The sequence below is a fragment of the Penicillium longicatenatum genome, assembly GCF_028827895.1.
Source record: "Penicillium longicatenatum strain IBT 33135 chromosome Unknown contig_1_segment0_segment0, whole genome shotgun sequence".
Classification (NCBI taxonomy): domain Eukaryota; kingdom Fungi; phylum Ascomycota; class Eurotiomycetes; order Eurotiales; family Aspergillaceae; genus Penicillium; species Penicillium longicatenatum.
Window position 1 is genome coordinate 1 of NW_026643119.1, and position 1,070,229 is coordinate 1,070,229.

General features: G+C 48.4%; 428 protein-coding genes across 428 annotated transcripts in view; 212 read left to right on the plus strand and 216 right to left on the minus strand.

Moving 5' to 3' along the window:
• Positions 1-12,844: 12,844 nt before the first annotated feature.
• N7484_000760 (NADPH2:quinone reductase) lies at positions 12,845-13,269 on the plus strand (the record flags this gene model as incomplete). The annotated part of the gene is made up of 2 exons (XM_057111180.1): positions 12,845-12,956; positions 13,133-13,269. The coding sequence occupies 2 exons, from the start codon at positions 12,845-12,847 to the stop codon at positions 13,267-13,269; spliced, it is 249 nt and encodes an 82-aa protein (XP_056975917.1).
• A 225-nt stretch (positions 13,270-13,494) lies between these two features.
• Positions 13,495-15,716, minus strand: N7484_000761 (fungal specific transcription factor domain-containing protein; the record flags this gene model as incomplete). Its single annotated transcript, XM_057111181.1, has 4 exons — positions 13,495-14,412; positions 14,557-14,920; positions 15,094-15,384; positions 15,658-15,716. 4 exons carry the CDS (start codon positions 15,714-15,716, stop codon positions 13,495-13,497), a joined length of 1,632 nt encoding a protein of 543 aa, XP_056975918.1.
• Positions 15,717-16,086: 370 nt separating this feature from the next.
• Positions 16,087-17,807, minus strand: N7484_000762 (cytochrome P450 phenylacetate hydroxylase; the record flags this gene model as incomplete). Its single annotated transcript, XM_057111182.1, has 3 exons — positions 16,087-16,573; positions 16,627-17,384; positions 17,439-17,807. 3 exons carry the CDS (start codon positions 17,805-17,807, stop codon positions 16,087-16,089), a joined length of 1,614 nt encoding a protein of 537 aa, XP_056975919.1.
• Positions 17,808-19,488: 1,681 nt separating this feature from the next.
• On the minus strand, positions 19,489-20,778 carry N7484_000763 (uncharacterized protein; the record flags this gene model as incomplete). The annotated part of the gene is made up of 1 exon (XM_057111183.1): positions 19,489-20,778. The coding sequence occupies one exon, from the start codon at positions 20,776-20,778 to the stop codon at positions 19,489-19,491; it is 1,290 nt and encodes a 429-aa protein (XP_056975920.1).
• A 425-nt stretch (positions 20,779-21,203) lies between these two features.
• Positions 21,204-22,741, plus strand: N7484_000764 (homogentisate 1-2-dioxygenase; the record flags this gene model as incomplete). The annotated part of the gene is made up of 5 exons (XM_057111184.1): positions 21,204-21,271; positions 21,327-21,540; positions 21,573-21,841; positions 21,898-22,554; positions 22,630-22,741. The coding sequence occupies 5 exons, from the start codon at positions 21,204-21,206 to the stop codon at positions 22,739-22,741; spliced, it is 1,320 nt and encodes a 439-aa protein (XP_056975921.1).
• A 752-nt stretch (positions 22,742-23,493) lies between these two features.
• On the minus strand, positions 23,494-25,880 carry N7484_000765 (fungal specific transcription factor domain-containing protein; the record flags this gene model as incomplete). The annotated part of the gene is made up of 3 exons (XM_057111185.1): positions 23,494-25,011; positions 25,073-25,497; positions 25,697-25,880. The coding sequence occupies 3 exons, from the start codon at positions 25,878-25,880 to the stop codon at positions 23,494-23,496; spliced, it is 2,127 nt and encodes a 708-aa protein (XP_056975922.1).
• Positions 25,881-26,853: 973 nt separating this feature from the next.
• Positions 26,854-29,497, plus strand: N7484_000766 (acetoacetate-CoA ligase; the record flags this gene model as incomplete). Its single annotated transcript, XM_057111186.1, has 10 exons — positions 26,854-26,965; positions 27,224-27,433; positions 27,492-27,589; positions 27,633-27,844; positions 27,905-28,043; positions 28,239-28,363; positions 28,411-28,475; positions 28,520-28,663; positions 28,727-29,015; positions 29,065-29,497. The coding sequence occupies 10 exons, from the start codon at positions 26,854-26,856 to the stop codon at positions 29,495-29,497; spliced, it is 1,827 nt and encodes a 608-aa protein (XP_056975923.1).
• An 872-nt stretch (positions 29,498-30,369) lies between these two features.
• N7484_000767 (uncharacterized protein) lies at positions 30,370-31,843 on the minus strand (the record flags this gene model as incomplete). Its single annotated transcript, XM_057111187.1, has 3 exons — positions 30,370-31,239; positions 31,305-31,712; positions 31,760-31,843. The coding sequence occupies 3 exons, from the start codon at positions 31,841-31,843 to the stop codon at positions 30,370-30,372; spliced, it is 1,362 nt and encodes a 453-aa protein (XP_056975924.1).
• A 1,695-nt stretch (positions 31,844-33,538) lies between these two features.
• N7484_000768 (transcription factor domain-containing protein) lies at positions 33,539-34,912 on the plus strand (the record flags this gene model as incomplete). Its single annotated transcript, XM_057111188.1, has 6 exons — positions 33,539-33,753; positions 33,787-33,806; positions 33,941-34,047; positions 34,105-34,267; positions 34,303-34,841; positions 34,898-34,912. Coding segments are annotated over 6 exons (1,059 nt in total), but the record flags the coding sequence as incomplete, so codon positions are not given.
• Positions 34,913-36,764: 1,852 nt separating this feature from the next.
• Positions 36,765-37,357, plus strand: N7484_000769 (uncharacterized protein; the record flags this gene model as incomplete). Its single annotated transcript, XM_057111189.1, has 3 exons — positions 36,765-36,953; positions 37,030-37,114; positions 37,176-37,357. The coding sequence occupies 3 exons, from the start codon at positions 36,765-36,767 to the stop codon at positions 37,355-37,357; spliced, it is 456 nt and encodes a 151-aa protein (XP_056975926.1).
• Positions 37,358-38,670: 1,313 nt separating this feature from the next.
• Positions 38,671-39,617, minus strand: N7484_000770 (SDR family NAD(P)-dependent oxidoreductase; the record flags this gene model as incomplete). The annotated part of the gene is made up of 4 exons (XM_057111190.1): positions 38,671-38,942; positions 39,004-39,164; positions 39,219-39,488; positions 39,550-39,617. 4 exons carry the CDS (start codon positions 39,615-39,617, stop codon positions 38,671-38,673), a joined length of 771 nt encoding a protein of 256 aa, XP_056975927.1.
• A 662-nt stretch (positions 39,618-40,279) lies between these two features.
• On the plus strand, positions 40,280-41,107 carry N7484_000771 (uncharacterized protein; the record flags this gene model as incomplete). The annotated part of the gene is made up of 1 exon (XM_057111191.1): positions 40,280-41,107. The coding sequence occupies one exon, from the start codon at positions 40,280-40,282 to the stop codon at positions 41,105-41,107; it is 828 nt and encodes a 275-aa protein (XP_056975928.1).
• Positions 41,108-41,460: 353 nt separating this feature from the next.
• Positions 41,461-43,880, minus strand: N7484_000772 (Zn(II)2Cys6 transcription factor; the record flags this gene model as incomplete). The annotated part of the gene is made up of 7 exons (XM_057111192.1): positions 41,461-41,883; positions 41,935-41,968; positions 42,022-42,295; positions 42,347-42,661; positions 42,716-43,155; positions 43,217-43,732; positions 43,822-43,880. 7 exons carry the CDS (start codon positions 43,878-43,880, stop codon positions 41,461-41,463), a joined length of 2,061 nt encoding a protein of 686 aa, XP_056975929.1.
• Positions 43,881-44,393: 513 nt separating this feature from the next.
• N7484_000773 (SDR family NAD(P)-dependent oxidoreductase) lies at positions 44,394-45,348 on the minus strand (the record flags this gene model as incomplete). Its single annotated transcript, XM_057111193.1, has 4 exons — positions 44,394-44,587; positions 44,656-44,763; positions 44,824-45,210; positions 45,282-45,348. The coding sequence occupies 4 exons, from the start codon at positions 45,346-45,348 to the stop codon at positions 44,394-44,396; spliced, it is 756 nt and encodes a 251-aa protein (XP_056975930.1).
• Positions 45,349-45,745: 397 nt separating this feature from the next.
• N7484_000774 (uncharacterized protein) lies at positions 45,746-46,681 on the plus strand (the record flags this gene model as incomplete). Its single annotated transcript, XM_057111194.1, has 5 exons — positions 45,746-45,837; positions 45,940-46,223; positions 46,278-46,342; positions 46,399-46,460; positions 46,519-46,681. 5 exons carry the CDS (start codon positions 45,746-45,748, stop codon positions 46,679-46,681), a joined length of 666 nt encoding a protein of 221 aa, XP_056975931.1.
• A 524-nt stretch (positions 46,682-47,205) lies between these two features.
• On the minus strand, positions 47,206-48,386 carry N7484_000775 (uncharacterized protein; the record flags this gene model as incomplete). The annotated part of the gene is made up of 4 exons (XM_057111195.1): positions 47,206-47,762; positions 47,838-48,070; positions 48,129-48,205; positions 48,267-48,386. 4 exons carry the CDS (start codon positions 48,384-48,386, stop codon positions 47,206-47,208), a joined length of 987 nt encoding a protein of 328 aa, XP_056975932.1.
• A 1,238-nt stretch (positions 48,387-49,624) lies between these two features.
• N7484_000776 (sugar porter family MFS transporter) lies at positions 49,625-51,569 on the plus strand (the record flags this gene model as incomplete). The annotated part of the gene is made up of 10 exons (XM_057111196.1): positions 49,625-49,673; positions 49,725-49,764; positions 49,820-50,024; positions 50,077-50,205; positions 50,264-50,343; positions 50,393-50,727; positions 50,787-51,069; positions 51,121-51,168; positions 51,225-51,386; positions 51,443-51,569. The coding sequence occupies 10 exons, from the start codon at positions 49,625-49,627 to the stop codon at positions 51,567-51,569; spliced, it is 1,458 nt and encodes a 485-aa protein (XP_056975933.1).
• A 368-nt stretch (positions 51,570-51,937) lies between these two features.
• N7484_000777 (SMP-30/gluconolactonase/LRE family protein) lies at positions 51,938-52,984 on the minus strand (the record flags this gene model as incomplete). Its single annotated transcript, XM_057111197.1, has 2 exons — positions 51,938-52,244; positions 52,314-52,984. The coding sequence occupies 2 exons, from the start codon at positions 52,982-52,984 to the stop codon at positions 51,938-51,940; spliced, it is 978 nt and encodes a 325-aa protein (XP_056975934.1).
• Positions 52,985-55,166: 2,182 nt separating this feature from the next.
• N7484_000778 (uncharacterized protein) lies at positions 55,167-55,535 on the plus strand (the record flags this gene model as incomplete). Its single annotated transcript, XM_057111198.1, has 2 exons — positions 55,167-55,242; positions 55,315-55,535. The coding sequence occupies 2 exons, from the start codon at positions 55,167-55,169 to the stop codon at positions 55,533-55,535; spliced, it is 297 nt and encodes a 98-aa protein (XP_056975935.1).
• A 1,352-nt stretch (positions 55,536-56,887) lies between these two features.
• N7484_000779 (uncharacterized protein) lies at positions 56,888-58,395 on the minus strand (the record flags this gene model as incomplete). The annotated part of the gene is made up of 4 exons (XM_057111199.1): positions 56,888-57,157; positions 57,217-58,102; positions 58,162-58,213; positions 58,281-58,395. The coding sequence occupies 4 exons, from the start codon at positions 58,393-58,395 to the stop codon at positions 56,888-56,890; spliced, it is 1,323 nt and encodes a 440-aa protein (XP_056975936.1).
• A 2,249-nt stretch (positions 58,396-60,644) lies between these two features.
• Positions 60,645-61,052, plus strand: N7484_000780 (uncharacterized protein; the record flags this gene model as incomplete). The annotated part of the gene is made up of 1 exon (XM_057111200.1): positions 60,645-61,052. One exon carries the CDS (start codon positions 60,645-60,647, stop codon positions 61,050-61,052), a length of 408 nt encoding a protein of 135 aa, XP_056975937.1.
• A 3,589-nt stretch (positions 61,053-64,641) lies between these two features.
• On the plus strand, positions 64,642-65,538 carry N7484_000781 (hexose transporter; the record flags this gene model as incomplete). Its single annotated transcript, XM_057111201.1, has 1 exon — positions 64,642-65,538. One exon carries the CDS (start codon positions 64,642-64,644, stop codon positions 65,536-65,538), a length of 897 nt encoding a protein of 298 aa, XP_056975938.1.
• A 1,062-nt stretch (positions 65,539-66,600) lies between these two features.
• On the plus strand, positions 66,601-67,287 carry N7484_000782 (uncharacterized protein; the record flags this gene model as incomplete). Its single annotated transcript, XM_057111202.1, has 3 exons — positions 66,601-66,665; positions 66,767-66,879; positions 67,061-67,287. 3 exons carry the CDS (start codon positions 66,601-66,603, stop codon positions 67,285-67,287), a joined length of 405 nt encoding a protein of 134 aa, XP_056975939.1.
• Positions 67,288-68,293: 1,006 nt separating this feature from the next.
• Positions 68,294-68,569, minus strand: N7484_000783 (uncharacterized protein; the record flags this gene model as incomplete). The annotated part of the gene is made up of 2 exons (XM_057111203.1): positions 68,294-68,460; positions 68,509-68,569. The coding sequence occupies 2 exons, from the start codon at positions 68,567-68,569 to the stop codon at positions 68,294-68,296; spliced, it is 228 nt and encodes a 75-aa protein (XP_056975940.1).
• A 463-nt stretch (positions 68,570-69,032) lies between these two features.
• N7484_000784 (uncharacterized protein) lies at positions 69,033-69,872 on the minus strand (the record flags this gene model as incomplete). The annotated part of the gene is made up of 1 exon (XM_057111204.1): positions 69,033-69,872. The coding sequence occupies one exon, from the start codon at positions 69,870-69,872 to the stop codon at positions 69,033-69,035; it is 840 nt and encodes a 279-aa protein (XP_056975941.1).
• Positions 69,873-79,524: 9,652 nt separating this feature from the next.
• Positions 79,525-81,254, plus strand: N7484_000785 (pepsin-like aspartic protease; the record flags this gene model as incomplete). Its single annotated transcript, XM_057111205.1, has 3 exons — positions 79,525-79,704; positions 79,832-80,153; positions 80,263-81,254. 3 exons carry the CDS (start codon positions 79,525-79,527, stop codon positions 81,252-81,254), a joined length of 1,494 nt encoding a protein of 497 aa, XP_056975942.1.
• Positions 81,255-82,286: 1,032 nt separating this feature from the next.
• Positions 82,287-83,121, minus strand: N7484_000786 (uncharacterized protein; the record flags this gene model as incomplete). The annotated part of the gene is made up of 2 exons (XM_057111206.1): positions 82,287-82,944; positions 83,024-83,121. 2 exons carry the CDS (start codon positions 83,119-83,121, stop codon positions 82,287-82,289), a joined length of 756 nt encoding a protein of 251 aa, XP_056975943.1.
• Positions 83,122-84,616: 1,495 nt separating this feature from the next.
• On the minus strand, positions 84,617-85,341 carry N7484_000787 (Major facilitator superfamily domain general substrate transporter; the record flags this gene model as incomplete). The annotated part of the gene is made up of 2 exons (XM_057111207.1): positions 84,617-85,001; positions 85,049-85,341. The coding sequence occupies 2 exons, from the start codon at positions 85,339-85,341 to the stop codon at positions 84,617-84,619; spliced, it is 678 nt and encodes a 225-aa protein (XP_056975944.1).
• Positions 85,342-85,388: 47 nt separating this feature from the next.
• Positions 85,389-85,737, minus strand: N7484_000788 (Major facilitator superfamily domain general substrate transporter; the record flags this gene model as incomplete). Its single annotated transcript, XM_057111208.1, has 2 exons — positions 85,389-85,492; positions 85,557-85,737. The coding sequence occupies 2 exons, from the start codon at positions 85,735-85,737 to the stop codon at positions 85,389-85,391; spliced, it is 285 nt and encodes a 94-aa protein (XP_056975945.1).
• Positions 85,738-85,740: 3 nt separating this feature from the next.
• On the minus strand, positions 85,741-86,380 carry N7484_000789 (Major facilitator superfamily domain general substrate transporter; the record flags this gene model as incomplete). Its single annotated transcript, XM_057111209.1, has 3 exons — positions 85,741-86,147; positions 86,269-86,293; positions 86,324-86,380. 3 exons carry the CDS (start codon positions 86,378-86,380, stop codon positions 85,741-85,743), a joined length of 489 nt encoding a protein of 162 aa, XP_056975946.1.
• Positions 86,381-87,224: 844 nt separating this feature from the next.
• Positions 87,225-88,478, minus strand: N7484_000790 (uncharacterized protein; the record flags this gene model as incomplete). The annotated part of the gene is made up of 4 exons (XM_057111210.1): positions 87,225-87,824; positions 87,875-88,137; positions 88,197-88,381; positions 88,435-88,478. The coding sequence occupies 4 exons, from the start codon at positions 88,476-88,478 to the stop codon at positions 87,225-87,227; spliced, it is 1,092 nt and encodes a 363-aa protein (XP_056975947.1).
• Positions 88,479-91,059: 2,581 nt separating this feature from the next.
• On the minus strand, positions 91,060-92,361 carry N7484_000791 (uncharacterized protein; the record flags this gene model as incomplete). Its single annotated transcript, XM_057111211.1, has 1 exon — positions 91,060-92,361. The coding sequence occupies one exon, from the start codon at positions 92,359-92,361 to the stop codon at positions 91,060-91,062; it is 1,302 nt and encodes a 433-aa protein (XP_056975948.1).
• Positions 92,362-93,336: 975 nt separating this feature from the next.
• N7484_000792 (uncharacterized protein) lies at positions 93,337-94,038 on the plus strand (the record flags this gene model as incomplete). Its single annotated transcript, XM_057111212.1, has 2 exons — positions 93,337-93,735; positions 93,793-94,038. 2 exons carry the CDS (start codon positions 93,337-93,339, stop codon positions 94,036-94,038), a joined length of 645 nt encoding a protein of 214 aa, XP_056975949.1.
• An 835-nt stretch (positions 94,039-94,873) lies between these two features.
• N7484_000793 (uncharacterized protein) lies at positions 94,874-96,721 on the minus strand (the record flags this gene model as incomplete). Its single annotated transcript, XM_057111213.1, has 4 exons — positions 94,874-95,819; positions 95,882-96,343; positions 96,403-96,555; positions 96,609-96,721. 4 exons carry the CDS (start codon positions 96,719-96,721, stop codon positions 94,874-94,876), a joined length of 1,674 nt encoding a protein of 557 aa, XP_056975950.1.
• A 1,532-nt stretch (positions 96,722-98,253) lies between these two features.
• On the minus strand, positions 98,254-101,122 carry N7484_000794 (uncharacterized protein; the record flags this gene model as incomplete). Its single annotated transcript, XM_057111214.1, has 10 exons — positions 98,254-99,028; positions 99,079-99,311; positions 99,378-99,481; positions 99,575-99,675; positions 99,747-99,915; positions 100,032-100,263; positions 100,330-100,437; positions 100,499-100,624; positions 100,654-100,748; positions 100,822-101,122. The coding sequence occupies 10 exons, from the start codon at positions 101,120-101,122 to the stop codon at positions 98,254-98,256; spliced, it is 2,244 nt and encodes a 747-aa protein (XP_056975951.1).
• A 4,048-nt stretch (positions 101,123-105,170) lies between these two features.
• N7484_000795 (putative acyl-CoA oxidase) lies at positions 105,171-107,165 on the plus strand (the record flags this gene model as incomplete). The annotated part of the gene is made up of 7 exons (XM_057111215.1): positions 105,171-105,366; positions 105,426-105,624; positions 105,685-105,804; positions 105,889-106,011; positions 106,070-106,586; positions 106,644-106,698; positions 106,762-107,165. 7 exons carry the CDS (start codon positions 105,171-105,173, stop codon positions 107,163-107,165), a joined length of 1,614 nt encoding a protein of 537 aa, XP_056975952.1.
• Positions 107,166-108,612: 1,447 nt separating this feature from the next.
• Positions 108,613-109,159, plus strand: N7484_000796 (uncharacterized protein; the record flags this gene model as incomplete). The annotated part of the gene is made up of 3 exons (XM_057111216.1): positions 108,613-108,682; positions 108,739-108,816; positions 108,876-109,159. The coding sequence occupies 3 exons, from the start codon at positions 108,613-108,615 to the stop codon at positions 109,157-109,159; spliced, it is 432 nt and encodes a 143-aa protein (XP_056975953.1).
• Positions 109,160-109,616: 457 nt separating this feature from the next.
• Positions 109,617-110,811, minus strand: N7484_000797 (pectate lyase family protein; the record flags this gene model as incomplete). Its single annotated transcript, XM_057111217.1, has 4 exons — positions 109,617-110,081; positions 110,149-110,234; positions 110,317-110,402; positions 110,459-110,811. 4 exons carry the CDS (start codon positions 110,809-110,811, stop codon positions 109,617-109,619), a joined length of 990 nt encoding a protein of 329 aa, XP_056975954.1.
• A 1,318-nt stretch (positions 110,812-112,129) lies between these two features.
• N7484_000798 (DUF1479 domain-containing protein) lies at positions 112,130-113,607 on the minus strand (the record flags this gene model as incomplete). The annotated part of the gene is made up of 2 exons (XM_057111218.1): positions 112,130-113,296; positions 113,344-113,607. 2 exons carry the CDS (start codon positions 113,605-113,607, stop codon positions 112,130-112,132), a joined length of 1,431 nt encoding a protein of 476 aa, XP_056975955.1.
• A 633-nt stretch (positions 113,608-114,240) lies between these two features.
• efm7 (putative nicotinamide N-methyltransferase Nnt1) lies at positions 114,241-115,143 on the minus strand (the record flags this gene model as incomplete). The annotated part of the gene is made up of 3 exons (XM_057111219.1): positions 114,241-114,315; positions 114,369-114,941; positions 115,000-115,143. 3 exons carry the CDS (start codon positions 115,141-115,143, stop codon positions 114,241-114,243), a joined length of 792 nt encoding a protein of 263 aa, XP_056975956.1.
• An 837-nt stretch (positions 115,144-115,980) lies between these two features.
• On the plus strand, positions 115,981-117,707 carry ptcA (type 2C protein phosphatase PTC6; the record flags this gene model as incomplete). Its single annotated transcript, XM_057111220.1, has 2 exons — positions 115,981-116,041; positions 116,101-117,707. The coding sequence occupies 2 exons, from the start codon at positions 115,981-115,983 to the stop codon at positions 117,705-117,707; spliced, it is 1,668 nt and encodes a 555-aa protein (XP_056975957.1).
• Positions 117,708-118,136: 429 nt separating this feature from the next.
• Positions 118,137-119,595, plus strand: N7484_000801 (acyl-CoA dehydrogenase; the record flags this gene model as incomplete). Its single annotated transcript, XM_057111221.1, has 3 exons — positions 118,137-118,234; positions 118,317-119,165; positions 119,229-119,595. 3 exons carry the CDS (start codon positions 118,137-118,139, stop codon positions 119,593-119,595), a joined length of 1,314 nt encoding a protein of 437 aa, XP_056975958.1.
• A 305-nt stretch (positions 119,596-119,900) lies between these two features.
• N7484_000802 (S-adenosylmethionine mitochondrial carrier protein) lies at positions 119,901-121,017 on the minus strand (the record flags this gene model as incomplete). The annotated part of the gene is made up of 2 exons (XM_057111222.1): positions 119,901-120,890; positions 120,958-121,017. The coding sequence occupies 2 exons, from the start codon at positions 121,015-121,017 to the stop codon at positions 119,901-119,903; spliced, it is 1,050 nt and encodes a 349-aa protein (XP_056975959.1).
• A 304-nt stretch (positions 121,018-121,321) lies between these two features.
• N7484_000803 (oxidative DNA demethylase) lies at positions 121,322-123,322 on the minus strand (the record flags this gene model as incomplete). Its single annotated transcript, XM_057111223.1, has 2 exons — positions 121,322-123,095; positions 123,162-123,322. The coding sequence occupies 2 exons, from the start codon at positions 123,320-123,322 to the stop codon at positions 121,322-121,324; spliced, it is 1,935 nt and encodes a 644-aa protein (XP_056975960.1).
• Positions 123,323-123,781: 459 nt separating this feature from the next.
• On the minus strand, positions 123,782-125,604 carry N7484_000804 (splicing factor cactin; the record flags this gene model as incomplete). Its single annotated transcript, XM_057111224.1, has 4 exons — positions 123,782-123,799; positions 123,859-123,891; positions 123,956-125,053; positions 125,119-125,604. 4 exons carry the CDS (start codon positions 125,602-125,604, stop codon positions 123,782-123,784), a joined length of 1,635 nt encoding a protein of 544 aa, XP_056975961.1.
• Positions 125,605-126,270: 666 nt separating this feature from the next.
• Positions 126,271-127,467, minus strand: N7484_000805 (uncharacterized protein; the record flags this gene model as incomplete). The annotated part of the gene is made up of 3 exons (XM_057111225.1): positions 126,271-127,086; positions 127,153-127,236; positions 127,294-127,467. The coding sequence occupies 3 exons, from the start codon at positions 127,465-127,467 to the stop codon at positions 126,271-126,273; spliced, it is 1,074 nt and encodes a 357-aa protein (XP_056975962.1).
• A 182-nt stretch (positions 127,468-127,649) lies between these two features.
• N7484_000806 (RNA methyltransferase) lies at positions 127,650-128,527 on the plus strand (the record flags this gene model as incomplete). The annotated part of the gene is made up of 4 exons (XM_057111226.1): positions 127,650-127,726; positions 127,782-127,880; positions 127,938-128,230; positions 128,286-128,527. The coding sequence occupies 4 exons, from the start codon at positions 127,650-127,652 to the stop codon at positions 128,525-128,527; spliced, it is 711 nt and encodes a 236-aa protein (XP_056975963.1).
• A 504-nt stretch (positions 128,528-129,031) lies between these two features.
• N7484_000807 (uncharacterized protein) lies at positions 129,032-131,494 on the minus strand (the record flags this gene model as incomplete). Its single annotated transcript, XM_057111227.1, has 5 exons — positions 129,032-130,493; positions 130,543-130,689; positions 130,744-130,940; positions 131,007-131,237; positions 131,294-131,494. The coding sequence occupies 5 exons, from the start codon at positions 131,492-131,494 to the stop codon at positions 129,032-129,034; spliced, it is 2,238 nt and encodes a 745-aa protein (XP_056975964.1).
• A 207-nt stretch (positions 131,495-131,701) lies between these two features.
• Positions 131,702-133,935, plus strand: N7484_000808 (putative ABC transporter; the record flags this gene model as incomplete). Its single annotated transcript, XM_057111228.1, has 2 exons — positions 131,702-132,416; positions 132,470-133,935. The coding sequence occupies 2 exons, from the start codon at positions 131,702-131,704 to the stop codon at positions 133,933-133,935; spliced, it is 2,181 nt and encodes a 726-aa protein (XP_056975965.1).
• A 1,052-nt stretch (positions 133,936-134,987) lies between these two features.
• N7484_000809 (uncharacterized protein) lies at positions 134,988-136,559 on the plus strand (the record flags this gene model as incomplete). The annotated part of the gene is made up of 1 exon (XM_057111229.1): positions 134,988-136,559. The coding sequence occupies one exon, from the start codon at positions 134,988-134,990 to the stop codon at positions 136,557-136,559; it is 1,572 nt and encodes a 523-aa protein (XP_056975966.1).
• Positions 136,560-136,810: 251 nt separating this feature from the next.
• N7484_000810 (uncharacterized protein) lies at positions 136,811-137,243 on the minus strand (the record flags this gene model as incomplete). The annotated part of the gene is made up of 3 exons (XM_057111230.1): positions 136,811-136,980; positions 137,070-137,101; positions 137,158-137,243. 3 exons carry the CDS (start codon positions 137,241-137,243, stop codon positions 136,811-136,813), a joined length of 288 nt encoding a protein of 95 aa, XP_056975967.1.
• A 524-nt stretch (positions 137,244-137,767) lies between these two features.
• N7484_000811 (putative short-chain dehydrogenase/reductase family protein) lies at positions 137,768-138,772 on the minus strand (the record flags this gene model as incomplete). The annotated part of the gene is made up of 4 exons (XM_057111231.1): positions 137,768-137,824; positions 137,883-138,066; positions 138,126-138,665; positions 138,726-138,772. 4 exons carry the CDS (start codon positions 138,770-138,772, stop codon positions 137,768-137,770), a joined length of 828 nt encoding a protein of 275 aa, XP_056975968.1.
• A 411-nt stretch (positions 138,773-139,183) lies between these two features.
• On the plus strand, positions 139,184-140,896 carry N7484_000812 (glutamine synthetase family protein; the record flags this gene model as incomplete). Its single annotated transcript, XM_057111232.1, has 5 exons — positions 139,184-139,610; positions 139,665-139,921; positions 140,011-140,063; positions 140,113-140,802; positions 140,866-140,896. The coding sequence occupies 5 exons, from the start codon at positions 139,184-139,186 to the stop codon at positions 140,894-140,896; spliced, it is 1,458 nt and encodes a 485-aa protein (XP_056975969.1).
• A 1,908-nt stretch (positions 140,897-142,804) lies between these two features.
• N7484_000813 (malate synthase) lies at positions 142,805-144,424 on the plus strand (the record flags this gene model as incomplete). The annotated part of the gene is made up of 1 exon (XM_057111233.1): positions 142,805-144,424. One exon carries the CDS (start codon positions 142,805-142,807, stop codon positions 144,422-144,424), a length of 1,620 nt encoding a protein of 539 aa, XP_056975970.1.
• Positions 144,425-144,942: 518 nt separating this feature from the next.
• N7484_000814 (class II fructose-bisphosphate aldolase) lies at positions 144,943-145,906 on the plus strand (the record flags this gene model as incomplete). Its single annotated transcript, XM_057111234.1, has 3 exons — positions 144,943-145,025; positions 145,074-145,577; positions 145,636-145,906. The coding sequence occupies 3 exons, from the start codon at positions 144,943-144,945 to the stop codon at positions 145,904-145,906; spliced, it is 858 nt and encodes a 285-aa protein (XP_056975971.1).
• A 352-nt stretch (positions 145,907-146,258) lies between these two features.
• Positions 146,259-147,910, plus strand: N7484_000815 (putative aromatic-L-amino-acid decarboxylase; the record flags this gene model as incomplete). The annotated part of the gene is made up of 3 exons (XM_057111235.1): positions 146,259-146,307; positions 146,379-147,309; positions 147,361-147,910. The coding sequence occupies 3 exons, from the start codon at positions 146,259-146,261 to the stop codon at positions 147,908-147,910; spliced, it is 1,530 nt and encodes a 509-aa protein (XP_056975972.1).
• Positions 147,911-148,079: 169 nt separating this feature from the next.
• On the minus strand, positions 148,080-149,626 carry N7484_000816 (Hexokinase; the record flags this gene model as incomplete). Its single annotated transcript, XM_057111236.1, has 4 exons — positions 148,080-148,433; positions 148,537-148,824; positions 148,874-149,308; positions 149,372-149,626. 4 exons carry the CDS (start codon positions 149,624-149,626, stop codon positions 148,080-148,082), a joined length of 1,332 nt encoding a protein of 443 aa, XP_056975973.1.
• A 781-nt stretch (positions 149,627-150,407) lies between these two features.
• On the plus strand, positions 150,408-152,057 carry N7484_000817 (GNAT family N-acetyltransferase; the record flags this gene model as incomplete). Its single annotated transcript, XM_057111237.1, has 2 exons — positions 150,408-151,888; positions 151,940-152,057. 2 exons carry the CDS (start codon positions 150,408-150,410, stop codon positions 152,055-152,057), a joined length of 1,599 nt encoding a protein of 532 aa, XP_056975974.1.
• A 408-nt stretch (positions 152,058-152,465) lies between these two features.
• Positions 152,466-153,725, plus strand: N7484_000818 (uncharacterized protein; the record flags this gene model as incomplete). Its single annotated transcript, XM_057111238.1, has 4 exons — positions 152,466-152,567; positions 152,636-153,065; positions 153,116-153,624; positions 153,678-153,725. The coding sequence occupies 4 exons, from the start codon at positions 152,466-152,468 to the stop codon at positions 153,723-153,725; spliced, it is 1,089 nt and encodes a 362-aa protein (XP_056975975.1).
• Positions 153,726-155,415: 1,690 nt separating this feature from the next.
• N7484_000819 (glycosyltransferase family 8 protein) lies at positions 155,416-156,464 on the plus strand (the record flags this gene model as incomplete). Its single annotated transcript, XM_057111239.1, has 2 exons — positions 155,416-155,933; positions 155,993-156,464. The coding sequence occupies 2 exons, from the start codon at positions 155,416-155,418 to the stop codon at positions 156,462-156,464; spliced, it is 990 nt and encodes a 329-aa protein (XP_056975976.1).
• A 551-nt stretch (positions 156,465-157,015) lies between these two features.
• Positions 157,016-157,309, minus strand: N7484_000820 (uncharacterized protein; the record flags this gene model as incomplete). Its single annotated transcript, XM_057111240.1, has 1 exon — positions 157,016-157,309. The coding sequence occupies one exon, from the start codon at positions 157,307-157,309 to the stop codon at positions 157,016-157,018; it is 294 nt and encodes a 97-aa protein (XP_056975977.1).
• An 817-nt stretch (positions 157,310-158,126) lies between these two features.
• Positions 158,127-159,831, plus strand: N7484_000821 (FMN-dependent alpha-hydroxy acid dehydrogenase; the record flags this gene model as incomplete). Its single annotated transcript, XM_057111241.1, has 5 exons — positions 158,127-158,154; positions 158,213-158,271; positions 158,322-159,555; positions 159,608-159,681; positions 159,745-159,831. The coding sequence occupies 5 exons, from the start codon at positions 158,127-158,129 to the stop codon at positions 159,829-159,831; spliced, it is 1,482 nt and encodes a 493-aa protein (XP_056975978.1).
• A 192-nt stretch (positions 159,832-160,023) lies between these two features.
• N7484_000822 (uncharacterized protein) lies at positions 160,024-160,900 on the minus strand (the record flags this gene model as incomplete). Its single annotated transcript, XM_057111242.1, has 4 exons — positions 160,024-160,424; positions 160,485-160,588; positions 160,736-160,775; positions 160,828-160,900. 4 exons carry the CDS (start codon positions 160,898-160,900, stop codon positions 160,024-160,026), a joined length of 618 nt encoding a protein of 205 aa, XP_056975979.1.
• Positions 160,901-161,126: 226 nt separating this feature from the next.
• On the minus strand, positions 161,127-162,032 carry N7484_000823 (1-(5-phosphoribosyl)-5- ((5-phosphoribosylamino)methylideneamino)imidazole-4-carboxamide isomerase HIS6; the record flags this gene model as incomplete). Its single annotated transcript, XM_057111243.1, has 3 exons — positions 161,127-161,410; positions 161,463-161,649; positions 161,733-162,032. The coding sequence occupies 3 exons, from the start codon at positions 162,030-162,032 to the stop codon at positions 161,127-161,129; spliced, it is 771 nt and encodes a 256-aa protein (XP_056975980.1).
• Positions 162,033-162,454: 422 nt separating this feature from the next.
• N7484_000824 (cytochrome b5-like heme/steroid binding domain-containing protein) lies at positions 162,455-163,081 on the plus strand (the record flags this gene model as incomplete). Its single annotated transcript, XM_057111244.1, has 3 exons — positions 162,455-162,489; positions 162,552-162,789; positions 162,851-163,081. Coding segments are annotated over 3 exons (504 nt in total), but the record flags the coding sequence as incomplete, so codon positions are not given.
• Positions 163,082-164,291: 1,210 nt separating this feature from the next.
• Positions 164,292-166,333, plus strand: N7484_000825 (electron-transferring-flavoprotein dehydrogenase; the record flags this gene model as incomplete). Its single annotated transcript, XM_057111245.1, has 3 exons — positions 164,292-164,583; positions 164,660-166,178; positions 166,234-166,333. 3 exons carry the CDS (start codon positions 164,292-164,294, stop codon positions 166,331-166,333), a joined length of 1,911 nt encoding a protein of 636 aa, XP_056975982.1.
• Positions 166,334-166,646: 313 nt separating this feature from the next.
• Positions 166,647-168,269, minus strand: N7484_000826 (IFRD domain-containing protein; the record flags this gene model as incomplete). Its single annotated transcript, XM_057111246.1, has 2 exons — positions 166,647-167,886; positions 168,079-168,269. 2 exons carry the CDS (start codon positions 168,267-168,269, stop codon positions 166,647-166,649), a joined length of 1,431 nt encoding a protein of 476 aa, XP_056975983.1.
• Positions 168,270-168,866: 597 nt separating this feature from the next.
• Positions 168,867-169,974, minus strand: N7484_000827 (phosphotransferase family protein; the record flags this gene model as incomplete). Its single annotated transcript, XM_057111247.1, has 2 exons — positions 168,867-168,999; positions 169,070-169,974. The coding sequence occupies 2 exons, from the start codon at positions 169,972-169,974 to the stop codon at positions 168,867-168,869; spliced, it is 1,038 nt and encodes a 345-aa protein (XP_056975984.1).
• A 3,706-nt stretch (positions 169,975-173,680) lies between these two features.
• Positions 173,681-174,844, plus strand: N7484_000828 (cytochrome and DOMON domain-containing protein; the record flags this gene model as incomplete). The annotated part of the gene is made up of 1 exon (XM_057111248.1): positions 173,681-174,844. The coding sequence occupies one exon, from the start codon at positions 173,681-173,683 to the stop codon at positions 174,842-174,844; it is 1,164 nt and encodes a 387-aa protein (XP_056975985.1).
• A 578-nt stretch (positions 174,845-175,422) lies between these two features.
• On the plus strand, positions 175,423-176,700 carry N7484_000829 (MOSC domain protein; the record flags this gene model as incomplete). The annotated part of the gene is made up of 1 exon (XM_057111249.1): positions 175,423-176,700. One exon carries the CDS (start codon positions 175,423-175,425, stop codon positions 176,698-176,700), a length of 1,278 nt encoding a protein of 425 aa, XP_056975986.1.
• A 312-nt stretch (positions 176,701-177,012) lies between these two features.
• N7484_000830 (C6 transcription factor) lies at positions 177,013-179,741 on the minus strand (the record flags this gene model as incomplete). The annotated part of the gene is made up of 9 exons (XM_057111250.1): positions 177,013-177,176; positions 177,225-177,416; positions 177,506-177,993; positions 178,065-178,262; positions 178,297-178,489; positions 178,550-179,056; positions 179,134-179,372; positions 179,459-179,559; positions 179,619-179,741. 9 exons carry the CDS (start codon positions 179,739-179,741, stop codon positions 177,013-177,015), a joined length of 2,205 nt encoding a protein of 734 aa, XP_056975987.1.
• A 703-nt stretch (positions 179,742-180,444) lies between these two features.
• Positions 180,445-182,125, plus strand: N7484_000831 (putative MFS transporter; the record flags this gene model as incomplete). Its single annotated transcript, XM_057111251.1, has 6 exons — positions 180,445-180,531; positions 180,597-180,788; positions 180,867-180,931; positions 180,995-181,444; positions 181,503-181,798; positions 181,869-182,125. The coding sequence occupies 6 exons, from the start codon at positions 180,445-180,447 to the stop codon at positions 182,123-182,125; spliced, it is 1,347 nt and encodes a 448-aa protein (XP_056975988.1).
• Positions 182,126-182,449: 324 nt separating this feature from the next.
• On the minus strand, positions 182,450-182,695 carry N7484_000832 (uncharacterized protein; the record flags this gene model as incomplete). Its single annotated transcript, XM_057111252.1, has 1 exon — positions 182,450-182,695. One exon carries the CDS (start codon positions 182,693-182,695, stop codon positions 182,450-182,452), a length of 246 nt encoding a protein of 81 aa, XP_056975989.1.
• A 200-nt stretch (positions 182,696-182,895) lies between these two features.
• On the minus strand, positions 182,896-184,001 carry N7484_000833 (fumarylacetoacetate hydrolase family protein; the record flags this gene model as incomplete). Its single annotated transcript, XM_057111253.1, has 5 exons — positions 182,896-183,002; positions 183,070-183,205; positions 183,255-183,440; positions 183,503-183,639; positions 183,722-184,001. The coding sequence occupies 5 exons, from the start codon at positions 183,999-184,001 to the stop codon at positions 182,896-182,898; spliced, it is 846 nt and encodes a 281-aa protein (XP_056975990.1).
• A 537-nt stretch (positions 184,002-184,538) lies between these two features.
• Positions 184,539-186,266, minus strand: N7484_000834 (carotenoid oxygenase family protein; the record flags this gene model as incomplete). Its single annotated transcript, XM_057111254.1, has 5 exons — positions 184,539-185,180; positions 185,242-185,379; positions 185,448-185,824; positions 185,896-186,019; positions 186,081-186,266. The coding sequence occupies 5 exons, from the start codon at positions 186,264-186,266 to the stop codon at positions 184,539-184,541; spliced, it is 1,467 nt and encodes a 488-aa protein (XP_056975991.1).
• A 443-nt stretch (positions 186,267-186,709) lies between these two features.
• On the minus strand, positions 186,710-188,424 carry N7484_000835 (uncharacterized protein; the record flags this gene model as incomplete). Its single annotated transcript, XM_057111255.1, has 5 exons — positions 186,710-187,056; positions 187,127-187,266; positions 187,343-187,498; positions 187,555-187,711; positions 187,764-188,424. The coding sequence occupies 5 exons, from the start codon at positions 188,422-188,424 to the stop codon at positions 186,710-186,712; spliced, it is 1,461 nt and encodes a 486-aa protein (XP_056975992.1).
• A 313-nt stretch (positions 188,425-188,737) lies between these two features.
• Positions 188,738-189,882, plus strand: N7484_000836 (cupin domain-containing protein; the record flags this gene model as incomplete). The annotated part of the gene is made up of 3 exons (XM_057111256.1): positions 188,738-188,987; positions 189,064-189,504; positions 189,578-189,882. The coding sequence occupies 3 exons, from the start codon at positions 188,738-188,740 to the stop codon at positions 189,880-189,882; spliced, it is 996 nt and encodes a 331-aa protein (XP_056975993.1).
• A 421-nt stretch (positions 189,883-190,303) lies between these two features.
• N7484_000837 (SRPBCC domain-containing protein) lies at positions 190,304-190,964 on the plus strand (the record flags this gene model as incomplete). The annotated part of the gene is made up of 3 exons (XM_057111257.1): positions 190,304-190,471; positions 190,529-190,678; positions 190,728-190,964. Coding segments are annotated over 3 exons (555 nt in total), but the record flags the coding sequence as incomplete, so codon positions are not given.
• A 551-nt stretch (positions 190,965-191,515) lies between these two features.
• Positions 191,516-192,669, minus strand: N7484_000838 (NAD(P)-binding protein; the record flags this gene model as incomplete). Its single annotated transcript, XM_057111258.1, has 2 exons — positions 191,516-191,912; positions 192,011-192,669. 2 exons carry the CDS (start codon positions 192,667-192,669, stop codon positions 191,516-191,518), a joined length of 1,056 nt encoding a protein of 351 aa, XP_056975995.1.
• Positions 192,670-193,809: 1,140 nt separating this feature from the next.
• Positions 193,810-194,877, plus strand: N7484_000839 (Ldh family oxidoreductase; the record flags this gene model as incomplete). The annotated part of the gene is made up of 1 exon (XM_057111259.1): positions 193,810-194,877. The coding sequence occupies one exon, from the start codon at positions 193,810-193,812 to the stop codon at positions 194,875-194,877; it is 1,068 nt and encodes a 355-aa protein (XP_056975996.1).
• A 198-nt stretch (positions 194,878-195,075) lies between these two features.
• mcsA (putative citrate synthase Cit1) lies at positions 195,076-196,603 on the minus strand (the record flags this gene model as incomplete). The annotated part of the gene is made up of 3 exons (XM_057111260.1): positions 195,076-195,279; positions 195,333-196,478; positions 196,556-196,603. 3 exons carry the CDS (start codon positions 196,601-196,603, stop codon positions 195,076-195,078), a joined length of 1,398 nt encoding a protein of 465 aa, XP_056975997.1.
• An 867-nt stretch (positions 196,604-197,470) lies between these two features.
• Positions 197,471-198,551, minus strand: N7484_000841 (uncharacterized protein; the record flags this gene model as incomplete). Its single annotated transcript, XM_057111261.1, has 2 exons — positions 197,471-198,103; positions 198,162-198,551. The coding sequence occupies 2 exons, from the start codon at positions 198,549-198,551 to the stop codon at positions 197,471-197,473; spliced, it is 1,023 nt and encodes a 340-aa protein (XP_056975998.1).
• Positions 198,552-198,822: 271 nt separating this feature from the next.
• Positions 198,823-199,222, plus strand: N7484_000842 (uncharacterized protein; the record flags this gene model as incomplete). The annotated part of the gene is made up of 2 exons (XM_057111262.1): positions 198,823-199,092; positions 199,142-199,222. 2 exons carry the CDS (start codon positions 198,823-198,825, stop codon positions 199,220-199,222), a joined length of 351 nt encoding a protein of 116 aa, XP_056975999.1.
• Positions 199,223-199,391: 169 nt separating this feature from the next.
• Positions 199,392-199,976, minus strand: N7484_000843 (cupin domain-containing protein; the record flags this gene model as incomplete). The annotated part of the gene is made up of 1 exon (XM_057111263.1): positions 199,392-199,976. The coding sequence occupies one exon, from the start codon at positions 199,974-199,976 to the stop codon at positions 199,392-199,394; it is 585 nt and encodes a 194-aa protein (XP_056976000.1).
• Positions 199,977-201,516: 1,540 nt separating this feature from the next.
• Positions 201,517-203,425, plus strand: N7484_000844 (alpha-amylase; the record flags this gene model as incomplete). The annotated part of the gene is made up of 7 exons (XM_057111264.1): positions 201,517-201,964; positions 202,012-202,607; positions 202,656-202,679; positions 202,747-202,767; positions 202,827-203,049; positions 203,097-203,349; positions 203,401-203,425. Coding segments are annotated over 7 exons (1,590 nt in total), but the record flags the coding sequence as incomplete, so codon positions are not given.
• A 190-nt stretch (positions 203,426-203,615) lies between these two features.
• On the minus strand, positions 203,616-204,581 carry N7484_000845 (putative FHA domain protein SNIP1; the record flags this gene model as incomplete). The annotated part of the gene is made up of 1 exon (XM_057111265.1): positions 203,616-204,581. The coding sequence occupies one exon, from the start codon at positions 204,579-204,581 to the stop codon at positions 203,616-203,618; it is 966 nt and encodes a 321-aa protein (XP_056976002.1).
• A 401-nt stretch (positions 204,582-204,982) lies between these two features.
• N7484_000846 (iron-containing alcohol dehydrogenase) lies at positions 204,983-206,361 on the minus strand (the record flags this gene model as incomplete). The annotated part of the gene is made up of 3 exons (XM_057111266.1): positions 204,983-205,357; positions 205,424-205,930; positions 205,987-206,361. Coding segments are annotated over 3 exons (1,257 nt in total), but the record flags the coding sequence as incomplete, so codon positions are not given.
• Positions 206,362-206,744: 383 nt separating this feature from the next.
• N7484_000847 (uncharacterized protein) lies at positions 206,745-206,997 on the minus strand (the record flags this gene model as incomplete). Its single annotated transcript, XM_057111267.1, has 2 exons — positions 206,745-206,848; positions 206,913-206,997. The coding sequence occupies 2 exons, from the start codon at positions 206,995-206,997 to the stop codon at positions 206,745-206,747; spliced, it is 189 nt and encodes a 62-aa protein (XP_056976004.1).
• Positions 206,998-208,548: 1,551 nt separating this feature from the next.
• On the plus strand, positions 208,549-209,631 carry N7484_000848 (aldo/keto reductase; the record flags this gene model as incomplete). The annotated part of the gene is made up of 3 exons (XM_057111268.1): positions 208,549-208,653; positions 208,707-209,066; positions 209,125-209,631. 3 exons carry the CDS (start codon positions 208,549-208,551, stop codon positions 209,629-209,631), a joined length of 972 nt encoding a protein of 323 aa, XP_056976005.1.
• Positions 209,632-210,452: 821 nt separating this feature from the next.
• Positions 210,453-212,297, plus strand: N7484_000849 (glutamyl-tRNA(Gln) amidotransferase subunit PET112; the record flags this gene model as incomplete). The annotated part of the gene is made up of 3 exons (XM_057111269.1): positions 210,453-210,732; positions 210,790-211,008; positions 211,066-212,297. 3 exons carry the CDS (start codon positions 210,453-210,455, stop codon positions 212,295-212,297), a joined length of 1,731 nt encoding a protein of 576 aa, XP_056976006.1.
• Positions 212,298-213,042: 745 nt separating this feature from the next.
• Positions 213,043-214,020, minus strand: pex20 (the record flags this gene model as incomplete). The annotated part of the gene is made up of 2 exons (XM_057111270.1): positions 213,043-213,852; positions 213,910-214,020. The coding sequence occupies 2 exons, from the start codon at positions 214,018-214,020 to the stop codon at positions 213,043-213,045; spliced, it is 921 nt and encodes a 306-aa protein (XP_056976007.1).
• An 865-nt stretch (positions 214,021-214,885) lies between these two features.
• Positions 214,886-216,701, minus strand: N7484_000851 (cytochrome P450; the record flags this gene model as incomplete). The annotated part of the gene is made up of 4 exons (XM_057111271.1): positions 214,886-215,500; positions 215,553-215,937; positions 215,989-216,434; positions 216,483-216,701. Coding segments are annotated over 4 exons (1,665 nt in total), but the record flags the coding sequence as incomplete, so codon positions are not given.
• A 785-nt stretch (positions 216,702-217,486) lies between these two features.
• Positions 217,487-218,575, plus strand: N7484_000852 (uncharacterized protein; the record flags this gene model as incomplete). Its single annotated transcript, XM_057111272.1, has 2 exons — positions 217,487-218,208; positions 218,269-218,575. 2 exons carry the CDS (start codon positions 217,487-217,489, stop codon positions 218,573-218,575), a joined length of 1,029 nt encoding a protein of 342 aa, XP_056976009.1.
• A 470-nt stretch (positions 218,576-219,045) lies between these two features.
• N7484_000853 (uncharacterized protein) lies at positions 219,046-219,764 on the plus strand (the record flags this gene model as incomplete). The annotated part of the gene is made up of 2 exons (XM_057111273.1): positions 219,046-219,153; positions 219,213-219,764. The coding sequence occupies 2 exons, from the start codon at positions 219,046-219,048 to the stop codon at positions 219,762-219,764; spliced, it is 660 nt and encodes a 219-aa protein (XP_056976010.1).
• Positions 219,765-219,927: 163 nt separating this feature from the next.
• N7484_000854 (uncharacterized protein) lies at positions 219,928-220,795 on the minus strand (the record flags this gene model as incomplete). Its single annotated transcript, XM_057111274.1, has 2 exons — positions 219,928-220,566; positions 220,691-220,795. The coding sequence occupies 2 exons, from the start codon at positions 220,793-220,795 to the stop codon at positions 219,928-219,930; spliced, it is 744 nt and encodes a 247-aa protein (XP_056976011.1).
• A 446-nt stretch (positions 220,796-221,241) lies between these two features.
• N7484_000855 (pyridoxal phosphate-dependent decarboxylase family protein) lies at positions 221,242-222,723 on the minus strand (the record flags this gene model as incomplete). Its single annotated transcript, XM_057111275.1, has 1 exon — positions 221,242-222,723. The coding sequence occupies one exon, from the start codon at positions 222,721-222,723 to the stop codon at positions 221,242-221,244; it is 1,482 nt and encodes a 493-aa protein (XP_056976012.1).
• A 300-nt stretch (positions 222,724-223,023) lies between these two features.
• On the plus strand, positions 223,024-224,885 carry N7484_000856 (proline iminopeptidase; the record flags this gene model as incomplete). The annotated part of the gene is made up of 9 exons (XM_057111276.1): positions 223,024-223,066; positions 223,132-223,385; positions 223,461-223,705; positions 223,773-223,858; positions 223,908-224,072; positions 224,125-224,145; positions 224,210-224,348; positions 224,407-224,503; positions 224,574-224,885. The coding sequence occupies 9 exons, from the start codon at positions 223,024-223,026 to the stop codon at positions 224,883-224,885; spliced, it is 1,362 nt and encodes a 453-aa protein (XP_056976013.1).
• Positions 224,886-225,092: 207 nt separating this feature from the next.
• On the minus strand, positions 225,093-227,138 carry N7484_000857 (guanine nucleotide exchange factor MON1; the record flags this gene model as incomplete). Its single annotated transcript, XM_057111277.1, has 4 exons — positions 225,093-225,101; positions 225,158-225,392; positions 225,462-226,500; positions 226,562-227,138. The coding sequence occupies 4 exons, from the start codon at positions 227,136-227,138 to the stop codon at positions 225,093-225,095; spliced, it is 1,860 nt and encodes a 619-aa protein (XP_056976014.1).
• A 736-nt stretch (positions 227,139-227,874) lies between these two features.
• N7484_000858 (uncharacterized protein) lies at positions 227,875-228,447 on the plus strand (the record flags this gene model as incomplete). Its single annotated transcript, XM_057111278.1, has 1 exon — positions 227,875-228,447. The coding sequence occupies one exon, from the start codon at positions 227,875-227,877 to the stop codon at positions 228,445-228,447; it is 573 nt and encodes a 190-aa protein (XP_056976015.1).
• A 258-nt stretch (positions 228,448-228,705) lies between these two features.
• N7484_000859 (uncharacterized protein) lies at positions 228,706-229,638 on the plus strand (the record flags this gene model as incomplete). Its single annotated transcript, XM_057111279.1, has 1 exon — positions 228,706-229,638. One exon carries the CDS (start codon positions 228,706-228,708, stop codon positions 229,636-229,638), a length of 933 nt encoding a protein of 310 aa, XP_056976016.1.
• A 1,113-nt stretch (positions 229,639-230,751) lies between these two features.
• On the plus strand, positions 230,752-233,333 carry N7484_000860 (ferric reductase family protein; the record flags this gene model as incomplete). The annotated part of the gene is made up of 6 exons (XM_057111280.1): positions 230,752-231,224; positions 231,283-231,621; positions 231,677-231,906; positions 231,966-232,018; positions 232,073-232,194; positions 232,244-233,333. The coding sequence occupies 6 exons, from the start codon at positions 230,752-230,754 to the stop codon at positions 233,331-233,333; spliced, it is 2,307 nt and encodes a 768-aa protein (XP_056976017.1).
• A 637-nt stretch (positions 233,334-233,970) lies between these two features.
• Positions 233,971-234,993, minus strand: N7484_000861 (intradiol ring-cleavage dioxygenase; the record flags this gene model as incomplete). Its single annotated transcript, XM_057111281.1, has 1 exon — positions 233,971-234,993. One exon carries the CDS (start codon positions 234,991-234,993, stop codon positions 233,971-233,973), a length of 1,023 nt encoding a protein of 340 aa, XP_056976018.1.
• Positions 234,994-235,987: 994 nt separating this feature from the next.
• Positions 235,988-238,102, plus strand: N7484_000862 (transcriptional regulator family TF; the record flags this gene model as incomplete). The annotated part of the gene is made up of 5 exons (XM_057111282.1): positions 235,988-236,056; positions 236,121-236,224; positions 236,290-236,995; positions 237,049-237,776; positions 237,847-238,102. The coding sequence occupies 5 exons, from the start codon at positions 235,988-235,990 to the stop codon at positions 238,100-238,102; spliced, it is 1,863 nt and encodes a 620-aa protein (XP_056976019.1).
• A 617-nt stretch (positions 238,103-238,719) lies between these two features.
• On the minus strand, positions 238,720-240,225 carry N7484_000863 (mannitol dehydrogenase family protein; the record flags this gene model as incomplete). The annotated part of the gene is made up of 1 exon (XM_057111283.1): positions 238,720-240,225. The coding sequence occupies one exon, from the start codon at positions 240,223-240,225 to the stop codon at positions 238,720-238,722; it is 1,506 nt and encodes a 501-aa protein (XP_056976020.1).
• A 1,558-nt stretch (positions 240,226-241,783) lies between these two features.
• On the plus strand, positions 241,784-242,958 carry N7484_000864 (S-adenosylmethionine-dependent methyltransferase; the record flags this gene model as incomplete). The annotated part of the gene is made up of 3 exons (XM_057111284.1): positions 241,784-241,817; positions 241,889-242,146; positions 242,207-242,958. 3 exons carry the CDS (start codon positions 241,784-241,786, stop codon positions 242,956-242,958), a joined length of 1,044 nt encoding a protein of 347 aa, XP_056976021.1.
• A 2,161-nt stretch (positions 242,959-245,119) lies between these two features.
• On the plus strand, positions 245,120-246,430 carry N7484_000865 (aromatic ring-hydroxylating oxygenase subunit alpha; the record flags this gene model as incomplete). Its single annotated transcript, XM_057111285.1, has 2 exons — positions 245,120-245,946; positions 246,016-246,430. The coding sequence occupies 2 exons, from the start codon at positions 245,120-245,122 to the stop codon at positions 246,428-246,430; spliced, it is 1,242 nt and encodes a 413-aa protein (XP_056976022.1).
• A 1,581-nt stretch (positions 246,431-248,011) lies between these two features.
• N7484_000866 (zinc-binding alcohol dehydrogenase family protein) lies at positions 248,012-249,088 on the minus strand (the record flags this gene model as incomplete). Its single annotated transcript, XM_057111286.1, has 1 exon — positions 248,012-249,088. One exon carries the CDS (start codon positions 249,086-249,088, stop codon positions 248,012-248,014), a length of 1,077 nt encoding a protein of 358 aa, XP_056976023.1.
• Positions 249,089-249,898: 810 nt separating this feature from the next.
• N7484_000867 (alpha/beta fold hydrolase) lies at positions 249,899-250,753 on the plus strand (the record flags this gene model as incomplete). The annotated part of the gene is made up of 1 exon (XM_057111287.1): positions 249,899-250,753. One exon carries the CDS (start codon positions 249,899-249,901, stop codon positions 250,751-250,753), a length of 855 nt encoding a protein of 284 aa, XP_056976024.1.
• A 936-nt stretch (positions 250,754-251,689) lies between these two features.
• N7484_000868 (SDR family oxidoreductase) lies at positions 251,690-252,692 on the minus strand (the record flags this gene model as incomplete). Its single annotated transcript, XM_057111288.1, has 3 exons — positions 251,690-251,779; positions 251,845-252,377; positions 252,434-252,692. Coding segments are annotated over 3 exons (882 nt in total), but the record flags the coding sequence as incomplete, so codon positions are not given.
• A 553-nt stretch (positions 252,693-253,245) lies between these two features.
• N7484_000869 (uncharacterized protein) lies at positions 253,246-254,400 on the plus strand (the record flags this gene model as incomplete). The annotated part of the gene is made up of 5 exons (XM_057111289.1): positions 253,246-253,458; positions 253,510-253,569; positions 253,620-253,716; positions 253,765-254,158; positions 254,211-254,400. 5 exons carry the CDS (start codon positions 253,246-253,248, stop codon positions 254,398-254,400), a joined length of 954 nt encoding a protein of 317 aa, XP_056976026.1.
• A 36-nt stretch (positions 254,401-254,436) lies between these two features.
• Positions 254,437-255,957, minus strand: N7484_000870 (bZIP transcription factor; the record flags this gene model as incomplete). The annotated part of the gene is made up of 3 exons (XM_057111290.1): positions 254,437-254,528; positions 254,578-255,490; positions 255,559-255,957. 3 exons carry the CDS (start codon positions 255,955-255,957, stop codon positions 254,437-254,439), a joined length of 1,404 nt encoding a protein of 467 aa, XP_056976027.1.
• Positions 255,958-256,901: 944 nt separating this feature from the next.
• Positions 256,902-258,910, minus strand: N7484_000871 (potassium channel family protein; the record flags this gene model as incomplete). The annotated part of the gene is made up of 3 exons (XM_057111291.1): positions 256,902-258,552; positions 258,607-258,811; positions 258,895-258,910. 3 exons carry the CDS (start codon positions 258,908-258,910, stop codon positions 256,902-256,904), a joined length of 1,872 nt encoding a protein of 623 aa, XP_056976028.1.
• Positions 258,911-259,917: 1,007 nt separating this feature from the next.
• On the plus strand, positions 259,918-260,605 carry N7484_000872 (ubiquitin-like protein ATG12; the record flags this gene model as incomplete). The annotated part of the gene is made up of 3 exons (XM_057111292.1): positions 259,918-260,167; positions 260,288-260,487; positions 260,546-260,605. 3 exons carry the CDS (start codon positions 259,918-259,920, stop codon positions 260,603-260,605), a joined length of 510 nt encoding a protein of 169 aa, XP_056976029.1.
• A 73-nt stretch (positions 260,606-260,678) lies between these two features.
• Positions 260,679-261,805, minus strand: N7484_000873 (3-methyl-2-oxobutanoate hydroxymethyltransferase; the record flags this gene model as incomplete). The annotated part of the gene is made up of 2 exons (XM_057111293.1): positions 260,679-261,299; positions 261,350-261,805. 2 exons carry the CDS (start codon positions 261,803-261,805, stop codon positions 260,679-260,681), a joined length of 1,077 nt encoding a protein of 358 aa, XP_056976030.1.
• Positions 261,806-263,313: 1,508 nt separating this feature from the next.
• N7484_000874 (putative GABA permease) lies at positions 263,314-265,006 on the plus strand (the record flags this gene model as incomplete). The annotated part of the gene is made up of 4 exons (XM_057111294.1): positions 263,314-263,545; positions 263,599-263,766; positions 263,824-264,896; positions 264,953-265,006. The coding sequence occupies 4 exons, from the start codon at positions 263,314-263,316 to the stop codon at positions 265,004-265,006; spliced, it is 1,527 nt and encodes a 508-aa protein (XP_056976031.1).
• A 249-nt stretch (positions 265,007-265,255) lies between these two features.
• atg15 (triglyceride lipase ATG15) lies at positions 265,256-267,262 on the plus strand (the record flags this gene model as incomplete). Its single annotated transcript, XM_057111295.1, has 2 exons — positions 265,256-265,441; positions 265,493-267,262. The coding sequence occupies 2 exons, from the start codon at positions 265,256-265,258 to the stop codon at positions 267,260-267,262; spliced, it is 1,956 nt and encodes a 651-aa protein (XP_056976032.1).
• A 1,760-nt stretch (positions 267,263-269,022) lies between these two features.
• N7484_000876 (CFEM domain-containing protein) lies at positions 269,023-269,905 on the plus strand (the record flags this gene model as incomplete). The annotated part of the gene is made up of 2 exons (XM_057111296.1): positions 269,023-269,106; positions 269,171-269,905. 2 exons carry the CDS (start codon positions 269,023-269,025, stop codon positions 269,903-269,905), a joined length of 819 nt encoding a protein of 272 aa, XP_056976033.1.
• A 388-nt stretch (positions 269,906-270,293) lies between these two features.
• On the minus strand, positions 270,294-271,310 carry N7484_000877 (uncharacterized protein; the record flags this gene model as incomplete). Its single annotated transcript, XM_057111297.1, has 1 exon — positions 270,294-271,310. The coding sequence occupies one exon, from the start codon at positions 271,308-271,310 to the stop codon at positions 270,294-270,296; it is 1,017 nt and encodes a 338-aa protein (XP_056976034.1).
• Positions 271,311-271,574: 264 nt separating this feature from the next.
• On the minus strand, positions 271,575-274,663 carry N7484_000878 (DEAD/DEAH box helicase; the record flags this gene model as incomplete). The annotated part of the gene is made up of 2 exons (XM_057111298.1): positions 271,575-273,402; positions 273,450-274,663. The coding sequence occupies 2 exons, from the start codon at positions 274,661-274,663 to the stop codon at positions 271,575-271,577; spliced, it is 3,042 nt and encodes a 1,013-aa protein (XP_056976035.1).
• A 1,966-nt stretch (positions 274,664-276,629) lies between these two features.
• On the minus strand, positions 276,630-278,167 carry N7484_000879 (trehalose-6-phosphate synthase; the record flags this gene model as incomplete). Its single annotated transcript, XM_057111299.1, has 4 exons — positions 276,630-276,976; positions 277,023-277,396; positions 277,457-277,826; positions 277,885-278,167. 4 exons carry the CDS (start codon positions 278,165-278,167, stop codon positions 276,630-276,632), a joined length of 1,374 nt encoding a protein of 457 aa, XP_056976036.1.
• Positions 278,168-279,031: 864 nt separating this feature from the next.
• N7484_000880 (xylulokinase) lies at positions 279,032-280,805 on the plus strand (the record flags this gene model as incomplete). The annotated part of the gene is made up of 2 exons (XM_057111300.1): positions 279,032-279,532; positions 279,585-280,805. 2 exons carry the CDS (start codon positions 279,032-279,034, stop codon positions 280,803-280,805), a joined length of 1,722 nt encoding a protein of 573 aa, XP_056976037.1.
• A 415-nt stretch (positions 280,806-281,220) lies between these two features.
• Positions 281,221-282,120, plus strand: N7484_000881 (oxygenase MpaB family protein; the record flags this gene model as incomplete). Its single annotated transcript, XM_057111301.1, has 1 exon — positions 281,221-282,120. The coding sequence occupies one exon, from the start codon at positions 281,221-281,223 to the stop codon at positions 282,118-282,120; it is 900 nt and encodes a 299-aa protein (XP_056976038.1).
• A 1,026-nt stretch (positions 282,121-283,146) lies between these two features.
• On the plus strand, positions 283,147-284,391 carry N7484_000882 (uncharacterized protein; the record flags this gene model as incomplete). Its single annotated transcript, XM_057111302.1, has 1 exon — positions 283,147-284,391. The coding sequence occupies one exon, from the start codon at positions 283,147-283,149 to the stop codon at positions 284,389-284,391; it is 1,245 nt and encodes a 414-aa protein (XP_056976039.1).
• A 447-nt stretch (positions 284,392-284,838) lies between these two features.
• On the minus strand, positions 284,839-285,671 carry N7484_000883 (uncharacterized protein; the record flags this gene model as incomplete). Its single annotated transcript, XM_057111303.1, has 2 exons — positions 284,839-285,047; positions 285,137-285,671. 2 exons carry the CDS (start codon positions 285,669-285,671, stop codon positions 284,839-284,841), a joined length of 744 nt encoding a protein of 247 aa, XP_056976040.1.
• Positions 285,672-287,377: 1,706 nt separating this feature from the next.
• N7484_000884 (rhomboid protease PCP1) lies at positions 287,378-289,308 on the plus strand (the record flags this gene model as incomplete). The annotated part of the gene is made up of 5 exons (XM_057111304.1): positions 287,378-288,200; positions 288,253-288,356; positions 288,416-288,749; positions 288,803-288,977; positions 289,035-289,308. 5 exons carry the CDS (start codon positions 287,378-287,380, stop codon positions 289,306-289,308), a joined length of 1,710 nt encoding a protein of 569 aa, XP_056976041.1.
• A 665-nt stretch (positions 289,309-289,973) lies between these two features.
• N7484_000885 (uncharacterized protein) lies at positions 289,974-291,083 on the plus strand (the record flags this gene model as incomplete). The annotated part of the gene is made up of 1 exon (XM_057111305.1): positions 289,974-291,083. The coding sequence occupies one exon, from the start codon at positions 289,974-289,976 to the stop codon at positions 291,081-291,083; it is 1,110 nt and encodes a 369-aa protein (XP_056976042.1).
• Positions 291,084-291,231: 148 nt separating this feature from the next.
• On the minus strand, positions 291,232-292,293 carry N7484_000886 (putative mRNA decapping hydrolase; the record flags this gene model as incomplete). The annotated part of the gene is made up of 3 exons (XM_057111306.1): positions 291,232-291,461; positions 291,514-292,185; positions 292,236-292,293. 3 exons carry the CDS (start codon positions 292,291-292,293, stop codon positions 291,232-291,234), a joined length of 960 nt encoding a protein of 319 aa, XP_056976043.1.
• A 409-nt stretch (positions 292,294-292,702) lies between these two features.
• On the minus strand, positions 292,703-294,470 carry N7484_000887 (NAD-dependent succinate-semialdehyde dehydrogenase; the record flags this gene model as incomplete). The annotated part of the gene is made up of 4 exons (XM_057111307.1): positions 292,703-292,820; positions 292,870-294,139; positions 294,207-294,294; positions 294,348-294,470. 4 exons carry the CDS (start codon positions 294,468-294,470, stop codon positions 292,703-292,705), a joined length of 1,599 nt encoding a protein of 532 aa, XP_056976044.1.
• Positions 294,471-295,204: 734 nt separating this feature from the next.
• N7484_000888 (acyltransferase family protein) lies at positions 295,205-296,635 on the minus strand (the record flags this gene model as incomplete). Its single annotated transcript, XM_057111308.1, has 3 exons — positions 295,205-295,860; positions 295,926-296,544; positions 296,600-296,635. The coding sequence occupies 3 exons, from the start codon at positions 296,633-296,635 to the stop codon at positions 295,205-295,207; spliced, it is 1,311 nt and encodes a 436-aa protein (XP_056976045.1).
• A 1,252-nt stretch (positions 296,636-297,887) lies between these two features.
• On the plus strand, positions 297,888-299,342 carry N7484_000889 (alpha-mannosyltransferase; the record flags this gene model as incomplete). Its single annotated transcript, XM_057111309.1, has 1 exon — positions 297,888-299,342. One exon carries the CDS (start codon positions 297,888-297,890, stop codon positions 299,340-299,342), a length of 1,455 nt encoding a protein of 484 aa, XP_056976046.1.
• A 790-nt stretch (positions 299,343-300,132) lies between these two features.
• On the plus strand, positions 300,133-304,677 carry N7484_000890 (putative RNA helicase/RNAse III; the record flags this gene model as incomplete). The annotated part of the gene is made up of 7 exons (XM_057111310.1): positions 300,133-300,273; positions 300,329-300,357; positions 300,461-300,509; positions 300,575-300,827; positions 300,889-301,036; positions 301,091-302,167; positions 302,226-304,677. The coding sequence occupies 7 exons, from the start codon at positions 300,133-300,135 to the stop codon at positions 304,675-304,677; spliced, it is 4,149 nt and encodes a 1,382-aa protein (XP_056976047.1).
• Positions 304,678-305,982: 1,305 nt separating this feature from the next.
• N7484_000891 (carnitine:acyl carnitine antiporter) lies at positions 305,983-307,228 on the plus strand (the record flags this gene model as incomplete). The annotated part of the gene is made up of 5 exons (XM_057111311.1): positions 305,983-306,231; positions 306,288-306,336; positions 306,409-306,425; positions 306,509-307,122; positions 307,177-307,228. The coding sequence occupies 5 exons, from the start codon at positions 305,983-305,985 to the stop codon at positions 307,226-307,228; spliced, it is 981 nt and encodes a 326-aa protein (XP_056976048.1).
• Positions 307,229-307,517: 289 nt separating this feature from the next.
• Positions 307,518-309,056, minus strand: N7484_000892 (putative toxin biosynthesis protein; the record flags this gene model as incomplete). Its single annotated transcript, XM_057111312.1, has 4 exons — positions 307,518-308,391; positions 308,468-308,576; positions 308,630-308,768; positions 308,865-309,056. 4 exons carry the CDS (start codon positions 309,054-309,056, stop codon positions 307,518-307,520), a joined length of 1,314 nt encoding a protein of 437 aa, XP_056976049.1.
• Positions 309,057-309,734: 678 nt separating this feature from the next.
• On the minus strand, positions 309,735-311,108 carry N7484_000893 (putative C2H2 finger domain protein; the record flags this gene model as incomplete). The annotated part of the gene is made up of 2 exons (XM_057111313.1): positions 309,735-310,965; positions 311,017-311,108. 2 exons carry the CDS (start codon positions 311,106-311,108, stop codon positions 309,735-309,737), a joined length of 1,323 nt encoding a protein of 440 aa, XP_056976050.1.
• A 630-nt stretch (positions 311,109-311,738) lies between these two features.
• Positions 311,739-312,968, minus strand: N7484_000894 (DUF3431 domain-containing protein; the record flags this gene model as incomplete). The annotated part of the gene is made up of 1 exon (XM_057111314.1): positions 311,739-312,968. One exon carries the CDS (start codon positions 312,966-312,968, stop codon positions 311,739-311,741), a length of 1,230 nt encoding a protein of 409 aa, XP_056976051.1.
• Positions 312,969-313,680: 712 nt separating this feature from the next.
• Positions 313,681-314,675, minus strand: N7484_000895 (fumarylacetoacetate hydrolase family protein; the record flags this gene model as incomplete). Its single annotated transcript, XM_057111315.1, has 3 exons — positions 313,681-313,813; positions 313,876-314,597; positions 314,661-314,675. The coding sequence occupies 3 exons, from the start codon at positions 314,673-314,675 to the stop codon at positions 313,681-313,683; spliced, it is 870 nt and encodes a 289-aa protein (XP_056976052.1).
• A 166-nt stretch (positions 314,676-314,841) lies between these two features.
• On the plus strand, positions 314,842-315,223 carry N7484_000896 (succinate dehydrogenase assembly factor 1; the record flags this gene model as incomplete). Its single annotated transcript, XM_057111316.1, has 3 exons — positions 314,842-314,922; positions 314,997-315,028; positions 315,100-315,223. The coding sequence occupies 3 exons, from the start codon at positions 314,842-314,844 to the stop codon at positions 315,221-315,223; spliced, it is 237 nt and encodes a 78-aa protein (XP_056976053.1).
• Positions 315,224-315,993: 770 nt separating this feature from the next.
• N7484_000897 (Hsp20/alpha crystallin family protein) lies at positions 315,994-316,608 on the plus strand (the record flags this gene model as incomplete). Its single annotated transcript, XM_057111317.1, has 1 exon — positions 315,994-316,608. The coding sequence occupies one exon, from the start codon at positions 315,994-315,996 to the stop codon at positions 316,606-316,608; it is 615 nt and encodes a 204-aa protein (XP_056976054.1).
• A 349-nt stretch (positions 316,609-316,957) lies between these two features.
• N7484_000898 (ribonuclease H-like protein) lies at positions 316,958-317,692 on the minus strand (the record flags this gene model as incomplete). The annotated part of the gene is made up of 1 exon (XM_057111318.1): positions 316,958-317,692. One exon carries the CDS (start codon positions 317,690-317,692, stop codon positions 316,958-316,960), a length of 735 nt encoding a protein of 244 aa, XP_056976055.1.
• Positions 317,693-318,190: 498 nt separating this feature from the next.
• Positions 318,191-319,966, plus strand: N7484_000899 (homeobox domain-containing protein; the record flags this gene model as incomplete). Its single annotated transcript, XM_057111319.1, has 2 exons — positions 318,191-318,763; positions 318,815-319,966. 2 exons carry the CDS (start codon positions 318,191-318,193, stop codon positions 319,964-319,966), a joined length of 1,725 nt encoding a protein of 574 aa, XP_056976056.1.
• Positions 319,967-320,956: 990 nt separating this feature from the next.
• Positions 320,957-321,820, plus strand: N7484_000900 (formyltetrahydrofolate deformylase; the record flags this gene model as incomplete). Its single annotated transcript, XM_057111320.1, has 1 exon — positions 320,957-321,820. One exon carries the CDS (start codon positions 320,957-320,959, stop codon positions 321,818-321,820), a length of 864 nt encoding a protein of 287 aa, XP_056976057.1.
• Positions 321,821-322,147: 327 nt separating this feature from the next.
• Positions 322,148-323,754, minus strand: N7484_000901 (thiamine pyrophosphate-dependent dehydrogenase E1 component subunit alpha; the record flags this gene model as incomplete). The annotated part of the gene is made up of 5 exons (XM_057111321.1): positions 322,148-322,918; positions 322,996-323,205; positions 323,270-323,331; positions 323,381-323,568; positions 323,627-323,754. The coding sequence occupies 5 exons, from the start codon at positions 323,752-323,754 to the stop codon at positions 322,148-322,150; spliced, it is 1,359 nt and encodes a 452-aa protein (XP_056976058.1).
• Positions 323,755-323,945: 191 nt separating this feature from the next.
• N7484_000902 (uncharacterized protein) lies at positions 323,946-324,811 on the minus strand (the record flags this gene model as incomplete). The annotated part of the gene is made up of 3 exons (XM_057111322.1): positions 323,946-324,191; positions 324,242-324,473; positions 324,534-324,811. 3 exons carry the CDS (start codon positions 324,809-324,811, stop codon positions 323,946-323,948), a joined length of 756 nt encoding a protein of 251 aa, XP_056976059.1.
• A 1,227-nt stretch (positions 324,812-326,038) lies between these two features.
• N7484_000903 (uncharacterized protein) lies at positions 326,039-326,284 on the plus strand (the record flags this gene model as incomplete). Its single annotated transcript, XM_057111323.1, has 2 exons — positions 326,039-326,123; positions 326,181-326,284. The coding sequence occupies 2 exons, from the start codon at positions 326,039-326,041 to the stop codon at positions 326,282-326,284; spliced, it is 189 nt and encodes a 62-aa protein (XP_056976060.1).
• A 544-nt stretch (positions 326,285-326,828) lies between these two features.
• N7484_000904 (argonaute/piwi family protein) lies at positions 326,829-330,297 on the minus strand (the record flags this gene model as incomplete). Its single annotated transcript, XM_057111324.1, has 3 exons — positions 326,829-329,719; positions 329,765-330,121; positions 330,282-330,297. 3 exons carry the CDS (start codon positions 330,295-330,297, stop codon positions 326,829-326,831), a joined length of 3,264 nt encoding a protein of 1,087 aa, XP_056976061.1.
• Positions 330,298-330,884: 587 nt separating this feature from the next.
• On the plus strand, positions 330,885-332,645 carry N7484_000905 (uncharacterized protein; the record flags this gene model as incomplete). Its single annotated transcript, XM_057111325.1, has 2 exons — positions 330,885-331,135; positions 331,184-332,645. The coding sequence occupies 2 exons, from the start codon at positions 330,885-330,887 to the stop codon at positions 332,643-332,645; spliced, it is 1,713 nt and encodes a 570-aa protein (XP_056976062.1).
• A 183-nt stretch (positions 332,646-332,828) lies between these two features.
• On the minus strand, positions 332,829-333,662 carry N7484_000906 (alpha/beta fold hydrolase; the record flags this gene model as incomplete). The annotated part of the gene is made up of 1 exon (XM_057111326.1): positions 332,829-333,662. One exon carries the CDS (start codon positions 333,660-333,662, stop codon positions 332,829-332,831), a length of 834 nt encoding a protein of 277 aa, XP_056976063.1.
• Positions 333,663-334,196: 534 nt separating this feature from the next.
• Positions 334,197-336,446, minus strand: N7484_000907 (Zn(II)2Cys6 transcription factor; the record flags this gene model as incomplete). The annotated part of the gene is made up of 5 exons (XM_057111327.1): positions 334,197-334,598; positions 334,655-335,870; positions 335,923-336,039; positions 336,096-336,320; positions 336,370-336,446. The coding sequence occupies 5 exons, from the start codon at positions 336,444-336,446 to the stop codon at positions 334,197-334,199; spliced, it is 2,037 nt and encodes a 678-aa protein (XP_056976064.1).
• Positions 336,447-338,410: 1,964 nt separating this feature from the next.
• N7484_000908 (aldehyde dehydrogenase family protein) lies at positions 338,411-339,986 on the minus strand (the record flags this gene model as incomplete). The annotated part of the gene is made up of 4 exons (XM_057111328.1): positions 338,411-338,524; positions 338,583-339,000; positions 339,055-339,527; positions 339,585-339,986. 4 exons carry the CDS (start codon positions 339,984-339,986, stop codon positions 338,411-338,413), a joined length of 1,407 nt encoding a protein of 468 aa, XP_056976065.1.
• Positions 339,987-341,265: 1,279 nt separating this feature from the next.
• Positions 341,266-342,487, plus strand: N7484_000909 (uncharacterized protein; the record flags this gene model as incomplete). Its single annotated transcript, XM_057111329.1, has 6 exons — positions 341,266-341,450; positions 341,505-341,544; positions 341,630-341,754; positions 341,846-342,041; positions 342,096-342,402; positions 342,459-342,487. 6 exons carry the CDS (start codon positions 341,266-341,268, stop codon positions 342,485-342,487), a joined length of 882 nt encoding a protein of 293 aa, XP_056976066.1.
• Positions 342,488-343,307: 820 nt separating this feature from the next.
• Positions 343,308-344,360, minus strand: N7484_000910 (uncharacterized protein; the record flags this gene model as incomplete). Its single annotated transcript, XM_057111330.1, has 3 exons — positions 343,308-344,011; positions 344,085-344,186; positions 344,267-344,360. The coding sequence occupies 3 exons, from the start codon at positions 344,358-344,360 to the stop codon at positions 343,308-343,310; spliced, it is 900 nt and encodes a 299-aa protein (XP_056976067.1).
• A 1,287-nt stretch (positions 344,361-345,647) lies between these two features.
• N7484_000911 (uncharacterized protein) lies at positions 345,648-350,545 on the plus strand (the record flags this gene model as incomplete). Its single annotated transcript, XM_057111331.1, has 9 exons — positions 345,648-346,195; positions 346,257-346,339; positions 346,398-346,849; positions 346,910-347,253; positions 347,311-347,554; positions 347,615-348,544; positions 348,599-348,911; positions 348,978-350,067; positions 350,125-350,545. 9 exons carry the CDS (start codon positions 345,648-345,650, stop codon positions 350,543-350,545), a joined length of 4,425 nt encoding a protein of 1,474 aa, XP_056976068.1.
• Positions 350,546-351,118: 573 nt separating this feature from the next.
• On the plus strand, positions 351,119-351,904 carry N7484_000912 (ureidoglycolate hydrolase; the record flags this gene model as incomplete). Its single annotated transcript, XM_057111332.1, has 1 exon — positions 351,119-351,904. The coding sequence occupies one exon, from the start codon at positions 351,119-351,121 to the stop codon at positions 351,902-351,904; it is 786 nt and encodes a 261-aa protein (XP_056976069.1).
• Positions 351,905-352,101: 197 nt separating this feature from the next.
• Positions 352,102-352,488, minus strand: N7484_000913 (nuclear transport factor 2 family protein; the record flags this gene model as incomplete). Its single annotated transcript, XM_057111333.1, has 1 exon — positions 352,102-352,488. One exon carries the CDS (start codon positions 352,486-352,488, stop codon positions 352,102-352,104), a length of 387 nt encoding a protein of 128 aa, XP_056976070.1.
• A 659-nt stretch (positions 352,489-353,147) lies between these two features.
• N7484_000914 (CAIB/BAIF family enzyme) lies at positions 353,148-355,070 on the minus strand (the record flags this gene model as incomplete). Its single annotated transcript, XM_057111334.1, has 4 exons — positions 353,148-353,702; positions 353,759-354,259; positions 354,337-354,635; positions 354,686-355,070. 4 exons carry the CDS (start codon positions 355,068-355,070, stop codon positions 353,148-353,150), a joined length of 1,740 nt encoding a protein of 579 aa, XP_056976071.1.
• Positions 355,071-356,522: 1,452 nt separating this feature from the next.
• Positions 356,523-357,302, plus strand: N7484_000915 (DUF3716 domain-containing protein; the record flags this gene model as incomplete). Its single annotated transcript, XM_057111335.1, has 1 exon — positions 356,523-357,302. One exon carries the CDS (start codon positions 356,523-356,525, stop codon positions 357,300-357,302), a length of 780 nt encoding a protein of 259 aa, XP_056976072.1.
• Positions 357,303-357,881: 579 nt separating this feature from the next.
• N7484_000916 (type III polyketide synthase) lies at positions 357,882-359,147 on the minus strand (the record flags this gene model as incomplete). Its single annotated transcript, XM_057111336.1, has 2 exons — positions 357,882-358,899; positions 358,954-359,147. The coding sequence occupies 2 exons, from the start codon at positions 359,145-359,147 to the stop codon at positions 357,882-357,884; spliced, it is 1,212 nt and encodes a 403-aa protein (XP_056976073.1).
• A 548-nt stretch (positions 359,148-359,695) lies between these two features.
• Positions 359,696-360,478, minus strand: N7484_000917 (uncharacterized protein; the record flags this gene model as incomplete). Its single annotated transcript, XM_057111337.1, has 1 exon — positions 359,696-360,478. One exon carries the CDS (start codon positions 360,476-360,478, stop codon positions 359,696-359,698), a length of 783 nt encoding a protein of 260 aa, XP_056976074.1.
• A 1,317-nt stretch (positions 360,479-361,795) lies between these two features.
• Positions 361,796-363,250, minus strand: N7484_000918 (Protein kinase domain-containing protein; the record flags this gene model as incomplete). Its single annotated transcript, XM_057111338.1, has 2 exons — positions 361,796-362,859; positions 362,917-363,250. 2 exons carry the CDS (start codon positions 363,248-363,250, stop codon positions 361,796-361,798), a joined length of 1,398 nt encoding a protein of 465 aa, XP_056976075.1.
• Positions 363,251-363,915: 665 nt separating this feature from the next.
• On the minus strand, positions 363,916-366,032 carry N7484_000919 (uncharacterized protein; the record flags this gene model as incomplete). Its single annotated transcript, XM_057111339.1, has 5 exons — positions 363,916-364,696; positions 364,752-364,979; positions 365,032-365,519; positions 365,575-365,784; positions 365,832-366,032. The coding sequence occupies 5 exons, from the start codon at positions 366,030-366,032 to the stop codon at positions 363,916-363,918; spliced, it is 1,908 nt and encodes a 635-aa protein (XP_056976076.1).
• Positions 366,033-366,309: 277 nt separating this feature from the next.
• N7484_000920 (YdeI/OmpD-associated family protein) lies at positions 366,310-366,990 on the plus strand (the record flags this gene model as incomplete). The annotated part of the gene is made up of 1 exon (XM_057111340.1): positions 366,310-366,990. One exon carries the CDS (start codon positions 366,310-366,312, stop codon positions 366,988-366,990), a length of 681 nt encoding a protein of 226 aa, XP_056976077.1.
• A 224-nt stretch (positions 366,991-367,214) lies between these two features.
• N7484_000921 (sulfotransferase family protein) lies at positions 367,215-368,006 on the plus strand (the record flags this gene model as incomplete). Its single annotated transcript, XM_057111341.1, has 1 exon — positions 367,215-368,006. One exon carries the CDS (start codon positions 367,215-367,217, stop codon positions 368,004-368,006), a length of 792 nt encoding a protein of 263 aa, XP_056976078.1.
• A 351-nt stretch (positions 368,007-368,357) lies between these two features.
• On the plus strand, positions 368,358-370,911 carry N7484_000922 (putative rhamnosidase B; the record flags this gene model as incomplete). The annotated part of the gene is made up of 4 exons (XM_057111342.1): positions 368,358-368,387; positions 368,441-368,917; positions 368,968-369,686; positions 369,738-370,911. The coding sequence occupies 4 exons, from the start codon at positions 368,358-368,360 to the stop codon at positions 370,909-370,911; spliced, it is 2,400 nt and encodes a 799-aa protein (XP_056976079.1).
• Positions 370,912-371,450: 539 nt separating this feature from the next.
• N7484_000923 (uncharacterized protein) lies at positions 371,451-373,642 on the minus strand (the record flags this gene model as incomplete). Its single annotated transcript, XM_057111343.1, has 11 exons — positions 371,451-371,553; positions 371,620-371,709; positions 371,769-371,983; positions 372,042-372,253; positions 372,305-372,482; positions 372,532-372,681; positions 372,752-372,845; positions 372,910-373,070; positions 373,126-373,197; positions 373,254-373,393; positions 373,447-373,642. 11 exons carry the CDS (start codon positions 373,640-373,642, stop codon positions 371,451-371,453), a joined length of 1,611 nt encoding a protein of 536 aa, XP_056976080.1.
• Positions 373,643-374,551: 909 nt separating this feature from the next.
• On the minus strand, positions 374,552-376,297 carry N7484_000924 (glycosyl hydrolase family 79 C-terminal domain-containing protein; the record flags this gene model as incomplete). Its single annotated transcript, XM_057111344.1, has 7 exons — positions 374,552-374,994; positions 375,043-375,076; positions 375,136-375,227; positions 375,279-375,641; positions 375,695-375,942; positions 375,992-376,111; positions 376,164-376,297. The coding sequence occupies 7 exons, from the start codon at positions 376,295-376,297 to the stop codon at positions 374,552-374,554; spliced, it is 1,434 nt and encodes a 477-aa protein (XP_056976081.1).
• Positions 376,298-376,696: 399 nt separating this feature from the next.
• Positions 376,697-378,208, minus strand: N7484_000925 (M81 family metallopeptidase; the record flags this gene model as incomplete). Its single annotated transcript, XM_057111345.1, has 1 exon — positions 376,697-378,208. One exon carries the CDS (start codon positions 378,206-378,208, stop codon positions 376,697-376,699), a length of 1,512 nt encoding a protein of 503 aa, XP_056976082.1.
• An 852-nt stretch (positions 378,209-379,060) lies between these two features.
• N7484_000926 (uncharacterized protein) lies at positions 379,061-380,759 on the plus strand (the record flags this gene model as incomplete). The annotated part of the gene is made up of 6 exons (XM_057111346.1): positions 379,061-379,395; positions 379,466-379,594; positions 379,661-379,991; positions 380,260-380,375; positions 380,430-380,529; positions 380,577-380,759. The coding sequence occupies 6 exons, from the start codon at positions 379,061-379,063 to the stop codon at positions 380,757-380,759; spliced, it is 1,194 nt and encodes a 397-aa protein (XP_056976083.1).
• A 415-nt stretch (positions 380,760-381,174) lies between these two features.
• On the plus strand, positions 381,175-382,069 carry N7484_000927 (copper homeostasis protein CutC; the record flags this gene model as incomplete). The annotated part of the gene is made up of 2 exons (XM_057111347.1): positions 381,175-381,275; positions 381,400-382,069. 2 exons carry the CDS (start codon positions 381,175-381,177, stop codon positions 382,067-382,069), a joined length of 771 nt encoding a protein of 256 aa, XP_056976084.1.
• A 438-nt stretch (positions 382,070-382,507) lies between these two features.
• Positions 382,508-382,810, plus strand: N7484_000928 (uncharacterized protein; the record flags this gene model as incomplete). Its single annotated transcript, XM_057111348.1, has 2 exons — positions 382,508-382,607; positions 382,725-382,810. The coding sequence occupies 2 exons, from the start codon at positions 382,508-382,510 to the stop codon at positions 382,808-382,810; spliced, it is 186 nt and encodes a 61-aa protein (XP_056976085.1).
• Positions 382,811-382,920: 110 nt separating this feature from the next.
• On the plus strand, positions 382,921-384,488 carry N7484_000929 (nucleobase cation symporter-1 family protein; the record flags this gene model as incomplete). Its single annotated transcript, XM_057111349.1, has 4 exons — positions 382,921-383,133; positions 383,193-383,205; positions 383,270-383,994; positions 384,048-384,488. The coding sequence occupies 4 exons, from the start codon at positions 382,921-382,923 to the stop codon at positions 384,486-384,488; spliced, it is 1,392 nt and encodes a 463-aa protein (XP_056976086.1).
• Positions 384,489-385,537: 1,049 nt separating this feature from the next.
• On the plus strand, positions 385,538-388,196 carry N7484_000930 (C6 transcription factor (UaY); the record flags this gene model as incomplete). The annotated part of the gene is made up of 4 exons (XM_057111350.1): positions 385,538-385,609; positions 385,657-387,373; positions 387,426-387,478; positions 387,558-388,196. 4 exons carry the CDS (start codon positions 385,538-385,540, stop codon positions 388,194-388,196), a joined length of 2,481 nt encoding a protein of 826 aa, XP_056976087.1.
• Positions 388,197-388,666: 470 nt separating this feature from the next.
• Positions 388,667-391,124, minus strand: N7484_000931 (5'-methylthioadenosine/S-adenosylhomocysteine nucleosidase family protein; the record flags this gene model as incomplete). Its single annotated transcript, XM_057111351.1, has 3 exons — positions 388,667-390,599; positions 390,667-390,824; positions 390,921-391,124. Coding segments are annotated over 3 exons (2,295 nt in total), but the record flags the coding sequence as incomplete, so codon positions are not given.
• Positions 391,125-393,312: 2,188 nt separating this feature from the next.
• N7484_000932 (uncharacterized protein) lies at positions 393,313-394,575 on the plus strand (the record flags this gene model as incomplete). The annotated part of the gene is made up of 2 exons (XM_057111352.1): positions 393,313-394,018; positions 394,121-394,575. The coding sequence occupies 2 exons, from the start codon at positions 393,313-393,315 to the stop codon at positions 394,573-394,575; spliced, it is 1,161 nt and encodes a 386-aa protein (XP_056976089.1).
• An 835-nt stretch (positions 394,576-395,410) lies between these two features.
• On the minus strand, positions 395,411-396,475 carry N7484_000933 (Dynamin; the record flags this gene model as incomplete). The annotated part of the gene is made up of 4 exons (XM_057111353.1): positions 395,411-395,821; positions 395,883-396,083; positions 396,217-396,226; positions 396,285-396,475. The coding sequence occupies 4 exons, from the start codon at positions 396,473-396,475 to the stop codon at positions 395,411-395,413; spliced, it is 813 nt and encodes a 270-aa protein (XP_056976090.1).
• Positions 396,476-397,714: 1,239 nt separating this feature from the next.
• On the plus strand, positions 397,715-398,061 carry N7484_000934 (uncharacterized protein; the record flags this gene model as incomplete). Its single annotated transcript, XM_057111354.1, has 2 exons — positions 397,715-397,825; positions 397,918-398,061. 2 exons carry the CDS (start codon positions 397,715-397,717, stop codon positions 398,059-398,061), a joined length of 255 nt encoding a protein of 84 aa, XP_056976091.1.
• A 4,569-nt stretch (positions 398,062-402,630) lies between these two features.
• On the plus strand, positions 402,631-403,431 carry N7484_000935 (A4/G1 family peptidase; the record flags this gene model as incomplete). Its single annotated transcript, XM_057111355.1, has 1 exon — positions 402,631-403,431. The coding sequence occupies one exon, from the start codon at positions 402,631-402,633 to the stop codon at positions 403,429-403,431; it is 801 nt and encodes a 266-aa protein (XP_056976092.1).
• Positions 403,432-404,774: 1,343 nt separating this feature from the next.
• N7484_000936 (uncharacterized protein) lies at positions 404,775-405,254 on the minus strand (the record flags this gene model as incomplete). Its single annotated transcript, XM_057111356.1, has 1 exon — positions 404,775-405,254. The coding sequence occupies one exon, from the start codon at positions 405,252-405,254 to the stop codon at positions 404,775-404,777; it is 480 nt and encodes a 159-aa protein (XP_056976093.1).
• Positions 405,255-405,999: 745 nt separating this feature from the next.
• On the plus strand, positions 406,000-407,143 carry mep20 (uncharacterized protein; the record flags this gene model as incomplete). Its single annotated transcript, XM_057111357.1, has 2 exons — positions 406,000-406,228; positions 406,284-407,143. 2 exons carry the CDS (start codon positions 406,000-406,002, stop codon positions 407,141-407,143), a joined length of 1,089 nt encoding a protein of 362 aa, XP_056976094.1.
• An 833-nt stretch (positions 407,144-407,976) lies between these two features.
• N7484_000938 (aromatic alcohol reductase) lies at positions 407,977-408,910 on the minus strand (the record flags this gene model as incomplete). Its single annotated transcript, XM_057111358.1, has 2 exons — positions 407,977-408,831; positions 408,881-408,910. 2 exons carry the CDS (start codon positions 408,908-408,910, stop codon positions 407,977-407,979), a joined length of 885 nt encoding a protein of 294 aa, XP_056976095.1.
• Positions 408,911-409,592: 682 nt separating this feature from the next.
• On the minus strand, positions 409,593-411,021 carry sitA (TOR signaling pathway phosphatase SitA; the record flags this gene model as incomplete). The annotated part of the gene is made up of 3 exons (XM_057111359.1): positions 409,593-410,214; positions 410,286-410,670; positions 410,736-411,021. The coding sequence occupies 3 exons, from the start codon at positions 411,019-411,021 to the stop codon at positions 409,593-409,595; spliced, it is 1,293 nt and encodes a 430-aa protein (XP_056976096.1).
• Positions 411,022-411,246: 225 nt separating this feature from the next.
• N7484_000940 (putative alpha/beta hydrolase) lies at positions 411,247-412,908 on the minus strand (the record flags this gene model as incomplete). The annotated part of the gene is made up of 1 exon (XM_057111360.1): positions 411,247-412,908. One exon carries the CDS (start codon positions 412,906-412,908, stop codon positions 411,247-411,249), a length of 1,662 nt encoding a protein of 553 aa, XP_056976097.1.
• Positions 412,909-413,283: 375 nt separating this feature from the next.
• On the minus strand, positions 413,284-414,519 carry N7484_000941 (lactonase family protein; the record flags this gene model as incomplete). Its single annotated transcript, XM_057111361.1, has 3 exons — positions 413,284-413,639; positions 413,706-414,179; positions 414,267-414,519. 3 exons carry the CDS (start codon positions 414,517-414,519, stop codon positions 413,284-413,286), a joined length of 1,083 nt encoding a protein of 360 aa, XP_056976098.1.
• A 587-nt stretch (positions 414,520-415,106) lies between these two features.
• N7484_000942 (putative catechol dioxygenase) lies at positions 415,107-416,042 on the plus strand (the record flags this gene model as incomplete). The annotated part of the gene is made up of 1 exon (XM_057111362.1): positions 415,107-416,042. One exon carries the CDS (start codon positions 415,107-415,109, stop codon positions 416,040-416,042), a length of 936 nt encoding a protein of 311 aa, XP_056976099.1.
• Positions 416,043-418,767: 2,725 nt separating this feature from the next.
• Positions 418,768-420,390, minus strand: cbhB (putative 1,4-beta-D-glucan-cellobiohydrolyase; the record flags this gene model as incomplete). Its single annotated transcript, XM_057111363.1, has 1 exon — positions 418,768-420,390. One exon carries the CDS (start codon positions 420,388-420,390, stop codon positions 418,768-418,770), a length of 1,623 nt encoding a protein of 540 aa, XP_056976100.1.
• Positions 420,391-426,132: 5,742 nt separating this feature from the next.
• N7484_000944 (DUF3237 domain-containing protein) lies at positions 426,133-426,740 on the plus strand (the record flags this gene model as incomplete). Its single annotated transcript, XM_057111364.1, has 3 exons — positions 426,133-426,314; positions 426,373-426,453; positions 426,524-426,740. The coding sequence occupies 3 exons, from the start codon at positions 426,133-426,135 to the stop codon at positions 426,738-426,740; spliced, it is 480 nt and encodes a 159-aa protein (XP_056976101.1).
• Positions 426,741-426,858: 118 nt separating this feature from the next.
• On the minus strand, positions 426,859-428,764 carry N7484_000945 (Zn(II)2Cys6 transcription factor; the record flags this gene model as incomplete). Its single annotated transcript, XM_057111365.1, has 4 exons — positions 426,859-427,299; positions 427,356-427,662; positions 427,713-428,658; positions 428,731-428,764. 4 exons carry the CDS (start codon positions 428,762-428,764, stop codon positions 426,859-426,861), a joined length of 1,728 nt encoding a protein of 575 aa, XP_056976102.1.
• A 368-nt stretch (positions 428,765-429,132) lies between these two features.
• Positions 429,133-430,601, minus strand: N7484_000946 (M20 family metallopeptidase; the record flags this gene model as incomplete). Its single annotated transcript, XM_057111366.1, has 5 exons — positions 429,133-429,368; positions 429,418-429,545; positions 429,606-429,998; positions 430,051-430,433; positions 430,506-430,601. 5 exons carry the CDS (start codon positions 430,599-430,601, stop codon positions 429,133-429,135), a joined length of 1,236 nt encoding a protein of 411 aa, XP_056976103.1.
• A 1,020-nt stretch (positions 430,602-431,621) lies between these two features.
• On the plus strand, positions 431,622-433,442 carry N7484_000947 (uncharacterized protein; the record flags this gene model as incomplete). The annotated part of the gene is made up of 4 exons (XM_057111367.1): positions 431,622-431,770; positions 431,950-432,043; positions 432,127-433,188; positions 433,242-433,442. The coding sequence occupies 4 exons, from the start codon at positions 431,622-431,624 to the stop codon at positions 433,440-433,442; spliced, it is 1,506 nt and encodes a 501-aa protein (XP_056976104.1).
• Positions 433,443-433,477: 35 nt separating this feature from the next.
• N7484_000948 (putative flavin-containing amine oxidasedehydrogenase) lies at positions 433,478-435,153 on the minus strand (the record flags this gene model as incomplete). Its single annotated transcript, XM_057111368.1, has 3 exons — positions 433,478-433,636; positions 433,689-435,044; positions 435,097-435,153. The coding sequence occupies 3 exons, from the start codon at positions 435,151-435,153 to the stop codon at positions 433,478-433,480; spliced, it is 1,572 nt and encodes a 523-aa protein (XP_056976105.1).
• Positions 435,154-435,758: 605 nt separating this feature from the next.
• N7484_000949 (class I SAM-dependent methyltransferase) lies at positions 435,759-437,326 on the minus strand (the record flags this gene model as incomplete). The annotated part of the gene is made up of 10 exons (XM_057111369.1): positions 435,759-435,870; positions 435,931-436,359; positions 436,419-436,605; positions 436,661-436,686; positions 436,751-436,867; positions 436,923-436,964; positions 437,018-437,047; positions 437,094-437,150; positions 437,198-437,247; positions 437,297-437,326. The coding sequence occupies 10 exons, from the start codon at positions 437,324-437,326 to the stop codon at positions 435,759-435,761; spliced, it is 1,080 nt and encodes a 359-aa protein (XP_056976106.1).
• A 1,068-nt stretch (positions 437,327-438,394) lies between these two features.
• Positions 438,395-439,564, minus strand: N7484_000950 (glycoside hydrolase family 28 protein; the record flags this gene model as incomplete). The annotated part of the gene is made up of 2 exons (XM_057111370.1): positions 438,395-439,273; positions 439,328-439,564. The coding sequence occupies 2 exons, from the start codon at positions 439,562-439,564 to the stop codon at positions 438,395-438,397; spliced, it is 1,116 nt and encodes a 371-aa protein (XP_056976107.1).
• A 1,216-nt stretch (positions 439,565-440,780) lies between these two features.
• On the plus strand, positions 440,781-441,608 carry N7484_000951 (uncharacterized protein; the record flags this gene model as incomplete). Its single annotated transcript, XM_057111371.1, has 2 exons — positions 440,781-441,050; positions 441,114-441,608. 2 exons carry the CDS (start codon positions 440,781-440,783, stop codon positions 441,606-441,608), a joined length of 765 nt encoding a protein of 254 aa, XP_056976108.1.
• Positions 441,609-442,082: 474 nt separating this feature from the next.
• N7484_000952 (NUDIX hydrolase) lies at positions 442,083-442,712 on the plus strand (the record flags this gene model as incomplete). The annotated part of the gene is made up of 1 exon (XM_057111372.1): positions 442,083-442,712. One exon carries the CDS (start codon positions 442,083-442,085, stop codon positions 442,710-442,712), a length of 630 nt encoding a protein of 209 aa, XP_056976109.1.
• A 56-nt stretch (positions 442,713-442,768) lies between these two features.
• N7484_000953 (dipeptidase) lies at positions 442,769-444,227 on the minus strand (the record flags this gene model as incomplete). The annotated part of the gene is made up of 3 exons (XM_057111373.1): positions 442,769-443,691; positions 443,742-443,954; positions 444,005-444,227. 3 exons carry the CDS (start codon positions 444,225-444,227, stop codon positions 442,769-442,771), a joined length of 1,359 nt encoding a protein of 452 aa, XP_056976110.1.
• Positions 444,228-445,342: 1,115 nt separating this feature from the next.
• On the plus strand, positions 445,343-446,137 carry N7484_000954 (uncharacterized protein; the record flags this gene model as incomplete). Its single annotated transcript, XM_057111374.1, has 1 exon — positions 445,343-446,137. The coding sequence occupies one exon, from the start codon at positions 445,343-445,345 to the stop codon at positions 446,135-446,137; it is 795 nt and encodes a 264-aa protein (XP_056976111.1).
• A 2,063-nt stretch (positions 446,138-448,200) lies between these two features.
• N7484_000955 (bZIP transcription factor) lies at positions 448,201-449,177 on the minus strand (the record flags this gene model as incomplete). The annotated part of the gene is made up of 2 exons (XM_057111375.1): positions 448,201-448,955; positions 449,024-449,177. 2 exons carry the CDS (start codon positions 449,175-449,177, stop codon positions 448,201-448,203), a joined length of 909 nt encoding a protein of 302 aa, XP_056976112.1.
• Positions 449,178-450,052: 875 nt separating this feature from the next.
• On the minus strand, positions 450,053-450,815 carry N7484_000956 (type 1 glutamine amidotransferase domain-containing protein; the record flags this gene model as incomplete). The annotated part of the gene is made up of 2 exons (XM_057111376.1): positions 450,053-450,429; positions 450,494-450,815. The coding sequence occupies 2 exons, from the start codon at positions 450,813-450,815 to the stop codon at positions 450,053-450,055; spliced, it is 699 nt and encodes a 232-aa protein (XP_056976113.1).
• A 561-nt stretch (positions 450,816-451,376) lies between these two features.
• On the plus strand, positions 451,377-451,703 carry N7484_000957 (Dimeric alpha-beta barrel; the record flags this gene model as incomplete). Its single annotated transcript, XM_057111377.1, has 1 exon — positions 451,377-451,703. The coding sequence occupies one exon, from the start codon at positions 451,377-451,379 to the stop codon at positions 451,701-451,703; it is 327 nt and encodes a 108-aa protein (XP_056976114.1).
• A 250-nt stretch (positions 451,704-451,953) lies between these two features.
• Positions 451,954-452,821, minus strand: N7484_000958 (SDR family oxidoreductase; the record flags this gene model as incomplete). The annotated part of the gene is made up of 3 exons (XM_057111378.1): positions 451,954-452,109; positions 452,157-452,707; positions 452,779-452,821. 3 exons carry the CDS (start codon positions 452,819-452,821, stop codon positions 451,954-451,956), a joined length of 750 nt encoding a protein of 249 aa, XP_056976115.1.
• Positions 452,822-453,451: 630 nt separating this feature from the next.
• Positions 453,452-454,573, plus strand: N7484_000959 (aldo/keto reductase; the record flags this gene model as incomplete). Its single annotated transcript, XM_057111379.1, has 3 exons — positions 453,452-453,556; positions 453,644-454,003; positions 454,067-454,573. 3 exons carry the CDS (start codon positions 453,452-453,454, stop codon positions 454,571-454,573), a joined length of 972 nt encoding a protein of 323 aa, XP_056976116.1.
• A 149-nt stretch (positions 454,574-454,722) lies between these two features.
• Positions 454,723-455,744, minus strand: N7484_000960 (DUF3632 domain-containing protein; the record flags this gene model as incomplete). The annotated part of the gene is made up of 2 exons (XM_057111380.1): positions 454,723-455,192; positions 455,240-455,744. Coding segments are annotated over 2 exons (975 nt in total), but the record flags the coding sequence as incomplete, so codon positions are not given.
• A 753-nt stretch (positions 455,745-456,497) lies between these two features.
• Positions 456,498-456,896, minus strand: N7484_000961 (uncharacterized protein; the record flags this gene model as incomplete). The annotated part of the gene is made up of 1 exon (XM_057111381.1): positions 456,498-456,896. One exon carries the CDS (start codon positions 456,894-456,896, stop codon positions 456,498-456,500), a length of 399 nt encoding a protein of 132 aa, XP_056976118.1.
• A 1,735-nt stretch (positions 456,897-458,631) lies between these two features.
• Positions 458,632-461,338, plus strand: N7484_000962 (Fungal chitin synthase; the record flags this gene model as incomplete). The annotated part of the gene is made up of 6 exons (XM_057111382.1): positions 458,632-458,893; positions 458,947-459,308; positions 459,359-460,205; positions 460,264-460,447; positions 460,516-461,152; positions 461,201-461,338. Coding segments are annotated over 6 exons (2,430 nt in total), but the record flags the coding sequence as incomplete, so codon positions are not given.
• Positions 461,339-461,724: 386 nt separating this feature from the next.
• On the plus strand, positions 461,725-463,993 carry N7484_000963 (transcription factor domain-containing protein; the record flags this gene model as incomplete). Its single annotated transcript, XM_057111383.1, has 6 exons — positions 461,725-461,736; positions 461,865-462,366; positions 462,419-462,735; positions 462,787-463,209; positions 463,270-463,502; positions 463,555-463,993. The coding sequence occupies 6 exons, from the start codon at positions 461,725-461,727 to the stop codon at positions 463,991-463,993; spliced, it is 1,926 nt and encodes a 641-aa protein (XP_056976120.1).
• A 604-nt stretch (positions 463,994-464,597) lies between these two features.
• N7484_000964 (uncharacterized protein) lies at positions 464,598-465,089 on the plus strand (the record flags this gene model as incomplete). The annotated part of the gene is made up of 1 exon (XM_057111384.1): positions 464,598-465,089. The coding sequence occupies one exon, from the start codon at positions 464,598-464,600 to the stop codon at positions 465,087-465,089; it is 492 nt and encodes a 163-aa protein (XP_056976121.1).
• Positions 465,090-465,483: 394 nt separating this feature from the next.
• Positions 465,484-467,882, plus strand: N7484_000965 (flavodoxin and radical SAM domain protein; the record flags this gene model as incomplete). The annotated part of the gene is made up of 2 exons (XM_057111385.1): positions 465,484-465,511; positions 465,586-467,882. 2 exons carry the CDS (start codon positions 465,484-465,486, stop codon positions 467,880-467,882), a joined length of 2,325 nt encoding a protein of 774 aa, XP_056976122.1.
• Positions 467,883-468,573: 691 nt separating this feature from the next.
• On the plus strand, positions 468,574-470,306 carry N7484_000966 (putative nonsense-mediated mRNA decay protein Upf3; the record flags this gene model as incomplete). The annotated part of the gene is made up of 2 exons (XM_057111386.1): positions 468,574-468,815; positions 468,881-470,306. 2 exons carry the CDS (start codon positions 468,574-468,576, stop codon positions 470,304-470,306), a joined length of 1,668 nt encoding a protein of 555 aa, XP_056976123.1.
• A 2,374-nt stretch (positions 470,307-472,680) lies between these two features.
• On the plus strand, positions 472,681-474,967 carry N7484_000967 (uncharacterized protein; the record flags this gene model as incomplete). Its single annotated transcript, XM_057111387.1, has 5 exons — positions 472,681-473,080; positions 473,138-473,340; positions 473,388-473,770; positions 473,823-474,407; positions 474,484-474,967. 5 exons carry the CDS (start codon positions 472,681-472,683, stop codon positions 474,965-474,967), a joined length of 2,055 nt encoding a protein of 684 aa, XP_056976124.1.
• A 510-nt stretch (positions 474,968-475,477) lies between these two features.
• Positions 475,478-477,008, plus strand: N7484_000968 (FAD-dependent oxidoreductase; the record flags this gene model as incomplete). Its single annotated transcript, XM_057111388.1, has 4 exons — positions 475,478-475,894; positions 475,960-476,683; positions 476,746-476,824; positions 476,876-477,008. 4 exons carry the CDS (start codon positions 475,478-475,480, stop codon positions 477,006-477,008), a joined length of 1,353 nt encoding a protein of 450 aa, XP_056976125.1.
• Positions 477,009-479,055: 2,047 nt separating this feature from the next.
• N7484_000969 (Aldehyde dehydrogenase) lies at positions 479,056-480,697 on the minus strand (the record flags this gene model as incomplete). Its single annotated transcript, XM_057111389.1, has 3 exons — positions 479,056-479,285; positions 479,344-480,545; positions 480,639-480,697. The coding sequence occupies 3 exons, from the start codon at positions 480,695-480,697 to the stop codon at positions 479,056-479,058; spliced, it is 1,491 nt and encodes a 496-aa protein (XP_056976126.1).
• Positions 480,698-481,633: 936 nt separating this feature from the next.
• Positions 481,634-483,617, minus strand: N7484_000970 (acyclic terpene utilization AtuA family protein; the record flags this gene model as incomplete). Its single annotated transcript, XM_057111390.1, has 3 exons — positions 481,634-483,160; positions 483,218-483,534; positions 483,584-483,617. The coding sequence occupies 3 exons, from the start codon at positions 483,615-483,617 to the stop codon at positions 481,634-481,636; spliced, it is 1,878 nt and encodes a 625-aa protein (XP_056976127.1).
• A 914-nt stretch (positions 483,618-484,531) lies between these two features.
• On the minus strand, positions 484,532-486,866 carry N7484_000971 (MRX complex nuclease subunit; the record flags this gene model as incomplete). Its single annotated transcript, XM_057111391.1, has 2 exons — positions 484,532-486,801; positions 486,851-486,866. The coding sequence occupies 2 exons, from the start codon at positions 486,864-486,866 to the stop codon at positions 484,532-484,534; spliced, it is 2,286 nt and encodes a 761-aa protein (XP_056976128.1).
• Positions 486,867-487,371: 505 nt separating this feature from the next.
• N7484_000972 (F-box and WD domain protein) lies at positions 487,372-490,790 on the plus strand (the record flags this gene model as incomplete). The annotated part of the gene is made up of 2 exons (XM_057111392.1): positions 487,372-487,717; positions 487,777-490,790. 2 exons carry the CDS (start codon positions 487,372-487,374, stop codon positions 490,788-490,790), a joined length of 3,360 nt encoding a protein of 1,119 aa, XP_056976129.1.
• A 518-nt stretch (positions 490,791-491,308) lies between these two features.
• N7484_000973 (uncharacterized protein) lies at positions 491,309-491,773 on the plus strand (the record flags this gene model as incomplete). Its single annotated transcript, XM_057111393.1, has 1 exon — positions 491,309-491,773. One exon carries the CDS (start codon positions 491,309-491,311, stop codon positions 491,771-491,773), a length of 465 nt encoding a protein of 154 aa, XP_056976130.1.
• Positions 491,774-492,656: 883 nt separating this feature from the next.
• Positions 492,657-494,302, minus strand: gel2 (1,3-beta-glucanosyltransferase gel2; the record flags this gene model as incomplete). Its single annotated transcript, XM_057111394.1, has 4 exons — positions 492,657-493,829; positions 493,904-494,003; positions 494,068-494,198; positions 494,294-494,302. 4 exons carry the CDS (start codon positions 494,300-494,302, stop codon positions 492,657-492,659), a joined length of 1,413 nt encoding a protein of 470 aa, XP_056976131.1.
• Positions 494,303-495,069: 767 nt separating this feature from the next.
• Positions 495,070-495,735, minus strand: N7484_000975 (TOM complex receptor protein TOM20; the record flags this gene model as incomplete). Its single annotated transcript, XM_057111395.1, has 3 exons — positions 495,070-495,272; positions 495,372-495,617; positions 495,678-495,735. The coding sequence occupies 3 exons, from the start codon at positions 495,733-495,735 to the stop codon at positions 495,070-495,072; spliced, it is 507 nt and encodes a 168-aa protein (XP_056976132.1).
• A 567-nt stretch (positions 495,736-496,302) lies between these two features.
• Positions 496,303-498,456, plus strand: N7484_000976 (exocyst subunit EXO84; the record flags this gene model as incomplete). Its single annotated transcript, XM_057111396.1, has 3 exons — positions 496,303-496,699; positions 496,749-498,024; positions 498,075-498,456. 3 exons carry the CDS (start codon positions 496,303-496,305, stop codon positions 498,454-498,456), a joined length of 2,055 nt encoding a protein of 684 aa, XP_056976133.1.
• A 994-nt stretch (positions 498,457-499,450) lies between these two features.
• On the plus strand, positions 499,451-500,783 carry N7484_000977 (uncharacterized protein; the record flags this gene model as incomplete). The annotated part of the gene is made up of 2 exons (XM_057111397.1): positions 499,451-500,423; positions 500,473-500,783. 2 exons carry the CDS (start codon positions 499,451-499,453, stop codon positions 500,781-500,783), a joined length of 1,284 nt encoding a protein of 427 aa, XP_056976134.1.
• Positions 500,784-501,529: 746 nt separating this feature from the next.
• Positions 501,530-504,718, minus strand: N7484_000978 (uncharacterized protein; the record flags this gene model as incomplete). Its single annotated transcript, XM_057111398.1, has 3 exons — positions 501,530-503,466; positions 503,881-504,519; positions 504,565-504,718. 3 exons carry the CDS (start codon positions 504,716-504,718, stop codon positions 501,530-501,532), a joined length of 2,730 nt encoding a protein of 909 aa, XP_056976135.1.
• A 282-nt stretch (positions 504,719-505,000) lies between these two features.
• N7484_000979 (5'-methylthioadenosine/S-adenosylhomocysteine nucleosidase family protein) lies at positions 505,001-506,154 on the plus strand (the record flags this gene model as incomplete). The annotated part of the gene is made up of 2 exons (XM_057111399.1): positions 505,001-505,007; positions 505,064-506,154. 2 exons carry the CDS (start codon positions 505,001-505,003, stop codon positions 506,152-506,154), a joined length of 1,098 nt encoding a protein of 365 aa, XP_056976136.1.
• A 475-nt stretch (positions 506,155-506,629) lies between these two features.
• On the minus strand, positions 506,630-507,119 carry N7484_000980 (uncharacterized protein; the record flags this gene model as incomplete). The annotated part of the gene is made up of 2 exons (XM_057111400.1): positions 506,630-506,640; positions 506,726-507,119. The coding sequence occupies 2 exons, from the start codon at positions 507,117-507,119 to the stop codon at positions 506,630-506,632; spliced, it is 405 nt and encodes a 134-aa protein (XP_056976137.1).
• Positions 507,120-508,051: 932 nt separating this feature from the next.
• Positions 508,052-514,799, minus strand: N7484_000981 (bifunctional carbamoylphosphate synthetase/aspartate transcarbamylase; the record flags this gene model as incomplete). Its single annotated transcript, XM_057111401.1, has 3 exons — positions 508,052-508,108; positions 508,165-514,136; positions 514,190-514,799. The coding sequence occupies 3 exons, from the start codon at positions 514,797-514,799 to the stop codon at positions 508,052-508,054; spliced, it is 6,639 nt and encodes a 2,212-aa protein (XP_056976138.1).
• Positions 514,800-516,258: 1,459 nt separating this feature from the next.
• N7484_000982 (uncharacterized protein) lies at positions 516,259-519,602 on the plus strand (the record flags this gene model as incomplete). The annotated part of the gene is made up of 2 exons (XM_057111402.1): positions 516,259-516,532; positions 516,589-519,602. 2 exons carry the CDS (start codon positions 516,259-516,261, stop codon positions 519,600-519,602), a joined length of 3,288 nt encoding a protein of 1,095 aa, XP_056976139.1.
• A 1,032-nt stretch (positions 519,603-520,634) lies between these two features.
• Positions 520,635-523,388, plus strand: N7484_000983 (uncharacterized protein; the record flags this gene model as incomplete). Its single annotated transcript, XM_057111403.1, has 1 exon — positions 520,635-523,388. One exon carries the CDS (start codon positions 520,635-520,637, stop codon positions 523,386-523,388), a length of 2,754 nt encoding a protein of 917 aa, XP_056976140.1.
• Positions 523,389-523,655: 267 nt separating this feature from the next.
• N7484_000984 (uncharacterized protein) lies at positions 523,656-524,654 on the minus strand (the record flags this gene model as incomplete). Its single annotated transcript, XM_057111404.1, has 2 exons — positions 523,656-524,308; positions 524,372-524,654. 2 exons carry the CDS (start codon positions 524,652-524,654, stop codon positions 523,656-523,658), a joined length of 936 nt encoding a protein of 311 aa, XP_056976141.1.
• Positions 524,655-526,213: 1,559 nt separating this feature from the next.
• On the plus strand, positions 526,214-527,059 carry N7484_000985 (synaptobrevin family protein; the record flags this gene model as incomplete). Its single annotated transcript, XM_057111405.1, has 2 exons — positions 526,214-526,251; positions 526,324-527,059. 2 exons carry the CDS (start codon positions 526,214-526,216, stop codon positions 527,057-527,059), a joined length of 774 nt encoding a protein of 257 aa, XP_056976142.1.
• A 462-nt stretch (positions 527,060-527,521) lies between these two features.
• On the minus strand, positions 527,522-529,085 carry N7484_000986 (uncharacterized protein; the record flags this gene model as incomplete). Its single annotated transcript, XM_057111406.1, has 6 exons — positions 527,522-527,708; positions 527,778-527,922; positions 527,977-528,124; positions 528,175-528,468; positions 528,527-528,782; positions 528,850-529,085. 6 exons carry the CDS (start codon positions 529,083-529,085, stop codon positions 527,522-527,524), a joined length of 1,266 nt encoding a protein of 421 aa, XP_056976143.1.
• A 344-nt stretch (positions 529,086-529,429) lies between these two features.
• N7484_000987 (uncharacterized protein) lies at positions 529,430-529,897 on the minus strand (the record flags this gene model as incomplete). Its single annotated transcript, XM_057111407.1, has 2 exons — positions 529,430-529,813; positions 529,883-529,897. 2 exons carry the CDS (start codon positions 529,895-529,897, stop codon positions 529,430-529,432), a joined length of 399 nt encoding a protein of 132 aa, XP_056976144.1.
• A 691-nt stretch (positions 529,898-530,588) lies between these two features.
• On the plus strand, positions 530,589-532,781 carry N7484_000988 (fungal specific transcription factor domain-containing protein; the record flags this gene model as incomplete). Its single annotated transcript, XM_057111408.1, has 5 exons — positions 530,589-530,632; positions 530,687-531,272; positions 531,320-531,652; positions 531,710-532,165; positions 532,224-532,781. The coding sequence occupies 5 exons, from the start codon at positions 530,589-530,591 to the stop codon at positions 532,779-532,781; spliced, it is 1,977 nt and encodes a 658-aa protein (XP_056976145.1).
• Positions 532,782-533,185: 404 nt separating this feature from the next.
• N7484_000989 (nitrilase) lies at positions 533,186-534,403 on the plus strand (the record flags this gene model as incomplete). The annotated part of the gene is made up of 3 exons (XM_057111409.1): positions 533,186-533,662; positions 533,734-534,052; positions 534,132-534,403. The coding sequence occupies 3 exons, from the start codon at positions 533,186-533,188 to the stop codon at positions 534,401-534,403; spliced, it is 1,068 nt and encodes a 355-aa protein (XP_056976146.1).
• A 1,040-nt stretch (positions 534,404-535,443) lies between these two features.
• On the plus strand, positions 535,444-536,078 carry N7484_000990 (uncharacterized protein; the record flags this gene model as incomplete). Its single annotated transcript, XM_057111410.1, has 2 exons — positions 535,444-535,850; positions 535,952-536,078. The coding sequence occupies 2 exons, from the start codon at positions 535,444-535,446 to the stop codon at positions 536,076-536,078; spliced, it is 534 nt and encodes a 177-aa protein (XP_056976147.1).
• A 355-nt stretch (positions 536,079-536,433) lies between these two features.
• Positions 536,434-537,834, plus strand: N7484_000991 (putative C2H2 finger domain protein; the record flags this gene model as incomplete). Its single annotated transcript, XM_057111411.1, has 2 exons — positions 536,434-537,439; positions 537,539-537,834. The coding sequence occupies 2 exons, from the start codon at positions 536,434-536,436 to the stop codon at positions 537,832-537,834; spliced, it is 1,302 nt and encodes a 433-aa protein (XP_056976148.1).
• Positions 537,835-538,246: 412 nt separating this feature from the next.
• On the minus strand, positions 538,247-538,441 carry N7484_000992 (dolichyl-diphosphooligosaccharide--protein glycosyltransferase subunit 4; the record flags this gene model as incomplete). Its single annotated transcript, XM_057111412.1, has 1 exon — positions 538,247-538,441. The coding sequence occupies one exon, from the start codon at positions 538,439-538,441 to the stop codon at positions 538,247-538,249; it is 195 nt and encodes a 64-aa protein (XP_056976149.1).
• Positions 538,442-538,827: 386 nt separating this feature from the next.
• Positions 538,828-540,552, plus strand: N7484_000993 (Zn(II)2Cys6 transcription factor; the record flags this gene model as incomplete). Its single annotated transcript, XM_057111413.1, has 1 exon — positions 538,828-540,552. The coding sequence occupies one exon, from the start codon at positions 538,828-538,830 to the stop codon at positions 540,550-540,552; it is 1,725 nt and encodes a 574-aa protein (XP_056976150.1).
• A 1,585-nt stretch (positions 540,553-542,137) lies between these two features.
• N7484_000994 (uncharacterized protein) lies at positions 542,138-542,383 on the plus strand (the record flags this gene model as incomplete). The annotated part of the gene is made up of 2 exons (XM_057111414.1): positions 542,138-542,262; positions 542,323-542,383. The coding sequence occupies 2 exons, from the start codon at positions 542,138-542,140 to the stop codon at positions 542,381-542,383; spliced, it is 186 nt and encodes a 61-aa protein (XP_056976151.1).
• Positions 542,384-542,501: 118 nt separating this feature from the next.
• Positions 542,502-544,064, plus strand: N7484_000995 (uncharacterized protein; the record flags this gene model as incomplete). Its single annotated transcript, XM_057111415.1, has 1 exon — positions 542,502-544,064. The coding sequence occupies one exon, from the start codon at positions 542,502-542,504 to the stop codon at positions 544,062-544,064; it is 1,563 nt and encodes a 520-aa protein (XP_056976152.1).
• A 338-nt stretch (positions 544,065-544,402) lies between these two features.
• On the minus strand, positions 544,403-547,558 carry N7484_000996 (TBC domain-containing protein; the record flags this gene model as incomplete). Its single annotated transcript, XM_057111416.1, has 1 exon — positions 544,403-547,558. The coding sequence occupies one exon, from the start codon at positions 547,556-547,558 to the stop codon at positions 544,403-544,405; it is 3,156 nt and encodes a 1,051-aa protein (XP_056976153.1).
• Positions 547,559-548,146: 588 nt separating this feature from the next.
• N7484_000997 (SDR family NAD(P)-dependent oxidoreductase) lies at positions 548,147-549,293 on the plus strand (the record flags this gene model as incomplete). The annotated part of the gene is made up of 4 exons (XM_057111417.1): positions 548,147-548,271; positions 548,365-548,396; positions 548,452-548,782; positions 548,837-549,293. 4 exons carry the CDS (start codon positions 548,147-548,149, stop codon positions 549,291-549,293), a joined length of 945 nt encoding a protein of 314 aa, XP_056976154.1.
• A 1,570-nt stretch (positions 549,294-550,863) lies between these two features.
• N7484_000998 (uncharacterized protein) lies at positions 550,864-551,738 on the plus strand (the record flags this gene model as incomplete). The annotated part of the gene is made up of 3 exons (XM_057111418.1): positions 550,864-551,006; positions 551,061-551,316; positions 551,376-551,738. The coding sequence occupies 3 exons, from the start codon at positions 550,864-550,866 to the stop codon at positions 551,736-551,738; spliced, it is 762 nt and encodes a 253-aa protein (XP_056976155.1).
• Positions 551,739-552,159: 421 nt separating this feature from the next.
• On the plus strand, positions 552,160-552,928 carry N7484_000999 (ATP-binding cassette transporter; the record flags this gene model as incomplete). The annotated part of the gene is made up of 2 exons (XM_057111419.1): positions 552,160-552,330; positions 552,386-552,928. The coding sequence occupies 2 exons, from the start codon at positions 552,160-552,162 to the stop codon at positions 552,926-552,928; spliced, it is 714 nt and encodes a 237-aa protein (XP_056976156.1).
• Positions 552,929-553,566: 638 nt separating this feature from the next.
• N7484_001000 (ATP-binding cassette transporter) lies at positions 553,567-556,927 on the plus strand (the record flags this gene model as incomplete). Its single annotated transcript, XM_057111420.1, has 9 exons — positions 553,567-554,337; positions 554,391-554,473; positions 554,934-555,044; positions 555,098-555,169; positions 555,218-555,268; positions 555,320-555,384; positions 555,451-555,635; positions 555,691-556,205; positions 556,285-556,927. 9 exons carry the CDS (start codon positions 553,567-553,569, stop codon positions 556,925-556,927), a joined length of 2,496 nt encoding a protein of 831 aa, XP_056976157.1.
• An 854-nt stretch (positions 556,928-557,781) lies between these two features.
• On the minus strand, positions 557,782-560,630 carry N7484_001001 (DENN (AEX-3) domain protein; the record flags this gene model as incomplete). The annotated part of the gene is made up of 2 exons (XM_057111421.1): positions 557,782-560,160; positions 560,250-560,630. 2 exons carry the CDS (start codon positions 560,628-560,630, stop codon positions 557,782-557,784), a joined length of 2,760 nt encoding a protein of 919 aa, XP_056976158.1.
• Positions 560,631-563,239: 2,609 nt separating this feature from the next.
• Positions 563,240-568,178, minus strand: N7484_001002 (ubiquitin-binding serine/threonine protein kinase VPS15; the record flags this gene model as incomplete). Its single annotated transcript, XM_057111422.1, has 3 exons — positions 563,240-567,728; positions 567,789-567,909; positions 567,965-568,178. 3 exons carry the CDS (start codon positions 568,176-568,178, stop codon positions 563,240-563,242), a joined length of 4,824 nt encoding a protein of 1,607 aa, XP_056976159.1.
• Positions 568,179-568,713: 535 nt separating this feature from the next.
• Positions 568,714-571,539, plus strand: N7484_001003 (uncharacterized protein; the record flags this gene model as incomplete). Its single annotated transcript, XM_057111423.1, has 15 exons — positions 568,714-568,802; positions 568,860-569,534; positions 569,589-569,869; positions 569,945-570,032; positions 570,095-570,137; positions 570,184-570,213; positions 570,267-570,315; positions 570,373-570,457; positions 570,513-570,531; positions 570,602-570,616; positions 570,679-570,707; positions 570,759-570,834; positions 570,886-570,920; positions 570,976-571,039; positions 571,099-571,539. The coding sequence occupies 15 exons, from the start codon at positions 568,714-568,716 to the stop codon at positions 571,537-571,539; spliced, it is 2,019 nt and encodes a 672-aa protein (XP_056976160.1).
• Positions 571,540-571,845: 306 nt separating this feature from the next.
• On the minus strand, positions 571,846-573,589 carry N7484_001004 (FAD-binding dehydrogenase; the record flags this gene model as incomplete). The annotated part of the gene is made up of 2 exons (XM_057111424.1): positions 571,846-573,132; positions 573,185-573,589. The coding sequence occupies 2 exons, from the start codon at positions 573,587-573,589 to the stop codon at positions 571,846-571,848; spliced, it is 1,692 nt and encodes a 563-aa protein (XP_056976161.1).
• Positions 573,590-575,407: 1,818 nt separating this feature from the next.
• N7484_001005 (putative Rab geranylgeranyl transferase escort protein) lies at positions 575,408-577,361 on the plus strand (the record flags this gene model as incomplete). Its single annotated transcript, XM_057111425.1, has 4 exons — positions 575,408-575,553; positions 575,607-575,725; positions 575,788-576,834; positions 577,027-577,361. The coding sequence occupies 4 exons, from the start codon at positions 575,408-575,410 to the stop codon at positions 577,359-577,361; spliced, it is 1,647 nt and encodes a 548-aa protein (XP_056976162.1).
• Positions 577,362-577,493: 132 nt separating this feature from the next.
• On the minus strand, positions 577,494-578,303 carry N7484_001006 (uncharacterized protein; the record flags this gene model as incomplete). The annotated part of the gene is made up of 3 exons (XM_057111426.1): positions 577,494-577,654; positions 577,863-578,055; positions 578,181-578,303. 3 exons carry the CDS (start codon positions 578,301-578,303, stop codon positions 577,494-577,496), a joined length of 477 nt encoding a protein of 158 aa, XP_056976163.1.
• Positions 578,304-578,941: 638 nt separating this feature from the next.
• N7484_001007 (uncharacterized protein) lies at positions 578,942-580,601 on the minus strand (the record flags this gene model as incomplete). The annotated part of the gene is made up of 3 exons (XM_057111427.1): positions 578,942-579,730; positions 579,803-580,444; positions 580,542-580,601. The coding sequence occupies 3 exons, from the start codon at positions 580,599-580,601 to the stop codon at positions 578,942-578,944; spliced, it is 1,491 nt and encodes a 496-aa protein (XP_056976164.1).
• A 4,667-nt stretch (positions 580,602-585,268) lies between these two features.
• On the plus strand, positions 585,269-586,846 carry gfsA (glycosyltransferase family 31 protein; the record flags this gene model as incomplete). Its single annotated transcript, XM_057111428.1, has 1 exon — positions 585,269-586,846. The coding sequence occupies one exon, from the start codon at positions 585,269-585,271 to the stop codon at positions 586,844-586,846; it is 1,578 nt and encodes a 525-aa protein (XP_056976165.1).
• Positions 586,847-588,819: 1,973 nt separating this feature from the next.
• Positions 588,820-589,674, plus strand: N7484_001009 (Transcription factor of morphogenesis MCM1; the record flags this gene model as incomplete). Its single annotated transcript, XM_057111429.1, has 3 exons — positions 588,820-589,059; positions 589,206-589,340; positions 589,399-589,674. The coding sequence occupies 3 exons, from the start codon at positions 588,820-588,822 to the stop codon at positions 589,672-589,674; spliced, it is 651 nt and encodes a 216-aa protein (XP_056976166.1).
• Positions 589,675-591,101: 1,427 nt separating this feature from the next.
• Positions 591,102-593,102, minus strand: N7484_001010 (uncharacterized protein; the record flags this gene model as incomplete). The annotated part of the gene is made up of 3 exons (XM_057111430.1): positions 591,102-592,694; positions 592,765-592,995; positions 593,061-593,102. 3 exons carry the CDS (start codon positions 593,100-593,102, stop codon positions 591,102-591,104), a joined length of 1,866 nt encoding a protein of 621 aa, XP_056976167.1.
• Positions 593,103-593,450: 348 nt separating this feature from the next.
• On the plus strand, positions 593,451-594,286 carry N7484_001011 (H(+)-transporting V1 sector ATPase subunit E; the record flags this gene model as incomplete). Its single annotated transcript, XM_057111431.1, has 3 exons — positions 593,451-593,483; positions 593,552-594,063; positions 594,136-594,286. The coding sequence occupies 3 exons, from the start codon at positions 593,451-593,453 to the stop codon at positions 594,284-594,286; spliced, it is 696 nt and encodes a 231-aa protein (XP_056976168.1).
• A 347-nt stretch (positions 594,287-594,633) lies between these two features.
• N7484_001012 (uncharacterized protein) lies at positions 594,634-596,966 on the minus strand (the record flags this gene model as incomplete). Its single annotated transcript, XM_057111432.1, has 7 exons — positions 594,634-595,269; positions 595,322-595,475; positions 595,528-595,606; positions 595,663-595,789; positions 595,839-595,903; positions 595,956-596,057; positions 596,105-596,966. 7 exons carry the CDS (start codon positions 596,964-596,966, stop codon positions 594,634-594,636), a joined length of 2,025 nt encoding a protein of 674 aa, XP_056976169.1.
• A 2,445-nt stretch (positions 596,967-599,411) lies between these two features.
• N7484_001013 (uncharacterized protein) lies at positions 599,412-604,078 on the plus strand (the record flags this gene model as incomplete). The annotated part of the gene is made up of 3 exons (XM_057111433.1): positions 599,412-599,870; positions 599,962-603,116; positions 603,169-604,078. 3 exons carry the CDS (start codon positions 599,412-599,414, stop codon positions 604,076-604,078), a joined length of 4,524 nt encoding a protein of 1,507 aa, XP_056976170.1.
• Positions 604,079-605,434: 1,356 nt separating this feature from the next.
• Positions 605,435-611,979, plus strand: N7484_001014 (putative tRNA-splicing endonuclease; the record flags this gene model as incomplete). Its single annotated transcript, XM_057111434.1, has 3 exons — positions 605,435-611,653; positions 611,727-611,816; positions 611,884-611,979. The coding sequence occupies 3 exons, from the start codon at positions 605,435-605,437 to the stop codon at positions 611,977-611,979; spliced, it is 6,405 nt and encodes a 2,134-aa protein (XP_056976171.1).
• Positions 611,980-613,876: 1,897 nt separating this feature from the next.
• On the plus strand, positions 613,877-616,723 carry N7484_001015 (uncharacterized protein; the record flags this gene model as incomplete). The annotated part of the gene is made up of 1 exon (XM_057111435.1): positions 613,877-616,723. One exon carries the CDS (start codon positions 613,877-613,879, stop codon positions 616,721-616,723), a length of 2,847 nt encoding a protein of 948 aa, XP_056976172.1.
• A 549-nt stretch (positions 616,724-617,272) lies between these two features.
• On the plus strand, positions 617,273-617,928 carry N7484_001016 (uncharacterized protein; the record flags this gene model as incomplete). The annotated part of the gene is made up of 2 exons (XM_057111436.1): positions 617,273-617,287; positions 617,350-617,928. The coding sequence occupies 2 exons, from the start codon at positions 617,273-617,275 to the stop codon at positions 617,926-617,928; spliced, it is 594 nt and encodes a 197-aa protein (XP_056976173.1).
• Positions 617,929-622,051: 4,123 nt separating this feature from the next.
• On the plus strand, positions 622,052-624,126 carry N7484_001017 (putative G1/S-specific cyclin Pcl5; the record flags this gene model as incomplete). Its single annotated transcript, XM_057111437.1, has 2 exons — positions 622,052-622,460; positions 622,523-624,126. 2 exons carry the CDS (start codon positions 622,052-622,054, stop codon positions 624,124-624,126), a joined length of 2,013 nt encoding a protein of 670 aa, XP_056976174.1.
• Positions 624,127-625,121: 995 nt separating this feature from the next.
• On the plus strand, positions 625,122-625,940 carry N7484_001018 (uncharacterized protein; the record flags this gene model as incomplete). The annotated part of the gene is made up of 1 exon (XM_057111438.1): positions 625,122-625,940. The coding sequence occupies one exon, from the start codon at positions 625,122-625,124 to the stop codon at positions 625,938-625,940; it is 819 nt and encodes a 272-aa protein (XP_056976175.1).
• A 335-nt stretch (positions 625,941-626,275) lies between these two features.
• N7484_001019 (nucleobase cation symporter-1 family protein) lies at positions 626,276-628,071 on the plus strand (the record flags this gene model as incomplete). Its single annotated transcript, XM_057111439.1, has 2 exons — positions 626,276-627,112; positions 627,205-628,071. 2 exons carry the CDS (start codon positions 626,276-626,278, stop codon positions 628,069-628,071), a joined length of 1,704 nt encoding a protein of 567 aa, XP_056976176.1.
• A 425-nt stretch (positions 628,072-628,496) lies between these two features.
• N7484_001020 (IPI1/TEX10 family protein) lies at positions 628,497-629,634 on the minus strand (the record flags this gene model as incomplete). The annotated part of the gene is made up of 3 exons (XM_057111440.1): positions 628,497-629,407; positions 629,461-629,533; positions 629,587-629,634. 3 exons carry the CDS (start codon positions 629,632-629,634, stop codon positions 628,497-628,499), a joined length of 1,032 nt encoding a protein of 343 aa, XP_056976177.1.
• A 1,115-nt stretch (positions 629,635-630,749) lies between these two features.
• On the plus strand, positions 630,750-631,249 carry N7484_001021 (uncharacterized protein; the record flags this gene model as incomplete). The annotated part of the gene is made up of 2 exons (XM_057111441.1): positions 630,750-631,034; positions 631,088-631,249. 2 exons carry the CDS (start codon positions 630,750-630,752, stop codon positions 631,247-631,249), a joined length of 447 nt encoding a protein of 148 aa, XP_056976178.1.
• A 2,060-nt stretch (positions 631,250-633,309) lies between these two features.
• On the minus strand, positions 633,310-635,962 carry N7484_001022 (Nitrogen regulatory protein nrfA; the record flags this gene model as incomplete). Its single annotated transcript, XM_057111442.1, has 2 exons — positions 633,310-635,524; positions 635,607-635,962. 2 exons carry the CDS (start codon positions 635,960-635,962, stop codon positions 633,310-633,312), a joined length of 2,571 nt encoding a protein of 856 aa, XP_056976179.1.
• Positions 635,963-644,510: 8,548 nt separating this feature from the next.
• Positions 644,511-645,395, minus strand: N7484_001023 (carbonic anhydrase family protein; the record flags this gene model as incomplete). The annotated part of the gene is made up of 2 exons (XM_057111443.1): positions 644,511-644,896; positions 644,948-645,395. 2 exons carry the CDS (start codon positions 645,393-645,395, stop codon positions 644,511-644,513), a joined length of 834 nt encoding a protein of 277 aa, XP_056976180.1.
• Positions 645,396-648,142: 2,747 nt separating this feature from the next.
• Positions 648,143-649,560, minus strand: N7484_001024 (putative C6 finger domain protein; the record flags this gene model as incomplete). Its single annotated transcript, XM_057111444.1, has 3 exons — positions 648,143-648,792; positions 648,908-649,249; positions 649,443-649,560. 3 exons carry the CDS (start codon positions 649,558-649,560, stop codon positions 648,143-648,145), a joined length of 1,110 nt encoding a protein of 369 aa, XP_056976181.1.
• Positions 649,561-654,655: 5,095 nt separating this feature from the next.
• On the minus strand, positions 654,656-657,869 carry N7484_001025 (uncharacterized protein; the record flags this gene model as incomplete). The annotated part of the gene is made up of 2 exons (XM_057111445.1): positions 654,656-657,568; positions 657,642-657,869. The coding sequence occupies 2 exons, from the start codon at positions 657,867-657,869 to the stop codon at positions 654,656-654,658; spliced, it is 3,141 nt and encodes a 1,046-aa protein (XP_056976182.1).
• Positions 657,870-664,132: 6,263 nt separating this feature from the next.
• Positions 664,133-665,424, plus strand: N7484_001026 (putative C2H2 finger domain protein; the record flags this gene model as incomplete). Its single annotated transcript, XM_057111446.1, has 2 exons — positions 664,133-665,251; positions 665,302-665,424. 2 exons carry the CDS (start codon positions 664,133-664,135, stop codon positions 665,422-665,424), a joined length of 1,242 nt encoding a protein of 413 aa, XP_056976183.1.
• Positions 665,425-666,437: 1,013 nt separating this feature from the next.
• Positions 666,438-667,889, plus strand: N7484_001027 (uncharacterized protein; the record flags this gene model as incomplete). Its single annotated transcript, XM_057111447.1, has 3 exons — positions 666,438-667,046; positions 667,130-667,294; positions 667,425-667,889. Coding segments are annotated over 3 exons (1,239 nt in total), but the record flags the coding sequence as incomplete, so codon positions are not given.
• A 261-nt stretch (positions 667,890-668,150) lies between these two features.
• On the minus strand, positions 668,151-669,981 carry N7484_001028 (uncharacterized protein; the record flags this gene model as incomplete). Its single annotated transcript, XM_057111448.1, has 2 exons — positions 668,151-669,871; positions 669,948-669,981. The coding sequence occupies 2 exons, from the start codon at positions 669,979-669,981 to the stop codon at positions 668,151-668,153; spliced, it is 1,755 nt and encodes a 584-aa protein (XP_056976185.1).
• A 2,037-nt stretch (positions 669,982-672,018) lies between these two features.
• On the plus strand, positions 672,019-673,439 carry N7484_001029 (uncharacterized protein; the record flags this gene model as incomplete). Its single annotated transcript, XM_057111449.1, has 6 exons — positions 672,019-672,156; positions 672,214-672,440; positions 672,501-672,640; positions 672,702-672,796; positions 672,848-672,961; positions 673,020-673,439. The coding sequence occupies 6 exons, from the start codon at positions 672,019-672,021 to the stop codon at positions 673,437-673,439; spliced, it is 1,134 nt and encodes a 377-aa protein (XP_056976186.1).
• Positions 673,440-674,003: 564 nt separating this feature from the next.
• Positions 674,004-675,443, plus strand: N7484_001030 (glycoside hydrolase family 39 protein; the record flags this gene model as incomplete). The annotated part of the gene is made up of 2 exons (XM_057111450.1): positions 674,004-674,569; positions 674,636-675,443. The coding sequence occupies 2 exons, from the start codon at positions 674,004-674,006 to the stop codon at positions 675,441-675,443; spliced, it is 1,374 nt and encodes a 457-aa protein (XP_056976187.1).
• Positions 675,444-677,869: 2,426 nt separating this feature from the next.
• N7484_001031 (beta-glucosidase) lies at positions 677,870-680,361 on the plus strand (the record flags this gene model as incomplete). Its single annotated transcript, XM_057111451.1, has 2 exons — positions 677,870-678,002; positions 678,077-680,361. 2 exons carry the CDS (start codon positions 677,870-677,872, stop codon positions 680,359-680,361), a joined length of 2,418 nt encoding a protein of 805 aa, XP_056976188.1.
• A 3,325-nt stretch (positions 680,362-683,686) lies between these two features.
• On the minus strand, positions 683,687-684,616 carry N7484_001032 (metallophosphoesterase family protein; the record flags this gene model as incomplete). The annotated part of the gene is made up of 1 exon (XM_057111452.1): positions 683,687-684,616. One exon carries the CDS (start codon positions 684,614-684,616, stop codon positions 683,687-683,689), a length of 930 nt encoding a protein of 309 aa, XP_056976189.1.
• Positions 684,617-684,991: 375 nt separating this feature from the next.
• On the minus strand, positions 684,992-685,342 carry N7484_001033 (uncharacterized protein; the record flags this gene model as incomplete). The annotated part of the gene is made up of 1 exon (XM_057111453.1): positions 684,992-685,342. One exon carries the CDS (start codon positions 685,340-685,342, stop codon positions 684,992-684,994), a length of 351 nt encoding a protein of 116 aa, XP_056976190.1.
• Positions 685,343-685,664: 322 nt separating this feature from the next.
• On the plus strand, positions 685,665-687,188 carry N7484_001034 (uncharacterized protein; the record flags this gene model as incomplete). The annotated part of the gene is made up of 6 exons (XM_057111454.1): positions 685,665-685,799; positions 685,959-686,015; positions 686,090-686,189; positions 686,255-686,912; positions 686,971-687,057; positions 687,113-687,188. The coding sequence occupies 6 exons, from the start codon at positions 685,665-685,667 to the stop codon at positions 687,186-687,188; spliced, it is 1,113 nt and encodes a 370-aa protein (XP_056976191.1).
• A 163-nt stretch (positions 687,189-687,351) lies between these two features.
• Positions 687,352-689,070, minus strand: N7484_001035 (chlorogenic acid esterase precursor; the record flags this gene model as incomplete). The annotated part of the gene is made up of 4 exons (XM_057111455.1): positions 687,352-687,864; positions 687,925-688,339; positions 688,397-688,477; positions 688,532-689,070. The coding sequence occupies 4 exons, from the start codon at positions 689,068-689,070 to the stop codon at positions 687,352-687,354; spliced, it is 1,548 nt and encodes a 515-aa protein (XP_056976192.1).
• A 1,550-nt stretch (positions 689,071-690,620) lies between these two features.
• On the plus strand, positions 690,621-692,076 carry N7484_001036 (intradiol ring-cleavage dioxygenase; the record flags this gene model as incomplete). Its single annotated transcript, XM_057111456.1, has 8 exons — positions 690,621-690,654; positions 690,706-691,082; positions 691,149-691,280; positions 691,350-691,445; positions 691,512-691,728; positions 691,794-691,873; positions 691,936-691,981; positions 692,039-692,076. 8 exons carry the CDS (start codon positions 690,621-690,623, stop codon positions 692,074-692,076), a joined length of 1,020 nt encoding a protein of 339 aa, XP_056976193.1.
• Positions 692,077-693,691: 1,615 nt separating this feature from the next.
• Positions 693,692-694,519, plus strand: N7484_001037 (peptidyl-prolyl cis-trans isomerase f ppif; the record flags this gene model as incomplete). The annotated part of the gene is made up of 4 exons (XM_057111457.1): positions 693,692-693,737; positions 693,912-694,081; positions 694,175-694,281; positions 694,345-694,519. 4 exons carry the CDS (start codon positions 693,692-693,694, stop codon positions 694,517-694,519), a joined length of 498 nt encoding a protein of 165 aa, XP_056976194.1.
• Positions 694,520-696,601: 2,082 nt separating this feature from the next.
• On the plus strand, positions 696,602-699,406 carry N7484_001038 (Zn(II)2Cys6 transcription factor; the record flags this gene model as incomplete). Its single annotated transcript, XM_057111458.1, has 5 exons — positions 696,602-696,720; positions 696,776-696,803; positions 696,868-697,752; positions 697,805-698,383; positions 698,441-699,406. 5 exons carry the CDS (start codon positions 696,602-696,604, stop codon positions 699,404-699,406), a joined length of 2,577 nt encoding a protein of 858 aa, XP_056976195.1.
• A 1,106-nt stretch (positions 699,407-700,512) lies between these two features.
• Positions 700,513-700,923, minus strand: N7484_001039 (uncharacterized protein; the record flags this gene model as incomplete). Its single annotated transcript, XM_057111459.1, has 1 exon — positions 700,513-700,923. One exon carries the CDS (start codon positions 700,921-700,923, stop codon positions 700,513-700,515), a length of 411 nt encoding a protein of 136 aa, XP_056976196.1.
• Positions 700,924-701,455: 532 nt separating this feature from the next.
• On the minus strand, positions 701,456-703,264 carry N7484_001040 (putative MFS transporter; the record flags this gene model as incomplete). Its single annotated transcript, XM_057111460.1, has 6 exons — positions 701,456-701,615; positions 701,679-702,146; positions 702,196-702,610; positions 702,671-702,956; positions 703,011-703,036; positions 703,099-703,264. 6 exons carry the CDS (start codon positions 703,262-703,264, stop codon positions 701,456-701,458), a joined length of 1,521 nt encoding a protein of 506 aa, XP_056976197.1.
• Positions 703,265-704,695: 1,431 nt separating this feature from the next.
• Positions 704,696-705,694, plus strand: N7484_001041 (NAD(P)-dependent alcohol dehydrogenase; the record flags this gene model as incomplete). The annotated part of the gene is made up of 1 exon (XM_057111461.1): positions 704,696-705,694. The coding sequence occupies one exon, from the start codon at positions 704,696-704,698 to the stop codon at positions 705,692-705,694; it is 999 nt and encodes a 332-aa protein (XP_056976198.1).
• A 200-nt stretch (positions 705,695-705,894) lies between these two features.
• On the minus strand, positions 705,895-707,661 carry N7484_001042 (uncharacterized protein; the record flags this gene model as incomplete). The annotated part of the gene is made up of 6 exons (XM_057111462.1): positions 705,895-706,156; positions 706,211-706,522; positions 706,584-706,707; positions 706,761-707,219; positions 707,282-707,439; positions 707,510-707,661. 6 exons carry the CDS (start codon positions 707,659-707,661, stop codon positions 705,895-705,897), a joined length of 1,467 nt encoding a protein of 488 aa, XP_056976199.1.
• A 434-nt stretch (positions 707,662-708,095) lies between these two features.
• Positions 708,096-710,537, plus strand: N7484_001043 (fungal specific transcription factor domain-containing protein; the record flags this gene model as incomplete). Its single annotated transcript, XM_057111463.1, has 3 exons — positions 708,096-708,185; positions 708,238-709,019; positions 709,073-710,537. 3 exons carry the CDS (start codon positions 708,096-708,098, stop codon positions 710,535-710,537), a joined length of 2,337 nt encoding a protein of 778 aa, XP_056976200.1.
• Positions 710,538-710,628: 91 nt separating this feature from the next.
• Positions 710,629-711,786, minus strand: N7484_001044 (sugar phosphate isomerase/epimerase family protein; the record flags this gene model as incomplete). Its single annotated transcript, XM_057111464.1, has 1 exon — positions 710,629-711,786. The coding sequence occupies one exon, from the start codon at positions 711,784-711,786 to the stop codon at positions 710,629-710,631; it is 1,158 nt and encodes a 385-aa protein (XP_056976201.1).
• Positions 711,787-712,847: 1,061 nt separating this feature from the next.
• On the plus strand, positions 712,848-713,939 carry N7484_001045 (zinc-dependent alcohol dehydrogenase; the record flags this gene model as incomplete). Its single annotated transcript, XM_057111465.1, has 1 exon — positions 712,848-713,939. The coding sequence occupies one exon, from the start codon at positions 712,848-712,850 to the stop codon at positions 713,937-713,939; it is 1,092 nt and encodes a 363-aa protein (XP_056976202.1).
• A 527-nt stretch (positions 713,940-714,466) lies between these two features.
• On the plus strand, positions 714,467-715,196 carry N7484_001046 (peroxiredoxin family protein; the record flags this gene model as incomplete). Its single annotated transcript, XM_057111466.1, has 5 exons — positions 714,467-714,516; positions 714,572-714,684; positions 714,734-714,894; positions 714,948-715,094; positions 715,161-715,196. 5 exons carry the CDS (start codon positions 714,467-714,469, stop codon positions 715,194-715,196), a joined length of 507 nt encoding a protein of 168 aa, XP_056976203.1.
• Positions 715,197-717,417: 2,221 nt separating this feature from the next.
• On the plus strand, positions 717,418-718,269 carry N7484_001047 (uncharacterized protein; the record flags this gene model as incomplete). Its single annotated transcript, XM_057111467.1, has 1 exon — positions 717,418-718,269. The coding sequence occupies one exon, from the start codon at positions 717,418-717,420 to the stop codon at positions 718,267-718,269; it is 852 nt and encodes a 283-aa protein (XP_056976204.1).
• A 619-nt stretch (positions 718,270-718,888) lies between these two features.
• On the minus strand, positions 718,889-719,735 carry N7484_001048 (uncharacterized protein; the record flags this gene model as incomplete). Its single annotated transcript, XM_057111468.1, has 2 exons — positions 718,889-719,415; positions 719,504-719,735. 2 exons carry the CDS (start codon positions 719,733-719,735, stop codon positions 718,889-718,891), a joined length of 759 nt encoding a protein of 252 aa, XP_056976205.1.
• Positions 719,736-720,771: 1,036 nt separating this feature from the next.
• Positions 720,772-721,373, minus strand: cyp1 (putative peptidyl prolyl cis-trans isomerase (CypC); the record flags this gene model as incomplete). The annotated part of the gene is made up of 3 exons (XM_057111469.1): positions 720,772-721,185; positions 721,249-721,290; positions 721,341-721,373. 3 exons carry the CDS (start codon positions 721,371-721,373, stop codon positions 720,772-720,774), a joined length of 489 nt encoding a protein of 162 aa, XP_056976206.1.
• Positions 721,374-721,615: 242 nt separating this feature from the next.
• On the plus strand, positions 721,616-723,493 carry N7484_001050 (aspartic endopeptidase; the record flags this gene model as incomplete). The annotated part of the gene is made up of 1 exon (XM_057111470.1): positions 721,616-723,493. The coding sequence occupies one exon, from the start codon at positions 721,616-721,618 to the stop codon at positions 723,491-723,493; it is 1,878 nt and encodes a 625-aa protein (XP_056976207.1).
• A 155-nt stretch (positions 723,494-723,648) lies between these two features.
• On the minus strand, positions 723,649-724,818 carry N7484_001051 (3' exoribonuclease family protein; the record flags this gene model as incomplete). The annotated part of the gene is made up of 1 exon (XM_057111471.1): positions 723,649-724,818. One exon carries the CDS (start codon positions 724,816-724,818, stop codon positions 723,649-723,651), a length of 1,170 nt encoding a protein of 389 aa, XP_056976208.1.
• A 1,506-nt stretch (positions 724,819-726,324) lies between these two features.
• N7484_001052 (putative metalloreductase transmembrane component) lies at positions 726,325-728,529 on the plus strand (the record flags this gene model as incomplete). The annotated part of the gene is made up of 1 exon (XM_057111472.1): positions 726,325-728,529. The coding sequence occupies one exon, from the start codon at positions 726,325-726,327 to the stop codon at positions 728,527-728,529; it is 2,205 nt and encodes a 734-aa protein (XP_056976209.1).
• Positions 728,530-728,830: 301 nt separating this feature from the next.
• N7484_001053 (GNAT family N-acetyltransferase) lies at positions 728,831-729,856 on the minus strand (the record flags this gene model as incomplete). The annotated part of the gene is made up of 1 exon (XM_057111473.1): positions 728,831-729,856. The coding sequence occupies one exon, from the start codon at positions 729,854-729,856 to the stop codon at positions 728,831-728,833; it is 1,026 nt and encodes a 341-aa protein (XP_056976210.1).
• A 594-nt stretch (positions 729,857-730,450) lies between these two features.
• On the plus strand, positions 730,451-731,407 carry N7484_001054 (uncharacterized protein; the record flags this gene model as incomplete). The annotated part of the gene is made up of 1 exon (XM_057111474.1): positions 730,451-731,407. One exon carries the CDS (start codon positions 730,451-730,453, stop codon positions 731,405-731,407), a length of 957 nt encoding a protein of 318 aa, XP_056976211.1.
• Positions 731,408-731,782: 375 nt separating this feature from the next.
• N7484_001055 (uncharacterized protein) lies at positions 731,783-732,760 on the minus strand (the record flags this gene model as incomplete). The annotated part of the gene is made up of 1 exon (XM_057111475.1): positions 731,783-732,760. One exon carries the CDS (start codon positions 732,758-732,760, stop codon positions 731,783-731,785), a length of 978 nt encoding a protein of 325 aa, XP_056976212.1.
• Positions 732,761-733,409: 649 nt separating this feature from the next.
• On the plus strand, positions 733,410-735,366 carry N7484_001056 (putative glucan 1,4-alpha-glucosidase; the record flags this gene model as incomplete). The annotated part of the gene is made up of 3 exons (XM_057111476.1): positions 733,410-733,620; positions 733,670-734,504; positions 734,571-735,366. 3 exons carry the CDS (start codon positions 733,410-733,412, stop codon positions 735,364-735,366), a joined length of 1,842 nt encoding a protein of 613 aa, XP_056976213.1.
• Positions 735,367-736,866: 1,500 nt separating this feature from the next.
• On the plus strand, positions 736,867-738,622 carry N7484_001057 (cytochrome P450; the record flags this gene model as incomplete). Its single annotated transcript, XM_057111477.1, has 3 exons — positions 736,867-736,944; positions 737,052-737,666; positions 737,726-738,622. The coding sequence occupies 3 exons, from the start codon at positions 736,867-736,869 to the stop codon at positions 738,620-738,622; spliced, it is 1,590 nt and encodes a 529-aa protein (XP_056976214.1).
• Positions 738,623-740,583: 1,961 nt separating this feature from the next.
• glkA (glucokinase glkA) lies at positions 740,584-742,116 on the minus strand (the record flags this gene model as incomplete). The annotated part of the gene is made up of 2 exons (XM_057111478.1): positions 740,584-741,870; positions 741,934-742,116. The coding sequence occupies 2 exons, from the start codon at positions 742,114-742,116 to the stop codon at positions 740,584-740,586; spliced, it is 1,470 nt and encodes a 489-aa protein (XP_056976215.1).
• Positions 742,117-743,903: 1,787 nt separating this feature from the next.
• On the plus strand, positions 743,904-744,820 carry N7484_001059 (Mic19 family protein; the record flags this gene model as incomplete). The annotated part of the gene is made up of 3 exons (XM_057111479.1): positions 743,904-743,962; positions 744,153-744,210; positions 744,281-744,820. The coding sequence occupies 3 exons, from the start codon at positions 743,904-743,906 to the stop codon at positions 744,818-744,820; spliced, it is 657 nt and encodes a 218-aa protein (XP_056976216.1).
• A 323-nt stretch (positions 744,821-745,143) lies between these two features.
• N7484_001060 (ribonuclease P/MRP protein subunit POP1) lies at positions 745,144-747,807 on the minus strand (the record flags this gene model as incomplete). The annotated part of the gene is made up of 3 exons (XM_057111480.1): positions 745,144-745,899; positions 745,952-747,406; positions 747,472-747,807. 3 exons carry the CDS (start codon positions 747,805-747,807, stop codon positions 745,144-745,146), a joined length of 2,547 nt encoding a protein of 848 aa, XP_056976217.1.
• Positions 747,808-748,102: 295 nt separating this feature from the next.
• On the minus strand, positions 748,103-750,239 carry N7484_001061 (putative MFS drug efflux pump; the record flags this gene model as incomplete). The annotated part of the gene is made up of 9 exons (XM_057111481.1): positions 748,103-748,513; positions 748,564-748,694; positions 748,754-749,126; positions 749,184-749,265; positions 749,327-749,564; positions 749,614-749,770; positions 749,825-749,883; positions 749,936-750,014; positions 750,072-750,239. The coding sequence occupies 9 exons, from the start codon at positions 750,237-750,239 to the stop codon at positions 748,103-748,105; spliced, it is 1,698 nt and encodes a 565-aa protein (XP_056976218.1).
• An 875-nt stretch (positions 750,240-751,114) lies between these two features.
• On the minus strand, positions 751,115-752,044 carry N7484_001062 (PaaI family thioesterase; the record flags this gene model as incomplete). Its single annotated transcript, XM_057111482.1, has 2 exons — positions 751,115-751,492; positions 751,634-752,044. 2 exons carry the CDS (start codon positions 752,042-752,044, stop codon positions 751,115-751,117), a joined length of 789 nt encoding a protein of 262 aa, XP_056976219.1.
• A 262-nt stretch (positions 752,045-752,306) lies between these two features.
• N7484_001063 (ubiquitin-specific protease UBP6) lies at positions 752,307-754,162 on the minus strand (the record flags this gene model as incomplete). The annotated part of the gene is made up of 3 exons (XM_057111483.1): positions 752,307-752,368; positions 752,420-754,090; positions 754,147-754,162. 3 exons carry the CDS (start codon positions 754,160-754,162, stop codon positions 752,307-752,309), a joined length of 1,749 nt encoding a protein of 582 aa, XP_056976220.1.
• A 353-nt stretch (positions 754,163-754,515) lies between these two features.
• On the plus strand, positions 754,516-755,482 carry N7484_001064 (actin-related protein 2/3 complex subunit 4 family protein; the record flags this gene model as incomplete). The annotated part of the gene is made up of 8 exons (XM_057111484.1): positions 754,516-754,547; positions 754,614-754,771; positions 754,839-754,901; positions 754,955-755,031; positions 755,129-755,211; positions 755,273-755,315; positions 755,374-755,418; positions 755,474-755,482. 8 exons carry the CDS (start codon positions 754,516-754,518, stop codon positions 755,480-755,482), a joined length of 510 nt encoding a protein of 169 aa, XP_056976221.1.
• A 2,059-nt stretch (positions 755,483-757,541) lies between these two features.
• On the minus strand, positions 757,542-758,672 carry N7484_001065 (tRNA wybutosine-synthesizing 3 family protein; the record flags this gene model as incomplete). The annotated part of the gene is made up of 2 exons (XM_057111485.1): positions 757,542-758,060; positions 758,199-758,672. The coding sequence occupies 2 exons, from the start codon at positions 758,670-758,672 to the stop codon at positions 757,542-757,544; spliced, it is 993 nt and encodes a 330-aa protein (XP_056976222.1).
• Positions 758,673-759,177: 505 nt separating this feature from the next.
• Positions 759,178-761,587, plus strand: N7484_001066 (DUF2461 domain-containing protein; the record flags this gene model as incomplete). The annotated part of the gene is made up of 7 exons (XM_057111486.1): positions 759,178-759,721; positions 759,786-759,901; positions 759,966-760,019; positions 760,121-760,140; positions 760,189-760,259; positions 760,341-760,543; positions 761,366-761,587. The coding sequence occupies 7 exons, from the start codon at positions 759,178-759,180 to the stop codon at positions 761,585-761,587; spliced, it is 1,230 nt and encodes a 409-aa protein (XP_056976223.1).
• Positions 761,588-767,542: 5,955 nt separating this feature from the next.
• N7484_001067 (Zn(II)2Cys6 transcription factor domain-containing protein) lies at positions 767,543-768,912 on the plus strand (the record flags this gene model as incomplete). The annotated part of the gene is made up of 4 exons (XM_057111487.1): positions 767,543-767,668; positions 767,740-767,979; positions 768,039-768,341; positions 768,403-768,912. The coding sequence occupies 4 exons, from the start codon at positions 767,543-767,545 to the stop codon at positions 768,910-768,912; spliced, it is 1,179 nt and encodes a 392-aa protein (XP_056976224.1).
• Positions 768,913-771,803: 2,891 nt separating this feature from the next.
• On the minus strand, positions 771,804-772,577 carry N7484_001068 (uncharacterized protein; the record flags this gene model as incomplete). Its single annotated transcript, XM_057111488.1, has 1 exon — positions 771,804-772,577. One exon carries the CDS (start codon positions 772,575-772,577, stop codon positions 771,804-771,806), a length of 774 nt encoding a protein of 257 aa, XP_056976225.1.
• Positions 772,578-774,923: 2,346 nt separating this feature from the next.
• Positions 774,924-775,112, plus strand: N7484_001069 (uncharacterized protein; the record flags this gene model as incomplete). The annotated part of the gene is made up of 1 exon (XM_057111489.1): positions 774,924-775,112. One exon carries the CDS (start codon positions 774,924-774,926, stop codon positions 775,110-775,112), a length of 189 nt encoding a protein of 62 aa, XP_056976226.1.
• A 524-nt stretch (positions 775,113-775,636) lies between these two features.
• Positions 775,637-775,887, plus strand: N7484_001070 (uncharacterized protein; the record flags this gene model as incomplete). The annotated part of the gene is made up of 2 exons (XM_057111490.1): positions 775,637-775,679; positions 775,706-775,887. Coding segments are annotated over 2 exons (225 nt in total), but the record flags the coding sequence as incomplete, so codon positions are not given.
• A 4-nt stretch (positions 775,888-775,891) lies between these two features.
• Positions 775,892-776,264, plus strand: N7484_001071 (uncharacterized protein; the record flags this gene model as incomplete). Its single annotated transcript, XM_057111491.1, has 2 exons — positions 775,892-775,903; positions 775,974-776,264. 2 exons carry the CDS (start codon positions 775,892-775,894, stop codon positions 776,262-776,264), a joined length of 303 nt encoding a protein of 100 aa, XP_056976228.1.
• Positions 776,265-780,733: 4,469 nt separating this feature from the next.
• Positions 780,734-781,328, minus strand: N7484_001072 (uncharacterized protein; the record flags this gene model as incomplete). Its single annotated transcript, XM_057111492.1, has 2 exons — positions 780,734-780,787; positions 780,843-781,328. The coding sequence occupies 2 exons, from the start codon at positions 781,326-781,328 to the stop codon at positions 780,734-780,736; spliced, it is 540 nt and encodes a 179-aa protein (XP_056976229.1).
• Positions 781,329-782,468: 1,140 nt separating this feature from the next.
• N7484_001073 (subtilisin-like protein) lies at positions 782,469-783,695 on the minus strand (the record flags this gene model as incomplete). Its single annotated transcript, XM_057111493.1, has 3 exons — positions 782,469-783,047; positions 783,112-783,508; positions 783,562-783,695. 3 exons carry the CDS (start codon positions 783,693-783,695, stop codon positions 782,469-782,471), a joined length of 1,110 nt encoding a protein of 369 aa, XP_056976230.1.
• A 160-nt stretch (positions 783,696-783,855) lies between these two features.
• On the minus strand, positions 783,856-785,379 carry N7484_001074 (uncharacterized protein; the record flags this gene model as incomplete). The annotated part of the gene is made up of 1 exon (XM_057111494.1): positions 783,856-785,379. One exon carries the CDS (start codon positions 785,377-785,379, stop codon positions 783,856-783,858), a length of 1,524 nt encoding a protein of 507 aa, XP_056976231.1.
• A 994-nt stretch (positions 785,380-786,373) lies between these two features.
• On the minus strand, positions 786,374-787,731 carry N7484_001075 (uncharacterized protein; the record flags this gene model as incomplete). The annotated part of the gene is made up of 2 exons (XM_057111495.1): positions 786,374-786,717; positions 786,801-787,731. The coding sequence occupies 2 exons, from the start codon at positions 787,729-787,731 to the stop codon at positions 786,374-786,376; spliced, it is 1,275 nt and encodes a 424-aa protein (XP_056976232.1).
• Positions 787,732-788,319: 588 nt separating this feature from the next.
• N7484_001076 (uncharacterized protein) lies at positions 788,320-789,484 on the plus strand (the record flags this gene model as incomplete). The annotated part of the gene is made up of 5 exons (XM_057111496.1): positions 788,320-788,414; positions 788,472-788,703; positions 788,891-789,202; positions 789,263-789,404; positions 789,444-789,484. The coding sequence occupies 5 exons, from the start codon at positions 788,320-788,322 to the stop codon at positions 789,482-789,484; spliced, it is 822 nt and encodes a 273-aa protein (XP_056976233.1).
• A 347-nt stretch (positions 789,485-789,831) lies between these two features.
• On the plus strand, positions 789,832-795,077 carry N7484_001077 (uncharacterized protein; the record flags this gene model as incomplete). The annotated part of the gene is made up of 4 exons (XM_057111497.1): positions 789,832-792,972; positions 793,068-794,386; positions 794,487-794,707; positions 794,911-795,077. The coding sequence occupies 4 exons, from the start codon at positions 789,832-789,834 to the stop codon at positions 795,075-795,077; spliced, it is 4,848 nt and encodes a 1,615-aa protein (XP_056976234.1).
• A 1,970-nt stretch (positions 795,078-797,047) lies between these two features.
• On the minus strand, positions 797,048-798,076 carry N7484_001078 (uncharacterized protein; the record flags this gene model as incomplete). Its single annotated transcript, XM_057111498.1, has 2 exons — positions 797,048-797,518; positions 797,549-798,076. Coding segments are annotated over 2 exons (999 nt in total), but the record flags the coding sequence as incomplete, so codon positions are not given.
• Positions 798,077-800,256: 2,180 nt separating this feature from the next.
• Positions 800,257-801,468, plus strand: N7484_001079 (uncharacterized protein; the record flags this gene model as incomplete). The annotated part of the gene is made up of 2 exons (XM_057111499.1): positions 800,257-800,657; positions 800,733-801,468. The coding sequence occupies 2 exons, from the start codon at positions 800,257-800,259 to the stop codon at positions 801,466-801,468; spliced, it is 1,137 nt and encodes a 378-aa protein (XP_056976236.1).
• Positions 801,469-802,052: 584 nt separating this feature from the next.
• N7484_001080 (serine/threonine-protein kinase) lies at positions 802,053-805,967 on the minus strand (the record flags this gene model as incomplete). The annotated part of the gene is made up of 5 exons (XM_057111500.1): positions 802,053-802,285; positions 802,335-802,833; positions 802,869-804,543; positions 804,597-805,325; positions 805,375-805,967. 5 exons carry the CDS (start codon positions 805,965-805,967, stop codon positions 802,053-802,055), a joined length of 3,729 nt encoding a protein of 1,242 aa, XP_056976237.1.
• Positions 805,968-807,668: 1,701 nt separating this feature from the next.
• N7484_001081 (nuclear transport factor 2 family protein) lies at positions 807,669-808,378 on the plus strand (the record flags this gene model as incomplete). Its single annotated transcript, XM_057111501.1, has 2 exons — positions 807,669-807,748; positions 807,985-808,378. 2 exons carry the CDS (start codon positions 807,669-807,671, stop codon positions 808,376-808,378), a joined length of 474 nt encoding a protein of 157 aa, XP_056976238.1.
• A 1,095-nt stretch (positions 808,379-809,473) lies between these two features.
• On the plus strand, positions 809,474-810,333 carry N7484_001082 (Fig1 domain-containing protein; the record flags this gene model as incomplete). The annotated part of the gene is made up of 2 exons (XM_057111502.1): positions 809,474-809,859; positions 809,925-810,333. 2 exons carry the CDS (start codon positions 809,474-809,476, stop codon positions 810,331-810,333), a joined length of 795 nt encoding a protein of 264 aa, XP_056976239.1.
• A 347-nt stretch (positions 810,334-810,680) lies between these two features.
• N7484_001083 (Mg2+ transporter protein CorA-like/Zinc transport protein ZntB) lies at positions 810,681-813,515 on the plus strand (the record flags this gene model as incomplete). Its single annotated transcript, XM_057111503.1, has 2 exons — positions 810,681-811,767; positions 811,819-813,515. 2 exons carry the CDS (start codon positions 810,681-810,683, stop codon positions 813,513-813,515), a joined length of 2,784 nt encoding a protein of 927 aa, XP_056976240.1.
• Positions 813,516-814,578: 1,063 nt separating this feature from the next.
• N7484_001084 (uncharacterized protein) lies at positions 814,579-817,034 on the plus strand (the record flags this gene model as incomplete). Its single annotated transcript, XM_057111504.1, has 8 exons — positions 814,579-814,622; positions 814,675-814,797; positions 814,850-814,950; positions 814,997-815,170; positions 815,220-815,758; positions 815,813-816,086; positions 816,143-816,502; positions 816,553-817,034. The coding sequence occupies 8 exons, from the start codon at positions 814,579-814,581 to the stop codon at positions 817,032-817,034; spliced, it is 2,097 nt and encodes a 698-aa protein (XP_056976241.1).
• A 184-nt stretch (positions 817,035-817,218) lies between these two features.
• Positions 817,219-817,586, minus strand: N7484_001085 (uncharacterized protein; the record flags this gene model as incomplete). The annotated part of the gene is made up of 2 exons (XM_057111505.1): positions 817,219-817,225; positions 817,321-817,586. 2 exons carry the CDS (start codon positions 817,584-817,586, stop codon positions 817,219-817,221), a joined length of 273 nt encoding a protein of 90 aa, XP_056976242.1.
• Positions 817,587-818,036: 450 nt separating this feature from the next.
• Positions 818,037-819,413, minus strand: N7484_001086 (NAD(P)/FAD-dependent oxidoreductase; the record flags this gene model as incomplete). The annotated part of the gene is made up of 2 exons (XM_057111506.1): positions 818,037-819,140; positions 819,204-819,413. The coding sequence occupies 2 exons, from the start codon at positions 819,411-819,413 to the stop codon at positions 818,037-818,039; spliced, it is 1,314 nt and encodes a 437-aa protein (XP_056976243.1).
• A 315-nt stretch (positions 819,414-819,728) lies between these two features.
• On the plus strand, positions 819,729-820,664 carry N7484_001087 (pyrroline-5-carboxylate reductase family protein; the record flags this gene model as incomplete). Its single annotated transcript, XM_057111507.1, has 2 exons — positions 819,729-819,756; positions 819,805-820,664. The coding sequence occupies 2 exons, from the start codon at positions 819,729-819,731 to the stop codon at positions 820,662-820,664; spliced, it is 888 nt and encodes a 295-aa protein (XP_056976244.1).
• Positions 820,665-820,781: 117 nt separating this feature from the next.
• N7484_001088 (uncharacterized protein) lies at positions 820,782-821,670 on the minus strand (the record flags this gene model as incomplete). Its single annotated transcript, XM_057111508.1, has 2 exons — positions 820,782-821,493; positions 821,549-821,670. 2 exons carry the CDS (start codon positions 821,668-821,670, stop codon positions 820,782-820,784), a joined length of 834 nt encoding a protein of 277 aa, XP_056976245.1.
• A 316-nt stretch (positions 821,671-821,986) lies between these two features.
• On the plus strand, positions 821,987-823,835 carry N7484_001089 (uncharacterized protein; the record flags this gene model as incomplete). The annotated part of the gene is made up of 3 exons (XM_057111509.1): positions 821,987-822,130; positions 822,182-823,604; positions 823,663-823,835. The coding sequence occupies 3 exons, from the start codon at positions 821,987-821,989 to the stop codon at positions 823,833-823,835; spliced, it is 1,740 nt and encodes a 579-aa protein (XP_056976246.1).
• A 551-nt stretch (positions 823,836-824,386) lies between these two features.
• Positions 824,387-825,898, minus strand: N7484_001090 (proline dehydrogenase family protein; the record flags this gene model as incomplete). The annotated part of the gene is made up of 2 exons (XM_057111510.1): positions 824,387-825,194; positions 825,252-825,898. The coding sequence occupies 2 exons, from the start codon at positions 825,896-825,898 to the stop codon at positions 824,387-824,389; spliced, it is 1,455 nt and encodes a 484-aa protein (XP_056976247.1).
• Positions 825,899-826,990: 1,092 nt separating this feature from the next.
• Positions 826,991-827,819, plus strand: N7484_001091 (peroxiredoxin family protein). The gene is made up of 4 exons (XM_057111511.1): positions 826,991-827,048; positions 827,149-827,261; positions 827,350-827,513; positions 827,571-827,819. Exons 1-4 carry the CDS (start codon positions 827,002-827,004, stop codon positions 827,748-827,750), a joined length of 504 nt encoding a protein of 167 aa, XP_056976248.1. The 5' UTR covers positions 826,991-827,001; the 3' UTR covers positions 827,751-827,819.
• Positions 827,820-828,615: 796 nt separating this feature from the next.
• On the minus strand, positions 828,616-829,495 carry N7484_001092 (Zn(II)2Cys6 transcription factor; the record flags this gene model as incomplete). Its single annotated transcript, XM_057111512.1, has 2 exons — positions 828,616-829,219; positions 829,287-829,495. 2 exons carry the CDS (start codon positions 829,493-829,495, stop codon positions 828,616-828,618), a joined length of 813 nt encoding a protein of 270 aa, XP_056976249.1.
• Positions 829,496-832,885: 3,390 nt separating this feature from the next.
• N7484_001093 (uncharacterized protein) lies at positions 832,886-834,324 on the plus strand (the record flags this gene model as incomplete). The annotated part of the gene is made up of 5 exons (XM_057111513.1): positions 832,886-833,041; positions 833,095-833,199; positions 833,260-833,669; positions 833,732-833,799; positions 833,864-834,324. The coding sequence occupies 5 exons, from the start codon at positions 832,886-832,888 to the stop codon at positions 834,322-834,324; spliced, it is 1,200 nt and encodes a 399-aa protein (XP_056976250.1).
• A 1,102-nt stretch (positions 834,325-835,426) lies between these two features.
• N7484_001094 (uncharacterized protein) lies at positions 835,427-836,050 on the plus strand (the record flags this gene model as incomplete). Its single annotated transcript, XM_057111514.1, has 2 exons — positions 835,427-835,600; positions 835,630-836,050. The coding sequence occupies exons 1-2, from the start codon at positions 835,488-835,490 to the stop codon at positions 836,048-836,050; spliced, it is 534 nt and encodes a 177-aa protein (XP_056976251.1). The 5' UTR covers positions 835,427-835,487.
• A 736-nt stretch (positions 836,051-836,786) lies between these two features.
• Positions 836,787-838,076, plus strand: N7484_001095 (MCT family MFS transporter; the record flags this gene model as incomplete). The annotated part of the gene is made up of 1 exon (XM_057111515.1): positions 836,787-838,076. The coding sequence occupies one exon, from the start codon at positions 836,787-836,789 to the stop codon at positions 838,074-838,076; it is 1,290 nt and encodes a 429-aa protein (XP_056976252.1).
• Positions 838,077-838,645: 569 nt separating this feature from the next.
• On the plus strand, positions 838,646-839,450 carry N7484_001096 (OBAP family protein; the record flags this gene model as incomplete). Its single annotated transcript, XM_057111516.1, has 3 exons — positions 838,646-838,862; positions 838,915-839,370; positions 839,428-839,450. The coding sequence occupies 3 exons, from the start codon at positions 838,646-838,648 to the stop codon at positions 839,448-839,450; spliced, it is 696 nt and encodes a 231-aa protein (XP_056976253.1).
• Positions 839,451-839,841: 391 nt separating this feature from the next.
• Positions 839,842-841,849, minus strand: N7484_001097 (cytochrome P450; the record flags this gene model as incomplete). The annotated part of the gene is made up of 6 exons (XM_057111517.1): positions 839,842-840,063; positions 840,119-840,409; positions 840,471-840,650; positions 840,713-841,331; positions 841,403-841,498; positions 841,563-841,849. The coding sequence occupies 6 exons, from the start codon at positions 841,847-841,849 to the stop codon at positions 839,842-839,844; spliced, it is 1,695 nt and encodes a 564-aa protein (XP_056976254.1).
• A 400-nt stretch (positions 841,850-842,249) lies between these two features.
• On the minus strand, positions 842,250-846,534 carry N7484_001098 (Mtc5p; the record flags this gene model as incomplete). Its single annotated transcript, XM_057111518.1, has 2 exons — positions 842,250-843,272; positions 843,328-846,534. The coding sequence occupies 2 exons, from the start codon at positions 846,532-846,534 to the stop codon at positions 842,250-842,252; spliced, it is 4,230 nt and encodes a 1,409-aa protein (XP_056976255.1).
• Positions 846,535-846,965: 431 nt separating this feature from the next.
• N7484_001099 (E2 ubiquitin-conjugating protein UBC13) lies at positions 846,966-847,620 on the plus strand (the record flags this gene model as incomplete). Its single annotated transcript, XM_057111519.1, has 4 exons — positions 846,966-847,048; positions 847,111-847,199; positions 847,256-847,387; positions 847,445-847,620. The coding sequence occupies exons 1-4, from the start codon at positions 846,996-846,998 to the stop codon at positions 847,618-847,620; spliced, it is 450 nt and encodes a 149-aa protein (XP_056976256.1). The 5' UTR covers positions 846,966-846,995.
• Positions 847,621-850,139: 2,519 nt separating this feature from the next.
• Positions 850,140-851,074, plus strand: N7484_001100 (60S ribosomal protein eL24; the record flags this gene model as incomplete). Its single annotated transcript, XM_057111520.1, has 3 exons — positions 850,140-850,190; positions 850,448-850,591; positions 850,793-851,074. 3 exons carry the CDS (start codon positions 850,140-850,142, stop codon positions 851,072-851,074), a joined length of 477 nt encoding a protein of 158 aa, XP_056976257.1.
• Positions 851,075-851,945: 871 nt separating this feature from the next.
• gup1 (glucosamine 6-phosphate N-acetyltransferase) lies at positions 851,946-852,610 on the minus strand (the record flags this gene model as incomplete). Its single annotated transcript, XM_057111521.1, has 2 exons — positions 851,946-852,035; positions 852,113-852,610. 2 exons carry the CDS (start codon positions 852,608-852,610, stop codon positions 851,946-851,948), a joined length of 588 nt encoding a protein of 195 aa, XP_056976258.1.
• Positions 852,611-853,224: 614 nt separating this feature from the next.
• N7484_001102 (class II fumarate hydratase) lies at positions 853,225-855,160 on the minus strand (the record flags this gene model as incomplete). Its single annotated transcript, XM_057111522.1, has 6 exons — positions 853,225-853,408; positions 853,468-854,485; positions 854,551-854,666; positions 854,738-854,775; positions 854,842-854,886; positions 854,942-855,160. The coding sequence occupies 6 exons, from the start codon at positions 855,158-855,160 to the stop codon at positions 853,225-853,227; spliced, it is 1,620 nt and encodes a 539-aa protein (XP_056976259.1).
• A 324-nt stretch (positions 855,161-855,484) lies between these two features.
• N7484_001103 (alpha/beta hydrolase) lies at positions 855,485-856,707 on the minus strand (the record flags this gene model as incomplete). Its single annotated transcript, XM_057111523.1, has 3 exons — positions 855,485-855,742; positions 855,796-856,113; positions 856,174-856,707. The coding sequence occupies 3 exons, from the start codon at positions 856,705-856,707 to the stop codon at positions 855,485-855,487; spliced, it is 1,110 nt and encodes a 369-aa protein (XP_056976260.1).
• An 846-nt stretch (positions 856,708-857,553) lies between these two features.
• N7484_001104 (putative aspartate transaminase) lies at positions 857,554-858,926 on the plus strand (the record flags this gene model as incomplete). Its single annotated transcript, XM_057111524.1, has 3 exons — positions 857,554-858,633; positions 858,692-858,797; positions 858,862-858,926. 3 exons carry the CDS (start codon positions 857,554-857,556, stop codon positions 858,924-858,926), a joined length of 1,251 nt encoding a protein of 416 aa, XP_056976261.1.
• A 463-nt stretch (positions 858,927-859,389) lies between these two features.
• Positions 859,390-860,720, minus strand: N7484_001105 (putative chitin biosynthesis protein (Chs5); the record flags this gene model as incomplete). Its single annotated transcript, XM_057111525.1, has 2 exons — positions 859,390-860,547; positions 860,649-860,720. The coding sequence occupies 2 exons, from the start codon at positions 860,718-860,720 to the stop codon at positions 859,390-859,392; spliced, it is 1,230 nt and encodes a 409-aa protein (XP_056976262.1).
• Positions 860,721-861,081: 361 nt separating this feature from the next.
• Positions 861,082-861,591, minus strand: N7484_001106 (uncharacterized protein; the record flags this gene model as incomplete). Its single annotated transcript, XM_057111526.1, has 1 exon — positions 861,082-861,591. The coding sequence occupies one exon, from the start codon at positions 861,589-861,591 to the stop codon at positions 861,082-861,084; it is 510 nt and encodes a 169-aa protein (XP_056976263.1).
• Positions 861,592-862,163: 572 nt separating this feature from the next.
• On the plus strand, positions 862,164-862,796 carry N7484_001107 (translation initiation complex factor eIF1A; the record flags this gene model as incomplete). Its single annotated transcript, XM_057111527.1, has 2 exons — positions 862,164-862,184; positions 862,368-862,796. 2 exons carry the CDS (start codon positions 862,164-862,166, stop codon positions 862,794-862,796), a joined length of 450 nt encoding a protein of 149 aa, XP_056976264.1.
• An 859-nt stretch (positions 862,797-863,655) lies between these two features.
• Positions 863,656-865,908, minus strand: N7484_001108 (uncharacterized protein; the record flags this gene model as incomplete). The annotated part of the gene is made up of 6 exons (XM_057111528.1): positions 863,656-864,159; positions 864,207-865,062; positions 865,114-865,240; positions 865,294-865,548; positions 865,598-865,732; positions 865,779-865,908. The coding sequence occupies 6 exons, from the start codon at positions 865,906-865,908 to the stop codon at positions 863,656-863,658; spliced, it is 2,007 nt and encodes a 668-aa protein (XP_056976265.1).
• A 749-nt stretch (positions 865,909-866,657) lies between these two features.
• On the minus strand, positions 866,658-866,919 carry N7484_001109 (uncharacterized protein; the record flags this gene model as incomplete). The annotated part of the gene is made up of 2 exons (XM_057111529.1): positions 866,658-866,731; positions 866,784-866,919. 2 exons carry the CDS (start codon positions 866,917-866,919, stop codon positions 866,658-866,660), a joined length of 210 nt encoding a protein of 69 aa, XP_056976266.1.
• An 879-nt stretch (positions 866,920-867,798) lies between these two features.
• N7484_001110 (WASP family protein) lies at positions 867,799-869,986 on the plus strand (the record flags this gene model as incomplete). Its single annotated transcript, XM_057111530.1, has 3 exons — positions 867,799-868,002; positions 868,063-869,896; positions 869,955-869,986. 3 exons carry the CDS (start codon positions 867,799-867,801, stop codon positions 869,984-869,986), a joined length of 2,070 nt encoding a protein of 689 aa, XP_056976267.1.
• A 916-nt stretch (positions 869,987-870,902) lies between these two features.
• On the minus strand, positions 870,903-872,904 carry N7484_001111 (purple acid phosphatase family protein; the record flags this gene model as incomplete). Its single annotated transcript, XM_057111531.1, has 3 exons — positions 870,903-871,749; positions 871,800-872,486; positions 872,540-872,904. 3 exons carry the CDS (start codon positions 872,902-872,904, stop codon positions 870,903-870,905), a joined length of 1,899 nt encoding a protein of 632 aa, XP_056976268.1.
• Positions 872,905-874,798: 1,894 nt separating this feature from the next.
• Positions 874,799-876,460, minus strand: N7484_001112 (sugar porter family MFS transporter; the record flags this gene model as incomplete). The annotated part of the gene is made up of 3 exons (XM_057111532.1): positions 874,799-875,440; positions 875,493-876,196; positions 876,250-876,460. 3 exons carry the CDS (start codon positions 876,458-876,460, stop codon positions 874,799-874,801), a joined length of 1,557 nt encoding a protein of 518 aa, XP_056976269.1.
• Positions 876,461-878,449: 1,989 nt separating this feature from the next.
• Positions 878,450-880,081, plus strand: N7484_001113 (uncharacterized protein; the record flags this gene model as incomplete). Its single annotated transcript, XM_057111533.1, has 2 exons — positions 878,450-878,756; positions 878,805-880,081. 2 exons carry the CDS (start codon positions 878,450-878,452, stop codon positions 880,079-880,081), a joined length of 1,584 nt encoding a protein of 527 aa, XP_056976270.1.
• Positions 880,082-880,622: 541 nt separating this feature from the next.
• On the plus strand, positions 880,623-882,461 carry N7484_001114 (CorA family magnesium transporter; the record flags this gene model as incomplete). Its single annotated transcript, XM_057111534.1, has 3 exons — positions 880,623-881,153; positions 881,213-881,850; positions 881,903-882,461. The coding sequence occupies 3 exons, from the start codon at positions 880,623-880,625 to the stop codon at positions 882,459-882,461; spliced, it is 1,728 nt and encodes a 575-aa protein (XP_056976271.1).
• Positions 882,462-883,401: 940 nt separating this feature from the next.
• On the minus strand, positions 883,402-884,978 carry N7484_001115 (glycoside hydrolase family 27 protein; the record flags this gene model as incomplete). Its single annotated transcript, XM_057111535.1, has 4 exons — positions 883,402-884,036; positions 884,094-884,463; positions 884,523-884,846; positions 884,895-884,978. The coding sequence occupies 4 exons, from the start codon at positions 884,976-884,978 to the stop codon at positions 883,402-883,404; spliced, it is 1,413 nt and encodes a 470-aa protein (XP_056976272.1).
• A 230-nt stretch (positions 884,979-885,208) lies between these two features.
• trm44 (tRNA (uracil) methyltransferase) lies at positions 885,209-886,360 on the minus strand (the record flags this gene model as incomplete). The annotated part of the gene is made up of 1 exon (XM_057111536.1): positions 885,209-886,360. One exon carries the CDS (start codon positions 886,358-886,360, stop codon positions 885,209-885,211), a length of 1,152 nt encoding a protein of 383 aa, XP_056976273.1.
• Positions 886,361-888,369: 2,009 nt separating this feature from the next.
• On the plus strand, positions 888,370-892,041 carry N7484_001117 (uncharacterized protein; the record flags this gene model as incomplete). Its single annotated transcript, XM_057111537.1, has 13 exons — positions 888,370-889,114; positions 889,169-889,221; positions 889,273-889,772; positions 889,822-889,877; positions 889,936-890,093; positions 890,163-890,332; positions 890,387-890,413; positions 890,470-890,830; positions 890,907-890,991; positions 891,046-891,104; positions 891,173-891,507; positions 891,570-891,652; positions 891,713-892,041. The coding sequence occupies 13 exons, from the start codon at positions 888,370-888,372 to the stop codon at positions 892,039-892,041; spliced, it is 2,961 nt and encodes a 986-aa protein (XP_056976274.1).
• Positions 892,042-892,290: 249 nt separating this feature from the next.
• N7484_001118 (GMC family oxidoreductase) lies at positions 892,291-893,961 on the minus strand (the record flags this gene model as incomplete). Its single annotated transcript, XM_057111538.1, has 1 exon — positions 892,291-893,961. One exon carries the CDS (start codon positions 893,959-893,961, stop codon positions 892,291-892,293), a length of 1,671 nt encoding a protein of 556 aa, XP_056976275.1.
• A 631-nt stretch (positions 893,962-894,592) lies between these two features.
• Positions 894,593-895,590, plus strand: N7484_001119 (uncharacterized protein; the record flags this gene model as incomplete). The annotated part of the gene is made up of 4 exons (XM_057111539.1): positions 894,593-894,768; positions 894,869-895,132; positions 895,222-895,437; positions 895,527-895,590. The coding sequence occupies 4 exons, from the start codon at positions 894,593-894,595 to the stop codon at positions 895,588-895,590; spliced, it is 720 nt and encodes a 239-aa protein (XP_056976276.1).
• A 210-nt stretch (positions 895,591-895,800) lies between these two features.
• Positions 895,801-896,205, minus strand: N7484_001120 (DASH complex subunit HSK3 family protein; the record flags this gene model as incomplete). The annotated part of the gene is made up of 1 exon (XM_057111540.1): positions 895,801-896,205. The coding sequence occupies one exon, from the start codon at positions 896,203-896,205 to the stop codon at positions 895,801-895,803; it is 405 nt and encodes a 134-aa protein (XP_056976277.1).
• A 1,230-nt stretch (positions 896,206-897,435) lies between these two features.
• N7484_001121 (ketopantoate reductase family protein) lies at positions 897,436-900,001 on the minus strand (the record flags this gene model as incomplete). Its single annotated transcript, XM_057111541.1, has 5 exons — positions 897,436-899,104; positions 899,167-899,596; positions 899,664-899,704; positions 899,768-899,888; positions 899,968-900,001. 5 exons carry the CDS (start codon positions 899,999-900,001, stop codon positions 897,436-897,438), a joined length of 2,295 nt encoding a protein of 764 aa, XP_056976278.1.
• Positions 900,002-905,229: 5,228 nt separating this feature from the next.
• On the minus strand, positions 905,230-907,282 carry N7484_001122 (ATP-dependent RNA helicase SUB2; the record flags this gene model as incomplete). Its single annotated transcript, XM_057111542.1, has 5 exons — positions 905,230-905,275; positions 905,328-905,585; positions 905,640-906,000; positions 906,058-906,468; positions 907,030-907,282. 5 exons carry the CDS (start codon positions 907,280-907,282, stop codon positions 905,230-905,232), a joined length of 1,329 nt encoding a protein of 442 aa, XP_056976279.1.
• Positions 907,283-909,335: 2,053 nt separating this feature from the next.
• N7484_001123 (uncharacterized protein) lies at positions 909,336-909,942 on the minus strand (the record flags this gene model as incomplete). The annotated part of the gene is made up of 2 exons (XM_057111543.1): positions 909,336-909,563; positions 909,667-909,942. 2 exons carry the CDS (start codon positions 909,940-909,942, stop codon positions 909,336-909,338), a joined length of 504 nt encoding a protein of 167 aa, XP_056976280.1.
• A 1,528-nt stretch (positions 909,943-911,470) lies between these two features.
• On the plus strand, positions 911,471-912,289 carry N7484_001124 (WW domain binding protein 11; the record flags this gene model as incomplete). The annotated part of the gene is made up of 1 exon (XM_057111544.1): positions 911,471-912,289. One exon carries the CDS (start codon positions 911,471-911,473, stop codon positions 912,287-912,289), a length of 819 nt encoding a protein of 272 aa, XP_056976281.1.
• Positions 912,290-913,134: 845 nt separating this feature from the next.
• Positions 913,135-915,424, minus strand: nimA (serine/threonine protein kinase nimA; the record flags this gene model as incomplete). The annotated part of the gene is made up of 3 exons (XM_057111545.1): positions 913,135-915,204; positions 915,252-915,304; positions 915,373-915,424. The coding sequence occupies 3 exons, from the start codon at positions 915,422-915,424 to the stop codon at positions 913,135-913,137; spliced, it is 2,175 nt and encodes a 724-aa protein (XP_056976282.1).
• Positions 915,425-915,966: 542 nt separating this feature from the next.
• N7484_001126 (ankyrin repeat and BTB/POZ domain protein) lies at positions 915,967-917,945 on the plus strand (the record flags this gene model as incomplete). Its single annotated transcript, XM_057111546.1, has 3 exons — positions 915,967-916,209; positions 916,283-916,368; positions 916,427-917,945. The coding sequence occupies 3 exons, from the start codon at positions 915,967-915,969 to the stop codon at positions 917,943-917,945; spliced, it is 1,848 nt and encodes a 615-aa protein (XP_056976283.1).
• Positions 917,946-918,443: 498 nt separating this feature from the next.
• On the minus strand, positions 918,444-918,864 carry N7484_001127 (uncharacterized protein; the record flags this gene model as incomplete). Its single annotated transcript, XM_057111547.1, has 2 exons — positions 918,444-918,632; positions 918,751-918,864. The coding sequence occupies 2 exons, from the start codon at positions 918,862-918,864 to the stop codon at positions 918,444-918,446; spliced, it is 303 nt and encodes a 100-aa protein (XP_056976284.1).
• Positions 918,865-919,049: 185 nt separating this feature from the next.
• Positions 919,050-922,915, plus strand: N7484_001128 (DNA repair ATPase SMC5; the record flags this gene model as incomplete). Its single annotated transcript, XM_057111548.1, has 6 exons — positions 919,050-919,535; positions 919,575-920,486; positions 920,538-921,422; positions 921,476-921,548; positions 921,611-921,738; positions 921,788-922,915. The coding sequence occupies 6 exons, from the start codon at positions 919,050-919,052 to the stop codon at positions 922,913-922,915; spliced, it is 3,612 nt and encodes a 1,203-aa protein (XP_056976285.1).
• A 6,728-nt stretch (positions 922,916-929,643) lies between these two features.
• Positions 929,644-930,569, plus strand: N7484_001129 (uncharacterized protein; the record flags this gene model as incomplete). The annotated part of the gene is made up of 2 exons (XM_057111549.1): positions 929,644-929,809; positions 929,866-930,569. 2 exons carry the CDS (start codon positions 929,644-929,646, stop codon positions 930,567-930,569), a joined length of 870 nt encoding a protein of 289 aa, XP_056976286.1.
• Positions 930,570-932,074: 1,505 nt separating this feature from the next.
• On the minus strand, positions 932,075-935,532 carry N7484_001130 (lipase family protein; the record flags this gene model as incomplete). Its single annotated transcript, XM_057111550.1, has 3 exons — positions 932,075-933,271; positions 933,316-935,166; positions 935,215-935,532. The coding sequence occupies 3 exons, from the start codon at positions 935,530-935,532 to the stop codon at positions 932,075-932,077; spliced, it is 3,366 nt and encodes a 1,121-aa protein (XP_056976287.1).
• A 169-nt stretch (positions 935,533-935,701) lies between these two features.
• On the minus strand, positions 935,702-937,080 carry N7484_001131 (lactate 2-monooxygenase; the record flags this gene model as incomplete). Its single annotated transcript, XM_057111551.1, has 4 exons — positions 935,702-936,039; positions 936,091-936,733; positions 936,796-936,817; positions 936,872-937,080. The coding sequence occupies 4 exons, from the start codon at positions 937,078-937,080 to the stop codon at positions 935,702-935,704; spliced, it is 1,212 nt and encodes a 403-aa protein (XP_056976288.1).
• A 1,930-nt stretch (positions 937,081-939,010) lies between these two features.
• On the plus strand, positions 939,011-940,597 carry N7484_001132 (putative MFS transporter; the record flags this gene model as incomplete). The annotated part of the gene is made up of 3 exons (XM_057111552.1): positions 939,011-939,200; positions 939,249-939,349; positions 939,404-940,597. 3 exons carry the CDS (start codon positions 939,011-939,013, stop codon positions 940,595-940,597), a joined length of 1,485 nt encoding a protein of 494 aa, XP_056976289.1.
• A 782-nt stretch (positions 940,598-941,379) lies between these two features.
• Positions 941,380-942,701, plus strand: N7484_001133 (ferritin-like domain-containing protein; the record flags this gene model as incomplete). The annotated part of the gene is made up of 5 exons (XM_057111553.1): positions 941,380-941,464; positions 941,530-941,715; positions 941,773-941,850; positions 941,916-942,436; positions 942,513-942,701. The coding sequence occupies 5 exons, from the start codon at positions 941,380-941,382 to the stop codon at positions 942,699-942,701; spliced, it is 1,059 nt and encodes a 352-aa protein (XP_056976290.1).
• Positions 942,702-943,862: 1,161 nt separating this feature from the next.
• Positions 943,863-944,357, plus strand: N7484_001134 (uncharacterized protein; the record flags this gene model as incomplete). The annotated part of the gene is made up of 1 exon (XM_057111554.1): positions 943,863-944,357. The coding sequence occupies one exon, from the start codon at positions 943,863-943,865 to the stop codon at positions 944,355-944,357; it is 495 nt and encodes a 164-aa protein (XP_056976291.1).
• Positions 944,358-945,867: 1,510 nt separating this feature from the next.
• Positions 945,868-947,043, plus strand: N7484_001135 (Zn(II)2Cys6 transcription factor domain-containing protein; the record flags this gene model as incomplete). The annotated part of the gene is made up of 1 exon (XM_057111555.1): positions 945,868-947,043. The coding sequence occupies one exon, from the start codon at positions 945,868-945,870 to the stop codon at positions 947,041-947,043; it is 1,176 nt and encodes a 391-aa protein (XP_056976292.1).
• A 1,381-nt stretch (positions 947,044-948,424) lies between these two features.
• N7484_001136 (uncharacterized protein) lies at positions 948,425-951,824 on the plus strand (the record flags this gene model as incomplete). The annotated part of the gene is made up of 6 exons (XM_057111556.1): positions 948,425-948,787; positions 948,835-948,880; positions 948,939-949,695; positions 949,754-950,071; positions 950,321-950,566; positions 950,630-951,824. The coding sequence occupies 6 exons, from the start codon at positions 948,425-948,427 to the stop codon at positions 951,822-951,824; spliced, it is 2,925 nt and encodes a 974-aa protein (XP_056976293.1).
• A 583-nt stretch (positions 951,825-952,407) lies between these two features.
• N7484_001137 (nascent polypeptide-associated complex subunit family protein) lies at positions 952,408-953,264 on the minus strand (the record flags this gene model as incomplete). Its single annotated transcript, XM_057111557.1, has 3 exons — positions 952,408-952,646; positions 952,711-952,883; positions 953,200-953,264. The coding sequence occupies 3 exons, from the start codon at positions 953,262-953,264 to the stop codon at positions 952,408-952,410; spliced, it is 477 nt and encodes a 158-aa protein (XP_056976294.1).
• A 1,334-nt stretch (positions 953,265-954,598) lies between these two features.
• N7484_001138 (NAD-dependent epimerase/dehydratase family protein) lies at positions 954,599-955,546 on the minus strand (the record flags this gene model as incomplete). The annotated part of the gene is made up of 1 exon (XM_057111558.1): positions 954,599-955,546. The coding sequence occupies one exon, from the start codon at positions 955,544-955,546 to the stop codon at positions 954,599-954,601; it is 948 nt and encodes a 315-aa protein (XP_056976295.1).
• A 577-nt stretch (positions 955,547-956,123) lies between these two features.
• Positions 956,124-957,237, minus strand: N7484_001139 (putative short-chain dehydrogenase/reductase family protein; the record flags this gene model as incomplete). The annotated part of the gene is made up of 2 exons (XM_057111559.1): positions 956,124-956,989; positions 957,054-957,237. 2 exons carry the CDS (start codon positions 957,235-957,237, stop codon positions 956,124-956,126), a joined length of 1,050 nt encoding a protein of 349 aa, XP_056976296.1.
• Positions 957,238-959,799: 2,562 nt separating this feature from the next.
• On the plus strand, positions 959,800-961,381 carry N7484_001140 (uncharacterized protein; the record flags this gene model as incomplete). Its single annotated transcript, XM_057111560.1, has 3 exons — positions 959,800-959,870; positions 959,999-960,656; positions 960,746-961,381. 3 exons carry the CDS (start codon positions 959,800-959,802, stop codon positions 961,379-961,381), a joined length of 1,365 nt encoding a protein of 454 aa, XP_056976297.1.
• Positions 961,382-961,991: 610 nt separating this feature from the next.
• N7484_001141 (uncharacterized protein) lies at positions 961,992-962,805 on the plus strand (the record flags this gene model as incomplete). Its single annotated transcript, XM_057111561.1, has 3 exons — positions 961,992-962,033; positions 962,084-962,183; positions 962,306-962,805. 3 exons carry the CDS (start codon positions 961,992-961,994, stop codon positions 962,803-962,805), a joined length of 642 nt encoding a protein of 213 aa, XP_056976298.1.
• Positions 962,806-963,110: 305 nt separating this feature from the next.
• N7484_001142 (palmitoyl-(protein) hydrolase) lies at positions 963,111-964,121 on the minus strand (the record flags this gene model as incomplete). The annotated part of the gene is made up of 6 exons (XM_057111562.1): positions 963,111-963,204; positions 963,255-963,643; positions 963,711-963,764; positions 963,816-963,906; positions 963,973-963,984; positions 964,039-964,121. The coding sequence occupies 6 exons, from the start codon at positions 964,119-964,121 to the stop codon at positions 963,111-963,113; spliced, it is 723 nt and encodes a 240-aa protein (XP_056976299.1).
• Positions 964,122-964,640: 519 nt separating this feature from the next.
• On the minus strand, positions 964,641-966,213 carry N7484_001143 (MFS multidrug transporter; the record flags this gene model as incomplete). Its single annotated transcript, XM_057111563.1, has 6 exons — positions 964,641-964,792; positions 964,867-965,044; positions 965,250-965,637; positions 965,724-965,831; positions 965,882-965,903; positions 965,967-966,213. 6 exons carry the CDS (start codon positions 966,211-966,213, stop codon positions 964,641-964,643), a joined length of 1,095 nt encoding a protein of 364 aa, XP_056976300.1.
• Positions 966,214-967,130: 917 nt separating this feature from the next.
• N7484_001144 (uncharacterized protein) lies at positions 967,131-967,937 on the plus strand (the record flags this gene model as incomplete). Its single annotated transcript, XM_057111564.1, has 1 exon — positions 967,131-967,937. The coding sequence occupies one exon, from the start codon at positions 967,131-967,133 to the stop codon at positions 967,935-967,937; it is 807 nt and encodes a 268-aa protein (XP_056976301.1).
• Positions 967,938-968,116: 179 nt separating this feature from the next.
• N7484_001145 (putative MFS transporter) lies at positions 968,117-969,716 on the minus strand (the record flags this gene model as incomplete). Its single annotated transcript, XM_057111565.1, is given in 3 exon segments — positions 968,117-969,053; positions 969,105-969,388; positions 969,408-969,716. 3 exon segments carry the CDS (start codon positions 969,714-969,716, stop codon positions 968,117-968,119), a joined length of 1,530 nt encoding a protein of 509 aa, XP_056976302.1.
• Positions 969,717-970,957: 1,241 nt separating this feature from the next.
• Positions 970,958-972,850, minus strand: N7484_001146 (Cupredoxin; the record flags this gene model as incomplete). The annotated part of the gene is made up of 2 exons (XM_057111566.1): positions 970,958-971,850; positions 971,932-972,850. The coding sequence occupies 2 exons, from the start codon at positions 972,848-972,850 to the stop codon at positions 970,958-970,960; spliced, it is 1,812 nt and encodes a 603-aa protein (XP_056976303.1).
• A 1,076-nt stretch (positions 972,851-973,926) lies between these two features.
• N7484_001147 (uncharacterized protein) lies at positions 973,927-974,657 on the plus strand (the record flags this gene model as incomplete). Its single annotated transcript, XM_057111567.1, has 3 exons — positions 973,927-974,074; positions 974,127-974,186; positions 974,236-974,657. The coding sequence occupies 3 exons, from the start codon at positions 973,927-973,929 to the stop codon at positions 974,655-974,657; spliced, it is 630 nt and encodes a 209-aa protein (XP_056976304.1).
• A 773-nt stretch (positions 974,658-975,430) lies between these two features.
• N7484_001148 (uncharacterized protein) lies at positions 975,431-979,198 on the plus strand (the record flags this gene model as incomplete). The annotated part of the gene is made up of 5 exons (XM_057111568.1): positions 975,431-975,519; positions 975,586-978,483; positions 978,535-978,745; positions 978,797-978,905; positions 978,957-979,198. 5 exons carry the CDS (start codon positions 975,431-975,433, stop codon positions 979,196-979,198), a joined length of 3,549 nt encoding a protein of 1,182 aa, XP_056976305.1.
• A 1,017-nt stretch (positions 979,199-980,215) lies between these two features.
• Positions 980,216-980,789, plus strand: N7484_001149 (uncharacterized protein; the record flags this gene model as incomplete). Its single annotated transcript, XM_057111569.1, has 3 exons — positions 980,216-980,227; positions 980,279-980,641; positions 980,703-980,789. 3 exons carry the CDS (start codon positions 980,216-980,218, stop codon positions 980,787-980,789), a joined length of 462 nt encoding a protein of 153 aa, XP_056976306.1.
• A 544-nt stretch (positions 980,790-981,333) lies between these two features.
• Positions 981,334-983,402, minus strand: N7484_001150 (putative serine/threonine protein kinase; the record flags this gene model as incomplete). The annotated part of the gene is made up of 4 exons (XM_057111570.1): positions 981,334-981,421; positions 981,476-982,790; positions 982,845-983,067; positions 983,091-983,402. 4 exons carry the CDS (start codon positions 983,400-983,402, stop codon positions 981,334-981,336), a joined length of 1,938 nt encoding a protein of 645 aa, XP_056976307.1.
• Positions 983,403-984,369: 967 nt separating this feature from the next.
• On the minus strand, positions 984,370-984,837 carry N7484_001151 (cupin domain-containing protein; the record flags this gene model as incomplete). Its single annotated transcript, XM_057111571.1, has 3 exons — positions 984,370-984,399; positions 984,451-984,682; positions 984,740-984,837. 3 exons carry the CDS (start codon positions 984,835-984,837, stop codon positions 984,370-984,372), a joined length of 360 nt encoding a protein of 119 aa, XP_056976308.1.
• Positions 984,838-986,702: 1,865 nt separating this feature from the next.
• N7484_001152 (uncharacterized protein) lies at positions 986,703-989,032 on the plus strand (the record flags this gene model as incomplete). Its single annotated transcript, XM_057111572.1, has 6 exons — positions 986,703-986,759; positions 986,822-986,910; positions 986,961-987,370; positions 987,421-987,939; positions 987,994-988,378; positions 988,426-989,032. 6 exons carry the CDS (start codon positions 986,703-986,705, stop codon positions 989,030-989,032), a joined length of 2,067 nt encoding a protein of 688 aa, XP_056976309.1.
• A 171-nt stretch (positions 989,033-989,203) lies between these two features.
• N7484_001153 (NAD-dependent epimerase/dehydratase family protein) lies at positions 989,204-990,112 on the minus strand (the record flags this gene model as incomplete). The annotated part of the gene is made up of 1 exon (XM_057111573.1): positions 989,204-990,112. The coding sequence occupies one exon, from the start codon at positions 990,110-990,112 to the stop codon at positions 989,204-989,206; it is 909 nt and encodes a 302-aa protein (XP_056976310.1).
• A 738-nt stretch (positions 990,113-990,850) lies between these two features.
• N7484_001154 (IlvD/Edd family dehydratase) lies at positions 990,851-992,909 on the plus strand (the record flags this gene model as incomplete). Its single annotated transcript, XM_057111574.1, has 3 exons — positions 990,851-991,444; positions 991,496-991,650; positions 991,700-992,909. The coding sequence occupies 3 exons, from the start codon at positions 990,851-990,853 to the stop codon at positions 992,907-992,909; spliced, it is 1,959 nt and encodes a 652-aa protein (XP_056976311.1).
• Positions 992,910-993,557: 648 nt separating this feature from the next.
• On the plus strand, positions 993,558-994,823 carry N7484_001155 (NAD(P)/FAD-dependent oxidoreductase; the record flags this gene model as incomplete). The annotated part of the gene is made up of 1 exon (XM_057111575.1): positions 993,558-994,823. The coding sequence occupies one exon, from the start codon at positions 993,558-993,560 to the stop codon at positions 994,821-994,823; it is 1,266 nt and encodes a 421-aa protein (XP_056976312.1).
• Positions 994,824-995,271: 448 nt separating this feature from the next.
• Positions 995,272-997,789, minus strand: N7484_001156 (Zn(II)2Cys6 transcription factor; the record flags this gene model as incomplete). The annotated part of the gene is made up of 4 exons (XM_057111576.1): positions 995,272-995,285; positions 995,340-997,289; positions 997,346-997,534; positions 997,642-997,789. 4 exons carry the CDS (start codon positions 997,787-997,789, stop codon positions 995,272-995,274), a joined length of 2,301 nt encoding a protein of 766 aa, XP_056976313.1.
• Positions 997,790-998,968: 1,179 nt separating this feature from the next.
• On the minus strand, positions 998,969-999,821 carry N7484_001157 (uncharacterized protein; the record flags this gene model as incomplete). Its single annotated transcript, XM_057111577.1, has 2 exons — positions 998,969-999,432; positions 999,503-999,821. 2 exons carry the CDS (start codon positions 999,819-999,821, stop codon positions 998,969-998,971), a joined length of 783 nt encoding a protein of 260 aa, XP_056976314.1.
• A 913-nt stretch (positions 999,822-1,000,734) lies between these two features.
• On the plus strand, positions 1,000,735-1,002,802 carry N7484_001158 (methylisocitrate lyase ICL2; the record flags this gene model as incomplete). Its single annotated transcript, XM_057111578.1, has 6 exons — positions 1,000,735-1,001,143; positions 1,001,211-1,001,499; positions 1,001,557-1,001,969; positions 1,002,020-1,002,443; positions 1,002,493-1,002,746; positions 1,002,795-1,002,802. The coding sequence occupies 6 exons, from the start codon at positions 1,000,735-1,000,737 to the stop codon at positions 1,002,800-1,002,802; spliced, it is 1,797 nt and encodes a 598-aa protein (XP_056976315.1).
• Positions 1,002,803-1,004,023: 1,221 nt separating this feature from the next.
• N7484_001159 (uncharacterized protein) lies at positions 1,004,024-1,005,349 on the plus strand (the record flags this gene model as incomplete). The annotated part of the gene is made up of 5 exons (XM_057111579.1): positions 1,004,024-1,004,191; positions 1,004,245-1,004,626; positions 1,004,683-1,004,800; positions 1,004,849-1,004,916; positions 1,004,967-1,005,349. 5 exons carry the CDS (start codon positions 1,004,024-1,004,026, stop codon positions 1,005,347-1,005,349), a joined length of 1,119 nt encoding a protein of 372 aa, XP_056976316.1.
• Positions 1,005,350-1,005,380: 31 nt separating this feature from the next.
• N7484_001160 (fungal specific transcription factor domain-containing protein) lies at positions 1,005,381-1,007,806 on the minus strand (the record flags this gene model as incomplete). Its single annotated transcript, XM_057111580.1, has 2 exons — positions 1,005,381-1,007,738; positions 1,007,795-1,007,806. The coding sequence occupies 2 exons, from the start codon at positions 1,007,804-1,007,806 to the stop codon at positions 1,005,381-1,005,383; spliced, it is 2,370 nt and encodes a 789-aa protein (XP_056976317.1).
• A 261-nt stretch (positions 1,007,807-1,008,067) lies between these two features.
• Positions 1,008,068-1,008,859, minus strand: N7484_001161 (aspartate/glutamate racemase family protein; the record flags this gene model as incomplete). Its single annotated transcript, XM_057111581.1, has 1 exon — positions 1,008,068-1,008,859. One exon carries the CDS (start codon positions 1,008,857-1,008,859, stop codon positions 1,008,068-1,008,070), a length of 792 nt encoding a protein of 263 aa, XP_056976318.1.
• Positions 1,008,860-1,009,574: 715 nt separating this feature from the next.
• On the minus strand, positions 1,009,575-1,011,176 carry N7484_001162 (hydantoinase/dihydropyrimidinase family protein; the record flags this gene model as incomplete). Its single annotated transcript, XM_057111582.1, has 2 exons — positions 1,009,575-1,011,059; positions 1,011,141-1,011,176. The coding sequence occupies 2 exons, from the start codon at positions 1,011,174-1,011,176 to the stop codon at positions 1,009,575-1,009,577; spliced, it is 1,521 nt and encodes a 506-aa protein (XP_056976319.1).
• A 458-nt stretch (positions 1,011,177-1,011,634) lies between these two features.
• On the minus strand, positions 1,011,635-1,012,726 carry N7484_001163 (uncharacterized protein; the record flags this gene model as incomplete). Its single annotated transcript, XM_057111583.1, has 1 exon — positions 1,011,635-1,012,726. The coding sequence occupies one exon, from the start codon at positions 1,012,724-1,012,726 to the stop codon at positions 1,011,635-1,011,637; it is 1,092 nt and encodes a 363-aa protein (XP_056976320.1).
• A 713-nt stretch (positions 1,012,727-1,013,439) lies between these two features.
• On the plus strand, positions 1,013,440-1,014,980 carry N7484_001164 (uncharacterized protein; the record flags this gene model as incomplete). The annotated part of the gene is made up of 2 exons (XM_057111584.1): positions 1,013,440-1,013,831; positions 1,013,888-1,014,980. 2 exons carry the CDS (start codon positions 1,013,440-1,013,442, stop codon positions 1,014,978-1,014,980), a joined length of 1,485 nt encoding a protein of 494 aa, XP_056976321.1.
• Positions 1,014,981-1,016,187: 1,207 nt separating this feature from the next.
• N7484_001165 (DUF3237 domain-containing protein) lies at positions 1,016,188-1,017,670 on the minus strand (the record flags this gene model as incomplete). The annotated part of the gene is made up of 5 exons (XM_057111585.1): positions 1,016,188-1,016,216; positions 1,016,270-1,016,564; positions 1,016,618-1,016,938; positions 1,017,016-1,017,510; positions 1,017,602-1,017,670. 5 exons carry the CDS (start codon positions 1,017,668-1,017,670, stop codon positions 1,016,188-1,016,190), a joined length of 1,209 nt encoding a protein of 402 aa, XP_056976322.1.
• A 705-nt stretch (positions 1,017,671-1,018,375) lies between these two features.
• Positions 1,018,376-1,019,249, minus strand: N7484_001166 (glutathione S-transferase; the record flags this gene model as incomplete). The annotated part of the gene is made up of 3 exons (XM_057111586.1): positions 1,018,376-1,019,014; positions 1,019,072-1,019,148; positions 1,019,195-1,019,249. 3 exons carry the CDS (start codon positions 1,019,247-1,019,249, stop codon positions 1,018,376-1,018,378), a joined length of 771 nt encoding a protein of 256 aa, XP_056976323.1.
• An 877-nt stretch (positions 1,019,250-1,020,126) lies between these two features.
• Positions 1,020,127-1,022,392, minus strand: N7484_001167 (Rad21/Rec8 N terminal domain protein; the record flags this gene model as incomplete). Its single annotated transcript, XM_057111587.1, has 5 exons — positions 1,020,127-1,021,795; positions 1,021,866-1,022,000; positions 1,022,071-1,022,211; positions 1,022,265-1,022,301; positions 1,022,374-1,022,392. 5 exons carry the CDS (start codon positions 1,022,390-1,022,392, stop codon positions 1,020,127-1,020,129), a joined length of 2,001 nt encoding a protein of 666 aa, XP_056976324.1.
• A 960-nt stretch (positions 1,022,393-1,023,352) lies between these two features.
• argEF (bifunctional acetylglutamate kinase/N-acetyl-gamma-glutamyl-phosphate reductase) lies at positions 1,023,353-1,026,108 on the minus strand (the record flags this gene model as incomplete). Its single annotated transcript, XM_057111588.1, has 2 exons — positions 1,023,353-1,023,408; positions 1,023,465-1,026,108. 2 exons carry the CDS (start codon positions 1,026,106-1,026,108, stop codon positions 1,023,353-1,023,355), a joined length of 2,700 nt encoding a protein of 899 aa, XP_056976325.1.
• A 1,339-nt stretch (positions 1,026,109-1,027,447) lies between these two features.
• On the minus strand, positions 1,027,448-1,028,076 carry N7484_001169 (SNAP receptor SNC2; the record flags this gene model as incomplete). Its single annotated transcript, XM_057111589.1, has 3 exons — positions 1,027,448-1,027,470; positions 1,027,566-1,027,794; positions 1,027,963-1,028,076. 3 exons carry the CDS (start codon positions 1,028,074-1,028,076, stop codon positions 1,027,448-1,027,450), a joined length of 366 nt encoding a protein of 121 aa, XP_056976326.1.
• A 1,652-nt stretch (positions 1,028,077-1,029,728) lies between these two features.
• N7484_001170 (SDR family NAD(P)-dependent oxidoreductase) lies at positions 1,029,729-1,030,752 on the minus strand (the record flags this gene model as incomplete). Its single annotated transcript, XM_057111590.1, has 2 exons — positions 1,029,729-1,029,976; positions 1,030,029-1,030,752. 2 exons carry the CDS (start codon positions 1,030,750-1,030,752, stop codon positions 1,029,729-1,029,731), a joined length of 972 nt encoding a protein of 323 aa, XP_056976327.1.
• Positions 1,030,753-1,033,553: 2,801 nt separating this feature from the next.
• N7484_001171 (short chain dehydrogenase) lies at positions 1,033,554-1,034,360 on the plus strand (the record flags this gene model as incomplete). The annotated part of the gene is made up of 1 exon (XM_057111591.1): positions 1,033,554-1,034,360. One exon carries the CDS (start codon positions 1,033,554-1,033,556, stop codon positions 1,034,358-1,034,360), a length of 807 nt encoding a protein of 268 aa, XP_056976328.1.
• Positions 1,034,361-1,034,427: 67 nt separating this feature from the next.
• N7484_001172 (uncharacterized protein) lies at positions 1,034,428-1,035,864 on the minus strand (the record flags this gene model as incomplete). The annotated part of the gene is made up of 1 exon (XM_057111592.1): positions 1,034,428-1,035,864. One exon carries the CDS (start codon positions 1,035,862-1,035,864, stop codon positions 1,034,428-1,034,430), a length of 1,437 nt encoding a protein of 478 aa, XP_056976329.1.
• A 2,907-nt stretch (positions 1,035,865-1,038,771) lies between these two features.
• On the minus strand, positions 1,038,772-1,039,323 carry N7484_001173 (uncharacterized protein; the record flags this gene model as incomplete). Its single annotated transcript, XM_057111593.1, has 3 exons — positions 1,038,772-1,038,905; positions 1,039,010-1,039,194; positions 1,039,286-1,039,323. The coding sequence occupies 3 exons, from the start codon at positions 1,039,321-1,039,323 to the stop codon at positions 1,038,772-1,038,774; spliced, it is 357 nt and encodes a 118-aa protein (XP_056976330.1).
• Positions 1,039,324-1,040,798: 1,475 nt separating this feature from the next.
• On the plus strand, positions 1,040,799-1,041,242 carry N7484_001174 (uncharacterized protein; the record flags this gene model as incomplete). Its single annotated transcript, XM_057111594.1, has 2 exons — positions 1,040,799-1,040,972; positions 1,041,024-1,041,242. The coding sequence occupies 2 exons, from the start codon at positions 1,040,799-1,040,801 to the stop codon at positions 1,041,240-1,041,242; spliced, it is 393 nt and encodes a 130-aa protein (XP_056976331.1).
• Positions 1,041,243-1,041,398: 156 nt separating this feature from the next.
• N7484_001175 (uncharacterized protein) lies at positions 1,041,399-1,043,484 on the plus strand (the record flags this gene model as incomplete). Its single annotated transcript, XM_057111595.1, has 2 exons — positions 1,041,399-1,043,292; positions 1,043,357-1,043,484. 2 exons carry the CDS (start codon positions 1,041,399-1,041,401, stop codon positions 1,043,482-1,043,484), a joined length of 2,022 nt encoding a protein of 673 aa, XP_056976332.1.
• Positions 1,043,485-1,044,234: 750 nt separating this feature from the next.
• Positions 1,044,235-1,045,598, plus strand: N7484_001176 (DODA-type extradiol aromatic ring-opening family dioxygenase; the record flags this gene model as incomplete). Its single annotated transcript, XM_057111596.1, has 3 exons — positions 1,044,235-1,044,570; positions 1,044,681-1,045,071; positions 1,045,135-1,045,598. 3 exons carry the CDS (start codon positions 1,044,235-1,044,237, stop codon positions 1,045,596-1,045,598), a joined length of 1,191 nt encoding a protein of 396 aa, XP_056976333.1.
• A 256-nt stretch (positions 1,045,599-1,045,854) lies between these two features.
• On the minus strand, positions 1,045,855-1,046,373 carry N7484_001177 (L51/S25/CI-B8 domain-containing protein; the record flags this gene model as incomplete). Its single annotated transcript, XM_057111597.1, has 4 exons — positions 1,045,855-1,045,913; positions 1,045,976-1,046,008; positions 1,046,095-1,046,201; positions 1,046,288-1,046,373. 4 exons carry the CDS (start codon positions 1,046,371-1,046,373, stop codon positions 1,045,855-1,045,857), a joined length of 285 nt encoding a protein of 94 aa, XP_056976334.1.
• Positions 1,046,374-1,046,778: 405 nt separating this feature from the next.
• N7484_001178 (mitochondrial pyruvate carrier family protein) lies at positions 1,046,779-1,047,616 on the plus strand (the record flags this gene model as incomplete). The annotated part of the gene is made up of 4 exons (XM_057111598.1): positions 1,046,779-1,046,969; positions 1,047,042-1,047,057; positions 1,047,203-1,047,339; positions 1,047,409-1,047,616. 4 exons carry the CDS (start codon positions 1,046,779-1,046,781, stop codon positions 1,047,614-1,047,616), a joined length of 552 nt encoding a protein of 183 aa, XP_056976335.1.
• Positions 1,047,617-1,048,401: 785 nt separating this feature from the next.
• N7484_001179 (putative extracellular exo-polygalacturonase) lies at positions 1,048,402-1,050,111 on the plus strand (the record flags this gene model as incomplete). The annotated part of the gene is made up of 8 exons (XM_057111599.1): positions 1,048,402-1,048,732; positions 1,048,790-1,049,156; positions 1,049,203-1,049,261; positions 1,049,314-1,049,474; positions 1,049,522-1,049,710; positions 1,049,775-1,049,876; positions 1,049,932-1,050,012; positions 1,050,070-1,050,111. 8 exons carry the CDS (start codon positions 1,048,402-1,048,404, stop codon positions 1,050,109-1,050,111), a joined length of 1,332 nt encoding a protein of 443 aa, XP_056976336.1.
• A 500-nt stretch (positions 1,050,112-1,050,611) lies between these two features.
• Positions 1,050,612-1,051,514, plus strand: N7484_001180 (SDR family oxidoreductase; the record flags this gene model as incomplete). The annotated part of the gene is made up of 1 exon (XM_057111600.1): positions 1,050,612-1,051,514. The coding sequence occupies one exon, from the start codon at positions 1,050,612-1,050,614 to the stop codon at positions 1,051,512-1,051,514; it is 903 nt and encodes a 300-aa protein (XP_056976337.1).
• Positions 1,051,515-1,051,591: 77 nt separating this feature from the next.
• On the minus strand, positions 1,051,592-1,053,548 carry N7484_001181 (cycloheximide resistance protein; the record flags this gene model as incomplete). Its single annotated transcript, XM_057111601.1, has 7 exons — positions 1,051,592-1,051,655; positions 1,051,712-1,052,066; positions 1,052,122-1,052,527; positions 1,052,584-1,052,732; positions 1,052,788-1,052,867; positions 1,052,921-1,053,233; positions 1,053,305-1,053,548. The coding sequence occupies 7 exons, from the start codon at positions 1,053,546-1,053,548 to the stop codon at positions 1,051,592-1,051,594; spliced, it is 1,611 nt and encodes a 536-aa protein (XP_056976338.1).
• A 1,898-nt stretch (positions 1,053,549-1,055,446) lies between these two features.
• On the plus strand, positions 1,055,447-1,057,126 carry N7484_001182 (uncharacterized protein; the record flags this gene model as incomplete). Its single annotated transcript, XM_057111602.1, has 1 exon — positions 1,055,447-1,057,126. The coding sequence occupies one exon, from the start codon at positions 1,055,447-1,055,449 to the stop codon at positions 1,057,124-1,057,126; it is 1,680 nt and encodes a 559-aa protein (XP_056976339.1).
• A 1,678-nt stretch (positions 1,057,127-1,058,804) lies between these two features.
• N7484_001183 (uncharacterized protein) lies at positions 1,058,805-1,060,504 on the minus strand (the record flags this gene model as incomplete). Its single annotated transcript, XM_057111603.1, has 4 exons — positions 1,058,805-1,058,987; positions 1,059,042-1,059,150; positions 1,059,205-1,060,328; positions 1,060,385-1,060,504. The coding sequence occupies 4 exons, from the start codon at positions 1,060,502-1,060,504 to the stop codon at positions 1,058,805-1,058,807; spliced, it is 1,536 nt and encodes a 511-aa protein (XP_056976340.1).
• Positions 1,060,505-1,062,199: 1,695 nt separating this feature from the next.
• N7484_001184 (flavin monoamine oxidase family protein) lies at positions 1,062,200-1,063,785 on the plus strand (the record flags this gene model as incomplete). The annotated part of the gene is made up of 3 exons (XM_057111604.1): positions 1,062,200-1,062,627; positions 1,062,824-1,062,957; positions 1,063,016-1,063,785. 3 exons carry the CDS (start codon positions 1,062,200-1,062,202, stop codon positions 1,063,783-1,063,785), a joined length of 1,332 nt encoding a protein of 443 aa, XP_056976341.1.
• Positions 1,063,786-1,064,278: 493 nt separating this feature from the next.
• N7484_001185 (uncharacterized protein) lies at positions 1,064,279-1,065,088 on the minus strand (the record flags this gene model as incomplete). Its single annotated transcript, XM_057111605.1, has 1 exon — positions 1,064,279-1,065,088. One exon carries the CDS (start codon positions 1,065,086-1,065,088, stop codon positions 1,064,279-1,064,281), a length of 810 nt encoding a protein of 269 aa, XP_056976342.1.
• Positions 1,065,089-1,066,408: 1,320 nt separating this feature from the next.
• On the minus strand, positions 1,066,409-1,068,174 carry N7484_001186 (MFS transporter; the record flags this gene model as incomplete). Its single annotated transcript, XM_057111606.1, has 2 exons — positions 1,066,409-1,066,697; positions 1,066,769-1,068,174. Coding segments are annotated over 2 exons (1,695 nt in total), but the record flags the coding sequence as incomplete, so codon positions are not given.
• Positions 1,068,175-1,069,016: 842 nt separating this feature from the next.
• The window catches only part of N7484_001187 (glycoside hydrolase family 76 protein), a gene marked incomplete at both ends in the record, with an annotated part of 1,559 nt that continues 346 nt past the window's right edge, over positions 1,069,017-1,070,229 (minus strand). The window contains 3 exons of the mRNA XM_057111607.1: positions 1,069,017-1,069,595; positions 1,069,643-1,070,092; positions 1,070,149-1,070,229. The exon at positions 1,070,149-1,070,229 is cut by the window's right edge and continues 164 nt beyond it. Coding sequence (XP_056976344.1) covers positions 1,069,017-1,069,595; positions 1,069,643-1,070,092; positions 1,070,149-1,070,229 — 1,110 coding nt within the window. The remainder of the gene's footprint in view (positions 1,069,596-1,069,642; positions 1,070,093-1,070,148) is intronic.

A 1,070,229-nucleotide genomic window follows, 5' to 3' on the forward strand; every position in this document is an offset into this window, starting at 1 on the left:
TAGTTACGTATTGCTATATAGTATATAATATATACTATTACTAATATAGTAGGCTAAGTACTTCTACTATAAAAGACCTTATAGTATATAATTATACTATAAAGTTTAATATAGATATAGAAGAGCTTAGTTAGCTTATCTAAGCTCTTAAGATTAAAGAGGAGATAAGATTAAAGGACTTAGAGACTTAAGTATTACTTAAGGATATTAGTAATATTAAGGATCTAGACCTAGATAGCTTAGATAAGGAAGAGTAGCTAGTCCTAATTTAGTAGTTAAAAAAGAGAATAAAGGAGATTTTATCTAAAGATTCTTTAGATAAAAGATTAAATAATAGAGAATTACCTTTAATTAAGGTTTCTAGAAGAGCTAGAGCTACTAGGTAGATATAGGATAGTATAGAATAGGTATATCACTAATTAATAAGATTAATTATAGATATACTTTTCTTAATTATATAGATACTAGGGTATTAGGGTGGCTTATAGGTCTTACTTTTATATATAAAAATCATAAAAAAAATTAAAAAATAAGGTAGAACTATAGGGTTTATACCTTTAAAGCTAAATTTATATTATCTATATATAATATATAAGGTATTTAAAGTAGTATTTTACCCCCTCTAAAACTAATCTTTCTATATAGTTTATAAAAAATATATATAAATTTAGACCTACTAAAATAGGCCTAAAATAGGGGCCTATATAGGCCTAGGCCTATTTTAAAGGTAAATAGGGGCCTATTTTAGGCTAGGCCTAGCCTAATCTATTAGGCCTAGTCTATTTACTAAAGCCTACTTATATATAGTATATATAGTTAAGGATAAGCTAGATTATATAGTTATAGAGATCCTTTCTTTCTACTAAGGTGCGTTTTTAGTAGAATCTATACTCTTCTACCGCCTATAAGATCTATAGCGTGACGATGGCTTTAAGAAGCTTACTAAGTATATTTATGAGTATAATTAGATAATAGGATTTTAGAAGGTAGAAGTTCCATAGGTCTCCTTTTTATAGCGTGATAGTAGTAGATTACTAGAAATATTAAGGATTATATCTAGATTATATATACGCGTTAAATATTAAGGTAAGAATTCTAATAAAGTTACTATCACTAAGGAGGATCTTCTATATATGATTTAGAATTCTATCTAGTCTTAGGGCCTTATCTAGTAGAGTTCTATAGATCGCGTTATAAACTTCCTACTCTATAATAGGTAGAAAGGGTATTTGATTGCGAGTGATATTATTATACTATATATTATCGAGGTCTACTTCTAGAGGACTTAGAAAGAAAATATTATAGAGAAGCTCTACTTTCTACTTATCTATCTCCGCGAGGGAACTATTAGGTTTTTAGGAGAGCTAGAATTGCGCTTCTACCACTAGATTACTCATGATTTCGTGCCTATTTTAATACTCTCTAGAGGCCTCTTAGCCCGCTTTTAATAGTCTCCTAGATCCACAATTAGAAGCCGTTCTAGAGGGCCTTTTTAATGACTTTTCCCTTCTAATTATGGTAAGAGTGGTATTCTTTGTGGAGTTCTTCTACGTTAAGATAGGGCCTCTTATGGACCTTTTTCTATCTCTAGAAAGCTTAGCGAGTCTCTTTAATAATATATATATACTCTAGCGTCTATCTAGGCTTAGCCTAGGTAGAAGGGCGGGCCTATAGAGTCGACTTTTACACGCCCTACTAGACCACGTTAATAAGGTATTCTATAGCTTTATTAATCTAGCGTGGAAGTTTCGCCTACTCTATCTACCTCTTACCTAGTAAGTTCGCTAATATAAAATCTATGAATTTCTCCACATCTATGCTCTTCTAGCACCACTAGCGTGTCTCCTCTACCTCCTACGTCTCTATATCTAGAACCGTGCGGATTAGTAAGTGATTAGAGTCTATATACGTCTCTATACTTACCTCGCACGAGATTATCTATTCTATTAGTTTCTAGGAAGCTAGGACTAGGTCGATCATGGTGCTACTTTATACATTTATATAGGTCTTTATACTAGGTACTAACTAGCTTTCTAAGCTAGCTAAGTCTATAAGCATAAGTAATTCTTCCACCTCTAGATCTTCTACTACGTTATCTCCGCCCTAGACTAGGTAGTAAAGATTAAAATCGCCCATTAGAAGGTATAAAGTTCCCTTCTATTTACTCGTGGATAGAACCATATTCTTTAGGAGGTTTAAACTATCCTACGTCGCCTATTCGTTATATATATTAAAGATACTAACTTCTCTACGCTCCGTCTTTAAATATAGCTCTTATATATCTCTAGAATAGGCAAAATACGTCTATCTAGCTAGCTTCTTTAACACGAAGAGATAGACTCTTAACCTCTCCCCTTCTATCTCTAGCTAGAGAAGCTTATGTATTTACTTCGCTAGGTAATATATAGTATCATTATATAGGTTAATCTATGGCTCTTAGATTACGATAATATCTATAGTAAGAACTACTAGATCTCGAAGAAATTACGCTATAATAATATCCTTTGATTAGTTCACGTTATATTAGAAAATAGTAAGCTTATGTATTAAAGACGGGGTGTTCTAGTATTAGGCTTCTTGCTATATTAGATCTTAGGTATTCTAGTCTAGTTAAAGTGGTCTATTATGCTAAATCTAGTGGTTATTAAGTGAAGATCGATATCTTTACTAAGGACGCCTAGATTCTCCTCTATGTGGCGGCGCTTCCACGGGTTACTACTACGCGGTGTGCGTTTAGTGTTAAAGGCTATCTAGTTAGTGATATCTATAAGGACGACGTCGCTTAATGGCTAGAATTTGCTCTTATTGTTAGGCTCGGGCTCTAATATTAAGAGCTCGATATTAATACTATTATTAAGGATCTACTGCTCGAGAGCTATAATATTGACTTAATTCGCCTTTTCTACCCTATCCACGATCCACTAGGATTTCTAGGATCCTAAGCTACTAGCTAAAACCTCTACCTTACTTTAGTGGGTAGCTACTTACTAAGGGGCCTTTCTACTTGATCTTAGTGCGTGGATAGATTAGCTAAGGGGTGTGAACTATACGCCCTCGCTACTAAGTGCTGGTGTAGCTAAGCTACTCCGCTCGAAGTTAAGAGCTAGATAGAGTGCTCTTAATCTCTATAAAATCCATAGTAATTAGCCATAGTTACTAGACTTAACTACTAGGCATACTTACTATTTTTATTAACTAAGACTTACTACTCTCCCCTTCTTCCTTCTCTACTATACTCTATTAACTAGATTATATGCTAGCTAAGCTAATATCTTGGTTTTAGTTTATTGGCTAGGCTTGACATAGGTTAGGTTAGGCCTAGCCCAAAAATTAGGCCTAGGCCTATATAGGCCCCTATTTTAGGCCTATTTTAGTAGGTCTAAATTTATATATTTTTTTTAAAAATATATAGAAATTTTAGTTTTAGAGGGGTAAAATACTACTTTAAATACCTTATATATTATATATAGATAATATAAAGTTAGCTTTTAAAGGTATAAACCCTATGGTTCTACCCTTATTTTTTTAATTTTTTTTATGATTTTTATATATAAAAGTAAGACCTATAAGCCACCCTAATACCCTAGTACCTATATAATTAAAAAAAGCATATATAATTAATCTTATTAATTAGTAATATACCTATTCTACTTTATCCTATCTCTACCTAGTAGCTCTAGCTCTTCTAGAAACCCTAATTAAAGGTAATTCTCTATTATCTAACCTTTTATCTAAAGAATCTTTAGATGAAACCTCCCTTATTCTCTTTATAGACTACTAAATTAGGACTAGCTACTCTTCCTTATCTAAGCTATTAAGGTCTAGGTCCTTAATATTACTAATATCCTTAAGTATTACTTAAGTCTCTAAGTCCTTTAATCCTATCTCCTCTTTAATCTTAAGATTCTTTACTAGCTAAGTTAGCTCTTTTATATCTATATTAAACTTTATAGTGCGATTATATACTATAAGGTCTTTTATAGTAGAAGTACTTAGCCTACTATACTAGTAGTAGTATATATTACGTACTATATTAAATAGGCGCTCTATACTAGCACTAGTTACTAGAATAGAGAAGAGATCTTAAGCTATCTAAGCTAGGGTAGGGTATTTAGTCTAATTATTCTACTAGAAGATATAGGGTTCCTTATTAATTAGCCCTAGTTAGGTTAGTAAAGGGTGGTTAGGTTAGGCTATAGATATAGAGTCTATATATATATATATATATATATAGATATAGACTTAACGTACTAGCTTAAAGGTAATCTCCTAGCTTATCTACTTATATAGGTAATATACTAGCTTTTAGAGGTATTATAGACTAGACCACTAGCTCTATAGCTATATATCTCTAGGCTTAGGGACTTAAGATTAGGTTATCTTATTAATAAGATCTAATTAGATCCTATAAGCTTAATCTATAGACCTTAGTATAATTAATTATCTTATCTTCCTACTCTTTAGATTAAAAGAATTAAAGCTTATATTATAGGGTAAGGATCATTCTATATATATATACTACCTAGGGCTAGGTCTATAGTCTAAGAGTAATACTCTTAAAGCTTAGATTTAGCTACTTATAGAGCTAAAAGTATATCTTATTTCTATAAAAGCTAGAGTTATATAGTTAGTATAGGGTTATATAAGGTTATATAAGCTTATATAACCTATATATAAGCTTATATAGGTTAAATATACCTTCTTTTACTAAAGCTTAGTAATAGAAGACTTAATATACTAGAATAAAGTATTATAGATATTAAATATACTATATATAGTAATATCCTTTATCTTATATAATATAGTAGTAAAGATAAAGAAAGGCTTTATAATATATAAAAGATAGGTAATTTAACGCTATTTATCTAATCTTATATATATTTTACCCTAGAATAGCTTATAATAGCTATCTAGAGCTAGTCTAATCTAAATAGCTCTTTCTAGTATTAGAAAGGTCAAGTTCTATTAAGTCTAAATATCCTAGATAGGGTAAAGTAGGTCTTTTATCCTATCTTTTACCTATTCTATCTAGAAATTATCCTATCTTTATAGGCTTATATTAATATAGACCACTAGATTCTATACCTTCTAGAGTGTATAAACTATACTAGTTATTTAGCTAATTTCCTTATACTTTTAGAGATCTTTAGACTAAACTAGCTTTATATTATTATTTTTAGGGTTAACCCTAATTCATCCTATATAGCTACTTTAAGGATAGCTAGATTATATATACTATATAAGGGACTTAAGGAATTAAGGTCTCTAGATAAGCTTCTTAAAGAAGTTCTTAAAGAGATAAGATTAAAGTCTTATTATTTAAAGCGTTATCTATAGTAATAGCCATAATCTAGTCTAATATTTTATGCTTTTCTAGTATTAGGAATAACTATACTATAAGATTAGCGCCTAGATATAGATATTTTAGTATATTAGTAGCTAAAGAGCTATATATCTAAAGTAGATTAGGGGTGGATTAGGGGTGGATTAGGGGGATATAAGATAATGATATAGATCCTATATTAATATATATATATTCTATATTAATATATCTGATGCTAATATAATATAGGATACCTAGGGTTAGACTTACCTAAATAGGGGCTATATAGGGGTTTAAACCCTAGTAGGACCTCTCTATAGTACTAGTCTAGGTCTAGAAAATAGCCTATAATAGCTAGATAAGATTAGGAGTATAGAGATATCTAGTAATCTAGGGTAATTAAGAGCTTAGAACCTTCTAGAAGCGTGCTTAAAGTGGTTATTTATTAATTTAAGCTTTTATCTTATAGGCGATAAGATAAGGTTTAAGGGAAGGGATAGATAGGACTAAAGTAAGCTAGGCTATTCCTTCTATAAAGGCCTTAAATTACTAACTATTTAAGATATTAAAAGGTAGATAGTAGGTAGTAAAGAAGTTTATAAGTAGCTTAAACCATACTTAATAGGTTATATACTACTTTAATTAAACTACCTAGGTAGGGTTAGTATATATAATATATAATATATATAATATATATAATATATAGGTATAGGATAGTAGGGTAGTAGGGTAGTAGGCTTACTATAGTAAAGATAAAGCTACTCTTAATTAAACTCTAGCTAGGGTTAATAACCCTAGACTTATAGGATTTCTTAATATAGCGATAGAATAGTAGAGGTTCTATTAATAGAGCTTCTACTATTACTCTAATTAGGGTAGTTAAATAGTATATTATATACTATATAGCGTACTTTTAGTAGTCTAGTCTAAACTTCTATAACCTACTTAATATAGGACTAAATCTTCGAAGTTTCCCCTTTTTTACCTAATTTAGAGCTAGTTTAGTATCCTTTAACCTATTTAGGGTTGTTTTCTACTATTTTAGGAAGCTATTATAGTTTAATTAGGACTATATAGTATAATTTCCTACTTTAGGTATAGAAAACTATAGAATTCTATTAAATAGGGTACCTAGGGTAGATAGGTCGCTTAGGGTGGGTAGGGTGCTCTAGGTAGGGTAAAATATTAATATTAACTTAGAAGGAGTAATTAGATCGCTCTAGAGAGGGTTTAGAAACCCTAATTCTAATATACTAGGTATATAGAGCTAAGAGAGAGCTAGGATAAAAGGATTTTTAAAGATATTACCTTCTAGAACCTAATTAGTTAGATATTATATATAGGTCTAGTTCTATAGTGCTAATTAGTTACTACTATAGTGGTCTTACCTACGCGCTATATAATTAGGAATACTAGTTTAATTAATATATATTTCTATAGAACTCCTACCTAAACTAGTTAAAATAGAGCTTTTAAGCTTATATATAAGGTTATTACCTTATAATATAGCTTATTCTTTATTTAAATTATATATATAAAGGGTAGTTAGGGCGAAGACCTAGATATATAGTTAGTAAGGTAGTAAAGCTATATGTTCTATATATATATATCTCCCCTATTAGCATAGTAGATCAACTACTTTAAAAATTACTACCCTATATTATACCTAGCCACCCTAAATATAGGATAATCTAGGGTAATATAGTATAATAAGCTTATATTAAGCTATATTATATATAATTATAATAGGTAAAGTAGAATATAGGAGGAAAAGTGGTTACTATATATATATAGACTAGAATAGACTATAATTAAAAAAGTAGTAAAAAATATATAAAGTCAGGTAGAAATTAGGCAAAATTAGGCAAAATCAGGCATTAATTTTAGAAAAATAGGCCTATAGGCCCCTATATAGGGGCCTATATAGGGGTATATATTATATATTTGGGGGGGGGGAAGGGGTTTAGGTTGGGGTAAGGGGTCCCCCTACTTAGTGCCAAAGATACGGGTCCCCCGGGGGGGGAGAGCTAGAGCTAGAGCTAGACTTAGGCTTTGGCAAATGGGCCGGGCCTAATGGGCCGGGCTAGGCCCGATCTGAAAATGGGCCCCTATTTACCTTTAAAATGGGCCCGGGCCTATATGGGCCCCTATCTTGGGCCTATTTTGGTGGGTCTAAATTTATGTGTATTTTTTATAAAATATGTAGAAATATTGGTTTTGGAGTGGTGAAATACCACTTTAAATATAATATATCATATAGCCCTTGGTAATTTATAGCTTATAAGCTTATATATAAGGTATTTACCTGATAATATAGCTTTTTATTTAATCAAACTATATATAAAGGGTGGTTGGGCTAGAGATATATATATATGGTTATTGAGGTAGTGAAGCTACACGTTCTACATATATATATCTCCCCTATTAATATGGCAAGTCAATCACTTTGAAAATTACCACTTTATATTATATCCAACTACCCTAAATATAGGGTAATCTAGGGTAATATAGTATAATAAGCTTATATTAAGCTATATTATATATAATTATAATAGTTAGGGTAGAAGGTTAGGAGGAAAAGTGGTTGCTATACATATATAGACCAGAACGGACTATAATAAAAAAAAGTCTTGGCAAAAAATATGTAAAGTCAGGCAGAGATTAGGCAAAATCAGGCAAAATCAGGCATCAATTTCGAAAAATCGGGCCTATGGGCCCCCTATATGGGGGCCTATATGGGGGCATATATTTTATGGGTTAGGCCGGGCCCTAGAATTTAAAAAAATAGGGGCCTATTGCCGAAGCCTAGCTAGACTCTACTAGCGTTCCCCACGAGCTAGCGGGTAATAGGTAGAGTATTATAGAAGGAGCGTTAATAGAGAAGTACGCTAGTATAGGGTAATATCTTAGTTAATATTTACTTATCTCTTTTATCTTTTTTCTACTTCTTTCTCCCGTTCTGGATATTCCGTTGCCTATATAGTATATATGCCCCCGTAATTAATATACTTATATTCGCTTAGCGTGCTATCGGCCTTCTATAGGTAGCTCTAAGAAAGGTGCTTACCGGCATAGTACACGTATATAGGTTTGTTAATTGATAGGTGGTTTCTCTTATAGCCCTATTTTTAATAATTATAACACTAACGTACGCGTATAGCTTAGTTATATAGTATAGTAGAAAGATAGTTACTATCCTAAAGCACGCCCTAGTTAATAGCGGTATTAGCGGCGACTAGAGATAAGAATTCCGCCATGAGCGAGCCTAATTTACTAACTAGCGTATGGAGCTAGTTTAACCTCGTGATCTCTACTATGCCCTAGTCCGCTTAATTAGTAGCCACTAGCTTAGATATCACTATATCCTATACCCCTCTTAGCTCTTCTATACGTGGCGAATTAACGCTAAGAGAGCCTATATATTAATATTATAGATTATAATGCCCTATATTATATAACTTATATTTTCTTATATATTTTCCCCAAAATTACTTTCAACCACACCTTAATCACCTAATCACCAATCACCTTGAATTCACCCTAATCACCCTACCACCCTACCACCCCAACTCACCCTAACCACCCTAACCACCCTAACCACCCTAACCACCCTAACCCTAAGCTCACATGGCTCTATTATTGTCACAACTCGGAATACAGCCGTGGCATTAGACATCACCGACCGCAAGAACCTCGTCGAAGTACCACCAATGAACGAGGGCGAAGCGCTAGACCTGCTGCAGAAGAAGCTGAATATAGGTACGGAGTATGAGAGTATGGTTCGGCTAGTGCAGGCTCTTGAGTTCATGCCACTCGCGATTGTACAAGCCGCTAGCTACATCACACATCCTTCTTCACGTTGCTCAGTATCGCAGTATCTCCGAACAATCCAGGAGAGTGATCACGAAGCCATACAGCTACTCAAGTATGAGGCAGGTCTTCTTTATCGAGATTGGGAGGCCAAAAACTCTATCCTGCTCACATGGCAAGTGACTTTTGATCATCTTCGACGGGTTAGACTATCCGCTGCCGACCTGCTTTCGCTTATGAGCTTTTTCGACCGGCAAGGGATTTCAGAGAGCATTCTCCGAGTTCAGAAACGCCAGGAAACAACTTGGTATCTGTATCTACGAAAGCTCAAGGATTGCTTCAGTAAAAGGAATAGTGGTGGTGGGTCAGACTCCGACGCAGACCAGCGTTTTGAAGAAGATATTATCACACTTAGCGATTATTCATTGATTTCAATCGGAGAACATAGCACAGTGTTCACAATGCATCGACTAGTGCAATTAACTGTGCGCACGTGGTTGAAAACCCATGGCCAGCTTGAGCAGTGGAAGGAAAAATTCATCAGCAACCTAAGTCTCGTGTTTTCACCCGCGGGATACGAAAACTGGGATAGGTGCAAGTCTTTCTTTCCGCATGTTCGATCGGCCCTTTTCCACCGTCCCGAATCCCGCAAGTCTCTTAAACAGTGGGCCAGTCTCCTTTACTGGGGTGCATGGTATGCACTAGAAATTGAAAATGCAACAGACGCGACAGAAATGGCATCAAAGTCGACAAACGAGAAATTGGACATGTTCGGCGTAGAGAATGAAGGAACACTCCTTAGCGCTGCGTTGTTAGCGACAGCATACCGGGTCGAGGGCCGGTTGAAGGAGGCCGAGCAGCTCGGTGTGCTTGTGATGGAGATTTGCAAGACGAAGCTCGGCGAGGACCATCCCGTGACCTTAGCGAGCATGGGTAGACTAGCTATAACGTATGAGGAGCAGGACCGGTGGGACGAGGCCGAGCAGCTCGAGGTGCAGGTGATGGAGACGAGCAAGAAGAAGCTCGGCGTGGACGATCCTAACACGCTGACAAGCATGGCTAATCTGGCATCGACTTATTGGAAGCTGGGCCGGTTGGACGAGGCCGAGCAGCTTTTTGCGCAGGCGATAGAGACGAGCAAGTCCAAACTCGGCGAGGACCATCCCTCAACGGGGATAAGAATGGCCAACCTAGCGATGACGTATGGGGAGCAGGGCCGGTGGGCCAAGGCTGAGCGGCTTCTAGTACTGGCGACGAAGATTTGCAAGACGAAGCTCGGCGACGACCATCCTTCAACGTTGGCGAGCATGGCCAACCTGGCGATGATATATGGGCGGCAGGACCGGTGGGACGAGGCCGAGCAGCTCGAGGTGCAGTTGATGGAGACGAGCAAGACGAAGCTCGGCAACGATCATCCTAACACGCTGACAAGCATGGAAAATCTGGCATTGACATATTGGAAGCAGGGCCGGCGGGACGAGGCCGAGCAGCTTTTGGTGCAGGCGATGGAGACTCGCAAGTCCAAACTCGGCGAAGGCCATCTCTTGACGCTAAAGGCTGCGGTCATGGTTGGTTATGTCTGGAATTTTTCTGGTAAAACTGCGGATGCCATTAATTTGCTAAGAGATTGCTTAGCGAGGAGGGAACAAGCCTTCGGACCAGATGACCCTTATGTTTTGGCAATATCCAAAGTCTTGCTTGAATTGGGAACCGAAGTATTAAATATTGTCGAGGAAAGTGGGGTAGTAAAATACACCCCGAACGGTTGAGTTCCATTTTTGTCGTGATTTCTATGTTTGTACCAGGGGATTCTCAACACTCCGAGAATCGGGGCTTTTAACCCCCCTTTCCCTACTCATGTAAGCAAGGACACCCTAACGTGTCCTCGCATCTTCCGCTCTTTTCATCTTTTCTTCAACTAATTCAATTCAATTCATCCTGTCTTTTGGATTGGTTCCCCTTAGTAGATTAGCCCCATTCTTGCATACAATGCCATACTATATCAGCTTGCTCTGACAAATATTAATACGTAACTTGGGATTAAATCGTCATTATCTAACAGACGTCCGTCGCTGAACATTCTACTCCTGAATATCTTCGCGGTACTTGTATCGCGATGAGACATAGCTTTCCACTTAAAATCGATTACATACGTCATCTATATCTTAAGCCCAACCCACTATGGGCTTTGGGCTTTTTATGGGGGCCCATGGGTAGACCTGGACAAAACCCGCGGGATTCCCACCATGGGATAGACCATGGCACGAGTAATTTCATAAAAACTAGTCCCACGGGAGTGGGGCGCGGTGGTCAAAAATGGTTTATCCCGTCCCATAGGCGGGACTAGGGGGGTATGTCCCGCCCGCGATGGGATATGGGTATTCCCACGGGTATTGTAAACAGTGCAAACTTACCCTTTTTAGACATGCATTAATTATCTAATTTTTTCTATATTTTTAGTAGTAATCTATATACGCACGTGACTATATAACTCCACCAGAACTACTAAATTCCACTAGAACTACCCTTTTTTTAAGGTTTTAAGTTCGATTCTAGCTCTATATTACATACCAAAACAGCTTAAATTACCAATCTTTCAGCATTCTTAGTCAGCAGATTATATAGGGACTTTATGTAGATATGGGTAATTTTACGACTCCCATGGGAAACCCGTGGGTATACCCAGGACGGGAAATCGGTCAAAAAAAATCCCATGGGAGTGGGGCGTGGTGGTCAAAACCATATTATCCCGGCCCGTATGACTAAGGACCCGCGGGCACGGGACAAGAATTTAGGACCTCCCGCGGGTTTTGTCCAGGTCTACCCATGGGGGCCCACAAAAAGCCCAACTTTGCATAAAACTGGTCTTGGCGCTCATAAATCTGCTGACTAATATAGAAAATGCATAAAAAGACTGTATATTTTGCTTTTTTACTAAAATTAGTAAATGTTTGTCTTGTTTATACACTAGTGGGCCCCCAATGGGCCCCCAACAATGGGCCTTGGGCTTTGCCTTGGGCCCAAGGCCCATGAATGGGCCGAGCAACGGGCCCAAAACCCGACCCATTTGTGGGTTGGGTCGGGTTGGGCTTTGGGCTTTGTGGGTTTTGGCGATGTCTAGTGACGTGTCTCCCCGGCCCCATGGAGAAAGTAAATATTTGGATACATCGGTGAGTATTTTCGCCTAATTAGGCTTTTAGTGAAAGATGCAAAGTCTCTCAGGTAATTGGATATTCAGTGAGGTCATCTTAACCCTAACGATGAAGCTCTATATTCGGGTAAGAATCGTCTAGAACGTTGCCAATATGAAAGCCAAGTAAGCATCGCTGTGTAGAAAATTGGGCATCACAGCGTCGAAATATATTATCTCGGTTGCGGCCAGTTTCGCATTGTTGAGCTGCTCTCCAGATAGACGGGTAGGTATAACTTAGCTAAAGCCCCTTTTACGTCCTATCCCGTCATTCGAGTCGGAGCCTGACAAGTTTGGTGACTAGATACGCTGCGGAAGATCTGAGGGCGCGCAACATGCTTAAGATCTTATAGGCACTCGCCGACCCCCTAATAGATATTTTAACGCTTCTGGAAGGGGATCGGGTAGTTTGGATCGGCTCGGGTGCGTACGCTCAGTATGCGGTTGTCCCCGTCGGGCAGGTAATCAAAACTCCCAATGGCGTCTCGGACGAAGATGCTGTGGGAGAATCTTTTATCGGCATGACCGCTTCATCTCTAATTAAGGAAGCATGCCCTGTTGAGAAAGGGAATACTGTCCTGGTACATGCTGCTGCTGGTGGATTGGGGATCACATTATGCCAACTTCTAAAAGGTATGGGTGAGTAGGTAGCTCACCCGCAACCCCCTATGCTTAGTGAGTGAGGGTAAACGATCAGGATTGACGTGAGAGGTTTTCCTGTGTATTCTCCGCTTGTAGCCACTGAATGTAAATTTAGTAAAGACACTCACTAAACATGTTCGAATACTGTATCAGCACACGTAGCTTAGTGAGTGATAACGACGACGTGGCTTGGGTTTTTGAGGGTGCCGCTTGGGGTTGGTTGGGCGAAATGGGGCTCAATGGAAAGAGAATAGAAGCCAAACTGTCAATTGAACCTCGAGACCTCAAAAATGAGAGGACATGAATAATGCATGGCTATTATTACCAGCCCCACGAAATCTGTTCTGGTGAAAAGCAAGCCTTTACCGTTAAGGGAGGCCCACTCGAAAACGAATGATTCGAAAACCAGGTCGTTGAAATCAGCATACCGGAAAAATGAGACAGACAATTCGATATAGCTAATACTGATCTGTGATATTACTAGAATACATTGCCCATTACGCAAGGCAAAGATGTATCAACGTCCAACCTAATGAAGATCCCCAAGAATGTCAGACAGTTCATCATACCCATAGCCCGCCATGGTGCCGAACGCTTGTAACTCCGCAACCATGTCATTCCTATCAGTCGCACTTGCTACCATCACCTCATCCGGAAACGCAGCTTCACGGCTGGTCTGAAAAGTCGGGGAATGATGGAATACCTTGTCAGTCTGAATGGTTCCACAGGCAACGGCCACCCCAAACAAAGAACGAAGTTCATCCGTCACCCCCTGTAGATCCCTTTGGGTAGTCGGCCCCGTGCCTGTTGAGGTTGCAGGAGAGTGACTAGCTGTGTTACCCATCACCACTGGGTTTGACTCAACCCCGTATTTCCTCTTTACGAAATCTCTCACTGTATAGATAAACCGCTGAAGACGCTCCGATAGATACGTCTCGGGCTTATTCGTGATCAATTCCACCGTCGCCCGAAATCCGTCCTCGCATAGTGGAACGAACTCCAGAGGACCGTGGGCAACCGCCGGGAAGAAGACAGCGAGTGCAGAAACAAGGAAGTAATCTAATACAGCTGGTTTCGCCTTGAATGGCACCGCGTGCTGCCCGGCTACATGAGTAAGAGCCTGTATAGTATCATTTGCACAGTGGAGCGCAATTTCCGCCTGGGCGGAATTTCGGCGCGCAGCGGCCACCGACTGCAGTGCCGGTTTGTTGAGCCAGATGCGCATTTGATTGCGGCGCAGGTAGAGCGAGACCCGGAGTGAAAAAGGGAGCAAACTCTCGTTCGACCGGCTGGAGCTGGATCCGCCCTGATGGGATCCGGGTATGTCGTCATCTGGCTCTGATATGCTGAACTGGCTCCGCGGAGGGAGCTTCTCGTACCACTGGGTTATTTGGAAGTCGAGAAAGCCGTTATCTTTTGAGAGCGCGAGTCCGTGTAGGAACTGGGGCTGTGAGACACAGCTCCAGATTTTGAAGGCAATTCTGCTGTAAGTCACCATAGAGCTTAGGTATGGAAGTTCGGCTGTCTATCCGGTGGTAAGCCTCCTCGCTCTCTCCTTAATAGGTCTCAAAAGGCAACTTTTAGTACTCACCGGCTCGGGAATTGACGGGTCAATGTCTGCATTGCCCAGTGCAGGCGGCATGTTGTTACCAAAGCTGTTCCTCATATCAAGAACATATGCAGACCAGAAGACTCGAAGCGCTAATGAATATTCACGTGGATCGGATATCTCGGACCACCCTTCTTTGGTGTGAAGTCGTAGCGCCAAGATTTCGTTTATAGTGAACCTGGTCAATCGCCAGGCCTGTAGGTCCTCTCCGTTTTGCAGATGATAGACGCTCTGGAAAGAGATAAATGTGTCAGCCATGCCAATGGATGTAGGGACGGGGTATATCACGAATTTCTTACACTTATGATCAACAGGATGAGTCCTCCCACCGACCTGCAACTGTCCACTAGCAGTGTTGGTAAAACAGATTTAGCCGGCGCAAATAAGGCCCTACTGGTTTCAGAGTTCTGACTCCCGTCAAGATCGAGTGCTGAGGCAAGTACTGTTCTGAGAACTAATGACTCCATTTCCGAATCATGACTCGCAACGACCGACACCCTCTCGCAGGATTCAGCACACCCTGTCCCAGTGCGCCCAGAAAATAGTGTTCTGGCCTGGTCTAGCAGAGATTCCTTTTCAACGACAGGGTACATGCGCGCAACTTCATCGTCATATATTCCGATCAGCTGGCTGACTTTCTCAAATCCTATATGCAATAGTGGGTCATCGCAAAGCAGTGCCGGGGTTCCATGGTATAGTTGTCTAATGTCTGCCAGAGCTGGTGATGGTGCTTTCGCTGGTGCATTCAGGCGCCGCAGAATGATTGCGACCTGATCTTCCAGGCTGCGTATACTGGTATGCACATTGCTGCTATTGGGTTGATATAGTTAGTTATCAGTTTTCCTCATGCTAGTTTGTAGCATGTTTCAAAAGAGGAAGAAAATCAATAAACAGAACCTTGCAATGCCGGCCTCATTCTTCCGGGGCCCTTCCTCGTAGCTGCAATTCAAGGCCAGACTCTGGCAGCGATCGCATGGTCTCCCTCCGCTGCATTTGACCTTTCGTCGGCGACAGATGTCACTAGTTGAAACTTTTAGCACCTCTCAGCCTAGCTGTTAGGGGGGCTCTTGATTTTCTACCTACCATGCTATCCGGATATATCGGTCACGTCTCCTGTCGGTTTTGACTGGGCCAGTCTGCATTGTCTGTCGGTGGTTGGACGCAAATCACCTTACTTGACAAGTGTTGGTTCCCGTGCAAAATGCGGAGAGAGCTGGGGGCTGTGGAGTAGTCCTGAAAATCCGGGGAGAACTGAGGGGGCTCTAGGGCTGCGGGCCGAGCATTCCGCCGCGGAATTGGCCCGAGATTGTTATAATGTCGATTTGATGAGGATGAAGCAGCCTTTAGTAAAGTTTATATTGCAGCTAACGGAAAAACCTAAAACATGCTATAGACAACCCTCGTGTTGTCTGTCCTCGCCCCTGATTCTCGTAGATGAGATTGCAAGTTGGACTTGCTTAGGCGTCACCAAGTGTGACACATACAAGTAACACCCCGCCAGTTAATCTAATTTCAACCAGCCAGCGCCTTGGCCAGTGCTTCGGGGTTTCTTGGCACGAACCGAACTTTATATGCCTTAGGGATAGCCACCAAACTGGTCGGATCTGAGCTGCCCTGGACAGGATGCCAGTCCACTGAACCCTGCGCCTCGATGCGAAAACTATTCAACGTTCGCATGAAGGTCAAGTAGAGCTCGCGATTGGCGAGCTGCGAGCCTCCGCACATCCGATAGCCCATACCGTAGGTAAACATTGGTGCGTCGGGTTGCTCTAGCCAGCGCTCTGGTCTGAACTCTTCGGGGTCCTGCCAGAGCTCGGGGTCTAAAGTGAAGTAATCAGCGTAGGGACAGGACGGACTTTCTGGAGGGGCCGGATACTTACCCATATTGCACGCCCATGCGTTCAAGAAGAAGGTTGTACCTTTAGGAATGACTGCTCCGTTGTAGGTGATATCCTTGGTTGACGAGCGAGGAAGGCCGAGGCGAAGAACGGTGAAATATCTGTGCACTCTTGTTAGCACTGCCAATTGTATTCTCAATGCTGTATTTCTTACCTCAGGGACTCTCTCACAAGAGCTGCAATATAACGACAAGATTGGTCGTCCTGGTGGTCGCATAAAGGCTGATCCTCGTCGTAAAACTTTTGAATCTCTGCTCTTGCTTTCTCTTGGATATCAGGACGCTGCGAAAGCAGAGCGAAGCTCCATGCAACCAACGTGGTAACAGTGTCGAGTCCTCCTGATAGCATGCTCAAGCTTATAGAAATAAGTTCTTCCTGATTGATTTTAGACTCTTTGTCAAGGATGACATTTGCCTGGATGCACGGTTTATGGGTGCCTTTCTCAATTCGTCGATCTAGGTCGTCGTTCAGTTTGGTAAGGTACTTATCCCGACGCATTCTCATCTCTTTTGCCTTCGCCGAATTCAAATTGAAGGGATTCAGACGGAGAAGAGGAATGTAATCTTGCAAGTTGCCAGTGGTACTTCTGAACTTGCTGATTTCCTCTTCAACATGGGTAATTTCACCAAAGAGCGATTCTTCTTGGGAGGCCACGCGAACTCCCCAGTTCAGAGTCAATGACAGGCTGAGACTCAAGCGCTGAATGATCGGGTTTGGATCGACCGCCACTTTGCCCCCGTCACCGTATTTGAGTAATTCGGCCACAAAAGTTTTCGTTTCAATATCCAGGTGTGGCACATACGACTCGACGGAAGGCCTGTTGAGCGCTGATGCGGCACCCTTACGACGACGTTTCAATGATTCACTATAAGGAGATGTTCCAATTGTTGTACCAGACGTACTAGAGACAACCTAAGAAATGAGATATTAGTTAATGGTAAGATTAAGCAGCGCTGCTAGCCTTACCTTGTGGAACGTATAAAATTCAGGCCGCGAGGCCAAGGCTTGTGAGCTCTGGCCGTACAAGACTTTTGCAGCTGCAGCCGAGTTCACAACAACAATCGGCATGCTGCCCAGCTGGATTTGAAACACTGGTCCAAAGGCCTTTGACCATATTCGGTATTGCTCCGCTGCATTCTTGCGGATTTGTGCGAGGTTTCCTATTAACGGGAGACCGCGAGGCCCTTCGAGACCTGGGATGCGAGCTGAGGCACGAATAAACTCATTGACAATCACGTACAGAACAGGCACAGCAAAGACAGCAAATGCAAGTGTTTGAGATGGGGAATTGGCAGCACTGATCCACAATGATGAGAAGAGAGAAAAGATGGCCATGATGGGTAAAACGGTACACTCAAATGCGATCTGATAGAGCGAAGTATTTGCGAGGGAACCAACCTCAACTTGTTGGAATACGCATTTAAGTATCTTCTGATAATTCCGTATTCCGCTGGATGCATCTACCAGCTCGTTGTCTTCCTGTGGTATCTGTCTTTGCAATGTTTGAGGACTCGGCGGCGTGCTTTCCGCACGGGCCGTTCTTCCGTGTAGCATAGGTCGGAATATGTTATCCGCGAAAGAAGGCCTCCAATATGTCCATTGTTTCTTTGAGCTCTAGCGGCTGTCACAGCTGCAAGACGTTCAAAGACGGATCTGCCGTTGATGGAATGATGATGTTAGGTATAACCGCGGAACGGACTGTCCCCGACGTAGGCAGGACCTACACCATGACACGATCAATAACACACATATTGCGTGCACAATGGCCAAGGGCAATAATGCAGTCCCCACGGAGAACTCGGCCCTGCCTCAGTTCCGGTTGTTCTTGTAGGGGTTATAGTAATTGGCTACAATAGGCTTACCTGCCCTTCTGAATCCGAATCTTGAATAACTAATCCCGCCCGCTTAATCTATTCCGCCTATACTTCTTACTGTAATCCCAGACAGATACAGCGTTGGCTGCTATACATGTTACCAATTTAGAATTCAAATTAATGGTCCTTGCGGGAATTTAAGTAAGGAAATCTGGTAAAGGTTGGTAGTGGTGTAACAATTAATATGCCTCGCCCCCCCTCTCTTCTGTATTATTAAAGTATCACTTTATCACGTCACCATAATATACGTTATAATTATCTATAAATGTATATCTCTCGCTATGCACTCATGGTAATCACGCTATATTGCAATAGTACAATATACCTAGATACGATCATGAAGGTTGGACTTCAATATTTTGTTTTGATTGAATGTAGTTGTTGTGATTGTGGATGGATATGCTCCAATTTGAGACGATGCTTTACTGCAACGACAAGGCGCCAAAGGTCCGTAGCAGAGGCCAGTATCGGACCCGAAATGTAGCTGAAGCCCCGTTCGTATCGACTATAGACGCGGGCGGGCGGCCAAGCAGCACCACCGCGATGACCACGGAGAGGTCCAGAAGCGACAATATGAGTATATCGAGTAAAGCCATGCTGTTTTCGCCTCAATACTACGCATCGGTCTGGTGGGGTCATTGCATCTGTCTCTGTATGGGACCAACATTATGCGTCCAGATATCTTTCCCCAATCCAGAAGCCCTCGACCCATCCCGTTGGTATAATGCCACTCACGCTATGAGAAAAAAAGGATTCCGTTTGGTTACGGCGCACGTATCTGCTGAGGCCAGAATCTTGGAGTGGCCGAGTTGAAATAATCTCTGGCTGGGGTATTGCGACATTTCAGATCTGTGATTCCGGCCGACAGGGACCTCAGACAATATCATAGAGATGCGAGACATGTTTTTTGCCCATATCTGGGACGACTGTGTAAGTTCTGCGAAGGCACGAGCTTGGAAGTGAACCAATTACTCTCAATGCGTATTTATTGTATAAGAAGCCAGGACATTGGAAAAGAATCTTAAATATCTCTGTTACTTAGGGCATACAGGTGATTTCCTCCTTATGCGGTATGTGAATATCCCTTCATATAGTAAGTCTATACTCGGACTATTGACATTGTTCCATTCAAAAGATAAAACTCAATTCTCCACTGAGAAAGCAGGGAGAATCGTTCCCACGCACTCCCCAAAACCAACATAGTTGCCCTCCGTTCCAGCAAGTCCACGGATGGTAATCGTGTCCCCGTCCTCGACAAAGAACCTCTTACCTCCATCAGAAAGCGAGATCGGGGTCTTGCCCTTGCCCTTCGTTTTCTCTAGAAGACTGCCCTCGGATCCCGACATTGTGCCAGAAATCGTGCCACTACCAAGGAGATCGCCCGGGTTCATGTTGCATCCTCCAATCGTATGGTGCGCAACCATCTGGTTGAACGAGTAAGAGAGGTTCTTCGAATTGGTCTTGGACAAAATCGTTGGAGCTCCACTCTGCGTGGTAAGTTCCACCTCGAGGTCGATATCAAACCCGCTCTTCCCCTGCCCGCGCAGGTAGGAGAGGGATGGGCCGCCTTCAGTAAGGTCTGCCAGGCGCGTACGGAACGGCTCCAGAGCGTCAATAAGAACAACCCAGGGAGATATTGTCGTCGCGAAGTTCTTAGCATTGAACGGGCCAAGGGGAATGTATTCCCAGGCCTGAATATCGCGAGCTGACCAGTCATTCATTAATACCAACCCAAAAATATGATCCTCGGTCCGACTAATTGGGATGGGCTCGCCCATCTCATTCGGAGTAGATATGAATGCGGCCATCTCTAGCTCAATATCCAATCTCTTGCAGGGCATGAGCTGAGGGTTTGAATTCGGAGCGGGCAGGATCTGCCCGTTCGGGCGACGGATGGGCGTGCCGGATACCACAATGGATGATGCTCGGCCATGGTACGCAACGGGGAGATGCTTATAGTTGGGCTGCAGTGCGTTGTCTGGGCCTCGCATCAGGGTTCCCACATTGACTGCATGATTGACGCAGCCATAGAAGTCACTATAGTCTCCAATGCGCAGCGGCATGTGGCTGGTGACATCGGACAGCAGATGCAGCGCACTATCCTGGGCGGCCTGGTTATCCTTGAGGAGAGCAGGAAAAGGTGTATCGGTCTTGAACACTGATTGCAGATAAGCGCGAACGGCTCTGTGGTACGGTCGGCCAAGGGCTGCGAAGTCGTTCAAAGTCGATTGGCGAAAGACGTGGATATGAGGATGGATCATCGGTAACTCATCGAAGCCACCCGTGAGAGAAAACGCGTTCAAGTCCAAGACGTGATCACCGATTGCAACTGCGGGTACTTTTGCTTCATTGAGGCGAGTTGAAATAATCCCAAAGGGGATGTTTTGCAGGGAGAAAGGTGAAGTCTTCGGGATCGGAAGCCAGGAAGACATTTTGATTAAGTATAGAGTAGCCAGTATGATTGTCACGGACAAGAAGGGTTGCACGTTTATGGATACGCCACGTTCGAGCTCCTTATAGATGCTCAACGGATAGTATCTCCAACGGCGCGGGTGCCCCGCACACCCGCTCGGAAACTTCCGCCCGTTCTTCACTGAGGAATTACCGACATTATTCTTGGATCATGAAGCAGGCAATTCAAAATGCCTCCTTCGTCATCGGGCGGTGGTTCCGTTGGAGTGTTGAAGATCCGTCCACACGGTACTTCCGCTGCGGCGAAGGGAGGGGGGCATGATGACGCAGCATTAGCCACGACGAGCGATCGAGGCATAAATGGAGACCAAAGGAGGTGTCAGTCCCTGGAATAATGTTCGCTGCGGTTAACCTAGTAACGACCTCTTCGTGCATAACGATCATCATGCCGGTCACCAATTTCGCGCACAAAGATCCCTACACCTACCAGGTCGGCTTCAACTCACACCAGGAGTAAGTAGAACCATCTTTGTCTCAATAGATAAGAAACATACTCACCATATGACAGGAGTGAAGCTCTCGCAGGAGCTCTACCGATCGGCCAAAACTCTCCACAAAAGGCTCCCTATGGGCTATACACGGAAAAACTGTCCGGAACATCTTTCACTGCTCCCCGCCATGAGAACAAACAGACCTGGGTCTACAGAATCATTCCTGCGGCGTCTCATCAGGCCTTTGCTGCCGAGCCCGTCGATGCCTATCGCGCAGGGGGGATGCCGAAGGTCGCAGGCAGATGCACCACCTGCCAACTCAGCTGCGTTGGAATCCCTTTGATGTCGACGAATCGGTGGACTGGGTCCACGGTCTGCATCTCATTGCTGGTGCTGGAGATGCCACTCTAAAACAGGGTCTTGGGATTCTAGTCTACTCCGCAGGAAAGAACATGGCCAAGGAAGAGGCCTTCTACTCTGCTGACGGCGAATTCCTTATTGTTCCCCAACATGGGGTACTCGACATCCAGACAGAGCTTGGCCGACTCTTTGTTCGGCCAAATGAGGTTTGTGTGATTCCCCGTGGTATCAGGTATGTGGAAACCTTGTCAACCGTTAAATATCTGGGCCTCGAGCTAACAGCCCTAGGTACCGCGTGGAACTTCCAGCTGGCCCTGTGAGGGGGTATATCTGCGAGCTCTATCAAGGTCACTTCCAGTTACCGGAGCTGGGCCCAATTGGCTCCAACTGTCTGGCGAATTCTCGCGACTTCCAGTCACCTGTTGCTTTTTATGATGACGCCTCTGTCGAAAGCAACAGAAAATTCCTCTTACGCTCCAAATTCAATCACCGAATGTATTCAGCGGTGCAGGACCACACGCCCTTCGACATCGTGGCCTGGCAGGGCAAGTACTACCCATACAAATACGACCTCGCAAGATTCAATCCGATGGGGTCTATCTCCTTTGACCACCCTGATCCCTCTATCTACACCGTCCTAACAGCCCCATCGGACCACCCCGGCACCGCTATTTGCGATTTTGGAATCTTCCCACCACGCTGGCTTGTTGCGGAGGACACCTTCCGGCCGCCATGGTACCACCGCAATGTCATGTCCGAATTCATGGGCTTGATCTGCGGTACCTATGATGCGAAAACTGATGGTGGCTTCCAGCCCGCCGGAGCTAGCCTTCACAACATAATGAGCGGTCATGGCCCCGATTCCGATGCCTTTGAAAAGGCAAGCAACATGGAACTTGAGCCAGTGAAAGTCGGAGAGGGAAGCATGGCCTTCATGTTTGAAAGGTATGTGATCGGAGTCTCTCGGTCCTCCCCCGCAGCCCGCTCACTGGCAGACTTGCCCATACTGACGTTCTATAGTGCCTTTATGCTTGGGGTGACAGAGTGGGGGCTCCAAACCTGCGAAAAAATCCAGGAGAATTATAATGATATCACCTGGCGCCCGTTAAAAAGGCACTTCCAGGCACCTTGAGATGCTCTTCTCAAGTAGCCAGGTCCCCGCGTCAGGTCTGTTTACCTCTAACATTAGTACAGTGGGAGACTACGGAGAAGAAATCGGTGGTTCTGGTCTGCACAGATGCTTGATTACTAAATACTGCTGCCCAATATTATCCTTCCTATGAAATCATGATTTTGAATGTTATGTCTCTAAATTGTTCGTTCCTACTTCCGTGCACGTACGTTATACAACTGTCTACATAGTGTCAAAGGAGGGGCTCGTGTCACAGCCCGAGGCTAATCTAGTACGTTCGGACACGGTCGACCAGGAGAAAACAACCAACACAACCACCACACACGGCAAATAAATGGGGAACAAAACAATGTGTATTATAAATGACCCAACCAGGGAGGTACAGGATGGATGAGTGCCCTACCGGCAGGCCCCATAGACTATGTACCATACCCACACATAGACGGTGTTCTATCTACTCAATCTACTATCGGTGCGTGAGCGCACTCCACTACAATAGTCAACTACCAAATATGAAATTGGAATCATACTGTTACCACGTAGGCTACTCGAACAATCAGCCAGCTGAGCGGACCCGCACCATTAGCCTCGATGTTACCATGAGAGGTGCAATATCTACCTGAGTCTTGGAGAAATGGACAGCACAAAAGCCTCTACCATGTAATGCGAGAAGGAGGTGAAATGTATCCACAAGAAGTAGTGATTACAACGCGAGCGGATGGAATTGTTGCATGGAGGCCAAGGTCTTCTTCCTAGCCGGGGAGTCGTTCTCCAATGACAGCTGCGAGATGATCTAATCCCATGTTTGACTCGCCGTCGCCGAAACTGCTTTCACTAAATGCACTGGCATCGTGTAGTCCAAGCCATAACTCGGCGTCAAAATTCATCCCTGCATTTCTCTCCCAGTTCACGCGCTCCACTCTCTGCAAGTCATGCATGCCAGATGTGTGTATATGATCCACGTCTTTTTTCGTGTCATCACTAAAAGTCGCTTGCTGCGGCCGTGTGAGAAAATTAGACGTGGGAGGGTCTGCAGAGAATTCGAGGATCTGAACGTCAGGAGTTTCCGGGGTATTTATCACCGGACCGGCCTTTGTGCTCAATGCGAACGGAAGGGTGTCAATATCATCAAGGCTGGGAATATTCCGTGAAACATGATCTTGCGCAAGCACCGCCGCCGACAGCTCATTCCTCATTACTGAAATAATACGGTACCCGGAGGTCAATGTGGAATCGAGTGGTGCTTTTTTGAGGGCGGCATTTACGAACCACGCGACTGCGTATGCCTGGGGATAGGCATCACGAAGCTGCTCAAGGACAAGTATGCACTGACTTAAACCTCCTGTTGCGTGCAGGCGAGCTGATAATGAGGGATCTTGCATTTCGACTAGGTTGATTATGATGGACGGTATCATGGCTGTAACTGTAGTACTCGTTAAGAACCTGTAGAGTCGGAATTGGTGCAGCTCTGTTATCATCTGAGTGACCTTTCCCGCCACCTGACGCATTATCAACCATGATCTCTCGTCGGTCTGAAGAAGTGGCCTTTGACCCTGTTTCTCAAAGCGCGATGTTGGATGCCTGCAATGGAGAACCCACGATGTGGCATGATAGAGCATGTGCAGAAGTGTCTGCTGGACTGATACCGTAGCGCAGCCATCCCGCATATCTGCAACAGATAGTGACTGATACTGACAGCAGCCCGGGAGTGATTCGGCCCACATCTTAAGTTCTGAAGCGATGATGTTGGCACTTTCATCTGTGCGCGCGTGGCTTGCCATTACCTCGTGCCTATCAGGGACAGAGAACCGTGCCTTGAGCACTCTGCCTAGTAATACACAAAGCTCTGCTCGAGCAATGCACATAGAGACCAAATCATACGCCATTCGCGCATCTCGTGTCGAGGAGCCACTAAGTGGGGTAGTGATCCTATCGACCAGCCACTCTGATTCGAAGTCGTCCTGTGCCAGCATTGGCACGTTAAGCGACGCATCCTCAATTATCGGTAGCCGCCGCATATCGAGTGCAATGATGCGGTCCCTCATAAAACAAGACCACCACAGTCGCTTGCGGAGACGTTTCTCCAATGACGTAGACGTATTAGATGCCTCTTGACGGTGTATTCCAAGATTATAGGACAATGATACCGCGATACCCATCCAATGCCACGTATGCTTTTGCTCGCCAGGAGCCTCGTCCCAGTACGTCATGTGTAGAAGTGCCTGAAGAACGATCAAGGGACTTTGCTCATAGTCAAAGTCATACAGTAACTGGTAACAGGTGAGTATTCTTCGTCGTTCAGGCTGATCGGTTTGAGTGGACTCTGCTTACCTTTGTCCTCTGGAAGAACTGCTTGCGCGCGCATCTACGAGTCTGGTATCCATCCTCGCAAAGGTACTTCATATCCACAAACGCTGTAGCGGCAAACATGACAGAGTGGAATAAAAGCAGACTGATTTGTCCCTTGTCTTCATGTCCACCATGGATGCTGTTAAGGAAGCTGGGTAGATCCATGAATGGCAAGGCGACGTGCACATTCTCAACATACGCCTGCAGCAGTGCATTCTGTAGCGCAATTCCGGGAAGAGCTAAAGCACCCACTTCGTGCAAATGCTTCACTGCGTCTGGGTCCATTGTGGTGGGAAGCGGCCTTAGAAAAGGGGGCAGCCGAGTCATCGTATCCTGGGTCTCCAAAGCTCTCAAGAACAGTGTTATGGGACCATCTGAAAAGTTGGCGGTGTCTCTGACAGAAGCAGCTTTCCACAACGAGTTAGAACCAGTCTCAGAGGGAAATATCTGTCCAAGACAGGTTGAATCATGGGAATATTTAGCGCCACAATGATCTATATGCAGGCAAAGACATTAGATACCGTACCACTTTCTTGTTCCTTCCCTTAATCGACCTGCACGATTGAGACGGCATTACACCAGTAGATTCTGGCAGAAGGTACTCACAGCATAAACCAGGAGCATCTTTAGCAGCATGGCTACCTGTCAATGATGCGCCACTGGTATCGGAGGCGCTTGGACTTAGTACTGCGGCCTCATCCATCTTGTGCATGGGATCATCGCGGCCGGCAGGACCTTTCTGGGTATCCATAAAATTTCCCGCATGGCGAAAGCGCGTCTCTTCCGACATGATATGTCTCCTTCTCGATCTCTCTGTACTTCTCCTAATAGCGGCTAAGTTAGCGAATGCCATTAATCCTAGCCACGCAATTGACATAATGTCCCCCAGTTCGTCTTCCCTCACTCTACTGGTGTCAAAAGGATGCAAAGCCACTCACTTGAATGGGCGTTTTGGGATAATACACTTTGGACGTGTTACAAATGTCAGTCTTTCCCATTCAACAAATATGCGACCGGCGCTATGTAGGGGTCCTACTTCAATATGATCAGAACGACAGTTCAAACAGGGCGAGTCAACAACTGCGTTACAGCGCACCTTGCGCTGGTGACAGGACAGACACGCGCGAGATGCACGGCGTCGCTTGTAAGTTTGCGGAGCAACGGCTTCCCCCGTGGCCGGAGTCGTTCTTTTCTTGCTGAAGCTGTCCAAAGAATGCGCCGGTGTTGATAGCTGCAACGAGCCCATGACCGGGTCATTGCCATTGGGAGTCGTCATCTCCACAACTACAAGGGAAGAAAGGCAAAAAAGAGAGCTGCAGCTTCACCTTGTCAACTGCAATAGCTTCAGCAACAGAGCCGCAAAAAATAGCAACAGTCGGCATGTTTATCCACCCCCAAGACAGTCTATATTCGGCTGACCCACCGACGGCCGGAGGTTCCGCTCTGCGCCTTGTGTCTCTCGCTGCGCATTCCGTCGCCGCCGGAGACAGGGACGCATTGACGACAAATGCTTCTTCAGTGGTTAGCTCCACATTTAAGGCCCATAGCTTGCGGGTCGGAACTACCAGGCTTGAGGCGATTTGGCAATGCGCGCCCCAGTTCCGTTCTGTAATCCCCGATGGCCGGCCGTGCAGAGCTCCCCACACAGTCTGCATAGTAGCCATGGATTAATAGAATTGCGAGATATAAGTTGAAAGGTGAAAGCCGTCGGGACTTTTAATCTCCACTACACATTTGCATTACCTTATTCGAACAATTCCCAAATGGACGCCGTCAACCAGCTTCAGCCAACATGGACGCCATCGCGCAATACCTCTGGGCTAGCCATTGAGCAGTTCCGTGCCTACATCATTTCTCGCTGCTGGCAGGACCTGAGTAAGTTAATGCGATCGGGAAAATTTCTATGTGCGGCGTTGTTTTAATAGCGCGGATCTCAGGAAACTACAATGACTTGCACGCCTTCTCCATCAAGCACCGAAACGCCTTTTGGCTCTTGCTGTGGGACTTCCTTAAGATCCAATGCTCTGTGTATCCCAAGAAGATAAGTCCCACTCGCCACTTCACGGCTATTTATAGCCATGAAGTCATACAGCTAACTTTGTCTTTACGGGGTTGATGAGGGTGCCTCTATAGTCAACTCTCCCACTTTCTACGAGGGAAGTCGCTTGAATTACGCGGAGAATGTTTTTCTGCCAGGCCGGATGGGCGTGGCCCTCACCAGTCTGTCAGAAAGTAACGGGGGTGAGCCATCAACCATGTCCTGGGATCAACTCAAGTGCCAAGTCGCGAGGGCTGCTAGTGCTCTCCGAGGATCTAGTATTGGAAAGGGTGATATAGTGGCATGTAAGATTCACTTCCTGATAGTTATTCCTTCGAAGAATATGCTATTAAGATCCCACAGATATTGGCGGCAATACACCACAGCCCATAGTTATATTCCTGGCAGCTGCATCCATCGGCGCAACATTTACCTCGCTGGCTTCCGACATGGGAGAGAAGGTATGTGAATGCATACCGAAAACTAGATTTCATTGTCTAACAGCTGAAGGCAATTATTGATCGACTCGTCCAAGTACGACCGAAAATCCTCTTCGCTATCAATTCCTATCAGTACAAAGGCAAGCTGTATACGTGCGTCAGCAAGGTCTCCAATGTGGTCAACGAACTGCGACGAAATGCCAATCTGCAACATTCAGTCATGGAAATGAACATTCCAGGAGTTGCATTAGGAGCTATCGAGCATGCAAAGCACTGGTAGGATATTAAAATTTATTCTATGACACCAAGTTGTCGTGTTAACTCGCAGTGCGCTAGGATCTCGTTGGAAGGGTTTCTCGCCCGTGGGAGTGACAACCCTCTCGCTTTCGTGCAAGTGCCATTCGACCATCCCATGCTGATTTTGTTCAGCTCTGGGACGACAGGCGCACCCAAGGGGATGGTACACTCACAAGGGGTAAGTGTTGAAGTCCCTTTCCGGATGATATCTGTCATAACCACTGCTGCAGGGAACTCTGGTGAACCTCAAGAAGGAGCATGTTCTCCATTGTAACTTGTGTCCGAACGACAAGTACTATCATTATTCAAATGTGATACACTCTCTAGCCATGCCATAGTAGCCTGCTTTTAGCTGACTCAAATCAATCGCCAGATCGGTTGGACGATGTGGAACATCTTCCTTGGGGGACTGCTCGCCGGAGCAAACCTCATTCTTTACGATGGATCGCCGTTCTACCCCAGCCCAGAGAAGCATCTTGGGGCGATTTTGTCGCTTGGGTATGTTATTTCATTCTTTTATATTGAGCAATTTTTGATAAAGACAGGTGTACTGTGCTGGGTGGAAGCCCACGCTACTTCGCAGAGCTCAAGAAATTGGATGTCGTTCCACGTAAGTCTCTGAACGCATATTTGTTCCTTTTCTGATCCATTTAGAGAAATTCACCGATAAGAGCAAGGTACGGCTGCTGAACAGTAGCGGGGCGGTTCTAAGTGAGGATATCTGGACGTGGATGGCAGATGCATTCAGTGGGGCGCCCATTATCTCCTTCTCTGGAGGCACAGAAGTCTGCGGTTCTTGTAAGATCACACCAGCCCTGGGCACCACCAATATGCTAGGCTACTCTAACCGCTCTGGGGCAGTCCTTCACGGCACGCTTGTGCTGCCGCAGTACGCCGGTGAAATTTCGGTCAAAGCCCTTGGTATAGACGCAGACATATACAATGAGCAAGGCAAAAGCTGTCAGCCAGGCGAGTCGGGCGAACTGGTTATCAAAAGTCCTTTTCCTAATGCTGCTGTCTACTTCTGGGATGATCACGACGGATCACGATATCGGTCGTCGTACTTTGAGTCTCACCCCGGTGTTTGGACGCATGGGGACTTCGCCAAGGTGAACCCTGCGACCCAGGGAATCATCATGCTGGGAAGAAGGTAATATTTCTGCTACTATGGTATCAACCTTTCACTAACAAGACGATAGTGATGGAGTTCTCAACCCTTCCGGGGTGAGGTTTGGTTCGTCCGAGATATACTCCGCGATGAGTGCATTCAGCGACCTCGTCGAAGACAGCCTCTGTGTTGGACAGAAGGCCGTCAATGAAGACGAGCGCGTTCTACTCTTTCTCCAAATGCGCCCCACAGTTTCGCTCACCGAAAGTATTCGACAAAAAATCCGAGCACATATTTCGCAGACACTGAGTCCCCGCCATGTCCCACACAACATCATCTCTGTGCCCCGTGTTCCCTACAATGTTAATGGGAAGAAGCTAGAAGTGCTTGTGAAACATGTGCTTTCCGGCGGCAATATTGACGCTCGCACGAAGAGTACTCTGGCGGAAGAGGGCAGTTTAGACTTCTTCAAGAGATTCGACAAGGTTGGGGGTGGCTCCCAGGCAAGGGAGCAAAAGCTCTAGGTGTACGAATGGAATCACAGGTGTATTCAGGTGGCATTATCACTATAGTTCTAGTTTAACAGACATCCTTAACACACGATCGCTCGTTCTTTATCTTTTCTGGCCTTTTGGCAACGAAGCGGGGAGAGATCTGTAGGCAGACGCATGCAAATGGTGTCCTGACTTTACAAACATCATTTGCCCTCACGACGAAATCCATGGTACAGCAACACTCTCCAACAGCTATTAGCCAGAGGTCTGTAGTCTGGACCGAGCTTCCGGCGTACTGACGCCTTGAAAGGCGGGGGTTCCGTGTTTGTAGATTTCGCTACGCCATTCGGGGATTTGGGCATCCCGCTGACAGCCATACAGCCACCGGAATTTTCCGTAGGGAGTTGCGGGGCGCGGCAACAGACCCTTTAACAGACGGAAGTTCCGACACATCCTCGTAGAAGCGATCCACTATCGATATAGGTGCGGAGGTCAACTCAATGAGAGGTCCAGTACCCATCGTCTTATGTGCGACAGTAGAAAATAATCGAAAACCAAAGACCTCCGATAGAGATGTAGACGTGGCAAAGGCCGAGATGGACTATCTCAACTAGCACGTCTTACGGTGGCACAGACATATCCCTGCCGTATTTGTATACTCAGCTGAGAAAACAAATTCAGCTTTAAACCAATTCTTGGTGTTTGAGCGTCATATATGGAAAGGGCTATTGAGGTTGCATTATTGGACAGTTTTAAGGGCCTTTGTGGGTACGAGTATATGGTATGTCACTACCAATCTTGCCAATCGTACTATTTGGCAATGCTAATGCCAGATACCTACATCATTTGGTCTTCCAGGCAGATTAAACTACATCAAAATAGCTGTGCCACGAATATCAAGATTAATCTGTCTTCAGCATCCGAATATTCACCGACTGTCTCCAAACAGCACCCTTCCAGAAAAGCAGCAGGCTAGGCGCATAAAACGCAACCAGAATAATCGCCTCGACCCCAAATCCTAGATCGTATCCCAGCGCCTCATTCAGGTTCGGACTCCAAAACGGAACAGTAAAGGCAATGACCTGACGAACGACATTGATAAACTGCAACACCGACCCGGAGTGCGCCGTGTAACTATCAACGCAATAAGTCTTGAACGGCGTGGTGACCAGCTGCAATCCAAAACTCGCAATTCCATGTCCCAGGCAGGGCCCGATCCAGTGCGTGCGATGCTTCAAGGTGAACCCGAAGATGAGAACGCCCACGACGGAGAAAACCAGCCCTGGCACTCCGACATAGAGGCGGGACTCAAGACGTGCTGACCGACCAGTCTTGGCTGCTAATCGACGCTCGCGGTTCATTGTCCAATCGCTGCCTGGTCCAGCAAGGCGCTCGCCGAGTGCGACGCCGACCAGCGAGCCGAGAAAAAACAGGCCTTGCTGGATTGCGCCAAAGTTGTAGACCTCTTTCAACGCGAGCGGAATGATAGCAGTCATTCCGGGGGAGATGATCCCGAAGGTGATGCCGTAGGCGACCACAATTAGGAAAGCAGGTGGAGACTGAATAAAGAGGAGGGGCTCGAGGAAGGAGCGCACCCTGAGTCGCCCAGGAAGACGTTTGGGTAGGATGAGGTACTCTCTTGGGTGGAAGGCACCCAGGCCGTTGAGCCGTCGGTGCTCAACGGAAGTTTCCGGACAGGTGAAGACGTAGAATATGACCTGGGCAAAGTTGACGATGGCAACGAGCCACATGGCCCATTCCCAGCCTGCGCGCTGGACCACAGGCCCTCCGATGAGTCCGCCTAGGGGGGTCCAATTGCAATCATTTGTGTCCAGACGCCATTCTTGCTGCCTCGTTGTTCTGGCCGGAAGAGGTCCACGACAATGACACCGGGGATGATAAACCCAGATGAGATGCCAATGGCTTGAAATAAGCGTGCTGTGAGATGCGTGCCGTATGTCTTTGTGAAACCGGCGCCTAATGCGGCGATGCTAGACAGTAGCATACTGCCGATCAATACGGGGCGGCGACCATAGGAGTTCAACAGAGGAGTCCAGAGAAATGGGCCCATGCCCAGGAAAAGGACCTGCACTGCAAGCGGATAGGTCGCCGTCTGGGGAGCGATGTTGAACTGGGACGCGAGAACTTCTGTAGCCGGGATCAAGATGGCAGCAGAGAAGCCCGGGCCTACGGCGTGCAGCCCGCATTGCAGTAATATGAGGTGTTTGCGATACCATGACCAACTCTAGGCTTGATCATTAGTCAAACCCTACGAAGTATGGATCAACTTACCGCTGGCGAGTTCTGATCGGCCTGGTCTAGGCCTGAAGGTAGCTCAATATGCTGAGTATCGTCTTCTTTTGCCTCCAATTCCATTTTGATGAGATTTAATTTAGCGAATGTTGACTGATCCGCAGCAAACTAGAACTCAGAACAAAACGAAGGTGCAAAGGCTATTTAAATGCTTTTTGCTCAGGGCGGAATAGCTCCTCCACTTGGCGGGGTCTGGGGAAGATACTCTGGGGAACTTCCGAACCCCCGGACGGCCCTAGCTGTCCGTAGCTAGGGTTCACCACTCAGCCAGTTCCGTCTGCCCAGATGGGGCTATTCGCTAGCTAGCTGACTATATCCTGCATCCAATGAGGTCCCCCACCAAAGCAGGGAATGCGGGGGTCATTCTGCCCTCTGTATATCAAATCTCAGACCTGCGGTTATCCCGTGCCGGTCCATGGCTGAACACCTTACCAATAGTCCTTGTCACCTATTTTCCTAACTATGTATCTCATCATGGTAATTCTTGACCTTATCGTATGTGAACTAATGTTCTCCCTGTATCGATACCTAGTCTCATCTCTACGCGCCATTCCGGGGCCTTTCTGGGCGCGCTTCACGAAGCTCTGGTATTGCTACCGCTCCGCACGAGTCGAACCGAACCGAACTTTTACCTGAGTTGATTTGAATCGAATTAACATTTAACAGAGCGATTCGAATTCGATCCGAGGTTCGCGAACTTTTTAAAAGCCTCATTTAGAATAGCCGCTTATTTAGACCTGTGCATCGCTAGACATCGCCAAAACCCATAAAGCCCAAAGCCCAACCCAACCCAACCCACAAAAGGGTCGGGTTTTGGGCCCGTTGCTCGGCCCATTCATGGGCCTTAGGCTTTGCCTTGGGCCCACTAGTATACAAACAAGACAAACATTTACTGATTTTAGTAAAAAAGCAAGATATGCAGTCTTTTTATGCATTTTTCTGTATTAGTCAGCAGATTTATGAGCGCCAAGACCAGTTTTATGCAAAGTTGGGCTTTGGGCCCGACTCTGGGCCCATTTTCAGGTTTTGGCGATGTCTAATTTTGCCGAGACGATCTCCAAGACTGGAAAGTTTTATAGTTCAGGCAGAATATACTAGTTCTAAAGGGGAAGGCGGTCGTACCCATAAGGGACAAACACATCCGCATTGCCGCTTGCACTTAAGGTCTTTAACTAGCGTGGAAGTTTCTCTAATGAATGCCCAATAGATCACATTGCTAAGTGACTAATGCCCGAGAATTCTCCTCGAAACCGGCCTGCGCCTCTACTACGGAAGCGGCCTTGGAGACCGAGATAGAGAGCATGCGACTCCGAAAAAGGTGTGCCCCGTGCTGTGAGACACTACTTGGATCTATTCTTACGACCCTTCTCCGGGCTCATTAGATCCAATGCGATGTAGAGTCTCCGCTGTGCAATTGGTATAAGCATCATAATATCGCCTGTACCTTTGATCGTATCCGGGGACAAACAGATATAGGGTACGGTTCTTGCTCGAGATGATATAGTTCTTGCGCTGCGCTTTGATTTTGAGATTTTTCTTCCTATTGCATAGTCTAGGTTTTCTAAACCTTCGAATCATCGCTTTATATAATCCATCATTATAACTATACTTGGCTAATTCGTGGCCAGGAACCGCGTAGCTTTTATACCACCCTGCACGAATAAAGAACTCGGCCCTAGTATAGGGTATGGGCCGTAAGATCTTCTCGGAGCTCTATCTCTCCCGACGTTAGACTTAACGTTGTCGTTGAGATAAGGAAATACTTTTCTGAATAACGTCACTTATCTGAAAGGACACCATGTATTCTTAGAAGAAGGCCAGAGATGGATTGAATCTCAGGTCGGCGAGAGCATCAACTTTGATAGGTTATTCTCCCTGGAACTGCAATGGTTGAGACCTTTCCGTTCGTATACAGAGCCCTGGAGAATCCACACTACCCCTCCAGAGCTTCCGAGTAGAGCCAAAGTGGAAAGGTACATCCGGATCTATGGCTTATCTTCTTAAAGCCTTGCTTTCCCTGTCATTAGTCAGTCAATGTTCGGGAAAACACTGGATCTCGCCTATAGCCTTCTCTACCCCTCCCCCCCGGCTCTGCCAGCGCTAAAGCATGCGTTTATGCCTTTCTCTCATTCGTATCCCTGTTTGGGTTCGACGACGTAGTTATTGGCGCTATGGACATTCAGTCCTACGCGTCGGCAGCGCAAAATTTTGTGACTCCGATGATTGAGGAGATGACTGTAGACGGACTTCAGTCATTGATCATGCTGGTGCGTATGATTCTTTAATATATATATCTCACATTTCTTATCTAATGAAGCTCTTAGGTGCAACTCCAATATTTCTTACGTGATCTTCGGTCGGCGGCAGCGACGTTGTCCATCGCCACACGCCTTATTTATACACTAGGTGCCCATACTATACCTATTAACATGGTCTCCGAAGCTTCCTTATTTTTTTACGACAAAAGCGACACCAGGTGCCATCTACGTGATCTCTTTGGCTTTGCTATTCATTCGATAAAGACATTTCCCTGAGGACAGGCCAGCCGCACTGTATAAATGATGCACATTGTGAGCTTACCTTATCCTCCGGTTATGTGCGGCTACACGACATCAATCTTCAACGTGGCTTGCCACAGATAGACAAGCACATGGTTCCTCTTTTTCCATGGGATCTACGTGTCTCGATACTTAAATCTAGAGTGCACCAAGATCTCTACACGGCGCACGCCCTCCAGCAGTCCGTATCTGAATTATCATCGAGCATTCACAGTCTTGATGAGGCGCTAGAACGATGGAGACATGCGCTTCCCGCAGATTTCCGACCTAACTTATACTTTTCACCGGAAACGCCAGTCAGCGCCAAAGTGAACACAATGGAGGTTATACTGAGGCTCAGCTATTACCATTGCGTGACCGCCATCCACGAAGCAAATAGCAGGTGCCAAATCTTAGGAAATGATCTTTCAGGATCGAGACTCGACGGCGTTGCGTCAAATATAAGTCTTCCCATTACCGCAAGTCGTTCAACATTATTATATCTCCAAAAGATATCGCCTGTGGTGAATCCGGAATGCTTTCGGTTTGAGTTCCCATTCTCTCTTTGGCTCACACATAGGTACGAAATAACTGACACTTGTCGCTCATACCAGCGTCGTTCTCTTTTACGCCATAACCGCTATCCTGACTCTTTTTTGTAATATAATTTCAAATCCCGGCGATCCGGACACAAGTTACGACGTGGAATTATTGCAGAATGTCCCAAGTCTGGTTCGCAGCATCCCCATCCGATAATTAACTTTCGGCGAAGTCGTTCACCTTCAATATCTCGACGGTTTTACAGCGGAATTCACGAGCATTTGTGTGCGTCCCATATTCAATTCACGGCAGAAGACATCCAGCTCGGGTTCTTAGTAAGGTACCGAGGAATTCATGTGTACCTTTATGTAGTCTGTCAAGCAGCACTCTAGGCTTCCTTAACGGAGCTCGGTTTCCTGTTCCGGCGGTGCATATATGACAGAAAGTTCAATAAGAAACATCGGCTTGGTTTACTACTGACTTTCAGCAGTTTGCAAGTTGAATTGAGCGATGTTGGGCATATTGGTCGACGTTAAGAATGGAAAATCCTCTTAAATTGGGCTATAATCTATTCAGCTCCAACACGGAACTTGCTATTTGGGAAGATGAGATACATTGGGCGCTGCAATATACAATCAAGCCATCTAGCACACAGGCTTGATGGCCTAAGGCCCTACCGGCATGCAGGAGGGAAGAAATCCAAAGCTGAAATCATCAAATTGATGCTTTTGGAATGAAAAAGGTCTAGGAGAGAGAGGAAGAAAGGAAGAAGGAGAAGAAGGTCTGGAGACCTTATATAGATGCTGGGAGGTCCTGTGATCATGACATGGCAAATCATGTTGTCCATCAACGCTCTCTATGAAATTCACTGTTACCGGGCGCTTGCTGAGCTAGATTGTCTGCCTCGATTGTTTGGATGCCCTGATACGGTAAAATTCCTCTCGCGAGAAAATTTACATCAACATATAAAGCATCATAAAAGCCATTAGATTCGAAAAACCATATAAGTCATTGTGCCCATGGTCTGACATATCCACTGCTTACCCTCATAGACCAGAACATTGGTACTCAAAAAAAGTCTTGGCAAAAGATATACTAAATCAGGCAGAAGTCAGGCATCAGTATTACTATTTTAGGAAAACGCGGGGCTATATCGGGGCGTGGATTTTATGGGGTGGGGTGAGCCCTGGAATTTAGAAATGGGGGCCCATTTGCCGGAGCCTAATGCTGATGGTCTACGCCTTGATTAGGTAGAAGATCCCTAATGTATTCGAAAAATATATTAGAACCCGACTACCATTTCCCTTGTCTGTATATTTGACCATAAGGGCATCTTGTGACGGGATAAGGGCAGCCTCGGGCCTAGCGGGGTATATCATCCGCAATCGTGTTCAAACGGTGCGCGCATAGATGACTTCAACGGTACCGCGACCGGATTAGGGAGCGAAGAAACCGGTTGAAAATTCTCTTTTAAACCCACGAACTCCTTGGCTCTGGCGGGTTCCCCACATCGCTGAATTTATTCTTGGCTCCACATTGAGAATTGTCAACAAAAGCTATAGCTCGTATTGAAAAATTGGCGGGGTCGCGGGGTGGATGTAACGCTATCCGGTGCGATGTCTTTGATGCGGAGTACCTGCAGTGGAGCTGATGCGCGCATGTCTCACCTGCTACTCATGTTCATTGGCCGTGGGATGGACCCTTGGGCGGTGGCCTGAAAATCCAAGACATGGAATGATGCTATGTCTTAGTTCTAAGGCCTCCCGGATGTATTCCCTCGGTACATCATTCATACTACCTGTGGCCCGAGCAGCAGACCTATATGAAGACCGCCAATTCCTTCCCTTGGGGGGAGGGAAAGAGATAATCCAAGCTTCTATTTCCAAACTAAAAGCGAAATACCTACCATGAAGACCTCCCTGATCATATCCGGTGCCCTCCTCGGCCTGGTCTCGGCCCAGAATGCCGTCGTGAACAACCACTGTGCCACCACCGTATATGTGCAATCTTTCCCGTACGATGGCAGCGCCCCCGGTCCTCTCACCGCTGTTCCCAAGGGGGGCACTTTCTCCGAGGAATTTAAAACATCTGGTTCGGTACGTTACTCCGCCCTATGCAGTCTGCGCAATACTCCTTATAGCAAGCGAAATTGACTGGAGATGGAATGTGCAGACCGTCAAGATCGCCAAGACAAAGACGCTGACTACGCCTCTCTTCTTTGGCTATTCGTTCTCATCCAACCCAGACTACGCGTACTGTGAGTGCACCCAATCTATCTGTCAGCTAAGATTCTTTTATTAACCGCATCCTTCTTCAAGATGAACTGAGCACAGAATGGGGCAACCCCTTCGCAGCGAATCCAAACTCGCTCAGTCCTGGGGATGGCTGTGAAGTCTTCGACTGCGCGGCGAATGATGCCGCCTGCTACAGTACCCCAGCTCACAAAAAGGTCTATGGGTGCCCCCAGCCAGTCAACCTGACTGCGGACCTGTGTCAGTAAATATGTCACTTACACTCTGTAATACGTGAGATTATGGAGATCTCTCTGTTTTCTTGTCCTTATTTCAACCCGTCGCAGTCTGTCTCAAGGGTAACTATGATGGAGAATGAGAAAGGCATTTGTCAAGATACTAGTAGTATGTGAGAGACTGTGAATAATCATAACGAAAGAAGAATCCAACACACAACTATAACACTAGTAGCACCTTATACTCCACCGCAATGCTAAGTAATGGTGAATTGCACGCCTAAAACCAGTTTAAGCGTTGATTTTTACCAAGATCTTACTCATTCTTATATCCCGGGTTTGAAAGCAAATCGTGCTCTTTGGCCCTGCCTCCAGAAGTGGGACTACTCTCCAGCCTACTACTGAACAACTCGCGGATCTTATCAGTACAGTCAACTCCCGCCTTTAGCACACCCTCCCATCCAAGGAAAATCGTGTGCCATAAGCGGGAGGTGCGATAAATGAGAGGATAACATAATATTTTTTAGGCTTCCATCGCATATCCTCTAAGGTCACCTAACGCGTCTCCTCGACTAAAATCCTGCCAAACTCGTTAATTAAGCTCTCAACCTAACGTATATGGCTTAGTGTGCGCTTTTCTTCGCTTCCAACCTATAGTAATATATCCTATAGATGACACATTACCTCAGAATCAGATAATATCTTAGGTGGTGGCCCGATTTCTTTAATATCTTGTGCTTCTAAGCTTTGCATAAGAAATATATATCTTGCCCATTAGTCCCATTTTTAACCATAATTGTATCTTCCTCTATTAGGTCTAAGAATTGATTTAATAGTATAATATCATTATAACCGAGCTTCTTATTGCTTGATTATATAGAACTAAAATCTCACTACTTAATCTAGGCTTGGAAACTAGGCAGCTGGTCTTAGTAGAGGTGGGGAAAGTATGGGTTTAAGGCACTCTGATTGGTTGATGGTGCTGATTAAGTAGATTACTCAGCAAAAAAGAGGTGTGCAAAATCTAGGTCAGGCACTTTATAAGCAACAATACCCATGACCATAGCAAGAGGAGTCAAGAAGTTAACTGGTTACAGAATTATTGCTGCAGCGGAAGAGGTTGTAGAGCTACACGTTCTGCATTCTTTGTTATGGGGTCATCCGACCAAGACTTTTAAATCGATATGAACACGACGATTATGAAAACTTCATAAATAGACGTCAAAGGCGTGAAGAAAAACAATGACTACTGCCTACTGTAGATATTTCATAACCACATCAACGCCATTTGGTAATCATGTTCTCAATCAATTCAAAACGATAAAGTATGACCCTACAGCTAATAATTAGCGCAATCCACCACCCACCACCAGGCTTTGACCCGTAGCGAATCCAGTCGTCGCAAACATAGTTACAGCATTCGCGACTTCGATTGGCGTGCATAATCTCCGCAAAGGAATAGAGTCTGTGAGGCCTGGCACGGTTGATTCATCAGGCAGCATACCTGTGCTGCCAACCATGGCAGGAGCCACATCATTCACAGAAATGTTAAATTCAGCAAGACGAGAGGAAAGGTTCCTCATCATTCCAATCGTTCCAGCTTTGGACGCAGCATAGTCTAGAACAAATATGTAAGTGCTTAGATCCTAGGTCGTATGTTGAAGTGCAGGATTACATACGGCAACCATTTAGTCCCGCTCCATAAGCAGCGATGGACGATATGAAAATAATTCTGCCCCAGCGCTGATCTCTCATTCCTTCGACGACACCCTTGACCAGCAAGAAAGAGGCAGTCAGGTTGATAGAGATCATCCGGTTGAATTCCTCGAGTGGTATATTCCTTTTCCTATATTAGCCTTCAGGCGCCTTGTATCACAGGAATGGGTATACTTACCAGACATCTTGGATTCTTTTTCCATATCCGGCATTGGAAATCAAAATATCAACAGGTCTTGCATGCTGCTGCTGAATTTCTTTAAATAATCCATCATAGTCCTTGGTATCTTCCAAATCAACTTTATGAATAGATACTATAATAGAATGCTTTGATATAATAGGGCCTAGAGACGAGACAAAGTCGCGAATCTTTTGCTCACTGGAAGAAAATGTAAGGGCAAGATGAACGCCCTGGCTTGCAAAGTCACGAGCGCACGCAGAGCCGATTCTAAGAGACAGTCGGTTAGGCTATCCTCCGACCTCATTATCCATGAATTGATTAGTCTCACCCTCCAGATGCACCAGTGATCAAAGCAAGTCGGCCTTTGGTGTCATTGAGATTGGCACCATCAGACATGATTGCTAGTAATTTCTAGGCTTGGAGCGTGAACGAGAACAGTCATATTGTAGCAAAATATATTCGCGTTTTCGTTGACTCATGTACGGCAGTAGATTGATTCGCTGTTGCTAATTGCCGACTAGGCAATGTCGGCGAACGATCAATTCCCTGCCAAATTTAGCCGGTGATCGTCTGATGACCATGGTGGTATCGGACCTCGGGAGTATCAATTCCCTGCTAAAGCCGCTTATGCGGAGATAGCCGGTAATCGTTCAATGATGCATCCGAATCACCCCAACCACTCTTCTTGCTGATGAAATTATCCGAATGCCCAGATGATGATAAACCAAGCTCTTTGAGAGACGTTTTCAAGTTCAGATCCAATTCCTCACAAATTTATTTACGGTCCCACATGCGGCCCCCGCTAAACCTATATCTGCCACAAGTCGTTCATAATCTTAACAATGGCAAGGGTAGTCAACACTTTGATTCAACAACACGGTGATGTCGCTTCAAAGCCGTCGCAAATATTTGGGCAAGGAGACATAATTCTTCGAATTGGGTACGATCTCTATCCTTTTAAAATCACCAACTGGGCTAATCTTCAGTTTTACAATAGAAACGGAGGTGCAGGTGAGCGAAGAGCCCCCTATGATTAAAACCATTAGATTGAGGGCACGATGTTAACAGCAAAAGGTGGTGTTGGACTAGTTGAGGCCCTTGCAAAAGACTACCTATCTTTCCGGGGCAATCTAGGCTCTATAGAATGGGTGTGCAACCATTCTCGAAATACTCAACTCGCTCTTTTAAGCGGTTTCGTCGATATCGCCCTTACATATGAGCGCGAGCAGGAGGAGATTGCTGTTTCTGAGAAATGGGCCGAAAGTGCAGGTTGTGTTTTCCACGACCACTTCTGCTTGGTAGGACCTAAAAATGACCCGGCCAACGTAGCTCAGGCCAAGTCTGTCGAAGAAGCTTTTGACAAAATTGCCGCATCGCATTCGTTGTTCTATAGTAGATCTGACGGCTCCGCAACTATGAGCAAGGAACGCGATATTTGGCGCCGGTGTCATCGGACTCCTTGGAACGAGAGATCAGAGTGGTATATTCAAACCAAGGACAACCCGGCCGATGCGGTAAGAAATGCCGCGGCTTCAGGAGCTTATCTGCTTAATGACCGGTCGACGCTTCTGAAGCAGGTTAGTCTTGGAACTGTTACCAACGTCACGGTATTTTTTGAGCCAACGGATCCTTTCCACCCACTCATGAATTCGTGTTACGCCCTGCACTCTCCACTTTCTATCTCATCTTCGAAGGAGATCGCCAAGTTCATTGAGTATCTGAAATCCGACCGTGGGCAAGACTTGATTGCGAGTTTTGGAGCAAATGAGGTCGGGGTCCCGCTCTTTGCACCTGTCAAACAAGGCTTCGCAGCAACAAGGTTAACTGGTGGGACTGTCATCAATGGTCGGTGGGTCTCAGATAGCCAGCGACTGGTGAAGCTTTAGACTTGCCTGGTTTAAGAGAAAGGCTACATTAGATCGGCTACTCCTCACATCATACAAATAGCGACAACAAACCTGGAATAAGACAGTTTTTCAAGACATGTACGCTAGAATCTGCTGCGATCCGAGATAGACGTCAAGATTAATTTCATTGCCGTGAGCCATGCATTTAATTGGAGACGAATACAAGAAGATTGTGGCTCCCCTCATTACCACACAAAAGAAAGGTGATGTATGTGAACTAGGGCAATAAGAAAGAAGAACGTCTACCTGCATTGTAGTAAGTGATGTGGATGAATGGATTAAACGCAATGATGATGGTATTAATGATGGTATCGCATGGCCAAAATTCCATTTCAGAAAACCCTAGAGAAGTCCTGACCGGCAAATCCATCTAAATCGTTCCAATTAATTGCTTCACGAAGTGGATTTGCCGAAGGTTGCATGTTGGGGAAATCATCACATCCATTCTGTGGAGGATCGCCCCAAACAAAGTTCCCAATTGCCTCCAGATCAAGCCACGAGAATGCGTCCTGTACGTTAGGTGTGAATTCTTGAATCCGGGGCGCTGGTCGAGTCTGATTTTCGAAGCCTGGGCTTGCATCGTTGATATCAAGACGCTGATCTGCTCGGTCCCAAAGGACTTCTAGCAAATAAGCATATCTCGCACAAATCTCCGATGATCGAGTAGTTCCCTTTCGGAGAGACTTGATCGTGTCGCTAATCAGCCTTCGGACACTGATTCGCTCAGGATTCGAAATGGCATTGAGGGTCCATATCTAGGCAGCAAGTGAGTGAAGAGCCAAGCAGCGACTCAGAGTATTGCTCACCTTGTAAAGAAACACGGCCGCGTTAACACAGTATCTTGCACTTGGTCAGCAAAGTCAAAACACAAGGATGCCGTAGGTCAATAGTACAAGGGAAATCGTATAGGGAACTTATTCAGATTGTCCGTCAACGAAATATAGTTATTCACAATCGTCAATAATGACTTGGCCGCATCGATCGACTCGTACATGAAGCGGGCTTCTGGAAGGGACCCGGGACCTTTGATGTGATCGGTCTCGCGATCAAGGCTGGATACATTAGGCGATAATGTCCGCAGGGTCGCTGCTTGAAAAGCGAAAGCGTTGGCATATAGCCTTAAATACTCATATGATAGCTGCATTAAAATTTTCACGTTGGGTGAACCTAGAAAAGAATTAGCCTTTAGACTAAACGAATGAAAGCCGCAAACATTACATGTCAATGATCCCCAAACACTGTTCCACGTTGCAATAGACCCTCGGAAATCATCCAAGCAGGCGGCATAATTTCCGAAGAGCATCATTGGAGTACTGGAATTCTGATTGCAGTAAAGCACTTCGTGTACATTGGTAAATATTTGCGTCAGCTCTAGTCTTGCTTGGAAAACACTAGAGAAGTCATCGTATGCTGGATTTTCGGACTCGATAACTGGGAACCCATGTCTACCATAAGCAATACTCGGCTCCAGACCACGACACGCGAAGGGCCGACCGATGCGTACTGAAATCTGACGATCCGATAGGTAGCATGCTGTAGATTAATCAGATATTTGCAGCTTCACAAGAAAGGAAATGATGTACAAACCGGCCCAAGCTAGACGTTCCCGAGATGCATTTGAGCCGCCCCGTCTCGGATCGGTCCGAAACACAGTTCTGTCAAGTTTGAGGGAATATGCCAATCGAACAGCGAGGCCAATATGCATCCATGCTGCCATGTCTTCCTGCCCACAGCCTAGGTTACTAGATTCGGGTAACCCACATTGAGGTTCCCACTCTGCCAGTAATAACAAGGCTTCCACTGCTTCGATCCCGCATTTCTTCCCTGCTACAATCCCTGAAATTAGTGTTTGCATGTACTGGGCGCATGTATCCAGGACATGCTCCCCATTAGGTATGTCTTTGGCGCCAATGGTGATCATCGCGGTCAAAAGATGGGGCTCTCGTCGGGCTGTTTCAGAGATGAATGCACTTTTCAAAGAATTTTCCGGTACGATGGGGTAGAATGGATGACAGGTGGTGGCGAAGCTGTCCGAGTTAGCATCATGTGAGCACTTTTTGAATACCTGCTCACTGCACGTGAACATACCATTCGAGAAGATTTAGTACCTGGGCCGGAGTCAAAATGCCAGAGCTGACCAGGTAGTAGTCAAACAAACCGTTTTCAGATGTCGTCCTGTATTGTCCCATGGGGTTATGTGAGGCTTCAGTGTCAACTGTAGCGGTCTTTGCAGCACCGCCAGCTATTTGACTAAGAATGTTGAGAGCATCTGAGGTGCTGTGTAGATCTGTGGAGGCAAAAGTATCGTCGAGACTGGCCCTTTCACGTATATCAACACCCTGGCCTGGTTGAGCAACATGTTCACGACCAGCTTGGGCATCCTGAGCCAAAGTAGCAGTTTCAGGTGACCAATAGGCCGACTCCTCCATCACCGAGAGCTCCTGTGGGCTTGCACTTGTCTGTTCAGCTGAATTCCGGTCCATCTCTAAGTCCCTCGCCTTTCGCCGTCGATACCCTCCGCGATTTGAAGTTGCGAGAACGCAGTCGACGCCAGCTTGAATGCATTTCTGACAAGGTGGCTTCAGAAGGTGGCCCGACTTTTCGCTGATAAATAAATGACTGTGAGTTCGAGGTCAAGCACTTATCATATCGGCCCCAGTAGCCGGTCCGGCTATTGAGTTCGCGAGACTTACAGTATGCATTTGGCTTTGTGTCTCCTGCAGCGCACACATGCCCGTGATATTCGCTTCATCGTATCTTGAGAAATCCTTCAAGCTCAACTTCCATTTGCGGAGGAGATGGTGAAGGCACGCAAGGGAGCCAGGTCATGACTCCGCAGTCAACCTCGGGCTAAGTATCACGTGACTCGCATCCTCAAAGTGTGGGGTAATAAGGTTCACAGGAGTTTTTACGACGTGATGTAGCTGTCACTCAAATCGCAAGTGAATACTATCTCGCAAGCAATTACCATTTAAGAGCCGTTTTATTTTTCTCGGAGGAGGGTTGAGTGTAGTCCAATTTGCATATATATACAAAGATCAAGGTGGCGCTGATTTCTACGAAGATCAGAGGAATCATCATATCACGCAGGAGGACTAGGCAAGCTATTGAACTAGCTTTATCAACTCTAAGGTCTAAATACCCATAATCCTATTTATTTCTAAGTATCAACATAATTCGATATTGTAGATTTTCATATGGGCTATCTCATTTTCTATATATTTAAATTCTGTATATCATGCCAGCTCTTCCTGTACATGGAGCCCTACTCTGCAATGCTCAAGCCTCCATCAATGACTAGGGTGTGGCCATTGATATAGCTTGCGGCAGGAGAGAGTAAGAAGATCACGCCATTGGCCAGCTCCTCAGCAGTTCCAGGTCGACCCGAGGGGTTGCGGTCCAGGTGCTTAGCAAAAAGCCCAGACTCAAGGAATTTTTCGTTGCGAGGGGTTCGGATCGCTGTTTGTAGCGCATAAATGATCAGTATAATAACCTACAATCAATGTTCATGGGATGAGTATACTCACGGCCTCCGGGAGCCACACAGTTCACACGAATATGGCCCTTTTGCTCACAGGCCAAATTCTTGGTATAGCCGACAATGCCAGCCTTTGCTGTCGAGTACCAAGTCCCACCTAAAGGAGACGGTCAACGGAAAATTTCGTATGCTAAGGTAGAGGAGATCCACGACTTACCACCGCCAAACACAGCACCCACAACAGATGAAATGTTCACTATACTGGCGCCAGCTGCGGGTTTCGTCTCAATGAATGCTCTTGTAATATGGTCAATCATGGCCATTGCTTCCATCATCTTTCCCATAAAGGCACTATTTTGACCAACGGCAACAGGACCGGCATTGTTGACCAGCATGTGAGGCTTGCCGATTGCGACGGTCTCCTCCATTGCCTTTTTCACAGCGGCTTCGTTGGCGATGTCGCAAATGATAGGATGGATCTGACCCGCCAGTTCCCCCGCCTGTTCCTTGGTTTTGAGCACGCCCTGCTCTGAGATATCCCAGCATGCAACGTGATAACCCTGCGCAGCAGCCACCAAGGCGGTCGCCATTCCGATTCCGGAGCCTAGTATAAATGCCTATGTTAGAAACAAGCTATATATGGTAGAAAGTCATATGGGAAAGTGCATTCCTTACCCGCTCCAGTCACGATCACAAGGGATCCCTTGGGGTGAGTCCATTTTTCGAACCAAGAAGACGCCATTTCGAGATTTCCGTGTAACGATAGCAAGGAGAGCTTGAGTAGATATTCCAAGATGCTGTGTAAGCGAGCAGTTTCAGTCAAAACAATTGCGTGTTGCCTGTTTCGCAGATGCTTTATATAAAGAGAAGTCAGATATCTTTCCGGCTAATCGATGACGGCTATTGTGAAAATTACCGGACCTGAACAATAGCCGCGTGCGGGATGCGGGGTAACCCCTCAAATGCCGAACATGGTCCGGCTTTTGATCCAATTGAAGTGGAACTTCATGCGCGCAATTCGTATAACGTATAAAAAGTCAATCCTTTGCTTTCAACCCCATAGCACCCAGGAGAGCTGTATATAGCTATTTCTCAGTCGCTGCTTGAAAACATCAACACTTGAAAACCTGTCTCTCAAGATGACTAGCTCATTGGAAGCTCGACTTGACGCCTTGGAAAGGGATATCAGGATAAACCGCGATGAACGAGCGATCGAAGAACTGATGTCCCGGTAAGTCATACCTTAACCCACGGGTTTTCTTCTCTGACAAGTTGAATTCTTCTCTTTGGAAAGTCATGCAATCAATCATGTTCAGAAAAACATGCATAACAGCATCCACTTCTTTGCCCTTGACGAGCCGGATGTATCCTTTGAAGTTGGTGACCGGGGCATTTTCAAAGGCAAGGATGCCATTACGAGCCTTTTTGTCAGTCAGTATGGCGCAGCTGTTCTAAAGGGCAACCTCCTAGTTCAATTGGTCACGACAGGCTCCGTACAGGTTGCGGGAGATGGAAAAACCGCGAAAGGCATGTGGCGCTGCCTTCACCTGGAAAGTGTCATGCCAGCGGATGGTAATGGAGAGCCGGATCCTATCTGGGCAAGCGGAGCCTATGCAGGTAACATGCACTAAGAAAATTCTCTCCACGTTACATCTCTAATCTCCTCGTTAGTTGATTTCATCCGAAAAGGAACCGAGTGGAAGATCTGGCACCTACATTGGTTCCGCACGATCAAGGTATATACACCTGCTCACCTTCCGATCGCGAACGTTTTCTCATCACCGTCTGACAGTGCTCACACTATGATGGATGGGTCCGAGACAAGAAGTGGCAATTTCCAGGTGCTCTGCCGAAGTAAGTCATCACATTTTGACCTACCATTATGGCAGACCTAATCTCCTTTGTGACTTAGTTCTCCTGAAATTGGTGCTACTACCTATCACAATCCCTACACTCCAGACAGTGTGCAAGACTCCATTCCACCTTGCCCGCTGCCGTATGAAAAGTACGATGGACAGGAATGGATGGTCACCGATCAAGCTGATCTTTGGAAAAAATATTCCCAGAGCATTTAGAAAGCCCTCTCTCTGCCTGGTACCTGTAGCTTTACTGCGATTACCTTTCGAATCAAGCAGAATAAGAACCCCTCCCGAATGGGAATGAAACATTCAAGTGTTAAAGATTTGTTCATTTCAATTTCAGCTATATAATATTCCAACTATATAATTAAATTGCTCGATATTCCACTTCATCAACGTGGAGATATGTCTGTACTTCAGTATCAAGCAAGCGACGATAGCTATGCGAAGTATTTATATCTCCCGGACATATAGTCGCTTCAGGTGGGAAATCCCATCGACGAATAAGGCTGAGGCTTTGCAAAGTACGGAGGTTTGGAGTGTACTAGCAATTACTAAGTACTATGGAAGAACTTGGACACTATCAAATCCAAGCACCCAAGGACAAAGAACCTAGCGCACATGTTGAATCACTAAACTTGAAGAAATTGATCAACATTTTTTGGATGTACTGAAGTATGGATAAATCTGTATAATATTTATTGATCGACTGATAGAGTGCATATTTGCTCGCCTATGGATTATATGAAGGCAGTGGTGTTCGCCGGGCTCGCGACCCCACCCTCAAGATGCAGTGGTGCCGAGGACAAAAAGAATTCATATCTCTTCTCGACTGCACAGGACCTCGCGATTTTCTCCGTATCAAACAACTCTCCAATCGGACATCCAAGTCCTGCCAGCAAATGTTCATGAAGCCAGCCGAACCCGCCTTCCGGGGGTGGTGTGGACTCAAAAGCAAGCTGGTCCCCTGCAACGGCAGCAATCTGGTTGTTCCACAGCCACTCAACAAAATCAGGCTGCTGTGAGAGACCAATGAACTGGTTTACCTTTTTAACACAAAGCTCGTGGTGCCTAGCAGTCGCCTCTGTTTCATTGTACCACTTCAACCATCCAGTACGGAACACCAGGATGTCACCTGGTCGAATCGTTGTTTTCTGGAATTTCAAGGTTTCAGTTACTTCAGCCAAAGTGATAGCCCGGCCGGAATGAACATCGACATTTTCGCCCTGACTTTCAGCCCAGGCACAAAAGTCAACTAGTATACCACGACCCGCAATCCCTCCGTTCTCAATCCATGCTTTTAGACGGCAGATTTCAACATTAGTTGGAAACTTTTTGAAAATTCAATAATCATTATTCCGGGGCGCCTTACCTTGAGTCCCTAGAAGATTGCTTGATTCGAAATCCTCTGAGGTATATCCGTTGTAATACTGACAACTCTGTCGAAACGCGAAATGTCGAAGCCCATCCCACTGACTGGTGGATTGAGTGTTGAAGCTCAGCGAATCATCCATTGAGGATGCATCTCTTTGATTTATAGTATGCACTGGAGGAGATCGCCCGCCAAATGCCGAAATCACAGGAGTAAAGAAGCCGATGGGTAGGCTTTTTTGCATCAAAATTTAGCATAAGTGGCTGTCGTTCAGATATAGGTGAAACATACTCAAGAGAAATTGATTGGCCCTTCAAAATTGTTTCTCTTGCAGCCTGGGCCTTTCGGTCATTTGTCAAAAAGTTAAGCTGGTGAGGTCATGGGGTTCAGTTTAGATTTTTTGATGGTCATATTCGATTTGGTGCTCACAGTCCCGAGTTGATCTTTCAAGCCTGAGTCCAAATGCAAGGAGTTGAAGTAGTCCCAGGAACAGCGGTAGCCTGGCAATATCTCCGGCAGATCGTAGTATTTAGGAGGTGATTCGGACATAATTTGAGGGCAAAGCCTAGAATAGACTTGAAAGGGCTAGAAGTCTTCACAGTATCACAGGCTCGGCCGATTTTTGGCAAGAGAATGATTGTATGGGTTAGGATTTTGAAGTCCACGGGGATGAAAGTTGCTATGCTGTGGGAATGGCAGGCTATTGATGCGGGGTCAATAGCCGTACAGACACCTGTGGACATCAAACGGCAAGTTGCCATCTTCGATAAGAGGCTTCTACCTTACACCAAAAGTCCAACAACTATCTTGTTTATTTCACAAAATTTAATGAGAAATATGGGCATACGGAAATGCGAGGTTAAAGATCGGTCTTGAAAAAGGCATCGGCCTACAAGTTATAATGCAATCGTGAATACATTCACGCTAGCACTGAGTTATTGAAGATCACTTCAAATCCCGGCAGGGGTTTACTTCGAGAATAGGAACATATACGACCCATCGATGCTTCGTCCTATTTATTGGCTCTCAACATGTAGATCAAGGGGGAGATGAAACTCGGAACCGTGCTCTGCCACGGGGCTCTAATTATGTACTCTTATGTTGTGGGTTGGCAAATTAGAACTTTTCCTTGATGCAGCATATGTTGCGAGAACCTAGCCGTGTCAAAATTGATGCTAGCTCTACCCTGTGCGGAATACACACTACTCAGAGCCATGCATGATCGGAGACTGCGCTATGACGACTTTCTTCTAGGCAAATTGGATCTGTTATACATATATCGGGTAGCTTCGGTAAAGACGATGAAGATACTGGGCGCGTGATTCATCGCGAAGGCGACTCAATTCAGTGAGTAACGTGGCTTGGTCCAGGCCTAGCAAACATCGAACTTCGGACTCTAGTATAGTACCTTTAAATTGCTATGGCTACAGAGTCCGATAATAAGCTCAAACATTCCGTTGGATGAATCACACCTGCACCTTGAAATCAAGGTTGCGGCATTTGCAGGCTATATAACCTGGCATTGTGAGCCACCGCGGCCTTTGCTAAATTGCGGGGCCCCGCGCAAGGAGTGGATTGATTGACTTCGTAATTCCCCGCATCTAGTGAGTCTCCTTACACCCCAATGCTAGCTCGTCTCCTTCGCCACGCTGACGAGTCGCTATGCATGCTCTTCTTAAATAACGAGTGCGAGACCACCCGTCCTCGTCTTTTCTTCTTCAGTATTCATTTGAATTACTGTTGCTACTGAGATTTTATTTGGCGCTCTGGGAATTTCTTGGGCCAATATGGTCTCTTACTATGCCTTCCTTTGCGTGATTGCAGCATCACTCTCAGGTAAGTATCGCGTATATCCAATGGGAGATTGTATCTAATATTTCTGTCTAGCACTGTCCCTCGGGCTGGATGTTGGTATGATCTCTAGCACGTAAGTGCGCGATGCTTGTCATTCTCTCATCATGTAACTAACCCAATCTCGTCAGTCTCGTACAGCCGCGTTTTCTCGCATACTTTAAGAATCCATCGTCTTCTCAAACCGGTGGGATTGTCGCGGCCTTCAGTGCGGGCGCTACCTTTGGCGCATTTGGCTGTTCCTACATAGGAGATCCCATCGGCAGAGTCTGGGCTTTGCGAATAGGTGCTGCCATTGCTGTCGTTGGATGCGCGCTTCAGGCTGGATCTGTTCACGTACGTATCCTGTCTTCTCCTTTCACGGCTTCGTGATGTCTAACTTGAATAGATTGCGATGCTCATAGTCGGTCGCCTAATCAACGGTTTCGGAGCAGGCCAGCTTACTGCTGTCTTTCCGATCTATGCCTCAGAAGTCGCTCCCCCCAAGGTCCGAGGTGCCTTCGGTGGTTTTCAAATGGTAAGCTTTCCCCTATTCACACACCGTGCACTATACTGATGGCCTTAATTTATCCTAGCTCATGATAGAGGCCGCCATTTTTGTGGCTACTGCGACTGGATATGCATTCGGGATCTACTACGATGATGATCTTCAATGGTGAGACCATGTCTGGTGATATAGAGAGCCTTGTTAATCTCAACAATAGGCGTGGGCCACTTGCTGTTCAAGCTATCCCTCTTGTGCTCCTTATCCCAGTTACCTTCTTTTTACCCGAAACTCCCCGCTGGTTGATCTCGAAGGGAAAGGAGGATCAAGCTATGAAAGTCCTCTGCCGCTTACACCCATCACCAGACGGAAACACCTTTGCACACATGGAATTTGAAGAGATTAAGTCTCACATTCTAGCAGAGAAAGCGAGCTTCAAACCAAGTTGGAAAGAAATTGCATCTAAATCCTCATGGCGCCGTCGCGTTCTTCTGGTCTCAGCCTTGCAGTTTTTTGCACAAGCAACTGGAGTCAATTGCGTACAGTACTATGCCGGTAAGGCCCTCCATGACTTCCGAATAATTGCTACCCTTTCAGCTGATGACAGAAAATAGCGTCTATCTATACTCAGCTTGGGTTCGATCACAGTGAGTCACTTTTGATCAACTTGCTTTACGGAGCATTTGGTCTCATTTTCGCAATCGGATGGGTTTTGGTCCTCGATCGCTTTCCTCGAGTGAAGCTTCTCATCTTCTCAACATTGTTCATGGCATTAGCTCTGCTGGTTCAGTCCATTCTGTCTGCCGTGTATGCCAACAAGTCGGATCCAAACCCAAATGCTCTCAGAGCACAGGTTTCGATGTTTTTCATTTTCCAGCTAGGTTTTATTGCGGTTGGGTAAGTTCAGTGGCTTGCATTCAAGAGCCTGGTCAACTAATTCAATATTAGCATGCTGTCTTGGCTCATTCCGCCCGAGATGTGTCCCATGGTCATCAGGTATAGTACCTCTATTGCAACCTGTATGATACATTGAAAGCTAATACCTTTCGCAGAGCAAAGGTCAACTCTGTTTCCGTCTCCGTCAATAACATTGCGGGACTTGTGGTCTCCGAGATTTCTCCTGTGGCACTTGGGGCCATCGGTTTCAAGTTCTTCTATGTTTATGTCGCTTGCAATCTTGCAGGTTGCGTATTTTACTATTTCTGCCTCCCTGAGTAAGTAATACTTGGCCTTGTTGTGCGAAGCAATATATTGACCGTTTCTTGTTCAGGACCTCAAATATCAGCCTCGAAGACATGGATGCGCGATTTGGAGATCAAATTGATATTCAAGGAGAATACATTAAGGATCAGGGGAATCAGGCCGATGTGACTCACGACGAGAACGCCAAAGTGTAATTTTTATTTGTTTCTTTTATTTGTCAAGGGTAGCCTTCCGCATGCGAAGGCGTTTTCCAGAGTAGCGTCTCAGGCTATTGAGCATATCACACCTACCTTGAATAAGATCATGTTTTTATTGATAATATGTAAGCTCTAGTGACATGCATGGATCAATTTATTTCTCCCCTTTAAGCACATTCCAAGGTTCGTAATAATCAGACTGGGGAAATGGTTGAAAGAAGTTTCGACGGTACCTCTAAAGACACTACATGAATCACAGATTATTTCTCAATACAAAAATTCTTTGATGCCCAAGCATGACTCTAAAATGAACTGTTTACCACGTTTTATAGGTGAGACACAGAAAATTACTCTTGCAGGATTCATTACAGCTTCAGAAGTGATCCACGACAAGATACAGCAAGAGTAATCCACCAAAGCTTATTCTCATTCAAGGCTAGGATACTGCCTGAATCTCCGAAGCAGAAGTTGCTGACTCCACCCGGGATGAGAATCTTCCCCAAAAGAACACCACCCGGGGACCAAACATTGATACCGTCGCCACATCCACTGTACACATTTCCTTGAAGATCACACTTTATTCCGTCGGGGGCACCATCATCAGCCATCGCGAATACACGACGATTAATGAGAAATGGTTCGTTATCGTACAGAGAAATGTCGAACGCGTAGCTATCATTAGTCAGCCAAAATAGTCCATTATCGTCAACATTCAAGTATCTCAATGCACAAATATCTTACATAGTAGATGGACGACTTTTATCAACCGTCCCATCCCCATGGATGAGGTCTGTGTCTGTGATGTAGACGATCTTCTCATCAGGAGAGAGAGAAATGCCATTTGGCCGTCCAAATCCATCGGCCATAACTCGAACCGATCCAGTATTTGGATCAAATCGATAAACTTGATCAGGAAGCTGTGGCCTGGGTCGAAATTTCTGTTCATAGCCGTATATGGGATCCGTAAACCAGATCGAACCATCACTTTGGACGACAACATCGTTGATAGAATTGAACTCCCGCCCATAGAAGCTGTCCAGGAGTGTCACACACTCATAAGGGGCGTCTGGCTTCATGAAAATCAAACTGGAAGGCTTTTTCATATTCCCTTGGCTACAGAACAGAATCCCGTCTTTATAGTTTACCCCACCATTCGCCATGGGAATACCAGGTGTGATTTCCTCTTGTACCGGGCCATCTTTTCCATCCAAGGAAATTTTTGAGATCTGAATCCGTTGGCTGCCGTCCTCAGTCTGAATGCGATTGCTCGTAATGAAAAGCTGCTTTTTGGAAGGAAGATACACGCCTGCTTCATGTGCAAAAGGATAGGCTGTATGTTTGAGACATACTTCAAGCCTCGGCCTCGATCCTGTGATGCGAGCGAAAGCTGGGTTGAACGGCTTAAAACTCATGACGATGCAAATCTTGGAAAATGCAAATGGTTCCAATGGAATGTGACATGTGCATGAGCAATAATACTCAATTTTATGGCATTTCAATAACATACGGAAATCTGGAATCCGCGTTTGCCGTAAAATGTGGGTCCCTTGTCGGCTATTGCAGGGATTATGTCAGCAATGCGGCATTCCGCTACGAGCATCTTGATCTTAGATCGACTTGGTCCCATAAGCAGATTTTCTGTAGTCAAATTATCACGCTCAGCCTCCATTGGGGATCAATGTAAGCCCGATAAGCACAATGATATGAACATTTAATCCAGTATATAACCTCCGAACAAGCCAATGCTTTATCAGTTTTCGACACTCCCCTTGAAGTTGCATTGATGGTGAATGTATTTTGGGTCTCGCTGATTATTGTGTACAGATTTTCAAATGAGATTCGAATCAAGTTCTTCATTCAAGTCTATAGTGGCCTATATATTCCTAGGGAAAGTTGACCCCGGCCTCCAAAGACCATCTTCCCGCCTCAGTTACAACTCACTCATATCTTGAAAACCCCCCACATACTGCCAAACCAAGCATGTCTAGCAGCCCCCCCCCCCCCCCCCCCCCTCCCCGCGCCCAGCGATCTCAATGATGTGCCCTACCGGTGAGCTAAATAAATCTTTCCGACAAGATCACCAGCAATTCATGATGGCCTTGGAAAACAGATGCTCCGTCACATTTATCACTACCCAGGCCTCAATTTTCGACCTGCTTCGCTCGGAAACACCACCGACAGCCATCACTTTGATCGACCCTGTATTCCTCACCCACGGCGCTGGCATGTGGCATTTAGTCCGAGAATATGTACATGCAGGCGGTAAATGCATTTTCATAGCCAGATTCGTCACATGGCTAGGAGAAACTAGATGACTACAGGCTTTTTTTGAAACCCGTGTGCACCTGAATTGGCTGGCTATCAGGTTCACGTTTTGGGGGAGGACGGTGATTAATCCAGCGGCCGTCGGGAAATCTCTAGCTACACGTCTACCGCGTCGCTGTTATATAGAGGGTTATTCTATCGTGAATGTCCAGTCACTTGATGGGTGGTATGACGATGAGAGTGTAGGGGGTGGATAATAGTAATGACCCCTGATAGAGTTTTTGATGATATAATGTATTTCATAAGCGAACCGGACACCCAGTCAGTCCGGACACCCTAACTAAAACGCGTTAATTAATTAGACCTTTCTTCTTTAACCAACCACCATACCACCAGCTCGCTCTCAAAAAGTAGGAAAAATTATCAATTCGTCAAGTAGCGCTTATATACGATATCCCGAATTCGACGCTCTATAAGTGGATATATGGAGTTAATAACCGCGTTAAATCACGCGTAAAGTCGTTTAAATTAACTAAAATCGAGGAGAATTCGCTTAAGAAATAGGTAATCTCTATAGACGTACGTGGAGCGGCCCCATAGCCTTCTATAGTGTAAGAAATAGCTAATCTCTTACTCGCGATATTAGACCTCATGAAAAACATTTAGAGGGCTAGTATCCCCCGCCCTCCGCCCGGCCCTCCGCCGAGGGCGGCTCGCGGGCGGCCCTTATCGGCCCTCATTTGCATAAAAAAAGTTAACCATTCCTAATTTGGATGCATAATCTGTTAGTACCAAATACAGTAAGGCATTTGTTCAGGCTGCGAGATGGTGGGTATGATACCGCTCATGATGTCGCGGGCATTCAAAGCGCGTGTGAATTTCAGGACTAAGTCCATGAAGCTCTTTGGCAAAGCCATAATGATGTCTTATACCGCGAATGGTGCACAGTTGATGCACCAGCTCGCCCAAAGTAGGATTCGAGATCCATGAATTGCATCCTCGCAATCTTGTGCTTTGTACTTGGCGACTGTCATCCTCTGTTCTATGGATAGCTCGCCTGGCTCTCCTTCCGAGTCAGATTCGGATTCAAAAAGGTCGTCCCACATTTTGATTCCGTTAAATGAAGGATTTGCCGTGTTTGCTTCTGGCAAATTGCTCGGGATGAATGACGCGATAATCAAAGAACAAGATGAAATATGGGATATTTGGAAGGTGTGGGTGCAAGAATGATTAAGTGAGAGACAAATTTGGGTGCGAGATATCGTTCAAATGTTGGACCTGGTGGTCCGACTCGGAGTTACGGTAATCAAACATTTTTTAATACCGCTAATGCAGCCCTTGAGGTTTAAGTGGGGACTAGACGCCGACAGCATTTTGCTCACTGAGTGTGAAAATGTCGGAATCGGTAGGTTGGGGGTAGCAACGTAACAATGCTGTCTTCTAATTCGTGCTCTGCTGATGATGGCCCAATGTGCAGCGGTTGAGGCTAGCTGCGAGATCAGCAAATCGGAGATCGACTGGGCCACGTTGAAACGGCTCGCCATGGCTGAGATTGTCGCGAGGCTGCTCAAGAAGAACCCATCGTCGTACCAAAAGAGCGCCGCCGCCGCCGAGAGCCTCCCTGGTCAGCTGAAAGGCCAGTCGGTGGAAGAGCTACTGCAGGTGAGTGAATTGTCCCTGGTCGCGCGACGCGTTTGACCCGTCCACCTTCTATGCCGCCGACTAACCAATCAGGGCGACAGTTTGAGACAGCACGAAGAAGAAGGGGAGTTGAAAATGCTTGTGTGTGTGGTCAACAAGACTGCTTTTCATAGAATCGAGTCTTTCTCCGTCCGTTCGAAAGGTCAAGTATCTAGGTCGTACAACATGACAGTTCGGGTCGCTCTTGCCCCAATAGGTTAGCGGAATTCCAACTCGCCGAAACTCACCATGGGAAGATTTGTTTCTGGCTCGAAATCATTGTCTAGGACATGAGCTTATTTTGATCCTAGAATCGGACGCCGAGGTCTAATGAAGGAGCGGATAATGGATCTTCTTCGCTAACGAAAATCGGTTAGTTATTTAATCTACAAATTTGCGTCGTGCTTGTAGGTCGCAACGTAGGCGGTGAACATAGAAATATATATAGCTCGGACTGTGCAGATTTCGCAGCGGGATTCACAATAGATATACCGACAATGAAGATGTTAAAACCGGTTGAATATTATTTTTTTCCCGATGCGATTTCTTTTATGGACTTATATCTAAAAAAATTGTTTAGGTACGTGTCAAGCAATGGATAAGCACCTGGGAACTGCGTCAAATGATTTCTGTTCATCACGGCAATACTCCGGCGACGATAATGTTCAGTTTCTCATCTGAAAACATTAGATACGAAATTGCAGGGATTGGAGTCGGGACAACTCACGAATATAAGCTGCAAGGGCCTCCCGGCATTGTTTTCGCAACAGCCGGCGTTTGTCATTGCTTATTTGAGGCATGATTGCGTTGCGCTCAAATTTTGTAAGTAGAGTCGAGTTGGGGATCTCATTCTTGATGCCAAATGTGTCCACTTTGATAAACTGTCGCGGGATCCCTCAGCTATACTATAGATTTGAGGCCCGCTGACAACCGCATGTCGGCAGGCGGATATAGGCCTTTGATAATGCAAGATAAGCTTGATGTCAATCATTTGAGCAAGGAACTCTGTCAGCTGGGCTAGGATACTGCAAGTCTGTGGGTTCTGAAGCGAACTTGTGATTGATAGATACATAGGGCTCCAACATAATTTGATAACTTCTGCATGAGGGCCATGATCTATAATGCTTGTGTACTTAATCTGCACTTATGCGATCAAGGATTAGCCTGGAACACTATGTTCTAATGAAGATTCTATCAGTATGATATTATTCAGAGCATGCTTCGTGTTTCTCTCCGGCACTAAGAACATACAGACGGAGCAATTTGTCATTTTTGGCTCTCTTTCTTTTCTTGATTCCATGCAAAGAACGAGAGAAAAGTATTTGGACTATATTAGACAGGGAAACGCGAATTTCTTGACTTCTTGCTGATCAGATACGAGAATGCTCCGCAATCAGGTTCGCAGAGTTAGGGAGACTATCAATAGCTGATCTATCAATTTGGTCGATCGATTGGAAGCCCGCTTCTTCCATCAGAATATCGAATTCCGCAAGGAAACTCTTCATCACATGGCGGACGCCAGGCTCACCGGCAATACTGAGCCCCCATACCCAGAGGCGCCCCAGGAAGACAAATTTGGCCCCAAGGGCCAGGGCCTTGAAAGCATCGGCAGCGCAGCGCACACCAGAGTCGAACATAATCTGGAAACAAAAGTTAGTGATTAGCTGAAATTCAAGATTGTCCCATCATGGAAACTCACGTAGATCTTATCTCCAACCGCGTCGACAATCTTTTCAAGGGCATCTAGGCTCGCAATGGCGCCATCAACCTGTCGACCGGCGTGATTTGTTACGACAATACCATCAATGCCCCTAATGGATAGTAAGCGTGGTTCCAGAAATTGCACGGAGGCATTGACAAACATTTCAACGCATTTTTTTGCCGATTCAACACTCTGAATCCCCTTAATGCAGAACGGCCGGCCACCGCTGATCCTCTTCCACTGGGCAGTTGTCCACTGAACTTTTTCCCACGTATGGGCTCGGCCGTGCCAAATGTTCTCGTCGATCCACTTTGCGCCCGCCTCTTTTGGGTGGGTTTTCGGATCAATACCGGCTTCTTTCAGGCGCCTCTGGAAAACTGGGTCCTGGAGACCGAGGTCACCTGCTCCATGCTCATGATAGAAAGCATAATTGCCAGTAAAGACATCATTGTGCCGCCAGCCAAGTGACCAAGTATCAGTGGTCAGCATACACGCATCAAAACCAGAGTCCCAAGCACGCTGCATCATGGAGATAGCCTGCTCATCATCGTGACTTTGATACAACTGGAAGAAACGAGGCCCGTCTCCGTTTGCTTTTCCAACGTCCTCGATGCTGTTACTACCAGCAGAAGAGAGACAGTAAGCAAGGTTCAGCTCTTCGGCAACTTTAGCCACAGATAACTCGCCAGTAGGGTGGTAGATGCGGTTGATGCCAATTGGAGCGAAGCCAATCGGTGCCGACACTTTGTGGCCAAACATCTCCGCGGCCGTGTCTCTGATATTTGTATCAACCAATGTGCGTGGCACAATACGATGGCGGTAAAAAGCTTGTCGATTCGCTAAATGTGTCCAGGAGACACCGGCATTACACGAGGAATAATACCTCCGAATCAAGTAAGCAAACCGCGGAGGCGACGCAAAGCATATAATAGCAGAACTCACCATCCACCTTGTGATAATTTTTCCTTAGCTAGTCTTTCAATCTCGGCTGGGTCTACAGCAATGCCGAAGACATATTATTAGCGCTAGGAGAGTATTGATAATGTTGAGGTGGGCCATACCGGTGTTGAATATGGGATATTCGCCGTAGTTTGAATTCCAGAAGGCGTCACGACGGTACAGAGACCACTGTGGGGTAGTCCTCTGCTTGATGTTCGGATTGTTCGGATCGGACATCTTGGTTGTGCTAAAAGGGTTTGCAAGTCGTGCTAGATGGTCTTTTGCTCCAAGAAAAATAACCTACAGACTCTGGGGAAATGAAGCATATTTGTACCAAACGCTACCCAAAAAAATACCTCCAGTGTTTGCTGCTGTAAATCCCTCGCTGCCTACCGCTTCAGTGGAAAAAGCGGGCCCGGGAATGAAATAAGTATACTATCGACGTAATGACTGCTACCTTGGCGCAGACGGATAGATAAGATAGGATGAAGGCAGAACCGGATTTAGACTTTGGTGGTCGCGGATTGATTCGGCAGGCAAGTGGCGGGTTTTCGCCTCGGGATCTCTCGGCCGACAAGCAGATTGGTGAAGCCTGACAACTTTAGGTAGAGGTACATATGTCGAAGACTAATATGAGGATATCATAGTACCATCAGACGTCAGAAGACAGAGCATCTAGTCGATCCTTTCCAGCATGATATAGCCTGTCCCCATATCTGGGGCGAATAGACTTTCTCGACCGACTATCTTCCTTCAGCAATCAGCCATCTCCATTTGTCACTTCCTGGGTTTTTGTGATCTATATCAATTCCCTTTATTCTTGTTTTACATTCATTTATTGGTTAATACCACGTAGGCTTTTCCCGGTGATGACAGGGGTCTAGCCATACTACACAGCTTTTGTGTGAGTATTCAATAAAAAAACAGTGGGTCTTTCGCGTCAAACCTTTTTTACAAGGCTGTCGAGACTCATATAAGCCCAGAATATTTTCCAAATAGGAGGATATACAAACAAGTCAGCTACACAAAGATCTCAGATTAAAGAAGTATTCATGCACAAGGAGCTATATCTCCATGGGACTGCGGTCAAGTAGTGATTTCCTCATACACGTCACAGCTTTTAACAGGTATTCCATATGAATTTACGATCTAAGAAGCACTCCTTACCTTTATCGAAGATTTTCACAAAGCCATAGAATTAATGCTTCTAATATAAACTAGGGTATTTCCAACTATAAACGATATGATTTTGTATCGATTGATGCGGTGAGGGACGATTATCTGATTTCAGTCCTTTTGATTTTGTTTCTGATACTTGACCACTATTAAAAGTTATGTATACTGCTATTTGAAGTAGCGATCCACTCATAAAGATAGAAAAACAATATAGAGTGCGTGAATCCATTATATAGTAGAACATCGAACTCCTTAGTATGATCGATATCTCGAAGCTTTACTGATCGGGGATACATAACGCTTTATCAGGCAAAACAGTCAACGAAAGTTAATGCTTTCAATGAACAGCCTTTCGGCGATAGCCGCCTCGAGGTCGGATAACTAATTTTATTTTTAGGCTTGATTTTCAACGGACAGAATCATCAGATTACTAGAATTACCAATACAAGGAAATCAGGCAAAAACGTTTGTCAAACGCTTATATAAGCGAGATATCCCATTTTAATTGCCATTGTAGAACAGCAGTTTACATCAACGTGCTAAAGGCTCAAATTATGCAAAATAATGGTAATTTAACTTACAATTCAACGAACTAACCCGCTTAGAATGCGCAAATAATCCAAAATAATCATAACGAAGCCATTCATACGCATACAAAACGTGGATTCTTAATTAAATCAGGGGTTTAGGCGGGCCACGACCCATCTCCGTCCTGACTAGGTTCCTCTGTTAGTTGCATTCTTTTCTCAATTTCAATTTCCATTGTCAATATGTTACGTTAAAGGTCGGGATTAGCGAAAGAAGTGGGGTAAACAGTGGGGTAAAATAAGAGAGTTTATCTGGAAACTGTATGCGGCGGCTATTGGATGTCGTAGTCAAAAGTGAATGATCTACTTGTTTTGATGACCTCATACCTAACGTACTTGAAATTATTATTCTACTCTCACTACATGTGGATGTTCGTAGCTGGAAAAGCTCTAATTGATCAATTACCTCATAAAATCTCATCTCGTTCGTGTTCTCTTTCTTAACGGTTCCACTCATCACCTATCTCCCTCCCTATACTATATTCAGCATCCTTGGATGTTTCGCATGATAATTCTTTGGCTAAAGAATTGCCTCGTGAGATCTCCGCTCGTTCATATCTACTCTTTTTACAGCTCCATTCGCCATCCCTGTACCTCACGAATACCACCCGCACCATCAGTTGTTCATCATACACAACAAAACAGGAATCGATATCCTAGACCCGCATAACCTTTCTCCCGAACTTGTTTATCTCGAGCCGCTCTAGAAGCTCCTTCTTCAACATGGCCTCACTAACACCCTGGTTCCACCATGGAAAAATGGCTCGGACTTTCAAGCTTGGTGAGGTTGTGACACTGACAGACCCAGAGGAGTCTGAATGGAAACTAGACAGGATTATCAATGAGCATGAACAGCAAATGGAGAAGGCTCAAACCACCGATATGGTGGTATCCTATGCTTCGATAAAATTTGCCTGCCACAAACTCACCGATCCAAAGACCATTGGGATGATGCGAATTTACATCCAGATCCCCAACCACGAAACCGATCGAGAGAAAGCAGAGACGCGAGCAAAGGAAGCCATGCCTGGTTTCATTCACAAAGAGCTCAAAGCGTACATGGTGCTTAATCAACATTTAAATGCACTAAGGTTCACTCCTCGCCTTCTTGGTTGGAAGAAAACTACCTAGGGGGAAAAGGATAATTGGCCTGTCCCTGGGGGATTTCTTACAGGCTTTGTCTGGGGTGTGATTCCTGGCCAGCGTCTATGGGACTACCATAAAGACATGAGCTAGTTTTATGAAGAGACAGATTTCCAAGAGCGAAACCTCATCAGGAAGCAGTTTAAGGAAAGCCTCATGTAAGGCATTCTAACACTCTGATCACGTCATAGAAATTAACTCGGATGATGAATAGTGCACTTAACTCTGTTGGTATTCGACCAAAGCCGTCCCATGCTTCCAAATTAGTTTGGAATAGGAAGTCACAGAGGCTGTAAGTACATTTGTCCTGTATCTCTTTAGTTGAAGTTACTAAGCAACGGGGCTTCATAGATATTGGGTTGGATTTGCAGATTGGAACCCTGCGACACACGAGCCCTGGACTGATATGTGGTATCAAATCTTTCAACTTGTTCAGGTCCCTTGGGATGATCAAGCTCGTTTATATGAATGGGATAGAAGGACCGATAACTGGTCAGAGCGAGATAATGACAAATGATTTTATGTTGAATCGAGTAGCTATATACGCAGTATACCTTTTATGCCGGTTTTCTTTTGATCATTAGGTAACTATGGCTTAAAGTGATTTTAATTTAAATCCTTTTTTCAGAATTATTATATGCGCTTTTGAAACATTAGTGTGGTTTCAATAATATCGTGGACGCACGATCTATGACCTATTTGTTGATTATATATAATTAGAGGTTCCGTGCGGCCTGGGAACTAGCCTTACGAGACCGTAAAGGACCTCTAGTATATGTATCGCTAGAATCTAGACTTTTCTATTTTGGAAAAAGTCTGGCTTATACCTTTTGGTTAAATAGAATAACCGCGTGACTAGCGACACGCGTTATCTTAATAGACTATGTTGAGGAAGTATAATAGCTAGGCGAGAAGAATTGGGTAGATTATTCCAAGACTAATTCTTGAAGAAGCAGAACCTTTCCCTTTTTCTAATCTAGTGGGGATTCGTAGGCGATTCGCATGCATATCGAGAGGGGTAAGACTGCCATGTATGGCTACCTAAATACATGCCTTAACAATGTGGCATCCTCGTTTTTCCCATAACAAAGGGAAAGGCTCTCCTCTTCACTTCTTCAAGAATTAATCTTAAATATTCTACCCAATTCCTCTCGCCTAGCTCTTATACTTTCTTAATATGTACCCTAAGTTAGACTCTATAGAAGCCTAGTGACTAATTATGAATCACGTAATAAATATAAACTATAATGATAATACCGTAATCTAATATAGACCCTATTTTTCTTTATATAAGATAATAAAGATAAGAAGATATATACCCTCTTACGGTCTTACCTACTACTATAAATATCATTATTTCTTCTCTTCTCTTCTCTACTCTTACTCTTATTCTATATATCGTGGATTTGAATCAAGGCTTACTACTCATTCCAATCCATGCGATAGACAACATCTATGCCTCGCCTTTTAAATGCAATAAACCGATTCCCCTCTTCCATATCTACAGCATGGCGCCACTACGCGCTGATGAAATTCTAAAGCAAGCACTGCCACGATTGAAACCGGACCATCTATGACTTCAACATCGGCCCTGCACCCGATCCACTTTATCGGAAAGCTGCAATTTTGGGCATTATTTATACCAGATGTTCTAAAAGATTTCTAGAAGCGAGATTGGCACCGTGTTCATATATCTTCATCTCAAATACCATCTGCGTATAACTCCGGACACATACATGTTGGCGATGAAACGGGCCTACAAGGCCGGTTCCAAGAACGTTTAGGGCAAGTCCTTACTATGATATCTGATATAGCCGAATCATGATTTTTACTCGCTGATACAAGGTGTGATCCTGAAAGGCAATCATGTCTCCCTGACTTTGTCGTCATGAAGACTACAGGCAATGTTTTGAAATCCACTATTGTTGGCGAACTCAAAGTACCATGGGTCCCCGCTCATGATATCCGGTCGGCCTTTTTAGACCAGATGAAGGACTCGGCCAATCTACGACACCTACTAGGTATGTTTGACAAGCCTCAATAATTATCTAGCGATCTAAGGGTAGGGCCATTACTGCTTGAGTTCTAGTGCAAGTGGCGCAATATATGAGGGTTCGAAAGATAAAACACGCCGTTCTCAGTGCTTATAATGAGGCAATTTTTCACCAACATACTACTGGTCTCCAGGGCTGTTGCGTACTCAAATACTCTCCAGTAATTAGGTATGATGACCAGCAATCACTTACTTCAGTCACTATGAGGCAAACCCTTATGTATATTGCACTCCAATCAGTGGAACTCGCACGAAGGAAAGTAGCTTTCCTGGAGAATGACATCATTCAGCGCTGGACTTAAATGATTGCGGAGCTACGAAGTATAGTGGGGCTTCTGAACACACAGATGACTCCATAAAACTTGCTACGAAGAGATTTTGTTTATATGGAATGGTTTTGCGGTCATGACATTACATTCAACTAGGATGGTCCGGCATGGGTGATGATGACTATTCCTATACTATGCGCATTTTGTGCCACTCTTGTTATTTAACTAGTCAACTTTTATTTGTGGGGAACCTAACCGAAGGATGCTAATATCACATGATAATGAGATTGATTTTTTGCCTAGCGTCCGCATCGAAACTATATTACCATAGTGAATGAAACTAAATACTTCCGCGTTATGCACTATTGCTCGGCCTCGTTGCATGAGTTAATTTTGGATACCTTATATACACTTCTTGACTCCTTCCTTTTTCTTCGCTCAAGTGCACTTCATTCCCCTGCCAATAGTACTAACGACATAGACAACAGCTTTAATATGTCTATTCACACCCTCCTGCGAAGTACCCGTCATGTATCTCCCATATATCCCGCTAGAGGCCATATGAAACTCCACTCGCTCCATGTGCTCTTTCACAAGCTTTTTTCAGCTTACCTTCGTCTAGACCGCGGACAACTCTACCTTCTAACACTACAATTGTACTTTAAAGTGCGACATAGCAGGAAGGCTTCAAGGTTCACACTCTCTAACCACGCCCAAGTAATAACCATTGTGATAGTAATTTGTATCCGGAAGCTGCGCTTGGTTCCAAAATGCGCATATGGAAGACCATAATTGAGGTTTTCACTACTCTTAGAACTATCCTATATAAGGCCTCTAGAGGTAATATTGTCTACCAACATTAAACATATTAATCAGTATGCAGGTGCTAGGTCTGGGGAGTTAGCGTCTCAATCCGCATGCAAAATATTCTACCTTTAGCGTAAAAGATACAGACAATTGCAACCGTCATTGGCCAGTCATTCTGCCGTACCTCCACATTAATCCTTGGAACTAGGTTGCTTCTGGGAATTCTCAGCGTTTGGAGCAATGTCTTAGCCAATGCCCTGGTCATTGAGCTGAGCCATTCTCGCCAGCGAGCTCAGGTCACCGCATTGTGCAATACGTTCTTCTATCTGGGTGCTATCACAGCAGCTTGGACCAATATGGAGCGCTGAGCGTACCTGGCTCATGGAGTTGGCGTCTACCAGTGCTTATACATTTCTCCTTCCCGGCTGTCCAAATTCTGGTTTTGGCAATGACACCAGAATCCCCCCAATGGTTGTTAACGAAGGGTCAAGATGAGCGTGCCAAGAACATATTAATCTGTTATCATGCCAATGGTGTTTATGACGACGAGATGGTAAATCTTGAATTTCGCGAGGTCAAGGCATCAGTGGAAGCCGAGGAACGCGGAGCGTCATACAGCTGGTTGGCACTCTTCTCTACAAAAGGCAACATCAAGCGCACAGTTCTCACACTTTTTCTGGGACTGGGCTCACAGTGGGTTGGCAATGGTATTATAAGCTACTATCTTTCCCCTATACTCGAAAGCATCGGCATTGGAAGTTCTCGTCAGCAGATAGCTATCAACGGCGGTCTCCAGATTTTCAATTGGACCGTATCTGCTGTTGCTGCTTTCCTAGCAGAGCGCCTTGGAAGAAGGACTCTACTCTTAAGCTCTGCGATTGGTATGGTACTTTCCATGTCTGTGGTGACAGCATGTTCTGCGACTTATGCCAACACTGGTGATAAACAATCCGGCACAGCGGTCATTGTTTTCTTATTTTTGTTCTTTGGTGCATATGACGTTGGATTCACGCCAATTCCGCCTCTCTATGTCAACGAAATTGCGTCCACACATCTTAGCGCTAAATACGGCAGCCTATACTGGTTCAGTAACGCGGTGGCGCTATGCTTCAACCAATATGTGAATCCAATCGCCTTCGACGCAATTACGTGGAAGTACTATCTTGTTTATATTTCTGTATTATGTCCAGTGATCGCAGTGCTTTGCTTCTATGCTCCAGAGACCAAGGGCTGGGCTCTTGAACAAGTGGTTGCTATCTTCGATGGTGATATAGCGGACGGTCTTGCTCAAGCTGATAATGAAACCAAGACGGAGGAAGTCTCAGAGCATAGAGAGTTTGCCTAAGAGCGTGTGTATATATGCTAAAGCCGTTTGAATTGACGTGAATTGAATGATAGTAGTAATATACGGCTCGCTGAGTGGCATCTTATATTTTTGAAATCAATCAAGACTGATCAAAGAGACATCGAATTACAATCCCTATGCAAAGAAACAAGTCCTTTGTAGCCAAAAGAGAACTTTCACCTTTGTTCTCCAGAGCTGTGGACAATATGTCTTTTCATTTACCATTTGTTCGCCTGGGCAGCCACTCTATCATTTGGATCTGTATATATGTTCTATACCGCTAAGATTCAAAATCAGCCTATAAAAGGCTTACAAAATTTGCCGTCAATAATTTCGAAGGCCATTCACTGGCCACAAGTCAGCCAGCCAATAGACTTATAGAATTTTGATTGACGCAGATGTGGGTCCGCGAGCAAGTTTGAGTGGAGAGAAGGTCAAAAATTCCGTGGAAAATTCCCCCGTATCCACATTTTCCGTGGAATCGCTCGGCCAATATCGTTTCCCTAGTTATCGGCCAAGGACAAAGCACCCCGGATTCATAATCGCCGCCTTTCGAGTATTGCGAGGTCAAACTTCCACTCGGCAGTCCGCCACAATTCTGATACATAAATAAGACCATAAATTCTTCAATGATCTCTTGGATCACCATTCACCATAGATTTCGAGGTGCTCAAAGAAACCTCGTTTAGAACTAAAGCATTGCTTGAATAGACATTACTCTCATCGTACCGATTTCATGATGTCTGCGGCTGCCGTTGCTTACTCCAATGTCAACGAGGGCTACCTCAAGACAAGCCACAATATCAAACACGATTAGGCCGAAACGAAAGTCGGCGGTCAAAGCGGTATTCTGAGTGAACAGGCCGATAGCCAAGAGGCATACGGCGACTGGCGTGACCAGTTCTTGAAGAATGGATATACGGTCATCAACGGTGCCATTCCACGGGAGCGTGCAGACACCTATAGGCTGCACTGGAGTGGTTCCAGAAGTTCCCCTTTGAATTTGATATAAAGAACAAAGAAACATGGAAGGAGGACAACCTACTGCCGCTACCGGTGATGATGAATGGAGGCATGGTTCTCGGTTATGCTGCAGCCCATGAGAAATGGGTGTGGGAGGCTAGAAGGTATGAATTGAAATTATGGAGATCCTCTTTCAAGTCCATGACTAATAGAATTACCGCTTTTGCTGCTTTAGTGAGCCTAGAGTTATTGAACCATTTGCTAGGCTTTGGGGCATAGATGAGCTGCTCGTCTCTTTGGATGCTGTGAATATCACCCTCCCTTGCTGTAGCGACCTTAAATGGCAGCCCTGGCCCCACGTTGACCAGTCTCCAACACGTAAGGGATTGTCTTGCGCAGGGTACTATCAATCTATTCGAGGCTGGCCCCAAAGACGGAGGTCTACAACTCCTTCGTGGCAGCTTGGACCTGTTCGACAAATTCTTTCAAGAGCACGCACCGAAGCCCAAGGCCGCAGATGCTCCTGGCTAATTCGATTGGTATGGATTCACATTGTAAGACGTGGCATGGTTTGAAAGTCACGGATGCAGTCTCGTCAAGATCAATGCCGAGCCGGGTGATCTGATTATCTGGAACTTGCGAACTGTGCACTATGCATCGCTCCCTGAAAGCAATATTATTCGGACAATTATCTACGCTACGTATACTCCGGCAGATTTGGCTACATTCGAAGACTTGGCCAAAAAGGTAGAGCTCTTCAACAGCTATGAGGGTAGCACGCACTAGCCTCATTGCAACATTTTTGGGCAGGGTAAAGCGATGAGAAATGGGAAAAAAATGTCCTGGCGAACGAACTGGGCCACTTGAGAAGCCGGAACTGACCGATACTGTCCTCAAATTAGCGGGAGTTAAACCTTACTAGAATTCTGGAAGTGAGGTTAGATCATGACTTGTGTCTTTGAAAAGGAATACCCTTCTATCATTCCTTAATGTGTTTAATTTCAATGCCACTAAGTTGTTATTTATTTACATCTGAATAATGGCATATCTCGTCACAATTTATGTGTAGTATCTGAATTGCATCCAGTGGCGCGGTAATTCGGTAGTTGATGTGAGTCGACCATGGTGCCATGCCTGAACTCTAAAAATATGAAGATTACGGTACTATTCTGATGCGAGCTCGCTTTGAGTACGATATCAACATGAAGTTGTACTGCACATATCGTTCGTCTTGGGTTGGACGTTCAATTATCAAGCGCACACAACGGTCTGTTCATTTGGGGTTGTTTGCCTCACGTGTATCACACGTACCTAAGCTAGAATGAGGCAGGTCCTGAAATGGCACACAAAAACGTACAAAGAAGCGAGATATTACAACCGGAGTTAGATGAGAGAGGTGTAGGGGTCTAGTTCCTAATAATATACCCACTTGCTAGATATGCAGAATTAAAGCTAACCTGGCAGAACGAAAGTTGGGTTTTTTATGGAATATACAGGGGCTAGCCCCACTACACCACTAGGTAAGCTTCATGAAACCTAGTCCATGGAAAATCAAAGCGAGACATCTTTTAAGCGACATATAAGTTTTCCTTCAACAAGCGTCAGAATTGTCTTGATTTATCAAAGCGCACCCAACGACCTTAAGCCCGTATTACAATTTACTGCTAGAAACCAGACTATCGATCTACCGTTACATGCCAAGAGATTTGATTTGTTTGCCACTAACTAGGGGAAGCCAAGAAAATAAGTGCTGAATAGGGTCCATAGTAAATCGCAGACCCGATAAGAGATTCTATGGAGATTCGTACCCGGCATCAGCAGTCGCATCTGTCACGTCCATGGACACAAAGTAATCGTAAGGCAGAAAAACGACAACATGGTGCCCCACACACTCATCAATGGCCTTTCTCGCGCGCTCGTGATCGTCGTGGAACTTTTCACGTAAACGACGTGCCTCAACTAGAGACAGGAAACCAGTCAGCTTGTTTCATGATGGAATTCACCAACTCTGGAGGCAAGCGACTATCCAGATTTGCTGCCTGTCGCGCTGTGGTAGCCCACCAGTCATGTTGCTGCGGAGGTACATCCCGTGTCGAGCATATACGATAATGTGGGTCGACCAGACGAAGCGTGATAAGGGTCATGTTCCCGGGCTGGCTGGGATCTTTTAAGCGAAATGACTCTTGCTTAGACCGATAAGTATTAGGCCAGGACAGAAGGTGACCCTCCGCAATCGGAATGGACCCAAAGTTATGAAGCGCCCGAGGGGGCCTTTCCTCGTATACCTCCTAGTCATCCACATCTAAGACTGTCGCTAGAGCCTCTGGTACCTCACACTCAAGCTCCGTGGCGTGTATCTTGTCCTCGTGTTCAAACGCCACGCGGGCCTGGGTTACATTTTTGGCCTCCACTGGATATATGCTGGTAGCCACAATATGCTCGTTACGCAGCCCCTGAGTATGGAAATCAAGATCCCCGGGATATACTGGATTCTCCGGTGTTAGTTCAATTCGGTTGATCTCTACCACAACCTAGAGACCGTCCTTCTTGAAGGTTTGCTCCAATTGCACAGGCGTATGCTCGTGATGAAGCGGATCCGGGAACATCCCAACTCGCTGCGGACTTATCGCTCGCCCTCTAAACTGCCCTTGCTTCCATTGCTCGTAAGAAAATGAGACACCGGGCTCAGGATGCTCAAACCAAGCTAGCCGACGCCGTTTGAGTCTCAGCAGGCGGTTCACATTTTTCGGAACGTCCCACTGCTCTGGTGTGAGCTCGTCTAATAGGTTAGTTGCCAAGCGCGGCAAAGGATTTGCCTGCTTCCATTTCGGTGGCTCGGGGCCTGTAATATACTCTCGAGCAGCTTCGCGCAGCTTCTGCCATTCTTCGTGAGTGACAGCTAGCCCTCTCCAGTCGAGAAATGGCGGCACATCTCCGAATACCTTATGTTGTTCCATGTAGTTGTGCACCTGGCAGCCATATGTGAGGATCCGTGGCCGGTTGCGGCCGCGGGTGTTGCCGTAGAAGAGGATTTCATTCCAAGAAGGAACGGAAGCTGCAATTAAACGCTCAAGGTGCCTGTACAGCCCATGGTGATTATCTGGGTGGAGATTATTGACATAAGAGGTAATTTGAACATCCAGGGTGTCATTCGGCGTTCTCGGAGGAACAAATCGCACTTCGCAAGGGAGCCATTGGAAACGGTTTGAGTAGCAGCTCTCTTGCCCTCCAGATCCAGGGCGGCGGCGCAGATCGGACCCCGGCCATCTCCCAAGTTGATCAAATGGATGAGCGGGCACCCCGTTGGTGACTTCTCCCGCCTGGCCCCATAAATCCGCCAGTGATGTCCACGGAAACGCGAGAACGGCCATAAACCAAGGGAAACAGAAAAGGATCCACAAGTGGGCAATCCTGGCTTGGCTGCGGCCCCAGTGGGGCCACCTCTTTCTGGACTTCTTTCAGGGACTCTATCATTGACACATTGGCTTGACACACAGCCGAGGAGCTGTCAAAAAAACCAATAGACGTCCCATTCGCTGCATTGTCTCGGCCTTATCGCGTAGCTCTGCTAGACACCAACTCCACACGGCGGTACTGATAAGAAAGCCTTCGGTTCCTTCCGTGGCGTTTCGGTACCACTCCGCAAGCTTCGCCTCATCTGAATCCAGAATCGCCCTATCCCACCCAGATTGCTCCGTAATATGTTGCATCAGTTGGAGCATAACGTATTTCACCACCGAACCGGCCACCCCACCGGCCCGGCCACCCCAACTAAAATATTATAATTTAAACTAGAATAATTCAACCATAACCACATAATATTGAATATCTAAGCTATCTAACCAATCTTGGACAACGCGTTCTTGTATGGCCCTGAATATTGCATTCTGAACACCTTGGTGGAGCTCGACGTCGTGGTTCTTGACCTGGATTTTGACTGGTTGGCTCTCCATCTTGAGGTTGAATTTGTGGAATTTCAACCTTTTGGGCTAATTCTTTGAGCTCTGCCACTAATAGACCTTCTAGATGAGCTATCTATTTCTTAGACTTTGCCTTCTTTTACTTCTTTTTCTCGTTTACGGCACGTAAGAGTTAGTTATCTCGAGCAAGAAAAGCGGTAGATTGCATCGCTATTTGGCATGCCTTAAGCACTTGATTTATATACGAATTTAACGGGCTTAGTAGGGTCTTAGAGCGCTCTTCTAAGAGCTTTCTAATTAAAGAAGCTTATTTTTAAAGCTAATAGTAATTTAATGGTGTCTTTGGCTCCCACGCGCTACTTTGGCTACCTTAAGAAGGTAGTCGTGAAGGTATAGATATAGGTATATAAAGTCGAATATTAAGCTTTAAAATTACTTAATCTAGATTATATAGAACTAATCCTATTACTAAGAAGCTGTTTTTAATGATTTCTGGCTTAAATGCCTCGTTTCGGGCGATCAGAAAAGCGTTAAGAAAGTCTAACTTATCGATATGGTTTACTCCATTCTATATAAGATTTTCGACGTATTTCCCATACGCGCGCTTTAAAACGGTAAAATAACCTACATCAAGAGGTTATAAAAGATAAGAAGAGTATAGTGGTATATAAATTAGAATCACGTCGTTTTAATAGCAAATTTCATCAAATTTTAGAGTTAGATAACTTCTATAACCATTAAGAACTAAAAGTCGATATTTCCCCTTCATCCTTAGAAAAGTTAAGGGAAGAAAGACCTTTTAAAGCTAACGAAGTCCGATTTCGTCTAAGGTCTATCTATTTAGGCTAACTTCAAAACGCTAATTATCTAGAAGTTCATCAGCCTAACCTACGATAAAGACTTTACCCTTAAAGATAACCATTAGAGGGAGGCAAAATCCAGACGCGCCCATAGACTCAATTAAGGTTACCTATTCACGATTTCTAGGTTATAAAAGAGAGCGCCGACCATAATATTCCACTCTCGTTATAACTTTTACAGTCATGGTTAAGCCTATCGCGAAACCAGTCTCGTCAAAGTTATATATATTATCTTAATAGATACCATTCTCTTAAATCGTCTTTTAAACTAGATTAAACTATTCCATAATGATTTTAGGGTCCTCGTATTTCGCTTATTCATAATTATAGCGTCTTAAGAATTATATATCGAGTTCTAGGTGTCGTTTAACGTATTTTATGACCTAATTTTTACTAATAGTTTAAATCAGGGTTATTCCACGCGTTATAAGTAAAAGATTAGCCATTTCTTATACCATACTAGGTTAAGGTGCCGCTCCTTAAATATCTATAGAAATCACCTAATTTTTTAGTAGATTCTCCTTAATTTCAGTTAATTTAAGTGAATTTACGCGTAATTCAACGCGGTTTTTAACTCTATTAAGTCAGTCTTAGAGCGTTAAACGTGGGATATCATATATACATGCTGCCTCGCGAATTGATAATTTTTCCTGTTTTTTAAGAGCCTAGATAGTAAGTAATATCCGGTCCTCTTAATATGTTAAATTTTAACGATTTTAAGAACGAATTAGTGGCATAGTGGTTAGTTAAAGAAGAAAGGTCTAATTAATTAACGCGTTTTAGTTAGGGTGGCCAGGCCGGTGGGGTGGCTAGTTTAGTAGTGAAATACATTAACGTATTTCACCACTAAGCGAGCCGTCCCAGTCAGGCGAGCCGCCCCATCAACTTTAATTAATTCAAACCAGCATAATTCACCCAAAATAACGTAATATTAAATATCTAAGCTATTTAATTAAATTTGGATAATGTGTTCTCTTGTGACCCTGAATATTATACTCTAAGCATCTTGGTGGCGCCCTAGGTCGTCGTTCTTGTGCTTCTCGTTAACTGGTTGGCTAGTCGGATGGAGCTTTAATTTGACTATTTCTATCATTTTGAGCTATTTCTCGAAGCTCAGCGACAGATAGGCCCTCTAGAGCTAATATCCGGAGCTTAGAACGTGCTTTTTTTGACTCTGATTTCTCTACTCTAGCCCGTAAAAGCTTGATATCTTAAGTTAGAAGAGCATAATTATGCATATAGGTTTGATATGATTTAAGCACCCAATCTATATAAGAAAGTAGCGGGCTTGGTGGGCTCTTAGAGCGTGCTTTTAAGAGCTTTTTAATCGAAATTTCATGCTTCTGGAGCTACTTATAATTTAATGGTGTCTAATATATGCTACTTTAGCTACCTCGAGATGGTGGTGGTGTAGGCGTCCGGAGCTAAATATTGAGCTTTAAAATAACCCGATTTGGATTATATAGAACTAAACTAGTTACCGAGAAGCTATTTTTGATCGTTTCTACTTTATAAGCTTCGTTTCGAGCGTCTAGAAAGGCGTCTAAAAAGTCTAACTTATCGATATGGTTCTAACCTAACCGTATCACGTTCTCGACGCACTTTCCGTACGCACGCTTTAAGATGGCAAAATAACCTATATCTAGAGGTTGTAAAAGATATGATAAGTGCGGTGGCATATAGATTAGAATGATTCGATTTTTAGAGCAAATTTCGTCGAATTTTGGAGTTAGATAGCTTCTATAACCATCTAGAACCAGGAGTCGATATATCCCCTTTAACCTCGAGGAGGTCGATGGGATAAAGACCTTTTTAAGCTAGTAAAGTCTAATCTCGTCTAAGGTCTATCTATTCAGACTAACCTAGAATTACCAGTCGCCTAGAAGCTTTAACTCTTAAGCCTAGCCTTTCGTGAATAATTTTACCTTAAAGATAACTATCGGAGGAAGGCTATATCTAGACGCGCCTGTACACTTAATCGCGGTAACCCATTCACGATTTCTAGGCTATAAAAGAGAGCGTTGACCATAATATTCTGCTCTTATAATAACTTTTGCGGTCGCTATTAAGCCCATCGCGAACCCCGTCTCATCAAAGTTATAGATATTGTCTTCGTGGATCCCATACTTTAGGGTCGTCTTTTAAACTAGGTCGAACCACTCTATAATGATTTTTGGGTCCTCGCACTTTGCCCGCTTATAATTATAGCGTCTTAAGAACCTTGTATCGAGTTCTAGGTGTCGTTTAATGTATTTTGTGACCTAATTTTTGCCGACGGTTTGGATCGGGGTGGTTCCACGTGTGGCGAGTAAGAGATTAGCCATTTCTTGGACCATAGAAGGTCGTGGAGCTGCTCCGCGTATATCCATAGAGATCACCTATTCTTTAAGCGAATTCTCCTCAATTTCAGTCAATTTAAAGGAGGTTGCGCGAAATTCGACGCGGTTTTCTCGTCCACTGAGCCAGTGCTAGAGCGTTGTTCTAGGGATATTATATATGCGTGCTGCTTCGGTAATTGACAGCTTTTTTTCCTGCTTCTGGATAACTTGGATAGCAAGCAAGATACGACCTTCTTGTTCTATCAAATTCTGACGATTTTGAGAGCGAATTGGTGGCATGGTGGTTGGTTAAAGAAGACAGGTCTAACTAATTAACGCATTTTGGTTAGGTCGGCTCGCCCGACCGGGACGGCTCGCTCAGTGGTGAAATACGTTAGCCATCTCGCGCTTAGTAAGCCGAGGTGAGTGGCAATATTCGACTAACGTATGGGTAAAGCGGGCCTCCAGTAGAAGTTCGAAATTCAAGGGGACGGAGTCGTATCCAGGGACATGGAGCGGACCATAGCCGTCGTTGGTACAGGGCGCCATTCTAAGGGAGTCGTGATTCATTAGCAGAGAGGGGAGAATTTAGGAGACTTAAATATCTGATGCAGCAAGGGTCCAAGACGTGGTTTCATTGAATGGCTGAAAACATATCAACGCCGAGCCTAGCCTTGCCTAATCTGGCATTGGCTCCGAATTATACCAGGTGGAGAAACCCTTCTGCGAACACTTGATCATTGGGGACATTGAGAGATTTTGCAGTTGCAGCGGTGAAGATGGAAGCAAAGTTGGATTGAACTGAGAGAGGTCTAAATCGGAAACATCTGGAAAGGTGGCTGGCCTGACAACCCCTTTCGCCAACAACATTCGCATGCCCTAAAAAACCAGAATGCAATTACCTAAGGACCCTGCAACTAGCCAAGTTACCCAGTAACTCAGTCTGTGCTTCAATAATTTGCACGATTTAGACAGCGTAGTTCTAATCTTATGCGTATTTTCTTCTCCATTTTCTACGTCTTAGAGTTTCCTGTGAAGACCCGGATTAGCTCAGCTTGACCACATAGCCTTGATCATCTGATCTAATTCCCTGACATTTGTAACCAATCGCCTTGCCAACCTCAGACAGTATTTTATATTTAGTCCCATAGTGGTAATCCCGTGAGCTTTGTGAAGGTCCCACGAAATTTATTATATCGTGGGGTCGGTTTGTTTTTTACTTATTTATTTTATACTTTTGCTCTTGTAGAGGGCGATATAAGTCACAAAAAGGTTCTATCTACCAAGCATTCCGTGCCATCCTAGGGTATCCAGATACTTTCACCCCAATCTCCTCTGGGTGGAACCCCAATTATTAGCCCATGATCGCCCCCACCCCCTGCCCCGAAGGCCGATAGATAGATTGATACATGGTCTTCTTCCCGAGAGAATGTACAGGAAACTGTTCTACTAAGTTTCTTACATGACTCCCTGCAAAAGTATTTGCGCCTCATAAGGTTTCAAGGTAAATGTGGGCTCCATGGCGCAATAGTAATTTCATGATACCGACATCACGATGGAAAATTGCTTTGCCGATTGCACACTCATGGATGGTTGGTAGATCAGAATCCGTTCCTCGTGGCAAGAGAAGGGTGACTATTTCCTCTTGACCGCATTCGATTGCTTTTATGAAAGCCCTTTCTTGGTCTTCGAAGCCTTGATCGAACAAGGTCTGGAATATTTCCGTCTCGCCAGCCTCTGCGGGGAGCTCCAGAAGTTGGTCTGGCGATTCTTGGTTTCGTACTTGGTTATGAGCATCTCTAGTGATTCCTATTGCGTTGCTCGATAGCAGCACTGGTATGTGTACCTTCGACATCGGCACCGTGAGCCAAAAGCGCCTCAACAACATCTTCGCGGCCTTTCACAATGGCCTAATCAGTCTCTCAGAGACTAGGCGCTCCCGTTGTGACTTTAACTTCAGATTCATTAGCAAGCAAAAGGTCACCAAATCCATATGCCCGAGTCTGGCTGCTACTGACAAAGCAGTTGATACATGCCCTCGTTCGTCGTGCGGGTATAGAGCCATTCGAGGAGCATGGCGCTCAATTTACTGGTAGTTTATGTCTGCCCCATGACCAAGGAGCATAGATACCAAGCCTATGTCACCGGAGATAGCGGCAAATGGAAGGGTCGAAGAAGCATAGTCACGAGGACTTTTGGCGTAGGACAATAAATGTTCGACCACATGCGTGTGTCCTTTTAAAGCAGCCTCTTTGATAGGTGCCAACGTGAATCTGGTGTCATTATCCATGAGAAATGGTAAGGAGCAGCCTTCTTCTCGCAGGTTCTTGATAACCGAGAAGAACTCGTTTTTTGTTTTATTTATCAAAGGATTTTATTTTTGCTCATCGCTTCTTCGCCATTTACTATCATCTTAGGAATTTACCGAGCCAAAGTAAGGCAATACCTCAATATTTTCGAAACTCAAGTCTTTATATTAAGATAACGTATTTCACAAGCGAGCGGGATACCCAGTCGGCCGGGACACCCTAACCAAAACGCGTCAATTAATCATACCTTTCTTATCCAACCACCCACCATGCCACTAATTCGCTCTTAAAATCGTTAGAATTTAACACATCAAGAAGGCCGGATTTTGCTTGCTATCCAGGCTCTTAAAAAGCAGGATAAGCTATTAATTCGTGAGGTAGCATGTATATATGACGTTCTAAAATTAACACTTCATGCCTGTCTTGTTAGACGCGAAAACCGCGTCGAATCCCGCCCGAATTTATTTAAATTAACCAAAATCGAGGAGAATTCGCTAGAGAAATAGGTACTTTCTATGGATAACTGAGGAGCGGCACCGCGACCTAAAATAGTATAAGAAATAGCTAATCTCTTACTCGCGACACGCGGAACGACCCCGATTTAAACCGTCGGTAAGAATTAGGTAATAAATTATATTAAACGACACCTAGAGCTTGATATACGGTTCTTAAGACGCTATAATTACGCACGCGTAAAATATAAAGATCTAAAAATTATAAGAGAATGGTTTAATCTCGTTTAAAAGACGATTTATGATAACGGGATTAATCTAAATAATATCTATAATTTTGATAAGACGGGCTTTACGATAGGCTTAACCGCGACTGTAAAAGTTATAATAAGAGCTAAATATTATAGTTAGCGCGCTCTTTTATAGCCTAGAAATCGTGAATGGGTAACCTTAATTAAGTATATAGGCGCGTCTGGATTTAGCCTCCCTCCGATAATTATCTTTAAGGGTAAAGCTTTTATCGTAAGCTAGGCTAATAAAATTCCGAACGACTAGTAATTTAAGATTAGCCTAAATAGATAGACCTTAGACGAAATTGGCCTTCGCTGGCTTAAAAAGGTCTTTCTTCTATCGACTTTCTTAAGAATAAAGGGGAAATATCGACTCCTAGTTCTTAACGGTCACGGGAGCCATTTAACTCCAAAATTCGATGAAATTTGCTATCAAAATAATATGATTCCGATTTATATGCCACCGCACTCTTCTTATCTTTTATAACCTCTTAATGTAGGTTATTTTGCGGTTCTTAAGCGCGCGTACGGTTAAATCGTTGAAAATTTGATGTGGATTAGAGTGAACCATATCGATAAATTAGACTTTCTCGACGCTTTTCTAATCGCTCGAAACGAGGCATTTAAGCCAGAAACAATCTAAAATAGCTTCTTAGCAACTAGATTAGTACCATATGATCCAAATCGAGTGATTTCAAAGCTTAATATTCGACTCTATATACCTATACTACCACCTTCTCGAGGGAGTGAAAGCAGCGCGTGGGAGCCAAAAACACCATTAAATTATAAATAACTCCAGAAGCAAGCTTCTTTAATCAAAAAGCTCTTAGAAAAACGCTCTAAGAGCCTACCAAGCCCGTTGAATTCTACTATTAATTAAGTGCTAAAAGCTTGCCAAATCACAATACAATCTACCGCTTTTCTTGCTCGAGAAAACGAGCTTTTACGTGCTAGAAACGAAAAAAAGAAGCAGAAAAAGGCAAGATCAAAGCAATAGATAGCTCATTCAGAAGGTCTATCAGTGGCAGAGCTCAAAGAATTAGCCCAAAAGGTTAAAAATCCGCAAATTCAACCTCAAGATAGAGAGCCAACCAGTCAAAATCCAGGTCAAGAACCACGACGTCGGGCTCCACCAAGGTGCTCAGAATGTAATATCCAGGGGCATAAAAGAACGCATTATCCAAAACTGGTTAAATAGCTTAGATATTCAATATTACGTTATTTCGGGTGAATTATGCTGGTTTGAATTAATTGAAGTTGATGGGGTGTCCCGGCCGACTGGGTGTCCCGCTCGCTTGTGAAATACGTTACCTGAATCAGTTTATTAGTAATTATCACAAGCTTTGACCACTAAGTGGGGTGCTGATCAAACTGTAGTATAGAAGAAGAAAGATAGGAAATGATGGTAAAAGATAATCGTCTAGATGACTAGAGGTAAACTCCAACTATAACCATGAAATGTTTGGATTTTTATGTAACTTTCATGGTACCGCATTCCCTTTGCCAAATTTATGTTTTTCACATGATATCCTATTCAATAAGAGAGCCGCTACCGCTAAACTATCAAAGAACAAGTGAGTGGCTCGCATCAATTATATCCAACCGTGGTCCAAAGGCCGGATTCCAACTAGCATGTGACACAACAATTTCTTGGATTTAAACTTCTACGAACGTGCGAGATAGAACGTGCGTATCAGAATGATATGATTGTGTGAGATATGGAGAAGAGAGAGTCTGGGTCTATCTAGAGAGGATATGGGTGCTGCGGTCACCTGACCTAACAAAACTTAAACACATCCACAAGGAATGAAACCAGGGACTTCGGCAAGGGATCAAGCCACGAGTTTTCCGGAGATTGGTGAAGGAGATTCTTGAATCATTTCAAGGCGTGTATTCGTACTTCGTACTCGTACGCAGAAGGGACAAGACAGACGAATCAAGACGTAGTATTGTGAGTAAGTGGTTTGACGGGAAGGAGGAAGAGAAAAGAAGTAAGGAAGACGAGAGGGAAGTGCTGATCTACCTAGAAGGGTCACTCCACTCGCAAAAATGGCGTTTGCGTTTATGTGTTTATGTGTTCCGGTACGGGCCGAGAGACGAACGGAGCATCTGTCTTTTTTGGGAGGGAAGGCGGCTTTTTTCGATTCTCTACCATATGTAGTTATTACATACTATGAATAATGAATTATGGTCATGTGGCCATGTGTGCTAGAAAGATTAAATGGCGTGAATGCATTCATCCGGACACCCGCTGAAGCGAGGCGCGTCTTATTTTTTAAAACTTTGAATTTATTTATTTATTTTTAAATTCATTTTTTTGTTTTTTTTTTTTTTTTTTTCGCTAGCGCTTCTAGTCATCATTGGCTGTTTCTTAGGCTAATTTTCTGGTCTGTTGCCGAGCCTCTTTTTGCCTCGACGGTCCTGTGAATGGCACCCCAAATACATCCGGGCCCAATTTCCGTCTACCTCCGAGCCTAGCCCCGAGCTTAGCGTGAAAATCGAAGTTCCCTTTGGTGGAGAACCCTAACACTAGCGCGTACGATGACTGGCTGCGACGATGCTAGTCTCTGCGTCGGAAATTGTGGTTCATGCTGATTGGTCTCTATAGTTAGTTGACTCAGATAACTCAACCCTGAATGGTACCATGAGTTGATGGGATCGTTAGTAGACATACAGTGGCGGCAGTGGGCACAGAGACCAGGGTACAAAGGACCCACATTTCCCCTGCTCCTGTCCGGCTTTCGTGTGTGAGATTGGAAGAATTGCGACTAGCATTTCTTTCTTTCGAAGCGTGTCCTTTTCAAATAATTTTTTACCACTGGCCAGTCTCCGAGTATTTCACCACGATTGAGATCTGTATTATATTGGTTTGCCATGCGGGGAACCTCTATCGTGTCTCTCGCCGCCTTGGCTGCTCTGCCATGCGCCAATGCCATCACTCTTCACAAACGGAACGATCCCGCAGTCTATGGACTCCCGATTGTCCGCAGTGAGCGGTCCAAAGCGTTGCACAAACGCGGTTCCAATTTCGCCAGCACATCATTATATAATGTGGTATGAGACTTATTTCCGATTCTATCTTACTTCTTTTTAGCTTCCGGCAAGGGAAAGAAGCAAAGAGAAGGACATACAGCAGAGCGGAGGATCTGATCATAGAGAATTTTACTAAATCTGCAAATAGCAAAACATGTATTACATGGTGAACATTACCGTCGGTACTCCAGCCCAGAATCTTTCTCTCAGTCTCGATACCGGCAGTAGTGATATCTGGGTTAATGTCCCGAATTCCACCTACTGTGCGACAGATGATGATCCCTGCTCCTCGACTGGCTTGTTCAAATTGGAGGATTCCTCTTCCTTCAAGATGCTAGATTATGAGATGAACGCCACCTATGTCTCAGGTTTCTTGGCTAAGGGTCCCTACGCCACTGACACGCTAGTGATTGGAGGCGCCACGGTGAAGAATATGCAATTTGCGGTGGCTGAAGAAAGCCTCAATCCCCGTAAGTACATATTTTTCTAATCTCTTGCTATACAAAAGAAAAGCAGAAAATAATACAAACCCCACATCAAATGGCACATGACTAACGGCGGGTATTTCGGAGACAATAGACGGTATTCTGGGAATTGGATACGCAACAAATACTGATGCTGCCAGTGAGGGCCACAAGTATCCCAACCTTCCTGAAGCCTTGGTGGACAGCGGTGCTATCAACTCAGCGGCCTATAGCTTGTGGCTCAATAAATTCGATGGCACGGGGAACCTTCTTTTTGGAGGTGTTAACAAAGCGAGATATCAAGGCGAGCTCCAAACCGTGCCTGTCTTGCCGGTATACGCGCAATACTATTCTCTGACCATCGCCTTGACCGATATTTCTGTCAAGAGCACCAGTGGCACGAAGAGCTATGCAACCGGTCTTCCATTGGCAGTCACTTTGGATAATGGAAGCGCTTTTATCTTGCTGCCCCAGGAATTGGTAGATCCCATCTACAAGGAACTCGGCGCCGGTTATTCCGAGAGTGACAGCGCCGCCTATATCCCTTGCAATATGTCCACCGCCGATTACAACGTGACTTTTAGTTTCTCAGGCGCCACTGTGAATATTCCCATCAGCGAACTTGTGTTTGACTCATACACTGCGGCTGGGTTCGCCGATGGCGACTGTGTCTTCGGACTTTCTTATAGTGAGCCCGGAGTGAACCTAATGGGAGACTCGTTCTTGCGTAGCGCGTACGTGGTCTACGACCTTGCCAATAATGAGATTTCACTCGCGAACACCAACTACGACGGGGGCGATGACGATATTCTTGAGATCGGCACAGGAACAGCTGCTGTGCCGGGCGCGACGCTCATGCCCAATCCTGTCACCTCAGCGACGGGTAATGGGGCAGCCAGTGCAACTGTCACGGCCATGTTGACTTCGGGATCCGAGGCGGGTGGAACCACAGTATATGCCACTGGTACTGTAACTGCGACTGCGACTGGATTGACTAAGAGTGGTGATGCTTCTAGCACATCCTCTAAGGGATTAGCGTTGCCTACCAGCAAGCCGAACCATCTTCTACCTGGTCTTTTGGGTGCTGGCTTGCTGCTGGCATTATAATTTATCCACGATGAATATTCCCTGTACTGTAGGGACTTTTTGATGTAATTTTCAATGGACTCATGGATATTCCCTAAATTTATTCACATGTAATGTATGTATCCTGATATGGGGCTAGGAACATGGGGTTAGGACTCGGGAGGGGCCATGGGTTGGGGTATGAAGCACGGCATTACTCGTAAAACGGTTGCTCTGGAAAAAACAAAGGTCAACTATCAGAAAAATATATTCGCCGCCTGTCTTTTTCATGTGTACTCCGATTCTGCTCATTGTATCCTCGCACAAGATGGCCATATAATTTGAACTGTGGCCTCGCATGAAATAAGTCCGTCCCTCTAGATAATTATTACCCCCCCGCCCTTCCCTCTAAGATAAGTTTTCTAAATACATTCTCATAGCAGTTCAGCATTTGACTTTGATAGTACAAGGTAGATAGATCAGGGAAAAGGACATCAGAAAATAATTTTAAAGTATTATAGAGATGTTAAGTGAACTAGACAGAGCATTGCAACTAAAAAGGCAGTAAATAATATGTTAGAGAGGCAAATCTATCTCATGCGAGGTCACAGTCTAAACCAGATCCCATTTTGTGGGGAGAAATTTCTCCTAGTTACCCAGCCTCGTTAATGACAGATCCTGACAATTGGGTCGATAGCCCGCCCTATGGCGGCGATGGCTGGGCCGATATGCACGAATATATGGTCCGCGCGATGACGAGAGCTTCACGGGCTCAGAGGATGATGATCCGAAGGGCAGTCGGAGTCGTTCGCTACACGTCCGTGGCTGGACGCGTCGTTCGATTTCCTCCACTTCGTCACTGCACTGTGAGCGCGAGCAATCTGCGCAGCTGCAAGAGAGTTTAGCTCTTAGTTCTAAACATGAACGGTATGTTACCGTTGGGAGGCTTTTTGATATACATGACTATACATTCGAAAGGCCGTCTCAACATCTTTAAAGCTGAATCTCCAAATGCACTAAGATAACCATGTATAGCAGATACAGCGATCAGTACCCCTCAAATCCATGATTATGCTACTCAAACGTTTTCTCAGAGACGGCCCAAGGACCTGGTGGGACTTTCTCCGTCCATTCCCCACGAGGCGGCCTCCAAAGAAGCAAAATACCGGGTGGCTTGCACTCATGCACTAGCCGCAACCACTCATCACTCGGATTTGGCTTGTCAAAATCAATATGCAAACCCATCACTCGCCGATACGCATACTGTTCATAAAGCCAGCGCCCTACCGGACTGGCTTCAATAAAGCTCTCGTAGCCCAGTGGATCAATCAACGTGTGGCCCCACTCCATGAGAAGTCGCCCAACCCCGCGTCGTCGATACTTCGGGTGTACGCCCATGGCATTGACACCAGCATGTGGACGTTGCAACCAACACTGTCGAGGAAAGAATGCGTTCGATAGCATACGTTCCGCGTACTCAGCACGCTCTGTTCCCTCGGGATACCAGGTGCATTTGATTTGCTGCGGCCCATTTGGGAATGGATTTTCGTGGAAAATGAACCATTCACAGCCTCCCGCTACTTCTCCTGTTTCTTTATCGATCACATATATTAGGTGCGAGAAGGGGTTTTTCTCGCTTGCATTCCACCGGATTTCGGTATCGAGTGCTTTGTCTCGGGCGCGATCTTCGGGGGTGTGGCCATTGATTGGATGGACAGCAGTAAAAATTGGGCTGTGTATAGATGAGTCAACTCCCGAGGTCGGTCAGAAGCGTGAATATTGAATTTATTGAGGAGGGAGAGTTGACTTACTTGTATGGGTTGAAATTTGCGGCCCATAGCACTTCGACAAGGCGAGCGTATTCCTCTTTTGTTGGAATAAGTTTCACTTCGAACTGGGGTTCTGCCATGTTGCAAATTGTTATACAGTCAAAGGTTAAGGCGAGGGGAAAACGGAGACTGATCTGATTAAAAATACCAGAGGAATTATCAATGGGTGGACGAGATGGACGGGTTTGGGGGCCAGGGGGCCAAAACTACGCACAAACCTGCCCAGGTGGGGTTGTGGGCTCAAATAGAAACTCAAAGCCGCTGTTACAATGTTGAGATTTTATTTAATATCAGCGCTATTGTATCTCGGGGCATTATTGACCAAGGCCTTGTGAACAGGAAGAGAAGGACAAATGCCGGGATTTGCTTGGAGTGGAATTATCCACAGCCCCAGAAGAAATATCACCATCCAATGAGTAGACTGGCTTTACCGGTGCATCCGAATTACCTATCTAGGTAAATCCTGCGATGCTTTGGGTTCCTTGTTATTCTAGACTATGATTTGAATCTAGGCAGGCAATCACCGTTCAACGATCCAAGCATGTCGGAGAAAAACTTCATTATCCCGTTAACGGTCTGTAAGTTGTACCTTATCAGAGTTGGAGCCCCTATGTTGCGATCCGGTTCATTCGATCACAATAATAGTAAATTTCCGTGGAAACGTGGATTTAGGCAGCCTTTAATCCATAAGTTGAGTGATAGACATGACCAAGCCACAGCGATAGTGTGAGATGACTAGACATGAGATTTCGACAGTACCACTCATGTTATCTTCTTCCGCGTGGAAATATATACAAGACTAAGGCCTGTACTAACTAACGTTCAATGACCCGCAAATTTTGCACTATTGGCCAAGATCTGTAATCCTAATGTCGCGAACGATCATTCTTCGGGAAATTAGCGCTTCGCAAGGTCGGGACTGCCGCTCATTGACTTGATAGAAAGAATATGCGGGGATCCTATTCGGCACGATGGAAGGATTATTGCGGCATATACCCGATATCAGGATGACCAGCAGGATATAGAATAGTCATAGCCGGAAAATGGAAGACTTGTTGTAGTGATTGGTAGCGTAGTGAGATAGTCTCAAACATACGTCCTGCGCAATCTCAAGTCTTACCAAAGAGCGGGTCATCAAGAGGGATTTGTATGAAATCCCATACTCTGATGGTCAAAACCACTCGGCCCTAGTGCATTTCTCTACGTACTGATTGGCCCATTTTGTGTCTAGACAATTGCTGATTAATAACTGGAAATAGAACTACTACTCAACTCAGATTTACTGACGTATAGTGAGCAAGCCTCGTGATGGACGAGAAGACATCAAATTGCACCGGGTGGGCTTAGCAAATGTCAATAAAAAAGCCAATTATGAACCATATACATAGAATACTCGTCAGTTTGAGACCCTTGCATACTTTCCATTTTGCCCAAAATTGGGTCTCTTGAATTTGCAATGATCGTATTCAGCTTATGAGAAGATTCAAATTATGAAGGAACTGTATGAAGGAACTGCGGATACATCGGTCAACGAAGAATGTCAACAAAATCGTAATGTAATTAAAACAGACTGGCTCACTCTTCGCTCATAAGTTTTTCAGGGGCCTCTGAATTAGATTTCGATACTTGCTCAACCTGAGCCAGCTCTGCACCAAATCCACTTGTTTCGTACTTTTGGAATCGCCATACTGATACATGATTTTGAAACAGCTCGTCCAGCTCTACGAGACTGCGGAATCCAGTCTCAGGACAAAACAAAAAAGTCCAGATAGCCGCGAGGAACGAAAAGGATCCATAGAGGGACACGATTTTTCTTCCAAGGTTGCCATATCTCGCATCCTGAATGAAAGGACTCACAAAAGTGACGAGTATTGAGACACAGAATCCCAGAAATGTGGAAATGGTAATCGTTTTCTCCCGCAGCTGAAGTGTCGGAACCTCCGCCGTCACTATCCATACACTACAGGCACATTAGATATTTTCATTTTTCATGGACACCTCGCTTACCAGCTGCTCCAGCCAATTGACATTGCAAATTGCCTAATAAAAATGAAGGCCAATGCTGCATTCGCAGCAGTCATGTTGCCTGCCAAGCCGGCATTCTTTACCCCTGACATGACGAACATGCTTGTACCCAAGACAAGCGCTGCACAGACCAAAATCCAGCGTCTACCAAGTCTGTCAGCAATGTAGAAGGCGCAACCGGACCCAACAGTCATAACGAGTGAAGTGAGGATCGAAATTTCGTAGACATTCTTGACTCCGATTGATTTCATGAACAATACAGAGTATGCCCCCATGAATGAGGATCTTTGAGCTTGCTGTAGACACTGAACGCCGGTCGCTATCAAGGTTCGCCGCAGGTTGGGGCCCCTAATTGATTCTCGGTATCATCCTCATCGGGGTTATACCAAAATGAAGGCGAACCTAAAACATTCCATCCAGGACCCACTAAACTGTCTCTTGTTATCCTCCTCGGCAGCTATGATAAGTTGAATTTCCCGTTCAATTAGACGAGTCGAAGTGTCTTTGCGGAGGACTTTGAGCTCTTTCTCCGCATCTGCGTATCGTCCGTTTCCAATAAGCCAGCGGGGGCTCTCTGGCACGAAGAACGATCCGATAATATAAACGATCGGTACGAAGATCTGGATAAGAAGAACAAGGCGATAAGCCCACTGATCTGTTCTGAGATTCATCCCCTAGTTCATGATTGTGACCAGAACTGCACCGACAGAAACCGAGAATTGGTAGCAATTGATCAAGGTACCACGAATTGAAAGAGGCGATATTTCTGCCAAGTAGGCGGGAATTGCATTTGCTAGGATTCCAAGAGCCAATGTGTTGATAATTCGACCGACCATAATTTCCCAAAAAGACTGCATGGCCGTTGACTGGATGATTATCCCCACGGCAGAAATGAGTGAGGCTATGCGAAATGTTCTGATACGCCCCAGATCTATACCAATTGCAAAACCAGCAACTGGGACTCCGCTACCCACGGATTGCCACGTCGAAGGAAGGTAGTAAGAATGTGATTTGGCATCGTATACACCGAAGTCTTTGAAAAATTGGCCGATGTCCAGCATTCCTGACCAAAACCCATAATCTATGTGCACTTAGCCGATTGACACAAATCGTACCAAAAGTCAATTTTTCCTTTACTGCACATACCGATGCCAAAGCGAATCCCCCCAAGGTGATACGCAAATTACGGGATTAGTATATACGGTTCTCATAAGGAATGAATCTTACCTAAATATGCATAGAAGAATGGATACTTACCGACGAAAAGAAAGCTGCCCAAAATGTTTGAGTGGTCATGTCTTTGACAATGTCCATGTTGCTGATGGCCCCCATTGAGGCTGTTTAGATTCTGAATTGAACGCTTTCACAAAGTCCCTGAAGGTCATGAGGCATGGAGATTGAGTCACGGGTAATGGGACCTCAATTTATAGCCAGGACTCTGTCTGCTCTGCTATATTTGATCGGAGGTTGCTGAAAGTTTGATAAGCTCGGTGGATGATAAGCAGCGGATGAAGAGACGTTAGTCGTTATCTCTCTTAATCTTAATTTCCCCGCTCTATCGCCGTCGGCTGTATCTTGACTGCAGTCGGCTATTTCGCTTATTGCGATGTTTTTTGATACCGATCTACCGAGCATCACTTGAAGGGAGCATTACGTGGGTAAAAAGCGGCCCACAGAGTATTTTCTCTCACACTTCCTCACTTAAGCTTGTTGTCATCTATGAAAGGGACGAGCTTATCTTTTCCAGCTCAAGTCAGTTTTTGCCTTCATCCATGCGGTTCTACCTGCTAGCGACGACGGGAACCATTACTCACCATCAGGCTTTTATTGAAAGATAGTCCTTGCACCGAGGAAAATCAATACTGATCAAAGTAGACTGTGATCTAGTTTGCACAGTGTTTTTACTAAAGATCTAACGTCTGACTTGGAACGTAGAAGAATGCGATAAGATCTCATATGAAAATTGCTCTAAAGACCTAAGACTCGGTTTGCCGCTCTCCGGACTTCCTTCTGTCCAAGGGTTAGGCCGTCCTCATGTTCATTCAGAGCTAGTTATCCCATTGCTCTCAGCCCTTCAGTACTGATTATATTCTCCACTCTTGCTCCATGGTCGTCATGCTGATATTCTCTCTCTTTGTCACCATGGCCACGCTCGAAGTCAGTTGGCACGTCGGCCTTTAGAAAAGCCGCCCGAGTAGACACGAGTGACTGCATTATGCAATTTCAAGGGATTGCAGGCATTGTAACAAGCACTTGAGGCGTTTTGACCCAGATTCATCCGATCGACACTGTGAACCAAATCGCAATGCCAGAAGACATAATCCCCTGGTCTCACAGGGGGTATGCCTACGACTGCCCGTTCGATATTCAAATGGGGGTGATGATCCGCCATTGGGATGAACTGAGTGTTGCCAGAGGTGGCACCGGGGAATGTTGGCAAAGAGTCGTCAAACTCCCCTGTATGGAACAGTGGACGCAACATGATGTACGCAACGGAGGCTTTCAAACTGGGAAGAACACGTAGACTACCTTCACCTGTGCCCGTCTGAGAAAGTGAAAGCCACCCTTGAAGGCTCCGCCATGTCGAGCATGAGATTCCGGTTTGATATAGATCAGTCTTCGCATTGACACGAAAGTCTGCAGCCCAGTCATCCCAATCCTCCCATTTTACTTGGAATATGGCATCAAAGTCCTTCCTATTGATCTCATCTTCCCATCTCTCAATTGCACCACTATCCAGGTGAGGAGCCAAGGGAAACTGCCTGGATCGTCACTGGGATATCGAATTCGAATTCGGTCTGGATATACTACCTGGCTATCGAAGTCGATTAGGACTGGAGGATGGGCATGCCCAAGTCGAGAAACAGATACCATGGCTGCCATTACCGCCAGATGGGAGCGCATTTGCACTTGTGCGGGTGTCTCAAACAGATTCCAAGCCGCCGGGCTGCTTTGAGGGTGCCCACCAACCGCAGGATGCCGACAAGTGTAATCTTTCAGGGATGCCTCCCAACATTTGGCTTGCTCTTCGCTCACCACGTTTCTCAGAATGACACATCCTCGACCACGAACTATATTGGCAAATTCCATTGTCAAGTAAATTCAAGTCTCGGCTATGGCGAAAACATACCGTTTCTTTGGACTTCTTTGAAGTCAATCTCTAGAACTAGCGAGGGGCCAAATTTTTCTATGTGTGCGATTTCGGATTTCAGGACATGAAGAAGCCTTTCATATGATGCGATGACCTTCTCCTTGTCTTTTTCCTGCACAAGTGATTTTTTCAAAGCCAAGAATCTCTCGTCAAGTCGTGGAACGCTAGGATTTGATGTCAGTGGCCGTGGGTAGAGCTATTGAAAGAAAAAACAAACCCGATGTCTTTGAAAACATGTTCTAATTCAGTCGCAGCACTCATGACGATATCTCAAGAAGTCGGAGATGTTGACGAGGGAAAGTTTTGTGGCTGATGTCTAATTTTGACTTGCAATCCAGGATGGGAGTTCAAAATAACATAAATCAGGGGCATTTTGACATTACTTAAATATTCACCTCATTCTAATTCATTCCGCTCTCCGTCGGAAATTTCCAAGCGTTAGCCTAATCTGATGCTAGTTGCGGGTCTCTAAACACATTTTCTTCCGATCGGTAATTTGAAATAACTCTTCAATTTGGTACTCCAACAAAGTTCCACAACTCGTGATGCATTTGGCCCACTCTTATCGAGCTCAATTATTCAAACATTGGTATGTATAATTTTCTAGTTTGATGGGTTGCTATCTGATTACTCCATTGATAGATATTGAAGTGGGGCACGCGTCGTTGGTGCTGGTAGTGTCTGTCTGCGAACCAGACACCACCGGGGCAGATACTTGGGTAGTGGAAGACAAGAGAGGAGAACCTAGGGGTGGCTTGAGAAGGAAAGATGGTCTGAGTTGCTATCTCTGCACAACTAGGCTTATATAACGTATTTCACAAGCGAGCGGAACACCCGGTCGGCCGGAACACCCCATCAACTTTTAATAATTCAAGCTAGAATATTTCAGCCGAAAAAACATGGAATTCAGTATCTAAGCTATTTAATTAAATTTGGACAATGCGTTCTCTTATGGCCCTGAATATTACACTCTGAGCACCTTGGTGGAGCTCGTCGTCGTGGTTCTTGTGCCTCTGCTTGACCGGTTGGCTGGTTGATTAGAGGTTGAAATTGAGTATTTCCATCATTTTGAGCTAATTGATTAAGCTCAGCGACAGAAAGGCCTTCTAGAGCTGCTATCTGGAGCTTAGAACGTGCTTTTTTTTGCTTAATTTTCTCGTGCCTAGCCCGTAATAGCTCGTTTTCTCGAGCGAGGAAAGCGGTTGATTGCATTGTGATTTGGCACGCTTTAAGAACTTGATCTATAGCTAAATTCAACGAGCTTGGTGGGCTCTTAGAGCGCTCTTTTAAGAGCTTTTTGATTGAATCAGCTTGCTTTTGAAGTTGCTTGTAATTTGATGGTGTCTTTGGCTCCTATGTGCTGCTTTGGCTTCCTCGAGATGCTAGTGGTGTGGGCGTACGGAGTTGAATATTGAGCTTTAAGATCACTCGATTTCGATCATATGGGACTAAGCTAGTTGCTTTAAAGCTATTTCTGATCGTTTCTAGCTTAAAAGCCTCGATTCGTGCGGTCGGAAAAGTGTTGAGAAAGTTAAGCTTATTAATATGGTTCTGACCACATCGCATAATATCCTCGACACACTTCCCGTACGCACGCTTTAAAATAGTAAAATAACCTATATTAAGAGGTTATAAAAGATATGATGAGTGTGGTGGCATGCAAATTGGAATTATATGATTTTGAGAGCAAATTTCGTCGAATTTTGGAGTTAAATGGCTTCTATGACCGTCGAGAATTAGAAGTCGATATGTTCCCTTAGTCCTCGAGAAAGTCGAGGGAAGAAAGACTTTTTTAAGCCAATAAAGTCCAATTTCATCCGTGGTCCATCCTCTTTTACTAACCTAGAATTGCCAGTCGTCCAGAAGCCTATCACGCCAGCCTTAAATGATTATTTTACCCTTAAAGATAACCATTAGAGGTAGGCTATATCTAGACGCGCCTATACACTTAATCGAGGTTACCTATTCACGATTTCTAGGTTATAAAAGTGGATAGCGCTGACCACCAGTATCCGCTCTTATAATAACCTTCGCGGTCACGGTTAAACCTATCGCGAAGCCTATCTCATCAAAGTTATAGATATCGTCTTGCTTAATCCTATACTTAAGAACTGTCTTTTAAACCAGGTTAAACCAGCTATTAATAACTTTAGGGTCCTCGCATTTAGCACGCTTATAATCGTAGCGTCTTGAGAACCTTATTTTGAGTTCTGGGTGTCGTTTAACAAAGTTCGTAACCTAGTTTTTACCAACGGTTTGAATCAAGGTTGTTCCACGAGTGGCAAGTAAGAGATTAGCCATTTCTTGCACTATAGAAGGTCGTGGGGCCGCTCCACGTATAGCCATAGATATGACCTATTGCTTAAGCGAATTCTCCTCGATTTTAGTCAATTTGAACGAATTTGCGCGTGATTCGACGCGGTTTTGACGTCCACGAAGACGTGCGTATAACGTTGTATGGGGGATATCATATATAAGCGCTGCTTTGCGAATTGAGAGCTCTTTCTGCGTTTCAAGAGCCTGGATAGCAACTAAGATTCGTCCTTCTTGTTCTATCAATTTTTGACGATTTTGAGAGCGAATTGGTGGCATGGTGGGTGGTTAAAGAAGAAAGGTCTAATTAATTGACGCGTTTTGGTTGGGGTGTTCCGGCCGACCGGGTGTTCCGCTCGCTTGTGAAATACGTTACATCACATATGCTTAGTCACCACATACCACTCTTCCCCACTACAATATTTACATAAGCAAAGCTCGTAACATGCTGGGAGTCAGTGGTTCTTTTACAAAAGTAATTTCTTTGTGAAAGGGGAACCGTCAATAGCTATGTAGTTGAACAATTAATTCACTCTAAAATAAAAGGTTCAATGTTAGAATGTCTTAGTAGCTCCATGTAGCTGACATGGCGCTTAGGAAGCTTCTGTTGAGAAAACGCAGAGGTCAGCGCTTCATGAGCCCGGCGAAGATTCTCGCCTTCATTGGCAAGTGTGCCAAATCGCTCTAAAATCCAGGCTCTATGGATCATGTCATCTGATTCAAGAGCGACAATGAACAACGGCCAGGATATCTTGTATATAGCTCGGTCTCCTTCAACGGTGTAAGCTTGGAAAGCTAGAGTCATTATTTCCCGCATCGCCGATCGTTGCCTGTCATTGAGTGTCCCAGATGATTTGCATAGATTAAAAAATAGCAGAACAACGCCATAATAGAATGGAACAATCGTGCATATATTGAGAACGAATCTTCTTTGCAGCCCTGCTTTCGACAACTCCACGAGCCTTGCAGTAGTTAAAAGGCCTTCATAGCGCGACTCAACATCACGGATAGCACAAGCTATTACGTCAATCTCATGGCGTGAATAAGTCTCGTCATGGGTCGCATGGTCCGCTACCTTCGATAGCATATAACGCAGCTGCCCTGTCTCTGCCTGGAGAGAGAATATTTGACTACACTGTATATCCTCAATCATCTCATCTTGTGGATAATCGGAGCCCCATACTTCTTGATTTACCAGTATGGCATATTGCCGAAGGGTTCGGAAGCCCATTAGTCTCGAGGCTGTCTCATTGTCGGCTAAATCGTGCATGGCCTCACCGAGCATGTGGTTGAAAGCCGCATTGATTCCATTGAGAGCAGCACTTCCATCCACAATGGCAATCCACAAGAGTAATTGACTTGTGACACATATGATACCAAAGATTTCCTCGCTAACAGTAGATTTTGATTTGATTTCTCTGAACCCGAAATCCAGACGATTGGGCGGGTTGATCAAATTGCGGAGATTTCTCAGTTGCCCCTGTAGCAATATGGCAGCACCCCGTAAATGAACTGATATCCCCGCACCGGTGGCACCCTGGACAAGCTCATATGAAATCATGAGCCACAACGTAGCAAGGATGAAATCCAATTCGGAAATATGAGCGAGATTGTATATTGCAACAGCCAGTAGTCGAAGCACGGTAGCATAGTGTTCTGTAGCTTCGGAAACACGGCGTGGGACAGTTGGGCTGTGGGATATCTTGCGACACAGCTGAAGCAAACCCAAAGCACATACCGTATGGAGGACCATGGGACTTCTCTGGGCCAGGCTCCATACCAGGGCGGGTCCACTGTACTGGGGAGGCTTCGTATCGACACGAGGAGTCATCTCGAATCGGACATAATGTATTGCCTCATGATCATACTCAGACAATTCTAGACAGTGAGGTACTGATAGCGGTATTTGTGGATCTGACGACGAGGAATGCAAGGGCAATAAATCGAAACCAAGCCCAAGCGGTGAGAGTTCAGGTGAGTGTTCGGACTGTGCAAGTACAGTGGACGACGATCGATAAGACAAAGTTTCCCGGTTTTGAACTGCAACAGGACTGGTACTGGCCGCAAGAGCGAGAGATGAAATCTGAGCCTCTACACCAGAGGTCCGGTTTGCGCGAAAGGACTGGTCTCGCCGGGTATATTTCTTACGTGGCCGGATCGTATAGTCGCATTTTCGATGCAGGCGAATGCATCTCCGACATTATGGTCGTTGTTCATCGCATTTGACTTTCTTATCTCGACACGTCTGACAGCCAAGTCGTGATCGCGACGAGCGGTCCGAATTCAAGCAGTCTTCCGGACATTTTGCCAATGAGAGCGTGGATCCAGGCGCCATATGGCGCTAATAGACGTACGGGGTAAAGAAAAAGGCGCCGGGAAAAGAAGAAGATTGACGGGAGAAGGTGGAATTTACCGAGTGGGAATACATCGGCCTGTATTTACAGAGGTACGCTGTGTTGAAATAGCCGGTCGGCTCGCCTTATCTCCGGAATGCGGAGATTTCCCGAGGGTCTTTGACCTTATCTAAACGTCCAATCACATGCAGCCTAGATCTACGAACGAGTAAAGACAATGAAAACAAGGCCAACGCGATGCAAAATATATGTATATAAAGTCTGTTCCTCGGCCCTATCTGACTCAGCGTCCTGACCGAAAATCCCAGGATGGCCGCTCTGTCAGCCTCACTTGACGATCAAAACATGGCATCTGTTTGCTACTCTAGACCCGGAATTTCAGCAAGTGAATGCGTCCAAGCCTTGAATTCCTTATCATTCATTGTGCTAGATGGTATTAATGTTGATAATAGATGGTGGATAGTGGTACGAACTCAACGCTCGAAAGTGAGGATTCTGACATTAGTTTGTCGGAGTTTCGCGCCAGACGAAACGAATTATTCCGGCGGAAGGCGGACGTCCTGCTGAGCCAAGCCGAAGGAAATGTATTGGAGGAAGAAATCCATAAGTACGAGACGGCTGGAAAGCACGGGCACTTGTATACCGACGCAAATGCGACGTGGCAAAAAAAAAAGACCACTTTTCGTTACTATGGAGGTGGATTTCGTGTGGGTAATGCGGAATTGGAGTCCAGTGCTTGTATAGGGGTGACAAATGCGTTCGGATGCATTTCCATAAGTTTGGAGCATCGATTATCCCCCGAGTTCAAGTTCCCCGTCGCCTATGAGAACTGCTGGGATGCACTTCTTTGGGTAAGTATTAGCACCAGTTGTCAACGGTTATTTTTTTGACATGTCTTTGAAACCCAGTTGTCTAAGAATGCTCCGGCGCTTGGGGCAGATCTTTCAAAGGGGTTTGTGGTTGGAGGAACCTCTTCGGGGGGCCATATTGCAAACCCTCTGGTCCATCGCGCCCGCGATGAGGGTTTGCAACCACCAATCACTGGCGTTCATTTGACTGTTGCCCCGACCTTAGCACCTCAAGCTTTGACGGAAGCTTATCGAGATATCTACAAGAGTAGGGATGCTCTACGGGATGGCTACACTCTGATATAGGAAAGCATCGAGCTATACGATCGAGAAGTTCAGCCCGACTTTGACTCTGCCCTGTGGAGTCCTCTTCTTTGGCCAACCGGTCATGCTGGTGTGCCGCCAACTTTTTTCCAGATCTGCGGTGCTGATATGCTAAGAGATGGTTCTTTGATTTATGAAAGGGAACTGAGAGTAAATCATGGGATAATGACAAAAGTCATCATCTATAGTGGTCTACCTCATGTGTTTTGGTATACTCATCCATCTCTATCTACGAGTAAGAGATTCTTGGCGGACACCATAGCTGGGGTAGGTTGGCTTCTTGGTGAACATGAAGATAAGGAAAGAGTGTTATAGCCTACATCTTGACTGGCCAGGTCGTTCGCTACGCCTTACCAGCCTCACGGAAATGAATTATTTTATTTTTGGTATATTTCTTTAGTTGAGAGACAAGAATATATAATAAAATAAAATAATGAATTATACATTTTTAAGGCTATTATTTAAGAAGCTACAGCATTTGCCAGTGCCCAGCATCGAACGAATTGTCCATCAAACCTTTCCTGAGTTCCAAGACCATCTTCCAAGGTATTGACTGTGGAATATGCTTTGCTAGATTTGGATACTGCTTCTCTCATACCCACTGCCACGAGAAACTACTTGACTGCATCGTGTGGATTGAAAATAAATCGGTTGCATATTATTAACCACAAAATACTCCAAGAAACGTGAAATTTTGACAAAACGATATTCAATCTGGAGCAATCTGATTACTTATTTGACGTCGCTCCAGCTGGACGCTAGCTAATATGTATTCTTGTTTCCAAGACATATCAGCGCACGCTCAGCATATATATATCTATACGATACCCTCCTTATTCTCAACTGAAGGTTCTACTTCATGCTTACCAGAGTCATCAATCTCGAGCTTCTCCGGCTCCCACATGGCCTCCCGCATAAAGGTGCTACGGGCCCGAATTTCTGGTCCCTTCATGACCAAAACTACAGGCACAACAGATAGCGCAATACCAATGAATCCAAGAAGACTGCCAGCCCAGCCGAAGCCGAGATTGCTGAATAACTCGGTCGAAGCAAGTGGCAAAAAGGCACCGAACGCGTTACGGCCAAGAGAAGCCGCTGACAGAGCAGACGCGGCGTAGCGTTCGTACGCGTCAGTGAGGTAGTTCACAACTGCCATGTAAATAGAATAGATACCAATACCAGCCGCGGTGATACCAATTGTTGGAACGATCCAGTGAATGTCAGGCTGACTGGCCCAGCCATACCAAAATAGACCGGCTGCGAAAAGAAGACTGCCAGGGATAGCGGTGTATAATCTGGCCTCAGGAATGGGGACTCCGGGCTTCTCTTTATTGCGGCATGCAGAGCGCTGGTAGAGCCAATCCTGACCTGGGTTGATGATTGTACCGATAATGGCGCCGACAGAGATGGCAAGCTGGACCAACCCTGTGGCGAGAGTATCCCAATTGTAGTTTGTGGAGTAGGTCTGTACGACACTAGAGAAGAAGAGGTACAGAATTCCCCAGGCAAAACTGATCCAGAGTGTAAAGAAGATAACAACAGGCTCAGAGGTCAGCATGCGGGTTGGACGTTGGAAGGACACCTTTAACAGACTGAGCTTATTGGGCGCGTCAATCTCGGCAGCTGCGTAGACAGGGCGACCAGTTTCCTTTCGAATCTTCCTAGCGCGGGCCTTGAGGATAACGTCGGGGCGAGTTTCGCGGAGAATGAACCAGAACACCGGAATCAGGGCAGCGTTATAAATTATTTGAATATAGAAAATCCTAGAAGATAGGAGTATTAGCAAAGTGGAGGGAAAAGGAAATACGCGGGGTCAAGAACAAACCAACGCCAGGGTTCGCTCATGTGAATTTGCACGATAGCGGATCCAATGAACGGACCAAGTGCGATACCCACAACACTAGTGAAGCCAAAGATAGACATAGGCAAGCTGCGTGCCTTATTTCCAAGCCAGACATCACTGATACTTCCACCGACAATGTTAATTGAAACGGAGGAAGCACCCCCACCGAAGAATCGCGTAACTACCAAAGTCGCAAAGTTCTTTGCGAACGCGGAAGGAAAGAGTGAAATGACGAGAACGATGTATGCCACAAAATAACCTGGCATACGGCCGGATGATTCAGTGAGTGGCACGAAGATAAGGGGCCAGAAAGCTGCACCCATATTCCAACTCGTTGTCGCCCAGTACAGATTTGGGAATGGCGAATTTTGCACATTGAACTCTTCCTCCATCCAGTCATCACCAGAGCCATAAGTACCTGCTGGGAGGCCAGTTAAGATAGAGCTATTGGTCTGTTGGTATGCTAGCTTATCGTGACACTGGGCTCACGGGGATTTTCTTACATGAAGCATACTGTGATGGTCAGAAGCCATTTGTACTTGGAGCTCCAATTGAAAGGGTTCTCTGGATCATTAGGACCATTCCAAGTGTGAATCTCAATGTCCTGATACGGAGGCATCTCCTCGAGAACATCACTCTTAAAGAAACTCATCACCCTATGCGTGGGTCAATTCAGAGACTGAGAATAATTCAGAGCAGGAACACCAACTTGTTGATGAAACTACCATTTGGTTTGGGTTTCTCAGCAGCAAAACTCTTTTCCATCTTCGGCTCAGTGATCTGATGGACTGAATTACCTCTAATCTCATCCTGGTCGGCCATGGCGGGCAAATTCTCATGTGACGGACTGTGAGTGTCAAACGTCAAAATCAAAGTCAAGATCAAATCAGATAAAAAAGATATTACAAATAGGGCAAGGGGATCAAATTGGAGCCACAGTAATTTTCTGAAATCCATATCCAATGTAAAATCTGGAGCATCATCATCATCGTCATCATCCTGCAGAAACCCCGGTGAGTTCCCGAACCTGTCATGCCGAAAGCCGATAATTCCGGCTTCGCGACACTCGTCATGTTGCCTACCATTTCGGGATCCCGGTCGAGATCTGTGGCGAACGTTTCGGGGCGCTACATTTGTCATCGGACCCGCTATACTCGCTATATCCTCGGAAACTCCACTTTTTGCGCTCCCTAGTGGGGCAGATTTAGGGGGAGCGGCCCTGGCACGATTGCGCCGGATGTTTATCGGGTTTGGTCAAACCGGATCATCTCAATTTTTATACTGGCCCAGAATTTTACATGCGCCTCGGACTCCACATATCGCACCCGATAATTTGGCGTATCACGGCACTGGCACTGAAATATCTTTGCACCAGAATTTACTACTTGTGGACTCTTTGATTGTTCATAATGAACAACAAAGTCATGGGATTTCTGATGAGATGCTGAAATCGTCGTCGTTCCATCCGATGAGTTCCAGCGAAGACTTAAGTGTGTTTGAATCTGTAGTGGGGGTCGCAATGCGTTAATAATATATGCCAACCAGGCAGAGCCTAAAACGATCCTCTTGTGGGAAACTTAGTCATAAATACTCAAAGTAATTGGGATGAGAGAAGCCGAATCGTCTGTCTGAGGCTTTAATTTTGTGCATGACGTAGGTCTTGAAATTCCCGTGCCAGGGAATTCCCAATAGGCGCCATCTGAATTTTTACAGCCTACGTTTCGGTACAATCCTCGGAAAAAATGGCCATGTTGAAATTAAGCTTGGCTTGCTTGTCTGATGGCTTCTGTGTCAATTTGCAGAAAAATCATCAGCGACACAAACGGCTCGTGTGGGGCTTGGAATATGCACATATTCTTGAACTCTGAAGTGAATTCTCTGATGACTGATACATTATTTATATGGGCTTCGAGTCTTAATTAACCCGAAACTTCGCATAATATCTGGCAGGGTCAGCTTAATCACATATTTCGTGTCCTATTTACACCCAGAGAAGTTAATGAAAGCAGAAAGTGAGAATGGGAGCAGAAAAATAAAGTACGAACGGACTGTATTTAGTGCGACAAGGAAAGAAGACGAAGAACCTACGAATGTGAAGCTTAATTGGTCAAAGGAAGGCACTAGTCCCAAAAAGGGACTGAACAGAAGTATTCGAAAAATTCCTTTTCTCGTTAGAATTACGAGTAGCTCACCGTTGAATGTGGGCTAATATCTTACTGTGATTTCTAGATGGATTTGCCCAGCTTACGACAAATACTAGTGGGTATATCTCTAGCTCAAAGCCCCTCAAACAATCAGTTGTTGCAGCATCGTATATTGAAAAAAAATTAACTCCCATAGTTAGCGCCAGTGCTTTAAACTACATAAAAAGATGCGTTGCCTCGAAGATCTCCGGCACTTTTCCCGATATAGACAATAAACTCTCCTAGCTCAACAATATAGTTCATATCCACATCCCAGAGCCCAAGGGTCGCCACATTGACCTCTAGCCCCAGAGTGACGGACTCTCCTCCTTTAACTTGGATCTCCTTGAATGCCTTGAGCTGCTTGTTTGGCGTAACCACGGAGCTGATGGGGTCCACAACATAGAGCTGCATCACTTCTTGACCATCTCGCGAGCTTGTGTTCTTGACCTGGACAGTCACATTGATGCGATCAGTAGCACCTACTTGTTTCTTATCGATCTGAACATTTGAATAGTGAAATTCGGAGTAGCTTTGACCATACCCGAAATCGTACCATGGCATCGGAGTGCCCGTAACATAGCTTCGTCCAAAGGTAATATTACCGTCAGAATCAGAATGACCCGGGTCATCTGCATCTCGACCTGAGTTCAGGTAGTCATAATTTACAGGCATACACCCTGTATCGCGTGGGAAGGTTAAAGGTAGCCGCCCGCTCGGATTATAGCGGCCAAAGAGGACATCAGCCAACGCTTGACCCCCTTGCTCTGAACTATAAAACTGCTGAAGCAGTGCAGCAGTAGAATTTGAAATCCAAGGCTCAGTGATAGGCTTGCCCGAGGAGAACATAACAATAGTCGGTACCCTAGTCTGCGTGATCTTGCGTACCAGAGATCGTTGGGCTCCAACAAGTCGAAGGTCGTTTGTATCATAGCCCTCGCCAGTACTGATAAGGTAAGTGGGACATCAGGTATGTAAAGGACTGAGGTGACAAACGTAGCATTAAGTCCTATCTTCTGGCCCAAAAGGGTTCTTGTCCAAGTTCCTACGATCACGATAGCCACATCCGAAGATTTCGCAAGCTTAACTGCTTCGTGGATGCTCGTTTCATCATTGCTCCATGCATCACAGCCTTTTGTATGCTCCATGCTAACACCGGGAGGAGCTGCGTTACGGATTCCTTCTAGAGGAGTAATGCCATGGGGTGGCGACATAGTGTAGTCGCCGTACTGGGATTTTCCAAATGGTCAGGAGAATCTTCAACCCGAGCCGGACGCATCAAACTTTTTACTTACATTAACAGTATTTGAGAATGGACCGATAACTGCGATACTTCGAAGACCCTCCTGCAAAGGCAAGATGGTGTTTTGATTATCCAACAAAACAATGGATTCTCGGTCTAGCTATGCTGCAATCTGTAGTGCCTCGGGCGTGTGATTTAACTTGGGCCATCTATCTGGTGTGAAAGCAGGAAAGGGATCTTCAAACAGACCCATATCAAACTTAGCCCGCAATACCCGCCGGACTGCGTTGTCAACAAAAGATATATCTAGCGACCCAGCGCTAACTAGATCCGGTATTTTGTCGAAGTTGCTATATTTTCGCAAAAAATCAGACAAGAGTCGCTCTTGTAGAAGAGAACGGGTATTGAGCTTGATACATACAAAGATCCACCCCCTTCGGCATCGCCTCCGGCTACCAATACCTTCATAGTGATGGCCGAGGCATCAATCGGATTATCCTGACACATTCGGAACGTAGTACATAGCCGGTTGGGGGCTCCGTAGTCCGTTGTAGTCCAGTACTGGAAGTTCCACTCGCCGCGGAGGATGTCTGTGAGGACGTGTTTGTTCATCACCGAAGGAATTCCGTCGTACCTACAGGGGATCAGTGTCTAAATGTGGCCCATGTCTACCATGCGAGAGCTAATACACACGAATTAAATTAACTCATCACCGTGAAAGCACCGGCTTCAATAGCTCTCTTGAATGGAGGCAAGTAGGTCGTGCGCGTCTCTCTCTCGCCTCCATGGACAGGGCCCATCTTGACCCCCTGTTCAGAGTTTCCGAATGCCACCATATGTTTGACTGTAGAGGCAACTTTTAACTTCCAGAGACCTTGGACAAAACTAGCAGCCATCTCACCAGCGAGAAAGGGGTCCTTGGACATACACTCCTCAACCTATAACGAAGGTTAATGGGAGCTCTTGTGCTTTCAATCCTCAAATTCGACTAGGGTCTCACTTACCCTACCATGTCTAGGATCCCAGGCCAAATCCGTGGACGGAGCAAAGACCTGGGTAATTCCTAGAGCTCGTGCTTCCTGTCCGATGGCTCTCGCAGCTTCCCCAACGAGCTTTTCCTGTGTCAGTAATCCTGGTCTTTCAACATGATAGCAAAATTGAGGGTTCTAATACCTCCGGGTTCCATGAAGCGCCGAATCCTATGGGCGATGTAAAGATTGTTGCATTTGGGACACCCAAGCCATGAAGTCCTTTATAAGAATGAACAATCAGCCTGATTTGTGGGAACCAAAATAGTGGCTAGGATCGTCTATACCTTCGCTCTATACAATGGCTGGCAACGACAGACTAGTATCATTCATAATCCAATTATGGAGGTGTGCGCCTCGAAATGATAGCTCTGCCGTGGTCAACAGATCGCTCACTTCATACATGATCTGCTTGTTAGCATAGTTTTGCGCTGCTACAATTGTGCAACTGTCACCTGGGGTGTTTACCTCGTAGCATCCCCGAGTGGTAGAACATGTGTTCCTTCATCCCACTAATATTGAATTCCCCAGTTCGAAAATCCACCCATTTCTCGAGTTCGCCCTGCATTAACTGGGCCATTTTTTCCCGTATGGGCATCCGTGACAAAATATCCTCGACCCGGAGCCACGTTGGCTGATTGAAGTCCTGGTACGGTGCCCTGATGGGGTTCAAGATAGGAGGGTCTCGTGGAGGAACCTTTCCTGACAGTGCTTGCGAAGATAAAGATTCATCCCTTAATCTAGACACGCTCGAGGCTGTCAGGCCCATCACTACTTGGCTTGTGATCCTTATGCTCGGCAATATAGCTTAATCTGAATGTTCACTGTCGAAATTAACGATTGCTTGCTCTGTATAATGACCACCATATGATATTTATAGAATTATGGAACTGCGGGCTTAAGCAAAGTGAGAATAGCGGTTAGAAGTCCTTCTAAAGGATATATGTAAAAACTAGTTGTGAAATACGGAACTTAAATTGTTCCTAGTGCTAACGTTGTATTATGGTGTTTTCTTAAGATTATGCACAGTTCTCCTTACTTGGGCACTCATATACCTATATTTCTACTTCTAAAATATAATTATACTTAGAGGTAAGGGTGAAGTAGGGAAAGGCTCGTATAGGATAGGATCTTATCTAGGCGGATCCATGGTGCTAAAATCTTGGTCTTTTCGAGGCAATACTTCCCCTTCGTCGGTATTCACTCCAGATCCAATAGTCACTACATAGTAGCGGTGAGCTAGGCTAACTCCTAGATGCTCACTTAGCTTTAAATCTTGGTATATGATATTAAATCATATAACTAAGATATAGACAACACCCTAAGTCAAGGCATTTTACGCGATTTAGGCGGCCTAAATCAATAGCCCCTCATGTAGAACCTAGCTTTAGCCTAGAGTTAATTTTGCTTGTATAAATCGTAATAGATAACCGGAATGCCCTTAATACAGACGTTTCCAACATGCTATATAAATGCTTAATGTCTCTATTAGTTTTCGTGTTCTAAGAAGATTGCAACTATCTACTAATTGTCTCTTTAGAATTTAAAAGATTTATCCAGACGAGGGAAAAATGTTCCTGTTTTCTTATTTTCTCTATCTTGTTCTGTAGATTCGTTCCGTAGGACCTACCTTCGTCCGTAGTCTAACCAGGTTATGGTGTTAATCGCAAACGCCCATTTTATCCAATCGGATTTCCCGTTAGTTGGATATCTCAGACTAGATTCATAAGCGTTACATGTTTATAGTATATATTGCCCATCTCGACAACGGCATGTTTTGACGATTCGAAAAACCAGTGCCAAACCTTGTCTAGAACTTTTTCAGGGACCATCTTGTTTACCAATGATCATCGATATGCGGACCAACAGTCACAGTACTTCTCTCAACAACAGGCTTTAATGCGTCTAGCTTGTTTCTTCCTCGCACAGAACGAAAACACATCTCCCAGGCAATTTGTTTGCTAAGCAAAACAGTTTGTATCTTTGCGGTGAGATCTGGGGGACATGCGACATTTCAGGGCGCATTCAACTCCAACCATGGGCTGACAATCAGTCTGGAGAAATTAAACTCGATCAATCTGATAAACAATGGCTCCATCGCCCAAATTGGTCCAGGAAACAGATGGTATGAAGTCTTCCGCGAGTTGGAGAAAAGCAATGTGACTGTTCTTGGGGGCCGAACAGGATCGGTTGGCGTAGGCGGATTAACCCTTGGGGGTAAGTGTCTTTTGTGTCGTTAATGTTTTCGGTGGCTAATTCCTTTGCTGATAGGGGGCCTGTCATTCTTTTCGGGTCATCGTGGATTGGTTGTGATAATGTCGCCAATTTCCAGGTTCGCTGTACGCTTCCTTTATCAGATGTCAGGTCACTGACCTATCAAATCAATTTAGGCTATTCTGGCCAATGGTTCCGTGGTGGACGCAAATGCAACCTCTCATCCCGATCTATACTGGGCGCTGCGTGGGGGAGGAGGAAACTTCGCTATCATTACCCGGTTTGATATGTACAGCTTTCCGCATGATATGATGTGGGGAGGCATCCGGAGTTATACTATTGACCAGGTCAATGCATTCTCGATGCGTACGTTGACTTTGGGTTACGGGCGTCAGAAAACCCATCGGCTTACCAAATCACCACCATCTATTACACGCAAGCCAGACATCATGCCACAGTGGATCTATACAATACTGAGCTTGTCCCAGCTCCGTCAATTTTTGAAATATTAAACAACACTCGACCCTATGCCGATACTACATCCATAAATCGACAGTCAAATATCAGCTTGATTAATTATCAAGCACAGCCTGACGGCTACCGTCAAACATATTGGACAGCTACTTATAAGCTTGATCGTGAGCTAGCCGGCTTTGTCCAGCGAGTTTTCATGGATGAGACTAGCCAGCTGGGGGATCTTGCTGGCTTAGAAGCTAGATGTATCATGCAGGTGATAACCACGGATATGCTTCGCTATATGAAAGGTAACGGGGGCAATGCTCTTGGATTTCGAGTTCCGGTCATCCACTGATGCTACTGAATCCTACTTTTCGATGGGAAAGGCAGGTGGATGACCTTAAGATCCTGAAAGCCAGTATGAATTTCGTGAACAGGGTCAATGCGCAGGCCCGTGAGATGGGCCGCGAAAAACCCTTCCTTTATATGAACTACGCGAGCCAGTTTCAGGATGTCATACATAGCTACGGGCTGGCTAATGTTTATCGGCTCCAGATGATAGCTAGAAAGTATGGTCCGGGGAAGCTATTTCAAACCCTCCAGCCGGGCTACTTCAAATTGAATGGCAGGGTGGGTTGGTAAAGCGTTAGTGAAGCGGAGAGAAAATGACTAGACACGTATTTAAACAACTCAGCTTGACTGTTGATTCACTGTAGCCAGTCACGATGACAACAGTTATGTTTCTTCGACCAGGAGTCCCGAATTTCCTGGAGGGGAAATGCAGGCAGCTTCCAGAGCTAACAACACTCGTCATCAGACGCGTAAGTGACAATGATATCAGCACTTTATGCTTATAGCTCATCCACAGATCCGCTGCCTTGATATCTATCATAGTGGTTTCTACAATGTCGATGAATGACGGTTGCCCAGGTGGTTCATGATATGGATCGAACCTGCCCTAGATAGAGCTCCGACAAAGTCATACAAAAAAAGATAGATTGTATTAAAATATGATTGGAAGCTACCTCGTAGATGTGAGACATGATAGTCAAAAGTAAGAATTGTATCTATGGAGATGATTATTTCGTAGAATTCCTCCGGGATGTGCCTAGCCTGATGCCAAATCACCAATGATGAGCCCTGCCCATGATGACCCTTTCCAGAAAAGGTTAGCATTTGTCAGACTTTTATTTAGAAAATGCGATTAGCTTACGAACCAGTGAGATGCGAGCCAAGACTCAGTCGATCCACAGTTCGCTGTACAAAACGATCTAGAACATTGGTTCATCATCGATTTCGTGAATATTAAAAGCCCCCGAAAATTATGTTTCTTACTGCTAGAAATCTTCTTAGCTTTTGGAATAATCTTTGGTTACTCACGATATGTTCTCTTGATATACGGCTATACGTCTGTAGGAGCCGTAGCTAGTTCACATAATAGCTGAGTTAAATTGGCGAAATTAATATTATATCTTGTCATAACCAGACAGCACTTGTTGACTTCTTCTATTTTCAGCTGGTGACTATTCTCTAGGACTTAGATTTCTAACGGTGTTGGCTGTAAGTAATTATAGTTTACACACTTTGGTGGGGGGAGTAATATTATTTGCAATACTCGTACCAGGCAAAGGTTGCAAGGAATAGAAGTTTATCAGCTGGATTGATTCTAAAGTTATTGACTATCCTCAACCTCACCGACCAAGAAAATAACCCAGCGTCACTGATAAAAAACCACTTTAATTGTATGTTTGCCTTTATGCCAGCTCAGAACGAGTTTCTAAGACCTAGGAGTCGTTCAGGCAGCCCCCTGCTGGCAGGTCAAACCCAGGGCCCAATGAAATTCTCCCAAACACGTGGCTAGTGCTCGTCCACCTGTCACTTCAGCTGAGAAGCTGCTCACGTGGTCTGAGCGGTGGGGCGTCGGCTATTATTGCCCGGGCCATTTGGCATGTATGAACCGGACGTTGGGCTGTTGCCCTTTTATCTGTTATCACATTGCTAGTCGGTCCTCGAAGTGGAGACTTTTCAGCTCAGCCCCTGATATCCTAGCAGCCCATGCGAAGCGAGGTGAATATACAAAACAACCAACGCCACAATGTGTCCCTGTCGCAGTTTTATCATCTGTGGAAAATCGAACAGCATCCATCATGTCGCTGTCAAATCCAGACCATACAGCTGTGGTATCAGAGTGCCGTGCGCTCTATGAGGAAGTATGGCATACACCTTCACCGACTTTAGAACTGGCGCGGTCGCAACTGATGAAGCCTGCATCACCTTCCTTGACTCTCGAGGAGCGGACGCGACTCACATACTTGAGAGCAAGAGCTTTGGCACGTGCATACAGTAAATTTCCCTGCTATGACGTCCATGTCAGCGGCATGCGGCTAATTGGGATGAAACAGACTTGACGTTGAAGGATGTGGTAGACACTACCCCGAAGTTCTGGAAACTTCATATAGACATGCTCACCGCGATGGATGGTGGCGCAATCAACTTGGTCAGCGTTCAATATAATCTTTTCGTCGGCACAGTTGCTCCTTTTGCTGCGACGCAACCCAAATTGGAGTTGATCGTACAGCAGGCAATCAATTTTGATATCTCGTGAGTTCCCTACGTGATCGAATTACCTTCGGTCTGGCGCAGTTGATTGACCTTAATCAGGGCGCAGTTCATGCTCACCGAGCTCGGACATGGCTTAGATGCCCGCAATCTCGAAACAACCGCGACTCTTCTACCCGATGGCGGCTTTGAGCTGCACACACCAACCCCGGCTGCTGCTAAGTAAGAAACAGTTGAACCAATTTAATGTGCCTTGATACTAAGATTTTCAACTTTCAGATGCATGCCACCTAATACTGTTCGCAGTGGCCTCCCCGTTATTGCAGTTGTAATTGCCCGACTCATGGTTGACGGAGAAGATCGGGGAGTCCGACCATTCCTCGTTCCAATGTCAGATGGTTCTAAGATGTGTACGGGTGTCACCTCAAAGTGCGTATTAGGCCAATTGAACTGTTTCTCCTTGGAACTAACAACGCCGGTTATTCAGAGCATTTCCAACTCGTCCGGGTGCAAATCCAATTGACCACGCCTTGACCTACTTCAACCGCGTGCAGTTACCGTTCTCTGCCCTGCTTGGTAGACTGCAAGAGTCACGCAATGAACGCGATAACTTCTTAGCGACCATCCACCGCATGCCTGCAGGAACTCTCTTTTTGGCTGGTGGGTGTATTCCACTCATCAAAATGGCGGTTCACAACTCCAGTAAATTCAGTTTCCGGCGACACATCCTTGGTCACGATGGGCAGCCTATGCCCGTGATTGACTTCCGTACCCAGCATCTTCCTATCCTTCACGCGATTGCGAGAGCCCATGTCCTTCAAGCGTTTCTTATTCATGCTGGAATGGGATTTTGTGATCAGAAGACTGATCCGCGGGTCCGCCATGCCTTCGCAACAGCGTTCAAAGCAGTCACAACTCATCATTTCCAGACCAGCCTCAAATCTATGAATGAAGGCTGTGGCTGGCATGGGTACTATGACCGGAATCAAATCCTCCAGGCCGAGGTATGTCATTCTCTCTGATCGGAAGGTATTGCACATATGCTGACCGTATTTCTTTAGTTGGAATTCCGTGCCATTGCAACCGCTGAAGGTGATGTTAGAGTTCTAGCTATTCGTATGTCGATGTTCCTGCAGTTTATCTAAATCAGTTGCACCAGCTAATTCTCTGACTAAACAGGGCTTGCCAGCGAGCTTCTCATTGGCCGTTACCAGGTACCCCCGCCCAAGGACTCTAACTGTGCTCTAGCACGGCACGAGGCCGGCTTATTTGCGGAGGCTCGGGATTTGATGAAGCTCTTTGGCAATAAACATCGGAGTGAGGCTTTCAACCGAACCATTCTCCCTCTTGCTCTTCCATTGGTTCAAGCCATTGGATATCGCATGGCGATGGAGGCCGCTGTCGAGATTGACATTGACCCTAAGCTGCGGGCCTTATATCAAGCTGGAATTATCAAGGAATGCTCCGCTTGGTTTTCTGAGCAGGGGGGGGCCTTAGTCGCCAAGAGCAGCGCCAGATGGAGTCACAAGCGGCTGATGCAGTGCTTCCAGAATTACCAAGATTGGTGGAAGAAACAGGGGTAGAGCCTTATTGCACTGCACCTATGACATCAGAGAAATTGTGGAATGATTATGTTGAGGAGTTGGAGAATTTCTCTGGTGATGCGGTGTGGGGCTCTCAGAACCATAAAGCGCGGCTATAGCGCACGTCTATGTGGCCGCCTACACCTAATTTGGGATACACTTTGAGAATAATGAACAACTGTTGTGGAGATAGAGTAACATAATTACTTGTCTTTTTTAATGTGTGTTTCTCATTGAATTACTCACAGTCGGCCCTAGTGTTTTGACTTTCTTCACAGTCAAGCATACAGTGCTTATAATATAACACTACTAAGGTGACGACTATGTGAAATTCAAATGTGGGAAATTTTACACTCCAATCATACTTTGCTATTTGAAGAAGAGCGAGTGGCTTTGGGTCCGAAACCTGCTCTGAGAAGACTATTCAAGTTTCCCCTAGAACATGTTGGAGCTCTTTTGACATTCGAAAGTATAATTAGACACATCAGTGGGGATTTCCCTCCAAAATCAAGGAAACCGGTGCGTTAAACAAATATGAGGTACAGATTCATGAGGTGATAGAGGAGGCCAGTGCTTACTTGATACAGTGCTTACTTGATAGGTGCCTGAGTAATTGCTACAAAACGTGCATTGGAAGGCTTAAGGGCTTGTTTTAAAGTATCACATTAACTAACTAGACAAGTGATAGCCTGGAACGTTTTATGCCCCTAGCCTTATGGATATGAACGAAATATCTATGTATTTCTCCAATTCGTGCCTCGGGATGAATGTGATACAAAAGAATAACAGACATAGTAATGATGCCTGCAAAACGGCTTTTCATACATACGGTACGATACCGGACATAATATGATTTTCTCTTCCCCTCCATCTCCGTACGCCACCTAGCTGCCTCCAACTCTTCCCTTAGTCAAAGTTTGACAAAAAGCTCATGCCCATATTCATCAAGTGCCCAGTATCTGTGGATATACGCAAGCAAACATCAGTCTTTTAAGACAACAGATATTTCTAGACTATAGGTAAGATGCAGGGTGCAGCTGACCGAGCTAGATATTGTTGATTATATAGGGGTCCTTTGTAGCTAGAGGAATCAACGTTAGAGTGAAAGCAGACTGAGATGATTTCCTTTACTACCTCCTTTCTCTCTATAGAAGCTGAATTATAATGATTACACTAGAATGCTTTGAACAATTATTCCAAGACTACAAAGTATAATACTTTTTCTATTATAGGTATGAGGATGTTGTTGAATACTGTGTGACCCTCCAAAGTACATTCAACAGCTCTTTTCCCAGCATTTCCTATTATTAACCAATAGTATTTCAGGGCTGCCTACGATATGGCAGTGACGAATGCGACATGTTACTCTCAGTTCAAGCTATTCCAGATTGTTTTGTATCAAGCAGTGCTCATTTTTGTCTCAGACATTATCATATTGCTTGCGCCAATGCCGATTCTGTGTCAACTGAACATGCCCACAGGAAAGATTGTAGCCTTGTTGGCGATCTTTGGAACAGGTTGGTAGACACGAGGTATCACTCGCAATTGTAACAAATACTAATGTTGGCTTCAGGTATCATCGCCTGTATCGCCCCAGTCGTTCGCTTCAGCACTTTAGATTATCTGCGCAAGGGCACTAAAGACCTCACCTGTAAGGATTGCTTCTAACGTGCTCTTCGCCCAGTAGCTCACACTGACTCAGATATACAGACGACTCAACTTCATCCCTATACTGGATGGCGATCGAGTTCAATTTGGGCCTTGTCGCCGGCTCTCTCTCGTCTCTAAAGCCACTTCCCGTTTTTCGCCGCTTTGGGTCGAGCGCAGGCTCGAAATACAAAGCATCGACCGGATGTACGCCACATGAGCTTGGCGCCATGAGCGGAACTGATATTAAAAATGTCAGAAAAAAAAGCCACAGCTTAGGCATGGGAACAAATATTCCGATGGAAAGTGTTAACGAGAGCCAGGAGCGAATTTTCCCGACCGTGTGACTAGCGCTAGGTTGTGACTCCTCCTAGGTAGATTTTAATTCCTATCATTTTTTGTCGTTCCAACATACATGTAGTATAAAATCCACTGCTCAGGCTTACTTCTTTGGCTCGATTGTGATCCTCTTGTTGTCATCTTTTTACAATCAGAGTCAACTAGCCCTTGTTTGGGTGATATTTCATGCTCTGGAGGTTCAATGATAGTCCTAGAAGATGATTAATGGCTTATGAGAATAATCAAAGTTAAAATGTGGATCAAGCTTGCGTTGGCTTCCTAACTGCGTACTAAAGAGCTATTTAAAGGAATGAATGACAGAAAAATATCAGGCAAAGAGTCAAAATTGTCCACTCCCATCATGGCCGTCATGGCCGTCAAGGCCTCACACCCCAAGGCTGTCACCTGAAACCAAGAAACCTTACATTCTATCCATGTAAGCCAGCGTTCAAAAACCTAGCTGGCTTAGAATGTAAGGGTTTGCCCTGCAGTACCATATACAGCAGCTTTGACATTTGCAGAGCCAAGCAGAGTGTATGAGTAAGGCACGGTAGTCAGGGTGCCCGTTTCAGCGGTATTCTCACCATCGCCAAAGTCGTTGTCGCTAGCAACAGCATAACCGTCATCGGTGGAGTAGAGAGGCTTGTCGACCCCATCAAAGACATTAGACTGAACCAGGATCTGGGCACCGTCGCGGGTATTGATACCATCGTTGACGGCGAGGAAGTAGCTGTTGTAGATGTGACCGGTTCCGAAGCGAATGGAGGGAGCACGGGAGTTGATGTTGTACCAGTAGTTGTTGGCATATGTAACGCGGAGGTGTCCAGTGTCTTCATCGCCGTTGTTGTCAGAGTGGCCAATCAAGGATGCTTTCCAGTGGTCGTGAAAGAATGTGTTCGAGACGGTGATGTAGTCAGCAGCGTGAGTGAGCTGGTAGTGAGGAATTATGACCGTCAGTGTCTAATTTTGATATATTGAGGATTTCTGCAATACCTACATCAATCAGACCGTCGTAGTAGTCCTTATCATGGTCCATGTCGGAGGAAACATCGCAGTGATCGATCCAGACGTTGGTGGAATACTCTGCACAAAGTATTGCCATGGTCAGTTCTGCATTCTTTACGGAACTTATTACATGCTGGAAAAGGCTTGGGCTTCGACTCACGAACACCAATGGCGTCGCCGTTGTCTGCAAGAACTTTCTTGACGCCTAGATTGCGGATAATAACGTTCGATTCCTCTTTGACCAGACTGGCAGTGACTTAGTATGCGCTCCTCAGCTCCTCGATAGACAAAATCAAGCTTACAGGCCAAAGCCGGTCAGGATAGCCGTAGAGCTTTTCCCGATGATGCTGGTGTTGCTCCCCACCTTGACCTGGTCGGCGGTCTGTGTGATGGGGCCAGAAACATAGACGACCTTCTTGCTGTCACCGGAGACAGCAGCCGTGAAAGCAGCGTAGGAAGATACTGTGGTGGTAGTACCACCTGCGCCACCAGTTGTGCCGCCATTTAGACTAGCGTAGCCAAAAGCTGCATCACTGACGGTAGCACGCTTATCAACGGAGTTGGTAACTTCAACAGTGGTGGGAGTAGGAGCAGCCGCAGCAAGACTGCAAAAGCAGCCGGCAATGAGGGCAGAAAGGCTTCTGGTGGTAACCATGATGAAAGAGAAGAGGCACAATTAGATGCAAGTTGCTCAAGGTTTCTAAGGCAAGGGGCCTCAAGGTAGACAGGAGACAATCTCAATAGAAAGTTGGGTTGGAAGTCGGTATGACTGGAATTCTAGCTTCTTATATAGGAGGAAACAATACTACTCGACTCACGATGGACATATTTTGACTCCTGACCGGTGGATAACATTTATCCGTAACTTAGTCACCACTTGGCTAATACTCAAGCTGATTGTATTCCAAGAGCTGAGACAAGTCAATTTGGTCAGTTTCAGTGTCTGGCTAAGTCTTGGAAATTACTTTTGTCGAATGTCCTCGGATCTCTCCATTCATGCAGCCAAGCAGCCAAGCATCGCGACTGAATAAGAACATAGTGGGCGAAGCTGCTTCGGCTGAGAAATTTAATTTCCACTAATGATCCTCATGGCAGTTTAATGTCTCTAGTTTGTTTCGTGTCCGTCATGATCAAATCGCCCGCCAAGCATTGCCAAGGTTTCACTTCGACGTTAGAGGACGGAGTATTTGGGCTTTATTTGCTTGGCATGGATGTTGTGTAGTGGACAACTCGTCACGGAGCATTCAGATCGTGAAAAGAAAAGATGGCAGTCTGTATAGCTTCCACCAATAAACTATAGGTTTGGCGGACACACGGGACCTTGGCCTGAGCGTATCAAGAAACAGTTGAGTAAAAAGTTCGCTGATCCTGTCCTGCGGAGAAACTTGGCATTCATCATTCGATGGAATTAGCGAAATATTCCCCCGGCCGCTACACCCCTGAGGCTTGACCAAACCCCTGTATGCATCAAAGTAGATCACGCCTGCAAAGGGTCACCTGAAGAAAGGAGCCCCGCGATTCTCGAAGATAGTTCCTGCAACCGGAATAATTGTGGGTGTGCCTATTAGGTTATGGCAGTACCTTGGCATTTTCCCTAGTTACTAATACCAAAGCAAGTTGATCATAGGCAAAAGGCGAAGAATAAAGCTAGCAGGCGGTAATGAAAAGCTTTCTCTAGTATTCTTCTTCAAACCCAAAACAAATATCAGTATCAGCGTTAAAGTAACTTGCCATTTTATCCGGGTAAACTGGATTTCCAAGCAGCTCCTACGAGGTTTCTGTCTAGGTGAGGCTACTGTTACAGAAATATCTGTAGTATCTCTGTCATGATTTCTGACAGGTGTTTTGTTCATCTATAGTAAGAAGGTATTTCACGTGGCACATGCTCCACCACTGACAATCCGCCTAGTTCAGCGTGAAATTTTCCAGTACATTGCTAGTCACGGTTGTTCCATTGTCCAAGAAATGGTCTTTTATGCTCTGGAGCACATCTCATTGGCCGATTTCACTGCCTGTCTCTCGCCTTCAGTCATGGCCTCCGTCATCTTCCAAGGAATATTACCGAACCCCATCGCCCTCTGTCCTTCGGGATTCAAAGAAGACCAGTCCACTGCACCCTGAAATCCCATTTCACCATCACCGCCGGCACCGGGAAAGTCCCACGGCGGGGAATACGTCAAAGCTGCTTGACGCTGCTTGAGGAGGTACTTGATATTCATGTCACACAAAGGGGTGGCTGGAATATACATCACACTAGAGTCTCGACTGCCTCGGTGCTCCTTGTCTACTGAGTGCAGCGAGTCGCAGTGCCATGCGACAAAGTCGCCTGGTTCAACCCGAGGCACCGGAACCATTGTGGTCTCGAGCTGAAGCTCCGGGTGTGTCACGGGATTATACTCCTGGCATGCTCCTGGCACAGACCCAGGGAAAGTAGCATCCAGTTTGGGGTCTTGACTTTGGACATCGAAGAATGGTCGGAGAATCGTATAGGCCGTGCTATGCACGACCATAGGGCAGACATGGAGCGAGCCCTCGCCGGGTGCAGTATCGGACATGGAGAGCCATCCCTGGAAGAAACGCAGCATTGAACAGGCGCCGGCGCCGTTGTATAGATCCATCTTTGCCGACAGACGATGTTTGGCATCCCATGGGTCGTACCTTTCCCAGTTGCCCTCAAGGATCTTGTTGTATACACTGGCATACTCAGGGTCTTCCCAGCGTTCGAGTGATCCGCCGTCTATATGGGGCCCCAGAGTAAACTTGGAGTCTCCCGGATTTCGGATTCGCAGTCGGTCTGCGTAAGTAAGTGGGTTTGATGTCGAGAGTATTGTGTTTGGGTCCGATGAGTGCCATAACCGCTGTAGGAATCGCTGTGCTTCGAGCACATTGGGATTCGCTCGAGCTTCCGCTTGTGATGGAGTCCAGTAAAGTTCGTAGACGGCCGGCGAATCCGATGGAAATGCTTTTACGCGTTTTTGATTTGCGCTGACATAGTCACGGATTCTTTGTTTATAATCAAGGGCCGTGTTTCGAGGCAGCACGTTTCGAATGACTACGCTGCCACGGTGGCGAATTTCTTTCAGAGTCGCCTCAGGGACTTTGCCGGACACAATATCAGAATATTTCACAGATGGAATGATCTTTCCCGATTAGTCTTTAGGCTTGGTTCTGCATGGCTTTTACTTACATCGCTTCCTTTCGACTTGATTTTCTCCGCTTCCTCCTCCAAGCTCAGGAGAAGCCTCTTCCAGCTCTCTTTCAGCGCCTTCTCGTTTTTTTCAAATAGTCTTTGTTTCAGCTCTTGGAATCGAGCGGGGAGAGGCTCCGGCTGATACCCCGGTTGTAGACTAGGAAACACCGATGAAATGTCGCCAGCAGCCTTGGTCGTTTGGGCTGTGGATGTTGATGCTGCGCGAATGGCAGATTTTGATAAATGCCTGAAAGACCCCATGGTGTTCTCTGTGAGCAAAATTGTTCATCGCCTTTCTTGTGGGGGTTTAATAGGGTTTGATGTCCGGCGTGAAATGCGGAGTATATTGACGTAGGTACTGTCGGGACGGTTTAAAATTGGCAGTCGGCCCGACTTCTAAAAGGAGGTGTTTTGCCGACAAAAGCCAATCATATTCGGTGAAGTGGGGACCTGCTTCTATGGCTGATTCCGCGCGGCGCACCTTTTTCCCGCCCACAGTAGGTAGATAGACATGGTGAGGTCAACAACGGAAGACTACGGCCTTCAAATTCAATAGGAAGCCGTGGTCGGTTTCCTTTTGCTGAATGCAGAGCCCTGTCATAGACCGATTCATTCGTAGGCTGTTCATTTTGTGATGTGTGATGCGACAAATGTTCTCAGAGAAAAAGGACAGAATTTGTTTGAGAGCAGCAGGAAAGAAGAAAGGAAGTAAGACCTCGAAACGCAAACGAGAAATTGACTCTTCACTTCGCCACCCCATCTAGTCTTCTCTCACATGTTTACTCTTAGGACCGTTGTTGGTTCGAATAGTTGAAGGTTCAACTCCAAATGCAGCATTGAAGCTGGTCTATCAATTGTTTACTTTTTGTGAAAATTAGGGTATCATGCTAAATTTCAAGCATTGTCCAGCAATTTATCCGGTGCCCACCGGAGTTCATATCCAAACACGGTCCGCCGAAGCCTCTCATCCTACGACATATTTAGCATTAGAGTGAGCCAAGTAGCAGTGGAGAGGTACTTACACCTGGATCATCTTCAAATAACACCTCTTCCATGAGCTTTTCAAATATCTTGGTCACGGTGAACCCGCTCGACTCCGCCAGCGGAAAGAACTTTTCGGTCTGCGGCAGCAACCACGGCTGATAGGGTGTAAAAATGACCAAAGCCACAGCCTCGGGGCTTTTTTTCAAAGTCATTTGCATAGTCTTGATCAGATTCCCATGTTCACGCCAGGCGTAAACAACGTCTGCCATGATCAATACGTCAAAGGTCGCAGGGCTGCCTCCTTGGGCGGAAGGAATATGCGCCTGGAGCGGTTCAACCGTCTTGCCCCATGCATAACCCTCCACATACAGTCGCGACTCAGACGGGATCATGCCAGCCGACAAATCCGCATTATGTTGCATATTAGATACCAGGTCCAGGTCTGGATAATCAGTCATCACCGTGGTGCGAGCCCCCAGAATCGCACTGACGATACTAGGGACGCCCGCCGCAGCGCCAATCTCGAGGACATCCTTGCCGCGGATAAGGGAATCGGCTCGTTCTTCAATATAATGTGCGCTGGTTCGGCCGGCATTCCATAGCAGATTTCCCTGAATCGTCAAAATGGGTTAGTAATGTCCCAAAGGAAACAATTGGACCTTCACATACGTAAAGTGGGTGACTGCCCACAAGACGCACGCGCACCGTCTGTCCAGACAGCATGTGGTGCTCAGCAAATGTGGGCTGTTTCTCTTCAGGGTAGAACCCCTCGGGGTCCTTAAACAGATCACCAGTATCAAAATCGTCAGCCATTGTGAGTGCGTGAGCCCCTCGTCCAAGAAAAAAAAATCGGGGTTTATCTTATCGGCGGGGTGACTTGGTGCCTTAAGGCAAAAACGTGGAAGTAAATGATTTCAACAAACCCCCCAACGGAGGAAGTGCCTTTGTCAAGCTTGCCATCGGGACTTCGGCAGTTTTATACTGCAGGTATAGCATATCAACTGCATTCAATGACCTGCATATCAAGGTGCATCGGTGCCAAGGTACAACCTGATCCTGAGATTGATAAATCACCTGCGATAAGCTTTTCAAATCGGAGTTTTGAAGCTTAAACCCTTACTCCAACGTACAAATAGCTACCTCGTGCTATCTACTTAGTGTAAAGGAACTTTTTGATCAGGTATTGTTGTAAAGCTAACACCCCCCTTCCCTTAGTATGGATGCAGACCACGGCCCCGGGAACCGTTTGAACACAGTGCTAGGTAGTTTAACAGAGCAATCCTCAATACACAGGGCAAGCTGCTCATTTGTCAGAATCTTGCAAATCAGTACTTGTTCTTGAATATCCCGGAGAACGTGGTCTATATCCGAATGGAGTCAGAGGGTGATACATGGACGAATCAGGTGAATAATGGACGTACGAAACCACAACTAATATGATGAGGTCTCACCGTACCCAGACTTCCAGGGAATCTGTCAGGACTTTGGTGATTATTCATATGAGAGCGCTGATACTAGACGGGAAGTTGAAATTGATCTGCCGGGACGTGTCGCCTTATCTGCCGACGCTCGGGCCAGCCGGTTTCCCCCCACGATGTTGCTTCCCCCATCTCCTTTCATCTTACACCTCCTGCGATCCATGGGCCATTCATGATTGTCACTTCAGCGAGGCGAGTAACAGGCCGGGCCTGGACCTTGGCTGGCTGTTACAGTACGTCAATCGTAATTTTCACGGACGATCCCTGATGAGCCGCTGACGGTTGAATCTAGCAGCCTTCTCCCGCCCTCGAAGATTGCGACTATACAGCTCGGAAGCTGCAGCCCCCGATGCGCCTCCTACCCTGAAAAAGCGCCCCCAGTTCCGCGACTATTTCGTTACTCACCTCCCCTCGTCGTCACTTCATCCGGATCCTCGGGGGCCGACCTCGCCCTTTCACAAACTCCCGCGTTCCGAGTCGGTGCCACATACCGGGGAGACCTCACATTCGCCTACGTCATTTCAGACATTCGTCGACCGCGAGACCACTGTAGTGCGGATTCCCCTGCGCAGTGCCAAACATCACTTTGGTGCCGTCACTGCCCGTGGAACTCGACCAGCAAATGAAGATACATATCAGGCCGGTGTGATTGACATCCCGGCCTTTGCAAAGCGACCTCCAGCATCGGTAACGATCAATCGACCCTCGTCGACCTCACCTCGTGAATCCCGCGCCGCAGATACCGCCAATGGGGATCCACAAATCTTTTACTTCGGCATCTTCGATGGCCATGGCGGCGCGGAGTGCAGTGCATTCCTGAAAGATTATTTGCATGAGTATATTCAAAATGCGGCCGCCAATTTCGAGATCCAGTCAAGCCTACGGCCAAATCAACCTATAAACGGAGTGGATCATTCCGCGTCATTGCCCCTGATGCAGAAGGGAAATCGACGTCGCATTGGAGAGCTGGAGAAAAGTCTGGTGAATAACTGGAGGCGCTTGGTTGGTGGTTATTTCAAAAGATTCAAGCCGCCTCATTTCGCCTACTATGGGACCGACTCCGGGGATGCCGCATCCTCAGATCGCGTCTCCATTGAGGAGGTCATGGAATATGCCTTTTTGCGGGCTGATCTGGACTTTGTGAAAGCGCAAGCAGCCAAGCGGGATGATGATCTGGCTCTGGCCGAGAAACCTCTCAATGAAGACGAAATACTCCACTCTCCTAGCCTAACCAGGACCCCCAAGATTGGCGGCCGCTCGCGTTTCAAGGGTGGTAGCACTGGAAGTATTGCCATGATCTCCCCTCCCAGCCCAACCCCCTTTTGGCACCCGGCGGGTCCCTCCAGCCTCCTTGTTGCGCATGTGGGAGACACCAAAGTCTTGCTCTGCTCAACGGCCACCGGAGAGGCTATTCCTCTGACAGCCAACCATCACCCATCCTCGCCCATTGAGGCTGCTCGCCTCCGCCGTTATGCCGCAACCTTTGTCACTGACTCTTTCGGCGAGGAGCGCATGAGCGGGCTTGCCAACACCCGCGCCTTCGGTGACGTGCAGTCTAAACGAATTGGTGTCTCTGCTGAGCCCGAAGTCAACCGCATCGAGATGGGTGCCGCTGAGTTCTCTTTCCTAGTCATGATGTCTGATGGCATTAGCGGCACGCTTCTCGACCAGGAAGTCGTTGATATTATCAAAGAAGCCAAGACCCCGGAGCAAGGTGCCCGTGATGTTGTCAGCTTCGCTACTGAGGTTACCAAGGAGGGGGACAACGCCACTTGCCTTGTCGTTCGACTAGGTGGTTGGGAGCGACGACTTGAGGGAGGCGTGGGTAGCTTGGGGTCGAAGGAGTCTCGCGAGTGGCGACGACAGGATGCCACTGATCCGCGCAGGTCACGGACGTGAGGCTCTCTCTCATTTATAGAATCTCTCTCTCTCTCTCTCTCTCTCTCTGTACATAGTTCTGGTTCCTGAACGGTTCCATTGCATATAATCATTTGATTCGTCCACATTTTCGGCTCTGCGGATCTTGTTCTCCGGGATCTACAAGTACGCGATGGTCCTGTGATAATTGTCCGACATTATATTCACAATGAAGTGGAACTTCTACTTCCCAGACCAATGCATTTTTGTTTCTGAAGAGTCAGAATAAATGTCAGTTAGGCCTAATTCACGAGTAGAAGAATAGCCTAGGTTCGATAACATAGGCCCCACTTCCCTTATCCCCGCGAATCCCCAGTCCCGCTGATAACCGAGGCTCTGTAGCTTGCCTTGTGATTGTCCCAACTTCTTGACTTTCACACTTCTTCCACTCACCACTCATTTTACGTCGCAATGGCCTCTATCTCTCGCGCTTTGCGGCCCTTGTCGCGTACTTATCCCTCGGTTCGCCTATCCTCGAAACGCCTGGCTACGTACCGCCCTCTTCAGAGGTATGGTACCAAATATGATCTATCGTCGATTAGTTAAGACCTCACCTTGAATCCACTGATCTAACTTTCTTCTCATTCCCAGTGCCTATGCCTTCTCAACCACGCCCCGCCGGCGGGATGCTGACATCTCGTCCCTCACCCCAACGCCGATCAGCCATTTATCCGATATCGAATCATTGATGGCCGACTCGGTCTCTAAGTTCGCACAGGAGCAGATCGCCCCCAAAGTCAGGGACATGGACGAGGCTGAGACTATGGACTCGGCTCTTGTGGAACAGCTCTTCGAGCAGGGCTTGATGGGTATCGAGATCCCCGAAGAATACGGTGGTGCCGGTATGAATTTCACTGCTGCGATCGTGGCGATCGAGGAGCTTGCACGTGTCGACCCTAGTGTTAGTGTCATGGTCGATGTGCACAACACCCTTGTGAACACAGCGATCATGCGGTATGGAGACGCTCAATCCCATCGCACCTGGCTGCCTAAGCTGAGCACCGGCACCGTTGGCTCTTTCTGTCTTTCCGAGCCCGTCTCTGGCTCGGACGCATTCGCGCTGCAGACCAAGGCGGAGAAGACTGCAGACGGCTACAAGCTAAACGGCTCCAAGATGTGGATTACGAATGCCATGGAGTCAGGTATCTTCATCGTTTTTGCCAACCTGAACCCCAGCCAGGGTTACAAGGGCATCACAGCCTTTATCGTCGAGAAGGGAACACCAGGATTTTCAGTCGCGAAGAAGGAGAAGAAGCTTGGTATCCGCGCCAGCAGCACCTGTGTGTTGAACTTTGACGACGTCGTGATCCCCAAGAGCAATCTTCTCGGTGAGGAAGGCCAAGGTTACAAATATGCCATCAATATCTTGAACGAGGGCCGTATTGGTATTGCGGCCCAAATGACGGGTCTAGCTCTTGGCGCGTGGGAGAACGCCGCTCGGTAAGCCTATCCATTGTCTGAATACAGAATCCTCTGTCAGTTATCTAACTCGGTTCGATATAGCTACGTCTGGAATGACCGCAAGCAATTTGGTCAGTTGATTGGTAATTTCCAGGGCATGCAGCACCAGATCGCTCAGGCTTATACCGAAATCGCTGCCGCGCGGGCGCTTGTCTACAATGCTGCCCGCAAAAAGGAGGCCGGTCAGGATTTTGTCCAAGATGCCGCCATGGCCAAGCTGTATGCCTCGCAGGTCGCAGGCCGTGTATCTGGCTTGGCTGTCGAGTGGATGGGTGGTATGGGCTTTGTTCGCGAGGGCATCGCCGAGAAGATGTTCCGCGACAGCAAGATTGGTGCCATTTACGAGGGCACCAGCAACATCCAGCTGACGACCATTGCCAAACTGTTGCAGAAGGAGTACACCAACTAGATATGAACTGTCTCTATATTCGTTTATTTTTCTTTCCTCGTTCTGCGATACACTGAGATTGAGACTACACATTAGTGATGTGTCTTAGAGTCTTCCGGGTTTGATTATGCCGCTTAGGGGTACATACAGGGCATCAATTCTTTGAAACTGTTGCAGTCGTATGTGGAGCAATCAAATAGACACAGTAGTGTACAGACATTTCAGAAGCTACATACCTGGGACTTTTGATAGCATGAATAATATACACAGGTTCATTGACCTTGAAGACATAACAGCAGTGACACCAAAGGAGACCCTAGTCTACTTCAGTACTGTTCCTGCGGTTCCCTCCTCCCCTCTAGCGTATTCGACGCCCATTGGTAACTACCCAAAAAGACCGCACCCCCAATGCCAATCCATGCCACTCTTGGCCCGATTCCGCGCCAAAAGGCCCCCATGCCCTCATGAGCAATCCCACGGATAATGTCTTTGACGCGCACATTTCCACTACCATCTCCACGGCGAGTAAGCATCACGCGAGTCTTGATCACATCCAATGGGGTGGTCAGACCCGCTGCAATAGCACCAGCAACACTGCCGAACATCGCGCTCGTGGACGCCGAAATTTGGGTGTCAGCTAAAGATTTGGGATTTGTCACCGCAGATGCTGGTTGAAGGTACCGCTTCGCGTAGGCCTCTTTCATGGATTCCCACATCGTGAATTGAAGTACTGTGAATGGTATTTCGCGGGCGATAGTAATGCCTGCACCACGGTATAGTTCCCGGAGAACTTGGCTATATCCCCGTTTCCCTGAGAGTTGATTTATAGGTCTCGAACGAATAGAGGCATTGGTACCAGCAACAGGGGGCTGGGTCGTCGCGCCCTGCGAGGGGGCATGGCGCAGGGATAGAATGTCCTGGAGGGCGCGCAGACTCGAGCCACCAAAGAGACCGGCCTGGGCGCGTTGTTTGATCACTTCTGTGGGCACACGCACAGCGCAGGCGGCGATTTCACCCAGTGAGGAGGCAATGGAGTGTGAGAAGATGATATGAGTGCGGGAGGGGGTGTCGGTGGAGCCTGGCGGAGGAAGAAAGGAGCGTTTCACGCCATCGTAGACGATGAAGAATGATGCTGCCGAGGGGGCAGAGCCAAATAAGACAGAGGGAAGACCGGCATAGATGCCACGGACTGCTTGACGGAGGGATGGGCGGGAAGCTTGAGGTGCGCTAAGGTCGCGTGCTTTTTGGAGCCGCGTCTTGATGGTGTCAAGGGGGTATAAGGAGCAGTCCACAGTGAGACCCGCGACCGCACCGGACTATCAAGGTTCGCAAGCAATGAGCAGGAGCCTTTTTTGGCGGAAATGCGGGGTTGGTATAGCTTACAAGTAAGGATCTTGTCCATGGGGAAGAGATCAAGGCTTCCCCTTCGAGTTGCTGAGCCATAATGCTGACGAAGTAGAGATTTGCTACCTCAATAACATGCCCCAGAACTATGCAAGACTAATTGGCGCAAATGGAAGGCTTCAAGGGTTCTCAATCGAGAATTGGCGAGGGTTTTCCGGTTCCAAAAGCTCCGCAGATTGTCCGCGGGTTTTCTCCGTCCCGTCATCGCCAATGAATATTAAAATAATACTGCGTCAACAAGATGGAATCAAAACTGCATCAATTTGCATCAATTTGCATCAGATCATCTACATATTTTCGGGCTATTAAACTATTGAGCAGAGACAGAGCTAGCGGGAATCATCTATTCGTCATCTTCCATCTCATCGTCATCTTCATCATCCTCATCCTCAAACTCCACTCCGATATCTGCGCTGATGTCCCACCGGTCTCCCTTGGCGGACGCACTGACATACTTGACGAACTTCAGGGTGCCGCTGTCACGAAGCACAATGCTGAGTCTGTTCCATCCGGCCTGAGTGCTGAAGAGAATACCATCGTCCTCATCTGCACCGGCGGATCGGTAGATAGCAGGATCCGCCTTGGTCTTCTTTCGGAGCACTTGGTCCGCGTTTTCCTCATCTTCATCATCTTCTTCATCGTCGTCGCCCGCCATATAGATCTCATAACCGCCCACAGAAGGGTGCTCGGCGGCCTCGGCCTCGATCTTCTCTTTAGGCTTGGATGAAGACTGTGCCTCTCCGTTTTCGTTGTCTTCATCGGAGTCCTCTTCATTGTCTTCTTGCTTCTCCCATCCAATTGTCGGAGTCAGACCGAGAGTGAACTCTAGGCGGGGCTCCTCGCCAGTGTAGCCACTGGCCAAAGTGTAGTCTGCGCCGCGACGGAAGCGACGGGCAAGGAAATTATGGCTCTTAAGGTGGTCGACACCAGTAATCAGAGCAAGCCACTTCCGGAAAGCCTGCGACGGGAAGACGACATTCAGCAATTCCTTGATGGGATTTGATGTATCATCTCCCGATGGTTGCTGGTACAGGTATCGATGCTTGTGTGGCGGCCGAGCCACAGTCCACTCGGTCTGGTTCTGGATCTCTTCTGACGAGGCCGGCAGAGTTTGCCTCTCTTGATCCTCGATGTACGCACTGACACGCGAAGCGAATTTTTCGTTGAGGAAGCGCTCAAGGCTGAGCGATGATTCGCTGGCGAAAGCGTCGGACATCTCCTCGGCAATGTCGGGCGTCAGATATGACGGCGCGAGGTACTGCACTAGGAACTCCAGGTCGGTCTCACTGAACTCAGTGTCCTCGGTCTGCTCTTCAAGTTTGCCCTTGCCTTTGCCCTCCACCTCGGGCTCCTCCCAGGATACCGGTCGCGATTGAGGCAGGTCGTAGATATCGCCTCTGCCTTGAAGCTGCGCTAGACTGCTGCGTTCTGCCAGTTTCTCTTCGAGGCCTTCCTCGTATCCATCCTCGCCCTCTTGGGGAATATGAAACCATCCACTGATGGCCATACGGACGCGCTTCTTAGATTTGTCCTCTCCCTCGGCGTGGTGGTACACCTCCTCGACGTCGTGGAAGCTCTCACCGGGCTGGACGGTGAAAAAGCTAAGTTGATTGAAGGCTGGAGGAATAGAAAGACTGAAATCCGGGCTGGGAATGGTGACGGCCTCTCCCTTGGCGTCCTTCTCGGTCTTGGTCGGGTAAAGACGCAGGGCACCACCCCACTGTGCTTGCCATGGGGTGTCGGGGTCGGTAAGGTAGAGAATGTAGCTGACACGTCGGCTACCAATAACATCATCGTGGCACAACAAGTGGCACCCCTCGGTGTAGACATTGATGGCCATGTCGGTCTTGCGCCCGCTGAGCTTGCCGGAGCCGGTCACGGCAGACAAGTATTCCCGGAATCGGGCCGAGTACATTGCATCACGGAGTTTCAGGAGGAAAGGCAGTTTGGACAGCGAGGAATCGTCGAGGCCATCCAGATTGGCCAGGTCGCCTGACTGGAAAATCTTATAGATGTCGGTCTCTTTCTCGGTGAAGTCCACCTGCTTTTGAATCTCTTCGCGAACGGATCGCAACAACGAGGGTTCGATCAATTCGTGAATGACTCCATGGTAGTAGCTAAATTGGGTCAGAATTGTCAATTCTATGCCATGAAAGGCTATTCATGAGGTGTAGAACACATACGGACTTGACTTGGCGTATGCATCGGTGTACTTCTGCTGCTCCGAAGGAGTGAACAAACCCTCACGAAAGCGAGATGTAGCTTCCTCGGTGGATAGGGCGCGCTTCTTGGACTCAGGAAGTCCATTGGCTTGAGAGCCTGTCTCATCTGTCTTGCGCTTCATGTTTGTGTGATCGAGAGCGTCGAACATGCAATGCAAGATCAGTAAATTTTGCGGGCGGTGAAGCCCGTCAACTGGGCGGTCAGGCCATTCCATCTCATCATAAGCCACTTTATAGATCTAATCAATCAAGGATCTGAGTTCAGGCAAAATAAAAGCTGCACGAAATGAGCTACTTGGTATCATAACACATTTAATTAAGACTAAGGATCAAAGATATACATGGATGACCTCATTAGAAATTACATGATGCAATTACATTAGGCGTGAACTCTTGGTGGTTGAATGTAGCTTCTTTTTAAGTGAACGCTGTATTGACACTGGCATCAAGATATCTCATAAGGTTCTAGTTGGAGTTCAATACCGACGTACAGCCCAGTCAGAATATGGCTCTTGACTCAGTACCAAGTTGTCTTCCATCTCCATAACAGACCCACATGGGAAGGGAAGATCGTGCGAGCGTTACTTCCGGTAATAAATCTAAGTTCACTAGTCAGTGATTGTTCACGATAAGAGGATGGCATTAGACCAGCACTTACTCTCTTGAATTGGAAGTGAAGTTGTAGGATACCCTGTGCAAAAAGAAGAAACAGAAAGATTAGAGACTAGTTCCTTGGCGTGATGGAAAAAGCATACCTTGTCGAATGTGCTTTTAAAGCCACGCTCGCGCTTCGCACTATAGTCCCATTCCTTGTCGACAATTCGAAAGGCGATGTCCTCGTAAGGGGGGCCGGCCATGAATCGTATCAAACAGGTGTCTTCCTCGCCAGCCTCGGCGAATGATTGACCCCGCTTGCGACCATTTTCCCGCTCAATCCGATACGTCGGCGCTTTGGTCTTGTCGATAAGATCAGGATAGAAGATGTTGAACTTGTAACCCTGTACGACCTTGGGAGGTGGGTTTTCATGGTCGTAATGGGTCTGGTTGTACTTGTTCCATTCGTAGCCCATCTGAACGCGGTTGAAGTACCGAGGCTTTCGAGGCCGGTACTTGCTCGCCCATTGAGGCTGTGCCGCTGTGCTCACGGCCTCTTCACCAGTAAATATCTCCTCGTTTTCACTAACTCCTTTCGCCAGTTCCCGTTCGTATAACGCTTTGGTTGCTTGTGAAAAATCGTCATTGGGGAGTGACGAGAAGCGACTGGATACAGCAGGAGCAGCCGAGCTAGATGACTCGGGGTTGACGATAGCCGTAGTCGGCTTTTCGGCCGATCGCTGTCGGAGAGGAACAAATCCCATGCGAATAATCTTCTGACGCTCGCGGGCCACGTGTCGAAGAAACAAAGACTCATCCATGATTTCGAGACCTTTGTCTTCTGCGCGCACTTGAAGTAATGGGTCAGGATCCAGTCCCGTAAACTCGGCCGAGTCTATTTGGTTTTCATTCTCAGTCGCCACTGGTGCAAGAGGTGCCAGCTTCTCCCGAATTGACTCAGCCTCCTTCTTCTGCTGCTTCCTCAACTCACGGACACGCTCGTCGATGACGGCCTGATATACATTTCTCAATCTTGCCCGAGCTTTCCAGACAGTCAAGCTGCGTAGCAACTCCTCCCAGTAATCTGTGTCGATAGGTTCGTTCGAGTTTAACTTTCGCTTCACTTGTACCTCTAAGGTTTGTAGTTGTTCGTATGTTTTGGGGCTCAGTAGTCGATTGATATCTGCGGCGACAGAATTCAGGGCACGACCCTCCGATGCATTGGTTTTCAAACGGTCTCGACAGATAACTTTCATAGTCTGCACGATATGGTTAGCTCAAGAAATGGCTCAAAGGAGCTGGAAGAAGCAGAGATGCGACATACCTGCCAGTAATCCCGATTTCGTGCATTCGTCTCTAACTTGACAAACGTCTCGATATCATGTTCTAGTTCTTGCAGCTGAGGCTGCGACAACCCTTCGAACACCCCATCAGGATCCACCACGTCAAGCTCCGAGTCCGCAATCTCGTCATCTAGCGGGTCACGTGTAGGATCGATCACACGAAGCGTCACAGTCAGCCAGTCGATCGGCTTTGCGCGACCATCCTTCACTCGAATCTCCGCCTTCTTTTTGGCCTGTTTTAACACAAAGACATCTTCCTGCGCCACCCATTCCCGTACCTGCTCGTCTTCTTGCAGCTGATTGATACGCATCTGGTCGCGCATGTTCCGAGTTGGCTGTCGATCCTCGTTCCGGCTCCGATTGTCCTGTCGGTCGCGCCATTCTCTGTTGTCGCGGGCAGGACGCCTGGATGTTGGGGAGCGCGAGCGGTCTTTTCTTGTTCCTGGGCCTGGCATTCGTGACGACATTTTGCATTAACCCTCCAGGTCGCGAGAAGATGTGGAAAAGTATGAAGTAGTCGCGTTGAAAGGTGATGAGGCGGGAGATCGGCGGCAAGGTCAGCAGCTAGCCGCCGCAGGTAGCTTACAAGGCTCACATGCAGTAGTATTTAGTTAGCGACTACTTCGTACACTCCTTTCCCTTTATTTTTATTTTTCCCACAAGGTTGAAAGCAGACATCTCTCTTCTCTTTTCTTAATATGCTCAATCTGCCTTCCAAGGTTGTTCTGTCTTCTTCGGCTTTTGTCGCACGTTCAATGTTCTGTCTTTCCGCTCCTACAACCTTTAACTAATGAACGGGTGGTATTGAGCCACGGTCTCTGCAGTAGCCGCAAAGCAGCTCGCCATAACCAGCGCTGATTAAATTTTCCATAATTGGACCCTCCGAGGTTGGAGGCTGCTATAAATTTTTCGTAATACAGGTATGCCCTCATGTATATATACTCTCTCTCTCTCTCTATACCTTGGCAGTCACTTCATTGGGAGAAGCTCTGGAGAAAGCGTAAGCATAGATATGTGTTCCAAAATCAAACATTGGATTTGATGTGGTTGGTACCATTGCTAAAATTCAACGTGATCCTACATATTCAAATGTCACACAGCCCATTGTGACTAGATTGATCTGACTAGATTGATCACGCCGATTCTGCTGGCCCCGGTGACCCCTCCACAGGTTCTTCTGCTGCAGGTGGCGGAGTACCAGCAGTGTGGGGCGATATACCGACTTTAGGGGGTGGTGGAAGAGGAGTTCCCTTTCGTGAAGGCGCAAAGTCCTGCTCCCGGCTCTTCTGTTCACCTTCGGCAAAGTAGTCGTCAAATGCATTGTTGGTTGACGTAGCGTGGCGCGATTTGCCCCGACGGTTCGAAGGTGATCTACCCTCCGGAGGAGAAGTGACTTGTGTCTGGCCCGCGAGAGGCGGGATAGATGCCATGTTTGCCGGTACTAAGAATTGTTCCGCAACTCCAGCCGCTGCCTCAGGACCAGCAGAACCAGGCATTGGTGCGGAGGTTTCATCATCACGCGTCTCAAAAACAACCTCACCAGGTCCTTCCACCTCCTCTCCCAGCCCGACGGGTAGTCGGTGCAAGGCACCGTATCCTAGTTCAGCACCCACGGCACCTTCACCACCCCAACCGCGAGTGGGAACAAGCTCCACTTCCCGAACAACATCGAATTCGCTATTGTAGACCCATAAGATTAGAGTCCGATCGAGGTGGTCCTCCACTAGCTCTCCAAGTGCAGATTCCCCGCGTAATGTCCCGCTGGGGGTTCCAATGATATAGTCTGAATGGGGGAGAAGCCCTGCGCGAAAAGCAGGGCTCAGCGACGAGGGAATCGCAAGCACATGCCAGATGTTTTGCGTGGAGTTCAGAGGGGCAAGCTGTAGTGCGAGGCCGAGGGTTGGATTGTTGGAAGGTATCGGGACATTGATGGTATGTGTTCGTTGGCCCTACGCAGAGGATTGTGATTTAGCTAGACACATCCCTGCAGAGGCAAAGGCAAATTGTTCACGTACCTTAGCACTCCAGACCTCTAGGGTCAGGCTTGTTCCGGCGCAATTGCGAACCTCTGTCGCAAATAGGTTTGGGTCGGGATCTTCCTGCAGGTATGATTTAGTAAAAATATTATAATGTCATCGCATTCATCAGCTGCATACAATTGGATGGCCATTTATTCCCACAATGAAATCGAACCATGGCTCTAAAGGTAACTCTGGGTCTTTGTTGCGGAGCACTTGAAATCCAAAAGCGTTGTCACTAGGCCCATTCCGGGGTTGTTGGATGGGCTCGCCATCAAGCCGGCCAATAAACCGATTGAGTGCACCGAACATCAAGGCGATCTGATCTAGGAAATAATCAAAGTGAGTTAGGGCTCTGGGGTGTTCAAGTGAAGCTGTCGCGGGCAGAGAGAGCTGGCCCCATGTCAATGCAAACACCACAAACACAAACATCCTTATCCTTTATCGCGTTATCAGCAGACTTGCTTCTGTATTAGACCGTATTCACCTTTGCGATGGAGGATTTGGAAAAAGCACCCCCAGAGGTCCACCATTATGAGCATTCTCATGAGGTTCCATGGGACATTCAGAAGTAACACAATTTCTCCGGTTCATTTTCTTCAAACTTTTGTTGATTCATTTTGCAGTTATTGGGCCCAACGCCACCGCATCTTCTCCAAGTACGATGAGGGCATCTGGCTAACGGATGATGCCTGGTTTGGAGTGACGCCAGAGCCTGTTGCCAAGTGAGCGAAGAAATCTTCGAGTTCAACTTTTGGGCACATTGCTTACGCTGAGACCAGTCAAATAGCAGCTGATCTCGCCAACTCTGCTCCTGCTGACCGCAGTATCCTGGTCGATGCCTTTGCAGGCGCAGGTGGCAACACAATTGCATTTGCCAAGTCCGGGAAATGGAAACGAGTGTACGCAATTGAGAAGAACCCAGCCGTTTTACAATGCGCCAAGCACAATGCAAAGATCTACGGTGTGGACGATAAGATCACCTGGTTCGAGGGTGACTGCTTTGAGATCCTAAGGAACCAACTCAAAGATCTTGCACCGTACAGCATCATCTTTGCAAGCCCACCATGGGGAGGTATGTCTTCATCTCATTTCCCTTGTGAGGTTATGACTATCTCTAATTGTGTTAGGTGTTGGGTATCGGTCCGATGAAGTATTCAACCTGCGCACTATGGAGCCATATTCTCTGGCGACTCTTTACAAGGAATACTCGGCGTATACTAAGCACATGGTATTATACTTGCCACGGACCTCAGATGTCCAGCAGATGGCGAAGTACGTTCCAGATGGGCGACAGGCAATGGTGATGCACTATTGCGTGGAGGGTCACAGCAAGGCGTTGTGTATTTTCTATGGCGATTTCACTCTTTGATGATTTCTTTGAATACCTATCCTCTTCAACGTTGTTCTTTAGAATCAGTCCTGACGAAGGTCTCCACGGGGCCTGGCTATCGCATGACTCGTCACGGCCTCAACTTATTTGCTAAGCATATATTTACTAGCTCACAATAATACCTCCTAAGCAATCCGCAAATTAGGCCAAAAGTCATCGGTAGACAATTTTAAGTTAATTCCGAGGTTTCATAACTTCTTTGCAATATAGCTAACTGGTAAGCGTCATGCCTGGGTGTACTATCCGAATGAAACGGATACGTTTCAACTAAGCTGATTAATTGATTGAGCCAGTATGTACACAGCATTCAAATTTTCCCTCTATTTGCAAAATGAGAAAAAAGAATTAGCACCAAAGAAATATCTACAAGTTGCGTGTTATATCCATATGCCACATGGTAGCAGATCCATGCGGCAGTTAGGCCAGCTATGAGTGGTAAGGTTCTGTAAGTTGAGAGTCAGCTGGTCTGAAGAACCTGGGAGGTCATGACCATAGCTCACGCTCTCGTTTACTAATTTTTCTATTAACTGGACCACCCAGCCATTCCGGCCAGGACCAGGAACAGGAAGACCAAGACGGAATCAGAGCTTGGTAAGCAGTGCTTTGGCGCCGGAAGTTTGCTAAGAAAGCATCCATACGAGAGCGTTTGCCCCATGGCCAAGGACTTGGGGACAGGCGTGTGAAAAGTGACTGAGCAGTGCGCTGCAGCGACGCAAATGAAAAAGGGGAATGCGGTGGAGACCACGGAAGAGAACCTGTGATAAGAGACTTCCATTCACGCTTTGGTTGGGTATTCGCGTTTTGTTTGATTGCGGTTATAATACGATCGAACTGGCGATCTCGGTTTTCCTGCACACGACGTTGCGTTTGCGATCGCCATGCATCTTGCTCGGCGGGGTCCAGACACCAGACCACAATATCCCCGCGGCGGCGCCAGTCGTCATGCCAAGCGGTGTTCCACGTGCGCCAACATTCTCGATAAGAAGAGAATCGAATGAGCTGATGCATAGTGGGCTCGAGCTGGGCGAAAAATACCAGGTAATCAGGCCACTCATGAAGCGTTAAACTGTCAGGAGAGCTAGTCAGGGATCGAGATCCAGTCACATAGCTTGGTCGGCGTGGTAGGTGGCGAAGTCCGCCAACCATGTTTTGGCGTAAAAAGCCATCTGGGTCATTGTAAAACTGGTCGGCTTCATCGCAATAGGCGGCCTTTTGTGTCTCATTGAGACCAATTGGGGGTTCACAGGAGAGTGCCCACGCGTTGATAGAGGGGTAGACCATGTGAGAACGCCATGGGGTGCTGTGACAAGGCATCAAAAATCCAACTGTAATTCCAGACTCGGGCGCTGCGGACACGGGAGATGAAGGGGTGACCATATTCGACGATGGGAGATGGGTTTCATGCTGACGGCGAAGGTATTCGAGGACATTCACGGGTCCGGAGGCATGGTATATAGAGGTGTAGAACGCAATAACTCCATTGACGAATATGAGGAAGAGAAGCGTCAGCCGCTTCGGAGTATAGGCGTGGGAGCTCAAAGTGAGAGCTGGCCAGAAGAATTGCACCAAACGAGGTGCAGCCAAAATATGTAGAGATGGTAATAAAGGGTAGATGAAGCGGACTTCCTTATGGGAGATAAAGGATAGTACAAACGGCATCAAGATGCAAATCATTGCCAATTGCACTCTGATATTAGTCTGCACTCGATTGGAAGCTGGGGACTGCCGAGTAGTCAATGCGAGATACAGACCTGGAATAGCGAACGGAATTAGAGTGGTGAGGAGTAGTGGATAGCCTTCCGTGACGTAGTAATGCCAGTTATTACGCCCGTAGAATACTGCCAGAGACTGGGCGATATTGAAGTATAGAAAGCGCAGCGGAGGGAATGTCCAGAACCCGTAAAAGAAACGATCTGCAATAGCCGAAGCTATCAAGATCGTGGATCTATGACACAAGTCAACTCGGATCTACATCTTCAAAGATAGGGACAGACCCGCAGAACAGAACCTCACGCACGAGACATTTGCGCTGATCCCAAGAACCTCGAAGCCCAGCGATTCCGGCTAAGGCCAGCCAAATTATGATATTAGTTGGGCGGAGAATACAGGCAACTGCCGCCAGCGACAGACATTGACGAAGACTGGTTTATGTCTCAGTGGCGGCTTTAGTAAATTTTGCATTGAACAAGTCATACCTCCGTAGGAGCTGAGGATTATTAGCTTCGGCTTTCTCATCATCAGCCTTATTATGAAGATTCTGGACTATGGAGTTAGCCGACCACTGCCATGGCCACAAGCCCATCGCGACAATGGTCAATGTTGTTTCCAGGCAATTCGACAGGGTTCTTGTTGAGCAGAACCATTGCCAGGGACTAATAATCGTGGCGATTAACTTTCATGCCATTAGCCAATATCCTCCATGCCTGGGAATTTCGTCGGTAGATTTTGCGACACATACTGTTGCCCATGCGCCATGAGAATCTTCGCCATAGATACGTCTCGCAAGTTTCCAAGTATAAAAATCACTAGTGGCCGATAGCACAGCCTGCGCGGTTTTCGGACTAGCGATCAATAGCTCTGCACGCCTCGCAGAAGGAAGAGAAAGAATGGAGGACATATAATCAGTGATTTTGTATATTGCAGCGAAGAGGAGTGGATGTAGTGAGGATCGAAGTTGGTGTTGCCATTCCTACCCAAACCATGATCAGTAGTCGTGTTGCGTGATTTTAAACATCACATACTCACCCACGTTAGCCAGGCCCCCTGGTCTTTCCCAAAAGCAACCTGCCAAGCCGGTTCAAGGGATTGGAAGAATTCATCTGGTTGGAAAAAGGTGCGGATGGTGAGCGCATTCACGAGACGGAAGCCGATCAGGAATAGGAGGACATTGACAGCCGGAGCTGAAATAAACCGATGGCGCAGGGGAGAGGAGTTGGAGGAAGGCATCATGAGCGCAGTAATTGGCGATCCGACCGAATCCCACATCGGTCTCGTAGCTTAATTTGCCATGATATGTAGATTCCAATGTTGATCGATTAAACCTCGGAAAAACACCGGCCGGGGGCAGAAATGCGGAGGATTATGTAATATTTGCTTCACGGTTTCCAGATCCGAGATCGGCTTGTTTCCATGAACAGCAACCTATGAGCTATGATGCTGCTTCGAACGGCGCTGAGGTCTCGGGCGCCACACCCGCTGCCTTTTCATATCGCTCGCTCGGTGTCATCTGTGCCGCTCATTCAAATTAAGAATGGCACATTTTACCGGCAATATCCGACACAAGATGATGCCGCAACTAATCCACCTCTATATCCGAACTTCAACTTTACTCTCCCCTCTCAAGGCTCACCCTCGAATGGCCTGAAACCCTCCTTGCAGCACTGGGCAGTGGTTGGTCCATCTGGACGGACTGATCTGTTAGACGTCCTCCGTGGCCAGCATATCTGTCTTCCGCCTACCGCACGATCTTATCCCTACCTTCTCACAGACGAAATCGCCGCAAAGGATCCCCAATTACGATATGTTGGGAACGCAGTCCAGTATATTGGCTTCAGCGGAGAAGGATCGGGGGCCATTGGTGGCACCCGTGGCGCATACCTGAGTGCCCGCTATGAGAGCCTTCGGGAGGAGACCGATTGGACAGTGGAGCAGTTTCTACGTGGCCAAACGTCGCTGAATCCTTTGGAAGGGGAGGAAAAAGGAACAATCCATGATGAACAGCTCATTCAAGAGGTGATCACCGATCTACATTTGTCAGAGCTGCTTAACATGCCGGTTGCAAACCTCAGCAATGGTCAAACTAGACGAGCTCGCATTGCAAAAGCTCTCCTTAAGAAGCCTGAATTGCTTCTCTTAGACGAGCCTTTTAGTACGTTGAAGAGGGTTGCGCTGGTAAGGATTTGGCTGATTTGTGATCTCTAGTGGGACTGGACCCGGCTACCGTTCGAAGTATTTCCGGATTGCTCCATCGTTTGGCCGAGAAGTCCTCTCCTCGGTTGATTCTGGCCTTGCGCCCCCAGGATACAGTGCCAGAATGGGTCACCCATCTGATCGTAGTGGGAAACTCTCAGCAGGTCATGAAGCAGGGATCGCGGTCCGAAATTATCCAAACGCTGGCTATCTGGAAGCGACTTGTAAGTGGCAATAATTCAACCAGCGGCTTGAATGACGAAGAGAAAGCCATTCTTCGACAGGCTCGAAGGGACTTGAAGTCTGGTGCTCTTGATGAACAATTGGTCCTTGACTTCGCTTCCAAAGAAGTAGCAAAACCCGATTGGAAGGAAATCACACCCTTTCTGGGAGGAGAGCCATTGATTGAAATGGAAGGTGTTCGTGTGAAATATGGCGATAAAGTGGTTTTGGGTAACTGGACTCAGAAGGTGAACGAGGAGGTCAAGGATGGTCTTCATTGGCGCGTGCGGCGAGGCCAGCGCTGGGCGATTCTCGGTGCCAACGGTTCTGGCAAGACAACTCTACTGTCACTTATCACATCTGATCACCCGCAAGCATACGCTCAGCCAATTAAATTCCTCGGCCGGTCGCGTCTTCCAGAGATAGGCAAACCGGCTATCTCCATTTTCGAGCTCCAGTCCCGCCTCGGCCATTCGTCCCCGGAGATTCATGCATTCTTCCCTCGCCAATTAACAGTGCGAGCAGCTCTTGAGTCAGCTTTTGCAGAGACATTCTTGTCTAAGCCAGCTCTCAATTATGAGCGAGACCTTGACGTGAACGCAGCCCTGCGGCATTTCAAGGCTGAGCTTGATCCAAATGCAAGTGCCACAAAGAAGGAACTACCCCCTACCATCACAACCAACACCGATATTTTCCCTAAACTCAGTTCTACTGGAAACAACAAGCCTTACATCCCGTCTGACTATGATATCGAATACGCCGACAATATCACCTTCGGCCAACTCACTACTGCACAGCAGCGTATCGTGCTTTTCCTTAGGGCCCTCATTCACAACCCAGACATTGTGATTCTCGACGAGCCCTTCTCTGGCTTGTCTGCTTCTCAGCGTGACAAATGTCTACACTATATTGACCACGGCGATACTTCCTCCTCGCCTAGTCGGGCCTCAGTCCAAGGACTCCGCCGGTACAAAGGTCTCTCAAGAGATCAAGCATTGGTCATGATTAGCCATGTCAAGGAGGAAATTCCCGAAAGTGTTCGGCACTACATGCGACTGCCGTCGGAGCCGGGCGATGGCACGGAGCCGTTGGATTTCCGATTTGGTCTGCTCAAGAATACCAGTGTCCTGAGTGACCCTAAAGTATGGGATGCCGCATGGTCTCCACCTTCTCATTTCTCGGAGATTACTCAGCGAACTCGCAGGCGCCATGAGGTGCCATCTGACATAGACGTCTACGAGTGGTTCTCGATCTAGATGTGTTACTTGGCGGACCGCATACAATGCATCAAGCTCCTAGTTAGACCGTGACATGTAAATAGAATAGCCAAGGGTATTGAGGTGGCTTAGACATACAGTATCCGGCCACATAGCTCACGAAAGCAAAGCTTTCTCGCATAGCTAAAGAGTCCGATTCGAAATAACCAATTGCCTCTCTTGACCAATCACAAAATAGATCGCTGGATTTCGTACCGTCAATAACAGTTTAGTAAGGTTACGGTTACTAAAATGATGAACTTGAGTGTGTGATGGAAAGTCCGTAGCTTATTTGGACAGATACTGTAGATTACCTGCTAAATATCGAGTCTTTCCATTTAGGCAGACTACAGTTTTAAAGATTAGCTCATAAGCTCAGAACCCTTAGGTAGAGATAATCCCCGATCGGCTCGTTGACCTGAAGCAGAGGCTCGATTGAAGCGCTATCTTGCATGTTGATTTTAATTAAGCAAAGGTCTACGGCATATTGTATTCTCCAGTATGTCCGGGGGTACATACTCATGAAATCATGCAGAATTTGATCTGAATCCAATATATCATTCTAGTCCATATATCGGTAGTTCGGGTCCCAGAATATCAAGTCTTGGATGTTGAATTCAAGGTAATTCATCTGTTCATCAGTCGAATACCTGAAAGTATTGACATGGATAGACCACGTGATGCATCATGAGCTGAGGGCATCGGAGTTCTAAGCTCATCCCAAAGCACGAATAGACTTGGCGCCTTGGAATCTTGGGTATTTGCATAGGACAGAGCGCCAAGGCATGTAACTGCTCAAGCTTCCAATGCTCACGCATATTATTCTCCCTGACTGACGGAGCTCGATACCCCGCCTGCGGGGATTGTGGAGAAGCCACGGAGATTAACTCTCCGAGAACCCTGAATCCAAACCTAGTATTGAGCTATATATCAACTCGTAGCTCCTCGGGAATCCTTATAGCTTCAATAAAACAGTCAGACACAACAGCTCAATTACGCTCAATTCTTTCATATCCTGTTCCACGCACGTCAACAGTCCAAGTCCCTTCAACATGTCTCCACCTGCGAGCTGCGACATCCTAGTAATAGGCAGTGGCAACGCCGGGTTTAGTGCAGCCCTCTCAGCCGCACAAATAAACCCCAAAGCCGATGTGATCATCATCGACAAATGTCCCGCAAGCTGGGCCGGAGGAAACTCTTACTTCACGGCCGGAGCTTTTCGTACCGCGCACAATGGGCTTTCCGACCTCCTGCCCATAGTCAACAACACCACTGCGGAGAAAGCATCCCGCATTGACATGCCCATCTACTCCGAGCAGGACTTCACAAACGACCTTCTCCGCATGACAGGCGGCCGCACCCATCCTGCCTTATCAAAGATCCTGGTGCAGGATTCCCGTTCTGCCATTGGCTGGCTCGCCCAGAATGGAATTCGCTTCCAACTGTCATTCAACAGACAGGCTTACGAGGTAGATGGCCGGATCAAATTCTGGGGTGGTCTTGCATTAAAGACCCAAGATGGTGGCAGAGGTCTCATGGAAGATCACCTCGCCGCTGCGAAGAAATATAACATTCCTGTGTTCTTCGACACGCCCGCTACAAAAATTTTGACAGACCCTACCACCGGTGCGGCGATCGGAGCTGAAGTCCTCCCTCACTCTTCCTCTGGTACTCCTCACAAACAAACCATCCGAGCCGCTGCCGTTATCCTCGCCGCCGGTGGCTTCGAAGCCAACCCACAACTGCGAGCACAGTATCTTGGCCCCGGTTGGGATGCTGCACGCGTCCGTGGAACACCATATAACACTGGTGATCTCCTCCTCAGTGCACAACGCGATGTATCTGCCAAGGTCGTGGGCAACTGGTCCGGTTGTCACAGCGTCGCATGGGATGCTGATTCCCCCGCGCATGCTGGAGACCGAGAAGTCTCCAATGAGTTCACGAAATCAGGGTACCCACTTGGTATTATGGTAAACCGGGATGGAGAACGCTTCGTCGATGAAGGTTCAGACATGCGGAATTACACCTACGCGATGATTGGGCGACGGATCCTGGCCCAACCCGGGCAAATTGCATTTCAAATTTGGGATGCGCGGACAACGCCTTGGCTACGGTCCGAGGAGTACCGCCCGGAAGTTACTAAACATTTGACTGGATCGACGGTTGACGAGCTGGCAGATGCGTGCGTTCAAGCTGGGTTGATGAACCGTCAGCGATTCCTGGATACCTTGGCTGAGTACAATGCTGCTACTCGGGAGGGAAGTCAAAAGTGGGATCCCGCCGTGAGAGATGGGCTGGGGACAGTCGGGTTGGGGATTCCAAAGTCGAACTGGGCATTGCCGATTGATAAGGGACCTTTCCTGGCCGTGCGAGTGACGTCTGGAATTACATTTACTTTTGGAGGGCTCGCTGTCAATCCAGAAACAGCGGCTGTGATTTCCGAGACCACGGGCGCAGAGATTCCAGGTCTGTACTCAATTGGAGAGATGCTGGGTGGGATCTTCCACGACAACTATCCCGGCGGAAGTGGGTTGACCTCTGGCGCCGTCTTTGGACGACGGGCTGGGAGGGCCGCTGCTGGGATTATTGCTGCGAAGGGAGCCAACAGGGAGTCTAGACTGTAACACCTCGTTGTTTAGATTTCATTGCAGGGTGTAAAGAAAGGAAAGATTTGTAGATTCGAAAATTGGTTATTAAACGCCATGCCCAATGAAAGACTTCCCAGGGCCCATCCGGGACCCCATGCAATTCCCCATATCCCATAGAAATAGAATAGACCCCAAACGCCTTGTTAATATAAAAGACCCTAGCCGTCGTCACGACCTGCATCACGACACTGGGCCAAATCGGAACCCATATTTCGCATTCTACACCTTCATGCTCGATGGTGATAGGCATCCAGAGCCTGTTGCACATCATTCAAGCTCTCTTTGTTTCCATATGCGTCCATGAGTTGTTGATTCATCGCGAGGCGCTTTTCTTCTTCGCGAATCATCTTCTCGCGCCGTACTTGGATTTCTTTATAATAGTTGTACCCGGCGAATCCTATACAGGGGTGAAGTCAGTATTGATCCATCTGTATCCCCCGAAGCCTATAGCGCATAAATATCGTGGATAAAATTGCCAACACATACCGAGACCGACCGCTGCAACCAGAGGAAGATACCTATATTGATCGGATCAGTAATAATTCCTGGTCAGAAACCAGGGGCTTCCACGTACCAGCGTCCATATCTCGGCTTAAAGCTAGGGCCATTTGGGTGACTCCGATAAGTCTTGTTGGGACCAGGGAACGCGTATTGAGACATCTCGGTTTGTATTGATGAATTTAGATGGTGCAGTGTAAGGTAAAAGAGTGTGGATGGAATTCGGCTATGGAGGTGAAGGTCAAGGCGGACCGGCGGAATTTAAAGATCGGCTACGAAATGCGGGAGTGGTAATGCGGGGATTGCATGACGTAAAGAATCCAGTCCAACATGCGCAAATCATGCCACTGTAACATGCTTTGGAATAGACCATGGATCCGATCATACTATTTGGTGTCTTCCATGTTGCATGACTCTTTATAACCTATTTCATTGCTCATGCGATCAAAATATCGTCTTTGGTCTGCGTGAAAGAAGTGCCGAGTTCCACTGTTCTCCACTCCAGCTGGCCCAACACATTTCCTCCGATTCAAGCGATTTGTCCGACTATCGGCTTTATGGCTTTACACCATGAAAAGAAGGCAAGGGAAAAAAATTAACCCAAAACAAAGGAACTCAAATTGAAACGTCCATTAATTCATGCTTAAAATATCATAACCCCACCCTCATAATGTCGTAATGCCAATTTACTGGGCAAGGTTCTTGGGCGCGGCAGCCGCAGGGCCCTCCGGGGTCACGTACGCCTTAGGTTCGTCGTTAGCGCTACTGCAATCTCACCCTCAGTCTCACTCTTCAACATACCTTGGTCAATCCACCGTCAACAACAAAGTCGGTCCCGTTCACAAAGCTGCTCTCGTCGCTTGCCAGGAAGAGGACGGCCTGGGCCTGCTCAACGGCCTCACCGAAGCGGCCACTAGGGAAGTGCACCTCGCGACGGAATCGCTTGGCTTGGTCATCACCCAGCCAGTCCTGGAGGAGAGGAGTGCTATTGAGAGAAGGTTAGTAGCCGCAATGTGGAACAAGAATGGCAAGGGCGTATCCTACTTAAGAGGACCAGGGCAGAGCGAATTGAAGCGGAATCCCTCACGGGCATGCACAACCGCCAACTCTCTTGTCATGGCAAGGACAGCACCCTTGGAGGCAGTGTAAGCCAACTGAGGCGTAGCAGCGCCCATCAGAGCAACAAAGCTGGCAGTGTTGATCACGGAGCCACAAGTCTTCTTGTTGCGGCGCAAGCTCAACACAGCGTGCTTGCAACCAAACCAGACACCCTTCACGTTGATACTTTGTGTCAAATCCCAGATCTTCTCGTTGGTATCGACAGCATCAGCGTCATCGGCATGCATGATGCCCGCGTTGTTGAAAATCACATCCACACCGCCCCAGCTATCCTGAGCCTCAACCATAGCCTGCACGTCGGCCTCCTTCGACACGTCGCAGCGGATAGTCTCCAGACGGGGAGCATTAGGCACAACTTCCTTGACCTTAGCAATGGCCTTGGCCAGTGCAGGCTCGGAGATATCGGCCATCAAGACATTGGCGCCTTCGCGAGCGAAGAGAATGGTGGTTTCAAGACCAATGCCACTGAGATGACATTATTAGTGACTTGTTGTAACGGCTTTCAAATGGCATATAACAGCATACCCTGCGGCACCGGTAATGATAGCATTCTTGCCTTGGAGACGACCCATTGTGATTGTGAATTATTAAAGAGGAGATGGATAAGAGCTGTGTAACGCGTATCTTAGCGGAGATTGAAGATTGGAAAAGAGCTGGACAGATTTTGAACAAAGGTCGCTTCGTTCGCTCCTCTTATTCTTGTAGAAACTGCGCGGACTCACCAAATAAGTTAGTTGGCAGGTTCCAGTTCCTTTCCCACCGAGCTGTATACGCGATAGTGGAGCTCATGAGGCGGTGACGGCGGTCCGGGACCGCGCTCTTATCTTATCTCAGAGCGCTCAGAGCGCTACGCCATCAGCTTTCCTGATAAGCGGTACACCTTTCGCTCCAGAAATCCAAAGCTGACTTTAACGCATATCTGAATTCCTAGGTGATATACCTGCCTTCAAACACACCCTATTGTCACATTACTATCATTCGCTATGACAGCCTCAGAAGAGGTCACCACTGAGAATGTCGCTGAGGTGCTCCAGCATGATCGCATGGTCAAGGTGGCTGGCATTGATGTGGACGGAGTCCTGCGCGGCAAGCTTATGCAGAAATCCAAGTTCCTGTCTATTGTTTCTGAGGGCTTTGGCTTTTGTTCGGTTATCTTTGGCTGGGACCAACATGATCAGACCTATTACAAGGAGCTCTCAATCAGCAACAAGGAGAATGGGTATCGTGATCTAGTGGCTGTGCCGGACCTGCGCAGCTTCCGTCGCATCCCTTGGGAGAATAACATTGCATTCTTTCTAGTCAGCTTCTTGGATCCTGAGACTCGTCAGCCGGTCTGCGCGTGTCCGCGAGGGTTGTTGAAGACCGCCGCTGCAAAGGCAGAGGCTGCAGGGTACCGCGCTATGGCGGGAGGTAAGCCATCACACGTCCTGGAGATATCTCAACCCCCCGCTGATCATTTTCTAGCGGAATATGAGTTCTACCAATTCCGTGCCCCAGGAGAACATCCCTCACCCGAGCGAACCGCCTCCCACACCGCAGCGTTCCTCCAAACAAATAAAGCAGAGAGCCTTCCTCCTATAACGGAGGGCATGTTCGGGTACTCGATTACTCGTCCCCTACACAACCAAGATTACTACTATGGCATATTCGACGCCTGCGAGCAGTTCCGCTGCGATATTGAAGGGTGGCATACCGAGAGTGGACCGGGTGTTTATGAAGCCGTGAGTTGATGCGCTGTGTGAAACCGAAAAGAAAAATAAAATAAAATAAAACCAAGTGGCCATATCTCAGCTAACTGCGGTTTTGATAGGCATTGCAATTTGGTGAAGCCAAGGATATGGCCGATAAGGCCGGCTTGTTCAAGTAAGAGACACCCGATAAAGATCAAGAGCCAAGACTAACCGGCTTGCAGATACGTCGTCAAAGCCTATGGCATCAAGCATGGTATCACGCCCTGCTTCATGGCTAAACCACGCCAAGGCCTCCCGGGCAATAGTGGTCACATGCATATCTCGCTCGTGAACGCCGATGGCAATAATGCCTTTATACGTGATACTCCTGACCCGTCTCCGCCTTATCCAGATGTTGCACACCTTTCTGACCTAGGCCGACACTTTCTGGCGGGTCTGCTGGTCGGCTTGCCGGACATCATGCCGCTTTTAGCCCCAACGATCAACTCTTACAAACGTCTAGTAGAGAACTTTTGGGCCCCCGTCACCGTCTCCTGGGGATTAGAACATCGCGCTGCTTCCATTCGGTTGATTACTCCACCGACAGCCAGTGCCAAAGCGACTCGCTTTGAGGTTCGCGTACCTGGTGCTGATGCGAACCCGCACTTTGTCCTCGCGGCGATCATGGCACTAGGTTGGCGTGGTGTTGAAAAGAAGCTCGAGATCCCTGTGCCACCGTTGTCTAAGGGTGACGACATGGGCGGGGCTAGTGATCAAGGAGTGCGGCTGGCTAAGACCCTCAAGGAGGCTACTGCTACATTTATGCGACCCGATAGCATGGCGCGAGAGGTCTTTGGGGATGCCTTTGTGGATCACTTTGGTGGGACACGAGAGCATGAAGTGCGCCTGTGGGAGGAGGCCGTCACGGACTGGTAAGTTGAGCTATTTTATCTCTCTATTCGCTGCGCTGGACACTGTTGCTGACAATTTGGCAGGGAGGTGAAGCGATATATTGAAACCGTCTAGGGGAGATCATTTGATATTGCGCAGTGCAATATTGAAACCCATTTACTTACCAAGGATGGAGATATTATATGTATATAAGATGCCGGCGTCAACATTTGAGATCCATCCGCATTTACCATTTGATTCTATATTTTATCACCAGCAGCATTTTTTCTCCGCATCGATCAATTACTCACTGTGTTGTATCGAAGAATACCTCAAGGTAGATAACCTTGAGCTCAAAGTAAGCACTAGCATGAGATTGGGCGCTATCCAGTGATTGGTTGTTAGTGGATGAAAAGACCCAACTTGCTCTTGGCATCGATTCGTACGGTATATCCGCATTCCCATTGCTTTTACCTCGCTGTTTTCCTACACTGTATGTTCGCATGGAGAGGTTGTGAAAGCAACTCAATGGCGATGATCAATGCTCAAGATGCGCTTTTAAAACTGTGCTTTCTTCTTGAGGATGGCCCAGAAAGTGGGTGAGGGGTTGTCTTCAAATGCTTCTTATGCTGCCACATTGGACGGAAGCACAGACACAGATATAGTGCAAAGGTCTCTTCATAAAGATGCGAAGGCTAATGCTTAGGTAGACGGGTGTGGTTGGACTCCACTTCACCTTGCAGTAGAGGCAGACTCCACAATCGCTTATTGCTGAGCTTCTCGGCTCATCCTTGTCAAATCAGTTACCTAATATGGATACAGAGTCACTTCAGAATGAACATCGACATTCTGGCACCCAATTCACTCTGGTAGCTTTATGTTTCGTTCGCCCTAGTCAACACATTGCTAACGCTGGCCGTATGGTTAACTTAAAAAGCAGCAATGTCGTTAGTCGTCTATCTTGATTTTCACGGATCTTGCAAGACGCCAGCCAGAAGATCTTGAGAAAGGCCTGCAACAAAGCCTGTCTCTAAAGAGCGACGAAAATCGAGGTTTTCAGCTTTTGGTAAAAGCGCTCGTAATACGGTGCGGTCATGTTGATTGCTCTGTCGTGACTTACTGGGAGTAGAGAATCAGCGAGCGGTAGCAGTGTCGGGCAGGGCCAAGATCCAATGGGCTGTTTGCTTGTTTGTCTTGTGGTTAAAGTCATAAAGCACGGATGATCGCCGTGTCAAGAGATAGACTAGTCAATAGCTTTTTAAGCTTCGCCTTCCCCAAGGTTGATGGTCTGGACCGTATCAGAATCACATGTCGTCACATGTCGATCCTTCACCATCACAAGTCGGGTCAACTCGGCCAATCTGCAGCATCAAACTGCATTACCGAGCAGGACCGATCCCAGTTGAGTGCTGCCCAGGTGAACCGCGGCTTGGCTTTCGGACGGGGAGAACAGGAATTAGCTGCAGCCACTCTCGGGTGCGTTAGGGGAGGCGACATGATAATCACTTTGAACTCTGTTTTTGCCGGGACAGTCAATTCGTCATAATAAGTTAACAACAAAGCCCCATCTTAAAATTTATATAAATCATTCAACCGACCGAGACTGATTTTCTCGAGAATCGGATTTTACGGGCGATAAGACTCGGTATACGGCGCATCCCGTTCACAATGGCACGCGCGACCGCCTTTTCTGCAGTGGCAGATTCCGGGGAACGGGCGATGTCGGCCGAGTGGAGGCAGAATCGAGAGTTTCCCGTCGGGAAAGTCGAATTATTGGCCGGGGCAATGGCTGAGCAAAGAGCCGCGGTAACTTCGCTCTGACGTATTCTATTCGACTTTATCTCCGCCTTCGGTCGGATGGCGATGCTCTATATATAACGTTTGTAGAACTACGGGTGTAAGGAGACTTCCTTCTCTTTCTCTCTCATATCTCCGTGAACTTCTGAAGCTGCTTGTGACTCCTAGCAGACCTGGATGGATAAGAATCAGATCTAATCTTCCTTAACATTGAATATATACTTCCTATACCCCCTCACATTCACAATGTCCTCTGTCGAAACTCAGCTTAAGGATGTTGCCATCCTCGGCAACATCCCCAATGACGCGCGCAAGATCCTGACCAAGGAGGCATGCGCTTTCCTCGCTATCCTGCACCGTACTTTCAACCCTACCCGCAAGGCCCTGCTGCAACGCCGCATCGACCGCCAGGCCGAGATTGACAAGGGCAACCTTCTCGACTTCCTGCCCGAGACAAAGCACATCCGTGAAAATGATGCATGGAAGGGTGCTCCCCCTGCCCCCGGTCTGGTTGATCGCCGTGTCGAGATCACAGGTCCCACCGACCGCAAAATGGTCGTCAACGCCCTCAACTCCGACGTCTGGACATACATGGCCGATTTTGAAGACTCCTCTGCCCCGACCTGGGACAACATGATCAACGGCCAGGTCAACCTGTACGATGCCATTCGCCGCCAGGTCGATTTCAACCAGGGTGGCAAGGAATACAAGCTCCGCACTGACCGTACCCTGCCTACCCTTATCGCCCGTGCTCGTGGCTGGCACCTCGATGAGAAGCACTTCACCGTTAACGGTGAGCCCATTTCCGGCGGTCTCTTTGACTTCGGTCTGTACTTCTTCCACAACGCCAAGGAGCTCGTGGCCCGCGGCACCGGCCCCTACTTCTACCTGCCCAAAATGGAGTCTCACCTCGAGGCCCGTCTCTGGAACGACGTCTTCAACTTGTCCCAGGACTACATCGGAATCCCCCGCGGCACCATCCGTGGTACCGTTCTAATTGAGACTATCACCGCTGCTTTTGAGATGGAGGAGATCATCTACGAGCTGCGTGACCACAGCTCTGGTCTGAACTGTGGCCGTTGGGACTACATCTTCTCCTTCATCAAGAAGTTCCGCCAGAACCCCAACTTCGTGCTCCCCGATCGCTCCGATGTCACCATGACAGTGCCATTCATGGATGCCTACGTCAAGCTGCTCATTAAGACCTGTCACCGCCGTGGTGTCCACGCCATGGGTGGTATGGCCGCTCAGATCCCCGTGAAGAACGACCCCGTCGCCAACGACAAGGCCATGGAGAGTGTGCGCGCCGATAAGCTCCGCGAGGTCCGTGCTGGCCACGATGGTACCTGGGTCGCCCACCCCGCTCTCGCTGCCATTGCTTCCGATATCTTCAACAAGCACATGCCCACCCCTAACCAGCTCTTCGTCCGACGTGAGGAAGTCAACATCACCGCCAACGATCTCCTCAACACCAACGTCCCCGGAAAGATCACCGAGGAAGGAATCCGCAAGAACCTGAACATCGGTCTGAGTTACATGGAGGGCTGGCTCCGCGGCGTCGGCTGTGTCCCCATCAACTTCCTGATGGAGGATGCCGCTACTGCCGAGGTCTCCCGCTCGCAACTCTGGCAGTGGGTGAAGCACAACGTCTCCACCGCCGAAGGCAAGCGCGTTGACAAGGCCTATGCACTCCGTCTATTGCAGGAGCAGGCTGACAGCCTTGCCTCCCAGGGCGCGAAGGGCAACAAGTACCAGCTTGCCGCGCGTTACTTCGCCGGTCAGGTTACTGGTGAGGATTACGCCGATTTCCTGACCAGCTTGCTGTACAATGAGATCTCCTCGGCTGGCTCAGCTGCTAAGCTGTAAATGATGTGCACTTGATGATCATGAATACCCTCTTTTCTTTTGGCATTGTTCTGGTGAATTTGATTTTTTCTTCGTTCATAGTGGATTAGCACAGCTGTATAAAACCATCCAATATTGTTTTCAAGCCTTGAAAACTTCCAAACCTTTCAGTAGATATATCATATAGTATGTTAGAACAGTTTCCTGCACACGCCCCGCTGCTCGGTCCCCATGACGTAAAGCCCAGAGGGGCGTGCAATGATCGTGTCGAGGTCGGACGAAAGCCTTGACCACCAAGGGCACGGGTGTGGAGATCAATTCAGATGAAACCAATCTTAGGAACCATTAATGTTAGGATCATGAAACCTTTGGAACACTGGGACTGTCTTCAACCTTTGATGTACCCCACACCAAGCCGAGTGCCTCGAGACGAGGGGCGGGGAATGAGCCCCGCACGCTAGTATATATACTGTAGTTTAACATGAATCATCCAAGTGAAGCATAGCCAGATCCAAGATAATTCCAAATTTTATTCCATGATGAATTGGCGCGACAGCAATAAGACTTGTCAGATTTTGACTGCGGCCGAGAAAGGTGGCTATGGTGTTCTAGCTGCGATCGTGTGAGTAACATGGGTAATAAGCAACCACCACTTACTGACAAGGCTTAGGTATAATGTGGAACACATCACTGCAATGGTCCAAGCTGCTGAGCAGCGCCACTCCCCATTGATCATTCAACTATTCCCTTCCTCCCTCAAACAGACCCCATCGCTAGTATTCGCCGCCGCCGCCGCCGCAAAGAGTGCCTCCGTCCCTATTTCAGTGCATCTAGACCACGCCCAGGACTATGAACAGATCAAGCATGTCGCAGAGAATCTGCCCTTCGACTCGATCATGGTCGATATGAGTCATTACGAGAAGGAGGAGAATTTGGCGAAGACAAAGGTCCTGCGCGAATATTGTCACGCTCGCGGGATTTCAGTGGAGGCAGAGACCGGTCGCATTGAAGGTGGAGAAGATGGGATTATGGATACCGGAGACCTCGCGGGTATATTGACGAACCCGGAGGATGTGGAGGAGTTTATTGCGTCTGGAGTGGACTTTCTGGCACCGAGTGTTGGGAATGTCCATGGAGATTACGGGCCAAAAGGACCTGAATTGGATATGGAGCGGTGCGTGGAGAAACTGGAAATCCGACATTGACTTTACTGACAGCTGGATGAAACTTAGACTACGGGGGATTTTCAGATCGATGAATGGCCGAGTACGCATGGTGTTACACGGGACCAACGACTTTCCACCGACTCTGACTCAGGCGTGTATCAAGGCTGGCGTGACCAAAGTCAATGTGAATAAGCTGGTGCTGGATCCTTGGCACGATAATCTCCGGGCCAATGCGACTCGCCCTCTGACTGAGTTGATGGACATGGGAATTGAGGTCTTGACGGCGGAGATGGAGCGCTGGATGGATATTATCGGCAGTAGTGGAAAGGCCCAATGAAATGCTTGCCCAGTCCTATGCATGTGTTTGATAGATGATATAGATGATACATCAGGAAAAGACGACAGAGTGACTAAGCCTGACGATATGATCGAATCTAATGAGACCAGTCCCCGTGACATTGATCAATTGGTGAATTTCGGATCCTATAAGTTTATCAAATCGATGTTGAATTGATCTCGAGCGAACCCAGAGTTCCCCACTTTCGGTACGACGGAACTGTTCCGACGCCCTGTCCTCGACATGCAAATCCTGCCCGCATATAATAGTGCATCTCAATTCCGTCAAGTCCCAATCTTCTTCCCTGATACCCCAGAAGCATCCTCCCTCACATTCTTAACCCACGCGAAGAATGGATCGCGACGAGTTCCGAACAGCGGCTCACTCAGCCATCGACGATAGTAAGCCTCACCGATTGGACTACCCAATTGATCAAACACGCAAACAGACCACTAATGGATCCGTGCTCCAGTCCTTGGATATTTCGACAGCGTTCCCGACCGGAGAGTCCTCCCGGCCGTCGATCCCGGATACCTACGCCCTCTGATCCCCGAGAACCCCCCAACAGAACCGGAAGCCTGGGACCAGATCCAGCAGGATGTCGACACAAAGATCAAGCCGGGGCTAACCCATTGGCAGTCGCCGAACTTCATGGCGTACTACCCCGCCAGTGTGACATATCCGAGTATTCTAGGTGAGATGTATTCGGCAGCGTTTACCGCGCCGGCATTCAACTGGCTCTGCTCACCGGCCTGCACGGAGCTGGAAACCATTGTAATGGATTGGGTGGCAAAAGCGCTAGGGCTTCCTGAATGCTTTTTGAGCACCTCGGAGAACCTAGGTGGCGGTGTCATCCAGAATAGTGCGAGTGATGCTATTGCGACCATCATGGTCGCGGCGCGAGAGCGCCGGGTGCGCGAGTTGGTGCTGGCCGAGGGTCTGAAGGAGGGAACCAACGAATATGATGAGCGCAAAATGGATCTCCAGCCACGGTTGGTGGCGATCGCTAGTGATCAGACACACAGCAGTGCAGCCAAGGGAGCGTTGATTGCGGGCACCCGTTTCCGCAGTGTGAAGACTGGGTTAGAGGAGAATATGGAGATGACCGCTGCACGTCTGCGAGAGGTATTGGAGAAATGCGATAAAGACGGATTGACGCCGTATCATCTGACCATGACTTTCGGTACAACCAACACCTGCAGTGTCGATCGCTTTGCGGAGATCAAGGCCGTGCTGCAGGAGAAGCCTGCATGGCAGCGCATCTGGGTACATGTGGATGCAGCTTATGCGGGTGCCTCGCTTGTCGCGGATGAGTGGCAGTACATTGCCGAGGACTTCGCCGAAGGCGTGGACAGTTTCAACATGAACATGCACAAATGGTTGCTGGTCAACTTCGATGCAAGGTACTTCCTTCCCGATCTATCAATACCCACACGTTTATTAACATCTTGCAGTGTCCTGTTCCTCCGCAATCGTCTTGATCTGACCAATGCCCTCGACATCACTCCTGTCTATCTCCGCAACCCTTATTCAGATAAGGGTACTGTGATCGACTACCGTAACTGGTCTATCTCCCTCGGTCGCCGTTTCCGAGCTCTGAAGATCTGGTTCGTGATGCGGAGCTACGGCTTGAGCGGCATGAAAGCGCATATCCGCAAAACGATCGGCTTGGGTAACATCTTTGCTGATCTAGTCCGCGGTCGTAACGATCTTTTTGAGATTGTCACCAAGCCAGGTTTTGGTTTGACTGTGTTCCGCATCAAGGGCCCGGCCTCAAACAGTACTAACGGTGCGGTCGTCAGGGACGAGGCTGCTGATAGCATCACCAAGAAGATCTATGAATTAATTAACTCGCGGGGCGAGATTTTTATTACCTCGACAGTGATTGATGGCGTCTATGTCATTCGGGTGGTGAGCGCCAACCCGATGGCAGAGGAGAAGTACGTTCGCAATGCGTTTGATATCATTGTTCGCACCACCGAGGAGGTTTTGCAACAGAGATAAGATCTATTATAGAAGAATGACCTGTCTTGGATGGTCTAATTTATACACCATTCCTAAACAAAGAATAAAATTATTTTTTGATCGTACAAGACTCGCGCTCACATGTCATGTAGAAGCAGTAAACAAGTTCATTGCTCTAGTTCAAAACTTCTATTTTATTTCTACTCGTCTAATACAATGGTTTGGCCTTTTGCTCTCCTTCAATAATCAATGCTGCAGCCAATGCTGCTCCTACGCTCGAGCCATCCTCGGACGGATTGAGCGCGATCAATTCCTGCTCATCAGGCGGCCAGTCAAAGATGTCACGCAGTCCTTGTGCAGCTCGGCCCTTGAATCCGCTATATTTGTTGAACACGGAGCCATCAACACCAACATGACACCTCTTTATGTTCTTCTTCTTCTTGCAGATAGCAGCTATTCCGCAAGCATAGAGACGCGCTGCCCGTGTGGCGACGAGGCCGATCAGATACCGACACACCTTCAAATCGTTGAGATCGGGCGAAAGGCTCAAACTTCCGTCGAACTAGGTCTTCTCATGTCGAAGCCGCGTGATATCCTGACCCTTGAAGAGTTTGCCATGCTCGTGCAGTGTGACGAGGATCAGACGCAGCATCTCACCGATATACAATCCAGATACCATCCTGATGTTCCATCGATTGCGAGTCAAATGGAGTAAATGGCAAGACCTTCCTGTCGTTATCAAATGCACCATATTCGGTGTTGATGATAACAGTGGCCTTTTCTGGTAGCGCAGCGCCTTCAAGTTTCTGGATCAACTTGCGTTCCTCCATGTAAGCCGCATTACAGCCTGTGCTGAAGATACTCCCCAGTTTGACCTTGGGATCCCGGTAGTGTGATGCAATCAAGGTGCCCGTGGTGTCGTTGAGGAGCGCGACTATTCTCGCCGGCAGGCTCTAGGTAATTTCAGCAACACAGCTCAACCCATTTTCTGGTCAGCCTTACATGTCTCTTAAAGGCAGCTTTAAGCTGCGGGATTACATCCTGTCCTTTCATTCCGAATACATCTAAGTTCTTCGTCCAGCGTTGCAGAATCCCGCTCCGTATGGACTTCTGCTCGACGGAAAACGAATAAGTAAATGACAAAGGTACGATGCCATCATCATCATCATCATCATCATCATCATCATCACTCTCGATATGATGCTCCTTGAGGAACAATTCTAGGCATTCGGCGACAAAGTTCCAAAGTTGCTCCCCAGTCCCGGTTTTGAGTTCCTCTGGGAGTTGAATTTTTCGTTGGAACTGTTCAAAGTCTCTCTTGCGGCTTGACAGACAGACTCTGCATATGCGCAGGTTTGTTCCACCCATATCTAGTGTCAGAACACGACCTGTCTCATGGCCGGAGGGAAATCCCATGATCCAGCATGGATTCATGGGCTAAATAATCACGGGTTTTGGAGATAGCAACGGGATTATTGAAACGCACTGGAGACGACTGACGATAGTGCCTCCTTCCTTTGAGAGTCCCTTGTTCAATTTCGTTACGAAATGGTCTGTGATGCGTTTTAGATCCTTTGGCTCGAGGATAAACCAGTTTTCGTACTGCTTAAGATACTCCGTCTCGTAGTCTGACATTCCCTTTAGAATCTCTGGGCGATAGCGAAACCCCGACATATTTGAGCCTTCGTAATCGGCCAATCGTGGAAATTGTCTCATGTTACAATTGGGAGCTACATAGAGACACAGAGTATGCATATATCGGTCGATATCCGCTCCCACGCCATGACGATCACACTATGACCGTTGACGGATAATTGATGTGAGATTTTTGATTTTCATAATTATTCTGTAGCAATGGGAACTAGCGGGTGCAAGTTCAAAATATTGAACTTTAGAACAGGGTTAAAAATTGCGTTGACTGAGAGCATAGCGTATGTATTGATTTGGCATGACCGATGTACTCTAATATTGAGTGCGCCATTGCCGAGCTTTTTCCAGGGTTCCAGCGCTCGACCTGGTTTCTTTTATTTAATTATTACGCTCTTACCGCTCGCACAGACATTTTTCTCCATTTTGCTCCATAAAAAAAAGCATCAGAAAAAGTCTCGTGAAAACGGGATCCAATCAAAGCTAAGACGTTACTACTCTCATGCTAGTTGAATTGCATTGTAGCTCTAGAGCGGTGTCGCTGACCAAATGCCGTGGTTTGTATGGTGCGTTTGCAGTGGCATGACAGCACGGGTGTCTGCGTCATCATTTACATTTAACGTTGATCCCTTTTTTTTTTCCCAATGATCTTCAACGTTTCTTCCTTCAATCCTCTCCGGTGACCAGATGTGGTCATTGGTCCTCCTTGAACTTCATTTTGGTGATATTGTGAACTAAGTCATATCGTGTCATTGCTCGTGGAGGCCCTGGTGTCAGTTCCCCGCGCAGGTGAGGGGCAAAAAAGATAAGAGTCTCGTGCGCACCTTTTTCAGTCTCCAAGCTCCAAGATTTGAGATCTTGTCTTGAAAAATTCCCTGCCGCGATCACCATGCGACACAGCGCCTGTCATCTCCCAAATGGCATGACATTCAGTGTGTCGCCTGTCTTTGGTGGAGTCACCTTCAAATCCAACGATTTGAATGTTCACAACTCCACTTTCCCGCCGGGATGGACGATCATCATCCACAGCGAAAAAAATGCCAAGCAGTCACAGGAAGAACGAGGTCGGACGGGCTCAGAGGGTGGACGTCCATCTTCTAGCGATGGCGACCAGGATATCGCCCGATTTACCACTCCGACCTTGGGCCGTGATTGCCTATACATCTCATACATCGTGAGTCCGCCGTCTAGCGAGTTCAAACCGGCTTCTTCGCCCACCCGCCAAATTGCTATGATGCTCTGGGCGACCTTGTGGTGGTACTTTCATGAGCCCGAGCCCGATCTCCACTTGGTCACTGCGGCATGCAACGTGACCCCGCACGATGGACGACCAAAGGGCGAATGGAGGGTGAACATTAAACGCGAGGGTATTTTTAAGGGCCGAAATCTCCTTCAAAAGCTGGAGCGCATGGGCTTAATTGCGAGCGAGGACTCCTCCGTTGGGCTGCAGCCCGTTGAAACACGGGACTCGGGCAGCTGGTCGAACATGTTCGTGAGCCGACGAAGCTTCTGGCAGCTAGACCCGCGTCTTTTTCTCTTCACGCTGACTCCGCGGGGGGCACCACCGTCCCCCTCTCTGACCCCGTTCCACTCCCGACATGCTTCTCCAGCACGGGATGGCATCCCCGCCTCGGCGATACTGTCGCCTACGGAGGCAACGTTCCATACCGGCAACCTGAGCCCTTTCACATCAGCTGGACCATTCACATCTGGCAGCCATCTACCAACGTATTACCCACCTGCACCCACGCAGTATAGATTTACTAATGGGGTCCGGCACCCGGTCCGCCCAAAGCCACCGCATCAAGGGGAAATATTCTATTCGCGGTATATCCCCAGTGTGGCACAATATCTCTCCTTCCGAATCCCTTTCCTACCAATGACAAAGCCCAAAGTGGCACCTGGTGGCAGTGAGAGCCGACCCTCCACACCAAATAAGCTAGTTAGCTCGGCCGTGACGGGTGTCGAGCAGCATCTTTTCCAGGATATTCCGTCTGATCTGGATACCTTGCATAAGTGGATGAATGATCCACGCGTCGAAGCGATGTGGGGAGTTGGAGGTCCCAAGGAAGTGCAGGAAAAGTTTCTCATGAATAACCTGACGAGTCGACACAGCTTCCCCGTCATTGGGTGTTGGGACGGCAGACCATTCGGCTACTTCGAGCTCTACTGGGTAAAAGAGGATCCGCTGGGTCGCTTGTTGGATTGTGTGGATAATTATGATCGGGGTATTCACCTCCTTGTCGGCGAGCAAGAGTTCCGAGGACCGCACCGAGTGGCGATCTGGTTGACTGCTCTGGTGCACTATTGCTTTTTGAATGACCTGAGAACGAATTCGGTTGTTCTAGAGCCGCGAATTGACAATTTAAAGTAAGATACAATCATCTCTGGCTGGATGGTGAATGCTAACTTATATTCAAGGCTTATCGGATACCTGCAGCAAGTTGGCTTTCATAAAGAAGGGGAGGTCAGCTTCCCGCACAAACAGTCCGCCGTGATGAGGATCAAGCGCGACACATGGGAGGTGCCGGCTCTTTAAATACCGAGGCTTCTTCATGACGAGTAACGAATCATTTGCATTGTTTTCGTGTTTCGTTTCAACCATATCATCCTTGCAACATCGACATCCACTCCCCCTTCAGCTGCCACTATAGCCTTCAAAGACATTATAGACGAATTATTTCCCTCCTGCAAATATCATCATTCAACATTGATTTAGCCAGTAGCCTTTCCAGACGCGGTTGCGGTCTAAATTGTACTGTAGATCGAATACCATTGATTGGAATGTAGTGGAGCCCTGGTGTTGTCCTGGTGCCAAGCATGATGAACCTCGGCTCCGAAGCTGTACCCGCCTAAAAGCGCTGATCGCCGGCATCCGCTGTACCCCGTTTCTACTCTACGTCTTTCTTTCATTCTTTTCGTTATCAATCAACACTTGATCGAAATCATGAGCAAACACGTCACTCTCTTTGAGCCTCCGCCACAGGACGACTCCAAGGCGCAAATCGAGAATGTGCTCGACTTGACGCCAGTGGTGGACCTCGGCCCAGTAACTAAACCCCCTTCCTACGTGTCACATCATAGATCAAAGGGCTAACGTACGGCCACTACGCTTAGGATGTCTTTACGAACACTCGGCCACTATGGCATCCTCCCGGGGCCCGAGGAATATACGGTGGCGCCGCTATCGCCCAGTCCCTGTCCGCTGCAATGCGTACCGTGCCGGCCGACTTTGCCGTCCACAGCATGCACTGTTACTTCGTCCTCGCGGGTGATTCCGAATTACCCATCCTATACCACGTCGAACGTGTACGCGACGGACGGAGCTTTATCACCCGAACCGTGCAAGCGCGCCAACGGGGCCGTCCGATCTTCACGACCACGCTGAGTTTCAGCCGAGTGGGTAGCGGGGGTGAGAGGACGTTGAGCCATGCGACCCCAATGCCTGATGTCTCGCTCCCGGCGGATTCATTACCGGGGACTGTCCAGGCTTTAAGCGATGCAGGGGGCGGTCCATTTGAGTCGAAGAAGGCGGGCATCATTAACCGTACGTTCTCTTCCACATATTGGATACCGCGATAGCTCACAATAGCGCAGGAAACCAGAATCCTGAAGATAAAAGAGTTCGACGATTCGTTCGGGCGCGTAGCCGTATCTCCGACGAAGGAGGCTTCCAGGCCCACTTGTCCGCCCTGGCTTATATTACCGACAGCTTCTTCATTGGAACCGTCTCTCGTGTCCATGATATTCCACGCTTCTCGTCCCCAGCCGACCTCCAAAAGCTCCTCAAGGCACTGAAGAACCCGTCTGACCTCGATGACGAAGACATTACCAAGGCTTTCAAGGAGTTGAAAGAGGAAGAAGCGGCAGATCTGCGACGTCAACTCGAAGGAGCCCTGAGCAACGCCACCAAAGATGATCATAAAGAAGTAGGCATGATGGTCAGCCTTGACCATTCAATCTACTTTCATAATCCACTGGCCTTCCGCGCCGATGAGTGGATGTTCGTTGAAACGGAGAGCCCTTGGGCGGGAGAGGGACGCGGATTGGCGATTCAAAAGTTATGGTCGCAAAACGGGACATTGATTGCCACATGTACCCAAGAGGTATGAATGAATTTCCTGCCTTCTTTTTGGCCTACGCTGACCAGATATCATAGGGTGTCGTGCGATTAAAGCAGGATAAACCTCCGCTGTCCAAGATCTAGCCTTCGAATTTTGTTGGACCTTCATTGTTTGTGAATATTGTTCCCTTTCTTCCTACATACCTTTTATTATAGATCTCTCTTTATCTCCGTTACCCAGTTTTTTTGACTTGATTCAAGACTTGGGCATGATACCACAAATTACATCTATTCCATTACTACCCATGCACCAATCTTTGTCTCTAGATTCAATATTTACAATTCCCAACGGATTTGAATTGTCGGCATAAGCATTTACGGCGTTGACCTTCAAGATTATTATAAATGACGCTCACGTTGGTCAGCTACGTCCTCTACAAATGACTATAGTAGTAATTATATAAGAAGGAAAAAGGCAAAAAAAGAAAAAAAAATAGTCGCGCCCGGGATCGAACCGGGAACCTTCTGAGTGATTCAATTACAGGATAATGTGAATCAGAAATCATGACCATTAGACCACGCGACTAGATTATGTAATTTTTAACCCTGCTAGTTATATCACATGAAAGCCTTTTCGAAAGGCCTAGCCTAATTGACATGTATAGCAACACAGATTTCCTTCCACCTTTCTTTTTCACTATCTATGTTTCTGCCAAGTCAAGACTTTATAACAGCATTATCAAAACCTTACTTGATAATATCGCGACTATATGTCCCGATTCATACTGAGCTGTTGTACGCTATGGTCATTACTGTAATTGACAATCCACCTTCATTCAGGGCTGGCTTTCGTATACATAGATGATTAGAGGGAGTTAAAATAAAAAAAAAAAAAAAAAAAAAAAAAGTTAGTCGCGCCCGGGATCGAACCGGGAACCTTCTGAGTGATTCAATCACAGAATGATGTGAATCAGAAATCATGACCATTAGACCACGCGACTTGGATGAGTAATTTTCCTATTTTTAACAATATCACCCTTGCATGGGACATCAAATTTTACGATACTAGTCACAGTTGTTGGCATACATACGCTCTCTCCGCTCTTGTCATGTGAATGTCCTACTTAGAATACTCAAAACGGAGACGGCTTGGGAAGAACCTTGGATTACTGGCACATCTACATCATATATGCCCATAGTCAGGTCTGGGGTCCTGGATTGATAGTTTTTTTCTGTATTGAAATTTGGAAGGGCCTGAATATTCATCGAATAATCCCAATTGGAAGTTAGGGCACACATGTTAGTCTCTAGATTTATATATCAGGTCCAATGGCAGTGGCAATGTCAATGGCCATGGCAACCGAAAGGTCATGGCTAGATTTCTTAGATGTTTACATTTGCTGAGTTTTGTGGTTGGGATGGAAATATATAAGCGGACCTCGCCGAGGACGCTGTTTTTCGGTCGGCCCCAAGAACCCTGGAGTTTTGCCCACACACAGGGAGTGATATTATAGATTAATTCTGCAGTGTTACTTATCATCCTAGTATTGTGTAGCTTGGAAGCATCAGAAGTCAATCAATCCACCAGGTGAGCGGATCACGTTATCTGACAAGTGAGGGTACGTATTACTTTGGATAAGGAACTCTGAACATTCCCCACATTATTGATAACGGCCAGGAACATCCGCACCCCTCCTATCAACGCTTCCTTCAACCTTACCTTGCGTTCGAAACCTTTATCCTGCTCCAATCCACGAGAACGGTAGTGTATTCAATCGCAATGCATTGATCCATGAGCTGACCCTTGGATCAGCTAAGAGCGACGTTCTTTATCATGGCCGACGGGAACAAGGCACATCCGTCCAAAGGTACGCGCAGCTCAACCAACCCCGATGATCGACAAGTAACACTCGCAGTATGGACAACACTGATCACCAACACCGCCTACCTGTCGGGTCTTCTGACCTTGGATTACTCGCTCAAGAAAGTAGGCTCCAAGTACCCACTGGTAGCCCTGTACACAGATTCATTTCCGGCGGAGGGTCATAAAGCCCTGGATGCACGCGGTATCTTAAAACAACATGTCGCCTATCTGCTCCCCTCAACACCAAGGGAATACGCCAATGATCCGCGCTTCTACGACTGCTGGTCTAAGCTCACTCCATTCTCCCTCGTAGAATATGATCGTGTCGTCCAGCTCGACAGCGATATGCTCGTGCTCAAGAATATGGATGAACTAATGGAACTCGACCTCGACCCACCCTCTGCAGCTGGCACAGGCAACCGAGTTTTTGCTGCCAGTCACGCCTGTGCTTGCAATCCACTCAAGAAGCCTCATTACCCCTCAAATTGGTGTGGCCGACCCTAGTCTTTTTGAGTCTCAGCGTTCACTTCAGACTGACCATCAACAGGATCCCGGCCAACTGTGCCTACACTACACAGCACGCCACCCCAGACATTGCGCAAACAATGGGCCCAGCATCCGGTGCTGCCTTTGGTATGCCTAACGGAGGCCTCCAGGTCGTGAACCCATCCAAGGAAATATACGACAAAATTGTGAGCCAGCTTGACACTTCGGCCACATTAGACTACGATTTCGCAGACCAGTCCCTCCTAGGAGACCTCTTCCATGGGCGCTGGGTGGCGCTTCCGTACATTTACAATGCGCTGAAGACTCTGCGGTGGGAGGGGGTGCACGATGCCATCTGGCGAGACGAAAGTGTGAAGAATGTGCATTACATCCTCAGCCCGAAACCCTGGGATGAGTGGGCAGACGAAGAGAAAGAGACCAAGACTAAGGATGCGTCGCATATTTGGTGGTTCAAGATGAATGAGGAGAGGTTAAAAGAGGAAGAGAAGAATGGTGTTAAGGATCAATTCTGATCCCATTACCGGACGTTCTCGATAAAAAGAATTTTAATATACGACATGAAAGGATAAACCACTAGATTTAGAAGTAGACATGTGTATGTGATGTGGCATATGTCACCATTATCTGGTCATTCTGCCATATGTTGCTCGAATGCCAAATGTGCTGTATCGCTCCACTCTCATTGCAGCGCTGCAACCAATTGACCAACGATCCTCATTTCACGATCTTAGTTTTCATCCCACGTCCAGAGCAACCAAAAACCGGACACAGGCATCACTCACGGAGTCCCGCATTGCCGGACGAGCCCTTTATCCTTCAGATGACCATAACCATAACCATAACCATAACCATAGCCATAAACTTAAACATAACCTTAAACTTGCCTTACTTGAATTTATCCTCATGCCTCTTTCTGAGATCTTCTCATTGCTGTTTATGGAGGGTCATGGTATCGAATGTTGTGAAAATTTCCTATCTTAACGACCCCAATGCGGTGTTGGCTATCACACCTGTAATCTAATCAGGTCTGAAACACCGCAGCAAAGAATCTGCCATTTGACTCTCATATCATGGAAGTAGCCGTTGCCGTATCAGTGGCTGCTGTCATAAGGTCCCCAGCCTTCTTGAGCTCTTGGTTGAACTTCTGCTTGTCATAGTATGCTGCGACCTCCCCAGCCGGTGCCTTGTTCCATCCAACATCGGATAATTCAACAGCTTGACCTTTTTTTTTAAAAGAGTAGTTACTATACTCCTTGGGAGTGATGTGACTTCTTGTCCCGTTCTTCCGATCGATCAATGTGTAGACAACCTGGGGGCGATCGAAGAGGACATTGATGCACAGTAAAAATTTCGTCATCACAAATATTACGGCGATTTGAGTTACATGGTATGATGTCGGTTCTATTCGGCGATACCAGGCCACTCTGCGCAAGAGCCACACGATGGGGCGTCGAGTCTGTGTGATGAGCATGAATACTAGGCTCGCGAGTGTGTAGCTGATCAAAGATTTCAGGTTCAAGGTCGCAAATTCGGCCAAGAATAAAAAGCCCAGCGATGATCTGATGATCCTATCTGTCGAGCTTTGATGGATGTTTACGGGTTCATCGTGGCAGCTACGGCGCCTTCAACTGATGTATTTGTCTGATTGTTACCACCGAATACCGCAAGTCTTATGCTGCCTCGAAATGATTGGAACATTGGACGACACAATATCATTAGGTCCACCCGTATGTGTTCGCGTAAGAAATACCTAGAGAGGCGATTGCAAAGGATCCATCAACATGGCTAGACGGCGTCTGCTTGGTTACGTGCGCCTCCTTATGCCATGCGGCATCGCCGAGTGATGGCCGCATCAAAGTCGAAAAATTTGAGAATTGAGACTGATTGCAAGTCTGCCAAAGGGAGAATGGATTCCGTACACAAATCCGGGGACGTTGACTGGTACTCCACAGCTTGTTGAGTCGTGCAAAGACCGCCAGAGTTTCCCCACCAATAAGGTCTATGAATTTCTAAGGCTTGGCGTCGGCTATCCAATTTACCCAACGTAGAACCAGTCGCCGTCATTTCCCCACACTCTATGGTCGGCGCCTTCTCCGAATATCGTAATCTCCATTCCTTTTCTCCTCAACTTCCATTCCTCGCCCTTGTATTGTGGCTTTCTCATTCTATACGCAATGGCAAAGGTATTCGATGCGGCTGAAGGTATGTTGTATCCTCCGCACGTCGCTTGCCCTGCCCTGTCTCTAATGTAAATCCGCAGTCGCAAAGCACAACACTCGGGAGAGTTGCTGGGTGGTGCTATACGGAAAAGTCTATGATGTGAGTTACGATCTGGAGGTACATGACTGAAACTGACTCGTCGAGGCAAGGTGACCGATTTCCTGTCAAGTCACCCCGGTGGAGCCAAGATCATTCTAAAGTTGGCAGGCAAGGATGCCACCGAGGAATATGATCCAATTCACCCCCCGGGCATCTTAGAGGAAGAACTCAAGCCAGAGCAATGCATTGGAACCGTGGATATAGGCACCTTGCCCAAGGATGAGGCCCCGGTTGAGACGCAGGAGCCGGCGCAAGGACCACCGCCCATGGAGACCCTTCTCAATCTGGATGAAATCGAGGAGGTTGCCACCAAGCAGGTCACTAAGAAGGCATGGGCATACTACTGGTCAGCTGCCGATGACAAATTCTCCAAAAAATTCAACAACGAAGCCTATCGATCAATTCTCCTCCGACCAAGAGTGTTTAGGGACTGTGAGCGATGTGATTTTTCGAGCACCGTGTTGGGTCATAAACTGGGGATGCCACTATATGTGTCCCCTGCTGCCATGGCCCGTCTCGGTCATCCGGCGGGCGAGGCAGGAATCGCAGAGGCCTGCCGCAGCTTTGGTGCGATGCAAATCATTTCCAACAATGCATCAATGACCCCAGAACAGATCGTCAAGGACGCGGCGCCGGACCAAGTATTTGGATGGCAGTTGTATGTTCAAATTGATCGGAAGAAGAGCGCGGCCATGTTGGCGCGAATCAACAAACTTAAGGCAATCAAGTTCATTGTCTTGACTTTGGACACCCCAGTCCCGGGAAAGCGCGAAGACGACGAGCGAAGCAGCATGGTGGGAGCACCGGCACCAGGTGCAGTGAAGGAGGCTGACAGGTCGAAGGGTACTCCTGATGTTTCCGAAGCATCAGGAGGCGTGGGGAAAACTCTTTTTGCTGGCACGGACCCGACCTTGACCTGGCGCGAGAGTTTGCCTTGGTTGGCTGAACACACTGACCTGCCTATTGTTCTCAAGGGTTTGCAAACACACGAGGATGCCTACCTTGCATCATTACACGCCCCGCAAGTCAAGGGAATTATTCTTTCTAACCATGGTGGACGAGCTTTGGACACAGCACCGCCAGCAGTACACACTCTGCTAGAGATTCGCAAATACTGTCCAGAGGTCTTCGACAAAATCGAAGTATATGTCGATGGTGGAATCCGTCGCGGTACTGATATCGTCAAGGCGCTTTGCCTGGGCGCCAAAGCGGTGGGCATTGGGCGTGCTGCTCTCTGGGGACTAGGAGCCGGTGGTGTAGACGGTGTCCGTCGAGTATTGCAGAGTATGTATACCCAGATTAGCTTGATTCAAGTCTCGCCTAACCGTCTCAATAGTTCTGTCGGATGAAAGTCAGACATGCATGCGCTTGCTTGGAGTGGAAACGGTGGACGCCCTCGGACCTCAATACGTATGCAGCCACAACCATCCTGGTCCCTTTGTGACAAACACTGACTTGAACATTTCTTTCTAGATCAACACTCGCATGACTGAACAGCAGATCTTCGACGGGCCTTCAGGTCTAGAATCGTTACGGCGTGATTTCCGAGCGAGACTTTAGATGCAAGCAGCATTTAGACTGTGTGAATTTGGCCTATACTCTATATAAAGTTTTGTTTTCCAATTGTCAATGCTATGGACAAGATTTGAGCGATTTCTGCTTTGGTGTATAGAGTTTCTGCAACTATTTGCAATAACAAAAAAATAAAACATGAGTTCATAAGTTCATATCCGATCTTTGGGAAATTATCCTTCACATGAAGTCGTCAAGGAAATCCGGGTCTCGGTCTTGGTTGCTGCTCGCTTCCATGTTCTCCTCACTGAAGAAGTCGTCGTATGCGTGGTCCTTCTGCCACTTGAGCTGCTCCCGCTCCCGCTTCTCCAGCTTCTCCTTCTCCTTCAACTGTTCCCGAGTCTTGCGTTCTCCATGGCGTTTCTTCTTCATGTAGTCCTCCTTCTCGGCGCGGAAGTCGGGGAATTTCTCGACTCGAGTCTTGTTGAGACGGTTGATGATCGGATTTTCGCGTGCGCGCACGAGCACCTTGCGGACAAGCTTAGGGTTATGGAAGGAGACCTGTCCGGTGGCCATAGAGCCGTCCTTCTGGAGGTTGGACCACGGGGTGTAGATAATGGTAATATTGTCCTTCTTGTTTCCTATACCCCACGATTAGTCTTGAAAGTGGGGGACAGCGCGCAAGGAATTCAGGAACATACCCTCGATCGAATTTGCTTTGGTCAGCTGTGCGCAGTCCACCAGAAGCTCTTCCGGAATATTATCCCATGTTTCTCCATCTCGTAGGCGTACGTAAACGTGGGCGCTAGACAAATTATCGACGTGGAACTGGATGTGCCGTTAATACGATGATCGCGGTAGGGGAATATTGCGCAGGCACGCGAGAAGACCGACCCTATCATAACGATTGGTTAGTATATGAAGAGAAGGCCATCAACCAGCGGGTCCCTACCAAACATCCGAGTCCAATCCAAACTCGATCAAATCCTCATCTAGCGAGACTGTCAGGCGCATTCATACGGAGAGGTTTTCTGGTTGGCATACTCTCGAACTTGTCCTTTCCGACATAGATGAACGCGGCCGGACTGACCACATTAGAGGTGAAGTAGTAAACCATGTTGGCGCTTCTCAATGTTTTCCAAGTTAACTTGTTGAGCTTGAGAAATGTGAGTCTTTCCGTGGGGAAAGATTTACAGCTTAGTCAGCACTCTATAGTTCACTAATTTACTAGTGCAGCCCTTGAATGAAACCAGTTCTATGTTAATTACGATGGGATCAAGTCGATCTATTTGCTAAAATAAGACTGATGATAAAGTCTTGAGATTGTCATTTATTCATTTTTCTCAGTGGGTCTCATTCCACTTGATGCATTCATCAAAGGTCACGCCGGAGCCGCCAAAGATATCCAAGGCACTTCCGATGGTCAAATCCACTTTGCCCTTGCTGCTAACATGGACTTTTTCCAGATCCTCAATGCTCCGAGCACCACCTGCATAGGTGACGGGAATGGTACACCATTCGGCCAATTTCGCAACCAATTCCTCATCTACGCCCTGCTGCAATCCCTCTACGTCTGCAGCATGGATCAAAAACTCGGAGCAGTAGGGCTCCAGCAAGGCAATCGATTCTATCAATTCATTAGTACACCAAGCTCGAGTCTCCACACATTCCTGTCATACCGGCGGTAATCTCCATCTCAGTAATGGTCTGCCAACGATCCATCGCCACAAACCAAGTGTTATCTTTTCGGCGGCAACTTAGGTCCAAGACCAGCTTCGACTTGTCATCACCTAGGGCTGCAAGGACGGACTGGAGCCGTCCGAGCGAAAATTTGCCCGACGGGAAGAGGAAGGATGTGATGATCACCTGTCGCCAAATTCAATTGGGCATGATTAGACTTAGGGCGTTCAATGGTGCTATAGATGATTGCAATGCGGGGGAGAACTCACCTTCTCTGCGCCTTGATCAATCCAATATTGAGCATTTTGATCGGTAATGCTTCCAGCGACTTGCAATCCGCCTTTCCATGTACTCAACGACTCTTTGGCAGCCTCGTCATTACCCGGGCCCAGCTTTACCACATGTCCTCCGCGCAAATTATGCTTCTGGTATAATCCTGCATAATGGCTGGCCGGAAGCTTAGATACGTAGTTGGTCTTGAGATCCCCAGCTACCTCGCTAAGTGTGCCACCCACAATCTGCTTGACCTGCCCGGAGTGCAGGTCAATACAAGGCCTGAATTTGGTCATTGTCGCAAAGTAGTCGAAGTTGCAAGTTGATTTCATCGTTCGACGAGGGGCTTATCGTCTTATCACACGTGATCCAATCGCGGAATCAGTTCCTCCGTGATCAACCAATCATTGGATCTACATTCTCATAAACATCACGCGTTGACATTTGTATTCTACAAATCGTTATGAATGCCATTAATACCAATGTATTAAAAACCAACGTATATCTGTTCGCAGTAATCTTGGTCTCGTCCGCCAGCATCACGTGGGGGCGGGGAAGCCGATGTCATTGATCTCCGCAGGACCCGACCCATTTCCCTTCAACATCCTCTCTGTCATCACTTTACTCCTGCAGTTTCTCTGCCCCATTCATCATGACTGCTGCCGGTACTGATATATTGATTGCGTAATATTTTATCGAATCTTGCTAATTCGCAGAAAACTTTCCAGGTGACTCCGCACCCCAGGCCGAAGTGTTCGTGATCTCCCCAGCCATTAGCTTCCGAAACGAAGCCGAGCTAACCTAATCGCCAACAGTATGTCGATCGCCTCTCCAATCAACCTCATCTTTGCCTCGCTTTTCGTCGTGCTGGTGTACTGGCACTTCCGCCCCAAGCAGGCGATCGAGCTCCCGCGCGGGCCGCCCCCAACGGTCTTCCGGGTCTACACCCCCAAGACGCTGATCGAGTTCAACGGCGAGAATGATAAGCCCGTCTACCTGGCCGTGCGCGGTCGTGTCTTTGACGTGTCCCCCGGCAGGAACTTTTACGGACCGGTAGGTGGATATGTGATGATGCAGGTCTTCGAGCTCCTCGGCTGACATGCGACGGATTCAGGGCGGTCCCTACGAGAATTTCGCAGGTCGCGATGCGTCCCGCGGACTGGCCCACCAGAGCTTTGACGAAGAAATGCTGACCAAGGACCTGTCGGCCCCGCTGGATGAGCTGAAGGACTTGGATGCGGACCAGCTGGAGAACCTCCAGTCGTGGGAAGACCGGTTCACGGAGAAGTACCTGGTTGTTGGCAAATTGGTTGCCGAAGGTGACCCCGAGGCCCCTAAGTCTTGATCTATTAAGACTATGATGTCCTCGGTTGGCTTACGATTCAACCACAAAAATAAGCGGGGGCGATCCTTGTATAGGCACAATGTTCGGATTTGATTTTCGGAAATGTATTTGCATTGTAATCGCAATCGCGATTTGAGACTTTTCTGCGCTTGATAGAGCGTTCCAGCGCTACTTTAGGACCTCTCATTTCGAGAGACTATCTGGATGAGATCTTACCCTGAGCTTTTAATTATAAGCCCTGTTTGATATGAATTCGCGCAACGGGTGAATTTCATCGATTTGTTTCCTCTCTTACCGCGGGACTGCTAGGATCCCAACGTACACTATTGTACTGGTTCAAGTCTCTCATTGTATAGCGCTTTCTATTGCCTATGTCATCTTTGGGAATTCGAGAAGAGAACATGATCTATAATTCTCAATATTGAGATCATTCCTACCCGTCTGGGGATTATCCAGTGTTGAAGCTCTTATCGAATACTGGAGACATCGATGCCTCACCGCCTGTGCCTACGTCAGTGATGCTCCAGCAGTGGTCGGCAGATTACCTCAGCACAGCGATTCGCCGAAATCGGCGATTGACCCCGGATCAGAAACAAGCGAATCAAAGCGCAGGAATATGTAAAATATGAGAGCTTTTCTCTTTCTCTTCCGTCTTGGAATCTGCAAGGCTATCCGACTAGAACAGACTCATGAGCATCGTCGAATCTGCTGTAGGAGCAATGCTATGCTCATCCAACTGACTGTATCTGGCCTAAAAGCGGCAATTTTCGGCGATAATTCCGCCCTCCTCCTCCATGTAATTCCCGGCTTGCTTCGGAGTGAATTCTGATTGCATGGCCACATCACTGTAGAAGGGCTACTATATTATGGATGCCACTGGAATATCTCACCCATCGAAGGGCCTCAGCAGCATTGGCGATCATCACTGCATTCTATACAGCCGCACTCGGCGAGCCGGATGGACGGGGGATGGCAATCATCCTGCCTATGATTGGTGGAACGCCGACTTGCTGGGCCTCGGGTAGGCGGTTTTCGGCGTTTCCAGCAAGAAACCTAGACAAAAAGCTACTCGGCTATTGAAGGTGTTGGCACTTGACACAAGCTTCCAGAGAGCATTTGAACTCAAATGGTCATGTCCCGCACCGATAGCTAATTCCTCCAACCGCTGACACTTACCCGCCTTTTCATCCTACCCTACATCTTCTGCGCGATGGCGTCCAAAAGCGCCATCTTGCCTCTGCTGAGGCGCGAGATGCGATCTTCCCTCCGTATCGCACGAGCTGTTCCCTCCGTCTCTTCCGCTCTTGCCTCTTCAGCTCGCCCAGCTCGTCCCCTTTCGACCGCCGACCGCCGTGTAGTCCACCGAACAACATTCGCCTCTCCCCAGACCCGTGCCTTTTCCCAATCAGTAACACGGAGATTCACCGATGAGAATGGCAACTTTGATCCCCGGAAACTGGACCGCGAGTACGACGAGGTGGATGTATGCATTGTGGGCGGCGGTATGTGGCGATCTTCACATGGGCCATGATCACATGGCACTTCCCGTCATTCTAACACGCAATTGGCATTTTACAGGTCCCGCTGGTCTCGCTTCTGCCATCAGATTGAAACAGCTTGCCAATGAAGCTGGCAATGAGGAGTTCCGCGTTGTGCTACTGGAGAAGGCCGGTGAAATTGGTTCCCACATCGTGTCCGGCAATGTCCTTCAGCCGACCGCCATGAATGAGCTCTTCCCGGACTGGTTGTCAGAAGACAACCCCTCGCGCTTCACAGGCGCCACCCCTGCCAAGAATGAGAAAATGCGATTCCTCACCAAGAACGGATCATACCCGCTCCCGGTTCCACCGCAGATGCACAATGAAGGCAACTATATCCTCAGCTTGAGCGAGTTGACACAGTGGTTGGCCGAGCGGGCAGAGGAGGTGGGTGTGGAGGTCTACCCCGGCTTCGGCGCCAGCGAAATGGTCTACAAGCCGGACGGGTCCGTGAAGGGTGTAGCCACCAACGACCTAGGTCTGAACCGCGAGGGCCAGGCCAAGGACACCTTTGAACGGGGAATGGAGTTCCACGCACGGGTCACATTGCTGGCCGAAGGCTGTCACGGTAGTCTGACAAAGCAAGTGATTAAGAAATACGACCTTCGAAGGAACAGCGACAACCAGACATACGGCCTGGGCATTAAGGAAATTTGGGAGATCCAGCCGGAGAAGTTCCGCTCCGGAGAGATCATACACTCAATGGGATACCCGCTACCCAAGGATACCTACGGTGGTGCTTGGATGTACCACTTTGGCGATAACATGGTCAGCATTGGTCTAGTCGTTGGTTTGGATTACCCTAACCCGTGGCTGTCACCATACGGGGAGTTCCAGAAGATGAAGCACCATCCCTTGTTCAAGGACGTTCTGGAGGGCGGCAAGTGCATCTCATACGGTGCCCGCGCTCTCAATGAGGGTGGGTTCCAGTCCATCCCCAAGTGCGCGTTCCCCGGAGGTGCCCTAATCGGTGACACCGCTGGATTTTTGAACGTCCCTAAGATCAAGGGTACACACACCGCGATGAAATCGGGTATGCTGGCCGCCGAGGCTGCATTCTCCGCTCTGAAGGGCGAAGACAAGGGCACAGTCTTCCTATTCGACTACGAGCAAGCTCTCCGGGATTCGTCTATCTGGAAGGAGCTATACGAAGTGCGCAACATGCGTCCTTCTTTCAACAGCCCCCTTGGCTTCGTCGGTGGGCTACTCTACTCCGGACTGGAGGCCTACATTTTCAAGGGCCGCGTGCCCTGGACTCTCAGCCACCACGGCACTGATGCCGAGGCTACCAAGCCCGCCTCGCAATATAACAAGATTGATTACCCCAAGCCCGACGGCGAGATTAGCTTCGACATCTTAACTAGCGTGAGCCGTACAGGTACCAATCACGAGGAAGACCAACCTGTGCACCTCCAAGTTGAGGACTGGGATAAGCATAAGGATCTGGCATGGCCTGTATACAAGGGTATCGAGAACCGATTCTGTCCGGCTGGAGTCTACGAGTATGTCGAGGATCCCAGCAAGGAGCACGGAGTTCGATTCCAGATCAACTCGCAGAAGTAAGTTTTCTTCCGTTTGTTTTACTTCGGACCTCCTTCTAACCTATTAATCTAGCTGTATCCACTGCAAGACATGCGATATCAAGGTACCTACTCAAGACATTAACTGGCAGACCCCTCAGGGTGGAGAGGGACCCAAGTACGTGATGACATAGGTTGATTTGGGTGAAGTTAACTATTGGCTGATGCATTGGAACGCGGGGTTGTTTGCCAATCTGTATTGTACATATCTAAGAATACCAAAAAGAGAACGCGTTTCACTATGACACTACGGTCTAGTATGATGAGGCTAAATGTCTTTCAATAATGGTCATGGACAAAGTGAACTAACACAGAACGCTTGCATTAACATTGCGATTCCAATTGAGTAACAATAGGCAGCAATATCATCATCATGAGCATCGTGAACTATACTGAACGAGTATTTGTGAAAGATAGAGCCAGACAGAACAAAGGAAAACAGAAGGTTTAATCTTCCTCATCGGAATCTTGTGCAGTCCATCGTCGAGAATTCCGCATCTTTGCAGCCTTCTTCGCACTTTGTCGATCGACCGTCCCATGGCTGGGCTCAGCGCTTCGTAGCATCACGGGCAAATTGTTGAGAACAGCACGATTTCCCTGGTAATAATGCTCAGTAAAACCACCCTGGAGGATTCGGCGCAGTGCTGTCAAGCGAGTCCACTTCCACCACCGATCGATACTCATGACGCCGTGCCGACCAATCTTGACCGTCAGAGTGCTACCGTAATGTCGGTTTGTGTCTTGGTTGATGGCCATGTTGTAACGAGGTCCACGACGAGGGTTCTCGACTGTTGTGAGAATTGACGCGAAGTTACTGTGTAGAGATTTCTTGTCGCGCTTGCTGATTGTCTTCGAGTGCACATGTGCCAGAGACTGCAATTGACGCTCTAGTTCAGGGGTGTTGTGGTAGGCGTTGTAACGCTTGACGAGCTTTGGGCCGTTGGTGGCAGTTTCATGCTCATCGCTATCCTCGGAATCTTCCTCGCCCTCATCATCGTCATCTTCTTGTGGTGTGTAGCTCTTCTCATAGAGTAAGGCGATGTTCTCACCCGCTGCAATCTGTACTGCCGAATCGCCGCTCTCTAGCTGATCCATGAGGATTTGCACGGATTCTTCGCTCTCATCTTCGAAATCTTCTATCTCCGCTGCCAGGAATCCCCAAGCCTGCAGTGCCGCTGTCACGCTGAGTGGGTCATCTGGCGCATTGATCGATTGCCCGTCAGAGGCGACAATATCTAGGAGGAAAGTCATTTGGTCGAGAATGCCATCTTCACCAGCGCCACCAAAGATGGTGCATGCAGAGAGACATTGGATTGCCGCAGATTTGACGGCATTGGAAGATGAGTCCTGAATTGTGCGAGTCAAAAGTGGTTCGGTATTTTCAAAGACCTTATCGTCACTGGCTGTGATGGCAAGCAACTCGATCGCTCGTAGTGCCAGAGTTGTCTCTCGAGCAGAGTCCGACCGAACACTCCTTGCGAAAGCAGCAAGCAGATCAGTGACCGATGCGTATATCTCCTCCACCGCATAATGGTATTTTGTAAGCCTGCAGAAAGCTGCCAGAGCCTCTTCGCGACCCTGCACACTAGATCGCTTGCGGTCGAGGATCTCTTGGATCCGATCAGCGAGTTCCTGGGGCCAATCGACATTATCCTGCTCAGGGTTCTCATCATCCAGTGAGCCGATACTATTATGATTCACTCAATTAGTATACTGGCCTTCACATATGCACATAATCAAAAGTTCCTCGACGGCAATGACATCATCCCGCCTCTAAGTGGAACTGTGGGGATAACTTGAAATGCCCACAGATGGAAAAAAAAAAAAAAGATGAGACGAGAGAAAATATGAGCGAGATAAGTGATGGAAGAATGCTTACCTCATGGCTGTTTCGTCAGAAAGATATCCTGCATCCTCATCGTCAGATGGCTGCCTGCTTGCAGCTCGCGAAGACTGGCGTGAGGTCGGTTTGGAACTAGCGCGAGAGGTGGCTCTCGAAGCCTCACGAGAAGCTGCTTTGCGGGATGTTGTCTTGCCGCTCTCAAAGATCTGCCGACGGAGATCGGGCATGATGGAAGAAGCTTGGTGAAGGGAGCGTTTGGTTTGGAAAGGTTTCGTTGTCAGGTTTGGTGTGGTGGTGTAGAATGTGAATAAGAGAGAAGTAAAAAATCTATCCTATAGGAATGGAGCTCTGATAAAATGAAATCTCGAAACTTAAAAGGTAAAATAGCATATCGTCTTGCAGGACAAACATGGATGAACTACAAAGTGAATGAAGGGAAATGAACTGCGACGTCATGGGACGAACCAGATGAGTAATCGCGGGCACGGGACTGGGACATGTGTCACGCCTGAGGAACTAGGCCACAAACGTCCTGCAAACTTTCCATTCAAGGTTGATCACTAAGAAGTCACCTGTAAGGTTCATTGGTCTAAGTCTTCATCTCAATTACAGCGGCATATCAAATCTCTAGTGACTTAAAAGGAAGAGACGGTCGCTTAATTCGAGCTAGAAACACGCTAGAACCACCGAACTATGTAACAAGCCAAGCCGAGGTTGATTTTTGTAGCCTCATAAGTACCACGATGCTGATCCAAACTTGATTTGAAGGGTATCATTTTTTCTCCAAGCATTCACTTCATCTTCTATCCACTGGTCTCCTCTTTTCAGGTCGGATCCAGGCCAACCAAGCCTGTGATGGTGGTCAGCAATCTCCGACGAGCATCAAACTCTATCGCCTCGTCGCGATTTCGATAATATTGCAAGGTGATCCGTGACACCAGTCGATAACATGAGTACCTGTAAAGAGAAGAAGGAAAATTGTCAGCCCACATAAATGAGAAATGAACCTGAAGGAGTGGACACTAACATTAACAAGCGTATCTCCTCTCCTTTGGTTCTGGACACTGGTAACCCTGCTCCTTCCAGAACAGCCGGATTGGGGCTCTCGAATATCTCCGCCATCAAAATGTCACCCCAGAAAGCACTGCTGAAGTCCACAACACCGGAAAGTTGATGCGATTCCTCGTCCAGCAGGACATGACATGGTCGGCCAAAACCGACCACCACAAGCCGAGGCAGGGTCACCTCCGCGAGTGCACTAGACAGACGGGCCACTTCGTGACGAATTTCGGCGTAGGGAAGGTGGATGAAGATGTCCTCGGCATCACGGAGAACGCTTTCGAAGAGAGCACAGAAGGCTTCTCGCCAGGAGCGCTTTCCCGCACCTATGGCGACTTGTTGCAAAGAGCCGAAACCGGGAGCCACATTCTGACCGATGGTGCTAGCAAGGAATCCTAGATGGCGGTCGATATCGATTTCTTGCTGGGGGTTGATTTCATGTTTCATCTCTGTCAGGCTTCTTCCTTTTATATACTGTCGAATTAGATAGGCGGAACCGAGAAGACCTCCTCGCGGATCATAATGATAGAGTTGCGGAATGCAAGGATTGGCACTTTGGCCCAGGAGTACTAGGAAACGGGCTTCGGTCTCAAGGAAAAATCGTTCGTGTCGTAGGAGTGGGGTTCCTGGCAGAGGAGAGCCCTTTAGAAGCAGTCGGCCACCATTCGAGAGGGTGAGAAGGCGGAGCGTATGAACTCGAGCATTGATATTTTGCGACTGTTGCACATGGACCGTAGAGGGGAATAGTAACGACAGAATGTTATTCAGTTTCTGATATTCGTCCCTGTCGACTACTTTTGGATGAGGAGTCGCCATGTTGGATCCCCCGGAGGTTAGATGAGCAGGGCGAGGGACTACATTGGACAGATGCATGTTGATATGTAGATGACAAGAAAAGGAGGCCCTAGATGACCTAGCTCATAAACGAGTACCAAGTCTCCCAAGCCCCGAGGAGATGGCACATAGATTTCACGTCGCTTATCAACCCACAGTAGTACCTGGTCAAAGAGCAGGGATCCACTGGACCGCTATCGTAGCATGCCGACGTAACCCTCTGATTTTCAGGGAAAGTGGCCACGGGCCCTTCGCCAAATCGACACTCCAGTAGGTTAAGCTACGCGAAATACGGGATGGTGGAGGTACTTGTCTACCGAAGTTTCGAAAAGAATGGGGCATCACCGACACGCCAATGCTGGATGCAGCGGAAGGACCCGCCATTACAACCTCGGGCGAACGAAGGTCATCATGGAATAGATGAGAAGCATCGTTGGCGAATAGGAATCAAATGTCAAAAAGCGTAAAAGGGAAAAAAAGGAGAAAGAAGGCCGAGACTCTCGCCTAAGGATCCCGCTCTCAGCGATACAGGCATCTGAGCACCGATGAGCCCGCCAATCACAATTGCGTCTTGCCGAATCACCCCGGGTGGGGCTACCCGTGCGGAGCCACGGCATCACACCGTCCCTGAAACCCGTAGTTAGCAATGCTTTGAATGGAATGGAACGAGGAACAACTTATAAGAAGGAAAAAAAGGTGCCGTTCCCCTGCCGAGGCAAAGGAAACGGCTAGTCATCCAGCACCCACCCTCCCTAGGACGCTGTCTAATTTCCCCAACGTCCGTTTTGCAAAAAATCTCTCAGACGTCCCTTGGTAGCAGAAATTCGGTATGTTCTTCATCAGTCGCCTCGTTCAATCCGAAAAGAGACAGGGTTGAAAGAACATCGCACCAGAAGATAGCATAGACAAGCCAAAGCTTTGATCCTCACTCAGGAGAGGTCCCACGCTATCCACTGGATAGTGCTTTATGCTCCAACCACAACCGCTTGACCAAGAATGAAGGATTGGAGGGAACAGAGAGGAAAAAAATCCTTGAAAATTCAGCCAGGACGTCCGTGATTAGTTGGAAAGGTGGTCGACTTGAAGATATTGATGAAGAGCGATTAGTGCCAGGGTGAGGCCGAATGAACACGACTCGCAAAAGCCTAATCCCGGCACAGTTGGAATTAAATCAAGATTGGGCGCGCGCAATGCAATCGATCAAACTGGGCCATGATACTATTCGCGCCGCGGAATTGATGAATTTGCAAAGCTGGAAAGAAAAGCCTCTGCGACCAAGCCAGTCTCTGTGTGTGGTACAGAACCCTCGGGGACAAGTTTTTGTTTCCATTCCAACGCGGGAAGGTGAGGTTATGAAGCGCACAAATAACATCCTTAAAAAAATCGCTTCCTTCTCCCTTGGGGAGGAACAATGAACGGGGTTCATTGTTGATAGTCGTCGCCCATCGATCAATTTGTAAACTACATTGCAAAGAGATGGTTGACACGGATGGTCTGGATCTTCCAGGGGAAGTAGAATCGGGTGGCTGATGCCGAGATTCCAGGCAAGTAGTGGCCCTTGAGCCAGGAGCAGGATCGAGGAGGTGAAAAGCAGGGGCAAAATACCCAGGTATCTTCATCGTAGGAGTACGTACGGGACGGCTGACGTTTGACAACGTCGAAGAAGACTACAAGCGAACAAGCTCGGAAACATTCAACTATAACGGGGAGAAGCAATGCCATCCGGAGCGTGCCAACGGTCTATGATGTTTGAAGCTCCAGTGAACAACAAACGGCTGTCACTGCAGGCAAAATAGAATGACATCGCGACGATCCAAACTGTGCAATCTGCCTGGGCAGATCCAGGGAGATGAGGATAGATTCCGACGAGTGTGCCATGGTAGATTGCAGCCAGTGAAGCGTGTGTAATAGTGCCCGTCGTGCTCTAGGCGCCGAATCTCTGGACCATTTAGAAGAATGCCCATGGTTATCCGAGACCGGAACGTCGCATAAATTCATCGATGCTCGCAGCCATGTCATTGATGCTCCCAAAAACAACCTCTCATACCGAGGCGTTCGACGTGCTCCACCTGCTTTTTCTCCTTCAAGACTGTCCTCAACGTACGTTGACCATCCAATTTTGACCTACATACTGCCCAGCATGGGAGAACTGACGCCTGGCTCTGGGAACACTGGCATAGTAAACCATCTGGACAGATGAACCGAGAAAACTTTGGCATTTCGTTCCGTCAAGATCGAAGTGGCTGGTCGTGATCTCGGCATGCATTTTCCGCGAAACTTGCCATGAAAGACACGACTGAGTGACTGGTTAGGGTGGTTGTCCCAACTGCTTCTACCGAGGCAGAGACAGCTGGATCAAAAGAGGGTTGGGCTGTACAAAGTGCCGTGGGAAGGCGAGAGACTGGACGGCTTGGACGCGGGACAATTCCTGGACAACATGGCGTATCAACAAGCCTTTGGTTTGGCGAAGATCGCTAGAGGACCACAGTTCATGATGATCAATTATTCTGCCACAGCCATCATGATATAATTACCTGAGCTGCGTGGGGGGGAATCGGCTGAGGCGAGTGTTTACCAAGGAGAAGTTCGCGTTGCTGAGACAAGACACCAATCCAACGCGTGATCATGTGACAAACCGTTCCACGCGCAACCGTCTGCACTTAAAAGCATTGCATTAATTCTGGATAAATAAAACAGCTTATATAGAACCACGAGGAATTGTGTGTTCAGTCCTCAAATTTCTGTATGATTGTGCACTCTGTTTCAAATCCGACCTTACTGATAGCGACCGAGATTCGTTGATGATCTAAGCTGACGGCAATACGGTCACCTCAGCAGTCATCATCCATTGCCCCATATTAACAGCTTATGTGTTCGACTTACAGCCAGTCTTGGCTGTGATCTCATGATCTTACTAGTCCCTTTGGAAAAGTAAACTCAGATTTTCACCTGGACGGTATACACAGCAACACATTCATGTTAATCTATGGCCCAGCATGCCGATCGGATCAGATTTGATTTGAGATAAGATGCCTCAGCAGTATTAGTCATTCTTGCCTAACGATTATTCACTAAATAGGCTTTTCAAGTTGCTGTCAAACTAGGAATATTGGGGGGGGGGGGGGGGTCCGCCCATTTGTCAAGTAAAGCTTTGAGGTTGCATAGCCACGATACTGGCGCCAAGCTTTCAGGCCACACGAAACTTCGGGGAATGACTTAGCTTCTAGGGTCATGAACGGCGCTTATCCCAGGGTCGCAAATTCGTTCCGTCTTTTTCTTGAAGACACAGACACCGCGAATTTTGTGGCTGATGAACTCTGGATCCACAATCTATCAAACCCGCTGCAGAGGTTCTCCAACCAATCTGCCGGCAGGCGTGGAGATGCAACATAGATCGTCACGTAGAGTTTGCATGTCAATGGCCGCATGGAATATCAGAATATCAGATTTGCAATCTGTCATACTTGATCCGGCATATCGAGTACTGCCATTTCCAGAAGATGTTTGGCTGAGCTGGTGATGGTCACACCAATCCAACCGGGCTCGAGCAACTGTAGAACTCTAGTAACGAGGGAGAACCTAGATATCAGAAGGCACAACGGTATTTACAGCTGATGTAACAATCGGTCTGTACATTGAAGGATCCTGTGTAACGGGAGGTCTAGGATCATTGACATCCACGTATTTAGGAGGCGCGAATTCCCCTTTACCGGGACAATAAAGCCAATCAGTTACCTTTGCAATGATGAATGTTTATGTTTCCTGCTGGCTCGCTTGGGCCCTCGCGGTTGGGGCTCAATTTCAAAGCTTTTCTCCGCTGGGACCCAATGGACTCACCTATAGTATTCATATCCCCGCTGCTACTGCCAACTCCAGCACCGCGGGACCCATCTATTTTCAAATGAATTCGACTCGCCGCATAGAGTGGTTTGCCCTGGGCCAGGGAGACCACATGGATGGGGCTAATATGTTCGTGGTGTATACCTCCGGCGACAATGTGACGGTTTCCCCGCGGTCCGGTGCGGGACATACGCAGCCCCTGTATAACCCTGAGGCGCAGATTACAGTCATGAATGGCAGCGGAGTCCATGGGCCAATGATCACGGCCAATATAAAGTGTGACAGCTGCATCCATTGGAGACAGGGCAGCATGAACCCGACCAGCGCGAGCAGTTCATGGATCTGGGGGGTTCGTTATGGAATGCCACTACAGTCACGTAGTTTGTCGACAAACATTCTCGAACATGATGTGATGGGCGTCGAAACAGTGGATTTGACGAAAGCCACTGGCCAGACCAGCGTGAACCCCTTTGCCGACATCATCAGTACCAGCGCGAATGCCAATGCCGACTACCCTTTTCCAGAGGCTGTCTTCCATGGCAAGAAGATTGCCCACGGGGTCCTGATGGTAGTCGCATTCGTCCTCTTGTTCCCTTTTTCTGCGCTGATCCTACATCTTTCTTCGTCGTCCAATATCGTGAGGATTCATGGGGGACTGCAACTGTTTGCCTTGGTTGTTGCCATCGTCGGACTTGGTCTGGGAGTCTCCATGAGCCGGCAGATCCATAACTTGGTGCACTACCATGTCATAATTGGGATTGTGGTGGTTGCCAGCTTGGCCCTCTTCCAGCCTGCCATGGGTCTTCTCCAGCACCGATTCTTCCGCAAGACTGGCGGAAAGGGACCTTTTGCCTACATGCACCGTTGGTTTGGGCGGATCATGATCGTTTTGGGAGTGATCAATGTGGGACTGGGATTTCAGTTCACGGGAGTCGGCGACCCCGATGCTCCCCGCAGTGCAGTGATTGCTGTTGGGGTGATAATTGGAGTCATTGGCGTATTTTATATTTTGACAGTGGGATATGACAATTTGATGCGACGACGAGAAGCCTTGGCGCAAAGACGATAAACCACATCGCCGTGGTGGCGATCTGCCACATCAAGCCTATTCTACCGGCGGAAGAAGGCAAAGAATTCATCTGGTGGACTCGTGGCTCACCGTGGCGTTGCTTTAAATGATCATCCTTTACAGGCGTCAAGCAGTGTTGGTGCATGTTATGACCTCACCGACATTATTCGGCGAGTCTATCTTGCTGTATTCAATATCCCTGCTGGCTTTCCCTAATTGTGATATATCACTTCGTAGAGACCAAACATGCAGTTGATCCTTGGTTTGTTAGCAGTTCAAAGCACAATTTCTCTCGCATTCGTTTGGCGCGTAATGTTGAAGGGGTGGCCATTTCCGATCTCCCACAACGCCATCAGAAAACAATTGCTAGATGGTGCTGAATGTAAAATGGTTATTATTGTGTTACAAAGAGGCTGTATAACTGGGGTTCTGGTAAGTAAAGATGCGATGGCGGTAAGAGGCGAAATGGAATGTTGGAGAGTGCCAAGATTCGCGGAACCGCTGGCTCCGATGTACGGTGATGGTGATCTCGGCTCGGAACTTGCAGCAATTGCATACTTTTGCCTTTACATAACTCAATGTCATTGCAGGGTCATTTGGGGGATCTTGCATCCTGGTTAACGCTACTGATTTGCTGTCTTCCCATAATTGTATTTTTTCCTCGTTCTCGCCAGATCCGTCCAAAGGGATGCCGACGACTCGGTCTTCCACCGGGTAAGAGCAATCTACACGATGAATTTGAACCCAAATATGGTTCTGGTGTTCCACCGACAGAGAAAGATGGGGATCTCCCTGCGTGGCGTATCAAAGCCCTCTTCGCATATCCGCTGAAATCATGCGGTGGCATTGAGCTACAGACATCCAATATCGTGGCAACCGGCCTCAAATTCGATCGCCAATTTGTCTTCGCCGAGCATGGCACGGACGGCTGGAACACTCGTACACTCCGCAATGCAGGCTTTCAGCGTCTCGCTCTCATCCATACAGAGATTTGGATCCCTGACCCCTCTGCACCGGACTACGATCCCTTGCTCCCCGAAATCAAATCACAGGGCGTCATGATCATCTCTTATCCTCGTCCTCAGCCACAAGGCCGGGTGAGAATGATGTGCACAAGAATTGGAATGGCTATCGGCATTCTCAGATGCAGATACTCGTTCGAAGTTCCCCTTCTCCCTTCACAAGACTCAGTCTCCGAGTATCCGCTTCTTCCCGTCAGAATATGGAAGGACAAACCCCTAGCACACGACTACAGCGCCCTCCTTCCAGCGTCTCTGCACACATATCTAGGGTTTAATCCGTCAGCCTCTCCACTGGCTCTCTTCCGTGCAAGTCCTGATCATACCCGGCAAATCTTCCGCAACGCACCCCGCAAAGAATTACTAGGATTTCAGCCCAATACCGCGTTTGCAGATGCTTATCCTATCCACCTACTCAGCCTTTCAAGCCACAGGGACGTTGCCTCCCGCTGTGCTTACGCAATCCCAAAGCTGAGCATCGTGCGTTTCCGCGCAAACATCATCGTCCAAGGACCCGGTGCTTTTGCTGAAGATCACTGGAAGAGAATCTCGATTGGCGGTGTTGAGGTTCACGCTGCTTGTCGGACAGTGCGGTGCAGGCTACCAAATGTGGACCCTGCCACAGGGGAGAGGCATGCTGCGGAGCCAGATCGTGCATTGAAGTCTTATCGGAAAATCGATGATGGTGACCGCACCAATGCATGTCTAGGGATGCAACTTGTGCCTGCCATCGAGGAGTTTGTTATGAATGTTGGGGATGAGATCACTGTGTTGGAGACTGGTGTGCATCGGTATATTAAGATGCTGGCACCGGGGGAGAAGGTAGAGGGAGTTTAAGTTGTAATACTACCCTATCTATTTTTAGACATGATGATGGACACCTATCATATTATCAACTGTATCATAGAATATTCTCGTAAATATACCTAGTTTGTTGTTCTGCTATGCCTGTGGAAATGTGGCTCAATCTACTCACCAGGTGGTCTCTCCTTCGAGGTATCAACATGTCTATTTGAGGCCCTAGGGATAGTGTGCTTCAGGTAGGCGACCCAAGAGGGCATGCGCAACTATGCATCGCGACGCGGCTTTGTGTTTATTATAAGACACAAACCATATCGGATCCATCGAATAATAGTAATTTGATAACATTCACTCGCTTGGTAGAGATTCTGGCCGATTCAGTAAAGTCCAAAGATCCCCATCCATCATAAATTCGCCAAGATCCAGGCCGAGAGGCGAAGTATTTGCGTTAGACCCAGAGCTGTCCATGGGGTAACTGCTGATCCCAACATTGGCCAGAACTGCTTCCCCTGCTGGGTTCTTTAGTAAATGAGAATATCAATTTGCTAAAAGACCCTTACCTCTAGGGTTCACCGCATCGTTGAACTGCTCAAGATAATGTCGGCACCGGTCCACGATGTGATTACCACAATCTAATTTGTAAAGTGTCGCCACGGCTTGGCTGGGATAGATATTAAGTTTATCAATATCATGAGACAGGGAAATCCTGGCAGGCGAGCCATCTCTGACAACCCAAATCGTTCCAAGAAGAACTAAGGCTGAGTGGAATGCTTAAGAACAGTCAAGACTTAGGGCCCAATTTTTGACAACCGGAAGAGCTCGATAGGAACCGCTCACTTACTGTAATGTAAAGAAAACCACCATGCACCAAGGAGACCTTTTTGCCACCCTGATGAGTGCACTACTTCGTGAATGATATCGATAATACTCATGGCACATTCCATGCAGATTTGCAAGCTGTTAGATCCGATTTGCTGTAATAAGCTTTCTTCATGAGCATCAATGCCTCCTTTCCTGCAAGCATCAATAAACTTCACAAGAATGGGCCGATGTAGGAGAATACGGAGATGGAGATATCGAAGTGTGATGATGACACTGAACTTCAAAGAGTGGAACTGCGGCGGATCGGGCATATCGCCATCTCCTTCACGAATTCTTTTTACTGTTACAACGTTAATATTTTTGGGGAGTGATCTTTCCCAGGCAACAAATTGCTGTTCGACTGTAAGGATATGTCCAACGCTTTGACTGACTGTGTGTGGTGGATCACAGCCGAGGTTCTGACCATAAAGTAGGTCAACAGTGACGAAGAGCTGCTTATATAGCAGACTCCACAACAATTAGCTTATTGCGGGACTGTAAAATCGCAGAACAGCAGTATCACACCTATCTGAACTTACATTGTGCAGTTGAAAAAGTCCACGCTCATTTGAAAGGTTGTGCTATCCACGAACGGCATATGCGTAGGGCTATCGCCATGATCACTGATGTGGTTTGTTGGAAGGTCAAGCCTGACAAAATTGTCAGGTATTGCCGGAGGCCGTCCTAGCGTCATACTCAAAGTCCTGGTAAAGAGCGTTTGTAAGACAGGGAACGAGCTGTGCATTGTTGATGGGGTTGTGAGGGACCTACCTGTCTAATACCACACACCCAAACCAAGTCCGCTTACGGATTTCTTTCTCCTGTGGCGGGAAGACTCTTGAAGCATCTTTAGAATGTAGCCCGAGCTGAAGAGCGGCTTTTACAGCCAATCCATGAACAGTCCACGCCTGGACCGATTTCTGAGTGCCCTGCATGTATTGACCCATGAGCAACAGATATTGCACTGCACAATGTCAATATGCGATGTCATTCGATTGGTTGATGCAGAGTGAAATGAACTAACCCACTTCCAGGGTAGTTCCCCGCAACATCTCGTTGCCACATAAGTTCAAAGCTCGCTTGTAGAACACATCGGCGGCGGCAATGCGCTGCTTTGCTGGCTCCCCATTAGGGGTAGCGGTGATATTGGCCATCGCAAGCATCATGTTGAGAAGCCCAAGCCAAGTTCTTCGGACCTTGCAACTGTTTTCAGTCATACTTCGATATGTTTCAAGGAAAGAAGGAGGGTAAATGTAGGGGAAAAGTAGGCCTGTATCGGTGAAGTATTTATGCACAAGCCGAGAAGTTTCTTGGGGAGGTGGAAGGGCAAATATGTCCGTTTCTTTCTGTTCCCGAGATGTCAGATCAATAACGCTTAGTCCGGGCGACGGAGGGCGAGATGCATTGACAAAGCCGCCATCCAATGAGGCCTTTCCAATAGAGGGGGAACCACTGGCCACTATTGGGGAGCTGGCGTTATATGATACTGCACGAGACAAATGACGTAAAAAGGCAATATTTGATGATGGGCCTGCAAGAAGTCAGTCTATACCATCTCTCGTTTTAAATGCTGCAGGTTTCTCAGCAGATTATGTTCTCCAATCATACCAAAAAACCCGCAGTCTTCTTCATCCGCAAAAACCACATTGCCCATCGCATCCACCGAATCCTCAATGTCCGCAATGTTGGTCAAGGCTGCAATCTGAGCTTGTTCTGGTACTGCATCGGGCCTGTTATTGACGCCAATGCCGCTATAGACCTGATGAGATAGTTGGGACATGTGATCCTTGACGGTGTGCAAACTCTCTTCCAGCGTAATGATCCGGGACTCTAAACTCTGCAGATAGCTTTGATTTGTAAGTTCAAATCATGATACAGGTGACTGGATACCTTGGGATGCTCCCAGCGAGCTGCCCCTGGTGGCAAGACTTACTCTTTCTTAACAATGACGTTGGTCGATGTGTTTGATGGGGTGTAGATGCATTCCAGGCCCAAATGGGTGCACGCAGAACACTGAGGGCGAGACCCATCGCACTGTTTGATCCACATTAGTGACCCGCCGGGTGTTGCATAGGGAAGCACCAGCAGAATACCTTTGATTTTCGGGTGCGGCATGCATGGCAAGCCAACGATGTTCGACGGCGTTTCGCTGGGCTTTGTGCGCTCAAATTGTCATGATTACTGCAAGCGTATTCCGGCCGTTTCGGAGGCTCCATAATTATGGTCCCTACAACGAGCACAGGGACAAGAATGTGAGAAACAATCAACGGCTTCGTCGGATCGAAAGGCAAGGCCGGGGATAGACCGGGGAAAGACCGGGGAACCGGGAAGTCAGGTGACCTTGAGCCTACCTAACTTCAAAGAACGACCTGAATCCCAGCTAATACCAAATCTATTTCCTGTTCTTGATCAGGAGTTTGAGATACTCGGTGACTTCATCTAGGCATTCTCCTCCGTCACATGCATAGCGTGAGAAGGTTCACGGAAGATGACGTGGTCCCCTAACGTTGATTTCGAAGGCTACGAAAATGCCATCGAGCCAAAATAGGACTACAAGTTTAACACGAAGGATTATCATACAAAGGGCTCGGCAGGCGCCATATGGCAGTCTTCGTAATACCAGCCCCGGAATATAGTCCCCGATCCGGGGTAGTGTAGCCGGACGGCGGGGCTTTCATCATAAGAAGACCTAAGTCTCTAATTAAAAGCAAAGGCGCCCCTCGAATCTTGTCCACCGACTCTTCCTTCTAAAGCATTGCATCTCATCAATTTAGCAGGAAGCAAATGTCAAATATGCATCACCCAGGCATGAGTCTTATTCCTCCCCCAACTGACCACAAACACGACCCCCTGCGGTGGCCACGTTGGTTGAAAATTTCGGTCATGCTCACAACATCCCTGTTCAACTTTGTGTCCAACATGGCAGGTTCTGGTCCTGCCGTAGCTGTTCAGGAATTCATCCAGGACTTTTCAAAGTCGCAAGCACAAGTGACTCAACTTTTGACGGTGAATATTTCCTCTACGTGAGCCCCGTGGCCGTCAGAGAGATAAGCTGATGAAAATTTCATTAGTTTAATTTCCTTCTTCTTGGTATTGGTAACATATTCTGGGTGCCATTTGCCATGAAATTTGGCAAGAGAGCATCTCTTTTGGTGGCCATGGCCTTGCAGCTTGGCACTCTGATTTGGTGTGCGCTCGCCCAAAGCTTCGATAGCTTGCTCGCTGCTCGAATAGTTCTTGGCTTTGTTGCCGCTGCTGGAGAGGTAGGACCCTAAATACTGCAAAGAGCACCTTCTGCCTCGCATATGTGCTGTTCTGTCTTGCTGACGTCCCCTTTTCAGAGCATTGTACCCGAAATAGTCGCAGATCTCTTCTTCCTCCACGAACGGGCCACGATGATGTCTATGTAGGTGTTACCTGGCCTCTGCCTCACTTGACGTCCTACCTAATCTGGCCATTCGTTCCTTAGATATGTTATATTGATCGCAGGGGGAACCGCTATTGGCCCTCTCATCGCCGGCTTTATGGTTCAATCGACTGCCAAAACATGGAGGAGTTACTTTTGGCTTTGCGCCGGCTTGGCCGCTGTGAACCTCGCTCTTCTTTTCTTCTTTTGCCCAGAAAGCAACTTTCACCGACCCAATATCGAACATGGCAGACAAATAGAAACGGACCTGGCTAGAGATGACGAGGTGGCTGAAAAATCGAGTTCTTCCTTTTTCGAAACCGTGTCCACAGATGCCCCGAGGTACACAATTCATCTCTTGCCATTCAAGGAACGCCTTTCCTTGACTCGATATGATACCAGCATATCCTTTTTGGAAGCCTTGATTAACCCTCTGCGGCTTTTACGTCACCCATCTGTGCTTTGGGCTATCTATGCATATGGATGTTCCCTCAGCCCGCAGATTATATTGATGTAAGCTTTACTTCCGGCTTTTGTAAGCTAATGATACTGATGCTATTTAATTCTATAGATTCACCATGTCCAGCCTCCTTGATTCTCCTCCATACAATTTTTCGTTGGGAGATATAGGTCTCATGGAGATAGCGGCGATAATCGGCTTCATGATAGCTTGTTTTGGTGGCGGGTACATGTCCGATACCATCACACTATGCATCGTCAAAAAAAGTGAAGGCGATATTCGGCCTGAGCAACGTCTTGCCTCGTTGCTTCCTGGAATGCTGATTGCCCCAGCTGGGTGCATTCTCCTTGCCTTTGCTTGCCAGAACAAACTCAGCTGGGTTGCAATAGCCTTTGGATTTGGGATGGGTAAGCGGATCTCTTATGCATTTTCCTTTTTAATTGATATTCATTGTTCTAAATATCTGACAATGAGTAGTTTCTTTTGGAGAGGTGTACACACCCAACATCGCCCTTACCTATGTCGTTCATCGTCACCAGAAACATGCTGCCCAGTGTCTCGTTCTCATTAACATTTTTAAAAACGTTCTCGCTTTCCTATTCTTATACGAGGCTGTTCCCTGGGTCACCTCCCAGGGATTTACTCAGGTTTATATGATAATGTTCATGTTAAACGTGCTTACACTATTGCTGGCTGTGCCCTTGTACTTCTATGGACACCGGGAGCGGGAATAAAGCTAGTCGGTTCCTTGAGATGATCCAATTATATCTGTTCTTTCTATTTTACTGCATTAATGAATAAAAGGAGAATGGCTATTGTGAAGAAAACACGAAGAAAAAAGAAAAGAAAAAAAGACCCATGTTGTCGATATCGCGGAAATGTGAGATAATAACGAACTGACCGAAACGAAAGGAGAACCATGCTTGAGTTTCTTCTTAGACTCAGTCATCCAGCATGTTGGGATGAGTTCAAAAAGAGGAAGGAATCTCCTCAGGACCAAAGTTGGAGCACTCCGGTCATACCATGATGGGAAGATTCAGTCCAGGAGAATGGCCAAATTAAACCATCAGACTGGCTAAGATGCCTCGTACAGGGATTGATTTCTCCTCGGCCTCGATCACGAAAGGAGGAAAGGGCTGGTACACGCCCGCCAGCCCCGATTTCGAGCCTTTCGCGGTCAACACGCAGTTCCAGTGGTTAGTCTGCTCGGTATTTGTGCGGTATTTGTGGGGGAATCCGAAGCCTCCGACTCGGCCAAGATACGTTGAGATTGATGTCGATGAGGCTTTATGGAACTTATCCATTTTCTGTCTTATAATCGTGTATTCTGCTGAAAATTTTGGGAGGATTTCGGCACTACATGCTCTGCACTGAAGCTATTCTTGAACTACTACCATCGACTAAGCATTTCGGGCAGCGAGTTTGCGCATTGCGTGCTCTCTTTCAAGAAGTGAATTTCATTGATTTCTCAGCATGTGCCACAGATTTTCACCCAAGTCAGCTTTCAAGCAAATACAACGTTATTCCGTAAGGTGCCAATCTGTGAAACGAACACATCCATCTGTGTTCCAGGGATCAAGTACTTGGGAGGGTTTAAGCCCGCGCCGACTCCTGGAAAGAAAGTCAGAACTGTATCCTAGTTGGCGCTTACTTTGGCTCTCTGCTTTGGTGCACTTACCACCGGGGGTTCCAGTCATTATGACGCTGCCCTTCTGAAGCGTAGTACCCTGTGACAAGTACGATATCAAATACTTACAGTCAAATAGAAGATCGGAGACGCCCTCTTCTTGACGCACCTCGCCATCAATAATGGTCTTCAAATGTAGCAGGCTTGGGTCGGCGATCTCGGAAGCAGCAACCAACACTGGTCCGAGGGGGGGCAAAAGTGTCAAAGCCTTTGGAGAAGCCCCACTGCGGAACGACACCAGCATAGGCAGGGTCTCTTTGAAGCTTCCTGGAGGAAACGTCGTTTCCAGCAGTATAAGCGGCGACATAGTTGAGGGCTTCCACCACTGGGACGTTCTTGGCGTCTTTTCCAATCACAATGCACTGTCGTCAAGATTAGCCAGCTCCATAATATGAGCAATGCTAGTTGATAGTATGTAACGAACCAATTCTCCTTCGTAGTCAGCCTGGTCATTTTGCGCAATTTGAGGGATGATCACAGCTTCACCATGATCATGGATAGTGGTGGCGGGCTTGAAGAATATGAAGGGGAACGGGGGAGGCTTGCGTCCTGACTCTTTGACTATGGCGGGGGTTTTCAGATGTCAGTAGGTTTGTGGGAGGAAAGACTCATAGCAAAAGTAGATCATCTGGTCTATACATACTGTGTTTGGCATAGTTCAGACCAACGCAACGCAATATAGGCACATCGCTCTGGGCCAACGGCGACAGGATCTTCTTGACCAATACCATCTCCGCTGTCAATTTGGTCCTGCCTGTGGTATCGTAAATATCATCTCCGACAAGCACCTTAGCTTTCAGCTGATCTGCCTCGGTGACGAATCCAAGGTCGATCTCTTCATTTTCGGGCAACAAAGGCTCTCCACGCAGGATACGGCCATCAACGGCCTCGAAGCGGATGAGGCGTTTCCAGGGAAGAGACATGATAGAACTCAAGGGGAATAAATAAATGAAGTGAGGGGTTTGCTTTCAGAATGTTAGTAGAAGGGTTGGTTCATGTGCAGAATAACGAGTCTAATGAGGGTTGGAGGAGCGGGGAAAGACCGGGATCGATCCCGTAGTCCCCGGGGGCTACAGGTCATCGGCAACAGCGATGCAGACATACGCCTCCAGGCACGTAAGTCAATTGACAAGCCCTTCTTTGTGCAGTATTTGTACGAATCTAGTTGATTTTATGAAATGTTCAAAGTAAAATCGACGGAAATCATGAAGAACCCTAATGTTGCGAGTTCAAGTGCGAAAAGTCGGATGATGTGAATTGCGAATGTTTATGTACCCAGTGCCTGAAATGAAGGACTGAAAATAACTCATATTACACGAAGTTATCACGCGTGAGGCTGACATCAGTCAGCAAGAAAAAGACTATGCAACTTCCATGGTTCTATAATTGAGCTTCTCGTTAAAGAATGACCTTCACTGTGTTCATAACAAGCAACAAAAAAACTAACACTACCTTAATCTTTAGTTATCGACCCAATTCCCGTGCAAGCCGGCTCGGAGTCTCAAGGGGAGCAAGATAGTCGCCCGGACCTTCCTGAAATCTCGGCAGTCTAGGAGATGCAATTCACTGGACATGGTGCGATAGTTATTCACCAAGGCCATTAAATATCCATCACCTTCCTCTGTAGAGCCCGCCCGCGGGATGAAAACCGGTTCCTGCACTAGATGTGTGCGTCCCGGGAAGTAGACCTCTGTTTTGCCCGTGCTTCCATCGTAATGTGCTAGCGCGTTGTAGGGAGGATATCCTCCGCCCATGACCGGGCCGATTGCTTGAAAGTCTGTTCCCAAGCGGGCGTCCATGAGATCGAAGTAGCTATGGCGGTATTTTTTCCCAGAAAACCGTTCATCAATGCGGTAGAATTCTGAATTTCCATCGTGCAAAACCTCTGGTTCAGGAAGACTGCCTTCTTCCGCGTTGGGGTCCACGGTAAAGCGTGTGAGTTGACTGTGGATTGTCCTAGGATCAGGCGACCTTCCCTGAGCATCGGGCCACCAATAGAAGACATTCTTGTCACTCAGTCCAAGATCAAAGATAATCTTGCCGTCTTCGTGCTCAAAGGCATTGGCCGTATGGCCAGGGAAAGAATTCTTGTAGGTAAACCACTGCAGTTCGCGTGTGAGAAATCAGTGAAATGGACGAGACAGGCTACATAATTTTACCTACCTTGACATCTGAGGGCTTGGCACCGTAGCGCGGGATCACTCCGATATAGAATGGGGTTTCAGGGCTCCACTGCCAGTGTTCGCCACCCTGCTTCAACCGTTCCAGATCACACAACTGGGGGATCACAGGGAAGAGAACCTATGGCGAAGGCTCTTTGTTAGTTGGTGATATCGTGCCAATAATGGGTGATCAGGAGCAGTACTTGCCCAGTTCTCCGTCACTGCGAAGTCATGTATCATCCCACAGACAGGGCCTACGAGCCACAAAGTCTGGGTAAACCTGCCATCCGGACCAATAGTGTAATAACAAATATCGGGGGTCCCGTCTCCCTTGGCCTCGTAACCAAAACAAATGAGCTCCCCGGTCACTGGATCAGTCTTCGGATGGGCCGTGAAAGTCACGCTAGGAAGCTGGCCGTCAAAGGTGTATAAGCCCTTTGTTTCCAGAGTCTTCGGATCCATTGCATATGGAGGAGAGTCCTCCTTGAGCGCCAAGAGCTGGCCGTTGAAGCTGACAACATTCGTGTTGGCAGTACTTCTCACGGTGAACTCCACCGCGTCAGTGAACTTATTTCTATATTTGCCTGATTTGAATATATCGTTAAAAGCCCGCTTTCCAATGTAGCTGAACAGCATGTGGATTGGAAAATCATACCAATAAGCGCACGGCTGGCTTCTCTCTCGCGTACAAATTTCTCGGTGCGGACATATTTTTGCTGAAAGGTCACCGATCCATTCTTGATGCGGAAAGCGCTGACATTTCCATCTCCGTTGAACCACTAATTATCTGGGTATCAGGGTGGCTCAAAAAAGGATGCGAATGGCAAGGCGGAGACATACAGGATCATTGTCGATGAAAGGGGGCAACTGAGGATCAGGCATGACACGATAGAAAGTACCATTGATATCACTGGGCAGATCGCCATGCACCTCCAAGTTTTGAACTTCTCCTTCAAATCGGCATGGTTTCATGAAGTCCGAGAATTGAGGACGGTCAGGAAAATGCTTCGCGGCGGGAGATGCCATTTGAATTCCAAATGCGAAAAATAATTCGCAGGTCAAAGGCAAATGATTTCTTAAGAATGTGAACAGGATGGATGTTGAAATACAAGTTATCACCCCCGCAGCGCGCCTGGATCCACACCCATGAGGAACGGAAGAAGCTCCCGGAGAACCCGGAGATCAATACAGCCCAGCGTGCTGGATGGCATAAAGACGTTGTATGAAGGCGGTCAAAATTACGCCATTGGGGCAATTGAATACCCTGGGCGGTCACAGTAATCAAAGCAATGGGCGGGGAAAAACCGGGAACTGAAGAAAGCACCGAACAATGAAGCGTGTCTGGGGAGATCCTGAGAAGTGCGGATCACTTTGGCTGTCCTCTACGTGATCAGCCGTGGAGGAAGTTTACTTTATGCAAAGTTCGAAGACCATTGATCAAACTAGAATTTTTCATTTTCTATTTCCAGCTAGTGGTCTTTGGTCTGGCTCTTCTCCCATGCCTCGTCAATGGCTTTTTCAGTATCATACCCATAACACCACATCTGAGTGGCAGGGTCGCTCCACTGGTTCGGGCTGTGACTGAATGATAATCCTTTTACTTCGGGAACCATTGCCGCATCTCTCGCCTCTTGCAGTGGGCCATCGGCGAAATGCCAGAGATGGCTATTAAGCAGACTAGCCTCCTGCATCTGACCAGCACGGTGCATCCGAACCTTTTCGAATACTGAAAGGCATTCTGCTAGCTGATCTTCATACTGAATCTTAGACAAAGACCGCGAAAGAGCCAGTCCGTCTTCAACAGCCATTGCGGCACCTGTTCCAAGATTGTTAGATTTTAAGACTGAAATTAGACTGCCGGAGATCCAATCGCCAATAAAGCATACCTTGTGACATGTACGGCAACATCGCGTGGGCGGCATCCCCAAGAATGACAAGTTTGTCCAATACCCATTTGTCAAGAACAGAGCCACTGATAAGCGGCCATTTGAGTGTTTTCTCTACCATGCCAATGATTTTGGTCAGCCTGTCGAAGAATGCTTAGTTTAGAGGTTCTCAAGCAAGGCAAGGAGGGAAGAAGATCCAGGTCGATATTGACATACACTGGATCCCAGCCGTCAAACTCGGCCTTCATATCGTCAACAGCCCTGAGGGGGTTCCACGTAGATGGGTCAGTGGCGTCTGGATGAGATAACACCATGTTGAAGGCCTTGCCCGCACCAATGGTGTAAGTCATGGCGTGTCTCGAATCCCCGATCCTGTCATAGAAATTAATATCGAGACGGCCAAACGGTGCACTTTCACTTCATCATACCATATATTCAGAGCCGGCTTTTCAAGAATCCATGAGACATCGAGATCTTTTCGCATTCGTTCCACATCTACTGTCGCGCGATAGGCCGCAAAACCAGGCTTGCGGAAAGCCATATCCTCTCCACCGAGAACGGTTTTGCGAGCAACAGACTTGATGCCTTTTTTATGTTGGTCAGGTAACGTTGAATCAAATAGGAACATGCGACTAACCATCGGCAGCGACAATCAGATCTCCGGTGTAAATTGTTCCATCAGCAAGCGTGATGCTTCCCGTGGCCGGGTTGTAATTCTCAACTCTCGCTCCCAATTTGATTTCAATTCCCATGTCCTGCACCTTTTGATAAAGGGCGGCGTGGAAGTGAGCTCTGTGAATTACATAGTAGGGGGCATCAAACTTGTCCGTAAAATCTGGAATTAATCTTGTGTTGCCAATGACGTTGCCGGTCTGCCATCTTCTGAAAGATATGGACTCGGGCTCAGTCACATAGGGCTTCAGGTACGGCTTTAGCCCCAGCTTGAAAAGAATCTTGGTAGAGTTGGATGGCACTTGAATTCCGGCTCCCACTTCCCCAAGCACCGCTGTCTGTTCGAAGACTGTTACGTTGTGGCCACTTTGCGTGAGCGCAATGGCCGTGGCAAGGCCTCCTAAACCAGCGCCAACAAGGAGAATATTCAGAGGCACTTTGGCCTTTTCCACGCAGTCAGAGACGTTAGCCTCCAGGGCCAAAAAACGCTTCGCAAATTCTAGGCAGTTGCTGGGGTATGTTGGCATCTGCAATGAATAAGCAACCGCTGTTGTCTGATGAGAGGGGAGACTCACGTTGAGTGCCGTGGCATCATGGGAATGATGCGAGACTCCATTTGAAGCCATGGTAGCTCAGAAGAGAATAGAAATGGACGAATCTGCAAAGCTGCCGTTGATTTCTTTTCCCTAACATAGTAGAATGAATTATATCGAATTGCATTCCCCGCGCTTCCCCCGGACCCGGCTACCCCCTTTCCGCCCTTCCCGGTCTAACCCCCGCGACATCCCGCCGTCTATATAGCTCTTTTGGCAGATGGTCTGCATGATAAAGTCCTACGATTTTGATAAATAATTCAAATCATCGGTGCCGTCCGGTTTTAAAGTCTTGTATGTTACTGTCAAAACGCGGCATTATCAATTACTTTCCATTTACCTAGCCATGGCTCCATTCGTTAAAGAAAAGACAAATCTTGACACATCGGAGCAACTACTTAAAGATCTTCAGGACAGCAAAACTCTTCCACTATGGACTCAAATGACCCGGCTTAACCCACCTTTGCCCAATCCGACGGCAGTTCCTTTCGTCTGGGAATACGACAGCATCCGCCCAAACCTGCTGCGAGCTGGAAATCTCATTTCCGAAAAACAAGCCGAAAGACGAGTGTTGATGCTGATAAATCCCACTAGAGGTATGTGAGAATATATAACTCACTTGCGGAAAAAGCCAGTAGAGACTTTCCCATGTCTAGTTGGCTGATACCCTAGATGAAGATGCCCCCTACACAACCGATACCCTCTACGCAGGCCTGCAGCTTGTCATGCCCAATGAAACTGCCCCTGCTCACAGACACACGGCGTTTGCTATGCGCTACATCATTGAGGGCAAGGGGGGTTTTACTGCCGTACACGGCAAGAGAATCCAGATGCAGAAGGGAGACGTGATCCTCACCCCGACCTGGAACTGGCACGATCATGGAAAGGATGGCTCTGGACCCATGATCTGGCTAGACGGTCTGGATTTGCCTAACTTCCGCCATTTCCCCGTTCATTTTGTCGAGCACTTTGAGCAACCTAGATATCCCGCCGAGAATGTCGATACCAGTGCTTCGCCAATTGTTTTCCCTTGGGTTCGCATGAAGGCCCAGCTTGACCAGGACCAGAGTAACTGGACTATTCAGCGATACCTGAAGGAGGATGGACGTGAAGGTATTTGATTTCTCTTCTTTGCTACGCTATGGTGTTGGAAGTTGTGTGACCCATAATGCTAACAGGGTCAAAGTGAGCCGTATTATTGGTGGCTGCGCAGAGAGGCTGAATGCTTCGACCTCGTCTCCCGCGCGTCGCGAGAGCACCTCCGCTGTCTACCACATCATCGCAGGAAGTGGTACTTCCCAGGTTGGGGACCAGACCCTCACATGGAAAACTGGCGATACCTTCTGCATTCCTTCGTGGTACAAGTACCAGCACTTTGCCAACGAGGGGGAAACGGTGTACTTCTACCGCTTTGACGATAAGCCGATGATTACAGCTCTTGGCTGGTACCGTACAGAAGGTATGGACGTGGAGAGCCTTGTTTCTGATTAAGTATGGAAGAAGGCTAGTTTAACAACGTGATATTCCTTTCCTCTTGACTCTTTCCTTTTGATTGAAATCTCATAAACGAATACAACATCGACCTCGGGATGTGAGGGTTTTCAAAAACATGCTTCCCAGAGGTACAAAGGCATTTGGAGGCTTGAGTTTGTTTATCGTAGATCCCTATCTTTAGTTTGTTTCTTTCTCGCAAGCTTATTGTCGGGCGAAGGTTGTAGAATATGTATGACTAGCTCCCACATGCAAGATAATCAGATCGATCGAGAATACTCACAGTAGAAGATCGACATGTCGAGATGCACGAACATTCGAAATAAGCCTTCGCAGCCGGAAATAACAGGGTGCCTTGGAAATAAGGTTGCCAACAAGACTGAGACAATTGATCGACCAAGTGGGTCTGCAGGGAATATAGCATGTTACCTCCACGCACCTTGCGGCGTCCCTTCGTCTCAAAAACATACGTTTCACCCCCTTTTTTCGACTCAAATACCTTACATTCGCATCCAACAGCGCCCACACCATGACTTTCAACGAGAGCAAGATTGAGATAGCTGCCCCGCCAGCTAAAGTGCGCGAAATTGTAGGATGACCAGCTCAGCTACCCCTGTCATGCTCAGACGACGCTCACAATTTCCAGCTCCTCAATTTCTCTGCTTATCCAGAATGGCACACGGAGTGGATCAAATCTATTGAGATTCAAGAAAATGAAAAGACCGGCAAATCTCTCATCACAGGCGACAAGGTTCAAGTGAACATTGAAGGCTTCAAGTTTATTGCTGATGTCGTGGTGCGTATCTTAACGTATGCATGGCAATATCAATATTGACGCTAGATAGGAAAACACCGACACTCTTTTCTCATGGCAAGGCCCGCCTGTTTTCACTATCGCTGGCTTGCATAAGTTCCATATCGAGCCAACGGAAGATGGTGCAGGCACTATATTCACGCAGTCGGAAACTTCCAAGGGATTCCTATCTTTCCTCCTCAGCCCATCGGTACTCGGAAAGAAGCTGCGAGCCGATTATGAGGTTTTCAATCGGGACTTGAAAGCTCGGGCAGAAGCTTCGACCTGAATTCGGCCAGGGAACGCTCGATCTTATCTCCACGCATGCTCTTCCCCTCACACCCCGGCATAGTTTGAGCTGCTTTTCTGTATTACCTCCATAGCGTCCATCTTATGTACAATGATAGCTTTGATGAGCTTCGCTATGATTATAATCCAAATATTCGCGACCGAAGAGTGTTCTGACTGCATATGATTCTGGCCGTGAACATTGCGAATTGTTATGGCCCCCAAAACGGCCCCACTATGTAGACCATTTTCAGTGGAAGGCGTGTCGATCATTAATATCAAGGTTTTGCAAGGCTGTGAGATACTGTAGATGGAAATACTATTGTATCGCAACAGTGAGGTTTACAGTGTCTATCGAAGGAATTGAATCATCACTTTCTCCTTCCAAATATGCAAACCTGTCTTACCGCTGCCCTGGTGGTATAAAAATTGGAATAAGCCAACCTCAAAACTTCAACACAGTAGGTACGTCACCCAGCCTTCTCAAGATAACATCTCCCTCTCATCATTGACCACACCCATACTGAGCCCTTTTCTGCCAATCCATACGCTTCAAACATCCCGCAGACCCGCCTCTCGGGCAATGTCTGACCTCCTCGCTTCCAAAATCTGCAGCGTCTGCTCAAAAACTTTCTTTTGTGCCCGCTGTCCGACCTCCGTGTATATCCATGCCTCTACATCCTGGTTAGTCCCATCGCTCTGAAACTCGCCATGTGAGCTAGCGGGAGCTGACGCGCCGAGAACAAGGGTGCGTCCGCCGACTTCGGTAGTGCGATCCAAAATATACCGCACCAGACGAAGTACCGCGGGAGGTTTGCCGCTGGTGCGCTCCAGATTGGAGCTGCATAGACCAGGATTGACGAGATTGATGATCACACGAGTAGAGGAGCCAAGGCGAGATACAAGCTCGCGTGTGAAGAGTATTTCCATAAGTTTGGTAACTTGATACCTGTAGTAGAGGGCGAATTTAGCAATCCTGTAGTCTTCCTCCTTCCGTGGCTCTGGACAAGCGAGAAAAAGAAAAAGAAAAAAGAAAGAAAAACTGACCTCGTTTGCTGACTGAAATGCTTCTTCTCATTTAGCTTCGCATATAGATCGGACGCATTGATCTCAGGAAACTTGGTTAATCGGTGCGCTTCGGAGGTCACAATCACTAGATGTGGCTGTGAATCCTTGTCTACTAGTGTAGTATTCGCCTCTAGCTTGGGTAATAGGGACAATGCTAGCAAAAAGGTGTTAAGGACGTTAACCTGGACTGCGTGTTCATAGCCCTCGTAGACCTTCCACTCGGGCGAATTTATCCCTGCGTTATTTATCAAAACATCCAAGCGTGGCAGCTCTATCATCACGCGATTCGCGAATGCCAACGTTGACTCGGTGCTTGAGAGATCGAGGGGCCAAATCTCGATAGCGTCCGGGTCGGAGCGTTGCGGATTGTTCTGTGAGATATACTCCTTGGCTTCTTGACCCTTGGCGATCGTGCGAACGGCGAGAATCAATTTGGCGGAATTGAGCCGGTAAAAGTGCCGGGCTGCTTCGAGGCCTAGCCCGGAGTTGGCGCCGGTGACTATTACGGTCTGCTTGGCGAAGGAGTGAGTTGGAAGCTTGGGAGTGACGAATAACTGCGAGTAGAAGAAAAGACGAAGGCCCGTCACGAGGTTGGGACTAATGGAGAAATCCTCTCGATTGAAAGAGGTGGCGGACATTGTGAATGGGTCAGTATCAGCAAAACCAATGCGACATTGATCGTATAAGAATTCCTAGGGCTTGAAGGCCGAAGATTTCCATTGCAGATTAAGTGTGTATGTAGAGCGGTGCGGATGGATGCAAACACCCGTAGATGCCGCAATGATTAGATTAATAATTCTATTGTAATCAAGAGAAAGTATTAAATGATATGATCAATATAGGTTCTAGCCTTTCTATAGCCCTAGAAGGATTTGACCGTTTGTCCCTTTGCTTCTGAATCCACCAGACCCCGACGGAGAGCGGGACAATTCGCAGCTCGGGAGAGCAGAAACGCTCAAGGGTGATGCTGTTCCCTTTGTTGTTAGCCAGAGCGTTAAAAGCGAGCGAGCCGTTTACTCATTTGCTAGGAATGAGAAATGAACAATATAGCCAGTATCGGTTTATCATGTTATAGGCAAGATGGATGGATCGGATCGGAGGGCAGCGCAGAGCGGAAAAATAGACTCACCAGTCCACCATAGCGGATCTCTTCAAGTACAAAGTTAGTTGAGCATTCTTACTAAACGTAGTGAAAGTAGCATTGTAATCTCCATACCGAAAAACTGCTTTATCAAGGACTAGAGAATATACACATTGCGTCACTTGATAGGTCAACATGCAAGACCACGCTTCATTCGAGACGAGCTATACGTCAAAAAGGTGTCAAAAACCATCCTTCACCACTTTCGCACTTCAAGATAGTCTAATGCGGTACCTGGGCATGTCCTCGATAAGATTACTGAGAATCTCAAACACTGCGCCTCAGCTAATTCCGTGTGATGTTCAACTAGTTAATCGGGTTCAATTATACGCTTGATTATAGGGCACTAAACCGTATACATCATTTCACTGATCTCCCAGGAAAAGCAGTAGCAGTGAAGTGTATAGCATCAGAGTAAAAATCAATATTAAGGGTCAAGTGTGGCCCAGAAACCACGGCGTAGCTACCAGACTTCACGGTCGGGAACAACTCCGTCTGGCGGGACACATCCGCTTCTTAGCTCTATAAATCCACAACATCACTCAACAAAAAACAAATCAGACTCTAAGCTCAATCCTTTAGCTCCCAAGGCTGTATCTGAACCTTTGAGCTTGGAAGAAACCAAATTAATTGCATCATGTCACAACTACACCTTATCAACCCCACCGACCTCCAAAACTTTGTCACCCAAATCCTCATCGCAAATGGCACCTCTAGCACCCACGCAGACATCGTCTCCAAATGCCTTGTCTCCGCCGATCTCCGCGGGGTAGACACCCACGGCAGCAACCGAATCCCCTCTTACATGGAGCGGATCCGACAAAAAGCACTCGACGCCTCCGCAATCCCCACACTGGAACAGAAAACGCCCGTGGCAGCTCAAGTCGACGGCCACAATGGCTTTGGCTTTGTTGCCGCGCATATGGCCATGGAGCACGCGATCGAGATGGCCCAGACCTTCGGCATGGGGATGGTCTCGGTCAAACATTCGAACCATTTCGGGATGTCTGCATGGCTCGTCAAGCAAGCGCTCGACGCGGGGATGATGTCGCTTGTTTTCACGAATAGCTCGCCTGCGCTACCAGTCTGGGGCGGACGGGAGAAACTGATGGGGGTTTCGCCGATTGCATGTGGGGCTCCGAGTGGGGACGGAACGAGGCCGTTTATTCTGGATATGGCACCTTCAATTGCGGCTCGAGGGAAGATTTATAAGGCGTTGCGGAGAGGAGAGAAGATCCCCGATGATTGGGCGTTGGATAAAGATGGGAATCGGACGGATGATCCGGCGAAGGCGTTGGAGGGCGTGATGTTGCCTATGGGGGGGCCCAAGGGGTCTGCGCTGTCGATTATGATGGATGTGTTCTCTGGCGTGTTCTCTGGAGCGGCGTTTGCGGGACATGTTACTAACCCATATGATCCGTCGAAGCCGGCTGATGTAGGACACTTCATTGTGGCTATTAAACCGGATTTGTTCATGAGTATGGAGGAGTTCAAGGGACGAATGGATTATCTGTACAAGAGAGTTGTAGAATCGGAGAAGATGGCTGGCGTGGAGAGGATTTATTTTCCTGGAGAATTGGAGATTATCACCGAGGAGAAGAGGCTGATTGAGGGGATTCCCTTTGCAGAGACTGAGATTGCAAGCTTGAATAAGGAGGCCGATCTCGCTGGCGTTGAGCACTTGAAAGTGCAGGTTAGTAGTTAAGATTTACACCTAACACGTGATGGCTTTTTGATAAATTCGATAGACAAATTCATTTGCATGCTACTCTATGTCTATCAATGGGTCGTACTCTTTTCAAATCAAAGAAAAATCCGTTTAGGCTCGCTCACGCCTTTCATAATTTAAATCAAACCAAAACCACATGACAATGTTATCCGCAAGTGACACGCTTGTTACAACTTATTTCTTCAAGAGACCCAAGAGGTTGATGCTCTTGGGGCGCTCAATGGGCATACCCAGGGCACGGTCCCAAATCAGTTGGACAAGAGGTCCGAGAGCACGGCTCACACCAAAGGTCACGGTATAGTATAGGGGCTGCTGAAAGCCGTAGTGGTGGAAGAGAACACCGGAGGCGGCATCAACGTTGGGATGGGGGTTCTTGGTCTGCAAGAGTTGTTAGTGATGATATGCGAATACTGTTGAACAGGATAACATACCTTGCCATGCTCAGTCAGTACACCAGGTGCAATCTCAGAGTTCTTTTTGACCAATTGGAACACCGGGTTGGCGAGGACATCAGGGCGAGTGTCAGCAAAGTCCATCAGTGCCTGGAAACGCGGGTCAGGCTTGCGGAGAACACCATGTCCGTAACCGGGAACGACACGGCCAGACTTGAGAGTATTCCAGAGGTAATCACGGACATCCTCGTCAGTGAATTTAGTGCCAATCTTATCCTGCATCGCCAGGATCCAACGCAGAACCTCCTGGGCTGCCAGTCCGTGCAGTGGGCCGGCAAGACCCAGCAAACCAGCACTGTAGCTAAGGAAGGGATCGCTCAGAGCACTTCCGACCAGGTGAGTTGCGTGGGCGGAAACGTTACCGCCCTCGTGGTCACCGTGCAGAGCGAGGTACAGACGCAGCAGGTCGTGGAAGTCCTCGTGCTCCTTGCCGCCCTTGCCCAGCAACTCAGCAAAGTTGTATGACCAATCCTGAGCCACGTCAAGCTTCTGGTTCCCAACGAGATCAATCTCATCAGGGCGGAAGACCAGCGCAGCGACACGAGGGATCTTCGCTAGCAGCGCGATGCTGTCGTCGAAAGTAGGTTCCCAGTACTCTGCCTTGTTAAGACCCTTCTCGTAGGCCTGGGCAAATTGGGACTCAGTGTTGAGTGCGGCAACCGCGATAGACAATTGAGTCATGGGGTGCATAGACTTGGGGAAAGACCTGATCAAGTCCAGAATGTGAGGAGGCAAGTGTGACTTCTCCGCAAGCTCCTTGGAGAACGCGCGGACCTGCGAGGTCGAGGGGACCTGGCCGGTCAGGAGCAGCCAGAACATGGCCTCCGGCAGCATCTCAGTTCCTGACGTGCCCTTGGGGAGCTCCTTCTGACAGTCCTTAATCGTCTTTCCGTGGAAGCGGATACCCTCATCAGCGTCGAGAACGGAGCCTTCCCAGAGCATGGCCTTGAGGCCGCGCATGCCACCAATGACATTGCCAACCTTGACTTCTCCGATCACCTCATCACTCTGGGCCTTGACCTGCTTGAGAAGCTCCCGCTTGGCGGGGATAACCTCTTTCAGAGTGGTCTTCAGGTCTGGCTCCGCGGTCGCATAGCGTCGGGCCGAAAACAGGGGGCGCGACGCCTGACAATTCAAGTCAGCCAAAGGTCCGGTCGACTTCAATAATAGACGATGAGGTAAATGTACTAGGAGTTCCCTACCTGAGCTAATTTGGAGGCATGGCGACTTGTTCTGAAGCTGAGGGCCATTGTGGATTGTTAATGGGTCCGGGGTAGAATTGCGGGGCCGGGAGAGTGTGAGATGTGGGGAGTCAAGAAGGCGAGGAGGTTGACGACAATGAAGTCAACTTTGATATCAACAAGTATGTGCAAGGAGAGTATTGGAGGGGGGAAAATGAAAAATGCAGAATAGAATAAGAGTACGAGTTTCGGTAAGATCGTCCTTTTGTTCATGACATAGCTGCGTCGGTTGAACGCGGGGCTTCTAGGTAAACCGAGGCCCCCGAGGCCCGCGCGCTCCATGTGAGGGGTCGGCTACATGGTCTACACCTTTCAACATTTCAAGGTTCCAATATGCAATTGATATACACTAAACAGATTAAACAGAATGGACTATGCTCGCGCCCGTACCAAAATCCATGTATAATATCCCAGTGTAGACACTGTTGCCACCACCGATGCCAACGTGATCAATCCACCGGAAATGATGCCCTGTTCAAAGTATCCAATCTTAAATCCCGGTCGCTGATCTGTAGAGGGTAATGGAGCAATAGCTTGCCGCCAGAGTAAATCAGCTTTAGCCGTGTTGGCGCCGAGAATGGTCTGCGTCGCTTGTGCCGGGGCCGAAACCGAGATCAACCGGGGCCGCGGTCGCTGGAATTGAGCGGTCGCATAGCGGGTTTGCGCATTGTACGGTGTGTTTCGGGGAAACGCCGGTCCAACTAGTGCTTATTAGTGATTTGATCGACAGATAGTTGCCTTAGTGTCATACTTAGCATGTGGGCCGGGACGTGGTTGACCCACGAGATGTCGGCATCGATGAATTGAGTCAAGTATTTGGCCGAGGCTGGGGCCGCAAAGGCGTAAGTGGCAGCCAGAGTTTGATTGCTTCATTTATTAGTAGATCATTCGGACCAAATTGAAGATGTGGAAAAGGGGGACAAACAAGTTGACATCAATGGCATCATCCAAGCTGGTGACAGGATGCACTAGCAAGACCTTCTCATTGATCTTCTTCTGAAGCAAAGGCGAGTTTCGATCCTGAACTTCAACAATGCCCCAATTGCTTCCGGAAACGAGTACTCGTGCGCTTCGGTCCTTGGTGATCGAATCCAATAATCCCGATCGTCGTGACGAGCCAGATGCTTGCCGGGCTTCACCATTTTCACCAGCAAGATATTTAGATGTATGCTGAATCACCGACTCCACAAAAGGCTTCATCACAAACTCGTTTACTAATACGACATCGGGTGCGTACGGGGATCGACCACCCAATGCAAACCGTGCCGCCACAAGTGCTTGTGCGGCTTCAGCGACTTTCCCTGTACGATCAACAACGGCGACAGTTCTTGCCGTCGCGGGTGATAAGAGACCGTTGGGTACATCAGACTCAGTCTGAATGACCATCAATGCTTTGCTGAGGAACGAGCTATCGGGTCGTTGGGCTGCAATGGCAAAAGTGTCATGATCTAGCGCCTCTGGTAGAATCTGACGCAAAAGAGCCGGCAAAGCCAACATCGTTTGGGGAAGCTATATATCGCACACATTAGCTTGGCTTCTTGGAGCACGCAATCATGGATCCACTCACCTCAAGAACGATACAGTTGCCTGCCGCAAGGGCGGCAGTCAAAGCAGAGATGACGGAGAAAAACAGAGTATGGACGCATGGCACGATATACACAATTCCAGCACCGCGCCAACCATCAACGTTATCCTTCCCTTGTGCGATGCGATATTCGACATCCAGATCTTTGGCTAGACTCAACGATGTATAGTGCGTGCGAAGCTCCTGCAGGGCTAGTACGACCTCCGCTCGGACTTCCTGCTGTGTGTGACCAGAATCGGCGCGAATCGCATCTTGGATCTCAGCGACATGCTCGACAAGGGTAGACTGGAGGCGATGAAACTGTGATTGACGGTATCGCGTATTCTGGGTGCGGCCGTCAATGTTGGCGGTCAGTATGCGTGAGAGATCCATGATCGCGATTCACGTTGAGAGAAGAAAATGAGAACGAGAACTTGAGGAACAAAAAGTAGAAAAGATAAGACATTCAACGCGCCCACTTTCCCTCGCACTCTCCGCATTTTCATGTCGGAGCTAAGCTGTTCTCCGAATCGCATGACATTCGGGATGTGGGGGAGAATGCGGGCGGAAACAATGCGACGCGGAAGAGCTCTCTGCTGAATATCATAGTATTTCCATCCGTATACTCATGTTGAATGCACTTCTATCTATCTTCAATTTCATCATGTCAGCTACTACTACTACCACCACCACTGCCACGTCTCTGTCGGTCCTAGCAGACTATGAATTACACCACAGCGGGGATGAGCGGTCTACCTCTGCTCCAGCTCCCGTGAATACATCTCAACCAGCAGACTGGCCCACTGATCACCGTCGCATGCCTGCTTATCGCCCAGCAAACCGGAACCTGGACTACAACGAGCGAACGGCAGGCACTGGTGCTGGGGAGTACGTGTTTATCCAAGTCATGCTGCACGGAGTGTGGCTCAACGCGGTATGTCTTCTGCTCACCAGGTCGGTCTGGATGACTAACCGTTTTATAGGCTGCATCGCGTCTATGGAGATTCACTGGGGGAAGAATTAATGATAAGATCTTCCACTATGAGATTGGAGGAGAGTGGTAGTCAGCATTAATGTGATTCTGTATTCTGTATTCTGAGCACCACAAAGGTTTTGTTTGTATTGGTTAAAGTCAAATCGCCATTCCTAGTTCTGATCTCTAGTCTCCAAGTATCCAAGGCCTACTCGTGACCGCTCGAGATTGACATCTACTTTATATACAGACTGAAGGACTCAAGTGCTCGCCCGGACTCCAATGCCATCCACAACCTCTCCCAGCTTCTTACCCCCAATAGACATCTCCTGCGCTGGGGCAAGGACATAAAGCATACGGGCCCACTGCGGTGTCTTTTCTCCGGTGACCGGATCAACGACATCAGGTGTGACATTGCGCCAGGCGTGGTTGGTTCCGCGTTGCACAGCGACATCACCCCGCTTCAGCAGCCTCGTCTCGCCCGAGTCCAGAATAAGCTCGACTTCTCCCTCCAGAACAACGCCATAGTCTAGCGAGACGGTGCGGTGCATAGGGCTCAGAACACCGGGCTGCATATCCACGATTCGGCAGACGTTTCCAGTTGAGATGGTAATGCCCGGTGGGCTATTGAGATATTCGTTGTATTCGTCGAGGTCGGCATCATTGTTCAATTGAGCAGGGAAGTGGGAGGATGTGTAGGCAAGGCTGAAGTCTGCGCCATCGCCCACGCGCTGAACCGGCATATCCTCGGAGAGGGCATTGGAGAAGATTGCTTCGCCGCTGGAGTTGTGGGTAGTGATGAACCGGCTAAGCGGGCGAATGTTCTTGGGAGTTTGGTCGACCATGCTGAGGATGATGCCTTTCGATTGTGGTACTAAAGAGTTAGATTTTAGCGATGTGTCCGTGATCTATATAATGATCGCAATTCCCCTCATCTCGGGACCACTTTTGACCACATCGGCTGTGGGGAACTTGGCGCAGATCTCGGGGCATGAGGGAGTCGGCAATTTATTCAAATCAACGGCACTTATAAACATCAAACAAAGAAATGTGAAAGCTAGCTAGCTACTGTTCGATGCAATTAACGTAGGTTTCAAGAATAATAACACCGTCGTTGGTAAAGGCGAAAGGCAGACGGAAAGTCGGAAGCCAATCAAGACAGAATCATATCAGGGTAATTTTCGTTAGATTGTCACTTCATGTTGATGAGCGCCCATATCAATGCGATAGGAAAATTAAACGCTCTCCGATTTGAGGTAGGAAAGCTAGAACCGGATCTTCACTGGGGTGATCCAGGATGCAGTCTGAGACCCTGACATGAGCTCTGAACATTGGACATCGTGGCAAGTTTGCTGCGTAGGTCGTGATGACAGAATCAGTTTATGATGACTGACAATTCGGTTGCACAATCTGACCGTGTCTTTCCACCGGAAGGATGGCCGTTGAGAGCAAATGCGCTGATAAGGGCTTCACTGGCTCCTCGATCGCAGCAAAGCTCGTTCTAATACTTAAGTGTATCGATGTCAGCGAGTGAAAGGCCTCATTGAATGCTAGGTCTCACATCTCCCGACATTGCTCATGATGTACAGATACAGACCGCCGGTTTTGATCGCAACGGAGCCAAGAATTCGCATTACTTTGACAAGTCGTATCACTCTGCAGCAGGTCCCTTATCAGCTCTTTAAAACATGACGCCCCGTTCCAACAAATTACCGGTCCTACCAGTCTATGCAGAAGTTCTCTGATTGGCCAGGTGACGGCTTCGGATCGCGGGATCCCAATGCGCTTACCGCAAGCACCTGAATGGCGCCTCTGATATCTCCAGGGCTCTAGTGACTTGGAACCATTTTTAGTGACAATGTTTCAAAGCATTGACGGAATGTCGGTTTGCTGCCTATCTGGTCTGTCCTTGCACTTTCCTTTTGTATCGATTTGACTAGAACAATAATCCTGGAAGTGGCGACACGCCGTGCATGACGGTTAAATTGTGCTGATGGAGCCAATGAAACCAAGCTTTGGTGAAATCTAAGTTGTAATTTGGCAGTTGAGACCATGGTGGCCAATTGTTGGGAAGGTACTAATCCACGAGTATACGTCAAAGTATAATCGCACAGCAGGGGTTGCAAGTGTTACTTTGAGTTCTGCCCGGCCCTGCTCTTCGCGTTGATCTCGCATTTGATATATCGATCGTTCAAGAATACTTTGCGGGTTTTCTGGTTTGTCGCTAAGGACCACTGACGACGTAAGGGGCCGAATTGTTTCGATCGTCAATAGACGTGGCCACGGGTCAGATGTTATCTGTTCTCAGTTGTTGTTTGAAGATGAGACGCAGGGCGAATAGGTGGAAAGAGATTGAAGGTTTGAACATTTCACGCAACTCTAGAATGCATTGACTTGCCGAAGTTGAGGGCTGACGAAATACCTCTAGAGATTAATGAATCGGAAAAGACGCCCACGTGGATTGCTCCTTCCAATTCTCTGATGATGCAAGGCTTTGAATGGCATGTCCCGGCTGATCAACTCCATTGGAAACGTCTTCAAAAGGCAATGCCCGGCCTCCGTGATATTGGGGTAGACAATCTGTGGATACCTCCAGGCTGCAAGGGAATGGACGCATCAGGGATTGGCTACGATCTATACGACCTGTGGGACTTGGGAGAATTCCATCAAAAAGGATCGCGAGCAACGCGTTGGGGCCCCAAAGAGGATCTATCAGAAATGATGCAGACGGCACAAGATGTCGGGGTTAGAATTTGTTGGGACACAATCCTGAACCATAAAGCTGGAGCAGACATGACCGAAACCTTTCAAGCGACGAAAGTAGACCCGGAAGGTATGGCTCTCGATTGGAGATGACGTACCCCGCTAATTATTGATCAGATCGGAATTATGCGATTTCACCACCCGAGAATATATCGGGTTGGGTCCGATTCGACTTTGCCGGTCGCAAAGGGAAGTATAGCTCTATGAAATATCGTTATCAGCATTTTAATGGTGTCGATTGGGACGAAACACGGAAGGAAAATGCAATCTATAAGATTGCAGGGACTGGGAAGGACTGGGCCAAGGATGTGAGTGATGAGCACGGTAACTACGACTATCTGATGTTTGCCAATCTGGATCACACCAACCCGGAAGTCCGAGCCGATATCTTTCAATGGTCGGAATGGATTGGAACTGAGCTACCAATCAGCGGAATGCGAATCGATGCTGCTAAACATTACTCTGTCGCATTTCAGAGAGACTTTGTCAATCATCTAAGATGCACGGTTGGTACTAACTACTTCCTTGTTGGGGAATACTGGAGGGGGGAAGTAAACCTGCTTCTGAGATACCTCAAAGTTATGAACTATGAAATCTCCTTATTTGATGTACCTCTGCTGGGCCGTTTTGCAGTCACTTCGCAGACCGAGGGAGCCGATCTGCGGAAAATGTTCAAAGGTACATTAGTGGAGCAAAGCCCAAAGCATGCAGTAGTAAGGCACCATACCCCCATATCATCAACTCATACTAAACAGTGGCAGACATTCGTGGGAAACCATGACACGGTACGTTCAATTCAGTTGTCGTCGAAGCCTTTCGATAGATCAAGTTCAGATTTTAACATTCATAAAGCAACCTGGCCAATCTTTAGAGGTAAAATCCAAGTGGTACTCCCCGTGGCCCTGTTGACAATCACTAACGAGACTGGACAGACAATCATCATACCATTTTTTAAGCCAATTGCCTACGGGTTGATTCTGCTTCGCAGTCAAGGCCAGCCATGCGTGTTCTATGGGGACTTGTACGGCCTTCGAGGTGGTCCGGCATCTCTTGCTCAACCCGCTTGCTCGGGCAAGCTCCCGATCCTGATGCAAGCTCGCAAGCTTTACGCCTACGGAGAACAACGGGACTACTTCGACAAGCGACATTGCATAGGTCAGTTTTGTTCCATGATAGAAAATCACTGTGCTGATCATTGAAAGGCTTTGTGCGCTACGGCACTGTCCACCACCCATGGGGCCTCGCTTGCATCGTTAGCAACACTGTCGCTACCTATAAGCGCATGTATGTCGGCGCCAAGCACATGGGAGAAGAATGGACGGATATATTAGACTGGTGCATCGAGACGGTCATCATCGACCATCGTGGATATGGGATCTTTCCAGTTGCCGCAAAGAGTATCAGTGTTTGGGTTAATAATAAAGCCAAGGGACGAAAGAGCCTCGCTCGGCCTTTGTGAGTTGTCAAAATGGCTTTGCATGGATTTTGGACTAATAAGATCTACAGCGATACTAATATTTATGATCTTTGAATCAGCGTAGGTATTATTAATTTAGTTAATTATGCAATAATACATGGCATTACGAAGGATATCTAGGCACAAGTTTTACATCTAGAGCATTGGGAATCTCAATGGCTCTGCAACCACCCGGTGAAGAGGATTGTGGTTCTGCAGGCTTTATTTTCATTTATTCTTTTTCGAATATATGCCTCGAGATGGATCATTTCGCCAACATGAGCACATACTCGCGAGTGCTTGTGCCGAATCCCAGTACGTCTTTGTCCATCACTTCGACATAACGGCCAGCGGGAATGGGTTCCTTATTCACAGTAGACCCATTGGAACTTTCGAGGTCAAGCAGATACGGTTTGACCTTGCCGATGCGATCGCCATATTCGTTTCGCTTCTCGACATATCGGAATTGGAGTGCAGCGTGCTGTTTTGAGCAGCTGGGGTGGTCCAAAGGGAAGTCGACCACTGCTCTTTCGCGGCCAATCAACCAGCAACTCCGCTCGTTCAGCTCAACCATCTCCACCATATCATCTCCCTTAAAGACATAAAGCCGCCAGGGTTCCTTGGCTGGTGGCTTGCGAGCCTCTGGGGGTTCGTGGTACTTCAACACAATTCCCTCGCCGCCTTCAATTTGCACTGTATTGGTTTCGGCTGCAAGGCGGCCACTGTTCTTGTAATTTGGCTTTTGCTTCTCCGGTGGCGGAGCGTCGCCGGATTGTACTGTCTCGCCTGTGAATGCATCGGATTGTGATGGTAGAGGGCCGCTGCGTTGTAATGCCCGCTGTGGGCTGCGTGATACTCGTGGGGAACGCGACCGGGGGTGGGGGCTGCGATGTCTTCTGGAAGACCTTTCTCCATCTCGATCACGATCGTCACGGTGTCGGTGGCTTCGGTGGCTGCGTTTTCGGCGGCGCTCGTCTGCGGAGCTTGTAGATCGTTCTCTACGATCTCGGTGTCGTCGGTCGCGGTCATCGCGGGTCCTTCTATCCCTTGATTTGCTCCGAGATGACCTTCGGCGCGGGCTTTGTCTACGAGAGCTTTCGCGGTCATCATCTCGTCGGCGCGAGTTCCTTGGCTCTTTGTTTCGATCGTCTCGTCGTCGGTCGGGGCTTCGATCTGGGGAACGGGAGGGTGTGCGCCTGCGCTCACGGTGACCATCTCGTGAATCGGGCATTGTGACGAGATGAGAATTGAGTTATGAAGAGGAATACATCGCGTCAGGCGGGAGCTCATCGTGGATGAATTCCGCTGAACAGCTCGATGGCACGTGACCAGTCCAGAGACAACTCTATTTAATGTCAACCTTATTGAGTACATATTTGGATATACGTCGCTTGTGAATCATTGGGGTTCTTCTTCCGTCTCCCATCAGATTTTGTCTACAAGCTCTTCGCTCAACTTTTTGGGAGAATAGACCAAGACAGTCGGGTCGACATCCTATGAAGTCAAAGGTTTCACTCTACAAAGCGCAATGTGCAGATCATAATATATAGCAAGAAACATGCAGGTGTGCAGTGTTTGCTGACAACAGCCACCAGTCTCGTAATTGATTTCTTATCATAGAATTTGGTCACCTTAGACAACCATCTCGAGGATTTCCAGCACCTGTGACTTTTCCTTCAGAGGCACTGGGTTTGATTGACACCACCGATCGTGTAAACTGTGCGCCGCCAGTCCGTCAAGTTTATCTCGGCCAACTCGCACCTCGCTCAGGGACCGCGGCATTCCTAGTTCACGAAAGATAGCATCCAGGATATCCCCCAAGTCCAGCTTTTCTACACCACCAACTGAGCGAGTTTGAAGCACCTCCAGAACAACAGGATCGCGGATTAAAAATTCACGCACGCTCGCTTGGCGTTCTCGATTGGCATTATGTGTAGCGTTGAATTTGCACACGGCAGGTAGAAGGATGCAGCTAGTCTCGCCATGACCAACACCTAATGGACCGAGCTAATGCAAACAATCAACTCGGGATTCTCATCAATCGGGGGAACAAAGAATGGGAATTTGGCTTACCTGGTGACCAATACCATGACTAGCTCCAAGTTCTACCGAACCACTTGTGCACGCTGCCATTGCGTCTACCGAACCAAGTTGACACTGGAGGTGGGCATCATCATTTGCGCGGTTTTGTTTGCACTGCAGTAAACCTGGAACCAGCAAGCCCAGTGCCTTTTGAGCCAACTCATCTGATTCCGGCGTTACACCGACAATTGCGCAGAGTGTCTCGACACAATGATCGACAGCACGGACTCCTGTGCTGAGCCATATCGAATCGGGCGTTTTTTGCGCCAACTTTGGATCCAGAATGACGAGCTGCGGACCGCGTAGAGGTGCCTGAAAGCTAAACTTGCGGCGCGATCGGTCATCCGTGCCACCGGCGAAGTTAGAGTACTCCCCAGCTGAGAGCGATGTCGGGATCGAGATGATAGGGATCGTGGGGGCATTTATCTGATTACGCTTATTGGGGCCTTCAGCCAAGGTTTCGAGTTCCTCAGCGGTATGCACTTGGTTTGCCAGAGCCTGTGATTTGTCAGTACATCAATGTAGACTGTGAAAAACCTCTGACATGCACATACTAGAGCAATAATCTTTGCGCCATCAGTCAGACTGCCAGCTCCAAGTGTAAGGAGCAGATCCGCATGCACATTTCGTGCATCGTCGACAATTTCAAGCACCTCCGACCACAGTGTGTGGCTCTGCATTCCTACTCGGCACCCCACGACATTTTCAGAGCCCAATGCATCTTTCAGACGGTCGAGCGCATCAGTGTTACGCGACAGTGATCCCGAACAGATCACATACACCCGAGAGGCTTTAAATGTCTCCGGAACATGGCGGGCTGCAGCGGCGGGAAAATCAATCCCATAGGAAAGCAAAGGGCGCTCGCGGCCTGCAAATGCCGGACGAACGGTTTCTGATTTTTGAACCATCTTGAATGAAGTAGATTGTTCCTTTGAGTAAAATTAATCTAATAGATTGAGGTGCAGATAAATTATAAGAGCTTCTCCATGTGGAGATGTGGGGCTGACTATGCCTACCTAAAGAGGCAACTTCTAGTGGGGCTTGAAGGACCATAAGCCACATTATTCCAAGTATAGAATCTTCTGCTACTGTTACTCTTTTCATTCTACTACAAAGCTGAGCTCGATTTAAAGAGATATTGATTTTGATCAATTAACGATCACGGGTCCCACTCGACTCGAGCTATATGCAATCAATATATACGGAAAACAAATGATACCGTAACTTGCTCAAGACACTCGCAGTAAACTAGGGACAAATGCTGAAATGAAGCCATTCTTCGGAGCGGGCTTCGAGGCCCTCAATCCGATCCTTAGTAGTTGGGGATGCAAACACCGGCATTCCACTCGGTGGCGCCAACACATTGCCAGCCATCGCAGCAAGGGTCGCCACCAGAAATGCAGGCAACGTCGTAGTCTAGAGAGAACATAATCAGCTAAAGTTGCTATTATATACCATTTGGCTCCCTATTTGAACTTACTACCGACACAGGAGCGCTTCTCAAACTGAGCATTGGCAACAGCGCCGAGGGCAGCTAGAGAGATGATGATGTTGATGAACTGCATATCGATGAGAAATTGAATTGATCGGTCGATTAGGTCCTTGGATATGATTAATTTGTAGAGTAGTGATTGATGATATATATTTTGAGGAATTTTCCGGCTATTTATCTCAAAGCCAGATCATCACCAAGACCCTGCAGCTGCCCCAGTGGCGTTGAGGTGTATTCTCGATTTCCTATTTAGGCATCTAAATCTCATGTCTCAAGATCGATACTTTACCAATGCCAGTCTAAGGGCTAGAGCTCTTTAGCCTAAGCAGGCGTCTGACAAGAAGAATAGTCTTATTATCCCGACAAGATGGATAAAGCTTACCTTATTCTTCCCTAGCTCGGGGTGATTAATTATGGGGTTTCAAATGCTTAAAGATCTAGCTATAATAATTGATTCACATATACTCATTTTCATTATGAACGAGACATTTCATCCCATACAAAAAAAAATCATATATATGCCTTGTACCAGTAAAGACCCTACTTTTGAATACTTTACTTCGTTAATGTGATTTCATCCTGGATATAGGTACTGTCCACAAAATGCACCATTCTACGGAGTATAGCTATCACATGTTGAGTCATTACAGACCATTGGAAACTGCGCTGAATTTCCCCTGATAATCGCGCAAGTCCGCCCCTCTAACCCCCATCCCAGTGACATGAAATGCTCTGTGGAATGAACCGCCCACCAGTAGCCTATACATTCAAGCGCTGTCGCTCCTATTCCGCATATCGATATAACGCCCAAGAAAGACAGAAGCAAAACTCATCAAATTTCGTATTGTATAGCTCATTTCAAACAAAAAAGAGGAAGAGTGAGAATGGCGCATTATAGGATAACACGCATTACTAAGAAGTCCGCTGTTCAGTACTATGACGCTAATATCATCCACGAAAACTTATGACATAGAAAAGACAATATTGCATCATTTGCCTATCTAGTTGCCTATATTACTTTTTGGGATCATCATAGTTTTACTACTAGAGATAATACAAATCTTAGGGGAACAGATCGCAGATTCGTTAACCTTTTAACTCCGCTATAATCTGGAGCTGCCTTGGGTTAACTCCGTTGCGGAACATGTGATCGGCAGTGTTGCTGTGACGAAAAGGATTGATAATGAGCTTAATTGTAGATCAAGACTCCTCATTCGTCGAACCTGTGCAGATGTTCGAGAGATAATGCAGCATGACCGATCGTCCGGACTTACGTCAATTAACTCCGTCCAGGCTCTGGTGGGCATGCCATCGGTAACTCCAGGTGAAACTATTGTGGGAATAAAGGGGGTTTCTCACCCTCACCTTCAAATTGCAAATTTCCTTCGTCTACCTTTCTCATGACCCTTGAAGCTACCCAAGTCTACCACAATCTTCACTGACCAGTATTGCAATCTTCGGACAAATGGAATACGCACGGTAAGGCTCTCCGCATCCACCTTGATAGCATTGACCCAATTATCTTTCAAAGATTGTTTAAAGATCCAATTTCTGACCTGCGATGAAAATGTGACACAGGCTGGGGGATTCGGGCCTCAAGGTCTCAAAGGTGATACTGGGTTTCATGGGATTTGGCGCTCCAGAATGGCAGGGCTGGGTGCTGAATGAAGAAGAATCTCTTCCACTTATTGAACACGCCTACAAGAAAGGCATTAGGACCTGGGATACTGTAAGAAGAGAAATGCGGGAGTAAACACGCGTGTTCTGACATATTTTAACCAGGCCGATATGTATTCCTACGGCAAATCGGAAGAAATCGTCGGCAAGGCTTTGAAGAAATACAACATCCCCCGTTCCCGAGTGGTCATTATGACCAAATGTTACTTCGGTGTGGACGATCAAGGGAACTTCCCACCCCCTCTCACGACTGGGAGACAGAACGCGGGTGATTATTTGAACCGTGTGGGTCTTTCTCGCAGACACATCTTGGAGGCCGTTGATGCCAGTGTAGAGCGACTGGGAACCTATATTGACGTGCTTCAAATCCACCGACTCGATCGTGAGGTGCCACGCGAGGAGATCATGAGGGCGCTAAATGACGTCGTTGAGAGCGGCAAGGTTCGATATATCGGCGCTAGTTCGGTATGCTTCACCCTCGACAATCTGGACAACCGAGCACTAATACCTTTCTATCTTGTAGATGGCCGCTTGGGAATTCCAAACCCTACAAAACATTGCCATTCGCAATGGCTGGCACAAGTTTATCTCCATGCAGAACTACCACAATCTCATTGCCCGTGAAGAGGAACGTGAAATGATCCCTTACTGCCTCGACAGCGGCGTATCTCTTATCCCTTGGTCTCCTGTCGCACGTGGGGCTCTCGCTAGACCTTGGGATTCTCGCTCTACCTTGCGCGAAAAAACCGATGTTGGGCTAAGTATTATCATTCGTAACCGCGAGACGGAGTCCGACAAAGCTATCATTGACCGTGTGGAAGAATTGGCTGGCAAGAAGGGAATCAGCATGGCACAAGTTGCAATCGCATGGTCACTGAGTCACCCCAGCGAGTACCCTATAGTCGGGCTGAACACTAAGGATCGCATTGACGAGGCTGTTGCGAGTGTCCAAATTAAGCTGACGCCGGAAGAGATTCACTACCTTGAGGAACCTTATGTCCCTAAGGCTCTCAATCCGGCGGAAAGATAAATATGTGACCAGTAAAGCCACCTGGCATATGACTGTGATGCGAATTTGCTCGTTTGCCAAACAGCTCACTGGATTTGATCACATATCATTTGAGGCTGTAGGTTCATGATGTGTTTGACCGACCTGTCTACTGCAATACTTACTATGAGCTTGGTACACGTACAGTCATTATGGCTTAGACCTTCCTTGCTAGAGAAAGACTTCTCACATCGCGGAAAACAATTGATCAAATGGCATTCAAGGACATTTGGAATATTAGGAATATTAGGAATATTAGGAATATTAGGAATATTAGGAATATTAGGAATATTAGGAATATTAGGAATATTAGGAATATTAGGAATATTAGGAATATTAGGAAATCTTGTCCATATAGAGGATCTTCTATTAGTATGTGTCGTCCTGTAACCCGCTACTCTAACACTTTGTGATTTTTTATTGCAAAAAAGCTATCTCATTGAAAATGAAGTATTATTATTTCTGCTGCTCTTAGGCAATATTCATTACATCAATTGAGGGTGACGGTGCTCAAATGTGCAGTTACCTGGTAGGCGTTTCATCACACAGGGCATTTTATCCCAAAGATAATCCATATCCAATCACAGTATACCTTGGTGCCTGCGTGGTTATCTGGGTATATACCGAAGCTTTTCCAGATTTTAGGCTTATTTTTATTTTTAAGGCTCATGTGAAATTTCATTCGTAGATTGTGGTCCGAGGAATTACAGTAAGTAACGACTATCTACCGATCGGCAGATTAGCTCCATCCCGCGCGGATTCCGCTTTCTCTCTCAACCTTGTCCTCTTTGCAGCTCGTCTTCATGCTTCGGTCATGGCTCAGCAGCGGCTCTGTCCGCGCTCTCTGCAGGGCCCCTCGTTCCTTACGCCCATTTTTGATTCCTCGCAAGAATTTTTCCTCCGTTTCCAACCTCCAAACAGACCGCGTCCCGCTCCGCAAACAACTCAAGCAGGAAGCTAAGAGCCTCAAGGCCCAGAAGAAACAGCGCAAGCAAAACGAGGCAGCCTCAAGGCAAGAATGGGAGCTCACCGTTGGCGTGGAGATTCATGCCCAATTGGACACAGCTGCAAAGCTATTCTCCAGTATGTCTACAGAAAGTCTTTACTGGCATCGCTAACACGTGATATTTTCTTTAACAGGAGCGGCCACATCTACGAGTGCTACCCCGAACTCTAATGTCGCATTATTTGATCTGGCATTCCCAGGTAGTCAACCAAAATTCCAAGCTGCCACTCTCCTTCCTGCCCTCCGCGCTGCAATCGCCTTGAACTGCCAAATCCAACCGGTCAGCCGGTTTGACCGGAAACATTACTTCTACCAAGACCAGCCCTCCGGCTACCAGATAACACAATACTATGGTTGGTGTAGCTCTTGAATCAACCTAATCAAGACCCAGCCTGGCTAACACCCCGCAGAACCATTCGCGCGCAATGGTTATATCGATCTATTCGACTATGACGGGATCGCACCGGAGGATGGAGACCGGGTTCGCATAGATATCCAACAGGTCCAGCTAGAACAGGATACCGCCAAATCGCAGGAATATCCGGGGCCAACTTCAACGCAACTTCTCGATTTTAACCGCGTGTCGCATCCTCTCATCGAGATTATCACCTTGCCCCAGATCCACTCTCCCGCCACAGCCGCGGCCTGCGTCCGAAAATTACAGTCCATTTTACAAGCATGCGGCGCTGTGACAACCGGCATGGAATTGGGTGGCTTACGTGCCGATATCAATGTCTCGATCCGGCGACGGAGCGAGGCACTCGGTGGGCTAGGCCAGCGCACAGAGATCAAGAATCTTAGCAGTTTCAAGGCAGTGGAGGATGCTATTATCGCGGAGAAGAACCGCCAGATCGCGGTACTGGAGAGTGGCGGCAAAGTACTGGGGGAGACACGTGGATGGACGATTGGTAGCACCGAGACCCATCTTCTTCGAGACAAAGAAGGCGCCGTCGATTATCGCTACATGCCAGATCCGGATATTCCCCCGCTGGTTATTGGTGAAGACCTAATTACTTGCCTACAAGAAAGTCTTCCCTCGGCTCCCGACACAGTACTTTTGCAGCTTATCGGGCCGGAATACGGTCTCCCGATCGAAGATGCCAAACCACTAATCGAGCTAGATGATGGCGCTCGGCTCGAGTATTATCAAGATGTGGTAGACATTCTCCAAAAGGAGGGTCTAGACAAACACACGCGGGCGGTTCTCGCGCGAATGGCGGGCAATTGGGTCCTTCACGAGCTGGGTGGTCTTTTAACCAAAGCAGACCAAACCTGGCACGAGGACATCGTGCCGGCACAGTCACTAGCGGACCTAATCGACCATCTTCAACGAGGCCTTGTTACTGGGCCAACGGCTAAGCAAGTCCTTGCCTCTATCTTTGACGGAGATCGTCGGCCAGTGCCACAGCTGTTGGAAGAAGACAACCTTCTTCTCCGGCCTTTGTCGCGTGAGGAATATATTTCATTAGCCGAGTCCGCCATTGCCCTCAACCCGAAGATGGTTGAGCAAATCCGTGGCAAACAGCTAGGGAAGTTGGGCTGGTTTGTGGGACAGATGATGCGGATGGGCGAAAAGGGTCGAGTGGAAGCGCCCAAGGCCGAAATGATTCTCCGCGAGCTGATTCTCGGAGAAAAGGCTTAGTATTCAGGGTACGGACCCAGTGTATTTGTATATATCTATTGAAGGCTGCTAGCAGCCAATGATACCCTTGTATGTTTCATCTTTGTAGCGATCTTGAAATTGTAGAGATTGATTTCGCGACGCTATGCGGGACTAATCATAAGAAGAGCCAACACTTGCAGTGGGGTATTAGTGAACAGAATTTGAGGCAACGCTAATCACAGAAGCAAAGCCTAATGACTTGAAGTGAAGTGAATTTCACATCAAGCCTAAGGCACCATGTATCTCATTGTTCCCCTGGAAAACCTTCGAACCATCACTTAAGACTATATTTCGTCTTCACTTCGGAGACAAAAAGTAAGGCGCCGACGGTCAACGAGTCCATGGCTGTGAAGTAAGCCCTCGTAGAGTGTGTTATTGTCCGTATGGCTGTATGGATTGGTGCCCAGCCGGGGAAGATCATCCGGGGACGGATCTGCCATGTCGCCTGCTCGTAACACCTGGGTCAGATGCTATGCAGGTATATATGTTTTTTTTTTTTTGCCCTTCTTTTTAGAGGAGCTAAGCCCTGTCGACAGAAAAGGGAGGCTCCTTACCGATGCTTTCGGATGACGTGTCTTGCAAAGGAGGAGACTGGCTTGGATAGTAAGGGCCACCAGGATGAAGAGACTGCACTGTCTGCAAATGGATGAGTCAGGACAGATCCCTATATATACATGATTTGCAGGACGATACCGGTGTATCTGTCCAACTTGAGTCAAATCGGTCACGGGTCGCTACTGACTTCGGCAAAATCATCCCCTTTCACCTCAACCTCACGATCCCGAATCCGGCGCATCAGAGCGAGAAAGTTGCTTTGTTGGAACTTCTCGCTTTGGTCATGACTGACACTAGTAAGGATTTGTCCAGCTGCTCGTGCGAGAGCATCTGCGTCCTGGGCGCGAACTTCAGTCTGCTCTTCGGACTGGGAAATATCATCAGATCCGACTCGGATATCTTGTTCGGCCGTGTCGAAAGGGTCAATGGGTGACGCGTCGTGCACGTCCGGTTGTGCGGCTGGCGCAGTCTCCGCAGCCTGAAGTTCCAGATCCGCTTGGGCTTGATTGAAGGCGGCCTCAAACGCAGACTCGTCAAACCTTTCTGTTGGCGCATTATTCTGAGCTTGAGCTTCCTGAGAGGCTTGGTATGTACTAGGATTGTACATTGGATATCCTGCGGCGAAGGGGGATTGATACGCAGGGTTTGTGCTCGGGCGGTGTTGCGCGAGATGAGTTGAGGGTGCCACTTGCTGGCTTTGTTGTTGCCTCATGAATTCTTCGTGCCACCCTCCTTGCGCTTGAATTCCCGGTGTGCCTTGTGCCTGCTGTGAGAACTGTGGCGGCGCGGGTCCGGAAATGTGGAGGTTTTGGAAGTCATTAGCCCAACCAGCGCTCTGATGAGCAACAGCTGGTAATTGGGCTGGTCTTCCGAAATGAGCAGGTCTCTCGAAGACGGGCAAATCAGGCACCCCATGGTTGGCCTCAAATGAGGCAAACTCGGGGTCTAGGATGCCTTCCTGGCTTTGCGATCGAAATCCCTATAGGTAAGAAATGTTAATAAGAAAATGCATCTGTGATCCAGGGAATCGACTCACCTGTGCTGATGGCTGCCGAGATATCAATCGATCCTGCTGAAGGGTCCGGTCAACGGAGGTATGCTTCTGGGCGTTCTGCAGTGCATTGGAGGGACCGCATAGCGAATCCATGGCGAGTTCGTTTCTGCACGTCGGAAACTCGAGAAAAATTTTGGTAGGAAACGGGTTGAAAGACACTCGCTAGACGTGTCAAGCAACGATGAATGCAAGATGATACGTCAAGATAGTTGTGAATCAAAGAAGATGCGCGGGGGGAAGGAAGCGTGGGGATGCCGATTAGACCGAGGCACGTGTGGCCATGAGAACACAGGATGACTAAGCGTACCTGACTTGGCTTTGCGGCCGAACAGTCAAACTGGAGACCTGCACCAATACTGAGAAATCAGTCACATTCGACGTTTTGGAAGGTTCGAATAATGCAGAATAACGGTAGTCCAATCGATAATTGTTCGTAGGGGCCCATATAGTAATGAAAATGTGAAGGATCTTCATACTCGGTAATTAACTTTCATCTCACGCTCATAATTCGCGTGCCAACACAAAGACGAGTCCGAATGTCGCTCAAGTCCCTGCCCATGGCGGGAGGTTATATCTATAATCTGCCATCTACAGCCATCTGAAGTGACGATGCTGACATTTGCATCTCGCACATTATACAGGCCATCCTTGAACCACTTCTCTGATCGATCTTTCAGGAGCATCTGCTTTATTGTGATTAGCGTAATCTCCGGGAATGAGTTCAAGAGCCATAGATGATACCGATGGGGTTACCCTCTTCCAAAATAATACTTCGGTCAAGCTACAACGAGCTTATTGAGTCAGATACGACCTCAGGAAACACATTAAGAAAGGAAAACTTTATACTGGAGGCATGTGTCACTGTACAGACAAAGAATGATCGTAATTGTAAAAGTACATCAAAGGAAGAAATCATCAGGGCATTAATTCATTATACGCGGATACAGTCCACCCCTCCTTACCATCCACTTACACGTTGCATCTTAAGATGCATACCTTCAACCGGCTTTGTAGTTACTGCACCTGCAATGTGGATTTCCTGCTTCGGGTCCTGCATCTCAAATGCAAAACGACCCACCAAACCGGCAACTCCACAGCGCAGTTCAGCTCGTGCAAAGTCCTTTCCAATACAGGATCGCTGACCATGAAGAAAAGTAATCTGGGCAAAGTTCGTCGATGCACCACCATTGTTGTTGGGCACGAGATTCCCGTTCTTGTCGGTGTCGATCCAGCGCTCCGGCAGGAATTCCTCGCCGTTCTCGCCCCAGAACAGGGGACAGCGATTGATTGCGTAAGGACATAATATGATTCTAGTTCCCTTGGGGACATGCTTCCCAGCGACTACGGTGTCGCGAATGGCTTCACGGATTGTTGCAGGCACTGTTGGGTAGAGACGGAGGACCTCTTGGCACACACCGTTAAGCAGAGGAAGGGACTCCAGGTCGCTATATGTGACAGGACTGCTGGCGGAAGGGATTTGCTCTCGAATTTCAGCGCGGAGACGCTCTTGAACATCTGGGTACAGGGTCAAGAGATAGCAGGCCCACGTAAGAGCAGCGGCTGTTGTTTCGTGCTAAGGACTAGTTAGAAGTGGTAAAGAAGTTCATTGAAGGAAAATGACCTACCCCAGCAGCTAAGAAAGTCAACATCTGGTCGACTAGCTCGTTGTCCGAAAAGTCTCCCCCCAGAATCATGGTTCCCAGAATATCGGCCTCCAGATCCTGTGCGGAGGCTTTGGATTCCGTCAGAATCTGGCGCTTCTCGTGGACGATATCATTACAGAGATCCCTCAGGAAATTAGTTTCACTGGTAATCAGATCGTTCATCTTCCAGGGAATACGCTGGGCAATCGACTGTGGTAACATGAAGTTCATGGCCAGGAAGGCCACCTTCTCGGGGGTGGGCTCCAGGATGTTTAGGAAACTTTCAGCAACCCTGTTATCGCTGTTCTGCAGTGAGCGAAAATCACGTCCCATAGCTGCTGGCCCAATAATGTCGAGAGTAAAGCGACTGGAAAGCTGTTAGCTGTCATCTAAGCGCTCCAGATTGATGGTGTCTCACCTTCCCCACACACCCATTTCGACCTTGCCGATTTCTTCAGCGGGGTCAGTTCCTTCCATCGGGTTCAACTTGATTTCCTTCTCCATCTCCTCCAGCATCTGGTTGGTTTTGTCCCACATCAGTGAGTACATGGATCGGATATTCTTGATATTAAAGGCCGGTGTCAGCGCCTTGCGCTGTTTCTTATGCGCGGCACCCTCTGACAAAATCATCCCGAACCCGAGGATTCGAGCCAAAAAGATGCGCATACGCCTGGGCTTTTCGAAATCATAGGTATTCGTGCTCATGATATCCAGCAATGCCTGGTGGTTGGTGGCGACCAGGTAACTATGGCTGATGAGATCCCGCATATGGATAAGACCATCATTGGGAACTGTTTTCATCCAGTGTAGCGGGGTGCGGCCTCGGGGCGAGTCAAAGAGGATAGTCAAATTGCTCATCAGCCCCTACGTGGGTTAGCATTGCCGTTGCCTTGATGGACCTGTGATACACACCGGAATGGTTGGGAGATGTCGTAGCGGGTTCAAGAAGAAAGGCCAGACCACGACATTCCACATACCCAGAAGGGCTAGGTTAACCCCTAGAGCCCCCAAGCAGATTGCGCGGAAGGTCTCCTCTGTAAAGATGGTGCGCTGCAAGAGATAGGTTTCGACGAGGGTTCCGACCACTAGGGCCGGGAAGCTCTGGCCAGCCATGACTTGATCGCCCGAGATGCCTGAGTATACTCAGTGTTACCGATATTTTCCTATTCAAGATAGAATTCGCCGAGAAGCAGAGATGCAAAAAAGCAAAAGGGAAAGAAATCGCCCAGATTTGGGATTGACCCATTTTTGCCCCAACCACGGGGTAATATACCCTAACCCCACTAGGTGATCGGCGCTCTAATGATGAAATCTCAGGGGAAACGACCTCGGTTCTTCGAACATATGCCTTTGTGCCAATAGACAAAGACCTGGGCAAGAATAGAGTATCTGATTTGATGTCCGTGATCTATAAGACCCTACATTTGGAAATCATCGCAAGAGAATACGAGTCATAACAAGAAAGTCCGAGGAGCCGTGAATTGCACAAGTAGCTAGTGAGATCATCGGATGTGACAATCGTCCGTAGCCTCGGTGACATAGCATCTGATAGTTCTATTTACGTTGCGGACGGTTCATGGAAGAAGGAACAATCGAGAAAAGAATCATTGGATGCGGGGAAACGTTATATGCGCTGTAGCGCATGTGAAGACTCGAATGCCCCACATCCCGATGCATGTGGTCTAGTTCATGCTGATTGTGGACCTCATTCGCATTGCTTTCCTGTTCGGTTTAAACCTCGACGATCCACCTTTTCATTGGTTCCAATGGGCCTCGGTAATTGTGAGCTTGGGTCCAAGTTGATCGCCGTACCCTGGCGACGATCATCGTGAAATAAAAGACTCCCCACATCGCATCACCGGGGCCCTTCACCCTTTTTTATTTTCCATTGCCTGAGTCTTTCGCCTCCTACCACCATGGCGTCCGCCCTTGACATGATCCAGCAATATGTGCAAACCGCCCTAATGCAATTACCCGTCCCTGCACAACAATTGTTGCAGAACCCGATCGCCCAGAAAGCTGCTGGTGCAGTGGTGGCCCTCGGAGCTGTGCGCTCAATCAACAACTTCCTGACACAACGGACCGCCAATAACTGGGTTTCAAGCGACCCATGGGACCCCTCCCGGGAGCTCATTCTCCTAACCGGAGGATGCAGCGGTATCGGCAAGCAGGTCATGGAGGACCTAGCGCACACAGGCGTGCGTGTGATCATCCTAGATATCAACGAGCCCAACTTCAAGCTCCCGGCCAACGTATCCTTCTACTGGGCCAACATCACCAATTCGGCGAACATTGCAGAGGTCGCCAAGGCCATCCGGAGCGAGCATGGGGAGCCAACGGTGCTGATCAACAACGCCGGCGTTGGCCACGATGGCACTATCCTCGAGGAGTCGGAGAAGCAAATCAGAAACACATTCGAGGTCAACACGATCTCGCATTTCCTCATGGTGCGCGAGTTCCTCCCGGCCATGATCCGTGCCAACCACGGTCACGTCGTAACACTGGCTAGTATGGCCAGTTTCGTTGGGCTGGGCGAAATTGCCGATTACTGCTGTACCAAAGCCAGTGCCCTGGCCTTCCACGAGTCCTTACGCCAGGAGTTGCGTCTGTACTATAAGGCACCCAAGGTGCGCACAAGGTAAGTTGCCATCCCTCGTCTCTCCAACCCACCCTAGCCACGAAATTAATGTACCAATAGCATCATCCACCCCTTCTGGGTTCGTACCCCGATGATCACGCTCCTGACCGATTACGAGAAGGAATTCGGCCAGCCCATTATGACCGTCAAGACCGTGTCAGACGCCATCTGCAAGCAGATCCTGACCCAGAACAGCGGTCAGGTGATCCTGCCCGCCTCCAAGACAGTCGCCCGCCTGCTGCGAGGCCTCCCTCTGTGGCTGCAGGAATTTATTCGTGGCAAGGAAACTGAAAAGCTGAAGGCCACACGCGATGCCCAGATCCGGGCGGAGAAGGCCGCTGCAGAGCGCGCGAGCAAGAAAACATAGAGAGAAACCTACATTCCGTGTGATGTGCCGATATGAGATATGCAATTTTTGATACCAGATATATATGTGTATATTTTACAGCAACCTTCAATTGAAACATATGCTTTATTCCAGATCAATGAGGCTATTGTGCCTAAATGCCGGGTAGATTGGTCCAATCTTGAAAAGTGTGCAACGAGCAGCAGTGCAAGCCACAGAAACTGCTACACAATCCACAGAGAGTGCTGAAACCTTGGTCCCAAGGATCGGGTCCCGATCTGGGGATAAAACTGGGTTTTGTCACGGCTCGCGAACGCATGCACTACATTACAGGGGTGATGATGTCACACCACGACACCATTGCGATGTCATTGACTATCCATCAAGAATGTTAACTTAAATTGAACAGAATAAGTGATCCCAATAGCCTGTGGAAAACATTTCATCGCGACCAAATTGCCAATTTGACAAGCATTTTCACCTTCCTCATCATGGCACCCAAGGACAAGTACACCGATCCGAAACTCCGGGATGAAGTTAAAGAAGAGATTCACAAAGGCGACAAGGGAGGAAAACCTGGGCAATGGTCTGCACGGAAGGTATTTTGACGATCTAGACTCATCTATATATCCATGGTATCTAGTACTAATTTCACCAGGCGCAAATGATGGCCGCGGAGTATAAAAAACGGGGTGGGAGCTACAACACCTCTAAAGAGGATCAAAGTCAATCACAGAAGCATTTGGACCAGTGGACGGAAGAAGACTGGCAAACTAAGGAAGGATCCGGCACCGCGAAGAAGGACGATGGAACGCGCAAGAGATATCTGCCCAAGCAAGCATGGGAACAGATGAGCGACGACGAGAAGGAGGAGACCGACGAAAAAAAGGTCCAGGAATCTAAGGAGGGTAAGCAATTTGTCGGCAATACCACCGAAGCCAAATCTGCTAGGAAAAAGGCCAGTCGTGATTCAGTCGACTCTTCCAACGACGCCTCAAAGGCCAATGGAGAGGAGAAACAACATCAGACTCAGAAGCAACAAACACGTCGGTCTGGCAGAATGCAGAATAAAGCGAATGACGAGAAGAATGGCGCATCGAAGGAGTCTAGCTCTCCTACGAGCAAGAAACGCACTGCAAAGCAATCAGAGAGTTCTAATAAAAAGAAAAAGAATGGGTCATCTCGGGCAGAGAAAAAGGAGCAGGAGTGATACAGATACTGTTAGCGACCGCGGACCTTGGGACTTGAAAGCGCCGCTCAAATAAGGAATGCCTGGAAATAGGAGGCAGATCAGAATCTTTAGTTGGTTCTAAGGGTATTGTAACGTATGATATGTACCAATCAGACACCAGTATATCCGCAAAAAATAGTACTCAGCTTGGCCCACCTAAAAACTTCAAAGTATCTCCAATCTTGGCAACCTTGAGTACATCCCGATATGTCAGACTCGTCCTCGTCTCCCGTGAGTACCACCCAGCACTATATGAATCCTTCTCTCGCAAAGAATCCCAATTACAGATAGAGTGTGGACCCAAATCCTCGTCAATAGCTGTCTCCGCAATGCCATGTAGGAAATCTGTGTATATGTGCTGTCTCATAACTAACAGACTCCGTCGTTCCTGTAGGATACGAAAACGCGGTTTGCCATGAGGTGGTATATTCATAGACATGTGGCTCTCCTTTCCATTGCAATTGCCGTTCTTCTCATATAAGTTAAGCACGATAGGTGCGCCCAGGCTTACAGTAGCTACCAGGGGGTAGTATGCTGAGCCGTCCTCATGGGGCATGATGCCCTGGCCTGACTGGTATTCATTTACCAGGACATGATTCGGTGCGCCATGTGGAGCATCGGCAAAGATGTTGAGTTCATTAAAGCGGTGGATGATGGGATCTGTTAACCATGGTGGTAGCGGTGATAAGAGCAGAGTGTCGGATTTGGTGAGTGTCGATGGCCACGTTTGGAGTCGACGATGAGAGAGATGAGTCCAGCGTGGGAGGGGAGCTGATTGGACCTGTTGACGGTGTCAAGATTCGATGTACATGGAAAGAATCAAGTAACCTTGACGGTAATCATAATAGGTTCGTAGGTTCAGAGTCAAATACGGTTGGGCTACAGGCTCTAGGAGGAATCGATACCTTTTGGAGTAACTTGGTCTCCTCGTCTTCCGAAATGAAATCCGGTATGTAGAATGCATCTGCGGGCATCGAGTCAACGCGTGCCGCGGGGTGATGGAAATTCATGGTCTGAACAGTCTTCACACTGTATTCACTACAAGATGGAGGCAAGATTAAGCTGGATAAGCGGGTTTATTGAAATTCGAACAAGAGTGTAATCTCGGGTTCAATTGTTGTGGTGAGTCCACGCGGATGTAAAAATGTACGAAGATGGCTCGTGAGAATCAGTGAGATGATGAAACGTATGGTGTTGACCGTCACGTGCTGGCGCGGGACATTTCTATATCAATTCAAGACTATACACTTCTAACACCTCTATGGTCACTACGTTAGATATTTGAATTGCCCCTCACTATTTCCTCGATCGGCGAACCTTTCGAATCACCATTTCACAGCGGATCACCATTTCACTGCGGATTACCATTTCACTGCTAGTGCAGCCGAGTTGAACGAATTACTTGTGAATTGGGGATTAACTATAGACATAAGGCCAATTGGATCTTGTCGGATCTTTACAGGGCCACTTGAGTCAAAACATCGGTTATTAATGTCACATCTCGCTCGACATCAACCCGCCAGTTGGAAATAGCGATTCGAGTAGCAGTTTTGCCCTGCCAGCTGCTTCCCGAGACAAACATCCGTGAAGTTTTGTTGATTTTTGCTGTCAGCTGCTGATTCAAAGAATCGTCCTTGGCACAAAACAAAACGCTCATGAATGTCTGGTCCACAAGCTCCGCCTTCGAAAGAGCCCCCGGCAAGGGTACATATGCCGGATGGTCGAAGATCCACGCGTAGATAGCACGCGCAAGGTGAATCTGACGCTCGAGCATCTCCCGGTATCCCTCTCTCCCGTAAGACAACAGAGAAGCATACACTGGCAACGCCCGGAATCGACGAGAATTCTCAAGCCCAATGTTCAGAGGCGAGGGAATGGAAGGACCATCTGCTGCACCCGCACTCAGGTATGCGGCATTAGCATTCTGGAAGACGTGAGCGGCCAAGTCTGGATGGCGGGAAAAGAAGAAACCACAGTCATAAGGCACGTTTAGTAATTTGTGACCATCTCCGGTGATGGAATCCATCAGCTCAATCCCATCGCAGCCCTTTTTAATTGTTGCAAACTCCTCGCTGTCCCCTAAAACCCGGGCGAATATGCCAAAGGCGCCGTCGGCATGCAGCCATGCTCCATAATTGTCACACAATTGGCGGATTTGTCCTAGTTGTTCCATCCCAGATGTCGCAAACCGGCCAGTATTGACCTCTCCACACGAGATGGCTACAATGCTGACCTTGTCTGTTCTGGCCAGCTCCCTCTCGAGCTGCGCCATGTCGAATCGCAGCGGGTTCTCGGCGCAGCAGATATTTCGAACATTGGCACGACCAATTCCCAAAACACTGGCAGCCTTGACCAAAGAAGAGTGAGGTAGGGTTGAAAGGACTTGGACTCCAGAAAGATTAAGCGCCTGGAGCACCTCGAATAAACCATGTTCACCGACACTGGTCAGTTGGCTTCCCTTTCTCTCTGCAGCCTTTTGGAGGACGAATTCCCGCCCGCAAGCTAGACCAAGGATATTGCTCGCGGTGGCACCGGTGGTAAACGTGCCGTTATGCCATTGAGCGCGGGGTAAACTGAACAGGTCGGCAAGGAGGCCAAGCGCATGATACTCGACATCGGTAACGATGGAGTGATTTGCAAGGTGTACCTGGACATTCTGATCGTAGGCCGACACGACGTTGTCTGCGAAAAGTGCAGCCGGTGTCACTCCACCGGTAATGAAGCCATAATAGTTGGCACTGAGACTGCCACCGTTAAATGCGGGCACAATATCCTCCAGCAGATGGCGTTGGACAGATTCCAGACTGGAGCCGGTATCGGGGAGTGTAGTGGGAAGCGATGATCGGGCACGGGATAGACTCTCCGCGCTAGGGAGGACACCAGACTCCCATTTCCCTTGGGCAGCGCGCCATAGATGTTGGAGGAATTGATCTTGCATTGTGTTTGTCTGACTTTGAGAATAAGAGTCGCAGTTCATTTATAGTTGCGATCGGGATCTTCCAGAGGCTCGGGATCTGCAATGACACTGTCAGGATCAAGCCTGCGGCTGGACCTCCCAGAATATGTCTAGCGTAGTCCAGCCGGATAATGGGTTAATACCTCAAGGTTGTAGGTTCTCATTCGCCGCGTGGATAAGCTAAGTGGGCGGGCGCGGGATTGGATCAGGAACGTGGGAGACGTCTCCGCGCTTACCCTTCCGCTCCACCTCAATTCTTCCATCAACAACCACGTAACAGCAATGGCGGCCAAACTCATTGATAAACGACTTCACAATGTTCCTGGTACGATCTCTTGGCAGCAATTCTTCCCGCCCTCGGGAAAGCGTAAATGCTAACAAGACAAACAGGCAAGATGCAGGTGACAGAATGGCTTTTCGATGTTCCAGTCGACTACACCAAGCTGCCTAAAGATGGCGGGGGTATGATGAGGCTTTTTGCTCGAAGTGTCTCACGTCTGGACAGTCCCGTTGAGCAGCAGCCCAAAGAAGAGAGCAAGGCTCCTATCCCGTGGCTTCTCTACCTCCAAGGTGGACCAGGCTTTGGGTGTGGCCCCCCTCAAAATTACAGTTGGGTTGAGCCAGTGCTCAGTAAGGGGTATCATGTATGTAGCCAGGGATCGAGAAATCTCATCAACTGGCATCAAGATTGGGACAACTGCGACTGACATTGATCCCAGATAATGTTCATGGATCAGCGTGGCACTGGTCTCAGCCAAACAATTACAGCGGGAACTCTCGCGCGCCAAGGCAATGCTATCCAACAGGCTGAGTATCTTAAACTTTTCCGCGCAGACAACATTGTCAATGACTGCGAGGTCATTCGTCAGTACTTGACCAAAGACTACCCAGAGGGCCAACGGAAATGGAGTATCATGGGGCAGAGCTTCGGTGGTTTCTGCGCTACCACTTATCTTTGCAAATAGTACGTCCGCATCGCTTCCATTTCGCCAGTGTTGCCTTGTTAGCTAACATTTCGCTACCTCATGGAGCCCAGAATCCCTGAAGGAAGCTTTTATCTGCGCTGGTTTGCCTCCGATGGTTAATGACCCGGATCCAGTTTACGCTCGGACTTACGGTATGCCGTTCGACCCACTCACCCAGGTCATCTGCTAAAAGTTGTATAGAGAAGGTCCTTGAGAGAAACAAAGCCTACTACACCAAGTACCCCGAAGACGTAGAGCGAGTCAAGACCATCATGAAATACTTGACAGCCAACGAGATCGCCTTGCCTTCAGGACGGCTCACACCGGCTCGATTCCAACAACTTGGCCTTCTGTTCGGTTTCCACGGTAAGAGAAAGCCTCGCCAGGAAAATCATGCACCTATTCTAACATTCTTCAGGTGGTATCGATAACGTTCATGGTAGATGATCATTTCCTTTTCTTCTCTCTGATATGTCAAGGGTGTTGTTCTCACTATCCTCTAGATGTCGTTCTTCGGGCTTGCAATGACCTGGAGATGTTCGATTCTTTCACGCAACCAACTTTATCCATAATCGATAGCAATGGTGGCATGGACAACAACATCATCTACGCCATCATGCATGAGGCGATTTACTGCCAAGAGTAAGCCCAAATCATTGTGATTCGATTGTCCTAAAACGAAGTTGCTAACGCAGAACAGACGATCATCCCGATGGTCTGCCGACAGAAAAATAAAGCAAGACGTTCGATTCAAAACCGATGGCTCTCAGCCAGAGATTTACTTTACTGGAGAAATGGTAAGAAATCACAGGAACATGCATGGGCCGGGCGAAACGAAACAAGTCTAATATTTTCAATTACCCTTAGGTCTTCCCAAATATGCTCGACTCGTACTCGGAACTTAACAAAGTCCGAGAGGCTGCGGAGATCCTGGCTCAGACAGAGGACTGGCCTGCCCTTTACAATGAGGAAACTCTGGCAAACAATGAAGTCCCGGTCTACGCTGCTACATACATTGATGATATGTACGTGCACTATGATCTTGCTTCCCAGACTGCTGCCAAGATCAAGGGTATTAAGCAGTTTATCACCAACACCATGTATCATGATGCGCTGCGAAGCAAGTCCGGAGAGGTTATGCGCCAGCTCTTCGCCCTGCGGGATGATACCATCGACTGATTGTCATGAACATTTCAATGAGCGCCTACGCATTGTGTCCTGAGATCCTTAGGATGATACCAACACAGGCTAGCGACATACATTTTTAAACATGTAGAAATGAGATTCTATCACTGATGCTCTGGGGTTTATATGCAGTGGGATCAATATATACAGGTCATGATGCGTTGTTGATCTTCATTCCACAAGGTGATAGCAATTGTGGCTTTAGAAAACCTATACACCCTGTTAGCGTCTAGTGAAATAATAAGTGAACGGGATGTTGGGCTTACTGCTCCACCAATAATGAACAGCCGTTCCTCCTCTTGCTGTACCCACTGGGCGATCTTAGTGGCGCACTGTACCAAGGCATTTCGGTTCGCGTTGGGTTCAGCGACGCAATAGAGTTCGAACAACGGGGTCACCCAACCGAATGAGCTCGCTGAGCGAGACACGCAATGATGCACCTTCACGTGGGTGTTTTTCGCATGAATACTCGAGTGGAGATTATTGTATATCGACATCAGTCTGCCGAAATGTTAGGATCTGTGAGAACAGAGGGATAGACAGGGAATGCGTATGAGCTTTGGTACTGACCTTCGACGACGAGAGACGGAAGAAAATGTCGGAGAGAAAGAGGACATTGTGAACTGCACATTAGCCCTCGATTTGTATAAGAAGTGATGAAGAACGGCACCAGGCACGATATCGGTCGTGGCGGGTCGACCTTGGTCAATTGCCGCTCTGATTACTTTGAGGCTACCATTCTTCTCCAATTGTTCGACAAAGGCGTTGCGCATCCCTTGCATTTCAAAAAAGCTCTCTTTGTCCGGGCTAATAAGGACAATGGCGACGGACTCATCTTTTGAGATGTCTTCATTTTCGTTGACATCATCCCTGAGATCGAGGAAGCTGACGTACATATAGAGATAGCCGCTGCTGTTGAAGCCAGGAAGGCAGATGGGAATCCAGCTTTCTCCACCCCCAGCCTTGACTCCATCCGCTTCGAAGACCATGTTAAATAAAAGTTGGAGATCTCCTGGGTGTAGGGAATGCTTCTTCGGCCTCACAACGCTGACCAGCCGTCCACCAGCGACTACCAGTCCATAAAGCAGATTGTTAACTTTGGTCTTCAGCAGGGCATTGTTGATAGATTGGCGGTGCTGCTTGCGAATCCTGAGGCATTCCAATGCCGACAGCAAAGTGGAAGGTGACCCACGGGTGAAACTATCAGCCAGCGAAGAGAGGAGATTCTCTGATCCTTGCAGTGGTCGTTTCAGATCTGTAGATGGTCGAACGGAAAACAGATGGTTGAGGGATGGCAGCGTCAATGTCGATAAGATTTGCATGTACAACGCTTCCAATTGAAGTGCAAGTTGGTGTTCACTCTCCATCATCCGACTGATTGCAACCAGATGCAAGGGCCCATGGGTCACAATCACAAATTTGACGTCTCCAGCGGTGAAGGCTCGTAAACGATCATCATCCTCTTCATAAAATGAGATGATGGTCTGGATAACCCCGACGTAGCTAGATATCAACCCCCCATCGCCGTGACGTGTCCAAATAGGCTTGCCAGCCGCGGAGAGAATCATATAGTGTTTTTGCTTGGCCTTGAAGCGCTGGAGGAGTAGATCTGTTATGAATCAGTATCGACCGTACACCACAGATTGTTCGAGACAACGTTGAAACCATACCCTCATTCCCGGCATCTTCATCAATCTCCCCGACCAGCTCGAATTCAGCTAAAAACCCATCATCGTCCAAGTCTTCGGCCGGGAACTCCGGGAAATGAAGTAAGCTCCCCGCGCCCGAGTGAACCCCCGGGCCGGAAGTGACAAAATCCTTGAATATAGCCTCGACATCTCCCACGTCGCCGTTCTGAACGGAGCTCCGAATGCTCGCCGTGTCCCCCGCTTCGCTACCTCGCGAGCTCGCCAGATGGCTGAGACTTGCTTTGGCTTTCAAGCCTTGTGCAAGACCACGAATGGCTAGCGATGAATATGCACTGCCTGTCCCATCCGGTGTCTGAGAGTCGACCTCCGCCCGCGACACGGCCGTTGTGGCCCCCGCTTGTAAGGGTGTCCGGCTTGTCGACTCGTTATTTAACAGGCTGAGGGTTTTCGGTCGCGGAGGTAAGGGAGGGCGCTCCCCCTCTGAGCTCGGGCTCGGGTCTCGGTCTGCATGGGGTAGACTGGGTGTCACTGGTACGGTCGGGTTCTTATGGACGTGTACATCCCGGTCGCTCTGGGAGTTTGGTTGCGGCGCACTCATCCCCGCGATGAGCGTGCGTTTTTAGAGGTAATCGCTGGGCGCGGAACATTCGTTTTAGGAAAACCGCATGGTTGAGTGTTGAAAGGTCCCCGTCTCGCGCTGATCTGGTGGTCTGGGAGTGGGGGCATTCGAGAGCTCTTCAAGGCGGACAAAGCATTTCCACTTATGTGAGCAACCACAATAGTTAACTCATTCACATCGCCTAGGCATTGTTCGAGAAATTCGAATTTGTGATTGTATACAGCAGCAATGAATTGTTCTTTGCATTCTTGAGAGTAGCTATCCAGCGGAATAGGATGGTGTGCAGCATAATTATGCCCATAGAGGCACCTGAACGTGTATTCAGCTGGAGGTTAGCCTACATAATCAGTTATTTAAGTATCAGACGCCTGAACAATATACATACAGCTGTGTCATGGTTAGCGAAGATAAGCGGCTAATCAGCATGACCCACTGCTCCTATGGACAACTACAGAAGAATTTTGAAATTGATTCAAGAGCTTAAACATCAGTAGATTCCAGTGCATAAACCCGGCCAAATCACATAAGTTCTGGGTGGAACCCGAGCCGAGTCTCTCGACCCTGGCTCTTCTCCGCACTCCACTATCGCGGGGATTCGCTCTTTCACCATTCCATTTCCTCATTTTTGCGCCCGAATCGATTTTCCTGATACTTACTTCGGTCACTCTCTCATCGCCAGGTCCTAGTTGAGCAGTAGTCTGCGCTTGTTCATGCAATGCGCCTCCCACTCCATCGCCTCCTATTCCTCCTCTGCCTCCTCTTTTCGCCCGTCGCCGCCGTCGGCCCCTCATGCTTCAAAGTCGTCTCTGCCCTGGTTGGGCGACCAGGTCATCTATTCAACAAATTCCAAAGTGAAATCTGCGAGCGTGGTTGCCAGCCTACCATCCCACACTGGGACCTCTGGACTCGCAACAACTCGTTCGTTCCGGCAGTGCGCAGCCTGATGACTCGCATGAACGTGCCTCATAAGGAGGATGCTTTGCTCAAAATGGGTGACGATGTGGCGGTCATCATCAAGGAGCGTTGCGCGCCGATGCTACACGGTCGACACATCTGCTCGGACCCGACCACCCTGTCCGACTTTGGAAACTGCTTTAAGAAAAACTTCCTCAAGGCTTCGATCAAACATCTGCCTATACTCTTGCCCATGGCATCGGACGCGGCGTGTAAGGAACAACACAAATTTTTGCAGGGCGATGAGTTGTGGGAGGTGACTATCCCAAATAATATGCGAGAATATGCCAGCGTGTGTGATAAATTGGGGCCATTTGAACACGATGAATTGTGAAGCAAATATTGCAGTCCTGGATTTCGGGTTTCAATGTATATTTAGGAAATAATGAAACATGTACAATAACTCAGTCATGTAGACGGGCGGAATAACACATTCCGAACAAAGACTCCGCAGACTCCACTTCGCAATTCATTCCCTCAACTCTGTCGCGCGGGGAACCGAGCAAGCTCTTCAACCACCCAACGCGGACTGGTCAAAAAAGGTTGCGCCAGATAACCACCCGGATATTGAAACCTGTCGCGGGCTTTCACGATGAACACCGTTGTGCAATCCGCTCTGTCAGAAGTCGAGTCCAAGCTCAATGCGCTTCTAAGCACCCTCACTACCTCCCCCACCGCAGCAGGAGCGCCAGCTGCTGCAGTCGCCTTACTCGAAGCCGATGACTCCTTATCCTCCGCCATTTCTACCCTGCGCCAGCATCAAGAAAACTACGCCAAAATTCTACAACTCCGAGCCGAGGCTGAAAGATTAGAAGAGCGCGTGAAGGGAATCGTGAGAGACGTGGAGGAATTCGACAAGGAGATCCGAACCGCCTGCGGTGACGACGAAGACAGTGACAGCGAACTCGATTTCGACGATGACGAGACTACCAATAAGCCACCCCGCAAGGAAATCGATTACAGACTTCTCCTCGACTTTGCCCGCCGAATCAGCAAATACAACCAGGAAGCCGCCGCTGACGCTGCAAATGGAGCTGCCAATCCCGAAAGACGTCAAGCGTCGCGGCCACAGATAATGGACAAGGATGTGACAATGGCGGGTACCAATGGAGAGCCGACTACAGATGGCGCAGAACCGGTATCTTCGGTAACAAAGAACGCGACGCAGTGGCTGGACGACTCGGCGAATGTCACGCGCGAAGTGTACATGCTGCCATACCCAATGGAGGAACGGATACGAATGGGCCTGATGGCTCAAGTCCAGCTGGCCGCGGGCGATGACCCGGATAAGGAGGTGGAACGGTTGATACGTGAAGCGGAGGGTCTTGGAGCTGCAGAACCTCCGGCCCCAGCCCCGGCTGCAGATGCCAGGCAAGAGGAGGCCGCTACTGCGGCTGTTCAGGCTGGCTCAGCGGCTACTGGAGCACCACGACCTGCAGCGTCGGGCTTTGCACCGGCACCCAAGCCAAAGCCAAGTGCGACTCTTGATCTCGATCTCTACGACCCTGACGATGACGACATGTAACTCATTCTCTACTGCCCATTTACGCATGCTTCGTTCAAATTTATCTAGTCTTCAACATATTAGCTGTCGAAGACAGCAAAAGGCTAGCGTGGGTGGACCTATAAAGCTAATATAATTATTGTTGAAGGAATCTCTCTTCCTCAAGACAGCGGCATCTTGATCCGCAATAAATACGTCTCTTTCTTCAATCTTCCCACACCATTTCTACTATCAACGTCAGAAGCTTTCCAGGTGCATGAACGAATCACACATGGACTTCGAACAGCATCCAAAAGGAAAGGCTCTGAAACGGCACGAGCCACACGGATCAACCTTGCTGGATGCATCTTTATTCCGATACAAAATAAGACTTTCCAGGGCTGTTACAACACCAGCTATGGAGTTTGGAACTTTAAACTAAATCAATACTCAAATGGAATAAGTCAAGCTACCTTGAATTACGGTATTCAGGTTAATTCTATGTCAACTTCAATTTACCGCATGATGTATAGGACACAGGCAATATCCTCACCTGGGCTCCGGTTCGTACACCTAGTTGTCATATGTATTCATTTATCTCGAATTTGCATAGATGTCCCATAAGATAGAGGGTCACCTGGCAGTGGATACTCCTCATACATGGGAATGTGCCCCACTCGCGGTTTTACAGACGACCTTGGAGGCAGGCTACATGAATTAAGAATTGCGCGGGTAATTCAATCATAGTTACTATGATCGGCATCATGAAACCAGAAGAATTCGCTCTATTGATTGTCAGCGAGCTGAACAGTAAGAACTTTGATCAAATGGATGCAGAATTCCATCTTATCTGATCGATAAGGATAAGCGCATGTGATCGGCTCAACGGCAGCGAACTTAAAGAGAAAATGTGACCACACATTTCATTGACCATTCGGCTTGAAATTCCAAGGAAAATCAATGATGATTTCAAGTGATTGCCATCTTCCCAAACACTTATCCTCCGTGAACCAAACCGCGTCCACAGGAATCTCATTCGTGGTTGGGGGCGAGAGCATGTGGGTCCCTGTCTGACCAGGTTACGATCATCCGCTCCGCCTTTTTCTCTTCGTTCACTTCGCTCTCCAGATCAGCACCTGGTTCTGAAACGCAGCCATGTTGCGTCTCGGATGGCTACTGGTCATCCTGAGCGCCAGGTGCGCTTGGGGTGACTTCTTGCCTATAGATGAGCGTTGTGTGACGGCCATTTACTCGGCCTACAACTACATTTCCTTTGCGGGGGAACCGGCCACCGGGATGTGGGATACCCGGTGCCAGAATCCCCTTAAGGTCACATCCATATATGCCGCTTCCGAAATATACTGTCGCGATGTGGATCGGGCGGCCGGTCTTGCGCAGCTGGCTAGTGAATGTGAGGAGTTCGGCCATCGCGAGTTGCTCCCGAGGGAGGCTGTCGCGGAAAATCTGAATGAAGATGTGATCCGCAATTTACGGACGGTGAGCTATTTGGAAATGTCTTGGGATGAAGTGGCGGATGAACCGATCATGATATCCGCATCATTTTTCAACCGGATGCACAACACTATCGATTCCTGGCAGTTTGAGACCTGGTCCCACCATGCATTTGGGTGAGTATTATGACGGAATTATTTTGGAGCCAATAAACTCTTGCTTACACTTGATTAGTTATATCGGGTACGCGTACTGGGGTGTATTGATCTTACTGGGAATGTGCTATCGTTTATGCCGTTGGGCCATTCATCATCGAAAACCTCGGATGCAACGCGGAGTCGAATCGCAGACATACCCGCTGCTCAATAGATGGCGGGCTATTCCCTTGGTCGGACACACTATACATTGGCTGCAGACACATCTGATCGTGTCAGCTCCACTCGCCTCACGAGGCCGAGAGATGCTTCTATGTACATTCTCAAACCGAGCAGAGGCCCTTGCCGTAGGCGGATTCTGGATCCTTAGTATCGTGTTGAGCCTGGTCGGATACCGGACATTTGAGGGGAATATCTAGTATGAACTGCCGAATTTCCTCGACCTCTGAATAGCATGTACTAACAAGATGCAGCTGGGCTGATGTCACGAGTCAAATCCTCCGGTATGCGGCGGATCGAACCGGCATCATGGCATTTGCCAATTTGCCCTTATTATGGCTCTTTGGCGGGCGTAACAATATCTTGATCTGGGCTACAGGCTGGAGCTTTGCAACGTATAACATATTCCATCGCCATGTAGCTCGTGTGGCGACTTTTCAGGCCCTGGCACACGCCGCTTTTTATCTAGTGATCTACTTCAGGGGTGAGTTGATGAATATTTGCTTTCCATGAGCGACTGCATGCTAAAGTGAAGCCATACAGCAAATAAAATGTGGAAAGTCTTTTACAAGACTTATATCCTTTGGGGAATTATAGTGAGACATTTAAACCAGATCGGATGAAGCCAAATTCAAGACTAATAATAATAGGCCGTCCTTGTGATGTTTTTCCTACTCTTAACATCGTTAGATCGACTTCGGTTTTCAAGCTACGAAATATTCTTGATCATACACATTGTGCTCTCGGGTTTTACTCTTGTCGGCTGTTTCTAGTGAGCCCCCTTGCATCCACTAATTTTTTTCCGCAGCTAACTCGGGCAGTCACACCACCATCTTTGAAGGGCATGAATACTGGCAATATCTATGGCCCTCCGTTGGAATCTGGGCTTTTGACCGATTCTTACGTATGGTTCGCTTATGCTATTGCAATATGCACGTTGGCATCACTGGAGGCAATCTGATCCGTACTTCCTCGAGTCAAATGACCTACGATGAGGAAACGGATGTAGTCAGGTTGGAAGTATCGCTTGCCACTCCCCTCATCCACCCCACACCTGGTGACTATTTCTTCCTGTACCAACCTTTTCGTTGGACTGGCTGGGAAAGTCACCCATTCACCGTCGGCGCCTGGTCATCTCATCTCAGGTCGATGTCATCATCGTCCAAAATGTTGAGAAAATCGAGCGAATCCTTGAGTGTCTCTCAAATGCCTCTGTTGCCCAGTGGATCACAGGGCCGGGAAGATCTGATGCCCACAGAGGAACCCAGTACAGGCAGCAATATACCTCGTTTAAAAGCGATTTTTTGGATCCGACCATATGATGGCTGGACCCGACATCTGCGCCAGCAATGCCTCCGCGCAAAGTCTCAGCCCGTCAACACGACCATCCTCCTCGAAGGTCCATACGGACATCACTTCTCACTTTGGAAATACGAATCCGTATTGATCATTGTGGGGGGCACAGGAATCGCATCAGCAGTGCCATACCTCCAAGATCATCTGCGACGATCAGGACACGACTGGGAAGAGGGATCCGAGGAAAAGACCCGCATCCGAGACATCGAACTGATCTGGACAGCAAAGCAGGTTCCCTTTCTCAAGGATGTAGCTAGCAGGGAGCTGAAACCCCTCCTACTCCGCGAAGACTTCCAAGCTTCTTTCTATACCACTGGATCCTCTACTATATCCTCGGAGGATGTTACTGACCTCGGGTATGAGATTACCCCAGGGAGGCCCCACTTGCAGTCGCTCATTATGAGCCGAGCATGCGATGCCTCCTCTGCTGAAATATCACTGGCCGTTTTGGCATGCGGTCCCGTCGGAATGGCTGATGAGGCTCGAGCCGCTGCTCACCTCGCTATGCGACAAGGGTACCGGATCAAGTATGTAGAAGAGTCATTTGCATGGTAGACGTGCTGCATAATTTGATATTAGTGATTAGATGTATTATGAGCACCTTAGAAACGAATTTGCATGAATTGTCTTCAGACTTTTTAGCCCGTGCCAGTCGGGGCTATCTTATTTTGTTCCGATTTCCGGCTGAAGATTTAAAGTGTAATATAACGGTAGGCTAAATTCGATGATTGGAATTCTGGCGTATAATTGCTTGATGCCCGGACAAACTTGATCTCGATTGCACGGAGAAGGAAGTTGCTCAAGGTTTCGGCTCTATGAGTGTATTTTCTCCCTTGCTAGGATCAGGGCTGAAATATAACATGGACCAGAAATCTCCATTTACCTACAGATGCGACAAACAGAACAAGACTAGACATATCGATATGCTTCTTTCTTGGGGGTTTGTAATATTTCAAACCTCGTAAACATCTGGTTCATTGAGCTGTATCAAACTTAATGACAACATCATAAAGGGCATAGGATAGAAGAAAGAAAATAAAATACGTGGATTCGGGTGCTCTCTACCCTTAGGACATTTGGTTTGCGCTTATAATTACAAAATAAACATCTTATGTTGTATCAAAACACCCAACGCGAAACACACATATTTATCCCGCCATTCTGAAAAAGACGCATGTAACTGCTAGGTACCTTAGGTGCTGACACCGCCCTTGGAGGTAAGGTAGGCCGCATAAGTAGCGTCCGAATCGTAACTCGCAGAAACATTGACACCTAGGGTAACCCAGCCGAAAACACCGTCCTCGATAGAGTCTCCAAGCAGGGCATACTCAAAGAAAGGATCAGAGGCTGAGTCCTCAGTCTCATCCTCGACAACGTGGTCGTTGATATTCTTGGTAATAGCGACAGTGCTAGTGTTGTATGGGTAGGTAGCCTCAACCTGGCTGATCAGATCCTGGTCAAAAAAGAGCTGACCAACGTGTGAAATGTGACCACCAGTAATGGTGTTGTTAGGAAGAACGTGGGCATTGGTATGTCCAATGACATGGATGTGAGTAGCACGACCAGAGTAATGACCGGGGAAAACAGTTTTGAACTGGGCCACACCTTCCGAGTCAGTCTTCTGGATGCCGCGGAGGAAGGTCTTGTCGAGGTTGGAGGCGTCATTGCCATTGCCATTCATAGAGCTTTGGACACCCGAGTAGACACCAGTCGAGTTGCAGCTCCAAACATCCCAATACAGAGCCTCAATGGGCTCGCACGTGTTGATGTCGATGAACTGACCGTCCATGATAAGAGGGACTCCCGCCTGACCGTCGGAGACATCCTTGCGCATGAGCTCACCCTTAACCCAGAAAGGCCCAACCTCACCCTCGGGGGCGAGGATACAGACAGGGTTTTGCGAGAAGAGCTCTGACTCGGAGGTGGAAGAAGTCACACTGAGAGAAGATTTGTGATTTGTACCAACGGTCTTGTTGGTGTCACGCGTTTGCAAAATATGTTTCTTGTTGGCTTCAAAGATGGCGGCGCGGCGAGCACGAGCACGATCATTGATCCCGCGCTTCTCCAGGTGATCCGCACATAGGTCCAGGGAGCGACGGGCACCGTTCAGGAAGTCTCGCTTGGCCATAGATGAATACGAGTTAGGCTCGTGGACTCCAGGGTGAGCCATGGCCAGGGTGCTCAGGGCAAGAGCGGTGAACTTGGTAAAGTGCATAATGGCGGTAATTGGAAATCCGGAAGGCCAAAAGGTCTTGAGGTGTGTTTGAATTCGAGTTGAGCTGCTGAACAGGAAGATCAACTGGGAGCAATTGGCTCATATTTATAGTCCTTGGACACCCATTTCCTAACATATTGCTCTGGGATTGTTTATCCCGGCTTGTATCAGAATCACTGACACGTCAGCATTAGCGTCACCCATATAGTGATTTGAAAGACACAAATTCCCTTCGTGGGTTTGTAGTAAGTACCAAGAGCTACCATACTAGAAGGAGAAGGACCTATCGACACAAATGACGACGCAAGATCTTCGGTGGGGTGTGATTGGCGAATCACGCCGTTGCCATTGAACACCAGATGGATTAGTAGGAGAATAATTGCGTCTAGATCATGTTCTCCTTTCGTACCTGCTTCTGAACCCCCCATTGATCTGCAGCCAAGGTTTCCAGAGTGGGGGTAAAGACCTCCGAGCCAAGCAAAAGCCCATAACAGTTGCCAAGACTTCTTGGAAATGATAGCTAGAGTCGATAGGAAGCGAAAGGTATTTTACAATGGCGTCCAAGGTCGTTTATTCGATTGCAGGACAGATAAGAGGCAAACTTCTCAGCCAGAGCAACGTACCAGTATAGTTTACAGATGTATGAATTGCCAAGGGTCTCTGGGATTGGTGTTAAGAATTACGCGGCCTTGAGATGCATTCCCCGTACAGAATCAGGGATACCGCAGAAGCCTGAGGATCTGTGGAGATGGTTAGTAAAACGTAAATCATCTGTCGAGGATTGACAGCATCGATGTAGATCTTCTCCAAAGCTCGGAGGACCAACCCCGCTGACTCAGCCATGATCCTTGGCGCGACGCTTGGCATTCGGGATTCGCGACACTGAGGCAAGTACCGGGCAGGTGTGGAGAACTCGGCCATTGCCCCAAGGCAAAGCGGGGCCGCGCACTAACTAGCTTGCAGATTATGATTACCCAGTATCGACGTGTTCTCCATGGAGACTTCTTCGGTTGCACGTGGTTCCAAAACCAGAAAAGCCTGTGATCTATGTCGCGTTCGAAAGGTATTGATGGTCTGCCATCCATAACGCAGAAAACGTCACTGATGGCTTTCGGGTTGTCACTTAGATTCGCTGTGATCGGGCTCAACCTGCCTGTGAGAATTGTCATCTGGCAGGACTACCTTGTATATTCACGCCTCCACTCAACCAGGAGCGAAAAGACCTCCGACAGTAAGTATCTCGTATGCACGATTTGGCCCTCAATTTTTTCTCATTTTCAATTTCAACTGGTGCAGGGAACTCGCCGATACACAGGCGCGGGTGCGAGAGCTCGAAGATGCTTTAAATCTTGCAACTCAAAGTTCTTCTCATGAAAATTCTTCTCAGTTGACAGCATCCACTTTGTCTGGCAGAGGTGTTGATCCTGCATCTACAAGCCAGATACCCTTCACAAGCTCCGTCATCCCTGACACCCGCTCCCTGGAGGCCGCCGTAGCAACATTCAAATGGCACATTGCCAATTGCGGGCTTGGGAGTCCTCTTTCAAGTGCAAGAGCAGCCTTTAGCTCATCAGTTCACCAACAGACTGGCCACAAGTTTGACTTGGATGAACTTCTATTTGAAGTGGCCCACTCGTTTGAGGCTCAGGGGTTCAGATCCAACAAGAGACTGACAACTTCTCAATGGCCGCCGCGGCACCTCGTGCAAAGCTGCATTGATTACTATGCAAAAAGTGGATTATATTCTATGTTTCCTTTTGCGGACGTGGAAGCGTTGCAAATTCTCCTCAATGCGGATGTATTGAGTCGTCCACAAGCGACCCGTGCTGCTAATATTGCCTGCTTGGCTGCCTTCACTGCCAATATTGCTCAGATGCACCGCCATGAACCAAGTCTAGCCAATGCTGATCCAGACTCTTACGCCCAAGCAGCTCTCGGGCTTATCCCTGCGATTCTGATGGAGACACCCGATCTCAGGACCTTAGAGGCCGTGATCATGTTAGTAAGTCCGGTACTTTCCCCAGGCTATGTGACTTGCTTCTAACGATTTCCAAGGCCATATACATTGCCCCAATTGGCCAGACGCAGTCAATAGATCTATTGTTGGGAATTGCTATACAGACAGTCTATAGCCTAGGTGGGCACCGGATACAAGCCACCCCCGGAACCCCCAGTCGGTCTCAGGAGAACCAGCACCTGCGGGCGTTGTTCTGGCTTTGCTATGGCATGGATAGCGAATTATGCATCCGCAAAGGCCAGCCTCAGTTGATCAATGAAGCTCACTGTGACATGGACTTACCTGTCAACTACGCTTTGAAGTCGAAGGAACATCACTTTTATTGGAAGCCCTTGTCATCGAAAGAGCTTCTCTATCCATCGGATCTGCGATTGAACTTGATCAAAACAAGGATACAAACCATGCTGTATTCCGAGAAGAATGCCCCCAACTCTGAAGCAAGACGACTCCAGCTTATCCGCGAATTGGATAACGAATTGAGCAAATTGCGATCGGAGTTCCCGGTGGAATGCCGTCCTGACCTATTTGCCACCGAGGGTGCCCCGAATTATTTGTTCCACGATCTCAGCATCCGCGGCGTCAGCATTCATCTGGAGTATTACTACTGCCTAGGCAAAATCCACGGATCTAACAACTCTTACAACATCCCCGTCTCGAATTCTGGACCACCACTGCTGTCCAGCACAGAGATTACTTATGAGGCAGCGCGGTGCACCTTGATCTATATTGGTCGAGTACGACATTACATTAATTATCATACATTCTGGTAAGTGCACGCTCTGGATGTTCTTACTTTTCAAATAGCATTCGCTCAAAACTTTCCTCTTGGTCCATAGGATACATGCCCACTTCTTGCTCACTGCTGTCATCACACTCTTTCGGTTCCTGATCACGGCCCCTACAGCCCCAACCTTTGCTCGAGACCTTCGAATCATAGACGACACCGCCCAGATCTTTGCTCAGTTTACAGTATCTGATGACCCTGAGAGAAATTGTTTCCCACCATTTTATATCACCTATCATTTTGTCAAAAGGTTGTCCTTTTTGGCTCATGAATCACAAATTAGATCCATGACGGAACGAAGGTGCTGAAGGGAAGATGAAATGGCGGAAAATTCCAAGTCATATAAATATCAATCACACCGTGGCATGGCACAAGATCCATCCAGTGCACCACAAGACAGGTACCCATTTTCAGGGGTATACTAAGTAAGACCCGTCAGCAGCTATTATCGTCAACATTGTAAAATTGAATGGAGATCAGGATGACCGCACGTCTCCTGGTAATGCTGCAACAAAGGTCAAACGAGGTGCTATGGGAAGGGGTGGAAGGCAGAGTGGGGAAATATCAAATCTAGATGCCGCAAGGGGCTGTGTTGGAAAATGCTTCATGCAGGCACTGATCGTATCTTCTTATCTTTATCCGGAAGAAAGTAAAACGTATCGAACGTCTAACATCCAGTCAATGGATTGAAATTAGGTCTTGCAAGTGGAAACTATCTCATGAAAAGGGCATCACCAAAGTTGAACGTGAATAGGAAATAATGAATTTTGTGTATCTATCCTACGTTGGAATCATCAATGTCTATCAGGCTAAATCGTGCTTTTCGCCTAAATCACTCTCAAGTCGTACCACGTGCCAAGATATTAAAAAGCATAAAGTTCGCTCGCAAATGTAAATGTACCGTGAACAGCCCCAGTCGAGATTCTTAATCAATGTACTTGGGAAGGGTGTTCATGATCCCATCCCGGTCAATAAGTTCCATAGCGGTCGTCATCTCGTCAATGAACCGCTTGTCATTACGAAGATCGTCACCGAATAGGTTCTTGATGCTCAGCAACTCGGCCGGTTTGGTGCCACCAGCGCGAGCCTTAGCCTGGAGCTCATCGCGCATGGGATCCACGATCTCGAAGGGCTTGCCACTGTCGTCAACGCCCTTGAGGTAGTGGAACCATGAAGCTGCAACGAAGCACAGGCGCCGGAAGGGGGCGGTATCCCAGATGGCCTCCGCGATCGAGGGCATGATAAACTGGGGGATCTTGCCAGATGCATTAAGGCAGACGCGGGGCAGCTGATCCATGATAGTGGGGTTGGAAAAGCGCTCCATGAGCGTGTTGCAATATTCATCAATGTTCACGCCGGGGATGTCAGGCAAATGGGGCTTGACCTCATCCTGCATCATTTGCCACACAAAGCGACGGAAGATAGGGTTCTCCATAACTTCGTGAACATACTTAAAGCCGGCAAGCTGACCTGGGTAACCGATAGCGGAGTGGCTACCGTTCAGCAGGCGCAACTTATGCTTTTCGAACTCCTCAACTTTGTGGACATTGGTGACTAGCTGGACACCGACTTTGTCGAATGGTGGGCGACCATCGCAGAAATGATCCTCAATCACCCACTGCGTGAAGGGCTCTGTGACGACGGGCCATCCATCCTGAATACCGAAATCATCGGCGAGGGCCGTTTTATCGGTATCTGATGTCTGGGGTGTGATCCGGTCGACCATGGCATTGGGGAAGTGGCCTTCCTTGTTGATCCAGTCCGCAAGTGAAGGGTCACGTAGGCGCGCAAATGATGTAAGCATGTGGCGTGTGATGGCACCGTTCTTCTGCATGTTATCGCACGACATGACGGTGAAGGGCTTCAGACCAGCCTCGCGGCGACGGGCCATGGCAGCGTAAAGGAAACCAAAGGTTGTACGAGGGGCTTTCTCATTGGCCGGGTCAAGATCGAACTGGATATCAGGGTGCTCGCGTTGGAGCTCGTGGGTGTTCTCATTGTAGTAGTACCCGCTTTCGGTGATGGTGAGGGAAACAATATGGGTATCTGGATGGGCCATCTTCGCGATAACAGCCTCGCGGTTATCGGGGGCGAAGAGGTATGAGTTGATACTACCCACAACATGCGCAAAGCTGCCCTGGGCAGATCGCTCAATGAGGGTGTAAAGGTGGTCCTGCGAACCTAGAACATCTCGCATGCCAGCGTCGAAGGGTTGCAGACCAACACCACAGATTGCCCAGTCAGTCACACCCTGCTGCATCAAGAGGTCGACATAGTAAGCCAGGTGTGCGCGGTGGAAACCGCCGACGCCAACGTGGACAATTCCCTCTTTCACAGCGCCACCGCGGGCGTAGGTGGGAACCTTGACTTGAGCTTCGCCTGCCGCAGCAATCTGCGGGAGATTCTGGTTGTTAAGCTTTAAGGGAGGCATGATTAAATGAATTGATTGAGAAGAAGCAAATTGGAAGGAGAAGGTGGGAATAAAAGAAGAGAAAAAAGGAGTCTGGCTGACGAAATGAGCTGTAGGTCACCGCCACTGCACAGAACCGGAAAGTGTCCAGCGAGTGATCTTACATCATAAAGTGGGGAACTATCCGGGGCGTTGTGGAGTAATCGGGATGGATTAGACCTCTCAGGTTGATTGCAGAACCAAATCCAGGTCAACATGTTTGTAAACAGGGCAACTATCGATCGATCCGGTGGATCATGGAACGTGCGCGACGTCTCCGGCAACTTAATTGCTTCGCGACCGTTTGCCTCACGATCACATGATGTGGAAAAAAACTTTGAGAGCACCTGACCCGTGGATACAGATCACGGACTGTGTACCTGGGACCTACACTGGCGTATACTGAGTCTTGAGATTTCAATAAACACTAGCTAATTGTGGTTTTCTGCTAGGTCCTGTCGACAGCTCGGGTGGTCAACCCAACCCCGCTCTCCAAAGAAAAGAGATCATGCTTCTTTCTAGAAGTGGTACCTTCCTGAGAGTGGTATAATCCTCAATTTGCCCCTCTATTCAATTTGCTGTACCCCGGGACATCCACGCCAACGTACCAAATCTCCAGCTAAGCCAAAGTAGACCCGGACGGGCATTCCAGCCCCTTCAGAATCGTCTACCATCACATTGGTCGGGTTCAGATCATTATGCGCCCAACCGAGTGAATGCAGATGGTGGCAGGCGGAATCCAGGACGTTCAGAGATTGAGTGTTCTCAAGAATCCTTATTTTTGCTTAATATAGTTCTCCAAGCTATGGGAATAGCGGTCAAGCACCATTCCGGTCATGTGGCTTCGCCGGAAGCGGCAACCATAGTACCAGATGAAATTACAATGCGGAGGTTCAGATAGGAATTCCATTGTACGACTCTCTTCCAGCAATACTTTGGCGCGCAGTCGTGTCACAATGTACCTTTTGAACTCATCGTACTGACCAAGCCGAGGTCGCTTTGTGAAGGCCTGGGCGTATCAGCTTTTTGAAGTTGGGAGGGGCAATTCCGACAATTTCTCGCTATCGGGAATGGGCTTGAGCGGCCCATTCACCTAAGAGGAAGGGAATCTTATCTTTGCAATTAGGTAGATCGCGATAGTAAATGACGTCGAGTTGATGACCGTCAACGTTTTGTGCTTGCATTTTTCATGGTCCAAGTCATCCACCCCCGAGACATAGGCAACAGCAGCCCAGCTGGTAATCTACGGTATCATGATAAAATCAAATGAGAGATGTTAACTAGACGAAACTAGACGAAACAAACATTCAGTGAGAGATGTTCTGTGTACACAAGCCAAGGTTCAATCTGATTGGTTCCTCTGCAGATATCGGCTCTTGTGATGCCTGGGATCTCAGGCAGAAGGGTATCCGCGGCACCGGAGCCAACCTTTCCTATTTGGGAATTTTCTTTTTCTCGTGGCGTTGAAGAGGCGTGTCCGCCGAAAGGATCCCGATTTCTCTCCATTTTCAAGAGAGTCTCCAATCTACAAGGTGTAACCATGATTAGTGCTACAGAGGATGAGCCTATCCACGGTGAGTCCGACAATCCACAATTGAGCCACTTAGATAGTGAAACTGATAAGAAATGTGTCCCCCTTGCATAGTGCTCGACTTACCCCAGATCTACGAAAAACCCTCGGGCACTGATCTCATCAAGACCTTGGCCCTGTTAACCCTGCAGCCTAAAGCCTTTGGAACCAGCCCCGAGGCAGTCAAGGGCCCTGCTGTGCACCCGGCGGGGGTGAATCGTTATCTCACTCAGATCATTTCCAGCCCGCTATCATGGCTCGACACCGATGAACTGCGAGAGGCAGTGTGGGATGCTGCGGCGGCTCGCCTGAGCGAGCGCTCTGGCCGTGCTGGTAAGTCCTGTGGGGTATTTAAATGGCATCTGCGAGGCTGACCAGTCACCTCTTCATTAGCCATGCCGGCCATGTCGCGAGTTTTCTCGGTCCCCAGATCCTCCGGCGACGATTACTCTATTACCTTGCACGAGCCATCCCTCACAGCAGATAATCTGGGCATGAAGACCTGGGTTTCTTCATACCTCCTCTCTCGCCGACTCCATAGTATCCTCGAAGGCCCCCCGGACCTTGTACCATCGGGCCCTACGGATCCCCTCACGCGCGACCTGGTACAAAAGCCGATTCGGGCTCTTGAACTTGGTTCTGGAACAGGATTGGTCGGCCTTTCCTTCGCAGCCCTTCAAGGGAAATCCGCAACGGTGCACCTGACCGATCTACCCGAAATTGTACCGAACATTGCACACAATAGCGCTCTGAACATCGAGCTTCTCAATACGACCGGGGCGGAGGTAACAACTGGTGTGTTGGACTGGTCCATTGTTCCCGCGCCGCAACCCACAGCGAAGGAGCGATACGACGTGATCCTCGTCGCGGACCCCTTGTATTCGCCAAGTCACCCCGAATGGCTTGTCCAGACGATTGGATCGTGGCTCGGACGGGGACTCGGTGCACGAGTATTGGCAGAGATGCCACTGCGCACTCCGTATCTCCCCCAGGTGCGCGAATTCCGCCAGCGGATGGCAGACCTTGGACTGGCGGTGGTCGAGGAAGGTGAAGAGTTCGGATATGATGACTGGGAGGGTGCTGATGGCGATGTGCTGGCAGTAAAGTGCTGGTGGTCGATCTGGGGATGGAGCGAGAAGGTATGACCGCGACGGCCAGATCAGGCTCAGTCGTAGTGGTGCAATATAACGAATAGACGATACACGATAGACCTGCTAGAGGTTAGACCTAGATCATGAATACACGCAGTCAAGATTAATGGTTTCGATGTCGAAATCAACATTCACGGTTGAGGTTAATGCCAAGTCCGTCCGAGGGGGACGAAAAACTGACCGCATACGATCACAACAGTGGGGACAATGACGTCGACTTCAGCAGCCTTCGAAGTTTAGGCCCACACTACGGAGTACATATTTCCTGCTAATCAAAAATCTTGTTTACCACAAGATCCGACTATTATTTTCACGGTAATAATGACAAAAATGCTTTGTTTCAAGGTTCCAGGCAAACTATACTTGCCGATCGACTGGATGAACCTGGGGTCCAAATCACCGCACGCAAAGAACCGGGGGGGCAAGGAGGTCCCCATTAATCTTCAGCTTTGTCCAATTTCACGTTATCTTGGGCCATTCAGTAACATCTTACGCTGACCACCGCGATGGATATTCAATTCTCACAAGCATTTCCGCCTGGTTCCACTTTCACGCCCGGCGAACAACTTTCTGATCAACTAGGGAGGGTTGTCCTCACCATGGGGGTAGCCTCAGGGATCGGATTTGGCTGAGATCTACATCGCAGGCCAGTCCGATAGAAATGCGACAGTTGCCACCCTGTCTATTCAGCGTGCAGCTCCCCACAGCAAGAATGGCGGGTTAGTCTTACTACACCTGCAGCCGCAAGTCCCGGTTCTGTTCGCGTCATCTGGACAAGCAGCCTGGTTAAAGAATTCTCCGCCCCACCAGAAGGTATGATTATGAAAGACCTGGCCAACTCTCCTCAAGATTCCATCGGCGACTAGACTGCCTGTAAGATCGGGAATTGGTTCCTGGCCGTGGACATGGAACGCCGGGATGATGAGAGTTGGATTATCAGCGTGACACAGAACCTCCGAGGCAACAAACCCCCAACCTCTCCGGAACACGCGCGTAATGAAGCTTCTTCCCTGGCCTTTGCTGTAGAATCTTTTCTTCATTGCCCATGCCCCTCTATATGCGGGGTTCTCGCCCGATCTGGGCTTGGAGAACCATGGTGTTTCATATGTCATCCCGTGAGGCCGACTTCACCTTGACCTAGCGGAGAACTTATAGCGTGCCTTGAGAACAACAGAAGATGTGGAACGGGTCGTGCAACTGAATTTTGGGGGCTCGCGAGGAGATAACCAAAAATAATGGGTGGTTTAGAACCAATGATCCGGCGGCTTGAACATATAAGGGAGTTGCACAAAACAATAATCGACTACCAGCACATTCACATGTCGTTAGGGATAATTGTTGAGCAGGTTGATCGGCCTATGATATTGATTCCCTGCCTTTCATCATTCTGTGTGAAGAAAATGAATTGTCTAAGTGGGCAGAATGGTCTTATCATACTGTCGCTCTGTATGCGAGATTAGGCAATGCTGATTGATAAACATGAAAACCAGATAATGAGCCTCGAGATACTTCAGGGCTTTTTTGGGAGATTGAACCCCTCTGCCAACAAACAAAGAGCGGTCGACTTCTGTATATACGTAGCCAATCGGGTACGCTTCCGTGTTGAGAACCTATGGATATCCAACCTAACTTGGCAATCATTCCCAATCATGACTGGCAATTTACGGATTGGCTGGGATGCTCTTATCGATTGATCTAGATTTGCCACTTTAGATGGCAGATGATCGAATTTCAAGGTTCGAACCGACAAAGGTCGAGATCTATTCATCATCAGACGGGCAGTTTTATTGTTGTGGATTATGCACTACGGACTCACACATGCCAGTATGGTTTCAATCTGTCGAGTGCATAAGATCTTACGGGTCTAGTAACTGATCCTCTTTTCAAGACCGCATAGAAGCTTAGTAAAATGCAAAGGGTTGATGTTCTGGTCTCGGGAACGGAACCCGTTCATCGGTGGATTCCATTGCCTATATTGGGGCTTATCGGCGGGTTACTTTACTATGTTGAACAATGGGCTTCCCACCTGACCGGAGCAAACAATAGGATCCGTGTCAGATCAGATGGACTAGAATACATATAAGGCCTGCCATGAACCTTAAGATATGAGCAGACCAATGCTTCATAGATATCTTCTCGCATACCTTGTACCACCATGACCACTATGCTGCACTATCTTGGCTTCGGAAACAAAGCTCCTTCGAATAAACCAGTGAAAGATTCTCCAGTCCGTGCTTTGCCTGCATCATGGTACAAATCTCCTGAGATGTACGAGCTAGAGCGCCGTGCAATCTTTTCCAAGAGATGGCTTTTTATCACCCACAGCTCGCGAGTTAAGGAAACAGGTGATTGGCTCCGCTATGAGATCGCGGGCTTCGATTTCATCATCACTAGAGATCGACAAGGAAATGTGAATGCCTTCCACAACGTTTGCAGACACCGCGCATACCCAGTGGTTGAAAAGGAGGGATCTGGCAACTCCAAAATCTTATCCTGTCGTTATCACGGCTGGTCCTACGGTTTGAATGGCAAACTCGCCAAAGCGCCCGGCTACAAAGACCTGGACTTCAACAAGGACCAAAACAGTCTATTCCGGATACATGTCAAGGTTGATGTCAACGGATTTATATGGGTGAACTTGGATGCGAACGAGGTCCCAGAAATCCCGTGGGAAGAGCACTTCCGAGACGTCGATACGCAAGAGCGTTATCAGGAATATAACTTCAATGACTATGACCTGGATCATACTTATGAGTTGGATGGCCAGTATAATTGGAAGATCCTGGCGGATAACTTCAATGAATGCTACCACTGCCCCACAACCCACCCTGATATTCCCGATTTTCTCAATCTCGATTCCTTCGACAGTGACCTCAAGGATGGACATATCCAACATTATTGCATCTCGACTCCAGAGCAAAAGGCAAAGGGCCTTTACACTGCCAGTACATATTATTTCCCAATTTCCGCCATGGTTGTTTCGTATGTGCCGCCACCCCCTGGAGTACTAGGCAATTTCCACTAAGCACTCACTAACGCATAATGCACTAGGCCACACTTTATCATGGTCCAAAAATTTCTTCCCAAAAGCGCCAGCTCCTCCAAGATGTCATACGAAATCTACCGGAACAAAAACTCCGGCGATGCTGATTTCCACACGATTAGCGACATGTATGAGCGCGTCATGAGGGAAGACAAAATTCTCTGCGACAGTGCACAGAAGAATCTCGACCGGAACGTTTTCGTCAATGGGGAGCTGCATCCTAAATTCGAGAAGGCTCCGCTCTTCTTCCAGAGCACTGCTCGCGAGATTATTACGGAACATTTTGAGCGGGAAAAGGCTCAAGGGCGGGAAATCTGGCCGGCAAAACAAAAAGTGCCATGTAACTCGCAGGTCAGTGACAAAGATGAGGAGATTTGTGCTGCTCTGAGCTGTGGAGCCCAGAAGGAAATCTTGGCTTGGTGATCACATTTAATATATCCGGTCAGGTAGCTTGATTAATTGGCGGAACTTGGCAGCTTAATAAGGGCATGTTTGTGTTATTTAGATGAATTGACTTGTTTCCATTCTACTATATTCTGAAAGTAGTTCATGCGACGATGAAACTGCTGCTACCAATTTTGAAACCCCAAAGGCCACGCAGGACCATCTTCCAATGCTTGTGTAATGTTTTCCTGATATATTGTTCTTATATTGTTCACTAGAGATAATGGGATTCACAGAGTACTCGGCGTTGAGCAGACCGTATTTACCGAAGCCATTGCCCATACACATTACGTATTATATTATATAGTTTCAAAGATGATATATCTAACTAGGAATTAGCGGTGTACTCTCATTTCCCTACCCTAGGCGGATTACTGCACCAATGGACTCGAAATGGCAATGGATGGATCTCGGGCTAGGGCCGATCGAGTGCTTGAGTCCCGATCTGTGATCTCCCAAGGCAATGGAAAGTGGGTCGAAATCTACAAGAATTTATTATCCTGAGAGAAGACGAGTAGGTCATTTCCCTTTAAATATCCAGAATTTAGGAATTAACGGAACAACTAGGATACTGGCAGTGATGAATTTTGACGACGACAATTCTTGAGTGGCATTCGGATTTGAGCCTAAATTCCCACGGATAACTTGGAATTCCCCGAAACGACCGGGGCCAGAAAACGTCATGTATAAAGCTCGTTGGTCTCGGGAGCTCTGAGGCCATCTCGGGCACTTCATGAATTCGGGTTCATTCCGATTGCAGAGTGTCATCTTCTCTTTTAGACTAAAGCTTATTGATCGAAGCAAGAGTTATTTTATTTCGCTTGGACAATCCGGGCCAGACTGGAAACATAAATTTTATCAAGCTTGGTGTAGTCGACCCGCGTTATCTTATATACTAGATGCGAAGTGTACCTAGTAAGGTGGCTCCAGTAACCTTGATCGTACCTCAACAGTCATATACCTAGTCAGTTGGGCAGTTGATCAACTAATCCGTAGGTCAGGGTGACTTGTTGCGGACCTGGCCTGACGACTCTCTGGGACAAAGCTACACTTTTGATAATCACCACCACCACGTTCATGTTCCTCTTCCTGTCTCTCTTCCTTATAGCCTGGGTGCTTGCAGCCAATTCTTCATTCTGTATTCTCAGCGCATTGCACTGACTGTACTTAGACGGCAGACTTTGCTAGATCGAGGGGAAAGCAATGCTATCAAATAGTCGCATTGTCAAAGAGACTGTAGGCACAAGGCTTAGGCAGTGTAAGCATAAAGATTTGCAACGGGAGGCGGCAGACCTCAGATCCTTGGAAAAGCAAATAGTAAAACTTGGATAGGAACTCTCCACCCCTCTAGCGAGCTTATCTTTACTTTTCATCCTTTTGGTACCGGGCCAATATTACGCTTGGCCAGCTCTCTTTGATATATGTGCAATAAAGCTTCATCCAATTGCACCGAGTTATCAGCAGTAATGATTCGGTAGAAACAATAGCTTGGAGATACAAAACGGGCAAACAGGAGTGAGAAGAACATGTTGTCGGTGACGAAAGTTGCGACAACTGCGATCACTGGAACTCGACTACAAGCTTTGTGCCTCGACCTTCTCCCTTGCGAAGTGTCTCGAGGCCTTCAAAAATATCCTTGAACCCGCCTTTTATGGTTGTGATAGGTGGGGGTCTCAAAACACCAAGGCTCAATGTGGACATATTACCATAGAAATTGGTAAGAACCTCGCGATCCGTTGGAATTACCGGGAATACGGGGCCAAGAGGCGCCATAAGCTGAAACGCACGACCGAACACAGTGTACACCATGAGAAAAGTATAGGTGACGTTTGCCCTCTTTGGCTTTCCTTGGTCAAGTAGCGTGACCACCTTGCCCTCTCGTAACACTTCAGCACAAAAGGTGGCCGAACTGCCTTCAGAAAAGCAGTCCAAAGCTTTTGTAATATTTGGATAGGCCTTCTTGATCTCGTCAATAGATGTGGAGGTCCGGTAGTCATATACTGCGTCGGCACCATAACGCTTTGCGAGGTCAAAGGAACGTGGCGAGGCCGTTGCTACCACTTTGTATCCTGCTCTCTTGGCTAATTGAATAGCAAAGAGGCCGACATTCGAGCCCCCTGAGTAGATGAAAATGGTCGGATGGTCACTCTGAATGCTGCGCTCGCTCTCAATGTCCGCCCCGGTAATATCAAGATACGCAAGACTCAGCATCGCGGTAGCTGCGGGAACTCCAAAAGTAGTGGCTTCACCTAAGGTCATTTCGTCCGGGACCTTCCAAGCCAAGTCTCCATCGACTTTCACGTACTCTGCGAATGAGCCAACGTCGGGATACAAGCCACCGTGAACAAAGCCAGCGATTCTGTCTCCGACCTTCCAGCGCTGCCCCGAATTCCTGCCGACCCGAGCCACCTCGCCCGCATAGTCGCAGCCAATAGCAGAATTGCGTGGGGAAATGAAGTCGATATCTTTGAAGTCGATCGGATTCAGCGCGACTGCACGCACCTTCACCAAGACCTCATCGTCGGTGATGCTTGGAATCGAGACATCCTTGACTTGCGCGCCCTGCCCAAGCGGACTACCGAGAGCAAAACTCAGTAGACGCCTAGGCAAGCTTCGATGAGTGATTATAGCTTGCATCTGGGCGGATTGATATAGTCTGGCGGGTGTACAGGACTGGATTGTATGAAAAGTGTTTGCGGAGAATAACGTCAATGCAGCGAGCGAACAGAACACCCAAACTCAAAAATGCTGTCCAACAGGTCGGACGAACCTCAAGCCGACGGGACCAAGGGATGAGCACTAGGTCAACAGCCCACGATTTGGATTTCGAGAGCGAAAAGCAAAGAAATCAGAAAGCCTAAACTGTAGTCGCATCCAGCAGCTACTAGAGACAGTGGCGAATGTAAGTATTATATATTATGATGCTTACAAACCACCAGTTTACCGGAACGTCGATTCCACGTTGACATGCTAATCTATAATTCAAGGGGAGGTCAAGGAGGCGAGTAAGTTCACGGTCAACTGAGGAGTTTCCACGGAACTGCCGATATATGTGGAGCCTCGGGCCGTCACTATACATAGTTTGGCCGGGAATGATGAGTCAACTGTCCGATCGTCCTACTAGGTATCATTTACTCTCTCATCTACCCGACTCCGAACCTGAAGATGGGATTACTAATTTTGTTTCGACTTAAGTGGGGTTTGCGTCATATGCGAGTTCTCCTTGATGACTATGCTGAACTCAAACTGATCCGACCCGATGTGACAACCAAGAAAGGACAATGACCAGGTTGCGGAACTTTCAGTGGAGAACCTAAGGCAGTCAGCAGGCGGACACCTGCCCTATAAAATATACAAACTGTTCTTGTCTCATGAGATACCCTCCTCCAGTATTTATCCTCAACGCAACTGATTTACTCGCAAATGCTCTTTGAACAAACCACTGCAATGTCGACCCTCCAAATCGTTCCGACTTCTTTTGTCTCCGTCAATGGACTAAGAATAGCTTATCGGCGCTTTGGAGCAAGCAGTCCATTACCTTTGGTCTATGTCAACCATCTGCGTGGTAGCATGGATACTCTCGATCCGCTTTTGTTCAACAGCATCGCCAAAAGTCGCGAAGTCATTGTCTACGACAGTGCTGGTATCGGACACAGCGAAGGAACTGTGCCGGACTCCGTTCCCGAGATGGCTGAGGTGGCTGTCAGCCTGCTCGCTGCGCTTAAAATTTCAAAGGCCGATTTCATTGGCTTCTCCATGGGTGGTGGCATTGTACAGCATATTGGATATTCGTATCCTCAAATTGTCAACAAAATGATCCTGGCCGGCACTCAACCTGGAATCGGTGAAGGTGTAGCTTTGCCTCCGCAGGAGATATTGGAAAGTGCTGGAGCAAACAACGATCAGCCGCCAACGGAGGAGGATATGATGTACCTGTTCTTTTATCCCTCCGAGACCAGCCTCGCCCTCGGCCGTGCATGGTGGAAGCGAATCCACGAGCGTAACGTTGAAGGTGAATCCCGGAAGTCATATCTTACTGGAACTGGGGTTCAGTCGCAGCTCGCTGCCATCTTCAAATTCACCACTGAGGCTCGCAACTTCGATCGTTTGGCAGACATCAAAGCCCCAGTTCTTGTCACCAACGGCCACACGGATATTATGTCGCCCACTGTGAACAGTTTCATATTACAGCAGAGGATCCCTAATGCCCATCTGCATATTTACCCTGACGCAGGGCACGGGCATCTCTTTCAGGTTCCAGAGCTTTACGCGAAGGAGCTTGAGCTTTTCTTGAACAACTGAGTCTGTTAGTCTTGCAGCACATCCATTATAGCATTCGTTTGTGACTCGGTAGCGGCTGTCTACATGTCGAGAATTGAGGGCATATGTTGTATAGGACAGTGCTAGTGAACCCTCAAGAGCCTCGGAGAAAGTGGTGGGTGCAAGGATGTGCTGGTGAGTAATGTAAAACTTTTTTTTATGGTTATGGTGGAATTGAACAATTTGAGCTCTTCTAGAATATCACTGTGTTGCAATTGTTCCTTGAATATCCCGCATTTGGCAATGTCTGAGATAAAGCTGCAGAGACTGCTGATACAAATTGGGCAGCCTGCTGCACACATAGAGACGATATATTCATGGCTCGCTATTTGTCTGTCCAGTGGATATTGGTCACAGCTTCATTTCCGAATCTCACCACCGAATTCCGCACTACAGACCGTGCCGCGGCGAGCGAAATCAATATAGTCTTGTCTTCGATGACAGCATACGTTGGGTTTCACATCAGCATAATGAGACAGTATCAGCATTTCTAATGGCGCTCGAGCACCCCTCAGTATTAAACCTTAGCAGATGTATGTTGGAACTCAGGTGCTTCGAGCCTTGCAGGTTCAGCGCATAGTAAGATATACAACATTCACGGTCTTATGAGTAATTAGATAGTGAGCTGTGTTTCAAGAATCGAATAAAGATAGAGGCAAAGTTTGAAAGCTCTGTCATTCTCGATATTTTCAAACTTGAGACAGGAGGCTGCTTAAGACAAAGAGATGAACGAAAAGAGCTTAAAAAAAAAGACTGGAGAAAACTTATGTTGCCTGAATATGTGTGTGAATGTAAACTTCGATTGAAGCGCCAGAAGTGAGCGTGAGTCACAAAAATGGACCACAAAAGAAGACACTTAACAAATGCTGCAATAAAACAAAAAGAAAAAACACCAGGATGGAGCGGACGCAATTACCTTGTCTTCTGGTGATCTTGTTCGGCCTTCTCCGCTTCACGGATCTTGTTCGTAATATCCGGCATGTGAGCGACAGGAGGGAGCAAGGTATCCTGAGTGTGTAAAGTTAGCATATAGAATGGGACTGGTGCCCATGGAATGGCGGGGAACTACTTACCCATATAGTCGACCAGCCAAATGTTGAAGCCAGCCAAGTCATCAAAGCTCCTCCCCCGGACCAAAGATGCTTCTTGGGGCTTGATCGAATTGCGTTATTGACCACGACCTCGGCATAGGAATTGACATCTGTAGCATTTTTATCCACCTCAGTTCCAGCCAATGTTGGCTCAATCACATCCTTTGCGGGATAATAGAGGGATTTCTCGGGTAGACGTGGTGCACTTCGAAGGTTGTCGAAGAACTTGGTCTTGATTGCACCAGTAGTTACGAGGATTGCACGGACTCCCCAAGGAGAGAACTCGATACGCATCTGATCGGTTATGATAGCAACTGCAGCTTTGCTTGCATTGTAGTATCCCTGCCATGGGAATGGCATTTTGCCAAGCACTGACCCAATGTTGATAATCGTTCCTTTGGAGGAAATCAAAAGTGGCGCAAACGCTTGAGTGACAGTCACGACAGCGAAGACGTTAACATCAAACATATCCTTGGCGACTGAGACATCTGAGTCCAATAAAGGCATGCTATAACCTATCGAAGGGTCAGTGGCTTGCCACAAGCAAACTACTCTGAAGCCGTGAGACTACCTGCGCCCGAATTGTTGACCAGGTAATCTAAATATCCGCCCGTCGCAGCCTTCACGGTTGACACTGCTTTCTTGATTGACTCTTCGTTGGTGACATCTAATTGTACAATATCGAGATTCATGTCCTTGAGATGTTGGATTTTGGCGGGGTTCCGAGCGCTGGCGAAAACTCGAAAGCCCTTCTTGTGAAAGGTCTTTGCAAGAGCGTCACCTATTCCACCTTCGCTGCAACCTGTAATGAGAACTGTCTTCTGAGCCATGTTCGTGGTGAATTATTGGGAGCGTAATTCTTTGAAGGCTCAAAGCAAAATTTGGTACTGGAACTGGATGTATAGAACATGCACGGAGTTCCTGAGCAATTCAAGAGAATTTTGTAGGAACCTTGGAAGGAGTGAGCCTCTACCTACTCCAGGGCTCCGGCGACTGAGTGCATACCTGGCAATTCTTCCGAAGCTTAGCAATCATGCGCTCATCAAAATCTCCAATCAAGTGGAGCTCATTTCAATAGCAGAGACCAACCCACTTTAGATGCCTGGGTCAACGGTCGGGTTGATAACAAATCATTCCGGGCTCCAATTTCTTGCCCACATATGTTATCAAAGATTAGTGCGTTAAGGTTCCAAGGTCGCAGGAAATCATACAGGTTTAGTGTGTTTGAGAAGAGTATATGCACGGGAAAGAGAGATTTGATGTCTGACTGCAAACTGGGGGCGGGCGTGTGTCAAACGCGTCCGTTAAATACACGCACTCTCGCGAGTCTCGCCCCTCGCGATTCCCACTTCTTTTCAACCCTAAGAACTGCCACCATTCACCATGTCCCTAATAAGATCACACAGCCGGTGGCCTGGAGGCATCCCCTCGTTCGTTCGCCGCTACGAGGAACCCGTGGACCCAGGAAATTTTGATGCCGCCTCTCGTGCATGGAGACATTTTGTTCGTGATCAGTGGGTCAAAGGCGACGCCTCGGATCAACAGAAACGAGCTTTAATCGAACGCTGGGCAACAGCAGACCAACAATTTCGCGATGTATGCCTATAATTTGGAAGAATTCTTATTTCTCCACTGACGCCAAGACAGAGCTATCAATCTCGAGCACCAGAGGATGAGCCTAGTTTTTTTGAGGATCCCGAACTTGCAGTTTGAAATATCTTCTACTATTTGACTTGCGGTTCTAATCTAGAGTATAGGACCTAGACTTTGCAGGAAATGACGTTCAAAGTTTCTGCATGGTCTACTTATGCACCACTGAATTGACCCCCGAGAAAGAAGCCCTGCTAGCTAAGTGTATCTTGGGTTTATTCCCATGGGAAGAAGGCTAGGAATTTCTCGCAGACGAAATGATAATGTTTCCCCCCTTGGAAGATAATCAAGGGGATATTCTTGACACGTTCAAGTTCCATCAAAGTGTCGCCCGACCCGACTTCCTTGATATGCACATGGCGCTCGATGGAACCGTACTTTTCAGGGACCGCTATCCCAAGCTCATTATCGATGACCGGACCCTTGAGACCGGACTGGGGCTTTGGGTTGACTTTGCAACGAACGGCATCTACGAGAAGGCCTGCCGGGCTCAAATTATGATGGAGGAATTCGGCCACTTTTATCGTGATATCGGTCCGGGAAATCAGATCCCAATCGAGCAGGCGCTGATATACATCGAGTCACGGTCAATATACCAAGGCCGCGATCGAGATACAGATCCAAGAGAGATCTTGGAGGATGAGCCGTGAGTCTGTCCATTCTTGGTTACGAGATGGTGTGTATTAATATGTGCTTAGAGTCGATATGCGACGGCCGCTCGTGGAAATCTACAAAGGGAGTGAAGTCGATCTAGTGGATGACTATGCGCCAGGCTTTCGCGAGGCGGAGAAGCAGGGTAACGGCTTAGCGATCGGATATGGTTTGGAACAGATACTTGTGAATGATGGAAATCCCCTGACTATCACAGATCATGGAAGCGATCATTAGATGCCATTAAGGCTCACGCACATAGATTTATCAAATTCATACTATAGTCGAAAAGTGTAAAGCCTCCTCCACATGATTGCGTTGGAACCCAGGTGTCCGACCCAGGCAAACTCCTCTGCTGATCAACGCTACCAAGGTCAGAACACTGTAATCAATACGGACCAAGGGCAGACTTACCTGATATCAAACGCGAAATATTGATATTGGTCTGCTTTTTCGAGTATTTTGTTGGCTCACCGGCGGACGCAACCAGGAGCACATTCCTTTCTCGAAGATATCCCTCTAGATCTTGCAAGTCAAACCAATCCCCTTCTAGTTGCTTCCTTAAATCTGCTGTGACGAGTGACAAAGGGTCCTCTACGGTGCCCCATGTCTGGTAAACGGGCGAAAATGTACCCGTTCTCCCGTCGGGATAATGTGTTCCCACGCCTCCCAATCTAAATAGGGGAACTTCCTCCCATCCATCCAGCGGCTTTTGGCTTACTTGAGCATATAATTTCGCTTTGAAGTAAGACGACAGGCGTTCGCGGCTCATCATACTAAAAATGAGCCCAAAGGGCCTTTGGAGTTGATCCAAGCCAATAGATGGATTGCATAGGCCGAGATATCCCTGGTAGAGCGACGTTAAGAGCAGCCTTTCAATGAAATTGGAAACCTCTATAATCGACACCCCTGATGAGGTGGCGGTATATGGCATGACAGCACTTTTAAGGTGATTTGATTCAGGACCATTCTGGGGCAGGTGTAAAGGGATGTTAGGTGACGGGAGCTTGATTGTTGGCACTTTTGAGGCTGAAGGTGAGTCAATCGTCTTATTAGAGTCAATTGGTACCTTTATCTCGTTGTCGAGGCTTGCTCCTGATGCCCCAGAAAGGAATATCTTCATTGTGTCACGTAAATTCGCCGTCAGCCCAGGGTGTGATCTAAGCACTCCGCTTTGGACCAGCTGCTCACTGAATGACAGCATAGCAGAGCTCATTTTCTCCATTGACGTCTCCAAATTGGAGATGCGGCTTTTGAGGCCTTCGACTGTGGCTTGCTGTCGTGAACGATAGGCACGTTGTGCCATGCAAGTTTGCATACGACGACGCTGTCACCGAAGTGGTCCTGTTAGAACGCTCAAAAGAATTGACGGAGGTTGACTAATAGCATACGAACCTCTCTAGGACTTTCCTTGCTATCGTCAACTTCTTGTGGTGTTGTACGATTCTTCGCTGGTGCAGTTTTCTTCGGTCCATGTCGCTGGCGTTTCTGTGGTCGCGGTGTCGTGGGCTTAGAGACGGATGTTCGGTTTGTGTTTGTCCAGTTCAAGTTAGATGCGAGCTCGAAAGTGGTGTCGCCCGAATTCAGTGATGGCGTATCAATTTGAGCATTTTGCGAGTTATTTGGTTCGGGCAAGGGATAGGAGCAGGCTGAGAGCAATAAGTTGATATCGGAGGTCGCCGACTCCTGTGATAATGGGCGGCTGAATTCAAGTAACGATGTGCTTTGATGAGAATCCACCCAATTGAAGAGAGACAGGTCACTAGCTAGCCGCGGTGATGCTTGTTGGTCCATAATGTGAACAATATGGTCATGTATAAGCTCAGAGCGAAGTCAAGCGATAGGCTGCCAGCCAGGAGTAATTATCACTGTATCAGAAATCAACCAGCGCTGCCAGACCTCAATCAAGGAATTGGATGTTATTAGAGAGACGGTTGCAAGCTTAGTGGGATGAAGGCTAATCCTACCACGGGCGACGGACGAACAGCTTGCCGCGTGGCGACAACGTTTAAGCTTGGCTCGGCATGATCACTCATCATCCCGTTTGATGACGCAACGAATAAACTCACCCACAGTGGGGCAGGCGACCGGGCGGGACGGTGTAGCCTGAGACATCGTAGTATCTCCAATTTAAGGATGAGGTTTCTTGTTCTACGTTATCGGTCTACGAAGAAATTCAGGGAAATTACACACAATGAAGGAAAAGATGCGGTATTGGGGAGAGCAGAAAAAGAGGAATTATGTACAAAAAGCTTAAAGAATCGCTTTTTATACCCTAATTTTACTAAAGCATACGACTTAAAAGGGGAGGGAATGGAAATCGGTTTCGGAAATAGAATTATCGATTCCGATTTAGAGTCGGAAGCCCACAGGAAACGTAGCGCATGCAGATTATAAGACGTGTATAATTTGATTGAGATTATGGAAGGGCTCACCGGTATGAAGATCGGAATGAAAGAAGGAAGAAAGGTTGTCAACACTATCCGTGCCGCTTTTGCTACTTGGCCTAGTTGGGAAATTTCGAACTCATCGACATTATACCAACGCCGAACAACGCCGTTGTCCCGTGGGGCTGGAAAGAAAGCTTCTTGACTCTCATATAAGGGCTACATGATTACAATAAAACCCTTTGCCTACGGGGCCTCAGGATCTCAAGGACACATAAAAAGTTCTAGATTCTTAGGGCTGTTCTCTCATAATCGTTCGCTTCAAGGACTCGATTCACAGGCCACAGTTCATTAAATCGTCTCGAGAAGCTCCTGTCGTGAGTCAAGGGAAAGTTTCTTCACTAACAAGGTTACCATCCATAATACCTCCACGTTCCTCTCTGATATTTCCTTTTTACGATCCTTGAGTATACTTTCCCTCATTCTTTCAGACTTTGCGGGCAGGAAAAGGGGCAGTAGCTCAGAAAAGCTGCCAGTATCGTCTTTGGACTCAAGCAGAGGAATGATTCTCGCCCACCTACAACAAAGCTCTTCCTGATGTTCAAGCGAATCATCCCTCATCACTGATATGAGGTCTTCAATCTCTTCGAGAACCATCAGTCGACAGCGCATTTCTGCCCTCTTAGCCATAATTCGGTGTGGCCCTTCCCCAAACGAGTCGCTTGGCTCAAATTCCACGTGCGTCGTTGGCAGGCCTTCTGTGGGCTTGAAATAAGCCTGGTTTCGTCTCTCTATATCGATCCCAGAGTCACATAGATCCAGGTTTAGAGGATTGTTTGTCGTAAGAGAGCCTGAGGTCTTCCGGGAACGATGCATATACTCATGGTCGTGCTCACTCGTGCCATGTCTGCGAAACACGTGTCGTCGTACCCAACGAGAGCACAGCGACAGCCAAATGTGGGAAATGTTACCGATCACAGTGACCAGATTGGTTAGAATTGGAATGGCTAGTAAAGACCAGAAGATGAAGAAGACCTTGCCGAAATTGCTCGTGGGGAACAGATCCCCATACCCGATTGTGGTGAGGGAAGCGTAGGTGAAATATAGAGCCACAAAATAAGTCCAATTGGCTTCCTTCTCAGAGTGGCAAAATACAGCCGCACTGACAAACCATAGAACAAACCATGCAGCTAAGAATAATCCTAGATCAGTCCACCTCGTTCTTCGATAGAACGTAGATCTGGCGTTGCGTATTTCGATGATCTCTTCGCATTTCGGGATAGGGTCTTTGACTAAAGGGAATCGAGATTGCAAAACTTCAGCTGTTGATGTATCATCGATTGTTCTCTTTGAGTCTGCGGTACGAAACTCTCTTTGAGATTCCTCGATATGACGCTGAAGTTTGATTTCCCTCATCTGATCAGTAAAAGATACCACGGAGGTGATAAATAGACCCAAGCTGGTGATCCCCATAGTCGCGAAGGGAAACAGCAAGCTGCGCCCCAAATGAGTCTTAGGGGCAAGATTCCCAATACCGATGGTCAAGAGGGTGTAGTCGGTGAAGTAGAGAGAATCTATCAATGACCAGCCTTCAATGTCGCTGTATACGGCGGCCTCTCCGAGAAGCAAAATGGCAAAGCTAGTGACCCTGAACAAGATACTTGTGCATTCGATCTTTCGCCTATCTGCTGGACTGAATGTAGATCGGTTCAAGCTGACTATGTAGATGGAGAGCAGAACCGCTGCCAGAATGAAGAGACCGGCGGATATGACCCCGGCAAAGAAGTTTTCGGTAAATATGAGAGCGTGGTGAGACTGGACCAGTCGATGTTTTCGAAACGCAATCCCGACTAGGCTAAACAGAATAGTGGCTGAGGCGAGCCAGCCGATCACAGTCACCATGAACCCCTTGATCGGGTCAGCGTGTATGGTCATGGTGAGTAGGTATGCTATATAAGCGATGATAGCTAAGGCTAACGAAGTAGCTTTGAGTCCAGTATCCCTGGAACTGTCATTAAATGGATAAAGCTGGAATAATGAGGTGAAATACTCTTACCAGCTAGGTGTGCGTGGCTCTGATATTGACCCATCTGTCGAAACACTCTGCAGCCATCCTTTCCCAAGCGCACAGATGTTGAACATCAGAGCCATCACGCAGAGGGCACCCTTCCTATCTTTCAGTGACTTGTTAAGGTAGATCGGTAAGGCATATTTGGCATACCGCAAGGACAGGCAAACCCGTCGAGGCTTCCCACCAGTGACTGCTAGGTTTAGAAAAGCCAACGTCTACAGAGAATTAGGATATCAGCTTGCCTTGTCCTTGTCTGATTTCTCGTTGACGAACGCTGTGATGTCTCCATGACTCGATGGTTCAGGTACTTTGGTCTTCTAAGATCTTGAGTATTGTGGAGTTTTTGGGGACTCAAAGGCCCATACCTGAGGAACGGCCTGCGACGCGATCGATCGCCTAGTGTCGAGTCCATGATAGTACTATTGGCCATCTCCCGTATTCGTGACAAGGTTGAAAATTATGATCACTTCCTCCGCAACCCATGGTCCCACAAGGTCAACCTTGGGCGGTCGCACCAGCAACTTATTGATCCCTTCTCGGTCGCGGCAGCAAATCGAGCACTTAACACGGTTCAGATTGTCTAAGACGGAGCAGAAACATGACAAAGTCAAGTGGTCCAGGCTACGCTCTTCATATCAAGTCGTAAGTTTTCTGGGTAAGCAAATGTTGTAGGTGCGGCGCCTGGGTGGCAAATGTAGGCGTGAACCCTGCCATGGATTTACGTGAGCAATAACAAGGTCGCAGCAGCTTTGAATAACACCAGTCTTCTTCACGCATGATCTTGTTGCCTGGTATTTTCAAAGGGAATTTTGGATAAAGTTAGACAAGGGCATGATAGAGCTCTGACATCTGTTCCTGGAAGTTGTCGAGCCCTCGATGAATGTTGACTGTCGTCACTCGCATGCAGTCTCTTCAGTGTTAGAAAGGATGACATTTCCTATACATGCTTAGAAGGTATTCCGTGGTCAGTTAGAAGTTAACTCTTCGAGCTACATGTCCATATTTCATCCGGGGCACTACGACAGTGCATATCGCTCCATTCCGTTTCCAGTCTGTTTGGGTGCGGGATCGGTAAACGAAGATGCGCAGTCGAACGGTCTTCACTTCCGCAGCAGACCTAGCAGCGTTTGGTGGAAATATGAGATTTGTGCTGTTCTTCTTGGACCTGAATGTTTCCAAATTTAAGTTCGGGCTACAATCATCGGGAGCGGACTTGCAGTACAATCTTTCCCCACCTGCTCCACCAACACCAGCCATCTTCAATATTCGAGCCCCTCAGGAAAAAAGCACTTCTCCATGGATCCATCATCTCCTTTAGAGCGCTCTCCGCACAATTCCCCCGCCATTCCATCTACCTCGAGTAGCCTCAGCTATCGTACAAGTCCCGGTCAACGAGATTCATCACCAAGCATGGATGCTCCCATTCCCGACGATCAACATGGCGCTGATTTACCCATGAATATGACCGCATCAGTCATGCTGACTGGACTGCCTCCCGATGCCCATCAGGCTCTTGCGGATGTGGAACGTATCGATAATCGCAAAGGTATGCACCCCGCGCTTCTATATTCAGGCCCCCACGTCGCCCACTCCGTGCGCCACGCCCATCTTTACTTGGGAGACATTGTATCCCTTTTCATGTTATTGATTATTGACGTGGATCTAGTCACTGTTCGTTTTCAACCTTTGCCTTCCGCGCCGATGCTCAAAACCCGAGTCTTCAAGGTCAGCGCGTCGCAGAAGTTCGAAACGGTGGTCAAGTTCCTTCGCAAGAAGCTAGACTGCAAGGACACGGACTCGGTTTTCTGCTATGTTAATAGCGTCTTTGCGCCCGGCCTCGATGAGGGGGTCGGTGGGCTCTGGAGGGTAAGATCTACTTCAATCTCTAGCGAGACGTGCGATCACTTCTGACAAGGATCTACAGTGTTTCAAATCAGACGATCAATTGATTGTCGCCTACTCAATGACGCCGGCATTCGGCTGAGCGTTCAACATACTGCCCAGCACGAACATGAATGAGCTTATGTACAAATGATGACCATGACATTATACAATCGTTAATTTTGATATTGTGCATTCACCTCCTTCTCAAACTTCGCCAGTTCCTCCGGAGAAATGGGATATGTGTATTCCTGTGAAGGAAAAGCGCGACTTTTGACTTCGTCGCGATATTGTACGATTCCCCGCCTGGCTTCTCCCCATACATCGGCGTATTTCTTGACGAATTTCGGCACGAAGCGACCGGGCTGGAAATTTCCGGTCATATCCACTTGGACAAGGACCTGACCTGAGCATCCATTACCGGCACCAATGCCGATTGTCGGGACCTTGAGCTTGCTCGTAATAAGGGCAGCAACCTCCGCGGGCATTGCTTCGAGGACAAACATGCACACTCCGGCCTCTTGCATGACTAACGCATCGCGCAACAGCTTCATTGCACTGGTACATGTCTTTCCTTGGACTCGGAAGCCACCGAGTGCATTTTGTCGTTGCGGTGTAAGGCCTACATGGCCAACGACGGGGATCCCAGCTTGGGTGATCCGCTTGATAGTCGGACCCAACTCCTCGCCTCCTTCGATCTTCACACCATGCACACGACCCTCTTTTACCAAGCGAAGAGAGGATTCGACAGCTTGTTCCGGGCTCACCTCGTATGAGCCCATAGGCAAATCACCGACCTGGAGATATCAGCTCTAGTCCGTGCCAAGCAAGACCGACGGCCACTTACAATGAATGCACTCTTTGCGCCGCGGACAACGCTCCGACAATGCATAATCATTTCCTCCATCACGACCTCGGTTGTGTTTTCCAAGCCCATCGACACCATCCCCAAGCTATCACCGACTAGCACGATATCGATCCCAGCTGCATCAGCAACGTGGGCGGTGGGGAAATCATGGGCTGTGAGCATAGCAATTGGCTCGCCCTTCTTATAGAGGTTTTTTAATGTTTGGAGGGTGACCTTCTTTCGCGTATTGGGCGCACTATCCGGGGAGGAGTAGGAGCTATATCGGATTTGAGTGGAAAGGTACGAGGACGGAGATGGGAGGGACGTGGAGCGGGGGGCGAGGGTGTTCGTCTGGCGTCGTCGATGAGCAGCGCGAAGTGCGCCCGTCCTGGCGACGGACACGGCTGTACAGACCGACCGTGAGAGCGCCTGCTTGGTCAATCGAGGGGCAGCCATAACGGCGAAAGCTGCCGGAGCGGGGCGGAAATGAAAGATAGCAATAAATCAAAGCAGCTGAGTCAAGCTTAAAGGAAGCTACAGAGGCGCTTGTCTTTGTGCCTAAGCTTCGAGAATCCCGTATGTTATGCAGGCGATAGCAAAAGCTATGTCGCGACAATGACCTCACCAGAAGCCGAGGCAACTCGGTACACCACAAGAAAAGAAAGGAAGTTGTATTTAGTCGACGGAATCCAACGCACAGTCGACTAATAAATCGTATCAATTTTCCATTTGTCCGAACAAACGTGCTGGGTTATGCGGCGTAGACGAGAGCATCTCCATAAAAAAAAAAAAAAAGGTGACGCCGTTCGGAATTGACTGCTATCGGCAAAAATGCACCGCTAATGGCGAGGAGCTCGATCGTATCGGCGTTATGGTATTTCACACCTGTCACGTAATTTTGGTCCCGCCGTGCCTGTGGTAGTGTGAAAGAGCTTTACCCACTCACACAATTGTATTCCTCTGGTAATCGGTGTTTCTGCTCTAATTTCGGATGTCATCTTATAGTCAAAAATGTATATTTAGCATCTTTTTGCTTCCATGTAGGTTTCCTCCATCTCTAAAAGCACCTCAAGCGTTCAGGACATTCGGTTTGTCTCGGGTTTAGGCGGCTGGCATCGAAATTCTTAACATCTGAACATTGAAATCTCAGGTGATTGCCTACAAACCTAGGTATCGACGCGAAGGTTGTCTTTCGACTTGTAAACCCCAAGGAGTTTGGTACAGTATCAAGGTGATGGCCTAATTGGTTTTGGTGACGGTCAATATTGCCAGCGCGTCTCGGATAGACACCAGAAATATATGTTGAAGAGAGCGACAATGACATGGAAAGAAACTCACATCTAATCTCATTGCCATTAACATTGCTTACCTATGGGCAGATGGTCCTTCATATGCGGTGGTATTTCCCACATCTGAGTAATATTTAGAACTGCATTAGACCCCCGGAAGCAAGAAAGTTAAAACCCACCGACATGTCTTGAAAACAGGACATTAGGAGCGTTTTTGCGGACGGATTCACTTAACAATGACTACGTGCCCGAGTATGCATCTGATGACAATATCTTGATAGAAACAATCTTCTAGAAAGTCCATATAGGTAAGCCCTTCGGATAGACATGCTGGGTTGAGCAGGTGAATGAGAACCCGGGGAACCCGAACCATTCCCATTTGGGTATATATCTGAGATGGACTCCAAGCTATCACTGAGCCCCAACACCTTATCAGCACAGTTCCCGTCTCGTAATCTTTGTTTTCCTGAAATCCATGCCTTTGATTGGACAGAGATTTTTTCGAGATTCTATAGCCGAGTATCAAGTGTACATGATGGGTTGGCAGCCCCGAGTGGCAAGGAGAGGAGATAACAGAAGAACGATCATCCGTCATACTAATGGCTGAGACTTCACCTTAAAGGAAGGGCAAAGCTCCGGAGCTTGAAGGTATCATATCCTTCTTCATTCTTCACTATGGGTGCGAGTACTATGAAGCCCGTGGCAGATGACCAAGAAAGCGTGAAGCCCGCTTCGACCCACCAGCTGGCTCAGCGGTTCTCCATACTTTCAACTCTGGCTTTGGGGTTTAGTATGACAAACTCATGGCTAGGATATTCTGCTACTTTTATTACACCGTTGGACATGGGAGGTAGTCCGATGGTGTTCTTCGGTCTCATCGTCGCATCGATTGCATGCTGCATTATTAGTAGGTCATAAGAAGCAACCATGTTGGACTGAGGAGCTGACTTTGGAATGAAGCTGCTGGATTAGCTGAGCTGGCCTCTGCCTTTCCTTCTAGTGGTGGACAATATCATTTTGCATACATGGTGGCATCGCCCAAGTATCGCTCCCTCGTTGCCTTCCTCATCGGCTGGCTGAGCATTGCTGCATGGTGTTTGACCAGCGCCTCAACAGCCATCGTGTGTGGTAAGATATCAAATGCCCACAAGAGTCCCTCCCACTAACGCCTCTGTTGCTCTATAGCTCAAATGGCCGGCAGTCTTGCTAGCATCTACCATCCTTCTTATACGGCTGAGGCCTGGCACACATACCTGATATACCTCCTGATCATGATTCTTGCCACCTCTATTGTTTGTTTCACCCCAAATGCAATCCCTAGAGGTGAAATCGTCCTTCTCTGGTGCAGTGTCGCCGGCTTCGTGGCAAGTTTCGTTACGGTCCTGGCCACCCAACGACATCCACAATCTGCGAAATCCGTATTCACCGAGTACAAGAACGAGTCCGGGTGGAATGATGGGACTTCTTTCGTTGTCGGACTAGGAACGTGCATGTATGCCTACCTTGCCATCGACGGTGCAACACATATTGCTGAAGAAGTCCCTTGTCCAGCCAAGAATGTACCAAAGGCCATGGGAATGACGATGTTAATTGGCATGTTTACGGTCATCCCCTGGACGATCGCCTTTTTGTTCACTCTCACCGACATTGATGCAATTATCAGCTCGGCCATCCCCATCCATACTGTGTACGACCAAGCAACCAATAGTGAAACTGCAGCCACTATTCTCACGGTGTGGATTCTCTTCATCTACTCAGGGGCACTGGTCTCCTGTATAGTCACTACTGGGCGACTCACCTATGCTTTCAGCCGTGATGGAGGCCTCCCCTTTTCTTCCTTCTTTAGTCGAGTCGATTCCAGAAACCAAATCCCCATCAATGCAACCCTGGGATGCTTTGGCTTTGTCAGTCTTTATGGACTCATCTATATCGGATCCACCACAGCGTTCAACAGCTTTATCTCGATGTCGATCATGTCACTGAACATCACCTACGTTGCACCACAAGCAATTGCAGTCTGGCGCGGACGTGACAGCGTGCTGCCGGAGCGCCCATTCCGTCTTGGACGTTATGTTGGCAATTTCTGTAATTGGTTCAGCACCCTATGGGTAGCATTTATATCAGTGATGTTTTGTTTCCCGACCACAAACCCAACTACAGTCGGGAGCATGAATTACGTCAGTGTGGTACTTGTGGGTATCTCGGCTGCGATTTTTGCTCTGTGGTGTGGTGGGAAGAGAAAGACTTTCGTTGGTCCGGTAAGTGGAAAGTCGTGTCCATCCTTGTTGAGCCAGGGGAACTGACGAATAAGCAGGAGACAATTATTGAAGGGACTGCTCCAGGTTACACGCGCGAGTCGGAGGAATGAGCACGGGATAGGGAAGAATCCGGGGTTATCCGTTTAGCAGTAGGATCCACAGTATAAACCAAATTCCAGGCACCGATGGCGCACTTAGACGCGAACTTGTGACCGGGATCCGTCGTACTAGTCCTCTTTGGGGCAAGGCCGTAACGTGACGCCTCACGTGCGAGCCCCCCGCGATAAGCTGATAGCCCTTGCCCCATCGTCATAGCATAGCCCAGACTGCCCAGTCACATCTCAACCTACAATATCATCATGCCTCGTTCAAAACCAAAATTTCGAGGGCGGCAGGGCTCGACCCTGGCTGGCCTCCTCTTGTCAGCAGTGCTGCTTCCCGAGGCGGTGTCTGCAAACTATCACCTTCCCTTTCAGCAAGCTCCCATCCTACCGCCACAGATACCGTTGGGAGAGGCAGAACCCCCGTCAGAAACCCACGAGTTTGTAAGTAACTCCCAAAGTATATAATATGGGGACGATCTAATAGCCTTTTAGTCCCTTCGCCATATTTTCCATCGAAGTTCCTTTGAGCAGCCCGAACTTCATGCGCGACTAGACATTCGCCCCGATACTCGCCTGTTGGCTCTCTCCGAGGATGGCACCGAGGAAGAAGCTATCACGGCACTCACCCCCTTGGTCGCTAGCTCCAGGCCTCTCACTATACAACGCTTGGCGGACCGTCGCAGGTCAGTTATTGAAGAGCACATGGCTGCTGCTCGGTTGTCGGGTGGGGTAGAGACCATGTCGCCCTCGGAATGGGTCATGGACACCATTCCAGGTCCAAACGTCACAGACAAGAACACTGTTCTCACCTTTGCTAAGATGACGGCAAATGATTATATTGAAGTACCCGGGACTGGGGAGTGGGAGACGATCCATGGTCAATTCAACTACTCTCAAAGCTTTGGATGGCAGAAAGATGGCCTTAGAGGACACATCTACGCCGATAAGACGAACAGCACAATTGTCATTTCCTTGAAGGGCACTTCGCCAGCCCTTTTCGATGGTGCTGGCACCACTACGAATGACAAGAATAACGATAATATTTTCTTCAGTTGCTGCTGCGGACAAGGAGGATCATACCTGTGGAGACAGGCCTGCGATTGTCAGAGTGCAACTTACACAGCCAATTTAACCTGCATTGTGGAGGCCATGACTGATGAGAATCGGTATTATAAGGCTTCCATTGATCTTTATACCAATGCGAGCGCCCTTTACCCGGGAGCAAACGTGTGGTTGACCGGGCACTCACTAGGTGGCGCTATGACTAGTTTGCTTGGTCTCACATTCGGACTACCGGTTGTCACTTTCGAAGCCGTACCTGAAGCGCTGCCAGCAGCTCGCTTGGGCCTTCCAAGTCCCCCAGGGCATGACTCACGGCTTCCGCAGACCCGACAGTACACAGGAGCCTTTCATTTTGGACACACGGCAGATCCAGTTTATATGGGCACCTGCAACGGCATCAACTCAATCTGCACATGGGGTGGATATGCCATGGAATCTGCATGCCACACCGGTCAGATGTGTGTTTACGATACTGTGGCCGATAAGGGCTGGCGCGTAGGCATCGGCACTCATAAGATCAAGAATGTCATCTCCGATGTCCTGGAAGTATATGACGACGTGCCACCATGTGCACCCGAGGAGGAGTGCTATGACTGCGTGCTCTGGAAGTTCTTCCGCAGCAATGGCTCCGAAGTCACTACTACGACGACGACGACGACCGCATTGCCCACACTTACCCGAACTGAAACATGTAGAACTCCGGGCTGGTGGGGCTGTCTTGACGATTCGACCACTACCACGCCTACGCCAACCACCTCGACCTCCACTTCCACTTGTAAAACACCAGGCTGGTTCGGGTGTAACGACGAAACCACTTCTACGACCAGCACTAGTATCACATCAACATCCTCAACCACAACCTCGACTTGCAAGACTCCCGGCTGGTTTGGGTGTAATGATCCTACCACAACTACAGCTGCTGCTACCCCGGGGCCTACAATGATCACGACAATGCCGACGGCGACTTCAACCATCTGTCATCATCCCGGGTGGCTCGGTTGCAATGATCCCACGACCACGCATCAGGTGCCGGCATCTACAACGTGCTCAACCCCGGGTCTGGTATGGGGATGCTGGGACACGCCAACCCACACTCCCGCTATCACTCCTCCACCCACCTCATTACCCGCCACCACAACACCCGCCCACCCCAAGACATGCACTCACAAATTCTTTTTTGGATTGATCTGTCTCGACTAAAGCAATCTATGGAACAGTTTATCCTTCACCTTTCGCAGATTCATTTAAGAACATCCGCGAATGAGATGGATTTGAAATTGATATATACACAAGAGAATACGATGGTGCGAAGCATTTAAGAATTTGGGTTTTTCTGTCAATATCCCTTTCATTTCGGGTGCAGTTTCGAAAGCGTTACAGTTTTGGAGTAATCACATTTTTCAGCCTACTTAGAGTTAGGCTAGGCCATGTTGGTTTTTGGTAATACCATGAATATTAGACAATGCATTCATTTCCGATATAATATTATGAATCCAATCAAGCGCAAAGCAGCTGGTGCGAAAAGGAATCGGTGAGTTGAGCCCCTTGCATCAACCGCGGGAGCCACGCTTTACCGACAAATGAAATGAGAAGACCTAGTCTACAGAGCTAGCAGCTTCTTGCTTCTTTCTGCGCGCTGCTTCCTGCTGAGTGACATGCTTGCAGGGCACCTCTGCTTGTGGACGCGTGGCTTTATGCCATTGCAGTCTGGAAACTCAAAGCCAATCGTCTAGACTCTCCAGACCTTTGGGGATCCACGCCTGCACGTCTTCCAGAGTGCATCAACGTGCCAGGACACGGACAATGCAGCGTCAGCTTTCAATTTCGAAATTGCCTCCTGTCGACAGGGGTAAATAACCAGGACAAAAGCAAGTACAGGTTCGTATTCCGATGTGAGGGTCAAATTATGAAGATGATCTTAATATGACGGACCTCGGTGTCTGGGGAGTTCTGAATGAAATTGAGACAAAACAATATTCAATTGAACCAAGGAGTGTGCTGTTCCTCACGACCCAAAACAAGCCTTGAGAACATGCGCGCGATACAGCAAACAATGTGGCAGGGCATCATGGTTTGCGCACACTGGCGGTGACGTCGAAGATTCAATAGTGCGATCGGGGCCCTTCCGACCTGATCTATCTCGCGACTATCTGGCTGCGTTCCAAGGATTTACGTTGCCCGACGATCTGGGACTGCCGATCCCCAGCGCCACTTGAGATCATCTTCTCTTTGTCTAGTGGTCGCATTTCTGGTAATTGAAATCGGATGCTTGACCAATACCGTGCGTCCCAACGTGCAGCTTTGAAAGGCTCAAGAGCCCCGTAGTCGAATCGAATCCTGCAGCCTACACGATACATCATAGCTCGCAAAGCTTTGCCCTCGTCCAAGGGAAATCCCTGAAAGTCAAATCCCGAGCCCAAAGGGTTCCACAGGGGTTTTGGGTGATTCGGACGAGCCTATAGGATCAACCTTGCGGTGGGGCTTATTAGAGTGTGAGCTACCTCGCTGCCGATCAGGCCCCAATCGAGATCTGGATCATATGTTTATGATTTCATTTCTTCTCCCCACAGGGTCCGTGGGTACGTCTTCTTGCTTCAGCCACGTTGGCTGGGTAGCACCGATGCAGGACAGCAAAGCCAAAAAGCAAAATAGAGGGAGTGGAGACCAGACCAGGCAATCAACACGGCCGATCGGCCTGGATTACAGCTTGTCGACCGAGTGTTTTTATTTTCGTTGCTGTTATTTTCTTATTTCTCTTGATCATTTCCCCACCCGGTACAGTTCTAGTGGATACATGCAGCTTGGCTTCTGAGCTGGATTTTTCCGTTCCCCTTTGTTATAAAGAGACTCAACACACCGCAGGTGGCATTGGTTTTTTTCCCTCTCGTTACCAACCATTTTTCACCCTTGATTCCTGCCAAGCTCCTAAAACTACCTTATTTTCATATCAATCCGACATAATGAAGTCATTCGCTGTTGCTATGGCCATGCTGGCCGCCACTGGAATGGTCTCCGCCGCTGGCGTCTCTGCCTCGGATTGCGCTGTAAGTCCCTGAGCACGTCATCATGATTTGTTGGAACTATGCTAACAATTGATTTCTCTGATAGCAAATGTGCATCTCCAACATGAAGGCCAAGGCCTCCGAGCTTGGATGTACCTCCGGTGACTTGGACTGCCTGTGCAAGTCCCAGGACTACTCCTACGGTATCCGTGATTGCACCAAGCAGGCTTGCCCCGATGACGATGCCTCTACTGTTCTCTCCATGGCTTTGGAGAGCTGCCCTAGTACGCAATTCTATCTATTGAAAAGCATAGACCATGTGGCTAACAATAAATCCGCAGGCTCTTCCACTGGCTCCAGCACTGGATCTGGCTCTGGCGCCACAACTGGCTCTGGCAAGAGCTCTACTGGTACCATGACTGGTACCATGACCGGCTCTTCCACTACGGCTTACACCACTATCACCACCAGCGTCTCCGGTGAGCTCACCACTGAGACCAAGCCCATCAGCACTGGCACCAAGACCGGCAACGCTGCCGAGTCCACTACTATCACCACCTCGGTCTCCGGTACCCTGACCACTGAGACCAAGGCTGTCACTGACTCCATCACCACCGGTTCCACCATGATCACCACCACCGTCTCTGGCACCCTGACCACCGAGACCAGCGCCGTCACTGGTACCGAGACTTCCACCGGCTCTGGCTCTGGCTCCGGATCTGAGTCCACCAGCGGTTCTGACTCTGCCCCGTCTACCAGCTCCGGCGCTGCTCACCCCATGGCCACTGTCGGTACCGGTGCTTTCGGTGTTCTCGGTCTGGCTGCTATGATGGTCCTGTAAGGGATCTTCTTAATAGGACTTGACTAATGGGTGTAATGAGTGAGTTTCGGATATGGATATGGAATAATGAATATGGTATCTCTATAATGTCAACCTAATGAAGTCATACCCTACTTGGGGGCGTACAGTCAACCTCAACCTTCCCTTCAGTAGTACGGGGAGGTGAAAATCTGCCTTAATGAGCATAATGAAGCCATTTATACCATAAACATGCGTCCTGTAGTAGGAAAGTTTCAGGATAGTAGGTCGACCTAAGGAGTAGTGGCACGAGCAAAATTTCATTATTAGGACTGCAGTCACAGAGATCAAACATTTCTCACTCGGATTTTCTGAGCCCATCTACTCCCCGTTCTTGTGTTTTAACTCTCAATATCAAGCATTTCAATCCTCAAGCCCACATCTCTCTGAACTTTGTGTCAAACTCAGTCTTGAGAAGATTGAACCCATTGTAAACCAAGAGCAAGGACTTTTGATCATCCTGCCTTTCTTCGGCTTTCTCCTTTTGTTCGGCCTTCTTTCGCCGCAGCGGTCGAGGCTCGGGTTCCTGCTCCACCGAAAAATGTGCCGGCTCATCAACCATCTCGTCTTCCCAGCTGTCTAGCAGTTCGCTTGATGGAGCACGAGGTCCCTTGCGGACCGAAGCAGGTTTCATCACCGGCCTTGGATGAACTTTATCCGCTGGGGTCGTTAGAGTCTCATTTGTAGTCTGACTATCGTCATCAGCGATTCTGTCATCATCAACCTGAATCTCATGAAGATCACCACCACCGGCGACGTCAAGAATCTCAATATCCGAGCTTCCATGTGGGTTCAGAATGTTCTTCAGGCTGGCAGTAATGGTTGCAAGCACCATGGAGAAATCGTTCAGTTCGTACCAGATATCACTTCGACGAATCCCATTGGCCTTTTCCAGCTCGTGGATATTTCCATGCTTAAAAAAGTCATAGAGATATGCATTCAGCGGAGCACGTTTAGAGGCGATAGGTACGTAGGGAACCACGGACTCCTCAAGCCACACATCTTGACGGACTGTTTCGCACAGATCGGCAACGGTATCCCACTTGTCGCCACAACCGGAGAGAGCATAGAATGGAGATATGATTTTTGGGGCAGAGCGATGGAGCTGAGTATCAATAACACCGAGCTCCTCAGCCGATTTGTCTCCCCCACACTCGGCACCGCTCAATGGTAGGTGGTTATCACGCGTGTCGACATGCTGGTTGATAAAGGTGGACACATAACCAGAGTAAATATCTCGTACCTGGCGATTGTGCTTGGCTAGTGCCTTAGCTGCTCTCTTCGGCAATTCCGGAAGTACTACAACGGAGGGACTCCTTTTACCTGCGGTGCGATATGACTCTATCGTGGATTGACGCAAAGGTTGCCGTTTGAAAATGTGACACATAACGAGCATGAGTGTCTGCAGAGAACTCTTCGATCCCTGAGAGATATGTTTGCACACACTATGAAAGTACCCAGAGTCCAACAGAGCGTGGAAGGCAAAGCTGGAGCTTTCTGTGTAATACAGATGAGACACAAAGCCCGCGGAATTTAACGGAGCTCCATTGCTGTCAATAAGTCGATTCCGCCGAAGGTATTCAATCGAAAAACGGAGATAATGTAGCACCGTATGCTTCATCTCTGGACCGCCCAGGCAGATGCGAGGACTTTACAGGAGAGAATTGATAGACTTCACCGCCGATGGTGCCTGGTCAGAGCCATGCAATAGAATGAAAAGCCGCAGAACTAGACTAGTCGTAACGGGAAAATGACCATTTAGATCTGGAAGCCTTGAACTGACTAGACGGTGAATCTTGGCAGTGGGAACATTCTGAAAAACAACATTTCCCAGCAAATCAAATCCACGACGTCCTGCTCGTCCGGACGCTTGTCGAAAGTTGAGTGACGTGAGGAATAACGAATCCCCCGAGAACACGACCGTTTTGCATGGCATATTGATACCTAAGGCTAATGTGCCCGTTGCAATAACGACGCGCAAAAACCCTCTGCGGAATAAGATTTCACAGACTTGGCGGTACTTGCGATTCATACCGGCATGATGCACACCAATGCCACGCTCGAGGGCATCTATCAGCCACCGTGGAATATCGCGCCATTCAAGGTCCTCGGTGTACTTCAAGAATTCTGACTGTGACACCTTTTTTGGATCAGCTAAGCTGAACCTTTCCAAAGGTCTTTCTGGATCGAAGAGCTCCCACATACTGCCTTCAGCAAATGCCGCGTCTCTAATCTCGTCGGCGCGAGAAGTTGCCTGATCTTCGGATCTTTTCTTCTTTGGCGTTTTGATGGCCTTCTTTTTGGCTCCCTCCTGAGACTTCTTCCACTCGCTCCACTTACTGAGCTTTGCCTTCCATGCTTGGCTTTCTAATTTCCATGCAGATTCCGCCTTTCGCAATTGGGCCAGTAAGTGCTGACATATTTCTTCACACTTTCCCCGGTCAAAATTGAAAAATAGCGCTGGGAGTGCACGTTGAGCATGGAGGGAGCAAATTAGTGGAAGGGTCGTAGATAAGAGCTCGTCGTCCTGTGGCACATCCGGCCAAGGTGAACTCGATGAAGTTTCCGCTGCGTCAGCAGTGGTTTTTGAACCGGCATTATCTTCCCCCAATTGAAGTAGAAGTGCCTCAAAAGGAGAATTCCTATCTTTCATCCAGTTACTGACGAGCTCAATCAATGATTCCTGCCATTCAATGACGTCCTTCTTCCCGATTATGGTATCAGAGAAAAAAGAGGACGGGCTGAGAGAGGCATCAACCGGGAAGTTTTCAGTCTTTAAGCAATGCAATGCTTTCCATAAGGTCAAACAGTCCCGTGGCTCAAGACTAAAGTCATTCGGTATCCCTCTTGAACGATCGACCAAGCTCAAAACAGGATGCATACACTTCATGTCATCGGCCAGGTCAAGTCCCAACTGGTATAAACCACTAGGATTGGAAAAGCCCTTGAATGAAAAACTTCGAGGAGGACAATACTCATAATTCCTTAGATCGGAATATCTGTGCTTATGCGAAATCATCTTCAAGTCGTGCCCGTTCACGCCCTGAGCACGCTTGAGCCAACTGTAGAACTCGTCAGGATTCCCAACTGTAGCCGACAAGGCAATGATAGGACACGGAGCCAAAAGCAGCAGTTGCTCCCAGATGACACCTTCCTTGGCTTGGCCGATGCTATGGATCTCATCAAAAATGATTCGCTTTAATCGTGGTGTCCATAATTTGGCGTTAGTTGGAGAAAGCATCATGATCTGGAGAATGTGGGGGACTGTGATGAGGATTTGACAACCGTTTGGATTATTGATTCGATGATCCCTAGTGTGAATGGCCCATACCGACCTCCCAGTCATCTTTGCAGGGTATGCTTTCAAGAATCGAGCCTGTACCTCAGCCGCGATTTGATTTACCAGTGCCTTTGTGGGAGCCACATAAACAAGGATGCCATCATTATCTTCTTTTAGGACCTGCTTCATCGCATAGAATCTGTCTTTATTCAGTATGGGTGGCTCGTAAAATAGAAGTAAACTCACGAGATAAATGTCTTTCCTGCGCTGGTTGGGGCTACGATGAAGGCGCTCATCTTTGCATCAATCTGATCCAATACCTCTCTTTGCCATAGATCAGGCTCAAAGTCGGGTGTTCGTGGGTCTGGCAAAGAGCCTATGCCACGCTCCATGAATGGCCCCCCATGCATAAGCTGGAAATCTACTCCAGACATCCCGACCAAATTCTTCGGCTTCTGGGGTATGGTTAAAGGCTTGAATGATAGCGTCTGCTTAGTGTGAACTGATAGAGAGACCACTGGTAATCCGAGACACTGGCAGATTTGCCGGACATATTCAGGAATATCAACACTGACACCGTGTCTCAGTTTCATCAGACGAGTGAGCACTCCCCACATGTATGTCAAAGTAATCGAGTTGGTTCCATCTTTGTGTTTTTCGTGATTATTAATGGCTTGAAACGATGCATCAAGAAGGTAAGCTAGAACTTCAGCCTCTAGGCTATTGCGACTATCCTTTGGCAGTTTGGACAAGTATTCCTCCGCAATATAGATTCGAGTCATTGGATCCTGGGGTCCTTTTGCCATGGCTTCGAGCTGAGTCTTCCACTTCAGCCTTTGCTTTCGCTCTCCATCAGCTACCTTCTGTTGAATAGTCGCCGCAGCCATCTCCCTGACGGAAGGTCTTCCAGTTCCTGGGCGAGCTTTCACTTGGGGTGATGAATACGTCTTTTCACCTTTAATTGAAGGGGATCCAGCAACCACAATATCTCGCTGAGACATTCCCGAGGACCCCAATAAGCTTTCTGCATACTTCTCCATCTCCGCCATATAAAACTGGTTTCTTTTGTGGTATCGAGCAAGCTCTTTGGGGGTCAAAGAAGGCATCTTTTTTGAATCAAGGGGCTTCGAGTTGTGCCAATGAGTCTGTTCTATGAAATTCATGGAAGCCTTAAGGTTGTCCTCTGCACCCACTGAGCCATCCACATCGATATGAACGGGCGCAAGATGATCATCAAAGACCTTGTTCCTAAATGGGAGAGCATTCGTACCTCCAAGTTGCCGAAATTGCTTTCCCTCGGCCTTTTTGCCCGTGGGCTTTGGAGGGCTCTTTTTGCTTTTCTTAATCACCGCCAGCCGCAGCCCTACGCCACAGAGCCGATTCACCAGTGATACAAGGGCATTGAATGGCAGCAGGGTTGCTTGTGAAATGATGTTATCAGTTCCATGTTTCTTTGTCATTCTGTGGACCCTGAGGAAAAGTCTTCCATCAAACAGGTCTGCAAGATCACAGGGAAGCTGATGAGCCCTCATGGACATCTGCCAATCCTTTGAGCCAAGTACATCTCTGGCTATTTGAAAAAAGGTGTTCATGAACAAGGAGTTCTGAAAATCGACGACCTGTACAGCTCGATCTTCGAGCTGAGTACATTGCAGAAGTACAAGATGTAAAATAACTGCTGCGGCTTCTTCTGTCGATTCGGCACTCAGCGAAAACTCCTTGAAAATAACCACAAGGGTGATGATCACAAGGCATTGGCGTTGGGTTAATGACGGCTGCTCATGAATCACCTGCTTTAAGATAGTCTCCAATTCTTTCAAGCTCGGATCTCCCTGTGCTATACTGTTTACCTGACCATTCGACCCCGGGTAACCTATCAATTGGCCCGTACTTTCTGGAATAAGCGTGTTTGTGAACAGGATCTCTTGTGGTAAAGCCCCACGTTTCTGTCTGAAAACCCCCTCGATGACCATGGACATTACCTGTTATACGTCAATACTTGTCCGCGGCCCGGGACTAGCGGCTTACAAACCTTTGTGTCACGAAAATCTAAGCTATTGATGAGAGAAATATTGCATCCATGAGCAATAAACCAGCAGATCATTCGCCTGAGGTCAGCTCTGAATGTTTCTCTGTACATAGAAACTTCACCCTTGTTGTCCCCAAGCTCGTTATCGTCACTTTCGCTCTCCGAGTTTGATTCTTCATCACTTGAATTTTCATGCTCTTCTTGTTCCGCCAAGGCCCCGTCATGACACATGAACAAGTAAGCCCCCAGGTTCACTAGATGTGCTTCGAATTCGGGCGATTGGAAACTTTCGAATTTCCGCACTTGGAGGCACCGTGCTTCCTGAAGAGAAACTGAAGTCAAATGCTGTATGACAGCCTCCCGAGCAAGAAGATATCGGATATGGAGAGCCTTGTCAACACCACAGGGAACGCAAAGTCTTGCATTTTGGGCAAAGAAGACGATTTCGAAGACACATCTGCGCTTTTGAAGCTTTTGCAAGAACCTTTCCACCAGATAGGTAGCGTGAAGAATCTGGAGTCCCGGGTAAAAGTCGAGCTTCTCGTTAGAAAAACATTCCAAGAGAAGTGAGTCGCCGTCGATAATAAAGGTTTCACGACCGACGAAGTCCCCAACAAGGTCCACGACTCGTGAGCCTATTCGATGATACCTGCATCCTTTCACGGTCAGAAATACGTGTAATTTGCTTTTCACATGGGAGAGCAATTCACCATTCTAAAAGGCCTTTCTGGTCCATGGGGGGCTGATGATAAAGTAAAGAGACTTGGGAGTTCAGTAAGATATGGAGACAGAGGAGGCTGACTTCGGGTAGGGGGAGCAAATGCTATATCGGAATGCCTTGAGTCGCCAGGTTGAGAAGAGCAAGAGGACGTCTAGGTAGGTGGAGAGGGGCAAAGTCGCCGATTGTTTGCTAATAATATACTGGGAAATGAGTGAAGATACTATGAAGCTTGGGCGGTGAGAGAGATGAGCGAATCATCATCGCCTGGGCGGAGGCCTCTAGCAGAATGAGAACCAATGGGATGCCTACACTGCAAACACCCTTGGACCGCCAACGCAAGCGCTTGCCAACAACCTTGTCAATACTGCATCGACGAGCAAATATGTACCAATCATGATCTTCCGGAACCGCTCTTCCACTAAACGCGCCCACTGTTATCTATATCCTATGGAAGGGCGCATAATTTCCTAGGTTCCAAATTTGTATGAGTAGAACATGTGTTGATTGCCGAAAACATTGTAGTCTGAAGTACACGGACCTAGCCTTCAAAGGTAAATTACGTGCAGCTTCGTCCTGCCTTGTCCCCAACTCTCGAATTCAGCTTCTCAAGGAAAGTTTGACCCCATCGTGAACTATGATCGTCAGTCGCAGAGTCGTATGGCGCAAAACAGGATGCTCACCTCGTATACTTTTGGACGAAATCCCGAAGCTGTTCAGACTTCCGTTTGCGCTCGGCAGGATCGAGATTAAGCGCCTTGAAGATAGCCTCAGACATCTCCGTCTTGTTAGCTGGGTGGAAACAAATACTTCCTTCTTGCATAAATGAGGCTGCGCCTGCAAACTCGGATAAAATCAGAACGCCGTTTCGCTTCTCCTGGCAGGCGACATATTCAAAAGAGACCAAATTCATTCCATCTCGAGTGGAAGTGAGGAGGCATGCATCGGCGATCGAGTAAAGAGCTGCTAATTCTTTGAAAGGAACAGATCGGTGCATGTACAGCAATGGGGTACCATCGGGTGTGGCTATTCAGTCAGTCTGGTAACCATATACTTTCATGCAAGAACGTACCGTGTTTGCCGTTGATTTTGCCAGCCAATGTACTTAGCTCTGTTTCCAACTCTTGGTATTCCTTGACATCCTCGCGACTAGGCACCGCGACTTGAATGAGAACGACCTTGTTTCGTAGCTCCGGGTGATCGTCCAAGAAGGAATCGTATCCTTTCAGCTTCTGCGTCAGACCCTTGATATGGTCTAGTCGATCCACCCCAACGATGACCGTCATCCCCTTGTACCTCTCTTCAAGAGTCTTAATTCGCTCTACGACATCGGGGCTTTTCAGCGTATCGGTGAATTTCTGTGGGTCGATACCGACGATAAACTTGTCAACGCAAACCAGCCGATTCTTGTACTGTATTTGATTCGGAATTTCTGTGCGTGCACCGCTTGAAGAGAGTCAGCATTCTGTCCTCGACAGATCAAGAAAAAAAGACTCAAAAACTCACAGCAAATTCGAACAAGTTTCGATGAAATTCTGCATGTACTCATCCGTATGGAATCCGATAAGATCACTGGCTAGCAAGCCATCAATCAAATCTTTGCGAACAGGCAGGGCTCTCCAGAAATCACCCGCCGGGAATGGAGTGTGCAATGAGAACCCAATTGCGCAAGATTTGCCCTGCTGTTCAAGTCGGGAACGCAGAAGTCCTGGCAATAGCATCAGGTGGTAATCATGAATCCAGATCAGATTCCCACTGTCAGCTGCATTGGCGATCTGATCGGCAAACACTTCATTGACGCGTCTATAGGCCTGCCAGGGACCATCGTCGAATGTCACTCCTGACTGGTAGTGTAGTATCGGCCATAGAATGCGGTCTAGTAAAAGGGTCAGACAAGACTTCCCGCAAGATATCGAGGAAACCTTGGAACTTACTAGAGAATCCATTGTAATGCTCCTGTGCAAGATCATCGTCTAGGAAGATCGGACAGGCATTGTGTTCTTCCAAGCTCTGCGATACTTGCTCCCTGTCTGCAGTGTCCTTGACTTCAATTCCTGGCCAGCCAAACCATTGGAACTTGGTAGTTTTCAATCCCGACAATGCCGTGACTAGCCCTCCGCTCGAGATCGATGATTGATACCCTCCATCGACTCGTTTGACAGACACGGGAAGCCGGTTGGAAACCACAAGTAAGCTTCTTTGCTCGTCGATCGACATGGCGATGGAGTTGAGACTTGGTATTTCAGTAAAGCCGAGGTGCGTTGAGTGGAAGTAGTTTACGATATGGTCTTGATGTGTTCTCCGTCCAGGTAATATAGGCAAGCGTCGATTATGAGGAGATCTCTGTCGCCTCTTGCCCCTGGCATGGCAAAGGCTAATTTACGTCACTATGAACATTGCAGCCAGCAACAATTGAAACTTGGTTCATGAGAGAGATTAGACAGGGCATCCCAGGCCCAAAAATCTGGGAATTGAGAAGAGCAATCACAATTGCATTTGAGAAGCTGAACGCTGGGGTTCATCGATGAATAAGGCTCTCGAAGTATATACAATTCTGATGACGGAGCCCACCTTCCTCGTGAATTGAGTTTTGAATTGTCCATTAGCTCAGAGATCGGGAGATTCTAGAAGGATAAATCTCGTTAGCCCTGGAGCACTGGTGGGGCTGAATTCAAATTCAACCGAGATAGCTATTAGCAGAGCTCGCATTTAGCCGGCAACCCCAAATGCCAAACCCCAGAAGCTAACGGGTTAATTGGGTTCTCGTGATAAATGCTATCTTCGAGCTTCACCGGGGTCGATTGTGTTTACTCAATTAACCTTGAAAGGTTGAAAAGCAGAAAGCAAACCTGTTGTCTTACTCATGCCAGATCCACCGGAGGGGCTTTGACATCATCACGGACTCATGTCCCCCGGATCCCGCAAGGGCTCGTAGTCTACTTGCCGCATTTTGCCCGCAGGATAAATTCACTATTCACCCCACCTGGACATATAGATATAAGCCGACCGCTCATCTCTGCCCAAGTGACTTCTTCTTATACGTGTTATGCTAGCGACATTGCGGTCCTGAATTTACCCCTCATGGCGTCGCAATCTCCCCTCTACATCGGGTTCGACCTGTCAACCCAACAATTGAAGGGTTTAGTCGTCAATTCCGACCTGAAGGTCGTTTATATCGCCAAATTCGACTTCGATGCCGACTCTACCGGGTTCCCGATCAAGAAGGGTGTACTCACAAATGAAGCCGAGCATGAAGTGTTCGCCCCGGTCGCATTATGGCTGCAGGCGTTGGATACCGTGTTGGAGAGCCTTCGCAAACAAGGGTTGGACTTCAGCCGGATTAAAGGAATCAGCGCCGCGGGACAACAGCATGGAAGCGTTTATTGGGGTCTTGAGGCGGAGTCCATGCTTCAAAACCTCGATCCGGGGAAGTCGCTAGAGGAACAGCTGCCCCCCGCATTTTCCCACCCATACAGCCCCAATTGGCAGGATTCAAGCACCCAGAAGGAGTGTGATGAATTTGACGCAATCCTCGGCGGCCCAGAGGAGCTGGCTCAGGTGACTGGAAGCAAGGCGCACCACGTAAGAGACCAGGCCCGCGTTGTGATGAAAGGCGTACTGACATCATAACCAGAGATTCACCGGTCCCCAAGTCCTCCGATTTACCAGAAAGCACCCCGAAGTCTACCAGAAAACAGCCCGCATCTCTCTCGTCTCCTCCTTCCTTGCCTCCCTTTTCCTCGGCCATGTCGCCCCCTTCGATATCTCGGACGTGTGCGGCATGAATCTGTGGAACATTAAGAAGGGCGCCTACGACGCTCGTCTCCTGCAGCTTTGCGCCGGTAAATTCGGTGTCGAGGACCTGAAGCAGAAGCTTGGTGATGTGCCCGAGGATGGCGGACTACACTTGGGATCCATCCACCAATATTACATTAAGCGTTACGGCTTCAGTCCCGATTGCACGGTGATCCCAGCGACCGGAGACAACCCAGCAACCATTCTGGCATTGCCCCTGCTGCCTTCAGATGCCATGGTATCACTGGGTACATCTACAACCTTTTTGATGTCCACCCCCAGCTACAAGCCCGACCCTGCCACCCACTTCTTCAACCACCCAACCACCCCCGGACTATACATGTTCATGCTCTGTTACAAGAACGGTGGTCTCGCACGTGAATATGTCCGCGACGCCCTCAACGAAGGTCTCAAAGACACCGCCGAGGAACCTTGGGCCATCTTCGACAAGCTTGCATTGACTGCCCCTGCACTAGGCCAAGCGATCACAACCGACCCCATGAAGATGGGCCTCTTCTTCCCGCGGCCAGAGATCGTACCTAACATCCACTCAGGACAGTGGCGATTCATCTATGACCCAAAGACCGCTACCCTGACCGAGACAACGGAGGGATGGACAGTGCCTCAAGATGAGGCCCGCGCCATTATTGAGAGCCAGATGCTATCGCTCCGGCTTCGATCCAAGGGCCTCACACAGAGCCCTGGAAACGGGCTGCCAGCCCAGCCACGACGGGTATACCTGGTCGGTGGTGGGTCTAAGAACAAGGCAATTGCCAAAATCGCCGGTGAGATCCTCGGAGGTGTGGAGGGTGTTTATAAGCTCGACATTGGTGACAATGCCTGTGCCCTTGGTGCTGCATACAAAGCTGTGTGGGGTATCGAAAAGGAGCCAGGTCAGACCTTTGAAAGCCTTGTTGGTCAGCGATGGAATGAGGATGATTTTATTGAGAAGATCGCGGACGGATATCAGCCTGGCGTGTTCGAGCAGTACGGCATGGCTGTTGAAGGGTTTGAGAAAATGGAGAACCAGGTCGTGCGGCAAGTGCGAACTGAGAAGTAAATTTGCCGGTATGAGCCAGATGAATGAATGACTAGGATGAATTCAAGACTTTCCCATCTACACGTCCATAGCTTCCCAGCTTGGTATACCGGCGGAACATAGCATAGGCCTGGAGTGGGTTCCCTATCTTAGAGGAGGAGGCGCGAGCGTAAGATGCAGCCAATATTACTGGATGCGTCATCATGAAGATCTGCAAACCGCGGCTTTCTAAGGCGTTCACATGAGCCGAGCCTAGATACATCATTTTCATGTGGATACAATGTGGGGACTTCAAGGTTCTCCATGCCGTTTTTAGGTTTCCTACTTCTTCCATTTTGCGGGGAAACCACTGTTCATTTTGCTTATTGTTCAGTACTCCCCCACTCCCTTCCCTTCACGATATATCCTATCTTCTGAAGCACAAAGCAATACCAAAATGTCTCGCTCTTCAGTATCATCCCTAGAGAATGAAAAGGATGGAGCTTTACCTCAATCCCAACACAATGAGTCGGATGTCACAACAGATTCCGGGCGCCTCCACGCCCTCGAGCAGCTAGAGATCCTCCCCCAAATCCTACAAGAAGGAATTCTATTCGCAGGCTCCGGTGCAGCACTCCTCCTCCAAGCAGCAATGCCCGAAATCCGCGAAGAGGAAAGCAACAACGAAAGCCCCCAAGATCTCGCCACCGAGCTCCTCGACGCCCTCCAAGCACATCTCAGCTATACTTCAACCTTAGTCTTCGGCACTCGCGCCGAACGCAAAACCCTCCTGGAGATGTTACACCGCGGTGAAGCCCCGGGTCTAGGCGGCGGGCATAATAACCGATTTGCGCACCACCCTCCCCTTCAGCTTTGGATGGCCGCAACGTTGTACGCAACTGCAACGGATTTCTATCAGCGTGTCTACGGCCGTATTGATTATCAAACCGCTCAGCAGGGATACGCTGAGTTTACCATGCTAATGAACTGCCTCGGTATTCCCCCAGGTACATGGCCTGAGACCCGACAGAAGTTCTGGTCTTACTGGGATGATCAAGTGAGCAAATTGGTTGTCTCGGCCGATGCGGCGCGCTTTGCGAAGGATCTTCGGGAGAGTACCGATATGCCGAAGTGGGTGCAGCGGATTAAACCTTTTCTTCGTGTTGTTACTATTGAGATGTTGCCACCAAAGCTGCGTGAGGCTTATGGGTTAAGGTCGACTAAGGCTACCCGTGCTTTGTATCGTACTTGGATGGGATTTTCGACGGCTGTGTATCCTGCCATGCCGAGTAAATTGCGTGCATATCCGTTGCGTTATTATCAGGATCGTCTTCGGGGCAAGTTGAAAGTTGCTTGATATTGATGAAAGTATTCAGTCGTTCTTTATAAACCTTGTTGCTTCATTGTCGTTTCCTATATACCTAGTCTATGAAACATGCTCCTTTTAAAGCCTTGTCATAGTTTCGAAGTCTATTTGGAGTTTTCATGCCTCATGCTATCTATAAGGTGTGGAAATCTCATGGGTCATGAATTTGGTATCGCCATTATGAGTGACATAAGAAGGGCACCTTTTTTCAAGAGAGGAGCAGAAAATGGCATAATCGCGTAGGGAGTGGCACCCAAGTATTCTCTGTTCGATAATTCATCATTTGATAGATCATGACTGTTGGCCTGCACGTATTTAGGGTCATATTCACCTGCCAAGGTGCTCGATATGGTACCTTGATAAGGAGAACCATTACCCATGTCCTAGTTGTAGCTAAGGCTAATCGGACGAAGCATTGCCTCTATCACTTATTAGACGCTCTCCAATACTTAGCGAGTCAAGAATGCAAAAATATTATGAGCGCATCAATCACATGTAGCTAATCAAATGCCAATAATGGAATGCCTCGGGTGTGACTGTAGTACCTGTACAACCAACCTGTCTTAACCTCCAACGGACCACACGTTCCTGCATGTCTTCAGACAGTCTGTCAGGTCAACTCCAATGCCTCAAGCAGCAACCACTTTAGGAAATATATGAGCTTCTTTGTGTTGAAATAAGATAGCTTCAAGCTTATAGCGCTTCACGACTAATGAGGAGATCAAGAGATAGTCAATACTTACATTGATAGCTTTCAACAAGACCGCTCATATGCGCTATGATTAGTTTCTCCAATAAAGCCTACGATTTACTAACACCCGGAAGAGAACTCAATGCCAAATACAGGGCAACGTAGCACGGAATGATACTTTTCGATCGAAACCCACCGAAAAGAGGGGCTCAATGCCTGACCAAATTCATATATTATCAGCATAATCACCGCTATTTACTCCAGGAAATAATTTCTGTTTCCTACGTACAGCCTTCCCATTCTAGACAGCTAACTTAAACTTGACTATGTCATCGCTTCCTGCTCAAGCAGCCTCACAGGCAGACCGGATTCTTCGAGAGGGATATGCAAAGATCTACCAGTCCCACACAGTCTTGCTGACTGGAAGTACGGGTTCACTTGGAGGATGCCTCTTATACAAATTAGCATTGCAGCTGCCCACTCGCAAAATCTACGCATTGATCCGTGGAAAGCCGGAGGAAGCCATCGCAAAGTGGAAGAAGGCCATGCCAAACCAATACCAGGCCATCCTCGCCTCCAAAAAGGTAGAATTCGTGATAGGGAACATCCGGTCAACCGATTTCGGTCTCCAGCCAGCCATCCTCCAGGAATTACAAGAAAAAGTCACCTTGGTCATCCACGCAGCAGCTAAGATAACCCTCGACGCAAACCCCCTGGACGCATTCGAAAATAATTGCCTCCCAGCCCTGGAACTAGCCCGTGTCGTCTCACGATTCCGCCGACTGAAGCTACTCGTCCTGATTTCAACCGCATACGTGAATAGCTTCCTCCCTGACGGTCCAGTTCTAGAAAAACCATACAGTCTCACCGATGAAGACCCCGAGCAGGAACTTGCATCCGTGTTATCCCTAAACAAATCACCACATACAACAAGATTCTCATCTAGCTACGCCCAAGCCAAATACATCATGGAACGAATCATCCTCCAGCGCTTCACCCTCCTTCCAATCCTCTTACTCCGCCCCACGATATTTGGACAGGCCATCCGGGACCCATATCCACTCTACGGACTGGAGAATTCCACACCCATGAACAAGTTCTTCCAACACTTCATGGAAGATTCAGGCGCAACACAGATCTGGCACTCGGCGAAAGGGTACAGCACAGGTGCCAACATCATAGACGAGGTACCCGTAGACTTTGTCGCGAATGCATGTCTCTTGCATGCTGCGGCCCGCACAACGGGAATAATACAAGTTGGATCTGAACTGTACGAGCCCTTTACCTTTGATGGGTACTTGGACATTGTGCATAGTAATGCGCCGCCGGCGATTCGGAAGGAGCTTCCTGAAATTATTTTCACGGAAGATTGGGATTCGCCGCAGTGTTTCTTGGCTGACATGGTGCAAATTGCGTCGAGGAATTGGCTTTTTGATTGTGGGAGGTCTTATTGGTTGAAGCAGGTTGGTGGGCCGTTGAGTATGCGGGCTTGCAAGCCTGAGGTCGATAGTTTGAATCGGAAACGGATACATCGGATCTATGGGCAGAGTGTGGAAAAGGCTCGTATGTGATGATAGGCGTTGTGATTAGGGCAGGGATTATTGGAAGATATAGCCACGGCACTATTTTCTCAAGTGATTTGGCTTTCCATTAACAACTCGTCTCGAGGACTCCTATACGCTCAAAGTTTGTTTTTCCAATACATATTGAATTCATTGAGCAGAAGGGCCTATATACCTTGAATTACACGGTTCGAAATTTTCTAAACATGTCCTATTGTCAGTGCACGATGCTTGGCATTTGACTCGGAATAAGGAAATCCGACGTCTTATTATACTGAACTGGTGCGACCACGGATATTAGAGCTGACAACGAGGCTCCTTGGCAATACTAAGTTTTCACGGCTACCTGAGTTACGAGGAACACATCTATTAAGCTGTAGGTTACTTGGGATGTTCGATAAACTTGGAGATCAAATTGAAGTCAGACAACTCTAGACATTATCATCTATTGCAAATTCAATTGCCCTTCACCAATCGGATGGCAGAGTATGGAAGGGCGCAGACCACCTGCCAAAACATCCACAGAAAGTCGCCCATAGGCCCGTTCGGATATTGCAACTCACGAGGTGAGATCTCGGCCGCGGTGAGGATAGTGTTGACAAGAGGTGCTGGGTAGTTCTCGCGGAGGTATTCGATCACAAGGTCGTGGCCATTTGTGATCCCGCCTATTTTATTATGAGCTCAGCTGCTTATAACTTGACAGAACTTGATGTAAGGGACCTAGATTTGAAAGAGATTGCAAGAACTTGCTTACCACACATCCAAAGATTTCCATCCTTAGTGACTCGCACCGTGTCATCCCAGATCTTGACATCGGGGAAGTTCTTTCTCAAATCGGGAATCAAAAATCGTGGTGCCGTGACCACTTTTCCCTTTGTGATGCCTGCATGAGCGACTACTAATGCCCCAGTACAGATACTGAGGATAATCACATTTGCGGCGTTGTGCTTTTGAAGGAAATCAAGGTATTCCTTTGCTGGGGGCATACGCTTGGGTGGCGGCCCGGGGAGATAGATCAAATCGAGTTTGCCTGGTGCCACTTCTGGATCATTCAGTGCATGTGTGATAGGAATTGAGGTCTGAGATGTGAGGTCGCGGTGGCAAGTCGGTCCGTCTATGCTAATGTAAGAGATCTTGCAAGGCCGGCCAAGGTCCACGATAGGCTTAGGGACTCCCAGTTCCTTTAGATATTCCGGGCTGGTCATAAAGAGGAGATCAACGGCTGCCAGATCGAGAAGCTGAACGACGTCCACAAGGAGGACACCAATATGAAGGAGCTTGGAAGCCATGTCGAGGACAGTTGAAGATGTTGAAGAGGTTGAGGGGATTTAGGGGTTGAGAGATTTGACACAGTTAAAGTGGAAGTTATCAAGTAAGCCAGAAAGGAGGGGCTAGGTGAGCAAGTGAGATACATGTGCAGGGGAAAACCACACCAGATGTGCAATTGAGAAGCAGGCCTTTCATGGGTCTATATCGTTGGGCCGCCAGAATCAACTTTCTTTTCCTAGTGTATTCGTGTTTCACCTTCCCATGCCCATTCAAGCAACGGGTCTACGGATACAACGTTTGATGTTCATGCATGAGGCCAAGTACCCCTCACAGCAGTCCGTAATAATCCGCGCAATTGAGCGCAGTGCATCATACGGAATACGATAAGGCAAGTAAGCGTGTTACAAAAATCTCTGTCCGTCATCCAACCATTCTGTATAGATGCATGTCACACAAGCACGACAGGACCAACCAAGCCCACTATCATTCCACAGATGTTATCCAGTGACTCAGCGTCCCTGATATGCTCCACTAAGGAGTCATCCTAGTATTCGTAAACCAGACGAAGGCAAGAGCGCATATAGATATATGAGCTGGTCTTGGGATGAACAACCTTGGGACGGCGGGAACACTGAGCGCAGGGCTTCACTTCTCATAATCGGCGTTCTTGTGTGAGCTGGCCACTCTCACCTAGACGACTCCAGTCAATCGGAACCCAAGCAAAGAGGTTACCTCAAGGCCACCCGGAGCAACAAGGCTGATCAACAGCCATCCAGCAAATGACAAACCAGTCATGACGGAATAAGCTCCCATTATAATAGATGTACTTATTCTGAAGTTATATTTGATGATCAAAGATGGAAGAATCCACAAGGCAAAGAGAAGGTGACAAAGACCGCTAGAATCCTAGCTTGACTTGATAATGTTTGTAAAGGCTGCTCGAATGCCACGGCGTGGTTGGAATGACAGATTTGCCAAGCTGTGCGGAATGATGGATGACGAAGGACAGATCTGGGTAGATCGGAAACTTCCGAGTAGTGTAACCAGGAATTTCGAAAGAGCCCATTCAACCAAAGGGCACGGGATAGTCGATTATGCGGAATGTTTCACACTTTTGAGTTGACGGCCCCTAAACGCTTATCGTGAAGGCTCGCGCGTAAGATTTAGACGGTATTGGTATAGGACATGACTAGCAGGAACTTCGAAGTGCTATCTTTATTGGGTGGCATGCTTCAGCGGTTGGCCTCCATTCTAAACCGGGCGACTGTGATGACGAACGTCCTAGGCGTGGCGTTAATACCCCGGATATTTAGTCTAATGCGTCCGTTCCCGGGTTTATGTATCCTTTCGTCTTATCTCACGAAGGCTTCGTCTACTTCCATATCCCAGTTGTATGGTCTATGTTGATGTGGAAGCTGATTAAGCCCTGCTGCAACCTACGCCATTTTGTCAATGCTGAGTCGGTAAGGGTTGCACGCTGTAGGCCCTCGAGGGCCCACGCGATACCGACCCGCACCTGGGTGACTACAGATCGGGTCACCCCTAAGATTATCTCCGATCACTCCTCACGTGACCTTTTTTCTGCATTAAACGCTTGTCACCGGCATCCGGGCGGAACAATCCGCGCGCCGGGATTGACCATGTAGAACCAACAAAAAAGTAACCCAAACAATTGATCTCCAAGAACCTACCCAATTTCCAGGCGCTCTTCGCCAGACTCTGAAATATGAGTAATGCGGTGGGAGTCGCATGGTTAATCCCATGCTCGGGGTTTCGATTCTCGAGCATGCTGTCGACGACCCTCCGGCCTCGATGCCGCGATCTTCGCTTACAGCCAAGCAGCATACACAGCAGCGCATTCAGTACCCTGCGCTGGTCTAGCTCACCAGGCTCCTTCCCTCGATCCGGTCGACCCTTGATCTCCCCCCTTTCACCTCGGCACTCCACGCCCGCGCCTCTCTACACCAGAACGAAAAGAACGCTAGCTCGTAAATCCTCACGAAAACCTGACTCTTTGCCTAGCGCAAATCTTGCCTCCGAAGCCGAGCTCAAGGCTGTTTTTCCCTCACAAATTTCCACCAAATTGGCCAATCGCACCCTGGCAGTCTTGCATGCGCGGAGGTTAGAGGGTACTCTGGATTTGGATCTCCCCGCGGAGATCACTCGTGCCGTCACCCAACCACAACTAGACACTGCTTTGGAATGGTTGCGGCAGAAATACCCCATTGATGAGGACTCTGCTATTCTAGCTCGGATTGAACGGGAGGACCGACAAGCGGAGGAAAAGTTAGTGCGACGCGCCGAGCAGCTCGGCCTTTACAAGCCACAGAGCGGCTCATACGAGGCTGAGCTCGGTGAGGGAAACTCGGTCTATGGAAAGAGTGTTCTCAAAGAGGCACGTGAGAAGAATGAAAAACGGTTGCTAGCCGAAAAGGAACGGAGGCGTCAGCAATGGTTGGAAGGTGAACACAAGGACCAGGAGCGTTTGCAGCGCCAAATTGAAGGCAGTAAAGCGCTGCAGCAATACCAGGAGTCGGCTTTAATGGAGGGTAGGCTCTATATCAACAAGCTTTTCGCGATCCATCATACTGACATCTGTAGCGCGTCCGCGGGCGGACCCTAACGAACGGCCGTTGCTCGCTTGGGTTCAAAAGCACCATATTGCGGGAACGCATAACCAAGCTGATGCAGTGGATATGACGACGGTATGTATGGTTAGGAATGACACTCAGTCTTATTGTGCTAATCAGTAGTTTCATTTCAGACCCAGCGCCTGCTAAGCTCTATACTTTTCGCTATCGGTGTCCTCGGCTGTTGCTATGTATTCGCCCAAAACTATGAGGCGCCCGCGAGAAAGGATCGCCTCTGGCCCAACGTTCCTCCGGCCGCGGCAACGGTGGGAGCTATCATTGGTGCCAATGTCGCTGTTACCCTGATGTGGAAATACGTTCCACCCGCGTGGCGACTGCTGAATCGCTTCTTCGTCATTGTTCCCTTTTATCCCAGCGCAGTGAGTATGATTGGCAGCACTTTCAGCCATCAAACATGGAGACATCTTTCCACGAACATGATTGTGCTGGGTATCATGGGAACTCGAGGTAACAGCTCCCCGTGTATGCCTCACTTGAACAGCAAACTTACCAATCTATAGTTCACGATGAACTCGGCCGCGGAAACTTCTTGGCCATCTACTTCGCCTCTGGTGCGATCGGGTCCTTGGCATCCTTGTCTCGCAACGTTCTATTGGGAGCTCTTGCCACCTCTTCTCTCGGTGCCAGTGCTGCTACTAGTGGTATTGTTGCCGCATGGTGCATGTATCATTTTGAGTATGTAGACCATGCCCAGTACATACTCTTGCTTCCAACAACTAACTCTTTCTTTAGTGACTCTCTTACCATGTGGGTCCTCCCCGATGGCTTTCAAGATCTTATTCGCACAGAGGGCTGGATTTTCCTCTCCTGTCTTGTAGGTCTCGAGATTCTGAGCATGGTGACTCCAGCTCGTTTCCTACGAGTCTTTCCCTTATCCAGACTTACCAAAATGGACCATGCAGCCCACCTCGGTGGGTACTTCGCTGGTGCTGGCTGTGGTTACTTTCTCGCGCAGAAAGAGAAGAAGTCCCGGGAGTCGACGTGGTTAGAGAAGCTTTTCCGCTGAGGACACTCGTATACCTACCTACCGGATTTCCTTTAACGGTTCCTGGCTTCTCCTTCTGTGTGAGTGCTCACACCTCTCGCCGCTTCTGCTCACTGGGCAGGGTTGAGCACGGTGTCAGGCGCAGTGATCGGATCACTGAGTCTGCCCTGAGTGATTTGATTCGCCCACTGAGCATAATATGTAGAAATAAATGGTACGCGTGAGCTACATTAATGAATGCAGTCATACTCTAATCTCCAAGGAAGTATCTCTTGGCAAACTCTTAGTATCTCGACATAGTTTACGCTCTCACGGGACCTGCCTATTCGTCAAGAAGACGCCAGTCAATACATAGAGCTAGGCTATCATAAGCAGCGCCTGCAAAGACTGGTATGAATCAATCATATGTGCCTGAATATCTCCCACAATTGTGAAGTTTTCGCTGTAGGGAGGGGATCCCCTGGCGCAAACTAAAAAGCTCTGTGAATAAGGACTTTGGCATTTTCTCGATTATTGAAATGGGTAGGTAGGTGGGTGCCCCGGTAGAAATTCATGGGTTCATCTTACTAGAAAGCGGAAAATGTGAGGGGATCAATTCAATGTGGGGCGGATTATCTAAAATATTCTGGAATCAATCAACATTTTTCCCTCATCAACACCACAGTCGGACCTTCAATCGGCACAAAATGTCGCAACAACTAGTGACAGTGCTTGAGACCTCGCTCGCCCTCATCACTCAATTCCAAGATACTCTCTCCCCGTCGAACATTGCGCAGTCCACTCAGAAACCGGTCAAAGACGCAAAGGCCCTGCCCCTCCTTTCAGCCTCATCGAGTGCTCTCAAGGCGCAAGTCACCAAGCTCTCTTTACTCGCCATCACCACGCCCTTCACACACTCCGCAGTGACCGGCATCCTCCGCGCCTGCAATGACTCCGTCCTCCCCTCGTTGTTGACCGCCATCCTCCTCGTCAACCCCGCTGAATACACAAAAGCATTCCACTCCGAGACGCTGATCCTAGTCAAAACTTTGTTCGCCGAATTCAGCACACTCGTGAATTTAGTGAAGAATCTGTCCGAGAAGAAGGATCAGGCTAAGAAGGCAGACCCTAAGAAAAAGGAAGAGGAACTCTCCAAGATCGAGAAGGATGCCATTACCCTCGCGGCTGGACGTGTCTGGGACGCATGTGACTCGCTAGTCAGTCTTTCGAACAACGGCGTAGTGGGCTTCATCACCCACCGCGTTGAACAATGGAGGGACCTTGTCCGGGATGCCGTGGAGGAACTCGAGAACTGGGATCCGGAAGAAGACGATGATTTCTTTGACGAGATCATGGGCGACGAGAAGGATGATGATGAGCATGCTGGGTCAGACGAGAACTCTGACGACAAGGATGTTGCTGCTATGCAAGAACAGAAGAAGACTACCCTCCGTTTCCTGAAGCCCATCGCCCAGGTTTACCCTGCCATCATCACCCACCGACTGAAGAGTGCAAAGGACGCGCCATTGTCTTCCGTAGCAAACGTTGCGCGGTTGGAGAAGTTGATCTCAAACCTGCAGAACATTCCTGATCAGGTTGATGAGGTTGCCGGAGCCTTGTATGAAGAGGATGTGGACCGATCTGTCGAGTTCTTGCAGAAAACACACGCGCATGCTTCACAGGCCGTTGAGTCGGTAACGACGCCTTGGAACGAGGAGTCATCCGAGGACAAGTTTACTCTCTGGTCGCAGACTTGGTCCAAGGTCATGGATGAGGTTAGCAAGTCGCTCAATGCTGACCCTGCTTCGGAGGAATAGAATAGCATTTACCCAAAACAATCAACAATGTACATACTTGTACCACGAGCCATGTCACTTATGTCTACACCGCCCCAAAACTTGAAAAAAGCACTAAAACAAGAATTCCCGGATTTTATTGTCTCGTAACTCCTTTATCTAATAATCCTCATTGCTTCGCCTTCAATGGCGCAAAAATATCAGTCCATAACTCACTCGCTTCGCCCAAGTAATAAGTCAAGCTAACATCAGCCAAACTAGCATCTTCCCCACCAGTCATAGTCTCCAACTGGGAGATCAGATTCTCCAAGCCAAATGCCTTTCCAGTGGCCTGTGTGGCACCAGCTTCCAGCATAACATTCACAACATGAATATGAAAATGGTAATAAGTCGGTTGATCTAAATGCACAATTAGCCCACCCCACCCAAAGGCTCGATCGAAAAAACTCACAATGAACATAAAGCTTAAGCTGATCTTGCTCTAGATCCGGATACATCGAAACCGTAGCCTCAAGAACCCGCTGCCGCAAATACTTCAACCAAGGAACATGACTCTTCCGCAAATCCCTCAGACTCCAAATATCACGCCGATGCACCAGCGCCAACAAATGCAGCGAGCTAAGTGTCTTCCGATCCCAGTTTAGATCAGGCAGCATCAAGAACGCATCCTCAGGACCGTGTCCAGGGTCACGCATGATGACATCCTCCTGCTCCGTCCGGCCTTCAAGGATATTGAATATCCAATTGAGACGACCTTCGTCGCGTTTGGCTTGCATGTATGGGCGGACTTGGTTCTTGTAGATCTCTGGTGTCTCGGTAACCATGCGGACCTGCTGATCAGAATATTTTTTGATATGCTGCTCGGTGCATGGCCAGATCAAGTTTAGCTTTAAGTCGTGCTGTAGTAGGTTGGTGTTTGATGCATCGTTGGTATCTCCGTTTGAGGATGCGAGGTACCAGCGGTAGATGTCGTTGTCGCCTAGGTTGTTGATTCGGGTGAGGGCTGCATGGAAGGCTTGGATCACTTCTAGGGATTCTGTTGCGAATGCAGCACGTTCGGCTGTTAGGATGCCCTGTTGCTCGTCGATTGTGCCGAGGAGGGTGATGCGGCGGCCATTCTGATCTATGTGGGGTTAGTTTGGGTCCTTGGGTTTGCGATTGGGGTTGATATACCTTGCTTTAGCAGCTTGGTGACCTGGAATTTGGAGATAAGAGCTTCTGGGGATGTCATTTTGTCGGTAGCTTCATTGGAGTTAGTAGCTTGAAGATGAAGTTGCAATGAGGAGCTGCGAAGATATTTGTTATCGTGGGTTGGTGGGGCTTAGCTTATCGCGGGGTCGTGAGCTAGATCTTGGCTAGAACAAGCCACTTAATAGCCTGAGTCTGTTAACCTTCATGCAGCTTCCAGAATTGATGAACTTAGCCTAGGAAAGAAACATATGACTTGAAGAGCCTCAATTCATATGACAAATCTCTACTTGTACTTCTTCCCCTCTGGAAACCTACCACGCCAATCTACTAAGTAGAGGTGCCCGTGCGAAGTCATAATCCATCATGGAAATATGCGAAGAAATTTTGCGCATTTATAAGGCATATCATTTCATCCTAAGTAATTTTCATTTTGGTATGCTTGTGAGGCTCTATTCCTGCAGAGGCTCTCCCATACCGCCAAAGGTAACGCTCTTAATGACCATAAACTCATCGATGCCATACTTGCTGCCCTCACGGCCGAAACCACTCTGCTTGACACCACCAAACCTTTATTCTCGTCAGTATAAAATAAAATGTGTATATAAGAAAAACTTACGGTGAAGCGACGTCACTGATTAGACCAGTGTTAACACCGACCATGCCAACCTCCAGGGCTTCCGCGACGCGGAAGATACGGCGGACATTGCCACTGAAGAAGTAGCCAGCGAGACCGACCTCAGCCTTGTTAGCAAGATCAACAACCTCCTTCTCAGTCTCGAAGGGGAAAAGACCGGCCACAGGACCGAAGGTCTCCTCGGAGGCGATAAGCATGTCCTTGCTCATACCCGACAGGACAGTAGGCTCGTAGAAGTTAGGACCAAGAGCAGAGGCCTTCTGGCCACCAATCAAGACCTTGGCACCCTTATTAATAGCATCCTGGACGTGCTCATGCGCCTTGCCGGCAGCACGCTCGTGAATGACAGGGCCGTGGGTAACTCCTTCCTCGAAACCTGCGCCGAGCTTGAACTCCTTAACCTTGGCAGTGAAGCGCTTAGTAAATTCCTCATACACGCCCTTCTGCACGTAAATACGATTGGCACAAACGCAGGTCTGTCCAGAGCTGCGGAACTTAGAGTTGATAGCGCCGGTAACGGCGGCGTCGAGATCCTCAACATCATCAAACACAATGAACGGCGCATTGCCGCCCAGCTCCCAAGAGACCTTCTTAATAGTGGATGAAGCTTGCTTCATGAGCAGACGGCCAACATTTGTCGAGCCAGTGAATGAAACCTTCCGCACATCAGGGTGAGTAGTGATTGTCTCACCCACAGATGGGGTATTCTTCGACGAAGTCACAATGTTGACAACACCCTTGGGGATACCGGCACGGTGAGCCAACTCAGCCAGCGCATTGGCAGTGAAAGGAGTCTCCTGGGGCGACTTGGCGACCACAGTACAACCAGCTGCCAGAGCTGGGGCAATCTTGCGGGTAATCATAGCAGCCGGGAAGTTCCAGGGAGTAATCAGACCGCATACACCGACGGGCTGCTTGAGGGTGATGACACGGTTACCGGGCACCGATGCTGGGATGGTATCTCCGTAGATACGAGGAGCCTCCTCGCTGAACCACTCAAAAAAGCCGGCGGCGTAGTTCACCTCGCCCTTGGCGTCGGCCAATGGCTTGCCATTCTCCCATGTGATCAGCTTGGCCAGATCCTCTGCGTTGTCCATCATCAATTGGTACCATCGGCGGAGCATACGGGCGCGCTCGCGGGCCAGGGTTGTGCGGAATGTAGGAAAGGCCTCTGTGGCGGCCTGGATGGCCTTCTCGACGTCGGAGGAGTTGAGCTCTGGGCATTTACCAATGAGTTGTCCGGTAGCAGGGTCTATGGGAGGAAAATAACGTAAATTAGCGTCCGCAAACCCGACATTTATAAGTGATGTTGGTCTTACCGTGCACTTCAAAGGTCTCGCCGGACTGGGCACCAACCCATTCGCCATTGATGTAGCATTTCTCAATGAAGAGAGATGGATCTTTCAACTGTGTTTGATATTAGAACCTCGATCCCCAATCCTAAGTCGATCGTAACTCACCTCAGGCTTGTTGTGTCCCATGGTGTAGAGTCTCTTAGCAATCGGCGGCGGGGGAATAGCGTAAGGGTATCGCAGACGAGATCGCAGGAGTTGTCGGGAGACGGGGCGGATAAGTCGCTCCATTATGAGAAACCAACACTCGGGCGGGGAGATAGGATTTACTAATACAGAGTGAAATGGCGAGCGGAGTCAGAGTTCCGTGCGGGGAGTTGGAGATGCGCTTCTTAAAGTACTTCGCCACTTTGCGGCAAAGGGGTAGAATGAATTCCAAGCTTCCGTGGGGCTCGATGGTGATTGACCTTTAGACCCGAGAAGCACCGAGGACGGAGATCGCGCCGATGAGATGTTCAAGCTCAGAAGGGAAGCTGGATGCTAAGCGGGGATTGATGTCATGCGCTGGTTTCTTGGGGGAATCGCTCCCCGAATGCGGGACAGCTTACTTGTTTTTGATTTCTTAATCTGTACAAACACTGACACCAGTTTTATACTACTTTATTTTCTTCTACAAGTCCAATTCTGTAGAGTAAATCCGATCGACTTTGGATCATTCAATTGACACCAATTCATCATTTTGGTTCTGTTGTTCTCTCCGACATCCACAACTTTGAAAGGTTTGTATTTCCATTACATAGATTACGCGTTCCGGTGATTTCGTCGAGAGGCAAGCTTGCACTGAGATTCGTTCGGCGATCTCCACCAATCGAATCTGCGCGATCCTCACCGGCGGAAGATAAAGTAAGCGTAATACCAATCTTCAATTTCACAGATTCAGAAGGACCAGCCGATGAGTGGAGTGAATAATGATATTGACCTCCAGATCTAGCTCAAGTCTAGTGTCACGAGACGGTTATTAATTCTCAGGATTTCAAAATCCCACCTGTGTCTTTTCGCCCGGCATCAAATCCGTCATCCTCGCCAAACGCTTTCTTGCCCATCCATAATATCAATTTCTCACAAATCGGGTCCACATATAGTGTCCACAAATATGCCAGGAATATCAGAACAAGGTAGAACAATGGTATAGCAACAGCGAACGTTGTGTACCCGCCCCTCTCAAACCACCCAGGTTGCCCTTCGTTATTCACGGGATGCAAACCATGCTCAAAAATAGACCGTTGATAGATCATCCACGATAGAACCGTGCGGATGAGGGTATCATGAATAAGATAGATAGCGAACGAGATGCGGCCCAAGAAGTTCATGAATGGGGACGCGAGAAGCCGACGGCCGCTGCGCGAAAAGAACATGCCGTAAACAAAAAGAGTCGTTCCGAGGGAGTCTATATATCGACTGACTTCTCCACCGCTGGGGACAATGTGATGTCCCACAGAGTCCATGACACAGCTCCATGGCGCCCATGAATGATTATCATCCGGAAATGAAGCGAGGAAAAGACCACTCAGAATCATCATTATCGGTATCGGCGCGGGCATGACTGAGGTGGCTCTGTGACCGTAATCTGCGTTCAATTGGGCTAGAAACATTCCCGCGTAGGTAGTCATCTCCATAAGAGCTGTTTCCATGATTAGGTTGTTAGAGATGTTCAAACGTATGGAGCTCGGTTGTCTTGAGACTCACCGTCACCATTAAGCCAGGAATAGCCATAAAGACAAATGAGAAGCAACTTGGTACTTCTGGGGGTGGTGTGTGTCGTTGCCAGTAAAGTTAGGTATACCAACATAGACCCTTTTAGAAAGTACGGTATTGTCCAGTATGTGCGATCATAGGGTGAATCACCACTCTTCCAAAACAACACCCAGTTGCGAAACAGGCCTGCAAGCGCATCACGAAAAGTAGGATCGGGCGCCGTGGCGACCACTCGTACCCAGTCAGAGTCAACCTGATTTGCTATGCGAAATCCATTAAGCTGACAGACAAGCCAGACCGTCAAGATCGCTACATTTGTTGGTACGACTAGTCTGCCAGCCCGAAGGATCGTATTCCGGGAGAGCTTCGAAAGGACGCCACTCTGGTCTCCATTGCGAATCTGCTTGATCGAATTGAAAGAATTCACATATCCAGAGATGAGGAAGAACAGGGAAACTGCAAATCGACCGGCAAATATAATTCGCAAAAAGGGTTGTTGGAATATGAAAACCTCGCCATTTTCCTCAATCGCTGGCGAGTTCAACCATTTTGCGAAAGCGGAGCAGACGTGATATGTCACGACTATGATTGCTGCGATCCCCCGAATGCCCTGTGCCACTGTCAGCTCATCTCGCCCACAAGATACTTACATAAGGTGAACTCACGTCGATCCAGTTATCAGATCTCCTGTGAAGAGACATCACGGGTTAGGTGGTGGGTGGCTTGAGCATGAGCCTTGGAAATGAATCAAGACACAAATGAATACGCTCAATAATAGTTTTGTTAACGCAAGATTTTCTGTTCTTCACGCTGGTTGCCTGAAAACATCGGGATTTGTCTACCATCTTGGCCGGATGCGGTTGGGTATGCTTCTTCGACCAAATCATATTCTACGACAGATCAGGAGATCTATAACTTGTGATCTGAGTCATTCATCTTTTGATCTGACTCCATGGATTCTTGTACCCATGTTCATTATCATGAAGGTAATTACGCTGCACTATGAAACAACAAGAGGGTTGTACGGCACCACATCATAGTTATCCAGCCGCGTCAACATTCCAGGGACAAGGATGAACGGGTACACATTCCCCCAGCACTAAAACCGAGTTGAACAGTGCGTACCATTCCCTGTAGTAATATTCCTACACTGTAAATGCCTCAATTATTATGTTCATTTCACATACATCCACTGAAATCAATCGCCATTGTGGTCGCGCACAAATACTCTTTCAGAATACATAGGAATCTTGTTCCTGTAGAACGGAGAACCGCCGTCAGGTAAGTTGTCCCTGTCATGTCCACATGGAACCGAGCACCGGAAACTGTATCGTACAAATCAACCCAATTCTCAAGTTTAGTCGCTCTGCAGTGCTGGCGCTGTAAAGCTGAAAACTTCATACGGCGCTGTAAACTGAGTTGTTGAGGGTCTTTAGGCAATCAGATTTAATATTGTGAACATGATCGCATAATTCAGAAAGAGAGATTTGGAGATAAAGCACCTAGAAACAGGACAAGTCCAGGTTGTTGAAGGGGACAGGAATGTACGAACCATGTGTTGTCAACTTGAGACGGGCCCCCATCCGCATCCGGTAAACCACGAATCACCAAATCACAAACGACCCCGGGAACGTCAACGTGAAACACAAATTCAATGAAACTGGTTGGAACTTAGACTTTGTGGGTTGCCCATAATCACTCCAGTCTGGACGACTGCCACGGTCGCAAGCGGGAAGAACCCGGGGTAGTTACTTCTTTTCATGAGATAGAGTACAAAGCCCGCGGCCTGCTTCCGGCTGATTTGATGACTATGGAGCGAAAAGTAAGATTTTTGTATTCTTTGCCTTTCTGGATGTCTTTTGGAAATATTCTCCAAGTCCACCTTTCAATCTCACTCTCGTTCCTATACAGACTATCCATGTCGCCTCGTCGTCTCCAATAGGCTTCACTATAATGACTCGCCGATTCCGAATAGTCCTTGCTTTGTGTCTTGCGGCTACATCCATTTGGTACTTGACAGCAGGGGCTACAGCTCCCAATTACCGTGCTTACTTGACAGATCAGTTGACAGGAGCACACTCGCGAAACACGACGGAGCATATTGAATTCTGGCGCCAATTCCAATCACTTTTGGAGACGCATAAACCAACATGCAACTCCCCCAAACGACTTGGAAATGCAGAAGCTACCGGCTTCAAGTCCTCGGGTGCAGGCCCTCGTCCTGACTTGCTGAAAATGACGACCCGCGATGTTCGGGCGATGAAGAAGGCACACGGAGACTTCGTCGAAGCTATTGAACTCGGTCCACCCGCTCTTCCCTATATACCTGGAACCAGAGGTTTGGTCACTACCGCAGGCGGCCCTTATCTCCCGGTTTTGGTGATATCCTTGCGCATGCTGCGTCGGACGGGCTCAAAACTGCCGATGGAGGTCTTCTTGGCCACGCCAGACGAGTACGAGGAATTCATCTGCGACCAAGTACTACCTTCACTGAACGCACAGTGTGTTGTACTATCCGACATCATGAAGGCAGTGCCGGGTACGACCGAGATTGAAAAATATCAGTTGAAGCCATTCGCGATGCTTTTTTCTTCGTTTGAAGAAATTCTGTTTTTGGACGCGGACGCATTCCCAATCGCCAAGCCCGAGATACTATTTGAGCAGGAGCCATTCCGAAGCACCAAATTACTTACCTGGCCAGACTTCTGGGCATCTTCTGCTTCTCCATTCTATTACCAGATTGCCTCGCAGAGCGTCCCAGCAATGGAATCCCGACAATCGACTGAGTCCGGCGAGGTGCTTATCTCGAAAAGAACACACCTTAAAACACTCCTTCTCTGCACCTACTACAACTTTTGGGGCCCGACGCACTACTACCGTCTCCTCTCTCAAGGAGCGGCTGGCGAAGGGGACAAAGAAACCTTCATCAACGCCGCCATGGCGGTTAACGAGCCATTTTACCAAGTCAGTGAACCTATTTGCGCAATGGGTCACAGAACAGAAGGCGGTCTTGCCGGATCTGCAATGCTACAGTTTGATCCGATTGAGGATTATCGCCTGGCTCAGAAGGGAGAAGGGCGCGCCAAAGGGTCATCGACCGCTGCTCCTCGGGCTTTCTTCATTCATGCCAACTTTCCCAAATTCAATCCCGCGACCGTCTTTTCAAAGCAAGCCGTCAACCCGGCGTTCAACGACGACGGAACATATACCCGTGCTTGGACGATACCTGAGGATAAGATCAAAGCTTTTGGGTCTGATGTTGAAAAACAGTTCTGGGCGGAGATCCTTTGGACGGGCTGTGAGCTGGAAAACAAATTTGGAAGCTGGGAGAACAGGACAGATATATGCAGAGGAGTAACTAAGTATTGGACTGCTCTATTTGGATCAACGGATCCAGCTCGAGTGTAATCTGGAAACATCTTGGTCAGCTCTGCAAGATTCGGTGACAAATAAGTACGTTGTATTCAATGCCTATTAGAACGCATTTCAATTATGATGAGTCGTAATGCAGAAATGATTCATGGATACAGAGTACCCATTTGGTGTATAAACTCAAGCTTGAATGGCTTGTCTCCTTACCTGTGTGCATTTAGGGGGCATTACAATTACCCAGGTGGTATATAGTCTTAGATCTTAACAAAGAGGCGCCTATATTGCAAGAGTCGTCTTTAAGAATGTAGCCAATGTGTCTATCATATACTGGGCATATAATACACACTTCATAGATTTGATATGGCTCTGTAGAGGATATAGGAGTAGTTTTCCAGAGCCAATATCCTCAAGAGCGCGTTGCGATCAGAGTAGGGCGCCCAAGATTTCCCGATTTGACTATAAAAAGTCTCTATCGCGGCTCCTACTCCTCCTATGCATCGACTGCTAATTCTCCCTCAGCGCGTGCATCACCCAATTACAGTCTCATAATGACATAGATGTAGGTTCTTCAACAGCCCATCAATAGACCACACCGCCTCCACTGACAGAATATTCCGGGTAAACAAAGGTCCGTGAGACCCGACCCCACACAGCTTGCTTTTCCTCCAATCAGACTCAAATCTCCGGCCTTTCCGTCTTTTCTGTTCGTCGTTGGGTTCCAACGGAAACACCCGTCCGGGCATATCCCACCGAACAAACAAAGTACCACTTCCAGACATTTATCACCTTCCTTGATCTCCTTCTGTGATCCTGGCACATCGACACGATGGTTTCCATCGATGCCATGGATAAAACTCACGACAACTCCGTCGCTGGGGGTAGCAACCCTGAGGCTGAAGCTTATCGGCCGCGTGGCTATCAACTTGAAATGTTGGAAGCGAGTTTAAAACAGAATATCATTGTGGCCGTGAGTCGACCTCTAGTCATGTCGCATTTGACGTACTGACATACTGGATTCCGAGATGGATACTGGCAGTGGAAAAACTCAGATGTAAGATTCCCTAGGTCCTCTCCTCTGATATCCATGGATATCACACGTGCACTGGTTACACGTGTGTTGGTATTAGGGGGCAAATCAACTAAGATACATGTAGAGCCATCTTACGCATCATGGCTGAGTTGGAAAAAGGTGTCCCTGGAAAGGTAAGGCTTTGGCATTTATCATCCCTCGTACCGGTGGCCTCGTTTGATATTGATGCATCGAGCAGCTTGTGTGGTTTTTGGCTCCGACCGTCGCGCTGTGTCTCCAACAGCACGATGCGATTGCTTCCCAGATACCATCAGTAAAGACCAGAACTCTTACCGGCTTCGACAATGTCGATCGGTGGACTGAGCAATCCACCTGGAACACTGCTCTACAGGAAGTGCGCGTGGTGGTGTCAACTCATGCAGTCCTTGCGGACGCCCTGAGCCACGGCTTTGTACGAATGCCGCAGCTAGCCTTGATGGTGTTTGACGAAGGTTAGACCGTCCTGGACATAATATTTAAAAGCTGTAAGTGCTGGGCTAAGCATCATGATAGCGCACCATTGCATGCGTCGGCATCCGGCGAATAAAATCATGCAAAACCATTACCATCCAACCCTTTTCAAATTCGGTCGGCAGGCAGTCCCCCGAATTTTAGGTTTAACTGCCAGTCCGATCGTTAGATCTAATTCAAACGAGCTTCAGTGAGTCTAGTACGCCACTACTGCTGATTTTCCAGGAACGGACTGACCGTTCAGGAATATCGAGGCCAACCTGGATGCTGTATGCAAGACGCCACGCACCCACCGAAAAGAGCTTCTTGCACATGTACATCAACCCCGTCTGGAGCGCGTCACCTACATCCCAAGTGAAACTGAGGATATAGGCGCTGCTAGTCACATGCTTCAGCAGCTTATTCTTTGCGTTCAGTCCTATGATGTGGGAAGTGATCCCTATATTCAGATGCTGCGAAAGCAACCTGAGACGAAAGTTGAGGCAGAAATTGTCGCAGCGTCAGGCAAAACATATTGTGCCGAACAGTTGAACAAGTTTCTTGAGCAAAGCTGGCATATCTACGAAGAGCTTGGCGGCTGCGCAACAGATTTCTTCATCGATGCCTGCATATCTCAATTGCGTAACTCGACTATTAGCGAAATGGAAATGTCTGAATTGAATCGCGAAGAGAGGGCCTATATCCTTCAAGTCCTTGCGCCGATTTGGGTGCCTGCTGAGGTTACTGATGATGCCAACCCTATGCCACTTTTCTCTTCAAAGTTTGAGACACTGCTCCAGTTCCTTTTGAAAATGGACCACTCGGAGTTCTCTGGGTTAATCTTCGTGAGAAGACGAATCACTGTCAGCGTCTTGACGGCCATTCTATCAAACCACCCTTCTACCAAACAACGATTCCGATGTGCGGCATATGTAGGGTGGTCGAATAATGGTGGTCGCGAATCTATTGGTGATCTGCTTAGTCGAGATATACAGAAAGACACGCTTACAGAGTTCCGAGAGGGCATAAAGAATATAATTGTCGCCACAGACGTGTTAGAAGAAAGCCTGGATGTGAGTCGCTGCAGTCTGGTAATATGTTTCGATAAGCCTTCCAATCTCAAATCTTTCGTCCAAAGGCGGGGACGGGCTCGACATCAGGAATCCACATATGCGATCATGACATCGACAGATGATGAAACTTTGAATGTCCAAAAATGGCAAGATTTGGAGCGAATGATGGTCGAGGCATACCAAGATGACGCGAGACAGCGAGCAGACGCATTGGCTCTGGAGGACATCGACGAGGATGTTGCGGAATATATAGATGTTCCTTCGACTGGGTAGGCATTCCTAATCGTGCTTTATCAAGCTCTTGAGTTGCTGACTAAAATCTCAAAGTGCCCGACTTGCCGCGGAGGATGCTCTACAACACCTACAGCATTTCTGTGATTTGCTACCCCGAAATGTAGATGCTCAGAGCCGCCCTCTGTTTACTTTCAACGAGAATTCCAGTGGCTTTCTCCAGGGGTCTGTAACTCTTCCTAGCTCTATTCACCCTGCCGTGCGACGGGCAGAAGGGAAGAGGTGGTGGCGCACAGAACGTGCAGCCCGTCAGGAGGTTGCGTTTCAAGCCTACAAAGCTTTGTGGCAATATGGCCTAGTCAACGACAATTTGTTGCCATTGACGAAAAAGGCTGATCTCAGATTTGGTGAAGAGAAAGAAATTCCCGCACTGGTCGAGTGCGCGGAACAATGGGACCCCTATGTGGAGTTGTCACAGGCATGGTCATCACCTGATGTCTATCAAACAGACGTAGAATTTTTCAGAAACGATTGTTTGGATGAGGATTTAATGGTTTCGATTGTACTACCCAAGCTTGTTGCAATGCCAGATACCATCCCTCTCTATTGGGACCCCGAAACGACTTTGACCGCGAAATTCAAGTCTTCAACGCCGCTTCATTCACCGACAATTGAAACCCTTCACCTGATCAGAGAAATAACAGGTATATATTTCCAGGCGCCATCGTCGCGTTTACAGCATCCTGATCGAGACTATGTGGTGCTTTTCATGCCGACCGTTCCCCTTGATCAGTTGCAAGAATGGAAGAATACCAACGGGGGCACTGAAATGCTGATGGAGCATTATGAGCGCGATGCATCCAACAAACCAGTGGGTATCATTCGGGACACAGCCAAGTATAGTGAACCCCGCCTATTTCGCAAATGGATCCATTCTGAAGAGGGAACCAAGATTCGGGTCGACACGGAATGTCAATCCATTCCGAGAAGGCGGAATTTCTTGCAGCCTCGGACAGCAGCTGAAGCAAGCGAGGACGGAGAGGGCCTAGTTAAGCTTTATGTGATTCCAGCAGCGGGTTGTACCGTAGACAAGCTTCCAGCTCGGAAATCTATGTTTGGTCTGTTGATTTCCGCTATCCTAGACCGTTTGGAGGCCACCATGGTTGCTAAGCGACTAAACGACACGATTTTGAAAGGTGTTGGGATTCAAAATCTCGGTCATGTCCTCACGGCAATTACCACGCCGATAGCACAAGCGAGCACCGACTACCAACTCTACGAGTTCTTCGGTGACTCAGTGCTGAAGTTCACTGTGGCCTGTCAACTCTTCTTCCGGCAACCCACCTGGCATGAAGGGTATTTATCTGAAAGCCGAGACAAGGTTGTCCAAAACAAGCATCTCGCCTATGCAGCGCTTAGTACAGGCTTGGATAGCTTTATCCTGGCTAAGCGGTTCACACCGAAAAAGTGGACTGCTCCATTCATCTCCAGAAAATTGATTGAGCCTGCGGAATCCCCCCAACGGACCTTATCCAGCAAAGTGCTAGCAGACGTGGTCGAGGCTCTCATCGGCGCGGCATTTCTAGACGGAGGAATTCGTAAAGCCCAGGCGTGTCTTCACCGTTTCGTGCCAGAGATTGATATCTTCACGAGTGATGCTTTATCATATGTCACTCCCATCCCGCGAGGTGAGAGCAATCTGATTGATACAGACAGCCTTGCATCTGTCATCGGATACAAATTCAAAGACGCTTCCCTTCTAACTGAAGCTCTCACTCATCCCTCATGCGAGCATGATACGACCACTCAGTCATACCAGAGAATCGAATATCTGGGGGACGCTGTGCTTGATATGCTCATCATCCCATTACTAGCCGCTCACCAAGGCAAGACGTCTCAGGGTAAAATGACCTTGACTAAGCACTCAGTAGTGAATGCAAATCTTCTTGCATTTTTCTGCATGGGTCTTAGTGGCACGCAGAACTCTTTGTATACTAAACACCCCAACATGATCTGCGACTCTAAAGGGGTCTACCTGTGGCGCTATCTCCGATTCAATGGCCCGACTATCAATCCAGCCCGAGAGGCTTGTCTGGCGAGATTTGATGGCCTGCGTGACGAAATCACGGCGAAGATACAGCATGGGGATGAATATCCGTGGGAACCTTTGACCCGGTTACGCCCTGATAAATTCATGTCCGACATCATGGAAAGTGTCCTTGGTGCCATTTTCATCGACTCTGGTGGCGATCTTGACCAATGCAGGCAATTCATGGAGCGAGCCGGTCTGCTTCCATATGTACGCCGCATACTCACAGATGATGTGGACGTCGTTCATCCTCGAAATGCGGCTCAGAGCTTGGTCAGATTCGAGGGGAACCTTGTCTTTAAATCAAGAAGAGTCGAGAAGAAGGGGGTACCAGCGACATACCAGTGTCAGGCGATACTTAACAAGGAAGAGATCGCGTTGGTTGAGGGGTGTGGATCGTCAGAGGAGGCAGAGGTCCGAGTGGCTTACATGGTTATTGAGAAGCGATCCGGGGTGTGATTCAGAAGAAGAAGCCGATGCAGCAGTCCACAGTGCCTCAAGCTCTGGTTATTCGGACTTGTGCAATCAAGACATATGATTCCACGATGTATAAGGGAAACTAAGCATACACATTTTGACGAAGGAAGAAGAATCCTTGACGGCTTTATCCGTGAGGAAATAACGACGCAACACGTCGATTGATCAAGAAGCTAGGTGCAGAACCCCATGATGAGCATCAGATGTGGGAAAGGTCGCAATCAGTGTGATGGCGTCGGATGTCACAACGGAGTCTAAATGCATGAAAGGGTCGTGTTGCGGTGGAGTTGTGACGGGATGTATAAACACATGAACATAGTACGAATATTTATACCATGATACCCACCAGCAATCTGAATTCAAGAGAAACTTTCCTGGTATAATATCACCACGATAATCAAAAACTCGAACTAGGGTAATAAAGATCACGATGCGAAAAAATTGATATACATAGCAAAATAAGAAAGAAGGCAGCAGAAAAAACAAAATAAAAAAGATGGGCCCGAGCCGGGATTTGAACCCGGGACCTCGCACAATAGACTATTCCAATAATCTGGGACTATCCCGAAGCGCGAATCATACCACTAGACCACCCGGGCGGGTGTTACATCATATACTGAAATTAAGTTCTCTTATTCTAACAATATGTGATGGTCACTCGATCCATGAAGTCATACGCACGTGCATCTTTACATGTGATTGTGGATTCTCATTAATTCTCGTTAATATCCAGACATATACTATATATGACCGAGCTATAGATCAACAATACATCCCATATCAACAAGTCATAAGACCATGGTCTATAGTAACCCTCAGCCTAAGACCCCTCGGGAACTTCCATAGTCCCGCCGGAAAAGTGGAAAGCACACAAGTTTCCCGTTCGCCCGGCGCCCTCCGACTTAGTCTAGCTGCAGTTCAGACTGTAGAGTCAAATACAAAGTCTACATTATTTTTCAACATATTGCAGTGTTAGTATATATTGGCGCAGAAGGTCATTGCATATTGTGCCCTTGATGCGTGTGGATCGATGACATAGCGGTAAGCCGGTTTCTCCGGGTCCCGAGCCGAGGCTCATGGCACTTGTCCGGGGCATCTCAAGCTGACTCGGTTTCGGTCGGCGTGCATAGGCCGATCTGCTTTAAACTATTTTTTGGCTCTTCAATTGATCTCCCTTACTTTTTTGCTCTCCTCACTTCGAGTCTTCTTCTCCCCTCACCTCTGTCTTTGTTCGCGGTCGTACTTACCCCCTCTTCCCCGGATTCCCCCACAGTTCCTCCGATCACCATGTCTAGCTCTGCTTCTTCCCCACAGCAGATTAAGGATGAGGTCAAAGCTGTTGAGGCTAAGGCCGTGAACCAGACCATTGTGCAGCTACGATCGCTTGCTGCTGGCGCTGCTGGTGGTCTCTGCGCTGTGGTTGTCGGTCACCCCTTTGACTTGGTCAAGGTGCGACTACAGACTGCGGAGAAGGGTATCTATTCCGGTGCGATGGATGTTGTGCGCAAGACTGTCGCCCGTGAGGGATTGGCTCGGGTAGGACATCTCTCAGCTCCCGTGAGGACGGTGGAACTGACAGGCTTTGGCGGTAGGGTTTATACGCTGGTGTATCTGCCCCGCTTGTGGGTGTGACCCCGATGTGTAAGTGCACTTCGAGCTACAATAGCTACAATCCCGCGCCAAAATCTAATTTAGCTAACATCTCTTTCATAGTCGCTGTTAGTTTCTGGGTACGTGCCATGTCCACCATTTCTAGTCCTCGGAATCGACCCCAATTCGACCCCGCTTCAGACACCACCTAACACAGTAACAGGGTTACGATGTGGGCAAGACCCTTGTAGAGAAGTTCTCCACTGTCCCAGTGAAGAACAACACTCCCCAGTACTCCATCGCCCAGATCTCCACGGCCGGTTTCTTCTCCGCCATCCCCATGACCCTAATCACAGCACCCTTCGAGCGTGTCAAGGTTCTCCTCCAGATCCAGGGTCAGAACCCACCCCCACCCGGTCAGAAGCCCAGGTACTCCGGTGGTATGGATGTCGTCCGCCAGCTGTACAAGGAGGGTGGTATCCGCAGTGTCTTCCGTGGTAGCGCCATGACCTTGGCCCGTGACGGTCCCGGTTCGGCCGCTTACTTCGCCGCATACGAGTACATCAAGCGATCCCTGACCCCCAAGGATGCTGATGGTAATGTCACCGGTGACCTTTCGCTCTCGGCCGTCGTGTGTGCTGGTGGTGCTGCTGGTATTGCTATGTGGATCCCTGTCTTCCCTGTCGACACTATCAAGTCCCGATTGCAGAGCGCACCGGGCAAGCCAACTATTGGTGGAACTATCCGTGCTGTGTATGGCAACGGTGGTTTCAAGGCTTTCTTCCCTGGTTTCGGACCGGCACTTGCTCGTGCTGTTCCAGCCAACGCGGCTACCTTGTAAGCATCACCCTCGAGACATCGCTTTTGGGTATTATACTGACAGTTTACCAGCTTGGGTGTCGAGCTTGCTCACAAGTTCATGAAGAAGATGTTTGATGATTAAGCGGTTTCTTACTTGGGATGCCCGTGTGTAAATATCTGATGTCAATTTCTTTGCAGCGTTGGTTTTCAATTATTGTCCCCGGCCAATTAGACCTGTATGTATGCATGCATTCTTTTATTGGTTTATAGATGCAACTTGGGTTTCTGTTTTGCCTTTTGGGGGTTATTTGGATAGGTTGTGACTATTCTATGTTCCATTCCAAGATCTGCCAATGACCAGGGGTATTCGGGCTCTAGGTATATATGCAGAGTTCAAGGGCCAACCGAAATGAAACCAAGGTACAAACACCCTACAGCTTTGAAGGCTCCTTAGATCTCCTCTGCGGCGCAGGAACATGTTTCAACCACGCCTCATCAATGGTCTTCTTCTGAAGCTTACTCTTCTTCTCCCACGCCGTCCGGAAACTCTCCTCCTCATCCTGCCACCGCCTCAACTCAGGTCCAAGCCAACAAACGGCCGCGTCAGCACACTCATTAACAGCCTCCTGAGCAAGTAAATGCCCAAATTCCTCGAGGAAAACCTCTCGTACCCGTCCCGCCGCAACACCCCCACTGCCCCCAAGCCCAGTACCCGTATTAGCAAGCTTATCCGCCCGCATCTTGGGCAAACACATATCTGACTTCCCAGCAAAGATATAAAGGACACTAGGCCTCAGGAACGGAAGCTGCGCGAAGATACGCGCAGGCTCGGGTCTATAGAAGGGATGCGAGTCTGGATGGTTAGCGTCGAGATCCGGGTGCGTGACGCGATTCACGGGCACATCACTACCAGGAATATGGTTGTAATTGGGTCTCGAGAAAGTGAAGACCTCCTGGTGAAGCGTTGTGCGCAGAGTAACGGGCGGGTTAGCTTTATCGAAAGTGGTCTTGTTGTCTAGGGGGTGAATGGCGGTGGGAAGTTCGCGGAGTCCGTATTTGACCCAGCGGTCTAAGACGCGTGGATCCCACGCTTGGTAGAATGGACTGCGCTGGAAACCCTCTGCGGCTGCTTTGCGGGAGGGCCAGATTTCTTTGCGGTAGGTTGATAGTTGGGTTGTCTTTGCGATGACGCGCTTGTTCTCTTGGCGGCTGAAGCCGTCAAGTTGGGTGGAATGCGGCTGGACTACTGGGTCCAGGAGTACTAGAGTGTGTAGCAGACGAGGGTGCATTAAGCTTAGTTGTGTGCTATATGGAACGAATGTTAGATTGGTGTTTGAGCGAGCCGTGGTCGTAGGAAATGATTGCCAAGGTTGATACTGACAGGTGTGCGCCACCGAAGCTGTGGCCGATTCCGACGATGGGCCGAGGCATTTCAGCCGCCTTCACGTTGACCAGGTGGAGAAGGTCGCGGGGGTGATCAAACCAGCTTGCTGTGATATAGTAAGTGGCTATTGCGGACTTCCTGGGGTAGGCTATCTCGTACGGTCATTTCCTAGACGGTCCTCGTTGACGACGCCGCTCTCGCCTTGATGCGCCACATCGGCCATCCAGATGCTGCGAATGCGGAATCCAGTCTCCTTTGCGCGGGCATGGATCTCCTCCCAAAGAGGCTCATATAGTTCCTATTGACTAGTTAGTCTATGGCCAGTGATGGGGTTGATAGATGCGGATGGGACGCGATCAGACCGGTCGCATGCTCTGGACCACAGCCTTCATACCTTGGGGAAGCCATTGGCGTGGGCTGCAAGGATTGTCACGTCGCCTGGCTGAGGATTGGGATTGTCTAGCGGAATATATTGTTTCACGGCAAGGCCCAAGGGTTGATCTTGGTCGTCCGCAATGGCACCGGGGTACTCGCGGATATGCTGGGTAGGCACCACATGCTCAACAATTCGAAATGGAGACGACATGGTGATATGAGTAGAGGAAAAGAAGTGCAAATTGCCGCTTCCCCGCGTAGTTAAAAGTATGGAGAAGCTCGGCGGCGATTAAGCCTCGGCCCTTTTCCAAAAGTCCGAATGGCATTTCACTCAGCGCAACTGCCGACCCGAACTCCACTTGCAACCACTACGTTTCAAGCCCTACGAAAGTTACGGAAAACATCAAAACATAAAATTGTGCGTCAATTCATTTGAATTCTAAATCCCAAAACGCCCCCAAAAATCATATGATCCAAGATAAACCGAAGTATGCAGACGAACACACATGCGTCATCATAAAAGCGTGGCGGGTATTCATAGAACAAGGCATGCGTGAAGTGTTTGATGAGGCCCATAGCCCTGACCAGCGCGATGGCTCCCAGTGGAAGACACGACGTCGGACTAGAGCGAAAGTAGTTCAGTCAGATATATCGTTCGAGACGAAGGGGCCCCTTCTCCCATAGATGAGATATTGAGTGAAGACATCGCGACTGTCCCGTTGAGAGACCAGGCTGGTATCAAGTAGAGCTCTAAGTGGTCTCTAATCGCAACGGACGGTCATACCGATAACGGTCCAGCCATGAGGCCGATTGATTCGGTACTGACCGAACGATGGATCCAACAGTGGGGAGAATAGCTGTTGGCGAGAAAGGAAACCAAGATAAGAAATCACTGCAGAAGGGGATCACGGAAGTGCTTCTGGTGGTTGTTCTGTCTTTCGTTACCGGCGCGCCATCTGTTCTCTGCACGGGCCGCGCGAGTGTGCTCACGACGCTCCGCGACCATAGCGGCCTTCTTCTGCTCAGTGGTGGCAGTAATCAGACCATCACCACCATTGGCACGAGTAATGAGAGCACGCTTCTGGTTACGGCCACGGGGCTTCTGCTCCTCCTCCTCAATCTCACCATTTTCAATAGCCAGCTGGCGGGTAGCCCGCTCATCGGGGCTGGGGTAGTTGTGCAAGTTCTGACGGAAGTACTTGGCGAGCGAGCGGTGACCAACGCTCTTGCCGGAGGGCAGGTGAAGCTCGAACTCATCCTGGTAGATGACAGGGGCCTTGCGGCGAGAATCGATCTCCTCGTCATCATCCACAGAAGAGGCATCAGTTTCCCAGCCTGCCTCGTCCGCATCCGACGACGAGACTTTAACACCACCAGCCTCAGCCATGGTCTCATCTTCGTCCTCATCCTCCCACTCCTCGTCGTCGTCAGAGTAGGTGCTGCGGAAGTCGTAGTACTGGCCAATCTCAATCTGCTCCTCCTCGGCCTCAAAGGCGATCATGCAGTGACCCTTGTCACGCATGTGGGTGCGGGCTCCTTCAGCATTGTTGCGGATGGCATGGCAGTAGAGACATTCGTGGTTATCGTTAATCTTACGGTAGAGGTAGTTGATCAACCCCTCCAGGTTGACCAGATATTTGCGCTCCGGAATAAACATGCCGTGGTTCTTGAACATGTGCTCGACATTTGCCTCAATGTCGGCTGACTCGGTACGGCAGAAAAGACACTGAGATGCGGAGAACTCGTCCTTCTCCTCCTCCATCTCCTCATCCTCCTTGTCCTCTGCGATGGTAGCCGCCTTGAGGCCATCAGCGACGTTGGAAACATCGTCCTGTGCCTTGCCAACAGGCTCTCCAAGGGAGAACGCCGAGCTCATAACCGAAGCATTGTCACCCTCCTTGCTAAGACGGGCCTCACGCTGCTTGTGCTTGGCGCTTTTAACGTGGTTCTGGTAGGAGTTTTCGCTGAAAAAGGCTTTTTGGCAGGCGTGGCAGCTCTTCTCGAAAGCAGCCTTGGCGGCGGCCTCGGTCGAGTTAACCTTAGCGGCAAGGACCTTCTCGTTGAATGTTTCTTGGGTCACGGGCGGGAGGTTGGCGACCTTGCGCTTCATGTTGTACAAGCTGCGGCATGGTCAGTACTTGTTATAATCAGACTTCAAAATGAGCGCTTACTGCCAGTCCTTGCGCATATGATCTCTCTGCGCATCGCTGCGGTGGAACGCAACGAGGCAGGTGTTGCAGGTGTATGGGAGATTCGACGACATGACGTTTGTCTTCCAAGTGAAAATAATCAGGTGGTGGGATAAGAAAAAAGTGTGTGGGACGCCTTTTTATCGGCGGGGTACGATAAGAAAAGTTCGGTCGCTAGTGGGTTTTCCACACTTCAACAACAAAGAAGGAAGTAATGCCAGGATTTATCGACAAAACTCAAGACAACGAAACACGACTTGATAAGGCTTAGTCGTAACCGAATGGAGATTCGGGAAGATTTTCATGATTCTGCGAACCATGGCTCGTTATGTCATCGTGCTTACAAAGCCAGATGAGTCATCGCCAGTGAATAATTCTGACTCTATGTACGTCCTTGATATATGTGGGAGGCTGGAAGGGTCACAATATACTGAATGACTCAGCGGTCTTCTCTCTTCTCTATTCCAGTACCGGTCTTTGTAAACTAGAGACATGCATTAAATCCCAATATATGAACACGCAAATGTAGAAACGCAGTAAATGTCAAACTGTGACATGAGTGAAAAGCCTCGCCAGGAGGCTAGCCAGAGATGAAAAGGCAAAAGCATCTAAAGATGATCCAGTAAATGGTTTTAAAAAACGCCCCATAGATCACCAAGATAATGGCACAAATGATTCAGCAAGACAGTCTCCCAAGACTATGCCTAGAAGCCATCGCCTTCCTTCCAGGGACGGCGCGCTTCTAAAGCACGGAGCTTGGGGTCTTCGCCGCGTCGAAGGGCATCGTGAATGAGCTGAGCAACTCTTTGCTCAACTCTGTCGACTTCCTCCTTCATTGTGCCCTCGCTACCAAGCGGCGGAATATTCAATTCCATCGTCTCATCCAGTTCCCCATTCTTCTCAGCGAACGCCAAATCATCCGCCAAGAATGACCAGTCCGATAAACCTTGCTGGAGATATTTCAGCTGATCAGCTGCATCCCTGTAGGCTTGGAATTCGTCCGGTCCACCGAAACAAATACCATAACCATCACAGAGACAAATATTCTCCTCTACACAGACAACTGGTTCACCTGTGAAAACGTATTGCCAAAGATATTCCCAAATGCGACCTGCAATGTAGTCACTCAAATCGGTCTGCAGAAGCCAATCGCGGTAGTAGACGAAGCGGGCCCGAGGGATCGTCCGGATTCGCTCGCGTGACAGAGCAAACTGCGCACAGCACGGCTGTGCGAGCACTGACGGAACCTGATCATCGGGGAAGAGCTCTCCCCAAGCGCGGGCCAGCATCAGCTCTTCTTGTTTTGATTCATCTTCCACCGTAGCCCCGGGGTGCATCCAGGCCGGACAGCCCGGGGCCATACCACAGCGTAGATTCATGTATCCCTCCCGAGCAACTCGATCTAAGTTCAGACGACGAAGCATCTCTGCCGTATCGCCGCCGAAAATTTCATCGTTGTGCCATGCGTTCTGGTGGGAGTGTATGAAGACAGAGATGTCAGACAGGTCGTCGTAGTAATCGATCACGTAGGTCAGGTAGACCATGACTTCGTGACCTTTGTTCGACGGCGGGTGGAGCGGCGCATGAGGGTCATTGGCAACGTAGATCGCAGTGTCCCAATCGGGCAGCTCCGTATCAATCCAACTGACATCCTCCGTCTTCGTGCGCGGAACCACGAGCCTCTTTGAATATTCAGCACCGGGTGGCTTGGGGATGCCGGGAACAAAGTTTGGCTGAGGGGCATACGGGGTTTGATATCCCACAGTGCCATTGAGGTTCTTGGTTCCGTTTTTGCCAACGGGGTAGACAAAGTCACCTAGGCCCACGGCCTGGGGAAATTTACTCCATGGCTGTGTAAGATGTCGGGCTGCGAAGAAGAAGACGACGAAGAAGGAGACGCCGAGGGAGAGCACTGCGCGCCGTGAGAGAATCATGGAATAAGGCCGGAGGTTTATACGCGGAGATTTGGTCTGTCGCACGAGGTGAAAGTTAGCTTGTGTACTATCAAGGGTCGCAAGAATTCAGGAGATGTTGAAACCCCCCCCGATATATGCGAATTTTCGATACATACACACTAGGTGAGATCATTGCAATCCAACCGTTTGGCACGGAATCGCAGATTGTCGGGAAGGTGTTTAAGGAGAATCGAAGGAAAGGAGCGGCTAGGAGTGCAGAGCCTAGAAGGAGCCGACAATCCATCATATTTGGAAATTCCCATGGTGCATCGCGGGGGCCGTGGACGAATGAAAGGGTGAAACGCGGGTACCGGTGGATCCAGAATGATCGGGGATTGCGCACCGCCCATAGATGACGACAACCTTCCGGACACGGACCCGAAAGTGACCGTGAGGATAGTATTCCAAACTCCATAAAGTAGAAAGCAGTGTATCCAGATCAGAGTGATGACACTATTCGATTCTTTTTCTATTGATGTTTGAGGGTGGAACAGGGGGCATCTTTACTCCTTTCGGAGTTGCGCAGATACAGAGTGGACACTGTTGCCCCTTAATGAACTGTCAAAGCTGGGTTAGTCATCCTAGCCTATGCATTGCTGCGGCTGTGTTGCTATGGGCCTATTGGATGCTTCCATGATGCGATATGAGCAACCGGGGGTTCATGAGGACTAATATATACAATGATAACTATTTATAGTTTGGATGCAAGCTTGTCGTAGACGACTCGGTTGACACAAGACCCAACGCCCTCCAGGGAGACCTCAACCTGGTCGCCATTCTTCATCCATAGAGCGGGCTTGCGGCCCATGCCTACGCCTTGTGGTCTGAAAATCATGTCAACGCCGATCGAAGGAATGTGGGGATACGGATCAAGGAGTGCACTCACGTTCCAGTAAAGATCAAATCTCCAGGCAAGAGGGTAGTACCCCGCGACAAAAAGGCAATGGTCTTGGCTACGCTGAAAATCATATCCTTGGTAGAGGAAGACTGAACAGTCTTGCCATTCAATTTGGTCGAAATGTGCAGGGCATTGGGGTCGGAGATGACCTGAGAAGAGACGATACCGGGACCAAATGGTGCCCAGCCATCGAAGCCTTTACCCAGATTCCACTGGCCACCGCCGCGCTTGATTTGCCAATCACGGTGCGAAACATCGTTACCGACCGCATAACCCAAGACGTACTCCAGCGCCTTGTCCTCAGGCACATCGCGAGCCTCTTTGCCGATCACAATGACGAGCTCACATTCGTAATCTAGGCCTTCGCCCTCCTGTGCCATCTGACCAACCGGGATGTCATCCGTGGGGCCTGCAATGGCAGTCACCGGCTTAAAGAACAAGACAGGGTACTGGGGGATCGGCAGATTGGATTCCTTGGCATGCTGTTCATAGTTGAGTCCCAAGCAGCGAACGGTGCCAATGTCCTTGCGAGCCAGAGGAGCCAGCAGCATGCGCACCTCGGCAACCTTGTCGGTCACTCGGTGCTGACCAAAGATATCGCCCTTGATCACTTTGGCCTGGGTAGCCTTGGAGATATCGGTCACGCCCGCTGGAAGCAGTGCATCACCGTAGTAGACCTGACCATCCTTGGCCAGGAAACGAACCAAATGCTAAGGAGGGTTAGTTTATGAGATAAAAAAACAATGCATGGTAAATTAAAAGTTCCCACTCACTGTGAATGAAGGCATCTTGTAAGTATTCTAGAGATGTAAAGTGATGAAGTTGGGGAAGTGTGGAGATAAGGATTAAGAGGTCCTTTCGGCCGGGAAAACTGCCGGCGGGAAACGGAGCTCGCGCTTTCCCCAGCTTCGCTCCGATCCAATCCAATGATCCGCATCTCTTCATCTCTCCATGATGGCTAGACTCTCCGGCCTTCAGCGGGAGGTCTTGTCCCTCTATCGCCAATGTTTCCGCGAAATCCGCAAGAAGCCGATCGTGCGTGCTCCACATTTCACTTCTTTTTTGGCTGGTTCGCGACTGACTGTTATTCTCTGTTTCCTCAACCACAGGATTCTAGAGATAATTTCAAAAACTATGCCCGGTAACTTCTTCCTTTCCCGTTCCTTTCCCGCTCTCCAAGGTGTCGGTGCATCCCGGCTGACAGGGCCCTAGGGCGGAATTCCAAAAACACCTTTCGGTGAGCAAGAAGGACTTTAGCACTATCGAATATCTACTGCGCAAGGGCCAGCGCCAGTTAGAGATGTACGCTTCCCCGGGGACTCGAAACATCCGATGAAGGGGCCAAAGTCCAGGCTTTGTTATGACACATCCCGTAGGTTTCGCATGGCTCATCCTCTTCTGTACACCAAGCTATGAACAGGAGGCTCACTTATTGGACAGTATATAGAGTACTTCAAGACCTCCCGATCGCACCCGAGATCTTCTTCTTGAGGTGTGCACAATAACATTGAGTGATGCGCGTGTACGATATCCTGAGTTCCTCCCTGTTCTGCCTTGGGTGCAGAAACTTTTGTACATTACTAGATGTTTGTGGAATTAAAAGATTATTTGTCAAGTGCTCATTTTCGCCATCCAAAATCCAAAGCGCGTATTCCTAGCATTGCTCAGAACATTGGAATTGTGTGAATTGTTTGGGGTCAGTTTAGATAGATTACGGTTCTCCAGCGCTGATGATTAGAAATATATTCCCGTGACTTGAGAGAATCTCGCGGACAGTTACATACACTGATGATTAATCGAATGAATTAATTCACGCTCGAGCTACAATGTTAGTGAGAACACTTGCTTAGAAACCATCCAGAAGATTCAAGATTTGATGATGTTGGTGGCAAGTCGAAATCTGGAGGGTTGGAGAAGATACTCGAACGCGCCACTCCATTCCCGTTGGTTCTGACCAATCACCAACCACAACGCCCCCAAAACTATATATACCACGAACACAACGATTGAAAAGAAGCATCAGATCAAATCAAAGCATTCCAATCAAATCAAGTACTTGAAGACCTCAATATCCTTCTTTCATCCTCCAAAGAACCAAATTCCACCATGTCTTTCCTGACCTGCGCCTCTGACCTCTCGCCGCTATTCCAGCTGCTTGATAACTACGATAAGCATGAGCGCCGCCAGACACGCCCCACTCCTCGCCGCACCTTTACTCCAGCTTTCGATGTCCGTGAGCTGGCTGATGCCTACTATCTAGATGGCGAGCTGCCCGGCGTGAGCCAAGAACATATCGATATTGAATTCAGTGACCCCACAACTCTGGTCATCAAAGGCCACACTGTGCGAGACTACAAGGACACGGAGCCCGCTGCGGAGCCCCAGGAGTCCTCGCCCCGTTGGCACCAACCCACTGTCGAAGATGAAGATGAGGATTCTGATTCCAACTCCGATTCCTCAGCTTCTGTGATCTCAGCAAACTCTGCAACCTCCGCCAAATCTGCAGCTTCCACCAAGTCCACTACAATTCCAGCGCAGGCCCAGCCCTCAAAGTTCCACTACTGGGCTTCGGAGCGTTCCATTGGCGAATTCCAGCGCACTTTCACCTTCTCTACTCGTGTCAATCAGGATGCAGTGCGTGCCAGCTTGAGGAACGGTATCTTGTCTGTTGTTGTGCCTAAGGAGACTGCACCCAAGCCTAAGAAGATCCGCATTCAATAGAGATCGGATATCATTTATGCCACCGGAATGGACCTGTGTTGCATTAATGTCTCCTATTGATTGCATTGGCTTGGCGCGTGGGATTTGGCTGTCTTTTCTTATGTACTTAATGATTTTCGGCAATTATATAATTTGGAATTGAAATGAATCTGTCATCAATTTGAAACAGTTTCGCAAATGTAGAATTGAATGCACCGCAAGAAGTCAGCCTAGTGCATTGGGCAAGAACTCAAGAACTGATAGACACATGATAATTCGATTTCTGAGCTATCACATATGTGAAAATTCAATGCATCCTTGTAACATACTCAAGATCGTAACAATACGTCAAAGAACAGATCACTTCGGTTCAGCAAAGGGAGCCAACGATACGAGTAAAATGCGCCGGCGCGCCTTGTGTCGCCGCCACATGTCTAGCATGATAATCCGCTTCATCGTTCCAATCCCTTGGGATCTGCCAGAACTTAACATGCAGGCCAGCGTCTTCACAACGCTTTACCTCACTGATCAGGCACATCCAGAGGTCTTGATTGATAACTGGTCGCCCGTTCGACGTCTTCCAACCCCCAATCAACCAGGTTTGAATCCAGGATGTCATTCCCACGGCGACGTGACTAGAATCTGTCGCGATAACTACACTCGAGAAACCTTCCCGCTCCCATTCCCGAAACTGTAAAGCTGCAATGACGGCTCGCAGCTCTGCTCGATTGCTAGTCTGGCGATTTTTCTCACCGGTGGGCCCTTCCTCTTCGAGCCGAAAGCGTACGTAGCCGAACGATAGGGCGTCGTTGGGGCCTTGCTCGGTATCTTTGAAAACGAAGGCGCAACCGGCCTTAGGATTTTGCCCGCCATTGCCTAAACAAGATCCATCGGTGTAAATTAAAAGCTCAGTCGGGTTGGTGTAGTTGATGAACCGAAGGACGGATGGGATAGCATTCAGGCCCACAGTAAGTGGAAACAAGGTCCGCGGATGAGGAACACCTCCATTTGGTAGAATAAACGGAGGATGAAAGGCTGTGGGCATCCTCACGTACTCTTGACGACCGAGCGAGTCGAGAGGTGCGTACTCAACGGTGTTTTCCATCGTGACTCGTGAGCTGATGCCACAAGACTGGCTAGATGAACAGTTGAAAGTATTTGAAAGAACCTGTGAGAGAAACAGGAGAGAGACAACAGGACACGAAAGATCAAGGACGAAAGTTGGGAAGGAAAAAGGGAAAGCTTCAAAGATCTCTCACTTCTCGCTGGAGTGGTCATGATCGGCCACGAGTCGAAACTGAGAAAAAAATCAAAATATCAACTTTGCATTGATGAGAGTATCTAACAGAAGAAGAATTTTACTACCACCAAATGTATTCAGCGACCTAATTACATTCTTTGAGAAATACATTATGCTGATCAGTTCCGGCCAATGTGAGGATCAACTCAAATATGGCGGGAAATGAACGATTAGTAATGGCCGTGACTCCACCCGAATTCGACGTTGACTAGTGCTTTCAAGCTCCACTGACTCAATAACCATAAACCCTTTACTGAGCCGCATGGTGATTTTTTAAACATAATTTCAGGGATCCTCAGACCAATGGATCCCCACCAATCGCCACAGCCACTCTCAGACTCTAGGCTGTGGGGAACAACTGATACACCAGAGAACAGCTGGATTCCAGATGATATAACAAAAGACTGGAATGCTTTGAATGACTTCTATTTTTGCTCATCGGAGCCCACCTCGTCGGAATGGCCGTGGATCGGCCATGCCGCACAACCTCACGAGACATTCGACCAAGCAGCTCCCCAGGCCCCAGATCTTGCAGCCTCAGATATCCAAAGCGAACCATTTAACAATGTTACAGCCGAGAGCTTAGCGAAAGTGTATCAGCCGCAACCCCAAAATCTCGCAAATGTTCCACAGTGGCTTGACGGTGCATATCGTCCCCCAGTCTCATGCCGCTATTGCCGCAAGTATCGACTCCAGTGTTTGATACTTCGCACTACATCAGCAAACCCAAACCCCGTCTCAGCTTGCTCCAGCTGCGTGGCGCTTTTTCGAGAATGCAGTCTCGCAAAGGGAGAGAAGCGACTGCCTTCAGGATTTGAGACATTCGCCCCGGTATTAGGCCATTTACACGGGCTTCCGGAGCATCCCGACGATAGCGTGAGTGCCTATATCTCACCAAACAAGCTTTTTCTCATTTAATTGGAACAGGCACCGGTTCTTCCCAGCGTGGAGAACATAGAAGAGCAAAGAGAATCCAAACAATTCGTGCGGAAGGGAGCCAGGGTTTTACGAGAGTGGTTCTATCAAAACCAAGAACGTCCATATCCTACCGAAGAACAGAAAATTCAATTTTCACGCGAGACTGGATTTTCAGAGAAAAGGGTAGCGACCTGGTTTGCAAATGCCCGTCGTCGCCAGAAGCAAAAGATGCAGTCATCGAATCTAGCAGCAAACACTCGCACTCGTGCAGGGTCCCCACTGATTACGAATACGCTCATTTCGCTCACCCCTATGGAGCGGTGGAAAGCATCGCCACCAGAAGATGAAGCGGTTCCAGAATCTGTGATACAGGACGCGATCGCATCTACGTCCTTGGATATGTCGATGGACCCTTTTCAGTTCGATGGATCTGCCATGGATCTTTTTAACTTTGACGAATCATCATCTCACCTCCCCTCTTCGGCCTCCAGCTTTGGGAGCTGGGTATCAGAGACCTCAGATAGTGTCTCGTCAGCCTGGAGTCAACAATCTGGAGAAGGAAGTCTGCCGTTCCCAATGCTACCAAAGCCGTCGCGCTCTCGCCGGCGAGATCATTCAAAAGAGCATCAATACCAGTGCACTTTTTGTATGCGGTCATTTAAGAAGAGACATGACTGGGCTCGGCATGAGAAGAGCGTCCATTTTTCACTTGAGATCTGGATCTGCACCCCTAGCCTAGACGAGCTTCAACAAGCTTGGCAAACCCAAGGTGTCGGATGCAACTTCTGTGACGTGTTGTGTCCTGGTCCAGCTCATTTAGAAGAACACGAATTTCACATCTGTGCTACAAAGCCCATGGTTGACCGGTCTTTCACGCGCAAGGACTATTTATGGCAGCATCTCCGCAAGTTTCATGGTTGTTCGAAGAACCCTGTTCCTGATCTAGAAGCATGGAGAGCGACCGGCGCCGAGGTTCAAAGCCGATGTGGGTTCTGCGGCCAATCATTCTCAACGTGGACTGCCCGGGCAGAACACCTGGCAGACCATTTCAAGAATGGGGTACGGATGAACCAATGGGTTGGCGACTGGGGACTGAGTCCAACTGCGATGGATGTTCTTCGCAAGGCTACATTGCCAAATCAGCGGTCTTTGGCCGCTTGATGATAATACCATGATTCCATGTCTCAATATTGGCTTTTCACCTAATACAATCTTGTGTCAATACAATGCTACGCTAATGGAAGAAATTATAAAAAAAAATTAGCATTCAACAACATGCCACTCGCGGATATAGAAGTCTTCGAGTCCCCAATACGGCCATCAAAAGACAGCCATAATGTACACCTGCTCAGAAGTCACTCTCCTAGCCTGTGTGGAAGCCTAGCATATTCCATTTACAAGAATCTGGATCTGTCTCTGTCGCACAAAGTTCCCTCCATTATGATTGCGAGGAAGGGACCTGGGCTGAGTATGGATACGAATGACAGGACGGGTCCAGTACTCCTCACACGTCGAGTCGCTGGCTATGACGTCTACTGTTAATGGCGCATATGATTCAGTGTCGGAGCAGGTCATTGTGGCCTTTTAACAACTGCTGGTCCTGGGTGAAAGAGAATGTCGGTTTAGGTGTCGAAGGGTGGAGACTAGACCAGTGGAAAGGTGGTGGTTCTACACGATCTGCTGTGGCGATATTAGTTGAACCTCAAAGCTTGCATGCAAATGTTAGTTAGTTGTTTGTGTCAAGACATATGCCTTTTAAGGTTATCACACCACCTGGCACATCATTGCGGTGCCACCCCTCAGACACCTGGACTCGTGACCTTGTCAAGGAGTACGGTGACCTGCTTGATCTTGGCTCCACAGCACTCCTGTCGTTGACGAGCCGCTCGGAATGTCTCCGGGACCGGAAAATTTGTTATTTTTGGCGCGGGCCATAGACAGAAGATGAAGGAAGCCGGAGTTTACATGGAAGTGGTAACAAGCTCCGCGATAAGCTAAGCCTATCACGGTTAGACACCGCTGAGTCATCGCCGGGATCGGCAGTGGGGTGTCAATTATTTTATCGCATTGTGATCGCGAGGCTTTCCCTTTGCCAATTGACTCATTTCTTCATACTCTACGGATTCAACACCGTCCCCGCTTATATTCAACATGGCACCTACTTCCTTCATCCTGACCCTCTCGGGCCCTGATCGCCCGGGCATTGTCCACGCCGTGACCGCGTTCCTGGTCCAGCACAACCTGAACATCGTCGACTCATCCCAGTTCGGTGACCCCACCTCCAAGCGCTTCTTCATGCGCATGCAATTCGCCCCCGAGGGCACTACCGACATTCCTGAACTCGAGCAGCTGCGCGATGCCTTCAAGCCTACCGCCGAGTCTTTCTCAATGGACTACCAGATCCACCCTACCGCACAGAAGCCCCGCGTTTTGATTATGGTCTCCAAGATTGGTCACTGTCTTAACGACCTCCTCTTCCGCCAGTCCACTGGCCAACTCAGCGTTGAGGTTCCCCTCATCGTCTCCAACCACCCCGACTTTGCGCCCCTCGCCGCAACCTACAACATCCCCTTCCACCACCTCCCCGTCACTGCGGCTACCAAGGCCGAGCAAGAGGGTCAGATCCTCGAGCTGGCGGCGCAGAACAACATTGACTTGATTGTGCTGGCCCGCTACATGCAAGTTCTGTCGCCCAAGCTATGCGAGGCTATGTCCGGCCGGATCATCAACATCCACCACAGCTTCTTGCCTTCCTTCAAGGGTGCCAAGCCCTACCACCAGGCTTACGACCGTGGCGTGAAGATTATTGGTGCCACTGCCCACTTCGTCACCAGCGATCTCGATGAGGGCCCTATCATTGAGCAGAACGTTGTCCGTGTCGGCCATGGCATGAGCCCCAAGGAGTTGACTCACGCTGGTAGCAATGTCGAGAGCAACGTCCTGGCCGCTGCTGTCAAATACTTTGCCGAGCGCCGTGTTCTTCTCAACGGACACAAGACCGTTGTCTTCGACTAAGTGCTTCACTTGGAATTTATTTGGCCTGTATAGCGACTCTGATACCTTGGTTTAAACAAAATATAGAACTGTGGGACATGCTGCGATGACTGGGTCAAATATTGACGCACATGATGAACAAAAATGAAATATAAATGAATACAACGCATATACAAATTCGGTTACTTGACGAATGTAATAGCGCCCGTAACGTATAATATCACCAAGACAATGGCGGCCCTGCGATACCTAATCCGACCAGTCCTCGTCAATTAGGTCAAATCAAGGTATATGCATTGTATGGGATATCACAGAAACCTCTATGAACAAAAGCCCCCATTTTCAGGATCAATCCAGTCCGTTGATACCATCCTTATATGGCCGCAGATCATACTCATTTGGGTACTTTTCCAGAATGCGCTTCAGCTCCTTCATCTGCTCACGAGCCTCCTCAGTTATATCCTCATAAACATCTGTGAAAGCTTCACGAAGAGGAGGTTTCTTCTCACGCTCCGCCTCACTAAATTCTTTCAACACAGCCTTCCGGATCGAATCCCTAGCCTCCTTCTCCTGCTCCTCACTCCAAAGCCCCTTATTTTCAAGCCACTTCCGCAATCGAATAATAGGGTTATCACGGCGCTTCCAGTCCTCCACTTCAACGCGGGCCCGGTACGCAAAGCTATCATCGCTCGTACTATGGTGAGAAACACGGTAACTCATTGCCTCAATCAGGACTGGGCGACCACCGTCGCTTAATGCTCGTTTCCTTGCTTCTTTTGTCGCTTCGTAAACGGCAAAGACGTCATTCCCGTCCACACGGATCGTGTCAATGCCATATCCCACACCTCGGCTGGCGATTCCGTCACCGCGATATTGCTCGAGGGTAGGTGTGGAGATAGCGAACCCATTGTTCCGACACAAGAACACAATCGGACAGGATCGGGTTGCGGCGATATTGAGTGCTGCATGGAAGTCACCTTCACTGGCTGCGCCTTCGCCGAAATAGCAGGTAACGATGCGGGGGTCCCGGTTGGGATCTTGTAGGTCTTGAACCTTTAATGCGTACGCAGCTCCAGCAGCTTGTGGGATTTGAGTTGCCAGTGGGGATGAGATCGTATGCTATTTATATTCGGATTAGCATTCTGAGTTCTTGCGAGCCAAGGACACTTTGTCATAAGATATCCAGGTGAACTAACAATACGAGGATAGTTTTGCCCATAGTGCACGGGCATATTTCTTCCCTGGCCTTTATCATTGCAATTGGCAAACAACTGGCTCATGAAATTCTTGAGCGTAAAGCCGCGTTGTTGGAAGACGCCAGTCTCTCGGTATTGAGCAAAAACTACATCGTCCGGTGTCAATGCTGCTGCCGAACCGACGGCAATTCCTTCTTCTCCGGCCGAGACCTATCAGATATTAGTACCTTGTTCGGATAATTGCGAAAACTAGAATTTATGTTATGTCTCTTACCATATAGAAACTCAACCGTCCCTGTCGCTGTGCCTCAAACATCACCACGTCCATGACGCTCACTGTTCTCTGTTAGCCACTTGCGCCCGCCATAATATCAGCACATCATACCAGTTGTCATATTTTTGTACCACGTCAATACCTCCTCATCCGAGACATCTGGAGGTCCGCGTGTCTTATCCACCAATTCGCCGTCGGAGTCGATCACTCTGTAGGTAGGGATAGCCGGAAGATCTGAGGATTTGAGAAACGACATGTCGGTGGTAAATTTACTATTCACCGCACCCGGGAAGTGTACCCTATAGAGAAGCAGGAATCAGTATCTGTCTCTTTGAGAAGTGATTTCCCCACACTTACCGATCAGAACCCGGCCGTTGTGAGATTGAGCTTCCCCATCGTCGTGAAGCGGCCATTGAACGTGGCTGGAACACACCCACTGAGCGTGTGGCTCGCCATGACTGGCGAGTTATCATTCTGTAAGACATCTTGATTGTGAGAAGAGGAAATCCGGGATCGAGGGGTTCATTATTGATGGTAAAATGCGGAGGGCTCGGTTGGCGTCGGGGCAACGTCACTACCCGCTTCCAACCGAGGCGGCGATAAGCAGATAACACGCAGTATAGAGTTTGTACAAATGCACATGATCGATCTATCCTCATTTCTCTACTTTCATATATTACACTAGATTATTCTGATTCCGGGATGATCCTGATTTCAGCTTTGCGCGATCGGACGCCAGATTTCGTGTCACGATGCCAGCGGCAATATAAGTGATCATGACGAAAAACTCTGCAATTGTTCCAAAGACCACTTGAACAGCCAAGCTACCTCCATCAGCCCGCCAGTCCACAAAGGCAATGACAACAGAATATATCACGCGAACACCGATGAGCGGTATAGCGACGATGACTGCCCAAAGAAGCTTTGCATCGTTAGCTAAGCAGCAAAGAGAATCAAAAAATCTCATCATACCTTTTTCTCGTCATTCACTCGCGAATCGCTGGAGCCTGCCCGAAGCGACATTGCAATCAATGTGACGATAAAAAGCCAGCCGAAAGTAAGGACAATCATGCCAGCCTCGAGTAGAGTAGACCTTCCCCCACTAGCAGCGGCGAGAGCAATACCAGTAAGAATGACCACATGCGGGAGGAAAAGGCTTGGTCCCTGTAGTATTTTCGGAAGTGTCGTTTGAATAGAATGGTTGCTGAAAAGATATCAATTCTTACTGACTCAAATCATGCATAGGTATGGTGTAGTAACTCACGCCTCGTGGAGTATTCCCAAGGCCGCAAGTAAGAGAGGCGACAACCCGATCCCACTGATAATTTGAGCGGCTTCATTGGCATGACCAGTCGTGGATAAGGAATGATAAGCCATGGCATTCCCTGCGAGACGTAGGCCACACATAACAATCACATAGAGCCACCCCATTACTCCGTGTTTGCCATGTGCCGCGAAACAGACGAAAGCTGGAAGAGCTGCCATTCCATAGAAGACGATCTGGGCTAGCTCAAGACCTTCCGTTGAGTGTATATTGGTCATGGTGCCGCTTCCTTATGCAAATAATTGGACAGGTTGTTGGAAAAATACTCTGAATTGACAAGACAGCTGGGAAAGACAGCCTTTTATCCCAGTCGCTCGACTCCTGGATCTCATTCTGGCTGATAATATGACAAGCTTTTCAGTTGCAAAGCCTCAATTGCATGTCCATCACAGCCTTGTTTGCCATTGTGATGATGTTATTGGCTCTGAGCGTGGGCTGGTGGTGGTTAGATCGGGCAAGCCACCCGAAACCGAGATTTAGCGTGCTTTGAGCTTATGGGGCCAAACTCGGTTTCGCTTTCGGTTCTCTACACTTGTCTTCCAATGATGCCTAAATTTATTCCCAAGATTATTCTCGGGTAACCGCGGAACCTGGATTCGTCCCAGTGTGCCAGACGAAAGAAGGAAATATAGTACGTGCTCCCGGCCATTGCTGTCAATCCTGATACATTTGGTCCTTTCCATAGTGATTCCTGGCTTCGATTCGGCAGGCGAGCCTAGAGCTCCAATTACTGACTAAAACTAAGGAGACGGGTAGATTTCCCTAGTAAATAGAATTCCCAGGAAAGCGTAGAATACCTTGTACAGATCCGTGAGGGAGACGATAGTAGAAAGCCGCCCGGAGTTCTACACAGTCCCACCTTCTGACGCATAAATTGGCGACATCAGTGATGGGATTTGCTTCAGGTGCAGAGCGAGCCTCAAGACATCGATTCCACATGATCTTGTTTTCTGGCCCCTGGCAGTTGAGTCCTGATACAGGTTCCTCTATCCAGTATTACTCGTTTTGGTTAAACAGCACCAATTTTCCTAAAGGGTATTAGACCCCATTCACTGGAGTCAGGTCATAAACCAATGGAAGGTGAGATGACTGTATCAGTAAATATAACACACTAGAGTCGATCCTTAAAAGGTAAGCAACGCCACTAATGCCTCTTTCGTGGCTAATATTAGTGGGGTCTGAGGCTGGACTCGTGTATGCGGAGGCAAAATACTTCGATAACCAACTGTTTCCGGTCTTGAAACATCTCAGATTGAACATGTACCTGAATAGGTATGCATTTCGCTGAAGATGGACGTCATGGGTTCTTCTTGACGGACAAATTCGAAGATAAATAGCAGGAAACTTCCTCGTCAATTTGAACATAATCCATCCATCAATCTAACCGACCAACCAACCAAATAATAAATCTACCGACCTCCCGATCAAAACCTCCCACCAACAAAATGCAGTTCATCGCCGTCTTCATTGCTACCCTGGCCGCCGTGGCCTCTGCCTCCCAGACCGCTGAGAAGCGTTCCTGCGTCGCCAGTGAGTTGACCTGAAGCTTCAGCCCGTAGGAGCATTGAGCTAACTTCCTTTTGCTAGACTACGATGTTGCCTGCACTTCGGGCGGTGATCCTTGCTGCGATGGCTGGCAGTGCGTTGGCGCCACTGAGTGGAACGCCGGTGTTTGCATCCCGAACTACTAAGGGATAGTCTTGGCTTTTTCCTTATGTCACTGTTGTATGATCGATATACCTGTCTAGCTGGCCTAGATAGCTTGCAATAGAATTCTTATTTCTCAATATTGTGTTATTAAATGTTAAAAGCTCCGTGAGTATGGGCCGCAAAGATTCTATGCGAATATCGTTCAGCCTTAGTAAGGTTGATTACTAGGTAATGATCATTTGTGGAGATTGCGGTGAAAGTCTGAAAAATAGTATGGTAGAAATTCAAATCTTGGGTTTATCTAGACTTGGTCTAGACATGGCCCCGATGGGGAAAAAATGGCATAACCAAGGAGACCAAAAGTGAAACAATGGTGAAACAACATGTACGGGCTACAGTCTAAATTGCCAATATACCGGAGTGGTCATGATTCATTCATCTTGCAAAATTTCTTGAAAGCAACTCATAATCCGTCAAGCAAGTCAATCTGCCGCATTGACAAGATAAAAGCCAATTGCCAAACTACTGCCGAATCATCAATACCGTAGAGAATTCCAAACTCCAACCAAGCACTTACATCGCCAATCAGATGTAAAACATAGTATCCTTCACATTAGGATGGACAAGGACATTATCCCAATCAGGCTGTCCGCGGCCCTCGGTCCCAGCAACACTCTCCTCCGTTGCCGAAGCCATACTAGGATCAAAGAGATCACTGAGGTAGCATCGGGCACGTGTACAGACCAAATCCGCATAGTACGCAGGCGGGCAGACACTGACTGCCTTCGTCGCCCTGCCGAAGAGGTAGCACATCTTATGGGTCAGATCTTGAAGAGTGTCAGCTGCGTTTCGGGTTCCACTGCCACCCGGGTTCTTGGGGGAGAAGATCTCATCCCAGACAGTGAAGTAGTGGGCCGGGCGGGCAGTTCCCTGAAGTGCGGAGTGGGCCTGCAAGAAGAAGTCCCAGTGCTTGGACTCGGAGATACCGCGGTCAACGACAGTACCCGGCATGGGGTTCGCGGAGCGATCAGCTTCAGCATCGTTGGTCGGATAGAAGCGGGTGTTGTGGCGCTTGCCGACGATGATGATGGACATAGCTGGGAGACCACGCTTGGTGTCAGAGGCTGGGTAGACGGCTTCACAGGCACGCTTGAGGAGTGGGAGTTCCTTTTCGATGACAAGGTTGTACTGGCCTTCTGAGACACCGTCGCGGTAGACGACGATGTTCTCTGGATACTTGTTTTTATTAGACTTGGCCCAAAGCTTAAGGCGCGACTGCATTAGGGCGTCGAGATCCTGTACCATCTCCTGTCGTTTCTCCTGGATTCGAACCTCGGCGGGCCACTGTGCGAGCGCGGAATCGACTGATGCCACGATCGCTGCGACGCTTGGCGCGTTGCCTACGGAGCCGGGCGAGGGGTGTGTGACATCGAGGCCGACTAGCATCGTCTTGCCGTTTGCAAATAAGCCAAGGTCGGAGTTTTTGAGGGTTTGGTTACCTCCGCCGAGCTTCAGGTTAATCTTCAGGCCAACATTGGCACAGTACTGGTCCTGGCCCTGGGCGAGCTTCTCAGCTTGTACGTTGACGTTGCGCACACCACAGCGGACATCGCAGACCTGTTTGACCGTATTGTAAAGGGTGGTTTCTTTGGCGTAAAAGACACCTAGGATCAGAGAGGGCTTGTAGCGATCTTGCAACTCACGAACAGACTTTTCGATAATCTCGGCATCGTTTCTGCCATTTAGCAAAACGCGTTGGCCTTCCTTCGGCAGTTCGGCATCAATGCCCATGTTTCGGAGCACCGAGGTGAACTTCCTCAGAGACTCCATCATATCAGCGCCGCTTTGCCAGTATGTACGAGCGCGGTCGGTCGTGAGGTAGAGGTATGTCCAGTTTTTCAGCGACGCAGCCTTGGAGAACTGAATGGCTCTCATGTTCCATGAGCCAGCCATGGCCAAGACCTCTTTTTGCTTAGCATAGAGAATTTTAGGAGGCGACAGAACACGACCTTGGACGGTAATTAGATTGTTATCGACGCGGACACCAAAGGCAGCCAATGTGGCATTCAACGGCTCGCCAAGTCCTAACATGCCCACTCCCTTGGTTACAATGGACTGAGCGTTCTGCGCAGGTTTGCGGCCCATCACAGCAAATTTCAGCATTTCTGATGTCTGGTTGGGGGAGAGCTTGGTTCCCACGGGCTGACCAGGCTCGACCTCACACACGTCCATAGGAAGATACATGGGGAATTGTCGGTTACCAACATTGATCACCGGCAAGCTTGGGTCCACGTCTCTCCTGTACTCTCGCTTGAAATAATCACCGACCGAAACATACTGGCCTGCAGGGGCTGGGCCTGCTTTGGCGGGCTTCTTTCCCTTTTTCCCTTTACCCTCGGCAGGCTGCGCGGCAGCTGGCGGTTTCGAGCCAGGGGCTTCCAAAAAGAATTGAACATCAAAAGGACCAGCTCCATGACGAGCCACCTTAGGCGGGTTCGTGCCGGAACGACCATCGGTTGGTGACGCCAACCCGTTAATACTCTTGATTTGAGGAGGACGAGGCTTTCCACTGCTCGTCTTCCGAACAATATGTGTGGCTCGGACACGCATGCGCTTCAAAAAGGATTCAATACGATAGGGGTTGCGTGAACTCGTACGCATATAATCTCCAAACACCATGGGCAGAGGACCTTCCTGGTAGCACGCGAGATACTTGACCTGCACGTTCAGCAGAAGCCGGGCAGTGGCGGCACGCGCACTGATAAAAAAACCACGAAAGGCCTCGAGACCACCACCCAAAGACCACCGTTCGGCAGTGGCCGCATCAAAGTCGTAATGTTTGTTACCGCTGAGCGTGACGATCGACCGGTTGGTCTTTGGCTGGTGACCCATGATAATATTCATCGCCGCCAATATCTGCTCTTGCTGCATCAGGTGGCCTTGGATATTACTTGACGATAAATAATTAATCAGATCTGTCGGGTCCAGTATGCCTGTCGGTCCAACGGTCACGCTATAGACCTTGGGGTCATCGAGGTAATCAAACTCATTCTCGCCTTTATACCGCACATTGAACTTCTGGTCACCACCCAGTCCCAGATCGATACACGAGATCAACGTGGATCGATAGTCGGTGGCGATGTTTTTAATCTCTTTGGCGAAGTGCTCTTCTAACAAGAGTCGCACGATCTGACGCGCTTTCTTGGTCGGCACCTCGCGGCCCTGGTCTTTGCCAACAGCGACATGGTAGCGGAAGATTGGCTTGCCGACCGCCGTGAAAGGCATATAGTTGGCATACAGGGTAACAGGCTGGCCTAGTGTGCCATATCCTGGACGGTTGGGGTACAGTGCTGTTTTCTTCTCTCCCACCAGGGCCTGGGCCGTATCATTTTCGACCTTTTCAACCTGAGCATCAGGTGTAGGGATTGGCTTGCTCTCGCTGCGTTTTGTATAATGAGTATCATTTCCATCATTGACTGATTATATTTATCTCACGGTAAATTGGATATCGATATACTCACTTGAAGATTCGTGGACCTTGGTTGCCGCCGCCACGAAATCCTCCTCTCCCACCGCGGAAATCGCCACGACCACGGAAGTCCCCACGACCTCCAGAATCCCCGCGACCGCGGCCACGATAATCACCACGAGAATCACCACGAGAATCGCCACGAGAATCACCACGAGAATCACCACGAGAATCACCACGAGAATCTCCACGTCCTCGATCACCTCCTCTGCCACGAGAGCCCTGGGAATCCCCTTGAAAACCTCCACGGCCTTCTCGGAAAGGAAGGTCCATATCTCCCCGACCGCGGCCACGATAATCTCCACGATAATCACCACGAGACTCTCCACGTCCTCCTCGATCACCTCCTCTGCCACGAGAGCCCTGGGAATCCCCTTGGAAACCTCCACGACCTTCTCGGAAGGGAGGGTCCATATCTCCCCGACCGCGACCGCGACCGCGACCACCACCACCACCACGGTCACCACGGTCGCCACGACCGCGTGCCCGGTCACCTCGCCCTCGACCACGGGGGTTATCAGACATGCTTGTTTAATTAATTGGGTCTGGGGAATACAAGTCCTCTGCCCATAGAGAAAAGAAGAAGTAAATTTACGGGTAGGGAAAACGGCTTAGGCTTTAATATGGGTAAGTCCTGTACGATCGGCTTGTCTGGGCCACTACGCATCATCCTACGTACGGTTGGCTACATCTTCCCTGTCAAACCAACACACACTTTTGTGGGACCAGGATTGGAAGTCCGATTCTTCAATCAGGTCCAATCAAACCCTGGTCCAACCAACGCATCAAAGAGATCCAACATCACAGTGGGGCAGCGGTGTGATGTTGCCAGTGGAAAGTTTGCAACAGATGCTCAGAAACTAACACAGAAACTAAAGAGGCTATCGTGGAACATCAAGAGGAGAATCCCAACTATTTCCGGTCTCTCAGCTCGTATTACGAGCATATAAGTACATGATTCAAGTACAGTACTCCGTACACGAAGTTACTATGTAGTTTGTTCGTAGAAAGTAAAACACAAACAAACTGTAAATTCAGGCATCAATGCTGAGGTAAGCAAGGGATCTCCAACTTGTTCTGTTCGTGTTGAGACTGTCAACGTGGAAAGAAATATGGAAGACAAACTCATGTCCCATGGTTTAATGACCATCCGAGATGTATTCTCCCAGCTGACCTGGTTAAAATGTCTGGCGGTGTTGATCTTTTCATGCATCGTGACTCGTGTGATTACTGGTCTACGCAGTCAACGGAACTCTGACTCGACAGAGGCGCGAACACCACGAGTAGCCCCCTACTGGTTTCCACGGTTCGGACATGGACCATCATTTCTGTGGGACCATGTTGGTCTGCTGGAGTCATTACGGTATTTTGCCAACTCCACCGCAGTTTTCACCCGCTAATCTAAAACTAGGGACTCAATGGGTGAGCCCGTGTTTGGAATCTACTTGCAAGGGAAGGTCCACAACACTGTAGTGTCACCATCAATGATCAAGACAGTCTTATCGCAAAAACCATCTGGCATGATAGTGCTTGATCAGGCAATGCGAAATGTCTTTGGCGACCGAACCATGGTGCGCAGTTTGCGTTCAAACCGTAACGAGGAAATCGGTGGTGATGTTTCAGCAATTATCAGCAAAGAATCGTTCATCACTGATACATCGAAGGCAATCACCCGGCTGCTGCAGCGCAACGCTCCGAATTTGGTGACCTTCTCTCGAAGCCCTGTGGACCAAGCTCCCTGGGAGCGCGACAGCTCCGTGTCGTTATCTGAACAAGACCAGTCAATCTGCGAGGTGAACCTATTCGCGCTGGTGAGAGACTTCGTGGGCCACAACATCACCACGTTGCTGCTAGGCGAGGCCTTCGTAGAATCGTTCCCCGGTACGCTCCAGCAGTTTTGGACGTTGGATGCCAATTTCGTGTCGTTATTTGCAGGATTCAAGCGATGGACACCTACGCCTGGTATTTCCGCAGGACACGCTGCACGTTATCGTCTCACGCATATCATGTCGGTCTTTTACCGTGCGTTTACGGCCTGGGATAATGGCATTGACCCAGGCATTGAGCTTCGCGATCTTGATGATGTGTCAGAGCTGTTCAAGCAACGCATGCGAATCTTCAACAAAATGGACTTGTCGCCACAAGCCAGCGCGGCAGGTATGTTATCCCTTCACTGGGACCTGATGGAGTACATTGTCAAAATGACATTCTGGAATCTTGTTCACATTTTCGCCGACGAAGAATTGCTCAAAGACATCCGAAAGGAGATGGCCCCGGCTGTGGATTCCTCTCGCCCCAATCGGCGAGAGACTGGATTCCCATTTGATGAGCCCCCGAAGCTCAACCTCGACATTGAGAAAATGCTACAGACATGCCACCTATTGAAAGCTTGCCACTACGAAACCATTCGTCTCCACTCTGCCGGAATATCACTCCGAGAGTTAGAATCGGACTTGACTCTTACCGAGTCCGCGGGAGAAGCCATAGAGCCTCGTACATACAATATCCGAAAGGGCGAGAAGGTGCTCATGCCTCATGGCGTCTACCAGAACGATCAAACGCGATTTTCGAACCCAGACCAATATGATCCGCTTCGTTATCTTGTTACGAACCGTACAACTGGTAGCAAGGAGGCGAATCCAGATATCCTCGGGCCATTTGCAGAAGGTCTGTATACGCCGAAGAATAACGCTTTCACTGAACGGGCTATCCTGGCGTTTACTGCTTCGATCGTGTCTATGTGGGTTATCTCTTCCGCAGATGGCAAAGGCCTTGTTGTACCCCCCACAAGAAGAGCTGGGGCTCTTTCTTGCCTGCGAAGGATGTCAAGGTGCATGTCAAAGCGAAGGTTTAAAGCATTGTTTCGGAGTTGATGGTATTTCAATTGTTACTAAGGTAGTTTTATTATCTATACCCTCGGATGCTTAGACCAGTTCATTTATAATGAAATATAAATGAAAACCACATATCACTTGCGTAGTACTCAAGACATGTGCTTCTTTCCCTTCTATTGACTGTGCTGCGCATATGCGGTGTCGGTTATCATTCATGTGGTCCTATCTGTCCGTGCAAGCTCGCCATTCCTCAACGCGAGTTATCCAATCACAAACAAGAGCTCCAAAAACACCGGTCTCATCGATAGGAAGACCATGTGTACCGCGGTCTAGTACAACATAGGTTGATCGCGGATAGAGTTCCAACAAGCGAAGGCTATCCCGATAGCCCACGCTCTCATCTTGTCGACCACATAGAATAAGAGTGGGTGCAAAGAACTTAGCATTTTCATCGTCCAATGAAAGAGGTAACTGGTATCGACTTGGATCTGCTCGGATTGGACCTAACACTGTATCGTCGGCTGCTCTCACCGCTGGAAGCCAAATTTCCTCACATTTTGCTTTCAACGTTTCAACGTAAGCAGGCGTTTGAACAAGAACGTTCCCAAGAAGTGTCCTCTCTTCGGCTGACATGCTGGACATGAGTTGCTCATTCGCAACCAAAGGTTTGAAAGCATCAAGGTCACGCATGCTGTCCTTTGGCTCGATAAGCGGTACACGTAGTAGCAAACCATCGACCTGCTCGATATACCTTTGAGCTATCGCACGTGCGAGATAGCCACCACATGATGAGCCGACAAGTAAGAATCGTGACTTGCCAAGTCGGGAATCAATGAAATGCACCAGACGAAGGAATATATCATGCAAATTCTTGATATCATTGGCAGGTGTCGTGCCCATGCCTGGGAGGTCAACGTATATCCGGCGAAGTCCTGGTGTTTTGCTGAAGATCGGTTCAAAGTCCAGCGCCTCGACTCTTCCGTCCATTTCCCATCCATGAATGATCAGAACAGGAAGCCCCTCGCCGATTTCATGTGCAGATAGGATTGATTCCATAATGTCACTGGTGATTATGCGATGCTGACAGATTGATGACCATAGGGACAAAGCAACACACGAAGAAAAGAAGCTGTCAGATGGGGAGATAGAAGTACTTATAGCCTGGAGTAAGCGACTATGAACATCTAGTTTGCTTGGTTTGCATGATTTGTATTTGAAGTTGAAGATTTAGATTCTAGACTTGATTCGATCTAGCGCATCATGTGATTGGGGCTCAGAGGAAGATCTGGTAAACCTGGTATTACTCTGTCTTCTGCTATCATTAATATACCAATTTGATCGCTTGGGCAATAAAATTATTTCATCATAGCTTCTTGTTTTATACCGCAGTGGCGTTAATATAGCCCAGAGGAAATGCAGGAGTGGCGATCGACCCTTCATTTTCTAACATTTGAATCATTTTTATATTATACTCATGAGTCATGACCGGCGGAAAATAGACGATTGTGCGAACTGAATCATAAAAAATGAAATAAATATTGACCATAGCTCATCAAATGTACATCCATGGGACCCTGAGAGAGAGATCGATCAAAGATGCTCCGACATAAAATCTCCAAAAATCATCCAGTCTGGTATATCAGGCACGCCGTGTCCAAAACCGGTACCTCGTCCGAAAGGCCACTCTGGTGCAGCTGCCTGAATCAGTCCTGGTCCGACTCCAACAAGAGGCATTTCTCCAAGATTGGGCGGCTCTACGTTTTGTATTTCTGCTCGAAGGCCTGTTGTAGACGGCGGTATCGTGATGCTCTCTTCAGAGCCGAACGAAGTGAGATCAAGAATATTCCACATAAGAGCCTCATCCTGCACCGACATCCTCGGAAGGTTGGACGGCGTTGCCATGCTAGACAATTCACCCGAGAAACCATCCTGATTATAAAACAACGAGCCATAATTCTGGCGCCGCGAGGCCAATTCATTCAATCGGTCAACCTGTCCACGAACACGCATATTAGAGCGATTCTTGCAATTCATGTTGCAAGACTTACCAAGACCTTCATATTGCCCCACTGTGAAGAAAGCTCGGTGATAAATCCAACCAGAACTCGATATTCATTATTCACCAAAAGAGCAATTTTAGGATTCTTGTTACCCGTATGTTCAAGTTGAATAGTAGCCGCAATAGCAGCAAGATATCCGAAAAACGGATCACGAAGACGCAACCCAACCTCGGACATTTCATTGACAAACCGCGCTATCCACCGTGAATGAAGCAATGAAGTTTCGAACGATTTCTGGAGGAATGCTGCGGATAGATTTCCTCTCATATGACGGAGCTTGACCATCGTCACGAAAGGGTGGTGTAAGAGACACTGAATCGAGTGGAAGAGGAATTGGACGCATAGCCATGTCGATAGATAGGAATGAGACCCAGGTTCTTCGCGTGCGCGTCGCTTGAAGTCCACGTTCATGTAGCGATGAATATCTGCGAATTGGGTTTCGAATTGCATCCACTCCGACTCAAGAATTGCGAGTGCTGACCCGCTTTGCCAGGGTGGTAGGCTGCTTGTTACTAGAGGCTCGAAGACCCATTCTGTCACTTTCCCCCATAATGAGTAGAGACGCAGGAGAGAAGCTAAGATATCCTGGTCGCCTTTCTGTTCATGATTTGATGATTTGTTATGTAGGCATGCACGAGACGTGTCATTCACGGCCGTTGATAGAGGGAAGGAAAGCGTGAAGTGATTGTCCGACAGGCAAATGGAAAAATTCCGGGACGCGTTATAGGTGCGATCGATAATGAAGAACGCCCAGGTGATACGTCGCCAGGCCTCTGCTTCAGAACCTTCTAGAGAAGAAAGTTTCTTGCCTTGATTGAGCCCGTATGACTGGATGACCCGCACACCAATGCCAACGGATAGGCATCCCCTGTGAGCATTGCCATCGACAAAGTCAAGTTGAGCGACGAGGAATGTGCCTTGCAGGAAGGACAGATCCGTCTTACCATCTCGGTACTTGGTAGAGAGTATCTGCCACGCTCGCTCGGCACAGGCATTGCCTGTTGATATGGTACCATCTGGCAGGCCTGGCGATTTGACTGAGAGACGTCGTGTTAGAGCTACCAATGGAAATATGACCTCTGGCGGGAGAGCATCTTTGTTTTCCAGGAGCCATTGCCTGTCGAATACACAATAGGGCTGATCATGGAAATCGTTCAAATACACCTGCACCTCGGATTCAATCAGGGGTATTGATATGGGAGAGCTTGATTACGTCAGTTGGACGAAGCAATTGATACGGGTCGGTAAATGCGTACTTGGACGTGAAGTCCCGGTAGACTTGGTCTGGATCATCCTGGGCAACATTTTCATGGCATGTCGGCTGTAACCCATCTAATTCTTCAACCTGGGTATTTCTCTCGGGTAGTCGCTCTCTAGCATTGAAAAATTAGTGACACGCTGTTGAAATAAACCAGTGTCTGTGACAAACTTGATTAGAGATGATATCTCTTCAAGCCTCTCCTCTATGCTTTGAAGGCGTGTACCAGAAGCCTTGGGCTGATCTGAGCCCGCAGAACTATACCCATCGCCATGATTGGCGGATCTTTGATTTTGAGTTCGAGTTGTTACCTGTGCCGCATAGGAGCAGCGCTGCCCCAATCGCTGACAAGTTGAACACACAGGCTTCTCACCGGGGCAACGAGCCTTCTTGCGACTGGCAATCAATTAGTGCTGGTATTCCTATCAGATTAAAACAAAATTACCGGCATGGTCCGCACGCCTGCCGTGTGCGTTTCAGAGAAACTTTGTGAATGGCGTAATTGTCCTTGGGTGTGCTCATGCTAGAGCAATTTTAGCAAAACTATTTTTAGAACCATGGGATCTCCTGCATAGGGGAGCATCAGGGTATAAGGATGAATTCGATAGGGTAGCCTGTAGAACACCAGAATAAACGTACTTGCTAGAGGGAAATGTGAAGTCAAAGACGTGTGGGTCTCGCCGCGTGCGGGGTGCTTCTCATTCGCCAAGAATTTGCCGTCCGTTTTTGAATTCAAAGTCATTGGCCACTTGCTTTGTATGGTGGTTTTTTACATGTTTTGTGTACGCCCCTCGTAGTCTTCAGCTGTTACTTTGTGTTTGGTAACTGCCATCTGTTATCTACGTAAAACTTGGGTCTCTGTTATAGGCCGACGCAAGAGCAAGTCCACTATTAAAATCCTTAGTGTTCGGTTATCGTCACTATCATCTATTTTCAAAACTTTTGCAAGACCCGCGTTACTGTGCGTAAAGTTATATTATGTCCTTGAATTTATGAAGTTCTAAACTCCCAAATCTTTATTCCATGAGCCTTTGAAACTGGGCAATATCATATATTTGTGTCCCTGTAGTTGGTTAAGTATTCAGGTCGTTTATGGAATATGCAAGTAAGTACATCTCAAGTATATCTCCATCTAAGTAATGTCTACATATGTACCATATATGCAGGGTAGCTGATGGTAGACATTTGATCACTTATGCTCAGCACGTCACTATTTCCTCAGTGTGAGATCTCGCAAGTACAGTCGTAATGGTTATCCTGCTACTTTAATCGTCCGGAGTAGGCGGCATAGGTTTACGTAGCGAAAGGAAGAGGGGCATGTAGGCCAAGAAATGATCGACCGGCGCTAAAAGGCTTAAATCATATGCTTTATTATGTCAGTCCGCGATTCCTAGTCAGCCAAGGCGGGTGTTAAATTTCTAGACCGAAGGCCTGATCCGAAACTTCATATTTCACTAATTGGCCTCTGAGCTTCCTATCCTAGTCACTTGTTGGCTGTAATAGAGAAGATTCACTGCCCTATTTGTTATCATTTGGCTGCGTAGTTCTCGACTTGCGTCGCTCGCTTTCGAGTCTCTGATCAGTCTGCCCTGATGGATGCTACCACAGAAACGCATTATGTGAAACGAGCAATCTAATTGGAGAGCAAGTATTCTTCCGTAGCCTGTGCGTATAGCTTCTATGACAAAAACTTTATGCTGATGACCTGACCTCTGTAGAGATGAAAGAATCGTTTCTATTGCCTGGATATGAGCGCCAGACACTTGGAAGATTGCTGGTGATGTTTGGTGCTCACAAAGCAATTGAACTCGGTCTACCTTCCTATACTGAGGCAACTCCATAGGGACTAAGTTTGTATCTCAAGCATGGGTTTAATGAGGTTGATCGAAGGTAAGTTTGGAGAAATAGGGTGGCCTAAAGAGAGTGTTCAACTTCTAGGCACTTATGTACCGAGAGGCCAAATAAGCTGACTGATTGAACTTTGTCAGTTCTGAAGAGAGGGAAGCAAGGCTTAAGAGGGTGTTGGGGATGATCAATGTCGTGCCTGGAATCCTGGACAGGGACCTCGAGACATCTGCAACAAACACTATCTAGAATATGTGGCATATATTCAGACCAAAAAGATGAGACTGTCATCGGTCCTCCATGTGGTTGTTTGGTTTATTGAGAATTGAAGGACATTACTTAAGGTTGGTAAGACTGAGCGCGGTCCCGGACCGCGCCATGTCCTTGTGTAACGTGATAAGGGAAGCGATAAGCTTAAAGATAACGGCATTGCATACTATGAAATGCAAGGAATTGTAAATTTAGGTCGTTTGTTGTATGGGCTGAACAACTATATGCGCGATTACTTAGATTTTGAGATGCGTGATATGGGAGTCTCCGTACCGTTTCAATCTGAGGTATTCTTATGTCACTTAATTGTGAATTATATATTCTTTATCGTAATTGAAATCACAGGTCATGAAAGTTGGAAAATCTAAATTCTAAGCTGAAACACCCTTAATATGGTAGCTCTTAAGCTTGGTGAATCCGTCGTATGCCCGAGGTCCAAGAGTGCAACCAAGTCCGGACATCTTCCAACCGGTCCATGCAAGATCCTGTCAAGATAGTCAGTTGATGGTCGCTTTGGAGATGGGCGAACGTATAAAAACTTACCGGAGCTGGGTAGTCACAGCGGTTGATGAACACTGTGCCAGCTTCAATACGATCAATCAGCTCCTCACCCGCAGCGATATCCTTCGTCCACACACTGGCAGTCAATCCATAATCGCTGTCATTCATCAATTGAACCGCCTCATCATCACTGGAAACTTTCATGATTGGCATCACGGGTCCGAATGTCTCCTCTTTCATTGTAAGCATGGAGTGGTTCACATTGGTGAGGACGACTGGAGCCAGCCAGTTGCCCTTGTCAGCCGTCTTGGCCACAGAAAAGGTAGCGTTCTCTGGAGTCGCGATGACAGCACCCTTGGACAATGCATCATCAATGTGGGACTGGATCTTTTCCTTGGCCACGGCGGAAATGACAGGGCCGGTGGTGGTTGTAGCATCTTGAGGATCGCCGAGTTTATATCTGAAAGTAATTAGCATCTTTAGAAAAAGAGTATAGGAAAGTGCAAGAACGCACGACTTAAGCTCTTCCTGCACGGCAAGCACAAAGGCATCGTAGACCTTCTCGTGTACATAGACACGCTCAACGGAGCAGCAGCTCTGTCCAGAGTTAAAAACAGCACCATCGACAAGGTTCTCTGCCACATCCTTCACATCGACATCCGGGCGCACGTATGCGGGGTCATTTCCACCAAGCTCCAGGTGTACAGGCTTGATCTGACGTGCCGTAGCCTCGCGAAGTCTGAGGCCACCAGCAGTGGATCCAGTGAAAGAGACGGATTGAATCTCAGGAAGTTGGGCAATCTGGTCGAGGACATCCAAGCTACCGATGTGGATAACTTGGAGAACATTTTGCGGCAAACCGGCCTCAGTAAAGATCTCAAGAAGTCGGTTGCCGAACAGAGGCACCTGAGGCGATGGGCGCAGGATAACAGAGTTGCCCGCCAGAAGTGCAGGCACCAAAGCGTTGACAGTGGTCAGGTATGGGTACTATGAACTAATTAGCGGTCTGGAAAGCTTTCCCGTTGTAAGACGATGACCCCTTACGTTCCAAGCGCCAGCAATCAGAACTGGGCCCACAGGCACATGCTTGACCATGCGCTTGAAGTTCGCCTCTGGCTTGCCGGGCAGATCAGCCAGGCTTTGTTCCGCAATATCAATCAAGTGTTCGGAGCGAAGGATGGCAGTTTTGATTTCACCGGCGCAGTACCGAATGGGACGCCCCATTTGTGTAGTGATTTCCTTGGCCAGAACATCGATTCGAGATGCAAGAACCTCTAGCGCACGAGCAACAATTTTCTTCCTCTCATCGAGGGTAGTGGCACGATATGATTCAAAGGCTTGCTTCGAGGCGGTGGCGATTTTGGTTGCTTCGGCGAGGGAGGTGCCCGGGTGCTCGAAAATGACCTCGTGGTTGGCAGGGTTAATGGTACGGACTTGATTGGTCATTTTGAAGGCGTGTATATATCGGTGACAGGAGAAGACCAGAGAAAGGGGGGTTGTTGGAGTTAAGTGGCAAGAGGGGCAGCTCGGGTTTTATAACGTGGAGCTTGCTTATCGCGGTCCTTCCCCGCGGTCCCGCCTTTATCAGTGTTGACCACCCCGAGACCATAGGTTCTCAGAACGTTCCATGTACGCATGAACTCACTGGTCAAACCATTTAATTTGAGATCCATTGATTCTTATTGTACATGCATAAGACCTCCCCAACCTAAATTTCCAGAGATATGGGTAAAAATATGTAATGTCTTGACCCGCCTTGTAATAGGGAGAAAATGCGTGGACTTATGTTATACATCCATTGATGTCCAGGTGAAGGGGATATTTAAAAAGGTCACATGGTTTTGTATGTAAACCAGAATTTTACCTAGTGCAGTAGCTGAATTCGCCATATCAATCAATCGAACGGTCCCCGATATCTTTTCGTGGGTATCTATCTACCAAAGCCAGCTAAGATGGACAAAATCGACAAACGATTTGAGAGAACAGCTGCATGACCGACTAATTGAGATCGCTGCATTGACCCTGATTTGCTCCATAGAGCTGTTCTTATTCTTAAGACCTGTTGTTACTCATTGTTCTCTATCTACAAGCACACGGCGGTTGTTAGGATTTTGGTGAGCGCGCTTAGCCCCACTGCGCGGTCCGAGGACTTGGCGTCTTACTGAACTCATTCACTTTTGAAAAGTTTTATTATATAGTTGAAAACTCAGAGAGTTCTATGAGACTCCAAATGAAACAGTCAACGGGATTTAGCATTCAAAAATTGGAATCTCCCTGACGATTGGGAGGCGAGGGGATAAGTCTCATTGAGCGCCAGCACTCTAGGCAAAGACTTGATTACAAGAAATTGATGCCGGTTAAAATCCTCAATCAGCCTTAAGGAGCCCAAGTTGATCAATAGATGGTATAAAACAGATTGATTTTGGGACTCAGCGCGTTCCAAACTCTCGATGGCAGGGCCGGATCACTTCGTCGCGGACAATTGGTCTTATATCCGGGCTAAGAAGAGAACATAGCAGACTATTAGAAGTAAATCTTCATGTATCTTCCTCAAATTTATACTAGAGATCTCACTAAAACGTGACACGGTCAATCTGCTTTGTCGCGATGACGTTGGTCCCGATCCAACGCGCGAACGACTTGCTGAGTCAGCCATTTGGCTCCCCGATCGCTTCACGTCAATTGTTGGCTTCTCCGATCGACACTTAAATCTCAGCATTCCATCATGCTATTCACTCGGGCAACTGCGCGAAGCTTTATTGGTATTCGGGCATTCTCTACCGCTCGTGCGTGTCGGGCGGAGCTGTCCTACCAAGTTTACGGACCCGAAAAGGAGGAAGCCATTCGCGATCCCATTTTGTTCCTGCATGGACTTTTCGGTTCTAAGCAGAACAACCGGAGTATTAGCAAGTATGTGGCATCATGAATTGTATAGAAATATTTTGTATCTGACGTCGGTTGCAGAGCCTTAGCAAAGGACTTGAAATGCCGGATTTTCACACTGGTACGCTTGTCGCATTAGCTCCTCATTGCGATCAAGAGCAGACGGAGATATTATGAATATTGTTTGTACTCACAATCGCTTGCAGGATCTTCGTAATCATGGCGATTCTTTCCATGCCCAGGAGCACAACTACAGTGCAATTGCCGAGGACGTGCAGGAGTTCATACAGCAGCAGAAGCTCAAGAAATGTGTTCTGATTGGCCATTCGATGTATGTTCCTCACTAATGGCTCACAGGGCTCATATGGCTCAGAAAGAGCTTTGAACCCATATATTATAAACTTCATGCTGATGATCCGCAGGGGTGCCAAAGCCGCGATGACAGTGGCTCTTCAGTCCCCGAAGAGCGTTTCCGCCTTGATCCCAGTTGACAATGCCCCGCTCAACGCAACATTGAAGAGTGATTTCCCAAAGTATGTGCGAGGCATGCAGCACGTAGAGCGAGAGAAAGTGAAAAAGCAATCGGATGCGGACAAAATTCTCGAGGGTTATGAAAAGGTATGAAGAAGACTAATGCAACAAATTCGCAGAAGTGAACTAATCTTCAACTAGTCCCTTCCAATCCGCCAATTTCTTTTGACAAACCTCGTCCGCTCTGATGACGAGCATAAGACTCTGAAGTTCCGTGTGCCTCTCTCGGTGATTGGTGATTCACTTGACAACATGGCCGATTTCCCCTTCAGCCAGTCGGATAGTGTCCAGTACGACGGGCCCACCCTCTTCGTTCGAGGTACCAAGTCCAGATATGTCACTGATGCAACCATTCCTGCAATCAGAAAATTCTTCCCCAATGCTCAGATTGCGGACGTCGAGGCGGGACATTGGCTCATCTCTGAGAAACCCGAAGATTTTCGGCAAGGTAATCACTTGAATCTTATCCTTATATACTTCATTGCTAACATCATAATGATATAGCGGTTGTCAAGTTCTTGGGATCTTCATAATCTACATATCCAAGAAGAACACTGTACACTACATGAGCGATAGACATGCCAAGTTTTATTTTAGCCATCTCTTGAAAATTGGAGAAATGGAAATATGATATATATCCGGATCTTGTTTCCTCCATAGGTACTCTATGTATCATATCCTCGGCGGAATTTCAGATTCCTATCATAACAAAGCAGGAAGGGAGTTGCCGTTCCCGGCCCAGAAAGTTCCCGGGATCCGGTGTTCTTGAAGGTTTCTTCCGAACGGGAAGGAAAACCTAGTCAGTTACGTTTCCGGGGCTTGCAAATCCACTAGTGTTTCTGACTCATGCTAATGAAGGCAAAAGTGAGCATAAGGAAATCCTACGTGCACAATCCACAAGTCTGGTGGGTCCTGAGCCAATTTTGACGGGTTGTGTGGATCCAGCGGGGCGGACCCCCTTTCGATTAGTTCTTTTTGCAATGGTAGCAGTTTCTCTGCTGACACTTTCGAGGGTTCAACGGTCGTGTTTGAAAACTTATACCATCAGGTGCCCTTTGTAATGATTATGCAATCCTCTGGGTATGGCGGGTCATTCGCAATGTATTGTCTAGGTATCGGAAATCAAACCAATAAGGAGGGATTTTAAGCTCATTTTTTCTTAGTCATTGATTTTTCCAGTCACAGATCATAGACATGAGTGGCATTATGGGCGATTGTAATCCCGGCGAGGCTCCTAGAGCCATTTGATTGTAAACAGTATATTGTACAAAATATATGGAGAAGTATAGATACATAACAGAATTAAGAATGGAGAAGGGGTGTAAGAGTGCACTCAACATGAAAGGGCATTAATTAAGCCGCATACTCAAAAGGTAAGGGCTGAGAGTCATTAAATGGCGTCAAATATCCCTCAGCCGATGACTGGCCCTTTGCGGATAGATTGAAAAATATCTCCCAGTCATCAATGCCATTCCCTATGCCAGTGAAGAGATCAAAATTCAAGTCCACAGGCTCACTTTCAGTGGGATATTGCAGCATGGGGCTGCTCGTCTGAACATCATTATACAACAAACCGGCATGACTTGCAGGGTCTGGCATATATTCATCCAAATTGATACTGGGATACAATTGAGATGAAATATCGAGGCTAGTGGCATCGGAACCATCATCTTGTATCAATATCGAGGATGGTGTGTTCTCAGCTTCGATATCTTGGGTCTCATCGCCCGTTGGTGATAAGATATTGCTAGGAACAATTGGCGGAGCCGGGGATGAGGTGAACTCCTGAGACCTGCTATTGGAGGAATTTGGTCGCTGCCTTTGTCGGTTGTTTTGATCTTGTAGACTTTCATGGCGCACGAAGGCTTGGTCACTTTCTTGCAAAATTGTGCCTCCAGATTGAGGTTGGCTCAAGGATCCTAGGTGAGAGAGAATGTCGTGTACCAAAGGCTGACCATTGGCTCCACACTTCAAAGGTTCTCCAGGCCAGCCATCTCCGGCCTGCATATGTCGATATAGCTCTCTGAGGCCATGGATAAGCCAGCCTTGCTGCTCTTCTAAGAATGTTGTGTACCTATGAAGCCAGTGAGCCTTTTGTTCGATTCGTCTTTGACAAGCTAGGTAACTTACCCCTTCGGATATATCTTCTCTCGGTGTTTCTTCCGATCACCAAACAGGCAATTGGCATTTTCATCGCGGCATTTTTGGCAAGGACTGCATCCATCACACTGACTATGGTTAGGTTAAGTCTTTTAAAGAAAGCGGAGACGTAGAAATCACACCGTTGCATACCTTCGTCTTTTTCCTTCTACAGCGATCGCAAGCCTTTTGTACTCTCGAACGAGCACCGTCCGTGGAATACGGCGAGTCTCTCGACACTGTTGGCTTCGTGGCCTGTCGTGGCATAATTATAAGAGCAGTGTATGCGAATTGATTTTGTATGCCCAAAAACTTCAGGTCCTTTACTGACGTAAAAAGTAAAGTTACTTGTTGGGCCCCACTGGGTATCAGGCTGATAGTACTTCAAAAAAAGAAACTTCAGCATGCGAGTATCCGAGAGTAGACTAGGGATAAATCAGAGATATAAGGAATACGATCAGATCGTGGCGAGTTGCACCCGTGCCCATGGATCGGAATATTTGCGGCTAAGACTAAACAGAATGGACTATTCAGCTGACTATTAAGGTATGGGTCTGGTATGCCCCTTTTTTAAAGAATTATTTTTCCCCTGTGTCGAATTTTGTATTATTACGGCCCTGTGCCCACTTGGCAATCTAAATTCTAATATCCTATTACAGAAAAATAATGCAACGGATGAAATTGACGTGATTATTGGCCATTAAGATGCTTGTGTTAATCACACCAGTAAACATGAAAATAAGAAGCATAGTTATCATCAAACTTAGGTCAATGTGACAACCACTTTTTCCATAGAATAGGATCGAATATAGGTCAAACGCATCGGCTTTCCTAGTAAAAGCGACATGTTAGTCTATAGTGATCCATCCTGGTCTTAGTTGAATAGTGACATTATTTGTGCGATATGTCGCATTTATTCATTGACGAAAGCGATGAATATTTGCATGCACTGAAGCAGAATATATTACATCTGGATGTATGTTGACCAATCAAAGCTCTTTCCGGGAAATATTTCACCGGAACGTGTAGCATCCGAGCGTAATGGGTGCGTAAATTTCGGGGATCTATCAAACCTACGGCCCGTGAATCAACCGCCGCCGAACCACATGGCTGGAATCAGCCACTGTAGCTGACCCGCAGTAAAGCTTTGGTATGGATCTATAACTCGTTGTTGATCGTGTTTGGTGGATCTACCAGGGCTGAAACACCGGTTTTCGATGGGCGTATCTTAGCAAGTCGCCCGGATGTGGCGCCCCTATCTCTATCTGTGATCCCTAGTCAATATCTGCGGAACTAGTGATGGAGATATTCAAGTGCCCCCAGGAAATCTCCATAATATGATTAGCCGAATTGTAGACTTCTCGGTTCATGAAAGTCCCGGACCTGAAGTATTGAAATGAAATGCCGGATACGGAATCCAGCGGCTCTGGATTGATTCATCAGCCAGGTTGGTAATCAAATAACTGCCGTCGATCTCTTATAAGGATTTAAGGCCCACATAGACCTTGTCTGTTCTACTGGAAGCAACTTTGGTGCATCGAGTCTTTATTCACCATGTCGGTCTTGGGGGGAATCCCCTCCATGGATTCGCCGCAGCAGCAGCGTCTACCAACCGGTGAAACAAGACAACATTATGCTTCATCTACTACACTTCACAATGATGCCAAAGAAGACAAGGAGCCTGAGGTTGATATGGAGGACGAGGTCGAGGAGATGGTGAGGCAACTCACCCGCCACTCGACTCATTTCTCCTCGGCCAATGCAGCCAACCCATTCTTTGAGGAGAACAAGGAAACCACCTGGCACCCAGACAGTCCTAATTTTAGGCCCAAGGATTGGATTCGGTCCTTGATCGCCGCCCAGTCCCAAGACCCGGAGCGATTCCTTCAACGTTCCGCCGGTGTTGCTTTCAAGAGTCTCTCCGTGCATGGTTTTGGAAGTCCCACCGACTATCAAAAAGACGTTTTCAATTCTCTCCTGAGTATCGGCGGTCTCGTTCGTAATCTTGTTGGAAGTGGAAAACAGAAGGTTCAGATCCTCGACAACTTCAATGGACTCGTCAAAAGCGGAGAGATGTTGGTGGTTCTGGGTCGTCCTGGAAGGTGAGTCTGCCTTGTCACAATACGATCTCGGTTGAGTAAGACCGCTCTAACTGTTCATTAGTGGCTGCTCAACATTCCTCAAGACGATCTCTGGTGAGATGAACGGTATCTATGTCGACGATCAGAGTTATCTGAATTACCAAGGTATGCAACAACGCCCAATTTATAAGATGCGATTATACTAACCAGCAAATGACAATAGGAATCTCTGCCCCGATCATGCAGAAGCAATTCAAGGGTGAAGCAATTTTCAGCGCTGAAACTGATGTGCATTTCCCTCAGCTCACGGTCGGTGATACTTTGACCTTTGCCGCCATGGCACGTACACCACGCACACGTTTCCCCAACTTGACGAGAAAGCAATACGCAGAACATCTTCGGGATGTTGTCATGGCTATGCTAGGACTTCGGCATACATTCAATACTAAAGTTGGTAACGACTTTGTACGTGGTGTTAGTGGAGGTGAACGCAAGCGTGTCAGTATTGCAGAGGCCATTCTCAGTGGAGCCCCCCTTCAGTGCTGGGACAACAGTACGCGAGGTCTTGATAGTGCCAACGCATTGGAATTTTGTAAGAACCTTCGCTTGATGAGCGATTACGCAGGCACCACGGCCTGTGTGGCGATCTACCAGGCTTCGCAGAGTGCTTACGACGTAAGTTGGAATTGTCGATGTTATTTGAAATGATCCCACTAACCTGATCCATTACAATAGGTTTTTGACAAGGTCGTTGTTCTGTACGAAGGCCAGCAAATCTACTTCGGTCCAACTGGCGAGGCTCGTGACTTCTTTACCACCATGGGCTTTGACTGCCCATCGCGCCAGACAACTGCCGACTTCCTTACCTCCCTGACTAGTCCGGCTGAGCGCAGAGTGAAACCTGGATACGAAGCAAGAGTGCCTCGAACACCGCAGGAGTTTGCCCAGCGCTGGCAAAATAGTCCAGAGTATGCCCGTCTTCTGCAGGAGATTGACGCTTTTGACAAGGAACACCCCATTGGTGGTGAGTCCTTCACTACTTTCAGTGAAGCTCGCCGTCAGATGCAGTCAAAGCAACAGTAAGCCAAACCACCGGCATCACATGTATCTTGACAATGCTAATGATCATCTCTTAGGCGTGCCAAATCCCCCTACACGCTCTCGGTCTACGAGCAGATTAACCTCAACCTAGTCCGTGGTTTCCAGCGTCTGAAGGCTGATATGAGCTTATTCTACTCGGCTCTTTTTGGAAATTTCTTCCTCTCTCTCATTCTTGGCAGTGTATTTTATAATCTTGCATCCGATACCTCCAGTTTCTACTCGCGAGAAGTCTTGCTATTCTATGCCGTTCTGCTTGCTGCGTTTGCCAGTGCGCTGGAGGTAAGCCACCCTACTATCTCACGGAGATCCTCGTTGGGAATTCTAACAACATCATAATAGATCTTGACTCTTTATGCTCAACGACCAATTGTGGAAAAGCAATCTCGATATGCCTTCTACCATCCTTTTACGGAAGCTGTTGCGTCTATGTTGTGTGATCTTCCATATAAGTTTGCAAACGCCGTCTCCTTCAATCTTCCGCTTTACTTCATGGCCAACCTGAAACGTGAGCCAGGCGCCTTTTTTATCTTTTGGCTCTTTTCTATTATGACAACATTGACCATGTCAATGGTGTTCCGTACATTTGGTGCAGCATCGCGGTCTTTGGCCCAAGCTCTGGTTCCTGCTGCTCTACTCATTCTCGGTCTCGTGATCTACACGGGTTTCATCATTCCCACGAAAGGCATGTTGGGATGGTCTCGCTGGATGAATTACATTGATCCAATTGCTTATTCGTTTGAAAGCATGATGGTCAACGAGTTCCGCAACAGAAAGTTCAAATGCTCGGCATTCGTTCCTTCCGGAGAGGGATACGAAAACGTGGATGTTGCCAATACTATCTGTAGCACTGTCTCGTCCAGTGCGGGAGAGCTCTACGTCAGCGGAGACGCCTACCTTGAGACTGCGTATGCTTATACCAACGATCATCTTTGGCGCAACCTTGGCATCGTTATCGCGTTCATGATCTTCTTCATGTTCGTCTACCTCATCGCGACTGAATATATCACCGAAGCTGCCTCTAAGGGTGAAGTTCTTCTGTTCCGTCGGGGTCGTCAGCCGAAGGCCCAGGCATTGGATTCTGAGACCACCGCAGACGCAACCTATCGGGCGGAAGAGAAGGGCGAAGGTGCTGGAGCTAATATCCAAAGACAGACTGCCATTTTCCAGTGGCAAGATCTTTGCTACGATATCAAGATCAAAAGCGAGGAACGTCGTATTCTTGACCATGTAAACGGATGGGTTAAGCCAGGTACCGCGACTGCATTGATGGTAAGGGATTTTCTTCGCATAGTGCAGCAAAGCTCGCTAACACAATTTTACTAGGGTGTTTCTGGTGCAGGGAAGACTACGCTACTTGACGTTCTTGCAACCCGTGTGACTATGGGTGTTGTGACTGGCGATGTCCTGGTCGATGGCCGTCCCCGAGACGACTCATTCCAGCGCAAGACCGGCTACGTTCAACAGCAAGATGTCCATCTGCCTACTTCGACGGTGCGCGAGGCTTTGAATTTCAGTGCTTTGCTTAGGCAGCCAGCTCATCTCAGCCGGAAAGAGAAGCTCGACTACGTTGACGAAGTCTTGGAGCTGCTTGGTATGCAAACATACGCTGACGCAGTCGTTGGTGTCCCGGGTGAAGGTATGTTGTTGTCTCAAATAATGTGACTATTATGGGATTTTTCCATCAGCTTCTGACGATATATAGGATTGAATGTTGAGCAGCGGAAGCGCTTGACTATTGCCGTGGAACTTGTTGCTAAACCCCAGCTATTGCTTTTTCTTGATGAGCCTACGTCTGGTTTGGACAGTCAAACCTCCTGGTCCATTCTCGATTTAATTGAAACCCTGACCAAGCACGGCCAGGCCATTTTGTGTACCATTCATCAACCTTCTGCCATGCTTTTCCAGCGGTTTGATCGCCTCCTATTCCTCGCTAAAGGAGGACGCACCGTCTACTTCGGCAAGATTGGAGATAACTCTTCGATCTTGGCCGACTATTTCATGCGCAACGGCGGCCATGCTCTTAGCGAAGGCGAGAACCCAGCAGAGTGGATGCTTGATGTGATTGGCGCTGCTCCTGGATCCCACAGTGACATCGATTGGCCTGAGACGTGGAACAACAGTGCTGAAAAGCAGGCTGTTCTTGACCACTTGGCTGAGTTGAAATCTACTCTTTCTCAAAAGCAACCGGAGGACAATTTCGAGACGAAACATAGTGAATTTGCGTCCTCGACAAAAGACCAGCTTGTGCAGTGTCTATCTCGAGTTTTCTCCCAATACTGGCGGACCCCCTCCTACATCTGGTCCAAGCTTGTTCTCTCCATTCTCACAGCTCTTTACAACGGATTCTCTTTCTTTCACGCAAAGAATACCCAGCAGGGATTGCAGAACCAGATGTTCAGTATCTTCATGCTCATGACCATCTTTGGAAATCTTGTTCAACAGATTATGCCCAACTTCATTATCCAACGCTCCATTTTCGAAGTCCGAGAGCGCCCATCCAAAATGTACTCGTGGAAGGTGTTCATGGCCTCAAATATCATCGTTGAGTTGCCTTGGAACTTCCTGGTTGCAGTGTTGATGTTCTTCTGCTGGTATTACCCGGTCGGTCTGTACGCAAATGCTGAGCCGACTGACGCCGTGCATGAGCGTGGTGCGCTTATGTTTTTGTTCCTGCTGGTTTTCCTCTGGTTCACATCTACGTTCACGAACATGGTCATTGCCGGCGTGGAGACTGCGGAAACGGGAGGAAACATTGCTAATCTGCTCTTCGCTCTCCTGCTCCTGTTCTGCGGGTAAGTCTCACCGATCTCTCATCTCTGGTTCTTTATACTAACTCGGTCCGTCTCTAGTGTCGTTGCTACGCCTGATGAGATGCCCGGGTTCTGGATTTTCATGTATCGTGTTTCTCCATTTACCTATCTGGTATCGGGAATGTTATCCACCGCCGTCAGTGGTACAAATGTCACCTGCAGCACCGATGAAATCCTGACCTTCAACCCTCCGGGCTCTCAAACCTGCTACCAGTACCTGAACGCTTATGCCGAACGGACTGGTGGATATATTGAGAACCCCAACGCAACGAGCTCGTGCTCGTACTGCACCATGTCCTCTACCGATACCTTCCTTGCCGGTGTTGACTCTTACTACAGCGAAGCCTGGAGAAACTTTGGAATCATGTGGGCTTACTTGGTGTTCAACATTGTCGCTGCCCTTGGAATCTACTGGTGGGCACGTGTTCCCAAGGGAAGCAAAACCAAAGGAAGTACTTAAAAAATGCTTTCTCAAACTAGACCAGGGCAGCGTTTCGTTCGACGGAACATGATGTCCTGCATAGAATGTTGGCATTGACATCTTGCATATTTGATACATGCGAAGGTATAGATTGCGCATTTTATAGACTCGTTCTTTCATTTTTTTTATAGACTGGCTGTTTTCTGTTTTTGCCGTTTAGACTCTCCTTTTGACCCTTTCCGGTCTTTCCCCTCCTTACATTCTTTCTCGAGTTGCGGTGTATAGAACTCTTCCCATCATTTCCCAACACATGGTTTAATTTCATCTGTGACAGTTCCAAGGTCATCAGCCACTGGAAGCTAGAGTAGCTTCAAGGTTTATGCTTGATTAGACTAGCATTCCTTCTTTCACATTGAATCTTCACCACGGCTAACCTGAAACCCACAACATATTGCATCGGCGCCCGCCGCTTATCTTATCGCCGGAGGGCGCCGACACGTTCTCCGCTTCCCCCAGAATCTCCGCAGCTTTCGACCTTTTCTCTTCGCGATCGCACGCGAAAGATCCAATTCAACTGACTCTCAGTCGCCGCTGTCCTCAACATAAGCCACCATGGCACCTGTTCTCACCTCCAACCCGACCCTCACACTGACTCCCGAACCTCTTACACCGATCAACTTCGCACCATTCGGCACAGCAATCTGCTCTCCCATCCCACGAGACCTCAATGTCGCTCCCCAGCCCTCAAACCTCCCACCATACAACCCAGCTCCGGTCCTGGCAAACCAAAACTCCGCCCTAAAATACAGTCCCATTTCCCCAATGCTCGATCGTTATGCCACCGGCCCATCTGGGACAGCCAGCTCCGCGCGTATGACAATGTTCTGCTGCTTCCCGCGCCCATTGCGTACGATCACGCAGAGTCGAGGCTCCGAGAAAGAGGTGTTCGATGTGCGTATTCTCGAGCGCCACCCGTTTACGAACCAGACATTCATCCCGGTCGATCTGTCAAGCCACTCGAAGGTCGGTAATGGAGAAGAGGAACCTATCTTCTTGGTTGTTGTCGCACCTACACTGAAAGGCGAGGTCGCGACGGCGAAGAACGCTGCGGGCGAGACGATCACTATTCGGGATCCACCTGATCTTAAGAACATCAAGGCATTTATTGCGCATGGGGGGCAAGCTGTGACATACGGTGTTGGCACGTGGCACGCGCCCATGGTGGTTTTGGGTCGTCGACGGGTGGATTTCGTTGTGGTGCAGCATGTGAACGGGGTTGATGATGAGGATTGCCAGGAGGCTGCATTTGGAGAGGGTATTGTGGTGGACTTGGGCGGGAAGGGAGAATATGGACGAAGGACGAATGATCCACCGAAGCTGTGGACGGCGAAGCTCTAGTGATACCTATACCCATTGCTGCAGCGATACAAATATGTGAATAAACCATGCATGATGATTGTATATACAGATTTAGCACATTGACGACATACTGTTCATATGCCTATCTTCGCCTAGTATGAACAAAACCGATTCGTGATTGAGGTCGTTCCGATCATAAAATCATTGACAAATATTAATATTTAACAGAATTCCCTCTACAGAAGAGTCTCATGGTGCGTCACAATCCGCCATTCACCATCCGCCGCTTGACTCCAAGTAGTAGAACCGGTTGCCCGATACTCTTGCTCCCCCCGAACGGCATAAACCTTATATGTGATCGACCCGGCCATGAGATCGATAATAATAATCCGCACATCATCCAGTTGGAATCCGTCAAAGCGATGGAATGGAGGCTTCAGGCATTCGTCGAATTGCTCTTCGTCCTCCAAGGTGAGGATGGGCATTTTGGGGAACAACAACACAACTTCTGGGTTGCTTAGTTTCTTGATTTGAGGTGGTGGATCAGCGGATGTGATCGCTGTCCAGAGAGCACGCTCTTTGCGAAGGATTTCCTCGCGGATTCGCTCGTGGATGGTTGGCATGGTGAAGAGTGGAGGTAGGTAGATGTAGATAAGGCTCTGGAATAGATGGAGTCATTCATTAGCTCTCTCCCTATCTTCTATTATTTCTTTGATTTGACTCGAATAACATACCTCTGATGCAGCACTTCGCCCAGGATAAAGACGTTTTCCCCTTGGTGGCGAGGCAGGTGGTTTTATTTACTTGTTCCACGGCCCAAATTATATTAAAAATGACGTCAGTGGAATGACGTTGGAGGTCAACGCATTAATCTCCGATGATCAGCAACTAATCCTGTCACGCTTAACTGACATGCGTAATGCCCCAAACTGTGGCACGGTGGCTTGAGCCCCGCGCGTCATACCCTTTATGCCTATAGGAGTTGTTCTAGATTCGATTGCTCGCCCCATATTAGAAAATTGAGGCTCGGTTCACGGGTGGTATTAGGTCGCTAGTGACAGCTAACGGCCGCTACTTTGGGACGATCGGCAATAAAAATCGCGCTAGTTTATCAATTTCCCGAAGACTTGATCACTGCCCAATATAACGACGATCTAATCGATGTGCAACATACCAGTCATAGAAAAGACACATATCTGAATTTCTATGTAGCTGTAGGGTAAAAAAGCCCCCATGTATAGCCTGACTCATGTATTCGGTATCTTCACTGGAGTAAAAGGAATCAACATTTCTTAATGTCGCCCTCTTGCTCAATCCCAAAATCTTCCCAAGTCGCCCGATCTGACCCATTAGGCCGACTGGCCCTGATAAACTGATTATCCACACCCTGCACAACAGTAATAGGCTTGACAACCTCAATGTCAGTGCCGTAAGCCTTTGAGAACCAGCTCTCCGTCAGCGATTTGCGGCCTTCGGACTCAACCCCCGGCTCAATATACAAATGCGGGAATCGCTTGTGCATCCCCTTGAGGACAGTCGAGGAAATGCGATCGACACTGTCGCAATGGCGAAGCTGGAAGAACTCTGCCGGCTGGGCAGCTCGAAGATTCTTTTGCACTTCAGCGGAGTACTGACCCACTGCGAACAGCAGAAGATCATAGTGCATCAGGGAGGCCTGACCGTGGTATGAGCCACCGGTCTTGGCGCGGTGGTAGAGACCTGTCAACGCGGCAATGGCGCCCATACATCCGGTTCCGTAGTCGGAGATAGGGAAGGGAGGCACCGCGGGTGTTTCAAGACCCATGAACTTTCCTTGGGCCCAGGCGACACCAGTGACCTATTCGAATTTTTTAGTGAGATGACTTTCAAGCATCAGAATAATGTTCAACTTACGCAGTCGGCGATTTGTTGCCATCCAGCTCGTCCAGCCCATTCACCTTCATATCCGAAACAGTTCTCGTTCACGAAGACAATTCCCTTTCCGCGCTTCTCGGCGAGGGCAGCCATGGCCTTTGGACCGTAGCCCAGCTTCTCCAGGGCGCCTGGTCGGTATCCGTCGACAATTACATCGACGTCCTCCAAGAGTTTCTCGAACTCTGCGCGACCGGCCTCAGTCTTCAGATCGAGGTCTGCGGCATGCTTGCCCATGTTGCCGTCGACCTGGAAGAAGGGTACATCAGACAAGTTGGGGCTGGTGATTTTCAACACATCAGCGCCGTATTCGGCTAGAATGCGGGCGACGGTTGGGCCTGCGATGATGCGGCACATCTCGAGCACCTTGACGCCCTCCAGAATCCTCTTGCTGCCAGGTCGAGTAGCCGGGAACGGAGTCGGGGCAATGTCTCCTTGAAGCTTAACAACCTTCCATGGTGGTTCTTGAACGTTGAGAGCTCCCTATTTCTGTATCAGCATTTATCCTCATTCCTCGGATTCTTTGGAGACTAGCCACAATAGACCGATCAGGGACATACATGTGGAGTCTTGATGAAATCTTCATATTTGAGTGCCGGGACACCCGCTTGACGGCGTTCCTTATTCATCGCCTCCAGCTCAGGGACAGTGTACTTCTGAACCTGAGCCTCAATAACCTTAATAATCTCTTCGTAATCCGTCAAATCGGGACGATGGCCCTCGAGACCGATCATGTTCAATGTTGTGGTCGCCTCAAGAGAGCCATGGATATGGTAGAACTCCCCTGGGTTCTTGGTTTTATACAGATTCGCCGACATGCGACGATATCCGTTGGATTGGGCAGCCAATAAATCCGTGTCTGAGACTTTAGTTTAATAATAGCTCTATTAAGCGCTTGCTCTCACATACCTTTCAACTTGGATTTGACTTTAGGATCCAGCTTTGACAATCCATCGATCTTGGCCATATACGCCTGACATCCAAAGGCTGTAGCTGCTTCCAGACTGACCTGCACACTACGCGGCTGTTCGGTAGTTCCAAATCGGAGATCGGCAAGGGCTGCAGCCACGGAACCTTCAACACCTTTCAATGCTGCAAGGGTCTCAGTCTCCTTGAAAGGAATCGGGAAGTAAATTTCATTATGGCTGGTTGAAAATGAGACTTTGTCTTTGTTGGCGAGCACCTCTTCAGGTAAACTGAGCCTCTCAGACTGGTCACAAAGACTGGAGAAAATGCGACTCGTCTCGAGAACGGGTGAATACGGCGAACCGTTGGCTGAGGAATCGTCTGCCATGATTAAACTTTGTCGCTTCAGATTTTATGTAGAAATGGTTCTCTCGCAGATTGCGGGTCTCCCAGATGGATCAGCTAGTGAAGAATCGCAGAACCACTCGTACGATCAGTAGGAGATCAGTGAGGATGGTGACAAGTTCAAAATGCAACCAGCCGATCCAGATTTCAAGATGTTAAAGCTACAATATATGACGGCAGTAGCCACCCGACGGAGCAAATCCCGGGTTCGATCCGACCACTGCCGCGCATCGGCCGTCGGGATAGAAAGCATGGCGGATATGGTGCAAGTAATGAGACCCCGCATGCAGATCCGAAAGAAAAGTCCGGGTTCGGATCCCGATAAGATCGGATGCGGGGTCACGTGATGATGGCATCGGATGCACGATCTATGGTGAATCTTGATCACCAGTGGATATGCCTTTTAACGTTGAAATCCTATTGTACGGACTTGTTAGCCTAATTGGTCATTCAACTTTGGTGAATAAGAAGACAATTGTAGCAATTAGAGTATATGAAGATGAAGTATACTCTAGTTCAACTATTCGATAGGCAGGATAGTGTTCTTTAAGTCAATGCATAAATTAACCCTACAACAGAAGATCCACATAATGAGAGAGAAGTAAGCCTCATTATGATATTTTTGAATGGGATGTTCGAGTCACACACGTTAAATCTTCCTGTATCTGGGAAGCCGGAAGCCTAGAGAGCACTTTCGAATACCCTGGAAAACTCAAGACGTCTATTCCGGGTCTCCGGATCGTCTGAATAGTTGGGGGTGGCAATTAGAGCTGTTGATATCGTTGCTTGGTGCTCCAGGCATACATTCCAGCTACGTTGGCAATTGGCGGGACTCAAATGATGATCACTTTGTCACTATAAATCTACGGTGGCAACTCGCAAGCCTCTTTAAACGATCTATCGTTCATATTCTTTTAAATGAAATATATTGAAAATTGAAGGTGCAGCTTAATCCCCCACCATGCTCTTAGCTCGTCCAATTTTTCATTTTGACGTTCCTCGTCTGCCTGCATTTTGGTCCTTCATTTGTTGTTTACATCTATCGGATATATGGCCACCTGCTAGAGAGAAGTTACCTATGGTGTGTAGATATCAGCCCAAGGCAGAACTTGGGGGAGCGGGTGTGCCATAAAGTGAAGTCCCCTCTTCTAACAGCCATCTTGGGGCAACGCGTCCACTTGTATATTTGAACCTCTTCCATTGTCCTTCCTCTTCCTTCTCCACCACCCTCACAATCCATTTCACACACTCTTTTACCAGGACCACTCCAGTTGCAAAGCACTCATTCATCCAACATGAGCTCTTCAGTCCCTGGTCCCCCGTCAGAAAAGTAAGATATTCCTTTGAATCTCGGTTGAATGCATAAACTGATGAACACAACAGCCACGACGCCGATAAAAATGATCCAGGAGAACCCGCAGTCGCTCCGGGCATCATGATTGGAACCATCAACAAAGCCCCAGGAGGGCTTTCCAAAGCCATTATGACATTACCGTGGACCGTGGCTAGGAAAGGAAACATCATCAAGTCCGAACTTCTCAAAGCTTTAATTTTGAAGACCCCTATCCGTGAGCCAGTCCTGCGAGCGAGCAGAGACTGGTCCAATAAAAGGCTTCAGGAGCAGGTCAGCAAAGCCCTTGCAAATGCAGAGTCCGCCGTCATCCAGACAGTCGGTCGGGTCCCAACACAAAAGTGCAAACCGTGCTCCAATGATCTGGGTCCCTGGACACAATGCGTTGTCATTGATGACATGGGTCATCTTATCAAGGCTTGTGGAAACTGTCACTGGCGGAAGAAAGACACCCGTTGTGATTTTTGCAAATCCGTGCGTTCCCCATCCTCACAGGGCGCAGAAAAAAAGGCGCTTCTTTTTGCTGCCCCTGCCGCTCCCATCACACCCGCTACCCCAATGGTAACTGCACAGCCTCTTGTGTTTGACGCCGAAAAAGAAGCTCTGTATGAGCGCAATCATTTCCTTGAAGGGCAGGTTCGCCATCTTGAGGCGCAGATCCTTGTTCATTGCTCCCACATCCGCACTCTGGAAGCCAACCAATTCCTCCTTGAAGACACTGGCCAATTGATTCGAACCGCGTCCCGAAAAAACCCCCGGTTCCTAGAAGGTGAACTCAATGATCTAGCAATGATTCTCCACAGCAACAGGATGACTCTTACCAAGGACCGAAACTGCATGGATGTCTCTGACAATGAGGAATAGGGATAGATTGGGAAGCAGAATCATGATGTATCCAATCTTTGTGTTTCAGATCAATGGCTTCATAGTGCCAAAACATGTACCTCTCATTCCCCATTTGATGACTAGGTGATCAGCACATATTTCCCGCGAAAGTGCGTTTCAGCCACGGTGCTAATTGGTCCTCGAGTGACATGGCAGATTTACTCTAGTCCTCAAAATTGCTTTTCTCCCCACTTCTCTGACTTCATCCTAAACTGTAACTAGAACCGTCAATCTCTATCATTGAGGATGGCTCTCACAACTTTGAGTCAAGAAATAGATACCCCAAACTAATCTACCAGAGATTTGGAGACAGAGATTGGCAGAGATAGACAGCGATTGATCTTTGTGTTGAGGCAAAATCCAAAATAAAAATTACAAGTCTAGGAATGAATCATGGGATAAAACACATCGGACAGCACACGGTATTGAGCTTCATGCCGTGTCCAATTCAAATAGGCCAAAGCACGCATGATTAATGAAATTCTGCACGCCCATATATTCTAACCCAACAGCACCTGAGCAAAACCCATATACATGTGACCGCGTTCATGAAAGTAATCATTGCCATCGTTTTAACAGCATCATCTCAGTTGTAAGACCTGGTCCAAAGCTTGAGGCAATGACGTCCTGCTTCTTCATCTCAAATGTCCTTAACTTCTCCAGAACAGCCAAAACAGCAACGCTAGATGTGTTGCCACGAGTTCTGTAGATCTCATTACTTGCCGCCACCAGCTCATCCGGAAGCCCCATCACCGCCTGGGCTCCTTTGATAATAGACAATCCACCCGGATGGATCGCCCAATCAAAATCCGTTGTTGAAGCACCAGACATTCCATTTTCCATGATCAGGCTCTCAAACGGGCGCGAAAGCGATGCGGAAGTCAGCCTTGGGACGTTCTTTGACAACACAAGTTTAAAGCCAGTACTGGTGACCCTGTCCTCCATCTCTTCATGAGTCCCAGGCGTGATAAAAGAACGTGAATCAACAATCGAAAATCGTCTTGGGAGACTCTTCTCATTATCTTCCCGGCTCATACCATCCGCATTGCAAACAACCATCGCAGCTGCTCCATCACCAAACAGAGCAACCGCAATCCCCATACTCTGTCCAATTGACGCCGCGTGGAGTTCCGAACAGATGAAGAGACTGCAAATTTCACACGCCAGCACCAAAATTCTAGCCGGTCGACCTTGGCTAGTAGCTGCCCTGGCAAGATTCGAAGCCATCCTCAAGGCAGCCAAACCTCCAGCACATCCAACGCCACCTATCAACAGCCGTTCCGTCGTCGCCGAAATCCCGAGCTCGCGAGCGACAATTTGATCATAGCCCGGGCTCCCGCCATTGGTGGCAGTGACCGCGACGATGTGTGTGATGTCGCTCACCTGAATCTCACTATCCAACAAAGCCTTTTGTGCGGCTTTCTTGGCAATCTGTACTCCGTATTGTCGCCAGGCGGCATCGATTTCTTCAGCCTTGGGGGGATCCTTCCGGCGCCATCGAGGGTCTGAAAAGAGGTCCACTACAGACCTGGTCTCAATTCCGGTTTGCTCATTGAGTTTGAGGAGTTTTTGAAGCCTGGATTATCTTTAACAAGGCAAAGCGACATGCAGAGCCTGGAATTTTACGAACCATGGTGCTTCTGCGGGATATAAACTGTGCGCAAACTCTCGGAGATCTTCCCCGGTAGCTGTTTTGGAGGGCCATTCGGTGGCTAAACCAGTGATTGTTATCTCATTTGTATCTGGGGCAGGGGGTGAGGGAGGACGTGAGGCTGAAGTTGGAGCCGAGCCATTTCTTGTTAAATTTGAGAATATACCGCCCATGCTGACGTTGAAATTTATGGTGTATAATCTGATTAATTAATGGGCAAGGCTAGAGGAAATGACCGTGCTTTATACAAGAAGGCTGGAATTAAGTACTGGTGGGATAGAGAAGTAAACCAGTACGCAAGAGCCCATTGGATCTTATTGACGTATCCAAGAGTCATGGTGAGCGTAGCTATATTCAAAATATTCCAAAAGGTACCAAGCTTGGAAAGCTGCGTTCTCAACATGGAGTGTGACAGCATGCCGACTCCGACTCCGAAAACTTACGTTGCAGTCTTAAGGTTGTGGATGAAGTCAGAAAATGCATCGCACAAACATCAGGAACGCGGATCTTGACCACGTGAAGTAGTGCCAGTTACCCACGTGGGTCTACGATAAGTCTAAATCTGGACCAAAAACTCAAATCGTGACAAATGTTAATATTCTATGCATTGAGAACCAGTGCTATGCTAAAAACAAAGGAAGATAAAGAAAGGATGGGTATTTTAAACCCCACCGGCCCCGGAATGAGATCTCATGTGGGAGTAAAGGCCAAGACCGCTCCATCAATGATGTTCAGCTTCGTGCGTCGGAGCAGTGCCTTGGGCCGTAATGGGTCGTGAATCGGCCGGGGAAGGATTGTCTCGGAACATCACAGATGAACGATCGCCAAGCAGATTCGTGCTGGACTCATTCTTTGTAGGCTCGAGCGGTGCAGGAATGACAGCGGCTGATTTGAGCAGTTCACGGGCGGCAATACGCTTGGACTTTGCTCGCTCCTTGGAGCAGTGGAGGATGGCGACACCGGCGAAGACGGAGAACATGACACAAGAGAAGATGATGGCGTTGATGTTTCCTTGGTGGTTCTTCTTCTTTTGCGCGGCACTCTCGGTGCTTGTCGCTGTTGCAGTGCTGGTTGTGGTGGTGGAGGTGCTCGTAGTTGTTGTCGAACTGCTGGTGCTAGTTGATGTGGAAGAAGAGGTGGTGGATGTCGAAGTCGAATCAGATGTTGTGGTACTGGAGGTGCTAGAGGTAGTCGAGCTGGTAGTGGATGTAGTCGAACTGGTAGTACTGGACGTTGTAGATGTAGTAGATGATGTAGTGGATGAGGTGGTGGATGTTGTAGATGTGGAGGATGAGGAAGTAGTATCACGAGCAAAGATTGCATTCAGCTCTCGCTCATCTCGGATCTCGAGAATTTGTACTGTTCCATCAAGATCTGCTACCATAGGTGGAATCGCAAGCTTGGTTGTTTGTGGTGCCTGGTCAACAGCGGTAGGTGTGAAGAATGGGTGACCAGAGACCCGCGACAATTGCGCTCCTAGGAGGAGCAAAAGTAGACCCTGCATTTTGGGCCAGCCAACTTTGTTTGGTGTAGAGATGCAAAAGGGAGTGATTGAATTCTACAGAAGAAAAACTGCGCCAAAAGAGATAATTTAAATGATTTTCTTAGTTTATGGCCGCGAGTAGATTGACGTACTGTGGCTTGGCAAACGTGGGCTCCACCGTTGAATCTTAGCCTTCTAAGAGATTTGTAGGCAAAGGCTTGCGTTGTAGGTCTGCTTCGTAGCCCACGAACAGCTAGCTTGGTGGTTATTTTTGCATTGACAACCCGGAAACCAACCACTGATGATCCAGCGGGGACCAATTTAGTGCGATAGCAGACGATAGCACACGCAAATGCCGCGCGGCACGGCCCCACAGGGCTGGTCCCATCGTATCAAATCGGCTGAAATGGTGCATCGTAAAAAAGAAAGCTTGTTCTGGCTGTTGACGTTGATTTGCTTGCAAAATAACGACAAAAAAGTGTACATTTTCATGTCCAATGTTGATGGTGAGCCGAAACGGATGTGCTGTCTCGAGCCTCAGTATTGGGTGGAGCCCCACCTAAAAGGTGATAGTGCGGCTCTCATAAAAATATACCCGCCAAAGTCAAATCTTAACCTGCTATTGTTGTTTTCGCGCTATACCGAAAACCGAAATGTTTTGGATCACTCCGGACAAGTTCCTAAATTAAGTCTCTGGCAGATACGGGAAAGGGGCGGAGCCTCAGCCTCGGTTCACCCATTGAAGAATGCCATCAACCTTCGTGAGTCAAGACGTACGAATTGGCCACACCAACCGTTATACAAAAAGCCTTGGGAGCAATTTCTGTTCTGCGTGGTCTATGCTGCAGAAAACTAAGAATTAAAAATGGAAAGTAAAAATATGGATTTAAAAGGACCCTGACGCCAACTTCACGGTATGCAGTGCCAAGGTGGAGATCGACAAACCTAAGGGTGGGGGGTGTGAAAATTTCCAAGCTGTGGATATTATTGCAAAGTATGTTTGAAATTATCCTACTTTCATGCTGGCAGGCCTCTTGGAAGTTCACGATCAAGGAGCTACATGGTCTAGGGAGGACTCTCGGAGCTGCTGGGTGGGCAATGCCTCCTTTTACATTTAAGAAATGAATAAGGCGTACCTACTAGATATAAAGCGGTGCTATATCTAAATCAACAATCTTTGACATCTGGATACATGAGGGACATTCCGAAGTCCCAACTTTGAAAGAATTGACTTTGGAAAGTTAAGCCCACCGACTTTCATTATTATCGGTCTGCGTGTATGGTTTCGCTGCAAAATATATCATGAATGACCCGCTTAGGTCAAGCTGAGTTATACAGTCAAATAGACCGACAGTAGACATCCTGAAACTCTTGTGAAAAGGGCCGCACATAGATTCGATTCTGATATGTCCACTGCGAGAACCAGGGATATGTTACCAAAGCTTCCAAAGATGGACGCTTGGCAGGGTCTCTCTGAAACAGATGACGCAGCACGTCCTTGCAGTCCTGAGATAAGTCCTCCCTTATCGGCAAACCGTCCCACATCATTCTTACTCGTCGATCACAAACCCTTTGATTTTCCTCCCCTTGATACTCCAGTATATTCATCTCATGGCCACCAGCTGGAGGATTATCCCAAGGCCAGTAACCATGCAGAAACCCATAGACGATAACGCCGTACTTCCACAACGTGATTTGGCGGACATCATTCTCAAATTCGACCCAGATATTTGTGCGCAAGTCTCGTTCGCGATTCTCTGGTCGGAACAATACCTCAGCTAATTCAGGCAACATTTGGTATTCCTGAAAGGGTAGGTATGCATAGGTATAGGAAATGAAATCCCCATCATCGAGTCCGAACCAAACGTTGCCGAGGTCAATGAGTTGGACGTTTAGGTTCTGGTCAACGACAAAATTAAGGAGCGAGAGGTCGTAATGGAAAAGGTTTATCTGTGCCATATCAGCAACGGCTTCTAGTAGCTGCGCTGCAACTTTGCAAGCCGACAACTCATCGAGGATGGCCCTGTTATCTTTGGTCATGAGATATTTGCCCGTGAAAGAGGGGAAGAAAGATGCACAAGATCCTACCGTTGGGGACCATCGATCTAGAGCGGGATCAACACAGGCAGACATCACAATTGCTTGATATCGATCATGGATGTAGACAGAGTCGAGTTTCGGGAACCTGTCACTGCTTGATAGAAAAAGAAGATAAAGCGCTTCAGTAGGAATATACCTCGCCTGATCGGCGTTATCATGAATTGGCACCACAGGGGCCGACATGAAATCCCTATCACCGAGTACTGTATGATGTCTTTCGACTTTGACAGCAAAATGCCTCACATTTCGAGGATCCTGACCAGGACCGCATCTTTCTCGGGCGAGATACACAGCCGCAAACGCTATAATACATTAGCATATGACTAGTCCTGGAAGAAGAGAGGAGAATAGGGACTTACTACCATGGCCAATTGTACCGTAGATCTCCATACGGTCAGTTAACTTGTTGCATATTCGGATTAGACGAGTTCCTGTGTGGTCTTTAGTGATCGGGTCAAGGAAATCAACGAATGCGGAATTTTCTTCATTTTGAAATATGGATTCGTCGTTTCTTCCGATTTCGTAGCCATTGAACACTACATGGCCACACCTTGAGATAGGCTCATGATTTCTGTCCGACAAAGCTTTTTCTAATCGCCATTTAAGACCGTGGTGAAGGTGTGGGTATTTCTGAGAAAGGTCACTGCGCGGGTCTAGAAGTTGTTGAGCCGTAGCAGCGAAGCTCTGAGGCATGGTCATTTTAGAACTTTAGAGCATGTGAACCACTCTGTAAATTCAATAGGCAAAGCTTTCCGTTGTGCGAGGTATTCCGTATGGTTTATATCCATCTCAAATAACTGACAAAGCAACAAGGTCAATCGCGATGATCTTTGGTGAAGGCAAAGAAATGAAAATAAAAAGAAACCTCAAGAAGTGGAACAATGGGTCCAATTAAGTTGCAAAGAAGGATCAAAGAGGATAATTTGGAACCCATTGTCTTCTCTTTGATTCTTTATTATAACGGACCAGTGGACCTCAAGGAAGGGATACCAGGGTTTCATTCATGTCTCTCCTTCAAGAATTGATCCTTTGTGCTAGCAATTTGAAAATTTAAAGGGATGAAGAAGGGTTTTCTAAGCTCTATTCATATGTAGCTAATGCCATGTAGACAGTTGACTTCTTAGATCGCGAGCCTTCTAGCTTGAATGTCAGATCTCGGATGTTGGCAAAAGCCATAGAAACAAGATCGAAAGATGAAAGATAACACAGGACTGCGGGTATGACACAAGCGTATATAATACATCTCAAAATGGTCATTAGACTTTGGAGATGTCAAGTATCCAGAATGGCAGTTTTACCTGAAATTAGATCGACCAGAACCTCAATACCATATTGACCGAAGTTCCCGGACCAGGCAATCAACGGCTTTCCCAAAACTGTGCATCAATCGCAACAAGTCGATTGAAAAGTTGGTTTCGAGATCTCATACCGGTGAGATGATACGTCTGCTCCAGATCATCACCACTAACCACGAGGCCATCCGCGGCCTCTTTACTACCAGCCGTTAATTCAACAATTAACTTCCGCTTCCACCCTAGACCTTCAGTCTTCTTCAGCTCCTTGATGTCAGTCACCGGAATTTGGAAGAGAACAGATCCCTTTTTCCGGCTCTCAATTCGCAAATCATCCAAGCCAGCAGACTGATATGTTGTGAAATACAAGATCGGAGGCTCCTTCGAGTTGTCAATCACTGCAGCGCCTCGCTTGCGCTCGTACTTTGCGTCGAATTTAAGAGGTCCAAAGGGGGTTGCTGAAAAGTGTCTGTTTTGCAGCATGCTAAGCAGGCCTTTCGTGTGGGTAGACCCTGCAATAGCCATTGCTCGGTCGAATGCGATGTGACCCTGGATCGCCGTTGCGATTGTTCGACGAAGAAATTTGAAAAATTTGAACATCGTTCTTCGCTTCGGCTTTGTCTCAGGGAGGGAGATGTTCGAGTTTGACTTCTGCAATTCGGGGGATGAATCCTGCTTGGTAAGATCCGTTGAAGACGCAGCCTGCGACTTCTTGCGGGCGATCGGCCATGCTCGGTCATTGTTACCCACGGCTGGAGGAGGCGGCAGAGGTTCGGAGTTGATCTCTCCAATTCGTAGAAGAGTCAATGTTAGTTGAGCATTGGTCGGAACCCCCGCCAACAGAGTCCTGTATTTTCGATCAGCGATGAGGGTCTTGACAGATGAGATGAAAACGTGCATACTTCTGCAAATCCATACGATCTTTCCAGTTCGGAATTTTCCGGTTCAGGGTATCCAGCATATAGGTGAAGACCGGATCTCCAAAGAAACCAAAGCCAATGGAGAATCCGATGATCTTGACAATCCAATAGCTAGAGGTTAAGGGCACCAGCACAGATATCAAAGTCAAGATACCTGCCAGTTGCAATCGAGATGTAATCAACAAAAATGGCGGCGTTGGAGACAGAAGACTAATATTGTCAGCCATGAGTTTTTCCCGGCTGGTAAAAATAGAAAACATACTTGGAGAATTGCTCATAAATATCGGTAACATCACTCAATCCTCGCATGATCTTATCCGTTGCGTGCGAGACCTTTTTTTTCATCGGCTTTTTAGTCTTATCCTCGGGAGCATCGGCATTCGGAGTCTCCGGAGTGTCAATGACTTCTGAGCTGTCACCAAGAAGGGGCTGCTCGGGGGCTTCATCGACAACGGCTTGACCATACTTGGCCGCAGCACTCTCCATCGCCACGGTAGCTAGGCTATCGATCAAATTTCTGGCTTCCTGCTCTGCAGCCTCACCTTTGTGGGTCTCCGGTGCGCCAGTGAGGCTGTCTAGAGATTCAGGTTGCTCTGTTGCCGATCCCTTGGTACTGGGAACTTCCGAATCTAGTGTGTCCTTGCTAGGAGGAAAGATCCATGTCCGGATAGATGGGACCATAATGAGGGAGATTATGATACCGCAGATGGTCGGAATGAGAATATCCAAAGCCCAGCAAGTAAAATAGACCTGGACATTGTAAGTTTCTGACCAACCTGAACGCATCATGCATAGTTATACGTACGATACAGAACACAGTGGTTCGCCCGGACTCCTTCCATGATCGCAATCTAGTTATGTGCCGGAAGAACTCGATAACGCCAACAACCACCGATGTGTAAAACCGTTCGAGGGTGATTCGCAACTTCTCGGGCGGGAATCGCTCAATTTCTACGCGATTGAGGTCCAGTTTCTGGGATTTGGAATCTTCGACGGCTCGCACATGATAAATTTGCTGTTCACATGTCAGCATTGGGTCCCATTCCTGTGGGGGCTACAAACCTTGTCGAATCGTCGAATCAGCATCCAGAGGTCTTCATTGGAAAGGCCTTTGGCCAAGCTTTCCTCTACTGTCCGAGATGAAGGCTTCCATTGGGCACTGGGTCTCTTGTTAATTGGCTGGATGGGTCCGCTCTCAGGGGCCTGAATCAGGCTCTCGTCTTCGTTGTTCAGCTCTCCTGGGACATCGTGTTCATTGCTCATTCTCACCGACTGTGGTGAGTCCGCTGTCCGTTTCGTGGGAAATAAGGCTTAGGTAGATCTGGATAGCCCTACCATTCGGAAACTGTGGTGGAAGGGAAGGGGACGGTGATGTTGACAGGTGTGGCTGATGTCATTCCCCAGTTATTTTTAAACGCGGAGTCGTTATCGCTTATCTTATCCCCTTATCTATACCCCACACGTGTTGTCTTGCGTCTCGGCCTTCGCCTTTCAGCTCTGGAACTCCCTTTTCATTGCTACGAATATAACGATACTTACTATGTCAGCGGAAGCTCCTTCAGATCTACCCATACAATCATTCTCCACCGCCCAAGCGCTGGAGGTATTTCTCGAGCGCGAGCATGCAACAGCGCCTGGGTTTTACCTCAAAATTGCAAAGAAGGCTTCGGGGATTCCCTCAGTGTCTGCACCACAGGCCGTGGAGACTGCATTATGTTTTGGTTGGATAGATGGTCGCGCTAATGCATTTGATAAGGATTGGTGGCTGGTGCGGTACACCCCTCGCCGAGCGAGGAGTATTTGGTCTCAAAAGAATGTCAATACAGTCAATCGACTGGTGGAAAATGGCCGTATGCGCCCAGCTGGGCTACTTGAAGTGGAAGCGGCAAAAGCTGACGGTCGATGGGAACGTGCTTATGCTGGTCCTGCCACTATGAAAATCCCTCTTGATTTTCAAGCCGCGCTGGCAGCAGTGCCCAATGCTGCGGCTTTCTTTGAGACTTTGAATAAGACCAATCGCTATTCTGTACTGTGGCGCGTCCAAACGACTTCAGTTAGATCTCGGGGAAAGCGAATCGAGACGTTGGTTCAAATGCTAGCCGAGAAACGACTCCCTACTGCCTTGACTGGAGCGAAACGGAAACAGGAAGCAGATGACGGAGAGACCCGAACGAATACCAAAAAAATCTCCAAAACACACCCATCATTTACCGCCAATTAAAATTTTGAGCTCGTGTTCTCAACAAATCAAATTAAACTGCCCGACTCAGCTCAAGGTGGTAGTCTCAAGCCACATACTGCTACTAACGCGTCAGATTTGGGGGCCAACCTGAGAGGTCCTTTCACGAGATGGTAAAAAAAAAATAGATATATAATGTGCACTTTGCTACCTTCCCGTTATAACCCGGACACTCTAGCATATTGCAATTATCAATATACGTCAGAATGCGTTTCATATCCGATGGTCTCGACGTTGATCGAGCCGACAATACCCCACTTCAGGTCCTTGCTGCGGGTCTACCCCGTTGCGCGACTAGCTCTCTGCAAGCTGCTCTTGAATCTCAACACTTGAACTGCCATCCGTGCATGCACATGGCACATATCGCACCTCATGCCGACCGTGGTGACATACTTCTGGAGGCATTCCAAGAACCAAACCGAGAGCGACGCCACAAACTCCTGCACAGGATCTTTGATGGATTCCGAGCTACTTCCGACTTCCCAGGCTGTACCGTCATCGACGATTTGATGGATATGTACCCCGATGCCAAAATTGTGCTCAATTTACGTCCAGGTGGGGGTGACAGCTGGGCAGAATCCATCAAGCTTCTCTCCTGGGCAAAGACACGGTCCTATCAAGTGCTCACCTTCCTTTGGAAAACAGATCGCAACATGCATGCGATGTGGATTTGGTATATAGAGTATTGCCAGAAGAAATTCGGGCTCGCAGAGCACGAGATGTTTACAGCCAAGCACTATGAGGCCCACAACGCGTGGGTTCGGGCCGAGGCGGCAAAGCGTGGGCGCGAAGTCCTGGAGCATGAACCGAAGGATGGATGGGGACCGATTTGCGCGCTTCTTGGAAAGGAGACGCCTCTGAACGAGCCTTATCCCCACCGCAACGATGCAGCTGAAATCAAAATGGTAGCCCGAGTATTATACGCTCGAGGGATTGTCTCTTGGCTTGCGGTGATCGGAGCGACATATGGAATGGCGAGATGGCTGGGGTTTGCCTAGGGGCCTTGAAAAGTCTAGGTTGGCTCAACTGAGCAACAAGCTTGTCAAATTAGCTCGGCGTTTTCACAGGACAGACTCGAACTGAGGGAGCTGAGAAAAGAAATAACCAGAATTGAACAAACATATATCGGACCGGGAAATTTAGACTCATCATCGGAACTTATTCCAAAATCCCTTGTGACCATGTAAATACAGGCTCAAAGGCCGGGGTGGAGCTCTGAATTTGTGTCCGGAGAGATTCTCGGGCTAAACAATTCCGAGCATTGTCGCCCCACCATGTTGCGGGGGTACAAAGGCTGTTCAGGGACCCGATTCTAATAATGCTGGGAGCTTCAAGTTTTTGGAAAGAAAATGGAGAAAATAACAACCGAAGAGCAACAGGTATTTTAGGTTGATTCGTTTCCCAGGCGTTCAATTATTGACGTTTTGCATAGATCATCAACAGTCTCCAAGCCAACTGGGTCTGGGTCCCCGACTGGATCGATTCCTCCAGTATCAACACCACCGGGCGATTGGTTAGGTTTACCCGGAGCTTCAATCTGACAACACTACCAAATCAAGCAATTCTACATGCCTCCGCTGATACGAGATACAAGTTATTTGTCAATGGCACCCATATTATCACTGGCCCTGCCAGAGGAAGTCCATTAATTTGGTACTATGATAGCCAAGACATTGCACCTCATCTCCAGGTTGGACAAAATAAAGTGGAAATCGTGGTACTTCGATACTTTGCCTCCTCTCGTGGGGGAATGCCATTCGAGCGGACATCCTTCCCTGGCTTGACAATTATAGGGTGCGTTGAAACAACCACCGAGACTGTCAATCTTGAGTCTCGGGAGTCTTGGGTGGCACAGGTGGACGAAAGCGTGGACTTCCCAACTGGGCTTGTGGATGATGTTTTTCTCCATGTGAGTTCTCCCTATCTATAATTGGTTCCCTGTCTAATGAGTAAATCAAGATCAATGAGCGTGTTAGGCTCACCAAGCCCAGTCCCGCCATGACACCAGTACCATATAACATCAAATGTGTCAATGGGGAGCTTCCGCCCTGGCGCTTACGTCCACGCGTTATCCCAATGCCCGAAACCCAAAAGGTGGCTATTAATATCATAAAATCCTGCGAAAGCCCTCTCCCAACAGAGGAATGGACTGCTTTTCTCGCTGGAAATGGCTTTGTCACCCTACCAGCTGAGTCCAGTCATAAACTAGAGCTACAGGCAGAAGTTCACTCGACTGCCTTTCTCAAATGGATCTTCAGAGGTGTTCAAGGGTCATCCGAGGTTGGCCTCAGAGTCACGTATTCCGAGGGTTATGAATTGGAACCTCGTTCATACCCCTATTTTAGGTCCAAGGCTGATCGGCTAGATGCATCAAAGGGAGTCATAATTGGTCCATATGACGAGGTGGTACTCGCTATCCCGGATCAAGAAGAGGTGAATTATGAGCCCTTTTGGTTTCGAACATTCCGAGTTCTGCGGGTTGAAATCACGATCGGACCTGAGCCAGTCGAGTTGGTACGCTTTGACGGAACCCAGGTGAATTATCCTCTAGCTGTAAAAGCTGGTTGGGAGAATCCCGAGGATCAAAGCAGCAAGGATATTTGGGATGTGTCAATTCGAACCTTGAGAAACTGCATGTTTGATGGCTACTCAGACTGCCCATTTTATGAGCAACTCCAGTGAGTTCTACTGGCGTGGAAAATCCTTACATTCAGCTGACAGTATTGTAGATATTCCGGAGACAGCAGATCTGTTGGGTTATTTCACTACCTTCTATCCGGTGACGACAGGTTGATGCGACAAGCAATCACGAACTTCGCATCTTCCATCACACCTGAAGGACTTACACAATCACGCTTCCCGTCGCACGTTCCTCAGGTCATTGCCGGCTTCCCACTTTATTGGATTCTCCAGGTGTGCGATCACCACCTCTTCTTTGGTGACACAAAATATTCTCGCTCCTTTGTCCCACGCATAGACGGGGTCCTTGATTTCTTCGACTCATACATCGACCAACTCGGCCTCGTGAGCGGCATGTCGGAAGATGTATGGCAATATGTTGACTGGGTGACGACGTGGGGCGCAACGGCCGAACATCCCGATAAAGGAGTTCCAACGTCAGGCCGGAAGTCAAATCGACACACGTACTTCAGCATGCTTTACGCATACGTCTTACGACAGGCCGCACGACTACTCCGCGATGTTGGACGACCCGGAAACGCGGACGAATACGATTCACGCGCCGAGGCACTGGTAACTGCCATTAGGGAGCACTGCTTCGATGGCCAATTTTTCACAGATTCGACACTCACTGTAGCAAGCGAAGACTCATACTCACAACACTGCCAAGTATTCGCCGTTCTTTGCGGAGCTGCGCTACCGGATGATAGAGAACGTATTCTGATGGGTTCATTTGACAACCCTGACTTTTCGAAGTGCTCGTATGTGATGCGCTTCTATCTCCTCCGTGCCCTGGCAATGGCTGGAGACAAGGCGTATGAAAGAGTCTGGAACGAAATGTGGGCACCGTGGCGAGGCATGCTCGCGAACAATCTGTCGACCTGGGAAGAGGATGATGTTCGACAACGCTCCGATTGCCATGCATGGGGTAGTGTTCCGATATATGAGTACTGTACTGAAGTTGCGGGAATATTTCCCATCGCGTATGGGTGTTCCAAAATATTATTTAAACCGCGGCTCCACCTCACCGGTACCCTGCAGGCAAAGGTTGCATTGGGTCACGATAATATGGCGACTGTCTCTTGGGTTACCAATTCTGAGGGCATGATTAACGTGGAGCTTGTTTTACAGAAAGCGACTTCTGTTGCAGTTCAGTTGCCGGGTGCGGGTACGATGGAATATGGTCTTGTTGATAATGTCAGGCTAGCTTATGAGCCTCTTTAGTTCTCGTCATAGTGCATGTCTACCTAGAATTTGATAGTTTTGAAATTCCATTTTGATGGAGAATGAGCGTACATGTCGTTGTGTGAGATCGAGTGCTGAAGGACCAATTCCAAAAAGTCACAAAAGTGGCCTGGTGAAGCCCGCCCCCATCTAGCACGGGATGATTTTTCTTTGAGGGAATCATTTTCAAAATCTCTCTTATATGGCTATTCAGAGATAGCATGATAATTGAAAAAGCTGTTGTAATATTTCGACGAATTGAAGCGAAAGTGAGGGAACTGCAAGTGCTATCCTATCCCGAGGTCATAATAGTTGGAAAATCATGATTAGAGCGAGTTCAGGAGTGATCATTTATGGATGTCGATTATTCAACTCAGACAAAAAACTTATCTTCATTACGCTCAGATCATGTGTATTCAGCTTTGGAGCCCCACGTGAAATACAGAATGACTTGCCGAATAACACGCAGGACACAAGCCACGGCACTATAAGCGAACACTATATCTAGCTTATCCTTTTACTCGTGTGACTCGAGTCAATCAAGCCACTGCTTGTTTCTCAATATGATGATCTGCGTCTGCACGCATCTGTACTTCAGTGACATGTCCCTTGAACTTCCGAAGGTTGACTTTGGTTTCGAATCTGTAGAGCGAGACATGTTAGCAACACGTCCTTGCTAAGATGAAATATGGAAGGACTTGAACTCACAATTCGTCAATTTCTGCAGGCGTGCGACGAGTCACTTCGGGTAAGATGAACCAAGCAATGACCACAGCGACAGATCCAGTTCCGGCAAAGCTATTATCCAGTCATTGTCAGTTATGCATTGTCAAGTGAAGAGATGGCTTCAAACGAACAAGAATCCCGTCTTAACACCCCAGTGCGAAACTGTTCCATTGTTGATCATCAATGGAGTGCAGAAACTGAACATGATTGCGACACCATTGGATAAAGCCAGAGCCCATCCAGCAGTTTGGGCTCGGAGACGCTGTTGAGGAACCTCGGCTGCGTAGGCGTATCCGATAGCCGATGCGCCGGTCGTAGAAAATGTGGCCATGCAAGCGAAGAAAATCTGAAATTAATACTATTAGCAATTGCCAAGCGAGCACTTCTGAGATGTGGAAAAGTACCAATAGCGAACTGGTCGCAGGCTTTGTATAGTCGAAGCACCCAATGATGCCAAGACATAAAACCGACACAACTGTCACTGCATAGGGGTAAACGGTTAAAGGCCGACGACCGAATTGATCAGTAAGAGTGACGGTCATAAGCATTGAAAGGAGCTGAACACATGACAGAATGACGGTTACCATGAAGGGGTCATTGCTGCCAGCGTATTGGACTGAGAAGGCATATTAGTCGGAGAACATTGGAATAGTCAGAGAGGACTTACAAAAGTAGGTAGCATAGCTGTTGAAAACCGCCAGTCCCACAAACTGCTGTGTAATCTTTGGCCAAGACGCAATGAGAAATCGAATCAAATTACGGCCTTTGAAGATAGCCATTTGGCCAATTTCTGAGTTACGCTCAGCAATCCGACGTTCCTGCAACACGGTGGCATCCATCACGCTCTAAGAGCATGTCAGTAATTTCTTTCGAATGTTGAGATATTTGACTCACAATTTGCTCTTGAACGTCATATCCTTCTACATGACCATTGTATCTCTGCAAGATTTTTGCTGCGCGATCATTCTTTCCTTTGCTGACCAGCCACCATGGTGATTCCGGAATCAGGAGGAAGATGATAGCAATGGTACCGACCATCGCCCACTGGAATGGAATTATTTGTTAGTAATCATATATATCGTATTACTTTCACCTCTATGCTAGGAGCACGCACCTGTGAGTAGATGGGAGTTCGGAAGTCCATAGGGTCCGAGGCGTTGAGCCTGTTGAGTGCCACCGAAGCAAAGATTTGGCCAAGCACAAACCACCTAGTCCGTGACGTGTAAGCCAACAACAACACCCACCAAAATAAAACAGAAGATACAAACTGACAGGCTGTAAGCATTGATATAGAATCCACGTAGCTGAGTAGGTGCAATTTCAGATAGGTAGAGCGGAAGCGTAGATTGCAACATGCCGACACCCATGCCCGAAAACAATTTCGCGACAAGCCAGTGCTGCCATTGAGTGGCAAATGATTCGATAAAAACGCTCTAATTCATGCAATTAAGCATGGATTCTTAAATGTGAAATGTCCAAGTTACTCACGATAACGAGATCCACCCAGATAAGGTACAAAGCAATCTTACGTCCATAGGCCTCGGTGACATACTGCAAAAGCTGGGAATATTGTTAGCAGCGCAGGGGCAAGAAAACCTGGATTACTTAGAACTCACAATTTGTCCAACTGTTTGACCAGCCGATTGAATACCGCCCCATGCAGACACATACGGTCCTGGAATGATTGACGTTCCGGGAGAGGCAAATTGAGCAATGAACCCCTTGTTCGAGACAACTCCTCCGTTCAAACTAATTTCTTTATAAATTGTCAGACAAAAGGCTGGTATGATTTGGAGGTTTTGTTCTTACGATATCCATCCAGAGATGCGCTGAACGATGCAGCCATAGCGACCAGCGAGATGAACTTGAATTTGCTAAGGGTTTGCCAGACCGAGAGATCATCCGATTTGGCTCGCATCACTGGTTGCTTCGACGGCTCATCATCAACTGCATGCTCCACCTGAGCATGCTCGATAATTTCGCTTGTTTGCTTCGGCTCTTCCATAATGGCTTGAGGGTCAGGAATCTAAGGGGTGAATATGGTATGTCGTCCCAGCCGTTGCGGAAAATTGTGAGTCTCGATGGCTTATCTTTAAAGCTATTCCGGCCAAATAGCTTGGCTTGTGACAAATTTCGAAAATTAAGCGCACGGATTCTTAAGCTTCCTCCAGATATTGCGGGGTTCATTAAAACGGACTAGTATACTACAAGGAGCGATGGCTTGCAAGCCACCAATACACATGACCGAAGTTGCCATGTAAAAATGGATTTCACAACGAAAAGTTACATAAAGCCAAAATAATCCCCCGCAACGGTTAATGAAAGAAAGCTTCATTCCCCGATACAAGCCTTTCAGCCCAGAGCTTGCCTTGTAAATACGACTAGATGATCTAGTCTCGGTACCTAACCCCGGGCATCGGGTAATGATTCGGGTCTATTTGTCCCGAATTCTATGCCTAGTGCGCCTCATTGACCTGAAGGATTAAAGAGCTCGCGTCCGGAGGTTCCAAAGCGCTTTATTGAATGCTTGCTTAATTGAAGATGACATTGTCAGATGAACTCAGGCAAGCTGTCTGGCGTTTCGCTGCTCTACATTGGATTGATGAACATTGAACTGAACTAAGCTATTTGAAAATGAGCCGAATTGAAATGCTATTCAATTTGTCCAATATGGGATTGAGCGGGAGTCCAGATCAAGCTGCTTGATTTAAATGTGGGGTTCCCCGGATATTCCCCGGATGTTCTTCGCGTTTTACTTTAACAGGACAATTCCCGGTGGTTACAGGGTCATGGGTCCAATATCCAGCTTGACACGGAGTCTCCGCAATTCATTGATCGAATTACAACAATTCGCTCTTGTATCTACGGACAATTAAAGGAATTCCCGCAGAAATTCCAAGTTGGTCTCGCCTTTCTAAAGCTCAATCAGAAGGGCCTCCGATGCGCCCACCGTGAATGTCGCTTTACCAGACGAGGCCGTGGTAGTTTCAGTGACCTCACCACCCATGAGGGTACAGTTTCCATTTCCAAAGTACTGTCCCGCAACAGTAGGACTATCGCCTTCATCAACTCGCGATGTCGCGTATGAAGCAGTGAGTCGCTTGGCCGTCACAGTGGATGACGGTATGCCGCTTAGGACAAATGCTTGGGTTGATCGAGTTCCACTAGTGTAGTATTCGGAGTTGTAAAGGAGAACCCGAATAGGTGCTCCTGATTTGTAAATGGCGTATGCCGCGAATGCTGTATCCCCACTATCCAGTGGAGCAATTTGATCCGCATTTGCAAGCGCCATTGTGGCAAAGTATGCTCCAAAGTACGGAGATCCCATATCATAGCGACCCCACCAGCAGTATTGGCCTTTAAAGTGTTAGCGAATGGTCATTGAGTGAGGGGAGAGGAATATACAGTTTCCGATCGTGCCTTGGTGGAAGTAAAGTGACTAGCATCCAGAATATCAGTTATTTATCCGGAAATACTCCGGTATTTTTGCAGCATTACCTTGGTGCCCATGATGAGGGATTGCATGACATAGTCCAAAATCCACAGGGCAGCCCCAAAAGTCGGGCTTATCCCGCCACCACCACCCGTCGCTGTTCAAAATAAGCTCTCAGTCCCTCATAAGAGACTTCATAAAGACATACCGGAGTTAGTTTCACCAAATACATGCTCCTTCCCCATAGCAGCCGCAGCAGTAACCTCTGCAGCAAATTCCTCGATTTCCGAGGCAATATCGCTATGACCCATAAGCGTCTCCAGGTCAGCAGTACTTGCAGACTGGGGGTAATTGTGAGAGCAATAATCCTTCACGTAGTCATTAGCATCCCCCTCAACTGCGGTAAGACCGACTATGCTCTCCGGAGATGTTCCAAAATAAACACCGGCGGAAACAATATTCTCAATGGATAAGTTTCCGAAAACTTCATCTTGCCATTTAACCTGAGACGCATAGTCAGCTGCGGCAGTCCAAGAGGCACCGTCCGCGATTGGGTCGGTAGAAGAATAGACTAGGACAATGATTAGTGGCTATTCGCTTTGACTTGGGGTATCTTTCACCGACATTCTGGCTCATTGCCGAGTTCAATGGCATAGAGGTTATCCATCTCCTCGACCGCGAGTTTTGCAGCTGCAATTGTATTGGATATATTGTCTAAGCGACGATTGAGGCCTAAAGTTACATCCCCATCGTACTCCGCAGCTAATGCGACAAACGATGGTCCAAAGGTGAGAGAATCAGGAGCATCACCTGAAGCAGCCACGGTATAAGTGACGGCAGCACTTGATGAGGCATCATATGTGGCTCGGTCCCTTTTGCCGTTAGTGGTAATGAACTCATCAACTCATTGGAAGTGCTCACTGGGTAGTGCCACCTATACGGATAGGTGGCCAAACTCCAGTCAAGTCTTTGAAATTGCTCAGGCACTGCTCTGTCGACGCGACACTGGTTACATATGCGGGGTATGCGAAGAACTCGAAGCTGTTTAATGAGACACACTATTTTAACAGACCTAACCATGTTGAGCACTTACGAGACACCGACAGGGGCTTCAGTGAGCGTGGCACTTGCATTGGATGGGGGGCTGGAGGGAATATCAAACGAAAGGCTAGCTGCCGAAGTAAGACTGGGCAGATAGAACAGCCCAAATAAACAAAAGATCATCATGCTTGAATTTTATTGAAGATTTGAGAACTATTAACCCTTGCAGACAGACCAAGGCTGTCCGTATTTATGTCCATAAATTACCATATTGTGGGGAAATACATCCCGGACATCGGGTCAAATTCCATCGATTGCCGAAAACCTGAAGTTTAGACACCGACGTAGGATGTGGGGTATTTTGCAATGTCTAAATTTTCCGGTCGCGTTTTATACTTCAACTTGAATCCTCCAGTAGGAACCAAGGATCTTTGGGTAGTCAGATGATGGCTATCAGATGTCTTCTTTCGAGTCTATGTCTATTCATCCCGCTCTCGTACACGGGCAAACGAACGATTTACTTTAATTCACTTCTGCAATTTAGCTTATTCAGTCTGCGGTACCTGTCTCTGCAGAACGGAAGTGCTAGAATGCCTCGTTTGAGAAGGGGATAAGTTGAGGAGTCAGGTCCGGTGCCTCGGCAAACTCTCGATCATATGGCCACATTGGGCGATGAATGCGACGATGCCCGAGGCGAGGTAGGTCTTGATCAACGCCACCTGGTGTCAAAGCCAGCAGCCAATCAGAAGCCATATCAAACAACTCCGGCTCTAAATATCCAATCTTCACGAAAACAATATCTGCATCCCGTGGCGCAAGGTTGAGGCGAGTGAAATCATGCTCACGGTGATAAGGCTTGCGTAACTGGGTTAAAATGACGAAGACACTTCCAACTTGAAGCACAGCCTCCACGACGGCATCTCTATCCCCATGTCTGATTGCATGAACGCTGCCAGTCATAGTAATCGGGCCATCGTGGAGGTTATCGACCTCAGCGCCAGCTGTCACAGTAACCATAGCACCTAGGCCGGCTTGTAAAATGGTCTCAATTGCCCGCGGCCCTGGAAGACTAGCATAAATGACAGTCGGACCAGACGAGGGCTTGAATTCAGGGCGACCTAGAATTCGATTGAGACTCCAAGTCACGTCCCCAGCGCCCCCGGCAGTGGGGTTGTCACCGGAGTCTGAAATGAAAAATGGTCGACTGGTAGACACCAGAGCAGCATCTATGCACTCCATCAGTGACCCTGTAGGTGCAACGAATTTGAAGTCCTCGCGTGCGTCCCAGAAATAATTTGCCAGTTTCTTTGCACCTTCAGTGACTCGATCTGCATCCCAGCCTGTAACAACTACAACTGCGTGATTACGAGGCTCATCTGCCCAGGCGTAACCGACCCAAATTGCGGCATCCAGAATCCCTTCCGTGGCTTCAACAACGGGAACCAATCCGTAGAGCGACTTGGCTGGCTCTATGCGTGTAGAAGTTTGTTCGCCAGGTAGAAGAATTGGGATCGGGACCCAAGCTTTCAACGGTCTACCTGGCCGTCCAGCTGGGGATTTCAACATGTCGACAAGATTCTTGCAAGCTCGCTCTTTAGTCTCTTGTTCGTCCTCGTGCGGTGCCATCCGATAGCAAGTAATGAGATCAACCTGGTGCACCAGTCGATGAGAAACATTCCCATGCAGATCCATCGATGCCGATACCATGACATCGGGACCTATTATTTTTCGAATCCGTTGAAGAAGCTCTGCCTCCACATCATCCATCCCCTCAACGCACATCGCCCCATGAATATCGAACCAAAGCCCATCGATGTTGGTTGTATTTTTAATATCTATCAGCCTAGTGATGATCTCACTGGCAAGTTCCTCAAAGGATTGTCGGGCTACAATACCGCCTGGGAGAGCATGGCCGATAAGCGCTCCGTGCCAATTCGCGGAATTCCCAAGCGGAGTCCCGGGATGAAGAAAAGCGTACTCATCGATCACCTGCTCGCCGCGCCGTGGATGAAATGCCGGCGCGAGTGTGCGTGCAGGGGAAAAGGTAGAGGTTTCGCATGCAAGTCCTGCGATAGCAATATTGGGACGTCCTAACATGATGTCTCTCAGGTAGTCTATCTCAGTTGATACGAGCAAGATTGCAGGGGCCGGAGGCCAACTAACCACCGCAACACAATATTTTAACCGACCACGTGAGCGTTGAAGTCGTGATTGTTCAAGGTTGCACTGGCAGCAAATAGTTGATTTTGGAGTGTTCAGTCCATGCAACGTCGCGTCGTGCCGCTCCCCGAAGAATTGACCCCGCTTTGTTGATATGCAGTCCTGGTCTAGTCGAAACAACCGCAAAGTTCGCCTTTTTTTCATTTATTTCTTAAGTAGAGAGAACCGGCCCGTGGAAGTGCAATAATGTATGTCGCATCTTCCTTTTGAAACTTTCATTGTTGTAGATTGCAAGAAAAGAGCTACATTGGCAAGGGGTTCATGGCGCCAAAGGCTTAGGAATGCTTGATAGCAGATAGGCTAAAGCTTACATGACCTCGTATCTTTAATGTCAACACCAACTGATCGGCTAGCTCCCAATGAAACGTTGCTATCGTCTAATTATATGATAAGAGAAGTGCGGAGTACCTAGCCAGACCTCGGGACATGTCCATAAAGTATATATCCCAGTTTTAGGTACCTACAACGGCCAGCCTTGAACTTGTTGCTTGGTAGCTCGTGAACAAATCAATGCAAACAAAATCGGAATCCTTCATAGGTATATCATCAGATGCTGCAAAAGACTGCAACTGGCACTTGGCTGCCCGCATGGGTTCCCGAGAATACAATTTCAGTCTCTATCCTGTTGCTGATTAGCTCAATCGTCCAATCTGCCGTAGGTTGCGCCTACTATCTCATCAAAGCACCATTAAGACTAACTTTGCCAAGACGGGAGGCTACGATGGCTCCATGCTGAATGGCCTCAACATCCTACCCTCCTACACTGGATATTTCAACTTGAATGATGCTACTACCGGGCTGAACACTGCATCCGTTTTTATTGGTGGATTCCTCGGTCCAATGGTGTCGGGTGTCATGGCAGATAAATTAGGTCGTCGCCCTGCGATCTTCTGGGGATCAGCTTTGACCATTGTTGGAGTCATCCTCCAGACTGCCGCGCAGAACATTGCCATGTTTGTGGTGGCTCGGATTATTCTTGGATTTGGTTCTGCTATCTCTGGCATTGCTGGAGGTGTATATCTTGCGGAAACATTCCCCAGTCGGTGGCGTGCCTGGGGAGTTGGGTTACTGAATGATTTTTTTTAGTATGCTCTCCCATCTCCTTGAGCAATGACACAATCCTCACAAATATAGCGTTGGTGCCTTGATCGCCGCTGGAATTACCCTCGGCACTGGACAGTGGCAGTCAACATGGGCATGGAGAGCCCCTTCACTCTTCCAGGCGATATTTTCTCTCCTCTGCATTCTCACCCTACCATTTATGTGCGTCGGATTAATTCTATCTTCTTCCTCTTTTACTGGTTTGAGTTGGCTAACGATCAAATCAAGTCCTGAATCTCCTCGATGGCTCGTTCGCCAAGGATTCTACGCGGAAGCCCGACTTTCTGTGGCGCAGACAAATGCAAATGGGAGCCTGTCTGATCCAGTTGTTATCGCGATATTCAAAGAGATTGTGGATACCTTCAAGTGGGAAAAAGAAAACGTGCATGACATGAGTGCTGTCGAGATTTTTCGATCTCCTTCGGCCAGAAAGCGACTGCTCATCGGAATGTCCCCGGGACCATTCTCTTGCATTGCTGGAAATATCATCGCGTCATACTATTTCGGGTCGGAACTTGACACGGCTGGTATTACGAACACCAATGATCAGCTCAAGGCAGTAAGTTCTCCGGCTGTATACTCCCGTGCAGGCCGGAACGCTTACTTGACAGAACGTGGTACTGAATGTTTGGTGTCTTGCATGCTGTCTTATTGGCACTCATCTAATAGCTAGATGGGGGCGAAAACCCACAGCGATGCTGTCTCAAGTCCTGCTGAGTGCATGCCTATTCATCATTGGCGGCCTATCGAAAATATATGCATCAAACCCACACGGTGCATCAAACTCACTTGTATATGGCAATGTTGCGGTGATGTTCCTCTTCCAGGGATTTTACTCTATCGCATGGACACCGCTTCTTTATCTCTACCCACCCGAAGTCATGAATTACTCTATTCGTGCGAATGGATTGGCATTTTCTTCATTTGTCCTTAACGCATTTGCGTGAGTTCCAATTCCAACATTTGTCTGGGGCCATGAGCGCTAACATGGTATTAGCCTTGTCTTCACTTTCATAATGCCAATTGGCCTAGGCAACATTGGTTGGAAGATGTACATGATTAATGCATCCTGGGATCTGGTCATTCTTGGCCTCATTGTAAGTATTTTTCCCATGATTGATTCGATTAATCCTTACAATCACAGGCATACTATTGGGTTGAAACAAAGGGAAAGACCCTGGAGGAGATTGACGCGCTCTTTGAAGGAGAGAAACATTCCTCGGTGCCGGATATCGAGAAACTCCGACGGGGCCAGAAAGCAATCGACACGGATGTGGTGGAGGAACAACTAACTGCGGAGATAGACTCTATGTCAGTAAAGCAATAGGTTGGCATTGGGAAATTTCGAGGAAAGGAGATGAAAGGATAACAATATTTATGAGTAGTGCCAGCCGCTCGCCTTTCACGTCTCAAAGTATCATAACTTGATTATTTCTGATCATAATCCACTCCATGTATTTTGAGAAGAATTTATCAAATGCTTTGAATTTTGGACTCGACCTTTCTTCTACCATGAAGGGTGAGGTCCCATTTCTGATTTGAGTCTTTTCAGTGTTATTGTGCCCACTTATTGGAAGTATGAACAGAGCGCCCGAGATGCAGGTGACAATTGGCTGATTAAGCCTCAGGAGCCGCCCAAGTGATTCGGTACCCGGCGAGTGCACCTCTGTTTACCCTTTCACATCTCTCTTAGTTCAAAATAAGACAGCTCGCCATCAGTACGATTGGCTCAGATTCGTATTATGAGTCATATCGATAGGCTAGCAAGGCCGTTATTGGAGGTTGCCTGCTTCAACGGCGATTCAGGAGTCCATGCAGCCGAAGGAGGCGCTGATCGGATTGAGTAAGCGGCCCGTACCAGTTCACCTTGTCTTGCGTATCCCCATTCAACTCAATGCTGGACATGAAGCTTCGCAATGCCATATAGCACATTGTGGGCTTGGAATATCAAGCTAATTTCACTGTAGATTATGCTACGATTACACGTCTGGGGGCCTTTCGCCTGATCCAGCGATGCTGACTCGGTTGAAAACCCAGGTTTCAATTCCAGTCTTTGTCATGATCCGTCCACGTGCCAACGACTTCTTTTACAACAATGAAGAATTTGAAATCATGAAATCCACATTGATGACGCTAAAAAATGCAGGGGCCGATGGATTTGTGTTTGGTATTCTCAATCCAGTTCCGTTGGATAACCCCGCATGTTCATGGATCGATGTCAATAGAAATAAACAACTGGTCAAACTCGCAGGTGACAAGCCATGCACTTTTCACCGCGCTTTTGATTGTATCCCGGAACGACATTGGGGCACAGCGCTCGGCAACCTAGCGGAATGTGGCTTTGCTTCGATCCTTACAAGCGGGGGTCCGTCGGGAAATACAGCCATTGAATGCGTTGACAAGCTCGCTGAGTTATTCCGACAGGCGGACCTGACCCAATCACAATTACTGTCTGACCTGCGAGTCCCTGAGATCATAGTCGGTGGTGGTGTTAGATCGTCTAATATTCGACTGCTGTGGGAGAGAACGCATGGACGAGCGTTCCATTCCAGTGCATTGGTTGACAACAGCGATGTTGTTGCGGCTGCTGAGGTGGAAAAACTGAAAGATTCACTAATTAGATTTGAGCTGCAGTAAAGGCATTTTCTTAGCAACAGTGCTCTCATGTTCAAATGAAATAGAGTCATATTCCTGAGCCGGTGATGTATACTGTCTAGGCCGATCTCGTCCCTTGACTGCCTCGAATTACCTAACGTAAATTCATATTGCGGAGTATGTGGAGCCGTGATAAGAAGGTCAATGTTTACCTGTTCCGCTCAAGACTCCAGATAAATGCGGGGTTAAGGTTCACTTGGAACAGTTATGACGGTCGGAAGGGGAGAAATAATGCTCTGAGGATTACACATGATGCTCGGTTGGCTTCCGCGGGTCGAATGTGTAGACTATAAGTGTCGCAGAGCAGGCGTAGCAATTGATGGTCATTTTCACTAGCCATCTGACTTAGTGTGAAATAACTCGTGAACTTCAAAAAGCCTCATCCCTCCTCCATACCGCTGTCCTTTCTTTCAACTCGAGATGGGTCAATTAAAATACTGGCTAGGCAAATTGCAGGCTCCCACCGAGCCGGGACTGACAACCGCCCAGTTAATGTTGACCAATGATGACCTTCGACCAGGTGAGAGTCACTGGACGAAACAGTCTTTCTCTATAAATGTTGACTGCGATCCAAAAGTCTATTGTACATTTCAAATTTCCCCGAAAACGCTAATGCGAGTTTCCATTTCATGACTAGTCGAACCAGAGCGCCGCCAGTGGAGATGGCTCAATTTCGTTGCTTTCTGGATTGCAGACTCTCTGAATGTGGTCGGTAATCTTTGATGCTTTCCCCAAGTCACTGTTATCTCCATTCAATATTCACGTTCTTTGTGGGGTGGAGGGCTTACATATCACCATCTCTTCATCAGAACACATGGATGATCTCATCTTCAATGATCGTTGATGGCTTATCCTGGTGGCAGTCTTGGCTATGCGTATGGATTGGCTACAGTCTTGCTGCAATCTTTGTTTGTCTGCTGGGTCGGATTGCCACTATTTATCGAATCCCCTTCGCTGTCACCAACAGAGCCTCGTTTGGAATATGGGGCTCTTTCTGGCCCATTCTCAATCGAGCAGGCATGGCCGTGATATGGTATGGTGTTCAAGTAAGTCTCGAACTACACCATTCCCTGCTTGGTATGATAATCGAAGCTGACTTTCCCAGACATATCTTGGAGGTCAGTCTATCCGAAAAGGAAAACATCAACCCTACTGATGAACGCTAAACTTCTATGTTTAAAGGTGAATGCGTAACATTGATGATCCAAGCCATCTGGCCAAGCTACGCAAATCTTCCCAATACTATGCCTGCCAACGCAGGGGTGACGACAAAGCAGTTCGTCAGCTTCTTCTTGTTCTGGTTGGGATCTCTTCCCGCTCTGTGGTTCCCAATCTACAAGATCCGGCATCTTTTCACGGTGAAGGCATACTTTTCTCCCGCATGTGCCATCGCCTTTTTCGGTTGGGCAATTGCACGCGCCCATGGATTGGGTCCAATCATGACTCAATCTAATACTGCTCATGGCAGTGCACTTGCATGGGTATTCGTCAAGAGTATTATGAATTGCATTGCCAATTTTGCCGCCTTGGTGATTAACAATCCTGACTTTGCGCGATATGCAAGCAAGCCAAAGGATGCACTCTGGCCTCAGCTGATCACCATTCCTGTGGGCTTTGCAGTCACTTCCTTCATTGGAATTGTTGTATCCTCCTCTGCAATGGTCATCTTCAACCAATCCGTTTGGAACCCTTTGACTCTCCTAGGAATGTTTTTAGAAAATGCCAGCTCAGCAGAGAGATTTGGTATCTTCGTCATTGCCAGTGGCTTTGCTTTGGCACAGCTTGGAACGAACATTGCCGCCAACTCAGTCTCTGCGGGTACCAATTTGACTGCTTTGCTGCCACGATTCTGTACAATCAGACGGGGAGGCTATATCTGTGCAGCTATTGGGCTTGCTATGTGTCCTGCAAGTCACCTTCAGCTTTTAAATCCTTGAGTCATAGCTAACATGGATCACAGTGGACTCTCGTTGCCTCCTCTAACAAATTTACCCTCTACCTCTCCGCATATTCCGTCTTTCTATCGGCAATTGCAGGTGTCATGGCTAGCGACTACTATTTAGTACGCAAAGGCTATTTCGATATTGAGGATTTATACAGTGCGCGCAAGGACGGTGCCTACTATGGGATTTATGGAGTCTCATGGCATGGGTATGCAGCCTATTTTTGCGGCATTTTAATCAACATTGTTGGATTTGCGGGTGCCGTGGGGGTCAATGTCCCTCAGGGCGCAGTATACATTTACAACATCAATTACTTTTCCGGGTTCATTGTATCCGGGGCGGTTTATTGGCTTCTAGCCAAGATGGTCCCTCTCCCTGCAACAAGCGAGACCTGGAACGAAGTTCCTTACGAGACGAGTCTGGACGCCGATGAGGAGAAGAAAGTGGAGGAAGCCTGAGTGGGGGGTATGGGGCATGGAAAGTGGATCAATAGGGGTCAACCTCGGACCCTGCTAGCCGACATCGGCCATTGAGAAAGAGTACATATTGCAATCGAGTAACAAGAGAGATATCGTATATGTTTTCAGTCAACCCAAGAAGATCATTCCCTGATGGATATCTCTTCCCGCGCGACGGGTTTATGAGCTCCATCCCCACGATAATTCGCAGTAGTTCTCCCTCGGGTCGGCTCAATCGTTCAATTGCCTGATTTTGACTAGCATGGCATATTAGCTACAGAACGGACAATCGTTGATGTATTATGGGCTTATTTCACAGCCTCATTCGTCATACGATCGCACTGGTAGAGTGAAATGTTGCCAAACGGCTATTGACTTCCCGCGGGAAACGTATTTACTCCGTGGTGCCCGCATCCACGGATCAACCCCAAGCTTGTTCTTATATTTTGATCGAGTAATTTAATTTAATGTGACCCCAATTCCGTCTTATCGACGTTTCCTCTCACAAATTCTCATCGAGTAATTGATAGAAAATCAGCACTAGCTTGCCCTCTCCGTTGCATTTCCGGGGTTTTCATCGAGTAATTCCAACTCTCTGTTATCGTATTTTTCTCGGTCGAGTCCAACGCGAGAGTCAGTCGTGATGATTTTGACAAATGAAACTTCATTCTAGAGAGTTGCATCGTCATTCTTTGGTTGGCTTTGATTTGCTGTTTGGCCCGATGCCGCCTTGCCCTTCAAGCAGTCCCCGACAGATCCACCTTGGGCACTTAAAGCTTCTCGCATTTGCAGAGAAATGTAGAAAAAAGAAATATCAAAATTGATTTTCACCTTGGAAGCTAGCGCAGCATCATCTTCCTTTATTGTTTGAACCCGACACCGGTGATTGTTTGTTTGTTTTGACATGCCCAAGGCCACATCTCCCTTTGAGGTGCAATGGGTCTCACCATCAGGCCATCACCAACCAAAAGATGAAGATCTTGGAGAATTCAAAGAGTTAACAACGCTCAATCCACCAGCAACTTTGGCTCCTGTCTCATCTTTTCGCAATGTCTCGGCCTGTCATCGCTGTCGATCGCGAAAACATAGATGTGACTCGTCACTTCCACGATGCCAACCTTGTGAAAGGGCTCAAGTGAAGTGCGTCGGCTATGACCCGATAACAAAGCAAGAGATTCCTCGGAGCTATGTTCACTTTCTGGAAACTCGTCTCAAATATCTCGACACACTCCTACAACATCACAATGTTGAAGTCAAACCAGTCTCCGCCTTTGATGAATCAGAGGCAAGCAGCGATAACATTTCACGTGAAAATGTTGTCCCTGATGACTTACATGAGCTGCCAAACCAGGATGACAGGGAAGATAATCGGCATACTGGAAAAACACTTGTCCGGGAGAACGAGCTTTCTTCCTCGGCGGCTCCATCAAAGATCCCAGCCTCCCTGAGCGTATCAAAATTGGAAGATTCTTCTAACAACATAATTATGAACCTGCTGGCTGGGAGTTCCATGAGATGCAAGATTTTGAAAAGCGGCAGAAATGGTGAAAATGGGATAAGAAGTTCCATTCGTACTTCATTCTTTGGTCTATTTTTTGGCAAATCGAATGAGGGATGCGCAGAGCTGCCCCGTCGAAGAGACGCAAACATACTTGTTGACCGATATTTTGAACATGTGAATACTTTTATGCCAGCCCTGCATCGTGATGATATCGACCAACTTATTGATCATGCCTATTCGAGCTTGGGGTGTAAGAAACAACCTCGAAATTTGTATATTCTTCTCATTGTTTTTGCTATCGGCGCTGCCGTAAAGCATGATTCCGCACGGCATATCGCGGTCGAACAACTGGCTACAGAGTTTCAAAGGACACCTGGAGGGAAAAGGCAAAAGATATCAAGCACTTTTGACACATCAGAAGCTTATGAGGCTTCGGCCATGATCTACCTAGAATCATACTTGGCATTGTCACCATCTCCAGGTCTATCGAATTCTCTCGAAGAGCTGCAAGCCCTGGTGCTTCTATGTAGTCTTTCCCTTCTGAGGCCAACGGTTCCCTCTCTCGCTAGTCTGGTTGACACGGCCATGCGCTCAGCTACTGATTTACGACTTTACTCTGATCGCAGCTTTAGTGCCACATTTCAAGCCAAATTCTCGAGCTACGATTCCTCGAGTAGGAGGCTAGCTGTTCGGAATCAACATCTGGGCCGTCGTCTGTGGTGGTGCGCATATAGTTTAGATCGCCTCGTCGCTCCTTGGTTGGGTCGACCTTTATCAATTCCCGACGATGTCGTGACCACTGAATTTCCGCTTGTTGATGATGATCAGTCTCTAATTGAATTTGGATTTATCAGGTCCTCAGGGAGCTCGACAAGCTCCGGGTACGCAACTCACCATCACCTGAAACTGCGGCGTTTGCAATCCGAAATTCACTGCATGCTTCAGTCTCAACTTGCTCTACGTGCTAATGCCTGCCAACCAGTGGATTCGCGTCGAGAAACGCTCACTATTCCCAAACAATCTGGCCCTTTCATTTCATGGCAAAGAAAAATGACCGATAAGTTAGACGAGTGGAGATGGTCTATCCCTTATTCCTCTGAGAGCGGTCGTTCATCTTGTGACCTTCTGATGGAACTCGGTTACTGGCAAACCATAATCACGCTCTACCGCCAAATTATAATAATTCCCAAGCAGCTGGTTGGATTGTCATCTGCCAATGAGGCCAAAGTTGAGCAGCTGATGAGTCAAACTGCTAAAGAATTCGACGTGGTGTATTCAAGAGTGGCCGAGGCCTCTCAGAAGGTCATTCGAATATACCGCGCATTACAGTCTATGGATTTAATCAACATTGCATACTTTGCGGGGGACCAAATATTCATTGCCGGTAGGTTGAAAGTTTATTCTACATATATTCAGGCCATACTTATGCGTAATAGGTTCTCTTTTCTTGTTCACAATCTGGAACTCAGACCATATTCGTCGCTGCTTGGTATGTCTCATCATTTCGCTAAGGACCTTTGTCTCTTGTATGAAAGCGTTCAATCTAATTTGTGACTTCAATTATTAAGTCATTTCAAGATATCGACAGTACAGTCTTAACGGTCACCGCTGTTCTAGATGAAATGTCTGATCAGTCTCCTACTACGAGAATATCCGGGACTGTCTTCCAACAAATGAGTACCACGACCATCCAGTACTTTTTATCCACCAGCCACGCGCATAATAACCCCATGCCTCTCTCTAATGAGAATCACTACAATTTGACGCCAGAAAATACAACTCAGAACACACCGTCACCTTTCACATCTGAGTTGACCGACCATGGGAAACCTCAACTTCCCACCTTAGACTTTCTCGAACAGACCGACCTATCCCGGGATCATAAAGCGGGTATCTGGGATGATCAATTGGACAAGAAAGATATGTTCGAAGTTCCTATTCAGCTACCATTCAGCTTTGATGGCCCTGATTTGTTGTCACAATTCGCGATGGGAGGTCAAGACATTGAAGCCTTGTCCAAAATGCCGTTCGGTACAAATGGACTGAAGCGAGAGTTTCAGTTCACAGCTAATGACTTGGATATTGATACCTCATTTGCTATTCCTTTAAAATTGCAAGATGAACAGTCTTCAGATCCTGACACGCCAATTACCGGGCTTAGTGATGAGCTTTTGGGAGGCTTACTTGTTGGATGGGCTGACCCATAAATTAGATATCACTCCGTTACCCAGATTTCGATTTGAGGATTCAAGCACTTCATGTCATGAAGATTTATCATTTTTCCCTCGATTGATATTCAGAATACATACATCTTACAGATTAATGATACAACCTGATATCTTTGCCCAGAGGTGAACATATCGCAGACTCGGTGTGAAAATTTCAGCTATCAAGACATTTTTCAACCGCTTCAAATTCAATGATCTCCAATCTTGAAGCGATTGCTGCTGGCCTCTAGAGATTCAACATTAGGATAGTATTGAGAAGTCCGCTATTTCGGTAATCACAACATCCGCTTCGACCCTATCCTCCACCCTTCAATAAGCGCCTAAAGCTGGCCTTGGTCAGCCTGACTAAGATAGGGACCCCTGCTAAAAATATAGTTTACGATCATTAATTCATTAAGGCCTATGTCTAAGTCACCTAAGCTATACTATGTATTCTCTTTCAATAACCCTTCTCCTATGATATTTTCCTCTAATAGAGCTCTCATGCAGGCCGCAGCCGTAGCAGCGGCATAGTATTGCCAAATTTTATTTTTATGGCTGTCGGCATAATCGCACACGCCTTTGATGACAATGCACGGGAAAATATCCCAAACTCCTGAAGCCTCCATCTCAAAAGCGATGAGACCATGCTGGGTCGCAGTTTCATCGCGATGTTGCCCAGACTTCATAACCGTGTCTCCAGAGCCAACGAAACCAAACTGGACTTTTGCTTTTGGGGGACAGCCATTCACCAAAGCCTCCTGCAGTCGTGTGCGCGAGACTAGCAATTCCTTCTGACATCCGAGCTGTTGGCAAGTCAGTGCTCGTGCTTCTTCGCATACTGGACCCATGCCGTGTTCACAGGCTCTGCATAATTTGCAGACTGCTGAGTCTTGATGCTTATGTCGGTAGGTGGATTGGAACAGCTCATCTTTGTCCACACCGGGGTAGCCAGCTCTCTCGGGGCCAAGCTTATTTTGCAAGAATTTAAGATGCCGAGAAAGCTTTGTCTCGATGCGTTCTCGCCCTCGCAACCCCCTCAGTTTAGCCAATAATCCCCGAATTTTGGGCCCAGGGAGCTCTGGTCTGGCTTTGCTCAAAAAAGCATCGGGAAATTGCCTTCCAAAGTCATATTGCACAATTCCTTCACTGACCACAACGTCGCCAAGGATAAGATCCTCCTTGCCCGCCAAAAGTGAAGGAACTCCTCCGCAGACGCCAACTACAAGCGCGAGCTTGATCTCCGGATAGCTGGATCGTATACATGAAGCCGCCTGCGATGCGGCGCCTTTTCCCATACCAGCCATGTGAACGAGAACCACATTATGATGCAAGATTCTACCCAGGGTGTATGCATTGTCATCTCCGATTGCTTTGTGGCATTTCTCGACTTCCTCGTCGAATATCTCCTCGAAAATTTCGCTTACGGCATCTGCTTCTAAGGTTAATGCACAGAATATAGCGATAGTGAATTGGGAACGCTTGGCCTGTCTGGTGTGTTCGGTCTGTGAGAAATTCTGAGAAACGGCAATTTCCGATCTGGGGATCTCCTGGATTTCCCAGTCATCTCTATATGCGTGATATAGATCCCGTAGAGGCAGCACAACTTTCTCGTAGAGACGCGACTGTCTGAATTCAAGATCTTTGTCTGGTTTCGACGGGTCAATAGGGCCGTCTCTAAACAGTTCGGCATCGAGACAATTGTTGACTACCACTTCGTAAGCAGCTCCAATCATGCTTCTCAAATTATTGCAGTTTGCCGTGGTCCATGCCCACTCGTAGTAATCATTGATTGTGGTCTGGTCCCAGAGGTAATGTGAGTTCCCGTGTCTGAACGGCTGCTTGGTTGCAATCTCAATAAGAATTACCCCCAACGCAAGGATACTAGGAAACATATGGAAGAGGTCATCTGCAATGCAGTAGTCCAGAGTTTGGTCTTTGAACTTCTGAAGCTTTGTGGTAAAATAGGGATGCGGTCGAATATGGTTCTGATCGCTGATTTTCTCCTTTATAATTTGAATGTTGTCGTGCGTCCATGGTTTCTCCATCCAGTACGAATCATAGTACTGCCACACTGATCTCGCAATGGTGTATGCTAGCGTTACCTTCACTCTTTTGGACAGATGCACGGTCCGTTCCAGCCATTCTGCCAGAGTATCGCTCGCCAAGGGGAGAAAGTTTCGCCAAATAGTACTTTGATCGGTGTCGGCAACCTTCATCACATTATCCAAAATGTGGAAGTGGACTGGGCTGCATTTCTCGCTACTGATCAGGCTGCAAAATTTTCCGAGCTCGAGTTTTCGCAGATCGTTTGGTAATGGCGACTTGCTCTGCGCGCGAGGCAATGGCCTGTAACTTTGGACCGCAAAGGAGACCTTCTTCTCTCGCTGTGGGGTATTTCGTCTACAAATAACAAGCAGATTGTTAGCTAGCTTCACCTGTCTCTACGGTGCTTGAGAAATGTCTATACCTAGCAACCGATATCTTCACCTCTTTCCACTGTAGCTGGCATTCAGTTGTACCAGACGACGCGGAGCCTGCTAGAAACAACAGGTCGAATAAAATGTCCGTATTTTCTTGCTTCTCATGCCCGGGATCCAGTCGCAGCCGTGCGGGTTCAAGATGGCGCTTGCTACACGAGCAGGTTGAGTGCAGTCGGAGTTGGGTATAAAGGGTATTGTTGACTTGTGTGGGATACTTCGTATCATTACTATATAGACGTACTTGCTCATCAGGAACGGCCTCTGGTGAGTCCGCTATATGTAGGCAATCCGTGATGAAACGTAGGAGGGAAGGATACTCGGGGTTCTGCTGGACAAACTGCAATAGGCTGCATCGAACATGGCGACCTAGTGTTTCCTCGGCAGGCATGTTTGAGTCCTTGCACTCCAAGATCCTCCAAAGTGCATCGAACTGTCTGTTCTCCATTGCATGCTTGGTTCTCGAGACCTTAGCATTGAGTGTTCAGTGGTAAGTTTTGGTGTGTCTTCCGGCAGATCAGACAGACTAATGGATATCCACTTACAGAACAGGCCTTGTTGATGAGTGATGCAACCTTGAACAGCTGGTGATTTATCCTTGTTTGTTCTGAGAATGGGATTTGTTGGGCCAAAATGAAGAGTTCGCCGCCCAGCTGAGCGAACCTGTTATCTTGCGTTTCCAGGCCGAGAAGTGTTGCTTGGTTGCTGATCCAGGGGAAAGCATTGCAACACAGATCTAAGATATCATTCATTTTGCTTCTCACCACATCAGTCTACCTCCTCGTGGTGACGGCATTCCACCGGGAGAAAATTAAAAAACGAAGGAGCAATGTTCGTCAAATATCAAATCACGTGCGAAAACATCTCACCCTCAGCTGTAGGCGCTGCGGGGTAAACACGAAGCTTGTGGTTGACCCAAGACGTATTAGCTTCGTTGAGAATGAATAGCGCCGTAGGCGATTTTGATGGCCCGGAAACAAGTCTTTCTTTCCACAATGCCAGCACATTGTCGCAAGGAGCAACGCTTACCACGGCAGAATCTTTTACGATCCTTGAGGCTACCATAGCATGTCGTCGCATCTTCAGGACGGCCACAGCAGCCCCACGGCTGATGCAACAAGAATGGGCTGAGAATAGGCTGGCAGATTTCAATCTCTGGTCTACAGGCGCTGGCGCGTCCAGCACCGGGAAGGCCTCGCTGGACCATCGACTACATGCAAGCCCAGAGGCGCAGACGATCTTGCTCAACCTCTTGTTGATGTTGAAAATTCTGATCCAGAAATGTATAGACGGATGTATGGATGCATACCACCCCAGACAGATGTACCTTTATCTGATCTCGCGCCCTTAGGCCGCAGAATTGATGATATTGACGGGGAGCTGTCTAGCAGTGAATTAGCCAGAATGAAGGATGTTGAAGACAGTGTGAGTCAGCTCACAAGGCTCACGGTTGCGATCCGAAAAGCAGGAACTAGATCACGACTTCAAAAGGCAGACAGCTCATTTGATCCCGACAGTCCCCATATTCGTTCATTACGTCGACATCTTGAATTTATTCTCCTAGTGCATCCTAATGAGCACGGAAATTTTGTTTCAAGCGAACAACAGCTTGACCCAGCGCGACTGAGCCCACTTCAATTACGGCTGATTGATGCCAACTTGAAACGACGGAATCGCTTCTTATACGCCCAGCGACATGCTCAGAGACTAGAGGCAAAGTCTGACCCAAAACGCAGGCTGAGGGAGGGACTACGGTTGGTAAAACAGTCGCAACATTCGGGTTTTGGCAACACGCCTTCCCATTTGCATGGAGAGGCACTTGTTAGGGATGGCATCCAAGCTCAAAGCACGACAACTGCCACGGCGGTGGACGAGCAGATTGAGATTCCACCGGAGCAGGTAACTTACTCCGCAACGACAGTCGTGTCAGTAACAAGCTCTCGAATCACTTATCCAAACGCTCCACTTCTCCATGATGGTCAAACGCTTTTTGTATGCCCTTGTTGCTGTCAGTCCCTTCCTGCGGCATTTGGGCGGGGTAACCAATGGAAGTAAGTCTGTCTCACTCAAGAAATGTGACTCAATCTAATTGGTATGGCTTGCGGGACAGGAAACATTTGATGAGAGATATTTTACCATACACATGTATTGTCAAAGATTGTCCTAAGGCCGATACGCTTTATATGACTAAAGAGACGTGGTTGAGCCATATAAACGAAGAACATGGGGGAACGACCCAATGGGTATGCCATGCATGCTCCCATAAAAACATATATGCCACCTTCACGGAGTCGGCCAATTTCACTGCACATCTTGAACAGCAGCATAGCAAGGGAATTAGACCAGAGCAGATCCCGATGCTACGCTCAGCTTGGCGGCGAAAAGTCTCTTTCCAAATTTCCTTTTGCCCGCTTTGCTGTTTCCAGAGCGACGATCAACACGCTGTGCTCGACCATGTTGCTGAGCATATTCACTCGTTTTCGCTAAGGTCCTTGCCATGGGCTCCCAGAGAAGGCTTCCAAGAATCAGACGACGATGATGATGACGGATTATTTTTCAAACAACATCCATATTTTGACGTTAACAGCTGTCAATCAGAGCTCTCGGCGAGCTCGGCTGTAGTTTCACAGCTGGCTATGGATACGGAGAGCATTGCGGACTCGAATTCCAGGGCATCAGCCCAATCTGTGCACGAGCAGCAACAACAACTAACGGATGATCTTCTCAATCAAGTACCTCATGGTATATTAGGGCAGACAGGTACAAGCGATTGGCTAGATTCAGTTATCCCTCATAGCAACCCTGAAGACCGCCTGGGTCTGATCCTAGGTGACCGATTGGAGTTGACCAGTATCCTGAGTGTGGGTGACAAAAGTGCCACTTACACTGCTGTCGACATCCATACAAATATCTCATATTGTGTCAAGGCCCTCAATAAAGTTAGACAAGACTCACGTCAGCTCAAATCGCAACAACAAGAGATTAGGCTGCATCATCTGGCTGGTCAGCATCCCAATGTGATATCATTGGTTCGCATCATTGATTCCGTCGATGATACATATATAGTGATGGAGCTTTGCCCGGAAGGTGACCTATTCTGCAGCATTACGGAAAAGGGCAATTTCGTCGGTAATGGCCCTTTGGTGAAGCGTGCTTTCCTGCAGATACTTGACGCTGTCCAATTTTGCCATTCCCAGGGAATCTACCACAGAAACCTCAAACCTGAGAGTATCCTTGTCAAGGATGAGGGGATGACTCTCATGCTCGCTAGCTTCAGCCTAGCTACGACAGACCACTTCACCTCTGATTTTGGCTGCGGTTCGCCATTCTATATGTCGCCAGGTAAGGATTGTCTTCTCTTGCATCCGGCTTATGATAAAATATTTCACTGACTATTTGTTTTTCTTTGCTGCGAAGAATGCCAACAGTCAAACCCGCATCCAGATTCATGCTATGCGAGCGCTCCCAATGATGTCTGGAGCCTTGGTGTGATCCTAGTCAACCTCACTTGCGGCCGTAACCCATGGAAACGGGCTTCTACTGAAGATTCCACGTTCCGTGCCTACTTGAAGGACCCTTTTTTCCTCCGAACAATCTTGCCTATTTCAAACGAGGTAGTCACTATCTTAAGCCGCATTTTTGAGTGCGATCCTGAGAAGAGAATCACCGTCCAAGAGCTCCGTCAATTGATTCTGGAATGTCCACATTTCACGACAAGCTCCGTGGATCCATGGGTGGTTGGCAGCGAACATTACTCCCGTCCGCAGAGTCCTGTGGAGCCCCTTGACACATTAAATTTGTCGTCTGGTGATTCCGCATGGAACGAGTTCGCGAAACAATCCAACGAGACACGTTCAATCTCTCCATTACGGAGTATAGCTGAAGCAGAGGGAATATAAGGTGGTAAATAGCGCAGAAATAGCTATCTATCATTAGGAGAACTATCAGGTTATCATTAACTATAGAATATAAGGTTTTAATAGACACGCGTATACACCTAGCTATATAGGTTATAATACGTTTACATCAGCGTCAGAAAATTAACTTTCTGTAGCTGATCTGCTTTCAGCAATCGGCTCTTGATAGTTTCCAGGCACATGATGTCTGGCAAGGTTTGAAGATATTTTATTCCCAACAATTACTCTTATTCATTCCCATAATGACCTCTCGATTGGAACAACTCAGCCCTCATAGCACGCTGGAAGATCTACCAGGGTGCCAAACTGTGTCCAAAACATCAGCCTAGCGTCAAACACGGACAACGTCCATTCGTGGGTCAGTGGGTAGCTTTCCGTGCCTAGCACAAACTCCGCACGGAATTTAGATCGCATCATGATCGACAAGCTCCCCTATACAATAGAACGAGTTGGTCCGGGCAAGCACCAATCTCTCTGTGAAGTTGAAAATTGTCTGACATCCTAGGAAATTGCCAGTTAATTCGCTTGTTATAACCATATCATAGTGATCAAGGACATTTCCAGGGGTTATTTCAGAGAAAAAAAAAAAAAAAAAAAAAAAATTCATGACATAATCCCAATACGCCATGTCACTAACTACAGACCCCACATTAAGTGGGCTGAAGTGAAGTCGAACTCAACTACCTTCTGAGCCGCACTGACCAGGGGTTTGCCCAGGGGAGTTCACGTGTATCGGTGAGTATATATGTACACCTGTCTAATTCGTTGTATGATGGTCGTGATGGTAGTGTAACTCCCTTACTTTCTCGGCCCCAGCTCAAAAGCGAACTGCTTCGAAAGAGGTGACACCCTTCAGCGTGCAAAGAGCTGCGCATTCTCCACCAAGATGCGCCGCAGCATCTCCCCCCTTCTCCTCTGTACCAGGCCACACACCCTGCCATATGCGTATATAGGGCTCCATGATCTTCAAGGCCTCCTTGGTCCACCTCCCTGCCCTCTCCTCGTCAATTCTCCCCTTCTGCACTATCCGCCTCTCTAGCTCCCCTAGGAAACGTTCTCTCTCCTGCCTGTCCTTCACCGCAGCCTGCATGACCGCTAGTAGTATATGTGACCGGATCGAAAGGTCTAACTCATCCATCTCCATTCCTTCTAGTCCTAGTCCAATTGTCTCCTCCACCGCAACGGCGGCTAGGAACTTCGCCTCCTCCTCACTTCCGACCTCTTCCTCCTAAACCCCTCCACCACGCCTGCTCTCCAATCCCTCCATCGGGCAACCCACACTACTTCACCTGCTCCAACTCGCCATCTCCCTCGGTAACCTCTCCCCCTGATACCTGTGCGAGGTACTCTGCTTCTAACCCGTGTATATCATACTTTCCCTGCGCGACTAATAGCGGGGAAGAGGAGTCGGGGAGGTCCTGGAGATCGGGCAGGCGGTATAAGCGCGATGTTGTGCGCTGGGCGAGGAATTGGGTGGAGTAGTAGGAGCGCTAGGCGGAGGAGTGCAGGAGGGCGTGGTAAGCTGTGTAGAAGGCAGGGAAATCGGAGAAGGAGGGGGAAGTCCCCCTCCAGTTAGGAGGAGTAGCGGTAGATGGCTGCTGCTAGCTGTGCAAGGTAGAATACATCTAGGGTACTATTATTCGTTAATTATACAGTGATATTTGAGATGACCATAGTTGGAGATAGCTTACCGATTAAAGCGTAACTCGCCCGCACCAAAGGACCAGCCATGCGCGTGTAGCTTCTCCACCAAATCGAACACCCCGTTGTCGGCCCATAGCCCCTCATCCAGATAGATGAATGCGATCCGTAAGACATCCTTATGACAGATCACAGGCACGATACCGCTTTCAACATTGGCCAGAAATTCTTCAGCGCTCATTGTACTGTTCAAAGCACGTGCAGCGGTAAGGAAAAGGTCGTAATTGAGGAAGGGAATGTAATGGATATTGAATCCATCAATTAAAAGTCCAGCCTGTGAATTGGTTGCGACGCACACAATCAACTTGCAACTATCACCCTAAAAATCATCGGCGGTATAGCATGTCGAGTGGCTATTCCAAGGCAGCATGCATAGCAATTCTGTGCGGTTTGTTGAATTATGCATAGCCGAGGTTACAAGGATGAAAGAAAATGTTAGCTTCAGCCTCAGCATCTCGGGCTGGCAGAGAAAGAGTGAAAAAATTCCGGAATATCTGGCACTGCATCATGCCTGGAAAATCAGTAAGCCTCCTCTGCCCCAGTGACATTCATTAATAGGAGATTAACATGTTTAAAAAGAGAGACGTGACAGAAGCATTGAACAGGGGAAGAGAAGAGGGTCTTAAGAAACTAAATCGGTTTCCTCTAGCTTCGCCCTGTTCAGGCATAGTATGACTAGACCTGTGCATTTAGGACCGGGACCCATGGGACCCCATGGGAATCCCATGATGGGATTTGGGATTCCCACTTACGTAAGTCCCATAGGATCTTGGCAGTTGGGACTTGGACAGGCACCTCGTCCTATGGGATTCGGTCTTCGCTAGATTAGCTAGTATTAGTTAGAATCCTTCTTAATTCAACAGACATTAAAGATTAAATAGCTCCTAGTATATTAAAAATAAAGAAGCTCTAGAGAAAAGGTAAAGAATTAGTGAGTTTACTGAATATCTTTACCTTCAGGACTAAAGATAAAAGACCTTTAATCTAAATTTTAAGCTAAGTTTTAATAGGCCTAATTATAATAGGCTAGATAGAATAGTATAAAAGAGTATTTCTAGATAGTAGATTTAAAAGGAAAAATACAAAAAGACTAAACGGCAAAAGAATACCTTTATAATCAAGATTCAATTTATCCATTTCCTTTTCCAGAATTATGTAGGGTTGGGATTTACCTGGTATCCCATGGGATCCTATGGGAAATCCCATGGGGTCCTATGGGAAATCCCATGGGATGCCCATCTAGCTTAATCAGTCCCATGGGATCTTGGCAGTTGGGATTTGGACAGGCACCTATTCTCATGGGTCCCGGTTTGCACAGGTCTAAGTATGGCAATTTTCCACATTGCTTTAGTGAAAGAGATCCTATCCATTTCAAAGTCGGCTTAAGTGATGAGACAATTTCACCAACCCCGATGAAATTATGGGTATCCGCGATTCTGGGCACTCGGGACTTTTTATGGAGACGGAAAGCACTGGAGTTATCGATATCTTTGATATCGAGGTTGAGACACTGCTGGAACAAGCCTCCGCAGTAAGCTTTTTCTCGTATTTTCACAAACACCACGCCTAATGAAACTGGGCAGATCGAATTAGAGTAAGGTATCACATCTACAACCGTGAAAGAAATTGAAGCTTGAAGCTTTCACAATCCCTCTGCAAGGCGAAGCGATCACTATGCTTGCTGCCGGCTACAAGAGCCAGGTTGAACCCCGAGATACGAATTCCGAGATAAAGACCGAGGGCCCAATCCGAAAGGGCGACAAGTGAAGCCTGTTGAACTGCGGCCCTGACGAGAGGCAGAATGGTAGTATCGCCCATGTATTGAAAGGTGGTACTACCATTGGCGCCATGCCATATAGTCTCCAGAACGAGAAGTATTTGCGTTTCACACACTTTTCATTTGTGGACCAGGCGGATGTACTCCCATAGAGATATAAGTCAACAGAACAGCTCGGCATTTTCATCAAATAGACGAATTGGTGCGATGAAATGGTGGAGAGTGACCTGGCATCTTATAAACGGAATGAAATGGACGGAAATGGGTTGGCTAGCTTATGCTCATTGGGCCTCATTGATTGGCCACGTGATGACACTAAAAGACTGCGCAGCTTACTGAGTCTGAGCATCTTCATTAAGGCAGCAGCACCTGAAGATATGACAGCCCAAGTCGAACAGAACATACACTAATGAGAATCCGTACCAAATGGTCATTCAAGAAAGAGGCAACCTGTGAAGATGCAATCAAGTAGCTGATATAAAATGAAAATCGTACAGGATTGTAAAGGATTATTATGAGGGGAAACTTGAATACAGACACATTCAGGCCTTCAAACATCTTGGAAAACCCTTGCAAATATTACTTCGCAACTTATCACATCCCTGGGTGTCGAATAAAAGATACCTTAGCTGGAGAAGAGGGTAACATTGGAAATTTGGGTTTGCGGTTAGCGTAGCTTCTAGACTGAGCCCAAGCTAGTACCATGCATAATCCACCACTTGAAGACAAGTTTTTGTCTTCGCCGGGTGACATGAGTTGTAAAGGAAATACAAGAAGAAGATATTTTGATATCAAATGTTACATGATGAAGTCTAGGACAGGTAGTCTGGGTGTAGAATGATACCTGTTACAGTAAACACCAACTCGAAATGTTGATATATTACCTATACAGGATTGCGATGTCCAGTCCCAAATATCATGTGGTTCACCCACTTACCCAGTCTCGTCAAACACCTCTAAGCTTGATGTCCCATAGCTCACTACAGATAGCCGAACGAAACGGAAAATAATATCCGTTACCTTCTATGCTCCGTCCTGGTGATCTCACACCCCTATCCCTATAGTACCCATGCGACATTCTGACCAATCAGCCTAGTGGACCGTCTTTTCCGGCTTATCAGGCGTGGATTGTTTGGAGCCTGTGGGTTCCTATCTTATGGGTAACCCTCCAGCATTAGTCAATCAGGCTCCGGTGTACTCCGTGCTCACCAGTGACAGGTGAACTCCAGGTTCCTCGATTTCGTTCGACTGAGAATCTCAAAAATCTATCCTTCCTCTCAATATTCACGCTCTCTTAAATATTATCAGCAGCACCATAGCGGGCACTGGTTTACCGAGAGATTTTTGGTCTGCTTCTGTCCGCGTACCCCTTTCCTGGTCCTGGATATCTCTTTTGATGGATACCGTCCATAACAACGTCTGTTCCTACTTTCGGCGATCACGAATACTGCTTCGAATCGGTCTTTGGATGGACTCAAGCCATTAAATGCTTTTAATGCCCCGCTCCCGTCACTTTGTGTGGAGCGATTCCTAGGAAACGAATATTCTACCCATATTCGTTCGTTGCGCCCGTTGCTTTCCAAATGAGCGTTCCGACACGCCATATCCTCACCGAAATAGTACTAGCTCAGTCGCGGAATACACAAGGTGCTCTGTATTTCCACTGATATCTTGATCCCATATATAACGAACGGAGTGATCAAGTGCCATTTAACAGCTTGATTTAGCACCTATGGGTCTACCGCTCCTCTGCCCATGCAAGCAAGTAAATTTCCATTCTTTTGCCCTATTCATCAAGTTCAACCTTGTGTCAATAGAGAATACCTGTCATGGTTCCCTTTGAACAAGGATTTTCGCGACTCTCAAGACCCATCGGAAAAACCCGCCTAGGCAGTTGTCGCTTCAATGACCCTTCTTCTGGAAAAAAATCCGTTAAGACCTCGCTAAACAGTCAAGACTGACATCACGTTTTAACGCACTGGCTTTTAGCTCTTTCTTTTGACCTTTTTCGACACATCCACTGCCCAGGGCCTTCCGCGAATAACGGACCTTGTCGAAGCTTCTGAGAAGGACACGCCGTGGTCAACAGTCTACCTGAAACAACATAGCGCCTCTTCAGGATACATCTTATACAAACTCACGTGTCGGTTTACTTATCTAGTCACCATTTTCGCATCGCAAATTCAAGAATTGAAAATTTCCGGTCTTCAGGATGCTGAGGGCGACAAGCGTCCCTTCAACGCTTCTAGTATGATGATCTCGATGGCAGCCTCGAGGAAGTAATTACGTTCTATCAAGGAGAACATCAAATATTCCCGCACGGATATGAGCATATGAAGACAGTCTCAACAAATTCACCAGGAGCTACGTTGGACGCGATACGTCCGACTCGCAGCCAGGATACCCGGGAACTAGAGAAAGGTTTTACGACACCACATCTTGGACCCCCTTCTCAAGCCGGACTATGACATTCATTTTCCCGCCCTTGGCTCTCTTTCTGTTCTATCATGTATTCACCGGAGTCTCGAGGACTAATCTAACAAACACCTTGAATGGATGCTCAACACGTCCTGACTCGTTTCACAATGGACCGATTTATATCTGGAGGAATACCATCATTTCTTTCTTATTTGGCTTGGAGAACAAAATATTCTTGGAACCCACTTCACATCAAGCAAGCCTGCTATCATGATAGTTCTTTACTCTATCTACCCAAAGGGCCCATTTCGAGTGCACAGCATAATTGCGATTCGGCACTTGGATCCGAGCTGCAGGTGGCGTCTGATATCCACTACATGCCAAGTGCCAAGAGAAAAGAAGAAAGCAATAAGCAATGTATTTGCTTGGTAAAATACGTGGGCTCATAGATGATTGCGGTCGGACTCACTTCCTTGCCCCGGTTTCAACGTCCTTTTGATCCTTCGTCCTTCGGTTCGGCAACCCCTCCTTTTTACAATCTTTCAGCCTTTCTCCAAGGTTATTTACAGAATTCCATTGGATTACTTCCCAACCTAGTGACACGGACCTTCCTTGGTACGAGATGTGCCATCGGTAGCAGCCGGAAATTGGGTTGGGTGATTCACGCGCCCCACTCGTCCCCGCTCGAAAAGGGGAAGGATTCGCGGCATTTGATAGAGCCACCTCATCGGAGTCACTGCTGACCATTAGCACTCGGGTCTGGTCGTCGAAGAGAGCTAGCGTCCCCGGTCGCCTTACGGATGACTTGACTCCGCTCTATCTCGGTTCGATAGGGCGCTAACCTTTCCATCTCTCGTCGGGCCCTCCGCCCAAGGGGCCGTACTAAGGCGTGGACCAACGGACGGACCTTGCTCACTGATGGATACCTGATCTGACTATGATTTTTGAGATCAACGGCCAGAGGCAGGAGTCTTGCAGATCGCCGGTCATCTCAACATTTTAAGAGTGGGAAAGGATTATTCCTCTGTCCCCGCCATTTTTGCTTGATGAAAGCTTGGCTTGTTCATCATCCGGCTTTAGCTGTGCGCCACAGTAGCATCGCAACAGCATCGCTTATCTGAAATCACTTCAATTTTTCTAAATGAATAGGTCGATCACTTCCTTGTTTGCCGTGGTCCATCTGAACAAGGTCATCCTCCGTATACAGTCCCATGCCTAGCTTTGCTGGATCGGAATACTAAAAACGAGAAAACATGCCTTATCGCAACGCCTGTTCCCGTCGGAAATCCGTATCTCTGCAGGACTGGCGCCAGTACTAGATGATGGTGGAGGCATCTAGGGAGGGGCAAGTGGCTAATTTCGAGCCCTGTTGACGAATGTGGGGATCAAATATCTTCAGCGCGTTGTACCGGCTGGCTGTTTCCAACTCGCGAAGCCACCCGTTGCAGACATGTTTGCAATGCAATATACCCTGCATGCGCTAAAGAGATATTGCCTGGTGCGCTCGACCAATCGTGGACCCGCTGTTCCTGTTCCTGATAGGAAAGCACGTTATCGTATTGTCCATGCGATTTCAGACCACACCATCTTTTTGCCCCCTTCTGTTCATTTGATCAAGGGAAACTGGAATTTGTGTCTGCCAAGAAACTTTCCGTTGTTCTTATGGCACCCTTAATGGATATTTTAAGGGGCGATTACAGGTTGTTATCGCGGGCTAGAACAAACTAACGCGATCTTCACTTTACCCCATGAGAGCCGTGCGCAATTCTTCATCAATCTCTGCAGAAATACCTATAGCGAACTAGTTCGACGGTTCCATCGGTCTCCGTCGGCGCCAGATATTGGCCGGTCAGGCTTGAGTCTGCTGCTTCGGGTCAGCCTATGGCCATCCGGCACCGACGATAATGTTGCATCGACACGAAGTCTCATGGAGCGGAGGTCTGGATTGGATTCCTTCGGATCTCCTCATTCCGCCATCACCATCATCGGTGATGATGCTAAAGATAGACAACAGGAAGCTATATAAGCCCAGTGCTCGCTGCTCGGTTTTGCTTCTCCATCACACAGCTTCCTCATCTTCCACTCCACTATCCAAAGATTAGTCCGAGTCCAGTTCTCTTCACGAACAATCAACCGCCAAAATGAAGTTCTCTACTGCAATCCTCGGCAGCGCTCTTGTCGCTAGCGCCCTTGCTGCTCCCTTGACTGAGAAGCGTGCTGCTCGCCGTGCCGCTCGCTCTGCCTCCAAGCGCCAGAGCAACCCTCCCTTCAAGCCCGGCACCACTGAGTCCATCGATCTCTCCAACACCTCTGAAGTCGAGTACAGCTCCAACTGGGCCGGTGCCGTTCTCATTGGCACTGGCTACACTGCCGTCACTGCTGAATTCACTGTGCCCACTCCCAGTGTTCCCAGCGGCGGCTCCAGCCGTGAGCAGTACTGTGCCTCCGCCTGGGTCGGTATTGACGGTGACACTTGCGACACTGCCATTCTGCAGACCGGTATTGATTTCTGTATCGAGGGAAGCACCACTTCCTTTGATGCCTGGTACGAGTGGTACCCCGACTATGCCTACGACTTTGACCTCACTGTCTCTGCCGGTGACGTGATCAAGATCACTGTTGATGCCACCTCTAAGACCGCTGGTACCGCTACTGTTGACAATGTTACCACTGGCAAGTCTGTCACCCACACCTTCACTGGTGGCGTTGACGGTGACCTTTGCGAGTACAATGCCGAGTGGATCGTCGAGGACTTCGAGGAGAATGACTCCCTTGTTCCCTTCGCTGACTTCGGCACTGTTACCTTCAAAGACGCCTACGCCACCTCCGGCAGCTCCTCCGTCGGCCCTGAGGATGCCACCATCATCGACATTGAGAGCGGCCGCTCCGTTCTCACCTCTGTCTCCGTCACCGACAGCACTGTCGTTGTCGAGTACGTTTAAATGGACCATATTAAGAGTCTTTTCTCAAATGGCTCTTCATTGGATATAACTGGATATAGTTGAGTATAGCTGAACTTTGGGGGAGATCGAATTGAATTGCTGTGTGGATGCTGTTAAAAGTGCATTCTTTTGGAACCTGGTGAACATGCATTTGGTCTTTCATCATTGCCATTGTCTTTGGTCGGCAATCCTATGTATGTTTCATAAACTTTGGTCAAGAAATGTCATTTATTTTTGCTTTTGAAACTGTCCATTCCCCTTGTCTTCACGTAGCCGATACCCCAAGACAGGCAAGATTAGTCTTTGGATGAAGTTCTTGAGTGTTTCTGTATGTAAGATGATGATTGTGGTCAAATCTAAATTGTCTTGTTGCTGGTATTGGCTTGATCTAGACTTGGCTGTGGGATCTCAAATCCAGTTGAAGATGATGATTTGACCCAATCTACAAGTCCCACGCTATTATCAGACCTTCTAGCTGTCCAAGCTACACATAGGGCTATCTCTACACCGCCTCATTCAAATCGATTTTGCAACACGGGACCAGTACTTGTACCCCCACTCGGGAAGTACAACATTTGCTTCGGCCCGATAAAGGACGCGCTCTCCGTCGGACCATTTGTCTACGGGCACTTTAGCCTGTGAGTTAAATTCCAGCGCTTTTCCATCTCATTAAAACGTTTCGAAATCATGCTTCATTGTGAATTTCCCTTCCTGGCCATCTTCCTTTCCCACTCCACATCTATATAAAGCCACAATGTAAACCCAGGTATCTTCAACTCTTTGATTGCCTCCGTCCCACGACTTCATTGCCAGTCAAGCTTCCTTGAGATTCTCCCAATATGTCTTGGATTCATATTGTAGCCTGACAAATCCATTGCATAGAACTTTGCCACGAGCCTTCATCGAGAAGATACTGGCTTGAAGCTATCGGCTAGATGCTTTAACGAGATTATTCTCTGCCTTATGTCCCGTATTGTCCCATTTTTTTTCCCTCCGAACTTTACGTCTTTTCGCTTAGTCAAACAGACTGCTTTTGCATAAAAGGGTCATATATTTCACCCTTCTAATTTCAATTCTTCACGAGAATTTTTGAGTAGAATATGCCGCTTTCTAGCACAAAGAAAAGCTCAGAGTTGAACAATATTCATAAATACAGAGCCTTTTATAGACGCGAATAAGCGGAAGCCCTCCACATACCATCAAGAACATAACATTCAAAATCCACCAAGGTTCCCACATCTTATCAAATAAAGGCAATCCACATCAATAGTAACTCAAGACGATATGACGTGCTCTCGGATAGAAGTAAAAGGCACATGCAAGCCAGTAAAAATACCCCGATATCATTTGACTTCCACAACGGCCACATTCGACTCAAATCCCCCGCTTTCCGCCCCAAAAAGGCTCTGCATTTGGGATGCAGTAACATCCTCCAGCTGCCTCGGCCAAATGGCCATCCAAATTCCCCGGGCACGAACAGAGTACTCGTGACCCGTTTCAAAGTATAATCCGGTAATAGTGGCATCGCACGTCATTGTTTCGCCGGCTCTAATCTCTACCAGGTCATCCACGGACGCGGGAAGCTTTCGTGATATTTTGATTGTGTCGGCTGCCAGTGTGCGTCCGGTTGTTGTATCACGGACTTCGAAGAGATCCAGTAAAGAGGCACGTGGGTCAAATGGAGTGTTCCAGCGGAGGACTGTGATTGGGGTGTTTGTAAGGTTATGAATCGATATTTGGAGAGGGAGGGATGTTGGGTTTTGTGTATTGAGGTTTTGGAGGATGGTTGGGAGGGTGAGCTCAAGGCTTGAAATGTGGTTCATTGTTGCTCTTTGTGATATTTTATCCGGGCTGATGTTTTGAAGAAATGTAGTTGACAAGAAAGCAAAGTGGACGTATGGTTGGATGATTGGGTTATCAACCCCAGGGATAGCGAAGTCTCCGGAGCATTTTACCCAAGCTTCTCACTGGAGGTTAAGTGCCACCCAAGATGGTTTAGAGTTTCTTCTGCAGCCACAACATTTGATTCGGCGTGATCATCGCTTTGATTCTTTGGATTCGTACCCCTGTTCCAGCATCAAATTCTATGATCGGGAAATGTTACATCAAGCCCCGGGAACGGGGCCAAGGCGCTCTTGTTGCACATTGTGGCGCATTTTCTACCATTTCAGGGGAGCTTCCGAAGGTCTCACATTCACAAAGGGACCCTGATGCCCGGGTATCAAAGGATGAAACGAATCACCACCGAGCCTAGAATGACGAACGACCTCTGATATCGGCAATAGGTATCTCCACCAGACGAATATGCAGTGCGGCGAACCACTATTCGTGGGAGCCAGTACCACCTTCCTACTCGGCTATCTTGGTAGATGATCACGTCTATGCGTGACAAGTAGCCTATTTTCCTTGTGAACGGAGCATATTCAACAGAAGATCAGAAATGGTATCTATAAAGTGAGCTCGTGCAGCCCCCGAAGTTCAGATTTTAGGAATTTCAAGAGAAAGCATTTTGCTACAAACAAGCTATAGCCCATTTTGTATTATCAACCTACATCACTCGCCTTCATTATGCATCTACAATCTTTCTTTTCGGTTGTTCTTTTCCTCGCACCACAGGTGTGGACTTTGCCAGCCGATGTTGATAGACAATCGGTTTTGGATATCACCTTGAGTCAAGTGGGGAATACCCAGATCAAGGCTGTGGTCAAAAATATTGGTGAAGAGGAAGTGACCTTTGTGCACTTGAACTTCTTCCGAGATAATGCACCAGTGAAGAAGGTTGCAGTTTATCAAAATAGTACGCACCCTTGTTCGTGATTAACTATACTACTCGTTACTCAATCCCTAGATAGATGCCCAAATTAAGTTCGAAGGCATCAAGCGGCGCATCAAATCCCAGGGACTTACTGCAGATGCACTCACCACGCTCGGAGTTGGAAAGACGGTAGAAGATGTATTCGACATTGCCTCGACTACAGACCTCTCCCGCGGGGGCTCTTTGACGGTCCATGCCAATGGATTAGTTCCTCTCGTACGCGAGGGAGCAGTCATCCGCCATCTACCATACCACTCTAATCGCCTCAAGATCAAGGTCGATGCCGTTGAAGCATCCCAGGTCGTGAAGGCCATCCCGACTTTAGACCACCATACTTTGAACCGCCGTACAAAAATAAGCTGCAATAACGCGACTCTGAACCAACAATTCACGGATGCGCTGCGCAAGGCATCTTCCCTAGCTGCAGCCGCAGCAACTGCCGCTCGAGAGGGTTCCGCAGACAAATTCCAGGAATATTACAAGACCACCAACGATTCGGTACGAGCAACGGTGGCGGCTCGGCTTGACGCGGTCGCAAGAGAGGCTAATTCGACGACATCATCCACCACTTATTATTGCAGTGATGAGTTTGGGTATTGCGATAGCAACGTGCTAGCATACACGATCCCATCCCAAAATGCGATCGCAAACTGTGACATGTATTACTCTTATTTGCCGGAAATCTCTGAAAGTTGCCATCACCAGGATCGTGCAACAACCAGTCTGCACGAGTTCACTCATGCTCCCGGGGTCTTTAGTCCGGGAACAGAGGACTATGGATATGGATATGCAGCAGCGACTGCTTTGCAGGAACCTGAGGCAGTGTTGAATGCAGATACATATGCGCTGTATTCGAACGGTAAGTTCCGCCCTTCCCCATGGAGAAAGCAGAACTGATTTCTTTGCAGCGATTTATCTTAACTGCTGAGGAATTCGGAAGGAAGATCGTTCTGTCATGTCCAATCGGAATCTCATGATTTTTTATTCTTACTTTTCGACATTGAATATAGATTGAAGGTGATATTGCACTTGAGTTTAGAACGCCGTAGTGTAAAATGCCTTTCGAGCTCTGATGTAGTCCGTAGTCCACGGTGCATAGTTAGCACCTGCAATACTAGCATTCTGGCTTTGTTTTTCCTACTCTTGGCTCCCCACAAAGCAAAAACAAAAGTGGATTCTTGCCAAGTTGGCGTTGAAGGAAAACCAAAAAGAATGAGCGACGCAGGGATCGAACCTGCAATCTCTTGTGAATTCCTGTGTTTACACCGAAAACAAGCGCCTTACCATTAGGCCAGCCGCCCTATATAAACAAAGTGGGCATATAGAGAAATATATCGAAATCATGCTATCCTGCATTAAGTAAGAGTCAGGACCCCGACCATGCAGCCCTTCTACCATCTAGTCCACCAGAACTAGGCAACTTTTCACAAATAATATTAGAATCACTAGATACGATATTACATTTTGTCTTTCCTGATCAACATTAACAATAATCTGGCTTAAATTTGATTTTGAGTTGAGATTGAACGAGGGCATTACTATTTTCAAGTATCTGGTGACCCCGGTTATATATCCCTGACACATTGCACCATAAATACTTCAGAATATAATTTGAAACAACCGACCTCGATCACTCCGAGTCCAAAAAGATTTAAAACGGGCATCAATTTGAATTTGTTGATTCATTCCTAGGTGTCTGGAATTGTAATGAATCCATCAACTGATGCTAATCAAGAGTATTGTTTAACCAAATCCACAATCTCAGCCTCCGAAAACCTATGAACCCCAAGCAACTCATTATCCGTCTTGGCAAACGCACTCCCATAAGCAGGATTAAAAACCGCCAGTCGAATCAAATTCACCGCAAAAGTCCTGAAATCAGGCGGTGAAAGCTTAACAGCCTCGTACGCCTTCTTCTCCAAATCCGCAGTACTAATATCCTCCCGCTCAATTGTCTTCCCAGACCACGCCAGAAGTTTATTCTGTGTTATTTCTGCCTGTGAGACGTATACTGTCCGGTTCTTCGTCTCCTCAGGATGCTCCAATACACCGGCGATCGCACGTCCGATACCTGCAAGGGTGGTTGTGCTAAATGGCGAATCGCCGCCGTCGTATATGGGAGTTGATGGTCCGGATAGGTTGATTGTGAACTTCATCTTTAATCCCCAGTCGAAGAAGGGTCCCGTAATGATGGGTGTGTAGGTGAATGCACTATCTTGTGCCGAGATCTCCTTCAGTCGGTTGATGACGGTGACCTTGTCAGCGAAGACGGGTAGCTTAGAGGTGAGGGGATGGAAGGTGTCACAGCCATATTCGGACGGGATGTAGCGCTGGACTCCGGCTTTGTGTGCGGCTTCGATGAGGCGGAGAGGGAATTCGACGGGGATTGATCCTGAGGGGAGGACGTCGACAACTGCGTCTTGGCCTGTGAGAGCTGTGACGAGGGAGTCCAGGGAGTTGTAGTCGACCACTTGGGTCTTTACTTGGGAGTTGATTTCGTTTGTCGAGGAGCGACTAAGGAGAGTGACTTGGAAGTTGGCTTCTACTAGAGCGTTGACGACTGCTGGACCGAGGTTGCCAGTTCCCTGTTATCAAGTTAGTATGATTTCGAACTAAAAGGTGGGTTGAACAGACTCCGGCGACGGCGACTTTTGTAATGGCCATTTTTGATAGATCGGATGTTGGTATAGTTTGAGCAAGTGTGTTGGATGATGGAATTGAGAGGGGTAACCGTGGACCTTATAAATCCTCTCCGTGAAGACGTGTTCATGCAAGCTAAATATGCAGTTACTAATAACGAAGCCAAGATCATGTCATGTGCTGGGCATCTTGTATCACACATCACATCTGTCTAATTGATCGCCGCGGAACGATCCGTACAAGCCCCGAACCCCGAGATCCGCTTACCAATACCATATCTTCGTTGCCTTAGCACGCACACTTTGATATTACGTGCTTGAGTATTATTAATTCGAGAATGGGTTAGAGCCGGACTTCATGGCACCTTGATTCAACCTCTAAGTATGTGGGGCCGAACACATGAATAGCCGGACAACATGCACCTACAATCGGTTTCCAGGGCTGCACGGTAGTACAGTTGGAAATCATCTGTGTACCGTACTTCCTTTGTGATACCTTTCCCCTAAGGTTCAAGTCGTGTAATCCAGTAGATTATAGGTCCCAAATAGCTCTCTCAATCGTAATCAAGCTGTGTTCCGTATGTGGATATAGACATATCATTCATTTCGTCTCTAAGATCATTATGGTAAATGCTCCCCGTCATCCCCAGATGAATCAATGACAGAAAACCCAAACGCCCGCGCCGGTGCAAAGCTAATTGCTCATGTTACAGGAAGTACTCGCTGCGGCCCGGCCGCGAGCTGGGCATATGCCGCTGGTCGTCGCTCACAGCACTAAACAGCTTGAACGAGGGCTTCAGATCCTCTCCAATCTCGCACACCGAAGCAAGATTACCACATCGGTAACAGTAGTTCGGAGCACTCCACACTGTGACCACATTCTGGTTCGCGAAATGGTATTTATATCCTTCGTTCACCAGCTGATGCGCGCGAGCAATGAGGGAAAGATCGTTAACATGACAGAACTCGTCAGCGACGCGGTCGCCAAAGAGCCAACCTGCACCACGAGGACTGACCGCCCATGTCTCCACATCATCGGGATCGGACCAGACAAGATCACAGAATGCACCCTCGTGAGGAATCTCTTGCGCGCGAGCCACCACACGCACTTGGTCCAAGGTACGGATTTCTGGACTCAATCCTCCGTGAACGCATAGAACTTTGCCATCGATAATGGCGCCCAGCGTCATGAAATCGAAAACCTGGCAACAAGCCTTCCATACCGAGGCACTGCCATATTTCTGGAAACATTCTTCGTAGAAACCGTACACCTGGGTGATCTGGCGGGATTCGTGGTTTCCGCGCACTAATGTTACTCGATCGGGATATCTGAGTGCCACAGCATTAGTCCCATGTTCACGTTCATGCCCGCGGGGTGCGAATTCTTTGAGAATACTCACTTGGCCTTCAAACACAATAACAGGGTCAAAGTTTCCAAACTGAAATATCCACGGTCCACATAATCTCCAAGGAAAACAAAGTTTCGGTTCACCTGGACGTCATTGGATGTCTGGCTCCCTGATCGGCTGCGTGGGCCTTCGGACTCCTCCTCGTCATCCTCCACAGTATCATTGTTGGGACCTCTTAACTTCTTCCGAATTTTAGGATCTGTAATCTCGGACGGCGGCTCAATATCGGCAGATGTGATGGCAGATTTGGGTGCGTCGGGCTCCGTGCCATCGGGCATCCCACCAGAAACCCGGAAGAGCTCAAGAAGATCGTAGAACTGGCCGTGAATATCGCCGCAGACGGTAACCGGAGTGGAGACGGGTTGTATATTGGATTCTATAGATCATAATTAGTACCAAGCCGAATTTCTAGCGTCCCAGCTGAGAAGGGTAACTCCTTACCTTCCATCATATACTCCTTCACCATTTCGCACAGCTGCTTCATGTGAGCCTCGGATAAGTATTTGCAGTCCTTCGCGGCCTCCAGCCACTGGTCAGGGCCCGCATTGCGTTTAAGTTTCGCCGGGCCTGGCTGAGGGACCTTGCTGTCTGTCATGGCGGAAGATGTGATTGAAGAGAGGAATCGTGGAGCAGCGGAGCGAAGAAGCGGAGGGGAACTTGCGCCCTTGGCGGGACTCGGATACCGCACGGGGCACACGACATCCACACCTGAACGCTTCTCGAACATTTGATTCGAAGATTGGATGACTGAGGTCATTTATGGATCACGTTTAACTTCTTGTTTTCCTTTCTTATCTCTTGATATACAGGACTTACTGGGTTGTTATCATATTCTTTTCAATATCAATTCATGATCCGTCATAACAACCGTTTCATTTCTCATTCGCTATGGACTTTGCAACATGAAATCAAAATCTATCTAAGAACCTTATATAACTCATAATAGTGCAATCTAAGCATCGATCTTGCTCAGGTACTCGGTGACCACATCGGCAAAGGCCTCGGGTTGCTCAACCATGGGCAGGTGGCCAGCCTTCTCGATGATCTTCAACTCAGCACCACCGTTCAAATCGGCAGCCATCTTCTGCATGGTCTGGGGCAGGACACCGTCACAGGCACCAGCAACAAACAGACCGGGAACAGTGGCCTTGGCCATGCGGTCGCGAATATCGTAGGCACACAGAGCCTGCACACTGTGGGCAAAGCCCTTCAGGCTGTTGGTGCGCACGGCCTCCTTAACGGGAGCCAGGACCTCAGGCTGGGTCTCGTAGGACTCGGGAACGAACCAACGACGAGTGGTGACCTCAGCCAGCTCCTCGCCAACAATGGGTTCCTTGGTCTCGGGATCAACAGATCCCTCCTTCTCACAAATAGCGACACGGTCGCCCCAGGCCTTGCGGTTGGACTCGGGAGCAGAGGAGTTAGTGTCACAGGCAATGAATGCGCCAACGCGCTCGGGGAAGAGCAAAGAAGTGTTAAGAACGGTGACACCACCCAGGCTGACACCGATCAGGCGGGCGGCCTTAGGAGAGACACGCAGAGCCTCGAGCAGGGTGTTCAGGTCGGAGGCAAGAACGTCAATGTTCACGGGCTGCTCGCCGCTGGCAGAGCGACGGCCACGGGTCAGGTAGCGCACAAGGCGGTACTTCTGGTTTTCCTTACGAGCAAAGAAGGCATCGACGAAGCGGTCCCAGATGTTCCAGTTGACCAGGATGGAGTTGCTGAGCACAACGACAGGTGCCTCGGGGTCGAGGCTACCCTCCAAGCGGTAGGGGATCTCGACACCGTCCTTGGTTGTGACGTATGACTCGACAGCCGGGCGGGTGGTCGAGGGCAGGGTGCGAGTCTTACCGTCGTTGGAAGACCAGGGTCCGATAACATCCGACTTAGCGAGGGATGAGAGCTCACGAGGAGCAGGGCCGAAGGTGTAGTACCACTGGTAAGTGCGGCGGATCTTGGAGGCCACGACCTCGTCCTGGAGGCGCTGGCGCCAAGGGGTGTTCATGGCGGCCTTGTGCTCCTCACCACCGAGACCATTGACTGGAGAGTACTCGTGCAGAGCAAGGGTCTCACGCGGCGCAGCCGAGTCAATGGCGGCAGTGCGGAACAAACGAGTGCGACGCCAACCTGGCACGCGAGCAAGCATGTCGATGTGTTCCTCGCGGTACCAGCGGTCGTGCTCGGCCTCCTTCTCTGCGTCGGGGTGGGTAGTGGTAGTGACAGCGATCATGACACTGCCGCGGGTCTCGGGATCGGTATCGGCTCGGTCCTCCAACTGAACATAGTTGTCCTGGCTCCGCTCCTCCACCAGGTCGTACAGCTTGCGGCCGACATCAATCTGAGCCATGGTGTTCTTCTCACGCTCAGTCTTGATCAGATCTGTTCGCAGATCCAGGTAGGTCTTGCGGGTCAACTCGTCCATGTCGGTGATATCGTACAGTGCCACATACTCGGGGGCCTCGCCGTCGGTGGCCCGGAAGCGGAATCCATTGGTGATGAATGGCAGACGCAGGCGCAGAGGACCATGCTCGGTGTTGTACCAGTCGTGGAATTGAGTGTCGGGCAAAGAGCCCTTGGGCTGCATAGTCACATAGAGAAGACCGGTAGTCGGCATGATGGCGGGGTATATTTGGGAGGGATTAAATCAAGGAGCTTTTTGGAATGAATAGAGTAGAGAATGATCAAGCAAATGAAGATAATAATAATAGCCCGCCATCTCTATTATCCCATCGTCATCGGCAGTTGCCCCTCATCCGGAAGAAAGCAAAGCACACCCGAAGTTCTTTGCCGATTTTCCCCATATTTTTTTTGCCCCGTTAAGCTATGTACGTTTTGGACTTATTGGTTCTACAAACCTAATTCATTTTTAATTTTTTTTATGAGTATTAATTGGTCTATGATTCATGGTTCAAATATACGTAATTGGATTTTCCAGATTCTATAGTCTAGATTTTATGTACATATTAATTGTACTTTTCTAAGTATTCGTTTAATCATACCAGATGGCGTTCATGCCGAAGCCCTGCTCCGGAATGTCACAACGCGCCACACGGGCAAGCTTCTCGTCACGCCAGCGGTACATCTCAACGAAGCCGAGCTGGTCGTCACAGATGGCAACCCACTCATCAGTGAAATCGCAAGGGCTGACAGCGTTGGAGTGACCACCGCTGGTGGAGGTGGGGTTGATGAAGAGCTGGCGCTCAATCTCACCGGAGGGGCCGAGCTTGAAAGCGGTGATGTAGCCAGTCACATCGAAATGGTTGGAACGAGTGGTAGCAAACAAGTAGTCGCCGCTCTTGGTGGTGAAGGTCACGTCACCGCGGTACTTGTTGCGGGGAGGGAGACCTGGATAAAAAAAAACATTAGGATTTCCGTTGGGATCTAGGTCCTTCGTGTAGAGCTTAGACTTACCGGAAGGAAGCAATGGGTAGGTAATGTGAGTGAAGACGGGCTTGTGAGTACGCTCATCGATCACGTAGACACCCAGGCGGTTGCCAGCCTCCATCAGCACGTACAGGTACTTGCCAGTGTGGTGCATCTCAACCCAGCGGGGGTGGTCACCGGGAGCCGGAGCCTCGAGGCAGTCGACCAGCTCCAATTGACCAGTTTGTGCATCCTTCTTGTGAGTCCAGATCTTGTTGGCAGTCAGATCGGCCGAGTACAGGTAGGTCTCAGTGGGGTCGAAGACCATGCCGTGGATACCGGTGTTCTCCTGGTACTCGTAGTTCTGAACGTTGACATCCAGGGCTCCGTCGGGCTTCACAGAGAAGACGTTACCGTACCCCGCATATTTGTAGAAGGGGTTTCCGTAGACGTTGAAGGGGGCTTGTTTGGCGGCGAGGACGAAAATTGCGCGGGTATTGGTCTCGGCGCTGGGAGCCAGAGCTAAAGGGTTGTGTTAGTGAAGGATTGGCATTGCGATTGCCCATGTCAATTCCAATTGACTCTGGGGGTTGATGGTGCAGTACATACGGTGACCGGCGACGGGGTGCGACACCTGGTGGACAATGTCGGTGGGACTGTTCACCGCGAAGCTGTTCCACTTCTTCATGGCGGCGCCGTAGATGGTCTTCTTGTCGTGGGAGAAGGTCATCCATGAGATAGGCTCAGCCTCAGGAATCTCGGTCTTCTTGACCAGCTCCAAGGTGAGAGCCTCATCGTCGAATTGAACAGTGTAGATGCGCCCGGGAGCGACCCATGTTCCAATCATCAAATGGTGCTTCATGGCTGCGGATGAAGTCGTTGAGAATGAACGCGTGCGTAATCGGGTGAAGATGGCAGATGCCTGAGAGAAGACAGCCGGACGGATCATACGATGTGTAGCTACCGAGTCAAGGATACAGAATATACACGCGCCCGCAGAAGTCTTATCCAGGTGCGGGGGGCCAGCGACCGGCAGCGAGGGGCGGCACCAGGCATAACCGCTCGAAGCGGATTACCCAGTTCAGATTTAGAGCCTGTGAGTGGTTGCATTGCTCATTGAGTTAACGAGAAACCACGGATCATAGAGACTGTGGCAAGCCGGCACTGTGGAAAACACAATCCCGGAAAACGGGAGTTGGGGGGTTGCCGCTGCCGATTCGCAGAACCTCTTCTCCTCCGCTCATTGCCGACCGTGCGGTCCGGGGTTGACCTCTGGAATGGGCCGAAATGGTCATCCGGGGTAGTTTTTCGTTCTTGGAAATTCTGGTTGGAAAAACTTATAAAGAGGTCGATCCCGTTTCACAAGTCTCTTTCTTTTTTTTCATCCATCCTCCAGCTTTGGTATAACCTTCTCTTTGTATACCCACTTTTTTATATACTTCAGCCATCATGTCTGCCGAGCCTCGCTGGGACCCTAACTTCACCCCCTATGTGGTTAACGCCATGGGTCCTAAGACCCCTCCTCGCGCCAAGGAGATCCTGGGTTGCCTCATCAAGCACATCCACGACTTTGCTCGTGAGGTTGAGCTCACTCCCGCTGAGTGGATGATGGGTGTCGAGTTCATCAACTCCATCGGTGCCATCTCCACCCCCATTCGCAACGAGTGCCACCGTATCTGTGATGTGATCGGTCTTGAGTCTCTCGTTGACGAGATCGCCAACAAGATCATCACCGAGCAGGGTATCTCCCCCACTTCCAACGTTATCCTGGGCCCCTTCTGGTCCCCCAACGCTCCCTTCCGCGCTCTGGGTGACAGCATCATCCAGAACCCCCTCCCCAACGGTCAGGTCACCTACATGCACGGTGTCATCAAGGACATGGAGACTGGCGAGCCCATCAAGAACGCTGTTCTTGACATCTGGCAGGCTTCCGCCAACGCCCTCTACGATTTCCAGGACCCTGAGCAGTCCGAGAACAACCTGCGTGGCAAGTTCCGCACCAACGAGAAGGGCGAGTACTACTGGTACTGCTACCACCCCACTGCCTACTCTCTGCCCACCGACGGCCCCGCCGGTGTCCTCCTCAACCTCATGGACCGCTCTCCCATGCGTCCCGCCCACATCCACTTGATGATCACCCACCCCGATTACGCCACTATCATCAACCAGCTCTACCCCAGCACCGACCCCTTCCTCGACATCGACTCCGTCTTCGCTGTCAAGGATGACCTCGTTGTTGAGTTCAAGCCCAAGACCGATGACCCCAAGGCCACTCTCGACCTTGAGTACAACGTCACCATGGCTCTCAAGAAGCACCACCCCAACCCCAACTCCGCTCCTCCCGTCTCCTCCTTTGAGCGCAGCCAGGCCAAGCCCTCGCTGTAGGAGCTTTGTTGTGACTGAAAAACCATTTGGCATTGCATTTGTGATTTAGCGACCTGACTAATTTTTTTTTTGTTTCCCCATGTCTTATATGTTCAATCTCGTGTACTCCACTATCCAATTGAGATAAAAATATCACGACCCAATTATACATTTCAACTTAATCTTTATCTAAAGATTAGATCGTAAGCCTCATTAGCTAGAACAAGTAGCCTCTCACACGACTCGTAAAGATCTTTACACCCCACTTGTGCCACCAACGAGGTTAAATGATCGACTGGCGCCGATCTGGTGCCAACTGGGCTGCATCTTAATGCACACGAACCCTTATGCATCCACTCACAGATCCAATCACCGAGCTCAAATGTATGCTTATTTGAAACGTGGGCCCGTACATACGTGTTGGTTCAGCGATCGCTACCGCTTCTCTAGGAATATTCTATGGCTTAAATGGAAGCTTTAAGGACTAGTATAAACATTGTATTTTGGCTAAAACAAAGCCATGATGTCATCATTCAACGAAAGCAAATTCCAATCCTACTGCAAAATTTCTGGACCCATTCGTATCATCACCGGAAGGCAGAAACAGATCAACACTTTGCCAAATTCCCTCACCGAAGTACATCATGGGACCATTTTCGGATCATCGCTTTTCAGACGGCACTTTGTCCTCGCCGTGACGGCGAACTCGGCACCCGCCACTACCCGGAGAAGCGCTTCCCCACGACGGCGGGTATTCATTTACCCACACAGTCAGCATAGCTCGGCAGCGCCCATTCCCGATCGGTTCTTGTCGTCCCCACGATGCCGGGGATGAAGGGCACATGAGCTTCATGTCCGGGGAAGATAGGTATCTCAACGGCACCTGATTTCTTGCTTCCCGTGCGGTAGAACATACCTCTCAAGCTAGGAATTTGAGCTCTGCCGGTCGCGATAATGATTCCGAAAAATACCGCTTCGGGTTTCAGCTCTTTGCCCTGTTCATATTAACCTGTCCTTGCTGCGGGAGAGTTAGGCATGAACACCCGAGTATTGCATGATGTCGTGCTGATTCGGGTTAATGATTTCGATCAAGGTAGTGTCTTTGGTTGTCTGGTGGTTGTATAGCTACATGCACCCAGAAGACAGACTCGAATGGGCTTGTTTAACGCGTGTCCAGTGCGAGCTTGAACAGCGGCGTACAAGGTGGAAAGGAAGTCAACGTGCGTGTTTTCTTCCCTATCTTTCTCTCAGCACAGGGGCACAGGGTCCTTTTTATGGTGTGGGAGGTTCAGTTGTGGGACAGCCTAAAGCCGCCTGGGGAGACTACATCATCCCCACTCTACCATCTAGACAGTGGGGCCAACAACCCTTTCATGGACCATGAACCATAAACCACTGATCAGCGGGAATAGATAGAACATGGACATGATGAGTGTATTTTCTGTGCGAGAGGCTCCATAGGCTCGGCTCCTTCAACCGGCTCCATTTCCCTATGGATTGTACGCCTTCTACCAGATATTGTGGCTGAAGGGCTGATGATTAACCCGGGAGAGTCATTTTGGAAGATTCCTGGCGTCTAAATTGGGTCTAGGCTTGAATGGTGAGATCTTTTACAGCAGCCTTGGGCTTGATGAGTGTAGCAGCTACCTAGATAATCACTGATGATGATCAAGTAATATGTGAATTATACAAATTTCGTTCCATTTATTCATCTTCATGGCATATGGATGAGGCCAAACTGAGACTAGTCTCAAAGGTATGCTTGAGGCTAGGCGTTGTCACCATTTTTGGTAGATAGAGGAACCTTGGACAGTAGATATACTTGAACGCGAGAAGGAAACACCACTTGTAGTTTACGAGAGACTATCTCAGCCTGATTTAAAAATGCCTAAAGTTATAGATTATTAAAATGAGGTTGTCCATTTTGCAGCATATGACCGTTTCAAATTGAAATTCCGGGCGGCTACCGATTGGTGAATATTGATTTGGTCCCTCGAAATTCCCCAAATATCAATATGACATGGTTTTAAAAGCCTCAGAAACATGCAAATTGATGAATTTTCCGAGATTATCTTCTCCACGGACGAAGCTAATGTTAGGTTGTGCTGTGCTACATTGAGTCTGCATATGATGCAAGAATTAAGGGGCATCAATCTTCGCCCAGGAAAGGAAATCATATGACCACTATTTGAACCTACAACCTCGGGGTAATAAGAGGCAAAGCTCGCTATTTGGTCGTATCCTCGGGGTATGGAATATGTAAGCTGCAGAACAGCAGAAAACCTAATGAAGTGGCTAGTGGCTTGACTAGTCGGAGCATTCTCCGCGTGGTAATTTACGCGCGAAGCTAAAACAGCCCGACACTTTAAAGAGAATGCCACACATTCCGGAAAAATTAAGCCACTCTATTAAAGCCCCGACTAGGTTACATGGTTGGGCGCTAGCGCTGACCTTCCCTGCAGGTTGGCTGTGCGGGGTGCAGTGGGATCGTTAAGAACCCGTGCAGACCTCGGTACATTGACGCCCAAAAGCGACTACCGGAAGACACTATACAGGGGCCCGAATGTCTTTGTTCGTACTGGTGACGCTACACATTATAACTCAAATAGATTGTATTTTCTCGAGTATCTGAGTTCTGAAACAATAGCGGCTGTCAAAAGATACAAAATTTCAATAAATCTCAAACTTCAGTCTTGTATGTCATCCTATCGCTCCACAAACTCTCGTTCGTCATTCAGTCACTGGCCTATAGGCACTGGGAGTACCAGGCGTTCTGCGCAGTGCAGGTGTAGCCGTCGGCACAGGTGGTGGCACCAGTCCATCCAGATCCACCACACTGGGCGTAGTGAGCAGCACCAGTGGTGCTAGAAGCCGTGGTAGTAGTCTTGGTGGAAGTGGAAGTAGTCTTGGTGGAAGTGGAAGTAGTCTTGGAGGACGTAGACGTGGTCTTGGTAGTAGTGCTCGAGCTGGAGGTACCCGACGAGAAGGTGGAGCCAATCGGACCAACCTTGATGTTCGAGTAGATGACGTAGGAGTCTGCCTCGGATGATTCAATGGTAGCTGGGTCTCCAGATGAGATGTCACAGGAGCCACGGGCAGCACCTGGGGTGGTGGAGGAATCGGTCGTCGGGTAGATGCTGTCAAGCCAGAGCATATCGGCGTAGTGATCATCCCAAAGACTCATAACCAGAACCATGCCGTCAGCGAGACCGGCACCCATACCGGCCAAGCCTCCGTGCTCGGTAAAGATGTCCTCATCACCGAAGGCAGTCTTCTGGGCAGTGCAGAAGTCCGTAGTGATGGAGTTACCACTCACACCGCTGATGGTAGAGGCGGAGTTGGGGATGACGACGCCATCCTGGACGTAGAAACGCTTAATCTCACTCAGAGTGCCCGAGGAGGTACCATCGTCGGTGATGAACTGGGTTACCACGGTGAACACGGAGTTGGTATCGACAGTCTTATCAGGACCGAAGAATGTGGTGTTACCCATGCGGTAAGGGTTGAAATCGCATCCATCGGGGTCACAAGTGCCGCCGTAACGATCGCTGCTGTAAGTACCACCGCAGGCATCTGTCTCACACATGGTCTGGGTTGGAGTATCACAAGGGTGAGGAGTGACTGCGTTCGAGATCGAGTTGGCCTCCCAGATATCCATCTCCGCACAACAGGAACCGTGGTTACCAATACCGGAGTTCACATCGGTTTCGGAAGGAGTCCAGCCTTCGCTGTTGGCCTGACCGTTGATGAATTTCAGGTCCCGGGGGCACTGAGAGTCACAGTAACCTGTTCCGTATTTGGCTCCAGCTTTGTTTGTGGGGTAGCGAGCCATACCACCATCGGAGTCCATAGCAACAAAGTAGAGGGCACCGTTCAACCCACAGGGGAGATTAGAGACGTCCACATCGAAGGTGAACTCCTGGTTCAACAGATCGAACATTTGGTAAGTGGTGTCATCCTCCATCAGGTAGAGACGAGATCCAATGTTCTTCTGCGAGGCAGTAGTAACGAAGTTCAGACGGAGTTCATCACCGCTGGTGGTGACACCGTAGGTCGATTCGTATGTGGCACCATCCAAAGCACAGTTGGCCGCACAGGTAACATCGTCAGGGCACAGTGTCGAGTCCCACTCATTGCCAGTATAGCAGTTGGTATAGCCACCGACGTTGTGGACCCATCGCCAATTGGCATCAATGACCACCGAGCCGCTCTGCGTGGTGCAGCTTCCACCGCTCGAACATTTCGACCAGGTCAAAGACGGATGAACCTCAGAGGTTGAGGTACCAACTTGCTGTGCTTGAGCGGCAGTCAAGAAGGCAGATAGGAGGAGAGCATTTTTGTAAATGCGGTAAGACAGTGATGCGGACATTTTGAGCCGATGTTAGCTGGAGACTGTCTGTTGTAGTTGTTGTTGAGGAACTTGATGAAGCATTTCAGATACTCAGAGGTTCATTTTATATTCGCTCATGAAGCATCAAATTGGCGCCGAGCATCATGGCAACGGCGACCCGGTCCGCAAGACCGTTCATTGCGGACTTGTCTGCTCTTCCAAAAGAAGAAGTCCCATGAGCACTCCGCGGACACGGAGGAAATTCCTAGATCTCGTTGAGCGTCTCGGACGACTTCAGGGCATCTTCTGCAGCAGCACTGACAATCTCCCCGCATTTCCGAGATAGCCGTGAAGGGTTTACGCTCCGTGATGAGATGAGTATGAGCCCTGCATTGAGCCCAGTCTTGTGATTGCCGTTCCTGTTTCGGATGAGGCTGGCGGGTAAATAGATTGACCTGTAGTGACACCAGAAATCATGGAGCAACTATGCCTAAACTAAGCGAGTCGGCCTGATCCGTGACGAGGGTCAATGCACATGTTCTGCAGGCTAAAGCCGGTAATTTCAACCCTGAGGGATATTTGACTGGGGTACTTGCATTAGCGGGGTGAGACTAGTTCAATGAAGGACGACGCCGTCGGACCCGTGGACGTATCAGGAACATTCAACTGTCATTAAGTTTTGTCACGAAGTGTATTATTCTATAGGTAAGCAAGCTGGCTATTATAGAGCATAGAATTAGAAAAAACTGTAAGGGCATAAAAAACCGGTAGTTTTGGCTATAAGCGAGTGTCGAGTGTCGCGCGACATACCTAGATATCTGTTTATTGAAGGCTTCCTAAGAGCATCACAATTGAAATGTTTCCTAGTATGTAACATCAAGAGCTGCATGTAGACTATTCCAAGTAGTGTACGCCACTCGATCCCCGAAATGTCAATTCTATCCTTCATCAAACCCGTGCCTGGAGTAGAGTGAGCCCATACTAACCCAAGACCAATCACAACAGTGCATATGCTCTCCCACATCAGATGTGGTAAGCCCAAAGGTCGGGGTTTTGCTCAGTCCCCGGATTCTTTCATTTCGCTTGCATTGTCACGACCCATCCGCCACATGCAGAGCCATGCCAGAGCGGCGCTTTCTAAATTCGTTCGGCGCGTTCTTTGCGCACAGACTGATAATTACCAGGGAGCTCGGGAGTGAACCCGCCAGGAACAACACATAGGCATGGAATCCGACATCTTCATTTTCCTGAGCAGCACACCGAGCGCACCAGGCAGAAGAATTTCGTTTGAATCCAGGATAGGAGAACAAAGGGGAGTTGAGCGTTCTTTCCAAAAGCTGTCTATAGTACGGTGATGTGGGTGACTGAGGTCAGGAGGGGACTGAATCTACCCATGTCCTGCATTTCTGTCTACTTATTTCTATACTTCTCTTGGCACATCTTCCAAAATAATTCTGAGAGATTCTCAAATCGAAAAATCTCAGTTGAATTATGGTTGAGAAACAGTTCGAATATTCACAACGAACGTACCCAATGGGGATCGTAAGTATTTCCCCAAGTGCGGGTGCGGTAGGGTCAAGCCAACAACCAACTTTTGGGAAGGCATGTACCACTCATTATCAAGAGGACTCGCTTCAAAAAAGTCTTACTTTGACCAGTGGCCACAGAGAAGTATTTTGAGAAGATAAATCGAAATTCATATAGCTTTAGTGATGATAGAGCAGTTTGAAAGTTGATGTGTAATTGTGGAGGATCCGCCGAGGCATTCATTGGGCTTTAAACCCCCTTCAACATTATCTATATGTTGTTAAAATAAGAGCTTCTTAGATTTTAACTGAAGCTCATATCAATAGAAAGATATAAAATTATTTAATAGTACCTTCAGGGGTATATAGCAGAATTATGGTGAGTAATAACATACTCAAAAATTGATGTGTTAGGATAAAGGATGACGAGACAACTACTAGTGGTTGAAAAACTTGCGGTGGATTTTTATAAGAATCCTAAGCCATAATTTTGTGCGTTAGATGAGTAAAAATAACTATGCGTAATTATATGGAATTTTAGTAAGATATAGTGGTGGAGTGAACTGTTCAGCAAATATACGAAATCGATGGGGTAGGCCCGAAGACTGATCTGGCGAAATACTTTTGACTAGATAGTGTATTACGGTTATTCTGCATAACTCTTCAGATAGCTCAGGTCAAAAATTTCAAATTACTCTTTTCTAATTCTTCAAATTGGAGCCGAAGATACCTAGGACAAAATGGTAGCTGTAAAATAGTCATCACCCAGTGAGATAGGAATGCATGGTTTAGGCGCTGAAGTCACCTGATGGTGAGGCTACAGACATGCCCCTCCTTCAGTTGAGAGCGAGCAGACTTACATTTGAGCTACAATGCCACTAGGTTATTCTTATCATGACCACGATAAATCACTCCGGCACTAACGATGGTGTGCTGGTGGGGATCAACAACGGGACAGTCACGACAGAAATTCATCTACCTCGTAGGTCAGGGAGAACAAGGCCAAGAGTGACCTGACTAATAGCTGTTTGTTACCCCAGAGCGATCGGAAACCCCACCTAGTCCTCTGTCGACCGTCCCATTCAAGCGTGATGCAGATTTTGTAAGCCGAGATACACTTCTTGACCAGATCCACGAGAAAAGCTCGATCTCAGGGTCTAGGATAGCGCTGGTCGGTCTCGGTGGTGTCGGGTGAGTGCGAAGTGCGAAGCAACTCTGGAACAAAGCTAATATTCAGGAGGAAATCGCAACTTGCCATCGAATACTCCTATCGGGCGCGATCTGAGTCACCGGAGAAGTGGGTTTTTTGGGTGCATGCAAGCAATGCTGCCCGTTTCGAGCAAAGTTTTCGCGACATAGCCGAGCAGGTCAAAATCCCAAATCGTAATGATCCTCAGATCGACCTATTCAAGCTGGTCGAAAATTGGCTCCGAGAAGAGAAGAGAGGGAAATGGATTCTGATCCTTGACAATGTTGATGACGATGATCTCTTTCATAAGCATTCGGCGGCAGGGAACGCCGCGACAAGGCCACTTTTTCAATACCTCCCAGCCAGTCTACCCGGATAAATTATCATCACAAGTCGCTCCAGAGAAGTTGCCTTAAAGCTCGTCGACTATAAAGATCTTGTCGAAATCCACCCAATGGATCAGTCAGAAGGGCTGGAGCTTCTTCGAAAAAGACTTGACTCAGAAGACAACAAAGATAGCCGACAATTAGTGGAAGAACTTGAGTATATGCCTCTGGCCATCGTACAGGCAGCAGGATATATCAGAAGTCGAGCACCTCGCTATTCTGTCTCGCGGTACCTAGCAGAATTTCGAAAGAGTGACCGCGAAGCGACAAATCTCCTGAAACAGGAAGCGAATTCTCTCTACCGAGATTGGGAAGCAAGTAACTCAGTTCTAGTCACCTGGCAAATTTCATTTGATCGAATACGCCAAAAACATCCATCTGCAGCGGATTTGCTTTCTCTTATGTGTTTTTTCGATCGGCAAGGTATTCCAGAGTATCTTCTCCGGACTCAAGACAAAGGCAACCATGATTCACCCTCGGCACCATTAGACAATAAAGGTGATGTTGAAGAGACTTCTGAATCCGATATAGCTGATGATTTTGAAAATGATATTGCAACCCTTAGAGACTATTCATTGATCTCTACAATCGAGGACGGGAATATGTTCACAATGCATCGACTTGTGCAGCTTACAACGCGCGCATGGTTAAAGAACCACGGGAATATTGCAATTTGGACAGAAAAATTCATCAACACTCTATGCGATGAGTTCCCGGTCGGGAACTATGAGAATTGGGAAAAATGCCGGTTCCTCTTTCCTCACGTCAAAATGGCAATGTTACAACGACCCGGGCTGCTATCGCCGAAGTCTCGAAAAAATTGGGCTACACTGCTTTACAATAGTGCGTGGTATACATGGAAAACTGGCAAAATTGCGGATACGATTGAATTGGCATCGAAATCAAGGAGAGAAAGGGTGAAATTACTAGGCGTAGAGGATGAAGATTCTCTTCATAGTACAGCACTGTTGGGAATGGCATACGGGCAAAAGGGCCAATGGGAGGAAGCTGAGAAACTTCAGGTGCAAGTTATGGAGACGAGCAAGCCAAAATTCGGCGAAGATCACCCTCATACCCTGGTGAGCATGGGTAACCTCGTCGTGACATTTTTGCGCCAAGGTCGATATATAGAGGCCGAAAAGCTTCAGGTGCAGGTGATGGAATTCAGCAAGACAAACCTCGGCGAAGATCATCCTACTACCCTGATAAACATGGGTAACCTCGCAATGACGCTTGAGCTCCAAGGCAAATATATAGAGGCCGAAAAGCTTCAGGTGCAGGTGATGGAAATCAGCAAGACAAACCTCGGCGAAGATCATCCTACTACCTTGATAAGCATGGGTAACCTCGCAATGACGCTTGAGCGCCAAGGCCAATTAGTAGAGGCTGAAAAGCTCGAGAAGCGGGTGATGGAAATAAGCATGACAAAACTCGGCGAAGATCATCCCGACACCCTAGTGAGCATGGGTAATCTCGCATTGATATTCTGGTGGCAAGGCCGTTATAAGGAGGCCGAAAAGCTCCAGATACAGGAAATGGAAATAAGCAAGAAGAAACTCGGCGAACATCATCCTACTACCCTAACAAGTATGGGCAATCTCGCGTCGACACTTGAGCGCCAAAGCCGTTACATGGAGGCCGAGAGGCTTCAGTTGCAGGTGATGAAAATAAGCAAGGTGAAGCTCGGCGACGACCATCCAAGTACACTTGCGAGTATGTCCAACCTTTCTTGGACCTGGAATTCCTTAGGTCAAAAGTCCCAAGCTATCAGTCTACTCCAAGATTGCCTAGCTCGACAGGAAAAGACCTTGGGGATTGACCACCCCAATACTATTTCAACATCCGAAAGGCTGCTAGAATGGACAAGTGAGGCTCTCGATGATAATTCATAATGAATGTAGCATCAAAATACTTCTGCCTTAAATACGTAGAGCCTTATACCTATATTCGAAGTTCTCTCTCTCATTCATTTAATAATTTGCTATAACGTCTTCCTATCATAACGGTTTTGATAGAGACTCCACAAAAAAAAAAAAAAAAAAAACTATTATTATCATTTCGTGTCCATAAGGGACATCGGAGAAGATTGTTTTGCAACTCTGACTCCTTTCATTTACAATAAGAAATGATTACATGGTCAAGCTCAGAGGCAGCGTGGCGAGACTAATGATGAATGTGTTCTTAACCTAAAAATAAGCCCCAACCTAGAAAAGTCAGTTTTCCAGAACAAGCACCAGGGACACTAGAAGTTAATAGAGAGAATTTTGCATGTGTTGTTTAAAGCCCTACTAGAAACCTTGGAACCGGAAAAATCGGCAAGTGGTGGAGTCATGAAGCTTGTGCAGTGGATGATGTCAAAAGGCTCGGCAACTTCGCCGGTATTTGGTTCGAGTGAAATATAGTCTTCCGAGGTCTAGTGAAAACCGCATCGGTTTATTACAGCAACAAGCCAATCTTCTTCACTCAAACTTGAAGTTTATATAGGATAAAGTAACAATCTAAGTAGGTAGGAATTTCACCGATTATCACCTTGATATATGTCCACAGATTAACATGGAATGTGGAAGCGTGCCGAAAAGGCCGGATGTGGGGAGAAGTCCCACTTGAATCGGATCAACCTTACTTAAGCCCTCCAGATTGCATCTACCTTCTTACTCACCCCAATTATTACTATTCAACAATGGACACAATCGCACCACCCCCTAAACTGAGCCACTTGTTCACTCTCCGATGTGCGGTTGATACGCCTATGGAGATTGGCCACGGGCCTTACGGTCGGCGGCGTTGCGTGCCGATTATGTCGGGTGTTGTGAATGGACCGCATTTCAAGGGAGAGGTTGTACCCGGAGGTGCGGATTTTATGTAAGTGAAAAGTAACTTCTTGAATTTGAAATGACGTTTGGCTGATGGATGGATTCAGGATCGTGGAGGAGGATCAAACAACTCATGTGAACACGAATTACGTGATCAAGAGCGATGACGGGGCATTCCTTTATATTCGGTGAGTGTTGTCTTGCCTTGGTTGCCTGTACTTGTAGATAAGCATGAATTAACAGTGGTTTGCATTGCAGTACCGAAGGAACTCGGGCAGGGCCTCCAGAGGTGCTTCAAGCACTCATGGAGGGCGGACCTGTTGATCCGAGCCAGTACTGGTTCCACCTCCATGTGCGGATTGAGACCGGACATGAGAAGTACAAGTGGATGAATGACCGTGTGATTGTTGGACGGGCTACAAGAGCCAAGGGCGAGGTAGCATACGATGCGTATTTCTTGGAGAATAGTCCATGAGACCGATCGGCTGGAGCTTGAGTCGCAATCGCGATTCTCATGTATCGTGACGTTCAAAGCCACACATTAATAGGTCTATAGACATTACGGCTAAGTATACAAAAGCATCACAAACGCATCATGGCGCATGGCATCGCTGGAGTAGTAGCTCAGCGAGGTTCACGTAGAAGCCCTGGCCCACGTCCTGCCGAGCCAGGATTTCATCGGCCATCTCGTTGGCCCAGACGTACTCTGAGTGAAAGTCGCGTAGCTCGAATAGGCGTTGTCGGAGCCACACTTGGTGGTTGGCATCGTCTGTCTCGATGATGGCCATTAGCATAGGCCAATGTAGACGTCGTAAAAGCCGGGGATCGGCTATGAATTGCTTGCGGGCGATGTCTATGATCCCGGCTGTGGCTTGTCTATGGATTGCCGCTGGTGGACTGTCTACGCAGAGCAATCGGCGGTGGAGTAGAATCTGGGCGTGGAATGTACAAACACCCATGTAGATAGTGTTAAGAGTACGTCGGGCGGAAACAGCACCGGCAAATTTGGCGGTTATGAACAGGTCGGAATATTTCTAAAATCGTTAGTTGTGACTCAAAACGAAAGTCTGCGCGGGATTGAAGCACATACGTCGCGCATGGAAATGATCTCACGGAACAGTGACTCGGTGGTATCGGTTCCAGACTCGGAGTCTACCAAAATTTTCCAGGTGCGATAGCGCAGGTGAAACCCGGTGTGTAGTAGCTCTAGTGCACGATAATTTTCAATGTCATCTAAGACCTCTTGGTCCGGATACTGCTCACCCCAGAAACATCGGCCCCACAGGCGAGCACATCGATGCAGATGATCGGGATGTAATGCAGGGTTATTGGATTTCATGACATAGTCGTAAAGTGATTCCGTCAGGCCCATCGGTCGACAACTGGCGTCAATGTACCTGTTTATGTGAGTGAAGGTTCAGACTTAAATAAATTTTCGAAAACTTACAGCATCCAGAGAAGAAATTGTTCTGGTATAAATGAAACTTTCGTGGCGACTGCATCCTCCGGGGATGTCGTCTCGTCTTCAGCAGACAAAAATACGTCATTGACGTCTTTGAGCCGAAAAAGCTGGGGATGGGATTCAAGCAAGGAGCGTACCCCGTGTAAATGAAGCTGCAGATGGCGCACAGAGTGTCCGAATTGCCATTCGTAGGTAACCATGAGAAACATGGTGGCAAATATTATCTCCAGCTCGGCCACGGAGACCTGCCTCCGGGGCGTCTCCAGGAGTTGCCGGAACTCCTTAACGGCCAAACTGTAGTGATATCGTCCGTGGTCTTCAGCAGTTGGTCGACCCGGTGATCGGACAGCCAATCCATGACGATGCATGTCGCTTGCGGACAACGCCAAAATCATTCGCATAATGACTTTATTCGTGGCAGCCGGACCTTGGTATAGATAGCACAAGCTGCTCCAATTCCATCCTTTCATATAATAGTAAACGATTGACGACGAGGGGAAGTATTGGAAATATTTTTGGTCATGCTCAGTGAGCGTGAGAGAGTTGGCACACGCGAGCTCGCTACCACCCATCAATGGGGGGTAGAGGGGCGTTGCTATTCGAATGGGGGCGATGGGCGGATAAAAAGGTGTTACTTGCGAAGGCTCTAAAGAAGGCTCCAAAGGTAGGGTATCGCCAGGCCAGGAAACTGGTGAGAAGCCATCGAGCAGGGCGTCATGCGAAAGGTCCACCACCATATCACCAGCTTCCGACGCCGGCCAAAGCACCTGATCTGGGGCCGTCAGAGCGGGCTGCAGATGTCGAATTTGTGCACTGCGGCCACGCTTCACCGGAACGCCCCATTCGCAGCTCAGATGAAGATTCAAACATCGCTTGCAGACGGGGCGTTCTTCGCCGCATTTCACCTTGCGCCGACGACAGGTGCTGCAGCCTGAGTGGAGTAAAGTCGAATTAGTCGCGATGTCGGAGACGTATGGAGATTCAGAATTGGGGGAGAACTAACCACTCTTTGAGCGCGGCGCGTTCCGTCCAGACATGAAGAGTCAATCCCCCACCTCTCGCTAGATCCAGTGGATTAATCTTCACACATCGACGGGGGAGAGGGTGGGTGGGGAAGAGGGGAGAATTGAATCATCGATTCCGAGAGAAACCTGGAGCCGAAGCCGATAAGCCGGGATTAAAGTGGGTCTAGACACCCGATATGTAAGGCATTACGTGCATTGCATTAGGTTTGACTAAAATAGGATGACAGCGGCAGTTGATTTCAGTTGATTGCTTTTTCAAGTCGGAATTACTATGTTTCAATATGCTAATAGTTCATGTACCGTACTATTATATTCATAGCTATTTGCATATCGAGAGAAATAGCCTTGGGTATACAATTAATAACTCTATTCCCCATATCCTAATCCTCACGGGCAATCTCCTCTTGCCATTGTCGGCGAGCAGTCTCGTACATCTCACTGTTGGTGGCCATATCATATCCGATCAAGGCAAGCGATTTGCCAACAATAATTGCCTCCGCGTGTGCCGCATCTGTTCCAGCCGCGGCTGTAAATGTAGGATGATGAGGGAAGCTATTACCCTCCGTGGGAATGCCGAACATTGTGTGTAGGGTAGGGACAACATAGCTAACATTTCCTATTCAAAACGTCAGCTCTGCGTTTTCAAAAAATCCTTGATGACCTACCAATATCTGATGAAGCCGTCAAGACTTTGTCGTCACGCTTCATCACATTTCGGTTGTAAGAGTCCATGTGAACCTTGTATCTCTCACAGAGTGTATCATTCAGTCGGACGTCAGTGTAGAGCTCATCCCTGAAGGGAAATACCGAGTCAGTGATTTGTGAAATGAAAAGATAACAGGGAAGAGCCTACTCTGAGATTGTTACTTGGCATCCAGTAGCCAAAGCACCAGCTTCAATGCAATTGCGGACCTTGGCCACAAGGGTATTGAGTCCCTTCAATGTCGGACTCCGAACCTGCCAGAAGGCCTTGGTATAAGCTGGAATCACATTGGCCACTTTGGGAACGTCTGTGAAAGCAACATGGACACGTTGGTCCGGCATAAGTTGCTGACGAAGCACTGCCACGTTATTATAAGAGGCCACCAACGCATCCAAGGCGTTGACTCCGGCCCACGGGTTTCCACCGGCATGCGCGCTCTTGCCCGAGAACTCGCAATGAATATTTTTGCGCGCGTTCATAAGTGTTCCGGCGACTCCCACAATTTCCGGCTTGTCCGGGAAGAATGTTTGGGATCCACCATGACTAGATGAGGAATTAGGAATTGTCACGAGAAAAAATAAAGCTGGAAACTCACGCCATGAGACAAATGTCCACGTCCTTGTAGGCTCCGGCATCGATCAGTTTAGCCTTGCCTCCTCCGTTCTCTTCAGCTGGTGTTCCTAACAATTTTGCTCGTCCAGGAACCCCATATTTTTTCAATGCAAAAGAGAGAGCGAGAAACGCAGCGATACTGCTGGTCGCGATAAGGTTGTGGCCACAGGCGTGGCCGATATCGGGAAGCGCGTCGTACTCGGCGTTAAAGTTGATCAATCGCCCACCCGATCCACTGAGGGCTTCAAACGAAGTATCTAATCCATACGCATGGCGAGTGACAGTGAATCCCTGTTGCTCGAGGAAGTCACAGATGGTGTCGTGGGCACGGTGCTCTTGGTAGGCAAGTTCGGGATTCGACCAGATCTTAAACGATAAGAGACGTTAATGATTTGGGCGCAGCTTGAAAGGAAACTCTAATGATGCGGTGCAACTTACCTCGTGGTTCAATTTGCGTAGCGAGTCGTTCAATGCTTCCAGCGCGGCATCGACGGATGCTCGCACAGTCTCTAACTGAACGGCGGAAACAGTCATGTCGTAAATGGTCTAATGTATTAAGATGCTAGCAATATGATGGAGATCTCCGGAGGGTGTACGTCTGGTGTACGTTTAGCAAAACTACCTAAATCTTCCCATTATTTTCGAGGGGCCATCATGATTTAATAGATAATAGAAGAGGGGCCTCTTTCGCCACACCCGAGGCATCGTTTCCCTATCGATAAGATCGGAAGTCCGGTGAAACTCTTCGGATGGCGTTTGCCGACGATCGAACTTGGACCCTGTAATCCTTGATAGCGGCATGGCTAAATTGGATTTCCGCTAGGCGAGCTCATGAGCTGGAATTTGGTCTGTCGGCAAAGGGTGGGTCGTCTCCCCACGTTTTCAATTTGTGGGGTAAAACTATGACACACCAGTGACTATCGTGTTTCTAATCTAGGCAGATCAGTGTTCGGTGTAATCCATGACTTTGACTGCTTTCTAATAGGTAAGTAGGTTGCCGATAGGAGGAGGTCCGGGGCTGATTGCCGACGGAACGACAACATTGGCCAGTCTGCCGATGAGAGCCCTAATCTCCGGGACTTGGCAGGAACGTCGTTATCAATAGGCGGGGCCAGGTAACTCTATTAATCTCCCCGAAGCGTATAGGACCTCGTATCGGCATCTGAAATCCTTTATAGTCGCGAGTGACTGCCGATATTTGTAGCCGCTTGTTACTGAACGATCTTCCTGTGGCGTATATCGTCGCCTAGCTGCCCTCGGCCGAGGGTATAGAGTATGGTATGTGGCTTGAACGATGCTTTATGTGTCATAGAATTGGCACCTCAATACGATGTACTGAATGCGGGGGAGATCCGCCTTTCGCCACTCTTTCCATGATCGAGGTTATGTATGGGGGGTGCAGCCGTCTGGGGTTTGCATTGTCAATAATCAATTCACAGCCTAGAAACTTTTGATCTTCGTTGCTTACCAATTTCTGCTACTCTTTCAATTTGAAAGGCCACCTTTTCCGTTTTTGCTTTCGAATTCTGTTTTCCTTAAATCACAATATCCAAGATGGAAAAACAACCACCTGGTTCAGTCGATCTCGACATATTGAAAGCACCATCCAATCCCGCAGCAAAAGATGTGGACTTTGGCGAAGTTCTGGAAACACATTCTACACCACAGATGGAAAGAAAAGTTCTTTGGAAACTTGACCTCTTGTAAGTTTTCATGATGTGATTATACTTCGGCAGCTATTCTTTATCACAACACTTGCCCTATTCCATTCAACACGCCTCGAACAGTGGAATGAACTCAATTGGACCCCTTGTGCTCTTCCTTATCAATAGAGCCAATTGCTCATAGTTACCCGAGAAAATGTTTTCTAACATCCTTCCAGTCTCATCCCTCTCATGGGATTCTGTTACATGCTGCAATATATGGACAAGTTAGCCCTCAGTCAGGCAACATTATTTGGATTAACAGAAGACCTGGTATTTACTCACCCCTTTCCCCCCAGCCCCTTGCTGGGGCTGTTTGCAATGAATTATTGCTGATCACACACGGCTTGATCCAGCACCTCAAAGGCACAGAATATAATTGGTCGTCCGCGGTCTTCTACTTCGGATATCTTGTGTGGAGTTGGCCCAGCTCATACCTAATCGTACGACTCCCTCTCGGAAAATACTTGAGTTTAGCCGTGTTCATATGGGGTGGAGTTCTCATGTGCCATGCAGCCTGCAAATCATGGAGCGGGCTGATGGCAGCACGATTCTTCTTGGGAGTCGGTGAAGCATCGATCGCCCCTGGCTTTGCCTTAATCACAGGAATGTTCTACAAGAGAGAAGAGCAGCCAGCTAGACAGGCAGCTTGGTTTCTTGGAAACTGCATCGCATCCATTATTGGTGGTCTGATTGCATACGGAATTGGCCTTATTAAGAACAACAATGTCAATAGCTGGCAATTGCTATTCCTTATCCTAGGCGCTGTCACTGCTGCCTACGGAATTATCCTTGCGGTCTTCTTGCCAGACTCCCCAGCCAAGGTCGTGTTCTTCAATAAGACTGAGAAGGCGATTGCTTTGCAGCGAACACTCAGTAACAAGACTGGTGTCATGGATGTGGGCAAGTTCCGGTGGAACCAGGTTCTCATGGCGATCAAGGATCCACAGACCTGGTGTCTTGTGCTGTATACCCTTTGTGTCAACCTCTGCAATGGTGGTATTACCAGCTTTTCATCTATTATTATTGCAGGCTTTGGATTCTCCAACCTCAAGTCTTTGATTATGCAGATGCCCACGGGTGCTGCGCAGATCGTCTTCCTGCTGCTTACATCGGGATTTGCCACCTTTGTACGCTCTTCTAGAATTCCCATGATGATACTGAACTGTTCTGTCTCAGTTATTGGGATGGCTCTCATCTGGAAGCTAGATGATGATAACCGTACCGGTCGCCTGACGGGGTTATCTCTGGGAGCTGTGTTTGCAGTCAACATCCCCCTATCACTAAGTCTCATCAGTTCAAACGTCGCTGGGTTCACAAAGAAGAGTACCGTCAGTGCCTTGATGTTTATCGCATACTGTGTCGGAAATATCGTGGGGCCACAGTTCTTCCTTCCCGCTGAGAAGCCTTCGTACCCCGTGAGTGAATCATTCTCCTGTCCTCTGTATCCTCATTACTAATTTAAATCTAGACCGGTATCAAAGCAGCTATGTCTGGCTTGATTCTGGGAATCTTCTTCTTAATTTGCCTTTACGTGTTCTATATCTGGGAAAACCGCCGCCGCGATCGCCTTTACGGATCCCCGAGACAATTGACTGAGGCAGAGGAACTACAGGATGAATTCTCCAACAAAACCGACCACGAGATTGAGAGCTTCCGATATGTTCTCTAGATATTATGAATATTATACATGACCCAAAGCAAGATTCAAGTTTGCTTTGCTTTCGCTTTTTTATAACGTGTTCCATGGCAGACCAGTAGATATTTACCGAAGAAATCTTCGGCGAAATCATCGAATGGCTCGTAGGCTGCGCCTAGTTGGTGGGCAGCTGCGATTCCGGAGATGCAAGCAATCTCGTGCATATTCTAATTTTTCGGGTTAGTTCAGGTAAAAAATTGCCCGACATAATATACTTACAACCATAGTCCAGCTGCCCGCATAATGAGTTCGATTCTTGCCATTAATGAACATCATCCCTGGGACGACACGAAGATAATGCTGCCACCGATGACCAAACTGATGCCACCACTTCCGTCCAATAATTTTTGTCGTGTCGATATCGTTCCACGTCCACATATCCTTTTGCTGGTCATTCAAGAAAATAGTCTGGAAGACATGCTGATCCAGCGGTCGTGGTGGATTACCCGCACCTAAGGTATCACGGAACTGGTGCTGGTAGTTCGTGCAGTCAAATCCCATCTCAATCTTGTCTGGATCAGATGCAAAAGAATGCGTATAATACATTGGCCGATATCCTCGCCAACCATCTTTCTGGCAGACGGGCTTTTGTTCGGCAAATGCAATCTGATTCTTTCGTTCGTTAGTGGTCGGTTGTGCACAAAGTGCTGGATCATATTGCGCCTCGAAGATTTTCTGAAAGTAATCGGAATCCGAATGGGTAATGGTGATGTCGTTGAAGAATTTCACACCACCCAGAACCCACTTTTCTCGCCATGTGGCTTGTTGGCCGAGAAGTGTCTTTGCTTCGTCGGCAGGACAACAGAGAACTAATTCGTCGAAGGTGGCCGTCATCGGTTCCGACAACTCCTCGCCATCATCACTTGTCTTTGTTCGGACTTCCAATACTACAGCTTTTGCACTGCGCTCTAAAATCGTCACAGAAGAGTTGAGCTTAATATCAACCCCCTTTGATCGGAGATCCGAAGCCCAGTCCTTGTAGAAATCTCCCAGATTTGGAAACGTATACATCACCGGTAGATTCGGCAATAAAGTATCCGGATCATACTCCCACAACTTCATCTGCGGATCATCAAACAATCGCTCCAGAAGGACACTTGAAACATTAGGTGTCTGATTTCCCGTTCCAAGAAACAACGCCAGCAACGGCAACACCATCTTATTGCTGAAATCGCGACTGAATCCGAACAAACGTAGAATCACTTTGACCGGCATAATACCTAGAATCGGCATCATGTATTTGATGCATTTCAGCACCCGGCCCAGCTTCTTGATTTCTCGGGAATGCTGATCAACAAGGGGGCTGGGAAACACGTTTGTCCAAAAGTTGTCTGGGCCTTTACCAAAAGATACTTGCAGCTGGACTGGCTGAGGTTCATATCCGTATTGGCGGAAGAAGCGGAATGTGTGACGGAAGATGGCTGAACCGCCTTGGACTCCGTCATTCAACCAGCTTGCTCCATGCTTGGATTCATCCAGTGGGATTGAGGTGGCCTGGCCGCCTGTATGGGAGTCAATGTCAAACATTGTGACCTTGAATTTGTCTGGATGGTTTGCTAGCTTTGCCGCGCATGACTAGTAATGGATTTAGAGGTCTGGCTCATTTGATGCAGTGTTGAGCACATACCATGCCTGCGGCTCCAGCTCCGATGATAGCCACCTTCTTTCTGCTTACTTCCGACATTGCAAGTTGGGATCTGTGTAATACGCAAAATCTTGGGCTTTTGCAGACAAAGCTGAGAGTGCCACGCAATTTAAAGAGATAATCGGCTTGACCTGAAATCTTGACGCGATGCAACGCGATCGTGGTGATGTCAGGGCCGAGCATTCCTCGCGATGGACCAATCACCGGCCTAGAAAATCAATGAAGACCAAACTTCTAACCCTGGAAGGCTAGACAGGATGATGCTTGTCAAGCTTAAACTCTATCTTTCAAAAACAGGGTTTATTGTCTAACATTAGGGTCAATCCCGAAGGCCTAAACTACGATTTGGGCAGAGCCTCCCAAATGTCCAGTGATCTTGGCGCAACTATTCCCAATGGTATGTGCCTTCATTAAGTAGTGGTCTTCATCATTTCTTTCAAGCCATGAAAACGCAGAAAAAGCAAATATGACACTGCCTCCAAACCCGAAAATGTCAAGGAACGCCATCCAGGGCAGCTCCAAACGTACAGTCAGATGGGCATGCTACACAAAGAGAACATTAATGTGGCGACGATCCATCGAGGCCGTGGTCATTTGGTGCGTAAGAAACCCGCTTCAATCAACAGGAGGACACAGAAAACAGGCTACTGCCTTCGCTGCGACGCCTCCGGCACGGGCGGCTTTGACGAATGAGGCATCGAGTCAGGAGTCGGCAAGCATTCACCCTCATAAGGCTTCCGCGCCCACACACGTCGCCTGCATATCCCATTAGTACCATCCAAACAGCCACACACACACAGAATAATAGAAACTTACGCCCGTTGATACCCATGATACCGCGGGTTCTTAAGTTCACTCCGCATCTTCGCAACATAAACAACAACCTCCTCCTTTGTCCACGGGTGAGGAGTCCCAAACTTAGTAAGCAGCCACATGCACCACCCTTCCATGCCATCCATCCAATGCTGAAAGTTGACGACACCAGCCTCTTTGTACCTTTGATCACGTGGCCATGCACCGATAGGCCATTTGTAGGCCTTCTCGTGCACTTCCACAAATCCAGCTTTACGGATCGAGCCTGCCATCGTATCGAGGATGTCGCATTCTCGGCCTGCGGCTTTGCCACATGCCAACATGTTTGGGCCCCAGGTTCGGAGGATGCTGTCTTTGGGGATGCTGCCATCGTCGCAGTCAATGCAGGGGAAGGCCTCGAGTTGTTCTATCCAGCCTCCGGGGCGTAGGTTGCTGGGTTGATGTTAGAAGGTGCAAAAGTATTGATGGTGATGCGGGAGTATGGTACTTACTCGTAGATACGTTTGTAGACTCGGTCCCACTCGCCTGGATCGAATGAACCGATCATAATTCGTAGGTGAACTAAATCAAATGGGTTCTGCCATGTCCACTCTTCCAGGGCGTTGTCTACCTCGATAATGCAGTTGGGCGGCATCCAGGTTACGGGGGGTGGGAACAGGTCCACGCCGCGAACGGTTGCTGGGACTCGTTAGGACTTCAAATAATCAGTGTTTAGAGTTGAGGTAGATCTCACCATCAGGAAACATGTCTGCGACATCGCTAAAATTTGGTCAGCCTCATTCTGGTTGGTCGCATAGCGTGGCATGTTCTTGTTTGTGCTCACATAGCCCAGGTACCCTTTCCCGTGCCTAGATCGAGGATGTGCTCTGGCCTATTCCCGATAGGTGCTCGAAAAAGAGGATTCTCTCGGTCCGATTCCAAGACGAGCGCGACCAAATGTCTTGAGGATCATTAGTATCAGGGATCGACGTTCCATTCGGAACGAATTGGCATACCCAGCTTCATAAGAATCAAACATCTGGTCATCCGAAGGGATCCTGTGATCACGTTAAAAGGTATGGTTTATCATTGTTGCAGTTAAAGCCCGTACAGATATTCTTTGTTGCTCAGCGTTTGATAGCTACTTGTAATTAGTTTTGTTCATTGTTATAACGTGTTCGACTCACCGACGACCATTTTCCATTAAACCTCGGTAGATCGAGGAACCGATCGAGGTAGTCTCCCTGACAAAACTTAGAATGAGGTCTTGTAGATCATGCATCTCACTTACGATTGCCAGTCATCAGGATAGCTCGCATCGGCAATGTGCAGACTCGGATCCTAAACCCGGTTAGCACAGCACCTGCAGCAAATAAATAAAAAAACCTACTACTGAGATTTCCTGACTCTCATCCGCCATAATGCAGAGATGGTATAAATGGCAAGGGGTAAAAAACAAGAATAAACGGTGTCAGATCAGTAGTTGCGGGAATAACAGGTGTGAAAAAAGGGGATTCCAATCGAAGAAAAGAAGGAAAGATTGGGACCACTTGTGCCCAGCTTTTGTGGTTTTTGGCTTTTGACGCGCCCCGCTACGGCCTCCCCACTTCACCTTCAGGGAAATTGATTGGCAAGACCGACTCCAGCAGGCTTGTGTTTGTTGGTTTGTGTTTTGCACGGAAAGCGAGTCCCGCATCCGAGCCAGAAAAACAAAAGAAGGTTCGTGTCCTTGACGGCACAGTGGGACTGAGCCGTGACGCTGAGTTGTTGAACGATGTCAAAGGAGAACTTCTCCAAGCCAATAGGACATGGGCCACCTGCATTAGTACCCGTCTGGGTTTCCTGCAGTGCACATCTGTTTGCCATCATTGGTCCGTTCGAGCATAATTCAAATAGTTTTGTTTTCCCAGAATTTTACATGATACGTCTAATGGGGCTTTCCTCGAATGGGAGGGTTGTGCGTTTCCATGTTGTTGGCCAATGCGCGCCGTTCCGAGGTCCACTCTCACCGAATGTTGGACGTGGCTGTTTGCCAAGCTGGCACGGCGCAGCTAAGTTTAACGGATTCTCGGATTGCTGCGGTCGTCCGAGCCGTTCCCGTGAATTGTATGCAGGAAGGGGAAAACGGAAAGAGGAAAAGCAAAAATACACTAAAGAGTAGATAGTGAAACCAAAAACCAAATCAAATCAATTCAAACAAATATGGAAGAAACTACATAGTATTAAGATCTGCAGAGGTGGAGAGAAATGGTCTATATTACAAGTGGTTCGATAGAATCTATATGGCCTATATAAATTTTACAAGCATCGCAATGTCCAAAGCTCCCGCTATCAATGCCAACGGGTGGGTGTTCCCGAGGTCCGGGAAGGATGACTACGCCCTGGCACCATGGCTGTCTAGAATTAGCTGCAGCTTGATGCACCGGCAAGATTCCCGGGAAATGTACCAAGTTACACCAAGTCAAACGCAAAAGTACCATGCAGCACTCTAACACGAGGCACCCGAGGGCACGTTCTCACAGTCATCGCTAGTGCTGCCACCGGTGATGTCAACGCCGCTCCAGCTCCAGTCAGAGCAGCTACCATCACCACACAGGATGTACACCTCGACAGCGTCACTCTCGACGGAGCCAGTGATGCCATCAACGGTCACGTCGGAGATGGTGATACCGTTGGTTGGGTCACCGGTCGGGGAGCCGTTCTCGTAGTCCTGCTCGATCACAATACCGTAGTCGGTGATACCGGAGAGAGTGATGTCGGAGAAAGTGATATCGGAGACGGTACCAGTCGCGTCGTAAACAGTCTTGATACGGACACCGTTCGCGGAGTCGCTCACGGTGGACGAAGTGAAGGTGACGTTCTTCACGGTGTTATCGTCGCGGCCACCAACGGATCCAATGGACAGACCGTGTCCACCGGAGCAGGTACCGCCCGAGAAGTAGATGTTCTCACCCGAGTTGATAGCAACGCAGTCGTCCTGGTTCTTGACCACTGCGCCGGTGATGGTGATGTAGGTGGACTCGCTGATATCGAAGCCGTCGGTGTTGTGGCCACCGTTGTCGTCGCCGTCGGAGTTGTCGATGGTAACATCCTTGATGATAAGGTTGTCGGACTGGACACTGATGGCCTGAACGGGGGTGTTCTTGATGGAGAGACCCGAGATAGTCGAATCATCCAGGGAGTGGGCATAGAAGAACTTGGGCTTGGTCTTGCCACCGTTGGTACCTTCGCCGTCCCACCAGCGAGAACCGTCTCCGTCAATCACGGCGTCGTCCTCGGCCGTGACGGTGATGCTGGATCCGGAGATCCTGATCAAAGGACCGCTCCACTCCTCGTAACCGAAGGAGGTGGTGCCTGAGAAGATGACCTATATGCATTCAGTATGCTGGTTGGAAAATGCGTGTTTTAGCAGCGATCTTACCTCAGTTCCATCGTTCAGATCAGACAGGTCCAAAGTCTCGCCAGCGGGGACCTCAATGTTGCTGAGGACGATAGTGGAGCAATCAGTCTTGCTCTCCGTGGCACTGGCGGCATCGGTGAAGGTGCAAGAGGATGAGGATCTCTTGATCGCATCCGAAACACGCGAGGGGGTGGGGGCGGCAACGGCAAGGCTGGCAGCCAGGCCGGCGCACATGAGGTGCGAAATGTAGGAAGGCATCGTTGGATAGTTCTGTTCAACAGAACTTGATAGCGAGAGTAGAGGCAAGGAAATTTCAAAAGAATGAGTGGGCTCTGATCAACAGAATACCAAAAAAGAGTGAAAGTAGTCGAGAATGATAATCAGACTGACCATGATCAGAAGCGAGATATACCCCTACTTATAGTCCACGATGCGTTCGGTAGATCCCGCCGGGGCTCCAGCAAGATGTGTCCACCCTACCACTCCCCCTTTGGGATTCATCTGGAATTTCTTTGTTGGGGCAATTTCCATCAGAAACCAGGGGCTGAAGAGGATCATTCTACCCATGTTAGCTCGGTGAAGAACTGGTGCTTTGGCGGGACCCATCAATCTCTAACGGCCGAGCCATTCAATTCGACATTGGTGGCTAATGGACCCCCTGAAACAAGCAATGATGGACATTCGGCGGACCCATCACGTCTCACCTTGCTCAATTAGGCCCAGACGGTCATAGAGCCGAGTTTCCCGAGTCTACTGTTCCTGTCAAGCATCTACCGAAGAAATTCCGATGACGCTGTTGCGGATCCACAATGTAACCCATGGCCATTCGTGGAAGATTACATTAATCAATTCCCAAGGTTCAAGGTTGGTGAAGATGCCCCCTAATTAGCAAGTGGAGATATATTAGCCTATATGTTATCGACCAATCATTTAAGAGGATTCGTGGGCCAATCGTGGAGGTTATTTGTGCCATGATGCTTATGTTCCACGTTATGTTAATGTACTATAGCTTCTTTAATCTGGGCATGGAGCTCCTAAAACTCAGTGTTCCAAGGTTGTTCCAACTTTCCGACTTGTCAAAGCTAGACCAACTCGCTGGAAGTCGAATCCAATTTGAATGCATAGATCAGAAAATGAAATTTGGGAAACATTGGGACTTAGAAAGAATTATGGATCTTCAAAGCTCGTGATCATTGAGAAGCTTCCCAGCAAGGAGCTTAATATGGAGAGATAATTGTGCTTAACTTAGCTTCTGGGCAGTGGAGCTTAAGTCCACGTGTGCAATTACGGATACCTTGAAATGAATAGAGTAGTTGAGTTTGACACTAAGCATGGACATGAGAAAAGGGACCGGGATTGCGAATGGCAATTTATTTTCTAAATTAGTTGAGAGAAGGTGCAATGCTATAGACCAATACTGGTCACATGACCACGTGGAGTAAATCACTTGCAGACTTTTCATTCTTCCTCGAGCATGGCAATCTCAACGGGTAAAGCGCAAAAGGTTACTGGGGCCCCAGATTATGACAACGCAGAGTTTTGGGATGACCGATTTGCGACCGGTCGGGATGTGGGCGAGTGGCTGAATTCTGGCGAGGCGCTAATCGACGCCGTGGTGTCTGATCTAGAAAGCCGACCAGTCAGACAACCACGCGTCCTGCACCTGGGCCCAGGCGTTTCCCAATTGGGCTTGAAACTGCGTGACGCGTGTGTGGAGCGCCACTGGAAGGGCAATGGCATTGTCGTGAGTATTAGCTAGACCGTGTATTCACAACCCATTTCCACTCACCATAGTGATTTGACACAGAATGTCGACTTCTCCGGAGAAGCTGTCCGTCTTGGACAGGAACATGAAAGCCAGAAATCTCCCGCAGAGGCGATGCACTGGCAGCGGGCCGACTTGCTATCTTGGAGCCATGTTTCGGACCTTTTGCCGTTCGCCCCCTTCGACGTGATTCTCGACAAAAGTACCAGTGATGCCATCGCTACCGCGACCGACCGGCATTTCGCGGCGACGGATGAACAACTTTGCCCAGCTGTTCGAGAGCTATTAGCCACCCAGCCCTCAATCACTCTGTCCCCTGTCGAATTACTCGGTCTACATCTCGTGCCATTGACGCAGAAACACACGACTTGGATTGTAATGTCATACTCAACCTTCCGTTTCGGGGGAAATTCCATTCTCGATCAATACTGGACTCTTCGATCCCGGACACCATTAAAAGCCCCTGCGGGCCCCGTGTCGTCGTCCGCTTATACCCCTGACGTGTTCCACTGGATCTATATCTTAGACCGGAAATGATGCAAAGTATAATTTGGGGAGTTTGCTTTTTACATAATGCACAGAATAGGTCTAAAAAATGTTTCAATTTGTTGCGTCGACAATTCGACCGATACAACAATGATCGCGGGACAACAAAATTAACTAGCACCAAGCGGTCCTCACGAATACCAGCTCAAAAACACGACTATATATCGGAAACGCATGTCGATTGCAGATCCTATATCGCCTTCTGCAAATGTTAGCTACAAGTGTAGAACGCTTTGATTTTCGTATACAGCTAGGCAGAATAATAATTTTCTGAGCGCCGAGTCCAAGCCTTACTCTAGAGCATCTGCTTTATTAACTTCTGGTAGCTCACGCTTTCTCTTCAACACGAGGCGGATGAGTCATACCAAACAGGTAAAAAGTCAACAATCAGCGGGGCAGGAACCGACCCAACCCAACCTTTAACCCTTAACCATTAACCATTACCCCTGGGAACCGAACTCAACCATGGCTTTCCCCTACACAGTCGCGCCCCACCTAGCATACTTTGATGTGCCCTCGGCGGAATTTACAGCAAGTCGCCCAGAATTTGATAGCTTCGGCGTCGGAGGCTTCATTTTCTTTCAAGATGCAAACGCGACTGAATCCGATTCGCAGTCAGCCCCACCACCACGGACTCTTCTACTTCAACGAGCGCTGACTGACTCGATGCCTGGATGCTGGGAAGGACCTGGGGGTTCTCATGAGCCCGAAGACGACAGGACTCTGCTAGATGGTGTCGTGCGTGAAGTTCTCGAGGAGACCGGTCTGCATGTTTCGCGAATTGTTGAGCTCGTGAGTGTTGATGGGTGGACTCACAAGCGGCGTGAGGATGGACGATTCATTCGCATCGCTAAGTACTCGTTCATTGTCGAGGTCCATGAAGCTGTGCGTGAAGTATCTGGGGAAACTCAGATCATAAACCGGGATACTATTCCTGTTGTGTTAGAGGTTGATGCGCATGATGCGTTTGTGTGGGCGACTGAGGAAGATGTACAGACGTCCTTGCAGTCTGGCACGGGCCCATTCAAGTTTACGCCCTTCGCTGGGCCTAATCTTGCCCGGGCTTTTGATTTACTAAAGAGAATACCAAAATAAGAACAATATATATTTATATCAATCAGTCGGTCAAGATTTATCATGGCGTCCTCCACCTAGATCGTCTGGGAGTCATCTTCCACGGGAGCCGCACCTTCAGCCTGCATCTTGAGGGCTACTTGGTCAACATCTCTCCACACACGTAACAAATTGCCACCGGCTACCTTGGCAGCATCCTCATCACTCAATCCTCGGCGTAGGAGCTCCGCAATCAGAGCCGGGAAGTTGGATACATCTTCCAGTCCCCGAGGTACTGTCGGGATACCGTCAAAATCACTTCCAAGGCCGACATGGTCGAAGCCCGCGATAGTCCCGATGTGCATGATATGATCCGCGACGCGCTCGAGGGTAGCGTGCTCTGGATCAGCACCCGGGATACCATCGGCGCGGCCCGAATCCACACAGGAGATGAAATCAGGCGAAAAGTTAACCATGACGACCGAGTTCTTCTGCCGCACCAGTTCAAGGACATCATCGGGTACATTGCGCGGATGCGGGCACAACGCATAGGCCGAGCTATGGCTGAAGATGATCGGAGCCTGACTTCCGGTCCACTCGGTCTTGCCGGCACCCAGCACATCACGCATGGTATCCACGCTCACATGGGCCAGGTCAACAATCATACCGAGTCGGTTCATTTCGTAGACCACGTTTTGGCCCGCCGGACTGACTCCGTGCCACAACGGTTCGGACTTCTTCACCCCACCACCTGACAGTTCAACAACCGCGGCGTCGGCATAGCGATTGTGGCAATTGTGAGTCAACGTTGCATAGGAGACTCCCAGTTCGTAGAAAATGCGAAGATGCGACAGAGAATTGCCGATTGAGTGCAGCCCTTCTATACCGAGGGGAGAAATAATCTTTCCCTCCTGGAAAGCGCTCAGAGCGGTAGTGCCATTCGGCGGAGTTGAAAAGACTTCGGGAAAAGTCTGCTGAACACGAGACATCAAGTCAACTTGTTCCATAGTTTGACGTATACCTAATATTATTGTTAATTCTGCGATCTTAAAGTACAATCTGTTTACCTACTAGGCGCATATGTTTCATCAGAAAAGTCCGTCCAATCGGTAGGACAGGGAACAAAAACACTCCAAAAGGTGCCACCAACATGACCACGCTTCAGACGAGGCAGGTCTACATGGGCGGGAAGTGTGCCATTAAGAAAGGCGTCCGTAAAATTGGCACCATGAATGTGATTATGAAAGACCGATCGGATAAAGATAGGGAAGTCATCATGACCATCTACAGCCCAAATTAGCCAGATGGCCCCAACATTGAAAAGCAAACCATACCAATCAGCGGTGTTTGAGTCAAGATGTTATGCACTCTTTCCTCAATGCTAGGAACACGGTGAACATGGTGACAGTGCGGGTTGAGGAACCAGCCACCGGCAAGCACAGTGCAGAGCAGCAAAGCCCAGCCTCGCTTCCGACATGACTTTGACTTCCGAATTTCCAGGTTTTCTGGATCCTGGCTCAGAGCCTCATAGTGCTTCTGCAGTGTTACCTTCTCCATTGTCGATTTTGTGTCACCGGAGGATGTGTGACGGGGAGAAGTTGGGGAAGCACGCGATAAAGCCGATAACCCCGAGCTCCCGTATAATTTCCGATAGATAAGGAACCCACGAATCAACCGCAGTGGCTGAGGACAAAGATATCCCTGTAAGCGACCGGGACATAGAGAGTAGAAGGAACTGTACTTAAGCTATGATTTTTATCCATATTTGAAACGTTTACAGACATGGACAGTTACCACTCATCTATAGAATGGCGGCCTGTCAGAAGACTTGAGTAATCCTCAGATTTCAAATTATGAACTCCAACGGGTGATAATTTAAAATTTTAATTGAAGTTAAATTAACAGATCACTTGAGCTTACATAGCACAGTACAAAATGTCGGAGCTTTTGGTTTCATCTCCAGACTATTTTTGTCCGACCTATAACCAGTCGGGCCTGTTCGTTGATTTCTTCAGTAGGAATCATAGATCCTTGGAAGTGAACAAAAGGTCCTGCCAACTCAGAAAAAAAAGAATTAGAAGATAAATCGGACAAGAAATCTCTATGATACTGTACTTGGCGCACTTCTACATAATCACTATAATGGGAATTCCAAACAATTTAGCTTTGGAAAGTGGGGTAACAACCCATACATGAAATGTCTGGATCAGCGGTAGACCGAGATTCAGGTATAATTTTCCTTTCAAATCAAATCAGTTCCTCACTGAACCAGACAAAATAGGTCTCTATTCATTCTAGCCCAGTGATGAGGACTATGACCACACCCTCAACTGTACATTGTACTTGCACCTCCGAAGCTTAGTGGGCCACTGACGCGCTATTAGGAAAGAGCCCAGCACGAGCGACAGCTGCTTTTCATTATCACATGCGCCAGCAATGAAGTTCCGAGGTTAATGAAAGGAATGGATGTTTCACATTTAAGAACGCCTGGTCTCATTGCGATGCTATCGTGTCAAGGCTTACACTAATTCCTAACGGTAAAGTCATTCTATCTTTGAGGTCATGGTTTTTCTATCACTGACAGATGAGAGATTTATTGTAATTCCTGGTATAGCCCACAGTTTACGCAGAAACATTCATACTTTGATATCTCTCAAGCAGGCTCGACAAAGATGTCGCTCGATGGTCATCCTTCAATGATGTTTTTCGATGTTTTGGGGACAATTGTGGAATGGAGATGTTGCATCGCGAACGAACTGAATGCCGCCGCACAAAAGGTTCTGCAAGATCAAGCTCAATATCTGAGCGCCGATGTGCGAGCACGTGTCTCTGACATGTCCACTTCGAGCTGGCAGGAGATCGCCGAGGAGTGGCATCGCTCATATATGGACTTTGGAAACACTTACGATCCATCGAAACCCTTTGTCTCAGTAGATGAGTACAACCAACTTTCTTTGTCAAGAATTCTCACCAAACTGCGTCTCCAAGATTTATTTGACGAGGATGATCTCAAACATTTGACACTCGCTTGGCATCGATTAGATGCACACTCCGACAGTGTGCCCGGCCTTTCGTTGCTGAATACTAAATTCTTGACGTCTACATTATCCAATGGCAATGTGAAACTCCTCGAAGACCTACAAGAGCAAAATTCTTTGCCTTTCAAGCACATTACCAGTGCAGAGCATTTCGGTGCTTACAAGCCGTCGCCAGAGGTCTACCATGGTGCTGCCCGCAGATTCGGGCTCAGGAATTCGCAATGTTGTCTCGTCGCAGCTCATCTTGAGGACTTGTATGCCGCCAAAGAATGTGGATTCCAGACAGTCTATCTCGAGAGAGACTTTGAAGAAGCTTGGAATAGCCGAGACATTGCACGAGCTAGAGAAGAGGGGTTTGTTGATCTTTGGGTAGGACTTGGGGGCTCCGGTCTGATCGAAGTAGCTCAATACTTTGGAATTGAAAAGTGAACCTTGATAGCATATCACTGAATTGGACCCGAATCAATAAATCCAACCCTCTTATCTGCTCTTGTGCGGATGAAAGCTCATGTTGTCACAATAGTCTCTCTCTTTACTTTCTGCATATTTGGGCTTTCTCTCCACTTGCACCCAACTCTCTTGCGCTGGTACTAGATATAATCTATCATTACAGACCCCAGTACATACGGTAATAAATCATGAGGAACAGGGTACAGGTGAGAGAATCTCAATACGCGCTAGTATGTGAAATGATTCGGTCAATGAACTAACTAGTTGCCCACCCGCACGTGCTTTTCCAATTTCCTTTGCCCCTCCCATCATATTCTTCCCCCAGCTTTCCTCTAATTTACATAAAATCATCTTATGTTCTCGTCATTCGATTGCATACACCTGCTTATGTGATTCAATGTCGGGCTGGTTAAAGATCCGCTGCCACAATAGGTTTAGCCTTCACTCGAAATTAGGCTTAGTACACTATCCTTGCTCTAGTCCCGCAGCCTACTATGGCACAGATTGCACTAAATGGTTGAACTCTATCATTCATTTTCCGATCATCAAGTTCTCGGCTTCTAGTTTTAATTGTATTTTTGCTCCGTCTACTTCAAATCTAAATACCCCTGACTGCCGATCGATAGTTGTATCCGGAATTTGAAAGAGGTTTCAAACTTATTATGATTCCATCCAGCGGGAAGCCAGCCATCACGGCCTTGTTGCGACCTTTTCGTACGGATCATCGATTGAAGTCGAAGTTGTTCCAAAATATCCCACCAAAACTACTGGAATTCATACTCGAACTTCTTCCAACGATGGACCAAATCTGCTTCTCACTGAGTTGTAAATATTACTTCGCATGGTTTCAATTATACGTTAAACAACGTGGAACCACTGTGGCCCAGCTCCTACCATGGAAGAAAGCATATACGCAGCAAGGAATAATGCTATCCACATCTGAACTTACTACACCCGATCAAGCAAGATCACATTTCCTCTGTCGGCTCGAAAATAATCGCTGGAAATACTGCTGTCAATGTCAGAGCCTACATCCGCATTCCATGCGACTGGCCCTGGAATCAAAGTGGAAACTTATCCAAAAGCCTTGTGGCTCTGACTGCCAACTTGGTGGGACTAGTCTCCTTGGAAAAGACCTGATATTCACTAAATCTCAAAGGTCTATAGCGAAATGCTCTCTTGCGTATGCTGGTGAATTCGACATATGCCCCTGTGATGGTATGACGTTCCATCAAAGACAACACTTTTACCAATTCTGCCAACTTCCGAGTACCGCCATACGATACTGGAATCGAGGCTATAAGAGCAAGCATTTTAATGAAAGCAAACTAGCCAAGAACTGTGGCTATTTGGAATTATCACATAGCTGCACTCTTTCCAATCCTTCTGGGGGAAAGGTCTTTATCAGAACCAGAATATGGCTTGACAGAGACACTCGAGATTTGCACCTACATAACCGACTTCGATGTGAATTCTTTCATGGAATTTAAGCTTTGAATCCTGTGGGATGCTTTCCGTACTGCCTACACAGGGATACAGGGCGATGGCTTCAGGACTTTTTTGTCCAAGCCAAACATAAGCTTTTTATCGGTGTTCAGGGCACCACGGCCAGTGTATGCACATCGAGAGGATGGAGTAAGACTCAAGAGGGGTTAAGGGCCCTTGAAATAGATTTGGATAGGAATCTGGGAGGTAATCAGTGGCCCAACAAGAGCTGGAGACTCAACTCTTATTTGAAATAGAATTCTGTAGTTAGTAAGCCTGTAAGGCCAATAAATTGCCATTCCACTGCACCCAATACGATGTAATGAATTAATATGATCGAAATGACTTGGGTGCATTCAAATACATCACCGTCATCTTGCGCCTGAAAAATATGAGTATGTACTACACGTCGAATCCTTACGGTTGAATGATGTTGTTCATTTTCATTTTCATTTTCATTAAAGAAAGAAAAAAGCCGTGAGAAGGTGCTTCCCTTTTTTATATAGTTGAATTTCGCTTAAGAAAGGCAGCAAGATGGAGTCTATATCGACGAATCCTCAAAATATGCCAAATATTCTCTTCCAAACCAAGGGTCTTTCACCTCGTCGTACCCTCCAAGCATTGGTAGAAGCAAGAATAGCAGGACAACCCTGCAGAAAGAAACCCCATTTTTTAGCAAAGTCTTCGGTAACTTCCCAATTTTCCGGACAAGATGGCGTTCCCCACACTAGTAATCTCGCATGGCTAGTGCGCGTGTCCCAAAAGGCCGTGAGATCATGACACAACTCATCATCGTTAAGATGATCTCCTGCACGAATCAAATTATCACGCATTCGCGGGAATGGAAAAACATCGAGCCATGGATGGTGTGGAGTTGATCGCTGCAACGCGGTTGGGCGCAGGCTGATAGGAATTTTGTCTTCAGAAAATTGGGGGCCTTGCAGGCTGAATATGGAAGTTATTTCGTCTCCGCACAGCCACTCAGCGGTCATCCCCATAGCAAGGACATTTTCATAGGCTGCTTTCAGGACATTAAGCCTGCTCAGACTGATAAGGAGATCTGTCTTTGGTGATCCACTTAGATAACCCTCTAGGGCTCTTTTTTCGAGATCGGTCATAAGTGAATGCACATTCGGAGGAGCAAATGTACAGTGCACATGCTGCGCGTCAGACAATGTACATATTATGGCGGTTGTTTGTGAGCTTGGATGATTATGTATAAGTGTAGAAGTAGTAGTATCTTCAGTACCATGTCTTTGTGGCGAATTGTTCATCTGCTTTCCAATTTGAGCACGCTCCACTCGACGCGCCCCTATATCAGAGTAAGACCATTATATCAGTAAGCGAGTTATTGGGCCATATTTTGGGCGAAAGACTGACGATAGGCTCTCTGGTTGAGGCGATTTTGTATTCTCCGCCGTAACGCCGAGCTGGTTACACCCGTCCAATCTTCATCGGGATCGTAAACTGCTGACTGTTGCGGCATGCGCCGTAGCTTGATTGGGGGCTTTGAGACTGTATTGCTTGATGACATAGCGATTCATGACATGAAAACAGCGATTGTCGGAGTTTAGGGGACGAGAGGTTGAAATTAGTAAAGAAGCAGATGGCGATTAAAGAAAGTTTCCTGCCCAGATGACGTTCGGTTCATGCAATCTGCTTACACCTGGAGTATCATTGGTCCAGTGGGGATCATTCTGCTTACCCTCAGAATTTCATTGGTCAAATAGAGTCTCGTCTGCTTACGTCTTGGGTTTTATTGGTTGAGGCATTTACGATTAGCCCCACCTCAGACCCATATGTAAAACATCCGCGCTTATTTCCGGATAGTACCGACTTCGTAAAGTAAGAACGTATTTTACAAGTAGCTCGCCATCCGGGTTCGGAAATGGTAAATGCGACAGAATACAACTTATATCTTTCCAGCCATGAGTTATGAGGAGCTTTATATAGATTAAAGATACCGCAGGTGATCAGGTAGGTACTCTTTGCAAGATGTTAAGGAAATGGGTTCAATCGTCATCATCTTACTCTAAAGTCATGGAACCAGCTTAGAGTATCATCAGAATCCCTCTGTCAAAGTCTCAGATAGAAACAATTTGAAATGGTTGAGATATAAGATATGCGTTTTATATGGGATTCAAATCTTCTAGCCCGCTTACATGTTGTGCTATTGATCGTCGAATGGACAGGAACGAGAGACGAGAGAAGAAAATCATGAAGACTACGGATGAAGCTATCGAGTATAATCAGTGGGCTGCACAAGGGAGGAAGATAAGAGGTGGCAGAGACAATATTCGCTGTGCGTGGTTTACGACATTGCCAACATTACATGATATATTAATCGCCGTTGCAAAAGTGTTTTTCAATTTCAATTCTCTAGTGAGCAAAATCTGTCTTGATCGGATATTACGCCACGATCTTCAGCAATGTTTCGCCAATAATCGCCGCACTTGAGGGGTTTTGTCCAGTGACCAAATTTCCTTCATTTCCACTGATGACCACCTTGGCACCAAATAAGCCATCGGCGCTCTCATAGGTTGCCCCACGGCTTCGCAGCTCCGATTCCAACAAGAATGGCATGTCTTTGGTGAATTGCATGAATTCTTCCTCATCATTGGAAAGACCAGTGACTACTTGATTCGAAACAAGGTATGTGCCATCCGTCAATTTCACATTGACAAGGGCAGCCGGACCATGGCAAACTGCCGAGACAACTTTGGAAGACTCGTAGAATTCTCGGATCAGTGATTGAGAGATCTCGTTGGTTGCGAGATCAAACATGGCTATATCTTATGTGTCAGAACTATCTTGTCTCGATAGACTTTCAAGGTGGGAGGGTGAACGCACGGCCATGACCGCCAACATAAAAAATACCGGCGAACTCTGATGATTTGCCAAGGAATGAAGACAGCTTCTTCGTTGTCTTCCAGACGGCCGAATATTCTTTCAAAAAGTCCTGGCAATCAACGTCGTCTTTGGTGGCTTCAATGGAATAGGGATCAAGTGGAGCCTCACCCCCGTTAGGAGAGGCCACCACAATGTTGAAATGCGGCGCAAGCTTTTTGTAAGGATGAACAAGCTCAGGAAGATACCATCCAGTAGGAGTCCCTCGACTTGGCAAAATTGCCTGAGACGAGAGAACGAAGAGGAAGTTCGGTTTTGCAGTCATTCTCAATAAGATCTTTAGAGAGGAAAGTAAGTAAGATAGTGAATATAAAGGTAACTGAGTGTTCAAATTCAACTTTCGAGTGTCAGGGACTCATTCTTATACTTGAAAAAAATTTGAGAGCTCAGTAAATCCTAAATCCAGACCAGGGCCCCGTAAGCGCCAAGAACTATTGAGAGTTGCGGATTTATGGGTAGCAGATATAAGGGGAATACGGATAAATCCGGTTCAAAGAATGCTGCTGCTCAGTTGTAATAGGCAAGCTACAAGATCTGAGATCCTCACATGGGTATGAATTCCATCAATCAGAATTGCTTACCGGCTTTTCCCCACTCAGTTCGGACTTAGGAACATAAATCCCTAGATGGTTGATAAGCCTGTCTCTGGGAAGATTCTGGCAAAAAGGCCAATACTTCAAATGAATAGTAATCTAACGACCGCAATTTGAGATATATAAGGACAGAGATTTCAGACTTGATGTTGCAAAGCCACTCCATTCTTCACCACCTAGCTCCGTGACAAAGTTTTTCAAACTCTCTCTCTCTGAACAGCATTCTGAGCACCATGGCTTATACGATCACTGTCCTCTTTCCTAACGAGCAAGATGCCAACTATGACAAAAAGTACTATGTCGACCATCACATGCCGCTCATCGAGCGACACTGGAAGCAGTACGGCGTGCAGAGCTGGTCCGTTACCGACTTTGGCCCCGGTCCAGATGGTACAAACCCACTTTACACCTTCGGAAGTGTTGTGATTTGGGAAAGCAAAAAGGGGGTTGAGCAAGCCTTCCAGAGTCCCGAGGTGGCTGAGATCATGAGCGATGTTCCCAATTTCAGCAATAAGCAGCCGGTGTTTCTTTTTGGTTCCCAAGTTGAGGTAAATAATTAAAACCTCCGATGAGAAGCCTACAATCGATTTATTCTGCCAGGTACGTGTGAATGCTCTCCGAGACTCGAGGTTATATTATATTGAGAATGATACGTTATAGATGATGGGCCTGTCATATAGTGGACTCAATCAAGAAGGAAAGGCTTCAAGATGTCCATGCACGCTGTATAGAATAACCACTTGCACGCAATGCATCGAGTTTAAAATGTTACCTGTGCTTCACTTCTGGCTTTTTCCTTCGGTCTGTCTTTTACCAATCAATCTCGCTACCATCGTAATTCAAAAACTTCCCAGAATCTCTATCTCTTGTCGAATTATCAATCTGCTCAATAATGCCGTTGACGCCAACATTAACTGGTACAGGGGCTGCAGCCATTCCAATGCCTCTTGCTGCATGGTTGCCCAGCTATGAAAGTTAGATTATGGAATGCGATGATAATAAGAGTGACTCACATCTGTCTGAAGCCATCCAGGATTGATAGAGAAAGCAATCAAGGCAGGATTCTCATAATGAATTCTTCTTGTGACGAAGTTAACGCCAGCTTTCGATGTGCCATAAGCAGTGTTTTCCACGGGCAAGTTTTTTACCCCGCTTAGGCTTCCGGCACTGGATGATATGACGATAAATCGAGGAGTCTCAGCACTGTTCAGCAGAGATGCTGTTGCTTGGAACAAAAGTAATGGAGCAACAGTATTGATCTTGAAGTGCTCATACATCTCCTTAGCCGGGGTAACAGTAGCCTTTCCAAAATACGCGGAGATCCCTGCATTTGCAACTACCACGTCTAGTTTCTGAATATTGTGCTTTGAAAGCAAATATTGCACTGCCACAGTTGCATCGGCTTCTTTAGCGCTGTCAAGCTTTACCAAGATGAGCTCGCTGTCTCGGCCACGAGGAAGACTCTGAAGTTCTTTTGATGATGATGAGGCTGGATCCCGAAGAGCAGCAATAACTGAGTGATTCGTCCTTGATAGATATGTGGAAAGGAGACATTTGCCGATTCCTAGTAGCGTGATTGTGATTAGGAATTTTTGAAATGGTAATGTTTTATTAATTTGAAGGATAGGAAGTCACCTCGGTTGGCACCAGTTATGAGTATATGTTTTCTATCAGGCATTATGCCTTGAAATTTGAACGAACGTCAAAAAATTTTCAGGCTCCTTAGGTGGAAGAGGGAAATCCCCTTTTTTATGCCTTGAACTTGGCAGGACCACGATAGCACCATAATAACAGTAAATTTATGTTACGGTATATTACTGTATGCTTGTAAGTCCCAAAGGACAGCCAATGAGGGCAAGCTATTCACGATATGTAGAATTTCATCATTACAAACGATGGAAATATACATTCACCATCCGAGGCCCTTTCTCGGTTCACCAATACATACGCCCCACTTCGCTTCGCGCAACATCCCTTACATAGGCGGCCTTTAACGCCGGCTGTCCCCTATCTCCGCAGATCTTGGGTTCAAGGCCATCAATATAATATGGTAAGCCTTTTACCTTTTATCTTGGAATCCGGTTTCCAGTAGCTTTGTTTATTTTACACTCAGCTTTAATTCGAACATCCAAGTGCAGTTCCTAAAAAAAGAACAAAAGATGGCCGATGAATCCAAGATGGAATATGTCCGGTATTTTCACAGACTCTCTCTTGACTCAAGTATCATCACGAGTCACTCACATCTCGAAAACTGGACATTAGGCTAGGGACTTCTGGGCTCAAAATTTCCAAAATAATTCTCGGAACAATGTCTTTTGGCAGTAGCGACTGGCAGGGATGGGTTCTCAATGAGAAAGACGCCTTCCCCCTTCTCGAATATGCCTATGACAAAGGCATTAACACCTGGGATACGGTATGTACCTCGGAGTCGGCTAAGAGCCAGATTACTGTCAATCAGCATATCCTAGCATCAAGTATTGCTAATACTATCTTGAGACAGGCGGACATCTATTCTCACGGCAGATCGGAAGAGATCATCGGAAAATTTCTTGAGGAGAAGAAAATCCCTCGTGACCGCGTTGTTATCATGACAAAGTGCTACTTTGGCGTAGATGATCAAGGTGGACAACCTCCAAACCGAGCTACTATTTACAATGATGGAAAGGAATGGGTGAACCGCGTCGGGCTGTCGCGAAAGCACATTTTTGACGCAGTGGAAGCAAGTGTCAGGCGACTAAGAACTCACATAGATGTGCTGCAGATACATCGTTTGGATCGTGAAACACCACGGAAGGAAATAATGAAGGCCCTTAATGACGTTGTGGATAGTGGGAAAGTCCGGTATATCGGTGCTAGCTCTGTTAGTAACCCCTTCTTCAGGATATGCCCTCCGATGTGAACTAATGTTATCCTTTGCCTTCAGATGGCAGCATGGGAGTTCCAGACATTACAGAATATAGCTGCACAGAACGGATGGCACCAGTTCATTTCTATGCAAAATCTCCATAACTTAATCGCCCGTGAAGAAGAACGTGAGATGATACCCTATTGCCTAGACACAGGGGTTGGATTGATTCCATGGTCTCCCATCGCTCGTGGTGTGCTTGCCAGGCCTTGGAGTTCTCGCTCAAGCATCCGAGAGGCCACCGATGGCAGCCTTAAAAGCATCATCAGAGATCGGGAGTCAGCAGCTGATGAGGCAATCATTGGAAGGGTTGAAGAAATTGCCAAGCAAAAAGGCCTCACAATGGTACAGGTTGCAATTGCTTGGTGCTTGAGTCATCCAAACGAAAATCCCATCCTTGGTCTGAATAGTCGGAGTCGCATAGATGAAGCGGTTTCTGCTATCAGTGTGCGGCTCTCTGAAGAGGAAGTTCGCTACTTGGAAGAGCTTTATGTACCTAGAGGTATTCACCCATCAGAGAGATAATTTATGCCAGTGATTTAATTCGGTTCCTGGGGTGGACGATTTGGTAAGATGTGCAAAGTTCATTATAATTTTTACACAAATAATTACCCAGAGCATATATAATGCATGCCCATCGGAGGAAAATGGGCCTGTGGGCACTATTGAATTACCGTTACCATTCCCAGACTTGCCAAAGCATCATCAATCAACTTCCACATCCGCTCATTTTCGCAATTGGCCTTAGCCTCCTTCAGCCCATCCTCCCAGATTCCCCATCTTTCCCGATTGTAGCCCGTCCAGTTCTTTTCTTTATACCTATCGCCTGAACCAGCGCCCGACACCTCAGGGTATGTGCGACTATTGAGCACATTTGCCCACAGCCGGCCCGCAGCGTAGATGAACCACTGGCAAGCGGCCTCCATCGCCGCCGTGTCTCCCAGCAATGCAGGAGAGCGCTCATTCTCAAGTGCCATCGCCATAGTCCAAATGGCCCGTAGTGATTTGTCTAGGGGAAAGAATAGCACTTCCTCCTCGGGAGATGGATAGCGAATGTCTGCAGCCTGAGTGAGCTGCGCGAGGAAAGCGTTGAGCTTCACCCAGCGATCTCTTTGCTTAGAGTCTAGCTTTGCATCACTTGGATCTACATACCGTTAGCTTCTTGATGAATTGAATTAGAGGATGAATCACCTTCATGATCACCACCACACTCGTACCACGTCTCAAGCTCCGTGTAGCCAAACGATGGCATCTCTTTCCAGAGGGTATCGCGCTGGACCTTCAGGGATTCGTTTGTCGCTGGATCAATAACAACTTGCTTTTGGAGATGAATTGTAAACTCGACAAGCTTGGTGTGTTTGGATGGTTCTAGACGTTGAACAAGCTCCATTATCGCAAGAGAGACATTGTAGTCTGGGAGGCCGATCCCGCCTTGTTCTTTAGGACCATGAACGGACAGTGCACTCATGGTCATATCGATGAGCTTCTGGATTGCATCTTGCACCGTGACTTCTTCCTTGACTACTTTGTCGAGAAAATCGAACTCAATGGAGTTTTCGATTTGTCGGATGAAGTCCTCTCTTCCCATGGTGAGGGTCTGTAAGTAATCAAAGAATTTAGGCGTGAACAGATTGAAAGACTGTTTGAGATGATGTGAAAAGTAAAAGTTTTGGCTAATCAAAGAAGGACGAGGCATGAGATCTGCAGAAACGGATAAGGCTGCACAGAGGCTGTGCTGAATAGTGTAAGATCGACCCCCGCCACAGCCTGTGTTAGCCCCCACGGCCCCCACCCTTAACCCCAACTCGGAGAACTCGTATATCAAATTTTGCCGAGAGCTCAAAAAACCAATCACAAAAGCAAGAAGATTTACTCGTGCAATCTACAGCTTCCTCTTCTTTCTTATCCTTCAAAGAGAGCTAAATAAAAGATCTATAATCTTTGTTCAAAACGGTCGCCGCAGTCATTAGTGTCCTTGTATTTCGATAATGATGGGTCAAATTTCAATTGGAATGTTGTATTGCTATTCAATTCCCGTAATTAGCTCTTCATCCTTTCTGCTGCAGGGTTCCTCACCAAGACAAAACCCTCTCTCTCTCTCTCTCTCTCTCTCTCTCTCCAGTACCAGAATGAAAACACATATACATGTTCTTCTCGAGTACCCCGCTAACTATACAATCGCTATGATCTATTTGAATCATTGACTAATAGCTCCGTGATTCAAGCTATCTCTATCCAAGCTTCTTTGGCATCTTCAGCTTTTGTGTTGTCCTCTTTATTCGGTATTGCTTGTCAAAGCAACATGTTTAAAGGAATAGAATTTCCCATGAAACAAGGCAATGAAGAATTTGATGATGCAACGTGAACAGGGAAATGGAATTCCTGGATGATTATTCGGGGCTAAGATCATAGCAAATGTTAGTTATGAGCAGGGACGAAAATCATAAGGCTATAAGTTATCAGATTGACCCACATTTGACTCTCCAATTTGGAAACCAAGGCGAACCTCAAGCTCGTAGATGCGCTTGATGTTGCATACCTCAAAACTTGAAGTAATCCCCAGATGCAGAGCATAAGAATTCCAAATACCCTCTGGCAAATAAAACACTTCTCCATCTGCTATATTTTCGGCGCAGATCTTCCGTTTCATATTTGCAATGGTTTGCACGATCCAGAAACGATCAAAGCTCTCGACCGCGCCGTGTGCTCGTATTTGGGTGGTTTCAATAAGCATACTTTGGAAATCGTTGAGTAAAATATCACGATCATGACCACCCTCTTTCGTCATCTTCACACGCAGCGGAATGGACTGGCCCAAGACCAGATAGGGTCCCTTGAGAAGCTCCATATCGACTAGCCATGATAGCTTTTCTTGCGAGTCTGAACTCTTCGATGAGATAGGAATACACTGTCGTTTCAAAGAAGGGTATTTTACGGGTGAATATTCCGACACCGGGTAAAATAGTATCATGCGCGCCTGATTTCAGCCTTCGGTTAGTGATTTGTCCTTCTCATGCTTTGCAGAGAGGGCTTGGATTCCTCGGAACGGCAATAGAAGTACAATTGGGAGACTCAACCAGTTTTCGAAATTTTTTAGGAATTCCTTTTCCAGTAATCGTTGCTTCCAGAAGATATTTTATTTCCGCGGCAGAACCGACTTCTCCGCACGATGGGGGAAGTTGCCGAAGCAGGTGACCCTCACGTTTCTGTCGACCTTGAGTCTTGACAATAGGTATCACCGGCCTCCTTATATTGATTCCTGACTTAGAGCACTCGGTAGCCTGTGGGGGCTGACCCATGGAAGCATATTAATATCTCAGGCCGTAAAAGTGGTCGAATTGTTTCCTGAAACACACCAAGATGGAAAAAGGAAACACATGTCTTCCTTTACAAATGGGCACGCCCGAATATCCTGACACGCTGTCGAGAATAGATGGAGGGAAGATCTGCTTGGTATTTTCAAACAACTATAGACTATTAAGAAAAATAAGAGCTTTGGTAATTGCGGTGCGACATCATACCTGGTGAGTTTCAGAGCTTCTGCCAGACCTGGACACGGCGATCGCAACCAAGGAAACAGACACAGTCGACAGATTTATGGAAGAGTTGGCCTCAATGGTGATTTCTCCAGATACTGAATCCTGGTTTGTGTAGATAGGGTCGTCACGATCCAGGTGGACTTGGACTTGCATCGATTTGCCCGCCAAAAGCGTGGCTACAGTGGCTAACATCGAGATAGAGGGATAAGAGAGATCTTAATGAAATTCACAGATAACAGACCAGATGAAGCCATGCGGCGAAGAGTCCAGAAATAATGAATCTGAGGATCGACTTGGCGTTATGGAATTAGATTACAGTAGTCGCACGTTCCTACCAATTAAGGCGCCGACCAAAAATATAACAGAGCCAGTGGTGTCTCACTTGCCTGGGTTTCACGAGTATTGTACAAGAATTAACAACTCAGACGTGAATCCCACGTTACCTAGCTCCGAAGATCTCGCCTTGGCAACACCAACCTAGACCCTTTTTCAACGGTAGACCCGCCGGTTTAAAATAGCCGGGCATTCCTGGAACGCAGATTGGCTCATATTCATCATCCGACCCACTGTTGAGTAACTGCAGTCATGTACCCTATTGTAATTAAGTCCAACAAATGGCTTCTGAAGCTATCCTATGGCCGGCTGATCGCCAAATGAACCAACTTCTGCTGCTGAATCCCGTTTTTCGCTTCCGAAATCTTTTTCTCCTTCTTTTCTCAATTACGTCCCCTCTGTTTTCATGCCTCGTGCACGCAATGAATCCAGCATGGAGCCCGACTCACCGACCTCACGGCCCACCTAACTACGGTCAAACAATGGAAACCCACGAGCCTCTAACTGTTAGCACTGATTTTCAACCTTCCAATCATTTTAGCTAACCTTCTGAGCTAGCAAAACCCTGCCGTCGACGACCCGTTTTATGCCCGACAGCCTCTACTTCCCTCAAATCCGTCGGCAATCCCGCATGGAAGACTTGAGCCCCCGATTACCTTATCCCATACTTTATTACCTTCACCACATCCTACAAATCCTATCGATCCAGCATCCGACTCCTACTCGGAACAAGCAGACCCACCATGGGAACAGGGCATTAGTGACGCTGGCTCCACGCCTTCAAAACGCTGGGAACAACGTCAAAAGGCAACCTCGAATTCCTTACGCAGAAATCCGACTCGTCGAATTCAATTAGTTAAAGGCACGGTCTTAAGCGTTGACCATCCGGTTCCAAGCGCGATACGGAATGCCGTCCAGCCAAAATACCGTGACCTAGAGGGCGATTCCCCTGAAGAATTTACTCATATGAGATGTGAGCCCCATGTATTGCGTTTCTTTTAATAACAATGAGCTTACTTTAAATAGATACAGCGGCCACTTGCGACCCCGACGAGTTCACTTTGCAAAATGGATACAACCTTCGCCCTTCTATGTATAATAGACACACCGAAATGATGATCGCGATCACCTATTACAATGAGGATAAAGTCCTCACCGCCAGAACCTTGCATAGCGTTATGCAAAATATCCGAGATATCGTCAACTTGAAGAAGACCCGATTCTGGCACAAAGGAGGTCCGGCGTGGCAAAAGATTGTTGTCTGTCTCATATTCGATGGAATCAAGCCATGCGACAAGGAGACACTTGATCTTCTTGCGACGGTTGGAATCTTCCAAGATGGTGTGATGAAAAAAGACGTTGATGGCAGAGCCACGGTGGCTCATATTGTAAACCCCCCCCCTTCCTTCCTACATTAATCAACTCTAACAACCAGCAGTTCGAGTATACGACTCAACTATCGGTCACACCAACACAGCAATTGATTCGACCATCCGGCGATGAAATCACTAATCTATGCCCTGTTCAAATGATCTTTTGCCTCAAGCAAAATAATAGCAAAAAGATCAACTCCCACCGCTGGCTGTTTAATGCGTTTGGAAGGATCCTCAATCCCGAGGTGTGCATCCTGATTGATGCGGGTACTAAGCCAGGGCATAAGTCTCTCCTTGCTTTATGGCAAGCCTTTTACAACGATAAACACCTTGGTGGTGCGTGTGGCGAAATCCATGCACTTCTAGGTCGTGGTTGGCGAAATGTGTTGAATCCTGTGGTCGCTGCGCAGAATTTCGAGTATAAGATCTCTAACATTCTCGATAAACCACTCGAGAGTAGCTTCGGCTACGTGAGCGTTCTTCCAGGAGCATTTTCTGCTTATCGGTATAGAGCTATCGTCGGTAAGCCTCTGGAGCAATACTTCCATGGCGATCACACACTTTCTGCAAGGCTCGGCAAGAAAGGCATTGAGGGGATGAATATCTTCAAGAAGAATATGTTCTTAGCGGAGGATCGAATTCTGTGCTTTGAGCTAGTCGCAAAGGCCGGGTGCCAATGGCGCTTGACCTATGTGAAGGCATCCAAAGGAGAGACTGACGTGCCCGAAGGCCCGGCAGAGTTTCTTAGCCAGAGACGACGCTGGTTAAATGGTTCTTTCGCCGCGAGTCTTTACGCTACAATGCACTTTGGCAGGATCTATGCCAGTGGCCATAATTGGATTCGTCTCTTTGTTTTCCATGTCCAGCTGGTGTATAATATCGCCCAGCTTGTCATGACATGGTTCTCTCTAGGTAAGTGATATTCCAATTTGAACCCTTAGTTTCCATGGGCCTAACGTCAAGAGCTTAGCATCATACTGGCTCACCACATCCGTCATCATGGATATTGTGGGAGTTCCGAGCTCTGTTAATCACTATAAGAGCTGGCCATTCGGGAAGGAAGCATCTCCGATCGTGAACAACTTCCTCAAGATCGGCTATCTAGCAACACTCTTGCTCCAGTTCATCTTGGCTCTCGGTAATCGACCAAAAGGGTATGTTTTGAATTCCACAAGCAACAGGAACAAAGCATGCTGGCCAGGACTGACGTAGAAATCACCAGGACCAAGAGGCTATACACACTCTCTTTCAGCTACTTCTCATTTGTTCAAGCTTATATTCTGGTCTTGACCTTCTACCTTGTGGCACAGGCACTGACAGGAAACAACTTAACCTTTGACGTGCATCACGGTTTCGGAACATTCCTCGGCTCTTTCATCGGGTCCACAGGCGGAATTGTTCTAGTCGCTCTAGTCTCCACGTACGGCATCTACTTCCTGGCCAGCTTTCTCTACTTGGACCCGTGGCATATGTTTACCTCATCCTGGGCATATATTCTGGGAATGCCTTCGTCAATCAATGTTCTTATGGTGTACGCATTTTGCAACTGGCACGATGTTTCATGGGGTACTAAAGGTTCGGACAAAGCCGAGGCGCTACCGTCAGCGCACACCAAAACAGATGCTCAACAAACATTTGTCGAGGAGCTAGATAAGGCCCAGGTTGACATTGATACACAATTTGAGCAAACGGTGAAACGAGCCTTGACACCGTATCGACCACCTATTGAGAAAGAGGAGACCAGTTTGGATGATTCATACAAAGCTTTCCGAACTAATTTGGTGCTGTTGTGGACATTCAGCAACGGCCTTCTGGCATTTTGTATCAACAACGCCGACTTGGATCGGCTTTGTTTTACTGTATGTGCATATGATTGTCTCTTCTAGTATCACTGCTAACTGAAGCAGACAACATCGACGCCTCGCACGGCAATGTATTTCAAGGTCATTCTATGGGCAACCTCTGGTCTCTCTATTTTCCGCTTTCTTGGTGCTCTCTGGTTTTTGGCAAAAACTGGAGTTCTGTGTTGTTTTAGAAGACGGTGAACAACGTCGGCGCAGGTAGGGTTAGAATTTTTGAGGCTGGGCGGATCGCGGTTCCCCACGCCACTCGATGCATCTAAAAATCATGTTGTTTAGCATGTAGAATACCATGCTATTTCCAGGAGTAATGTATATTATATGGATCCTTTGCTCTGACCTCGTTCGCTGTGACATTTATAATTCAAGTTCCTCTTCCCTAAATCTTGCGGCCTAGTGAAGTTTAAATTTGGAGGCGGTGCTTCGTTCCTGGCAGACTGGCGATGCCGAGAACTCTTGGCAAGGGTTTCTATGAATAAATGAATGATTTTTCTTGCAAGTCTATAAATAAGCCCAGAGATTTTCTCCTCAATAGGAATGCACAAAAAAAGATTGTCGCTAATACATTCGCAATGCTCCCGGTTGTAAGTATTCCTTCGAATTTCCTTCTAATTCAGCTGCTAATCCTTGAACAGTGTGACCTGTGCCATTCTCGAAAAGTATGAACAAAGATCAAGAGAACACTCTGTCGCCCTATTGATCAATTATGCAGGTGCGTTGCGACCGATGCGATCCATGCGGTAATTGTCAAGATGCCGATGTTGCATGTACTCGGCAGCGGAAGGAAAGAAGCAGAAAAAAATTAAACTCTCGCCTCGAGGTGATCAGAGGCCGGGGCCAATTACCGTGGAGTCCCAACCAAAATACCCCAGAGCTTCAGCACGAAGCCCAGAAAGCATCATTCGAAAGGCAAGAATTGCGAAATGCCATCTCGTATAATCCGTCCTTGGAATTAGACGCGGCGCAATTCTCTCGAACAATCCCGTCATTCGTTTCTCCGCTTCCACTTCTTGATGCAAAATTCGCTATTCAATTTCAGCTAGATCATCTGCCAGGCCTTGCCATTAACCGGCGTGAGATCTTGGAATCCGCGTTGCGTCATGCCGCTCAACTATCAGACAGTTTCGAAGGGCAACTACAGGAACCCAGTGACGACAATACCAGCAGTGGAGACGAAATTCCTTCTCTCGAATTATTAATGTGGATCACGTCTGGTAAATACACACCTGTATGACAAACAGTCGCCTCAAGCTAATTCGGTTCAAGAAATGAAAAGCGACAAGTTTGGGCCATTTGTCAAAGACTATTTCAGATACATCTCGGAAGATACACTGAAGCGAATGAGCATTGATCTTGTTCGTAAGAGGGTTCCAAAATCTGAATTTGCCATTGGCTCCGTCTGTGTGAATTCGATGGGATATAAATTCCTCACCAGTTTAATGAGTCTTGAGACAGACCCTGAGGTCATATACGAGTATCGACAAAAGGCACTACAGTACCGGGCAGCCGCGAAAATGGCTCTCCAGAGAATTCCACTTGTAGCTGCCCCATCGCTGGGACTTCTCCAGGCGATTCTCTCGGGGGTAAGCTGTTACACTGTTTTGACTGCATGACAATCACTGATGAGCTCCCAGATATTCCTCCATCAAGGAACTGGAGATGTTACTTTCTGTTGGGAACTTACCAGAACTGCCTGCAGAGCTTGCGTTGACCTCGGTCTTGATATGACATTTAGTGAAGGCAATGCTCTAAGTGAAGAAGAGTTCTACTGCTTAGCCTGGTGTTATATGTTGGACAAAAATTATACCTTCAAGCTGGGACGATCTGTGTCTCTGCTGAATGCTGATTTTGAAACGAACTGCTTCAAATTACAGGTCAATCGACACTCAATATCGGAGAACATGTTATTGAACATTGAACTTGCCAAAATTCAAGCAGTGGTCATTCCATATCTGGGAAGCCGCTCATTGGAAATGCCAACCTCCATCCCATCCTTTCATGAGGTTGGTGGACGTCTTTTGATTCAGATGAATCAGATACAAGCCAGAATCGAAAAGGTAGGAACTATTCCATTAAGTCCACTGGTATATTTTGCATCATTTTTTGACACCGGCTAGGTCGCATGCCCTTCGCGACTTTGGCAGGGCCTAAATGCCCAGTCTGAAGTCTCCGCGCTCCAATTTGCCTATCATTCTACCAGGACGATGACTTTGAATCTCCTCCAAAATTGTCATGAGCAATCTCTCGGTGCCCATAATCTATACCTACAATCAGCTCGCCAAGGTTTGTCTTCACTCATGTCAATGTGTTTGTCCGCCGAGAAACAAAGCGCTGTGGCATTTTTGCACTGGTAGGTATTCCCCCCACATATGCATTAGACGAGCTTCTGATTCAACTTCCAGGACTCTACTATATTATCCTATCATGGCGTATTTCGTGCTATTCTGCAATGTTGTCGCCACATCAGATACAAACGACTTTAACCTCATGAAAGCTATCGCCGATTTATTGTCCCACAGCGAAACATCGAGCCGTCCAATTAAGCAAATAACGACCATCTTTCAACATTTTGTATCCCTCTCCCAAGAAGTCTTTGATTACGAGGCAACTGCATTGGTCAAGGCCAGTAATTCTCAACTGAAATCTCAGACGCATATGACTCCGCAATATCCGAATGCCAATCCTTCCCAGTGGGGTTGTGAAGTTGCAGAATCTGTGATCACTCCGCCTCTACTGACTCAGGTCGAAGATTACCCGGAAATGATTCCTCTTCCAATGGAAGATCTATTCCCGCTCTTTACAGAATCCTTCGATCATTTCACGCAAAGGGCTGGCCTATAAGTGTATCACCAGTTATGTATCGCATTCATCTCTGAACACTAAATATACCTAGCCCTCATCTCCGGGGTAGCATACTTTCCTGAGATACAAAAGATTAGTTTGAGAGATCGCAATAAAATGAGCGTTTCAAATTATTATGGCACTAGAATTCTTAAATGGTCATATCAGTAATGGCGACGCCGAAACCTTTGTGAAATGCCAAGCCAAAGATTACATTGCATTGTGATACCGATCCCAGCTTAGGGACCTTCAAATATAAGATAATACTTTGGGCCATTTAGCTCTCTTCCGAGATATTGAATCTTCCTTGGGCCATTGCTAATCTCCCGATTATTTGAGTTTTCTTCCAAGGCTCGGTAAACCAAGGCTCGGGAAAAGGACCCTTTCCTTGGCCTTGTCAGATTTCGGACCGGATATTAATAGTCGGTTCATGGGTGGGTCACTACGAAGAACCGAACTAATCAAGTAATCATTCTTGACTAAACAAACAATGGTATATCTAAAGGCTATGCAAATAGAAGACATCTCGCGAATTGGGCAGCGCTTGCAATAGCATACGTTTTCTCTCCCCGGCCTCACCTATCACATCCTTTACCCACCAATAATGGTGTCAACAACCACTACAGGTGTCTCAGCAAGCACCACGTGCGGAACATCTGCTCAGTATGAGCTTCCCGTCAAAGATGCCGCCTGTGGAGTTCCGAACTCTTCAAAACACAAGCCAATTATCGAAGCATGCGCCAGGCCTGCAGGCGTGCTTGCTTACGACAATGACTGCGCTCTATATGCGCTCGCCGTGGACCAATCAGTCCAGAGTCTCACGGACTGTCTCTACAAAGAGGGCATTGATTGGAAGGATGTCTGGTGTTATGGGTCGACCAATGGTACTGCTACTGCAACATCTTACCCGACTGCGACTGCGACTGCGAATGATACCTCGACTGAAACGTCCAAGTCAACGGGAACTCGAATTGCGACGAGCTCCACTTCTACGTCCACTGCGAATGGTGCTCCATTTCTTGTGTCTGGGATAAGTCTCAAGTCTGCTCTTGTTGTTTCATCTTTCTTTGTATCTGCTGTTTTGTCTGGCGTGTAAAACGGTTCCAATGGCTGGTCTACTGCTCTACCGTTGAGTGCATGAAGCTCAAACAGGCAGGCGATCTGGAGTGTGGCTACTGCTATAATAAATTTCATTGGCGTTTACCGCCTCTCCTGATTTGCAATTGCAATTTCGCTCTCTTCTTCTTGATTTCCCGCGTTTGCAAGGAGTACAAATTACTAGATCCACCCTGTGAATGTAGCTAGTATTTGAAATGTGGTAGATAGTATCTGTACAGCGTTGTGGTAGGTGTAAAAATAAACATAGGGCATTGCAATGCGTTGATGCTCATTTGCTCCCGCCTTTCTCCACTTTTTCTTTTCCCCGATCAAGTTTGAACCCCTCGTACATTCTTCACACTCTCCTGGGTAGTCAATTTATCTTACAAAAAATGGCTGGCGATCGAGCCATGGCAGACGGTATGTTTCAGTCTTCATTAATTTTTCAATAAAATCTTTCCTTTGCCACGAAACACGCGCTCACAACGCCGCAGGCCTCCTCGCCTTGTGGCATGCCTACCGTCTTCCTATCCTTGTAGCACTGTCGGCGCTATTCTTCGCCATTCGTGCCTACCGGGCGCTTTTACGGTCAAAAACTCCGGCATCGGCCTCAGTACCTACCTCCCCACGCAGTCAGTCACCCGAGAAGTTGGAAAAACTGGAGAATATCCCCGCAGCGAAGGAACAACCCGCCGTCCTAGAGAAAGAAAATGTTACCCTCCGCACTGAATCCCCGACTAAGCCCTCAGGCCCCAAACGCGTCCAGGGAAAGAAGCCCGCAAAGACAATTGGTGGCCGCCGAAGTTCCAGTGAGGAGGTGCAACCCATCACTCATATCCAGCCCATAATTTTCTTTGCCTCTCTGACAACCAACACCGAACGATATGCGAATGTTCTGTTGGAGGATCTGCGCGCCGCTGCTCAGAACCAAGCAAATATAGAGAACCCTGGACGTGGTCTCCTGCCCCCGCAGATTCATGACATCTCGTACATCGATTTCGACGATTATTTTGTCTCCGCCCCGAAACCACCATCAACCTCTCCCGGAACACGCTACTTGTACTGCATCCTGGTCCCAACCTACAACATTGACACGGTACTGAGCACATTCCTGGGCGACCTGGAGGAAACGCACAATGACTTCCGAATTGATACTGGATCGCTACACCAATTGGCTGGATACTCGGTCTTTGGCTTTGGTGACAAGGAAGAATGGCCAACCGAGGAGGAGGGCTTCTGCACACAGGCTAAGGAGATTGATCGTTGGATGTCAAAGCTCACCGGCCGCAAGCGGGCGTACCCGTTGGGCATGGGCGATGTGAAGAGCGATGCCGACGCTGCTTTGAAGGAGTGGTCTCAAGGTCTCCAGGATACCTTGTCGGATATTTTGAAGAACGGCGGCTTGGGCGAGGGTGTTGCCGGTAGCGGTGATGCTGTAGAGAGTGACGAAGAGGACGTGGATGATGAGAATTTGTCTGATAAAGAAAAGAAGAGCTCCATGGTGGATCTCGAGGATATCAAGATGGGTGGTGACTCTGCGCCTCTTCCTATTGATTTCACCACTGTGGGCAAAGTTGTGTCTTCGGAAGCCAGTGCCAAGGAAATGGTTCCCAAGACCTCGCCAACATATGCCTCTTTGACGAAACAAGGTTACACGATTGTGGGTTCGCACTCTGGAGTCAAGATCTGTCGATGGACCAAGTCAGCGCTGCGAGGACGAGGATCCTGCTACAAGTACTCTTTCTATGGTATCCGATCTCATCTCTGCATGGAGGCAACACCTTCCCTCTCATGTTCCAACAAGTGCATATTTTGCTGGCGCCATGGTACGAACCCGGTCGGAACGACATGGCGTTGGAAGGTTGACTCTCCCGAGCTGATCTTCCAAGGTGTCAAAGAAGGTCACTACAAGAAGATCAAGATGATGAAGGGTGTCCCGGGTGTCCGAGCTGAGCGATTCGCCGAGGCCATGCGTATCCGCCACTGTGCTTTGAGTCTGGTCGGTGAGCCGATTTTCTATCCTCACATCAACCGGTTCTTGGAAATGCTCCATGCGGAGCACATCTCCAGCTTCATGGTGTGCAACGCCCAGCATCCCGACCAGCTCGAGAACCTGCACCGCGTCACTCAACTATATGTTTCCATCGATGCCAGCAACCGTGAAAGTCTGCGGAAGATTGACCGCCCATTGCACCGTGATTTCTGGGAGCGATTCCAGCGCTGTCTTGATATTCTGCGGGAAAAGCGCCACGTCCAGCGAACTGTGTTCCGATTGACCTTGGTCAAAGGCTTTAACGTGGATGACGAGGTGATTGGATATGCGAACTTGGTTGAAAAGGCTTTGCCGTGTCTGATCGAGGTCAAGGGTGTCACGTACTGTGGAACCAGCACAAGCGCCGGCGCCGGTTTGACCATGCAGAACGTGCCCTTCTATGAAGAAATCACCAGCTTTGTCGTTGCTCTCAACGCGGAATTAGAGCGTCGGGGTCTCGGTTATGGTCTTGCCGCGGAGCACGCCCACAGCTGCTGCGTCCTACTCGCTTCCAACCGGTTCCATGTGAATGGGAAATGGCACACTCGAATTGACTACCCTCGCTTTTTCGAGTTGCTGGAGAAGGAGAAGGCCGATGGAACCTCTTTTACCCCAGAGGATTATATGCAGGAGACCGAGGAGTGGGCGCTTTGGGGCAATGGTGGTTTTAACCCAGAGGATGAGCGAGTCCATCGCAAGGGCAAGAACAGAGATAGAGCCATCGAGGCTGCTCCTGTGGAGGATGTTTCGACGTCATGAGTTATTCATCACTGCATTGGGTGACTTGCCCCTATCCCGAATAGTACCGGACGGCACTTCGAATTGGGCTGCTGAGCTTCAAAAGCGTTACTTGGTGACTTTTCAAATCATTTCAGCGATGCTCATGTTTGCACTTCGACCAAAGCGCTCAAATTTTCATCCGGAGTTTTCATCCACAACAAAATTATTGCTGCGACCATCATTGTGAAGTTCACATATCCAGGTGATTGCAATCCTAGAAAAGTGGTACACGATTTGGCAGACAAATTTGCCGTGGAGCCTTTGATGGCGCCACTATCTTTGGTCGGTGTCCAATATATATCACATAACCCATTGCGGTACATGACCAGCTAGGTACTGCCATGTGAAAACTGAGAACTGACCCAGAAAAATAATAAAATCGTTCTCGTTGCAGCCCATCTTCCAATTTCATCTATAAGCTTAGAGCCTCAAGTAGAATACATTTAGAGTTCCAACTATATCCTCCATGTTGCATTGTTTGTCTGAGGGGAAATGATGACTCAGCAACACATCCCGCTCTGGGATTCAGTGTGACTGCACTCTTAGTCGTACCGACAGACTGTCACTTTGTCTTTATAAGGGGGGGAGGGCCGTAAATCTCGTTCGGATTTGTTCAACCATACTGCCCTTTCTTTAAATCTATCATCATTTACTTATTGCCCGTCTTATCATGACCCAAGCCGACAAGCCCACCGCGGGCTTGCTTCAGATTCCTGCCGCGGCCACACAGAAGTCCTCTGGACCAGCAAAGAAGGCTCACAAGCCCCCAGCTCCTCGACTCAAGCTGCTGATCCGTCGCCTGCCTCCAGGACTCACCCAACTGGAACTCGAGGGGATTTTGGGTGCAGAATGGAAAGTCGGGGCCGGAAAGGTAGATTGGCTTCAGTACAAGGCTGGCAAGGTGTCGAAGGAGTAAGGCCACAATTGAATGAATATTCTTTCTTACCGCAGCTGACCATGTTAATTATTTGATCTAGCCCCGCCAAACCCTCTCGTCCCTCCAGAGCTTATATTCACGTTGTTTCGAGCGAACATGTCACTCCGCTATCAGATCTAGTGCGACAAGCCTCGTTCCAAGATGCTCGCGCCACTTCCCATGATCCAATTCTCTTGGGTCCTCCAACCCTAGAGTTCGCCCCTTACGCTAAAATCCCCGGCAGTCGTGTGCGGAAAGATGCTCGCCAGGGTACAATTGATCAGGACCCGGACTTTATCACTTTCCTTGAGAGTTTGACACAGCCTATTACGAAGTCAGGACCCCCCGACACCTTCGAGAACGAGGAGAAGAAAACGGCGGTGCTCACTACACCGCTGGTGCAGTTCATCAAGGACAAGAAAGCAAGCAAGGCCAAAGAAGCCGCGGCATCCAAATCCTCTAAGCACAGCCGGTCGGAGAAAGAACCCAAGGAAAAGGTGCAGGCAAAGAAACTGCTACAACGGGCTGATAAGGAGTCCAGTGCGGCGCCGGCGGAGAAGAAGAGCAGGGGCGATAAAGCTACTAAGGAGTCTACGAAGGCGGCTAAGCAAGCTGCCTCAGCCAACAAGTCTGGCAAGGGCAACACAACGAACACACCAAAAGAGGCCACTGCAGCTCCGGAGAGGAAGCGAGAACGAGGAAATGTCACTGCGGCGACCAAAATCCTTCAGCGCGACCTTGGTATCTCGCCAGCTGGGGGTCGGCGCCGAGGCAAGGGAGCCAATGACACCGGGTCATCAAAGAACGAGGGTTCCCGAGACTCCTCTGCCCCGGCACCAGAGGGCTCCAAGAAGGAACCTGCAGTCAAAGCAGGTAAGAATGGCCCATCGGGAGGCTCCAGTAAAGCGAAGAAGGATACCGACTCTGCGACGAAAGCAACCGATGGCGCTTCACCAACTACTTCTACCGCACCTGCGAAAGCGAACAAGGGCTCGAAACCCAAACCATTTGCTCCTCCCACCTCCACTGCCACTCAGGCATTCCTCAAACACGCGAACCCCTCCCAAGGTGTGACCGAAGCATTGCTAGAAACAGCGTTCGGGGCATTCGGCGCGGTGACGAAGGTGGAGATCGATAAGAAGAAAGGATTCGGATATGTTGACTTTGCGGATCCCGAGAGCTTGCAAAAGGCAATGGCCGCTAGCCCTGTGACGGTCGCTCAGAGCCAGGTGGTTGTGCTTGAACGCAAGGCGAACCCTGGTGGTGAGAAATCGCGGAAGGGTCGAGGCGAACCGCAGCAACAACAATCGCCAGCACCACCACCGTCCAGTGGAAATGCTGGAAACATTGGGAATGCGACCGCGTCGTCTGCACGGGGATCGCGAGGTGGACGTGGATCACGAAATAAGGGATCGAAGGGAGGAGCAGCTGGAGGGAATGGGGAGAAGGAGAAAGAGAAGACGGAGAAGGGAAGCTCAGGAAATTGATTGGCATGTAGCTTAAGCCAATTCAACGACTGCATGAGATACCCGATAGCAATGATACGACATGACTTATACAACACGCGACGTGCATTGACAATCGTGACTGAGCATTATCAAGGCTGGCGGAAATTTAGTCAAAACTAGGTCACGGGGCTGAGATAGCGTCGATACAGGAATTACAAGAGAATTTAAGTTTTGGGTAAAAGATTTCCATTAAAATATTTCAAGCTGCGCAATTGCCCCCTCCAAGCGCCCGGCACTGCCGGTTCCCTTGATGGGGAGTAACTCAACTCACATAATCAACCAATTTCAAATCACATCGAAATCTGCATGAGAAATCGAAGGATTAGAAAAACCTTTCAGACCTCCTCGACACCCACCAGGCCCAGCCGACCGAAGTCAGACACCAGACCAGGTCAAGATCATCACCACTCCCTGGACATGAAACGCAGACACTGCAAGCAGCACGCGTGACACGTCGAGGCGGGAGTAAAAAGGCTTCACTTTAGGGCATCGAGGACATAGAAGTCATCAGCAAGGGTGGAGATTCTGTGGCTCTTTTAAAGAGCTTAGAAGAGGACGTCTACTCTAAAGTGATTCTTTGAACTGTGAGGTTGTTAGTGAAATGTTCCAGGATTAAATCCTTAGGGGGTGGGATCACTAACGTAGAGTCGCTTGAAGAAAAGAAAATCCACGGGGCGACAGATGCCTTTTATATCCAGGACGGGGCCCGTGCTTGCTAAGCGAGGGAAAAGTGTGTTTGCGCTGTTTGTGCCTTCGGCGGGGCTTGTTGGAGCTGCTGGCCAACGGGAGAGCTTGGATGGGTCTAGCGCGGATCTGGTCGCGCAGAGATTTTTCTGCACCGCTTTCCCGTGTCTTTGATTGGCTGTTGACTTCTATTTGCTGGAGCGGTTTTGTTTCTGTTTGTCTGCGAATACTACTGAGTAGAATCACTGGGCATCCACTGATATCATATCGCAGGGTTTGATTGGGTTGATGCAGTTCACGGATTCGCCGAAGTGGCAACAATTCGTCCAAGTATACTTCTACTATAGTCTATCATATAGAAAACAATATATAGAAACAGCTATATCCATTCATGCATACGATCAAGGCCTCGCACTCACTTAAGTACATCATAGGATGCTTGGATGATTGAAAATTTAGCACTACCTAGAAGCAATACACCTATTCAACTAAAAAGTTAGAGCAGATGGCGACTTTATGATTATGTACTAGACAGAAAAGATGACAAGTGATCGATCAAATACTTCATTGAGACAAATAAAAAGCCAACTAGCATACTAGCGGCAAGAATTCGTCAATCCTCATTCACCACAAAGATTTCTTGCCCCTTCAGACATGATTTCCCTCCGCATTATACTTGACATCTTTGCCAGGATTAGGAGGAGAGACTAGCCCTAGTTGCTGCAGAGCTGTCAGGGCTTGCTATTCACCAATCTCGTCCACAATCTTGCCATCTTTCAATGTGAAAATCGTTGTGCCCGAGAAATAAACTTCTCTTCCAGTTCCGCTTATCGAGCTTGCCAACCGCAAGGTCATTATGGATGAGATGAAGTTCCCCTATCTGCCCTTAGTCATGAAGACTTTGCGGATTCAAGGCAGTCTGCCCGCATCTCGAGGTAGCTAACCGAAATGCTACGATTTGCCGCCCACCACCGCATCAAGCCTATCGTGATGACATTCCCGTTCAATCACAAGGGAATTGAGAAGGCGATGGACACTATTCGCAAGGGAGGAATGAGTTACAGAGGAGTTTTAATCCATAATACCTGAGTATGGCGAAGCTATGACGCTAGATTACGCAGGCGATATATGTGATGCAGAAGCTGTCTGGTAATGAAGGCTAAGTGTCTGATAGGTGTGTTCATATTCAAGTATCGACAATGGCAAAAAGGGCTCAAAATCACACACCACCAGGACGGTGCCTATCGTAGAACGATAGCTACTGCGATTAATAGCGCGTCTGTTTAAGCGAGAAAAAAAGTATTATCAGACACTTACTTTCATTAGAAAGCTGTCCACGGGTGCACATGCCGGAAGGGCTTGAGGCAGTCCAAGAAACGTGCTAATTTCGGAAATATCTAGAACGCTGATGCGGTGGGTGTGTTACGGGATGAGAAATTCGTCGTAAAGGTGTGACTGGTTTCAAAGCTGTACGACGAGCAATGCTTATCTTCTTGTATTCCTATCAATTCGGTTTGCAACCAAAGCTGTCATGTCAAACCTTATCGTGCATATCGCCGTTTACGCAAGGAAATCTCCGGGTGCGCGGCCCGACCACCTCCGATGCCAGCCGCAAGGGAAAACCAGTGGGATAAGCTGAGAAGCTCCCCGCATATTCCACTTCTCCATCATGGGGCGCCCCAAGGTTAGTCCCGAAAACCGCCTGCGGGCCAATACAGCATGCACCAAATGCAGAGCCTCCAAGAAACGATGCAGCGGCTCATTCCCATGTACCAACTGCATTCGCAAAGGACACGCGCGCTCCTGCATTCCATTCAAATCTATTTCCCAGACTAGTCCTAGCAGCCACCGGGACCCGACTCCTCGATCTCAATCAAGATTAGATACGGTCCCGACATGGAGCGCTTCCAATGAGCTATTGAATACTCCCTTGAGCCCTCCGGTTCGTGCTGGAAGTCCGACCGATCGTCTGCTGCAGCGGCAGCAGCGCCCGGCGGCAGGTTCACGCTCGCCTGAGGCAACGCACCGTACCCATCCGCGGATGTTGCGTAATTTACAGGGAGACAGAGGTATGAGAGTTATCCGCATTCATTCAAGAAACTTGAAATTAAATATCGAATCCACAGTATATGTTGGCAAAGCCGCGTCACTGTCGTTTCTGCAACTTCTTCGAGAGACAGTGTATCAGCATATTGGGCCATCGCAATTCTCCCATAATTGGAGCGAGGATATGCTAGAAAATGAAGCCCACCATGACCCACTGAGCTTTTCCGAAGATAGCTGCGGCGTGGATGATAAGCGCCGCTTCATTTCGAATTTCTACGCAGTGGTGAGTGACCCGACCCGACTGCGGCTCGTATCATAACCAGTTGACAGACAAGCGGCTTCCTCTATCTGGGATGCGACATCGAAACACTATTGACAAACCCCGCAGAGCCGAAAACTGATCGAGAAAAGATTCGTGCTGCCATTGGAGATCTGATGATTGCCATCGGTGCTCAGTCATGTTTGAACGAGCCCAACACGGTTCAGATTGAGCGTTATTTCATTACTCGGGGGCAACGCAGGACTTTCGCCAACTTCCTAGAAGATCCAAGTATGGATCTAGTACGGGCGTTTTTGCTCATGTCATTTTATATGTTCGGGGCTTGTCGCCGGAATGCCGCCTTCATGTATTTGGGTGTTGCAGCTCGGTCTGCCGTTGCTCTGGGGCTACACGAGGATTCTTCGGGATTGGGTCATCAGGAACAACAAGAAAGGTTCGTGTCTCTCTGATGAATGTATAGAATTATCAGCTGACTCACTCTATAGATCAAGGTTATGGATGAGTCTCTGTGTGCTTGACCTCCTGGCAAGCTCCATTCTAGGTCGACCAGCAGCTACATCTGCACTCCTACCAGACTGTGGAGATCGTAGCCGACAAACAGACACAGCGGGGGAAGCTGGCTTATTTGCTTCATATCGACTATCCTTGATCCTAAATGAAATTATCGGCCGTTTGTACGGCGACCAGGGCGCCTCTATTGAAAAAGCCGAAATACTGCTTGCCAAACTGAATCGTTGGAGTCAACACCTGCCGGACTCCTTGCGTACCCTAGCTGACAACGAACATCCTGACGATGCACAGAAACGTGTTCTTGGAAACATGCATGTGGCTTGCTTATACCACTTCGCGGTCATTCTTCTGACCCGTCCCTTTCTTATTTCCACGTTAAGTGTGCGCTTAGCACGGTTGCACCAGAACCTTTCCACAACTGGGCCGACCGACTTCCCCGACGAAGATCCGGTGCACTCTCGACTAGCGGCAGCTTGCATTGATTCCGCTGTCTATATGCTTCAAACATGTCTCGAAGTTCACCAGTCTGAGCTTCTCCTACGTAATATGTGTATTCTTAAGTAAGTATCCATCTCATCCAAATTCAAAAAAAAAAAAAAAAAAAAAAAAAAAATATAACGACTAACCAAATTATAGAGCATTCGTCTTCGCAGCCGCCCTAGTTTTGGGATTCTCGATGTTTGCGCACCGAGATGTGGACTCCGAAATCGACAGTGCCTTCTCAGGGGCCTTGACCATTCTCCGCATGTTGGCGCAGCAATCTGCTCAAGCGGCCCACTACCTGGAAATCTTGACATTGCTCGAAGCCGCAATCACTGAGCAGCGACAACGCCTGGCATCTCAAGCTCGCCAGCGTCGAAGCAAGTATGTAAGTCGGATCTTCAGCCTGACTGATAGCCCAAATGTGCCCCGTGCACAGAGTCAGAATGAGAACCGACCCGACAGCGCAACCCCACAATCAACACAAGGCGGCCCGCTATTTCCCTGGATTCCACAAGGCGACGGCCCGACTGCAACTACACCTCCAGTATTCGACGGCGCATTTTTAGAGTGGGAGGGTATGGAGTTACCACTCTGGGATAGCTTTCCTTTCACCGAACCAGGCTCATGTGCTCTATAATGAAATATATGTACATTCCAATATATTTGCAATATATATGTAATAGCCGCTACAATCCTATCTCTTCCGGATTCAAAAACGCTCTCGTACTGGTCAGAATAGGCCTTCGCCATGATATCAGTACAATATCTTGACCAATGAGACTCGACACTCAGCGGAACGTTCACGCCACATGGTTGCCACCCGACGATAAGCGGGTCCCCGACCCGCCGCTCCGCTCCGCTAATAGTGCACTATCCGCCCAGTGTAGATAGTCCGCAATCAGTGAATGACAACCTTGGAATAAGATAAATGCAACGCCAGGACGTATTCTATCTTCTTCATTACCTCTCTTCAAGCTCACATCTCTTACCAAGGGTTGCCCATACCAAAGCCAAACTTGCGACCCGCCCTTTCCCTTTTCGAATTGTACACCTTCCCGAACTCAAGAGTGTGCCTTTCAAATTCTTTTCTCCCAAGAACTCAAAACTAGCACATCGTATATAGCTTTCACCTCATATACCCTGCAAAATGCGTTATTCCGAAGCCTGGAGACCTCTGAACGTGGCTATCGTGGGTGGTGGCATCGGTGGCATGTCCACTGCGATTGCCATGCGCCGCGCTGGTCACCAGGTCACCATCTATGAGAAGAATGATTTTGCTGGTGAGGTGGGAGCCTCAGTCTCATGTGCTGCTAATGGAACCCGCTGGCTTCATGAGTGGGATGTTGATATCTCTAAGGGTGACCCTGTTGTCCTGAAGAAGCTTATCAACCGTGACTGGAAGACCGGAGAGCCGGTTAGTGTGTATGACCTCGCTGATTATGAGGAGCGCTGGGGCTACGTGTACAACATGTTCCACCGTCAGCAGATGCACTTCATGCTCAAGGAATCCGCCCTGGCGGAGGAAGGCAAAGGCGTTCCTGCTGTGCTGAAGGTCAACCACCGAGTATGTATACTGATAGCTGATCCTCAAAGACTGGAGGATGAACTGGCTAACACAAGTTTTCATAGTGCTCCGGCATTGATCTGGAAACAAATGTCATTACCTTCGAGAACGGATACTCTGCCAAGCATGATCTGATCATCGGTGCCGACGGAATCGGATCGGTGGTTCGCGGTATCCTGGGCATTACCCCCGAGAGACGCCCTTCCGATCAGAGCTGCTTGCACGCTAATGTCGATGCGGATGAAGCCGCCAAGCTCGGTCTTGCCAACTACTCAGATGACAGTGCACTTGAGTACTGGGGCGGCCAAGAGGGCAAATGGGATAAGATTGTGCTCTCGCCTTGCAACGGCGGAAAGCTCCTTTCATACTATTGTTTCTACCCTCGCGATCAAGGCGACAACTCAAGCCAGACTTGGGGTGCTGAGGGCCGACCTGTTGAGGATCTCTTGAAGCCCTATCCTGCTCTCGACCGCCAGGTTTTCAACCACCTCGCCATCGGCAAGGAAATTCAGCCCTGGCGCCTCTGGGTTCATGACCCTTACCCTTACCTCGCCAAGAAAAGGGTCTGTCTGCTGGGAGATGCCGGCCACCCTATGATGCCCCACCAAAGCCAGGGTGCTTGCATGGCCATCGAGGACGCGGCGGCTCTTGGAATCCTCTTCAGCAAGAATACCTTCAATGGAAATATCGAGCAAACTCTTGAGGCGTATGAGCTCGTTCGCCTTCCTCGCGTTACTCGAGTCCAGGCAGCTGCGGCGAAAGCAGCTTACAATATCAACGAGCGTATCGGTGAGTCCCGCATGTGGGATCAAAGAAATAAAAAAGATCGTGTGCTAACCATTTGGTTCAAGGCTTCTCCGTCAACAAAGATATTGCTACTTACAAGGTCGAGGACCCAAAGAAGGTCCTTACCATCGAGGAGATGAACGCGTGAGTCTCTCTGACTTTGACTTTCAAATCTTATACTGACAGCAGTTTTAGATATGACATGTACAGCGATATTAACGAGAAGCTCGCCCAGCTCGCCGGTATCGAGTACACAGACAACTACGTCTCCGGACTGCCAGTCGGTCTGGAATTACCTACTGGTGTGACCATCGGAGCAAAACTTTGAGGTTTGAGCGAATGTACTTGTACGACTTCTTACGACTCACTCTTCCATTTGTTACCTAGCGACTGAGGACTTTACTTTTATATTTGCATTTCTTTATCTAAGATCCCCATTATAGAATTTCAATTTGAACTTATGAAAAATTGTTGTCCCATGTAGATCACAGTGAGCCTGAGCGGTATTAGCATAACTTGGATCTGTTGCGTAGCTCATAGAATTGGGCTTGAATGATGTGACGGCCAAGCAGCTCCATGGAAGGAATGCAGAAAAATGCATACTCGGCAAGCATATCTAGAGACATTCGGATGACTAGTGGGAACAGATTTTCGGAAACATTTGTGCTCGGAAGTCTTCAGAACAGTCATAGTGAGACCTACACACCTAAACTCAAATATGAAATTTAAAGATCAAGAAGATTTGAAACATACACTGTAAACTGAAGCGTCCCGATGTGGAAGTACGTGAGGAGACTCAGCCTCTAGCAGGTGCGCGGTACATACACTTCCACTTCCTGAGCCTGTTTCAAAAGCTTCGCCTTCTCTTGTAAGCAGTTTCGGCTTCAAAGGTCTCGTTGTTTGCCCGTACGCGTTTCACATCCAGCCTGAAAACTTCGTTGTCTCCCTCTAAAAGCTTCTTGCCATCCTTTACCAGGCTGGCCTCTAGTGCGACGATTTTTGCATCCAGTTGGTGGTTGATTTAATAAAGGTCCTTTGGTATCACCGCTCCACGAATGACCAACATCATATCACCTCTGCCGATCACTCAAGTCATCTCACTTACAAGTTCGTCTTCGAGATTACCTTCCTGTGCTTGGACAGGGCTATGTTGGCGTACATCTCCAAGTCCTATTGAGGCTTCGCGTTGTCATTGCGAAAATATTGACTCTAATTCAGGAACTGAATCACAACTACTCTTTGAATTACGAATGGTATGCCTTGCCTAATACCTTTAGTGAGTTTGTTCAATTATGATCAATTATAAAAGCCTCTTTGCGACCCAACACTAGACAATGTGGAAGTCATGGTTCAGCTGCACGAATTTTCATTGGACTGGAAAAAAGAGGGTTTGATCCTCAGGGAAATTTGGAACTAGAAAACCGGTATCTTCCCAAAGTAAGAACTCCGATTGGCCACTCAATTCACTAGAGCCTCACCACAGGTCCGGCGGGTGGTGAGGCTCATCAAATGGTGAAAGAGGCAGAGGAGGTTGATTGATTGGGCGAGCTGGAGCCTGGGCGTAGGGGGTTTACACTACAACTGGTTATCTAACCATATTGATATTGACAGAACATACGTACTGGCTCAGGATAGCTAGACTGAGACGCGAGCGAGTGTAGAATCCATCAAAGTATATTATTGAGTTTAAGCAGAAGAGGGTGATTTCAACGGAATCCCGCGACCGGAAGCAATAAGGAATTACAGAATCAAATTGAAAATTTTTATTAGTTCAGGAGTAAACTTGAAGAGTTTGAAACAATTTTAAAGGATACAATCGCTTCAAGTAGCATGAGCACAATGATGCAAGAATTCCTAAATTCGGCCGTACACACAGTATATCCGAACCCACCGATAGATAAAAAACCACCTAATTACAATTATACAATTAATAATATTCGACGAATATTCTGGAAAGCCTTGTTCCACTAGTGCACCGTAGTACATGCTTATCCGAGATTGCCATGCCACGAGCTCCTGTCCACATGGCCTCGGACACCAATACACCGAGACGCCGGAAACAATTGACCCGGTCTTCTCACATCATTTCTGGCTCTACCATAGTGGCGTCTCGCAACGAACACCGAACCCTCCAAATGTAGCCCCGCCATTTCGTGTCTCGTTCTCCCGAAATTGAGTCCACACCTACACGATATCCATTCTGACGCGTTCTAGAGAATACAATTTTACGGTACAAACTTAGCGGTAATATAAACGACATCGGAGACATATGTAAGAAGTACGGTTCAAGCAATAAAATCAAATCCGTAAATTTTGGATTATATACAAAAAAAAGCGTATTTCAGTTCATTATCGTCATTTTCATCCTTAACCCTTTAACCGAAGAGAGCATCGCCCAGACGGTAGTGGACGGTCTTGATTTGGGTGTAGTTCTCCAGGGCGTAGGAGCCAAGCTCACGGCCAATACCGGAGGACTTGAAGCCACCGAAGGGAGCCTGGTAAGAAAGCAGGTTGTAGTTGTTAACCCAGACGGTACCGGCCTTAATGGCATTGGAAACACGGATAGCGGTGTTGACGTTCTTGGTGTGGACACCGGCGGCAAGACCTGAGAGTTGAAGTCAGTATGATTCAGACGAGTTTCATGAAATAGGGTATGTTCTTACCGTAAGTAGAGTCGTTGCCAATCTTGATGGCCTCAGCCTCGTCCTTGAACTTCTGGACGACAATGACGGGACCGAAGATCTCCTCCTGGGCAATCTTCATCTCGGAAGTAACATCAGTAAAGATGGTGGGCTGAACGAAGTAACCTTCGGTTCCGTGGCGCTCACCACCGAGAGCAACGGTGGCACCCTCGTTCTTGCCGTGGTTGATGTACTCCATGATACGGTCGAACTGGAGCTGGGAGACCTGGGGACCCTGGAAGGTGGTAGAATCGAAGGGGTTGCCAAGCTGGTTCTTAGCGGCACGCTCCTTGAAGCGGGCGACGAACTTGTCGTAGATGCCCTCCTGGACCAGCAGGCGGGAACCGGCACAGCAGCACTGACCATGGTTGTAGAAGATACCGAAGTTAGCCCAAGAGATGGCGTTGTCGATATCGGCATCGTCGAAGACAATGTTGGGGGATTTGCCACCGAGCTCAAGAGTGACCTTCTTCAAGTTACTCTTGGCAGCAGCCTGGAGGATCATACGGCCGACAAGGGTGGAACCAGTGAAAGCGACCTTGTCAATGTCCATGTGGCTGGAGATAGCGGCACCGGCGGTGCGACCGAAACCGGAGATGATGTTGATAACACCAGGGGGGAAGCCAGCCTCAATAATGAGCTTAGCGGCGTACAGACCAGACAGGGGAGTCTGCTCAGCAGTCTTAATGATGACAGTGTTACCAGCGGCGATAGCGGGACCGATCTTCCAGGCCCACATGAGGATGGGGAAGTTCCAGGGGATAATCTGACCGCAGACACCGACGGGCTCGTGGCGGGTGTAAGAGAGGGTCTGGTTATTTTGGTCGATGGTCTGACCAACGATCTTATCGGCCCAGCCACCATAGTAGCGGAGGCAGCCAGCGGCGTTGGTGACATCACTCTTGCCCAGAGTGATGGCCTTGCCGTTGTCGATGGCCTCGATAGCGGCCAGGGTCTCAATATCGCGCTCGAAGAGGTCGGCAAGCTTGGTAAGCATGCGGCCACGCTGCGAGGGAGTCACATCGTGCCAAGCACCCTCAAAGGCAGTACGGGCAGCCTTGACGGCAATATCGACATCCTTCTCAGTGGCCTCGTGGACGGAGGTGATGACCTTCTCGTTGGTGGGGTTGATGGTCTCGAAGGTCTTGCCCTCGACACCCTTAACAAACTCGTTGTTAATGAACCTATACTTCAAGTATCAGCATATTGACCAAAGACAGAGCAAAAGCTGCGGAGGAAAGGGAAAAGGGAGGTGAGGGGTAATGAGGGGCACATACAAGCCCAAGGGCTGCTCGTAGGTGACGTTGGGAGTCTCGATGGTAGCGGAAAGCGACATAGTGAAACGGATGAAGAAATCAACAGGGTATCACAATGATGCAAGGAAAGGAAACAAATGAAATTGCGGACGGAGACATCCTCTTATAAACCAAACCCTTCTCATGCGGGGTTAGTAACGCCACAGTTACAGAGTGACTTGGCGGGTACCAGCGGGGCACAGCATTGGCACGACATCGGCGAAGTACCGTAGAGGTACTCGGAATGTTCACGTAAACTGCAGATAATCTGCAGTTCTTTTCTCTTTATTCGCTATTGGTAACTTCAACTTGCCCCACATAGTTGTTTCCCCCCCCCCTTTATTCTTGAAAAGTAAATTAATTATACCTTTATCTCAACCGAGGCTTCCTCACTCCCTCGAGACCATACTGTAAACCCGACCACGCCGAGATTCTAACATTAAGGCTTCTCCGTATCTTACTGTAGTAAAGACCTTGTGAACATGTTTCGGACCAAGGGAGGGGCAGGTGGGCCAAATGTGATCATCGTGATGTTATTCGCTCTGCGGACCAACATCTCCCCGGTTACAGTCGGTGGGGTAGGGATGTCCGGTATTCGTTCCGCTCTAGAGCTCGGGTGGAGCTAACACGAATTTTATTTTATTTTTATTTATTTTTTTTCGATTCGAATTCTTTCGATTCGTTTCAAATGTCGGCTTAACACTGGTCGGCCGAGAAAGGTCAGCTGGTCCCCTTGACCCAATTGACCTCTTTGCGGGAAACCTAATCCGTACGGTATATGCGGGGGATCGTCCAAGAATGTCTGGTTTTCAAGTCATCATTTGGACTATTTACCTTCTAAGCAAAGTCAAACTACGTACAAAATCACGTTGCTACTTGGATTTGTAACCATTGTTCGTGTGGGATCGGAAGAGATCCAGCTTTCGCCTCCTTGCTTATCCTAGCTATACCCAAGCAGTAAGCTGACCAGAAAGCCACTACAGCTTACCACGATTTAGGAAACGAGTAGGAAGATCAACATGTCGTGATCGAAGATATTCCGCCACATTCTTCCCCAAAAAATCCACGGTGGTCGTGACCCCAACCCCGCGATCGAGCAGATTACGAAAGAGGAAATGCACCGCCTGAAGACCCGGAAGCTCAAAGCGCTCGATCGCCAGCTGTGGCTGTTGAAGAGCATCATCTCCGAGAAGCTCATGCGCTGTCTCTATCGACAATAGAGTACGTAGCCATAGGTATTCATCGCGATGACGGACCCAGAGGCCACAATTCGCATCGGCGCCCTTATCTCCAGAGCGGCCATGAACAATCCACCCCAACGGTCCCCGAATTGTTGGGCCAAAATCCTTGGCCAAATCCACAGCTTTATCGTTGTGCGTAGTGGCCTGTGAAGGCTGGCGAGATGGGTATATTTTCGCCTGTGGTGGAGGCGGGATATCAATCAATTGGGTGCGTGCTGTTGGTTTCCAGGGCAAGTGGACTTGGTGCTGGACCGAGGACTGGGGAAGGAGAGTCACGTAGTATTCAAAAACTGCTCGGGGGAATCCTTGACGCATGTCCAGGTGGAAAGTGGCCCCTGGATAACCCTGCATGATGTTATCAGAAATGGGCTTGACGAAATTCCTCGGTCCTAGAGCTTCCTCATCTCGTGCTTGTGCCACAATACGAAGGGGTACAGTGGCACGATTCTGGGTTTTGGCATCAGGCAAGTTTGAACCAAGCAAGTCAAACTTGAGAGATGAGAATCGCCCGACAGAAGGAGCAAGCAGCCGTCTGATCTGTGCCTCGAGCATTCGGGCCTTGTCTTCGATATCAAGCCCAGTCAGGAACCACCACGCCTCAGCTTGAAACCCACCACGCGCTGTGATACCCACTTTCGTGGTAGGAGGGGGCGGGCCCGATCGAACCCCGCGTACGGCGACTCGGTTGATACCTCGCTGCTCAAAGTAAATGCCATCGATAATGGCGGTCACATCCGAGTTGTAGTACCACGGTCCTTGAATCTCATACAGTAACTGAGAAGTGCAGGTATCCACTGTGACAGCGCCGCCAGTTGAATGAGCCTGCTTGGTGATCACGACGTCACCCTCGGCGGAGATCTCAGCTATAGGATATCCAATATTCGTCCAGCCGTCGCCACCGTGCTCCAGAGATTTGAAGCCAGTGTAATTACCCCCGCACACGTAATTGCTGCATTCGATGAGGTGGCCCGCGACGAAAGCATTGGCGAGCTTGTCCAGATCGCTACGCTGCCAGCCATGATACCAGTAAGCAGCGCCGATGACGGGCGAGGCATCTGATACTCGACCGCAGAGAACGATATCAGCGCCTTCGGCGAGAGCGGCAGCAATTCCCAGCCCACCGAGATAACACTGGGCATATATAGGCTCAAAGTTCCAGTCGGCCAATTTCTCACCCGTATAGATGTTTTGAAAGTCGGACTGGCCACCAGAAAGTGCTTTCTGGATAGCAGGCAATACCTCATCACCAGTGATGTAGGCCACCTATAAAACCCATTAGTACTGAGGGTCTACGACTAGAGAAAGAGCGAAGACAGCCACCTTTAGATCAAGTCCCTTTGCTTGCACCATTCGTGAAACAACATCAAAGAGACCTTTCGTGTCACACACTCCAGCATTCACAGCTACTTTGATACCATGCTTGGCTATATCGCCCAGAGCTGGCTGCAAAGCTTCAAGGAATGACAGATCATACGCTGGCATTGCATTCCCAGCCTGGTCCATTCGCCGACCCGCGAAAGTTGCCATATTGAACTCGCTCATAAAATCAGCGATAATCACATCGACCGGGTCAGTTGGGTAGTTTCGGGCAAATTCAGCGATGGCATGACGACGGTCTGAAGCAGAGCCCGAGGCACCTGAGGTTATTTAGCAGATGCTGCACTATGCAAATATCAAGAGACTTACCTGCAATGCGAATGGGTCTCCCTGTAAATGTCATGGTTGATATGGATCACTGACCTTCATTCAGACATTGAAGGGATTAAAGACATTCTCATGTAAGGGATTGGAGGTTCCAAGGTTGGGGATCGTCATAGTGTTGCACGACCGAGGCAACTCGGCCCCGATAATGCGGGGTTGAGATCTGATAATAAACTAATCTTGTGGAAACCACATACTTCGGTTATTGACTGCCTGTTTGATGCTTGTGCGAGAGCTGAAGGAGTACATTGTTCTTGATATGAAAAATTGGTGACTGTTCAATCAGAAGAATCCAATATTACAAGGCTAATGGAAGATTGATACAGCAAACATAGCTGACATGTAGGGATTCAAGAGCATCAACCTTAGATTGAATATGATTCCAAAAAATAATAATAATAATAAAAGACTTGTAAGATCTTTTCCAGCAGAGTTCATGTTTAAAACTCTTCCCGAGGTCTAATTGCTAAGAAAGCTTTTGTTAAGTTTCTGAACTGCACCCCCGACTTCTGCAACTTATACTTTACGGTTTGAACTCTGCGTTCTGTGTGCCCTCTACAAGGTTGGTCTGTTGACTCGCGTTTACAATGCCTTATTAAATGTTCTCAAAAGCTCAGCTCGAGGTTGAAACCTTTCAATCAATGGTGAATGATGATTGCAGAACCTCTCGACACGATGTATAACTGTTGAAGAAATATACTGACTAAAAGGATAATTTAATTAGCGCCCGCCTTGCAAAGTGAGGCATATCAAGTAGGTAGCCGGTTGCGTCTGAGAGCCCTGGAGATGGGAGATATGGAGCTTTTAAAATTTAGATGTAAGGGACTGCCCTAAAGAAACAGCTCATTTTTGAATTATACAGTCGTGAGAATCGTATCAGAATGCTATTGCAAATCACCGCTCGCTACTAGAAAAAAATATGCAGCATAAAGCTCAAGCCGGCTCGAAGGCAGAGTCCGAGTCGTCATCATCATCATCACTGATAGTCACCTTGTGCGTTGTACGAGTGGATCGAGAAGACCGGGGTAGGCTGGCCTGCGAACCAACGAAATCGAGGGTTGTTTGGGTCGGTTGAGTCGGCTTGGCAGACCTACCTCCCCGACGGGGGGCAGTTGCACTGATAGTAGCCGAGGACGGAGCCGGCGAGGCGGCAGCACGTCCGCCACGGCCTCGAGTAGTCGCTCTAGCTCCACGTGCCCTGCCCCTTGAGGTCGTTGCGCGAGGTTGCTTGACAAACAAAGCTTGGGAGTCATCATCATCCTCCTCCGAAATAACATGGGTCGGCTCATCGTCGTCATCATCCAACATGATCACATCATCGGCGGATTCTTCCTCAGACAGGGCCTTGGCTTTACGTGCCTTGGATGCGACAGCAGCTTTGCTAGAGCCTCGAGTACTAGTAGCCGCACCTCGGCCACGACCCCGTCCCCTGGCGCGCGTTGAAGTTGCTGGCGCACGGCTGCGAGCTGTTGCGGAGCCATCCTCTCCCGCTTCTTCCTCAGCTGGATCACCTTCATGATCTGAATGGATAAGAGCACCCGGCTGATCCTCCCATGAGCCGTCAAATTCGCTATCCCAGGTATCCGGCTTTGGCTTAAATCGCTTTTTTCCTCGTGCAGTGCGTTTCTTGACACCCTTAGAGAAAAGATCTTCCATCTGCGTGCGGTATTTTTCCATCGCTGTAACCAAAGAACTCTGAACTCCCGCCTCGTCGTCTATGTCATCCTCGTCACGGTCCAAAGCCATAAGGTGTTTGACTTGGCTCTCTAAAGATTCATTCACGAACATTTCCATGGCGTGCTTGTCATCCTTGTCAATAAATTGGGCCACGGCATCGCCAAATGTGTTCTGAGGAAGAATACTGAGCGACTGTGAAGCGAGGAACTCTTTAACTAGTTGATCTACCTTGACGGTATCAAGACCTGTCAGATGTGAAACAGCTGCTTCGTCAGTTGCATCGGCTTTTCGCGAGGCCGCACCCCTCTTCTTGCGGTGGAATTGCACCACATCATTCACATTGGCAACCTTCCCCACAAATCGATTGGAGAATCTTTGCGGATTTTCACACTCGTAGCTCCCACCCTCGGGTGTAGAGATCTCGACACGAAGTCGGACAAGCGGAAGGGGCATTTCTCGAACTTCTTCATCTTCGCTGGTTTCGGAATTCACCTCTAACCATTCTGCCTTGGCCTCTTCGATTAATTCTTCAACAATATCCATGAGAAGCCGAGTCACCTCGGTTCGGTTGTTCTCTTTCCGCGCTAACTTTTGGGCCCCTTTCTCCTCTGATAAGATAATCTCTCGCATGACAAAAGGCCGCACAGTCTTCAAGCGAATCGGCTCACACTTGAATTCTCGACCTGTGATGCTCATTATGGAGACCTGCTTTGGTACGGCCTCTCCGAGTGCTAAAGATGTGGCCACAGAAGACCCCGGTTGCATGACATGGAAGTTCATCTCTGGATTAAGTCGAGGATTGATAAGACATTCATGCTCGTGGCCCCAGAGAATAAAGTCCATAAATCCAGGTAAGAAGTTTTCTGGTAGGTAACCGGTCTCAGTGTACTTATGGTGATTCTGATGCACGGACATGAGATTGAACCAGTCGTCCTTTTGGATAGATGGCTGGAAGAACTTGACCTTGCCATCTCGGAAAGTTCGGTACAAGCGCTCATCACGAACGTTGCTCATCCCGTAGAGAGCAAGCTTAGTTCGTCCTTTCTGAAGGAGAACTGGCTTAATTTCGATGTTGTCTGATTCAGGTGTCCGCCCATAGTAGTTGAGGAGACCGGATACTTGCAGCAGGTCAAGAGCTGCGAGATGACCCTCGCCAGATGGGTCGTCGTGGTTGCCGTGGATGGAGAAGATGGGAATGGCGATGTTCAGGTCCAAATCCTCGTAATTGACATGGTTGAAAGCACCTTGAAAGTTCTCGCTGGCATCACTGAGGAGCTCCAGCTCACAGGGCTTGTCTCCAAAGCAGTTCATCCGGATTGATCGCATCACTTGGTACATGGACTTTCTTGATGGCTTGTTCTCATGGAACAAGTCTCCCGCCAACAGCACCATGTCCACATCTTGTTCTCTGGCAAGACACATAATTTCATGAAAGGTCTTCCAGCTGTCGTCTCCCCGAATGGGGTCTCTTTCATTGTAACCGACATGGTTATCAGTTGAGATGAGAATGCGGATAGTCTCGGCCTCTGCGTAGATCAGCAAAGGAACTCTTCAGCATTCTTTGGAACAGCTTACCATTAACTCCTGGCATATTCATCAGATACCAGCCGGCTTCTTGGTTCAAAAAGAAGATATCACCAGCTGGATATTATGGATGTGAGGTCATGGCAAATGCAAGATCAAAATACACCGCGTAAAAGCGCGTCATCACGTGACCTGACGCGTTATTTCCCCTGCAGCAAGAATCTCATAGTCATAAAGTGGGAGGGACTGATAAGTATGAGTCATTTTGCATGAGTACGTTATACAAAGTAGATCATAGGCAATATCTTATAAAGAAATCACCACTATATGCTACTGTACTACGTAAAGAAAGTGTAATCTGAAAGAGACTTCCATTTCAAGTTCTCGAATTTGCTGATTGGCCGCTCCCGGTCGCCGCTTTTCGCCTCCATTCAGCCTTTGTACCTCTTCTCCTCCTCAACGCTTCACCTCGCACGTTCCACTCTCTCCAACTCGCATCTCACTATCTCGACTGATCCAGGTTTGTTGCTGGCTCAGTCGCTTTCATCTAGATCTCCTTTTAAGTCCTTTTTATGCAATCCGAGCCCACTGCCGTTTCCGAGAAGACGTCTTTCCGTGATTCACCCCCCGCGAATCCTAGTTTTACCCAGCATGGAAATGATTCTGAAGCCGGCCCAGTCTCTGGTCTTCTCCAAGAGAAGTCTGGAGACCCGGCAGCGCCGGACTTGTCGACCCTCGCAAATTCCCATGCGGCCTTGAGCAAATCTGACTTGAGCGATGTTGCCTCAACCCCGCCCTCGGCCCAACGGGTGAGCCAGCATGAAAATGCTGGGTCTCCAGGCAAGAGACGTGCAGAACCTGGACCTCCAGTTGTCGCTGGTGGACCAATAAAACTTCCTTTGGAAACACTACCGAATGGTATGCAAAAAACATATCATTATCTATTACAGCTTGTCCGAACTAACAACTATGTTCAGAGGTTCTTACCCACATATTGTCGCATTTGCCTCCTCAATCTCTTTCGGCGATCACCCTGGTATCCCGTCGGTTCCATGCGCTCGTGACGACCCCACATGCTTGGAGAATCGCTTTCTCGCGGTTCTTCCCAGGCCCTCAAAGTGTGGTGGATACGCGCTGTTCGGACCAGGCTGATCTAGCGTCGGATAGACGGTATTTTGCGCGGCTGACAGCGCTCGCATCATGGCGCAGTGAATATATCCTGCGTACTCGTCTGATGCGATCTCTATCTCGAGGCAAACCAGCAGATTTCCAGCCCTCCAAGAAACACGGTACCGTTCGCGCCGCAGCGTCGCGCAATGGTAGTGCGGTCGCTACATACACGTCACAGCTGGTGCTTCCTGTGAGCCACATCCATGGAGCTTTCAACAATCCTGATAAAGAGCCGAAGTTTATCCATGGCGCTTCTGAGCAAGGCATTGCCTCGGCAAGTGACCCCTCGACCGTGAAAGTGAGCACCTGGGGATTGGCGGATCACCAGATGTTCCGGCACTTTGCAGATATGTTTCCTGGAGATGCACCGTACGGTCTTGGAGCTGGGGACATGGTCGGCACGTCCAACTCCATGGACGTGAGCCAACCCTACGGCATGATCTATGGTGAGGGATGTCCGCAGGGTCGCAGCTACTTCATTTCAACCACGGAGCAGCGTGGCCGGTTCTTGGGACTCTCTGACTTGGGCTCCCACCCCAAGCTTGGTATTCCAGCCGTGAGCATGATCCACCATGCCGTGTGCTCTGTGTGGATTGCAAAGTCCGCTTCAATACTCAAGACGACATCAGGTCTTATTGGTATGATGTCTGGTTCTTCTTGCGGTGTAATCACCGCGTATGCACTGGGCCCTCATCCTACATACGAGAGACGGTACGAGAAGGGGCAAGTAACTGCTAGATGGGTTCTGTGCCCAGGTGTGCCGATCATCAGCATTGCTGTCGATGAGAATTACTCGCCGAGGCGTCACCTTCGCCAGCGGATTTGGGCTGTTGCTTTGAATGCGCTGGGTGAAATCTTTTACCTGACGGATCTTCCACGATCGCAAGAGGTTTCACCAACCGCCAAATTGACTGCTGAGCAGTTCGACGAGCTTGCTTGGAAAACTGGTCGCACGGTGCGCTGGGAACTTGTTGAACCGAGCCGGCGCATCGCTCGGCCAGACCCTTTCAACCGGGAACTTGTTGATGGAAGCTATAGCCCGCGATCCTCATCTGATTCAATGCAACTTGATGAAAATCAGATTGTCGCAGAGACCAAAGAAATTGAAAAGTTCCTCTCCTTCAAACCGAAGTATTTCCGCAAGGTTTGCGAAGGCTGGAATATGCGGCGCGACCTGCAAGTTGATTTTGCGGGTGATGATGGGCGTGGATCTGGGGAGTCGGTCATTGTTGTCGCTCGGGGCGCCGACGAAACCGAGAAGGCATCAGTTCGACGATACATTCGAGCTGTATCTAATTCTGACTTGAAATCTTCACCGGGAACTCCAGGTCAGGAACAGCCTCGCTCTCTGTTCGGTGGACCAGTTGGTACCTCGACTCCATCCAGCATTCCATCGTCTCGATCGTCGGGTCGGTTGAATGATTTGGCGAAGAGTAGCGAATGGAGGATCTCGAACTTCGTGTTCGATGATCGCAGATCAATTGAAGTGACCACTACTGCGCTGGATAGCTCTCTATTTGCGACTGTCACTGCAGAAGAAGATCCTCTGTTAGCAATGTCTGGAAGCTCATTTTCATCCGCAACATCCTCGCCGATGCTGCCACATATGGACCAGCCGCGTACAGTCCTCGAAGTTCCAGGACAGCGAGCAAGATATCTCGCCGTAGGAACTGCCACTGGCACGGTTTACGTTTGGGACATTCGTGCATTGCCAGCGCAAAACCCAGATGTCATCAATACCATCGCTCCGCTCAGGATTATCCAGACAGACTCGCCCCAGATATCCTGTGTAGCACTCACTTCCCTATATTTAGTTCATGGCGGCAATGACGGTCTCGTACAGGCCTGGGATCCCCTGGCATCATCCACACGGCCAATTCGGACCATTAACTCTCGCTTCTCATCTCGAGCTCGCCGCCGTCTAGTTCAGGCAGAAGCTACTATGCTCGGCGTGGGGAATAATTTCTTCGCTACAGGCGCCATCTGCCTAGACCCAGACCCAACTGTTCTCCGTGGTATGGTGTCCCTCGGCACTCACATCCGGTACTGGTCGTACAGTTCATCTGGCGCCGATCAGTATAAGGGTACCAAACGCCAGCTTCGACGCGGTCTTCGCGGCAGCAACGGGGCCGGCAATGGGCAACGTTTCACTCCCAGTGGACGTGGAGCAATCCACGACTTCATCGAAGATGAGCGAATCGAAATCAAGCGACAAGAGATCGAAGATGCCAAAGAAAGAGCACATCTCAGCGCCCGTTTCGGAGTAGATCTACTCGGCCCCGATATCGATGAAGAACAACTTCTTCTCTACGCCCAACTTCTTAGCCAGGAGGCCCATAGTGGATCAGACGCGCAGAAACATGAAGAAAACGCTATCGCAAGCTCTGTCGGCACTTCCATCAGTGACCCAACTAGGCCTAGTTCCTGTGGTATGGATGAGTTGTCGTCCTCCTCTTCACCATGGCAAGATGCTGCTGACGACACCGTGGATGATGATTTGGCTGAGGCTATTCGCCTGAGTCTCCTCGATGAGAAGGCAACTCCTGTCAATACCCCTCCGGTTGACTTAACGCCGTCTATCCCGATTAAGTACGGTAAGGGTGTTAGACGGCGCTCTTTGTCATCATCTTCGTCAGTGGCTGGTCCTGAGAGCAGTCAGCAGAAAGAAATGGATGATCTTGAATTTGCTATTCAGCTCAGCTTGGCGGAAGATCAAAGTCGTGATGTGCAACAGTGGGAGGAATTCCCTGTTCTTGCATCGGGGCTCTTGTCCTCTTCTCAATCTTCTGGGAAAGGCAAGGGTAAGGCGAGAGCGATTTAGGTGGTGAATGTTTTATACATGGACTTGTATATGGAACCGGCATTTGTTTAGCATAGTGTTTGATTTTGTCTATCACTGTTTATTATTCTGGTTCTCGGTTAGATTTAGACTCGAATATATGTTTGATTTATCAAATTTACTGCCTCGGGAGAAAAAGTGTGACAGAGAATGATCGATTGAAATAAATTAATGAAATACCTTTTGACTAACAAAGGTACAGGATGGATTGAAATCAGTTTCACCACTTACATACGGAGATTCCAAGGTTCTCGAACCCCCCTTTTCTTAGCAGTATTCCAATACAACCGTCAATAAGAAATAAAAAACAGCATCCAGTATCTTTGTCCCGAGAGGTCTGAACGCAAAACCACTAGCGCAAAATCTTATAAGTCACAGACCCCGCACTGTGCTGGTCGCCTAACGTGAAATAAATACGAGAGACTCCGTGAATGTTCTTCATGATTATGTTCTACAAAACAGTGAGTCAACAATAGCAGAATAAACTGACAATATACCTTATGTCTTGTACTGCTTCTTCTACATACACCCACTATGGGGTAGACCCAGGAAACCATCCAGATCAAAAGGAATTAAGCGCGATTGTGCAAAAGTTACACAAAACCCCATTAAGCCACCTTGAAATAGGCAGTGATGGTGTGTTGCGCTCCGTCAACCTCGAAAGAGAAGTGATTGATGCTATCGGTCTACCACCCCGACTTATCAAGGCGTTTCTTGATCGTTTCCCATACAACGAGGAGCTGGAAGTTCGCTTCCACAATTCAGACGGAACCCTGATACCTCAAAAGCAATGGTGGGCACCAGATACGTCCATAGTACCACAGCGCTTTACAAGTGAGCAGAAGGATGAAATAAGAAGGGAATATGAAGAGAACAAGGACATTATCGATGAGAATATGCGGAAAAAGGCAAACGGGGAGATCCAAGGGTGTGGGATTGTAATTCAGTCAGACTATAGGATTTGATCCAGGTTTTCAGGGTCAAACTTCTTTGTATCCCTTAGATGATCTGGGTTGGCGTTTAACATGAGCCGAGTTATCTGTTATCCCATTCGCTGTCATTCAAGAACACCGAGCATCCAAGGCACCAAGAATTTTTTTTGATCCTCAAGGAAATGCATAGATAAGAACACAAAAATCTAAAATCAAGAAATCAAGGATTGACCTTATTAGGTGAAGAGCATAAAGAATCCCCTACGATCAAGTTGGCCAAGCCCTCCCACTGCCAACTGGAACACACCAATTCAGCTGTTGGGACCTGGATGTACGTATTGGACAGACAGGGAAACATCGCCCAGGGGCAGACCACCAAGACATGGCTACAGCTGTGATCTTTATATACCCCTGAGATTGATGTTTGCTGGATAGTCTTTGGACATATTGATTAGCTAGGTGTTTATATGCTGGATTAAAAAATGAAATGCGTTTATTACATTTGTGTGGTGTGTTATGCGGGCAAGGATTTTTGACCCGGTTTCTGACCCAGTCTGCGGCTGACGTTAATGAGGCTATTCACAAAGTACCTACCTTCTAAGGATTGAGAGAATCAATAGACCAGGTGTTCGGTTCCACCCAGCTCGGTAATTCTTTTACCCTCACTACAGCTTGGAAGCCTCACAAAAAGTAATCAGATATAATTGAGACACGACACTACCTCGGTAGGAAGGTCTCAGTCATGGAAAGACATTCATTGTTCAACACACCAATCATGTGCAGGAATAGTAAAAAAACGGAAAACCAAGCATCCACAAGAATCCTGCCAAAGAAGGGGAAAAAAAGATAAAAAAAAAAAAACAGGGGTGAAAAAGCCAATGTCTAAACTCTATGTATCCACAAGCCACACACACTCTTACATCAATGAAGCAAGCAGCATGAAGAAACCACTAATTCCACCAAGGGCAAGTGGGGCGCCGTTGACCATGGCAGCGTTGCTGGTGGAGGTAGAGGTTCCCGAGGAAGAGGAAGACGAGCTGCTACCGCTGGGGCCAGCACTCTCGTCATCGCTCAGGATCTTGAAAGTGAGGCCAGTGATCTGGGCACCGGTGTAGTCGTACACAGTCTGGGAGAGGGAGGTGCTGGTAACAGAGACAACAGAGCCAGAGGGGGCGTTGGGCAGACCGCTCTTGATGTAGTCAGAGACCTTGGAAGGAGCCTCGGGCAAGTCCCAGGCATTGTAGAAGTCAGAGCTGGTAATAAGATCAGCAGCACACTCGGGAGCAGAGATGCTAGTCTGGGTCTTGTTCGCAGTCGAGATGCGGTCCATATCGAGCTTGTTGAACTGCTTCTTCAAGTTGTCGAAGTCAATCAGGGTAGTGACGACGGAGGAGCTGTTGACGTTGACGAGACCGTAGTTGTTGTCCTCCTGGGTCCACTCGTAAACAAGACCACCAGAGAAAGCCTGAGTCATGTCCTCGCCGTACAGAGCCTGAACCTCGGTAAAGGTACGGGGAGTAACCTCGTTGCATCCGTACTCAGAGAAGAAGACGGGCAGAGTGGCGTTGGAGAAGTCCTCAGTGAGAACGTCATATCCAGAGGACTTGTAAGAGGCATCACCACACCAAGAGTAAGAGTTCAGACCGAAGAAGTCAGCAGTTGACTCGGTGGAGTTGGACATGGAGCACTCGAAGTAAGCCGCAGTGTCCATGAGGATATCACGGACATCAGCAGCAGAGTAACCGACGGGGATGGTACGGTCGACATTGTTCTTGATGTACTGCTTCATATCACGAATGACAGCACGAACGTAAGCAGGAGCGCTGTAGGTAGCGTCCTCGTTGATGACCTCGTTACCAGCAAAGAAACCGAGGACGTTATCGAACGCCTTAAAGGCCTCGATAACACCAAATACCTGCTCGTAATAGCCAGCGTTGTAGCTGGTCCAGGGCTTGGCGCGGTTCAGCGAGCCAGTGGAGTAGGGGGAGTTGACATCGAGGATCATGTAGATACCGGCCGCATCGAAGATGGAGGCACACTCGTTGTGGTCCAGGGTGGGCTCGACATTGTAAACACGGATGGTGTTTATCTAATTGGGAGTCAGTACGTTCGCATTATCGTTTCCAACATCATTCACAATGTCATTCGCAAATTGGTACTTACGCCCAGTTGCTGCATGAGGGTAGCATCACGGAGACAGGCATCGGGCTGACTCAGGGGATCCTTCTTAGCGCTGAAGCCGGATTCACCACCGGGCTGGTAGCTGTGTGCGCGTAAGTACGGGGTCTTGATGCCAGGATCAACGTTTGATACAAGGATAGACGTACTCAACACCGATGATCTGGAAACGCTCCTTGGTCTTGGAGTTGATAAAGTCCTTGCCATCAACCTCAAGAGTGGTGACAGCGGCGGCAGTGCCAATCAGGGCACAAGCAGCCGTAAACACACGGCCGTAAGACTATATCACGTCAGCATCCCAGTTTCTTTCCACACCGCTGACCCATAGCAAAAAGTTTTGAATATCTCTCCTGCTGGGTCTTGGATTAGACGTACGAAAACCATGATGAAGCGATCGGGGAGTATAGGTGAGATAAAAGCTTTGACACGGAGAAGCGATTGGAAGTATAAGAAGTTGGGGCAGTGAGCGACAGCGCAAAGCGCGGGAAAGAACGAACGTCAGGCAATATAGATCGCCAAAAGGATTAATAAAGGAAGAGAACAGGAAGCAGATCGGGTTCAAGGTTGAAGAGAAAAGGAGGAGTTTAAAACCAGGCGGATTATGATCGGCGGGGGAAACACTTCAGCGTGAGGTGGAGCCCACATTGGATGAGTGTCCAGTCACGGTCAGGGTTAGGGGTCCAAGTCCCTGGAGTCCCTGGAAGCCCTGAGACGCTGCGGGTCCGTCATGAAGTCACGTCTTTGCACCAATTAATTATCGGAAATTGATTGGTTTCAATTCTCCCAAGTTTCAGCCACATTTTCTATTTTCAATCAGTCCATTGTGGATCATTCTTATTCGTCTTTCTAAAATACATTCTGTATATCATGGCCCTTTTCCCTTTTTCCCCCAGGAAATGCACAACTCAACACAATGAAAAAGTGGGATCCAAAAAAAACAAAAGGGGGTGGGAAACGAATCCAAATTCCTGGCGCCGAGAAATACCAAGGCCGGGCCAAGCCCAATACATATACACATGCGCGAAAGATGGCAAAAAAAAGGAAATAGTGGAGAGTGAAGAGGGCTGTGAAAGAGGAAGGCGTGAGGGAAAAAGCGACAATAATACAGCCAAGGTCAAGCCAAGGAAATGAAATGGTGTAGGTTCTCAAATTTATTCGACGCCGTGGTTGTCGGCGGCACCCTCGCCGGTGAAACTGCCCAGCTTGAGACCGGCATCCATAGCGACCATCTCCGCCAAGATCTCCAGAACCTCCTTGGGGACGGTCTTGTCGTAAATCGAGATCAGGTCCTTGGGCTGGGGGTAGACCTTGAGGGCCTTGTAGAAGGCGAGAGCGGCCTCAACCTGGCTAGAGCCTGTTATATATTATATCAGCGTCTGGTCCAATGATCGTTGGTTCCCTGTCCGGGACCATCAACGGCCGCGGCCGCGGCCGCAGTGGCTGTGATACGTACCATCCTGGCACAGTCCTTCACCAGTAGCGACCTGGTTCATGAAGTAGGACTCCTTCTCCTCAAGATCGGTGGGGAAGCCCTCCTCCTTGGCGCGTTGCACGACCTGCTTAATCACCTCGCGCTGCTGAGCACCCTGGGCCTCGACCTCTTCCTTCACGGCCTTGGCGAGACGCTTGTTGTTGCGCTTCAGGGACTTGCGGAACTCGGCATCGGTCTGGCGCTTGTGATCGAAGTATGCGGCGTAGGCTAATTGAGATGGATATTAGATTGAGCAAACTGCATTGCCGGGAGAGTCCGAATGCTTACCGAGCAAACCGGCGACGACAGTGCCAGCAGAGGCGGCGACCAAGACAGATGTGCGCATTTTGAAGGAAGAAAGGGTGTCAGGTGGAATGAATGACGCGACCGGGCTCTAGAAAACAGCGATGGGGTTGGAAGGTGACGAAGCTACGTGTTTTGGGAGGATAAATTTGAATTGGACAGGAACTTTGTTCTTCCGGCATTACTACTCGGGTTCGGGTCGACGTCACCAACACAGTTCCCCAAGGGTTTGGACATTGGATAGTGAACCTGAAATGACTAGAATGAAGAGAATGAATAGACCATTTCAGACACCGAATCAAGATCAATTTCATGCCACCGAGCGCAGGCTGGGGAGTTTTGTCTTGTATGCACAATGCTACGTCATCCACATCGACTAGGCATCAATTGTATCGAGTAAAAAAGATGTTAGTCAATAGGAATTGCAATGAGAATAGTATACAGATTATCTTCGCATGGAAATGATATCAATCCTTGATCGTGATACGACATTAATTCGTTGTCCTTGTTGCATCAAATAGCTAATACCTACCGCTAGCCCGATACGGGAGCCTCCCGACTTCCCCTTGTCCAATCTCCAAACGTCTCATTCCACTCCTCAATCACAACAATGGAAGGCCGAGGTCTGACTCTGCGGAGTAAGTCTCGCCGTCAACGTCCTCAAATCAGTGCTCCGAAACCGATCTCCAGTCCCCTACCACCAAACACCAGAGCCCCCGATGCCGGCCAAAATGCCATCCCCGCTGGCAAGGACCGAGCTCACCAGAGCGATGCCACCGCCGATCTAGTGAAAAGACGGTACTCGACCAGATTCAACAACCTCGGCGATATCGATACCAGTGCGCCTCCAGTCCCTGCACTTCCTCCACCAGTACCTGGAGGTGGATATGGTGGACTGCCATCGACCAATGCTCCAGGGCAGCCATTACCCATGGACGGAGCCCCCTCATCATCGCCGAAAGTGGATTTAAATGTCTTACGAGACCCCAGTTTACCAGTGGAGCGATGTACGTGTATCCCCATATATCCGCCTCACTCAAGCTGACACATCTCCAGATGTCGCTAATCTCCTTGCGAACGCGTCCGAGGAGGATATCCAAAAATACCAGGAAAGCCTCCGCAAAGTCAAAAACCGAACCTCTACCGACCTTCAACAGAATGTCTACCAGAACCGCACGCAATTTATCAAGATCAGTAAAGAGGCTGAGAAGCTCAAGGACGAAATGCGGACCCTCCGGACGCTCATGGCCGAACTCACCAATGCGCTCGGACAGACGACCGTGGGAAATTCCCCGAACCCCATGTCTCCTGTCGATGATCAATTCCCGAAGCGATCGAATCGCAGCTCTGTCGCCAACTTGGAAAGCATGTGGAGTGTCCAGTTGCAGACATTATGGAAAAGCGTGGAGGGCTCCCAGAAGTTCCTGCCGGCGGTGCCCGGGCGACACATTGTGCTGGAGACGGGCCACTGGGCAGAGCTGGACTCTGCCACCTGGAAACCGAAACGACCGGTCCATATTGTCTTGTTGAACGACCACCTGTTGGTGGCTGCAAAAAAGCGTAAGCGTGTGGACCAGAACAACCCCGCTCACCGTGGGCCTATTCCCACCAAACTGGTTGCGGAAGAGTGCTGGCCGCTGCAAGATATCGACATGATTGATTTAGCAGCAAACCTAGGAACTGGCGCAGCGCGAGAGGAGGCCCTGGATCGTGGCATTGGCAATGCCATTAGTATTCGCGTGGGGTCTAAGCCATTTACCTATCGCCAGGACAAACGGGATACATCTACCAAGAACGAATTGCTCGCGACCTTCCGTAAAACCGTGGAGGATCTCCGACGAAACTTACGCTCTGAAACTGAAGCTGCCAGCAAACCCCTAGAGGCTTATGGATACCTCGCTGGGCGGCACACGTCGTACTCTCAAATGGCTGATCAATTCGAGTTGACGGATATCCCACGCGACAAGTCAGAGGTGCGCATCGATGTGGATGGTAAACAGCAGAACCTTCGCTGGGTGGAGGGACAAGTTGACGAGCTTGACATTGATATTGCGCTGCAGCGGTTTGAGGCCGCGGTGTTTAGCATTGAACGACTCCGAAAGCTGGCGAAGGGACTCAAGGGAAATTCCATTGCCCAGGACGTGATCAATGTCAAGGTTGATGGTCGTGCAACACGACTCGCAGGGATTCTCTCTCGTGCGCTGGTCGACACACACTCATTTCCCACGGCGACTAAGACCAATGTCTCCTGGTTGACCCGTTTAGGATTTGAGGACCAAGCCCGTGAAACGTACTTGAGAGCTCGGTCTGACATCATCGCGAAACGTATTCGGTAAGTCCTATGGATTGTAATACAATGAGCTACTTCTAACATCGAAACAGGGCCTGTGTGTTTGAGGGTGACCTTCCTCTCTACATCTTTCAAATCTCATACGTCTACTTCAGCCTCATCAAGAACACCGTCGGCATCTACCAGCAGTGTTTCCCCAGCTCAATGTCTAGCTCATCAATTCGCTGGGCTAAGCAGCACCTGGATGGTTTCAACGCTTTGCTCAGTCGCCAGCTTAGCAGTGTGCAACGAGGCACATCAATCTGGGATAAGTGCCTGGAAATTGTGCATGAACATGCGGCACACTTGAACAGCGTGGGGATTGACTTTACAGACTTAGTGGCACAAGGATTAGAGGATCCGAATGAGAACGGTGGTCCACGGGCTATTCAGCCAGGTGAACTTGCGGCGCCATCTACTCTCGCCAATCTATAGATTCAGTGGGATAGAAATGACCTCGAGATGCGAAGGAGATTTTACGAGAACAGTAGGAATGGAATTTAAATTAAGATTCTTAAAGAAATTCAACATGTATTCACTAGTTAGGTAATTCCGCCTACATATTTACTTGGGCATGTATGTCCATGGCCGGGCCGTCCACTATAGATAAAATACTGCTAGGCCCAAGCTGTCACTGGTCCCCTAGTGATCAAGCGGTATATCATCATCATCAACCACCGAAACGTCAGTGCCGATACCCGTCCAAGCCAACCATTCCAGCAGGTCGGCACTAAGATTTTCTAAATGGCGCGCTGGTTTCATCAAACCCGAGAACGGGGCACTCTCGGGAGGCCGTGCAGCCAACTCTTCGGAACGCCATGATTCTACCAAGCCTGTTTTTAGATGACGTACGATGCTGATGAAGATAATGGAAACCCTATTGATTCGTTCGAACCCCGGTAAATCCGGCATCCTGACTCGTTAGTGGCCTGCAGGCTGAACGTAAGCAGTACCATCCGAAGAATAGTGGGGGCTTCGGAAGCTGGACGCCACAATATACCATGGACTTCCGGTCAACATCACCAAATGCACACCAAATACAGACTAGTCACCTCAACGAAGCTTTTCGAAGACATTTCTATGTGGGCAAATTGGTCCAAGTGGGTGCTTCGTGCATACGGATGATCGGCCGGGAGGCCCCATTGCCCTTAGCAGCGCCTCGGAAGGACATAGTAGCATACCATGCAATTCACTGCAGACTCCGAAGATTCAACTACACATCAACCATGGATCGGATAGCTATTATTGCGTTCGATGATAGAACGGCATCTCGAAACAGTCAAATAGTCTGCTTGAGGACCTCATCATCCCTCATTCCATTCACCATCGTATCTCAGCATCCAGCAAGCCAAAGCCAATTCGCCATCAATTCTTCAATACAAGCATATATTCCAAACAAAACACCTTATAAGCCTTCCTCCATAACAAAATGGGCTTCCAAGACAAGCGAGTTGTTGTCGTCGGCGGTGGCCTCGGCGGCATGGCTTTCATGAATGCCGCCCAGTACGCCGGCGTGAAGAATATCCAATGCTACGAACAAGCCCACCAATTCGGAGAAGTTGGCGCCGGAGTCGATATCTCCGCTAATGCAAACCGTATCCTCGATGCATTTGGCCTGAAAGAGTCTCTCTTGAGTCGCTCTTCGCCCCAACTGCCCTACTACATGCAATACCACAATTACAAGTCGGGCGAGTACCTCGGCCATATCGAAGAATTTTCCGAGCCACACGCTCGTCTTATTCACCGAGCCCATCTCCTTGACTCACTCAAAGAGCCTGTGCCAGAAGAGCTTCTTCACCTGCAGAAGCGTCTCGCACGCCTCGACCGCAACACCAGCCCCGGCGCCGCGCCTTACACGCTTCACTTTGAGGACGGCACCACCACCGACGCTGATATTGTGATCGGCTGCGATGGCATCAAGTCCCGCGTCCGTCGGGAACTCGGCTTCGGAGACTCGCCAAACTATTCCGGCCAGGTCGTTTACCGTGGTTTCGTTGACTACAACGACCTACCCGAAGACACCGCTAAGCTGCTACGCAGCGTTGTCAACTTTCGTGGCCCGAAGCGCCACATCCTCTGTCTTCCTATCGGTAACCCGGCTACGAAGACAGACCGGGTCGGTGTCATCGGCTTCATGTCCGAGCCCATTGAATCCTGGGACTCTGAGAACTGGATGGCTCGTTCGGATATCAGTTCTCTTCACGAACATGTTAAGGACTGGTGTCCACAAGTCCAGGATATTATTGAGGGCCTTCAAGCTGGATCGCCAGATGGTCGTATGCTGAAGCAGGCACTGTACGTGCGCGAGCCGATTGATAAGTGGTACGAGATGAAAGATGGCCAGAAAGACGCGGGTATTGTTCTTCTTGGCGATGCTGTTCACTCGACCCTTCCTCACCAGGGTAAGCTATATCTATGCTGCAATAAAATCATGACTAACACCTGATATAGGGCAGGGTGTCTGTATGGCGATTGAGTCCGGTATTGCATTGGCTACTATTCTTACCCACTGGAAGAATGATGACTTGCATGCTGCATTCCAATTTTATCAGGACCTGCGAAAGCCTCGCACGGATCGGGTCACAAAGACCAGCTTTGAGGCTGGGAAACTTGCTAGCTCGGATGATCCCGATCATTTGAACGAGACGTTCAACCCTGAGGCTTTGATGGAGCGTATGAAATGGATTATGGAGTATAACGTGCTTGATGATTTGAAGGCTAAGGGTGCCGAGTATATGGACTTTAGTGAGTCGCAGTTCTGAGGATATTGAAGTATGCTGGCGAGATGTTAGAATGACTGTTTTAGATTCCTTTGGCTTGTTTTGTTTATATGATCTTCTGCTGGTTTAATTTTCTTTTTGATTTTGTTCAAAAACGATAGAATGAATCTGCTATTTGTTCCAATGTTGCGTGTTCTACGTAGTATACGATCCTATCACGCTCAATAACAGCTTTCAGCTAATGGGCCTAGGCTACCTGTATGGTTCAGCTAAAGGTCTATTATTATTGTATTCTGGTTACAATGACTAATTTATCCACTAGTACCAGGGGGGGGGGGGGTCCAAAATTAGTTTCACCACTTTACTAAAGACTGTTTTTAAACCTTGTCCAGGATGATACTAATTCGTATCTCGCTTAGAGTTACCTTCAAAATGGATTATACCGAGAGATGGAAAGTGTATCGTATGGGATGAAGTCTAACACGGTTTGTGTCAGGTCAGTGAGTGATAATGAGCTTATATCTGGAGACTGACATAGTTATGAGATAGAAATTGGCAATGAACTATTGGGTTTTGAGTATCAGGCACCAAGGTATTCAGATTCAACACCTTTTTTGGCACTGCAGCAAGGCTTGACTTGAAATTTCGGGTAAATTCATGCGAAGATCCAGATGTTATATGTTTCCGTCCGACCATGTACTTTCGTAAAAGATCAATGATTTTGGCATCATGATCCGACAAGTTGAAGATAGAAACAGATCAAACAGACTCATTTCTGGCCGCGACTTTCACCAGCTCGTCATGATAGTATGATCTCGGTAACGGGCATGAAAGAGCGCCAACGCTTCTTTACCATTTCGCATGTTTCTAGCCATAGCCTTCACCACCTCGTCGATGATAGACATCTGGCCTTCATGGCGATCAAGAAGTAATTCCGATACTTCCTTGCCACGCCAATTCTTAGCCGCAGCCTTCGCCACATCATCCGTAATAGTTATCCAGTCTCCATAGCGATCAAGAAGTAGTCCCATCACTTCTTTACCATTGTTGTTCCCAGCTACAGCTTTCACAACCTCGCTAGTGATAGTGATCCGGTCTCCACAGCGATCAAGAAGTAGTTTCATTACGCCTTTACCATGCCATCTTCGAGCCACAGTCTTCAACATGTCGTTAGTGACAGGAATCTGGTCTTCACAGCGATCAAGAAGTAGTCCTATTACTTCTTTACCTTGCTGGCTCTGAGCCGCAGCCTTCACCACCTCTTCTGTGATGGTGATCTGGCCTTCACAGCGATCAAAAAGTAGTTCCATTACTTCTTTACCATGCCAGCTTCGAGCCACAGTCTTCAACACATGATCAGTGATGGGAATCCGGTCTTCATAGCGAGCAAGAAGCAATGCCATCACTTCGCCATCAAAAGATTTGGCAATAGTAGATAGTAGCTCGTTAGTGATAGTGATCTGGTTTTTGTAGCGACCGAGAAGTAGTTTTATCACTTCTTTACCATTTTCCCTATTTCCAGCCGCGGCTCTCACTAGCTTGTTGGTGAAAGTGATTTGGTCTCCATATCGGTCAAGAAGCAATGCCATCACTTTGTTGTCAAAGCCTCCAGCAATAGTAGATACTACCTCATCAGTGATCCTGATCAGATCACTGTAGCCGTTGAGGAATAGTACCATCACTTCTTTGCCACCTTGTCTATTTTCGGCCATAGCGGCTACTATCTCGTCGGTGATGGTGATCTGGTCTTTGTAGCGACTGAGCAGCAGCTTTATCACTTCTTTACTGTTCCACTTATTTCCAACCGCGGCCTTCACTACCTCGTTGGTAATAGTGATCTGGTCTCCATAGCGGTTGAGAAGTAGTGCCATCACTTTATCGTCAAAGCCTCCAGCAATAGTAGATACTACCCCATTATTGATACTGGTCGGACAATTGTAGCGATCAAGAAGCAATGATATCACCTCTTTGCCATTTCCCATGTTTCCAGCTGCAGCCTTTGCCACTGCCTTGGTCAGAGTCATCTGGTTTCCGCAACGATCGAGAAGTAATGCTATCACCTCTCTACCATTCTTCAAGTTACCAGCTGCAGCTTGCACCACTCGTGTAGTAACCTCTCCTCCATGGCTCAAAAAGGCAGTGACGGCATTTGGATATCTCGATCCAGCAGCGTGTTCAAGGGGCATTTGGCCGGAATCATCTCTGCAGTTGATATGAACAGCACAAGTAGAATCACGGACCCCCAAATCGGAGGCATAATCAACTAAAGCGGAAATACCCCACTTTGCAGCGACATGAAAGATGGAGAATCTTTTTGGAACTAGGCATAAGCTCGTTTTCGATCTGAATTGCTGTAGCCACTGTTCCCGACAAGGAGAATCAATTTGGAAGAATTCCGCTTGTGGGCACTGAACTTTGAAATCTGAACAGGCCATGCGGGCATGATCGGCCCATTCTAAGATTGCATAATCCAATAAACTGCTGTGCAGTTGATTCGCGTTGCGGAACTGCGCGATGAGGAGATCAACACATCGATACGCAAGCTGGGCATGTGCCTCGAGCTCCTGGATAAAACGAGCCCTGAATAGATAGTCTTTGACTGATTTGTGTAACAGAAGAACATTTTCGTCCTGAATGATAATCATCAAGCGGCAAGACTCGATGTACTCGCGTGTGAATTGGAGCCTCGTCTCAACATCTTCTTCCTCCTGGTATAGTTGGCATGCTTCAGAGAGCTCATACACAGTCAGTGGTCGCGTACATACAAGCACGCAGCTTAGAAGACGTCGAATATCATCGCAACTTGTCTCATTCTGTTCCAAGGCCGCTTCGAGGAGCTTCTCGTAGAGTAAATCAAGGCCCTTTGGTATGCTTTGCAAAACGCTGATGGCTCGGCTTGAAGATATATCCTTAAGCTCGTGACACGCCAAATCAATCCAGAGGAAAGTACCTTCTGCCTTGTCTCTGAGTATTCTAGAGATTTGGACTGTGACTTTGTCGGTATAGCTTTTTCTTTTGGCCAAATAATTCACTTTTTCTTCAATACAAAGATCAATGTCTTTCTGTCTCTCTGGGAAAGAAGCCAAATCCATATTCGGGAACCTTGCCAAGCTTTCACGTATCTCAGAATATGGCCTACTGGTGATCAATATTCGGATATTGGGCGAGATACCTTGGCTCAAAAAAGTTTCTTCAAGTTGCGCCAATAGGGTGTTTTGTGATTCTCGGTCACATTCATCCAACGCGTCGATGATGCAATATTTTCGACCTGTGTTCTGGTCCGCCGCCATGGCCGTGAATATCTCCCAGAGAGCATCAAATGATTTGAAAGTCTCCGCCCCACGCTTATGGTAGATGGGCAAGAGGTAATCAAGAAGCTGCTCGTGCTGCCCAACGAGCTGGTGGATAAGTCCTCTGAGAATCGAGGTCGCGGTCTTCTGTTTGTCGAAGCCAGAGTCACAGAAAAAGTAGGCCAGCATTTCCCCATTTGTATTGAGATATGCTTTTGGCAGCTCTTCTGTAAGGTATATGGTCATGGTTGATTTCCCAGTTCCTGGGTTCCCGTGGAGCCATAGGACCTGGGCCGCTTGTTTCTCAGGGCCAATGGTCCCTGTCGGTCCAGAACCAAGCCAGGCAGTAAGTTCTGTCGTGTGAAGTATCCATCCACAAGTTCCGGGAGCATGGCCTCCTTTTTTGCGTTTTAATGCTTTCCTGTCCTCAGCCGGATTCGTGACAAAGAGGTCGCGTTGACAGTCAAAGCGGTTGTCAGACCAACTGCCTAACAGGCCGTTAGCAGAGCTTATTGAAACAGGCAAGACCGTACCTATAGTCAAATCTCGACCCACGGTGATATTTCCTCTCCCGCTGTTCTGCAACCCATGCCCGTGGAAGGAGGATTGAGCAGAGTCCACCGCTGCTGCGGGTCGCTTTTCGGGTCTGTCCTCAGCTAGTGATTCCTCAGTAGCCCCGCGCTTCATGACTTTGGAATTCATCAAGGACTGCCCTCAAACTCTTTGCCATAGTCAATAATAACAAAAAAAATAGAGGCCATTAAGCAGTCCTGTAGATGAGCTGAAGTCGATGGGGCGTTAGGCGCCAGACCTGCGCACAGGCCGCCTTGGTTCTCATGTCCTGCACCTGCATTGAAGTCAGCTGCTGCTATCCCGCATATGATCGTTACCCTTAGAGAGCTTATTCTGGCACCCCGAAGCTCTAAATCCCCCTCAGACCTAGGTCGTATGAGAGTTCAGAACTCGAATATGCAAGGTAGATTAGCCATGTTAGCCGAAGCAAAAGACACCACGGTCTAACAAGTCGTGCAGAGCTTGGCTACGAGGCGTATACCGTTGGGATCGTGTGCGCTCTAGAGTTTGAGATGAGTGCTGTCCGCTATATGCTGGACAAAGAACACACTCGTTTACCCAGAAAACCTGGCGACTCGAATCTGTATATCCTAGGAGAGCTCAGCGGCCACAATGTGATCCTTGCTAGCCTTCCGGGCAGCCAGGGGAAGAGCGCAGCAGCCGCAGTTGCGAAAGATATAGCGCGCACATTTCCATCGATCGAGCTGCGGTTAATAGTGGGTATCGGGGGAGGCGTGCCGAGCAGAAAGAATGATATTCGCTTGGGCGACGTTGTCGTGAGTATGCCGGACGGCCAGCATGGCGGTGTAGTTCAATACGACCTGGGTAAGAACACGGACAACGGTATCATCCTGAAAGGATTTCTCTGGCCACCACCTGAGATTCTGAGAAGTGCTGTGTCCATCATGCGGTCCGATCAAAGGGTCTCGCAGAGCAAAATTCCTGAGTTCATGTTGGCCATGTTTCAGAAGAGCGATGAACTTCGAATCTCGTACCAGCGACCTCTGGAGGCAGATGAGCTCTTCCAATTGGAATATCGTCATGTTCCGAACAAAGCAACCTGTCAGCTTTGTGATAGGACGAAATTAGTTCATCGTCAGGCTAGGGAACCGATCCCGAAGATTCATTATGGGCTCATTGCCTCCGGAGATCAAGTCATCAGAAGCGCCTCAAATGCGGCAGAAATTGACGAGAGGGTGAGTGGCGATATTCTGTGTTTCGAGATGGAAGCAGCTGGAATCGCGACGGAGTACTCTTGCATCGCCATCCGGGGCGTCTCTGACTATGCAGATTCTCACAAGAACGATACATGGCAGCATTATGCTGCGAGCGTAGCTGCTGGGTGCGCCAAAGAACTACTATCATACGTGGACCCGCCGCAGCCTACCATAACTAAACCCCACGGCCGTCATGGGCCTGAAACGTCCATCAGTGACCGTCCAGCTGCGATTCCTGCAAAATCCATCTTCCGCGGCCAAGGAGTGCAAAACTCAGGATACGGCAATATATCCGTAAGAAGAAACTTGAACATTGGCAAGAATTATCAGTAGTGAAGGACACAGACTCAGCCAACAATGGAAAACCTAAAGGCGAACGGATATTGAGAAGAACGGATATTGAGAAGAACGGATATTGAGAAGAACGGATATTGAGAAGAACGGATATTGAGAAGAACGGATATTGAGAAGAACGGATATTGAGAAGAAATAGTCTAATGAGGTAACCACAATGTCTGTATAATTACATTGGAATGAACCGAGGCTATGCAGCCCTTGATGAAACTGAAATCCATTCTAATCCATTCTATGGCATTCTATTTCCTTACTTGAAACAACAAGAAGCTCACCTCTAAACTCTCAAAAGACCCTACGACGACACATAGGGCAAGTATCATTAGCGCCCAACCACGCAATAACACACTCACAGCAGAACCAGTGCTCACAAGGTAAAACAATGACCATATCATCACCCTCAAGCTCATTCTTACAAATAGCACAGTCGGTGTCTCCGCCCTCCAACACAGTATCACTCACCGTCTGCCGAGGCAATGAATTCATAACTTCAGTATTAGATCGCCGACGATTTCCATACCAAAGTCACGTACGTCAGTCCATGACATACCATGCTGGTCTGTCTCGTCGTCAGAACTAACAAGGTATCGATCATTGGAATCTATGTCAAGGTCAGAATCCACCCACCGAGACCCAGACGGAAGCCGCTCCATTTCATGCTCGAATGGCATAATAGTAAGTCCGTGTCCGGAATCTGCAGGGCCGATAAGAATCAATCCGTAACCTACAAAGTAGACATTCATGTTTTCAGCGATCAATCCCCGCTGTCGCAGGATATCAATGCCCATCGGAAAGATGTCTTGGCCCAACACTGATAGGTGAATTATAACGTTGTCTGTGGCTTCTTGCTCGGTCTGTCCATTGGAGCGTCTTCCGCGAAAAACTGTGTCTATTATAACCTCCATTGCGGTTTGGCGTACTTCATCTAAAAAGTTAGTCTCCATTATTGTAGATTCTTGTGAGGGTCATGTTCAAGTAAGTGATACAGGTAGGCGCGTCTAGTTAGACGATCTGCAAAGCAGTGGTGATCTTGACGTGTAATCAGTTGGAGGCTGGAGACTCGAGGTCTTTATATTCATGGACATTGGCCGAGTGCCTAGACTTCATTATATCCATTGTGATGAATATGTTCATTGTGGTATTCTAGGTACAAAGAGACAATGAAGGACCTAGATATGATTCAAAGCCGTGAATTGGATACAATATTCCATTCACATGCGCTCTTTGCCTGTCCAGGTGATGCTGTTTTGGGATGTACAATAAGGACAAAGACTGTTCAGGGCCAACAACCCATAGGTCCGAGTTACATAAGTAACATCTCGGGGTGTAGCTTGGAACAAAGACTGGTTTTGCCCTGTCGCATTCGGCTTAGTGTGGTGGGTCCTTCTCCACCAGCAGACGACAAGGACTTTTGCGTCTTCCACCTTATCTTTGGCAAAATATAGAGTAAATCATGGAGAAAATAGATGCAAGGGTGAAATCAAATTGGTATATAGTTATAAGACCCCAGATATGCCCAAAAAACCCCCAAAACCAGAAGAAATCAGAAAGAACGCCCCAAAACAGACCGAACGCAACGCACGCCACGCCAAAACACACAAAACGTAACACACGACACACGACACGACACGACACATAACACATAACACATAACATAATATACATCATACATAGCACGGGGGCTTCTAATTCATAAAACGGAGATTCGTCTAATCTATACAGCTCTTCTTATATGTATAGGTAGCTGCTCACCTACATAGCAAAGATATCCAGACAGAACAACACTTTTGAAATCAAGGAAAGAGAAAGAAAAACATGTCATGCGTGAGAAAAATCAAAGGCGCTTTTTGTTTGCACATTATAAAGAGGCCAAGATTTAAGGGGCCAGAACCAAAGCCAGGAGGGCCATGCGGCAGTACAGGCCATATCTCATCTAGAAGAAGTTAGTTAGGATTCCCCAGTAAATGGAAGGTTGGGGAGAAAACATACCTGGCGGAAGTAAGCAGCCCGCTGGTCAAAGTCAACCTCCTCGGTGATCTCAGCGTTGCGAGGCAGAGGGTGCATAACGACCATGTGGCTCTTGGCATGCTTGAGCAGAGCGTTGTCAATGACAACGCTGTTCTTGAGACGCTCGTACTGGGCGAGGTCGGTGAAGCGCTCCTTCTGCACACGGGTAGAGTACAGAACGTCGGAACGAGCCACGATCTCAGGGGTCAGCTCCTCGGTCTCGAGGCGGAGCTGGCCAGAAGCGACAAGCTGCTGGCGAACGTCCTCGGGCAGAGACAGCTCCTTGGGAGCCACCAGCTGCACCTGGACATCGTAGAATCGGAGCAACTTGATCAGGGAGTGGACGGTGCGGCCGTACCGGAGGTCACCAGTGAAGGTGATGGTCAGACCGGCGACAGTGCCCAGCTCCTCCCGGATGGTGAAGAGGTCCAAGAAGGCCTGGGTAGGGTGCTCGACGGAGCCGTTTCCACCGTTGATGATAGGAACGGGGGAGAACTTGGCGGCAACGTCGGTGCTGTCGGGGCTGGGGTGACGGAGGACCACAGCATCACCGTAGCAGCCAAGGGTGCGGATGGTGTCCTGGAGAGTCTCACCCTTCTGAGTAGAGGAGTGCTCGGTGGCGATGGGGATAACACGACCACCCAAGCGCTGCATAGCGGCATCGAAAGAGGCCGAGGTGCGGGTGGAGGGCTCGTAGAAGAGAGTGCACAAAACACGACCCTTCAGCACGTCAAGGACACCCTGGCGCTGAACGCCGAGGCGCATCTCCTGGGCGACAGTGAAGAGCTGGTGAAGATCCGCGCGAGTGAACTGGTTCACGGACAGCACGTGCTTTCCACGGAACTGAGATCGGGAGAGCATCTCACTCAGCGGGGAGGAGGCCTGGGAAGAGGGGGTGTACAGAGGAGGTCCAAGCTCGCCAACGGGGACGGAGTCCAGAGCACGGGTGCGACGGCTAGGGGTGCTCTGATGCTCCAGGGAGGTCTCAGGACGGACCATTGGGGTGGTCGGCTTCTGGACGGGGGAGCTGGGGATGATACGGTGGGAAGACATGTCAACACCCTTGCCAGCCTCGGTGGTGATCTCGCCGTCAAGACAGGAGGTCTTGCCCTGGAAGACGACGCGCTGAACGGAGCCGCGCATCATCTTGCCGTTGAATGGAGACCAAGCCTGAGTGTTCTGGAACACGTAAGGGCGGTCAATCTCGATCTCAAGCGAGGAGTCGGCCTGGTCGTGGAGCTCGAAGATCTTCTTGGGGTTCTCGTAGAGACGAGCAGTAACGTCCTCAATGGTGAGACGGCCCTCAGCCACGGCAGTGAAGAGGAGGGGCAGAGACTCGGCGAGACCGACATCGGGCGAAGCATCCTTACCAGCAAGCTGGAAGGGAATGCTACCGATCGAGAAGATATCGATAGAGCTCAAGTGCTCCCACAGAGCCTTCTGGTCCTCAGCAGAGGGCAGAGAGCTGCAAGCAGGGAAGTCCTCGCGCGAAAGGAAGAGGCAGAAGATGGAGACATCACAAGTAACCTTCAGACCCTTCTCCTTGCTCAGAGCGATGAGCTTAATGTCCTCCTTGGAGGTGACACTCATCACGTGGATGTTGCGGCTGTGGAGGCTGGCCAAGAGCAGGATCGAGGCCAGATCAGTACCCTTGGCATCAGTGATCATGGGCTTGCTGGAGGGCCAGGAAGCAAAGTGGTTGGTCACAGTGGCCACCTGGTTGATGTTGCCAGACAGGTGGTTGAAGGGGATGAAGAGAGAGCCAACATCACCAGTGATCCGAGTGATCTCGTCAGAGTTGGAGGAAGTGGCAGTAACCGAGAAGTTGAAGTCACAGAAAGACTTGCCCTGAGCATTCTGCTGAACAACGTTCAGGTCACCAGCATCGGTGACCGAGCTGTCAACTCCAACGGGCATGACACGGACCATAGTGAAACCAGCGGCCATGGAGGCCTTGGTGACGGCCTCGAAGTCCTTAGAGCCAGGGGTGGTAAGACCAGGAACAAAGGCAGCGATGTTAATCAGGCCAGGCAGAGTCACAGTGCGGTGGCTAGTCTGGAAGTCAGAGGTCTGAATGTCCAGAGGGAAGTGGCGAGCAATGGCCTCAATGAGAATCTTGGCATTCTTCACGTTGGTGACCAGAGGAGTCTGGTAGTCGACAGCCATGCGACGAGTGCGGTAACCCTTGGACATGTAGTTGGCCGGGCGACGGTAACGGTTGCTTGACGGCAAGTTGATGTAGAGATCAATGAGGTTGCTGGACAAGTGCTGAGTGAGAGAGTACTCAGACTTGATGTCCTCCTCCTCACCAGCCAAAACCTCGAGGTACTTCACAGGAACACCGTTCTCCTTGAGGAAGTCAGCGGTACCGGAGGTAGCGAACAAGTTGTACTTGAGATCGTGGAGCTTCTTGATAGAAGGAAGCATCTCAAGCTTCTCCTTGTACGAACCAATGGAGAACAAGATGTTGCGCTTAGGCAGCTTGAAGCCAGTGGACAGCAGAGCCTTGAGGTAGGCCTCGTACTTGTCACGACCAAAGGAGGCAACCTCACCAGTGGAGGCCATCTCAACACCAAGAACGGGATCAGCGCCGGAGAGACGCGAGAAGGAGAACTGGGGAACCTTCACACCAACGTAGTCCTTGGGGATGTTGACAGGAGGGTATTCAGTAAACGGAATGCTCATCATAGCCTTGGTAGCCATTTCGATAAGATCCACACCCATGACCTTGGACACGAAGGGGAATGAACGAGAGGCACGGACATTGCACTCGATGACCTTGATATCGTTGTCCTTGGCAATGAACTGAATGTTGTAAGGACCAGTGACGTTCAGGGCGTTACCAATCTTGCGAGTGGCCTCCTCAATGCGACGAATCGTCTCGGCACTCAGATCTTGCGGGGGCAAGATCAAAGTGGCGTCACCAGAGTGAACACCGGCGTTCTCAACGTGCTCAGAGATAAAGTGACCAACCATGACACCGTTCTTGGCAACGGCATCCATCTCAATTTCCTTGGCATTCTCGATGTACTTGGTGATGACGACGGGGTGGTCGCGAGAAACATCGGCGGCTTGGTTGAGGTAGTTCTCCAAGTCATCCTCCGAGTAAACCGTGTTCATGGCAGCACCAGAAAGCACGTAGGAGGGACGGACAAGCACAGGGTAGCTGACCTTGTCACAGAACTCACGGGCTTCCTCAATGCTAGTCAGCTCCTTCCAGGCAGGCTGGTCAACACCAATGCGGTCCAGCATGCGAGAGAACTTGTAGCGGTTCTCGGCACCATCAATCATCTCGGGAGAAGTACCAAGGATGTTGACGTTCAAACGGTGCAGGGGCAGGGCAATGTTGTTAGGGGTCTGACCACCCATGGACATGATAACACCGCTGGAAGTCTCCAGCTGGTAAATGTCAAGAACAGTCTCAAGGTTGATGTTCTCGAAGTAGAGGCGGTCGGCCTCGTCGTAATCGGTACTGACAGTCTCCGGGTTGTAGTTAACCATGATGGTCTTGTGACCCTGCTCGCGGAGAGTGCGGATAGTGCGCACGGAACACCAATCAAACTCGACAGACGAACCAATACGGTAGACACCGGAGCCAAGAACCATGATACCGTGGTCCTCGAACTTCAGATCGTGCTCAGAGGCATTGTAGGTGAGGTAAAGGTAGTTGGTGACGGCAGGGAACTCAGCGGCGACGGTATCGATTTGCTTGACAATAGGGGTAATGCCAGCCTCAACACGCATGCGGCGCACAGCCAGCTCGTTGGAACCAAGGAAGTTGGCAAGCTGAGCATCGGAGAAACCAAGTTGCTTAGCCTGGCGGATCATAGGAACGGGAACCGAGGTAGCATTGAACGCGGACATGGACTTGCCAAAGTCACTCAAGCCCTTCAGGCGGGTCAGGAACCACTTATCGATATTGGTCAGCTTCCAGATATCCTCGACAGAGTAGCCAGTAGCCATAGCGTTGGCAATGGCAAAGAGACGCTGGTCGGAAGGAGTCTGGAGCTCGCCCTTAATGGACATAAGGGCATCCTTCTCGTTGAAACCGAGGTTGTGGAAATCAACGGAACGAATAGCCTTCTGAATAGCTTCCTCGAAGGTACGACCAATGCTCATGACCTCACCGACACTCTTCATGGATGAACCGAGCTGAGTAGAGACACGAGTGAACTTCTTCAAATCCCATCGGGGGATCTTGACCACGCAGTAATCAAGCGAGGGCTCGAAGCAGGCGCAAGTGGACTTGGTGACGGAGTTCTTGATCTCGTTCAGGGGAATACCCAGACCCAGCTTGGCAGCAATGAAAGCCAAGGGGTAACCAGTGGCCTTGGAGGCGAGAGCAGAAGAGCGAGACAGACGAGCGTTGACCTCAATAATGCAGTACTGCTTGGAGAAGGGGTTCAGGGCGTACTGAATGTTACATTCACCGACGACACCAAGGTGGCGGATGACATTAACGGCAGTCGTCCGAAGCATGTTGTAGTCCTCATCAGAGAGAGTCTGGGAGGGGGCAACGACAATGGAGTCACCAGTGTGAATACCAAGGGGATCGAAGTTCTCCATGTTGCAGACAGTGATGCAGTTATCCTGGCAATCACGAACAACCTCGTACTCGATCTCCTTCCAGCCCTTCATACTGCGCTCGATGAGCACCTGAGGGCTGACAGCCAGAGCCTTGGTGCAGAGGTCCCGCAGCTGGTCCATGTCCTCGGCAAAACCACTGCCGAGACCACCCAGTGCGTAAGCAGCACGCACAATGACGGGGAAGCCAATGGCCTCAACAACCTGCATGCACTCCTCAATAGTGGAGGCAGAGGCCGACTTCGCGCACTTCTCGTCAATCGAGTCCATGCTACGAGCAAACAGCTCACGATCCTCAGTGGTAATGATGGTGTCGATGGGAGTACCCAGAACCTTAACACCGAGCTCCTCGAACTCATCCTTGAGCTCGATACCAACGGACAGAGCGGTCTGACCACCAAAGGTAACGTAAATGGCATCGGGGCGCTCGTGCTTGATGACCTTGCGAACGAACTCAGCGTTGACGGGCAGGAAGTACACCTTGTCAGCCAAACCCTTGGAGGTCTGGATGGTGGCAATGTTGGGGTTGATCAAGATGGTGTAAATACCCTCCTCCTTCAACGCCTTGATAGCCTGACTACCAGAGTAGTCGAACTCACCGGCCTGACCAATGCTCAGGCCACCACTACCGAGGACCAGAACCTTCTTAACAGAGACGCGAGGAGAGGCCTTGCGGTTGTCCGCGATGAGACCACCTGGGAACTCAACGGGCTTGGTGAGGGCATCAGCAGATGCGATAGACTTCTGGATGGTGTTGATGAAAACATCAAACAGGTACTCGGTGTCGCGAGGACCGGGGGTGCTCTCCGGGTGGAACTGGACACTGAAGAAGGGGCGGCTGGTGTGACGGATACCCTCGTTGCTGCCATCGTTGGCATTGACGAACAGCTCCTCCCAGCCGTTCTGAAGACTGGAGGCATCGACGGCGTAACCGTGGTTCTGGGAAGTGATGTGGCACTTTCCAGAGATCATGCTTGTGCAGGGAATGTTGTGACCGCGGTTACCGAACTTCATCTTGCTGGTAGTAGCACCGACCGCGCGGGCAATCAGCTGGTGACCCAAACAGATACCGAAGACGGGTGTGCGGGCATCCTTCAAAGTCTTTTCAAGGTTGGCAATGGTAGTAGTCAGGGTTGCAGGGTCACCGGGACCGTTGGACACGAACAGACCGTCGTAGTCCTTGCCGGCCAGGGTGGGGAAGTCGTAGTCCCAAGGAACGACCATGACTTCGACGCCGCGGGAGAGCAAGCAGCGCAGCTGGTTGAACTTCATACCGACATCCAAACACAGAACGCGAACGGGGCGGCCCGAGGGGTGCTTGAGAGCAACATCTGCGGGGGGCGTGTACAGGCGGGGCTCGCGGATGGAAACTAGAAAACCGTCAGAAAAGAAGCATTGAAAAGGGCTCTGCTCTTCGACTCACCCTCAGCAACAAGGTTCTTGGCATTGGGGTCCACCCATTCGACCTCCTCGAAGTGTGAGCTCCAGTTGGCAGCCTCAACACCATCGGAGACGCCGTTGGATTCTCCGGCCTTCTGCAGACGCAGGCGACCGAGCATGCTACCGGTCTGACGAAGACGCTTGGTCAGAGCACGAGTGTCAATACCGTGGATGGCAGGAACACCCTGCTCCTTGAGCCAGTCACCCAGAGAAGACTTTGCCAAGAAATGAGAGTAATCCTCGCCAGCGTAGGCTGCCACAACCAATGCGGCGACATGAATCTGACTTGACTCGAAGTACTTGGGCAGACTTTGGAGCACCTCATCCATCTCCTCCCGCGAAGGGACACCGTAGTTTCCAACCAGAGGGAAGGTGACAACCAGGATCTGGCCGCGGTATGAAGGGTCGGTGACCGACTCGGGGTAGCCAACCATACCAGTCTGGAAGACCAATTCACCAGACACACTCTTCTCCGCACCAAAGTTGTAACCCTGGTACACGGTACCATCCGCCAGCTCGAGGGCCATGAGTCGGTCACTACCACCCCGGACCGGGATGGTGGCCGGGGCAATCACAGCACCAGTAGCAGCCATTGTGAATAGCTTCGGTGCTTTTTTATCTTTTCAAGTACCGCCCAAATGCGGACTCGGTCTGACCGATTCCTTTGGAAAGCGGTTGAAGGTAACTGACTTGGTGGAGGGGAAAATTGAGGGGACAAGTCCTCTCGGGGACGAATCTGAGCGAGGGCAGGTCACTCTAGCACAGCATTCGCCAATGAGACCTTTGATTCGTCTTCTTGGTCGTGGGGTTTTCTGGGGTTTTTAAATTGAGTAAGAGAGGGGGTAATTTGTGCAGCAGCTGCAATGAGCTGAGATATGAAAGAAGAAGAAAATTGAGGGCCGTGGCAGAAAATTTTCACCGTCGAGCAGACCCACCGGTTTCGGTGCGCCGTGGTACTTGACCGCCCTCAGAGTTTTTCTCCAAGCTTCTCATAGTGGATCTGGTCGCTGCAAAAAAAGAAGGAAAAAAAAAAGTGGGAAAAGTGGAAACATGAAGAGCCGAATTATCTACAGAGGAAAGAGGATATCTAATGAGGATTTGAGGTTTCAACTACTCTGTATGTTAATAAGGACACCAACTATGGTTTCTGCTTCTGCTCTTGTATAGGCCTCTTTTAATAAATTAAATCCCTGCAGAGCGCTGCAGGCGGTCAGTCCCGATAAGGCGATAAGTGCCGGCGACCGGTGAGGATGCACTGTACAAGAACTGTGCGCATTGAGTTGATGTACTCTGCTACATACTCCCATGAATAGTGACTGGGAGAACCAATGATCAACATGACAATTATCTAAATGGCTGTGCTGCTTGTGATCAAAAGTTTGATCATATTCAAAAACCTGGTTCATACTGTGACTTGTGGAATGTGCGGTCAGGTGTACGGGGAATCTGCGCAATGACGTATATCGTGCCTTTAGATCTGCCGAAGCTCGGGCGTTATTAAAAGGACGCCCCAAGTCGCTAAAAAGACGCCCCATCACCCCGTGCCAAACTGCACAGGATTGTATTTTTTGTACCAAGGCCTTACAGTGTATATTGATGATCTTTTCTCAGATCAATCCAACATATATACTCTCCATAATACTCCAATTCTTACCTGGGTATGAGACCTGTTGTGCACCCAAGTAAGTTTTGTAAGGACGTGTCTATTTCTAAAATACCAATACCACGCTATACTAAATCTGGCGAATGGGGGCGTCTACATTACTATTGGGACGTCTTTTTAAACCAAGCTTGGACTCGCAGATGTTGGATCTGATTAATCGCGCGCCATTAGCTTGTGTTCACCTTGTAGATAATTTGACTTCCCCCAGAGCTGAGATTTTGGAACCCAGTTGATGCTAGTTTTTATCGTCTTGGGCCCTTCATTTCTCTCTATTTACGTTTCGCCGATTTACTTCCTAGCTGTATTTCTAAATTACCATGCACTAAACGCCAAACGCCAACACCTTCAACGGTCATGCAGATTACTCGGCCCACGTGAAGCTTCTCAATATGCTGGCCTCTCTCCTTCGCCCGAAAGCACGGCGCGGGCGGATTGACCAGTCGCAATTTTCCTCGCCTTTCACAGCGACAGACCATTCACCATGGTTCGGTGCACGACGCGGTCTGCGAAACACGCGTGGGGCAGATTCCAGCGACGACGAGCCTGGGCTCGAGGATATCGATGAGGACATAGGTGGTCACTGGGAGCCGGAAAATGAGGAAGAGGATGACGGTCCTATAGAGTCAACCCCGCTGCTCCCAATCTTCTCCTCTTCGCATTTGGGTATGACGTTTGGTCATGCGCGACGAGTCATATCGCTAACCACAACCCACACATAGATGCGCTGCCCGTATACGATATCACCCATGCCATTCGTCCCTTGATCGCCTCACGATGCGAAACCACACTGACCTGGGACCAACTCCGCTCTCCCCAAGTGTCGCAGTTCCTGATCAAACCTATTCAGCAGCAGATCATGTCTGAACATTTTTCGCGAGCTACCCTATATGCCCTGATGGCGAACTGCCTGCAGTTCGAGAAGGAGATTCATGTCAACCCTGGAAACAGCGGGGCAAGTCAGACCCGCGCGATGGTCAGCGAACTGCTTGCGATTAAGTTGCTGCGGGAATACACGACTCGCGAATTGATCGATGCGCTATCGTATGACTTTGATCCACTACAGGGGCATGATATGCCCACAGCGTGGCCGGCTGGTCCACCACAGGGAAAAGTTGCGGGTACTGCTCGGATATCCTGTCTGGAGGTGGCCATTCGGGCGCAGGCAAAACGCTTCCTAGCGCATCCAGTAGTGGTACAGCAATTGGAAGCCATTTGGGCGGGGACAATCGTCTTTCACTCCGCTGCTGATCACTTGCATCGGCCTTTGAACCGATCGTCCATGGGGGATTATAACTACGGAACCACGACGGATCAAAATGGGATCCCGATTCAGACTGGAAATGCGACCTTTCGGCGCTCTGTGACCTTGTACAACCCCCAAAACGCGTCATTGTTCAAACTTTCGCGGTTACGTGTGCCTCGTTATAGACAATTTCTATCAACGATATCGTTCGCGGTCTTGCTTGGTCTGTTCTTGGCTGTTCTTGAACAGCGCAGTGGCCGGATCACATCTTTGGAGATTGTATTTTGGTTTTGGAGTGCAGGATTCATGCTCGACGAAATTGTTGGTTTCAATGAACAAGGCTTCAGTCTTTATCTGATGAGCTTTTGGAATCTTTTCGATCTCGGGATTCTGCTGCTCCTGTTTTGTTACTATTGCCTGCGTGTCTACGGTGCTTTCCTGACTTATCCACGGAGCAACCAGATAGCCGATCAAGCATACGACATTCTGGCTGCCAGTTCCGTCCTTCTCTTTCCTCGTCTGTTCTCAATCCTTGATCATTACCGTTACTTCTCCCAACTGCTGGTTGCGTTTCGAATCATGGCATCCGATCTGATCGCCGTCTTTGTGCTGATTGTAATTGCGTGCAGCGGCTTTTTCGTCGCATTCTTGTCTTTTGGAAATGACAACTCTCCGAAGACCGTCGCGTATGGCTTATTTCAGATGGTGATGGGATTTACACCGACTGCGTGGGCGATGTGGGATGAGTACAATTTCCTCGGCAGGACCATTCTCACGGTCTTTCTCTTCATTTGTCACTTTGTGATCGTCACCATCCTTGTCTCCGTACTGTCCAACAGCTTCATGCGGATTGTGAACAACGCTGATTCTGAGCATCAATTCTTGTTTGCTGTCAACACCATATCCATGGTCAAGTCAGATGCGCTGTTCAGCTACGTGGCCCCAGCAAATGTCATTGCTTGGCTTGTCACGCCGTTCCGGTACCTCATACCTTTCCGTCAATATATCAAGCTTAATAGGACCATCATCAAAGTCACACACTTGCCAATACTGTTCACTATTTGTCTCTACGAAAAGACCATTCTCAGTGCTCGTGTGATGGAGCCGATGGACCTTGTTGACGCAGCATCCCGTCAACAAACATCGGCGCAGACCCGACCCAGTCGGTTCCAGGCATTTAGCACGAGGGCGCCACGCTTAATGCGAGAGCCGTCGGTGGCTACATACCAGAAAGATCAGGCCCTGGAAGAGGTCTTCCGACAGCAAACCACTAGCGACCGAGCTCGGGATAGGCCGGGCAGCATGCGCAAACACCAAACCAATAATGTCATCAAGGATTGGATGCAAGAGATTGGTTCCGGGCCAGCTAATACCCCAGATGAGGAAGACCGAGCTATTGTGGATCGGCTTGAGATGCCATTGCGACGCCCTCAGCTCCCAATGCGAAAGACAATGGATTCACATGGGCGCAATTTCACAGAAACTACTCGATCTGTGGCAGCATCCAATCCTGAAGAACGAATCAGTTATTTTGCCAATCCAGCCTTCTACCCCCGACGGAGAGATTCGATATCGCCTACGCGAACCCGCCTTCTCTCTCAGCACACCGACATGGAAGGAGACGATGAGCTCGACAGTGATGATGGCTCCCATGAAGAGCATTCGGAAAAGGGATCCTTTACTGACGGTGCCAATCCGGCCGGCAGTATGGAGAAGACTACCCCCAAATTCTACAGCTCCCGACCATCCACTGCCAGAGTCATATCCAGACGAGAAAGCCCAGTACGCCGCCCCAGACACACACGAAACATTTCAGGGGCTACCATGCTATACAATCCCGTTGGTTCGCCGAATGAAGAGACTGAAGGAAGAACAACACCCCCACGGCCCCACGAAGACTCCTCAGATGACGATCATCCGCCAGGCATATCAACGTCTGCAAATATTGGCACTGTGCGACGACATGCTCTTAACGCTGTCCTCTCGCGCAACCCCTCTCTAGGCTTTAACCACATGTCCGTCCCAGAAATCGAAGGGCTATATCTATCCGACCGTCCATCTGCCCGACGAGCCCCACGATCACTGCTATTCGATCTCGGATCTGATCTAGGCGATAATAAGGCTGTGGCCGGTGGCTTTGCGGGTGTGATCCCATCCAGCTTCAACACCCAAATGGCTCTCGCTACCGGAAATCTCCGTCGGGACGGACCCAGCCAAAGCCAAGACATGCTCAGCAAATTAGTCCTTGCTCGCATGAACAACATCGAGGAGGGATTCCGCGAGGTCATCAAAGAGGTCAAGGACCTCCGCCGCACAGGATCCAGCCGTAGCCTCAGCCGCAGCCGACCGGATGAATCCCGTCCTCCCACGCGCGAGAAAAAGAAGCGGGCGGAGAAGAAAGATACCAAAAAGCGGAGACCCCACTCAGATGGAAGTGGGCGAGGTCGTGATGGGCAACCGTCTGAGCGTGCAACTCAGCGATCGAGCTAATTTCCTGCCACTGATTCCTTATCCGAGTCTTCCAAGAATGTAGAATATTTCCCAACCTCTGTTGTAACTAGAATAGGCGGCTTTTCTGAGTTTTGAATGTCGGGATGCATGGCGTGTTGATTTTCATCCTTTGCGATACCACTTTTGAACCACATGATATTTTCCAATGTTCTCACTCTATATCTCTGTTTGTTTCGGACAGTTAATACCCGGGTGCTCATTTTTGTGCAAGTTGACCAGCTGCCCGGGGGGCACACTTGTCTGGTCGAAACATCCTCCCCGGAGAGCCTCCATCTCTTTATTTGTAGTCAGAACGGTTCCTTCCTCACTACGCGGCCATGAGGCGGAGCACGAGATATTGGACAAGGTTCGATCATGCTGAATGCACTTACCTAGTGGACGCGATAGAACTCTATCTTGTAATGAACTCGGCTGTTAACTAATAGGCGAGATTGTATATATTCCTGGGACAAGACTGATTTAAAGGCCGGCGACTTTGGAATAGGGATCCTAAGCTGAGAAGCGTGTCAAAATTCAGGAAGCTCTGAAATAGATACCATAGATTCCAATGAAAAACAAAAAACATTTCAAGATTACCAGGAATTAGCGTTGGTTCATAGCCTTGTAAGGTTGAGGTTATGGTTTGTGTGGGATAGATTGGCCATGAAAGCATGCTTGGCTTGTGGAATACATGGGTGAGATGCTGAAGAACCATGGTTGATGAAGTATAACGCAGTGGTAATGTTTTGATGACTGTGCAATTAATTTATTTCTGCCATGCAGGTTACCTAGACAGATGGGTAAGACCGTTGTTGACCCACTCTTGGACCTGTCAAAGTGGAGACTCCCTACACTCCAACAGTGTCTTTGTTGTTCAAAATGTAATTCACAAAAGTCAAATACGCATATAACTCAGCTGGTGACTCACTGTGGCATTACACCGTGGCAATGCATATTCCCTGCCAGTGACTGAGCTGTGATTGGTCTGTTTTCGTAAGGCAACAGGCTTGAGCCTCATTACTCCGCCCCTCCATGTTTGAACCTTACCGTGCTCAACACCTTCTAATTTCCTCAAATATTCCTACCTTCTTGAACCTCCTCACCCAAATTGCCATAAAAAACAAACGACTGTTCATCCTGGCGCCAATCACTCTACCCAGGGCTGTCGCCTTCGAGACAGCGCAAGAGGAGCCGGCAGAGATACCACCCGTGGTAATCCCAGAAATCCCACTTGGTTTTCGCCAGAGCCCCGTGCCCAAATTTGAAATGGTAGTTCCACTTCTTCTCTTCAACGATGCAGACACTCTGCTCTATATCGACCCCTCACCTGAAGACGGACCCAGGGCCCTTGCCTCGACACAAACAATTCCTCTTCGCGTCCACAGCTCTTCGTTATTGACAGTAGGCTCTGCATACTTTGCTAAGCTCTTCACACCACGATACCAGAAGCGAGCTCGGAGGCAGCGAGGCTTCATCGACAAGCTACCTGATGGTATCAAATATCTGGTGGACTTGACGCCGGCGATATTTGAGGAGGATGCTATCATTACTCTGACAGAGGTATCCTGCCCCATGGCTATCCGAAAATGGGCCTCATTAGAGAGCAAATGGAGCCTTCCACATGCCTGTGTCGGAGGAGAGGATGAATATCAAATGTGGGAGCGTCCAGATCCAACAGCAATCTTTGAGCCAGTAACGGTCAATGGCAACGAAGAGAAAGGAGAAGATGGACCTTTGAGTGAGGGAGAAGACGAAACAAACTCTCGGTTCCTTTCACAACGACATCCAAATAACGAGCACCCTGTGTCTAGTACCATAGTCCGGAAAGGACTGCCTGTGGAGTATTCCGGAGCCCGCCACCGTGAAGGAATTGAGCATGTGCTACACGTCCTCGAGGGGTTGAGAGTAACCCTCGATACGCCTTGCAAGCTTTGGACATACTTCGCCGTTGCCAAGATTTTTGATGTGGCCACCCTCCCGACTATCAGCGAATACATCACGTCTTGGTTTTACGACACAACAAACACACGAATAATTGAAATTCATCCTGAGATAGCCTATCGGGTCGGCTGTGGTATTAAATCCAGTGCCCTTTGCCGCCATGCATTTGTGGGATTGGTCAGTGATGAAGCACTTCTTTACCTCATAAGGACCGCAAAAATCACGCCAATGAAGAGATGGCAATTGTCATTTACAAAGTCTCAGGTCAAAGATAATCTCGATGACAATGAGGTACAGCGGATCGAGTACGCTAGCAAGGCCTTCATGGACACAATGATCAAACACTTTCTTCATTTGGCGGGAGAGGAAATGTCTTGGATTGAAGATATCCCAGAATGTGCAAAGTTGAAAGAACATGCCCGTGATTTCCCTGAAGATAATGACTGGGCCCTTTCCATAATCGAGACTCTGAAAGACAGCGCTAGATTTGCAATTTATCAACATCTGTTTTTAGCTGCAGATCCCATGCGTTCTTGTGATGCAGAGCCAGACCTTCCTAGCGACATGCCGACAAGTACCAGACGATTCCGAAGCAGTAACCGTGCATTTGATTCACTGGATTGTCTGGTCAGATTGATGGGGAGGAGTTTCTGGACCGACCTTATGGATAATCGGCTTGCTCTTATAATGGACTACCTGGAAGCAATAATAATCAAGCACGACTCCATCGCCGAGATTGGGTGTGGCCTGCTTGCATTTCAAGGACAGGAAAATGCGAGAATTCGTTACATACCCAAAGAGACTCTGGAGGAGAAAATCAAATTGTTCAATCAAGCGATCGAGGTGAAAGACCATCTGAAGAGACAGATGCAGGCGCAGGCCGAAAGTACGAATAAGCGGTGGAATCTTACTATCAACCTGCGCCGCAGGATTCCACAGGATCGCGAGCCGGTTGCTTCATCTTCGAACAATGCTTCTTCTACTGCTACGGATGTCAACTCATTCTCCTTTTGGAGAACGACATTAACAGAAAGACCAGCAGGACAGGTACAGCATTTTATTCCGCAGCAACCATCCCAGAGTCGTCGGATCACCCTCGACGTCCCACACTCTGATCCGGAAGAGTCTAGTTCCGTATCTGTACGAGGGCCAGCATCCACTCTCGATGTCCCACATGATGACTCGGGCAGCTCGACGTGTCCGTGGAAAGAATTTGATCTAAAAAGATTCACTCTATCAGCCAATGCATACGTCGCCGAGTACTGCCGCGCGCTTCTGAATCCTATGGATCAAACTCTCTTCCAAGAACGAATTGGGGACGTCATGACCTGCCTTACCGACAACGAATACCAGTATCTACCTCTATGGGCTGGAGGTAATGACGACGGAACAGGCGGCGTGTTCACAGACCATGACATTCCCATCATGGTATCTGGAGGCTTTTCCGCCCCAGGCCCTCAAGTTCATACGGGCAGTGTTGCATCCACCGATGAATCCTTCAGCGATATTCACTCGAGCGATTTGCAAAGTACCGTCCAGGGTGCCTCTCACTACGCGACGAACTCCCATACTTCGGATGTCGTGTCGGTGGACTCATATGATGAGGTTGAACATCCAGGTTCCGTTGCGAGCCTTGAACAACGACCAGAGACAATGCTAGTAAATCGTGACTACGGATACTCCGTACCATCCGTCAAGTCGGATAATGAAGATTGGAATACCTACAGCGCTGGGGGCAGTACAATCGTTATGGGCTCGCCTGAGCTTTCTGGCCTTTCTGATGACGATATGGATATTACGGGAAATGATGAAGATGATTGCGACATGATGGATGACCTTACTTGATTTATGGCGCAGGTTTTGTTTTGGCAGGTTTCTCAATGGTTCTTGAATTTTATCAACAGACAATGTGCCGTGATGATTAATCGGCTGGCTGAGGAGGAAGCATTGCCTTCTGGGCTTACATGTCAAAGAAATTATGGACAGGACACAACAAAGTGACCTACCAACAAATTATTCGTTTAGACATGTATCAGTACATGAACTTCAGTAACAGCACTCATCTTACAAGTAAATTTTCACATTCTGTATAGTGCAAGATACTATTGGGATTTAGTTCAACTGAATCTCCAATAGCTGCGCACCAACCGCAACATCGGTACCATTAGTATCAATGTTAACAGCACTGGCACCACCAGTAGTAACATAGAGCTTATTCAGCTGGCCCTCACCCCGTCCAAAGAAAGCACCAGTAGGCTCAGCAACCTCAGTCGAGTCCTCAGCACCAGCAATAATCTCATGACCAACAGCAGTGCCATTGCGAGTAAAGATAACCTGCTCAATAGTGTTTTCAGCGGCTGTAGCAAGGTACGCAAACTTATAGTCCGATCCATAAGTTGAGTTCAAAGCGAATCCATCAGGAGAGATAGCGAAATCATCAAACGCGCTACCCTGGAAAATAAGCTGACCAGTACCAGCAGTAACATTAGGGTAAAGCTCAGCGCGGTACAAAGCACTGTTAGCAGTCCAGTAGACAAAGCCATTGGAGACCTTGATACCGTTGATAGAAGACATCAGGCTCGTCTGCGTAATAGCTTCCCAGGTACGACCGGTCTGGGTATCGATGGCGAAGATAGAATCTTGGTAGGAGGCGCTAGCGAGCAGAATGGTCTCATTGAAGGTGGTCAGACCGTTGAACCCGGTAGGTGCGGTTGGGCGACACAGCAGCTTGATCTGAGGGTGCTCGCTGTCCTTGTTGAAATCGACTTCTCAGATATGAGTTGCGTTCTTGGGGGGATCGCTGATATTGTCGGATGTGGTGTTTGCACCGGCAACGTAGAAGACATCGTGAGCTCCCTCGGTGATACCGGAAAGGCCCAGCACTGAGGTGAAGTCCTTGATAACCTTCTTCTTGGGGTGCTTCTCGCGGGGATCAAAGGCCAGGAGATTGGCTGGGGGGCCGATCTCGGTTGCTAGGATGATGCCATTGGATCGTGTGGCTAGGTTCTCTAACCAGGTATCGTTAGAGGCGAATTGGTAGACAGTGCGTGTCTTAAATTCGGAAGCTGCGGCGGCACCCAGGCACAGCGCCAAGGAGATGATCGAACGCATGGCGGAGCGGTTCTTGGTGAGGGAACAGGGAGCAGTGAACTGGATGCTATTAGTGGAAGCGGGTAGCCTTGGACACTTATAGTTCCTGCATTATGGTGGTGGAACTGCGTGCACATATTGAATAATGCCGAGCAATCGGATCAATCTTTGGTCAATTTAGACACGAAGCGGCAGATGCTTTGGCTTCATCCATAGTCTCAATCCGATACGGGGAAAGATCATCAAGATCAGCCAAAGTGGAGATATGGCGGATCAGAAACGCGCTCATTTGGCTGGGTTTAGAAAGCTCGGCCGAAGTTCCCGCGGATTTAAATACTGAAAGAGGTCACCTATCCGCAACATGTGACATGCAATGAAACGACTGAATTAAAGAGAACATTAACGTGTTTCTACCGTAGAATAAGATTCCTGCATGGAAGAACTTGACCCACATAGTTCTGGGCTTGACGAGTTACGTAAACGGGGTGCGTCATCACCTTAATGTACGGAAGATAATTATGTTGCGAGATGCGACTTCTTGACACCGAGTGCCATAGCTTTCCAAGGTTGCTCGGGCTGTATTCTCAGGGGCGATATGAGCTGTTTCAAGAGTTTCATATTGGAATGATGTCTCATGACCACTGACCCAGGAGCTACTAAGTAGCATCAGCATTGGGGTGCACTCGTGCGTCTTTTTGAGGGTGGGCGTGAGGAACACTAACAGTACTGATATATTCTTGATCAGTCACTCACAAAACTCACAGTAGCATTGGAAGTACATATTTAATAAGGAGCACCTGACCGTACGAAGTATCTGAGGTCTTACAATGGAGTCATGAGTTGTTCATTATGTGAAGGAAGGGTTAACAGGTTGAACACTGTGACCTTGGAATAGCTCATGTCTAACAACCAATCTTACCATAGACCTCGGAGAAGAATCCCACCCCACTTCAGCGCTACACATCCGTTTTAGCTGCAAAGTTATGAAGAAAATGCGGCACAATCCTCTAAGATTCGCGTATAAATCGTCTAAGAACTTGTTTAGAATCGGGACGTCAAGGAAACGACGTAGTACACGAGTGATACAATGAGCAATCTTGTGCCCAGTTGATTTGGCCAAAGAAGGATGTCGGTTTCCACAAATCATAAACCGCATTGAACTACGAGGTAGATACACATCGACACGACAAGTACAAGAGATTTCTACCGTAGACCGCTAGAAAAGCGGGCCCCTTGAAAGACCTCCAATCAGTACTGAGCTGAAGAAATCCAAGGAATCTTTTGGGCACGAAGTATCTCTTCTATTGGAAAAAATCAGGATCTTCGAAGTCTTTTCGAGAGTCAAAAGATGCCCCGTATTATCAGAAAGGCAAATATCAAAACACTTCGAGAGGAAGAAGATACAAAGTTGTACCTCGATAACCTTTGGCCCGCAATCTGGACAATCATGACTAAGCGCCCCACACCTGGAGAACCGGAGCTCCTGACGCATCATTCGTCGGACCCAGGCCTCCTCTTCTTGGTCTGATTTGGCTCTGATATATATCTTGTAAATTATTACAGACCACCTGCAACCCATCATGGCGTCCTCCTCGAAACCTCAGAGCTCCCTGCTCTAGTGAGTGCTCCCGCCACACCAGCCCGAACCCCACGGATCCCGTCATGAAGCATTCTAACCACTCATCACCAGTTCCTGCATCGCACACCGCACAACCATCCTGGCCGAGCACTCCTCCCCAGGATCATCATCCACATCGGCCTCCTCCCTCGCATCCGTCATCCTGCCCAAGATCACCCACGACAAGCCCCAGAAGTTAACTTTCACCCACGAACGCCTGTTCGTACACTACATCGCCGACTCGCCAAAGGGCGGGTCCGCAGATGATATAAATGGACGCACCGAGCAAAACTCCTACGCACCTTTAAGCTACATCGTAGTAGCATCTGCCGAACAAGGCCGCCGCATCCCCTTCGCCTTCTTGCTCGAAATGAAGCGCAACTTCCTCTCCAAGTATCCACCCGCCAGCACAGACTTCTCTCTGTTCCCAGCATACGGCTGCGCATCTTTCAACACAGACCTTCGCGCCCTGCTCCAGACATACAACACCACTCCACCGGCAGACTCCCTGGCGTCTGCCCGCCGCGAGATCGACAGCGTGCGCGACATCATGACGGAGAATATTGAGCGCGTGCTCGAACGAGGCGAGCGCATTGATTTGCTGGTCGATAAGACTGACCGGCTGGGTGGGAGTGCACACGATTTCCGCCTACGTAGTCGGGGTCTGCGTCGGCGGATGTGGTGGAAGAATATTAAGTTGATGGTGCTCCTTGGCTTTGTGGTAGTCTTCCTTCTGTACCTGTTCATTGGGTTCGGGTGTGGACTGCCAGCTTGGTCGAAGTGTGTCGGACATAAGAACAGCCAGTAACTTTCTGCTGGTTGGCTTTTACGGAGTGTAGGAAGACATTTGCTTATTTATTTGAGCAAGCGTGGCTTTTTTCTCTTTCTCGGTTGATTTCCTGACCGTGACTTACGATACGATGGTTTCTTTCTCGGCTTGTCGTTTGCATGAAGCGCTCTCTGTATATTAACTAAATAGCCCATCTATTCTAGTGCCTTTGAAAATTTTATTGAAGCAATTTCGTATCAACTGGTTTGATAAGATCCAACACAATTGCAATATCCCTTTCCAAGTTTGGGCCTCTTCAGATTGGGCCTCGAACTATTGGTGATCAGCCTATTTATCCCTACCGACGTCATGCACCCCGCATTCTTGTTTCTACTTTCTCCCGCAATGCATTTTTTCAAAGTCAATATCCTAGACGATTGCCGATTTCATGGTCTAGGTGATTGATTTGATTGATATACTAAAATATAGACAAACTTGAGTCTATTCAACCTTGATTTGCTGTGATGCAAGATATTCTTCCCAAATCTTTCCAATATCGTTCTTGTAAATGAAGTCTTTATCACCATAAAGAAAACTGTCAATCTTTGCTTGTAAGAAGGTATCGAAGTCGTTACTATCTGCTTTGAATTTTTGCATTTTGAGACCGACCTCGTCCAGATGTTCGTACCTTTACAAGTTAGCTCAGATCAAAGACTATTTGAGGAAACACAAGAACACGTCCACATTGACGACTCACATCCTGGCATAATATGGAGATCTGATCAGGTTGAATATCTCAAGGGCCTCTTCAACAGGATGAGAAGCAAGCTGAGTATGTTCCAGGGCTCGAGCGAGGATCCATCCGTCCTCCATGGCAAATGTCGCACCAGATCCAAATGCTCCTTTAGATTATCAGTCCACGGCTATCCAGTGATGAGCGGAGAAGATTTTCATACCAGAAAGTGGATGACTAGCATCACCTATCAGGGCGATCTTATCCCAGCCCGTAATCTTGCTCAATCGAGGCCCAGCGAACGTAGCGAATTCCCCCCACTCGCCTTCTTGGACCGCATCAACTGCATCTCGTACTCGCTGATCGAAGGTCTAGCAGATTTATCAGCATAACCCTTGCCAATGAGTTGATTCCATCGCACCAAAACACGAGATGCCACTTTCTCCTTCGTAGCCGGAATACCCCAAACGACAGTTTTCCCAGGAATCTCAGGCTCCTTATAAAATCGCACGGTAATCTCAAAGAACGGATCATCGCTTTCATTTTCATCATCTACGTCCGAGAAGTACACGTGGCCAGCTTCACCCCACCACCAAGCTGTTGTGGACGTGATATCCGGTAGGTGAGCCAGACGTGATCGGGGCACAATGGTGCGGAATGCAGTATTTCCTGTAAATTGAAGCTGATGATCGGGAAACAGGACCCGTCGCACGATCTGGTGAGTGGATTCATTAGCTGCGAAGGATGGCACTTAGAGGAGTAGCACGACGAACGGAGTGTATCCCATCTGCACCCACGACAAGATCTGCATGAGCGTCTGTCTTATCGTCAAAAACCAAACGCACGCCTGCACCGGGTAAGTTCTCGAGGGAGACAAGCTTCTTATTAAATTGGATCAGACCGTCTGGCACCTTATCCAGAAGGGCAGATTGGAGTCGTGTTCTGCGGGCACGAATCGCACCACGAGTATCTGCGTCGGAATTTTCGGGATGCTGGGTTATACTCAAGATCTTGCCTGTATAGGCATTTCTGATACATTGTTAACAGCATTCAAAATAGGCGAACGATGTCATTCGTCATTAGTTGTATCGCTTACCTTTGGTGTGTATTTGACTTCGATCCTCCCTTGACTCCATCACTTGCTCCGAGCAAGTCCAGAACTTTCCAAGCATTTGTGCTCAAGCTAATTCCTGCACCTGCCTCCCGTGGCTCCGGGTTCTTTTCGTAAAGCGTTACCTGAAGGAATGGCAGTTTGGATAAGGCAATGGCGGTTCCTAACCCACCCGGTCCTCCCCCAACAATAGCAACGGTAAGCAATGTACGCCCAACCATTTTAGTCTTGTAGTCAACTACTATTTATTTTGAGATTGAATTTTCGGGCTTTGAGTATGTTTATATCAGTCATCATATGAGCAGATTGCTGATTATCAATAAGCACGATGTGCGGAGTTCTGGATGACCAAATAGCACGCCATAATAAGTCTGAATGTGTCATATGCTACTAGTATACCAATGCCATTGATATACTATCTCTTGGTTACAAATCAGAATCATTCAAAGGTAAAAGCTGATTAGTCCAATGTATTCTTTGTTAAAATTTGATTCGGTTGTCTATCGGTTGCTCGATTTGTGTAGCGTATTATCTGGCCGGAGTACCTTGCTATAAACTTGTAGGTTTACAAAACAGTATCAAGCTTGCCCAGGCTTTTCCCAAGGTACGAAACTGTACTTTCGACACCAAAGAACTCTCGCAAGCCATCCTGCAGAGATGCCGCGATAGTCCGAGCCATTTCAGTAGGTTCAGTTCCCATTGCACCCTCGTTGAAAACTTCACTCATGAACATGATCTCAGTACTATCATTAGCCACAAGGGCCTGCTTGCTCTGCCTCCACGCCATATGCCTAGTCAGAACCGTATTTCCCTGCGCATATAAGATCTCTGCCTTATCGACCTTTACAAGCTGCGCGTCTGTATCTGCATCAAGCGGCACAAAACAATCTTCCTCAACGTGCGCAAGGCGAAGCTCTAGTGGCACATTGGCATTGCTCAGCTCGATAAGCTCCACTCGCGTCCTTTCAACGACACGAGGATTCTTCTAGATCTAGATCTCCAAGATCCCATTACGTACAAACACAAATTTCATGACAACAAGTGAGATTTTTGAGTGGCCGCTAAACTGTACTAAATCTAAGACAACGCCAATTAGCGTAGATCCTTTGCACGACTCGGCGCAGGCCCACTTCTGGGATGATGCTATCCTCGGCCCGATGCCGAGGAGAAAGATGCCTGACAATTAAACTGGGTGTTCCAAGGTTTTTATTAATTATTCTGCTTATTGCCACTTTAAAGGGGAATGCGGCATGGAATTCAATTGCTTCTGATTGTACACTTGAGCGAGATAGTGGGGCTAAGCACGTTTCGTCATCACCCGGAGAATTTATTCCGACGACCGAATAGTGAGCCACTAGCAGTGTTAATTTCGAGCTTGTAGCACCTAAAAGATCTTATTTTTGGTTTTCGGCTGTCGGCTTCGATCGAGAAATCCCGAAATACTTGAAGTCCATCTTCTACAGCCACAATGGCCGACGCTAGTATCACTTCTGTGAGGCCGAAACCGAAAGGAAATTTTTCATGTCAGAGATGCCGACGGCGAAAACAAAAGGTATTCCCTAGCTGGCCTTTTCTGAGGTTATCAATTAAAATACCAAGCTCACTATGTTGTAGTGCAATAGAGAACGTCCTTGTGACAACTGTGCTCAGGCACAGACAGGTGATGATATTCCCTTGAAAGGCCTCGGACATTTACTGATGACAGCCAAAATGGTCTAGTTTGCATGCCATCAGAGCGGCTACAAAAGCGGTCCCTTGCCAACACCCAGTAAGGCTGTCTTTCATTTTGACTGTTGTATCCATGCATTAACTTGATATTCAGATACACGCGAACATTGGAGAATCGTATCTTTGAGCTAGAGGCAAATGCGCATGAACAAGTCTTGAATTCACTCCCTCATAGATCTGAATCAATCCAAAGCTCTACAACAGCTCCAGGAAGACAAGATGAGACCAGCTCTCCTATAGTACGGTCTACTCAGCCTTCCGAGTCACGATTTGTTCCTCCAGCGGAAATGGATATTCAAACCCCGATGACTATCCAAGCATCATCGCCCATCTTCCCGAACACACCTGGCATCGCCAATCAAGGCTCTAGGACCATTTTCAGATCGATTTTTGATGGATTACAGCCAATTGAGCAGGACGCGAATTCCAAAGATCTACGATTCTCAGATCAAAAGGAACAAGCTTTGATCCAGACCTACCTTGAGCGAGTCAACCCTCGTTATCCATTCATCCTTGAAGAACAATTTCTAGAATGGTATTCATCCTGGAAGAATTTACGGAATAATGGCGGTGATATACCTGCTGGCGAGCAATGGAAGTCATTTTTTATCCAGATGGCCTTTGCAGTGAGCCTTCTCATAGCACCTCAGGTGTTCCCTGAGGAGAGACGCCTATCCAATGTAAGCGACTCTCAACTCCCCATGTCCACCATTCACTAAAGTCCCAGAACTTATACTCGATCGCCCTTGCGTCCCTGAGTTCTGTCTTCGAGAGACCAGATCCGGTTCTACATGTTCAGGCATATTTGATGTGCACAATACATGCACTTCATTCCCCCTCTTCTCAAACTGTTTTGACTATGATTTCAACTACAATGCGATGCTGTGTTGTTTCTCAGCTACATCGATCTATGTATGAACCTTCAATCCGAGATAGCTCAACGCTCCTGGAAGTTCAAATTCGCCGTCGAGTGTTCTGGTCCGCCTATTCCATTGATCGATTACTTAGCTGGATCTACCACGTTCCGTGCAGTGTCATAGACGAGAATATCCAAATCGAGGTAAGTTCAGCTTAGCCCTCGTTTCCTTCTTGGTTTTCTTTTCTATAACAAATGCAGCTCTTTGCGAACATGAATGACGGTGAAATTCAAAGATGGGAGCCACAATCACGCTCACAAGCAGAGGTTGAATCCCTTCCCCGCCAAACTCAAGTATCTTCTGCCCTCCATCTGATTCGTGTGCGACGAATTCAGTCACACATCCTTGCTGTCATGATGCGTGCCGATTACGACGCAAATTTTGCGCCGCATTATGGCTGGAGGCTTCATATGCTGAAGGAGTTAGACCAATGGAGAAATCAATTACAACCTCACAGTGATCCCGAATCCAGAGGTTATACTAGCCAAGGATGGGTTGGGATGGCTTACAATTATACAATCTTACTCTTACACAGGCCAACCAAACAAAATGCCCGCGAATTAGTTGGGGGAAAGTGCCTACAGGCCTGCGCAGATATTCTGTCTGTTTTCCGACAGTATCAAAAGGACCGCCAGACAGCCCAGCTTTGGCCAGGGGTGAGTGATAACCCCATTGTGATGTACATTTCCACTAACGCACGTCGGTGGTATGAAGCTTCTCAGTCAATTCGGTATCGGAATTACCCTCCTCTATTGCTTTTGGGCAACGCCTCCGTCCAGCCGGACCGACATATACCGTTCCTCAAAATCACTAGCAGCAATCCATACATGTTCTGTCATCTTGGCTGTGTTTGCAGAGCAGTGGAGACAGGCCGAGCCATTACGCGATTTATTTGATACTCTCTCCGAGGCAATTCCATACCATCCCCTCATCTCTGCCGATCATACCGAGACTCGGATATCTCCCGATGCCGCGAATTCAATCAGGTCGATGATGCCTCGCATCGTATCACTTGTTGTGAACGTGGATATCTGTAGAATGATCACGGAGATGGTGAATGAAGATTATCCGTGGCATGATCAAAGATACAGCGAGGAATTCCCTCCGTGGTCTTCGGAGGTTCATTCTTCCCAGACCTGTTTTCTTTGTCAAGACAAAACAACGAGCAAAAGTATGTTTGTACCGGAGGCTTTCGGCCTTTACGAGCCTAGCGTCAGCAACCATGATGAGCTCTTCGCGTTTCCTGGCTTGTTTGGGTCTGTTGAGTTTTAGGTTTGGGGGCGATTGAGCCTTCAGACCATTTAGCTCCTGATGCGAGGTTTGCTTTCGTTGACAGACACACCAGCATCATCAGACAAACTGCCTTGAGTTATCTTCGTTGAAATCTTTGAAACGGCATTTCTCCGCTCTTTCCTTCGTCTCACTTAGGAAAAAAAGTAAGACAAGCCCATCTTGTTCGAATTTGCCCTGCAATTCCATGATGTAGTTGCAACTGCCGGACCGCAGTGGGGAATGTGGGGTCGGAGTTTCAGCGCCGAATGCACTCCGCATCGGAGGTTGAAACCCCGATGACTCCAACTCCTCTCATCAAATCTTTCTTGACCACTTTTTTTCCCTCTACATAATTGAAGGTCAAAAAGAAACATCCACTCTATCAACACTTGACTTCAAGTAGAATGCCACAAAAATTGACTGTCGCCGTAGCCCAGGCGCGCACTCGTTCGGACTTGCCATCCACTCTAGCTGCATTGAAGCGCATCACAGCCCACGGCTCTTCTCGCGGGGTTCAACTCATTCTATTTCCCGAGGCATATCTGGGCGGGTACCCACGCACTTGCGACTTTGGTGCCGCGGTGGGCGCTCGTGGTGCTCATGGTCGTGAACAATTCCTGAAGTACTTCCAGTCGGCGGTAGATCTAGGCGATACTCCGGCTGGGGCCGGTGATGACTGGGTAGACCGCAAACTCCCCACAGCTCCGGGGAGGAGCTCTCGTGGAGATGGGACAAGAGAGTACCTGGAGCAGGTGGCTCAAGAGACTGGTGTTTTCATTGCTACGGGATTGATCGAAAAGGCTGCTGGTACGTTGTACTGTTCTATGGTCTTTGTGGACCCCTCACGCGGTGTTATTGGGAAGAGAAGGAAGGTCATGCCAGTGAGTTTCTCAGGGAATTGATGTTATACATGGACAAGGTGACTAACGTGTTCTGGATTCCCGTGGAAAAGACCGGTTCTGAGCGTCTTGTTTGGGGACAAGGCTCGGCAGCAAGCTTGAAAGCTGTCACTACCGAGATCAACGGTGTTAAGCTCACCATCGGTGGAGCTATCTGCTGGGAAAATTTCATGCCTCTTCTTCGACAGAGTCTGTATTCGCAGAATGTGAACCTTTATCTGGCACCTACGGCTGATGCTCGCGATACCTGGCTTCCACTGATGCGGACTATTGGTGGTGAGGGACGGACCTTTGTTCTCTCTTCGAACCAATGCGTGCGCTACAATGAACTTCCATCTTGGATCACTGATCATGCGCCCGCACAAGAAGACGGTAAGTATATGGATTCTAGTCTTGATCCTTGTTTATGGTACATATACCATAGCGCGGTGCATCTGCTAACGAGTAATAGGAAGCCGTTATGTCTGCCGAGGTGGATCATCTATTGTCGGTCCCCTGGGAGAGGTACTGGCTGGTCCAATTTGGGAAGTTTGCGTTGATGATACCATTGATTCCGAGGACGCTGCCAACTCCCAGGATCACGATGGATTGGCCATCTCGGAGATCGACCTTGAAGATTGTGAACGGGGTAGACTTGATATGGATGTCGCAGGTAGCTATTCTCGGAATGATGCATTCAAGCTCACAGTGGAGGGACTTGACTTGAACCCTCCGCCGTTTTAAACAAGGTTTAACGTGAGCGCAAGACAATGTATGATCCATAGAAGATTTATGTCTATGGCAAAGCGAGAACATGTACGAAAGCAATCCGTGGCATTGTGGTCACCTAAGGGCATGAATGAACTATTCAATGTATTCCATATTAATTAATTAACATGACTGCTGAGATCTATTTTACAGTGACAAGATGTCCCTCACTTTCAAACCAACAACATCCTAGTCCAAAGACATCAGCGCCGGTCTGCAAGTGAGACAAAGCCATTCCGTAGAATGACCCTGCGATTCGCTATGCGCCATTCGTTTACCATACCAACCATCAGGTCCGTCAAGCGGGATTGGTACGGAGATAATTTGGCGGGAAATCTAAAAAGGAGAAGTTATGTTAGTGCGCAAGAGTTTTGGATTCCATGAGGCGTCTAGCGTCGCAACATAAGCATCATGAACCAAATTGCAGACGCCGAGACAGCCCCTGGAACACTGTGTCGGCAGTTGGAGCTCGGAGATCTTCCAGCGCAACAGGAACCCGTGGAGTCCTTCGCACCCGATCTTTCTATGCTTCCAAGTCAGCTCATGGAAACTGAACTTGATTTTGTTTATCATTGATCATTCAAATCGACCATTTGACATAGCCATTGCAGAAGACGGATGGCTGGGAGAGGAAGAAACCAGCATTGGCTTTTGTAGCCGAAAAAAGTGTGTGGTCAGGTGACCATAGCTGCGTCTCCGTTCCTGTGATGTAATTGGCTACAGCTCGACGCGGGCTCTATCATATCGCGAACAAAGAATGCGTGCCGGCCTTCAATTCTTTTCTAAATAAGCCTCAAACTCGACCTAGCACCGATATCGTCACACCTACCACGGCTTCATCGACTATACCCAGTGAATTTAATGTTCAGTCTCGTGCTGACGCAAGAACTGGCTGCAAATTGTGTGGTCCGCCCTTTGTCCGCCCAAAGCCGAGTCCTTTGTCCCCGAATTGTGTCCTCTAATCGCCGATTCAACATGGAAATCAAGCTCTGAGAAAGGCTTTTGCTATACCAGACATGAATGAGGATCAAGGTGCATCTGAATCGCTAGGAAGCCGTGTCAACGCATTTGTACCCTCCCCCAATCTGCACCCCGCATACGAGGATGCTACGCACGCGGCGCATATACAACATCTTCAACGCCGCCAGCAGCAGCAGCAGCAGCAGCAACAACAACAAGCGCCGATGGAGGCATGGAGAGATTCACAGACAGAGCAGTACCGGCAACAGCAACAGCAGGAGCTGCTGCGACAATATCAACACGGTCATCCACAAGTACAGGCTGGCCCGGCTTTCGAAGTAAATACACGGGGATATGATGGGGCCCAAATGGTGGCTCGATATAATTACTGCCAACCGGTAACAACTGGGGAGCCTGAGAACCATTTCGTGAGACTATCAAGCAGAGAGGCTCCAGGCCCGCAGTATGTGAGGCCATCAGATACCGGATCATCCTCTCCGTATTACCAACCCAATACTTCCCGTCGGGCTAACGTGCCCTTTCCTGCCTATTTCCGACCACCAGCGGGTGCCATGCAGGCTTCAAGGCCGGTGGCGAGCCATCAGAGAACCCCCCAGAGTATTTCGGCGTCTCAGTCTCCAAGACTTACCGATTACATGGCGCAAGATTCTCCAACATCAATGTCCCATAATGCAGGTCACGGACGTAGCTCGGTGACTTCAATCCCAAATGGGCTTCCAACCCTACACCATCAGTACGGAGGTCATCAGAGCCAGGCCCGCCCTTCTGCAAGACCTGTAAATCGATCCCTATCAGCTTCTACTTCTATCAAACCAAAGACAGATACGAGAATTTCCGCAACGAGGAGCTCACTTGGTCCCCAGTCCACGAACCCAAATGGTGCGCCAAAACCAATCTATCCGCACCCGTCTCAGAAACCCCCCGTCACGATCCCTGCTTCGGCTTCAGCAGCCTCAGGTCTAGCGGCACACATTCCTCAGACAGTTCCGTCATCTGATTCTCAAGGTCAACAACCTCCAAATAAGATGCGGAGACTCGACGATGGCTCCAAGCACGCGACGAGTGCCAATTTCAAAGAGCATATGCCACGTACGAAGCTGGCATCAAAGAACAAACTTAAGCGCCTTGATTTCGTTCAGCCATTGGGTATTAGTGACATGTTTCTGAAAGACAGCTATGATGTGACTACAATCGCTCGGGACGTGCTGATTGCTGCTGGCAAACACCCATCTGAAGAGGTGCTCAATTATCACCTCCATCCCCTCATGAAGATAATTCCAGCCATGGATTATTCATCGGACCTGACCTCCCTACGATGGGATCGTATTGATCCGATCATCTATGCACGTGACAAACGGCCCCGCAACCCCCCGACGCGCCCACCTGCGCAACCAATTAACGCGATCGGCGCGGTGGCTCTTTCATCATTTCACGACAGCTCCCTTCCACCTCAACCTTCTTTGTTGCCTTCCAATCCTCATCTCGCGAAATCCGACCCTTCCATCCCATTTCCACTGCCGAGCTCTTCCACGCCCATTCCTACGCCCGAGCGAGCGCCATCAATACTCCAGGCGGCAACAGAGACGCCAACGACCAAACCGAGCTCAACTCCACGGTCAAAGATTCCCGCCGCGTCTCCACCCCCACGAACCAAGGAAGCTCTCCAGCCGCAAGTGGTCATCGATTCGTCTCCCCAGAAAATGCCTCCCACTAGGAAGAGAGTTGGCCGCCCCAGGAAGGACGCGAAACGCGACAATGCTGCCGTGACTGTCTCAAGCCCCAGTCAACCGCCCACTCAGTACCCAGTATTCAAATGCCGGTGGGAAAGTTGTCAAACGGAGCTTCACACACTGGTCTTGCTTCAGAAACACGTCCTGAAGGCCCATATCCCTCACAACATCACTTGTGGCTGGATGGAGTGCGACAATTCAACTCCTATGGCAGCGTCGGCGATGTGGGAGCATATGAGAGATACGCATATTGAAGATTATGCGTGGACCCTGGGCGATGGTCCTGCGGTGCCCTCACCTGGTGAGCATCTTGACATGCACGCATCTGATAGTCCAATGCTGGACCCACATATCTAATCTCTGATGCGAGTTGTATTCTAACAAAAGTGGCTCTTATCAGGCGAAGATGATCAAATTGGATCGCCTGCAATTCCTCAATTCAACCTCTTTGATCGCCAGGCACGTGTGTCAACGGTGCTTCTCCCCTTGGATCCTCAGGTGGTCAAAACATACAGCAAATCCCATCGCATCAACACCCCCGAGCAGAGGGCAGAGTTGTTCAAAAATGCAGGATACCGCTGGAAGGAGGAGGTTGGTCCCGATGTTGACATCAGCGACCGCAGGCTTTCCACCCCTTCACGTCTGGTGACTAGCCATCTCACCGAAATTGCAATGACGTTGCCCGAGTCTCCATAACTGACCCCATGAGTTTTTTTTTTTTTTTTTTTTTTTACCAAGCGCATGTTTTCTTATGATACCCCCTTGGAAGCTTTTTACTATTTTTCCTTTCATCTCATCAAGAGATTTGAAATGAATAGGGGATTGGGGCCCTGACTTTGAATTCAGCCGCATGTCTCTAAAACACTATTGATTGGGAGCCGTGAAATTGAATAGAAAAGGTCACTACTCTGGTTGAGGAATTTCAATGCCAATTGGTATCTTGCTGTTTAGAATAGAACGATAAAACAAAACTAATCGGCCTCGCGTTGGTCGTTGGGTATTGTACATGCATTGCTTTCTCCTCTCCTATGGCCGGTCTCGGCAACCGTCGAAACCGGATTCCTGACCGATCGATTCCTCTGATATGCGGTCTTATTTCTTATATCGCTTATTTCGCTTTGGTCGTCGATCGGGGGGCATTGTCTGAGGGCACGCTGGATTCCTCGTTCTTGACTGGCTTGGTGTCGGTAGTCTCCTCGTCATCCCGAGCATTGACATCAAGGAAGTGGTAGAGCACGATCATCATCATGGCGCATGAGCCCAAGAAGATGGCAAGGCGGTAGAGGTCATTGTCGGAGATCATGATGATTTGGAGGATGGGTGGGATAGTAGGAGTTAACCGGTTGAGCAGTTGAGCAACGTGTGGGAGGTAATTAGTTGGGGAGTGGACACGTCAATTGAGGATGTTGTGTTAGGCGAGACGCCACTGCGTAACCCAACAAGGACAAGGATGTAGAATGAGAGTTGGTGAGGGATCAGTGATCAGAGGAATCCATAACGTGTCATGAAGCAAGTTAGCGTCGATCGGGACCGGGTCTTACTAACTCGTCGCGGTTAGATGTACGATGACTAATATTTCTACAACGTTCCTAACGGTCATACACAGTTGTGTTTCTCTTTGATTTTTTTCCCCTCAAATCCCCCGGTTTTTCCTCCTATTAATTTCATGCGTCGACTGCTCTGCTCATCATGGCTGAACCGCAGGATTTGCAGGTTCCCAACGTCTCGCAGACTCCAATCACCCCCGCGACAGCAAAACCGTCCCCCTCTTTATTAGCTTGCTTGCTTTGCCGCCACAAGCATCTTAAATGTGATGGCCAAACTCCCGTCTGTGGCCGCTGTCTTTCAAGTGGCTCAGAATGCCAATACACAAAATCCCGCCGGGGCTATCAGGGCTCCAAAAAACGCCGCGCTCTTGATTCTCCTGATACTCCTCTTGTGGAATCCGCCGATATAGTCCATCCACTTGTCGACTGGCATAGTCAGGAGACCTTCCAATATGCTCCCACCGTTCCAATCTCATCATCTGGGTCTGTAAGCCCTGGTATGAACGACATGTCTGTCACAATGGCTCCACCTGTCGCGCGGTCTTTCACTGGGCCGCTGACTCCCGAGTCGGCCTCGTCGGTCGCTACTGATGGGTACCTCCTCGATATCTACTATACCTATTTTCATTCGGCCCATCCAATCCTCCCGCCTCTTCGGTTTCATTTCCGTTCTCCTTTCCCGCCGTTTTTGGAACATGTGATGAAATTCATTGGATCCCACTTCACCCCCGCAGCCTCCAGTGATACATACCGCCCCAATGTAGTGACTGGGGTGCGCGAGCAAGACTCGTCGGTCGAAAAGGTCCAGGCACTTCTCCTGTTGGCGATTGTGTTGCACTCACGTAATGAACGAAGTGAAGCTGGCGTGTGTCTGGCTACTGCTGTGGACGTGGCATTTGAGCTTGGCATGCACCAAGCAACGTTCGCCGAGCTTGCTAGTCATGGAGACCCAGTTCGTGCGGAGTGTTTGCGCCGGACCTGGTGGGAACTCTTTGTGATTGAAGGTCTGCTCACAGCTCTGGGAGTACAGCAGGTGTACCGCACCAGCCAGGTGCCGCTTGTAGTGCCGCTGCCGTGTGAGGAGCGCATTTACCAGGACGGTCTTACCCCACCTACACCTGCAACCATCGAGCAATTTGACAATCGTTTCTTTGACGACGATGAGCGGGACTTTTCTTCCTACTCATATCGAATCGAGGCCGTGCGGGTTCTTGGTCGAGTAGTAGCGACGCAGGAGATGACGGAAGGACAGCAGAGCAATGTTGAAGCTATTGACGCAAGAATTGCCAGCTGGTTCCACCATCTGCCTGAGTCGAAGTCAGAGTTGATTCGGCCAGATGGGTCCATTGATGAGATCATGTTCCAGGCAACCATGATCATTAACGGTGCCACCATCTACCTAAACTTCCCGCGGTCGGATCTCTTATCGTCTCCTGCCGTTGCATCGGAGGTGATCTGCGGTCATCATGGTCCGATCAGTGTTCCTGCTTTCTCTCATCATGCGCATGCCATGAAGGCCGTCAATGCAGCCAGGGAACTTTCTTCGCTTGCGGCTATTCGTCTGCCAGTCGAGCGTCACACGCCATTCTTTATCTGCGCTCTCACACTCAGTTCCATTGTCCAGCTGGCCGCTTGCTCCGTCAAGGCGGGTAACATGCCCGACCCCAGCCGTGATCGCATTGGTCTCACCATTGGCGTTTTCAAGTCTCTGGCGAGAACCTGGGCCATCTCGCAATCCATCATGCGTCAGATCAAGGCCGTGTCTCGCGACGTATTGGAGCTCGGCGTACGACCAACCATGGATCAAATGGATCTCACCTCGATGCTTGATACTGGACTTTTCTGGCCACAAGACGGCCCCAGCTGAAGCGACGACATGCAATAAACTAAAAACATGTTACTAACATGAGGGCCGGGTATTCTGAACATACACACCCTCTGTGAAGCCGGAGCGAATAGCATAAATTAGGCGAGGACCGAGAGCATTCTCACGAATGAGGACTATCCGCCCTTGGGTGGCTTTCTTTATACTACCCATCTAGTCGCTTTGGGTCGATGCGTTGTACATAGCGCCCAAACCCCGCTATCTGCAAGCCTCGCGGTTCGGGATTTGATCCATTGGGGGCGGGAATCAGCTTACAGCTGGCCAATGGACCAATTTCGGTGTGGCCACCTATCATCATCCTTGGAGGTCAGATTGTCGACAGGGGTCAGATGGTGGGGCCTAGAGAGAATTGAATGATTCGAAATCTGTATTGATGGCAATGAATGGGGGCTCGCAGCGAGATTTAACGAAGCGTGATTTAAGTTTTGGGACTTTGACGGGTCCATTGTTGATGCTCCACTCCATACAGCCACTGTCTATATCCTACATTAGCATATACCTGCAGCAAATTTCATTGGACCGTTCGTGCATCCGTTGATTACTCATAGCGTACATATCACATAATTATAAGCGCTCTGGATTTCCAGATTACGCTTTAAGTATCAATGTCGCTCTGGTGTGAACTCTTTATGTTGTTTTGGTATAAATTAACTTGGCAGGCCCAATGAGTGGATCACGAACAGGGACCCTTGGGAACCTTGGAACAGCCCAATTTATGGATCAAATGCATGTTTTAGCGCCACACCCGACGGAAAACCGAGTCAATCAAATACCATGTGCACCTCATGAAATTCTTTTTCCTTCAATATCTCCCCAGTTCGACGCCGCTGTGTTCCTCACTCTCGTCATCAGCTTTGATCGTGTCCTCGCTCAAGGTCTATATGATGACTCGAAGTGATAAAGAGGGTTATTTATGGCCCTGGTGGGAAACCATGGCTCTATCTTCGGTCTTGGAAAAGCCTGTTCCGGAAACAGTTGTTTAATACTCTCCCAGACCCCGCCAAGCATTAGATGCAGGCACGGCCACCAGACTCATATTCCCAGGGATACTCGGAGTAAAAGCTCACGGAGCCAACTTGTATCAATCATCATTAGTTAGAGGAGTTGGTGGGGAGTTTCAGAGATTCAGGATTTCAAGTGATGTGAGCTTTCGTGCATAATTGCTTATTTTTTGGCAATCGCTCTTTGGGTTGTGCTTTCTGTCAATCTAGAAAAGTCCTTGAGACTTCGTTGAGGATGCTCCTTCTCCGCAATTACACCAAGGGAGACATCATCTTGATGGGATTGATGTGATCCAGACACTTCAAGATCGGTACCATGACCAACCCTGAGCTTAGTCAAGTCCACATACATCACGTTTAGCAGTTGATACGAAGCAAGATTGGAAGTCAACCAATCACCTTGAGGGATTGGGAGTTAGGGTTCCCGTTCAGATTCGAATATTACCTTATTGGGACCGGTAGTGCTTTGAGAAGAACTATGAGCAGAAAAACAGACATACTTGTGTCAATTGAAGATGCCAAGCCCAAGTCAGCTAATGCAGATCTACAGGAGGCAACCAGTCGGAATGGAGGTCGATCATCTCGGCGATCTCGCCGAAACCCTCACTTCACCCGAGCTATACCCAATGGACGAGAATATCATTGAGAACCTCCTGGCATCAATTGATCACCGATCCTGGGGTGTTCGGAGGTACGTGTACACGAATCGTCATCACATACCAAATCAAACCATATTATACATGTTTTAAAGGCCCGCATACTTTGCATACGCAGCACATCGGAGACACTCCGTATTCCTGATAACAGCCTGAACTAGGTGGATCAGGATTTGCGTCAACTGCCGATCACTGGGTACCTAGACACAAAAGCCCTTCAAACAGCTGCTCTTCTAATAACAACATCCATTCGGTTCCATATACTCTCACCACTATGGACGTAAAAGATGGTCCAGGGTCAAGAAAAAGTACCCACCTCTCCGTCAACCCAATATCTCCATCAGACGGAGTATCCACGCCCACCAACAGTACCCCGCCAAACGAAACCTCCAATTGCTCAGATCCAACCTTCAAACTCATAACATGGAGCCCCTCCGACCCCGAAAATCCTCAAAACTGGCCTAGACGCACAAAGATCCTCCGCTCCTCGGCACCCCTCGCCGTGATCTTCTCCATAGCATTCGCCAGCTCAATCTTCGGCGCCTCAGCAACCGTCACGGCAAAAGAATATGGCGTCTCCCAAGAACTCATGAGCCTAGGCGTAGCCCTCTTCATAGCCGGTTTCGCTCTAGGCCCACTAGTCTGGGCCCCACTAGCCGAAGTAATCGGCAGCGCACCGATCCTAGGACTAGCATTAACGGGCTGTGCAATATTCCAGATTCCACTTGCACTCGCAAAAAACGTTGCTACGATCTTGGTCTCCCGCTTCCTGGCCGGATTGTTCGGCGCAGGTGGACTGGCCGTTGGTTCGGGCGTACTGGCCGATATCTTCGGACCCATAACACGGGGTATTGCTGTCGGGACATCGGCTAGTATCATGAATTTAGGCTCGATTATAGGGCCTATAGCCGGTGCGTACCTAGTCGCAAATGAGAACGCGGGGTGGAGGTGGACGGCGTGGGTTACGCTTATACTATGCTGTGCGGCTGGGGTCCTGTGTATATTCCTGCTGCGGGAGTCGTCGCATAACCGGATTTTGATGCGAAGGGCTGCTCGATTGAGGAAAGAGACTGGTGATGAGAGGCTGCGTGCGCCTACCGAGATGGATTCGCTTGATACGCGGGTTTTGGTGAGGAAGTACTGTTCGAAACCTGTGCGAATGTTTGTTCAAGAGCCGATATTGATTGTCATGACGGTATATTTGACGCTTGTTTATGGGTCGCTGTATTTATCTTATCAGCTTTTCCCGAAGGCGTTCGAGAAAAGGGGCTGGAGGACGCCTGTGGCTTATTTGCCGTTCTTGTCTGTTGGGCTTGGGCTTATGAGTGCGTTGGGGATCTTTTCGGTTTTCACGATGACTTGGTATAAGAAGCGGTGGGTTGCTGCGCAGCGAGCTGAGATACATGGTTCGGAGAAAGGAGCTAAGGGCCAGGCTCGCATTGCTCCTGAAGATCGGCTTCCGCCCATGATCTTGGGTGCTGTGTTGCTGCCTCCGTCTTTACTTTGGTTTGGGTGGTCTGGAGATACACATTGGGCATCGCAGGTCATTTCGTGCTTTTTCATTGGCCTGTCGTTGCAGATTATCTTTATTTCGGGTATCGTGTACATTGTCGATGTATACGTCCTCAACACGGTATCAGCCATCTCGATCCATGTCATGATTCGCAGCTTGGTTTCCGCCACGTTTCCGCTGTTTGAAGGGCCGATGTACGACTCTTTGCACATAAATTACTCTGCCACTTTGCTTGCCGCTTTGTCAGCGTTGATCATGGTATCGCCTATCTTGTTGAGAATCTATGGGTCTCGCATTCGGACCTGGAGCCGATTTTCAAGTTAGCTCGGTTATATAAAAAATGATTTACATGGCACAGGAATCAATATCAAAGAGTTGAATCATAATGTCTATTCTTTTCTTTTTCTCCCATTGTACCAGCCAGGGGTATCTCGAAATGCCTTCGCAAGATATGAAAAAATAGGGCTAATGTGGAAATCCCCTTTCAAAAGGGAAAGTAAAAGGACGCCAAGGAATGAAGCTAGTGGGATATCAAACAATTGTATAGTAAACATAACGAAAACTCCATGCCCAATGCGTCATATCGGCATCCTCCCAAATCTAATGAAGTTGAACAAACGAAAAGCAAATGGAGAAAGACAAGAGAAGCTGACAGTCAAGTCTCAATGGCTACCGAACTCACGCATCTCGCGGAGAGCTACGGCGCGGCGAGAAAGGACATCTTCTCGTCGTACCATGTTGCGTAGTGCCTCACTGGCATGGATCAGTCCATCGATGCTGATGGCATGATTGGTCATTTGGTGATTGATGTAGGTGTATAGGGCAGCAGGTGTCGAGCAAGTGGTGAGTAGTTGTGGCTCATTGAGCTTAAGCAGGGCCAGGGCCACCTGGAACAAGAACGTACTACCACCTCCGCTGCCGGAGGCAAGGTCTTCAGGTGTCGGGGTAGCTTTGTCGCTTCCATCCTTGACACCGTTAGGCGTGATGGAGCTCGTCACATTGAGACAGAGAACCACATCCCAGACACGGTACAGAGCTTCTGCGGAGAGACAGTCGGTGAAGACAGACAAGAACCATTGGAAAGTTAGTGCTTCTAATTCGATGCCCAGGTTCTCTAGGTGCGCCGAAAGCTTCGGCAATAGCTCCGAGATGTACTGCCGTAGCACGACTTGATCGGCGCGAGACGCTAATAGACCGTGGTCATAGTAATGCTGAGGGAGAATGATCTCAATCATCGATACCAATATCCAGAATGCATCTTCAGCGGTAGGCATGATGAGCAAAAGGGACGCGGCGATAAGGTTCATACCCTGGCAGTATCCGACCTCCGCATTGCGGCGTGAGTATGCCAAGAGCACCTCCTTGAGTTTCGCAACGCCAGGCCCTTTGCGGAAGAAGACATTGTCGGTCAGAGTACGCCGAATATCCATGTCAATTTGCGCCACGACGGTAGAGTCTGGCTCGGTCCCTCCAACCCCGCGGACAAGATCATCGTAGTATCCTGGAATGCGCATAGCGGAGGCCCCGCTGCACTCGGACCACACCTTGGCCCTCAGAGCAACGGGAATACCGCCAAGAACAAGCGTGCGGAATTCGCGCCACTTAGCACGGCCTACTTTGCCCTTGTTTCCCAGTCCTGCAATTCCAACCACTTCGCCATCAGTGAGAGTTGCCTCTGGTGTGTCTACTGTAGTGACGGCTCGGTCAGAAGACGCTGCAGCTGCAGCTTCGCCTTCCTTTCGGCGCTCGGCACGGACTTTGCGGAGAAATTCATTCCACCGCACAGTACGATCTCGTTGTAATGCATCGTGGAGATCAGTGAGTTGCTCCAATAGTAATTTGACAGGCTCTATTTCGGCGGTACCGGCCCTGCTTATGGAGACAGGGTCATTGGAACCGGTTCCAGCAAATTCGGGACGATCGGCAGTGACGGCCGAGGTAGTTGCGGAAGGCTGGGGACTGGGGTTGACCGACAAGCCTTTATCCGTCGAGACGGAAGAACTGTGCGGGCGACTTTCTGCTGCGTCCGTCAGAGATACAATCGGGGCTGTTGAAGGCGTATGAGAAAGCAGTTCTGTCGGGCGAGATGGAATTTTCAAGTAGTCCTGCCAGCGACGCAGTCCAACTGATCCGCCTTCAGGGTCATCAGGCGAGAAAGTAGGAGAGGTTGGAGTTTTGATCGATTCGGGTTTTCGAGTGCCGAGATCATCATCCTCATCTGATGAATCACTACGAAGGTTTCCGAGTGTCTCCGCAATACTCAAGGTAGGCTTGGTGGGCTTTGCCGTGGTAGCCTCTCTTTGACGTCGCTTTCGGCGCTGGTCATAAATAAACCCAAATCTGTCGGTAAGAAACTCGCCAGACTGGGATTTATTATAGATAGGTGCCAGAGTAGGAGGGCGCGATTCCATGGGTAGAATAGCATCCATTTCGACGGGGCCAAGATTAGTCGAGCTCCCTGCGCCATCGGATGTTGCACCCTGTGACACACTTCCCGCCGCGACGCTTCTTCGATTTGAAGGGTTCATCTTGGTAGTGGAGTTCGCCCCGTTAGATCTTAATGATGGAACATTGGTATTGCTGTTGATCCGCTTCAGCGCAGCAACTGCAGTCATCCCTCCCTTGGAGTTTCCAGAGGGAACGTTCTGATCGACTGCAGGCTTGCTCCGAATGCTCTCAGTGTCGCTGTTGTCTTTTGCTTGCGAATTCCCGGCAAACAACTTAACAGTCCATGATCCAAGCGACCGTGAAGACTTGCGCGAATGAATGCTTGCATCGTCACCATTGGTTGCAGCGAGTCGCTTCCCGGTCGCTTCGCTCACTGGAAGCCCACTGGGAGGCTGGAACAATTGATCATCAAGCCCTTTGCGTCGATTTGAAGGGTTACTTGGTACTCGAAATCCTTCGGAATTTTCCTCCTCCACCTCTTTCATGTCGCTTATGATGCTGCTCGCCCGGCTCGTCTTGCGGCTCGGGTTGGTTGAACCAAACAAGTACTCTTGCCAGCCGCGAAGAGATCCTTGTCGTTTTCGGTTAGGGCCCAGATCAGTCGAACGAGCATCACCGTCAGACCGTTGCGCCCGAATGGTGGCGAGATGTTCAGGTAATACATGTGTATCCCCGTCGGCCTGAGAGCCCACCGCATCTGTCATGGCTTGAGACATGAGTCCATTCAGCCCCGACGAGTGTTGAGAGCCTTGATCACCACTGTGACTACTCTCTCCATCCGAGGTGCGATCGTCCAAAGTATTTTCCGATTGGTACAGGCGGCGTTCAATATCCTGGTTAGACACGGAGACTTCGCGGAGCATGCGTTTCAATTCTCGCTCTCTGACATCGGCACGTTGTCTCAAAGCGGAAATTTCGGCGTCCCGTTGAGCCAGATCGCGAGCATACTGCCTTACTAGTTTCACGGCCCCGGTACTTGCGATCAATCTCTCTATGGGTGCGTCGTCCGCCAGATGAAGAGCTCCAGGGATATCGTGGGTGGGAACCGAATCGTCAAACAGCGCTGCCCGGCCTGTATGAGACACACCGGTTGTCAACTTTGCTAAAGTGGCTTTGCGCCCACGACCGGTCTCTTTTGGCCTGTCTGCATCCTCGCTCCCCATCAGCGTATTCGCCAAGCCTCGTGTCAAAGTGGGGGTGTGATCTGGCGGGGAAAGCGAAGGGAAGGACGTGAGGTCGGTCGTGTTGTTTGAGGAAGTCGAATGTCGCTTGTGCGCCTGAGGGCGCAATTTTCTAGCCCTTTGGCTCCTGGTCGACCCAGAGGAAGCTAGGGACGAGGAACGTCGTGGGAGAGGATCGGGCTCCGCCATGACTCAACGACTGATGGATGGCATAGAAATCGGAATGGACGGTTGCGGACTTCATGAATGCTTATGAGTGTTCCAAAAAATAAAAACTGTGTAGCAGTAAATTGGCCCGTGAGCGCAGCCCCTGGTCTCGAACTCCTTCAAACGTCCTTATCTTTTTTTTTGTGGCCTTTGTTGCGCGCCCTTGGCGATCATGCGTGATCTGTGTGGATCGAAGGAATGCAGGGTGATCCCCAAACTTTTAAAGACCAGTTAAAAAACAGTTTCGTAAATAACAACCTGGAAAATGGTGTCGGCAAAAACAAGTAAAACAAAGCCCCCGAAAAAAGCACTGAAAGCAGGGCCTTTCTGCGCCCAAAACACGAAACAAGCACATGACGTGTGTTTATCACGTGACCTGTGAGCTATCATCAGGTCACGTGGTGTCAGTTGACCTGGGCCTCGGCTTCTCCGCATTAACCGAGTGGGGAACGCGCCGAGCTCTTTGACCTCGGAGTCCTTGCTATTTATTGTCCTTGCATTGATTGCTTTTTCATTTATTTGATCTTTGTACTTGAGCTCGACCCATCAGTCTCTTTAGTATATTCAACCATGTCAGCCGCAGCACGACAGCGCCTTCAAGCCTTAAGCAAACAGCTCGTGGAGGGCATTCCTGACGAGGGTACTTTTGAAGGGGTTCCCCGGATTCGCCATGTTGCTTCAGACTCAGCTGGTCCGTAAGTGAATTAACCTGTTTCCATCCTGGATCGTAATGATGCAATTGGCTATTAAGTTCTTCAACGTCGAATATCTGACTAATGTGCAAATAGTCGAACAAAAGACAAGGTGGTAATCGTGACTGGTAAGCTCACTATACTACCTTGCCCGTTATGATGCTTCAACTAAAAGCTTGGCAGGTGCCAACTCTCCAAATGGCATTGGTCGGGCTAGTGCACACCAATTCGCCAATAATGGTGCCAAAGCAGTTTATATTTGCGACTACAGCGACACGCACCTCGCAATCCACAAGCGGGAAATGGAATCTCTCTACCCCGGAGTAGATGTACATGTACGACAATTCGATGCAGCTGACGAGAAAGCCGTGGTAGCCGTCATTGACGAAGCGATCACCAAATATGGTCGCTTAGATGTATTTTTCGCCAACGCCGGGATAGTGGGACAACCGAAAATGTTCACCGACCTTGATGGCGATGGCTTCATGAAAACCATGAAAACCAATGCTCTTGGGTAAGACATATATCACTGAAGCCCTCTTGAATTCATCCAGCTGATTTCATGCAGTGTTTTCTTAGCAGCCAAGCACGCCGCCCCAGCAATGAAGGTTACCTCGGAATCCAAGCCGTACCCCAGTGGCTCAATTATCTGCACTGCCTCAGTTGCCGGGCTGCGATCTAATGCTGGTTCAACCGATTACTCTGCTTCAAAGGCTGCAGTCATCTCTATCGCACAGACATGCTCGTACCAGCTTGCTGGTACTGGTATCCGGATTAATGCGATTTGTCCCGGTTTGATCGAGACCGGTATGACGCAATCGGTCTTTGATCATGCACGAAAACGTGGCACAGAGCGCAAAATTGGACAATTGAACCCCATGCAGCGTGGTGCGGTTGCTGACGAGGTTGCACGTGTGGCACTGTTCCTTGGTAGTGACGAGAGTAGCTACGTGAATGGACAGGCATGGGCTGTGTGTGGTGGTTTGAGTGCTGGACACCCTGTTGTCCCTGGAAAGCTGGCTTAAACATCATGAGTTATTATCTTGCATGCATGCAATAAGGTTGAATTGGTAAACCTATTGGCAGCTCAAATTAGTATAAGCACAATAACACGCAAGGGCTATGAGCTTTAAGCCCTAAGTCTTTGATTTTACTATCCTTCACCTTGGGACTTTTGATAATATTGTCTCGAAAAATTCCGAAACACATATCGTACATTAGTGTAATGTGTTGTTAATCTATTGATCCTACCGTGCAACTTTAAAATCTTGTTAGTAGGAAGATATGCGGTGTGGGAACGGCATGGAACCCCAACAAACAGCGGATTGTTTGCATCACACAGGCGAGACGCTCGCTGTCTAACCGAGACAACGTCAGTGTATACTTTTGGCAGGAAGTTAGGTATTTACTCGAACCAATGGGGAACAAACGGAGTAAATGGCAAACAAGAGAGAACAAGACTTGTCTGGTGAATAGCCTTGGTTGTTCCAAGCGGTTTTGATTCTGCTCCATTGTTTTAAATGTTCGTGAGCAGAGATGAGACCACTTGCCGCGAGCTCGAATGCCGGGTCTATAGCGACATCATGGAATACATTCTCCGGTTCCTAGAGGATACCGCTTTGACAAGGCACATTATTGATTTCACCCAGGTGACCTTATACATGTAACGTTAGGCATATCCGCGCGGACAGCCCCATAATGTGGATTCCATACAATTCCAATTGTCCGGATGGTATCTGAGCCCGACCACACTTTCTTTATTTAGGCTCCGGCGTTGTTCATGTCCCGAAAGCTAAATCCGAATAAGCTCCGAGGCCCTTGAACCCTGATCCGACTCAGCCTTACCAACCTGGGAAATGAACTCCGTACCCGACCCTACCCGACCATCTCAAGTCCGCCATATAGCGTTGACGTCAAAAGGATCGGCATCTTTAAGGCCGAGTATATGTCGAAACTTGGTTCCCATCGCTGCAAGGGAATTGTGAAGTCATGGATTCTCGGACATGACCAGGTTCGAAACCTTCTCACCCGGAATTGCAATTCTCCATGATGTAAACCCGAGAGGCTGCTATTGGTGGCCACAACTACATGACGAACAAAGATTTGAAAGGCGTTAAATCCACTCTGAGATGCGGGCACCAGCTAAGGGATCACCGAGGACAAGCACGCCAGTGCTCGGACCTAGGCCTGTCTATCGGCCAAATGCTTCGGACTTGATCAAATTAGGCCCATTGGGTCACTAAAAAAGCCGAGCACAATGTTTAAAGACTGACAGATGCAGAATTTTCAGTTTCTTGGACTCATCAGACGTCCGATACCTCAATCGGCACCCGAATTTTGCATGTACAATGACTCCCTTGGTGTACGAACAAGGCTGGTTCGCCCGAACTTTACTATCCACGACAATAAATACGTATGCGGCTGCTAAATTCCAAACTTAATTCAAAATATCCTGTCTCCGAGCAAGTTCGGCCCTCGGGCTTTCTATCAATTCAGCTACGTCTAAATACGACCCCGGGCTTGATCGTCTCGACCTTATAATTTAGTGCTTCAAGGTTGAAAATACCAGAAGCGCATCCCGAAATCTCTACCACCATGGCTTCCTATCCCGCCCAATCCTGCTGTTACCAGGGTGTCAAACATGTCGGGCAGCCGACCGGGTCCTTGTCAATGTTGCATGACTTTGAAGTCTACACCAGCCTTCCTCCAGCCGATCCAAAGGTATACGGTCTTGTAATGTGAGCCACCCCATTTTCAATTCCTTCGCATCTGAAGTATCTAACTCTCATTAGACTGACCGATATCATCGGCCACAGACTTGTCAACGCGCAACTCATCGCAGACCAATTTGCAATGAGCGGCTACGTTGTCCTAATGCCTGACCTTTTCTTCGGTGATGCCGTACCACTAGACAAGCCAGGTGCTTTCGACATGAACAAATGGCGGACGGGTGGGTATCACCCACAAGGCGTAAACCACCTACCTGAAACCGTTGACCCCGTGGTTGAGGCTTGTCTGTACGAGCTGCGGACGACATACGGCTGCAAGGTATGCAAAATCCCCACTTCCAAGCAAAGTGCCCCAATATAGATCTAATCTGACTCTAGAAAATCGGCGCAATCGGATACTGCTTTGGTGGCAAGTATGTCGTACGACACCTGCAATCTGGCAAAGCAGATGTTGGCTATACCGCTCACCCGTCGCATGTTGATGCAAGTGAGTTGAAAGCTATCGAGGGTCCATTGGCGATTGCGGCTGCGGAGACAGACAAAATTTTCCCGGCTGCAAAGCGGCATGAAACAGAAGCAATTCTGAAGGAGACAAATTTGCCTTACCAGATCAATTTGTACAGCGGCGTGAATCATGGGTTTGCGGTTCGGGGTGATCCTGCGATCCCTGATGTGGGATTTGCAAAGCGAAGTGCTTTCATACAAGCCGTTGAGTGGTTCAACGAGCATTTGCGTGTTTGAAGGATGAAATCACATTGATTAAGCTTTATTGTGAACTCTTACTTAAGAATCCATACGAATAAGTTCCCCAGATGTAGCCTCCTCAGGGTCTGCCTGTAGGTGCCTAATCCTTAACTAGCATATAGATAACACTCTCAATATGGGGCTAAGATAAATTGATTGGCACGGGGAAAGACGGGCTTCCGGGGAATCGTTATCGAGCCTAAAGGACGGAATTGACCAGTTAAAGTGAAGAAATCCCAGGTCTCCAAAATGCCAAGATTTAACCTTGTCAGGGCTGGATGAAGGCGTGATAATAATAGTGCATGAGGCGTCAGTCGGGCCGAGCTTTGATTGAATCGAAGGGGAGAAATCCAGATCAGATTATATTTTATCTTCTTCCATCAATCGCTTTCTTTGGAAGGCAAGCCGATCTGAAAGAATGGCTTTGGCCCAGCAAGAAACCAAGATGTTGTTCTCTCAATCATTGAGCTGGGGATGTTGGTCGTCCATTATCCTCTCATCGCTCATTCTTCAGCAGCTGATGCGAAGAATTCGCCATATTCGAACTTCCTCCAGAAGCACACTGAGCCTGCGTACTATTCGACATATTGTATGTTTGTCATATGAGGCAGTCAGTTTGTATCCAATCACTAACAAATTTCCAGATATTCCCAGTTGGTTTCTTGATCATCCAACTCACAGCGGTCTGGAGGGTTTGGTCTGTGCCTCGGTTTCATGAAAGGCTCTTCATTTGCGCTGCGATAATATCGCTTCTTGCATCAGCTGGGATTCTTGTCGGCGTGTTTCTCGAACCAAGATTACAGCCAACCCAAACTTTAGCCGTGTATCTCGCCCTTGCGCTAGTCCGAGACCTCGTCGCGCTCACGTCCGGAATAAGTGACCCCTATGAGGACAGTGATCACCTGGTTAAATTGAGAGCATGCTGGGAAGGTGCTTGGTTGGTCTTTCATTTGCTGAGCCATGGTCAAACTTCCGAAGAATGTCCAACTTCTGAAGAAGCAGCTGGGCTTTTCAGTAAAATCCTTTTCCTTTGGGTTTTACCTGTGCTCAAAGAAGGTTATAAAGCTACTTTGTCACTTTACAAACTGCCTGAAATCCACTCAAGTCTACGGTCCGAGGCTCTGCGGGAAAAGGTTTTGGGCGCATGGACGGCACGAGGTAAGGGACCTCGCTCTGTCCGCTTATGATACTGACGCCTTTTGAAGCCGAGCCTTCTAACAAGTTGACACTACCACTTGTGTTGATATGCTCATTCCAGAGAGCTTTTCTGTCCCCAATACTACCTCGACTTGCTCTCGTTGTATTTCGCTATCTACAACCTGTCCTCATTGGCCTTGCGATTGATTTTGTCCGAAGCGCATCATCAGATACCGGCTTATACTTAGTGCTCTATGCTGCCGTCGTTTATACGGGATTGGCATTTTCCGCTGCAATCTACCAGCATCAAATCAATCGGTTGCAAATAATGATCAGAGGAGGCCTGATTGGTCTTATTCATCATCACTCATTGAACATATCCGCAACAAGATCTGATAATTCTGAAGCTTTAGCCTTGATGGGATCTGATGTTGAAAGCATCGAGTCATCAGGAGAAATATTCCACGAGACTTGGGCCCAGCTTTTAGAGGTTATTGTGGGAACTGTGATGTTAGCCGCGCGACTGGAATGGCTTGCATTGCTGCCATTTCTAATCATTATTATGTGTTCCAGAATGAGCGCATATGTTGCTAATAATTTGGAAGGTAAACAAAAGAACTGGAATCTTGCGACACAAGCGCGTATTGCAACTGTTACGTCAGCTTTGAGTGGCATCAAGAGCCTCAAAATGCTAGGCATTGAGAATGCTATTCAGTCTCAAATTTCATACTTGCGAAGCCAAGAGTTACGCATCTCGGAGGGGATGAGGTGGATATTGATTGCCTATAACGCAAGTGCAAACGCCCTCGGTATCTTCGCTCCGGTTGTCACGTTGATATTATATGCCTTGTCTTCAAACCATGAAGAATCTATGCAGGCTACTGAAATCTTCTCATCCCTCGCTCTCCTGGCTATGGTAACACACCCAGCGAACATGGTTATGACTTTAGTCCCTCGTGCCGTTGCTGTAATGGCGAACTTTGCCCGAGTGCAGTCGTATCTCACTAAGCCATTAATTGAGGACAGCCGGCAGTGTACGAGTGAAGCCACCCGTTTTATTTCGGTGGAGAATGTGACTATCAAGCCTGCTTCGATGTCCTTTCCTATCCTAGGGAATGTCTCTTTAGAAATACGCAGTGGTGAGATCCTGCTCTGTGTTGGTGCCGTGGGAAGCGGGAAAACAACGCTGGCACTGGCCTTATTAGGAGAAGCCTCGTCTACTGGCACCATCGTGGTGCCTTCAAAGCAAATAGCATACTGCGCTCAAGAAGCTTGGCTCCCAAGTGCAACTATCTGCGATGCAATATCAGGAGAGGCTAGTGGTCTAAATCAAGAGTGGTACGACACGGTCGTCGATGCATGCGGCTTAATTCCCGACCTCGAGGCGCTTCCCCACGGTGATAAAACCATGATTGAAAACAACGGAATCAACTTATCAGGAGGCCAGAAGCAGCGCATTGTGAGTGTCTCGTCCTTCTGATCTTACCCAGTTAGATTAACTATAATATCAAGGCTCTGGCTCGAGCGGTATACTCACAACACAAAGTACTGGTTCTTGACGATCCCTTCAGTGCACTTGACCAGAATGTAAGAGGGTATGTCATACAGAAGCTGTTGGGACCAAGAGGTCTATTCAAGCAGATGAAATCAACGACCTTTTTGATAAGCAACTCTGGTGAGTGGAATATCTGGACCGAAAATACCACAAATGGTTGCTAAAGGATAAAAAAAAGCAATGCTACATCCCTTGGTGGACAAAATAGTTTCACTGCGTGATTCAATAGCCTTCTGCCAAGAGCTACTGGCTTGCAAAGAGCCAGAAACTTCATCAACTCCCTTCTCACCTAGAAAACTCGGGAAGAACCCCCTTACTAACACAAAAGTGCCAAAAGTATTAATTGAGAGGCATCAAGCCAATGATACTGCAAGCCATCTACTCCAAAGAACTGGAGATCTGGCTGTTTATGGGTTCTATCTCAGTGCGGTCGGTCCAATAAGCGCTCTTCTCATGACAGTCTGTACCGCTACATATTCGTTTGCCTTGACTTTCTCCAGTAATATTCTCAAATGGGCGGTTGAGGCACCTTCAGAAGACTTACGAATGTACATGGTCCTCTATGTTGCAGTCTCAGGCATTGCGTGGATAGCAACGAATGGAACCATGTGGTAAAATCCATCTCTATATTATTTCAACAATGCCAATAGCTAACACCATCAAGGTCTACTCATCTCAAGATTGCTATACGCTCAGGGGAAATGCTCCATGGTCAGCTGCTGGGTACAATTCTTCGGTAAGCTCTATCTCGCTGCCTATAATTAAGCCAACTAATTCGAACAAGGGCACCTCTGGCCTATTTCACCGAAACCCAAATTGGTGTGACATTGAATAGGTCAGTATGTTAGTGCTTGAAATAAGAATGTTGCCAACTCACAACAATTAGGTTCAGCCAGGATATCTCTCTTGTTGACAAGCAGCTCCCTCCGGCGCTAGCCAACCTCAGCAACCGTAAGTGTTTCTACCTTTTCCCTTTTCCAAACTTTTGTTTTGTTCTTGGCTGAATGTTTTCACTAGAGATCTTCAAGCTCTTCGCGCAAGTTGTCCTCATATTGAGCGTCCAACCTTTGATGACAGCAACAGTCCCAATATGTTTTATCTGCGTCTACTTCATCCAGCGGGTATACCTTCGAACGTCTAAACAACTTCGGTACCTCGATCTAGAGTCCAAGTCACAAGTCTACACCAATATGCTAGACACAGTATGTATACGTAAGCTGCACCGCATGATTGCCAACTAGTCTGAAATATTTCCAGGTCAATGGTGCAACCACAATTAGAGCCTTTGGCTGGCAGAAAAAGGTCGAACAAAAATTCGACGACGCGCTGAACCTTTTCCAAAAGCCTTCATATCTTCTTCTCTGTCTGCAGTGTTGGTTAAAGGTCGTCTTAGATTGCTTGATCGCATTGATCGCCATCAGCCTCATTGCACTCACACTCGGGTATAGATATACCACAACCGGTGCCGACATCGGATTAGCCCTCAACCTCATCATAATGGCAAACAGTACTCTTTTGAAGCTGGTGCAGTCATGGGCTTCCCTAGAAACCTCTTTGGGAGCTATTTCCCGGTTAAAGAGCGTACAAAAGTCTGTGTCTATTGAAGACGAAGTCTGCGTCTCGGATCCAGGTCCTCGATGGCCATTATCGGGTGATACATCGGTAGACAATGTTTCGGTCTCATATTCTTCGCCACCGGGCCTTGCTTTACAAAGTATGTCTCTTCGGATCATTGGTGGACAGAAAGTCATTATCATGGGCCGGACAGGAAGGTATGTCGCTCTTCTTTCAAGGACAGATACATAGAATATCCCAAGCGGTTTTATACTAACCATCTGATTGCATGGGTAGTGGGAAAAGCACGCTCATGCTTTCTTTACTCAAGCTTCTCGCTGTCAAGGAAGGAATGATTTCAATAGACGGTATCGACATTGCTCAAATCTCATCGAGTGCCGTGCGCCAACGCGGTATCATTGCAGTGCCACAAGATGGCTTCAATATCCCAACGGCAACACTACGATTCAACCTGGATCCTTACCATATGAGCTCAGAAAAATCAATTGTCATGGCTCTGAAGAAGACACGACTTTGGGAAAAGCTCACATCTGTTTTCTTTGAAATGCATGAAACCCCAGATGCAGGTTTGGAATCCACGAAATTACTTGACTTGCCAATGTCATTCTTTCTACCACTCTCCGCTGGTCAATTGCAGCTCTTTGCTTTATGTCGAATGCTGCTACGGGTGTGGTCAATGGCGTCGACGAAGCCTGTCATCATACTAGATGAAGCGAGCTCTTCCCTAGACCTGGAAACTGAGTTTATTCTCCATGAGATTTTAGTGGAAGATCTCTGCACCCATACAGTTGTGATTATCGCGCACCAGGTTGATGGCATAATCGGTGCAATGAGATCGGGACATGATAAAATTGTGATGATGCAAGATGGGCAAGTATTGACGGAATCTTTGATCGGGCATGTCTTGGTCGATGTGTAGTGGGAATGAACTCCGAGGTCGCTTTCTTGATGAACTAGCCCTCTCATTGGTTCATTGAACAAGGAAACACCGACGCTAAATCATCAACATATGTAGAATGCCTTAGGTATTCACCATATATTTCCTACTCTATACAATCATACGTCATGAAGCACCAAAACCAAATAAGCTATAACCAATTATAGATCCATTTTTAAATACAGCAGGGATGGAAAACTCCCCTCGAGCAATCGAATAAGTCCAGTTCGATGACTGCAGACAAAAGGAACAAGGAATGGGTGGGTTGAACAAATTAAGAAAAAACCAAAAACCCCCTTTAAACCGCAAGGAATATCCATGCAGACAGAGACAAAGGGTAACAGGAGCAGAGTGAGCGCTCTTTCTCTCATCCGCGCATACAGTCTATCAACGACCTCGAGCGCGGAAAGAAGTCGCGGAGCAGATGATAAACAACAGAAAAATTTCAGGTCGGTCCATCTCAGAAGGGCTCGACGGTATAGTAGATGGAGTAAGATAGTAACAAATTCCCAGGAGAAAGGAGAATAGGAGACAGGAAAGTGGAGATGCTCCGGGAAACAAATTTCAAGATGGACAAGAAATGGCCGGATAAGGTTGCGGATGAAAGGTAAATTGCGGATGGATATAAGGGAGTATCATAAGCGACACGAAGAAGCGAAGCGAAAAAAGCAGGACTACTGTACGCCGATAACCAGGTTTGTGCGTGTCGGTCACAGCAGAAACAGATAATACCACGCCATATTGCAGAAGAAAGATTTGGAAAAAAATGAAAAAGGGGCAAAAAAGGCAAGATCGTCTCAGTCAAGCGTTGCATCATCCTAGACTTGGTGACCAGTCTACGAGATCACACGGGCAGTTTGAGGCCGCATGAGGTCTTCACTGGCCTGCTTGGACAAAGTGCCAGTCTCAGTTTGCTGGTCATCCATGCCGTCAGTCTCGTGGGTGTGTTCGTCGTCATCCTCCACGATGCGGGTGGGGATGTCGCCGGGACCGTACTGCTGGCTGGATCGCTCAGGGAAGGTAGAGCTGCTGACCATGGACATGGAGGTGCTGGAGCGGTTGTGGACCAGGTCGGGGGTGGGAGGGATGCTGGAGTGACGGTTATCCGGGTGCAGCGAGTTGTGGTCGATGTCACTGATTTCGCTTGTGGCACGGGTGGTGCGGCCATCCTGGCTCTCGTAGTCGGAGCCGAGACGCTGTTCGCCGTTGTGGTGAGCCTTGATGGAAACGGAGTCGTCATCCTCGGCATCTTGGGCGAGGTGCAGGCCTTCGACGGCGGCGGCACACTGGTCGCTGATGCTGCGGATGATGTCTGCAATAGCATCGGTCTTGTCGCGGAGGTAACGGTCGGCGACATCTGTAATGCTCAGACGAGCAAGGGACTTATGGTCCTTGTCGAGGTTCAGCAAGTGCTGCTCCAGCTCGGGGCTCATATGATTTACCGAAGGCTTTTGACCGATCTCCCTGCTCGAAGCTTTCTTCACAACCTCCACACTCTTCTCGCTCTTGGTGTCGGATTCCTCGGGGGCATCTTCGTAACCCTGCTCGACGATCTCAGTAATTTCGGAAGCACTGCCGATGGAGCGGACAATGTGTTCCATGTGGTGGCTCTGGCCGTTGATGAGGCTGCGCAGGTGCAGAACCACGCGCTGGGCGTCGTCGCGCTGGCGGCTGAGGGTAGCGTTAGTGTGCGTGAGGCCAGAAATCTCCTTCTGGTTGCGCTTGCGCTCACGCTCCAGCTCCTCGGCAATTTCCTGTTGCAGAACCAGAGCCTCGAGCGCATCGTCACGCTGCTTCTCAGTGCCAGACAGCCGGAGAGTAAGGCGAGCGACATCGTCCTTCTGCTGGTCAATGAGACCCGTGAGGCGACGGTTCTCGCGCTTGTGGTTCTCAATCTTGACCTTGAGTTCGGAGGTCTCCTTGGTGAGTTGCTCAGCAAAGGCTTGGAACTTGAGGAACTGCTGCTTCCAGGTCTCGAGCTCCTCGACCAAGAAGTTGTTGCGCTTGGTAACCTTGCTGAGCTCGGTGTCCATGCGGCCCTTGAGGTTGATGAAGTCCTGCCAGGCCTCCATGGCATCCCGGGAGTACTGGTTGCGCTCACGAACGATCTCGTTGAGGTGACGCATCGAGACCTTGGTCATGAGGGGCTTCTTGACGGAGCCACCGAAGATGGCCTTCATACCGGTGTTGCGACCGAGCTTCTCGCAGACGTGGTCCATAACACCCATGACAGCATCCTGGTTCCACCAGTTGGGGTCCTGGACGCTCTCGACCTCGCCACGCATGACAATGATCTGACCAGCAGGGATCAGCTTACCGCCAGCGTAAGCCGAACGCAGGTGAGCAGGAACACCAGAGGGCGAGACGTCGCCGTTCAGAGACTGAGTCAACCGGGTGATGAACTTCGTACGCTGGCCTTGGTTCAGGACATTGGGCGGGCTAGAAGTCAAAACAAAGTTGCGGTCCAGGTCCACAACCAGGGCATCCGAGGGAGCATTGAACAGAGTTCGGCACTCAGCGGTGATACCCAGAATGTAAGGACCGGGCTCCTGAACAAGCTCTTTGACGTGACGAGCGTGCACCACGGGCACGTAAAGACCGCTCCACTCGTACACGCGAACGCAGTAACGGATAGTCTCGGCGGCCACGGTCAGCATGGCCGGGTAGTGGCTGACAAAGATAATACGACGAGTAGGTGACACGGCGGCCTCAATCACACCGACGATGTTGGGGATTGAAAGACAGTTAAACAGGGGCCACATGGCGAAGTTCTGGAATCCGGTTGGCGAGGATGGGAACTGGTAGCACAAGGCGTAATCTTTCATATCAATGCGAACCAAGTCGTTCAAGCGGGGAGCCGGGAAGCTGAGAATCCGAGAAACTTCCTCGGCGTGGAACAGGTTGGTAGCCTTATTCCAATGAATCCACATTCCGCGGAGGTAGTCGCCCAGCAGGTCATACAATGGATACCGGGACAGGAAACTCAAGCAGTAGGGGATCCAGTAGGTCTCATCAGGGTTGTCGTAAAAGTCGGGCTCAGTCTTCTTGCGCAATTCGCGGATGGTCTCAGCGCGCTTCTCATCAGCACGAGACCAAACGCGCAGCGCGATACCGTACAGAGTGTGAGAAGAGTCCTGTTGCAAAACGAAAGCGTGGTGGGCACAGTGAGGCTGGCTCTTGCCCGTGCAGATTTCGACATCGTGAGGGAAACAAGCCTAGATGGAATGTACTAGGTTAGTTCTCTATTCCACATTCCTCTTTAATCTTTATATCAATCCGATCGTCATAATTTGATCCAACTTACCCGCATGGCCGCGTGCAGAGCACGAGCGATCTCATTATCCTGCTCTAACCGGGGGCTACTGCCCAGAATCTCGGGGAGCCAGAATTGGCCAACAGCGCCTTTCATATGCCCAATCTTGCCCTGATCTGGAGAAGGAGCCTTGACCCATTGCGATGGTTCACGGCCGACACCGCAGACCATATAGGCGTGGGTCAGAGTTTTTGGCGTCCGCTGGGCGGGCTTCATGTTAAGAGTGGAAGGAATGGGTTGAGTGATGCGAGAATGAAGCGACGACGTGCGACTGGGGACGACCAGCGAATTTTCCCCCTCGCCGCGAGTCGAAGGCCGGTCTCGAGTGGCCGGCCGCACAAAGGAACCATGTTCTCTCAGAGATGCTCCCATGATGGCGTATATATATAGTCCTGGCCCGTTTCAAAGGGCGAGGTGCACTATCAAGTGCCGAGTATAAAGAAAGAAAAACGGGGGTGGACAAGGAAAGACCAAAGATATGGAGTCGGAAATTGATAGGTCACAAAGAGAGTGTTTTAATTCAGAGTCGGTAAGAGGCACCCCAGGCCATGTGTGAAGTTGTGTACAGAACGAAGTTCTATTTGTCCACACTTCAAAGAACCGAAGATGCCGAAGTAAGAGAAAGGGTTTAGGGGGGGGGGAAACACAGTGGAATAGGAGAAGAAGCTGAGACCGAAGCTAAAGCCAAAGGGGGTTGGTTCATCCGGAGCCAGTTACGAACCACAGGAACCACTCGCGCGCGCCGGTTGGGCTCCACTTGGTTCCGGTCCGTTAATTAAACGAGGCAAAAGCGGAGATGCTCCAAATTGAAATTGATCCTGGTCCAGGGGTTATCTTTCCAGAAATGCCGTCTCTATATGTAGACGCAGAGACTTGAAGGGATTCGCGGTATGCGCAATATGCGGTGTTATATGTACTCGGTAGAGCCCTGCGTCCAGGGGTCGACATCCAATCTTACTGGAGTTGCAATCGCAATTTACAGACGTTCAACCTCCTTTCTATGCTGAAAAGTCGCAAATACTACGCTGGATGTGATCTATGTACCCGTTCGATACATCCTGCATGCACAGCGTTTCAAACCCGTTGACCGCTGCTTTTCAAGCTTCTTTGCATCCCCAATTCCAACCCCCAGAACCTTACAAACTCGACAGATCACGGTCGATTGTCACAGGCTACTCATACTCGTTCTCTGTACTGTATTCTTGAATCTTTCCCCCTCTTGCCAAGATCGCAACCGGTAAACCTTTTTTCACTGGTGCGACCGCATTGCAACTCTGTCTTGCCTGCGAGCTGCGAGGAGAAAGAGCGGTCCGATCCACTATGACAATGGATATTCTAATCAATTTCTACACAGACCAAGTCCAAAAATACAGGAAAGACAAATAACCAAAAAAAAAACAAAAATGAAAAACTAAAATTGCCATCCAATACCAAGGAATTGAGGCCCCAGTTGCGCTCGATCATCCTCGGAATCCAAGAAATCCTGCACCTGCCCGATCGTACGGATCTTAAGATCGACAGAGATCCATGATTTGGAAACGACAAACAAAACCACGGTTCCTGGAGCCTTGGGGCCGCAAAGCTTTCCAAGGGCCCTGCAGTTGGTTGCGTCCCGCGTACCCGTCTCACGGCGACAAGCGCTGTGAGTGGTGCGTTCCCCTGGCCCCAGAACTTGGACCCACGACACCCAGCGATTCGTGTTCATTCAATCGTACCCAGCCCCTGAAAGATGAGGCCTTTCTTTACCCAGTTCTGCGTACATGCCGTACATGCCGTACATACTGCACGGCATACACCCCCCTTGACTTACGTGCAAGACTGATATCAGAAAGCTCCGACTGTGAGACAAAGGGGAACAGAAACCCGCATGGCTCAGCTGGAGTGGTTCTCCGCTCTAATTTAATTTTTTTTCGATGGACTCCACAACTTGTCATCTTGTCAAAATCTACCGAGCCGACTCAGGAAGTTCGTATGGAGATCCCATCGGGCCAATCGCCTCAATCCGTGTTGGTGGGCAACCTTGTCTGAATTGGCGTCTGTCATTCGCGTGGAGACCTTGGTACACGGCACATAGCTCTACTGTAAGGTGATCTTGAATCGGAGAAATGCAGATAGTAACCAATGGAAAGAAATCCATCAATCGAGAACAAAGAAAAGAGATTATACCGAGTCACTCATAGGGATCATGGATCTCAACCATTCTTTCGGGATTCTGGGGCCGGAGAAATTCGTAATCCACTCTCTCGTAAATCCCAAGGTTACTACTGTATGTTATGCAGGAAAGAGACTGCTAGATTCAATTAAGAAACGCCTCTGCGGTAGCCAAGTGGAAATGTACGGTAAAACGGCCATTGCCTGCGTCAGAAAGCCAGAAGGCAAAAACACTCACCCGTGGACACTGGGCCATAGAGCCTAGACTCATTCTGGTCGTAGCTTCTGCCGATCATCCACCGGTGTTTCGTCTGCGTGGGCGCGGCCCACATTCCAGCTCCCCCCAGTGTACCTGCAGGGTACGTAACCGCTACCTCGGGAGTGGCGGGAGACCCGTCGCGACGGAGGTACCGGGGACGCTGCTGTCAGGTATCTGTGGAGAATAGTGCACATGCTCGATCCGATCTGGCGAGTGCTACGGAGTACTGCAGTGTACTGTAGATAAGATTTTTATTCCGTACAACAGGATTAGTGTACTGTCAGCTTAGAATTTCGGTTGGGTCTGTGTGAAAGGTTTGCTGTGTGGGGGACCCGATTTAGTAGAGATGTACATCAATGGTCGAGGGACTATGAAGGCACTTCACACAGATCGGGACTGGGATCAAACTTGGAGGTTGGGTAGGTGCAGGCAGTGAGCGTTGTTGCTAGCAGAATTGAATTGAATATTTAGGGTATCTATTGCTACCGCATTGCAAATCCAGCCAGAAAACATTGGAACATTTCATGCAAGGCCCCTCTAATACTCCGTACTGTACATGGTATTCTCATTCTCATCGGAAGATGTAGATCATGCCCGCCCGGTCAACACTGACAATCATGCCATACGGTTGTCGCAACACAGCAACGTCTTGGATGATATCCAAATGACTCTTAAGAAGCATCTGCTGCTGGAGACTAATCACTGTGCTGCGGGGAGGCCGTGAGCTTGCCTTCCGCGACCCTCCCGCGGTCTGTCCGCTGCCAGGTGCATTGGGCAGGTGCTCGGTTGTCACCACAAGGTTCGGTCCAGGCTGAGATAGTTCGTAACGCGGCTTGCCAGCGTTAGTACCCTCCGACACGGCATCCATCCCACTAACAATCATCGACAGCTCCGGGCGGGCAAGATCCCAGAACCGGATTTTTCGGTCGCACCCCGCAGACACGATGAACCCGCACCGGCTACTAGACGCTTTGTCGTCATCAGGGGCATTGAGACCCACTGTAAATGCCCACGTCCCAAGTCGATCTCCGGAGGGGTGGTTGGGTGGTGACCCAGAGCCGTTTTCTCCGGTGCTTGGTGGCATGCCCGTCGCCGCAGGGCTGGCGGTAGCAAAGCGACTGAGCATACCCTCCGGTCGGTCTTCATCTACGGGCCATGCTTCAAAGTCTTTCGCCAGGATTCGGTGGCCACGGGTGTTGGTGGGACGGGAGACACGATGCGTTCCATTGGAATTGTTCTCGTGCGTGTCCAGTGGCGTCGCCTGGTAGACCTCGCGGCACCTAAATCGCTCAATATCCCATACTGTAATTTCATTGCCGTGGCTGCCGCTGCTAGATACGCAAACCCAGCGCTCACGTGGTTTTGTAGGGTGTAGTTGGATTCGCTGGACTGATCCCCAGCCGGGAAGACCCCACGCCTTGAGTCGCACTCGGAACCGAAGGTCCCACAGATCCAAGATACCATGCGTCGTGCCGACAAGAAGCCAAGTGTGTCGACGATCACAGCAAAAGGTGGTTGGAGTTCCGTGATGCACGGGATTCTCCAGGGTGTAAACCGGTAGCATGGTCTTCATGTCTAACGCGAGAATGCGGCAGGCGTTGGTGGCAACGAGAAGAGTTGAATGGCCTTCGTCCCGGAAGTGTTCCATCCAGACAGCATACTCGGGGGATCCATTCTCCATGACAGGTAATTGGTATTCGCGAACCAGTTGAAGCTTCCCGTAGCGTACGGTCTCGTTGGCTCTATGATAGTCGACCCGAACAGCATGGATACTACCATCTGTCGCGCCGCTCACGAAGGTGTACGTATTTTCAACGAAAGTCAAAGCCTGGACCCGTGCTCCGGGCGCATGGCGATGGGTCTGGCGGGAGCGAGGTGTCAAGTTTCTTTCCAAGCGCGTCGTATCCCAGATTTTGACCGTGCTGTCATCGGACGCAGTGACAAAGAAAGAATGATCCGGTGGCACCGCAATGCGATTCACGGGCCCGCTGTGCTCGCCAAAGGTCGCCACCAAGTTCCCCTCGGGCCGCCATATCTTATTAGGATCGTGCGAGTTGGCTTTGCGGATTGGTTGTCGTAGATCCAATTCTTTGACGTATGGACCCAGGTCGAACAAATCAGTTGGGTAGTTGTCAGCAAAAACATTGTCCAGTAGTCGCAAAACGGTCGGGTCATCGCCTTCATATGAGTGATTGGCACGATACCGCCGTGCTGCTGCCTGGACTGGCATGCGTTCAATGGCCTGGTGGAGACCTGATGGCTGGGGAGTTCCGCCTCTTTGAACGGGGGCATCCACCTTTCCAAACGCATTGGCAGAATTTGTGCTTGTTTCCGCATATGCCTTTGCGGTCTCATTGCGCCCGAGAAGATTTATTGCGCTAGATTTCTTTTGAACTCTCTCGCTTCTAAGCGACATGTTGTCCGCATTTGTGGGCGTTGTTGAGGTGCTCTCTTGCCCAGAACTCAGTCGGCGAGCAGGAGTAGGCATATCTAAATTTGGCGAAGGCGACGGTCGAGTTCCAGGACCACCAGCAGGGGATGAAGCCGCAGGAGAAGATGGAGAGGAGCCCACTGCCATGTCTCCCTGTCGACTCGGGCGGATGTCTATCCCCTTATGGAGCTGGCTCCGTGATCGATTATGCTTGTGCCCGGAATGAGGTGCCCGCTCAATAGTCGTGGAGGCATCGAGCAGCGCATCAGCGATAGTTCGCGGCCTCGATTCTTCAGGCCTTGGACTTTCAGTTCGATCCCGGGACGTACTTTGTGGCTTGTCGTTGAGGTTCTTATCAAAGAAAACCGTTTGAGGTGTGAGACCATGGTGAGCTAGGCTAATTATATCGTTCCACGGCGGCGTGGAATGGGAATCGATGTCCCTTACTTGCCTTAGTGAGACCCTCCAAATATAATCCTTGAGTGCAATGAGCTTGAAATCATCCTCCGGGGTCATTCCAAGATTTCGCAGCCTGGCAAGCCACTGTTCATCTTCATCGTTCTTCGAATGTGCACTTAAAGAAAAGGAACGCCCAGCTCGGAATCCGTGTGCTCCAGGCTCGGAAAGACTGAATGCACCATCACGGCTCGCTGATTTCCAGAAGACCCCTTTATCCGATTTTGAGGCCCAGAGAAATGCCATCTCGTACACGCTCCTCAACATTGGGCGCTTAAGAGCATCGAGTATTTCAAGCTCGGAAAAGCCAACGATCTTGACCTTAAGGAAAGGACGAATGAGGGGAGTCAGAATGGAGTATATGTCAGCCACGGCCAGGAACTTGGTTGATTTTACGACCAGGTTCACCGCAGCCTCTCTGATCCAGATGTTCGGGTGAACTAAGAATCCAAGGGTAATATGGAGCAAATCCCATGTTGTTGATCGCTGGAATAACCCTAGGTCGGCCATAGCTGCTAGGCATCGAATTACCTTTTCCACCACAAATTCCTCAGGCTCAGTCATGGATTGGATCATCAGCGGCAGAATGTACTGCTCTAAACTGGTGCTTCCCACGTATGCAGCCACACCAACGACAGCCTCAAAAAAGGCGCATTTTAGAATCCAGTCCCGGTCGTTGAGGTAGGTGTTGAGATGACTGAGGATTACCTCATTTGCTTTTAAATTACCAAAGAAGACGCAAAGTCTGGACACAGATCCCAAGAATGCTCGACGGACCGTGGCATCGGTATCGGTCAAGAGCGCCTTTGTGTGAGCCTCAAAATACTCCAGAAGATCAATTCGAGCCACATCATAAAGGTTATGGTATGTAGCATCTTCAGTCCATCGCGGTTCGAAGCCGACAGGAATCAGAGCGGTTAAACGAGTATCAGAGCGCAGCGCCTGGATCATGTCCAGGAATCTTAATGATGACTGCGCCAAGGATGCGATGCACGAGGCATATGCAGCACGAACCATAGCACTCGGATTGCTCTTGTGAGAGATGACGAAATGCTGAAGCCGCGGGAAAATGTACTCGGGGAAGAGATATGCGTTTACTGGAGATACTACCTGCACCATCTCCAATAATTGTGTTAAAGTGCGGATGGCCGCAACCTTCACAGTGTCTGTTCGGTCGGCCAAGAGAATCATAATGTATGGCAGGACACGGTCGAGCTTGGCCTCGTCAGACAATCTTTCTGCAAATGCTAGAAGAATATCACAAGCTTTAATGCGAGCTGAAGCTTTAGATGTAGTCCGAAGATTTGAAGCAACAAGTGTCAGAAAAATCAAGACACCCTCATCCGGCTGTGTCCCAGTTGTTTGATTGTTCCCACCCTCCGGCAGATCAAGCTTTACAGGAAGTATGTCACCCGTGAGTCGTGAACCGCCGAGGCTAGGTATATCTTGAGGCCCTCGGGATGAAGAACCAAGGAAGTAAGAGATCTTGTCAAAGTCTAGACAGACTCGCTCTATCCTATCGTCGGTCTCGCCTCTGTTGGCAGACTCCGCATCCACCTTCGTTCTGCCAGAAGATGGATCCGTCATGAGTGACATGTATTGATGGAGAAAACTGTAAAAATACTCCGGGAAGGCTTTGTTCTTCCAGAAATTCAGGTACTCGTCTGCAGAATACCGAGACTCGGGTTCCAGTTGAATCATATGCAAAATTAGTTCACGAATTTCAGGATCCTCGATTTTCGTGAGCGGGCCGTGCTCTGGACTATATTCGCCTTTTCGATATTTGTAGATTTGACTGAGGGTAAAAATTGGCGACTCGAGAAAAAGCTCAGCAATGACGCAGCCAGCACTGAAGATATCCATAGCCCAATTGACGTGACGATTGCCCGGCTCTTCGCCAGCGACCAAGAATCTTTCTGGCGCGAGGTAACAGGTTCGTCTTCCTGAAATGTCGAAGTAAAACGAAAAGTCTGCCGGGTTATCCTCGGGCAGGAAAGTAGGCTTGAACGAAGAAGAGAAATCAGACAGGTATAACCAGTTCCATGACGTGACTAGAATGTTTTCCGTTTTGATGTCGCCATGGAAAACATCCATGGAGTGACAGTCCCGTAGAGCGCCCAAGAGCTGAAAGGCAATCCATTTCTTCTCGATGTCCTCGAGGAATGGACGGGTGCTATATAAAAGTCAATATGGGTACCTCTACATCAAATGTACCAAAACTGATTAGACATACCTCATTCGATCATACAGGGAGCTATGAATGTACTGACGGACTAGATATCCACTGGTGCTGGTTTCCAGAATTCTTTCATAGCTCAATGCGTTAGGCACATCAGATAAGAGCTTACGTTCCCCTGTATAAACAAGATCAGCTCGGGTCCAACACCTTATCAAGCAGTGCATGCGTACGAATGATTGCCTTGACATAAGACTCTAGCTTCATCGTCGGATAAGGCTTCATGATCACCTTCACAAAGACCAGGCCGTTTTGTTGCCTAGCACGGATGCTCTTCATGAATCTGCCCCCACCCATTGACTTCTCATACACCAGATCCGAGAGCTCGGGGACATCTATCCCTGCTGACCCTGCAGACAGGGTTGTGAGGGAGTAGCCTTGTCCCATGGTGTATCATGTATTTCATCTCTCTCTTTCCTTCTTTTGAAGTTGGAGAATGGGGAAATAGAAAGCACGCGATAACGCGAGTGAGGTCACTTGACACCGCCCCACGTGATGGTGATAGGAAGGCGGTGAGGCACTGCCAGCACACTGTTAGAGCTGAAAGCCGTCATTTCAACCACAATTATTTCAATCTTTAGATATTCCCGAGTCTGGTCGGCTGTTGTGATCTGAGTCATTTTTATTTTTCATTTGCTCGAGCCCTCGTGATGCGTGGTTGTAGGTAGTTCAACCTGGTTTCCAGGACACGACGAGCCAGGAGTAAACAACATCCAAGGGGAATTGACCCTTGATAACAAATATTTCGGCAGCGTGAAGGCGCTCGAAATTTGAAGGTAATTCCCATTCATTTTAAGGCTCAATTTGGTGCGTTCTTGTGCTCCATGGCGTTTTCCTTTAGATTCAATCTGACATGGTCCCGCCCACAGCCAAAATACGTTGCTGGCATTCCGATCTCCATATTGAGCTCTCGGCATCCAGCATGGATTCTTCAATAACTATGGATGATTATGGGATCCCCGTCATCGAAACCGATGAATCGCTTTTTTCCATAATTCCAAAACTCTCTCAGTAAGCGCAGATTTGCTTTTGTTCCATAATTTCGAGGCAGTACTAACTACCACGTAGATTTATCACCAATGCAGTTGGTGAAATTGCATTCTCCTTTGAGGCCATGAGCCATGAATCTCGAGGCCACCGTCTTCGTGAACTTGTGCACGCCTTGGCCGAGGACAGTCACAATCCCTTCATTATTGTAGCCCTGATGATCCTCAAGTGGGAATTTTCAAGTGCCGAGGACGACGACTGGGGATTGAATGAGAGTCGAGGGGTAGCCTGCGAGTTTGTTGCATGGCAATTCCTATGTCATCTAAACCAGATCGAGGCCATTGATTTCCTATTGGAGGAGCTTCCGATTCCCCGTCGCAACTCAACAAACCTCACCGAGGTTGAAAGGGGTGATCCTGGGTTTGAACTTGCCCCCGAAACAGAAGCAACGCCGCTTCTGTTCCGCTCGCCAACCCCTCTCAATCTTCTTGGTTTTGGTAAAAGGAGCGCAGCGGCTCAAAAGAATCAGGATTACTCGGAGCTATATGGCTCCGACCACGAGAGCGAGGATAACTCGCGGTACTTCCAATTCTTTGGGCTAAATGCACTGGAGATTGCGGCTGTTGCCCAAGCCAAAAAGTTCCTCAGTCAGCGCGTGGTTCAGCGAATGGTGAACGACATCTGGAATGGAGAGATTGTTTTCTGGGACTCGCTCACCGTCCATTCGACCAAGAAGCCCCAAATATTCAATTCGAGGTGAGAACCAGTTCTTCCGTCATCGGCATAAATTATCTAACAGGTCTAATTCAGGACTTCAGATCCATACTCGCGCATGCGAGTCCCTGTATATCGAAAGATGTTTGAGGCAGTTTTCTTTCTTTCCCTGTTGTTTTTGTACTATACAGTACTCGTGGAAAGGTCGCCAACATCAATTGGTCGCTTTGAAATTTTGATGGACATTTGGATTGTCGCTTTTGCCTACGATGAGCTTAGTGGCATTGTCGATGCCGGAGTGCTTTTCTATCAAATGGACTTCTGGAGTTTGTGGAACCTCGCCATCATAGGAGTCGGATTTGCATTTATTATCACTAGTAAGACCCACACTCCCACATTTTACACACAGAGAGACACTACTTGATTTTCGTGGGCTGATGAACACGTCACAGGAGGCATCGGCCTGTTTAAAAAGGATGACTACATTCTCAACTTGTCATTCGATATTCTCTCCTTAGAGGCACTGTTTCTTGTCCCAAGGTATGATTATCGGTATTTCATTGATTTCAGAGATTTCCAGCTCTGACGCCACGAATTTGCAGAATATGCTCGCTTGTGAGCTTGAATGCATATTTCGGAAGTTTGGTAGGTCAAACGTGCCCCGCAGCTACGAGTAATTTTCTGACTGTAGAACGAACAGATCCCTGTGATGAAAGAGATGGTAATATTTCAACATGAATCGTCGCTCAGACGCCTGACGCTGATTCATCCTAGACGAAAGCATTTTTGAGGTTTTTACCTGTGGTGCTTGTCATTTACACGGGTATGGGTGACTCGATTATACGTCTATGAACATGACTGACTGGAAGGGGTAAAAAAGCATTTCTCACGACCTTTTCGCTTCTTGCTCGTGATCGATTTTTCGTCGGCGAGATGTCGTTCTTGCTGTTAAAAGTGTTCTTTGGGTGAGTCTGCGAGGACCTTCTTAAACATCGCTTATTGTAGCTAACTTTGAACTAGGTCTGGGACGCTTGGATTTGTGAGTTGTTAAATTTCATGATCTATGACAGTATCCTGTATTTGCTGACGATGAATCGTCTGGACTATAGGATAACGCACTAAAGGTTAGCTCCCTAGTACTCAAGTTAAGTATTCAGCTTTGGTTTACTAACATGACAAATTTTAGATTTCGCCGATCTTCGGCTATGGCTTGATGTGAGCTCTTTTTGATTAGTATTTGGTTACGGTGACTGACATCAAGTATAGGTTGATTTTCGTCCCCTTGAGTAACTTTTTGCTCCTTGCATGCCTTATCAGTTTGATGGGTATGAGTCTAGAGGGAGTAGGTTTATCAGGACTTCTATATCAACACAACAGCTAATCATTTTTCCAGGTAATGGCTCATGCCCGCGAGGAGTATCTCTTCCAGTGAGTGTATCAAATCCACAGGCAGACCCATTTTCTGTTTTGCTAAATATCCCAGGCTATCTATCTACGTCCTAGAAAGTAGCAATTCCCGACGCCTGACATATTTCCTGCCACCACTGGTTCGTCGCTATCTTGAGCTACGGTCTGATCTAGAAAATCACAAAACTAACATAGATAGAACCTAATTCCACTGCTATGCATCCGCCCTTTACGACTATTTCTATCCGCGGGGACAGTCCGCCGAGTACGCATCGTCTTACTTCGAGCAACGCATCTTCCGTTTGTCACGATGATCTGGTTTTATGAGTCAATTCGTCAAAGTTCAGGCAAATCATCCTCCCGGTCCTCGAGACCATTAGGAGGGCGACCACCTAGTACCGCTACGAGCGAGCCTAGTGTATCCAGATTTCAGGCCCCATTACATCCTTCCGTGGTCGAAGTCAACCGTCTAAGGCTTGGTCATGAGCGACTGAATGTTGACTCGCAGGGTGCAAGTGAATCTAACCTAGCGCGACCTGGACAGACACAGCTCGCGGATGTGGTGGACGCTGTGGAACGACTTCGGGTACAGGTTGAGCGTGTGAGTATGACGCTTGCGGCGCAGCAACGAGACAACTAGATTTATTCCTCTTTTTTTCCAATCATGGTCTAGATTTTGTCACGATCTACATACTTTCGGAAAAACTATTCATCGAGACAACATTCATCAAGTAAACAATCACCCTCCACGGCTCAGTCTTAAGAAAACAATAGATGAATCCTGTTACTTTCGTGCTACAACGTTATTGAAAAGGCGGGCTGTTAAATCTCGTTTGTTTCCTATGTCCTAAGAATAAAGACAACCATACTATGAATTAAGATACTCGACTAATTGGTATATCAGTTTGCGATCATTCACTGCTGCCCTTCATATACTCGTAAACGCCTACGAGGACTCATTTGAGCCCCCCAAAATTGCCTCAGCCATTTTGATACCAGCCACTCGTCCGGAAAAGATGCAGCCCCCAAGGAAAGTACCTTCCAGAGCACTGTAACCGTGGACTCCACCTCCTCCAAATCCTGCGACTTCGCCCGCAGCATACAACCCTGGGAAGATTGTTCCATCTGGACGAAGGACGTTTCCGTTGAGATTTGATTCCAGTCCACCAAGGGTCTTTCGAGTCAAGAGGTTCAACCGGACTGCGATCAGGGGGCCATGGCTAGGATCTGTGAGCTTGTGGAGCTTGACCACCCGAGACCATCGCTCAGGCCAGTAGTTGCGTGCATTTTGGATGAGCATTATCTGGGCATCTTTGCTGAATGGATTGTCGCATTGGCTATCGCGAAGATGGATCTCTTTCTCAATGTGTTCAACGTCAAGTTCGGGTCCGCCTCGTTCTTTCGCTAGTTTGTTCATCCCAGCAACCAGTTCAGGAAGATTCTTCTCAACCACGAAGTCGGCTCCTTTGTCCATGAATGCTTGAACAGGTGCGGTGGGAGACCAGCCCAGAAGGCGTTTCAGAGTTTGAAGATAGCTCATCCCGGTAATGTCCGGGTTTTGTTCGGAGCCTGAAAGGGCAAACTCTTTGCTTATTATCGTCTTGTTAAGGATAAACCATGTGTAGTCATGGCCACTTTGGCAGATATGCTTTAGGGTAGCAAGTGTATCGGTTCCAGGGTAGAGCATTGGGGGCAATCGGTGACCCGTAGCATCCAGCCAGAGTGAAGATGGACCAGGAATGATTCGAATTCCGTGATTTGGCCAGATTGTATCCCAGTTCATAAGGCCCTCAGTGTAATGCCACATGCGATCGCTATTTATTACATTGGCGCCTGCCACCTGGGCAATTTCGATCATACGTCCGTCCACATGGGCAGGGACACCAACGACGAAGTTGGATGGGATTGCGCCGATTCGATCAACGGGCCAGTTCTTCTTGACTAGTTCAATATTGGCACCAATACCTCCACTGGATATGAGCACTTTGCTTCCACATATCTCAAATTTATCGATGCTCGTCCGACTGCTTGCAACTCCGCGAATGGTATCCGACGGCTCAAGAACCTGGCCCCGCACGCCGATAGCCGCACCGTGCTCATCCACCACTATAGAGTCAACCTGGTGGCGGAATTTAAAGTCCACAAGCCCTTTCTTCGCAGCTGCTCTGACAGGCTTCTCAAATATATCGACCACTGCAGGTCCGGTGCCCCATGATAAATGGAATCTAGGTACCTGTGTCCTGTTATCAGTGGCGTGGTTTAGGTATAATGGGGGCCGAACTCACCGAGTTTCCATGGCCCCCAGCATCTCCGCTGCCTCTTTCGGCCCAGCCGACGCTGACAATACTCAAGCCGAGTGATTTGACATAAGTCTCAAGCTCTCCTGACGTGAAATCGACGAATGCCTCGGCCCATTTCTTCGGCCAGTAGTCGCAATCGCGGTCAAAGCGTGCGGTACCCAACCAATCCTGCAGCGCGAGTTCACGGCTGTCCTTGATGCCCACCCGACGCTGTTCGGCGGAGTTGACCATAAAGAGGCCTCCAAGAGACCAAAACGCCTGCCCTCCAAGGTTTGCTTCGTTCTCTTGGTCGACGATAACGCTGTGGACTTGACGTTTGGAGAGCTCGAACGCAGCCACAAGACCGGCCAGCCCGCCACCGACGATAATGACAGGACTTTCACTTGTCATTATTATGCACCTGGGTCATATGAAGGGAAATTGGATATGTTGGTCTCAGGACCGATTCGTCTGGAATTGGATAATTTGGTTGACGGGGAGCGGAGGAGAGTAAGTTACTCAAATGGCTGATCGTGGAACTCCGAATAGCGGGACCACGTCACTTGGGGGCTATTTTTATCAAAGGCAATTCAAATGAAACACGCAGTTCATCTCGTACCGCGGCTTTTTGGAGAAATGGCTCGATGACAGAGTGGGGTATGCGCGCCCAGCTCATTCGTGGAATTGGGGCAAGAACCATCAGCTACACCTGCATGAAGGGTACTAACCTAATCAATGATCCCTGTCTAGGCACCTTCCTAGCCCACTTTATCCCTTGGAAGGTTCATTCGGGGAATGATAGGCGCTTCGGTTTCTCTAGCGTAGCGAGCTAAATGTAAGTTCGAACGGCCACCTAATGACGAGACATTCGTACAATTTGGGATTTAGTCCGGATGGATGCGTTTTGTCCGATCAGATGCACTGACACATCGAATGCGTGAGAAGTGGTTGCATCGGGTTGACCAGTTTTGTATCAAGAATCACAATCAACAATGAATCTCTCTGACCGTGTTGCGCGCATCGTATTTCGTGATTCACCAAATTCGTACGCGCCACCTGGACATCTCGTATTCCGTACAGGATAAGGCAGAGCATGCATGGGTTCCGTCCACCGTTCATCATCGTGTTGGGTTTGATGGGAGAAATTTAGATCAGATTGACAATTTCAATTTGACATACACGGATATATACTTACCAAAATCTTCTACCTGACCGAGGTATTTTGATGATTTCCCCGATATTCTCTACATAGAAGCTGTTCTTGCTGAGATTGCATACAAGCCTAGATATATTACATGCTGAACGGGGCTACTCTTTTGATAATCATACATATCTAGGACATTCACCACTCGAGCCCATCTGGGCTGAGCTGAACCGCCACAAGTATTTTGTCTTCGCCCACCCAGCTTGACTAGTAAACACGACCATGTTTAATCCCAAGCTACCGCAGCCTGCAGTATATTATCCGCCGAGACCACCCAATCTGTGATGGACATGATTTTATCTGGCATAAAAGCAGAGTATGCGGATTGCAAAGTTATCCTCTCGCATGCAGTAGGAGCTTTACCGTAATGAATTACTCGGGTAGCCACTCTAATGCGCAAGACACCGAGCTTGGTAACGGAGCATCGCATTGGAGTTAAGTACCAGGAAGTGATGGATGATTTTCGAAGCTTCTATTTTGACCTCGCACTGTCAAGCTCTCTACATGTGTTGGATATGGCGTTGAAGATGATTCTGCATAGCCACTTTCTATACGGGGTAGATGTTTCCGCTTTAACATTGCATCAATGTTCTAATTCAGCATATAGAGTGATTTGCCATACGTTGCCATAACTCTCCATCCAGCTTCCTTGGAGGACCTCAAGGGGTATGATATGAGCAAAAAGCTGAGAGGCAAAATGATTCTTCAAGATGCGGTTCCGTTGATTCCCTGGCTGGCGCAGAACACTAGCCAGAGACTGTGAGGCCAGATGCCGGTTTATCTGGTCTAGACAATGAGTCTTCAATATACGAAGTTTCGCGCAAAATAATGTTGGCGCTGGCAAGCTGTCGAGCCCCACACATCTGACCGCCTTCCCGCACAAAACGGACAGGACTTCGCGGAACATTTTTTTCCTTTTCTCTTCTCTCCAGTCCTGCGAGCTCCATGGGCTGAACGCGCTTTCACTTGCAAGCCCATGGAATTTCGAAACATATCCTAGAGGACATTCACCAACACTCAATCATATGAGCATTGAGCCCGCACCTGTAATCTGCTTACCTGCTACATCGCGGACCTCGAGTCTGATTATTGACACTATGGACACCTTAGCAGAGACCTCGTGGGACGTGGTCATTGCAGGAACAGGGCTGGCTCAATCTCTCCTGGCCTTGTGAGTATCATTGGTCGAGCGCAGAATCCCCCCACTGACGCGTTTTCTTCTAGGTCCCTCTCTCGGTCTGGAAAGAAAGTTCTCCACTTGGATCAGAACCCATACTATGGAGCGTCCGAGGCAGCCTTTAGTCTGGATGAGGCTCAGGAGTGGGTGAACAGTGTCAACCAACGTGGGTTGCCGCCGAGTGTATTCTACATTCCGGCATGTTGCTGATTTCTGTTGAACCGGTAGATCCTGGCCAATCTCCATTTGAAGATGCCAAGGTTGTCACTTACCCTCTAGATCCCTCTCAGCCCAGCTCTGAGGGCGGCGATTGTCCATCGAGCTCGGGTGCTCGTCCCAAGCTGGCTGCAAGTCGCGCCTACACACTTTCTCTTTCCCCGCATTTCCTCTACACCCGCTCCCAACTAATCTCAGTCCTAATATCTTCCAAGGTCTACCGCCAGCTGGAGTTCATGGCCGTAGGAAGCTGGTGGATTCACTCCGAACAACTCAGTGCCGAGGATAGCGAACTCGGGGCCACAAGAAATTTTCATCGTGTGCCCGGCAACCGCGAGGACATCTTCGCTGATACTCGTATCAGTATGAAGTCCAAGAGAACCCTGATGCGCTTTTTGCGACACATCAGCAAGCCTGCAGATGAAGACTCCGAGGAGGCTGAAGAGGACCTGTCGGCGCCTTTCGGTGACTACCTTTCATCTAAGTTTGGTGTTCCGCAGGATCTTCAAAGCCCTTTGCTCTCATTGTCGCTGTCCCAGCAAACCCTTGAGAACACATCGGCCAGCTATGCTGTTCCTCGGATCAAGAGACACCTTGCATCTATCGGTGCTCTAGGACCAGGATTCGGAGGAGTTATATCCAAATATGGCGGAGGGTCAGAGATTCTCCAGGTCGCCTGTCGAGCCTCTGCTGTGGGTGGAGGTGTTTATGCTCTTGATACGGGGATTAAATCACTCACTGATAATGAGTCGGGCGAGGAGTATCCTGTAGAGTTGCAGCTCTCCAACGGTGAGTCGGTTCGGACCAAGTCTGTGATCGGTACTGTATGGGATCTTTATCCCACCCAGGAGCAGTCACAGTCTTGTGCTAAATTCACACGGTCAATTACCGTGGTCGCCTCAGATTTCACAACACTCTTCCCTGCCACAGTGGAAGGGGCTCCCGTGCCCGCCAGTGCTATCCTGATGTTCCCAGGGGAGACATTGGGCAGTCCACAGTCGCCGCCAGTCTATCTCCAGGTCCACTCGAGTGACACCGGCGACTGTCCACGTCAGCAGAGTAAGTCTTTCCTTCTCAGCCTAGCTTCCCATCCTCCTCTCGCTCTTATGATGACTACCTTAACTTATCTACATTGCCTGTAATTGCATTGATGAAAACGTTAATCTATCAATAACTGATAAAGAGCAAAACTACTTCATTGTGGTTTCACCCAACTTTTGATTCGTTCATGAGGCTAATTAGCATCAACAGGCATCATCTATGGTAGTACTTCTATGACAGGTCAAGAAGGTCAAACTCTCTTAGAGCGCGCCGTGGACCGACTCGTTCAGGCTGAGGGACCCCAAGCCGTTGTGCTTTGGTCCATGCGATACAACCAACAAGGTCGCCTCAGCAATGATGGCACATCCCCTACCATCCAAACCCACTCGCCTCATGTCTATAGCTTCCCGCCCCCGAGCCTGGATTTGGCTTTTGAGGACGAAAATATCGACATGATCAAGCAGGCATGGTTGAAGGTTGCGGGAGATGAAGACCCTGATGATTTTATGATCTTTGACGATCGCGAGGGCGCCGATGATATGTAGCATAGCACGACTTGAACACTTTGTGCCAATAGTCTGTACAGAAACTATAGCTTCATGATACCAATGGTTTTTTGAGTCCTAATGGCTTTAATTCAAATTTTTCATTCAATCCACCTTTCCTTCGTCGATGGATCAAGACCTCGAAATATCCTTAATATCCACGACCACGCCCCCGTCCGCGCACAAGGCCTCGTCCTCTACCACGTCCACGCCCATGCCTGTGATGCAAATGCCCGTACCCTTCTGCAGGCCCTTGCCCAAACTGCTCAGCATACCTCCTCTCCTCATGCCTCCTATGATCCTTGCTATATCGAAATTCTAACAGCATCAAAACCAAGCCTAAACATTCATAATCACTCACATCTCATGGCTAACCATATTCATCCCAGCAGCACCTAGAACTGCCCCACCAGCAGTCCCAAGAAACCCACCCTGCATCTTATGACCCGCATACCCCCCAGCCGCACCTCCAATAAGTGTTGACCCAAGGCCCCCTCTCACCATCACCCTCTGGACCGACACCAGGAACAGTGCCAACTCCATTCACTTGGTCCTGTGGTATGCCCGCATAGTATGATGCATTCTCGCCGCTGCATAGGTGCTGCTCTGCATGGTAGGGTACGTATCCATTATCTTGGTTGGATACTCGGGGAAGGTATTCAGAGCCCGGATTTAGTCCTGGGGTGTTTGACCTCTATATGGAGGTGGGTAGTCTGGAGCTGCACTAGCAAACTCTGGCTGGTTATGTGGCTGTGACTATGATATTATTTTGAGCTATGAATATAGAAAAACGTAAGTCTTGTTCGTTGGTACACTTACAGCCGAATTGTAGTACTTCTGCTCTGGCATGGTACTCTCCTGGTGGGATGGGTAATAGCCTTGGCCTTGAGCTTGGCCATGGTAGAGCTCGTAGCTGTTCGGTGGGCTTGTATGGTCCGACATAGCCACTGATTAGGGGACTGGTTAGGCGGGAAGGAATCAAGTAAAGTGATGAGTGAAAATGGTAGATAATATGAAGAGCGGCGTATTGCTATTTTAAGGAATGTGCTCTCTAATTACACAACCTCTGCTTTTCTATTTCTGTTTCAAAAAAGTGGAAAAGTCGTATTTCGAAGCCTTAGGGTACTGAATTAGCCGAGCCGGGGGGGGGGGTCTTCATGGCGATGTGAGCATCAGTTGGGCGCCTTACGATTAGCGTGGCGTTAGTATCTAGAGCTGCGATGGGTACATGTAGATCAATCGGCTGTAGACAAGCCGTCGAAATTGGACGTAGATGATTAGTTGATGAAAGCTATATTCATGTCTAAGGTATGTGTAGAGCAGGGAATAGGTGCAAAAAGGCGATGGCCAGGAATTCCACCGTAAAAGAAAAATGGAAACGAATCATCAGAGTCGGTCCGAAAAAGGAACCCACTCTTCTATCGAGATCTTGTTCTGATCCACTGGCATCTAATGAACAGGACGATCGGCATTCAGCTGAGTCGTCTGTCCCAGGCTCTCAGCCAACCTCGCGGGACCCAATTACCACTCATTCTCATAAATGAATTGCCCACTCACTCATGCAGCAGCACCTACAGCCATTACGAAGTCAGGTCCAAGATACTCTCGTGCACGCCTAATTTCACAGCCGAAAACGCCAACACTCCAAAGCCGATGGCCCACTTCGTCAAGCTCCTCTGGGAAATATCCTTCCCATCACGATCGAATGGAGGCGTAACATCAGGCGCAAAAGCTTTAAGCTTCTTAAGCGAATAAGGCGGATACCTCGCATCCATCAACGGCTCCATCCAAGCCGGGAGGGCATTTGTAACCGTACGCAGGTAAGAGAACTCGCGGAATCCATGAATGCCATGGTAATAGCCGAAGCCCGACGATCCTGTTCCGCCGAAAGGCGCGCCCTGGGCGCCGGCATGGAGCATGCAGTCATTGAATGTGACGCCTCCAGACTGGATCTCGTTGAGAAGGCGGTCTTTCTCAGCTGGGCTTTGGGTGAATGCATACGCGCTCAATGGTTGGCCTGTTTCTCTGGTGAATGCGAGGGCGGTGTCCAGATCTGCTTCGATTATGGGGAGGATGGGACCGAAGAGTTCTTCGGATAGGAGGCTGTCGCCGGGTTTCACGCCTGTGACGATGGTTGGAGCGAAGAATCGGGTTGAGCGGTCGCGTTGGCCACCGTAGACTATATTGCCTGATGTTGAGTTTAGGAGGCTGTCTAGTCTGTCGAAGTTGCGCTCGTTGATTATGTGGGTGTAGTAGTCTGGGCGGTTATCTTCGCCGCCCATGAAGATGTTGAAGTGGTTGATTAAAGCCTTGACTAGAGCGTCGTGGACTTGTGCATTCACAAGGACGTGGTTCACATTGAGGCAGATCTTTTATGATAAGATTAGTTCTATGCCTGGAACATTCGAGATATTAAAGTGAGGTGTGTCGGGTAGTCTTACCTGGCCAGCGTTCGAGAACTTAGTGGCTGCTATATGCTTGGCCGAAAGGTCGATGTTGGCTGTCGGGGTGACAATAGCTGGACCCTGGCCACCGAGCTCCAGCGTGACGGGTGTAAGATGCTTTGCAGCCGCGGTATAAACGATCTTTGCGATGTTACCGGAACCAGTATAGAAAATATGGTCAAAGCGGCGCTCGAGGATATGCTGCATCTCTTGCGGACCGGCAGAGACACACCGAATAGCATCAGAATCCAAGTATTGCGGGATAAGCTCCATCATTAGATCTTGACATGCAGGCGCCATATCTGATGGCTTAAGGATCATGGCACAGCCAGCGGCGATGGCAGCAATCATGGGCTGCAGGACTAGCAGGACTGGAAAGTTCCAGGCACCGATGATAAGAACCACGCCCTTAGGCTCCTTGCGGACGGTTGTGCCGCCCATGAAGTTGATGACATCCCATCTAGTCGGCGTATCATCCTTCATCCACTCGTCCAGACTCTTGAGGGTGCGGAGAATATCCTTCTGAGCGCCAGCGCAGTCAGCAAATATGGACTCCTGACGGTGTCTGTGGAGGTCATTGTAAAGCGCTGCTGCGATGCGATCCTTGTTCTCTTCAATCATCCACCATGTGCGCTTCAACTGTTGACGTCTCCATTCTTTATTCTTGGTGACACCCGCGACAAATGTGTCTTGCACAGTTTGAAAGGCCTGTTCCAGAAGGTTAGCATTGACATACGCGAATAAGCCACCCGATGGGTCTTGCCTGGTCGAACTCGGCTGTGGTGGAGAAACCCATAGTGAAGAACTTGAAAAATGAATCACCGGTATTTCTTTCGCGAGCACATCAGGTACACGCTGGGACGGCGGAGAATTTAGATGTTGTATGTTGCCCGCACGCCAAGAATGCACGCATAAACACCGACCCATTTAGTCTAGTCCATGGAGGTGAAGTGTGGAGTAAGCCGTGGTCCTCGGCAAAGCTCAAGGAGCTCCGGTCCGAGCTTGAAGATGGCACATTTTAGTGGCTGAAAGCCGCAGGAGTTGTGAATCCATGTGCTGGGAAATATGCCACTTTTTTTAGCGAGGCTTGGTTGGATCACGGGTTGATCCGTAGATAGGGGAAAACTCCGTTAAAAGGCCGACATATATACTCTACGGGTCGATCTTGTCAACCATTGGTGGTCTTTATGCTCCCTAGCTAGTATGGGATTATCAAACGGTGTTTCAATGACTTTAAAACCGTCATGGCCCGTGAAGTGGGGCAGTTGGCTTGACGTCGAAGTTGTTCTCGAACATACATGGCTATACAAGTGCTCCACGATGGGTACCAAATAAGGCTCATTGGAGGGAAATACTTCCCCATCTGTCAAGACGCGTGTTCAATACTGCCGGGCTACTGTAGCTATGAGACATCTATGTGAATTCCGCTTACACATATATATCTACCTGGGACGCTCTTCGGAGGATTCTACCAGTCCGAATGAACCCCACCATAATCCGAAACGCTCAAAATTATACAGTGCGTATTGTTTGAGCCAATGCAGACAGAACCTTATTCAATAACTCCAAACCCAAGTCAAAGGGACCCCCACATGTCACACGCATAATGATTACAATGATTCCAGGTGACTAGGCGCATTTTTGGGTGATCGTCATATCTGTAGGGATCCGACCATGAAACCTAACGGCAGGAAACCAACATTCGAACTTGTAGACCTCGGGACTTCCTAATCATCCGAGTGGTCGTTTTTTCCAATGTTAAACATCGCGTCGTAATTGAATGCAGATCGGGAAGTCTATGTGCACTATGAATTCGTTGATAGGTTTCCTCTCTGGGAGGTTGGACAAGTACTACGCAGGTGATCTATATCACGGCGAAATGTCCCGGGGTTTCTTCTTGTATCGAAGACATGACGATATTCAAGCGCCTAGAGACCTTGTAAATATCCTATGGGTATGGAATTTATGTTCAATGTTGATCTTGATTTAAATCCGAGCGAGGCTGAGCCCTGTACTCCGTACTGTAATCTCAAATCTATCTCCAAGATACCCTTGCAGAGGCCAAGAAATAGACAAGGCGATCCCCGTCGGAGCCCTGTCATACATAAGCGCGCCAGATATCGATTATTGAATATATGTATCACTTGATCTTCGTGCAACGCATGAAACCCAGAGGAGAAAGGTAGAGATCATCTTCTCATTGACTACAGTATACATTACGCTTCATCCCCGATCGTAGAGTAGGGTTGCAACTAGCTCCACTCCAATCACACTCTGTGCAGGGCATTGGCGGCCCGCGATCGATATGCAGGGTCTTTGATAACTATGATGATTGTATACGAGTCTTTCCCTTTCCGTGCCGTAGTTAATGTGTAAAGCGGGAAATTCTAGGAAATGGTCCAGGCGTTGCATGAAATAATAATCTTGGCCCGCCCATGAACAATCAAATAAATTGAGATCCCAGAGCCAACCATATGGCCGGCAATAATAACGAGAAGTTTACGCGCGGACCTGCGCCATGGGATGGACGAATTACCAAGGACAGTTAGAGCCCGATAACAGGGGTCCGTTCGGGTAGTTTGGGTTGGGACCCTTCGCGATCCGGAAATGGAATGGCGATAGATTGCATCATTTCGCCATTGAGCCCTTCTACTGGCTCTATGAAAATTTAATTTCAATTAACCGGGAACCTTCATATCCTCGTTTAAATAGGGGGTGTCCACCCTTTCCGCTCAGAACGTTCTTGGCCTCCTCTTGCCAGAGAAACCTTGGAAAAAGTGCTACGCTCTCAGGACCACACCGGCACTGACGATCAGGGGCGGATCCACTCATGGACCTGACACGCTGGGTTCCTATCTTTTCTTTCAGGGTCTGTAAAATTACGGCTCCGCTTGCATTTCCGTCCCTAGCTGGGTGGCTTGGGTTTAATTTTAATTTTCCCCGTTCAATGACAGCATCGCCAAGACGGCTGTGGTCGAGCTTAAACCTCATGAAACTTGCATATGCCATATACTGCAGGGTTTCGTCACGAAAAGAAAATTATACTGTAGGGAGTCAGATAATCTTGTTATTGTGGAGATGGACAAATGGATCATATTTATGGCTTTTCTGATCGGTAAAAATTCCCCCCAAGGTCGGCACTTTCATGGTTGCCTACGGTGGCTCCGAGAAAGACCTCAACGGGTTAAGCTTAAAGATACGGTCTCGCTAATGATGAAAAATAAGAACATTATACACTTGTAACTGGTCCACCGAAATTAGGTAATTCCAGCTAAAAGTCTTATTCGGTCCCAGCCCTGCGAGTTCCCCACGGGCTTATGGGTGAAACACACATCTTCACAGGCTAATATATATACAACGGAGGGAGGGAAAACGTGACGCAACTGTCTCAAGGGCAAATTGATCAGAAGATTCTACAGTACCACAGGCCTGAGCCCAGGGTGAAAGTCTGAATGGTTCAACTGTCGATCCTGGCCCACTTGCCACTTGACCTGAGAGGAGACCACGGCTGAGAGAGCATCGCCACAATGACCAAAAACCAATGGTAGATAAGCTTTCAGGGTCTAAAAGTCCACATGAAAAAGAAGCCTTGGGGCCAAAGATCAGAACAATCAATAGGACTACAAGTTTTTGAGGCCATGTTTCAAAGTTCCCGGGATATGAGATGTGCCATCAGCGCAAGTGTATTGTCATTGGAACAGCAAAGGTTGTTGCCCCCAGGGATTCGGTAGCCAAGATTAACGGCGACCGAGGACACGCGTCGGTGGGGCGGCTGGCCACCTGCGCCCCTCCGCTGCTCGCTGACTGGCCAGAGCGGCTGGACGCCAGGGCGATCGACCTTCAGATCATTTCCTGTGGAGGAACGTGTAATTGGCGTGGTAATTCACACTGTATTTCTTTTTGTTACATGCATAAACATTGGATTGAAACGAAATGTACCTACATAGGTCTCTTTGCTGTGAATCGAATGGTCCAAGCGTATCCCGGTGACGTATCTATACTCGATCCATTACTGTATGTATTGCTCGCGGCATCATGATGATGGGATATAGGAATACTTCGGAAGCCAAAGTCTACCTCGTATAAGAAGTCTCTATCATAACTCAGTGCTATACAGCACAGTGATTGTAGAAAAAAAGATATACGCATGTAGATGAATGTATTTACGACAAAGTAACTACACGTATAGGGCATGTGGTCCGGTTATTGTTCAGGGTCGTACATGAATTCATACGATGTCTCTACATCCTACACTTTGATCCTGACGCCCTATGGATCTGTAAACCTTCCGGACGGTGTTCCGACGGGTTTGACGACCGTTGCAGATGATCTGATGGGAGATGTACCCGCATTCGGATCTGAAGGGACGAAAGCGATCATCCATGGTGCTCTTATCACCCAGATATAGGAGTCCACCACGGCTTGTATTGTCCTTGCGGTCCAAAAACAGCGGAATAGACCGAAGCAAAAACCAGGCACTCACATCAGTCATTTGCCGATCATCGCGTTTTTTGATACAGTGGATGGAGCAGATGGGATGATCCCGAACAACCCAGCATTCCATTTCCCGTTAGGATCGACGATGAGTAGGGGGAAGAAAAACACAAGGAACAGAATCATAATACAAATCATTCACTAGGGGAAGGCAAGATGTCATGAGTCAAGCTATCCAGATGATCTCGGTTTTGGAAGGGATCATGAATAGGATCGAGATAAACCCATTCTGATCAGAGAAATTGCTACATAAAAATGCATCATTCTAATCTATCCAACTAGAACCAATGATGAGACCCAAAATCAAAGGAATCAATCGTGGTCAATTAATAAAATGCCCGCAAACAGCCCTGAGGCCCTGAGTATATAAATAAAACCCGGAAAATCCCAAAAGCGCAATCCCAAAAAAGTGGGAAAGATTACCGGTAATACCAAAACGCGCATTCTCTCGCTCTCCCCCGATCCTCTAAACCTACTTTACCTCTTCGCTCTCTCCCCTTTTTTTCCCCCCAATCTTCCTCTCATCCCCTTCTCCATCGACTTTGATCTCGCCCTGGACTCGTTGTCCAGCCGCGTTGGTTTCGCATTTCTCTTCTCCGCTGATCCCCCTTTTTGATTCTCCACGCCGCCTCCCCCATTTGACCGTGTCGCGGGTCCCGACGCTGCCAGCCTCTCGTTGATTTCCGGCATTTGAAACTGCCTGTCATTCCTTGATTAAACAACCTTTTAAACCATCCGTGGTCAACTTTACCCCGTTCTATCTCGAGATCGTTGCTGTGGTCAGCTCCAGCTGTACGATCATCACGGGACACGAACACCCTCGAATTCTGCCTAGACCGAACTCGATAAGAACCACCTAATTTTACAATCCCGAGGGCTTGCCGAATTGCCCCAACCGCACTCCTGACTTCTCCTCCGCGGAACCCTTCTACGTACATGTTCGAGAAATCGAGCCCTCAAACCGTCAAGATGCCCCTTTTCCGGCTGAAGACGGTCTTTCCGTTGCTTGCTTTGCTGTCTATTGGCGTTTTTTTCTGGTGCATGGAACGTTATGACCGGTCAGCTTTCCTCCGGTTCAAGCACCCCATTGAGCAGGTCAATCTGGGCCAGTCCCAAATAGACATGTCCACAGGACAGGCGGAGACCGCCAACACCTGCGAGGTCGATCCGAAATTGGCCGCTCCCCTCTCCTTCGCTGAGTGGTTGCCCCGCAAGAACTACACCCGTGCCTACTTCCGCCCTCGTCTCGTGAACCCTGACACCGAGTTCCACACCCTGGAGGAGGTTCAGAAGCCTGTGCTCCCGCCCATGGTTGCCATGGAGCGTGGCATGGTCGTTTCTCCCGATAACAACGAGGATGTTTTTGTCTGCCCGGAGATCATCGACGTCGACGTCGCCGCCGATGACGACGTGGAGGAGACCTCCAAGCTTCTCTTCGGTCTGGCTACCACTGTGGATCGCCTCGATCGCCTGCTCCCCTCCCTGCTTTACACCTACGGAAACACCAAGGCTGGCCTGATTGTGCTGGTGCCTGAGTCGGACGATGACCTGGAGAAGCAGGAGACCTACTTCCGCAACCGCGGTCTGGATCTGACTCTGATTGCCTCTCCTCTTGACTTCACCGCTCGCTACTTCGGTATGGTGGAGGCTTTCTCCGAGCACATTCGCAAGCACCGCCCGCACACCACCTGGGTTGGATTCAGCGATGACGATACCTTTTTCCTGTCTCTGCCCACTTTCGCCAAGGAGCTGAAGCTGTTTGATGAAAAGAAGAAGCACTACATTGGATCTCTCTCCGAGGCTAGCTGGCAGGTGGACACTTTCGGCCACATCGCGTTCGGTGGTGCCGGTGTGTTTGTCTCCAGGCCCCTCCTGGATGTCCTCATGAAGTATTACGACGAATGCCAGTCCTGGGGTGAACAGCCTGGTGACCAGAAGCTTGGACAGTGTATCCAGCGCTTCGGCGACACCTCTTTGACCCTGTGGCCCTCGCTTTACCAGATGGATATGACCGATCCCGTTGATGGTGTTTACGAATCAGGCCGCAAGATCGAGTCCATGCACCACTGGAACAGCTGGTACACCAAGGATGTGGTGAAGATGACCACTGTCGCCGCGGCTGCTGGCCGGAAGTCTGTGCTGCGCCGTTGGGTCTTTGACCAGGAAGAGACCGTGAACAACGCCACCGGAGAGACCACTCGTCACTTCTGGGTTTTGACTAATGGCTACTCCATGGTCAAGTACACCTACGATGAGTCTGTGCCAGACGATGCCATCGACTTCGATGCCGTCGAAAAGACCTGGCCCGAAGACCCCCGTGGTTTCGAGGAGCGCCTGGGTCCCCTCCGTCCCGCCGAGAACGACGGCGTCACCAAGGACCGTTGGCTGCTTCACGACGCCTATGTGGTCGGTGACAACGTACACCAATTCTACGTGCGCGAAGAAGATGAAGGCCACAGCGTGATCGAGATTGTCTGGCTTGGCCCCAAGGGTGGCGGCGGTGGTGGTCTCAGCGATCACCAGATCCGCGGTACCTACCAGCAATAAATAGACGATCAAGCCCCCCCAAGTGATTTTTTGAAGGCTGGTCCTTGGGTGCTTCTTCCGATTATTCACATCTTCTTTCAATTCGCTGCACATGATTCTATTGCTTTTTTCTCCCCATCAACATCCAGCTTCCTTTATTCCCACTCATGACGCCAAATTTATTTCGCATCGAACAATCCTCTTCTTCACCGACCTTTTTCTTTTTCCGGATGAGACTCGTGATCGTGACTTGACCTCCGCGTCCTCCAGTTCCTGATTCTTCATTTATCCGGCGTTAGCATTGGCGGAGTCCCTTCTGGTGCAGGAACCTTGGTGGCTTTCCGTGCTCCATATATCCCGGCCTATTCGGCTACACTTTTTCCACTTCTTCTTCTCTGGCTTACCTCGTGCTGGGTCTCAAAAAGTCTATGTACTTTCCCATGCCATATGGCTTGCTCCCGTCCTTCTCTTATTCTTTATTATTTTTTCCCCCTTGTCGCGTTTCACTTTCTCTCTGCGCCTGGATCTCCGTCGCGACTCGGGGTGAGGCTTCTATCCATGGCCATGCATATCGTGTTTGTAAAAATAGACTTGAACGGAAGACCGTGTTTGGGTCTCCGTTGGTGATTAGCGTTGAACGGACTGTTCATTATGCGAAGAATATGATGAGTTCTTATTTACGGTTGTTCAATGTGTGGGTTGTAATGCTCCAGCCCAAGGTTTTTCTAAAAACTTAGGTATATGAATCAAGCATGATTACTATGTATAAAGTATTCATTATTTGTGTACTTCGTACACTAGAAAGTTATTCCAAATGAGATTTGGCTTCTCCCCATTCTTTCGGGGATCCTCTCCCGCAATTTAAGCTTCTTCCCTATCGACTTCCCGCAGGTCTGATCGTGATTTATAAGATGAAGTCATAGATCCCGACAATCCAGTCTCTGGAGATTAGGGGGACTCCTAATCCTTCTGAAAACAAATCCTATTGTAGAGAGTCTTGCGAGATTGTGCCTCCTGTACAAATACTTGCCCATCGGTATGTTTTGCAGGAATCCGACCGTGGGCCGAGACAGGCCTATTACATGCCGGGGGCATGTTTGGGGAAGTACACCGCAGGTTATTGTACAACCCATATACAAAGATGTTCTTATTTTCAGAAGACCGGTATGTGGAAGAATCAAGCATGCTATTGAATGAAAACAGGTTTGATTCGGTGTTTAGGATTGATTAAGATTCTAGGTGAGAGTTCACCGGAGTAACTTGCTGCAGGTCGAGACAAGATTCCCGAGGCACCAGAATCCCCCAACCGCCACATCTGGGGGCCAATCCGAGTGCGGTGGAATGCAGGGTCGAGCCCTATGATAATTTTAGAACGGCATGTGTGAGGTGAGCCTGGTCAATGGGGGACTGACTTACTGCAGTATTGTCTACGAAATCCCTATCGTTTTCCTGTCTATCTATACAACACCCTTTAACGTAAATTTAACTCATGATCCTCAGCTAAAAGGACGGAAATAAAGTGAGTCCAGACCGGAGCAACATTGGGTTCGCGCTTGCCTCGATGCGGATGCAAGCGGAGGCAAAGCGGGGCAAGTGAGTTGGCCCCTTTGAGGAGGAACCAATCATAATACGCGATGGCGTGAGAGGGGGAGGCAAATACCGAGGCGGAACAGATTTGATACAAAAACTTAGGGGGTGGAAGGAGGGGAGGTACTTGGGCTCAGTACTGTATGTCCATAGCAACACCAGGTCTCTTAAGTGTACCCACTTTGTAATAATACGGTCCCGACCAGTCCCACACGTGACTGACCGCCTGCCACATCGCACCTCGCACTTTCCCTTCTTCGCTCTCTTCCCCCTTCCTCTCTCTCCCAACCCTGCGATCCAAAAACGCGTTACTCGATTGGGTATCTACGATTCCCTTCCCCTTTTGGCCAGCTCCCATCTGCCTCTTTTTGAACCACTTTTTCACCATTTCGTTCTCACTGCCAAACATGGCCGACATGACTGCCGTCGGCGAGGAGAAACTCTCCCCAAACCATGATGACCTGCAACAGCCCGGCAACGGCGCTGACACCCGTGGCACCAAGCGCGGCCGCATGAGCGCCGAGGACGACGACGACGATGATGACAAGCCCGGCCGTGAGCGCCGCAAGATTGAGATCAAGTTTATTCAGGATAAGTCGCGTCGCCACATCACTTTCTCCAAGCGGAAGGCTGGTATCATGAAGAAGGTACGTTGCGATCATCCTTACCCCCTCTACCAACTACCATCTTTTTTTTTAAGACCTCCCTTGTGGATGGACCTTCATACCACGAATTGTGCAATCTTTCTCATGACTGAGGAATTTTTATGCTAATATTTATTGTTCCTTTCCAGGCCTACGAGCTTTCCGTCCTCACGGGTACTCAAGTGCTCCTGCTGGTTGTCTCCGAGACCGGCCTCGTCTACACCTTCACCACCCCCAAGCTCCAACCCCTCGTGACCAAGGCTGAGGGCAAGAACCTTATTCAGGTCAGTTACAAATCAATTTATTACCATGCTGAGCTCTTAATTAACCGTCGCGCTCCAGGCCTGCCTCAACGCGCCCGACCCCACCACCAACGAGAACGGCGTGGATGCTCCCGATGTCCCTGCTGAAACCCCCGAGGATGTCGCCCACAGCAACGTCAACGCGTCGCAGTCCAACATGGGCCGTCCCGGCATGCACCCTGGCTACATGACCAGTGAGCAGCAGCAGCAGATGGCCTACTACCAGAACCTCCAACAGCAACAGCAGGCTGGCGGACAGTATCCCGGTATGCCCGTGGGTGGTCGTATGCCTCCGCAGCACCAACCCACCGCGTAAAGCATCCTTACCACCTTGCGCGCCGCTGCGGACGGGGTCCTCGATTCTGCGTCATCCCTTCTGTTTTCCATCTCTCGCGTTCATTTGATACCCGTCCAGCTCTGCTGATCCACCCTCCCCCGCCTCTACACCTCTCCTCTCCCAAATTTATCTACTCTTCGTCAATGGAACCGTTGATGTCTTTTCCTGACAATTCTGTCACGGTCTGATGCTGAAGTGTACATTGTCAAACACTACGCAGAAACTCTCTTCAGGTTATCTGTCTGATCTCGATATCGATCCTCTGGTCTTGCTGAACTCGAAAACAACCCCTATGAAAACCCTGTTTAAAAAAAATTACAAAGAGAACAAAAGAGCGCAAGCACGCAAGGCTGGACTTTAACACTATTCTTGGCTGTTTCTGGTTTCCTCTTGCCCCCTCTACCTAGAATGGCAGAGGCTGGTGGTGTTCGTGGTGCATTGATTTGTCGGCGAAGTGGTTTTCTTACTTCTCTGTTCTGTTTATCTCATACGACCATTATTGATCCTGTTTCTCTCCCATGTTCTATTTTTCTCAGTGTCTAATCTCAAACTGTGTTTCTATCTCTTATACCGTATTTCTTTTCGTACTTACCCTACCCCTTCGCTATGTCCCTGCGAGTCCCTATTTCACTTGGAAAGGATGTATTTCGTATGGAAAGTTCGGTAGTTCCGATATGGTCTATCTCGCATCGTGTAGTCTGTATGTCTCCAATTTTACTCTGTTGACCCCAGAAATTCTTCACGTCCACGAATGTGGTTTAGGCTCATGTAGTAATCCCTGTAGGTTATACCTAATTTGAAAAGCATGCATGGATCTATGACCATGACTGTTTGCCTCGTGGCGGGCTGTGTGGGGCCGTTAACCCAAAACAAATATAGTTCCAGTTCCAGATAGATCCAAACCTTCTGCATTGGGACCTCGGGATCGACAATTACGTACCATAATCCAAACTAGGTATACGAATACGGCTACTACCTCTAAATGTTTGGTTCGCAAGTACGGCTCTAAGTGCAATTGAAAGAATCCATGGTTCTCTTTCTATGAATTAGCTGAAATCACTAGGCAGCTGCCATTGGAGGTATTTATCTTATGCACAAAGCTCACCAGCACAGCTAGCCGCAGCCACTCGACTATATCACAAAAGGGAAACCGAAAAGGGAAAGGTGCCAACAGGTGTTGGGTTCAAGGTATTTTCGACAATGACAAGCGAAGAGAAGTCGGAGAAAGGAGACAAAAAGAGGAAGGGGAACGGGACTGGATCTCAGTCCCTACTATACAGGCGAAATGGAGACGTAGGAGATGGGGATATCGTGTATCAAGAAAAGCCCAGTTTGGGGTTCGATCTAGGCGTGGAAAGAATGGTGATGTGAATGTGGGTTGCGTGAAAGCTTAAGGAGACGAAAGCTTAAGACGATGGCGACGTCCCCTTAGATGCAGGCTCGGCAGGCTCGGCAGGCTCACTTGACGGATTATGGGCATCATCCATCCAAGGAAGACGTGTTTCGGAGCGCGGTAAAAGGGACGAATAAGCACGGTCGTGCTCGCGGGAGTCTGAGTGATCACCCGCCGGTGAAGTTGTCCATCGGAATAGGTATTGTCGACCTTGATTCCACGCACCTCGCAGGGTTCTTCTCGGTCCTGCGAGAAGGCTCGATGTAGATGATGGGTCGGGGGCGCCTGGAGCGCCCTGATCGCGATGTTCGATGTCGTCTTCTGGGATCGTTCCATAACCGTTTGCGCCTTGCACTGTGGGGGAAGAAAGTGGAGCTCGTCGCTTGCGCTGAGAACCCACGAGACTGGCCCAGGGCATTGAGGAGCGTCGCCAGGGGCTCTCTTGTTGTGATGGGCGACTACGATGAGGACCTCGAACACGTTGGTAGGAGATGGGGCCTATTGTTGAATGGCGGGCAAGGCCGCGTATCGGGGTATGCAGCGCACCGCTGCTGGAACTGCGAGGCCGCTCGGTGGATGCGAAATTATAGTCCGAGTCATCCAGTTCGGCCCATATGGAAGCCGCGTTGAGATCTGCGGCCTCATGGTCATCGAATGTTTGAAGGAGAGGGAGGCTAGGAGCCCGGGCTCGTGGATGTAAAGGACGTTGTCGCGACCGAGAAAAGCCGGGAAGAAGTGGCTCCCGTTCTCCAAGTTGCGACTCTTCATCTTCCAGACCATCCAGCAGCCCTGATGACGATGGTGAGTGTTCCTCGACAACTCCCAGGCCTGGCCCAAGCCCAGTCTGTGTAGGACCTACTACCGTAACAGCAGTATGGCTCTCAATATCCTCCAGGCGCCACGATAGACATAGTACACCAACTAGCAGGATGATAGTTCCCAATGCGATGAGGCCTGCATGGAATCCAGCTAGTTGGGACGCCTGGCGGAAGTAAATCAGACCATCAAGGATAGCAATAATGTTATAGACGCAAAACACAAACGGGTACAACACACTTGTGCTACACAATTTGAGCCCGCGATGCAAGTAAAACAGCTGCGTTAATGCTAGAGTGATCATGGCCAGCAAAATCACCCAAGACTGCCATCGGTTGAACTGGTTCTTGCCATCGACCAAGGTGCGCACCAGTAGCTCCACAGCCGACTTGGCAAGTAATAGCGAATGGGCGGATAGAATACCACTCACTGCTCCGTAACACATACCACGTGCGAGCTTAATTCGACTCTGAAGACGCAGTAAATGTGGTGTAAAATGGCCTGCTGCAACGGGCTTCCCCCGCGACCCGGGTATGAAGTATCTCAGTAACTTCGATCCCAGTAGAATACTCGCGACGATAAGCAATGTCATTCCCATCCAAATAAGAAATGGTCGTCCCTGTAGTAATACCAGCAGCTGGTTCAGGCTATGGGCAGGTTCTCCAATGGCGCCGAAGGTCGCGATCAATACTGCACCGATGCAGACGAGGCCGGTACCTGCGAAAGAATACCGAGTGAAGGGTTCACCGAGAATGAGGGTCGCGAAGATCGTATTGAACACTAGTCCCGACTATTCCTCGTGAGATTAGTTACGCCTGCATAACTGAAGGGAGTTGAGTAGAACAGAAGCCATGACTGACAGCTTGAAGTGTAGAAAGGACCGGCAGTGGCAGGGTGGTGATTTGGATTGTGCTGCCAACAATGTTGGAAATCACAAACATGCCCATTCCAAGTTGCCATCGGCGGCGCTTGTATGGTGGTCGGCGCACATCATATGGGTGTTTTTCGTCCTCGAGCAGGTGGGACTTGCGCTGGAGTGTCAACCCGATCGCCTGCAAGCTAGTTGAGATGAGTCCGACGAGAATTCCGACCTGATAGCTTGTACATTAGCCGTTCAATTCTGCTTTCAAATCGAGATAGTTATCTTGTAACCCACCGCGACACTGCCCTGTGGCGACAAGTCACCTAGTTTGCCCATCTTCGAGTCTCGTACATCGGGAAGAAGCGGTAGAGATGAGTTGACTACCGGAAGATCAAAGCCATGATTTCAAGCAGGGCCTTTTATTTCAAAAAAAATATGCAGAGACAACAGGAAGAATAGGGAGAAACAAGGGTTCGAAGTAGAGCAACCAAGGTATTCAAAACAGGAGTAGGGGAGCGGGAGAGAGAACGAGGGGAGAGTTGCGGAGCGTCTGGATGCGGACCGCCAAGGCGAGACAAGAGCTTAGTTGGACACTTGACTCTCCCTTTCCCATTTCCCTCCCACCCCCACGTCATCCACCACCTTCTCTCCCTCTACACCAGGAAGGATCCAATCACCGCCGTCATGTCGCAAAGTCATGCTCTTTCAGATGATCAGGTGAGAGTGTCCGGTTTTGGTGGTCTCCGTGTTGGAGCTGCAGGCTGACCCCGGTAACCCCATGCTAGGTCGCGGGCGAGCTCCGCAAGATGACCGCGTTCATCCGCCAGGAAGCTCTGGAGAAGGCCCGGGAGATTCAGTTGAAGGCCGATGAGGAATTTGCCATCGAGAAGTCCAAGCTGGTCCGCCAGGAGACCGCAGCCATCGACACCCTCTACGAGAAGAAGTTCAAGCAAGCTGCCATGTCGCAGCAGATCACCAAGTCGACCCTCGCCAACCGCACCCGTCTTCGCGTGCTCGGCGGTCGCCAGGAGCTTCTGGACGAGCTTTTTGAGAAGTCCCGCAACAAGGTGGCTACCGTTGCTGCCAACGACAAGAAGAAGTATCAGACCATGCTGCAGGGTTTGGTCCTCGAGGGCCTGTACTATCTGAATGAAGATAAGGTGTCTGTCCGCACACGGAAGAAGGATTACGATGATGCGAAGAAGGCTATTGAGGAGGCTGCCAAGGAGTTCAAGGAGAATGTTGGCACTGAGGTGACTGTGACCCTGGACGAATCCGACCCGCTGCCTGAGGGATCGTACGTATTCTCTAGCCCCATGTTTGTAATTTGAGAGTGGCTGATACTAACTTCTTGATCTTCATTGTGCAGTGCTGGTGGTGTCGTCATTATTGGCGGACAGGGCAAGATCGAGATCAACAACACCTTCGAGGAGCGATTGCGGTTGTTGGAGATTGATGCTCTCCCCGCCGTTCGAGAGACACTCTTTGGAAAGAACGTGAACCGACGATTCTTCGACTAAAAGACATTTAATTGTTCATTAGGTCCGGATGCGTTTACTTTCATGTTTTATAGTTCTTGGGCTCCTCCTGGTCCCTGGTCTTGGACATCTCTATAGAGAGGGGGTGGGTTTCTCTTTTCTTTTTCAACTTGCACACATATCGGACCTGGAATATGGTCAATCTCCCCTGAGCGTTCGTCTGATTCATCTATGATTGCAGAAAATTTCGGTAGCAAATGCATGCAAATAAAACATATATGCCTCGCTCTATTCATGATCGTCATGGTCGTCGTAGTCATTATGGGTATCCAATATTAAATCAAACAGGTTGAAATTCTTACACCCCGCATCAAGCAACAATTCCACGGTCATTCGTGTCGACGAATCGGCATCAATGTTTCGTCCAAAGGATCCATGGTGACCCGAGATTTAAAATGACTTTGAATATTGCCATTCGTCTTCTTCGCATATGGTTCGAATACGGTCTTTTTGGGCGGAGGCCGGGACCGGACAGAGTAGACCATGCGGTAATGGACAGATTCAAGTGTTTCTTTGGCCAACATCCGTTTAAGGTGGGAAGCTCCGGTGTCTTCAATGGAGCTAAATATCCTCTTGATCTGCACTGCTAGCGCATCAATGGCCCGGTTGAATTCCTCATCTGTGTTTTCTTGCTTGTATCTCAGATCGTATAGAGCAGTGTTGATGGCAATGTCCAAAAGAATGGCGTTGGCCGTCAACCCGCCATAGTAATTGTCACCCTTTGTCTTATGTGCTTTCACTTGGAAGCGCTCATCACCAACTAGGGAGCGAGCCAGGCGTTGCAGATCCAGAACATCCTGGACAGGTTCTACCAATGGGGAGGGGTTTCGAAGTAAGAAAGCCACTGCAAGACGGTATCGGAGCCGTGAGATCCACATAGTGGTAGGGAGGATGTGGCGCAACATCCGACTTTGGAATTCCGGGTCCCGGAATGTCTCGTATACCGTAGTACAGAGTCGACGTTCCTTATTTGCTTCGTTAGTAGCTATAAGTTATATGGACTGCGGGATTGCGCACCGTCTCCTCGGCATCAGCTACCGTCACGCTTTGCAAAAGGGCACCGATACAGCTCTGAAGCTCTGAGCGGACCAAGTAGTCTGCTGTCAGTGAAGTGTCCAAAGTTATACGCAGCAGTACTTGAATTGCACGCTCTCGAGTGTCGTTGGCAAACCTAACTGCTTGTTACTCAAGTGGCCAGAGGATGGGAAAGAATTGGAACTCACAATTGAGCAGCATCCCGAAGTAAATCAAAAATAGAGAGTAAAATAGCTCGATCTTTCGATGCAGGTTCGCTAATACTTGCTATTATGAACTTGTGAGAATTTACTGAGAGAACAATGGCAGAAGACAAATCTTACGATCATATGAATCTTCAACAATGGGCTCGGAAATGTTTAAAGCCTGTGGCTTCGCGCCCAGTGATTTGAAAAGCTGATCGATGTGATCCGGGCGGATAAGAGATCTTATTCGCGCAGCACCGGGTTGCTAGTCTCATAGTCAGCCATGAATGTGCAGGATAACTTAGAGTATGTACCTTTGGAGTAATTGTCAAAACCCTAACGTAAGCTTGTCTCAACTCTTCTCGTGGCTCAAGGGGCACTATTTCAAGGTCAATTTTTGAAGCAACGGGCAGAGAAAAGGTGTAATGTACTCGCGCAAAAGAGCCACATGAGAAAGTCATCTGGGAGCCTTTGCAAAGACGCCGTAAATTCTAGAATGCCAGATTTAAAAATGCTTTCTCGAGCTTCAGGATCTGTCAAATGATTAGCTTGGTTTGAAGATCTTCCTGGCAAGACAGACCATGCAGAACTGTGAGTTGCGAACCGGGAGCGAATAGATTCCGGGGAAATTCTACCACAGCTGGTGCCACTTGGGTTTGATCTAAGAACCGCCAGACTTTGTCTAGATTGAGAGCGTCGGTTCTTCGAACAGCATCCATTAAACGCCGAGCCCCCATGCCACCACCATCATCATCATCATCGTCGTCACGATTTTCTCCCAATACTGAGGTCAACACATCTTCGTGTAGGCCAGTGTTTCCACTTGTACCAGATACCTTCCGTGTGTCATTACGCAGAGCATTGTAAGCGGCTTTCTGTTTGGCAAAATTGGCTTCTATCTCATCATCGTCAACAGTCTCGTGTACAAGGGAATCGATGTTATTCTTGTATTTCTTTGTTGTGGTGGTGACATGTCTCGGCGCAGAAAGCATTTTGGGTGGATTGGGCTTTTCGCCTGGCTTTGCAAATATCAGAGCAGGATCGAATACTGAACTGTCTGAATCCGATTCCTCTCCATCGGAGCTGATGACCACTTCTTTCCCTCCTTTGATAATGCGCTGTGACAGCTGATGACCTCCATTGATCGATGCAGGTAAGGCTTCGTCCGTACTTGGGACGCTTTGGAAGCTTTCTGCTGGCGTGGGGTTTGAGGCTGCATCGTCCACTGATTGGCTAAGCGATGACTTGAGCTGGTCGCCTGGGCCATCGTCGGGTTCACAAGTAAGATCAACAAATGACGAGCGTGGCTCGGTCAGCGGAGATGGCGGCGAAGATTGGCGGGGCTGAGATCGTATCTTTTCCGGAGTAAGGTGCTGATTGAGTTTTGCGAACTTGGGCCGATTAAAGAAATCCGAAATCTTTCTTGGCGTGGTCGGCCCCATTTTCTCCTTACTGGAAGTTGCTGAAGCAGAAAAAAAAAACCTGCGTTGGATTTCCACCATCGCCATTGAAGGTTGACCTCCGCGTCGCGTGAAAGACCGGCGCGAAGTCACGTGACAGAAAGTTACCGAATTTGGTAAGTTCTTTGTTGCTTCGTTTCTTTCAATTGACTATTCTTTTCTATTGATTTTTTGGGGGGGAGAGGGGGAAGAAGAGGGAATTTGATACTTCAACACATAGGTGTTCAATCCAGAAGATGGCCAGATAATACCTAATGTATAGGGCCATCACTTAATAGATGGTGTTCATGTTTTATACTTGAACCCTCTCCGTGTTGAAAGCCACTTGCTCCACACTATGCCAAAAGTGCGGTTTACTGAGGGCTTTGGCGTAGCACTTGATCTACTGGTTCGCACCTTGAAACCGTTTCGTCTAATGCAACGAGCCCAAGTCAGGGGTAGTGCCGATCCGATGTATATATTTTGCCGAATCTGAGCGTCGGCACACAGACTCCACTATGGAGTTCGCGGTCGATCGCGCTGACGACGCAATGTCATGCTTTGATTGAGCTTTGCTCGGCTCGTCATCCTGTAATTTCGCTCGTAAGGTTGATTTCACCTCGAGTAATTGGATGAACCGAGGGGCCGAGGAGGAATTATTAGGCAGAAATAGATATACTGTACTGTGTATATCTATTCCACTCCACCTGCTAGTAAACAAAGCACGGATGTCAACTAGTCCAGGAAATCTCTTAGTGATCATCGGGACCCGCCCAGGACCACAGGACGCCTACAGCGCTCTGAGCCCCAAGCGACATCTGGACTGGCTCGTCCGTGACCTTCCGGCCTGACAAGAAAAAAAAAGGGGGTCTACCAAAGAAAGCTCATTTGGCCCTCTGATTAGAAATCCAGAGAATCAACAGTGCGACAGACACTCCTTTTTACACTTGTTAATATAATTACCTGCACTGATGAGCATTATCCTTTAATTAGACCGTTATAGAAGCTAAAACAAACCGAAAGTTGGGCATTGCATCTAAAATTACGGAGTAGGAGATGGCAGTCTGACTAAGGTGGATCAGACGCTCGTGCCGTGTTAGTTTCAGACTTGATGATCCGACAAAGTGCTAATGCAATACACGATCGGTCTCGAACTGGTCTCAGTAAGTCGGGACAAGTAACTTCCGTTTTAACCACGGTGTCCAGATCAATCAATACGAGTCCATGTGGGAAATATCAGAACAGGGGACCGGGGCTTAGGCGGGGGCCAACGTGTACCCGGCCAATAATGGGGCCAACGTGGGATTACATGGGGACTGCAGAACTATGAGCGCATAAACCGCCCCGGGCCAATTTATTATTATCATAATAATATGCAAGCTCCGTGGCGGCTGTGCTACAGTATGGTCTTACTCCGTACGTGCTCCGTACAGGAGGGGCCGGAATTAAGGACATAACCATAATGGGCAACATGGTAAATCCTTCGATCCGATTAACCTAAAAATGTCCTATGATTTGCCTCTTGGTCCCTGATTTCCCCAAGGGAACCCGACTACAGACCGACTGCCGGAGATCCAAACCCGTCATAGTTGCCACAATCAGAAATTTAGGCGTTGAACCAGACAAAGGGCTGGGAAGAGCCGGAACGAGGCTGGCCGTGTATGGTAAGATAAATTACCGGATGTATCAGCTTTCATGCCGAGTCCGAGCCAACATCAACTTTATTCTACCTGAGTACAGAGTAATGGGGGACACAAGGTGACGATTAGACAAAGACATCGAGAAATCAGATCCGACGAAGGACTGCTGTGAAAGTGGTTGCATCATGCTCCTCTTCAGCAATATAATTACTGTAGGAAGAACTGGCCGAGTTTACACAATGACACAAAGAAACTACCTGTGCCAAGGCTCCGCTGACCAAGCGCGGCATGTTGTCGTACCGAATTGTAATTATACTGTAATCTCGTTGTAAGCAAGGCCAACGGGCGCGAAGTGGAAATTCCCCAAAGCTGAACCAATCCTCCCAAAGCACCTTCATCATCCTGGCTCTTCTCTCCTTCGAATAAGGACAATCCTTCACATATCCCTCTCCCTTTCTCTACATTTTACATGGACCCTCGTGGGTGAAACCTCCCCCCCTTTTCTAGTCGATCCCGTCTATCAACTCGAACTATCCCTTACCGTCCATATCGGATCCCGCTGGAACCTGCCCGCGCGCTGGTTCTGTCCCTGTCCCTTCGAAATCAACGATTCGATCCACCCCCGAATGCCATTGCTAGCGTCCGCCCTGTGATATTCCCCTCCCTTTGCGACTTGAGATCGAATCATCAAGGTTACGCCACGGACAGTATTGGATTCCGGCTCCAAGACATCGGATACTCGTTATCCCCATTTATCCCAGGAATCTTATCGAGTTATATGCCCTACCTGGGCGCACCCGTGGCCTAAATGGCTTCCGTGCGCTTCCCTGGAGAAGATTATGCCGAGGCCACTAGTGAGATTGGTGAGGTCCCCAGCAACATCTCGAAACCGACTCAGCGACAGAGATGGGCTACCACACGCCAGGCCGGCACCGGCGGCGTGCGGAAACGTGTCTCCATCATCGACCGTTTCCACAAGCGACATGAGATGAGAGATGAGAAGCGCAAATCCAATAATAGCGCTGTTTCCAATGACAATGTATCCACCAACGGCGCCGAAAACCCCAATGGAGAGAACCGAACGATCTACTTCAACGTCCCGATCCCTGAGTCCGAGCGCGACGAAGAGGGCCATCTTAATTTTGCCTATCCCCGAAACAAGATCCGGACTGCCAAGTATACGGCGCTCACGTTCGTGCCTAAAAACGTCTTCCTGCAATTCCACAACATTGCGAACATCTATTTCTTGTTCGTTATTATTCTCAACGTACGTCAGCCCAACGATCACCACCCCCACAATGAGAGGAAGAAAAAAGAAATCGAGCGTCATGTAGTATTTGAAGCTGACTTGGATCTAGTTCTTCTCTATTTTCGGTGCCAACAATCCCGGTCTGAACGCCGTTCCCCTAATTGTTATTATTGTCGTGACCGCTATTAAGGACGCCATTGAGGATTGGGGCCGAACGGTTTCTGATAACCAAGTCAACAACTCTCCCGTATATCGCCTGGTTGAATGGAATAACGTGAATTCGACCGAGGATAATATCTCCACTTGGCGCCGATTCAAAAAAGCCTGTACCCGAGGTATCATCAGAGCCTACAAGGCCTCCGCGGATATGTTCACCAAAAAAACCGAGGAGGTAGGCGATGACGGTCAGCGACGAGAATCATTTTTGACCACAGCGGACCAACGGGCGTCTATTTACTCCAACCGCGACTCCTTGGCCGCCGATGTTGCCATTCCGATGACTGAGGTTCAGTCACCCCAACCCGAGGCTCGCGAAAACTGGGGTAACCCGGAAAATAAATTCCTTTCGCCCAACAGCGCGGCCAGGGAAAGCATGGCAGCACCCGTGTCTGACAAGAAAACCGGAAGTGTGTTGGATCACTCGAAGCAAACACCTGGCGTTGCTCGGTTCAAGCGAGACTACTGGAAGAACCTTCAGGTTGGTGATTTTGTTCGTTTGTACAACGAAGACCCCATCCCCGCCGACATTGTGATTCTGTCCACCTCGGATCCAGACGGAGCCTGCTATGTTGAAACCATGGGCCTGGATGGCGAGACGAACTTGAAGGTTCGCCAAGCACTTCATTGTGGTCGCCAGGTTCGACATGCCCGCGACTGTGAAAAGGCCGAGTTCACCATTGAGAGTGAGGCGCCTCACCCTAATCTCTACTCTTACAATGGTGCCATTCGGTGGGATCAACGGGACCCGAATTTTCCAGAGGCCCCTCGCAAGGAAATGGTTGAACCAATCACCATCAACAACATGCTGCTCCGAGGTTGTTCTCTGCGCAGTACTGAATGGATTCTTGGCGTGGTCGTTTTCACCGGTGGAGAGAGCAAGATCATGCTCAACTCGGGTGCGACTCCCGCTAAGCGTGCTCGCCTGGCGAAGGATCTCAACTGGAACGTTATCTACAACTTCGTTATTCTATTTTTGATGTGTCTCGTTGCGGGTATTGTCAACGGTCTTGCGTGGGGTTCCAATGACGAATCTTTGGACTACTTCGATTACGGCTCGTATGGAGGCACCCCTCCAGTGACCGGTATCGTCACCTTCTGGACAGCCGTGATTCTGTTCCAGAACTTGGTTCCCATCTCGCTCTACATCTCTCTTGAAATCGTTCGAACCATTCAGGCTGTCTTCATCCACAGTGATATCTTCATGTACTACGAGAAACTAGGGCTCTACTGTGTACCCAAGTCATGGAACATCTCCGACGATGTGGGGCAGGTAGAGTACATTTTCTCTGACAAGACCGGTACATTGACACAAAACGTTATGGAATTCAAGAAGAGCACAATCAATGGTGTGTCCTACGGCGAAGCGTACACTGAGGCCCAGATAGGTATGAGGCGACGCGAAGGAGCCAACGCCGATGAGGAGGCTGCTCAGGCTCGTGAGCAGATCGCGGCCGATGGAAAGAGAATGCTTGAAGGGTTGCGCCGAATTCATGATAACCCGTACCTGCGTGACGAAAACCTGACTTTCATCGCACCAAATTTTGTTGAAGATATCGACGGCCAATCTGGAGAAGAACAGAAAGCCGCTGTCGAGCATTTCATGCTGGCCCTGGCCGTGTGCCACACTGTCATCACTGAGCACACCCCGGGTGATCCCCCTCAGATTGAATTTAAGGCCCAGTCGCCTGATGAGGCTGCGCTAGTTAGCACTGCTCGGGACTGCGGCTTCACTGTTCTTGGTCGTTCCGGCGATGATCTGCTTCTGAACGTCATGGGTGAGGAGCGTACCTACACTGTTTTGAATACCCTTGAGTTCAATTCCTCACGTAAGCGAATGAGTGCAATTATTCGCATGCCCGACGGTACTATTCGCCTTTTCTGCAAGGGTGCTGATAGCATCATTTATTCTCGACTGGCGCGTGGCAAGCAGCAGGACCTTCGACGCAAGACTGCCGAGCACCTGGAGGAATACGCTAAGGAAGGTTTGCGAACTCTGTGCGTCGCTGACAGACTTTTGAGTGAAGACGAATACCAGGCATGGAACCTGGAACACGACGTTGCAGCTGCTGCTATTGTCGACCGCGAGGAAAAACTGGAGAAGGTTTCCAGCGAGATTGAGCAGGAGCTCATGCTTATTGGTGGAACTGCTATCGAGGATCGACTGCAAGACGGTGTACCGGACACCATTCAACTTCTTGCTGACGCCGGTATCAAGTTGTGGGTTTTGACTGGTGACAAGGTGGAAACTGCTATTAACATCGGTTTTTCGTGCAATCTCCTCAACAATAACATGGAATTGATTGTTCTCAACATCGGCGAGAATCAGATTGAGCAAGCGAACGCTGAGCTTACCAAACACCTTGCAACCTTTGGCCTGACCGGTTCCGACGAGGAGCTAATTGCGGCCCGCGCAGACCACACCCCACCTGAACCCACTCATGCTGTCATTGTCGATGGTGAAACACTCAAGTTGATGCTAGACGACGAACTGAAACAGAAATTCCTCCTCTTGTGCAAGCAGTGCAAGGCTGTTCTCTGTTGCCGTGTCAGTCCCGCTCAGAAAGCCGCTGTTGTCAACATGGTCCGCCACGGCCTTGATATCATGGCTCTTTCCATTGGTGACGGTGCCAACGACGTTGCTATGATCCAGGAAGCCGACGTAGGTGTCGGTATTGCTGGTGAAGAAGGTCGACAGGCTGTCATGTCCTCTGATTATGCCATTGGACAATTCCGATTCCTTCAGCGTCTGCTTCTCGTTCACGGAAGATGGTCTTACCGCCGCCTGGGAGAGTGTACCGCCAACTTCTTCTACAAGAACCTGGTGTGGACCTTCGCGCTCTTCTGGTACTGCATCTACAACCAGTTTGACTGTTCCTATCTCTTCGATTACACCTATATCGTTCTGGTCAACTTGGCCTTCACCTCTCTTCCAGTTATCTTCATGGGTATCTTCGATCAAGATGTCGATGATAGAGTGTCTCTTGCCGTGCCCCAGCTTTACATGCGGGGTATTGAGCGCAAGGAATGGTCTCAGCTTAAGTTTTGGTACGTTTTGATTGATCCAGCTTCTTGCTTCACGGTTGCTAATTCGCTGCAGGTTGTATATGGCCGATGGATTGTATCAGTCGGTGATCTGCTTTTTCATGCCCTACATGCTCTACCAGGTCGCAAACTTTGCCAACGAAACCGGTCGCGACATTGCGGATCGATCGCGCATGGGCATCTTAGTGGCTACCTGTGCCGTTCTCGCTAGCAACATCTACATCATGATGAACACCTACCGATGGGACTGGTTTACCTGTTTAATCAACGGTATCAGCTGCCTGTTGATCTTCTTCTGGACCGGTATCTATACATCATTCACTGCCTCTGGCCAGTTCTACAAGGGCGCCTCCGAGGTTTACGGTGCATTCAGTTTCTGGGTTATACTACTCGTGACGCTTATGATCGCCCTGCTTCCCCGCTTCGCTTATAACGCTTTCCAGAAGGTGTTTTTCCCTCTGGATGTGGATATCATCCGCGAGCAGGTCACACTGGGAAAATTCAAGTATTTGGAGAATGTTGACGATTTCATGCCAATGAAACCTGATGTCCTTGCCAATAGCGATGGATCGGCGGCTTCCTCTGAACTGGCCAAGCCCATCCAGCCTACGATGAAGCAGGATCCGGAAATCCCAGACGATGACCGGAATTTCTACCCACCGACGGTGTCAGTTACCCACGCTACCCATGTGAACGGTCATATTCCTCGCAGTCAAAACGGGAGCAATGGCACTAACTACACCGCAAGCCTAGACCAGAATCCTCGACCTCAGTCGGTGGACTACGTCCGACGATCCCGTGAGCGGACTCGGCATTCCTTCGAGCGAGTTCGACAAAGCTTCGAGGCTAGCAACGACTTTACATCCGCCGCCATGCTGCACCGAATGGAGTCTAGCCATACCGAGGCCGCTCAAGATCCCTTCAAAACCCCCGAAGAGCTTCCTGCACATAATAACATGTTTTGAAAAGGCACAGCGAATTTTGCATAGACTTGCTCTGACGACCCGTCCGTGATGACTTCACTTTCTGTTTATTGTTCTTTAGTCGACTCCCTTGCTTGCGTCCGTCGACTCCCTTGCTTGCGTCCTCTTTGATTTGCCGTGTTGACTTTACATCCATATTCATGAGCTATAGGCCGTGGTGTTTTCCTTTTCCCCTTATTTCTTTTTGTTCCCATCCCATTCACAGCCTTGATATTCCCCTGATAGAAAGCAGGCGTTTGGTATACATTTGGTTGGAGGCACGGCGCATACTTTGTTTCTCTCGCTTTCTGTCTGATTTTCGTTTCCATTCCCACTCACTTCGACCCATGACAGTCCCGATCTCTGGTGGCTGTATTTTCTTTCCTGTCTGCTTTCACCTGTCTTATAGTGACACTTGCCTTTTGTACAAAAGCGTTCCTGTCTTGTTGCACGACGCCTGCATTTAATGGTCTTCTCTTAATGTGATCCATTTCCAGGAATTATCTCATTCGGGTTCTCTACTTGGCCTGTTTTGTCCTCCGTTGGGAGGTTCAGGGCCGGGGAATGATATTCATGTATCCTATTCGACGCCATGCGGAAACCATCTTATACGAATATCTATGAATTGTTTTGCGTCATTTAAAGCTACAGTAGAAAGTGTCCATTCAAAGAGACTTTGCGGCGTAATTTAACAAATCCCGATGGAGTATAAATGAAGCGCGTCGCGTCTATCCGAGACTTTTACCGCCTTCGTGTCCTACCAATCACATGGCTGGATTGTACTGCCCGCGTTTGTTACTGACGATTTTCTGTCTGAACTTCAATGCGTTAACAGTGATTGCATTGTCGGGCGTTTGCATTTGCGTGAGACATCCGAGGTCTGGATTTCTTCTGCATAGACCCGTACATTTGCAACTGGCTTTTCTTGATTCATATTTCGCCAGAACAATCTCCCGACTTAAAACGCTTCTCCCACGTCACTTCCTACGAGAGTCTACCTGAGAGCTCAGAACTTACTGCTGCCCTCGCTCTGTAATAGAGAGACCTGCCTGCTGTTGTTTTTGACAGTATGCAATGACTGCTGTGACGGCGATTAAATATTGAACACCCGCACAACAAAAATTCGTTTACACTTCGGTCTCGTTCTCTTCCCTCTTCCCTACGGCCCACTTCGGAGTCCCCTAGCTCTCCAGCGTCGATGTGCTAGGACATTCGTTGATTGCCCGGAAATGTGTGGAGATATTTGAATTCAAAATCAGTGCCTCTACGTTTTAAGTTGTTGTGATGGAGTTTGTGGATGCGATTGGGTGAGTGATCATGACAGATCTTGCATACGCACCAGCAGCAGCTAAACACAATATGATTGAATACAGAGAGCTTAAGGCCCTACCGGAAGGGACCCACCTTCTATGTCCACGACAAAACGAAGACGACTACGGAAGATATGATGATTTGAGCCAAGTGAACGAGGATGGGAAAAAGGTGAAGGACCTCGTGGTGGAGGCCAAGGCTCGCAAGGAGAAGTTTCTTTCTTCCATGCGTATACTTGCCTATAATGCGGACGGCGTGGAGGATCTACAAGCCTGGGTTTTGAGCAGATTAGACGACTCCCTGGAGAAATGTGATCTCTGTATTAAGGAGTACTACACAGGGAAGATCTGGCTCATGGAACTTCTCAAGGAGAACTACCAGGAAGAGGATATTGAGGCATTTGCTCAGCGGGTTGATGAGTGGGATATCAAGCGTATTACGCGGAACTTGGCAAATGCTACTACACAGCTTAAAAGCGTCCCGCCGCAGCAGATTGCTCTCGATACCTTGGATCGAGCGTCCTTGCTAGCCATTTTCGAGACTTTGAGTTGCGAGGCCATGCTTCGCAGTGACAGTCTTCTGCAAGAGTTTTTTGATGAACCTTTTAAGCTCATCCAGACAAAAAGGACATTGAAGATCTCCGATTATGTCCCAGCTGTCGCCCGCTTCTTATTTGACTCAAACCAGCTTCGTAGCTTCTGGGCGATCTCAACATGGACTCGCTACAGCCGACCTCCAACAACATTGGAGTTCGAATGGGCGCTTCGAGATGGGATACTCGGTGCACTGCAGGCTGCCTCCCAACAACCTCCACAGATGCCGCTCATTCAGCGTCTATGGCGTGGAATGCAGCTCATTTTAAGGAAATTGGACAAGGAGCAAATCACACATCAGCTTCGGGCCTTGGATATTGACCCTTGTCGTCTCTCTGTCGACCACCTGGCCATTCCAACTCCAGGCTTACGATTCCTTCTTAACACCATGCAGATCTTCCTAGAAAAGGCCCCGACCGACTTCTGGGATGCTATGCAGACCATATCACCGCAGGCTCTAATTGAGCAGACCTTTCATAATCCTCAATTCAGTGGCTTTTTGATGCAGGTTCAAGAGGGAGAGCCATGGGACAAGTCCGTCCTGAAAGATATTTTGTCATGGATCAGTCCGTTTTTGACATCTTTGAAGGGCGCTCATCAACCATCGGCTTGTCGTGCCTTGGCTTTGCCGTTGTTAAAACGCTTCCAAGACCCGAAGTTTCCGAACCTGGCCCGCTATCATTGTTTCCACTCTGGGCTACTCAGCCTTTTGCACACTTTACGATTTTTCACAGATGATGAAGCATCACGAGGGTCGGTTGCACGAGTGGTCTTGAAAGAGACTATGGAAGTGTTAGGAGACACCATTCATATCATTTTGAATCCTCCGACATTTGCCATTGAGGCACAGCTACAGAAGAATATCATGTCGCTCTGCATGGACGTTGTTCGTAATACCTTGGCTCTCGAGTGCCAGTCACTTAAGAGCGACTACGAGGTCATTTTGAGACAAGGCACTCTCTCACATGGAGTTTCTACATACTCAGCACCTATCTGGGAGGCAGTCATCAGACACCTCCACCCTAACAACCTATCTTTGTCTCAATCTGCTCTTCTCGGAATCCTGCCGTTGGTGGGACTGGAGGGATTCCCCACGCCCTCGAAAGGTGAAGGGAACCCAGAGAAGCAGCACTTCAACACGATCTACGGGCATCTTACAAAGCTGTCCTGTCAGATTATTGAACGTCTTTCCGACTTCCCACCGGAGCATCTCAACCAGTTGTTCTCAGTACAAGACACGGCGAGCGCACTGATCTCGGCATTATTCGCCGCTGACCTGGACACATACCAAGCCTCTGTTGACTTGATTAAGAACGTGAGCGGTCAATCTGCTCGACGCGATGCGATCTCTCATTTGTTGGACACCTTCTTCTTACCGACGATGTATGGCCTCAGTTGGTCGTTCCGTCGAATTTCCAACATGAAGACGTTTGCCCCGGCCCCTCGAATGCTCCATACAGGCACCGATATTGTAGAGATTCTGTGTAATAGTCAGACTGGTATGCTTCGAACGCGCAACCTCACCGATCGTAAGGAGATTCTCTCATTGCAAAAGCTGTGGGAATTCCTATGGTCAGCCTTGAGTACGATCTTCGATGAGACGGAGGCCTGGCATCTTCGAGGTAATGACAAGTCTGTCATGCTAGAGTTCTGTCGTGACACGATCCAATTTGCAGATTTCCTGTTCGATCAGTATGGAGTATTCTTGGGTGCCCTCGGAGGAACGGAATCCGAGCAGAAGTCGGTATCCGAGAACTTTCTCAACTCCCCCAATCGTACCATGAATGCTATGGTGAAGTGGTTGAGATTAAAGGATGAGTACCTAGCTAATACTCTAGTGGGCCTCGTAGCTAAGCTATTGCGGAGACTGGGTGCGCTAGATGTGGAAGTGACTGCGGAGACGGCGTTGAGATTCATTGAGGGTGTTGCAGTAAATGCTACCATCAAAACGATTCTCACTCCGCGTGACAAGGCTGAGCTGGTTAGGGCTCTAGAGGCCTACCAAAAGAAGCCTGTGGTCACTGCTTCAACTGCATCACTCAAGAAACAGTCCTCCATTACTGCTTTTGCCAAACCTTCTGATCATTCACTTCCTCCCTCCCATACCCCCAGCGAAGATGATTACGATGACCTTCCTGATTCAACTCTTCTTGAACTTTCACGTTCGGTTGAATTGAATAAAGATCGCCGTGCCACTCAAGCAAAGCGCAAATCTGAACCTTCCACCAAGATGGGGCTTTCCGCCCACCATCGAGCTTTGCCGGTATCAAAAATTGGTGCACAGCCACAAGCTACACGCTCCACCGCAAACGATGTCACCAATGTCTTGTCTTTCCGTGAAAAGCGTGAGCGTGAAAAGGAGGCTAAAAAGCGGCGTGACCAAGTTGAGCTGGCACGTCTCAAGGGACATCTCCCTCATGGGGTTGCGGGGCAAACTGCTGAGCAAGGCTCAGGCTTGAAAGGTATTGGTATCATGGGTAAAGATCACGCAATTCCTGCAGAGAGTATGATGGTTTCGTCCGGCTCTGACACAGATTCTTCGAGTGAAGATGAACTCGATACAGCCCTTTTCGGCGCCAAACCCAAGAAGCCAGAGGCTGTCTCCGCTTACGAACAGAGCAAGAAGCAATCCCTCCAGCAGATGCCCGTTAAGAAAGTTCGACGTCAACGTTCCATGAAGGATATGCGCGCTCGTCTAGCCCCGGATCTCGCTTTCCTGCACCATGCCGTTTTATCCTGGGATTACTTTGCAACCGGCGATCAACCTCCAAACGCTGAAGGTATTGACTATGTCCATGTTGCCAACAAATACCGCTCTCCCAATGAATACCAGAGCACATTTCAACCGTTGTTGATCCTGGAAGCCTGGCAAGGATTTCAACAAGCCAAGGAAGAAGGATCGTCCCGGCCATTCGAGGTTAAGGTCATGTCCCGATTGATCGTCGACTCTTGGATCGAATTCAGCACACAACCCCTAGGTCCCCCCGTTAAGGATTTCAGCCTCGGCGAAGGCGACCTAATTCTATTCTCGAGCTCGTCAAATCCCACCGGGGATCCCAATGCTGGCCATCTTCTCGCGCGTGTTTGCGGCGTCAACCGGAAATCTGGAAAACAGGAAGTCACATATCGTACCAATCCAGGACCTGGAACGAATAAATACCTCTCGTCATTTGCAACTGGATCAACTGCCTTTGCCGCCAAAATTACCTCTTTGACTCCAGTGGAGCGTGAATTCGGCGCCCTGAGTGCTCTCCAATACTACGATTTGTGCGAGGAAATCGTTCTGGCTAAACCCTCCCCCATCCTCACCTACGCGGAGGCGAAGCTTGAACCTTATATCAACAACTATTTAATCAACCTTGCTCAAGCCAAGGCAATCAAATCGGCCATTGACAACGATGGATTCACCCTCATCCAGGGACCTCCCGGTTCCGGTAAAACCAAAACCATCACTGCTCTCATTGGTAGTCTCTTGACCAGCAGTCTCGAAAAAACGGGTGTCTCGATCGGAACGGGTTACTCTGCTGCAAAACCTCCGCCTTCCCGAAAAATCCTGGTCTGTGCGCCTAGTAACGCTGCTGTGGACGAACTAGTCATGCGTTTGAAGAATGGAGTCAAGACAATCAATGGGCACGAAGAGAAGATCTCTGTCGTTCGTCTCGGAAGAGGTGATGCGATCAACACTAATGTGCTCGATGTCACTTTGGATGAACTGGTCGCTGCTCGCTTGAACAAGGATCCCGCCTCTAATAGTACTGTTGATATGAAAAAGCTGTACGAAGAGCACAAAAACACCGACACTGCGTTCAAAGAAGCTCGTTCACGTCTAGATGAATGCAGAGCAAAGGGACTGCCCGCCCCAGAGGAGCTCGAGTGTGAGTTCGAGTTGTTGAAAAAGAAACGTGCCCAGGATAGTGCGGCCATCGACAAGGGTCGCGATCAAGCTCATACCAATGTCCGTAATGCCGACTTACACAAAAAGCGCGTCCAGCAGGAGATCATCAACGGTGCACACGTAATTTGCGCCACTCTCAGCGGTTCTGGTCACGATATCTTCCAGTCCATGAGTGTTGAGTTTGAAACCGTCATTATTGATGAGGCAGCCCAGTGTATCGAACTGAGTGCCTTGATTCCTCTTAAATACGGCTGCCAAAAGTGTGTACTTGTTGGTGACCCAAAACAACTGCCACCCACTGTCCTATCTCGGATGGCATCGAAATTCATGTATGAGCAAAGTTTGTTTGTTCGCATGCAGAAGAACCATCCACGCGACGTGCATCTGCTCGATACTCAGTATCGTATGCATCCGGATATCAGTCGCTTCCCGAGTGCTACTTTCTACGAGGGCAAGCTTCAGGATGGCCCCAGCATGGCCAAGCTTAACACCCGCCCTTGGCATCAGAGTGAACTGCTCACCCCCTACCGATTTTTCGATGTTCAGGGCATGCATTCTAGTGAAGTCAAAGGCCACTCGCTGGTCAACTACGCAGAGTTGCAGGTCGCTATGCAGTTGTACAACCGTCTGATTACTGATGTAAAGGAATACGACTTTGATGGTAAGATCGGTATCATCACACCCTACAAGGGTCAGCTAAGAGAGATGAAAATCAAGTTCGCCCAACGATATGGCGAGGACATTCTCAAGAAAGTTGACTTCAACACGACCGATGCCTTCCAGGGACGTGAAAGCGAAATCATCATATTCTCTTGTGTCCGAGCCTCAAACAGCAAGGGAATTGGTTTCTTGTCCGATATTCGTCGTATGAACGTCGGTCTTACCCGTGCCAAAACCTCCCTATGGGTTCTGGGTAACTCCCGATCTTTGGAGCAGGGCGAGTTCTGGAATGGTCTCATCAAAGATGCACGCAGTCGCAGTGTCTACACCGAAGGCAACATTGTTCGTCTCCTGGACAAGCCGCAATTTACTGGCTACAAGGAAGTTAAAATGAAAGAAGTCGATGAAGCCGAGCCCGATGAAGCCCAGCAAACCCCTGCAGAATCCGGCATTTCGACGCCTTCTATCTCTCGTCCGTCCTCGGCCTCAATTGGCCTTGATTCGCGGGAGGTCTCGGTGTCGGCCTCGGCACGGGGTACTCCCCCCATTCCCCTCCCTGAGGGGCCCTCCGGTGGACATTCGGGCTTGGATAAGTCCAAAATGTGTGGACTTTGTGGCAGTGGCGATCATTTCACCCATAATTGCGACAACGATGAAGCTAAGGCTACGGCTCGTGGACAATGCTTCCGATGCAAAAAAGACGGCCACACCAAGATGTCCTGTACCACTGTGCGCTGTATCGAGTGTGGTGAGTTCGGCCACAGGATTTTCAATTGCCAGGCCCCACGTTCCATCTCCAAGCAGAAGAAGCAGCGTATCCAGCACGAAGAAAATGAATTCAAGGAAGCGCAAAAACAGCTGGCTGAGCGTCGACGCCAATCACAACTTGGCGACCATGATCGCAAAGTACCTGTTATTCAGGCAACTAATACTACTGGCCGACCGGTTGAGAATCCTGGAGGCAAACGAAAGCGTCCCGATACTTCGGTTGCAGAGGGCCCCAAGGCATCCCGTCCCCGCACGGAAAACAAACCACCATCGAAGGCTCCCAAAGGCCCACGAGAAAACAAACCGCCAGCAAACGCACCTAAGGGCCCGCGAGCACCTGCTGCGCCTCCTGTAAGTTGCAGTAACCTTGCTATTTTCGTATTCATTGTGTTTTGTTTATGTTCCGGCACTGACATGCCTCAAGGGCCTCATCAAGCCATCGCGAGATGGGCCTGCTTACCCGAGCATAGACAAGCCCCCACCAACAGCTCCATCGGGACCGAAAGCCACGACAGTAAGTTCAACTCTGTTTGACATTGCAGATCGACCAGTCAACTAATATATTATCTCGATTCATCTAGAACCCCAACATTGGTCAACCTAAGCCTCGTCCCCCAATGATGCGCAAGAAGAAAGAAGTGGACCCATTCATTCGCCCCAAGCCGCGACCCAAGTAAGATGCGTGTCCCGCCTTTTCCCACTTCAACATTCCCTCTCTGTTCTGTTCTTTATGTCCACAAGGTTCCGGAGATTAATGTCACCATGCCTCTATCCCCCAAGCCAATCAAGCAAACGCCTAGACGCCTCTCAAGCGCTTGACATTCATGGTCGAAATAGATGTTATTATTATACTGTACGTAACATGGCTCCCACCTGGAGCATCGGAGATATAACCATAAAAAGAGTTCTGTCCCCACTATGATCTATTCTATCGTAAATGGTCCGTAGATCCACCAGCTGAAGTTCCGCTAACTTCGGAAAACGTTGTTCACCCGTGTGGGATAGGCACACGGACTGTGGATGACAGGAGAGTGGAGACCGACGATTGACACATCGATTGTGTCTTGCACGAGAAGTTTGTTTCCTTGTTCTTATACCAGGCTCCAGGTTATCTTACTCCAAAGTGATTCTTTCTTTCCTTCTTTCTGAGAACTTGTGGCGTTGCTATATTGAATATTCCTTTTTTGATGCTTTTTCTTTGCTTCGTGTTGCCAATGTTTTGTTTTGCAGCTGGGGTTGCGCAATGCCATGCGACATCTTTCCACAAATACAAATCAAAAAAGCATCCTCCAGGTAGTCTAGAGAATCAAGGTAATACTGCTGTATATATTAAATAAATTAAGGAAGGGTACGATGTGGTAGATCAGAAAAAGCTGCAAGGGCGGTGGATCGGGGAAAAGCGATAGTTTGCATATGAGCAAACCTTCCTTTCCCCTCAACACAACTCGCCCAGGATCCACTTCATCATCCACTTCACCCACTTATCTATGCAACAACACTAAGACGAACAAAGCCAGAATGGAAAGGGACTTTTCTCGTCCAGCCTGTGTATCTTTGCGATCGTCTGTCTCTACCCGTCCCGGGGATCCCTGAACATGATCTGCGCGGTGCGAACACCCGGAAAGCTGATACCTCACATCCTGACGTCGGTTATACTTTGCACTTTCAAGAAATTGAAAATAGAGAGGGACTAGTTCACGAAGCTGGGTCAGGCGCCCCTTACGTGTGCATTCCCACAAGGGCATGGGGACGACCTGCAAACCCAAGAGGTTCCTGTGTTCCCCAGAGCCATGCGGTAATGGTCGCACAACGCGCAACAGAGGGATTGTGCTGCGGCGTTCCTCGATGCAGCCCCAATCAACCCTCGGGAACTAGTGATAGGTCCAGGCGAGAAAAGAATAGTTTGTCAATCCCGCTAGCTGCTGTGTCATATTGTCGACCCACCCGTACGGTTGCACCAGATATCATGGTTCCCCTTTCGAGGGACTAATGATTTTAGCTTCGACTGTGGCCTTTTTACAGGCTATCCGCTTTCCGAGAGCGGGCCCAATCTATTCATGCATCTTGATCGTCGATTCCTGGGACACCCCCTCCTCTAAAGGAGAAGACAGCTCAACTCTATTTAAAAGGGCGTGCTATTAAACCCCCGGCTCCTCCCATCCGGTTGCCTCGTTTCGCCTGGTCTTGCTCCAATGCATTTTCTTCGTTCTTATTGATTCCAAACGCCACCCTTCCAATCATCGTATAGATCGGTGTGGCTTTTTGTACATAGTACCTGTCATTTTTCTATGCACTGTCGCCTATATATCATTCCCCAGCCACCACCTCCTTTTCAATTTCTCTCGAATAGGTAAGCCCGTCTCTCCGGGAAGGTCTCGAGTATCTTCTGACTCGGAAAGCGGTCTTGTGACACCAGCTCCTCTGCAGAACCCCTTATGACTCTCGTGACCCGTCGGATTTCAAAGCTGGTCAATTGATGCCCGTATGCATGTTGTATATGAAAGTGCAGTTGCACCCAGTCCTATCGTTCCGACTTGTCGGCCCGATCCTCGCTCCAAGCGCAGGCATTCAAGTATGCCGTCTACAGTGACTAGCTCCCCGGACTTGACCCGACCTCGCGGGGGAAGTGGCCCACGACCTCAAGCCCGCTCGGCAGGAGGGGTCGAGAGAGCGCCCCGCAACGAAAGCTTGTCAGATCTAGTGCGCTTTTTTCAAACCCAGAATATGCCAGCCCCAAGTATACCGCCAATTGGCTCTCCCGATTCCACAACGGCGCTTCCCGCCGTCCTATCCCCGGAACCGAAGGAGCCGACCATTGAATTGACTAAAGAGGAGATCAAGCCTTTCCACCGGCGATTGTTGCAGTTTGCTCGCCAGAAGAAAGAACCCAAAGAATCAGCACCGAGATCTAAGGCCGACGAGAATCAAAGACAAATCGAGGCTTTACACCGAGAGGGCTATCTCATGTCTCCTTCCAAACCCAAAAGTGCTCTTGATCGACCAAAGAATAGTATGGATCGATCGAAAACTAGCCTAGATCGACCGAAGAGCAGCCTGGAGCGGACTTTTTCCAGATCGAAGAAGCAGGACGTTGAAGCTATTGGTCGGCCATGGCTGACCAGGACAGAGAGCAATACCGGGTCACTAGACCCCAGACGTCGCTTGGCCTCTTTGGATTTGGATGACTTTGGCTCCATGCTCGATGCCGCTGTTTCACTCTCGGAGTTTGATGATGCGTCCCCGCCACCCTATCAGCAAACCAATTCTGGCACGCCTGCGCCTCGCAATGACCAGGTCCTTGGTTCCCAACAAACATCTACACTGCCGCTCCCAAGGGCCTCTTCGGAAGCTTGTCTACGAAGCATTGATCAACCGATGCCATCATCAATTTCCATGACCGAGACGGAAGGAAGTGGATCAAGAAATTGTGATCCGCCATGGCCGCCAAGCGCTCTCAGTATGGGCACAGGAGGTACAGACCGAAACCCTCGGCCCGTATCTTTATCGACCGGCAATCAATCCACAGGGGTACAGGCCATCAATTCCTCGGAGCCTGTTCAGAGTGAGCCAAAGCAAGACCAAATCGCAGAGCAGCCTCAAGTACCAGACCATCCTCCTCCTAATCCATCTGGCAACCCTTCGCCACCCTCATTGAAGCTTTTCCCCGATGTTGCACCTCCACGCATGTCCAGCAAAAACGCTTTGCGAATTTCATCGGCGCCTCGATTCCATACTACTACCAAAACGGCTCCGCCACCTCCACCGCAAGCCAAATCTCAGGCAGTCGAGACAGAAGCAGTGCCAGAAAAGCCACGACAGTCGACAAAAGTACACGCAACAAAAACTGCAAAGGGTACAGAAGATCCAGTGTGTTCTGGCGCTCTGGGTGCAGCTGTTCCCACTGACTCCCCTGTAATCGTCAAAAAGCCTCGGGCCGTTTCTGCTCAGGCTCAGGGTCAGAGAAAGCCACGTCCTCCTTCACTAGCCATGGGAACCCTTCAGGCGTTCCCTCTTCCAGCACCAACGAGGCCCTTGCCATCGATCCCTAAAGCTAATACACTTGCCCCTCCTACGGACCCAAGAACCCCGGTGCGAACAGTTCGATCGGGCTCCAAACTATCCGAAATGCAGCACTCCCAGCCATCTCCTATCGCTGAGGAACCTCGCGAGTCAGAAGTCCGCGCCGCTACTACGCTTGGTCACCGCGCTGAAGAGGTATTGGAGCATGTCAAGTCACCAGAAACAACTCCAGAGAGTTCTAAGTCGGCATCACCGGAGCAGCACACTCCAAGACGGCGCTCTTTAAGTGTCCATGTTCCACCCATGCGAGACCTTCCTGAAAGTCCTTCGGACGGCAGTGACGAGCAACCTGCCTGTGATCAGCCTTTGGCTGATTCTCCTTTGTTGGGGCAATCGGTACCTACAAAGTCCCATGCCAGAAAATCTGCGCTAAAAGGTCTTCAGATTAATTCCCGTGTTGACCGAAACAACCTTCCTTTCGGTCTTCCCTCTCCTCCCCCCTCCGCGGCTCTCCCATTGGATCCGCCCGCGCAGCGAGCTGCAGAGCGATCAGCTCACCGCAACTATAATGCGCCCGTTGAACCTAGGCCCGTGACCTCGCGAAGTATGGATACGATGGGTCCTTCTCACCATCACCAAAGCTTGATGCTCTCACGCAGCAACAGTTCTCGAAGCAGCCTCCCTCGTGAGAGCATTCCTGAATCAAATGAGCAACCTAGCCGAGCCGAATCACCACTCCCATCTTCTGATGATGAGGGCTTCGGTCCTCGTGGCGGTAAGAACCGTTCACACCGCGTCTCTGAGCAGCACAAATCACGCGCCCATCCAATGCGACGCGGCTATGAGACGCTTGACGCCAGACCTACCCACAGCCGGCCACGTTATCAACACTCAATGAGACCTTTGACACCACAGGGTCATAGCAACAGTCATAGCTACGAGCCCTCTATGTCTCCTCAATCACAATATTCTCAGGCCACTTCCCGGTCCCGTCACTCGCAGAGTGCCCATCGTGCACCGGCGCCATCCCACGATCCTTATCTGGAGGACCGGATCGCCAATCTCGAACGTCAAAACCAGGTTCTTCAAGCGGCTCTCATGGCAGCCCTCAATGCTGGAGTCAAACCAAATCTGGACCTGCACGAATCTGCCATGCCTCCTGCTTTCCCCTCCGGAGGTCTCGGAAATCCTTACCAAGAAAGACGGTTCGCATCTCGTCCTGATAGTTGGATGAGCTCTTCGCGGAGCAGTGATCTCAGTGGGTTCGAGACACCTGGGTCTGTCCGTGATGCCCGGGCAAATACTCGCCAGCTGGACAACATGCTTGAGGATATTGAGTCCGGCTGGTTGTCTGACAAGTCGAGTTTCAGTGGAGCTCGCTCCATGGCCCGAAATCGTTGATGATATACATATTTATCTTGATTAACCCTTGCTTACATTTTTGTCTTGACGCTTCTGTTTCTACTTGCAAGACTTATCTTTTTGACGACTCACCATGATCCTTCTTTTCCAAGCCGTGACGATCATTGTCTTTCCTTGATATACTTTTCCATGTTTGGTTCTATTTATTTTCGACGATACCAACTTCTCTCTTCTATGCTTCATACCCAATGCTTGTATCTATTCAAGTCTCACCTATTCTCTATAATTGAGTGAATTTTGACCTTCTCAACACTACCCTTGACTATATAATATTGTAAATCGTAGGGCAGTCTCAGCCATGTGATGCGCTTAGTCATCTCTGTTTTGGTCCTGCTCAGAGCTTCCTCGACAGCAGAACAAGTTTCGAGTGGAGATTAATCCACCACAAAGACATTGATCTTGCTAGCAGGCTGCAGATGACAAGTAAATCTGAGATCTGAGCCATGAGAATTGCCGCGTCACCTTAATCACCTCCAAAAAAACTCACCTCCTTTCACATCCCGACTTCCCCGCAGATTGGAACCAGCAATGGCCAACCCACCAGTAAGTTGTTCTAAAACCCTACGGAGAGTAAACAGCCAACTAACACTAAATAGCGCACACAGCAGGTGCCCCAGCACGTCACTGCATTGCTCTCCCACCTCACCTCCCGCCCAGGGGTACAATCGACCCTGATCCTCTCCCGCAAAGACGGCTCAATCATCCAAAGAACCGGCCAGCTCGCCCCCCAAGAACCCACCTCACGTCCAGCACCTACAACCAGCGAACAAACCACACCCCCCTCCGACACAGACCCCGCTCCCGTCCCAGCACAAATACCCCAAGTCTCGCAAGCAGAGGCCCTAGCCGCGCACATCTTCGCCTTCGTCTCAAGCGCCTCCGCATTGGGCGTCTCGCTCTCAAACCCTACCCCTCAGTCCTCGGATGTTCTCCCCCCCTCTACCTCTACACCAGCTCTAGACGGTGAATCTAATTACGGGAACGGATCTCGCACACCGCGCGAGGAGGATCGAGACGAGAATACAGATCGCGAGGAAGATGAGGAGGTAAAGCTTTTGCGTATGCGCACGCGGAAGCATGAGATTGTCGTTGTACCGGATCGCAAATATTTGCTTTGTGTTGTGCATGATGCTTCGCATGCGAGCGGGGGGCCTGGTGCCAGGGGAACTCGTTCTTCGCGGTGATATGGTGCTTTCAAAGATTGATTATCTGTGAGGGCTGGTGTCTGTTTCTCGGGTTTTTTTTTAGTTATTAGCTTTTCTTGTACATGGGCCTTGGCTTGGATTTCATATATACCCGATCGAAGGAAGTTTCTTTGCACTTGCATTTCTTGTTCTGACTTTGGAAGTTTATCTGTAGTCATTTGGGGGCTTTCGATTGTATTTCAATTGAGCAGCTTCTGTTTAAACATGGGCATGGAGGACCCCCTCGGAGCAAGTCTTTTGGAGGATATTCGGTGTATACACACCACTACCCCTCTCCTGAGCGAGATCTGAGATCAAGCATTGATCTTTCAAAGGCTCTTGACTGGTGTTTTGTCACGATTTGAGCAAGGTAGAAACCCTAGCAGCAGGTTCTTGAGGCAATTCTCGACATGGCCCGAATTTGACTACTGGATGTCTTGATACCTGACGCTTTCTTCCGGCAACCTTGGAGCAAGATTATAGTGCTTCCAGATCAGTATGTAATTCCAAGGTTCATTACCTGGGTGACTCAAGCTCTTTACTATATCTTCATGTCGCAAAGCTATGGAACTTATGTCCAGCTATAAGTCGAACAGGCCAAGCCCACACCAGGTGCTTGGAGCCTAGTTATTATTCTCACTTAGTGCGAAGGGCATGACGACCTGTTTACTTGACCCTGAGCCAAGTTCGACTCAAGGTCTTAAGGATTAGATAAATTATTATTTGGAAGATATCGGAAAGGGAGTTGGTACCTGGGCAAAGAAAGTGATGGACTGGTCATATCATCATTATTCCAGTGTAAACACATTTTCTACTCCGTAACTCCACCGCGCCAAAAAAAAAAAAAAAAAGAAGAAGAAAAAGAAAAAGAAAAACTAAGTGGCCTCTCCTTCGTTACTCGGCCTAGCGAAGCGACGGATTGTAGTTTCTGGAGACGATTGGCAGTGATTTGAGTCGTAGGGCATCATTTTCGTTAGGAATGATCCTCTCGAAGGAGGCTCTCAAATTGATGCTTTTGCGTCACAACCGTCTAGGGTGCTTTCCAAAGCCTCACAGACCTCTCAAGGAAATGCATCTTGCCTGACTTCGATTTTCTCTTTACATTATTCAAGGGTATAGAGAAGGACTGGAAGCCGGAGTCGAACGACTTCGAACGTTGCAGATTCCTTGATGTCATGCCGGGCACTATCGTAGATCTTGATCTGCGCATCAAGAAGAGAGATCACCGCGGAGTCCTACCGATGATCTCTAGGCCTGACATACTGAGACATCCGATATTGAAACCCTTTGACTTTGCCCTGGAACTAAAATTATGAGATTAGGAGCGTAGCAATCGGGCGATGTTGCCCCGCCCCCCACGGCTGCAACACTGCTGGCGCTAGGAGCTTCTCTACGAGTCAAAAATATATTTACAGTATCGTACATATTTATTTAGGCATCCGATTGTTTCTTGTCAGCCCCGTAGACACCAATAATCTAGCAAGCGGTGATAGCCGGTATGTAGAATGTACCAAATTCGAATAGATGGTTAGATATTCCGCATAATGCAAACATCCAACAGCTTCATGAAAAGTTAGGATGAGTCTCCTGCGTGGCACTATGTATGCCAGGACAAAGGCTCTTATGAGCTGAGCTCGTCATAGTTTTTCAAGTAACTTATGTCCCCAGTCCGTCATGTGATGTGTATCATACTCACAATATATTTGGCCAGGCTGAACTGCACTATATCCAACTTGGCTTAGAGCCATGCAAATTTTTATTGAAAAGGGACGCAACCTTAAGCTGGAGAGCAATAAAACAAGTTCGAGCTCGGCAGTGATTGATTCCAGAACCACATTTGGTTAAGATTTTGATTTTCGAGGTCTACAGAGCGCTCTAAGTCAAATGGACCACAAACTCAAACTCGCCTCAACAAACTAAACGCCCGGCATGATGCAATAGCGTTACACGCAGAGCGACTCCAGAAGATCATGCTTGCCTTCCCAAGAACGAAGGTGCAGATCATGGTAATCGGGCAACCGCGTGCGTTGACCTCTCCACAAAGACGTCACATGATGTCCATTTCCCTTTGTTCCTACTTGGGCAAATACGTCGTTATCCTTGGAATGTCAGCCAATCTACTCCCGAGTTTCTTTACTTCGTAATATGCCGGTGATTAGCTTTGTAGAGCGTGGGGTTGGAAGCAGCAGGTAATCAAGGCGGTGCAGGGCCAGTCAGACTATGGGTTCCGGAGTGGACACATGAACAGCCATCGGTCGCGGAGGACGTATGTGGATTGGATGACATGGAGGGGTGGTGCGAGTTAGGTTTGTTTCATTATAATACGAGTACATTGTGGTCCAAGCTTTCTATGTGTGTACTTTGCATAGGGAACATATCCGATATATCTAGGCAGCTGACCCAGGCAACAGAGGTGGAGTTGCTCACCGAGGGCTCTGAGGAGGTTAGTTTGTGCGGGAGTGCTTCCATCCAGAGCTTGTAGATGGAAGTTGATGATGATAGAATCCATGGTAAGGGGTATGAGTCAAGGGAGGTCATGTGGTTTCCCTGATAGGTTATCTGGATAGCCGACCAGGGCTCGGGTGTTCGGGACCATATCTTTGCCCGTAGGACGATCACTTATCTACCAGTATCACCAGTCTCAGTGATGGTTTATCATGAAATAATACTGTTGTCAAAACATAAATCCCAGTACTATCATGAGTATTCTTTTGATTTCGACGTCAAGATAGTCCAAGAATGGGGCGTCCGAGAACCCAATACGATGTACGCAGGTGGATCCCACTAAATATGGACATGATTCAATGAATAAGCGCCCGGTATAGCCACCGAGACCCCGGGCCACAGACTCCGCCATGATGACGGCAGTGCATGACCTGCAGGGATTTTTGGTTTCTCTTGCATTTGGATTTTATCTTCGGCATAACACCGCTAATAATAGAGATATGGACCAGTCGTTGTACTTTGCCCGTATGTCTGCGGATTTGAATAATTAGGCATAAGCCCATCAACCTTTGGGCTCCCCAGACTGCAGGTTTCCCCAAGGAGCAATGCCGATCGGAGATGGCGCCAATGAAAACGAGGCTAATCGGGAAGCAAGTGGGGGTGACCCAGCCATTTGGGATGATATTATTGGCTAGGGGGGAACGGCGAGAACAGCGTGGCAAGGTCTTTTTATGACTCAAGCCGAGCACCGGGGAGGACTTTAGACTGTACAATTTGCATGACGGTGTTAGAATCGATATTAGATATTGTATCAGGTGCATGGTTCGATCAGTGGCGATATAGAATAGAACACCGTAGTTGACTTAGGCATAGTGACTCACGTTGCGTGCGCCTCTTTTCTCCTTCACGCCACCCGAATACTCTCGCCACAAACCTCTTAGTCACACTCGATCTTTTCTCTTCCCCCCCCTTTAGGAGTCATAGTACTTTGTGAGAGCCTAAAATCTCTTTTCCCCCCAACTCTCTCTCTGACTCCTTTCCTTTTCCCCCGCCACTTTGTCATCTGCTCTCCACTCTCTCTCTCTCTCCTCTCCGAATCCCGAGACTCCCTCCGTACCTGACTCTTCCTATCCCGCCCCCAACCACTCTCTACTGCCTAGTCGCCACGACTGCCTTGAACCACTCCGTGCCTGTTCATGGTTTAGTTGGGTGCCTTCCTTTTCCTTTCTGATCTGTTTCGTTCAAAATGTATACTGCGTCCTCCGTCCCGATCGACCGTGTTGCTGCTACCGATATCTTCTCCGCTGGTTTCGTCTCCGTCTAGATTTCGACTTCAGCTTATAATCTTTGGGGTATATCATTCAGCCTCAACACTGGTTAGATCGTGACTATATTCGTGTCATCTTGTCCTTTTTTTTTTTGGTTTTGCCACTTTATTCTACGTGACTCTTTCTCTCCAACGGTGACTCTTTTCCGTTGGATATAATCTCTTATTACTTCCGCCCATCAACTCTGGCGCTTCTACACTTTTAGGCTTTGCCGTCGCCTTCCCTTCCAAAAGACGGCTCTTGTCTCCTCGGCCTTCGTTCCCGGTTCCCTGCTTAACGGTCTATATTGAAAAATCGGATCATCCTTCTTCCCTCCGGTGTACCTGAACTCCAGACTGCCCGCAGTCTCCATGAATCCTTGCGCACCGCCGGATATGTCGGGGATGGACGTCTTGGGTTTGCTATCAAACCCTAGCTCAAAACCTCACGCTCACCCTTACGCCTCTTCGATCTCCACCTCCGCCTCTTCTTCCTCCTCATCCGTCTTCTCGCTTGATGCCCAGAGTTCCGTCTCTTCCACCACCACAAACCCGGTCGATGTGATTTGGGAAAATGATGAGGCTCAGTTGGGGAGAACTTCGGGAGGCTCTCGTGCCTTTGGAAAGGTCGTTCCTACTAAAGATGCCGCCGTGCCACCCGAGTTGCGTATGCACCCTCGGCGCACTAACAGTGTCGCGACCAGTGGTCCCGGCGCTCGTCCGCCACCCTGCCTGCTCCGCCAGTCCGAGCGAAAAGTGAATTTTGTCGATAACCTCGTCGGTGAGTCATACATAACACTCCTTCTTTACTTAGTCCACCCCCGGCTAAGACCAAACCAAAAGATACGGCATCCCAGATTGTTGAGAACATCTGGCCGTTGTCGGCCGCAGCATCCCGCAGTGATGCCGCGACCGGTTCAAAAGGGGTTCTTCCCTTGCGGACGTTTATCCAAGAAACGCTCCGTCGCTCGCGTACTAGCTACAGCACTTTGCAGGTGGCACTTTACTATCTAATTAAGATTAAGCCGCATGTGCCTGCCCATGACTTCACAAAGGAACAGCCCCGTGATCAGTCGATGATGCGGGCCATGCAGTGCGGTCGTCGTATGTTTTTGGCGGCGCTGATCTTGGCCTCGAAGTATTTGCAAGACCGTAACTACTCTGCCCGGGCCTGGAGCAAGATCTCGGGCCTGAACACGCTGGAAATCAATCAGAATGAGTTGATGTTTCTGCAGGCGGTCGGTTGGCGTTTGCATATCTCTGAGGCTATGTTCCAGCGCTGGACTGACCTTGTTCTCAAGCTGACTCCCGGTGCTGGTGGTCCTCCCGCTAGTGAGGGCCAGTGCTGGCGTACCGTCCTCCCACGGTTGACCCCCGAGTTAGAGACGATCGAGCCGGAGCAGCCGATGACCCCGGTCTCAGCTATGGGCGGTATGGATTTGGGGGCTTTGTCGGACTCCCCGTCCCCACGCAGTGTGCCCGGTAATGAGTACCTCCATACGCCCCCACGCGAACAGATGCCTACTTGCCGGAATCCGCCTCGGACGTTGGAGCCTACTCCGCGGATCGACTATACTGGTTTGCCTATGCCGACGCTCCCGCGTCCTGTTATGCTCCCGACACCCCAGATGACTCCTCAGTCGCATGTAGCTCTCACTCCTGCTGCGAGTAATGCTGCATGCCCCCGCCGCCCCTCCATCGGTACTGCGATGTCTCAGGTACAGAACTTGGGTTTGGCGCGCTCGACACTCGATCAGCGCCCGCCTCTCTCGTTCTACCCTCGGACTCACTCGTACGATGGATACCCGGCTGTGGTCCGGAGATCCTCTCTGGCTCGGTCGACATCATCGGCTTCGTCTCCGGACTCGATGGTGTCCGACGTGTCGACCTTGTCCTCTCGTTCTTCGCGGTCTTCGTCCGTCTCGTCGAATGCATCTGGAGCGGGAGCACCCGCTCCAGCTCGGCTGGCAGTCAAGGCTACTATGCGGTGCACTAACAACTCTCTGAAGGAGAATCGCAAGACCCTGGCTATTGCTTCTCCCATTGACGAAAGCTCCCTAGTGGATCTTTACAACAGCTCTCCTGATTCTTATCCGGGTGCCTCTGGCTCTGCTCCAGATCTCTCCAGTTACTCGCTGGACACCAGCCTGAGCGAAGCTGCTCAAAGCCTGTGTGAACTGTCTGGTGCTACGCCTGAACGGCGGCAGTGCCGCAAACGCGGTCGTACCGGATCTGACGATATGCTTCTCCAGAATCATGTTCGCCATCTGATCGACGCGGGCTCAGGTCACTCCTCGGTCCTACCCGATGGACACCTAGCCAGTTCATTTATGGTCGGGGATGGATCCTCACTCTCCGGCCCGGCTGGCATGAAACGGGCCTGCTGCGGCAGTGAAGCGCGCAAAGTCGCGTTGAACCCGAGCATACGCGCAAACTACCTGAACTGATCGGCTCGGATTTCACTTTTTCCTTGTTATATGAGGTCTACAAAAAGCTCGAAAAAGCCCTGTCATTTCTATGTCCTGAATGATTATTCCCCCTCCGAGGCGACCGATCCCCGGGCTGTACATACCCCTTCCCACCCACTCCTCCTGGGCAAATCGGTCGTCCTCTGTGAGAAACTAGTTGTTTCAGTGTACGATGGACGTTGGTTTCCCCACGTCATCTCGTCTTTCTCTTTGATTCTTTTTTTTGTTACGCATGGAGTGTGGTGGGCATGGGACGGTTTTCTCTTATTTATCTATTTACATTAACTCCTGTGTTTCTTGGGGAGGAGTCGAGGCCGGGTCCTGTACTACGTCTTCCTTCCCACTGCGATGGCGCCATGGGATATTGGGAGAGTTGAGGCGTCCGGCTTGGAAAGTATCGCATCTACGGATAGCCAATCGTACAGTTCTTGATGAGATTTTTTCCTCGTATGTGTTCACCGTAGAGTCTTGGCGGAGGCCGAAGTCGGCTCCGAAATTACCCGACGGTTCTGTAGAACACGAGCATCATACGACGCTAATATGGGCTTAGCTCTAGGTCGATGGATCTTTTCCAACGGTTTACTCTTAAACCACTTTTACTCTTAAACCACGGGCTATCCTAAGGCCGGAGTGCGAGAGTGAAGGTATATACGAGGTTGAATTCTTTGATCGGCTGCCGGAAAAAAATATCTACTTAATCCATACAGGAACATCTATTTTATTTACTTTCAGTATTCCCCCTTTTTAAGGGCTATCTCATTATATAAAGCTTGTAATTCATCTCTTGATCCACTTGAGCAGTCTTGAATGTGGATGAAGTGGGACTCCTACGAGTGCGATCAGATAAGATCAGGCGACACTGAACTCCGCCGATCCGGTTTCTCCGCACTCCCCTCTGTGACCTCGACTTACGAACTAACCCTCTCCAACTTGCCGTTTCAAGTTTCAGATCTAGTAATTACACCAAGCTCACTATGGTCGCACGCATCCTCGGGCTGTTAGCCCTCTTCACCGTCCCCCTCACGCAAGCATCCGCCATCCCTGTAAACCAAGCCATACTCCAGGATGAAGCACCCACCCTCAACCCCGCGGGAGAAATAGACGCAGGAACATTCACCCGCCCAAGCTGGTTCACATCAACCCTGATGGCCCGCCGCCTCCTGGCAAAGTCATCCTCAGGCGTAATCTCAACCATATTCCCTAACCCACCGCCACCATCCTCCCGCTCTCCTCAAGATGTCGCCGGACTACCCATAGGACTCCGCGAATACGTCTCAGACTGCAACACCGCTCTCCCAGACAGCCTTAGCAACAGTGACAACGGTGATCCCACCATTCTAGCGCTCCGTGTTGCGACCACATTCAAGAACATCGGCGCCGACTCCAAGAACTTCTCTCTCGAGTTGGACTGGTGGGATCACCTTGACCAGGCTGGGCCCGTTTATCCTGGATTACCACTTAGTGCTGCCGCGCTGCCTCGCGTCACGCTCTTCGGGTATCTGGATACGCTAGAACTGTCTGAGCTTGAGGGTTCAGGTGCGGCCGAGCTGGAAGAATGTTTCCTTGATACGCATCCTGATGCTAGGGTATGGCTACCCGGTGCAGCGGGGTCTCCACATTCGAGTTTCTGGGCGCGGATGGTCGTGACGGCCGTTTATTGGATTGGCGGATTTGGGGACGTGCAGCAGATTGGGTGGATGGACGTCGAGGAGTGGAAGGGAATTGGCCGGTATGAGAGTAGTGTTGGAGATGGGCGTGGGTGGGAAGATGTACGGCTCCCGGGCGAAGAGTGAGCATGAAACTTGAACCTTAAATACGATGCGAAGCGATGCAATCTACGGAGATTCATTGATTAGATCGGCAATCATGGAAGGGACTATTGCGCATGTGCTGCATGATCCTATTCGTTGCTCTTATCAGGCTTATCATGCTTATCACGGCGTCATTGAGATTGAGATGTGCTGTATTTATCTGCGGGGAAAGGTGGATTGTGTGACTTTAAATAATCCCTTGTTTTGATTTCCAATTTGACATTCCAACTGTGGTTCATCGAGCGCTTCCATCTGCATCTTCTTCCTGCGATACACTTTTCCGTGGACCCGATCCGCGCTGCTCCACTTCTATAGAGATGCGCTTCTCAAGACCCCGATTGAGGGTTTCACAGGCAGAATCAGCCTTCGCAGCAGGCAATGCCCGATGGACAAATCGTGATCTCGATCCTATCCCTTTACTAGGACGCAAATGGGGCGTAGCGAGTATAATCGGTAATCTACCTCACCTGACCTCTCCCCACTTCATACATCCAAGCTTACCTCAATGCTTAGCATACTGGATCTCCGACGCTTTTAACGCCGCAACCTGGGAATTTGCCAGCAGCATCATAGCAGTCGGCCTGACCTACAAAGAAGCCCTCACAATCGTCGCAATCTCCTTCTTCATCATCTCCTTCGTCATAGCAGGAAATGGCACAGTCGGCGCAAGATACCACATCCCCTTCCCGGTAATCGCCCGCGCGAGCTGGGGTTTCTGGGGCTCCTACATCCCAATCATCTCGCGGGTGATTCTCGCTGTGTTCTGGTTTGCTATCCAGAATATCAATGGCGGAAACGCGGTGCGCGTGATGCTAGGCGCCATTTGGCCCAGCTACCTGACCATGCACAATGGGATTCCGGTTGATCAAGGCATAACTACCAATGGAATGGTAGCATACTTTATCTTCTGGGTTGTGCAATTTCCCTTCTTGTGTCTACACCCGAACAAGTTGCGGTGGTTGTTTTCTGTCAAATCGATTCTTGTGCCAATTGCCTGGATCGCGATTCTGATTTGGGCTTTTGTGGCCGAGAAGGGGGGCGGTACTATCTTTTCAAATCAAACTGCGTCTGTGAGCGGGAGTAAGTATAGTTGGTTGTTTTTGGCGAATATGACTTCTGTGTTGGGAAATTATGCTACTTTGAGTGTGAACCAGGTGAGTTTCAACCCTCTCAAGATGGGATGTATACATCTTATCACGTCCCATGGGTACGAGACAGCAAATGTAGATACTAACGTGATTTTCAGTCTGATTTCTCCCGCTACTCCCGTGTCAGTCCACGCTGGCAAGCCCTGTACATCCCCATGCTCCCAATAATCTTCACCTTTATCTCCTTTATCGGAATCGCAGCCTCGTCCGCCGGTCAAGCCCACTACAACCTATCCGCCATTCCTTGGGATCCATTAGTCCTAATAAGCCACTGGAGCAACCGATCCTGCCGATTCTTCGCCGCATTCTCCTTCGCCCTAGCCGGGCTAGGCGTGAACATATCTGCAAACTCGCTATCAGCCGCAAACGACTTCACAGCGTTAGCGCCCCAATTCATGAATATCCGCCGCGGCCAAATCCTCTGTGCGTTTCTCTCCTGGGCACTTGTCCCCTGGAAGATTCTCGAGTCCGCGGAGAACTTCTTGAATTTCATGTCTGCCTATGCGATTTTCCTTGGGCCCATTGCGGCCATTATGCTGTTTGATTATTGGGTTGTTAGGCGGCAGATGTATGATTCGCTTGCGCTGTATCAGCCGTGGAATCCGACTTATCGGTATGAATTCCATGGATTTGGGAAGGAAGTCTGGGGGTTTAACTGGAGGGCTATTGTTGCGTTCTTGGTTGGCGTTGCGCCTAATTTGCCGGGTTTGATGAATGCGGTTAATCCCTCCATTGAGGTTGGTGTTGGAGTGCATCCGTATCAGTTTGGGTGGTTGTTGGGTTTCGCTGCGACTGGTGGCGTTTATTTAGGGCTTTCATGGTGGTTTCCTGCTGTGGAAGGCAAGATTGAGAAGGCGGTTTTGCCCGATGAGGTTTACGAGGAGGGTACTGGTGTCGTTATGGGCGTGGAGACGCATAGTAGCAGTGGTGAGAATGTGCATATGAGAAGTAAAGGGGGGATTTGAGTCTGAGAAGGTTGTCTAGATTACATTTGGTGGTTTAATGCACCGATATCTGACGGTGGTTCAATGTGTATATACTTGTTAATCTATTTACATTGATAGAGGGCTCCTGTGGTGCTCGTCCACCCTGGAGACTAGATTTTTGATCATCCGTTTTGCGTGTGGTCATATATCCCAACGGATACTGGATGATTTGTCTCTTCGCTGATCATGGGTCTAGTTGTGAAGAGATTCCACAGTGCAAGTAGGCTGGCTTGTCCGGAACTTGCATCTTGTAGATATTGCTGCTTGTCGCGGCGGATCTTCTACCGCGTGTTGACTCAATGGTAGGTAGCTGGCTAGACTCGCATTTCAGTGGTCCGTCAGTGAGAACCCAGAAGCAACAAGGAACGTTGACCTTGGAAATAATGATGAACACAATAACATGCTCACGCTCCGGGTCCATACGACAGAGCTCCCTTAAGCACCTTAGACACGCCAGAAGAAGCCCGACCCAACTCACCACCCTCCTCCCTCGCACTCTTCAAACCTCGATCAATAGCGGGCAAAAAGCGGGTCGCAAAAACACGGAATCGATCCTCCCTCGTCTCATACATCTCGCCCTCCGCATCGCGGGGCTGTCCAAAGAGATTCAAATAAGTGTACGGAGTCGAAGAATCCGAAATCATATGATGACCCGTTTGACACAACGGAAAAGGCCAAGCGGAATCAACATTCTCGTCGATCTGCTGTTCAACATTCACGGTCCCCGGCTCCCCAACACCAGCCTCCAAAAACTCGGCCAACGCACCTAACACCTTCACCATCGGCCGTCCCTGACTGCCGGACTTGCCAAAGGAGGCCCGACTAGACGACCACCGCGCCGATTCCTCAGTATGCCATCCAAGCACAGACAGGAAGCAATTCAGCGTCTTGATCCACCCGCCTGCGCAGGAAACGACCTGCTCACCTGCGGCCTCGACGAGCCATGATAGCACCTCCACAGATGAGACACGGATGTCGGCTGCAAGATGGGTCATGCCTGCGCGGACATAGGGGAGTAGTTGCACGACGTGGTCCTCTACATCGGAAGAGGGGAGTGTGCGCAGGAGTTTGAGCAGCTGGGTGCGGACGTTGTTGCTTCCGTCGAGGAGGAGTGGGAGTAGAGAAGGGAGCATGACGCTGACAGGTTGAGGGAGTGGTGAGTTGACGGGTCGGGAGGCGATTGAAGAGGTTAAATGAGCAAGTGAGTCGCGGCGTTGGCTGTCGGATTTGGAGGTGAGGAGAGAAAGATGGTGAGAGAATACGGCATTGGAGGTGGGAGCCGTAAGTTGGAGGGATTGTTGGGTGAGGACGATCGCTGGTTCGTACGTTAATTGGACATTCTTGTTCAAGGAGAGGTACTTTGCATACCTTTAGATCGGAAGCTGGTATCGGTGAAGTTATCCGGTTTGGCTCTGGCCTTGCCGACCTTGAGTTTGGGTTTCTGCGAGGTGTCAATGGGTTGGTTGTTACACAAAGCGAGGTTCAGGCTCTTACCTGGAAGTCTTGCTGCCTCTCCTTCTTTCTTTTGGCGCTGGAACCCATGATTGCGGTGTTTGGTGATTTGCTGCTTCACAAAGTTTCCGCGATTTTTTTTTAGTATGGGGAGACCCACGTGATACCGATAACGGCCTCAGGTGTCGAGTTACCACAATCGGAAATCGAAGTATATTTCTTGATTGAGAATTGCGACAATGAGTGGAGTTGACCAGGAATGTGACATAAATCTACGAGGAATGAAAATTGATACACGCACCGAGTAAATTAACGTTATGTTCACGTCAATATGCAAGTTTATATACCATGGATAGCCATATTGAGGTTAATACACTGGTTATGACTGCGCATTTCGGTCTCGAATTTTGCAAGCTCCTTATAGCCAAAAGAAGCTAACGAATTGATGACTGTCCAGTATCTTTATGTAAACCTTGCTCTAGCTATGTGGGTGTACAATCGTATCGCGTGAAAAGCGATGGCATGGATCGTCTAGACCCAGGGCCTGGAGCCGCTGGAGCGCGATCGCCCCCATACCCCCACTAAAGCTATAACGACCTCCACCTCCAACATCCCTACCCATACTCATACCGATACCAACCTTCATTTTTACCCATAGTCTTAATTACTCCCCTCATTCCTGTTAACATTGAAGCCTTAAACTCTATGATCCCCCCAAAACGCGCCCTCCTGTCTCTGTCCAACGTCCCAACTTGGTTCGACGCGAATCCATTCATCCTCACAGGCTATAGACCAGAAAGCCAATCCTGGCGCAAATCACTTTCCAGCTGGCTCTACATCCACAATGAAACAGCCAATATCTATTCCCACCTGATCCCAGGTCTCTGTCTGCTCCTGCTCATGAACACTATCATCCGGCCCGATCCGGAAGCATGACAGCAAGAACAGCATCGCCTGAACAACATTGTACTAACAATCCAATTATGCGCCGCGATTCTTTGTCTATTAACCTCCGCACTGTATCACACTGCTCTCAACCATTCCGCGCGCGTCGCACACCACGGACTGCAGTGCGACCACGGAGGAATCCTAGCGCTGATCCTCGGGAATTTCGTCAGCGGGCTGCATTTTGGGTTCTACTGTGAGCCCACGTTGAAGAATTTCTATTGGTCTCTTGTAAGCTTTCCGTTTTCATGCAGCTCGGCATGTATCGTGAACGTTTACTCGGGGGTTATCTTCATCTTAACATCCTTGTTCTACAGATCATCGCAAGCAGCGCCGGAACAGGATTCGTCCTCCTCTCGCCTTGGTTCCGAGGTCCGGAATGGCGATCTATGCGTCTGGCTAGCTGTATCGCGACAGGGCTATTTGCTTTTGCGCCGATTAGCCATGCCGGCTATCTTTGGGGGCCTGGGTATCTTCTTCGAGTTGGGGTTCCGTATTACCTGCTTGAGGGTGCGCTATTGCTGGTCGGATGTTACTTTTTCCAGGTGAATTGAATTTTCTAACTCGGCCTCTCTATATTCTTGCTAAATTGTGGTAGACACGATTCCCGGAGTCACTATATCCTGGTCGATTCGATATTTGGGGCCACTCGCACACTCTCTGGCATATTCTCGTTACGCTGTCTATCCTTGTTCATATGGGCGGTTTGTTGAGTGCGCGGGAATACAATGATAAGCATGCGCCATGTCGAGTGGTATAGATATGGGGAGGGTTGGGTGTTGTTGTCATGAGGGACTGTTCATTCGCTGGGGTGTTTAGAGTGATAGAAATCAGACCATATTTTTAGACAACGGGCTTCTCCGTTCCCTAGAGTTTCTTAAATAAGGGGTCTACTATCTATCATTTGATGCATTCGTGAGATTAGTAGGTATAGAACAAGACAAAGCAACTATACTATTGATTTCCGTCAGTATATGACCCCAACTCAAAGTGATATTCGAAACTGTGCTTAAAGACCATAACGGCTTAATCAATAGGGAACCCTATATATAGAACAGCCTGCTATGGTAATGTAGAAGCTGAAGTCTGCCTTGATTAGCTCGTTCTAAATTCCATTACCTCTAACTGTTTTAGTGACATTATATCGGGGAAAGATGGACCTGCATTAGTTCGATTCGAAGATTCCAACTTACGCGTCAGTCTTCCGTGGCGTTCAAATAACCCGATTTTGGCGTTTGCTTTTACACTGGATCCAAATTAAAAGCACTTCTATACAAGTTTCCTCTACATCGGTGACAGGGATTAACCGGTCAAAAGGAGTGTCCAACTATTGATACAAGGGTTATGATCCAGAAGACCATGTATAGTCATTATTAAACCGCTCGTCGAAAATGACTTGTTCAAAAAAGTTTTTCTATCTAAGCAAAAAGTGGAACCTAGTTTCACGCTTGCTCACGTAGTCAAGCAAATTTAAGAAGACTAGTTCGCACCTGGATTAAAGTTAACGAAGTACTATGATTCCAACCAACTAAACCCAAACTCACCCCGCGACCCACCCCCTAAAGCCTTAGCCACATATTCCTGCACCGTTTGCATGAAAGACTTCGACTTCCCACCCGGTTCCCTATCCTCATCCAATTCGTTTTGAAACGAACTTCGCACCGAGTCGGGTGTATCAGATAGACGACGGGAGGTGGCTCGAGTATCACCTACAGAAGAGAAGAAGATTAGTTTGTATGTATACGCATATTATATATATTTGCATCTGGTGTCTCAACTGTGGTAAGGTTGCTTGATAACACCGAGCAGCCTTGGGAATCAACCATGTATCGCATATATGAGTGACTTTTATACCTGGTTCAAAGTGATGGGCAATTGTCGCTTGCATGTTGCTGGCGGTCTGAGTCGCGCGGGAGGCGTATGTGTCTGACCGACTTATACTTGTGTCGAGGGGCTCGGTAGGACCTGACGAAGTGTGAGAATTATGAGGTGAAATCGTGTCAGACAATTAAGGTTTGTACCGTCTGTGCTGGCGAATTCGCCCTGATGTGAATGTTAGTTTTCATTGGGCCTGGGCAATAAATATAGAGCGAGCGTACTGCGGAGCCCGACATTATGCCGTAGATTTCCAAGGTTCAGGATAGTGGGCTGAATATTGAAATTTTGGGCAATTGAAATCGTTAAGTGTGTCTGGAAAGGTAATCTATAAGTAGACATAATAATCACCCTTTGAGATATCGTCGACATGACGTGTTCTCGCCTCCACAGTCTGACCTCATTTTATCCATGAACAAAGAATTAATGAATAGAGATGTAATCCATGGATGAATGTCATGGTATCTGGCAATAAAAGACAAGACTACAGATGCAGAAACATACTCATATCAATCGTAGTCAAATTCGGTCTATGAAATATAATCCCCATCAGGGCCTGCTCAGCAGTGCGAAGAATGCGAAGAATAAAAGAAAAGGAAAAGAACAAAAAATCAAAAAATCAGAGAGATGCGCACTTCTGCCCGGTCTCAAGTTGCACATAAAAACAACACAAAAAAAAAAAAAAGCAACTTGGGTACCGGACAGACGCGATTGTATCAATCAAATCACACAGATCATCAAGCACACGTGACGTAACGAAAAATTTGGGAAAGGCGTAAAAAAGTAAATAGACAATCACAAAGCCACAAGGAACCACCAGCATAACATTAGTCGGGTCGTGTATATGGACGAGATTAAAGGGAGGGTGGCCAGCTCTGTCATACCGAGCCATCGATGGAAGAGAGAAAGGTAGAAAGAAGATCGTATAACAGAGGTAGCAAGGACTTAAAGACTCATTGTCAGCCACTCCCATTCTTGGCTTGCACCTTGTCCGCCAGCGATACTGTGATTGGCGGGGTTGGCAGCTGCAGGATGCATGGCCGGAGCCAATGGCACCACCTTAGATCGAGAAGGCGCAGTAGCCTTGGGACTGTCATCCGTATCTGGCTCGGATCCAGTAGGTGCCTTTTCAAGGCGACGCTGCCTTCTGGGAGCTACCTGCACACCGGCACGGGCCTGAGAAACTCCAGCTGGAGGACCGGGCTTAGGCGGTGCGGCGGCAATGGGGACGACGCCAGATTTCCCGGAAAGGCTTGATCCCATGATCGCAGGTGGCGATTCTGAAGCGTTGTTGCTTGGCGCGCGGGAAGCAACGGCGCTAGAGGGTGCGTGTACAATAGAGTTCTTCCGAGAAGACTTCTTGGATGAGCGAGAAGTACCAACAGCTAAGCTGTTGGCACTGCTACGGTTCCGCTTTTTGATGATGTCGGTCTTGAGCGACAGGGGTCTAACCACACCATGGAGTTTCAGAAACAGACCACAGGCATTGCACAAGGGCTGGCCCTCAGGATTGCGACGCCATAGTGGAGTAGTCTGGGTGAAACAGTTCGTACAGGTAGTTGGTCCTGCATTAGGGTCACCGTTCTTAGACCCGCCGGGACTGGCTGGCCGAGAAGGAACGGCGCTGCTGAGGCCAGACTCAGGTGGGGTATTAGGAGATGGGTGATTCGTTGGCGGACCGCTAGCAGCGCCATTCATGCTCTGGCGCAACAGCCCAGGAGCATTGGGAGTCGAGGCCGTGCGCGGAATCTTTTGACGGCGAGGGTCTTGCTCGCGATTACGGACCTCGCTGACGGAGGCTGCAGAGCCATGCCCGCGACCGAGGCCTGCATGATGCCACTCAGATGGACCATCCATCATGTCAGTAGAGCCAATGGTGACATGCTTGCGATGTTGGCCAGCGAATCCTGGTAATGACTGAACAGAGCCTGGGAATCCTGTATCCCAGTTCAGACCGGCATTCATATCGCCAGTCTCATCCATGGATGAGAAGTCATGGGGCATTGCAATACCTCCACGCTCATATGACTGGCCATCATCGTCCTCATTATCTGAATCCCCACCGAATGTGAACATGCTGTTGTTGGGTGCGGTCGAGGAATATTCGTGGCCCAGCACTTGGTTGGGGTCAACATGCTGCTGCGGAACAGAGAAACCCATGGTCGTGGGAGGGCCATTGACAGGCGACTGGTAATCCCCGTTGTTACCGTTATACATCTGGCGAGGCTGCAGCGACGCAGACAGGTTGGAGGACCGTTGCTGCAGATATGTGGGAATGCGGCGCTGGTTATGAGAATCTGCCGACGGTGCATCAGAGAAGAAAATAGACTGTTCGCCTTCATAGATCGGCTGAGGCGTTGAAACAGCAGACTGGTATCCGGATGGTGGCGGAGAAAAGAACTCAGTGGAGTTGAGAGACGTCGCTAGTGGGGTCTGTGCATACAAGCTGGAGAATGGGTTGCCAGCAGTCATAGGGGAATCGGAAGGAGAAAATGTGAAGTGTTGCTGGTAAGGGCCTGCGGAGCTGACTGTGCTTTCGTCACCCACACCAAAGGTGTCTAGCCCATATGGAAGGCCAGACGAAGCTGTATGCTGATGGTGATGACGCCGAGGACCCATCCCGTTGGTCGGCATGGCAAAACCGGCTGGTGAGTGATCGAGGGAGTAATCCGGCAGTCCAGCAGCCGACAATTCAGAATGTTGCGCTAGCATGGCGTTCGATACGGGAGGCACCTGCGGGGATGCATCGGCTGGGCGTTTGCGCGTCGGCACCGCCAGTCCAGCGAAGAACTGGCGTTCATCCACACTAGTCTTACGAACCCGACGTGGTACGTACCCGAACTCGCTGTTCTTGCGCTGCTCCTGGGGAGGGTGTGGGAATGACGCTGCGACGGATGCGTCGACCGGTTGGTCCTTGCGCGATTTGATCGGGATGGAAGCGGTGGGTGTCGCGGTAAATTGACGGTCTATAGGAGCGTGGGACGAGTAATCAACGGGGGAGTCAAAGGGGACAATGAAGTCATCCAAGTTCATAGCATCCGGAGTGGAATCGATGTTCATGCTGGAGTTCGAGTTATCTGTCGACGCCTGGTCGGACAAATGCAACTGCGCGATCCCGCTCGGGGTAGGACTGGTGGTCTGTTGATTGGCTTGCGACGACCTGCAGGGCCAAGAAAGTGAGCTATGCCGCCCGGTACTGACTGGATCACCAGATCCATCATCTGAAAGAGGGTAAAACCTACCGAAGTTGTTCTCGTTCCTTGCGTTTTAAACTCATAGCCATCATCCGCCAGGTCAAATTTTCCATACGTTCCTGGTTCGGCAGGTTGGCTTTGGTCTTGGTGTAAAGCCGCCAAATCTGAGCGGCCAAGGGGTCTTGCCGCTGCAATTCGTCGGGGTTGTCGCCACCGCGCGGGGCACCACTCCTCCACTCAGGAAAAATGGGGTCATTGAGCATGCCGTCCTGGGCAGCGGAACTCGTAGGACTGAAGGGGGAGCCAAAGGAGAAGTCGTCCGACATCATATGGGAATCCATATCCGGGAATGCCACGGATTGAAGCGGTCGGCCTCCATGACCACCATGGTGCATTCCCTCCATGGCTAAATGCCGGGGAAGAAAAATGGGAAGCAAGGGAAAAGAGGGATTTCAAAAGGTTTCAAGAAGTGTTTAAAAAACAGTTTAAATTCAAATCTGCCCCAGGATCACAGGAATGGAGAGACCCTTGCCGGGGGGGGGGGGGGGGGGGAGAAAGATCGCGATCGAGTGCGATTGGATTGTCTCAGTCAGCGACTCGACCGGGGTACCAACGTCAGTTACAACGAGATCCGGTGCACCGAGCGTTATGTATGGGAGCGCGGACCACCACCCACACCTCTTTTCCGATTTTTGAAACTCTTATATAAATGTATTGCAGTCGTGGAGGGAGGAAGGGGGGGGCTAGACCCTCCAGACGCTCATGCCCCGGAAACGGTGGTGAATTGGGAGGGAAAGGGCTATAACAGCGGGGTGGGAAGGAAGGGGGGGAAGAGAGACGTTGAGAGGAGAGAGAGGGAAAAGAAAAGAAGGGAATTGAGAGCCAAGAAGAGAAGAAGAGGAAAACGAGAAAGTGGGAATATGATATGTGCTGGTGGTTTGAAGTTGGGGAACGAGAAGTGGCAGTTGGTACTGGGTAAGAGTAATACCGTTACAAGCCCCCAACTCCAGAGGAACCAAATCTACGGGTTCAGAATACATTAAGTACCTGCACTAACTGTGACCAGGTATGTATAGAAAATTAGACCTATATGATCATTACCGATTTACGGCGCTTCCCTCGACTACATGATTCATGCGCCTTTGAACGCCACTCCCGTTCTTGTCTTTTGTCACTTGTAACGATCTGACAATGCCCCTTCTAGGCCCTTGATGTGCATATCTAATTCATCCGGGAATTTCCACGAATAACCGTATGAGATATACAAATGATTGACTCCGCACGGCCCCGTTGTTATATGGGGAGGGGCGTAGCTTCTCTTCCCCTCCCCTTCTTCTTCTCCTCTCTGCACCTCGCCGAATGGGAAGTACGGGACCGACAAGAGTCTCGAATGTATCGGGCCGAGTCCGACAGATCCGTCTGAATGGAGACCTGGGGGGCAAATAAGATGGCGAATAATCAAATTAAACATGCAGGTACTGGGATCTGGGCACGCGGCCCTCCCAAAGCTTCCAAGATTTGTACCTGTAACCCATGGAAAATGGTTACCGTCGACAGTAGACAGAACCGGAGACAAGTCCAGATGTAGTTCCAAAAGTGGGTACAACACGGCGGGTGGAGACTTGGTCCAAGCCGATCCAAATGCGACCTACAAGACGGATTTGAGAAATGCGTGTAAACATTTGGGGAAATCAAACGGGAATTTTGAATCAATTGGATTTTATATGAAGGATTGATGATCTGAATGTGATATCAAATAGACTGTAGTATGCTCAATTCCTTTTTTGACACTGCAGCGGGAAATTTCAAACCTCGGTTGCGGTCACGGAGATAACAGGTTGCGTCCGAGAGAGATAAGAAAATGTTCTACGGGGCTTCGACAACGGAGACAATTTGGCGTCGGACAGAATCCGCTTGGTCGAACGAGGCTCTGGATATAAATCCCCCGACCGCGCAACGGCAGACTCACCGGAGCCCAAGCCCTTCCTACATTACCCGAACCCGGTATCCAATCGTATCCAATCGGTAATACCGATCATCGAGTAACGTCGTTTCAACTCTTTTTCATCTTGCTCTCTGACTGGAGAGAAGAAAAAGGAACAATAAAAAAAAGAGGAAGTCAAAAGTCCCAAATCGTCCCCTCATGTGCGGGGGCGCACGCGCGGATTATTTTACATTCCGCGCCGGTTAATATCGCTTCGTTCTTGGGATGAATGGGATTGGTTTGATTCCTCGCCACTTCCCCGGCTCTCAGCTCCGGTCCTCTTTGGAAAAGGATTGGGGGGACGATCACATTAGATTTCTCCCTGACATCAGGAGAGGGTTTTCCCATGTGGGGGGAAAAGAAAACATGTAACCGGGCCGCAACCGGATCGAGTAAACAGGCACAAGCTGTGCTCTTCGTCCTGTCGTAGGCACAACATCTCTAATCGTGTGGGTGTTCTTGGGACCCACGGAGGCCCACCGAAAGTCGGGGCACCCAAGATATGACAAGATAAGACTGATAAGCTGCCCAGTAGAGTAATTAGCCGTGGTCATGCTGATAGGCGCGGCGCAGATCAATGTTGGTTCACTCTTAGGCCCCCACGGTGGAGTACCCAATGACGGTGTTTCCTTATCAGTCAAGTGTTCATCAGACCATTGTTCAAGGCATCAATAATTATAAAATGGAAGAGAATAAATAAACAAAAATAAAAAAAGAAAGGGGAAAGAGGTGGCCAAGTGAACGTCACTATGGATCATCAGATTGATGTCCCCGTGGCAAGCCTCCGATCGGTATGCCCTAACTCAGTAGTCAATAAGACATCTCCGAACCAACCCGAAGCGTCGAAAGCAACTATAATGCATGGTAATAATTGCCAGCTTCATAGATACAGGGCCTAGTGGACCGTGGCGTCCTGCAAGCCGGCAATCTCACAACGCCAATCCTGCCGTAAGATGAGTAGAAGGTGGCGGTACTTTGGGTCTTTGGGTAAATGCATTCTTCCCCCACTCCGAAGCACGGACAAGGGAGGTCCCCTGTCAGTGCTTTTTTAGATTTTTTTTTTTTTCGGAGCGGCTTCTGCGGTTATGTTGAAATCCAATGTTTGCCTCGCGTCGAGGTCACGTATTGGTTCTCATATGAGAGAACAGTTGCCCTTCAGTCCAGGGGCAAAAGGAGAGAGCGTGGAGGCAAGAAATCCGACAACTGCGCATATGTAACATACGGAGGTCCACGGGTAATTTCCTGTCTCTTTACCACTGCTGAATTCACCAGGATAGGAATGATTCGAAATGTGTGGGATGGAAAATGCGCAAGCGAGGGACGGTCCTCTTTATAACCCTGGAGAGGGAATTCTCAAAGACGTGGCTATCACCCAACGGCATCTCGATAAGGCGTGACGCTACCCAAACCTCCAACTGTCCCCCCGATACGACGATAAGTCTGCATATCTCGGATTCAAGATAAGACATACCCCTGAGGCGCAAACTTTGGTAGATCATGCAGCTCCATACCCCAAAGAATGTGCCCAAAACAGCGCGTTATCAGCCCCATTCGATCCCAATTGCCCTTCTCCACTGGTCCACTGTGGTTCTTCACACACCGCTCCATCGCCCTATCTCCAGATCTCCTTGACCCCAGGAATTCCTCTCCTCCGACGGATCCTCCGGGAGATCCTCGAATTGTGGCGCCAAATGCGAGCCTGACAACGGATCGACCCTTATCTGCATTAATTCGGTCGCACAGGAAGATACCGCTGATAATGATATTTTCCATTTGTTGAGATATCAGGACGTATCTGGGTGATGCGCACAAATGAGAGACGTGCCTGGATGCAGGGGGTCCTGGGATTGGCTCGGGAGAATCACTGACGCCATCAGCTCTTTGAATCCTGGTCAATAACTATTCCGGGTATCTTTTTTAATCTCCTCGGAGATAGATCAAGTAGACTCGTTCCATCGGTCATCCGTCTTCTGCTCCTATCATGGAGTTGTATCCCAATCCCCCTTGCCGGATAAGCATTACATTACGTGCTTGATGTGTCCAATCTATCTACCTCAAGATTCGCAATTCACAATTATCAATTCGATAAGAAACGAATACTTGGAGGACTGTGATTGACCCGGTCTTGAGGTCGCGTGCGATGTTCAACCGAGTCCCCCCGAAGTCCCGGGGTAGATGCATGGATCTCAAACGCCGACGGTTTTCATTTGGCCCCCTTTCTTCAAAGCCTGTGGGTATGAAGTAGCAGCCCAAACGAAAGCTAGCCCTCAGTCCCAAATTTAGTCCATGGAAATCTGAAAATCGAGTCCAATTACGAAGGCTGTTTAGGTATAGTTGCCTGATGAAGCCACATCTCAGAAACTACGAACGTACAAAGTAAGCATGAGCAGCGCCCGGACCTTGTAGTCAAGATGCAAGATACGTACACCCTATTTGCGTGCATCATGAGCCAATTGTGATGCACATTAAGAGCCTTGGAAGTCTATTTAGGAGGAAGTGATTTGCCTGGAAATTGGGTCCCGAACTCCTCCGTGCGAAGGATCGACTGTACTTATCTTTTGTCAATCTAAATTGAACTGGAGTAATCTATTTACTCGATGTTCTTATCTTTATTATACACTAAGTTGCCTTCTAGTTGCCTTCTGGAGCGCGATTCGCTCTACCAAACATCATATCTCCGCAATCTTATAGAGATGCACTATCATTGACGACAACCTGTCGGGAGCACAAGCTTTGAGTATGCACGCCTCGCTAATATGTGAATTTCTTTTTCTCCATTATCTAATCAATGACATTGTATCACGGATCGGGTTTGTCATTTATGATCAATAGATTGTTGGAAGGATAAGCAAAAAGTACAGGAGTGGACGACTACTTGCCGTCAAAGCACCCGACGTACATGGTTGAATTTTGAATCTTTAACCCGAAAAGAACTGATTTATTTAACTTCCAGCCTCGACTCGAGCCCCAGGATTGTTAGGTGCAAGATTCTTCTCTCACTACATAGTTTTCCACCTTCACGACATCCATGGACATTTTTCTGCCCTCTTTATTGAGGTCGATTGAAAATGCGTCAGTGCCTACATGACCAATAATTTGACATTACTTTTTGGCTGCTCCTTCGAGCCATGAAAATAAGCACATTTGACACCAACGCCATCGAGTTGATACAGAATTTGGTCTTCCCCATTGGCCACGCGTTTCCCTTCGGAAGTGTGTTTTCATTATACAAATATATCAATCCCTGCCCATATTACATACTGACAGAACATCCTGTCAAGTGAGTCTACAGGCAGCAGTGCACCTATAAAAGACCGACCTCCTTTCTTTCTCTTATCTTACACTTCTCACCATTTGATTCTTCTTTGAATTTTTGTTTCCCGACCTTGCTTTCCATTGCTTTGAGGGGTACAAAATACCCTATCAGCTGGTAATTGATGAATCCAGCAATATCCTTACCCTCAAGCTCACCATCGATAACCACGAAGCTTCCGAACCAAGGAAGCCATCAACGACGTTATTACAGATCTGCGAATTGAGAAGCCGCCCAGAAATTCGGGCGATGAATATTGATGTCAATGTGACAGGAAACAAAGTCAATCAATGTTCTGTCCTAATCAGGTCATTCTCGATTTCAACTAGCGGATCCAGGAGATGGCAACAGTCATTTCATTTGGCCTAAGCCAGTGGGATGTCCTATCTCTGACCCCGGCAAGCAGTTGACCGTGCGATACTTGTATGCAAGTGGCAATGGTCTTGGGCTTTATCATATTAAGTCTCATTCCATAGCTGATGGCGCCTATGGATCAGGACGAACACTTTCATTGGTGTGATGACATCCGGTTTTTTTGATTTCGAAACCTCACTGAAAGTCCGTGTAAGTGGTCTGCATGAAGATACTAGGTGCTATACAGATCGTAACCATCAAGGCCCTTCACGGACTCTTCGTTCGACTATCAACCTTGTCGTTGGGAGGCTTGGCAACATCAATCTAGCAGCTTGGTCATATTGATTTCAAGTCACTCCTAGAACACTGTGAATTCCACACATCGACTTATCTGGAACAGACAATAACCAGGCTCTCTCAAAATTTCTCTTTGGCGTGACATTTGCTTCCAAGACCAAACAGAGCATTTTGGATCTTTAGGCGCAGATGAGCTGCACCAAACAAATGGTTACAATTCCTTGTCGAACAATCAAGGAAATGTGGAACGTGCTCCCTTGAACTCAGACCAAGCCCAGGTTCATCCACCAGATCCTAGATCTAGTTCAGTCAGCAAAGAACAAGACCTCATCGCATGCCTGTTCCAAACTTGGGGTACAAAAAAGTGCCTTACTAGAATTTAGTAGCTATCCACCCACCGAGTATCTTGTATCACGCCAGCGCCTACACGCCAATTGCGGTCATCTACGTGGAATAATACATGAAGTTCCTAAAATAGTAAATATACGGTAAAGATCTAAAACGCGGATAAAATGAATTCGATACAATGATGGTAAAAATCAAGAAAACAAACTGGTGGGGCGGTATCCACCTTTGTCCCTTGCTGCTAGCCTATAAAATGGGGAGTTTCTTCATCCTGGATCGTCATTGGTACTTTGTCAACATAAGACTTGAGTTTTCCGATCTTATTGACACATGAGCTAACCCTCAAGGTACCTTTGTTTCAAGTCCCACCTCTGCGCTAATTTCAACGTCTGAACAGATCCATGAGAGATTTTTGTGAGTAAATGAATGCGATGATGGTGCCACGCTAAATATTTCGATTCTGGCTGGGAGAGGATTGAGCGTGTGCGCGTCTGGTCATATTTTGAATTCGTCGGCATAAAGATGTATGAGTTCGGTGTCAATGCGCTTGAGATCAAGTCCAACGCAGGGATGCATCGCATTGTTGATTTATGCAATAGGAAATACGAGCGTCCGTCAACAAGTTCCCAATATCTATCATAATCAAACGATTGTAACGAAAAAACCGTAGTCTATCACCCATTTATGGCTTGTACTGCAAATGTTTATAGGAAATTGGTTTTTGCGGTCAAGTTCGTGTTGTCTTGCCTATCTAGCTCCCCATGCCGGCTGTTTTCCCGAGAGAAACACTTCCCAACCTCACCATTACTGCGATTGATTTTTGCCAGCTTAGGCAATAACAGCCAGTCGTTTGAAAGCCTTTCTCTGTGCTCTGCTGCTGAAGAAAAGCGAAGACCTCGAAGATCTCTCTGGCATAGGCCACAACTTGCTCCCTCGCACAGGGAAATCTGCGGGATCGCCATTCCCGTGGAAAAACTCAGTCTGAGCGCAAACATACACGAAGTACTCTTCCAGCGTGTTGAGATTCGTAAGAGTGATTCATGACCTTCCCAGCATTTAGCCCAGAATGAATGCACAATCTCATGCATGGTGAAGTATTGCAAGTCGAGTCCGGCTGTTCCATGTTCCAAGAGCATGTGCCCCAACATGGCCAAGGTTACAATTGTTCTTGGAGCCACGAAACGCTTCAATGACACCGCTCTACCCTATAGACCATGCCTGCATGAGACTTTGAAACGCGCTGGCATCAGAAAGGAGTAACAAGGTACAGACTCCATGAACCAAGTACCGGCTAGTAAATCTTCTTGACTAGGTAATTTCAGTCTCTCCAGAATATTTCGTGTTGAAAAGTCCCGGGCAATGTATCTCTAGTGGCTGCTGGAAATCGAGACGCGGGACGGGATCATCCTTTACTAAATACTTTGGCATTAAATGCCGTAGAGTGCATAGCAAGGGTAGCTCAGTCACCTGTCGAGTGATCAACTCGGCGTCTTTTGCTGTTCTCAGGTTTCTTAGCTCATTAGTATGCGTGCCTCGCCTTTGCTTTTTTATTTCGCCGTCAAGCTGAGAGAGCTTTATCAACAAGCTTGCGAACCATTCGCCGCAAATGCTCAATAAGGAATGGCGAGTTCTGAATACAATTAATTTCCTTCTATGCGATGGCCCTGCATTTCGTATTGTTGCAGTAGCGCTTTTTGGTTTCTTCAAGTCACCGATCCTTTCGTGATGTACCTCGGCTAGCAGGAACAACATTTGGCGGTGGGGGTAGTGTGTTTTCTTGAATATCGATGAATCAAGAGATTGATCAACATAGAGGTTCCAGACACCTTGAGTCAGCAATTGCGGCATCGCCGAAACTCTCGCACCAAATCATGGATCGCGGACTAAACACGGGCTACTAGCGTGAACCACGGCATGAAAACACAGATTCCAAGTAGAGCTCATCTTACATTTGTGCGCATTAAGATCAGATCGGCGTATGCAATGAATTTCGCCATTTTCCCTACAGGGGAATTAAATTGGGTCCAATGTGACATGCACCCCACAATTCGGAGAAGTTCGAGAAATTGCACTAGAAGGTTCCTGCATATGATCCAGGGGGTGTGGAGAAGACCGCATCGCACAACATGTGTATTCTATCTTTGCCAAGTGCGCACTCGATTCAAGTCCAGGATTCTAGCCACAGCAGTGCACCTGGTAGCCAGCTATTTTTCTGGTATATTTTTCATAAATGTCTCCCTCTGAGATGAAATTTCGTCCGCGGAGTTCGCGGACAAGGCTCCACTTAGATCTCGCGCTAGCGAGAGCTAGCTAGATTGAGATATTATTTGTGATGCCAAGATGGCTTAACTCCTGCGAGCTGAAAGTCTTAGGGATACGATTTAGATCGGCAATTTTGAAATTTGGTGGAGCTTTGTTCCTGGGACCATGGTTCCAATGCCATGATACCCAAATCGCCGGTACGCTCGATTGAAATTCTGCACAATTGTAGATTGAGAAAAATGGGTCGTCTAAGAGATTCCCACCATTTATTATCTATTATAGTATGTACTCTCTATCCATTATATAGTATCAGTCAGTGGTAGTCACCATTGACAAACAACGAAATAGCCGTCAACTCGGCTTTTCATCACCAGTAAGACATTTTCTAGAGGAAAGTCTAGTTGGAAGTGGAGTTGGTCACCTCAGAGGCGGCGATCTTAACCAAGTTGTCCTGGCCGAGAGCGTTCTGGGTGTAGCGGGCGTTGAACTTGAGCACATGCTTGACGGCGTTGTAGCTCTGGACGTTCAGGGGCAGGGGCTCGGTGCTGATGAACCAAGCAACATTCTCAGAGCAAGGAGGAGTGGTGAGGGAGCCAGAGTATTGGTAGATACCGTGGCTGTTCAGGTGCTGAGTGATGCCAGTGAAGTCAAGGCCATCAGTCATGGTGTAAGTGCCGGGGGTGGCAATGTCACCAATGTGAGCGAAGACAGAGTCGAAGAGAGGAGTGGAGTAACCGAACTGGGACAGCTCGAAGAGGAAAGCAACGACAGCAATGTCACCAGCTAGAGAAATATTAGTATATCATGAGCAATCGATCAGAGTGTGTCACATACCAGTGTTCTCGAAGACGAAGTGAGACTCCATGGGGTAGTGCTCCTCATTGATGCGGTGCTCGCTGGGAGTGTGAAAGTGGAATTGAGCAAGCTTGTACGAGTTGTTCTTGGTGACCAGAGTACCGTTGGTCAGGACAACCTCAAGTCCGGAGCCAAGGTTCTCGAACTTAGCATTGTTGGCGTTGGGGACGTGGAAGTGCACACTGCCAGCAGAGGCGTAGTCAATGTCATCGGTGACGACGTCGATGGGGGACTGGTGCTTGCCGGTGGAGCAGGCAACGTTGGCAGAGTCGAGGCCGTACCAGACCATGGGACCACCGGTGTTGGTGTAGTTGTAAGGGTTGATATCAACGGTGCCATCGGCAGCACGGGGCATGAGCGAAGTGCCGTGGAGGCACGAAGCAGACACAGCGGTCAAAAGAGGGAGGATGGAAACAGCGACCTTCATTGTGATGGAATTGAACTGATATTAGACAGAAATATGTTCAGATTGAGACGAAAACAACACTCCCGGGGTTCAAGGCAGTATTTATGTCCTCCTCGTTTGGCGATCTGCAAGTGAAAGAAAAAACACAATGGATCGTCTCCATCTTCTCCCAGCCAGCCATATGGGTGCTTGAGTTTTCGTATAGAGAGGAAGAAGCCCTCAGATCCACCACCGAAGCAATCCGAGAGACCATCGAGGTCAAAATTGACCAATTGATTGGCTTAATTGCCCCGGCCATCGCCGGGTGATAGGATCGCGAACCGCAAGAGATCCATGGGAACCCTATCTGGGAAAGGGATCGTCCATAAGGATCCCATCTAAGTGAAAGATCGCCTAGAAGAGGGTCAGGGCTGGAATAGTGAAAAGTATGAGGGCTGAAGGTCAAGCCTCATATAATCTGGTACACTCCACATGGCCATTTGGGGGCGTTCCTAGTGTGGAAGGGTTTCCATTACTCCCATCAGCTGTTCCGATCTCCGGACATCTCGCGCTTCTCCCCATCAAAAGGAGATTTTGCGCTTTTGGAATTATAAATGCTGGGTGATCATATTCCTTTGTTCTACCACCTGGGTCCCACCGCTTGTGTTCACGAGGGCTGAAAATCCCCTTTTGAAATACAAAATTGGTTTGTCACCGCTATAGCCAGGCAAAGGAGTCCCACCTCTTGTGGACCTCCTATGGATTGTCTAATCATGAGTGTTTTGTGCGCACTGTGACTATGACGGAAAAGTACTAGATTCATCGGAAAATTGTTCCTGTATATGCCCCCTGGATGTGTTAGGCCTCTGTAGAAACGTAATGTCCAGGTTGGAGCGATGACTGGCTAGCCAGCTTAAAAGAGCATCTTACAATCTAGTACCGAATTTTGCATGCTACTCCTAGTTTGAGAGGAAGTTTGTTTGAACATTAAAGGCCTCAGCCCATGGCAAGAGTGGAATCACTACTAAATGGACAAATTTTACATAATTCCCAGGGTTGTGTGCTGTGTCCACTTACGATAATCCCGAAAACTCGTGTCCGGATTTTCTATAGGCCCGAGATTTTGGAGGCTCTCCTCAATTTTTTCTCTAAGCTCTCTGTGTATCAGTCTTATAAGTAGTTGTATCTTTGTTGATTTAGTGCAATGTCCGTTTGCTAGAAGATGGGGTTGCCCAGATATTACCACTTGGTATATAGGTGAATCGTGTGGCTTCGGTAATATAAGCCAAGCGGGCACTTCCGGTAAATGGGCTCACATATTTGTCATCGGCTTTAGCGAACTAGGCTTGTTTCTATCGCATAATTATACTGAGAGCACATCAAGATAGCTAGGCTGTAAGCAGTAGATGATTCCCTCCTGGTAAAGAAAAGACCTTGAAAGCTTTTGGAGTGATCAAAAACACATCAACAGAGAGTGGAGAATTGAACGCAAAAGCAAATAGTCCAAGATATGCCAAGGTAAAGCTTGAAAATGATAGTCTCATGCGCGTTGGTTTTTTTTTTTGTTGCTCGTCACTATAGAGTCTAGACCAGATAAATATCCACGGGTCTTGGTCTCCACATTTTGTGATCATCATAGTGACACTAAAAAGTGATTCCTCCAAGGTTGCGGACTGTGGATCACGTATGCAAACCTTGGAAAGAATCCATGATGCTTGGCATCAATGACAAGAAGCATGCCAGTACCTAATCAATGGTTGTTTCCAAGCTAAAAAATTTTAAAGGAGGTATACGAACTTAGAATAGATAATCATAATCAATGGTAAGTGGGTCAAGTTCCATGTGGATGAATATAATATATACAATGTATGCAATTCTCATGAAAAACCAGGTTCGATCCCAAAGAATGTCGTACGTGAAAGCAGTGGTCCAGGATGAAAAGCGACTAGAATCTGCGAGTTCCCTATCCTGTCCTCCCACCTGGTATAAATTCCCATTCGCCCATCAATCGAGACCCGCGTCCCCTCGCGCCCCGGCCAGGTATTCCCAAACGAAAAACGAAAAATGACATAGAACACGCGATTGACCATGCAAATGAAACAATATATGACCGCCGGAGAAAAGAAGGTTTGGCCGGAATGAGATGTGATAAATGGTGGGGATAGAAAAGAGGATAACAAAACCCAGGCCTGACCCTTAGACAGAGTATAGGGGTAGATGTAATGGAAGGGAGATAAAAAGAAAGTCTATATGCCCGAAACAAAGCCTCCTGGAGAACAGAGTTAATGCAGCTATTGGTGATCCCTTAGACATGGAATCATCGTGGCTGCATGTCACATCTTTCGGTCAGGAGGGTAGGAAAGGTTAAAACGAGAGAATGAAAACGAAAAACAAAAATAAAGTTTGGGCCGTGCCATGATAGAATCAAACGGAGAAATGCCACCCGAAAACCTTGGAACCCTTGCGCCCGCTAATGACAGCTGCGAAGCAGACCCGCAACGGTGTATGTGGATGAGGCAAAAACCAAAAAAAAAAGGCAGTGTGAAAAAGTGAGCAAAGGCAAAAAGAAAGAAAAAAAAATTTCAAGACAGGAAAGAAAAAACGCAGATGGAAAGCCCATAATTGTATATATCCCACGGGGTATTAGAAATGAAACAAGGCCGTCTAGGAATGTGGTATGTAAAACGTGAAGTCGTCCGGGCCCGAGAAGTGAACTGCAAGAATATTTGCCTGGAGATGAAGTTGATTAAGCAAGATGGATGGTCGCAATTGGCGATTGTTGAAGAACATCAAGGTCCTGAACGTCCCGAAGCCCCCGGATGTCCCATCGGAGGGTTAGTGGGAAAAGGTTGTTGTGGAACCGCTTCGCCTGCGTATATGGGGTATGGAAAACCCTGTGGTATGGTGTTCATGGGCCACTGAGCATACTCCATGCCTGGTTGAGGTGGGTAAGGTACTGGGCCTGGAGGTTGCATATCAGACGCTGAACCAGGCGAGCTGTGTGCACCGGTACTTGAAGCGGAAAGGGACTGGGCGGGTGTTGTCATTCTCCTCTTCAGGTCTGGAGGCATTTGAGGTTGAAATTGATTTTGATAGGAGGGACTCATTTCCTGACCGGGGTAGCTCATCGCTCTTGATGGTTGTTGCGGTGGTGGTGGGACTTGCCACACTGTTCCGTCGGGCTGCATGGCGTAGGTGGGAGTGTTCATAGGCTGTGCTTGAGCGGACATTGGAGACGCGCCGGACATTGGTGAGCTGGGTGACAAGCCGGTTGGTACTGAGCCGGAAGTCCAGACGTTCGGTGATAGATTCATCATCTGGCTCTTATTCGCGGCCATTGTGGCCAACATTTGGGGGTCTGATATCGTTGTGAATTCATCCCATGGGACACCCGTTTCCATCGTGGGATGCGTTGGGAATTCCCCGCCCATTGGTCGATCTAAGTAAATGACCCGTTAATAATCCGAATGTCTAATTTGAAACTTTTTTTTTTGACTTTCTTCTGCGCCGCGCAATTCAATTGCCGAAGCTAACAACAACAAGGGCTAACCTACCTGGCGCAAAGCCCGACATGGGGTGACCAGCATACACGGCTGGGTTAAAAGTAGAGATATCCTGACCAGATGACACATTCAAAGGAATTTGCGGATACGGATAGAAAGGTTCCGCAGAATCGAATTTCACATTGGTCGGTGACGAAGCAATTGACGTCGTCGAGTGATCTGCCGGTGGTTGCGTCTCCAGTCGCGAGGTCGGCCGCGACTTTTTCTCAATTGGAGGCTGTTGGTCGACCGGGAAAAATTGACATTCCTTTCGCAATCGAATACAATTTTCACATCGTCCTTGCGAATCGTCCGGAGCTACCAAACATCGAATCTTTCGTCGTCGGCAGTGCACTGGAAACAAAAAACAGTAAGTACTGAATCAACCCCCCAAAGTTGATCGCGCATTCCTCCCGCATCATTACCTGGTTCATAGCAGGATGGCATGTACTTCTGCGCAAATGCGCATATTGCGACATGCTCCAGAACCAAAGGGCGACGCAGAAAGCACAAGCGCATCGGGGGCAAGAGTTGAAAGTGAACTGACCACATGCGACAGATGTCCGATGATACCCCAACTTGTTACGCTTTTTATCCGCATTACTCGCATCCATAGCGCTCTGTGAATTCGGTGTAGTTGCCATCGCCTCGACAGCCGCGGGCATAGCTCTCCCCACAAAAGATCAGATCAAGATCGATCTAGAAGACCGCTCCGCTCAGCGCATCAAAAGCGCCGTTTCAGCGAAACAAAGATAGAAGCCGGTTTCCAGGCAAGATCTGGGGTAAAGAGGCGAGAAACAAAAGAGGCCCGGCCATGCAGGCACCGCAACAACTTGGTTTGCGGGTGAAGGTCGGATGATGACGCTGCGACGATAAAACGCTCCGGCGTAATTTTCGTTCTTTTGCTAGATGCCTCCACCTGGGCCGCACTAGACCAACTGGGATATTGCGCGCGTTTCAGCAGGGTCGTCAGGTAATTCGGTGGTTGGATTGGTAGGGGGGTCGATGGTAGAGTGGTAGAGCAGGGTAGTGAGGGGCCCGCAGTATGCGTGTTTCGTGGTGGAAGGGTCGTCACGGTCGAGGATAGATTGGATTTTGGTTGGGTCTCAAGCCCTGGACCCCAGGCGAATTAATCGAGAGTAATTATAGTAAATTAGAGTGTCGGGTGGGAAGTTCATGAAAGGGGAAGATCGGACGACTTCAATAGAGTATGGATTTCCAATATGCGATGGAAAAGAGACCCGATTGACGATAACCACCCAAAAAAAGATTAGTAGGAAGGAAAATAAAATAAAAAATAAATAGATAAAAAAAGAAGAAACCAAAGGAGTGAATGAAGCGTAGGAAGATCGAGGAATGGAATATCGTATAGAGTCGAGAAAGAGCTAATCGCGGGGGTGAAACGCCCATGGGCTGGTTTTGTGTTATTTTTTTCCCTGGCCTTTTCTTTTCTGGAATAAAATGATTTTGATAATAATTAATTTTTTTTTAACTCAGTTCATTCCATACGTGGAACAAAGTGGCTCTGCATCAGACCGACACTAAGACCAAGAGGGATGTATCGACTTAACCCAAATCAATGATGATCTCACAACTCAGGGGGAACTTCGTGACGAGATTTTATAGAGTTCTATACTTTCTTTTCTTGGTTTTTTTCATTGGAATTTTCTGCAAACTGGTTCAAATAGCTTCTCTGTCTTTTTCTTCCATATTTTTTCACCTCAGTTTCTTTTTTTAAACCCAGGTACCAGTGGTTGTTCAGTGGCCAAAGGTACCCAGATTAGGTAAATCACCCCAAGGAGCCCCTGATTGCGTACTATAGACCCCGTCAGGGCTGGTTCATGGCAAATGAGGCAGAGGCGAGGAACCATGGTCTGGGAGCCCTGACACAGTGGGGTCATAGAGTGGATGTGAAGCAGGTGACGATTTGGGCATAGAGGCAGTCCTTTACCTGTCAATCCTTGATGAACTGGGGAATTCATCCATTTCAAGTCCCGGCCAGCTGATTGGCGTAGGGAAGCTTGGGTCGGCAGCTGGAACCAATGAGCTTGTTGGCCGTAGGGTCCATTACTGCTAAAGAACCTTCTGTCTCTGGGCATTCCGGAGGTGATCACTAGAAACCTTGAGGGCTTCTCGAAGGACACCCCTTACAGAATGTATAATCCAATGTGATTTCCATTGCACCCATACAATTAACATGGGCGTTATTTTTCACGTACTTTTTTCGCTGAACAATTTCCGATTTCTATCGACAGGAACGAACCACAGATTGATTGCTTCTAAAAACAGAAATTCAGGGTCCACGTATCAGGTTATACCGTGGGCAGCACGCAATTCGGCCTTTTTTATATATTTTTTTTCTTTTCATTTTAAATTCGTTTTATTTCCTCTTCTGTTTAATTATAATTTCTTTTTTTTTTTCGTTCCAAAGATTTCACCCCCCTTTTCTGCCTTTTTGTTGCCTTGTTTCTAGTGGGATCTTGGCCCCAACTGTCTGGGGCGTAGCTTATTCTCCTTAGTACGTCGATGACATCGTTTCATAATCTCTAAACTGTTTCGAAGTTCAACCTCTTACATCGGACACGATGTTTTTTCTTTTTTAAATGCAATTCCCCCCCTTTTTTTTTTACCCTTCGGCAAAAATTCATGACTCGCCAATGAGAATTGTCGTTTTCCTTAGTCACTGCTCCATTTTACCCGCACCGTCCCATGAGGATACGTGCCCCAGTACCTTGGGTGGGAGTCGATAGCCGGTCAATCAGGACAATCTTAATCATATCGCCTTAGGCGAGACCACGGGCTCCCCTCCAGACTAGGATTGTACGTAGACGATCATGTACGAGTACTGAGTTGGTAGGAGGCGAAGCAGACAAACGAAATTAAATAAAATAAAATAAATTCCATGAAGCCACGGAGTATCCCGACCACAGAAAAGAATGACATAATATGCCTTTAGCTACTCCCGAGTTGGACGTTAGTCCGAGGGGCTTAAAGAACACATTGGCCGATGCGAGACTTTCGGAGTAGAACAGAGGGCAAAAAGAACAGCCAAGCCCCCAAATGTAGGAAGCGATCTTGCGTCTCCAACTGCCATTCTGTAACATGGGTCCCACATGTGGGGCCTTACTCAAGGTTTGATTAAGGATCATCGCGACGCAGTAGCGTGTTAGAGAATGGACTTGGCACCCGTCGGAAACGAGAAATGGGCCCCGGATCAAGATTCTTTTGTTCTTCGAAGCCTCAAGCGAGCTTCCATGAGCGATGCCTAATGGAGCAATGGAGCAGAAAGGAAGGTTCTACGAACCACTCAATCGGTTGTGGAGCAAAAGAAATAAAAATCAAGGAAAAAAATATCATAGTTAAATCAAGAAGAGGGAGAGACAAGAGAAAAAGAGGGCCTTAGGACGATCATACCCAGCGATCAAGACTACATACGGAGTAGATAGAGGAATCTTGGAAGCGAGGGATAAAAACCCCTCTACATATCGCCTCTGTGGAGCAGATTGCGCTGGAAGAGAAAGAGAAAGAGACAATCACTGAAAAAGGGGCAATTGCCGTCCATAGGAACGTGTCACGACCAGCGTGGCTTTTTTTTTGTGGACACGACTGTTCTTGTATGAAGTCGTTGAGAACCAATCATTCCCAAAAGCCATACAGCATCCAACTCAACGATGCAGCGCTCGACCGCCCTTTCTCGAGACTCCGTGCTCAGCCCTGGCCCCGCATCATATCACCTCTAGCACGCATCAGGTGGAAGATCGTCAAGAACCGGACCCAAGAGGAAAAAGTGATTGGATCTGCAGTTGAGTCAAGGAAAAAGGTCGGGGTGCATTTGCATGTGTTGACGCGGCGAGTTGTCAAGCACGCGATTAGATCTGGCAGTAGCGCGGTGGAAACAAGGTGCTCCACTTGTCGGCTGTGCACTGTACCATTGTACACAAGTAGCATGCTTCTCCGATCGCGTTTCCGGGTCTAAGACATAAGTTCGGCTTCGGTTGGGCGATTGGGTAAAGCTGCGACCAACGTCCGATCGGCTTGTTTCTGTTGAAACAAGGGTCCAGGGCTGACTCAGATCTCTGTTTCGCATCTAAAATGCATTTAAGATTGAAGTGAAACATAACGTTTTTTGTCGGAACTATAACTAGCGTGACTATTATGGTATATCCTTCAATGTGAATTTTTCCCTCTGACTCCTGGTTATTTTTGAATATCAATCGTCGCTTCCAATCACCAATTCTCCGGTCTGACGTGGGATTCACATTGACCCCCTCGCTAAACCCGGTGTGGTCTAGCAGGCAACCAAGTTTTCCCGGGCAACGCCAACTGCCGACAGGGCTTGCATTGCGCACTCGGACTCCGTCATTCAAACGTCCAGAATTTCTCAAACACTTAGACTGTTAAGACATGCTCCGGGACTTGTCCTATTTAGGATTTAAATTTCCCTAAGCCTTACTGTATATATACTTCGTGTGGACATTCTTCTTTGCGTCTCCTAAAGTACTCTTACCACCGTAGCTCGGAAATCCCCTTCGGAACAGTGGCGGAACACCCGACAATGAGGCATTTTGGCCTTTTGGCTCCCCCCCACTATAATTTACAATGTACATAACTCATAATTTTATATACCCGTGGGGGTGTTGGGAAACAATCCACAATGCATTGTATAAGCGGAGAAACCAACAGCCGCTTCATTGCACTTGTATCCTAATTGACCCCGGGGGCATCGGTTAACAGCCAAGTCAAGGCGGGCAAAATAACCCTTGATAAGGATCTTAACTCCTGTTTGACCGTGTCCCTCTAGCATCAGCCCTGCACTATCCATTGTACGGCGATATCTCCCGTAGGAAAACCGATCTTCAGGTCTCGACTCCCACTCCCATCAGTGGATCCCAGATGCAGGGACCTCACTGGTTCCAGGCCAATTCCCCGGTTGTTTCACCATGCTCGGGCCCTTAACCTATTTAAGGAATGGGCTCCTCACCATGGGTCTCTCTCTTTAACCTGCAACCTGCCTTACGCGTCCTCCCAAGAAAATCCCCTCGAAAAAAGAATCGGATCCAGCGTTGGAAATTTCCTTTTTCAGTCACGAGCTCTTGTCCGTCCTATCAGCATACACTTGGGAGGGTTTTGCTTTGGCTGTACCCGACAGCTGGGATTGTGGGCGAACTCCGTGGTGTGCAGCAGAAAGAGAAGGTGGTATCTGACCTCAAACTTCCGACCGTGGCTGTGCCCTTCGTCGTGACCATTGCTTTAATTTTATTTTCGTGTTCATTTCATTTTATTATGTATTTTTTTTTTTGTCGATGCAATTTCAATTGCAGAAAAAGCCGCAAACAATTGGGCTGGGAAAGGGGGTACTGTCCAAGGTACTCTCGGCTGCGTGAAGATGCAATCCCGATCAAAAGCCGAGTTCTTTCCCGGCGTTGATGGACATGCACTTGGGCACCTAAACACCCTGGATGTCCATGCCACTAGACTAAGACTAACTCTACAGAACCGAGAAACATCAAGCTATACTGGCAATGGCAACTAATTACCGGTGGTGCTAATTACAAGGAGAAACGCCACGCGACCTCTTCTGCAAGGATCATCGACCTCCTTATTGCAGTCTTGATGCGCGCGTTGCATGAATGATGGTACGATGACATTAGCACTTCTGAAGATCACGATCATCTCGGGTATCTGCCAAGATTGCAGTGCAGCGTGCTCGTGCGATGACGACATCACGAACTATACTCCCGGTCAATCTTTCGATATGTGCTAGTAGTCTCCTACTCGGACCACGACCTGCACGTCAATTGCACGTGCTTCTCGGACACAACATGCGATGCATGTTCTTCCGACGCGACCGATTAACGCGTGACTGCCTACTGACGCGCACCATGCTCGGACGAATGTCTCCTTGTTCCGGGATCCGCGCGCATCGACCACGATGACCTCATGGGATCCATCGGGGTTGGGCGATGGGGCTGGGTGCTGAGGCAGGGATTCGAGAGTGACGTTCTTGTACGAGAACGATCGGTGCAATGGATGGCCGGGTAGACGTTTGAATTCACTCCAGTCTGTTGTTTTTGTGTGATCACATTTGTCTTGGTGATGCGATAGGAAGCCGAGTGGTGGACGACATTCATGGCCGGATATAAAGCGCACATTGTATGTGAGTGGTAACGTGATCGTAGTCGGTAATTGAGACTCGGACTCGGAGTTCGACTTCGTCTCAAGAGCAAATGAAATAGAAGCCTCATCGCTCACAAGTATGTTCCTCCTGCGAGGTGTCTTCACAGCCAAAGTAAGCGCTTCGAGCCTCACGGTCGGCCCGGGATCACTCGCAGCAGGTCGATCAACCGGCAACGTAAACGCATCAGCACTGATATCACCCGTGCCGAGCGGGGTTGACTCCAACGCAAGCTTGCCTCCCTGTTTGATACGAGGACGGCACGCGGCTGAAGTCGAACCCGAGCGCGGTATCCGCTGAACCTGGACTTCAAACCAGCCCGGAGCTAATGGGCTCAAGGTATTCACATCGCGGGGAACCACATCACTACCGACCCATCCCATGCAAGTCTGGGCACAATCTAACGCCGACAAGACACGGCCGACGATGCATGCCTTGCTCCACCAGCTGCGGTCGCCGTATATAAAGCCGCCGTAGAGATTGGCCGTCGGTCCTAGTTGCTGGATTGCGTTGGTGTCGTTCTCTAGAAGAGTCCCAATGAGGAGGTGGCTTATTCCTTCGCCGGGTACGACAAAGCCTGATAACCAAGTTCGAGAGATCCAGCCTAGAGTGTCAGATGCGTGTGGATCTTCGTCGTCTATGCAGGGACTGCGGAGTTTTATGCACCGTCTAGACTGGCTTCGAGTGTACATATCTCCTTTCCCTAATCGTACGGCCGCAGGTTCGCTTGATGCCTTTTCCGGTGCTGGTCGACGCGACTCGGTGTCTATTGGGGGGAAAGTTAAAGTCTGGTTGCCGTTGCGGAGTTTCTGTTCTAAAGTAGTCCTGAGTGTGTCGACATTCGGCCATCCAATGTTTTCTGCAAAGACGCATAGTCCTTCCAATTGCTGGCGGATATGCGGGGAACTGATATTACATTGCCATGCTGAGCGGCGATCGGGCTCAGTGAATGATGTAAGGCGACGATTGATAGACCCAAGAAACGAAAAGCGAGAATGTTTGCTGGTGGTTTTGTCGAATGATCCTGGTGACGGGGTGCCAACTGGTGAACCCTCAGCTGGGGTCGAACCATATTCAATTTCCAGATTGTCGAGGAATCGCCGCGCGACGATGAGATCCCAGTTTACTTTGCCCTCTCGCAATCTCTCATAATTCTGGAGCTCTTGCGTGGTCAGGAGACCGCCGTGGGGATCGTGTAACATGCCCATGCGAACAAACGCATCGAGACGAATCAGTAGCTCCGCTGCAAGTAACAGTTGAATTAGAAGCCACTTTCGGTCCATACCAGCATTCATCCATGGCTTTTGCGATGGATCGCCGCCGCTACCTTCTTCGAAGCAGTCCCCGTCTACGTGCGGGGGTGCTTCCCATAGAACCTGACCTACTCGGATGCGCCACTCGGGAAGACTGAAATCGATCCATGCTCCGGGTGTAGCGAGGACGGTCGTCAATGTCTTAATTTGCGATTTGAGACTCTCTGGGTGTCCGGGCATCAGACCTTCAAGTGGCGGATGAGGATAGAGAAACTGGGTATGTAAAATGGTATGTAGTTCATGAGATGATTCGATGTCCAAAACCGTCATCGTCGATCTATCGAGGAGGATTTTCAAACGCAATTGTCGCAAGTGTGTCAAGCGCTGCACTAGGGACCGTAGATTAATATCTCGTACTCCGATGCGCTTCCATGCAGCGGGCCCCTCCTGCAAAAGTTGGCGTCGATCAAGCACAGCACCACTGTGACACTGCGAATACGGTTTGTTGTAGCCATCTATCAGTCCAAATGCTTCGGTTGCAGGAAGTTGCGCGAGTCGCTGAAAGTCCGGGTCCATCTTGGGCTCTGGGCGTCCAGAGTACCGAACCATATCAGCGATATCGCATTCCAAGAAGTGCCGGTATCCAATGGTCCCTGGCTCTCTCCCGTTATTGGCTAACATGTTCGGTACCTCGAAGACGCCCACATCAAATGAAGCTCTTTTGAACCCTCCGGACCGGTGCCAGCTGTGTAACGGAAGAGGAACACCACCCTTCACGGCCCAGTCATCTGGCACTGGGAGATGCGCATGGAGAGTACAAAGGGTGAATGAAGCATGAGGCAACGGCTTGCGATCTAGCATGCGGAGAATAGATGGATGGTGTTCATCCCAGGGAAAGATGACTTGCGGGTACCAACGACCATGCTTGCCTCTCTCGAGCAAGAAATGCGGAGCTCCAGAGAGAATAGCTTTGATGTCCTTTTTCGTGAGCGCCGCCTCGTCTGGTGACTGGCCATCTTTGAGCTTGGTCGCCTCATCAAGGCGGAATTCTAGGTAATCCTGAATATTGCTGGGTTGCTTTGGTTCACCATGAGCAACAGCTGAAGTCTGCTCCGGACTTCCAGGCGTTTTTGGTGTAGAATGACCAGAGTGAGAACGCGAGCGATTGCTATGTCGGCTACTTTCGCGACCTCTGTCAGGCTGTCTGGGCTGCCTAGTGTCAATTTTGGGGACAGGACCCCGGCTCTGTAATTATTAGCGAGCCAATCCCTTGTTTTGTATTTCCAAATCCGATCAACTACATAAGTGCCAAGCTCACCAATGTCCGAGATTTCGAGCTCGACGAATCCGATTTCAGCAAGCTCTCGCTCTTTCTTCGAAATAAGCCATGGAGGATGCCCGAGCCCGAGTCAGTCGCTGCACCCTGTTGTGAACCCGAGGACGCATGACTCGCGACAGGTATTTCTTGTCTCTCCCGTTCCTGCACAGAGTGGTCAGGCGATGCGACCTCTGATTGGGAACGGCGACGACTGGAGAGGAACGTCATTAGACGGGATGCTTGTCTAGACTAGGGCATATGTCTGGGATGCGCTGACACGCATAGAACATCAATTTATATCGCAAGTAACTGTGAATGAAACAGGAAATTTCACAAAACTCGCCCAAAGATGATGTAGTTGCAATATAAGCACTAAACCCAGAGCGCTGATCTCGGGTCACTCGGCTTGTGGCGGATCCCTGGCAACGGGTGACGGCAATGAAAGCGGGGACCACCCGAATTTGGAACGATCCGTCTAGAAATGACGAGATGAGTACAAAAAACATTATCATTTCATAGCTTTAAGGATAATGAAAGTCTAGGTACAAAATCCCGTATTGATATTCTGAGCTCAGGAGCTAACCTTTTCTACAGTCCTCATAACGCGCAGAATTACAGGCGATTTTTGGGCACAGGGGATCTAAATTGCATCAACTACCCTGATAAATTATTATTGATATGGGCAGCAGTCCTTACGCGTGCTGGGCAAAGAACTGGAGCAGGGTCTTGTAGCCACGCTCGTATTCGCTCTTCACCTCGGGGTTTTCCAGGTCAGAGCGGGCAGCCATCCAGCCGTGAATCTGGGTCGGGAAGGTCTCAACGTGGTTGGGGACGAGTAGATTGGCCTTGAAATTGTCGACATCGCTCTGGGGCTCGTCCTTGGAAGCGAGCATGATGAAGGGCACCTTAATAGTCTTGGCGTCGTTGGGGTCGACCATAGCGGGGTGGCACTGAGCGGCGCACTTGAAGATCTTGTTATCGCCAGCAACGGACAACGCCGCGATCTTACCACCCCAGCAGAAACCAAGAATAGACCAGTCAAATCCGCCATTGGGGGCGAGCTTGTTGGCCTCGGACACGATCTCAGGGAGCCTGGGAAGGTGGAGAGGCGGGGCGGCCTGGTTCTGGAAGAAGTTGCCGAGGAGCTTCTTGTGCTCGTCAGTGGTCGGCGGGTACCACGAGATATCGGCGGGCTTGCCCTCGAAGAAGTCGGGCATGAACACGCGGTATTTCTGCTCATTCGAGTTGGCCAGGATGTCGGCACCCTGAATGGTCTGGTCGAAGAAACCGAAGATGTCTAGGCAGCCAATCCACGATTAGCTATACCGGTGTCTGATAACTACGCGTAATAACTCACCGTAAATGACAAGGATGGCTTTGGTAGCGGTCTCGGGGCCAGTCACGTCTGCATTGGTCAGATTAGCCTTTGATCGGTGTCGTGTCGCGGCGGCCTCGGCTTACATGTCTTCATGCCATTGATGGTCTGGTAGGAGCCCTTGGCCTGGTATCCCTTGGACACAACAGGGGGGATACTATAGAGAGTCAGCTATTGTTGACCAATCCCGTCTCCTGGTATTGACGAACGAGCAGCAAGCCTTGCTAATTCCAGACATGGTTGCCGATGGTAGATTGATCGCTGAGTAGGTGTTTATGAGCGAAGGGCTTTGGAGCGCAATTGGTTAGAATCCGACTGTATTTCGATGGGACCAGGGAAAGCACTTTACGATTTTCCAAGATCTTAAGCCTTTGAAAGGTTGATGGAGGAGAAGCCTCTCAGTGAAGTGGGAGAGCGGGTTTTCGTGAACCCCGCCGCGTCGACGTCATCGGAACATCTCGGCAATTCAAAACACTGATGCGTAATGGCCGATGTCGACAGAATATGGAAGCTTGTCTTTCTGTTCATGATGATCCAGATTGGATACAGAGACCTCTTAGGTACTGAGATGCCGAGGGAGGTAATTTTAACGTGATTCTTTCGAGAGGTCCTTTTGTTCTACGGTCGCGATGAAATGTCTCCGAGATACGGAGTATATATACTAGATCGATCCGACTTAACCACCACAAACCCTGACGTGGAATCATCCACAAATGCACAGAGAACCGAATTGCGACGTTGCACCCAACACCACTGTGCCCCATACCGAATGCTACATTATTCTGATCGACCTAGGTGTTTTGCGATCGTGCAAGTTGCGATGGGCAAAGCATATAGCCGACTCAAGCTTGGGATGATCCCCAGTGAGATTGATTTCGAACTCTCATTGCACTTTGACAAGAGAATTGCCAACTGAAATAAAGGAGTGATACATTTACAAGGTTGACTCCGGGCATGCGTAAAGGTCACCAAGTCCCAGCTACGGTTGCACAACGTTCATGGCTGTTTACGATCCAGCAACATATCCACGGGTACGTGATAGGTATCGCGGCTCAAGTTGTCATACCTTCGCAACTTGGTAATCGCCACTTGCCACTTGCCACCTGTCTTCTGGTTCGGATCTCGTATACAATATGGATGTATAGTAGACGATACATCACGTCGATTTACCGAGGCTCGATCTAGCCTCAACAAGATGCATCTAGGCCTACACAAAACTTAACAGGAAACAAGACAGCTGAAGCAGACAAGAACCAACCAAGACTAACGCAGAAATCTCCTAGTGGACCTCCAAAGAAAAAGCAAGGGCTCTGAATGCATCTCTCAAACCAACATAACTGGCCAGAGGGAATGAATAAAGTAGGGGAGGGGTTACGAGCGAAGGGGAGCGAGACCGAAAAAGAAAAACAACCGACGAAACACACATCTCAGGTAGTACTTTCCCCCGTTCCCACTCAAATTCAGCCCTGTAGACCAAAAAAAGACCCTCTCCTCATGGACGCAGATCTCCCGAGAGACATCCTTTAGACTTTACCCTCTCTGGAGGCCCTGGAGTCGATCGCCGTTCAACTCCAGGGATCAGTTCTTGATTCTGGAGGCCCACGGTGAACGCCAACCGCGCAGCCACAACCGGCAGGAACCGACGCAGGCGACGATCGCATGGCTCGAGCCCTGGACAAAACAGCTTTGGTGGATCCACTCGCGCTGTCACATTTTGACGGCAGCCGCCTTGCATGAGACTGGGGCCGTCTGGCAAATCGGCTGCGAACCACCGCGCGCAGTGCGGTCCCGAGAAGGGGCTTGGTGGATTAGAATGGGGATTTTAGGGGAGTAGTTTGAATTTTTCTGTTAATTTAGGGGGAAGGAAAAGACAGAGGGGGGTGGTCTAGAAGGTTGAGGTGGGTATGTTCATTTCTTGCCGGAGGGGCTGTGCAATGTGCAATGTGCAGTAAATCTTGTCTACTGTATGTCTTTCTAATTATTATTTGTTTTGTTTTGTTTTTGGTTTGTCTCAAGCTGCTGTGAGATAATTAATTTCATTGCGATTCATTATTAGCGCTTCCGAGGTCCGTAGTATCCGTCTTATCCTGTCTCGCTTGGGGGTCCACTAGAGACGGAGTACGCGTGGATCGAACTAGTAAGTATGTGCCATTACAATTCCTCCGGAGACAAAGCACGGAGGCGATTCGTTCAAATATTACCCTAGGACCACCCTAGGAATGTGACCGTGGTAAAAGGGAAAGCGTCGCCTCACATGCTTCCCCCTGGCTCGAGGGATTCTGAGCTAGACCGGGGGGGGGGAGGGGGGGCGGAGGGACTAAGGAGCCAATGCGGACCCGATCGCGATATCCCATGCAGTGAAATGCAGTAGACAGTAGAAGCGAGGACATGGTGCTTTAGAGACAACGGATGTGTCCGGAACAAGCGATGGATCAATCTCGGTTGTTTTCTTCATTTTTAAGCGTAAGTGGGGGGGGGGGGGGGGGGGAAGAGTTTCATCTTAGGATTTCTGCACAGGACGAGTATGTGCATCAGCTGTACTTCACTTTGAGTTTTGGGTTTGTTTTTTTTTTTTTTCTATATCCCCCCTTTTCCTTCTTTTCTAAGTCTATGGATATGGAGTATATTAGTTTTCCGTTTCTATGAATGTTGAGCAGGGATCGACAGGGCATGTGTCTGTACCCGCGCTTTCGCCCCCGATTTCATAAGCATCTGTCAGAGTCTGTGCTGTTCGGGGACCAACGAATAAATCGCCTTCTATTGGTTGATAGGGAGGCGCCCATGCTGGTCCCATGGAAGCGAAGTCAATATGAATTTGACTCGTGTGGAGTTAATCACGGTGCCATTTCCGAGCGCCACCCCGATCGCACGCGCCAATGTGCAGGTGAAGAGACTAGAGCTAGAAGCTCTAAACCCTACAGTAGGTCTGTGGTTATATCCCGAGTTTAGGAAGGAGACCAGTCCCGGGGGAACGGATGGGCAAAATAAGTTTGGTCTTTCGTTGGTGTAAAATCGGTGCCACTGGTACCCTCTTGGCCACGCTACAGATATTCCCGTTCCTAGGGACTCTCCGATGGGTAGACCAATGAAACTAATGCAGGGTGTTTGAAAGATATGTAACGACCGAGTCCGGGGTGACTGGGCTCCGAAAAAAAAAATTGAAATTAAAAAAGGAGAATAAATCAATACCTGCCGGGGGCCCCTCCTAGGAATCCTTATTCCAGAGTTTTTATTATTTCATTTGATCCGAATTCATAATTCCTCATGTACTCCGTAGAGTCCGTTTTTCTCTCTCTCTCTCTCTTTAACCGATGTAGTTATATTAGTCGGTATTTTTGATCCCTCGGTGGGGGCTGAAAGGGGTTTTTTCCCTTTAGTTTTAGTTCCTTTAGTTCTCTGCTTTGCAGGTGACCCGGAGCATGTTGGCCCCTCTTTTTTCTTTTCAAAGCTAAACTCCATTGGGGATTTGGGTCTAGCGCGCCGGGAAGGTAACGAATCATCGTCGGCCCAGCTCGCTTGCCTCTACCCGGGGACGCGCCGGACGCTCCAGACTCCCATAGTCTCGTATTCTAGTCATTCCGACCCAGTCCGTGCGCTCTGCTTCTGACATGCGCCCCATTGGGCAGGAATCTCGCCAAATGCCGAATAAGATATCATGGACTTGATCCATATCAATAAGAAGTATGTTTAAGGGGGTGAGATAGACAGGTGAGAAGTTGATAGATTACCGGATGAGAATCCAAATCCATCTTAGAACCATTTCTGTGCTTTTCTTTGCATATTTCTTTTGAACCACATCTCCGGGAGTCCCTACGCTAGATCCCTTTCATTTACTTTTAATTATAAAATTTTCTGTCAGTTTTTTTTCTTTTTCACGCGTTCAGTCGGGACGCAAGGAGCCTCTCTTCTTTACGGAGTACTTAGCTCCCCACTTCTTTTTCCCTCTCTTCTGTTCCCTTCCACCCTAGGAGTTTAATAATAAACGTATAGTGTTTTGTTTTTCTTTTCTTTTCTTTTCTTTTTATTATTCTCAAAAGTACCGTTATAGATCAAAAGACAGGGAAAAAAAGAAACTGTAGCTTATCTACAAACCTAGATGCAGGGAGACTCAAAACAGTAACATAGTCACCTACTGTTCTCATTCTTATCCTCATTCTCTCTCTTTCATCTCTCATATCTTCAAGTGGCGATCCGATCGAGTGATACAGTCGATCTCGATTTCTAAAAGCTCGGAACGGCCAACCGGGGACTGGACACTAGGGGAACTTGATTTTAGGGCCTGTCAACCACGTTGCCTTTTTTCCCTCCTTTTTTCATTTGAAAAAAAAAAAAAAAAATTAAAAAATTCGATTTTTGATTAAAATCCACTTTTGGCATATTTCGCTATTATTGACCGCGATTTGATTATTCTTTGGTTCATCTTCTGGAGTCTTCGCATCGTTCTTCCCCACGCTTTGGCCCAGACCCAAGTCGACCGTGGCCTTTCTATTTGGTTATTTACCATTTGGTCCGACCTTTTTATACTATAATTACCTGTTCCCCCCCCCCGCGCTTGCCTTTACGCCTCCCCCAACGCCACGGCTGTTTCCTTTATCTTGACTCTTCCCCCCCCCACCGAAGCTTTTGTTCTTCGTTACACGTGTTTGCATTATCGTGCACTATCCCCGATACCATGCCATTCCCGCGCTTACGTCGACCGTGACAATTTTCTAACCCCCATGTCGCGCGGGCTGTTCCACCTTCGACTCTTCTAATTCTCTAGTCCTCACGGGCTGAAGCTCTCGAGATTCGCCATCAACCTAGGGCGTCTCTTTCACCTCCACCCTCTCCAAAAGGCCCTATTACCATCTACTACAAAATTTCAACAGCTGAGATCGACTCGAGTCTTTGACTGTTGCTCCACTCTGCGATCGCAACACCCGGCGATCGACACTCGCCCCTCCTGGATCCTTCGAGCCCTTCGGGGGCCCTTCCTGGTGGTCGAGACTGGAATCTGCATCCAGAAAATTCATTTGCCACTATCCCGATCCATCTCCATTCAACCCTACCCGACTCTGATCTCTACGGCCCGAACAACCCCACCGTCAATCTGGCGACTCTCGCGGTCCCGGCTCCTATGGGGACGGCGTTGGATACGCTGGCCACTCAGCCATTGGTGAATCGACGACCTGCAGCTCCCACCCTGCCGAGTTTTGAGTTGCCGCCGCCACAGTTTGGATTGCCCGGAGCTGCCCCTACTAAATTTTCGACTCTTCCAAATCACCCCCCAGTATCACACCCACCCGCCAACGTGAGCGTGGGGAATTTGCTGACACCACCCGCGACAAATCAGTCGGGAGAGACTATCCACTCGTCGCACCACTTGGCATCTGCGGGAGCTTCCGAGCTGCCCCCAACATATTGGCCAGGCAATAGTCCGTACGGCGCCCCAGGTTCGGGATCCGCGACCCAGGCTTGGGCTTCTGGGGTACACGCAGCCTACCAGGGACGCCCGGCCTTTTCTCCGGGGACTGTAGGCCGTCACAACGTGACATCTCCCCCGGCGACAGACGGGCTACCCCAGCCATTCGAAGCACCGTCATTAGCTTCATTCCAACAAGGCTTGCCCGCACCACCATCTAGTGTTCCGCCCCACGTTTCACACCCGGCCACTATGGCCTTATATTCATCGACACACGCCACATCTCCCGCACCGTTGCCTTCAAATGACCCTTACGCACCAAAACATCCTTCGCTATATGGCGCCCCACCACATCTGAGCCCTCACCAAACTGGATTTTCTCCCATCTACCCTTCTCCGTCCCTGGGAGGCGGAGGACTTGGGATGAACCACTCCGGAAGAATGCCCGCCCAAAGTCCGACAGGCCAACCGCACCTGGGATATCCTCCTCGCCAGCCCTGGCCGTCGTACTCCCTTCCCGCGATGAACGGACCCGTGATGACCAACGTCCACAGCCCAAATAGTCCGATGGCTATGATGGGTGGTATGCAGCCAGGATTCCTATCTGGATTTAACAGCGGTCATGTGGCGAACACCCAGCATCTCTATGGAGGCCACCCCCCGCCCCACGGTCTTCCCGCACCAGCCCCGGATCGTCCATTCAAGTGCGATCAATGTCCGCAGAGCTTCAACCGCAACCATGATCTCAAGCGACACAAGCGAATTCATTTGGCGGTAAAACCATTCCCTTGTGCCCACTGTGACAAGAGCTTTTCACGGAAAGATGCGCTCAAGGTATGTAAAAATTACAAACATTTCCAAGAGCTTCGGCTAATTATCATCAGCGACATATTCTGGTCAAGGGCTGCGGCAAGGATGGTGATTCTGACGGAAACAACCAAACCGGGGACACCATCAAAGGCGAACGAAGTGAGGACGGCAGTCCCACGCTCAACGGACGAGTTTAACCCGTACCACTATATTTCTGCATCCCTGTGGCACTTGTGTCACTCCTCATCCTTACGCCCTAACTTGTGTATGTATTTCGAGGCGAAGGATAAGGGCAGACATGTAACTACAGCGGCTTTGGGAGTTGGTGAGGTTTTGATCCACTTTTGATTGTTCTTATGCTGTTTATTTTCGCGCTGGCGAAGGGTGTGTTGACTTGGGCATATTGGGATGGTCTTCTTTTTACTGTTTGATTATTATTTCTGAGCCTGACGTGTGACGTGTGTACTGATCCTTTTTGATTTACAAGCGAGTCCGGTTTGATTGTTTGCCGGGAGTTGGACTCGGTGTTTGGTATATAACAACTGTGCATGAATGTTCCTATAATGGATAGCATCTACTTTACTTACATTTCCAAACATGCTTATCAGCCCTGGAGCTTTTTCCATCCATGATTATAACTTTATAAATACAAGGCTGGGATCCAGCCCCTGACGCGCTAAGACAAGTAAACCAGGGCTCGTTTAATTCAGAGACAATGACAACAATATCAAGAACCTTGTCAAGCCAGATCCGTACTTCAAACCGAATTTCTTTGTTCATCCTTGGCACCAGGTCTCCCTAAAATCGGTAAGTTGATGACATGGAAGAGCGTCTCACCCGTATGGCTGATACTCGCTCCATGCGTGTCAGCCTGAAGCTCTTTCATTGATCGATTCGTGCATACTATACCCGATTGAGAGCGTTCGTTTGCCAGACCCGGTGTAAATCTACACCTGATCTTACGGTCTTTGATGAGGGGCTTCAGCCAAGATCGGGCTTCAGGCAAATGATTCCTACAGGCCGTGGCTTCAAGTATACTAGGGGTACTTATAGGTGCCTTTGAGCCCTACCGACAGCTTGTTCCTCCAAACTTTGTTCCTACTACCTACCTCATTACATCCTTCATACCACGGTACCCCCTGCCTACCCAGCTCAAAATTATATTTTTTTTAAATCTGGAGATAATATGTATCAAAGACTCCTAAATCAGGTCGTCACGATAGGATTGATATCCCTAACATTGTTCACCCAAACACACGCAGTCCCACCACATCCGCACGCGAACCTCCCCAAACCAGACCATCACCACTCACCCCAGACCAGAGACACGACCTACAAGATTCCCAGCAAAATACAAAAAGGGACAGCGACCGCCCGTTTCAAAATTGCATCTCCTAACAAAACTCTCTCAAATGCATCAATCTTATCGCTAGACGTCCCACAAATCTCAAAAGTGACGTCTACCTCCTTTGACTGGTGGTACTTCGACGCAGTCTCAACAGAAAACCCAGCCGAGTCCTTGACAGTCATTCTGTTCACGTCCGCAGCGAGTGCATTCCCATGGCTGGATCCCAGTGAATCGTCTGTGTTGATCGCGTACCTATGGGCGACGTTTGCGAATGGATCTGTGTTCCAGGAATATGTTCCTGCGAAATTGGCTGTGATTGATGAGGGGCAAACTGGGAAGTTCCTGCAGCAGGGTTCTGGTACTTGGGATGGGAGTGGGTTTCGTTGGGTTTCGGGTAATGAGGATTCGGTGTATAAGGTTGTTGTTAAATCGGAGGAGATGGGGGTTCATGGAACTTTTACATTGAATTCTGTGAGTTCTATCTTTTTGCTTTTTGGTCTGTCTTGGGAAAGAAGATACATGGATGAGTGGCTAATATGGATCTTTTACTGAAGCAACAATCACCTCATTTACCTTGTGGTATTCAGGACGGTACATCGACTTTGGAGATTGTGCCGAATATCGGTTGGGCGAGTCTTGTTCCTGATGCTGTGGGTAGTGTGGATATGGTTATTCAGGGATCTACATTGAATTTCAAGGGACGTGGGTACCATGATAAGGTCAGTCAAGGTCTTCATTTCATTTATGCACTGCACAAGTTACACAAGTGATACAAACAACTGCACTTGCCATGTGTTATATCAAACCATCTATATCCGTCTACCAGTGAGCATGAGCTGACAGCAACAGAACTGGTCAAATCTCCCATTCACCGAAAGCGTCCAAAGCTGGTACTGGGGTCATGGCCGCATTGGTATCTACTCCATCCTCTGGTTCAGCGCCATCGCAATGGATAACAACACCCACACAAGCAGCTATGTTGCTCGAGACGACCAGGTCCTTGTATCTTCTTGTGATACTACACTCCTCACAGTTCGTCCATTGAGTGCTAACGTGACTTCCAATCCGACTGGAGGACGGTATCCGCCTCAGGCGGGGGATACTCCTGATGGCTTCATTGTTGAGGCATATTTGGGTGATGAGAAGGGTTGGCTGAATGTCAATGCTTCGATTGTCACGCTTGTTACTGGGGATGGGGAGTATTATATGCGGTGGTCTGGGGAATTGGTGGGGAGAGTTGTTGATTCTCAGGGAGTTGTGACGGATGCTGGAAGTGGGGTTGCTGTTTTTGAACAGTTTGCTTTGGTTGAGTAGTTGTATTGATGGGCAGTATTGGCCTGGGAAGGTAATATTTTTTTTGTCAGGTGTATGATATAGAGTTGTCCATAATTGTGATCGAGAAAGTCAATGTATTCTGAAATTCTTTGTTGAGCCAGTTGTTCGTGCCAATGGAGTATGTCAACCAAAATGAGGATCGTATCGAAATGTTATTATATGAGATGAAGAGAAATATCGGGGTATATCGCGGGATACGCGAAAGAAAAAAAAGAATCGCGAGTCATGAATGAACAAAGTTTACACTTTGGACTTCCATTCTTCTACCAAGCCCTTATAATCTTCCACCCCATAAGGCTGGAAGCATCGTGCTAGAATGTCCTTCTTGCGCTCAGTAGATAAGCCCAGGTCTCGCAGCATTAAATCGATATACGGGATAGCATCGAACACGAAATCTGGATTCCGCTTGCCGAAGCCACCAGGGTACCGGTACTTTCCAAACTCGGAGTGCAGAGTCGTCTCCCAAGCCAGGTCGAGCTCTGAATCATCCTCGGACTTAGAGTCGGAGCATGCGCGGACAGCAGGAGGACAGCGCTCGGTCGAAGTGGGTGTGAATTGATTTGAGAAGTAAGCTGAGATCCATAGGGCCTGTGTCTGGGCTAGCAGGGTTGTGTTAATTGTCATGGGGACACCCATGAATGCCAAGGATCGATCCTTGAGTGTTGACAATGGGATCATGAACCGGGCCAGGCGGAATGGATGCGGGACCGCTGCCTCAGATGTCTCGTCGAGGGGACGGTATTTGGGATTGGGCTTTGGCTGGTCACTGAGGCGAGGGAAACGGCGGAGGATTTCTGCGTCGGCAGCAGCCACCATCTTGGCGTCAAGAGGATCTGTGCTCCAGGGGAATCCTAGAGTGCGATCGATACCCTCGGGGAGAAATTTCAAGTTGGGAGTACAACGCCAGCCCGTAGCGCACATGAGAGCCGTGGTGGGCAGGTCATCGCCTGTTGACAGGTGAACGGTGTGGTCGGAGAGGCGATCCAAGTTGGCGACATGAATTTTCACTGAGCCATTCTTGACCAGATCGAAGAAGTCGGTTGGGTAGTTCAGGATGCTCAGCGACGAAGCAATCCAGAACGGGCTCACCCAAGGCTTGAGCTTCTTCATCTGCGGGTCTTTGTCATAGCCGTTCAGCTGCACGACATCATCAGCCAAAACACCCCAGAACGCATCGACGATCTTCCGTCCTAGCCAAGTGCCATGCAGAAAGTTCCGTACACCGGAGTATCCGTCGGCATCACCCCAGATACACGGGCTGAACCAGGTCAGGAGCCGCGTTGTCACTAGTTTCTCTAGCCACTTCTTCATGGGGGTCACATATGGCGGGGCCATCCAGCATGGACCGTGTCCCGATTCCCGGATGACCCAGTCTACCTTCATGCCCGATGTCGCACTCGCATAAACAGCATCCCAGGCGGACTTGGTGGCGCCAAAAACGGTCATTCGCTCCCCAGACCTGAAAACCTCAGCCTCATACTGCAAAGTATCCCGACAGTGAAACAATGGTGCGCCAAAGGTCTCTTGGCCCTCGAAAGTAGGCAGGTACGCCTGCGATGTAATTCCAGTCGCGACGATCAATTTCTTAGCATCGATCGTCAAAGACTCCCCCTCATGCGACACGATAAGCTTCCACGATCCATCCAGGTTGTGCTCGGCACTCTCAACAGAGTGATTCAAGCGAATGCGATCGAGGAACTTGAAGTGCTTAGCATACGCGACAAGGTAACGCTGCACCACATCACCAGGGATATGCTGGCCAGGCTTCACGCCAAATGTAGCCTCATCCATAGGGAAATCGCTGTACTCGTATGTACCAAGCATGTTATTAGACTTCAGGCCCTTGTAGAGGCGATGCTTCGCCCACACACCACCGACCGAGCTAGCTGCCTCCAGTAACAAGACATTGCTGGTGGGATTGATCTCGCGGTAGGTCTTAACGGCTGCGAGTCCGTTCCAGCCTAAACATTTGTGAGATTTTTCGCAATTGCGAGGGAATTGGGACAATGCGCTAGACGCGCATTACTTTAAACTTACCTGCGCCGACCACTACCAGGTCCACGCTCTCCATTTCTTGAATTAGGGGGGTTGTTTACTCCCACAGTACAGTCGTGACTTGTGATGAAATGTCACTTTTTGCAGTAAATAAACCAATTGAAGAAACAGAAAGTCACAGAGAAACAAAATCAAGGTCGCGAAAGAGTTGGAATGAATTCAAGGGCCGCGGAAAGTGGGGATGGCTACAGTTGCAATGGCAATTACCGGGGAAATGAGACTGTACAATCTCTAATCGCTCATGGACTCCACTTTTAACAAAGAAAACCGACAGACTGATTGAATCGGGTTGGTACCACATGCAACTAATCATTTCCGGTCCAGGCTAAACCGATAGTTCGAAAGGTTAGGGATTATTATTGGTAATACGTACGTAGTCGAGGCGGAATCTACGGATACAGTAAACGGTAGGAGCTCCACCAAGCCCTCCAAGGTTCTATCCCGTCGTTTGACATGCACGGTTAGCGCGAAAATAGATGTCAAGGCGAAGGAGCCGCTAACCTTTCTGATCCTTAGAACATGGTACGGTCCACTCCAGTGGGAGTCCGCGCAATGTCCAAACGGACACATCCTTGCGTTTGTACTTTTGACCCATTCCTATCGGAGTATGCAGCTTGCCAATGGACCAGTAAACTATTGCTGATTGCCCGGCGATCCCAGCTGCAGCCTCGATCCGACCAAGATGAAAGAAACAAAACAAAAAAATAAACGGAAATCAAAATCAAAAAACTCAAATTTTGGAATTAGTGTTTACAGCCTTGGGACTATTTACAACCATTCGATGTATCTTTAACGGTAGATCCAAAGTTGCAGAGTCCCGTTTCCATGACCCCTGAGACCGACCCAGACCCAGACCCAGACCCAGACCCAGACCCACTTGACGACGGCACCATACCCAACGTTCGCCCTGAAACATGGAACGGTGTCAACAATCTACCGGGGAGAGACAAGGCTTGGCTTTAATGTAACTGGAAAAGAGATACAAAATACTAAAGACTTATAGATTGTGACGCCATGCATCATCATCCCCCTCACAAACTCAATACATCACAAATCGGCCCAAAGGGGAAAAAAGCAATGATTCGGTACATTTGTTGACTGATCCCAGATTGCCCCACGGGCAGTCCCTGCTGATTAGCCGATATCGAGGAGAATCTCCGACAACAGATCAGCAATGCAGACATCTCGGTAGGGCAAAGGCCCACCCAGCTTATGACTGGCCCGGCTAATCGCAGACCTTTCTGGCCGCAATGCAGTTGCGCAACCGGTGACCAGAGGACAAAGAAAACCGCGACGCCGTCACAGCCTGCGCTTTCCCTTAGTGTAACCAATCATGCATGGAGAAAGGGGAGAGAGAGAAAAAGTCAAGGTCCAAGGTTGACCATCATCGAGCCAGCACGTGCAAGTGTCAGAACATTTAGAGAATTTCTTCACTTCCACAATGGCGATCGCTCGCTCGATGGGGCAAGTCTGATACCCACTTAACCAGAAGAGTTGTGGATTTTTTTACTCAATCCACCAACCGGGATTGGAGAACGGTCCCCGAAGATGGGGATTCTGGATCGCCAACTGCTTCCGAGGCCTTGGAAGGACCCATTGCGGACCCGTGTGCTGCCAAAATACAGGAAACGGTGGGACGGCACACGTCAAAGCCGTTAGCTTATACTTTCCGTTCGAGGTGTTCGAAACTGTCAGAACTTATCGTTTCGCGTTATCCAGCTCGCTAACCGGCATCTTACTTGGTTCTTGTGGAGACCACATTCGCCAGTGGCGTCTCGATGGCGCCGGCTTGTTATCCGATTTTCTTCCCATTTGTAAACCGACCAGGGTTGCGGGCTTGCTTCTTTGTCTGGCCTGGTTCCATTCACAAGCAGAGCGCCGAGGGGAAGATAATCCAACTATCAATCATTACAGCCGCTCTTTTCTTTTCCTTTCTTTCATGAACTCCCCTCCCCCTGGCCGGGATTGCTTGAATCCTTTATCTGGGTGTAACCCCCGAAAAAAGAGGTCACTCCTTTGCGCTCCGTGAAAACAACAGTCTTTGCCTTTCATCATGAGTGAGTTCGTCACAGAGGCATTCACCCTTTTGGGGGTCGCCATTGTGATTATTGGTCTTAGAACCATGGCACGATGGATTATGGTCGGCCCTAAGAATTTCCAGGCTGATGATTACATTATGCTGATCGCATGTGTGAGTGTTCGATGTGGACGTATTTTGGACTTTGTTAATGACAACCGGGCATTCTAGGTTGTGTACGGACTGGAAACCGCTGCTGCATATATGGTCGGTGCGTGGTTTGAAGGTCTAGCAAACAATTCCATGACAGATGAAGAACGAGCGGCTCTATCTCCCGACTCACATGAATATCACTTGCGGGTCGGAGGCTCCAAAGTCCAGGTGACTGGTTGGTCGTTATATACATTGCTATTATGGCTGCTGAAGACATGCATGGCCATTTTTTACTCGCGATTGACGTGAGTAGACCCGACAGGCTGGTACTCGATCACCTCGGAGAATCCTAATAACTCGATTAGAGCCGGACTCATCAATATGCGTTTACGAATTCACATTGCGTATGTCTTGATTGCGGCAACTTATATTGTGACTCTTTTTTCGATTCTGTTTGGGTGCCATCCCATGCACAAAAACTGGCAGATCAACCCAGACCCCGGCAGTAAGCATCTTTACTCCGTTTCAATCGCTAGAAATATTCTTACATTAGGTCAACCGTGCAGATCACTGCCAGCCTGCCGTATCCAAAATTGACATATACGTAACTGTTGTGCTCAATGTCTTGACAGATATATACCTCATCAGCATCCCCGCCCCGGTAAGCACATGTGCAGTCAATTTCACTGCCAATTCTAACTTCGAGCTTCAGATGCTATTCAAAGCTCGGCTACGCTGGCGCGAAAAACTCGAACTTCTCGTTCTCTTCAGCGGAGGTCTTTTCGTCATGATGTGCGGCATCCTCCGCTGTGTCCTAATTCTAACAGTAAATACAACTCAAACCCCTCTCAACGCACTCTACCTAACGTTTTTGCTCTTTCTAGGCTGGTGCAAATGGCGCTGAACAAGCCGGTAGCTGGGCCTGCCGCGAAACTTTCGTCGCCGTCGTAATCGGCAACGTCCCCATGATCTATCCCCTCGTCCGCCGCCTCGCCCGCCGCGCGGGTCTATACCTCACAACAAAAACCGGAACATCCGAAAGCTACCAATTGTCGGAGGGAGATACCGGTGAAGGTTATGTCAAGCGAAAGAAGTTTAAGCACCCCCTTTCGCTTCCAGGCGACACGCAGTGGAACACCGTTAGCGACGAGCAAATGATATTGCCCACGTCGCGCCAACAGCCTCCGACTTGTACGGCTGGAGAAGGGGACTGGGATGCAGCCAGTCATGGGAGCCAGGGAGGTGGGATTAAAGTTGTCCACGAGACTATTGTACACAGCGCGGAAAAAGGGTCACGATTATAGAGAACATGGTGGGCTATGTTCCTTTCAATGTTATTTTCTTCTATTGCTGGCATCTCTGAAATATTAAAATATAATTTTTTTTGCCTTCTCGATGCGTTTCCAAGGTTAACATGATTCATTCTGGTTTCTTAAGTAGTACCTCGGCAGACCTGGATACACTACCCAAGACCTCTTTCTCAGAACCACCATGACCATCTTAGTAAACACACATTCTGTCCACCGGAATAATTCTATAAGGAGCCTAGAGGCATGTTCACTCCCCACCGGAGGAAAAAAAAAGCATCCACACTCAGAATCCTTCCAACCGATCAAATCCGGGGAAACTTCGCAACAATGCGGGGCTGCATTAAACCCCTGCACCGAACTTCGTCACAAATAAACATACGATCCGTCGCGGAGCTCCACAATCCACAATTGAAAACTGTGGAGGGCGGACAAGGGAGTCGAAACTCCGTGAAAGGGCGGAAAGAAGAAACGGGGCTCCGGCGAGAAAGATTTAAAAGAGCAGAATGTCGCATTTCAAGATCGAATCGTGCACATCAGTTCCTCTGAGCAACTTTCAAGATGATACGCTCGGGAATTTTGACGATTCTGCTTGCCACATCGTTGGCAAAGGCAGATAGTATTACTGCCACCGTTAATCTTGCCGTGACAAAAGGTCCCCCAGAGCACCTGGCCTCTGGATTCATTTATGGAATTCCCGACACGGAGGACTTTATTCCAGACCACTGGTACACGGATATGGGATTTCGGTATGGTCGAGCCGGAGGTGCACAGCTAGAAGCGCCGGATCGGGGTTGGATCTGGGGGTTAAGTGAATACAAAGGCCGCCTTGCCTCGACTCTTTCGAACTACAAAACCTGTCGCAAGTATGGCGCAGATTTCATTATCCTGCCACATGATGTGTGGGGAACGGATCATGCCAATTCGTCAACAGTGTGGCCGGGTGATAACGGCGATTGGACAGACTACGACTTGTTCATACGCACGTTGATGGCCGATCTCAAGGCTAATAATGCGCTGGAGGGATTGGTGTGGGATATCTGGAATGAGCCTGATCTGACAGGCTTCTGGAATCGGACCCAGCAACAATGGCTTGATTTGTATGTTCGGACGCACAAACTCCTCAGGTAAGGCCCGTATCTTCCCAAATATATTGATATATTGGAATTGGATACTAATTTGTCTGTTTGCAGAGAGGATGCGGATTTCGACAAAGTTCTCATCTCTGGGCCGACGCTGGCTGGATCACCTTTAAGCACTAACACCTGGTGGACGAACTGGTTGTCTCAAGTCGCCGGCAATAAGACTATTCCGGACCAATATGCCTACCACCTCGAAGGAACATCGACTGATTCAACAGACGACCTCCAAAACAGTGATTCATCATTGTCAGCCATGTTGAAAACATACAAAATGCCCTCCAGACAAGTAAATATAAACGAGTACGCCAACTTCGCAGAACAAATTCCCGCTGGTGCAGCTTGGTGGATCTCGCGACTGGAGCGCTACAACACACTCGGGCTCCGAGGAAACTGGCAAAGTCTCTGCGTCCTGCACGATCTATTTGCCAACCTCCTAACAAAAGTTTCGGACCCCACCGTCTGCACCGAAACGGATTACGTCTCCGCACCAGAATACCAGGTATACAAATACTACAACCTCAACATGACCGGTGTGCGGGCGAATACCACCGGCACAGGCGATCGGTTAATGGATGTATACGCAACCATTGACTCGGACAAAGTCCGCATTCTCTGCGGTGTCCGGATTACCGAGGGGACTTGGCAGATTACGGTTGAAAATATGAGCGCGGTTGGACTTCCGACTTCGGGAACGATTGATATCCAGACCTGGGGTTTTGCCGGCACGGATGTTTGGGAGGAGGTTGATACGTATAGCGATCGTGGGATTGTGTCGCATACTTACTCTGGGAACAAGTTAACTTTCCCAATTTACCAGACCGATAGTAGTACGGCTTGGGCTTTTGAGTTTGCGAGGTAGATTTTGCTTGCTACTAGTGCTTAGTTGGTGTGCTCGAAGTATGCACCAGATTTCCTTTCCTATTTCCTGGCTTTTCCCTCGTTGTTAGTGCTTATTCTACCCGTTTTTTGCTTAATTATTCTTGGCTGAGCCCAGGGGTAAGCGCCTATCAATACTCTGATATAATTATGGCGTTTTGATCTAGTCAAATTCAAGCAACCTCCGCTACTGGGGTTGTGCCCTCTGTGCATAAGCCACCGTCAGCTGACTTCGAAGAATTATTTTCAATCGAGGACGAATAACCGTTCCTGGCAAATTAAGCTCCAAGCACTACACCTGACACTCGATACAATTGGATGGCGTTAAATTGGAATTTTTGGGAATTTATTGAGCTTTCAGAGGCCAAGGAAGCAATGAGCATCTTTCTTCAAGAGATGCCAACTATGAACCTATATTTTACTGCGTCGGGGCCGGTTTCTGCGACTCAGGCTGCACGTTATACTGCATTAGCTCAACTCAAGCCTCCTGCCGAAGAGTAATCTCGAGATATGTGCTCATTCCGGAATTGCAAAGGATTTACCTACGCCATAACGATGGTTAATGAGACTGGATTTATCAGACAGGTGGCATTGTACGCCCCAAGTCTCCCAGGAGATCCTGTTTTCTACTAGTTGCAGCGGCACCGTCGTATGATAGACAGCAAGCCAAATGTGTCGCTGGTCCTTGATTTGGGAGATAAGAGGTATATGAAGGCTGAGTCAAGCTATGTGGGGGGATTTGCTTCCTTCTTGAAACATATAGGCTCTCCAATCACTGCGTCGTGATACTACGTTCTATAACTATAGAAAAAAAACGTTAAAGGAAAATTTGGAAGCACAGAATGCAGGTAGATTCACTATCCGAGAGGGCGGGATGGGTGCCCGCTGCAAAGCCTTAGGCACCGACATCATTCTCTCAGCTTCAATCGTCGAGCATATTGCCTACCGAGTCATTATCAGAATAGTGGTAGCACCTTGGCATAGAGTGGCTTCATTTGCCTTAGGGTATAGTTTCTGCAACATAGTTGTGTATGTATTCTTTAACTCCCCTTAAACACTCTGCCCAAAGGCAACCCTGTAAACCATACAAACTTCTCCCGTCAGCCGAGAAATCTACCGAAGATAACTGCCATGGCGGACCCGGCATCCGAATGATTTTTTAGCCCACTTTGATCATAGTATATTTCGGCAGCGCCATTTCGCGGGGAGCATGGTGATCCATGTGGGGCCTCGCTCAAATGTCGGGAATATACTACGTTGCTACATCAATGGCATTTGATGAGCCTTGACAGGCAGTTGTGCTTTCCAGAACCACAGAATGCTCTCTCTCATCAAAAGCTTCACCAGATAGATCAAAATGGCGCGGGAATGGGGGTTTGACACAGCATTTAAGGTTGTTTCATGAACATGTCCTTGAAAATTCCTTCCTTGACTCAACTCCAATCCCCTCTTGAGTAGACACTTGGCATTATTCTCGGCACGGGGATCAGAAGACCAATGTGTTGCCCCCGCCGTTGACGCCACCAAGTCAACAAGGAATTCGAAGCTCGGGAAGCCTTCTCTGCCACATCTAGATTGATGCTATGGTGAAGGCCGGACAGCCGAATACGAGGTTTTTGCGCCTAATGGAGTTCTTTGGGCCGAGAGTCTCTGCAGTGCCCCGGATCTCTCTTCTAGTCCTTAGCTTGAGACACTTCCCCGGGAACAAAGGGCTGTTGACATCTGACCCGCCCCTCATCGGCTAATGTTTCCCTGATAGTGTCCGTGGGCCGGAAGATGACATTCAAAGTTGAACTCAATAGCCCCGCGCACACCGGTTAAACATCGGAAGCATGATACTATGAAAAACCTTAAATGTGCGGGTAAAGATTTTAACATTTGTGTGCCCGTGGTTGGAAGGTTTCTGTAGAACAACCACCTTAAGGAACCCGAAAGTTAAAATAAAAGGGGCCCAGGAACAATAAACATACCTGTATCAATATTGATAGTTGGTCAGCGTCCAGGGGAGATTCCAAACTGTCGCAGAGACTTTAGCCAGGGTATCGATGATGAGATCACACGTAATGATTTAGTTCAATCATGGCTCACATGGCTCGCGTGTGTATGACACAAAATGCGGGGCCCCGCTTTCCAATGTGTGCTGAAGAGAAGCCCCACCTTGATGGAAATTGCCCGAGCCGACTGTATGCATTGGAGGTTTTGTCAAACGCCAAGTTCAAATGTTTCCTGCCATGTTCAAGGGTTGCAATTATCAAGCTCAAAATGCCGGGTGGCGTACTCCCTCGGTGGTATATAAAGTCCAACATCATGCCCGTTGATAACGTTGGAACAACCAGAAGTTTATGATAAAAGATTAAACTTTCGTTCCGTTCATCACCTTCTCACCTTCCTTTTTGGCCACTTGGGAGGATGAAGTTGACCACGCTTTCTACTGCAGCGTTACTGCTGGTGGGAGGTGTTTCGGCAGAGAGCGAATCCTCCGAGGCAGCGAATCTCGAGAAATTCTGGTCCTATGGCAGATCTGAGCCAGTGTACCCGACGCGTAAGTCCTTTTTTCCAATCTCCATTAATTGTTATTTTATGATGAAAATGATGATTGATGAACATTGCATTCAGCCGAAACGAAAGGCCTGGGAGATTGGAAAAGCGCTTACACCAAAGCGAAAGCTCTCATTGCTCAAATGACAAATGAGGAAAAAAACAACCTCACTTATGGATATACATCGACAACCAACGGTTGCAGTGGAAACTCAGGTGGTGCCCCGCGTCTTGGCTTCCCTGGGATCTGTTTACAAGATGCCGGGAACGGTGTCCGGGCGACCGATATGGTCAATGGATACCCTTCAGGCGTTCACGTTGGGGCGGCATGGAACCGTGATCTCTCGTACCAGCGTGCTAGCTACATGGGAGCCGAATTCAAGAAGAAGGGTATCAATGTCGCTCTTGGCCCTGTCGTCGGTCCCTCTGGCCGAATAGCACGAGGTGGTCGCAATTGGGAAGGATTCAGTAATGACCCCTACCTGGGCGGTGCCTTGGCCGGTGAGACGGTCCGTGGTCTACAAAAGAATGTCATTGCATGCGTCAAACACTTCATTGCCAATGAGCAAGAAACAAATCGAAACCCGCCTTCGCTGCTGGCCGACAGCCACAATCAGTCTTACTCTACCAATGTCGATGACAAGACTATGCATGAGCAATACCTTTGGAGCTTCCAGGATGCAGTGAAAGCAGGAGCTGGTTCTATCATGTGCAGCTACAACAGAATCAACAATAGCTATGGTTGCCAAAACAGCAAGACACTCAATGGTCTTCTAAAGGGCGAATTGGGCTTCCAGGGCTTCGTTGTGACTGATTGGAGTGCCCAGCACAGTGGCCTTGCAAGTACACTGTCCGGGTTGGATATGGTCATGCCATCGTCATCGTTCTGGGATAACGGCACACTCGCCTTGGCTGTACGAAACGGGTCTCTTCCACAGAGCCGTCTCGATGATATGGCCACTCGCATCGTGGCTTCCTGGTATAAATATGCCGAGCTGGAGAACCCGGGTCATGGAATGCCGGTGAGCCTTCTTGAGCCGCACACGTTGGTAGATGCCCGGGATCCGAAATCCAAGAAGACCATCTTCCAAGGTGCCGTGGAAGGCCACGTTCTCGTGAAGAACACGGAAAACACACTTCCACTCAAGAAGCCCAAATTCCTCTCCCTCTTCGGCTATGATGCTGTCGCTGCCTCCAGGAACACTGCAGATGGGGAATCTCTCGTTGGGTGGTCTACCGGTCTAGACAATACTCTATCTTGGCCCAACGGATCTGCAATCTCAGCGACAAGCATGGTGTATCTTTTCCTTTCCAGTCTTGATCCATCAACCAAAGGTCCTGGTGTTGCTCTTAACGGAACAATGATCTCTGGTGGAGGCTCTGGCGCCACCACCCCGTCTTACATCGATGCACCCTTCGATGCCTTCCAGCGCCAAGCGTATGAAGACAATACCTTCCTTGCGTGGGATTTCGCTTCCCAAGATCCGCCTGTCAATCCTGCGTCAGAGGCCTGTATTGTTTTCATCAACGAGCAATCGAGTGAAGGTTGGGACCGCCCATACTTGGCAGACCCATATTCCGATGAACTAGTCTTGAATGTTGCAGCCCAATGCAGCAACACCATAGTCGTTATCCACAACGCAGGTGTCCGACTTGTCGACCAGTGGATTGAAAATCCCAATATCACCGCAGTCATCTACGCCCATCTTCCTGGCCAAGACAGTGGTCGAGCCCTGGTAGAAGTAATGTACGGCAAGCAGTCACCCTCCGGTCGTCTTCCCTACACCGTCGCCAAGAAAGCAGCAGACTACGGTGCTCTTCTGGACCCTACCATTCCCTCAGGCGACCTTGACATTTGGTACCCTCAGATAAATTTCACCGAGGGAGTCTATATTGATTACAAAGCCTTCGAGAAGAGCGGAATCACGCCTCAGTACGCATTTGGTTATGGTCTTACCTACACAACTTTCAAGTACTCCGATCTGGAAGTTTCAGTTGCCCACGGTGTGAGCACCAGCTACGCACCACCCGGCAAAGTCATTGCTGAAGGCGGTTTGCCATCGCTGTGGGATGTTGTTGCTTCTGTCAGCTGTACTGTCGCTAACTCTGGATCTGTGGCGGCTGCGGAGGTTGCTCAGCTTTACGTTGGTATCCCGGGAGGTCCTGTCAAGGTCCTGCGTGGGTTTGAAAAACGGCTTATTCAGCCTGGTGCGCACAAGAACTTCACATTTGATCTGACACGTCGTGACCTTAGTGCTTGGGACACTGAGAAACAAGTTTGGGGCTTACAGAAAGGCGAATACCATATTTATGTGGGGAAGAGTGTGCTAGATATCCAGTTGACTGGAACATTGACTTTGTAATGTGATGAGTCTGCTAGAGGTTAATTAGATAACAATATATGCGGACGTCGACCCCTCGGCGACAATGAACTCAGCCTAGTAACCCACATGAGCAGCAAAGCTTTTGAATTAACATAAGTAAACATGCGCAAAGCCTCAATAAAAGATATACATCCTGGACCCCAAGTCGAGCGGCATGCCGGACTCTGTTCTTGCTTGTAGAATTGACTTACATCCAACGAGATCAATTTACTCGTGGGCACCGGTGAACATCTCCCGAAACGATGAGCCCCACGGCGAAGGCTGGTATTCCGTAGACACCTGGAATTTGCTCAAACTATGGTCGCATTTTCGGTGGTCTGAGTCTTGTCGTGCCAATGCAGACAAACCGTGAAGAAAAAAGAAATTTGAAGATCAAGGCCCTGAAGGCAAAAAAGAAATGGAGCAGCGGCGAATCGAACGCCGGACCTTTCGCATGCAAAGCGAACATTATACCACTAAACCACAACCCCATCTGATAAAAATAATGGCCTAGTAAGCATTCTCCAAGGCTGTTACTTTTCAGGTTTCCTGGACTAGTTCGTTGCCGGATAGACTTCCTCTGGGTCATGGGTCCAGGGACAGCGCCGGCTTGCAAAATCCACCAGAGTGGGTCTTTTGGAACCCCAGGCGGAACCAGCCCGTTTCCAAGCAGTTCTTTGTATCGAGATTCAACCAAATCAGCAATGTCGATTTTTCCTATACTACCTTTTTTGTGGCCCTTTTCTATATTTCGTTGTGGGAGCATTTAATTCATACATATGATACATCAGGATCAACTTTCTCATTCCTTCGAGTCTTGAAGCCATGTTGGGATTGAAAGGTTAGATAATAGGTACTTAACAATACATGAAGCCATACGAGACGAATACTGATCGCTCATGGTGGGCATAGCCTCCTGCCCTGTTCGCACTGCGGGGGCCAGACTGGGAAGGGGTTCGTGCTTCACACTAAAATTGTGATTCCACCCAGAATAATTTCTGTAAGTCTAAAGATCCATCTACCTAAGATATGTCGCGCGTTGCAAGGAATGAGCAAAGAGCGAATTCGTGGGCCGCACTCAACGATTTCTACAGCGCAAGCAAACACAGATGCGATGGCAGCACCGCAACGGGCAAGGAAGTTATTGGGCTTGCCAGGAAAAGGGTGTTTAGGCACAAATATTGCCAAAAAGTTCTTAGATGTCTTTTTCTTATCGACGTCTTGTCGCCTGTGCTCGATCAGATGATCACGCATCTGCAGCATGGGAGACCATCTACCTTATTATGGGGTTGCGTCAGCTATCTTCTGCAGGTAATTAGTATTTTGATTTTAACATTGCAAGAAGGCTCTAAATATACTATAGGTCGCAAAAGACTCTCAAATCGATAATATAGCGACGATGTTTGCCGATATATGCGACATCATCGATGATGGCAGATTACCGTACACTGTCTTACAACACTCAAGCAGATTTTTAGTCTCTCAGCGCGTTCTTGTTATCATCCCAGGGCTTTTGACCTCAATTTTGAACTGTTGTACCAAAGCAATGGAGAACATTGGAAAAAAGCGTGAGAGCATCCGATTTATGATACCTTCGAGTATGACGAAACCCTTTGAACGTTCTTACGTTCACGCCCTAGCGGAGCTACGGTCTGGTCGAGATATTCTGGTGACTGTTGTACAAAGCGAGGCACGGCGTACCGAAGCACATATACCTAGATCTATGTCTACCACTACATCTACAAGAGTAGCGGCACGGCCAAACTCCTATCAACCAGTACAGACAATCACACACGCTCGGCCACCTCGACCGCTGAACGATATTGATAGACAAATGCAGAAACTCATCAGGAGCCTACCAGATTCTCTGAATGTTGAGCGCGATTTGGCAATGGACGCATTGACGACAAATATGCATTCGCCATTTGGCGTAAGAGCTCGATATAGTGAGGCCCTACGTGAGTTCCAGAACTCGTATTTCTCAATGTCTAGCTACTGATTTCAAGTCAAAGCGCATTCTTCCCCCGAGTACAAGGCGGCACTTCAGAGGTCATCAGAGGCACGCCACATCGCAAAATTTGTATGGATACAGAAGCAAGAGCCCTATATCCAATGGACCCAGTCAAGAGGCACCACAAGGTGTTTGTGGATTCATGGGGAGCCAAGCACAGGTAAAACGCCACTTGCAGCACGGATCATTCAAAATGTCAAAGCTCAAATCGACGATAGAGCTCCTCGTGATGGAAAGAGGTTTGCTTTGGGGTGCATCTTTATCTCTCCATCTGATTCCAGCCCTGGCGGCCAAGAAATCATCAACCTACTGAAGGATATTGCAATGCAGTTCAATATCTCGCTTGGCGAAAACTTAAAGAAACACGAGCTTCACAGGGCTTGCGTGGACTGCTTTAGACGACTTGAGCGCGTGTATATCATTGCTGACGGTTTAGATCATGCTTGTGACCCCACAAAGGTCACGGAAGCGCTACTGGCAATTTTCAACGATGCCTATCCATTGATGAAGTTACTTGTGCTCAGCAAAAAGACAACTGATATCCAGAAAGTTTTAAGTGGAACCAAGGAAATTCATTTACTATAATATGTTAGGAGAAGCTGCTTTTTTGATTTAAGATATTGACCCGCAAAGTAAACTTGATTCCCTTTATACGTATGATCTTGAAATCTCGCCTAGATAAAAAGGTGCAAAGAGTATTGAAGGATAAAAACCTAGTGTCTACTACAATGATAGCAAAAATTGAGGACGTTTCAAAGAGCTTCGTCCTTTATGCTTTGAAACTAGCGATTTTGAATTTGGTGTCAACAGGGGATGGCCCCTGCTATCGACAGACTCCGGTGGTGAATCCGGAAGGCCTAGGCGAGCACTTTGAACTTGATGTACGATCAAAGGCTAGCTTCCTTGAGAAAGCTCCCGCTGGCTCATTTTTCAGGAGAGAAGTATCAGTGTTAAACTGAAATTACCATCCAATGACGACATAGGAGGCAAGTGATCTCTTGTCGTTTTGAAGGCTGATGGCAGCAATGCAAATAACTGCTGCTAAGTAATCGCCTTCCCGTGTCTACCCGGGACTCGCGGTTATTCCGAGGATACCCGATATACAAAGTCCATCTACGAAGTGGCATTCTTGATCTCAACATGGATGAATTTTCAAACCATTTGATTGTGTCAAGCACTAGTACTTGGAAAAAGAACTATATATAGCTGTAAGTGCAGAATCGATTTGTTCGAAGAGTTTCTATTGTTCAAAGTAAACACAAGTTCATTATCCCATGGAAGCAATGAGTATCAATTATCGATCAATGTCTTGGATTATTGATTTTCTAGTTCGCTTGCAAGTGGAAGCTCAAGCTTAACGAGCCACGGTGGTTGTACCGGAAGATCTCCCGCTCCTTCGATTGAAGCATTAACGAAAAGCGTTTGAGACCCATATTCCAGCTGGGTTGAGTCCCCGGAGCAGTGGCTTGTGACAGATAAGCTCTTAGAAGTCAAGGTGGAGAGCTTGCCTATGAGCACAGATCTTCCATTATCAATATCAGTCAAGTGAGAAGGCTTCTCGCTGGTTTTTTGACGCCAACTAACGAGTTTCGCACCCCATCCTTCATGAATGTGACCAAAGCAATGCATCCGAGGTCTGGCTCGACTTATCGCCCCAAAGAGATATGGGCACCCTGCTCTTTCGCCAGAGTAGGTATAATCGAGGATCCCTTTTGGCGGGCCATGTGTCATGGCGACATCGACATTGTGAATGGAAAAGTCGTGACCGTGATCTGGATTATATTGAAAGCCCCAGCTGCCGAGAGTTGGTGTGTATGGACTAGCATAGACAGTCAAAGACGCACCATTTTCTAGACGGAAAGAGTGGGTACCCTCGTCTAGGAAAGTAATCCCAGAGGCTTCGTCAAGGATGCGTCCAGCGTCCCCATAACAGCCATATACTTTCTCAACCAAGTCGAGGTCCAGCGCTGGCTGAGCTTCTGCCACCTTTTTCTTGAATGCTGGTATGTCCATTGTGAAGTCGTGGTTCCCGGCTATCACGAGTTTGAGAGGGGCATTCACGCCTTGAAGTAATCGGATGGAGGCCCGGTACTCCTCAAGTTTGGATTCCGTGGTAAGGTCCCCGCAGTGAATCGCGACATCTGCATATTGACCTGATAAGAACTCCGGCAAGCTGTAAAGTCCATGTGTGTCGGAAATTACTAGGAATCGAGTCTTGATATTGGGCGAAGTAGTCGTTGTCATATTTGAGGCTAGCTGGTGTGAGGCTTTAGGATAATGTGAAGGAACTTATGATCATGGAAGCGTCAGTCCACAAATTCACGGAAGGAGTCAAGCTGTAAAGAGTGTGTGCTGCAAAAGGGTAGATATGTCACGGACTAGTCCCGATTAGGACGATTATTATTCAGCCCCAAAGTCTAGTTAAATAACTATAAGCCCGCCGCCGAATGGTTCACCGGATTATCACATTCCATTGATTCTTGAAGCAGTTTTTTGACTTCAATGATATAGGATAGCCTAGCTGTCTAATTACGAGGTCTAGTTTCTGTTACGTGGAAATTGTCCAAGATTGTCCAAAAAATACAGATTGATATCATGCATGATGTATCAATATTACAATTACAGGGTCCTCCCATCCTGGTCATCCAAGACCGAATACAAAACCAAACAATCCAGTCTACCGAGGAAAGACTTCTTAGCATTGCGGATATACTCTAATTCATCTGAGCTCAACCTCTTGAGAATTTGACCAGCCCTTGCCACCTCCGACAGCACCCATCGAAAGTCCGCAGCATCGCCATTACTCCCACGATTCACCACCGTCTCGGCTCTCAGTATCAGAAGGTCCGACATGGATGCAACAGAGTCTTCGAAGAAGGGCTCTGCCACGTGTATCCGTTTGATGATGTCTCCAAGCTCAAGGGACACGGACACGGAATCCTTGACTGGAGTCAAACGCGATATTGCCATCGGGTTCAAGAGAAAAACCAAGAGCGCCGTCCATCACTTTATTGGAGATGTCAATGATTCCATCTTTGGGCGCTACAACATCCACATCCTCGGAGCGGTATATGGCGTATAAAGCCGCTACTAACGCGTGTTACCAATGACGTGCTCCTAGATACATATCACTTCAAGACAATTCCCCGCAGGCACCAAGTTATAAGATCCAATATTGCAGCGCTTTATCCTTGAATCGCCCTCATAAACTTACTCTCCGCAAAGAAATGGGTAGCATAGCAGCAAATCCTTTCGAAGATGTGCCAGTGGGCCGAACAGGTAAAGTATACATATGGTAGTTGGTAAACCACCGCTAATTTTTGAAAAGGGACTCGAGGCTCTCGTTTTGAAATTCCGAGCCGATACTGATCCGCGTAGAACTGATCTGCTTGTGGGTGTCTATAAAACGAACGAAGGAAGAGCTTACGTGTTACCAAGCGTGAAAGAGGTAATACTTCCAAAGTCCATATTCCACACCGGCATATCGCTAAATATTGTTCACGCCACAGGCAAAGAAAAGAATATTCAATGATCCTGATTGGCATCATGAGTATCGCCCTTCCCCTCTGGGTTCCCAAAAGTATAGGGACTTGAGCGCCAATTTACTCTTCGGGCCGGACCATCGTCTTTTGCGAGAAAAGAGGTAAGTAATGCATGTGTAACTTTTAAAATCTGACGCTAGAGCTGAATTTACGTTTTAGAATAGTTTCTGCACAGACACTTGGCGCAAGCGGTGGATGCCATGTAGGCGCAGTCATGTTGGAAAACCATTATGGACCATGGAAGCAGACTGAAACTCCTGGGATTTATCTTCCGAGTGAGACCTGGTGTAATGAGTCCATTGACCACACACAAAGGAAATTAATGCTAACTAAATCCAAGTGAATCATTCACACCTATTTCAATACGCGGGAATCAAGCCTACTCTGCTGCCTTATTTTAGTAGCAAGACGAACAGCTTGGACTTTGTGAGGTTTGCAGAGGCCATCAAGTCGTTACCAGCTCAATCAGTTGTCCTTCTTCAGTCTGGAGCACAGAATCCAACTGGATGCGATCCGTCATCGGATCAGTGGCGAGAGCTGGCTTCGATTTTCTCACAGCATGGCCATTTGGCATTCTTCGATGCCTCTTATCCCGGATTTGCGTCAGGAGACATCGACACAGACCTTGAAAGTGTTCGATTATTTGCCGAGCACGAAATTCCACTTGTGTTCGTCTCGACATACGGGAAATCATTTCGTCTTTACAGCGAACGCGTTGGGATTCTCTCCATTCTTGCCCCAAGCGAGGAAGCCGCGAAGAGGATAGGAAAGCATCTGAGTCTACTAGCAAGAGCAGAGACTGGCGCACTGCCGGACTTTGGGTCCAAAATTATTGAAACTGTTCTGTCCGATGAGGCCTTGGAGCGCCAGTGGCGGGACGAAGTTCGCGATATGGCAAATCAGCTTAAATATCGTCGATTTGCGCTCAGGGAGATGTTGGAGGAGTTGGAAACACCAGGAGACTGGCGGCATATCACTGATCAGAACGGGATGTTCTCGTAAGAGTCACCTTACCAATATTAGATCGATCAAATTGACCTTACTGACTTTCTTTAGATATGTTGGACTCTCAGTGGAACAAGTCACTCTCCTCCGAGATGAGTTCCATGTTTATCTCCAGGAATCTGGGAGAATATCCATCGCGTAAGTCATTAGAAATCTTGGTAAGAAGCGCAGAGCTGACAATCTCTGCCTTTAGTGGGCTCAACAGATTCAATATTGATCACACCGCTCGTAGTATCAGCGCTGTGATCAAAGCCAAAACACCTCAGTAACATAGACGGGCGCTCACGATTTGAATGGACTTTTTGTAGATATAGGAAAGCATGACTTGTTGGTACTAGACAAATGTTCACCAAATTAATTTCTCCCTGTCTCTATCTTGGCCCTCCCTCTCTTTCTCTTCTTGACAACCTGGATATAATCCTTCAATATACATCAACAGCCATCATCGATACTGTCTGAAGAAACAAGTCGCATAAGGTCATTGTCCTTCGCAAAAAGCAACATATCCTTACCACCCTGCTTGAACTCTGGCCAGGAAAAGTAACTCTTCTTGTTAGGATTAGCCAGAGCATCGCCAACCGCAACACGAGCAGGTCCCCTGGTGGGATCCTCAGCAAACGACAACCACAGTGCCTCCATAGCATAGCTAAGCTCCCACTCGAATTTGGTAGAGCGACTACGGTACTCATCGTGTGTACCGAACAGCAGTGGCAGCTCTGAGCTGTGGTAGGCTCCAAACCAAGGCAGAGGGGAAATATTTGAGAAGTTTCCAGCGTACTGGTAGCGATAAGTTGGCAAGTCTCCCAGGTTGCGGTTTTTTACTTCTTTGCCGACAGGACAGGAGATGATCTTGGTTGCGGATGCCAGCGCGGCGGCTCCCGGTCCATTAGGAGTGAACGAGATAAAACCTGCTCCTTCGTTTGCATTGCTACCAATAATCATGGGCTAGAATGAAAGGGTTAATCTATGACTTGGCATTTAATGAGGTGTAAGATGAGTACTCACCGTCTTTGCAATTTTTCCGTCCACAATACGTTGTGTGTAATTCGCGAAGACAGTCTTATTGTCTAGGATGGGTGTAAATGAGACGGATGGCTTAGTGCCATTTCCATTATAGAACGACAAGGCATTCTCTAGAGTTTGAGCGGGAACCTTTCGCACACATCTAAGCTCCTTGTCGGCACTGAGGTTACCGCAGCCTACCAGCCCAGCGATGAAGGTGAAGTTGGTATGCGTTATGTCAGTGTTCGTGATGATGGTTGGGCCACCAGAGTCTGCGATAAGGCCAGCAACGATGGGGTCTTCGGGGTATCCGTATGGGTAGATGCTGACGCTAGCCGCTCCGGCGGACTGGCCCCAAAGAGTGATTCTCTCTGGGTCACCGCCAAAGTTTCCGACGTTTTCGTGAACCCATTCGACACTGTTTGATCGGTCAGTACTGATAAGCTTAGGTAAAGAGGATGGGGATTTGACTAACGCTAGTCTTTGATCTAAAAACCCGACATTCTGGTCATCCAGTCCTTTAGCATTAGGGAAGCCGAATATATTGAGGCGATAGCTGTAAATTTCATGTTAAAAACTAGATAGTAAACGAATTAGTAGTACGACTCACTTCATAACTATCACAATATGTGATTGTGTCCGCTGCACCCACTGATCTGGAATCTTGTACGAAGAGTCCTGGCCTCCACTGGTGAAGCCACCGCCGGGAATATAAAGTAGAACTGGCAATGGGCGTTGCTCGGCCTCTATATCCTTAATGCGAGGCGCCCAGACGGAAAGGTACAGACAATCTTCGGAATTACCGCCATTCACGAGAAACTCAGTCTCGTACGTGGTGTAGATTGTGGAGCTGTTCAGGCTAAATTGCTGCATGCAAGAGCTCGGAAGTTTGTGTGCCCTCACTTTCCTCTTAGTCTTGACCTCTTGTGGACGGGCGAAGCGAAGATCCCCCACAGGGGGTTCTGCGAACGGAACACCGAGGAATTGACGCACATCAGGGGCTGAGGAATTGAAGAAACCCTCAATCAAACCGCTTGACGTTTGGACGAGGAGGCCAGTATCCGTAGCTGCCTTTGAAATTGAGCTCGGGGCAGCAAAGACCCCCAGAGCCGAAAGGGCTGCTGCGAGGCAGATTTTTCGAGCTACCATGATTTATGAAGGTCTGAGTGAGTTGGCTATAATTCCTGAAAGGAAAACTTGATCGAAGGGTCGACATGGTTCCTTTAAATAATTCTTCACATAATTCCTTAGCATTTTATCCCGAAGTCCAATGTTGGCGGCGGGAAAGCGCTTTCGCGTACCCAGTTAGAATCCCACTGAGAGAGTGATATGACCTAATGAGATGCGGGGAACACAAGCCTTTTCCGGGGAAAGCGATCTGCCGCAGATTCATAATCTCCGGGGCAAGAGAATAACATTGCGGGGTACATGATTTAAAAAGACGATGGGGACCATGTGCCCCGGATATCTTGATGCGGGAATGTGGGGAAGGTCGCAGTGGAGGTTGGAAATACATGTCCGGCCGATCGGATCCATTTTGCCATTGTGTGGGGCCCAGGCCATTCCTCGAGGAGGGGCGGCTTACCCATGAATCCACACCATCACTGGGAACAGGGGACGCTGTGGATCTTCTTGAGTGGACACAGTTTCCACTGAGGTCGTGATATTGAGATTGAGACAACGGAATTCATCATCCCCTGGTGAAGGATCGGCAAAACCGCCACTCACCAAAACAGCTCCAGTATGTTGGGGAGCATTCTGAGTGGTTTTCATGACGCGTAAAAGTTCATCACAACAGGGACTTGGAAGAGGGCCGTAACTAACTTCATCTATTTTTGACCCTTTGGACCATTTGGTTCGTAATATTGGGAGTTGTTTTACGTGCAAGCTCCGGACATTGATGTCCGGGGGAGGCTCCACTCGGTTGATAAACGACATTCAGTCAGTCGGTGGGACCGGATTGCGTGTATTTTTGAGCCTGAATCTTCTCATAAGCCCTAGTGTTTTTTAGGCGCACCGGGGTCTGCAGGGAGATAGAGCCGGAGTGGGTACCTTCAGCACCTGAAGCCAACCATCCTATTCAGGTTTGTTTTGTGTGGGTTTCATTGGTAGAGAATTATCAAGTCATCAAAATTTCGTCTCCGTAAGCACTATGGCCCTAGAAACCGCGCGAAATGCAACTGTAAGAACTATTACTGCCCAGACTTGACTTCGCAAATTTGAAATTGTACGCTTGATTGTCCTGTATCTGAAGAAGCGTAGGAGTGTGGCTTTCTTGGTTCATGACGAAAAGCAAATGTGATAAGATCCACTTCATGTGTGCACGGAGACTGGTTCATTTCGCCGATCGGGATTTCTTTTCTAAATGGCTGGATTCATATGACGAGATTCATTCAAAGGGGTCCATCTCTTTCCAGGCTTATCTTTCTTGGCGGAGCTGATCGATCTAGGTAGGACATTAGGCGGCCAGGTGGTCAGGTTTAACAATACCTGATCACCTGGCTGCCTACATACTCGATGGATCTTTGGCGGAGGCTTAATTCGTATCCGAGGTTCTTCAGACGATAAATTCGGAAATATCAACCTGGGGAGACTATATAAAGCAGATACAAGGCCCCATATGTTGGTCAATCTTGGTTCATCGAAGCTATACCAAGGCAAATCCAACAAGCATGATGTTTATAAAACCAGCTCTCATTATGGCAGTTGCCTGCTCAGGCTTTTTGGCCTCTGGTCAGTCTTGGTCCTCATTCAAATGTTGCAACTGATATTAATGGCAAGTAGCTCATCCCGGGCCACACGCACAGCCTAGTGCATTGGAGCTGGCAACACGGTCTGAAAAGGCACAGCGATGCTCCAACATTGTCGGAGCAAGCAAGATGAAACGACATGCTCTCCGTCGTAGGGAAATGGCCAAGCGAGATGCAAATGGGGAAACCACCTATGAGATCCATGCCGAGGCTCCCAAGTACGACTTCTTGAAAAATGGCACCACCATCTTGACTCCCGAAGTTAGTGGGGGGCCCTACTGGTACCCCCCGAGCCAGAAGCTTCGCCAGGATATTGCAGAAAGCCAAGATGGTGTTCCCCTTGTGCTGGATATTGCACTTATGGATATCAATACCTGCGAGCCATTGACTGGAGTTTTGGTGGATATTTGGGTATGCATGATCCCCAGTCCGAGTAAGGAAGTCTCAAGAGGGTTTTGACTGGTAGACTCAAAATAGCACTGCAACGCCACCGGCTCTTACAGTTCCTTCACTGGTCTGGATCCCAATGAGTCGCTTGGAAAGGTATATAAAGAACAGACCGGAAGGACGTTCTCCGCATCTGGTGGGCTTCCAAAGTCCAAGCTGGAGGTTGGTGCCTAACAAAACTTTCAATTCATTAGGATATGCTCATTAGGATATGCTGCTAATAATATCCAGGGTCTCTCGACTGATAGCAAGACTTGGCTCCGAGGCATGTGGCCAACGGACAAGCACGGAGCGACTTCGTTCCAGACCATCTTCCCCGGATTTTATGTAGGTTGGCCTTGTTATGCCCACTTGAACTTCGAATAGCTCTACTGACTTGCTGACCAGTAATAGATCAAACGCGCAATTCACATTCATGTCCAGATCCACACAAACTGGAGTGTCATTCTTAATGGCACCATTTCTCACGGCCCCATCGTCAGTACCGGACAAATATTCTTTGCCGAGGATTTGGAGGAGGAGATCATGGCTTTGGAGCCCTATGCCAGCCACACTCAGGTGGCTCGTCTGAAGAATGTCGATGATGTAATCTACACCAATGAGTCTTACAGTGAGTCACAGAGGCGGCCTCTTTCTCGATGACTTAGACCACTTCTTAAGAAGATGTTATAACAGCTGGTGCAATGACCATCATGGATTCTGAGCCTTTGGATGGAAAGTCATACAAGAACGGTGTCCTTGGATATATTACTCTGGTATGTTGACCTTGTTCTCAATAAATTCAGAGGAATGAATATCTGATACCTAATTCTGCCAGGGAATCGATACTACTTCGATCAAGGATGGTACTACGCAGAGTCCAGGTAGGTATCCCTGTCTTTGAAGCATTTGAGCCTTGAAACTATATACTAACTTGATAGCCCCGCCGGTGGTCTCTGATCCTCCCACTATCAACTAAAGCAAAGATATTGCTAAAGGTTTGCTGCCATTTTCCATGTCCTGGATGGTAGGCCCAAACTGGTGTCTAGCTCCAGGGCTCAAGTACCGCGCAAATACAAATTTTTGCATTCCAATCTCTTGTAGGTTGCAGAAAATCTACAGTGGGACATTTGGAAATGACGCGAGCTCGTTTTATCTTGGAAAACAAAGACTAGCCCGAGAGTACTCGAACCTCTGGATGGTTAGCCTTGTGGTTTTGCTCTTCAGTAAATATGATAGATTTATCAATACAGATATGGCAGTCACCACAGTCACCAGGAGGATTCTTATCATGACCAACAACTCTTGCATTAGTAGTAATTTAGTGATGGATACAAAAGGTATTGTGTACGTAAACTAACCAGTGTAAAGCTGGTAAACGCACTCAGATGGGACTTCTATTTGGCTCAAGAGGTGATGGTCACGAAAAGAGCGGGTTTGTGACCAATCAGAATCCATGTTATGAATGTTTCGATCTGAATATAGGAAAGTATCGTGGTCTGAAGCTTTTCCCTTGGTATTTAATAATGGATTTTCAGCCGGTAGAACATTCAGCGCTGTGGGAGCTCTCTGTCACCTTAGGTCCATAAAACCATACCTATAGGGCAACAGAAAGTCAAGTAGTGTGGTGGAACAAATCTTAGCTCACCGGAACAACAACAACACTATTAGTAATTCAAGACAAGAAAGTTCCAGGCTTTCAATCTATGGCTTTTGACAGGTTGGCACGACCCGAACTATAAACAAACACAAGTGGAGAAACTTTCATATATCTCTTGCTTTCGTCTATTGTCTTCTCGCCTTCCCTCTCTCTATTTGCATTCTACTTTTTCCATTCTAAAGTTTCCAGCCTCTCCTCTTCCTTTTCTTATTGCACCTGCGCATTTCAGAGCCCCTTCACTCGCTCCAGAAACCTTGGCCTGCCAACTCTGATCTCTCAGTTTGTCTCACCATGACGATCAACAAGAACCTGAGAGTGATATAAGCATCACAGTCGCTGATCCAACTCTATCGAATACTATTGAGATTTGATCGTCCGCAACGTTGGACAGTACATCAATTTGCCACAGCTGGTCGTTGTCGGAGACGAGTCCAGTGGAAAGAGCTCCGTATTGGAAGGCTTGGCAGGATTGAAATCCTTCAGCCGCGGCAATTGCTAGCTGGAAGTTTGAGTGGAGTAGGATCGAAGAGGAACTGAAAGCTCCTGTCCTCTGGAGATGAGTTGACCATTTGGTGCTGACCCCAGTCTTTGTTTTGGTAACATATACAGTGTCTACATACTAATAAGGTGAGATCTTTATACAGACAGCATTGTCTAGGCCGCGCAGGCTAGGTGCGTGAGATTATGGGAATACACGCTTCATGACTGAAATAGCGCATAGGCTAAGGGCCTTGGGGATCAAATCGGAGTTTCTGCCTGTAGTCGTGCTCCGTGAGGTCGCGCTCAGACCTTGGTGGCGCCGAGTGGGGCAATTGCGAATGCCCCTCCAAAGCTGCAAACTCCCCGCCTTCTTCCATCTTTCCTTCATACCCCACTTGCATTCCCTTCTCCTCTTCCAATCCTCTCAATCCTACCAACTTCAGCAGCATCCATCATGTCTTCCGCTTACTTCATCGTCGAGTACGGCCCTATCGGCAACAGTGAGTGCCTTGTTTTGTAGCGTCTATAGGACCCCCCATCTACCAGTTTGGTGTCAATGGCATCGTTCAATCCATCTCAAATAGCCAGCAAACATACCTCATTCTCCTTAACATCAATGCTTCCATCACAAATTGGCGAACACAACCATGCTAACTCATTGATTCTCTTTCCAGCCCAGACGGGTCGCATCAACTTCAAGCTCTACAATGACGTTGTCCCCAAGACCGCCACAAACTTCGCTGAGCTCTGCAAGAAGCCCGAAGGCGAGGGCTACAAGGGCTCCAGTTTCCACCGTGTCATCCCCCAGTTCATGCTCCAGGGTGGTGACTTCACCAAGCACAACGTAAGCGGGTCCCAGTCATTTATCTTAGCTTCTTTTGGCCTCCATATCTCGTTTTATTGAACAAGACCTGACTCGGACTTTTCCTTACAACAGGGTACTGGCGGCCGCTCCATCTACGGCGAGAAGTTCGCAGACGAGAACTTCGAGAAGAAGCACACCAAGCCCGGTCTGCTCTCCATGGCCAACGCTGGTGCTAACACGTGAGTATCCTTCTAATCCTCGCCCATCTGATTGAATTACGGAGCTAATACACTTCCTAATAGCAACGGCTCCCAGTTCTTCATCACTACCGTTGTCACTAACTGGCTTGATGGTAAGCACGTCGTCTTCGGCGAGGTGACCGAGGGCTATGAGCACGTCAAGGCCATTGAGGGTCTTGGCTCTGGCTCCGGCTCCGTCCGTGGCACTGCCAAGATCATCGATTGTGGCTCCTCTTAAATTATCTGGCTTCCAAAATGTGAATACATCGCTAGGTCAACCACTGTATAGTCACTCGGCTTAGACCCTATTCACTATTCCTTGACTACTAAGCTTCAAAGTATTCATTTTATTTAATTACACAGCTCCTAAAGATGTGACGTAATTCGGCTGTAGTGCCCAGACAGGGTAAATTTTGCCATACTTAGCTCTAGTGAAGGCTCTTGGGGAGAAGGTGGGGACATGTTTGTTACTTTTAGAAGTCAAGGTTGGATTGAAGGAGAAACCTCTGCGATTGTATTTTCAACATGTTGCTAGAGCTACAAATAGAGTTTAAAAAACACCACGATACATATGATCCCAAACTCAGCGAAAGTTGGAGTATGGAGTTGAGCCTCATGAAACTCGAGAGCGATCGCTGTGACGGCGTAGCTGCCTGAATCATAAGCGACCTACGGACCCGCACATATTTCGGGTGCTTCGGCCCCCTAGACCCTCTTAGTCGGAACCCCTAAGACGAGGCAACAATTGAGGCCAAAAAGAGATTAGCGTGGGATGCTAGAGACTAGTAGGCAATTTCTGCTCTCCTTCGTTTTCTTTCTCATTTCTGTTTCTCCAATAATCTTTCCAACGGAGTGCTAAGATGTCGGTATGGTTATGCAGGTATGATCATTGTGTACTGACTTCCTGGATTCCTCTAACAATGCATTCAATTATTTAGTGTATTGGTTCTCTTGAATGCTCTGTCATTCATTCCACAGATTCGGCAATTATACAGATTCAAACGCGAAGCAAGAATACCTACCATCTTGCTGTTTTTCAATATCGTCAGTGCAATGCAGCAGTTGACCTTGTCTTATCATTTCTCCTTGAACAAAGCAAAGTATATCTTAATTATTCAAGATTCTGATCAATGGATGCATCTGTTCTATGCAACTGCAGCATGGTTGATAGCTTCTACTATTCTGTAAGCGATCATCTTTCCAAATCATCTATTGCCTAGCAGGACTTAATTAAAGCACTCATACTGACTGATACAACCAGACTCCTGATAGCAATTTGTTATTACCAAATGCCGCTCATTAAAAGGTTTACATGGGTATGCCTCATATTGATCTGCGAGTTTGTCACTCTGCTCCCTCTTGCAAGCGGCAGTAGCGGTCGCTCAGTGGAAATAAGTCTATTCGGCTTTTTCAACCTATTTCTGCGTATAAACCCTGCGGTGATATGTGTCACATTGTATGTGTTTAATGACACAGTCCACCAATGGAGACCGGACTCCACGTCATTGTTGAGCCTTGTGGGAATCATTAGCCAAGTTTTGATCCACATTATACTACCGATTTTTTGGGTGGGGCTGGTCAACATTCCATTCAAGGCTTATTTGACTCTTCCGTTGAAGGGGTTAGTGGCATGTTATCAAATGTTTGGGTGGATATTAATAGACAATGGTCTCTTTGCGGTGCTCCAGGGATGGTTGCTTTGGATAGCGTTCAAGGAAAGAAAGGCTAAGGCTATTTATGCAAAGGAAAAGTCTCTGCTCGGGCCATAGACTATCGTCAGTCTAAGGATGCTGTGGACCTTTCAAATCTTCATTAAGGCTTGAAGCCCATTCATATCTGCAGCAGCTATTGAATGAATGCCAAATTCATAAAGCCGTTCGATTTCTACCACAGCATCGAAAACTCCATTGTTCAACTAAACTCCTTGAATACTAAGTGGACCGTACGGATATCCATTGTCTTTATCTGCTGTAAGGTCCACAGCTTTCGAATGAGTATATCTACTGTAGTCTTGGGATCCACACGCAATGGCTGATGGCATGGCTGCCCGAGTTTTCAGGCCACCATCTCAGGTCTTCCCCAGAGGGATGGTTCAACCATCTTCCGTTCTTTCGTCTTTCGTTTCTCAAACATGTAGTTGAAAATGGCATTAACACTTCGCCTTGTTGACTCACTTTGTACCAAGTACTCTCCACATTCGGCAAGGGCGGCGACCCTGAGCCCAAGATTCCGTGAATTCCGAAGGACCCACTAAGCTCTCCACATTCCTCATGATTTCCGTCTACCCAGGCCAGCTCGGTATCTTCATCATCTGTCGAATATGAGGCACTCGGAGTCACAAGAAAGACAAAGTCGTGTCAACTCCGAAGAAAACGACCAAAATGCCGTGTTGCATGCGCCGAAGAAGGCAAAAAGAGCGAAATACGCCTCGAAAGCTTGGTCCGTTTTGCCCCAGAATCAAGTCAATCAATCTCCGTGACCTGACATCTTGAAGCACCCAGTGCAAAAGGCGGAAAATCAAAGTACGATTTGCAAAGCAGATAAAATCTTGCAGGTATCTTTTTTTGCTAACATTATTTTCGCCAGTGCGATGGTGATGCACCATGCCAATCTTGCATTGCCAAGGGACAGAGGTGTGAGCGAACTGGGACTGATATGCGTGGGAAATGGAGAAATACAGATCGCGCTAGCGGCACAACTGATGATTCTGCTTCACGAGTAAATAAAATTGAACACCAGCTCAGTGCGATAAGAGACCCGAAACTCCAACCTCGCGAGACATTGTCAGGTCAAAGTGATCTCGACCAAACAGAGACCCGACGCGAGGTAATTGACTCCAGAGGAGGGCGGATATCCCGTTCTGACTCCGATTCACACTCTGCCCAAGTACCGACGTTCTCTGGGGAGACATCCATCACACATAACCTGATAGTTGTTGAGAGTCGCCTGGAGCAAATGGGTGTCCAGTATGCGCGGCTTCAATCCGCATCGCCCGGTCGCGAATTTAGGTCTTGCCTGACGCCGTCTCCAGACAATCCGCCCAGGCGCCATCCAGAGATGAAAACAAGTTTCCTCAACCAGGTCTTGAATACCCATGGGCTGGTCCCCGACCGAGAGCAATGGGATGGACTTTTGCGCACCTTTTGCGATGAAGTTCATATACTTGTGCCATTTCTTCACTTGCATAGCATCTGGGAATTATATGAGGAAATGTGGAAGAACTCAATAGGGGACCAGCCCTGTAACAACGAACGGCACCGACATGGTGCCGTTCGTGTTCATAATGCTCACATTTTGCTATGCCTTGCTAATGGGAGATGCGTCGAGTCCTCGCACATTAAGGGTGACGAGGGGCGATATTCTGCAGGCTGGAGCTTGTATAACGCAGCCCGAGATATGTTCGGAGATCTTCTTAATGGATTCAGTCAGTGCACGGATCAGATTTTCGTGCTCCAAACGGTTCTCCTGATGGTGAGAAAAAGTCATCGTTCATATCGCGTGAAACTATCCTGACAAAATCAAGGTTGTTTATCTTTTTCGCATCGATGCCCATGGGCCTGCTGAAAAGGTACTTGCTCTCTCGATATCCCATGCGCATCACCTTGGTCTCCACAGGAACCGAGTTGTAGAGTCCATGGCATCTTTTGAGAGCGAGATGTCTCGTCGCTTATGGTGGTGCCTCTATCTTTTGGATAGAAGACTCGCTATAGAAACTGGACGCCCTTTTCTTATCCAAGATGTCAACGTTGATGTAGGCTATCCACGCAATGTGGACGATGAGTGGCTCACAAGATCTCAAAAAACGTCAGGGGAACACAACATGGACGAATCAATCGCTGAGCCTGAGATGGCTCCAGTACCCTACTTGATTGCCATGGCAAATTATTCGAAGGTAGTAGGCAAAGTATGGGAAGCTCTTTATGGTGCCGCCACGTCAGAATCAACCCCAAGCCCTCTTCTTAATGAGTATCTAGAGCATCTCATTACCCAATCGCAAAGAGGAACTCACCCAGAGTTTTCTTATGACCCGCAGAATCCTGGGAATGTCAGAACTAATGGACTGCCCTGGTGGCAGATCAAACAAAAATTTATCATGAGAATCGTTTGTGCCCAGAATTTCGTTTCTTGATCTAATTCATATCTGCTGACCTCAACTTAGAGGTGGTCTTCCTTGTATCTGTTGATTCGAAAACCAATGCTTCAAAGGTCCTGCACGCCCAATCAGCCAGTGCCAGAGGCCATTGAAAATGAGGTTATCTGTATGCGCGTGGCGCAGAGCATATTCGACGACTTCAACAGCATGCCAGAACAGCATCCGAAATATACCTTTCCTTTCCTGCACTACCTGACCAACGCAACTATCATCGCTTTGGGACTTCTTATCAAGCAACCTTCATTTAAGAGGGCATATGGCCAACTTACCCTGAAAGCTGCACGTTCGCTATGGGACCACTGTCGGAAAACTTGGGTGTCAGGAAGAATGGCACGGACCGTTTGGAGACTGAATAAGATGGCCGATGCAACGATCAGTCATCCCCGTGAACGACTGCAGGATAGAACCCGTGGTGTTCTTTGTCATAATAAGGATCAGTCTGTTATGAATGGGTTATCACATTCCCCATCGCCGACAGTCCCAGGCGCTGCATCCACGCCCTCTAGATTAGGATCTATAGGTGAAGCACAAGATCTCTTCACTACAGCCAGGCGCAAAAGGAATGGCTCTAAGAATATTCAATGCGTTGATGGGCCTTCGGCTACGCGTACAAGCGATGCTATTGGATTCGATCAACCCATCGACACTGACCCTGGGTTTAAACGGCACTGCCGCCAACCGAACTCCAGCAATGCGCGAAATTCAGAGACATCATCGATTGCAGAGAACATTCGATACAAAGAGGCTGATTCAAGGCATGTAGACCATGCTGTGTCAGAAGCAGATGTTCACAATGACCGAAGTCATTTCGAAATGGCACCGGCGCACCCTTTTGAGACTATCCAGATGGCACAGGATGAATTGGATGTGGATATATCATTTCCAGGTGAGATGATAGATGGAGGAATGGAGTGGTTGCAATCGCTGTTTGTGAATGGTCTAGATACTCATCTTCCTCCGGTGTGGGATTGATTTCCTCCATCCTTTTAATATCCAGACGCGACTAAATAATGTTGGAACCGAATTACTTGGGAAGAATCCATTTGAAAATGTGCAAATCGGGCATTGGTTGTTTTCTAGATCACCCTCTAAACTTGATGCACCGCCGCCTCATATACCCTTCACAATCATAGGACTCCGCATTCGAATTCGATCCCCATATCGGTAGAAAATAAAAGGTATTGGAATGAGAGCAACTTCAATAAGAGCGAGCATTGTCCCAGCCCACTCAGCACCCATTGCATGATACATTCTGTTTCCTGCAAGAGGAAGAACTCCCGCAAGCCCATACCGAACAATGGAGTTTCCGGCAAGGGACGAAGCTGCATAAACGGTATAACTTCCTGCTAGGTAGTTTGTCGCATATATGAATACTAAGCCATTCCCCAGTCCAAAAGGGAGACCTGCGAGAATTGGACAAATCCAGTGAACGGGTGGTCGGGCAGTCCATGCGAACCAGAACTCGCCGATGGGGATCAAAACACTACCCACGCACACGGCAAAGACTGCAGCTTCCGGAGCTGGTCGCCCAGTAATGGGACTTTTCGGATGCATGGCAATGATCCGTCTAATCAATGGTTCCAGACTTACCGCGATCGCCGTGCCTGTTCCAATTCCACAAAAACTTAGCCCGGCTAACCCTGGTGACCAGCTCCGAAGCTCTTCGAAGACGATCGGGTATGCCACGAAGCATAGAAAAAGTACAGCGTAGACCACTCCCACGTAGAGATTCCAGAAAACACTGAAGGCAATTAGCTTCTTCTTGAAGGAGTTTGGGCCAACACTGGCTCACCAGATTGGCTCGAGGACAGCCATCCGTAAAGGTCGAATCATGTTTGTTTTCACGATTTGAAATCCCGTTTCCTCATGATCATACCGACACCACCATCGCTCATCCCCTGTTTCCTTCTGGATTCGTCTTGTTCTCTGTCGGAGGAGGGCTGGGGCGTATGTCTCTTTGACTAAGAACATGAAAACAAAGGATACCCCGGAGCAGATTAAAACGAGCCAGTTTATCCAGCGCCAGCCCAGATATTGGTAGATAAAGCCACCGATGATAGGACCTTGAAACAGATATGTCAGATTATGGCAACATATTGGCGACCAAGCGGAGTGATACCAAGAACTGGCCCATTCATCGTTCCAAGACTCCAGCAACTCAGAGCCAAAGCACGATACTTATCATCAGTGACATCAGTCACACTACCAGGGGCACTTGCAATCCAAGCACCACCAAAGAAGCCACCGAAGAACCTGCTGATCAGAACGGCTTCGATATCTTTCGCCAAAGCCACAGGTAGTGTCATAAGGGCGAATAATGTTACAGAGATAAGGTAAACGAGTCGGCGACCATATATCTCCGACAACGACGAAAGTATCACAGACCCGATGGCTAGGCCGAATAGATTGGTCGTCAAACCTAAAAGAACAATAATGTCGGATGAGATGTCGAATGTCTGTTGAATTCCTGTGATGCCGGAGGTGTACATTGTTGTATAGATAACCCTGCGAAGTGTGAATAACAGTCCTTCAAGCCACCTGGGCAGATGGTTCCAGCTCATGTCAAACGTACACTATTGTTGTCGAAAAAGACATCGCCGCCACAATGAAGCTTCTATACCAAACTGACCAATTCCGCGGGTTTTCGGGGTCTCCATCTTCCCATGTCACCTCAAAATGGAGATCGCGTGGAGTTACGGCGTCTTCAAAAACAGGGACCATCTTAAAGGCTTTTGATTCCTCCGTACTGAATTTCTGTTTGTCGGTCTTTTCTGGGGTGATTCGGCTTCTATAAAGGCCCGGGTTTTGCGGGGTAAATAGGTGCGGAATCTTAAGATTCCGTGTTGCTAGACTGAATGTGATTACACTAAAGTTGCCGGGCTAATTGCCGAATGAATTATCATTTATTGATGAAGGCACTAACATCTTCTTCTTTTTATTAGCTAGAGGCCAATTGGTCTCTATATAATTGGTAGACCATTAATTACAATGCTGTCTCGGTATGGGACTTTGGTGTCACTTTCACAGAACATATCTAAAGAATGGGTTCTCCTTGTCTGTTAGATCGTCGAAAGCGATCTTATCCCGAAGCAACTCATCAAGCTCCAAGTTCTCACGCGCTTTGTTTTCACGCCAAAGCACGAAGTACAGCGCTACAGCCGCGGCGATGGTGATGCAGTAGCTAGAAGAGCGTTAGTAAGATAAACAACTTGGATGCTAAAAGAGAGGAAAATAATAGACTGACCAAATGATCATTCCTTCCCACAGCTCCGGGTAATGCTGGGCTTTGGTGTTGCTTTTGACGAGCTGAGGCCCGATGATATTTCCAACTGTGTAGGCCACAAAGGTGGTAGCGGCCATGATGGTTTTCTTTGTAGCTCCAGCGACATTGCTAGCGCCAATTGTGATGATCAAGCTGACAACTGGGCCGAAGAAGCCAGTGAGGGCATAACCGACGACTGGGGTAGCTGGGTGGTATCCCCATTGAGACTTCCAGATCATGATACAGCCGGCAATGACAGGGAGGCAGCATGCAATGAGCATTGGAATGCGTGTGTTCGGGATGATAGTCGGGATGTATCCGCAAAGAGGGACGAAGATAATACAGATTCCGCCCACGGGAAACTGGAAGAGAATCGAGTCTAGGGTATCATAACCAAAGGTCGAGACGATCAAGGGTCCGAATCCAGAAATTGCTCCATTGATTGTGTATCTGATTAGATTAGCGGGTGGAATGTAAAAATTAGCACAAGGTGACTCACGCTGCTGCCATCATAAGAGCAACCAAATAGATCTTTGGGTCTGTGATCGATTCCTTCACCTGGCTGAACTTGATCTGTTGGCAACGTACACCTGTTTGCCCCCTACGAAGGCGTTCCACGGCAACTAGTCGCTCTTCGGGGGTCAGGAACCAGGCAGTGACTGGGGAGTTAGGCATAACACAGCACCAAAGGCCGAACAAGAAGGTGAGTACCCCGGCAAAAATGTAAATATATTGCCAGCTTCTCAGAGCTCCCGCGGTGATTTGACCAAAGCCGTAGTTGAGTGCGCCACCGATTATTGTGAACCAACCCACGCCGGAGAACCACCAAGCTTGTCGCATGGTTTGCTCTTCCTGTGTGTAATAGCCACTGACAATAGTCATGAATCCAGTGGGAATGACACTTTCAATGACTCCTATAAAATATTAGAATCTACTCATTCCACGGATAGATGCTGGTGAGGAGAGGCTCATACCAAGGAAGAACCGCTGGACGAACAGTCCCTGCCAGGATGTCACACCAGCAGTTGCTGCACAGGTAACAGCCCACAGCAGAACAACAGGACCAAAGACATAGCGCAGATTAAACTTCTGCAAGACAAGGGTCATAGGATACAATCCTGCTAACATTCCAAAATAGAAAATCGACGTTGCCCAGCTGAGACGCGAAGTACTGGTTGTTGGCGGGGAGGTTGAATAGTCCGTCACGGATAATGCCAAATCGGTAGTCATTCCAAAGAGAGAAGCACTACCCAGAATAGCCTAAGGAACAGGTTGGTTATCGCTATCTCACATGGCAATAGGATTCTTCCATACCTTATCCCAATAGACAATACCATAGCCTAAATCGATATAGCACTTTGGTCAGTCTTGATTATTCAGGCCCCAGAACAAAGGTGCATACCTATTAACATTGCCGGCATAAAGTAGAGATCAATTTTGCGTAACACTCTCTTTGCAACAATTGGGTCGATATCCTGCGCTACATCACCAACCACCGCTAAGGCCGCATCTTTCTCGGCATCATGCGTGGGGTCATTCCCGCTACCAACACCATTAACCTGAATCATCTTGTTCCCCGTGATGACAGCAAGGTCAGTGTATTCGAACAACTGCTAAATTGTAAACAAAAAAACTTTGCTACCACAATCCCAACGAAATTGACTTTTCGACACTTCCCAATTGGGACACCCGATATCGCGGGTAAATTCACGCCTCACCGCCCGGAGACGGGCAGAACCGGCCAGCATCGGAGGGGTGTCGTCCGGCGAGTTGTTGATTCGCTAATGCAGGTTCTCTATATACAGAGGTCATCCATATTGGGATGGGATGCCTCATTGATAATTCCGCGAGTTTCAAGAGGTCTTCGGAGCTTTTCGCTGCACACTTCTAAGTGTCGCTTCTCTGAGATTTCTTCGGACGTTTTGAGTCGGTTCTCAAAGATCGACATTATCCACTCAATCGCGGAATCGAGCTCTCTGTCAGGTCACTTAGGACCCCAGCCTCGGCCTTTCTGTCGCGGAGCTCCATTTCTTATAGCAGTGCGGACTTGCATCTTGAGTAATCGAGCTGTTTGGATAAGGTTTACGGAGCGGCCACCCTCGTGTAGCGCAATGATCTGGAAATCTTGGCCGCATGCAAGTTGCTTTCAGTAGTGTCTAGACTCTAGGCTCTCGGATGGCCGGATGGAAACCATGCTGAGGGATATTAGGTTAGGATGTCTTAAAGCGTGAAGGAGTGCAAGGAGCGTCCGTGGTGGAATGTATAGAATTGATGGTGGATATCGAGTAGGTATATAGCTAATACGGAAGTCTGATATATCGGTTCGATAGTCTGGTAAGTATCGAGTGTACAATGGTGGATACTGTATGCATGATAATATATGTAAACATGCTACTCAATAAAGGGTACCTAATTATATCACAATACTCGTAGAAATTCTATGGTATAAAGATGATATCATCTAATTTCAGTTGTGAGATAATGTAAATGGGAAGGCGAAGTGCCTAAAATTTGTCTTACCGCCTGCGAAAGGAATGAGCTTAATTCTTGGGTGATCATCGCGCCAACCGACAAGGTGAGGCATACCGCCGCACCTGCATGATCGACCGCCTTGGTGTAAGTCTCCACAAATATTACTATGCATGAGGGTATCCACAGCCAAAATATCAAACCAAGAATTGCCAATTATTTCATGGTAAGAACTTGATCCAGGGTCGGAAGATCTTGGTCTGGATCTTTGTTGTGAACAGAGTTCCCTTATCAAAGCGGAACAGGAAACCAAATGTGATGATATCAGCGATCCAGCCCGACCCGCCTAGATAGCTAAGCAGGTTACATCACCGACTATTGTCTTACGATGAAAATTTGCAAGTCATGCTCTGGTCTCCATGTGGTTCCGAAGTGACGTAGGAGTTTAGAATTCTGTCAGTATTATAAAAAGTGAAATTTCGCAAAAGAACAATTGCATTTCAAATACATTTGCAACCATACTCACCATAATGTCGATCGAATTTACCGTATTCAAGGGTGCCAAGGATGGAATCAAACAAGACGTGACGCACAAAAATGATCTCAAGCGCGACGATGTGCTCATCCGCGTCACCCATTCAGGCGTCTGCGGCACCGATCTCCATTATCAGACCGCCGACATGGCCCTTGGCCATGAGGGAACCGGTGTGGTAGAAGCGACCGGGCCCGATGCCCACATACTGAAAAAAGGCGACCGAGTGGGTTGGGGATACGAACATGATTGCTGTGGCCACTGTCGCCAATGCCTGACGGGCTGGGAGACGCTATGCTCTGAGCGAAAGATGTATGGTATGGCCAACCTCGACCAAGGATCATTCGCGACGCATGCTGTGTGGCGGGAGGCCTTCCTTTTTAAAATCCCCGATAATCTCCTCAATGAAGATGCTGCTCCACTGATGTGCGGTGGATCGACCGTCTGGAATGCTCTGAACGTCGCCGAAGTGCGCCCGACTTCTCGCGTCGGTATCGTTGGTATTGGAGGACTGGGACACTTGGCCATCCAATTCGCTGCCAAGATGGGCTGTGAGGTTATTGTATTCTCTGGTACAGACAGCAAGAAGGAAGAGGCGTTCAGGCTGGGCGCCACGGAATTCCATGCCACCAAGGGGGTGAAGGAGTTGAAATTGGAAAAGCCTGTCGATAACCTGCTTGTCACTACCAGCAGTCAGCCGGATTGGCATATGTATTTCAACGTGATGGCACCGGGTGGTGTGATTTCTCCTTTGTCAGTGGACTCGGGCGACCTTAAGGTTCCATACATGCCTTTGTTGGCGACGGGTCTTCGAGTGCAGGGTGGAATTGTCTCTTCCAGACAGGTGCATCGTGAAATGCTGAACTTCGCTGCTCTCCATCAGATCAAGCCCGTCAAGATGACTTTCCCTTTGACATTGGAAGGAGTGAAGGAGAGTCTTAAGACATTGGAGGATGGCAAGATGCGGTACCGAGGTGTTCTTATCGCTGGCAAGTAAACCATGCTGCGTGTGGCCTCACCTAGCAGTCTCGACGGTTTTTCAAGTTTAGGAAGTTCGATTTATTCCTACCCGGGGAATTGCGTGTAATTTAAAAGAACATTTGTCAATGATGTCAAGATGAGGACCTTCGTAGCCTCAGATCTCCAAGCTCCAACCCAAGATTCCACAAGGTCCCTTAGCCACCTACTTGCTTTGACTTATAGACGACCCTTCATAGGCGCCGCATCCTTCGCATTGGCAGCCGGAAGGCGAGGCTCTGCCAATCCAAGTTCGCGTGCCACCCCTCTAGCTGCCCATAAGCCAGTCACGAATGCAAGAGCAAGACCACCAGCATAACCAAGGTTACTGAACCCTCCAGCATCGACTCCAGCAACCAACAGACCAGGGATTTCAGTTTTGTCAGCGGTCAAGGCGTGCCCATGCTTGTCGATCAAGATTCCACCATATGTGAAAGTAATTCTAAAAGCGAATGTCAACATGAATGCAGAAACGATGATATCCCAACACACTTACGATGGCTGAACTTCCATAGCGTAGAATGGCCCTTCGCCTTCAACTAGGGGCACAGGTGGTGAGCCGCCACGACCGACAGGGGCATCGAGTCCCACATTAGTCTTTCCGAGGCGCACAACCTCATCGTATTGTTCGATTGTTCGAGCAGACTGAGTAGGATCTACTCCCCACTGACGGAGGACTTCCATCAAACCACCTAGCGTCGGTGCACTCGCGACATTGCATCCATAATCACGGGCTTTCTGCAGACGGTCGATGGAGCCTGCATTGGGGAACGGTGCTCCGACGGTGTGTTGAAGACGAGTCTTCTCACTATAATGAGAAAATCGCATGGGATTAGTCTCGCGTTATCCATAGTCTAGACCCGACTTACTTGAAAAGTAAAAATCCTCGGCGCTTTTCTTGCTTTGCCAGATATTGGTTCACAATCTCATCGCCAGTGGTTTCGTCAGCAAATCGCTTGCCAGCTTCGTTGATTAACAAACAGTACTTGCTCTCTGTTGAGAATGTTAGTATTCTGATCAACAGAAGGAACAGGCTTTTTGCTTACGATATTGTGCCAGAGGGAGGTAATCCTTCGGTTTGACTTCCTGTGCGCGTACAGGCGCCGCTAATAGATGGCCGTAGTAAGTGTTCATACCCCTGGTAGTTCCAGCACCTGACCGAGAGGCAAGGCTGAGGCCATCACCCACAGATCCTGGATTGGACCGCACGAAGATGTTGTCCCCGCCCTGTCCTAAGTACGTAGCTGTCATCTGTGGAGATCCTTGGAATCCTCCAGTGGCCAAAACCACCACCTTTGCCTTGACTTCGTAGTATTCCTCCGCCAATCCTGGGGTATGTTGACGAATCACAGCACCCGTGACCCGCGATCCAGGTATTCCCGGCTTCTCTTGTATGAGCTTTACCACAGATGTGTTGGTCATGATCCGGGAACCAGTTCTGCTCCCTTCGATGCGCTTACGATGCAGCTCGTGGAGCTGAGGAATCTTGATTGGGAATCCAATTCCTTTTCACAATAGTGCTGTTAGTCGATATTTTAGACCGGGCTGGGGGCATAAAAATTCATACCGATAGTCATGATACCATCAAATCGCTGCGCAGTCGGGATTCCATTATTTCGCATCCATTGCACTGCCGACAGATACTCGTCCATCCATGCTTGTTGAAGAACTGGGTCGCCCTCTGGTACCCAGGCTCGCAACTTGTCGTAAGTATGAGGAGCCCAGCTGTGTGAAAAAAAAAAAAAAAAAAACACAAATCAATGAGTGGTCATTAAGTAGAATAGTAGAAACTTACAACATGCCTGCAGAAAGGGCTGAAGATCCGCCGACTTCGGCTTGCTTCTCAACTACCAGAGTCTTGGCTCCTGCGTCAGCTGCAAATGCAGCGCATGCCATTCCAGACATCCCGCCTCCACAGACCAAGGTATCCACTTCGAGTATCTCCATTTTGTAGAGGGCTTTTGATATGAAAGATTAGAAATGTGTCAGTTACAATTCTAGATAATAGATTATGCATTAGTCTGTTAGGACTTTATAAGAAATCCACACATCTTATTTTGTGTCTGTACCTCGGAGCCGGCGAATTAATTAATTCACCGGGTGGGGACACCACTTCGTCGATCCAATGCTCAGCGATCGATGCGAAGACTCTCCCGACAGAAGATTAAGAAAAAGCGACGCTATGAGTGAATGATAGCTCGCTTTCATCGAGTGGTTCATACTTTGTTCGGTTAATCGCCAAGTAGCTCGGACGATCCATTCAAAGTTCCATAAAGCCGGAATTCTCTCCGCCACGGATTTCTGCAGGTACCCCCTCTTCAGCCTCAACCCGGGAATGGGCCCTGGAATCCACTCAAAGTTCCACCTGCAACTATCGTATGATGGATAGCACAGAAGTTGGCTCTGAGATTGGCCAGGCTCCAGTTCGCTCGGCTGCCGCGGCTGCCTGCGAAGCCTGCAGGAGGATGAAGGTATGCCGAGACATCGGAATTTGCCGGCAATGATATTGACAACCTTCAACAGATGAGATGTATTCGACCAGAGACAAATGACCCGAAAGGTCGAATATTAAGTCCCTGCGAACGATGTATGCGAACAAATCGCACCTGCAGGATCCCAGAGCCGCGCCCACTGGGACGGAAACGGGGAGCACGTGGTCGATATCAAGGCTTTGAGAAAGCAGTTCGCAAGCTGCGATCGGAGATGAGGAAGGAAAAAATGGAACCTGAAGCAGAACGACTACAAGATATCGTGCACCTCCCGTCCAGCAAGCGAGCAACACCACATCCGTTCATTCCCCAACAAATATATCACCCTTCCTCTCCAACTGTGAATAATGTACCGGGACGAGACTTCCACCAGAGTCAAAGAAATGTGTTGCGCCAAGGTGGTGAAGTTCCTATAGACTATTCGTTGCCCCAACACACTCAAGAACCAATCAGTAATCCCCTTGCGCTGCTGGCAGACGCTTCGGATGCTGCTCGTGCACTCGAACCGCACTCGATATCGGCTGACAATACACCCCAATCCATGGGGGAATCATCAGTTCAAGGGGATAATGCTCCCAGTGGAGGTCTTGGTCGTTTACTTCGCCGACCAGGCTATGTTTCGCTCGGGCTGCAATTGAGTAGAGAAAGCATGGAGCATGCATTAGATGCTTTGCTTACACCCTCACCGAACGTGGACAGATATTCAAATTACTTTAAAAGACCTCTGCAGGATTCACTTCGAGACGTTGGGCCTGATGTCGACCCTATTGATTTGGGATTGATTACTATGGAGGAGGCATATTACCTATTCCCAATGTGAGCCCCTAACCTAGCTCACCTGATATCAGATCATCAACTTACAGATTCAGTTATTTTACCCGACTGCATCCGATAAATGGAATACTCGATCCTGTGCTTCATACGCCAGAGTTTGTGCGCTCTCGCTCTGCATTGCTATTCACATGGGTCCTTGCCCTGACAGCACAATTTGACCATGCATCTGCTTCCATCGCCAAGAGATTACGTTTACACGGGGAAAAATTATCAAAGCACGTCCATACGCGAGGTTTCAAATCCGTGGAAATTGTGCAAGGTTATTATATTTCCCTGCTTTCCGCCACTCCTGCCGAGACATTAGCGAAGGAACGTTCATGGCTGTATACAATGCACGCCTTCGGCGTAGCTGCAGAGCTTGGATTGGACCAACATTCAGATACGGAGGAGTCTCAAACAGGCTTGGGGTTATCTTCATTTCACCAGGAACGGGGCGCATCGGTATTCCCTCTGATTACAGATGCAATCACCAACCAGATCCCTTCTCAATGCGAAGGGAAAGACACTTCATATGACCAACGATTGATTCGTAATAGGGAAAGAACATGGTTCCGAATTCTTCTTTGGGAGAGAGCCAATAGCGCTGCATATGGCCGGATTCACAGCTTTCCTGAAACAGCACTGACTAAAGGCATTGAACGATGGTGGATGCATCCACTAGCAGATCCTACCGATAGGCATACAAGTGCGTTTATCGCCTTGCGACGAATCCTAGCCTCACTCAATAGTGATCTCCGAGATAAACAAGACACACATCCTGCCGATGCACACTGGGTGAGGGATCTAGTTGACAATACCCTTCAGCCTTGGTGCAGTGCATGGCTAGGGGACATGGCTACGGGTGCATCCTGCTCGACCGAGCAACTTTCAAATACCTTCCTTCAATATGTTTACCTACATGGTAGACTTTGGACCCTCTCCATTGCACTCAATAATTCCAAAGGTCAGAATGGGAATGAGGCTGATATTCGTAATGATTGTTTCGAAGCTGCGATCAATGCGTGCGAAATGGCAGTGCATGATCTTGAAGCAATAGGGGAACCACTATATGGCATGCTAGCACCAACTTGGGCGATGATCTCTTACGCTGCCGTCCTAGCCCTGAAATTGTTCCCTGCGATCTACGGATCTCGAGTTGGGAGCCAGCTGGAGCTCTTTGGCCTACTGAGTCAGGTTGCTCTACAGCTTGAACGTGCTGGACAGACGCCTTCTCATCGCTTTGGAATTGCGGCCTTGCTAGGTCAACACATTATGAGAATACTTCGGGCTAAGTCTGTGGCATTGAGAGAAGAGCTGAACATTGAGTTTTCTTATCCTCAAAGCTGTGGCGGCAACCAGCAAGTGCCTCAGAATGGGGAAACGGGGAATCCAAGTGGTCCGTTCGTCTCTGATTACGATCCATTTCTTACAAATGCTAGTCTGGTCGGCGATGTGACTGAGGAAGGATTCGCAGACCTATTCCGAGAAATATTCGGACCAGGCTTTGGGGGCGTATTCTGAGAACCATGAAACGTTGAAAAAGATTATGGTATAGTTAGGCATTGTACATAGGAAAGAAGAATCAATATCTTATCAACGTCTCTCATCCCAATCATAACCGGTGGTTTGTCGTCCTTAAGCGTTGAATTACTTGAGCAATGGCTTGCTGGGCGTGGGCTGGGTTTTTCCAGAATGGCGCAAGCTTTGTTGCTGTGTCGTACAACTTCTTCAGACTGTCCATACCGCGAACAGCATGCGTCGTCGCAATGTCGTCCCCAGCTTTGTTCAAAGACGCATTGAAAACCTCGAGCGAGATAGGTCCTTTATACCCTGTCCCGAGCACGGCGGCAGCCACAAGCTCAACGGGCATGTAACCACCACGCGACTGTTCAAGTGGATAGAGTCGATGGCTGCGCGACCAAGGTAGAAGAGCAGGAATGCTTGGATCTTCAGGAGGGAAAAATGTCGACGGATTCATCAACTCAGCATCACCGCACTGGAAGAAAAAGATCCGATCTCCAGGAACGGTAGCGGCCAAAGACGCAAGAGACCCAGTCAACACCTCCAGCGATTCCTCTAAAGTAGGGTAAATACGTCCATGACCAGCAGGATTATACGGATCCGCAAACTCAACAGCAAGAATATTGAATGCGTCAACAATCAACCCGACATTAGGCCGATTAGCAAACCGCACAGCCTCCCACGACGCAGACCAAGTATTCCTCGTCGCCCAAGATAACCCTTCATACCCAATTTTCAACATTCTCCCACCATCCGCCTTAGCATACGCCGCCGCGATGTCACCCAGCTCTGCCAAATCCTTAGCGACAACCTTAAGATCTGAAGTAACACCATTGTCCGTGCGTATACTAGCACACATAAACACCAGATCGGTATCAAAAGCACGCATAAACGGAAACCGCTTCGCAACGAGATCCAAAGTTGCACGACGCTCAACCGGGTCTTTGATACCCTCAATCATGCGAAGAGGCTGTGTGCAGGCGATTCGCATTCCGAGAGATTTTACCAGATCGCCCAACTTGCGCGCAACGCGTAGATTTTCCGGGGTGGCTTCCCAAAGCTGTTCGCCTGAGAGACCATGTTCCACCAGGTATGCGGCCCAGCATTCATCAAATAGATCAATCCATTGGTAGCCGGCTTTTGCTGCCGCTTCGAGTCGTGGAGTGAGTGTGTGCTCTCGCCAGTTGCCGAGGGAGAGTGTGGCGATACCGAGCTCGTTTCGTTGCTGAGGGGGCCATAGGGAGGACATGGTGATGGTTGTTTTGGGGTTTGAGGGATTTTGGACGTCTGACCGTCGCTATTAGAAGGAAAATGGGTGATCGAATATCCGTCATGTCTTGCTCCGGGTACTCCACCCCCACAGTTCGGGGTATTTTTTAATCTGCCGGGTCTTCTCCGCCGGGGTTATGGAGCCTTTGGAACCACAGAGGCATCCCCTTTGACAGCCATGTACAGGGCGGCCTTTGCGGGGAATTGAGGGCGGATAAAAGCTTTGCTCGTATCTGCTACAGTTTTCCAGTCGAAATCCACAAGAAATGATTCAAGTCATTCAACGACCTCGTTCGAAGGTTGCTGGCCTGTCCCCCTCTCTCAAGAAGGGAACATCTCCGAGCAAGGATGTGGCGCATGCGTAGTCGAATGCACGAGAACAGACTGCAGTTTTTCGCTGTCTCCATGAAACTTGGTCAGAGGCCACTGGAAATTCGTCTATCCATCCACCCGGTTCATCTACAGGGTCTGTGCTGTATCATTCACTCTCTGGCCCCAAGGCCATCGTAACAATCAAGGCGTGGATCATTCAGGACGAAGAAAATAAAGTTTGAATCCTTTCTTACTGATAATTCTGGTACTAACAAGCTCACTCTTTACTATTCGCTCGACATCGCAAAGGAGTCGGGCATGTTCGAGCATTGGACTCACATGACTCACAGCACCCATAGTCCCCTGGCATTAAATAATATTCATTGTGGCAACAATGTTGCTCCCTATTCTGCATAATGAAAACAGAACAGGATTCTTGCAGCGTGATCCAAGTAGATAGAATGGTGATGTAGAAGGGTCATGATTGTCCTTTATCGAATTGTGACGTCATGCCTAGCAATCAACTACGGCACCACAGCATGTTTTTGGTGCATATTTGGCTCTGGATGAAAACGTACATTTATTTCGAGGTCATATTACCTTGGAATGACGTTTAGTTCTAACCTGTTCTACATACCTATCAGGACTGTATACGCATATAAAATGAAACCCTCGATTCCACCAAGGTAGGTGATCAACTTCAACTCCATTTCTCACCCACAACCAATCATGACCGAGCAAATTCCGAAAAGCATGAGGGCGGCTGTCGTCAAGGACTTCAACAAAGGCTATGAAGTGCGCGACATAGATGTCCCCGCTGACCTTGGCCCAAACGACATTCTTGTTAAAGTTGCCGCAGCAGGCTACTGCCACACCGATCTACAAGTGGAGCAAGGCGTCTACGAATCTGCGGGGGCAAAGCCTGGCCTTGTAGGATCACATGAGCCTGTGGGAACAGTCGTCAAGGCCGGATCTGACGCAGCTAAATCAAATATCCACGTTGGCGACCGTGTTGGCTCGATCAATACATACGCATTCTGCGGAGAATGCAATGCTTGTAAACACCAGGGCCAGCAGCTCTGTGAGAAGCTGGTCGGCATGCTCGGTTTGACTATCAATGGTGGTTTCGCCGAATATATGAAAGCGGATGCCCGTGTCGTCTCTAAGATCCCGGAGTCCATTCCGTGGGCGGAAGCTGCGCCGCTATTCTGCGCGGGCGCTACGGTTTACGGTGCCCTCTTGGCATCTGGCATTAAGAAAGGCCAATGGCTCGCGATTGTAGGCATTGGTGGCCTTGGGCATCTAGGGGTGCAATATGCCAAAGCCCTAGGCGCTAATGTAATCGCCATTGACAATCGAAAAGAAGCTATCGACACGGCTCTCTCCGTTCCGTCACACCTCAAGCCGGATAAGACATTCGTGATCGACTCAGATGACGCGCAGAAACGAGTCATTGAAGAATTGCAGTCTTCCTTTTATGACACCAACCCAGGTGTGGACCGTGTTGTTATCAACGCGGAAGCACGAGAGTTGATCAAATTCTCGCAGCAGTTTCTACGCAAAGGCGGCATCCTGGTTGATGTTGGCTTACCATCAGAGACGACGCTGGAAGTCGACCCGTTCGCGCTGAGCTTTAAAGAGCAGACTATCAAGGGCCGTTTGATCTGTACACCTGAACAGTGTCAGGATATGATCAACATTCATGCAGAAAATGGATGCAGGGTGCATATTGAAAAGACTTATGGGGTGGAGCAAATCAATGATATGTTCCAGCATTATCAGAGGAAGGACTTGAAGGGCCGACTTTGCATGGTGTTCTAGTCTCGGGATTGAAGGGCAATATCCGTGGATAAAGTCTTTGTGGCCAGTGTATCTGCTAGTCACACAGTCAATTCTCAAGAGCACGCAAGGGATGTGACATGCATGTCGGGTAGATATCACTTTGACGAAACGAAATTATGATTGACAGAAAATAACAATGGTGTCAAAGATTTACCGCAATATGCGTCTTGTAAGAAATCGCATTATCGGACTTATCCGCAGAGGAATTGTCCCATGAACATCTCGTTTTGTAGACGGCAAAATTCCTAGATTACTTGAGGGTTCAAGATAACGTTTCTATGAAGAAGACCATGACTCTTGACCGCTATATCAGAGAAATAGACTAATCACAGCGCCAGACTGCGACTTGCATCGGCGGGCTCCGGCCATTAATAAGCTTGGCCCACAAGGTCGTCTCCACCTCATGGACCGCGGTACAGTCATATGCCCCGCATCCCCTCCGAAGCTCTTCTGCCCGAACTCCATCTTATTTCCCAATAACTTCATACCAAACACCATTGCCCATCATGACTACTCTCCAACCTGGTGACACTTTCCCATCTGATGTGACCTTCAAGTAAGATCTGGAACACGAGATCGAAACAAGCTCATTGCTGATTGTATCTCGATAGGTACATCCCATGGACCCAGGAGAGCAGCGAGCCCTCTTCATGCGGAATCCCAATCGATTACAATGCCTCGAAGGAGTGGGCGAATAAGAAGGTTGTCCTTTTCTCGGTCCCTGGTTCGTCCAACTACTTGATCAGGTCGAAGCTCCTATCTAACAATACCAGGGGCCTTTACCCCGACTTGCTCCGCCAACCACGTTCCCGGATACATCCAGAACCTCCCCAAGCTGAAGGAGAAGGGTGTCGATATTGTTGCTGTCCTCGCTTTCAATGATCCTTTTGTTATGAGCGCATGGGGCAAGGTGAACGGAGTGCGGGATACCATTGTGAGTACAAAAAATATCTCCTCTGTTGACCAGCCACTTACGTTTTCGAATAGCTCTTCCTTTCTGACCCCGATGCCAAATTCTCCAAGAGCATTGGCTGGGCTGATGCCGCTTCGGGTCGCACTGGCCGGTATGCAATTGTCATTGACCACGGCAAGATTAGTTATGCCCAGATCGAGACCGAGCGGGGTGCCGTTAAGGTAAGAAGACGCCTTCGTGGATTTCAGTGTTTCCTGCTGCAGAATGCTAATGATTATTATACGCAGAAATCTGGAGCTGATGCAGTCCTTGCTTCGCTGTAATGTGTAAATGAAATCATGGGACAGTTATTTGCTTGTTCACTTGAATTTTATGCATTTATTCGCTCCCTAGATAAACCAAATAGAATACCAACAGACTTAGGTCAAAATATGAATCCCCCAGAAAGTGCATAGTATATTTCAAATCCAAAGATAAAAGTACGGAGTAGAAGGGAAAGTAACCTCACAGATAAATAGTTTGTTGAAAGGCGATAGGGACAGGAAACTTGTCTTTTGAGGATTAACCTCATCTTTGCCTGCCTTATTTCTCGCCGCAGTCAATACTGTAACTAAAGAACGCCAGAAAGTACACACATGCAAAAATGAACTGATGTGATTCCTCGTCGACATTCCTATCATCGAGATAAGCAAGCCATCCATCTACGACACGCGCCATTGCAACCGTCGACTCGTCTAGGCCGTCGTATTTGTCGCGTTAATACACCACGAAGACCCTATAGGTCTTGACCTTATGCTTCCATGAAAGCACCTGGGTGCATCAAAAATCGAATGGAGAAACATTTCAGACCTAAAATCTATGACTTTCGATAGAACGAATAGCTATCAATCCGAACCACTAGTGAATCCCTCCTTCGTTTTTGTTGACCAAGGTTCCATTCATTACACATACTATAATCCACGATTTGATTTTACAGTCGCTGTACTTATGTGGATAATTCTCTTAATACCTGGTTTCTGCAGAGATTCTTGCTCATAAAGCTGATAGCTTGTTAGTTAGTTATATGTAGTTAGTTAGTAGATAACTTAAATATGTGACAATATTACGTAACCATACTACACGCTTAGCGAAATGTTTTCGGTGCTACAGGCGTCCACACAGATACACTTACGGGGTTTGGAGATCAATCAATGATTCTGTAGTGTTGGAAGGCGTAGCAATATAGATGAAGATTTCAATATCAAGTATCTATCTCCATCTAACGCGACATAAGCCATAGTTCACTTTCGAAAAGACGCGGGAAACCTAGAAGCTTGGAACGAACGGCCAGTCTACCGCCAGAACTAACTTCTTTCTCTTCATAAAGCAGAACCAGTGTATAAAAAGATTAAACAAGATCCTTATAGAGTGATCCCGGCATGATTTTCAAACCGAGCTGTTACAAATATAAGTCACTGTATTCGTTCCTGGGTCCAAGAGGCCATATGCCTAGTGGACCGGTTTCCGCTCGGCGAAATTTGCTTCGGGACCCATTGTTTATCGGCCAATACCTTTATCCCGATCTCCGCCGGTGGATCGGATTAGGGTTGCTTGCCTTCCAGAAACTGTTTTGCAATTCCGTGCCGTTTCATTAAAGAATTGATCAGTGGGTGGCTCTACTTTCCGAGGTGGATACATTTTTCAATATTCTTCACCTGGGAAGATTTCAGTGCATTCCTCTTTCCTATAATTTTCTCCTTGAACTTTATATCCCCTGTTCACGTCATTATTATTAAATTGCATTCTTTTGTTATTCGACTTATATTTACATTTGCATCAAACGCTCCTCTCGAAAACGTTTCAACATTCCATGCTTTCACCAAGAGACTTTCTAATCAGTGAATGCTTTTGCTTGCATACGCGCAGATGACTCTTCGTCCGGTACACATTTCAAGCGTTCTTCTTTTCCACGATTTTATTTTTCCGTGATCGGATCCGGTAAACACGGATCTCATGAATGGTTCAATCCTTCCCAACGAGCTGCTCGTCTTGATAGGTGAGCAGCTCGGCGAACACCAAGATCGGTGGAATCTGATATTTGTTTGCCGGCATTTCTATCGGGTATTGCTGCCTCTTCTCTATCGCTCTCCAAAACTGCACAGATGGCAGGAAGTAAACTCGTTTTTTCACGCAATTGCATGCAATGAAAATCTTGCTTTGGCAGTCCGTGAGCTGGACCTCGGAGATTGGACTTCGAAAATAAAGCCCTCCAAAGAGGAACGGGAAGCTTTGATGGCTTCACCGAAAGAATATATACGAGGTTTCTCAAACAGCGAAAATGACAGTCAAGTTCTGATAGATGGCCTTCTTGATGGCAGGGCAGATGCCTGGGTTGCGCTAATTTTGCCGTTAACGAGCCAGCTCAGGCAACTCTCTCTCCCATGGGGCAATCAGGCACTTTGTATGAGCCACATCCTCCAGTGCGCCATCTATGGCGAACGCCCATTCAAAGACAAACATCATTTCCGACATCTCCAAAAGATTTCGTTCCAATTTTGCGCTTCAATGAATGAGGGTGATGTTCAATTTGGATACGGGCCTGCTTTCTATAGGCTCTTGATGCCGTTCTTCCAATTGCCGTCATTGCGTGGATTTTCGGCCAACAATCTCATTGACCCAAGCTACCTAGTCGACGCGGAGAACAATGAGCCCACGGGCTTCTCAACCATCACGGACATTGATCTGCGCGAAAGCTGCGCAAATGATGGGATGCATACGCTTATATCCTCGTGTACAGCTCTCAAGTCTTTCAAATATCAGCACTCGGATTTGCCCCTTGAATCCATAGGGTATCGACCAGATAGGCTTTACCATGCCTTAAGCCGGCACAAAGAAACCCTGGAGGTATTATGGTTAGATCACCATGGAACGCATTACTCTTACACTGCGGGTGGATTGAACCAAACCCGCGAATCATGGATCGGGTCTTTAGCAGATTTTACTGCCCTTCAGGAACTCCGTATTCCATTGCACAATCTCCTTGACATCCAACATAAAAGCTCCCCGACCACGCCCCTCTTTGATTGTCTTCCTCCGTCGCTGGAATCACTATACATAGAAGGCTGCAAAGAGCATCAGTTCTCCATGTTGGTCTTACAGCTCGATGCGGTGTTTATGAATGGTGATATTCGATTTCCCAACCTCCAACGTGTGGAAGTTGAAGGGAACTTTCTGGATGCCTCACTTTATTCGGGAAAGATTGACCCTTCGACACCGGAAACACCCGGGCCAGCTGTTAGTAGCCACATTCTGCTAGCTGCCAAAACACTGCAGAGGGGCTGTGACGCAGCTGGTGTCGACCTACACATTTATCATCACGATGGACCTCAACATCAGATCATCTCGAGGGAGAGTTGAATTGCTCTATGGCTCCTAGATGAAAGTCATCCCGTTATATTTTGCATTTTTCAATCAATGGCATTTTAGCGCATTCAGGGAGAAAGCTCACGTATCTGGTTCTAAGGGCCAGATTTAATGCACCAAGAAAATATTTTCAATGACCAGACTGTATTGATCACTTGACTACATAACTTTTTAGGAAAGCTGGGACATATTTGACTTATTAGCCTAGAACAACTTTCACCAAGCAACAAGGGATAGAAAAGTATTTAAAGATATGTTGTTGGCGTGTATTGCTGTTCGGTGACCGTGAACGAATCACTCATGTGTCTTTGGTTGTGAGGGCAAAGAAAAGCGATAAATTGCAGGTCTATTTTATATGGATAAAGACTGTACACACTTTGCGGTGAGTATATTCAAATGAGCTGCAGTCTTTTCCATTGACTAGAATTTTAAGAATGATGTTTCCTTAGGTTCAAGAAACTCCAAGTGATATGGACCAGAGATCTTTTCATAAAATTATTCCTCTATAATGCCGCCATTTCCATTCAAATTGTGAGCCATAATCCACATTGTATACATTAGACCGCCGCCAATAAGAGCATTATGAGAACTGAATATCAATTAATATCAGAAATCAAGCGGATGCGGCCACGGCGCTCGCTGCAGCCGTCTTTTGAACATCCGAGTACCACAGCATCAAAGCCGAAGAGAGTGTTGCAATCTCCCAGGCTTTCCCCAATATTCCAGTAAGCCCAGCACCCATGAAAGCAAATCTGAATCCCTTTGTCATGCTGAATGAAGCATTATGAGCAATGATAGCCACTACTTCCAACCCATCGCTAGTAAGACCCGCGACTCTGTCTTTCCTGCTCCCGCCAGCCGAGGCTCCGGGGCCAGACACCCAAACCAACTTCCAACCATGAGAGAGACCAGTAGCGAGGTCTTTAATTTCCTTGCCATGGCTACTACGCCATTCAAAACGTCCCCGCGTGCTCTCTTTGCCAGTCGCACCAACTTCAAAAGCCCAGGTTGACGAAGCAGAGAAAGAACCCTTCGATGATGGCATCAATTGTTCCTCAATAGGCCCCACGTGGGGGCTACCAGGGCGGGCGGGAAGAGTGATGGTGGCTGGCCTAGTCCGACCCCATTTGTCGACACGAACTGTCGCCATTATCGGGTGTTCATTTGTAGGGCCATCGTATAGCTCGATCAAGGGCTTGCTACTCAGGAGATTTGCGTGGGTTGTTACCGCAAATAAATTTCTCCTCGGCTGAGGGTCCCAAGTGGAATGTCCTGGTTATTTTCCATTGGAAGTAGCCATTCAAAACGGGCGGAAAATTAGTGGCGCTTTGAATATTTTTAGAGCCGTCTGCTGTTTCGCCATAAGAGGGTGCTTCATATGGCGGGACGTGCTCGTGCGATGGCTGAGCGCTCTCTGTGTAGGGAGGCGGCGAGGGGTCTCGATCAATTGCCTTGGACATGGCGAATATATTTGGTTACTGAAGCGATGAATACTAGCGGCGATGGGAATATATAGAAAATTATTGCTGACAGCCCTGGGGCCCGCGGCGGGGCGTAACGCCAAGTTGGGACTGAAGTTGACTTTGGAGCGGGATCGACAGCGGTATACTCGGACCCTAAATAGCCTCATTGGTCATTGATAGTTGCAATCAGAGAATGACTAAATGGCGCATTTTAAATTTCTGAGTATCCTTTATTAGACTGTAAAGTCCGTATCCTGCCTCTTTTCGCTATCTGATCTCGATCCTTGCTCAATAAACAATGACGTCGACTGCAGTCGCCAGCCACTGGTACAGAACGTATACACTCGTTACTACCGGTCGTATAGATAGACGGCTGGCCCCAAGTTCAAAAGCTCGTTTGCTCCTTCAAGGCAATATCCCAAGTACTCTATGCATAAAGACTGAATGACTAGAGTTCATCGCCAGGTGTGAAGCTAACAGTATGTCCGCACGTGACTCTGATTACTCAGCCACCCACATTTAAGCAAAATTCGACGGACCAGCAATCCTTTTCCCTCATCATGCCACTCCCAGTGTTTTGCACAGCCCGACTGCCCTCCATGGCAAATTGGGTTTTATGGCGAGAGCCTTCACTGGATCTCGTCGTGGGAGTGCTAGAGAGACTTCACTCTGTATCTGCTGCTCCGGAATGGTAACATCTGATGGAAGCGGTTCGTTTTGTAGTGATACATTCATTGTCTAAGCTCGGAGTTGTCTACATCTCCAGCTCTCGTAGAATCGATAGAAATAGTCGTGGTCTGGTCATAGCCCCAATGCGCAAGCCAAAGCTATGGCTACGTTGCTCCAGTGGAGCGTCGCCCGTCCGTGGTGCTGCGCTTGTGCTTGCTCTTGTCCTATTGACAAGTCCTTGATCCCAATGCAAGCTACAGTATGCGCATCCTGTCGATCTCATACAGAATGCGCAGAGAACAAGCTGAAGAATCCCTGCGCAATAGCAGCGGTTTTAAAAGATGGTGCTGGGCCTTCAATGGCTTCACTCCTCTGTCCCTTCTTCCACCACTCTGGCCCGGATGATCTTGACCTCGTCCACGGGTCTGTCCTCTCCCTTAGTCTTGACTAGACCCATGCGTTGGATCACCCGCATCCCGCTCTTCACGCGACCAAAGATTGTGTGCTTTCCATCCAGCCACGGTGTCGGCGCGAGAGTAACGAAGAATTGGCTGCCGTTTGTGTTGGGACCACTGTTTGCCATACTGAGAACACCAGCACCAGTATGCTTTAGGTCGCCACGGATCTCATCTTCGAATTTTTCGCCGTAGATTGAGCTACCTCCGCGGCCAGTGCCGGTAGGATCACCGGTCTGAACCATGAAGTTAGGGATAATGCGGTGGAAGATGACATTGTTATAGTAGCCTCTTTGTGCGAGCGTAGCGAAGTTCTTGCAGGTCTAGATAGCTCGATATTAGTTCGTTGGCCGTTGCGAACTAGAGTGGGGGTATTGGTTGCTCACCTTGGGCGCATGGGTGTTGTAGAGCTCGACAGAGAAAGTACCCTACCAGGAGTCAGCAATAATTCAAGGGCATAAACGGGATCATAATTTACCATTGAGGTATCAAAGGCGACTTCGGTCGCCATATTGAAGGTGGTTTCTGGGAGGGCGATCGCGGTTTCTTTGCGCAGTTCTTTTGGAGAAGGGAAGAGCAAAGGCGGAGCTTGGCGTGGCAGTTTACACGGTTTAACAACTTGCATGACTTCCACCTTAACATCACCCAGACTACCATGGACTAAGCTTATGTTGCTTTTTCTCATTCTTTTCCATATTGACTTTGTCGTCTTTTGAATTGCATGCCTTGTCCAGGCAGCGGACCGAAAACAACATGTCTGAGGACAATATCAACCCCCTCGTTGACTTTATTGCTCACGCGTTCTACTATCTTCCCCGTCTGGGACCTGAAATCTCCCTGTATGGACATTTACTAGTATCTGCGCTATTTCCCATCTGGATTGCCGCGCATGCCGCTCTATCAAGGCCATCCTCTGCTGCCAAGCCTCCCAAGAAGTCTGATAAAGACTGTGATGATGAGGATGATGACGACGAAGAGGACGACGATGAAGAGGGACCTGTCGAAAAGTTGGAAGGATTGCAGCCGTCAGATGCTTTGATGTTCCCTTTAACGGCGGGCTTCACTCTGTGCTCCTTATACGCGGCACTCAAATGGCTCAAAGATCCCTCCATTGTCAACAAGATCCTCGGCTTCTACTTTTCACAAATGGGCATGTTCTTTGCTGTGGCTTTCCTGAAGGATGTTCTCTTGTTTGGTCGTTCCTTCATCTTCCCAAAATACTACCGCCATCAAGGGAGGATCTTCCATGCGAAGCAGTCCGAGCGTCTGTTCAAAGCCAAATCGACAGACGGAGTGAACAGCCCTGGGTATGCACGAAGCTCTCCCCTTCCTGGGGTCTTTAGCAGGATTCCACTCCCAGGATTCATTTCAAATCGGCTGTGGGCCTGTCGCAACGCCTCCTATCAACAGCTGAGACTGCGATTTCACATTCGTGGCTTGGTCGATATCAAACCTCTCGTGGGCCTTCTCGACCTTCTGAGTATTGTTGTCGCTCTTGTCGCCGTGGTCTATTTCCAATTTGTGGAGAAGCCATGGTGGTTGACCAACTTCCTTGGCTTCAGTTTCTGCTACGGAACTCTGCAACTGATGTCTCCAACAACATTCGGCACCGGATCACTTATCCTGATCTCTTTGTTCTTCTACGATATCTACTTCGTGTTCTTTACTCCCGTAATGGTTCACGTTGCCAAAAACCTGGACGTCCCCATCAAGCTTATGTTCCCTCGTACCGATGAAACTGGCGAACCAGCGCATGCTATGCTAGGTTTGGGAGATATTGTGATCCCGGGTATGATGGTTTGTCTCGCACTGCGTTTTGATCTTTTCCTTTACTATCGACTCAAGGGGGCTCAAAAGGCGAAGATTGAAGGCTTGGAAGACGGAATAGCCAAACCCGAGTATCAGCGAGCAACCGGTTCGTGGGGCGAGCGATTCTGGGCCCCTTCGGTCCAAGCGAAAGAGCCAGAAATCAAGCCACCATATCACGATGCTAGAGCCTTTCCGAAGGTATACTTCAAGGCCAGTCTTATCGGTTATGTCTTTGGAATGGTTGCCACCCTTGTTGTCATGCAACGCTTCAACCACGCCCAACCTGCTCTTCTGTATTTGGTTCCTGGTATCCTAATTTCACTATGGGGTACGGCACTTTGCCGAGGTGAGGTTCGTTTGATGTCAGACTTCAGCGATGCTGAAGAGGATGAAGAGAAAGACAGTGAAGAGAAGGAAGATTCGGATAAGAAACTGGCAGATGAGAAACATGTGCCTGCCAATGATGGCGTTAAGGGCCTTTTCATGCGCATTTTCTCTAGCGATATGACCGTTTTCAGCTCAAAATCCGAGGAGAAAAAGGAGGATGTCAACGAAAAGAGCGAGTCGACAAAAGACAAGGGAGGCAAGACCAAGGAGTCTGCAACAGATAAGCCTGAAGTCAAAAATGCTGAGGACGACTTGGATTTGATCTCGTTCTCGATTTCTTTCCCCCGGAAGAAACACGTCAAGCAGGGTATTGATTATGATGAGGGCCCTATCAACGATGAAGGACTGGTGATGATTCCTGGCCCTATTGATGACGATGACGAGCGCCCACTGAAAAAACGCCGCGGGACTCCCAGACGGTCAACCTCAGAGTGATCCCAAGCGTACTCGAAGCCTTGTGTTGCTTTATCCTCTGCTTAGAGTTACAACGCAATGATATAGAAAATGAAACATTTCATTATTGGAAAATTTGTTCATTATCTCAGTAACTCTAAAGATGTGGTATCATATCTTCTTTTCATGCTTCAGCATTATCCTAGTATCTGTTTCATCTCATCCCATCGCTGCGCCGAGATATCCACCAATTGTCGGAGATCTTCCGTATCAATCGTCCAACCACCGAGTTTCTCCATCTTCAAGATAACCGTCTTCCCATTCTCCTTATCAACAACAACGCAGGCCTTCTCCATTGTCAACCCTTCCTCGTATCCATCAGGATCTGCAAGAATCCACCTGGTCTGAGAATCCTTCTTCTTTTGCTTCTTCGCGTTCTGCTGCTCGACATCCGGGATAACAACAGCCCGCCACCCAGCAGCAGCATCGGCTTCGAAAACACAGAACGAACTGGCAATCGGCATGCCGCGCAGAGAAAGTTTGTGAGCTTCGTTGACATCTTCCGAGCAGAGAATGGTCTCGTTATCCACATCCCACCATGCCTTAGGAAGCTTTGTGTCGCGTAGAGCAGCCAGAACCGAGGCCCACGCCGCATCGAAGGCGTTACCCGCCAGTGAGATTATCATGACATCAATGTAGAGCACCCAGAAAGCCTTGATCTCGCGAGGCTGGCGGTTCTCACTGCTGCCATCCACATCCATCTCATTCTCATTATGTTCTGACTCCGGACCCAAATTTGGCGGTTGATACCAAACACGCAAATCATCTGCCTTGACGAGGCGTGTGCTGTGAAGAAGCGACAGAATCTGATGTGAGAGCGACTGAGCCAGCGCTGAAGGCGGGGCGGAAGGAATAAAGCCCGGTGCACAGCCGGTGCTCAAGGAAAGGTTGGGGACGAGCAAGTTGAGGTCTTCGATGTGAGCGCGGTCTTCTTCGGTTTCGGCATCAGTTTCTTCACCACCAGCTCCATTGGATTTGTTGTTTGTAGCGGACGAAGACTGGGATACGCTCCACGATGCAATGTCCTCTGTGTGTAGCAGTTCGGCACGTACACCACACACGGCGGCTGTGTCGCCGATGCGCACCACGGCGCTGCCATTTGTGTGGGTCAAGGAGCCTGCGTTGGCGGATGTGACTCGGAATTGGGACGCAGCGCGGCCATTGGCCCGGACGGAGGGCTGGTTCATCGCTGGTGGTGGGGAAAGATGAGCAAGGAGGTAGGCGTGTGGTTGAAGGCGGGCGAATTGTGAGGGTGGGAGTGAGAGGGATGGAGGCACCGAAGGTGCCGCCGTTGTTGGGGAAGTCATGGTGGCGCGTTGATGTATAAGTTTTAGCTATTTCAACTTCCAGCTTGATCGTTTCGATCGTCGAGGAAAAAGTGATATCCATTTATTCGGCAGTACTATTCCGCCTAAAAGCGGTGTTTATATGGCCTCAGGCAGCCAGTTCTATACAGTACACGTGACCTGGTGAAGTATTCGCGACAAATGGGATGTTTTGGTGAAGATTGTCGCTTTTCTTGATTGGTTATTGGCCGTGCGAAATTATAGAAGATCTGGATCTGATACGTTGCATGGGCAGGTGACCTGACAACCTTGGAAAGAACTGTTTAACGCCACAGGGGAAGATGCCCCATATAAGTTTCCCGATAACAGACTTGCATGTGCCCCAAACCTTGAATTTTTAGAAAATAATGACTTCAAGGTCACTATTTTTACATATGGAGAATTTGTCTCTATTTTGGATCACTGTTGTGTCAAAGAACTGTTTTTCAAGCTCGCTTCCTCACTTAGCATGATATACCACTCCATCATACAACTCATAGTTAAGGATACAGCATGTACCCATTGACGACATGCGACAATAAATTCTTAGTTCTTGTTCTAAGTGGCAAGTTCTGCCCAGCTCCCATAAGGTAAAATGTTTGCTACTGTTTGTAGATAGCAATGGGAAGCACCGAAGCCTCTCCACAGCTCCAATGTACCTTCCCCCTCACCAGCAGCGTTCTAGATGCAAGTTCTAGATACATCTTTCCATGCGCAAACCCTCCAGGGATTACTATTTTTACCTCTCGGAGGTTCGGCCCAAAAAAAAAAAACTTAGAATACGTCAAGGGTGATGAACCATATTCTCCGAGTCGAGTCTAACAAATAGGGCTGCGGCACTGCAGCAACCAGGTACAAACCCAGTTCCGACCTTGCTATTTTGACAGAGGAACCGTGCATAGAAGTACACATTCAGCAATCTCCACCACGCTAATGCGGCCCGATCACCCCAGTCACCTTGTCAGCAAAACGCTGCCGCTGATTGGTCTCGGAGGCGCTAAACCATCACCTATAACTGGAAGATCCATTCTCCACGAGGTCTGAAAGTTGCGGTCGCCCTGGCGGCACGCCCGATTCGAGAGATTCGACACCGCAAGTTGACCATTCAGGGATCGTACGGCTTGTATTGGCCGTTGCTGGCCAACCGGTCGAACTACGCGGTGGCTGATCTTACTTACAGTCTGACCATGCACGGCTAGTGGATCCCCGCTTTGGTGCACTACATACATCTAGAAGGGGGTTCCCCCGATTTTCCCTGTTCCGCTCCCGAACTAGTCAATTGATGTACCTTCGTGCTATCGTGCCGGTATGAACTTCATGCGACGATAGTATTTGGAAGGGCGAGCTCTTCAATATTCTATATTCGAACTCTCAATCGGAAAATAAGGTAGGCTCCACAACGCTGTGGCTGGCAAAACAACAAACTTACCATGCGACCAGAGTATAGGAAACTTGAGTTATATATCGTGCTCAATACTGTGACTTGAAATGTCGGAAATTCTCATTTCCCTCGCTAAGCGAGTGTATGTCGAGGTTACGGCCTCGACAACCACTGCTGAGCAGAATGAAATGAAACGAGACTCTTTCCGTAAGGCTGCTAAATACGGATATGGCTTCATCTACTTTGCAATTTTGCTGTTGGTCATTGCTACGCTCATCCGACTCTACCACGGCTACAGCGACAAGGTACGGATTATTTTGCACAGGGAGAACAATCCTCGAACATTCTATGGCACCTCGACGCCGGACGAATATGAACTTCCCAGTGCCGGCACCGATGCCTCAAGCATGAACTTCTTCCCGACAACGGCATCAAATCCGGCTCCTAGACGTGAATCTCTTCTTCAGAAAGTCATTCGCTTGAATAAGTTGATCGCGTTCTTCCGATGGATCTTTTATCGCCCTATTCCTACTCTTAGCATTCTGGGTATGGAACTTGTGTTCCCATCCTTGGCAGTGGTAGGCATAGTATCAGTCACCTTCATCTTCGTTACTCTATATTGCTTCGTCCCACGACCCTTGTACTATTGGTACATTGCTTTGGGATCACCACCGCTTGCGGTTCGCGCAGGTATGCTAGCCGTCGCCATGATTCCATGGATTGTTGCACTAGCAACAAAAGCCAATTTCATCACAATGATGACTGGAGTAGGCCATGAGCGGCTGAATGGGTTGCATCGCTGGCTCTCTTACATCTGTCTTTTTCTCTGTATTGTCCACGTGGTACCATTCTATGTCACACCGATCTGGACGGGTGATGCCTTGATCAACTACCGAAACTGGATTCAAACAGGTATCTACTATTATGGAAATGGATGGGCAGCATTTGTACCACTGATTGTTCTCTGTGTTCATTCGCTTCCTATCCTTCGGCATCGGATGTATGAGCTTTTTATCTTCATCCATATTCCTGTTTCCTGGATCTTCGTGGCAATGATGTTCTGGCATAGCAAAAATTATCTCAAGTCGTGGGCTTATCTTTGGACGACGGTTGCGATCTGGGTCTCAACATATCTTATCCGCCTGTTCTACCTGAACTGGTCGAATCCCTTCCGGCCATCGTCATTCATGATCGGAGAAGAATCCGCCATCACACTGCTCCCGCAAAATGCTATCAAAGTGACCATCCCCACAAAAATGCGCTGGAGAGCTGGTCAGTATGTCTACCTGCGCATGCCCAGCATTGGCTTCATGGAGAGCCATCCTTTCACAATTGCTTCGCTCTGCAGCGACGACTTTCCATCTGCGTATGGTGAGAAGTACCGCGATATGACACTGGTTTTCCGACCATTTGAAGGTTTCACCCGTAATGTTCTGAAAAAGGCATTAGAATATGGTCCATTCAAAACATATACCGCTTATCTGGAGGGACCTTATGGCGGCATGCAACGCAACATGGCCGCATTCGACGATATAGTCTTTTTCGCCGGTGGAAGTGGCATCACCGCGATTGCCAGCCAGCTTCTGGACCTCATCAAACGGATACGGGATGGCAAAGCGGTCACAAAGTCGATCAAGGTTGTGTGGGCATTAAGATCTGCCGAGACCATGGCGTGGTTCTCAGAGGAACTCCGAATCTGTCGTGATAGTGCACCAGCGAATCTTGTGCATTGCCATTTCTTCCTCACGGGTATGCAGCTAGCTGATCAAGCTGGTCGAGACTTGATTCAGGAGAAGATCTACGGTATGCTCCAAGGCATTGATAAACGAAATTCGGCATATATTCGGGAAGAAGCTGCTGGTGATGCAGAGCGTGAGAAGGAGCTACGCCGGGAGAACGAAGATGGCCTTGCTGCCCTCCCAGGCGCATATACTGCGAACCATGTTCCCACTTCTCGGCATTATATTCCACCGGTGAACATACTGGGATCGCCTGGAGGCAGTAGTCCTGGCTTCGATTTTGGGTTTGGAAATTCAACGCCTGTGTCCCAGAAACAACCTACGCCGCGATACGCATCTTTCCAGCCTTCCCTGCGAAGAGACAACTGGAAGACAGACTATTTCCGACCTGATGTTTCAAAGCTACTAATCGAGTACTCTAGAAGCTTTGGTCGTCGTGCTTGTATCTTTGTCTGTGGCCCACCGAGTCTACGTGTTGAGCTGTCGAATACTGTGGCCAAGCTGCAACTGCAGGTGTTGATGGATAGTTCTAAGGATGAGATCTTTCTGCATGCGGAGAACTATAACCACTAGTCGAGGTCTAACACGCCCCTGTATAATCCTGTCTTTTGCTGTTGATACCCTCGGCGTTTTCATCCTGTCATGAAGATAATGAAGATACTTAGCTATCGAGTTCACATGTTGTAATCAACCTTTTCATTCATAATATCATTCAAAGCCGTCATAAACGTTAGACTCGTTTCAGATATAGGCACTAGTTCACATTGATGCATGAAATGAACCTGCTGTGCAGGCAAAACTTTAATCTGATGAGCGGGTATCCAAACTATATTCAAACTTATGAACGGGCCTGTCAACAGGCCCAGCATGCTCATCATCGCCGTTGCGGGTGGTTTCCCTTCTCTTCCTCAGCCTTGCGTTTCCTTGAAGGTGTGTCATCACTGTCGAGGATTCGTGATTCACTCAATAGCTGCACACCATGATCGCCCTCATCGCTATCTTCTGCCTCAACCTTCTCCCAGTCCTCATCGTCTGCATCATTCGGGGATGAGCTTTCAGCAGCTTCGTTCAGCTCCAGAGAAACCTGTGGCTTCCCCTCCGCCTTCTCGTCCTCCCATTGTACCTCTAGGCGAACGATTTTGGCGCCGGAGGGTTTCAAGCGTCGGTAATAACCTTCAACAATACCGTCCTGCACCTTAAAACCCCTGGACACATACCATCTTAGAGCATCTTCATTCGCTTCGTGAACATGGGCGGTCACTGAACTGATATTATAGTGTTTGACCAACTCAGAAACTTGATTAGAGCTTCCATCCCCAGTCGGTGTAAAGAGTAACGAGTTCAGCAGTGAGGTCGCAACGCCACGGCCACGATGAGCGGATAGAAGATGTAAAGTCTGAATATACAAGTTTGTGGCCTCCCGTCCGTGAATCACCTGCCCGGGATCCTGCTTCTCCAGCCTACACCTAATACCGCCGATCACTTGATCCGTGCCCGGCAAGGATCCGGGGGAGGGCCCTGCGGCGACAGGGTGGTCATGGTATATTGCGACGCGTGAAAGCGACGCGATGACGGGGTCAGTGATCGTACTTGTGTAGAACGAGGTTGGGTAGCGAATAGGCAAGAGAGTAGTCGTGATACGCGTCAAAGAAGGTATATGTACGGTCTTCACAGTCTCTACTGTGATGTAGGGGTGTCCTGTCGCGTAGCCCGTGGGAATTTCATGGGGATATGGCGGGAAAGTGTCCGGGCTGACATTAGGCGGGCCACTCTTTGCGACAGCCGGCGGTTGGAGAGGGGGTGGGTGGATAGGCGGCTTATTTGGACGAGCTGGACGATGTGGCGATGGAGAAGAGGATGAGGTCCTCGACTTTGACTTAGCAAAGAACTGGTAAGCCATCTTTGATAGTAAGAATATAAGCGCAGGTCCCTTTTGAAGTTCAAGTTGTTCAGTTGAATGCGAATGCGGAGATGCGATAAGAGATAAGACAGTGAACAACTTGCTCCAGCCTTCGTTCTCTTCTTCATCTGTATTCATAAGAAAGCTGGACACGGCCCCAGCATTCTATTCTGTTGGTCAGTATTCGCTATTACATTACCCCCAATTCACTGGTATCCATCCACCGGCATCCTTCCCCTCGGAGTCATTCCCCTTCTTGGAGCCGGGGGTGGATCACCTCATTCCACCTCCCGAATTCACTAAACCCACACCCGAGACTATTCACTTCACCATTCAATCTCTCTGACATTGACATCCTGGCAGTTACGAGCCTACTTCAGGGTGTGTGCTTGGTTGGATTTCATATGTCCGACACTCCTCTTTCGGGCCGACTCCGATTTCGTTGCACGCACCTCCCTGCATAGATTTACAGCACATGGAGGAATAAGACAATACACTGGCGCGAAACTACAGATTTGAACTGTGTCGCGGGTAGACACAGTCGGCCATACAGGAACAGTCAATCAATCTGGGGATTCTCCGACGGCTCCGAAAATGGCCGGCTCCAATTCTGCGACGCCGGTTTACCCTGCCGGCACTGTCGCCAAAGTGGTATGTATCTGCCTGGGTATCTACGTTTCTGTCATGCTGGACGTTTCTGATCTTCTTTTCCAGTCGACCGATATCCTCAACGAAACTTTCCACAACATCATTCATGACCTAGTCGCCAAAGTCCACCGAGACGAGAAGGTGGCGCGAATGCGCTCTGCGGTGGTACTCGCGAGACAAAAGGCCGAGGAAGGAGCATACGTGCCGGATGAGTCGCCCAGCAAGTCGATCGTCGATAGCAAGACTAGGGACATGGTTATCGATCCGGTCAAACTAGCAAATACACACCTCGAGACCAACGCCGCAACATTCGACCATGGCAAAGTGTACCTGAAGGGAAACCCGATGAAGACAGTGAAGGAAATCATATGCACAGAATGCCGACTGCCCCGCCTCGCATATCCTCCCACTGGCGCAGGATTCCGACCTCCCCCCGATCCAAATCGCGAATACTGTCAGAACGGACCGATGATCGTGCTACCTGGCCATGACGTCCACGGCAAGCTCTTCGCCATCATGCCAAATCCCAAGAAAAAGAAGACAGAAAAAGACAGCACGATTCCCGAAGTCCCGACGAGCAAGTGTCCCGTCTGCCCCCGATACTTTGTCATGAACCGCGTGGCCCAGCATCTGGACCGCTGCATGAACATCTCCGGTCGTGGTAGCACTCGCAACAAAACACCGACGGACAGCGGTGCTAGTGGCGCCAACAGTCCCACCTCCTCTGCACCAAAACGTGCTCACACCGACGAAGATGAGGGCAGCCCCAGCCCAACAAAGAAGAAGAAGCCGAACGCGCCCAAGAAGGCCTCTACAAACAAGCCCGGGCCTAGTAAGCTGAAGAACTCGTTCACGGTGGAGGACCACGAGGATGATATCAAGAGCGAGAATGCGGATGCGTGAACTAGGCGATGTCGTGGTGCTTCATTTTCGGTCATCTCGGTGTCTTCGGCGTTACAGTTTTGCTTCTTTCGTGTCATGGCGTCTGTGGGTTGGTTTTATCCGAGAATTTGCATAGATGACGATGATGAATCGGGTGGGACAGGATTGTATATTACTACTCCATAATTGCAAGGCATAGTCGTTATGGACTTGAACTGCTTCAAATCAATGTGACAAGCACTTTACAAAGAACAATGTAAGACTAGACTAGAGCTGAGCATTTATGATCTAATTATTCGTGAACATAGATAGCACAATCCACACACGAGCCACACTAAAGTAGCTGCTAAGTATAGTCTATGCAATATACTCTAGAGCTCCGATGTCTACATCTTATTAGCCAATATACCCTGCATACCGAGACCACTCCGAATCCTCACACAACCCCCGAATCTCCCAATCTTTCAAACAAAGAAGTACATCAACACTCCCATCATCCATCACAGGCAAGAAAAACAACAATCCCTGCACAGGTTTTGACTTGGGCCTCCGCACAAAAGCTGGTTTCCCCAGCAATCCATATTCAAGTCTATGCGTCGCAGCACCAGCCCACGACGAAGCATTAACCCACGTATCAGGATTAAACCCATCGACAAAACCTATTGTGCTTTTATCTGCTTCCTCTGCTATCAACGTGGCGAGGCTGCGAAGGAAATACTGATCCCTAACCCGCCGGACGTCCTGACGTAAACGGACGGCAACGTCTGCTAGGGAGGACTGTTCCATCTCGTGAAATGTCATCTGTGAGGATGTTTTCATTACTGTTACGCCCATGTATTCGATTTGAATATTAAGTGTTCGTCGAAGCTCAATTGCGCGTGAGAAGCCTGTGATAGTATCTAAATTCTGGTGAAGGTGCTGGTGCCGAATAGCACTGAGTCGCTTCCAGACAAAGGCGCTTAGAGCATCGTCTGTTGACGGTGTCTGGGCGAGAGTACTAATTTGAGCCAGATCAGATGCCCCGAAACGGAAGTAGTGGAAGGCAGGCCTAGACTCTGGTGGGGGATTGGGACGCTGCGTGGGTGTGAATGAGGATGGACAACGCATCTTAGAATGATCACAGCGTTTGATCCCGGGACCAAGTAGGGGAAACATACTAAGACGATCCCGAGTATTAGCCGCAATGGCCGCATCACTGAATTCAACATCTTGGAGCGCGGTGGATAGTAGCTGGAAGAACTGATCGATGCCACCCATGTCTAGGATGTTATGCTGTGCGGCGCAGTCGAGTACTACGCCGCCTTGTATCCAGCTGGCTGTCAAGGTCAACACGGGTGCCGGGTTGGCTTCTGTTTCCTCGTATGTATCTGGCATAGCTGTTTCTGTTGAGAGTAGGCTTCCATCTAGTTGGTCACTGGAAGCTTTGGCGTGGACTATCTCGTTGAAAGATGGGCAGTCTTTAGATAGATCTTGGATTTTGAGGATGTTTTCTGTTTGTGGGCATTGGGCTACCGTGAAGCTGCCCGTACAGCCTAGGCTTGTATTTAAGTTTATCACTGCGCCACCGAGCCACGGGAGGGCTGATGTAATCTTATGGGTTGCTGCTTGGAGATGTGCAGCGATTGTTTCTCGAGATGCTGTTGCGGGATGAGAGAAACATGCGGCTAGGTGGGTGTATCCTTTCATTCGAGGTAATTGTCCCCATATATCTTGCATTCCAGGAAATACACTCATTGCGACGTTTCTTGATTCTTTGCAAGTCATTTCCTTGTATAGAGGCGCAACATACTTCGGGGCGTAGGTAATTTTCAAGAAGCTTGAACCACTCGGCAAGTATGAGTGGAGCTCGGAAGTCGGGAAATTATCGGTAATTAGTATGGAGGAGCTGCTTCTCCGCATTGCACGAACTTGATTTACTGAAGAACGCTGAAGAAAATATAAATACTGCTAGAGTCACATTGGTACTCGAGTTACGAGCGAATTGTGGTTTCTTTCGATTCTGGGGTTTTTTTGCTCATTCAAAATGCGGTCAGCTTTTTTAACCCTTGCTGGAGTCCTTGTGGGAGGACAGCTGGCAGCCGCAAATCCCTTGAGTTCCCTAGACTCGTTCATATCGAAGGAAGGCCTACGGTCGTACCAGGGTATAATCGACAATCTGGGGAACAAGGGTGCGAAAGCCCCTGGTACCGCCGCTGGCTTGTTTGTTGCCAGTCCCAACACTGCGGATCCAGACTGTAAGTGAATAAGACACCAATTGTTTGCAATTCTAATTGTATCTCTCAGACTTTTATACATGGACTCGTGATTCCGCATTGACTTTCAAATGCTTGATTGATCTGTTCGAGAGTGGTAATTCCAAATTCGGCTTGAAGAAGAGCGAGTTGGAAACCGATATTCGAAACTATGTCTCTTCGCAAGCAGTTTTGCAGAATGTATCCAATCCATCTGGGACCCTGGAGGATGGTTCAGGTCTCGGTGAGCCCAAGTTTGAAGTTAACTTGAATCCCTTCACTGGTTCCTGGGGCCGGCCTCAGCGAGACGGTCCCGCTCTCCGGGCGACTGCTTTGATCACATACACGAACTACCTGCTTTCCAAGGGTCAGAAGTCAGAGGCAGTAAATATCATGTGGCCTATTATCTCAAATGATTTGGCATATGTTGGCCAGTACTGGAATAATACCGGTTTTGACCTCTGGGAGGAGCTTGATGGATCTTCATTTTTCACATTGGCCGTTCAACACCGTGCTTTGGTGCAGGGAGCTACTCTGGCACGAAAGCTTGGCAAGTCATGCCCTGCTTGTTCATCTCAGGCACCCCAGGTTCTGTGCTTCCTGCAGAGTTTTTGGAATGGAAAATACATCACTGCAAATATCAATCTCGACACCAGCCGTACTGGTATTGATGCAAACTCCATTTTGGGAAGCATTCACACCTTTGATCCCGAAGCTTTGTGCGATGATTCGACTTTCCAGCCTTGCTCTGCCAGGGCGCTGGCCAACCACAAGGTCTATGTCGATGCTTTCCGTTCAATCTATAAAATCAATGGTGGCATTTCCGAGGGTTCTGCTACCAATGTTGGCCGCTATCCAGAAGATGTCTACCAAGGAGGTAACCCATGGTGAGTTGATCTCTTATACTTTCGTCTTTCCCAGCTCTTGGAAGCTAACAAAGAGATACTATATAGGTATCTCACTACCCTGGCATCCGCTGAGTTGCTATATGATGCCTTGTATCAGTGGAACAAGATTGGCGCCCTTGAGGTGACTGAGACCTCGCTGGCGTTCTTCAGGGATTTCCACTCATCTGTGAAGACTGGCTCCTACTCGGCAAAGAGTCAGACTTACAAGACACTCACATCCTCCATCCGCACCTATGCCGACGGCTTCGTCGGCCTTGTACAGAAATACACCCCTGGCAACGGCTCATTGGCAGAGCAGTACAACCGAAACACCAGTGTCCCACTCTCAGCAAATGATCTGACATGGTCGTTTGCTTCCTTTTTGACAGCAGTTCAACGCCGAGAATCGATCGTGCCTGGCTCGTGGGGCGAGAAATCCGCCAAAACTATCCCAACTACATGCTCTGCTTCACCTGTGACCGGAACCTACAAGGCTGCCACTTCGACATTCCCTACTTCCACTGTTGGCTGTGTTCCCGCAACTGATGTCGTACCCATTACATTCTACGTCATCGAGAATACTTATTATGGAGAAAACGTTTACATCGCCGGTAATATCAGTGCACTCGGCAATTGGGATACTAGTGATGGATTAGCACTCAGTGCTGGACTTTACACTGAGACGGACAATCTGTGGTTTGGTAGTCTGGAACTTGTTACTGCAGGTACTCCATTCGAGTACAAGTACTACAAGATTGAGCCGAATGGCACGGTTACCTGGGAATCGGGTGACAATCGGGTTTCTGTGGTGCCCACTGGCTGCCCTATCCAGCCCAGACTACACGATGTGTGGCGATCTTGATTTTCTTGTGAATTATGACCAGATAGTGGGAAAGCAGTGTTTCCACTGCAGAATCCTCTGAATGTTGCTATCATAATGAGAATGTTGTCCGTTGGCTCTTTCCAACTGCTTACTATTCACGTGGGCTGATTTTGTGCATCCCTATATAGATAACAAAATATCTGGACCTTAATTTAGATATCCATTTGAGCTGTACTCTTCATATTTTTTGTCTTGTATTCCAAAGTTCTCTTGAATTCGACAGTTTCATTCAATGTTCTCCGACCATGAGAAATCGGTCTTCCCTGAGTATGTTTTATAAGCATATCCTCCCGGGACACTCATTCGAAATTGTGACTGTCGCTTGGAATTCAAGAGCTGTCCAGACTAGGAATACTAATAATGCATAACACGTCTTCACATCTAGACCAGCTTGGAAGTTTGCGGATCTTTCAATCTATCGCTGTAAAATTGACGCCAAGGGCCCTAGCTTGGATTCAGTTAATTTTAGCGGCTTATCTGGGTAAGCTAGCGTTGACTGGCTTGGTCAGAGCCGGCTTCTTGTCGGTGGTAGATTGATGGGGCCTGTATCGCACGTCTTAGCGGGCAAAACGGCTGCGAGATCGGAGAGCTCGGGGCGGAAATAGAAAACCGACGTGTACAGGATGACATTATGTAAATAGTCAGCGCCCGGGTGGATCTTGAAGGTGGACTCATAAAACATAAATACTTATGCTGTGTGATATGATTCTGAGACTGGTGAAGGAATTTACGGCTTCGTGCAACTTAGCTATCCGTGAGAAGTAGAAAAGCTCGACCACCTTGAACCTTGAAATCGACTTGCTCCTAAGAAAATGCCACGAGATTCGGATTCTTCGGCATGGATAGTTGACACTGATCCGCACCAGCGGAGTATCCAAATGTACGGGTATCGGCGGTGCACATCTTGGAAAGTACCACTGGAAGCCGCAGTGGGTACTCAATTGAGGGGCAGCTAGTTCACTACATTGATGGAGCCCCAAAGTGATCAGCTTTATCGTGGACAGGTGTCTACAGACATGAAAGAGAGACATCTAAGCCATATGCATAATCTGTCATCAAGCAATCAAACTTAGAAGCTTTCACATTAAACTTTTTTGAATTTCCCATATAATTGCACAGATTGATGCAATTCATCCCCCACAATTTCCACGAGCGAATAGCAATTTAAGCATAAGTCACCCGAAAGCCGTGTGGGGTTGAGTTTTGCTCCATCCCTCTCGTTGACAAACCACCTAGACTCGCGGTGAAACATGAAATATCCGATTTTACCCGCAAGATAGGATAAACGCGAGCTCTCATTCCCCATCCGTCAGCATTCCAAGCTAAACCCTGTGCATTTGGGCGGGATCCGTCGTCATAGACACCGAACTCGGCTGGGCGCGGATACCCGCGGTGGCAGATCAGGTGCAAGTATAAAGTCCCTCGCAACCAAAGATAAGCAACACGAAACTAATCACAGATGACGTGTGAACAGACATCATGCTCGTCGAACCGGTGTTAAATTCCATGACTATAAAGGGGGTGGTGTTGGATTTGGCCGCGGTGCTAGGCGTTCTGGTATGTATATTCTCTCAGCCGCTTTGATAGGCGTGGTGATCTATGCATGATTTGCTTTTTCTTACCTGCAGTACATGTACCTCTAACGTGAAAGTAAAAATGAACAGACAATCGCCTTCGCGCTATACAATCGTCTCGTTCATCCACTCCGTCGTATCCCAGGTCCTTTCCTCGCTTCTCTCACACCCTGGGTCCAGCTCTACCACGGTCTAAAAGGTGATCGACACCTGTGGCTACATGATTTACACAAGAAGTACGGAACGCATGTGCGAGTTGCGCCGAATTTTGTCTCGGTAAATAGCGATCGTGGCCTGCATGATATCTACGGTCATGGGAAGCGGATTCAGAAAGCAGATTTCTATAATGCGTTCCCGGCCATCAAGGGCGTGTATAACACGCACAACGCCATTGATAAGACCATGCATGGGCGGAAAAGACGTGTGCTCAGTCAGGCATTTTCAGAGGCGGCTTTGAAGGGCATGGAGGATGTGATGCTGCTGCATGTGCGACAGCTCTGTGCCTCCCTGGCGGGTTACAGCGCGAATGAGGATAGTCCACCCGACTCCAAGGGCGTGGTGCGGAATATGGGAGATTGGTTCAGTTACCTTTCGTATGATGTGATGGGAGAGCTGTGCTTTGGAAAAAGCTTTGATATGCTTATTGCTGATGGAAAGAGACATATGATCGGGTTGGTGGATCGAGCCGCGAACCGGCATTACGTCGTAAGTCCAAAGACCTGTCTTGTATGTTTCAGCGTGAAAAGACTCTAACAGTCATTAAGTGTGGCCTCTGGATGCCTCTTGATCGCTGGCATCTCGACCAAATCTTCATCCGACAACTCACCCAAGACCGATGGAACTTCATTATGAATTCTCGCGTGGAGGCGAATAAGCGTGCACAGGAACGAGCCATGGCCGGCCGTGAAGCGAAAAAGGACTTCTTTTACTACCTACTCAACGCCAAAGACCCCGAAACAGGCAAAGGTCTAACAACTCCAGAACTCTGGGGTGAAGCTAATGTCCTGATGATCGCGGGCAGCGACACGACCTCCACAACACTCGCCGCCACCCTCTTCCATCTTGTCCGGTCGCCAGCAGCACAGGCCAAACTACGCAAAGAAGTCCGCGATGCTTTTACCCACGTCGAAGAGATTATTAGTGGCACCAGACTAAATGAGCTGGTATACCTGAAAGCATGTATCGATGAGGCACTTCGACTTGCGCCCGCTGTACCTGGTGCCATCCCTCGCCAGGTCATGGAAGGCGGCGCAATGGTCGACGGAGTCTTCCTACCCGCTGGAACAGACTGCGGTACGCCTGTCTACTCCATCCACAGACAGGAGCAGTACTACCGCTCAGCAGAGAAGTTCGTGCCCGAGCGCTGGATTGAGGGCGCCACGTGCTCGGTATCTGGCGCCGAGTGGACAACTACCAAGGAGGAGATTGAGATCGCTCGTCGAGCATTCTGCCCATTTAGTATCGGGCCCCGTGGGTGCATAGGAAAGAGCATGGCTTTCATGGAGATGCGGCTTACATTGGCGCGACTGGTCTTCCTATTTGATATGACTTTGGCTGATCGCGTTGGCGAGGATGCGGGCGGCCATTTGGCGCTTGTGGATCACTTTACCAGTGCGAAGAATGGGCCCAATGTAGAGTTTCAAAAAGCGATTGCAGCCTAGGGATTTGCACTTGTCATTTCAGTCAATGATATTATGAAAGAATTCAATCAAGGAGAAAATAAAGTGTAAACGAGGCTGTAGTTCGGAACGGAGTAACGATAAGAATCCTTATCATCTCGAAGGTTAGTCAGGACACGTTTGCGCGTCTTGGCAGCCCCCAGCTCAATCACGACAATCTCAATAGACCCCCAATAACCCTTCAGGACGCCTAGAACTCCTCGCTGAGTATTCTATGGCTGGCTCGGTGGTACTAAGATTATGCCGTCGCCTCTGACTGTGACGTTCGTTCAGTCGACGTTTCTCAATGCCTTGTCCAATATCCTAGCACAGCTGATCGACCAGCGCAACAACACCGTGAGTGACTGCATTTGCAGAGGAAACTATGAGCAGAAATGTGAAATCCCACAGAAGAATGATAAGGCTAATTCATGATTCAGACACCCTTCGCGCTTAACACCCTAGCGCTACTGCAATTCATCACTTATGGCATTTTGATCGTGCCGATCAATTTCTACTGGCAACGCGCCCTGGAGGCGCGGTATCCTGGTTTTCCATCACGCGCTGAGATAGGCAATGTCTTTCGGTGCTCATCACGGTCTTGTTCCTTGAAATCAGTGCTTTCATTTTCATTCATTCGTTCTTTATTCTCCTCGTCCGCTTCGGATGACTCTCTTCCATCCCACAAGGATAAGGAGAAATGGGCCCCACGAGCTAGGAAGTCCGGTCTGCATAGCTTTGCGATGAAATTTCTTCTTGATCAGACGGTTGCGGGCGTTATGAACATTGTGCTATTTATCGTCCTGATTCATTTCTTAAAGGGAGAGACCTTGAAGCGGCTGTGGGAGTTGGTTTTAGAGGTATGTCGCTTTTCCCAGTCTTGGTCTTCTTTTTTCGGTGCTAATTTGTCTAGGATTTCCGTCCTATCATGATTGCAAGGATGAAGTATCGTCCTGTTGTCTCTACTTTGATGTATACTGTCATACCGGTCGACCGTCGCGTCGTTTTTGGAAGTGCTTGTGGGGTTATTTGGGGTATTTACCTGAGTCTTTACGCAGCGGTTTAGTCTGTCATCCTATATTTCCTATATTTCAATGTTCTTTATAGCAGGTCTTTGAACCGAGCGGGTTTATATCATAAGGGGATTTAGAAGTCCACGTCTGATTCAATTTGCATATCAGCATGATTACTGAGAACGCTCCCTGGTAGAATCACGCATGAAACGTTTCATAGGAATAATTTCGAAACAGTGATCGATGTCAATCTACCGCGTTAGGCATAGTGCTTACGGGTACAGCCGGCGATTAGGGTAAAGCTGGGGTAGTTTGTGACACCACATGTGTATTGGTCTACCTTCTATCGGCAGGCAGATGTGGTGGTGATCAAGTATTCAGTGGCCCTGAGACATCTTTTATCTACTTCGCCATCTTTCAAAAAAGCATCGCGTGAAACTGCGGCAGATCGGCAGATCAAGAAACTGCTTTGAATGTTTGATTGGAAATTGATCCATAGATGCAAAAATGTACTGAGATTGGATGCCCTCCCGCGCCAGATGGCGCAACTCCATAAGACCGGATCAAAGCTAATGATACATTCTGCTGCAAGAACTAGGCAAGAGCAGAATTGATAGGTGAATAGATGAACTATAAAGACGTGACGCGTGAAACTGCTGGTCCCACAGGTATCAATCCCTGTTTATTTCCCGGCTGGCTTGCGCTGAGCAGCTATACCTTGGAATGGGCCATGCAAAGAAAATGGGTAAAGGATGGGCAGGTGAGATGAGATACAGAGATACCAATGGTACTCAGACCAAGGCTAAGTACGCTTTTGACATGTCACAATGACAAGCTCAAGATCACCAATGACGACTGGCCCAGCCAGCGAGTAACAGCCCAAAGAAGTAGAATTGTAGAGATGTGGCAAAGGTGAGGTGATTTGATGAATCTCAAATGACGACCTCAGGCTTATTCGTGGGGGTTCTGCAAGGTCTCATCCTTGCTAGCGACCAAGGCGATCAGGGCAGCACCAACACCGCTGCCATCCTTGGAAATTCCAATGCGGACCTTCTTCTCGCCGGCAGCGCCAACCTCGGTAACTTCCCGGAGAGCATCGCGCAGGTGGCCCTCGAAGTTGGGGTAGAACTCGACGACACTGCCATCAACGCCAACGTCAACCATGTCATCTGTCTGGAGCTTGCCAGTGTGGATAAGGATGGCCGCAAGGGGAATGGCGCTGAGACGAGCGGCGCGCTTGCCAATAGCGTGGGTCAGGATCTTGACTGCTTGACAGTCCTCATTACTGGCGTTCTCGATGTTCAGGTGGTCCTTGAGAGCAGCCTTGATATCGGTCATCTGAGGGGTTGCATCGGCCTCGACCGCACTGAGCAAGCTGGTGTCAAGACCCCACTGGCGGTAGAGAAGGCCATCGGAAGTAATCGAGGCACCAGAGAAAAGACCGACTTTGGAGTCTTTGTGCAGAGCCACTAAAGCCCGACGCAGGATCTCACCCAGGAACATTCCAGAGACTCGCTTCTCGAACATCTGGATTCCAGGGTTGTTGCTATCCGCATCCAATTCACGGTCATAGACGGTGCTGGGCAACACGCTTAATTGGTTGTCAAAGCTACCCCACTCAGCGTTGATGATCATCTCGCCAGTCTGGGTATCGAAGTGTGCGTTCTTCATGTGCTGCAGCTTGGTGATCTTATCGATCTTCTCAACGTATGCGCCGTTGGTTCCTGTACCGAAGATAGCACCGAGAAGAGTACCGGTCTCACCGGGAGAGGTGTAAGAGCGAGCCATCAGAGTACCAACGGTGTCGTTGACCAGGGCGGCCACGCGAACGGGCAGCTCAAGGTCGTCAATGGCAGACTGAAGCAGCGCGCACACATCGTGACCAACCGCATCGGGAATGTTGAAGCCCTTGGTCCACCGGATCAGAGTACCGGAGTTGATACCATCCTGACGCACGGGGAAACTGAATGTGAAACCGAGATCGAACAGCTCCTCCACACCCTTGCCCTCCCGTTTCCGACGCTGGTGAGCCTCAAAGTGCTCATTGTGGTGGATGCGCAAGAAAGCCTCGATCTGGCGAGCGAGGAAAGTAAAAAGGTCCTTGGAGGTTCCGGAGGCCATGAGTTCCCGGGGAATCATGATCTTGGACTGGGTGAGGGAGAAGGTGGTATCGCCGTGCAGCTGAACGGAGCAAACACGGAAGTTGGTGCCACCCAGATCAACAGCCAGGTACAGACCCTAATGCATAGTGTCAGCTTTGGGAGGGGTCTTTCGGGGCGCAGTCAGATCGCATCACGGTACCTTCTCCGTGCCATTGGGCACCGCGGTCACGAACGTTGGGATCTGGCTCAAAGTGGTGTTTTCCTGTGCCAAACCCTCGTTGGACTGACGGATGTATTCAGCAACCCCGCGCTGGACCTGAGCGGCGGGGTAATCGAACTCGCGCGCAATGCGCGTGGCCTCGGCCAACAGCGGGGAGGACATGGCGGGGCACGGAAGGTAATGCTGGCGGAGAAAGAGGAATAGAATAGAGAAGAGAAGGATAAGGATATCCTGGAGGGAAGGAATAGTGTAAGAATGTAAGGAGAAGCTTAGAAGATAGAAAAGAAAATAAAGAGAAAAAAGTGGGAGGAGGGGTTCACTTCCCATGAGGTCAGTTCCCTTGGCAGTCGATTGCGGTACGAGACTCGACTACGTATTGCCACTAAGACACTTCGAAAACACCGGGTTCGCCGGAGTCCCTTGGGCTGTATCTTTTTCCCCAGAGTCGGCTTTTTTCGCTTTGTTTTCTCGTTCGCTTTACATCTATACCGGAATTAAAAACACTGCTTCAGCATGAAGAGGCTTTTGCATCCGACGAGGTTACACTACCATTCCGTGTTGCATGCCCGTTTTTTATTTTTTCCCTTTTTCTTCTCAATGACGGCATAAACCCATTTCCTTGAAACCACGGAGAAGATGTGGGGAGTGGCTGTGAATGGTCAATGGCTCTCCATGGCACGTTTTTCCCCGACTTCACCGGTGAGCGACAGTGGTTAAAACAACGCGGGAGGTCGGGGGAATTCGAACAGGGGACGGGAAAGGCAAGGAATCACGGGGAAGCGCTCGGCTGCACAGTGTCGTATGCAGGTGCACGGGGAATCTCCGTAGATGCCCGTAAGATGCCCGATTCGTGTATATTCTCAGTACTATAGACATTCTGCGATTGGATGCCCTTAGAGTCCCTGGGCTTCTCGGTGGTTCGGGATGGGTCGGCATCACACATTCGGCTTCCGACTGAAATCGGGCGGATTGGCCCGAGTGGACGGAATACCGAGAATGCTTGACACACAGTTCTCATTACCAAATGGGTGGATTCAGGAACTCCCAAACCTCTTCTAGAAAGGTGGTCCCAACGGAACTAGGTTTAATCTTACGGGAAAAACTAGCTCTTCATTGGGGTTAGAGGGAAAAATGGTCTGCACAGAATCCCATGTGGAGATTAAAAAATCATAGATCTAGGGCCAACTGACCGACGTCACTAAGAGTTGTCTAGCCCGATGATAATACCTATGTTGAACCAGAAACCTTGTTTTTAGAGTTTCTGTGGCGGTTCGTCTGTTATACAGACATGCATGCGAATTGTATGCACACATGCACGATGACACAGAGAATTCGGGAGTGAGCAATGCAAGACTTCGATCCCACCAGAACCATGAAATCGTACTGCTGATCGAGACTAGGCCAACGGCTACCTAGCTGAGCGGGCAGTAGGACGTGCAGAGTGCGATGCAATGCAAGCAACATAATCAACCCAGTAAGCTAATTGGAATGGCAGGATTGAAGATATATGTATGAATACCTGCTGCTTCACGAGGTACAATCCTCGATTACTGAACGCAGATGAGACAATGGTGGCTGCGAAGGAAGATTATATGGACCGATAAACTTCTAACTAAAAAGCATCCGTTCTTTCTTGGACAATGACGTTGAATACAATCATTATGCATGACTCCTTTCTCAGTATATACGTTGTTTGAGTACATCATCCAATTCAACAGTACGTATTAAAGCAAAGCCCTCAAATATGTTTTTTATCTTGGCAATCACCAAAATGATAGTTGATTAAGCAGTCGTGCAAGTCCTGCTAGGCGGTAGGCGCCAACTGGCAAGTGAACTCAATGATGACTAGTAGCACGTGATCTGAAGTATCGGAGCTTCGGGTGAACTGCATCTCACACATCCGCCCTTCTCTAGACCTGATTCGACAGCAATCTCGGACATATACAATCATGGGTGCTGGTAGTTCTAAGCCCGAGGCTGCGGGTGACTCTAAGCATGTCTTCTCCAGGTACTATTTTCCCGAACCCCCCTCTCCCTGCGCCTCCGAAAGCACGACAAGCGGGAAACGAACATGGCTCCGGTTATTGGAGATCAATGGATCGATTGCGACGACAACCAGCTTGCCATCGACTCAATCTCACGAGCACCTAAAACGCAATCTGCAAAGAATACTCTAAACTAACACAGAACCCGTATAGCAACTCCCCCATCCAATTCTCCTCCAACCTAGTCGAGGCCCTCCAATCCACCTCCGAGGTACGTTATCTACATGCCAAACAAGTCTCAATCCAATCCCAGACATAAAAACAGAAACTCACTCAACCAGACCGACTCCTCTCGCACCAAGGCCGTGGAGCTCGAAATTCAAAACCGCGTCGCGGCCGAACTTAAGCGCCTCCACGAGCGCGAAAAACAAACCCTCGCCGAGATCGAGAAGCGCATCTCCGAGTCCAAGGACACCGGTGCTCCCGCCCCTATCACCGCAGCCACAGGCCCAGTCGCACACAGCAATGGCTACCCAGTCGGCTCATTGAACCTGGATGCACCCCGGATTCCGTTCGCGGGTCGTGAGCACGACGCTCCTGCCTTCACTGCGCCTGTCGAGACTTCCGAGCAAGCACCCGTCATCAGCCGCGAGATCTCGCGGGACTCGGTTAACAGCGAGATCGAGAAGCTGCGGAGCCGGTTGGATGGACGACGGAAGCTTGTTGATATTGATGAGAGCGTTGAGAAGGCTAAGAATGATGTTGTTGGTTGTTTGAGACTTAATGATCGTCGGCCGTTGAACTGTTGGAAGGAGGTTGAGGCTTTTAAGAAAGAGGTTGCGAAGATGGAGACTGCTTTTGTGGATCGTATTGTGGGTTAGATTCAGATCTGATTTGATGTGACTCTAGTTCTGATTCGATACCGCTTTGGGTTTGTCGGTTTGCATAAAGATCTCTTTTTTTTTTTTTGTTCTCTTTTGATTTTTTGGACTGTCATGGCTGCTGTACTGTATTGTATAGATAGCGCTTTTTGTTTGCCATGAATAGCATGGGATGGAATCGATCCTGGAATGATGATCTACTGTTGACTTTCTACGTAGTCTAATTTACAGATATGGTTCAAAATCAAAGTACTGCGGATATCACGTAGGCATGGTTCATTCATGATTTTCTTCTACATGGCAGTGGATTATAGGGTATCAACTTAGACAAGTTCCCACGTGCCTAACCGTCCTAACTTCTCGCCAGCCGCACGAACGATACACATTTTCCTCTCATGCAGCTTAACATTGGGTATCAACACCTTCGAAAGGAGGATTGATCCAATACCAGTACCCTTGCCCTCAGAAAGATTGTAGTTTCCGGAGGTAACAAACCCGATTAGATCGTCCTCAGTGGGAACTTCTAAGCAATCATAGGCCGCGCCTTCCGGTGCAGAACACGAGAGCAATGACTCGGCAAGTTGACGCCGGGCCTCTTCGTCTGACAGCTCCGAAGCTGTGCGGCCCTTGTGCTTCTGATCGGCATTCTTGTTAGATGGTGAGGCGAGGCTCAACCATTTCTGACGCAATGCCGGGTCGGAAGGGAGACGGTAAATACGGGCACAGGGAACGGGTGTACCACGACTGCAAAGTGTCAGGTTGACTGGGGCAATGGCGCCAGGACCGGGGGGAGACTTGATGAGGTTGCTGATGATGCGATCGGTATTGCTAGGAGGGTATCGGATGCTATGGATATTGAGAGGAGGAGTGATGGAAGAGTCAGCATCAGCTGCTTCCTTGGAAGGAATGGCATCAGCCACATCTTGTGATGGTCCTTGGAGAAGTCGTTCCCAATCACAAGCCCAGCCATGTCCAATTTCTCCCTTCGGACGGCCAGCGCCAAGGGCGAGACTATTAAATTCAGAGCGGCGCCCTTTGGGTCTTCGTTCCCACTCTTTTTGGGACTTCTGCGCTTCTTTCTGACCCCATTCCCAACCAGCTCGGGTTCCAGGGAAATCACCCGGGAACCACGGTTCCCCCTGCCTCAAACGCAAGCTGTTGCTGTTCTTTCAAGCCACCGAAGCGCGGGTTTCCTCCGCTTGAAAGTGGGTAGTACATAATCGAGTACCAAACAGGAACGACGCACTTCCATGGTAAGAGAACGGTCCATGAACCGGGTGCGGTATTCTGCTTGGACAAGGGAGATGGCTTGTTTGCGAGGATCATGACCGGAATTTGTGGATCGTTGGGCTGCGGAGCGGGAAAAACGCCCGGACCAGCGAGACCCCGACGACGGTTGATGGCTTTTTGGCTAGGAAGCTGACGGGTAGCTGCTAAGCGATTGGAGCGCTCGAAAAGGGGCGATGGTCCTTGTGTTTGATCAGGAGACCACTTGGCAAGCAGCATGGCCAAATCATTCATGTGAGACTCGTTATCCGGGACTCGTAGTGTTTGGGATGGGAATTGAAGGCGCGGGTCGGAAACGGCAAATGACAGAAGAGCATTTTGGGGAAGTGAGGACGGGTTTGATACTCCCAGTAAAGAGGACCAAGTAGTCTCGGGGCTCTGAGGGCCTAGAGCTTGACCATCTGAGCCTAGGACAGGCCGCAATGCTGCGAGCAAAGCTTCTGCAGATCCCGGTCCAGTAATTTCAATGCTGCCAATGTCGAATCGCAGGTCTTCGACCATAACAGGGGGATTCTGTCGCTTCGAAGACTCAAGCAGATCTGTCCAAAGATGCAGGAATGCCGATGGATGAACTCGAACCCAAAGTTTCCGGCGTGGATCCTTTGCTGGCTGGCTTTCGTCGACACTGGTCATTTCAACATCTTCATCCTTCGGCTGTGCACACCAAATAAATGTAACAGGCGCCAGTGGTCGTTTCAAATCTTTCTCATATGTCCATGCCGGTAACGACCGAGTACCAGCTCTCCACTTCTTGCCCTTGGAACCCCATGCATCATCGCTATTAACACCAACAGTCCGTAAAACAGCCTCAATACACGACTCTTTTCCTTCAAGCTGTACAGTAGACATGTAACTCATATCCCACGCGACAGCACCCCGAGACCCGCGTGCTCTGTGCGTGGGCCTGTAACTCTTTTCCGTAGGCGACACAGGGATTGCAAATCGCCAAATAGGATTCTTAGTCGTCGCCATATGAGCACGCTTCGCATGAAACATATGAGTGGGCAACCAAGTCTTGCAACGCTGACGCTTCTTAAATTTAGCCTCCGGCGGGGGTGGTCGCGAAAGCTTGTTCTTCTTGATCTTAGGTATCCTCGGCGCAGTATTGAAAGGATGGCTCCCCTCCTCCTTCAGCGCCGTCGCCACGTCGTGAGCCTCCTTGCCCTTTTTTGTCGCAAGTCTCGCCTTGGACTTGGCATTGAGGTTCTGCAGGCGCCTAGCAGTTTCGAGCCGGATGCGCATGGTCTGCGTGGGTTTGCGTCTCCGAGAAGTAACGGTCGGCGTCTTGTCTTCGATCATCTAACATTTCCAAGAGCTACGCATTAGCTATGCCTCAGCTAAAAGTCACATAATTGCAGACTTACCTCCCGCTTTGCTCTCGCCCTCAGCCTCCGCGGAACCCGTTTCACATTGTGACTTGCTGTTCGTCTCCGCAGGGAGCGAGGCACTTTCTGAAATGCTCGTGTTGTGAGTGCGTCTTTTGATCGCTGCATTCCATTTTCCAGGGCCTGGATCTCGAAAGCCCGGGCAGCTGCGTATGCGGCGACATCGAGTTCGCCCGTTATCGAGAGGGCGGAGTCGGTGGACTGGACGGCTAGAGTGCGTGCATCGAATGTTTTTGCGCGTTTCCTAGATGCCCCTGTTGAGCCATGGGAGCCCGAGGCGCTGAAGGGCTTCCTTTTGGCAAGATTGGAGGCCATTGTGGCAGCTGATGGAGGTGCGGAGGTCAAGCACAAGTTCAGATTAAAAAAGTTGTCGGGCTTGGCGCGTCATTGATCGGCGGCCCCACGCTACACTTTATTTACTTCCAGAAACTAAGTTCTTGCTTTCAGAACCAGAAGTGGCAAGACTAAGTTGCATGCTATTTGTTCATGTGAATGATATGCAAGATCATAATGGATTTAATTCCGATCAAGTTAATTGGTGTCAAATGGTACAGAAGTCAAGATAAGACAGGCATCGAAGTGCACTCTCACGATATATATACTTTGCCGATCACATCACCACCGCAACATGGTTGGTCATGTACTTAGTGATATTGCCCAAGAAACATGCGGAGATGATGGATATCACACCAAAAGCAATACTCACATAATACACATACTTGTACGATTCCGAGTAGGCCATCTGGCCCGCTTCGACCACTATTTGATAGGCAGTCTCATTGCCTGCAATCCCAGGGATTTCCTTGATCTCATCGAGCAGAGAAGCACCCGTGAGTGTGATAACCTCAGTGATGACTTCGACGTCTGTAATGTTGAGGTACATCTCCATGGCACCACCGATGTAGTATGTGGCCTTAGGGACGAACTTGGAGATGAAGACGTTGTAGTAGATGGTGTAGCCAATACCACCACCCACAACACGAATGGATAGAGTGAGAGCAGAGATGGTAGCAATGAGATCCTATGGGAGTCAGCGATTGGCAGCTAATGGTTCCAAGGGTCAATACTCACATCAGGACAAATGATAGTGGTTATAATCGAAGCGGGGACAACGATACCACCAATTCCAAGACCAGCGAGGACCAATAGCCCCCATAATTGATACATATTGTCGACACGTCCAACAGCCAAAGCACCACAACCTGAAAAATTCATTGATCAGTACCAGTGAGATTTTGATTTTTTGACTGGAACCACTTACCAGCAGTCATGAGGACACTGCTAATAATCAACAGCTCTTTATTATGTCCCCTAAACACACTCAAAAGCACAAGAACAATACAAGCTCCAACCAGAATGCCAAGACCAATAGGCAGGCTGCGAAGTCCAACCATCACAGGGTCATGGCCGTAGACATTGAAGGACTCAGTGGGCCAGAACATGAGCACGGAGAAGAAATTGCAGCCAGAAATGCAAGTAATAACCAGGGTAAGACCCAAAGTCCGAGGTTCTTGCTTCAACCGTGTCGGGAAAATTGGGTACTTGGCGCCATAGATCTCCCAGAATGCGAAAGCCACCAACAGTAGGAAACCAATGATCAGGGGGGCAAGGACGTGGGCAGAGGACCAGGGATACTGAGGAATCATCAAGTATTAGTAACGCTCCCATGAATTGATCTTCAAACCACCTACCATGTATCCACCCCACTGCAATCCAGCTAGGAAGACGATAAGTCCTGTAATGCTCAAGAATCCACCCACAAAGTCAATGCGACTGATAATCTCCTGTCGGCTCAATCCAGCCGTATTAATCCGAGGAGGGGGGGAAGTAGAACATGATTGTAATCAAAAGACCAAATGCGTTCCACGCTCCACTGAATGCACCCACATAACGCCAGCTACTGTAATATGCGATGAGCTGGGCCCAGAGAACCGACGGGGTAAAGGGGATGATGGTGAAAATCAGCACGGCGACATAAACACCTCGCTTGCGGGTTGGTGCCATCTCTGAGGTTGCAGCCAGCGCAGTCAATTCATTCACGCCGGCGCCGGCGCCAGCAATCGCCATACCGGCTATTTCAGTCAGTCCCAGTATAAGATTGAGTTTACTTAGTAGACTCACCGATAAAAATATTCATTGTGTTTGCTGTACTGCAGACAATCATTCCGATAACAGTGAGGGAAGCTCCGATGATAGCGACATAGCGACGTCCGATCAGATCCGACAAAGATCCGACAAAGGGACAGACTGCCGCAAGACCGAGTAAGTTTGCCAGGACCTGAAGATGGGTCTGTTAATATTTGATCGAGGATTTGGTAGGAGATTTACATACAAACCAAACCCACCGATCGGCTCCTCCGATGGATCCATAGATATAGGGAGGGATTCCTCCTGGAGAACCGATTAGAATGCGCCCGCATGTGGTAAGATCACTGTTACTTACCAAACAGGTAAACAGGGATCTGACTGCCTGTCCACAAAAAGGCCATGGCTGTAAATCCCATGAAGCGGCGGAAAGTCATCTGAAATGGACCACATATGAGAATAACCCACACAACAGAACAAAGGGTTCAACTTACCGGGATATCCATCTCCGATTCTGTGAGGCCAGCCTCATTCGAGCTCGAATCGGCCACTTCCTGATGACTGTGTCGACGATCCATGTCGCTGCTCTCCTGCGGCATGATCATATTCTTCTCGTCAAACCGGGGCGGACCCGTGCCTGTATCCTCAATTGAACCCGTCATGATGGCAATGGGCAGATAAGAACCTAGACAGCTAATCTGAGGCGGGGTAAATAGTATAAGTATAAAAATAAGCAACAAGGGGGTAAGATGGATTTCAATTCCACCCAAGCCAACAATGGAATGTCGATCTTGACTAGAGGGGACTAAGAGATGTAAATACACATGGCAGCGACAGGGTTACACGTCCCAAATGACGGGCAAAAGCCACCGTATCCCGTTGTTTCCCATTATCGGGACCGTCCGTTGGTTGTTGGCTTGTAGTGCACCAATCAGCGGATGCAGTGGCGATTTTGAGGAATCTTCCTGCAGCAGACACGCAAGGAAAAGCGAGAGCAGATAAGCGATAGCCGGGAGAAAAGAGCCAAAATCTGAAAAATACCGAGGCAGTCCCGGATTCAGGTTAGTCTTGGGGGCGAGGGCCCGGGGCAGATTGGATAATGCGGGGGAAAGCGTGGAGAAGGTGGAGACAAGGGTCGAAATGGAGCTGTCGAGCATGTCATGATCGCGGGTCTCGCCCTCGCCCCGGACCAATGTCCTCAACGGGATCAGCCCCGAAAGCATACCACTTGTCTGATTCATAGATGAATCTTCTTTCTTTCCTAGGCTTATGCTTGCCGAGTTACAGGGACTTAGGCGAGATGCAACGTCATTGTGCGTAAAGATCTTCTCTTATGTTCTGCTGTATATGGAAAGATGTACAGTACAGACGAAACAACCCACACGGATTATCCAAATTATGATACTATATGTACATGGGGGAAAGTCCGGAGGGGTAGATGATCTGTGGCAAATGACTCCTGATCAATATATCGTACCCCCACCGAAAGCCCTAGTCACCGGACTTGAATCCCTAATAACGCCACGCGGTTCCTCGTTTAGAACCGCTCACCAATTGACGCAAGCTTAAACTTCTTGGGTACGACGAATAGACCCGTGGCCTCGACACAGACTTTGCCTGTCAGATCGCGTACCTCACAAATGGTGTAAGCCTTGCGGTCCGTGCTCCGTTCCTGGTCCAACCGCGTATGGAAGGTGTAAAATAAACCCGAGTAAACAGGAGCCCGGTAGTTGAGATCCATATTGGCAGTCACTCCAGTTCGTTCGGGAAAGTGTCGAATGGCTGCTCGTCCCATATTCTCATCGATTACAGTGGCCAAAGCACCGCCGTGGATCATGGTGGGCCACCCTTCCAGACCGGATCCGAGATAGACCACACTAACAACCTTTTTCTCCTTGGCATTTGAGAAGACTCTCTATCGGAAAGCATAAATGTTAGAAGATGAGATCCCGAGGTTCGGCACTTGAGGCGTTCGGCATTTGTTTCTGTTAGGTTGGCGCGGCTGCCCCCCCTTGCACGATGCTAGCCTCGTATGCTGAATGCCATGGCAGCTTACCTGTAATGCTATTCCTCTGCTTCCAGCCAATGCCTTCGAAGTTAACCGATGGGCTCTGCTTTCATCTGGCATGCCTTGGTATACACCCGATTCCTCCCAATCAGGGTTCTGCCGTAGCTCCTGCACGATCGGGAGACCCCCTTCGTAAACGGCCTCAATTTCTTTCATGTATATCCGATCCTCCGGTGACCCCGGCGGAGGAGGCGCAGAAATTTTGCTATCTAGCGCCCCGCCAGCTGCGATCCCCAGAACTCCAAATATGCTGGCGTAGATTAGACGGCGGGTCCATCGCGAACGACCGGATGGGGATTGGGGGGCGGCGGTGGATGCGTGTCGAATAGGTAATTGGGCAGCAATCGGAAGCCTTTGGATAGGCGCCCGCAGTGGTAGCTGTAGTATCCGGGAATGCATGGTAATCACATTGCCATTCCAGAAGAGAGAAGCTGCTGGGATACAAAGCCGCAGATCGACCGAGGCTATCACCACGTGATGATACGCTACGCTACAAGATCTAGACCTATGAGATACGCGCAATCTGGGAACTGTTGAATTCTTAGTTTGATCACCGCAATTGAGATCCAGAATAATATCCATTGTGCCCATAAACATCCACTCGTAGTCATCATTTCTATTCATCTAGAGGCATGTGCTTTTTTAGTCATGAATAGTCCAATCAATCCGAAGTGGGCAGCTCAATAGCGCGGTAGAGCAGAATCAGAGCTGAGTGGGACTCGCCTAAGATAACATGTTAGCAATGCTCGAAAACGACTTGATCTAGGCACGTACCACCACCGGCCAGGGTCTCGATCTTCTCGGCCTCGACCTCGGAGACTTTGTCGTCGTTGAACCACCACCACTTGTTGTTGTCTTCCTCCTCACGACGCTTGCTACCAGTCTGGTTGTTGTCGGCCTTTCGGCTCTGCTGCTTGACATATGCTGTGTAGTGACCGCTGTCGGCGCTCGCACCCTGGTGGGTAATCACACCACGCAGTTCGTACAGACCCGACTGGTTGGTCCCACTATCCGAAGAGCCATTCTGCTTGAGAAGCTCGTGCAGCTCTTTCTTGGCAGCCTTGATCGCAGCATTCTTCTCCTCTTCATATTGGGCATCGGTCTTGTACTCTTCCATCTCAGTATCGCCGTCCTTGTCGTTCTTCTTGTCGGTCTTCTTGTCCTTAGTCTCCTCAGCTGCCTTCTTCTTCTGCATCGGTTCCAAGCTTCCGCTTTCACCAGTCTCGGATTCGTTCTTCTTCTGCTGTTCTTCCCGATCAAGAGCTAGTCTTTGACGCTTACGAGAGCGCTCGGCATCCATTTCGTCCTTACGGATTTCGCGGACCTTGTCACGGACAGGGACAAGTTGGTCGCGAAGCTCATCGGTGCAGAACTCGACTACGTCAAGCTCAGCTGGGAATGTCACTTTACGCATGATCTTGGCCTTCTTCTGGGTCTCACGCTTCCAGAAGAACCGGACAAAATGCACGGTCAAGTATTGCGGCAAGCGAGAAATACGCGATCGCTTAGTGTACATAGCATTGCGGTCCAGTGTAGGTGACTGCTTTTCGATCTGCTCCTCTAAGCCGGCCATGATGCCATCTTGAAGGTGATTAGTGTCCTTGCCGATGTGGCAATCTAGCTTGAAGAAGACGTCAGAGGACTTGTTGGGCTCCTCGCCCACCTGCTTGGCTGCAGGATCATCGCACTCAGTGATAGAGCTAAATTGGCCGGCCATATATCGGTCGACGAAAGAAGTCCGGCTGCCTGACTCTCCGTCCGTGATGGTTAGTTTGGCTCGCAGCTGGTTGAGAATTTGCGACCAAGCCTCCTCGGCATCCTGCTGCGCATAGCCGTGGCCGTTGCGATCCTGTTGTGCGAACTGAGGAAAGACATCTCGGAGGGCAACCAGGAACTCCAAGGGCGGAATACCTTCCTGGGTCTCAGACATCCGTTTAAACAAGTTCCGTAGCTGCGCAGCAATGTCTTTTCGGCCTTCTAGGCCAGCAAGGCCAAAGCTGCTGAGGCTTGCTAGGTTCGCCTCAGCAGAGCTACTGCTTGGCTGGTATCTCATAAGCTCCGCCTGCAGCTCCGGGACACCGCGAAGGGTCTGGAGGGTGGAGTTCAAGTAACAGGTGTTGCCCAAGTTCTGTAGACCAGCAGGGGTGGCTCCCTCTTGCTGTGCCACTTCAGCGTCTGTCATGTCCTCCAAGAACTTCATTGTCTCTTTGGGTTTGCTCAAAGCGTCTTGGCCTCCGGAAGGCGTGCCCATCATCATGAAGGTCTGGCCGGGTTTGGCGTTGAGGGAATACAAGGGGGTATCATCTTTGAGGCCACCCTTGATGAGCACCTTTTGTCGGTCTGGTTCCACGCCGGTCAGAGAGAATAGCTGATACTTCAATGTTTCGCCGGTGGAGGCTGGATCCAGCTCGACTTCGTAGCGCTTGCCGCCGTGTTTGATGATAACTTAGGATCTGTTAGCAGGAGGGACAGGCACTGAAGCTGCTGAGTTTGGAACGTACTAGGTATGGCTGTCATGTTGACGAACCGATGGGACTGTTCAAAGCTTTGAGAGGGGTTGAGAGAAGGTTGAGATGTAAACAGCTTCGAGATGATGGAAAGAGGGCGTGGGGCGCTCGCCTGCAAACACACCAAACAACCTATGGACCGCCGTCATCATCACCGCCCCCGGGGAGCGGGACGCCAACTCGCCCTCTGCCTAGCCATTCTCCACGATCTCCAAGCCTTTTATCCTCTGCCACCGGTGGTTGCGGATACCAAGGAATACCGCTTTTTTGCGATTGAGCTTCTCATATTGATATAGGGTCTACTTGCGAATTTCCCGTACTTGGATTACCTCAACAACAACCACCCCCTCCCCCTCCCGCACCATGTCTCAATCACTCCGCCCATACCTTCAATGGTATGTGAAAGCTCTACATGGCCCTATATCATCTAGAGCTACTAGCTGATACTCTCCTCTCTAAAGTGTGCGCTCGTCGCTTACGGCAGCCTTGGCAATTTCCAACTTTGCTTCTCAGACATCCGAGCGTCATAACGTCCCCGAAATCGAAGCGCAGACATCCCCCGAGCTTATCCTTAACCCCTTGACGGTATCTCGTAATGCGGATGAACGGGTTCTAATTGGTATGTGGTCCGAGCCCTAGCTGGACACCCGTCGATATTTGTCCAAGTGCTGAAGTGAGAAATATAGAACCCTCGGTCAACAGTGTCCGAGTTTCCATCAGAATCAAGCAGGCGGATGAGATTGAGCACAGTAGGTTGAATCTGGCAAAATTTCGTCGCTCGGAATACTAAAAAAGCTGGAAGTCCTGGTCCACAAGTTCACCCGTTTCCTCCAACAACGCGCTGAGTCCTTCTTCATTCTCCGCCGGAAGCCTATCAAGGTGCGTAACTGATTGATGGAGATACCCGCGACGCACATTCTAGACAATCTGGTTGCATATCTGGCCCAATTGATCATTTGCTAACAATTTCACCCAGGGCTATGATATTTCTTTCCTGATCACCAACGTGCATGTTGAAGCGATGTTGAAGCACAAATTGGTAGACTTTATCATTCAATTGTATGGTTTCCTCCTTGCAACCGTGCTAGTGGTCCCAACTAATCCATCTCTCTCTCTTCAGCATGGAGGAAGTCGACAAGGAGATTTCCGAGATGAAGTTGTTTGTAAGTGGTAGTCCCATCTACGTCTAAGTCAATAACGCCATGTACTAATATTCTACAGTTGAATGCCCGTGCTCGCTTTGTTGCTGAATCTTTCTTGACTCCGGTACTTATTAGCTTGTTCTCCACTACCCTAGATGCATTACTAATTCACTTTCTAGTTCGATTAAACTATATTGCGTCCTTTTCTTCCTGGCGATGATTGATGCATGCTCCTGCTTTTTCCTTTATCTAGGTACTTCTGTACATTTACCTCAGGCGGGCAATGATATTTCAGTTTGACCGTGACATCAAAACCTTCTTCATATTTACTTAGGGCTGTACCATAAATTGGAGCATAGAAGCTCAAGATGGGCTCGGCATTGTCGGCAAATACGCTTCCAAGTTTTCAATCTTTGTTTCCCACAAGAATTCTGACAATGTTTCCCGATGAAAGACCTGGCCAGCCGGAAGTACTAATTTAAACAGATCCATCGAGAATTATATATACAAATCTCACCCTGTCGACAAATTCAATCTCTGGATCTATCTTCTCGAGACATGGATGATACCAAAGGACCATGCAGTCCAGTATGTCTTTTGTGCCAAAAATGACAGAGATGACTTCAGCCATCCCTTTGACAGCTAGACAATGCTACAGACGAAGCTCGAAAAATACTGCTGTTCTTTCGCCGATGAAGCACTTTCCCGTCTGAATGATGGATGGCAACATTTTTTGCAAATATGCACATCCCGACGAGATCTGCTACGCACAAAACCCGCCTTGCCAGCCAGCTACCTTGCGCTTCATGAAACGCTTATCTCATATACTCACACAAAAGCGATCTTGACGAGCACAAATTCTGCTGCATGCTTGAGGTGGATGAATGCAGCGCCCGTGATGCAACGAAGGAAATAAAAGCCGCGCTGTTGTTTGGGATCCAAACTCCCGTTGCTTGTCGTCCAACCGATTCCTGTTTATGAACATATTGGAGGATGCAGAAATGATGACAGGCTTTCAAATCTCATTGGTGTTCTTTCGCTTGCCTTGGCTCGAATCCTCTCCAGCTGGCTTGTTGAGCTACCCAGCAAGAAAATTCAAAAGCTTCTTACATCAGCTCTCTGTGTGTTGGCAGCGTTATGAGGTGATATATCGAAGGACAGAGCTCGCAAACTCCGTTGAAATCGACGTCGGGGCAATTGATGTAGTACTATAGCTCGGTGGTGGGTTGCCATTTACCCCGGGGCGTGGATGGAAAGAATATATTCTGAAGAAAAGGGTGGAATTTATTCTCTCGAAGAGGGCCAAACGGTCGCCGTCGTTTGACAACCTTAACGACAACTCCTGCGTCTCAGATCCCGCTTATTCTCTTTCGTCATATACTGCATTGAAGCTCATGGTTCAATTCTGTTTATTGCACTATTTGGGATCATGATTTCACGATAGTGTTCCAATTTCCGCAGCCTTGACCTTCCCACCGCATATTTATCCGTCTTGATATCCCCTTCAACTGACAACCACAAGTGCAACGAGATCTCAGGGTAGTAGATGCCTCCCCTTAAACCCAACGGATTTTGATAGACAAGTTCTTCCCAACAATCTATGGATCTGGTAGGTTTGGGTTCGTATATTTATAGAGGAACCTCGAGTAACAGCACCAAATGAAGAGACGATGCTCGGAGACCTTTTTGTGTCCCAAAATCGAAGTAGGTATAATGGTCTATGCTATAACATTTTTCTTCCTTTCACAATAGGTAACCAGCCGTCGGGGAAAAAAGGGAGGATAGATTGAGCGCTAGGATTTCGCGCTTATATTTCATTCCCAACCGACTTCTTGCATGCAAAATTTGCGAACCTGCTTTGCTATTTCAGAATGCATCTCGTGAGGTGTCACTGGACGTCTTTCGGTGAATTATAGTAGACCAAGAAGGAAGGCCCTCTGAGGTTATGTATAATGACTGATGGATAAGCAGCTGTGACGACAGTGATGAATTGGATGCACTAAATTATCCAAATGCGAAGCCAATGAGGAAGCATGTCCCCGAAAGAAGGCAATTTAGGATGATTCAATTCCTTGCAAACAAAGCATATGATGGATTGGACTGAGAACAACGCATTATTAGTTATAGTGCTGGTATCACTTGCTGTTGGCAATTGTGGGCTTCGCCATCTGGACCAATGGACCAATTCAGAAATGACTCTGCCTAAGACCATTCATTTATAATACATTCCCCCTTATATAGTCCGTATCATGTAGGTACAGAGTTCTCGGGCAGGTCCTGTCCAGCAGGCTCTGGTGCTTTTTGGCTATCCAAAAGCTTCTTCCTCATCAACCCTTCCGCTCGCATCCTCTCTTTTCTAACCACGGGATCTTCCCAGTCAACCGGCTTCCCTTTACCTTTCCCCTTACCAGAAAACTGAGTCTGATCAGGAGAGCAAGTCTTTAACAAACCCACTCGGAAACGTTCCCTCCGATCCGCATTGACCGCAAACCGCTCATTAGCCATCTTAACCAACATCTCGAGATACTCCTCTGTGACCAGACTGCGTATCACAGGCTCCGCAGCACTACCATCCTTGTCGTCATAGTACCCAATCACCGATTCCAGCGAAAGGCCAGATGACCGAACCGCAACAACAGGGCTAGGTCCATCTTCACCCTCTAAGCAGCGCAAGCCTTGCAGACCACTTTCACGGAATCCAGATGCAGCTGCTATCGCCAGGACTGGCTGAGCCTGGTGAAGGGTAGCTGCCATTATGTGGAGGATCTGAATCTAGTTAGTTGGGGTAATCTCATCCTCGCAAGTTAATGTAATACGGCGGCTAACGCAAAGTTTTTGCTGCTAGCTTCTACACTAAGTGAAACAGGGTCTAGCCAAGGGCCCTAATGACAGTTGGGTACATACCAATGGTTCGAAATGAAAACGAACAAGTTGCAACGCTTTTCCCGCAGGTGGTTTTCCATCTCCAGGAACCAAATCAAACTGGTCATGCAATGGAAATGACCCTACCCCAGACGATGCAACATTGATCTCAGGTAGAATAAGAGGATCATGGGAAACATACAGCCAGCGACCGGTACCTTTACCCCCAGATTGAGCGAACTGTCTTTGCGCCTGTTCAGGTGCCTGTGCTTCCGGTACAGAAGTGTCGCTCTTCTTCCTGCCCTCCAGAAACACGCTGATACGACCTGCACAACTGCTGGTTGTGACTAGGCCAGGCACGGCATTAATGTCACGGATCAGATCGCGGATGCCCTCATCTACCGAGCCTTTCGGTGAAGCATCCGTGTACTCGGCATCTGGCAGTGACAATTCCTCTAGGATCTTGTTCTTGCGAGCCTCAAACACCGCGGGGATGTTCGATGTGGGGGTTGACATTGCAGTAAGTCACTGCCAGTAAACCATGTGCAATAAGCTTCGTGCTAGTTGGTTGGATCAAAACGGCAGTACGATATCTGCAATGTATAATGGAATGCACCGGAATGGCATGGAAATGGCGTTAAATGATGACCTGTTCAGGGCAGAAAACAACCGAAGGGTCTCGGGAAGCAAGAAGGCGGAGAATCCGCCATGTTTTTCCCTTTCGTATTACGCAGTAAAACGAGGGAAAAAGCCGGTTTTACATTAAGGTATTTCCCACCCCTTCGATCCTTTTTATTTTTAAACTTTGTCAATCTCTTTGAAATTTCTATCTCAGTTACCGAAACTAGACTGGTGTCTAGGTACAATTTGTGTTCCTGTTCCTGGATCTCGATCTTTCCCACTTGGTCAGGAAAACAAAAAACCAAAATCGGCCATATTGGATACCTACGCACCGACCTACAAGATACACTAAGTAATAAAAGAGTCGCACCAGCAACTCGGTATCCAACTCCACTTGATCATGGTTCGACGATCGTCTCGGCCCGGGCCCGCAGAAGTGCCAGAGTCAGCCCCGAAACGACGTGCCTCTGCACGACTGTCCGCCCCACAAGCAGAGGTCAAACGAGTCAAGTCCAATAGCGCGTTGGCAGAGGTGAAATCCACTAGCAAGAAAAGCAAGTATTTCGAACCCGAAAGCTCTGCGGAGCCGGAGCTGAATTCTAGCGACTCCGACGGTGGGGATTCGGGCTCCGCTTATGAGGAGAAGGAATCAGAAGCCTCCCCGACTCCGGAGATAGAACTGGAAGCCTCTGAAAGTGAGGAAGAAACCCGGGGCAAAGGTAAACAGCAGCGAAGTGGCGCATCCAGCACCGGGAGTCTCAAGGGCAAGGAGCTTTGGCGCGAAGGTGTTCGCACAGGCTTAGGACCAGGAAAGGAGGTTTTTATCGCGAAGCCTAAGGCGCGAGACGCTGGGGACGTGCCATATGCAGATGAGACGCTGCATCCAAATACGAAACTGTTTTTGCAGGATCTGGCCGAGAACAACGACCGCCAATGGCTGAAAGGTGGGTTGCATCCACCACGCGGTTAATCATGTCGCTGACCGGGTTCTTCTATTTTCGCCCTTAGCGCATGATCCCGATTTCCGCGCGGCAAAGAAAGACTTTGAGACGTTTGTTGAGACGTTGTCCGCAAAGGTCTCCGAGGTGGATAGCACTGTCCCCGAGCTTCCCACGAAGGATCTGGTATGTAACAGATGGTTTTGGCATCTCGTCACGCTGTTTTCCAGCGCTGACCATGTCTTTTAAGATTTTTCGCATTCACCGGGATGTTCGATTTAGCAAGAATCCTCTTCCATACAAGGTATGCAGAATGGACCCCTCCACTGACCCCGGTCCAGTCGCGTGACGAAGATGCCTTGTGCTACTGTGATGCGAGTTAGCGTCCTGCTGACGGACGAATAGATTCATTTCTCTGCTGCATGGTAAGTCTTCGTGACAGGTGATGAGACAACCTGCTCATATCAGCACAGGTCCCGCACTGGCAAAAAGGGCCCATATGCAGCGTACTATGTCCACTTCCAACCTGGCTCCAGCTTCGTGGGTATGTCTCACATCAAGATCTTGTTCCCTGTCCCTTTCTCTGCGCTTTGCCTTTCCTTGTGGCCTGGCTAATTCGCAATAGGTTGCGGTCTCTGGAACCCTGAGTCCGATGCACTCGCAGCGCTTCGAGAGGATATTGACACGGACGCGGATCAATGGAAGGAGGTGCTTCGAGCACCCGAAATGCGTCGAGAGTTTCTGAACGGAGCCCGTAACGACGACGACGCGGTTGTGAAGGCCTTTGCGCATCACAATAGAGAATCTGCACTCAAGACCAAGCCCAAGGTATGTATCTTCCATTAGTTTGCCATCATCTGCCATCTGCCATCAGTCATCAGTCATCTATCATCCGCCATGCATTCTCGCTCTAGGGCATCAGAGATTCTCATCAACCCTTGATTGTTCCTCATCCCCTGTTCCATGGTTCCATCATTGGCCATACTCGATGATGAATGCCAATAGGCTTCAGAGGGTTGGGTGCATTCTGCGATCGAGGTCTATCGGCCGATCGGACCCAGACATCGAAATGACCTGATTTCCATCTTCATCACGGAGTCAAGTCATCTCTCTAGCCATTGTTTCCACGGTTCACTTCGGTAACGGGGGAAATCTCTCCTGCCGTTAGAAGTATTCGGCTAGGTCGCGCGTTACCTGGGGATCTCCCTTGAACACGAAGACCCAGGCCTTTGACAGCGTCATACGAGCCATTTCCACATAGGAATGATGAATCAACGCCGACACACTCAGTGGTGGCGGGAAACATGACCGCGCACGGGTGTCAGCGGGTGACCCGTGTTTTGGAAAGCAATCCGCAGTCTCTCGGGAATCAACCACGGGCCTGGGTCTCGTACCAGATATTGTTCTATTTGTTTTTTTTTTTCTCTGTTTTACTCGTTTTTGGGGGGGAGCATTTCCCCCTATTTCTTTCGTATTAAAATATTTTCTCACGCCGTCTCTTCTGGTTCCATGGTTCAGTCTGGCGCCAGTCTCCACGGGCCATGAGGGAATGGAAGAGAATGTCCCTCGGACCCCCGAACGCCCCCGGAACCAAAACAAGGAGCACTTGCAACGATCTATGGGAGCAGAGAATCTAATATTGTTTTCTAGGGCTACGAGGCAGACAACAAAAATATTGAAATGCTTCGACTACGAAGCTTCACGATCGGACGACCCATCACTGACGCGGAAATCATGGCAGCGGATGCGCAGGACCGGATCGTCGCGCTGATTGGGGTTATGGAGCCCTTCGTAAGCCCCCCTCCCCCTCTCTCTGATCTATCTGCTGTGCTTTGTCTTGCCTTTGCCCCCGCCGATTTTGCCCCCTCTTGACTAGCCCAATTTCCCTTCTGAGCTAGCCACTTAGGCCCGGTCTGCCCGTCTCCTTTTATGCCCCTCACCGAATCAACGCGAGATGCCACTTCCTTTTCTGTTGGGCAATGTTTGGGACGTTTGCTGACCGCTCATCTTGAACAGGTGACGTATCTCAACAGTGTTGTGATGCCCGATCAATAGACAATGGAGATTGGATTGGATCTCCGGCATTGGATTCCTCCGCACTGGCACTGACCTAGCGGAGGGGGTAAAACCAGAATAAACAGAACGTAACTGGAAACACGTAGAGGAGGAGACCACCAATTTACATGCATATTTCTTCACGGGCGAAGCCGAATGATATTGTATCCACCATCTCCATTTTCACCGGGGAATTTCTTCAACCAATTTAGTACTTGGTTGTTTTTTTTTTGGTCAAGATTACCGTCTCCATGCACCTATCGGGGAATTCCCTGGCAAACCAACCTGAATCACTAACTTGGTCCTAGACCCTCAACATCTACAGTTACGAAACCGTGTACGTTTCTCTAGTTCGGCTCCTGGTTCTGCAGCATTTCCCTTTTGTTGCTTTGTGCATTGCGCATGCCCAAACGTAGACAGCTGCATTTCCTGGTCTCATTCTTATGCAGAAGGAAGTGTCACTGCACCCTCGTCACATCTTAGCTGCAGGAAGAGCGCTAATTCAAGAAGGAAGGGTGTAACGAGAGGCGTATTCCTGTACATGATCAATTCTAGAAATCATTTTCTTTTTTACGTATTTTCTTGGAGTATGTCTTCGGTCTCACAAAGTCTCATTCTCCGCAAGTCGTCAAAGCCCATTCGCAATGCGATGTGCAGTACTACAGGAGGTACGAACTTTGTTAAGCAATGAGGGCCAATAGTATATGGGTCGATAGAATAGCGCCGTTTTAACCCGCTCCCATCCCACTGATAATCGCAATCCTAACAAACTTTACCTACTCTGGAGTACAGGATCCGATCATTCTACTGAAAGAACGGGCTCCAATCCGCGACACTACAGTAAAGTCACCTCGTAACTCTCCAAAATAGAACAGGAGCACAACGGACCGAATACGAATGCTACCAATAGAAAGGCCAAACCTACACTCCCAAAAACCGGGTCAGTCCCATAAACCCACAAAGTTCCAGAATGGCACCAGAAAAAAAAAAAATCAAGACTCCATTTCCCATTTCAAAACTTCATCCCCACCAGACCCCCCAAAAAACCACGCACTAGAAATGATGAAGTATTGGAATGGATCCATGGAAGGAAAAATGGAATCAGTCCCGAACCATACTGCCGTGTAATGTTGCCACCGCAAGCGCGCCCGCGCCCGCGCGCCGCGTTCGGCCCGTTGTCGGGCATGCCCGCTAGGCGAAACCTTGGATGACTCCATCTCGCGCGTGTGGATGGCATTGGATTGGGTCGGGTCGGGACTCCGCCGCGTTCCAGTACCAGAGTTCGCCATCTGTACCAGTACCAGGAATTCAATGGTAGACACTGAGCACCTTCCTGGTATGGAAAGGGCTTAACTTGATCCCGATTTGGGATCGGATGGATGGAGGATGTTCGGATGGGGACCGCTTTCTTGGGATTGAGTCCCGGTGAGTAGCGAATGTACACAATGTATGAGTTTTGGATATGATATGATTTGATTTGGGCGAATGTGGCTGCGGATGTGGATGTATTGTGTTTAGCTTTTCTTGGTAGCTGCACTGGTGGGAGATGGTTATCGCTGCAAGTATAGATGCCTGATTGATGTGCATGTATATGTGCATGTGCGTGTGCATTACATTGAGTGTAATGTAGGGGGTAGTGCATACAGCGAGTACATTATCTAGCATGCAGAACTCCACCTGCTGTACAGTATGCAGTGTTCGGTGGAGTAAGGGGGGAAATAGGGAGAAGTAATGATCTTGATTGTGATCAACCGAGGCGATAGTCTTCTTTGTAGTGGCCAACCAGAACCAGATCCGAAGTAATCGTCGCACATCGGACTCGGATAATGACCGACTGGGCAAGGCAATGATGAGTTGAATTGTCGGTGTTGCAATGAAACTAACCCTTCGCTCGGCTGCTTTGCATTCTGTGGGAATAGCTTTTCATGTAGATCGGGTTGGTTAAAATGGAGATGCTTCCAGAGCGCATCGGTCTGGGTATGTTTGTCGCAAATTTGCGACTTGTCTGTGCGTCAGGTGTTATTTGGCTGAGTTTGGAGCCTTGATGGGGTTAGTAGCTTAGCTTGACAGCAAAGGTTGATTCGATGTTGAGATGGGGATTGTCGATGGAATTGTGGTTGGGTAAAGGGGTGTTTTGGTCGTAAACGACAGCCAGTAGAGAGCCCTAAACGTGACACCTGGTCTGTCCAAGTTGCTTTGACTGGGACGCCCGTTGTAAAACGGCAGGAATTTGAATGGCGACAACCATTTGTGTATCTTGTGACTCAAAGTCCTGTTCCAAGGTTGTCCCCAAAGTTATACCAACATGCAAAAAAAAAGCATCATCGATCAGTAAATGAAGAATGACATCAGCCCACATAATCAGCGGATCTCATTTCAGTTGACATGCTTTGGCTCCTACAGCCTGTTCACAATATGCGATATACAATGCACCCGCCCAATGGGAACACCCGATCCCGTCCAGCCCGCATCCTACTCAGCCACGTCAAGGCACCTGGGGAACCCCTGCCACGGGCTACAGATGATGCTCCCATGCCCCATGCAGGCGCAATGCATAACCGAGACCTTGCTGCCCAAAGCCCGGGATCTGAGCGGTTCTTCGATCATTTTGAGTTGTTTGCTGACCCTCGGCAGAATAGAATTTTAGCTTCAGACATGGTCACGATCCCTAGTCACTCCGTCAGCCCTGTGGTTTTTGGAGGGCCGTTCACTTCCAACCACGGCTGATTAAATTAACGGTGTGAGGTCATTTTCATCGACAAGATCTCCTTGGCTCGTTGAAACGATTGAGAAAATTAATACTATTTTCATTAAAAAGACAGGTATGGGACTAGGCCGTATTTGCTATTTTCTGACCTTATGTGAAAGACCGTGAAAGAGTGCAGATGGGTGTCAGATCGCTCATGCATCGGTTAGCAGCAGGAAAAGAGGGAAAAAGCAATGTGATCGACCCGTCCTGTACGACAAACATTCAAACGGAAAAGAATAAATAATCAATAATTAAAAATTCCTTTTTATTTTTCGCTCCGAGTCAAAATCCCAATCCTACGGTGTCACCGCCAGTCCTAAATGCCCTCGACCCATCACACGACTGGTGCACTGCCACTTAAACCCTGCTAAATCCAGCTCGCCACGTCAGATCCCGTCTCGTCATAGGCCCGTGTTCCCGTGACCGTCGTGCCATGCGGGCTGCAGCGGGCTGCGCCTATTAGTGCCCGACGGGCTCCATCCTGATAGACGCGCTCCCGTGTGGGTAAAATTAGGAAAGAGTGAGAGAAAGAGAAAGGAGAAGAGGGGCGGGCCCCTCTATTCCTGTCTTGGGGGCCAAAAATTCATCTATAGGTAACCAAACAACAGGTAAGCTAATATAAAATGAAACCCGACGAGTCCACTTTGAACACCGAGCAGAAAAAAAAAAAAAAAAAAAAAAAAAAAAGAAAAAAATAGAAATAAACAAATCCCTGCCGATACGAAACAAAACCACAAAAAAAGAAAGAAAAAAAGTCGTAGCCTGCACCACCGGTCGGGGTTGGATCCCTAAAGTCAGCGCTCAGTCCTTCCATTGGATCCAGCTGAACTAGCGCGTCCCTAGGACAAACCGCATCGAGTGGCCAGGGAGTTTGGGTCGAGTGTGGATCCCCTAAGAAAAAGCGCAAAAAAAAAGAGGTTTTGCTCCGTACTCCGTCTCAAAGTCTGGTACGCTAAATGTAGGTGAGCAAAGGCCACGCCAGAACAAAGTGGAGTTCAGCGGACGGAAAGACGCGGACGGGAATGCAAGCGCCGATTGGGTTCACCAGGGAAAACAGGGAACGAAAAACGTGGCAAGACCCAGATTAATTTCTAGACTCCCGGACCTAGAACCTGAAAGAAAAATAAACCCAGAATAAAAAAAGAAAAGATAATATCCACAGGTCGTAAGATAATAGATCAGAGTTAGGCAATCATCCCGAGCCTTGTTCTTCCTTGTTTGTTGAACACATGCATGAGATCGGCGGGAAGGCCGGAGCGGCCCGTGGGACAAGTACCCCGAGGCCAAAAGTTCGCCCGGGGGGATACTACCACTTGAGGTATACTGTACTTGCCGACAGTAGGTAGAAAGTACCTACCCTTCTGGTACAGCGGTACACTGACCTCCGTTCGAAATAAAGTAAGGGAATTTAATTTAATCTAATGTCCCCGCTTCTTTCTATGAAATCACAAACGTTGTTTCCAAGGAACCGAGTGTCCCCACCTCCTTCCAAAGATACGGTGGGTCCCCGGGGATTAGCGGTGACCTGTATCCTCTAGTAACTGTAATTATTTCCAGATGATGGAGACACCCGTACAACGTGGTTGTGGCCCCCTCCAACAAGGAACCCGCCCCCTGTCAGTTGCCAGCCGGCGCTAATGCAGGTTACCTTGGCTCTTGATGGGCCTTCCGAACCCAAACCAGCCGTTCGGGCCCGGGTAGGAAGAGAGCAGGCTCCGCTCTCCGTCACCAGACTCTCGTATCGATAAGTGGCGAAAGCTGAGAAGTCTCCACTTGTGTTCGAAATGTTCAGCTGAAGTCTGATCGCCACCTCGCACACCGCTCTCGACTGGGCGAGGGGATGTTCAGTAGTACTTGCAGTAGCGCCCTGTACATGGCCCGGAGAAGATATGCCACATCTTTTTTTTTTTCTCTTGTTTTAGTTTTACTTTTACTTTTATATAATTTTTTTTTTCTTGTTTTTGTTTTCCATCCATTAATTATCTTGAAAAAAAAAAAAATCTGTCTTGCTTTCCACTTGATTAATAATTTTTTAACTAACATGGCATTTTTCCTGCTTCCTTATTAGCCAGCATGCGGTGGGGGGTATTGGGTTGCAATGGATTAATGCAGGCAGATTCGCCCCGACCCGCGCCCATCGCCATGGTAGAGGATCCTGGTTCCGCGGGGCCGGTTGCGGTTGTGCGACGAGAGGAATGACGATCCACCTCCAAATCGCATGGGCAGGGGTTTTATTCCACGGCTTCCGGGTCACCTGGACTTCTTGTATCGCTTTGCGTTTTAATTTATTCTTTATTGCAGACGATTTCAAACAATAAAGAAATTAAAAATGTCACACTTCGGGAGGATCTCGCAGTTTATTGATTACACCTTTGACCGACTCTCTTAGTCCTGTGGGGGAGAGGGGAACTAAATGGGGGCTAAGGAAGGATTGGAGTTAGACTTTCGGGAGTAACTAGTTCACTAAGGGATGAGATATCCCTTGCCACACCGTTCTCGGTTCCACGGACCTTCGCAGCTGAGTTCCAAGAGTGTTGAGGTCTCAAGAGGGTCCGTCAATATGGATCCTGGGTCAGTTGGCGCCGCTTTAGCCCGCGCTGCCCGGGGCTCCACCGCGTTTCTACGTAAAATAAAAAATTCCGTTACCAATGAGAAAATTGAGTTCTTTTTTCTTTTTCATTCTTTTTCATTTTTTACCTCGACTTGACTCTGATTGGTATTCTGCCCTTTTTTTCTATAGGACTATTCTGCTCACGTCATAGTCAACGCCGAGGCTCTTTTCTTTTTTAATTATTTTTTTTCTTCTTGCCCCTTGATTTCCTTTTTCTTCCTTGTTCTGCACTATCGCATTTCGGGACCCAGATTGGATCTTTCCTTTTTTCTTCCCCTGCGCTATGCTGGCGTGACTTGACCTTTCCCCCCATTCATAACCCGACGTCACATCCCTGTATCCTTGACTCGTCTCATTTGTTTTCTCATTTCTTACTTTCCCCCTCTTCTCTCTTCCCTCCAAAATCACACAAATGTCAGGCCAACCGCCCCCCGGGCAGGGACCGGGCCAAGGAGGACAAGGAGGACCACCAGGACCACCAGGACCACCATACCCACCTAACTGGAATCCCGACGATCCCTATCAGCAGCAGCCTCAGGTATGTTGAATATAGAGGAACATGGTGGTGGCCTACAATGCACCAAATCTGACCTTCATATGTCTTTGAAGTATCCGGGGCAATATCCTCCTCCCGACGGTGAACGCTACTATCCTCCACCTCCGCCGCAATCGCAATACCCTCCTCCCACCATGGCGGCTGTTCATCACCCAAGACAAGATCCTTATCATTTGCCTCCACCACCACCAGGCTACCCTCAAGATCCCTATGGACAACCTGGAGTCGTCTACCAGGCTGCAGCACCGCGCCAACGAACGGCAATTGCCTGTCGCTACTGTCGCCGACGGAAGGTACGTGGGGGGAGATTTAGCAAAATCCGAGGCGATCAGAGCTAACGAAGCCTCGACAGATTCGTTGCTCCGGATTCGAAAGCTCATCGGATGGGCGTTGTACTAATTGCGTGCGATTCAACCAAGAATGCATGTTCACACCCGTCTCGTCACAGGCGCAAGCCTTTGTCCCCGCACATGCCGCCTACCCTCATCTACGCAACGCAGGACCAGCGCCCCGTGGTGCTGGTACCCCCATGCTCTACGGAGCCCATGGACAGCCTCTGCCTCCTCACCAGCAACAGGAAACTACCTTGCCGCCGCCTCAAGGGATGTACCCGCAGCACTATGGCCCCCCCCTTGCATCGTCGATGCCGGATCCGGTAAGGCAGTCATTCCCTTATTCAAGAAATACGGAATTGAGATCTAACTTGTTTTTTGTAGAGACAACCTGGTGGTCGACGAGGCTCGGGATCTGAACCCGCTTATCCCGATCCGACAAATCTTGCTCCCGTTACCCCCGCCGGGTCCCTCCCGGGATACCAGACCCCTAGCCCCTACTATGCTCCTCACCCGCAAGATCGGCGTGGCTCGCCCTCTGCCTACGGCTACGAAGCACGCCATTCTTCTTCGCCCCACGGCTCACCATTCCCGCCCATTATGCCGCCACAAAGTAATCCCACTCCACCTCCTTCAACCTCAGCTTCAACACCCAGCGGCTCCGCTCGTGCGGGTCTGAACGTGCGCGACATGCTAAACCCCGGCGATCCCCACACTCGCAGCCCCGCCGATAACAACATGCTCAATGCGCTTGACCGCCGTGGACCTGGTGGACCCGGTGCACCCGGCGCACCTGGCCAACATGGAGCACCTGGCCCACCCGGCGCACCTGGTCAACATGGTCAACATGGCCAGCCTGGCCCACCCGGCGGACCCGGTGGACCCGGTATCTAAACATTTTCAGCGTTACTTGGGGTCTCGCAGGATGTGTTCAAACTCGAGGCCTGTGGAGAAGAGACGCGTGCGACGAGAATGCGGGGGGATTTCAAAGGGATGATCCGTGTGCTGGCCACACGGTTAGGGAGCACCATATGTTGAGGATAATGGTGACCTAGAGGTATCGTGGCTGGGTCGGCAAAATCCGGTAGGATCTGTGCCTTCATTTTTCTTTTTTATTTTCTCTTTTCTTTCTCTGGCTCCGTCTCCTGCCGAGAGAGTTTCTCTGGAATTCTCCCACCCCCTTTCGACAATCGTCATCCTGCGGATGCGAGGGAACTATTTTTCTGCATGATATCTCCGGACGGAAAAAACACCAGGAATGATACTGGGGTTTGTCTCAGATTACTCGGAATCACGAAAATTTGACCTGGAGGGCGAGAATTCCGGCAAACGATGAAATCGTCCAAATTTTGTGTCCCGATCCGACACGACGCCACACGAAACGCGGAATCATGAGCTTTACGAGCCGCACGAACTTTGAAGCACCGAATTTCCCAGACCTTGGTCTGATATCGGCATACGATTTTATTATTTCCTTGTTTCACTCATACATTTCGTTTCTCCTTGAATTTCGGATTAATTGTGAAGGGGTCCGAGCAGCCTTGGAGGATGTGTCTCTCTGCACGTTTGCATTCTGCAGATCGTGCCGGGAACTCACCTTTGTCGTTATTGGTTCATCGAGATCGCTATCTTTCTTCGGGAAGGATAGCTACATTCTCGGATGACGACCTGGGTCCACCCAGCAGGCCCTAGCGCTCGACCATCGGTTCCATGCATACACGAACCGGTCCCTATCCACATGTTTCTTCCCGTCCCTTGTGATACACCATATTGGAGATCACAAGTGGCCCCATACTTTTTTTTTTTTTTTTTTTACAATCTCGGGCGGCTATTTGACTATTCCACTTGCGTTCTAGTTTGGTTCCCATCATTTCGCGTCCCTTTGCGTTTATGCTCATGTTTCTCGTACATCCTATATTATGCGGCAGGCAATCTCTTTGAAGCTTTGGGTTTTCTGCGAATTTGTCTCTGATAAAAAGACGGTCGGCTGTGTCAACTTTTCACGTTTTCTTCGCTACCGTTTTTTTCTCCTTTTGCACTCCTGTTTTTCTCATTTTTGCAACTGCGTCTTGTTCCTGCGTTATTGCTTATCACTGGGAAGGCTGTTTGATCACTCTTAGTTTTTATCTACATGTTATGTTCTTATCTATATTCGTCTACTCGAGCTTGAGCTCGATCGCGCTCAAATCAAGTCCTGCATAACTTTTATACTTTCGTATCCACTCAAGATAATCCTCGTATTCACGTAATCCCTGCCTTTCGCCCGATTAGATTCCGATCCAACAGTCCCCAGACGCAAATCCCAGCCCTAAAGATCAAGATTCGAGTCGACCCGAGACAATGCAACTCATTCAGATTTGCGGGGATGGACCATCCCGCTCCTGATATCATAAGGGTCTTTATAGGGCTGACGCGACAAGGGTAGTATTTAGGGCTAAGCTAATCTGAATATGTTCGGGAGACGGGAGGGGAGACTCCCGCGATCGAGCGGAAGGCCCGTTGGCCCGAGCAGTTAGCCAATAGTTTAATTTATCGTAACTTAATCTTATCGCGGCAATCAATTTTGGATTTTCCAAAGTTTCACATGGTCAAATGGGGTTTGAGAAGGGTGTTAGGTATAAGTTTATTCTATTGCTTACGGTGCGGGATGTGTGTAATTAGGCTATAACTTTTGGTTTGGGGGTGGATAATAGCTACAATTGCATAGTACTGTACAGGAAGGATAAGTTAAGTCATTTTTATGCAATGGATATTGTGGATAGAGACTCAAATGAGTTAATTTACTTCATCAACCATTTATTGCGAGCATTTCATAATGCCTATACCAGCAATGTTAGATACAAAATGCTTTCACTACAGAAAACCTAATGACTACGCAGAATAAGAAGGTCAGAAGATGTTCATGAATTGAGAATTTGTGAAAAAGAGAGAGACGGAAAGATTTATCAACATGTCGACACCTGGAGTGAAGCCTGAAGTATGCGATGAGCTTGTCTCAACACATAACACATAACAAAAGGTAGAGTCAACAGATTTGCTCTTCGATTGGTGCTCCTTCGCCCTCCCTTTACCTTATGCCACTAGTATACTAGTATCAGCCAAGGGGTATTATCCTCCAATCCACTTTATGGCCTAATCCTTTCGAGGTCAGTGCTTCTTCACTGCATGCCCAGTGTCGTTATAACCCACAGCTTGTCCCTACATACCATATAGAACAATCCCCGAGTCACAAAGGTCTATGATTGATGCTTAATGGCCAAGTCTTGATTGAGTCTGACTTGTCACCGAGCTTGATGGTTTGCAGTATGTGCGACAGCTGGTTCACGCCAAATAAGGTTTGGACCAAGATAGAAGGCGAAGACATTAGATGTGTGGATTACAGTCCGACAATCAAGTTCGAATGGCACCTGACTGAGTCAGGGGCGGCCTTTAAAGCAACTTATCGAACCATGAAACTTGAAAGAGAGCGAAACAGGTTCAAAGTTCAAAGCGATGGAACAAGGATGGGACCTGAAAGCGAGATTCGAAGTTCGTAATTGAAACGAAAATGGCAAGTTAGCATCTGGGAGAGAAGGAATGAAGTCAGATAGGAGTTATCGAACTTCTTTACAGCCTACTCTTGAAGACAGCCTTACATTGTGGTTTAGGCCATCCTCCAGGTGCCCATGGTATTGCTTAACAATAGTTGATTCATTCTCAATCTCGCAGTGGACTCGTTACAGAAAGCTACATTATAAAGTGATAGGGACCGCCTCTCCATGCCAGCCGAGTCAAGGCATCAAGTACTAATACTCGTAGTCCTCATAATGAAACTCCTTCAAAATCTCCGAAAACTCGCAAACGGCAGATACGATAGTCAAAATCTCGTCCTCGGACTTATCAGCTTCAACGAGAGCAGCGGTGAAATACCATGGCGGGCGATAGAACAACGGACCCTGGTCCTCACGAGGGATTACATCAAAAGACCTGCCAAGGGCATTCGTTATCTTATCCCAACGTACTCGCCAAGTAGTATTCGTCTTTTCCATGGCATACTGCCAGGACTTTTGATGCCAAAGAGCGCAAACCTCGTTGCAAGGTATTGGAAGGCCAAACAGGCTAACCAGGTAATCCGCGAGAAGCCCCATCTCCCATCGAAAACGTATCGTCGCTGCTAGCATCGGTGCATGTTCTTTGCCTTCATTGCGCTCGTAGTATGCCTGCAACTTTTCACCGAGTGCCACATTCATGTCTAGATCCCAGTCTCCAGGACACGTTTGATGGAAGATCCGCGCCATGTCTTTGAGTGTTCCGTGAGCGAGAGCTTCTGTCATCTTGGTGACGATTTCTGGCTCGGGCCGTGTGTCCGTATGGAATTCATGCGTGCCCCATCGTCTTTCAAAGTCTTCCAAAGACACTTCAATCTCGTCCAGGGACAATTTTGGTGGTCTTTTCCCATCGGGTTGGGGGGCGTGGCTTCCCTCGACGAGAAGCCGGTAAAGCCAGCAAAGGGGTGCAGCGCTCATCACAGCCTTGCTGGGTGCTGTAAATGGAGGCTGGGATAATAGAGATGTCCACATTGCAGATTAGGATGATTGGTATCCTGAAGAGCTTCCGGTGTCGCGTACTTGTTCTGGGATTGTTCTCTTCGTTCCGGTGCCTCTGCAGGAAAGATGATGAGATATGGTGAGAACTAGCAGAGGATAGAAGAGAATATATGACTTGATTATCATCTGTATCATCAAGGTGTTTTCCTAGTCGAACTAATATTACGTCGAGGTTGGGTTGGGGGCGATCACGAGTATAGAACCCTCGGGCTTCATTTCTACCTGCTGTGATTGGACGGGTCGTAAATGCCCCCACATCCCCGTATTCAGGAAAGTGAACTAAGGAAGTTGGCCAACTCATTCTGCACTCCCTTTTGGTTCTGGTTATTATCGAAATGGTTTCCGATTCCGTTGTCATTTGAGACGGTAAGATCCATAGCAACGCAGCACGATTTCCGCGTAGTTATCGTTGCTCGAGGCGCACGAGAAAATCGCACCGCAAGAAGCGGCCTGGATAAGTCGGGTATAAGGCGTAAGAAACGCCGGGACACAAAGTTCTGAAGTCGAAACTGGGAAACACAAGATATAGGAATACAAATACCTATAAGAATGGAACCAGCAGCTAATAGCGGATAACTGAAAATACCTGGCTTGCAAGTCACAACAAACTGTGAGATCATAAGCTTTGAGACTGCCACACGCATCGGGAGATCCACTCGAGTCGAACAATTGGGAAATCTGGGTCCTGCTCAGCGGAAACCAGGGACTGGAGAACTAGTGAAACAAAGAATCACACACAACACACACACAACACACACACAACACTTCTCCTCCTCTACTCACAGAGCACGGAGAACATAGTCCACAGACCGAACAAAGATACGACTGCGATATACACTCTGCATAGAAAGGCAAGAATGTAAAATTTCCATTGGGGATAGAGAGAACTAAGAGCAACCGGACTTATTAACCTTCTGTCTTGGAATACTGCCTCGCTAGTTCGTCAAATCGGATGTGAAGAGGTTGTGGGGGATCTGTCGTGATTGGAGCGGTGTTTTGCTGGCCAGGAGCGCGGGATTGCACTATTGATTGCCGGATCATCGGGGGAAATCAGAGTCGTTTCCGGCGTAGGCTCGGGGTTATGGGATTTAGGACCGATGTCTGATATCTGATCTTGGGCGATGTCCGATCGATGGAAATGAGAATAATCAGGCGCACCTGACCTCCCGAATTTGCCAACAACCACTCCGCGTCGGCCTTCAGTTTATTGAAAGATTCCGACACTCCAGCTTCCATGGCAACCGACGGCCATGCGGATGGGTTAATGTACGGTATCCACTGGCCATTCGATTCTTTTGAACACGTATTGCCTTTTATGCGCGTACCCCAAGAGCCGAGATTGTATGCTCCATATTGGAAAGGCCTAACACAATCATAAATTCCTTGTCGAGATTTCGGAGGGCCGATTCGTGGTTCCCCCCCCCCGACCAACTTGATGATCAAGCATCTTGTGTCGTGGCTATAAAACTTCCGGGCATATTTTCCTTTGGAGTAGGGGCTAAGTTTGCTTTGGCGTTCTTGCGCCCTCGCGGGATCAGACCCTTAGGAGTTTGCAGAATATGGTCTCTATTACCCTCCTCTTCTTTGAGTTGAATATTTTCAGTGAGTAAATCAGCAAAAAGTCGGAGATGTCCTGTCTTCGAGAATCGCAATGCATTGCTGTGGGGTAGTGTTCACTCGGACTTCGCCACGAGAGGTGACATTAGAGTCCAACATCGCCAACACATCTGCTGCACCAGGCACATTATCGACGATCACCTCAACGGGAATCACCAGATTTTTCGTGGCCGCATCTAGCCGTAGCAAGAACCGTCGGTAGGGTCCCCGTAATTGTCCCGTTTTAAGGTAAGATACCTCGAACTCTGACCGCGTGTATCTGTGAGATGTCGAGAATCACCAGAGTAGGGGTAGACTGAAGTAGACAGCGTACTGTCATGCGAACCACGGATAAGGAAAGATCTGGGAGCTTGGTAGGACCAGATTGTGGACCGACCCGACACTCCTGATTTCTGAGTGATGGTGGGCAATATGGACGCTTGAAGAGATATTGTTTACTGTTGACGATTGTGAGCAATTATCGTTACTTCTGTATCAGCCCTTTGTATCTGTTAAAAACAAACTGCGCATATTTAAAGCAATCTTTGTGGGGAGTTGAAACTTCGTCTTGTCATCACCTCGATTCGTCAAAGTCAAGTGGTCTATCTCTTCTCTGATCATCACTTCATTTTTTCTCTCTTTTTCTTCCACACACACTCTGCATCCGATTCAGTTCCCTCCCTTCTAATCCGGACCTTAACCTCACTTTACCAAACTCACATCATGGAGAACTTGGAAGGGGTTGAACGAATTGATGAGACAGCGACATGGGATTCATTGGGAGAGTTTCTCTCAATGGAGGCGGAAGTGAGAGACCAAAATCACTCGATTTTACCAATGAGCGAGGAGACTATTTCCTCTGAGTTCATGGCCATTCAAAACTCAGTTGGTATCAAGGAGTTCCAGAAGTAAGTGAGAGTTAGTTGAAGGAAGAAAGGAATATCGAAGCAATCCGAGGTATTTATAGTCGATAAAAATAAAATCAGACCCTGACAAAAAGTTATCCATTGCTAGGGGTGCGAAAGTCTTAAATACACTATGTACCTAGTCATTGGAAGGTATTTCCTGAATCAGTCTTCGGGCCTACACCATCAATAATATATACTGTATTCACTAAATATGTAGTTCAGCACATCATCATATCTTACTGAAATTCTATATAATTACGCATAGTTATTAATACCCATCTAACACACAGAGCTACCTCTTCATTGTAAAAACATCCAGCCTAAGCCTTCTAATCACTAGTAATTAGACTAGGACCTCCACGGTATACACGGCGGAGCTCAGAGGTCTCGTTCTTACACTATAGATAATACTCGACACACCGCTAATATACCTCCCGCCGGACAGATGCGCCATTATATTCACTAATAACCAAGCCGCTATCTAAGCCATTCGGAACCCTAAGCACCTATCCAGACAATACATTTTAGCCGAGGCTATCCGAGCAGTCGAAGAGCTTCGGAGCCAGGGGTGGTAAATACAGTTCCGATGGATTCTAGCACACGTCGGAGTGCCAGGTAACAAGGCAGCCGACCAAGTAGCGAAAGAGGCCACTAGAAGCAACCTAAGCACGAGAGCGAACACTAAACGGCCGCCAGAAGCAGACTCTCTACGAACACTCATGGCAACCACCAAGTCCATCATCCGTCGAGCGAGAAGAGCCGAGTGGGACACGGCCTAGGAGAATGCCAAGCACGGTAGGGAGCTCTTTAGGCTCGGGGTAAGGCCAGGGAAGGCAATACTTGACACACATGTTGGCACACACAGATACGCACGGGCAAGATCGGCCTACGCGCATACCTTCACGCCATCAACAAGTCCGACTCCGACCAATGCGAATGCGGCCACGGGTCGCAAACCGTACGGCACGTCCTCCTCGAGTGCCGAAACTGGGCGGACGAACGACATCGAATGTGGGCAGGCAGGGCCCCATGCATCGAGATCAAACGCATTCACCGTAGCCCGTCAATGGCAGTACAAGCAGCAAAGATGATCTTGAGGACTGGACTGCTGGGACAATTCCGGGCAGTACCATCCACGGTACTAAAATACACATAGTGAAGACGAGTGATTTTTGGCATATAGAAGAAGAGGAGGGCCAGGAAAGGCCTGGAAAGTACATAGACGCAGAACAATCATTAGATTATGAGTGGGGGCCGACCGGCCGGAGCGGAAGAAGGAAGCAGTTCTGGGAGGGACGGCTTGTTATCTGAAAGCAAAGACGGGGACACCTGTACATATAGATGAATGCTGCATAGCCGCCTTAGGGCGGCTGGGACAGTCTATGAATGAATGAATCAATCAATCATTGAGTCCGTCTCTAGGAACCCCAGGCCCGTCGCCAGGGACCCCAGGCAAAAAAGGCACAATCTTGGACCAGACACCTAAGCTACTATTTTTGCTCGGTCTTTGGCAAATATTAGAGCTTCCTTGAAAGCGCCATCCCAGTAAAACTACGGGGGGTCAGTTAGGATTCTCTTCTACCTTTACCGACAGTATTTCTTGCAGATAAAACTGACCGAGATCGCGGTCACAAGGGCGGAAGACCTTTGACAAAAGATAAAATTAGACCCTGACGCCACCCACCGTGCGGAGCACCCCTTCACAACATCGGAGAAGAGAGTCATATCATAGGAGACAGGTCTGGTGTTCCTGGACACAAATCTAGAGTTCCTGGCAACAGGTGGCGATACCCAGATGCATGCTTTCTTTGACGCACCAATGAGATTGCAAGGCTGTCTGAGCTAAAGCCATCCGGAATCAGGACCGATGAGTAATCAAGCCCTCAAGAGTCACCGACCATTCCTGTGAGAGCCACCGCTCTGGCGAGAGCCATCACTCCGGTAATCTCCAGATTCGAAGCCTACTTGGACACGGTTCAACGGATCGTTACATGGCTGGCCGGAAAGCGCAGGGTATTTGTCTATCCCGGCCTAAACAAATATGTAGGGCAAAGAAGCGAAAATAAGATTACTTTGCCTTTAGGGGAGACCCAGATGCGCCATCTATCACTCATGACATGATAATCCCCCACACCGAGTCCAATTTTGTAGATCCACCTAGGAGCTCATTGGGTTCCTAGAGACATGCTTAGCACTCCTAGGGCCAGTTGAAGCGAGTCCAGGAACCTTTTGGCTCCTAGAATTACGGACTTGGTTCCCAGAAGCAGGGGCACTCCAAAGTGGAGCAAGGAGAAACGATGAGCCAATCAAAACTTTCCATCGGCAACATGCGAGAATGGTACAGCAGTCCAAAAGTAGGCCAACTTGAAATGTGTCTGAATCATAGATAGGCCCACAATTGATTCTGGAATCAAGGTACATATAGTAGTTAAAAACGTAGTAGTTCTGTATTGTATTTCGAGTCCCAGATCTGTCCCAGCTACTGTACTTTAGTTTCAGGGCCCATCAACGAGCATTTCCCCAGGCCGAAGGCTGTCAATACTTGCAAAATTGGGTGCGTGTCTTCTGTTCATCAGTCCTACAGTACTGAAGTCAGCTACTGCAATCATTTATTGGAAACTGGCTTATATCAAAAGCGCAAGACCTACCACCTGTTACGGACCTGGACGTCAGTTACACGCTAGGCCGGGGTTATGTGGAAAGAAGGGCCAATCAACTTGGACCCCAGATGGAAACACATTCCAAAGGTATTTTGTCGGAACACGTAATCAGGGCGGTGGATCAACAACCAATTGGGGTTCGACCGTATATATGCAGCTGTCTGATTCTTCTTCTATCTCGGTGCTCGCAGTTAACTAACATAATTCACCCCCGAGCGGATAATCCTGGTCGGGCGGATAACCCAACCAAAACGCGTCAATTATTTAGTCCGTTCTTCTTCAACCACCCACCATGCCACCAATTCGCTCTCAAAAACGTCAAAAATTGACGCTTCAAGAAGGTCGTATCTTACTTGCTATCCAAGCTATCCAGAAGCAGGAAAAATTATCAATCCATCGAGCATCATTCATATATGATATCCCATATACAACGTTATACGCACGCCTTCATGGACGTCAAAACCGCGTTGAATCACGCGCAACCTCCTTTAAATTGACTGAAATTAAGGAGAATTCGCTTAAAGAATGGGTGATCTCCATGAATATACGCGGAGCAGCACCACGTCCGTCTATGGTCTAAGAAATGGCTAATCTCTTACTCGCGACACGCGGAACGACCCCGATTTAAACCGTTGGCAAAAATTAGGTTACGAAATACATTAAACGACACCTAGAACTCGATATAAGGTTCTTAAGACGCAATAATTATAATCGGGTAAAGTGCGAGGACCTAAAGATCATTATAGAATGGTTCGACCTAGTCTAAAAGACGACTTTAAAGTATAGGATCGATAAAGATGATATCTATAACTTTAATAAGATAGGGTTCGCGATGGGCTTAATAGCGACCGCAAAAGTCGTTATAAGAGTAGAATATTATAGTCGACGCTCTCTTTTATAGCCTAGAAATCGTAAATAGGTTACCGCGATTAAGTGTATAGGCGTATCTAGGTATAGCCTTCCTCCGATAGTTATCTTTAAGGGAAAACTTTATATTAGAGGCTAGGCTGAAGAGATAAAGCTTCTAGGCGACTAGTAATTTTAGGTTAGTCTAAATAAATAGACCTCGGACGAGATTAGACTTTACTAGCTTAAGAAGATCTTTATTCCATTAACTTCCTCAAGGTTAAAGGGGATATATCGACTTCTAGTTCTTAATAGTTATAGAAGCTATCTAACTCTAAAGTTCGACGAAATTTACTCTTAAAATTATATAATTCTAATCTATATACCACCGCACTTATCATATCTTTTATAACCTCTTAATGTGGGTTATTTTACTATCTTAAAGCGTGCGTACGGAAAGTGCGTTAAGGACGTGATGCGGTAAGGTCGGAACTATATTAATAAGTTAGACTTTTTAGACGCCTTTCCAGACGCTCGAATCGAAGCTTTTAAAGCAGAAACGATCAAGAATAGCTTCTCGGTAACTAGCTTAGTCCTATATAACCTAGATCGGGTTATTTTAAAGCTTAATATTCAGCTCTAGACGCCTATACCACCACCATCTCAAGGAAGCTAGAGCAGCGCGTGGGAGCCTTAGACGCCATTAAATTATAAGCAGCTCCTAAAGCAAGCTTCTTTAATTAATAATCTCTTAAAGAAGCGCTCTAAGAGCCCACCAAGCCCAGTTAATTCCGCTATAGATCAGGTGTTTAAAGCGTGCCAAATCATAATGCAAAAGACAGCTTTTCTAGCTCATAAGAACCAGCTCTTACGCGCTAGAGCGGAGAAAACAGAGTCAAAAAAAGCACGTTCTAAGCTCTAGATATCAGCTCTAGAGGGCCTATCTATCGCTGAGCTTCGAGAACTAGCTCAAAATGATCGAAATAGTCGAATTAAAGCTCCATCCGACCAGCCAACCGGTCAACCAGAAGCACAAGAACGACGATCTAGGGCGCCACAAAGATGCTCAGAGTGCAATATTCAGGGTCACAAGAGAACACATTGTCCAAATTTGATTAAATAGCTTAGATATTCAATATTACGTTATTTCGGGTGAATTATGCTGGTTTGAATTAATTAAAGTTGATGGGTTATCCGCCCGACCAGGATTATCCGCTCGGGGGTGAATTACGTTATGCTGTGTGCTTACTAAGAACATGTGATCTATCTAGCTTATATCATCAATATTAGTGACAAATTTACCTGATCACGTGACTATCACGGGACATACATCCTACCCAGGATAGGATTATGTCAGAAGCATCACATCCAGGATAGGATCGGATCATATCTGGGATAGGACCCGACCGCATTCAGGATAGGAGGAACTACGGTATATAAGGATAGTCATTGCCACACCTGTATTTAGTTCTTCGCGTTCAATCATACATTGTTACTTGGAACCTACCAGTTCACTTCACAACCTGCTTCGTACTTAAGACAAACCACCTACTAGGAGAGGTATCCTGAGTCTCTTGTCGCTTGACACAGATCCTCAGTATAGCTTGACTAGGCGCACTACCTGGCACAGCCCAACAAGAGTCTAGCCTATAGACCCGAGTCTGTGTAAAGCCTTACGACGGTATCGGTACGGTTGCGACTGAGACTTGAGGACGAGCCTCGACGTACGTATACAGACCCTACGAGCGATACTCACTGTGACCAGTTAGCTGTGCATAACAGTAGGCGACCACCAACGACGCACCACGGGCGGCGGGAGCACGCATCAGGGGCTAACTAGGGGGCAGAGAAATCGAGTGGGGGGTTGAATGGCCTTAACAATATAGTATAGGGTCTCCCTTTTCGTCACAGGCGAGGATGGGTGGCAACACAGAAGACGCTGTGGGCAGAGCTGACGGCCAAGTTTGAGAGCGTCTGTCCGGGGTGCACGGACAATATCTGAGATCTGCATCTGTATTTGCGTGCTTTACGACTCATAGCCTAATAAGGTCCTGTTCTATGTATGTACACGATCATTGTGTCTCAAGCTTAAGGCCTTCCGAAAGCTCGAGAAGCCACTCTATGTGGAAGTACGATAGAATGGATCATTTTGGAAAGCTTTGTCCGTGAACTTCTATATCCAATAGTCAGTACCCAACATAATTCGAAAGGGAGAAAGTAGCCCATACCATGCCTGGTTGTCGTGAGAATATTCCATATTCATTCATCATATTTCCGCCTTCTTCATATTCATACAGTTGCCCATTTCTACCAATAGTGTTTGGTGGATAAAACCCTGTTCCGTCGAGTGGGCGATGGCTGTTAATGGCGTCCATAATGCGTTCACGAGGCGTCGCTCTCAAGGCTTCCGCGTTTGACTCCTTCATGGCATCCAGGGGGCTGTATTTCTTCACAGCATTGCGTCTCACACTCGCGGCGTCAAATGGACCTTCATGGTGGTAGATGCAAGGCGATGTATGGTCGAGGCCGTCGATAATATCCGTTCGGCTGTACTGTCTTCGTTGATGCCGCGACCTCTTTCGACGTGTACTTGCTCTCGAGTTGTCGAGGCTGCCTTCCACTGTGCTTTCATAGCTTGGGGGCTTTTGTTTGGGCTTTGAAGGAATGCTGGCAGAACGCGCTCGTTCCGGTTGAGAAGTAGGTTTTTGTGACATTTTTAGTAGCACTATCAATGCACCAGTGTCATCAGATCCGAGTCAGTCTGATCCAGGGTGTACTTTCTCAACCGGCAGTAGCAAAGAATCCCCAAATTATCCTGGCTTTGAAATTATTTGTGACACCTAAAGAGATAAGCTGACGGCGGTATAGTACACTGAAGCTGGCTCCGGCAACGGGAACGTCTATTAGTACCAAGTTTATACTAGGCTTTGATGAAAGTTAATATTGATGCCTAGCAAAATCCCATAATTTTCTGTTTCTAATTTTGAGAGTTTGCGAAACCACGAGTGTAAAGAAAAATGCCAATGTCGCTTGGGTTTACGTCACGGCTGACGAAACTCTGTTTTATCGGGCAGATCTCGATTGTCCGCGCCTACGAGTCCACCCACACAGCTGTCATTTTCTTGGCAGTAGAACAATAATCCAAGGATTTAGACTTCTCGTGGGTATGGATTTTGGAGCTGCGAAGATTTCATGGTTCTCATGAATATTGAGGGCCACCATAGTGCTTCATTCAACATGGCATCATACAAATGTGGTAATAGAAATTGGTCATTGATCGGATCCTTAAGGGCTTCCAAAGTCATTCTCTACTACTCAAGATCCATTGCCAGCAGACCCACGGGGTATGCAACATTTGAACTTGGAAAAGTCCGAAATTCAAAGTTCGTTCAACATTCAAACGATCGGAAAGACTAAATTTCTAGGACCAAGACCCAACATTGAAACCTCAGGCTCCGGGAGGTGGGGGTGGTAAGAAGGGATCACTTCGGGGATATAGATATTTTTCTGGCATCCACTCCGCCGTGGTTCCGAGTCCGAGCGCACCGTGATCTAGCCCGGGGCCACATTGATTTACCTCAGTGCTATCCATGTCCTTGAACTTGAATCCTATGATGGACCTTATGTATCTACTAGTACTTGTAACTCAGTCCAGGACTTTATCTTTTTTTGCGACCTCGGGAGGGGTCAGTGTAAATGAATATTGCTGCTACTAGATGTACCTCACTAGGCAAAAACATCAAAATGAAAATCGCCTTCTAGAAGAGCCCGAAGGACAAGAGGACCTGATCAATTGATAGATGCAACAGCAATAGCATCCAGGGACAGAACTCTGCGCGGACCATGATCGATGTTCAGTCTAGAAAGTTCTCAATATCCCAGAGGGCCATATCTGGATTTTCAGCAATGGGAAAAAGTGTGCTCAGCTTCAACACACCATTCTCTTCTGCCCTCATCTTGTTGAAGACTTTCATCATGCCGAGCTTGGTGTAAAATTCCCTCATCCTCTTGTCCTCACCGTTGCGAGTTCGGAGGAGCAGCAAAGCCAAAGACGCAAGCCCAGCAGCCAAAGCCGTAGCAACCGAAGATCCGGAAACAGTATCCTGAGTATTACCGATATATCCAGGTCCACCTGCTTGAGCTTTCTCTCCGGGAACAAGTACGTCGGCTGGACTATCCCCCTTACTTTGACTTGTCTGAAATCCCCAATCATCTGTTGCGCTTACTCTGATGACGTGATCCTTGTAGTGCACAGGGTATATAGTACCAGAGAACGCGCCTTCATCGGCTGTGGAGCAGAACATCAATGTGGCACGGCGATTTCCGGAGTAGGCGGCTTGGCGTACGGCATTTTTTAACCCTTCATGCTCTTTGGTGGTGGTCCAGCTCATGGAAATGACGTCAACGTTCTGTTCTAGGGCCCACGCAATGGCCTGGGCAATGAGTGATCAGAAAATGGACTGGTGCGTCGGCGAGGGGCTGTCCCGATGAACTCACCTTGGCAGCATGATAACCCTTGATATCGTTCCGCCCTTTACCCACACGAGCGATGTAAAGCCGACAGTGCGGGTTCACTTTCTCTACCAACGAGGCCATCTGTGTGCCATGGGGGTCTGAGACCATCCACCAGGGGAGGGGCTGTTGTGGCTGGTCCTTGTCAGCGGATACATATGATACCCCGGCATGGATCCTCTTCCTAAGATTTGAACGATTGATATCTGCCCCATTGTCAATGATGGCAACCTTGATCCGTGGATCCGCTTCCTTGAGACTCCTCGGAGGCTTGGAATATCTGTTGAATTTCTCCACTTGCTCCAACCTCGCATTGTCGGAGTGGTTTGCGAAATTATCGAGTTGAGTGTGATATTTGTCGAAGTGGGCTAGGTATCTATGTCTGGATTGAGCAGGGTCAGTACTCAGGCAGTGATTGCTGCCTATCCAACTTACTTGGGAGTATGCAAATTATCTTCCGGCTCGTCCTTGTGAGGGGTCTGATAATCCCACACAGAGTCAACATGAACTTCAAGGGTGTAGTGGGCTTCTTTAGCCCTGTCTTTGAGCCTTTCCACATGTCGCTTCATGCACGAGGAGTGGGTTGGGTTGTACTCCTGGTCACATATTTGCTTACCAACTTCTGTTACTGGCTATTCTAAGATTTTCAGGATAGAGGAGACAGGCTCACCTTCGTGGTATCTAACCGAACAATGTGAATGGTAACTTTCGAGAGCTGTTGGTTGCAAGTCAGTTGTCTGATAATCCGAACGGGATGAAAAGGGACGAGACTTTAGGGTACTGAGCAAGACCGTCTAGACTGGTCCAGTGATAGAGAACGCCCCAATTACCGCTGGAGTATAGTGTAAGTTCCTCTAGGTAATCCCCAGTTTCTGCAAGAATGGTGAGGTCTATGTCCAACTTCCTCCAGTCAAGTTTGCTGATGTGAAACTTGGTAGAGACAAATTTGCAAAAAAACCAGTCGCTTAGGGGACTGGTTGTGCTATCAAGGATTTTCAGCTCGCGGATGTTCTCAACCTGCCTGCTAAGCCATTGAAAAAACTTGCGAAAGACTTCCGGTGAGCACGGCTGCTTGATGTAGTTGAGATCGGGAAGGTGTACGAAGAGAAGGGATGTCTCGAATACCAGGGAGCTCGAATCTTCCGGGGACTGGTCACCCTCCGAAGATCCTGAAGCCTTCAACGGGTTCAGTTCGATCAGCCTGTCCACAAATTTCTCAAAGTTGTGCGATGGTGAATTGAAGTCTGACATGTCGAGGCACAGCTCCTTAGCTGCAGTACTCAGGTTAGTGAAGAGCGGCATGGCTGCAATGCAAGACTTACCCTTTCCTGTTCCATAAAGCGCCGTGCTAACCTTGGAAATGTCTTTCAGTTTCTCAAAAATGAGCTCTTGCAGCTTGGGAATGTCGACATGATCAACAGGTGCTTCTTGGAATACAGACGAGCCTTCATTATTTGTCTTGGGCAGAATTTCACAAAGAATATCATTTGCATCATATCGATCTATGACAGCATTGAACACATCTTTGGAATGGAAAAATGAGGGGATATCCCAGCCGCGGGTAGTGATATCTTGTGTTGCTCCTGGAGGCCAGGCCAAAGCAGTGTGGAAAGCAGTGTAGCCGTTCTCGTCTGAATCGATCAGTGCCGCAGGGGGACAGATCTTTACCAAAGCTGACGTCAAAAGACATCTCTTCTCTGCCGCATATTGCAGAAGGTTTTGTTTGTTCAACTCCTCGCGCTGAGTGAATATGATGCTGGCATTTTTGAGTGATCCCCAAGCTTTGCCCCCTGTCTTGATGGACGTGGCATAGATGTCGATGAAGCAAGCTATAAAGCCAAGATTGCATTTATCGATCGCAAAGTGAAGCGGCATTCGCTTAGAATAGTCATTCTTGCCACGCCTTTCGGTTTTGAAGGATGTGGTGAAGATTTCTAGCAGATCGGGAGTTCGCAGCATCCACGAGAGAAGGTTTCGCCCAAAAGCGTCCTGGCTTCGAGAATCGTCTGATTTCTTCCAAATTCCGGTTTGTTTTTCGATCAGATGCCATATCAAATGATTCTCGTCATTTTTAAACACCCCGTTCTTCTTCCCAAACGTGTAAAGGTTCTCGGTGGCTGTATTTTCCTCCCAGTCTCTAATATTGCGTGCTTTGGCGAGGAAGGAATCAAGCGCACTCTGCGAAGAAGACTTGGTCTGTGATGGCTCTGATTCATTTTTCCCTTTGGGGGTTATCGGCGCGCCTCGGTTCATAATTTGCTCTGTAATGAAATATTGACGTATGATTTCTCTGTTTGTTGCGAGGTATCCTACTGGGAAAACGAGAAACTGGGTTATAGTTCATTAAGTGTTCCCTCCGGGGTCGGAAATTTGCTGACCCAGACCATATTGTCCGTTTGGTTGGTCTTGACCAATGACTGATGTTGACAGGGCGCATCCACTCTCTTCACGTGCATGATCGATTGCCTTGGCTCTGTACACGGGTTCTTCTAGGCTCTATCAACCGGGAAAAAATACCATGCGCCCCGGGACTTTGTTTGTCAGATCAAAGACGACAGGGGGTACGCGTCTTTGATGGTGACAGAGCTCAGTTGGCAGTAATCGATGCATAGTCGCAGCTTGCCACTATTTTTAGGAACAAATAAGTTGTGAGCGGGGCCGGAAGCCCAGCCTTGCTCGTAGGTATCCTCGTTCCCGATTGGAGGTCCCCGTGCTGAGGGGGCACCGGCTGGTTGCCCGGCTAGTGCCCCACTGCTCACCCCTGCTCCGAGAGGTTCCCCCCAAGGCCCAGCCTGACCCTTATAGGCTTAGAGCCAATCCTTGGGGGTGACGCGTCCTCCTTGGCTGAGAGCGGTCGCAGGCAGTTTGATTGCCAACACACTCCTGAGAATTACTACGATAGATGATCGAGACCTAGGGTCACTTCTTCCCGCAGATAGCGGGATCTGCTGGCCAGTATGGTCCTATTGTGGTCCAGCGTCACTGTGGATCCGTTCGTGCTACTGGGGGGTGGGGTTGACCCGGATACACCTAACCGGTGATGTCGATCGGAGCTTATATTCCAAGTCCTTCCACTTCCATTGGGCGGTAATGCCAGATCACATTTTCGGCTACGCTAATATCTAGAATGACTGTTGACAAGGCACTTGTCAGTATTCACTGCCATTAATGCCAGCCTTCTCCTTTTTCGTCCATGATTGATTTTGCGGCCCCCCAAATACATCTCGCGTTTCCGCCTCGCCAGTCATTAGGTACCCCGCTCGGCCTGATTGGCGTAGGTGCGTTCGTCAGCTGGTAAATACTCTCTGGCTTCCTCACGGTGCAACTCGGCCAATCGTTCGTACAAAGCCGCCATCTTTCGGTGTCGCGCCACGCGGGTCATTGAAAAATGAGGGATTTCAGCCCCTGCAGTCTCACACCAGAGCGAAGGTGTGGACTGACACGTAGTCTGGGTGGGACTTTGTGTAGCTGGCCCCTGTCCTAGTGTGACTGTCGGCATGGTCTTACGGTGCTCTTCGATCGCATCCTGTTTTGGCTCAGATTCTGAGAGCACTTCCCCCTCAGATGAAGCATATTGGGGCGTTTTTTCAACTATATGATTGGTCAGAATGCGGGCGGAGATGGATGAAATAATGATGATACAGATTGATCGGAGCATATTGTGGCAAACAAACCTGGCGATCTCCGCTTGACTAGCTTGGCTGTCTCTGGGAGGTGGATTCCCAAACGTAGCTGTTTAAGTCTGTCTTCCGTTGAGGCAGCATGTAGGTTATGTCGATCAATCCCTTCGGGGATCTCCGTAGCTGCAGCTGAGCTTCCTTCGCCAGGACTGAATCCCTGCAGGAAATGGAGCCTGTCACCCATTATACTTTGAGTGGCTTTTGTGAATGTGTTGCCTAGCTTGTCTTTGTTGCTGTTGGTTTCGGAACGAGAATGCACCCATAGACTGAACCCTTCTCCCGTGGGGCGCTTCACAAGCAATGCGACTGTGAAGCTATCGCCGATCCCAGTGTCTTCGGTTCCTGCTGCCAAATTCCAGGTGACCTGATTGTACTTGGTCGCAGGGAGCACGTCACGTGTCTCTCTCAACCGAGTCAAGGCGACATTCGTGCGCAACATGTGATTCTTCTTGTACTGGGTAGTCTCTGTGCTGGATGCTCCCAGTCCTCCTGAGACCCCGAAAGCTCCACCTGTGAAAGATCCATTGTATGCGGTCTCGTGGGTCTCAATTGTAGTTCGCATATTCAACTGCTCGGCACCGTCGCCAGCAGGTTCAAATGATATCAAGGTGGGTAGCTTTGCACTTCCCCAGTCATCAAGTGTGTGTATGTCTCTTTGTTGGCAATGCTCGGGAAGGACAGTAAGCCCAAGCGTCAATTTAACGATCGTCCGCGAGGGCTTTTTGGGCACCGGGGATGCTTTCAAAACCAGGAGACTTGCGTTATCACGGTCACTGGGCTCATAATCACCGTGGATGATATGGGCGCATTGGAACTCAACGTTGCAACTGGGAGTGCCATGTGTACCAATCCTTTCGCGTATATCACTTCGCACTTTTCCATCCTCGTCTTCATCATCAAAAAGATCAATGCGCATTCTCTCCATAGGGAGATAGTTTGGCACGTTTGAAGATTCAATAGACCGTTTGATTCGAGGGTCGTGAACAAAACTTGGTTGTTATTTCTGCAATGAGAGATATTGATTTGTGTCCAGACATGTCTGGAACCTATCCAGAATATAATACGGAGTACGAGTAAGCAGGTTGCGACACTCCCAGATGCATTGATGCTGGGTGACCGGTGCGCGGGGGAACCATGCCACGTACGGGCATGCATGTAAAGTGGAGGTAGAACCAAACTGAGGAAAAAAAAAAAAAAAAAAAAAAAAAAAAGAACCTTGTAAAAGAACCTTGTAAAAGAACCTTGTAAAAGAACCTTGTAAAAGAAAACAAGGGAAAGAAAAGAAAAGTAAACGTGCGGGTTCAGCTCATATGCAGCCTTGCCGCTAGACTTAGCAGACAACTGCAATCGCCGAAAATCGGACCGTCTGAGGATTGGATCAAATCACACCACTTCCAAGGTTGGTTTTCAGTTGCGACATAGATGTAGTGCATCTTTATCTCCCACCCCATACCGTCCTATCGCGGTCACTCTTTCTAAGCTACTTTCTCGGTCTCAAAAGCTAAAACTCGTAATGGCATCCTTTTGCACCAGTATCAATGCGAGCAAAGAGATCCGACCTAGAAGGATTCACGAGCCTGGAGACCCCTCAACCACTCGAGAATATACGTAAGGACCTGCAAGTTTCGTCTCTTAATCACTGACGATATGCTAACACGTGGATAGAGTTGTAACTGTACATGGCGTCAGGGAACTCTTTAACCCGGATGCTGAAAATACAGCGCGTCTATGGGCAGAGCTGCCTCGACACGTTGAGTGTATTAACCTTCTGAGCTTTCGATATTCCTGGGAAACGCCAAAAGAAGGAATTACGCTCGATAACCTCCGAGAATTGGCAGCCGTCCTCTTGGCACAAATCCGCCAGGAGTGCGCTGAGCTCTTGCATGGGACTGATAAAGTACGCTTGTCCCCCAGCTCCCCGGACTGTAGCTAACTGTATCAGATCGTTTCCCCTCAGTCAGCCAATCTGGTATTCTTTGGTCATGATCTTGGTGGACTGATTGTCAAAGAGGTGCCATTGCCATACTTCCCATTGTGTGCTCGAATTGACTGGTCACTAATTTCCTTTGCTTTATCAACAATAGGCCCTATCGATTGCTATCTCGTGTGAAAAATACATCAATATAGCGGCAGCCACTTCGCTCCTCGTTTTCTTCGGCACACCACACCGTCTTCCCGACTATAGGTCCTGGGAGAGCTTAGCGGGGTGGCTTCTCCTTCTTTCCGGTCAGCACCGCTCATATGGGATCTCATGGATTTCTCAAACCGCGCAAATGATCGAGGGAGTAATAACCCGCTTTCGCGATTTTCAGATGATATTCAAAGTGATGAACGTACTCCCTCAGAACCAATCAACCAACACTTCTGGGCCCTTCGATAGCTCATCGCCATGGCAGGTAAATTTGAAGAAAGACCCGAATTCCATTGTGCTGACTGCTAAAATAAACTTTTCAAAGGCTTTGGACGAAGGCACTGGGACTCTTGGGGTTCCAAATGAAACGACCAAGCACTATGATCAACCGACCACGTATTCCTCGGATCTGGAGTCAAATCCAGACCTGTTCACGGCGATTTTCAAAGAAATCAACCGGTCTCATGGTAAGTAAAAGGAAGTTGAACTACAAAAATATATCGCAGCTAATGCTCTGTTCACGAAGGCCCGGGCGAGGAATACATGAGATGCATATTGAAGCTTTCTAGTCTGATACACGAACCCCAGATGTTGCCGTATGATCAAGACCTACTGCATCAAAACAGCTCAAAATCTACCAATTTCGAAGGGGAATTTGGAGAATGGATGGGGTCAGGTTGCAGAACCCTGTACCTAAAAGGGTTCGGGCCAGAAGACCTTCCTCAACTCTTCGATATAATTGCAAAGAAGAAGGGTATCTCTACTGTTTCATTTACCTGCTCATCCAATAGGTCCTTCGGAGACTTGGACTGGATGCAAGTCCCGGCATCACTTTCGCTTCAGATTCTGACGTTGCAGCCACACCTCTTCACGCCAATGAGCCCACTTTACAAGATGTTCATGACTGAGAAGAAGGTGCGCGAATTTAACCTTTGGGCATTTTTTCGCTCTTTGGTTGCTTGTCAAAACGGCAATCGTATCGTTTGCGTTGTTCAAGATTTGGATCAAACGCCAAATTCCGTCAGGCTCTTGCGAACCCTACAGAGCGTGATGGACAACAGCTGCTCTTGGTTCCGGCTCATCCTTAGCGATAAGACCACGCGTACATTTAATCCTGAGTTCCCTCAGACCGCTGGAATGACGATTACGCTCCCACCAAACAAGCAAAACTTCACAGACATTGTTGAAGACGAAATGGCTGCTCTGTTCGCCACACGACCCGGTCTCTCTAGTGTCAAGAACGAGATTCTTGCGGAAATCCACTCAGTATTTGGCAGTGATTCCACAATGAATGCTCGGGGCGATCTATATGTCTCTTCCATAGTCAAGTCGTGGTTGTCGATCCTGGTGGAAGATGGCAGTCCTATCACCAGGTCATCGATCACAGAGACAGCGAGGCTCCTACCATCCACTCTCGATGGGATGTATCTCGAATTACTCCAACATGTTGCTGTACGCAGCAGGTATTCTGGAATAATGCGTGCTGTCCTCTGGGGCTTGCGCGCATTTCGGCCACTGAAGATTTCACAACTCGCATTGGCAGCAGCTATTGAAACCGATGATCTTCAAAGCATCGACACGCTTGAGAATAGGAAGCCCGTCGACCTTGTGTGGGATATTGAAATAGCCTTCGGCGGTCTCGTCTATCTTGAGGACAACCAGATCAAACCTCGTCAACTTTTATTTCGAGATTGTGTCGTGCAGAACCACCGTGGACCATGTCAGGAAGCTTGTCCACTGTGCCAGGAAAGCCACGCAGTCATTGCGCGGAAATGCTTGACATTCATCCACATGTATGCTGGGGCCAAGGCCAAGCAGAATCGAGTATTTACTGAAGACGAATCCGCCCTCTTTCATTACGCTGTGAGGCATTGGCCCGACCACTACGAACAACATCAGCTTTTGAGATCTGTACCGCAAGGCACATTGTCCGAGCCTATTGATTTCCAATACCTTTCCAAGGAGAATGATGTCCTTTCTGAATGGGCAACGGAGTATCTTGCGCTCTACTCCCAAGGGAATCCAACTGGTTTAAAAGATCCCATAATCGCCGCTACTGCTGCCGGCTGCCTTGAGCTGGTCAAGTCCCTAATAAAAAGCCCACAGATAAGCGGAGAGTCTGTCGCAGCATGTCTCGAGATAGCAATGGCAAGTGAGAATGATGCTCTCACACGGCTTCTAATGAACAATGACGCGAAATGTTTGTACCCGTTACACACTGCTTCCTTAGCAGTACGCCCGGACATTATTGCTCGTTTCTTTACGCCGCAATGCGATCTAGAAGTACATAATGAATGTGGACTGACGCCCCTCCAAGTCGCCTGTAAATCGGGAAATCTTCCCGTGGTAGAGCTTCTGCTACGCGAGGGCTCACGTGCGGATAGCATAACATCCACCGGCAAGCAGACCCCCCTGCATTTGGCCTGCCAGTATGGATACCCAGAAATTGTCACCAGGTTGCTCATTATGAATGACGTCGATCCAAATGCGAAGGATGAAAATGGGAGAACACCATTGCATGTTGCATGCCAATGGCTGCAGCCAAGAACTGTTGAAAGACTCCTTCACTTCGTCGACAATCCATCAACAGTGCATATTGAGGAGGTTGATCAGGATGAAAGCACTGCCTTCCACCTGGTAGCCCAGCTGGGCCGCTTGGATATTCTTCAATCTATCGTTAGCTACGCCAACTCAAGTCCGAGATACCACAAAGAAGAACTGGATCAGCTTCTTCTACAGGAAAACGCACGTGGGGAGACACCTTTGTATCTGGCAGCGGATGCGGGTCACATGAACGTGATCGGTGAACTTTTGAGCCGAGATGGCTTCCTGGCGCTATTGAAACGTGACAGCGCTCATCACATCCCTCTGTGTGCGGCCGTCCGGAATCGACATACAGCTGCCGCCAGGACTCTGATAAGCCAACTACCGCCAGAGCTGCTGAAAGGACAACTCCAGCCTGAACCCACAGATACGGGGAAACAGCGTTGTCCAATTCATATTGCTGTCGAAGTGAGCGACTATGATGTAGCTGAAATTCTTTGTAAGGCTCATCAAGCTCACGAGGTGTCACTGGACCTGTTCTACGGCGAAGAGGAACTGACGCCTTTGCATATTGCTGTCAAGAGTGAAAGCGTTGATATGACGGATTTATTGCTTTCGTACACTGCCACTCCGAACATTGTGGACGATAAAGGAATGACACCACTCTCATTTGCCTGCAAACTGGGAAACTTGCGGCTCGTGAAAGCTTTACTTGAGAAGAATGCCGATATAGACAGTGTGGATAAAGACGGGAAAACTCCATTACACTTTGCGTCGTCCGGTGAACACCTGGAAGTTGTGGGGCTGTTGCTCAAGAGGGGTGTTAATCCGAACATTGAGGATGATAAAAAAATGACGCCGGTCTTATTTGCCTGCAAAATGGGCAACCTGCAGATCGTGAAAGCGTTACTTGCGGAAAAGGCTGATCTACGCAGCGTGGATGAAGACGGGAACACTTCGTTACACCTTGCGGCGTTTGGTGGACATCCGGAAGTTGTGGGCCTGTTGCTTGAGAATGGTGCCGATATTTCTCAACGGAATTTGAGAGAGGAGTGTCCTCTGGCCGTAGCGAGCACTCAAACTGTGATGCTTGTCATGATTGATAAAGCAATCAGTAACCAGTCGTTGGACAACAACCTTGCCAATCAAGCTTTGCATGAGGCTGCCGAAAAAGGTTTCGGTGAAGTTATCAGCCGGTATCTACAAGGCAAACTCTGTTGTGAGTTGCAGCCTGATGATCAAGAGCAGACATTGTACCACCGCGCTGTTCTGGGAAAGAGTAGAAATATCCTGAAAGAACTTCTAGATCGTGGGGTCCCTGGTTACGATGCTTTCGATAAGCAAAAACGAACCCCGATCTTCCTTGCCATTGAGAAGGGACACTCACAAATTGTGGAGTTGCTTCTCGACAAGTCTGCTGGTCAGCTGGCTATACCCGATTCCAACGAAGATGTGGCGTTGCTCTTGGCGGCCGAGCAAGGCAGGTTGGAGGTGCTTTCTCTGCTATTGAGCAAACATGAGGACTTGCAACTAGACCTGACTAAAGAAAGCCGTGATGGCAATTCAATCTATCATCATGCTGCTAGGGGGGACATGCCAAGGTTCTTGAGCGCCTGAGTGAGTATAATGTCGCTGGTTTGAACCACAAAAACAACGAGGGCCAAACACCACTTATTCTAGCGGCCTCGGCTGGCCAGTTCGAGGCAGTCGAATATCTGTTGGAACAAAAGGCTCAAATTCACGAAAAAGACTCTTCCGGATGCACAGCATTGCACAGGGCAGCCCAAAAAGGCGACAGCGGTGTAGTTGAGGCACTTCTGAAGGCAGATGGCGCTGAGAAAGATGCCCAGAATAATGACGGAGAGACGCCCCTTTATATCGCCGCTTATTGTGGCAACATTGATGCCGTCAAAATTCTGATCGAGTACCAATGCTCTGTCACCATTCCTGAGAAAGATGGGTGGCAGCCCTTGACTGCGGCCTATGATAATGCGGAAATTCTGAGAATCCTAGTTGAGAAGGCCAACGCGGATGTTCACTGCACAAAGGTATCCGATGGCTGGACAGTCCTTCATTATGCAGTTGCTTTTGTACGGCATGACTCTGTCAGAACTCTGCTAGAACTAAAAGCAGACCCATTTCGGCCTAACGATTACGGAATCACAGCGATACATACGGCTGCGGATGGGCCATCTAAAAGCGAAATCATGAGGACTTTGCTTGAAAGCCTCTCCGACGAGGATAAGGCCAGACTTGACATTGGTGATGAGGATGGCAACACCGCACTCAAGGTAGCAATTGATGCGCACAGCACTCAATCTGCCTGCCTCCTGCTGGAATTTGGGCAGCTGGACCAGAACCAACTCTTTGAGGATGAACAACCACTAGTGGCCCTGGCGCAAGAGGAGAAGATGCACGATTTGGTCGATTGGCTTCTCGGCTTTGAGCCTATGAAGCTCAACAAAGCAAGTCTACTGGCACTCGTTGGCATTAGCACAAAACAGCGCGACCAAGATGTGCAAGATCGTGCGATGAAATGCCTTGAGGACCAAGACTTTGATAAGCTTCTTCCTGTTGCCATGGCCACTGATGATCCACGCCTTCTGAGGCAAGTAGCCCAATCTCACCCAGATCCCAACTATCGAGATGAGCATGGATGGACTTTCAGCCAAGTCATGGCTGCTGCAGGGCTGGAGGACAAATCCTCTTCACCACCCTTATCGTCAGAGAATGATCATGATCATCGGGGGCCTTCGGCGTGGAGCACGCACCCCGAGCTGACTATCCATTACGACACCGACGAACGGTACGGGAAGTTGGTGGTGAAATCGGATCATCCCATTCCCCTTAATCAGAAATTCTATTTCGAGGTTCTAGTCATGGAGCTAACAGAAATATCAGATATGTAAGTTCATGTCTATTTTTTCAATCCCTGGCTCTTTCTCTTTCCCCCGGTTTGCTTCAGCCTATCTGACAGTCTATTCTGAAAATTTTCCTCACAACAGTGTTGGCATCGGATTTGGCCATCAGTTCACTTCGGAAAATTCAATGCCTGGGTGGGAGAGCATTAGTTGGGGCCTCCATGGGGACGATGGCGGTCTATATCACAAAGGCTACGCCTTCGAAATGAAAGAAGAGTGGACTTACAGAAAGGATGACTGCATAGGATGCCTCATAGATCCTGTGCAGAAGAGGGCCTTTTTCACCAAGAATGGTGAGCCCCTAGGTATGTCTCGTATCATCTTTTCCTCTCCTGTCTGAATGCCTTGTCCGCTCTCACGCGTAGTCTTCTCTTCCTCCTTTCTCTATTTCTTCGCGAGCTTCTAACTTGGACGGGACTCCATTATGCAGTCAGCAATCTCGAAAGAAAATCACAACCTTGTTTCGGAGACAAAGTGCTAACCATTTACTTTTTTTTTCCTTTCGCAGTGTGCTTTACGAAGATCTACGGTCGTCTTTTTCCGATGGTAGCACTCGGCCCCAAGGTCAAGGTCATGGCCAATTTCGGGAAGGATGAGTTGAGTCCGTTTCAATATAGCGGAGCTGATCTGGATTATGCGAACATGCAGATTCAGGAGGTTGATGGCGAAGACTAATCATCATGAGTCGCAAGGTGCTTTTTTATTTGCCGGGTATCATTATACATATCAAACGATGTTTATGTATGATCAAGGAGTACGCGCTACCCATGCAGACACTAGAATCAGCTCGTAGGTATCTTTTGTCATTTACGCTATATACCTCATTCATCCCTTTCACGGTACATACGACCACAGGGTGTGGAGAACAGGGCTTCCCGTCCGCTCAGCCGTACGTAAGCCACATGAATTCGTATGGCCAATACGTTCTATAGCCCTGCTACACTAGAGCGGCGACGGATATTGCGTTAGGTGAGTGTGGGTGATATGGGTGAGAACTTTACAGACTGGGTGATAGAGGTGAGAATGGGGTGAGAATGGGGTGAGAATGGGGTGAGAATGGGGTGACAATTATCACCCAAGGGGTGATCGGACCCGCTAGGGTACGCACTAGGCTTCGGCATATGGGTTGAGTTTATGGGATGGGTTGGGTTGGGCCCATTATGGGCCGGCCCATTGACCTCAAAAATGGGCCCGGGCCCATGAAAGTGGGTGTAAAAATTATGGGTAATTTTCATCAAATATGCGGAATTTTTTGGTTTTTTGATGGTAAATTACCACTTTAATTACTTTATATATAACATATAGTTAACGTAAAGTCAGCCTTTTGAGGTATAAACTCTGTAGTTTCTACCTATTTTTTCTATTTTTTTGGTTATTTTATAAGCACAAAGAACGCCTTTCCACCACTATAACACCTATAATCAATCAAATCACGCATAATCAATCTTATCAAGCCGGAACATCGGTATTAATCCCGAGGTGTCTACACGAGCCAGGTTGTTTGTAAGTCAACTTGGTCTTCTCGTTGTGTAGGCTCATGTTTCCCTCGGAATGAACAACAAGAATATTTCTTTGAACTACCATAGTATGTACTTCTGAGGATGAATTAGAGCTTTCAATTTCTTTTCCATTGTACCACGCAAAATTCCCAGCCATATTCTCATATCGGTAGACGTTATGAAAGACCAAGTTAACACGAGTTTGCAAAGCCCGGTATGGCTAGTGAAGGCACAATCGATACCTTCCGATGCGGACAACATGAACACTGGGTGGCTGGGCTCTAGCATGTTGTCGAAGGTCTTTTCGCCAAGACGCAGTCCACCATCTTGGAAAGTGCAGGACCATAGAATGAGCAGTGCCGTTCCCAGGTCATGGCGGTTGGTTCCTAGGGGACGTGGGGCTCCTAGGTTCTACAAGGACATTCCTAGAGATGCCGTGACAGGCTCCCAGAGGCCATCAATTAGGTTTGGGGAGCCGATACGGCAGTCATTTTATTCCAGGCAGCGAACAGAACTCCAAGCCTGCAATTCGAGACATTAAAGAAACTTATTAATTCCGTTTCTCCCAGTGAAGCTCTGAAGTTCACCATTGTCTGCACCTTTCCTACAGCTCAACTTAGCGATGCCTCTTCTCAATCTACCCACCGAAGTGTTACATTTGATCGCGAGAAATCTTGGTACTTCACAAGATGTGCTCTCGCTTGTGCTTACTTGCACGCGCTTGTATGAGATTTTCCTGTTTTCATTAGACGAATTCAACGCGCTGTATCAAGGCAGTTCGGCTCTGATATGGGCCGCAGGAAATGGTCAAAAAAATCTTACGGAGCGACTCTTACGCCATCCACGGATCCATGCAAACCCTACGGACGCTGTTGGACGTACACCACTTTTTCATGCCATTGCCGCCAAAAACCTAGACATGGTTCGACTACGTCGAGGCTTGCGGGGCTACTATACGAGTACCTCCGAGCAATGGGAGGGGTAACAAAAATCACCTCATATGGTATTCTAGTTGAACAGGGCTGAGTACATTTGGACGAAATAAGATTGTCCGATATTATATCATCTATATACGCTACTTGGGCCGGATATAAAGGGCGAAGAGATACACTCGGTTTTCCGCCATATGATCTCGAAACAATTGAGCTATGACTTGCCGTAAGACCGAAGTCGTGGGTCAATAGCTTCCTGGTTTGATAAAGTCGATTTTTTGGAGCACCGCACATCATGTGAATGAGATATTCGATCCCGTCCCGCGTTGCTTACTGCAATTGAGGCATTCTTGGCTCGATTCAGCCTCGGACTTCTTCGCATAGTTGGTGTATTATTCCTCTGCGGGCTGTGAACGGAGTGATTTTCCTTGCTGGAAGAAGAATTATACTGCCTAGCAGACTTCGAAAAGTATCGGGTTTTCACTGCACCCATAGTTCTTTTAGGAAACGATTCATGAATTTGCCGCCACGATAACTTTTGAGCATCTCTTAACTTCAACAATCGGCGTTCGTCGTTCATGGTCCATTTGTGGCGCGTGACAGTCGACCTCGATTGCACGGTCACCTCCTCTCGCGCTGGAATATCAATTGCTGTGGCACTTGTAGTGATGATGCCGTATGCATGCTATAGAGACTTTGTTGCAAGTTGAAGCACTGCAAAATTCTCTTTAGAAATATCATCCATATCCGGAAAGTCATTAGAGAACTGAGCCTTAGCACTCGTCATATTAGAAGCGCGCTTAAGGTAGGTGATCGTTTTTCTTAGTAGGAGGAGGTTACCGGCTAAGAGGGCCTCGGGGGTATAATTTGAAGAGTCTTCAGCTATTAAGTGACTCACTCGTCCTGCAAGTGACTTTTTCGCGTTCGCGACTCTGGGCGTTTGATAGTGGCTTCTTTTGGATGTGGGAACGCACGGATCTTCCGGAATTTGCTTGCTTTTGTTAGAGGAAGAGTTTCGATGAACGTGTTCACTTAGCCTATTACTCTCATCTTTAAAGACATCGAAAACCCTTATCGTCCCAGGGCCGTCTAAGCTAGTAACGGAGGGGGGTATCACTACCCCGGGAGGAAGGATAAAGAGCGACTTCTTCGGGGTATTTAGGATATGTTCTAGTAGCGGGTAATATGTCGTTAAGATAAAACTTAGGAGAAACCGCCCGAGAATGATCGCGGAACTCGGAGACTGAGAAAAATCGTATTAATATAAAGGAAATTGAAGATAACGATTTTGGCTTCGCCATACCGAGGCTTCCTTTCCCGCACTTACCTTATGATATATAAGTATCTAAGGTGTAGCCTTCTGCATCGCATCTCTCACCTAAGGTTGCTAGCCGGGTCACTACCTTAGTAGTCCTTTTCTCTGTGTTTATAGAAGGGGATATTGCCGAAATTAAAGGCGCTGGCTGCCAAAAATTTTGGTGGTTTAGCGTAACTATATTGAAATCCGATTGCATGGAATGAAGAACAAAGGGGATTAGGGGTAGGAGAGAGATAATACGTGCTTAACTGATGCTTAGGTAGAAGCTATAAAGGGGCGACAGTCGAGTTTTTAAATGCCATCCTTCCTTTAGTTTCTTAACGATCTAGTCGGGCCTAAGATCATAGCTAACGTAGCGTCGGCATGATTTCCAAGCCCATAGACAAGGTAAATCGGTAATGTGGAAACTTTTACCGATCTTGTATCTTGTCCGTTCTTTGCTTCGGCCAAACGCTGTTTCGTGGGCGCTCGTGAAGGACTGGCCGTGGAGTGAGTTCCCGGGAGCTTCCTTATGGAATAGCTAACGTCGTCGCCCTTCGCAATACGGCATGGCAATGCGTAAAGATCGCGATCCTAGCGTGGCTAAGGTTGCTCCCAGGATCAAACGTCACTAATCAAGCACGACGGCATGAAAAATATGTTGTATTATTTTAGCCTATTAATTTTGGCCGACAGAGTGGTAGGAAAGAAGACTAGCCTTTTATCTATTGGGAGAGAAGCGAAAAGGACTGAATGTAGTGGCCAGTATGTGTTCAAAGTTGCAGCACGGTGGATCGAGTCGACGGGAAGCGCAGAACGTAAGGACATGAATACACGTCATCTCGCTGAGCTCCCAGGAACACCGACTGTAGCCGGCTAGCATCGGAGCAGGCAAGAATCTAGAAGCAAGATGACAGACCGCAGGGACCGGCCCGGGGTAGGCACTCGGGACGTGCTCAAAGAGGGCTCAGGGGTGCTCAGGGAGTGTCAGGGCGGCACCCGGACCAACTCAGGCTGTGCTCCGGGAGCCGATCTCTACCCGAACCGGAAGCCTTACCGTCAACAATATTACTCCATGAATAAATTTTTTGAGATACATTCTAAGAAGTCCTTATTCTAATAACATACAGATAATGTTGAAGGGGTTTAAAAGCTTAGTGAATACCTCGGCGGGTCCTCCATATTTACACATCAACTTTCAAACCGCTCTATCGTCACCAAAGCTATATGGATCTTCAAATTCAGAAAAGTCTACAAAGGAGATGGAAAATTGGGGTTGGAATGGGCTTCCATTCTGTTCCGACCTCAGATTCAAAGCAGACGGAACATACATGAATACCCTTGACATACTGAATGACAATGCTCTCCACGGAGGAAGAATGGCCGCAACCCTCAAGAATCCCAAGTACAACGTCAAAGGGGATCTTCGCAAGCGAAAGGAAAAGAATCCAGTCGTTGAGGTGTTTGTGGACAAAGCTGATCCAGACTTCAAGGTTGTCTTTTCAAAATACTTCTCTATAGTCATGGGTTAAAATAAGACTTTTGTGAAGCGAACCCTCATAATATTGAGTGGCACATGCCTTCTCAAAAGTTGGTTGTTGGGTTGACCCTACCGCACCCGCACTATGGGAAATACTTACGTTCCCCATTGTACATAATCGCATAACCACCTGCTCATCGAAAACCGGAAATTACAATTCGCACTTAATACGAATTACCATCCACCGCTGCAAATGTTCCTTTCCATTGTTTTTGAGTTTGCTTGCTCCTTTCCAATAGCTCCCTAGTCCTTTTGGTTCACAATTACGCTTCGCAATCGTGGAAACATCTGTCCCTATCGATCAGCATAGCGTCAATGCCCCGCAAGTACTCAGACATCGACACCAAAGTCATCACAAGTCCCTCAAGATTGACCGGAAGCCCGAACCGTTTGAATTAACGTTACGCAGATCTGGCAAACAGCAGCTGACTAATCTGCCTCGAGACACTCGCTTCAAAGACAGAATCATGTACGACAATTTCTTCCAACTTCGACCGCACTGCTGGTCAACAAAGGGTGTGCATGTACAGTCGCAGCAGAGCGAATATATTGTCTACCTCGACCACTGAGATCATCCATAGGCACGATGCCATCCAAAGGTCAGGGGAACCTGGGACAGGCCATTCAGGAGAATCTCTGGAAGCGGGTATTGTGGGGCCTTCCACTATTCAGCCTGGTGTGTATCGGAGCCAGTGCAGTCGGATCTACGATACTGAACATCAGGCCTCACATGGAAGCGATATTAGAGCAGGGATTCTGGACTGGTAGCACTGGAGAAATTTTCAGTATCCACAAGTCGTTCTACAAGCTTCAGTTTCTGGATGATATCTTCCAACCTATTATCATGTGTTTCCTGCCCTCATTTACAGGGACAGATGCGCATTCGTGGACCCAGATGTTCAGCTTCATCCCGGAATTTGGTGCTGTATATGGTATTTGGTTACTGGAAGGGTATCGCAAGGTACATTCGCGGCCTGGAGTATTATTGTAAGTGTACTGGAAAGCGAAACCCATCATCAAGGATTTCGATGGATTTCCTAGACAAGACTAACATTTTCATAGTCCAATCATCATGGGGCAAGCAGCCCAACTGCTGTCGGTTGCTGTGTTCGGCCCACTATATTACTTCCTGCAATACCTTCAACTCTCGCTCCACGAAACAGTACAAAGCAACAACCGGGAGATAGACCCAACATGCGTATACACCCTTCTCGCAGCTCTAGCTGCAGCCCACTATGTCCCCGCATACGCCAGCTTTCTCGTCCCAGATCTCCAAGAAAGACAATGGTGGAACGCAGTATGGCAAATATTCCCTCTAACAGTTCCCCTTCTCCAACTCCCGTTATCGTTCTTTCTAGGGCAGAAGCTTGATCCAGACGCAACATCTGTCCCAGCTCGCGCAGAAAATAGGAAGAGGAGCCTAGCTGTGATCCGCGTGGCGTATTTCTCGTTAGCTGTGATTTCGGCCGTGGGATTCATCTATGCACGTGCTAAAGCACCGGTGGGGTCTTCAATGTTGGTCATTTTCTTGCCGAATGTGAGGGGGTATGTGTTGGGTGATGCTTCTTTTGAGGAGGGCATGGCGAGATTCATGCAGTATGATCAGACCAGTTCGATGACAGCGGGATTCATGTGGCTTGGTTTGCGCTTGCGGGAGCTGAAGCGATCTGGCGTTGGGTTCTCTTGGATAAGGGTTGTTAGTGCCTTAGTAGGAATTACCTGTGTCTTTGGGCCAGGGACTGCGTTCGTGCTTGGATGGGGGTGGAAAGAGGAGTTGCTTCACAGATTGGGAGCCTGAGTAGAAACAAGTATCCAGGAAATGGTTGAGAGATTTGAATTTTGAATCATAGAGCGGGTGCTTTAAATTTGAACAGACAACTTTAACTAAATGATATGAATGGGTTGCAAAGCTAGCTACATGTAGTTGATGCTTTCGACCCTCGTGCCTGATCCGATCGATGAGCAGGACTGGACCACGCCGATAGTTGAGTAACTGATGCGTGATAATTATGAATTACACCCCGATTAGAGTCCGTTCAATAGGTAAGGCCGTTACAGGAAATAACACACGCGTAATGGTAAGATCAAATGCAAGATGACTGAGGAATGAGGTTTGTGAAGGGTGGGAGATAAGACGAAATGAAAAGATACGTAGATTTGTAGGTTATCATGAGAGTGAACGAGTGAATGAGCCCACTAAAGTAGGTGAGACTCGATAGCCTGGGGAAAGAAAATGTGAGGTGCAGGGGAGCGTGAGGAATACGACGAAATGAGATGCAGTGATTGCTTTTGCAGGCTGGAACGCATAGATGGGGAATTGATGAGCGAAAGACTGGGGTCAGTTGATGGGTTATTCGGAAAAATAGACAATGAACACGAAAATCAGGGGCTGGGAATGGTATCAAGTACGCGAGCCATTTTCTTTGCTCGCGTGGGGTCTTCGACGATGAGACCACGGGACTTCATAATTTGATGGACAGTGTCGACGACCTTGTTGAAGGATGAAGCTGCACCACGCTCCTGCTTGAACTTGACAAGACTCAAGTTGGCCTGTCGACCGTGCTCCAGGACAGTATAGAACTCTGCAGTGAACTCAACTTCACGGAGTCGGAGAACTAATATCAATTAGCGTAATTCGCGGGAAATGACTGAATAAAAACTTACAGTTGACCTCGCCCACACGACCGTGGACAACGCTGTTGGCCTTGTCCAAACGCACATCCTCCATTCCATAGTCCTCCCAATCTAGCAGAAGATGATGGACTACCTTGCGGCCCTTAACCTTGCCGGTATTGAGAGCAATGACCCGGGTCGCCGGTTTAAGTTGGAAGATCCGAGCAAACCAATTGTGGTTTGCAATGGAGCGTCGCTTGTTATGGAACGGGTTTTGTGGGTCATCGGCCTCGAAAGAACTGTCCGTTTCGGGATATCCCTTGCAAAGGAGTTCTGACTGACGGCGATCCTTGGGGTTGGCACTGTCTTTGTCTTCAAACAGTCTCAGCGGAAATCCAGTGCAGCTGCGGGGATTCAACCTACCAATCACAGGCTGGGGGGTCTTGTTTGACTTCTTCGACACCAGCTTCTTCAAGGCACCTCCAAATCGCTCCATTGACGTTTTCCGGGTAGGAACCCGCCTTCCTTCGGGCCGTGTGGGAGATTGTGGCTCTTGCGGGGGGTTAACAGTGACTGTTCCATTACTCGGGATAATTGGGGGGTGTCTTTGGGTGGGAGAGCAGGCAATGGGTCTGAAGTCTGAGACCGGGCTCTAAACCATGACCACTTCTTGTTTTCGGTGCTTTTCTCGTCTTTCTTGGGGGATCCTGGGACTTCACTGATAGGGTCAAGACCTCCAGGGTTACGGCTCTGTCGTGATCCAGCCGAGAAAGCTCGCATGGGATCAGTGCTTTGAGTTTCTGGTTCTGCGAGCTGGTTCTTTTTGCGAATCATCAACGGCTTTACCTCTTCCATCGAACGCAGCGAGCTATGTGGGACCATTCGGATGGTAGCCTTGCCATCGCCGTGGCGAGTGGTATGGCGCAACTTGGGCTTCCGCTTAGGACTGACTTCATCTGGACTACCACGGACAGGGCTTGCGAATTCTTCACTGATTGCCGGCAAGGGAAGTTCACCGGTAGGAGGAGTGGGTATGGAGAATGGATCAACGTAACGAGGTTCGTTGTCTTCCAGTCCCTTGGAGAACTTTTGGGACTGTTCTTCTTCGATCAATCGATCTAGATGGCCAATAACACCAGACAAGTAGCCAGGAATATTGTCGGTGCGGCCCGAGCTGTGGTCAACAAGCTTTTGTCGAGTCTCCGTCAGTTCTTGAATGCTGTAAGATCGACTCGACTCCCTAGGTGGGTGATAGCTGTTCCTAGCATTTGAAAGCTGATCAACGCGTTCCGGGCTTGCCATGGAGATTGGTGTTGTTGGGGTTTCGTATCCAGTCTCCGTGCTGGTACTAGCTGTGCGGATTGTTGTCACGGAGCTGCCATTGAAGGCTTCTTCACAGATCTGACTCAGTTCATGAGACACTTTTCGAGCGTCCTCCTTCCATACGATATCTGGTTGACGGAACCTTTTGGGTGGATCCAGGTTCTTGACCTTGTTGCCACTTCGAACAACTGTAGGTTGAGCAGGAAGAGGTGGACTGCTGGGCATATCAGGTACAGACAGACCATCCGCGATCATCTGCAAGCTCGCGGCGCTCGGAGACCTCTTCAATTCACCCTGCTGGTTGGTCGTGGTCTTCCTCCGCTTTGGCTTGGTCGACCCCTGTGAGCGATTGCGCGCGTGTCGGAATGACACATTGCGACGGTAACTTGTTGAATGTGTCGACAGACCCGGCAGACGAGAGCTCGAATTAGGCATTTTCGAGGACTGCAAAGATTTCATCGAGTTGGGCTTATGTTTTCGCTTTTGGAGAACAGTGAATGGTGAGTCGGACGCTTCATTCTCATCCTCTGGCTCTTCTACTTCCATAATAGAAGGTGGGGGCTTTCCAACGGGAGACACTTCACCACGCTCAGGAATCTCTGGGACAGCATGATGAACCGTGATTTGTGCGAACTTGGCTTCAACGGCTGTCCCTTGGGCTTTGGGCGATCTAAATGGATCGTAACTTTGCACGCTGGCAGGAGACATGGGCTCTTGTGTATTGCCTAGCCGACGGTGTAGGTTCTTGATGGCAGGAGAGCGTCGTTTCGAATTGGTACCTCCGGTTTCGGTCCGGCCACGTTGAGCTCTTTCACCAAATTTTGAAATGTGGTGGTAGTCGCTAGCAGAATACTCTAATGGCTGTCCCTGGTAGTTTTCCAGTTGTTCATCTCGAAACTTGACAAGAGAGTTGTAAAACATTCTCTCGTGTGTGGGCCTTTCGTCGTGTCAGCAAATCATATTAGATGAGAAAGCGTGACCAGAACTTACTCAAGCGACATTACTCTTTGTATTAAGCCCTCTGGCTTGACATCGTGCCACAAAGTCTGCAGGTTTCGAAGAATGTCCATGTCAATCTCGCTGCGGCTAGTCACCGGGGCACCACAGTCCTTGATGGACAACGGCGGAGGCGGCCCGATGTAGTAGTCGGCCATGGCATTATGCAACTTTTCATACTTTGTCAAGAGGGGATGGGCCCAAATTTCCGGCATAGAGATACGGTCCTCCGGTCGCTTCTGCAAAATCCTGGTGATCAGGTTGGCCGCCTCACAACTCAGCTCCTGGGGAATCATGTATTCGCCTTTCTTCACAAGCCGCAATGTGTTGGGCAAGTCACCGCCATCGAATGGCAGATATCCAGTCAAAAGAGCATACAAAATGATACCACAACTCCACATGTCGGCTCTATCACCACGATACTTCCGACCGTAAATAATCTCCGGAGCTGCATAATGAGGACTTCCACAGGAAGTATTGAGCCAGTGACCTGCAGGCTGGAGCGCAGCCATACCAAAATCTGCCAGTTTAACATTATGGTTACCATCGAGCAAGATATTTTCAGGCTTCAAGTCTCGGTGGCAAATGTTGAATCTATGACAATATCCCAGACCAGCAATGATCTGGCGGAATAATCGAACAGCTTCTTCTTCGGGGAGTGGTCCATTTTGAGAGACGTAGTCAAACAGCTCGCCTCCTTCAACGTATTCCAGAACAAGATACCTATAGGAAGTCAATACAAATCACCCGTAGAATTTTGGCGTAAACTTACAGTTCTCCGCGATTCTCCCAAACGTCATACAAGCTGATGACGTTGGAGTGTTCGATCAGCTTCATTATCACAACCTCCCGCTCAATTCCACAAGGCATCTGTCGGGTGTTCGAGAATCCCGCGAAATTGCTGGAGTTACGATCCATTGCGGCAATACTTTCGCTCTGTACCATAGCGGCAGACTTCTTTGACACGATCTTGATTGCCGCTGTCTGCCCAGTGACCGCGTGTTTGGCCAGTCGGACTCGACCAGTCGCACCTTTACCCAAGGTCCTGCCCAACTGCCATGGACCAACATGTGTCTTTCTTTTTCCTTTCCCCGACAAGATAGAAGCTGCAGAGACGACTGAATTCCGTGCTGACTCAGTTTGCCAGTCCGTAGCAACTGATAATCGTTGGTTTTCCTTTTCTCCTGGCGTCGGGCTCATGACCACCGACATTCGATCAGGGGTCTTGAGCTGGTCGAATTCCTCCACTTTGACGCGAGGTGTCTCCACCTTTGGTGATTTGCTGTGGTTAATTCTGCTCGAGGCATCCGTGAATGGCTGACGCCTCCGAAGAGGGTCGTCCGAGTCCAACATCATTTGATCCATGTTGGGAGCGTGAGGGAACTCGTATTCACAGTGGTGGCATAAATGTTTGTTCTGAAGATGATGCGTGGTTTAGTTGGAACTAAAATCGTTAGTAGCCAATATTGGTTCGACATGTGTGTTGCATTTACTCACATTTCGGTCGAAAAACGGAAGGGAGACACTCAGAAGAGTGCTTGTCGAAAAGAAGATTATGATTAAAGACCGACTAGATAGTTTCCGGGGAAAAACAAGGAGTGACAAGCGGTGATCACAGTAACATGGCGGGTCGAAGAATAGAACGAGAGGCGCGACGGGAGCTGGATACCCGGTTCAACGAAGGTGGTCGACACGAGGATGAGGTCGTGAGATGATGGCTCTGGGGGACAAGATCAAAAAGAGTGGGATGGGAAGGTTGTGTGGCATGCCTCAGCACCACTGTTGTGGAATGAGCGACGAGATGGGATTCCACCTCATCATCATTCTGTCTGGAATGCACTTCCACCTTCCACTTTAACTATACGTCTATCTCCAATTTTTCCAGCAAAGAACCTCCACACTTTTCTCGTTCTTCTTCTAGCATATTCTTCGAATAACTTTCTCGTGTATTCTACGAATTTTCCCATTTCCAGGTTCATATCTTCAGTGTTGGTTTGTTTGCCCCACTAGTGTGCACTCCCAAAGTCCTCACGATGGGGCACTTGAAACAATATTCGACTGATCGTCAGTACTGTTATGAGAGATAGACGGCAACAATCAATGCTACTCAGCGAAAAGAAACCCGTAAACATTCCATGGAAGGTAGGGGGAGAATAATGTCGCAATAGCTTATCGGGATTTATCGTGGCCAGGGGTTCCCACATTTCGCCCTCGACCCAGTGGACATTCCACTCCCTACAGTCCTTAACAAATCTAAATCCACGGGACTGCGAAATCCTGTTTTTCAACAGTCCAAAGTACAGTATTCTATTGAATTTCAAGTTAGAAGATGGATTTGGACGATAAGTTTTGACAGCTTGGTACCTGGGCTCCACTTATCCTAGACTCCGCCAATATCAACTTCATATACTTGTACCGTATAAACATTTCATAACTTAGTGAGTAGATAGTTTTACTTTTCGAAATCTACGATGTTTTCAATCGGTTCTATTGTAAGTATACCTAGATTGGCCATTACCTAGGGGAAGACCGTTTGAAGTCGATATTCCAAGTTTTGGTTTCTGTGCTCCTAGAGTCGATATATATCTCGGGGACTAAGCGTCCGGTTAACCATCAACATATCTAATCTTAATTTGTTAAACCTCTGTTGAACCTCCAGGGCTTCCTTGGAATAGGTATCTATTTATAGGCTCTAGCTAGGCAGTCCAATTAGAGAAATCCGAAGCCAATTCATCTACCAAACCGTACAGTCTAATCCAAAAGTTATTCAATGTTGAAGTCGGGGTCCCAAATCGCAGTAGCCGCACGCTAATGAAATTTACTACGCGCCCATAGGCCGCGGTGTCTAGAACCTCCGCAAAAGCTCATAAATCAAATCCCGGATCTTTCCATACGGGGTTTGCTGTCGTCAGCAACAATTCGTGGCTCCTTCTTATCCTCGGCAGAGAGTTCAGCCCAGGTGGTACCGAAAATAGAGTATAAATCCCACTCGTGATACTTTCTACGGTCGCTTAGACTCAAACTTCCTTCAACCATCTACTACTTACACTGCATCGATCCCTAAACATGGCGGACATCAAACCTCCATTTACAAAAGAGACCGCCCACAAAAAGGTCAAGGCCGCCCAAGATATGTGGAATACCCAGTACGTTCATCCTGATCTTTGGACCCTGGAGCAACCACATGGCTAAAGAAGGGGCGTCAAATAATCCCATCCCTTGCATTCTTCCCACTGCAATGTTTGTCCGTGCGAAGACCCTGCGCACATGCAGCCATGCCTTTTCCAGCGTAGTTTCTGATTTCCCATCGATTTCATATCTGTTCGGCCGGCCATGTTTGCTGTGCAGTGACCCGTGAATGACGTAGTTAACCATGCGACAGGGACCCCCCGCGCGTTGCCCTGGCATACACCCCGGATTGCATCTGGCGGAATCGCACGTCGTTTTTGTCAGGCACGAAGGGCATCGTCGAGTTTCTGACAGCCAAGTGGAAACGAGAACACAATTATCGGTTGCGTAAAGAGCTCTTCTCTTTTAGCGATGACCGAATCGCCGTTCAATTCTGGTATGAGTATCGGGATGCCGATGATGGGATGCGCTGGAAGAGGTGTTATGGGTTGGAGGATTGGACATTTGATTGGGAGACTGGGAAGATGCGTAAGCGTATGATGAGTGGTAATGATTTGCTTCTTGGGCCGGATGGCAATGGCGAGGGGCGATGGTTTGTGGAAGGGGTGGATGTGAACGAAGTGCCGATTAGCGAACAACACTGGTAATTTGGATGTCTATACAGGAATAGCAGTTTCAAGTAACTTTGGAATCCCTTGACTTCCAAATTATCAGAAGTATCTCTTTCAAGATCGCGCTAATGGAGAAAGAAGAGGCCTCCTGTTTAATCTACTCTGTACAGGCGGGGATTAATATGTATATCTCCTTGCACATTGTAGACTGCTCGTAACCTTCGAGGCTCGGTTCGATGTTGTTTCACAGTTGAGATAGGTGCGAAAGTCTTTTTCTTTTCTTTTTTTTAAAAAATAAGAAAAGTCTGCTCGTTTGATTTCAGCTATTGTGATTACCAAGACTACCACTCATGTGTACCTGGACAACTGGTTCGAACTTGATATTCCAACTCCGAAGGTTTCCGTTCCCTGTACAATATATGTCTCCACATATACCTACAAGTCCCGAGATCCGACAGTCAACTTGAAAGGAATTTACCCAGCACTTTGCCTTGGCTCTATAACATATTAGGTAACCATCTTCGGTCCGATTTCAGCGTTTCCGCCCCCACCTGAGCATTTGCACTAATGTTGGCGCCAAGCTTGCCTTCAGGCTGAGAAGTGGAGATTAGAAAAAGTGGGTTGTTTTGTTCGGGCAGCCCGCATGCTAGCGTGATAGCAAACTTACCGCTCCTTTATCTCGTTAATACCACGGCAAAACCTAATACACACGCACAGCTCGAGCACCATACATGGCTAAGCCTGTATTTGCCTAGTGCAACGAGGCTGCAGAGCGCAACACGACTTTCTGACAAACATGACTTCTGCAAGGCATTCTCGACGATTGTCAGCCCCAGGACCTCATTCCCCAGGTTGAGGCCATAGGGCTCCATCGAGTGGAAATTCCTTTCAAACCTGTGCTTTTTCGTTCACCTAGCACACCATGGTTAAGTTCTCTGTTGGATGGAGTATGTTCACTCTATGCTGGCTGACAAGTCAATATCTGCTGACATGGCATTACACGAATAGCCCGGCTCATTCCTTTTTTTGGGTACCATCATGGTCTCATGATTCTTTCAATGAGTGCAATCATTCTGCTGTGTAAGGAAATTTAAAAGCCCCGAGACCACATTGTCGCGATATTGAACTCACATGCTTGAAGCAATTTTACTTGCTGGGTGCACGACCTCTGATAACCTGAGCAATGTCTACCTATTATCCTTGCGGTATACAAACAATTCCGAGGCTGTAAAACCAGCGCAAGTGAGCACATTGATTCAATCAACTGTCTACAATATTTCGCAGACAGGTTCTGGATCGACATTTGAGGTGCGTGCGGGGTATATGGGGCTCTGCATTTCGCAGGGTGACGAGGGGCGCGTCTGTTCCAGCAGCGCAAAGACATTGGCGAATATTGTCAAGGCCGAGAAGGCAAACAGTGCTACCGGCAATATGACGACGGAAACCACTCCCGATCCGCTTAATTTAATTTTAATTGCCGAGGAATTCAGAACGAAAATAGTGTTTGATGGGCTACTGTGAGTTTCCACAACTTATTTGCTGTACTGCATTGCAGCCAATTGATGCTGACCATGTCAAATAGATATATTTCTGTTGTTCTTATCTTTGCTTGTTTTCTACTTCTGTCAACATTTCCCGGATGGCACTCGGAGACACTTGACGGCGGGTCCGAGGTGGAAGTGAAGCCTTTTCCTTCCCGACCTGTCTCACAACTCGCTCTGGGTATCATAACCCTGTCGTTTGGGTTTCTTTTTGTCTCGGTATTTTGGCAGCATATAAATAGCAGCTCAACGGCTTCAATGGCAGAGACGCTTACATATGGTGCCGTTTCGGGACACGTCGGGACGGCGGCGATGGTGCTGGGATGGTTTGCAGTCGGGCTTATCGCCAGCGTCACCATTGGTCTACTCATTATGATCATGAGCATCTCTATTCTTAGCAGATTGACCGATGATGATGATAGCTCTGCGAGCTCAGAAATTTCAGATTAGTGGATGGGTTCCTAAGTAGATACTGCAATATGGGGAACTAAAATCTTGGAATTTTTGCATGCGTTTTGTATGGCATAATTTGAAAAATGAGCACACAAGTGAGAAATCTCAAGTCACCTGAATCCCGCGAAAAAATTCAACCTAAAGGGTCAGCACTTACAGTCAGACCATCGGATTGTGTGCGATGTGGGGCGAGGAAGGAGGCAGAATCTCACCCTTGACGTGGTCAGCCCTAGTCCAACTTGGGCAGTGCCGACATGCACGGTCCAACTTTGCGGCTGGGCGTGACTCTCACTGATGTCTGAGACCAAAAAATCAATGATTTGAGAACGGACGACTTGATCCGGATGGCGGAAGGACAACCTTCTGATCGGCTTCTCGAATGGCTGAACCAACCAGATGAGCCGGAACCACCTATCGAAGAGCCCCTCGAGGACATATCTGAGCCGTCCCGCGAAGCGCTAGAAGATCCACTTGTGGTTGACGAGCCACGAGAGCATAGTAATTTAGAGGAGGCAGAAGATTTGGTTGATGGTAGCGATCATAATAGTCGACTTGAACAAGATGTGACCCCCGAAGTGACATCCGTGCCCGATTCTGGCTCTGCATCTATAGCCAGCCATAATGTTCAAGAGAGACAGGAGAATTCACGCGCCGGAAATGTCGCATCACAAAATTCGCTGATACTACCATCCGAGATGCAACCGGAGCCTGAGGTGTTTGAACCTGAACCGACAGAACCGGACATGATGGTTCTGACGAGACGGACTGATAAACGGAAGAAAGCACCACGCCGACTTACATATGGCAAGATCCTTGACAACGCAGCCAAAGTGCTGGAGCATATTAAAAATGGAAGTGTCCGTCAGACATCCAGGCATAATAAGACGTCAATTATATTTTACGATTATTCTGAAGATACAATGTCCGAGCCAAGAGCGATTCTCAACGACAATGATATCGCAATTCTAGGACACGCAAATCCAAGTGTCAAGCAGCGTCTGATTCTCGTGGAAGATCTCTCCAAACCGACCATAGATGCTCTTGGAATTACCTTCAGCATCAACCCGGAGTTCTTCGAGGAGCACCTGTTGGACTCGAACTACGCCGGTTCGAGGCATAATGAGCCACCGGCTCGAACGTGGAAGACGGCGACATTTCCCAAGTCCCATATCTCTTTTAAGTGGATCCGACCCGTTTATCGACAGCCCACATATTTTTCACATCGGGATCTCAGTGACCTCCTGGAAAAATGGACTGAGCATTTTACTCGCCACGGCAATGTTATTACAAAAGTGACGACAAATATCTTCCGCATAGAGTGGGGATTGTGGACAGATCCGACAAAAACCGTGAGGATGGAACGAGAATGTGGACTTGAAGAGAAGGTCTCAATCTGGAAAGGTCAACTCCGAGGCCGAGATACCGAGATCGGTGAGGCATGAACAATCATTCAGTGATAATACCATATTGACATTCCGCTAGTAATCGTGCTTCTTGATCCTTTACCCGAGATAAGCGAGTACCATCGAGATTGGAGAATGAATAAAAAAGAGGACTCAATCCGCTGGGGGGACGTGGTATCAGAAAGATCTATGCCCGAAAGCGATATGATGGAAGAGGGACTAGGAGGATTGTTTATAGCAGAACCACGGCGTGTGCGGGATGGACGAACATTTTCCAGAATGTGGGCTGATATGATCGTGAGACGAAGATTGAGAAAGCCAGTTGAAGTCGCCGAGATGTTTGAATCGGATGACGAGGAGCCAGAGGGATTGCGGAAGGTTATCATCACGCAGATGGCGCCTCGCAAGTCTCTGGATGTTGACCTGAACCAAATATTTCGCTCATCGCGTCCAGCGGTGAATTTTGGCAACCAACTGAGTCAGACGAAGTCTACTCAAGCTAGCATCCGTGAGGCATTCGAGAGAACCGGTGCCCCAGTTGGTCTCCTGGAGCCCCTGCTAGAGATCATTCGACGGGACACGTCGACTCTCCTCCAGCACTTACGACAAATTCTCGACGAGGTAGAGGTCGACATTCTTGATGACACAAAGATGGAAGACCGGTTGGCTTTATGGCGCCAGATCATCCACCGTGCACAAAGGGAGCTACCGGAATTGAAAAATTCTTTGGATCCGCTTCATAAGTTCGGTCTCACGGTCACCCCTCAGACTGTATCCACAAAGGCACCAAGTGAGCTAGCCAACAGCATCCAAGAATATGAAAAACTGCCGCATGATATCGACCTAATGATTGAGCGACTACGTGTTACATCAGCCTCATTAACCTCAAACATGGGTCTCTTGGAAAGTCGCCGCTCAATTGATGAAGCTCATGCTGTGACGAGACTCACTGAGCTCGCATTCATCTTCATCCCTCTATCCTTCGCTACGTCTGTCTTCGGTATGCAGATTGAGCCCTTCGCCAATCCCGTTCCCATGTGGAACTTCTTCGTCGTGGCTATCTCCGTGACCGCGTTCTCGTATTTGATGAGAATGACCATGCGAAGCCAGTGGCTTACTCGCCTCAAGGCAGGAGTGAAATACGACGTCCGAAAATACGCAGAAAAGCACGGCCAGCCCGTGCAGTCCCGGTCACTTTCTATGCTCCTAATCCTGCAATGGCTGAGCAGCCGATCAGGTTCAAGCATATATAGTGCGGTAAAATGGATTACCAAAGAGTGTATCTGGGTTGGAAAGGCAATCTGGCGGTTGTTTGGCTTCGCCATCCTTTTCATTTTGCTGATTGGTGGCATCTCAGGAATACCGATTGCTGTGATCTGCTCTCGCGATCTTGAGTCCGATATCAAGATCCCCCTCAGTCTGTCTATAGTCGGAATGACCTTTTGCATTGCGGGTCTTCCATTTTGGTACAGATATGACCCTAACACTCGCGATATTCTGCCGAAACTCCTGATGTCAGGTGTTCGGAACATACCTCGTTGGTTACTGATCGCACTCCTAATATTGGGTGTGATTGGAGTCTTGATTGGGGTGCCACTTGCTTTGATTTGGAGCCGTTCACTCGCCCCTGGCATTAAGGGTGGCCTTAGCGCTGGGGTTATCATAATGGCGATTCTTACAATGGTAGCTTTTGGTTCGCTGGGAGTATTCGGCAATCGTTGGTCGGCTAGGCAGCGGATAATGCGGAGGACACATCAACGTACCAATACACGCTAAGAATCATCAATGTGGTGTTCAACTATTCCTGTGTTCAAATATCACACTCTGAGGTGACTGAAGCCGCTATACCGTATCGGGCATGGGTTGTGCTCCCATAACAATTGACAATATCCAGGTTGTAGCTCATAAGTTGTCTACCTCTATGTATTAATATGGTCATGATGCTACATGCCTCCAAAATTTAATCTTTGCGCTGTTCTCATTGTTTTTATCAGGTGTGTCCCAAATTTAAACCATTACTAGCCTCTTCTGTGCGACGATTTTGACCCAATATTGAGTCTTATTGTTTTGTGTACCATATATCTACCTGTTCGCAATGAATAGTTGTCTGCATAACTCAGTGTGGAGAGATAACAAGATCACTGCATTTGAACGCTGTACTCTTATCGTGCCGGGCTACATTCCTCGAATGTCTGTCCGCTTCTTTTCTCCCTTGTAGACCGATGATCATCTACAAGAGGGACCAGCGATTGCTAATGTGTCACAGATACCAAGACGGTAATTCTTTGCGTTCATGCATGACGCTGGTTATTGAGGTGCGGGCATCGGGCAGTGGGCCCGGTGATGAGAACCTTAGCCAAACAAGGCATGCAAGTCCGGGAGGCCTCCCGGTCGCCAATTATCCGGGAAATTTTCTGAGAACGCGCCAGATCTCCTAAAAGGACTTGTCCGGAACTCAGATCTGGGGTAAATTGATACAGAGATGAGTTCATGCCCCCGCTTCCTAAGAATAGAAACACGCGGTCGGATATTAGGAGGTATCGAAGTATCTGACGATTTTGCCATCTGCATTAGCAATACCATCATAGATAATTAGCCAACTCTTTGTAAATCTGAACAAGACCAACATATCTGCGAAACAAGGGTCCCTCATGACTTCATTCCTCGCAAGTCGACGGATTCTTATCGGCCAAAAATATGGTTTCAGCGATTGGTCGCGTTATCTTCCCAAACGAAGATAAGCTCCACCTCCGGATCCCCCGCATTGTCAAGGCCATTGATAATTCGCCCTACGTCCGATAGACGGCACTACATCCGGCCATTGTAATTATCTACTCTCATGGCAGGAAACACAGCTCGAGTCACAAAAAGATCATTGAATGCGTATGAAATCCTCACCCCCTGGTGTCCAAGCTTACTGGCTGATCCAACGCAGGTGCACCCGATGCCGCAGACAGAAGATCAAATGTTCGGGGTCACAACCGTGCGACGGCTGCAACAAACGCAAGCTCACGTGTATCTTTGATGATCGAGACCAAAAGATCCTTGTCACTAGGGGGTATGAATCGACTTCTGCAAACACTGGCACAACTATTCTGACGTACGGGCAGTTATCTTGATGAGTTACAGCAAAAATTAGCTAGATTGCAGCAAAATGAGAGTGGGGAACCTGTTCCTCTTAGTCCAGAATACGGCGAGGAAATATCACCTGGTCGGTGCCTCTGTTCGTTGTCACGACAACTGCTAATGCCCGACAGATTTGAAAGATCATAATGACGCACCGCGCATTGCCAGGTCATCACCAAATGAGAAAGAAGATGCCCGATCTAACCATGACATTGAACCGGAGCTTGAAGATCCAGCATCGGGGTTGACGAATCCGCTGTCAACAGGTCCCCCAGCCTTCATGTCAGCCGAAAATGGGCGAACATGTATGCTAAGACCCTCGTGCTGAGGAACCGTTGCCTAATTGTGTTGCAGTTTACCTCGGAACATCCTCTAATTGGTCATTCACACGCCGGGTGTTAAGTCTTACACACGAGTTCATATACCAGGAAGCCCTTCCAACTGGTGCCTTATCGTTCGACGGTGCAACTTATGACCTGGGCTGGGATGGACTCCGAACGCCTCAGAGACCCGATCTCCCTACCGTACCAACCTTTGATCATGCTATGTATCTCATCAATACCGTGAAATTTCGCTGTGGGCAGCTATATCATCTCTTCGATGAAGGGGAGTTCATGAGTGGCCTACATGATTTCTATTCCCGATCCAAGCCTAATGCGACATCCAGCTTATGGTATATACATTTCCTTCTCATGCTCGCCTTTGGAAAAGGGTTCGTTCAGCACAAGCTACAAGGAAACAAGCCTCCGGGTGCCGAGTTTTTTGTGAAGGCTCTACAACTGCTGCCTGATGTCAGTGTGCTACACCAAGAGCCTATCGAGTCAACAGAGATTATGTGTTGCATTGCGCTTTACTTGCAAGCCCTTGATTGCCGGTCATCTGCACACAATTATGTATGTCTTTGAAATATCTCTTTTTCTTTAAGTTTCCACTAATTGTCTTCGCAGATTGGCTCAGCGATGAGAATGGCCATGGCGGAGGGTATGCACACCCAAATGCCGGTTGAATATCTGGGAGAGGATTTAGTTCAACGTTGCCGCAAGATCTGGTGGACTGTATACATTTTGGATCGCGAGATGACTTCCCTCATGGGCCTCCCTCAGTCTCTCAGTGATGATCATGTGGATACTTTGTTGCCAGCATTCCCGGGATCTGCACAGCGCACAGCCGGTATCAATATGCATATCAAACTTTCACGAATAATCGCCGAGATCAGCAGTGGTGAGTACTAGCTGCGCGCCGAGTTCAATTCCTATTTATACTTAACTCGTCGACAGCTGTATATGCCATCGATGGTCGCCTCAATCGAAACTTCTTACTTCGCACCAAATCCGCCCTAGCAAGTATTGCCTGCCTTGCAGATGAGCTACACGACGGCTTCCCTTTACACCTGGATCGATCAACAAGCGGAGTCTCCAGAACATCTGCCTACCTCCACCTTCTATATCATCAATGCATAGTTCTTGCCACCCGACCACTACTCTTCTGCTTTTTGAAGATCCGCTTCGAATCTCCTGAGCATTGCTTAGAAGCTCTAAACACCTCTCGCAACGTGCGCAACTTGATCCAAATGTGCATCGACTCATCTCAACAAATGATCAACATCCTTCACAGCCTTCAATCCGAGGACCTTCTTGGTAAATAGCGCCCGGTCTCCTAATTTCAAAACCCAACTAACAAGGCCCAGAAACATTTCTCCCCTTCGATCTAGAATCTATTTTTGTCTCAACAGTAGTCCTCCTCATGGCCCCGGCAATTGATGCTAGATGGTCCTACCCAGCTTGGCTAGAAAAGGCCTACCTAATATTTGAAGATATTATTGAGAATGGAAACCTGATTGCAAAGTTCCGGCGATCAGAGCTCCAGCTCCTGGATGAATTATTGAGCTGTTTTCCCCAAGACAGATCACGATGTTTATCAGCCCCTGTCTCCTTCCCAACCAGCATCCTCAATAACCCCCAAACGAGTGTTCAACTTGCAAGCTCCTTCCCGCCATCGGCTCATGCACTCAGTCAAGAATTTTTGTCGAATCCTGCACCGACGAATGATGATGATTTTAATTTGACAAGTGGGTTGACTGCGGCGCAGATTATGGCTGTTGCGGATTCTATCGAGAGTATTGATACAGAGTGGATGTCTAATGCTATGATTGAGCATAGTATTTGGTGATTCCATATGAATGTATTTCATGACGCTACCTAGCATATCTTAGCCTTCAAACACTTGTTTTATCTTGATGGCTTGGTTCAGCTATCTTCGAGTACACATTCAAGTGCCCTCCGATGTTTACAAGGGACCCAGTAAGAACACGTACATAAAAATAAGTTATTTTCTTGAGATTTCTACGATCAGTTCAAACTCTGAAGAAAATGTCAAATTCATACTAATACCTTGAATTCACACTTTTCACCCAAGGCAAGCCTCGGAGGATACTGCAATTACCTTGTTCACCTACCTCTGACTCCCAGGAACAGGAATCGTAACGCCCTTAACACAAGAAGGGCAACGTCCAGACTTACTGACGCCACCCTTCAAAAAATTCTTAACTTTCCGGAAAAGCGGTGTTTTAGGAACAATAGCCTTGCGGGTCAGGTCCTCACATAGGAGCTTGCAGCGAGTAGCCTTAGCTTCAGCCTCGGAGCATTGCTCTACACCCTCGACCCACAGATGCCCACAGCCCCCCGTGACCTTACTGTAGTCGAGTATGTTGAGCTGACACATTTTTAACAACTTTCTGTTCTGTAGTATAATATGTGGAACTTGTCTTGAAATGTGACTCGGGTTTGGAGATATGTTAGTTCGGGGAATGATATTTGTTTGAACTGGCTGATCAAGGAATTGAATGGATATAGGTATTCGGTCTTCTTATACATAACAGCCATCAGTTTACTATACGTGTGTGCACAATGGCCTTTGTATAGGTTTCATGTTGAGGACAAAGGATATGTTTTCTGTGTACATAATGGCATTGTCGGCTGGCATTCTCTTTCGAGGGCATTTCTCATTTATGAAAGAAGTGAGACATTTATCCGAGACGTATAGCGCAGAATAAAATGCAGAGTATCTAAGACAATGAAGGAAGTGGTACTGGAAAAAAAAATGTGATAATTTGATTGTAAATGCAAACTTCATTCGATTCTAGTTTCAGATGCCACGGTTCTATTTGCAGACTTACAGCTTAGAAGACTTCGGAGGGAGAATCGAATGAAACTCCTTAGACTGTCCAAGGCGCCAACTAACATCACCACCCCAATCGGCTTTTCCGGCATTGGGAGAAGGCTGTTTCCACCGCCAGCGCGCCACAGATTGCTTAGCATCAGTAGCAGACAGCAGATCAGTGACCCAAGATCCCACAATAGGGAACATCTTGAAGCCATGTCCGGAGTCACCAGATAAAAGAATAATAGACGAGGATGTCTCGGGAATATAATCCACAATAAAGTCCGAGTCATTGGTATCAGCAAACCAACACAGAGACTTCCTAACAAAAGGCCGATCGGCAAGCGAAGGGAGAGTTTGACGCAACAATTTCCTAAGCTGCTGCTCATCTTCCTCGGGCAAGAAAGCACTATCACCCAAATTTTCAGGCGCATGAGAGACCCCAGTCTTGGGATCGGTGTTTATGTACCCACCACCCATCGGACAAAGTTTAAGCAGGTTCGTCTTCGGATCAGGTTCGAAGAAAAATCCCAGATCACGCGCATAGGTCACAGGGATACCGCGAAGAGCAGAGGTCTCTTCATCCGTGAGATGGACATGAGCGACAGACCAGGACTTAGCCACGACTTCCTTTCCGATTTCAGGAACTAGGCGACCGGCTCCAGCTCCGGCTGCAACGATCACCAGTGATGAGGGGTGAAAGCGTCCGTTCTTGGTTCTGATACCGGCACACTTTCGGCCATTTAGCGTACTCACATACACAATTTCATCGACGGCGCCTTGTTCTCCGAGGAAGAAACGGACTCCTGATGCCTGGGTTTCGCGGTAGACTGCTGCTAGCGCATTGCCGGAGTGAGCGTATCCGTCGAAGCGGTTCAAGTAGCCGTGCCATCCTGGCAGCTCTCCATCAAGCTGCCAACAGGCCAAGCGGACATCGTCTACATTTTTGAGGGGAATGACGTGAGGCTGGATCTTGGGTTCTTTCTCAGCTGAGGCGCGGAATCTGTTCAATGTGTCGACGGCCTTCTCAGGGGCGGCGCCGGAAACGCAATGCAAGAAGCCAGTTTGGTGGAAGTGAGGGGCAAACAATGGAGTTTTCCAAGCATCTATTGCTTTCTAGAGATTCATATGTTAGCAACTGGACTTTATGTCCTGTGAAGCTGAACTGGATGGTCGCACAATTGTTAAGTCTGTGTAAAACGGATCCTCATATTCGGCTCGCACAATCTTGTTCAAATCGTTGGCTGCTGAAGAGCGTGGTGGGACGCTGTCGTCTTTCTCGAATATGGAGATATTGGTATATCCTTTTCGTGACAGATGGAGGGCTGACGAGAGGCCGAAGGCACCTCCACCAACAATGATAATTGCGTCCGACTTGGATACCACCATGATTGAATGACAAACAACAATTACCTGCAGGTTTCGACGCTGCAGCTTTAATCATATATACCGCGTTCGATTACTAGATTCCGGCATTGTCTGCGATAAGTGTCTATCTGTCATCGGCAGCGCTGCCGAGTGGAGACCGTGAGGGGAAACTCTATCAAAGGCCAGGATACCCCACCATCATCGGAGCACTTTCCGACCGATGCGCCAGCACCCATCTTATCGGCGGGGTTGATTGAACACAAACATACATCTTGTATTCGCAACAAGGCTTTTGATTCAGGCCAATCGCGTCGACACAAAAATATGGGAGACAAAATGGACACTCTTTGTTTCCTAGGATGCGGTAAGTGAACCATTCAAGGAAAATAAGCATAGAGACTGATTACTTCAGGTAATTTGGGAGCTGCAATTCTCGACAGCTTGATAAGCACATCAAACAATGAACCTCTTTTCACCCGGTTCATTGCATGTGTTCGCAGTCAACAGTCACTGGAAAGACTGAGCGCCCGTTTCTCCAAGCACCTCGATCGATTGACCATCAGTGGAAATGACAATGTCAAAGCTGTTCAAGAATCCGACGTGATTATACTCGGTGTAGATCCTGTCGATATCGAGAAAGTGTTGACGCAATCCGGGCTCCGCGAGGCATTGGAAAACAAACTGTTAATTAGCATCGCGGCCGGTTGGACGCGTCAAAAGCTCGAGCACACAATCTATGGAAGCGAAACAACCAAGGAAAACACGGGCAATCGCGCGTGGGTAGTGCGTACGCTCCCCAACATCGCCGCACAGGTTTCGCAGTCCTTAACCGCGATCGAGGTGTCAGAGCCGACACCGCCAGATCACTATCTACAAAGAACGACGGCAATCTTCGAGCGCATTGGACGCGCAGTTCAGATCGCTCCCCACCTCATGAATGCGACTACTGCAGTGGGAGGATCTACTCCGGCATTTTTCGCTGTGATTTGCGATGCGATGATCGATGCCGCGGTGGCGGTTGGTGTTCCTCGGGACTTGGCACATACTATGATCTTCCAGTCTATGCAAGGGACGGCCACTATGCTTCAGAGTGGAATTCACCCTGCTCTTCTCAAGGATCAGGGCACATCTCCCGAGGGGTGCACTATTGGTGGCTTGATGGTCATGGAGGAAGCAGGTGTTCGGGGTCATGTTGGACGGGCTCTTCGAGAGGCCGTCACTCTGGCTCGTCTTATGGAAACAAGCTCGCATGTCAACGACACTCGGCATTAAGTCCCTGGCTACAGATAAGGTAGATAATATATAGTACTGAGAAATCTGCACAATATGCGAGTCTAGTATATCACCACCCTGACTACAATCTTTATTTATTCATAAACATGTCCGAGTTCATCCATCCAATTTGCTATGCAAGAATGAGCGCAATTCCAAATTCGCCAAACATCCAAATCCAAAGGCTGGTAGGATCCGAATACACCGCACAACAGTCGTAGAAGCCAGATATTTCTGCGACTGCACAACTCGATCAACTAACGGCACAGCATGCTGCTGCATATAAAGGTTCAACCCCAACAAATGCAACGGCGTAGCTACAAACTGAGTCAAAACCGGAACCGTCAACTGCGAGATAATCGGTTTTGCCTGCGGGTGCGAAGTGATACTATCAGGAATCGCAGCTGACAATTTCGGCGCAAGAGTGAAAGACCCGAAAATGGTGACCCCGTCACGCAGGAGAAAAATGGCTGTGGCTGCTCTCGCAACGCCACGATTCTGTACCAGTGCCGGTCGCACCTTTTCAACATTATGTGCGTAAGTCTGTGTGCCGAATATTTTTGCGAAGCGGATGTCCTTCCACACGCCCATTGGCACGTTCACTAGAGTTGTTGTTGCGAATGTGATCATCCCTGTTCCAGAGGCTTTGAGCTTGGTACCAATGGTGTCAGCGCCATTCGCGACGATGTAAGTGGATGCGTAGAGGGACCAGATTATGCCGAATGGTACTTGGAAGACGAATCGCGTGGGGCTTTTGAGTGCTTGAAGCAAATGTCGCCTTAGCCCATGGAAGAGGGACTGATTCAAAGATGATTTCTCAACAACGGCCCTAGATGGAATGAGAAAGGCTTTTCAAAATTTCAAGTTATTCCAGTCGGACTAACCTGTCTATTATCGTCACTGCTGGTGCAACTAAGGTCGCAGAAGCTACTGCGGATCCAATGTCGCCCGCCAGTCGACGAAAAAGCGAACTATCCCATAACTGTTCGTCCGACCGGTGTTGCATGATGGCGATAGTCTCTCATCATAATGGTAGTTGCTACAAACAATCAAATGCTATCAAGGCAGCTCATGTTTCCCCGCCTATATCGGGAACAAGATGGAGATCTGGTGACATCGGGATCGCTTCCCGGTCCGGCAGAACATAGCTTTACCTTCAACCCCACATGTTATGGAGTCCATCATAGCTCCAGAGCTCCCTTGGTGGGGTATCGCGTGTCACCATCGGGTGCATGTCCGATGCTCCAAATTCATGTTTGCGATAAAGAAATGCACTTAAAGACCAGGGTTCTCAATTCATTCTGTTTTTCATCACACACATCATGTCTTCTACATCTCTCCTGAGCATGCGCTCATCCCGAGTTTTCTCTCCTCGTCTCCGCCCCAACCTTTTCAAGCCCTCGATTCAAGTCCGGGCTAAAACCACCTTGCCTTTCCGTCTTCCCGACCCTCGCAATGAACCCAACGTGAGTACTTACGGAGAACATAATGAACAAATTCGTGTTAATCAACACTAGCCACTATACAAAAGAGGATCGGAAGAGCGTATCAAGCTAGAAGAGGCTCTTGTCAAGCTCCGGGCTCAGCTTCCCGTCCAAAGCGATATCGTGTACGATGGCAAGGCTCAAAAGAGTGATCAGTCCTGGGACCAGCTCTTGCCTGCCGAACATGCCACTGTTTTCACCAATTATCCCCTTGCAACCAAAGAGCAGACAAAAGATGCCATCGAAGCCGCACTTAAGGCAAAGAAGGACTGGGAAGAGACTCCATTCGTCGACCGCGCTGCTATCTTCCTGAAAGCTGCCGAGCTGGTGACTGGAAAATACCGCTATGAGTTAATTGCGGCAACCATGCTAGGCCAGGGCAAGAACATCTGGCAGGGTGAGATCGATGCCGCTGCCGAGTTGGCCGATTTCTTCCGCTTGAACTGCAACTACGCCGCGGAGATTCTCGAGAGACAACCTACCCGTGGCAGTGACGGCATGTGGAGTCGTCTGGACTACCGTCCCCTGGAAGGATTCGTCTATTCCATCTCCCCATTCAACTTCACCGCATTAGGTGGCAACTTGATCTCTGGCCCGGCTTTGATGGGTAACGTTGTGATCTGGAAACCCTCACCATCCAACGTCTACGCCAGCAGCATCGTCTACAAGATCCTTCTCGAAGCTGGTCTGCCCCCGAACGTTGTCCAATTTGTTACCGGAGACCCAGAGACAATCAATGACGTTGCTCTATCTCACCGCGACTTCGCCGGCCTGAACTTCATCGGTTCCTCTGACGTCTTCCGCTCTCTGTACGCTAGGATCGGCGAGGGCATCGGAAAGAAGACATACCGCGAGTTCCCCCGTGTCGTTGCTGAGACAAGTGGCAAAAACTTTCACCTCGTTCACCCCACGGCCGATATCCCCAGCGCAGTCAATCACACTATCCGCGGTTCCTTCGAGTATCAGGGCCAGAAATGCTCTGCTACCTCCCGTCTATACCTGCCTGAGTCCCGGGCTGAGGAGTTCTTCACTCTGCTCAAGGCTGGTGTGAAGGAAATCACTATTGGAAATCCTGACAAGAACCTCGAGGCCTTTATGGGTCCTGTTATCCACCGTCGCTCGTTCGACAAGATCAAATCTATCATTGATAATTGCAACAAGGATTCTTCTCTGAAGCTCATTGCTGGCGGTACCACTGATGACTCTGTTGGCTTTTATGTTCACCCAACCGTCTACCAGGTTGACTCGGCAGACCACCAGCTTTTCAACGAAGAGATCTTTGGCCCCGTGCTTGCCGTCTACGTCTACCCCGATGCTGAGTGGTCGTCTACTCTGAAGAAGGTCGATCAAGCAGGCGGTGGCTTTGCCCTGACTGGTGCCGTCTTTGCTCAGGATCGCCGAGCTATCCGTGAGGCAGAAGATGCTCTCCGCTACTCTGCCGGTAACTTCTATATCAGTAAGTTTATTTACTTTCCACGCTTTCTATCTTCATGATCTAATACATATTGTATTAGACTGCAAGACTACTGCTGCCCTCATTGGTCAACAATCCTTCGGCGGTGCTCGTGCTAGTGGTACCAATGACAAGGCTGGTAGCTCTGATGTTCTGCGCCGATTCGCCAGCCCTCGTCTGATCAAGGAGGAGTTTTTCCCTCAGCACGGCTTCACCTACCCCAGCAACCACTAAATGTTTACGAGCCTCATATTTGTATTAAATAGTATTCGTGCCCAAAATCATACATTTCAAGTTCTGCCTGAATTTAAGTCGTAATAGGAATTGCACTTCTCTAAGCTGGAGTTTTCACGTAGTTCGAAGGACACAGTAGTACTGTGCTCTGTCACATGGCGAGCAATCGAACCTCCTCGAACAATGATTGTACGTCTCGAGCGTATTCCACAGTACAATCCAACGATACTTAGTGAATTGTTTGACATACACAGTGATCCCCTTTCCGGCAGGAATTGCTCTTCACATGGAGCTTATGCCTCAAACTGGGATATTTGCCAATCCAATAGAGCACGTGTTCAATATGTATGAATTGCCGCGCCCTCTGAAGGTCGTCATTAGAAAATGTGGGTACTCATTGACTGGGGCAGGTTGCCAATATACTCGGTATTCTGATTGATGTAAAATGATTGTGGAGAAAAGTTTGAGCAAAAAGAAAAAAAAAAATTTATCCATTGCAGATTTGATTTCATGAAGCCGTCAAGTTAATCCAACCAAATTGTGATATCGTATCATGAAGAGGTAAAGGAAAACGCAGCACGAATCCTCCGTCCAAACTCCGCTTTCAAAGCATTATACTCATCACTGGTCCGCATAACCGCATCCCGGTTCTCGATAGCCCTCCGAAGGAGATAAGCAAGACATTCACTCATAGTACCCCAAGTCGAGCTTTTATAAACCTCAGGCGTGCCATCATCCCCCTTAAGCTGAAGCAGCGAGAAACTGACTTCGTCCGACATTCCGTGTAGCTGACCGAATCCAACAGGGACTGTAGGTAGCCCTGCAGCTGTGCATTGTTTATGAAGTTGATGAGCATCTATGACACTCGCTTTGTTATGGCTGGCCAAGAACAGGTTCACGGATGGGAAGGGAGTCTCAACGCCGAACTTTCCAAATTTTTGTTTCAGCACTCCCTGGGCAATTCCATTGTAGGCGTCATCGGTGTCTTGTTTTGTGTCGTGTATTAGGGAACGTTCGTCGGAGGCGATGTAGGCACCACGGACCAACTTCAATCCGAGTGTAAATCCTTCTTGTTGTGCAGCTGTGAGGTGCTTTTCAATTGTGACTGGGGTGCTCTTGAGGTATGTTTGGTATGTGAAGTAGATTAAAGCGTGTCCGTTGTGATTGTATTTTCGCATCAGGTCAAGAGTGACGCGGAGCATTCCTGATAGAAAATGATGGGATTCAGCATCGACGAGAATGCGAACGTTGCGGTCTTTGCATCGGCTGCAGATCTCATCTAGGGCTTCAAGCATCTGGGTGGGGGGTAGTTCGCCCTTGGAGAAGGCGTCGGTGACGACGGGCCCGGCTCCGGTCAATCTTCAAGAGAGTGTCCTTTAGTATGCATTTGAATCGGTGAAAGATGCGAGTACTTACTTCATAGCCAAATAATCACCGTCGCTGAGCTGATTAATTGTCTCAAGGGTTCCCTTGTGCCATGCTTCGATGTTCGCACAATGAGCAACCTTTGGGTGGAGGGGGTCATCGTTCTTTTCCGCTTCCAGGGCGGCAATACCCAGCCCCTGCTGAGTGTTGGTACGGTGATCAAAAACGGTCTCTTTCGCATAAGTCATAATCACACCACGGAAACCCATATCCTTCAGTTCACGGATTGTAGCTCTTGTCTCGGCATCGGTCTCGCCCGCACAGAACTGTTCATAGAATGTCTTTTTCAAAATTCCATGCAAAATGGGATTGCGGTCCACATTGGTGAGCCAGCCTCTGTTAGGCTTAGAAAGAATAGACATCAGCCAGAGAGAGGGCCCGAGTAGAAGGGACTTGGAGGAGATAGTAGAAACCAGCAGTGATCGGAGAAGCACTTTGGTAGGCAGAGCCGAGAGGGGAGGCAGAGGGGCAGCGGTATGGGTTCTGCTCTTCGCAGCAATTTGCAAGGTGGATGAGAATCGCTGCTGCTTAGGTGACAATGCGATGTTTAGTTGGCGTAAATTGCATCGTGCAAAAAGTAACTCGCTAGCACGGGGACCAGGAGACTTTCCAACAGACCACAGAGTCACGGTTGACATGGCTTGAGGTAGTCAATCAAAATGGACTCTCTTTGTTATGGCCTCCAGAATATGAGCTACCAGGTTATTTATCGTTTATCAAGCAACCCCGCCTGTCCTTGTCCACCCCGCGATATCTTCCAGGTTTGCTATCAGAAACCCAATACCGGGCCCTTATCGGATGCTCGTCCGACAATGTTATCTCAGCGAGAAGCATTGCGAGGGGCGTTGATGGAACAGATAGGTTGTGTTACGTCCATGATTGAAATTTGGCGGGTTCGTTTACCAATTCGGAAGGCAATATCTTTGTCAGGTGGCCAAGAGAAGTATGGCCGGGAGGGCGTCCGTACCGTCAGCTAATCCGGGGTCGGATGGTCTTCCGTCTACTAAATACGGTGGCATATCACGCGAGAAGAAGCCTCGGCGCATAGATCCGATAGAGAGTACATAAGACTTTGACAACAACCTTCTAGCGAATGGTCTCATGTCTCATGCGGAGCATCGTTCCGTTCAATCAGGCAAAACTATGGGAGCAGTTTAAAGCACACTCAAGGATGAAATTGTTGAGTTTTTCAACGCTTGCTGAATACCTGACCGCTAAATTTGTCAGATATGCCAATTTAGAGTGAGGTTGACTGATATGCTAACAAGAGTTAGAGGTGATGAACAATACCCGATCTCGGGAATCAACTCCGTTAGTGCCTGAAGCACAAGCGACTCCACATGATAGTCAGGTGACCTCTATGATTTCATGGCGTTACGTAATGGGGATTAATTTTTAGTTTCGGTTTAATGCATGCTTCAGGCACCCAGGCAGCGATCGCCCCTCCTTGATAACATGATAAGTCAGCGGGGCAGTTCTCGCTCGGTCTTTCTTGATAATCCATGCGGTTCGGTATCTTTCTGCTTCGGATCAGCTCATAATACGGTCCAATTGTCCCACTCTATTCGTCATATCTCTGATCCCGATGGGCCGATATGTGTAAGCGCCGGAAGCCGGAATATTAATACCGCCATTGCCCCTTGAACGATTTCCTTATCTCTGTAAACTTAAACTTCTTTCCTTCCGTACATTCGAATATTCCCCATCTTCTCTACCCAATCTTCTAAAACACACAATCAAAATGTCTCTCAAGGCCGGTGACAACTTCCCCGAGGGCGTCGTCTTCTCGTATGTGATTCCCTGCGGTTTTTTCTTTGACTCTTCCTCCCCTCTTTCCCCGCCACAACCTCTCCCGAGTTCAATTACCGAAACTAAATAATTGCCACAGTTACATCCCCTGGGCTGAGGAGAGCGCCGAGTTCAAGGTCTGCGGTAACCCCATCAACTTCAACGTTGACAAGGAGTGGAAGAACAAGAAGGTTGTCCTCTTCGCTCTGCCCGGTGAGTCACCGCTTCTTTCCCCGTGTCTTGATCTGTTCTTTTTTCCTGCTCCCCCAAGGTTCTCTTGCTGACCGCCACTCTCCTACAGGTGCTTTCACCCCCGTCTGCTCCGCCAACCACGTCCCCGAGTACCTCGCTAAGCTCCCTGAGCTCCGCGCCAAGGGTGTTGATGCCGTTGCCGTCCTTGCCTACAACGATGCCTACGTTATGAGCGCCTGGGGCAAGGCCAACGGTGTTACCGGTGATGATATTGTATGTTCACACACTGATTCAATAATTCACAATTTCCTCATTAACATTTTTTTCCAGCTCTTCCTCTCTGACCCCGAGGCCCGTTTCTCCAAGTCCATCGGCTGGGCCGATGCTGAGGGCCGTACCTACCGTTACGCCATCATCATTGACAACGGAAAGGTCACCTACGCCGCCAAGGAGGCTGCCAAGAACGTCCTCGAGGTTACCTCCGCCGACTACATCCTCAAGCAGCTGTAAGCTTGCTTTGACCGTTTAGAAATGGGTTCAACTTAGACCGGCGCAATGATTACGGGCTAGCGGGGTCCTCAACTTCCAAATTGGTGTCTCTACTCGGATGCCATTTGAATTGTTGGTTAGGGCCCTCTTTATAGATTGCCCGCTCCTTTTAGCTTGCTCTTGTGTCGACATAGAGGAATACATCCTAATGAAGCTATGACATTCCTTAACTTGGTTCTGTTCTGTATTTTCGTAGTCGTAATTGGAAATAGCATGCAAATGTTTATCCAACACACTAATGTTCGTTGGCTAAGCTTTTATGGTGGCGCATTTCTCCCAGTCTAAAAAAAGCCTGCGCTCCCTCGCCGATTGGTGCGGGGTTTGTCACACGAGGCCTGTCCGCAAGGCCAGTGCCCGGCCATTCAACTATCTGATCCGGAGAACTCACTGGGGCTAGTGGGGATCGACAAATAAGCACATTTCAAGGGAATGAGATTCGCGTAGAGATGACCATGCTTCCGCAATCCTGCGGAGCCTCTCTGGGATTTAATATAGGGAAATTCGGTGGATTTTGGTGAGAGCCAAATTGTACAAAAGAACAATATTGGCTTGGAGCCCAGGGAACCATATTGTATGAATGAATAGAATCAACATCTCGAAGTCCATCCGCAGCATCACGTCCTTGGGGACGTACTTGAAGGCAGACGACCATAACTTGGCGACCATATTAGTCTGAAAACAAAAGATATAATTGCAGAGATATACTGCAAATATCCCGACCGAATTAGCCTTTCTATTCCACTCCTCCTCATCTGCCCATTTATTATTGTTAGAGCCAGCAATTATATTCTTCGTCAGTTGTTGAGTTGCCGTGTCACAGTCCCAGCTATTCATGAAAATCAGCAGTGTAGGTCGTTTCAGCTTCACGCGCCATATCCATCACCCGTCCAAAAACTGCATTACCTGGCATGAAATCGCGCACAGACTTGACGCCGTTACGCAGTTCCTCGATAAACCGCTCGGCATCTTGGTATTCTGTGGCAGGTTCTGTGTGGCCCAGTAGATAGCGACATGATGACAGTGTATTTGAGCAAAGACAGGTGCGGATTTTCCGCAGGAGCATCATGAGTACGTAGCAGCCTTGCATTCCACAACATGCCATGTATGGCAAGGAACGTGGATAATGTATACTATTCATAGAACCCGCGGATTCCATGCTCAATCGACCAGCTGATTCATATAAGAAAGGATTGGGCCACGGCAAGGTTCGTAGCGTTCGAGAGAGAACCAGGGCAGCCTTGAGACAAATTAGCGTTGACTCCTCTTCTGTGAACAGGAATACAGAGTTTGATTCAGAGAATTGGCCCGGTGATACTGCGAGGGTCAAGTGCGACATGATGGAGCTATTGATGGAGCTGAGGTCACAGAACTTGTCGAGAAATACAGGGTGATCACCAAACGAGCGGAGGTGGTGCAGCTTAATACGGGCACTTGATTCAAATAAGCCAATATTGTTAGAAAGAATGATAAAGAAAGTTGTTGTGGCACAGGACTCACGCATGGGCTAAAAATCGAGCCATAAGCCATAGATTTACTACCGCGGCTACATCGGCTCCTTCCCAAGTTTGGCATTCTGGGGGCTGACTCAATTCGGAGATAACATCCAAGATAACAGAATCCAGCTCTCGAACACTTTTGCGAAAATGTTCTGGATTTCCTTTGATCTTGCCCTCTGTCATCTCCTCCAAAACGCCCGCCTTGAGCATGCCTATTTGTGCTCTCATTAATGTAGGCCACAACTGTGAAACTGCTTAGAGGCGCGTCATTCAATCATAGGAGAAACTCTGAGGACATACTTCTTGGCAGCCATAGAAGTTTGGGAGTGGGGTGGTTATACGGGAATCACCCAAAAGGATTATTGGGGACTGTCATAGAGGTTATAAGTACCATGGACACCAGAACATGAAGTTAGAAGCGCGAAGGCTTACTGAATGATTGAAAATCGCTGACTGGTAAACAAGGAACATCTAAGAGATTTATCAGCAAAGGGAAAGATGTTCATAGACTAATATCAAGCTGACCGAAATCCACCACACGCGGGTTTGTACGTCCAAGTTGTCAGAGTTGGTTGGTTCACGAATGTGAAGTGAAAGATCCATGGCCAATATTAATGCCTCGTATATTCGTGCGCGCATTTGCCTCCTATTGCTGTTTTGGCAATACTCATAAATACCTAGAAGTAGAAGTGCCAGAACAGGCTCTAGAGTGCGTGGTAGCCCAGGATGAATTGAACTTCGGGGAAAATTCTCCATGCCCGGTGTGGATATTGGCGCTGCACTTGGATGGTCTCAACCATTGGAGACATTTTCGATGCTTTCTAGCGCCTCTCGAGCATATAGATTTGCATAAGACTTCCTCAATTCCACTTGAGCCATTTGCATTGGATCGGCATCTTCTGGCAGGGGTAACAGGACCAAAAGTGCCATTAGCGCGAGGGCGAATGGTGATTTTGGCCAGAATGGAAGTGAGGACTTGTTAGGTCCAAGACACGTCAAGAAAACTTTCTTAGGATTATCTGCAAAGCGAGGACATGGCGGTGGTGGTAGAAGTGGAACATAAGGGTGAATGAAAATGTAATAAGCATTTAACCTGCAATATTTAGTCATTTGAAGTCAGCTTGATAAAGTGTTAGTTTACTCCTTACAATTCATTCTCATCTTGATATGACCTGATGTAAAATGATATTGCAGGATGGTCAAAGGCAGTGTCGCTAGTAGTGGCATTTAAATCCTCCGTGGTATCGGTATTCACGAATCCTCTGTGCCCTTGAACAGTGTGGAAGGGGTATAATGGATTTTTCAGATGGCCTACAAATGGGCCTGTCAAAAGTCAGTATGTTTTCTATAATGAATCAAAGTGTGGGGAAGTCTGCGGCCATCCGTACCGTTGGTTTCGGGGGACGAAGAGGGCGCAGGTAGTGCCTTAAAGCCCCACTCGCTTAAAACAAGAAATCCATCATCCCACCTAGAGGCGAATGGCCATTCCCACTTGGCTACGTACTATCCTCATGTAACAATAAACGACGTGATCAAATAGAATGGATAGCAAATCTTGGCCTGTTAGCTACTTTCTAGCTTACTTTACTCCTAGGAATACTCAGCTCTACTCATTTATTCTTAGCTACCCCCTAAGAAATACCTATCTAATCTTTACAAATGCTCCTAGAAAGTACTATTATTGTCAGAGAATGGAGTCCTTACGTGTTCTCTGAGTTCGCACTTTATCCTTCATTTTTACCGGAATTCTCCGCTATTTCGCTTATGTCACGTCATGTGATATATTCCTTGTTTTGTTTGTTCTGTTTGATTTCTTCTCTAAATTCATGTATTTAGTTCTCGTATTTTGGCAGAATAGTCTGAATATCATGCCTGTTTCTTCTCCACTTTCTATCCTGAGAATTTCCTGAGAAGACCTGAATTAGGTCAGCTTGACCACATAGCCTTGTTCATCTGATCTAGTTAATTCCCTGAGATTAGTAATCAATCGCCCTGCCAACCTCAGAGTGCGCCACAAACTAAAATTTCTTGCGCTAGAATCCGCATCATATAAACCCTAGACTTCGTTCTCCCATAGGACAAAGCGGGGAGGAAATGGTTCGTTACAATAGAATACTAAAGGACCATACCGATAGCCTATCGTTAGAAGGAAACTTATTATATTCCAAAGAAGGAATTTCTCCCAAGAACCAGGTATTTTTAACTTCAGATGAAAAGCTATATATAGCTTCTCTTTTAGGTCGAAGCCAGTCTCGACCTCTTCCTCTCAAAATTAACAAAAAGGGCCGGTCCTCGGCAGGAGAAAGCTCTCGTGCCAAGCGCAAGACTAACGGCGCAAGGTGGGCCCTTCAGGGGAATATACAAAAACAGTTCGGGCAAAACCAAAGTTTTAGGCCGCGGCAGAACTTCCCGACGTTCCATATCAATTTTTTATTTTTTTACTAAACCTACAATTCGTTGCAGGTATCGATTTAGGTTATTCCTAGACTAATCAGATCAAAGTGGAAAATATCTTCTACCTACGGAGAATATCAAAAGTATCGTGAGAATCGCAAGCGCAAAATATAAACGATTGTTATCGTGTCAATTATTAGTATGCCATAATCTCCATAAAGTGGAGGGTTTTCCGGTAAGGTCTTAGAAACAAAGCTCGCTTACAGGCTTTTCGATATTATAAACACAATGCATAATAAACCCAGGAAAAGCATCTTCACCGCAATTCCCAATCGATTTTCTAAGAACGCGACCCTAAAAGGATCCACATGCTTGCGCCTGTACAAACTAGATAATAGGCCATTCACTTAGCCTTTTAGTATCTAATGGACGCCTCTGTAGCTGCATAGTAGCTTCTAGGTTCCTTGCAATCCCAAAGTCCTACTACAACTAGTATCACAAGTCAGCATATGTCAATTCATTTTCCTTGGCAGGGAGATGATAGTCTTCGGTTAGATGTCATTTCCTTCAAGAAATTGGTTCAGCCAATCTCGTGCGAATTAACTAGAAGAGAAGTCCCACAAGACCCACAGTGTCAAACCAGGGATTTTCATCGTGCCGTTTTGACAATTCGTCTACAGTAGCATTTCTGCAGCCCTGCTTGTTTTCGCTTATAATTTCACGAATTCCCTGATTCCTAGTTAACGAAATCCCGAAATCTCGGTAAACGGGCCATCTTACCAACAAGAGATCCGTATCTAATGGATTTTGCAGCACCGTTCAAACCGCGCTAGGCTGGACCGCTGGCATTAGATTGATGCTAAAAATTTGCCTCCCCACCACCCAGACCTCGTAGGCGAGAATCCCGACGCTACTTTGTTGCAGATCGGCCTGGAAGTTTCCGGTACTCCGAAATCAAGACAATGTGGCTTTCCGTTAAAATGAATACAATGGCGATCTCTTGTGCGGCTCGCCCTTTTATTTACGGGTCCTAGCTCTGCCCATCATTGCCGTTTGCTGGTGGCGAGCGTTTTTGTCGCCGCTAGCGCACAGCGATTACCCCTGGCGTGCCGACTGTTCTTCATCTCCACTTTAGCCACGTTCCAAAATTTTCCGGATTTAAATAGGTGCTAAATCCTTCTGCTACTTTTCATTCCAACCCTTGAGATGAGTAGCGAGGAGGATCACCAGAACACAGCGATCATAGTGGTAGCGGCCCTTTTCGTGTCGATAGCATGTGTGGCCGTTATCCTCCGATGCTATGTCCGCGGCTGGGTGGTGAAGGCGTTTGGCTGGGATGACGGCGCCATGGTAGTGGCTATGGTAGCGTCCCCCTTCTGGCCGCTTGTATGTGTATTGTGCTAACTTTGCGATAGGCCTGGTATGTGATGTTCTCCGGGTCTATGATAGGAGCGGGGCTTCATGGCAATGGGCGACACTGGTATCATCTTGAGCCAGAGGAGCGTGTCATCGCCATGAAGGTATGCAGAACTCTTCCGAACCCTCTCAGAACCATAACTAATTAATTTTTTTTTAAATAGTACTGGTGGCTCTGCGAAATTGGTTTCTGCTTTGCATCTATTTTCTGCAAAATTTCAATTTGCATTTTCCTGATGCGAATCTGTGTCAAGAAGCTCCACCTATGGACTCTCTATAGCGTCATGGCTGCGACCGTCTTTGCTGGCCTGGTCTTTATGTTTCTCATGCTATTTCAATGCAAGCCATTGTCCTTCTTCTGGACACGCTTGGCCCATCACCCTGTTGTGAACATCGAGGGCGAAGGGTCCTGTATCAACATGGAAATCATTGTCATCATGACTTATATCTATAGTGCTTTTGCCGCATTTTGCGACTTCACTGTGGGTATCTTACCAATCTTCGTTGTGCGTAAATTACACATGAAGCGACAGACAAAAATGGCAGTAGTCGGAATTTTGAGCATGGCTTGCATGTACGTGACTGTCCATGTGCATTCCATCGAGCCTGGGAATATACAGCTAAAAGATTTTGCAGTGCATCCTCCGCCGTTATTGTACGTATCCCTTTTGTTGAAACTTTCAATGAATTGGACGACTTTTTATGTATGTTCTCTTCCGACTACTTTCAACTGCATTCATCTGCCTCGACAATACTGACCTCCCAAAGATGCGACGGTTCAAATTGCCTATTGGTCGAATCTCGAGTGCGGACTTGGTATTACTGCTGGCTGTCTCGCAACCCTTCGTCCCCTTCTCCGCCAATGGTTCGGTTCACACGTAGATCCATCATATACTGGTGGATTTCCCAAAGAATATTACGGGCGGTACAATCCTGCTAGTGGGCAACGACCGGTGCCTTTGGAATCAATGAACGGAACTAATCGGAGCGGGTTGAGACCCGATAAACTGGCTGTCATGGTGACAAACATTGAAAGCCAGAGAGACTTGGAAAGGTCATGGCCCGGGTCATATAGCCCGAGCAGTAGTGAGGAACGTTTGACCATACAGCACCCTCCACTTCCAGGGGAAATGAAAGTCGGTGTTCACCGGACGTTCGAGATTACGCGAACGGCGGTGAATGGCGATGATTCAAATGGCTCTCAGTGGAACGCGATAGAGCATGTATAAAATAGTCATCAAAAACTATCAATGAACAATCTTGTACAAATGCTTTCTCTACTCTGCGTAGGTAGACTACGGAATGTTTGCGCAGAATTTTTCTGAATCATAACATAAGCCCGATTCTTCGGAAATTTAATCGCCGGAGGATCTTTTGAAGCTCTAGTGGGGATAACAAGGTGGAGTTGTCCTTGTAGTGGCATTCTAGCAAACAGCCAGCATGGCTGTCGAGTGTCGTCAAGTAATGCATCCACAGTACACTCTGAGACAAGTAGTTGCATTTGCTTTTATCAAGCTTATTGTTCCAGAGACAAGCCGCGATGGACTGTACAGTGTGTCCCACACTGTCCAAGAAATTCGTGGCTTCAAAGTCCGGGGTAGAGGTCATAGAAGGCCAAGATGCCGAGGCAATCCGTATTGAATGTATTAATAATTCGTCAAAGTTTTGGACCGCTTCCGTTATGTACCCACCATTGCCCAGATTTGTTTCAAGGGGGCCGAATATTCGGCTCATTCTAGACAGTGCCTTAGTTGAATCAGGCTATTTAGCCACAGTGTCTAGATGCAACTAGACCAAATATACTTGGAAATCAGTGGATAAATTATCAGGAATAATCAGGAGCAAACTATGTTAGCTTTCAGTGCAGAGCAGAGTTTGATCAACCCGCATACATATCAGGCAAGTGGCAACAAGCACGGTAGCAAGTTATGGATGAGTGCGGCAGAAACTGGAGAATCATCACTCACCCTAGAATCAGTGACAACATTGATCAACTCCCAAGATTTAAGTTTGTCGCTGATGAGTCAGAATTCCAAGGTAAAGGGCAGAGCGGGCCATCTGAAAAGGCTAAGTTGCAAAACGATGGGTATTGAGGAGGCCAGCGGCTGGTAGATCTGCCGAGACAACAAGCATGTGCGTAGTCCGTGAATGTCATCAAATAAATCAATTAATTTGGGGTTAGTGGGTTCTCTATTAGCACAAGCCAATCAAAACCTGTTAAGTCAAATCCATCAATCCAACTTCATCAAATCAAAATCCATCAATCGGGGTAAAGGCCTTTCTCTTTCTAATTCGATGGATCGCATTTAACTAGCACTTGGATCGCTGAAGCACGACTATTGCGCACCCTTATCGTGTGGACGAGGACGTGAGCTTTGACCAGTTTGAGTCTATGTTGTCCAGAGATACGGCAAACTTGATTAATCCAGGCCTTGTGCATGTGCTCTGGGGAATGTGCAAAGACTTTGGTGCTAATGGTCTCCGTGTAGGAGCCATCATCTCCCAGTCGAGCCCTGAATTCCACATTGATCAAGATGTCTCTCGCTTTACTCCTTTGTGTCTTCAATGTCGGACCAAATCACGGCGTCCATTCTCAAGGATGATGCCTTTACGGACAGGTATATACAGACAAATCAGGAAATGCTTGCACAGTCCCACGAATTTCTTGTTCATATCTTGGACATGCATGGCATCGACTATTCTCATGGTTGCAATGCAGGATTCTTTTTGTGGGTAAATCTTGGCAAGAAGTACTTGCAGTCTCACCCCCGGGCAGCCGAGCAAGGGATCGAGCTCACTGAGTTGATATTTGAGAAGCTTCTTGAGCACAAGGTATATGTGGCCCATGGGATAACTTATGGATCAGAGAGTCCAGGCTGGTTTCGCGTGGTATTCTCCCATCCACGCCCCTGGTTGGAGGAGGCGATGCAACGCATACTTGATGCCATCATTTGAACAGTAAGGTTGGCAGCATGACTTTGTCGATTTTAAGGCTGTAAATAGTTTTTATTCCATATTATATTAATGTTGTATTTTTTCCACTGAGTGCTGGTTATTTCATGCTCTCGTAGAAATTGGTACTTAGAAATTCATATGGTCTGAGAGAGTAGTTAGATACCGAAGAGGCTCGTAGCATCTACTCAAAGGGAAGAAAACCCGATCTATTTCCTGATGGGCCCCCAATAGTTCGCAGAATAGAACTCAAAGAAGTCTCAACAAGCGTTGCCTAGCGTTTCTAACCTTCCGCTTGAGTTCAATGGGTCTCGGTGATTGAACCACAAACCGGAGCGCGGCTTTGACATAGTGGAGCGGGCGGCGTAATCCAGAACCCGCACTAACGCACGATTGAAGGCTGCGCAATCGGAGATAATTTCAAATGCCTGGGCGAGTGCGCGCTATGACATGGCCCCACAGAGACCGGTCTTTGATCGTTTAAAGTAACTTTGATACTGTCACATTTTGCTTGGATCCCTTCCGCTATATACAATTCTGGATTCCGTGGTCTCTGTTTTCATTCCCCGAATCGAGGAAAGGCTAGTCTCTGGCCATTCAATTCGGGTTCTTAGTTGGGAGTCTTTTTACATGCCTGGTCATCTAGGCTTCAGAGACTCTCTCACATCTGCCAATCTCTGATTGGAATTTGATTGAATTGACGGCGCGAGTTTGTCAGCTCGCTTCGCTATTTTCCAACATGACAACTCCCGCCAGCTTGAAAGAATCCCAAGCAAATTTGACAAAAGAAAGAAGGGACTGTATACAAGTCTGTCCGGTGGCCGCCGATCGTACAGATTCCTCTCATGATGATCCCCCTGATGGAGGTTATGGGTGGGTTTGCGCCGTGGCTGCTGCCGTCGTCAACGCACACTCTTGGGGCTTCAATTCCGCATATGCTGTTTTCTTAGCATATTACCTCAAAAATAATATATTTCCCGGTGCATCAAGGCTGGAGTATGCCTTCGTGGGCTCATTGAGCCTCACTACAATGTTTCTCCTCTCGCCCGTCGCGACAATGTCCACCCGAAGATATGGTATTCGGAAAACCATGTTCGTTGGAGTGATACTCGAATCTGCAAGTCTCATATCCGCCAGTTTCGCATCGCAAATCTGGCATCTTTTCCTCACCCAAGGACTTCTTTTCGGCATGGGGATGGGCATGCTATTCATTCCTGTCGCTTCTGTGGTCCCACAGTGGTTTACATCCAAACGATCACTAGCTAGTGGCGTCTCTCTGTCTGGTGCAGGTCTAGGAGGCTTCGTCTACTCTCTAGTCACTGAAGCAATGATTCGAAATATTGGGCTCAGCTGGGCATTCAGAGTCCTCGGGCTTCTCGCCTTCACTGTCAACACTACTTGTGTGCTCTTGATAAGAGATCGAAACAAGACAGTCAAAGTTGGCAATGTCGCTATAGATTTTGCTCTCTTCAATTCTACCCAGTTCGACCTTTTGCTTGGTTTCAGCTTCTTCACTATACTTGGCTATTTTATCCTGATCTACAGTCTTGCCAACTACGGTGAAGAAATCGGCCTCTCATCATCACAAGCCTCACTAGTGAGTGGCATTTTCAATCTCGGTCAGGCTGTCGGCCGACCTATCATTGGTTACTTTAGTGATACGGTTGGCCGAGTCAATATTGCCGGTTTTACAACCTTTCTCGCTGGAGTGATTTGTCTTGCAGTTTGGGTTAATGCAGAAAGTTATGGCCTCCTGATATTTTTCGCAATTTTCGAAGGATTGTTTGCTGGCAACATTTGGGCAACAATAGCACCTTTAGTTGCAGAGGTTGTTGGCCTGGACAGAGTGTCTCGTGGGATGAATATTGTTTGGCTATGTATTCTTAACCCAGCAACATTCTCTGAGCCAATTGCACTGGAGTTGACCACTGCCACTGGGAAGTATCTAGGTGCACAGCTGTTTGCTGGATTCATGTACATCACCGCCTCGGCTTTCTTGGCTATACTTTGGTTCCAGAGACGGTCATAGAATAATTCATCCATTCTGTATATGCTTAGTCACCTTTTCTCATCAACCATCGCGTCGGCAATCAAAGACCGGATTGCTCGGTAATCTTATTCATAGATAGGTCAGTGAATCCGTATAGGTAAATAAATGACGCGTATCAGTGAGCAGCTAATCATGATAACTGAGCGTCAGTGGTGTATCACGTGATGGAATGAGCGCTTCTATAAAAGCAGCGCCATCTAGAGTAGAAAATCCTCAATCGTCAAAGAAAATCCAGTATAGCCAACTCAGTAATTCATGGCTGTTAAGCCATAAGATGTCTACGGGGTTGAAATTGGAGCTGTGCCCGACTATTCAAATGTAACTTCGATGGGTTCGATAAACATTAACTAATCAAATCATCATGACGTCAGATGTGTAAAGAAACGAGGAAAGTATTACGACAGTGAGCGCAATGACTATTGAATGAACAGGGGAAAAAAGCAATTAAGCCTGGTGAGGATTCGGGAACCGGCATCTTCCATAGAATAAGAACAAGGTGCTCGGCCTGATCAAGTCACCACAAACTCAAGTCCAAACTACGTCTGAGGATGTCAGCTTGTACCAAAAATTCCGAAAGTGAGCTTGGCTCTGTCCCAGGGGATGCCCGCACAACAAAGAGCCAAGTGCTCGAGACAGGGGCAGCTCTAGTCCAAGACTTCACTCCTGTCAAGCAAATTTGCGCCCATCTAAACGCATTCCATGTCTACGCCAACGACCCAACACGATGCGTGGAAGCCAATCATTATTGTACACATTTGACCGAAGGTATGAGCCACTGTCATCTAGCATAAGAGAGCATCCATAATAAACCAACTAGATGTCCGCCAATGCTTAATCTACGATTCGCCGGATGCCAAAGCTCGCTTGATCGGCGTCGAGTACATGGTCTCACCACGCATCTTCAAAACCCTTCCACCCGAAGAGCGCAAGTTATGGCACACTCATGAATTTGAAGTTAAGAGCGGCATGCTCATCATGCCAGCACCGGCATCTATGCCCGCTGCGGCATGGGATGCGGCGGAGACTGCGGAAATGGAGGATATTGCGCCGATCTATGGAAAGACGTATCATTTCTGGCAGGTTGACCGTGGAGACGTGGTGCCTATGGGACCACCGCAGTTGATGGGGAGTTTCACCACGGAAGACAACGTTCGACAAGCATGTCCAGGAGGACTGGATGAGTTGCTTGGGGAGCGGGATAGGAAGTATGGGGTGGATTATAAGGCGAAGGCGAAGAAGCGGGAGGGTATTGCGGATGTTGAGAAGCATCAAGGTATGTTGCGTATTTGAATATGCGTGCGATATGTTGAACTGACTGATTACTGGATAGATGCAGACACAATGTGGAAATAGTCTGACCTGGAGAAAAAGGACCTCAGTCCCGCTTGCTTGGCTTGAAGGCCTTTTATTCAAGGGGAGATGGGTATGGGATGAAAGGAAAAGTGATGGAGACTAGTATATTGCCTAATTTTACTAAATGATCCCACTGAATTGGATTGGAGTGAAAACATAAAGTCCCGCTCCCATGGACAGTCCAAATTGGCCGCCAATTGCTCTTACTGATCTGCGTCAAAGAAACCGCCCTACCTGCGCCAGAAATCCTAGCTATATTCAGCAACAGCGTTGCATTGAATATTTCTGTCACTCCATTTCTTATCCCAGCACGCGAAATATCATCGAGCATGAGGAACTGAGATGATACAAATCAAATATCTCCATTATAGGCCAATACTTTGCGATATAATCAAGTCTCATTTCCAAAGCTTGCAAGGATTTTCTCGGATTCGTCGAGTTCATCCCGGATGACCTTCATTCGCTGTTCAGAACGACAAACAAACTCAACAGGGAATTTCTTAGGCGCAACAAGAAATCCATCAGTGAAAGCCGAGCTCATATTGACATCTAGCGGAGCCGTAGAGGCAGCCTTAATATCGAAAAGCCAAACCATCTTGGCGATGTTCAGCATCTAAATATACCGATTAGCATCATTTCAGCTCACGCAACAGTGTTTCATGAAATACCAATGAGTTCTCAGCCAGTCGTTGACCAGGACAAACTCGTCGTCCAGCGCCAAAACCATAGGTCGTTCGACGGTGCTTATCTGTGACTTGAGTCTTAGATCCAAACTTGTTGCCGATGAACCGCTCCGGTATAAAGCTATCAGGTTCCTCATATTCGCTTTCATCCATGTGGATGGCCCATGTGTTCGCAAACAAGATCGTACCCTTGGGTAGAAAATAGCCTTCATAGTGATCATCTTGGATCAGCATGTGAGGAATGCCGCCAGGTGCGATTGGTCGCCACCGTAGAGCCTGTATAGGTTAATGTCTCCAGTCTCTCTATGTGCGAATCGCTTCATTGAGTTAGCCTTACTTCGTTCATACACGCCGACAGATACTCCAATTTTCCAATGTCGTCAAAGGTAGGCGATCTATCGGAGCCGCAGACACGGTCCACTTCTTCTTGTGCCTTTTCAAGAACCTCTGGGTGCTGTGTCATGGCGAGAACAAAAATAAGCAAAGTTGATGATGTGGTATCAGATCCAGCTTCCATCTAGCAAAAAGGTTAGGCGATTAAACACTCGCGAGTTCCTTGGTATTCGAGGGAGTATTTACCAATATTCCCCCTAAGTAGGCCACCTGCTCGTCGCTGAAGCCGTTTTTCTCCTGGTCATCCATTATCTTCTCCATAAAGCACGAAGTCGAATTTCCCTTCCGGATACGCTCCCTAGTCTCATCCAGAAGCTTATGATAAAGCGAGCTCTGCTCCTGTCGTACTTCCTTGGCCTCTTTCCTCCAGGGACTAAGAAATTCCGGGATGGCTTTCAAGAAGGGAAAGGCGTCCACAGGCGGGGTTGCTCCAGGTTCGAGTATTGCAGTGAACCGGTCCTGCGCATGGTATAAAGCCTGCACTTTGGATGATTGAAAACTCTCGCCCCGCTGACCAAAGACAGAGGCAAGAATTACGGCAGTGGTATAGCGACGGATATGATCGTAGTAGCCAGCAGGATCATCTAGTAGTTGACACATCGTCTGCGTAGCCTCGGCGGTTTGGATGGGGTACAGCGCATCGACGGCGGCCACATTCAGCAAGCCTTGAACAGACTTGCGGAGAGTCCTCCACCCTGCACCATACTGTGCTAGCAGCATATGGATTTCGTTTGGGCAGATGAGCTCCCCACCGACGTAATTTTCTGGTCGACCGGAGTAAAGTCCCCCTCGTTTATCAAAAAGCCTGCCAGGCAAAGTTTTGTAAGCATTTATACCCTTTTTTATCGGAAGGCTTCCTTTGAGTCTTCAACCTACTCCTGGACATGGCGATGGCTGTTTAGCACAACCACGTTTTGAGGACCTAGTTTCAGCCCAATGATACTTCCGTATTCCTTGGTCCATTCATGTTGCCTACGGATCGTTAATCAAATGAGACAAGGTACAAAGAATATTCAAATTCTGGGGCTTCGCGCACTGTATAAAGGCTTTTCGAATAGGCAACTGATGAAGATTCCCAATAACAGGAAGCCCAGGTGGTCCAGGAGGGAAGTTCTTGGGTCGCCGGCTGGCAACCGCATACTTTGCGATCAGAAGGATCAGTGAAATTAAGATCCCAGCGATAGCCGATTTTAAAGTATTCAGCATGGCCAATCTCGCACTGATCACAGTGAGGGAGTGAGGGAGTGATGGAAGTTCTGGATCGCCAACTGGGAGGACTTGTTGGAGCCTGAAGTATGTAGCACGAATGTTGATCTTCCCCATATGAGGCAAATGCTACCCCGCCCTTGCGAAAGCTCTCCTTACAGCTTGCAACAGAAGCATTTTATATCAGCTCCTCCGCAATGAAGTGGGAATATCTGCATGGAGGGACACATATCTGCGGGATACCTTCGATCAAAACTGATGTAATCTTCGAATGGGCAACCTAGCAAATCCCGTCGCACTAGCAGATACACTAGCGGTACCTAAATTCTTCTGATTGATCTTTGAATAGCATTCATTTGGGGGTACTTGCAATATGATATCATCTAGTGTATCACTATGTATCCAGGGTTGTAGGTATATCTGGAACGAAAAAATCATCATAATATATAACGCCTTTGGTATCAATAATCACAGATCTCATCTCAACGCCAATAAACAAAATATAGACCAACAAGCATTATTTCCGCTTGGGCATGGCGATCGCAATGGAGCGGTTCTTTCTCCGGTGATCCTCCTTCGAGCGTAGACCTTGGCTGAGTCCACCGCCCATACCTCGTGCAAGAGATGCAAACGGTGAAGAGGTTTGGAATACATCCAGGTCATTTTCTTGTTGTCCCACGCCAATTTTCAAGGTAGGTGTTTTTCGACCTGAGCCATTGGTTCCAGCAGGCTCAGATTGGCGACGACGATGACGCTTTTCTTGGGCGAGTGTCTGGACGGGACTAATAGGATTCTCTCTTGGGTTTGGGGAGACCGGCTCCCATGCCGGCATGGGCACAGCAGCTGCAACATGTTCAAAGCAATTACAGCCACATCCGCTGGGACATGATGGCGGAGGTAAGTCGCCAGGATTATTGAGATCAGCTGGGAGGAACCAGCGTTGATGACAGTCGAAACAGCTCACATGGCCACAGCTGAGACAGGGCACTAGCATTCCATCCACGACTTCATGACAGATCACACAAGGGAGCTTGGTGGGTAGTGCTTGTCGTGGTTTGCAGTTCGAACAACGGCGGAATGAAGACTGGCGATTGCGCTTAGACGGAGTATCAGGAGCCACGGGTGTCGGAGCAAAAATGGACGTTTGCAGGGCATGGCCGCAGTTAGCACAGTGACGCTGGAAGTCGAGACCCTCAAGACCTTCCATGGTATCACGCTTTCTCGATTCACGAAGTGGAGACATCTTAGAACTGTGACTGTTCCAATAATGGCTCATGTGCATGTCATCTATATCGTCGGCCACTTCGCCAATCTTGAGGACCTCGGCTTGTTGAATAGGGAGATCCCACATGGACAATATATCGGCATACGCAGCACGGTACGATTTCCAGAGCCATTCTTTGCTTCGGTCTAAAAGGCAATAGCCCGGTGTAGACTCGTCACCATTGAATTCACTTTGATTCTTGAAAGTGACTTTGAATCGTGTGGTAGACTTCATGGCCTTGGGGGGAGGCTGATCACTTTCGGTGTCCGACGAGGGCTATAGAATGATGGTTAGAATTCGCTTTTCAACGTCAAGATATCATTATACTGACCACCTGAATAGTCACCACACTCGGGCTCTCGCCTGGACTTTGTTTCTTCTTGCTCAAATGATTTACTGGAGGAGATGCCGATGATGGCCCAAATGTGAATGAGCGTGATAGTGAAGACGCTAGGACCGAGCCAAACCCGGACCCACTTCGTGGATGAGACTGCTGATCAGGTGACGCCGCCATGGATACATTTTGGCTCTGTGCTTTCCGGTTAGCGGCTATGCCGCGTGGGCGGGATAGGTAGGGAGGTGTGGTGCCAGTAGAATAAGGAGGCGTGGAGTCAGCTCGCCAAAGCTCGCTCGATGACCGTGCTGATGTGTGGGGAGGCATGACTTGTGGCTCTCTTGGGACAGATGAAGCTGGGGTGGTAGCAAGCGATTTGTTCTGTGCATTTGATGTGACAGGGGAGAAGTCCAAGGAGAAATCCTGTTGTTCGGGATGTTTTTCTTTCACTTTTTCTGACCCTCCTTCCTTGTTGGGTTCGAAGAGGACACAAGAGAGCATAGCGACCATTTGCACGTCGCCGATACTCTCAAAATGGTCGAAAAGAGCGGAAACAAGCCAGTGGCTACCCAAGGGGTGATCGCCCCATCGGATAACACTGTTAGCGACATCTTTGTATAAACCACTTTTGCCTAGGCTGTGGCTAATATCGAGGCCTTCTTTTCTCAAGGCCCGTCGCGTCCCCATTTTGGCGTCTTTAGGAGAGACGGGCTTTCGCTGAACGTGCAAGATGAGCTTGATCAGGCCCCATATTTGAGCCAGTTCGTAATACCCAGCATCCAGGGCGACTGCAGCATTATGGGCGCACACAACTGTCCCCTCGCCGCAGATGCGGTATTTGCTAGCCAGTTCCCTTTTGACGGGTAGCAGATCGCTGAGATCGTGAATAGAGACTACATTTTGAGCTAAATCGGCTGATTTGCTCGTCGCAGCACCACCAATTGACCGTTGCGAATTGTCAGTAGACCGAGGCCGATAAATTCCCATACTGCCGGCACTACGCCAAGTCTGTGGTGGCTGAAACCGAGTGGCAGGTATTCCAGAGAGAATATCAGAAGAGCCTGACGAACTCGAGGTCTCGGAGTATGAATCATCGGAGTCATCTGATGCACCATCGACCGTGCTTGTGATAGTACCGGTCATGCGTGGTCCCGGGGAGCTAGTCTGCAGGCGCCCGAACCCTTCAAAAACTTTGTCTGTCCGAGACAATCTGCTCATCTCCTTAAAACCAAGATTGTCAAATAGAGCCGTGGATTTGTCTTTTTTAGCAGGGAAAAAGCAAATAAGACGGCCATCATTTGCCCATAGCGCACCGCATCCCTTTGCTACCGGGACCATAACATTGGCATTCACCGGGCGGAGCAGCTCAGAGCTCATTCCCAACTCCTGACTCTGTGTCATACCAACTTCATCTTCATCGCTGGATTCGCCTTCCAGTTCACCGTTTATTGGGGATTTGACCGTGTCAGCTGTTTCACCCAGGACCAACGCCACGCTCTCCTCCAGTGAACTCTCGCCCAGAAGATAACGTACAGCGCCTTCCAGGCATCCTCGTTTACGAGACATGTAGGTTTCAGCAATTGTTCGCAATTCAGCTGTAATCTTGCCAGACAATTCATCGGTCACAGCTGCGGTTTTCTGGCAATTGAAGGTTGGAATAGCGGTTTTCGGATAGCTGACCGGGAATTTTATATCCACTTTTAAGAAAAGGGTGTCACCCTTTTCACCCCATGGTCCATTCAGCGATATGGTGATCTTTCTCTGGCGGACATCAACTGATTCAAAGGCAACCTTCGTGAACATGTCTCCTACGTGGCTGATCTCGTCTCCCAGAGTCTCGATATCCCAACCTGATATTTTCACACCACGCATCCAAGCAATGGGGTTTGTGTCTGCCCTGAGGTTTGATCGTGGCTGCATGCCCATGCGAGCATCGACATGAGCACTCTTCGTCCATGCGCGAGCATGGGGGACTGATATAGCATTCATTCCAGGTCCCCCAGCAAATTGTGTGTTCGCGCTTTGCTGGATCGAAGACGCGGAGTCTAGGTCCTCCAAGTCTAGATCCGAATTGACATCTCTAAAGCTTCGATAGACTGCACCTAGGCGAGTCACATTCCGAGTAGAGATAAAAGACTTGCCCTTCTCATATCCAACGCGCTCGAAGATTTCAGGGTTTACACGATGTAGACGCAGCTCTCGGTCTGTGCCCCATGTGACCAGCTGGAATTCTCGGTGATCGATTCCATCCACCACACCGCCGCGGGGCCTCCATAGAAATTCTTTCACCTGACCTTTATGGCCTGGGAAGCTGTGCACTAAAGGCAGGTCATCTTCGGGATTGCTGCCTTCGCCGGCTCGCCGGCTATAAAGATGAAGATCGCTGTTCCCCCGTTGTGGCATGGCAGTCACACCCCATCCAAACGGAGTATTTCTAGCACGCCATACGGGAAATGGAGTCCGTATCAGCTTCTCGGGCTCATCGGTTTCCGAGGTATAGTCCCAAAATTTGATTGTCTTGTCAAGCGAGCACGTCGTTAAAGCGCCCCGCCGGACTCGATTCCAATCCACGCCATAAATCTTCGTGTCATGAGCTTCGATGGACCGAATCGGGTACGCGCCCATGCGATCGTCCCAGATACGAAGAAAGCGATCGTGGGAACTAGCAATCACATGGGGATCTTGCCGGTTCCATTTCACTTGGGTGGCGCCGGTAAACCAATCCGAAAACGAGATCGCCGGACGGGACGGTGTGCGAAGATCCCAACAATGAACGAAACTGTCGACGGCACAGGTAGCAAGAATATCGGGATGGAACGCCGAAAAGTTTATGTCCGTAATCGCGCGCGAATGTGCGTGGAGCACAAACTCGATGGAGTTCTGCCATGTCTTCATGGCTAGATTCCATACCAAAGCTTTCTGGTTAGATGTGCTTACCACCCAATAATCGCGAGAGGCGAAAGGAGACCACTGCACATCGGCGACCTCCCATGGTGTATGGTGAGGCAGATAACGGGGTGGAGAATACGGTGAGTCCAGATCAATGACATGTAGACCTTCCTTGGAGGCCAGCACCACATCCCGCCCGCAAGGGGATATGGACATAGAACCGACCGGTTGTTCCACATGAAATGAGCTGTCCTCATCAAAGGTCGGGCTCTCGAAGGCCGACGTAAGCGGCCGCGGCTCCATGGAGCTCGACATCTTGTCAGCGATCGCTGCAGTAAGCCAATCGAGGCCAGGATCGTTGTAAATATTGCGCGGTGGAAGTTTTATGCACTACGTAGAGACTCATGAGGAGAGAAGCTCATGAGGAGCCGATGCTCCCATGCTGGACATGCATATCCACGCTTGCATGAATAGACACTCGCGTGCCAGGGAGCTCCGATAAGGGAAGCGGGAATCGCAACGGATGTGGCTGGTGGTGTGGCTAGTAGTCGTTATAATGTGGCGCGTTTTACGGAACACGGCAGAACCCCGCGGCGCAGTAATGCCCCTCCGGTTTATCATCTGTTAATAACCGTTGCTCGGCATTTTCTCTGCCTCGATCTCTCACTTTGATCGTTCTTTCACTCTTTAGCTGTTGAATTAGACAGATTTCTGTGTAATCCTTTTCACCATATTATCACGACCATCCCCACACGTGAGCGATAAGCCTTGCAATCATGGCCCTACCGAAGCGCATTGTCAAGGAGACTGAGCGGTTGATGGCCGAGCCGTAAGTATTGATGCTGATCAAAGGATATCATTTTGGACTACGGGCTAAAAAGATGCATTCAGAGTCCCCGGTATTAACGCTGTTCCCCACGACGACAACCTGCGATACTTCGATGTCTCAATTCACGGTCCATCCCAGTCTCCCTACGAGGGTACGCATTACTCGTTCTCGTCTCCTACAGACATCAACTTATTTTCTTTCTTACAGGTGGCATCTTCCGTCTCGAGCTGTTCCTGCCCGACGACTACCCTATGACCCCTCCCAAAATCCGTTTCCTGACCAAGATCTACCACCCCAACATCGACCGTCTCGGCCGCATCTGCCTGGATGTTTTGAAGAGTAAGCTTCACTTTACGACTCTAAGTGCCGCTTATGACTAACCAATTCCGCAACTAGACAACTGGTCCCCGGCCCTTCAGATCCGCACTATCCTTCTCTCCATCCAGGCCCTCCTCGGTGCCCCGAACCCCGATGACCCGCTTGCCAACGATGTGGCTCAGCGCTGGAAGGATGACGAGCCCGCTGCTATCCAAACAGCGAAGGAATGGACTCGTACCCACGCCATGACTTGAATACAACCAATTATGATGTGACCATGAAGCAAAAAAGAGAAGGTAACCAAGTGCAGGGCAAGGGGTATCCATTCCACGGAGACCATTGGGACGGGCAAGCTCGTGTTTTTAGCTATTAGCGTGAATTTACCTTCGCCACAGCCATGATTTATTGATTTATGGCTTATTTCAGAAGGCGTTGCATAGAATCAAATGTGTTGAAATGACAATACTCAGGTCAACTGGACCTCTTCCACAATCAAAACAACTACAAATAACCTGAAATTGACCGCTTGTACGTTTTTTGGATAACCCAAATGTTCATAATGCAGCAAATCTCGATGGCAATGTATGATAGGGGTTAGCTGTGAGGCTTGCCTTGCCTTGTTAGATGAATCGGCAAACAAAGACGCATGCTACCCAGAAGAGAGGCATACTTTGTGGATTTGATGAACTTGGGCTTGTCGTATTCCAATCATCGATATCTGGCCATAATCTGGATGAAATTTCATCTGCTTAACCGCATGTCGAAGATAACCTGGGACTGGGCCATGTCATCTTCAGTAAACATGTTCCAGACAGAACGTGCTATAATCAATGACCTTACTGTCCGAAGAGCTGAACGATTTGTCGGAGAAGTCAAATGATGCTCCCGACTGGTGACGAAGGTAGTTTGAATCATATGTTTTTGTGGCAAATTAGGGGAGTTGTCCAGGTATTGGGAAATGCACGATATTTTGATGGAAAGGAGGGCATCAGACGAGACATCCCAGAAGTAATGATTCAAAGGTATCATAGAGCTGCTTACTATGGGGCTAAGGCATCACCAGGTATATTAATTGAAACAAAAAGCAAGCTAAAGCCCACCCAAGCTTGCTGGGATATACGGCATCTTCCTCATTGGGAATTTGATGTTTGATGATGACTTGTAGACAGCCCATTCTCTGGCTGATGGGCACCATCAAAGTCATGCGGTCCAACGAGGCCAATGAAGACAATATAACAAAAGCTTGGTGATAGAAAGCTATGCTATAAAGATAGGCTTCTCATCCATCTACCTAAAGTCGTTCATCTCGCTCGGCATCAGTAGGCTAGTAACATTCGAGTTTTTACACAAGGTATACCCGTCATTGAGAGGCATTTCTAGAAGTTTGAAACGCAATTAATACTTGGATAACTCCAAACACTCTGATCCAATTCCAGCCTTCTATTCCTCAGCACTCGATTCCAAAGTTCTCTTTCATGAATATATCTGTTTCAATAGCTCTTCTAATCAAATGGATCATTTTGACCCTAGCAACATGCGGATTTCTACCATTGATGTTTTCTTGCATGTGTCAGCATCGGGCTTACAAGGAATTCTCAATGAACAATAGAAAGAAAGATACAGTACAACATTAGCAAGAATTTGGAAAAACAAACTAACACTCATGTCTCCTCCTTTGTGGCGTGATATGCCCGTGGGCTCGGTCGTCCGCAGGGAGACTGTGTATATAGATCGATTTCACATTTCTCATCTGTCACGTTTTAATTGAATCACTGGTGTATGGATGGGATAATTAGTCCTTCACTGAACGATATGCGAGGAACGGGAGTCTCAGGAACCAAAAATTTTGGAACTTGACCTCAATTCCAACTCCGCGTACTTTCCAAGGTTGGGAGCTGGCTATCTGCATTGAAAGGAACCTTGGAGATCTTGCAGACCATAAGGGTTTTCATGGGACAGATCGATATTGAGATAGGAGATGTTGAACCACTACCCATGTAAATATATATATCCAGGGATTCATGGAGGGATTTTTCTCCAGAATCAGCAGTAGAGACTACCGAAGCACCCGACAGCCATCTGCATTGTTCTTTAGACCAGCGCAAGAATGCAAATCAGTTCGGCGAACCTCATGAAAAGTGCTAACAAAGCTACTAGGCGGTGTTGAATTCCAAGGAAAGGAGGCTGATATTTCGCAAGCTCCTCACCCATCAAGGATAATTGTGCGGGTGAACGAGGATTTCAAGTATACGAATGAAAATTTCACTATCGCACACAGATGAGGAACTATGACGATAAAGCATAATTTCGGTGAGACAAAGAAAAAGAGTTGAGCGGCCCCAGGGTGTATAATTCAAGTCGGGCATGTGTATCTGATTTGAAGGGTAGCAGAGAGAAGGGGAAATAGGAGAGGGGAAAGAGACAAATTGATGCTCGTTTCTTGATCATATGGTTCCTTGTTACACATGGCTTATCAAGCGCATTCAAGTAGCAAATATCCAGGTACTAGCAAACATAGCTGAGAAGATCTACTAACAAGCGCTGCTCCATAATTACAAGTGTTGATAAGGATTGATGCTTATCGATAATCGATAAGATACGGGGATGAGACACATCATGTGACTTGGGCTGGTCCCGAAAAGGGCAGCGTGCGTCACGTGTCGCACTTTAGCGAGGCGCACCACAATTGGACCCAGCGACGCTACTACCGCGATCCCCGAATTTCGACCATCACCAACGCCAACCGACCGTCAGCGCATCGTCCACCGTCAAGATGCGTACCTACGACGACTCCTTCAGCGGCCAGAAGATCTACCCTGGCAAGGTGCGTTTTCCTCCTGTCCCCTCGATCCCCGTCTGCGCGAGAAGGAATGGAAATTGTGCGGATTCGAGATTGAACGATACAACACCACACATCGCGATGATCAACCACCACGACACCACCTTCGGTCCTCTTGTACTCGATATCGATTTTGACTTGTCTCCGCCATTTCCATGAGACTTTTTGCGCAGACTTTATGCGGGGTTTTTTGAGTGTGGGAACATTTCAGATTGCTAATATTGGTTTCTTTGGTGATATAGGGTAAGCTGTACGTCCGTGGCGACAGCAAGATCTTCCGCTTCCAGAACGGCAAGTCCGAGTCGCTGTTCCTCCAGCGCAAGAACCCCCGCCGCATTGCCTGGACCGTCCTTTACCGTCGCCAGCACCGCAAGGGTATCTCTGAGGTCGGTTATCAATCAATCCCTTTGGCTTCTGTTCGATTGTGCGGTGGAGATGGCTATCATCAGACCAATATTGAGAGCATTCGACAATCTTTTTTGATATTGGGAAGGTGATGGTGCAAGAGGAGGGATATGATATCATAAAGTGGATCAAAAAAACCGGGCACTTTCAAAATGGAATACTGATCAATCTCGAACATATAGGAGGTTGCCAAGAAGCGCACCCGCCGTGTCGTGAAGCACCAGCGTGCTATCGTCGGTGCCTCCCTTGACGTTATCAAGGAGCGCCGCTCCCAGCGCCCCGAGGCCCGTGAGGCTGCCCGCAAGCAGGCCATCTCCGACGCCAAGGAGAAGAAGACCGCCGCCGCTGCCCAGAAGAAGGCCGACAAGGCCAAGAACGCTGCCTCCAAGGGTGGTGCTCAGCGCATTGCCTCCAAGCAGGGTGCTAAGGGCTCTGCTCCCAAGGTCGCCGCCAAGTCCCGCTAAATTACCCCATGACAAAAAGCTGGATGGTGTTTTATTCGTTGACGGTTGCGATATGATGGAACTTGCGGACAATGGGCTGGAGTACTGTCTGTGAGGACTGGCCCCAGGCCAATTTTTTTTACCTTGTTTCAGATATGAAATGCAGAAATGGGACAAGGAATCTCAATTAAAATTATTCACCCACCGCAACCCTTTACTCGATATTGATGTATTTCCAACATATTTTGGGCAGAATCGTCCTTGGCCTCAAGTTTATAATGTGGGCTTGGTCATCTCCAATTCCGTGGAGGGGTCGATTAAGCCCATATACTTGAATGTCAATATCTACCTTAGGGCACACACCCTTGAGGTTTATATACGGATGTGACTTACAATGTAACCACTTTGGATTATTGACCACATTAGGTAATCGCTTGAGTATTGTACCCCGTAGAGCGATCGAGAAGATTGGAAACCCATCAGTATATATTGCTTCTGATGTTGAGAGTTTCATTGAACTTTTGAATGAAGCACGTCTATACATGTACCATCTAAGCGCCCATCCAATATCACATTCCCATGCAGACCATTTCCTGCTGAAACAAAAAGACTGATCATAATAGCCCGATAGCTGATACTTCACGATTAAGCATGTCAAGGAACGGCTCTCGATCTCACTCACAATCTGGCTTTCTGTTCATTGTCCACATGTACTACACCCAGTGCTGACCATACAAAAGCGTTCAACGTTGTATGTGCCTAAATAAGCGGTGTTTCCCGTATGACAGCCTCTAGAACCAAAGCGTAACCAGAAGACTAAACATCCGAATGCCCTAAACGCCAGACCTAAAATGGATGACCGACTCTAAAAACAAAACCAAGGCCTCGATGCTCAGTAATAGTGGGCCATCTCCAAGCCAGCGCGCTTGAAACCGCACTTAACATAGAAGCCCTCATTGGCCTCGGAACAATCAAGAATGCTCTGTCGAATAAAGTCAGCACAAATCCAACATATATCTCTCCACCCTAGAGATTTCAGTGATCGCAAAAAAAACATACCTTATAGCACCCAACCTGCGCCGCAACAAAATCCAAAGCTTGAATAATTCTCAATCCCAACTTCTTCCCCTGCTGACCCTTCTCAACAGCAATATCCTCAATGTGCCCAACCATGCCCAGCTCATGAATGAATTTGCGCTCAACAATTAGCGATCCGGTACCGACGACCCGATCCGCTCCATCGCACACAACAAGCATGTAGTACTCGTCATTGCGGGATTGAATCCAATCAAACCGCTTGTCCCACTGCTCCTCGCTGATCTCACCGACGGTAGTCAACACGCGCAGAACATCGAGGTAGCCGCGCTGGTAGTCTGAGCGGCGAAGGGGACGGATAGTATAGTCTGTTGGGAGGAGGGAGATAACCTCAGGCGAGATCAGGGAGGCTGGAAAGAGGGGACCGTCTTCGAGGTCTGTGACTGGGATGACGGTTGAGGACATTTCTTTGGTAGGTTGGTCGGTTGAGATGGTCGTTTGAGCGATAGTGGGAGTTTCCATTGTTTTTGAATGTGGTTTGAGGATTGGAGAGATTGGAGAGGAGAGTGTTGGAGGTTTGGGATTGAGATTTGTTGATCCAGGGGAGGGGCGAATAGGACGGCGGGGTTTTAGCGCAAGGGAGATCGGCGGACGCAGGAAAATTGATCGATGGATCTTGATCGGGAGTTCCTTTTGTTTCTTTGGATTTATGTAGAGAGCTGGGAGGAGAATGGGACAAATTGACGACCGAAGTTTACACTGCAATTAATATGGTTCCAAGGTTCGGGTGTGAGACATTGCCATTGCCCCTGGGGCTCTTGCTATTAATACATACCCATGCCGGTGGTCTAGTGGATTCTTGGAGCACAGCCCTGCAGGTAATTATTTATTTCATTTTGTTATTATTTGTGCATATTGGATGAACATCAACTTTTTAATTTTCTCTTATCTTCAGAGTTGTGCAGGAATTCCTATCGCTGCTAGGTGCTACTATTAATAACCCGCAATCGCCCCGCCATAACTTTTACATTCATTGAAGGTGGATCATAGGAATACAATGCTTCTTATTCAGTATACAAGCCCTATTGTGACTAGTCTATAGTGGCATAGGTTAAACAGTTAGGCTGTTAATTAATTTAAAGCTCCTTGGGAGCAAGCATCAGCTCGGGGCGGACGTGCTTGTCGAAGTCCTCCTCGCTGAGAGCCTTGAGCTCCATAGCGGACTCCTTAAGGGTGATGCCCTTCTTGTGGGCGTGCTTGGCGACCTTGGAGGCCATGTCGTAGCCAATGACGGGGTTCAGGCAGGTCACGAGCATCAGACTAGAAAGCCAGTTAGTAAGTGCAAGGGGTGGGAGGGAAGGGGCAAGACAGGGACATACCTCTCGTGGAGGAGAGCGTTGATGCGGGGCTCGTTAGCCTCCAGACCATCAACAAGGTGCTTACGGAAGCTGTCCATGCCGTCAGACAGAATGCGAACGCTGTGGAGCAGGTTGCGGATCATGACGGGCTTGAAGACGTTCAGCTCGAACTGGCCGTTCATGCCACCGATGGTAGCGGCGACGTGGTTACCCATGACCTGCGAGCAGACCATGGTCAAGGACTCGCACTGAGTGGGGTTAACCTTGCCGGGCATGATAGAAGAACCAGGCTCGTTCTCGGGGAGGATCAACTCGCCGAGACCGCAGCGGGGGCCGGAGCCGAGGTAACGGACATCCTGGGCGATTTTGAACAGAGAGCCGGCCAGGGTGTTCAGGGAGCCGGAGGCCTCGACGATAGAGTCGTGGGCAGCAAGGACCTCAAACTTGTTGGGGGCGGTCTTGAACTCGGTGCCGGTCATCTTGGTGATCTCGGCGGCAATAGCCTCGTCGAAACCCTTGAAAGTGTTCAGACCGGTACCGACGGCGGTACCACCCTGGGCGAGGAAGCGCAGGTGGGGGATGCTGGCCTCGACGCGCTCGATGTTGCGGTCAAGCTGGGCAACGTAGCCAGAGAACTCCTGGCCGAGAGTGAGGGGAGTAGCATCCTGCAAGTGGGTACGGCCAATCTTGATAATGTGCTCGAAGGCCTCGACCTTGGTCTGCAGGGCATCGCGCAAGCTCTTGAGGGAGGGAAGCAGGGTGTTCTCGAGCTCCACAACGGCGGCAATGTGCATGACGGTGGGGAAGGAGTCGTTGGAGGAAGCGGACATGTTAACGTGGTCGTTGGGGTGGACGGGCTTCTTGGAACCCATCTGGCCGCCAAGAATCTCAATGGCACGGTTGGAGATGACCTCGTTGGAGTTCATGTTGGACTGAGTGCCGGAGCCGGTCTGCCAGACAACCAGAGGGAAGTGGTCCAGCAGCTTACCCTCGGCAACCTCAGCGGCGGCCTGCTTGATGGCCTCACCGATCTTGGGGTCTTTGTAGGGGTCAGTTAAGTGATTTTTGGCGCATGTTTCTTGTAGTTCCACATAATTCACTTACCAAGGCCGTACTTCATGTTGACGGTGGCGGCAGCACCCTTGAGGATACCGAAAGCCTTAACCACGGGGGCGGGCATACGGTCCTGGGGCTGGTTGATGTCGAAGTTGCCTAGGGAGCTGATCTCAATACTCATCAGCTTTTCCGGTACAATATGCCATTTGGAAATTATTCGTAGTGGTCGTCTTACCGCTGGGTTTGGGCACCCCAGTACTTGTCGGAGGGGACCTGTTGAAGACTCGGATTAGGACTCCGCGCAGATGAGGGGCAAAGCAGCTGTGAATGGAGACTCACCTGGATCTCGCCGAAGGCATCGCTTTCAGTGCGGGAAGCAGAAGACTGCATTTCTTATTAATATAGTCCACTAGACTGGGTTTTCAAATTCGCTCCCTACCATCTTGATGGTTGTGCTAAAGGCTCGCTTGTTGTTGTTGACAACCTGGAGGCGGGGGAATTGGCCGAGACGGCTACTGGAGCTCAAAGCCCGGCTGGCATAGGTCGGGGAACGAGCAGCAACCGACACAAGGTTGCGGGCTGCGGGGTTGGCAGCTCTGGTCGCATGTGTCAAGGTGGCCATCGACCGCACCGCGGCTCGGGAGGTGGAGGGATTCATTCTGTGCCTGTGTATGCTTTTAACTGTGTCAAAAATCCAGTTAGAATCCTCAATGGCTTGATTGAGCTGAGAGGGACAAGAGTATGGGGTCAGAACTCTACCTTTATGAACAGCGAGCAAGAAGAAGAAAAGAAGAAACAATTGAACACCGAGTCGCAAAGCCGACTCTTCCCGGTATCGGCATAACAATACTAAAACGTTGGTCCGATCTGCCGTGGGTGGTTACTATAGTAACATTTCGTCATATTGGTAATTTATTGTATTGTATGGTCAGCGCTCTAGCGCTTATACGTTCATCCCTAATACTTATCTGATCAATGATCTTCACGCCACGAGCTCCCGTTGGAGTGCCGCGATCACAGCTGCATTGAACTGTCGTCCTCCTTCTAGAATACCGTCCAGGGCACTTAGTAGATGTGGCGCCCCCATATATCGCTTGAGCTCTACGCGAACCCCGGCTGCCGCGAGTTTGGCCGCATACACCTCACCCTCGTCACGCAAAGGATCAAGCTCGGCTGTTGAGACCAGAGCCGGAGCTAGGCCAGCAAAATTGGGAGCGAGCATGGGAGATATTTTCCAGTCCTGCCAGAATGGTCAGCTTCGGTCTCATCATAATCAATGACTGTAAGACTCACATCTTCAGACGGTGGAGGTCGAGGCACGCCGAGGAAGTGTCGGTGAAAGTATGCCATGCGGGCCGCAGGAAGTGCTGGAGCAAACTCCATCTCTCGGTAAGACTCGTACGGGCAGTTCTCACGGTCGAAGTTGCCATCTGGTGTAAAGACTGTGTGCAAGTCGCACACAGGGACGGTCAAGACTTGCAACCCTAGATGGATTCCTTCGTTGCGACAAAGGTGAGCGATGACAGCTGCAAGATGGCCACCAGCAGATACACCACCTACGGAGAGCTGGGCTGGATTGAGATTGAACTCGGCTGCTTTTTCGGTTCGAATCTATATAACTGTGAGTCTCAACGACTCGACTTCGTAGCGATAGAGGTTTGGTCTTCGCACCCAATTGAAAGCCGCCCAGCAATCCTCTATAGGGATCGGAAACGGGTTTTCGGGGGCTAGTCGGTAATCCACATCAAATGCAACAAGGTTTCCATCCAAACCATCAACAAGGGTCTTGCAGAAATCGTGGTCAGTGCCTAGATTTCCAAATACCCATCCGCCGCCGTGAAAGTTGATATAGGCTGCTCTCTTCTTCTGTTCACCCTTATCATCCTGCTTAGGAGCTGGCTCAAATACGCGAACGGCAATCTCGCCTCCCTGAACAGGGCATGTTTGCTCAGTTATGCGATAGACATCTGGACCACAAGCACGGCCATACGCGATGAGATAACGGGCGGGATTCTTGCGAAACTCCTCGATTGGAACCTCGTGGGTATGCAAACGTCCAGCGTTGTATTTGTTGTAGTGTTCAACATATGCAGGATCATAGCGATTGATCAGCTCTGAGGGAATACTGTTGTGGAGAGACTGATAGATCTCTGGGAATCGAAATTCGTGCAAGGCTGGGTCGCCGCGACAAATTTGCTGTGACATTCTGGAAATTAGATTTCTTAGAAATTCAAAATGAACGTGGTGAAACAATATGTATATGGGTATCTCGTGAGGGGAAGCTCGATGGTACCTCTATCTTTGTATCATCCGTCAATGATTGGCCCTTGTGGTTGAACGGCGCGGGGTTGTCAGTCTTCAAGTCTCTTGTCCCGACCCCTCCGATCATCATGATACGATTCCATCCGATCTCTATTGGCCTTTTTTGATGACAACATCTACATGATTTTCATCGCAAACTATTGACCGGGGGCCTAAGGCGACACACATGGGTGGAACGTGCCGTTGATCTACTCCACTTACAAAGGAGAAACGAACTATATATTTCCACCGAACAGATCTACTTGGGCGTCAACCATCTAGAACAACCCTTTCCAAGGGAGATCTACGATTTCGAAGAACCCTGTCAAGCTTCTACGGAGTTTCTCAAGCAATGCTTATCTCCCACAATTACTCCATCGGAGTCAGCATGCATTTGATGATGTCTCTTGCTGATAACAAGGTTTAGGCCTCCCAATAAATATTGTCCAAACTTCAATAATCCCACATCCATGGATCATGAACAAAGGCTAGAAACGGCCTAAATGGCCCCGTGACAGTCTGGAATCAAGAATGAGAGAAATATGATGCCAACTCCCTCGGTGAAAGATGGGAAACCGTTATTAAGCGATGATTCCCGCGGGGCAAAAAATATCTTTGAAGACGGCGATATCGGGTTGACTCAGCGAACCAAACCCTTGCCCGCATCTACCTTTTGCTCCACGCATCAAATTTCCAGCAATTGCATATCCTTCGCACTTCCGATCTCTCAATTGCCTCATACACTTCACGATGGAAAAAGTTCCTACCCGTCTTAACGTTGCCCCCGTCCCGCCGGATGAGATCTTCGCCTTGAACGGCGCCTACTTCGCCGATACCCACCCTCAAAAGGTCAGTCTCGGTGTCGGTGTTTACCGTACAGACGACGGCAAGCCATGGCCTCTCCCAGTCGTGGAGAAGGCTGAGAAGGAACTGGCGGCTGAGAACGACCTCATGCGACACGAATATACCGCCATCGAGGGCGACGTCCCCTTCCTCGGACTGGCGCGGGACCTGATGTTCGGCTTTGAGAACGGCACCGGCGACGCAGAGGGAAAGGCACGCATCGCATCAGTGCAAACTGTCGCCGGAACAGGCGCAAACCACCTCGGTGCGCTTTTTCTGGCGCACCACATGAAGCCACGTAACGTTTGGCTGTCGAACCCTTCGTGGGCGAACCACATGACTATCTGGGAATTGGCTGGCGTGCCCCGCAAGACCTACCCTTACTACCATGCCGCGACTCGGTCGTTTGATTTCGAGGGCATGATTGCTACCCTCGAGTCCGAGGCACTAGAGGGTGATGCCGTTCTTCTGCACGCCTGTGCTCACAACCCTACCGGTCTGGACCCGAATAAGGAGCAGTGGAAAGCCATTGCGGATGTGTGCGAGCGCAAGAAGCTCTTCCCCTTCTTTGACTCCGCTTACCAGGGTTTCGCTTCTGGATCCGTTGAGGAGGATGCCTGGGCTGTTCGCTACTTCTTTAACAACAAGCCTGATATGGAGATGTGCGTGGCACAGTCTTTCTCTAAGAACTTTGGTCTGTACGGGCAGCGTGTCGGTGCTTTCCACTACGTTACCAACCGCAGCTCTACTGTTATTCGTGATATCATCGTCAACAACCTGTGCCACTTGATTCGCGGCGAGTTCTCTATGGGCCCTCGTATTGGTACTACCATTGTGAAGAAGATTTTGACCAATGATGAATTGGTCGCCGATTGGCACCAGGACCTTGAGGTCATGAGTTCCCGCATTAAGACCATGCGCCAGGCCCTGTATGACGAGTTGGTTCGTCTCAAGACCCCTGGTACTTGGGAGCACATTATTGAACAGGTAAGTTCCACACTGGATATTGTCTTTGGTTGCACATCTTACTCATCGTCTTATTTAGAACGGAATGTTTTCCTACACCGGTCTGACTCCCAAGCAAGTCTATGCTCTTAAGGATCAATACCACATTTACTTGCTCAAGTCCGGCCGAGCTTCTATCAGCGGCTGTAAGTATTTATGCTGCATTCAATACCCAATCGGAACAACCTCACTAATCATATCCCTATCTAGTGAGTGAGAAGAACGTCAAGTACGTGGCACAAGCCATCGACGATGTCATTCGCAACGTGCTTTAAATTGCATTATAAACACATAAGTGATTTTGGTTGAAAATTTGGCCTCGAATTGCGGAAAAATTGCCCAATCATTTGGCTATCGATGAGATGAAATGCATAAGCGGGATGCCGGTCCTTACCTACTAACGAATGTTGATGATAGATTTCATAGATCATGACCGCCATGCTATAATTCATCCTGAAATTTGGCTTGAATAGATCCTGGTTCTGTTTGTTTACCCCAACGTACAAGTATCGCAACATCGTGTTGCATTATGAAGACTATCTACCGTACAAAAGAGCGCAAGTGAAAAGATTAAGGATGAACTTCGAATATTCGTAACTAAAACACCTTGCCTATCAGGCCCTAGACGGCGATGACGCGAAACTGTACTGGATATAATCGTAAAGTGTCCACCAGAGAAGAGAAGGCGGGACAAAGATTGGTATCAGGAAAAGAGGAAAAATAACCCTCTAGAGCGTTCTAGAGCGTTACTTCGCTGAAGTCGCCTTCGCCCTCTTTCCCTTTACCCTTGGGACTGGGCTCGTCTCCTTCAGGTTTGTGTTGCGGGAGTGTACTCTCTTTGCTTTCCTCTTCGTCATCATTTGCCTGGGCTGGTGTTTCCTCGGGTTTCTCAGACTCAGGTGAAGGCTCTGCGTGCCCATTCTGCTGAGGTAATTCTTCTGCATCATCGGACTCGTCCTTTGGCGGGGGTGAAGGCGGAGCTTCTTCCTCATCTTGTGACCCAACTTCTTCCGCCTGCGCTTGTGGCTGGGTAGTCGTCTCGCCTCCAGGGAACGGTGTCAAAGGTGGTTCAGCAGGAGGCTGCTCTGGCTCACTACGCTGTGGCTGGGTACTAGGTCTGCCCTGTGTGTTTGTCGCAGACGACATAGTGGACGTAGTGCGTTGATGCGAAGAGCCGTGAATCACACCGAGCTGACGGGCCTTGGGGTCTGCATTCAAATAGTATCCACGCACACCAGCAATTGTACCCTCCGATTCGCAGGCATCGACCCATTCCGGCACCACAACCGGGATGTTCATCTCAACAGCCTTCTCCCACAGCGGGCCGCGGCCCTCCGCACAGACGAAGTGTGTAGTATCAATGCGTACAGAATCAATCATCTTGCCACCAATCCGTTCCAGTGTAGCACCCAATGCCTCTTTGCGCGCCGGGTCCAGAATGCCAGGGGTCACTGTAATACCGGAGAGATCGGTCATCTTGTGTGTGCGGCACGTCAACTTCTCCGACTGATACGTGCCAGCGGTAGTGCGCAAGACGAGATGGAAAGTGTACTCGGCATGAATGGCCAGACCGCTAATCTTTGTGCTGCGAGTCTCGAGCGGGCGGGGTATGGAGCCAGCCTTGGAGTTGTTGCGGTAGAGGGAGAGCGATTTCAGGGACGCGGTGGCCAAGTCTATGGGGTCCCACTCGAGAACGAGGGATGTTTGGGTTGCATTGCGCAGACGCAGTATGGGCGGCGACGGGGTCTTAACGCCGTAGGTATTTAGGATGCGCTTCTGGAGTGATTGAAAGGCGTTGACGTTGGCTGTTTCCGCGGCGTGATTGCGCGCAACATTGATGTCGACAATGCTGCCGGATGAAATGTTATTTGGGAGGAGAACTGAGGGAAATTCAATCTATTTTGATTGTATTAGTATACAGTCGGTCTTCGGTTCTTTGTGTTGAGTCTGGCATCCGCCTGGGGAGGGCCTCAGGCGACCAGGGGCTGGGGGCTTACGATGCGGTTGTCCTGGGTCAGGAGCACGGCGACACCGGCGTCTACCTTGCCGACAGTCAAGGAGACTAACATGGCGAAAGGATTTTAGAGAAATGTGAGAGGATTTAGGAGGTGGTGGTCGGAGATGGTAGGAGGTGTAGTTGGCAAGTCCCGTGTTGATTCCGCCAGATCGGCATTTAGCGAGGCTTGAGGCAGCGGGAGCTAAGATATGCTGTTCTATATTTACTCTTTGGCTCCGGCGCTCCGCCAACCACCAATATTTAAAAGAATACAATGAATGTGTATCCATTGATACATTCTTAAGTTCGAGTAGAGGTGTACTAAATAGTGGATATAGTTTAAATTTAACCCCAACGCCATGCAATGATGCTCTAATAATGTACAGGTAAGCCCTACTCGGGCTGGTAGTATGATACATATTGTACACTGCCAATCATGATCCCTTAGAAGAATTGGGGGATCGGGAAGTTCTCAAAGGCCTTGCAGGTTTCTTGGCCGTACGTTCGAAATGCGCTGCTCGTTGCTTCAGCATCTTTTGTAAGAGGTTATCGGCGTCTCTCTGGACTACCTTGAAGTCAAGGTCGACACATGCAGGACGGAGTACAAGCTCCAATGAACCCGTGAGATTGTGTTTCCGTGGCGTAGGAAAGTCCTGCAGCGGAACTCCTAGCTCATCATATCCATGGTTTCTCAGCGCTTGTTTGAATGCGATTCGTGTTCTGCGTGCGCACCAAGAACGAACTACCCGCTTGAGCTGTCCGATGGGTGCCACTGAGACCCGCCACCATAGAGTATTCGGATCACGATTAGCCCACATATGGGCAATTTTAGGACGAATCGGATGGGTAGGAGAGCCCAGGTAGCGTTGCGCAATGGAAGGAATGATGTTTTGCGGACAATAGCGGAGGTTCATGCCGACTGAGGAAGTAGTTAACCACTTCATGATGAATCAGCTGGCACCGTGAGAAATTGCCGAGTTGGCTGGTAGGTATTCGGATCGTAGCAGCAGCACATCGGTATCATAGCGAACTCAAGTCGAGTATCATGGAGGTCTGGAGACCTGGCAGGGTCGTGCGGTCCGGCAGTTAAGGCTTCAGGCTTCGCTGGTGCCGAAACGGGGAATGCCTTGGGCGTGGCTGAAGCCCAAATGTCGCAACAAGGTTACGATGCCCTCGAGGATTCCAGCAGCCTTTTTGAAATCAGATAGTGCACGACTTGCTTGATCGCACCTGATTGTTATCGCGTGTTTCCGTATCTTTTTTTCTGCCAAGTCAATTGTGGGCGGTGAAACCTCACAAGCCTGAAAGAAATGGCCCACATTGCCGCCTTTGTGCCTGATTAGGTAAGACGCAGATTTGAGCAGGACACAGATCCCCCACTCCCAACTCTCTTTCCTTCCACTCGACCACTCCGGGGATTATCTACTCCTCTTTTTCTTCTTCATCGACGGAGAAAGAACCAAGAGTACCATCACATAGCGAGACTCGAGTCCAGTGAAGGTTACGTCCCACCGCTATGCCCAAGAACAAGGGAAAGGTAAGATTGCAAAATATTCAGCCCCTCCTTGTTGGAATGTGTCACCCCGCCACCGTCCCTAATGAGTGGCCACCCACCCATAATATAGGTTGATGGACACGGAAAATGGTGATCATTTCAACTATGGTGTCTTTCGGCATCGCACAAACCCCCTTGACCACAGACGCTAACAAATGAGTACAGGGCGGTAAGAACCGTCGTCGTGGAAAGAACGAAAACGACAATGAGAAGCGTGAGCTTGTCTTCAAGGAGGAGGGCCAGGAGTACGCTCAGGTCGTGAAGATGCTCGGTAACGGCCGTCTGGAGGCTCTCTGCTTCGATGGTGAGAAGCGTCTGGCCCACATTCGTGGCAAGCTTCGCAAGAAGGTCTGGATCAACCAGGGTGACATCATTCTCCTCTCCCTGCGCGACTACCAGGACGAGAAGGGCGATGTTATCATGAAGTACACTGCCGATGAGGCCCGTTCCCTGAAGGCCTACGGCGAGCTGCCCGAGCACGCCAAGATCAACGAGACTGATACCTACGGCGCCGAGGGCGCAGACGACAACGTCGAGTTCGACGAAGACCGTGACAGCGAGGATGAGAAGGAAATCGATGTCGACGAGCTCTAAGCTCACCCCTATCCACCCCAGAGCTCGATGCTCTCTGCCCTGCAAGGGTGCCATTCATGGCGCTCTCCAGATGTTTCGCCACAAGCCCCTCTTACACTGCCGCTGATGGTGGTCAGTATACTGGATCTAATGCTCCTGATCGCTCGAGCCTCCTTGCTCCACGAGGCTTTGGACATCAGATCATTACATTCGTTTTCTGAACGGGTATAAAAAGCATTCGTCAACCAGTCTACGACGCTGAAGCCCATTACGGCTCTGCATGAGGATGAGGGCTTCCTTGTACCCCCTCTTAGGCGCTACGACAATTATCAGAGCATGAAGCAATCGACGACACGGTTTCGGGATTTGCATGGCTGTTGTGGGTTTCTGAGGTCGATGGTCTCCTTTGGTTTCCCATTCGTCTTTGCAAAGCACCCGGGATCAGCTACAGAGAAAAGTGGTTGCAGTGCGCATGATGAACCTGCGTGTCTGTTTACTTGCATCGCATTGCATGCTATGTGACTTAATCTGTTTAGCCTTGCTTTCCTTCCATTCCTTTCGAGTGATAGAGTTATGAAAAAGGTCACAAGAATTGAAAATACTCCTTGATTACTTTAAATCACATTGTAATTATTTCAAATAGTAGACTATCGGATGCGAAAGCTACCTACCTTGACCTGATGTCCAGAGCAAAATATCTCCATGATTGGGTTAGAAATATATGTTTTCTACTCCCGACGTCAGCCATGACGATATGAGAACCGCTTTGGGCCACCATTGGCTCCAGAATGTAGCCTTGCACCCTGTTAGAAAGACAATTTCGCTAAAAATCCGTAAAGCATAGATCTAAAGATAATACACGAAGAAACATGAAAATAAATCAGGAATGATTCAAGCTACCTGTCCCACCCGTAGACCCATTCACGCACCCAAAGGTTCCAAACATCGCCTTAGCAGCAGCCTGCCAGATCGTCTCCTGCTGCAAATAATTCTCCAAAGTGTAGAAAAGCCGACATTCCGCCGCTTCATAAACAAACTGCAACGGCGTCTCATCGTCACCCGGATCATACTCATTACGCAGGTTCAAATTGCCGCTCCACGCAAACGACTCCGCAAGACTAGGGCTGGACTCGTTGAACTTCTTCCATTCGGCCTGTGTCAGTAGTGGAGAGGACGTATTGGCTGAGTTGCGGATCAGTGTGTTTGCTTGCTGAATATAGCCGTTGATATAGTCCACTCCAAGAGATTGGCCACCTTTCACGCCGCCGACGCCCTGCATGGGCTCATTTGTGGGACGACCACCGAAGGTGATTGTGCGGACGCCTTGGCGTTTCATTAGTTTGACGAAAAAGGCGCAGGTGGAGACGCAGTCGCCGTCTGTTATCTGTATGGGGTTAGATATGAGTAGAAATGAGGCCAGGATGGACTAACGATGGCGATGTTATCTGCAGCAAAGAGAGCTTTGTCGGGGTTCAGTGGAATGGAACCATATCCATTAATTGGGAATGACGTGGTCGAGGAAGATGTGTAGTTGAAATTGGCCAAGAGGCTGGATGAAGAACTCCCCAAGATATCATGAGGGCCATAAAGATCTTCCCAGGAACTGAATCCAGTCTCCTGGCTCGGTGTGACCATTTGTCTGTAGGCGAAAATATTGCTCGTATCCTTTGTGTTATCACGCGAATAGGCCTGGGTCAGATACTTCGCACTGTCGTGTGCTCTGAAACGAGTCGCAGTGTAGGGGAATGAGCTGGGGAAGAAAATACGGGACATATCTATGCCAGTAGACATATATCCCCCAGGATTGGCAGTCACATCGATCAGGATATTCTTCTTTCCTGCTGCAGTAGCGTTTTGTAAGAAGTCAACAGCCACCTGGGCCACTTGTGATGGACTCGATGAGAATGTTGGTAAGAAAAGAATACCCGTGTCTTGCAGGCCAGTAAAGTTCAAGAAGTAGCCAGCAATGGAGCCCTCAGGACTGCCCAATGTAGCGCCAGGCAGCCCAGTCGCCTCAGATGCCTGCTCAGCACCAGCATCAGAGCTCGTCTCTGTTGGCAAGCTTTGCGGAAGACAATTGATATTGTACAGCTCTGTTCCGTTCTGGTAGGAGAAGTATCGCTCCATTGGTGTAGCAGTCTTCTGTACGGTTTGACTAGTTCCGTTTGAGTACTTGATGGTGAGCTCTGACCCTTCAGTCCAGGCACGATTGCTAGCCCATATGCCATCTTGGCTAGTAGGAGTATTGGTATACATGCGGGCCAGTGCTGGGAAGAGTCGGTTGTACCTGAAACTGTCAATGTACGACCTGTAGGACAGGAACTGCCAAGGGGCTTACTGTGCATCACGGTCTTGAAGGCCTTGGCTGAGAGCATATGATTCGAGATACTCGGCAACAGCAGTGCCGTTTATGGATTCAATAGATGATACGTCCTTTGAACCGCTTTTTTGGGCCTTCGCATCGCCTAGTAAAATTAGCATATGCCATCGAAACTCGCAAGTATATAGGGCCACATACTCAGCGTGTACACCTCCGGCAGTGAAAGTCCATCAGACGAAATAGACACCAGAGGCAGATCAATCTGAAATTTGAATATTGACTGCGAGCATAGCTGGAAAACCAAGTGACCATCATGAGCCGAGTTTATCAGATCAGAGACATCCAAATCCATCTCAAACTGACTAGAATAGTTATTGTTGTTGACATTTTCCAGAATATGATCAATTCCCCCCAGAAGATCGACAGCAGGCATGTCATAGCCAGACGGTGGATCTATTCAGACCATCAGTACCCTAATGAACACGACAATTGAACTCCATACTTTTAAGAATATCAATCGTTGACTGAAACTCGAGCATCTTGCGAACCTGAGTCAAAAAGACAATCGCACGGTCCGAGTCGAAAGGCATCGACATCAAGCATTGATATGCCATTTCATGAGAAACCGAAGTGCTCGCTGAAGCGATTAGCCATGTCCATCCGAAACCAAGCCGACGACATACATTGAGCTTGACTGGCACTTGAAACCATATTTGTGATCTGCGCACATGGTTCAACATCGCGTGCAATATTGTTTGCCCGGCAGGCTGCTGCCAGCGCGACCGGGGCTAACAATGTTCCCTTGAGATACATTGTTGGGAAGTTGAAAACGTCAAAACGAGGCGGAATCGGTTTCAAAGAGTCTTGTATGGGGTTCTCCACTCTCAGGGGCCTAGTGGACCCTTGCGTGTTCTCTTTTTAGCGGATCTGCAGGCCCAAGATCTCCGCCAAGACGGTGTTGAAGAGTGAATTAAAATTTTGTCATACGCCCCGGATGATTCGGGCTGAAATGTTGATTTCCTTATCTTTGTGGCCAGTTGGGATTGGAAGACAAGGAAAGAAGAATAAGGAAGGCATTGTGGTCAGTTGTTGTTTACTTGCAGTCGGTCAAGTGCAGTACTACAAACTTGGTTGCCTTGGATACCCAATCAATATTCATCCCATGTTACAATTTTTTTTGAGTTTGAAAGCTGCTTCGATTCCTGGAGCCTATTCATTTTTTATACAAGGAGACGATTTGCCGACTTCTATATATCAACGTTCTGTGGTGATGCTGAAGGTCACTATATGGAACCGGTAAAACAAGCACTGAGCTTCCCGGGAACTTTCGGGTATCTTTGTTGGACATGGTAGGTACGGGGATGAATATATTATCATTTAGATTTTGGTTGTCAACTAAAATACTAACTGATTACGCCAACGAGGAGGTCACTGCAAGAAGCGCGAAATGGCTGTTGCAATGAACGCTAGATTAGACGTGAAAGTGTACATTATAACGGAGTAAGAATTGCAACAACTTTATATGATCCCAAGAGACTGGAAAAGCAAGGTATTCAAGAGCTTCAGTCTTTCTTGGACTTGTTCAACTCCTTCATGCGCTCCTCGATCTCCTCGTGTGAGGCCTTTGGCGGCATCTCTGGTCGACGACGATTAGCTATTGCATCGCTAGCCGTAGCCCAACAACTTACCGTCGGGAATCTGTGGCCCCTTGGAGATATGATCGAGGGCTGAAGCTTTCGGCTTCTCCTCGGATTTAGTCTGGGGCTCATTGCTGCCCTTCTGGGAAGCCGCAGGGAAGGTTTCGGGATCAGGAATGATAGGCATCTTGAGGCTAAAAAGAAGTAGTTCCAATGATAACAATGATAATAGTTTCAGAAGAGGCTTGAGCTTTGTAGCTAAAAGATGGATACGATCAGATGGGTGGTGAAAAGACAAGGTTTGGTCGCTGATAACGTGCCCTTTTATAGATCCCTGTGGAATGACGTCGGCGGTCGGGAAGCTTGGTCTCACACAAGAGGCAACGTCAGGAAAAGAAGATGCCTAGATCTGTAGGTGTTTTATAGGGGTGAGATTTGCGCACACTATGCAAACTACAGAAATTGTAGCCTTCAGATATAACATTTCAGCTCCCTTTTATGGTTCATCTACGGTTCATATGGCTTATCAATCATAGAGCGGCTCTTGGTGCGGATTCAGAGCCCACTTGTCCACAAACTCGACATTTACCAACAAGGGATCAGATGCCATAGGCAAAGTCATAAGAATTCATTGGAATAGGAAAGCACTTCCGTCACCGAGTATATAGGGTCGTCAGATTGCCGCGTGCGCCGGCAGCTCCTTACTTAGTACTTGGAAGGTACCACGTGCCTCGTGACAGATACGCGCCAGCATCAAGTACCGCCCGAGTACTCCGCCCCCCCGCCAACGTCTGACCTCTTCCGCACACACTCTCTTTCTCTCCCAAAGCAACCGCCGGTCGGCTCCTTTTCAATTACTCACCTTCGATCACCTCGCGAGTCGATACCTCACGAGTCCGCTCATCGTTCGACCGACCCCTATCTCTACAGGCCTTATCCGGTTACACTGTGAACTGGGGCCATTCTCGCCAGCTGCTCCGCCCGGCCATGCGCGCTCGACTAGTCTAACACCTACCAACATCGTCACACATACCCATCCTCTCCATTTCTTGGGCTATATCCTATCATGTCTGGCCTCAAGCTCCTGAGTAAGGCCGATGAAGCCATTGTCGAAAGACATCTGCCTAGAGAGATCGCAAAGGGTGTCGCACGACTCCTCGTCGCCAACCCGGACCCTACAAAATGGCAATATACTGGGCTGCAAGGCGTAATAGCCCTATGCGAGGATACAGTAGGGCATTGTTTCTGGCTAAAAATGGTCGATGTCTCGGTGCGTGGCCTGTAATATCCCAAGACAACGAAGAGAGACTAACATCATGCTTTGGAATAGCCCGGTGGGAGTGGTACTGTGATCTGGGACCTTGAGATCGAACAAAACTTTGATTATGTCAAAGAAAGAGAATTCTTCCACTCATTTGTTTTCGACGGCGTTCTATTTGGACTCTTGTTCGCAGATCTGAAAGAGGCCAAGGAGTTTCTTGCCGCGATCGAAAAGCGCGAGAAGGTCGCTAGCAAAGAGACGAAGAAGAACCCATACAAGACCTACGAAAATGGTGCCCTTCTTGTGGATACTAGTTCTACCAACGAGAAGAAAACCAAATCTCGTTTTGGAAGCTTGTTGCATCGCTCATCTCATAGTCCCAACCCTACTCCGCAGTCAATAATACCTGTCGCGCCACTACCAACGCAATCACCCACGCAACCCCCGACGCAACCTCCAGCCCAACCAGTGGCACCACCTCCGATGCAGCCATCCAGCCCGGCTCCAAAGGGGGGCTTGTTATTTGACCCCAAAGACCCTCAATGGAAGTGGCTGGTGGATGAGCTCTTCACTATGGGCATCTCAGGGGACCAAATTGTTGAGAATGCCGACTTCATCAATGACTATATCAAGCAACAAGGATTCCTCTCGGCAGCTCAAGCACCCGCCGCCATGGAGGAGCAACAAAAGCCCAAAGCAGCTCCCCCACCTCCTCCAGGGCCCCCAGCTCCCAAGGCCATTCCAATCAGTCCTCAGGACACTGGAAGCAGCTCAGGCAGCCGACGTGGCCCCCCACCACCGCCGCCAGCTCGGAAGACCCGCACCGATGCTGCGGAGGAGTCGATTCCAACACCGCCTCGTGAGCCATCGCCGCCGGCTCCGCCAGCTCGCAGGTTCAACGCGCCGCCTCCCTTTGCGGATGCAGGCAAATTTGCTGTTCAAGAGGGCCCTGCAGAGCGCAGACGACCACGCGCGGTTTCGAATGCTGCAGGCGCAAGTGCTCCCCCACCGCCGCCGCGACCCCCGAAGGCTCCGATGGATGACAGCCAGCCACGGTTCGGAGTCCCTCCCCCCTTCGCCGGGGATCGCAAGGTTTCTGCACCGCCTGCACCCCCAAGTCGCAGCCCTGTACCCGGTCCACCCCCACCTCCGCCACCTCGTGGAGATATTGCGCCTCAACTCCCCCCCAAAATTCCAAACGCAGCAGCTCCAGGGCTTCCTCCCCCGCCGCCTCCCAGGGGACCAACCTCCCCACCCCCGCCGCCAGCTCCTCGGCCAGCTCCTGCATCGAATGCACCTGCTTTACCTCCGCCGCCGCCACCGCGAGGCCCATCTTCACCTCCACCAACAGATTCGTATGCTCCACCACCACCACCTCAAGTCCCAGGCCGCGCTGTGCCTCCACCTCCACCAGGTCCAACTGGTGGGCCTCCACCCCCTCCAGCGCGCAATACCCCTCCCGTGCCACCTCCCCCTCCCCCAGTACCAAACTCTGGTGGACCCGGAGTACCCCCGCCTCCTCCTCCTCCACCCCCAGGACCAACCTCAAGTGCACCTGGAGCACCTCCGCCTCCTCCACCCCCAGGTCGTGGAGCTTCAGTTCCACCACCGCCCCCCCCTCCTGGTTCAACTGGACCTCCGCCGCCGCCAGCTCCGCCATTGCCCTCGACTGGTGGAGGTGGCCGAGACGATCTTTTGGCAGCCATTCGTGCATCTGGTGGCCAAGGTGGAGGAGGTCTGCGGAAAGTTAGTGCCTCGGAGAAGAAAGACCGAAGTGCAGCCATGGTTCCTGGAAGTGCAGCGGAGTCATCTGCAGCAGCTACTAGCTCTGCTCCACAAGGTGGCTTGGCTGGTGCCCTGCAGGATGCTTTGAAGAAGCGGAAGCAGAAAGTCAGCGGAAGTGGTGAGTATTCTTGAGGCTCTGATTCCATGAATAATGTTTATGCTAATTACATTTGCAGATGATGAGAAAGAAGATGACGACGATTGGTAGACTTTTGTCTTTTTGCATAGGATTGCTTTCATTCATGATACCTATACCTTTGCCTAGGCATTTTTGCGGACATTAAGCATTATTTCCCTCTGATTGATCTTGCAGCGGTTGGTTTAAAAGTTCGGATTCGAGCGTTCATGAGGAGAAGGCATTCTATGCTTTGTATGTATTCTTAGTTAAAGCTTCAGTGGATATTGCTTGGTTCTGACAAAGTGCTGTATGAACTTAGTAGCCTGTGTAGGAGTCAAACGAGTCGCTACGAATACAGTAGCTTTGGAAGATATCAACTCTCTGATTTTCTCTTTATACAGGATGGATCAAAATCAGTTTCACTAATTCGCTCTCTCAGCATCTACCTAATCCCCACAAACAACTCTTCTAGGGCTGTGTGGATAAGGCTCGTAGATCATGGCTCAGCAATGTTTGAATAGACCTACAAAATCCCAACTCGGTGATTTGAAACGAAAACACGGCCAGCCACCGTCTGGGTTGAGCCTGATTGGCTTCCAAGATAACAGTGGGGACATATTAGGCACGTCACAGTAGGCACATCGGATGACATTCCATGAGACACTTATTCCCCGCAGCCCATATGGTTCTGCGCAAGTCTATGGGGGATTACGGTATTATTATACCAGCCCCAGAAGCATTATATAGCCATTGCTGTACAATTCTGCCGACACCATAAAATGGTGATTTAAAACGGGTCAAGCATTTGAGGTTCTCATACCCATTTCTTAGCCTAACAAGATTACGTCATGAATCAGCCGCTGTATTGAATATTGATTGATTAAAATAAACAATGCCTTTTCATCATGCATCTAGTCATGATTACCTGGACCCGGTAATACCGGCCTCACGTATATACTTCCAAGGTTATATACAAACATTACACCTTACAAAATATCACGTCACTCTAGTAGTTAACGTGCTTGGGCTTCTTGCCAGCCGGGGTAGGCTTCTTTCCAGTACCATGACCGTTTCCAGCCTGGGCACCAGGCGCATTGGGCTTAAGCAGCCAAAGGGAATCACCAACGGACCCGTCGCTACCCTTGATGTACTCCCACTTCATAGCAGTAGCGTTCGCAACAGTCATCTTGCTGAACCCATACTCCTTGGTGTTGAGCACAGCAGTAATATTAGTGAGACCCTCACCACTGCTGAACTCACTGTGGCTCTCAATGTTGCCAGCCATACCGTTGATGATGTGAGTCATGGACTTGCCCGGGTTCATCCGGTAGGTGTTGTTGTTCAGGATAGAGTCGGTATCAATGGTACCGTTGGCACCGAGAGGGAACAGACGCTCATACCAGTGGATGTGTCCAGACAGGTAAGCATCAACGCCGTGCTCAAGGAAAAGTTCCTCGAAGGCCGTGCGGATCTTCTTCTGGTAGGATGAGTAGGCGGAGCTGTACATGGGACGGTGGCTCATGACAACGACCCAGGGAGTCTTGGTGCGGTCGATGCTCTCGAGGTCGTTCTTCAGCCAGTTGTACTGCTCGTAGGCCTTGGTGTCGGAGACACTGCCGTCAACGGCGCCGAAGGGGCCGCTGTCAGTGATGAAGGTCTCGGATTCAGTGGGGAGGGTCTCGTCGCCGGAGACATCTCTGGCGAAGGACCACTCAGGGCTGTTGGCGTAATCGGTCTCACCGTCCATAGAGACGAAGTGAGCGAGACCGTAGTCGAAGGAGTACCAGAAGTTGCTCACACCACCGGACTCCTTACCGGGCATGCGGAAACGGTGCTGGTAGGCAGTGAAGTTTCTATAGCTGGTTAGCTTTCCGAAAAGAGCAGAGATTGGATGTAGTCTTACCTCTGCGAAGGAGGGCAGCTGTAGTAGGTAAGGTTATCAGTAGGCCAAGTGCTGTTGGGAAGGTTCTCATCCAGATAAGCAGTCAAGACATTGCCGGGACCGTCAAACTCGCCACAAGAAGCCTCGTGGTTACCGGGCAGAACCATGTAAGGAATCTTCTTGGTAATGGTACCCATCCACTGCTGCCACAGATCCCAGTTGGACTCGTAGATAACGCTCATATCACCACCCTGGGGACCACCCTGGTTGGGAATCTCGCCAGCAGGCAGAGGCTTCTTGTACTCATCGGTGATACCACCTGGCACCTCACTGCTCGTACCATTGTAGCAGACGGGCCAATCAGACTCGCAAGCCATAATACCGGAGGACCAGTCATCAGCGTAACTGATATCACCACCGTGCCAGGCGAAAGCAGCTTCGCTGGCAGCCTTGGTCAGGTACTTGTGGGTACCCTGGGCATTGGTGTAGCCCATGTCGTTCAGGACAGCAACGCTGAATTCGGTAGGATCACCGGCTTTGCGGGCGGTGGTGAAGCTCATGACATCGGACTCGGTGGTGCCATTGGCAGCCGGGATCTGGTAGTAGTAGGTCTTGCCAGACTCGAGGTGGGGCAGGGAGACTTCGTGGAAGTATTCACTGCACTGAGTGACAGCCTTAAACTGCGAGCACGAAGGGGTACGGTTGTAGCTAAGAACGATTAGCATAATCCTGAATCAATTGAGTGGCTGGAAGCAACTCACGAGTGACTGTATCCTCGTGCGATGTTGGTCAAGTGGTGAGGGTTGGTACCCCACTTGACAGTTGGCGCTCTTCCCAGACCGAAAGGAGTCTGGTAGTGAATGAGCATACCATCGGGGATGTAGGCCAACGAGATGACATTGACGTTGTTGGTCGGGTTCTTCGACGCAGGCTTCACAGCCGGTGGCTCGACCAGACGGGTGAAACCCTTGCCGTTGCCATTGATCGTAGGATCAACCCAATCGCCAACGGGGACAGCAGGACCCTTGTAGGGGAAGCGCTCATCAACGGTTCTACGGTCAACCGCAGGACTGGCGTTGGCGGCGGCGGACAGAGCCAGCAAAATGGAAGCAGTGGTAGCCTTCATGGTGAAAGAAAATTGAGCCCGTATCTCCCCACAACAAACGGCTGCAAAGCCGGCTTTTATCTGTGACGCCCATTTCTGCTAAGTTGCGCGTGCCGCTGATAAGCTAGAGCAGAGAGCTTCCACACGTGCAATTGGGTGGTTGAGCGATTGGTTTATGCAAGATTAAACTAGTGTTAGCCTCCGCAGCGGCATAGATGGGGGGCTACACACACGGGTTACGACTATATTCACGCACTCGGACGGCGTAAATACGGTAGATGTTGTGGATATTAGATCATTCATCCGTGGCAGTACCGGAGTCCCCCGGAGGCAAAACCACATGGGCACCAAAGTGCTCGTTGATTGGTTTGTCAGATCTTGGTTCAGGTACGTCGATGATGGAATGGTGGAACACCAATCGAACGACAGTTTCTTGTTTTGATCGTTGAAATGATCATTCTATGACTGATTAATTATTCAGATCGTATGATTGGCAGCACTTTAGCCAAGGTAGCCATTCCCCACTCAATTAGAGCCTCGGGTTTATCCTCCCCTTCCGCTTAAACGGCCTAGAGCCAATCCCGAGTTTCCAGAACATCACGTCCTCGCATCCATTTACCTAATAGTTTCGGTTCATGTATATGCCGTAGCAGCTCATCTACCATGTGCTCTCGAATTGGCTTACACCAGCTGCGAACGAAGCGTCGCAAAACTCGCATAGCTCAGTCAAATCTCGCTACAGTTGACAATGAACCAAGGACACTCCATGATTACTTAGGGTTGTTGTTGGGTGCATATTCTATCGTTCAATATCCCTCTAGTATCAATGGCCATAATGTACCTGACCTGAACGCACAGCCTGTAAATAAACGGAGTATCGCCTTTCCAAACGCAGTCCGTCTGTTTCTTAAACAGTGACTACGCGCGAGTCATTGATGAAGTCATGATCAGGGTCCAGCCCAGCAATTTCGGTAAGCGTGGTCATCGGCAGCCGGCAGCCACTTAGGAAATAAGTGGCCAATGCGGGAAGCGCATCAATTTTGTCTTCTACCGCAGGCTAGCGGGCCATATACATTATCCACCCGCACGTCGACTATAATATTTGCCGGTCGCTTGGTTAAATAATTGACAATCAGAAATGAGCGGCGCAGTGGAGTAGCTGCGGAGATCCGACGGCTAGCCTGAATGGGTATTTTGACCGTCCCGCCTTTGCCGTTGGTCTTGCGTGGCTTGAGCTCGCCTGCAAGCGACATTGCAATTGCGGAGACTGTGCTTGCAGTCATAGTGCTTCAGCTTGATTGCACGTGCTCCGTCGTCCTTCATGGTCGCGAAAGGTTTCTTGTACTCAAAGACCGTCTGGTCTTGGCTCGAATTCTCCAGCCTATCCAGGATATCATACCAAACGCCTATTTGCATGAAAACTTCCTCACTAGATCACTATAGATCATTCTCATAGAGCGAGCATCAGCGAATCTGTGTTTCTAGCTATGATAGACATACGTTCGTAATATGCTGCATGGTTGAGGAAATGGACAGTGAGGAAGACATTGAAAATGTTGATAAAATAGAGGATCTAGGTATTTAAATGGGTTCGATTCTATGAGCTTCCTCATGATATTTTTCAATTCATCTTTGGGATTCTAGGTGATAGAGTTATTCCCATGAACTCTCTCCCCAACGCGTGTGTTTCCCCAGCTTGTGCGTCAGCCTGCGGCTGGTAACCCGGAGACAAGCCTAAGCCTGCGATACCAAAACCCTAGAAAAAAAACTATCACCAAAATAAATACAAGAAAAAATTTCTCAATTGAAAGGAAATAAAAGAGCTGATAGACCTAAACTTCATGTATCGCACCGGTGACCACGGACAATGTCTAAGTATCTCAACCCCCATATTCCAGAATGTCGTTAAGCATAACTAAACCTTGACCTCTTCATGAACGTATTCACTCTTAGAACCACTGTTTTCGGAATCCGGTCTCTGAACCTGTAACTGCATCCGACGTGCCACTCGAGGAGGATCAAAGATACTCTTCGACTGGGCAAAGATCTCATCAATCTCCTCCAGGGTCCTTCCCTTGGTCTCAGGGAAGAAAAAGTACACAGATGGCACAATAGCCGCGTTAACCACGGCAAATACAATATAGTACTTGTTTCCGATGGTGGAAAAGCCGATGGGGGTCACTTCAGCGAGCAAGAAGTTGAATACCCATACTGTGGCAGTTGAGACTGCACTGACTGCAGCCCGAACCTGTAGGGGAGCCATCTCAGCAGCATAGAGAAAGGTGAGACCTGAGTATCCGGTCGTGAAGATGAACTGGAAGCAGAAGAGCGCAATCACGGCTACCACTAAGGCAGCGGTATTATCGGCAGCTGAGGGTGAAGTGGTGCCTGCAAGGACGGCCATACAGATGCACATGGCTCCGGCACTCCATAACATTAGTGGTCGACGACCGAGACTATCAATCGTATAGTAGGCGAGATAACCACCGAAGGGCTGCATTAGGCCCATTGATGCAGCGAGGATGCGGGACTTTACAGCGTCAAGACCGAGATATTGCTGGATATGGGTTAATTAATAGCATCGAGAGGGCTCAACGGCTTCAACTGACTTGAAAAATGCTGGTGGCATAGTAAGTGATCAAATTAACACCACACATTTGCTGAAAGAATTGTCCAGTGGCTGCTAGATACGCGCGATGGAAGAGACGCTGCTCTCCATTCGTGAACATGGCAGTCCAGGAGGTATTCCCGCAGACAGAAAGGGTAGTCTGGATTTGTTGGATACTATCGGTGATTGTCTCCGAGTCTGACTCGAGTTCCTGGAGAGCAGACATGACCTCTCGGGCTTCCTCGATTCGGCCAGCCTTGATCAGCCAGCGCGGTGACTCCGGCAGCACCATGATGGACACCATGGCTATGACGGACAATAGTATAGGGAAGGCGAGAGGGAATCGCCACGAGACAGAGTTCTCTTTGACAAAGTAAAAACCGAGATCAATCCAAAGGGCTATAGTCACCCCGAGACCGACGAAGATTCCGTCAGTAACGACGTTTGAGCCTCGTTTGTGTGCTGGCGAGATTTCCGACTGCCACACAGGCACTGTAGCGACGTATCCTCCAATGCCCACACCGAGGATTAGTCTTGCGACGATGAACTGGGCAAAATCGAAAGACGTTGCCATGAGAAGGGCGCCGATGATGTTGATCAGGTTAGTCCAGAAGATAACCTTCTTCCGTCCTAGGAGATCACCTAGGTAGACGCATGATAGGGCTCCGAAAATACCGCCGACCGTGTAGAGGGCAATAACCGTGCCTATTCAATCGTGCATTAGAAGATGTAGAGAACCTGTCTGATTTTTGAAATACCTTGAATAGTCGAGTTCTCATGTTGCAATGCCCCAGTCGTATGGATAGTATCCATTCGAGGAAATTGGTTGTTGAAGGTAGGAAGCGTCAATAGGCCTCCAGCCACACTCATATTGTATCCATAACACGTGAAAGTCGGACAAACAACTAACAGCACAGCTGCTCGAAGGAGTGAATTGCCACGAAGGCCAAGATATGGTTTCAATCCCATCATGAAATCGTAAAATGCGCACAAAATTGAGCGACTAGACTGGAAGAAAGTGGAGATGAAAAGAAAAGCAGAGAGATAAGCGACATATCTTCATTGATATAAAGGCATCGTGTTGAATTGCGAAGACAATTGTCGGAATTAGCTCGTGTCGCTTTGACAATAGTTTCTGGTTAGGTTTGCGGTAGGCGGCGGTCGCCGTTAAAATCACAAGCCTGACCACTACTTAGCGGAGGCAACAACGACCCCGGAACTTTCCCCACACTTTTCCCCCGGATGTCAATAGCTTGGCATTGCCACGCGCAGTTAAGTTTGGGGTTCACCCCATCTGGTAGTCCTAGCCGTGCTTAGACCTCCGCTGTTCTCCGGGTGATCTATCGGAATGGCGCCTCTTCCCCGGATTATTGTGCGTTGAAGGAGCCACAAGAGGGCCAATCGATCGTGTTTCCCGTGTAAAGGAAACTGATCATTTGACATAGTGCGAGACTCTTACTTTCTTTCGGATCTTTCTGCTTGTCAGTAAAAACTTTGTCAGAGGAGAATTGCGCTGATACAAGAAATCCATTGGATCAACATGAAGGTCCTGAATAGTTGTTAGTAGATAGCAGCTTAAGTTGAAGAACTTTTAAAAACTTCACTTATACTGTGGGGGTGTTATACAGAAATCATGCTGATCACTACAGAAGCTAGAGACAGTCTGGAAGTATTTGTGGGACTATTCGGATCGGGCTAGCAGTGACCGTATTCGTAATCGTAATCCTGATCAAGTTACTAGAGCATGATACCTATAATCCCAGCTGTTATTCTTCTCTCACTCTGAATGAACTTATTTCTTTGTACGCGGGCGGCGGCGGCATCCGTCACAGGGCTTACTACAGCCCATGTGCACGAACCTTGAGCATCGCCCCCTTCAAGACCTGAAAACTCAAAGGCTGCAGATCAACGCGACTGTTCTATTCCAGGCGATGTACCAAAGGGTTTCAGGATCGAGTGGATTTGTCCCAAACTAATATCTGACGCTAGTGGATCTGCAGCGCACGGAGTCCGGTCAAGAAGGACAGGCTATTGCTCATGAGTGCACATTCATATGTCAAATTTTATACACTGAAGTCTCTTTCCGACATATACCTGCCCATGACCAGATGAACACTGGAGATAAGACAATTCTCACTAGGAAAGGGCCGGAATAGACAGATCCGTTGTTTGTATTCGTATCAAATATCAAAGCAAAATAATCGGTAGGGGGGCCGACGTTGCTCGATTTGAAGATTTTCTCGCTCCTCGTTATGGTCAACCCATTGCCTCCGGTAAATATCCTAGTGGCTTAGTAAAGTCAGGCCAAGGAACTTAGCCCAGGCGAGCTGATTCGACAATCTATCATACCTATCAGCTCAAGCAAGTAAAAGGGATTCCTTTCTGTTGATGCACATGTACTGTTGACACTAATTTTCAGGCACATAGACATCAAGTCGGTTCTGAAGAATGCATACAGATTATTAATGTAAGTGCCGATTAATCTTTGCTTACATTACCAGTATATAAACTCATCCGCATATTGATATCTCAAATAATCTCTGATATCGCGTCAATACAAGTAATCAGTCGGAAACAGCCGAACACCGAGGCCAAAACACTCCTGATCGTCATGCCCTGCCGATCCTCTAATCTCTAACCCTTGCGAAAGAACTTCTAAAACAACCAAAAGATACTACATCAGCGAATTTCAACTTCCAATACAGCAAGTACAGCCTTCAGACTATCAGGTGCCTTGATATGCCAATCTGATCTGACACAGGTAAATTCATCCTCAAAACTCATTTCCCGTGGCTTTAATCGGGCTATATAACCCTGCGATGTCCTCAAGATGGCAGCAATCAAGCACCGCATTCCAAAGCGGGCTGTTCTCTCATGATGATGTTGAGTATTCCGAGACTTACCATAGGATTGCCTGCGGTATGGCTGTGCATAGCATTGTTCAATGTTTGCGGCACCATGGCCAAGGCATATCCATACACCGTTTATCGCGGAACGTTCATTCATCTTCCTCGCCTTAATTCTAGCACGACGAAGCCGGAACTTATCAGAAATCAAGGTGTTTTGTGGGTTTCTTCAGCTGATGGCCGTATTAAAGGATACGATTGGCAAGTTGGCGATGATGCCAGCTTTCAATCGTTCCTATCAAGCCACGGCTGGACTGTTGCCAAAGCCTCACCTAATGACCATGCCAGCTCATCAACGCAAGTTCGAGTTGTGGAGTCCAATGATGAGCGAAACGAATTTTTCTTTCCTGGATTCATCGGTATGCTTGGTATCCTATACGATGTTGCTAATTAGACTGACCATGTAGATACCCATATACACGCACCACAGTTCCCCAATATCGGGCTGTTTGGATCATCAGGTCTTCTGGACTGGCTAAACGAATACACATACCCAGTCGAGAGTAGCTTCGGCTCCAAGTCGGATCCAAATAACCAGGAAACAGACCCCAAAGATACACCACCTGAGGGCCTGCGCGTCTACGATGAAGTTGTCGCTCGGACTCTTGCCCACGGCACAACATGTGCCTCCTACTTTGCCACCATCCACGTTCCAGCAACAAATGCCCTCGCAGCGCTCTGTCACTCTCACGGTCAACGAGCATTCATCGGGCGTGTCTGCATGGACAACAAAGACGAATGTCCCTCCTACTACGTTGATCAATCTGCAGACGAGGGCTTCAGTGCGACAAAGTCGACAATAGACTACATCCAGACCTTAGACCCGAATGGAACACTGATAAATCCAATAATCACCCCCAGATTCGCTCCAAGCTGCTCGAACCACTCCCTCGATGGCCTAGGCAAACTAGCCGCATCCTACAACCCACCCCTCCACATCCAAACGCACATCGCCGAGACAATCGACGAGATCGATCTCGTTCACCAACTGTTTCCGGATGCAGCCAGCTACGCTGATGTCTACGACAAGGCTCACCTACTAACGAACCGCACCATTCTCGCTCACGGAGTACACCTCACCAAAGACGAGCGCACTCTCATTCGCGAGCGAGGTTCCAAAGTCGCGCACTGCCCAGCGTCAAACTCCGCACTAGGCTCAGGCCTTGCCCCTGTGCGTATCTTACTCGATGAAGGTCTCACAGTTGGTCTGGGTACGGACGTGAGCGGCGGATATAGCCCAAGTATCCTTGAAGTCGCCCGGCAGGCATGCCTAGTATCCAGACTGCTTCAATACAGTGCCGAGTACCAAGCGATGACAGGCAAGACGGTATCAGATGGGAGTGAGAAATTATCTGTTGAAGAGAGTCTCTACCTCGCTACGCGGGGTGGCGCGGCAGTCGTCGACATGGCAGATGAGATTGGTGGCTTCGACAAGGGGATGATCTGGGATGCGCAACTGGTTGAGCTGGGTGCAGTGACGAACAACACTGTGAGCCCCTGGGATGTTTCTCATGCAGATGCTCTTGCCTATCGGAGTGCTGTTGAGTCTGGTCCTGTGGGTAATGTTGATTTGTTTGGAAATGAGACTTGGCAGGAGCAGATTCAGAAGTGGATGTGGAGCGGTGATGATCGGAATGTGAAGAGTGTGTGGGTGCAGGGAAGACTGGTGCATACCAGAGATTAGATTATGGAAAGCCTTCTGTACGCTCTTGGGATTTCTAAGTCGGGACGGCGTCATTTTTTCATATGTGCTTATAACATGCAGTACGTACATATCATTGCTCCAATTTCCTCAACACAGACAACATTCACCACTCCGGGTAGAGCTAGTATTCAAAGGGTCTTTGCTTTTTGAACTGATCAAGCAAATCGGCCTCAGTAGCGCATCAAGACAATATTTCAAAGGCCCGTGAATGTTTGCTAGTCACTGTACTTATTTAGTCCATGTAGCCAATTTGTTGTAGCCACAATTTATTTGACACGTTTATAGTATTGTAGTTTTTAAAATATATAACCAAATATTATTAATTGGGGGGTTTTCTGAAATTTTGATTAGTCTTCCTGCATAGAGAGAAAATAAATGCTTCCAATCAGGTTTACCCGTGCCGAGTTTGAATCCTGTATTTTGTATACTTCGGGTGCGGATCAACCTTTCTCCGGAACGCGGCATTTTTCCCGCATTTGAGATCATCGGCCATCCTCAGCGTCTGGACACCAATAGAGACATGCTGTCTCCGATGAAGCCGTCTGCTCCGTCGGCATCACTGCTGCGGTTCTTGCACTCACAGTCCCGCTCCGTGACCAGTCTGTCGGCATGCGCTCCCACAAAACGTGCCTCGAGTCATAACACCCTCACATTAGGATCATTGCGAAGATCCTCGGCTTGGATTCGCCCTGACAAGTCACGATGTGCTGCTACGCTCAACACAAGGCTCTCGATCACGTCATCCAGACCGAAGGCTGAGATATCCCCGCGCACGCTTGAACAATTAATCATTACTCGGCCTGCCTCCACGGCCCGTCGGCCGTTCCTCAAACGCCTTTTCGATCTCCGGAAAAGCAAGACTGCCGAGTATAAGAACACTCAGAACGGACCCGCTTGGATTGATGAAGGCACAGATGGAATATTCAACATTGGGCGTGGATTGGCCGCTAAGGCCTCGAACGAGTTGCGGATTCGATGTACGGAGTTTGACAATAATGGTAATGTCACGCTCGTGAATGGAGAGTTCCGGAAATTGGAACTGATTGCCAAGGTTTGTTCACAAACTTCGCTCTGGTGCAATAGGCTCTTGCTGACATTTCGACTATTCAGTACGGCCTTCTTCCTCGAGACCTGCGCAAAATCGATTCTTCCACCCTACCCCATATACTTGTCCGACCAAGCGCCATTCTAATCAACCTTTTGCATTTACGAGTCCTCATCAAAGCCGATCGTGTCCTTGTGTTTGATGCCTATGGATCGACCGATTCGTACATGCAGTCCCTTTTCATTTATGATCTGGAAGGGAAACTACGTCAAAAGACATCGCAGGTTGCGCAGGCTGGTCCGGCTTTGCCTTACGAACTTCGCGCTTTGGAAGCTGTGCTCATTAGCGTCACAACTGGCCTGGAAGAGGAGTTCAATGGTGTGAGAGATCCTGTCGTGCGGGTACTGAGAGCGCTCGAGGAGGACATTGATCGTGATAAACTCCGGCATCTCCTGATCTACTCGAAGAAGCTCGGTACCTTTGAACAGAAAGCTCGGTTAGTCCGAGATGCTATTGACGATCTTCTTGAAGCGGACGATGATCTCGCTGCCATGTACCTTAGCGAAAGGGCGAAGGGCAAAGAACGAGATGAGGATGATCACCAGGAAGTGGAAATGTTGCTGGAGTCATATCACAAGGTTTGTGATGAAATCGTCCAGGCCAGCGGTAACTTGGTGACCAACATCCGCAATACTGAAGAAGTGTAAGTCCTATTGTTTTACTGATTAAAGAAATGTTGCTCTAATACAAAGCAGGGTCAAAGCCATTCTCGACGCGAACCGCAACTCCCTTATGCTCCTCGATCTTAAATTCAGCATCGGCACCCTGTCCCTCGCCGCAGGAACATTATTCTCCGCTCTTTACGGAATGAACTTGAAGAACTTCATTGAAGAATCCGACTTTGGCTTTGGCGGTGTCTCTGTTATCTGCTTCGCCCTCACTGCAATTGTCAGTGTCTATGGTCTTGCTAAACTACGCAAACTCCAGCGTGTCCGCATGTGGGGTGAATCTGGCGTTGGAAGCACTTCTTTGAGCCCGTTGACAACGAGGTGCGGTGCAGTTGGGCAGCGCGCTAATTGGCGCGCTGATTCCATCGAACCTGTTTGGGGTAGTCTCCCTGGCGAGGCACGATCTGAACGTATTGAACGATTGCGAAAGAGCGCTGCCGCAGCCGCATCGAATTCCGCCTCCAGAAACGCTGCTGCTTTTGCTTCTCGAGCTGGTGCTGCGGCTGCAGCGCAGACTTCATCCTCGGTTTTTGAAAATGCCTTGGATGCTGAACGTATCAAGGCCGACAAAAAGACGTCTCAATAGCCTGATTCTGGCAAGAAGTTCTATTGAGGATCTACATCCAATACTCTTTACATTTATCACTATACCTGTTTATTTGCGTTAAGACTGCATGGCGTTTGGGCTTGTTTCAGGATTCCCGACTGATAGACGGAGTTGGAAAAGGTCTCTATTTCACCCACCTCTAGTAACTTTGTATAGTATGTCATTCTTCCCTCCAAACCTCCACTCTGCTCGGTGCGTTGGGTACTACAAATTAGAGCAAAGTTGACAATACGTCGACGATCAATACATTCATATAAACCTGTTCATATTTCACATACAATGGGGACCGTAAGTATTTCCCCAAGTGCGGGTCCGGTAGGGCCAACCCAACAACCAACTTTTGGGAAGGCATGTACCACTCAGTATTGAACGGGCTCGCTTCAAAAAAACTTTTACATTAGCCCATGGCTATAGAGAAGTATTTTGAGTGGATAATTTGAATATCCATATAGCTTTGGTGACGATAGAGCGGTTTGAAAGTTTCTGTGTAAATATGGAGGACCCGCCGAGGCATTCACTAAGCTTTTAAACCCCTTTAACATTATCTACATGTTGTTAAAACAAGAACTTCTTAGAATGTATCTAAAGCTTATTTATAGAGGAAGATATAATAGTATTTGATAGTACCTTCAGGGGTATGTAGCAGAATGATGGTGAGTAATACTATCCGTAACAATTAACGTGGTAGTATAAAGGGTGACGAGATAATTACTAGTGGTTAGAAAGCTTAGAGTAGATTTTTTTTGAATTACAGTATTAAAAAATAGTTCCATGCGTCAGACAGGTATTAATAAATATGCGTAAAGATAGAGAATTTCAGTAAGATATGGTGGTGGGGCGAACTGTTTAGTGAATATATACAATTGATGGAGTAGGCCCGGAAACTGATTTGGGGAAATACTTTTGACTAGATAGTGTATTACAGCTCATCATTGCTCTTTACCTCCCTCAGACGTAACATAGCAACACCATGCGCTTGCACGTGAGCCGTCACCGTCCCCCTAGGCTTAACACTACCAACCTTAGACCCCATAAGCGCCTTCGATGTGGGCAAAGGCTGCTGCGCATAAACTTTCTCATACCCACCAAGAGTAGACATATTAATCGGTCGCGTCACATTCCCGCCCTCGATAATGGCATTCGCAGTTGCATTGCTCATCCTGTCAGCCCAAAGGTCATACACATCCCAGCTACTCTTGATCTCCGACGCGGTACCCTCGGGCCCATCGCCCCAGAAGATATCAGTCAGAGTGGCATTCATCTTACGCGCCATAGACCCTCCATTCAATAATAAGACCAGCTGGTCACCACCACTCAACGAGCCACTGAACATCTGGATCTGGCCGCCATCAACATAGTAGCGCCAAATACGCACAGCGGACGACGACTCCGGGTCTTGGGAGACGGCTAGCACGGCCGTGTTCTGCAAGATGGAAAGAGTAGGCGCGTCAATAGTGGTCATTACGTTTGTCATGAGAAGAGGCGATTTGAGTGCCGCCCAAAGACTGAAATGGGCGACTGCCTCGGTGTCTGTTAAGCCGCCGTTTCCGACCTCTGTTCGTCATTAGTTGGTATTCTTTGATTTTCGAACTTTTCAGCAATATAACTCACCGAGCATGTCTAGATCATTCCATGCACCTGCATACGGTTTTGATGCGTAGTACACGGCCTTATTGAGGACATTCATGACAGAGCATTGATATCCAGGAGTCTTGCAGTCCAGACCCTCTGTTTCAGAGCAAGGGCAGTTGACATTCTCCCGATCCCAAACGTTGATCAAATCACCGCTCATTCTCCAAGAATTGCCGATCGTAGGAGCAAAGTTCCATGGGCCGTCTACACCCCAGTTGCAAAGGGAGTACAGGATAGGTCGGCCAGTGGCATTGAGTGCTTTGCCCATGGTGTTGTAGCGGTCGTAGGAAAGCTTGGGAGTGCCTTCTTCTCCTTGGTTATAGCAGTTGTCGTACTTCAGATAATCAATCTATGCAGATATAAGCAACACATTTTCCAAGGTAAATTTGGTGGAAGGGAAATACTTACGCCCCAGCTTGCCCACAACGCGGCGTCTTTCTCTTCGTACCCCAGCGAACCGGCGTACCGTGCGCAGGTCAAAGTACCTGCACTAGAGTAGATCCCGAGTTTCAATCCCATGGCATGGATCTTATCCGCTATGTCGGCAACTCCATTGGGGAACTTGTCGGGATCTGGAATAAGATAACCAGAGGAGTTACGACCTGCGGACCAGCAGTCATCCATGACAACATAATGGTAACCAAGATCTTTGAAACCCAGCGAAACGATTTTCTCGGCAGCTTGTAAAACGACAGTCTCATTCATGTCGCACGCAAAGGAGTTCCAGGTATTCTGGCATGATCAGCTCAGTTCATTATTGCGAATGTATAGATCACATACCCATCCCATCTGAGGCGTCCGTGCGAGACCATTTTCCAACGCGCTGGCCAGCCCAATAGCCAGAAAAAGAGGAATAACACGCATTTTGTTGAATATGGAAGCGACAAAATGAATTCGACCTGGGATCTCATCTCAGGTACCAATCATACCATTTATACCCCGCGTCCCCACGGGGTATCCAGCATTTAGCCGGCGGAATGTCGGGAGCAGCATGGCGTAAATCCCGTGTTAAAGAAGATCGAATCCCCGAAATTAAGCCGCTTACTCCAACTAAGCAAGCTTCCGGATATTTACAAGCTTTCTGGCGCTGATCTTCATGGCATCGGAGTATGGTTTCCCAATCCCATTCCCTCGTGCAGGCTCCGAGCGCGTTCGATCCAGGTCCGTGCGGCATGCTGAATCCCTCCATCTTTATAGCATTCACGCTTCACGATTTCGTTGATCCTTTGCACTAGCTCTGCACTTTTGTCAGGTTGAGGGCCCACCGATGCGGGGGTCGAATTCTCGTCTCGAGATACTTCCCGCTGCCGTGCCACTATTTGCCGACCCCCCACTATTGCCATATTGCGGGTACTGGGGATTTGGAGCTGGGTTGATTCGACTTCGTACCCAATCTCCTGTGCGATGTGCATGGTCTTTGCTGTAAGCGAGCCGTACATTGAGCTAAGCATGCCGTCTGCGGTTTTCTCTTTCGCTTTTGCTGCTCTGAGTGCCCTTAGATCTCCTGATGCGGGCTGTGGATTTTGTTCGATGACATCATCTTGCATTCGTGATTTGCTTCCTGGTCTTTCGAAAGGCACTTTATTTGGTGGAGGGAAGCGATAGCTGGACCCTGAGAGCGAATGCGAGCAGCATGGTATAGCAAAGAATGGGAGTGGGGAGGCAGGGCAAGCAAGGGCACTCATCAGTGGAGTCCAAAGAGTAAGTTCATCGGCATGATTCGAGATGATGAATGTGCCAGGTGGAAAATCTCCTGTATGAATGTCCACGCCCATATGATCGGTGACAATACTGTCTGCGAATGGTTTCGGAATGTATATCTTCTCCATCAGTCGTTCCTGCACCGATACTGGGAAAATAGACCATGTTTGGCGACGACGAGCATCATATCCACAACCTGAATAACCTTCCATGAGAAGCACGTATACAACCACACCGTTCCCACATGCGATATCAATGAAACCGGGGAACTGGGTGTCAATCTGCTTTTCTTTGGTGGACTCGGCTGCTGGTACTGCTCCGTACATGTTGCGCCACAACTCAATCAAAAATGCAGCGATAGCCAAGTGTTCATAGATATGCTTCACGGGCTCAATTTTCTCAATCCAAACATCACGAAAAATTTTTGCATATCGGTCTTTTAGATGCAGGTATGTATTGTGAACCGACTGGCGGGACACGATATTGTGTTGGGAGGACACATCCACTCCATTATCATGTAGGTTGGCATCTTGAGATGCCAACATTGGGAATGTCCTGACGATCTGGAGAAGAGAGAGACTTCAAAGTTTATGATGCTATCCTCAGTGCAGGCCCTCCTATCCCCTCTCTCTTCAGTCGAGAACTGAAGATTGAAAGGGCGATAACACCACGCTTTGTGCGTACGTCCATACATCACGTGATCCTTTATATACTCGTTTCATCTTTACACATTTAGTTAATTTTGAAAGCAAAAGCATTACGGAGAAGATAATTATATTATGGGGTACAGTATTCAAGTTACTGTTCCTTGTTCCTACCCCATTGGCTCACCACTCGCGATGATTAGTCGGTAATGCGTGGGAAAGGAATCCGTCATAGCTACGCAAAACGACATTAATTAGACTAAGTCGAGAGTCACACATCCGCTAAACCCGATACTTCTTTTCATTTTTATGTTTGAAAGGAGCCTCACAGATTACTTCTTATAGGGCTCAGCCAACACAGCGTCCTGAATCCTCAAACCTATACACAATTATCTCCAAAGACAAGAGCACCGCTGCTACTATGAGGCTACTAAACCTTTGCTTAACACTTCTCTCTGGGCTTTTGTTTCTACTTGCAACTTTCAGCATCATCATACCGGGCTCCACACTCTCACCCGTTGCCCGAAAAGACATAGCACCTCGAGCAGCTCCCGAAACTTATAACTTCCAACTCTACGCTACCCACGGTTGTTCTGGCTCAGAAGTGAGCTACACTGGTGCCGGTTCTACTGGTTGTACTCAGGTGGGCAAGACAAGTGCATTGGGGGTTGTTAAAGTATACGTTGACCCTCACTGTACTGTCCATCTTTTCAGCGATAAAAGATGCTCAAAGGGGCGCAATTTTGCCTCTTTTCATTCCGATACAACGAATAAATGCAAGACGTCGAGAAGGAACCGTGTGAAGAGTTTCAAGGTGGTCTGCTCGTGATGGTGGATGGTTGTATAGTGGCTAAAACTGCTCGTGTTTGGGAGTAGACATTGGGGATTGAAAGCCCAAGATAATACTGCTAAATTTCTGTTTTGGTTATCAAGTCTCCAGAGACACTATCATTATGCCCCTATAAAACACTACAGAAGTGATTAAATTAAGCTCTACCTCTTTACTACGTTCAATTCTCTGTTGCAAGATAGCACCTTTTTATTTTATCAGTGGCTTTCCCTTCCTCAACTACACTTTCGGCGCCTTATCAGGATTCCATCAGTTTTGCTACCCATAATTCATACAGTAGCCCAGTACAAGCGAGGTTGTCGTGCGACAGAATTGGTTCGCAAGAGATATATTATATGTGCATCGTGTGTGCTCAGATCTTGTATGCATTCTCATCTAATAAAGTTAAATATGTACATCTCTATTTTCAGCTTTTTTGGTGATTTTCGTTTACATCTTTCCTGAGGATCTTTCGTGGGTTGGTCATTTTTGAGGCTGACTTTGTTTATTTTCGATTTTTTATTATAGCTGGGCAAGATTTATAGCCTCGTCGCCTTGTAATATGGGTCCTCGAGATATTTGTCGAGCATTTGTTTCACGAACTTCGGCACTCCGATGACAGTTGACCCGTACTTCGTGCGGACCGATGGGTCCCGTATGACTTCAACAGGAATGCCCGCTGAAGCTTGTGCCAAGCCTTGAATCCCTTGGAAGTAACTCAATCCGGTCTACAATACAGAAGACTGACAAACAGCGCCGCAGACAAATTTTGCATCCCCTTTGTCATCACTTGTCGTTGTTTTTTTCGTGGGCAGTATATATACCTTGCTTTGACCTCACAGAGCTCTATCATCCTCCTTATACCTACCACAATGATTCAACCTTGCTGGCTGGTCTAATTTTACCCTTTCTGATATCTTTTAACCTAAGGATTAGCCCTGACAGTGAACACTCACTTCATCTTCACAATTGGCAGCCAGAAACATTCAAATTCTCCCCCAGACCAAGTTTCAGCAGCCAAGATAACTTTTCTATAACTACCAACATCCATCTCAAGATCAGTCCAAGACACGACTTCACAATGATGGACAATTCGCCCACTTCGATGCCCATTCCGGGTCTCAAGCGCTCCGAGTCCCGGGGCTGCAAGTCCCAGAGCCCCGAACCCCAGAGTTCCGAATCCCAGATTCGTCCCCATCCTCCCCCCGGCCTTGATGGCAAGCGAAAGCTCACTCCTGCCCCAAATTCTCCTAGTCGCTCAAAGAAAGGCCGTAAAAGTGGTTCGCCGGCTGGCAGTGCTGGAGGTTCTCTTGAAGATGTGCCCTCCCATTCTGGTAGCAAATCTTCATCTCCTTCATCCACGCGAATTGGGAGCATTTTGGCTTCTCTTGAAGATGTGCCTTCCCATCTGGACCAAAAACCTTCATCTCCTTCAGCTAAGGACCTTGAGACTCCTCACCGTGCTACAACACCTGACTCTTTGAATTCCACTTCCGCTGTGGTTTCTGATCTCTCTGAAATCTCTGAGCTACCAGAAGACGATGATGAGGCAGTTCTTTCTGCACCTGAGGATGATATCTCTAGTGTCTGTGATGATGAACCACTTGAGCCGCTACCGAAAGCACCAGTATATGACCAGAGCCTTCAGCGGGGTTTAGGTGATGTGAGAAAGCAACTTTCTCGACTTGCGGAAATGATGCAGTTTCCGGGTCACATAATCGACCCGGGCTCTACCTTGATTGAACTTCGACCCGAGGCCGAGGAGTTGAGCAAGTTCAAGTACCCGGAATCTTGCACGGTGGGGTTTATTGGGAATTCCGGTGAAGGTATGTTTTAACGATTCATTGCGAATGAAATGTCAACGTTTAACATGAGAAAAGGGAAAAGTTCTGTGATCAACTCGCTGCTCAATAAAATGAACCTATCACGTGCAGTAGGTTTCCCTCCTCTGTTAGTCTTAACGCGATTTGACTTTCAACTCTAGAGTGGGAGTGGTGTTGCATGTACTTCAGTGGTCACAGAATTTCGATACGTGGATGACAGTCATCCTGGTCCTTACACCATTGAAGCCCTCTTTATGAGCCCAACAGAGATTACGGAGCTTCTTGAGGAGCTTCTACGAAGCTTCCGGGTCTACTGCTGCCAATCTTCTTTTAGTGAACTCTCATCAATTGAGGAGCAAGAGAAGTTGAGAAATGCTTCAAGTCGTGCCGAGGAAACCTTGGAGTCTTTATTTCAGAGCCAGCCTGGATGGAACCGAGAATTCCTGGCAGATGAGACAGAGGGAGCAGAGGCCGTCATTCTTGCACAGTTGAAAGAGTGGGCACACAACGCAGTATCTCTCAGACCAGGCGGACAAGATTCTCTGGTTTATACCGTCACTGCAAAGAATCTCCAGCGATGCACGATTGAACTTGACTATCTGGCAGCTGATTGCCATGAAGACGGACAGCCTGCTTTATGGCCCTTTATCAGACTCATAAGGTCACTTCTATTTTCATTCCAGTGGGCGATAACATTAACAAAACTTTAGGGTCTACCTCAAATCGCCGATCTTACAGCATGGATTGGTCATTGCGGATTTGCCCGGTAAGTTCCTGGCACCAGGTCTAGAAAAATATTTAACCCAAAAGCTCACCTTTTATAGGCTTTGGGGACATGAATTACGCAAGAGTGCGGGCAACAGACAAATATTTGTCTCACAATTGCGACGAGGTTTTTCTTGTCTCGAACATCGCTCGATGCCTCTCTGACGAATCTCTCCTTGGTATTATGAGACGGTGTAAAAACAAGCCACAACATATTGTTTGTACCAAATCCGATGTATCAACTCCTTTCCACATAACATAGGAAATTACTGAACTTTGTTTGCAGGCCATTTCTCCCGAGGAAGAGGCTCGGAGCAAGAAGAAATCATATGTCACCAAGTTGCGCAGCATGGCAGCTAAACTGAAAAAGGCAAATTTCCAATTGAACAAGCTTCGCATTCATACTCAGAATACTCCAGTTGGCTCTGAAAGAAATTCAGAGGTCGTCGAATTGATGTCAGTCTAATATCGTCTCCTTTTGGAAGTATTAAATTACTCATTCTTCAACAGTGATGAAATTGAGAGCCTCGAGATGAAGTAAGGCCTCTACAGCTGTTGATTCTAAACACGCAGAACACTTATTACTTCTCTAGGCGAACACGAATCATGATTTCCACACGCAACACTCGTGTCAAAGGAACTTTGAGAAACAAATATCCTGGTATTGGGGTGTTCTGTGTCAGCAATACATTATACGCCACGTACCGAACTAACGAACAACGCCTTGCCAACGATTATATTGCTCTCAGTGAAGTTCGTGAACTGCGTGAGCATTGTCAAATGGTTCCCGCAGCAGCTCAGCTACGCATGATAGAGGCATATCTCAATAACCAAGTCCCCGCGTTTCTAGGATCCCTTCGTCAGTGGACTCTGGCAGGTGCCGATCCCGTCACCGAAGAACGAGCTGCCGCTCTTCGTGAGGCTATATTTCAAGTTGAGGCCACTATTCTAAAGGTCAACTACATTTTATCCTATCCATTGATTCAAGCTTAGCTACCTCGGATTTTGGAGGTATTCTAACAGGAAATAGGAAATCGTTTCGACGCATGGATGTATCGAGCGTACCAAACGCGAGCTAGCGGACTTATTCGAGGAAAAGGTCCTACGGCTAATTTGTGAGTCTTGGCATCTCATTGTGTCTTGTCAAATTTGGCTCACATTATCCATAGGGCAATCCGATATCGCCTGGACAGAAAAGTGCATCACCTTAAGCGAAGAATGGGGCACTGTTAGTACCTACTGGGAGTGTGGTTATATGACACCCAACTGTGCCATAAATTAACGCAAACTTCATAGTGGTTTCATTCGACCTATGGGGCATTTTGCCGGCACAATGGAACTTGGAAAGGCGCATCGGTGGGAAGTCATTGCTGGAATGAAGAACTAATCGCGCAGACACAAGGACAATTGGGCCCTCAACTGAACTCTTTACGCCAGTGGCTGGAGTCCCGCACGGAAATTCTGATTAGTGCAACTTCAGATGTGTTTGAACGAGTCTTGGCTGTGCTTCGACGCCATGAATCACATGCTCCACAATCTCTCCGGAATCTTTTCTCCTGCATGGAACGCAGGAAGCGGAATATCAACGATGAGATCGCACGCCACCTCGGGCAAATGATTCAGAGCATAGAGTATGCCCTCCCATAAAAGGTTGAATGCAAATGAAAATCCACTATTAACAAGCTCTACTTAGATCCACGTCGCGAGACATGATAGACGGCCACGACAGTTCCTTGATTGCGGACCTTATGCGTCCTGCATATCTAAAATGCAGCGGTTATACTGGTGCTTCTCCCTCCATATTTTGTTTTGAGATCTACTGACACTTCAACACAGGGAAAGGAAGCACCAAATTGCGCAAAGAAGCTTTGCATGATCACATTAAAGACTCACGACTCTTCATCCAGTACCACAACCTCGCAAAAGCCGCCTATTTTGCGACCGTTGATGAAAACTTTGATGCTCTGCTTTCAAGTCTGACAGCTCAGGTGAAGAAAGTTACACGGGACTTGAGTATGGTGGTAGCTGCCGAAGGAGAAGTACATGAGGCCAAACGGAAGCCAACGTTGGCCCTGGAGGTGAAGAAGGGTGTTGAATCTGCACAAGAAGTTCTTGATAGGGCGCAATTTGACTTGCAGCTGGCTATGGGGATAAAGCGTAGTTGAGGGTTTGAAATTACTGCAGGGCAAATGAGCGCCGGAGGAAGCTTCACACCTTGAGGCTTGGGGTCTATTGAGAGGGAGTATTTGGATCTGGATTTGGCTATGAACGTAAATCGCAGGTGGTGCTTCTTTTGATACTACTGCACAACTTGAGCTACTACAAGAAGTATTAAGTGAGAATGAATGTCTATTTAATGTTTTATGTATTATATGCACCGGGATAGAAAAGAAAAAGAATCTATTACCAGATACTCAAATACCCTGGTTGTGCCTAGCAACAATGAAATCCACAGCCTTCGCTCCTAACGCATAAACAGCAACCTGCAGATGCGCCGCAAGAGGTAAAGGAATAACACTGGCATCCACGACTCTTAATCCCTCCACTCCGTTAACCCTCAATTCCCGATCAACAACCCTCCCCATAGAGCAACTCCCAGCAGGATGAAAAGAAGTGATCCCCACGCGCCTAACTCTATCGTCAATCTCCTCGTCCGTAGAAGTAGCCGTCAAGTGCTCGTAGCCCGGCGGCGGAACCTCGCATTCGATGATATGCTTCAGTGCGTCGGATCCCTGATACACCTTGAATGCCTTCCGGACCGCAGAGCGAATAGCCACACGGTCAAGCTCAGTGGCATAGTAATTCGGGTCGATGACCGGCGGAGCAAGAGGATCAGCTGAAGAGATAGTGATTTCACCTCTGGACGTGGGAGAAACACCTAACACGGTCGAGGAGATACACGACCCATCCATAGGCGTATCCATCCCGGCAAGAGCCGTACCAACTGGTATGTAAAAGTTGGTTGTCTCCGTGAAAACACAATGTGGATTCAGAAGAAGCTGGCTGGAGGGATTATTAAGATGTCCACCATCCTTCTCGATAGAACCCTTTACCAGACTCCTCTCCAGCCCCGAAAAGACCGTCCAATCGCTCGGCCACCCAAGTTTCATCACCGGATCCTTCATCAAGTCCTCGAAAGAACTATTCAGATCGGCCTTTTTCAATTGCCACACAATCGGCACCGAAACATGATCATGGAAATTTCTTCCCACATACGGCGACTCAACACTCTGACGAATACCGGCATTCCTCAACATCTCCCTCGGCCCGATCCCAGATAACAAAAGAATCTTCGGGCTATTATAAGCCCCCGCAGAAAGAATAACCTCCTTTTTGGCCGAGAACCTCGCTCCACCAACAAGTTCAACTCCAGTCGCAACCAAACTCCCATCCACATCTGTCACAACAATCCTCGCAACCTGCGACTTAGTAAGAACCTGAACCCCGTCCAGCGGAAAAGCACGATGCACATGTTGTCTGCGCCCCTGGTTCCAGGACTCAACTCTTTCCGATAATCCAACCGGAAAGCCCCCATTAACATCATCCACAAATCTAACGCCAGATTCCATCCACGCCTCTTTCACCGGCTCACTCAACGGATACCGTCTAAGCGAATGCGATTGTGTAGGTGTAGCAGTATAAAGCACAAATGGCTTGGCCGAAAGCCTCGAAACATCCTCCTCCGCACTCCTACTCGCCGTCTTCGGAAAATATGGTTGAAGTTGGTTATAGCTCCACCTTGCATCGCCAACTAACGTAGCCCAACGGTCGTAGTCGACTTTGGGGCCGCGGGTCCAAGTTCCATGGTTTATTGCTGTTGAGCCGCCCAGTGCTTTCCCCGCTGCTTGGTAGCAGGTCCTGTTTCCGAAGTGTGATTGTGGGACTGTGGATAGGTTCCAGTCTAGTTCTGTCTTATGAGCCTGTGGTGCTTTTAATGGTTCTGTTGTGTGGATGTGTCCGAAGCGGTCTTCGCCTGCTTCTAAGAGGAGGATTGAAGATGAGGGGAGTTTGGAGTGGAGTTTTGAGGCCACGACGGTTCCTGCTAGGCCGCCGCCTATTATTATGTAGTCATATGCGAAGGCCATCTTAGCGAATAATTTTGGAGGTGAGAGATCTCTTTCGAGAGCATTCTTCGAGGGGATTCAGCTATTTTTGTTTCTTTTTGTTGTGCTTAGGGGCCGGACTAGTTCGCTGACGAGGCTGTGTTAAAGTTACCTCAGATGTGCCACGTTTTTGGCAATGGCCCCATTGAATGTTGGTGATCCTGAAGGATGTACCGAAGCTTTGACCAATGGGATTGGTGTTCATCAGCCATGGTTGTGGAATTGGGGGATGAATTAGGGTAAAGCGATGATCATCGCGGCTCGGCGTACGGAGTATACCTAGATGGGTTGGATGAAGCACTTCCACTTTGGGCTGAAACCGTCCCAAATAGGAAATCCACCATCGAGAACCACGCGAGTCTTTCAAGCTTATATCAGCCCGTTAGTTATTACGTTATCCAAAGTTCCACGTTGTTGCCAAAATATAGACCTCAAGATCAAGATCAAGATCCAATGTAAACACTGTAAACATTGTTATCGCGATAAGAAAGCCTTGATAAGAGCCTCGATGATCTCCTTATCGCCATATGACGCAACCAATCTGACCGAACACCCCCACACAGCACTGAACAAACCTGCCTTCCCCTCTCCTCTCCCCAGTCCAGTAAAGAAAATGGCACCCCGTTGTTTCATTGTCCGCCACGGCGAAACAGAATGGTCTCTAAACGGCCGCCACACCGGCTCGACAGACCTCCCCCTCACAGCGAACGGCGAGAAACGCATAATTGCGACAGGCAAGGCGCTAGTGGGGAATGATCGATTAGTCGTGCCAAAGAACCTTGTCCATGTGTAAGTATCTCTTCCAAAACTAAATTGACAAAATTGAGAAAAAAGAGACATGGGCACGGAATTGGGACCAAATTCGAGTTGTGCTTATTCGCTGATTCAGATACGTCTCACCCCGCACCCGCGCCCAACGAACCCTCGAACTCCTCGAAATCGGCTGCCGCGAACGACTACCCTGGAACGAAAAGCGGAAGCCCGAAAGCCAAGAGCCGATTCGCACGGAGGCGAAGGTGGAGGTTACCGATGCAATTCAGGAGTGGGATTATGGTGATTATGAGGGTTTGACCAGTAAGCAGATTAGGTCTATCCGGGCAGAGAAGGGGGAGGGACCTTGGAATATCTGGACGGATGGATGTCCTGGTGGAGAGTAAGTTTGTGTTCTTGGAACTTTAATTTTTTTTTTTTTTTTTTTTTTTTTTTTTTTTTTCATTGTTGAGGCTTATCATCGCTATCTAGGTCACCTGAAGACGTGATGCATCGTCTTGATGCATTGATCGCCGATATCAGGGAGAAGTATCAGCGGCAATGCTTTGAGAACCCGGATTCGCCCAAGGGTGATGTTCTCGTTGTTGCGCACGGACATATTCTCCGTGCATTTGCAATGCGCTGGGTAGGCAAGCCGTTGACTGAGACATCTTTTATCCTCGAGGCTGGAAGTGTGGGAACTCTGAGGTATGTGGTTATGTCCTGTCGATGCGATTATTTTGCGTCAAAAAGAAGCAATGTCCTTTTTAGAGAGCGTTGGCTGATCATCATCATAGCTATGAGCACCACAACATCGAGGAGCCTGCAATCATGCTGGGTGGACAATTCGTGGTTGAATAGATGTTCTGACGAGCTCGGGATTTAAGGCTTAGGTCTCCGTCCGGAGCATAACTGTCGATATAGTTAGAACAGTCCAAGCATCCGTACAGAACTCAGAACCGAAGCAAACTCACATCCATATTCCTGCGTCGGCCGCATACCCATATCCATAGTCACCAATACCATGTCTTATCCAAAAACCCCAGTTCAAAAGTCACATTCAATAAATCCTCAATCCTCCTCACTATCCTCAACCTTTACCCCAACCTCATCCTTCACAGGTTTATCTGCATTCCCCTTAACACCCTCCTCCCCCAAAATCTTAGCCGAGCCCATAAACATAGCCCCAATATACCCACCGAGGAACCGCATATCCCCCGCCTGCACAGCCGTCATGCGCAACAGGTTCTCGGTATCAGCCAGATTGGCATTCAGCTGCCCGAGTTGCGAGTGCAGGTGTGCATATTGCCGGGTTTTCGCGGCGGACATAGAGGGTGTTGAGGAGCCGTAGCTGTTGTTTGTGGACTGGGTCATTGTGTTTGTTGTTTGAGAGAATCCTGTGCTTCCTGGGAGGATTGAGGAGCGGGGGTAATTTGTTTGGGAGTCGAGGCGGCGGTGGGATGATGGAGGTGGCATTTTGGGTTATTTTCTTGCCTTTTTCTTCAATTTGGTTTAGTTTGTGGGTTGGTTGTTTTTAAATATCGTCAATTGAAGTTGGAGAGACGGTTTGATAGTTGGAGATTGAAGTGTTATCGAGAAAAGCGGGATTTGTTTACATTCGCGACTGCACGTGACGTGTATACAATGACCCGCGAGTCCACTCCAACTACGATCATCAAGAAAGAATTATACAGTGATTTAAATGAAAGTAAGAAGATGAGATGATATCAAGTTATTTGAAGACAATGAAATAACGGAAGGGTCTATCAATTCGTGCGCTCCATGAAGGATACGATTCTGTTCAAGGGGCGATGCAAGGTCACCATCATTAATTCCCAGTCAAGCGCAAACCCAGCCAAAGCAGATCAAGACAACTCAACCGAATAAATCAAACCCCCGCTATTTTGCAGTACGCCAGGGACCAGACCACAGAAATCATACAAGGCCGCGATGCGTCAGACCGGCCCAATGACAAGCAAAAGGAAATATCAGGAAGGATGGAAATGCCGAAGCAGGATAAATGTAACACAGCACATAATAAATAAGGCGACGTATACGAGCCCGTACAATGGTGGTCCACAGAAAAAGGAAAGGCGCCGGATCACGTAGTGTACAGTCATGCAAGGAGAGGTGCGGCTGGTTGCGACTGGGTCGACTGGTCAAGAGGCCGAGGGCGCTATATCAACATGCTGTAAAGGAGAGAGAGAGGTAGGGAGATGAGGAGAAAGGTCGGTCCCAGTCTAGGCGCACGCAAGTCTCAACAAAAAAAAAAAAAAAAAAATGGAAAAAGACAATGCCGCAGGAGACAGGATGAGTATCAATGCAGAGCAAGGGAACAAGATCAAAGGACAGACAAAAAAGCACAAACCCATACCCCAACCACTCCGAAACAAGAAAACACAAAATAAGCGATAAAAACCCCTATGTCCCTCATGTATATGTAAAGAAGCGAACAGCAGAGTATTACCCGATAATTCATACCACGAAGGATTCAAATAGCAATATTCCCCGGTGGAAGGACACGCACGCAACGATGCAGAAAAAAGTCCAAACATGACAAGAGGTTTTTGAAAGCGGACAGGGAATGCGTCCCGGGTAGTGTGGTAGATGGAAAACATCGAGGAAATTCAGTCGTCATCAATTGCCCTGTTGCTCATGGAGAGTAAAACAGGAAGAGGGTCGTCAACCCATAATAGTTTCCGGGTTTCACCGAACGGGCGGCGCAGGTGCAACTCGTGGGTATGGATGATCACCCAGGCTAATCTGACTGCTGTGAGCAGACGCTTCGGAATCAATATTGGCACTGGCGCCACTATCACCACTCTCCGCGCTGGCGCTCGCACTTCCAGTCAGACTCTTGTTCTTGGGAGGGCCTTTAGCGGCATACGGGTTGCTCACCCCATAGTGTTGCTCAATTTGTTGTGGGCCAATCGGGCCTTGTCCTGACGGCATTCGAGGGACCGGTGTACGCATGTTTCCAGGCGGCGACGGATGGCCGTTGTGAAGAGGTCCACCAGGGGGTCCTAGACTCGGGTCATGGGCCGTCATCGGGCGTCCCATCCGGGGACCGGGTCCAGGGGGTCCAGGGGGGCCTCCGGGGAATGGCGCTGCGGGGGATTGACTGTTTCGCCGGCTCTGGGGGTAGGGACGGACGGGGAAATCGCCCATCTGACTGGCTGTCATGGAGTTGGCGCGCGAGTCAGCGGATAATTGGTTCCGTTCGACGGAGGCGTATCTGTTGGATGAGTAGCTCATCATGGGATGGTCCATGAGCGAGTCATGAAGACCGGGGATCTCTTGCATCACTCGGTCACTGGCACGCTTGCGGCCGAAGTATCGCCCAAAAGATGAGGAGGGACGGCCTTGGGGCATTGGGGGAGGACCACCTGCGAGTTCGGGGTTTTTGCGGAATTGCTGCATCTGATTCTGACTTGGGGTTTTGCGTCCTCGGCGTGATGTGAGACTCATCATATCAACACTGTCGGGGTCCACATGGGGAATACCCATGTTGTTCATCGGGTCGAAATAATCTTCATCCTCCTCGTCAAAAGCAGACGCAGGGGCCCTAGGGGGCGGTCGTCGTTGGCCAGGGCCAGGGCCAGGGCCTCGGCGCATACCCATCTCCTGCTCACGAATCTGTAATTCTCGCTGGCGCAGAGCCAATTCCCGTTCTCTTAAAGCCAGCTCAGACGATCCAGGGCCGTGGCCGCCGCTACCATTCTGAGGTAATCCAGGTTCGCCTTCATCACCGTAGTTCATAAGATGGCTGAACTCCTCGAGACCCTCGAGAGAAGGGTCTCGGGGCATGCCCCGGGACCCGGGAGGGGGCATCGGTCCACCTGGTGGGACCCGCATCATCCCCGGGGGTGGGCCTCGACGAGCCTGGGGAACCCCCATGCTCGAATTCGTTCGACTTGATCGCATCGCTCCATTCATTGGTGGTCGGTGTGGTGGAGGTGCGGATGACAATCGCGGAGGTGGCTGTCCCATGACCGATGCAGGGGGTGAATCATGACGAGGCCTGGACAGGTTAAGAACGTTTGCGTGGTGGAGCATGGCGTACATGGCCTCAATTCGCGGCAAAGGCATATTTGATTCCGTTGCCAATTTGATTGGGGAGCCCAGGAAATTCTCGACTTCCATGGGACGTCGAGCCTGGAAATCTTGGTACATAAGGCTCGGGGCATCGGCCGTGATCATTTTCTGGATGGTCTTCTCCCGGAAATCATCGGGGAATTGGCAGTCCAAAGACGAAGCCAGTTGCAAGAGTTCATCGATAATACCCGTCACCAATTGACGCACTCCGACCTTCTCTAGTAATTGGGTGGGGTTGGGGGTTTCGAACACGATGCTCGCGGGGTGGAAAGCGATCGGCCTATACATTCCAATGTTAGCATGCGCACAGGGGATCGCCGTTTTCGGTGCGAGAACACTCACCCAATCATCCGCTCGAACTGCTCCTGACGGATATTGGGGGAAACTTTACAGTCTACCTGCCCGGTATTCAGGGTCAGGGAGAGAGCTGCAGCCATGTCGTTCTGGATAGAGGCGGGAATGGCGGATTTTCTATTGGTCGCGCCCACGGAGATCTCGCTCGAGCTCAGGTGCTCAAACTCGGCGGACCCGGTTTGGGAAATCTCCACATTGGAAACCAACGAGAGGATGACATTGGTCGGGTACCGTTGCTCCAGGTGGGCTTCGATGCCAAGGGTATTTGTAGTGTTCACCAGGATACAGGTGTGCTGAGGGGTGACGACGGATTCGATGACTGAGGCCAGATCGTAGACATCTGGGAGTGCCTTCACGCAGAGGATGACATAGTCGTATACATTTTCACGCGAAGAGGCTTCTTCTGGGGTCCGGACCACTGGTAGCAAGTTAGTTTTTTAGTTCAATCGAAGACGAGGCAAGGTGTCGGAGAAGGCTTATCGTACCATGTCGGGGCTTGAATCGCTCGTTGCCGAATGCTTTTGATCTGTCGATGAGAGGTACCATGAGTCAACTGAATTCTCTGTTCCCGGAGCAAGTGGAAACGTACTTGAAAGAGACACCATATTGCGAGACGGCTTCGAAGCCTTGTTTCCACACCAGTGTCACATCGCAAGAGGTTGTAGCCTGGAGTCGCCAGGATAGAAATGCTGAGATCGCATTACCGCCAACTAAACAGTATCTCGTTAGACGACCCATGATGCGGTCGATGGGCATGGTTTGCTGGTTGCTTGCACGGAAGAAACTCACCCGACAGAATGCGCAATCGTGGAGGGGGAGCCATGGTCTGAATGTGGCAGGAAGTGATGGGCGGGAAGGACCCAAGTTGAGTCCGGCGCAAGGCCGAGCAGGTTTACCGCAGACAAGCCAGGGTGGGGATAAAAGGGAGCGAAAGGCGAGATATCGACAACTGCAGGGGGGGGTAAGGTGGTAAGGTAGGGAAAGGGGAGAGGTTCAAAGGGAGAAAAGAAAAACGAGAGATGGAAAAGGGAAGTTTCCAGTCAGGCAGTTCGAGATCAGCCTCAACTTTCTTTTTTCCTTTTTTTTTTTTTAGTCTTTGGGAGACTTGTTTTCGAACAATTGTACTTTCCGCTTTCCGCTTTCTCCCCTTGATTATAGCTGGGGCGATTTCAACGGCCGTGGATCCCCCACCTGAGGCCGGAAACGGAGAGATATTGTCGGACAATGCTGCTGGATGCAGCACTTTATTTGTTGACTCTATGCTGCGATTCTACTGCTAGTTTCCTAGTTTCCCGCACTATCACGGTTTCGTAGCCATCCACGCAATCAGTCCGCCTGGCGAGGTCGTACATGCATGAACCGATTGACCTGTTGACCCGTTTGTGTCTGCAGTTCTCAATACGAGTAACGTATCCAGTCAAAGGAAAAAGAAAATCCCAGATACATGAAAAGGAAGCACTATTGATTCTGATTCTGATTCAACCTGAAGCTTCGTCTATATTTAAACCTGTAGATTATTAATTTAGATACCAAATCCAAAAATCCTAAATTAAATTTTCCTTGTTCCACTAGCATTGATGGGCTCCACTTCGTACCAACGTCCGTTGATCTGCGCTCCATAATTCTGTGACAGAACACTCAGGAAAAAGGAATAAGAAGATAGAGTCAGCATCAACTAGACCATCGTTAATCACTTCCCTTTCTTAGTTATCTGAACCGAGTTGCCGTGCTCTACATATATCCACGTTCGGGTTGGGATGGACCCGACGCGTATGGCGGCCGCGTCCACCTCGTCACTACCCCCACAGGCCAACTCGGCCGGGCTCTAGAGAGGGCACATGTAGATTGGGCGCAAAAAAAACCAAAAAGGTACATCAATGAATCGTCAAATCAGGTGTGCAGGAATTGAGTTCAAATAATAAACTGCTCCCGTAAGGTTCTCGTGCTGCCAGCGTCGCATTGGACATACTCAAGCCACCAACGCGCTACATGGATCACAATCAGCTTTGCCGATAGTGGCGTTGACAGGGACCGGATATATGACTCCATGCCAAGTATCTGCAAATGCATCTGGGAGAAGGGAGTCCATAAATGAACAGATAAGAGGGGGGGTTCCCCCCACTTCGTTGGTATCCAGGCTTAACTCTGCACAGGTAATGCTAGCTTTCTCCTTGAATACGATCGATCGACTGCGATCTTCCTATGTACCAGTTCCATGATTTTCGTTGACCCGGCAGGCAAACTCACTACTACGAGAATCTCTCTTTTCTTTTGTATTTGATGCATGTGTCGGTATTTCTTTGATCCCAAAGCTTCCAGGGATGTAGCAGGGGGAGGCGGTGTTGACATGCCAGGATCGACGCGCGTGCCGAATGCTGTTTGCAGCTCAAGGGATGTTTCAGGGCCCAATCAAGCAGGGTCTAACATTACCCGGCGATTTTCAGGAATCTGATAATGGCCTGAATCAGTTAAATGCTCGATCGCAGCTATGTGTGCGATGTACTCCGTATCTGATCCAGGGCATCTACATATTGACCTTATCTAGTTGATTCTCTGTTGATGCAGATCATGACCCCGGATCACAAGTCACGTTCAAAGCTTCACCAGTGGACCCGTGTCAATACTCGCGTCGCGAACGCGGTGGATCCATCCGGTCCCCGGAAAGAGAGAAACACACGCGGCCATGCCGACCGGTGGCAGGGGAAACGCGTGAGCCACGTTTGCAGAAGTCCCCGGAAACGGACATTTGTTGTTAAGAATTCAAGTCATTTTGCATCCAGACTCCAGACTCCGCCACGATTGCTTGCTTGGCGTTCCGTCGATCGACGACCTCAGATGATTTTCAGGAGAACCACGCCACATACATCAGAATAGAACTAGAACTTGACTAGGGTGAGTCGATTAATCATCGATACTCCGTGCAGTACAATTCTTGTGCACCTTCACATTTAGACACCATTCTGTACGCGCTCGTTGCAACTATGGTTCGCACGTTTCAGAGTCGAGAATTTCGATGGGTCCAGACAACGGTCTCCAGCGCTCTCGATCGATCTTCCCGCTCAATAGAATCAATGACTACGCACAACCCGTGGAGGTACATAACGTACTACAGCATACAGTAACCTCCGTACATGGTTCCCAATCCATCAGGATAAATCGCAATTGCAATTCCTTAGCTCCATTTCATGTCTCACTAGTATCGGCTTTTGCAAATCACCAAATCCCACTTGAGTCAGTGGCGGCTGCCAATCGCGCCCGGAACCCAACTATCCGTAGTAGGATAACAAGGCTGACATGATCGGAACACACGGGAAGACCAGCATGACCACGAGCACGAGCAGCATAACCACGCCAAGAAGAAAAAGTCTCTCTATGGGTACTGAAAATGTGCCTAATAATGTCGGTACTGTTGATTCCCAAAAATGAATTCTCAATTGCCGCGAGACAAAACCACTCAGGTGTTTCCTTATCGACGCTAAAGCAAGACAAAGGACCCCGAGGCCCCTAAGTGGACACTTGGCGGTGGTGCGAGGTCCGAGACAGGGTTCTGGCACTTAGCTTCCGCCCGCTGCCTTGTTTTTCGACTTTTGCGTGTTTTTTTCCTTTCTTTTTCTTTCTTTCTTGGTCCAGAGAGTTCCAAGGTTGAGTACACCTGGCACTAAATAACCCTGCTTTGATGGCAATTCTAATCCATATCCCGAACCTTTTCGCTTATTCGGTACGGATTGGAGGTCATGGGTTAATTAACTATGGATCTCTTTATGTATAAATATAGCCGGACAACGCATCCGTGCGTTTGAGTATACCGTGCATTATTTTACATGCACAATTATATTATACGAAATAAGGGTAGCGAATAGACTTGAATTATCCAAAGGTTCTAAGGTATCTTCCCGGTAAGGGCTTTTTAAGTCCCGGCTTATAACTCCAGCTCCAAATCCACCTGGGCAGCTACCCACACTTCACCCAACCCGAAGTCCCCAAATCATAAAATGCCGTCATGATCGACCCGCATGCTTGTTCTATTGGATCCAATGGGTCGCGGGACGCAATCACAATCTCCCAGCTGTGCTCGGTCCTTGACGCCTGTCAGTGGCCCGGCATCTGCACCGCAACACGGGGAAAAGGGGCTCTTCGGATTGTCTGTCCAACGTATCATGCTGTTGCCTTGGACGGAGTATGGTGGCTAACGGATGGGGCCCTGTGGGACGTGAATGGAAGAGCGAGAGCGAGAATGGGTCTTTAAATGCCGAGATCGACGACGGAGAGATTAAATATGTAGATCTGGAGTTCATTTTACCTCCCGAGGTCCTCGTACTTTACTTTATAGAGCTACTACTGTACCTGTTACTAGATATATATACGCTAGCGGATGTGAACATTAACAGCATCAGCCCAATATCTAATCTTGCTAATGGAGAGCAGAACGGATCAAAATAGCCCTAACATACGGTAAACTGTCAAGATCTTTAAGGATTCCGGTTTTCTACACCTTTTACACGTGGCCACTCAATAGCAAGTCCCGAACATAAACAGATAAGTGTAACAAGCATATCGGGACTTTCAAGTAACTATCCCGGGTTTTTTTCTAGTGAGGTTACACCACAAATGACCTTAGGTAGTAGCACATGCTTTTATTTACAGACTTGACGATCAAGTTTGTTTCAAGAAGTCATACGATGGCTTCGGTGACTGGATAAGCAGTGAGCCTGGAGTAACAGTCGTGCATGTCGCATGCCATTCTTAGGACTTTGAATGGTATACGGACCATTTGGACGTTGAGCTTACAGAGATGGTCTCTATGATGGATCCCACTTCCATAGGCCGGCCCTACTTCAGTGGCGATTCGTATCTACAAAAGCTCATCAGGTCTTGAGCAGTACTGTTGCTTCCATCCATAGACCAGAAAAGAAGGCCAGCCTGACGTCACAATAGGTTTGAGATGGTGGTATAGTGATGCAGGAAGGGTTTCAGCAGCAAGCAGCTGCCCGAATTCAAGGTGCTCAAGCTCGGGGAGTTACTCAGTATAAGAGTCTGGTGACAATTCCACTGTACACATTCAGAAGTTTGCTTGTATGGTATTCGCGGTTTACATTGATCCACATCTAAGGGTTCACTCGGGGCCGAAAGATGATAGGCACCAATCAGGCGCCAGAGAAAAAAGAAGAGCTACAAGAAAATAAATCGCCAAGTCGCACCGTTGGACTTGGCAAGTATGCCAATCACTTAGGTACTATCTACATCTAAGGACTAGCAAGGGCATTAATAATGCTTCATCTCGGCTAGAGCAGGATACGAATACGAACATGTCCGGTCATATCTCTTCTCTTCATAATGCCGGACTGATGATAGAAGTGAAGGAGGCAACCGAGCTAAGCAGCTAATAATATTTATTTGCTTGTTTCGGGTTGACAGGATTGATGAATCAATGACCGGTTCAAAAGTGCAGCGAGCAGTAACAGCTCATCGGAAGGACGTGCGGGCCACAGGCTTGGGAGGGGCTATTGATTGATCGACTTCGCTTGCGATGTGGAGGGGTGGGGAAGGGGTTCAATTAACTCGTTCCTGGCGGATAGGTTCGTTTGTTGTTGATTAGTGTAATCTCTTGTGCAGGTTTCAGGATCGGGTTGGGGGCTGATTCCTGTGGTCTGATCCAAGTACTTGGTGAATTGGCGGTGTATTAACTTGACCAAATAATAGGTCTGATCCCTTCGATGGGGTGAGGTATTGATTCAATCTCGAAAGCCTTGTCAAATGGATCGGAATCGCAGACCCACTTAACTGGACCCAGGTGTAGCTTACATAGCTTTGAGAATTACTCGGTGTGTGTACCTGGAACACATCCCAACTTCAGAACTCTTACAAGGATACTATGGATGAGAACAGATCATATTTGCATTTTGATCAAACGGTTCCATTCTTATCTGGAAACAAAATGGGGATCTGCCAGGTAGCAACCCCACGAAGAAAAACCCACGACCGAGCTATTACGCCATAGTAAAACATTCAAATTTGGGTGAAACAGAACCACCCACACCATCCATGACGAATTTAAGCCATGTAGGTAGAGGAATCGACACCACCCTCGGGGTACTCACTGGTGAATGGTTAGCTGTGTTATGCGATATGACAATGTGGGAGGTACATACGGCAGAGCAACTTCGAATCGCTTCTCGATGTCCTTGAGGACCTTCTCGTCATCCTCGTTGCTGACGAAGGAGATGGACAGACCCTTGGTACCGAAACGACCAGCACGACCGACACGGTGGAGGTAGGAGTCGGCATCAGCAGGCAAATCGTAGTTGATGGCAAGGTTGATGCGCTCGATATCGATACCACGGCCAAACACGTCAGTGGCAACACAGATACGCTTGTTGAACTCCTTGAACTCTTTGTAGCGTTTGATACTAGAACAATCGGTCAGTAATGTCTACATGTCGACCTCAAGAGACAAGACTTACCGCTCCTCCTGGCTGACACCGGAGTGCACAGCGATACTGGGGAAGTTGCACTCGCGCAGCAGTTTGTCCAACTCGTTGGCACGGAGAGTGCTCTTCACGAAAATAATGACTTGGTTGAACTCCAGGTTGTCCAAGAGCTCGTTCAACTTGCGGTTCTTCTCTTGCTCGCTGAGCTTGATGTAGTACTGCTGAAGACCGTGCAGAGTAAGCTTGGTGTCATCGTCGACGTAGACCTCGAGAGGGTTGCGCATGAACTTCTTGCAAATCGGGCGAATCTCCTGAGAAAGGGTGGCACTGAACATCATGACCTGCTTGTCGGCCGGGGTGGCACGGAAGATCTCCTGAACATCACGACGCATGTCTTGAGAAATAAATTAGATGCAAATTCTTTTTTTCAATGGGGCTGTTCTTTACTTACCAATCTGGTCAAGCATCTTGTCACACTCATCAAGAACAAAGGCTTTGACGTTGCGCAGAGACAGCTTCTTGTCACGGACCAGGGCGTTCAGACGACCGGGGGTGGCGACGACAATGTTGGGGTGAGTGTCCTTGTTGGCGAGCATCTCGACATCCTTCTGGATGGGAGTACCACCGTAGAAAACGGCAGTCTTGACGTCGGGCAGGTACTTGGAGAAACGGGCGTATTCGTTCTTGATCTGGTAGGCGAGCTCACGAGTGTGGCACATCACAAGGATGGAGCACTCGCCAGCAACGGGCTCCAGCTGGTGAAGGGTGGTGAGAACGAAGACTGCGGTCTTACCGAGACCAGACTTGGCCTGGCAAAGAACATCGACGTTCAGGATGGCAGTCGGGATACAGACTTGCTGCACTGTAGGGAGGCGGAGCGGTGGTTAGACTTGGGTTCGACTCGGATGAAGAAGCAAAAACAAAAAACAGTTCGCGTCGCAAAGTCCGTCCATCCACCGAAATGAATACAAGGGGAAATATTGGATATTCCACCTCTTTTTGAGAATGCTCCCAAAGACCGAATATTAAAGTCGTCATAATAACAAGTAGTGACTTCAACCCAAAGCAAGACTTGCAGACGGCACGAGGGACACCTATCGTTGAGGCAACAGCAATCCAGATCGCATTGTATTCCACCGTGAGTGATTGGAATCACCTTTGCGAAGACAGAATAAAAAACTTCAGGTGGAAGTAAATGACGACCATAGATGTAACTGTTCGAGAACTCTGCAGCGCGAGGCTCAAGTAACCAATTGAAAGGACCCTTCGACCTTGGCTCTAACCAATTGTCCTCATGCCGCCTGCAAACTCAAGGATGACACAGCATCCGTAGGTATCGATGAAAATTTCGCGAAGATGGACGGACGTTGCGGTTTGCAATATAATTGGAGGAAGGCATGTGGGATAAACGAGTTAGACTAACCCTCCGAAGGATGTTCGAAACCACAATCGGTGATGGCACGCAAGAGTTCACTCTTGAGCAGAAAGTCGCGGAAACCAGTCGAGTGAATTCCGACGTAGCTGCCCTTCTTGTCGGGACGACCGCCGGAGACGGTCAGATCACCCTTCTTGTCCTCATCACCATTGGTATCAGCGGGCGCGGCAGTGGTGGCCGGCGCAGTCGTAGTCTGAAGCTCCTCGTCGGAGTAATCGATCAAGTCCTCCTCGTGCGACATTTTGGAGAATTGGGTGAGATGGAAAAGTCGGTAGATGTGAGAGTTGGTTGAAGCGCGAGCTTTCTGTTAAGCTCAAAGAAAGTGAAGGGACAAAGGGGAGTGGGGCAAAGAGATCAAAGATTACGGAAGATGAGAGAAAACAAAGAATTCGACGGGTCTGCCTCGGGTTCAAAGGGGGGCAGGATGGGGTTGACGTCGAGGTGAATGAGGAGGAATGGGGGAGATGCGGCTGCGAGGGATTAGAGTCAGCCATTGGAAGTGAATTTAGTCACGTGACTACCACGGTGCCGCATCGGGACTAGTGCTGGTGCCCTGATTTTGGTCTCGACGGCCAACACATTGCGAATTCACTACCCCAGTCACAACCACGATCTCAAAGAGATGGCCAGACTTAAGGCCCCGAAGGAGGCCAAAAATTCTAAGAGCCATTTAAAGGCTCGCATGGAATACTTACATCGGGTTTCACTGTATCTTCAAGCTAGTGCGACAACAAAGAACATTTCCACTCCAAAAACCACCAATGATACGGACTTGCCAGACAACCCTACTGTCAATGAAACAGAGAACCTGGCGGGCGATCTAGATCAGCCTCAAACAAAGGCTTCCCTACTCAATCTTTCGAGGGTCTGTGTTTCTCAGATGCGTGGCGTCTCATTAAAAACACAGACGCGGCTCCCGGTACCTGTTAAGAGATCTTTTTGCAAGCGGTGTGACAGCCTTTTGATCCCTGGAGTGAGCTGCATACACGAGACTCAAAATCCTAGCAGGGGTGGGAAAAAAGCTTGGGCGGAGCTGCTGGTGGTCCGATGCTTCACCTGCGGGACAGAGAAGCGATTTCCCCAGACGGACAGGCGCAGCGAGAAGCTTGTGACGCGTCAGAAGGAGAAGCAAACACAACAACTTGCTGCAGCATGAATTGAATTCATGGAACAATGCACATTTCCAAGGTTCTAATCGATTCCTTATCGATAAGCGTGCGCCCGCCCATCATGCAAGCCATTGTGGTGTGACCTGAGGCGATCAATCTAGTATCACATGCTGTGACAACCGCCAGAATCATGCGACCTCAGGGTCAATTAGGTCGGTCACTCAGTCGAAGCTCCTTGCAGCCCCTGCGCAGCCAACCGATTGAGACCCCCTTCCATGGTTCTATTAGGAGAGAGGACGCTTTATATTCTATAAGGCGCTTACTCTCGGCATTGGTGTCGATCACCGATAACCAACTCCGCGGCCCAGTTCACGTCATGTTTGGCACGGAGCCACCCGGGCAATTTTCAGCGCTGGACTGGGCCTTTGGTCAATGGATCGAGCAATTGCTCTACAGCTACGAGTCTTGTCCACCTACGCAGGATAAGCCAATGCGAAATCGCGATCATCTTGGGTTTGGCAATGGCCCAGCAAAGCATCGAAGCTGAACCGATGTACGAACATGCAGAGAGGGGGAATCGAAACCACAAGATCAACATAGCAAAATACATGAAAACAGAGCAAATACAAATGAAATGTTTATCTGCGCCAATCAAATCAAGCGAATCATAAAAAATCTTCCATCATCAAAGGTCGTCGGAATTGGGAAACGAAAGCGGAGAGATCGTGGAATAAAACAGCGTAGTAGAATAAAACAAAAAACCTCTGCGCCGTCCATATACTGCAAATCTCGATTAAGCCGCAGGCTCGAGAAGTCACCGGGACCGAAAGTGCCGCGAGGCATATAAGCAGTTCTTTCAACCAACTGTCGATTATTGAATGTGTCAGACAAACAAGAAAGGAAGGTAAAACACGAGGCGTCGCCTCCAAAAAAGCCAAAGGGTGTCCGCGAGGACTGAAGTCGTATATATTCTGTTTTGGGGTTGTCTGTTTTGGGAGAAGTCCAAGAGATTCAGGGACTGGGTGATATAACACGGTTGTCAGAGATGCGTCTTTTCGCATTCTGTTAACGGGGAGTAGAGGGGGACTGTAAGTGCGGCGGATTGGAGATCATGATTCGGAGGAATTCTGTCCTTGCGGAAGAGAAGTGGTGGTAGGTTGTTGGAACAAAGGTGGGGTCGGTACATCAGCGGCGGCGACGGGACTGCTCCATACGACGATCTATGCCCTCAATTCGACCACGAAAGGATTTTACAATATCCCGAATGTGGCCGATTTTAGCCAGCTCGTTCTCCAACTCGTCCGCAGACGCCATCATCGAGCGCGTACGGGCCATCTCCGCTTCCACATCATGAATGGTTTTCAATGCGCCGCTGCGACTGCGTTTAACGGAATCTGTAATTTGTTGCGAGAGCTGTATCTTGAATTAGCAAAGAGGACCCTGGAAAAGAGGAGGGGAAAAAGACGCTGGTAGCCCCTGTTCAAATGTACTCCTTAAGGCTAATCGAAACACTCACATAATCGATCTGGCCGCTGATGCGACGCTCCAAGGAGCCCAGCTGGTGTGACAGCGCGTGGAGACTATCGGGATCCAGCAATAAGCGGCCCTGGCTGCTGGCGGCACTGGTTGCGCGCGAACTAGAGTTACTGACTCTCCCCGCGCCGCGACCTCTGGAGGCGCCATTGCCGGCATGGCTGTTCTGGAGGGCAATCTGTTGCTGCTGTCGGAGGATCTGGATCTCGGAGGAGGTGAGGCCAAGCGAGGTGTCGGGGATCGAGGCTGAGACGGACATTTGGTCCCGGCAGAGACATGCTCCGACGGCGACGGACAGTCTACGAAGCGCCGATCAAACTCGAGGTGAGACCGAGCGGCCCGCAGGTCATGGTGGACAGGACAGGGGATGCGTCTGGGCGACTCTCGGGGAGCTATGAGGAGAAAGGGAGGCGGAGAAGAAGAGGTGTGGGAGCCGCTTGAATTCGGCGGCAACTGGCGCGGCTCGAAAACTTCCGTTACACCAAAACAGGAGTTTCCAGGGTGGGGAGAGAAGTGGAGGATTATATATGTTTGGATGGTGTGGAAGTTTCTTTTTATTTTGCCTTTTCTTTTGGAGACCTCGAGATATATATTTCAAATGTTCCAGGTTATGGTGGGAGCACAGGCTTTTTTTCCCGGAAAATATGATACCTCGGACGGGATCCAGAAGAAAAGAGAAGGAGGGGAAAAAGGTTCTTTTTTTTTTTAGGATTGATTTTTGGCTTTGGTGAAGATTGATTGGGCAACGGTCCTTGATACATGGGTCTTCAGGGCTGTATACTAGGGGCAAGGTACATGGCCATAGAGAATGACATCAAGGTTATAGACCTAAGATATGGTCATAGTTTCCAACGCAGATGAAGTTCAGTGGAGAGATTCTTGTTTCGGGCGTGATATATTATAGTTCCTATATAGACCACCGAGTACCTAGGGTACCCGTTGGCTGCGCCTCTGATCGGGGAGAAGACGGGGAGAGAGGCTAGCCTTGTTAAAATTCAAAGTGCGTAGTGTATGTGGATTTACAATAGAAGAATAGAGGAGTATACGGTCCCATCTCCAGGGCTGTCATATCGCTATCGCTATGGATCCATCCCGAACCATGGAAAGCTCTCCGCCCACTCCGCCTTAGCTTCCAAACCGCTTTTTCACCCAACGTCAGTCCCTTTCACGCCTTACTCTACCTCACCCCGCGCAACCCAATTTTCCAACCCAATCCAATCAAAGATCGTCCTCCCACGCTGCCTAAATCGTGAGGCTGAATTCAACTTTGTCCCCCAAAAAGTTGATGATATTACCACTTGATTGGCACAGACGCTACCACCGAAGAGGCTTGCAGCTACCTCAGACGCGAGCCCCATCCCCCCACGCAGAAGCCATAGCGCATACCGCCTCAGCTTGTGAGCTTCGCCCATTGATTGCTCCGATCCCCAAGGGCGTCCTGCATACGGTCTCGACCTGACAGCCCGACTTGACGCGACTGTGACGAGCTTGTGAAGCGGCGCTGACGCTTTGGTCACGATTTGCTGCAGGCTAAGCCCGCTACTCAGTCATTGGGTTTACCCGTGATCTCTCGTGCCATACAAACCCCGGAATCCCGTATTCTCACCGCAATCTGGACTACTGGTGAGGCTCTGGGTCTGAGCTGACGACGCTAATTACTTCTGATTGGTGTCTTCTGCCGACGAGTGAGGCATTGCGACCTACAATCTTCTTGGGCTTCTAGGGTCTCGCCCTGGTAATAAACTTGCGACGAATCAATACCACTACACCTATAAAAACATTTCAGTATGGCCAAGGACAAGGAGCGGTCCGTAAATCCGGCGGCGGCGCACAGGAAACAAGAAAAGCAGAAAAGTCTGAAGAAGGGAAAGGCTGAGCAGCTTGCGCGACGCAATGAAAAACTTGCACGCCGCAACCCAGATCGCATTCAGCGACAGATTGAGGAATTGAAATCGGTCGAGCAAACGGGAGGACAATTGCGACCACGGGACAAAGAAGTGCTTGAGGCATTGGAAAAGGATTTACGGGCGGTCCTGAAGGCCCGTGAGGCGCTCGGCGATAAGGCACCTAAGTTCCACCCTGCGCGTGGAGGGGACTATGGACATGATGGGCGAGACGCTGTGCTGGGGAAGCGGAGGCGAGATGAATTTGCCCCGCCTGCAGACAGTGATTCTAGCGAGACAGATGAGGATGTGCGCCGGATACCCATGCCCCGGGATACGCCCCCGCCAATCCCACGGCAGCCGCGGAAACGGGGCGAGGCTAATAGGGAACCAGAACGGCGTGGGCCCCATGCGCTTCCATCTAGACCACCAGCTCCTGAGGCAAAGAAAGTCTATGAGGCACAGCCTGAGATTCGGGATCTACGACAGGAGGCTGTCAATAAGTTCATTCCTGCTGCGGTACGGATGAAACAAGAATCGATCAGAGGCCAAGGGAAATTGCTTGAGCCGGAGGAAATGGACAAGCTCGAGAAGGCTGGGTATTCAGCTGGCACACAGCAACCTACTACTGAGGAGCAACTATCATTGGAAGAGGAAGAACGAAGGTTTAATAATGAACTAAAGACAGTTCAGATTGAGGAGGTTGAGGATGAAGATGCATAGACCCAAAGGTCTCCAGGATCATTGAGGTCGAATGGAACACGAATGATTCCGAAGGCATATACCCAAGATGTACTATAAATGACCATAAACCCAGTTCAAAATTGAAATTAAAAAATTGGCAATTTAGATGTCAAATGTATTAGAGCTGCCAAGGTTCATTAACAAAATGTTAGTATTCAACAACCCCGGGTCCAAGCGTATTCAAGGTGAAGACTGGAGATTGCTCGATATGCAATATATACACCAAATCAAATAGACAATAACAAATTAACCAGTACCATATTAAATGCAGAAAAGACGCGAAAGGATAATTCAAGGACGAAACGAAAAACTTGAAATAGACACGAGTCACCATTGTACGACCGATGCAACCAAATAAATGTACAAAAACTCCTCTCCAGAGAAATTAGGAAACGGGCATCAAATCATAACAAAAGAAAAACCAGTCCGGTCAGGAATCCTCGAGGAGGCCCACGTAACTAAGACGAAAGGGCAAAACAAAATTCAGATCATATCAAATCAGAACTCCAAGGCTTGCATGGTAGGCAAGCTCCCGAACCGCATCAAAGCCAACCTGGCTTATCAAACTCCGGAACAGAAATGAGAATAAGAAAGCAAAAAGCAAAAACAAAGAGGTATGCGCAAGAAGCGAAATGTAGTCAAACGATGGACGATAGTCAAAATCACAGGGACGGTCTATCAGGTGGAAATCCATCCGTATCCAACGCCTTTGCACCGGGAGAAAACCACTCCAGAATGGGTGCGAAAATGGAAATGAGAAAAATGAAATGAAAAAGTAACCGAGATGGATATGAATGGGTGAAATGGGAGGGAAATAAAGGCATCTACCGCAGGTTGCGGATGATCTTCTTTCCACGCGCCAAGAAGGGACTAGGCATCTCGTCACGCTCCGGGTCCCAGGTGGCAGGGGGGTCACGCGAGGAAGATTGCAAGGACATGGTAGTAGCGCGCGAATCGCTAGCGCATCGCTTGACTTCGTCCATGGGACGACCACCAGCGCGAGCCTGGGCAAGTTCAACTAGGGTACGACCACCCATGTTGCGTTGCATGACAGCCTTGAACATTTCGTCGCCACCACTGGGCTTGGTGGGGCTTTGCTTGGTGCTGTTCTTGCGGGTAGGAGAGCCAGCATCAGCGGCAAGGTTGGCAGACGAAGGAATCTTGGACAGGCGACGGTGAGGCGACTTTGAGCGGGAGCGGCTGTCACTCAGGTTGCGGCTTTCAGACACCGAAGAGGAGGGTCCACCTGACATTTGGGGGAGACGAGAGCCATTGGATGGGAAGAGGGGTGGTTGAGTGCTAAGCTTTTGCATGAGAGCCGCAGTATTTTGGCGCAAGAGAGGTCGCGGAGCGGCCTTGAATGGGTCTGGCTTCACCTTGGGTCGGGTGGGAGATGGGAGGTCGGGTGTGTCGTCTTCATCGTCGGAGTAGGCCAGTGTAGGTTCCCACTTGGCCTTGTTACGCTCGGCCTCAGCGAAAATGTTACGACCGGTGCCAGTGCCGGATGTACGACGAGGAGACAGGGAGAGTGAGGCAATGGAGATAGGGGAGGGCTCGGCCATTTGAACATCCTGGGGGGAGTCCACGACAGTCTTCGAGCGGCAGAAGGGGGTGCGAGCTTCCTTCTTTGGCTTCTTGCGACCATTGGAAGTTGGTGACTCAGGCATGGCTTGGGTAATATCGGCGGAAGAAGGCGCATCGCTATCATCGGTGCTGTGACCTGAAGAGCGAGAGCCCCGGCCGCTGGTACGAGACGAAGATGATTGAGAAGAGTTTGATCCCTGTGTGCTTGTGCGGAAGAGTTCGCGAGGGTTGCTGTTTCTCTTGGTCTTCTCTTTCTCCAACTCTACGGCAACACGACTCTGGACCTCAGTCTCAAATCGTTTGCGAAGCTGGCTAAGTTCCATCTGAACTTGTTTGTCAATCTCCAACCGAGCCCTAACCTCCCACTCGCGCCGAAGGGTGCTCTCAATATCTGCCTTGATTTGCTGCTTCTCCTTTTCCATCTTGGAAATGTTTTGCTCCATCTCGCGGACCCGCTGAACGGCTACGTCCTCACGTCGGCGAAGGGTGCGGCCAAGGTCAACCACCTCCTTCTCCTTGCGCATCAGACGAATAATGGGAAGATTAATCAGCGCAGCAGTGTCTGGCCGGTGGTCAGGGTTAACACGCAGGCAACTTCCAATGACATTCTTCAGTTCGGGAGAGTAGAAGTCGGGGAGAGGAGCGAATTTGCCCTCGCGGATTTTCTGGACCAGTTGGATATGGGTGCGGGCGTTGAAAGGGGGCTCTTTGGCGCACAGCTCATACATGATACATCCGACAGCCCAGATATCGGAACGAAGGGTGTATTTCTCCGCGGCGCAAATTTCAGGTGACATGTAGAAAGGTGTGCCGACATAAGTGGAAGCAAAATCGTGGGACTGCAATTGCTTAGACAGACCAAAGTCACCAAGCTTTACGCTGTTGTCACTGCCAAGGAAGATATTTTCGGGTTTGAGGTCGCGGTGCAAGATGGTGACTGATCCTTGCTTGCCCTTGAGTCCAGTAGGCTTGGGGGGAGGGCCAAGAATATTTGAACCAACTTCGGCAGGGTCGGAACCATAGTGGCAGCGGAACAGAGCCGTAACCAGTTGGGACAGGCATCGCCAGACAAAATCCTCCTCTGCATACTTGTTGGCCTTCTTGAGGTTCTTGATAACCATGCTCAAGTCTCCACCACCGCAGTATTCCATGTAAAGATAAAGATCCTGGCTAGCCTTGAGGTGTTCGCGGTGGTAGTAGGCAACGATGTTGGGGTGTCGGAGGGAGCTTAGGATGTTGAACTCGGCCGTGAGCTGTTCGCGCTCCTTCGCAGACATTTTGATGTAGTTGATCTCCTTGCGGCATAGGATCTAGGACTGTTAGGGATGTCACACACCACCATGCAAAGGCCACTTACGAATCCATCCGATTTCCGCTTGACCTTGCGAATGATGCCGAAGGAGCCACAACCTAGCGAGACCATCAAGATCCAGTTCTTGGAGAAAGCAGGATAGTATAGGGCACATGGGAAAACCTACCAATCTTCTCCAGGATCTCATACTTATCCGCCTCAGCCAAAGCAATTGCCATGGCTATAGATTGCGAGACAACGTGAACAAAACAATGGAACAGAAAGAAACGAGACGGATGTTCAAGAAGAATACACGCTGAGCATAAGCACTAAGATATTCAGGTGTCCCTGTTTTGTTAGTAAAATGGATTGAAGAAGTGGAGGGAAAAGTTGTCTGCAATATGGGGTTTAGAGGTCGGAGATCCTTTGATGTTTGGTTGATCCGTGTTGCTCAGCAACCAACAAACTATGACACGCTTGCCCCACTTCGGTAAGCGGTCAACGTAACGTTCATTTAGCCCCAGTGACGCCAATAAGTAGGGATAGCGTCACCATTAACATCATAGGTTTTGCATAAATGGCCATTCAGGATATTTACGATAGTTTCTCCACTCAATGTCTGTTACAACCCTCTTTTCTATTCAATTATCTCGGTCGCAAACAGCACTTTGGGCATTGGTTGATAACCACGTGACGTACCTTATCGATAAGCCCTCCGAGTCCCGGTCCCGCATTCCTCCCCTCCCACTTCGAGTGGCAAGCTTCATCGGTGGTCTATAAAATGGCGGAACTGGAGGAGCGGGCTGTCCTGCGAAAGGACCAGCTGGAAATTACCCTGGGCAATGAAAATCTTCTGATCAAGGAGGGTACCATCAAGGATGATAACCCTCTAGATCTGAGTGAGCCCTTCCGGGAACTCTGCAGTGCTTGCCGTAAGGGCGACCTGAAAGTCTGCCAGGAAAAAATCACCGAGGGGGTCAATGTGAATGCCCGTGATGCATATGATTACACTCCGTTGATTCTGGTGAGTTTATAGAATGATCGAACCTTGTATATAGTTCATTTCAACAAGCAGGAACTAAATACTTTGAGGCCAGGCGAGTCTCTGCGGGCACTATGAAGTGGCGCAATTGTTATTGGAGTCTGGTGCGCTCTGCGAGAGAGACACTTTTCAAGGCGAGAGGTATCTTGAGCCCCATTTTCTAGACTTTACATTAGCTAATGCGTGTCTATGATCCTAGATGTTTGTACAATGCCCTGAATGACCGCATACGAAACCTCCTGCTCGAGTACGACTATTCGAAGTCAACCGATCCGCTGCAGCCTCTTGCGGCACATATTTCGTCGCTTCTTACTCGCCCTTCACCGGTGACCACAGATATTGAGGTGGCGGCGTCTGACGAATCGGTCCACTTGCATAAGTTTATCTTGGCTGCTCGATCCCCGTATTTCCGTGGAAAGCTCGCAGCCGCCCCAGAATCAACATCTTGGAAGCTCCCCAGCAGTATTTCTCCAGATGCCTTCACTGCAGCAATTAGATACCTTTACCTTGGAGAGCCTCCGCGCGAGCTGAGGAGTGGACCTGGTACTGGGTTTACTGAGTCAGAGGTATTTGCGGCGATCGATAAGATATCCAAATACCTTGAAATCCAAAGCCTGATGGACAGTATCCTGGACAGTGGAGATAGGAGAATGGCCAGACAGCGAAGGACTTTAGAGCTTGCAAAGGGCCGGGATCAAATGGAAGAGTGGTTCCGTGCCAACGTTCTCGGAAACAAGGTGGTTATCAAGACATCTCAATCCAGTCAGGTGAAGTGGGATCGGAACAACACAATCTTTGCCGATGTTCTTCTGCAAGCAGACGAGCTTCCTGATGAGGTCGAGGAGGGTCAAGCTCCGAAATCAGTACTTTTCCCATGCCACCGTGCAATGCTCCTTCGCTCTGAGTTCTTCCAAACGATGTTCTCGTCATCGTTCCGCGAAGCCCAGATCACAGATCATTTGCACATTATTGACGTCGACTGCGCACCCGATGTACTGGAGATCGTCCTCACATTCTTGTACACCGAGCGGGCCGATTTCCCCTTGGAAGTTGCAGTAGACGTTCTCTTTGCGGCTGACATGCTTTTCATTGAGAAACTGAAGACAAAGGCTGCCGTTGTAATTAGCACTTTGGGCAGTGGTGGCATGTCTCAGGCTGAAGCTGCGAAAACCCGGGGCAAAGATGAGGATGATATTGATATCTATGCTATTATGCGTGCTGCCTGGTTGACCCGTGTCCAGCGCCTGGAGGAGTTTGCTGCCCGATTCCTGGCATACCGATTGGAGGCCCATATTGATACTCCCGAGTTTGCGGAACTGATCGCCGAGTCAGCATCGCGTATCAAGGCGCGTCAGGAGACCGACTCTATTGAATTGCTGGATGATATTCGGTTCTATCTCAATGAACGCTTCCGGTTGAGATTTGATGATGCAGGCCTTGACGAGATGATGGATGAAACGCCGAAAGCTGCCAACGGCGATGAACCGGAGCTGCAAGATGTTGATAAGATTATAGATGGCGTTAAAGCACTCGACGTGTCGAACGGTAACGTCAATGGCAAGGATGAAAGTGACCAACAGCAGCACGAAAACATTCGTGGAATCCGCACCCTAGACGGTGTTATGGTCGAAGACGAGTTCGACGAAGATGCCATGAACTATGAGATTTTGATGGAGAAGCTAGATGCTCTTTTGGTGACTTTGAATCTCGATGCTTAAGAACCTGGCCTTGTGGTACAGCAATGACAGGCTATATTGCAGAACCCCGCCATGAACATATGAAAGGAAAAATCGTCATATATACATATTATTTATACATTTGGGATATCAACATCTAGAAATACATATCAGTCGGAGTATGAATACTTTGAACCCAGGAAGCTGTTTTCATCATTTGACGCCTCGTAGTGATCACTGAAAAGCAACTCCCGTTGAAATGCACAAAGTATGCCTTCAGGGCCCCGCGGGCATTTTCAATGCTGGGCCTTCTTGGCCATAGGGCACGAGGAATGGATCATGCTAGCTTGGTTGATGACAAGGCGACTGTTGAGGCTCGTGACCCCGAAACCTCTGGGTACTGGGACAAGTAGGTGGTATCCCCTAATCACTGTCGCAGTTCAACGAGGAGTTTCAATTGATCAAGAAGCTGATCTTAGAAAATCCGACGGGAGATACTGGTTGAAGACAAGCTACGGCCTGGACGTGCCACCAAGTCAATCACCGGCCTTCTTGCGGTCGGTCTTTGTTGCTGCCATCTGCATTCCTTTGTTTCTTTTCTTGGATCCTGGCGTCCAGGTCTCGGATTTGGGTTTCGATCATTCCCCTTCGGGCTGTCAGGTTCGAGCGCATGCCTTGTAGAGCTGCCATCTGCTCATCGAAAGTCGCTTCTTGGCGTTTTTTGGTGTTCTATGATACCATGGGAAGCTAAAGTTAGCCATAATTCTGTAACAAACCATATAGAATATAGAAGATCCTGAATAGATGCTGCTTGCTCGGGGGGGTCGATACAACCATCGCTACTCACCTCGGCGATCTCCTCACTTGTCTTTATGCCAGCCCCATACAACGTGCCTGCAATAGTAACGGAGGTTACGGCAGCTGCTAAAACCGCCCGACGTATGTTCTGAGGGGACGGCATCTTCGAGAATTGAGATTGACGTGACATCAAAGAAACCTTGACAAAGAAATGTCCGGGGTTGCCTCACCGCCTACCTAGACAGGACCCACTATTGAGTATCAAAGACGCGTCGCGTTTCCCATTTTCTCCTTATCAAGGTTTCATTTCCACTTTGATGGGATTACCCCCCACCATCTGCGTGAGCGATGTCGTCCCGCAGTTCGATCCCCCGTCGTCGAAATCAAAGCGAAAGTGCTGGTAGTGATGTCGAATCCAGCCCCACCCCACCAGCCAGCAGTAAACGCCCTCGTCTGAGCCCCGCACACGAAGCCGAACCCTCAGGTGATGAAGAGGCAAGCGAGACAGGTAGTGCTTCGGGAGACTCTAGTGAGGACGAGTCCTCAAATGGCGAAACACAGGAAGATGGTGCGGTTGGTGAACGCGAAGACTCGATGCCACCAGCTCCTCGGCAACCACTCAAAGCCCGCGCAGGATTCGACTCCAATGGCTACAAGCCCGGCGCAATTTTGCGTATCAAAGTGATCAACTTTGTAACTTACAATTCTGCGGAATTCTTTCCCCGGCCCCAAGCTCAACATGGTGATTGGGCCCAATGGAACCGGCAAGAGTACATTAGTTTGCGCCATTTGTCTTGGACTGGGATGGGGAGCTCAGGTAATACAAATGAACTCGTTTCTCTCTAAGCTTTACTGACTTTTTTCACTCTATAGCATCTCGGACGTGCCAAAGATCTTGGCGAATTTGTCAAGCACGGCTGTCGAGAAGCAACAATCGAGATTGAACTCGCAAGACACCCGAACGGAACTCGGAACCCCGTGATCAGTCGTACTATCAAGCGAGACGGAAATAAGAGTTCATTTACCCTGAATGGGCAGGCTGTCTCCAAGCAAGCAGTGCTGAAACTAGCTCAGGAATTCGCCATTCAAGTCGACAACTTGTGCCAGTTTCTACCCCAAGACAAGGTCGCAGAATTTGCCGCTCTCACCCCTATCGACCTCCTTCACTCTACCCAGAGAGCAGCTGGTGGACAGGACATGGTAGAATATCATGACCACTTGAAGAAGCTCCGATCTCAGCAAAAGAAGATTGAAATGGACAACCGTGGTGACAAGGATACGCTACGCAATCTGGAGAACCGGCAGGAGAATCAGAGAGCCGATGTCGAGAGAATGCGACAGAGGGCCGTGATCCAACAAAAGCTCGACAATATGGAATTCTTTCGCCCATTTGTCGAATACAAGGACTGGCATCGGGGTTTTGAAGAGCTGAAGGAGAAGAAAAACCGAATTGAACAGGAGCAAGAACAACTCAGGCTCGATCTTGCACCTGCACTAGAAGCAGTGAATGCCAAAGTGACCTACAAGGATAAAATTGGCGCTGTGAAAACCGCGCGGAAAGAGCAGATCCAACAGTTGCAAAGGTTTGCTCAAGCCCGGGGAAAGGAAATGGAGGATTTAGAAAGCAAAATCAACAGTTTCAACGCCGAGATTGAAGCCGAAAAGAAGTCCGCCCAGAAACACAAGCAGGAAGCCGGCTTGGTGCAGCAGACGATCAATAGGCTGACACGCGAGCAAGAGAACGGTGCAGTGGAGTTCAATCCTGATGATTACAACCGGCAATTGGTAAGCCACATATCATACACGTGGAAGAGCCAGCACTGATTACTCAAATAGCATGAGAAAAAGCGCGAAATCCGCGAAATCGAAACAAAAGCCAAGGCAATCCAAGACAGCAAACGGCCATTAGCGGAAAGAGTTGGGCAGTTGAGAAGCCTTGTACAAACAGAAGAGGACAAGTTGAAAAGGCTGGATTCGCAGCTGGGTCAACAAGAAAACAAGCTGGGAGCTCTTTCAAAAGACACCTACACAGCTTACCAATGGGTTCTCCAAAACCAGGACAAATTCGAGAAAGAGGTTTTCGGCCCTCCTGTGGTAACCTGCTCGGTCACCGATCCTCGCTATGCTGACGCTGTCGAGTCCGCGATGCAGAGAACCGACTTCACCGCGTTTACGACACAGAGCAAAAATGACTTTCGCACGCTACAAAGAGCGTTGAATGGAGAGTTAAAACTTTCGGATATCAGCATCAAGACTATTACCATTCCGCTCGAATCGATGAGAGCTCCGCTTTCACCCGATGATCTCCAGCGGCTGGGATTTGAAGGGTTCGCCAGGGACTTCTTACGTGGCCCCGACCCTGTTATCGCTATGCTTTGCGCCGAGAAAGACTTGCATAGGACACCTGTTTCCTTGACAGACATTTCCGACGAAGCTTACTCTGAGCTCGAGAGCGGAAACATCGCCGCGTGGGTTGCTGGAAAACAGTGCTACAATATCACTCGACGTCGAGAGTATAATGCTTCATCGACTCGCGTGCGCCCACTTAGGCCTGCGAGCAAATGGACATCACAGCCTGTGGATGTGACAGTCAAACAAAAACACCGGGACAACATCCGGGACTGGACAGCTGAACAAGAACAGCTTCAGAAACAGATGGACGAACAGAGGGCCGATTTGACAGAGCTCTCAGACGATAGGGCTCGACTCACTCGAGAAATGGTATCTACTACTTATTCGCTGGCTTTGGTCTTCATATTAATGTTTGCCTACAGAAAGATGTCGAGAATGAGAAAGCCGAAAAGCAAACTGCATTCACGCACTATCGTGCAATTCCTGATAAACTGGGTATGTCCCATTTCTTCATATTGTTTCTGTTTCGTCTGAAACCATGCACTAATTCACTTCAGCCGCTCAATTGGCCAAAAAGGAACATTTTGCGAACCTCTTTGAAGAAATGCGAGAGCGGGTTCTTGACACACGTAACAAGATAGACCTGGTTTCCATTCAGAAGGCTAAGGCTAGTGTTGAATATGCTGTCAGTATTCCCCTCTATAGCAGGAAGCATCCATGCTAATACATCATAGAACGCCTTTGGCAAGCTCCTCGAAGCAAATGTAGAATACTGCAGAGTTTGCATCTTACACCAAGAGGCGACTTCTGAGCTTCAGATCCAGAAGCTTCGTCACAGCGAACACGCCAAGATGTTTGAACAAAAGGCCGCAGAGACGAGACAGGTAACGCAGGCATATCAAGAATCGCTGCAACATGGCAAGACAATGAGGCGGACAGCAAAACGCCTCTCAGATGAAATGAAGGAAAGACCTGGAGGTGAGGAGATCATTGAAATGATGAGTCCGTCCGACTACGGCTTGGATCATTTTAATGCCGATCTGGACTCTGCAAGGGCACAATTGGATTTGAACCAGGGTGGCAGTGCCAACATGATCAAGGAGTTTGAAGAGCGCGGACGGCAGATCGAGAAATTGCGCGACAAACTTTCAGCATTCCAGGCCGATCTGGCAGAAATTCAAAAGGGCATCGATGAAATCCGTGCAATTTGGGAGCCCAGGCTGGATACGCTTATTAGCAAGATCAGCGATGCCTTTTCAGACTCGTTCCAACGCATTGGCTGCGCTGGACAAGTCTCCTTGGACAAGGTGGAAGCCGAGACTGCGAATGGCGAGCCTGGCGGCAGCGAGTTCGACCAGTGGTCCATTCAAATCTGGGTCAAGTTCCGCGAACACGAAAGCCTGTCCATGTTGGACTCCCATCGTCAATCCGGTGGCGAGCGTGCTGTCAGCACCATTTTCTATCTCATGGCGCTGCAGTCGCTCTCGGCTTCACCTTTCCGCGTCGTCGACGAGATCAACCAGGGTATGGACCCGAGAAACGAGCGCATGGTTCATGGTCGCCTAGTGGATATTGCCTGTGCGCCGACCGAGGAAGAGGTAGACGAAGAGGGCAATGTCGTCGGCGGCGGCGGTGGCCAGTACTTCCTGATTACACCGAAACTCCTGAGTGGTCTATCCTACAAACCTGGCATGAGAGTGCTCTGCATCTACAGTGGCGAGTATATGCCCGAAAGTGGAACGGTCAACTTCCACCACGCCATTGATAAGATGAAGAAGATTGTCGCTAGGGGTGGACGGACCACTGGCACGGCCAACGCTCCGGTCCTTGAGAGTCGAAGTCAAGTCAACGTCCGCGCCTGAGGGATTTTTTCCTTCTCGTGACCGATGATCACGGCTTTGATCTACACCATACAGCATAATGACTTAAGATACCAAATTTTGCTTTCCTTTCCTTGTTTTGAGGATCATGTTTCGGAGTTGGGGATCAAACTTGGTGGAACCGTTGGAGCGGGGGCGCACGATGTTGGAGTTCCACTTATGTAGGTAGCCTGTAATTTGATATGCATATAACCTTGGAAGGACATTTTAACGAGCAATCAACGACCTGCCCAAGCGGGTATCGTTGCAGTGGAGGTTGTATCCACTCTGGAGGACTGATTCTTTGGGCTCCATGCATGATCGGACATGCCGTGTCTGTGCCCGTTTTCCTATTCGTACCCCCTTGCCCGGTAGTTGGCATAGCGCGAACCGAAATTAGGAACCAACCAGATACCCGGGAAGGAGGTGGATGTAAGCAGGTCTGGTGTTACGTCGATCAGGAATGGCCCTTTGCCAATACTGACGGCGGCTTCCGATGGAAACCTCCCAGGCTAGAGAAGGATTCATATCCATGCTCTGATCGGACCACTGGATGGAAAAGGAAAAAAAAAGACCAGGCAATGTGTCAATAATCATCAGCACGTATATTAATAACCTCTAGGTATATCGAATCGGTCTCCCTTGCCTCTTTGGCAACCGTCAGCAATTGAAACCCCCCAACAGTGTCATGCAGATCGACCACCGGGCGTTTCCGCCGCAGATCACCGGCTCCATCTCGGAGGTTTTGCATACCAATCGTTGGGCGACGTTGGGCATCCCCTCGCTACGGCCAACTCTATTTTGTGGTGTTTGTGGCGGGCTTGGTCCCCCTGTTCGACCCCTCACCGGCCACCCTCCGCTGTATTTCTGTGGCGTTATCGACTCGTTGGCTAATGTATCATGCAGCCCCCATCCTGGCGCATATGTGCGTACCGTACAAGGCTGATCGACATTGCGCCTCATCTGTGTGGTGGAGAGGCTGGGTGATTGGTTCGATATTCCACGATCCGCATGGTCGATCCTGCATACAGACCAGGCTTGTCGACCTCATAGGGAGTACTGTATGCATGACCAAATAACAAATGAGATGCACAAACACGTTGCATTTCATCTTGCATGCCTCTGAGCTGTTCTACGCTTTGACGGTACCGAATTAGAATTTCATGAAGCTAAGCTCCCAAGAAAGTTCCTGGAAACTTTGCAGTGCACGACCACAAGGTTCTCCAGTACACCGCTTGTCCGTCAACTGGATGACGCACATCGCCCCTCGAAAGGTGCATCTATAGAAAGTCAACTAAGATGAAATGTGAAATCCAAAACTAAAAAGTGGTCAGTTCCAAAAACCAGCCATGACGCGCGGACGGGAATCCGTGGCGCTGTTTCGCTGTTCCAACGTCCAGGATCCTGACCGACGCCAGCCACCGATCGGTAACTAGTATAGCACCGAGACTCTCATAGTCGACGCCTCTCTCTAACTAGGCTTGATTGTTGTTCGGGTCCGGGACCCCGGGGATTGGAGGTCTCCCAATGGAATGGCTCGGGCTCAAACCCAGGTGATGCGGAGTGGATGCGGATGTGGAAGCGGAAGTGGAGGGCGCTTGGAACAGCCGAAGTTTGCTGATTCGTGCATTCGCAAAAGTCATTTGCAACACGGACCGCTCTTGCGGTGTAGATTAGATTACAGGTACACCAGAAACCAAAGTAAAATGGAAAATAAAAAGGCGCAGTTCGAGTTAGCTAGCTCACAGGTCTATGGAAACTATAGGGGTGATAAACTTCACTTAAACTAAGTTTGAGCAACATCGCATTTCGCCCCCAACAAAGTATAGTCTGGAAAATCATAACCCACTCTCAATCTTATCCAACGGCCCCCAATGTTTCGGACATATATCTCTAAACACGTTAACTTGGATGCCGTGTAACCAGAACCTCGGTCAGGATGGATTCACATCTGGCCGACCAGATCTGAATCCTAACCGTCCAGTGTTTCGGGTGCGGGTTCGCTTAGGTGGAAGGATGGAGTCATGTAACCCCATGTCTTACCGTTGCATTTTGAGTTGAACTCCAGACTGCTTGTGCAGTTTATACTCAAATGAACATGCAAAGGTTACGAGTACATCACATTCAATGCCCGTTTGATTTTTGATTTTATCTATTTTTATTTATTTTTACATTTTTTGGTAATTTTTCTTTTTATCGCATGGGTCGATGCAACCGTGGGATGATCTACGCAGTCTCATAGCAGCGTGAACAAATGATGCAACATGGAGAGTCCCTAATGTACATCCCAGCCTGTATACCCCGTTCACCAACAGGTCTATAGAGAATTCCCTCAAATCCTGGGGCAATCCCAAACCTTCTTTACGAGCTACAATCCATACAGATCCCTGCCATGGAATAATTCATTCCCGGGAACGAGTATTACTCGAATCAATGCCAATTGATCATCTAGGATCTGCCTCTAGTGCGTGGTGTACGCCAGTGCCACGTCTCCTACACCTATGCACCCTCCACACCGGATCACCTGCATCAGGGTCTGAAACGATCGCCAGGCTGGTCTGGGTCTACTTGAAAGAATTTGCTTTTCCGGTGGAGAGGTCAGAGGGTGCATTTGCGTACACACGGGGCCTTTGCTGACTGCAATTAGATGACGACCCAAACTGCTGGTACGTATCCTTGCACTAGACTACGCCTATTAGGGTACTATGTCCTTGGTGCTATCAAGTTGAGTGCGAGATATTGTAATGCTTACCAACGATGGCAGGGGCCACTTTAGGCATTTTGCAAGGTTTATCAAAGAAACCCAAAACTTGGTCTGTCAGGGTGTACAGGTACATCATCGTGCTTGTGCATTAAAGGTGATACGGGGTGATACGCTGTGGAAGTTGAGTCAGACCTCGGAAATCCCAGATCCTAAAATATCGACCTTGCTGTACCTCAGTGTAAGCACAGATCGTTGCAAATCATGTGCTGGACAAAGTACGTACATGTACTGGATGATCTACAATGAGTCCCAACCACCGAGGACGAAAGCTGGAACTTCCGGGGCTTAGCCTCAGAACCTTGGAACCATTGCCGAAGGACCAAATTAATAATCAAAAAAAATTCATCCAGAATCCGGATCCCCCTCACCTCCCCAATTTAGTTACTACCGCCTCCCCCGCTAGAAAAAAAGAAAAGGAAAGAAAAAAGCCAAAAAGGGAAAGTAATTAAAAGAAAAAAAGAAAAAACGCAGCGGCCGATCGGCACACGGGGTTTATGCCCTATCCGGCTTAGAGCGATATCGCTAAGATCCTGTACAGCTTGGGGCTTGGACCGAGGTGTCGATCCTAGCTGTGACGAACAGGTCGTGTTTCAGCGCGGCTGACACATTACTTTTTCGGTTATCCCGAGATCTTTTGTGTGATCGTCGGTCGATCTCAGGGGCGCTACACTGAGGTTGGGTTCTGGATTTTGAGCTTTTTTCATCCTTTGTGTCACTCAAGGGATACGGATTATACGTACGAGACAGATTGGTTTGCTTTTGATCTTGCTTTTGCTTTTGCATGCGTATTCTATACGGGCGCTTGCGACGATTTTAGATGCATTTGCATTTGGACTTGCATCAGTGATCTTTTAATTTAGATAATGTATGATATATATTTGAGAATAATGCATGTATTTTTGTGGACGTTACACAGGTACTTTAGTTGGTTTGCTCCTGTAGTTGGTGGCATCATATGTAGTTGATCCCCCTGAGAATCGAGGCAATACGGATACGCATGATTAGGTATGCGGCAAATCCGCCGCTGTCCGATGCTTTCTAATGATGTATTCTCTAAAGTTAACTAGTTAATAATGAAGATATACAGTAGTATTAAGTAAGACCGGAGGCACTGCCCGAATGGAGCTATGGCCAGCAGTTGCCTAGTGATCCACCGGGGCGATCCGCCGGATCAGGAAGGAGGTTAGATGCAGAGTGACAGGTCCGCTTCCGCGTCAGTTGGACACGTCAAGGGGTCATTTCCACGTGTGAGAGGGTCTTGAGGGTCTTGGAAACCTGAATTCAGACATTGGGATCTATGATTAGATTGAATTCGATAGTTGCGGCTATTTGGATGAAAAGGGATCGGATCCGGGGTTAGTGATCCTCATGCACTAGACGTGACTAGTCGCTGCACTTGAGTCGCATTCAGGGTAAAAATATTCTAGAATGCAATATTGTTCTTAATATTGATTAAGACCGTTTTTAATTAAATTAATTAATGCGGTTAATTTGGTCATAATAAATTATGCAATGGGATTCCACGGGTCGGACAGATGCTATGCCGACTTTTCACCTTCCCAAGATGGTTCAAGGTCCCAAGTCCAGGGCCCAGTCCATTGCAGATCGTGGGGAACATCTGAACCCACACATCTCCCCTACATTGTACTGTGCTCCGTAACGAAATTAAAATTTCAAATCTCGCTTCGCTTCGGTCGCTCACAATTTCTCGCAAATGAAAATCGCCAGGTCAGATGCAAAGGTGCATGCAGGTGCCATGTGTTCGCCAACCGCGTGGACATGTGCATGGGGGTGTGTGTTGCCCCACACATGTGATATGGGAAAAAAAGGGGTGAGACAAATTCTCGCGTGGCCATGGGGCCATGGGCCGGGATGATCCCCGATCGATCACTACCCGGGAAAATGGCTTAATGGGTATTAGTACGCGACACAAACAAAGATCTACGTCAGGTTCGGCCGTTCGGATCGGCTGATTGTACGAATTCGTTGCCGTGCATCCGTACAACGAAATCTGTCAAGAAATATAGCATGAAATGTAAGTGTAATAAGTTAGGTAAGTGTCCATTTCACCCACGGTGCCGGGCCCGGGCCACCTTTCTGCCGCAAATTAGGTTTTGTCCTGGAAAGGAATGTCTTGTCGACAGAGTTTCATTTCAACCAAAGGAAAGAAGATTGGAAAGAACCTTCCACGCTTTTTCCCGTCTGATCCAGTCTGTCGGGAACCTCGCACTCCAAGTACCGTGTTTATGGAGATTTTGGGTTTTGGTGTGGAAATGAAGAGCGTCAATTAAAGAGTAAAAAAAAAATTAAAAGACCCAGCCCCTTCTATTAACGAGCCGCAGGAAACGCCAATCAAGCCTGACGGAATACTAACGCCGGGACTCGAGAGACTAGTCGATCCCGAAGAGAAGTGCCGTGTGCGGTGAATGGGTGGGGAATGAATTGTTACTTTTCTCGAAAGGGCCGATCAGGAGGATCGCCGTGGATCACGCTCGAGCCTTTCCACGCGCGTTTGGGGGGGGGGGGGGTGGGAGATGCATCGGCATATGTCTAGATTGATCTTAGTGAGTATGGGAGTACGAGGTCAATATTTTGTTTTGCGAGTACGAGGGTTTGCATTAAGATCTGATTCGGAATGCTTCCGACAAACAACCCAAACATTACATCTCAAATACCTAAATGATGATACATACTCAAAAAAAAAGGCAGCTGACGAAGGTCTTAGTAACCTACAGGGTATCGACAGGGAATAAGCAGGGAATTCAACTGAAACTCCCTTGCTTCCCCTAAAACGGCCGCACGGAGCAGGCGATCCTGGAGTGGACTAAAGCAGTGGAGCCTCGCTTCCACGAGGTCGGGACGGAGGATCCATGACTAACGGCCAATCCCCGATCTCGCCTGTGCAGAATCGTGCACGGCCCCAAGCAACGGCCCCGTTCCAGAACGCCGATCAGATCGTTTCTACTTTAGGATAACTCGGGATCTTCAGGAGACCCTGCGATCGACCTTTGGCACCTTCTTAACTGGTAAATGCGGGCCCTCGATGGATAAAGAAAAAAAGTCTGGTTCATTTTTAGATTTGGGTCGACACGTATAGCAGTGGACCTTATAGTTAAATTCTATTGAAAAAAAAAGGATCTGTATACTTTGGCGATCAATCGTAAGGTTTGTGTAAGCGAGGCAGTCCCGAGCGCTTAGAGCCGCCACCGCCGTCATTTGGTGTACGGTATTTTTCATTCTGGCCCCAACGGAGGTTTGCACTTTTTGAGTTTAGCGTAATGCGGGTCCTATTATGACCTTCCCTTTTTGCTTCCACGCGACATGAATCCGGGGCCGCCCCTTACTGACAGCCACTCAAGAGTATCTGGACTAAGGTGATTCGACAAAACTAAACAAAAAAAAATTATAATTATATACGAGTATACGTAAATATGTAAATGTCAATATATATACAGTCATCTCTTCTGCATACTCGCATGATCTGAATAAAATACAGATCGAACCGTTTATGGGGCTATGTGACAGGTAAGCAGGATCTGCACTAGTTAACCGAGGTTTCCAACGGGGACTTTCCGGCCTCCCATATCGGGCCTAGTGGCTTCGGACGCTAGGCACATCGCCAACGCGTGATTGGCCCGCCCGTCACATGTGGAGCTCGCTTTCTCTTGATCCTTTGTGTTTTCTTTTTGTTCTGCCATCGTCATCTTCCCCACTGGTTAATCTCCGAAATGATTTTTATTATATATTCTATTTAATTAATTTAAGCTTTCGAACGGACTGTCTCACCATTTTTGTACGAGATTCAATCAGGAAACCCACCCTGGCTAATTTGCTTTCGCTTTCCCCCCTCGGCATCGTCGATCATCCACGCGAGTCCTGACTATAAACCCTCGTGCCCCCCATACTTTGCTTCCCTATATTCATTTCCCCTCAAATCATATACCCCATTCATACAGGTATCTTAATCATGGATCTCGCCAATCTGCTCACTGGCGCTCCCAAGCCATATACCGAGACCTACCATAAGCGTTCTTTGCAAGCGCCTCCCTCCCCACCGGTTGAGGATCAGGTCAAATGCTCCCTGCCTTCGATCTCCAGTCTGTTGGAAGGTGCCGATGGTCAGCACGCAGCTAGTATGTTACATCGTCGATCTACATCTACATATGAACAACTTCTAACATCCATCAAGAGCGTCAACGCCTCAGCCCATCGCTGTCCCGGGATCGTGATGTCCACTACGAGACCATCCACCTCCCACCAACTCCCCCTCTGCGCCCAGGCTCTGGATCAGGTCTCGCTCGCTCCCCAGAACTGAGCAAGCCCAACCACCCCCACCGCTCCTCAGTCTCCAGCACCGGCTCTGCACCCATCTCCCGTAGCGGTCCCTACGCCTCACCCGCTCCAAGCGTCTTCTCATACTCTTCCCCCGTCGACGCTCAAGCACCAATGTACTATCCCCGCCCCCCAACTGCCCAGAGCTTCCAGCCCGCGACGCCTGTCGCCGCGCCGCAAATGCCCCCTCAACAACCTGCCCAGGTTCACCACCATCACCAGCACACTCAACAACCTACTCCTCGCTCTCCCACTCTCATCTCCCCCGTTACTCCTGCTTGGCAACACCACCACTACTTCCCGCCTTCCACTACAACTCCCTACCAGCAGAACCATGACCGCTATATCTGCCGCACATGCCACAAGGCCTTCTCGCGCCCTTCTTCTCTTCGCATCCACTCCCACTCTCACACGGGCGAGAAGCCGTTCCGGTGCACACATGCCGGCTGTGGAAAAGCCTTTTCCGTGCGCAGCAATATGAAGCGTCATGAGCGTGGCTGTCACTCTGGCCGCCCCGTTGCGCCCATCGCGGCTGCCGCTCCCACTGCTCTCGTGTCATAAGGACACTCGAACAGTTCAAACAAAAACCAAAACCAAGCCGGCCTGTTTTGCGCAGTACATACCTTTCCCTCCACATTTTCTCACGGGGGAACTGGATGGGATGGTCGATTGCATGGAGGATTTGAGAACCTCGAATCTTGTTTATTTGCATTTTCTTTTGTTATTTACTATGTCATTTTATGGGGGCGCTGGGATCTGTTTTTGGCGTTGGATCTGGGATTGTTTTATCTCTACTTATCGCCGTGATACCCTGGATTCTTTGGAGATTTTTCTTTTGGGACGGATTAGAGGATTCTGAGAGATCAGATCGATAAATTTTAAAATTATGAGAAATGTATTATTTATGATTGATATTCTTCCTACTGTATCCTGGTTTAGACCTCTCAGTTTGGCCAGTATTGTATATGATTTCATACTTAAATAACCTACAAGGTATAGATAGAAGAATACCCCCTAAATGAACTCGACTCTATTCTTCAAGTTACCCGTAATGCGACCTATCCGCTGCAGCCATCCATCTTTGACACATTCAGATTCCACCCGGGTCCTCCACTCCACCCCATCCCAGATAAGTAGCAATGCTCCGACGCAAACATTTCTTTCTTGACCGTTTGGAATTCTCCTAAAATAAGGCGCATGTTTCCCACGTATTGCGATCATGCATATACGATTGGTGCATTACGGCCAGTCCCGAGGTTTGCGCGATATATATTTTCTTTTGGGCAAAAGGGTACCAGCCAGCCCTACGGGACAAGACTGATAATTCAGAACTCTCGCTTTTGATGATTCTTTATTCTGACCTTCCCAAATCGGAAAGACCTCTTCTTACTAATAGACTCCATTTCCACATTTTGAGATTGACAGCTTACGTATATTCCGGAAGCGAGTTGAGTCCAGTCCACGGGTCCTACATCCCGGATGTTCCCCGGACCCAGAACTAAGAGCCGGACCCGGACCCGGATCCGGGCCGTGATTCAACTCGACTCGTTTATGAGATGCGATACTTTAGCCGTTCAACAATACACCCGCACCAAGGTAAATATTAATTAGACTTCGAAAGCTCCATCAGTTCAAGGGAGGTTTAGGAATGCGTGTTTCAGGGGCTCACATGCTAAAGCTAAGTTCTATCTATCCATCGCCCTGCAATGGTCCCGTGTAGATCCTCTTGGCGCTGACATGGACCTGACCAGGTGCGATCTTCGGTTCAGTTCGGTCATCTACCGAGTGATCTTCACTGGGGGTTCCAAGGGTCCAGAGACACTTCCAGGGTTTGTTTCATATTTTGAGGTTCCCGTTTGATGGCTGTGCAAGTTGAGATTGGAACGAAATAGTCAAATGTGATTGATGTCTGTCGGAATCTACGATCTATCCAATTTATATCCACTTCATGCGCGATAGCCGTATCTAACCGGTCCGAAATTCCAAACCAAACCGAGATTATATCAAACCCGAAAATATCATAGATCCCGTCATAAATCATAGCTTCATGCAGAATCATAGATCCTTCACTCCAATTGTCGTGCATCACTCATCCAATACCCCCTAACCAGCGCAGCGAGGCTAGTCTCATACCTAGCCGGATTATGATCACTTAACATCCCCGACGCAAATCGCAACTCCCCAAACCAAGCCTCCACATCTCGAATAAACCTCATCTGCACACGAGTGGCCGGTCGTCCAAGTCTCGGGTATCCATCAGACCCAAACTCCGGCTGCGGCGTGAACGCCTCCCGCTGCAGGACGCGCATCGTCTCGACCACAAAGACCTCGCCGGGCGGCATTAGTTTTGGTGCTCGCATCGCGTCTCGGAGGAGGGCGAGGGTTTTCCAGGCCCAGGCGTCTTCGCCTACGCCGTCGCCGGCGTTCACGACTAGCGGTGGCTGGTTGACGTAGAATTTATGCACGATGCTCTGTCGGAGTGTTTCGTGGAGGCGTTGGCGGATATGTGTTTTTGCGTGCGATACGTCTGTTTTGAAGAGGTGAGATGCTGTGTGCATATCGTGTAGGATGCCGAGAGATAGACTTGGGACGATGTCGGAGCCGTTGACGATTGTTGTGATTAGGCTTCTTGTTGCGAGGCGGAGGAACGGGGACATGACGGATGGGGGGCCATAGGCGTAGACATGAATTGGGCGGCCGGGGGGTAGGTCGTAGTGTGGAGGTGTCGATTCTGGCGTTGAGCTTTGTGTGTTGCTGTCGGTAAGAAGGCGAGGTCGAGAGGTTGGGTGGTAAGGTGCCGTGACAAAGGACGGACCGATAAGAGAGCTGCTGGGTTCGGAGATCATGGTCGCGAGTAGAGCGGCTACGCCGCCGCCGAGGGAGTGGCCGCAGAGTACGACGCCGTAATCTTGAAACTCTTCTAGGGCTGCGCGAAGCGTGATCATTACTCGGCCACCGCCGCCTTCGAGTAGTCGCTTTGCGGAAGCGTGCATTCCTTTGTGCACCTTCCAATTTTTGCCTTGCCATTCTAGGTCGTCGTAGTCGCATGTCATGTCTGTGAGGATGTCTTCAAAGCCCCAGGTGCCTCGGAGAGTGAGGACTACTGCCTTGGACTCGTGGTCGATGGACAGATAGTGCACTAGTGGGAATCCGCTTTCAGTTTCACCGGCTGCGTTCGAGCCTCCTGCTGGATCCACGAAGGAGGAGAGTAGAATTGTTGACGGGGGAGACCAGCGTTGTGCTCGAAGGCGCTGTGCTCGTGGCTGTCCGACAATTTATGCGGGATGCTTTTCGCATCTTTGCGTACACCCATGACCTTCAATGCACTGTTACCGTATGAAGCAGAGGAAAAGCGACAGAACCGGCGTATGTTTTGAACAAAGTGCCTCTTTGGGAAGATCCCTGGTATCATGCCGTCGCGGTTTAGTGCTTGAATGGTATCCATATCTTCATAGGCGCTTTTGCGCGCGCGATGGGCCAGCAAGAGCGAAGTCTCGGAGCCGGCAGTTGCGACAGAGTACATGCTAGGTGTATACGACTGCGATCGTCCGTGTAGTGTTGATGAGCCCGGGCGATCATTGGGTACAGGCCCATCCGTTTCAGATCTTGATATCGACAAGGAACTAGTGCTGCGAACATGTGTTCGAGATGTGGCAGAAGATCCCGGGCGCAGGTCAGCAGCACGACGTGAGAAGGCATCTGTGTGTGTAAGGAGAGACTCTTGGCTTCTTTCATGCGCAACATAGTGCCCTGCCCGGGAATTGCTTCTATCATACACACCATGCGCAGAAGCATGTTTGGCTTGCGACCGTGGAGAATGGGCTTGGGGAGAGTTGGAGAAAGGCGACCTTCGTAATCCACTATTCGGGCCAGGGGTTGATGGCCGATGGTCTGCTGTTTGGTTTGGTCTGGCTGGGAGTGGCCGATTGGCCTTCTCTCGCGCAGTCGCTTCTTTCACCGACGCCGCTCCTTTCGCAGGCTTGAGAGGCAATCGACTGGTTGATGTGCCAGAAGATCCAGAAGTTTTGATAGCCGGTCTTTTGGGGAGCGGTGGCTTGACGTTGCTAGTCTTCTCCTGGCCACTAGGCCTGAAGCGCTGGGCAAATTTAGAGCCTTTGGCCGCTGCCTTTTCTGTCTGGCCAGCTGAAGACCTAGAAATCGGGGACTCATCTCTGATAGTCGCATCGCTGGATGACCCTTCCGACTGGGCTCGCTTGAGCTGACTCCTAGGATGTCCAGACGATGCCGAGTTTACTGTTAAAGGCCGCTGGTAATCAGGTTCAGTGAGATCCGGGGTAGATGAAGGGCCCTGTGGTCGCAGCTGTGTGCTCTGCGACTTGTTGAAGGCAGTGCGAAACACCACGGTGTGCTTCGGGAGTTTCGAAAATTCCGGTACACTAGGACTCGCATGGTCATGATGGTGAAATCGTTCTTCCACCATTGTAGTTCCAGGAGGAGCTGCGATTTCAGCCATCTCATCATCGAAGATATCCACGGTTATTGTTCTTGCAGTCAGAGCCTCGGATTTGATGGAAGCATGGCAGCCTGGTGGTAATTGGCTCATGATGTACGCCCGAATATCTTCGTCCGAGACCTGCTGTTGGCTGTCTAGTGGGAACGAAAGACGAGACCCTGCAAACGAGTCTGGGATACTCGAGCGTCGCTGGACGGCATTGAAGGCTTGATCGCCAGTGCCGGGCATCACGAAAGAAGCGCCCTCGTGCTCGTTGGGTCCATCTTCACACGCTTCATTCGGGAATTGTAGTTGATGTGTCCCGACAACATCTGCGCGGGCTCCGTTGTCAAGGATGACGGTATCCCAAATGACTTCATCACCGCCATTCTCTCGCAATCGTCTTTCGGTATTCCTTTTACCCCAGCGCTGCAAGAGTGCAAAGCCCACTGAGCCTATCAACAGGTCCCCCACACCGATCTTCTCGGTACTGGCGCCAGTATCAACGGACCTGAATTCACGCCGAATAAGGGTAATAATAGCCGCAATGGCTCGAGAAGACTCTGTCGACCCTAAGATCGCATCTAGAGTCGACAAAAGTGCCTGCGAGAAGTTCGCCACGGACGCTAGGGTTGTCGACGAGAAATGGAAAGTAGCTGCGGCGAAGAAAGATGCCGAGGTCACGGTTGTATGTAATGTTGCCAACTGGCTTAATGTAAGCAATAGGTCTTTTTTTGTAATGCGATCACTTACACTTCGTTCTAACAATGATTCGGCCTCCATTCGTCCATGTTCATCCCCACTACGAATCGCGACATCGCGACCGGCACGCGTTAGAATGCCTTCGACCACGGCGCGGCCCAATTCTAAGCTCGTTAAGGTTGTCGCTCGTGCTCCATCCAGGGCAACCCCACCGAAAAATGACCCGATGCGTAATGTAAGTGAGGTGGATTGGGTCAGCAGAGATACCAAGGACGCGACTGGACGTGGCAGGAGTGTTGTGCCCGACGTTGCGGGGACATGGTTTGTTAACGCATTAGATTCCTCTGGTTCATCAGCTTTTGCAAACATAATGAGCCATGAGTAGATTTAATAATAATGATGGAAAAGATAAAGAAACATATTGAAATCAACATTGGGCATCTAATAGAATCTAGACAATCAGGGCCTTGACATGTGATTCCCACTTTGTTGGGAATGACGTAGTGACCAATCGTCTATCATGGGTATACCTTCACTTCTACATCATCACCTTCGCATCTCCTCCATATGTGACTCGGCGCATCTGTTGCTGGTTACATTCTTTTACCAAGCGGATTCCTGAAAGCGTCATATTCTGCCACATATCACCCAGCATGTTCTTAATCACTTGCCGAGCGCCTTCTTTCCCATCGATGCTGAGTCCGTAAACAATTGGTCGCCCCACCATCACGGCTTTAGCTCCTAGACATAGTGCCTTGACGACATCCATGCCTGTTCGGATACCGGAGTCGAACAGCACTGTCATCTGGTCGCCGACTGCCTCAACAATCTCGGGGAGAACGTCCAGCGAACCGATCGCACCATCAACCTGACGACCTGCAAAATGTCAGCAAATGTACACCTATTAAGTGCGAGAATGGAACATACCACCGTGGTTGGACACCACGATTCCTTCACAGCCATACTTAAGAGCCAACTTCGCATCCTCCACATGCTGAATACCTTTCAAGACGATGGGTCCGTCCCAGTGCTCCTTCAGAAAAGCAATGTCTTCCCAAGAATGAGGCTGACCCATATGCACATCGGCCAACCATGCGACTGCCGCACCAACAATATCTTCTTCGACTGGCTTTCCCGCCTTCTTCTCGAATTTGGCCCGGAAAACTGGATCGCTAAACCCAACCTGGCACCCGGTTCCCTTGAGGAACGGGATGTACCCGTTGTCAAGATCAGCCGGTCGCCAACCTTGAGTCCAGCAATCCAGAGTGATAACCAAGACTGAGAAGCCGCTAGCCTTTGCGCGTTGCAGGATGGAGACGGTGACATCGTTATCCTTAGGCCAGTAGAGCTGGTACCAGCGCTTACCATCCCCACTAGCTTCTGCGAGTTCTTCGATAGAGCTGGTACCAGCGGTGCTCATAGTGAAAGGAATGCCTTCCTCTGCGCAGACCTTGGCCAGTCCGGTGTCTTTATCTTCGTGGAAAATGCGCTGAACTCCTAGTGGGGCCACGATCAATGGAGTATCGTACTTCTGACCGAACAGTTCCACAGAAACGTCCTGGTCTTTGACCTAGAAGAAAGTATCACTTTGGTCAGCTAACAAAAAATAGCGAGTAGCCAGGCAGTACCAACATCGGGCATCATTCGCGGAATCCTAGATGAATTAGTCCCAAGCTTCATTTACATGCCACAGATAGGTCGAACGTACATCTTCCACTGCCGAAAAGCCAATCGGTTGCTATCCATAGTCGCCTTCTCACCGGCTCCCCCAGATACAAAATTATACGCCTCCTCACTGAGAGCCTTTTTTGCTTGTTCTTCCAGCATTCTTGGGTCAGTCGTGACGGTCGGCTTGATACCCATCAAGGTACCCTTGGCAAAGATAACATTTTGGTAACTTCCGTAGTTCGTCGCCATGATGCTACTGAGAATTGAATGTTTCAAGGAAATGATTAAGAATGGAAATTGTGAACTAAAATACTAGCAATTCTGACTCAACACCAGACCGCTTTATATTCTACCGACAAAATTAATATAACCTAATTTGGGTCTATGAAACAGACCCCCCAAAACTTACCATTTCCGGAGTACGTGATAGTTAGACTCCATCTATGTAGCTTTCCCATGCAAACTAACGTAAGATCCAGTGGATCTACTAGCATGACAAGCTTAGAATTCCCACCCCTTAGAATGGGGCCGAAAATTAATCTCGCTTACTACTGGGGCCAAAAATAGCCTAGTCAGAATACCACTGGGGCTAAAGGAGTAACGCAACTTTTATTCAGGACGTTTTTATACGCACTGCAGGATCGTATGCTCGTAGCATATTTCATTGTGCCATCTTTGTCTGAATTAGACTTACTTACGGGGCTAAAATAGCAAGGAGGCTTCTGATGCATGGTTTCATGTCTGGTGGAAGATTGACATGTCCATGTTTAGACTTGGATACAATTAGCCCCCAATTTTCACCTGAACGCGTATCCTAAAATTCGTGCTGCCAAGGCTCCAAGGTACGAAGCAAAACCAACAGGATGGAGCTGGCCTTTTTGAAAAAATTTTGGCTTCGAATTCCTCAGCTATGTATCAAATGCTTAGTACACATAGCGTGGCATTCAGTAATCGGCAATTATAATATAAGATGGCCCAATCCGTAAAGAGTTAGCCCTTGGTTCATGCACAAGCGCCAAGACACCAAAATAGTGCCTTAAGTGATCATCATTGCTTAAAATGGACTATCTGTCGAGAGGATATTAGTGGAGAGGTAATGCCCAGGTGCGCGCCAGCCATCATTCCAGTGTAAACCTGGCAGGGCCGCTGTTTCCAAGGTTGGGAATGGAGATAGGTAGGTACTTGAGATTGTGGAACCTTGAACCCATGCATATGCTACGTTACAAAATTGCTTGAGCATGCTTGACCATCCCCGGGCCTTGTAAATCAAAGAGTGTATAAGACACATATCTATGCTTGCTGGTTTTCCGCCGTGAAACCGCCCGCGCTCTATATATATTCATGCCGTAGAGGAGTGGCGGAAATACAGAATCTCAAGTTATGGGATCAGGTTCACTCCAAAAGTTCATTATCCAGCTTTTCATGGGTGGAGGGTTGTTCTTTTGAGATAGTACAATACTTTTAGACTATAAGGCTTTAATACACATGAAGAGATACTAGTGTTTGATTTCATGGCCATTGAGATGGGGTTTGAATATTCACTGGAAGTCTTGAGTGGGGCAGAAAAAAAAAACAAGACAAAAAAGAAAGGTCCCTGCCGGGGTCGAACCGGCGATCTTTCGGATCAAAACCGAACGGAGTAACCGCTGTCCCAAGGGACCGAAAGTGTGAAGTGTTGCGGCGATGGTACGAATCACAAAGGTTACAATATACAGGATGGCAATTCCTTCACAATACTTAGCGACGCAGTAATAGGAATGACATTAATGTCAATCTCAACAACTTCAATATGCCCAACAAGGCGAAAACGTGGGATGCTAAAGTTAGACTTGGGTGGTATTAGAAAAAAATCCAATCTACTTTGAATAATCGCGTATATCTTATTCACTGAAGATTGACAAATTGACCGTTCATTTGTCGCACTAACAAATTATTGCATATTGCTTTTTGATTCCTGATTTCATTCCATAATCCAATCGCCCAATCACCGCCGATAGCATGCCGGACCCTGTCTTGGCAACCTTAACTTTCGACCTTGAAGATCCCCCAGTTCTGCAGATTTTTTTTCTTCACATTGCGAGACCGTCTATGTACCTCAATCTCGAGCATGAGGCTGTCATTTCCGTGAATCAATCGGTGATCTTGTTTACCGTATTGTCGCAGCAATCGATTCCAAGGGATGGAGGGGCACGTACGACCCGAGAAGGACGTGGGTCCACCCCAGACAAACGACCCCGAGCTTCTTCACGAGATCAATTCAATATTCAAGGCCGAAGAAGAGAGGCTAGAGCAGACCTTGACTCGGAAGATTGATTTGCACATTCTTCCCTTTGTCGTGTTAATATACCTGTTCAGCTTTCTAGACCGAGGTACGTGTTGCGCACTGACAAGGGTGACTCAATTGCTGATAGCTGCAGTCAATATCGGAAATGCTCGCTTGTATGGTCTAGAAGAAGACTTGGGCCTAGTGGGCGACCAATACCAGGTTGCCGTATCCATTCTATTTGTGACTTATTGTGTATGTGGTTGTCACGTCCGCTGTCTGCCGAGGACAAGCTAACCCTCTTGCTAGTTCTTCGAAGTGCCCTCAAACCTAGTGATAAAAAAACTGAAGCCGTCACGTTATATCGCAACTATCGCTGTACTGTGGGGTATCATTGCCACTCTTACAGGTGTTGTCCAAAATTATGGCGGCCTCATTGCATGCCGAGTACTACTCGGAGTCGTGGAGGCGGGACTCTTCCCAGGATTTTTGACCTACCTCACCATCTTCTACAACAAGCGTGAGATCGCCCTACGAACGGGTTACTTATTTAGTAGTGCCGCCATCGCCGGCGCGTTTGGCGGTCTCCTCGCCTACGGGATCGGATTCATGGACGGTATCTGTGGGATGCGCGGATGGCGCTGGATCATGATTCTCGAGGGCATTCCGACCGTTCTACTCGGGATCGCGACCTGGTTCTTCTTAGCAGATGACCCGGATACGGCATACTATCTCAACAAAGAAGAGCGGGCGCTTGTTGTGCGTCTTCGCAGCCGTTATGTTGGTCAAACGGAATCGGCACAGAAGTTCCACTGGGCCGATGTGAAGGAGGGTGCGCTTGACTGGAAGATCTACGCATTTTGTATTGGTCAGTTTGGTGTTGATACCATGTTGTACGGGTACAGCACTTTCCTTCCTACTATCATCGAGGGGATGGGAGATTGGTCTGTTCCTCAGGTCCAGGCTCTGACGATTCCTTGTTACGGATTGGGTGCTATTGCCTACCTTTCTGTGGCTTGGTTGAGTGACAGAACGCAGCATCGTGCGTTATTCACCTGTCTTTTCAGCGCGATCTCCGTGGTCGGATATGGGATTCTCATCTCCGATTCCTCCTCCGGTGTTCATTATTTCGGTGCGCTGATGGTCGCACTGGGACTGTATGTGACTGTCGGATTACCGCTTGCCTGGCTCCCTACCAACCTGCCTCGATATGGTAAACGCACGTTTGCTACAGGTTTGCAGCTTACCTTTGGCAACATCAGTGGTGTCATGTCCCCATTCTTGTATAAGAATTCCGAGGGGCCGCGATTTGTCAGAGGCAATGCTGTCACGCTGGGCTTGGTAGGATTTGCTGGTGTTCTATATGGTGTGATGTGGTTCTGCCTTCGTCTCATCAATAAGCGTCGTGAACAGGGACTCGAGGATGACAAGATCACTGGCCTGACGGAGGAGGAAATCCAGGAACTTGGAGATCGGAACCCTCGGTTCCACTACAGCACCTGATGGAAATATAAACCCGAGGACAAGGCCGACAATAGAGTTTATCGCTTTCAACGCAATCAATGACTGAATATCGAATTGTGTACAGTTAGACCATAGATATGCGACTAGACTGAATTATCTTCACGCTTTCCTACGACCTCGGAAAGTAATCTACCCGATGACGAAAACGACAGGTCTAGATTCAACAATTTTCCAATAGTTCAAACTTGACTCTCGGAACTTGGCATTCCCGCTTCTTCGACGTCAACGTCCATGGTTTCTCGCTCGCTCTCGCTCTCGCTCCCGCTCTCGTAACCGTTCTCGCTCTCAACCCCACACGAACCCTTCGACTAGTCTAGTTATACCTCCCCCAAGCTTGCTTATTTACCTTTCATGAAGAGCTATGATCGAGCTTTTGCCCTCTTGGGCAAGATCGTCCTAAGATTTGAGCTCACGCTAACCACGTTCTGACTTGAAAAGTGTCCCTGCATTGTTAGCTCCGGGAGTTCGTGCCCCTCCAATCCACGACGATATCATTTTCCTTTTCTCCGGCCTTGCATGCAATATTGTCTCGATATGGAATGTCGATAGATGATCGCAAACAGAAGGCTATTGACCAAGGAACAAAATGCGACTTTTCATTCGAGCAGGTCAAAGCAAAGCGAAGGCCATGACATCAATAATTAAGATTGGTGTCCCAGAGAACCTATAAGTATCTCTCGTTTTCCTGCACATGAGAAGAAGAGAATTTTCAGGATCAGTCTTCAGTTTGTCAAGATTTAATACTTAATACCGCGTCCATAATGAAGGTCACCAATATCGCTCTGGCTAGTGCTGCCATCGGTCTTTCTACGGCCAGCCCAGTCACCAAGCGTGCAATCAGTGATGGTAAGCATCTCAAAAGATTGTTCATTAGAAATTTGGGAAAAAGTCTAACGTTACTCTCCTAATAGCTGATATCCTTAACTACGCGCTGACACTTGAGCATCTTGAGGCCTCCTTTTACCAGGAAGGTCTCATGAACTACACTCAAGCAGACTTTGTGAACGCTGGCTTCAAGGATCCCTTCTATGCCAATCTCAAGGAAGTTGCTTCCGATGAGCTGACCCACGAGAGCTTTCTGACCCAAGCCCTGTCTGGTAAGACGAGTTCTCAATGAAACCAAGGGAAAGAAAACATATTGACTCCTTCTCTAGCCGCCGGTGCATCCCCAGTCGCGCGTTGCAACTACTCGTTCCCATCAACCGATGTGAAGAGCTTCCTGGCCGTTGCCAGTGTCTTGGAAGGCACGCATACACTCTCTCAACATTTGCATAGACGAATACTAACAGCATTCTAGGCGTCGGAGTCAGTGCTTACCTCGGTGCCGCCAGCAGCATCATGAACGATACCTACCTCACTGCCGCAGGTAGCATCCTGACCGTCGAAGCACGACACAGCGCATACTTACGCGCTGCATTGGGCGAGAAGCCATTCGCCCAGCCCTTCGACACCCCCCTCGACTTCAACGAAGTTTACACACTTGCCGCGCCCTTCATCACTGCTTGCCCATCCAGCAATGGAAAGCTTCCAGTGATGGCATTTCCTTCTCTTACAATGAGCTCCATGAAGACGCTGATGGCCGGATCAACCGTCCAGCTTACAGCCGGAAGTGGTTTCAACACCTCCGATACCAGCAGCTTGTACGCTGCTTTCATCACCGTCACTGGCCCCGTTTGGGCTCCATTGAATTCCAGTGGTGATGGCATGTTCACTGTCACCATCCCTAATGGAGTTGCTGGACAGAGCTACGTTGTTCTTACTAAGGGAAACACCATGGCAACTGACGATAACATCGTTGCGGGCCCTGCTATCGTCGAGGTATCTTAAAAGAAATCGTTAATCACCCTGTACTTTATTGTTGTCGCAAAACTGACGTGCGAATCTCATTTGTTAGATTGGAATGGCTATGAGTGGTATGGGTATGTCTATGTCCTCACCATCGATGACTGGTGCGATGAGCAGCACTTCGGCTACAGCCCCGGCCTCTTCATCCCCAATGTACAATGCTGCAGTCCAGAGCATGTCTGGTAATATGTTTGGTGTCTTGAGTGCGGTCGTACTCGTTGCTGTTGCGGTTGTTTAATCGTGTGACTTAAGTTTGCAAGATTAGCTCGCAAGCCAGCGGACTGATTTTGGATGGAGGAGGGGATGTACCATGTGTTTTTATCTTTCTTGCAATAATTAATTTAGGATTTACTCCAGAATGGTGACCAACTTTTCTCACATCTTGGCTGGGTTGGCTTTTCTGTTCCAAGAATATACGCACTGAATAATCCTTGGCTTTGAACAATGCCCCCACCAGCTACGTCGTGTAAGACGTGTTGCGAGAGGGATTCGAAGGTAAAGAATGGCCCCCACACTCAACTGAGTTGCAGGTGTGACGATCGCCAGGGTCCAGACAGGAAAGGGGCGAGGTGCTGATCATCAGACCAATCAGGTGTCCCGAATGGGTACCCGTACCTTGCCCCAAAGACAAAAATTGCTCCACTTCATTTCTTCTCCCCCAGTCTTGATACTTTTGTTAGAATGCGCGCTTTCTTTCTGTTTCTTGGCTTGTAGCATGAGAGCCTCTTGGCGGACCAAGATCAAGATCGTCGAGCTTCGGCCGTAAGCTTCGGCCATAACCCTCGATGATATGATCATATTGATGATCAATGTCGAATAAAGAAGCACAGTTTTGAAGCTATAGTGCGCTAGCATAGGATCAAACAGCTTTCCGAAGACAATTAATATAGGGTTGAGACTACTACCTACAGCCAGGGTGGTACCGTTGTCCCTTTTGAGGTTTGCCTGCGATCTGCAGTCGAGTCATCCACTTTAGTTGTAACGCCTACTCCATATTTGAGCTGAATTTGGACCCCTAATGAGTGGAGTATACAGATCCCCCGAACAGAGTATTTGCCTTTCCATTTACTCCCCCAGGAATGATCTGCTGTTAGTTCTTTACCGAAATGTAGATCGGTATACTCTTAGGAAGGTGCAAACCTAGCGCCTTGATCCATTGCTGACAGATTCCACCACAGCTCAATGTTTTCCAAAGATATCAGAGTTTATTGATGTCATAGTAGCATTGAAGGAGTGTAAGATTCTTGGCAACAAATCCCTGAGACTCGGAGGCGATTAGAAGAAGTATAAAAGACCTTTGAACCGCAACATCAACATGAAAGCATCCAGATCAAGATAAACCGCAGCCCACAAACAAATCCTTCAATCCACCAGAACTCTCAATCTCTACAACTCAACCATGCCTTCTCTCCGCAACACTCTTCTCTGCCTGATGGCCAGCTCTGCAACCGTTTACGCTGAGCATCTGAAGGTCGTCTGGTCCTCCGGCGACTTCTCAACCATCTCCGGACCCTCCGGCGGAAACGAGAACGGCCATTACTCTGGCTTCGCTATCATCAACGACGCGGGCGAAGCTATCTACGACCAGGGCTTCCCTGATGACCACTCGCCTTGCTACAACACGGGTGATGGTCGTGAGTTTACTATCGAGGGTGACTGTTGGAGTACCCCTCGCAAGTTCAAGTGCAAGTCTGACTTCGGTGGTCACCCTGATACCTGTGAGGTCAAGGATGGCGATGGAAACAGTCTTGGCACTGGACAGGGAGAGACGGATACTGATTTTATTGGTATTGCTATTGGTCAGGATGCTAGCTGTGTGGTGGAGTTTGATTCTGATAGCGATGGCTGCCCTGTTGATGATGGTAACGGGCCTCTTCATGTTACCTCTGGATAAATGTATTTACGGAATCGATCCCAGGGGTATGGCTATAGATGTTGAAGTTGGGCTTTGTATCCAGATATTGCGCAAGTTGGTCCTCTGATTTGACTCGTCTTTTTTTGTTTATGTTCCAGGTTGTATGATGGAAGAATAAATGAATGTGCTTAAAAGTGGATTTTTTGTAGCAGACTCACGACCGTATACGGTGCAGGGATCAAATAGGCTGCTCTGCTTCCATCTTCTCGGAGTCTAAGAGTTGGGCAACATGATCATGTCCATTCTCAATGGCCCACGAAAGCGGAGTACGGCCAGCATAGTCCTTGGATTCTTTATTGACCTTCCCAGTGTCCAGAAGTAGTCTGACCATGTCATCATGGCCATTCTCGGCAGCGAATGATAGCGGAGTGCGACCACCCAAGTCCTTGGACTCTATATCCACTTGCTTAGTACTCAATAGTAGTATGACCACAGATTCATATCCATTCCCAGCAGCCCGTGAAAGCAGAGTACGACCAACCGAGTCCTGTGACTCTATATCGGCTTTTCCGGCGTCTAGAAATAGTCGGACTATAGCGTCATATCCATATGTAGCAGCCCATGCAAGTAGGGTACGGCAATTAGAATCCTTAAACTCGACGTTCGCGTTTCCCTTGAGAAGTAGTCTGACCACAGCATCTTGTCCGTTTCTAATGGCCCAAAAAAGCGGTGTTTGGCCAAATCTAGAGCCCTTGGTCTCTATATCTGCATTTTTCGAGTCCACTTCAATGGTCTATGCTTCTTAAGGCGCGACCAAGGCATAATTGTGCTCGTGGGTACGGTTTTTTCTGTTTTGCGATCGAGAGATATAGGGTCGAGAAATTCCTATCTTCAGATTCACCAAGAAAAGCGAAGGTTGCCTGACGTGGCACTCGGCGCTTGCTTACTGTATGCATGGAAGTAGAGTGGCTTTTCTGAGGGCTTTTGATTCGTCACTGTTGATTGTAACTAAATTAGCCTCTTACTTCCGGATTACTAATCACACAAGCGAAATGTCGTCTTTGTTTTGCGAGTCTTTATCATGTTCTACAAAGCTATTTATAACGCAGGGACAAAATTGGGAGTCAATATAGATTTTACTTTGCTTCAAGTTACTAGAAGATGCTACAATAGTTGCTGCTTGATTATCAATTGATGAGGGAATGCTCATGGAATTCCCAAATGCCTAGGCGGATGAACAAAAGGAAATAGATATCGCTATGTTATATAAAAACGACTAGGCGCCTGATTCCAAAGCCACCCATATAAACGTGAATATTGCCCATGAAGATCGTATTTTATAACGACCTACCATGCCAATTTTAGCATTGAAAATCATTGAACCGATGTGTTTCTAGCCATGTAGAAAATATCCCAAACAAGTGAAGCTTCTCACGGGTCCCTGACGTAATCCGTCGATCCCTCGGATCATTACTTCTTCCATCAATTACCCCAGCTCCCTTGACAGTGACTGTCACATCTGACAAATCGTCTAAGTCAATATGTCAATATGCCCCCGTTGAGACCGCATCGGAAATCTCGGAATGGGTGTGACCGATGCCGCGAAAGGCGGGTCAAATGTGACGAAAAGGGCCCACCCTGCTCCAATTGCACCAACCGCCAGCTAAACTGCACATACCTGAAAGTTGAAGCAGCGCGATGCCGGACGGCCACCAATGCGCGACCAGCAAAATATCAAGCTGCTCCACTCAGCGAGAGTCCCGACGCGCGATTCACGCGATCGCGCAACGGCGTCGGATCGCCCGTGTCGGATCTATCCACTCCACATGAAATCGACAACTTAGAATTAATGCATAAATTCTCTACTGATACGTACAAAAGTCTATGTGTGAGCGACTCTGAGAATTCCACCTGGCAAATCACCATCCCTCGCTTGGCGCTCAAACATCACTACTTGCTGGATGGCATTATGGCCTTGGCTTCCATGCATCTAGCTACAACTGCCGAGCCTGCTGAGGCTCTCATTTACCAGGATAGAGGCCTTCAATATTATAACCGCAGTCTCAGTCCATTTCGACACGCAATTGACAACATCACACCACAGAATTGCGATGCCGTGTTTGCGCATTCCATCGTTATGATCGCGATAAGCATCGCCTCGCCCCGTCTCACTGCCACAAAAGACGAAAGCTCAAGCATCACAGAGAATATCGTTGTTTTGTTCGAGTTGTTACAGGGCGTTAAGAAAATCCTCCAAGCTAGCAAGCCATGGGTTAAGCTGGAGCTGTTTACCCAAGGTGAATTCTGGAAAAAGACTACTACTGAGCTCAACGCCGACGAAGATGCCGCCCTTGCACATGTTGCTTCATTGAATGATCTTGTTATGACGGGAGTATATGCAAAACAGCATGATATTTGCAAGGATGTGTTAGCTCACCTACGCCACTGTTTCGCAAAATTTGCCCTTTCGCCAGACCCAGCACCTGTCATGGCCTGGCTTGCAGCGGTAAACAAAGATTTCGTGGATAATGTAAGATGTCGGCAGCCATTTTCACTGCTAATACTCATGTATTGGGGTGTCCTACTTGTGAAACTGGATGGAAAACGGTGGTGGGCTCGAAACGCAGGAAAAGCATTGGTCTCTGAGCTACTGGAGGCTTTACAAGATGGTGACCCTCGGTGGGAGAGTGCACTTTCATGGGTTCAACAACAGATTCCTTTATGAACCTTGTTTATAAAAATAATTTCTAATTTCATCAGAGTTTCTTTCACCCGTGGGCTGCAGCTAAGATCAAACCTTACCAAAGAACTTCAAACTCGAGATCTGCCGAACCAATGGGATGTGCCTCGGGTCACAGCCACGTTTTTTCCAAGGGTCATAAGAGATCCAAAATAGACTTGATGTCTATCGCACTAAGTTAAATCGACTTACCAAGCACGAAAATTTGATATCCGGCCGCATGAGACACATAGGCTAGACTTGAGACTGGCCATGCTCAATAGCATCCTGACCTTGTTCGCAATATCACAAGATTTGCGCCAAGATGGACTTCTCATTACCTCTTCCAGATTATCCACTGGGGTTGATCGAAACCGGTGGCGCTATGATCACACAATCAGTCTTGATACTGGCATTTGGCATACACTACTTCATCACAGCCCCTAATACAAGATACCGAAAAGTTCTCCTCCTCCCAATCGGCACCCTGATTCAAAATTCCATAATAGTCTACACAATCCATATCATCGCCTTATCCCTACTCGGCTGGTGCCTCGGGTCCAAACCACTGGAAGTCTCATTTTCCGAGATAATACCGACCTCCCGACTTCCGACCGGCTTCTCAACGAGTTAATCGGCGCCATAATTATTTTCGAGATCCTTTTCTACACAGGGCACCGCTTCATGCACCATCCCCGCTTCTACAAACTAGTCCACGAACGGCACCATCGTTTTGAGCAGGCAAGTTCCGAATAAGTTCCATTTGCGATGTTCTATGCTCATCCCATCGAGGCGCTTTATACGTATAGCGCTGTTGTGACTGCTGCCGCTGTGCAGCATAGTCATATTCTTAGTTCTTGGTTATCGGGGGCGGTCATTACTTCGTCGATGATGTATATGTATACTGGGGAGGATATTGCTGGTATTATGTCGCGCGACAGTCATCGTGTTCATCAGAAATTTAATTTTGGGGCTGTTGGGATATTGGACTGGATTTCTGGGACTTTGTGTGCTTCCAGGGGGATTGCTGGCTTATTCCAAAATTGGGCTTAGAAAATAGATTCTTGATATGGTGGATATTCTGTTGATTGATGACTCTCATGTATAACGTTGATACAAGCCCTGGGTGTTCAGATAATCTACTACGCTTGTTTACCGGTGAGCCAAATAGAATGTATAAAACCTTGAAATTTGACTTTTTGATATTCCGAGAGAAACGACGAATGTTACTTAAGATCTGAATATTTAGAACTTTCGATCCTTCACAGTTGCGATTCGTCATGTGGACTTGTACGACGATAGATCTCCCAGGGCGCGTCTTGGCGGGGATGAGGAGCTTCCCCCTTGAGTGAAACTTGTTGATCCACAACGCCTGTCGCGTGAGCACATGAACTCCGTGCTGAGCTATGAGATCATGATTTTGAAGCGACACTTACTGAAGATCATTATCGCTTTCGTTGCAATTTATCTAGCCGTGACGGTTTACAACAATGTATTTGTCGCCCCGCTAATTCAAGACCGTGGACCACAAATCGAAGTCCCCAGAGCCGCGACGCCCCACAGCGCGAGCTGGAAATCATGGTTCCATCCTCTCCAAGCCCGGCCGAATGAGACCGGAGCATCAAGTGAGGAATGGCATCTGTTCCAGCACCTGGGAGGAAACGGTCCCTGGATTGAGAAATCAGGATCTAATGATGAGTTGTCTAACCTTGCACCTCCCGAGGGGTGTTCGATTGACCAAGTACATATGGTAAGTCTCTATCAAAGTGTTTGAGTCCTATTATTAATGATATCCAGATATCACGACATGGAGAGAGGTACCCGACACCATCTGCAGGTAACCGTATGTCAATCTGGAATTTTGATTTCCGGGCGCCAAAGCTCATACATTTTCATGCCAGATCATCTACAGCTCCTCGAGCGCATAAGAGCACTTGAAGCACCTCTGAATGGCTCGCTGTCTTTCCTCAACAACTGGACCTACTTCACTGATGATCCCTCGAGGGACTTTGGTCAACTCACCAGCACCGGGCCGTATGCTGGTACCCTCGGTGCATTCACCACGGGGGTCAGATTCCGCACCCGATACGGCAATCTATTACCCAAGGGCTCAACGACCCGTTTCTGGGCTAGTGACTCCCAGCGGGTCATAGATACAGCCCGGTATTTTGCCTCTGGGCTGTTCGGTCTCGACTGGGAAAGCCGCAGAACTGCAGAACTACTTATCATTCCAGAGACGTTTGAGCGAGGCGCAGATACCCTGACGCCGGGCGAGACGTGCCGTAATTATGCCGAGGACAAGTCGCGTGGCCATGATCTAGGTGCTAAGCAGTTGGCTCTATTCCAGAATTGGTATATTCCTAGTATCGCTCATCGCCTGCTGCTAACTAACCCTGCGTTGGGTACGCTGGCCAATATGGAAGTTTACGGCATGCAGGAGATGTGTGGATCTGAGACCATGGTTCGTGGGTCGAGTCCGTGGTGTGATGTGTTTACGAGAGAAGACTGGGATCACTTTGAATATGCTCGTGACTTGTTGCACTATTACCGCGCTGGACCAGGAAATGCATATGCTCAGGCGATGGGATGGCTCTGGTTGAATGCCACGTCCACCTTGTTGCAGACTGGGATCGAAGCAGGAACATTGTTTTTGAGCTTGTAAGTGCAACTGCTGCGATGCTCTCCTGAAATTTTCCCTCCAGCTAACCAGTTCTAGTGCGCATGATGGAGATATTGTTCCCATTCTTACGGCTTTGGGCATTTTGTCTAACCCTGGGGAGACCCCTCTTCCGCCCAACTATTTCACGGCCGATAGACTCTGGCGCACTTCGTCCGTTCTGCCTATGGGTGCACGTATGATTGTGGAGCGATTAACTTGTTCGGACAAGAATGACGAATTTATCAGGATCAATATCAATGATCGGATAATGCCATTGCCATTTTGCAGGTCGGGCCCGGGAGCCTCTTGCCTGCTGGAACATTTTATCAAATATGTAGATTCTCAGAGAGATTCTTTTGGAGATTATGGACTTGCGTGTGGCTTAGAAGATCATGCGGAGAAAATCACATTCCTTCGTCAGGGTTGAAAGCATAGTTCACGGATATGGTCCATGCCTTCAAAAGCTGATACTCCAAGATTATTCTCTGTTACTTTGTCATCAGATAGTTGAAATTATCTCAAAATCTACAAACTATAACCCAAGATTGGCCTAGAAAATTAGAAGACGAGGTAGATCGAGCATTGATCCCAGTGATGCTGATGGTCATGTGACCCGTATCCCAGCGAACCACTGTTTACCAAAAGTTTGCCGTTTTTCGTTGCTCGACTCGAGCTTTGCCCCATCCCAGGCGGGACCATTCAATCACCCATTTACGCCTCATTTCACCTCCTTCAACCACTCTTACAGCTCCATACTGCAGGATACACCTGCGGAGTACCTTTCGCAATGGAGTACCATGCCGTCCCTCCCGAGGAGCGCGCCAGAGATGAGCAGGGCAACCTTTTGCCCTGGGGTTACGTTTACAAAGAGTGAGTTGAGAACCATACCGTTTGGTCATATATCCCTTGTTTCACATAAACTAACAACCTCAGTGAATCCCGCAATCCCCGACGACCACCAGAGGAATCAGGACCCTTCGGCAAGAGGAGAAACGCACGATATGAGCATGCTCGATCCCGAACACGAACAGGCACCCCAGCCAAGCGCGAGAACCCCAATGTCGCCGAATTTGGCCGCTTATTCGCCCAGCAAGTCGACGAAGAGAAAATCAGCGGCCTCCCCAAGTCAAACTCATCCTCCAGCCTCGACAACCCACGCAAGCAAACAGAAAAGGTCGCGACCGAATGCTTCTTGTACGGGTACAAGGCCAAGGACAGCGAGTGGAAGGTTATTGATAAGTACGAGCGCATCTCACAAGGCATGATCTGTGAAGATTACCCACGAAGCGACCCGAACTCTACATCTCAGTATGCACAGCTGCTGAGCGGCGGCGACGTCGTCATCCGCGCGAACCTGTCTGCCGATGCGAACCGAAAGTCTAAGCGCTATGCTGGTGGTTTCCACTGGATTAAGGTCACATTCGACTCGGCCCAGGCTGCGGATCGCGCATGCTTCTACTCACCGCAGGAGGTCGATGGCCACTTGGTTTTCTGTGAGCTGTACCACGGCCACGGCCCTGCAGAGGATTCCGCTATTCCCGCAGACTCAAAGGATGAATCATTGCGCACTCGTGCGCCACGTACCCTGACCTCCACACAATCAGCCTCTTTCCTGTCCAGCAAGGACCAAGACCGCCTCACCCTGCCGCGGTCTTTCGCCATGAACAATCTCTCCAGTGTTATGGATGCCCCCGAACCAGAAGAGGGATCGTCCTTTGACTCGTCAACTGCGACATTCACTACGGGCACTGCCACTGGAACAACCGTTACTGCAACCGGCATCTCCACAGGCCTTGAGCGCTCTTCATCGTTGCACCAGCGCAACGTTCCTCCTACTCCCGTAGAGCCAAAGCCGGAATCCGAATACATGACACACATCCCTACCGTCCGACGCACAAAACTCCGCCCTCTCGCCGAGGCCCTACCCCCTCAACCCACCGTGACCGAGCGCGTGCTACGATCCATCCCTATTCTGAGTTGGTTCACTGGTGATATTGTGGGTGATGGACCGCAGTTCCGCGAGGACGGTGCTTTCGACTACGATAAGTCGAACTCCTACTGGCGATTCTGGTACATGGTGGACAAGGTTCTCGGAACAGATATCTGTGGACTGAAGGAGGAGTCTTGAGAAGACTGCCACATTGACCTCCAGTCAAAATCTCTCTAGGCTGTATTGGGGAGACTACCATCCTTGTCCCAGGTATAACTAGAGCCGGGAATGAGCACCCACCAGCGAAGTACAGCAGATCAACTACCTGCTTTTGCAGGGCGCTGCTGGAGCGGGAACTCAAAGTGCATTCACAGGCGTCGTGGTTGGATTTATTTTTGGTGTACGATAGTTCTTGGGTATTTGACGTAGACATTATGAACCGTCCTACAAGGACTCTTTTCACGCTTCAAATTTTCCAGCTATACCTACAACCCTCCAAATATCTACGTATTCATGAATCTAACAAAAGCCCATAAATCCTAAGGTTGTGGATTTCCGCACCGATAGAAAGAAGTCGATACCGATCCACTCAATCCCGGAGAAAAAAAAAGCTCAACAGGAGACACAGAATAGAGCCAGACAGGCTTAACCCCGCTCGCATAAAGAACATCGAGGGAAAAACAAATGAAACAATGCAAACAACCGAATAGAACGGGATGAAACCATTTCATTGATCATATTGATTGATCATAGACCAAAAATTTTTGCAACGTTACTCTATTTATTCGGCCTTGCTCTCGAAGTTCTCGCCCTCAACAAGCTCGGGGATATCATCCTCGTCGTCGTTCTTGTCACCACCCTGAGCCTTCTGCATGTTCTGGTAGCTCTCAGCGAGCTTGCGGAGGGAGGCAAGGGAGTCGGGACCCAGCTGGTTCAGGATACCGGGGACGAGCTCGGTGAGCTCCTTCTCCTCGCCGTTACCGTAGAGAGCGAAGGTGTTGGAGGGGACGGAAGCGTGGACTGATCGCGTGAGAAGAATCTGTTAGTCGTTTGCACGGGTATGCGCGGGAAGTGGTAGGCTTACCGCGGGGGTTGGCGAAGTGGATGACGTTGCCGTCCTCCTTGAACATGTTGACCTCCTCAATTCCCTGGATGGGCTGGACGTTCATCTTCTTAAGGGTAGCCTGGAGCTTCTTGTCATCGGCACCGGAGTTGCGGGTGACCTTCTTGACCTTGCGGCGGGGGGTACCCTTGCCACTGCGGGGAAAACATTGTTAGTTGGACTGTGTTGGAATTGCGATTGTGGGTGGTTTGGAGGTATATGTGATGCGGGTTGGTGGTGATCGGTCGGCATGGATTCGGTGCAGGTTCGTTATCCCGTTGAAAATCACATAGTCGCGTAGTCCCCATCAAAACATCAAGTCTCGAGACAAAGCGGGTGTTGAGAATAGTGTAGTCGGGTTCAAAGTGTGGCAACTGATTCGAATGTTTGTCGCACCGAATCCATGCAGCGAAACGAAAGACTCGGAATGGAGGGGTCGGGAAGAGTTCTGGATTTAGAGATTATACGTACCCTGTCAAGTCAACAACGTCAGCAACTCGGGTCCAAAGCGATTGTAGGGAGTTTGAAGGAGCCATGGCACTCGGCTGACATTTTTACAAGTCGAGTTGCACGAGAGAGCAAGAGCTGGCGGCGCATATCGTCCAATGTGAATTGCCCACCAGCTCTTAGCTTCATCCCAACTTCGACTCATAACATGCCAACCGACTTTCCAGCAATCCACGAGATAATTTCACATACCGGTGCGAGCGCTCGCCTGCATTCTAGCCAACTTTGCTGTGTCCATCTTGATGGTTGTGAGGGGGTGTCTTCTACAGCGTCGGGTTAGCCGATGATCACCGACGAGCAGCGGGAAATGGCGACTAAGCGAACGTCCCGGGTGGAAAAGACGACGCAAAATTGAAATCCGGCAGAAATTCCGACGGGAATCAGGGGTATTTGGTGTGCTTACCGGGATAGAAGGTGAGTGGTGAAGGTGTGTAATCGGATTCGAGTTCGAGAGGGAAAGATGATGATGCACTATGGAGAGTTTTGTGTGGGGTGTTACAAAAACGGAAGATTCGCTAATGCGATACGAGCAAACTCCGCGATAATTCTACGCGCCTACTGAAGAGATTTGGTTCCTCCTAATTCCATTATAATTTCGCTATATACGTTGCATCTAAGTGATGTTCTTTAGTATTCTCGTCTGCAGTGGAATTGATTGTGGGCGAACACAAAACTGAAGCTCGGCTAAACCCTAAGAGTGATGTTCCCCCACCGCCCTGGGGAGAGCTTCAACGTCAATGTCACGGCAATGCAAATCCTAGAATGTCTTGGTCATCATAATTGGTATTTGACTATAAGGAGCTCGCAACTTCTACAGGAACAATTGCCGAATATTAGGAACAAAGACACCTTTGCATATGCCCGGGGAATATGGCCTGCGTCTGATAAAAAAGTACATTGTATACAGGCACATGATGAGCAAGGCGATTCGGTAGGGTGCTATATGGAAGCTTGAGAAATAAAATTTCAAACAGAGACATGATATTAGAGCTATAGAAGGATGAAAGTTAATATAAAAGCCCCGAGGTCAGTGTTTCATCGGTGTTCTGGAGATTCCAACCAAGCTCTGGAGGTTGGTTAAAGCTTCTGGGGGCTATTGCAATAGTTCAGACCGGAAAAGCACTATTAAGCACCACCTGTCGAGCCAATGTATATTGTATATCTCAAGGCAGTGAAAATACAAGAAATGGAAGAAGTGAAGGACTGAGGTCTTCGAATGGCCCAGAAACAGTTGAATCAAGCATGTTTACAAGCGGGGCAAGCTAATCAATGCTCAACAATGTATTTTCAACTCCCGATCAATTCAAATTAATTGCTATTTCCACGCGCGGTTTCCAATGATACAGCAGTCTAGTGATAAGATTCACTTCGGAATGGCCCGTTTCTTATCCCACATATTAAAGTACTTCTGCCACTTGTGTTTCTCTTGAAACCCAAGCAACCGTTTAATCTTCGCATTCGTCAACGGCGCCTCAAACTCCTCCAACTCCCGCGTGACAGGTGTATCAGGATATAGCTTCTGCAACAGCTCCTTAGTAGGTTTCAGAGTCGTAATCGTGTCATTTGTCGCATTGAAAACCTGGAACCCCAACCCATCCTTCTGCAAAGCAGCCTCACACATTCCACCCAGATCCCGCGAATCAACATACGCCCACCCATGCACTTTCCACAACTCCGGCTCATGGACATAACTGTAAAAGATATCCGCATTGTACTCTTCCGGCCCGATAACATGTCCAATACGGAGAACATAGATGTCAGCATTAAAGCGGGCTGCAAAGCCACGGGCTACACGCTCGTTGCATAGTTTCCCAATGGCGTATGTGTCCGTCGGACAGACATCTTGATCTTCCTCGACGGGGAAGGATTTGTAGTTTACATCGCCTTGAGCAAATGCCACCCCGTACACGGTAGTGCTGCTTGCGATGACAAGCTTCCGGACCCCGAGCTTGCAGGCTGCTTCACAGATATTGTATGTACCCAGCGTATTGGAGCGGAAGGTCTCATTATCCGGCACGATCATGTTGCGTGGGTACCCGGCCATATGGATTACGGCATCAGGTGGAGGAGGCAGGCCTTTGGGGAACGGCTCGGTCAGTGCCCATTGTCCGGAGAGTGCGTTGAAAACCTGGCCGCTGTCGGCGAGATCGGTCTTCAGGGTGTGCACGCCTGGGCGGGACATTGGGGCCAGATCTAGATTCAGGATCTGATGTCCGTTTTTGAGGAGTTCGGTGATGATCGATTGGCCAGCCTTGCCGGAGCCGCCGGTCACGACGATGCGACCTCTCTTCGCGAGAGTAGCCCTGAACATCTAATGGAAGCTGAAAATGGGAATGGAGGCTCTCTTTGCCTGGAAGTCTAGGATGATGCAGGTTTTCAGAGGAAGAGGCGAGAGTAGAAAGGTGTATCATGACTGCTATCGAGATCATCATGATGACATTTGCCTCCTGGAGTTGTCGACGATGGTGTAAAAAATCCCAAACGGCCAGTCATATAGAAATAAAATGGGACGGATGGAATGGCGTTCTTAAGATATGATTAGGTATCTTGTTCAAAGACGTGCGGTATTGGTATATCAACGAGGCCAACAATGGAAGTTGGTGTAGATTGAAACCACAGGCTGCTTTGTGGTTGAAGGAATCTATCCCCGAGTCATTCTCTGACGTACCGTACCGTAGAACTGTCTACTTGACTAAGGCTTATCCCATATGTATATTGATCTGAACTGTTGCATTCCGAGTGATCGCATTTCTGATCGATTCATTGACGGTAAATGACAATAGCGTACGTAATATGGCAATGGCAGCATATAGCACCTTGAACGTGAAATTTCACATTTCACGACCAGGCAATCTTAGCCCAGGATAAGATAGCTTTAGATCTCGAACTTAGCCGCACTTGGAAATCTGCGCCTCAGTCCAGTCCCAAAGCTTCTCAGGGATATCCGGACTTTGAACAAAAGCAGTACCCGCGCAGCGATTTCCAACAGGAATGTAATATGCGCCGTTAACCAAGTTCTCTTTAGCAGTAGTAGCAGCCCACAAGGAGTTGAAAGCACCAGTGGGAGTACTCCTAAAGAAAAGACCCACAACCATCCCTACAGCATGCTTCACAGATGAGCCAAGAGCCTTAGTATGCCCATATAACTCACTGTTGACAGCACCGGGATGCACAGCAACCGACATAATCTCCGGATACCTTCTCGCAAGTTCCTTTGCAAAGAAGATATTCGCAGCTTTAGACGCACCATATCGGTACCATGTACTGCCCGCCAAAAGTGATTCGGTAGAAGTAATCCCTTCAAATGAGGTCGGGCTAAGCACATGTGCGACAGACGCCAAGCTCAGAACGCGAACATCAGGCGTGACGCCTTGAGCGCGATCCCGCGCAACAGTCTCCTGCAGCGTAGGAAGAAGTAGCTTCGTGAGCAAAAAATGACCCACATGGTTCGTACCTAGTTGCACCTCGAATCCCTCTTCTGTTCTCGTCGCCGGGTTGCCCATTGTGCCTGCATTGAGAATGAGGATGTCTAGCCGGTCGCTGTCGGCCTGGAACTGGGCCGCGGCCGTGCGGATAGATTTAAAGGAACATAGGTCTAGTGGGAGGTAACGAATATCGGCTGGGGAGGAAAGTTCTTTCTGGATGGATTCGATCGCTACGCGGGCTTTGCTTTCTGTGCGCGCGGCGAGATAGATTCGGGCTGGGTTGTGCTTGGAGAGCTGGCGGATGGTTTCTTTGCCGATTCCCGCATTTCCTGGAGGCGCGAGACGCGTGTTAGCTTGGTTGGTTGGGTTGGAAATTGGGCGGAGCTTGTTTACCTCCTGTGAGCAAGATCACCTTGCCTTCTAAGCTAGGGATGTCGCGATCGGGGTTGAAGGAGGGACCGAGGAGGCCGAAGGTGGCCTCGTTGAGTGTCGGGCCGACGCTTGAGAGAGAGTCCAGGGGGTGCCACAAGCCGTAGCTTAGGAACCCGCTGGCGGCAAACATGTCGCGAATGTCCATTTTGTGAGTGAATATAAGTTAATATAATTTGGAGATTATTTACAGGTTGAATTCCTTGTCACTGCAAGCCTACTTGAGCTTCCCGGATAACAAGCTAAGGGGTTTTATCGACATTATGCCCGATAGCTTCTAAGAAGGCTATTTTGTGATGGAAATATGCAAATGAGGGTGACCAGGATTACTTTTCCTTCCCTTCTTATTTCGCCTGTCTCATGAGCCTCTGAAGACATCGATTCGTGTAAAAACCGCGTTTGAACAACTATGTAAGCAATTCAAGGAGATGATTTATACTTTGCCGCGGGAACCTTCATATAGGGAATAGTGGAGCATGTTTTTGTGTTCCAAGGGTATCTCGTCAGGTAATGTGTAGCGGGACAGGCTCCACCACATTTATGTAGACGCCGACCTCTTCCCTTTAGTAACGTAAATTCTTCGATTTGATCACCAACAAGGGCCCACAATAATGGACGACGAGGTGTTATACCCCCTTGTCTGCATATAATTTATTCCGCATTATGCAACAGAGACCCTTCTCCATGCATCTTGTATTCTTATCTGATTCAAGTCAATAGATCCTTACTCATATCATCGTCACGGCCTACAGAAGAAGCTTTTTTTCACCGCACTACCTCTACGTCCTTGAAGATGAAGACAACATTGAAGGCGACGCATCAAGCGCCGTAAACGCGCACTGTGAATACGACACATCTGCGTTCCACGGGAAAACTATTGATGATGTTATTTGTCTTCTTCGAGAGAGGACTACCGGAAACAAAGTAGCAACAAACGCGTTCTACATTGCGGATGACCAGACGATCAGGGATCACAGCTTGCTCCTGATTCAAGTTCAACCTGGAGAGAAGGATATATCATTTCTTAGCGTCCGACTCGCATGTGAATTCGTAAACCTAATGGCGAAATCTGTCTCAAATCCCGAATGCCCAGGATTGATCCAGGATATTCAGAAAGACATCGATGACGGTGGCGTGTATCGGGGTGGGAGAAAAGACCCTTACACATATTGTGGGACACGGACTTCCTATCTGGACGAACATGATGCGTTAGAACAGGTTATTAGCCCCATTTGAGGACTATTTGAAAGACTTGTAGCAGGAATAATATATATGGGCAGAAACCCGCATCATTATGTACCACTCTATCCATTGTCACACGCATAGTTATTTAGTTTGTGAATTGCAAAGCAAATTACAGTATTGTAACAATGACTCATTCATCGTTACCAGGGAATACAATACTGTTTGACATGAATCACGAAGGTGTGGCTAAAATGAGACTAGCGTATTCTGGGCTAGGGTTCGGGAATGAAAGTCAAAGAGTGTAGAGATTACTCTGGTTTCAAATGCTACTGTATATATTTACCCAAGGTATACGGGCCGTCCACGAGCCAGCCCCCAACTAACGGCCCACGAGAAAGTCTAGTTGTATATTTTTAGTATGCTTTATCTCGTGGTCATAGGGCTTAGTCCTCGAGGAATCATTGATGGGTAAGAGCGGGTTAAGCCGAAGTCAAGAGATAGGAAATGATTTCGAGGCTAATGGCAGCTTACTTCTCAATTATGGGAATCAAAATACTCACATCGGCATCGAAATTCCTAGACCAGTATTATGTGCTTGTTTTGAACTCACTATGAAGACGTTAACCAAACCCTACTTCCCCAATAGGCCTCTCAGAACCAACAATGAAACTCTCTCGAGTTTACTTCGTCACAGAAAGCTGAGTTGCCGCCTTTGACGGCCAGCTGGTTCCTGGCCCGGACCCGCTGCCGTAACTAATCAGCATCGACTTAAAGATATGCAGGCACCCATCGTCCCCTAGACTCTTCAGCAAATTCCTTTTGTTCATAGGAGTGTGGCTTAGGCAGGATGATAGAGAAAGCTCATGCGGGAATAGGTATAACTTGGTCAATATACCCTGATTAATCCAAGATGCTACATTGCAAAGGCAGTTCACTGAGAAATATCATGAAAAGGAATCAAACCTGATTTTGAAGATTCGAGGGTCTCAGGATCACTGTAATAGTAGCTTGATACGAAGCCAGCTATGGAAGTTTGGTCGGCGTGGTGCAAGAAGTCGATGTGCCCCACTGATCTTCAGCATTAATTTGTCGGACCACATTCAGCGGAACTAAACTCCCATCCAACTCTAGCTTCTCGGACATCTCAAGCGGATCCCTGTGAGTACAGGCACAAGTTTCGATTAGATGGAACTTATTCTGCAGTGTTCCCCACACGCCCTGCAAGCCTGCAGCTCTTCAGGGCCCATTCTCTCAATCGAATAAAATTCCGTGCAGAGTAACCGGTGGGAACGCGTCGTTCATTCCATAGATCATCGCCAAAACATGGGTGAAATTGCGTCTTAATCTGCCAAGCCATTGTACATGTCCCCGCTGCATAATCCTTGATTTCCGACATATCATCGCTCGACCACTATGTGGCCCTAGCCAAAGATCAAGTTTATATAAACCCACTCTCCCTCAGCCCTAATGGATGGATGTTTGAGCCTAGACCATCACCGTCTCATTTTTCTTCACTACCAAGAAGATGAGAATCGCCGGAGACCTCGCCCGAGGGGCCAGCATCTTTGCTCTACTTGCCGTGGCAGACGCAGCACTGTATGAACAGCCCATCAAGCTACCCCAGGGAAAGGTGCAAGGTGTTGCGGCCTTCAATAGCAGCAGTGCCCCATCTACAATCTCCAACTGGAAGGACATCCCCACTTGAAAGGGGTTTCCCTATGCAGCCAACCCAGCGGGAGCAAATCGCTGGAAGCCGCCTCAGACTGCCCATCCTGGAACGGAACCTTGAAAGCCACCTCCTTCGGTCTGACTTGCCCCAGCACGGCAGCTGGTGATGACATCGGTGAAGATTGTCTGACTGTGAACATCTGGAGCCCGGCCACCTCAGCTGATGCCAAACTGCCCGTCATGTTCTGGTCGTATGCCGCTGGTTCGGGATCCTCTGCGTCGGTCTATGTTGGTGGTGGTATGGCTGGGAAAGATATTGTCTTCGTTAGCTACAACTACCGTGTTGGAGCCCTTGACTGGCTCACTTTGTCCGAACTGGAGGAAGAAACTGGCGTGACGGGCAACTATATCCTATTGGATTCAATCGCAGCTTTGAAGTGGGTCCATGAAAACATTGCCGCTTTTGGTGGTGACCCTGATGCAATCACTGCAGCTGGCCAGTCATTTGGTGCCGGAATGAGCTACCATCTTCTTAACAGCCACCTGTCCAAGGGCCTCATCAAGGGAGCTATCGCAGAGAGTGGTATTAAGGACCCATATGATCCGAACCTGTACGGATATGGCAGCGACTACCACAACATGAGCACTTTGCTCGAGTTCAGCAACACATTTGTTGACTCATTGAACATCTCGAGCCTGGCCGAGCTAAGAGCAGTGAATGTCGAGACTCTTTTGACTGGAACTGGGTGAATGACTTCAGCGGTTTCGACCCTGCGCTGAACTACCATGCTATTCCGAACAAGTACATTGTGAGCCTAGAGGAGGGTGCGCCAAATAACGTCCCAGTCCTAGTTGGTAACGCCGCAGCTGAGAATGGAATCGATCTCTCCACCACATATAATGTATCAGCGTACGAGGAGGCAATCAAGTCTCTGTATGGAAAATACGCTAACGAGCTCCTGGATCTCTACTTGGCCAACACCACAGCCGAGGCCACGAATGCATACAATGAGATTTTGCGTGCCGGATTCTGTACCTCCACCTGGTCCTACGCTGACCGATGGAGCAAAACCTCCGACAAGGATATTTATTACTACTTGTGGACCTACTCGCCCTCGAGCGGCAGCGGCCCCACTCATGGCTCAGAGGTTGTGTTTGCATTGGATAACTTGTATGCTCAGTCGTCAACCTACAATCAGACTGACTATGAGGTTGCAGCGAAGATGTCGGCCTACTGGGCGAACTATGTCAAGACTCAGAATCCTAACAAGGGAGGCTCGGCCACTGAAACATTGCCCTACTGGGCCCCTGATATTCCCTCGGAAAATAATCAGTTCGAGTTGGGCAACCTCTGGAAGAAGATTCCCATTACTCCTTTCGCCACGGAGAAGAACATCTTCCTGGACTTCTGGCAGTGGGCGATTCCTGACCCGTTCTAATGATATGTTTGTCGGTAGCCTTTGATTGAGCCCTTAGAGATGTGTGTATTGATCACCCATATTATGTGGTATTTATTCAAATCGCCTCATCGTGCTAATATGACAAAATTTGCCCAATGTGTTATTCAAATTCATTATTCTATTGCAGTCCTGTGTAACAATGGACTTGTATTTGAGTTCCAACTCTAATTCCCCTCGAAAAGGCTGAACAATGACGCGTCCCACTCGGCAAGATCTCGGGCTACAATCTAATCTCGATTTGATCAGATTACTATCGCAACATCTTACTCGACAATTCCTTCAATTTTCACATAGTTCTTGGCAGCCAATTCGATTTATCCGATTCGATCCCGCATTTGCAAGTCCCATTTTCCGCAGGGCTAGCCCAATTGGCCATTGGCCCCCCTGCATGCACATGCGATTATTGAAGATCCACTAGTTCAGCCCTTTTAACTCCGTAATCGCCCCCATGCATTCTGCAGAATAGACACGAGACCGCAGCTGCCCAAATCTCACTTTCTGTCCGACACCTCCATCCTCTTCTCATTTGCGCATCCATCCTTTGACTTGATCTTTGCAACATCCGAGCTTAAAACAATAAACAACCGCCATGAGATTTCTCTGTTTGCACGGTGCGAGCACCAACACTGAGGTACGTGCACTTGCGACGAACGTACACGCCAAAGCTGACGCAATTCTCAGATCCTCGAGATCCAAACAGGTGGCTTGAGACAAAAGCTCTCACAAAAGGGTCACACTTTCAAATTCATGAATGGAAAATTCGTGGCGCCAGTTGAGGGGGGTACGAAACAATCTCCAAAACAATTCCCCACTTGCCCCCGCTCGTGAAGATACCCAAACAATAACCTTCAAAATTGACTCATCGACACCTGGGAAAATAAGACAATTGGCTAACAGACACAGAACTCGAAGGCGTAGTGGACGGCCCCTTTTTCAACCATTATGACCGCGACACAACCCCCGGCTCAACAGTAGCGCAGGCAATCGAGCATACCCAAAACATAATCGCCAAGGAAGGACCCTTCGACGCAGTCCTAGGCTTCTCGCAAGGCGCCGCTTTGGCCGCTGCAATGATCATCCAGCATGTAAAGGCGAAGCCCGATGCCCCACCTCTCTTCCGTGCAGCTGTCTTCTTGTGCGGAGGTGCGCCCTGGGAGGAGTCTGGTCTAATGCAGTTTAAGTCTGCGCCAGATTTTCACCCGATTAATATCCCTACGGCAAATGTGGTGGGCAAATTGGACCCGCTGTATGAGAGTGGTATGGAGCTTTATAAGCTTTGTGAGCCGTCCAAGGCTGGGTTTTATGATCACGGCATGAAGCATATGGTTCCGTTTGATGCTGTTAACACTGATGCTATTGTTCGTGTTATCGATGAGACTATTGCAAAGGCCTTGAGGTATTAGGGGTATGCATCGGATGTTGAGCATCTGACATTCAAGCTGGGGTTCTAGTATTTTATATTCATTCATGCCGCAGGTTTGCTGGACTATGGCCGATTTCTATGGAAAATGCATTTATATGGACGAAACCAGAACACAAAAATAATAGAGTATCAGCAAAGACCCATCTAGTGAGATTTTTCCAAATGCTCAGGTGATCGAGATGGGGATTTAAATTTGGCCCAGGCTAGTGCAGCGAAGAGAACTGCAAGCCCAAGAACCAGCGTGGGCCCCCAGTGCCCATTGCCTGTAGCAGGACGTTCATCAATTCATAAACCAGCGGAGTCCTCAACGGGGAGAACCTTCTCCAGGAACTTCTCGAGGTCGTTTATCTCATCCGGATCCGCCGAGTGTCCGAGGCCCCTAATTATCAGTTAGTATATCGCAAACCCCAAGTCAAAGTGAAAACATACTCATAAGAGTGGAATGAAACATCCTGCACACCCAAGTCCTTCACCATCTTGGAAGAAGTCTCGCCGAACTCAAACTTCACAACGCCGTCGTCCTTGCCGTGCGCTAAGAAGAATGGAGTCTCCTTGTTCGGGAATCCCTCGGGAATAAGGTTCTTAACGCGGTCGCTAAGCAGCAGGTAGCACGATAGTCCAAAGACACCGCCCAATTTCTCCTTGCCAGTCAGACCGCTGAAGACGGACATAGCACCACCTTGCGAGAACCCGCCCAGCACGATGCGCGAGGGCTTGATGCCCTTGTCCATTTCCTCCTTGATAAGGTTGTTGAAGTAATCGCGCGAGCGGAGGATACCGGTTTCATCTTGAGTGCGGACGGATTCTTGGATATCGAGCTGTGGTAGCGGGAAAGGCACAGGTCAGCGGAAGGTTACAGGCAGGAAGGGAATCGGGGAATCTCACATCACCGCCAAGCTTGGCGATATCATACCATCCCGGCATGGCCATACCGAAGTTCTAGGCTCCATCAGCGATGAGTTGTATGTGGGGACATAAATCGTTTCATACCACTGTAATGGGAATGTTGGGCGCATTAGGGAAGATAAAAGCCACCTCGTCGAACTTGTTGCGGCGGCGCCAGTTCTGGGCAAGGGCCATCCTGGTTCGAGAAATCGAATGTCAATATTTGAGCCTAAGGCTTTGGGTTTTGGGATTTGAGGCATACCATCCTTGACCACTGTTGAGAGATTAAGTTAGCTGGAGACGCTCTAATGGAGGTGTGGGGACATACGAGTCGCCCAGGCCGTGGGCCATGATCACCGTCGCGGTGTGCTTCTTCAGCGCGGGAACAACGAAAGGGGCGCGTGTTGCCATTTTGCCTGTGATATCGAAGTGAGATATCTAAAGAGTGTTAATGGGAGGGAGAAATGTGAGCGCTCGGTGCTTATTGACTCCGCTTTTCTGCCACCGAGGTTATTAAGACGGTACACCGCCTGCGCAATCGATAAGATCGAAGGATGGATGGACGTACGACATACACACTAGTCATATTTGTGGCATAAGTGTATATAGAATCGTTCGGTATCTACCATAGAAAGATGATCTTGTAAATGCGTTAACATGGGATTATGCCTGATGGGCATGAATTGCATCATTCCAATTCTTTGAATGGACCACGAGCCCTGGAAAGTTCAGCATTTAGAGACCTTGTAGAGCAAAGGTTGCGTCAAGTTCTAATGCTATCTAGCCAAAGCACTCAGGGTATTAAATTGACCCTTTTGACCAATTACCCTTGGCTCTGATCCGTGGGCCATATACATACAAAAGAAACGGAATCGGGATAAGAGCAACAGCAATAAATCCCAACAGACTGGATGCCCAAGGAGTTCCTAATTAACGAAACATTGCATTCGCAATAAGTGGGAGACATCCTGCAAAGACACTCCGCAGGAACGTGTTGACCGCAACAGCACTGGCAGAGTATTTCTGGAAAGTGTCAATCAGGTAATTCAACGCGGCCTGGAATATGGTGAAGAAGCCAAGTCCTGTTGATTCAGCACCGCAGATGGGACCAAACCAAAAAAATTCGGTCCCCTAGTCCAACTCAAGATAAACAAACCAGCAGCAAAAAAGATCGAGCCGATTATCATTGGTGGAAGTCGGGCTTCGGGAACAGGACGATTGTTATTGTCCTGGAATCGCCGACTGTAAAATCTTTGGTTGATTATGTTGACCGCCGCACCAAGCAAGATACCGAAGAGAAGGGCTAGAAACGGCAAAGCTCCGACTAGCGCTTTCTAACCGCGAAGTTATTGAAACTCGATCGGGGATGAGGCTAAACTGAGGTAGAGTATGCCATAAACAAAAGAAGCATATAGAGCGACGGCAAAGCATATTGGTGTCAATAATAGCTGAAATGGGCGGACGAGATATTTGCTTGACAGCTCGCTTAGAGTGGCATCCCATTCTTCATGCTGGGCATGAAGCGCCCAATTTCCTGACCGTAGACGGAGTTGACGGCTCTTGTAGACCAACAGAACCGGCGGAAAGCTTTCGTCCAAGAAAATCATGCCCAAGATGAGCGAGAGTGCCATAATCATTCCAGTAATCTGCGACATATTTAGAATGGATGACCTTTGAAGTAGCTAGATCAAAACTTGCATATTCAGTCCACCTCCAGTCAAGATTCGTCACTTCAATGGCCCCACCCACCACAGGCGCAATGACTGTTCCCGAAACCAGGGTGAGTGCGTATATTGTCACTGCAATGGCGCGGTGTTGTGAAGTCCAAATATCGGCCAGAACACCTCCCACATTCGTGATAGGAGCGGAGCAGAAGAACCCAGTGAAAAATCGGGTAATCAAGATAGACTTTATGTCTTTGAGACGGCTGTGGCAAATGATAGCGCAACGGAAATGGCGTATGGAGCTAGAAATGCTTTCTTCCTTCCGTAAACCTCTGAACAAGGGGCCCACAAGAGAGGACCGAGTCCAACCCCAAACAAGGACAACGATATACCCAGTGTCCCAACGTCTTCGGAAGTTTGATACTGTTTATCAATACTTGAGATGGCTTGCGAGTATCTATATGAAATCAGCATAGACCTAAGGAGAAGGGAATCATTAGAACGTACGCAGAACTTGCCCATGCAGAGCCTAATGCAGAGCCGTCAGTACTTCATTGAAAAGAGTCTTAGAACTTTCAAGCATGAGACTCACCCATTGTGATAAGTCCATATAAGACGGTAGTAATAGCCTTTTTGTGAAAGCTCCAGTTTAATGGGTTGTAAGGATCATTTGGCCCTTCAAACTTCACCAGATGCCGCTCATCTGTTTTCAAATGCTCAAGATCGTGAGTATGAGTTTCTGACTGATCTGTGTGTCTGAGCCTAAACTTGGACAGCTTTGACGGAGTCGCAGCATCTAATGAATTGCCCAGAGCAGGAAACCCTTCTTTGGATGCCATCTCTTCAACATTCAACAGGGCTCAGATCGCCTAAGCCTTGATTAAATTGATTAGCAGTCCAAAATTATGAGTTCCTGAACGGCATTGGAATTTAAATACCAATTATTCCGAATGCTTCAAAGTGTCGCGGCTTTCACCAAGAGATAGTTATTGTCATTCTTTAGCTAACACCTTGCATTATGTATTGTTTGTCTCGGATTTAGAATCTATGGACTTGTTGAAAATTAAGTCAGGCCCTGATTGCCCTGGACTTGTCTGCTTGGAAACCGCTCAGACAAACCAGAACAGGAAGAATTTTCAACGCCGCAGATCTACGGCTCGGCTTTAACCCCTACCCTACTTATCATACCGAGTGTATCAACGGTATCCGATAGGCTAAATGGCTGCTTGGAAGACGATCTGAAATTATTGAACCTGGAGGTGGCGGGTGGGACCAGGCACCATCATTTTGGAGACGGATGCTTGACGGTCAATCAGGTAAATTCAACTCGAAACAGTAAAGCCGAAAAGGCTTGTCTAGATAAAGCCGTATATCATTCGGGATTCAAATGGATCTCCGAGGTACTGCTGCCGTAGCCCGAAACCTTATAACGAGGGATTTCGGCGGAAGAACATCGCCGAGGAAAGAGATCTCGGAGAATAAAAAGATCTCTCAGTACATATAGGACAGGCTCAAAATTACGGACCCAAACGTTCTCTTACTCATATCTTCTCTCCCTCGATTAACAATTATTTTGCCCATTGAAAATGGGTGATAGGCTTCGTCTGACCTTTGCCTGCGGGTCTTATGACCGCATGGATGCCCTGGCGAACAAGGTGGTCGAGCCTGTCGGAATTGACCTCAACTACATTGCTATCAATTGCCCACGGGAAATATTTGATCGGATGATTCCAGGCATGGAATTTGATATTTTGAAATGTCCAGTTCGGAGTTTATCTGCCGGTATGCGGCCGGTGAACGAGACCTAGTTGCAATTCCTGTGTTCCCCTCTAGGGCATTTCGTCATAGTTGTATTGTGGTCAACTCGAGCATCATCTCTAAACCATCCGATCTCAATGGAAAAAAGATAGGTGTTCAGGTCTACACTATGACCGCTGCTGTTTGGGTCCGAGGGATACTGCAGGATGCAGGGGTCGACCTATCTACGATTACTTGGGTTGAGGGAGACCTAGTCCAGCCTGGTTCCCACGGAAAAGCAATGCCAAAGCCACTCCTCCGACCGATTGAGCGAGTCCCGAATCAAAGCCCAAAGTCGCTCAGTCAACTACTCGAAGATGGCGAGATTGCAGCCACAGTCGGTGCACACGCTCCACCGTGTCTCGGACATGCACCTCATATCCAACGTTTATTCCCGAACATTCGTGAAACCGAGAAGGGGTATTATCAAAGAACTGGAATATTCCCTATCATGCACCTTGTTGTCATAAAAAGTGATATTGTGGAACAGCACCCATTCGTCCCGCGCAGTATTTTTCAAGCCATGAATGAGTCTAAGAACATGGCTCTGCGCTCGATGAGGTTCCTTTCCACTTACCGGTATATGTTGCCGTTCCTCACGTCTGATATAGATGAGATCGACTTATTATTTGGTGGCGATCCATGGCCTTATGGAGTTGAGTCTAATCGCACGGCTTTGGAGGCACTTGTGAACTTGTTGTATGAGCAAGCCATGATTTCTCGCAAAATTGCGATTGATGAAATATTTGTTGGCTCCTATGAATAAGGCCTTGATCTGCGGGAAGTGAGACGGGTGGATCGCTACACCACTCTCGGCTGGCAAGGTGACGAGGTTGATTTTATACTCAGATACCAAAAGGAATGTAAAAATACAAAACTACATTGCGTTGGAAGATATTGATTCGAAAACATTGAGATGAATTTGATTGATGAAGTATTCCAAGACTAATAAAGATATACAAACTCATCATTCTCCCTATCAGTGATATCCTGGTTAGCGTGCGTACCAGCATGAGTCACACCATCCATATTCCCTTCTTCAACACCATGGAAGTGGGATTGCATGGAATGATCGACGATGATAGCGCTCTTCCCGTTTCGAACGCGACGACGAGCTTGCTGCTTGTTGAGGAACCACAGATTTCCCCACTGAATGAGTACAACGCACGCCAGTGCACTGAAGATGCCCAGGCAGGCCCGCAGACCCGGGTGATAGGAGGGAGCATCCTTCGAGCTGAATAGCAACGGACCCACAATGTTTCCAGCAGAGGTCGCTGCGTTGAACAGACTCATAGCGACTGACTTCTTGGTGCTGCCTGCAGTATTACCAACAATCCAAGTCACGATCAACGGATTTCCACCAAATAAAAATGCAAGCAAGTAATAGCCTGCCAGAAGAGCACCTTGATTCGCATCCGTCCGAGGAACGGCGTATAGAATGGCTAGGCCTGCGACCACCGGAAGCATGAATGTTGCGAGAATGGCTCCTTTGACCCGAGCAGTCTGAGCCAGCCAACTAGCAATCAGGATAGCGATGAATTGCATGGCTCCGAACGGCATTGTCAAGAGGCTGGTGCGGTATGTATCGTAGCCCAGGCCATCAAGAATCAGTGGACCAAATGTGTTGGTCACACTGGCACCGATATTTAGAAGCATTGCCATGCCAATCCACAAGTATGTTTTGGGCTCAAGGACGGCTTCATAGACGTGACTGAGCTTGAATTCTGTAGTTCCGGTACCCGTTTGGTTGGCACGGAGGCGCTCCATGCCCTGGAGTTTTTCGGTTTCGTTCAGGAATCGAGCAGTGCTAATGTCGTTGTCAAGGCGCCAGTAGACGATCGGGGCGGAGACAATGGTCACAAGGCCTACAAATAGGAAGATTCTGGAGCATATTAGTGAGTTGTTTGCTGCACCTTGGATTGTTTTGGCTTACATTTGCCAAGATTCTAGAACATCAGAATTGATGTGGGCTAGACCATACGATAGAGCAGCTGCCACAATAGTCGCTAGACCATTGGTGCTGTACCATGCTGCGATACGAACAGGCTGTTCTGATCGGAGGTACCATTGGCTAGTAATGATACCGAAGAGCGGCAGACATCCTGCCTCGAAGAGTCCAAGAAAAAAGCGGGCAGCCATCAACTCGCTGAAGTTGTGACAAGCGGCCATGCACGCCTGCGCAATACCCCAGCCAAGACATAGAATTGGCATCAAAATCTTTGGGGGGAACTTTGACGATGAGGTAGGAGGAGAATGGCTGCCAACATAGTTGAGCGATCGGGGCAATGGAACCAATCAACGAGTATTCATTTCCTGTCAACCCTGTATCGGTCTCCATTCCATATGTCGCTCCATATCCAAGGACGGTCTTGTCAAGAATCTGTAAAAAGTAGACCCAGATGAGAACGAGAAGGATGGTACGGTCGGTCTTGTGACAAATGCGCTTGTTTTCCTTCTCGGTCAAGGGTACGTGCGGTGGGTCGACAGGCAGGTCATCCTTCATAGCCTGTGGGTCTTCATCATGAACGGCGTTCGGCTTCGACATGTTGCTGCGCATGTAGTCTGAATATTTTGCGCAGAAACCACGCTGTAAACCAGATCAAGTCAAGATTCCGGGGTTTTATCTCTGGATCCCCCCACGCTGAAACTAAGTTTGTGGGGGCATGTTTCCCCGCGTCCCCCCACGCCTCCGCATTGTCCGAGAGAATCGATGCGGTCATCATTCCTAGATTGATACTCGTCTCGGGCTGATCATTGGTGGCTGTAGTTAGCGATAAATGAATGCTGCAAGCAAACTTACTTTCCTCCAATAATGTTCGGTCCACGGTGATCTTTCTCCGCTACCCCGGCTCGCCGTCCACTTGCCAGCTCCCGCGGTGGCTGACGGATACGAGATAAGATTGGGTAGTAGCGAAATCACATGGTGGCCGGCTAATCTCGGTCAGATACATCGAATCAAATTCTTTTGTTTGCATGAAGTTCATAGGCCGAAAACGTTGTGCCGAGACGGAAATGGGCCGACGGGAATGGCACCACACCACACCCTTGGATAAATAGCTCTCACCTTTGTGTCTAGCCCGCTGCCCCCACTCTCTTTCAGATAAGACATCGGTATGAAACAACTGAATGTTGCCATGAAAGCGCTCCAAGATTACGTACCAGGAAGAAAGGGGCAAAAATAGGCTTTCAAGGATGTCATAGGAGAATAGGAAAGAAGAAGAAATTACATAAATGACTTAGATGTATAGAAAAACTTCAACTTCCTAACGTAAACCACCACTATTCCAGCCACACCAATAAACAAGCCTCATCACTAGCCACCTAATTAGATCTCGCCCATATCCTGGTAGACTCAACAATCCGACCTTAGATTGTGCTGAAATCAACCCGTTGGGTACCTTGACGCATATAGAAATTCTCGTGACAAGTACATATTGCACTTCTAATGAGGAAGTCAGATCGAGGATTATCTTAGGCGCTAAATATGCAGACTTTGAGATATCTAGAGATCAATAGGGATCAAAATTTGTATAACATCACAAGTCCTGAAGTTGGGGAACTAGCTCTAGGTTTGTTTTTTTTTTTTTTTTTTTTTTTTTGGTAACAATCTGATTCACCTATGATGGGCAACAAGGCATTTGAAGTGGAGACAAAACCAGACAAACCCCTGAGAATCACCATTTTCATCGGCATAACACTTAATCTAAGTCAAGGGTACAAAAACAGTGAGTGATCAAATATGAGCCCCATTAGTCCATAAAAACCACGAGAGTCCACCGGTCGAGGTCAAACATTAGAGATATTCATTCCCATATTGCCGCTGTTAGTCTCCAAAGTATAATCTGACCATGCTTGACAAGTCTGGTTCAAAGTATTGAAATCAATCAGATCTGCAATCTCATCTTTCCTTTCCAAAAACTGCAGTGCAAATCCTTCTTCGGTGTGCCAGCCAATATGGCAATGCATCAACCACACACCCGGATTGTCAGTCTTGAAAGCAATAATCAAGTATCCATAGTCATACAGCAATGCTGTATCGCGTCGAGGTGGGTTGATGGTCTTCGTTACACCATTAAATGTGCCGGTTCCTTGTGCAAGGATATAAAAGTCATGACCATGCAGATGAATAGGATGGGCTTCTTGGCCGGCTGTGCCTGAAGCACTGATGATGTTGACGTAAACCCATGTATTCTTCGTGGGAATATCGATTAAATTAGTAGCGCTTTGGATGAAAGTGCTTCCATTGCTTGTAGTATCGATGTAAGGGCCAATGGTGTCATTAAAGACATGCTGGTTGTAAAGTTGTAATAGAGTGGGATTTGTCCAATTGGCATGCATCGTCGAGCGGTTCAAATACCAACTGTAAGAAGCGGTATCATTACTCTGTAATAGGTCTGTAGTCAGAGACCTGTTCCAAGAGGAACTAATGGGAGGTGGAACATTTTTCGCAACGACAGGTATTAAACTATCCAAGGGCTCATCTATATCAACGGCTTTGATGGTAGGGGTCTCTTTAGTCTTTGGATCTCTTGGTGTTGCTGGTATATCGCCATAGTAGAGAATGCCTAGAGATGAACGAGCATTCGAGTCCTGAGCGAGTGAGCTGGTATTCAGTCGTATCCAAAACTCTTCAGCCACTGAGGCCTGATCTGCGTGAAGTATGACGTCGTATCGCTGGCCTAAAATTGATAAATATGTTAATTCAGAATTTGAGGCTGTGGTAGAAGCGTGGTGATTTGATAAGCTGACAGTAGACATACCCATTGTTAGATAGATCCAGGATGTGTTATATGGCTTGATTGGCACAAGGTCCATCGAAATGACAGTCAAGTTATGATTATCAATTTGGAACAAATAGTTTTTGTTGATTGCGGAATTGACAAGCCGAAGCCGATAGGAGGTTCCCTGGGTTACGCTAAGCTCAAATCGTTTCCCTACTGAAGTGTCATTAGTGACTGGATAGATATTCGTGCCATTTATTAAGTCATTGTCAGGGTTGGCAGTCCCATTTGTTCGTTCAATATCAAATAGCTGATCAACAGGTCGATGTGTCCAGTCGTTAAGGAACATCATCCCTCTGTCTTCATCGTAGTTTGCACTGGCGGGTCCGCGTATAACTATGCCACCAAAGACGCCTTCCCAGGCTTGGAGCCCATAGTGAGAATGGTACCAGGAGGTCCCATACTGAACAGCTCGCCAGCGATAGGTCATGGAGGACTTAGGAGCAATAGGGCATTGAGTGAGCGAGCTCACGCCATCATTGGGATTGGTGAAATTCTGACGAATGCCGTGAAAATGAAGGCTCGTCCCATTGATTATATCCGTTAGGTTGTTTGTCACATGGACAACTACCTCGTCACCCCAATCTGCAAAGAGTGTGGGTCCAGGAATTGTACCGTTTGCAGTCATGACGTCTCGAGGGTACCCATCTGGGCTGAGCTTGGTGTTATTGATAGTGAGCCAATACTCTCGGGTCATCCCGGTGTAAGGTGCAGTCTCTTCATAGTCGGTGTTGATAGTATAGTTACACCATGAAGCCCTATCACTTTTTGCTTCGCATGAAGTACTGGTGGAATTTGCCGCTGTTGTTGAAGCATTGGTAGGAGTCGGAGGACTTTGAGGAATTGCGACAGCAAAACCGACAATAAGCCCCCAAAAATATAATGATATCAAGTTCATTTTCCCGGATGTTCTGAAGCGATACTGGCCCAAAGCACTGAAGATTCTTTGTGATAAAGGGAAAGGAACGAATAATCGAATGAGTAGTAGATGAACATGACGGCAATGAACGAGTATTTATGGATATATCTAGATAGGCCACTGGAGGGTAAATGCCCCAGGGACCTATAAGCCCTACATGACTTTCGGCCTTGATGTTTCGAATCTACAAGGGAATGCTAGTTCGGAAATACAAATCTGAGAAGTGATAAGAACTTCACCTATATGATATCCACTGAACCATCTCCCGGCAACTATTTTGCAGGGAATCGCATACGCCTAATATTGCAAATCCCCTAGACACAGCCAGGCTATAATTATAGATTCCCACTTATTAATTGTGTGGTGAGCCTGGAGGCCCTGGTGGCCTCAAACATCATTTTTAGTTCTAATGGGGGTAATTGTTCGGTATCGAAGATAATGTTCAGCCCATCAACTTCAAGTGAGGGGCCACAGTCTGAACACGAATATCCCAACTATAGCCTGACTAAAAACATAAATTGCGGTATCATACCTTTCAAATAGCAAAATATCACCTGGGTAGATTCCCAGGTGAGCTACAGCAGGCCGTGGTCGGGCGTCGACGCGTACTTGTGTTACAAATGAGAGCTGAGCTCAAGAGCCGAATGACCCAGCAATATTTGGGATGATATCACCTAGCGATCGCTGGAATATCTCTCGCAATAAGGCTTCCGGCCTACCCAGATGTCTACCTGGAGAGTTGTCAGCGTCGTACAGGCCCTGAGTGGCGCACGGGTTACCTGGGCATGGACATGCATTAATCGAGCGTGCAGAGGCGCAAATGCCAAGGGCCACCCCAAACTACAGTTTCAAAGTTATTCTTAGCCCAGCTTGCAGTGTAAGTAACTGGTGTGTCCTGCCTGAATGGCAGGCTTTTGTTATGGGAATTATATAAAAGAGGGCGAATGTGACAACTACCATAACAACCAATTTTTTTTTCTCCAATCAAGTTCAATAATTTGCTCTAAACCCATAACTTTTCTTTTGCAGTCCATTATCCATTCAATCTCCATAGAATGATGTTTCTCGGTGGTATTTTGATCGCTATCTTTGCACTTGCATGCCAAGCGGTCCCTTTGGTCGAACGCCAGTCCAATGAGAGTACCTTTGGTCTGTATGCGTACGGCACCAATATCAACGGTCTACCCGTCTTTTATGCCGATGGTAAATTTCGTCACCAGCAAACATATATCTCGAAGCTAATATGACTTCACAGGCCTAGCACAAATCGGCGACGCATCGCACTCCTCCGCAGCGACCGCTAGGAATGTGTACTGTAAGTGATTGTCTCTCAAAAAAGATGATATAAACTAAAATCTAACAAGTTACATCTAATTCCACTGACTCTCACACATGGATTGCCCACGTCAATAACACGCTGCCCGATATCGTTTATAGAAATATCATTGTTAGGGCTTTCGATGTCAGTGCGCCAGATTTCGGACCCACAGCAGAAAGCCTGAGTACCCAGCTTCTATGTCTCACCCAGACGAATTCAACATCAACGACTGATCCAGTTGGTTTCGTTGCTCCGGCTGACTCTGGGGGCAAGATTGTCGACACTTTCACTCAGTACAGTTACAATGTCATGCTTAGTGAACATAACGCAAGGTTCTATGCAAGGCCCAATGGCAATGGTACCTATGACTTGCTATGGAGTACAGTTACAGACAATGGAGATATTCCGTTGCTATTGAAGACAATTGGAGTGTGGGAACAACCAGTCTCGGTGGCCCCTGGCAAATAAACCTAGCTAGTGCAGTGATCTTGCGAAGTGCGCGCGACAAATAGACCTTTGTCCCGCAGAATCACCAAATGATGAATTATTATGTGTGGACTCTATTGGGATTCTTAATTTCTATCTGATAGACTTTGACATTGGGACATTGGTTTGACACTCCTTGTGAAACAATTTGCTAGGCTGGCCCTTAACATTCTGTGCAGCGATCGGCAAAGAGCGGGTGGACTAATTAAATCCCTCGGTATAGTAAATTAAATTATTGAGAGAATGACCCAATCAGTTGCTTAAAACTAGTTTCTTAAGCAAAAGGTGAACAATGACAGTGCGCCATACAATTCATAGACACCGAGCCCTCGAGCATCAATATTTCCCAAAACCCACTAGAGCATGTCATTCATTGTCAGACATGCAATGACATCGCATCCACAAAACGTCTCTGGAAATGTAGGGGGTTGATGAACATGACGTCAGCGGATCTAAAAAAACGGATCGTCACCAGGCCCCACAACTGGGGTCCATCGATCGGCTCAAACCTGTTAAAATGCGGCATGTCTCGAAAGCCCTGGAAGTCCACCCTTTGGAGCCCACCCGAATTGACTTTCTGATCTTGAATCCAGACGTCAAATACTATGATGTCATGAGTAATACTCTAGCTTTAAGCAAACCACCACCAGGTACACGCGCTCCAGGCTGGGTATCATGTTGCACGTGACTATCAGATTATCATTCACATCACTATATTCTTTGACGCGATCAAAGTAAAGTGTTATGATCATTCAATGGCGCCAGGCGCAAAGACGAGAGGCCACGAAGGTCCCCGCAAATATGCCTACAATATCGATGCTGCCCGCGAGCGGGAAATGCACCTGTATGGAATCTCTACCTCCGCGCTTTGACACTATACCCGACCATTCTAATAAGACCTTCTTTATAGATATCTTCCATATTGGGGATTCTCGCATTCCGAAAAGTTCGCGCAGCAATCAGTCGGCCAGCAGCCCAATGTCTCACGCGATAGCGTGTTGACGGCATTCGCGCAGCTAGCGAGTCTACGACTAAATGCTAAGTGCGCACTCATCTCCCTCTTCGATCGCACAACGCAGCATGTCGTTGCAGAGTCAACGCCAAGGCTTGGTTTGCGCAGTACAGAAAGTGGAGAGGGATCTGAGTCATTATGGTGCGGTGTGCAGCAACTGCCACGGGAGACCATACCTATGTGTAATTGTGCGATGCATGCTTTCACTGGTGAGGGAGAGCAGAGTTTCATAGTTCCTGATCTTTCCAAAGATTCTCGGTTCAAGGACGCTTCTTTCGTGACAGCGGCACCGCACCACCGATTCTATGTTTCTGTCCCGATTCGATCCCCAGAAAACTATATCATTGGCAGTGTCGCGGTGCTGGATGATCAACCTCGCAAAGATTTAAGCAAGCAATATACAACGCTTTTGAAGGAGCTCAGCGAAACCGTTATGGACTACCTGATTTCGCAGCGGGCCATGCGCGAAGAGAATCGCGAAGAGAAGATGGTACGCGCATTAGGATTGTTTGTGCGCGGCAATTCAGATTTGAGTCAAGGAATTGACGGTCCAGAATTTTCGAATGATAAGCCACACGGGCTTGCGCATGTCGATAAGAAGCTCGAGGAGATTCGAATATCCACTGAAAGTAGTGACAACAAGCACAACGCTGGGCACGAAAATGATCGATGCAGACAGTCTCAGCCGTCTTCTGTAGAACAGGAAGCGCCGAATAGGGAGCAAAGTCGAAACCAATCGCCAGTCCGCAAATTCAAAAACAAAGAAGATGAGCGACACGAATCGGCGGCAGAAAAAGAAGAAAACGACCAGCGACCTTCACTCACGCCTACTACCGAGCGACTGCAGAAGTCTTTCGCCCCATCAAGTGTACAGTCAGTACTCAATAGAGCTTCTTGTCTCATGAACCAAGCGCTGGAGATAGAGGGTGCTATGTTCATCGATGCAAGCGTATATGCCCGACGACAAATGATTGGAGTTGACAGTGACTCACATTCCAATACAACGTTCGAAGAGGATGAACAAATGTATGATACTGAACCAAAGCTAGATGAAGGGATCCATGGTCCCAAAAGTCTAGTTCTGGGATACTCTACTTCCTCTGGTTCGGGTAGAGACCAAAGCAAGCAAGAAAGCCACTATGTTCCTCTGCCAGGTGCTTTTGTGAACCATCTCATAGATCGGTATCCACGAGGGAAAATCTTCCATATAGAAAATGATGGCAGTATTGCACTGAGTTTTGAAGGACTAGCAACGGAGACGAGCCAGATTTACACTGGGAAAGTGAATGCTGTCAAACCTGGATCTCCGAAGGAAAATGAGTATCGACAAGAAACCATGGAAATAAAGTATTTCCACAAGATCCTCCCTGACGCTCGATGCATTGCTATCTATCCTGTTTGGGACTTTCACCGCAGTCGATGGTTCACGATCAATCTGGCTTGGACCAATGACCCTGGACGTGTGTTGTCAGAACCAAAGGATTTGACATATATGGCTGCATTCAGCAACACTGTCATGGCAGAGGTATCGCGGATGGATATCGAAGCCGCCGATCGTGCCAAGGGCGATTTCATCTCGTCCATCTCGCATGAGTTGCGGTCTCCATTGCATGGTGTTCTTGGGACTATCGAGCTACTTCAAGAAACAGTCACAAGCTATACCCAACAAGGATTAGTTGATACAGTGCACAGCTGCGGGCGGACTTTGTTAGATACGTTGAACCATTTGCTGGACTATGCCAAAATCAATACTCTCACGGCTCCGAGGCGATCCAGCCTGCAAGATGGAAGTGAGAGCATGGGTTCACAGCCAAAGTTAGCTGTTCCCGGCCTCGAACAAAAGGAGGACCTGAGCTGTTTGGTGCAAGAAGTTGTGGAGGGTCTGCTTGCTGGTGCCGAGTTCTATGGCCGAGAGGCGACCAACGCTGCCAATAACCCCAAGCACGATGACTGGCGACTCTCATCCGGTCCGCTGAAGGACAAGAAGGGCCGCATCATGGCCATTGTCGACATCGAATGGCAAGATAACTGGAACTACTCCGTGTATGCGGGAGCTTGGCGTCGTGTTGTGATGAATCTCTTCGGTAATGCCCTCAAATACACCAAGACAGGTTATATCCGGCTCTTCATGAGGAAAGACACCATGGGAACGAAAGACAACAAGACCGTGCCAGCGGTACGCCTAACGATCAGTGACTCGGGCCGTGGCATGTCTCAAGATTTCCTCCTCCATAACCTCTACATTCCATTCATCCAAGAAGATACACAATCCCCTGGTCTGGGTGTGGGTCTCCACCTGGTCCACCAAATCGTCAAGTCTCTCGGTGGCCAAATACAGTTTAAGAGTGAAAAAGACCGCGGCACGGATGTCGACGTGCTCTTTCCCTTGAAAGAGCCACAGCCATGCATGGAGCAGCCATCGTCATATCACGGATTGAGAGAGCAGCTCAGCGGGAAGAGAGTCTCGTTTTTCACGAAAAGCTTCCAGCGCGGTGATCTCGGTATCCGACCTGAAGTCTTTAACAATATTCGGATGAGTTTAGGCCGCATGGTGAGTGATTGGTTCGGGCTTCAAGTTTTGAGCTCTGAGGAACTTGAAAATGGAGAGGTGGCAGACTTTCTCATTGTGACTGAACATGAATATCGAACCGTGATGAGCGACCCCGCGGGATCAGATATTCGGCGCTTGATTGAATCAAGGACGAAGTTTCCTTTGATTGTTTTGAGTGACCAAGCGAGCAGTTGGAAGGTGGTGAAAGAGAATGATCGTGACCATGCGATCTTTTTGTCTCAGCCGTGAGTGATAGTCTCCCACCTTTGCGTATCGTCTTACTGACAGGTTGAAAGTGTGAGCCCAAAGACCATAGCAAAAGTCTTCGAAAATTGCTTGCACCCAGAAGGGATCGCCCAAGATCTCCAACGTGCCGGATCATCCCTCAAAAATGATAACGAATCCCCACGGAAATCAATCAATGCAGAGATTGAGGCAACAAAGCAAGACATGATAAGTGCTGAAAAGAAAGTTCTTTTGGTTGAGGACAACTCGGTCAATTTGAAGGTCAGTGGCTCTTTCTCTTATACATACGACCCTAACTAATCTTAAGATTAGATCATTGAAACCTGTGTTAAAAACACTGGGTTGGCATATAAGACAGCAACAAACGGAATAGAAGCAGTGGAAGCATTCAAAAATGAGAGGTTTGATGCCGTCGTAATGGGTAAGTCCAGGCACCAAAGGTTCTTTATGCTCTCCCACTGAACAAATACAGATATTTCTATGCCACACATGGATGGTCTCTCTGCAACTCGAGAAATGCGACACTTCGAAAGAGCAGACAAACTTGAACCCGCCCATATTGTCATTCTTACGGCCGCCCTCTCTTCTGATATACAGAGGGAAGCGACCATCAGCGGCGTTGATAAGTTCCTGACAAAACCTACACCTCTTAAGCAGTTGACCCAGATGCTCCACAGTCTGCCACAGCTCAATCATTCTCAAGAGGTTCAGTGATGTCAAAGTGTACAACAATTTGTATTTTTAGTATACGACAGCATGATAAAGCCACGAGAACACGACTATTGACGTTTTAATTGAATTTCTTCTATTTGATCATATTACACGGGCGAATTGGCGTAGTTAGATTATAGATATGCGTAGCGCTTAGCCGTGAAGGGTCAGACAGGATGCCGCAGGAGGCGTGCGCACTGTGCATAAGTATTCAATGTTGCTCAATGGAAGTGGATAAATGTTGTAGCGACAGTCGTATGTACGAACACTTAATTGGCAGACAGTTTGCAAGCTTCATACATGAAAATGTACATGGGAGAAGATACTTCCGCGGCCCGAAACCTGATGGATGTGTTCGTAAATCACTATATGAATCACGACACCCATATGTATAACTATGAAATTTCTCAAAGGATAATTCTTGCTTGCCTCTATGAGCGCGGCCATATGTTCTCGACCCTATCTCACCCCGTGGAGGCTAAGAGCATAGCGATGCCGGCGATGTGGGTACCTCTATATCCCGAAATCTTCCGGCCGTTATTGCGCCCTGAAAAGCTCCTGCAAGGAGAGAGAATATGAGAGATAGTCCAGACTCAAGAGCAATCAATATACAGGTAGCAAGGATACTCGAGATTATGCTAGCTGGATATAGTAACGCTAAACAATAATAAACCAATATTGAAAGAAATGACCGTTTCCGAAGACCTTGCATGGTACGGGCGCTAGGGTTGACATCACGAACCCAATTGTTTCTCCAAAAGGCGGGGAAATAACAATGAACAGCTAAGCATCTCCATACCTTGAAACACGCATATATCTTCCTGCCAACTACAGTACATACAAGCCAGTTTCGAAGCGTTGCCAAGTTCCACAACATCCCGTTCATGCCACGCCAAACCTAATGCGGATCCCGGCACATGACATCATCCAATCCATCTAACAAGCTCCTCCCGACTCATAACCACCAACTTTCCACCTCACATCACACCCCATCAGTCAACACAACCTCAAACCGCCAAAATGTTCCGCTTCGTAAGGCATCCCTACCTAAGTCTTAACAATTGCCATTAACAAAACCTACAGAGCAAAACCCTCGACCCTGTCACCCTCTTCCACTCCCCCAGCATCCCAAACAGCACCCGCGTCCTCACAATCCTCAAACAAGCCTCCACAGCTGCTGCCGAGACAGCCACAGAAGACCAAGCCAGTGACTACAGCTCTCATGCCAAGCAGCAGCGCGGCGAGTTCGAGGTCGAGGTTACCACCAACGATCCCACCACCGATCAGCTCCGGAATATCCTTGATTACATCAACCCCGTCTCCGGAGTTGGTGGTCAAGGCGATAAGGCTACCTATGCTGTATCGGAATTGATCAAGGGAGCTAAGGATGCAGAGGATGCGATCAAGAAGTTCAAAGAGGATAAGAGTAGTTTTGTGCGGCCTGTGGTATGTTTACTTTCCTTTTGGTGGTTTAGGTTTGCGTGACGATTGCTGACTTGCTCTTTAGACCGTTGACTGGGTTAATGGTCGGGCTGTTATTGGAGACCAGGAGTCTGAAATCTTGAAGATGGTGCGCCAATTGCCTAACCACTAAGTTCGTTTGGTTTGTTCCGTCCGCTCCGCTGTATACCCGAGACATGAGTGGAGATAGTACGTCGGATGAATGTATCAACATTGGAATGACGGGCTCACTTCCACTGATTTAGAGTTATCAACTTGAAATACACAATGTACACTGGAATGCTACGGCATGGTCATTGAAAAACCAAATATAGATATTCAGTAAAAGTATTAGTGTCCACGTATCATGTACCCAATGACTACATTTACAAGAATGTGTAAGTTGACATATCCATCTATTGATATCTTCTACTTGGTAACGCGTAGAGTTCACACCTACTCCCCCATGAATAATTGAGAACAAGAATCACTCGATTGCGAGTTTTGAAAACATAGAGAAGAATGAAAAAACATGCACCATTAAACTCATACTCAGACCATACGCAGGCGTCTACCAGGGTACCAGGAAACCAAGATCCAGCTTGAGTTCAACGCGGGCTCCAGTGCGACGAGAGAAGAGAAGAGATACAGAGCAAGACGAAAAGAAAAATGAATCGCCTTCCACGTTGAACATCAGATCAGAACATTGTTCCGAAGCTGCCATCAGTCGCAATAGGTTTGCGGGGAGAACTGCGGCCCGAGCTGTCGACGGCAGGTTTGCGATGACTGGAAGAGTTAGTATTGGACGAAAAGAGTGGAAAGCGGGTAAGTAGTACATACCGGAAGGTGAATCCAACAAACAATCCCTTGTTCATCTTGTCATCGCGATCGGCCATATCCTCCAATGCGCGCTGTTTATCATGAACTTCCTTGTACTTGGCCATATCGGACTCATTGCTGAAATCATCAAAGTACCCAGCATCAGTCTCTGAATCCAGTTCCGGGACGAAAGGAGCACGCTGTTCGCGGAGGTGATTAAAATCGACCTCGGCGAAATAATCATGTGCGTGGATCTCATTGATATTCTTAAATCGGGTTTCCTTCGCCGCCACGAGCTTTGTGATGAGATCCCACGTGCGCCGGGAAAGGAAGTAGTTCGGATCCTCGTAGACCGGCTTCCGGAGCACCTTCTGCCAACGCTTCAGGTTCTGCCATGTCTCGTCGACGGTCGCACCGGCAAAAGGTGGGTATCCTGCCAACGCCTCGAATAGCATACATCCCAGGCTCCAGTAATCGACGGTGAAATCGTATTCTTCGCCCTTCAGCACCTCGGGTGCCATGTAGTCAGGTGACCCGACGATGGATTTGGCATAGTTGACTTCTCGCTCCCGAAGAGTTCGGTACCCCTGTCGTCGCTCGGCCATTGTACGCTGCTCCATGGGCCGTCCGAATGGAACGGGTGTGTTGCCCACTTCTTCCAGCTTCACGCGCATTGACTCGATCTTCCCGGGACTCAACATACCAGCCGCGAGACCGAAGTCGGTAAGTTTGACGTGACCGGTTGAGTCGATGAGGAAGTTCTCGGGCTTCAGATCACGATGGATATAACCCAGGATATGCAGAGCATCAACACAGCTGAACATCTCTGCGATATAGAATCGCGCATGACGGTTGTGCAGGACACCGGTGTTGTTCAAGAGCGTACGGAAATCTCCACCGGGGACATACTCCATCGCCAAGTAAATCTGGTCATCATCCTGGAATGCATACAACAATCTGACAAGCCATTCGCTCTTTGCAGCGGTCAGAATATCACGCTCTGTGAGAATGTGTCGGATCTCATCGAGCTTGAACAGCAGTCTCTTGCTCATCACCTTCAACGCACAGACCTCCCGGGTATCCTTTTTCTGGGCGAGGTACACCTGTCCATATCCACCCTGGCCGACCTGCGTCAGTATCTGGAAGTCATGCTGGCGCAGCCGTGTGCGACGCTTGCGCAGATGCGCCCGTTCGCGACCGAGATACTTTAGGAGCGCGGGCTCATATTCTTCATTGGGGGTTCCAGGAGGCTCCGGGTATGCGGCTTTGAACTGTGAGTGGCGAGTTTGACGATTGTGAACGTAGCTGAGGAGATCGAAGTAGTGGTCGAGGAAATCTGGCGCGGGGTTCATTAGTAAATACGTATATAGGGTTTCAGGGTGAGACATACAAAGTTGAGTGACATTTGTTAGACGTTTAACACGGGGCTGTTGGAGTTTCTCCATTTCCTCCGGTGTCAGGCCGCGCAGCTGGACCTGCCGCTTAGAGGTATCCGCATCGCGGGGCTGGTATGGTTCATGACGAGAGATAGCTGCTGCGGTCGGCTTTGGTCCCAGGTCCTTGGGGGCGCGGGTGGTAGGGGGGTGTTTTCCTTGTTGGACTTGCGTGTTGGGCTGGTCGGGCGCTGATGGATAACGCTCTCATTAAAATCCTCAATGCTGCTCCTGTCGGCTGTAAACATGGGATGATTGAAGTGATTATGGGTTGATTTGGACGGAGATGTGGGCGTGAGTTTCATAGCATTGTCGAACACATTGGGCAGGTCCAACGCGCCCGGCGGCGCCCGCGACTTGCTAGGACTGCCGTGAGGGGTCTGTGGGGGACTTGTGAATCCATGGCCCGACGGGGTAGAGGGGCGATCGAAGGTTTCAGAACCGCGAGTGTGTAGCAGTGGTGGGGGGTTAGGGAGACGGAGACCCAGACGGTCATCAGCGATATCGACAGCCATGGTTGGAGTACGGAGTACCGTGGTGTAGGATGGAGAAGAGCGATAGAGGGGTTTGAGAGTGGCACCCCCTTGATAAGAAAAGCCTAAGACACGCTAACCCGCGAAATCGGAATCAAGAACCAGAGGGCTTTGCTTCGCTTTTAATGCTTCGTACACGACGATCGCCGAGCTCCACTGATCGAATTGGATCTTGATTTTGGCTTTTTCCCTCTCTTGTTTTTCCAAGATGTGCTAAGATGTGCTATCCACTTTTGCGCGATCCCAAACTTTCCTTAATTAGTTTCAGCCTGTCTGCTGCTCATTACCCCTTGTATAGAGTTGCCCTGGCAACTCCCTCCACGTCATACAGGCTGTGCAAAGCTCGCTAGTGTTGGTTATGGAGAATGGACAACCCGGCTGTCTATCGACTTGAGCTGAGCTCATATGGACTTGATCCACTGGGATCGGACTTGTGCCGCCCTGCAGGTCATTTTTGCTCGAGGATCGGCTCCAGAAGCCCCAGTTGGGACTGTTGTCTCCGTCCCAAATTTTCCTCTCCGTTTCAGGGCTGGCTGGAAATGGACCTGTACGAAAAGCCACCGACACCGACACACTGGTTTTCTTTACCAATGATTTGTTCCGTGAATCCCTTGTCAATGGTGTCGTTAGCTGGTTCAATAGCGCGGCGGCCCCAGAATATGCTAGTGATGAATTGACAGAAAATCTCCGAGCATGCAAGTGCCGAGACTATTGAATTGTTTTCTTTTTACCAGCTGCAGACGAAGTTTAAATCTTGTTTTATTGATATGCAATCACGATCGCAAGGGAGTCACAATATGTCCAATATTCCACCGCTCCACTCGGGTAAGCAAACTACCGCATTGGGACTGGCCGAACAGTGGGGGCGACATCGATCCATGGATCTGCTGTCACGGCATCGCCGATGATTTGATATCGGAAATTGTCACTTGCAAGAACACTATCACATTCACGCCGCTCCCTCGGCACGTTGCCCCGTCTATACGTTTTAGTCAGTGCTCATCTTGAAAACTCAACCGTTGTCACTCACGTAGAACGCTAGCCCATAATCTTCGGTTGTGAAGGTAATCTTGGCTCCCTTGGGGAAATAAAACACATCCCCCGGAGTCGCTGTGACCGTCTGCCCTGTCTCATCGGAGATCACGAAATGTCCTTCCAAAATAATCTTCATCTCGTCGTAGGTGTAGGTATACACGAGCGGGGTGCCCTTTTCCAGGCGATAAAACCCACAGGAGATGGGCTTGTCGGCGTTGTCCTTATCACTATAATGATTTGTTAGTCTTTAGTATGAGTTGTCGCTGCTGATCATAGCACTATACCTCGAGATGACATCGCCTAGGTATGCATTCTCATTCGCAATGAGCGGAGGCTTGAATGTGGACTGGGCCTTGGCGTGGTAGGTGAATGCAGACGGCATGGTATAAGATGTACTGAGCCTCAATACTGCGGAGAATCTGGAGACGGAGAGGAATTACAAGTGCCAGCAACCGCTTATAACTAACCCATCACGGATATCCAGATTCAAGATGAGGGGAAGCTGGTAATGCTCTTGGTTCGAGTAGAGGCAATTCGATCCTTGCCAAAATGTCATCGGGTTCGTTGTCCAGACTAGGCAATCCAGAGGAGAATGATAAGGCTCAATTATAGTTTAGCATGGCGGGGAATTCTGTATCTGGTGAGGGGAAGCTTTGAAGCTTGCCATGGAAGAGCTGTCATAGCTACACTACAGTTTCGCTCGGTCGGGGTTGTGGGGGATGATTATTGGTGGTCCCCAAGCAAGGCTTGTAAGATCGTAAGCCATTGAAGAACCTTTGCTTTATCGGTCGCATCCGAGGGTCATGGTTGATCAGATATCGTTGCGTTGGTCTGGGGAATGCCTGGCTCCGGGAGAGTGGATGTTTTTTCCCGAAGCGGTTAGGTGTTCCCTGACTATACAACTACAGAACCTCAACATAAACCCAAACATTCCGTATGCGCAATAGGCGTGAATGGAATTGATATGGGAATGAGAACTGAAACATTACGCTGGGTAGATAATATAGCTCCTTGAATGCTGTATGGTATTGGTAACATGGTGAACTCCAGAAAGCGTGTTGAGGAAGGAATATCATAATGGAAATACATGTACAAAGATCGAAAGTAGGATCTTTGGGCCAGTAGAAGATCATGGGAAGGGTAAATATGCAAATAGAGCAGAGTAATAGAACAGAGTAGGTTTGAATGTGTGGTTTCCTTCTTGACTTTACTAGTCTCTGCCCAGGCTATTGGCCATCAACCTTGTGCCTATGTTTGCAACAGCAGAATAAGGTGGTTTAACCATTACAAACTTCGAAGGTGAGCCTTGATCTTTAGAAAAAAGACTTCATATTCACCATAACTGACAAAAACATAAGAGAGATCATGGATTGTCTCCTCCACGTACTTCTCTCTTCCTATCCATCTCCTCCCTTCCATCTCTTACACACACCATCACGGTCTTCACTTCAAGACTCAACCCTTTATAACTCAAGCCTTTACTTCCACATTGCATACTAAGGTACAATCATGCCTAAGACAGCCATGTCTGAGTCCTCTCCATCTGCCCCTACGAACATCGACTGGGCTGTACACGATCTCTCAGCTCTCCTCCACTCGCAAGGTGTCAGTAATGCCTATGTCGGATCCTATGCAACTGTTCTTATTGGAGGAAACTGTGTGGTGTCACTACGTATTCCGCAATCGCCTATTGGAGGGACAGTCATAGAATTGCAGGATGTAGGACCTGGACCTTATTGTCTCCTGAAATCCTGCCAACGTATAGAAGGGGCTTCGCAAAGATTATCGGTTCAGGCTCAACGGTTCAAATTGACTGTTTACCACGGCGAGGCTAGGCGCATTGAAATCATCATATTTTAAGGTGGTGGTTTACGTGGTCATGACCATGTACGGCTCCCGGACTCGATCCATTGTTGAATGATGGCCAGCGTATACAGAACCATTGTAATCCTACCTACAATAACTTCCTTATTTGATTCAAATAGCTGGCCTCTTTGTTTCTTAGGCCTATTCCTCGGCTTTGACTGTCATGGAGATATCGCTTCCCGTATCTTCTCCGCAAAAGAGATTTTCCTGGCACCGGTGGATCCATTAAGCTTCTCCGCCCCGGATTAAATATCCTTCAATCTTTAGACGTCAGACGGTTTTCTACTGTAATTTGTGGCCAAAAGAGAAGCCCATAGGTCTTGAGGTTATGTGGTCCTGATCATAATCATTCGCAGGTGGGGCTCGACCACTGTCTTCGCCATGCCCCTCCGAAAGAGCCGGGCGGCAGCAGCCTGCAATTATTGTCGCGACAAAAAGGTAGATCCATGGGCTCACCCTGTGAAACAAGCTATCTCTAATTGATGCCCGGGGTTTCATAGCTCAAGTGCGATGCTCAAAAACCCACATGCGGTCATTGCGCAGCTAAGGGTATCGATTGCCAACAGGGCCCAATTCGACACAAGCCAAGGTAAGCCTGCAAGTACGACAGGGACTGGAACTGGCTGACGTTTGATTAAGGCCAACTAATCGTCGCATCGCGCAGTTGGAGCGTGAAAATGCGTTACTTCGTCAACAAGGGGGTCGGATTCCAGAAGGCAATGTCCTCCTAGGCGATGAACCATCCATGATATCCACGGATGCTTCTTTCACAATGAGCCCATCTCGAGGTCAAGTGGAACTCTCAATATCTCAGGCTGATTCCTCGCCGATTGATCGACCAACCGTTTTAAGCAATGGTTCTTCTCATCCGGAAGCACCCGATAGCGATCATCTCAAAAGCGCTACGTCGCTCTACCATGGTCCGACCAGCGCTGTTTACGACGACACGGAGATTTCTGGAAATAACAACGATTCTACAGAGTGGTCCAAATCACCAATGAGTGAGGAATGGACCCGGAGCCATTTGTTTGCAGAAACAGCAAAGCAAAGTAAGGATAGATTCCAATCAATAAGAATGTCCACTAATGCACGACTCAAGGACAATTAGAACTGTTGAACTTCTCCGCCGGAAAGCTCGATTTTGATGGGTTTGACCCGGAAATTGGAATGCACCTTTTGTCAATATACTGGTGTCGCCAACTCTATACAGCGCAGATCATCTACCGCCCGGCTTTTATGAGAGATATGGCTTGTAATGGGCCTTATTTCTCAAAATTGCTTCTTAATGCCATTCTCTTCACCGTTTCCAAGCACTGTGCGCGACCTGAACTCCGCTCGGATCCGGACGACATCAAAACGGCCGGGTGGAGTTTTCGCCAAAGATTCACGGAGCTTTTACGGGACAGCTTCGACAAAAGCGATATCACTACACTCCAAGCACTGCTTATCATGTCCAACTCTCTATTTTCTAGATGTGACGAACGAAGTTTATCTTGGTTATACGCGGGGAATGCATTCAATATGATCATCGATCTGGGGCTACATGTGCTTCCTTCTCCAAGCAAGATGTCGCCGGAAGACCTTGAAATTCGGAAGCGTGTTGTATGGGGTGCATACTGTGAGTTAAATTATTGATATATCTAGCGGTACTGTGAGCTCATATTCTCATCAGCCATCGACAAAATTCAGTGTCTCTACCAAGGGAGGCCACCACTTCTTCGCTACATGAACTTCAAGGCACCATTGAACTTCCTCGACGACTATGACGAGCTCGATCCCTTCCAGGAAATAACATATACTCCGTTCAAGCGGCAGTCAGTCATACCGTCATTGAATGTTTCCTTGTTAACAAAATTATGCGAACTATCAATCATCATCGATCGCATCCTTTGCGAACTCTACTCCGAGTCACAGGAGATGAGCCAAAGCCAAAGCCAGATTATTTCTGACGACATCAACTCGGAACTTGGAAGGTGGCGACGAAATCTACCACCCCAGCTTGATTATCTTTCTCATCCCAGTGAATGCGTTCTTCTCCCCCAAGCATTCTGCCTCTTGTGAGTATCCCGACCGCTGTAGTTATCCATTTACTAACATCCGATAGAGCCCTATTTGATGTCCTAATAATTCTCTCACAACGACCGTTATTCACGGGAAGTTACGGTCAAGCCGCTGGTCAGGAAGCAGCCTACGAATCCGTGAACGTGTGCACAACAGCCGCGAATCAAATCGTTCAGATTCTTCGTGACTATTCCCAGCATTTCTCCATCAGCAGTGCGCCGTATATGCTGTCATACGCAACGTATATCAGCGCAACGATCCACGCCAGAGTTGTAGCTCAAAAGGGCCGAAACTCAAATTCTTATCAATCGTTGCTGCTTTGTCGGACTATCCTCAAGGAGCATCAGTGTCTGTACGCGGCTGCGGGTAAAGCCCGAGCTAACCTGAACAAGCTCGTGCAGCATCTCAAGATCAGTATCACTGAAGGTGATGAGCAAATATCTGCTCCTGTGGGTAATAGTGGCAATAACCAGTTCATTATACAGGAACCCTTGCCGGCCTTTGGTGCATCTAATCTTGCACCGCAGACTATGGAGCTACAATCGCCGCAGTTGAATTGGGAACTCTCAGATTTGGATCTTGAGGCTATTGCCGAAGGTTTCCGTCTTGGCGGTGAGCTGGATTATTTGATGCGACCATCTGGAATATGAACTCCGTGTATGATATGGCATGTTGAAGCATGGGTCGTACTCTTGATGTGAACCAATCGGATTGTCCCATTCCGGGAACTCCAACCAAAAGTGGGGCATTCACCAGGCGCCTGCATCACTCCCACATAAAGCCCAAGTATAAGTGACGAACAGCTTTGCATTGTGTCTAAATCACTCATAATACTTCTGCCAAGGATGGTTCTGTCGAAAGCCCAACAACTCCTTGATCTTCCGATTAGGAATAGGAGCCTCCCTCGCCCCCATCTCCCTCGTAAACGGCGTATTCGGCGCAACACGCTTCAAAAACTCCGTAGTAGAAGGCTCATAATTCGTGATCTCATCATTCACCGCATTGAAAACCTGAAACCCAAGCCCAGCCTTGTTAACCGCAAGCTCACAAATCTGTCCCAAATCCCTCGTATCAGTGTACGACCACCCATGCACAGCCCATTCCTCCGGCTTCTTAACATAAGAATCAAACATCTCCTCCTTATACTCCTCCGGTGCAACAATACGTCCAATCCGTAAAACGTAGATATCGGAGTTATACCTCCGCGCAAAGCCACGCGCGATACGCTCTCCACACATTTTCGAGATGGCATACGTATCCATCGGGTTTGCGTCGACGTCTTCGTCAACAGGGAAAGAGGGGTACGCGAGATCGCCCTCGCCATATGCGATTCCGTAGACGGATACCGAGCTGGCTAAGATGATCTTTTTGATGTTCAGTCTTGAGGCTGCTTCGATAACGTTGTATTGGGCTGTTGCGTTGCAGCGGAAGGTTTCTGTGTCGGGGACTAGCATGTTGCGCGCGTATGAGGCTAGATGGATTACTGCGTCCGGGACTAGGCCGAGTGGTTCACGGAATGGCTCTGTTAGGTGGAAGTGGGAGCCGAATGCGCTGTATGCCTGGCCTGCGTCTGTGAGGTCGACGCGCATTGTGTGGACGCGGTCGGCTAGGTGTGCCGGGAGGGGGACTAAGTCCAGGTTTAGAATGTCATGGCCTTGGTCGAGAAGGTATGAAATTATGTGTTGGCCGGCTTTGCCTGAGCCGCCGGTGACAATGATACGTTTCCCCATGTTGGATTTTGGGAAGACTGGGTGTTGGAAGTGAGATGTCAGGTATAGAGAGGGGATATAGGGATGCTGGGGATAAAAAAAAAAAGTTAATGTCGTTCAATCGGTTTGTAAGATATAACTCCACTCCTATAATCGGCATTTATATGATGACGTTGCTGGGAAAGAGTATTGCGGGGGGTGGAGATGCATCGGAAGATGACCTTCCGGATTCGCCGGATCTGGTTGGCTGGAGGAGGCTTTAGCCGTCGACATTAGCCATGAACAATAGCTATGATAGCAAGCATAACGAGTCGGACTTGCTCCGTACCGCTAAGCATGGATTCCTTAGTGACCAAAGTACCAAAAGTCATCCATATCTCAACGAATGCGCTCATCTCGATCGCATATAAATGAATGCACCAGGCCTCTTGTTAATTTCTTGAATCCCTCTAGTTGAAGGCCACAAATAATCCATTGTTCAAAATAAAGATGACAGTTGCGTCATCAGTGGGGAGAAACATCGGAAAGTCACAATCCGAAATGGACCCCGAACCGCGGGAACCAAACCAGAACCGAGACCATTGGCCCACGAACTTTGAAATCCGAAATCAAAAGTTGGTCCCCATGTTGCGGGGTCCCCCAATGGGAATCTCGCGATCCGAAAAGATCGATGATGCCAATACAAAAAGAACCCGAGACCCTTGCACAAGCCGATGAAAAAAATCCCCAACCCCCGCATTCTCCAACTCTCACCAAAACATGTCGTGTGCCTCCAAAAAATCATGCGACGGCTGCTCATGCAGTGATAAGCCTTCCACAACCCCAGTCCAAATTGAAGACTGCATTGAGGAGCTCAGAGCCCTCCGCAGACGCAATCAGGAGCTAGAAACACGACTAAGCCTCGCGGCCGAAAATGGCTCGAAAGCCGTTATCCGGCAACCCGGTCGAACGCTGCGCTCGTCGGCTTGGTTCGACTGTCGCAGTGATCCCGGTATGACAGCTATCTACATGGAGCGGTATTTCAATTACGGTATTACACGCGAGGAACTCATGTCGGGTAAGCCGATGATTGGAATTGCGCAGACGGGGTCTGATATTGCGCCGTGTAATCGGCATCATATTGAGCTGTCAAAGCGGGTGCGAGAAGGCATTCGGACTGCTGGTGGTATTGCTTTTGAGTTTCCGACACATCCTATTCAGGAGACTTCGAGGAGGCCGACGGCTACGCTGGATCGCAATTTGGCGTATTTGAGTATGGTGGAGGTTTTGACGGGTTATTTTCTTGATGGGGTTGTAATGTTGACTGGATGTGATAAGACCACTCCGGCTTGTTTGATGGCTGCGGCTACTGTGGTATGTTTGATTTGTTTTGGCTGTATGACTGGGCACCGCTGATCGATATAGAATATTCCTGCCATCTGTCTTAATGTTGGCCCGATGTTGAATGGTTATTCGGAAGGCGCATTGGCTGGTGCAGGTACCGTGCTCTGGAAAGGGCGAGAGCTGTATGCGACTGGCGAGATTGACGATGGTGAATTCATGGACTATATTTCCAGAGGGTAAGTTTTCGTCTGCACATGAGACCCGTGAAAAATCTAACTGGTTTAGAACCCCCTCCGTCGGTCACTGCAATACTATGGGTACTGCGTCAACTATGAATGCTCTCGCAGAAGCCCTCGGCATGGCACTACCAGGCTCAGCCGCTATCCCAGCTGCGTACCGCCACAGAGGCCAATGCGCCTACGAAACCGGCAAGCAGATCGTGGAGATGGTCGAGTCCGATCGCAAACCTAGCGACTTAATGACCCGCGAAGCTTTCGAGAACGCCATCGTGGCAAACGCTGCATTTGGCGGAAGCACCAATGCTCCCATCCATCTCCTTGCCATCGCCCAACATATGGGCGTCGAGCTATCCATGGACGATTGGGATACTCTCGGATCACACATTCCTCTGCTGCTGAACATGATGCCATCCGGCGAGTATCTTGGTGAAGAGTATTTCCGTGCCGGGGGTCTTCCAGCAATCATGGCGGAGCTTTTAGATAACGGAAAGATCCACGGTGACGTGTTAACGTGTAATGGAAAGACAATGGCTCAGAACGTCCGTGGGAAACATTCCTGGGATCGTCGCGTGATTCGTCCGTATGATGACCCTCTCATGAAAGATGCAGGATTCATCCACTTGAAGGGAACTCTGTTCGACTCGGCGATTATGAAGACCTGCGTCATCTCGCCTGCTTTCCGGGAGCGATACCTCTCGAATCCGGAGGATCCCATGGCTTTCGAAGGATCGGTCAGGGTATTTGATGGTCCGGAAGATTACCACAGCAGAATAGAACACATGCCAGAAATCGACGATAAGACGATTCTAGTCATGCGCGGCGTCGGTCCGCTAGGCTACCCCGGTGCGGCAGAGGTTGTGAACATGCACCCTCCAGGCAGACTTCTGAAACAAGGAGTGGACGCGCTCTTCTGTATTGGTGATGGACGGCAATCAGGTACATCGGCTAGTCCCTCTATTTTGAATGCCAGTCCCGAGGCTGCTGCGGGTGGAAACCTGGCCATTCTTCGCGATGGAGATAAGCTGCGCATCGATCTGCCAAAGCGCCGAGTGGATATTCTTATCAGTGATGAGGAGTTGCAAGAACGAAAAAAGGAGATGCAGTCGAAGGAGTATCCTCTTGTGCCAAGTGCTACTCCTTGGCAGGAGATCTTCCGTCAAGAGACGGATCAGCTATCCAACGGCATGGTGCTTCGAAAGGCTGTGAAATATCAGCGCCTAGCGCAACAGCACGAGGCCCCGAGGCACAATCATTAATAGCGTTGTCGTATTGACCTTTAGAAGTATATACCATGAATAGTATAAATCCGAGATTTTCCTATCCAGACTCATCCCATCGTCTTAGTATTTGAGGTAAATCATGGACACTATCCACGGATCACCGCAACATCTCCTCCGGATGTGCTTGCTAAGCGGCGCCTTGAATTCATCCGACATCCGTGTCTCAGAGCTAAGACCCCCCACAATCTAAATCAACCTTGGGATCGCAATGACCAGACCAACCATAACAGTCATAACAGCGGATCACAAATATATCAGGGGTATATCGGCCTCTCGGAATCCGTTGTCCAGACTTTAAGGCCGAAAGATTACAGTGATATTGCCGGGCTAGTCCACGACCCTTAAAACTCTAGCAAGACGCGATGTGATAGGCAAGTAATTTGGGCGACAAGGCTGGCAACTGCATCAGTCAACATTCTTCCTGGCTTACCACTTCTGAGGCATAGCAAAAGCGCCACGGCTCACGATCCTTTGTCCCAAATCCATAGATTAAAGATGCTGCTTACGAGGAGAGAGAACCTAACAAATTAATTTGTCATCCTGGCTGAGAATGTATAAGGACCATCTCACCCCCGAAAACAAAGTAGACAAAATCCATCTTCCTTTATCCTGACGTCGCCCAAAATGGCCGAGTCAACTCTCCAAGCAACTACCAAGAACATTGTCATCCTTGGAGGTTCCTACGCCGGTGTCTCAACAGCCCACTACCTCCTTAAACATGCTATCCCAAAACTACCAGACTCGTCCACCTACCAAGTCATCCTAGTCAGCGCTTCCTCTGAGGTACTATGTCGTCCCGCTTGTCCCCGCGCAATGATATCAGACGATCTCCTCCCACAGGACAAACTCTTCGTATCAATCCCAGAGGTCTTCAAGAAGCACCCCGTGAATAACTTCCAATTCGAGCACGCACGCGCAGAGCACGTAGACCATACGAAACGTACAGTCTCTATCCGCTACGAAAAGGACGAAGAGGACGAGAAAATCATTCCTTTCCATGCGCTCGTCATCGCAACGGGTTCTTCAACTCCGTCGCCTCTATTAAGCCTAAACAAAGACTCGGCAGAAATTCGCGCGCAATGGGCGCTTTTCCGGGATGCAATGAAAAAGGCGAAAAGCATCGTTATTGCTGGTGGTGGTCCGGCTGGGATTGAAACTGCAGGTGAACTGGGCGAGTACCTTAATGGACAGCCGGGTTGGTTCGCAGGCAAATTGGAGAACCCCAAAGTAGAGATTACGGTTGTGACGTCTGCATCTCAAATCCTTCCTTTGTTGAGATCCAGTATTGCGGAGAAAGCTGAAGGGTATCTCGCGCGTGTAGGTGTGACTGTGGTCAAGGGTACCAAAGTCACAGGGGTGTCCCCGGCGGAATCAGGGACGGATCTTGCTCTACCAACCAAAGCCACAGTGTCACTGTCTGATGGAACGGAGCTTGACGCCGATATCTATATTCCGGCTGTGGGTATGACGCCTAACACATCATTCTTGGATAAAACGCTACTAATGTCCGATGGCCGGGTCGAAACCAATCATTCTACTCTTCGGGTGGATAAAGCTGGGGATCGGATCTACGCTGTCGGGGATGTGGGTTCTTATGCACGACCGGCTGTTCATTCGATTCTGAATGCTGTGCCGGTTGTGTGTGCGAATATCAAGCGGGATTTGCTTCTTGCGTCTGGAGAGCGTGAAGCTTCTTTGGGAGCTGAGCGTTCATTCAAGGAAGATACGCGGGAGACGCAAATGGTTCCTATTGGGAGGAGTAAGGGTGTGGGTGCAGCGATGGGGTATCGGCTGCCTAGTTTCCTGGTTTGGTTGATCAAGGGTCGGGATTACTGGCTGTGGACGACAGGGGATTTGTGGAGTGGGAAGCAGTGGGAGAAAGAGTCCTGAATATGATTGAGGCTGGGGCTCTTTGTTGCTTCTGGCATTGACTTAGTCGCGTGATCATCAGGGGCATTGTGGCTGGTTGGGTGAAGTAGTTTTTTAGTGATGTCCGGAATAGTGTGGGTGCATAAGACTTTGGCGATTTAATACCTAGAGCTGGCAGCGTAGTAGTCAGATAATAACCACGGATTTCAGAAAAGAGAATGGGTTCGATCAAAACACTATCGAGAATCACATGAAGGAAAAGATCCTTGGACGCCGCGCTAGACTGCACAACCGGAGTTGAGCTACAAAGCACAATTTAAGCAGCAGTAGACATAAAAGAATAAAAAACTATCTGTGTCAGTCAATTAGTACGGTAAGCTTGACTTTTCCAGGCTGAGCGCTGGTGGGTAGAAAAGTGGCAATCTGAGAACCCAATCTTGGTTTGATGGCCATCCGAGGATGAACGGCATTACCCAAGGAAAACTGTGGATAAACGATTAGTACTCGCCATATTGAATAGGTGCGGGAAGATCTTACCCTCCCAGCCCCATTCCCCCATAACATTCACCCAATGCAATCTGCTTCGGACTGTTCTCTCAAATTCAATATTCTCCAAGGGCGACAGAGCAGAGCCGCGCCTGGAAGACCCATGTTTTAAGGCAGGAATCCTTGGTATCCCTAGAGTAGATTTCTCGTGTTGGTCAACTGAATTTCCCCGATTATGGAAGCTTCTCCCGCTGTTTTTGCTCTCGGGTGGTCCGAACTTGGGGTCCTTTTTTCCTTTGCTCTCGCAGGAGAAAGATCCAGCTCGTGGGGTAGCGCCTTTGCCATGTTGCTGTTGCCTCTGGGCATTAAGCTTGTCACGCCGGGCCCAAACCTCTCGTACAACATCGAGGCAGCGATCAATTCCGCCCAGCATCAATCGAGATTGAATAGTGAACCATCGGTCCATAACCCACCGCCGATCATCCTCATCGTCGACTTCAGCCCCAGCGGCGATAAGAGGGAACATTTGGATGATGGTTGTCCGCGATGTAGGAGGTACCGTTGCTAGCAATATCAATACACGCTTCGCTAGTTCTTCGGCCGGTTCCGATGGCATCTCCGGTACAGCTTGATGAAGATAGAGTAGCGTAGCCCAGCGGTAAGCATGTGCCACTTGAATACTGTGCTGCACTTCAGAGGTTGGATCCTCTGGTGGTTCAAACCAATGCGGAGGCTCCCACCGCTCCACCAGTGATTTAAGCTCCATTCCCTGCGACACAATAGACACAGTATTTGAGGAGCATTTTCGTACTCGCTGGACCAGTCTCGCGACTCGCCCGATGAGAGGGAATAGGGTGGCTGCACATCCCATCAAAGGATCTATCTCATGGACAGCATCACCTGGTAACTGGAAGATATCCTGATTGAGATCATCTTGGCCCGACTCATCCAAAGAAGTAAGTCTTGCAATAACATCCATATAGGTCCAGGTATTATACAAAAAGCGAATGCGATCAAGTCTCTCGCTATTCTGTCCACCCTGGATGCCCGCATTCAGAACCTGCTGCATCAACACCTTTGCCCCTCGCAGATGTTGAACACAGGTACGAGTATTCTGGTCCCAGGTATCGGCAAACGCCAACGCTAGACTAGTCGCCAGCGCCGTATCAGCCCGCATACTTTGAATTTGTTGTCGGAGGCATGCCATGCTCTGTCGCATGTGCTTGACACCTTGAACTCGCAGAGAAGGATTTTCCTTAGCAGAGTGGAAGGCGGATAGCGCGAACAGAGCATGATATAGAGCGGGTGTATCCTTAGCAAGGGGCCAAATCAGCGTCCTCCAGGGGTTTTCAGTCCTGCCATCTTTGACTGACAATATACCACATGTCAACTTATCAAAGCGCATGGCTAACATTTCTTGGCTTTCTGGTGCCAATGATGGCTGTCCCGGTAGACGGGAAAAATCAAAGATATTATTATCCTGAGTAGAGAATGGAAAGCCCCACGGATTCGAGCTAGAGTTGGACTGTCGGATGATTTCTTCAATTTCTCCATTATCCTCGTCCAGTAGCTGGGAAAAATTGAAGTCTAATTCAGGTGGCTCTTGGTATGCCGGACCAAACGTTGAACCTGAAGGATTCTCGACATTCGTCTCTAGCATCAGGTCATCATCAAAAGGTGCATTCTCTTGAAATGGCTCAAGAAATGAAAGAAAATGACATGGATCAGCATCCATCGAGTGTGACACAGCGATGTTAGGGACTATATCCTCGGCTACGGAAGAATGTTCTGTTCTCACCGCGAACTCATCAAGAGAACGAGTATCGCTAGATACATAGCTTTTGATACTGCCCGGTGAGCCGAGCAAAGATGATTCTCGAGGTGATATGTTGGCAAGATTTGACTGCGCTCGGTTCGGCGAGGCAGCAAGTTCGGTAGTCAGGGGAGTAGGGAAGTCCTCCGGGTTTGTGAGGGAGGTTAGTAGATGAGACGAGTTGTTGACTGGGGAAAAGATTGTATCAGACATGTACTTTGGATTTTTGTCTTGGTCAAGGTACTTTTGTCGTTACCTTTCTTTGTCGGTTTGATGGCAGTCGGACGGCCAACAGCCAAGTTGGTCTCTTCGAAGGGCCGCCACTTGAAGTCCTTCTTGTACCCACCACATGACACCTTGCGCCGTTCGCACTGGGAACAGGACGGCTTCGTCTCATCGCACTTCAACCGTTTTGCCTTGCAGGTAATACAACCTGGGCATCACGAAGTAATCGGGTCAGCGTTCTGCGCAGACAGTTGGGCACGATGTGCCCAGTTTAATTGTATATGACATTTCTTCCGATCAGGTTTAACACCGTACCATTACGACTCTTTGTCTGCCTTGGTTTCTGAGTTGACTTGGGGATCCGCTTTGTTTTGGGCGAGACAGGCTTTCCCCGCCCTGACGCCGGGGCCGGATCGGGCGAGTCTAAAATCGTGGACGGCGATGGGATTTTAATTGTTTCCATACCAAGGCAATATTGGATGTTCAAAATAGTCCAAAGAACCTTGGAAGAGAGATGGCGAATAGATGGGTTTTGAGATGACGAAGATAAGACGGGGACCACAGCGAATGACAGAGAGTAGATAGGAATCGAGGCGAGCCGGGAGGAGTACAGTGATAAGGCCCATGCGGGGGCGCCGATCTTGGAGAAGGCCGTGAGGGGTTAGTCCGTACGGAACATTGCAATCTGACCCGAATGCGTTGTTCGAGATGGCTTGTCGCCAACTCGGAGGTTTTCGATGGTGAATAAATATATCAGGAAGTTGTGGGGCTGTGTCGACAGGAGATAAAAGTTGGAAAATGTTCGAAGTTCGCACAACTCAAAAGCCTTCCGCATAGAACATGAAAGGGCTTTGCTTTGTGTATATCATCAAATAGACGTCATTATTGGCTGCGACGCAGCTAGTAGAGGTCATCGCGACCCGAATTCTTGGGCGCCGATGCACTAACTCCAAGCTTCAAGATTCAGGGGTATATCATCAGGAACGGGACATCGAAAGAACATTAGAACTTCAAAGTTGGCTAAGCAAAATAAATATACACTGTGCAAAAGATTAGGGGAAATGATAATATTAGAAAAAGAAAAAAAAAAGAAATGCCCCCTACCCGGATCGAACGAGTGATCTCTTCATTACAAGTGAAGCGCCTTACCGCTTGGCCAAGGAGGCATTTGATGCTAATGATGTCAGAACCAGAATACTTAACCACCAATTATCTATCTGCCAATACCTCGTCTATCTTCTTTGAATTCTTGGAAATGCGTTGTCAATCAATTTTGATATTTTATCTAATCATGGCCAAAGCATCGGCTGTGGTCCTCTTCAATGCGGACTCTTCTTTCGCCCAATCTGATCTGTTGCTCATTGGTTGGGAAGTACATATATATCTAGCCTACCGTCCTACAAGCCAACATGCTACAACGAGAACTACTAGGAGAATCACTAGGAGAATTACTAGGAGAATTACTAGGAGAATTACTAGGAGAATTACTAGGAGAATTACTAGGAGAATTATAAATGAAAAGTAGACTCGTCAACAAAAACAAACACAGAAACCAAACCGAAAATCAGAAGACCAGGATCCGAACCCGGATCTGGACACACAAAGACGATCCCCTCTAATTGAGACACCATCGAGAATGGGATCACCGAGTCTCGCGACTTGATGCCCCGGCGGCGGAAGGTCGAAAGGTCGAGGTCTGGTATTCGGCGCAGTTCCCGGGCACCCAGCCAAGAACAGCACCCAGCCTCCTCGACGACCTCTCCTCGGTCTCGATCTCCACCTCCGCGGATCTTTCATCCCGCCTATTTTGCTTTGATTTCATGGGAGGAGGCGGAAGGTGGATGATTGGTGGAGCCGCAAGCGGCTCGGGGAAAGTCGATGTTATCGGGGTCGAGGCCCGGTCCATGTCGATGTCCTCGGGGTCTCCCGTCCCCACGGCGATGTTGTATGCGGCGGGTGGATCAACCCGCAGGAACAGCTCCATAGCTGCCCTTTGGGCGACCCAACTCTCATCGAATGAGAGGTTTGTGGTGAAGTTGCCTGCGGCAACGAGAGGGCAACACCGACAAATGTCGGCAGGCGAAATGTTTCCGACCTCCATCAGACCTTTGAAAATCGGATTGTTAGTTGATTGAAGGGTTTGAAGTTGAGAGCAATGCTCTTGGACTGAACTTACTGAAGGAAGTCTGATGGAGGCCTAGCCAGAGGAACTCTGGCGTCAGCACCATGCGGAGGACCCATGCCGGCATGAGTCCTCCGGTGCTGACAGCACAGATCAAATGTGCCAATAAGGGAGAAAGATTGGTCGCCAGAGGGATTATAGCGAGGTTGCTTTGGGGGTCTTCACCCCACAGTTGTTGAAACAAGTGGGATTCGCCCCATGCACGAGATTCGAATTCAGCGCCGATGTAACGGCGCGCCAGCAATCGAAGGCCGGCTCTTGTGATTGGGTGACGACCAGCGTCAGAGAGAACAGGGGCCAGGAAAGAAGACATGGTAATTCCGGGAAACTACAGAACGAATAAGACAGGGGCTATGTGTTTATTTTGATATACCTTCAGTCGTAGTGAATGGGATTCTACGTGTCTCAGGGTCAATTGAATGTTAATATTTCATAAACGGAAATATGAGGGCACGTCCAGTTAGAACAGTAGTAGGCATTCACCATAGAACAATCAGACAAACGGAAGATCAATAAGTATAGACACCACGGCACCTACAATCCGAGTGAAGCAGCCATCTAGCCAAACAAAACCATATTCAACACGTATTGACTTCAATTGAGCCCTTTTCAGTTCATTTCTCCATTCGGAGCTAACCCAAACATTATTCACTTATTGCTTCAATTGGACACTTATTCACCTCATACTCATTTTCTTAGTCAAATCCACCTTGAGTGGTTTCCACTCTTTTCTCTGATCAAAAACGTCCTACCTCCAACGTTCATTTCCCTTATTCCGCTAATCAGTTTCCACAAATATTGAACAATTATTCATTCCCTTACATAATTCACTACGTCTGTTATCCTTTTACCCACTCTGTCAACAAGAGAAGATGCGGCGCAGATGCTACAGTGTAGAGAGATTCCAGGTCACAGGCAAAGTGGTGTGGGGCATACGGGTCTGGAACCGCCCTAGTGGAGCTTCCGACTAATCAGAAGACAGGAATACAGCAAAACCACAGCTACAATATGTACAGTATGTAAGTCAATGGGGGATTGATGGGGAATTAGAGACTTGTAAAATTGGTCAAGTTCCGGTTATTGCGGACGTTGCGGTTATCGGACTTGGTTGTGGATTTGCCCCAGTCAGCGGCCCGAGGTTCAGCGGAGGCGGAGAACGATAAACATACCCCATCTCTTCTCCTTCTCTTTCTCATTTCCAAATTTCGCGGCAATCCTAACTGGCCATGATGTTTCGCTCCATAAGCCGACTTCCTCGCCAGCTCCCTCATCGGCTCCCCCGCCCGGCTGCGCCATCCCGTCTTGCCCTGCGCTCGTTCACATGCGGTTATCCTCGGATGTCGTCACCACCCGATCAACCAGTGTCCACCACGCTGCCATCCGACGCATACCAGTTGCTGTCGACCGCCGAGAAAGCTGGTGCCGCAGAGGATGCGCTTTATGAGCAGCAAATCCGCGATGTGCAAGCATGGTGGGACTCTCCTCGATACGAGGGTATCAAGCGACCCTATTCCGCCGCGGATGTCGTGAGCAAACGTGGATCGCTGCAGCAGAGCTATCCCAGCTCACTGATGGCGCGGAAATTATTCAATTTGCTGAATGAACGGGCGGCGGCTGGCGAGCCAGTACACACCAGTGAGTTGTGACGTGGAGCTGTTTTGCGAGCTGTGGACCCGACCGGCTAATACGTGGGGTAAAATAGTGGGTGCCATTGACCCTGTCCAAATGACCCAGCAAGCTCCCAACCAGGAGATTTTGTATATCTCTGGCTGGGCATGCTCATCCCTTCTTACCAGTACCAATGAGGTATCCCCCGATTTCGGCGATTACCCCTATAATACGGTGCCGAACCAGGTCCAGCGTCTGTTCAAGGCACAATCGATGCACGATCGCAAACAGTGGGATGCTCGACGAAAATTGACTGCGGAGGAGCGCAAAAAAACCCCTTATGTGGATTACATGCGACCGATTGTGGCGGATGGTGATACCGGGTACGTTTGGTCTTATGTGGTGAAGAGCCTACATCGCTAATTAATTGGCATTTACAGACATGGCGGTTTGTCGGCAGTTTTGAAGCTGGCCAAGTTGTTCGCTGAGAATGGTGCTGCAGCTGTGCACTTTGAAGATCAGCTTCACGGTGGAAAAAAGTGCGGCCACTTGGCCGGCAAGGTTTTGGTCCCCATTGGCGAGCACATTAACAGACTGACTGCTGCACGATTCCAATGGGATATGATGGGATGCGAGAATTTGGTGATTGCGCGTACAGATTCAGAAAGCGGCAAACTTATTAGCAGCGCGATTGATGTGCGAGATCATGAGTTTATCCTCGGTATCACAGAAGAGGTGGAGCCGTTAGCGGAGACTTTGCAGGCAATGGAGCGCGAGGGTGCTTCACCAGCTGAAATTGATGCGTACGAACTTGAATGGGTCAAGAAGCACAAGCTTGTCTCTTTTGATGAGGGTATGTGACAATACTATCAAATATTCGAGCACCGATACTAACATTCCCAGCTGTCGATGCTCACCTCGAGGCCGAAGGTGCCAGCCACTCCACTCGAGATGCGTACAAGGCCCAAGTCGAGAAAAACCCGAACCTCTCTTTCTCTCGTCGCCGCGCCTTGGCTGCCGATTATACGAAAACCCCTGTGGTTTGGTCATGCGACAGCCCTCGCACCCGTGAAGGGTTTTATCATTACCGCGCAGGTTTCCCAGCAGCCACCAAGCGTGCCAAAGAGTTTGCGCCGTACGCCGACCTTCTCTGGGTTGAGACCGGTGATCCAGATGTCGAGAAGGCAGGCAAATTGGCAGGCGATATTCGCGAGGTCTACCCAGGCAAGAAGCTGGTTTACAACTTGAGTCCGTCCTTCAACTGGATGAGCCAAGGATTCACCGATGCTTCTCTTAAATCGTTTATTTGGGATATTGCCAAGCATGGGTAAGTAGCTTTTGGAACTCTTTCAGTGGTGCGATACTAATTTATACAGATTTGTCCTGCAATTGATCTCCCTGGCAGGTCTCCACAGCAATGCCACTGTCACAACAGAGTTATCCCGTGCTTTCAAGGACGAGGGTATGCTCGCCTACGTTCGACTTATTCAGGCCCGTGAGAAGGAAATGGGTGTCGACGTCCTTACTCACCAGAAGTGGAGCGGTGCACCGTACATGGATGGCATTCTGGGTGCGATTCAAAGCGGAAGCAGTAGCAATAAGAGCATGGGTGAGGGTAACACCGAGAAAGGTAAGTCATCTGAATGATTTGAATATGCCGATGCTGACTGTGATCAAGGTTTCTAAACCCTTCAAGGATAGATGAGCTAAGGACCAAATGTATTCCATTCGATAAGGAGTTTATAAACATTTTGCTCTCATGCAAAGCCCTATAGGAGTCCCATACATCAACACCGGCACGAAATGAATCGCAAATTGAATTTCCAGTATATGTTACATATCAGATTACATACAGTACTCGTAGCAGGGGTCAACCTTGTTGGAGCTTATGGTAGTCAAGTGTTTCATTCCGAATTGGCTATGGATAGATCATATTCGATGACTCGGAGATTTTCAACGGTTGGCCAGATAGGGCACAAGGGGAAACTACAAAAGTCGGGAAATTTAGCTTTAGCTGCTGGCCTTTTGCCTCTTGGTCCATCGTGAAGGAATCAAACTTCACAACCTTGAAATCAGCGTAGTATCGAGATGAAACTCCACTATCCAAGATTATCAGAAAGTGATCGCAAAGGATCGAGAATAGCGCAGACAATTATTCGTGGCGATTTGGATAGAACTTTATTAAAGTTCTGCTTCTTTCATGTTATCTATATCTCGGTCCTTCAACTTTTGGTGTTTCTCCCCCGCGTTCCGCCCTGAAAACATGGCTTTACACACAACACTCATAACTTTCCGCCCAAAAATCAGCACAGGACTATACATCACTCGGCACTGAACTGTTCCCAAAAGCAGTTCCAATGCATCTCAGCACGGCCATTGTCGACCGTGGACCGGCCCCATGGCATCTTTCCAGGAAAGCGGACCCACTCAGCATGTTTCAAGTTGCTCTGATACCTCACTCGATCTAATGCCGGGAAGACGAGCTAGCACGCAATGATTGCACAGTCCGTCCAGACAGGTCTAGACAGATCGAATGATTGAATCATGTATCCGATGCCGGGAAGTGGCCCCTCACGCATGCGAGCCACGGGGCCGAAAACACGAGGATCTGCACGTTTCATTACGCTAGCCGACTAAACCTGGATTGGGCCCTTGTCACCAATTATCAAAGTGCAGAATCCATGATCTAAGCGTGCGTCAAATTTCCCGCTTGGGAAGTGTGAGATGAGAGGTCACACATGGGGCGGGTGGTACAGCAAGGCGCCCACGAAGCGCCGATCATTTTGGGGTTTCGGTGATTTACCTCTCTTAGATCTCTACGATGTAACTCAGCTTTCTGCTTGAACATAACATCTCTTCGACCGTCTTGGGCTCTACATAATTGCAGAACCGCTCTCTAGCAGAAACATGGCTATATCCGCCATGGAGAAGGCTCAAGACGATGGCCCGGTGATATTGGCTGTTGGTTGGATACTGATCGCTGTTCCCGGTCTGTTCGTTGCCCTGCGATTGTATTGTAAGATCATGCTGGCGAGGGGTTATGGATGGGATGATGCTGTCTGTGTTTTTGCTTGGGTTGGTCACCAACTTGGCTCTGTCTTACGTGCTGTTTGCTGACGTACATTCAGCTCTTACAACTTATTTACACAAGCCTGGTCACCAAGGGTGTGCAAATGGGTGTTATTGGTAGACACGTTGACGCCATCGAGAACCAAGATATCATACCCCATGCACTCAAGCTCGTCTATATTGGCTTTGTGATCATCATCTTTGGCTGCGTCTTTGCTAAAACCTCATTTGTTATCACCTTGTTGCGAATTGTGACCAATCCCTGGCAGAAAGCAGCGCTGTGGTTCATTATGATCAGCATGAACGCCATAATGTGGCTTTGTGGGATCTGCTATTTGGCCCAGTGCAAGCCCACCGCTGCACTTTGGGATACGGCATTGATTCCTACAGCCAAGTGCTGGCCTTTTAGTGTTTTTGAGAACATTGCATTAACAGCCGGAGGTAAGAGACGAGGATGAACCTGACATGAAATGGAAAAACACTAATACGGGGTTCAGCATACTCCGGGTGCATGGACTTCATCCTCGCTGTATTTCCCTGGGTCATCCTCTGGAAGCTTCAGATGAAAAAGCGTGAGAGATTTGGTATAATTATAGCTATGAGCATGGGTGTCTTGTCAGTGCAGCACCATCATACAGATGCCCCCGACTGACCCAGCAACAGTGCCTCGATAGCAGCTTTCATCAAGACATCCAAGCTTGTCAACGTCGCCGAACTCATTGACTTTACCTGTATGTAAACGAATTCCTGCCCCATTATAAAACTATACTAACCAGGAGAGACTATTGTACCCCCATCGTCCTCTGGGCCTCTGCCGAAACAGGCTTAACAATTTTTGCCGCCTCGATTCCAGCCCTCCGCATCCTCTTGTTACGTATGCGCTCTTCAAGGGACGACACAGACCCCTCCACAAGCTACAACTTTTCGGGAAAGGGGCGCAGCACCACACGCAGCGGAAACAACGATGATCGGTCGGATCCGTATTATTATATGAATGGTGATATGATCACCCTCAATGACCGCAGAGATAATGCAAGTGATGAGAACGTCCCGGGAGAGACTGGGATTAAACAGACGAGAGAGATCTCAGTTACATATGAAGCTGGTCAAGATGGGAGGAACGATAGCTCGTTGGCGAATCGAGTGGACATCTTTCATCATTAACCGAACCCAATATCAACTTGCCCTTGTCATATTATGTGACTCCCCTATCCAATATACCGGCATAAATCCTAAGCGCCTGACAGAAAACTCGCATCATGCCAAAAACATGCTCTCCTTTCAAAATCTCCGAAAGCAACCGCACAAGCACAGCACCCATCTGCCTCAATTGCTGCCCTCCGTCTCCGGCAACATCAGCAGCGTTAGGTGTCACCAGATCAGCCTCTCGCAGCACACTCGCAATAATCCTCAAAAGCCTCTTCGTATCAGCATGAAGATCCCCCGGGTCTTCCGCCAAAGTCTCAAGCCATTTGCAGAGGAATAGTGCGCATTCCAGGTTACAGAGCGAGTGGATCGTGCTCCAGGTCAATGTCTGCGTCCGTGCGACGTATTCGATACCCAGTCGGACTGGAATGGAAAGTGCGTGGATGGATTGGAGGACGGCGTGGTATACCTGCGGTGATTGTGGTGGCTTAGGGGCATTGAGGAAAGCATTTGCGATTATTTCTGGATTCCATGTTCCCAATTTACGGTATGGGCCTAGGTTCAAGTGGAGGCGGATGCAGGCGATGCGGAAAATGGCTGTTGCGTTGAAGCCTAAGGGCCCTTTGGGGGATGAAGGAGTTATTGTTGAGGGATCTGAGGATGCTTCCCAGCTTCGTTGCCAGCGCCTGAGTGCTGTGTGGAATTTTGAGAGCACGTCGACTGGTAGGGTTGTTGGTCTCTCGGTTGGTGAAGCCGTTGAATAGGCTGTCTCCCAGGCGAGAAAGATATTTTGGAAGATGCCGTGGATCAGGATGAGATTTCCGAATGATGATAGGCTTGGTCTTCTTCTTTGGGTCTGCTTCGATCGGAATAAACGGGCATATGCAGTGCCGAATGGGACGCAAGGATGTTGTTTTGAACGGAGAGCCCTCCATTCAGTGGCGCTGGAGGCTTTCCAGACTTCTTCGGAAGAGGGCAGATAGGTGGTGGCCATTTCGCTGTTCAAGATCTTTGGTGGCATGTTGTATAAGATTGTTTGGTTATTTGAAAGCATGTAAGCTGTAAATATAGTGCGTCGCTGTCCCTCTTTCTGAATCCATGCGTTCCAAGTTTCACAATCAGAATAATCGTCATTGAGTAGAGCCCCGTCTCGAAATGTTTGCGCCATCTGTGTGGTCATTGAGATGGAATCACTCAATAGGCCATGATGTCCCCAGATACCCAGGGTCGAGAGAATAATTTGCGATTGCAGAATCTCCATTCCAATCCTTTGGGAGCAGGTCACTTCGTCAATATCAGTCCCAGGGTTGGAAAACGGGGAAAATGGCGCATGTACAGAGATAAAATTATCAATCAGAGATTTTGATGCTCTGCAGAAGCACACAGCCCGCTTGCTTTCAAATCGATACTGTGCACCCATGGCAATAATTGCTAGAATCAATGGTGGACTCAAACGCGCAATGGACACTGTCGGAAGGTGAAGAAAAGGCAAATGCCCATGGCTGCCAGTAAAAAACCCCTCGATATATCTGCATAGTACATATTTGGAGGGGAAGACGAAATCTGCGTCAAGAATATGCCGAACACTGTCAAATAGCGAAAGAATAGATTGATACTCCTCTTTTCCGATACGCCAGGGGTACAGCATATGATTCTCTGTCTGCTCTGTGGGGGAATCAGGACGCTCGGAAAGATCCTCTGCGTCCTGAGAGTTGATCTCATCATGTTGGTTCAATGATGGAAGTTGGTAATCGCATAGTGATGCATCATCATCGGAATGAGGACAATCGGGTACCGTATCGCCCGAAGTCCCACCACTTGACGGCCCAGTCAACGAAGAACTTGCCTGTTCGTGATTATCAAGTCCAGTAATTGAAATCAGATCATTCGGAAACTCGGCACCTAAAGGAAAGTATTCTTCAAGTGAAAGGCTCCCGTCCATGCCGCCCCACAAGATATTGAGATCTTGTAGATTCTCGTCGAAAAGCTGCCGTGTCGTACCTGGAGAAGGCATGGAATTACTTGGAACTTGCATCAAGTCTGCTTGATGTATCTCGGTGGACGAATTGATCGGAAAGTGAAATTGCATAGCCTCGGTATGGTGTTGCATGGCCGTGGCTTGTCTTTGCGATCCTTCTTGTAGAGGTTTCTTCGTCATACAGGTCGCTAACTGGGATTCCTGGCCTTCGGACCCCAAGGCCAAAGAAGTTGACTCTGTTTCATCGTCATGTGCATCCTTATCAGGTTGCACCTCTTGGTGGCATGAAGGGTCATTTTTGACCTTTAAGTGTCGAGAAAGCAGGTCCCTGTCACTTGTTATTTTCAAATCCAAGCGAGAAGCAGAGCCATGCTCACCGTCTCGTAAATTTCCTGCTGCAACGACAGCTGAAAGGTTTCTCACGTGTATCTTTAAGCGATCAGTCATTTAGCCCCGGGATCAGCGATTCAAAGTCTGCAACGTACGGGTGCGCTCATGGCGAAGCAGATGTTCTCTTCTTGAGAAACGCCTCCGGCAAAACTTGCACGGCGCGACTTCAATACGGGGTCGCATGTCATATACAGGACGAATGGCAGGTCTGGTGAGGGGATAGATAAGCAGCCGCGTGGATGTTCCCAGTTAACTCTCACCGCTCACTGCCGGTTTACATTCTTTTATCTGCATTTTCTCTTCAACGAGAACGAGGTCTTTCTTGGAGATGAGTTCGGATTCATTGATTTATAGCACGATATGCGTTCTCAAAACCAACCCTGCCGTCGCTTGTGCCTATCTTGCCATGACCATCGATACACGCCAGATTTAGCTGTCTGCAGATTCTCTCTCACCAACCCAACAAGAAACTGAACACCTATAGTCACACCATCTAATACCCGAACCTCAGTCTCTAATAAAGCATCTTCACAAGCCTTCCGCATCTCAGCCATGCCCGCACAGCCCAGTAAAACACAATCCGCCTTTTTATCGTCCACCAGTCGACGAAGCTTTTGTATTATGTTGGCATACACGTCTTCCTTCGGCTTCGAGTCGAGCTCCAGTACACCTAGCTGAGCCGATTCACATCCAGCAAAGTAGTCTGAGAACCCATACGCGGAAACGGTGCGGGAGTGAGCCATCACAGAACGGTCGGATGTGCAGATGATTCCCATTTTGCCTCCAAGCATGCGTGCAGCGTACATTGCAGCTTCCATTATGCCGAGTACGGGGTGTGGGTACTCTTCTTTCAAAGCACTGATGAGGGGGTGATCTCGGAAGCATGCAACGAGGAATGCATCGTAACCCCCCACATCAATGTCGCTAATTGCCCTGATACAATCTGCGGTGGAGAGTACGGCATCTGTTTGGGATTCGATTGCTGATGGTGCGGGATGTGGCGCGGTGAACCCATGGACTGTGACGTCTGGGGATAGACTAGGTCTAATAGCGTTCAAACAGGCCATTGTCATGTGTTCGGTGGAGTTTGGGTTTATTAGCAAAACGTTGATTCTGCCATCTCTGGGCAAGCCTGACACATTGGGAAGCACGGCATCCATTGTTTAAGAATGCCCTATAAAATCGCCTTGATGGTGTAATCATATGGTCTGTACCGGTGTAGAGTAGAGGATCATATTTGATGTGTTAGGATGGAAGGAAGGAGGACAGACTCGATACAGGAGGATATTTTTATAGTTGCCAGATGGTCCCCATGACTAAATGTTGAAGACTTTAACTCAATTGAAGTTGGGGTAGAAATGTATTAAAAGGGCACCCAAAGCCCGTGCTGATTGAGCGCTAGGAAGCGGGGTATTTTCTCAAGCGGATTATCCAAGGTTGCTGATAAGTCTGCTGCCCATGCTTCCAAAATACTTCTTGTTGTTTTTAAATCAGCCATTACTATATGCCGATCTCGTTTTGATCTGGAACAACCAGAAACAGCGTCAAATGACTCCCAAAGGTATCGCCGGCCGAGTGGTTTCGACAGTCTCGATAATGCACCGTTAGCTCTAAAGAAAAGAAGGGTATAAAGATTCATGGGCTTCAGGCACATCTGAGGACTCAGGAGAGATTGGGCTCATGTTTGACATGTCATATCACGTGAGGTGCATCCTGTCTCTACAGAATACGGTTCTAGGGTTGAGTCTATCAAAGTCCACAACGGAGAGCAGACCGTTGCGGATTTGATGATCTGAGAATCTGGAGCTTCACCCAAATGCTCTTATTATATCAATGTCTTGGTCTTGGCTGCACAGTTTTCTCTTGAATTCCAAATCATACATTCTGGGGAAGCCAAAAGTCCCGCTCTCCTTCAATCATGCCAGCCGGAAGCTGTCCCGTCTTTCCAACCAGCACTCCCCCTGTCTCCCGTTTAATAAATTGCCCATACCCTTTCACACCACTTACAGCATTCTCATCCGCATTCCAAACAATCTGACCACGCAACATCGTGAAGCGAGGCCAGTTCCTCACCCCCATTCCTTCGAAGGGTGTATAATCAACATCATGGTGCAAGTTGACCTGGGAAATCGTTCTCGCCCCAATATTTCGCGGATGCCAGATCACCAAATCTGCATCAAATCCGGGCAAGATGAATCCTTTTTGCGTCAATCCATATAATCTTGCCGGATTCCCAGATGTCAGCTGCACGAAGCGTGCAAGGCTGAGTCTTGCTCGTTCCTTCGGGAGACATCCCTCTGATTCGCTAAAAAGAAGAGAGAGTCTGGTTTCAATACCAGGGATTCCCTTAGGGATCTTGCTGAATTTTGGAATTCCGTTGATGATGCCGGCTTTTTTTCCTTGTGGGTGATCATATTTGGTTGGAGCATGGTCGGAGGAGAAAACGGTAAATGTATCGTTGGCAATTCCCCGCCAGAGAGCTTCCAGGTCTTCTAAATTGTGGCGAAGAGGTGGGGAACATACACCCTTCGCTCCGTGAAAATGATCATGTTCTTTGTTGGCTAATTTGTCGGAGAGAAGAAAGAGGTAGTGAGGACACGTTTCGGCATGAATTGGAAGAAGCCGTGTCTGTGCGTCTCTGATGTGCTTCATTGCTCCATCTGCGGATACGTGAACTAGGAGGATTGGGGCGTCGACTAGTTCTGCGAGCCGAATCGCTCTGTAAGATGCTTCGTCTTCTGCGATCTTTGGTCCCGCGATAGCATGGAAGAATGGTGCTGTGTTGCCATTTCTTTCGAGTCCCTCAACCAGGAATTGTATCATGTCACCGTTCTCTGCGTGAATCATAGTTGTCATTCTCAAGGAGCGACAGGCGAGCAAAGTATCCAGAAGCTCATGGTCAGATAGTTTGTATAGCTCGTAAGTCATGTATAATTTCACACTTGTGATTCCTTCCTTGATTAGTAACGGGAGCTCTTGTTGCAGGATCGTTGGGTTGGGCTTTGTGATAATAAAATGGAATCCATAGTCACAATACGCCTGTCCCCGGGCTTTTTCGTGATATTCCTCTAGAACGGGAAACAAGGTTGTCATTTCTTTTGTCTGTGACGTGAACGCCAATACTGTTGTCGTGCCACCTGCAACGGCACTGCGGGTACCAGTCTCCCAGTTATCTCCTGTTGGAGCATTTCTCTGAGCAAGGTGAACATGTGAGTCCACACCCCCGGGAGTGATGTATGCCCCTTGTGCATCAATTATCTTGGTCTCAGGGCCTTCGGGCAGCTCATATCCTATGACGGATATCTTCCCTTTCGAAATCCCGATACTTTGGCCGGCAGGAAGCACTCCACTTTCTGTGACCTGCTTTAGTCAGTCCTCATGCTCAGACATGTATCTTTACGCTATACCATATGGTAAGCTTGGAAAAAGAGAGTAACGTACAATTATCCCATTCTTCACGATTGTATCTAGTCCCATAATGATTTTTATGCTTCAAGCTTCAATTCTTTTCTTGTACGTCTTCGATACTCGATAAATGTGCTAGGTTGTCAGGAACCTTATGCTAGATAATGAAAGTCTTTTCCATTTGGTTTACTGGTCCGCTTCACGCTATTCCCAAAGTATCTACCCCGATTTCATTTATCTCCAACCCCTCAACCTTATCTAACAAGAAGATAACAGTGCATTACATTCGAAAATCAGTGTCGCCACGGATACTATCCGATCACTTATCGAACCCTAATTGACAAAAGAACTTTATTCACTGTGACTTAACCCGTATCCCTGTCGAAAAGCTCGTAATGCATTTCGCATAGTGACTGGTGTCTATCTTGTGGCTTTACAGGAATATCTTTAGGGAAGTACCAATGTTGGTATTAGGTTACTTTTTATTTTAAAATCATTCCCTAGTTCAAGTGATAATATTTTGTTCCAACCTAATCACTGGACAAAAGCTCCGGCTCAACAACTCCGGCACGTTCAACAATAGTGTTATAATGCTCCGTCCTCCGATGCTTCTCAAAAGCAAAAACCGTACTTTTCGGACGATCACAATCCGACAGATCGATAGTAGCCACCACCAATTCATCCTCCTTCGTTACTGCCTCTTTAATAATGTGTCCAAGTGGATGAACAATAATAGTCCCTCCAACCAACGGATTTCCATCTTCCGCACCAGTCTTAGCAACGTTGATACTGAAACAAGCATTCATATAGCTGTTTCCTTGACAGGAAAGCTTGTGATGGAGCATCACTAGCTCCTCAGCTGCATCGGGGCTCATATCGACCGCATGACCGCTACTAGTAGTCTGGAAAGCAGTGGTATTGTAACCGCAACACATGATTTCCATCCCTTGTAGACCGTACACGCGCCATGCTTCGGGCCATCGTCGATCGTTGCAGATCAGCATTCCGATGATAGGATCGCCTTTGCCGGTAGCAGTGGAGTTACCCACGTCAGCAGTCTTTTTCAGTGCACCATCGACGAGACCTGGAGCTCTGAATGCAGGAAATCCAAGATCCCCGGGTCTGAAGTAGCGTTTTTCTAGTTGTTGGAAGGCACCTGGTTCGGTCTTTGGCTCCATGGAGCCGGGAAGATGGACTTTGCGATATTTCCCCACAATCTTATTCGTTTTCGCTGAGTAGTAGACGCTGGAGTTGTAGTCGATGTGAGAGCCGTCACTTTGGATACTTCGCTCAGCATATCCGACATAAACGTCGATCCCAAGATTTCGTGCATGGTCAAATAGGGGCTTAATTTTGGGCGATTGTTCAATGCCGCCTTTGCTGGGATCCTCAATGTCGAAGTATTGATCCAGGTCCTTTCCTTCTAATAGATATCGGGGAAAGAAGGTTGTAAAGGCAAGCTCAGGGAAGATGGCTAATTTGACGCCTTGTTTTGCGGCTTGGTCCAGAAGTGTGATCATGCGCTTCAATACATCTTCGCGGGAGTCTGCAAGATGAATGGGACCCAATTGGCAAGCGGCTACTGTCACTAGCCTGGGAGATACGGCACTGTCTGAACCCATCGTGAGTACCTGGAGCTAATTTTATTCGAATCTCTGTGAGGTTTTCGAGCCGATTGATGTGATTATCTCAGTTTCAATATGGGAGAAATCCGGCACCAAAAATAGAACTACGAGTGAACCCCGCAGCTCGTTATCAGTGATCGGGGTTTCTACCCCAATATGTATTTCTCAGTGTGTATTGGAGTTGAGAAGTCCCCGCTCAGTGGGGTAACATGATAAGAATCCTGTTGCGGTGGGACAGACCGTTGATCATCGTGTCATATGCGTTCTTATCTTTTCTCGGATCCAAGAAGTCCTGTGGTTTCAATTGTTCTTGAACTAGACGAGCTGAACTTTATAGCTGAACGTGAGGAATTGAATGAATATATTGAATGCAAAAGTGGTCTATGTTAGAACAAAATCAGCTCTGCGCCCTGGAATGTTTCTCGCTTCATAGTGAGCCAACTGAATCAACATCAACGTCTGAATTCGGATGCCGGCCGTACATGGCTGTTACTTTGAACATCTGCGGGGAAAGTACCAGCCAATGGACTTATAGAAACCATTGATATGCTGTTATCTCTAGCAAGCGAAACTCATTTACTCGATACCATTCACTAGTCTGTAATCGAAGCGATATATGTGCAAGTATTATGTTTAAATACGCTCACCTCTGTCCTCGATGTGATCACAAGCCCTAGCAATTTCAAATTCATTTTATCCTTCTATCCAAGATGAAATCAAGTCAAATATCTCAAGATGAAGAAAAATCAATCAAAATCTCTTCCTATCAGCGACAGGAAACTCTCCCGGAGAATTCCTCAATCAGAAATTATGCAATCACAAGAGTGACATCCCTAAAGCCACCCATGGCAAAGGTGGCCAATCCTTTTAAACTGCTAGCCATGTTAAACAAACAACAATGGGCCTTTTTTCTAGTCTCATTTCTCGCATGGTCCTGGGATTCCTTCGATTTCTTCACCGTATCCCTCACAGTCGACGACCTAGCCGAGACATTCCAAAAGTCTACCACAGACATAACCTGGGGCATCACACTAGTCTTGATGCTTCGATCCGCCGGTGCAGCACTATTCGGTCTTGCAGCAGACCGCTACGGAAGAAAATGGTAATCATCCAGAAACCCACTGACCTATCCATTATTCGAAGTTAAACTTGATATAGGCCATTTATCGCCGCCCTTTTCCTATTCATAATCCTCGAGCTCGCAACAGGATTCTGCAAAACCTACAAACAATTCCTCGCCATTCGCGCACTACTAGGAATAGCAATGGGCGGTCTGTATGGCAACGCAGCCGTAACTGCACTAGAAGACTGTCCCACCGAAGCCCGCGGTTTAGTCGCAGGGCTAATGCAACAAGGCTACGCATTCGGGTACCTCCTCGCAACGGCCTTTGCACGCGCACTGGTAGACACAACCACGCACGGCTGGAGACCCTATTTCTGGTTTTCGGCTTGTCCACCCGTTTTCATCATCATATTCCGCCTATGCCTACCCGAGACGAAGGCTTTTCAGACTCAACAGACTCGCAACGGTGAACAGGAGCATCCGGCACGTATGTTCCTTTCCGAAGGACGCGTTGCATTGCGAAGCCATTGGCTGGTATTCGTGTACCTTGTGCTTTTGTCTAGCGGGCTCAATTTCATGTCGCATGGAACTCAGGATCTATACCCGACCATGCTAGAGAACGAGCGTGGGTTTTCGGCAACTGCTGTGACTGTTACGCAGGTTGTTGCTAATCTGGGTGCGATGGCTGGTGGGTCAACGACGGGTTATTTTTCGCAGATCTTTGGGAGGAGATTCAGTATGCTTGTCGTTTGTGTTGTTGGGGGTACGGTGTTGTATCCGTATACGTATGTAAAGACTGAAGCTGTGACGGCTGTTGCGTTTTTTGTGCAGTTTTGTGTGCAAGGGGCTTGGAGTGTTATGCCTAGCTACATGATGGATTTGGCACCGGCTTCGTTTCAGACGTTTGTTGTTGGATCTGCATATCAGTTTGGTAGTCTTGCTTCGTCTGCTTCGTCGACTATTGAAGCGACACTTGGCGAGCACTATCCGCTTGCACCGCTTGTGAAGGCTGATGGGACGGTTGTTGATCGTTATGACTACGGTAAGGTAATTTGTATTTTCATGGGGGCTATATACGCTTATACTGTTTTGTTAATTATTGTTGGGCCTGAGAAGAGAGGACAGAATACGGATGCGGAGTTTGATGCTGATATGGATGAGATGATCCATGCAAATGGAAGGCATTAGTGTTAGTATCTGGAAAGCACTAAATATGATTATACCTCTAGCCCTCGATATACAAAAATTCGAATTCTATAGTCAGTGAGGTAGGTATTTATTTCTGTAATTTTTTCCATATCCTTTCTTCCACGGTCGCGCAAAGGTCTTAGTGAATGTATTAGCTAAATTCACAAGATCATCGTGGGTCCCTGGCATGAGATTTTTCGCCTGCCTTATCTATCTTAAAATACCAATAAAATACCCAGCCCTGACATGCGCAAGATCAGTAGAGTAGACAAAGATTATGGTTTACTGAAAGCAAGAATATATATTTCGTTAGATCCACCCCGCGTACCGGACACTAAACCCGCGTATGTACGGGGTACTCGATACCAGAGTATATCCCAGTATGGGCCCGGGAGTACAGTGGAACATACACAAAAGTACCGGAGAATTGAATTGTGGTAAGATAACCAAAGTCTGCTTAACCATGGATAGAAACTATATGAAATATACCAAAACAAAATATACTTTCTGATTTGTGTTGGTAAAAAATTATGATGTCCCTTGAGCTTTGTAATACCTGACCTTCTGTACGCATGTTCTGTGGAGACTGTAAGATCTTCAAATCTAACCGTAGTCCGGGGTAAAGACGGATTACAGAGTACACATTTGAGCGTCGGATACCAAACGATCCGTTCATACTATACGCGTTCATTTCCAGGTAAAATAAATAACAAATCGATCGTCATTCTAAAAGTATGCAACAAAATCACAGCCAAGCTAAATTACTGAAATCAAGGAATCAAAAACGCGCAGCGCGGATATTGCATCCAGCTAGAGTAGGAAAAAATCAGTCCAGAGATAAAAGTGCTGAAATAAGACAATTCCAAAATGGCAGAGATGGGAGCCTTATAACAATAAATATCACGATATCCGAGACCCTAGATAGCCCGTATCACAGTCACAATCTCAAAAAATCGTAGAAAGAGATACATCAGAATGAAAATTGGGGAGTCGACATAACACGGTCAAGTGAACCACGCTTGGTTCAGTATATGGATCGCGATAACCGTCAGCAGCCCAGGATACAAATTCACCCGCACAAAAGCACTGATCATAAAGCGCTATGAAAGCTTTGACTGAACAAAACACCATTTTCCCGACACAAAAAAAAGAGAAAAGAGACACGCTCAAGAACGACAAAACATCGACATCGAGATATCGTGTTGGTTTAGTTGACACGGAATGCATCGAAGATAACTGTATGACGTGTTAGTAATTAGTCATACCAATTACATTGTTTCTATACATACCTTCTTGACCGCGGCGGCAACCGCTACCAATCCACATGAGGGTATTAAGGAAGGTGAACCGTTCGTCACCTGTCTCCATGGACAGGTTGATACGGTATTTGTAGCTGCCGGGGTTTATACCATCAGCTTGGCCCTGGTCATTGACCTTCTCGAGAATGTCCTTGGCACCGGTGAGCCAGCCCTCGGCCTTCACCATGATGAAAGCGGGAGGGTCTTCGGCAGTCTGAAGCAAGTAGTTCGCACGAAGGTGGGTTGTCTGGTCCTTCGTCACGATCTGAGTGTCTTGGCCACCGGGCTATTTTAAAAGTTAAAATTGAACAGTATAATGTATTAGCTGAAAAAGCTTACCAGAACAATACCCTTGCCCCATCGACCAGCCCACTGACCACCGATAAATGAGACCCACTCGCGGTGGCCCCATATGCTTTGGCCGACAGGAACCTTGGGGTTCATCTTGATGCTCATGCGGAAATCCAGCTCGAGGGTCGGTGCAGGAATCTGGAGGGATCGCGCAACATCACCCTCGGGGAATGTGTGCAGGAGGTTGTTGGCAGGAATCGAATCCTTCATAACACTGAGATAGGTGGGGCATTCCAGCAGATGCTGACGCTGGCGACTGGTGTTCTTCGCGCGCACTTGCTGACAATAAATACATTGCACAGATAGACACTAGCCTTGTTAGCACGAACGTTCTTTCAAATGTGTACTTCCGACAAAGTATTGTAGGAAAGCAATCGAAAGCATACCTTATCCTCTTCTTTGGCGCGGAACTCAACAAACGCAGCGTGCACATCATCAAGCGGCGGCGCAGGCAGACTGGAAGTGCTCGGCTTGGACTTGGGTTTTGGGGTCGAACGAGGTGGAGGTAGCGAGGAAGGCGCGGAGCCTGGAGGTGCGCCGACCGCTGGTGGGCCCGGTGTGGCCATCGGCGGTCGGTTCTGCAAGGTGGACAACGGGGTGCCGAGCGGGGTGGCATGAGGATTGACGCCGTTGGTGATCATGGAGCCATTGGGTGTAGGGATGGTAGGGCCAGTTGGGCCCGGTGCAGCAGTAGTTGGACCATTCGGAGTGCCTGGGTATCCATTGGTAGGACCGATACCATTGGGGGCCTGGGCGGGCTGGGCAGGTTGGGGCGCGTTGGGATGACCGCGCAGACCGGGACACTCGAGGAGATGTTGCTTCTGTCGCGAAGTGTTCTTTGCGCGAATCTGCTGACAGTAGATACACTGAACGGAAAGACACTAGGAGTAGAAACACCCAAAAACCGGGTTTCGTATGTTAGCCTGGTGTTTGTGGTGGGTTTGAAATATTACGAAATACGCAGTCACGCACCTTGTCATCTTCCTTGGCGCGGAACTCGACAAACGCCGCGTGCACCTCCTGGTCGACGGTACGACCCATGATGCGAGCACCAGAGAGGACGATAACTGTATAAACGACGAATACGCGTAATAACGCGAGGGGGATGGGGGACGGGGGTGGTTTCGATGCGGGTGGGGGGGTTGGTTTTGTGTAGGGGAGAGAGGGAGAAAGAAGAAATGGAAAGACCAAGACAGAATACGAGTGGCGCGGGAAATAACGCGCCTGCGTAATTATGAGTCCGGTTCGGAGTATTTCAGACTCGTATAATATTCTTTGATTCCTTTTGTGCTCCATGTATGAGAGATTTAATATATTACTATTTATTCAATTGGTCAAGTTATTTATTCTTTCCATGGTAACCTTGGTTTCCAATCAAAATGTCCTTAATTTTTAGTGTGATGTTAGAAATGGCCGAAACGCCGGTTATTTGACGATTACGCGCCAACACACCATCCATGGGCTCGTCTAAAAGACTGACCAGTGTATCTAGATAGCAATTCCATTCGGCGGACCTAGTTTGTCAGTAAACTTAGTCAATCGCTTATAGTTTTCAGTGAGTAGATTAAATATCAATTTTGGCTGGATTGCTGACCTCGTACCGCGACTATCACATAAGGAGTTTCCTCCTCACCGAAATAATGTTATATTGATATACTATGTAGTTACTATGAATTAACATTACCAATATTGCTAGGGTCTAAGCGATATATAAACTATCTGAATTGTGACCTTCATCGCAAAGGATTATGACTTCCCAGGAAATTCCCAATCCTGTGGAAACATGCTATACTGCACATCATCTCTGCCCCGGTAGATATCATCATAATGAGCAATCAAAGTCTCTGGATCCTCAGCTTGCCGATAATACTTAGCGCCCAATGCTTTGAACACGGGATCATTCCACATCGTCGCCATCCAGGCCAGAGCATCTGGGCTTGCAGTGTCCAGAGGTAAGCCATAAGAACGGAACCGCCAAAGAACGGGCCAGAAAAACGCATCAGCGATAGAGAAGGTTCCGAACAGGAATCCTTGATCTTTCTCACCTAGAGCCGCAAGACGCTCCTTGGTCCCTTTGCGGGCAATATCCCACAGCGACAGCACACGCTGGATCTCTTTCGCTGCGTCATCGGGGATTGGGACATTGCCTGTGTACCGTGCAATGAAGTTCGTGGAAAATGCGTTCCGGATCGCTGAGAATCCAGAGTGCATTTGTGCAGTTACAGAACGAGCCAGAGCTCGAAGCTGACGATCACGGGGCCAGAGAGGCAATTCGGGGTTGGATTCGGCCAGAAATTCGCAGATAGCGAGCGAATCACAGATTGCGATGTTCAGGGACCGGCATTTCAGTAATGGAACCAGGCCTGTTGGAGAGACGGTCTTCGTCTATTTAGATGTTAGGGCTCGTGGGTATACACGTAATGGATGAGTTGAGCCATTTACATCGCAAAGGTTCACGAATTGGCAGGTGTGCGGAATTTGGAAGTATTCCAAAACAGCCTCCACCCGAGCCGTCCAGCCTGGAATCTTTCAGCTAATGCTGGCAAAAATGCATAAGGGACTTACTGGAATAGCGGGTGTGAAGGCCAATAAGATGAATATCGGGGGTTTGGGCTGCCATTGTATATGCGAAGATATCAATTGATGCTTGCAGGCGGGAAGAGAGAAAGAAACGATGAGAGAAATGATAACTTTATGAGTCATCTGTACTTGGGTGCTACTTAATTATCTCATGGCTGTTGCGACGGTTATCCATGGATATTGGCGCCAAGCGGGCTGCCCAAGGCATCTCCGACCGGACACGCTCGGTTAGAGAAAATATCCTAAGCGCACAGAGGGGCAAATGAAAATCGGGAGGGAGTGTAGAAACGCGGTCGGAGACCGGATGATCTGTCAAAAATTGAATCTAATAACCTCTCTGTTAACACTGTAAATAATCAGTTCATTTTTTATAGATCTAGGTATGTGAGTATTATTACTGAGTACTGTTCCAGAGACTCCGACCCCGTTCCCGTAAGGTATCCTGTATCCCGTACGCGATACTGTCAATGGTCCCGATCCCTTACAGGTTCCTGGTAAATTTTACAGAACCAACGCGAGTAAACATCTAGATCTATAACTGAAAGATCTTTAGAAATATTGCAATTGCTCATTCACCATTTGCCATTGGATCTGCTCTATTGACCTGAATATTCCTATCGCCTCCCACCACCCACAAAGATAAAAATTAATAAAATCCCGAATTTCGAACAATCGGAGTAACGAATTGCAAAGGACAAAAAAGGCGCACGTCATAAAAGTCATAAAACATAAAATGCATAAATGATACCAAAATCAAGATCAAGAAAAAATGAAAGGAACACCTCCCGCAAGCAAACCGAAGCAATATCAAGATCCATGAAATCACATGTCCATGCCGATGTCGCTCTCCCTTATCACTGCATCATTTCCGAATTAGGTAACCCGCATATTAGTAGATCTCAAACCTACTAACCAGTTCACACCCCTTCCACACGCATGAAAATCTCTCCATACTCATATTTTGTGCCCCAGTACTCAATACCAGCATCATGAGATGGCTCCTGCGAAATGGATAATATCCCATGAGTGGCAAGTGTAAGCACATTCATCAGTCCCTGCGTAGCCACCGTCCGCGAAGTCTTCCCAGGCGGAAGAAGATCCGAAAACGCCAGTTCGCTCTTCCCATCCTGACCATCCATTGTATCCTGGATGAAATCAAAGAAATTCATACTCTCCTGATCTAGCTGTGATGCGACGCGCTGGGAAGCCGATGCCTGCCGCGATAGCGTCGTGATATCTTTCTTGTCGGCTGCAAGCTCGGCTGCCAGGTATCGGGAAATTTCCAGGTCTTCATCGAGCCCGTCGAGGCCGTCTCCACCCTGTAGGGACAGACTACCGAGTTGTTCGGGGTATCCTCGTCCTGCGAGCGGACTGGCACTGGTAAAGCGGCCTCGTCGTCCGACTCCTCGTAGACCAGTCGAGTCACCGGGTCCAATTTTCGCGGAGAGTTCGCTCAGATTTCCCAAGCGGCCGATTCGGGAACTTTGAGCAGAGTTCAGGTTCCATGGCATTTGGGAGGAGTGCTCTTCCATTAGACTGGGTGGTGCGTGACGACCGATTTCTATATCTACGGAGTTCATGCTTTTCTCGTGGCTGCGGCGTTGCTGGTCCGTGTCTGTGTCTGTGTTGCTCTCTTCCTCGGGCTTGCAAGGCTCATTTTGGATCTTGTGGTGCGAGGTATCGCCGTATAATGCGTTCTCGAGTTTTTCACCAGAGAAGCATTTCAGTGGGTGGTCTTCACGCTGTGCACCTAGTCCCATGCCCACAGATCCGATGCCTTGACCGAAGACCCAGAATGCAGCGTTCTTCTTCGCAGTAGTCTGTACTCTGTTCTGTTGTTTCTGCTTCGATGCATTGGCCATGTTAGTGGTATACTCGTTGTTCCATCGTGCAAGGTCTGTATTGCGAAGAGTTGTGTTGGTGTCAGTATTGATAGGCCTGATCACCCGGGTGTACTTGCGGCGTGCTCTTTTTTCCCCGACAAATTGGTTTTCGTCTTGTTTAGCTGATCTTTCCTCATTTAAATCATTCTTCACAGGGAGCATAGTCTCATGATCCTTGACGCGGGTATCGATCTCCAAGGCCCCATCAACTTGGGCTAAGGCCGCATCCTCAGTGAGATCCATGATATCTTCGGTCTGACCACTAATGAAGCCCTCGCTCCCCACTCGTGCCATGCTATGCTTCCGTCTCTTCCTTGGTGAAAGATGAGAGGCATCAAACTCGATGATATTGCCGTTCTCATCGAACTCAAAATCCGGCTGAAGCAAAACACCATCTTCACCCCCTAAGCGCTCTCTGTCCATCTCCTCAGAAAGTCCATGCTTCTGGAAAGATCCCATTCCCCCGTCATTGAAGCCGATCATTGTTTCCTGCTGAATTAAATCATCGGATTCCAGCTCCAGATGAACACTGAGACGAGATGCGCTCGACTGACTACCGGCGGGTGACTTTGACCAGAGACTAGACCACTGGCTCGAGCTTTCATCATTCATGAGATCTAGGATATTGAAATCAATGTTGAGACCTGGAAGGTTGGTCTCTGGAAGGAAAGTTGGATCGTATGGTAAAAGGAGGTTACTAGGTCTGCAACGAAACTTTTTAGCAGGTCCTCAATTTCGGCTTTCTTCAAATAATGCGGTATTGGTCAACTTACTTTGTCTTGCCAGCAAAAGGGTCCAGTCCCCCACCAGGTAAGATCTCCAGTGTCGAAACCATTTTGTCATGCATAGACTGCGCGTCGAGAAGGGCATATCCGCACTGCTCCTGGTACACCCTTGAAACGCCAAACCTGTATCGAAATTTGGTGTCAGTTGTATCGAATGAGTATATGATTTCAAGAGACGTATTGGAAGAAATACAGTAAGTTCCCTTGGAGTCGCAGCGCCATCGGCGCCTCGGGGTCAACAATCACATTGCATGCCCCAGGTACATCAACCTCGAGAATGGCTTTGCGATTGAATCTTCTAGTGATGGAGCGTGATCCAAGTGTTGCGACGAGCCTATGCTTGTTAGATTGATTGAATAACACAAAAGTTTTGTCAACGCGACTTACCAGATTGTCGCGACGCCATGCTCAGGTGAAGTTAGAACTGTTTTAGGAAACCAATTTTAGTTGGTTCTGGCTCATTGGCCCCGTAAAGAAACGTGATGGAGTAGCTCACTCTCATGACTGTAGAACATGATGGCGGCTTGGTTGATCGAGATGAAGATTTCTCTGTCGGAATAGAGACTTGATGAACAGGATCTAATCAATCTTGATACTCTTGACCATTATCCTGATTCGAGGCTTCAGATAATGAGTCAAGTCTCTCGAATAAAGCACTCGTGTGAGGATATTCGTGCTTTCAGAAGTGAGAATGGTTCGGGTTGGGGTTATCAATGTAGGGCAAGGTTGTAAATCAGAAAGAGATCATTAAGGTTCTTTATCACAAGAAATTAATAAAGCCAAGAGTTCCTGGGGAAGACAGGTCGATGCTAGTATGAAATTGTAAGAAGGGAAGTTGATGAGTAGAGGGCGAAATGGTGAACAGTTCCTGTCAGTTCGTATAAATAGACCAGTAGTATCACTCAGTATTCTGTTGCCATCAATTCAGCGAATTATTGTAGTCACTTTTCCTTGCAACTCCTCTCTAGTCATTGAATTCTCAAAAACGAAGAGCATTACGAAGAGCATCAGTGAAAACTTTGGTCGTTGATCTGATATATTGCAAAGGAAATTTACTTTTCAGTGCTAAAATAGGGGCTCTAAAGCTGGAGCACCATCTAGTACCAAAGAACCATGGAACAAGAGCACAATATATAACCGAATATAGGAGACAAAAGGAAAGAAAAAATCAAGAGTCCATGGAATCTAAACAAGGCAAAATGACAAGATTGAGACAAGACACCAACAGCCACAGATAGCGGCTCTTTCAGCGCAGAACGATGTAAACAGACACAAACGGGCAGCACCGGATAGATCAGGCTGGTGATCAATACCAAAGAACATGGAACCAGTTTCAACCCCATCGTGGCCTATAGATGCACTCGGGGTAGACAACGGGTGAACTGGCAAGAGCACAACACCACACAACACCACATACACACCACACAACGCTCAACCTATAAATTTGTTTCGTACAAGTTGCTTTAGTCAAGCATTTACTCCAGGGGAATACCCTCGTACTCGGAGTAACCCAGAGCCAGGTTCATGTTCTCTGTGAATACGTATTAGTGGTAGGTTCGTAGGAAGTTAAGGGGCAATAAAACTTACGGAGACACTGGGTGGCGGCACCCTTCAGCAGGTTGTCGATAGTGGCACAGACAACAACACGCTTGCCGCTGGAGTGGACAGCAAAGCCACCAATGTCAACCCCATGGCGACCGGCAATGTCCTTCACAAGGGGAGCCTCGCCAACAATCTTGACGAGCTTCTCGCCAGCGTAACGGTCCTGGTAGATATTGCGAATGTCACGGGAAGTCATCTCCTTGTTCAAGGGGATGCTGATAGAGTGGCTGATACCCTGGAACCAAACAGCGACGTGGGGGATGAACGCAACGCTGGTGCCCAGCTGAGAGCTGATCTCACGCTCGTGAATGTGGTCAGTCAAGCTATAAGGGATGAGGTTGTTGGTAAGGAAGTTGACATCGTTCTTGGGGCTGGGCTTGGTGCCAGCACCGGAGTAACCAGAGACACCGAAGGTGGTGGGCTGGCCACCAAGGAAGGGAACGAGGGGAGCGATTCCGAGCTGAGCAGCAGTGGCGTAGCATCCGGGGTTGGCAATGCGGGTGGCACGGGCAATCTTGGAGCGGTCAACCAGCTCAGGCAGACCGTAGGTCCAGGAGGAGTCGAAGCGGTAGTCGGCACTCAAGTCAACGATGACGTTGCCCTTGGAAGCACCCTCATCGACGGCGTCAACGAAAGGCTTGCAGACACCATTAGGCAGAGCCATGACCCAGCAGTCGACGTCGCCGTTGGCGGACATCTTGCGAACATCCTCGGGGCTAAGGTTCTCGTAGATAATCTCCCGCTTGGTGTAACCCTTGAGCTTCTGGCCGGCCAACTCACGCGACGAAACGTGGCGTAGGTCCATGTTGGGGTGGGCGTTAAGCAGGTTGATCAAAGCCTGACCGGTGTAACCACGGGCGCCAATGAGAGCAACCTTGGCGGGGGAAGAGTTGGAGGCGTTCTTCTCGCCGAGGGGAGGGTTAGGGTTGGTGGTGGAGTAGGTGCGAATACCCTTGACAGCAACGGCGGGGCGCACGGCACGGTTGGCACGCAGAACGTTAGAGCTGGTGGAGAATGCACGCTTCTGCTCAGTAGAGGCAGCGCTGGCGCCAAAGCCCTTGGGCAGGGAAGCGGCTTGATGAGCACGGTGAAGGCGCGACTCGAGGTTGATGTCACCGAACATCTGGCGGCCGTTCTTGGTGAACTCCTGGACCAGCTGCTTGACCTCCTCGCCCTCCTCAACGCCAGACCAGAACAGAACTTCGCCGTCGCGGCTCAGGCTGCCATCGGCCTTGTCGAAGAACCAGGTCAGGTTCTCATCGTCCTCCTTGACAGTCCAGGCCAGCTTGGGGAAGTCCTTCATGACGCTGGAAAGGACGTTGTCAGCAACGTTAGTCAACCAACCAGACTTGGTGATGGTGAAAGTAGCCATCTGGGCAATGACAGAGCCGTTCTGGGGGGGCAGAACAACAGCCAGAGCCTCCATGGGGTCATCGTAATAGATCTTGAACTGGTGCTCCTTGAGGCCCTCGACGTAACGATCAACAACCGCGCGAGCATCAAGGCCTTCACGGTCACGGATCAGAACATCCTTGAGCGCCTGCAGGTCCTCGAACTCAGAGAGGTCGGTCTTGACATGGATCTTGTTACCGCGGCGGATCAGGGTACCAGCACCGGAGTCGGTGAACAGCTCCTTCTGGAGATCAGCAGGGTGGATGATAGCCACGCTAGAGGAGCGGGGTAGATCGCTCAGGAGCTCCTTCATCTCCTTGATCTTCAGGCGAGTACCGTGGCGCACCCACCACTGAGTCATCAGGTGGTCGTACTCCTCATCCAGGTTAATGGCGGAGATCTTCTCGCCAGTGTCACCGTTGAAAAGACCACCCTTCTCAGCAAGGTAGACGATCTTCAATGGCTGCAGAGCGCGGGCCAGCTCGCCGGCCGCGACGTCTGCGTTAACGTTGAGAACCTGTCCATCGGGAGTCTCGGCCATGGAGGTCAGAATAGGCAAGCAGCCCGCAGCGATAGCGGACTCAATGGGCTTCTTATCAACACCATTGATCTTACCGACCAAGTTGTACTTGGGCTTGTCCAAGTAGTCGGCGGAGAAAACGCCCGCGGTCAAAGGACGAGCGCGCACACCCATGCGCTCCAGCTCCTCGACCAGTTTCATGTTCTCCTCCAGGAAAAGCTTACGAGCCAGAGCCAGAGTCTTACCATCGGTAACACGGATTCCATCCTCGAACTGGGGCTCAACGCCCGCCGCCTCCAGCATACGGTTCAGTTGCGGGCCAGCGCCGTGGACGACGATCGGGTAAAGGCCGACATGGTTGAGGAAAGCAAGAGCGGAAGACAAGGTCTGCAGGTGCTCAGTAATAATAGCGCCACCAACCTTGATAACGGCGAACTGCTGGGAGGAGACCGAGGTGAAGTGGGAGAGGTACTGCTGAACCTCACGCTTGGAGCCAATGTTGCTCAACAGCTGCACGACAGTGTTGCGGGTAGAGCTCAGGTGAGGGTCAGTAGCACGAGAGTAGGCACGGCCCTGGCGCAGAGGAGTCGACACCGGGGAACGGGCAGCCACACTGCGAAGGGGGGAGACGGTGTGTGGTGCGGAGAAGGATCGGAGGGGCTTGGTGGAAGCTCTCCGCACAGCGGAGCGAAGAGACAGCATCTTGCTCACCAACATGCGGCAGCTGCAATTGAGAAACTTGCTGGTAAGCAGGGAGTTGTCCCCCTTTTTAGATAGAAAGCGAAAGTGGGTGGTGGTAGAGGTGAAGTCGGGGAAGTGTGACTAACTTGCAGATTTTACAGATACCAAGGTAATCGGCCGGGCCTCGGAGCCACATCCAATGATGGAGAGAAGGCGGTGGAGCCACATTTAATTTTCTAGCGAGCGCGATTTACCGTTGGCCGATAAGATGACTTAGCTCCTCGCATATATGGTTATTTTTACGTTTGGATTTTACTCTTATTTTTGGTCTTTCCCCTCTTCAAGCGCCATATTTCCTTGCGAATCAAATGATTATTATCTCCAAGAAAAAAAGGCAAACAAGTTACAGCCTTAGTTAAAGCCCCTCTGTGTGCGTAAAAAATAAAAGTACGCGAACCATGCACTTGACACGCCAAGGCTCTTTGGGGTCAAAATTCTTCACCAAAGATCGTCGTCAAATCTGATCCGTGTCTCCAAGCCTCCAAGCGAAGTCTAGCTTCCATAGTAGAAGAGGGAACCCACTATGGGCCTCCGAGATCCCTTGAAACGTCATCCGAATTGGATCTAGTCCCAGTTATCTGATCCTCTCCATTAATCTTACTCGTCGTATCCCGCCACGCAACTATCCACTTCCTCCACATCTTGCCTTACTTGGCCTGGATTCGCTTCGTCCCGCCGGTTCAGAATATCAGAACACGAGGCCCTGCCAATACTGTTCTGCTTCGGAGCCTTACCGCGGCCCAACTGTGGCTTAGGCTAAGAGCTTTCCCTTGAGACCTCCACGAGGGCGGGTCCATCAATTGAAATGGTGCAAAAACCGGGAAGAACGAGCCGGACATACAGACATAAATGGAGACATCAGACCAGACGGAGACGGCGGAGACTCCGGATTTTCTTAGAAGAGAAACAACTCCCGACACGAGACACGAAAAAAATTCCAAGTGACATAATAATGGTAACATAATCAAACACAGCATCAGAGGCAATATCATTTACATCTTTACCCCTGTATAGAGTTTTTGATCATGAAAAACTCTGCCTTGCACCAAGGGGGGGCACCCAATCGCGAGGAATTGGGAGCTCAGTTCATTTCATCGCTGAAACAGGAAGAAAATGAAGTCAAGAAGCATATTGGTCATTCAGAAACACGCCCAAAACAAAACAGAAGGAGGTATTAGCAGCTGGGGAAGAAAACGACAGAGCTCCATGGCCTCAACGACAATAAAGCCCAGTCAAAAACAAGATCCCATATTCCCAGGAAGAAAAGAAAAAAGCACAACGTCCGCGCATGGCACATTCATAGTGTCCCACCTCTTTAATGCTTTGTTGCGACGACAGCTACCGATCGATGTTAGCGTCCCACTCGTTCCGACATCCGATGCCTTGCCCCGGAGGAGGTCGGATGTAGCCATTGCACCAAACACAAGACTTACAAGGCACAATGATGACCACCAGTAGGATAATCACACAGATAACCAGGCATACACGCATCTTCATATCCTTCCACCACATTTGCTTGCGCACGCGATTGGCACCCCGGCGGAATCCCTGAGCTGATACGGCCAGGTTGTCGGTCTTGTCCTGCAGGGAGTCGAGGCGCTCACCACGCTGGGAGACCTTTGTGATGTTCTCACGCATAACACCGACAGTGTCGTCAATTTGCTGGAGGAAAAGTACATGTTAGTCTCGTGCTTTACTAACAAACCCTCTGAGTCTCTTGGGCGGGATCAACAGAGAAGCGCATATCATCGACCACATCAAAATACATGCGACGTCATATATGATTGTAATTTAGGAGGCTCAGTTTATGAGGCAAAGAAGTAGACTAACCGCTTGCAGCGCAGCGGTGCGCTGGTTTCCATTCTGCTGCTGGGAGGCACCGGCAGTAGGCGCACCGGTTTGGTTTGCAGGGATATAAGGGTCGTAAGGCTGCTCGTTGGACATCGTGATGATCGGGACTATTATAAAACAGGTTAGATATCGTCTGGTACGGAAGTTGGTGGCAACCAGACTAGTCAGGGACCCTTTGTTTGGACGGGGGTAACGCACCAGGTTCGTTACCAAAGGGACAGAAATGGAGGTAGAAGACGTGTGTGGTGTGAGAGTGATCGCACGCGAGTACAGATCAAGGGGTTTGAAGGGCGTGAGGAAGGGATTTGGATGGACTGGAGACTGCTAGACTGTGAAGCTGACAAGTTGGAGTTGCCGCTGATGGCGGGTTCTTTGGTCACGTGATTGTGGCGCTGTCTCAAAGCGATCAGAAGCAGGCAAATTCTTTTTTTGGTTTACTTTGAGAATTCAATCCCAGGAAACTATTGAAAGCATTTCAATAGAACAGAATCATAGGCGTATGAATGGTGGTATTGGGGGGGGATCTACGGTCATCACAAAGCTGGGGAAATGAGCTGCAATTTACTACAAACATGCCTCGGAACAACCCTCCATCGCATATTGCCAAATCTTCTTGTTCACAAGACTGCCTAAATTATTATTTTAGACTCCAGCTCTCCATAATCTTTAACAAGACATAACTTCGTGTAATTCTCGTAGTCTTTGTGGGGTGGAATTAATAATATATGGCTGCCTACTATTAGTTTCCCCCAAAGTATACACGTTGCTCGAGGAACGGGTTGCGGATGGATGCTAAACTTAGTAACATGCCCCGGGTTCCACGGATAACAATTGCCGCTTAATATCCCTGCAACAAGCGCAAGCAACGGCAAGATTGGCTTCGGGTTTATGCATAAATAATATCTCATGAGCCTCACGTCATTTTGCAGGGGCAAAATCTTGAAATATGCACCCCTCGATGGGTCGATCTGCCGATCCCCCGAGTGTTAGAATACTACCTTATGTGATTCGCCGATGGGAAGAGTGGCAGAGGAAAGTACTACACGGTTGAAAAGTGGCATTGAGAAAGAAAAAAAAGACTTCGTCTGAAGTAACTTACTCAAGTCTCAAGCTAAAATGTAACTAGACCCGAGCTGTTTTCTGGCGACTGATCTTCAGAGCACACTCAGCCTCAGGCACACAATATTCTTGGGCCCCTGTTTTATCAATATCTCGAAAAAAAAAAAAATTTCTTTTTATCTGAGTAGTTGGCGGGCAATCGCGCATGATGAAATTCATGTGAGCTTACGTGGCTATTTGAATATGTGGGGTCTTGCTAAAGATGATTTCATCAAGTTATATTCCAATACCCCTTCGCTTCCTCTGTTATACCACGTGACTGTATATGTATATCGTTTGCTGTAATTTGAAGGGCTTCCCCTAGGTTCCACTGCACTATGTATTCATGAAAGTCTAAGAAAGATTTTCTTCTGCAGAATTGGATGCGCGCACGGCTATCTGTATACGTGATGGGGGTTGCAGATGGGATAGGTACTAGCTTTGTAAGGACGAGTGTGTAGCAGAAGTATGGTGCTGACTCATGTGGATTGAAGATTCCAAGGATGATTTTGCTAGAAGTTTGGATATGTTGTTTTGGTTTGCACACCTTACAAGCTTCAGGCCCCAGATTTCACTTGGACTCCAAGCCAAGCATAGACAGTCCCTCCAGTCTAGAATGGCGACTTCTCATATAGGGCACCAGTCGCCTACTGGGTGTGCGGCAAAGGCTGGCCACCCATATATCGTGGGAATCCTTGGTAGCCGAGCCACAGCTCACCGGATCCCTGCGGGCCACCAACAATCTCCTTCTTGCGACTCTTGAGCTCACCAACGTCCCAAGCAGCGAAGACGATTTTGTTCTTAAGAAACTCTGCTTCGGGGGAAACAATCCAAACAAGGAAATCGGCGGGGAGAGAGACTTTGAAAGAAAATGAAGAGAATGAATCGTCAGTGACTTGAAAACGAAGATTTTGGCCAAAAAAACAACAAGATCGATTTATACTCACTGTCATCAAACGCAAATGGCAATTTTATTGACTCTGACAGCTTGGCAGACATAGCCGTGTCCAAAAATCCGGGGTGTACATTATGAAGACGCACTTGCGGATTTTCGGCGGCAAAGGACTCTAAGACCTTGACTGCAGCCATCTTACTGCTCACATATGCACCCATGCCGGCGAACGGGGGGAAGATGATGCCAGCGGTGGTCAAATTGATAAAGGTGACTGGCTTATCTTCGTTGGGACTGATTGTCTTATTTGCCAGTATAACAGCCTGTGCCGTCACCAGAGTACCGATCACGGTAGTCTTGTAGCCGTTCAGAAAAGTAGTCGGATCAGCCTCCAGGAGTGGACCAACGGGAGCCAAGACGCCAGCACAGTGAATGAGAATGTCAATGCCGCCAAACTCGGCAGCAACCCTGTTCATGACCATTCGTACGCTCAAAACATCGCACAGCTCAGCCTCTTGGGTCTGGACCCTTATCGCTGCGTGACTGGCGTGAACAATCGCGACGGTTTCCGCCAGGGCGTCCGCGCGTCGACCGAGAAGGATGAGGGCTCGGGGACCTGACGCGGCAAAAGATAAAGCTGTGGCTCGGCCAATGCCGCCAGATGCGCCAGTTATGAATACAACTTTATTCGCAGTAGAGAGGCTGGGCTGGCCTGGATCAATGCCAGCATATGTGGCGGAGTGAATGACCTTGGTATACGAGGGCCATGGCGGTGCCATTGTCTCTATAGGCTTAGTTGCTGTGCGTGTAGTATGGGATAGCAATAGTGAATAGTCAAAGAGATCACTTTCTCAAAATGGATTAGAGATTCGCGGGTAGCAGTCAATATGGCCGGCCACAACGTGGCAGAGGAGGGTTTATATAGGCAGACCTGGGGGCTTACGACTGAGGGAAGCGGCACCGGGGGCCGTCCCAATACCCATTAGCGTATTTTGCATTGATTCTCTAGCCTGGTCACTAAACAGCAATTTCATTCCTAGTGTCATGGCACTCGTGTGTACTTCGTAGGCAAGGGGATCCTCAAGGCTACAAAGTGGAACCGATACAGCGGAAGGATCTCGCCCCACTTCCTGCACTAGTCTTTTCTGGGTAATTCGCACAAGGTACGGACTCCGAACGTGCAAATCGGCAAGTTCGCAGTTGTGCATCAATACCACATGGCACCAATAGGAACAAAGAAGAGGTTGAACAAATCGCTGGTCCTAATTCGAGGAAAAATTGGATGTTTAGAGAAGTGATTATATCGAGAACATACCCAGATCCTTCCTTGATTCCAATTCGGTATATGGCCGTGCTAAGCTATTATGTGTTTTTACAGTAGAGCTGATTTGTGAAAGCAAATCAAGCAAAAAGCAGCGGGGGTACTGGTCGACCAAGGCCATCCCTAGCATGCAAACAATCCTTGAAGTATAAGCGGGTGCCGCCATTTAGTACTAATGTAGAGTTCTCGACAAGCAGAGTTGCCAAAAAAAGAAACTGCTCACGTCCAGATTTGAACTGAAGACCTCGGCATTACTAGTGCCGCGCTCTACCAACTGAGCTACGCGAGCTGTTATTGGTCCAAATAGATGATGCACCCTCTATATGCCAACGTGCGATGGCTTATATTACATCTTATTTCATGATGCTCCACTGATTACATATGTTAGTCAAGTGACCCAGGTGCCATCCTATCCCTTTTCTTTTAGCAGCTTAGACTTCTTCCTACTGTACGAGCTGAATAGCAAGGACCAACACGAGGCCCAAATATACGTAAGTATTGTGGAGAGAGAGCGACAAGGGAGTGAAAAGAGATACCCCAAGGTAAAGCCTAAATAGTGCAGGCGTCATACCTTCTCCACAATCATAACCAATATCTTATTGGGCAACAAAGGTAACATTATGAGAAGATTCAGCACACTCTCTGATCTCTAGTGCGGACGAGGCAAGAGTTGCAAAAATACATGCTTGAGATAAATATACTTTCTGCCTTCAACTCATCGATCCCTTCCATTGTAATCCATTTGGATATTCAAATGTCGAATTAGATGTATGACCGATCAGCTTTCTCAGCGAGAGTATGGCCTTTGCATGTTCATTTACCCAAGAGCGGTAAACATGACAGAAAAGGGCAACTCACGTTCGCGCAGCCCGGCTTCTGTTGCAAACAGCACCATGCAACAAATTCAGTTTGTTATCGCTATTGCGCCAGTCTCAAGACCTGTCTTCCGAAAGTATTCAAAGAAAGACCAATACTCCTAATCCGTCTACATTTTGTCTCACCCGGAATTGTCCCCTATGGAAGATATTCCCGATATTGTTCGCAAGGTTGGTCGATAGCAAAGCTTCAAGTTATACTACCACATGTGTATAGTCACCGTACTGCAAGACCTGATGACGATGTCGGCGATAGTCCTCTAGGTATTGTAGTAGTCACAAGATCAGGGGGGAAATAACTACTAATTTTAGAGCTTGTATTGTCGATTGCTATTGCTAGGTATCCGAGCTTAAGTCAAACCTAGTGAATTGAGAAGTGGTAAGGGTAGCAAAGTTTAACGTCATCAGTAAACAAGCCGCGCAACTGCCCATTTTTCCTACATTCGAATGCATATATTTCAGCTAATATCTTCCCAAATACATAGTTGTTTTATGCCCTATGTCATTGTATTTACCACATTAAGGTAATGCCTGCATCTTTGTGTGTCACGTAGATTACGTAGATTCTTCTTCTAACGCTCTTCTTACCTGATTTTATGCTCCTCCGTGGTCGTACTCGCTTTACAGAACTAGCAAATCTAACTTGATTGCTAAGCAAATGAACACTGCCGGTGGTTAGCTATTCTTTGTACATAGAGACAGATCTGTGATATATTGTATACTAATCGTCGATCTTAGCAACCACGCGAATGGAATTGATATCAGCTATTCAGGTGTAACGAAGTTCACGGAAGTCGATCTTTGATTCTGTGAGCATCATCAATATAAAGCCAGTGGTTAAGTTCTCTTGACTTTGACAAGTCCAGGAAAATCTTTTTCCACATATTGTAGATTGCGGACGGCCGCGGACACAAAACGGATCAGCGGAAAGTTTAACGACCGAAGCCGAAGCGCATGCTCCACTCGTAGTGGAGTGAAGCACCTGTGCCGATTCCAAGGTTGTCATTTTTGCGACTGCCAATACGTTTAGTGAGGCAATTTCTGGGCGTGTTGTGGCGTGATGCGGCGCTCGGCTATCCAATGCCCATTGGACCTTCCCTAAAGTGAGAGACCGTCCCATCGGGGTTAAGCATTTGTTAGTGCCGTTTCCGATAAATTCGTTAGATATGGATCCATTTATCCTTTTATCCTTTTATCCTTCTATCAATTCACATCCGGTAGTGTTCGTCGCGCTTCCTTCTTCATTTCGTTACTTCATTACTAAGAGTCGCTGACAAATCCCAAGCACCTGTTGATCGACTACATAAAGATCACATAGCCGAGCTTATAATGGCTCATCCAAGTACAGCCAAACCAAGCAAGCCGTCACCCCAAAACATACAAAATGGCATCACGCAAATATGTCAACAAACTAAGCGGGCAAAACGTCCTCATTCTCGGAGGAACCTCCGGAATCGGTTTCTGCGTGGCAGAGGCGGCGCTTGAAAATGGCGCCAATGTCGTCATCTCTAGCTCAAGTTCCGCCAAACTCGAGCGAGCGACTCAAAGACTTCGGGAAGCATACACTGATCTCATGTCCACACAACGTGTCTCTGGATATGTTTGTGACCTAGCCAACACGAATGACTTGGAAGAGAACATACGCCGTGTCCTCGATGAAGCGACCGCGACTGAGGGAGGAAAGCTCAAATTGAACCACGTCGTTTTCACTGCCGGGGATGCACTTTCAATTATCCCCTTGGAAAATACCTCTATTGAAGCTATTCAAGCATCCGGTGTTGTGCGGTTTGTCGCGCCACAGATCCTGGCCAAATTGCTCCCAAAATATATGGAACCCTCCCCTGTCAACTCGTTTACTTTGACCGGAGGGTCTGTTGCACACCGCCCTACTTCCGGGTGGTCTGTCGTGTCCGGCTACGCATCGGGAGCTGAAGGACTTGCGCGTGGACTGGCACTGGAATTGAAGCCTTTGCGAGTCAACATGGTGATGCCAGGTCTGGTACATACCGAGCTGTTCTCTGGGTTCCCAGATGAGGCCGTTCAAGCGCTTTTGAAACACTCACGGGAGAAGAACTTGACCGGGACTGTTGGCCGCCCGGAGGATCTTGCAGAGAGCTACATTTATCTCATGAAGGATCAGTATATCACTGGCTCTATTGTGGCATCGAATGGGGGTGGATTGCTGGTGTAACATGTCATAGAGAATGGAAGCAAATATAACATGCAATTGAAGGAAGTTAGCAAGATGCTGATATGGTTTAAACTATTTGCCACCCTTCAGCAACCAAATCATCTAGGTGTGCAGTTAAACAATTGGTTTCATCAAATAAATGGAAGAAGCCGCCAACCCCACCTGTATCGCAATTCACAATAGGTGCGCCACAGATACCCTCAGAAATAGCGCTGTTGATACCCCCGAATATCGAACTGACAGTATAAGACCGCCAATTTCTGAATTCGATCGGTGGATGTCCAGGGGGGCGCGTCGGCTTCATATCCATAATCCCATAGGCCATCACGGTGACTAGGCCTGAGCTCATTCCATCGAGCTCGCTCCATGTACCCTGCTCGATCTGATTACCTTCCAATAAAACTCGAGGAGGTTCGGCTTGAAAATATGAACTGTTCTTGTAACTTTTGGTTGCCGCTGGTGTAAGACTGACAAGGGAGATGTCAAGTTCAGGCCTTGTGTCGAAAACTTCACCGATTTTATTTGCGGTCGCACGAGGATGGTAGACCTCATTTGAAAGTAAAAAACCATGATTTACAACTGTAAGGGCATACTCACCGTGGGAATTGACGATCCTCACACCCGAAGTTGTCGCAACATTCGCAAATTCGTTTGCGGATCCTGGATCGCCAAACCCACACTCTAATCGACAGCCTGGTGTGAGGAACGAATCTCTGAGATAATTTGCGTCGTCTTGGGGCAGAGGCCGACTCGCATCCATGTGCTGTTGAGGATCTACGACTCGCACTCGGCTCTTATCTTTCATCGCCATATAAAATGGCTCTGGTTCGTGGTGGTATAGGGTCGTCCGACCTGCGACAACACCCGGAAGTGACATTGGCTCGTAGTTGCGGCCATCCCCATGTGTTAATTCCACGATTGTCCAGTTGGGGAGATAAAGGATTGCTTGCACATCTGCGAGTGGTGCCAGGGCGACTAACATGGCAATCCTTTGTTCCTTTGTTGGGAATTGCATTTTGGGCCAGCGTAAAGCAGCAGGATATGGGTCCAGGACCCGAGGGTTTGGATAAGGGGCGCGTGGAAGGGTTTCAAAGTGGGATTCGCCAGGCCCAACAAAGTACACCGGCATGCAACCGACAGTAAGGGGTATAGGCTGCGGTGGGTTAGTAGTCTCAATCCACATGAACCAGCCAGATGCCCCTCGTCTTCCATCTCCAAGTTCGTTTCGGATCCAGGCCGATTCTTCCTGCGTCGGGAGTCGAAATTTTCGATTCTGTGTGTCCCAGAGTGTAAACGGCGCTCTATCGTTCATGTGGCGCGCCCCCCAACCGCCAGGATTCTGCCAGCGTCTTGGCTCCGGGTGAGAGTGTGTTGTTGGCGCTAGGGGATTCACAATTGGTCGTGAACGTAGAGGATTGGGCAATGCTCTGGTGTAGATATCAACGTATGGCGAACTCGTTTGCAGCCGCTGTACCTGTGGCGATAAGCGGACTGAAGTTGCCATGGTTTTCGAAGTCCAGCAAAACAGGGCACACAGATCAAGAAGGCAAAAGAGTGAAAAGATGATAGAGTATGATGGAGTCGATTCCAGGATGATGCTGATGAGTAATACCAACAGCGATCAATGGGAAATGAACTGGGCTCGGACAAAGGTCAAAACTTGGTAGATCGAAGAGCAGGGTGAGTTTCAGAATCGAATGGCGGAGGAAAGTATGGTAAGTTAGGGAAGGCGGCGCCGTCGATTCTTTTGGAACGGTGGGATAGGCCAAATCGAAAATAAACTTAAACATTTGTCCTGAATTTTTCACGGACCAGTTCCATCTAGATATTAAGATAACGTGAGCATTGATCACGTTACAAGGAACTAAGTAAACACCATGTCTTATACCGCGATAGGATGACATTCGTGCAGCATTCACGCTAGTATAGTTCAAGTACAGAAGCAGTACAGTATGAGCAACAAAATCGAATCATTTAGTCCATAAGTAGTATGAGATAAGCACTTAGTGATATTAGTGCACCATGAAGTTACTAATTACAGACTTTACAAGCCCGCACTACCAAAGCTCCTTTCATGTTTTCGCTCCTGCTATATAAGAAATTGATAGAGTCAGAATCCGAGTAGTCCGACTTTATTACTAATAGGTACTCTGGCTCTTTTAACCTAACTGAGAATAGCGTGGCTCATGGTTTGCTAATTACAGATGTGAAGAATAACTAGCCGAGGCCAGACCAAAGAGTAGTGACTAACAACGCACCTACATGGAAAAGGTCAGCACGGGACGGAAAGGCCACGTCGGCGCTTCAGGCACGTGTAGGATAGTGCGGTGCAAAATAGTGGTGCTCAGGGCATTCAGGTAAATGGCCTAAATGGGGTAAAGAGTAAGGCAGTAAGAGAGCTTTCGTAATGAAGCAAAAAGAAACACAAAAACATACAACAGTTAGGATTCGCATGTGGTCACCCACCATACTACTAACTAACCGGCGTGTGGCTTAAGTACGGCTGAGCGGACGGGAAGCCCTGTTCTCCACACCCTATGGTCGTATGTACTAGTATTTGCAGTGAACAAAATGATATAGTATATTTCAAAGACTGAAGCACTGGGTCTCCGCCCGTGCTGACGCGCCCTTGGTGAGTTTAAGCCCGGGCGCCCGCATGAACGCGGCGACAGCCTAGACAGGAATGTCCCGGTAGATAATATTTTTGTCTATATAGGCGCATACAGATATGAGATATCATCATGTGTTAGCTTATCCGAAATTCAACGCATCTTTGCGGCTTGCTTGGAATTGCCTTCAATTTTAACAAAGACTCTTGGTCAGTTTCCCGCTGCTTTGTAGGCTCTACGTTTTACATTTTGATCATCGAAGAGCATATTCAGTGTAGATACGTTCAGCAATTGCTAAACTTGATATTCATTCATGTCGTGCGTGTATTCATATAACGCTTCATGACCAAAGAAAAATGGGAATCTCATAATAAACAAAAAAAAATGATCAAGCAATGTTTATCCAATATAATATATACCAACGGACAACCTTATTGGGGAAGTACTCATTGATGAGCTCCATGTAGTAAGGCTTCAGAGGTATATCTAGAATTAAATCACAGTCGATATTACCACAAGTACTAGAGGAGTGGAGACATACTTGATGTAATTCTAGTCAAGGAGTTGTTTGTTCTTTATCTCGTGTTCATAGTCATGAATAGACTAACTAAACCCGGGATGAGTAGGCAAATAAATTTAGAACGTTGAGAATTCCTTAATTTTATCCGTGACCTAAAAGCTGCGTCATATTTCCTTTCAAAACAATTCTTTCATCCAATGGGGTGATGGCGCAATGGTAACGCGTCTGATTCCAGCTTGGGAAATCCAGAAGATTGGGAGTTCGATTCTCTCTCGCCTCATTTCTTTTTGTTTTTATCTAATTTTTTTTACAACGAATTTGGGGAAATAGAAAATATCACTTTTCGAATTCTTGATAATCGAGTCAACTAATCTGTTAGGTAGGTCTAATTTTCCTTTATATTTCCCGAAGACTGTTCGTAGAATTAATTCATGTGCCAAAAATGCACGGCCGCCAACCTCGGACCAGGCGCTGTAGAACACTTGAGCAACAAACACCCTGCTATCTAATTAACTCGGCACTATATGTTAATCAACTCTTCGTCTGCGACCCTCACTTTGCTAGAATTGCACTTTTGCATGCTGCTTCAACCCAAACTTTATCTACCTAGTCTTAATCCGATTCGAGAAAAAAAAAAAAGTTGCATCCTCGAATCAAATATATATCTTTGTAGTTTGTCCTTAGAATATATGTGCGCTGCATGGGAGCCAATTTCTGGGTCACCAAATAGCAAGATAGAGCCCCATGCTAAAAACCACCAACACTTGATATAATATTGAACAGTGATCGGCATTAGAAGGAGCGGTAGCTGAGCATCCCCGGGTGCCACTTCCTTGCAATCAAGCCTTGATGGGGGTTTTTGAAAATCTTGGAAGCTCCGAGGTCCCGAGCAGGTCAAATACATACAAAACTACCACCTCCAAGGTTCCCGAAATCTTTCAAATTGGGGCATTAAGAGGCCTGGGAGTAGGTAATTGTATCATCCTGAAGAGGCATTTCTAAAGAGGAGTCGATTCCCACTAATAAATTACAATATACAGAGGCTATCGCTGAGAGCCTTGAAGATACTCTCGTCAAATAATGCCAACAGACTTATCGTACACACCATAACGATCATACAGGTCGACCCAAAGCGCCTATACCGTAGCAATGACGGTACTTGTTCCCAAAGAAAATGATGCGAAAGATTAAAGCGTCAAAATCGCAACTCAGCCACAAAAGAGTGCATGAACTAGCACAAAGAGCAGTCTGCTCTAGTGGTATGCATTGGGATATGTCACCACTATTTCTTCTCCTCACCCAGCATCTCCTTGCGCATCTCCTCCCGTTGTATCCGGTCCTCCTCCTTCGACTTGGCCCGTTGAGCCTCGATGATCGCACGCTTTTGATCGAGCTCTTCCTGTGCAGCGTACCAAACTAAAAAGTAAGGAAAGTATTAGTACCGAATTATCACATGAATGCCCAATTCGGGGACGAGGCACAATCGTCAAAAGAAGAAAATAGAAAATAAAAAGACTCACTGGACTTGTCAGACTTGGACCACTCCTTCAGCTTGGTAACATAATCGTCAAACTCCTGTGCCCGACGCTCTCCCTGTTCGGCACTGCGCTTCTGGAGTTCCGGGTTATACCGTTTTCTGAGCTCCTCGTCGGTGGGTCGGATGTATTCGACAAAGGCAGGGCCACCAACGGAGATGGCAATACCGCTGTAACGGAATAGTGTCAGCAGACTCGGTTCTCCATATCCGTCCCATTTTTACTCAGAATTCACATGCTGTTCAGCTGTTCAGCACTCACCCTAGGATAACCTTCACCCACAATCCAGCGCGAGACATGATGTGGCGTGTTTTCTCCGACGCGGAGAACGGGGACTGGTTGTGAGGTCTCGGATAACTCGGGGCGGACGGTATAGGCGCGTGAGCAGAATCTGCCGTGACCGTTCGGAAGCAGCAGATAGGGTGGTGGGAGTTGGAATTCAAGGGTGAGACACCGCGTGCACGAAGAACATCATCTGCATCATCGCGGCTCTCACTTGCGGGATACCGATGTGGCTCAGTTGCGGCTAGGGAGGGTGGCGCAGCAATGTCTCAAGTCGGGAATCACGGGAGCTTCCATTCTTCGATCGTGATTCTAAAGTCTTTCAAGGTTTCTTCGTTGTTCTCCACACACTAGTGTTCCCTGTGACGTAGAATTCTGGTGCTCTACTCGTTGATGTTACTCGATATTGTTCTGCCTATTCCTGGATACTGACACAGGGTCCATTTAGTCACCCATGGATCCGATCAGCATGCAATTTTCTACTATAATTCGTCCGTTGAAAGTCCCGTTGGGCATGAAATTTTTTGTCGGGTCCCAGCTCGCAGTGGGGGGCCTTGTATCCCGATCCTATTGACCAATGCGGTTCGATCATCATAGCAAGTCGAACCAAAGATTGGAAACAAGTGTTTTAGCCAGTTGAATAGATTGAGTAATAAGCCAAGGACGTTACGACAAACATGACATTAGCAAGTGACGGGGCTTGCATTGGTATTGGACAGCCCCGGCTGATTGACTGAAACTGGAAGTACCGCGTATTCGTACTAGTACGGGCCCCTGATCGTCAGGTACATTTCCTTCAAAAAGAGACATTGCAATACCCGCGCGCGTTCTTGCAGATTTCAGAAGGAATACTGCAAGATGTCTGTGTCTCACCTGAAACTCCACTGGACCGAACCGTGGTTGCCAAGCCCCGGTTCTAAGTCCTTTATACATAGAAATCATAAAGCAAACTTAACAATTTAAAGACGATGACGGCGCAGAAGTGGGTCACCGGGTTTTATTAAAGTCACCTGGTTCCTTTCCACCCCATCAAATTCCCGCGTCCCCCGCTTAGTTCCTTGAAGGCATTGCAATTCTCAGGAAATTCAGAGTAAGTTGATTGTGGACTTGAATTGTCTGAATACTTCACAGGGCACGTGCTCCGATTTGCGGGGAGCCCTGTAGTTCGTGGTCGGTTACCAACTGACCGTTTTGGCAGCCATTTAGCCCTCCTTGCATGCGACCTGACGGTTGTGCCAACAACACAACTGCCCCAGGGAAGAATTCCCGAGAGAGAAAAAGAAAGAAAGAGAGAGAGAGACGTTCAAACTTTCACAAGCCAGAGCCATGGCGTATCCTTCGCAGGCAGCCCAGAGACCCCCGCCTCTGAGGCAGTACAATAATTCTGCGCCATCTCCTGCCTCGGCCCCTGGTGGTTATGCGCCTGATGCCATGTACGGCATAGATGCTGGCCACGGCCCATCGGACTCTGGCTATTCGGACTCTGGATACAATGACCCTTCATATGGCTACCAAGCGGCCGCCCCGGGTCCTCCACCGCCGCAGTCGCAAACCCGTGCAATGCGCCCACCGGGACCCCCGGGCCCAGGACGGCCACCTGCCGGATACGACGATCGGCGCGGCTATCCTGGTGGTAGGCCACCTCCACAGAAAATTTCCAGGCCTCGTAAGTAAATTGGGAACCCTGTTGTTCGGGTCAGCATCTAACAGACACTAGCCGGATCTCGCCCTCCGCGACAAGGCGAGGGCTTCGATGGCCCTTTCCCTGCAGTCCCCCCAGGCCGAGACCCTAGAGATCCAAGAGCTAGAGATCCTAGAGACCCGAGAACTAGAGACCCGCGAGACCCAAGAGCTAGAGATCCTAGAGACCCAAGAGCTAGAGATCCGAGAGACCCACGAGACCCGCGAAACCGACGACCTCCCCCTGACGGAATAGAGAGGGGAATGGCAGCGATGGATATTAATGGCCAACCACCCCGACCACACACATCAAATTCGGGAAGACCAGATCCTCGCGGACCCCCCCCGTGGGATGGCGCCTCGCGGTCGAGGAGGTTACTATCCAGGTCCTCCACGATCTGGCCGACCACCCATGGACCCCAATAGTCCGATGGCGCCGCCATCACGAAGCGCAACCATGCCATTGCGAGACCCGCCTCCTGGGGCGGGATACGGCGATTATGATTACCCCGCGGCCACAATGAGCGGAGAAATGCCCCCACGCCCCAACACCGCCGGTAGTATGCGACCTCCGCGGGCTCGGGCTCCGCCTGGTGCGCCTGGTGCACCTGGCAACGGCCTTGGTGCAGGGTTGATGATGCCTCCTCCTGACCCGACCAATCGAGTTTCATACGCGCCTAAGGATTTCCTGGACACCTACTACGATAGTAACAATGATGATGAGCCCGATATGCCCAACTTTGATGCAATCCCGCATAGCAATGGCCCGGTAGATGAGATGGGTTTGGAAGCACCGAGGCCTAAGATTCAGACACAAGGCTCTCCAGGCTCTCCAGGTAGCGGCCAATATGCACCCTATTCTCCGGGTGGTCCAGTAACACCCCAGTCTCAACCCCATTCGAATCTTCGACAAGGCAATGCGCCTAACGAGTTTGAAAATGCCGGCTTCAATTTCGGTATTGGTGGTGACACTTCACCGGCTGCTTCTGGATATGGAAACTCACCCAATGGGTACGATCAGTCTGGTGGCTACTTCCCTCATGAAGCTGCGCCTGCATATTCTGCAGCTCCTCCGGGTTCTGTTCCTCCCGGCCCCCCCGGCCACCAAGGATATCCGTATGAAAAGTCACCCGATGCTCAGCAAAATCTTGATACTATGCCCTCTCGCGGGACACCCTTCCGACCAGGCCACGACCAAGCCGCAAAGCCCGCACCAGTTCGAAACTACAACAACGCGCCCGCGCCCACGCAAACCCCAGCTGCTGCTCCTCAGCCAGCGACTACAGATGGTCAGACCCCCATCACACATGATGAGCTTGAGAGATTGCAACAAAAGGCCCGAGGCAATCCTTCAGATCAGGCGACTCAGCTTCTACTAGCAAAGAAGTTAGTGGAGGCTGCCACTGTTCTTGTGGCAGAAAATAGTCGGCTCGATCCCAAAACAAAAGCAAAGGCAAAGGAGAAGTATATCGGCGATGCACACAAAATAGTGAAGAAACTATCCCAGGCCGGATACGCAGACGCACAGTTCTACCTCGCTGATTGCTATGGAGAAGGTCAGCTGGGATTGGAAGCTGATCCGAAGGAGGCATTCAACTTATATCACTCTGCTGCAAAGGCTGGCCACGCCCAGTCAGCGTACAGAGTGGCTGTCTGCTGTGAGATCGGCTCGGAAGAAGGCGGTGGAACAAAGCGGGATCCGTTCAAAGCTGTGCAATGGTATAAGCGTGCGGCGGCTCTGGGCGATACACCAGCGATGTATAAGATGGGTATGATCCATCTCAAGGGTTTACTTGGGCAAGCTCGCAATCCTCGCGAGGGTGTTTCGTGGCTCAAGCGTGCAGCTGAACGTGCCGATGAGGAGAACCCACATGCCCTTCACGAGCTGGCTCTCATGTATCAAACCGCTTCCGGCAATGATTCGATCATTCGCGACGAGGCATATGCCAGTCAACTCTTCCACCAGGCTGCCGAATTGGGCTACAAATTCTCTCAGTTCCGTCTCGGTACTGCATACGAGTATGGTCTGATGGGATGCCCCCCTGATAACCGCATGAGTATCATCTGGTACACTCGCGCTGCTGCCCAGGGCGAACACCAAAGTGAACTTGCTCTTAGTGGCTGGTACCTTACGGGATCAGAGGGAGTTCTGCAACAGAGCGACACAGAAGCATATCTCTGGGCGCGGAAAGCAGCTACGGCTGGACTTGCCAAGGCCGAGTATGCTATGGGTTACTTCACCGAAGTCGGAATCGGTGCCGCTGCTAATCTGGATGATGCGAAGCGATGGTACTGGCGTGCAGCGGGTAAGGAAAACGTGATGGTGTTTTTATCAGAATTTCTGCTGACCATGTTTCTTTTATTTTACAGCGCAAGGTTTCCCCAAGGCAAGGGAACGTCTTGAAGACCTCAAGAAGGGTGGAGGCAGAATGCAAAAGACCCGTCTCTCTCGCGCCGCTTACAACAAGCAAAGTGATGGAGACTGTGTTCTGATGTAAATCCCTCTTTTCCCTGTTTAACCTTGCCACAATCCCCAATTCTAAATCCCCTTAGCTCAATTCACACTTTCTATACCCGGGATCTCTCCCATACATGTATCTTTCTAATGACTCCCCAATGCTTTCAATGACGACATTTATCAGTTATCTGGAACAGAACTCGCCGTTTGGCTTGGGCTGTACAATTCTTTTCTTTCCCTCCACTTTGTCTAATTTACCTCATTGTCCTTTTATCCAGGGGCTTATTCTTGTGCTTGTTTCTTTTCTTTGATTCTCGGTATTGGGGTGCTTGATGCATCTTCACGGAGGTGGAAATGACTAGTACGGACACATTGGGCGAATCCCCTGGAGCTAGGCTTAGCTGCATTTGCATTGGAATAGAATGGACTGCATTAAAACGTCAATAATTCAGCTCTAGATAAGAATTCTCAGTCTACTAAATTTCACTGGTTCACTAGTATCTTCAAGAACCCTTGCACAAGTATCAAGTTGTGAACAAAAGCAAACCCCGTACTCATATCCGTATTCCCGAGCGGGCCCATTCCGCGCTGACATACGCCATCGGCTCGGCTTATACAATCGGCTCAACTTCCGACGCGAATTTCTAATACAAGTGCCGAATTCTAATTGGAGTCCTGACCAATTATTGCACTTTTCAAATCAAATCCCTTTTTAGAGCCTTAATCTCGAAAGTTCCGGAAGCTCTGCTTGATTCAAGTTTCCAAAGCCTAGAGCACATCCAATTCATACATGTCTTCCGAACCTCACCACGACCCAAACAACAATCCAGCAAACAACACAAGCGCAACTGGGCTCCAGAGCAATCAGAAAACCCTTGTAATTTCGCTCGTGACACTAGTCATCGCGGCTCTGATCGCGCTCTTCGCTAACGACACCGCCAACCTGTCTGCGTTCCGTCGTCTATTCGGATCTTCAAGTGCTGCTCGTTCAGCGGTCGGTCCTTTATCTGTGTCTGCATCGGCTTCTGCGTCTATTGCTGCTGGTGCATCTACGAAAGCGAAGATGGCTTCGGATGATTCGACGGTGCAGATGAAGACGCCGGTTTACTTTCTTAGCCATGGCGGGGTAAGTGCATGCTTTGATACCCTCGCATTTATGTGCTACATACATAGGCCAAATATGGTGTTGTTATACACGTTAAATCTGAACATTTGTATTGACGCTTTCTGTTCTAGCCTAGCGTCATGTACGACGTGGATCATCCTGCCTATACCAAGCTTGGTCAGATCGGGCGTGAGATTACTACCAAGGTTAAGCCTCGCGCGGTGGTGGTTTTCTCGGCGCACTGGCAAGGTGGAAGGGATACGATCTATGTGAATACGGCCGAGATGACGGATTTGATTTACGAGTATGTTTCTGTTCTCGACAACATCCAGAAGGGAGTGTGGGCTGACATTGATTATAGCTTTTATGGTTTCCCTGACCATTACTACAAAGAGAAATACCCGAACGTCGGAAGTAAGGAAGTCGCGCACAAAGTACTCGACTTGCTGAAAGAAGCGGGTATTGATGCAAAGGGCGTAAAGCGGGGACTTGACCATGGTGTTTGGGCGAGCTTCAAGTGTGGTAAGTCTACGAAAGAGCTCGAATTTTGACGATAGGGATGATGGCTAACAACGTACCGTGTAGCCTTCGAACCAGAATCTAATGCTCTCAATGTCCCTATTGTCCAGGTTTCACTCTTTGACACCGAGGACCCGAATCAACACTACCGCCTTGGACAGGCTGTCGCCCGTTTACGTGAGGAAAACATACTGATCATCGTCTCGGGCATGGCAGTGCACAACCTTCGCGATTTGCGGTTTACATTTGGGAAGCCGCAGCCCCTGCCTTACGCTGTCAGCTTTGACGAGGCGTTGAAGGAGGCTGCTACGACGAAGCCTGAGGAGCGGGAGGCTGCTATGGCGAATTTGTTGAAGAGGCCGGATGCCAGACAGGCGCATCCGTCTTTTGAACACTTGCTGCCTATTCATGTTGGGGCTGGAGCGGCAGGAGCTGATATCGGGAAGCGGCTTTGGAAGTTCCCTGAGGGAAGTATGAGTTGGTCGCAGTACCGGTTTGGAGAGATCGGAAACGCGAGTGCTTCGTTATAGGGCCAGCTGTTAGATTTGGAAGTTATTTTGGCATTTAGAAGCATTTTTAGGAAATTTCGGTAAAGTAGCGAATTGAACCCAAACATTGTTCGGAATAGATGTTTGAGTTGAAGTTTTCTCAATAACGAGGTGTGTGAGACTCGGGTTCGATTTTCATCTATAGGTACACAGGATTGTAGAACGGCAAAACTCGCGATTGTGGCAGGGACATAAGACAGGCGGAGATGGATGGAGGGGAAGGGGATGATGAATGTCGTTATGAGGTCTGCTTCACCAAATGGGTGATGCGATCTTCGATCTGCGCGTCGGAGAGACCTGTATTCACGTTAGCGACATCCGTCTCGGATCTATCCGGGGGTAGAGAGAGGATGGCCTACCAGACAGCGCTTCTTGAGTCTCCTTTCCAAAGTCTGTAGTTTCATGTCAATTGAGTTAGCGGTCCAATTCTTGCGGTGCTGTGGGATCAAATCGCTCAGTATTCGCTGCGGTGTCGTACCGTATCGGGCGAAGACTCGTGGCACGGTGCCAGTGGCCTCGCGCATGAGAATCGGGGTGTGCGGGTTATGCTTCTTCATGGTAGGGTAAGCGCGGTTGAGGAAGGTCCTGTTCAAGTGAGACGATTGAGTTAGTCAATGGATTCGGGAAGCATGTTGCCGTTAAACTGGGATCGGATCTTCTGGCTGGCGTACCTTGTGGCAGCGCTCTGCTCCGAGGTCTGGCAGAAAAGGAAGCGGAGCTCCTTAAGGCCCTTGGTGAAAACGTATTTGCCTGACATGGCGTAATGGTGTGGAGTGGAGGAATAGAGGAGGGGGTATCAAGAGTGTCTCTCAAGAGAACGAGAGCATTATTCACAAGCCCCGTGATTCGCTCGAGCAGAGATGACTGCCGCTATACTGCATATGGACTAGCGCATATCATATTAGATAATCCGGAAAAGAACCGCTTACCACGATAATCCATAATGGAAGAAGTCTAACGTAGCTTTAGAAATTGAAATTGAAGTGGTCTTAAGGCTATTTGTACTGTGTCTATATCTCCTAACTTTTGTATATCCTGGTGGTGGTGTGATACCATCATTTTGACCTTATAACCGGCGGAAAACTCACCTGCCCCGACCACCGGCCGATCCCGCCCTTCTTCCCTCTTCACTTCCCCAGTCGTCATATCTCAAAACGCCATCATGTCGTCTCGTGTGGGATTCCGCTTCCTCAACAACACTCGCTTTGCTTTCCGCAATGCCACTGGTCCCTTCCGCCGGCAGGCCGGTCAGGGCTTCCGTTTCCAGAGCTCCGAGGCCGGCGCCGCGGAGCAGCAGAGCTTCTTCCAGCGCATGTGGAACAGCCCTGTTGGTGTGAAGACTGTGCACTTCTGGTAGGTCATTGGCCTTTAAATTCTGGTTACTTGATTGGAATGAATCTTTTAGCTAACTCTGGTGTCTCACAGGGCCCCTATGATGAAGGTACGGTTATGACTCCATTCACCCTGCCCCGATAAGCGCTCGTTTCGTCCGAAGTCGTGATATTCGACAGTTTTTGCGACAAATAGATAATATTTGGGATTGGGGATTTCACGAGATCAATGACTGACATAACGTGTTTGCGCAGTGGGCTCTGGTCATCGCTGGTATCTCCGACTTCAACCGCCCGGCTGAGAAGCTGTCTCTTACCCAGAACGGTGCTCTGATGGCTACCGGTGCTATCTGGACCCGCTGGTGCTTGATTATCAAGCCCCGTAACGTCCTGTATGTTCCACCTTCGTGATGAGTTGATTCGACTGGACGACGAACAGTTCGCTGACTCAATTTAAATAGGCTTGCCGCTGTCAACTTCTTCCTCGGATGTGTTGGTGTTGTCCAGGTCACCCGTATTTACAACTACCGCCGCAGCCTCGATGGCTCCGCTACGGAGGCCGTCAAGGATCTCGAGAACGAGGCCGCCGATTCCGTCAAGAGTGTCGCTTCTGCCGTTGAGGGTGCCGCCGAGGGTGCCGTGAAGACTGTTGAGAAGAAGGCGAACTAGACTGATGAATCTCTTGAGTCAAGTGCGTTCGGCGGTGACGGTTGCGGGTACTGAAAGATGTGGAGGGACAGGACTGCACGTAGATTGGCTTTTATAGAGGCTCGGGCGTCCACTCGGCCACTTGATACGCTCTCAAAGATGGGAGCGTATCGGGTTTATTCTCCTATTTCTGCTGTCCGTACATTCTACGGGACCCGCTGTACATATAAATATGGAAAGTCTTTGTTTTGTGCTCAAATTTCGTCAACATTTGATGACCCATATTCCTAAAAGCATAGAATCTTTGAATTGGGTAAACAAAACAAGTTCCCTTGAGACATTTCCCCAAGGCATCCGGGGAAAAACTAATTAGCTTGACAGTCAGTTGCTAAATTCCGTAGCACCATGCACGATCGACATTTCCCCGGATTTTTCCTCCCAATCGGTGAAATGCAGGTCAAACTTTCCTCCTATCGGACTTGTGCCAAGTTCTTTCTTCCCATAAAACATAGTACTCCAATTTCCGAGTAGCTCGCTAACAAGACGCCAATCCAACCTACACCATATTCACCCCCTAGCTTCCCCACAACACATGATGCCGGTTCCCCGGATGTCGACTGTGCACCTTACCTTACCCCACCTCACCCCCATGTAAGGAATAGCTTAGCGTGGACGCAAGTTTCGTCATACGGGTAATGCTTTTTGCAGGATGACTTTGTATATAAGAGAAGCAATACCGCCGATCTTTCCTGGCCCGACAACAGGGCTCCAAGAATTTCCTCTGCTTTTTTGCCTTGATGCACAGAATGAGGATCACCAATACTTTGATACAGGCTGTAGGCCTTTTATTGTCGCTAGGCATTACCACTGAGGCGAGATCTGTCAGCCCAGTTGCGAAGGGCTACTCGCGGACTGAAAAATGCAAGCCACACCCACCGTTCAAACCTCTTCCTCCAAGTCAATTGCGGACCAAGACGTGTCATGTAGCCACGTATGGAGATGGACGTGATGACTCCAAGCATATTCTTTCCGCGATCAAAAAATGCAACAATGGCGGAAAGGTTGTGTTTGATGCCGACAAAGTTTACACAATCGGCACAGCATTGGATCTAACCTTCCTCAAGCATGTAGATCTTGGTATGTCTTTTGATCAATGTATTTCTCCAATTGAATCTTGCTAATGCGCTGGGACAGATATCCAGGGATATGTCCAATTCACCAATGACACGGACTACTGGCAGGCAAACGCTTTCAAGCAGGTCTACCAGAATGCTACAACCTTTTTCGAATTGGGAGGTGAAGACGTCAATGTCTACGGTGGAGGTACGCTTGACGGAAATGGTCAGGTTTGGTATGACTTATACCACGAGGATGCTTTGATTCTGCGTCCCATCTTGGTCGGAGTTATTGGACTCAATGGTGGCACGATTGGTCCTCTGAACCTCCGCTATTCCCCTCAGTGGTATCATTTTGTTGCAAACTCTACGAACGTTGTATTTGACGGGATCGACATCTCAGGATATAGCAAGGACAGCATTACTGCTAAGAACACTGATGGATGGTGGGCTTTCTTTCCACGAGCCAGAGAACTTAACTAACGAGAATAGGGACATCTACCGTTCATCTAACATTGTTATTCAGAACTCTGTTATCAACAATGGCGATGGTATGAATATATGGATATCTCTCTGCAGCATTATGTTCTAATTGTTTCATAGACTGCGTCTCTTTCAAGCCCAACACCACGGATATTATTGTCCAGAACCTTCACTGCAATGGCTCGCACGGTATCTCAGTTGGCTCTCTGGGACAGTATGAGGGAGAGGTCGATATTGTTGAAAATGTGCTCGTGTATAACATCTCGATGTTCAATGCATCAGTGAGTATCCTTAAAACTACCAAATCATGGATACTAATTATAAGTAGGACGGTGCACGCATCAAGGTCTGGCCTGGCGTTTCATCGGCGCTCTCCACTGACCTGCAGGGCGGCGGTGGCTCTGGCATTGTCAAGAACATCACTTATGACACGATGTATATTGACAACGTCGACTATGCTATTGAAGTCACCCAGTGCTACGGTCAGAGCAACTTGACTCTCTGCAATGAGTACCCCGTATGTCTACTTCCCAAACCTTATACATGATGTGACTATCTAACTCTTCTGTTTGCAAATACAGAGTAGTCTCACAATCTCCGACGTCTATTTCAACAACATTCATGGTACAACCTCAGGCAAATATGACCCCGACGTTGGCACCATCGTTTGCTCAAGCCCTACCGTGAGTTATCTCAAGTCATTCGTATCTCTGATTCAATTTTAACCAACCCGTTTAGGTGTGCTCAAATATCCACGCAACGAACATCGATGTCACTAACCCAGATGGACTTTACGCCGATGAGTTTGTTTGCACAAATGTAGGTTGCCTGTGATTCTGAAAACTGAAGATTTGCTAACAGTATCCCCAAATTTAGGTCAATACCACCCTACTAGATGTTAACTGCATTTCTAGTTAAAGGAGTGGCACTACTCTCTATATAGCATGTTACTGTTTGAACCAAAAGAAGTTTTGAGTATGAACAATTTTGAACTTTGTCGTATATATGAAAATGGCCACCCACCAAGCGAAGCCATCAGAACTTTCTATGAAAGAACAGCTTCAGTAATTCGTAGAAAATGCTTTTGATAATTCCAGCAAGTCTGAGTAGATCTCAGTCCCAGCGGAAATACTAGGGGATGTTTCACGGAGATAGACGGGAATAAAGACCTGGTATCTTAACTCCAATCCCCTAAATCCGACGAACATATATGCATCTCTGCAAAGAAAACAAAAAGACGATGACAAATCATAACAGAAGATAAATAGCGACTACGAAATAAGAAGGGCATAAGAACCATACATAATTGAGCCCTCAAAGCAAAGCCAAAGACAGACCTCTCAAATACCCGTGAAAACACCAGACCAATTTGCCAGCTTAAGACCCCAAGCTTCAATTCTGAGTCTCACAAATTTGCAATGGAAGAGCTTTCGGACTTCATTCGATTGAATAATGCACCCCAAATTGGAGCTTTCGTTCCAACAAGCCACGATGACACCTATCCATTCATCACGCCCACCGGCTCAGAGCTCACGGGAAAAACCATCGTCATTACCGGAGCATCTAAAGGAATTGGCCGAGCAACAACAATCCGACTCGCAAGGGCAGGCTGCAGCAGAATTGCGATCATAGCCCGATCAAGTCTCGAAGAAGTAATCGAAGAACTCAAATCCGAGGTTCAGAGATTCAACCTCTCCCTTCCGGCAATCCTGCCATTAAAGGTCGATATCACATCAGATGAAGCAGTTGAAAAAGCCGCAAAGGCTGTTGAGAAAGCTTTCGGAAGTATAGATATCTTGATAAACAACGCGGGTTATCTCCCCGAATTCCTGCGCATTGGAGAAGCTGATCCCTCAGAATGGTGGAAAGGATTCGAAGTTAACGTTAAGGGGACATTCCTTTGCGCACACTATTTCCTTCCACTTTTGTTGAAGTCAGAAACTAAGATCATGGTCAATTTGACTTCTATTGGTGCGCATACATTGACGTTGGGCGGATCGTCATATATGGTATCACGATTTGCGAATTGTCGGGTTACGGAATTCTTAGCGAGGGACTATGAAGATGAAGGACTTGTTGCGATCTCGTTGCATCCTGGTGGGGTTACTACTGATATGAAAACCAATTTTCCAGAGCAATTACACTTTACTTTGCAGGATAATGTGAATCTGCCGGCGGATACGATTGTATGGCTTGTGAAGGAGCGCCGGGAGTGGTTGAATGGGAGATACGTTTCCGGGCCTTGGGATATGAAGGAGATAGAGGCTAAGAAGGAGGAGATTGTACGGAGGGATCTGTTTAAATTCAGGATGACTGTCTGAAGAACTGGTTACCTAGGCAAGCTCTTCGAGCTTCAATTTCGGTATATTGCATCCCGAGATTGCTGTTTGCGGATTCTTCACAGTCGGTCGGCCACTCCACTCCGATGAACCCAGCTTCGAGCTCGCTTTCCAAATATGTACCTGTTTCGAATAAGTTAGTAGAGCTTTCAGGACTCAGAAGTGTTCGTAAAACTTACATCGGAATTGTGAAAAGGGTAATACCCATAGTGATCCCGCCAATTGTGAAAAAGCAGTTGCGAACCCCTTGGTTGGAAATCCAATCATTGATATAGAAAGAGAGGCCAAAGGCAAACATGTTCTTAACAAAGTTCATCGCCGCAAAGGCCTCTCCAGCCTTTTCACGATGACAGTCTACCACATATGTAACCACACCAGTAGTTCCAAGCTGGACCCCAAAGTTGATCAACCCTAGACAGACAATCACGGGTATGGGCCAGGGATATTGTGCAGCTGAGGATTGACCCCAGGCAAAGAAGCCTGTTGATGTAAAGAGCAGATACGTTACCATGATTGGGAGACGGAATTCGGGTTCTAAGAAAAGTCAACAATTTTTCAAATCCAAGTTGTTGCATCAGGTCAATCATACCAAATATACCGCCGTTTTTCATAGACATCTTGGTGACAAGACCATCGATCAGAGGCCCTGCGACTATCGTGCCTAGCACTGAAGCTACAAAAGAGGATAGGTTGGTTGCCCCCACGCCGATGACCGAGAAGTTGTACGGAGCCGCCGAGAAAATTTGCGATAAAGTCAGAGAGATGCCCACAAGCCATGAAATGCACGTAGTGAACAGTAGTACAGCCCATAGAACAGGCGGAGATGCTAGTAAATAGAACGGTCGGATCAGTGTATTCCAGAATGGGACATGGTTGACATAGCCACTATAAGGCAACAAGTCTTTGAGCCATGAGGCGCGGGCTTCGGTCGATGTAGGGGTTGTGCTCGGTGTATGCTCGAGCTGTTTGAGACTCGCTTTGCCTTCAATAACCACCTAATTTTTTTTTTTAGAAAATTCTTCGACCACACCAATTAGATCACAGAACTTACCTGTGATTCCCCAGTGTCAATATTCAAAGCTTCTCGCTTGAAAGCAGACTCAGGCATCCAGAAAAACACCAAGATGAAGGCCAGTGCGAAAGCTCCTCCCATACCATATAATGCCTCGTGATACGAAGCATACTGTATGATGACAGCGGCTGTGAATGGTAATATTAATAAGAGGACCAACAAGAAAGCTAACAATTAACACACCGATTGGAACTGCAAGATTGATACCACCCAGTACACCAAGGTTGAATATCGCCGTTCGAAATCCTCGCTCATGCACAAACCTGAAGCCTTCGTTAATTTGAATAATTGACTCCCAGCACAACACAACACTTACCAGATATCCGATATGGATGCTGGAACCAAAGCCTCCAAGGGTGCCATACACAATCCACAAAAAACTCTCGAGGCAACAAAAGACTCAAAGCTTTTGGCTTCAGCGGCCCAAAAACACGAAACCATCAAACCGAGCGTAGTGCCCAAATACACAGGGCGTTTTCCGTATTTTACAGCCAAAGAATTGAATATCAGACTCCCCACTGCGATCGCGGCAATAGCGCCACCCTGCACGGCAGAAATGAAGGTTGTCAACGAGACGTCAAATTGAGCTGCTAGAGGAACGAATGCACCCCCAAGCAGAGGACCGACCGCTATACACGGGAAGGAGTGGTTAGCGCTTTTGGTATTTCCATACTGCGTTGACACAAGGTGAGTAGCTTACCCCCGACACACCCACAGCCCCATCCGTAGGCAATTGTGAAGAGCTCCTTTTTTGTTCGGGACCAGTTGTATGGATCGTTGGGCGAGTCAGATGGCTGGGGCACGAGTACTATCTTGCCCGTGCGATCGTACTTGAGTAGACCAGGGTCGATGCCGGAATAATTGTCTGTCTCGGAGTGGCCATGGAGTGGAGCTGTTCCGGGAATATGCTCCAATTTCGTGTCTTCGAGAATTCCGAATGGCATGCTGAGTGTTGACGGACAGTAATAAGGGAAAGGATTTGTGGTGAGATTTGGGGATGGAGGAGTGGGATCAGTTCTTGAATACAGGAGCTAAGGTGAAATGAGGAGAAATTAATGTTGAGCGACACTGACGTGGGCTCCAGAATGGTCTTAGCAAGGTTGTTGCAGATCTTCGTTGTCAGCTTTACTAGTGACTGTGCAAAGTCTGGACACTCGGGTTCTTTTAGGCGTTGTGGACGCTTGTTATAAACACGCTGGTGTACGATTACTTCATATTGAAGCCGCCTATTATTTCCTTCTCAAGATACGAGCTATTGTGGCTTGTGTCTTTTTGGAGGAACTCAATGAGAGCTAGAGCCTTGCGGGACTAGGATATGGGGCTTGCTAGGCCCCATTATGGGATTATGGAGAAACCTAGTTCTGGAATATGGGGTTCCCCGCGGGGGTTTCCCGGGCTGAATATTGTGATCGTCTCTTACGTAGGATTCTTAACTCATGTTATTTAATTCTTTGTGTTAGAACCATATTTTCATGCTTGAATCGGTGTTTGTATTAATGCATTGTTGTTACAAACCATACGCGTGGACACTGATCCTCCAAGTTTGGCTATAGATCGATATTTGAGTGCGAAAAATGAACATGCCAATCGGAGAGAAATCCGAATATATTCATAAAGGAACCTCCTCCCCCTCTCGTCGCCAATCCCCCTCCCGAAATTCTTCGGTCTCTCAAGCAGAATCCTCGATCAGGATTTGCTTTACTTCAATCTGCTCCCGCGACCCAGATAAGTGAAAATAGGCAATATCTCCACCGGGAACATACACAATCTCCAAGTTGCAGATATCATCGATAATATTCTGGAGATATGTGGGGGCGTGATGAGCCTTAGTTTCTTCCCGGAACTCACTTTCAGGTGGTTCAAATTCATCAATGACTCAAATGATATCCAGTTCACGTTAATTTTATCCATGGTTGATCTGAATTCGAGGGGAATTCAAATGTACTTGACTTAGTATCCAGAATAACCGAAATCTCACATTCTACCAACAAGTCAGCGCAACCTCCCAAGGTCGCAAAAAGTCCTTCCTTAGCTCGTCATCTCGGCTTCACCGTTAATTCAGGATCGCGGCCGCACCTGATTTCTTCATCAGTGAGGTATCCATAGGCATGCGATTGCCATGTTAGACCTCTGGTAGCCGTCCATGTCGTAGGGTGGGGGTTCATGAAGGACATTACCTCCGGAGTGAGATGGAGCGAATGACATAGCTCTTCGTTGAAGCTGTGGGCACCTTCTGGGGGAAAGTTGACGCAACCAGAGGTGCAATAGCCCAGCCTGAGAAGCAGGTAATAAAAGGTAATAATTTGGGTGATTATTGTTTCTTCAATGTATAGAGGTATGGAAGACATGGTTTCGGTACTCCTAAACTAGACATAGGCCAGAGTGAACAGGATGAAGATAATTTGGGTTTACCGTGGCATTGAGAATGCCATAAGTGAGAATTTTCCATTTTCTATCTTCTTGCGCGAAGAACGTGCTAAGTCACGTAGATTGACCCACGAGTATTATGAACAGAAAGAGTCTAAAGCTAATATCATCTCCTATCGCTAACTCGCTAAGCAGAGACTTTGGAAGGCGAACGGACCGCGCGAGTTCCATGGGACGCGAATATGTCTTGATTCGTCGGCTATGAGCTTGCCCAAGCATGATTCTCTTTGTCACCGAAACCAACAACGGAAGTGAGAAAGACGGGGGCAACGAACACGAGAGAAGAGAAACGGGCCGGAGTTCAACCAAAGACTGCAAGTGGGGCCCGCCCGGTTCTGTTCCAAGATCAGCTTCTTATCCTTCTCTCACAGCACTCCGCAGGATCATTCCGTTTTCACAATTCACCATCAACGTCATGGATGATTTCGCACTGAAGAAAGCGTTCAAGAGACGAACATACACTGCTGGGCAATGCACTCAAGCTATTCGTGGCCTTGGGATTCCTCAATCGCTGGGCTCCCCGGCATCCCGTGCTTGTGTTGCGCGCGGAATACGCTACCATCCAGGATTTGCACTTGAACTCCAATGCAAACATGATCAAGATCGATTCTTTACCCGGGCCATAAATGCTCGACGCATCATGAGCAATGAAATTCCCAATTTGCAGAATGCTCGCGAGATTCCATATTGCATCTGGTACCCGGAAACTGCCAATGAAGCCACGTACCGAGCCCTGGTTCTTCAATATCCCTCCCTTAAATACCATGTCGGCAGAGCGTGTGCTGTAGCAGGATATACCGATCTGTATCGGGAGCTGGATCTGCTTCCTGAGGCCCATATCGCCGAGGAGGCTCGCGACAATGGCAGCAATGCTATATTCGAGATGATCATGGCGAGTCCGGTTAGGTATCGAGTGATGAACGACTACACTCGCACAGTCAATTTGGAGAATCCTCCTGTGGGTGGTCTCAATGGAGATACCGCCGTCCGGTCCTTTCTAGAGAGAAAGCAAAGACATAGCGGTCTTGCTAACCGTCCAGGACTGAAGGATTTATTATGGAATATCACCGAAGATATGAACGTGGATGAGTTTGACTCGGAGCAACCACCTATACAGGATGTGTCGGAATTTCTTTATACACCCCTACCATTCGATTTACCAAATATTGATAAAGACCTTCTTATTCTAATGGCCGCCTGGAATGGCGATGTGGATCGATACAGCCGTTTGCGTCGCCATGTCATGATCGATAAAGAGTTCGCATGTGTGATTCACGGAATCTGCCACCAAACGTTGTTCGCTAAGTGGTGGTCAATACAAGCCCCATTGGAAGACAAAAGGAAAAACAAGCGTCTACAACGCGCGATCACCGCACGATTTATCATGAGCAACGACTTATCGCGCATTCCGTTAAGACCGGCCTTTGAAATTCCCCCACCCCCTCAACCTCACCGGGAGCCTCACGACAATGCGTTCTCTCAAGAATTTCCATCCTGCATTTGGTACCCCAATCTTGCCGAACCAGAGACCTATCGCGAACTCGCCTATCGGGAGCCTCGTATGGCATTAACGGTAGCACGTGCCTGCATTATTGCGAATTACCAGGCTGTCTATCAAACTCTCGATTTCTTCCCAACACGTGCTCTCATCCGTGAAGCCGAACAACAGCCTAGCACCTTTTATACCAACGATCTCAAATGCCGGGCCGAGCGACATGGTGGAATTCTTGATACTGCCGAAGGCAGCAACTGGGAAGAGCACTCAATGGTCGAAAACATGAGACTGTTCAATACAAAGTTGAGCGAGGTGACTACAGCTGATGACATAGACATGTACCCCTCTGGAATTTTCAATGGAGAAGAGGCACCCGACGTAGGCACTATCCTGCTGAACGTGTGCGCCCCTAGTAGTGTCAAATCTGGATATACAGCCACCCCGTTGAGTGAGGTTTACACGGCGGCGGGGGCGCCGCTGAAGATGCCATTGGGTATTGATGCAGATTTGCCAGCTCGTGGATACCTTGGAACAGCCCTTATCTACAATAATAGGCCCTGGGTCCCTCACTCGCCTGACGAAGAAAGGGATTCCGAATGATCCTTTCTCCCTTCACATTCATCAGTATGTATCTGTTATAACCAATTTGCTTTTTGTCTTTCCCATGTATATTTTGTATGCATTAATGTCCATCTAGTCCTAAAGCCAGAAAGGTGTTCATGGTCAGGGCACTTAGGTGAATGGGCTAAAGAGTAAACGGCAAAGGGACTTTCCGAGGAAATTGGAAAAAATAAAAAGACAAAAACATACAACAGTTAGGATTCGCATGTGGTCACCCACCATACTACTAACTAACCGGCGTGTGGCTTAAGTACGGCTGAGCGGACGGGAAGCCCTGTTCTCCACACCCTATGGTCGTATGTGCTGGTATTTCCATTGAGCAGAATCATATAGTATAATAATGAAGAAGTGAAGCATAGAAAGTGCAAGTATAGTGGCTTTTAGCAAATTTCGGGGGCGACGCCTCGAGTTCGTCCCGATGGGCTTTCCTTCACTGCTACGCGGCAATGAGGGACCGGGATATACAGCTCACCTCGAGGGATTGCAGCAACAGAATCCGGGAGACCAGAATCGGGGTCGGCATGGGAGAAAGAAGGGTGGAAATCGGGCTCAAAAGTAGATCAGATGTATCATGCTCCTGTATTATTCTCATGTATTATTAGAACACTAATAAAAGTTGCATATCAGCCATATTCAAAAGACCCAAATAATTCATGTATAAGAAAAACAAAACAAAAGCCGCGGAGCCAGAGGCGCGGAGTGGGAATGTCAGTGGAGGGAAGACTAAGGTCATGATGGCTTTGTGCATGGCCAATTTGTGGGGTCGAAACAGCGTGTTAGGGAAGAGACTTGGTACGCGAAGAATACGGACGTGGGTTATTGTTGACGTCCTGATTAGGACTAGTACCTTCCATCCTGCACTACTTGAGGTTCACTTTCGTAGACTCTTCTTCTTCCTTGTCGCATTCAATACAGTCCATTCGTACTTCTTTGTTCTGCTTCCATTCTCGATTTTTGCTCTCATTACATACACACAACACAAGGGTATTTCGTCACGAAGAAATAGAAACCAGAGTCTTCATCATCAGTGAACAATCCCTCCGATATCTGCTGTAAGCCACTATACTGGCCGTTTCTATGCTTCACTTCCTCACATTCACACTATATGATTTTGCTCAATGGAAATACCAGCACATACGACCATAGGGTGTGGAGAACAGGGCTTCCCGTCCGCTCAGCCGTACTTAAGCCACACGCCGGTTAGTTAGTAGTATGGTGGGTGACCACATGCGAATCCTAACTGTTGTATGTTTTTGTTTTTCTTTTCTTCTTTTCTGATTCGTCGTGACCAAGTGCTCTTGCCCCACACCCTCCAGTCCTTCAAATCCCCTCACCTTAAAGCCCTGAAGCCCCCAATCCTACACCTGAAAGCCCCTAACACATCCCAATACGCCCTGGGCACCCCTCACTCAGGGAGAGTAAGATCTGTTATTGAGTCCGAAGCCTTTTCTCCCCGCAATATATGCTATAAGCCACTGTGACACGCTGGATACTTGGCTCGCAAGTCGGTGGTCAATCTCAAATTCTTGATCATTCCATTGTGTGGCATTCAAATCTATAGATCTCTCATTCTATCTAAAGCTGAACCTCCGCGTTGTGTATAGGGTATGTACCTCCGCATTTTGTATCACATCGGAAACTCAAGACAGCAGGTGGCCTAATGCAGGTGAGACTTTCCTGCCTTCTTGCTAGCGGCGAGGGCACCAGCTAGTCCAAATTGCGAGCAGACACCGTTGATCCGATGAGTCGAGTTAAGGTTCTTGATGACAACCATCTGGTAACAGGTCGCCATGCCTTCGCGAGAGGCAATGACGGACCAGGCGAGAAACAGCTCCCATATCTAGAGTAGGTTAGGCTTACTGAAAATAAAGGGGTAGGGTAGGAAGACAATTACCCTGTACCATCTAGGTCCATATTTGGCCTTGATTGCTTCCACATTTCCAACCCAGTTACGATACCACCTCCAGAGCGTACCAGAATAGTGAACACCAACGGTATCAATCCTGTCTATCATCAGTAATTGCACCAGCGGAAACAAAAATCCAGATCAAAATTACCCTTTCAGTTCGAAACCAGCTTGTTCCAAGCACTTCACATAGTACCATAGCGGAGTCGAGGCATCCGCGCCACGGAATATGTACTTGTTCAAATAGAGACCCCAAATGAAATCCTCGTACTGCCACGCCTGACGTAGACCCGAGAGCTGAACATACATAGCCCCATCATCATTGAGCATATCATAGCATTGGCGGAAAAACCCAGTAAGTTTCCGAATACCGACGTGCTCGCCCATCTCCAACTGCGTGATCTTGTCATACTTTGTGCGTGGAATATCGCGATAGTCAAGACATAGGATGCGGCTCTGCTGCTCAGAAACCCCGGCCTTTCGGAGAGCATCGTTGCCCCAAGCGGTTTGATTCTCCGCAATGGTCAGTCCAGTAACTTTAGCGCCGTAGTTGAGACTGGCGAATTTGGCAAGGGTTCCCCAGCCGCATCCGATATCTAGCATAGTCTCGCCTTCTTTGAGGGCAATCTTCTCACAGACAATGGCCATCTTGTTATCCTGCATTTCCTCGAGGGTTTCTTCCTTCTCCGGATCTGAGATAATGCCGGAGGTGTAAATCATGCGAGGGCCGAGGAACCAGGCATAGTGATCGTTACCTCGATCGTAGTTAGGACGAATCTGCTCCTCGTCTTGAGATTTGGTGTGGAAGATCACGTCAATGAAAAAGGTAAAGATGATAAACTTGAAAAGATCTAACGTGAAAGCAAAGTTTGCCCAGTCGTGGCGGTATTCCATGACCTCGAGTGCGTCACCGTTGAAATCCATCAAGTTGTCCAAGTACATTTCTGCGAATGATTGCAGAGGAATCTTCTTGTTCCCATGCCACATTGCTCTATCCTCCTCACGCTTAAAGGTCAAGTAATACTCTATGGGCCGTCCGGGAAGTTTGACTTTCTCGTTGGTGCGCGGACTGCAATTGGCTTTCCATGACCAAAAGACCACCAAGAGGGGAAGAACGAAGGTGATGAAAAGAAAAAAGAATGTGGTCTTTCCTCCGCCGAGGAGGTATGTTAGGGTGGCAGGAACTCCGATGAGAATGCCACCTAGGAGGATATTCGAGAAGCTCTCATTTCCAGGGCCATCAGCTGGTAGCGGGGCATTGTGGATGGCTGAAGACTTTCGAGGGTTTAGCGAACTTGAACACGGAAAGGAGGACAAGAGCAAATACTGACGTTGGTTAAAGTGATTCCACAACCCTCTCCGGTCTCGAGTTCCGCAGGTCTGGCTGGAGGAGTCTTGATGAAGTCAATATCGCTAGATAGATCGACCTGTCCAACCTTTTTGGCGCTCATTGTTGATTATACCCCCGAGATCTTGGAAATTTCCTTTGTAGGGATTGTGGGTGAAAAAGTGAGGTCTTGCAGTAATAAATTGCAGCTTCCAAGGTTCATTTGCAAGTACCATGCAGAAAGAGAGGTGTGGGAAGTACGGAGAAGGAGGGGAAAGAGGCGAATCACGCCAGTGATGTGATAATGTTGGCTGTTGCTAGAGGCGTTTAACAGCCTTCGACCTCCTTGATCAACCTTGAGGATCCTTTGGGGCCCACATAACCCACTCTTGGCATGGCTGTAGCCTGGATGCCTAGAGCGATAAAGGGTTGATCCTTATCTGTAGCCGCGGTTATCGATAGATCGACACTAATTTGAGAAAACCGGCCCGGGGATGACGGTAAGCCATATTTAGCACCGGGGTAAAACGCCATGAAAGTGTTGATTTCATGAACAAGACTAATGCGATACATGGTTTGTATTCATTCTTCCAACAGAAGATATCAATGCCTAGTATAGTGATTTCTAAAAAATAATTCAGCGCATTGGTGCATATAATTATAGCATGTAAATTTGCTGTAATTGACTAAACCTCTCTCAATAGCAAAAGAAGAGGAGCTAACACTTTTTAAGAATTGAAGACTGTTCCGGTTTTGGCGACTAGCTCTTAGCAACGATGGGCGAAGGCTTCGTAATCGCCACTTTGTCTTGACTAACTTCATTCCGGGGAAAATGTGCACATCATTGCATACCATCCTGGACGAAAGTAACTGATTTTGTAAAGTTTGAGACCTACGTACAGACTGGATGATAGAATTATTAGCCCACCCCCAACTCTGGTGTCAATGCTGTGATGGAGGGTATTATGATAATGTTGGCTACTTCACGGTGTGATCAAAACGGAATCCAAGTCGTAGTCGAATTGTTCATCAGAAGATTTTGAGCTATCAGGCTCAAAAACGAAAACAATATACGTGTATGAAACTCTGCAAGTATCAATGAGTTCTCTAGTCAGAAGCCTTGTCCAAATACAGTAGGGTAAGGCCAAGAGCCAGAAAGTAACTCTAGTTGCCGGGGTTGCTTTTCAGCAGCTTATCTCCGATAGTAGCGCGGCTTAAGATTAAGATACCAAACGCCGAGATTCCATTCAGTTAACTGATTATGAGAATGTGCAGAAAGCATAAAATCCGGATATGGAAGATGTATCGCGGTCGCACCATAATTACTTACCAGAGTGAGACTTTCCTTGTTTGGCAAATCTTGCGAAATTTGTATGACTAAAGCAAAGTGAGCTCTGTGCCCAAATGCAAGGTTAGTCAAGTTATGGACAGGGTAAATGACGCAGACATATAGCTTTTGAGATCAGGAATTCAATGGTCCTTTATCCCTACACCGCCAACATGAGGCTTTATAGTTAGGCTACATCATTCCTACGGGTGAAACATGAAACTTTGATTCTTGCTGGCCATACTCATTGAGGCAAAGCTTGCGCCCGCCACTCGGGATGAGCATATCTTGTCCCATCTGTGAAGACATTCCAGATCTCGAATTTGAATAACGGACCGTGCCATTTTACAGCTGTAATTTCGTAATGTGACTACTTCGTTGCCTATTTCACTATGCTACACTGCCGGGAAACTATTTAAACCCCGCGATCGCCCGTCTTCAGAAACTTTCTAAGTCAACATTCATTGATATTTCCATTGCTGACGAGCAAAAATGTCTTCATCTGAAATATATTGCAACTCCTTGACTCCAAAGTCAGTCGACGTGGTGGTCATTGGTGCGGGTTTGAGTGGTCTCCGAGCGGCCTTGAATATCCAAGCCGCAGGGTTCTCCTGTGCAGTGGTTGAGGCTACTGACCGGGTTGGGGGGAAGACACTCACTTTGCCTTCGAAGAAAAACGGTCCCGGTGTTAACGACCTCGGTGCTGCTTGGATCAATGACACCACGCAAAGTGAGATGTTCAAACTCGTCCAACATTATGGGCTACAGACAGAAATCCAGATAGACAGAGGAAACGACATTTGGGTGCATGATGATGGTGTGATCTTAACCCCACACGGCATTTTGCCGGTAAGGTTTTCTCTTTTCTATCATTCATTGATGACGACTCGATCTCTTGTGCTGATATTGAATCGGTGCTGGTACTTAGTTGACTGAGGAAGAGCAGGCTGCCTTAGGTCAAGTGATTACGAGGCTTGCCGAACTATCTGCCAATGTAAATCTGGAAGATCCAATGGCAGGACCTGGTGCCAAGGAACTGGACAGCGTTTAACTGCACGAATTTTGCCTTCGAGAATTCCAGTCTGAGATAATTGCCACTCTCCTGAATACTATCAGCCAGTCTCTTATTGGCGTTGAGACCAAGGAAATCAGTGCATTGAGCTTTCTACAATTTTGCAAATCTGGAACTGGCCTTCAATTTATGATCTCTGATACGAAGCATGGAGCTCAGTACCTTCGTGTCAAACAAGGTAGGTTATAGGAACAACCAGGTTTTTCTACCCTTTATAAAGGACTAATTCTCGGAAGGAATGCAGACCATCTCTCAAAATATGGCCAAGGAGCTTAAACCGGGCTCACTCTGGCCTTCAAATCCGATAACTCATATCGAGCAATGTACGAAGACAGGCGTCTGCACGGTCCGGTCCGCCAACAAAGCAGTGTTCTCAGCAAAGAAGGTCATTCTGTCTGTGGCTACTCCTCTCTACAGAACAATCAATTTCTCGCCTCCTCTGCCGACCGAAAAACAGCATCTCGCTCAAGAAAACTTCCTGGGGTATTACAGCAAGATGATCTTTGTCTTTGAAAAGCCGTGGTGGCGCACTGCGGGACTCTCCGGAGAGATCAAAGCGCAGAGCCAGGGACCTTTCCTATTCTCTGTGGATACTAGTGTCTCTGATGACGATCAGTGGTCAATCAGCTGCTTCATTGTCGGCAGCCGTGGCCTCGAATGGTCTAAATTGCCCCAAAAGGAGAGACACTTATCCATCTGGAGTCAGTTTCGCTCCGCGTTCGAGAACGTTAATTTGAATCTGGAAAGAATCGAAGTTCCGAAGCCAATTAAAAGTTTGGAGTTTGAATGGACGAAGCAGGATTTCTTTCTCGGTGGCCCTTGTCCGGTGTCACCACCTGGCCTTCTATCATCTGTTGATGGAGACGCCCTCCGAAAGCCATTCGAGAACATTCACTTTGTGGGTACAGAAACGGCATTGGAGTGGAAGGGGTATATGGAAGGTGCTATTCGCTCTGGAGACAGAGGTGGTGCCGAGGTTATTGGGAAACTCCAGGCTAAGCACTAAGGTACCTCCTCTAGAAAGCAGTATGCGGAAATGCTTTTCTTCGCTGTTAGTCTTCATATTCCTAAGCGAGCTGAAATTTCATCAATACTGGTCTGATCAAAATGTATAATAAGCGGCGCGAGATGACGAACGCTGGAGTTGGTCAAAGATAGGTGCTAGGGATGTCTTTGCCCTAGTTTAATTTCCTAGCTACACCACTTGCGTCATAGGTCGTGTTATATTAGGATTTTAGTCTTGGATTTCGCGGACTCCACAAATTATGTACAGTACGGTTCTCCCATTGCCACACGCCACATTTATGTCCTTCAAGTTGAGTTCATTCTTCGAATGGGACACCTTTCAGTGGCTTTTATGAAACACCTCGCTAGAGAAACTCTGTACAGTCATTTCGCATTAAATTCTCACATGGAATTTTGTTAAATGGGAATGCCCAAGAGACAGATGGAAGGAAGAATCGGTAAGAGACTGAACGAGAAACCATTGGTAGCCCTGTTCATGCAACACCTAGATTCATCCCGTTGCGCCGCATGATGATCGCTAGACCATATGGCCCGAATACACGCCCACTAGGATCATTCCAGAGGTGCTCAAGAAGTGAAGCAGCCAGTAAGCAGTGCTGCATTTGAAATCTGTTAGACCGTAGTCCGGCCAGGAGTAGCTGTCGTTGTTCTGGCTGCAGCATACAGGAGCCGGCGATTAGCAAAGGGCCCAGGAAAATGGTCTCGTAGGGGGATCCAGCGGCTTGCTTTGCGTAGAATATGATGTTATCGAGGTAATTTTGGATCTTCGCTAACGTTTGAGTGTCGCTCAACGTATCTGGAACCATTGCTGTCTCAAGGTATAGAAAAGTAGCCTCGCGGCAGAAATTGAGGGCCATTTCCCGTTGAAACTGCAATTTACGATCAGGGATTGTAGATGCTGCAGGTTTCCATTCCGTTATTTGGACATGGAGTTCTTGGTACATCTCCAAGCTCGCTTGCGAGACTTTTTCTTCTGTGAGACGTCGGGCGGAAAGAATCGCTATGCTAGGAATAATTCTGAACAGCCCGTGGCTGTCGCCGAGCATGAAACCCCATGTATCGAAATGGCTCATTGTGCCGAGTATGTCGTCAAGGAATAAGTCCAGGGGTACGGTTCGGCAATCTAGCGAGCCGTAGGGGATGATATTGTTGCTGAGAATGAAATAGCGGTAAATTTCCAAGATAAATGCAAACAAGCGTCCGTTATCATTAATACTGGATGGAAGTGGACTGTCAGCCAACCGGAGAATGATTTGGCGGCTCGCGCGAAGGTGGTTGAACATCGCTCCTTGGTTGTCTCCAGACAGCGTCTAAACATTTCATTAGTGAGCCTGTTGTTGATGTGAAGTAATGAGTCCATAAAATTACCTCAAAGAATGAAAGCATAATAAGTGCCAATAACATTCGTAGTGCTCGGGGCACATCCAGGGTGGTGTGGTTGGATATACAGTCCCGAACCGTCCTTATCACAATGGAGTAGTGTCTGTACGTCGCCAGATACACTTCAATTCCAGAATTGGTGCACTTCATATGGGCACCACTAATTGCCAGCAATGAATGCATGAGCAAATCATCATTGCAGCAAAGCGGTACAAGTAAAGTCACCAAGGGATCGTTACTAGCTGAGGAAAAGGTAGACAGAATGTTAGCCGTTTTGGTTATGTAATGTGTAAAGAGAACACTTGATATCTCTGTGAGCGTGGAAGCCCTTGTTGGAGACATGAATGAGCTAGTGATAATTGACCATTGAGCCGACGGGTCGAGTTGATCTGAACTAGCTTTACAATCCTGTGAAGTGGCACGTGGTATCGAGTTGTGTGTCTTGCGAGTTAAATAAGTAGCCGGCCAGACACATTGCAAGCTGTTGCGTGCACATCCAATGCATTTTGGTTTCCTCTCATTACACTTTTTCTTGCGCCGACGGCATGTGAGGCAGCCTGCCAAGGAGCGGAAACGGTGTTGTTTCGTAGGAATTCCGCTCGTCTGGGCTGGCGTGGGCTCCAAGGCATTCGAAAATGGGGCCAGCATATTGCACACACCAAATACCACTAGGAGGCGGTAATAACGGCGAAAAGCTTGCTGATAACAAGCTGGTCTAGAACACGAGGTATGAAGCCAGGCGGAAGAGTTCGGCCACCATTGAAGTCTGGGTCGATCGGCCTGAGTAATAACGCACCCCTTATCTTATCAATTGCCGTGGCATTTCCAATTTTAGCACCCTGACGACGGACAGTGAATCAGAAGCACAAATATAGTCTCAATGAACCCCAAATACTGCATCCATAATACTATGAACAAGGGAGCCCCAGGGGTCTTCCGTCCTCTTAAATAGATATCAGACTCTTGTTGAAGTTGAAAACTGCTAGGGGGTGGATGGCTAATACAGGTATGAGTGCAAATAATGCAAACTCGATCCAAGGGGTAACCGTTCAAGTCAATCGCACCCCATTCAGCGGTGATACTCTATTCAGGATCCAGGCTAACTTTCTTTGGTCTGGACCGTCCCGCGGGTCAACCCATCAACAGCCCACGGACAAAGCGGCCCACAGGCTTGGGGAAGCCCGCCCAATCCATGCAGACAGGATTCAGTGATGTAGGTAGACCTATTCACCTCTGGCACCCGACTCCTGGAAGGTAGGAACAGCTCGAATCTCGGGTTCGATTTTGATTGCCTGAGTACCCTCAAATTTCTCCTCGACCTCCTGGCGTGCTTTTTGCAGCTTTGCTAGCTGGGCCTTAGCCTCGTTGGCAAACTTGGAGTGGGAGCGCAGTGATGAGCCGATCCTGAGAAAAATGAAGGGTAGGGGAGCAAAGGCCAAAGATAGGAAAGCAGGGATAGACGAGGCCCACTGCGTGCCCAGGTTTTTGTACATGTACGTGGTGAAGAGGGGGCTATTTGGGAGGAATAACTTTAGCTAAATGCATCAGAGTAAGAGCAGCAAAAGCAGAATATAGACACTCACAAGGCGAACCCGAATAAGGCACGAACAATGGAGTTGGTAGCCGCTGCTGTGGCGGCGAAGAGGCTATATGTATCAATGATGTAGTTGGTGATAGCTATGAAGACAAGGACGTTACCCAGCCCAAAGAAAATGGTACCCACCAAGCCGACAGCCCAATGAATGCTCTGGTAAGATGTCCAGGCAAACCAGAATAGACTAACAGGGAGCATGACGGCACCATATAAGGCCGGCTCAAGGCGCATCTCTGGATTCGACACAACGCCGGGACGGGCGATTTTCTTACGGTATTTGATTTCGAGAGCCATATAGAAAGGCACACCTAGGACCTGGCCTATCATGATACCGACAAAAGCCAGACCTGACTCGCTTTGACTCCAATGGCGCTGGTCAATGAAGATGATAGGGAAGGCGGCGAAGATGAGGTATAGGATACCGTAGATGATGGCTGCGTACAAGGCCATGGCTATCGAGATTGGTTCAAACACTGCCATGATCATGGGGCGCACGATGGCCGTTCTTAAAGTAGAGCTGAGAGTCTTTTGTGGAAGGCCAGCGTCAAGTTTGCTAATGTACGTCTTGCCTGTCTCCTTGCTCATTTTTGTGGCCCGACGTCGCAGAATATAAGGTCCGTAGGTCTCAGGCACAAATAAAAGGCCGAGAATGAACATTAGCGTGAAGAACAGCGTGCACAAAACATCTACCCAACGCCATCCGGCGCCAGCGGCGAGAAAGTTACCGCATATCGGACCGAGGGTAGGGCCGAGGAAGGGGAACATTGAGTAAGCCATGACGGCAAGTCCCCGTTCCGCCGGCACGAAGATGTCAGCGACCACTGCGGGTGAGTTGGAGACGGCCGCCGAGCTGAATGAGCCTACAAGAAAGCGAAGGACTAGCAGTGCGGCTATGTCCTGATCATTACAGGCAATGGATGTACCCGCAAACAGAATTGAGGCGCCCAAGGTGATGAGGTAGATGGCCTGGCGACCGTATAATTCTGATAACGGGCCCCATATGACAGGGCCAACAGCAAAGCCCAGCACAAAGAGCGACACAGTGAGAATGGAGACTTCGTCGGAAATTTGGAAGTAATCCTTGAGCTGGAGGATTGCACCGGAGAAGATGGTTGAGGCTAACGAGCAAGCCAGGGTGTTGAATGCACAAATCATGACGATGACCCATTTCATGCCCGGTGACATGTTGAAACCATTCTTGGGGTCATTGGGGAGCCAGTCCACCACATATGGATTCTCTGTCGTACCGCTACCAGGGTAGCTGTGATGACGGACTTTATAGGTGAGTAAAGTCTTGTCCACGACAATTCTAAAATGGCTGGGCGGAATTGGCAAATTTGCTGGTGGGTCGCTCAAGGGACTTGACATGCTCATGTTGTCTATGACCCAGGTGTGCTAGTGAGTCTTATTTGAAAGAACCAATAACAAATATATGTATAACAAAATCCTGCCTTCCAAAATTCAGAACTAACCTAGGCAAAAACTCTCAGTAGGTAATAGGAGAAGGTCCAAGGTCAAGATAGTCTTTGACACAAAATGACAAATTCCATGGATGGGATAAATTGAAGACACATTGGACCGAGAAGACGGATTTCCAATATATAGACAAATGTCGATGTATAGAAAGGCATAAACAATGATGCTATAGATGATGGAAATAGCGAACGGAGGTAACGAGCCCCAAAACTTATGAGCGGACTTTACTTTCTTTAACTCCATTACAAGCACTAGTCATCTGGGGGCTGGACAGGGATCATCCGGGAGCTATTCCCAATTTAAACATCTGACCCACCATATATTCTTTGCGGTTAGTCTCGCTGGGAACATCTAGGCTGTCTTTGACCTCATAGCTGCTTTCGAGAGGCTCTAGAAAAGTATGAAGCGGGGAATGCCTTTCCAGCCTGAGTATTATGCCGGGTTTGATTCGGATATAAGAGTCGATACATCTATATCAATTCCTTTCACTCGATAGCTCTCGTCCGAATAGCATTTAAGCATGGTAGAATTATTCTGCAATGTTCCCCAAGCATAGATCTAATGATTCAAATAATAGATTAAATTCTATATTATTCCGCTTTATGTGCTCGACAAGTAAATCCCCAACAACTATTAACAAATATGTACGTACTAAAACGGATATGCGATGTAAACCAAGGGTAATACCGGGGCGAAGAATTTCAAACCACAAGCTCAATCCCTCAAACTCCACAAACGACCGTAACTGCAAATTACACACTTCAACCTCCGAAGACGGTCCAACCCATTATACCGACCCAGCCTCCGACGAAAAGTACCGTTAAAATCCCTGCGCCGGCTCGATCGCCACTAGTGACTTTTGTGGTGGTTTTCACCGAGCTCGTATCGTTTTGACCAGCAGTAGTGTCGCTGGTACTGTTTCCACCCGTTGTCGAGGTAACAGGGGCAGCTTGGGTGAAAGCAATCAGATTGGCGACAAAAATATTGGTGGCGCTGATTTCCTCTTCCATGCCAATCCAGCCATCATAATTCGACTGATACCAGCGGACGCCGCAAGTATTGTTATTGTGGCCGGTACAAGATAGAGCGGCTGCTTTACCGGATGTTTGTAGCTTTGGCAGAATGGTATCATAGAGCGACGGGACAATCAACGCTGTAAAGGAGAGCCAAGAGGAGACAAGCCCCTTGAAAAGGATTTCGTTGTCGTTGCACGCCTCCGACGGTTCGCAGACGACTTCTTCTAAAATTCCGCCGTTGCTCTCTGGGGCGAAGTGGGTGAATGTTTTTGTCAATAAGCCGTTGACTGCTGCTTCCCATGTGGCCTGCTCCGTGCCGTTTGTCTATTTCGGGTTAAAACTAGTGTGAATGAATGCTGGATCCGACTTACGTAGTTGTACATATAGGCCGCACCCATGAGATACGTGCCGTAGTTATACGACCACTGTGTATTTCCCTGACTTGTACAACCGTCTTCCATCGCTGTCGAGTCGGCAACATTCCAAGTCGAGTTACTCAAGAGCGGAGTGGTTATTGACCAATCCCAGATCTTCCGAGCCCAATTGCCGTATAATTCGTTTCCTGTGTAGCGGTAAAGTCGTGCAGATAGTTGGAATAATCCACCATTGGCGATGGAGTTTTTCATCGTATAGCCAGACTCCCACCACCAAATCTGCCAGCGCAGTCCACCCGAGCAAGTTGTAGTATCCCAACGCTCGATCTGGGTGTTAAAGACACCCTGGGCAAGTGCAAGCCAAGAGTATCCAGTAGAAGAATCAGCAAATTTGAGCTCAGCGGCTGTGATAGCTGCAAGACCCCAGAACATTTGATCGTCATTTCCCTTGAGTAATGATCAGCAAATCAGAAGTCGAATCGATGGACTGGTAGACCTCTTACTAGGTAGCTACTATAGTTTGTGGGCATATAGTCTCCATCACCGGCTTGCCATTCTAATCCGACGCGCAACTCATCATTATA

Bases quoted from the DNA above. Each gene is read 5' to 3' on its own strand.
- N7484_001091 (XM_057111511.1), top strand. From the start codon at position 827,002: ATGTCTCTCAAGGCCGGTGACAACTTCCCCGAGGGCGTCGTCTTCTC. The intron at 827,049-827,148 runs GTATGTGATTCC...TAATTGCCACAG, and splicing joins CCCGAGGGCGTCGTCTTCTC to TTACATCCCCTGGGCTGAGG. The intron at 827,514-827,570 runs GTATGTTCACAC...ATTTTTTTCCAG, and splicing joins GTGTTACCGGTGATGATATT to CTCTTCCTCTCTGACCCCGA.